This window comes from Podarcis filfolensis, assembly GCF_964270895.1.
Source record: "Podarcis filfolensis genome assembly, chromosome: Z".
In the NCBI taxonomy this organism is placed as follows: Eukaryota; Metazoa; Chordata; class Lepidosauria; order Squamata; family Lacertidae; genus Podarcis; species Podarcis filfolensis.
This window is the reverse complement of record NC_139617.1, coordinates 33,926,695-35,023,268: the sequence shown is the minus strand read 5'-3', so window position 1 is coordinate 35,023,268 and position 1,096,574 is coordinate 33,926,695. Positions and strand designations below refer to the sequence as shown.

At 45.3% G+C, this 1,096,574-nt stretch overlaps 26 protein-coding genes and 13 long non-coding RNA genes across 130 annotated transcripts in view; 18 read left to right on the top strand and 21 right to left on the bottom strand.

The window, feature by feature from the left end:
• Positions 1-26,119, bottom strand: part of ABL1 (ABL proto-oncogene 1, non-receptor tyrosine kinase) — a 130,128-nt gene extending 104,009 nt beyond the window's left edge. Inside the window, exon 1 of the mRNA XM_083596289.1 lies at positions 23,592-26,119. Within this exon, the coding sequence (XP_083452415.1) occupies positions 23,592-23,727 (136 nt within the window). The 5' untranslated portion in view covers positions 23,728-26,119. The remainder of the gene's footprint in view (positions 1-23,591) is intronic.
• Positions 26,120-37,400: 11,281 nt separating this feature from the next.
• On the bottom strand, positions 37,401-51,547 carry EXOSC2 (exosome component 2). 4 transcript variants are annotated; one of them, XM_083596510.1, is made up of 9 exons: positions 51,218-51,547; positions 49,865-49,966; positions 48,610-48,655; positions 47,812-47,901; positions 45,729-45,794; positions 45,412-45,480; positions 40,542-40,718; positions 38,817-38,945; positions 37,401-37,971 (listed from the first exon to the last, which is right to left on the bottom strand). In XM_083596510.1, exons 1-9 carry the CDS (start codon positions 51,514-51,516, stop codon positions 37,888-37,890), a joined length of 1,062 nt encoding a protein of 353 aa, XP_083452636.1. In that variant the 5' UTR covers positions 51,517-51,547; the 3' UTR covers positions 37,401-37,887. The 4 variants fall into 4 exon arrangements, with proteins under 4 accessions (XP_083452636.1, XP_083452637.1, XP_083452634.1 ...); XM_083596511.1 differs by having other exon boundaries at positions 37,401-37,968; XM_083596508.1 differs by having other exon boundaries at positions 51,171-51,493.
• A 2,040-nt stretch (positions 51,548-53,587) lies between these two features.
• Positions 53,588-77,747, top strand: LOC310754568. Of its 2 annotated transcripts, none has more exons than XR_014543864.1 (3): positions 53,588-54,803; positions 54,916-55,027; positions 77,575-77,747. It is a non-coding gene; the product is annotated as an uncharacterized lncRNA (long non-coding RNA). The 2 variants fall into 2 exon arrangements; XR_014543865.1 differs by having other exon boundaries at positions 77,572-77,747.
• On the bottom strand, positions 62,145-63,300 carry LOC310754652. Its single transcript, XR_014543939.1, has 3 exons — positions 63,005-63,300; positions 62,648-62,797; positions 62,145-62,357 (listed from the first exon to the last, which is right to left on the bottom strand). It is a non-coding gene; the product is annotated as an uncharacterized lncRNA (long non-coding RNA).
• On the bottom strand, positions 70,005-96,831 carry PRDM12 (PR/SET domain 12). Of its 9 annotated transcripts, none has more exons than XR_014543850.1 (8): positions 91,549-91,708; positions 89,579-89,976; positions 80,107-80,297; positions 77,754-77,909; positions 74,910-75,021; positions 73,512-73,574; positions 70,432-72,173; positions 70,005-70,298 (listed from the first exon to the last, which is right to left on the bottom strand). XR_014543850.1 is itself a non-coding variant. In XM_083596503.1 (8 exons), exons 2-8 carry the CDS (start codon positions 89,841-89,843, stop codon positions 70,293-70,295), a joined length of 1,017 nt encoding a protein of 338 aa, XP_083452629.1. In that variant the 5' UTR covers positions 89,844-89,976; positions 91,549-91,708; the 3' UTR covers positions 70,005-70,292. The 9 variants fall into 9 exon arrangements, 7 of the variants coding, with proteins under 7 accessions (XP_083452629.1, XP_083452626.1, XP_083452627.1 ...); XR_014543851.1 differs by having other exon boundaries at positions 71,737-72,173; XM_083596503.1 differs by having other exon boundaries at positions 71,950-72,173.
• LOC310754569 lies at positions 77,842-79,055 on the top strand. Its single transcript, XR_014543866.1, has 2 exons — positions 77,842-78,001; positions 78,115-79,055. It is a non-coding gene; the product is annotated as an uncharacterized lncRNA (long non-coding RNA).
• A 24,833-nt stretch (positions 96,832-121,664) lies between the features above and the next one.
• Positions 121,665-185,577, bottom strand: FUBP3 (far upstream element binding protein 3). Of its 9 annotated transcripts, XM_083596421.1 has the most exons (20): positions 185,391-185,519; positions 185,206-185,330; positions 169,743-169,848; positions 157,010-157,060; positions 156,403-156,436; positions 152,440-152,486; positions 151,178-151,249; positions 150,028-150,085; positions 143,721-143,883; positions 142,465-142,563; positions 140,882-140,986; positions 139,545-139,647; positions 138,295-138,395; positions 136,498-136,639; positions 130,881-131,041; positions 129,754-129,827; positions 129,011-129,087; positions 127,166-127,237; positions 124,928-125,055; positions 121,665-123,314 (listed from the first exon to the last, which is right to left on the bottom strand). In XM_083596421.1, the coding sequence occupies exons 2-20, from the start codon at positions 185,293-185,295 to the stop codon at positions 123,306-123,308; spliced, it is 1,692 nt and encodes a 563-aa protein (XP_083452547.1). In that variant the 5' UTR covers positions 185,296-185,330; positions 185,391-185,519; the 3' UTR covers positions 121,665-123,305. The 9 variants fall into 9 exon arrangements, with proteins under 9 accessions (XP_083452547.1, XP_083452551.1, XP_083452550.1 ...); XM_083596425.1 differs by lacking the exons at positions 185,206-185,330; positions 185,391-185,519 and adding an exon at positions 185,537-185,577; XM_083596424.1 differs by lacking the exon at positions 185,206-185,330 and having other exon boundaries at positions 185,430-185,562.
• A 145-nt stretch (positions 185,578-185,722) lies between these two features.
• LOC310754571 lies at positions 185,723-215,864 on the top strand. Of its 3 annotated transcripts, none has more exons than XR_014543870.1 (5): positions 185,723-185,842; positions 188,705-188,782; positions 190,769-190,974; positions 215,106-215,430; positions 215,561-215,864. It is a non-coding gene; the product is annotated as an uncharacterized lncRNA (long non-coding RNA). The 3 variants fall into 3 exon arrangements; XR_014543872.1 differs by adding an exon at positions 203,494-203,575 and having other exon boundaries at positions 215,106-215,864; XR_014543871.1 differs by having other exon boundaries at positions 215,106-215,864.
• On the bottom strand, positions 189,783-200,252 carry LOC310754578. 2 transcript variants are annotated; one of them, XR_014543884.1, is made up of 4 exons: positions 200,142-200,252; positions 197,261-199,755; positions 192,028-192,179; positions 189,783-190,568 (listed from the first exon to the last, which is right to left on the bottom strand). It is a non-coding gene; the product is annotated as an uncharacterized lncRNA (long non-coding RNA). The 2 variants fall into 2 exon arrangements; XR_014543885.1 differs by lacking the exon at positions 189,783-190,568 and having other exon boundaries at positions 191,923-192,179.
• Positions 215,865-224,655: 8,791 nt separating the features above from the next.
• Positions 224,656-301,875, bottom strand: ASS1 (argininosuccinate synthase 1). Of its 2 annotated transcripts, none has more exons than XM_083596478.1 (15): positions 301,783-301,875; positions 298,660-298,772; positions 297,235-297,303; positions 295,950-296,138; positions 288,646-288,702; positions 286,285-286,359; positions 276,135-276,205; positions 275,663-275,693; positions 261,783-261,873; positions 258,394-258,478; positions 256,975-257,039; positions 249,713-249,844; positions 237,570-237,726; positions 227,230-227,295; positions 224,656-225,903 (listed from the first exon to the last, which is right to left on the bottom strand). In XM_083596478.1, exons 2-15 carry the CDS (start codon positions 298,765-298,767, stop codon positions 225,852-225,854), a joined length of 1,248 nt encoding a protein of 415 aa, XP_083452604.1. In that variant the 5' UTR covers positions 298,768-298,772; positions 301,783-301,875; the 3' UTR covers positions 224,656-225,851. The 2 variants fall into 2 exon arrangements, with proteins under 2 accessions (XP_083452604.1, XP_083452605.1); XM_083596479.1 differs by having other exon boundaries at positions 301,788-301,807.
• Positions 301,876-310,910: 9,035 nt separating this feature from the next.
• On the bottom strand, positions 310,911-368,838 carry NCS1 (neuronal calcium sensor 1). Of its 4 annotated transcripts, XM_083596625.1 has the most exons (11): positions 368,415-368,477; positions 359,267-359,397; positions 353,643-353,984; positions 352,960-353,485; positions 330,365-330,389; positions 320,347-320,485; positions 315,963-316,041; positions 315,517-315,605; positions 314,837-314,914; positions 313,722-313,839; positions 310,911-312,254 (listed from the first exon to the last, which is right to left on the bottom strand). In XM_083596625.1, exons 4-10 carry the CDS (start codon positions 353,021-353,023, stop codon positions 313,741-313,743), a joined length of 573 nt encoding a protein of 190 aa, XP_083452751.1. In that variant the 5' UTR covers positions 353,024-353,485; positions 353,643-353,984; positions 359,267-359,397; positions 368,415-368,477; the 3' UTR covers positions 310,911-312,254; positions 313,722-313,740. The 4 variants fall into 4 exon arrangements, with proteins under 4 accessions (XP_083452751.1, XP_083452749.1, XP_083452750.1 ...); XM_083596623.1 differs by lacking the exon at positions 359,267-359,397 and having other exon boundaries at positions 368,415-368,838; XM_083596624.1 differs by lacking the exons at positions 359,267-359,397; positions 368,415-368,477 and adding an exon at positions 355,815-355,910.
• On the top strand, positions 321,193-352,950 carry LOC310754575. Of its 2 annotated transcripts, XR_014543879.1 has the most exons (6): positions 321,193-321,474; positions 334,152-334,267; positions 337,136-337,409; positions 338,810-338,898; positions 341,221-341,333; positions 351,278-352,950. It is a non-coding gene; the product is annotated as an uncharacterized lncRNA (long non-coding RNA). The 2 variants fall into 2 exon arrangements; XR_014543880.1 differs by lacking the exon at positions 351,278-352,950 and having other exon boundaries at positions 341,221-349,660.
• Positions 368,839-375,798: 6,960 nt separating the features above from the next.
• On the bottom strand, positions 375,799-425,084 carry GPR107 (G protein-coupled receptor 107). Of its 2 annotated transcripts, XM_083596430.1 has the most exons (18): positions 424,886-425,084; positions 410,735-410,854; positions 410,111-410,161; positions 409,008-409,096; positions 406,711-406,808; positions 406,122-406,165; positions 405,076-405,132; positions 403,984-404,082; positions 402,809-402,942; positions 401,484-401,559; positions 401,192-401,265; positions 400,244-400,361; positions 399,519-399,649; positions 398,914-398,957; positions 390,110-390,159; positions 385,478-385,561; positions 383,346-383,470; positions 375,799-379,520 (listed from the first exon to the last, which is right to left on the bottom strand). In XM_083596430.1, the coding sequence occupies exons 1-18, from the start codon at positions 425,045-425,047 to the stop codon at positions 379,421-379,423; spliced, it is 1,656 nt and encodes a 551-aa protein (XP_083452556.1). In that variant the 5' UTR covers positions 425,048-425,084; the 3' UTR covers positions 375,799-379,420. The 2 variants fall into 2 exon arrangements, 1 of the variants encoding a protein (XP_083452556.1); XR_014543844.1 differs by lacking the exon at positions 390,110-390,159 and having other exon boundaries at positions 424,886-425,067.
• LOC310754593 lies at positions 385,568-387,819 on the top strand. Its single transcript, XR_014543903.1, has 2 exons — positions 385,568-387,528; positions 387,743-387,819. It is a non-coding gene; the product is annotated as an uncharacterized lncRNA (long non-coding RNA).
• Positions 425,085-435,100: 10,016 nt separating the features above from the next.
• On the top strand, positions 435,101-553,503 carry FNBP1 (formin binding protein 1). Of its 29 annotated transcripts, XM_083596360.1 has the most exons (20): positions 435,150-435,547; positions 477,830-477,945; positions 487,330-487,386; positions 488,435-488,582; positions 502,751-502,813; positions 503,479-503,583; positions 514,302-514,430; positions 518,076-518,222; positions 520,519-520,713; positions 524,149-524,334; positions 528,444-528,533; positions 534,763-534,777; positions 534,953-534,988; positions 537,743-537,852; positions 539,235-539,367; positions 540,415-540,536; positions 542,740-542,879; positions 543,215-543,373; positions 546,117-546,148; positions 547,455-553,503. In XM_083596360.1, exons 1-19 carry the CDS (start codon positions 435,524-435,526, stop codon positions 546,128-546,130), a joined length of 1,989 nt encoding a protein of 662 aa, XP_083452486.1. In that variant the 5' UTR covers positions 435,150-435,523; the 3' UTR covers positions 546,131-546,148; positions 547,455-553,503. The 29 variants fall into 29 exon arrangements, 21 of the variants coding, with proteins under 21 accessions (XP_083452488.1, XP_083452478.1, XP_083452475.1 ...); XR_014543837.1 differs by lacking the exon at positions 546,117-546,148 and having other exon boundaries at positions 435,101-435,547; positions 542,743-542,879; positions 543,220-543,373; XR_014543838.1 differs by lacking the exon at positions 546,117-546,148 and having other exon boundaries at positions 435,101-435,547; positions 543,220-543,373.
• On the bottom strand, positions 552,452-594,513 carry USP20 (ubiquitin specific peptidase 20). Of its 5 annotated transcripts, none has more exons than XM_083596303.1 (25): positions 594,024-594,513; positions 590,329-590,426; positions 589,530-589,583; positions 589,228-589,290; positions 587,709-587,840; positions 587,005-587,101; positions 586,807-586,876; positions 586,226-586,339; positions 585,269-585,347; positions 583,816-584,248; positions 582,094-582,231; positions 579,456-579,568; positions 577,890-578,065; positions 576,301-576,395; positions 573,878-573,911; positions 573,490-573,535; positions 570,439-570,619; positions 567,484-567,610; positions 566,376-566,545; positions 566,051-566,132; positions 565,142-565,250; positions 560,296-560,398; positions 559,677-559,748; positions 558,720-558,904; positions 552,452-553,095 (listed from the first exon to the last, which is right to left on the bottom strand). In XM_083596303.1, exons 2-24 carry the CDS (start codon positions 590,407-590,409, stop codon positions 558,744-558,746), a joined length of 2,730 nt encoding a protein of 909 aa, XP_083452429.1. In that variant the 5' UTR covers positions 590,410-590,426; positions 594,024-594,513; the 3' UTR covers positions 552,452-553,095; positions 558,720-558,743. The 5 variants fall into 5 exon arrangements, with proteins under 5 accessions (XP_083452429.1, XP_083452430.1, XP_083452426.1 ...); XM_083596304.1 differs by having other exon boundaries at positions 594,210-594,513; XM_083596300.1 differs by lacking the exon at positions 552,452-553,095 and having other exon boundaries at positions 554,447-558,904; positions 579,420-579,568; positions 594,210-594,513.
• A 5,767-nt stretch (positions 594,514-600,280) lies between these two features.
• On the top strand, positions 600,281-611,434 carry LOC310754533 (splicing factor C9orf78). 2 transcript variants are annotated; one of them, XM_083596549.1, is made up of 9 exons: positions 600,281-600,656; positions 602,652-602,711; positions 603,324-603,375; positions 604,434-604,504; positions 606,483-606,560; positions 607,136-607,333; positions 607,823-607,959; positions 609,181-609,279; positions 610,147-611,434. In XM_083596549.1, exons 1-9 carry the CDS (start codon positions 600,574-600,576, stop codon positions 610,236-610,238), a joined length of 870 nt encoding a protein of 289 aa, XP_083452675.1. In that variant the 5' UTR covers positions 600,281-600,573; the 3' UTR covers positions 610,239-611,434. The 2 variants fall into 2 exon arrangements, with proteins under 2 accessions (XP_083452675.1, XP_083452676.1); XM_083596550.1 differs by having other exon boundaries at positions 600,488-600,651.
• Positions 611,435-613,621: 2,187 nt separating this feature from the next.
• On the bottom strand, positions 613,622-625,314 carry LOC310754591. The gene is made up of 3 exons (XR_014543901.1): positions 625,230-625,314; positions 621,750-621,811; positions 613,622-613,964 (listed from the first exon to the last, which is right to left on the bottom strand). It is a non-coding gene; the product is annotated as an uncharacterized lncRNA (long non-coding RNA).
• SET (SET nuclear proto-oncogene) lies at positions 619,922-633,932 on the top strand. 4 transcript variants are annotated; one of them, XM_083596542.1, is made up of 9 exons: positions 619,922-620,047; positions 622,282-622,541; positions 628,142-628,199; positions 629,531-629,673; positions 630,387-630,490; positions 630,628-630,741; positions 632,235-632,405; positions 632,506-632,652; positions 633,046-633,932. In XM_083596542.1, exons 2-9 carry the CDS (start codon positions 622,409-622,411, stop codon positions 633,067-633,069), a joined length of 894 nt encoding a protein of 297 aa, XP_083452668.1. In that variant the 5' UTR covers positions 619,922-620,047; positions 622,282-622,408; the 3' UTR covers positions 633,070-633,932. The 4 variants fall into 4 exon arrangements, with proteins under 4 accessions (XP_083452668.1, XP_083452670.1, XP_083452669.1 ...); XM_083596544.1 differs by having other exon boundaries at positions 619,930-620,047; positions 632,506-632,596; XM_083596543.1 differs by lacking the exons at positions 619,922-620,047; positions 622,282-622,541 and adding an exon at positions 625,452-626,140.
• Positions 633,933-644,783: 10,851 nt separating this feature from the next.
• On the bottom strand, positions 644,784-652,148 carry ZDHHC12 (zDHHC palmitoyltransferase 12). Its single transcript, XM_083596593.1, has 5 exons — positions 651,971-652,148; positions 650,125-650,261; positions 649,032-649,118; positions 646,926-647,092; positions 644,784-645,941 (listed from the first exon to the last, which is right to left on the bottom strand). Exons 1-5 carry the CDS (start codon positions 652,074-652,076, stop codon positions 645,629-645,631), a joined length of 810 nt encoding a protein of 269 aa, XP_083452719.1. The 5' UTR covers positions 652,077-652,148; the 3' UTR covers positions 644,784-645,628.
• Positions 652,149-655,025: 2,877 nt separating this feature from the next.
• ZER1 (zyg-11 related cell cycle regulator) lies at positions 655,026-676,299 on the bottom strand. 4 transcript variants are annotated; one of them, XM_083596374.1, is made up of 17 exons: positions 675,909-676,294; positions 672,109-672,251; positions 670,678-670,976; positions 669,726-669,876; positions 668,783-669,213; positions 667,071-667,247; positions 666,297-666,411; positions 665,295-665,441; positions 663,493-663,666; positions 662,513-662,728; positions 662,053-662,094; positions 661,219-661,338; positions 659,836-659,951; positions 659,045-659,233; positions 658,595-658,692; positions 656,603-656,705; positions 655,026-655,454 (listed from the first exon to the last, which is right to left on the bottom strand). In XM_083596374.1, exons 3-17 carry the CDS (start codon positions 670,833-670,835, stop codon positions 655,397-655,399), a joined length of 2,295 nt encoding a protein of 764 aa, XP_083452500.1. In that variant the 5' UTR covers positions 670,836-670,976; positions 672,109-672,251; positions 675,909-676,294; the 3' UTR covers positions 655,026-655,396. The 4 variants fall into 4 exon arrangements, with proteins under 4 accessions (XP_083452500.1, XP_083452501.1, XP_083452498.1 ...); XM_083596375.1 differs by lacking the exon at positions 672,109-672,251 and having other exon boundaries at positions 656,603-656,702; positions 675,909-676,299; XM_083596372.1 differs by lacking the exon at positions 672,109-672,251.
• A 2,876-nt stretch (positions 676,300-679,175) lies between these two features.
• On the top strand, positions 679,176-703,151 carry TBC1D13 (TBC1 domain family member 13). 3 transcript variants are annotated; one of them, XM_083596494.1, is made up of 12 exons: positions 679,176-679,423; positions 687,591-687,664; positions 689,767-689,807; positions 690,407-690,468; positions 691,527-691,626; positions 691,904-691,986; positions 692,122-692,281; positions 692,940-693,150; positions 693,933-694,096; positions 695,259-695,419; positions 696,983-697,040; positions 699,265-703,151. In XM_083596494.1, exons 1-12 carry the CDS (start codon positions 679,401-679,403, stop codon positions 699,328-699,330), a joined length of 1,203 nt encoding a protein of 400 aa, XP_083452620.1. In that variant the 5' UTR covers positions 679,176-679,400; the 3' UTR covers positions 699,331-703,151. The 3 variants fall into 3 exon arrangements, with proteins under 3 accessions (XP_083452620.1, XP_083452621.1, XP_083452622.1); XM_083596496.1 differs by lacking the exon at positions 689,767-689,807 and having other exon boundaries at positions 679,205-679,423; XM_083596495.1 differs by lacking the exons at positions 695,259-695,419; positions 696,983-697,040; positions 699,265-703,151 and adding an exon at positions 694,227-694,473 and having other exon boundaries at positions 679,193-679,423; positions 693,933-694,166.
• A 2,063-nt stretch (positions 703,152-705,214) lies between these two features.
• Positions 705,215-708,575, top strand: ENDOG (endonuclease G). The gene is made up of 3 exons (XM_083596539.1): positions 705,215-706,081; positions 706,958-707,067; positions 707,289-708,575. The coding sequence occupies exons 1-3, from the start codon at positions 705,548-705,550 to the stop codon at positions 707,599-707,601; spliced, it is 957 nt and encodes a 318-aa protein (XP_083452665.1). The 5' UTR covers positions 705,215-705,547; the 3' UTR covers positions 707,602-708,575.
• A 3,503-nt stretch (positions 708,576-712,078) lies between these two features.
• On the bottom strand, positions 712,079-747,108 carry LOC310754716 (kynurenine--oxoglutarate transaminase 3-like). The gene is made up of 28 exons (XM_083596804.1): positions 746,975-747,108; positions 737,947-738,072; positions 734,742-734,875; positions 733,307-733,365; positions 731,833-731,983; positions 730,856-731,005; positions 730,064-730,150; positions 729,507-729,635; positions 728,482-728,602; positions 728,102-728,178; positions 727,232-727,321; positions 726,435-726,621; positions 725,193-725,269; positions 724,320-724,406; positions 723,998-724,062; positions 722,551-722,554; positions 720,793-720,912; positions 719,991-720,033; positions 719,233-719,349; positions 718,733-718,892; positions 718,021-718,110; positions 717,584-717,633; positions 715,983-716,113; positions 714,993-715,065; positions 714,596-714,694; positions 713,416-713,518; positions 713,176-713,323; positions 712,079-712,811 (listed from the first exon to the last, which is right to left on the bottom strand). Exons 3-28 carry the CDS (start codon positions 734,823-734,825, stop codon positions 712,737-712,739), a joined length of 2,577 nt encoding a protein of 858 aa, XP_083452930.1. The 5' UTR covers positions 734,826-734,875; positions 737,947-738,072; positions 746,975-747,108; the 3' UTR covers positions 712,079-712,736.
• A 69-nt stretch (positions 747,109-747,177) lies between these two features.
• Positions 747,178-784,591, top strand: LRRC8A (leucine rich repeat containing 8 VRAC subunit A). Of its 4 annotated transcripts, XR_014543835.1 has the most exons (5): positions 747,178-747,311; positions 754,396-754,575; positions 772,479-774,642; positions 781,772-782,288; positions 784,299-784,591. XR_014543835.1 is itself a non-coding variant. In XM_083596343.1 (4 exons), exons 3-4 carry the CDS (start codon positions 772,486-772,488, stop codon positions 782,045-782,047), a joined length of 2,433 nt encoding a protein of 810 aa, XP_083452469.1. In that variant the 5' UTR covers positions 747,178-747,311; positions 754,396-754,575; positions 772,479-772,485; the 3' UTR covers positions 782,048-784,591. The 4 variants fall into 4 exon arrangements, 3 of the variants coding, with proteins under 3 accessions (XP_083452469.1, XP_083452470.1, XP_083452471.1); XM_083596343.1 differs by having other exon boundaries at positions 781,772-784,591; XM_083596344.1 differs by lacking the exon at positions 747,178-747,311 and adding an exon at positions 749,014-749,204 and having other exon boundaries at positions 781,772-784,591.
• LOC310754585 lies at positions 784,275-789,100 on the bottom strand. Of its 2 annotated transcripts, XR_014543894.1 has the most exons (3): positions 788,990-789,100; positions 787,333-787,533; positions 784,275-785,144 (listed from the first exon to the last, which is right to left on the bottom strand). It is a non-coding gene; the product is annotated as an uncharacterized lncRNA (long non-coding RNA). The 2 variants fall into 2 exon arrangements; XR_014543893.1 differs by having other exon boundaries at positions 784,275-787,533.
• On the top strand, positions 787,473-807,039 carry PHYHD1 (phytanoyl-CoA dioxygenase domain containing 1). 3 transcript variants are annotated; one of them, XM_083596547.1, is made up of 11 exons: positions 787,473-787,620; positions 791,575-791,733; positions 793,851-793,926; positions 795,191-795,238; positions 798,952-799,007; positions 801,867-801,929; positions 802,046-802,067; positions 803,933-804,061; positions 805,316-805,432; positions 805,708-805,834; positions 806,327-807,039. In XM_083596547.1, exons 2-11 carry the CDS (start codon positions 791,635-791,637, stop codon positions 806,376-806,378), a joined length of 789 nt encoding a protein of 262 aa, XP_083452673.1. In that variant the 5' UTR covers positions 787,473-787,620; positions 791,575-791,634; the 3' UTR covers positions 806,379-807,039. The 3 variants fall into 3 exon arrangements, with proteins under 3 accessions (XP_083452673.1, XP_083452672.1, XP_083452674.1); XM_083596546.1 differs by lacking the exon at positions 787,473-787,620 and adding an exon at positions 788,918-789,053; XM_083596548.1 differs by lacking the exons at positions 787,473-787,620; positions 791,575-791,733 and adding an exon at positions 788,954-789,053.
• A 423-nt stretch (positions 807,040-807,462) lies between these two features.
• Positions 807,463-809,219, bottom strand: DOLK (dolichol kinase; the record flags this gene model as incomplete). The annotated part of the gene is made up of 1 exon (XM_083596447.1): positions 807,463-809,219. One exon carries the CDS (start codon positions 809,217-809,219, stop codon positions 807,645-807,647), a length of 1,575 nt encoding a protein of 524 aa, XP_083452573.1. The 3' UTR covers positions 807,463-807,644.
• Positions 809,220-815,170: 5,951 nt separating this feature from the next.
• On the top strand, positions 815,171-867,484 carry NUP188 (nucleoporin 188). 3 transcript variants are annotated; one of them, XM_083596247.1, is made up of 45 exons: positions 815,171-815,235; positions 826,482-826,536; positions 827,646-827,719; positions 828,673-828,757; positions 829,076-829,156; positions 830,051-830,095; positions 831,301-831,393; positions 831,497-831,616; positions 831,930-832,141; positions 833,248-833,362; positions 833,691-833,888; positions 834,791-834,880; positions 835,060-835,125; positions 835,830-835,949; positions 836,257-836,383; positions 838,472-838,627; positions 839,227-839,353; positions 840,481-840,568; positions 840,674-840,750; positions 841,546-841,660; positions 842,163-842,283; positions 842,733-842,799; positions 843,755-843,883; positions 844,765-844,898; positions 845,399-845,505; positions 846,569-846,775; positions 847,949-848,118; positions 848,294-848,363; positions 848,827-848,894; positions 849,718-849,913; positions 850,249-850,323; positions 851,444-851,529; positions 852,444-852,589; positions 853,201-853,382; positions 854,010-854,210; positions 855,341-855,433; positions 856,881-857,039; positions 858,151-858,288; positions 860,215-860,289; positions 861,640-861,849; positions 863,001-863,132; positions 863,866-863,939; positions 864,288-864,417; positions 864,931-866,920; positions 867,032-867,484. In XM_083596247.1, the coding sequence occupies exons 1-44, from the start codon at positions 815,210-815,212 to the stop codon at positions 865,099-865,101; spliced, it is 5,211 nt and encodes a 1,736-aa protein (XP_083452373.1). In that variant the 5' UTR covers positions 815,171-815,209; the 3' UTR covers positions 865,102-866,920; positions 867,032-867,484. The 3 variants fall into 3 exon arrangements, with proteins under 3 accessions (XP_083452373.1, XP_083452372.1, XP_083452374.1); XM_083596246.1 differs by having other exon boundaries at positions 849,700-849,913; XM_083596248.1 differs by lacking the exon at positions 829,076-829,156.
• Positions 867,485-876,401: 8,917 nt separating this feature from the next.
• SH3GLB2 (SH3 domain containing GRB2 like, endophilin B2) lies at positions 876,402-924,629 on the bottom strand. 6 transcript variants are annotated; one of them, XM_083596484.1, is made up of 12 exons: positions 924,304-924,600; positions 904,997-905,138; positions 903,826-903,954; positions 902,139-902,272; positions 900,639-900,731; positions 892,522-892,584; positions 887,419-887,442; positions 883,268-883,357; positions 882,006-882,106; positions 880,109-880,123; positions 879,176-879,449; positions 876,402-877,891 (listed from the first exon to the last, which is right to left on the bottom strand). In XM_083596484.1, exons 1-12 carry the CDS (start codon positions 924,364-924,366, stop codon positions 877,784-877,786), a joined length of 1,236 nt encoding a protein of 411 aa, XP_083452610.1. In that variant the 5' UTR covers positions 924,367-924,600; the 3' UTR covers positions 876,402-877,783. The 6 variants fall into 6 exon arrangements, with proteins under 6 accessions (XP_083452610.1, XP_083452611.1, XP_083452612.1 ...); XM_083596485.1 differs by lacking the exon at positions 880,109-880,123 and having other exon boundaries at positions 924,304-924,629; XM_083596486.1 differs by lacking the exon at positions 892,522-892,584 and having other exon boundaries at positions 924,304-924,601.
• Positions 924,630-927,067: 2,438 nt separating this feature from the next.
• Positions 927,068-948,450, top strand: MIGA2 (mitoguardin 2). 7 transcript variants are annotated; one of them, XM_083596732.1, is made up of 16 exons: positions 927,068-927,112; positions 931,298-931,522; positions 932,649-932,859; positions 933,649-933,761; positions 934,201-934,318; positions 934,863-934,996; positions 935,743-935,860; positions 937,352-937,458; positions 938,480-938,595; positions 939,419-939,491; positions 940,269-940,355; positions 941,403-941,501; positions 941,860-941,994; positions 943,902-943,955; positions 944,820-944,936; positions 945,534-947,092. In XM_083596732.1, the coding sequence occupies exons 2-16, from the start codon at positions 931,427-931,429 to the stop codon at positions 945,732-945,734; spliced, it is 1,779 nt and encodes a 592-aa protein (XP_083452858.1). In that variant the 5' UTR covers positions 927,068-927,112; positions 931,298-931,426; the 3' UTR covers positions 945,735-947,092. The 7 variants fall into 7 exon arrangements, with proteins under 7 accessions (XP_083452858.1, XP_083452861.1, XP_083452860.1 ...); XM_083596735.1 differs by having other exon boundaries at positions 927,097-927,329; positions 935,746-935,860; positions 945,534-948,450; XM_083596734.1 differs by lacking the exon at positions 927,068-927,112 and adding an exon at positions 927,181-927,329 and having other exon boundaries at positions 932,664-932,859.
• Positions 948,451-950,320: 1,870 nt separating this feature from the next.
• On the bottom strand, positions 950,321-956,833 carry LOC310754604. Its single transcript, XR_014543916.1, has 3 exons — positions 956,765-956,833; positions 951,498-951,580; positions 950,321-950,403 (listed from the first exon to the last, which is right to left on the bottom strand). It is a non-coding gene; the product is annotated as an uncharacterized lncRNA (long non-coding RNA).
• A 110-nt stretch (positions 956,834-956,943) lies between these two features.
• DOLPP1 (dolichyldiphosphatase 1) lies at positions 956,944-978,620 on the top strand. 2 transcript variants are annotated; one of them, XM_083596605.1, is made up of 9 exons: positions 957,110-957,228; positions 962,087-962,150; positions 968,700-968,800; positions 971,878-971,962; positions 972,996-973,095; positions 974,114-974,212; positions 975,190-975,318; positions 976,314-976,403; positions 976,818-978,620. In XM_083596605.1, the coding sequence occupies exons 2-9, from the start codon at positions 962,123-962,125 to the stop codon at positions 976,852-976,854; spliced, it is 669 nt and encodes a 222-aa protein (XP_083452731.1). In that variant the 5' UTR covers positions 957,110-957,228; positions 962,087-962,122; the 3' UTR covers positions 976,855-978,620. The 2 variants fall into 2 exon arrangements, with proteins under 2 accessions (XP_083452730.1, XP_083452731.1); XM_083596604.1 differs by lacking the exon at positions 962,087-962,150 and having other exon boundaries at positions 956,944-957,228.
• A 1,045-nt stretch (positions 978,621-979,665) lies between these two features.
• On the bottom strand, positions 979,666-1,006,967 carry CRAT (carnitine O-acetyltransferase). Its single transcript, XM_083596408.1, has 14 exons — positions 1,006,667-1,006,967; positions 1,001,651-1,001,914; positions 997,233-997,351; positions 993,850-993,903; positions 992,270-992,435; positions 990,958-991,132; positions 989,776-989,954; positions 989,275-989,375; positions 987,686-987,805; positions 987,077-987,199; positions 985,989-986,124; positions 983,842-983,904; positions 982,867-983,004; positions 979,666-982,593 (listed from the first exon to the last, which is right to left on the bottom strand). Exons 1-14 carry the CDS (start codon positions 1,006,691-1,006,693, stop codon positions 982,378-982,380), a joined length of 1,881 nt encoding a protein of 626 aa, XP_083452534.1. The 5' UTR covers positions 1,006,694-1,006,967; the 3' UTR covers positions 979,666-982,377.
• LOC310754614 lies at positions 986,135-987,007 on the top strand. The gene is made up of 2 exons (XR_014543926.1): positions 986,135-986,214; positions 986,431-987,007. It is a non-coding gene; the product is annotated as an uncharacterized lncRNA (long non-coding RNA).
• A 2,443-nt stretch (positions 1,006,968-1,009,410) lies between the features above and the next one.
• On the top strand, positions 1,009,411-1,033,200 carry PTPA (protein phosphatase 2 phosphatase activator). Of its 2 annotated transcripts, none has more exons than XM_083596537.1 (10): positions 1,009,411-1,009,562; positions 1,012,857-1,012,960; positions 1,014,530-1,014,616; positions 1,016,748-1,016,873; positions 1,018,533-1,018,650; positions 1,022,065-1,022,164; positions 1,022,465-1,022,589; positions 1,023,206-1,023,306; positions 1,030,262-1,030,369; positions 1,030,491-1,033,200. In XM_083596537.1, exons 1-10 carry the CDS (start codon positions 1,009,538-1,009,540, stop codon positions 1,030,563-1,030,565), a joined length of 969 nt encoding a protein of 322 aa, XP_083452663.1. In that variant the 5' UTR covers positions 1,009,411-1,009,537; the 3' UTR covers positions 1,030,566-1,033,200. The 2 variants fall into 2 exon arrangements, with proteins under 2 accessions (XP_083452663.1, XP_083452664.1); XM_083596538.1 differs by having other exon boundaries at positions 1,009,501-1,009,710.
• On the bottom strand, positions 1,030,991-1,038,906 carry LOC310754608. Its single transcript, XR_014543920.1, has 2 exons — positions 1,035,730-1,038,906; positions 1,030,991-1,035,243 (listed from the first exon to the last, which is right to left on the bottom strand). It is a non-coding gene; the product is annotated as an uncharacterized lncRNA (long non-coding RNA).
• Positions 1,038,907-1,047,580: 8,674 nt separating this feature from the next.
• On the bottom strand, positions 1,047,581-1,050,990 carry IER5L (immediate early response 5 like). The gene has a single exon (XM_083596470.1). The coding sequence runs from the start codon at positions 1,050,731-1,050,733 to the stop codon at positions 1,049,417-1,049,419; it is 1,317 nt and encodes a 438-aa protein (XP_083452596.1). The 5' UTR covers positions 1,050,734-1,050,990; the 3' UTR covers positions 1,047,581-1,049,416.
• An 18,828-nt stretch (positions 1,050,991-1,069,818) lies between these two features.
• On the top strand, positions 1,069,819-1,078,550 carry LOC310754582. The gene is made up of 2 exons (XR_014543889.1): positions 1,069,819-1,070,231; positions 1,078,423-1,078,550. It is a non-coding gene; the product is annotated as an uncharacterized lncRNA (long non-coding RNA).
• Positions 1,078,551-1,096,574: the final 18,024 nt, after the last annotated feature.

Here is a 1,096,574-nt window from a genome sequence, read left to right as displayed (position 1 = left end):
CATCGCATGGATCACCAGCACGCACGCTCTTTCCCTCTCCCTCACACGGCAGCGCCAACAGCGCCTCCTCCCTCCTCCTCCTGGCTTCTCCCCTCCCTGCCTAGAGGAGGAAGGAGGCTGGGCTTTGTTGGTGCCAGCAGCAGCGCTCGAGTGGCTGCCATTTTAAGCAGCCCCTCTCCGGAGCCCTTTTGCGCAATGCTCATCGTCCCGCCAGCCCCTGCCGCTCGCAGACACAGGTAAGCAGCCACCAGGGCTCGTGGTGCTCTTGCATCCTTCCCCCCCACCCCAAATATAGTCCAGCCCCCCACAAGGTCTGAGGGACAGTGGACCGGCCCTCTGCTGAAAACGTTTGCTGAACCCTGATCTAGTCCAACCCCCGCAATGTAGGAATCACAGGTAACAAATCCAAGAACAACCCTAGGGCAGTTTGTTTGGAATTTCCTCTAAGGCTAAAATTATAAGCCAGTGGTTATACAGAATCAGACTAGAACCTGGGAAATATCACGGTTCAAATCCCCCCACTCAGCCATGATGCTCACTGGGTGTGACCTTGGACCAGTCACTGCCTCTCAGCATAACCTACCTCACAGAGTTGTTGTGGGGATTAAATGAGGAAGGAGAGAACCAGGTACACCACCTTGAACTCCTTGGAGAAAAAGGTGGGCTATAATGCAATAAATAAATCAACATGCAAATAAATGCAAAGCTATGCTTAGACATTATTTATCATCAGAAAGCTTGTAACTATTTTAAGACATAGGGTGGTATCCAACTAAATTGCACTTAGGCATCCTACTCAAATTAAGGAACCTGAGTTCATCACAGCCATCCATTTCAATGGATTTATTGTGAGTAGGACTATCATCAGATGGAACCTGTGAAAACTAAATAGCATACCATTGATTTCTGCACTGCAAGGGTCAGACTAGATGAGCCTTTAGGTCTCTTCTACAATGCTATGGTTTACTTCGTGCAACTCAGATTTCGGCAAGAGTCTATGCAATTTCCTACCCCTGAGCTCAATGGGGTTTACATCCTTGTTCAGGATTGCACCCTAAGAGTGTGTGCATGCTGTTAGCATGCTAATTTTAGCACGCCTGAAGAACAGTGAGCCTAGATTTATATGTACTCTGCAGAGATTACTCACCTGGAAAAAAATTAAGGTTAATTACAAGTTTGATTTTTTAGACTGGCCTAGGATTACATCCATTCCAGGTTGCATGCTTTAAACTTGCTCATTTGTTGGGGTCCCAATTAATTTTAGTAAATAAAAAAAAAAATTAAGTGGTGGTGGAGGACTGCACAGAGAAAGAGTGCAGCAGAAGAATTCACGCCTCAGAACCTTTTCCACCGCACATTCCTGATGCCACACAACACGCACAGTTGTGATGGGGCAAAGAAAGTTTGTTGGAGCCCACATCATGGATTGTTTTTCAAGGTACACCCCAATCCCCAGTTTTTTAGAATTGTGGCCCTACAGTTTGGGCACCTATTTACAATGTTCTTGTATAGGATACGCCCCAATTTCAGAAGGCAATGCATAACATCGGACCATTCAGGACACACAATTTAAGGAAGGACTTCCTTGCGCAGCATATAGTTACATTTGCGACTCGCAGGTGCACTGTGTGATGACCACCAGCTTGGACAGCTTTAAAAGAGGCTTCAACTACCGGTAATCGACTATGGTTATTATGTTGATATCCCAACTTCTTTCCTCCAAAGGCTTCAAGGTGATATACACGGTTCTTCCACTCTCCCTGTTGCATCCTCACAACTATCATGGCTGAGTGGACTGCCAGGTCCTAGTTTGACACTCTAACCACTACACAACACACATGCAGGATGAGATAATCAGTGGCTTCTAGCCAGGATGACTATATTCTTCCTCTTCACAGGTGGGTAGAGTGCTAATGTGCTGAACTCCTATATTTGGAGTTTTTGGAGTCCCACAATCATCTAGCTGGCCACTGTGAGAACAAGATGATGGGCTAGATGGGCCAATTGGCCTGATCTAGTATGGCTCTTTTTAAATTATCCCTCCTCTGTCGAAGGCAGTATGCTTCTGAAAACCAATGTTCAAACTCGTCCCAGGACGCTAATTCTATGAGCCCAACCACATACATGAGATTGGTATCTATGCTCTATTTCCTAGACAATCGATGGGTCTCATTAATGCCATCTCCCTGAGCCCCACCAGAGGCCTCCTTGGTGACAGCCTCAGCTGTAAGGCAAACTGAGCAGGCACCGGATGAGGTGCCAAAAACTGTGCCCCCCCCCCAATGGTAGAAACATGTCGCTTTGCAGGGATATTGGCAAGTCCCGGTCTGTTCTCTGGTCTGTGCATCTGTTTTGACAGCCACTGACAGCAGTCCTTCAAGGCCTGTCAATCCAGCTCTTTTCATGAGTGCTAAATCCATGTAAATCAGACATTTTTTTGTGAAAAAAAGAAGAAGCAAATTAGTCACGCATAAATCCATGAAGTTATTTCATTTGTTTCTGCTCCTGTTCATTTATTCCAAGCTGCTGCGCTTTCCTGCGGTGAGGTTATTAGCTCTCTGCTAATGGCTGCCAGCCCTTGTTTAATTCTTCTTAATGAATGTATGAGTGAGCAGTGGAAGCTATTATGTGGAGCTTAATCAAGGGCAGGAATGAATTTCCTAAAAAAAAAAAAAATATGAAATGGGCTGCAGCTTGGAGATAAAACAAATAGTAATTGCTTGGAAGGGGAAGGAAGATGATGCAAAACACCTAGAAATTATTATTTATTTATTTATTGTTATTTATATACCACCTTTATCTTCCAGTGAGCTCAAGATGGTGCACATGTTTCTCCTCTTCCCCATTTTTCCTCACAACAACCCTGTGAGATAGGTTAGGCTAGAAGATGGTGACTGGCCTAAGGTCACCCAGTGAGCTTCATGGCTGAGTGGGGATACGAACCCAGATCTCCCAGGTCATAGTCCAACACTCTAACCATTACGTCACACTGGCTCTACTGAAATTAAATGTGGCCACCCAAATCATAAGAACCTAAGAAGAGCACTGCTAGATCATGCCAGTAGCCGATCTAGTCCAGCACCTTGTTCTCACAACATGATGCCTCTGGGAAACCCACAAGCAGGACCAAGGCACAAGAGCATTCTCCTATCCTGCGGTTTTGGGCAACTGGTATTCAAAAGTTTTTACTGCCTCCAACAATGGAGCTAAAACATATCCATATTCCTCCATCAATTTGTCTAATCTTCTTTTAAAGTCCTCCAAGGAAGTGACTGTTGCCACCTCCTGCAGAAGGAAGTTCCACAGTTTAACTATGTGCTGCATGAATAATGACTTTCTCTTGATTGTCTCCTGCCTAGCTTTGCAGAAATGCGCACTCAGTGCCACAATAGTGGCACATAGTTATAATTCCTGCATTGTGGCAGGTTAGACTAGATGAGCCTTGGGATCCCTTCCACCCAACATTCCTTTGATTCTATGATAGGTAGTAAGAAATAGATAGCAACACACGTTCCATATTGGCAGGTGTCCTCTTTTTAAAAAAAGAAAAGGAAAATCAATCAAGAGAAAAGAGAGAGTTTTGCCGCAGAGCTTTTGAGCACCTGCCCTATATTAAAATGCCGCCATCACACTGCCATCCTTACAGTGAACTGCAGGTCACATCTCAACAAACAGGCAGAGGAAAAAACACAAAGTGGAAATCAAAGACTCATCTAGTATAATAGAAATGTGGTGGAAAAACACAGGCTTTTAAGAGGCTTTTTTTTAAAAAAGCACAACTCTCCCACACACACACACCGCAGCCTGTCTAAGTCTATCTTTGAACTTTACCCAAGAAAAGACAATCCAACCATACAGATGAGTCAGGTAAAACAACTTTGGTCAATACCCTCGAGCCAAAAAGGGTAACTTCATCACAGATCCTGTATGCTTTACAATTTCCTTCATTTAAATAAAGCAGTGGGGAGGGGAGGTGTCGCAGGTATCCAGGTCAGTGCTAATACATTTTCCTAAACTATTTGTTTCTACAGGTGGTGAAGGAACACAGACAGAATAAGAAGTGTGTGTGTTCCAAGAATAAGGAGCTTGTGTGCAAGAGTGTGTGTCTGTCCCTTAGGAATATGGGAAGCTGCATGAGTCAAATACATTGGTTCATCTAGCTCAGTACTGTTTACTCTGACTGGCAGCAGTTTTCAGTGAAATCAACTCCACCTCTACCTGGATATTCCATTAAGAACTGAACCTGGGAACTTCTGCATTACTGGCAGTGGCTCTCTATCATTTCAGATAGGTGTATTTCCTAAACCTACCTGGAAATGCTAAGGACTGACCCCATTTCAAGGACCCCACTTCTGTCTACCATCTTTTTCTCCTCCTCCTCCTCCTCCTCCTCCCCCCAGCTCTTTCAGTCACTTTTTCTTTTAGAACACAGCATTCAGCAACAGTTGAGTGGTGGTCATTAACAGGCACAGTGAACTAATCACATAATGCACTTTAAATGAAAAGACAGTTAAATGTGACTTAAGTAGCTGCAGCTGGGATAGCTCAGTCGGTAGAGCATGAGACTCTTAGTCTGAGGGTTATGAGTTCACACCCCATGTTGGGCAAAAGATTCCTGCACTACAGGGGGTTGGACTAGATGACCCTTGGGTCCCCTTCCAACTCTACAATTCTATGGTTCTATGATTCTGTAAGTATTGATAGACTTGAAGGGTTTGGATTAAGGGTTACCATCATTTTCTCTTTGTATAAGAACAAGCACGAAGGCCAGCCCGCTCACAAGTCCTTATAATATCACTGGAAACAGTCGGTCCTAGCAAGTATTAACCGCTTTCAATTTTAACCTGAGGATTGTAATTGTACAGTTTTAACTTTAACTTTATTTTAATTAATTTTGGGATGCATTTTAATCGATTGATTGCTTGTTTTTCTGCATATTGTATTATTTATATGATGTTAGCCACTCTGAGCCCAGCTCCGGCCATGGAGGGTGGGGTACAAATAAAAATAATTTAATAATAATAAATAATAAATTTTATTTATATCCCGCCCTCCCCAGTCGAAGCCGGGCTCAGGGCGGCTAACAACAATCAAAAAATCAAACAATCAAATAATCCAACATTCTAAAAACATTTAATTATAAAAATTAAGTAAAATCAAATTAATGGCAACCGTTATGCAAAATTCTGTGCAGGTTGCCAGAGGAGGGAGTCAGGCTGCGCCATGACCAAAGGCCTGGTGGAACAACTCTGTCTTGCAGGCCCTGCGGAAAGATGTCAGGTCCCGCAAGGCCCTAGTCTCTTGTGACAGAGCGTTCCACCAGATTGGAGCCGCAGCCGAGAAAGCCCTGGCTCTAGTTGAGGCCAGCCTAACCTCTCTGAGGCCTGGGACCTTCAGGATGTTTTTATTTGCAGACCGTAGGTTCCTCTGTGGGGCATACCAGGAGAGGCGGTCCCGTAGGAACGAGGGTCCTAGGCCGTATAGGGCTTTAAAGGTTAAAACCAGCACCTTAAACCGGATCCTGTACTCCACCGGGAGCCAGTGCAGCTGGTATAGTACCGGATGAATGTGATCTCGCAGCGAAGACCCCATAAGGAGTCTCGCCGCGGCATTCTGCACCCGCTGGAGTTTCTGGGTCAGTCTCAAGGGCAGCCCCACGTAGAGCGAGTTACAATAATCCAGTCTGGAGGTGACCGTCGCGTGGATCACAGTGGCTAGGTCAGGGCGAGAGAGATAAGGGGCCAACTGCTTAGCTTGGCGGAGATGAAAAAATGCTGCCTTTGTTATAGCTGTAATCTGCGCCTCCATAGAGAGGGAGGTATCGAAGATTACACCCAAACTCTTAACGGACGGTGCTGGCACTAATTGCACCCCCGCAAGAGATGGGAGTTGCCCCCCCAATCCCATATCGTCCCGTCCCAGCCAGAGGACCTTTGTCTTTGAAGGATTTAACTTCAACCAGCTTCCACGTAACCATCCAGCCACAGCTTCCAAACATCTGGTCAGTGTGTCTGGGGCCGAGTCAGGATGGCCATCCATCAACAGATAGAGTTGGGTGTCATCGGCATACTGATGGCAACCCAGCCCAAAACTCCGGACAAGCTGGGCGAGGGGGCGCATAAAGATGTTAAAAAGCATCAGGGAGAGTATCGCACCCTGAGGGACTCCACACACCAAGGAGTGGCACGATGACAATTCCCCCCACCCCAAGCGCCACCCTCTGTCCCCGACCAGAGAGAAACGAGCGCAGCCATTGAAGGACTGTGCCCTGGATCCCCACATCGGCAAGGCGGTGGTCCAGGAGTTCGTGATCGACCATGTCGAAGGCTGCTGACAGGTCTAAAAGAATCAGCAGCCCTGACCCGCCTCGATCCAGCCGCCTGCGGAGATCATCTGTTAGGGCGACCAGAGCCATCTCGGTCCCATGACCAGCGCGGAAGCCGGACTGGAATGGATCCAGAGCCGATGTTTCATCCAGAAACCTACCAAGCTGTTCAGCAACCGCTCTCTCAATCACCTTACCCAGGAATGGAAGATTCGAAACCAGGCAGTAATTGGATAGATCTAAGGGATTTAATGATGTTTTCTTTAAGAGCGGGCGCACCACTGCCTCCTTCAATTCCCCTGGGAATATCCCGGTGCCAAGGGACAAATTGATGATATCCCCCAGGGGGGCCCGCACCTTGTCTGGGCACGCTCTAATCAGCCAAGACGGGCATGGGTCGAGAGGACAGGTGGTGGGCTTTCCAGCTCAGAGGAATCTGTCCACATCGGCTGGGGATATCCGGTCAAAGTGGTCCAATACTGGACCCGAGGACAGTCGAGGGGCCTCCAGTTCCTTTATTGTATCCAAATTGGCAGGGAGGTCATGGCGGAGCAACAGGACCTTCTCCGCAAAAAAGCTCGCAAATGCCTCACAGCTGTGTGTCAGATTGTTATTTAAATTTGACTGTCCTTCAAGGGACGTTAAAGACCTAATTATACTAAATAATTGCGCCGGGCGAGAGCTAGCAGATGCAATGGAGGCCGAGAAGTAAGACTTCTTAGCGGCCTTCACTGCCATCTCATAGGTTTTCATAAAAACCCTATAAGATGTTCTTGAGGCTCCATCACGGGCACCCCGCCATACTCGCTCTAGCCGTCTGAGGTCCCGCTTCATTTTCCGAAGCTCCTCGGTAAACCAGGGAGCCCGGTTTCTGCGGGGTCGCAGAGGGCGCTTAGGTGCGATCTCATCGATGGCTGCCAGGAGCTGGATATTCCAGCCCTCAACAAGCTCAGTCAATGAGTCGCCAGGGGGAGTAATATTACTACTACTACTACTACTACTACTATTATTATTATTATTATCTCGTTCATACCTTCAGTAGTAAAAATGGGATATGCTTTGTTTTAAGCACTTATCAGCAACTGGACAGTCTCAGTCTCAGAGGCACCACAATGAGGATTGGGCAGAAGCTGCCTTGTACTGAATCAGACCATTAATCCACCTAGGTCAGTATTGCCAACACTGATTGGCAAAGGCTCTCCAGGGTTTCGGAACAGGACTGTATCCTAGGTCTACCTGGATATGCCATTGGGAATTGAACCCGGCACTTTCTGCATGCAAAGCTGATGCTCTACCACTGCGCTATGACCCTTCCCCCCACCAAAAAAAAAATAGTTGTCTTAGTTATGACTAAAGAGCTGAATTAAATGGACACATAGGAAGGTGCCTTCTAATGAGTCATTGGTCTATGTAGCCCAGTATTGTCCACACTAAGAGACAGTGACTGTGACCAAAAGTCACCCAGTGAACTTCGTGGCTCAGTGGGGACTAGTCCAACACTCTAACCACAACACCACCCTGGCAGAACTGCACAGATCGCTTGCCAATGAATGTAAAATCGCTCCCAATTGCCTATAAATGCAAAGCACGCTGCAGGAATTTAAAGGGAGAAAATCAAGTCTGATGCCTGCCGAGATGAGGAGCAAAAAATCAGGAAGTCAAGCTTCAGCCCAGATTAAAGGAGAAAGAGGGAGGTGTCACTGCAATATATTGGAATATATTCTGAGCAGCATTTCCACATGTTAGGTTCTGGACAAGGAAAGGCTGGGGAGGAGCAGAGTATTATGAGAATACTGGAATCAGAGACCTCTCCACAGCCTTATTACTGAGCGAGACTGTGCAGGAGAAACAGCTGGGGACAGGAGGGCTCTTCCACGCCAGCACCAAATACTGTACGCACACAGCAGCAGGGAATGAGAGTGTGCCACTCTGCTAGACATACTCTCCCAGCCTCTCATCCACTTTCACATCTTGTTTGCCAAGCATGCATGTTTTCATACAAAAGCCAACACACCAGGGAAGAGTAGAAAATCCCAGATTCCCTGTTGTCTATTTGGATGGTGAGTTGCTGCTATGGTCTTGTACAGTTAATGCTTGTTTCAGTGAGGCTTAAGAAAAGCTTATTTCAATGAGGCTTGAGAGCCAGGGTTAGAGTGTTGGACTAGAGAGACCAGGATTCAAGTCCCCACTTGGCCATGAAGCTCACTGGGTGTGACCCTGGGCCAGTCACTGCCTCTCTCAGCCTAACCTACCTCACAGGGTTGCTGTAGGGATTAAATGAGGAGGGTTAGAACCATGTTCAGCTCTGCGCAAAAAAATGGGATATAAATGCAGTAAATAAATTATAAATAATAAAAAAGAATCTCCAAGCTTGAAGGCAGGGAGGCAGGGGGAACATTAGGCCTAGGGGCCAAATGTGGCTTCCAGGTCTCTCTGCCTGGCCCTCTAAACTCTCCCCAGGCCACACACTCTATTTTAAGGGCATCCCCTTAATTCTACTCAGTTCATATGGAGAAAAAGTTTGTGCCAGCGACCTCACATGAAACTCACACATGCCTCAGAAATCGCACAGACTCTCCTTCTTATCAAGCTAATCAATGTAGCTCTTCCCAAAGGGCAGAAAACACTAAAGCCATTAACCTGTTAGAGGCAGTTGCTGTGCAGATCCTCAGCTCAGCTGCACATAACTGGTGTTAAACCAAGCCCAACCAAAAATGCCATTGTGGACACAGCCTTAGGTGCAATAGCAAAATGCTCTTCTGGCTGATCCCCTGGTCTCTCAAAAAGTAAAGTTCCCATCACAAGTCCTTCTGCTTTCTTTTTAACCACAAGAAGCTGCTCTTACCCAGAATATGCCATGCCTACAAGTCACTCACAGGCTAGGATAGTGACTCATGGGTACGGCTAAGATGATTCAGAACCAGCAAGAAGGCCTCAAAAGATGCATCATGCCAGCATCTGGATGTCATCAAAGGTCTGTCAACCTAACTAAAATAAGGTCAGGTTCCAATTTTGGAAGTACTGAGCTACTTAGCTGAAGCCCATCACTTGTCTCTCTTAAGTTTTTATTTTGAAAAGAAGCAGAAGTGAAGGTACATATAGCATTAGAAGAACACTGCTGGATCAGGCCAATGGCCCATTTAGCCCAGCATCCTGTCCTCACAGTGGCCACCAGATGGGAAATCCACAAGAATAATAATAATAATAAATTTTATTTATATCCCGCCCTCCCCAGCCGAAGCCGGGCTCAGGGCGGCTAACAACAATCAAATAGTCAAACAATCAAAATAGTCCAACATTTTAAAAATATTTCATTATAAAAATTAATTAAAATCAAGTTGATGGCAACCATTAAGCAAAATTCTGTGCAGGTTGCCAGAGGAGGGAGTCAGGCTGCGCCCTGACCAAAGGCCTGGTGGAACAACTCTGTCTTGCAGGCCCTGCGGAAAGATGTCAGGTCCCGCAGGGCCCTAGTCTCTTGTGACAGAGCGTTCCACCAGATTGGAGCCGCAGCCGAGAAGGCCCTGGCTCTAGTTGAGGCCAGCCTAACCTCTCTGAGGCCTGGGACCTTCAGGATGTTTTTATTTGCAGACCGTAGGTTTCTCTGTGGGGCATACCAGGAGAGGCGGTCCCGTAGGAACGAGGGTCCTAGGCCGTATAGGGCTTTAAAGGTTAAAACCAGCACCTTAAACCTGATCCTGTACTCCACCGGGAGCCAGTGCAGCTGGTATAGTACCGGATGAATGTGGTCTCGCAGCGAAGACCCCATAAGGAGTCTCGCCGCGGCATTCTGCACCCGCTGGGGTTTCTGGGTCAGTCTCAAGGGCAGCCCCACGTAGAGCGAGTTACAATAATCCAGTCTGGAGGTGACCGTCGCATGGATCACAGAAGTCCACAAGAAGGATCTAAATACAAATGCAGGACTCAAATACCTCTGCCAAGGGGCATAAATTTGGCCCCAATGACATTACACTGACCACACAGGAACTTTCAAACTCTGATCTAACACTTTACAATGAGTAAACAATCCCCTGTGTTGCAAAATATGAGTCATTAATATCAAAAGCAACATGATGGCCAGAAACAATTACAATGTGAAAAACTTTATGGAATAATTCAAAACATCAAAACTAACAAACTGAAGTCTCTGAAAGTCCTTAAATGTATCACGGTGCCAGACTTTACCCAGCGGAGAACAAGCTGTGAAGCTTTGTATAATCAGCAAATGTCCAATTCTGATGTCCAACTCTGAACTCTGCTGAACAGTGTTTCCGGATAACAACTTCTGTTTCATTTAATTCTTCATCAGCCAATTAGTTCAACACTCATAAGTAGAAAGATTTGTAATTTCTTCATTAACTGAAAATAAAATATTCAAACGATGACCTGCACATGCATAACAACAACTTCAATCAGCGTAGAAATTATAAACTGTAACATAAAAAGGTTACATACCCAATCTTTTTTCGAATAGATATAATATACATGAGAATGAAAAATACTCTGGAACAGTGCTCATGTATTTATGTAGTCACTGTTACTGACAACATTTTTTGAAAAATGTATATAGCCAACCCCAGGTGACACTAATAACAAGGAGACCGAGTTTAAAGACACAGTACAAAGTAACATCAAAGATGCAGATAATCAAATAAAACAATTGAGGTCTAATTCAGAGTTAAGTCCCTCTGAATGAATAGTTTTAAACATGAAAATAAAACTGGCTTCTTGCTGCCGTAACTGTCACTCATAATCTTTTCTGATACCAATTGTCTTCTGATTCACCCATAAAACTGTAAATAATAAATCCGTGTCTGAATGATTGTGAGAAACAAAATGTTCTACCAGAGGTGCCTCCATACTGGCATTACGTATGCCAGTCCGAACTCCAACTGCTTGAGTGGCAGAGCCTATATACAATAGAACATTGAGTAAGGTAGACCACGTCTCTGGTCTGACATTACAAAATTGATGAATAAAAAATCTGAAATTGGTTTTCTCATCATAAATTTCTTTAGTCTGTAAAGAAAATGGGCAAGATGAACATCTGCCACATTTATGGTGACCAGTGGGCCCAGAAGTGCTAATGGTACGAGTTATAATTCTTTCGGAATTCATATCTGTGTGTACTAACATATCTTTAATTGATTTGGTCCGTCTCAGGCCAATCAAAGGAAATTCATTACAACCTGGTACATTCCAGAGTACATGCCAATGTTTGCATATAATTCTAATAATTCTGTCTGCATGAGTAGTGTACTCTAATAGTGTACCCTAACAGATGATCTCCGTAGACAACTGGATCGAGGCGGGTCAGGACTGCTGATCCTTTTAGATTTGTCAGCAGCCTCTGACATGGTTGATCATGATCTTCTGGACCACCGCCTCGCAGACGTGGGGATACAGGGCATAGCCCGTAACTGGCTGTGCTCTTTTATCTCTGGTCGGGACAGAGGGTGGCACTAGGGAGGGAAATGTCGTCGCGGCATTCCTTGGTGTGTGGAGTGTCGCAGGGCGCAATTCTCTCCCTGATGCTTTTTAACATCTTTATGCGCCCCCTTGCCCAGATTATCCGGAGCTTTGGGCTGGGCTGTCACCAATATGCTGATGACACTCAGCTCTATCTGCTGATGGATGGCCACACCGACTCAGCCCCAAACACACTGACCAGATGCTTGGAAGCTGTGGCTGGATGGTTTAGTGGGAGCCGATTCAAACTAAATCCTTCGAAGACAGAGGTCCTATGGCTGAGTCGGGATGACATGGGATGAGAGACCAACTTCCTTCTCTTGCAGGGGCCCAATTAGTGCCATTGCCTTCCGTTAAGAGTTTGGGTGTAATTCTTGACGCCTCCCTTTCCATGGAGGCGCAAGTTACAGCAACAGCCAAGGCAACATTTTTCCACCTTCGCCGCATCAAGCAGTTGGTCCCTTACCTTTCCCGCCCCGACCTGGCCACAGTGATCCATGCGACGGTCATCTCCAGGCTTGACTACTGTAATTCGCTCTATGCGGGGCTGCCCTTGAAGCTGACCCAGAAACTCCAGAGGGTGCAGAATGCTGCAGCGAGGCTCCTCATGGAGTCTCTGCCATGCGAGCATATTCACCCAGTGCTTTTCAAACTGCACTGGCTCCTGGTAGAGTACAGGGTCAGATTTAAGGTGCTGGTTTTGACCTTTAAAGCTCTTCACGGCCTAGGACCCTCATACCTACGGGACCGCCTCTCCCGGTATGCCCCACGGAGAGCCTCAAGGTCCATAAATAGCAACACCCTAGTGGTCCCGGGCCCTAAGGAAGTTAGATTGGCTTCAACCAGAGCCAGGGCCTTTTCAACTCTGGCTCCGGCCTGGTGGAACGCTCTGCCTCATGAGACCAGGGCCCTGCAGGATCTGATTTCTTTCCGCAGGGCCTGTAAGACAGAGTTGTTCCCCCTAGCCTTTGGCTTGGAGCCAATTTGATTCCCTCCCTCTCTTTCTTTTTTCCTTTCCTTCTCCTCCTGCGATGAGGCTACATTTTAATATTTTAATGTTTCAATATTTTAATGTTGTATTTTAATTTTGTTTTTAAGTTGTAATCATTCAACTTGTTTTTATTATTGCTTGTAAGCCACTCTGAGCCCAGCCTTGGCTGGGGAGGGCAGGGTATAAATAAAAATTATTATTATTATTATTATTAATGAGCCTATAATGCGATTTTGAGACTGTGAGGTGGTTGAGGGACTGAGAAGCAACGTCCAGTCCTTTGTAAGAGATTTATATTTGGACCTGTTGACAATGGTGGGAGGGTATCCTCTGGAATGAAGAAAGTGAGCTAGAATATCTGCACTGTTATGGAAATCATGGTCAAAAGAGGTATTTCTTTTAAGGTGTAAAATTTTTTCATAAAGAAAGTTGTCCCTCAATCATCTGGGGTGAGAAGAATAGTGTAATAGAGAATTACAATCAGTGGGTTTTTTATGAGGTTTAACAGCAAGGAAGCCATTATGTTTTATAACCTCAACATCCAAAAAAATACAAGAAACGGAGCTATGATGACCCGAAAAAGATAAAGATGGATGTAAGGAGTTAAGCCATGTGGAAAACTGTAAAAACTCTTGTTCAGAGTTCAGAGTTGGACATCAGAATTGGACATTTGCTGATTATACAAAGCTTCACAGCTTGTTCTTCGCCAGGTAAAGTCTGGCACCGTGATTCATTTAAGGACTTTCAGAGACTTCAGTTTGTTAGTTTTGATGTTTTGAATTATTCCATAAAGTTTTTCACATTGTAATTGTTTCTGGCCATCGTGTTGCTTTTGATATTGCTAACACTTTACAAAGCAGAACTAGGCTTACTTACTTACTGTCATTATTTGCTGCAATAAGTACCGGTAATGGGTGTTGTGTTTTTTAAGGAAAGGAACAAGTTTAAAGCCTCAAATGTCTCACCCAAGATGAAAGCATGTTTTCTTGCTCTATACAGCTTTCCAGAGGCTGCACACAGGGCAATCCTTTATCCCCGTCTTCAGGTTCTAAACGCCACTAAACAGTACCTGCCTGACACCTCATCAGCAGGTTTGCCAGTTGAACCTCAGTATGCCTGGACTTCTACAGCGAGAGGCATTAAAAATGCTGAGAGTCAGCAGCAGCTGCTAGAAATATACTGAGTATTATTCTAATCAGACCTGTGATGCAGCTTGTAAGATTATAGGAACATATGGAGAACCCTGATGGATCAGGTCTGTGGCCCACCTAGTCCAGCATCCTGTTCTCAGTGTTGAACCAGATGCTTGTGGAAAGAGTGCAAGCAAGAATCAAGCACAGAAGCAGCACTCTCCCCTCCTGTGGCTTCCAGCAGCTGGTAATCAGAACCATTATTTCTGAACCTTTTCCAACTCTACCATACCCTCTCTGACACGATATATAATAACATAGGAAGCACTGAAGCCGACATAGAAGGGGAGGAGGAAGGTAGAGGAGCATGAAAGCCTGGTACTCATTCCTGGTTTCATAAACTATGGTTTATGAAGGTTGGAAAGGTTTTCTGAACCAGGTCAATGGCTGACTCTCAGGTTTGATCAAACCACTGCTTGCCATTGCCGACAAAACTAAAAATGATGGTTTGTAAATGCTCTCAAATCTGAATTGTGCACCAGCTTCTTCTCCCTCACTCTCTATTCCCTTTAGAGACTGTGTGCTCTCCTCCTCCCAATACAGGAGCTTGATCTCAGGTGTGAGGTACATTTGCCTCTCAAGATATTGCTGAACTACAACTCCCATCATCCACAGACATATTCAGCAACATCTGTATGGCCGAAGTTTCCCCATACCTAATTCATCTCCACTAATATACCAGAGCTTTTAAAAGCAATCAAGAGTAAGTTTGAACAAAAGAACCAGTCCTCTTAAGTCAATCTAAGGAAAACTGGGTGCTGTTGTAAAGAGGGGAGGGGGGGAGATGCAGGTGGTTATTCTTTTCTTTCAAGCTTTTAAACAGTCCTAATTAAGCAAGTTAAAACAGCTCCTAATTAGCTAGTGTCAAGAGATGTAGTAATCATTAAGACCACATTTCAGAAACAGCCAGAGAAGGGGCGAGCTTAAGAGTTTCTAACACAGAGCTTTAGGTTTCAACAATTTAAATCACACCCATAAACTGTGATTCTCAGAAAACGAGGTTTTCAACTGAGAAGTAGAGTTTGCATTTGATATCCCGCTTTATCACTACCCGAAGGAGTCTCAAAGCGGCCAACATTCTCCTTTCCCTTCCTCCCCGACAACAAACACTCTGTGAGGTGAGTGAGGCTGAGAGACTTCAGAGAAGTGTGACTAGCCCAAGGTCACCCAGCAGCTGCATGTGGAGGAGCGGAGACGCGAACACGGTTCACCAGATTACGAGTCCACAGCTCTTAACCACTACACCACACTGGCTATCAGGCAGGATAATATTGCAGAACCTTCTCCATTTTTAAAACCCACACACACACACACACAAACCCACACACACACACATATACACAACATTTCTAGCCTTTTAAATGCAGACCAAGATAATTTCTGACAAGCGTAAAAAGGATGACTAAGCTTTATTTATAGGGCAGCCTAAATAACATGGATCTTCTAAGGAGTGGGGGAGAGAAACATTAGGTAAAAGTGTTTACGCTGAAATCTAGTTTTTCAGATTGTTTTGAGGTTTGTTATTTCTAAATGGAGAAATATGTACTATAATGGATGAACCAGGAGAAAATTGGCTGCCAGCAAATGGTAAGCTGGCGAAGTTCAAGTAGGTAGTGTCAAGAGAGATATCTGTCATTGGGAAGGCATTTCAAAAATTGAGAGAGAGCTTAAAACCCCATCATGAATGTCAGTGGTAATCTTTATTCTCTTTCTGATGTCAAATGAAAACTGTCTTTCATTTTAATTTGCCCAGGGCATTTCCAGACATGCATTTATCATGGGATGGATGTTCCTCATACATGAAAATGTTTTGCGGTGCCCACCTGTCTTCACTGGCATCAAAATACCAGCCTATACATTTTTCTCATTGACTTCATACAGTGCAAAAACTTTAACTTGGAACTGTGTCAGAAATATAGTGCATGGATAATGTAATATTTCTGAAAGCCAGTTGCTAGAAACTGCAGGAAGAGAGAGTGTTCTTGTATTCAGGTCCTGCTCTATGGTTTTCCACGGAGGAATCTGGTCAGCCCCTGTGAGAAAAGAATGCTGGACTAGATGGACCACTTGCCTGCAATGTTCCAGCAATGTTCTTCTAAGGTCCAGAGTGGTATGGTATCATCATTATTTTCAGTTGTTTTACTTCCTTATTTTCTTTACATTTATTATTCCTTGTAACTGTGGTTGAAGATGAATAAATGTTGATTAGATGTTGTTATTTCTTAACTTTATTTCATTTTCATCACTAAAAATTTGGATTGGGGACCAATGGCAACTTTAAAAGCTCACCAAGGGGTCTATGAGTTCAAAAGTTTGGAAAACCATAAGAACATAAGACAAGACTGCTAGATCCGACCAGTGGCTCATGTAGTCCAGAATCCTGTTCTCACAGTGGGCAACCAAGTGCCTCCTACAGAGGTAAGCAGAACATGATGGCAAAGCAACTCTTGCCTTCTGTGGTTCCCAGCAACTGAGGAAATGAGTTCCACAGTAACTCTGTGCAGCACAATGAAAACCTTTCTTTAATCTAGTTACAGATAGGTAGCCGTGTTGGTCTGCCATAGTCAAAACAAAAAAATTTTTTTCTTTCCAGTAGCACCTTAAAGACCAACTAAGTTAGTTCTTGGTATGAGCTTTCGTGTGCATGCACACTTCGTCAGATACACTGAAACAGAAGTTGCCAGATCCTTCTATATAGTGAGAAGGTGGGGAGGGGTATTACTCAGAAGGGTGGTGGGAATGGGTGGTTGGCAGATAGCTGAGATGAGCCTGTTGACGGCTCTTAACGACTGCAATAGGTCTTACAGGAAAAAGCAAGGGGTGAGAAGGTGAAAAATGGCTTTGTTATGTATAATGTATATGTATAATGTTATGTATAATGGAGAGACCTGGTCTGAACAAAGACATTGGATTCTTATCTCATTATACATAACAAAGCCATTTTTCACCTTCTCACCCCTTGCTTTTTCCTGTAAGACCTATTGCAGTCGTTAAGAGCCGTCAACAGGCTCATCTCAGCTATCTGCCAACCACCCATTCCCACCACCCTTCTGAGTAATACCCCTCCCCACCTTCTCACTATATAGAAGGATCTGGCAACTTCTGTTTCAGTGTATCTGACGAAGTGTGCATGCACACGAAAGCTCATACCAAGAACTAACTTAGTTGGTCTTTAAGGTGCTACTGGAAAGAAAAAAATTTTTTTGTTTTTCTTTAATCTGTCATGAATCTTCCAACATTCAGCTTCATTGGATGCCAGTGAGTTCTAGCATTATGAGAGAGGAATAAAAACTTTACTCCATGCCATGTATAATTTTATAAACATTATCTACTATATTGCCTCTTACTCATTTTTTCTATAAACTACAATGCTCCAGATGCTGCAAACTTTCCTCATAGCAGTCACTCCAGTCCTGAAGTAAAGGATCCAGGGTTTTTAAACGAACAGCAGGCAAGTATGGCCTTAAAACAAAACAAAAAAAGGTGGGGGGGATAACTGCACATGCCTGTCCTGTGTCAACTCTTTAATGAGGAGCAAATGAAATCAGGAACGCAACATGCTGCCCGTTGCTGGCTCATTAAACACATCACGCTGTCAACACAGATGGTTTTGGGGGACGTGTGCAGTTTATCGTAAAGAGAAATTCTCCCGGCAGAAACTTGAACCACTTCCAAACTGAAGCTATCCTCCTACCCTCCTGGCACATGAATTCCAAATCCTTCAAAGAGGAAAAGAAGAACAATGATTGGTCCAGGAGATAATGAAGGCTGGGACTCACACAGGAGCATCAGCAACTTCACTGCTGTTCCCACTTGTTCCCTTCACCAAATTTAACCATTGTTAAAAAAACCTTGAAACGAAACCCACAATCAAATTAATGAGTAGAAGTTAAGCGATAAGTGTTCACTGTTAACTCTTAAGGGTATAAGAATAGCCTTCCTGCTGGATCAAGCAGAGACATCACCTGGCCAACAAAGGTCCATATAGTTAAAGCCATGGTTTCCCCAGTAGTGATGTATGGAAGTGAGAGCTGGACCATACAGAAGGCTGATCGCCGAAGAATTGATGCTTTTGAATTATGGTGCTGGAGGAGACTCTTGAGAGTCCCATGGACTGCAAGAAGATCAAACGTATCCATTCTTAAGGAAATCAGCCCTGAGTGCTCACTGGAAGGACAGATCGTGAAGCTGAGACTCCAATACTTTAGCTACCTCATGAGAAGAGATGACTCCCTGGAAAAGACCCTGATGTTGGGAAAGATGGAGGGCACAAGAAGAAGGGGACGACAGAGGACGAGATGGTTGGACAGTGTTCTCGAAGCTACCAGCATGAGTTTGACCAAACTGCAGGAGGCAGTGGAAGACAGGAGTGCCTGGCGTGCTCTGGTCCATGGGGTCACGAAGAGTCAGACACGACTAAACGACTAAACAACAAAGTCTAGCATCCTGTTCTCACAGTGGCCAATGAGATGCCCCAATGGGGAACCCTCAACCAAGACCTGAGCACATGGGCAATGTCCCCTCTTGAAGTTTCCAGCAACCAATATTCAGAAGCATTACTGCCTCCGACCATGGAGTCTGATTGCTGCCACTATGGCCGGTAGCCATCAACAGCCCTCTCCTCAATGAATCTGTCTAATCCTCTTTTAAAGCTATCCAAGTTGGTGGCTATCACTGCCTCCTGTGCAAGTGAGTTCCACGGTTTAACTAGTGTGGAGTACTTAATTTTCTCGGTCCTGAAACTTCAAACATTCAGCTTTATTCGATGCTCACAAGTTCTAGTGTTTTGAGAGAGGGAGAAAAGTTTTTCTCTATCCACTCTCTTCATGCCAGGGATAATTTTAAAAACCTAGATCAGGTTGCCTCTTAGTCAAATTTTCTCTAAACAAAAAAGCCCCCAACACTGCAACCTTTCCTCATAGGAGAGTCGCTCCTTCCCTTGTTCATTTTGGACCATTCATGCATGGCGCTGGCTAGGCTTATGGGGCCTTTACTGTTGCTTGTTTGAAGGCAGAGTCTGACCTACATCCTGCCTAACACTCTCCTATGCATGTGTGGGGTGGGGACAAGTTTAATAGCATCAAAAAAAAAAAAAAAGTAAGCTCCTAGTTACCATCCACAGAGGAATCCCTGAAAACCTTCTAGGAACCCCTCAGTTTCTGGAACACATTTTCAAAACCAAAAGCAGAAGGGTTTGGAAGTATAGGCACCTTCCCTCTCTCATTTGGGGAAGGGGCCATAGTTCATTGGTACAGCATCTGTCTTGCATGCAGAAGGCCCCAGGTCCAAGCCTTAGCAGTACATCCAGGTAGAGTTGGTAGAGATTCCCTACCTGAGATCCTGGAGTCATTGTAGATAGTACCGAACCGGATGGACCAGTGGTTTGGCTCAGCATAAAGCAGTTTTCTATATTCCTTTATAAAAACTGAGACAGCTCTTTCCAGCAACAGCCATGACAATCTTCCACAGGAGGGAAAGGCACAGCAATACTGGGATAGCATAATCCCAACTCTTTAGCACTTTCATGTTTTATGTTGTGGCCAAAACACACACATGCACACCTCCATCCAGAAAAGAGAGAGATGCATTGTCACAGTCCAAGGATACATTGCAGCCAAGTAAAGACAATCAAGGAGGGAGCAGAATGGTGAAATGGGCATGAATCGTTCAATCATAGAATTGTAGAATAGGGCCTGGAGAGATACCCCAGGGCTGGATAGAGAGGCCTGGAGAGATGGATTCAGCCCAGGGGCCTGAGCTTCCCTCACCTATAAACTATATCACATATTGTGACAGTTTCTTCAGGCAATGCTTCCCACTTGCATCCAGCACAGCCTCCTCCTGCCACCCTGTGGACATCTCACAACAGATTCCTGTAAAAAAGACGTGTGTCTTTCTTTGTGTGCATTATCACCACCACCAGAACATCTTGGTTCAAACATCTTAGCGCATATCATGCCCATTCTTCAACACACTGATTGGTCAAAGGTGTCTCCAGATGTTTTGCTACTCAATCAAAATCTGTGGTCACAACCAACTCATTCACCTTCAATTCATCTGGAGAAGCCAGAGGAATGTAAGAAGAGCCCTGCTGGATCAGACCAGTGACCCATCTAGTCCAGCATCTTGTTCTCACAATGGCCACCAAGATGCCCCAATGGGAAATCCTCAAGCAGGATCTGAGCACAAGATAAACACTCCCCATGCATGTGATTGTTGTTGGAAAAGTGGAATACAAATATAAAATCAAAATCTATCAAATTCTCAGCAACTGGCATCCAGAGGCATACTGATTCTGAGAGTGAGGCTGGAACATAAGAAGAGCCTAGCTGACAGATCTGATCAATGACCCAGGATCCTCTTCTCATAGTGGCTAACCAGATGTTCCAATGGGAGGCTCACAAACAAGACATGAGCACAATAGGACTCCCTGCCCCATGGCTTTCAGCAACTGATACTCAGAAGAATGCCTAGTGGCCATAAAAGTATTCAAAGCACTCTTATGTCTCCTAGTAATGGTTAAGAGACCAGCCCACTTTGTGTCTACACTGGAAGTTTACATGGTATTCCTGGGCTCTTTACCGACAAAATCCACAATCAAACTGTATCATCAGATTCATGTGTCCTTTCTGCATATAATACAGAGGCTGGGAGTGTCCCTTGCCTGAAACCCTGCAGAGCCACTCCCAGTCAGTGTAGACAATACTGAGCTAGATGGAACCATGATCTGGCTCTAAACAAGACAGCTTCCAATGTTTTTATATCCCTAGTGCATCTCTTAATACTGTCATGGTCCAGATACGACCACATCTAAGCAATTCAAAGCTCAGCAGATTCTGGAAAGGAGTTGCAGGCAACATCTCCCATGGGTATAAAGTATGATTCTGCAGATCATTTTCACACCAGGCCATCTCCCATTTATTCTTAACATTACGATCTTCTATTCTGATTTAATATTTTTTATACAAGAGATACAGAGACTTGGATAGTGGCAGCTTTAGGCACACCAGTTCTCTCCCTCTCTGTGTGTGCGTGTTACTGATGAACTCTGGATTCCTCCACTTTGTAACACATATTACAAGTCTCTTAGGACCATGAGTTCATTCCTTTCAGCCCAGATATCCATGGATTCCGCAAGCGATGGAGCCGGAACCTTGAACTCCACCTTCAGTTACAACAAACAGATGAGCTCAGCTTCCTGAAAAGCAGCACATACAAAAAAGGAGATTTGTTCCTCTCCCCATAGTGTGCTGACGAGAAACTTTCACCTGGGCTCAGCCTACTTAAGGTCTGGTCAGATAAATGACATTTTTTATTTAAACAATTGGGAATGCATAATTTTGTAGGCTCCCTCTGGTGGAGGGGACCCAGCATTTGGATTGCAGATTTATTTTTATTTTTATTTTTTATACCCTCCTTTTTTCTCCAAGGTGATATACATGGGTCTCCCTCCTGCGCATTTCATCTGCACGCAACAACCTGTGAGGTAGGTTATAGGCTGAGAGAGAAAAAGGGACAGTGATTGGCCCAAGGTCACACCCAGTGAGCTTCATGGCTGAATGGGGAGCTCCCACAGGCTGAAGTCCAAAACTCTAACTGATACATCACAGTGGATCTCTGAATTTGATTTGCCTCTCCATCATTTTGTATGTGCAACTGTCATGACTATCTACTGGTCAGTATGAAAGAAGTCACTGAAAGAAATGCACAAGCCACCCTACCAACTACCTCCACATCATGTCCAAGTAACTGTACTTCATCACCACAACCACCTGTATAAAGTATCAGTATTGTAAAATAAGCCCTACTGGATCAGACGGGGGGGGGGGGGCGTCCTAGTCTAGCATCCTGTTCTCACAATCGCCAGCTAAGAAAGCCCCAACTGAGAACCCTGCAAGTAAGACCTCTCTAGCTGTTTCCCATCACCTGATATTCAGCAGTAGACTGCCCCTGGGCATGGAGGTTCTGCCCCTGGGCATGGAGGGGCCCATCCTGTTCTCATGGGGGCCAACCAGATGCCCCAATGAAAAACCCACATGCCAGAAATGAGCAGAGAAGCTCTCTCCACTTGCAATTCCCAACAACTGGTATTCAGAGGCATACTGCCTCCAACAGTGTAGGCAGAACATACCCATCACCACTAGTTGCCATTGATCCTTCCTGGAATACAACCAGACCTCCATTGCCAATCTTCTTTTGCAATGTGAAGCCACAGGGGAGAACAAGGTAAGCTTTAGAGTGTAGTTTGTGTGTTATTTAATATTTACAAAAATAATTACATGCCAACTCTTCACAAAATATCAGGGCGCTGTACAGCAACTCAAAAACTTATAAATGCAATGTAAAACTATCATTAAAATGACTGGCTACTCAAGAAGTTTTTTGTTAACTGCACTGGCTGATAAGCATCTACAAAAGTCTTCAAGAGACACCTGAAAATCAACAGCAAGGGTTCCTGTTGAATCTCTGCCAAAAGAGTGTTCCACAGCATGGGGGTTTTGATATTCAATGCCCATTAGCATCTCTGGTTGACTTAAGTAAGCAGGCTAGGTTATAAGGCCTCAGGTGGTCCTTAAAGTAAAGCATGTTGTTCATGCAAGGTCAGCACAAAGGCTCAGCCAGTGCCCCAAATGAACTGAGAGTGCATCCTAAAACATCACTCAAAATCCCCTGCTACAGTCAGAGATTCCACAGGAGACATACAGAAAATCATCAGATCAACATGGAAAGGGTCCCCTGGTGAGAAGTCTGAAAACCACTAGATATTTTCTTTTTTTTCTTTTATTTGGTAGTCATCAACATGGTGCCTGCAGACTCCACTGTGCCTATTGGTTCCTCCTATGGTGCTCAGAGCTCCTGCCAACCTAGCAGTTCAAAAGCACATCAAGTGCAAGTAGATAAATAGGTACTGCTCCAGCGGGAAGGTAAACAGTGTTTCCATGCGCTGCTCTGGTTCGCCAGAAACGGCTTAGTCATGCTGGCCACATGACCCGGAAGCTGTATGCCAGCTCCCTCGGCCAATAAAGCGAGATGAGTACTGCAACCCCAGAGTTGGTCACGACTGGACCTAATGGTCAGAGGTCCCTTTACCTTTACCTTTATGGTGCTCAGAAAAGATATTGGGAAATAACACCATTTTGTGTTATGCCAAACACTCCATGGCCATCATTTTGTGACTGACACCCACAGCATTCTCTCTAAATTCCAACCTCTCCAAAAAAAGTGACCTCTTATTTTACGTATTGTTACCTACCATTATTATATGAAAATGAATCCCACAACCTAGTGGGTGCAAGTACAGCTACAATTTAGAAGATGTCACATGACACAGAAGCCTTCAACCTCAAAACACAGGACTTGGTTTCATCAGAACCTCCACCAGAATCAGAACCCCCAAATGCCTCAATTGCTCAAATGTTGAATGTGGTATGTAGTATTAATAAGGCAGACCCATTTGTACAAACCTCCACTTCTCTTAATTCCATGTGTCATACATTTCCACAAATTTATATTTTTGCTACATTTGCAAACAGATTAAAACACTGAATGCAAATTACGCGATTATTTTTTGCATGGAAAAAGGAGTTAAAATTAAGACACAGATGGAAGCCCTTACCGTGAACCAGAAAGACGTTGCAGTGGGCAGACCCATGCCTGGATGCTTCCTTCTTCCCTGGGCCTTTGATAAAGTGAAGTGTGGGCAGACTCGGCCTCCGCTGGTCCCCAAGAACTTTTCCAGGCTGCTGACCCATAAAGTATTGAAAGGTGGGTGGTCCCGACCTGAGAAGACACCAACCTTCCAGATTGGCAGAGATACCTTCACAAGGAAGTGTGTTCCTTGGGGGTAGCGTGGGACGGGGACCAGATCACTCAAGGCATGCGGTTCAAGTCAAGAGGCAGAGCACATTTTTCCAGACACTGCTTGTTTCTCGGAACACTATATTAGAAGTTCCACTTGGCAGCCGCAAAAGCCACTAATTAAATTTTTTTTTAAGTTTTCTAAGTGAAGAGGGGAAGAATAAGTCTTGTCCCTGATCTCCCACTGGGTGAGCCGATACTAGATCTCACCCAGGGCAGGGAGAGGTCATTTTGCTGCAAATCGGTATCAAAATTCTTCTTTTCTTTTCTTTTCTTTTGCATAGCAATTACTTCTCACGGGCCAAAAAAACAGGCAGCATTTGGCTTTCAAGTATTATTCAAGTCTGAAAGAAAGGTGTCTGTGTGATAAGGTCATTTATTCTTCCCCTGATCACAAAAAAGGCATAAAGCAGTTAACAATTTCTGAGGCTCTGTAGTTGGGTTCCACGGAAAGTGGAATATTTCAGTGGACTTCATGGTCTGTGCCAGACTCTACCTGTCCCATAGCAAAAGTCACAAGTCACCCAGTGGCACTTCTCTAATGTCCCAGTGAAAGTGAAATGCGTAATTGTGCAGGAGGGGGTCATTTTGAAGAAGCAAATATTAAAGTCATCAGCAAAAAGGGAGATTAAGATGCTCCTGACCTGATCACATAAATATACGAATGTCACCTGACACAGGAGTCACAACTCCAGGATGGAGGGAGGTGGTAGGTCAAATCTGCACCGCAGGAGGAAGGTTTTCACATATAAGCATAACCAAGCCAGCTTCATCCCAGTTCGCCTGCTTCGCAAAGGTTTCTCGGGATATTCCTTGGGAAGGCAGATGCTTCGGATCAACTCCAGCAAAAAAAAAACAACAACAACTGACCAAAGACTGAAAGGACACCCAGAATGCCCCAAAAGAGATCAAATTGAGGATTAGTGGGGTTTGCACAGTCGACTCTGAAGCAGTAGAGCACCCCACATCCCCACCCAGCATCCAAAATCTACCAAAAAGTTGTGACCACCTGAAGCTGAATGCCAGGAGAAAGTCAGGGAGTTAGAGAGTGTTTGTTTGCAATCATAGTCTACATAGAAAGGGAAAGGGACTGAGGGGAAGAGGAAACACAGATGGAATGAAAAATGCGTGGAATGGAGAATGAGGGCTTGTCAGCAAAGAGGGAATCTCCCCTCTCACCCCCCAAGTGGAAGAGGAGAGGCAGGAAAACAAAACTTTGAGGAATACAGAGTCCATATGAAGAAGGAAGGAGGAGAATGAAAATTCCTATTACTTTTGGGGGGCGGGGCGGGCCGGGGGCGGTGTTAATTAAAGCTTCTTTCAGTTAAATGGAAATCAAAGTCCTGAAAGGGAAGGAGGGGTAAAAGTTAAAATGAATAACAATGGCGAAGTGGGGGAAAGTCACAGATTCTGAATTTTTTTAAAAAAAATGTGAGGGAGAAAATTATCCAAAAGGTGTGTAAGAGAGACTGAGGGGAACACATAGTGCAACTCCCTGCAGAAAATGTGAGGAAGAGGGGGAAATGGGGAAAGAGAAGGAGAGCAGCACACAAGACTCCAAATATCAAAAAAAAAATGATGAAAATAGCGGGGAAGGGTGGAAATATATCCCAAACCCTTAAAGGTAGAAAAGAGATATTGACGGGACGGGACACACACACAATCGAGATAGAAAATGGGGAACGGGGAAAGAGAAGGGGGTCACAAATGAGGGAGAGAAGGAAAGGTCTCAATTTGGGGAAGGAGAAGAGGGTCTCAAATGAGGGGGCAAGCGTGGGGGAGTCTCAGATTCGACCGAGAGAAAAGGGGTCTCCAATGGGGAGGGGAGAGAAGGGAAGGTCTCGAACTGAGGGGGAGAAAGGGGGTCTCAGCTTGCGTTAAGTGAACGAAGGGGAGGAATTGAGCGGGGTGGAAGGGGAGGTGGCTCAGAGCAGGCCCGAAGCGACGTTGACGGGGCGCAGCGCGGCTTCCCACCGCTTCTCCTCGCCTGGGCAGCCCCACTACCCCCGCTTTCCCCTCGCTCTCCCTGCTTCTCCACACACGCGCGCCCACACACCACGCCCTCCCGGCCCTCCAGCCCCGGAGGCTGGGGGTTGCTTCGTCCTGGGGCTGCTGGGTCCAGTCAGTCAGTGTCAGCCAGCCAGCACTTGGGCGGCGGCGGCGGCGGCCACCCGGTAGCGGCCATGATGGGAAGGGAACCGGTCTGCAGAGGAGGCTCATTGTTGCCGCCTTCTCAGCAGCGGCGCGAGGGGAGGAGCTCGCAGGGACAGCGGCCCGACCAGGGAGAAGGGAAGGGGAGGCTGGGGAGGGAGCAGGGGGGCCTCTTACTCAAGAGGGCGAGGAAGAGAGATCTCAAGGTTTCCTTTAAAAAAAAAAGTAAGTCTCTAGCATTTGTAGAAACTGAGCTATGAGGCAAAAGATGTAGATGTCATTATTACTCAGAGTAGACCTATTGAAAGGTATGTTTGCAGCCAGGTAAGTCCTGCTTAGAGCAGGTTGATTCAAGTGGGTCTGGTTAATGACGCCCATGCCATTAACTAACAGGTTTCATTTCAGTGGGTCCACTCTAAAGTAGGACTAGCATTGGATACAACCCATAATTATTAATTGCACTTACTGATTGCTCTTTTTTTTTACGAGAACAATTATACATGCATTAAACCCAAGTATACTGTGTGTCTGTGTGTATATATATATATCACACACACACCTTGCCTGTTTCTCTGAGAAGGACTCAAAGTGGCTTACAGCTAAAAATAAGAACAGATAAAAACAGGAGGGAAAAGCAATTAGACATTGATAAAAAGAATTACACATTGATAAAATTATAGCAGGTCTGAGCCTACCTCACTAAAAGGAAATTATTTACATTTTTGTGAGAGAAATTAGCCTGCTCTCTCCTCTTTAGTGTTTTACATTGTCCCCCCCCCCAAGAACTTTCCTATGGGCACTCATTGTGTTCAACCATTTACTCCCAGGTAAATTGATATTAGATATCTTGGTGGAGTGTTCAAAGCCTAGGCATGTATACGTGTGAGCAACCTTAGGGCATCTGCAAGGGGGGCATCCCACACACAATCGCCAAATTTCCAGCTTCCATTTTTAAAAAGTACGTGTAAGCATTTTTAGAAGCTTTTTTATATTTTAAGGCAAAATATAGGGGCACTATTATGGTGGTGGTGGTTGGTTTTTAAAGAAGCTAGCCTGCTTCTTCCCCCTTCATAGTTTACTTTGGGGAACCCCCCTGGAAAAATCCCTGCTGAGCCCTATGGATGAGATCAAGGGGGTGGAGCTTAGTCCCAGCATGTATATGAGTACTGTATAACAGATATCAGACTTGAGGGTCCAAGCTGTTTTTCAAAGTCAAAAGTACACAAAATCTATGGATCAAATACACAAACCCCCGCTGCAGGCTTGTTGACATTCTCAAAGAACTCTGGAAAATTTAGCAAGGCATGACTTAAGTCAAGGCATGACTTGCTATTGTGAATACAGTATTAGGCAAGCTTAGCGTTTCCAAAGCTTGAGACTTTGTTTACTAAACACCTACCAAATAAATATGCCTAAATCACTCTCTAGGGGTATCGGAAGATTTTCCAATGCAAATGGGCCTGATTTAAAAACATAGTACAGTTGTACCTTGGTTATTGAACGCCTTGGTACTCGTACGTTTTGGCTCCCGAACACCGCAAATCCGGAAGTGAGTGTTCTGGTTTGCGAACATTCTTTGGAACCCAAACGTCCGATGCGGCTTCCACAGCTTCCGATTGAGTGCAGGAAGCTCCTGCAGCCAATCGGAAGCCGTGCCTTGGTTTTCGAACATTTTTTGGAAGTCGAATGGACTTCTGGAACAGATTCCATTCAAGAACCAAGGTACGACTGTACCATAGAATTGTAGAGTTGGAAGGAACCACAAGGGTCATCTATTCCAAGTCCCTGCAATGCAATGTGGGACTCGAACCTATGACCCTGAGATTAAGAGGTTCATGCTCTACCTATTCTACGTTTTGGTAGGTGGGGGACAGACTCCATGCCACTGCTGATAGCTTGCCATTCTCCATCCTGAATTTCCCCTCACACCCAGCTATGGAAACATACAAAGCTACCAGTCAGTACTATCTGTCATAGCAGTGACTGGTGGTCATTCTCCAGAATTGCTGGTCTTTCTCAGCTTTTACTGTCAGAAATGCTTTTGGTTTCAGAACAGTGGCCCATGCATCTATGTGGCTGATGCCAACTGCCAGTGATTTAAGATAGGAAGTCTGCCCCAGCCAGAGTGGCTTGGCTTTGCAGTCAGTGTTATGAGAGGAACAAAAGCCTCCACAATCACATGGCAGAAGATTCCAGGGTCTGTCTTTGGAATCTTTAATGCTAGCTGGCAATGACTTTCTGGGGTCTCAGGCTGGAATCCTTCTCAGTCCTTGTGTTTTAGGGAGTAGAGCATCTGCTTTGCATACAGAAGGTCCCAGGTTTGATCCCCCAGCATCTCCAAATAGGCCTGGGAAAGATTCCTGCCTGAAACCCCCCAAACACATTGTCAGCATAGGCAGTATTGAATTAGATAGACCAATAATCTGATTCATTAGGCCCAATATTATTATTATTTATAACCAGCTCGTCTCCATAAGAACATAAGAAGAGCCTGCTTGATCAGGCCAGTTGACCATCTAGTCCAGCATCCTGTTCTCACAATGGCCAACCGGATGCCCCAATGGGAAACCTGCAAGCAGGACCCAAGCACAAGAGGACTCTCCTCTCCTGTGGTTTCCAGCAATTGCTACTCAGAAGCATCTACTGCCTCCTACTGTAGAGGCATAGCATTGTCATCATAGCTAGTAGCCACTGATAGTCTTATTCTCCTCCATGAATTTGTCCAATGCGCCCTAAAAGCCATCTAAGTTGGTGGCCATCACTGCTTTCAGCAGGACGAAGTTCCATAGTTTAACTATGTGCTGTGTGACCAATCCCTTCCTTTTGCCTGTCCTGAAGCTTCCAACATTCAGCTTCCTTTGATATCCATGAGCTCTAGTGTTTGGAGAGAGGGAGAAAAGTTCTTCCTTATCCACTTTCTCTATGCTGAGCATAATTTTATAAACTTGTATCTTGCTGTCTCCTACTCTCTTTTTCTCTAAAATAAAAAACCCAAAAAGCTGCAATCTTACTATGTTTGCCTAGATTTGAAACACCTTTATTTTTGCACCAGGTTGTAGTTTGTGCTAGTTAAGAAGAGGTGGTGTTCTAACATTGCTTGACGAAACAAAAACAAAAACAAAAACCCTACTTTAAAAATGGGGGGGGGTAGTATGGTTGGATTGGATGAATTGACTCTGGACCAATTAGTAGATGAGGAAGATGAATTATATATGTATGCTGTGTTAAAAGATAAATACCACTTATTGGAGATGGCCCAATTGCAATATTTGCAGTTGCAGAATTTGTTAATAACCCTGTTTGGCCAAGCAGCTTTTACAACATCTAAGACACCAGAGATATTAGAACAATTGATTAAACCCTTTGAGACTAAAAAGCTGGTGGTCACTTTTTATAGATATTTGGTATCAATAAATCAGTCTGATACGCAGATTCTGAGAAATGAATGGAATAAAAAATGGAGGTTCCTATGTTATCTTCTAATAGTGGGAAAGTGTTTTAGCTTTTGTAGTAAAGGTATTGGATTTTAAATTATGTCTTATATAACAAAAAATTATTGGACTCCATAGAAAGGGACTATCTACGAAAACATACTGCTGGAGAAGTATTAAGGATAATGCTTCTTTGAAACATATGTTTATACAGTGTCCCGCACAAAGTTCTGGGAGAAAATACTAGGTTGTATACATATTACTTTGGGGGGAAACCTAATACTATCAGAGAATATTATTAAAATTATCTACCCACTATATGGAATTTAATAATAATAATAATAATAATAATAATAATAATAATAATAATAATATCTTTATTGTCATTGCCCCCTCTCAGGGACAACGAAATTACTTGACTGCTCCATAAAAACACTAATTAAAACAATACAGTATAGTACAGCAAGGAAGATTAGATGACTTTCAAAGTCCAGGCTTCCCATTCAGGGCCGAGATCGCTCTGGAGAAGAAGCTGTTCTTAAGACGGCTCGTTCTTGTCTTCATCGTCCTGTATCTCCGTCCCGACGGCAGGAGCTCGAAGAGACAGTGACCAGGATGCGATGGATCTTTTACTATGTCCAGTGCCTTCCTATGGCACCTTGTGGCATAAATCTGTTCTAAGGTGGAGAGTGGGCAGCCAACAATGCTCTCTGCTGCCTTAACAACTCTGCACAACCCCATCCTGTCCTGGGTAGTACAGCTTCCGTACCACACACATAAGCCATAAGTGAGCACGCTCTCAATGGCACAGTGATAGAAGGCAAGCAGCAGTTTCTGCGGAAGATGGTTTTTCCTTAGAATTCTCAAAAAGTACAGTCTCTGCTGCGCCTTCTTCACAAGCCCCCTTGTGTTGACACTCCAGGACAGATCCTCTTGTAATTCAGTGCCCAAAAATCTGAACGTTGTTACCCTCTCCACACAGACCCCATCAATCAAAAGTGGCTGGATATTGCTCTTCTGTCTCCTGAAGTCCACCACAAGCTCCTTTGTCTTCCTTGTATTTATGAGCAAGTTGTTAGCTCTGCACCACTCTGTCAGCCGCTCCACCTCATCTCTATAATCCGTTTCACCCTCCCTTTGACAACTGGTCAACATAAATGGATTCTTCGTGCCCTCACTATGGCTAAAAGACTGATTAATCCAAAGACAGATAAATCAATGCCCCCTTTAATCAGTGAAAAGAAGATATGGCAACTCTTGCAATATACAAACTGATTGTTTATAGAGGTAGATTGTTTATGGACAAATTGTTTATGGACAAATATAATGACATTTAGAATGCATTTGTAAAAAAAATATATAGTAGGTTATAAATAAATAATAGTTTTATCACTTATCCTCCACCCATCTGGCTAGGTTGCCAGATGTATTGGAATAATAATTTCATTTATATTAGGCAAGCATGTACACCCCTTCATGGATCACTTCTTTGCCGTGGCGAAGGGGCTTGAATTACTCAGAAAAGCTATGAGCTATGCCATGCAGGACCACCCAAGATGGACAGGTCATAGTGGAGAGTTTTGACCAAACGTGATCCACCTGGAGCAGGAACCGGCAAGCCACTCCAGTATCCCTGCCAAGAAAACTCCATGGACAAAGACAACAGGCATATAAAAGTTATGACGCTGGAAGATGAGCCCCTCAGGTTGGAAGGCGTCCAACATGCTACTTAGGAAGAGCAGAGGACAAGTACAAGTAGATTCAGAGCTGATGAAGCGGCTGGGCCAAAGCCGAAAGGTCGCTCAGTTGTGGATATGCCTGGAAACGAAAGGAAAGTCCAATGCTGTAAAGAAAAATATTGCATAGGAACCTGGAATGTAAGAACCATGAACCTTGGTAAGTTGGATGTGGTCAAAAATGAGATGGCAAGAATAAATATCGAAGAGAAGACTCCCTGGAAAAGACCCTGATGTTGAGAAAGATTGAGGGCACAAGGAGAAGGGGACGACAGAGGATAAGATGGTTGGACTGTGTTCTTGAAGCTACCAGCCTGAGTTTGACCAAACTGTGGGAGGCAGTGCAAGACAGGAGTGCCTGGCGTGCTCTGGTCCATGGGGTCATGAAGAGTCGGACATGACTAAATGACTAAACAACAACAACAAGCATGTACAAAATTGCAGTTTTTTCTTATTCTTTATCTTTTTTTTCCTTTTTGTATTTTTATGTACTTTCTGTTTCCTTTTTTATTTCTTCCGTTTAATTTATATATTGTCCATAAAATATAAATTTTTCAAAGTACAGTTGTGTCACTGGAGATCCTCTATTATTTTGAGCCCAGGCTGGATGTGTGTCACAGGTTGGCCACTGTGAGAACAAGATGATGAGCCATTAGCCTAATCCAGCAGTCCCTTTTTATGTTCTTACAAAAGCAATGTAATGCTGAAAAACTCTCTGTTCATACAGAATAAAATTTCACCTAGGTCTGGCCAAAAGGATTTAAAGACCCCGTAGTAGCTGATGCATGCCCTCTGGTCATCACAGGTCTCCAGATATTTGGAGCTACAGCAGTCTGGCTGAAGCTGCTGGGAGCTGTCATTCAAAACACCTGGAGGGCATCATGTTGACTAAGGCTGCTGTAAATCCCTATTATTAATAACAATGCTATATCCTGCTCTTCTGAAGGTATCCAGCATAAATAAAACCATATCATATAAGTGAATAAAAGTGCAATGGTTTCCAAAATTGGTAATGAAGAATATGATATACAACCAGCACTTAAAAACACCTAAATGGCAGCAAAGGAACATAATGGCAATAAAACTAGGTATTGCACATTAAAAGCCTGCCAAAATGAAACTGTCTGTCTTCATTTTCTGCAGAAAGTCACATAAAAGAGGGAGCCTGACTTAATTTCTGTTGGGAGAGCATTCCACCACCGTGGAGAAAAGGAGGGCACAAATTGGCATAAAGTTTGTATATTGTAATTTATGTACGTAGGTGTAAACTTACTGCTATAATCTAAATAGAAATGCAGTATGTCTCACTATAGTGGAGATGTGATCAGGAGACTTGTGTGCCTACTCATTCAGCTGTACATTTGAACATAAGAAGAGCCTGGCTGCTGGATCTGGCCAATGGCCCATCTAATCTAGGATCCTGTAACACAGTGGCCAACCAGATGCCAACTCCAGGAAACCCACAAGCAGGACCTGAGCATCACAGCACTCGCCCCACGTGCACATCCCAGCAACCGGCAGTAGAGGCATACTGCCTCTGGAAGTGGAGGTAGAATGTAAGAAGAGCTGCCTGGCCCAGGCCAATGGCCCATCTAGCCTAGCATTCTGTTCCCACAGTAGGCAACTGGATGCCTCTGGAAAGCCTGAAAGTAGGATCAGGGCATGATAGCAGTCTCCACACTTGTGATTCCCACCAGCTGGTAAGACCATAAGAGCAGCATGCTGGATCAGATGAATGGCCCATCCCACCCAACATCCTGTTCTCACAGTGACTGGCCAGATGCCAGTGAGGAACCTGCATGCAGGATCCAAGCACAAGCACTCTTCCCTCCTGCAGTTTCCAGCAACTGGTATTCAAAATGTGTTACTGTCTCTGACCATGGGGGCAGAATACAGCCATGATGTGTAGTAGCCATTGATAGCCTTGGTGGCTATTGCTACCTACTGTGTGTGTCAGGGGCTGACAGGGGCTCCGATGAGTGCGTGTAGCCAGTTGAATCCCTACCATTCTCTATTTTTAATGTTTGAGGTTTTACTGTGTTTTCAACATTTTGCTAAAAACTGCCCAGAATGGCTGGGGCAGCCCAGTCAAAAGGGTGGCATATAAATAATAAAATCATCATAATTATCATCATTCCACTGTCTCCTAGAAACGAGGGAATAGCAGTGATGGCTTCCATTCAGAAGCCTAAGGTTGCATGTGGTCATCTCAAGCTGAAGTGGAGGGTGCATGGTCCCACTGTTGCTGCAACTGCTCCATACAACACAGACCTGCAAACAGTTGTCTAGACTCTAGATGCTCTGTGTGTGTACATCTGGAGTACCTTGGGAGCTGTTGTAAGTGTGCACTTTTGACAATCAATAAGGGAAGTCATGAATCTTCCGGCATCCACTTCTAGTGTTCTAATGTGATAAGAGAGGCATAAAAAGTTTGCTCTATTCACTTTCTTCATGACATGCCTAAGCTTCTATCTCTCTGCCTTTTCTCTTAAAAGTTCCAGAGGGGAATTGCTCCATCCCATGGATTGTCATCTGCCCTTTTCTGAACTTATCCCAACTCCACAACATCCTGTTTGGGGTGAGGTAACCAGAACTGCACACAGTATTCTAAATGTGGTCATGCCATAGATTTGTATAATGTGATACTGATATTAGTCATTTTATTTTCTATTCCTTTCCTAATGACGACATGATGTTTCATTGAGGGAAGTACTATCTCCTGAACTACAGGGAATTGTGAACACAGCATGTTGGAGATATCCTCTGCTTCATTAACGGCCTCATCGCTAATAATGCCACTGCGGGGACCCCAATTTGCCTCTGCTTTCTGAGTACAATAATTAATCCAGCCATTTGTCATCTGCACAGAGACAATATCTTTCAAAACCTAGAGAGACTCAGAAGAAGACATTTCACTAGCATCAACGTATCTCCTCTATCTTTATTACAGCAAGCAGGCAGCATGCCTAATCTGACACTAAAGCAGCCCCGGAGCTTAATAAACGTGACACTAAAATGCACATTTCTCGATTTATAGAACTTCTCACGTTGCCATGTGCCAAAAGCAGAAAACTGACTTTGCAAGGCAGCTACTGTGGCATTCTGGAAGACTTGAAACAGCTCTCAGGTGCATGTTTGAACTGTGCTGTAAACAAGCTGGTAAGCCTGGGCCTTCTCTGAACTGCCACGTCATAAATTTGTTTTCCCTGACATCCATATTGCTTTGGGGACAGTTTCCTTCATTCCCCTCCCTTCTTTATGGCTAAACAAAAACACAGGGAGATGTCTAGGTTGGTGAAAGATAGCAATGAAAAGCATTCCTGGTATGAGATAATTAGCAGGGAAAAGCAAAGAGTCATGGGGAACTTAGAAAGGTCCCACTTTCATATTTTCTTTTTTGTTCAAGAAAAAGCTGCTTTGGAACTATGGCTCTGCCATAGTCCAGTCCAGAACAGCAATACCCAAACTCAAGTGCTGCAATCAGAGATTCCCCGGGTCAGCCATGCCGTGGTGTCCTCTATGTTGAGCAATTATTATCACCTCACCTAGCTTCCCTAGGGTGTTCCAAAGTATGGGAGCAGCCACTGAGCAAGTCCTCTGTAATGCACTCTATGTGGGTCTGCCTTTGAAGTCTTTGTAAACTAATTCATAGATCAAGTGGCTGATGGGTGCCAGGCTCTTTGTTTCCATTTCGCACAAACTGATGTGTTCTCAAGTTCAGTTCAAGGTGCTGATGTTACCCTTTAAAGCACTAAATCCCTTGTAACTTGGATACCTTAAGGGACGCCTTCTTCCATATGTTCCTCCTCATATGCCCCAAATGAAATCGAAAGTCCTGGCTCCAGCTCTCTCAACCTTTTGGCTTTAAGCAAGGTAAGATAAAATATCTTGGGTTGGATTCAGAGATTATAGGAACACAGGAAGCTTCCTTACACTGGGTCTACTGAGCTCAGTATTGTCTACACTGACTGGTAGCAGCTCTCCAGGGTTTCAGGCAGGGTACTTCCCAGCTGGAGATACTAGGGACTGAACCTGGGACCTTCTGCACCACTGAGCTACATCCCTTCCTTAGCTGCCCTTGGGTCCCATTGCAATTATTATTATTGTTTTGTAATCACAATTTTAAATCATAAGTATTTTCCACAATCTCCAGTCTGAGTGGGTTCAAACAACTTAATATAAGGGCATAAATCTAGGAAGATCAAGTCTATTTGATTGATTGATCTATTTTGCCCTGCTATGAATTTTATTTTTTATGTGGTTTCACTCTTTCCATTAAGCAAAGTAAGATGAGCAGATGGGGAAGCTTGAATATATGTATTACTCGCTCTTTTATTTCTTAATGCTATTCTTTCCTCCCTTCTTTGTTGAGTTTTGTGTGAGTTATGGAAGAATGAGTGGTTTTCTTCTTCTTTGACCTTGCTGCTAGAATCTATGTATAAAAACTTTGTATGTGCCAACATGACATTTAATAAATACAACAGTAAAGGGTCAACCTACCTTAGCTGTTCTGGTCACTGAAAACATCTAAGCACCTTGAAGCTTTGACAGTTTGTTCCTCCATCAAGGAAATAGGTTTCATGGTCTTAGAGAACTCTGACATGATTTTCTTGAGGAGACGTCTGCCACCTAGCGCTTAGCTCCTGCCAGCACACTGGGATTTCCCCTCATGAAGAAACTGGATGGTTCAAAGAATATCCCTCTCTACATCCTTCCTGGAAAAATGGTTGTGCAATGAGCTTAAACAAAACACAAAGGACTATTTGGGCTACCAGAGCCATTGGTTGTTAGTGAGGCTGCCTCAGCCTCCCAAAAGAATGCAAAGCATCACTATTTTTAACTAGAATCAGCTCCTCGCACATGTACCTACCTGGAACCCTGATATCCTCCAGGTGCCCTTGTCAAACAAGGTAAAATGGATCATTGCTGGAGAAAGGGCCTTTTCTAGAATGACCCTCTGGCTGTGGAATGCTCTTTCCAGAAAGGCTCACTTGTTAGTGTCATATTAGGACCTGGAAGGCCAGGGTTCAAATTCCCTCAACCATGAAACCCACTGGGGGACCATAAGCCAGTCATATACTCTCAGCCTACCCTACCTCACAGGGCTGTTGTGAGGATGAAATGGGGAAAGAACTATGCACATCACCTTGAACTCCTTGGAGAAGGTGGGGTATAAATGCAATAATTAAATAAATTCAGATTTTAAAAGTAAATGTATTGGTTATGTTAGGTTGTATCAAAGTTATACTCAGTGTAGACCTACTGAAATGAATGGGCTTCAGCTAGACATGTCTATTCATTTACATGGCTCTCCTCTTGAGTAGGATTAATGTTTAGTCTTGTATTATTTTTAATGTTCTTGTAAGCTCCCTTAGAAAGCTTTGTTGTTGCATGGCATATAAAAACGAGTCAGCAGGTAACACTAGGAGTTTGTGGAGTAATTGTTTTGTTTGTTACTATGCTATGCATTTTTGTCTTTTTATATTGTAAAGCACCTAGTGATCCGCAGATGAAGGGTGGTATAGAATTATTTTTTAATGGTTTCTTAAACCATGGTTTGTTTGATCACCTGCATCCTACCTAAACTATGGTTTGCTTACTGTCAACAAACCGCAATTTGTTGCTGGCTCACAAACCTTAGGTAAAGGTAAAGGGACCCCTGACCATTAGGCCCAGTTGTGACCGACTCTGGGGTTGCAGCGCTCGTCTCGCTTTATTGGCCGAGGGAGCCGGCGTGCAGCTTCCGGGTCATGTGGCCAGCATGACTAAGCCACTTTTGGCGAACCAGAGCAGTGCACGGAAATGCCGTTTACCTTCCTGCCAGAGCGGTGCCTATTTATCTGCTTGCACTTTGAAGTGCTTTCAAACTGCTAGGTTGGCAGGAGCAGGAACTGAGCAACGGAAGCTCACCCCGTCATGGGGATTCAAACTACTGACCTTCTGATCAGCAAGTCCTAGGCTCTGTGGTTTAACCCACAGCGCCACCCGCTTACAAACCTTAACTTGCTTTAATTGTAGCTTGGCATTATGGGTGAACCTGGCACCCACCCTTAACTATGGTTTGTTTGGCCAGACACATTAGTAGCCATCAGTAGCCTCATTCTCCATTAATTTGTTCAATTCTCTTTCAAAGTCATCCAAGTTGGTGGCCATCTCTGCCTCCTATGCGAGTAAGTTCCATAGTTTAACTCTGCACTGCTTAAAAAAGTACCTTCCATGTGAAGACTCTCTCAAACACATATGCACTCATTTTTTTTAAACAACTAAAGTTTATTGAAATATCTCCAGTAAAAATAAAGAAATAATTTCCCCCACCCCACCCCGCACACACACACATAGCTTGAAGCATCCACAGTATTACAGATGCTTTTTACGATGCTGGCTACATGTAGAGGAATGTGATGCTGCATTTCGGCTAGGTCAGGGGCTGAGGAAGCAGTAGCCATTGAGAAACTGTTGGACTCCTATCCTGCTGGAGCCCAACTTATCAGCCCCTGCAGGCAGTACAGCTAGTGGTTGGGAGGTGAACTGTAGTCCAGCCTCATTGGGAGGGCCACAGGATAACAAATGATACCAAGATTCTTAAGTAAAAGTTCTCATCGTTTCCACAGTCCCCCTTTTTCTATTTGGTATGGAATTTGTAATGGAATCTCACACTGGAAAAAAAAAACACATTGGGGAGGCTAGATCCCTGAAAAGAAAGGACCATCACTGCCTCGCCACTTTCCCTCTCCAATCACCCCTCCAGTTCCAGCAGTCTCTGACGCGTCTCCAGCACAATCTTCTCCATCACCTCTGGCTTGAGAAGGTCCTTGATCTGCTATTTAAAAAAAAAAAAAAGTTGAATTAGCATGCAAAGAAGATCACAACACACAGCACAGACGGTTCAGGAACAATTTGTAGTCAATCTAAACCCGCCCTACAGCTTTTTAGAATGCTTTTGTTTGAGCAGGAAGAAGCTGGCTGACCTGTAATGTACAGCACTGATCTGTGATGTCTCCAACTCTCTCTCTCTCTCACCCCCCCCCCCCAAGCAGCTTTGCAATTGTTTTAAAAGTACTTGTAGGTTTGGGGATATTTCTCACCACCAGAACTTTCAAGGAAAAGGATAAATGGATAAGACAACATGTGCTTCAATCAAAATCTTTATAAAAGCAAATAGCACGTCTGATGGCTTACTGGTGTACACCTGCAAACTGCTCACAGTAGAAGCTGGGCTCACATCACTGGCAAAAAATATTCTCACATCCGTTGTTAAAGAGATTGTGTTTGTCTTCAGTCATCGTTCATGAACAGCAGTGTAACGGCAAATTCAGTAGTGCAGGATCCCTTCCAGATACTGAGAGCCACACCCCATTCTAACATTATACTCACACTAAGTTTGTGTAAGAAAGGGGGTTGGGGAAGAGAGACTGCATGAGTTTTGGAAGTCACACCTTTATGGCTTGCATTAATAACTGAAGAGGAAGTAGTGTCCTATAGACATACAAGGGGCCAACTCATTGGTGGGGAGAAATGGACAACCCATTTCATTACAGGAAAACATTATGGCCTGTGGAAGCCAGCAAAGTGTGTGCACGTGTGGATGCCTAGCCAAGCCAGCCTGCCACCACCCCTGCCACCCTTCCACAGCCCAGAACAAAGAGCAGCAATTGGATACATCACCTCATGAGAAAGGGAGGCCTCGTAGCAGTAGAGGATGCTGGTGTCATAGAGCACCTGTTTCTGCTCTGCCAGAGCCACAACGCAGTTCCGGAGTCGGGAAATCACTTCACGGTCAGACAAGGGCACTGGCTAAAAGGGGGAAGTAAGGAACCCACACGAAGTCAGCGGCCATTGTCTCAGGAGCAACAATGGAGGGTGGTGAAGGAAGAACGCCACGTTCACACACGCAAACCAAGCCACAGTTAAAACAAACCCAAGGTTTGTAACCCAAAGAATGGTTGCAGACTGTGGTTTGCTGGCAACAACAAGCCATAGTTAAGGCGCCAATCAGAGTTCACACATAACACTAAGTCAGTCAATCCACAAGTGGGTGGTGGAATTACCTGGGGTGGGAAGGAACAGGAACTAAAAGGCAGGGGAGGTACTGAAGGCATACAGATCTATCCGACTTTGAAAAGCTGGTGTCACTGAATCATATTCACCAATTTTGTTGAATTAATGAAATTAAATGGTTTTAATTAGATTTTGAATAAATGTGCAATTAACTGTTACTGTTTTGAACTTTGTTAATATTTTCTTTAGTGGGTCATGCAAACCGCTATTCTGAATACAGTGGTGCCTCGCAAGACGAAATTAATTCGTTCTGCGAGTTTTTTCGTCTTGCGAATTTTTCGTCTTGCGAAGCACGGTCAAGTCGCAACTGCACCTCTTCAAGCAGTTTTAAGAAAAAGGAAACAAATTTGCAAGACGTTTTCGTCTTGCGAAGCAACTCAAAAAACGAAAAACTCTTTCATCTTGCGAGTTTTTCGTCTTCCTAGGCATTCGTCTTGCGAGGTACCACTGTAATGCTTTTCACAGGGTAGTAGGCGGGGGCGGGGCGGGTGTTTATAGAATCAAGGTGACAGGGGTCTGAAAAAGTTGGGGAACCACTGTGCTAACCTGTGGTGTAACAAACTATGGTTTAGGGATATGTGTTGACCATACAAGTGTGATGTGAAAGACTTTAGACCTAACGTGAACAAGAGAGAAAGCAAAAGACAGCCTCTAGTGATGAACATTAGTTCTGGTGAACTGTCAGTTCAGGTACAACAGCAGTCTATAAGACACCAGAAGACGAAATTGTGGACATATTGTGAATGAAGCTAAATGTTGGAAGATTCAGGACAGATAAAAGAAAGTTATTCTTTACTCAGTGCGTAGTTAAACTGTCAAACCCGTTCCCACAGGAGAAGGTGATGGCCACCAACTTGGATGGTTTTAAAAGAAGATAAGACAAATTAATGGAGAAGACTATCAATGGGTATTAGTCACAATGGCTACAAGCTATGCTCTTCCTCCACAGTTGGAGGCAGCAATGCTTCTGAACCACTTACTGGAAACCACAGGAAGGGAGAGTGCTATTGCACTCGGGACCTGCTTCCAAGCTTCCCAAAGGCATCTGCTCAATCACTGTGAGAACAGGATGCTGGACTAGATGAGCAATTGGCTTGACCCAGCAGGCTCTTCTCATGTTCTTAACTAGATAGGAGGCTGAACCTCAAAACACGTCCAGCACCACTGCTCATCCCTTACCTTGAGGGGTGGATCAAGTGGAACAGGAGAATGCCAAGATTTGGCTGCAGGCTACCAGTTGCAAACACCTAGTAAATAGCTTATTCATTCAACTCCAGCCACGGGCTTTTGAGGACCCTTTCTCTGCTGCGTTCCCAAGGCCTGTTGGCTCACCTCCAGATTGGTGATGAATCCCCCAGCCTCCTCATTCTTCTGTTTGGGCGTTGGGTAGATCCAAATGAACCCATTGTTGCCAAGGATAACAGAAGCCCCACAAGTCAAGTCATGGAAATGGGTCTTCTGCCGCTTCACGAGGGAAGGGGACACCTGGACGAGCACACCTTGGCCAAGCTGGAGAGACAAAGATGCAGACCTGAAGTCAGCATAGAGCAGTCAGGATGGGAAGGTGGTGGTTAATGCACCAAGGATGCAGGAGGAAAGCTCCAATGTGCTGGAAGAGGGCAAAGTGTGTTGTAGTGGTTAGCATGTCACACTAGGACCTTGGAGGCCACATGAAGCTCCCTGGCTCACCTTGATTCAGGACAGATAAAAGGAAGTCCTTCTTCACCCAGCGCATAGGTTAAATATGGAACTCCCTCCCACGGGAGTCAGTGATGGCCACCAACATGGATGGCTTTGAAAAGGATTGGACAGATTCATGGAGGAGATGGCTATCAATCGCTACTAGCCACGATGGCTATGTTCCACCTGCACGGCCAGAGATAGTAACCAGTTACTGGAAGCCGCAGGAGGAGAGGGTGTTACGAACAAGATGCTGACTACATGGGACACTGGTCTGATCCGGCAGGGTCATCTTATATTCTTGGGCCCAATCACTGTTTCTCACCTTTACCTACCTCACAGGGTTGTTGTGAGAATTAAATGAGGACTAGGGCCTGGGAGAGACCAGGGTTTAAATTCCCACTGGGCCATGAAGCTCTTTGGGTGACCTTGGGCCAGACTTCCCTCTCAGCCTATAACTTACCTCACAGAGCCATGCGAATTAAATGAGGAGGGAGAGAATCATGTATGCCACTTTGAGCTCCTTGGGAAAAAAGGTGGGATATACATGTACAGACAGGAAACAACAAAACAAGGTAAAACAGGAGAGGACTCTGTCATCTATGGTAAACTTCCACAGATGGCGCTCTTACTATAAAAACACCTTAAAACTCAAGAAATCCCTTTATAGGAAAGAACAATGGGAGGCACTTGATAAGGCGATTAAATCGCGAGACGATAGAAAATTTTGGTCAATAGTAGCACAGGGAGTCTCATCCAAAGGAAAAATTGTAAACAACAGTATTCCATCCGATGTGTGGTTTCAACACTTTTTCCAGCTATACACACCCTCAAATATTGCTAATTCGAGTCCGTCCCTCCCATTGAAGAATGTTCATCTAGCTAGTTGGGATCCTGTTACGGAATCAGAGTGCCTACAGCTAATTAAAACATTAAAAAATGGCAAAGCTCCTGGTGAGGATATGATCCCCCCTGAGGTATTTAAATCAAACACCCAATGGTGGGCCATCTTTTTGGCCAAACTTTTTACGGCAATAAACAACACATGTAAAATCCCAGCAAACTGGAAACTAAGTGTGGTAGCCCCTATCTACAAGAAGGGAGATATTCAAGATCCAGCAAACTACCGCCCTGTAAGCCTTCTGGACATCGCATACAAACTTTATACCCGGTACTTATTAAATAAGTTGGTAGACTGGGCGGACCACTCTAACCTGTTCAACCAGGAACAGGCAGGATTTAGAAAGGGCCACAATACGATAGGTCACTGTATGGTACTACAGACCCTGGTAGCTAAATATGCAAAAGCGTATAAGAGCAGACTCTTTGTGGCCTTTGTTGACTTGACATCTGCCTTTGACTCAATCTGTAGAGATAGACTATGGAAAAAATTATATGAAACGGATATTGATAGACGACTTTTAAAAATTCTCAGAGAGTTACACACAGATACTACAGTCAAAATCAGAACTGGGCCATTGGGAACTCTTACGGACCCATTGCCATTGGGGAAAGGGGTCAAACAGGGATGCCTGCTAGCCCCATTTCTTTTTAACTTTTATATAAACGATATTGTTCAGTACATGGCAAAATACAAGTCATCGGCTCCAGCCATTGAAGGTAAACGTTTGAATATATTGCTATACGCCGATGACATGGCTTTAATGGCACTCACCCGAAGAGGCTTACGCAGCATGCTGGAGGGGATCGCAGCCTACTGCTCTCATAATTCACTAAAGATAAACTATGACAAAACAAAAATTGTGGTGTTTACTAGAGCTCGCCACACCTTTAGATGGTCTTTAGATGAACATGTGATTGAACAGTGCCCCTTTTTTAAATATCTGGGTGTTACATTTCAGGCTACATCTAGTTGGCTAGCCCACTTTAAGGCTGTAACCATCCTAACATGAAGAACAATTGGTGTCCTGCTTAGTTTCTTCCATTCCCGGGGAGGACAATTGGTGATACCGGCATTAAGAGCTTTTGTTGGGAAAGCTATTCCCCAGATGTTATATGGGATAGAACTCTGGGGGTGGAACCAGAGGCTGTTGGAACGGCTTGAAATTTTGCAAAATTATTACCTCAAGAGGATTCTAGGCCTTCCTCAAGGAACACCAGCAGCTTTCTTGAGGGTGGAAGTTGGATTACCCTCTGTGTCTGCCAGGGCCCACTTAAGATTCCTACGATTTTACATCAACCTTGCAAACACTTCAAACACCTTATTGGCCAAACAAGCCTTTGTATCTCTTCAAAAGAACACCACTTGGCGTCAAAACCTATCTGAGATCCTGGTTAGATACACCCTACCGGAGTTTAATATTCTCAAACTGTGGAGCCCGGACAAAGTTCGGGAATGGATCCTGGAGAGAGACGCTCTGTTAGATATCACAAAAATACAGAACCCAGGGTCCTCCCACTGGTTTCCCCGACTGAAATCAGTCAAAACCTGCGCCAATTATTTGGCGAATATCACCAACCCCACCCTTCGGAGAGCTTTCACCATGGCCCGTTTTCAAACCATTCCTACGGCCTATTTGTCAGGCAGATATGCAAAAATCCCAGTAGAGCAGCGTATATGTCCTTGTCATATGAGAACCAAAGAGGATCTCACACATTACATGTTGTATTGTCCCATCTATTCGGCCTTCAGGGATGCGATGTTACAAACTATTCCCAAATCAATAGCCAACTCTGAGGACCAAGTAAAGTTTTTACTGGTGGACGCTGATCCACGGATTTCTCACGTGGTAGCGGTCTTTGTGGTGAAGGCTATGAAAACTAGGGTATGGTTCCTGGAGGAAATGGTGAGGTTCCTCCCATTGCTCTCCTAACCTGTTGCTGTATCTTCTTTCCTGAATGGCGAGGTTTTGGGTAGTTTCCTTGCTGGGACAGCATGGCATGAATTTTAGCTTATTTTTATAATTTTATTGTTTATCTTTTAATAATGTTTTATGGTATTTTGTGTAAAGGCATGGACCTCACAAATCTAATAATAAACTTTGACTTTGACTACATGTACAGACATTAAGTCTTGAATGCAGTCATCCAAATGGCATCAAAACAAACCTGGAAAATCTTTTACATTACAGATTCAGCTCACATCCACAGAATATACAATCTAAAGCACTGCGGTAATTTCTCTGGTAATTGTTTTTACAAATTTTCACTAAAGTTTAAGGAAGGAAGGAAATATATAAGGAAATACCTTACAGAGTGGTTGTTAAGGGTTACAGAGAACATGGATTGCTTTCAAAGTATTATTGGAATACCAACTAATTATTTAAGATCCCAGGAAGCAATTAATGTGAGCACAAGCTCTGGAACAGAGCCTAACAGAGAAAGAACTCTGTTAATAGAAGCAGAGAATGCAGGTGACATGTAGGTACAGGACCCTACATTGCTTACTGAGAAAGTTAAACATACCTTGATCATGGGGCTACCAAAAAGATTTAAAAATCCATCCCTAGAGTAATAGCAAAGGCTTAATCAAGTCAGCCCATTTTAGCAGTTATTCCTCACCACATTTTTTAATCCAGTTTGCTGTCCTTTCACCCTTTATTCCATAATCACACTTTTCCTTTCATCTTTTAAGTAAATGCTAATCCCCCAAAGTGGGTGGGTGGGCAGGATAATCCTCAATTGCAACCTACTCCCTGGCAGGGACCCTCCCTTCGCTTTTATCCCAAGATGGGGAAAGCAAAGACTGTAAGAAATTCCCAACCTCATAAAGCCCTAAATCTGAGCCCCAGGACTCAGAAAGAAAGAAAGAAGAGGAAGTTTTCCTGTAAATGTAATAATCACTTACGCTGAGCAGGTGTTGCAATTTCCAAAAAAAAAAAAAAAAAAAAGGTAGGAGGGCTTTATGGTCTCAGAATCACAGCCCCAGGAAGATCAAAGTTCAGAGCCCAAAAACTGGGGAGTAGATTCTCACAATATTCTAATTGGGGAACTTGATCTCTTCATCTCCTCAGGCTGCCTTCTGCAGGGAATTAAAAGCACCTGGCAAGGACATGCCCTGTCCTAGGAGCAAAAGCCAGTGGAGCAATCATCTGATCCCAAGAGCAAGCATTGAACGAAGGACCCCACTGATTTCAGGTGCCGTATACAATGCATTTGCCAGTACGGTATCTCTGCAGCCCAGCTGAGCCTTCTAAGAATGTAAGAGCATAAGAAGAGCCTGCTAGATCTGGCCAATGGCCCATTTAGTCCAGCATCTTCTTCTCACAGTGGCCAACCAGATGCTGGTGGGAAGGAAACTTGCAAGCAGGATTCGAGCACAAAAGCAACTCTCCTCTCCTGTGGTTTCCAGCAACTGGCACTCAGAAGAATTACTGAGCCTGACTGTGGAGGCAGAGAATCATGGCTAGCAGCCTTTGATAGTCCTCTCCACCATAGCTTTGTTTAATCCTCTTTTAAAGCCTGGCACATGTTCCGGGACATGTCCAGATTTTTCTGTGGCACACGACAGGCAGAATGACTTCACCACACAGAGAGGAGCAAGCAAGTAAAGCTGACCCACCTTTCCGTATTTCAGACTCCGTGTGTGCAGCGATACAGCCCCATCAGAGAACACCGCTTGGACTTCTGCCTGTCAGGATCGCTTAAGGAAATCAGCCAATTTTGTACAGGCATTTGCTGACGGGGAGTAGGGAGTAGGGAATGCCTCTTCTTAGCTTAGGGAAAGAGAACCTATGGCAGATAGTGTTGGATTTCCCCAACTCCCATCAACCGCAGCCAGTACGGCCAATGGTCCAGAGGCGTCCAACAACAGAGGGCGGTTATCAGATTTTTCACTGCCCTTGGCTTCCCCCTGGCCAAGTACTAGAGTATGGATACACTGATAAGGTCCCCTTCCTGCAGGTAATCTCGCATTGCCAGTTCATCCTCTGCTGATCTCCGCCTCTGAAAAACATGCAGGCGCACCCATTAAAGGAAGCAAAATTAGCTGTCGTTCATTTATATAGGTCTTAAGTCAGTTGAACTTAATACTGAGTCAGACACTAGGTCCATCTCTCTCAGTATTGCCTACACTGACTGGCAGTGGCTCTCCAGGGGTTTGAGGCAGGGGGATCTCTCCCATCCTTATAATAATAATAATAATAATAATTTATTATTTGTACCCCGCCCATCTGGCTGGGTTTCCCCAGCCACTCTGGGCGGCTTCCATAGAAAACCAAAAATACACTAAAATATCACAGATTAAAAACTTCCCTGAACAGGGCTGCCTTAAGATGTCTTCTGAATGTCAGGTAGTTATTTATCGCTTTGACATCCGATGGGAGGGCGTTCCACAGGGCAGGCGCCACTACCGAGAAGGCCCTCTGCCTGGTTCCCTGTAGCTTTGCTTCTCGCAATGAGGGAACCGCCAGAAGGCCCTCGGCGCTGGACCTCAGCATCCGGGCAGAACGATGGGGGTGGAGACGCTCCTTCAGGTATACTGGGCCGAGGCCGTTTAGGGCTTTAAAGGTCAACACCAGCACTTTGAATTGTGCTCGGAAACGTACTGGGAGCCAATGTAGGTCTTTCAAGACCGGTGTTATGTGGTCTCGGCGGCCGCCCCCAGTCACCAGTCTAGCTGCCGCATTCTGGATTAGTTGTAGTTTCCGAGTCACCTTCAAAGGTAGCCCCACGTAGAGCGCATTGCAGTAGTCCAAGCGGGAGATAACCAGAGCATGCACCACTCTGGCGAGACAGTCCGCGGGCAGGTAGGATCTCAGCCTGCGTACCAGGTGGAGTTGGTAGACAGCTGCCCTGGACACAGAGTTGACCTGCGCCTCCATGGACAGCTGTGAGTCCAAAATGACTCCCAGGCTGCGCACCTGGTCCTTCAGGGGCACAGTTACCCTATTCAGGACCAGGGAGTCCTCCACACCAGCCCGCCCCCTGTCCCCCAAAAACAGTACTTCTGTCTTGTCAGGATTCAACCTCAATCCATTAGCCGCCATCCATCCTCCAACTGCCTCCAGGCACTCACACAGGACCTTCACCGCCTTCACTGGTTCTGATTTGAAAGAGAGGTAGAGCTGGGTATCATCTGCATATTGATGGACACCCAGTCCAAACCCCCTGATGATCTCTCCCAGTGGCTTCATATAGATGTTAAAAAGCATGGGGGAGAGGACGGAACCCTGAGGCACCCCACAAGTGAGGGCCCAGGGGTCTGAGCACTCATCCCCCACCACCACTTTCTGAACACGGCCCAGGAGGAAGGAGCGAAACCACTGCATAACAGTGCCCCCAGCTCCCAGCCCCTCTAGACGGTCCAGAAGGATGTTATGGTCGATTGTATCAAAGGCCGCTGAGAGATCCAGCAGAACTAGGAAACAACTCTCACCTTTGTCCCTAGCTCGCCGGAGATCATCAACCAGCGCGACCAAGGCAGTTTCAGTCCCATGATGAGGCCTGTGGGGATGCTGTCGGGGATTGAACCTAAGATCTTCGGCAGGCAAAGCAGGCGCTCTACCACTGAGCTGTGACCGTTTCTCGTACAAGTAAAAATTCCAGTACTCATGATTCTGATTTAAATACGAATATAGGAAGCTGCCTTATACCAAAGTCAGACACTGACTGGCAGCGGCTCTCCAGGGTTTCACACAGGGAGTATCTCCCAGCCCTGTGTGGTGATGCCACTGGGAACTGAACCTGGGAACCTTCTGCTTGAAAAGCATGTGCTCTACCACTGAGCCAAAAGTCATTTCCCCTAAATGCAATAAGAGTGCCTCTTAGCATACGCCTGGTATCAAACAGGCAGCAAAATCACAACATACACACTAACCATTACTAGGAGTATTATTCTCTGTGTGCTCAGGAGTTGGAAATGGAGCCCTTGCTTATGTGAGGGCCCAATAAGCCTGCTAGGGTGTCTTTAGATAAAACACCCAAGGCTTCCTAGCTGATGCAGCTTTGGGAGGGCACTCACCAGCTCCCCTCCTGGAAGATTCATGGATGAAAGGAGCAAGACAGAATCCAGCCTGGAATTGGTCTCAACTTTCCACCGTTTCTGCTGAACCTAAAAAGGAAAAAAAACATTTTCTTAAGTACTTGTTAAAGTCAAAAGATTTCTCTTCAATGGAGCATGGCAAGAGGAAGATCAGCCTGGCCCAATCCACTGACCCAAGAACCAAGAGTGCCTCGATTGTGTGCAGGTATGTTATTACCATGTTATGTTTTTACAGAGGAGGGGCACCTTTTTCACCTCAAGGGCTGCACTATCTCAGGGAGAGATTCTTGGGGGCTGCACACCAGTTGAGGGTGGGGCCAGAGGCAAAAGCCCACACAGAAAGCTTTCTTTGTCTAACCAAGGGAGAGATGTAGTCACAACTCAAGGACATGATCCAGCTAGGCAAGAGCACTTGAGGAAGGCTTGGTAGAGTGTGCAGCCTTGTGAGAGCCCCAAGGGAGTGACAGAGAGACCTAGAGGGCTGCCTCAGATTCCCCATGACAAACCATAAACTACCTTGATGACCATTTGAGCATTTTCCTCTCGACATGTTCTCTCTCATTAAATACTTTTAAAATACAAAAGTTGGTATGTTGTGTATGTTTCAAATCTGGGGTAAGGATGCTGTGTGGTCTGCCCCTAAGATGCTGTTGGACTCCAGCTTCCATCAGTCCCTGCAGCCAGCATGCCAACGGACCAGAGTTGAAGTCCATCAACGTCCAGAGAGGTGCAGGTTCTCCACCTTCACCTTAAAAAAAAAAGTGATAGCCTCAGTACCTCTGTGATTCGTCCAACCACAATATCACCAACTTCGCCATTGTATCTGCAAGGAAAATAAAACAAAGACAACTCTCAAAAAGATGGTTCTTTGGTAATCTGAATTCTCTTGACTGAAAGGCTAGGAACCTGCATACTTCCCTTGCCCCCAACAGTTATTCTCAACAGTCCACCTAAAGGCAGCAAGACCAGTGGTCAGGATTGATGGTGCAAGTTGGGGAAGCAAATGAAATCATTTTTAGAATCAAGGAAAGCATCTGAAACCAAATATTCACTGGGAGCATAAATGTATATTGTTTTTTAAAAGGGTCACCAATTGCTGCGTAAGCCCACGTCAACATCAAAAACGTAATGCTGCACCCACATTGCATGTGTTTTTGTTCTTGCTCCTTCTGGGTAGTTCGCCACCCTGACCTCAGCTCTCATCTGCGGCTCAAGAAGCTATCAGCATGAGACAGCGGCCACACACCAGGAGCAGCTTCAACTGGCCAGCTAAACCAGGAGTGGGTAGCCAATGAATTTCAAACCCTTGGTGAATTAGAGACTCCCCCCTGCATGTGAAGACAGGCTGCAGCGGATTGAGTAGACCAATCGTGGGTCCAACAGTCAAGAAGGAAGTTTCTGCACGTGCTGTAGAGGGATATGAGGGGCATATGAGGCTCATCAACTTGGGAAGGTAGCCCATCTAGGAAAAGAAAACTCTGATCCTAAATCGCCACTTGTGCCTAGCAAGCCAAAACGCCAGGATCATGTGCCCTGTCTTGTCCACCAACCTGCTGCAGGTCAATGACTCACAGAAGACGGACATCACTGACTGTGAGCTGAAAACACTCAACGCTCATGTTGCCACTCTACAGGAAACCAGACTCACTTTGAATGGCTGCCTCTGAGAGAAGAACTACATATTCTTCTGGCAAGGAGGGCATCCAAAAGAGCCAACTATTGACTGTGTCATCCGCATGACAGACAAACTAGCCAACAAGTTTTCTTCATCTTGTATTTTTATGTTGTGAACTGTCCTGAGGGCTACAGATGAAGGGTGGTATACAAGCTACAATTCCCAGTGTTAAACCACTCTAGGAATCGCAGCTCCCTGAAGGGAATAGAGGGGTCCCCTAACAACTCTCGGCACCCTGAACAAACTGCAGTTCCCAGGACTCTTTGGGAGAAGCTATGACTGTTTAAAGGGGTGCAATACTGCTTAATGCATCGTGCAAATGAGGTTTATGACAGCTACTCTTCTGGAACCTCTTACCTTGTTTTCAAAGCTTTCACACAGATCAGCTTGTTCACCCTGTCCACAACACCAGCCACAGAGGCAATGAGCTTCTCGCCTCCCAGGTATGTCCCATGGCCTCTACCAGAGAATAGGAAAAATAAATGGTCTGGCACACAACTCTGTAGATTATTTTAAAAACATCAGAATTTGATCATTGCTCATCTGTGCATTATACTGTCCTTACTCTGCTTCGATATATAGAATGCAACTAAAAATTTTAGGCTTTCTAGTTTAGAGTAATAAGAGGAATGAAGGGTTCTCTCTCCTGCCCTGCCCTGGTCACTCATCTGTCCACAAGGTTGTCTCACCTATGGCAACTACCAGGCAAGTGTTTGAAGACAGTTATAGAATAGCATATGGTGTGAAGGAAGCTGGTAGTCCTCCTGCAGCTGCTGCCACCGCCACCGCCTTCACCTCTCAGAATTCTAGAATCTAGGATCATCCAATGAACTGAACTAGATTCTGGGGAATTGCTGCAGCTTAGTGAGTAGAGCACATGCTTTGCATGCAGAAGGTCCCAAGTTCAATCTCTGATGACATCTCCAGGTAGGACTGAGAAGAGACTCCCTGCCTGAAACCCTGTAGTCGGTGTAGATGATATTGAATGAGATGGATCATTGCTCTGGCTAGGCTTAGGGTAGTTTCCTGTGATTGTCATAGATACACTTTTTTCACACATGTAACAGATGTCTGGAATTCAATGTCACAAGCTGAGGCCCCGCTGGCTTCAATGACTTTAAAAAGGGGGTTCAGACAAAATTAATGGAGGAGGAGTATATCAGCAATGATACTGATTTCCTGGTTTATCTTTTGTAGATTGCCTTGAGGCTTCTTTTTCCACAGTCAAGCAGGGTACATATCGTGTGCAATAAATAAAATAAATAAATAAATAAAAGTGATTGCTCCATCACCGCCGCCAAGCTCTTCTCCCCTATTATTTTACTGTTAGTATTATTATTATTTACTAAACCTGCTAGCCACTTTTATCCAGCCCAGGGCAGCCCTAAGTGACTTGCAACCAACTAATCTGTAAACCAACAGTGCCTCTGAGAGCACGTGGTTTAATATCTAAGCAGCACCGAAGCCAGCAAGATGAAATGCCGCCCCTTGCACTGGGAGCATCGTTCTGCACATGCTCAGGGGTACTCTTGGCTGCTCAGGTTCAGGGGAGCCGATTAAGTCCCAAGAATAGGGCTGGTGGCAGGAGCGCGTGTCCCCCTCGCTTGCCCCATAACACGCGCACAAACACGGCAGGTATTTTACGGAGCAACCAGCTACCCACGTGGGTGCTTCCATGAGAAGGAGCCTGCCTGCCCGCCTTCCCTTCACCTCATGTATCCTGGGTCGGTGGTGATGGTGTCCCCCGGGGCCACCAGGTCCTTGTCCCGCTCGCCCGCCTCGCGGGAGAAGCTCTGAGCCAGGCGAGGGCGGGGAACCGGGAGCCGCACTTCCACGGATGTCGCCGGGGCCGGTGCTGCTGCAGCTTCCGCCATCTTGACTGCTGGCACGCGGTCGCGCGATTTCCCGAAACGCTGTCTCCGGTTCCGCCGTTTTAACTCCTGGCACGCCCGCGTGGAGCGGGAGCGACATGCGTGAAGTAAGAGGGGTGGAGGTTGGCGAGTCAACATTGATCACTTCCGGTAGTCATTCGACAACATCTCTCTCCCCCCCCCCCATTTGAATTTACAGTACGTAACTTAATCCCATGTTTAACCAGTTCCCCCGCTGCTGCACACACGTGTGAATGGGTTGTATGTATCCAACCAGGTTTTGCTCTGAATATGTCCACGGGGGTAATGCGTTCAAATGGACCAAACTTAGGTCCATTCCGCCATCATGGACTTATATTCAGCTAAGTCACGTTGAAGTGAATAGGCATAGCTAGCTGAGGTTCATTGATTTCAGTGGGCCTTCTTTGAGTGTAGAGAAGTTTAAAATTAGCAATATACAGTAAATAGATTTGAAAAACAGTTAAAATACAGTACTGTATTTGTATGCTAGGTTTGGGATCCGGAAGTCTCATCTACTTTCATGGACCAGGAGACTGTGTCCCCTTTGGCGGTAGAGGCATTCAAAGCGAGGGTTGCCCAGAGAAGCGTGGCTGAGCAGCCATGATGGATTCTGGCGACATCGGGCGAAAGCGCTTTCACGTTTGGTCATACGAGAGGAAAAGGGTCCGAGGAGGTTTTGTGTGCCTTTGAAATATGCTTCTCTGGCGCCCTCTTCTGTCCACGTGTGTTATCTTTAAAAAGCAACAGCCCCTAAATATCACATTCAAATATCGCTGTGTCTTCTCATAACCTACTTCAGGGGATTGTTGTGAGGATAAAATACAGTGGTACCTCTGGATACAAACGCGATCCGTTCCAGAGCCCCATTTGCATCCTGAAGTAAATGTAAGATGTGACTGCGTGTGCGCAGGTCGTATTTCACCGCTTCCGTGCATGCGCGTGACATCATTTTGAGCGTCTGCGCATGCGCAAGCGGTGAAACCCGGAAGTAACGCACTCCGTTACTTCCAGGTCGCCGCGGAGCACAACCCGAAAATATTCATCCCGAAGCTACTTTAACCCAAGGTATTACTGTAGGGAAGAGGAGAACCTTGTGTGCCACTTTGAGCTTCTTGGTGAAAGTGTGGATGCCATTACGATGATGATGATGATGATGATATTGTGCTCAGGTCCTGCTTCTGGGTTTTATTATAATGTACATCTGGGTGGCCACTGTGAGCCAGGGGCTCTGACTTGGACCCCAGATATGGGTGCCTAGCGAGGCCATATCATGACATCATGACATCACGTGTGCTGTGACATCATAACATCAAATTATGTCCCCCTCCTGGAAGCGGAGAAGTGTGAGGCCTAGAACACTGCTTTCAAGGCCCCAATACTTCTAAGACCCTGCAAGGTCTCAGACAGGAACTCCGAGACCTCATGAGAAACTGGAGGTCCCATCTGAGGCCTTGCAGGGCCTTGAAAGTGGCATCCTAGGACCAATGGGGCCTCCAATGTCACTTCCGGTTCCTCACAAGGAATGGAAGTGGTGTCAGAGGCCCTGTGAGGCCTAGGATGCCGCTTCCAAGCCCCGCCCCCGCCCGGATTTTTTGTGGGTTCCCAGGCACCCAGGGCCCCTTGGAGTTAGTGCCAGTGCTGTGAATAAAGGCATAGGGTCCCTTGTGCCCTTCACAAGGAGCTGTATTTGTAAAGGTAAAGGGACCCCTGACAGTTAAGTCCAGTCACGAACGACTCTGGGGTTGCGGCACTCATTTCGCTTTACTGGCCCAGGGAGTGGGCATTTGTCCGCTCCGCAGAGAGTTTTTCTCTGTGTCCCATGTGACCCCTTCAAAAAAAAAAAATTCACTTTACCACTGTTATAAAAATTCTAAGGTCCCAAATATAAAATAAGCGTTCATAAATGTACAAGGCAAACACATACCGTATTTTTCACTCTATAAGACGCACCAGACCACAAGATGCACCTAGTTTTTGGAGGAGGAAAACAAGAAAAAAAATATTCCGAATCTCAGAAGCCAGAACAACAAGAGAGATCGTTGTGCAGCGAAAGCAGCGATCCCTCTTGCTGTTCTGGCTTCTGGGATAGCTGCAGAGCCTGCATTCGCTCCATAAGACGCACACACATTTCCCCTTACTTTTTAGGAGGGAAAAAGTGAGTCTTATAGAGCAAAAAATATGGTACATAAGTATATAAGCCACTTGTCTGAAATAGTACAGGAAAGCAATCCTGAAGTCATTTTGACTCTCCCAAACCATTTTGACTCTCCAAAATTGACCTCTGCAAGGAGGAAGGAAATGGGAAATCCTCTCCATTGTCTTAAGGGTGTATTTGTGTATGAATAGAGTGAGCCCGTGACCTGGATTCAGGAATTAAAGTATTTACCATCACAAAAGAATGGCCAGGCTTCCCAGGCAAAGCAATCAGTGACCATTGTCAGGTATCCTGGCAGACAGGATTTCTGCTGTAGACCGCCTACTTCTGTGATGTATGTATGATGTTTTTGGGGTAGTCTTGAGCTACAGGGTGGGCAATTTCAAAAGTCTTTATAAGGGCTTGCGTACCATTGTTCAGAGTTCCTTCTCCCTCCTGCGTGTGGTGAGTGGGGACCCTGTTGCAACAGTTTAATAAAGATCAGGCTTACTAGCTGCTTTGCTTCTCAATATTCTCTGGTTGGCCTCTGTTATTTTCTCCTACAGATAGGGAACCCACTTAAGGACTCTATATGGGCTCTTGGATACCACATAAGGGAAAAGGAGCAGGGTTGTTGCTTTTTTTATAACACCACACTAGGCGGGAGCCTAGTTGGGTCCCCCAGGAAGTAGGGAGTTTGAGGGCTGCACACTCACACACAAAATTTGGGAGAAGTTAAAAGCAGTTGGTAGCGGGCATGAATAGGATGGCAGAGGCGGCACCAGTTGTCCCATCTCCCAACCTCAGCCCCAATCTCATTTTCTTCTGAGGTGATTATCATCCAGACAATCTGCCTCCTATGCCTCTTGCATACCCTCCAACATTTCCCCGCTCAAAATAGGGATGTCCTAACTAAGCACAAACAGGACATTGTGGGATCAAATCAGAAACCAGGATGGCTTCTGAAAATCCAGGACTGTCCCTGGAAAACAGGGGCACTTGGAGGGTCTCGCTTCCCCATTCTGAAGGAGGAGCCAGAGTGGTCCAGCTTTAGTGGGGAGGCTGTTGTCAAGGCAACCATGATTCACCCAGCCCAGCCTTTGTGACATCACTCACTGCTGCCTTCAAAGGCACCAACTGCAACTGATCAGCAGTTGGCAGTGAAGAGCAGGAGTGAAAGAGTTGGCAGTGAGTTTGAAGTCCTGGCCCCCAAGGCAATGATCAGGTCCATTGCTGCGGCCCTCCTCTGCCTCATCCGGACTTCCCAGAGGTGGGCTGGGCAGAGGGAGGGGCTGGTCCAAGGTCACCCTGTGAGTGTGGTGGCGGAGGGATGTCTTGAACCCAGGGCTCCAGTTTCTCAACTTCTCCCCATTCTCTCCTAGCTTCAAGAGGCTGTGAGAGCTGCTGCAAGAGGAACAAGGTCCACCCCATGGTCTCAAAGGAAGATCCTTGTGGGTCGCCAGGAGGTGGAAACAGGCAAGTCTGGGGGTCCAGGTGAGCAATTGTTCTTTTTAAAAAATATATCTTTATTGCATTTTTAAAAATTACAGAGAAAGCATGGATTAAACATTACATCCAGATATTCAAGAAGAAAACATACAAAAAGCGGGGGGGGGGGGAGAATAAAAAACAGAAAAAAATTAACCAAGTACACAAAATTGTTCAAAGGATACAAGCAGTAATTTAACTATTCTATACGCCAGGTTCTCAGAAACAAATACATTTGTTACCCTTCTTTCTTTCTTTTTTTTATAAATTTTTTATTGGTTTTTCAACACATATTAAAAGACAAAACAACACAATACATTAACAAACAGACATATAAACACGTATAATTTCTTAACCTTTCTTTCCTAAAACCTTCTTTCACCGACTTCCCCATACCTCCCCTTTCTGCATCCCTGTTTTAAATCCTTCCAGCAACCCCTAATTTCAATTTCTCATAAACACTTTCTTTAACTCTTTTTTCTTTTTCGTATCCAATTGTTTGTCACTGCAATTCTATTTTGCATTACCCAAGACATTTTAACATTCATTAATTTTACAACAATTCTTAAGATAAACTTTAAATTTCTTCCAGTCTTCTTCCACTGTCTCTTTCCCTTGGTCACGGATTCTGCCAGTCATCTCTGCCAGTCCCATGTAGTCGATCACCTTGGTCTGCCATTCTTCCAGTGTGGGTAGTTCTTGTGACTTCCAATACTTTGCTAAAAGTACTCTTGCTGCTGTTGTAGCGTACATAAAGAACGTCCTGTCTTTCCTTGACACCAATTGGCCTACCATGCCCAGGAGGAAAGCTTCTGGTTTCTTCACAAATGTGCATTTAAGCACCTTTTTCATTTCATTATAAATCATTTCCCAGAAGACCTTAATCCTAGGGCACGTCCACCAAAGGTGGTAAAAGGTACCTTCAGTTTCCTTACATTTCCAACATTTGTTATTGGGCATGTGGTAAATTTTTGCCAGCTTGACTGGGGTCATGTACCACCTATATATCATTTTCATAATGTTCTCTCTTAAGGCATTACATGCCGTGAACTTTATACCGGTGGTCCACAACTGTTCCCAGTCAGCAAACATAATGTTATGACCAATGTCTTGTGCCCATTTAATCATAGCTGATTTAACCGTCTCATCCTGTGTATTCCATTTCAACAGCAAGTTATACATTCTTGACAGATTCTTAGTATTGGGTTCCAGTAACTCTGTTTCTAATTTTGACCTCTCCACCTGGAAGCCAATTTTCCTGTCCAGTTTGAAAACTTCATTTATCTGATAGTAATGAAGCCAATCTCTTACTTTTGACTTCAATTTCTCATAGCTCTGCAATTTCACTTTTCCCTCCTCATGTTCTATAATTTCCCAATATTTTGGCCATTTGGGTTCCATATTAAGTTTTTTCACTTCCTTAGCTTCCATTGGTGACAGCCACCTGGGGGTTTTGTTTTCCAACAAGTCTTTATACCGAATCCAAACATTATATAAAGCTTTCCTAACAATATGGTTTTTGAAACTTTGATGAATTTTAACCTTGTCATACCATATATATGCATGCCAGCCAAATCTATTATTGAACCCTTCCAAATCCAAAATGTCTGTGTTTTCAAGAAGCAGCCAACTTTTCAGCCAGCAAAAAGCCGCTGATTCATAATACAACTTTAAGTCCGGCAGGGCAAACCCCCCTCTTTCTTTTGCATCAGTTAGTATCTTAAATTTTATTCTGGGCTTTTTGCCCTGCCAGACAAATCTAGATATATCTTTTTGCCACCTCTTGAATCAATCCATTTTGTCCAAAATCTGCAATGTTTGAAACAAAAACAACATTCTCGGCAAGACATTCATCTTAATAACAGCAATTCGGCCTAACAAGGAAAGTCTCAAATTTGACCATACTTCTAAATCTTTCTTAACTTCTGACCAACATTTCTCATAGTTATCTTTGAATAAATTCACATTCTTAGATGTCAAATTAATCCCCAGGTATTTCACCTTCTTTGCTACCGTTAAACCAGTTTCACTCTGAAACCTCTCTCTTTCAACCACTGTTAGATTTTTATCCAATACTTTCGTTTTCTGTTTGTTCAGCTTAAATCCTGCTACTTGACCAAATACTTGTATTAGCTCTAAAACTCTTCTCGTACTAGTGTCTGGCTCTTGTAAAGTTAGTACTAGATCATCTGCAAACGCTCTCAGTTTATATTGTTTAGCTCCGACCTGAATCCCTTTAACCAGCTGGTCCCTTCTGATCATGTTTAGTAAGACCTCCAAGACAGATATAAAGAGTAATGGGGATATTGGGCACCCCTGTCGTGTCCCTTTTTCAATAGCAAATTCTTCTGTTACTACATTATTTACAATCAGTTTTGCTTTTTGTTCAGAATAAATTGCACCTATACCATTCTCAAAACCTTGGCCTACCCCCATCCCTTGGAGATTTTTTTTCATAAAACTCCAAGAAATATTGTCAAAGGCTTTCTCCGCATCCACAAATATTAATACTGCCTTAGTATTAATATTAACTTCCAGCAACTCCATAATATCTATTATGTTTCTCACATTGTCTGACAAGTGTCTTCCTGGAAGAAAGCCCGCTTGGTCTTTATGAATCTCCCCCACCAAAACTCTCTTCAATCTTTTTGCCAAAATGTCTGCAAAAATTTTGTAATCCACATTAAGTAATGATATAGGGCGGTAGTTCTTAACCTGGTTCTTCTCAGTCTCTGACTTTGGTATAAGTGTAATATATGCTTCTTTCCACGATTCAGGTGCCTTCATCCCCTCTAAGATTTCGTTACAGACCTCCTTCAACGGTTGTATAAGCCATTCTTTCAAAGCTTTATAATATCTGGAGGTCAGTCCATCAGGTCCTGGAGATTTTCCCAATTGCATATTTTGAATGGCTCCCTCAATTTCTTGATCAGTTATCTTCTGGTTCAAAGTCACTTTACTTTGTTCAGAAATTTTTTGTAATCCATATTTTTTAAGAAATTCTTCTATTTCTTTTTCATTCACCGGCCCTTGTGCATAAAGTCTCCTGAAATAACTCTGAAAACAGTTTCTAATCTCATTTGGTTTATAAATGTTTTTTCCTTCCACTTCTAAATTTGTAACCGTATTCTGTTTTTGTCTCTTCTTCAATTGCCATGCCAAAAGTTTCCCACATTTGTCTGCCGATTCAAATGTCTTTTGTCTCATTTGTTTTATTTTCCATTCTATCTCTTGATTCATCAGTTCCATATATTGTCTCTGGTAGAACTTGATTTCTCTCAAGATTTCATGTGACTTTGGTTTAGATCTCAATCTTTTTTCTCCTTCTTTTATCTTTTCCAGGATCTTATCCTTCTTCTCATTCTGTCTCTTTCTTTTTATGGCATTCTGTTGTATTAAAAATCCTCGCATGACAGCTTTACTTGCGTCCCAAATTACTCTTTTTTCCACTTCTGTTCTCAGATTTATCTCAAAGTAGTCCTTTACCACTTTCTGGGCCTTTTTATAGACCTCTTCGTCTCTAAATAGGGAGTCATTCATCCTCCATCTAAAGGAGCCAGCTGTTGTTGGGTTCATCTCCATCTTTACAGCATTATGGTCGGAGCAAGTCTTTGGGCAGATTTCCACTTTCTTAATCTTTGATGCCATCCCACTAGTTATCCATATTTGGTCGATTCTAGTCCATGTCATTTTTGCTTCAGAGAAGAAAGTTCCCTCTCTTTCAAGAGGGTTCCTTGTTCTCCAGATGTCAATCAGGTTCATATTGTCAGTCATTTCAAAAAAGGTCTTAGGTAATCTCCCATCCTTGGAGATCACCTGTTTTTGTGCTTTGTCCATATTTGTAGAAACCACTCCATTCATGTCTCCCATTAAAATTACATTATAATCCAAAAAGTCTATTAATGTCTCATGCAATTTCTTAAAAAATTCTGACTTCCCTTCATTTGGTGCATAAACTCCTATTATCAATAATTTTTCTCCTTGAACTTGAATTTCAATTGCCAAATACCTTCCTTGTTCATCTTTAAATATTAATTTAGGGGCCAACTTTTCCTTTGCATAAATCACCACTCCTCTTTTCTTCACTTTGTCCGATGAAATGAATTCTTGTCCTAATCTTTTGTTAATAAGTAATTTTCGATGTACTCTAGTCACATGGGTTTCTTGTAAACAAATCAAGTCCAATTGTTCTTTTTTTAAGATATGAAAAACCTCTCGTCTCTTTCTAGGAAGATTGAGGCCATTACAATTCCAACTTAGAAATTGCAGAGACATCTTGTTATTTATTTGGTTACCCCTCCAACAGCTCCAAGAAGATCTTCTTCTGTTGATTTTTTAGCTCCAAAAGATAGATTGGAAATGTCTGGTAAATCCTCTAGGTCCGTAGGTTCCGCCGTCCCCTTCAAAAGATCCTCCTCATTCCTTGTCAGAAACTGTTCTTTGTCTTGCACTGTTTTTATCTTAATTTTCTTTCCTTTGTAGTTAAAAGACAGGCCTTGTGGGAACTCCCATCTGAATAGTATGTTGTTCTTTCTCAATAGAGTGACCAAATCCTTGTAATAGGTCCTCGCTTCCAAAATATATTTAGGGATATCTTTAAAGATCTGCACACGAGAGTCTTCAATCTCAAGGGCTGTTTGAAAATGTAAATTCAATATCTTGTCTCTCTCCTCCTGAGATCTCAAAGTTATCAGGCAATCTCTTGGGCTCTTTCTGTTCTGTCTCCTTCCCAGTCTGAAAGCAGTTGTTATCTTAAATTCCTCCTCTTTTAAGCTGTCCTGCCAAAAGTCCAGAAATTCTTTTGTAAGATAGTCTATCAAATTGTCCTTTTCATTTTCTGGAATCAATCTCAATCTCAAATTTCTACTTTTCCTCTGTAGTTCCAATAAAGACAGGGCAGCATCATGTTCTTCCAGCTTTTTACAGACTGGTACTATCTTTTCCTGTGTGTTTCCTGCAGAAATTTTTGCCTCCTCTGCCGAAGTTTTTGCCTCCTCTGCAAAAGGAGTACATAACTAGAGTACATCTTTCTAGTTATCTCATTTTCTTGAACTAATTTATTTATAGTCTCTGTATTCAGGTCCAATTTTGTTGATAATTCATTAAACTGTTTGGAGTTTTCAGTGCTCTGCTTTGTTAGCACTTCCAGAGTTTCATTTATTTTGACTAATGCCTTTGTTATTGTTACTGTATCCATGGAGGGAGTTGAAGCAGGTGCAGTTGGATTTACAATTGAGCCTCTTCTCTTTTGTTCAACTTTGCTCTTAGCCCTTGTTAATCTCTCCTCTGTTGGGCCACTCATATCCCAAGGTCTTTCCCACGAGAATCACTTTCAGCTGGGGAATTCCACAAGCCTGTTCCTTACAGTAAAAAATAGTGGCTATATTCCTACAGCCTCTAGATGGAGCAGCTCAAAGTTCCAAATACAAAGAAACAAAAGTTCCCTTCAGAGGTAAACAAAAGTAGCAACCAATTGTCCAATAATTTCCAAAATATCAAATTGTATCTTTCCAAAGTGCCAAACTTGTAACAAATAGGGTCTTTAGTTTATCCAAGGCAAAGCGCCTACTTTGTAGCAAATCGAATGACAGTTCTCAGTCCCGGTGGCTCACTTTCCAAGCAGTCCTCCCCAAGGGTTTAAAACGGCAGAATTTTCCCCTTCTAAGCTTCTTTCATGCAGGTAAAACAGATCACAAATCTTCCCCCCCTGCCCCTGCCTGCTAAGGGGGGGATTTAAGTCCAATGTCAGAGTCCGTCAATTTTAAAGCTGCTTTCTGTCAAATTGCAGCTTCCTGTCCGTTGCTTTATTTACATGCAGTCCGAGGAAGGCAGACTTCCTTATTTTTTGCCTTCTCCGTTTTCAGCCAATTTCAAATTGTTTCCTTTTAAATTTGTTGTTCAATCTTGCTCACGGTAGTCCAATTTAAATTCCAAATGTCAGGAAGGAATCGGCGCTCTCCGTCAATGGCGACGCGGCTTCACTCCACGGGCTGGGTAGCGGCTCTCAGCACCGCGCTCCCCGATGCCACTCCGGAGCCTTTAAAAAGACTCCTTTGCAGTAAAGGGGGGCGCTTAAGGTGCCCACCGAGCCTCCTTGCTCTCAGGCTTCCGCGCCTGAGATTTTAGGGGTCCCCGCTTCGCCGTAGCGGTCAGACCCGAACTCGTGAAGTAGCCTCCCTGAGCGGAGCTCAGCAGGAGGCGGCCATTAGCGCTGGCGCCGACCGGAAGTCCCATGTGTTACCCTTCTTTCTTTTCTTTACAGTCATTTTCTTTCTGTTCCAGAAAACTAGTTTTAATCCCTGCTATATTAGTTGACTTCCCTCTATTTCTTTGCAGCTTCAAAACTTAAGTGACAAATATTCTGTATTCATTTATTAAAATCATTTTTTCCATTATATCTGTGAGATTAATCTAAGCACAACCAAGTACTGTTTTTGAAACCATATTTTGTCAGGTAGTTTTTAAAGCAATCCCATTCCTTTTTTACCTTGTCGACTGAGTGATCTCTAATTAGTTCTGTCATTTTGGCTAGTTTGAGGTACTTGCACAACTTTAATTGCCACTCCTCTTTTGTTGGTATTAACTCACTTTTCCAGTATTTTGCTATTAGCATCCTAGCTGCTGTTGTCGCATAAAGTAACACTCTTTTATTTTCATTTGGGATGATTATTGTTAGAATGCCTAATAGGAAAGCTTCCGGTTTCCTTAAAAAAGTGTGTTTTAGCATTCTTTTTAGTTCCTCATAGATTATGTCCCAAATTTTTTTGATTTGGCAACATGTCCACCACATGTGAAATAAGGTTCCTTCATTTTGTTTACATCTCCAACACATATTGCTGTTATTTTTCTTTATTTTTGCTAATTTGGATAGGGTCAGGTACCACCTGTAAATCATTTTCATAAAGTTTTTTTTTTATTAGATAGCACGCTGTGAATTTCAAGTCTTTTTTCCATAATTTCCCCCATTTTTCCATCTCAACTGGATAGCCAAAATCGTGTGCCCACTTCACCATCACTTCCTTCACCTCCTCGTCCTGTATGTTATGTATTAAGATTAGTTGCAGTTCTCACTCAGGGCCACCAGTATGTAAATGAAGGATTGAAAACTGTCGCTCCTGATTGGTTAGCTAGTTGTGAGTTGTTACTGTTACAAGTTACTTAGTATTATATAAAGCAGCCAGCTAGGCTGCAGTCAGTCTGATTCCAGGAGCAGTTCTAACTGCTATAATAAAGAGCTGTGAATCCAACAGAGCTGTGTCCTTCGTCCATCTTTTCCACTATTCAACACTGGCGACGAGGATGGGATAGGATGAAACAAGACACAGCCAGAGCTGAACTGCTGAGCTGAACACTCAAGAGCTGAGATATCACTGAGGCTAGTGTCCATCCTTCACCATTCAACTGGCACCGGGAAAACATGGCGTCGCTACTGCCTCTACCCCTGTTTTGGCTAGAAACCGAGTCCTGGCAGTCTTATATCGTTCGGTTCGAATGCTACCTTGAGGCAAATGCTTTCACTGATTTGACAGACAATCAGAACAGAGCTCTTTTCCTCACCGTCTGTGGCTCAGAAGTTTTTGAGACGGCTAGGGCTCTTGTGGCTTCGCTTGCGGTGCAGGGACACACTGACTGGGACACACTGACTGAGAAACTCTAGGGACACTACGCACCCAAGGTGTCCAGAATTGCTGCCCTTCACGCCTTTCATCATCAGATCCAAACTGAGGGGGAGACAATCAACGAATTCTTATCGGCCCTCAGGAAGGCTGCATACCACTGTGAAGTGCTGGACTTGGACGATGCCCTGCTGGATCGAATCGTGTGCAGTGTGAGGGACAAGAAACTACAGCAAGGAAGCTCAAGCTTCCTACAGCTGTAGGAAGCTACAGCGAGCATCGAGGAAGCTCAAGCTGCAGAGGCAGCGAAACAATCAACAGCAGAGATCCGCAAGGCCAACAGCCCAACAATTTCAAAGAAGCCAACCTCAGTCCACCATGGAGAGATCAGTGAATCTGAGGGCTGCTCAGATGAAGAGGATGATGTTTGCCACATCAAGCAGGAATGTGGAAAGGTCAAACGGTGAACAACGTACCAATCAGACTGTGCGGGTTGTGGTGGCAACCACCCTCGGTCCAAATGTGGTTTCAAGGGCGCCATCTGTCAGCGTTGTTCACATAAGGGTCATATTGCGAGGGTTTGTTGCTCGTCTACACCAGCAGATAGGCTACCGGCACCGGGAAACAAGAAGGCTTCGGCAATGTATGCTAACAAGGACTGCCACGTTGCTTGGCCAAGCTGACAGTTGGCCAGGCTGACAGGTCTGAACACCGGAAAAATTATGTCACCGTGACTATTGAGGGAAAACCATGCGACATGGAAGTTGACACGGGCTCTGCCATGCCCATCGTCTCTTGGAGTACCATCAAAAGTTTGATTCCCAAATTATCTAAGAAACAACTGGACTCCACCTAGGTGCATTTGAGGAATTATCAGGGAAATAACATTCCAGTTGTAGGTGTGGGCAAGTTCAAAGTGATCTTCAAGGACTTTTTGGGACCGCTGAAGTTAGTCGTGGTCAATGGAAATTGGCCCAGCCTGTTGGGACTGGACTGGTTTGCGTCCCTGGGGTTGGAAGTTACAGGCATCCACAGCCTTTCACAGTCAGAAATAGACGCCATCGTCACAGAGTTTTTGGAAGTGTTTGATGGAACCTTGTATGTGGGGTCGCCCATATCCTTTAACCTCGATCCGCTAATCACACCCATCAGAGTCAGGCCTCGACACGTACCATTTGTGCTCAAGCCTAAGGTGGATGAACAACTAGACAAGCTGATTGCACAGGGGGTCCTGGAACCCATAGACAAAGCTAAGTGGGAGACTCCCATCGTGACGCCCATGAAGCCTGATGGGTCAGTGTTCATCTGTGCTGACTATAAGTGCACGATAAACAAGGAGCTCCAACAGCATGTGTACCCCGTCCCTGTCGTCCAACACTTACTACACTCACTGGGAGAGGGCAAGGTTTTTGCAAAATTTGACTTGCTCAGACACACCAGCAGCTGCCGGTAAATGACGCCACATGCTCATCTCAGCAGGAACACACAACAGCTTTTTGATCGGCTGCAGGATGTCCTGACCAGGTTCCAAGAAGCAGGTCTCAAAGTAAAGAGGGGGAAATGCCAGATCGCTGTACCACAAGTCGAGTTCCTGGGATACCTGGTTGACAGCTCCGGCATTCACCCCACGGGAGCAAAGATCAAAGCTATACAACAGGCTCCTGAACCACAAAACAAGAAGGACTTGCAGGCTTTTTATGTCTATTGAACTTCTATAACATGTTCCTGCCACACAAAGCGACCGTCGCTGAGCCCTCCATCGACTTCTGGACAAAAAGACGTTATGGACATGGGCCCCCCGGGAAGTCGCCACCTTTGCAGCTGTAAAGGCACTATTAACATCAGACTCTGTCCTCGCCCAGTACAACGAGGAGCTTTCTCTTGTCCTAGTCTGTGACGCTTCACCTTTTGGTGTTGGGGCCGTTCTCAGCCATGCTTTTCCTGATTGCAGAGAGGCTCCCATTGCGTACTTTTCAAGAACCTTGTCATCAGCAAAAAGGAACTACAGTTAGCTTGACAAGGAGGCGCTGGCGCTCATGGCACGAGTTAAGCGTTTTCACGAATACCTCTATGGCAGAGTTTTCGACCTCGTCACAGACCACAAACCTCTTCTGGGTATCCTGGCTGGTGACCGCCTGCCCCGCCCCCTCCACCGATTTTGTCGCCACGAATGCTACGCTGGACTGTTTTCCTTGCGGCTTATAATTATCGGCTCCTATACCGACCAGGCAAGTTGTCAGGGCACGCCGATGCACTTAGCCACTGGCCTTTACCAATGCTGGTTGAACATCTGGCGCCTTCATCAGTGGTACTCCTGATTGAGGAACTGCTTGCATTTCCTCTGTCAGCAGCTGACGTCGCTCTCCATGCTTCCAAGGATCGCATCATAAGCCCCGTTCTCAACTGGGTGTGGAGGGGGTGGCCAAAAGGGCCAACTGATCTGGAGTTCCAGCCTTTCACTCAACGGCAGCATGAGCTCTCAGCTCACTGGGGGTGTCTCCTATGGGGAGACCGGGTCATCATTCCCACCAAGCTTCATCAGCGTGTCCTTCATGCGCTCCATGTCGGGCACCCGGGAATTGTGTGCATGAAGGCATTGGCCCACAGTTTTGTTTGGTGGCTGGGCATCCTGGGTCAAATCGTGCCAGGCATGCCAGGAGTCAAGACCTGATTCACCTGTGCATCGTCGGAACTCATGGGAGACCCCCAGCGCACCATGGTCAAGGGTGCATATCGATTTAGCGGGGCCTTTCCACGGACACACTTTTATGGTGGTGGTAATGGTAAAGGGACCCCTGACCATTAGGTCCAGTCGTGGCCGACTCTGGGGTTGCGGTGCTCATCTCGCTTTATTGGCCGAGGGAGCTGGCATACTGCTTCCGGGTCATGTGGCCAGCATGACTAAGCCACTTCTGGCGAACCAGAGCAGCGCACGGAAACGCTGTTTACCTTCCCGCCGGAGCGGTACCTATTTATCTACTTGTACTTTGATGTGCTTTCAAGCTGCTAGGTGGACAGAAGCAGGGACCGAGCAACGGGAGCTCAGCCCGTTTCGGGGATTCGAACCGCCGACCTTCTGATCGGCAAGTCCTAGGCTCTGTGGTTTAACCCACAGGGCCACCCGCGTTGCTTTTTATGGTGGTAGTGGATGCATATTCTAAATGGTTGGAGGTGGTTTAATGTCCTCAGCCACCTCAGAACCTGATATCCGAGTGCTGCAGAGGCTTTTTGCCACACATGGGTTGCCAGACGTTCTTGTATCCGACAATGGAGCCCAATTCATGTCGGGCACATTTGAGCGCTACCTCCTTGGCTGGGGCCTCTGCCACGCTCTGACAGCCCCATTTCATCCAGCCAGCAACGGTCAGGCAGAGAGAATGGTTCGCTTGGCTCAAGAAGTGTTGGCATGTATGGCACAGGGGGACTGGCATGAATGGGTAGCCTAGTACCTGTTTGTACAACACATCATACCATGCACAACCACAGGCTGTAGCCCAGCCGATCTTTTGATGGGCCGCCGCCTGCGATCTCCTCTCAACCGACTGCAACCAGATTTCGCAGTGACAGATTCCCCAGGCTGTGCTAGCACATCACGTGTCTTCATTCCGGAATAGAAGGTATTTGCCCATAACTATGCAGGGGAGGTTCCCTGGGTGCCGGCTGTGGTGGTTGGGGTTACAGGGCAAAAGTGATATCAGGTGGCTTTTGACTGTGGATGGATATGGTGCCGGAACATTGACCAACTGCACCACTGGGCTGGGGATTGGGATGGGGGGACAGTGCCTCCGGCAGCCCGGGCAGAGGCAGGCCAGCTGCCAAGTACCGCTGAAGTTCAACCAGGCAAGGCTGGGGAGGAAACTCCAGCATATAGTCCACCTGTACCTGAAACCTTATGGTACAGCTGCAGTCCGGAGCCGCCACAGAAGCCGACATAGAAGCCTCCGAACCAAGCCATACACCTGCGTCCCCGGGGGAGTGTGTCATCGGGACCTAGCAACTTGGCTGCCCCTCCAGTGATACCTCGGTATTCTACCCGGACCCCTATACGTCCGGCCTACCCGAAAGATTACGCAGTATGAAGTACCTGTAATTCTAATCAAATCCGTGGCTAGCGTATATGGTATATGGTTGTAACAATTAAGGATTGGGGGAGCCTAACACCTCATCTAGTTGGGGAGGGGTGTTATGTATTAAGATTAGTTGCAGTTCTCACTCAGGTGAGTTGTTACTGTTACAAGTTACTTAGTATTATATAAAGCAACCAGCTAGGCTGCAGTCAGTCTGATTCCAGCAGCAGTTCTAACTGCTGTAATAAAGACCTGTGAATCCAACAGAGTGTCCTTCGTCCATCTTTTCCACTATTCAACAGTTTCAATCCAATAATAAGCTGTATGTTTTTGATAATATCTTTTTATTATTTAATAATAGTTCTTTTCAGTGACGGCTCCGGCCTGGTGGAATGCTCTGTCCCATGATACTAGGGCCCTGCAGGACTTGATTTCCTTCCGCAGGGCCTGTAAGACAGAGATAGTCCGCCTGGCCTTCAATTTGAATTAGCCTGATCCTCTATTCCCTTTTCCCTTTCCTCTTGAAACCCTTGAAGAAACCCTATCTGGGACCCCACATTTAAATTCTTCCCTGGTCTCCTTGCTGGCCCTAGTAGGACCAACTTGGCCAGTTAGCCCTGGTGATCATTTGATGTCCACTGACTGGTTCCCCCCCCCAAATTGTAGCACCCTGCTTGTGGTTAACGCTTAGCTGGAATGAAATATTCAACGCAGCAATAGAGAAATTAAAATAATAATTTATTTGTCAGACAAATAAATGATAGGCACAGTGGTATATGGTTACCAAAGCTGTGCCCACTCCAGCCCTGATGGTCAGCACTTATATTTCCTCAGCCCAGCCCCCTTGCTCCTTCTTTGGCTGCCTCTGTCCAATCAGCCTGGTTGAAATTCCTATTGGCTGTTTGCTAGAACCAATCATAAAAGATACACCCATTTCCTATTACCTTTTATGGGAGACAAAGAGCTATATTTCCTTCTATCCATAAATGGCAAAGAAGTAGCCATATATCTTACATTTGCCTCAACAAGGCACCTTAATTACCAGATCACCTTTTGCCCTTGTTGCCCCTCCATTCCAAAATAGATGGCTAAAACAGATGGCCCATTCTGTCTTACATTTTGTCTTAAACAGAGATCTTGGGTTCACATTCTCACACACCATCAATGAAATAAGAATCTAACATAAGAATCTAACATTTCTTACTTTCTAAATCCTTTGCATAATTACATTTAAGCCAGCAAATCTCATACATTAACATAGATAGCTTTTTAGAAGAAAAGGCATTTTCAAATTAAAACTCTTCAGTTTACACCCCCCTTTCTCGGCCAGCTGCTTTTCCCATTAGCTCTTGCCCTTTAACCTTAGGAAAATGTGGCTAAAGTCTCTAATGGGAGGCACATGGTATTATTTTCTGTTAAACAATAAATCCTACTATTTACTAACTCTTAATTAGTGTTTTTGCAGCTTGATTGTATAATATGTAGGGTCAGTAACCTTTGCTCCCAGCCTATAATTCCCTTTTACAACTTTGAGAATTTTGGCTCCTGCTATAAATCAGGGGGGCCCTTGTCCAGGAGGATAAACATCTGCCAAAGTCCTTAGCCAGCTGGTTTTCTGCCTGGCATGAAAACATTTGCAAATCTTTAAGCTCATTTTAAAATACAGGCCTTGATCAGATGCCTCAAAATGACCTCTGAGTTTTTGAATTTTATTGATATTGATGCTGCATTTTATGTTGTATTCTATGCTGTTTTATGCTGTTTTTAAGTCGTATTTTAATCAATGTTTTATATTTCCTGTTAGCCATCCTGAGCCTGGTTTTTAAACTGGGAAGGGAAGGGTATACTGTAAATAAATTATTATTATTATTATTATTATTATTATTATCCAATATCTTTGTGTCAAAACCATGCCAGGATCCTGAGACCCACAGGCATATCTGGCAGGATGGCGCCAAACAAAGGGTCCTGGACCAAAGTATTTTCTGAGATCTTTTTGATAACTGGGCCAACAATTCACCCTTCCCCTTGTCTGGCTCTTTTGAATTTGTATGTTTGGAATGAGACCTTAATAACAAAGAACTGATTTTGTATCTGTTGACACTGGCGGGACCACAACTGCCAAATTTTGGAAGACCTCAGCAGAGCAGATTCCTCGCTCCTTCCCAAAGATGAGTGTCAAGGCCTTCTGTGGAGATCAGGATTGGCAACTGGAGTCCCTGGGACCCAACTGCCCTCCTGATACAAATCAGCTTGTCTAAACCACAAACATGTCTTGAGGAAATGGATTTCTTGGATTCTCCCTCCTCCCTCCTCCCTCCTCCTCCAAAGCCCAACTGCCTTTAACTGTCACACACACCTGTCCCAACTGTCACCTGCCTATCTCACTCCATCCTCAGCCAATCAGCACACAGCACACCCCAAGGTTCCATCCTCTTCTCATAGTCCACCCACTGCTCTCACTTTACCTTATATCCCACGAATGTTTCTCTACACAACATTTTACTACATGTATAAACACCACACACAAAAACACACACACACACCCCTGAACGATTTGTGTCTGGCACCTCCTCTTTCCTTGGGAATTTTTAAACCGAGTATGTATGGCCATTCTAAGAGAATGAGGGAGGTGTTAATGATAAGTTCTGGCATATCTTTTTCTATAAGAATAGCACTATTTAAGCTATAGTTAAGTTATATTGAAGCATGCAGTGGGGAGGTCAGTGTAGTTCAAACTCACCATCAGGAGTGCCAGATAGGTTGCACCAATGTATTTGTACCACATTGCCATCTCGCCCCCTACTCTTATTTCCAGTAAGCAACTGCGACTCGTGTATAAATGCTTTGGACAAAGGAACAAATCTGTACAATGCTCCTGTAAAGTACGCCAGTATTAATTACCCGCCATTATTCATGGCAGGGAAGTGGTTTTAATCTGGGACTTCGAATCACACCAATTCTAAAAAAAATAAATAATGTAAACTCTGAAGTATCTACATATCTTCCATCGCCAGTAATTTGTGGTGGGTTGTTTTTATTATTATTATTATTTATAATACAAGAGAGAATGAGAGAGGTACAAAGATGTATATACAACTGTGTACATAATACAATCAAATTATATATAATATCAAATAGCGTTTTACACAGATTTATATTTACAATGTTAAAGTGACCAGCATTTCATGGAAGTCGAACACCATTTGTGAGACAACTCTATATATCATCTCCTTACAATAGGAATAGATATCATCATCAATAGGTACTATTACAAAAAATGTATATTTTACAAAAACAGAACAGAAACAAATGCCTCCAATATTGGATGCAGAGTTTACAAACAATCTTGATTGCCATGGAGAGAGAAAGAGGACTGAGATGGAGAGAGGTTCTGTCAGAGTAGACAATACTGATGGACAAATAGTTTGATTTGTTCTAAAGTTATGTTCCTACTTCACAGTCCATCTGTGATGGGAGCAGTTAGCCTGGGATTATAGTGGTGCTGAAACTCTTGTCAATAGCTGATCCATAAGAATTTCACCAGAGGTCAAAGAGAGCATGAAGCTTTTCAGTGGAGATAACAATTCACATCTACAGCAGAAAGCAACAGGGGTCAACCAGAATTCAGAGCTGGAGAAGGTGTGAAGAGTCCAGGAGCCCAGAACCCTGTCCAGTTTGGCTGGATCATTCACCAACCATGAAGTCCCCCACCCCAACCAACTACCTGTTAAGAACTCCAGAGCTCAATTCAGGAACCTGGGATCGAATCCTACCACAGGGGACGATAATGGAGTGCAGGTGCCTGTGAGTGTGTGGGCAGGTTTTGTTGGATCCATAAGAGAAGTGGGATCACCTGATAACTACCACCAAGCCTCTAGAATAGCCATGTGTGGTATGTGGTGGCTTCTGGATACTTCTGGACTCCATCTCCCATCAGCCTCTGCAGCAAGGATGGCAGGGCTGGCCCAAGATGTGTTGACATCTGAAGCTGACTCCAAAATGGCACCCCCCTCTCTGACAAGGAAGAAGGGGGGAGGGAAGATCTACTTCAGGAACAAGGGACGGAAAGAAATATTGACATTGGGATCTGCTTAAAATTCCTGACACCCGCAAAGTTGTGAGCTTTCTTTAGGAAGACCCCAAAATTGTTGAGCTTTTTTGAGGAAACCTAACCCAATAATAGTGATTTTAAGCTTTTTGAGCTGTTTCTGCTGCTTTTTCCATTGTGTTGCCCTACATCCCGGTTTTCTCTGACATTTTAACGATTTGGCAAAATTCCCCCCGACGCCATTTTTACACCTGCAAACCAGGACATGCCAGGAATTTTCCTGACGTATGGCAAGTCTAGATCTGCTGCCCTGATGGATCCTGCTGCCATAGGAAGAGATCTCACCTTGCCTAGCTCTGGAGGATGACCAACGGTTAAGGATAATAGAGTCTAGCAACATGTCATTTGCTATTCCTGCTTTAAACTTAAGAATGATGTGAAGAAGTGCTTATTCCTCTACCATTTACTTTTCTCTCCATTTTTGCCATGGCTTCATCTTACACTCAGCCTCTTATCTCGTCCCCAGAAATATATCTAACTTGGATGCCTGAGTCAATGGGCAAAATAGGGAAGACCATACAGGCCTCACATCATGAACAAGAAACCAAGATGGTGGAAATCACCCAAGGAACTTGGATGGAAATATTGAAATACTAAAATAAAAAATTAAGAGAGTCCCCCACCTAGTTCTCACACTTAGGAATATTGAGGCTTTGCCAGAGCCGAATCCCCTCATCATTCCAGACCAGACCAAAAGGTTCTTTAATCCCTCCCCAGTGCTCTGTTTCTGACAGTGGGCAGCCAAAGGCTGCTGGGAATCTCGAAAGCAGGGCCCAGAGGCCCCGCCCTGCCCCCCTTCTCTTGTTCAGACGGTAGACATGTGCCTGAAGATGTAAGTTCCATTTGCCAAGCCCCACTAGAAGCCGCTGCTGGATGGGTCCACCACAAAAATCCCCCTGCCCCTTTCCCCTGCGCGCTCACCAATGCCTTGGTGCCCACCAGTTCACGGCAGTGCCAGGGGGCTTCCTCCCGACCTCACAGCACCATGGTGGGGATGTGGTGAGCAAGGGAGGTGGGGTGCGGCACAGGCAGGGCCGGCGAATGCGACTGCAGGGAGCCGTTGGGGGGCCGGTGCCTGGCACTCTTCTGGTGGGCCCGCAGGCCGGCCAGCTGGGAATAGGCACTTTGGCAGACCTGGCACTTGTAAGGGCGCTCGCCGGTGTGGAGCCGGACGTGGTTGCGGAGGGTGGAGGACTGGCTGAAGCGGCGGTTGCAGAAGCGGCAGACGAAGGGCTTGTCCAGGGTGTGGATGCGCATGTGGGAGCGCAGGTTGCTGCGGGAGTTGAATCCGCGGTGGCAGATGACGCAGCGCATGCGGCCGGTGGAACTGGCACCTGCTTCAGCTGCGTGGAAGTCCTCTGCAGGGGCAATGGACAAGAGGGAGAAGTTTAGGTTATTTCCAGCATCAAACTCCACTCCCAAACAAAACATCATTTTATACACTTAGGCTTCATCTGTAACTATATATTTAAAATAGTTTCATACCGCTTTTTAAACACTTCCCCCAAAGAATCCTGGGAGCTGTAGTTTGTTCAGGGCGCTGTTATTTCCCTCCCAGACCAGAGCTACAATTCCCAGAGGAATTGTTTAAACCAGGCATAGGCAAACTCGGCCCTCCAGATGTTTTGAGAGTACAATTCCCATCACCCCTGACCACTGGTACTGTTAGCTAGGGATGATGGGAGTTGTAGTCCCAAAACATCTGGAGGACCGAGTTTGCCTTTGCCTGGTTTAAACCACTGTGATAGCTGCAGCTCTGTGAGGGGAACAGATATTATTTCATTCGGGTTGTGACTTTCTAGATAAAATCTGGTGAAGAAGAATGCCTTTTCAGGGGATGAAAAGGTTTTACAAAGCAGTCCTACGTGTTATGTACTCAGAAGGCTGGTGATGAGTGAACAATTGGTTTTAATTATTATTATTACAAGTTACATGCCACTTGACTGTAAAAAAAAATAAAATCCCCCAAAATCATTTACAAAAAGAATAAAATAATGAAATCATCAGTAAAAAAATAGTTAAAAACAATTATTTAAATAAGGCATTCCTAAACAAAAATGGTTTTAACAGGTGCTGAAAAGAATACAGTGAAAGCACCTGCTTGTTATCACTAAGCAGGAAGTTCCAAAGTGTGGGTGCCGCCACACTAAAAGATCTGATTTCTTACAAATCTGGAATGTGTATTATTCGGCTCCTGCAACAGGGCCAGTTCTGCAGATTGAAGCAGTTGAGTGGGTCTACTTATGACCTTGCAGGTAAGCTGGGTGCAAGCTGCTAAGGGCTTTATATACTAATAATAACACCTTGAAATTGGCCCAGTAGCAAATCAGCAACCAGTGATCTCTGAGTGCAGGTTTTATATGCTGATTTGGCCTCACTCCTGTCAGCAATCATGCTGCAGCATTCTGCACCAATTGCAACTACTGGGACAAGTGTGAGGGATGGCCTGCTTAGAGCGCATTGCATTAATTCACTCCTGAAGTAAACAATGAGATATTGAGCCCCTGATTTTAATAAAAATATATATAATCCTATAGGGCCTGATCCATCCCCACAAAGGAGCCCTCTTCCCTCACCCTGCCTGGCCTCAATAGCTCATGTGCAGTGCAGGGGCTGCCACTTTGGATAGGGGAGGTCACTGTCACCCTCCGGTTCACCCCCTCCAGCCATCCCACGTCTCCCAAGGAGCACCCTACCTTGGAAGTTACTCATGCCCGGAGCAGGTGAGCCCACAGATGGGGACGGATCAAGCCCATATTCTATATGTATGTCATTAATGAAATAAACAATGCAATTAATATTTATCTTGGAGGGTCGTGCAGCAACATCAGTACCACTCTATATACAACAGGAACGAAAACTTTAAAAAGACACAGCCCGAATGAAATAATATCTTTTAAAAATTCATTGCATGCCCTCAGATTCCCAAAATTAGAAACCACTTCTCTCCTTTCCCCTGTATAAATATTTCTCCTTGATAGCTTCAAAGACACTTATGCCCTGGATTTTTATTGGAAGACTCTATCAATGCAGACCTGTTTGAGATCTGGATCTCAACAACTCTGGAACTTAATGCCGATGGACAAACTGGCAACCCATAGGTGAGAGAGTCAAACAGGCAAGAAACCTGGTATAGTTTTATTACATATGCAACGTTAATGGGACATGGTTACAGGCTTCCGAGGACATATGACAACTTGCAGAATGATATCTTTGTTTATAAATTGAAGGTTGAATGTAATTAACTAGATATTTGGTGCTTCTGTGCAGGAGGCAGGAATTGCTGAATATCGATTGTCGCTTCTTGCATAAATAAGTAAAATAAGAAAATATTTTGAGGGGGGATTGCCTTCCAGCAAGCCCCAGCAAAGTAAGATAAAAGCATTAAAAATGACAGCGGCCCAGTTGATGCATTCGTTTGAAACACAGCAGCAAGATTAAACGTTAAGAGCTTTGTCAATTTTATTTAAAGGCTTCCCCCGAAAAGATATAAAGTGGCGGGCCTCCATCAGGAGACTACCCCCCCATACACACAAGCTGTGATGCTGCAACTGACGAACAACAAGAATTAAAGTGCATGTCTGCACTGCAGGATAAAAATGGTTTCACCTTTCTTTCCCCCCAGGGATACCTAAAACATTTACAACAGATGGTATTAAAAATATGTGGCACTCAGCATCAGCTTGAAAAAGAATAACTCATAAATTGCATGCTCAAATGCTCAAAGGACCCTGAAAAATTCTGTGTGGTTTGGTGGGGTACCATCTTATGTGCATCAGACACATGAGACTCCCTCTCCTTCGTACAGCGTGGAATTTGACTTTCCTGGTGGTCTTAAATACTTTACCAACCTATTATTAAGTCTGTTCTCAGATATACTGCACTGCTTTTTGTATTTGTTTTGTATTTATTTCTTCAAATTACTTTTTTTGAAGAGAGAGAGAGAGAGAGAGAGAGAGAGAGAGAGAGAAGGGACTGATTCCCACTTCCTCCCCACTCCACCCTGCAAATCCCGCAAACTGGCAGAGGGAAATCTTAAGAAAGGCAAGTTTTATACAATGCCAACCCTGAGCAGAATTCAACCATCTCCTCACCGTGCTTACTCTTCTTCTGCTCTTCCTCAAGTCCCAGCACTCCAGGGATCCCCAGGAAGGTATTGTGGGAGTTCCCATACCAAACGAGCAATTCTTGATCCGGAGGAATCATCTATAGAGAGAGAAGAGGGGGAACGGCTTTAAAAGAGGATTAGAAAAATTTATGGAGGAAGAGGAGGCTCTCCATGGCTACTAGCCACGATGGCTAGACTGTGCCTCCATGGCTGGAGGCAACAATGCTTCTGAGTGCCAGTAGCTAGAAACCACAGGAGGGGGGAGAGCTTTTGTTCTCAGGTCCTGTTTGCTGGTGCGTCTGGTCAGCTGTTGCGAGGATTGTGCTGATACCCTTCTAACCATTATTCTATATTATGGTAAGTCCAAAGTGTCAGTCCCTGTGCTTAAGAGCTGCAATGTTTAACCAATTAGATTAGGAGTGGGGAACACATTTAAGCCCAAGGGCTGCATTCTATTTTGGGTGACCTTCCAAGGGCCACATGACAGTGGTAGGTGGGTCCAGAGGGAAAAGTGAATGGAGCAATGCATGTAAAAATGTCCCTTGGCTAGTTTCTCTGTCCTCCATCCAGGAAACCAGAAGAGGCATTATCAGACCTCAAATTCCCTCAAGCAAGGCCATTGAGGGATATGGCCCTTATAAGAAGAGCTCAAGCGTGAGAAAGTGAGACCTGGAGGACCATTTCCCCACCCTTGAATTAGATTAATCAGTTGGAGAAAAAAGGATAATCTAAGACATGCCATAATCGTTCCTGCAGGAGATATTTATTTCTTATTTATAAGTTTAATCTTTTGGCTGCACCTAGTAGAAGAGGATAGCCTTTTTGAAACAGAAAAGGAGCTAGCCTCTTCTGCCAGGCAAACAGCTGCAGTTAAAAATATATATAAAAACTGTAGATGGAAAGCATCCTTTTAAAACAGGCATCCTCTCCACTCTGAAATATCCATCACATACAAGAGGTTATCTGAAATCAGGTGACCAGAGAGGGGGCCTCCTTAGCACTGCCTCCCCACATTTCTGGGAAGAGCCTCCTCACCGAGGCTTGCTCAGTGCTAACTGTAATATCAATGCTGGTGCCAAACAAAAGAGAAAAGAAAGAAACATTTTCCAGGCTTGGATGAAAAGGTTACACCAGCCTTTTGCAGAGAAAGGTGGTGCAATTTCTCTGTGAAAACACCCTCACATTCCACTACATCACAGAGAGAGCAGTTATTTTCTTTTACGAAAGCTAAGTAGCAAAATGGCATAAGGCGTTAGAGAGATCTTCTGCAGGAGAAAAGAACCTCCCCCTTCCCCAAAAATAAACCTACAAGTGTTGCTAAAATCTTAACTATCATTTTCACATTAGGAGACAAAACCCCAGACATGAAAGATGGCGCGTAATAACTGTTCTTAGCACATGGGTGTGCGTAGGCTGTGTTTGCATCTGTGTGTGTGTGTGTGTGTGTGTGTGTGTGTGTGTGTGTTGCATTTCGGAATATGCTGCAGGGGTAGATGCTCGCTGTGTGTGGTCTTCAGGTTCCAGCATTTCCCCACATTTGCAAAGCTTCACTTGTCCACTAAAGTGAAACAGATAGATCACCTAAAGCCAGCAGTAGAGTGACCTCCAGCCCTCCAGATGTTGTTGGACTCTAGCTCTCCTCAGCCTTGACTGTTTGGCTTCAGTGGTTGGTGGACAACGTAGCTTGGCTACATCAGGAAGGCAAAAAGCTCCCCACCCCCTAAACTAAAGTCCTCAGTTGCAATCTCTGATGGACACATGCACAGATGAGAAAGAAGTGGGCAGTTGTGGCTGCCACCCATTGGAACTGGTATGGTGTAAGGCAGGAAGCACAACAATAGGTGGTGCCAGAGCCAATGAGGGGCAGAGCTGATGGATTCCAGTTTTCTCCCCATCTTCCTCCTCCCAGCTGAGTTCTACAAAGGCAACTCTGACACTCAGGAGGAAGAAGCTGGTAGCCAGTTCCGTTCCATGGACTAATTTTAAGAAAGAAGGTAGACAGGTAAGGGCTGGCTGAGGGCAGACTAAAGTCGATGGGGCACCTCCCTGTTTGCCCTAATGGTCCATTCTCCTATAGAAATTATGCAGAGATGTTCTCAGCTGCACCTTATATAGAGACAAAACTAAAAAGTGGATAGCCTCTTAACATGGGTGTAGACGGGGGGGGCAGGGAGTAGCTCCCCCCACCAATCAAATAAATAAATAAATAAAAATACTTAGCTAACTGACCAATCAAAGACAGCATAAAAACTTGTACAGGGAAAAGCATATTGTGTCAAACACCTAAAAGTCCACAACAAAATACAATTTCCAATAAGAATTTCATAGAGCCGCCCCTTCTGGCTTCCGAGATTTCAAAGAGGAGCCTGCTGGAACAGGCTAGTGGCCCAACCAGTCCAGTATCCTGTTCTCACAGTAGCCAAGCAGATGCTTGTGGGAAACCTGCAAATAGGATCCGAGCCCAAGATCACTCTCTCCTTCTTTGTTTTCTAGCAACTGGAATTCAGAAGCATTACATCCTCTGGTTGTGGAGACAGAGCATAGCCATCGTGGCTAGTAACCATGAATAGCTCTACCCGCCACAAATGTGTCCAATCCCCTTCTAAAGCCATCCTAGTTTTTAATGACAAAGTGCCTTTGCATTTCAGCAGTAGAACAAGTATACCAGTAAATTGCTTTCCCTTGGCGCTACATTGGATTCAGTCCTATGTTTCTACATTGAACTCCCCACCACCAGAAGAATAATAAAAAGTCTGGAGAAGCATCAGCAACTTAGGTTGAGGGCAAGTATTTTTGCTCTCGCCCATTCCCTTGTCTGTAACACCCTTACCTCAATGGCCTTGTAAAAGATGCTGTTCCCAATTTGGACCACCTCCAGGTTCTGCTCCTGCTCATTTCTGGCACACTTGATGTATGTCATCCAGCTGCGATGGTCCTCTTGGCTGGCATCAATGAAATAACGGACAGTTCCATCTTCATTGAAGACCTGGAAAGAAGGGCAAGAGGGTTTCAGTCCATGAATCACACCCACCTACCGCATCTGAATATATGCATCCAGGTTACCCCACCCCAGAAAAGGTGTCACCAGTGTGTTGGAAAAGTTGTAGAAAATTATCAGGAACATCAAGGCTTTTAAAAAGTTGGGCTTTTAAATCTTTCTGCACCCTACATAAAACTTATTTTTCTCACAGTGGCCAGCCAGATGTTCCAAAGGAAAGCCTGCAAAACAGGCCCGAGTGCAACAGCAACCCTCTCTTCCTGTGGCTTTCAGCTACTGGGTATTCAGAAGCATTACTGCCTCAGACCATGGATACAGAGCATTTAGCCATTGTGGCTGGTAGCCATGGATAGACTTGTTCCATAGTTGAACCAAGAGCTGCATGAAGAAGTCCTTTCTTTGATCTGTCCTGAATCCTCCAACACTCAGCTTCATTGGATGCCCATGTGTTCTAGCATCACGAGAGAGGAAGGAAAGCTTTTCTCTATCCACTTTGTCCATGCCAGGCATAAATTTATACACTTATATCATGTCTATTATGGCAACCTAGTCTGCTTGTGTGACAGAGCCATCCATTCCACCGCCTCCTTCTGACTCATTCTTTCCCACAGGCATTCCCTGCGTTTCTAATAGCTGCATTAGTTCATAACCATAGAGTCTTCTGAGAAGGCCCATAAATGGATGCTGAAGGCAACAATGCCTCTGGAAGTTTGCCCACCCCCGCAAGTGATATTCTCAGGTACAATGTCTCTAAATACCTCAAGGACTGCCTCTCCCCATATGAACCGTTCTAGACCCTGCAAGCTTCACCTGAAGCCGTTCTTTGTTGCCTCATCCACAAGAGGCCTTGGGGGTGGAAACACAAGAATGTATATTTTCGTTTGTGGAAGGCTCTCCCCAGGGAAGCCCCCCTGGCACCTTTTGTGTCAGGCAAAAACATTCCTCTTTTCCCAGGCCTTTGGCTAATTAAATGTTCTATGGCCTTTTAAACTGGGGGGGGGGTATTGTTTTTGTCTGTTACTATCTCATGTATTTTTGTGTTTTTGTATTGTAAACCACCCTATGATACTCGGATGAAAGGTGGTATAAAAAACTAATTAATAAAATAATAAATGGGTAGGTTTTATTTAGTTAGCCCGGCTCATAACCATTGATAGACTTCTAATCCTCTTTTCAAGCAATCTAAGATGGCAGTTCTCAAACATACACACTGCAGACCACTCAGAAATCACTCGGCGTGGGGATCATAGAACTGGAGAGTTGGAAGGGACCCTGAGGTTCATCTAGTCCAGGGGTCAGCAAACTTTTTCAGCAGGGGGCTGGTCCACTGTCCCTCAGACCTTGTGGGGGGCCAGACTATATTTTTGGGGGGGGGAATGAATGAATTCCTATGCCCCAAAAATAACCAAGATGCATTTTAAATAAAGGAACACATTCTACTCATGTACTCATCCACCCTCCACAGGCTGGATTTAGAAAGTGATTGGGCCGGATCCGGCCCCCAGGCCTTAGTTTGCCTGCCCATGATCTAGTCCAATTCCCTGCAATGCAGGATGTCTCTCAGCAGAACAACTTTTATTTGTTCTGGAAATCAAAGCGCATAGCACTCACACTTGAAGCATTGTGATCTTGCCATTCTAATATGACAGATGTGCCTGTTTTTATACGCTGGACTAGCATCAATTTGTGGAAATTGTGGGCTGTAGACTAGGCCATTGTTAACAGTGTTTGCTTCTCCAAATGGCCTCAATCTCTGTCATCAGGAATGGGAGGATAAAAGGAAATACAAGGCCAAGTATACATATTACGGGCTGTTCCACAACCCTAAGTAAAGGGACGTAGCTCAGAGCTGGAGCATCCACTTTGCATGCAGAATGTCCCTGGTTCAATCCCTAGCATCCCTTCTTTCCCCTTCCTAATGGTGGAATGCCGGTCAAAAAAAGAGGCATTCTTCCATCTCTTACATCCAATCTCTTCATTCAGGGATAGAAGACCTGTGGCCTTTCAGATGTTGTTGGACTTCAACTCCCATCATTCCTGGACCATTGGCCATGCTGGCTGCAGGGGTTCATGGGAGTTGGAGTCCCACAATATCTGGAGAGCTATGGCTTCCCACCCCGTTCCAAGAAGAGCCACCCTCCTCTCTCATGTGGACACACACATGCAGACATCCTTGCTTCTTTACCTCCCACATCAGATTGTTGTTTTTGCAAAGGTCCACGTGCTCTGGGGAGATGATCCGGCCAGTGAAAGGTCCCATCTCTGTGCCTGCTTTGATCCAGGTCTTAGAAAAGATGCCCAGCCCTTCTCCAGGGATGGAACTCTGGGCGATAATGACCTCTGAAGGCAGCACCAAGCTGGATAACTTCTGGACCTCTGTGGGTCAGAGAGAAAGAGAAAAGGGAGGGAGAGAAAGAAGTTAAGTACACCAATGGTTCCCAAACTTTTTTGGGGAGCCCAAAATGCTCCCCACCCCACACTATAAAAAGCATCATTCACAATACAGTGGTACCTCGGGTTACATACGCTTCAGGTTACATACGCTTCAGGTTACAGACTCCGCTAACCCAGAAATAGTGCTTCAGGTTAAGAACTTTGCTTCAGGATGAGAACAGAAATTGTGCTCCGGTGGCGCAGTGGCAGCCAGAGGCCCCATTAGCTAAAGTGGTGCCTCAGGTTAAGAACAGTTTCAGGTTAAGAATGGACCTCCGGAATTAATTAAGTACTTAACCCGAGGTACCACTGTAGCAGTTTGCACAACCCATTAAGGAAGCTAATAACACAATAAAATTCAAAACAGCAATAATTAGTTGCAAATTTATTCAAAATCCAGTTAAAACAATTCAGTGGAATAGAGTGTAAGGAAGTCCACAAAGTTCTGATTTTCCCCATGATGACTACTGTACTTCGATTGTTGTTTTTTGGAAATATCAAATTGCCTCCCCTGCTTCACTAGAGCTCTAAACAAGCACAAACCCCTGTGTTGCAAAATGTAAGAATCTACAAAAATGGAAACGCAACACGTAACGTGCTTAGGCTGCTCCTTGGGTAATCCAGCATTTAGAGCAAGCAGGAACAGAGCAATGGGAACTGCCTCATCTTTGGATTAAAGCAGCCCAGTATCCCATTTCCGCCAGTGGCCAGCAGGTGTCTCTGAGCCCTTGTGAGCAGGTTGCAAAGGCAAAGTCTGTCATCTCCGAACATCTCGGCTATACTGCCTCTGTAAATTGAGGGTATGGTTAGCTAGCACAGCTGAGAGATTTGTCATGAATTTTCAGCAATCCTCAGTTCTTGCTCCTGGTTAAAAATTCCACTAACACCAGTGGGTTCCCCCCCATGCCTTTTCTCAAATTCAACTGTCCCCAATTTGCAATGTGGGAATAACAACAGAACTACCATAATAGAGTTGTCATCCGGAGTCCCCAAAACAACACCTGTTTTTGTACATTGGGCATTTGAAAGGCGGGGGGGGCTCAAAATCATGATTTGAGGTTCTGCTACTGCCACCGTTCACATTAGCCACCTAAGGCAGACACCACACTTTGCCTAATGGTAGAGCCAGCCATTCAGTGTTTTATCATGTTCATGCAATGGGTTGCTCGTATCTTCCAAAGTATAAGAGCCCGGCTGCTGGATCAGGCCAAGATCCAGAGGCAAAACTAGGCTTTATTTCACCTGCGTCAAAGACCCAGTTTGGCGCACACGCACACACACATGAGCATTTGTGTACACACACACAGGCTGAGAGCCTCAATGGTGCCCATCTGAATGCTTCACACCACACCACCCCCTGTAGCTACAGCTCTGCAAAGGCCCATCTAGTCCAGCATTCTGTTCTCACTGGGGCTGAGCAGATGCCCATTGCGGAAAGCCCACAAGCAGGACCTGAGTTCAAGAGCACTGTCCCCTTCTGTGGTTTCCAGCAACCAGCATTCAGAAGCATTGCTGCCTCCGATAGTGGTGGGAGAGCATAGCTATCAGGGTTAACAGCAATTGCCTTCTCATTCGCAATTCTCACTGTCCAGAGGATGCAAGAAAAAAAAACACAGAACACCTGGGATGGGTCAGGAAAAGAGCCCAGGAAAAATGGATCCCAAATCTCACTATCTCCATAGTGGGAGGAAGGCAACTGGCTCGTGTACCAGTAATATGAGCAGCTGACAGTGAAACTGAGAGCTCTCCCCCAGTTCATTGCCACTTTGCTTCCATTGTCATCTCTTCGAAGGGATGCTTTTTTAAAGGTGAGGCAGGTTAAAAAGAGGCGCTCACCTCTCTGGTGCAGGCAGAAATCTAGCAAATTGCATAATTGTGCTGGTGGTACCCAAGCTGGAAATGCAACCCGATCTGGGGACTGATTTAGGTGAGAGTGTGGCTGGTGCTGTGTGCACACATTACTGGCTTAAAACGCACTGAGACCATTCTTTTTCACAATTTGGATTGAATCTGGGGTTTTTTAGAGGGAAATACATCAAAATGCAGCATTTCCTAAGAAAGGACAGGATAGATATGGATGGGAGTTAATGTCATGTGTGTACCCAGTGCTTTTTTCTGGGGGGACGCAGGGGTACGCATACCCCTAAATATTTTGTTAATCTAAGTTTGGCCTCATTGAGGGGCAGTATTTCAATATGAGTAGGAAAATGAGAGTACCCCTAAACATATATATATATTTTTAGAAAAAAAGCAGTGTGTATACCACTTCCCAAACAAGTGAAGGGAGTGCTCTGGATGCAGAGTAAGATGAAGCGTATATACACCCAGAGTCCCTGGAGAATACCAGGGGGTTATGGCTGCATTACTGTTTTGCATTAAGGGCCTTAGGAGCAGGCTGGAAGAATAATTACGCATTTTTCATTCCAGTTCATAAAGTGCATATGACACTTGATTGTAAAGAAGAACAAAGCAGTTTATAAAATTATGAAATGATCAGGTTTTTTTAAAAGCAGTTCAAAGCAACTATTTGAAACCTAAAAAAATAATTTAAATCAAGGAGAAGCTAAAGACCAGATTGAAAGATACATTATATGTCTCTCTGGGGAGGCTTGCCTAAATAAAAATATTTGTAGCAGGTGCTGAAAATAGATTACAACAAAAATGGCTACCTGAGGTCAATGGGCAGGGAGTTCCAAAGTTGTGGGTGCTGCAATGGAAGAAGTAGGATTGAGGTACACTGGGTCCCAAATGAAAGACCAGTGTAAAACCCAATCCATTCTTGATTTGTTGGTTTATAAAAAGGTTTCTAGACAGACTTTCAGTTCTTAAAGGGGTCATAAGACACGTAAGGACGGTGCACATTCACACAAAGGGAACACCCCTGAAGGAATTGTGAACAGATGCCCCTTTGCCTACACAAAAGAATGTTGGGAACTCTAGTTTTCCCCTCACAGAACTACAGTTCCCATCACCCTTCAGAAACTGCAGTTTCTGGTATTATTATTATTATTATTATTATTATTATTATTATGCTTTGCATGTATAGTGTGTACACAGCCTAACCCAAAGTATATAAATTCCTCTGGGAGATTTCACTCATTGCCCCATCCATATGCATAATGCATCACAGAACTGGGTGCACTGACTCATGCTCAAAACCCCACCACCACCGTTATTCTCAAACCTTTCCTCTGTCATCTCCTTCTCTGTCTATATTTAAAAGCACCCTGTGGCAGAGACTTGTCCAGGTTACATTATTATGGAAGTATTACACCACTTGGATTAAACAGGCCATGCCCACCATGTATATTTAAAACCTATTTAATGCACCTTTACATCATGTGGCTTCCCCCACCCACCCAGTATCCTGGGAGCTACAGTTTGTGGAGGGTTCTGGGTAAACTACAGTTCCCATGATTCTTTGGGGGAGCCATGTGCTTGAAATGTGTACTAAATGTGCTTTAAAAGTATGGTGCAATTGCAGAGAATTATTATTATTATTATTATTATTATTATTATTATTATTATTGGGGTGTGCGCATGTGTAAGCCCTTTTAAATTGAGAGAGATTGACTATGTTAGATCTATCCCCTGAGTGAGAACTTAGTTCAACGCAGCCTATTCATTCCAGTGCATAGATGGAATGCCAGGAGTGCAAGACAGCACAGGAACAGTTGTACTATCTATAAAACACACTCTGTTAAACCTACATGGCAGTCCCCGTTGCAAACACACGTCCCTTTTAAAGAGGCGATTGGACTTCTCCAGCTAAGAAGCCAACACAGTTGATGAGTGCTGACAGCAATGGAGACGAGAGGACTGCTGATCCAGAAGTGGAGCCAATAAAAAGTTTGCAGAAGTATGAAAACCATTTTAAGAGAACTAAAAGAGGCACATCCCTCTTGTGTACAAATGAGAACCATGCGAAAGAAAGCTAATGGAAAGAAAAATAGGAAAGGAATGGAGTATTATGGTGAAGGGCATGGGTGGGTGCAAACATTTTATCACAAATCTCACTTGTAAGTAATGTTTGAACATATTTTGGATTCCACGGCTCAAGCCTTGTCTCTATAACAAAGTACATCCTATACACGTAACAGAACGCTCTCCCCAGAGAAGCTTGCTTGACACCTTCATTATACACCTTTAGGCGCCAAGCAAAAATGTTCCTCTTCAACCAGACCTTAGGCTGATTAACATCTTATACACTTTTTAAATGTTTGGGCAGGGACAGTTATTGGTTTGTGGTTTTTGTTCTTGTTTTTTTATGCATGTTGTGTTTTTATTTTGTATTTTATGTTGTGAACCGTCCTAAGATCTACAATTGATGGGTGGTATACAAATTTAATTAGTAAAATAAAATAAACACTGAACACCCGTAGAGCACCTCAACACACCACAAAAGCAGGTAATAGCGTGAGCCACATCAGCATAACGCGTGGAGGAACGGTGTGCTTTCAAGCTATGTTCTCTTGAAGAGATTTGCGTTATTCTTTAGCCATAAGGTTACAGCAATATTTTTTTTTAAAAAATGCTTACCTCTGAAAATCAGGCGCCAAGAAGAAAGAATGGGGTTGGCTGTCCCTTTAAACCTGGCATTTGGCTGTCCTCCATTGGAAACAGGATCTTAAAGCAGATCAACCATTTTGTCTGATCCATCAAGGCTCTCCCTATATGCTCTTAAAATCACTTACGCTCCGGAAATGTAGCCTCCACATTCAGGAAATGGGCCAGTTACCAATTTGCCCATCACACACACACACACACACACACACACACACACACACACACACCCTACAAACACAGAGAGAGACACAATTGTCACAAGCCATCACTGTTGTGGGGGGGCGACCCTTCTCTGTTGAGTGGAACCCTGATGAGTGTCCTCAAAGACTTATCTTGATGACCCCACAGACCCCTGCACACACTTTCATGATAACCCACACAGACACACATCTACAAATCACACTGAACACAATGCCTATGTGAGGGTATGTGGAACACATAGGTCCCCCTTGCCACACCACCCAACCACAGACCCCAAAAGCACAATCACTTGGCCCTCAGTCGCCAACTTAGAGAGTTGTGCGGATGTTTGGGGTAGCTGTGAATTGGGGTCATCGTGGAATATGTTGGCAGAGGATTATAGCCCACTGAGTTTTACTCAGAGTAGACTCACTGTTGGATATAAGCAAGAGTATTGGGGGCTCCTGGGTGTGGCTTTCTCAAGGAAAAGTATGCATTGGTTAACCAATTGGTTAAGATATCCCCACTGAAACTTTAAGTTCCACTTCAGGGGAAGGGGGAACGTCCGTGGATAAGTGGAAGAGCATCTGCTATGAGTGCAGAAGGCCCAGGTTGAACCCACCACAATGGCATCTCCAGGGAAGGCAGGGAAGATGCCCCACCTGAAACTTTGGAGAGCTGATGGTGGTTAGTGTAGACAATACTGAGCTAGCTGGACCCAGGGTCTGACTCAGTGTAAGACATCACTTTTTGTTTTAATCAGTCGCTTATTCAGAACCATGAGGACTAGGTCCTTGGTTATAGGGGTAGGCTGCAGCTCAGCAGCAGAGCATCCGCTCTGAGTGCAGAAGATCCCAGGTTCAGTCACCAACGGCATCTCCAGGTAGAACTGGGAAGGCACCCAATCTGAAACCCTGGGAAGCTGCTGCCAGTCAGTGTAGACAATACTGAGCTAGATAGTCCTAAGATCTGGACTGGTATACAAGCAATGTTTGTGTTTCAGTTGTGTATTGAAGTACAATTCAACTCTGAACTAAATAGTTTTATGGAGACCTCAAAATAAGGTAAGTCCAGCCCTGTTGCATTGGAAGTGGGGTCCTGCTCATTTTGCTGAGTGGGGTCTAGACATCTGCTGTGCACAAGTCCTGCCCTGTTCCTTGCATGGGCAGTAAGAAAAACAGCTCTCTTTCGTCCACATTCATGGGACCCTTTTTTTGTTTCAAAGCAGCTCTGTTGGCCCACCTCTTTCCAGTGGGCTTGCACACCCTCCCCCTCATCAGTGGCGCCATCAGGGCAAGACTTGTCTGGGGACCCTCTCAGCAGAATAAGCTGGAGCCCCCACCCCTCAAATGTATAACTGCCACAGTTGGAGCTAAGTGAAGTTAATGCACATTACCAGCTGAGCTGAGGAACACAGGGAGCTCCACATACTGTAGCTCCATTTTGTCTACACTGACTGGCAGCAGCTCTCCAGAATTTCAGACGGGGTTTCCCTCCCAACCCTACCTGGAGATGTCAAACCTGGGAACTTTTACATGCAAATCAGGTGCTCTACCGCTGAGCTATGGCCCTTGCCCTAAAAGCAAATTAAGTTTCTAGTCCTTGTTGTTCTGGGGAAATAAACATATTTATTTTGCAGGAACACAAAACAACACACACAGAGGCAAATAGTCATCATGTCCAGAGTTGAAAATTGTGTGCTTGCTGGTTTCCCACAGGCATTTGGTTGGCCACTGTGAGAACATGACCGCCAGACTAGACAGAACCCCTGGCCTGATCCAAGCAGAGATCTTTTGGGGATTCTAAATTGCGCCCCTGCTAACCTCACACACAGAGTCTTTTCACTCACAGATCTTCATTGATGGGGTGTGCAGCACAACGCCCCTTGACTGAGGCCCTGTGGGGTGCATATACCCCATGGAATGGGGTGGAGGAGAGCTGGTGCATAATCTTTTACAAGCCTCCCTTTCTAAGCCAACCTGGGAAAAAGTGGGATGTGGAACAAGGGGGTTCCTGGGCTGGAGGGGGGGAGGGTGGAGAGGGTTAAATAGTGTCCATTGCACTCCATAAAGCAATTTGTCACACTGTTTAAAGTGATCTGCATTCATTTAAGTCCCTTGGATAGAAAATCACTAATTCTAAATTCATTAGCCTTTGGAGATCGCTGTTTGCCCGTCCATGGTCGGCCCTGAATGCCCTCAGAAACTTGTTCTAAAAGGCCCAGGAATTTCTCTGGACAAAATGGGAGAGATTAGCTGGTTGACATCCCCTGAAAGGCCACAGAATGGAGTTTTCATGGCAAATTAAGAAAGGAACAGTAATCTTCCAGGGAGGGTGGGGGGAGTGTAGAAGCAGGGAGTCACGGAGATGCCAGCAGGGAAAATAGACCGTCCTAGGATTGATGAATGAGGGGAAAGCACTTGAGACATTTTGAAGAAAAAGAAAAATGTGACCCCCCCCCATCAACCCTTTCTTCTTCTTCTCTCCACCCCCCCTCCCAAATTGCCCTTTTAAAGTTCTTGGTTTAAGTGGGAATTTCTCCCCCCCACCCCGGCCCTCAGGTCAGGCCCAAGTTAACTAAATGAATTTAAAATTTCCTTTATCAGTCAGCTGCTATTACACGCCTAATAAGAATTTAAATGCCAAAGGCTTTTCAAAGAGAGAATGAGGCTCATACTTTTTGGGGGGTGAAGAGCTAAATTCAAGGGGAAGACAGGGAGTGAGAAAGGCAGAAAAGTATTATTTTAAATATATATATATTTAAAAGCTAGATTTAAAAACATCTTTGGGAAGGAGGTCAGAATATGGCACAAATTTACACTCTGGTTATGTTGAGGGGCAGAAAAGTATGTGTTTAGTTCTTCTGAAAGGGCGGGTGAGGAGAAGGAGGGGAGAGGTTTTTGGAGACCATTCAGAGAACACTGATGGGAAAATCCTAGTATCAGAGTGCTTTCAGAATTGGTCTATTAGGCTTTTACAGAAGCTGGATGTGTTGGCTGATTTACTTATTTTGTTTTGGGGTTTTTATTTTTATTTTCTCCTGGGGGAGCGAATCAAGGTCTCCTGTTACTTCATCCTTTTCGGGTGGGGGGTGGGTGGGGTGGAGATCCCAACCTGATAAAGCTTTTTAGATTTCTTTTTGAGGACAGGTAAGTTACTTCCCATCCGTCCCCCTCTAGAAACACATACTTTTGCTGTTGCTGCCGGCATCCTTCTATCTCGAGGGACAATGGAAGAGAACGCTACGGTGGGGTAAAGTGAAACTGTTTGAGAGTTACAGCGCCTGCTGTGGAAGCTGCCTCCATACTGACGCAGACCACTGGCTCCATCTGCTCAATACTGGCTACACGGATTAGCTGTGGGTTTCCCAGGATTTCAGGCATGGTTCTCCCCCTACCTGGAAATGCCAGTGAGACCTTCTGCATGCAAAGCAACCGCTCTACCACTGAGTTACTGGCCTTCCCCTTAAAAAGAACTAAGATTCCAGTCCTCCTGGTTCTGAATTCGAGTTTGATTTAAGTAGGGACGTGGGGAGCTGCCTTCTACTGAGCCAGACCAGTGGTCCATCTAGTTCAATATTGCCTACACTGACTGGCAGCAGCTCTCCAGGAGGTCTCTCCCAACGCTACCAGGAAATGCCACTGTGGATTGAACCTGGGACTTTCCAGCTCTACCGCACTTCCCTTTATTTCTGGGGTTGCAGAGAGCGCAAGGAGAGAAACTGATGATTTTTAGCAAGACTTTTACGCATCGTTGGTTAGACGGGGGGGGGGGAATAATTTTCGAAAACCCATGCTTTGGGGGGAGGATGTGAAATGAGGGGCGGAAGAGGGGGTGCTGGAAATTACTCAGCACGTTTTTCTTGTGAGCCAGGGGTTCTAAAAGAACTTTGTGCCTCGCAGATTTGGGGGAAAGAGATCCCTGATGAATCCACAGGCGGAATGGGATGCCTTTAAGGCATTTATTAATAAAGGCACATTTCTGTTTAGGCGGAGCTAATACTGTCGAGAGCTACCTCGGGGCTTCATCGCGTCCGGTTTCAGTGGGAGAAATTTCGAAAGCGCGCCTCAGTTTTCCTCCTGGAAGGCAACCTCCCCCCTCCTCCCAAAAAGTACGTCTTGGAGTCCCGCTGAATATTGCCCAGGAATGCAACACTCAGTTTATAGCCCTCTTCGGGTTTTTGTTTTTTTAAACCAGACAAACTTCCTAAGGCTGTAACCCTAACCCACTTACCTGGGAGTAAGCTCCAAGGGATGCAATAGAACTTACTCCCAAGCAAGCATGACTGGGATTAAACTTTCCAGCTGCCATCCTGACCCCACTTACCTGGGAGCAAGACCAGGTGAATGCAACAGGACTTACTCCTGAGTAGACACGGTTAGGTTTGAGCTTGGAAATTATTCTCTCACGCCCTTCTAGTCCTCTATCCACACACACACATCGACCCTCCAGGAGGTCTCTGAGGGTTATAGACTCACCTCCAGAGAAGGACTGAGCCAGGACCTCCGCCGTGAAGGCCGTTTTGGGGTTGCTGTGCGCCCCTCCTCCGCCTCCTCCGCCTCCACCGCCACAGCCCCCGGCGGCCTTCTCCTCGAAGAGCTGCTCGCCCAGGACGTTCCTCCACCGGCCGTAGAGGAAGCTGTGCAGGATGTCCGACGTGATCACCTCGGCCAGCGAGAGCCCGGGACCCTTCAGCCCCCCCTTGAGGACCAGGGCTTCCGCGGGGAGCACGGAGCCCATCATAAGGACAAGGTGGGGCGAGGCTTCAAGGGAGATGGTAGGTTTTGGGGTGTGTGGGAGTGTGTGTGAAAGTGGGGGGCAAGCTTGGAGCTGGGGTCTGCGTGGGGGTCAGAGATCCTGGGCAGCTGGCTCTGATCTGTTCGAGGAAAGAGAGAGAGAGAGAGAGAGAATGAGAGAGAGAATGAGAGGGAGGTGGGCTGTCCCAGGAGCAAGTGGAGACCCCCAAGCCACTGCCTGCTTAGCAAGTGGCAACAGAGTCTTCTGGGCCCAGATCCTGAGGGCTGGTACTATATATGCGCTCCGATGACCCCTCTAATTGGTTATTAATAACCCCCCCTCCTCTACCACCCTGACGTCGCAAGATAGACTTGTTCTACCAGAAGGAGCCAGCGCTTGAGAAAAGGGAGAGAGTGGGAAGGAGGGAGGGGGGCCCTCCTCCTTTAGAGGGGGTGGGGGCAGCTGATCTAGGCAGAGGTGGGGGAGAGGGAGAGGCGGAGAGTCTGCCTTTCCTAGCCCACCCTGAGCCCACCAATGGAGGCAGAGACAGAGAGAGGCAGGACGATGTGTAGGGGGGGGGGGAGAGAGAATCACATCTTTCGACACCTGCTATTTCCAAAGGTTCCTGGCACACACAAAAAGCCTTGCCAGCCTCTTTAAACAACTCCCGGGAGGACTAGAGAGGAGAAGAGAGTTTAAAAATTAAAATAATAATGTTGATAATAATCTAGGAAGGGATTCTGGCACACGCAGAGATCTCATCGCACCTGCAAGGTCCGGGGATCTATCCCGCCCCCCCTCGATTGGAAAGAGGGGTCTTTTCTTAAAGCGCAAAGAGGGAATACTGAGGCTAGGATGAAGTGGGTCTTCATTAATGGGGCAAGTGGAGAGCCTTCATACACCCGCCCAGAGGTGTAAGGAGCGAGCGATCGGCTGGCGTTCCAGCCGAGAAAGAGAAAACGACGAGAAAACGAGAACCGGGAATCTTAGACGTGAAACTGACCCGGGAAATGGACGAGGCGCGCTGCGCTTGGGTTGGAAACTGAGAGACAGCGCAGATCGGAGGGGTCCTCTTATGTTTTTGAAACAGTATGAATAAATATAGATAGATACTTCTCCTACCTGCCCCAGCTCCCAAATATTACGCAGACCTCCTCAAAATCTCGAATCCTGCTTCCCTTAGCAAAATCCACAGCACACGCGCCTTAAGATGTTCGATTCCTTCCTAAGAGTTTCTGAGCTAGAGGAGACGGGGATCCGCGCGCTTCTTTGGACGCTCGTTTCCACCCAAGCGCTTTCTCTCCCAATCCGATCGCCAGATATTATGGACACAGGTCGTTTTGGGAAGAGACGGGGACGCCCGGCGAAGGAAAAGGGGGAGCGGAGTCCCCATAGGAAACCCGGGGGCGCTCTCTCTCACGCAAAGATTGAGGGTTGTTCAGGAAGGGCAAGTCAGATAGAATTTCAGTGTAGGATTAGGTGTGAGAGAGATTGAGAATAAGAGACTATAGAAGAAATTGTATTAAGCAGATAAGTCAAGAGGAATTTTCTGAAGCGCTGGAGCTTGTTCGAAGAACGTCTCTACCTAGCTGGATGGATGCGGCAGAAAGAACGCGAAAGCCGCTCTGTGGATCCGCTGCTCGGAACCGCTTTTAAGCGGCAGAAACGGGAACGTCTGAATAATAATAATAAACTAGCCTTACAGAATTACCTGGGTGAAAATACAGAATGTCCTGGTCATGTGCTGATTTTTTAAAAGCAACAATCTTTATTTGTCTCACGCATACCATACACGCTTTTTCGTTTTAAAAACGAAAATGTTTTTTCATAGTTGATGTTTTGAGGGATGATCAAGAAAGGAATCAAGGATTCTAAATAAAAACAAATATTCCAAATCTGTCAGTCTCTTTCTTTTTCAAATAACGCCGCCCCACTTTTTTAAATCCGGAGTGGAACTAGATTAGAGAGAGAGAAGCAATTTGTATTTCTTACATTTCAGAACAGAAATCTCCCCCCTCCCCTCTTTAATACCAAAAATGATAATGTCGACGGCTATCGTTATAACCAATGATAATTAGATACGGATCGGTTCCCCTTCACCACCAATTAAGTTGCCTCAAACCGGATCAAGAAGCGAAAACGCTTTCAAATCCGTTTAGGCGCCTACGAGACAGGGGTCCAGGTCTAGGATGTCTTCTTAAAGCTTCGCAAAGTGCATCATCCCTAAAACTCTCCGGCGGAATACAGATCTGCCCTTTTAGGCTGAAGGCTACGGGACCGAGAAAGATTTGATTGACGGCTGAAAAAACCCCAGTAGGAAACATTTTTATTTTATTTTCTCCCCGACATCCCCCACTTTTCTAAGCGTCAGGAACAGAAGCAGATTATAGGGGCGACGCGCTATTTCTCTCCCTGGGCATAAACACAGTCCTGAGAGAATAGAGGGTTCAAAAACAAAACAAAAACAAAAAAAACCCAGGCAGCCATCTGCGCAGCCCGGAACCAGGTTTGCAAGTCCCGAACAGGTAATCGGGAGTCTCTTTCCCAGCGGAAAACGGGCACTGCCAGGATCCTCAGAGCGGCCACCTTTCGCTTAGGGAGGATCCGATATGTAAATCGGAAAGGAACTCAGAATTTCTATTATTTCTATTATTACTATTATTATTATTATTATTATTATTATTATTGGCGGCGGCGGCGTCATTAAACGGAACCACAGACATCTGAAATAGGCTAAAAGCAACGCCTTAAACTCGGATTTAGGGGCGCAAAGTTTGTGAATAGTTGATACAGAGAGAGAGAGAGAGACGCACAAGCGCACGAGAGAGGTAGATAGAAGAAACACCGAGGCACATACATCAAGATAGACAGACTGACAGACACACACGCACACCCACCAGAAAGAGAATTAGACATACACAATTAGATACACGCAGAGTTAGATAGATATGCACAAAGGTATACACGCACACGCTATAGAGAACGAGCGAGAGAACGAATTAGATGAGTTAGATAATACACATCGGTACGCGCACGTTATTTAGAGAGATAGGAAGAAAGTTAGATACAGAGAGACACACAGAAAGTCACGCAATATATAGTTATGCACAGATATACACGGTGGAGTTAGACACATATGCACACTCTATACATACATAATACACACATATAGATACACACAGAAATACAGATAGATATAGGGAGTTAGACAGAAACACGAAAACCAGACGTATTGGAGACTCAGAGGTTCAAATTTAACACACACACCCCTCCGCAGTCTTCCCAGCTCAGCACCTCCTCAGTCGTCCCCTTTGAGATCCTCACTCTTCCCCTCCTCAAAAGGTAATTTTGCCACTGGTTGGAGGACCAACTTCGCAATCGATAGGTGCGGGGAGGGATAAAATATCTCCGTCCCCTAAGAAGATGTTTTAGGTACAGAAAGATATATTAAAAGATTTAGAGGGGGAAAGCTATTCTCCAAATAAATGAGTAAAAAGTCTGTTGTGTCTTTAAAGCTCCCTGGATTTCTTAGGTAGAGGCGTAGGAAGGCTGATTTGCTTTGCCATTCAGGTCAATAGATATGAGGCAGGGAAAGAGCTTGCATTTGACTCTTTGTACTGTATGACGCGGATTCTCACAACCGCTTTACACGGATCATCTATTTCGCAAGACGTTGAGGTTGAAGACGAAAACGGAGCGGGGAGGTGAGGTTGGGAAGCTGGAAACCTCTTTCCTTTGACAGGCTTTTGTGATCGCTGACCCGGGTTCACACGGGTTTCCCATCCATACTAGCAAAGTTGCGCCTGTGCATGTTTTGCTTGTTGCACGTACGGGTTTGTTTTTTTAAAAAAAATTCTTTAGTAAGAAAGAAGCTTGAAACGGTGGAGTACAAATCACTTGTGAAGCAGCGCGGCCCCGTGGCAGATTCATCAACACGGAGTAAAAGGATCTGATCATGGATAGGGTGTTTTAATTGCATAAATTTTATTGCTAAATGAAAATTCCGGACGGGAGGAGAATAGAGTACTCTCTTTCGCAACAGGCATCCATCCACGCTTGCGAGTTGCCACCTTTCTTTCCTGGGTTTGTCCTCGCGCCTTTAATGCGCCACACGCGTTTCGGAGGGGAAGCTGCGCGTGGGGTTCTGATCCTAGGAAAAAACTCTCCCAGCTGATTAATTATTTTTGCCTGGCTGTTGCTGGTTAACAAAAGTAGGGGGTGAGGGTTGTTGACGTGAAACCCAATATGCTTTATCTCTGTAGAGACTTTTTGCTTCTCCTGATCGGAGGACACATTGCAAGGGACGAAGCTCGCGTTCAGCAAAGGCTTCCAGCAAGGTCCCATCAGCTGCTCATTTCAGGCAGGGGTTGTATGCGAGGGAAAGTTTGCAAATCACCCGGAGGGCTACTCATGAGCATATTAACACTAAGGCTGCCCAGGGACTTTACTAGGCACCCAGAATATTCGGAGAACAGACACCTGTTTATGGACCATTTGCAAAGTTAGAAAGTACAGCTGCAAATGTGGGGTTTAAATGTCACAAGAAGCCAATCAGTTCCATCCAAAGCATCAAAAGTAAGTTATTTGACTGTCAGATCTCTTCACCTATCAGGAAAGTTCTTCAGCTAATTTGCATCCAACCTTCGGTCACCTTCCAAACCAGTTCCACTTCAATTTGATCACACCCCCACTAACGTCAAAAAGATCCTTCTCAGAATCAGTTCAACTGTCCGTCAGTTACTCCCATTTATTACTCCCCCAAGTCATCCCTGGGGAAAGTCTTCACAATTTAAGAAGCACATAGTTAAACTCTAGAATTTAGACCCAGAAAAGTAGCAATCGCCACCAACTCAGATGGCATCAAAAAATTAGGCAAAATCATGGAGGACAAAGCTCTTGATAATATCCTACTCAGCCACCATGAAAAATCACACACCCTTCTTTTGATTTCCTCTGAATCTGTTACTCAGAAACACTCATGACAATTGGGGGCCCAGGCTACGTCAGCCTAGTAAAGGCTACCACCCTGGTAAAGTAGCCTGGATGTGAGACCTCATGGGGAATCACCTGCAGGCTGCATTGGCTTATATCATGGATGGGGGAACTTTTTCAAAACTTCAGGCAACAGCCTTTAGGACAGCCATGTCTAGAGGTAAGAGAGCTTTCAAGTCCCCCCAGCCAAAATATATGAACTGGGGACGGGGGGACAGGGGACGAATGATGACCCAGATTCAGCAGCTCATAACTCATGCTTCTTCAATAAGCCCCTTCACAGGAGGATACCACTTCCAAATTTGCTTCACATAAATTCAGGTGCATCCATTACCATGTTCTGGAGCACACCCTACAGGAGCTCATGTCTCAGCACTAGCCTGGCTCAGACTGAAAGTCTATATAACAGGTGAAAACTCTGCCCCTTTCTGGCTCTCGGGAAGGCTCCAACTCTGGCACATGCCTACACAAGCTTCCTTCACCTCCAGAGCAGTCTTGTGCAGTTGGCTCAATTACCCTGGCCCTGGTGGCCACTCCATTAGGGCAAATGGGGCACTGCCCCACCAACCTCAGTGTGTCCTCAGCCAGCCCCCACCTGCTTTCCTTTCTTACCTGCAGCCAGTCCAAGGGGCAGCCCTGTCTGCCAGCTTTCTCCTCCTTAAGTCTCAGGTTGCCCTTGTAGAACTCAGCAAGGAGGAGGATTGGGGCAAACCTAGAATTAGTTTGTTCTGCCTGTCACTGGCTGTGGCACCACCTACTGCTGGGCTCCCTGCCTTCTACCCTACCAATCCCAATGAACACCACCCATCACTAGTCCTGGAATTAATGGGGGGGGGCAGCTGGCCCAAGCTCCACCAAGAAGCTGAAGCAGCCAGCATGGGAACCTTCAGTGCTGTGGCTGGAACTGCGGGATCTGGAGGTTCTTTAGGGGTTGCTGCTATTGTGGGAGTCCACAGGGATATTTAGGGAGGCTTTTCACCAGAGGCAGTTTTAGGGCAGCACAGCAGTGATTTAGAATAGTGCGTGAGAGGTGGAGAGGGATGCCAAATTTTAGTGTTGCACAGGGCACCACTAAAGTCTGAGAGCCCAAAGTCTGCCACTGCTTTCGCAGACACCCTAGGAGGTTCTGGAGGGCACACTGTCACCTGCAGGCACTACACTGGCAAAGCCTGACCTAAAGAGCCTCCATTTCTTCAGATGAACTGCATGAGGTGCTTAGATGTGAGGCTGCACTGGTGGACTTGACAGAGGGCCAATAATGTTTTTATCTCCAAGTGACTCAGCAAATAGATTTCTTCAACTTAATGCGGAGCCTAAACTGACTGCCAGGTCTGAATTGTGGAAGGGATCTATGGTAGGCACCCACCACTCAGACCAAACTGGTCTGACCAGCTGGTGATATCTGAGGTACTGAATACAGTGGTACCTCAGGTTAAGAACTTAATTCGTTCTGGAGGTCCGTTCTTAACCTGAAACTGTTCTTAACCTGAGGTACCACTTTAGCTAATGGGGCCTCCCGCTGTTGCCACACGATTTCTGTTCTCATCCTGAAGCAAAGTTCTTAACCTGAGGTACTGTTTCTGGGTTAGCGGAGTCTGTAACCTGAAGCGTCTGTAACCCAAGGTACCACTGTACTGGGGGGCGGGGGGATGGGTTTGTGTTGATATGGATTGGGCTGATTCCTTATTTAATTATTGGCTCCACCTCTTTCAGCTTTTTCTGTGCCCCCTCTTTAAAGAAACACACAATCCAATCCAAACCAGTGCAATCCAGTGTGAACTTCTCTATTATCATATTGTATCATATCATCATATCATCATATCATAGCATGGAGATACATGCTTGCCTGGGCTTTAAGATAATAACCTGCTGTCTCCTGCCCAGCTTTACAATGTTACAGATACCGCAAGCTGGATACACCCCCTCTCTCAAACTGCAGTCAGGATATAGAAAATTGTGAGCCAGATAGACCCCTAGGTCTGACTCAGTAAAAGTCTGATGAATTGTGACCAGAAGCAAAATCAGTAGCCACTGCAGCGTTTACTGGATCACTGACATCATCCCTATGAACTTTTGTGGCCAAGTAGTCATGGTTTGGCCGCTGTGATGCTCAGGAGTTGTGAAAGTGTGTGCATAAGGTCAAAGAGCACCGGTTGTGGACACTTGGCTACTTGGTTGTGGACACTTCAGGAACTAGCTTGGCATAGAGAAAATGGATGCAGAAAAGTTTTGCTCCCTCTCTCATAACACGAGAACTCATGGATGTCCAACGAAGCTGGATGTTGGAAGATTGAGGGCAGATAAAAGGAAGTCCTTCTTGATGCAGTGCATAGTTAGACTGTGGAACTCGCTCCCACAGGAGGTAATGATGGCCCCAACTTAGATGACTTTAAAAGAGGATTGGACTGATCAATGGAGGTTAAGAGCTGTTTAAAATACTCCCTCTCCTTCCTGTGAGGTTTTTAAGCAGAGGTTGGATGGCCATCTGTCTTGGATGCTTTAGTTGACATTCTTACATGTCAGGGGGTTGAACTAGATGACTCTTGGGGTACCTTCCAATTCTATGATTCCAAGGCTATCAATGGCTTCTAGCCGTGATGGTTACATTCTGCCTTCACTGTCAGAAGCAGTAATACTTCTAAATGTCAGTTGCTGAAAATCAGAGCAGAGAAGAGTACAGTGGACGCTCGGGTTGCAAATGTGATCTGTGCGGGAGGCACATTCGCAACCCGCAGCATTCGCAACCCGCAGCGCTGTGTCTGCGCATGCTCAGGTCACGATTTGGTGCTTCTGCGCATGTGCAAAGTGTGATTTAGCTCGGCTGCACATGCGTGAGTGCCGAAACCCGGAAGTAACCCGTTCTGGTACTTCTGGGTTTCGGCGCGTCCGTAACCCAAAAACGCGCAACCTGAAGCATCTGTAACCTGAGGTATGACTGTACTCTTGTGCTTGGATCCTGCTTGCAGGTTTCACACAGGCCTCTGATTGGCCATTGTAAGAGCAGGATGCTAGACTAGGCTTTATCGGTCAAAAGCAGCACTTTGAATTGGGCCTGGGAACTAATTGGCAGCCAATGCAGTCAGGCCAGGATCAGTATAATACGCTCGATACATCTTGCTTTAGTGAACCCCTTGGCTGCTGAGTTCCTCACCAATTTAAGTTTTCAAAGTGTCTTAAGAGGCAGCCCCATGTATTAAAGCACTGCAGTAATCAAACCTGCAGGTTACCAGAGCACAGAGGACAGAGTTTGGCAATCCCCTTCCAAGTAGGGGCGTAGCTGGGCCACCAGCAGAAGCTGATGGAAGGCACTCTGCACCATCAAGGCCACCTGAGCCTCGAACAACAGCAAAGGATGCAGAAAGAGCCCCAAACTGTGTACCCATTCCTTCAGAATGCACAAATAGTGCCTCTGCTTTATCTGGATTGAGCATCAGTTTGTTGGCTCTCATCTAGTCCATTACCAAGGTTATGTTGAACCTCAGATTTGGGTTAGTTTCTTTCACCCCGTATTTGGACTTAAGAGGAGCTACTGATTAGGGCACCCTGACTTTCATCTCTTAAAGGGAGAAATGAGCAGGCTGCAGCAATGTAATATTATGAAATTCATGAGACATAGCCTAGGGACTGCTCAAGAATCTAGCCCTGATCTCCATCTTCAGAAAAACATGATTAAAGTCAGGTTCGCTGCCACATACAGATATTCTTGATGGTTCCACAACCTCAATATGGACCACCTGCGGTTGGCAAACATCTGATTCAAGGGTTTGTAAAAAAAAGTTTAGAAGTAGCACCTTGAACATGGGCCAGCATCTGAGTCCTCCTCCACCATCAAAATATTAAAGCTTGAAGTTCCTTTAGGAGAATGCTAATCTCAGCCCCAAATTTTGTTGAACATCAGAAGAGAGTGCGAGACAGAGATGGCCCAAGACATTTTGCCACTGTAGGCAAAATGCCCTGATGCCCACCAGCCCCACCCAGCAGATCCAGGTCCCCTCCCACTCTTTGCACATTACATTGCGCCACTGCTGCTTTCAGCCCCGTCGTCACAACTGTATCTTCATGGTTAGAGTATGGTGCTTTATCACTTTATCCCACTTTATCCTGCTTTATCACTACCCTAAGGAGTCTCAAAGAGGCTAACAATCTCCTATCCCTTCCTCTCCCACAACAAACACTGTGAGGTGAGTGAGGCTGAGGGACTTCAGAGAAGTGTGACTAGCCCAAGGTCACCCAGCAGCTGCATGTGGAGGAGCGGGAAAGCGAACACGGTTCACCAGATTACGAGTCTACCGCTCTTAACCACTACACCACACTGGCACACCAACACTACAAGGGGTTGGTCTAGATGAACCCTGGGGGTCACTTGCAATTCTACAATTATCTAATTCTATATTTCTAAGCTGCAGCTGCACCCACGCTGCCAGCATGATGCTGCTGCTGCAGCAGTTAGGGTGCCGTGGTGAGAGCAATGGGTCTGTGTTGGTGGCATGGGTGAAGTCACAGTGAGTCTGGCAGCAGTGCAACGGAAGGGGGGTTGGTTCCACTGCCTGAACAAATTGCTCCACTTAGCCTAATGCACAGGCTGCCTCTGCAGGTGCTGGATCAGGCCAGTGGCCCATCTAGTCCAGCAACCCGTTCTCACTGTGGCCAACTAGATGCCACAAGCGGTACCTCAGGGTTAACTACTTAATTCATTCTGGAGGTCTGTCGTTAACCTGAAACTGTTCTTAACCTGAAGCACCACTTTAGCTAATGGGGCCTCCTGCTGCCGCTGCGCCACTGCTGCATGATTTCTGTTCTCATCCTGAAGCAAAGTTCTTAACCCGAGATAATCTTTCTTGGTTAGCGGAGTCTGGAACCTGAAGCGTATGTAACCTAAAGCGTATGTAACCCGAGGTACCACTGTACAGTGGTACCTTGGTTTAAGAACAGTCCGGTTTAAGAACGATTTGGTTTACGAACTCTGCAAAACCAGAAATAGTGTCCCAGTTTGCGTACTTTACCTTGGTCTAAGAACGGACTCCGAATGGTGGAAGGGCATCGGCAGCAGGAGGCCTTACTAGGGAAAGTGTGCCTTGGTTTAAGAACAGTTTCAGTTTAAGAATGGACTTCCGGAATAGATTAAGTTCATAAACCGAGGTACCACTGTATTCATAAACATTACTGCCTCTGACCATGAAGGTAGAATACAACCATAGTTACTAGTAGCCATCAATGGACTTTCCCGCCATGAATTTGTCCAATCCTCTTTTAAAGTGAATTTCAAGCGTGTCTGATATGTGCATAACTGCATGTGTGCACATCACACCAAACCCAGAAGTGACCTGAAACTGGTTCACACTGTCACAAAAAGTGGTGGGGCGGGGCATTTGCAGGCTTTTTCAACAGCATTTCAAATATATGAAATTTCATTTAAAAACACGGTGCCTTGGAACTTTACCCCCTGTGTAAATTGGGAGTTTCCTGTACCCCACTCACTGTTGGCAATTTACAGCAGATGACAATAGAACAAAACAAAATTTATTAAATTAGAGATGAAGGAAATTAAAAATGAAATTAAAAATAAAAATTATATGGACAATTTGGATTAAAAAATAGACAAAAAATTGGCAAGACTAGATGGAACAGTTAATAAAAATAGAATAATCTTATACACAAGCATCTATGGAAATGAGGCAACTAACTGATAAAGTGGAGACTTTGGAAAGTAAAAGTGAAGTTATAAACAGAGAGATGGGCAGATAGCTGGATAGTTTGGCACTAATGAATCTAAGAGAAAAGGAGTTCTACCTAAGATTGAGAGTGATTGCAGAAGTGGAGGGTGAGTATATTTTTGTTGGCATCTGTCTGTCTCGAGAGACAATGGAGTGCACCTCTGGGGGTGAAGCCAAACTGCTGCATTACCAGCACCAAAGTGACCTTCCTGGGCCTTGTGTATGGAGGTCCTGGGCTGCCCAGATGACAAGACTCGCTGTTGTGGAAAGCAATACATCTTGCACCAGCTTAGCTGCAGGAGTTGCCGGAAGGAGGCATACAAGGCACCATCCAACCGTCTTAGGGACTCAACTTCAGATTTGTGTAGGGTCTACTCCTTAAGATATATCACAGGCCATGGAGGTTTAGGATAAGAGTTTTCCATCTCCTAGATGGGTTACCTTCTCAGGTTGATGAGCCTCATCTGCTCCTATGATATTAGGGATAAAGTTATTAATTCCCTGGCATGCATTTTGGAAAAAGATGTGGGCAATATGGAGGCAGAAATAGAAAAAAAATACAGAATTAATACACATTTTGCAAAATTAGCAACATACTTTATGGAGAAATCCAAACTGGAAATGGAAGAAATACAAGTGGATAAGACTGAAGAAACAGAATTGGGAGCTGTGGGTATAGGTTAACATTTAATTGAATCCAGAACTTTTCCTTCTAGGAATAATGAATATACAATTAGAAAAGAACCATGGAACATTATTTCAATATATGATCTCAGTGGTGAGTTTTTTATATGCACCAAGTTGGAAAGATTCATAATTACCTACCATGGAGGAATGGTTGCTAAAATTATTGGACCTAGCTGAGATGGTGAAGTTGACATGTTTAAGTGGGGGGGGGACAACCATTGCTGATATTTACTAAAGATCAGGTACCCCTCTTGTGTAAAAGAAAAGAAAAGAACTTGTGATATCTGGGTTTGAGGATTGAATAAAATATTGGATTTTAGATATATATCTGTCAGACGGAGAATGGGAAGTTTTCCTTTATCTTTTTTTGTTTCTATTTCTCTCCCCCCCCCCCATTTTTAGTTTGTGGTTTTTGTTTAATTAGTTTCTTTTATCTTTGATATTATAAAAGAAAATTGGATGTTTGATATCAGCTATTGTATATCATTTTCCAAACTTTAATAAAATTTATGGGGGGAAAGAAAGAAGAACAGCTGATGAAGTTGGGCATGTTTAGGCTGGATAAGAGGCGACTGAGAGCAGATATGACAGCAATTTCCCACTACCTAAATGGCTGTCCTATGGAAGAGGTAGCAAGCTTGTTTTCTTCTGCTCTGGAGGGTAGGACTTGAACCCATGGCTTCAAGTCACAAGAGATTCCAAGTAAACATGGGGGGAGGGGTGTCTGAGTGTAAGCAGTGTTCAGCAGTGGAACAGACTCTCTTAGAAGGTGGTGGACTCTCCTTCCTTGGAGGTTTTTAAGCAGAAGCTTAATGGCCATCTGTTATGGATGCATTAGTTGAGGTCCCTGCATTGCAGGGGGTTGGACTAGATGACCTTGGGGTACCTTCCAACTCTACAATTCTTTGATTCTGTGTTAGGCTGTGGTCCTGCTTCTGGGCTTACCATTGGGGCATCTGGTTGGCCACTGTGACAACAGGATGCAGGAGCAGTCAGGACTCTTATGTTCAATTGGAGCCTCGGATGAAATACTTTATCCCAGTCTGCATGCTTTCTGGAACCATTTTTAACTTCCATCTCAGGGGAGATAATTCAATATCTCCTCTTCACAGTCCCCAGCTCTTCCAGTCAGCCCTCCTTCCTTTATTGGAGAGGGAGGGTATGTCACAGCCTTGAAACCAGAACCCATCTGCTGCCACCAACAGAGGGTTGATCAGCCTCGATCAGCCTTTATCTGTGGGCAACAATCCAAATCAGCCTCAATAAGTCTTTATCAATAAAGATGTACCAAATTTTGGTTTGCACTCACAAACTCCCAAGTCGTGGCGGGCCCTTTCTGAGTATGGGTTGGGAAAATGACGGCCATGTGGATCGGCTCTTAACTTTGAAGCAACCTCAATGGTGCCTATGGGGAGCCCCCTCCCTGGAATAAATAACTGCCCCCTGCACATCCGTGCAAGGTTCTAAACCTCAGGCTCTCCTGCACCTTCTTATCATGCCTTTATTTTATTTTATTACCTTTCCTCCCCCGCCCCTTTCTCAATCTATCCAAAAAGAAAGATTTTGGAGGAAGCCAGTTTAATATTCATGACTGTTAATAGAGCAGACCCCTTTTCTTCCAGACTCATTGTTGCCCTGGTATTTCCTTCTCTGTACTCCCACAGTGATTCAGAAGGACTTTAATATTCATGGGTGTTAATAGAGAACCCCTAGTATATTGGGGCATTGTTCGGAGGTGTACATATTGCAAAGGACTCAATAGCCACTGTTTCCCTTTTCTCTTTCTTCTGCCCCCCTCCTTTCCCCCTCCCTTTCTTTCATTTTTTTTCCTGCACTCCAGATTGTGATGGGACCCTCCCCCCTCCCTCCCCCAAGTCCTTTTCTCCTTTAGAAAAGGAAACATCTTTATTCCAGCTTTAGACTTTCTGGTTTCCTATTCAGAAGGCCTCCGAAATAATGTCAGGAGCAAGAACAGTGCATCAAATCAATCTTGCATGGTCTTTTGGAGACCAATTTGACATCCATGGAGTCGTGGTCTCTTTTCGCTTTTTTTTTTTTTAAACAGAGGAGGGGTGATGAAGAAAGACGTGCAAAAGAAGGAGGGGTATTTTGGGAGGGAGAGAAACTAGAAAGAGCCCAAGGATGGAGTGATTCGAGGGGGTGGGTGAGAGAAGGAAAATGAGCAGAGATGTCAATGCGATAAAAAAAGATTAGCCCCCAACAGCTGCTTTGGGGTGGGGTGGGGTTAGCTGGGAGGGGTCTTTTCCAAGCCTCTTTCAGCCCCCCTAGTGCATGAATAGGGATGTTATGTGTGTTGTTGGGGGGGGGCGGAGAAAGAGAAGAGGCAAGATTGATTTATGGTTCTTGAGCGTCAACATTTATTGCTCTTAAAGTGTGCAGGGGAAAGTCAAGAGAAAAGGGGGACCCCCCATGGAAAGAAGGAGGCCTTTTGTAGGAAAGGGGATCGAATGAAGAGCGGGGAGCTCATCTACAGGGACTGATGGGAATTTGATTGGCGAGGGGGGTGTATATGTGTGATACAGATTCTTTTATCGCGCGCTGATCTCCGTGGCTCTTTTTGGGGGTGGCGATGTGAGAGAACCGGGTTGGTTCTGCAGCTGATAACTAACTATTGGGGGGAGGCAGATTTTCCTTTTTACCTCAAAAAAGAGGGGGAGGGAAGGAGGAGGGAAGAGAAAGAGTCCTCAATAGCTCTTGAAGGCCTCTCTGTGGCTACAATTACCAATTTGTGAATGGGGGAAAAGAATAGGGTTGAGTTTCCCTCCCTTGAGTTTGTCCTCCTTTTCACCCCATATCCACACACCTCTTTTCACCCCATGTATACAAACACCTCTTCTTTCCCCCCATCTTTTTTCTTTTGAAAGAAATCCACCCCAAATCATACTGGGTGGCCTTTCTGTGGCTAGTTGGTAGCTGAGCCACATGTGGCTGTGAAATTAATGAACTTGAGAATTATATAGATACAGATAGATAGACAGACGGACAGACAGACAAGGATATAGAATGATTATTATTTATTACCTGTCCTTCCACCCTGAGGCTTCAGGGCAGGTTACAACATTGAAACGTAACGTCAGAAGCAGTTTAGCATAATGTATACAGGTGTAATGAAATGGGGGAAAGAATAGGGTATTCTTTTGGGTTACACAGTTTATCTGCATTTACTGCTGAAAACGCATAAGGACAATTTTTTATTTTTTAAAAAGGAATAAATTAATGGGCCTATGTTTGTCACGCCCATTCATTTCAATGGGCCTACTCTGAGTAGAGCTCCTGTTGGAGCCAAACCCCTAAGAACTCAGGCATAGCCATTAGAGTGTAACGAGGATCTGGGAGAGGCTAGGGTTCGAATCCCTGCCTTTTTGCCTATAGTCTATCTTTGGGGATTAAATGAGGATTGGGACCTGGGAGACCGGGGTTCAAATCCCCACTTGCCCCCCACGTACGTGGTTCATTCTAGTTTCACATAGCCACATGGGTCCCTCTCTGCATGCAATGCCTAAAACCTTTCTGGCAAAGTATTCGGAAGTTGATTTAAGTTAATTAAGGTACTCAGAGTAGATCTATTTAAATTGATGAACACGACTCGTTTAGCTCCCATTAATTTCAGTAACACCATACATTGAAAACATGTGACTTCTCCCCCACAAAGAATCATAGGAACTGCAGTTTCCCCTCTGGGGAATTACAACTCCCAGCACCTTGAACAAACTACAGTTCCCGGGATTCCCTGGGAGAAGCAATACATAAAGGTATGGATCATTTAAGTTAGGGGGCATTAAAAAAAGGATGGTGAGGAGAGAGCGAGAGCCCCCCCCTTCCCCACTAAGCGGAGCTCTGATTCCTTTCATTCACCCCCTCCTTCCCAGCAAGCAAATCGATTGGGACCCCCCTCCCCAGAGACCAGAATGGTTGGGAGGGAGCGAGAGATACATTTTAAACCAGTGGCTGAAAGTCTGTCTTTTGAACTTTCTCTCTTCAATCCTCCCCCTCCCCAAAAGTCTCCCCTCCTTTCGCCTATGCTAGCAGATTTCCTTCCCAACATCTGCTTGGCCACCAAATCTAGGCTCTAGGGCAGATCTTTAAGCCTCCCTGGTTAGGGCGGGAAAGTGGGGGGGGGGGAAGTCATTAAAAAGATATTAGCGACCCCGCGAAGACTCAGCTAAAGCACCGGGCCATTTATTGATGTAGTAGCTGGGGGGGGGGCGAGCAAAAGGAAACCAACCAATTTCTTTTAAAAAATGAAATAGGGATTTCTGGACCCTGGAAGGAAAAGGCACTCCCGCCTGCGCTGACTTTAACTGCCCGCCCGCCCCCGCCACTTCCAATGGGTCCTTTTAGGAAAAACGCCGCCGGTGTCTCTTGCAGCTGAACCATCTGGGAAGGGGGCTTGCCTGGCTCCCCCCCCCCGCCCCATCAGCCTCTGCCTTGCTGCTCTTCCGTCAGTTTCCTGCCTTCTCCTCCGTTCCCCTCTTGTTGAGTTCTTGGGACTTTTCCTTTCTCTTCGTTTTCTTCTCTCACCCTCTCTCCGCCTCCGGCAAACACGCGCGCCCACATTCATTCTGTCCCTCACCCACTCAGGGCTTTCTCACCCCTTCTATGACGACGACGACGACGACTAAATTACTATTCTTACTGTAAATATTCGCATTATTGCTAAATAATAATGGGTTTGACGCAGAGTGCCCAAACAATGGGTCTGATGTATCCCACTATGTTTTACTCAGAGTTGACCTATTGAAACTAATGGAACCTTAGTGAGTCAGAGGTTCATCGAATTCAACGGGTCTGCTCTGAGTAGGGCGAGCAGCGGATACAACCCAGTTCTTCCCTGCCAGCTGCTTCTTCTCCCCGCGCCCACCTCCTCAAATCTTTTCCATGCCATCTCTCCGCACTGACCAACAACAAAATAAAATTAAAACCATCCTCTTTTAAAAAAATAAAAAGGATAAACTAAGCCTGGAGCCATCAAGTCCTTTGCCAATGGAAGCCAAGCTCCCAAGCTCTTCCTCATCAGCCTGAGATTATGCGCTCTCGTTTTTGGTGGGGTCCACTCCCCCCCCCCCCGCAGATCACTCTCAAGGTGTCATAGACGAGCACGTTCTTTCAGATTTCCCAAGCTCACAAAAGGCCAAGCTGCTGTTTGGGGTCTTTCCCCCTCTTCTGCTTTCTGGAAGCCCCCCGCCCCAAGAACAACAACAACAGCAGTAACAAAAGAAAGAAATAGCCAACGTTTTTCAACAGCTCTAACTCAAGGAGGGAGCGGAGGAGGCGCCCCTTTTAACTAGAGGCGATCCGGGCCTGGGAGGAGCGGGGGGGGGGTCGCTTGTTTGTAGGGATCACGTTTAATTAGCTGTGGACAATTCCAGGAAGACAAAAGCACCTCAGTCTGGATCCAATCCGAAACTCATTTGGAACAGCCTGAACAAAAAAAATAAGAAAAAGAAGAGGGATCAAGCAAAACAGCTACAAAGGGGGCTTTCTTTGGGGAGGGTGAAGAGGAGAAGGCAGGTGACTGGCACGTGGAAAAGAACAAGCCTCCGTCTCCTCCCCCCCTCAGGTCCGAGGTAGGACTTCAGAAGAGTTTTTCAAAGCTGCTTCAACATCCTTGACGGGGCTCGCCCAGCTCTTAATGGGGGAGACAGAGGAACCCTCTTTTTGGAGAGCCGCGCTTTTTCGCCCGAACGCTTGGGAACGTCGCCAACTGTTCCGTGCGCCCCGGCTGCTCCTCGCCTGGAGACAATGCCTTTGGAAAAGCGGGCCTAGGAGGGAAGGAAGGAAGCGGAGCTGGGGAAGGGCATCATCATCCAATTAATGTTTTCATCGGGCATCCAAGGAAGCTGAATGTTGAAAGTGTGGAACAGATAAAAGAAAGGCCTTCTTCACACAGTGCATAGCTAAACTGTGGAACTCTCCGCTCCCCCAGGAGGCAGGCAGTGGTGGCCACCAAATTGGGTGGCTTGAAAAAAGGGTTGGACAAATCCAAGGAACAAAAAAGCACTATGGCTGCGTTCTACCTCTATGGTAGATGGCAGTAAATGTTTCTGAATACTACTTGCTGGAAACCACAGGAGTGGAGAGTGCTTTTGTGCTTGGGGTCCTGCTTGTGTTGCGGGTGTTCCATTAGGGCATCTGGTTGGCCACTGTGAGAATAGAACACTAGACTGGAACATTAAGTGCATAATTAAACTGTGGAACTCCCTCCCACAGGAGGCCGTGATGGCCACAAACTTGCATAGCTTAAAAAAAGGAATGGGCAATTTCATGGTGGAGAGAGCTATCAGTGGTTACTAGCCATGATGGCTGTGCTCTGCTTCCGGGTTGGAGGCAGCAATACGTCTTCAGACCAGTTGTTAGAAACCACAGGAGTTGTTGGTCCCTGTGAGAAAAGGATGCTGCACTAGATGGGCAAATGGCCTGAGCCAGCAGGCTCCATTTATGTTCTTAAGGGCACGTCCGAGGTGGGCAAGAACATTTGAGGCCTGAAACAATGGCCTTGGGAAGGGTTATGGTGGCCAAGTAGAGAAGCCCAAAGGGCTGCATTTGGCTTGAAATATTTGCCACCCCACCTTCTTTTGAGCAACAAGCCCTTGCTTCAGTTAATGCTGGCAAGAGCTTAGAAATGAAAAAAATAAACACCTTTCCTTTTTAAAGAAGGAAAAACATGGTATCAGTTGACCCGCTTACGCCCATTCAGCTACACTGATTGGCAGAACTGGCCTTGTGACAAGTAATGGCCATTCCACATTCGTAAGAACTTGCTGTTTTAGTGTGGCAGAACCTATCCTTTGGAACTCCCTGCCTATTGACATCAGGCAAGTGCCTTCACTGCACTCTTTCCCATCACCTGCTAAAATCATTTTTGTTTAGGCAAGCCTGCCCAGATGCTTAGGGAGTTGATGCAAGACTTAACCTGTTCTTAGTCTATTGTTACTTTAACTTTTTGAGTGTCTTAAATTATTGTTGTTAATGTTCCTTGGTGATATTTTTATTGTTTTGTCTTCTTTGTAAGAAGCTTTGATACTTTGCAGCAGAAATACAGTAATAATAATCAAGCGGCGTACAAAGCTTATGAAATAAATAAGTTAATAAATAAATGTAGGGGAGACACTTTGCAAACTTCCAAGAAGCATGGCTCGTGTCGTCTTAAAATTAATTGCCAAGGTCAAGGATTTGGAAGTGGTGGGCAGCAACCATGTAATCAATTGGCACGCCATGCTGTGCATTAATGGCCTCCACTTTGAAAGATGGCACTCGGGGGATTTTGAAAATGTACCTGCATGGTGCCAGCCACCCAGCAGTCTGATCTTGGAGTGGCTGAGATATTTAAAAAGCCCATTTCATTCCCAGAGTCTTGACTTCTCTGCAGTCTCTCTGGTTCCTGTGTAAACATAGCCCAGGTCCATCAACAGTCTGATTATCATAGCGGAGAAGAGATTCAGGCATTGTGTCATTCTCTTTGCCTCTGTGGGCATCCCCAGAACCATTGCGAGATATTTGTGCTCCTTTTCCGCTCCTATAATGATATTTTTTTCAAGATCACTTTAGCAAATAAGTCCCGCACATTTTTAATGAAGTGGAAAATGCAGCCTTGGGGTGAATGCGCCGTATTTCTGAGCTATCCCATCAGTTCATAATAGGGTCTTGGGAATAAGTGAATTGCTCAGTTTCGGCTTTTTGCAGATTCTCATTTTAAAAATTATTATTATTATTATTATTATTATTATTATTATTATTATTATACCAAAGCTAGTGTCCTGTAGTGGCTAGAGTTTTGGACTAGGACAGGGTAGGCAGCCTAAGGCCTGAGGGCTGGATGCGGTCCAATTGCCTTCTCAATCCAGCCCATGGATGGTCCGGGAATCAGCATGTTTTTACATGAGCTGAATGTGTCCTTTTATTTAAAATGCATCTCTGGGTTATTTGTGGGGCATAGGCCACCGGGATGAAATTTACGGCATGTAATGCCTTAAGAGAAAACATTATGAAAATGATATATAGGTGGTACATAACCCCAGTCAAGCTTGCAAAGATTTACCATTTGCCTGACAATAAATGTTGGAAATGTAAAGAAACTGAAGGTACATTTTTTCATCTTTGGTGGACTTGCCCGAAGATTAAGGCATTCTGGGAAATGATCTATAATGAACTTAAAAAGGTATTTAAATATACTTTCCCCAAGAAACCAGAGGCCTTTCTCTTGGGTATTGTCGGCCAAGGGGTGTTAAAGACGGATATAACTTTCTTTATGTATGCTACAACAGCAGCTAGAATACTCATTGCGAAGTACTGGAAGACGCAAGAACTACCCACACTGGAAGAATGGCAGATGAAGGTGATAGACTATATGGGCTTGGCAGAAATGACGAGCAGAATCCGAAACCAGGGAAGAGAAGCAGCGCAAGAAGAATGGAAAAAATTCAAGGACTATTTAAAGAAATATTATAAAGTTAATGAAAGTTAGAATGATGTTGGACTGGAAAGTAAATGGTTACTATTAGTAATGGTTAAGACAAGGAGAATAAGGAAGAATAGTCTAAATTTAAATTAAAATAAGGGAAGATTTGCTGAACAATCGATAAGAATTTGGAATACAGAAAGGGGAGGCATGAGGAAGTCGGGGAAGATAGGATATGAAATTAGGATATGAAATGATACATGTTTTTTGTTTTGTTTTTGTTTTTGTATGTTTATGTTTGTTGTATTGTGTTTATATGGAAAAATAAAAATATTATAAAAATATATATATATATTTGTGGGGCATAGGAATTCATTCATTTCCCTCCCCAAAATATAGTCCGGCCCACCACATGGTCTGAGGGACGGTGGATGGCCCATGGCTGAAAACGTTTGCTGACCCCTGGACTAGGACCTGGAGACCAGGGTTCAAATCCCCCACGCTGCTACGAAGCTCACTGGTGACCTGAGGCGAGTCACTGCCTCTCAGCCTATCCTCACTGCAGGGTCGTTGTGGTGTTTAAATGAGGAGGAGGAGAACCATGTTAGCCATTTTGAGATCCTTGGAGCAAAAGCTGGGATATAAATAACTAAGTAAAACAAAACAGTGTATATGCAAAATACTCCAAATCAGCAAAATGGTGTCAATAAATTTAGCCTGGCACAATCTCACACTTTGTACAGCTTGGCATTTTGAAATATCAGAAAAAATAATAAAATAAAATAAAATAATTGAAGAAAAAGCCCTAATGAATAAGACTACCAACATACTAAGTGGGTTCAAGTTTGAATTTCAAACCATCAATAAGATAGATATTTATCTGTGTCAATTTCCCATTTTGCTCATAATATTGATTATAAATAATAATAGGTTTGTAAAACCCATGCTGCTCTGTAATCTTATATGATATATTTGTGTACATTAAGGTGGGCTATGAGTTCAAGAACTAAGCAACTAATTTGTAAGTTTGCGGCTTTTGAAAACTTACAAAATTATTTACTTTTTTTAAAAAAACCCTATATAATGGAGTTTGACTTTTTTGTTCTCATTCTCAGATTCTTGCTTTTTAACTTTAAATTTAGTTATATGCATTTCCATGAGAATTCGTTATTTATATCCACCACCAACACCCCATCTATCAGCAGTGAATTTCTCTGTAGTTTTTTATATGGTTTTGACGAAAATACACATTCTGATGAGGAATTTCACCCCTGAAATATTGCATTCCTGTAAATCATTTTCATGATTATACCTCCCCCCCTCTTTTTAACAAACACTTTCCTTTAATATATGCATTTGTTTGATATTTGGGGGTTGGAGAATTTCTTTGCAAAATTCACAGAAGGGCGAATTACAAAGCCTGGCTGCATTTTGGTCTACAAAACACATATTAGGTCATTTCTCATCAAAGCAAAAACAAAACCCAGGGTTGTTGCCCCCTCAGTGTTTCTCAGAGTAGGCCCACTGAAATTATCAGACCTAAGGTAGCCATGCCCGTTCCTTTCAATGGGCCTGCTCTTGGTGGGTCTAACATAGGCTATAACCCTGAATTCTCCCCACTACCAGGGTCTCAAACAGAGAAGGTCCTTCCTTACTCTCCAAAGAGCTTTTGGAAAGAAAAAGCGCCAGGGTGGTATCCTACACTCAAGAAAAAGTGAGCCCCCACTCCAAAAATATGAAACACACATCACATCAAATTGTGGTTCCTCATAGGCTGTGTTTAACTACCAAGGCAAACCAAACAGATATACAGTACAATGAAAACCTGTGGCATTTTAGTGCCTGCTAGCAGTAGCAGGCCTACATTTTGGAGGCCCCTTCACAAACAACAACAAGGTCTGTTACCTTCTTCGCTGGAGTTGTTCCACAACAGATCATCACAATTTTTAAAATTTAATTTAACTACTACATCTCAGATTTTGATTAAAATTGCTGTGCTGGATAGTCTCACAGATCAAAATCTTATGCCTTATAGTTTTTGAGTTATGTCAAAGGATGAAAATTAATGAAGCTTAAATTCCAGGACCTGTAATCTCAGAAGTGCCAGTTTTGGGGCCCTTCTGGGATTAGGGGTCCTGAAATGTAAGCTTCATTAATTTAATAGTAAATCTGCTTCTGCCTGCTAAATTTGGTTACTATAATGCGGTCTGTGTTGGGCTCCCCTCATGCCTAATCTGGAGGCTTCAGCTGATGAAAAAACTGCAGCTAAACACTTGATGGGGACAGCCTATCGCCAGCGCATAACAACAGCGCTCAAAAGTCTGCCCTGGTTGCCTATACTCTATTGGGCCAGGTTCAAGTTTCTTAATTCATGAGGCCCTTAGCATCTTGGGTCCAGCATACCTCAGGGACCACCTGATACTTTATGTCCCTGCCCAATCACAGAGGTCTGTTAGCCGGGGAATAGTGGGGGAGCAGGGAGGCTGTTGCCCTAGGTGCACAATCTGAGGGGGCACGAACCAGGCGCCCCCTGCAGAGATCCCCATCACACTGTGCTTGCAGTGGGGGCTGGAGAGCACAGAGTATGAAGATCACTCTCTGCGCACCCCACCCAGCACATGAGTGCTCACCCATTGGTGGTGGGGGCTGGGGAGTGCCCCATACCCCCAGTATGTGTGCAATCCTTCCCTGCTTGGGGTGTGTGCATGCACACCCATCCGGGACACTGGCAAGCAGCACCACACCCCTAGCTGTTTGTGGGTCCCCCGTGACTTGGATCCACAGCTCATATCCATCAGGAATCATGCTGGGTTCAGTATTGTAGGTCCAAGCCTGTGGAACTTCTTCCCACCTGAGATCAGAGAGGCCTGCTTGAAAAACACTTATCTATTCCAGCAAGGTTTTTATTATTTAAAGCCTGGTTTTAAATTTAAATGTACTGTTTTAAATTTTCAGACAACTGAGATAAGAGGCAGGATGAAACATAACCCAGATAAATGGTTATTACAGTGGTACCTCGGGTTAAGTACTTAATTCATTCTGGAGGTCCGTTCTTAACCTGAAACTGTTCTTAACCTGAAGCACCACTTTAGCTCATGGGGCCTCCCGCTGCCACTGTGCCACAGCTGCATTATTCTGTTCTCATCCTGAAGCAAAGTTCTTAACCCGAGGTAATATTTCTGGGTTAGCGGAGTCTGTAACCTGAAGCGTATGTAACCTGAAGCGTATGTAACCTGAGGTACCACTGTATTTTGAAATATGAGGAGGCACTATAATCTTTTCGGTGTTTTCAGTGTTCCACTAGCCCTGGAAACACACCTAAAGTTGGAGAAAGACAAAGGGGCACCTTTTTAACTTTTCCCTGTTGACAAGTGATCTTCTGAGTGACGCTTGAAATATATACTAGGAAAGCCACCCCTTCCTGGCTTTCCATTTTAACCATTGCCTGCCCACCTGGTCTGCAAAAATAAACAAAGACCAAGAACTACAGGAAGATTGTTGTCCTGCCTGGGGTTCTGGATAAGTTTAATATTCTCCAGTGAATAGCCCAGATATGGGTCCCTGCTGCTGAGAGTGTGAGGTGGGGTAGGGCAGCTAGGTTGAGTGATGCACCCCAGACAATGGGAAGGGCCCAGTTAATTGCTTTGGGGCAAAAAGGACACCTGCACCCAGGGATTAAGAGAGCCATCCAGGAGGGACAATGAGAGATCAGAGGCTTCATGCTCTCTCCCTCCCTGCTAAAAAACTAATTGAAAGAGGATTTCCCTCAGAGATAAGGGAAGGGGTGGAACAAGGATTTCTAAAGCAGGAGGGGTTGTGTTTGTGTGTGGGGGTGTGTGGAATTAAGAGATGGATACAAGCACATTACAGGATGCACGAAACTGTACCTGAATCTTTCATCAGTTAATTAGTTGGATTAATTGGTTAAAAGTTTTGGGTTGCATCTGGTAAAGTTGGAGGAAACCCACTGAAATTAATGGATCTAATATATGAACATAAGAAGAGTATGCTGGATCAGGCCAATGGCCCATCTAGCCCAGCATGCTGTTCTCACAGTGGCCAACCAGATGCCCCAGCAGGGAAACACTCAAGCAAGACCCAAGCAGAGCAATTCTCCTCCTGCTGTGGCTCCCTGCAACTGGTATTCATAATCTTTTCTGCCTCTGACCTTGGAGACAGAGCACAGCCATCCTGCCTAATAGCCTTTGATGACCCTCTCCTCTGTGAATTTGTCCAGGTCATCTAGATTGGTGGCCATCCTTTTCTCCTGTGAGAGTGTTCCATAGCTTACCTAATGGGCTGCATGAAGAACTTGATTTTGTCTGTCCTTCATCTTCCAAAATCCAGCTTCATTGGATATCCATGAGTTCTAGTGTTATGAGAGAGGAATGATAATGTTTTCCCACCCACTTTGCCCAGGCCATACATAATTTTCTAAACCTCTATCATGCCATGTCTATGATGGTATCCACTTCTCACAGCAGCCAACCAGATGCCTATTAAAGGGAAGCTTACATGCAATAGTGGGACTGCAGTAAAATCAAAATGTTTTGGCAAATGATATACAAAGAGCTAAAGAAAATGTTCCATTTAACATTTGGGAAAAAGCCTGGAGCTTTCTTATTAGGGATAGTGGGAAAAGACCTGCCAAAGAAACTAAAAAATATCTTTATGTATGCAACAACGGCGGCAAGAATCTTAGTAGCACAAGGATGGAAGAATGAGGAAATCCCGACGAAAGAACTGTGGCAAGAAAAACGGATGGATTATGCGGAATTGGCAAAACTGACACACAAACTACGTGATAAGCATAACTGTGACTTTAAAGACGAATGGGAACCTTTTATGAAATATTTGAAGAAGCAACAAAATGAACTGGACTCTTTGGCAGGTTTTGAATAAACATTCATAAACTGTTTATTGTAATATATAGATAGACAACTTGAGGATCTTTACAATTTTATAACATGCAGATAGAAATATGTGTTGAGAAACCAGAGAAAGGAGCTGAGGGAAGTCTGGGGGTGGGGTGGGAGGTTGGGTTTTTTTGTTTGGGGCGGAGGGGAAAAATAATAATAATAATGTGGATGATGTATTTTTGATAAAACCATTGTGTTTAAATTTCCAATTAAAAAATTATATATATATATATATAAAGGGAAGCTTACATGCTGGACCTGGGTGCAACAGCAATTCTTCCCACTTGTGATTCCCAGCAACTGGTAACTCTTTTTTTTTTTTAAATAATTTTTATTAACTGGCCAATCACATCAAATTAAATCACATCACATAAATTCCAAATTACAAAGGCAAATTTTTAAATTTTGTTGGGGGAACCCATACTTCAAGATCCAAAGGGGGATTCAGATCATCTTCTTATTACTGCGTTAATGTCCAAATCAGTCCCAATCAGTCCAAACAAAATTCATAATTCTATCCAGTCTTATCTTGGTGTTTCCACATCATATCTTGTTCATATAATTTCTATTTTTCCTTTACGATCTCTTCTGTTAGTCTCCTAAAGCCGATAAGCAAAATAATAATCCTGTGTGGATTTCCCGTTCCTCCACTAAGTCCAGATGGTTTCCATATATCTCCTTCGTAGATAACATCGCTCTTTCCATCATAAATTTGGCATTTGTCGCTCTTAAGTCCCACCGAGAAGTTGATCCACGATATGTAAACAACTCTATTTCTCTCTTTCTCCTCCCAGACCCAAGAGCTCCAACAATGCCTCCCAAAATGGCAACGGCATTTTTAACTGCGTCATTCCAAAACTCTTAGCTTTCCAGCTTCATCTTGAAACATTGCTTTGGTTCGAAAGTTTATCTCCACACAGCCTTAAATCCACAGCTTAAGTCCTTAGTTTCTGACTCATTAGGGGAGGGGATTCTTGTTAAATCACATAAGAAAAAGGAAGGCAGGTTTTTCCCCCCTCCCCCCTCAGTCATACCGTATCTTGACGTATCTTCTCATATTTTATTCTTGTCTTGTTATCAGAGATCTCTTCTGTCAGCAGTCTTTACTCCCCTTTTTCCTTGAAGCATGTGCAATTTATCTCGTCCAAATTGTTTCTTTTGAAGATGCTTGCAACTAGCGGCGCGAATCAGGGATGGTGTCCAGGAGTGCCGGAATCCCACAGGAGGGCTTTGTGCCTAGTGCCCCCACCCCCACAAATTCGGGGGTGGTATAGGGCACAGCAGGCAAGGGCCGTCCCCCCCACAATCCTGGGGGGGTTAAGGAGGCTAATTACCCCCATCATAGCCTCCAAATTACCTCGTGTGGGTCGGAGAGATGTTATTGTCAGCCATCTTCCGATGCGCCACCTAGTGGCCCCCCAGCAACTGGTAACTCTGACTGGGGAGGTAGAACATAAGCAGAGTCTGGATGCTGGATCAGGTTGATGGCCCCACTTAGTCCAGCACCCTGTTCTCACAGTGGCCACCAAGAAGAACCTGGGTCCAACAGCACTCTCCCTGCTTGTGATTCCCAGAATCTGGCATTCAGAGACATGCTGCCTTAGACATTGCCGCTTTTTATTTTTTTATTTTAAACCATTTGGATACCAGTGTTTAGATTTATATATATATATGTGCTGGTTTGCACACATACAATGCAAGCTTTGCAAAATGGAGTGAGAATTTTTCATTGTGATGACATTCAGTTTCGCTTGAGCACCCGCTGCTTTGGTAGAATCTTGTCCCAGCTGTTTTGCCTTTCATGTCATAAGGACGAGTGAAAATACACACTCACACCCCGGCCCAAATCGCTATAGAGGAAAGTGTTGGTGAATGGGTGTTTGTGTGTGTGTCCAACCCACCCCCCCTTGAATCCCATCAAGAAGTTATAAATACGGTGGAGGGAAATAAGATCCCAATAAATCAGTGTATTGTCAAATGAAAATACTTAAGTTAAATAATGCTTGAGCCACCAGCAGCGAATCTCTCTCCCCCCACCCTGAGTTATACTTTGCTAATACAAATTACTGTAAATAAGAAGGGGAGAGAGAGCGAGAGAGAGCGATTTAAGCACACAGGTTGCTTATGAGGAGGCATGCAAGGGAAGAGACCTATCTCCTTTCGTTTAAGAATGACATAGAAAATCTATTTTCATTTCAAAGAATGTTTGGTACATGACCCACACTGTGAGCTTCCTCATGTTTGTTTGAAAGTAAATCTGTGTGCAGCAGGGATTGCTCCCATGCAATGCTGTGATCCTTATCCAATCTACCTGGGAGTAAGCCCCATTGACTTCAATATGGCTCATTTTTGAGTAAGATCCAAGTGTGGGGAGCCTTTGGCTCTCCAAATGTTGCTGGACTAAAATTCCTATCAGTTCCAGCAGGCATGGCCAATGGATGATGGGAGTTGGAGTTCAGCAATATCTGGAGGGCCAAGGGTTCCTCACATCTGGTCTACCATATCTGAATTAATTCCATGGGGCTTACTTACTGCCAGGTAGAGAAGAGGGAGAAATTTGAAGCAGTTCTGTGCTTGAAAGCCTCATAAACTTGAAAGCCTTGTTGTCTCTTGCTAGCTAGAGTAAGATGAGTTCATAAATTACTCTGGTGCTCTGGAAGTAAAGGACGTGGGGTGGGGGTGGGGGTGGGGGTGGGGAGAACTGAACTCAATTCACATTTAAAGGTGAACCTACCTAATTCATACTTTCTGAAACAATACATAAACTGAAAAGCAGCCATCCTTTGAAATCCACACTTCTCAGAATTTTGCAATGCAATTCTCTAGCCAAGTAGTGTGTACAAAAATTCACATACAAGGGTACAGAATGCAGATAAACACACCTGTTAGGAAAAATAAACATACAAAATACATTTTACTAGGGAGCACTGCTTTACAAAACCTGTGTACTGTATATTGGAACTGCATAAAAAAAAGTGTGTTGTGGAAAATTCATGTTAAAATGATGAACACTCATGAGAACTTAATTTTTTTTTTTTTGCAAAAACTGAGCAGGAAATGTGAAAAACTGAATTTAAGATTGAAAAATTGAGTGGGGGCAGGAGAGATGGATTGGTATATTCACCACTACCCCTGTATGCCTGGAAAGATGGATTAGGATTGCAACCTCAGGCATCAGTGAACCCGATCTAGAGATGTGCAAGTCCAAAAGGACAGATGGTCAGATCTAGATACCCAGAGGATGGATACCATCAGCTTTCTTTCAGTATGATAAATATTTATTCTTGCAGTGTTGACAGAACAATATCCAAACGAAAAAATATGTATGGAAATAAAATATCCACTTAAAATGGAGACTAGAGCCACAGCAGTTAGAGAATATGGAAGGTCCCAAGTTCTATTCTGAATGACATCACCTGGTAGGGCTAGGAAAGCCACTGCCAGTCAGTGTAGACAACACTGAGCAAAATAGACCAATGGTCTGATTCAGTGAAAGAAAACTACCCCATCTTTGGTAAATTTATTTCATCCCACTGGACACACCTTATAAAAATCCAGAGAGGACTGGCTATAGGCCATGGCAAATAACTGAGCTTCTGTGGTTAGAGGCAGCAGCTATCCTCCAAAGACCAGCTGATGTTGCCTTTTATGTTGCCTTCTGAGGAGCTGCTTCCCAGAAGCTTAGGTTTGTATGCAGTAGACCTTTGGTCCAAAGCAGCCAGATAGTTCTTATGGAAGAGCAGATAAATTGAATGGGGGGAGTTTGAGAAGATGCTGTATTTATCAGCAACTGCTAATCTTGGTGTTCCAGTGGAGGGTGAAGAAGGTGCTGCCCCACTGACCTCATTCTGCCCTCAGCTGGCCCTCACCTGCCTGCCTCCTTGCTTACAACCAATACGGGAGGCGACACAGCCCATCAGCTTCCTCCTCCTCCTCAGTCTCAATGTAAGAAGAGTCTGCTGGATCAGGCCAATGGGCCACTAGTCCAGAATCCTCTTCTCACAACAGCCAACTAGAAGCCCTCATGGGAAGCCCACAAGCAGGACCTGAGCACAAGAGCCCTCTCCCCCCTGTAGATTCCAGCAACTGGTGTTCAGTAGTATTGCTGCCTCCAGCTGTTGAGGCACAGCAAGGCTATCCTGGCTGGTAGCCTTTTGAAAGCCCTCTCCTCCATCAATTTGTCCAATCTATTTTAAAACCATCCAAGATGGTGGCCACCACTGCCTTTTGTGGGAACAAGTTCCATAGTTTTAACTCTGTGTTACATGAAGAAGTACATGTTGTGTGTTGTCCTCATAGAATTCCACAGGGAGAATGGAAGCAAAACTAGGATTGAATCTGTTTGTTGTTCGGGTCTGTCTCTATGTATTGTTCCTCTCCTTAACCTGTTCTGCAAGACCCAATTGAATTACCACCTTTTACATGGAAGCCTCAACAAGGATGGTCTTCCTTACTCACTGTACCAATAGCGGTCACCAATAGGGCAATTGCATGTATGTGAACTTGTGGCCCTCCAGATGTTGAACTACAACTCCCATCAGCCCTGGCTGTTGGCTGTGCTTGCTTGGGCTGATGGGAGATGCAGCTTAGCAATTTCTGGAAGGCCAGAGGTTATTTCAGTCATAAAATAAGAGGTCCACAGTTCTGGGGCCATCACTGAGAAAGCCAACCTAACCAATCTTAACCGTAGGCAGCCAAGGAGGACCCCCCTTCCAAAGTAGATCTTAGCATATGCACCAGGATTGATCTGATGAAGGCAATCTACAAAATATAGAGGCTACAGCCTGCTTAAGGGATTTTTGGCTCTGCTTTATCAGGGCTTGTGTTCATAAAAATACTGGAGAAAGCTCATTGCAGGCACTGATACTGGAAGAACTTCACAGCGAAAGAGATGGGGATTTTAAACATAGAGCTAAATATAGTTGTAATTTCCAGAATATCAGGAGAAAGTGTAGAGAGGGCTGTAAGAAATGTGGGTGGTGCTGATGGTAGCTCAGAATGATTCTGGTAAGGATGAGCCACGTCACCAGCAGTTAGGCGCAGGAGTAAACATTAATGGAAATATATGGTTCTGTAAAAGCGAAACCATCCACAGTTGGTTCTGGATGCCAAGTTCTCTCTCCCCCCCCCCCGACTTTCCTGCAGCTCTTAGTGCTGGGTGGGGGTGGCAGAGATAAAGAGATGAAAAATCGATTGCTCGATTTGGTAACATTTCAAGCACTTAAAATACTTATTCCCTGACACCAGACTGCTTATGAAAAACTCGGCTCCATGAGGCGCCATTCTTAATGGCCAGCCCAGTTCCGAGGGCCTAGCGAAAGTAGGTTGCCCCACCCACTCGATATTTAAAGGAGGGGGGAGTGGGAGGACTAGGGCTGCATGAAAGCCAGTTTCCATAATTCATATTATGGACATTTCCACTAGGGAGCTGCTATCTCATGTGTACTTACAGATACATTTAAGAAAATGCATCCTCCCCAGCTTCTCTCCCTTGGACCATTTATGAGTCTCGGGTTGGACGAGCCGCAATGCTCCTGTCTTCAATTAAAGGACACCTTTGGGTTCATTATCACACAATTGCTCCCTGAGAAACCTACCAAATGCTCTTTTGGCAGCGAGCTTGGAAGATGAATTAGGAGGAAGTCTTCTCCGTAATGTCCTCCTCCTCCCCCCTTATTCCCCATCATCAGCATTTATACCTCCTCTTCCCTGTTGCATACCAACCGTCCGTCCATCCGCCGCCCCCCCCCCAGCTTTTCTTCTCTTCTGCCCAAGTGGCTATTACCATTCCCATCTTTCAATATGTGCCTCTCGATTCTCTGGAGGTGTATTGAAGAGATGCCATACCCAACCCCTCCTTTCTTCCGGCTTTCAACCGGGGCCCCGAGTTGCCACTTTTGCAGATGGGGTCGTGTGTGTGTGTTTTTAAAAAGAGCGAGTGAACAGATGCCAGGCTAGTTGGGGAGGTAAATGGGTGGGGCGGGGGGGGGGGGAGAGAGAAGAAGATGAAGCTTGATAGTGGGTTTCATTCTTTTCTTTCAGAAAGTCAGGGTATAACCTAATCTGGGTTGGGAAACCAGTTGAAAAGTTTCTCTAATCCCAAAAAGAAAAAGGGACACATTTGATCTAGATTGACAGAAGGGGGGGATTTTTTTGGGGGGGGGAGGGAGGATAAATAAGGGGACAGACATGCACACACACATGCACACACACCAACATATATAATTTTATTTGTATGCCTCCTTTCCATAGGTCAAAGCATGCTCAAGGTGGCGTACGACATGAACAGAACACATTACATGATAAGAAAAGCAGTCATAAACAATAAATAAAACATCAAAAAAAAAAAACACACACACACACAACCAAATCCATTCTCTCTCTCTCTCTCTCTCTCTCTCTCTCTCTCTCTCTCTCTCACACACACACACACACACACACACAAACAAACACACAGCTACTAAGAGTGGTAATGATACAATTATCTTCAGGAAAGGAGTTTTATGCCAAGAACTCAGGGGGAATACAGCAGCATTTTGCAACGTAATCTGAGCCACAACCAACCCATGGAGGAAGACTTGTTGGGTTCAATAGGGTTTACTTGCAAGTAAGTGGGGCCAGAATTGCAGACCTGAAATTAGGAGGGTTCTGGCTGGGAAAGGAGGGGGAGAAATGAGAGTGGTAGGCAGAAAAAAATGCCACCTTGTTCCCCAAGTTTGAGTTGCAGAGAAGAGAAGCAGGAAATCATCTGAGTTTTTTTCGCTTATAACATGCCTCCTTTTAGCGAGATGATTCCTTGCTCTGGGGCTGTTCCATAACCACCTTACTTTGGGGCGGGGAAAGGAGAGACCACCTTTGCAGCTCTGCGGTTGCAAGAGAACCTAGGTGTGAAATTTCAGCACAGTTCACAAAGAATTAAAGGTTTGATTGGGAGCTAACGGCACTATAATATAGCCTTTAAAAAAGCTAGTCACACACACAAACCCACAAAAAAAGATAAAATAGAGAGGATGGGGAGGCATACTTCTTTTTTTAAAATGCTGCTTCTACATGACATCTTTTTTTTTAGGTAATGGAGCAGTGATAAAAAACAGACTTTTAATACTTAACCCACAAGTTTCCTTGTGGATTTGCTTTATTATAGAGAGAGTGTAAAATGCAACTGTCAGTCAAATAAAAAGAACAATTTTTCATTTGTTTAAAACACATCATGCTCAATATTATCCAATTGCATTTACCTATAGTTAGACATTTCAAGCATTATAAAGAAATCAGGGAGGGGGAAGGATCCTAGAACAATAACTTCAGTACAGTTCAAAACGGAATGTCCCGCAGGTCAATTAAAAATGTCAAGAAAAAATAGCTTTACTTCCCGTTATTATTATTTTTTTCTCCTTTAAAAATACACTGTTATCTGTACAAGAAAACACTACAAGTAAACATTGGAAACCATAATATCCCTTTTATTAAATCAAAAAAGTATTCAGCGGCATACCTGGGGTTAATACTAGATTTATTTTTTTTATTATTTCTCTAGGTAAAATTTCGACAAATATTAAGATAAGAAAATACTTATAAACGAACAAAAAAAATTGAGGGGTGGGGAAAAGCAAACACACACACACACCCTGGAATTAAAAAATAGTTACTACTATTTTATATGACTTAATGTTCCACAGTGTTTGTTAAAAGTACTAATAATAGCAGTTTTATCTTAATATTAAAAATAAGAGTATTTATTTCTGAAATAGACAAAAAGTATTTTGTTTTTGTGTGTTTTTTGTTTTAGACAAAGCTTGGAGGTCTTAGATACGCAGATGCAACCAGAAAATGGAGAACATGGAAAGCAGAATAAAATTGCTAAAAAAAATTAAACACATCTTTTTATATTACCCCTTTAGATCTCTAAAAATTATACAGCCCCCCCTACAAAAATTCCCCCCTTGATAACCAGCCTGACAGCAAACAGTAACTGTCTTGATAAAAGAATTCACACAATTAATTACAATAACATACCATAGTTCAGTTTCTTTTCTTTCTTTTCTTAAAAATGCAATAAAATAAAAAAGAGCCAAGATACAAGAAATTAGAAGTCATATATTTAATGAATTTACATATTTAAGAATATTTAAATACTGTTTTTCAAAAATTTCTTTCTTTTTTTTAATTTGTTACATATCACCTAAGACTTCCAAGCCTTTTTTTGTTACAACAGAAAAGATTTAAACAAGGTGGAAGAAAGGGGGGTGGAATACACACAATAAGAGGTGGGGGGACGGGGACTAAAAACACTTGTTGAAATGTCACAGCTCTGGGGTAAGATTCGATGATGGTTATTCTCTGGCTTCTCCCCCCAACCCCCAAAAAAGGACCCTGGAGTTTCACTTATTTTCTTACTCTCTCTCTTCTTTTCCTTATAAATTTGGAAAACAAACAAAAAAGCCTCCCCAAAATAATTAACATTTCCCCCCAAACAGATTACCCAGCAAAGTCCATAAAGTTAAGTACATTACTAATTGTTCCTGATTCTTAGAAAAAAGTTCAGTGTAGATTATCCTAACAACTAGTGTTTCACCAAAAAAACCAAAGCAAGATTTCTTCATCAAAATGGTGCAAATCTAGAAACCCTCTGTTACAAAAAGGTTTGTTTCCACAATGATTCCGAGAGAGCAAGAGAGAGAAAAGGGGGGGGCAGGGAGGGGAAAATAACAAACAAAGAAGAGCCAAGGATGTTGTTCTACTGCTCCTGCAAAGGGGGGGAAGGGGGGGAGGGAAGAGAGAGACAAAATGAAAAACCACTGTTAAGAAAGAACACTTTAAAGAACATTTTACAACACAAGAACCACCTTGCTGGAGCAGACCAGGAAGGCACACCTAGTTTAGAGGTGGCTAACCGGTGTGGATTTCCAGATGTTGTTGGGCTGCAATTCCCACCTGCTCCAGTGAGCATGGTCGGTGCTCAGGTGTGATGGGAACGAGTCTTGCAACAGTTAGATGGCCACAGGGTCGCCCTTCCCTGATCTGAGAAACAGCTTCCCTGCTGCATGCAAGAGGTGGGATGATGCCTCTGTCTGGAAGAGTCATTATTTTGGGGGAATGGCAGCAGCTCCCAGCCCTACGTGGAGATGCCAGTGGGCATCGAACCTGGGAACTTCTACATACTATCTGAGAGCCAACTATCTGATTTATAGAAGACACCTGAAGACAGCTCTGTAACAGGGAATTTTAAATGTTTGATGCTTTAGTATGTTTCAACATATGCTGTGAGCTGCACAGAGTGGGTGGTTTATAAATTAAATTAAAATAAATAAAATAAAAATTCAAAGTAGATGCTCTACTACTGAGTTACAGCCCCTTGAGGTGGGGGCTTTAAGGCAGGGGAGTGGGCAAGAGCACCCCCTCTTCTCCAGTTAGCAGACATCTACCACTGGCTTCTGCACAGAAATGTAGGGGGTGGCAATTCTCAAGTATTCCATGCTACCTCACACCACCTTAAAAAGCTAAAGTGTACAAGCAAAGTGTGACTTCAATTTCAATTCCGAAAAGAGGAGTGCAAACAAACCTCAGCTCTCAGAAAATTTGGGAAAACAGAAAATCAGCTGCTTGCCAGCAGGGAGCCCATTACTTGGAAACACAAGATGCACTATTAACATTCTGGCCTTTGCTTTCACCAGGTCCAGAAGAGGCTAAGCCAAGTTTGGAAAACTTCACGTAAGAAGAGCCAGCTGAATGAGGCTAACGGTCCTTCTAGTCTAGCTTCTGGTTCTCACAGTGGTCACAAGGATGCCCGTGGGAAACAGGATTTGAGCCCTCTCTCCTCCTGCAGCTTCCAGAAACTGGTATTCAGAAGTGCCACTGCTTCTGTGGAGGCAGAGCATAGCCATCATGGCAAATAGCCATCGATAGCCCCTCTCCTCCATGAATTTGCCCAATCCTCTTTTAAAACCATCCAGGTTGGTGACCATCGCTGCCCCCTGTGGGAGTGAGTTCCACAGTTTCACTATGCCCTGTGTGAAGAAGTCCTTTCCTTTCACCTGTCCTGAACCTTCCATTGTTCAGCATCACTGGCTGTCCATGAGTTCCAGTGTTATGAGAGAGGGGGGGCGGGACCTAAGTTTCAAGTTTAAACGAAGTTAAACTTTGGTAAACTAGGTTTGGAAAGCAGTCACCTCTTCCAGAAAACGTTTCAAAAACTGGGAGGTGATTCTTTGGGAGCGGGCAGTTGCTGATATGTCACAAGTGATCTTGTAAGATACACAGGGCTGGTTGTTTCTGCAAAATTATTTCATGACTAAACTATGCAAGGAAACAGCTATCAGGAAGAAGGGTGTAGATACAGCAGAGAGAAGCAAGACCCACCTGGTTGTGGGCCTGGCCTTGCCCTAATGTCTGCCCATAATAAGCAGCCTGCTGTCTGTAATACTCTGCCCAGGCCATCGTGTAGTCAGGCTGGGAGCTGGCTTGAGACACAGCAGTGGCAGCGTGACCTGGAGGGATAGGAGGTGGAGAAAGAACAACAAAGACTCAAGCATCAGTGGAAGCAAGTAAGAAAATACTCAAATGCACCCACCAAACCCTGATCCCGCCCCTTTCCAAATACAGGACCCAGGGCAGGCATCCTTTAATTATGATTAGTATCCCCCCAACAACCCCCAGGGTTAAGATCCCAAACATGCACAGTAAGCACGTCCTCAGCCCAGAACCTTGGAGAGCTACTGACAGTGTCTGACTCAGAGAACATCCGCTTCTTATATTCCTACTTAAATCAGACTCACGAGGACTAGAATCTTTATTTTTAGGAGAAAGGCTACAACACTGTGGTAGAGCATCTGTTTTGCAATACAGAAGGTGCTAGGTTTAATCCACTATGACTCAGGCCCCAAATACCTGGAAGATTACCTCCATACTATACAGAATCTTTCTTGGTTGCTAAGACTGGTTGCAAGAGAAATGATGAGAGCAGAGAAACCCCTTACACATTGCATTCACAGACCTGATGAAGGCCTTTGATCTAGTCAACCAAAGAGACTCTTCACATAGCTTAACAAGACAGTATGTCCACATAACCTCCACAAGATCATTGTGTCCTTCCACAAAGAACAGGTGTAGCACTGTCCAGAAATCCAGCTCATCCTCCAGTGACTTCCCTATAAAGAGTGGTTTGAAGAAGGGCTGTGCTCTCAACCCCATCTCCCTTTGACATATTCTTCTTCTTGTTACTTTCACATGGCTTCAGTTCAACTGCAGACGGTGTGTACATCCACTCAAGGAGCAATGGGGGTTTGTTCACCCTGGCAAGTCTCTGCACCAAGACAAAAGTGTTGCGGGTCCTCATCCGAGATGTTGTTTGCAGATGATGCAGCCTTGACAGTGCACTCTTGAGGAAACTACAGAAACCATCTACCATTTTGCCTGAGTCTGCAGGGAGTTCGGCCTCACCATCAGTCTAGTGAACACCAACATTTTGGGTCAGGATGTCATCAGCACTGGCGACCACACGCTTGAGGTGGTAGATGGTTTTGTCTACCTGGGCTCCACCATAACCAGCAACCTCTTCATTGATGCTGAGCTAGACAAGTGTATTGGCAAGGTAGCTACAGCAATGGCTTGCCTCTCCAAAGGTATATTGGAGAATATGATGCTAATGTCCAATACCAAGATGAAGGTCCACCAAGCTTACATATTGAGCTTTATGGTAGTGAGACATGGGCAGCTTACACCTGCCAGAAGTGTAGCTTCAATGCCTTCCACATGCACTACATCAGGGAGGTTTTGGGGATCACATGTCCAACAGAGTCTCAAAAGAATATGTGCTCTTCCAGGCAGGCTCCCAAAGGACGTGTTCTACAAGGAGCTGGTGTCAGGCACTAGGTCTATTGGCAGACCAACTCTGTGTTACAAAGATGTCTGCAAATGTGAACTGAAGGCTGACATCATCAACCCTACCATGTGGTAATCCGTTGCAGATAACCACAGTGCCTAGAGACAGTCAGGTCATACATCAGTAGCAGTGACCAGAGGAAGATTGAGCACTGGGAAGAGTGTAGAGAGAAGAAACGCCATGGTGCATCTGCAGCAGCACAACCAGACACATTCATTTGCCCCAGCTGCAACAAAACATTTTTCTTCCGTTTCTGTTTCTACAGCCACAGAAGGAGCTGTAACTCTCCAACAGTTTGACTTCACCCCCAAAGGAGCACTCTTTCATTGTCTTCTGAGGTAGACTGGGTGCCAACAAGAATGTTGTGGATGTACTTCTTCATCCTGGGTTTTGACACTTGAGATGTATATTTTTGGAATCCAGCTTATTTCTGTAGTGGCAAGTTGCTTTAAAGTGCTTTTAATTTTGTGTTTTAATTCTTGTAACCCACCCTGGGACCTTAGAGTGAAGGATGGGTAAACTAGTAATAACAACAGCCCACCTGTCCCTGTAACCTGTAACCCTGTGAGGAAGGCTAGGCTGAGAGGTAGCGACTGACCCATAGTCACCTAGTGAGCTTCATGGCCAAATGGGGATTTGAACCCTGGTCTCTCCCAGGTTCTAGCTCAACACTCTTAATTACTGCAACACCCCCCCAAAAACTCATTTTCACTCACTCTGTTTCTTGTAATAGTCCTCCCACGCCTTGCTGTAGTCTGGTTGGCTGTTCTGCTGTTGGCTCTGTTGACCTGTACAAGACACCGTGGAGAGAGAAAAAAAGGAGAAGAAAGAATAATGGGTGGGAGGTGCAGAGAACAGTGCTTCTTGCACTTTGGGGGTGTTATTGGGTTGTTTTTATTTTGATTATGTATTTTGCGGTTTTATATTTTGATTTTATTCTGTGAACCACCCTGAGACCTCCGAGTATAGGGTGGTATATAAATTCAATAAATAATAAATAATAATAATAACACAACACAACACACACAACACTAGCCCTGCGTGATAGGCAAGTAGGCCCCCAAAGTAGCTCATGGTGGAGAGTGTACTTCTTCCAAGCATATAATACCAGGAGTTCTCTACCACAACCTGCCCTAGTTTGCTAGTAATGCTAAGCTATACCATAGCTAAGCATCCAGCTTGGATAGCTTTGAAGGGGGATTAGACAAATTCACAGAGCATAAAGCTATCTACTTTAACCACTGAATTATGAACCTTCCTCTAAAAAAGCAAACCAAGGTTGTAGTCTTCATAGTTCTGAATAAAGGGCTGAATTAAACAGGAGCACAGGAAGCTGGCTGTTAATGTCTGGCCATTGGTTCATCTAGAGCAGCATTGTGTACTCTGACTGGCAGTGGCTCTCTGGAATTTCAGACAAGCGTATTTCCTAGACTCACCTGGAGATTGAACTTGGGACCTTTTGCATGCAAATGATAAGCTCAAATGCTGAGCTGCAACCTGACTACCAGTCAGGAGACATGCCCAGAACAGTGTTTATGGAGAAGGCTTCCCTCTAAAGAGCTGGCATTCATGATTTTTAATGGAAACGGGGCAATAAAAACTAACAGCACCTTCTGACCACCTAACTACGCCACACACATCCTGTTGGAATGGGAAGTTTTTGAAGCCAGGGTGGTTGTGTGGTGGGGGAAGAGGAGGACAGTGATGTGCAGGGAAGCAAAGTCCTAACTTGAAGAGTGTTGAGGGCAGTTAAAAAGGACTTGACCAAAGCATTCTCTTCCAAGGAGAACGACATAGAGTCTGCAGCAAGGTTGATGGGACACCGTGTTCCATGGCAAAGTGTTTTCACCCCACCTAATTTACTGAAGGTGGGGAAATTAAAATCTAGAGGACATGTGGGAGAGGGCTGTGGGGAGGAGAAGGTGCCCCCTCTGCTCAGAGGCAGAAGGGGAAAGAAGCAGGTACTTGTTGTTAGTTCTGATGAGCAGAGCTCTGAGCACGATTCAGTCTCAATCTTAAAGACAATGGAATTATTAGGGTGGGGAGAGTGGGAAGCCCAAGTTAATAGGCTGCTACAGATATGCCTAACATGCAAACCTGAGCTCATGGTTTGTCTTGCTCCAGACAAACCAAGAGCCTAGATCTGGACATACGGTTAAGCTAAACCATAGCTTTGGTGTGAGTTGTGTGGCAAGCAGGATGACCGGAGGGAGAGGGGGAAGGAATGAAGTGGCTGTGATTTTTACAAGTTCCCATATGCACCTGCTTAGCCAAAGTTTAGCTAAAGTGCTAGTAGATAACTGGGCTGCCGCATGACAGGGAACTCCAGATATTGTATGTGTGAAGTCATGCTTCCTTTATGAGTCCCAGGGTGGGCAGCCTGTAGCCCTCCATATACTATTGGATCATGACTCCCATCAGCATAGCCAATGGTAAATGGGAGATGTAGCCCAGTGACATATGGAAAGTAAAAGGTCCCCCACAGCTGAGCCCAATCAACTTAAACGTGGGCGATCCTTGCACCCGTCCCCCTGCAATCTCTACAATTACAATACACTTACTTGGAACCTGCTGCCCAGGCTGCTGCCACGTCGGATAGGTGCCACCCCAACCCTGCGTCATGAACGCCTGAGGACCGCTGTGGAAGACAAGGCCATTAGCAACAGAGGAGTGAAAGGTAGTCCAGGCACATTGGTGAGTTGGGATTAAAGTTTGTTGAAAAGTGTTGAAACAGACCATGCTGTGTAAGAGATTAGGTGTGGATAAGTTTCACTACTGACACATTGGTATAAAAAGGCGCTGGTTCCAGTGGAGTATTTTCTTAGAACCTTTCCCATGCCCAGATGCTGCTGTACTACAACTCCCATTAGCCCCAGCAAGCATGGGCAGTAGCCAGGAATGGTGGGAGTTAACTCAGGAGAGCTAACAGTCTCCCAACTTGATTTAAGTCAATGGTAAAACGGCCTCCTGTCCAACCAATAATCCAATGGAAGGAACCAATGAGATTTATGACAGGGAAGGGAAGCCCATGCTATGTTTATCAACCTTCTAAGGCTGCCTGTGGCTACAGGCATCCCACTAACACTTGGGAGGGCCACAATCCCTGTCCCCAACTCCCATCTCCCAGAGCCTCAAAATTACAGGCTTTAATTAAGTTCATCAGGGCAGTGCACAGACTTCTTGTTCTTCTGTAAAAGCATTGCAGACCAAGGATGCTGCTCAATGATAATCACACCTACAATCCTATTTGATGGCGGGGGAGCAGCCTAAAGGTGAAGGGAAAGCAGGCAAGTAAACTACTTACTTTTGGTGAGGTGTAGCAGGTGCCTGATTGAAGGGGCTCTGGCCAAAACCTCCAGGACCACCCAGACCAGTACCCTGGAGAAAAAACAAACAGGTAATTTATTCACCACTCTGTCTGGACTTAGTGAGACTGCACCTGAGATTTAAGGTACTGAGGAAGGCTTCTCAAAATGAAGAATTTAATTCTCTTTCATGTTTACAGATTTATATACAGCTTCACAGTCAGAGGGTGTTCAAAGAGGGGTGCAAGATAAAAGTAGGATAAGCAATGCAGAGCCCACTTTATTAAAAAAACAAACAGTAAAATCATTCCCTGAAACCTCTAAGAGCAATAAATCCCTATATTATGAATTCTAGAAAAACAGTAAAAAAAAAACTATCTGCATATATGCAATTAGTATTACGTAAGGGATTGGGCACCCACTGGGTAAGGCCTTCTCAAATAAAAATGCCTTCAAATGGGCGCCTGAGCATTGTGACGTTAGTTGCCTGTCTGATCGCAGCTGGCAATTAATCCCAGAGTTCTTCTGCAAGATGCATAGGACGAGCTGAATGGGGCTGTTGGGTTTCCCCAGCACTGGCTCTAGGCCTCAGAACAGTTTCCGCATCTGTACAATGGGAACAATGGTGCCCCAAATCACTTACTGGGACTCAGGATGCGGCAAAAACACCAACCACCTTTGCAAATTAAAAAAAAGCCTCAAGTACTGAAGGAGAATGACCACGGTGGATGTTTTGATCCTGGTGGGGTTTTTTATAGGCAAACTCCGGACCTCCATATGTTTTGGTACTACAATTCCCATCATCCCTAGCTAAGAGGACCAGAGGTGAGGGATGATGGGAATTGTAGTATCAAAACATCTGGAGGGCCGGGGTTTGCCTATGCCTGTTATAGACCAATTGGATGGTGATTTGCAAGGAGTTGGACTAGATGGCCCTTGGGGTCCCTTTCCAACTCTACAATTATATGATTCTATTATTTCAATACTTATCACTTCTTTCTAGCTGTATACTGTAACAATGACATTGTTTTGCTAGTCTTGTTCTTCATTGGACTGCAATTTCCAAAATACTTTTTTATTTTAAAAAACGAAGAAGAAAGTAGATGGGGAAGGAAACGCAACTTACACCAACTTTCTCATCTATGAGATGTCTCGCAAGCTCAATCTGCTGGGAGATGCCCCGAATGGTGAATATCCGTACATTAGGGTCGGTGTTGGGAGGCGGGTTTCTCTGGAGCTCTACATGGGCTCCAGAATGTTGGTTTATGCTCTTGATATTCTCTCCCCCTGCAAAGAAGAAAAAGGAGATGGAACCTGATCAGACTTTTACTTATATATTCAGCAGCTATCGTGAATGCATGAAAGAGAAGGAGGAAGGTCCAACCACATGGATTAGATCTGTCCTCATCACACTGCCATGTCCTTCAACTATTTTGGACTACAACTCCCATCATGCCCCAGTAGCAACACACACACAGTAATAAACCAATGTTTCCCAACTTTTTTTGGCCCACCACCCTGCTCTGTGGTTCTATAAACTCACCCCAGTGCCCCCTATAAAAAGCGTTATTCAGAATAGCAGTTTGTACAATCCACTAAGAGAGCTAACAACACAATGAAATTCAAAACAGTAACAATTAATGGCACATTTATTCAAAACACAGTTAAAACCATTTAGTTTTAATTTACCCAACGTAATTGATTAAACCGATCCAATGATGCCCCCTTTTCAAATAGTCATTTACATCTCCAGATCCCACTGCCACCCATTTGCCTCTTAGTGCCCCCCTGAATCTGGCATGATAGTAAATTAAAGAAGGGCTGTATGCTCAGTGGCAGAGCACCTTCCTTGCACGCAGAAAGTGCCAGGGTTAATCCCCAGAATCTCCAGGTAAGGCCGGAAATGTTTGCTGCCTGAAACCATGGAACGGTGCTGCTGGTCACTGCAGGCAATAGGCGTAGGTGGACCAACAGTCTGATTCAGTAAGGTAGCTCCCTATGTCCGTATTTAAACCAGCCCTCAATTCAGAACAATGAGGCCTGGAATCATAAGTTCATTTTTAGGGGAAGAACCACAGCTCAGTGGCAGAGGAGCTGCTTTGCATGCAGAAGGCCCCAGGTTCAATCCTCACTGGAATCTCCAGGGAGGACTGGGAACATCCCTGCTTGAAACCATGCTGCCAGTCAGTGTGGACAATACTGAGAAAGATGGACCAGTGGTCTGACTCAGCATAAAGCAGCTTACTATGTTCCTGAACTGGTAGCCAGTGCAGATTAGAAGGAAACTGGTAGGTTAGAAGAGAGCAACCCCTCAGGGGACCTAATCTGCAGCTTCCTTTTGTAGGTGAATAAGCAGGTGAACGGACACTGGTGCAATTAGCTGCTCCCTCACGGTGAACTCATGCACCCAGAGCACAATTTATCCCAGCAAATTCCCAGAAGAGGTCTTTGGTTATCTGAGGAAGAGCTGGTGGGATGTCTGCCGATAGTGAAGGAAACTCTGAAGATGCTACCTTTGTTTTGTTTTTTTAAAACGAGTGTGAAACAGTAGCAGCTTGTACTAGGGTGGAGCACGACTAATGAAAGTTTGGTTTGACTTGGCGGGCCAGGAGGAGAAAAAGGCAGCAGCACACATACGGTCTTGGAGACCTTGGAGGAGGGTCTCCGTCTCTTAATGAAATTTGCTTAACAAAGGCAGCGGCTACAATGGGCCAATTCTTCTTCTGTCGGAATTTCACACAAGAGGGGAGGTTAGCCTCAGCTTGGAGAGAGGGAGACAAAAGGGGTGGGGAGTTGTGATATGCTTGACCCCTCCTGGTCCTGGATACAGCCACCAGTCAAAACCCAAGGCAACAGGGTGGAGAGGGCACTCTGCCGATCCAAGCGGACAAAACCAATTAGTTGAGCATCTGCGGCAGCTTGCTCTGTTCCACCAACTCCCTTTCCGATGGGTTAGCGCAAGTAACTGGAGCAAATCCCAAGCTGGCAGCCACCAGGCATAAGCACGCTCGCTGAGTTGATATCCATGAAAAAGCAAGCAATTCCACCTAGCATGAAACGAAACAGCTGCTTCTTCTCCCGACTCTTAAGAAAACCATCCAATCTGACCGAATGTATAAGAAGAGCCTCATGGCTGGATCAGGCCAGCGGCCCACCAAGGCTAGCATCCTGTTCTCACAGTGGCTAACCAGATGCCCCAGCGAGGAAACCCTCAAGCAAGACTTCAGCACGAGAACATTCTCTCCCCCCTCCTACAGTTTGCAGCAGCTGGTATTCAGAAGCATTGCAATCAAGCAAATGGTTAAAAAAATCTTCCTGGACTATAACCAATTCAGCCTTTGAGCAGTAGATTAGATGTTATTTTATTACAATCATAACCTGCCCCAACTCCCAAAAGGAAGCCAGGGCAGCAAACATACCTGTGATTAAAAAAATAATAATTAAATGAAAAGAAAATGTAAGTAAGATGTTTAACAACTTCTAAAAAGATTAGAATGTCTAAAAAACACATTTATGAACAGACTTTACCAAATCATTCCTCTCTGGGTAGGCCTGTCGAAATGGAAAGGTTTGCAAGGAGATGGTGCCTGCCTAATGTCAAGAGACAGGGAGTTCCAAAGGACCTCCCACACTAGAGGAACAACTCATAATGAATGCAGATCAGAGACTGTGTGGCTGTTGTAGAAGTGGAAATTCTACAGACTGGAGGGACTTACTTGGCACACTTCCATTTACATCTATTACACACACAAATGCAAGTTTGTGAAGGAGAAAAGTTGAAGCAACAGCCTTTTCATGGACATGCATGCTTTTTTCTGCATGTACAACTTAAAAATGGTGGGGCAAGTATTGTCACTGTAACTCTCCCCCCCCCCCTGGTGATCAACAGGCACTGCCAGCTTTGTGTTTTGGGGGAGTCTTTGGGCAAGGCTGCCTCCGCGGGGGCCCCCTCCTTCAGTGAGTCCGCCTTCCCACTGCATTCAGGATCCCTCTTTGGTTTGTTACTACCAACACAGCCCATTCGCAAGCAATACAATTCCAAAGGGACTTTGCTAAAAAGAGGACTTAAGGCATTATCTTGCAGCTCAATTTACTAAGTCATCACATCGCTCAAAAACAGCCCGTCAGTTAAAATCGGCTCATAATGAAACGCCGCCAGCGAGCCCACTATTTGAAATACGTTGTTTCAAAACATGACGTTAGGATGTCATGAAACTTAAATACACCATTATCCTCTTTCTTTTAGGAAGCTTCTTGTTTGGATGTTAAATGTGTAAGTGAGCGTCACCTTTTCCCCCCTCTGCCCCTTGAGAAGTCCACCCATCGGCCTTGGACCTTTTGCCCTCCCAGAGGCATTCAAAAGGGGAATCTCACTCCCAAAGACATTTCCTTCGAGGAAGGAGAAATGAGGACAGATAATTAGCTGCTACTCAATAAAACGCCTGCTTATGCCTCTCAGTGCCACGTTAATTTGAGTATGAGATTCTTTGAAAAGAAAACAGAAAAAAAGAGTGTGGTTCTCCATTTCAAAATAATTAAATTCTTTCTATGGGCTAGGAGTGAGGAATTCTGCAAAGCTGGCTGGGGACGGACTACTGATCTCTCAATAGAGGAGAAAAGCAGTACAATGGAGGCAGTGATTGGTCACAGACTCACTTTTGTCTGACCATTGCCTCTGGTCAAAACCAAGTTTTGCAGCGTTCTCCCCCTTGCCGCCCAAAGCACTACAAAAACCCACAAACACTGAATGGAGGAAATATTTGTTGCTGGAAATATGAAAATGCACCACAGGCACTGACGGTGAGTTTCAACTCTCTGGGAAAGTCTAGCTTCCTCCCATCCCTATTCTGAGCAACTCCCAAGCCACACAGAGGAAGCGCCTTCAAGGGCAACACAATTATGGGGGGGGGGTGACATGATGTTGTGCTGCCCAATGCCAGAAGTTTCGCCTCTGTTCACGAGCGAGGGTCACCCGCTTCGAACATGGCGCCTTTCTGCACAGACCCATTCAACAGGAGAGCTCCCATTCTTCCACCTGACCACGGATGCATGTGGGTGGGTGGGGGAGCGACCAAGCAGGCGAGGCCCCCCGCAGCTGGACGTGAAATTGTAAAGCAATTAATCAAACGGGGCTAAAAGGCAATGTTGACAAGAGAAGGGGCTGGCCACGCTATCTGTCAAGACTGCTGCGTTTATCATGGAAATCCAATGGGGCCCCGGAGAGGCAGCTGTCTGTCTCTGCAGCAGTGGCACACACAGGAGGGAGGAAGACTTGACCACTGCAGAACAGGCTGGCCCCAGACCTCAACGCCACCGTTACCCTTTTAGAAAAGGAGGACCAGGCTTAACGCCACTTGACCCCCAGAATAATGATTATATAGTGAGGCTATTTAAAAATAGACCAAAAAATTGAAAACTGATGCAGAAATGTAATGAGCTGCAGACTGGAAAAATGAGAGAACGTAACTGGCAGCTCCAACTGGTCCACACATTTACCTGATATATTTACAGTCTATGTTCCGCAGTCTTAAAGCATTGTGAGCACAGAGGCACTCTTGGTGCCTGCTAATGTAAGACACCGATTCCCTTTCCCTGGAAACTCAATGCCCAAGTCTAGGTGTCACCTGGAAGCGGTCACAGTGTTGGACTTAAGAGCAAGTAGGGGACCTAGTTCAAAACCCCTCCCACCCACGAAGCTCACTATCTTGCTTTACAGAATTCTTATCAAAGAGGGGGGCGCTGTTTCATGTACCTGAGGCTCCTCTGAAGCAGGACGAAAAGATAGCAAATACTGTCCCAAAAATGTATTCTTAAAGCAGCAGAGCCTGAACCCCACAAAAGAAAAGGAGCCAGGCAGGTCACTCAAGGAAGGGAGTTTCAGTCTGGTGGCCACCGCAGAAAAGGCCCTGCACATTGCACCTCTGTCAGCCGGCTGGGTTTTTTGTTTTGTTTTTAAAGAAAACCCCCAGAAGGCAGCCTGAGCATGTAGGCCAGTTTCCACTGGGGGAGGGCAAAGAGATGCTATTGATTGATTGCCTTTATATCCTGCATTTCTTCCAAGTTGGGATTTGGCTCCCAACACTTAAAAACATCATTATAAAATACAGTAGCACCTCGGCTTACGTTACCCTCAGGTAACGTAAACTTCAGGTTGTGAAAGCGGCGAAGTGTTTCACTGTGCGCACATGTGCAGAAGCGTTCCCTCCGGTTGTGGAAACCTCGGGATCCAACCAGAGCTCCGGAATGGATCCCGTCCACAACCGGAGGTACCACTGTACCAAGTAATAAAAAGAAACTAGTTAATAACAATAGCTATAATACATCCAAACACATCGATGTGTTTGGATTAGAACCAGCAATTCAAATCCAGTTTGCCCTAACAGCAGCCCAGTGATCAGCATCGCCTACTCCTGAGTTTCCAAAGGTCCATCTGAGCAAGGAAATCTTAGCTGGCCAGTGGAAGGAAAACAAAGAGGGAGTTAGTCTGACCTCTTGGGAGGAACACAATATGGAAGCAGCCACCAAGAAGTCTCCCTCTCGTGTCACCACCAACCATGTCTCTGATGCTGATGGAAGACTGGAAGAAGGCTGACACCAGAACACTGGGAAAACTTCCAATATCTGGCAATGCAGAACTACTTCCCACCTTTAAAGCCCATTGAGTTCTGCTTCCTACAATCAGTTGGACTAGATGTCCCTTGGGTTCCTTTCAACTTTACAATTCTATGATTCATGCTGCTTACCTTTGCCTATGACCAGGCCGCATTTGTCAGCTGGCACTGTGTAGGTGATTTCATGCATGCCTCCAGGGGTCCCAACACTCCAGTCTCCGCGGCTGCGCCCTCTTCCCCGAGCCACAGTGAGGCTTCCAAAACCATCACGCTCCTTGAAGAAGAAAGAGGGCACACCTGTTAACATGTTTACGGTCCTCCTGGGACTTGCCATTTGCTGCATCGCCATACGTTCAGACAACAGACTTGCTGCCCAAAGGATGCGTTGAGTCACTTAAAATCAAAATTTGCCAACCTGGTACCTGCCTGATGTTTTGGTCTACAACCCCCATCAGCAGCCCCTGCTTTAATAGCAAGACCCAGTGAAACCACAAGGATTCTACACTCAGCCACAATATCTGTGTTTACAAGTCCCTCCCATCCTGGATAATGGGCAACAAGTTTGTTGGCCTTCTGTGACTGTGGTGTGGTCTTGATTTTTGACAGAAAGTGGGGTCATCCTCCTTTCCAAGTTTCTAGTCAAGGGAAATAGGTTTGAAAATGGGAAGTCAGTGTCCAAGTGTTGCAATTTTTGGACAGGTATTTTGCCAAATGATTTTCAGACTAAATTTACTGCACCAACATTCACCAGGGTGAGCCAACTTAAGGACGTGTGAATTACCATATTTATCTGTGTATAAGACTAGGTTTTTTAACCAAAATATTAGGTTTAAAATTGGGGTTCGTCTTATACACGGGTAGTGTTGAGGGGTGTTTTCTTAATCTGGAGCCCCAAAAAACAGGGAGAGTCCTATACAAGGAAAAATACGGCAATTTACTCTAAAGTAAAGTCTCTTGCTAGTATGCAGAAGAGATGACAACATCCATGTTTCTCAGCTTCAATATATGCAAATGAATGAAAGGTGGTATTAGCCAACCTGGTAACTCATCCAGCTGGTGAATTTCCCCCCTCAAAAATCACCACTGAAGTATGTAACTACCAGCACTTATAGGAGAAGGGTCATGGCTCAGTGGTAGAGCACTTAGCTTTGCATGTAGAAGGTCTCAGGTTAACTCCCCAACATCTCCAGGCAGGGCTTAGAGTGACTGCTTGAAAACTCCAAGAACTGCTGCCAGTCAGTGTAGACAATACTGAGCAAGATGGACCAGTGCTCTGACTCAGCAGAAGTTAGTTCTTATTCAATTCAAACCTTTTATTCAGAACTGTATGAGGACTAGAATCTTACTTAATTTTGAGGCGAAGGGCCATAGCTCAGTGGTACAGAACTTGCTTTGAATTCGGAAGGTCCCAGCTTCAATCCTTGGCATCATCTCCTGGTGGGACTGGGATGAATTGCCCAGTCCAATACTCTGGACAACTGCTACCAGTCAGCATGGATAATATTGAACTATAATATTGAGCTACATAGACCAATTGTCTGATTCAGTATCATAATAATAATAATAATAATAATAATAATAATAATAATAATAATGATAATAATGATATAATAAATATATTTATACCCTGCCCATCTGGCTGAGTTTCCCCAGCCACTCTGGGCAGCTTCCAACAGAATATTAAAAAAGAATAAAACATCAAACATTAAAAACTTCCCTAAACAACTTTGTGTAGGGTTAGGGCCACAGTTAAATAGCAGAACGTCTGCTTAGAATGCGGAAGGTTGCAGTTTCAATCCCCCCCAATGGCATGGGAATGTTCCCCTGCCTGAAACCTTGGAGAGCTGCTGCCAGTCAGTGTAGAAAGCACCAATCCAGACAGATCAGTGGCCTTACTCAGCATCTGAAACTTTCCTATGTCCCACCTACCTGTGCAGTGATAATGAGTTCGTTGATTATGTGAGCTGCGTGCTGACACCGATCCGGAAGGCCCATGACCTGTGCGACTCTTTCCGGACTAATCCCATCATCTGTGGAGCAAGAGGAGACAGACCTTAAATTAAATACAAATACAACGTGGGAAAAGGCAGGGAGGAAGGAGCTTCCCATGAGAAGGGAACTAAACAAGCCACATGGTCACTCAGTGCCACCAATATATGCACATCTGGCTCATGCAAGACTATACAGAACCACCATTCTCAATGCAGACAGAACTTACTTTTATGATTTGTAAATGGAATGTCTGTGTTAATACTTTATCATCCCTTTGGAGTTGTGTTGTATCTTTGTAATTTGGTCCTTCAAAGCTGTGACACTTTAGGGTTTAACTTTTAATTCTTCGTTTTAGTTACTTTTTGTTATGTCTGCATTTTTGTTGTTAACAAATCAATAAAACCAACCAATAAATAAAAAAGAAAATTTCAAAAAGGGATAAAACATGCCTCCAGGACTATAGCTGAAGAAGCAATATTTACATGGTGGCAACAAGAAACTCAGGGGCAAAATCTCCCAGAGGAAAGGACTGCCACATCACATGAAGAATTTAAGGCTATGCAAGCTGGCACAGGAGAAAAAACAAAATATGATACCTTGGAACAGAACCTGCCCTTGCCCCAGGCATATTCTAAGACTGACTTACAATTTTGTAATTGTTTTAACATTTTTATTGTGTGATGTTATTTGATGCTTTTATTTAAAAATGCAACATACACTGGTGAAATTAAGCTCCTGTTGCTTTGGACTGATTTATAGTGCCCCCCTCCAAGCGTTCCCTTGTGCTCTGATCCCCTCCCCAGATCTTTGGCTATGGGCCTTGCACCGAAATGAGATGGGGATGCGACTGTAAGCTCAGGGGTGCAACACCTGCTCTGTGTACAGAAAGCCCCTGGGTTCAATGCTCCTGCCATTTGGTGGTGGCAGTACTGAGTTCAGTGAACTGACTTTGTATAAAGGCTATGTTCTCAACTTTAGGAAAGGGGCGTAGCTTGGTGGCAGGCTCAATTCTCAGCATTTCCAGATACAGCCGAGAATATCCCCTGCCTAAAATTCTGGAGAGCTGTTGCCAGTCAGTATACAGACACTATCTGAGCTGAGTGAACCAATGATATAAAACAGCTTCCCTGGAAGGAGGAGAGAAAGTGGCTGCCAGGTACAGGCTACACACTAAAAATTAGACAGACCTGGTTTAAATTGAATCCTAACACCAGCATCATTCTGGATCTTCTTTATCATCTCTCCATTTCTTCCTATTACGATTCCCACTGCAAACCTAGGCACCGAGACCTAGCAGGAGGAAAGAAAAGCAGTGAGAGGAAGCAGACCCAGAAAGGTAGCACACAGATGCCCCATTAGCTACATCAGGCAGCTTGAATACCAAGCCAAGAGACACGTTCACATACTTAAGAAAAAGCATTGCTCCCACTTTCTGGAACAGGAAGCAAATTATCCCATGCTAAGTCCAGCTCTGCAATTCCCAGAGGCAGCCACAGCCATATCAGGAAGGGGGCAAATCTAAGCATTGTTTGCCCCCACTTTATACCTCAGATTTGAAAGAACCCTACACTCCACATCCAAAGCTGGGTATGGGTAAATGGGAAACCTTAAAAGACTAGTAGTCAGATGTGGCCCTTTCACGCTTCTCTGTCTGACCATTGGGACATGCTGGCTGGGGCTGATGAGAGGGAACTGGGCTGGGGGGAAACTGTGAACACTGTTTTGTGCATGTAGTGCACCCTCTTTCCCAAACTTGTTTTCTGTATTTCTGGAAACCTGAAGGGCTGGGAAGGCAGGATGATGAACCCAGAAGAAGGAGGGAGGACAATGACTCCTTGTCCCACAGGCACTGGCTGATGGTCCTCAGGGATCATATTCCCCCAGACTCAACCCTGGCAATCCAGGGTGGAAGTCAAAAGGGTGACAAAGGCTAGACAAGGATGAAGTTGACATCACTGGACAAGATGAATACACCAAGGGGCTGACTCAGTACATTCTTTTGCTTAGCATTTGCTTATACTCTATTGGACACACCCATACCCCCCAAAAGCAGAAGTTGGTGTCATCAGCCCAATCCTGCAGAATCAGGTCTTCCAATCAGGTCTTCAGCCAGTGTTTTCTATTTTAACCTTCAAAGGCTTGCTTTAAAATTGTCTTGGCCACCAGCCTTATGCTGACAATTAAGAAAACATTTTTTGTAATACGCTAGCTGATGATGGTTGTTTAAAATTTTTACTGTGGTTTTTATAATTGTTGTTGACTGTACTGATACTTATTTTTATGAAACTGCAATATAGAAGCATTTTTTATATATAAATGTGAAATTTCCACAGCCACCTAAAACTATGCAAGTAACACTCAGCAAATGAATGAATAAACATGATGATGATGATAAACCCCCCACTCCCTATTTTTTCCCCAAGGAGAAGATTCCTGCACTGCAGGGTGTTGGACTAGATGACACCTTGAGAGCCTTCCAACTCTACAATTCTATTATTCTGTAACATACAAGACATGTCCATACCTCTATGCTGCCTCCACCCATTCTGGAAGTAAAGTCGTTGCGTACGCCTCTGAAGTCCGCCTGGTCTTTCTCTCGAATGATCTCCAGTACCATCTCTCGTGCTTGCTGTACAAGTGCAGGAAGAGGAAAACAAGCCGATTACAGATTCTTTGGACCCTGGCAATAAAATGTGATCCCTGCCTCCTAACAGGAGTAGCTTCTCCACAAGCTAACCATTTCCCCCAAAGCAGGGGTATTCCATTCCGCCTTTTCTCTTCTGACACACTCAACATTCCATAACTACTGAGCATGCTCAGTCGACCTTGTTTGGGATGCGGTTTCTTCCCCTTCCCTTAGAGCTTGGGGTTTCGTTTGGTATTTAGTTTTTCTGGTTTTGCCAGAATATGCCTCCATTTTCATTCAGTGGCTTCATCTGCCATCAGCCTGTTACCACCCATGTTGAATATTTACAGTGTGCAACAACACTGCTCCACCCCTACTAGTCAAGTAGACTTGCAAACCTGCAGACTCTGGTTTATGGCGGGAGGCGGATGTATCTAACTTCCTGAACTCTCTTAAGCTTTCATGAACAAAGGAAACATTTTGTTTCTAGACCTTGTGGAGGTAAGTTTAAAAATATTCAACCACCACAAAAAGCTTACACTGTTTAAGAAACTGAGCTTTCAGATTTGGCCCTTCCTCAAAATACACCATTACTTTATTCGAGTTCCAAAGGTGTCTTCTCAAAAAGAAGATTATACCTATTACACTTCTCTCCTGCTGATCTCCCAAGTCTGCATATATGGGTTCCCCTATTTTTATTATCCTCAAAGCAACCATGTGAGGCAGGATTAAGAATGCAAGAAGAGCCCAGCTGCTAGTCGAGCATCCTGTCAGCCAACCTATTGGAAGCCTGTAAGCAGGACATGAGTGCAACAGCACTTTCTCCTTCTGTGGTCCCTGGCACCAGCCATTCAGCATATGACAGTGGAGGCAGAACACAGACATCAGGGTTAGGTTGGCCCAAGGTTCTCCAGGGAGCTTCATGGCTGAAGTGGGGAATGATCCAAACCTAGGGCTCCCCTCACCTAAGAACATAAGATGAGCCCTGCTGGATCAGGCCAAAGACCTATCTAGTCCAACATCCTGTTCGCACAGTGGCCACCCAGATGCTTCTGTGAAGCCTACAAGCAGGACCCAAGCCCAAGAGCAACACTCTCTCCACCCTGTGTTTCCAGCAACAGATAACCACTAGCCTGAAACAGTTTTCCAGCACGCCACACTCAGTCTCTTTATTGCAATTTCATGAAGCATGCAGAGGCAGCTTTATCACTGCAGTGCAAGGATTTGCATACTATTCTGGTTCATTAGTGTGGGTCACTAATGTAAAGGCAGGGTGGGTGTGGAGTGCAAGATGTAGATGGGAAAAGGACTGTTTGGCCCATAGGCTTGAGATGCCCCCACCCAACTCCATCGTACACACACACACACACACACACACACACTACGAGAGACTGTGGCTCACAAATACTGCCAACTGTGCCATTATTCTAAATCCTCCTAACGTTCCATCAGCACGACGGCAAATCCTCTTTGATACACACCTGTACTTTAAAAGCATCGCCGGTAATCCGGAGAGGTTTATCCGCTCCAGTCGGCAAAGGGCCATCTTGGATCATAATCATTTTCACGCCCGTTCGTTCCTGCAGACGTACCAATGGCGATGGGGAGGGAGAGATAGAGAAAGCGCCACAAAAAAATAAATGGAAATGCCAAAACAGGCAGAAAGGCTACGAAAGTAGGAAAGGGGGGGCAGGTTTAAAAAGCACAGATAAGCAATAGGAGCCCCACCACCACCGCAGCTATGGACATTTATGTAGTTAAGTGGCTTGGTCTGGCCAAGTTTTCCTGATAACTCCATAAAAGAAATGCAAGCAATCGTAAAATGAAGAGGGAAAAGCAGACAAGGAAGCCACACTTTACCACCACCACCCAAACACAGACAATTGCAATTTTACTTTGCATTAAAAAGCTAGTGGTCATGGTGCATTCATAGAATTGTAGAGTAGGAAGGAACCCCCCCCCGGTCATCTAGTTCAGCCCCTTGTAATGCAGGAATTCAATATATTTTATATAAAACCCTGCAGGGGTGGAAACATGGTTGCCAACATAAACTGTTGCAGGTACCACACAACCCAAAATAAACTGCACACTTATACTGGCTACAACTGAATGCTTCCTTCTAAGCTTGCTTTGTGGGGGGTGGGGACCGTGTGGGTGCACCCACACACAGGCACACCCAATTCAAGGTGCTGGCTTTGACCTATACAACCTTATTTAGTTATTTATAAAAATATGTATATACTGCCTGCTGAATCTCTATCGGCAGAGCAACCCACAGGACTGGGCTAATTACACTAAAGGCTTGGTTTCTCTTTATCAAGTGAACCTCACTAATTCAGAGAATGATTAACAATGCTCCTGCAGATGATCTCAGTGATCAAGTGTTCAGGCCATCCCCGAGATACCCCCGACGTAACTTGCCATCCGGGTTTAGTGAATTAATACATGTATGGCTTAGGGCATCAATGCATCAAGGACTGCCTCTCTATACAAAATGAGTGGTGTCTGAGGCGCATCTAGTTCAGCCTCCTGCTCTCTCGGTGGCCAACCAGATGCCCACTATGGGAAGCCTGCAAGCAAAATATGAGCACAATAGCACTCTCCCTATCTGCAGTTCCCAGCGACTGGTATTCAGAGGCATCTTGTCTCCAACAGCGGAGGCAGAAAATAGAGCCACAGTGGCTACTAGCCACAGACTCCTCCTACTAGCATCTGTCCGAAGCTGCATCCTGCCCACCTGTAGCTGCTTGATGGTTTCTCCACCTTTGCCAATGACGAGGCCCACTTTGGACGCCGGAATGAGGATCTCTTGGATTGTGCTGTTGCCGTCCACGTCGTTGTGGAACCCAGGCCCATTCCGACAGCGGTCCACAATCTGCCCCAGTAGCCGCTTTGCTTGTCTTTGGGGGGTGGGGTGTGTGGAAGGGAGAGAACAGAGGGGGAGAGAGAAATAGCCTCAAGGAAAACAGCTATTATATTGCAAACACCCCCATCTTGCTGGGTGTAAGGGGTGGGGACTACCACTGGAATACAGGGAGTTTGGGGAGGGGAGGAGAAAAAAAGAGAGAAAAGACAGGATACAGAAGGGAGAAAATAACCAGCGGCCATGATGGCAACTCTCTGCTTTGGATCAGATTCCCCTCTCTCAGGCGCACCCCATTTTGGAGTAGGAGAGAGTGGAGAAGGAGCTCACAAAGTCCAACCAGCACCTCAAATGCTTCCTTTTTACTGCGGTGGCTTTTCCTACCCGATATACCTCTCCCATCACCATGTCCACTTGTAGCTCAAGTGGAAGAGCATCTGCCTTGCATGCAGAAGGTCCCAGGTATGATTCCCTAGCATCTCCAGGAAGCCCTAGAGAGACCTCCTGCCTGAAAGGCTAGAGAGCCACTGCCTGTCAGCGTAGACAACACTGGGCTAGAGTCAGTGTAAGGAAAGCTTGGTGCTTAAAATCATTCCTTTATTTAGAACCATGAGACCAGGATCCTTTTGTTATAAGAGAAGGGCCTTGGCTCAGTGGCAGAGCACTTGCTTTGCATGAAGAAAATCCCAGGCTCAGTGCCTGGCAATTCCCAGGCAGGGCTGGGAAAGTCCCTTTGCTCTCAAACCTCTCTAGCCACTGCCAGACACGTGTAGGCAAAACTGAGCTAGATGGAGCCAAGGTCTGACACTGTATAAGGCAGCTTCCTGTGTTCAGTCCCTGATGCTTCTGGTCCCTATGGCACCAGTTAGCCACTGGTGAACTGACACCTAGCTCACCCAGCAGCACACAAAAGGAGAAAAAGACACCATCCTTCCACCTTTGCATTTGTGCAGGTTTTGAAAAGGATGAAACTCAAGTGAGTCACCGTGATCATAAATTGCAGCAGCAAAAGGAAAGCGCTCTCTCTCTTCTCACGTAGCTCTGAAGAAACAGACCTTTAAACAGAAAGCCACAAAGTCTCCACCCAGGTACTCTGTGCAACAAATGCATAATGCACATCAGTTTTTCTGGATCTTATAGCTTCTTTGCCTTACAATTTTCCTTTTGCTCCAAAACAAAAATACTGGAGGAAGGGTAGAGGTGAGAGGGAGCCCACTTCAGTACCAGCACAAAATAAATACGCAAAAAATCCAACCAGACTGCTTTGCCCTCTAACATGCACCTCTCAGTTATATTTATCCTTACACCTACGGAAGAAGAAAAAGAAAATCCAGGAAACCTCAATGCTTTTTTCAATCATCCAAACGCAACTGAAAAAAAGGAAAGAAAAAAAAGATCCCAACAGATGGATTTGGAAAAAACCCACCTACCCAAAGGCTGCGGGAGAGAAAGAGCAGCTCCATATGGCTAAGTGGGTTCCTGTTAAAGCCAAAGGCTCGTGGCTCCAAGTCCCAGCGGGGAGGTGGTCCTCAAAATGGCTTGGGAAGAGGCAAGCTCAGCTCCTGGGGAGGGGGAGGGAGGAAACACTGACCCTAAATTTTTCTATAGGGCGAGAGAGAGAGAAAGAGAAAGAGAGCAGAATCCCCACCCACCATCCCCCAGCTGGGCTGCTGGGTGGAACATTCTTGCAAGAGGCTTTGGGAGGGGCAGGGGGTGAGGGGGGGAAATAGCCAGCAGCACCTAGGACAATGTCTCACACCAAAGGAAGTGGCCGGTGGTGATGGTGGTGTTAACTGACACATGCCCGGCCCCAAATGGAAACATTTTGACCTGCAGGTTTCTGCAGAACCAATGCCTCATAAGTTAATAAGCACATAAGAAGAGTCTGCTGGTTCAGGGGAATGGCCCACGTAGTCCAGCTTCCTGCTCTCACAGTGGCCACCAAGATGCCGCAGTGGAAAGCCCCTCACAAGCAGGACGTGAGAGCAACAGCACCTCTCCCAGCTTGTGATTTCCAACAACTGGCATTGAGAGGCAACCTGCTCTTGATACTGGAGGTGTAAAATCAGAACAGCCCTGCCAGATCAGGCCAGAAGCCCACCTGGTCCAGCATCCTGCCCTCAGAATGGTCGACTAGATGCCTCATGGGAAACCTGCAAGCAGAAGCTGAGCACAACATCACTCTTCCCTCTTCTGGTTTCCAGCAACTGGTATTCAGAGCGCACAGGCAGAACATAGCCATCAATAGCCTTCTCCCTCTGATGAGGAGGATAATTAGTTGATTGAGGCATGTTTATGGTAGTGCCCTTTTTAGACTGAGAAGGTAGATAAAGGAGGCCACTTGAGCATGCAGTCATCCTGGGGAAACCAAGAACTCCCCTCATTTGATCAGATGTGGCCAATGAAAACTAGCCACTAGGCTAGTCCAAAAACCCATCCACCTAGGCAAGTGTTTCTCACCCTCCAAGCACTGGGGTTGCAACGCAATGCTCCCCCTCAGATGTCTCTTGGGACTCCCATTTCCCCTCACCTTTGAGGATTGGCCTTACTGGCTGCTGGGTGTTAAATACTCAACATCTGGAGAATGCCACACTGTCTGGCAGGATACATTTTCTTCCCCCAAGAGAGCAGTGATTAAAGCATTGGACTAAGACACGGGCGATCAGGGTTCAAATAGCCACTTGGATGGACTTCCAGGAAAAAGAAATGGTGGACTGTCGTTCTACCAGAAGATAATTATGTGCTGATTGATGATAGTCAGACAGACATTCTGGATATTAAATCACTCTGGAAAATAAGGGTGAATGAGTGGGAGAATCCTCATATACTTTGATTGAGGCTGTTCTCTGCTGTCTGTGCCTGGGGACTTGTACAGGGGTCAGAACAAGCTGAAGAGCGAGTACCTGACACTATGTAAGAAGTATGCCTTTATGGGTATAAAATCTGTATCCTCTCTTTCCCAAACACTTTCATGATAAGAAAAACTATCTCGGATAGATTTATATGTCTGCTGGCTAAAATCTGTAATTGGAAATCCTGTAAAAACTACTTTCTGTTGTTAAGAGTAACAAAGGGAAAATGGGTCTAAGCAAGAGCAAAAAGCTTGATTTATGAATGACAATAAAGATTAAACGGATGAGGCGATTACTTCTTTTCCTTCTTTTGGAAAAAAAAAAGAAACTGGAAGTAAAGAACCCTCAGTGGGGAAAGAATCTTGCTGTGGCTGTGAAGGTGCTCTTAAGGTGGAACCTTAAGGGGGAGTTGGAACTTATAAAGAGACTGAGTTACAAATAACATCAAAAACATCAAAAGTATCCAGTATAGCAAATATATCTTTGACTTTTCCAGTGACTGTTGGGATCATTCAGCAGTTGTTGGCTGAACAATTAAAAACTATCAGATCAATGTTTGATGAATCAGAGGGCAATGAAATGGAAAATATCTAGAGACTTCAGACCAAATCAATGAAAAGCTGGGAGGACTGGATGATGAAATAGTAAAATGGGGGAAAGCAGATGATGGAATGGAATTGCCTTCTATTCAAGGATTTGGAGGAGAGGATGGAATCATAAACAGAGAGATGGAGAGTCATCTGCATTTGACACTGATGGAGCTGCGAGAAAAAGAAGTCTAAGGAAAACCCCAGTCCTGGCCTTTCTTCAGTTCTAGCAGAGAGAAAGTATTCTGCATATGATCTGGAGTGGATTCAGATAATTATGCTAATAAATACATGGTGCTTTCTCTGAAAAAAAATGAAAAGGGAAGCTCCTAGAGGAGGAGATCCAGAAACTATCGTAAACAACATAAAATGGAAAACAGGAAATTGAATGTGAACATACGGAACTGGGTAAGAATTGAAGAATATATAGTAAGGGGAAGGGGGAATTAATATTATTAGTAGAGGTAAAGTTAATTACTAGTAATAACAATTTGGGAATCCCTCCTAATATTTCGTAATAAGAAGAAATGAATGATTAAGACACTTTGACTTAGAATATGGTTTGACAGAAAGAGGAGAAGATGGATATTAACACTGACAGAATGTCGTTAATAATCTTTTTCTTATCTAACCGACAGACAGAAAATTGGAAGCTTCTTTTCTCTATCTTTAATGTTTCTTTCCCCATTGTTTCCCCCCTCTTGTCTTTTCTTTGTTTCCCCTCCCCCCTTTTTTCATGTTTCTTTTGGAATACTAGGTTTGGGGGCCTTTATTAAGCTCCAGGAATTAAGTATTTGTGGGGTGTGGATGGCTGATGGAGGACCCTGGGTGGAAGAAAGGGAAGTGTTGGTCTCCCAGGGTGAGAGGCTGGGGGAGGGATTGCAAGTGAGAGCTAGGAGGGACTGCTATCCTCTATAGATTGTGGGGGCTGAGAATCACCTCCAGGAGAGGACTCAGTATTCTACTTGTTCTCTTTGTAGTTTCTGTAGCTATTATCTTATTGATAAACAATGTATTCAAATACCCACTTGGACATGAACTTCATTGGGTGGTGGCCTTGGGCCAGCCACTGCCACTCTCAACCTAACCTATCTCATGGGAGTGGTGTGGGGATTAAATGAAAACTAGGACCTGGGAGACCAGGGCTCAAATCCCCCCCCCCCCGGCTATGAAGCTCACTGGATGGCCTTAAGCTAGTTACTGCCTCTCCCAACTTAACCTACCTCTCAGGGTTGTGGTGGGAGAAAAATGGGGAGCAGGAGACAATGTCACCTTGAGCTCCTTGGAGGAAAAGTGGGATATGAAAAAATGTAAAAAATAATAATAAATAAAAGCTCTTGCTTCTGCTGTTTTTTCATTCCTCTGCTGCTGCCCTTTCTTAACTGATTGTCCTCACTAGCAGAGAGAGGAAAGAGGTTCTCTTTGCTCACCAGGAGTGGGGTGGGGGCTTGGAAAAGCTTCTTCTCTTCAACAAGCCACTGTTCAATTGAGTGAAGACCTTTGGATGCCTCTGCAACAGGCTTTTTAAAAAAATGATTTTTTACACAAAAGGGAGAGAGATCCTTTGCACTTGTCTAGGAGGTTTGAGAGAGTATTGAGGGGTCTCTCCTCATTAACACTATATAGCTTGAAGATGGTAAGTTACACCAGTCTTCGGGAGCTTCTTCTCTTCATCAAGCTACAATGCAAGTGAGAGAAGACCCTGGGTGTCTCACTCAAGCCCCCAGGTGTTTCTCCCACTGTTTACTTTCCCAATACAGTACTTCATTGCAAATGAAAGAGGACTTTGGGGTGGGGGGAGGGGGCAAGCAAAGTAAATAAACACGAGCATAAAAAGAGCTTGCTGGATCAGTCCAATGATCCATCTAGTACAGCATCCTGCTCTCATAGTGGCCAGTCAGATACCTCTAGGGAAACCTGCAAGGAGGACCAGAACTCGAGAACACTCTCCCCTCTTGTGATTTCTAGCAACTAGTATTCAGAAGCACTGTGGAGGCAAAACATAGCCATCACGGCCAGTAACCATTCTCCTCCATGAATTTGTCCAATCCCTTTTTTAAAGCCATACAAATTGATGGCTATCACTGCCTCTTGCGGAAGCAGGTTCCACAGTTTTAACTATGCACTGCATGAAGAAGTCCTTTATTTTATCTGTCCAGAATCTTCCAACAACCAGTTTTGTTGGATGTCTGAAAGTTTTCATGTTACAAGACAGGTAGCAAAACTTTTCTGCATCCACTTTCTCTATGTAATTCATACTTCTATAAATCAGTTTTTATAAACAGAGGCTCCCCTGAAATCTAATTATTTATATGTGGAACCCTCCTCCAAGTGATGGGGCTCACCACTTGCCATTAATAACAAGAGTTGCATGTCAGAAGGCCAGTTAAATGCTTCTCTGGGGTCTTCTCTGCAACACCAGGGTAACTTTTCAACCCTTAAAAGGGTGTCCTCGTTCAAGCAAACTCACTCAAGAGTTTTCGTAGAGAACCACAAAGACAGTCTACGCTGCGAAGTGGAGGTAAACAGCCCTTCAATGGGCCAAACTGTTGAGCTACTATGTATGAGATAGAAGTGTTTGGAGCAGAGTGAGTCTATGCTGGCTATAAAGAGGACAGCAAGCAACTGAAGAGAAGAAAAAGGGTAAGAGAAAAACAAAAAAGGAAGAGGGAAGAGGACTAAGGGGAAAAAGTGGAGGCAACCAATGTTATATAAATGTATATGGCAATTAAAAAAACTCACTCAATGCTCTCTGGCGTTCCAGTCAGCACACAGGGTCTCTCTGGCATTCCGCCGCTGTCTGTAAAAGACAAAGCAGAAGAAAAGAAAGATCAACAGGTACTGGGTATCTGATAATTCTCAGCAGCCTATCAGTTTCCAGCTGGTTGAATAAAAAAGGATGGATTACTTCAGTGCATTCTATGTTAGGCTGTCCTTGCCCTTGGGCTTGGTTTGGAAGTTCCAACTGGTGCAGAACACAGAGGCCAGGCTGCTCATGGGGGCACCTGGCTGACAGCATGTGACACCTTTGTTGAAACATCTGCACTGGCTGCCCATCCACCACCAAGCCAAGTCCAAGGCAAATTAGTCTTGTACTAATTTAGAAAGCCTCAAATAACTTAATAAACTTAACTCAAATAAATAAAGCACGCGCACAGACGCACACTCTGCCTGGCTTTGTGTAAAACAGAGTTTGGCTTTTGGAAGCACAGAATCTTGAGTTCTGTCCCCTGTATAAACCATCCAAGCAAGCAGGCAAGCAAATTCTGCACACATTCCCTTCAGCGTCCTTGTTTTAGTCTCAATATTGTTACTCATGGGGAACGGAGTGATGCCAGGCTTATACTAAAGCTAGCGTGAGCAACGAAAAAAACTCACCTGGCATTGAACAACTTAGGACCAAGGTTGCTATATCCATTGTCAGCCCTACTCAAGTGTAGACCCCTTGAAAATTAATGGACCTAAGAGAGTTGGTCAAGTTTATTGATTTTTCAGAGTCAACTCTGAGTAGGACTAACAATGGCTACATACCATGGCTCCAAAATTGTTCAGGGCTTTTAAAGCGGTCTCTAGATCACACCGCCTTCTAGGGAGGAACGAAGGTACTGATTTTGGGAGAGGAATGTGGGGCATGTTTTTTTTCCATTGGGACTGATCCATCTTGTGAAAGGAGAGGGAGAAGGCTCTGGCCCTGGTGAGGAGCCTTGCAGGAGAGTACTTTTGGAGTATAATAGAATGTTTTACAGGACATTTCTATTATCCTAGCTTTCAAGTTGGTCAGACCATTTTATATTTAATATACCAATCTAAAAGACTAGCAGGTGTGTGTAATCTTAGTGCTGCCTTGGTTCTTTGGGAAGCTGGAGGTGGTGAGGGGGTGAAATAACCTTACCTGGCGCAATCTGAATTTTGCAGCCTGACTCTGCCTGAATCCGAGAAATCTGCTCACCACCCCGGCCGATAACTGAAATAAAATTTGGAATTGATCAGGATTTTGCTGTTGCCAACAGACTAGAATATTGCTTGGTTTTTCATTATTTCAAGAGCAAGATGTGAACAAGCACATGACTGAAGTTTTGCATATATCTATGAAGGGAGCATTTGTAAACTTAAATGTCTGGAAGAAGATGAGGCGAAGATGCAATGCTCCGAAATCACAAGTTTCAGGTCCTCCAACCACCTATCTGTTAAGTGCAACTGAGTTGACACCTTCAGTCAACAAACAATTGACCACTCCCATCCAGCTCTGCTAAACCAATAGCTAAGTCTCAAATTCTGCAGGCAGGCCATCCTGCTTGTGGCCTTTGGGGCATCTGGAGAGAACAGGATGCAGGACTAGATGGGCCTCTAGCCTGATCCATCAGGGCTTCTCTTAAGTTCTACTTGCATGCCTGGAAGCAGGATGCCTTTGAATACCAGTTGCTGGGAATGCACTCAGCTTGATGACTTCCCACAGGCATCTGGTTCATCAGTGGGAGATCCAGATGCTGGACAAGATAAGCCGCCTTTGGCTGGATCCAGCTGCAAGGCTCTTCTTATGTTCCACCACCACTACCTCCGAGTACTAGTTGCTAGGAACTACAGGTGGGGAATGTGCTGCTGTTGCGCTCAGGTCCTGTTTGTGGGTTTCACAGTGTGGGTGTCACAGTGGCACCTGGTTGGCCACTGTGAGAACAGGAAGCCAGACTGGGTGGGCCCCCTTTGGCCTGATCCAGCAGGGCTCCTCTCCTGAACCTGGGACCCTGAGCAGGCAAGCACATGCTTCACCACCAAGCTGCACACCCTCCCCCTTGAAATAGCCCTTCAACGGTATATCCTCCCCCCCCCCACATACACCCCAAACCATTTCTCCTCTGCTCACCCCCTCCAACCCCTCCCTCCCAGCACATTACCGGCAAAGTTGGCCATCAAGGTCTTTAACTACAGGCCACTGTAGCACTCAGGAAGTAACTAAATTATCCTCAATTGATTTTAAGGTTCACGTGGAAAGCATTTCCCCCGAAATTGCCACGTTCTCAGCAGCATTAACAGAAATCCGCACTGTTATGCTGAGCACTACCTATCATAATATATATTAGTCTTCAGATGGAAGAAGTGTTCACAAAGGCCCCGTATGAAGGAAAGAGAAAAATTGCTGCAAACCAGAATACTTACTGAATCCAACCATTTTATCAGGCACTTTGAATTCTTCGGTTATTACCCTGAAGAAAAGAGAAAAGGGGAGACTCATCATGACAAGATAGACATCGTCGCCTTTTCCAATAGCAACAACTGTCACAGGACATTTAGGAAATTGAGTTTCCATCCCCAGAAAGTGAAGTAGGAACTAGTTCCAATGTTATGGAAAACTGGGTGATGAAGAATGGAGCTTTTAGCCAGCAGCCCCTACCAGCTTCCTACAAGGGTGTCTGGAAAGGTGCCCTCAAACCAGTCAGCCCATGCCTTAACTGCTGTCGGGAAGGGCTTGCTCTGCCCCATCTCAGGGCATGAAGGACATTACAGACATGGGTATGAGCTTTTCAATGTGGTGGTGCACCAACTCTAAAGAAGGCTTGGCACCAATGCTGCTGAGTGTACAAGGCCAGTTGAAAGGACACTTCTTTGTCCAGGATTTTGCAGGGGTTTGATTCAGTTTGGCTGGCTGCAAATTAACAGCTAGCCCATCTGTACTACAGTCATACCTCGGGTTGAAGTAGCTTCAGAGTAAGTATTTTCGGGTTGCGTGCTGCGGCGACCCGGAAGTAACAGAGCGTGTTACTTCTGGGTTTCGCTGCTAGCGCATGCTCAGACGGTCAAAATGACATCACACGCATGCACGGAAGCGGCGAATTGCAACCCGCGGATGCGGGTAGCATTCGCTTCTGGATGCGAACGGGGCTCCGGAACGGATCCTGTTCGCATCCAGAGGTACCACTGTAATGAGAAGGAGAGGAAGGAAGTAATATAAAACTTACACATTGCTGACTGTGGAAAAACAACAACCTCAAAGTAGGTTGTGCCCAGGATCCTATTCCAAAGGCAAAAACTAGGCTGGGATCCAAAAAAGGCAGGCTGTTTTTGAGTACACATCTGGTCGGGGGAGTGGGGGGTGGCTTTGCAGCTCTTGCATACCACCAGAACAGACATCATGCTACACGGCAACCTGCTTTCTAAACCAAGTGGGAAGGGCCACAGCTCTGCCAACAGCATTCTCCAGGTAGGAATTTTTTGTAAACCACTTCGAGGGTTTTTATACGATAAAGCAGTGAACAATTTCAACAAATAAGTAACTCAATAATAGGACTTGGGTGTCGGGACTTCCGGGTTAGCGCCATCGGCGAAATGGCGGAGTTCCTCCGGTCGGAGGAACTGGCTCCGTGGAAACTGGGTCTACCCGCCACGGCGAAGGTGGGGACCCGCTAGAAATCCCAGGTGGAAGAAGCCTGGGAACGTGGGGTTCGGCAGAGCACCAGGAACGCCTCCCCTACTCGCGGGGGACCCCTTTTTGGGACTCCGGAGTGAAGTAGGGTAACCGGCGCGGTGCTGCGAACTGACTGCTATTTTCACGGAGGGAAGCCGCATTGCCATTGCCGGAGAGCGCTGACTTTTTCCTGTCGACAATTGGACTCTAAACAAGTACCCGTGAGAAGAAACGGAAAATTGGATCAAGAAATATCTTAATTTGGCACCGAAGCGGGAAGGTTCAAAACAGGAAGTCCGCCTTCCGCTTTCTGTAAATAGACTGAAGCAAAAATCTTGTAAGCTAATAGCCTGGAAAGTCGCTTTACAAAGGTCGAAATTTCCTTCATTTATAACCATTAAAACCCCCTTGGAAGCAGGAGAAAAGGGGGGGGGGAATTAAACTGTTCAAGCCTGCTGGAGAGGGAGTAAAGGAGAATAAGTTTCCACCATCTCAAACCTGGGAACGGGGTGTCAAGAGACAGAAATTATAGGAGACGTCCAATGACTGTGAATGGAATATTTTGACAGATAGTAAGAAAAAAGAGAAACAAATTGATTCCAATGTTGCCTGTTGCATTTTAAAGAAACAAAATATTCGAAAATTGAAAGTAACTTTCTTTTGTTGGACATGATTTAAAAAGATGGACACAAATAGAAATTGTATCCTCTAGAGGGAGCTTGTCAAATTGTTGCTGCAGTTCACTTGGAGATTTCACAGCTGCGAGATTAACATCGTGGGACCAGACTGTGACCTTGAATAAAAATGTGTTTGGAAGAAGTCCTGGTGCTTGCTTTTTGCAAGGTAAGTGCTTTGTTGGAGCAGTTGCATGAGAAGGTGGATTTGATGAATGAGAAGTTGGATTTGATGACTGTTGTAATCAGTGAATGTGGACAAGTAGGGAATACTGACATAGAAATCATACAGGGACCAATCCAGGAAACTGGTTCGACTGGGCAAATGCAAGGGCAGACAATAACGAAGGAAGCTACGGTGCTACCTCAAGCAACACAAATGGAGAGACCCGAGGCCCTGCAGGAGCATAAGCCGCTGTTTTGGAAGAATGAACTTGAATTAGGCCAGAGGGAGTTTGGAGCTGAGGAGGCTCTCAACTTTGGAGAGATTTTGAAATATGCTGTTAAAGATCTTTTGGATTATATTGATGACTGTGGGGAGTGGGACTGTGGGGAATGGGCTGGTCTGATGCGGGGAGATGGACATGAGTATGGGTGGAAATTCCCCGGAGACCTACTCCCTAAGGAGAAAGGAAAGAAACTAAGAAAGAGACCAACAAAAGACAAGGAAAAGTGCAAAAATAAACAAGAAGAAAAAGATCTGCAGAAGGGGCATGGAAGAGACTTAAGAGCCTCGGATATCAGACTACCAGGTTGATGGACTAGATTGAATGGATAGCAAGGACTGACATAACCCGAGACCAGAAAGAAGGGACGTTGGATGAAAATTGGAAGAGTCTATAAAGAAAAATTTTTATTTTGGGAATTAGTGTAAAATTAATGAATATTAGGGAGAATGTTGGAATGAAATTGTCTGGCTTTAGCAGAAATGATATAAGGATAAATAAGTATTAAGTTTTTTAAGTTTTAAGGTATTTTATGGTATTTTATGGTAAGATAAGGTTAAGGTATTTTATGGTAAGATAAGGTTAAATAAAATAAGGTAAATTGAATAATAGAATATGGTGAAAGATGGATAGGATATATAGAGTTAATTAATTGGTTATAAGCTAAAATAAAGAAAGGATTTGCTGAAACAATGACTGAATCAGGATACAAGAAGAGGGAGGTGTGAAGAAGTCGGGGAAATAGGCAGATGAAAGATAGGATATGGAATGACTGATTTGTTTTTAACTATTTTTATTTTTCTGTATTTTGTATCTTTTTGTCTTCTTTTTCTTCATTTTTTTCTCTTTTTTTCATATTTTTGTATTTCCTCTGAAATTTTAATAAATATTATTATAAAAAAAAATAGGACTTGGGTGTCCTCTGGCCTCACACATGTGAGAGCTGCTGACAGTCAGAGAAGGCAATACTGAGCTAGATAGATTAATGGTAAAAGGTAACTTCCTATTTGGGAAGAGACATTGCTCAGTGGCAAAGCACCCGCGGTGCATGCAGAAGTTCTCAAGGCTCCAAACCTGACAGCATTCTCATGTAGGAATGGGAATGACCCCGGTCCCAACCCTGCTGCCAGTCAGAGTAGACAATACTGCACTAGATAGATGAATTGTCCGATACTGTGAATACACATACAAAAACAACACTCTTACTGATAGCCTTTCAAAAGAAGCCTATGCTTTGGCACAAAAATCTGTTGTTTCAAGGTTTTCGTGGGTTTTTTCCAAACTCCATTTGGCTACCCTAAGCAGCTTCATGAATCTCAGCCCAAGACACGACGTTTAATTCAATGCAGACCTTCCTTTCTGCGTTACCCACTGCGTACGCGTGCCTCATCTCTTTCCAAACAAATGCATGCAATATCCAGGAACGCAAGCAGAAAACTTCAGTCTTGGGGCGGGGGCGTGTGGGAAGAGGAGAAACTGAGCCTACGCAGTTCTGCCACGCTCTCAACCTCTGACTCTCTAACACTCCAGTACAGATGGCAGATCAATAAACAATTAGAAGTGATCAATAAATAATAAAACATAACCCACTGCTTACCTTTGATGTACCAGGGCCCCTAACTGGTTACCTACTGTGTCGGAGAAGAGAGAGAAAAGAAAAAAATCAAAGCATTAGTACGGATAAACTAACTTCATCTCTATAGCAGGGGGAAAAAAGAGTTCTTACCATTTTCATCAAGGGGGGAAAAGAGAGCGAGAGAGAAAATAAAGGAGAAGCAGCGCTAAAAAACAGCAATTTGGGTTCAGTGGCTGAAATGAATGTGTTACGTGGAACAAGAAACAGGAGGGGATTTCTTGATCAACAACAGCGGAGAAGCGAAGTGTCCAGCTGAACGCAGGATAGGAAATTGATCCACCTTGCTCCCATGTGGTGAGAGGCATGGGGAGGGGGAGAAATCCAGCACCTCAGGATCCCAGAATCCCTAGAAAAGTGCAGCCCACCCCAACCTCCCCAAATTAAACCCAATGTAAAAAATAATAATAATAAAAGATCAAGCAGACTGGTACAGCATTTAAAAGGTGGGGAGAATAAGAAGCCATAATACACAAGAGATTTGGAAGGATTTAGTCTAATCAAACGCACTGAGAGAGAACAGAGAGAGAGAGATTGAGGAGGGGTTTGGGAGGGGGGACTTGCAACATACTTCTCTGGGTCTCTCTTAACTGTGCTCCATGGAGCCAATTTACCCGAAGACCTGTTAAAGGAATAGGGCTGTTAAAGAACCTTGCATCATCACCAAGTTTTATGTGCTATGACATTTCTACTCAATACGACCAGGGGAAGAGCTATGTGCAAGGTTGTCTTCTGTGCGTGTACACACACACCCCAATCGGAAAGTTTCCATTAGTTGTTGTCACTACAATTTATTACCTGCCCTTCACCCTAAGGATTACAATTATTAAAACACAACCTTAATGCTAAAACACAATACTGCATGATATCAGAAACAGTTTAACACAACTAAAAATTACAAAGAGCTGCATCCTAAAAATATACATCTCTCAAGTATATACAACATATTCTTGCATTTGCAGCGGGGTTGAATAGATGACACTTTGGGTCCCTTCCAACTCTACCATGCTAAGATTCTATGTGCCAAAAGCCAGGGTAGGGTGATGTGTCTTCTGCATTCGCCGGAAGATGCATAGTGAAGGCACCATATGCACCCACAACGTAGGAGCTTAGTAACAGGGAGAGTCTGTAGGGAAGGACGCAGTTTTTCAGGTATTTGGGGTCTAAGCTAGTTGGGCTTTAAACACTAATGTGAGCACCTTGAATTGGGTCCAGAAACAAACCAATACATCTATTTAAAAACAAGGGTTATACGAGATCTGAAGGGAACCCCAGCCAGCAATCTGGCCACCACATTTGAGGCCAACTGAAGTTTCCAAGTTGTCTACAAGGGCAGCCCCATGTAAGACACATTGCAATAATCCAATGTGGAAGTTACCAGAACACAGAGTACAGTGGCCAAATCATCTCTCTCCAAAAGGGGCCGCAGCTAGTGAGCCAGTTCGAGCTGAAGAAAGGCATTCCGATCAGTGAGGTCACCTGAGCCTCAAGTGATAATGTTAAATCCAGGAGTGCCCCCTCCCCACTGAACACAATGATCTCTCCCACATCAAAGAGCTGAATTGCAAATAAGAGACAGTAGCAAAGCTATGGGGGGGGGGACCATGTTGTGTCCAACTAAATTATGAACAACTTCCTCAAGTGCAACAGAACTTCTCTCTACCCTACTTCACTCCTGCATCTGTTCCAGAAAACTGTGGTAGAAGAACACCCAGAGCAGATTGGCCAGGGGAGGTGGAGGCAGAGCAGTGGCGGTGGGAAGTTATGTTGTGCTCCAGAAAGCTATTTAGCACCCACAATAATTACATTAACTCCTCAAGTTCTGAGGCTTTGAATACATATATAACTGATCTAGAACAAAAGAAGAGATCCAATGATACATCAAACTCAAGGGGTATGCCCACACAAATAAGTGGACTAAAGTCTATGAGCTTCAGGTGGCCTACATGCCTAATTTAGATACCACCTGAAGAGTCTCCTGGCACCTTAAAGACTCATTGCATTAGCTTCCATGGACTCCAGGCCACTTTGTTGGATCAGCAGCTTCAGGGAAGAGTCATTCCTTGACCAACATGAACAAACCTAAAATTGTTGCACAACTTTTAGAGACGATACCTGCCCATACAACAACTGTGAACACAGGAAGAGCCATAGGTCAGTGGCAGAGCACCTGCTTTGCATGCAGAAGGTCTCAGGTTCTTTCCCCAGCAGCATCTGCAGGTAGGACTGGGAGAGACGTCCTGTCTGAAACCCTAGACAGCCGCTGCCAGTTAGCTCCCTATGTCCCTGTTTAAATCAGCCTTCAATTCTGAGCCCTGAGGACTGGAATCTTAGCTCATTTTCAGGGGAAGCACCACACACAGCTCAGTGGGTAGAGCAACTGTTTTGCAGGCAGAAGATCCCAGGTGCAATCCCCAACATCTCCAGGTGGGGCTGTGAAAGATCCTCTGACTAAAACCAGGGAGAAACACTGCCAGGCAGTGTAGAAAATACTTAGTAAGCTGGAGCAAGGGTCTGACTCAGTATATAGCAGCTTCCTTTGTTCATACAATGGTTTGTACCTTAAGGCTATGTGAACCAAACAGAATCCACTTGCCCACCCAAAAATGGGGGTTTGGGGGGGCATGCTCAGTAGGAAGCACCCAACATATGCCATTTTATGCTCATGCAAGCAGAACCTTAGCAGAACGTCTCACAAAAATGAGTTGCTGAGATATAACAACTGGCAGAAACCATTTCAATTGCATCTCCTTGCCGAGGGGCAAACAGACTAAACTTCAATGAGATAAATTTTCGCCTAACCGCTACCCTGGGCACCCACATACTATTTTTAACCTGAGATTAAGTGGGCCACCCTAGGAATCAAAGTGGTGTTGAAAGGGCAGGTACAGACACACACACAACACAAAATTGAGGAGTGATAAAATACTACCAAAGCTCATCACGGTCTCTGATTAAATACATGTTTTAGGCAAATAAACACAACAGGCAAAAAGATGGCCAATCTATTTCTGCTTACATCAATCACTTCCTGACAATACAGGTCCCCAAAGTCATCGACCAAGTGCCAATATTTTTATTGCTCTGCATCTCTTAGAATGGGAGCTGCCACTGAGCAATTAACACCCTGATATGCCTTTTGAAAGTTCCCACTGCGAACTGAAGGAGCTCGTATTGGCTTCTGATCAATCTCATGGGAGCAGTGTATGACAGAGCGGGGAAGCCGGTGGCCAGAGCAGGAATCTACAAGGGATGCAAAGGTCTTTTTTAAATTGTGGAGAATGAGGATGCTGGGATTGTTGGGAGCGACGGGTGGGGTGGGGGAGCTTGCTAGCTGTCATCCCAAATCCATGTCTGCTCCTCTCTACCCAGGACCGCAGAGGATTAAAGGGATGCTCTGGGATGTCTTCTATCTACTAGAGCAGTGTTTCCCAACTGAGGGCCAATTCCCCCCCTATTGGGACCACAGGTGAAAATTGCATAAATGGGGGGCCACAGCACAAGGCTAGGGGGCCACAGAGGGAAGTGAGAAGTCAAGGGGGGAAACAATTGTTAAAAATCCTCATTGGCTGGCTATCCACTTGGCCAATCACAAATGGCTAAGGGGCGGGGCCTAGCACTCCTTTTTGCCACATGCATTTTCTTTGAGCAGTCCTGGTTTGTTTCTGAACTCAGTGCGTAGCTGAGCGGAGTCGACTGGTGCTGCTGACTTGCACCTAGTAAATACCTAAGTGTCTACTCAGCAGAAAGCTGCACTGAGTTCAGTAGGCCTTACTCTGAGGTAAGGGTGTGTGGGGCTACAGCGTTTTATCTAGGCAGCCAGGGCTCCTCTGGATGACAATATCTTTTTGCATCAGGTCAGTGAGGACCACTTGCTTTTTTATTTTTCCCCATATATACATAACTCTCTTTGCGCCTTTTGGACTGTATCTGTAGCTTTCCTCCTCTGTATCAAATAACTAGGGTCAAATGAGTGTTGCTTACTTTTAATAATACATGCTTCAACAACAATTCAGTATGTTCCTATCATTTTATGTAACAGTATTTTACATAATGGTGTGCTCTGGTCCATGGGGTCACGAAGAGTCGGACACGACTAAACAACAACAACAAATTTTGTATAAATTATAAAAATTATAAATAAAACATGTTTTGCTTAAACACAAAACATTTAAATAGCTTCCTTTCTACCAGTGGGGGGGGGGGCATGGGCGTAGCCAGGACTTTTGTTAGGGAGCAGGCTTTCGTTAAGAGGGCAGAACCTCTTATTTGTATTGATTTTTACTTATTGAGGGGACAGCTAGTCCTCTTCCCCTCTTGGCTACACTGAGGGCTGGGCACAGGAAGGAAACAAGGTTAGAAGAGGGCCATGGTTGGAAAAAGTTTGGGAAACACTGAACTAGAGGACAGAGGGGCTCTTACGCTAGCAGCTTAGTGAGTTTCAATGCTGTGCAACACAGGGATCCAACACTATGATGGAACTAAAAGAAACTCATCCAAATGGTGCCATCTACTAGGCAATCATCACCTGTTTATGCGCACTCTAGTGCAATGATGTTCCTTTGGGACAAAATGTTTTGCTGGTGGAACAAGTATTACATACACACACAAACACACACAGACACAAACACCCCACATCGATTCTCGAAACAGACTGTGGGGAAAATTTCAAATTGCTAACATTGACAGCAAACTTCTACTATTGATCCAAGAACTATTCAGCAATACAGAAATAACGGTCAGAGTAGGTTTAAATGGTGATATGACTGATGCTTCTAAAATGTCAAGAGGAGTGAAACAAGCTTGCCTTCTGGCTCCCACTCTTTTAAACTTTCATATTAATGATTTGGTGCCAACGCAAATTCCCCATCCATAGTAATTAGGAACAGAAATATCTCAATATTAATGTAGACAGATGATTTAGTGCTCCTTTCCCAACTGGGCCTCAAAAATCTCTTGGAGGTGTTCAGTACATAATGTAAACAAGAAGGCCTACCTATAAATTACTCATTATTTTTGGCAAACACAGTCCTAGGTATAAATGTTCAGATCAGGAAGCCATAGGACAAACTTGCTCATTTAGATGCCTGGTTGTACTCTTTAGTGAAACCCCCTGTTGGAAGTGTCAAATGCAGGCAGTGCAATTTAAAGCACAGAAAACCAGAGGGACATTGATGAAGTTTTATTACAATAAGGGAGGGCAGCTGGTTGAACCTGCCCTAAATATATTTGGTAGCAAGTGCTTACTCAAATTTTCTGTATAGCACTGAAATCTAGGGCTCTGATTTGAACTCCATTAAAGTTTTGGAAACACTGCAAAATATTTTTTTTGGAAACTATACTCTCTACCAGAGCTTTTTTCCAGCTGGAACTCACTGGAACTCAGTTCTGGCACCTCTCAAGTGGGCACCATTGCCATTATAAGAGAACAAGGGAGGCATTCTTGGTGAGTTCTAGCACCTCTTTTTCTAGAAAAATAGCACTGCTCTCTACCATCAGGTCAACAGCTCTTCTTCATACAGAATCCAGGTAGTCAACAATTAAGGCAAGAGCATACTGCACTCAGTTAATCTTAAAAAATGCTACTATGCCTATTGAGCCTCTTCCTGCGTTGTGCTATGTGTTGTTGTTGTTTAGTCGTTTAGTCGTGTCCGACTCTTCGTGACCCCATGGACCAGAGCACGCCAGGCACTTCTGTCTTCCACTGTCAGTTTGGTCAGACTCATGCTGGTAGCTTCGAGAACACTGTCCTACCATCTCATCCTCTGTCGTCCCCTTCTCCTTGTGCCCTCAATCTTTCCCAACATCAGAGTCTTTTCCAGGGAGTCTTCTCTTCTCATAAGGTGGCCAAAGTATTGGAGCCTCAGCTTCATGATCTGTCCTTCCAGTGAGCACTCAGGGCTAATTTCCTTAAGAATGGATGCGTTTGATCTTCTTGCAGTCCATGGGATTCTCAAGAGTCTCCTCCAGCACCATAATTCAAAAGCATCAATTCTTCGGCGATCAGCCTTCTTTATGGTCCAGCTCTCACTTCCATACATCACTATTGGGAAAACCATGGCTTTAACTATACGGACCTTTGTTGGCAAGGTGATGTCTCTGCTTTTTAAGATGCTGTCTAGGTTTGCCATCGCCTTTCTCCCAAGGAGCAGGCGTCTTTTAATTTCGTGACTGCTGTCACCATCTGCAGTGATCATGGAGCCCAAGAAAGTAAAATCTCTCACTGCCTCCATGTCTTCCCCTTCTATTTGCCAGGAGGTGATGGGCCCAGTGGCCATGATCTTCATTTTTTTGATGTTGTGCTATGTAGAATTGGGTGATAACCAACTCCAGAAAGCAGCTTGTCAAGATGTTTTGGACTATTACTATTTTCAAGAACTGAGCTCTGCATTGACTTTGATAAGTGTCAACTAAGGAATTGGCTCTTCTGAATATAATCCAGAAGGGACCTACAACTAATCTGAAACACAAAAATTTCGCCTTGGTATCCACTCTTGCAAACTAGAGCTAGTTATCTAACTCTGGGTAGTTTCCTTAAGAAATGCTTTCATTGAACTGTGTTTCTAAGTGATGCCCACTGCAGTCTTAGATGGTCACTATAACAGGGTCCCAGACATAGGGAGATTTTGCATTTGTATTCATGTTATGTTTGCAGACCTGAAGGCTGGCAACATCAACTTGGCCAAGTAAGAATCCTTTGCAGACAGCCACAGTGCCTGGAGACTGACAGTCAGGTTGTGTATCCAGCAGTGACCAGAGGAGGAATGACCACTGAGAGGAATGCAGAGAGAAGAAACGCCACGGTGCATTTGCAGCAGCACTACCAGATGCCTTCATCTACCCCAGCTGCAACAAAGCATGTCTCTCCCATATCAGTCTCTACAGCCACAGCAGGCACTGCAACCTTCCAACAGTTTGACTTCAACTCCAAAGGCACACTTCTCCATAGTCTCCTGAGACAGACAGATGCCAACAACCAGAGGCACCAATAAACTCATCCAGTGTGATTTTAGATTAAACTTCCAAATCACTACAACAATTTATAGTGATTCCATCTAACTCCTTTTCCCCTGGTGTTTTCTTCTCTCTAGTACAGCATGTATGTTGGCAAATTAGGTTTTAAAAAGGCAAAATAATATTGGAGCTGTCAGAGATGCACAAGCGAAACTGTTTTAGTGCTCAGGAACTTGGCAATGTATTTTTATTATGGATAATTATATCATGGATATATGTTCTGTATTCTTTTATTAATACTATTACCTAATACAAGTCATGGCCTTTGGGCTAGAGCAATAAAAGAACTTGAACAACGAGGGTTCTACAGGTTTCCTATAATGAGTGAGAAGGAAGTGATGGGTATTGTATCCAACTAAGTTTTGCTCAAAGTAGACTTACTGAACTTAATGGACCTAAGCCTATATATGTACATATGAACAGATCATACTACTTCAACCCACAGTTGGCTCATATTTTTAAAGGACCATAGATTTTTAAATATTTGTTTTTTACAATCGCTTTAAGTAGAAAATAAGTGCATCAAGGAACAGAAGGCTGAGTCAGAACCAGAACTACAGTTTCCTAGTTGCAAGAGCATCTGTCTCTTCTCATTTTTGAACAGGGTGGGGGGGACATTCAATGTGATACACACACCTGTAGCACAGTCCACTATCTCATGTCAAGTTTCTGCCAGGATTCAGAGCAACCTTAAGCAAAACATGTTCAAAAGATCACCTTTTTTCCTCTCCTCTATAACACAAACCCTGCAAGACATGGAAGCATGTGCAAGCAGTTAAGACTAGAAGACAGTTATCCTTCCTGACAGCCCTTATGGAGGAAATAAATTAAAAGAACATCAGAGCTCAAGGTTGCAAGGTACAGACAATCTAAAGCTCTATTTGCTGTCAAACAAGCCCATTTTGCTCTGAAAAGAGTTAGGCTAATAGAGAAGCAAACCTCTGGCTTTTTTTTTTAACGGGGAGGGGATCGTTCAGAATGCAAGCTGCCATTTACTATCGAGGCAGAAAAGAACTTCCCATCAGCCTCCGAAATAGAAGGGTCGGCTGAACTTGCAGCCCCCATCATCGCATGTGCACTCTTTCCCCTCCCCACTTTTACATCTAGCGGGCACAATTTTAAGTTTAACGGCTGTCATTTTACTGCAAAATAAGGGAAAACGTTGCATAAAAATCGGCCCCATTTTCCAGGAGCAGCACCCATCATTTAAAAAAAAAAAAAAAGCCTGAGTCTACCTCAATTGAGATTTACTCTGAAGAAAAGACAAGCAACATCCACAGGATAGATTCATTTTTGTTTTGTCTAAATGAAAACGTTTTTGACAAGTGTTGAAAAGAGGACAGTGGCCAACCACAGCAGACTTAGACCACTTTCACCTGCTCCTATCTTCACTACCTTCACTAAGGGACATAGTCACAGTGGCCTTTGAGGCTCTTAGCTCCTGCTTGTTTCAAAACAGGCAGGCAGGCACATTTTGCAGCACATAATTTAAAAGGGGGGAATCTGTTCTGTGTTCCCAGCTCCATTTCAAGCCCAGGTCAGTTCAGCCAATTCCAGCTGCTGCTGTATATTAAGGATACTTTAAGGGAAGGAGGTGGGTGTTAAGATTGCATCCTCAATATGGCCAATAAAAACCCCTCCACCCTCTCTTCTCCCCTTCCCCCAACACCCTAAGAACTTGTTACAACCAGCACGCTGCTGTTAAGCACCTCATGCATAATCCTCCATCAATCAGCTGCCCATTTACAGAAATGGATAGGTATGCTGTTAAAAGTCATATCTGACGCTGAAGCTGATTGCTGTTCATCCCAGCGGTTGAGAAAGCAGCCCCAAGAATATGCACGAGTAATAGAGGTGAAGAAAAGGAACAATGAGTTTTTGAATGCAAGCAAGACAAGGGCCCCTTTTTCTCTCGTTGTCCCCCTGCCCCCCAGACAGGTTCAGCAGGAACAAAATAGGTAAACGTAAATTCAAAAAGTTCCCAGAACTTTTGCCACTGATGCAAAAATTTCCAGGCTTATTTGCACTGGGGAAAATTTCAGTGCCTTTGAAAGCAATATAATTTAGCATGCTTTAATAAATGAAACTTAAAAGCTTTGAAGCACTGCCATGCTAGCTAGATGTACTTAGGAAATAAAGGTGGTTTTCTCCCACCCCCAAAAAAGGAGAAAACAGAACATCAGAATAATCTCCTGGTTTAAGAAATTTCCTCACCCCACATGGTAGCTCAATCATCATACAACCAGGGGTACATCCTAGTTAGCTCCCTGCCAGCACCAGGGCTGCTGTGAAACCTTCTCTATGGCCCTTATTTCTCTTTCAAGTGAAGATCTTCATTATACTAGTCTGCATCTTTCTTTGAGTTACTTTTAACTCTTCTTATTTAAGGAACTGTTTGTTTGCATACTTTGTTGTGGTGGCAACCATTTTACTTGTTTTATAATTGTATATATTGTTGCAACCTGCCCTGGGGCTCTATGGTAAAGGGTGGGCAAGAAATCAAATAAATAAATGAACAGAACAGGGATCAGCAACAGCCTCCACAGAAGGCTTGGGATCTGGGTGAAAGGGGTGCATTGTGTAGCAAATTCTCTACATTTTCAAAGCTAAGCAGGGTCAAGTATGGTCTCACATTGGATGGGGTACAGCGTGTTGAGATTCCTACATGACCCTCAGGTTCTTACTTCTAACTCTACGATTCTATGAATTCTGAGTTTTGCAGTTGTATTAATGGTTTTTTTGAATCAATGTTATTGTCAATTGTTATAAAATGGTTATTGATTGCTTGAATAGTCTGTTGACTGCAAATAAAATGATGGTAATGGTAAAAAACTTAATAAAATCAAACAAATTGGGGGCCGTCTTCTCCCTTGCTGAAATCAGGCTTGAAAGAAGAACCTGCAGCCAAGAGGTTGCAGCATACGTGCTTGGCTGCGCTGAGTGCTTGTGGGGCCCACAACAGTCTCTCCGGTTCACAAATGTGCCCAGGAAACCTTGACGAACACAGTCATAACTGAACAACTCCAGGGCCACCAGCTGTTCCATGTGACAACCAAAGTTAAAACGTACATAGCAAGCACATATAGCTGACTGGTGCTGAAATGTATTATAATTTAAGTCAGTGCCTAGTCGCATTGTCTGATACATTTGTGAAGTTTTTGTTTCAGAAATAATTATAGGGAGCTGCTGCCCACTAAAACACTCAAAATGTCTTTTTCGCCAAGCATGACATGGAGAGCACATTGCAGCAAGCCAAGAGGGGGAAGGGGGGGTCACCCCATAAGTTATTTTGTTTGAGCTTAGAAATAAAGTAAAACTCACTACAAATTAAGAAAAGAGACAAAAAGAGTTCAGAGAATGTACATCCTTTCAATGCATTTAGGATCTCACAGTGAGCTAGAAGAACATTTGCATAGTTAGCCTCAGACAACAGGGCAAAAGCATTTACACACCATGAACTTAAATATGCCTCAAGCATTCAGGATCTAATCACAGAGGAATACAGGTTTGATGGGGGACCAGAGACCTGCCAGTGACCTATAACTCCCACCATCCAGGCTGGTTACGGCTGAGAGGGTGAAACAATCCCGCAGCCCTAATCTAAGAAGAGGCATCCTTCCATCCCAATTGTACCAGGGAATTCTGTTACTTAGATCAGATATGGGGATACATGGGGCCTTCCAGATATCGCTGGATTCCAACTTCTATCATCCCAGGTTATTGGCCACTATTGGTGGCTGCAGGGGCTGAAGGGAGCTGGGGTCCAACAGTATCTGAAGGACCCACAAATATCCCCCAATTCTTGTTTGCACTAACTAAACTTAAGCATTTTGATCCAGAATTTAGAACATTTAAACTTTATATTCTGAAACCACTCCTATTTTCCCCTCCAATCTTTCCCAAACTCACCAATGGTTCCAATATTGGGCGGTGTGTGTGTGTGTGTGTGTGTGTGTGTGTATGTTTCAGATGAGGGTATGCATTCTCATTTTTAAATCAAGGTTTTCCATGCACATACTGTACTTTTCCGTCTATAAGATGTCCCCATGTATAAGACACCCCCTATTTGGGGGGACTCAAATTTAAGAAAATGAGGGGAGATGGCTGAGCTATTTTGTGGAGGATTGCACAAAATCCACCTCCCATCTGCCCCATCACCGTCAGCAGCTGCCTAATGCCCACCCAACTGATAGAGCGTCAGCCAATCAACACCACCCATTGATGCAGCAACAAATAACACACACAATAGCTGCTGACAGCCACGGCAGCAACCAATCAAATGTTCACCCTATGCACTACCCATGTATAAGGCGACCCCCCACTTTTTGGCATGATGTTTAAAGAAAAAAATATAATCTTATACACGGAAAACTACAGTACACTGATTTGGCCAACTTATTTCTGAATGCAGCCGCTCATGTGGCTGCAGTAGATGCCACTCCAAGAGGAGTTTTCTGGGAAGCCCTGGATGCATCTGAGGGATGCGGAAAAAAGTCTCAACACACCTGGCTCTTTAAAACCCAGCCAATAGGATTTTTTTTAAGGGGGTATTAAACTGGAGACCATCTTAAAATCACAGCAGGTTAAACAGACCACATTTAGTCAGGGCAGTAAGCTTTCGAATACCAATCTCAGGAGGGGAGAACTGTTGCACGCAGCTCCTGCTTGTGGGCTTCCCACTGATTTGCCACTATAAGAACAGAAGGTTGGACTGAATGGACCAGGGCTCTTATTATTTTCTGTTCACTTGGGTTAACATGAGCCAGCTCAGTGGGGTTCACCAGCCAACCTATCTATGGTCCCACGCACAGAGTCAGGCTAGTCACATAATGAGTTAGGGGTATATCAGCCTATGGAAACCAACAGACCAATAGGACATACCTAACTCTGCAGCCGTTGGAACTAGCAGACTCCAGCTGCCCTCTCCCCTCCCCTCGCTTCCCAGGCACAGCTTCAACTGAATTTCACCATCAACTAATCAAGGGAACAGTCAATCTAGCTTCATAACATTTGACAAGCCCTGCCAGCCAGGTGCAAAAATTTGATCAGTGGCGTTTAACTACCACGGTTCTGCTTTGTCTGGAAAAAGAGTAAAGTGGCTGTCCAGATATAGTGACTGTGGAAGACATTATTCTCTTAATCACTTCTGGCATTCCAGTGTTAATCTTCTTTTAAAAAAAAAATATTCATAAATTTTAACAAATAAACAACATTTCAAATTTAGCAATCCATCATTCCTCCTACAACTTCCCCTCCCTCCCTCCATGGTTCCCTCAAAATTTCAGCTTATGCTGCATATTATAGTTACTCTATACCTTCACCTTATCTCACAATAAAAACAAAAAGTTCACCCCTACTGCTACTCTTACTCAAATCCTATTTGCGTTAACATTTTTCCAGTGAGTTTTAAAGTATTCTGCAAATATTTTCCAATCTTCTTTAAAATCAGTCTCTTTCTTATCTCTAATTTTACATGACAAAACTTGCCAATTCTACATATTCTATCCATTTCAGCTGCCATTCTCCTTTGGTAGGTACCACCTCATCACACCCTTTATGCTGTCATATTCCGTAAAGAAATAGATTTATCTGTTGTTGTTGTTTTTTGGGGGGGGATATCTGCTCCAGTTATCCCTAGTAAAAAAGCTTCCGGTCTTTTGGGGAAAGTTACCATAAATTCCAAATCATTATAAATCATCTCCCAAAAGTCCTTAGGTATTTTGCATATACACCACATATGGCAAAATGAATCTTCTACTACAGGGATGTCTAACAGGTCACTCGGGATTGACTGGTCGATCCCTGGGAGGTTCCGGTCGATCACTGTTGATCGCAGGCTCCTTTTCCTTTGTTTTTGCCTAAGAGCAGCCGTTCCCCCCCCCATCTCCCCGCCCTTCATTTTCACATGATTGTAGAAATGGAAGACGGAGTTTTCGCTGTAAGGCAGATTGTTTCCATAGCTAACTTTTGGTGAGCGACTAATCTCCTTTCCCCTTTACTCTAGTCCGACATTTCCCCCTTAATAACGGGGCTTTCCTCCCTAAAGCAAGCTCAAAAACTTTGAGCTGAAACCCACCCCGCCCCAGGGGTAGATCACTGCCAGTTTTTTCCCCTGTAAGTAGATCACAGTCTCTTGGGAGTTGGACATCCCTGTTCTACTACAATGCTATTCTATTAATTTGCAATAAGCACTCTGCCAGCAGACATCATGCCACCAACACCCTCCCCATAATAATATGAGTAACAGCAAGTATCAAAAGGCAAAACAGAAGAAAACCGAGGAGACTTACTTCCATCATCCAGGGGCCGTTTTACTCCGTAACCGTACACTGAAGGGTCCACAAGCGGTGTGGAATTATTCAAGTGAGGGATCTCACCAATTTTAGCAGCCATTTGCTGTAGAGAAAGAAAGAAGAAGTTTGGAACAACATGAGCAAACTAGTTTACTTCTTATGTGGCTGAAACAGCAAGAAACAGCTTTTACAGCAATATATATATTGCGGGGTGGGGTGGGGAATCAAAATTTCATCATGCTAGAGCGTGACCAAAAGACACACGATGCAACATGAGTGAGAGACGGAATCCAAGAGGAGGCTATGCAGATGGCGGCAGGTTTATAAAGGCAGGAGAAGGAACTGATTAGTTAATGAACTGAGCCAACCACAGCACAGTACGGGTTACCTGGGACCTTGCTGGGTTTGCTCCTATGGAAGTGGTTGACGCAGATACTGCCAACAAAGAAATAACAAGTTGCACCCCTCCAGGGTCACTGCAACATTATACTCTCCCGCTGCTCATGCCCATTTTCCTGACTAAATTAATTAGAGGTGCCTGTTCCTAGATTCTGTTAACAGTTGAGCAACAGGCTGAAAACAACCCCCACTGAGATGCTTTAGGAGCACATGGGACCATGGTCTGGCTCACAACTCAGCCATGGTCAGCTGGAGGTCTCCTCCACATGGGAGGTGTACAAGTCACAACTGTGGTGGGGTATGCAGGGAGTGTCCACCCAGAGGGTATGGTGCAGCAGGGAGGGGCTATGGCAGCAACATGACACAGTTTCACTGTTGTTTCAAAGGGCCAGTAGTGCAAAGGAACAATGCCATTTTGGTGGCTCAGCCACTGGCAACCAAGAAACTGAATTGATGTCACATGCCAAAAAGGATACTGGGAAGCCCAGCTAGTTGAAGCTGCATCTCAACCAGACTCCCCAGACAGCTTGGCTATACCAAGGATGGCTAACATGGCACCTGCAGGCACCAGTGTGCCTGTCACTATCTCCAATGGCACCCATTAACAATTTCAGTAAATACCCCCTCAAAAATCCAAAATGCATTCAAGACTTTTTGCTCTCCCTGCTCAGTTCCTGTTTGCACGGACTCAGCCTATCAAACATCAATGTCATACCCTACCCACCCACAGCTGTCATTCTCCCAATGTGGAAACCCATACATGCTGCTCTCTGTACCCCAGAACAGCCACAACACATCACGTGCCCCTATGTCAGGATCAAGCTAATAGCTGACAAATCCTGAGCACCTTCTAATACCAGAACACAAGGGGTGGGGTACTAAGAACTCTCCCTCTCTCTATAAAATAGTAACAGGTCTAAACACATTTTTACAAATGCCGTATTAAAATGGAAGATTTATTGGGGGTGTCAGGAACAGAAAAGAGACTTGATTGTGTTGTACTTAAAAAAGGTAAAGGACCCCTGACAGCTAAGTCCAGTCGCAAACGATTCTGGGGTTGCAGCACTCATCTCGCTTTACTGGCCGAGGCAGCTGGTGTTTGTCTGCAGACAATTTTTCCGGGTCATGTGGCCAGCATGACTAAACCCAGGGGTAGGCAACCTAGTCGCTTCTGGCGAAACCAGAGCAGCGCACGGCAACACCATTTACCTTCCCGTCAGAGCGGTCCCTATTTATCTACTTGCACTTTGACGTGCTTTCGAACTGCAAGGTTGGCAGGAGCAGGGACCGAGCAATGGTAGCTCACCCCGTCGCGGGGTTCAAACCGCTGACCTTCTGATCGGCAAGCGCTAGGCTCAGTGGTTTAGACCAGTGTTCCCCAACCTTGGGCCTCCAGCTGTTTTTGGACTACAATTTCCATCATCCTTGACCACTGGTCTTGCTAGCGAGGGATGATGGGAGTTGTAGTCCAAAAACAGCTGGAGGCCCAAGGTTGGGGAACACTGGTTTAGACCACAGTGCCACCAACGTCCCTTATGATATGGACATGGTGATACACCAGGCAACCCTGACAACTGCAAAGCTGTTGCGGAGACATCTCTTTTTTCCACTTTTAACTTGTCTCTCCCCCCCCCCCCCCGCCTTTTTTTAAGTACGGCAGAAATGAGAAACCTGTGACCCTTGGGATGTTACGGGGAATCCAACTCTCATCAGCCCCTGCAGCCAGTATGGCTAATGTTCAGGGATGGTGGAAAGTGGAGTCCAGCAACATTTGACCCCTGATCTAGCTTGCAGGATCATTCCCTACTGCTTGCAAAAGATGGAAGAAGCCCTCTTATTTAGAAGAGGCAATCCTCATGAGAGAAGAGGTGACCTCTTCTTAGATCAGGGAACTGTGTGGCCTTCCAGACCATGTTGGGACTCCAGTTCCCATCAGCCCCAGTCAGCATCGCCCAGCCCAAGCCCCAATTCAGCTCCAGCTCACACAACCCAGAAGGGCATTAGGGCTTCCTTAAACTGCTCAGCTGGGGGTGGCAAGCCCCCATATCACTCTGGCTCAAGCAAGCTGGTGCGGCAGGGGGCTTCTTCAAAGGCTTAGGCAGGCAGAGCCTGAGAAGTGCTTGCTGTGGGTGGGAAATACATCGTCCAAAACTGATGTGAAGTCCATTTCACTCACTCTTTACTGACCCCTGAACACTCCTTTTGAATACAAGTGACAACCATTTTAGGTACGTCCAAATGACACATGATCACTAGTGCACAGGTCCTTTTGGACCTGGATAAGGGAAGAATGTAGGTGGAATGGGGGAGGGGCAGAACACACTTATGCGAGATCTGCCAATACATGTGGGGGCTGGGAACAGAACCCCCATGTGGGGGTTATAACCTTTCCTAACTTCTCAAACTATGGTTTACACAGGTGAGAACAAGTGCCTGGCTTGTCTGCTTCCCACTGTGTTAAAGCTTTAGCATTCCATTGTGGCTCACATTAAACCACAAAGTATCTGAAGAAGTGTGCATGCACATGAAAGCTTATACCAAGAACAAACTTAGTTGGTCTCTAAGGTGTTACTGGACAATTTTTTAATTTTTTAAAATATATTTTGACTGCATCAGACCAACACGGCTATCTACCTGAATTAAACCACAGTTCCCTGTTACAACTGGAGAACTCTAGCTTAGCATTGGTTTATGAATGAGACTGATAAACCAGTATCTCCTGTCTTATTACAGAATCATAGAACAGTAGAGTTAGAAGGCACCCCAAAGGTCATGGTCCAATTCCTTGCAATGCAGGAATCTCAACTACCCTGGTTAGATGAGATTAAACCACACCTCCCCACTTGGAAACTGCCTTTGCAGTGAGAATAGAATAGAGAAACAAAGGGAGTGAGGAGTGAGCAGCACTAATGTACTGATACATCAGTAGTAGCAGGGAAAAGAACTTACATAGACAGAGACAGACCCATAAAATTGCTTCCCCAAACATTTACCCTGAAGTACATTCCTCTAGGAAGAACCCCAACCTTCTGATCTACCCACAAAAAAGTCCATACCAACAACATACAACCTACATTCGAAATCAGCAAGAGCAGCATCGTTCAGGCTTCCTAAGAAACAAGAGTTATGTCAGCTAACTCACTTATCTGAGACTTTTGATGCCCAGGATAAAGGGGAGTACGGGGGAGAAAAAGACTAGAAGTTCATGAGTGCCTGTCACAATAGAAGACGGCTGTCACAATGGAATTGTCACAAGGGAATGAGCTGTGGGGTCTCCCAAGGATCTGCTCTGGGACCTGTGCTATTGAACCGGGTTCAAAAACATGGTTAGAAACTCAGATATATAAGCTAGGCACCAGATGGCTCCTTAAACCAAGGTTAGTTGCTAAAACAAAATATCTAGTTGCCATTTAAGGGCATGATGACTCTAAAGTCTTCTTTTTCATAGACTGACTGTGACTGATTATCAGTTAAACATCTGGCTAGTTCTGATGACAACCCTGGGCTAGGTTAAGAACTTTGAGAACTTAAAGAAGAAAAGTCATTTTATCCAGGGACAGTCCACATATATATTGGTCTATTCCTACCTCTTTTTCTTAATGGCAACCCGGACCATTCATAACATAAGAATATTCTTCACAACTGTGAACAAAGCAGTGGGGTAGGGTAAATGCAGACAAGTTACTTTTAGTCCAGCATCCTGTCTTCAAAGTGCCCAGCCCAGATGCCCATGTGGAACCAGCAAGCAGGATTCAAGCACAAGAGCACTTTTCTCTTCTTTGGTTTCCAGCAACTGGTATTCAGAAGCACTGCTGCCTTCAAAGGTGGCAGCAGAGCATAATCATTGTGGCTAATAGCCATCGATAACCCTCTCCTCCATGAATTTGTCTAATGAAAACAAGGTGGTTTTTTTAAAAAAAAAACAGGATGGTGAAAACTCAACCAGACTGTGAAGCACTCTAAAAGACCTCTCTGAACTAGATGAACAGGTGTCAAAAATAACAGATTTTAAGTAAGAGTAAAGTAATGCATACCAAGCAGAGGTAAATCCCTAACTCGACTTATACACTGATGCGGGTCTGAACTGGCAGTGGTTGACCAGGGAAAAGGATTTGGAATCATGGTGAATAATACCACCATTATCATTATTTAAATAATTTATATAAGAAATACTTCTGAAATTCATTTCAAGAAGAAATGCCAAGGCGCTTCAATAAACATGCAAAATCAAAGTTTGCATGTTGGTATTTGGCAAGATCACAACAATGATTATTACATGTATAGGGAATAAAAACAGACCCTCAGAATCACTTACTAATGAAACATTTTTGGCAAGCCTAGTGGATACTAGGGGACTCAAACCCATACCTCATCCACCACATATCTGCATATTGTGGGTTGAGCCTGAGAAACCCTAGTTTGCCCATGGCCAAAGGTGAAGGAGTTGAAACCCAAGTTTCTCAAGCTACCTCTGACAAATCATGTGGCCTCCTCAGCTACAATGCAGGTCACTGATAGAGGTCAACTATGCATATGCAACATACGAGTTCAAAAGTTAAAAGGTCTTGACACAAACCTGCTGTCAGACTAGAAAGCAGTTTTATGGCCAACAAGATTCTAAGGCAACTCCATACATCTTTTCACATACGCTCTAGAGCAGCAGCCTCCAACTTTTACAGGGGTGGGACCCACCTTTAACCCAACCCCCACCACCATCACATTTGTATGCCGCCTTTCCATAGTTAAAATGATGCTCAAGGCAGCTTTGCAATATGAATCATTTTCATGATTGCAAACATACCAGAAGTAGCCATAAACAGGAAATAAAACACATCAAAGGGTACACAACAAAACTGAACAAATTCCCACATAATTCATTTTAAGATCTAAAAATAAAGATACAATAAATAATATCAATGACAACAACACCGCACTAAACAATACCCCAAGATTCTGTTCACCTCCCAGGTCAGGTGGGGAAAGTCTTGCAAGGTGGGGAGCAGGTCTTCCAGACCTCAGAGCTGAACATGTTTGGAGACCCATTCCTTTTTTTCTACAATAGATGCACTGTGTTAGGGCTGTGAATCCAGCCCACCTTAGATCAGTCCACAAGCCTTTTTTGGATGGATGGAGGGTCTCAACACATCAGCTGAAGACCAGTGCTCTAGAGCAGGGGTAGGCCACCTAAGGCCTGGGGACGAGATGCGGCCCAATCGCCTTCTAAATCCGGCTCGTGGACAGTCCAGGAATCAGTGTGTTTTTACATGAGTAGAATGTGCCCTTTTATTTAAAATGCATCTCTGGGTTATTTGGGGGGTCTGCCTGGTGCTTTTACATGAGTAGAATGTGTGCTTTTATTTAAAATGCATCTCTGGGATATTTGTGGGGCATAGGAATTTGTTCATTTCCCTCTCCAAAACAAATATAGTCTGGCCCACCACATGGTCTGAGAGATGGTGGACCAGCCCATGGCTGAAAAAGGTTGCCAACCCCTGCTCTAGAGTTCACAAGGGTCCTTTCAATCGAAAAAGGTATTTAACACACACACTGTGTGGCATCAGCCAAGCATTACATAGAAGCTGACATGTCCCAAGAAGGGCAAAAATTAGCAGGAAAAAAATAAGAAAGTTCAGATTTCAGGGATGCAGGGGGTTGGACTAAATGAGCTTTTGGATCCCCCTTCCAATCCTACAATTCTATGAGGTTTATTCTCAGTTATACTGCCACAAAGCTTGGGAGCATATTTGTAGTTAGAGAACACTACTAGCCCTCCAGCATTTATCATCATGTCTTCCACTATAGACAGTGTACTCACCTAAATCCCCTTTTCACACACCCCCTACTTTCAAGAAGATCATTAAGAGGCCTTAAGGAGTTCCCAGATTGCTGCCCTCTCCGCAAAGGATAACGGAGGGCAGGGCACAAGAACTTCAATCGTTGCTGATTTCTACTTTCTGTCTTCCCGTCTTTCATTTTCCTTTTCAAAAGACCAGACCAGATAGAGGAATCTCTTGAGAAAGATTCTAGACTGGTTTGTGCCCCACAAGCAGTAATGATTATGAAACGAGACAGCCAATATGTCTTCTGGCAACTAACATTTGTTTGCTGGCACAACTTTTCACAGGCCAGAGCAGAAATTGGGAGCTCCCCTGTTTTCTACAACTCTCATCATCCAGCCCTAATTGAACATGCTGGCTGAGACTGATGGACTACAGATTCCCCATCCCTAGCCTAGAGTCTATTTCCTCAAGGTGTGTGAAGTATTAGAGTCAACTAACAATGATATTATGTACAGCACTTTCCACACACACACCAAAAAAATAAGAAGAGATTACTGGGAATTGTAAAGCACACCAGGTAGAATGCAGCTCTACCATTCTCAACCATTCTCAAGCAAACAGAAAGATCTATTGAAACATACATGTATGGCAGAGATATAAAGCAGAGCCTTTTGCCAGGTAGCACAAAGGCGTTATAAATCTGCTCTATGGGAGAGAGGCACCTCATGCTCTTTCATAAGTATGGAGGGTCAAAAGTTGAACAGGTGCTAAATACAGTACTGTACTGGTCACCATATCAACTGGTCATGGTGGCTTAAGAGTTTGGCATAGGGTTGTCAAAAAGGCAGCACATGGGGGGAGTTTAACCCTTTCCTGCCCTACCCACAGTCCCAACCAGAATATGCCAATGGAAAATAAGGCAAATTTATTTCAGGAACTATTTGGGCTCTATTGAGAATTTGATCACATCCACAGCATACATTTAAAACACATTAAACCACAAAACTGCTCCCAAAGAATTATGAAAACTGTAGTTAGTTAAAAGTAATGGAACGTGTAGAACTGTTCCAAGTTCCCAAGATTCTTGGCTGTGTGTGCTTTAAATGTATGAAGCCTGACTGAGAGAACTGCAGTCCACAAAAGTTTATACTACAACAAATCTGTCTTTTAAGATGCCACAGGAATCTGAGCTGCCACAGAATGGCAGCCCTCTGGATGGCGAAACAAGCAAAAATCATTAAATTAGAAGAGAACTCTTCCAAAAGTATCATGCTGGACATCTCCTGGTTCTGGCCCCTATCATCTGACCCCTACTCCCCACATTCCTCTCCAGGAGCCTCCCCCAAAAGAACTCAAGAATCTCTGACAAACACATCCCACTCACGCCCTGAAGAGATAAAACCAAATGAAAACAGTGAACAGAAAGACAAAATTGCCAGCTTCTTAATTCCATTACACAAATCTGTGTGCTGAGGCCCAACGCTTACAGTTCCAGTTGCTGTATCTGAAGGAGGATACAGCACAGCTGGAAAAGGCATAGAAAAGGACAACTCTTCTATGAGGAAAGGCTACAGTGAGATTATTGAGAATGTTTGCCTTAAAAAGTAGGTACATAATGTGCAGGGGGAGGAGAGATACCCCCATTGTCAGAGGCAACATACCTCTGAATACCAGTTGTGGGGAACTGCAAGTGGTGTGTGAGTATTGTTGCACTCAGGTCTTGCTTATGAGCTTTCCAAAGGCAGCTGCTTGACTACAGTGAGAACAGGATGCTCAACTAGATGAGACTCTGCTGTAACACAGGTTTAGATTCACAGGGGGGTGGGGAGCTAGCAATAGCTACTTGCCATCTTGGTTGTATGGCAGGGGCAGCAAAACTGTAGCCCTCCAGATGTTATTGGATTCGAAATCCTATTAGCTCTAGAGAACACAGCAAATGGTCACAGTGATGGGATCATAGTCCAACAATATATGGGACCCAAAGATTGAAGAAGGCTGGCTAAGGGGGTGGGAGGTACACCACATGGTATACAAGAACAGGCCCTGCAGGAGCATGATTTTCCATTGATTACCCTGCCGCCGCCGCCGATTCCCTAGGGAGCTACCTCACTGTGTCCTAATGGTAGGGCCGGCTCCAGGGTCGGTGATCACACATTCCTAACTCAAGAACTCAACTCAGCCACATCTGCTGTATGTTACCTCCAAGTTCAAGAGGGGTACTGTACCAACGTGCTAAGAAGCAACATCAAGGACACTACTGCCTTCATCTATTTCTTTACTTTCTAGACATCTTGGGAAGATATCTAATGAGCAAAACATCTGCCTTGCATGTAGAAGGCCCCTGGTTCAATTCACAGCAGCATCTCCAGGTGAAGCTGGAGAGAGAATCCTGTCCAAAACTCTACAGAACTGCTGTCAATCAATGTAGACAAGACTAAATGGACCGCTAGTCTGACTTTGTATCAAGCAGCTTTCTATGATTCCACGAAGGGCTCTGGCTCTGCTGCAGAGCATCCGCCTTGCATGCAGAACATCCCAGATTCAATTCCTGGCATCTCCAGGTAGGGCTGCAGCTTTACTGCCCACTGTGAGAAAACAGGCTGCTGCCCTTGTGTCCTTGATCCTACAAGGCTCAGTTTTTACTAAGCCATCCTAGGAATAGAACAGGGGTCAGCAAACTTTTTCAGCAGGGGGCCGGTCCACTGTCCCTCAGACCTTGTGGGGGGCCGGACTATATGGGGGGGGGGGGAGAAAACGAATTCCTATGCCCCACAAATAACCCAGAGATGCATTTTAAATAAAAGCACACTTTCTACTCATGTAAAAACACACTGATTCCTGGACCATCTGCGGGCCGGATTTAGAAGGCGATTGGGCCGGATCCGGCCTCCGGGTCTTAGTTTGCCTACCCATTGAATAGAACATTCATGTCCAAAGGCAGTCCACTTGGCAGGTGGGTGTGGCAATAGCAGAAAAGGGCTGCTGTTTTCACCCCCAGCTTATGGGGCTCTCCAAGATGCTTTGGTCTTACTGGTTTGGGTGGAGGGGAAAATATAATGACTGTTTGATTCTACGTCCAGCAGAACTCATTTAGAAGTTCCTTAAAAAAAAAAAAGACAAGAGAGACACCATCTACTTTTGGCTCTTCCTCAACTGGACGTTTACATCTGGCTGAAGAGCAAAAGCAGAGGAGCCCAGCCGGGCAATCCCACAATTTCTGCATAGAGACCAGCAGCCTTTGGTTCCCTCTCAACTGTCACCCAGAGGCAGACTGAAACTGTTATCTTCCCACCCACCCCCATTCTTCTTTCCTCTTGCATCATGTATTTTCGATAGCAAGCCTGTGAGGGTAGGGACTGTCTTACTACTGACCTTTGTTAAGCTGCTCTGTGAGCACCCTGTCCCCCCACGGCCACTGCCATGGAGCAGGGTAAACAAAATTCTCTGAACAAAATAGATGAAAACATCATCAGCATAATAAAACTTTCATTTTTATTCAACAAAGCCCTTTGGGTTTTATTAACCATGACAAACATTAACTGTCCAGAGGCAGTGTACCTTACAAAAAGCAACTGCTGGAGAGGGCCATCGCCCCTTATCCTGCCTGGGGTGCGGCTCCCAAACAGGGCAATGGGGTGGTGCTATGAAAATTATTATTATTATTTATTAAATCTGTATACCCGTAGGTCTCAGGGTGGTTCACATGATAAAATCACAATATAAAATCACAAAATACATAATCAAAAGAAAAGCAACAACAACCCAATAATACCCCAGCACATTTTAAAAGGGCGTTGAATATCGTATTGGCCACTGTCATGAAAACATGACAGTGCCCAATATAGACATTTTGGGACTAAGCAAGCAAAGCTCCACGATAGCTTTTTCTAGCTACAACAGGGAGCAAAGGCTTCATGCCCACAGGAAGTCTACCTTTGGAGACCAGTTGCTGAAGGAGGGAAACGGGTAGAGAGGGAAGCCAAGCAAGGGAGGAGAAGGGCCGATTTGGGAGGGCTTCCAAAAAAGCATCTGGGCTTGAAAAAGAGGCTGCTGGGCTACTCCTCCATGTCAGAGGAGGGGGGGAGCGGGAGGTGAGGTCATGCAAAAGAGAAGGAAGGCTGCTTCAATTCCTGCATTGCAGAGGGCTGGAGTATATGACCTTTGGGGTTCGACTTCCGGGTTGGCGCCATCGCCGAATGGCGGACTCCCTCCGAGCTCCGGAGGGAGCCGGCTCGGCAGGGGCTGGGTTTTACCGCACCGGCGATGCGGGGACCCTTAGAAACCACGGCCACGGGGGCCGTGGACTTGGAGACTCGGCTAGCACCGCTAGCGCCCTCCCGACTCGTGAAGGAGCCTTTTTAAAGGCTACGGATCGGGTGCCGGGGAGAAGCGTGGTGCTTTGAGTCCTCTGCCATCCCTGCCGAGCGAAGCCGCATGCCATCCGGCGGAGAGCGCTGACTTCTTCCATTGAGAATTTGGACTTTTAACAACAACCCGTGAGTAAATTGGAAATCGGGTTTAAAAGAAGAAAAATTTTTTGGATTTGAGACGAGCGGGGGGGGATCTAAAAAGGAAGTCAGTCCCCCTCCCTATTGTAGACATTTTAAAACAAGGATTGGGAAGCCAAGGCCCAAAAAGAACGGTATCTTTGCTAAAATTAAGAATTCCATGATGGGAAAGTACAAGAATTGTGCTGGAGGAAGAATTGAAGGAGAAGGAAAATGCACCCCCCTCCCTGGGAACCGGGGCGATTGAGGAGTGAGCCTGGTGAAAAGAGCCGGTGATTTTGACAGCTGTCAAAGTAGCTGTCAAAGTCGGAATTTTAAAGAGGATTTTATTACAAGGACCTTGCTGGTCAAATTTGTTACAACTTGATATAATTTGTTAAGACTTGAATACAAAATGGCGAAAATACGGAGAACAATCGGATTTTTGGAAACAAAGTTACAACAACCCCCCTAGAGGAGCTTCGGGACATTACAAAGATGGGCGTAAGCCGGGAAAAATACAACACTTCGGAATTTCACAGAACTGGTTATCTCCTGGGAAAGCTGCAAAACTGAAACTGAATCTCGTCTACAGGGTGTTTAGACTAAAAGGAGACAACAGAATACTTTACTGAAGAAGGAAGGGACTGAACGCAAGTTTTTGTTCCTGAATAACAACAACCCATGTAGAGTTACTAAACTTCTGAATAAGAAAGTTTTAGCAGCGGAACAAGAGGAAGCTGGACTATAACCTTGAAAGAACAATGGGGGGAATTTTATAATTTGACATTTTTAAAGATTTAGGAATTAATTTTTAAAAAGTAATCCTAAAAATGGGAAATAATTCTGCAAGGAGTTGGGGGAAAAATGGGATTGATGGACTTAAGACTTCCAGGCTGGAAACATAGATTGGAGGATAAGGGAAATTAAACCGGGGAAGGGGAGGGAGAATTAGAATCCAAAGGCTTGCAACTATTTTCTGAATTCGTTTTCTTTTTTCTAATATATTTCTTATTTTTTTATACTTTTATTCTGTGTGCTTTTACTTTAATGGGAAAAAAGGGGGACATTGTGGAAAGAAAAGGGGGCGGGCTATGGGGAGAGATCTTTTGCTTTTTTTTTATCAAGGGTGTTGCATAAGGTTTGTATAAATTTAAATTTGAACAATGGGGTATATAAATTGTGCTTTAAATCAGAAACAGAACTTGTGGAAACAACAATATGAAAGGGGAATACGGTAGGGGTGGGGGAAGGGGGGAGTCCCAGAAAGTGGATGTTTGAAAATAAGGTTCTGAATGTATCTTCATAATTTCTTTTCTTCTCTTTCTGTATTTTGGAAACTTCAATAAATATTATTTAAAAAAAAAAAAAAAAAAAATATATGACCTTTGGGGTTCCTCCCAACTCTACAATTCTATGACTCTATGAAACATCCTGCTTTGGGAGGGGGCTTCCAAAGTGGAATCTGAGTTGGGAAAAATGGGGAGGGCAGTGTTAGAAACTCAAATACGTAAGATAATTGCCAAATGGCACCTTAAACCTAGGTTATGGTCGCCACAACAGAATATCTAATGGAAAATCTAATAGTAATGGAATTTAGTAGTAGTAGCAGCAGTAATAGTATTCATTTCATTCCTATACTGCTTTATCTTTTAATGAAAAAAATCTCAAAGTGGTTTACAACACATTAAAACATCAAACAAAACAATCCAGAATATAGTCATACCTCGAGTTGAATGTGCTTCAGGTTGAGCGCTTTCAGGTTGCGCTCCGCGGCAACCCAGAAGTAACAGAGTGCGTTACTTCCGGGTTTCACTGCTCACGCATGCGCAGACGCTCAAAATGACGTCACACGCATGCGCGGAAGCAGCAAAATGCGCCCTGTGCATGCGCAGACACACGGTCGCGTTCCATTCAGGATGCGAACAGGTCTCTGGAACAGATCCCATTCGCATCCCGAGGTACCACTGTACAACAAATTCAAGCTTCAAGAAATATATTTCAGAGCCTTCTCTAAGTGACATTTTGCTTTCCCCATATTTATCTATCTACTTAATTTATATAGCCGCCTCATGGCAGAAGTACTCTAGCATGTCAAACTAGGACCTGGGAGATGATCAGAGTTTAAATCCCCAAGTCATGACGCTCACTGGGTGACCTTGGGCCAGTCGCAGCCTCTTAACCTACCTCATAGGATTGTTGTAGGGATTAAATGGGGGAGTGAACCATGGAGAAAAAGGTGGGATATAAATGCAATAAATAAGCTCTTCCGCTTACCTGCTTAAGAAAGCTGGAGGGGCCAGTCAGATGGAGATGTCAGTTACCAACCTGACATCCAAAGATTCCCACATAGTCACAATTGGACCTGCACCAGTTGCAAAATGCACCTGGTGAATTTCTAGCATGGGTATGTGTGGCCAACATTAATTATACTCAGGGTTAGACGCACTGAAAATTATTTGGCATGAGTAGCTTGAAGTTGACTGATTTCAACGAGTCTGCTTCGAGTATTATTATCAATAAATTGTAGTTAAACTTACTACCAATCCTTCACCAGCAGGTCCCAGGATTGGTTCAAACAATTTAAAAACTAGAATTAAAAACAATTAAATTGTAAACAATATTACAATCACAGTAATGGGGTGAGCACCCAAAACACACCTCAGGTGCCGAAGGCCACTTAGGCAGGCTATAACATCCTAGGTCAAAGAGACCCACAGCTGGGCTCTTCTTGGATTAACTTGAAAACCTGGAGAGCTGCAGCTAGTGTGTGTAGAAAATACAGGGCTAGATAAACCCCAAAGGTCTGACTCAGTACAAGGCAGCTCCCTATTTAATTCAAAACCCTGAGGACTGGAACCTTGCTGTAACTTTAGGGGAAGGGCCCCTAAAGTTCATCATTAAAGCACGTGCTTTAAAGTTCCCAGGTTCAATCCTCAACATCTCCAAGTAGGGCTGAGAAATACTCCCTGCCCAACATGCTGGGGAATTGCTGCCAGTCACTGTGACAATACTGAGCTAGACAGACCAAGGGTCTAACTCTTTTTAGAGGAAGGGACCATGGCTCAGTGACAGAGTATGCATGCACAAGACTCCAGGCTCAACCAAAGCAGCATCTCCAGTAGGGGCTGCAAACTCTCCCCTGCCTGAAACCCCGGAGAGCCTCTACCAGTCAGTGTAGGCATTAGCGAGTTAAGACAGATCACAATACTCTGACTCAATATAAGACATATCTTCCTATGTTCCTAGTTTTAAAACCATGACCCTATTCCTATGCAGTTTGGTCACAAGCTGAAAAGGCTTCTCCACACCTGACACACAGCATTAATATATGTCGCCCTTTCCCACACTGGTCTCCCAGTGCATGACAGGTGACCTCTGCCTTCTCCCATATGCCTCATCCAGGCCTGCCCCAGACCAGCCTTCTGAGCTTGATGGACCAACAGTCTGATTCGGTATAAGGCAGCTCTGACCATCAGGTCCAGTCATGACCAACTATGGGGTTGCAGCGTTCATCTTGCTTTATTGGCCGAGAGAGCCAGTGTACAGCTTCCAGGTCATGTGGCCAGCTTCTGGTGAACCAGAGCAGCGAAAGGAAATGCCATTTACATTCCTGCCAGAGCGGTACCTATTTATCTACTTGCATTTTGACATGCTTTCGAACTGCTAGGTTGGCAGGAGCAGGGACCGAGCAATGGGAGCTCACCCCGTTGCAGGGATTCAAACCACCGACCTTCTGATCAGCAAGTCCTAGGCTCTATCTTAGTGTAAGGCAGCTTCCTGTGTTCCTATATTATGGGGAATGGTTGTAACTCTGTTGCATGCAGAAGGCCCCAGGTTCAATCTTCAGGAGCATCTCCAGCCACAGCTAGGAAAAGACCACCTGCCAAAAACTGCTGAAAGCTGCTGCCTATCAATGTAGACAACACTGAGATAAACAGACTCCAATATTCCAACTTACATTATGCCTCATTGTGTCCCATGGGGAAAAATGTCTCTCCACACTTGACACACACCCTTTCCCACAATGGAATCCCTTCTCCCAGGAGGAGTTGTGGTGGGCCCACCTTCCATATGCCTACTCCTCCTGCCCTGGCTTAGCCTACCCCATCCCAGCCCACTAAGCTAAACAGGACAACGTTCTTACTAGGTATAAGACAGCTTTCTCATGCACCCACTTAACTCATCCCTTTATTCAGAACCACAAGGACTAGAATCTTGCCTTCCTCTTTAAGAGACAGAATTGTGGCTTGGTGGCTCCAAGTCCATTCCCCCATGCCCACATCTCCAGGTGGGATTGTGAAAGGTCCCTGCCTGAAAGCCCTTAAGAGCCACTGCCTGCCAGTGTGGGCAACGCAGTCTGCCTCGTTTGGGAAAAGCGGCCACAGTTCAGTGCTAGGAACGTTTCCTTTACACAGGACCGTCGAGTTTTCCCCCAACACACACACACCAATCCGCCTGAAACGCTGGACAGCCTCTGCCTGCCAGTGCAGGCAACACTGAGTTCGACCCACGCCAGAGAACTCGGGAAGTTGTCTCGCGCGCCACGCTATGGCCCCTGGATGGGATACAGTTCGGGGCAGACCCCTGGAAAGGACCAGAAACGCCTCCTCGCGCCGGCCTCCCTTCCTCCCACACACCCCAGGAGGAGGCCCGAGGGGCTACCCTTCCCCACTTCTCCATATGCTGCCTCCTCCTGCTGCCAAGGCCGAGGCGCGCGGGGTGGCGAGGGGCCAGGCCGGGCCCTCCTCGCCGTCTGCCATGCGGCCTTCGCCCCCACCCACCCGCTCTTACCTGGCGGACGCGGTGCAGCGCGTCGACGAAGCCCTCGCTCTTCCCCGCCCCCGCGGGTGCCGCGCTCGGCCCCAGAGCCAGCTCCGCCATGACGCGCGCGCCGCCGCCGCCGCCTCGGCCCAGGTCTCCTCCCGCCGCCGCCTCGGCCTCCTCCTTCCTCCTGGGCCTCCTCCTTCCTCCTGGGCCTCCCCCCGCCCGGCCGCTCCTGCCGGCCGCTCACTCACTCAGCCTCTCCTCCGTCCAGCGCCCGGGGGCTCAATCTCGCTTCGCCTTCCTCTCCCTCCCCCCCTTCTCCCTCTCCCTCTTTCTCTCTCCGCCTGGGGACCCGTACCCGGAAAGGGAAATCCCGCCCCTCGCTTCCGCTCGAGACAGGAAGTAGAAGGAGGGAGGGGCAGCCAGGGAGAGGAGAGACAGGCCGGGAAAGAGGCGCGGCGCTAGCCGAGTGAACCTCTGCTTCCGGTGGAGGCGGGTGGGAGGAGGGGGTCACGTGGCCAGGGGCGGGCTCCGCGTGGCTCCTCAGGAAAGGCCCAGATGGGAGGAGCCTAGGAGAGGAGGAGACGGGACGGGGAGGAGCCTTAAAGGGTAATACAATATGTACTGTGTATATTTGCGGTGATCAAAAGCACACCTGCTGCGGGTTTGTTTTTTAATCTAGTTTTAACGTTCACCACGTTTCTGTTTGCATGATTCAGGGCAACTGCAGGACTCAGGCCTGTTGCAGCGCTTTCAGTCACCTTTTGTATTTTGATGATGATGATGATGATGTATGCAACCTGCAGAACTCCAGCTTTGGAGTCACATTTTATGTTTGTATAATTTAAATAATAATGTTTATGCCAGGTGCAGGGCTCAGACTTGTTGCAACTTTTGAATTAACATTTTATATTCAGATAATTTAAACAACAACGAGAAGAACAATATTGTTGCGTGCTGCCCAAGTCACTGAGCTGCGCAAAATTCCAAGGGTTCCAGGTGCTTATGCCATGTTCAGTTTCCTTGGAAGCAGGAATGGTGAATACTAGTGTTTAAGGATATATGGGTTTATTTACACAAATTTACCGTGGTCTCCCAAGGTCCAACACTCTAGTCCAGGGGTCAGCAAACTTTTTCAGCAGGGGGCCAGTCCACTCTCCCCTCAGACCTTGTGGGGGGCCAGACTATATTGGGGGGGGGGAATGAACGAATTCTTTATGCCCCACAAATACAGTGGTACCTCGGTTTACATACACTTCAGGTTACAGACTCTGCTAACCCAGAAATATTACCTCGGGTTAAGAACTTTGCTTCAGGATGGGAACAGAAATCGTGCTCTGGCGGCGCGGCGGCAGCAGGAGGCCCCATTAGCTAAAGTGGTGGACCTCCGGAACAAATTAAGTACGTAACCCAAGGTACCACTGTAACCCAGAGATGCATTTTAAATAAAAGGACACATTCTACTCATGTAAAAACACGCTGATTCCCGGATTGTCCACGGGCCGGATTTAGAAGGCGATTGGTCTGGATCCAGTCCCGGGCCTTAGTTTGCCTACCCATGCTCTAGCCACAAACATTCCTCCCCAATCAACCGAAAGAAATGGTGGGGGGCAGGGTCTGCCTGTATTTCAAAAGGTGGCAAGGTGACCCTCCTGCTCATTCCACTGAACGGAGTTCTGGGCCCATTCACTAGTTTTTGACACAGCTCCCCCCCCCTCGTGTGTGATGATTCACTTAGGTGCCTCACCCTGCCACTTTTCAATGGGGTTTTCCCTTCTAACAAACATATATAAATAACATCCTTGCCAGCCAGCTCCCCCTGCCACCCCCAACTAGGCCCATGGGTCTGAATGCTGGGGCTGGAGATGCTCCCTCAGGATTACAGGGACAAAGTCATTTAGGGCTTTAAAGGTCAACACCAACCCTTTGAATTGTTCTCAGAAACGTACTGGAAACTTATCTAGGTTGGTGGCCATCATTGCGTCAGTCTTCCAACATTCATGGAGTTGCCCATTAGTTCAACGTTTTTTCCTACAGGCCTTTTCAGTGCTATTTTTCTAGAAAAAGATGCCAGCAGTCGCCATGAACTCCTTCCTTGTTCTCTTAGAATGGCAATGGTGTCAACCTGAGAGGTGCTGGAGTTAAGCTCCGGTGAGCTCTGCCTGAAAAAAAGCCCTGTGTCTTTCACAAAGCATGTCAGATAAATAGTGGAGGTTGGTGCCTATTTCAACTGCTAGGGTGGAAAACAGAGAGCCCAAACAGTAGGTGGAGCCAGAGCCAATGAGAGGGAGGAGCCAACTAATTCTAGCTTGGTCCACATCCTCCTTCCTAGTGAGCAACACTGAGACTAAGGAGGCGGAAGCCGATAGGCCGGTCCACCCCTGGATGAGATGTAAAAAAAGAAAGCAACTGGTTGGGAGCTGGCTGAGGGTAGACAGGTTGGCAGCGCAGTGCTCCATTCACCCCAACGGACCAGCCTCCACGGCAGATAACCAATCAGGCCACAATGCCAAACCCCAAATTGCAGGGGCCCCCCATCTCTATTTTTTACTATTACAATCAGGATTTGGGCCCTAAAGTTCTAACTACCCTCTGATGATTGCACTAAGGAGTAAGGGTTGCCATATATCCAGAACTCCCCTGACAGCTCGTATTCAGCCCTTGTAAACAGTGTCCACATGGAAATTGCTTAAATGTCTGGAAAATTCCAGACCTATGGCAGCCCATGTTGGAAGTGTTGTTTTTGGCAAATTTCATTAAAAATAGCTCAAAAGCTCAACAACTTTGGGCAAAAAAAAGGGCTAAACAACTTTTGTGTCACTTTTTTGAAATATGGCAACCCTACGGGGGACGCGGGTGGCGCTGTGGGTAAAACCTCAGTGCCTAGGACTTGCCGATTGTATGGTTGGCGGTTCGAATCCCCGCGGCGGGGTGAGCTCCCGTCGTTCGGTCCCAGTTCCTGCCCACCTAGCAGTTCGAAAGCACTCTTAAGTGCAAGTAGATAAATAGGGACCGCTTTATAGCGGGAAGGTAAATGGCGTTTCCGTGTGCTGCGCTGGTGCTGGCTCGCCAGCTTCAGCTTCGTCACGCTGGCCACGTGACCCGGAAGTGTCTACGGACGGCGCCGGCTCACGGTCTCTAGAGCGAGATGAGCACGCAACCCTAGAGTCGGACACGACTGGCCCGTATGGGCAGGGGTACCTTTACCTTTACGATAGCTATGAGCACTCATTTGATGATAATTGGCATTGATAGCTCTGGGATTTGGTACTAATGGATCAACTAACATGCCAATGTTGTGCACACTAGAAAAGTGAAGCCACAGACAAATTCTATGCAGTCTGGTTAAGTTTTATTCCTTATGCAAAGATGAATGAACATGGATAAAAACCACCAAGTTCATAGAGACTTTTCAAGGTCTCGTCAAAGACTTTGAACATATCTACACTATACATTTAAACTGTGGTCTTTTTCTAGAAAAAAATGGTGCTGGAACTCACCATGAATGCCTCCCTTGTTCTCTTAGATTGGCAATGTCACCTACCTGAGAGGTGCCAGAACTGAGTTCTGGCAAGTTCTGACTGAAAAAAGCCCTGGGTTTAAAGTAAGGTTACCAGATTTTTTTCAACGAATCCAGGGACATTTTTTTAACAAAAAAAGAGGATTTTTTAAAAAAGTTATTTTTTAAAAAATTAAGAAGTAATATCTTCTCTTTTGTGGTCTCCTCTGTCGCACAGCCTTCCTCTAGGCCCTGACCTGCTCTCTTGGAGCGCTAGCCACAGTGGAGGAGGCTCAGATCGGGCCTGGGCTTGGCCACATGTCCTTGCCCTCCTGGTGCTCTCCTACTTCTTGTCCTCAGTTGGCAGAGCAAGGTCGGGGCTCCCCTCTTTTTTCTCCTTCCTCTTTCTCTCTCTTGCTTCTCCTCCTCTCCTCCTTCTCCCTGTGTCAGCCCCGGAGCATCGCTGGGCTCTCACTCCCGGCTCAATTTGGGTCACGGGGCGGGGGTAGCGGTTCCCCCAGTTGACGCGGCAGGCGTCCCTAGATTCCCCCTTGGCAGTGGCAGCGGCAGCAGCAGTCTCAGCAGCCCAGAGCCAGCCTGGTAGCACAGTTGGCTCTGGGTGGCTTCAGGAGCTGCTTGCTGCTGTGGCATCCACCATTTTGCCTCACCAGAAGTCCCTATATGATGTGTCTTGTGCCGTTGAACTAATCACGCAACATCCATTCCCTACTGATAAATCTACAACACTTAAAATATAAATCCAGGGACGTTAAATGAAATCCAAGGACATTCCAGGGACAGATTTTGTCCAGGGACAGATTTGTAAATCCGGGGACTGTCCCCGGGAAACGGGGACATCTGGTAACCATAGTTTAAAGCACATTTCATGAGCTTCCCCCACAAAATCTTGGGAACCACTTTACTCATTGCAGAGAAAAAATTCAAGTACTCTTAGCAAATTAAAGTTCTTAGGATTCTTTGGAGGGGAAGCAGTGTCCTTTAAATAGGCTTTAAATGTACAGATGTGCCCATGTTTTGATACATACTTTTTGTGGGAATTGATCACTGTGCATTCCCATTCATTTTGCTATATTGTTTGGTTTTTGTAAAATCAATAAAAATAGTTATAAAAATACATATTTATTACATGTGTTATATATGTTTGTAATAGATGTATATATTATATACATGTTCAAAAAGTTTATGTGGAGTGTATGGCGTGTTAGGGGAGGGGTAGAATCTCTGGTGGGGGACATGTCATATTCCTTCTGGGGTCGTCCCCCTTTGGCCTACCCTGCACTCAGCTCTCACCTGTAGCTCCTAGAAGCTGTCAGCATGGGACAGCGGTCACACCCCAGGAACGTCTTTGATTGGTTGGCTAAACTAGGAAAAGGTTTCCATCTAGAAGGAAAACTCTGATCCTCTGCTGCCTTATGGGATTCTTCAGGAGAAGTAAAGGCTATGGAGTAAACCCTACACAAATATGGAATGGAGTCCCTAAGACAGTTGAACCTCCTTCAGAATGGCGCCTTGTGTGCCTCCTTCCGGTAACTCCTGCAGCCAAGCTGCTGCCAAGGGTGTTGCTGGGCTTTCCTTTGGGTCACAGCAGCAAGGCTGAGAGGGGACCACTGTCTGGGCAGCCCAGGACCTCTGTTCACACTTCCCAGGTTTGCACTCCTGGGAGCTCACTTCAGTGCTGCTAACACAGCTGTTTGACTTCAACCCAGAGGTGCACTTTGTTGTCTCTCGAGACAGATGGATGCCAATAAAATATGTTTATATATTTATTTTGATTTATTTATGACACATTTCTTATCCATAGCCTTATATGTAGGGCTGAAATCATGGTGGCCATTTATCCATTGTCCCCCATAAAAGAAGTGCATCACCCCTGAAAGAGGAAAACAAATCTGCACTAAAAAATTATGCACTCATTTAGATCTATAGTTGCAAATTAGAAACAAATACTATAATGTAAAAATAAATACATTTCCCTGTAATGGGGAAGAATGTGACCAGGTGACCTGTCCAGGTGCTCGCTACTGATAAACGTATATTTCAAGGACTCTGATCTCTTTTCTTATGTTTAAGCTGAACTTGCACCAGGTGGCCTTCAAATGGAGAACACTTTGGAATAACAGACTGCCCTGTAAAAAGTCCTGGGATATGGTCTTGAAGGCACATGAGTCCAGCATCTTGCTGAAGTTAAGCAGGTCTGGGTCTGATCAAAATCTGAATAGAAGACTATCTGGGAACTACACATACATCACCTTGAGTTCCATGATTGAAGAAAAAGGGTATGTCTCTCTTTACTATTGTTATGTATTGGGTTTAACCCATTTTATGTTACAAAGCATGTTCTAACCAATCACAGAAGCGTTGGTAGACGAACGTTCTAATGGCAAGTAAGTGCATGCTCTTTCAACTGTCAACTGTCAATGGTCAGTTTATGCTTGGTATTATTATTGTGTTGTCCAGTCAGTTTGGTTCTTGTGTTCCTATGAGTGAGCTGTTGTCACTAACAAATGTTGAATAAACTTAGTTGAGGAACTTATACTGCCTTGGGCTTCTGACTTTTTCCGAACATTTAACATTGGCAACAAGGATGGGGTGTTGATGAGCTCCCACCGGCTGCCAGAGGCCCAAGACCGCACCGCAGCACCACCGCCTGCTGCTTCGCAGTAAGCGTGACCTCACCACCACGCTGGACTCGGCAAATAGTCCCGGAAACGAGACCGCGCCTGCCACTTCTTCGCAACCACCCACAATCACACAAGCGACTGCTCCAGGTCTGAGGATGGCTACCAGTCATAGTCTGCCGCCACCGGACTTCAATATGAGCCAACCTGCAGAATGGCCGCAGTGGCTCTGCCAAATAAGGAGCTGCGTCCGACTACAAGGCTTCACTAGGGAGGCAGACAAGGTGGATGTGCTACTGACGGTGCTGGGAAGTTCCGCCATCACTCTATTGGAAGGTCTGGTGGCACCCAGGGACATAGAGGCATGCAGTTTCGATGAGCTGACACAGGCTATGACAAGACACCTCGCGCCTCAGCCAACTAAGAACCACCACCACTATGACTTTGTACATACAGCAACAAGCGCAAGAGTCAGCGAGTGAATATATCATAGCGCTCCGGGTGATTGCGATGTATAGTCAATTCGCTAACATCGATGTATAGTCAATTCGCTAACATCGCATCAGTAGCATGCGAGACAGCCGTCTCCTCAGCAAGCTGCTGGCAAAAGACGACATCACGATGATGGAAGCAATGAATATGGCCACAGACTTTGGGAAGGATAGCGCCCATGAGGCGGCCTGCAGCCTACGTACCGAAAGGAGAACTCACCGCATCCAGCAAGACTGGTCGTCTTCTGTAGGTCCCCACAATGAGGATGTCCACTGAGCTTTGGACCGATCCAACTGACACCACCGCTCCCAAGCTACGAGTGCATCATTGAACCAGCGTTCATCTGACACACCTCGAGGGACCTGCACCAGCTGCAGAGAAAACCACGAGCGTCGGACATGCAGGTTTTGGGACGCCGCATGTCGCCGTTGTGGGAAGACTGGGCACATTGGTCGAGTCTGCCACTCCAAGACCTCCGCAGCATGACCCAAGCAACGTGTCCATGAGGCCTACATAGAGGAGGAGTTACAGTCCACCTCTCCAGCCAGGGTACTTCAACTTCCGTCTCTGGGGTCCAATAAGCTTAGGGTACAACTCAAGATAGAGTGAACCCCGTGCACTATAGAGTTGGATACCGGCTCATCCTATTCCATAATATCTGCTAAGACTCTGAAAGAGCTTTGCGCTAACGGCAGTCCTCCTCTCTGGCCCCCATAGTGCTGCAGGACTTCCACAGAAAAAGAATTGAGCTAAAGGGGGTGGGCACCTTCAAGGTCCAGTTTAAGAAGTACACAAAGAATTTGAACCTCATCATAACTGAAGGCCCATTCACTAGCCTTCTAAGCCTAGCATGGTTCGGGCTATTAGGCTTAGGTATTTCAGGGTTTAATCAGATTTCCCCAGGGGCAGATTTCGAATCAATCTGCCAGGAGTTTCGAGCAGTCTTCAATGGAACCTTGGGCCTGTACAACGGACCCCAGATTTCCCTACGGCTCAACTCCACTGTACAACCCATTCAGGTCAAGGCCCGTAGAGTCCCGTTTGCGCTTAAACCCAACATTGCTGCCGCAACCACGAAAGATAGGCTGTTGTCTCGCGTCTCGGACTAGGTGGGGAGGGGGTGACCTGGGAAGCCAGGTCCAGAATTTTCATGCTACACAGCCCACAAAAACAAGCTGTCTACTCACCGAGGATGCGTGTTATGGGGTAGCCGTGTCATAGTCCCCCCCCCCCGTTAAGGAAAAAAGTCTTAGAAGGGCTGCATGTGTCTCACCCGGGGATCGTCTGGATAAAGGCATTGGCCCATAGCTATGTATGGTGGCCAGGCATAGATGCAGAGATAGAGGGCTGGGTGAAACGTTGCGAGCCCTGCCAGGTCTCCTGGCTGGATCCACCCAAGGCACCAATAGTTCTGGGAGTCCACACAGTCCCCATGGTCTCAGGTGCACGTGGATTTCGTGGGGCCTTTTCAGGGCCAACACTTCCTAATAGTGGTCGATTCTCAGTCCAGATGGCTCGAGGTGGTGCTGACTTCAACCATGTCCCCTAGAGTGACTATAAATGCACTCAGGAAGCTATTTGCGACACACGGCTTGCCAGAAACACTGGTGAGTGATAATGGGACCGCTTTTACTTCGGCGGAATTTAAAGAATTTGTAACCAAGAATGGAATCCGCCACATTCGTTCCGCTCCTTCTCACCCAGCCACTAACGGTCAAGCTGAATGCATGGTCCATACCACCAAAGATGCACTTAGGCACATAGTGCATAGAGACTGGACTCTCCAGTTAGTGGAGTTCTTATTGGCCCAACACATCACCCCAAGTGCAGTGACTGGCCGGAGCCCAGCGGAGTTGCTTATGGGGAGCCCGACTGGGCTCTTGAGCAATGACCATCCACTGTGGTGTAGGGGGGTCCAAGAGGGTTCTCCCCGGGGGACACTGTGTACGTCCAAAACTATGGGCCCAGACACAGTTGGGTTCCTGGTATCATTGCCCTCTGTACAGGTCCGGTTTCCTACAATGTAGGGTTGGAGGAGGGACCGGTTTGGAAGAGACACCTTGACCAGATCAGAGCCAGGGCATGTCCAAACACGGAACTTCGAGTGGAAAACAGAGGACAGAGAAATGGGTACTTCAGGAGATTCTGTGCCCAGGCCAGGGTGGGAACCAGACGGGTTGCCAGTGACTGAGTTATCCCAGCAGGGCGACTTCAGGCCGGAATCCTCGGTGGATCCATCGGCAGTGACCCCTTCCGAGCCGGCCTTGCTGACCACCCCACTCAGACTGCGGGTACCAGAGGAACCTCGTGGGTCACCCACCTCCTGGGTACTGGAGGAACCTCCTGGGTCACCCACTCGAGCACAGGAACCCTGACAGTCCCAGCGGGAGCGGAAAAGGCCGGCACACCTTGATGACTATGTTTGTTCCTTTTGTTAGGAAGTTGGGGGGGAGGAGTGTTATGTATTGGGTTCAACACATTTTATGTTACAAGGCGCGTTCTAATCAATCGTAGAAGCGTTGGTAGACGAACGTTCTAATGGTAAGTAAGCGCATTCTCTTTCAACTGTCAGCTGTCAACATGCTTGGGATTATTATTGTGTTGTCCAGTCAGTTTGGTTCTTGTGTTCCTATGAGTGAGCTGTTGTCACTGACAAATGTTGAATAAACTTAGTTGAGGAACTTATACAGTGATACCTCAGGTTAAGAACTTAATTCGTTCTGGAGGTCTGTTCTTAACCTAAAACTGTTCTTAACCTGAAGCACCACTTTAGCTAATGGGGCCTCCTGCTGCCGCTGCACCACCGCCGCACGATTTCTGTTCTCATCCTGAAGCAAGGTTCTTAACCCGAGGTAATATTTCTGGGTTAGCGGAGTCTGAAACCTGAAGCGTATGTAACCTGAAGTGTATGTAACCCAAGGTACCACTGTACTGCCTTGGGCTTCTGCCTTTTTCTGAACATTTAACAACTATATTTTCTCTAGTCCATCACCGTGCTGTTTTCATTGGCTTCTCCTAAGGGACTAAAGGCAGAGCGGGTGGGAGCAGGAGGAAAAGGAGGGGACTCTGGTTTGTAGAAAATAACTTGAAGAGAGGTTAAGGAAAGGCCTTGCTGCAGAGAAGAAGGGTCTCTCTATGTATGACAGCTTCAGCTTTCTGATGGCAAGGTAGAAGAGAAGGGAGGAATTGGGTGGACGTAAAGGTGGCGTATGGAGGAAGGGAGAAAATATGGTTGGGAGGGAGGTAGATGGGTGAGACAGTTTAGGGTTCTGGGGATGAGGAAGCTTGAGAGGAGAAGGAATTGGGGAGAGGGAGGAGGAAATGGATGGAGTTAAAGGGGGCATTTCCAGGAGGCACTAAGGTAAATGAAGGGGAATATGTCAGCATCCTTTTCTTCCTTGTCTGTTCCTTAGCTGCCTCATATGAGAGTGATAAAGGATGACGAGCCCTCACTTATTCTGTAAAACCTGCACACATTTCATCTCACCCCAGCAATGTGTTGTGAAAATGAAGTCCTAGATCAGGGGTCAGCAAACTTTTTCAGCAGGGGGCTGGTCCACTGTCCCTCAGACCTTGTGGGGGGCCGGACTATATTTTTTTTGGGGGGGGGAATGAATGAATTCCTATGCCCCACAAATAACACAGATGCATTTTAAATAAAAGGACACATTCTACTCATGTAAAAACACGCTGATTCCCGGACCATCCACGGACCAGATTTAGAAGGTGATTGGGCCGGATCCGGGCCCTGGGCCTTAGTTTGCCTACCCATGTCCTAGATTCAATGTAGTAATTTAGAACAGGTATTTCATTAACTAGTAAACACCCATATATGTACAACATACGTAACAACACAGCTCATACCCTCCAACCACCCCAGTTTTTGTGGGACATCCCGGATTCACAGAAGCGTTCCCAGCTTCTGTTTGGATCCGGGAATGTCCCACTTTCCCCCTCCATAACCGCCACTGCCGAGCTCAGGAGGAGGATGAGCTGGCAGAGCCTCTCCATGGCCACCGCTGCCAGCCTCCTCCCTTTGGCAGCTCATAGTGGCTGCTGGAGAGTGGGCAGAACAGAGGCGTAGCTAGGGGGCAGGGGGTACACTGGGCACCAATCACCCAGGGGGCAGCACTTACCATGGGGCTTGCAGTGTGCCCAAGCTACGCATCTCTTCTGGGAATGACGCAGTGGCTGGGGCACCTGCAGGCTCCGCGCTACCCAAAACAGCAGTGTGGGGCTTGCGTCCACCCGCCACATCCCCCTCAGCCGCCCTACAGCTGAGGGAGAGGAGGTCGGCAGACTCCATGCAAGCTCCACACTGCTTTTTTGAGCAGTGTGGGGCTGGCCTGACTCAATAGAAGGCAAATTCCTGTGTTCCATACCAGGCCTCAATTAAAAAACATTCCCTTTTTGCTGGCCCTGAAGTCTGAGTGGAGTGAGTTTGTACAGACTTAAAACATAATTCTTAGTACCTTCACTGAACAGTAGGTCCCAGGATTTTTTGCAGGGGGAAGCCATGACAGTTAAGCTGTATATCTGTAGTGTAGATAGTATGTGCTACTAGCTGCGACCAGACACCTTCAAGTTACCTTTGTTGTTTTGTGAGGTAAATGTGATGTCAAAAAGAGAGCTACAGCTGTTGGCAACACATGTTGAGATATATAGAGGGGCAAATGTGCACCAGGCAGGAAACTTGAAGCAGGAACCATGGCCGCTTTCCATGTCACCTTCCCCAAGAAACTCTGTTGTAAGGCAAGTGTGCCGTAAAATTACGTCAAGATCAGGAAGGAAAACGATCTGGCATTTGGGCACTCTTGACAACCCCAGGGCCTGTGGTGTTTTTGAAATGGATCAGCTAGGCAGCTGACAGCTTAAAGCTGACAGAAAGATTGACGGCGTTTTTGTGAGGAAAGAAAAACAGCGGCAAAATGAAGCTCGGGTGGGGGGGGGAGCTGAGGGAATCAGACAGCATCAAATGGTAATTGAAAGAGGAGGAAATTACAGTCCTTAAACACTCCCCAGAAACAAATTTTTGATGTAAATCTTTTTTCTCTCATTCATATATATATATATATATATATATATATATATATATATATATATGACAAGAAAAGAAATCTTGATTCAACAACACTCTTCTCCTTACAAGAGCTTCCGCATACAGACACACACACCCCTTTCTCAACACACACACACACACACACACACAAGCATTCAGGAGAATCAAAATTAGTTGTGACAGCTGAAATTCTGTACTCATCTAAGGACATTTTGACAGGGTACTTAAAAAAAATACACATAAGAAGAAAAGAGGAAAGTGGTTCGGCGTAGCGCTAGGGGGTGAGGGGGATTCAAAGTGATACAAGACGCATAATTCGAACCTCCTTGGATTGCAAAGCTCCTTTTACCTAAGGGGCCTGCTGCCTTATTTTTATCCAAATGGCTCAATTACCTCAAAGCCCCACAGAGAAAATTATGGATGCTGGCCTTTATTTTCTCTCGCTCTTCCTTCCTTCATTTCTCTCTCTCTCCCTCTCTCTCTCTCATCTCAACAACTGTAGATATTTTGTTTTCTTTACATTCTCTTTTGTTTTGGGGTGTTTGGTTTCCCCCCCTCTCCCCATCCCCTCATGGTTATCAGGGAGGGGTGTGTGCGCACACACACACCTTAAATGTGTTCTCATATAAAGGTTTAAGAAATTTCAAGAAATTACGAAAATTTGGAGGGGGGACCAATGAGTTGTGGAAATAAAATGAAATAAATAATGTGAAGGCCAATTTTTCTCAGGTAAATATTCCCACTGCGCCTTCTCCCCCCCCCCCCATCCCCTCTCTCAAATTCACTCACTCTTTTTGCACAGTCACCTCACCTCTCATTTTCATTTTCCCCACCTCTCTTTTCACTGCCCCCCTTTTCCCACCACTCCATTTTCTCTTCTTTCGTACACCTCTTAAAGCTGCCGTAATAGTAGCCTGTTTGGCACTTCACTCAGCCTCAATGAGAAAATATCCCCTCTCCCCATCGACGGCTTCGTTATTTCCAAACCCTGCAATAGCTCCTTTGCAAAAGGGCCACGGGGAGTAGCCATTTTTCGGCATTTTCCTTTGCCTCATGTTTGTCATCCTTCGAATTACCACTCCGGGGGGTTCTGCTCGGACCAACACTGGGCCTCGCTATTCACGCCTCTCCTGCTCCTTGAGATCATGCAGGGAGAAATTAGTTATTTATTTTGAGCGCCCGCTGCAACTCGTTTTATCTTCAGAAGTGTTTGTTTTGATTACTGGCAGGGGAGGGGAGCAAAAAGAACGAGGCTCAGCAGGGAACAGCTTTGGAAACGCTGAGCCGTGGCGGCCTCACGGCCCCTCCACACCCAGCAGGGAGTGCTAGAGAGAAGTGTGCAGTGGATATGTAGTGTGTGTTTGTATATATAACAGACAGACAGACAGATATGGTTGCATATGGGGGTGAAGAATGTTAGCAGAATGAGTGCAATGAAGCAGACGGAGTCCAGAGAAAGAGAAAAGTGATATTACTTCACTGATGTAAAAAGGAGGATAGCTGCAGTAGTTTTTCACAAGGGGAGTCATTCCATTCAGGGCCAGCCCACCCATGAGGCCAGGTGAGACAACTGCCTCAGGCAGCAGGATCTACCAGAACGGCAGATCTCAATGTCAGTCTTCCTTCCCCAGTTGTTCCTGATGTAGATCTTTCCTCACCTTATCCCCTGGTAGGAAGTGGTGGGACCATTTCGGGTTCCACCTCAGGTGCCCAAATGTCTTGGGCTGGTCCTGGTTGCAGTTTTTGTGTCCACTTTGTCCTCACATCCAAACTTAGCAGGTGGTAAGTGCAAGGAATAGGGCTGGGCCATAGGCACGAACACCTGAATCCATACCTAGGAGGTACCAAGGTATTCTGAGCAACTTGGGCAGATTAAAACCAGGAGCCTGAAATCTGGCAAGCACAACATTTATCTCTGCTTATCTGCCAGAGGCAACAGGAAGGACACAGTCTTGCTGTATATACCAAGCCTGGATGATTCCAGAGGACTTTGTACCATCTGCTAAGTCAGTGCTAAGGAAACTGGCCCTCCAGATATGGATGGACTCCAATTTCCATTAGCTTCAGCCAGCATAGCTGATGATCAGGGATGCTGGCAGTTGTAGTACAAAAACTTTGGAGGTCCACAGGTTCCCCATCCCTGGTTCAGAGCAGGAGGAGGGGACAGAGACAGGAGGTAATAGCATCTATATTTAAGTTATTCTAAGAGACCAGAAGATAGATAGATTTTCAGACAGTTGGCATATATTCTGAATGGCCTCTCCGAATGGAGAGTTCTAATGAAGCAGCCTTCTCATTTACAATCAGGCCTGGGGACTTCAGGATTTTTTTTACTTTTGACACTGACAGATGGACACTCCAACTGCAAACCTATAATCCTTTGATTTTTCTTGGTGTTCAATGTGTTTAACTCCTCCTTCCCTGAAAATGCAGGAAGCCCCTTGGAGTCAGAGAGTTATAAAGAGCGTAGTAAAGGGTCAAGACCAAGAGATGAAATGCAGCTACTTCCTCCCTAGAGATGAAACTGGTACCAATATCTATTAACACACACTCTCTCTTTAAATCCATTTGAGATTTGAGACAATGAGTGTTGTGGGTTGATTTGTTAAAATGCCACATTCTGCTTTGTTATTTTAACTGATCTCTATAGGTTCTGTATCAGGACAGCAGTAATTATTTTAAAGGCGAGTGGAGAACCGCAGGTCTGGGGCCCCAAAACGACCCTCCAGGGCTTGCTATCTGGCCCTTGAAATTCTCCCCAGGCCACACCCTTCATCACCCTTCCTTTGCACCCTCCTCAATCGTTTTTCTCTACTGGGATATGTCCTTGAACTGTATCTTGCTTACTTTGACAGAGGATGGGAAGAGGTGTATGTGTTTAGAAACATCTAACTTGTTAAGGGGGACGCGGGTGGCGCTGTGGGTAAAACCTCAGCACCTAGGACTTGCCGATCAGTAGGTCGGCGGTTCGAATCCCCGCAGCGGGGTGAGCTCCCATCGTTCGGTCCCAGCTCCTGCCCACCTAGCAGTTCGAAAGCACCCTTAAGTGCAAGTAGATAAATAAGTACCGCTTTATAGCAGGAAGGTAAACGGCGTTTCCGTGTGGGGCGCTGGTGCTGGCTCGCCAGCTGCAGCTTCGTCACGCTGGCCACGTGACCCGGAAGTGTCTTCGGATGGCGCCGGCTCCCGGCCTCTTGAGCGAGATGAGCGCGCAACCCTAGAGTCGGACACGACTGGCCCATACAGGCAGGGGTAGCTTTACCTTTACCTTTACCTAACTTGTTAAGGGATGTAATTAAAAAAATCAAAGCAGTTTGCAGCAATAAAACATAAAACTGCACAATAGGCCTAGCAAAATAGAAAAGTTTTCAGCAGGTGTTTAAAATAATAATAATAATAATAATAATAATAATAATAATAATAATAATTTATTTATTATTTATACCCCGCCCATCTGGCTGGGCCTCCCCAGCCACTCTGGGCGGCTTCCATAAAAACCAAAAATACAGTAAAATATCACACGTTAAAAACTTCCCTGAACAGGGCTGCCTTAAGATGTCTTCTGAATGTCAGGTAGTTGTTTATCGCTTTGACATCTGCTGGAAGGGCATTCCACAGGGCGGGCGCCACTACCGAGAAGGCCCTCTGCCTGGTTCCCTGTAGCTTTGCTTCTCGCAATGAGGGAACCGCCAGAAGGCCCTCGGCGCTGGACCTCAGCATCCGGGCAGAATGATGGGGGTGGAGATGCTCCTTCAGGTATACTGGACCGAGGCCGTTTAGGGCTTTAAAGGTCAGCACCAACACTTTGAATTGTGCTCGGAAACGTACTGGGAGCCAATGTAGGTCTTTCAAGACCGGTGTTATATGGTCTCGGCGGCCGCCCCCAGTCACCAGTCTAGCTGCCGCATTCTGGATTAGTTGTAGTTTCCGAGTCACCTTCAAAGGTAGCCCCACGTAGAGTGCATTGCAGTAGTCCAAGCGGGAGATAACCAGAGCATGCACCACTCTGGCGAGACAGTCCGCAGGCAGATAGGGTCTCAGCCTACGTACCAGATGGAGCTGGTAAACAGCTGCCCTGGACACAGATTTGACCTGTGCCTCCATGGACAGCTGTGAGTCCAAAATGACTCCCAGGCTGCGCACCTGGTCCTTCAGGGGCACAGTTACCCCATTCAGGACCAGGGAATCCTCCACACCTGCCCGCCTCCTGTCCCCCAAAAACAGTACTTCTGTCTTGTCAGGATTCAACCTCAATCTGTTAGCCGCCATCCATCCTCCAACCGCTTCCAGACACTCACACAGGACCTTCACCGCCCTCACTGGTTCTGATTTAAAAGAGAGGTAGAGCTGGGTATCATCCGCATACTGATGAACACCCAGCCCAAACCTCCTGATGATCTCTCCCAGCGGCTGCATGTAAATGTTGAAAAGCATGGGGGAGAGGACAGAACCCTGAGGCACCCCACAAGTGAGAGCCCAGGGGTCTGAACACTCATCCCCCACCACCACTTTCTGAACACGGCCCAGGAGGAAGGAGCGGAACCACTGTATGACAGTGCCTCCAGCTCCCAGCCCCTGAAGACGGTCCAGAAGGATGTTATGGTCGATGGTATCAAACGCCGCTGAGAGATCCAGCAGAACTAGGAAACAGCTCTCACCTTTGTCCCTAGCCCGCCGGAGATCATCAACCAGTGCGACCAAGGCAGTTTCAGTCCCATGATGAGGCCTGAATCCCGACTGGAAGGGATCCAAATGGTCCGCTTCTTCCAGGCGTGCCTGGAGTTGTTCGGCAACCGCTCGCTCAATCACCTTGCCCAAGAATGGAAGATTTGAGACTGGGCGATAGTTGGCCATCGTGGCCGCATCTAAAGATGGTTTTTTAAGAAGCGGTTTAATAACCGCCTCTTTCAGCGGGTCTGGGAAGGCTCCCTCACGGAGGGAAGCATTCACCACCCCACGAAGCCCATCGCCCAGTCCTTCCCGGCTAGCTTTTATAAGCCAGGATGGGCAAGGATCCAGGAGACAGGTGGTTGGTTTCACTCGTCCAAGCAGCCTGTCCACATCCTCGGAGGTAACAGATTGGAATTGATCCCACTCAACTTGACTAGACAGAACTCTAGCACTCTCCCGCCCCGGCCCTGCTCCCACAGTGGAGTCTACTTCTTCCCGAATCTGAGCGATTTTATCTGCAAAAAACTTTGCAAAATCATTGCAGGAGAACATGTGGCCCGTACTGGGCCCTGATGTTGCAGGTGGTTCCGCTAAATTGTGAACCACCTGAAAAAGTCTCCTGCTGCTGTTTTCTGCAGATGCAATAGAGGCGGCAAAGAAATTCTTCTTCGCCGTCGCTATCGCCACTTGGTAGGCTCGACGTTGAGCTCTAACCTGTGTCCGGTCAGATTCGGAATGAGTTATCCGCCACCGGCGCTCTAGCCGTCTCAACGATTGTTTCATTGCCCTCAGATCCGTGGAAAACCACGGGGCTGTCCAGGCCTGGTTAACTCCACATTCCAGCGGGCCACCAGGGAATCAGCTGAAAGGCCATCAACATGGGATAAAGCATCCCCTACCACTCTCTGGAAACCATTTGGATCCATTAAGTGGCGGGGGCGGACCATCCGAATTGGTCCCACCTCCATGCAGAGGGGATGGGTCGCAGAGAAGTCCAGTTGCACCAGGAAGTGATCTGACCATGGCACTTCTTTCGTTTCGCTGATACAGAAGACACACACTGAATCCTACTGGCAGAGTATTCTGCAGGACTGGGCTGATGACCCGAAAGGCTCAGTTTCTTGTTAAATGAATGACCAACTACCTTCCTGCAGATGATCTCAGTGATTTCACTGGGATAGAAAAGTTTAGGCGTTAGCCACCATCAATCTGTTAGCCACCATCCATCCTCCACCCACCTCCAGACACTCACACAGGACAATCACTGCCTCCACTGGTTCCAATTTAAAAGAAAGGTAGAGCTGGGTATCACCTGCATACTGGTTAACACCCATCCCCAACTCCCTGATGATCTCTCCCAGCAGCTTCATATAGATGTTGAAAAGCATGGGGGAGAGGACAGAGCTCCGAGGTACCCCACAGGTGAGAGCCCAGGGCTCTGAACACTCATCCTCCAGCATTACTTTCTAGACATAGCCCAGGAGTAAGGAGCAGAACTACTGCATAACAATGCCCCTTGCTCCCAACTCCTCTAGAAGCTCCAGAAGGATACCATGATCAATGGTATCAAAAGCTGCTGCTAGATCTAGCAGAAAGTTGTAAGTTCAACCTGATTGGCAGAAGGTACCAGTTTTACAGGTTGCCTTCATCGGTGGGAGAGATTATGTCTCACTGGTCAGTTGCTGCCCACCTTTAGCTGGACAGTTTCCAGTAAATAAAGTGTTGACCTGTCATAGTCCACTTGCTTCAGTGGGTGCTTTATCACTAAACAAGTGTACTGAACTGCTTCAGGCAAAAAAAGAAAGAAAGAAACTGTCTTGTGCCTAGCTAGCTAGAATGTCAGAACCATGTGTTCTGGCTTGTCCACCGACCTGTTGCAGGTCAATGATTCATGGAAGATGGCCATCATTGACCATGAACTGAGAATGCTCATCATTGATGTTGCCACTCTACAGGAGACCAGACTCACTTCAAATGGCTGCCTCAGAGAGATATACTACACCTTTTTCTGGCAAGGAGAGCATCCAGAAGAACCACGTATTCACGGTGTATGCTTCACAATGAAGAACTCCCTTCTGTCTGTGATAAAGGGCTCAGAACATTTGTTTTCCCTCCACTTCTCAATTGCCTTCATTTTGGTTAACATCTTGAGCATCCAAGACAGACGGATGTCAACAAGGACCAAAACTCAGGCATCCTTTGAAATTTGCACTTCTCTGAATTTTGCAGTGTGGTTTTCCTGCCAAATAACGTGTTTTTAAAAATGTATATACTGGGGCAAAGTGCCCATAAAAATTAATCCCCCCTGCCATGAAAATAACATGAAAATGCTTTATTTCAGGGCAAAATGGCTTTGGAAAAATGTGTCTATTATGGGAAATTGCAGCTTGTAAACCACTTAAAAGTTCTGTCAACAATCAAGCGTTATATGCATTATATACATTTTTTTAAAATTAAAATACACCAATGAAATAGAAGGAATTGTAGGTTGGCAGAAATTTGCATTGAAAATGTTGAACAATATTATTTATTATCTACTTATCTGTTGTATTTATAACCCACCTTTTTCTCATAAGGAGCTCAGGGTGGCATACATAGCTCTCCTCTTCTTCATTTAACCCCATGAGGCAGGTTAGGTTGAGAGGCATTGAATGGCCCAAGCAAGCTACATGGGCTAGTGGTGATTTGAACCCTAGTCTGACACTCTAACCACTTCATGTGGACCTTTCGTAAAAAGAAAAAGAAAATGCAAGTTGATGTAGAAATGCTGAAAACCAAATTTAAAATTGGAAAAATGAGAAATGAAATTGAAAACTTTACCTCAGTGTGCCATTGCTTAGAATTGCTAGAGGGGAGAGTGCAGGGTCTGCTTGTGAGACTTCTATTAGGCCATTCATCTGGTCATTGTGCAAACAGTATGCTGGGCTAGTCGGGCCCCCTTTGGCCTGATCTCGCACATTCTTGTGTTCTTAACAAGTTTTTATTTAAAAAAAGCTTGCTTCACAATCACATTCCACAAATGAAATCAGAAAACAAGTCGACACATGATATGTCTCACTCACATCTTGTTAACATATTGTTGAAATTTAAACGGGTCTGAATTTTCCATTCCAGCTCTCGTTCAGAACCCTCCCTGTCAGAGCCCATTGCATTGGGGTTTGAGCCTCCTGCAATCAAAGATACAAGCTCTGCCTCTACTGTAGGCTGACACAGGCCTCTATGGGGCAAAACCAGCTGCTTTGACATTACTGAGGCTTTCTACTCAGAGAGGGAGAGGGAGAGCAAGAGGCCTCTCTGCCTTGCCATACTGCTTTTGCCTCAGGGCTTAAGCTAGGTGTGTCCATCATGATTTCTGCAAAGCTATCTTTGTAAAAGTTAATGTCATGAGTCTCTGCTCCCCTGTTTCCTTATCCTAGGCCATCTGCTGCATTATTAAAACTCCCCCCCCCCTCCTGCAACCTTAGAGAGCTCAACTCACCACACAGGATTTACTGCCACACCTTAAAAACCATGTTATTAGTGCTATGTAGCTTAGGGGTCAACATGTCACAGTAGACCTTCATTGATTTGGTTTATTATTTTCTTTTTCTTTTTTAAAGAAACCCTTTCCCCACGGCTAAAGCACTTTGCCTCTCAGAGTGGTCTCAGGCTTCACGGGCCTCTTTCCCCTACCTTCCATCGACTGACCTGAGCTTCTCTGAGGGGATGGAGGCGAGAGGGAGGGAAACCTCAATCCAACGCTGAAGGCCATCAAGTGTTTCTGAAAACATGGCTGGCGGGGTAAAAAACCAGCTGGGTGGTTGAACTCTTGACCCTTGAGGAAAGATGTAACGTGTCTCCCTAGTTTATTTTAATCAATACCTCTATAAAATAAAGCCGCATGAGGCTGGCTTTTGAGGGCTCTCTCTGAAATCCCAGGACACCTTCTGCTTGTTTGCAAAATCAGAAACTGCCATTTCTGGCTTTTGGTTTAGTGTTGAGCGGAATGGCAGATGGCCCACATGGCCTTGGGGTGGGGAAAGGTCAGCGGACCTTGTAAGAATCTTCCAGCAGTCCTCAGATGAGATCTTCACAACCTTCCTCAGTGGGGAAAACAGAAGCTCGCTGTTAAAATGGTCGCTTGGGACTAGGAAGGACCCCATAATCAGGACCCCATCCACAAGAGCTTGTATAGGCTACCAAGTCAGGTACAAGGTTCTTGTATTAACAGGTACAAGCCCCTTAACAACTTGGTTCCAGGATACCTCAGGGACCACCTGACCCCTTATGTCCCTGCCCAACCCCTGAGGACTTCTGGGGAGCCACTGTTAGTGGCCCCCTGTGACACAGATGGCTTTGTTTTCCCTCCACTGTTGGAAGCAGCAAACCTCTAAATACCATTTTCTGGGAATCACAAGTGGGGAGGAGTAGTGCTGTTGCAATTAATTCCAGTTTGCAGGCTTCCCATTGAAGCATCTAATCGGCTACTGTGAGAACCAGATATTGGGCTAGAAGGACCACTGGCCTGATCCAGCAGTGTTCATCTTATGTTCTACCTCTATTGTTGGGGATAATTTTTACCTCTGAATACCAGTTGCTGGGATTAGCAAATGGGGAGGAGAGTGCTGTTGCACTCAGGTCCTTCATGCAGTCTTCCCAGAGGCAGCAGGATGCTCAGATAGATGGGTCTTTTGCCTGATCCAGCAGCCAGGCTCTTCTTTATGTTCTGCCTCCATCGTAGGAGATAGTAATGCTTCTGAATACCAGTTGCTAAGAATTGCAAGTGGGGAGAATGCCATTCCACTCATGTCCTACTTTTAAGCTTCCTGTTGGGCATCTGGTTGCCACTGTGAGAACAGGATGCTAGTCTAGAGGGGTCACTGGCCTGATCAAGCAGGGCCCTTCTTCTATTCTTATGGAGACAAGACAGATATAGATATTAATAGTGGGCTGAATGAAGCAGCTGCCTGAAGCAACAAGCCCTGAGAAGTGTGTGTGTGGTGTGGCAGGAATATGCTGTAGTTGTAGGCTGTGTGCACCACACTGCCAGGCCTGTGCCCTCTAAGCCAACCTACTGCCCTCAGGTGTGGAAGAGAGCAGTGTTATAACAACACTCAGCCAGCATACCCCCCAACATTTCAGCTATGAAAATAGGGATGTCCCATTCCATAATGATAACTTTACTATTTATACCCCACACATCTTACTGGGTTGCCCAGCTACTCTGAGCTGCTTCCAACATATATAAAAGCACAATAAAATATTAAACATTTTTAAAAAACTTCCCTATACAGTGGTACCTTGCTTCTCGAACTTAATCTCTTCCGGGAGTCCGTTTGATTCCCAAAACCATTTGAAAACCAAGGTTCTGATTGGCTGCAGGAGCTTCCTGTACTCAAGTGGAAGCTGTGTCGGACATTCGGCTTCCAAAAAACGTTCGCAAACTGCAACACTTACTTCCAGGTTTGTGGCATTTGGGAGCCGATTTGTTTGACAACTAAACCGTTTGAGAACCAAGGTACCACTGTACAGGATTGCCTTCAGGAGATGGATAACTCCATACCCTCCAACATTTCTCCCATGAAAATAGGGATGTCCTAAGGAAAACTGGGACAGTCCAGGATCAAATAAGAAACTGGGATGGCTTCTATAAATCAGGGACGTCCCTGGAAAATAGTTACACTTGCAGGGTCTGAGCCAGTACCAGTCCTGTCAGCTCCTGTAACTGAAATAGCAGCCATCTTGTTTTTCACCTCAGGCAGCAAAATTTATTCACCTGGCCATGACAGGAGGAAGTGAGGAGGAAAGGAGACATCCCAGTAGCTGTTAACCATTGCTTAACAAAAGTGGAAATTCATATGTCATGGGTGTGTTAACCAGGGAGGGAGGGGCCCCTCGTACCTCTCTGTCACAATTCATGGGGTGGTTTAGTACTCTCAGAATGGGAGATTGATATCCCATGATGCATAAGTGCCTGTAATATAATATATGTCAGAATGTGTACATGGGGCATATGTGTGTGAGTGGGAGAAAAACTGAAAATATGGGGGGGGGGTGGAAACAGTCTCTAGTTGCTCCCTAGATAATGGAATAGGGATACAGGGAATTATGAAATGACCTCACTTCCCATTTTGCCAACCACACAAGCTGGGGTTTCTCACATTGTCCGATCTGATGGGGGACTCTTCAAAGTGTGAGAGAATTTTCAAGACAAGACAATAGCTGAGGTACTGTGGGAATCGTGATGGGAAAAGTTAGGGTTGCCATATTCCCAAAAGGGGGGGTCTTTTGAGCTGCAAACTGGCGGGGAGGGGTTGCCCTGCCAGGCATAGCGCTGGAAGAGCCCAGGGGGGCTTTTCCCGGCGCTGGATGCCAAGGGAGGTGGAGCCTCAGGCTTCCGGTGTAGGGAAAATCGGGTAGTGGAGGGAGCAGGTTGGCTGGCTGCACGCGCATGTCTGTGCATGTGCCCAATGAGAGCTTCTCCTACACACCAGCTCCTGGCACACTCACAAACACCCACAGCCTGTCAGCAGAGGAGGAAGAGGAGGAGGCTTGACCTGGTGAGACAGTTAGTGGGGGGGTTGTTGCCCCTCCTACACACACACACACCTCTCCCTATAGCAAAGTGCAAGGAGTTCTATGTTATTGGTGGTGATGGTGCACCAGGAGAGGCAGAGGCTGCTGGAAAGTTGCCCCCAGCCCTCCGGTAGTGTCCTCCCAGTCTTCACTACTGGCTGCAAGGTCCGCTTGGAAACCTCTCCTTAGCAGGCACCGGAGAGATGATGAGGGACAGCAGGCAGCACTCACCTCACCAAGGCCGCGTCTGCGTGCTGGAGGAAGGGTTGCTGCTGCTGCTTCCTCCAGAAAAGAAAGCCACTGCAGTCATTTGAATCCTGCGCCGCTTTTGTTTCGAGAAACATGAAATTGGTTGAGGCTGTTTTTGGATTTTTAAAGCATTTTTAAAAAAATAATTTAAAAATATTTTTCTTTTTTAGTTGTCCTACTTGTCATACGTCAGAGTTTTCCTGGACATTTTGCCAATTCGACAAAAATCCGCCCTGACGCCATTTTGTCAGTCCGATTCCCAGACACGTCCAGGAAAACCTGGACGTATGGCAGCCCTAGGAAATTTCCATCCAAACCAAACAGCAGTCAGTTTTGTCTTTTGTAGGTTTTGACACTGCCTTTCAGCCATGAGACAGACAACAATAATTTAAAACTGATCGAAAGTTAAATATCAAAGGGAATCACCAACTGACCAATAGTGCTTGCTTATTGGACTAGCGCTGTCCCAAGATTTTGTCCTCTTATTTTTTACCAGTTTTCTTCCTCTGCAAAAGAGGCTTCCATTTTTCTGCCTTTCCCCCCTGTTTTTCACACGTGTGCATATGTAGCTCCTGGAAGAGTTACACTAAGATCATAGCCCCAATCTATATTGTAAGTCCAGGGGTTGGGTGCAGTGCTCTGGGCCTCTCTCTGTGGCCCTTTGAACTCTCTCTCTGACCACACCCCATTTATCCAGGCCACACCCCTCACTGGCCCTGCTTTTGTACCTGAGTGTTTTTGCCTAGTTGAGGGCTGCTTCTCAGTGGTGGGTGGGGCCAGAGGCAAAAGTGGGTGGAGCATGAAATGCCTTCAACACCCATCTCTTTCTATCGTCCATCCAATGCTTTTTTTTTTTTTTTTTACTTTCCTGGATGAGATGCAGAAGACTGTCCAGAAGGAAATGTGTTCCTATCTTCTACTGGTTGCTTGAATATTAAACCCAAAATTAATTTCTATTCATTAGCTTAAAAATATGTTTCTTTTTTTCAGTTTATCTTCAAAGGACAGCTGTAGGGGGGGGCTTGCTTGAAAGAAAGACAACTGGAGATGCCAGATGGTACCTTTCCCTGGACTGAACTCCTGATCCAGGAAATGCGCATTCTGGGATGGAGGAAAGCCAGTGAAACAGTGGTGTAGCGTGGGGGGTGCCAGGGGTGCCGGCCGCACCGGGCGCAACATCTGGGGGGGGCGCGAGTCCAGAGGGCCCAGCCGCGTTGTGCCCTCGGCCCGCCCCTATTGTCAGAGGCTCAGCGCGGAAGTGTTAGCAAAGTTTCAGAGGGGGGAGCGAGTGGGGGGGGGCGCGGGGAGGGGAGGGGGTCCCCGCTTCTCCGGCCGCCTTGCAGAAGCGGCCACCGCCCGGCGGCTCTGCCTTTGCTCGCAGGCCTGCCTGGGGGCTCCCTCGGCTCCAGCGCTGAGCTGGCGGCCCTGATCCCGGGAGCAAAGAGGCGTCGCGGGAGCGGCTAGGCCTGCGCCAGGGCCCTGACCCGACAGCTTCTCCGGCTCCCCAAGCCGAGCAGGACAGCTTCGGCTGTGAAGCTGCGCCTTCTGGGCTGGCCCCTTCTCGGCTTATCAGGCTGGGCCTCGCCTCTCCAGCTCCCGGTGTGTGTGCTCCGCGGTGGTCCCCGCTCCTTCCAGACCCTTCCACCGCCCCCTGCCAAACTGGCTTTAGATACAAGAAGGGCAGCTGGGGTGGGCGATAGAGGACCCTGCCTCCCCCTGCGGGGCTCATCTCTGGCAATTGTCTTAAACTGCCGCAAGTGTCTCTGCTCAAGGAGCCCCCTGAGTTTTGGCATTGTCTCTCCGCGCCCCCCCACCCCGCCTCTCTCCAGGAGCTTTATGGAGCCGCCTGGATCGGGTCTGCTTTGGAGGAGGGGAGCCTTCCTTGACCGGCATGTGGGGCGCCCTTTGCGGCCTTTCCCTCTGGAGAGATAGTCACGCTCCCTCTAGCGCAGTTCCTAATCGCCAGTCGCCCTTCTGTGGCGAGGATTCTTCCGAGCCGGGTTCTTCAGGGGCCCTCTGGCTGCTTCTCTTTCGGGCGGCGGCGACCCTCCAGCTAAATACCCCTCGGGGGTTTGTGGCAGCCTCGCTTATTGTTCTCGGGACTCTGGTTTTACCTCGCCGCGCAATTACGCACAATTGCAGCGCCTTCACCAGCAGTGGCGTAGTGTGGGGGGTGCAGGGGGGCCGGCCGCACCAGGCGCAACATTTGGGGGTTAGGGGGCGCAAATCCACGGGCTAGGGGGCGCAAATTACTTGCCTTGCCCCGGGTGCTGACAACCCACGCTACGCCACTGCAGTGAAAGGTTATGTTTTGTTTGGGAGACAGGGAAAGAAGAGCTTCTGAGCTGGAGCAGTCTATCTGAACTTGGGATTTCAGCAGCAAGACCTTTTGAAGGCTCACACAGCTATTCTTTTCAGTGGCCCCACCTTCTGCCTATCACTCCCCCAGCAGGGATCTAACTCAATATGACCATTTCTGAACACATGCAGTTAACAGTTCTGGTAGAGATGAGCCTCTGGGTTTGAATTGGGTGGTGGGAGGGAGGAGAAGATGAAAGCCCTTAAAGAAATCTACAAGCCACAGTTGGAGGCAATAATGAATACCAGTCGCTGGAAACCACAGGAGGGGGCACATTGCTGTTGTGCTTAGATCCTGCTTTCAGGTTTCCCGATGGAGCAGGATGCTGGATGGGACCCCCTTTTGCCTGATCCAGCAGCCAGGCTCTTATGTTTTCCCTCCACTGTCAAAGATAGCATGAATGCCTCTGAACACCAGCTGCTGTGAATTGCAGGAGGGGAGAAGACTGTTGCACTAATATCCTCCTTGCAGGTTTCTGCTAGGCTACTGGACTAGATGGGCCACTAGTCGAGACTACACCAGAGCTCTTCTTTAATCCATCTGTGTGTCCCCCACCCCACAGCTGTCACAATTCATCCTCTTTGCCCAAATGAGCTGAGTTCCCTGTAATTCACAGTAGATGTGTATTTTGTCAAGTTGCTCCGATGGTTTGTGGATTTTCAGTAGAAAATTCTCTCTCTCTCGTTTGTGTGTGTGTGTGTGTGTGTGTGTGTGTGTGTATATATATATATATATATTCCCTGTTCCCCACAAACTCCCTTTTTGATCCTACTGACTTTTGTCCTTGATGGGTTCAGCATCTGAATGAGACATTATTATATCATATAGAGGGAGCTATTAAGGAGAAAGTGGCGCCCATTCTCCCCTAGACAATGCCAGGTTTTGCTAATTCTCTCCTGTGTTATCCACATTTGGGTCCCATCTGGCTGGCACAGTTTGCTCCAGTCCCTTCCGCCATTATGTTACCGCTTGCCTGTTTGAATAATATTGCTTCCCCCTCCCCTTCTACGCTTTATCCACCTCTAGCCTTCCTCTCCCCTTCTCTCCCTTTTCTTCTCTCTTTTAATAGTCTCCCAAAGGCCAGAACCGAACTTGCTTAATAGAGTAATGTCAAATGTGTTCAAAACAGACCAATAAAAAAAAACCTAATGCATTTCCTGCTCTTTGTCTGTCAATCGCTCTAGTGCCTAACATTTTCCACTCTGAAAACCACTTAAAACACATCTACAACAATCCCTCACAAAACAGCCACTTGTTGGCTAATTGTAGGAACCTCCCTCCTCATTCCCCCCCCACCTCTGCTGTTCCGCCTTTTCCTCGTCTTTTGCATTTGGAGGATCGATCCTGACTGGAGCACTGCAGAACGCCTGTGGCTCTGAACCAAAGTGCCACAGCAATTCAGGGGGGGTCTGTGCGGAGCTCAGCACCTGAACAGATCTGGCCTTTTCCTTTCAACTCCTGGCAAGAGGGGAGGCCACATGCATTCGGGGCCTTCCGTTCTGACGCTACTGAGTCACTCTGGTGACCTTGAGCATGTTGCTTAAATGCGAAATTGTGTTTTTAGGTTGGCTGCCTGCTTTATATTCGTTTTGCTTTTTTTATTTATTTAAAAAAAAGGTTGGTGGGGAGAGAGGGAGGGGGAAAGTATTTAAGTGTTTCAAGTAGCCTTCCTGCAGGGCTTCATTATAAAAAAGAAAGAAAAGAAAAAACAGGGAGTATTTTCTATAAAGAGATGACATCCGATTGGCGGCTGCCATTGGAGAGTTATAGAACTGCTTAAGCAATGGAATAAGGGGCAAGGGAGGAGGGTAAACCTCAAGACTATGGGGCAAATGCAGCCCACCAGGCCTCTCCCCAGGGACATACCTCTTTTCCCCAAGCCACACTCCTTACTGGCCCTCTTTCACCCCTCAAATATAGTGGTACCTCAGGTTAAGAACTTAATTCGTTCTGGAGGTCCATTCTTAACCTGAAACTGTTCTTAACCTGAGGTACCACTTTAGCTAATGGGGCCTCCCACTGCCGCACTGCCGGAGCACGATTTCTGTTCTCACCCTGAAGCAAAGTTCTTAACCTGAGGTACTATTTCTGGGTTGGCGGAGTCTGTAACCTGAAGCGTCTGTAACCTGAAGCGTCCCACTGTATATTTATCCTTGACACTGCCTCTAGCTTGTTTGGATGGGGAGCAGAGAGAGCAGCGTGTGAATTTGTCAGAAACTACCCTGCTTTCAGTGGGACGCGGGTGGCGCTGTGGGTAAAACCTCAGCGCCTAGGACTTGCCAATCGCATGGTCGGCAGTTCGAATCCCCGCGGCGGGGTGCGCTCCCGTCGTTCGGTCCCAGTGCCTGCCAACCTAGCAGTTCGAAAGCACCTTCGGGTGCAAGTAGATAAATAGGGACCGCTTACCAGCAGGAAGGTAAACGGCGTTCCGTGTGCTGCGCTGGCTCGCCAGATGCAGCTTGTCACGCTGGCCACGTGACCCGGAAGTGTCTGCGGACAGCACTGGCTCCCGGCCTATAGAGTGAGATGAGCGCACAACCCTAGAGTATGGCAAGACTGGCCCGTACGGGCAGGGGTACCTTTACCTTTACCTTTACCCTGCTTTCACATTCCTTACTCCACCCACTTTTGCCTCTAGCCCCACCCACCACTGGCACATGGTCTCAGAAGGCTGCCTTAAAGGGAATAGAGCCCTTGGACACTATCCCTGATTTAAAACAGAAGGGCCCCAGGCTATTCAAAGTTGGTGCGTTGGGTATTGTTTACATCAAGGATGGACAATCGGTTGACATCTAGATGTTTTGCAAAGCTATTTCTCATAATATAATTCATTTTTGTATGTTCGTTTCATTATGCATTTTAATGCACACACTACCCTGGTATATGCATTTATTTACATTACTTGGTTGGAGAGCGGCATTGCAAAATTCGGAGAACTGCACTTTTCAAAGGATAGCAATGTTTCTGTTCACATTCTTTTGGAAAATGTGTATTGGTTAGGCTTGACTTTAAATGTGAACTGAATCCAATTCCTCCCCTTTCCCTTGGCTGGAAGGATCCATGTTTCCATGCACTTTTTAAGAGGGAGGACAATGATTCCTGTCCCTCTCTTCTGAAATGGCTTAGTCACAATGCGAGGATTGGCAAGCAGGCAATGCAGAGTGAGAGTGGGAAGCATTGTTTTTGCTCTGAATGGTTATTAAAGCAGAAGAGGAAATGATGGTGTGTCCAGCCAGTTAGATGGGCTAGGAAAAAATACTTTGCCCCTGTTCTTGGTGGCCACAAACATGGAGACTTAGCTTTTTGCAGTCTGTAATTAGATATTGCTATTTATATGGAGTACAGGCAGCCCCTTGTTTATCCAGGGGTTACATTCTGAGGCACCATGCATGTTGGTGAAATCAGGTATAATGGAAACCCACTGAAAAAGCCTGTGAACAACCTGTTACGCCCCTGCCTCAGCTCCACCCTTTTAGTGATGTTTCAGGGACATCTTTCCGGGTCACTTCTGGGTTTGTTGCACATACACAGTCACGCACTTATTGAACGTGCATAAATGGGCAGTTTATAAAGTAACCTAAGCAGGAAGGACAATGCCTCCAAAGGGTTTACAATCTAAATGCTAAGCCAGAGACAGAAAGGTTAAAAGCAACCCAAAACAAATTGAAGCAACACAGTTAAGCATAACAATACAGAAGTGATTTAGTGGTTCTTAGTTTCCAAACCATGCCACACAATTAGCTGGGGAAACTGAACAACAGACTTGTAAGGTAGATCAGTGTTAACTGTCCTCACATTGCAAATGGACATACATTCAGGTTGAGAATGGCTTGCTTAAAACCACCTAGTGAACTTAAAAGGAAGGGCTTGTAAGTTAACTCACAAGGAATCGCAGGAAGAATTTGGGGAAGGGCTGTAGCTCAGTGGTAGATCCTGACATGCAGAAAGTCCCAGGTTCAATCCCCAACATCTCAAAGTAGGGCTGGAAGACTTCTCTGCCTGAAAGCCTGGAGATATATAAGGCCACTTCCAATGGCCTGTGAGGACTAGAATCTTTAGTTTTAGATGAACGACAGTAATTCAATGACAGAACACGTGTTTTGGACCAAGGGTTTGGCTCAGTACAAGGTCACTTCCCATGTTCCTAGCAAGGGTCGTAGCTCTGTAGTACAGCATCTGCTTTCTATACTGAAGATCCCCAGTTCAATGCTCAGTGACATGCCTAGGTAGGGCTGATAGAGACCCCTGCCTTAAACCCTGGAGAGCTGATGCCAGACAGTGTAGACAATACTGAGACAAATGAACCGCTCAGTAGAAGACGACTTCATATGAAGATTTGGAATGGCTGGTCCTGTTCATCTCTCTCCCCCCCCCCTCTCTCTGTCTCTCTCCTCACTTTTGCAGGTTGTCTCATGACCCAGAAAGGCTGTCGGGCCAACAGCAGCAGAGGGGCAGATAATGTCAGCATCTAAGTGAGCATCTCACATAACCAAAGAGGTCACCCTGGTGACCTCCTCTCCCTTTTCTACAGAGAGGAAAAAGTCAAGAGAAAAAGCCAATATCTTCTGTTACGAGGGTCCAACAAAACATACCTGTATTTTTGGATGGCCACATTCTCAGTTTGGATGATGGGGAAACAGGGAGGGGTGTTCAGGCAGAAAGGAGACCCCACAAAGGGCCAACTGACCACTGCTATTGAGTGACCAGATGGGTGTCCGGAGTTCCTTGTGTGAGTCCCTTGTCTTTTCCTTTTACGGCGGTGAGGCTTTGAGGCCTAGACCCCTCGGGGCAGCCTTTTGTAATTGCCATGCTTATCTGCCCTCCCTGGTTTTGTGATCCCGCCTGTCCTTCTCCCTCAGGTGGTTCCCATGATGGCATGGACCGTCAAGGAGGAATAAAGCTCCCTTTCAGCAATCGCTGGTGAAGGCTTTGGGAAACTCCCGGGGAGAGATGCAAGGCAGATCCTTGTGAAATGCAGAGACAAAGCCACCTTGTTTCAAGAAGTTTACAAAGGGAGCCCATCTCCTCCTGGGAAGTTTTCATCCAAAGGCTCTCGACCTCAGCACAGAGGGGGGGGGTTTCGGCCAAGCTGGGTGTATGTATTTAATAAACCTACTAGCAGCAGGCAAGGGGCCACAGATGGTTTTCGGAGATGCTGTATGTGTTTTTGTCTCTGTTGTTCTGAACATTTTGTATTTAAGAACAGAAGAAGAGCTTGGCAGCTGGATCACGCCAAAGGCCCACCTAGTCCATCACCCTGTACAGACATTGGCCAACCAGATGCCCCAGTGGGAATCTCACAAGCAAGACCTGGTTCCAACCGTGCTGTCCCCACTGGCAATTCCTGGTAATTGGTATTCAATCAATCAATCATTTTATTTGTATGCCATCTTTCCAAAGTTAAAACAATGCTCAAGGTGGCTTACAACATATAAAAATTACATAACTGCAAACTTAACAAAAGCCTAAACAATAAACAAAAAAATCAAAAAGTATACAACCAAATCAAACAATTTCCTCAAGATCCCAAATAAAGACACAAAATATTAACAACAACAGCCACCCCCACCACGCAAAAAATACTCCAGCCCAAAATTCTGTTCAGCAGCCTCAGCTATTGTAGCTCGAGTTAGTCAGGGCCCTGCCCTGCCAGGCCAGGTAAGAAAAGGTCTGCAAGGCAGGGAGCAGATATTCCAGGACTATCAAACCTCCTCTGACAGTAGAGGTGGAACATAACCATCCTCGAATGATGCATCTGACAAAGTGGATTCCAGTAAAGCTTATGCCATAATAAAAAGAATGGTTAGTTTTTAAGGCACCACATATCCCTTGTGGGAAACTCAGAAGCAGGACCTGAGTACAAGAGCCCTCTCCCTACCTGCAGTTTCCAGCAACTAGTATTCAGAAGCATTGCTACCTCCAACTGTGGAGGCAGAGCATAGCCATTGTGGCTAGTATAAGGTTACCAGCCCTCTCTTAAAGCTATCCAAGTTGCCACTGCTGTCCCCTGCTGGAGCGATTTCCATAGTTTAACTATGCACCGCATGCATAAATTCTTCCTTGTGTATCTTCTGAATCTTCCACCATTCAACTCTGTAGGACATCCATAAGTTCAAATGTTATGAGAAAGGGAGGAAAACATTTCTTTTTCCATTCAATGCATAATAGTATAAACCTCTGTGATGTCTCCTCTTCCTTGCCTTTTCTCTGAACTAAAACATCCCAAATGCTGCAACCTTTCCTCATCTCTCTCCCTTAAAAAACAAAACAAAACATCTGTTTTTCTCCCAATGCGGCTCTGCAAGCAGAACCAACACTCCCTCCCCCAAAGTAGAATAGCAGGCTTTTATTTTAATTTTTCTCAAAGCCTGCATTCAAGGAGAAACTGAAGAAGATAGGGAGAGTTCAGCTCATCCTCCTCACACCCATGCTGTGTTGTAAACACACACCCCCCCACACAACTCTGGAGGTATTTTGAATGACCCTGGTTGGTGTGGCATTGTGCACCTTAGTCTCTTCACTGGGTTAATGATGTCGTTGAGCCCTCAGGGACTGAATTAACCCTGCATGTGGTTCCTTGAGGTGGCTGTTTATCTGCCACAATGCATTATTTATTACACTTTACGGCGCTGGACTCTGCTTCCGAGGGGTCTCCATCTGTCTCCCTCACTCAGGGTGACGGATGTCACGTGTATCCCTATGGGGGAACATATCACTTTTCCCTCACTGTACCGCCTGCTCTGCCACAGCCTTAGGGCTACAAAAGTGGGGTGTGTTTAGTAGGGATGGGGAACCTGCAGCCCTCTAGATGTTGTTGGTCTCCAACACGCATCAACTGCATCCGATACAGCCAACTGCCAGAATGACAAATGGGATAGGAGTGAGGGGAATTGGAGTCAAACAACATCTCGGGAGCCACAGGTTCCATATCGTTGATCTAAGAAAGACCATTCTCTTCTGCATAATGGGAGAATGCCTATACAGTGGTACCTCAGGTTACATACGCTTCAGGTTACAGATTCCGCTAACCCAGATATATTACCTCGGGTTAAGAACTTTGCTTCATGATGAGAACAGAAATCATGTTCAAGCGGTGCACCAGCAGCAGGAGGCCCCATTAGCTAAAGTGGTGCTTCAGATTAAGAGCAGTTTCAGGTTAAGAACGGACCTCCGGAATGAATTAAGTACTTAACCCAAGGTACCACTGTATGCAGAAGAAGCTGTCTGTCATGCGAGAGGAGGGAATGCCTCTTGGTAGATCAGGTTCCCCACTGCTGATCTAAAAAAGAGACATTCCCTTCTCAAAGGATGGATGAGTGCAAGTGAAGGGAGAATGTCTCTCATGAGAGAGATGGGACCTTCTGCATACAAAGTGCCACAAAGGCAGTATCAAAATGACATTTCACCTGCCAACACGCCACCCGCAAATACATGCAACAGGGAAATTGTCAGCTACAAAAAGTGGAGCAGTTAGTGACTCAAGCTCAGGCTTGGAAGCTAAAGGCAGCCTTCCAGGAGTCTCTAATCTGGTCCTCAGGACTCTCCCTAGGCCACACCCCTCACCAGCTCTGTTTCACACCCTCTTTGACTGTTTTTGCCCAGCTTGAAATGTGTCTTTGGAACTCCAATCATGTATATTATTTACCCGGAGGGGAACAGAGGGGTGGGTGGGTGTGGACACCAACCTACTTACATTCATTCCTCCACTCACTTTTGACTCTGGCCCCACTCACCCACTGGCATGTGGCCCTCTGGTGCTTGCCCAGAAGGGAATGTGGCCCTCAGGCTGAAAAGCCTTCCATATCTTTCCACTAAGTGAAAGGGACTCCACTATCCAGGGACTCTCCTGGCTTTGCTGCCTCCTGGAAATGTGGGAAGTGAGAACCCAGTGAACACATGATGGACTGCGATTCGTGGGCCATAGGGGTGGCCTGGCCCACTCCTTCCATGCCCCCTAAGCTGTCCAGTTTGTCCCAGCCGGTGAAGATCCAGCAACAAAAAGGGAGTCTCTGTGCCTTTAAAGAAAAGGGTCCTTTTCTTCCTCTTCTTCTCTTGTGTGCTGCTGTTGGGGAGCCCAGCGGTGTGTTGGGAGGAAGATGCCAGAGGCCACCTGCAGAGATCCTGTACAGCTGGGGAAGATTAGCCTTTTCCACTAGACCAGAGCCATTACCTTCTTCCAATATGCTATCACTTCCGCTAGGAGAGCCTGCAGATGAGATATCGATTGACAGTGACCCTGGAGGAGCCCCTGCACTCCTCAGCCTGAGAGGCGTACAGATCAGCCCTGCTGGCAACGCAGCGCGCCCGAGGCAGAAGCTAACGGGAAGGGTCATCCAACAGCTGTCCGTTACCCAGAGGCCTCTGGGCTTGGCTCAAGAGGGCTTGCAGCCGAGGGCAAGAGGGGGAAGGAGACCAGAGAAGGCTGCGTGGGAGGAGTTTCAAGGGAGGGGGGAAGCCATAGTGATGCTGCCAATGTTATCAAATCAGCGTTTCCCAGCCTGGCTTGCACACATAAGTAACACTGGTTTGTGCCCATTCAGTATTTTCAGGTGGACCCTTGGACAAGACTCACTGGGGATGGAGTGACTTCCCTTTGAAGAAATTTTGTGGTCAGTGCTCCCCCCCCTCAAGTAAAATAGGTGCCAGAAGTAACCATGAAGTTGTTATAGTAAGTTGCTGGGCAACTTCAGGCAGCCCTGAACAGATGCCGGTTTGACAACAGCCACATTCACCACCTGCGGATGTGCTAAAAACTACAACAAGCTGTCTCTCTAGCTGGTTTTTGGGTCACCCCTGGTTCTGGTGCAGGTCAAATAAATGTTCCCACACCTCCTTTATTGTCTTAGATTTGGGCAAATGGCTAGGGCAGCTCGGAAGGACATTCACACAAACACGCTCAGACCCTCCAGGTGTCCCTAGGGACGTCCCTGGTTTAGAGAAGCTGTCCTGCATTCTGGTTTGATCATGGAATGTCCCACTTTTCCTTAAGATGTCTCTATTTTCATTGGAGAAATGTTTGAGGGTTTGCACACATGCATGCAATGGCAGAGGCCTGGGTGCAAAGCTTAAAGCCCACTCCCACTACATGGGAGGCGCCGGGCGGATTGAAGAAAAGGAAATATGAATTGCCCCCACCCCATAGCTTGACCAAGGAGCAAGGTGGAGTCATAGATCTAAAAAAGTTCAGACCGGCACATGCTGGCCACCTTCCCTTTTGACTTGAAAAGTTTGTTTTGGGCTTCTCAGAAGTATGTAATGCCAGAAACTGGTTGGGGAGTGCTAGCCCACAATGGTGCCCACCTGAGAGGTGCCTGAACTATGCTCCAGCGCACTACAACTGAAAAAAATACTGATTTTTGTTCAGGGACTTTGGAGAAAAGAAGAGTGAAATGGGAAATGAGAGAAGTGAATAAATTTAGGCATGACATGGAGAAAGCAGGCTGGGAAAAGTTTTTCTCCCCAGGGAAAAGAGGGGGATGGAGACAGCAAGTGGGCAGTAACAATGGCAGTGAAGACAGGGGAAGCAGGCCCACTCTAGATGGGGGGGGCACTGAGAACATGTGAAGAGCTTGCAGGGTCAGGCTAGTGGCCCATCTCATCCAGCATCCTTTTCTCATAGTGGCCAACCAGATGCCTGCAGGAAATCCTCAAGCAGGACCCCAGCACAAAATTGGGGCCTCAAGAGCATCGTGATAGACAGACAGAGATTCCTAGAGGGCCACATTAAGCCTGTGGGCCTAAATCCCCTCACATATCCATATATTAATAGCCAATATTCAACATTAATAATCACAGTTACTGTGTGTTGGGCCCAGGATGATGGCAGCAGCCTGAGTCAAGACAGGGATCTTAAGAAGCCCTGCAGTCAAGACTGAAAAGCACACGAAGTCCAAAGACTAACCATGGAGACAACACTCAGATACTGGAGAAGACAAGCAATTTTTACTTGACCCAGGAAGTAATAGAATCATAGAATTGAAAAGGACTCTGAGAGTCATCTAGTCCAACCCTGCTGCAATGCAGAAATCTCAATAAAACATCTGTAACAGATGGCCAGCCAACCTCTGCTTAAAACCCTTCAGGGAAGGAGGAGTCCATTCCACTGTTGAAAAGCTCATTATCAGAAAGTTCTTCCTGATGTTTAGTTGGAATCTCCTTTCTTGTAACTTGAGTCCATTGGTTCGGGTCCTACCCTCCGAAGCAGGGTAGAACTATTGCTCCATCTTCCATGTGACAATCCTTTAGATATTGGAAGATGGCTATCATATCCCTCTCAGTCTCCTCTTATCCAGGCTAAACATATCCAACTCCCTGTTCCCTTATAGTCCTGCCTGTCCAGGAGCATCCAAGGCCTAGCCTGGGTAGGCAGAATTGGTTTCCAGGGCCTGAAGGTACTTTCACCAAGGAGGCTGCTACACGCACAGTTCAGTGGTTTGCTTCGGGGGAAGCAGCTGCCATGGACTGGCTGGAAGCAGAGGAATGGTGGGAGACACTAGCTGGGGAACCCCCAAGGGATGATGCCTCAGAGCCAGGGGATTGGTGGTGGGATGACAATGAGTGGTCAGAGGGAGAAGAGGAAGCAGACTAGGAAGAGGCGGTGTCAGAAGCTGAAGAGGTAACAGGGTTTAGTGAGCAGGAAGAGGCTGTGGCAGAGAGCAGTTCAAACTCCGAGGCAGAAGCAGGGGCTAGAGAGGCAGTGAGAGGGCAGGCTGCTGAAGAATCCAGGGAGCCTCCCCCTCCTGCTGTGATCAGCTCCCTTCCACTCTGGTCTCTTGGAACACAGAAATGAAAAGGGCGGAGCAGAGATTGGTTGTGCACAGTTTGCAACTGCTTGGGAAGGACCCTGGAGAGGAGAAGCCTTAGAGAGCAGAGGGAAGGCAACTGCCTCAAGGCAACAAGACCAATGGGAAGAGTTGTTGGGATCACTAGGCCTGAGCTGTTTTGGCATCTTTGCATAAAGAGTTAACTTCTTACGGATGCTAAAGAAAGAGGTGGTTTCGCTTTGCCAAATTTGAAATTATATTATGAAGCATCTTGCCTTTGTTTGTTATGAGACTGGATTTTGCTAGATAGCACAGATTTATTGGATCTGAAAGGTCACGACAACAGATTTGGGTGGCACACATATTTATGGTATGATAAAGTGAAAGTACATAAAGGATTCTTGAACCACACGTTGAAAAATCAACCTACGAGGTATGGGACAGATATAAAAACTTATTCGAAAGGAAAACACCTTGGTGGCTCTCACCCTTACCTTTCAGTTAAAAAGGTAAATATGAAAGGGAATTGGGCCATCTATAGAGATTTATTAATTGAGGCAGAAGACCAATTAAAATTGAAAAGATTTGAAGAATTAAAAGAATATATGACAGATCAGTTACAATACCATCAGATAAATGATATCTTTTAAATTGATTAGAAAATGGTTTTGATACAATAAGATCAAGGTTTGAAATAGATCTGTTGGAGAATAAGGTGAAAATATTATCAAAAATGTTTAATTTACTTTTAGAATGGCATACAAAGGATGAAGAAGTTAAGGCAGTCATGATACACTGGGCTAGAGACTTTGGATATAATATACAGTTGTCATCTTGGGGAAAATTATGAAAGGAAGAAATGAAATTTACTGCATGCCGCTCGCTAAAGGAAAATATTATGAAAATGATGTATTGCTGGTATTTAACACCAAGCAAAACTGCAAAAATGTATAAAACGAGTTCAAGCTTATGTTGGAAATGTAATGGAATGGAAGGTACTTTTTACCATATGTGGTGGTTATGTGACAAAGTAAAAGACTTCCGGGAGATGATTTATAATGAGTTAAAGAAAATACAGAAGCCTTTTTATTAGGTATTATAGGTAAAGAGATACTGAGAGAAGACAATCGACTATTTTTATATGTAACAACAGCAGCAGTATGACTAGCCCAGAAATGGAAGCAAGATGAAGTGCCATCGAAAGAAGAGCAGCAAGCGAAACTGATGGACTATGGGGAGTTGGCGAAACTGACGGGAAAGATCCGAAACCAGGAAGATCAAGCATTTTAAAAGGACTTGAACAAATTTGTACTTTATTTAAAAGATCACTGTAAAAATTTAAAGACACTGGCAGGAATGTGAAGATACTTGTAATGTGAAATTCTGCTATATTTTACTTATGATTTATATAATGATTTGGAAAATGTAAAAGATGCAGTTAATTATGGAATAAAGAAAAAACCCAAGGAGGGGTGAAGGAAAGTTCAAGGGTTCAAAAGAACTTATTAAGTAGAGGTGAAAAATGAATATTGTGAGGATATTAAAAATGTGGAAAATCAATTAAAAAATTATTATAACAAAATAAAAGAGTTAACTTCACTGACACTGTGTTTTTTACTGCTGAGCTACACTTGACTCCAATTCCTAACAGTAGCACGCAGATCTCAGCAGCTCCTGAAGGTCATCTTATAACAGTGGTCCTGGTGTGACAGGAGAGGATGGCAAGTGTGGTGGGAAGGTTCAAGGCAAAGCAACATGTAAACATTGCAGTATGGTATACAGTCATACCTCGGGTTAAAGTTGCTTCAGGTTGAGCATTTTCAGGTTGTACTCCACGGCGACCCGGAAGTAACAGAACGCGGTACTTCCAGGTTTTGCCGCTCACACATGTGCAGACGCTCAAAATGGTGTCACGTGCATGCGCAGAAGCGGCAAAACGCGACCCACGCACACGCAGATGTGCAGTCGCAGGTTGCGTTCACTTCAGGATGTGAACGGGGCTCCGGAACGGATCCCGTTCGCATCCAGAGGTACCACTGTAGTATCAAATTATTGTTTTAATTGCAGAAGACACATATATATCTTTTCAAGATTAAGCACTGCTGGGAGTTGTTAGCTTTTGTTTTTCAATGTATTTCTTCTCAATAAAAAAATTGGTGCTGCACAAGCAAGTTTTTATTCTGAAAAAGTGTGGCCCAGAGAAAAAAGTTTGAGAACCACTGTCTTATGAAACCGAGCAAAGCGTAGGGAGAGGCGGACAAAGGAGTGAGGCTGTTCAGATTATAAGAGATTTCCCTAATTTATTGTTCCTCTGTTCTTCAGTTCTGGTTTGTAAAGTATGGGGTCAAAGTGAGATTTTTCAGGGTGCTTTCAGTCCTCACCAAGTCAAAGCAGGATGCTAATAAATGTTCCCAAAGTCAGATCACAACCCCCCTTCCCAAGTCCAGAGCAGCTTTGCATTGCTTCAGTACATTTTTGTACCTGTATAACTATATGTTATCCTAGATCTCTGTTTCTGTAGGTCCATGGGGTTTGCCAGAAGTGAGGCTGTCTAAAATGCTGCCTGTGGAGCTTTGGATTTTTGTTTTGGTTGTCATTTTAAAAAGTAAAAAATCATCATCTGCTGTGCTTTAAGTTTAAAACCTTCATTTAGTGTTGTTCAGCTTTATAAAGGAGAACTCTGCAGACAGCTAGACAGTGTCAGGTTGTAAGAACTATCAGAAACGATCAAACACCAGAAATGCTAGTATAAAATATGCAAGCAAGAATATACACCACTCAGCCAACTCTAAATTATTTTATAAAGAGCAGCCCCTGCTCCCCACCTCTTTGAAATTTTGAAGTGTATGGATTTTGGAGTTTTAGCTGGTCTAATAAAAGTATTGCCCTAATATGAATTATGGAGGATAGTTAATACATAGGGCTATGGCAATGATTCAGTTCACACTTAAAGGCAAATCGATGAAATTTCATAATTCCAAAACAAATTGAAAACCAAAACACAGACACCCTTCAAAATCTGCAGTTCTCCAAACAATTGATGTTTACCAAAATGTGAATATGAGGGGGAGAGTGTATATAAAAATAAATATATTTGTGAAACTAGCAGACAAAGATGCATTATCTTAAAGAACATTGCTTGCAAAAATGTGTACATGAGTCAAACAGACAAATTTGCACTAAAGCATTAATGAATTTTCATGAGGAATTATTTGTTTATTTGAGCGTTGTGGAAAACTGAATTTAAGAACAGAAAAATGAGAAACTGAGAGAACTGGAAATGACTAATCTTTCCACCCCTATTCAGGGACAATGGGAGCTTGAGTCCAAGAACACCTGGAAGGCTACAGATTACTCTCTCTTGGTTTTACACCCTTTCAGCTGTGTGACATCAAGCTCAATATCTGCCGAGCACGATATAAGTTTTCCTCTAAACACACTTTTGTACCTTGCAGTAGCACAAGCAAATCTAATTCTCATTGGTTTTTCCTTCTATGTTTCAAGCTCTTCTGGAACCAGTTCAAGTCCACAGTTGACGCTGCAATTGGAATATTGAAAAATTCCACATTTCCCCACCACGCAACCTTCTCCATTTTTCTCTATCCTTTTTTACCTTGATTTTTATTTTCAAACTGAAGCATCCCTGTAGGGATGTGGGCGGCGGTGGCCGGGGGTGGGGGTGGGGGATTGGAGGCAAAAACAAATTGAGAAATTCATTTTAATAAAGGGACTTTTTTAAAAGGGTGAAATTAAAGCAGACCTCGTTGCAATTAATGCAAAGACAAAGAAAGCAATGCTCTTAGTGGTGATCAAAATGGAAGGAATTATTTTATTTCTTCACCTCCCTCAACCACCCCCATTCCATTTTCCCTTTAGTCTCCCCACAGGTGGAGCGATGGGCTTGGGTAGAGTCCAGGGCCCTCTTTCCTTTTGCTGCTTCTTCCCTCCCACCCACCCACAAAAAAAGCAAGCCCAATCCAGCATGTCCTTCAGATGCACTTAAGCTCGTATGAAAGGACAAAGACTAAAGCTTGGCAAAACAGCTTGGCTGAATAAATGTGAGGGAAAAAGTCAGAAGCAAAACAGAAAGAAAGGAGGTCCCATTCATTAAGATTCCAGAAATAATGGCACAGATATTTTAATAACATATTCGTGTGCAAACTGACAAGCGTGGTGATGCTCCCGCCTTTCCACCAACCACCTTTTTCTTGATTCCATTTCATTGGTGCCACTAAAAGACTGTAACAAAACCATTGTGGGATCCCTCAAGGCACAGGGAGATGAGTAACTATTACCAATTACTACTGCAATTAGCCCTGAGTGGCACATAGGTGTGTTAGCTGGGTGGGAAAAGAAAAAGCCTGCAGCCCCCACCCCACCCATTATATTATTTCTGCTGTGCTTTGACCTTGCGTTGGAGTCGATGATATTCCTTCAGCCTGGAAACCAACAGAAAGAAAGAGAACGTGAGAGAAATTCATTCTGAATTAAAATTAGTATTGGGCAAAGTTGAGACAAATAAATGAAACGAGCGGGGAGGGGGGGAATATGTGAGTTTTTCTAAATTTTCCTGTCTGCTGCTGAAAAACTCATCATTGTATAATTAATTTATCCAGAGGGAATAAAACAGTGTACATTAATGCACAGGTCAAAGAAGTTAACAGGCTGCTACTGGGGGCAGGGAGGGGCAAAAGAGCCTATTAGGTAACTGAGAAGGGTGTGTGCATAGGACAGATTATGTAAAAACCCAAAACAAAATAGGTGATCGCGGATAGCATTAATTAGCTGTGCTTTCTATTCCTGGAAGCTGGGCTTTCTATTCCTCGAAAGTTCAATTAGCTAAACAGTTAGGGCCATCTGATTCTCTCCTTTATAGAATCCATGACTGTAAGATGAAGGCACACTGCATGCAGAAGTCCAATGAATTAGGGAGAAATGCAGTCTTTTGCAAGGGATGTTAGGTTTCTCTGTATGTAAGGAAATCTTTCGTTATGGGGAGCGTGTGATGCCCCCACCCATACTCTGAAATGGAAGAACTCAGCCATGCCAGTAGGGGTGGTGGCCATCAAGATTGTTGGGGTGGAATGTAGGGAGACCAAAGAGGTGGAGCCAGAGCCAATGAGAGTTGGAGCCAACTCACTCTAGTTTTGTCCCCATTCTCCTCCCTGTTCCTCCTCTAAGGAGACCCCAGGTTCCACATCTGGGCAGGGTAGAAGCCACCCCTCTGCTTTTCACCCCAGGCTCCATTTCCACTGCTGGGGGACAGATGTCTACAGGGGCCCTGGGACCCATCCAGCTGAGTGGCAAACCTTGGGTAGGAAGAGGAGAATTACCAGGTAGGAGACTAGTGGCTGCTAGTCAGTATAATAATACTGAGCTATATTGACAAAGTGGTCTGATTAAGGAGATGACACTGTCCTGAGTTCCTACTTTAATTCAGAACCCTGAGGAACCTTATTTCATTTAAGGTAGGGGGAACCTTATTTCATTTAAGGTAGGGGGACTTCCTAAAAAAAAGGGGTGTGGCAACCCTATTTTAGGGGAAGGGCTGTTATGCAGGGGCAAATCATGCACTTTGAATGCAGAAGACCCTCGGTTCAATCCCCAACAGCATATCCAGTTGGGGCTAGGAATGCCCCCTACCAGAAACCCTGGATAGCTGCTGCCAGTCAGTACAGACAATATTGAGCTAGATAGACTAATGGTATAAAGCATCTGCCTAGGACATTGGCAGGCTTCTGAAACTATAACGCTTCAATACAAACCGAAGGGAGTTAATGTTGATAAAGCCGGTAGCGTCTGATGGCTCATAATCGCCCTGGACATCCATGCTGCAGGAAGGAAAGGCAAAAGAATGATTTGGCGGCTATAATAAAGACAGTAACGCAGTGCCAAGGTTGGCTTTCAGCGGTGGAAAGGCAGGCATCCCGCACAACTTCTAGAGACCAGGATAGGTATGTGTGTGTGTGTGATCTGTCATGGATGCTTTAGCAGAGCGTCCTCCATTGCAGAGAGATGGACTAGATGCTCCTTGGCATCATTTCCAACTCTGCATTTCTGTGATTCTATGAGATGTTTAAAGAAGGGGCAAGGAGCCCTTTTCAGCCCAAGGGCCACATTCTCTCCTAGGCAACCTTCCAGGGGCCACATGCCAGTGGTGGGCAGGAGCAGAGGCAAAAGTGCGCAGAGAAACAAACGTAAATTTTTATTTTGTACACTAGGCTTGTTTCTACACATACTTCTTCTGTATGCTTTATCCATCCAGAGAAGCAAGGGGCACTGGATGTTCATGTGCCATATCTCTGAAGCACATTTCTCCCACTGCAAAGAATCCTGAGAACTGTAGCTTCGGGTCAGTTCTCAGGATTCTTTGCAAGTATGGAACGTGTTTTAAATACACTTTAAGTGCATTTCAAGTGCATATGCTGCCAGTTCAAGGACATGTTCCACATGGGGGGGGGGAGCTCTAAAGGGCCAGTGAGGGTCGTGGCCTCAGGAGGTCTTAGGGCCACATAGAGAGGTTTAGAGCAGGGGTAAGCAAACTTTTTCAGAAAGTCCCTCAGACCTTGTGGGGGGCCAGACTATATTTTGGAAAAAATAAGAAAGAACAAATTCCTATGCCCCACAAATTACCCAGAGATGCATTTTAAATAAAAGCACACATTCTACTCATGTAGAAACATGCTGATTCCTGGACCGTCCGGGGGCCAGATTTAGAAGGCGATTGGGCCGGATCCGGCCCCCGGGCCTTAGTTGACCTACCCATGGTTTAGAGGGCTGTAATTGGCCCCTGGGTGCCTGAGATTTACCACCCCCATCAGTTAAAGAACGCAACCTTGACAACCCAAAATAACATATTTAACACACACACACACTCAGACACACATTCCCAAAATGACCCCAGGTGCTGCAGTGCACTGTGGGAGGCAGAATGTGGTTGTCCTGGAGTCCAAGCTGGGTGACAAAGCCCTCTCTGTTTCCTACGTCAACTGCAGAATCAAAGGCTCTGAGCTTCTGCAGAGAGGGGAGCCCCCTCCATGAGCTTAAGTCCCCTACCTTACCAGTGATCTGTTTCCCTGCAACTTCTATCTCAAAAACCAGGAGCCCCATTAAAGGTGCTCAGAAATACCCCTTTGTTAAACCAAGCACAGTCCCATTAATTAGAAAGCAATAAAAGATACCCTACAATGGCTTGGCACCCCCAAAGTCTCCAAAGCAACCCATTTCCCCTCTCCCCCACCTCCCCGCATCACTTCAACTGCAAGGGGATGGTTTGCTTTGCAAAATGTGGGGGAGGGGGTTGTCAGTGTGGGTGTTTCACGTTGGCACCAGCCTCTTAATTTGACCCCATAGCAGATGTTTGAGGTCCAGGGGAAAGCTAGGAATGCAGCTCCCTCTCAAAGTTAAATTTCAAAAAGTCAAAATCTCGACACAAAAGTTGTTGAGTTTTGGGGCAAAGTTGTGGAGCTTTTTTTATTTTTGCCCAAAGTTTCTAAATCTCTCTTTTTAAAAAAAATCTACACTTCTGACTGGGTTGCCATATGCCTGAATTTTCCTGGACATCTAAGCGTTTTCCTCCTGGGGCACTGTTTCCGGTGGCCGAATCCCGGCTATGTCCGGGAAATTCCGGGTTTATGGCAGCCCTAAGAAAATGATATTATGGGACAGAACTTTCTTTATGTATGCAACAACAGCAGCAAGAATTCTCATCCTAAAGTTTTGGAAGACACAAGATCTACCCACCTTGGAAGAATGGCAGATGAAAGTGATAGACTATATGGAATTGGCGGAAATGACTGGCAGAATCCGAGACCAGGGAGAAGAGTCGGCGGAAGAAGATTGGAAGAAGTTTAAAGACTATTTGCAGAAACATTGTAAAATTAATGAATGCTAAAATGATGTTGGATTGAAATGAAGTGGCTTTAGCAATAAGGTTAAAAAGAATATGTAAAAATGGACTGATAATTAGATGAAAATATAAAGTTATAATATGTTAAGATATAGAATTAAGATAAATACAAAGAGGGAAAGGATTTGCTGAATTAACCATGTGAATTGGAATACAAAAAAGGGAGATGTGAGGAGGTCAGGAAAGAAGTAATTGAAATATAAGATACGAAAAGATTGATTTGTTTTTTAATTGTTTTTTATTTCCTCATGTATTTTGTATTTTTCTTTGCATTTTTGTATCTTTTTTCTTTTTCTTTTCTTATTCTGTAATTCTCTTTTGTCTGTAAAATTTCAATAAATATTTTTTTTTAAAAAAAGAAAATGATATTGTGTGTGTATGGTAAGGCTGAAGGCTAAGGGTTGGCACCAACCCTAGTCCTACTTAGAGTAGACCCAATGAAGTTAATGGCTATGATGAAGGTCACATTCGCGCCATATATTCAAAGCACTATAATACCACTTTAAGCAGTCATGGCTTCCCCTAAAGGATTCTGGAAGGTGTAGTTTGCTATGGGTGCTGGGAGTTGTTAGTAAACTCCACCCCCCAAAAACAGAGCTACAATTCCCAAAGTTCTACGTGGAGAGGAACTGGTTGTTAAACCACTTCGTTGCTGTTCTACAACTCTGGACGTGCCTGGCCATTGGCCATGGTGGCTGCAGAGGCTGATGGGAGTTGGAGTCCAGCTCAACTTGTTCAGGCCCTGTTTTTAAGCTTCCCACAGGTACCTGGTTGGTTACTGTGAGAGCAGGAGGCTGGACTAGATTGGCCACTGGCATGATCCAGCAGGCTCTTCTTAGGCTCTTACATCATCATTTCAAATCCTCTCCCATGCAACAACAACAAAAAGACAGCATATTTTCTGCTGAGAAGCCTCCATCAGATCCATTAATAGCAGCAGCTATTCCATCAGACTGCTACAGAGAAGGGAAGAGAAGCAGAACCATTCCATTGGCACAGCTGAGAAATGAGCAGCTTTTGGCCTCTCCTCTCGGACTTTGCCACAGCAGCTGGTCATTAAAGGAACTTGTAACTGAGAACTGGTACAAAACTTTGCTCATTTCCTCCTCCAGCCAATTCATTTTTTTCTTTGATGCTGTGTCTTTTCTTTGTTTAAGAGCATAAGCCTGCGGACAGGGACTGTCTATTTTTAGTGACCTTCTCTGAGAGCCTTTTTTGGCCAAAGAGCAGGATTTAAAATACTGGGTTGTATCCAATAGTGGTCTTACTCAGAGTAGACCAACTGAGATTATTGACCATAACTAATTTAGGTCCATTAATTTCATTGGATCTACTCTGAGCAGAATCCAATTGGTTACACTTCTTTAAATATTCTCTTTAAAAAATAAAATAAAATGTTCCCTTACATAAAACAAACCTGTAATTAGAAACATGCATTTTAAATACTCTCCTTTGTAAAATAAATAAATACAAATAAATCAGAATACTAAATACTTTGTCATGTAAAAAAAAGCAGCAAAATCTGCAGTTAAGAGAGATGTGTTTTGAGTGCTCCCACATGTGAAAAAACAAAAGCTTGCCTTTAAATGTAGTTTTCAATACTCCGCTGCATTTTAAAAATAATAATCATCACCATCCTATTTTAAGTCTGAAGAGAGGCACATTTTGGCCTCTGCTGCTAGCCAGGGGTTCAAGGGCCACACTGGAAGTTAGCACCTCCAGGGAAAACATCATGGCAAGGGGATAGCCACTTGGCCCCCATCCATCAGTCAATGAAGGACCAGCTAAATGTAAGAAACTTGCAGGCTCATCTCTTCCAGCATTGTTAACTGGATTCAGTGACCAATCCAATTCCCATGATGGGAAGCCAAGAAGTAGGGCTTGAGCACAACAGCAATATTCTTCCCTCAAGTAACTCCCAGCAGCTGGTATCCAGAGGCAATGCCACTTATAATGGTGGAGCTGCTCCAACTCTTGATTTCTTCATCCCACTTGTCTACTAGACAGTAGTAAGCCTGCGATCAGAGACGCCTTCATCTTTTAATACCTGCATGGCACTTAGCAAATTGCAAGCACTTCCTAAGTGTTAAATCATATTTTTTAAAAAAATACATAATTCTTCCCGATGTTAAAAGAAAGAAAGAAAATGAAACACAAACCCTTTAATTAGTACAGTAGCAGAGCATGAAGCGTTGCCATAGCTCTCTGGGCCTGATCTGCTAGTTTACAGCATGCATGGGATCTTTTTTTCCCCTGCTGAGGAATGGCCTTGAATCTTATCAGCTCATTTTGCCTAATCCGCAGATTGTCTCAGCACTAAGAGCCGGGCAAAGGACGTCAAGGGGCTCATTGCAACCATGGTATGCAATCAGGGGGCTCTAATCACACCCTGTTAATTATTTTAATTGTTAAATATGGAACTGGAAAACAAGGATTGGGGATTAATGGCCATTATAGCTCTTCATTATCCGACACAGCAGTTTCAGTTTCCAGAAGGGGCAGGACAAAAATGGAAACACTGGCAGGGATCGTGATTTTGACAAAGCAATCACCTGAGTAAGGCATTTGCTTTTAATTGAAAGTGCTACATGCTGTTGCTTGCTGCTGCCACCGTGAGATTTTATTGCTTTAACATATATTCCGAAAGCTGATTTGAGGGTTCAGTCCTTGCATGCACATTCATACACCCACAAGACTGAGGCGCATAAGATCATACACGGTGTGGATAGAGCAGATAAGGAAAGGTTGCATTTTTTCCCTCTCCTAGCAAAAGAACTCAGGAACACCTGATGAAGCTGAATGTTGGTGGTCCACCTGCACATTTTCAGGGGATGAGGTCATGGATTCAGACAAGGTATGGTGGTTGGAGAAGGTATGGTTCCCAGAGCCAGCCCTGGATAGCTCCAGATAAGTCCATCTTGACAGCATGTTTCCAGCCTGAGGAGGTCACATTGTCCTTCTCTGACTCCAAAAACCTCACCCCCAAAGCCCCAGCAGAACCACAGTCTCCCTGTACCCTTGGAGTAAATGGCAGTTGAAGCAGGCTAGTCCTCTTTAACAGAAGATACATCTCTCAGTGGAGACAGGACAAGCTCCATATAAGGCTCTGTCTGAGGCTGCCTGTTGCTGAAGCAACATTTGAGCTGTGCTCTGTGCTCTGTCCAAGGCTCTGTCCTCCAGCCTCGCTGGATTTGCTTGGGGCCCCAGATGTAGCAGGGGCAACTCCTATGTCCCTGACCTCTGGCTGAGCTGGCTATGGATTATGGGAGTTGGAGTCCCTCAATACAGGGAGGGTCGCACAGTCCCTGATCTATCAAGAGGCATTGCTTTCTGGATGAGTTCCTAACAGGCCGACATAATTACAGTGGTACCTCGGGTTACAGACGCTTCAGGTTACAGACACTTCAGGTTAGAGACTCCGCTAACCCAGAAATAGTACCTCGGGTTAAGAACTTTGCTTCAGGATGAGAACAGAAATCATGCTCCGGCGGCGCGGCAGCAGCGGGAGGCCCCATTAGCTAAAGTGGTACCTCAGGTTAAGAACAGTTTCAGGTTACGAACGGACCACCAGAACGAATTAAATTCTTAACCCGAGGTACCACTGTATTTTAAAAGAAAACACACTTGGCTTTAATAACTGTGAGAATAAGACTGTGTATACACCACACATTAATCCACATTGAATCACAAGCTGGGAGAAAGAGGGGTTATACATATATTAAATAAATAATGTTAAAGAACCCCAAGAACTTTGGGAACTGGAGTTTACCCTGCCAGTTCCCAGCACCTGCCAGGATTCTTCAAGGTGGGTGAGAAATCTGCTTTAAATATCTTTTAAATGTCTGTGTATGCAACAAACATTTAATGCACCCCACTCAAAGAATCCGAGAACTGTAGTTTACTCCACAGAGAACTTCCATTCCTAGCATCCATAATGAACCACAGTTTCCAAGATTCTTTGGGGAGGGTGGTAAACATGGTTTAAATGTCCATGTCCACACCATACATTCAAAACAATAACCCCTATGAATCCTGGGAACTGTAGTTTACCCCAGAGCTCCAGTTCCCAGCACCCATAATAAACAACAGTTCCCAGGATTATTCAGGATGGATAGGTAAATGTGCTTTGAATGTCCCTGTACATACCATACATATAATCTTCCCCATGAGAATCCTGGGAACTATAGTTTATCTCACACAGAACTTTCATTCCCAGCACGCATAACAAACCACAGTTCTCATTATTCTTCAGGGTGAGAAGGAAGTGCACTTTAAATATCCTTTAAATGTTTGCGTATGCATCAAACATTTAAAACAAACATCCTAAAGAATCCTGGGAACTGTTGATTATCCTACACGGAGCTCCCTTTCCAGGCACCCACAACAAACCATAGTTTCCAGGATTCATCAGAGTGGGTGAGAAATGCACTTTAAATGTGCGTTTAACATATGGAGTGTATGCCTCAGTATGAAAACCCCAAATGAGCTAGTTTCTTGCCTCTGCAAAGGGGGTGGGGAGAGAGAGACACCCCACACGTATAACTCTGTTCATTTTCTAAAAATTGCAAAGAAAAAACAACCCTTTTTATTGGGGGGGGGAGAGAGTTTACAATGATGTTACCTCCCCCGACGGGCTGCAGAAAAACCTCTGCGCTTTTATTTTTGCTCAGCCGAGTGGTTCTGACCTGCTCTATAATTACGTTACTTTCTACCTACTGCGCGGAGGCATTTTTGCTGCGATGCACCTCGTTCGGCTCCCTCGCGGGTCCCCGCCATGCCGTCACTCAAACGCTTTTCAAACCAGTGATGTAGAAATCAAAAAAAGGAACAGGGGGAGGGGGGTAATGGGCTAAAGACACACTGGGAGTAAGTGCTCCTGTTTCAAACCCCCCTCTCTTTCACTTTTTCTCTCTTTTTTTACCTCCCATCTTTGGCTCCCCCATAAAAAAAACCCCTCTCTCTTTTTAAAAAACGTTATTCATTTAATCTCCACCGCATGAGAATGCAAACGATAATGAAAGGTTGGGGGACGGATTATTAGGAGCTGTTGATTTCAAGAGGGAGGGAGGGAAAGAAGCCGAGATATGGGGGGAAGAGGATAATTTGACATTTACTCTGACTGATCTAAACTGATTTGGGTATATTTATGGCTTATAAAGTGTTTAGAAGGATTGAAAGGGGCTGAGAGGAGGGGTGGGGGAAGTCGTGAGAGAGAGGCAGACAGCAGAATAAAAGAGGGGGAAAGTGCAATGTGGGGAAGAAAAAAATAGATTTGACTTTTAAACAAGACCTTTGCTTAATTTATTTATTTATTGTTATTATTTTTTAAAAAAACAGGTTAGATGAAGTACTTGCTCCTAAGTTATTCATGGGTTATGTCTGTGGGGAAACTTTCTCTGCCTCCACTTTTAGCATAGGGGGTGTTGATTCCTTGAGTCAGGGAGCTGAGCTGTAGCTTAGGGGTTGAGCAGCTGCTTTGCATGCAGAAGGTCCCAAGTTCAATCCCTAGTGGCACCTCCTGGCAGGGCTGCAAAAGACTCCCATTTGAAATGCAGGTCTTGTTTAAAAGTCAAATCTACAACCTCCTGAAATGTTGAACCAGTTGCCTAAGCCCTAGTACTTCAGAGACCGGTGCCACAGGGGAAAGGAAGAACCACAATTCTTACTTGGGTATTGGGTTTGTGGAGACCAGTGGCAACAAAGTACGAAATTTGCGGTAAAGTGTCTCCACGCAGTGCCATGTTGCCAGAAAAAATGTGTTGTCATTTTGAGGGGGGGTGGGGTCTGTCTAGAATGCAAGAGCAAACGGGCCAATTTCTTCAGAAGGAAGGATGGTGAGCTTACACGAGCCCAGAAAATCATATCCTACCACTCTAAAACAGTTAACGAAAAGGCTTTGATGGTGGTCCTACTTAGTCAGTTACCAATTTGCCCAAGCTGGCGAAGCCCATACCATCTCTGAAAACCTTATCAAGCCTTACGTAAATACATAAGGTAAAGGTAAAGGGACCCCCCGACCATTAGGTCCAGTTGTGGCCGACTCTGGGGTTGCGGCGCTTTGCTTTACTGGCCGAGGGAGCCGGCGTACAGCTTCTGGGTCATTTGGCCAGCATGACTAAGCCACTTCTGGTGAACCAGAGCAGCGCACAGAAACGCCGTTTACCTTCCCGCCGGAGCGGTACCTATTTATCTACTTGCACTTTTTACGTGCTTTCGAACTGCTAGACTCACTCCGTTGTGGGGATTCGAACCCCCGACCTTCTGATTGGCAAGTCCTAGGCTCTGTGGGTTAAACCACAGCGCCACCCGCATCCCTGCGTAAAGACATAGTTGAAGGTATATTGGATGGAAAAGGTATGACGTTAGTAGGCACAGCTCCTTTGTCAAATAACACAATCTTGTGAAGAATCAGGGACTTAGCGGAGGATGTGAAAGCTACTTTACTCTCACAAATAAAATGTACTGAATTTTAGCTTCAAAGGGATGACTCAATGGATGTGGCCGTGTTAGCAATTCCAACAGTATTTGTGCACTACCATTACTTAGAAGTCTTTTTCAAGAGAATCTGCTTCTCTGCAAGCCGTTACTGACTAAGTTGAAATTTTTCAACTTAATAGATGATTTTTTCACATTGAGGGGCATCCCATGGGATAACGAACATGGAAGTAATTAATTTTATCAAACCATGACCTAAGAATTCAAGGCTATTCAAAATGTTGTATGTTGTACATGGGGAGTCTGCACACATCTTTACTTCTTCACACAGAAGTAAGGTAGCTTTCTCATGGCAAAACTTTGACTCAACTCTTTGAAATGAGGGCTGAAGTTTCTCATTTCAAAGTCAGATGATCACTTTGCTTTGGGAGACAGGTTGTGTGAGGATCATTGGCTCATAAAATTGGCATATTTAACAGATTTTTTATTTAAAAAGTTAATGACTGAAGTCTCTCACTTCAAGGAAAAGCAGTACCTTTTTTTTTTAATGCTAGTGATAAAGTAAAGTGGTACCTCTACTTATGTGCCCCTCTTGTTAATATCCTTTGAGATATGCACACGGCAAACCCAGAAGTATATTTCCGGGTTTCGCTGCACACACATGCACAGTAGCACTCTACCGTGCTATGCGCATGCTCAGAAGCACTCTATTGTGCCGCGCGCATGTGCAGAACAGGCACCTCCGGTTGCAGAAACCTTGGGATCTGACCAGAGCTCCAGAACGAATCTCATCCACAACCAGAGGTACCACTTTACAAGCCTTTAAAAGAAAATCAAGTTTTGGGCAGAATCAATGAAAATTTGAAATCTAGACAGCTTCCAAATAGTAAAAGAATTTAGAGAAGAACTAGATTCTGCCATGCCTGGAGAAATCTTAAATGAGTTTCACATTCACCTGCTAAGTTTGCTCGATAGTTTCAACTGTTATTTTCTGGAAGTACTCCATGAAAAAATTAAAGAAAACTTTTGGGTTGTAAACACATACTCTGCTGTGTCAGAAAAGCCAGTATGTCTGTCACTGCAACAGTAGGAGTGCTTGATCAATTTGACATCAGGTTCTGTGATAAAAGATAATTTTGAAACTAAGAAGTCACTATCAGAATTTTGGGGTCAGCTAAAAGACGAATTTAAAGTTTCATCAGATAAAGCAAAAATAATCCTGCCCTTTGCAACAATTTAGTTATGTGAATCAGGGTTCTCTACCTATGTGGCTACTAAAACAAAATGCAACTCTCATCTTAATGCAGAGCCTAGTATTCGGTTGCAGATGTCTCAGATTCAACCAGATACAGCCACATTGTGTGAATCAAAACAGTCCCACCCCTCTCATTAGAATCTAAGCTCCGGAGCTATGCTTTATCATTCTTTTTCAACTTTTTTTTTTGTTTTGTAACTGAAAAAATGGTTTTAAATACCATATGAGTAACATATTGTGGATTTACACTGCTTTGAATTCATTCTTAAATGTTTTACCTTACTTTACATTTTTCCATTTTTATTTATTTATTTTGTTTATGTAGTTAAGTAAGTTTCCTTTTCTCTGGAATTAGTGGAGAAAATAACATTTTGAATGAAATAAAATGATATTTAACATGCCCAAATGCAGAAATCGTTGGACCCACTATTGGCCTTGTTCACATGCAAGGGAAGTCCCTAATTCACTGAGGATTTGAGACACACTGACCCCCTCACCATGCTTACCTCACTAGCTCCTCATTGTACAAGGACTGTGTGGACTCCCTTCCCAAAATGTAGACCTTGCCTTTCAGGACAGAGACCTGTACCGTCCCTTCCACAAGTTCTTGGGATTGGACAATGCAATGGCGGATGTAGTCACACTCTGGGCTGTACCAGAAACCTGCAGCAGAAAAGTAGAACACACAGGCTGAAAGTCATCAGTGGCACTGTCAGGGAACTGCCATCGGAACTAGCAGAGGAGGCGAGGCTCCACAGCGATGCTGGAGAGGGGCCAAGCAGGGAGAGAGGCAGGTCTCCGGCTGGGGAAGAAAATCAGCGCAACACCAGGGATAGAGGGGGGCCGATGGGGGAAGCAGAGAGGAGGCTCCAGGACTCTTCGCAGGAGACCAGCGAGGAGAGCACAGGTCCTCCGCTGCCCACACCCACCCTGCGCAGAAGACTTCTGCGCAGGGAAAGTAGGCGGCGACTTGGCGTCAAAGAACTTCTTTGCTGGAAGAGATTCAAGAAACACCCACTGACGGATTCTGCCAGCGACCGGACAGCCACGGAGTGGATGGCTGTCCAGCAAGAAACGGTTTAACCAGGCAACCTAGCCCAGAGTGGCGGTAACTTACGCACAAGCAACCCCTAAAGCCATTACAGGCACCTTCATAAGAATGTAAGAAGAGTCTGCTGGATCCGTTCAGTGGCCCATCTAGTTCAGCGTCCTGCTCTCACAGTGGCCAACTAGCATTGCTGCCTTCAGCTGTGGAAGCAGAGCATGGCCATGGTGGCTTTTAGATACCAATTGCATCCTCTATGAATTTGTCTAATCCTCTTTTAAAGCCATCCAGGTTGGTGGCCACCACTGCCTCCTGTTGGAGTGAGTTCCACAGCTTAACCATGTGCTGTGTGAAGAAGTCCTTCCTTCTATCTGTCCCGAGTCTTCCGATACTCAGCTTCATTGGCTTTTATGACCTAGTCACCTCCTCCTGCACAAGGCAGCTTATCACACTCAAGATCTGATCAATCCACATAAAGTTTCAGTTGATATTAGCTCCCAGCAGAGAAATATCTTCAGCACCAATGGAGCTGTCCAAGGTCCTAGTGTCACCTGCCCTCTGCATGCGTTGGATACTGTCTGCATCCCATGCTAGCCTCATGTTCCCATGGAAGCGAACACTTCAGGTTGTGGGGGGGGGGGGTTTGGCTTCCTTTACTACCTTAAATAAGGTGGCCCAACTTCAAGCTCTGGCCCTCCATATGTTGCTGAGCTACACAGATAACATAGGACTTCACCCTTGTTGATCACATAGGAAACTGCCTTTTTTTTGAGTCAGACCACCGGTCCATCAAGCACAGTATTATCTACATGGACTGGCAGTTGCTTTCCAGGGTTTCTGACAGCCCTGGAGACAGAGGAACACATATGACACTTCTTTACAATGGGTGGTATTCCAGCCATACAAAAGTTTATAATTTCTATATCTCAAAACACACCCTCTCCATCCAAAAAGAGCAAGAGGCATTATCACAGTTCATGGACACATTCCAGCAAGAAACTGCTGACTACTGCCACGTGTGGTGTGCTGCATTGCTGCAGCTTCCCTAGTGAAACACCAGAAGGTTGTAGACCAGAGCCAGTGAAGGGTGTGGCCTGAAAAAGTGTGACCTGGGGAGAGTCATGAGGGCCAGATAAAGAGATATGCAGAACCAGATTTGGCCCCCAGGCAGGACAGAGGTATTCTACCTCTGCTCTCACTCCTTGAGTAAAAACAATTAGACCCACAGAACGTTAGATCGTAGAACCCCCTGCAATGCAAGAATCTATGTCCACCAGTGGTAACTACTCATAATGCAGGGAAGCTAGGCATGGATTTAGGGAACATAGGGAGGGTCTAGACATCCTGCCAGTGCTGGATGGTGGGAAGAAGTCAAGAGCTGAGAACCAGAGGTCAGGACTGAAAAGCAACCACAACTGAAGGATCTGAAGAGCAATGTTAGACACATGAAGTGTAGGTGGGTTCCCATGAGGCAAGACACATCAAGAACCTTTACTGAACTACATAACTGGGAAACAGAGGCAAAGCAACTACTTATATACATTTCTGAAAGCCTGGGCCACTCCCAATGAGATTGAATGTCTACACTTCCATACTGCGAATCATGACTCAAGAGTTCAAGGGCCAATGGCAGAGGCCAAAATCCTGAAACCTTCTGTGATTGGACAACATGTATTGAATCAGAACACAGGAGCTCTGAATCCTTAGTCCTGAGTCAAGCTCAGGCAAACACAGACCACTGAATGCATAACAACACACATGCTTGAAGTCAAATAAAGCTTGTCAGGAATTGCCACTGAGGCAAGAAACCCTGTTAATTCTCCCTGCCTAGGAGGAGTCAATAGCCAACCTCAGTGAAGTCAGCCAGTAACATTCTTTGCTGAGAAACTGCAGTGATAAGGCTTGCCAGAAGGGAGCCAGCCGTTCCCAGCTCTTCACGTGACAAGCTGCAGTGATGCAACTTGCCACATAGGGCAGTGGTCAGCAGTTTCTGTTGCCCTCATCTTTTCCACTCTTCACCCCACCCCCATCCATCTTTCTTCACCAATCTCCAAAACCTTTGCCTCAGCTTCTGAAATTGGGAGCATTGAGTTGCTTCCAACTCCACAAATCGCATTCAGGAAAGAAATGAGGAATGCCAAAGTAATGGAGACACCTTCTGTCTCTCCCAACATTTCCAAAACCCTTGCAGGTCGCTGTTGGAACATGACAAAGAGACAGAATCTTGGTAACCGACAATAATATACATGTAACATTACCAAAGACCATCTGGGGGGAATCACCTGAAACCAGGCAGCTGCAGTGCCTGGAACAGATGGCAGAGAGCATTCAGGTGGGTATGCATTTCCACGGGCAAGGCTTCCTGCCTACACAGGGGAACAGGAGCACCAGCAACAAATTCAATCTCACAAGAGGAACAGGAGCAGCTTGGACAGAATTTGGACCAAGAGCTGGAGACGATCAAGGATTGGAATCGGAAGACAGGAAACAAAGCCTTCTCAAGCCATATTTCCCTGTGGAAACCACTCTTTAGCACTCAATCAGAGCAAATGGCAATTCGGGTTTTCTCTGGATGGATGTTTGCTCTGATTTAGCACTAAAAGAGCAAGTTTTCCATGGGAAAGGAGCAGGGCAAGGGGAAAACCACTCAGACCCATGCCTAGAAAGCATGAGTCAAGTAGAAAACCACTCAGACCTGTGCTTTCTAGCCACAGGACTTTGAACAGGCATGAATTTCCCCAAAGAATCCTGGGTGCTGGGCATTGCTGCGAGACCCCTATTCCCTTCCCAGAGTGATTTAGCAATCACTCCTTCTTCACAAGGAACTCTGGGAAAGAGGGATCTCCTAAAAACTCTGAAGAGGGATCTCCTAACAATGCTCTCAGCATTATTATTATTATTATTATTATTATTATTATTATTAAAATTTGTATACCACCCTATACCAGTAGGTCTCAGGGCAGTTCACAAACACAAAGTTACAATATAAAAGCATAAAATACATAATAAAAATAATTTAAACAATTAACAATACTAATATATACAAACTAATAAAAATTACTCCAGACCCCACAATTCTTTGTGGGAAAGCCATGCCTGTTCAAAGCAGAATGAAAGTGCTTAAAATGTAAAGAGTCATGGCTTCCCCCAAGGAATCCTGGGAAATGTAGTTTGTTAAGGATGCTGAGAGGTGTTAGGAGGCCCCCACATTCTTCTCACAGAGCTCCAATTCCCAGAATTCCCTGGGAAGAGAGAGATTGACTGTTAAGCCACTTTTGCCTAAACTAAAAAAAAATCTCAAATGCTGCAACCATTCTTCATAAGAGGAGTCACTCCATCCCGCCTTGATCATGTTGGTTGCTCTTTTCTGAACATTTCCATATTCTACAATATTCTTCCGGAGGTGAGGTGACCAGAACTGTACACAGTTTCCCAAATGCAGTTGCACCAAATATTTGTTCCTCAGTCCCAACCACAGACACAGACTCTTCCTCTGCCATCAAGAAGTTACCTTTGAAACAGAATCCCTTGGTGGTGCTATCCCCGCCCCCCCCCCCAATCTGTCGTGCTTCTGCTGTCTTGGAGGCAAAACTGAACATGATAATTGGGCTTCCTGACTCTGAAGAGATAAGGCCTTTTGGAGCAAGTGAACTTTTCACAGAGGGTTCTCTTCAGAGCTCAGGGGTCTTTATCGGGTTGGAGATCAGGACCCATCTGTCCCAGGTGGACTCCCTTCCCCATCTCTTTCATATATCAAGTAACCTCATGCCGTCACTCAAGCAAGGGGGGGACAGTCTCACCTTTCCCTACAGATCATGGCTGAGGGGGCATCTGTCTACCCTGAGCTGCCTCCTTGCCATTGTCACCAGCCCTCTGGTGGAAGGGAGTTCAGACCCTGGGAAACACAGGACACAGGAAGGTACCTTATCCTGATTCAGGCCACTGGTCTAGCTAGCTAGCTCATAATTGTCTGCACTGACTGAACAAAGTTCTCCAAGCTTTCTTGCAGGAATTTCTCTCTCATCAACGGTAGGACCAGCCCATTTTCTTAATGGTAAAGACTGTCCTCTTCCTGGACACTGCCCTGGATTAGTTGCTACTCCTGCTGCCAATTAGTCCATAACACTGCCAGAGGAACAGACAGAGGATGAAAGAACTATCCTATTTCACTGTTTTTGGTGGTCAGAACAGTTTATCCCTTTAATCCCTTTGCACTCTCACTTACACGCAGGTGGCTCCCTCACCGCTGCCACCACCCTCGGCTTTTCATTCGCAGCTGGCTACAAGTGCTTATGCAGTGAGCAAAACATGTTTGCCTAGGTCAGACTGCAATTGCTTTTATAATTGCATTGAATCAAAGGTGGTCAACCTGTGCCTGGGTCAACACAGAACTGCAACTGCAAGAAGGGATTTGCATCATGGAATACTCTGCTGTAGTCATTTAAATAAATCCCTGCACCTAGAAATCTAGCATGTGGGCAGGAAGACTAGGTTTCCTTTCTAAGAGCACAAAAGTTCATCATGCAAGCCCACACCTACTCACTGAAATGCAAACCTCAGACACAGGATTATTTTATTATCCAGATAGATAAGCATAGAATACTATGCATTCGGGAAAATGTTGGAGGGTGCGCTGCCTGATGTCAAAAGGCAGAGAGTTCCAAAGGGCAGATGCCATCAGGCTAAAAGACTGATCTCTTACAGATGCAGAATGGGCGTTATGAGGCACCTGGAAAAGTTCCAGTTCCACTGTTGAAGTGGCTGACTGGGTAGATGTGAGCTAAGGTGACCTTGCAGGTAAATTAATCATTATGATTACTATTAAATGTATCAATATCCTGCCTTTCATAGGTGCTGCCACAGTATTATTCTGTTGTTATATATGAAATCAAAATTCTTTCACTTGTTTTTGCCTCTGGCCCTGCCCACCGCCAGCACATGGCCCGCGGAAAGCTCTCTGGAAGTCAAAGAGGCCCTTGGGCCTAAAATCTTCTACCCCACCCCCAGTTTAACATAATCGCTTCCTTAAAACACCCTTCTCCCTTTTTCTCCATCCACTATTCCTCCCCCCCATCTGCCCCTTCAAAGCAAATTTCCTATTCAACGGGACACTGCTCCCCTTTCTTAGTCACCTTCTCACTTTGTAAGAGTAATTCCACTCCTAATCCTCACAGTGGAGGGACCGTGGGAGAGATGGCAAGATTTCCAACACCTGGCTTCTACCTGGCAGCGAGAGAGAACAAAACGGGGGAAGTCTCTCGCATTTGCCGTGCCACCTTTCCCACAGCACGATGGGGAGCAGGGGAGGGGGATTTTGCGGGGGGGGGAGGGAAATGACAACCACTAATTGCCTTAAATTCAGAGAGACTAGTTACAATAATTAGGTGTTTAAGGAAGACAGGGGCATGAAAGCCTGGCCTCCAGCAGGTTCCCTCTGCTGAGTGGAGTCCTCTGTGATCTGCAATATTGTTATTTGGCCTGTGTTTATTTTAATTTTTTTTAGGAAAGAAAATGCTTTTTTTAAAAAAATGTTCTCTTTGCCTAAATGGTTTATTTATCATCTTGCAAATGGTTTCTGTTCTTAGAATGGAAAACATCATAAGCCTGTAGTGGGCACGGCTGTGAGGGTTGGGTTTTTTAAAATTAAAAATAAAAACTTAAATGGCTTTTTTTTATTTAAAAGAAGAGGTGTTGTATGCTGGCACTCAACTTTGATTCTCTGGAGGTATGTTCCCACCCTGTTGCAAAAGCTCAGGGCAAGCTGCAAACGGTAGGACCTGTTCTGTGTCAAATGTTGTCCAAGAGACTTCTTAAGAAAATAAAGAGCCTGCTGGATCAAGCCAACAACCCATCTAGCACAGTGTTCTGTTCTGACACTGGTTACTCAGATGTTTGTGGGGAGCCACAAGCAGGACTCAAGCACAACAGCCTTCCCCCCTCCTGTGGTTTCTAGCAACTGGCATTTCAAACCATTACTGCCTCTGAACATGGCGGTAGAATGTTATGGGACAAAACAAAAACAACCCACAAAAAACTGCTTGAACACAGACCTAGTGATCTCAGACCTGTGCCTAGAAAGCACAGCCCTGAGTAAGACAGTTCTCTCTGTTCCTAGTTAATTCAGCCCTCTGTTTAGAACAATGAGGACTAGAAGCCTTTTACATGAAGGACCACAGCTCAGTGACACAGTGCATGCTCTGCTTGCAAGAAGGCTGCAGGCTGAATCCTTGACATCTCCAGGCCAGACTGGGGAAAGGCTCCTGTCTTAAACCCTGAGGAGCCTCTGCTAGTCAGTGCAGACAACATTGAACTAGATGGACCGCTGGTCTGGCTCTGTTTAAGGCAGCTTCCTGTGTATTTTTTCTTTAAATCTCGGAAACAGACTGAAGAAGGGCAAATAAACATAGATCTACCACCCAGACCCTCTCATAATGGAGGGGCTTCCCATGCCAGCCCCCATCTGGAATGTCACAGCCTCCAGCACAGCCGTTCTTTCTGCCCCTCCTCTTCTTTTCACCCTCCAAATTGCAGCAATTCTGTAATAGCTGGCCCTGCTGACCACAGGACTGATTGAAATGTCAGAGGTAACAGTCTCCTTTTCTCCCCGCTACCACTCTGCCTCACACACACCCAAAAAAGCCTTCTCAGAGCTACCTTTGCAAACCAGAAATTTCACCTGCCATTTCCCATGGTTTGCTCATACAAAAGATGACCAGATCCTCAATCATGGGGAGTGAGGGGGAAAGGGGGATGCACAGTGCCCCAGTGTGGGCTCAGCATCACATAGCAGGTTTCCTTCAAGAAGGAAAGGAGGAATAAATTAAACCACAAAGATCCAACAATATTTTGCTGGAGCAACAACAGAATCTGCTTCTTAAAAATCCTATCTAGATTATTTCCAACCAAGCATCTCCCCCAGTGCACCAAATTTTATAGTACTTCCAAAAAACCTTGGGTTGATTGAACTAAGTCCTACTCACAGCATACCCATTGAAAAAGGGGTCAGAAAAGGGCAAGGGAAATGATCGATGGGATGGAGCAATTCCCCTGTGAGAAAAGGATGTAGCATTTCAGACTTTTTTAGTTTAGAGAAAAGGCAAGTTAGAGGCAACATGAAAGCTGCTTATATAAATGATGTATGGCATAAAGAAAGTGAACAAAGAAAAGGTTTTCACACACACAGCCCTTAACATTAAGGACTCAGCTACACAGCTCCAATAAAACATTTTAAATGTCTTGTAAAGGGCAATATACAAATGGGACACTAGATGGCGACAGTGAGCTATGCCAAATTCAATGCATTTTTCAAAACTTTTTTAAAAAAGCATTTTCACAGCATTTTTTAAAAAAAAAAAATTAAAAATACATAGATTCCACCTAAAACTTGTAGACATCCAACAGAGATGAATGTTGGAAGATTCGGGACAAATACAAGGAAGTCATTCTCCACACAGCAAAGAGTTATGTAAACTATGGAACTTGCTCCTGCAGGGAGTGGTGATAGCCACCAGTTTGGAGGGCTTTAAAAGAGGGTTGGACAAATTCAAGGAGGAGGATAAGGCTGTCCAGGGCTACTAGCCACAATGGCTAAGCTCTGCCTCCAGGACTTTAGGCTGCAGCAATGCTTTTGAATACTAGTTGCTGGAAAACACAGGAAAGGAGTTCTCTTGTGGGTTCTGCTTGCAGGTTTCCCACAGACATCTGGTTGGCTACTGTGAGAATAGGATGCTAAACTAGATGGGCCATTGGCCCGATCCAGCAGTGCTCTTTTTATATTCTTAAATTAATGGGCCTACATTAGCCATGCTTTCAGCCTTCAGGGAAGAGCCTGTGGCCTCTCCATTTGTTACTCAACTACAACTCCTATCATCCCTGACCACATTGGCTGCAGGAGCTGATGGGAGCTGGAGTCCAATCAGCATTGGGAAGTCCTCAGGCCTTCCTTCCGTACTGCAGGGAACTTGGAAAGACCTGGGGGAGATGGAGCGTCAGCAGGGAGCTGTCCAGCAGCAAGAGCAAACTTGTTCCACTCATAGAGTGCTTGCCAGTTTCCAAGAAAGCAAGACTACAGGAGGGGAATCAGATTTTCGGGAACCCAGAGAGCTGCCAGGGAAGGCAGATACTGATCCAGCTCAACTAAAGCCTTATGGTCTCATGAAGGCTAGAGTCTCGTCTCTCAAGCAGAGCTGCTCACAGTTTAAAGGGGTGGTGTTCTAACGGAAGGAAGCCAAGCACTTTACTACTGTTGGAATGGCCTCTGATTATCCTCAGCTTTCTTCAAAGGGGGCAGTTTGGACCTGTGGAACAGGCAAAGCTATTGGTGCTCCATAACACTCATTCTGCATTTCCAATAACTTGATCTATTAGCATAGTAGCACACAACCTTTGGAACTCCCTGCCTATTGGCACAAGACAGGTGCCTTCACTGTAGTCTTTCCGACACCTGCTAAAAACATTTTTATTTAGGCAAGCCTCTCCAGATATGTAGAATGCTGACAGGCATTTCGATGTGGTTTTTAGCTTATCGATTATTTTAGTTATTTTTTTTTTAATGTTTGAAAAAATTGTTTTCAAACTGTTTTACTGAAATTTCATTGTTTCACTTGTTTTGAAAAACTATATTTATTTATTTATTTATTTTTTTAAAAAACCTGTATGAAAAACATGCCGGAGCTGCTGTGTCACCAGACGAGAACCACTCCCTATAGCCATCTAAGCTCAAGAGAAAATAACTTTTTTGCTTGAGGGCCACATTCCCTTCTGGGCACCCCCTTGAGGGGCAGGTGTCCGTGGTGGGGTGGGCAGATCAGAGACAAAACTGGGTGGAGCAATGGGATGTCGATTTTGGGTTGTCTCCAACTGAGTTCAACATAGATCAGGCCCATGGACTGTAATGCAACTTAGTTATGCCTAGCAAATTCAATGCGTCTGAATAGGACTGGTACTGATGACAACTCTTTACCTTTGTACAGCAGGCTAGTTTCTATACACACAACTCTCCGTCCTCCATACAGCAAGCTAAAGGAAGGACACACTGTCTAGCCAGGCTATAAACACGTGAGGAAGGCGCAAAACAGAGCTGGTGGGATTGTGGCCTAGGGAGAGGTCAGAGGACCAGACAGAGAGTTCCAGATTTGTTGGGATGTCAGAGTTTTGTGGGTACAAGTCACCCCTAATTCTTAAGGAACGAAGCAGAGTAAGGTCAAGGAAACCACCAAGAGAGATTGAAGACTGCAGACTCCAGCTGTGTGCTGGAGGGCAGAGACCAAAGTAGTTTAGGATTTCCAGGTGGGTGATGTAAGCAAACAGGAGGATAATGTTAGGTTTGCAAGCAGTTTGGAAAGCAGAGAAAGGCGGGGCAGAACATGATGTTGGCTGATAGTGGCAAGCTGATAAAAAGGAGACAGAGAGCATGGTTTTCAGCTGTTCTTTGAATCCAATGCTGTGCTTGGCTAGGGCCTCTTGGGAAGTGAATGCTCTGCAAACGCTTCATCTAGGTTCAGGTTGTATATATGTGTGAATAAACCATATATCATAAAGACACCACAGTCTCTGCTGTGCCTCATTGTCTGAAAGGAAACATGAGCTCTGGGTAAAATGCACCGGCAACCTCTGGAATCCTACACTGCTGAAGAAGATAGGGGTGGCATGTAACAATAGCAAGTGTGTCAATTACACACAGAGACTCAGGAACTACATCAGTTACTCATGGTGCTCAAGTATAAAGCTGTTTCCCTTGAAAGGGATAGAATATTTGCAAATGCTTAACAGGAGAGATGCAGTGAGCACTTCCAAGATATCCGCAGACCCCAAGATCTAGGCACTTACCTAAATTCATATTTAACACCAAATTATTAGCACAAAATGCTAGGGTCTCAATGTATGCATTTCTAGATGCATCTTATTCCCCAAAATACGGATTTTAACACATTTTGGTCCTTTTGTGTGTGTTTTAAGCCAAGGACTGCATTGCAAGATTCAGAGCCCTGCAAAAGGAGATCTGCATTCCAATCTTCACCTTAGTTGAAGAAGCATGGATCAGGCCCGTTCACATCAAAATGGAATCCCTCAACCATCCCAGGTGGGGAATTATGACTTTGTTCTCCAGATGGTGACTTGTGGCTGGGAATTATCTATTTCATAACCTGGTCACTGGCTGTGTCAGGAGAGGGCTTTGGGAGGCCACAGGTTCAGACATGGCACCATATTGCAGATAGGAAGGTTTACTAAGGCTGTTAGCCAATCACTGAAATCACAGTCTGATTTTGAATTGTTCCATCAGTATTGCACTTGCAGATGCTGGATAAAAAGAAGAGTTAGCAAAAAGCATGCTTTTATCACATGCTCAGATATCTGAACATGAAGCACATCATCATGAGAAGAGGCATCCCCTTCTTTGGGAGGAAGAGAAGGGGAAACGCCTCTTTTTAAAATTTTCTGGTTTCCCCCTTTTTTCTTCTTCCTGTACACTTTGCGATACATCCTCCTCAAATAGCCTCCTTGAAAACATTTCATTGAAAGTCAGGGTAAAAACCCAAAAAAGAATTAGCAAAGAGCAAACAGTTAAATACAAGGATGGTGATTGCCTTCTTTGGTTTTTAGAATCCCTTGTAATACACACACAAAAACACATATAAAGATATATACAGTGCGTTTCTTCTAGATAAACGGCTGCTGGTACTCACCATGAAGTTGTTACAGTAAGCGCCACATTTTTAACCAGTGCTTTTCTTTGAGGAAAAAAGGGGCCAGTACAGCATACCTTTGAGTACCCCCCAACAAGCACTCCATATATGTTATGATTACAGTGGTACCTCAGGTTACATACGCTTCAAGTTACATACGCTTCAAGTTACAGACGCTTCAGGTGACAGACTCCGCTAGCCCAGAAATAGTGCTTCAGGTTGAGAACTTTGCTTCAGGATGAGAACAGAAATCGGGCTCCAGTGGCGCAGCAGCAGCAGGAGGCCCCATTAGCTAAAGTGGTGCTTCAAGTTAAGGACAGTTTCAGGTTAACAACGGACCTCCAGAACGAATTAGGTACTTAACCTGAGGTACCACTGAACTTATAGTTTTTTAATTTCTTGTTTGTTTGTTTTAAACTGACTTATTATATTGTTGCTGTTGTTGCCTTTGTTACCATTTATTATCTGACCTTCACCTTAAGGTCCCAGGGCAGATTAAAACAACTGAAATATGATGTTAATCTTAGTAGATTAAATTTGTGAGTCTCCCTCCTGCCCCGCAACAGAAAACCTAACTAGTTAATGGAACAAATGTTATGGGCCTTATTTCATATGAAATCTGGAAAGAAAGATGTAACATGAAAGTGTGGACTGACAGTTGCTTATACCTTGAACTCTGTGTGTGTGTGTGTGTGTGTGTGTGTGTGTGTGTGTGTGGCGAGGAGAGAACTAGGTTAAATTTATCTGGGTAACTGAGCCACCCCTAAAATACAAGGAATAAGCAATGGTAGTGAGCGACATCTAAGATGCAGACTTCCTCTGTTGCTTTATACCAAAGCATAAATGAAAAACAGAGAGAGGCACTCTTGGAAGGAAAATGTTTTTTTGTTTGTTTGTTTGTTTGTTTGGTGCTACATACCATTGTACACCAGCTCAGCAAATTTCAAGGCCAACGCTTGCTTGATTCTCCTCACTTCCCGGTCCATGGTGAAGGCCTCAATGTCTAAATGAGCGTGGTACAGTATGGTCCCCGCTGGAGTCTCGTAGATACCTAGCCATTTCACGAGGCAGGGGGAGAAAGAAAGAAAGAAGATGGGGGGAGAAGAGAAGAGGGGGAGGGGGAGAGGAATGAATGAGACCCAAACTGTCAGGAAATGACAAAAAATAATGATTTGGCTGACAGAAGGAGCCGCAGTCCTGGCTCCATTCACTCTCAGCTTGCCGTAAAATGCATGTGTCATTATAGTCATGCTGAGGCCGAGACAGTCCACTCCGCACCTTGCGGAGAAAATTTCTAGATTCCCTTCTTTGAAGAGGCACTCCAACGAGGCTAAATGACAGGGTTTTGGAGGCGACTCCCCCCACTGAAGCAAGCCCACCGGTCTGTGCCTGAAAACCTGTAATTAAACAAGCCACGCGGGGCAAAGTCGTGGGGGTTTGGAAGAAAACCTTCCCCCTCGCTCCCCCCGCCCCGCAACATGGTTCCACTGAAGAAGAAGTGAAAGCCCCTCTCCCGTCTCAGCTGTGACAAAAAATGGAGGGTACCTGAGAAGGTGGGGGGGACGGTAGTTTTAATCTACCTTCACTTGGGGGCTGCCAACCCAGACTCCCCGCCACAATCTGTTCCTCATCACCAAGCTTAACTCAGTTTAGGGGATATGGGAGAATGTCCATTCGGAGTCCACATTTTAACATGCGGTTTACCTTGTGTTCTGTTTGTAGCAAGATGATGCATAAAACACAGCTTTCCTTTGAAATCCATCCATGCAAAGCAGGTTCCATGACCAGAATGAAATAGAATAAATGTGTGGAAATAACGCAAGGAAATGCATTGCGTGGGGAAGGGGGAGTTGCTTGCAAAAAATTACAAGTGGCAAAAGTGTACATAAATAACAGCCTTGAGAAAGGCATTCTATGGAGCGAGTTCCATAGTATAATTATGAGCTGCATGAAGAAGGATTTTCTTTTATCTGTTTTGAATCTTCCAACAGTCAGCTTCATGGGCTACTCTGGGTTTTCTTCAGATCGCACAAATCTTTCGCCTTTAAAGCTCCATGGGATCTCTACAACTTGTAGCATTATAAGAAGGGGATAAAAACTCTCTCCCCATCACCTTCTCCATGCCCTGTATCATTTTATAAATGTCTATCCTGTCATCTCTCACTTGCCTTTTGTCTAAAGCAAAAAGTTCCAAATACTGCAACCTTTCTTTCCTCAGAAAGGAGTTGCTGCATCCCATTGATCATTTTGGTCACCTTTATCTGTATCTGACGCACAAATCTTAAAGGAGGGCTGCATTTCAGTTTGCATTTTGTCTCAGAAAGTGTGAATTAGATAATTTTGCTTTTATACATCAATTGAATCATATTTCTCTCCCAGCTCTACTCCTGGTCCACTTTCACTCCCATCTAGCAGAAGAGTTCCTATCTAACTCAGTACTTTCCTCACTGACTGGCAGTGGCTTTCCAGGATTTTGGATAGGGATCTATCCCAGCCCTACCTGGAGATGCTGGGGATTGAACCTGGGGCCTTCTGCATGCAAGGCAGATATTCTGCCACTAGGCTATGATCTTGCCAACCCAGAAAGACTGGGGGGAAGCCTGACACCTTGATGTATCTCTTTTGATGTACAGAGAAAGAGGAGAAAAAGAAATTCATGCCATGGACAGGAGATCAAAGACCTTTCATGTCTCACAGGTTGGTTTGATGGGGAACCAGCTGGACCTACCAAGTCTTGATGTTTGTAGACTCTTGCTCACAGATCTTCACAGCCCAAGAAGCTAAGAAAGTTTCTACAGAAGGGCAGAGGAACCTCAGGCCTAGGAGCAAAATGTGGCCCTCCATGAGTTTCTACCTGGCCCTTGGAAGTGTCCCCAGTCCACACCCCTCAGTGGCCCTGCTTCACACCTCCAGGTGTTATTTGCCTGGATGGATGGAAGTGTGTCTCTGAACTCTTGTTGGCTTGATGGAACATAGGGAAAGGGTGAGTTAGCATGTCTACAAACTAGCCTACTGTACAAAGCCAAAATTTACATCCATTGGTTCACCCACTCAGGCCTCTGGTTCTACCCACCGCTGGCCTGCACCCCTCAAAAGGTTGCCCAGAAGGGAATGTGGTCCAGAGGCTGAAAAACATCCCACTTCCCTGCCTCACAGAGCTATGAGGAACTGGTCTGATCCAATGATGGCACTGGCCAGGGTCCCAAGATTATATTACTGTAATCCTGGGAGGATGGAGAGGGCAGTGTGAAAACCCCAGGAGCCACTTAAAGAGGAGCTCCATGGGAAGGAATGGTGGGTGGAAAGTAGGTGGACACACACTGTCAAAGGAATCTCACTAGAAGGTTTCCAAATTCTCCCCTCAGCATTTGCAATTCCAAGTGAGCTTGCAATGTTTGGGAGTGGTTAAGTGACAGGGCTAAGGACACATGGCAGACAGTTGCACTGGTGCAATGCGAAGGAAGAGAGGAATGTGGTGGAGGGGATGGAGAGAGAGAGAGAGAGAGAGAGAGAGAGAGAGAGAGAGAGAGAGAGAGAGACCATCCTTGTTCCTTAATCCCTTGAGTGTGCAGCAGAATAAAAATGTTCTTCTACACCATGGGTAGGCAAACTAAGGCCCAGGAGCCGGATGCTGCCCAATCGCCTTCTAAATCTGGCCCGCAGACAGCCCAGGAATCAGCATTTTTTACATGAGTAGAATGTGTGCTTTTATTTAAAATGCATCTCTGGGTTATTTGTGGGGCCTGCCTGGTGTTTTTACATGAGTAGAATGTGTGTTTTATTTAAAATGCATCTCTGGGTTATTTGTGAGGCATAGGAATTCGTTCATTTCCCCCCCAAAATATAGTCCGGCCCCCCACATGGTCTGAGGGACCGGCCCCCTGCTGAAAAAGTTTGCTGACCCCTGTGCACCACAGAGGGCTTTTTAAGAAACAGCAACATAGAAACAAAAATATCTGTGGCAAGACAAGGGTAGCCTCATATCACCAAATCTGCGCAGTAACCCTAATCCACTCCAATTAATCTGTCTTCTCCTTTCCTCAGAAGATGTTAAAGTTAATTTGGACAGATAAAAAGCTTGGTTTTCTCTGTGTGTATATATAAGCTTTCATCCACCCATTCCTCCTCCCTGGGCAGCCCTCCCCCTCCATATTGCCCCACACATTTCTCTAAAAGAAAAAAGGGAGTGTTAGAAATGGATTATTTTCTTCTGTCTGTCTGCCTCCCCAGTTCTCTCTCTTTTTTTTTTTTTTGTTTGATTTGTGACAGGAACCCAAAGCCACAAAGACTGTAGGCCTGGAAGCTGGGGTTTTTTTCTTCTTGACAGTCGAAGTACGATCCACCGTGCGTGGGGGAGAGGAAAATGACAGGCGCCCGTCCTGCGTCGCCGCACAGGAGACAAGAGCCACCTTCAAAGTGACACTCACCGCCGCTCCAAGTGTCTATTTTCATCTCTCCATGTTTACAGGAAAAAGACAGAGGTGTCAGCGATGCGTGGCTCACGGCATTTCAATCACGCCGTAATTGCTGCCGTGAAAGTGGACGAGGATTGGAGGGGTGATGGGAGGAGGGGGGGTATAAAAGACAGCTGCCGCTACTTAAAAATTTCTAATTTGTAACCTCGGCTGTCTGTTTACCTCCAGCAAAGCTGTTTCGGCTGCCTTGACAGCAATCCACCTGTGACACTCTGTAACCAGAGGCACTAACTCCAGCGCACTCCGGAGCATGAAAGGAGGGCGAAACCTCTCCCCTTCCATACATGAAATCACGAGAAGAGCCTGCTGGGTCATGCCAAAGGGAATCCATCCAGTCCAGTGGCCAACCACAGACCCTCAAGGGAATTCCACAGGCAGGACACAAGAACAAGAGTATTCACCCTTCCTTTGCTTTCCAGCAACTGGTATTCAGATCCATTGCTACATCTGACTGCTGGTAGCCATTGGTAGTTTTCTCCTCCCATCATGTGTTTGTCTAATCCTTTTTTAAAGCTATCCAAGTTGGAGGTCATCTCTGTCTCCTATGGGAACGAGTTTCATAGTACGACAGTGACCTCACCCAGACTGCCATTAAAAAAATAGTAACTTATGGACATAAACAAATCAATAAAATAGAAATAAATAGAATTACAAAACGGCAGCATAGTATAACTGGGAGAGACTTAGCTTGCCAAAGTACTTAAGAGCATCAGGTAAGCCAAATTTCACATTGTACTGAGGAGACAAAGTCCTGTGCATCCCCATTTGTTTTTTATGAGATAAAATCCCACCAAGGAGCCTAAAATCTTTCTGGGACCTCCAAGCATTTTGTTACATGTAATTTATTATTGGTTGTTTTTCCGGCTAATGCTAAACACCACATATTTTTATATCAAAGCAAAAGTCACAAATCCTGCAAGATTTAGGGGAAACTGAGGTTCTGGCAGCCCCTAGCACTCATGTCAAGAGTTCCTAAGAGCTGAAACATTTTTGTCGTTTAATGTGGACAGTTAGCTTCATGGGCCTCCATTAAGTCTCTGTGGTCCATATGAGGCTCTCCTCCAAATCACTGCCTTCTCACACTTTTCACTTCTTCAATCCATGTTTTCTTTTACTCTATCCTTTTTGAAGTATTCTTGGTGTGAGGAAATCCAAACCAACTGAGAGAAAAGAGTTGGGGAGGCAGAGATCTGGAGGAACAACTCCCCTATAAAGAAAGTTTGCAGCATTTGGGACTTTTTAGTTTGGAGAACGAGGTGACATGTTAGAAGTTAATAAAATTGTGTTTCTTCCCCCCTCCTCTCATGACCCTAGAACTCATGGGCATCCAATGATGATGAATATTGTTAGCTTCATGGGCAGATAATTCATTCAGGACAGATAATAGAGAGGACTTCTACATGCAGCAAATAGTTAAACTATGGAACTTGCTCCTGCAGGAGGCAGTGATGGCCACCAGCTTGGATAGTTTTAAAAGAGGATTGGACAAATTAATGGAGAAGAGGGCTATCAATGGCTACAAGCCATGATGGCTATGCTCTGCCTCCTAGGCTGGCTTAACAGTCAATCCCTCTTCCCAAAGAACTCTGGGAATTGTAGTTCCAAGAGGAGAATAGATTGTTGCCTAACAATTCCAAGCACCCTAAACAAAGTACAGTTCCCAGAATTTTGGGGGGGAGCCATGGCTGTTTAAACAGAAGCTGAAGCTGAGGCTCCAATACTTTGGCCACCTCATGAGAAGAGAAGACTCCCTGGAAAAGACCCTGATGTTGGGAAAGATGGAGGGCACAAGGAGAAGGGGACGACAGAGGATGAGATGGTTGGACAGTGTTCTTGAAGCTACCAACATGAGTTTGACCAAACTGCGGGAGGCAGTAGAAGACAGGAGTGCCTGGTGTGCTCTGGTCCATGGGGTCACAAAGAGTCGGACACGACTAAACAACTAAACAACATGGCTGTTTAAAGTGGTACCACAGTGCTTTAAGTACACAATGCAGATGGGGCCAAAAAAAAGCAGTGTCGAAATAGCAACAGGTTTGAATAACATATCTTTTAAAAGATTTGTTGTTGTTGTTTTACGAAGAAGAGAAAACCAGACGTCTCCCCAAGCACACACATACACATACACGCATGTATCCCTACTGCCAAAATCAGTAGTTTTCATCCTGAAACATTCTCCTCTGAAAACCTTCACCTCTAGGGGGCACCCACATAAAAGAGACATGCCATTCACTATTCCTGCAGCCGCTCCTAGAGATCTGTGGGGAGTTTGGTAGGAGAAAGGGAGAAATTGTTTCAAGGGAGCTGAAGGATCTGAAAGAATGGCACTTCCTGAGCTGCAAGCATGACTCAACATCTGCCCCTCACAAAGCCCATTCGCCGTTGCTGATATTGGGGTGAGCGTTCACACCATAGTCAATGATACCTTCAACCACCCCACCTGCAATTCTTTAGAATCATAGGATCATAGAGATGGAAGGGACCCTGTTGATCATCTAGCCCAACCCCCTGCAATGCAGGAATATGCAGCTGTCTTATATAAGGCTTGTACCTGCAACCTTGGCATTATCATCACCACCACGCTCTAACCGGTTGAGCTATCCAGGCTATCAATTTATTTATTACTTTTATTAAATTTATTTAATGCATTTATAGAACACCTTTTATCTCCTCGGAGGTCAAAGCGGTAGATGTGGTTCTTCGCCTCCTCAATTAATCTCCACAACAGCCCTGTGAGGTAAGCTATAGGCTGAGAGGCAATGACTGGCCCAAGGTCACACCCAATGAGCTACGCAGCCAAACAGGGATTTGAACCTTGGACTCCCAGGTCATAGTCCTCATTTAATCCCCATAGCAACCCAGTGGGGTAGGTTAGGCTGAGCTTCAATGGCAAGTGGGAGATTTGAACTCTGGTATCACAGGTCCTAGTCCAACACTCTAACCACCACACCATACTGTTTCCAACCTATTAGGAGCAATGATTGGAACAGACTGCTTCAAGTTTTGAGTGACCTCAGAAAAGAAGGTTTAGACGTTGTCCCTTATCTGGGGGAAACACAGGAAGCTGCCTTATACCGAGTCAGACCATCTAGCTCAATATTGTCTACACTGACAGGCAGCAGCTCACCAGGGTTTCAGGCAGGAACTCTCTCTCAATCCTACCTGGAGATGCTGGGGATTGAACTTCAGACCTTCTCCTTGCAAGACAGATGCTCTGTCACTAAGCTCTGTCACTGTCCTTTCCAAGGTTCAGAAAAGGAGGAAATGGAAGTACAGCTTGTGTGTTACTGGATTATAGCCAACACCAGCCCAATAATTAGGCAAGGAGTAGGGAACCTTTTGGTCCCAAAGGGCCAGATCTCCAACCAGATTTAAACAACTCAACCGCTTCCAAAAACTTAGGCAAAGAGGTGCATCTCAAAGAGGTGCATGACTAATCAACAAGGAGTACAGCAATGTTGCTAGGCCCACCTCCAAAGAGTGGGCACTTCTTGGGCCTACCACCAATAAGGCACTCCCATACACCACAATCCGTGGGCCTCAAAGTACAGTGGCACCACCAGCAGGGCCTCCACACATGATCCTGACATCCAGGCAAGCCAACATAGTAGGGAGCCCCCTTCCCTTCTGATATAGGGAGCTCAAATTAGTGTGTCAGGTCTGGGTTTAGCTGCAGCTTTGCAAGTCCAGAAAGAGCAATGCTTACCTCGAGACTTCATTCCGATGAACCGGTTCTCCACGATGTCAATGCGCCCAACACCATGCCTGGCACTGTGGAGAGGAAGGAGGCGAGAGTCAATGCTCACAGGCATGGAACAGACTCCCACAATACATGCTGGACTCTCTTTCCTTGGAGGTTTATAAGAAGAGGTTGGATGGCCAGCTGCTATGTATGATCTGTTTGGATTCGTGCATTGCAGGTAGTTGGAAGAGATGACCTTGGGGTCCCTTCCAACTCTAAAAAATTCCATGGTTCTATGTTTTTCTAAACCTGCAGGCAAGGCAGTGCAAAACACCAGAAGCAAAGGATGATGGGAAAGGGAAAGGGCAAAGGTCTCTCACAGGATGGCTGGGTACAAGGGTTTTGACCCCTTTTGGACAGATGACTTAGCCACTGTACTCCATGCTCTAGAAACTTCCAAATTGGATTACTGCAATGTGCTCTGTGTGGAGCTGCCCTGGAACATGACTCCAATACTTCAGCTGGTGCCAGGTTCAGTGGATGGGGTTAAATTTAGAACCCACATACCCCTCCTCCCATTTTAAATCAGCTGCACTGGTTGCCAGTTTGTTTCCAGACCCAATTCAAAGTGTTTACATTAGTGTTTTGAAAGCCCTAAACAACTCAGGCCCCATATACCTGAAAGGTCACCTCCTTCCCTACATAACATCCCAGGTGCCAAGACTGGCAGACGGGGACCTCTTGGTTGTTCCACCACCCTCAGACACCCAGGAGAGGGCCTTCTCTGTGGCAGCCCCTAAGTTGTGGAGCTCCTTCCCCACAGAGATGTGTCGGGCACTTTCACTATACAGCTTCCAGGGAATGCTAAAGACACACCTCTTCGTCCTAGCCTTTGACACCTGAGGTGTATATTTTTAGGGCCCACTGTATTTCTATGATTGCAAGTTGTTTCGAACTTGCATGTCCTTTAAATGGCTGTAACCCACCCTAGGTCTTTATGGTGAAGGGCAGGTAATAAACAAGAAGGACAAGGAGGGACATGTATATTTCCTCTCCCTCTTTCTCACAGGAACACTGCCTTATATGAGGTATATATATATATTGGACCCAGCTTATTTTTGTGATTGTAAGGTGTTTTAAACTGTTTTAAATATTGCGTTTTGACATTTTAATCCGGGTAATATAATGCATTTTTGTATGTTATCTTCAGTAAATATGTTCCTTTTCTTACACACGCTTTATCCTATTTGATGCATTTTGGGGCACATTAACTGGCTGGAGAACCACAGTGCAAAATTGGGAGAAGGGCAAATTTCAGAGGATGGCTGCGTTTGTGGTTCATGTATTGTTCCAGAAAGCCAGGTCTGATGTTAAACATGAACCAAAATGAATTTCACTCTCCCTTCATCCTTCCATGGGGCCAACACAGACGGGGAAACTTACGCAATTTCATTCAGGTAAACGAAGAGCTCGAGGGACGAATGGTGAGCAGTGCCGTATTCGACATTGGTGACCTTGATGGGGACACCTGTCAGGCAAGAGAAAAGGGACATGGAGATGGACGGGGTGGGGGAGAGAAAGTCGGCACAGGAAACAGACGGGCAGGGAGGGTAACAGGGGAACTGGACTTTGAAATCCCCTTATTAATGTCAAGAGCGCCTCTTTAAAACATCACCCTGGACGTGTTAAATAGATGTGACAGATATGAACTCTAAATAACTTCTTAAAAAGGCATGGCTAAGCTGCTCCGCTCAGAAGGCTCTGGTGTTTTTTTCCCCCTTTAAAAAGCGGGGTCGGGTGAACCCTCACACAATACGAGGCCGAAAAAAAGCCCTGAGAGAAAAGAGGTGGGGTTTTTTTTTTAAGGCAATAAAAGTTTCCCCCCTCCCACATACAACTGCCCCTTCCCACCCGCCCGTCTATTCCCCCCCACCTCTTTTTTTTTTGAGGAGCTTGAAATTGCGGGTAAGGCCTCGACTAATTAAATTTCACGCTCCCTCATTGTCTCAGCCCGTCGCACCTTCTGTTCCACCAGCTACCGAGACTCAGCCCCGGCGGACAAACTCTACACCCCCACCCCACAATTAAAAAAGGAGGAGGAGGAGAAAGGACGGGAAAACTGAGGCGCAAGTGAAAACACAGCGCACGGCCCCTGTTAACATCCATTTGGCGGACAAATGCCGCACATGTCCCCAGTTATCCACCTGACAGGAATGAATAGGGAGCTTGACTTGGGACTGTTTGTGGCCAAAGACCGAGAAGATTCTCAGGGAATTCAAGAATACGCTTACTTTCATTTTATTTTTAAGAGGGTGACAGTGAGGGGAAGTGGCGGGAACCCCGAGAGTGGGAAGCCCAGAGGTGTGGCAACCAAAACAGAAAGAAATATTATTTTCTGTTCTTTTTAAGAGCATGAGGGAAAGACATGAAGAGCCCAAGGTGGTGACTGAAAGAGAAAGAAACCACTCTTTTCTTCTCTCCCCCCCCCCCCAGTATAAAATGAGCAATAAATGTATACGGAAGCAGGACACAGGGGAGATGTGTGGGGAGGTGGAGAAGAGGGTGGGAGACCCATAAAAGAAAAATAGGGGAAAACTTGGCAGTGGGGGGAGGCCGGTGAGCCTGTTCAGAGGCTAATCTCTCTTCCATCTGCCCTCCTCATTACCATATAGAGCTTTATCAGTCACTAATCAGGATTCAATAGCTTCCTTTCTAGTCTTTATTACAAAAGGCCCGCTGTGTGGTGAAGGCTGCCTGTCAGCGTCTCCATTCTAAACCCATTTATATATTTTATTTTTTTGTTGTCCCCCCTGCGCCTTACACACACATACACAGGAAAGAAAAAGTGGGCTAGGAGACTGGAGGGTTTATGAATTCGGCTGTAAATGACTATTAAATGTAAGCCCCGGCGATAATGAACCCTAAATCTCTTTCTGGTCAGCACAGCCGTCAGCACCTCCTCGCCATCGTCTTTCTCGGTCTATTGTAGCCTTTTCGGACAGCGATCGGACGTGGCCCGCCTGGAGGAGTGCAGGCATTGTCCAGGAAAGCTGCTTATCCCTTTTAAAATAGTTAATAATTAGATTAGAACTTCAAATAAATTAACTAGGGGGTAAAACAAGGATGTGTTTGCAGGCGAAAGGAGGGTAGCATGTGGGTGCGTGTGGGTTTCTGTGGGTGCCAGAGCATGCCTTTCTCTCAAAACACAGAGTGAGTTATTAAACCTCACTGCATCACTCTGTGTCGTCCAGTAGGGATGCTGCGTGGACACATGGTGATGGAGGGAGAATCCATTGATGGGCCTTCGCTTTCCCTACCGGTTAATTTATTTGTGCTTTGATCAGGCTATTAACTATATTGTACCTTGGCGTCGTAGTGGATCGCTCTATGAAAATGTCGGCCCAGTGCACAGTGGCTGTGGAAAAGGGAAATTTAATACTAGGGATCGTTAGGAAAGGAATTGAAAATTAAAATGTGGATATAATGCCTTTATAAAAATCTATGGTGTGATAGTGTTTGGAATACTGTGTACAACTCTGGTCACCTCACCTCAGAAAGGATATTGAAGAATTGGAAATTATCAAGGGGCTGAAGCGATTCTCCTATGAGGAAAGGTTGGAGCTTTGGGGATTATTATTATTATTATTAGTCTAGAAAAAAGGCAGCATGATAGACAATGATAAAATTATGCATGGCATGGAGAAAATGGATACAGAAAAGCGTTTTTCTCCCTCATAACACCAGAAGTTGTGGATATCCAATGAAGCTGAATGTTGGAAGATTCAAGGCAGATAAAAGAAAAGGGATTTTCATGCAGCACATAGTAACTCTGGAATTCACTCCCACAGGAGGCAGTAAAGGCCACCAACCTGGATAGTTTTAAGAGACAAATTCATGAAGAAGACTATCAATGGCTAGTAGCCACAAAGGCTCTGCTCTGCTTTCATGTTCAGAAGAAGTAATGCTTCTGATCCAGTTGTTGGAAACCACAGGAAGAGATAGTGCCCCTGGGCTCTGGTCCTGTTTTGAGTTTTTCTCAGAAGAGGCATCAGGTTGGGCACTCTAAGAACAAGATGCTGGACCAGATGGGCCACTGACCTGATCCAACAGTCTCTTAGGTTCTTAATCAGTAGATCAACCAAAGCTTGATTTCCCATCATCTGATTACTCTGTTTGATGGCCTTTGGATTCATATGTTAACAAACTCTACTGAAAAGCACCAAAGCCTCATCTCAAAGCTTGCTCCAAGCCCCCTGACTATTTAGAGCAGGCATGTCCAAAGTCTGTTTTGGAGGCCTAATGTGGTGCACCAGTCAATGTAATCTGGCCCCCGTGGCAGTATACGTCCTGGGGTAAAAACTCAGCAACTTCAATACTCAAAAGAACTCAACAACTTTGGTCGGCCCTCACGCATGTTCTTTGAAAAAAGTTTGGGCACCCCTGATTTAGAGTGTCCTTTTCTGCACCATTTCCAAGCCTACAACACATTTTTATTTTAGATCATGGGTAGGCAAACTAAGGCCAGGGGGCCGGATCTGGCCCAAACGCCTTTTAAATCCAGCCCGCGGACATTCTGGGAATCAGTGTGTTTTTACATGAGTAGAATGTGTGCTTTTATTTAAAATGCATCTCTGGGTTATTTGTGGGGCATAGGAATTCATTCATTATTTTTTCCCAAAATATAGTCCGGGCCCCCCACAAGGTCTGAGTGACAGTGGACCAGCCCCCTGCTGAAAAAGTTTGCTGACCCCTGTTTTACATGTTGTGACCAGAACTGTACTCACTCTTCTGAATGTGGCCACAATGCAGCATTGCAAAAAGACTGTCCTTACCCTTCTTGAATTCAATCTCTAAGATGTCTGGAGTGTCTGGGGCTGTAGCAGGGTCTCTTGTCCTTTTGTAAAGGCCAGGGGGTGCCTGGTTCTGTAAGAGAGAGAGAAGAGAGAGAGAGACAGAGAGAGAAATGAGTGTTAGCAACACTGGATGCAAATCACCTAAGCCCTGGAAATTTGGGAGTGAAGACAGGAATGGAAGGTGTGGTTTGGAAAACCCCTCCTGGCATTCACAGTACAAGCATACATTTGTTTCTGACCCAGGGTGAGCTCTAAAATTAGTTCAGGGTGGCTTTGATCAGTTCAAACCAGGGGCGGGAGGAGAGATGACTGTGCAGGCACCTACTGGCTAGTGCCTGTGATATCGTCAACACATGTCCACTCATGATTTGTTGTCAACCGCACACAAGGACTGCAGGGAATGTTCTGCTGAATGCAGCTCATTTTCAGGGGGAAAGGGGTGAACAAATAAAATTTCTGGGGGGAGGCTTAGAAAAAATATCTTCTATGCCAGTGGCATAGCATGGGCTACCAGTGCCTGGTGGCCACACAGAGAGTAGGGGGAAGGAGGGAAACGGACAGAGTATGCATGCACATTCAACTGCCTAATGGCATCTGCATCACCCAGGGAGATCGCAGCTGCAGATATAAGAAAAAAAGCTGTTCTGTCGTCTGGAAAGGTCACTTCCTGGTTTGCATGGAGAAGCCATTTTCAATGGAGCTCAGCTACGGAAGCATGCAGCTGTACTGAGGCAGCACCAAGTGTTGAAATTTTGCACCCCTAACAATTTTGCACCTGGGGCAACTGCCCTTGTGCCCCCCCACGCTATGCTGCTGTGGACCAGCATGTCCTGTGTTCTCACACTCACATGGTCCTGCCTACATTACAACATTCCCTGCAGGCTGTGGTGATGGCTACCAACTAGGATGACTTCAAAAAGACTATCATACAAATCCATGTTCTTCCTCCATTGTCAGAAGCCTCTGAATACCAATTGCTGGGAAGCACAAGTGGGGAGAGTGTTTCTGGTGCAATCAAGTGCTTGCTTGTGCATTTCCCACTGGGGCATCTGGTTGGCCACTGTGAGGAAGATGGATTAGATGGTCTCTTCTTATGTCCTTACATCAGTGGCTATGGGCAAGTTGGGACAATCTGATGTTGTAGAGTTGCCTGGCCAGAACTTCCTTTTAAGAAACTAAGCGTTGCCTTGGCTGGATCAGACGAAGGACTAGCCAGCAGTCTCTCCCCAACAGCAGTCCAGCTGAATACCTCTGGGATCTTATGAATAAACCCAAAGGCCTTCTGAGCATGGCAGCCTGGCATCTTGCCTCTGGTCATGGGGGCTTCATTGGAGTTGCTAATGGCTTTAACACAGGAACATAAAAGCATAAGAAGAACCTACTGGATCTGGACAATGGTCCATGTAGTGGACAACCAGATGCTGGTGGGAAACCCACAAGCAGGGTTTCACCAACTGGTGTTTGGAAGGTCTGTTGCCTCCTGCTATGGAGGCAGAGCAGAGTCACCATGGCTAGTAGACATTGATAGCCTTCTCCTCCATGAATTCGTCCAATCTTCTTCTAAAGCTACCCTAGTTGGTGGTCAGCACTGCCTCCTGCAAGAGTGAGTTCCATAGTTTAACGATGTGCTGCTTGAAGAAGGACTTACTGTAATCTGTCCTGAATCTTCCAACATTCAGCTTCATCAGATGTCCACAAGTTCTAGCATCGTGAGACAGTGTGGTGGCCGGGCATTCAGAGATATACTTCCCCTGAGCATGGAAGCTTCCTTGGAGTTCTTAACAACTTCCCTTTGACAACTTCCCAGCCTCCTATGCATGCAATCCGCAAACCTTTACACACACACACACACACACACACCTTTTTAAAAGCCTAAGACTGCTCAGGCAGCAAAAAAAGAAAGAAAGAAACCCTGCCAAAGGAAGGGTTGGGATTTTTTATTATTATTTTGCCACCCTTTGCAAAATGAGAGCACCGGAGGTGTTTGGGAACAAAGGGCCTTGTGGGGAATCAGACAATTTTTTCCCCTCAACTTGATCTCATCTTTTCCTTTGACGCCCCCACAGCTGGAGGTGGAATAGCTATGGAGGAACAAGTCAGGCAGGGAAAACGGCGGAGGGTGGGGGGAATGCGACTTTGGCAGAGAGGGAAAAGATAGAGGCAGAACCCCATACACTTCCAAAGAGAGGGAGAGGGAGAGAAATGGGGTTTATTCTGCACTGACCGAAAAACTAATGACTAGCCTTGACCCCAGCAGGTGCTCTGGGAGACTGTGCATTTTGACGGTGTCCCCAAGGTTAATACACCCAGGGGGGAAATAGAGGAACAAAGCAAAAAAGCCATTTCAAAACACATCAACCTTTATGTATATATATTTTTCCACCCCCCTCACCAGATTTTTACAGCACAGGGGTGTCTTATCTCTTAAAACCGGGCTGGTGGGAAAAAGAGCAACAACATTCCCATAATTAGTTTATGCCTCGGGGGCTTCTGATGAATTTCCACATTTGCGGGCATGCAGTAAGTGGGGGGTGGAGCTGAAGAAGAGAAGGGGGGGAGAGAGAGAATAAGGGAATCTCTCTGGGCATGTGGAAATAAATTCCTCTGTCTACTTGCTGGCTTTGCAATTTCACAGAGTCCAGCTCTTTCCTGGGCCAGCCTCCGACTCTGAGGCGTCATGTTACGCCAACGGCTGGACAGCGGAACTGTGCACAACATCTAGGCCCGAATGCAGGGTGGCTTGACGTTTACAGGGGTTTGAAAAGATAAATTCAGTTTGAGAAAGGGTGGGTGACATCTCTAGCTGTATAAACTGTACAGCTGACACAGGTTTGCATCAAGTCCACTGAGAAACCCCTTGTCTCCCATCTCCAGGGACCTAGCGATGAACCAATCTGTCCATGCTGGTTTCACTCCCCTCCCAGTCTTAAAAGTTTAGTTTGCCACATTTATGCATCAGTTGCCAAATTTAAAGGTGCATTTTTTAACATGTGTGTACAGTGGTACCTTGGGTTAAGTACTTAATTCGTTCCGGAGGTCAGTTCTTAACCTGAAACTGTTCTTAACCAGAAGCACCACTTCAGCTAATGGGGCCTCCCGCTGTCGCAGCGCCACCAGAGTGTTCTCATCCTGAAGCAAAGTTCTTAACCTGAAGCACTATTTCTGTGTTAGTGGAGTCTGTAACCTGAAGTGTATGTAACCTGAGGTACCACTGTACTATATATTTTTAAAAAGTGGTCTGTCTACTTGTTTGTCTGCTTGTCTGTCTGTCTGCCTGTCGCTTCTCTATGCATTTGGATGCCTCTTGAGATATACTTGGCATGAATGCAGGAGTAGGTGGCTTTTGTCAACACGTCATTTTGAATCAAGATGGTGGACCAAAACTTGACTTCACCATGACTTTGCCCAGTTTTTGGTGGGTCAGTACAAAACTCACAAACTATACTGCCCATTAAAAAAAATCACCGTATTTGTTGGTTCCCATGCAGCATCAGACAATCCATACTAGTATACTGCATAATGCACATTTATCCAAGCCATTTTCTATAATGATACTAGAAAATGCTCCCTAATAAAGATTAATTTTCACTAATGCATGCATTTTCATACATACTTCCTCATGCATACTTTCAGACACATTATTTGCTTGCCGAACTGCACAGCACAGAATCTGAAGACACACATATTTCAAAGCATCACTGTGCTTCTGTTTTCAGGAAGTTCAAATGAGGTAGATTTGAATTAAAATGTGAGCTCAACTGAACCTAATTTCTCTTCTTGTCTTTGCTGGAAGCCCCAATTCCTTAAAGAGTCACGGATGAAGATTTTTTTTTAAAAAAACCAGCCTACTAACTACCTCTCCACAAACGTTGCTCAGAACAGCTAACAGCAATACGATGTCATGAAACAAATTTTAAAATATTAAAATGTGGGCATGGCTCCCAATGAAGAATTCTGATCTAGGAGGGTTCTTTTTACAATAAGATCAGCCCAAGGGCAGTAGTAGGTTCAGGGCTGGCTAAAGGAAGTATTCATTCTGCATGGTGCATGGTTAAGAAATCCCCTGTGAAATAAGGAGGCTTCCACCGCTGGTTGAAACGGTTTAGACAGATGCACTGGAGATCAAGCCTGTCAAAAGCTATTGCAATGATTACTAAATGAAGCTATTACATTCTTACCTGTTGCTGGAGGCAGTACTAGCCCATCCAGTTCCCCTGCATGATTTAGAATAATGTGGAGCCTCTGCTTCTGCATCAGGTTCAATCCCCAACATCTCCAGGTAGAGCTGGGGAAAGACTCCTGCCTGAAACTCTGGAGAGGCACTCCCAGTCAGCATAGACAGTACTGAGCTAGATGGACCAGGGCTCTGATTCAGTATAAGGCAGCTCCTTATGTCCCCATTTAAATCAGCCTTTCATTCAGAACCTTAAGGACTAGACTCTTAACTCATTTTCAGGGGAAGGCCTGCAGCTTAATTGCAGAGAGCTTGTGTTGCATGCAGAAAGTGCCCGGTGCAACCCTGAGCATCTCCAGGTAGGACTGTGGAAAGACAACACTGAACTAGATGGACCCAACAGTTTGATTCAGGAGAAGGCAACTTCCTATGCAGGAGTGGCATGTCCCATTTCACCATCAAAGATGAAATGGGAAGGTGTCTCCCTTGCGCGGGTTGTGTGGCAGTGCCAGCAAAGTGGAGGCAGCGACAGTCAGTTCCGGTGAGTTTTCCCGAGATCTTGCTGGGTCAGAGCTGTTGCTGGAGACACTTCTCTGCCACCAGCAGAGGTGATGATGTGGACAGGGTCCCTGCAGGGATGCCTCCTCTTGGGCTTCCGCCACCTGAGGCGGCTGACTCAGCCTGCCTCATGGGTGAGCTGGCCTCTTCCTATGCCTTCCTATTTAATTGTGGAGTGTCCAGCCCTTCTCTAATTCAGAAGCAGAAGGACTGGATACTCCGCAAGCTCTTTCAAGTACCACATAGGGACTAGAAAATTTGGTTGTTCATGAAAGCAGAGATTCACCTCTGATGACCCACCACTGAGGTATAATTCTTCTCCAAAGGTACTGTGGCTCAGCATTAGAGCATTTGCCTTCTACACAGAAAGTCCCCAGCAGTCCCTGGTTTCTTCAAGGTAGGGCTGGGAGAGCCTCCCTGTCTGAAAACCTGGAAAGCCACAGCTGCCAGTCAGAACAGGCAATACTGAGCCAGATGGACTGACTCAGTAATACAGCAGCTTCCTACATCCTTATTCAGGGTGTGTGTGTGTGTAGGGTCTTCCAAGGAAACCCCTCATATACACACAGCCCCCTGGATCAGAAGCTGTTCAAGTCACTGGGAAAGGCTTCCACTTAGTACAAAGAGCCCCTGGCTGTGGTCCAACTAGAACATTTATCCCATCAAGCAGACACCACCAGCAGATGGGAGTGCCCAAGGAGAAGGCATGGGGGCAGCCATAAGGGGGGGAAATGGAGCAGTGGGGAGATGTGCAGCTTAAATTATTTAAACATTACAGATTGAACTCCCTCACCAACAAAAAGTGGGTGCAACTCCATTTTGGTCAATGAAGCTCCCAATGGAATATATTCCCAGTGCTGGAAGATAGGATCTTTTCCAGGTTTCTCAGGTAGCTGGGATGCAGATGACCTCAGCAATTATTTATTTCCTTATAGTAATAAAAAAAATTATACCATCAAAAAAAGCAGAGCAGCTTGCAATGATGATATCTATATACATTTTTTTAAAAAAACACTTTAAAAAATCAGAGATTATTAACTCACTATAGAAAGAAATTTCCTTAATAGCCTACAAAGGCTGGGCAGAATAGAAATTTTTTCAGCAGGCGTTTAAAAGTTAAAACAGAAGGTCCCTGCTGAATCTCTATTGGCAAATAGTTCCAAAGGGCTGGGGCCATGACACTCCAGGCTCAGTTTCTTTTTGTTTTCAGATGAAACTCAACAACTCAGGAAATGACTTGCAATGCTCCTGCAAGAACGAGTGGTCGTTCTGGGATATAAAGGTTCAGGCCGTCCCCAAGGTACCCTGGACCAGAGTTGTTCAGGGCTTTGTAAATTAACAACTTGAACCTGGCTCAGTTGTTGATGGGCAGCCAGTACAGCTGTTCTAACAAGGGTCTCCCATGTTGTTGACTAGGTGCCCCCATCAGCAGCCTGACCGCCCCATACTGTACCATCTGCACTTTCCAAACCAGGCCTGCAGGAGGCCCTACCTAGAGCACATTGCAGTAATAGAGCCTTGAGGTTGTAGTCTGAGGCTCTTCTTTTCCAAACTGCATCGCAACTGCATCATTGCAGGCCCACAAACCAAAATTTGCTGAGAAATGAGGTCTTCCACAACCTGCTTTCTCCCTACTGTGAGGCTTTTTATACCCTCCAGGTTTCTGCACCCTTCATTCTAGCTGAGGTCCTGCAACTGGGGCCCTTCCCTACCATAATCTTGGTGAATGGAAGGGCCCCACCCTGCTCCTTCCAACATCGGTGGACCCTCCTTGTGGTGTCCACATATGATCTCCTCAGGAGCCATTGCCTGGTTGGTGCTTGGTGGTGAGGATTGGGGCCTGCAAAGGACCATCGAGCCCCTCTAGCCCATCACACACACTTCCAAGTTCCAGTGCTATTAAAGGACAAAAAACAAATACAAAAACTCTTTCTACCACCATGATGGAAAGCTTCTTCCCACCAACACCAAATACTAGAATGAAATTTGAGGTGAAAGGAGTCCACTGAGGACAAAAGGAGATGTACTGGCATACTTTGGGGGAATCTAAAGTGTACCAAGATAACATCTGTGGGGCCAAACATGCACCCCAAATTAAACATGTGCCCTGAATTCTGAGCATGATCAGTTCTCATGAGATGTCATTTTGGGAAATAAAAATGGCGAAAGGATGTCTGCTTAAGCAGCAACAGCTATATCTTGGAAGGGCTAATGGCTAGCGAGAACCCTAAAGAGGAGCACTCCTGCAAAAAGGGAAGTGCATGCTGCAACATTTTGTGGCAGGCCCCACTTTTAGTTAGATCGAAATCTGCCACAGATGTCCTTGGGCTTCTGGGGACCCATGAACAAAAAACAGTGGGCCATATCCCCTGAATGAAGCTGGAGTTACGGCCACAGAATCCTGCCTTTGTTTCTCTTTTGATTCATTGCTGGGAGACATTTTGGGAAGCTCAACCCCTGGAAGCACTGGGGTCCAGCTCACATTTTAGGAATCTCCCTCTGGACATATTGTCCTCTGGAGATCACATTTTCACCAGCCCCTGGGCACTCATGGACCAGTCACTGCTGGGCTTGTGAGCCCCCAGGCTGGACTCTGAACAAGGCCCTGATGCTGACGTCCGCTGCACCATAACCATCCCAGAGAATGTGCAACCTAGGTATAGGAATGTGTGACAAACACGCCTCTCTCTTTTCTATATTTCAGGGATCAGGGAGGGAGGGAGGGAGGGATCAGTTGTCCCGGTCCTCTCAGTTTCTCATTTTTCCAATATTAAATTCAGTCCTCTAGATTCCTGCAGCAATTTGCAATAATAATAAAAACCATCTCCTGAAAATTCATCAGAGCTATGAGGGGATAGGGGTGCAAAGGTGAGGTGTAAAGGGAGGGGCAATGTGTTGGCAAGGGGTGAGATTTTGGTAGAGGGCAGGTGGAGTTGCTGAGCAATGTGAACAGGGGAAGGAACCCGCAGTATTACAAAATTGTAAACATTGGTTGGTTGGAAAACTGCACTGCAAAATTCAGAAAGTACAGATTCAAAAGTTCAAATTTTGAAGGATGGCTGTGTTTGCAGTTCACACACTCCTAATTTCATAGCTTTAAAGAAGAAAAGAATCCAATTTCTTTTCCATCCCTAATTGTCTAGCTCCATTTTTTTGTGGGGGGAAACTCCAGTTGCCAGCATCTCTGACCACTAGGTCATACTAGAGTCCAACAACATCAGAGAATAAGAACATATGAAGAGCCCTTGGGCAGTGACCCACTTAGCCCAGCAGCCCCACAGTGACCAACCAGACACCCCAAGGGAAAGCCCACAAGCGGGACCCAAGCGCGAGAGCCCTCCTGCCTCCAGTAGCTTCCAGCAACTGGTGTTCAGAAGCATGACTGCCTCCAACCACGGCAGCACCCCATCATGGAAGAACTCCAGCTTCTCCACCCCAATGTACTGGTGTCCTGACTGTACAGCATGTTGCGGGAACTGTGAGCCTTCCAGCCCTTGTTGGACCATGCTTCCCACCAGCCATGGCTGTTGGCTAAGCCAGCTGGGGCTGGCGGGTGCTGCCACCCTAGATCTCCATGGACCAAAATGAACGGCGGGTGTTCAGGCTACTTCCCCCCCCCCCCTGAAAACCTCTCTCTGTTTTGAGTTGCAGTAGGAGTTAGATGAGGGGGGAAGAGTAGAGGGTGCTGATATGCTGACACCCTGTCCCTTCGTCTTCTCCTCCTCCACCCCCTTTCGCCATCATCACCCCCCCCCCAACAGACATGACCCCCCCCAGACCTGACAGCCGGAGGGATTTGAAAACAGATGGTTGAGCTATTTTCTGCCTCTGTGAGGCCCGATTGAGGAGCAATGAGGCAGCTAATACCTCGGAAGATAGAAATTTACTTGCTTTAACTTCATATGGGTACCCTGAAAAGAGTTCATTCAGTCCCAGGCACAACAATATCAACCCTGGATGAATAAACCATTTGCAGCATCGATAGCTGTACATCACACTTTAGTTCATGGACCATTTACTTCCAATTTTTTCCTCTTCTTGCCCCACTCCCTGATTCTTCATGCACACACACCCTCCCCACAATCACCCAGCCTCCTCCCTCCCTCTCTCCCTCCCTCCCTCTCCCCCCACCCTCTTTCTTTCCCCATTGCCCCTTCATCCCTTTAAAGATGACATCCCAAGACCAGCCCTCCTATGGTGTGGGATAAATAAGGAGGCATTGATATACTATAGCAAACCTCTATGTTGTTTGAACTGGGGCATTTTCCTTCTTCTTTTTAAGTGGGGAACAGAATAAGCCAAAGCATGTACCCAAATGATGGAATGAAGCCCATAATGCCATGTTGATGCATTTATTTAATTATTTTTTTAAAAAATCTACTTAGTTGTTTTATTTAACAGCCCTGGTTTAGGGAATTGTAACTATAGACCCAACTTTGCTTTCAAGACATTTGGTTAAAGAGTTTTAAATATTTCACATACAGATGTGTGCCTTTTCTAGACACTCAATTCTTCTCTGCCTTTTACCCAGTGCTTTTTTTCTTTAAAAAAATGTTTAGGGGTACTCTCATTTTCCTACTCATATTGAAATACCACCCCTCAATGAGGCCCAACTTAGATACACAAAATGTTTAAGGGTATGCGTACCCCTGCGTACCCCCAGAAAAAAGCACTGCTTTTACCTCTCCCTTTCCTGATCCCCCCTTCTCCCACCCGCCTTCATTCTGCTTCCCTCACCCCCCACCTACCCCACCAACCTGGAGTACTAAAGTTTTTCATGATCTGAGCACAGGTTCTTCCTTGCTTTCCAAATAAGTATGATCAAGCCTTCCTGAAAAGCACAGCCAGAGTAAAATTGGAATCTGCCGCCCGTATAATTTGGGCTTCTGCGTTTACGCATTTTGAGTACATGTGTGTGTGTTGTTAAAATAACAGACCCATACATGAAAATGCAGCATTTTTTTTTCTTTGATGTAAAAGATATCGTTAGGAAGGGGGAAATGGAGCGAAGGGGGAGGGAGAATCCAATCTCTCTTGCTTTAGAGCGGGTCATAACCTTGTTTCATTAGGTTTTTGTACAGATGGGCTTGTTGCATGAGCGAGTGTGTGTTTTGAATATAGACATTTCTGTATATATACCCTAGGAACTGTTTTTTATTTTTTTAGGGGGGTGGGGGTGGGCAGGGACACAGCTAGAAACTTAAGGTTTTGTTATGGGCACCAGAAAATGCCCATTTCACAGGAGGAAAAACAGGGGATCATTCATTAATTAGGTTTCTTACCCTCACTCTTCAAGCACAAGATTCAAGTGTGGACTGGAGAGAGGTGGAAATGCAATGGATTCACGTAAGCTTCACTCATAGTCCACCTATTGAAATTAATGGACTGAAGACTGTCAGAAAAGCCTGCTGTGTCAGGTCAACGTCCCAGCTAGTCCAGCATCCTGTTCTCACGGGGCCAATCAGACATCCCAATGGGAATCCCACAAGCAGGATATGAGTGCGCTGGTGACTCTCCCCACCTGTGATTCCCAGCAACAGGTATTCAGAGGCATCCTGCTTCTGACAGTGGAGGGAGAGCATCAAAAGAGCCTGGCTACTGGATTAGGCCAAAGGCCTATCTAGTCTAGCATTTGGTTCTCACAGGTAGGAACCCTAACAAAGAGGACATGAATGCAGCAGACCAACTTAGTTGTGTTTGTTAATTTCTATGGGGGAAACCTAGCTGAATACCACCCAATATCCAAACCCAGTCAAAACAACTTGCTGTGCAAAGGAATAGGATGGATCCTAAAATATACTTCTCAGTGGCTGAATGCCAGAGTGCAGAGGTACATTTTCAGCATATCTGTACAATGAGGGTGGCCGGAGCACCTCTGCAGAGAGGGAATTTCATCATCTTTAATTTATTAGTGGGTCGTCTAACATGGGGCAGTGCTGAGGTGACTTACCACCAAGTTTAAAGACTTTACAGATTTCATCAAACGCCTGGGAGAAGTGAATTCTGTCTGTCTTTATTAAAATTTAGAGGTAGTCCTCTGACTTTACACCCCCCCACACACAAAGGCTCAGTTTTCAATGTCTCCACACTCAGTTAAGCCCAAGCCCCACTACCTGAGTCCCCTACTTGCACCTGCCTTTTCAATTAATTGGTGACAAGCCTAGAGTGCTGACTTGTGCAGAGATTCAACAGGCAGCCTCCTCTGTGAGTAGCTAATTCTGCTGGAGAAGGGTGTGTGTGAATGAAATGACACCCAATACCAAGATGCTGCAGAAATGCCTATCCCCAACAGGGGTTGGCAAGAAGCAAGCAAGTCCAGAGCAGGGACTCATGCAGGGATATGACAGGCAGCTTTCTTATGGGGCAAATTATTGTGCTCCACCTCTCTGCATTGCCATGATCAAAACACAGAGATTCAGAGCAGGCACACAATAAGATTATGCTATATGTTGTTGATATTGTTGTTGTAAGTTGCACTCAATGCAAGTCCTACTCAGAGCAGATCCATTAAAATTAATAAATGTAACTAACTTATGTCCATTAATTTCAATGGATCTACTTGGGATTAACCTTAGTTGTATACATTTTACTATTATTAGGCAGGTGGCTTGTTTTAACTTTTAAACACCTGCTGCAAACTTTTCAGGCCTATGCAGGCAATTAAGAATACATATTCCCATAATGGTTAACTGATGTCTGTTTTTTAATTTTTTAATGGTTTTAATGTATGGTTTTATGTGTTCTTGTTGTAAGCTGCTTTGATTTTTAAAAATGAAATAGTAGTCTATAAATGTTTTTTATAAATAGATAAATAAATTTACTAATGTTGTTGTTGTTGGGTTGTATTCAATGCTAATCCTATTTAGAGTGGATCCATTAAAATTAATAAACATGACTAACTTATGTGCATTAATTTCAATAGATCTACTCGGTGCAAACCTTACTTGGATACAATTAGTAGTAGTAATAGTAGTAGTAGATGTATTTATTATTATTCACCCACCCTTCACCATAAGGTTCCAGGGTGGGTCCCAACCATTTGAAGTACAATACTATGCATGATTTACACCAAATTAAACTGCCTGCCCAAGCTCTTTCAAGTGATGTTTCCTTGGGAGGTAAGTAATCATGCAGAGAGATAACAGCACCCTCCCTTTGGGGGGGGGGTAAGTTGGTGCTTACAGGAGCCTTTCATTTTACATCTCGCAGCACATTAGCAGTCCTCTATGGCAGAAAGCTTCAAGAAGCCATAGTCTAGGGGATCATCCCGTTACCAGGAATGGCACAAGAACCTTTATCCCAAACACACACACACAACTTTCTCACCCATCATCACCTCCCCCCCATCCCCGGCCAACCCTCCGTGCCTGATTGTCTAATTAGTGCTGATGGATAGTTTAAGTAGCTCCCCTGAGCGTGGCAAGTCCAGCAGAGCATAAAGTGGAAGCGATTAGGACCAGCAGGCAACAAAGCCATCCAGCCCCATTAAGATGCAGCGAGGGCCATGCCCAGGAACTCTGGAGTGACACACAGAGCTGCCAGACAAGGAGGACAGCACTTGGAAGTGGGTGGACAGTGCCTGCTGGGCCTGCCCCCCCCAATAGGAGCACTTAAGGAGTAATAGCCACATGGGCTCAAGCAAGGAGGATCTCTGGAAGAGGGACAGGTCCAAGGCCTTGTGGGATGCTAGGGTGGCTTCCCTCAAGGAATCCTGGGAAACGCAGCTTGTTACAGGTGCTGAGAGTTGTTAGGAGATTCCTCCCCTCCCAAGAGCTACAGTTCCTAGAGTTCCCTGGGAAGAGGGCTTGAGTGTCAAACCACTCTGAGAGTTAGTTGGCTCTGCCTCTCATTGGCTCTGCCTGGCTCCTCCTATTGTTTGGCCTTCCTGTTTCCTGCCCTACCAATCTCAATGGGCAATGGCCACCACGAGATTTGTGCACAGAACATGGCTGTTCTGATCCCATCGAGCTCTGCCCACCTCCTGCACTGAGCATATGCCTGAGCTATTCATGTATTTTCATGCAGAATTATACATGGGGAATAGTATATTATAACTATAATTTGCATTAAAAAATGCTACTCCTGTGTGGTACTATAGATCTGCAACATCATGCTTTACCTATTAACACATGATTATTATTATTTTAATACAGTTTTGTATCTTGTTGTGTGCATCTGTTTTTGTACAGGAATAGCCAACAAGGCACCAGAAGTTTTATTTATTACTTTATTTATCTCATTTATACCCCACCTTTTCCTCCAAGGAGCTCAAGGTAGCTTATGTGATTCTCTTCCACCACCACCACCACCCATTTAATTCCCACAACCCTGTGAGGTAGAATGGGCTGAGAGAACCAGCAACTGGCCCAAGGTCACGTCCAGTGAGCTTCATGTTTGATTGGGGATTTGAGCCCTGGTGTCTCCCAGGTCCCAGTCCAGCTACTGCACCACATTATCTCAGACTGGTTTGGGACCACCATTCCTAACCACTGGGCATGGTGACTGATGGGAGATATAGTCCAAAACATCACATCAGCTATCCCTGCTTTAGGAAACCTGTTCATATGCATGTAATATTGTATATATAATAATGTCTATAAATGAAAGAATTGTTCATATTTTTAGGAGAACTGGTAAAAAACAAAAATCATTTTGCTTCTTGTCAAGGCCAAGGAGTGAAATGGGAATTAAGAGGAAAGGGGGGAGGAGGGGGAGGAGGAGTTTGTATTTGATATCCCGCGTTATCACTACCCGAAGGAGTCTCAAAGCGGCTAACATTCTCCTTTCCCTTCCTCCCCGACAACAAACACTCTGTGAGGTGAGTGGGGCTGAGAGACTTCAGAGAAGTGTGACTAGCCCAAGGTCACCCAGCAGCTGCATGTGGAGGAGCAGGGAGCGAACCCGGTTCACCAGATTATGAGTCCACCGCTCTTAACCACTACACCACACTGGCTCCCTGACTGGCAGTAGCTCTCTGGGGTTTCATGCAGGGGTCTCTCCCATCCCTACACAGAGATGCCACAGGGGACTGGACCTGGGGCCTTTTGCAAGCAAAGGAGGTGCTGTTCCGCCGAGCTATGACCCTTTCCCATGTCCCCTCTGTTTTTTCTTGGTAGGCACTGCTTACCTTAGGGTTCTCCAAGATCCCGGCCTCATAGCTTTGGAATATGGAGATCAAATAAGGGAGAAAAGGAGAAAAGTTTAATTAGTAACTGGGTCTCTTGTCCTCCTGAGCTGCTTGTGGCATAGGGCTGACCTCTGTCAGAAACAGGACACTGGGCTGGGTGGCCATTTGCTCTCAAGCAGCAGCAGCAACAACAACAACTTTATTACAGTGGTACCTCGGGTTACAGACACTTCAGGTTACAGACTCCGCTAACCCAGAAATAGTACCTCGGGTTAAGAACTTTGCTTCAGGATGAGAATAGAAATTGTGCGGTGGCGGCGCAGCAGCAGTGGGAGGCCCCATTAGATAAAGTGGTGCTTCAGGTTAAAGACAGTTTCAGGTTAAGAACGGACCTCCAGAACGAATTAAGTACGTAACCAGAGGTACCACTGTATTTGTACCCTGCCCATTTCTGGGCGGCTTATTATCTCACCTGATGTGCATAAGGTTTTCATCCATGCTCCATGGATTGGTGGGCGTCACTGGAATAGGGATGCCATGCTCCTGCAGACAAGATAATATGAAAAGGGGAGAAAGAATTAAATCTGGGAAACACAGCAGTGCAGCGTCAGGAGAAACAGCTTTTGCTATGGCAGACAGACAGCAGCACAACCTGTTGCTTCTGCCTGCTTCTTGCTTTTCAGATCATCAGTTGTCACAGGATGTTTTTGCAATATTCCTGGGGCCACGAAATAAGCAATGTTTTGGGGGAAGTTAGCTGGAGCAGAATCATAGAATTTTAGAGTTGAGCGCGACACCAAGGGTCTTCTTGTCCAACCTCCTGCAATTTAGGATGGAAGCTCTTTGATCATGTGAGGCTGAGTCCTGCCTTTTATTTATTTATGTATTTCAACCATTTATATACTGCTCAATCACAGTTGTCAGCTGTCCAAGGAAACACAATACACAATGCAAATAAAAATCAGTTAAAAATTACAAACTCAGATTTCAGTTAAAAAGCCTCCTGGAATAATTTTTTAAGTATTCAGTAGGTGCCAGAAGGATACTTAACATCATGCACTTAAAGTACAACATTCGAACTTTCAGCACACTAGTAGCTTAAAGTACCTATGGGGTGTTGGTGTTTTAGCATTTTCCTGTTTAAAATCATTTTCAGCTTTGCAATTCAGCAGGGAATCCCTATCCACACATGAACAGAGGATAATTTGATTGGGTCAGTTGATAACAAAATTTGCAAAGACCAAACCCCTCAAACATTCTTAACTGCAAGTGAAACATATTCATAATCACATCTATGAACCCAGGGAAGTCTGACCATTCATATGTCTAGCTCAGTACTGTCAACACTAACTGGCAGCAGCTCTGTCCAAGGTTTCAGGCAGGGAGTCTTTCCTACCCTTACCTGGAGATGCCACTGGGGATTAAATCTGGGACTTTCTGCATGCAGTGCAGATGCTGTCACTGAATCATTGTCCTTCATCTAAAAATACTGTAAGGCTCTAGTCCTCATGAATAGAAGATGCTGGGGACTGCCCAAGGGATCTTCTGCATGTACAGTAGATGCTCTAGCACTGAGCTGTCGTCTTTCCCACTGTCGGAGGTGTCTAGAGAAGATTCTCTTATATGCACTGGTGGAGGAAGAGGAGTGCGGGGGGAGCGCACCGCCCCCGGCAGCGTGATCCCGGTGGGGTGTCATTGCGGCTGCCACCCCCTGCCCGCACTTGGTGCCACGCCCCTGTAGGTGGTGCGCCACGCCCCTTGAAGCGCACCAGCCCTGCCCCCACCTGCTCTCCGCCCCTCGGTGCCGGAGCATGAAGCTCCGCCACTGCTTGTATGGATTTTATTCAATCCAATTTTTTAGGCAAACTGTCCTGATTATCACATGCTGGACCTTGTGAACAGATCACAGCATAGTTAATATCCTTCAGTTAATATCCTCTCCAATTTTTTGCAGTCCAGTTTTCATCTTTCAAAAAAAAAGTCCAAACGAAATATAGCTTTTATAGTAATGTTGTGTGCTTTTTATATATACTTTCTAAAGTGCTCAGAAACCTATTTTGGCATTAAGCAATAGTTATACAAATAAATCACAGCAGTTTGCCAAGTATTAATTTTATGCAGTTAAAAAAAAAAAGTTTAAAAGTGTGTAGATTTATGCAGAAACAGGATAGAAAGGTCATATGCATGAACACATGTCAGGCAGAGAGCAGACCAGAAATGGAATCATCCATCCTTATCCTATAAAAAGTTTCACGCTGTCCCTACCTGCCTTTCACAAGGCCTCAAGACGTTTCACGTTTCCTCTATTAATCTCCTTATCCTATCTCCCCCTTTCTCTCTCTCTCTCTCTCTCTCTCTCTCTCTCTCTCTCTCTCTCACACACACACACACACACACACACACACAGCATATAGATAGTCATAAACCTCAGCTCTGTTACGGGGTCACCCACTCAGTCAATTAGCCGGCGACATTTCTGTGGGTGAAATGGTCTGTGAAAACTGGGTGACTTACACGACGGGCATGGAATTAGCGGGAGATGTAGCAATGACATGGTTCTCAGCCTGACAAACGACACAGCAGCGGGGTGTTGATCGAGGGGGTGTTAGGCTCTGCCAGGGAAAGGCAAGGCTCCACCAGCGTTTTCTTAACTTGAAAGATTTGACAATTGGGACAATAATTTATTTTATTTGCCAGAGGAGATGTTTGCTGTTTGTTTGTTTTTTTGCAAAGTTGCAAAGAGGGGCATGCAATTCCTGGACAAATCCAGTCAGCGGGTGCTGACGTGGTGCTTGTTCCTTCCTGCATTACAAAGTCTTGAATCAGAGCCTGGGTGACCATCTGTTAGGGACAACTTCCAAGTCTAGGTTCTTTGCATTGAGGAGGGTGTGTGCGTGCCTGTTAATTTATTATTTAGTTATTAAGAGATTTATTACCCAACCCTTTGCTGCAAGGTCCCAGGGTGGGTGACAAGAACCATGTCACCATTCAATACTGAAATCCAAGAAAACACTTTAAAGCAACAGCAATGGCCAAAGAATGTACCTCAGGCCATAGCCCATCCTACCTCAAAAAGGGGTATTGTAGGGTTCGAAAAAGTTCAGGAAAGGGCAACCAAAATGATCAAGTGGATAGCGCTGCACTAAGAAGAAAGGTGGCAGCACTGGGGGCTTTTCAGTTTAGAGGAAAGATAAGTAAGAGATTATGTCACAGAGGTTTATCAAATGACGCATGGCTTGGAGAAAAAGAACACAGAAAAGTTTTTCTCCCTTTCTCATGACAATAGAACTAGTGGACATCCTATGAAGCTGAATGTTAGGAGACTGAGGACAGATAAAAGAAAGGACTCGTTCATATAGCAGAGTTGATGAGTGGAACTGACTCTCATAGTGGCCACCAACCTAGATGGCTTTGAAAGAGGATTGGGCAAATTAATGGCGGAAAGGGTTATTGATGGCTACTAGCCATGATGGCTATGATCTGCCTCCACAGCTAGACGCAGAAATGCTTCTGAATACCAGTTGCTAGAAACCACAGGAGGAGAGAGAGGGCTCTTGTGCTCAGGTCCTGCTTGTGGGTTTCTTGGTTGGTAGAGCATGAGATTCTTAATCTCAGTGTTGTGGGTTCAAGACCTACAAGGGGCAAAACATTCCTGCATTGCAGGGGATTGGATTGGACTAGACTACAATTCAACATAGTCCATAGCAGCCAGACTCTACTTATGTCCTACCACCACTGTCAGAGGCAGTGACTCTGAATACCAATTGCTGGGAATCACAAGTGGGGAGAATGCTGTTGCATTCATGTCTTGCTTGTGGGCTTCCCATCATGGGCATCTAGATGGCCACTGTGAGAACAGGATGCTGGGCTGAATGGGCCACTGGCCTGATCCAGAAGGCTTTGTTTACGTTCTTATGACAGAGGCTATCTCACAAAATCCCCCGTGAATCTTCACTGTTGAAGACCAGTGCTTCCAAGTTTTGGCAGGGAGGGACATGCCTTCCTGTTGCTTCCATGAGGGTGGCAGAAAAATTAATTACCCAAATCATTTGCATTGGCATTTCTCTTGTTGGGGGCTGGAGCACCTCAGGCCCAGAGGCCAAATGTGGCCTTCTGAGCCTTTCCCCCCCAGATACCTCACCCACCACCAGCCCTGCTTCCACACCCTCCTTGAGTGTTTTGGCCTGGCTGAAATGTGTCCTCGAAATCTGATCATGTCTCTTGCTTGCCTGGGTGGACGATAGAGAGGGTATGTTTGTAGAAACTAACCAGCACCGAGGGCCTTCTGGCAGGGCCCTCACACTGTGAGAAGTGAAGCTACAGGGAACCAGGCACAGGGCCGTCTCTGTAGTGGATCCCGCCCTGTGGAATGCCCTCTCCCATCAGATGTCAAGGAGATAAAGAACCACACAACTTTTAGAAGACATCTGAAGGCAGCCCTGAATAGGGATGCTTTTTAATGTTTAGTTTATGTTTTTATATATGTTGGAAGCCGTCCAGAGTGGCTGGGGTAACCTAGGCAGATGGGCGGGGAGAAATAAATTATTATTATTATTATTATTAGGCAGATGTAACCTTTATATTCTTTGCTCCACCCACTTTTCCCTTTGGCACCGCCCACCACTGGCATACTGTCCTCAAGTGCTCACTCAGAAGGGAATGCGGCTCCTCAGGGCTGAAAAAATACTCCTTGCCCCACGTCTTTCAGCTCACAAGGCACTCTTCCTGGCCTGCTGTTCTTTTCTCACCCATCCATCGGGGTGAGGCCGACTGCGCGAGCGTATAGTTGTCCACGCTCCGAGTCCTGTGAAAGGGAGCAACCCCCCCACCCACCCACTTCACACTCCAGCGACCGCACTGGTCCATTAGCTTTGAAGAGCTCGTTAGTCAATTAAAGCGCCCCTTTGTTTATACTGAATGGGCTGTTATAAGAAGCGGAGGGCAGGCTGGGGAAGCTAATTCTCTTTTTATGACCACAAATCTCTCTCTCCCCCACCCCACCCGCCATTCCCCGTCCTGGAGCCCACCCCGGAGGCTACGTGAACACACACACACACACCCCGACGAGCCTGTGAAACATGGATTAGGTGTTTTATGCAACCATGGGTTTTAAAAGAGGCAGTGGTTTAAAGGTTTCAAATAAATAAAGTGAAGCAAAACCCAGGTCATCTTCTTTTCTGTTAGTGGCACTCTGAAAATGCTCCAATTCCACCTGTGTTTTAAATGACGTTAGACTAAATTTTATCTTTATTTTTCTCGAATCACAGGAATACCTGTTAGGGATTCAGGAGACTGGGCATTGGACTCCAGAAGCTAATAATAATTAGCACTCTTGAACCCAGCATTGCTTGGTAATTCTTAGGAACCCCCAAATCTGTGGAGTTTTGAAATCTGGCTAAAATCAATGCAGTTTTGAAAGGTACAGTCTGCAATCTTGTTTCGAAACAGCATCCAATTTTATCCAAACATAGTTGAAAACCTGCTCCTAGGTCTTGGGAACCACTGTGCAAAATTTGGTTATGTCATCTCCAGAGGTATCCAAATGCAGAGTGAATAAGCAGATAAAATATACAGTGGTACCTCTGGTTGCGAACGGGATACGTTCTGGAGCCTCGTTCGCAACATGAGCAGAACGCAACCCGCCACTTCTGCGCATGCACATGGCATCATTTTGAGCGTCTGCGCATGCACGAGCAGCGAAAGCCTGAAGTAACCTTTTCCGGTACTTCCAGGTCGCCGCGGGACGCAACCTGAAAAGACGTAATCTGAACCGAACGTAACAAGAGGTATTACTGTACCATAGAGAAGATGTTGCTGGACTACAACTCCCATCAGCCCCAGCAAGAATGGTACTTGCCCACAGCTTGTGTAGAAAGTAATACCAGCCATAGGACAGTAATAGTACTAGTACAAGAATCTTTCCCAACCCTTCCCGGAGATGGTGGGGATTGACACCGTGAACTTTGGTAGTAGCAGATTCTGGGTACTATTTATAACACAGAATAATATTTACTGACTTTATAAGTCATTTGGTACACAAGCAAGGTCTCCAAGTGACTTGCAAGCATTTTCAAGAACTGTGCTCAGAGCCCTGACCACTGCCCAGCTACTCACAGGGACAGATGCGGCAGGCCTCTTAAGGGTGTTCCACATCAGTCCCTGTGATAGACTGGCCGTATGAAAGTTTTGTACAGTAGGGCTGCTTAGGTACTGGATCTGTGACTTTTAACATATAACCTGCAGGCTCCACCACTAAGTGATGGGTCCCTTTGTATCATCGCTAAGAACATAAGAGGATAAGGACCTAAGAGCCTGCTGAATTAAGCCAATAGCCCATCTAGTCCAGCATCTTCTTCTTGCAGTGGCCCTGCTGGGAAAACTGCAAGCAGGACCTGCGCACAAGAGCTTTGTCCCTCCTGAAGTTTCCAGCAAGTGGCATTCACAAGCACTGCACAGCTGGCATGGCTAGTAGCCATCGATAGCACTCTCATTCATGAACTCACGCTAATTATTTCATACAGCCATCCAAGTTGGTAGCCACCTGTTGCTATTCAAATTGGTAGCCACTGCCTCCATGCATCAGTGAGTTCCATAGTTTAGCTTTGCACTGTGTGGATGAGTCCTTTATTCTTAGTAATAATAATAATAATTTATTATTTATACCCCGCCCATCTGGCTGGGTTTCTCCAGCCACTCTGAGTGGCTTCCAAAGGAATATTACAATACAAAAACCTATTAAACATTAAAAGCTTCCCTAAAAAGGGCTGCCTTCAGATGTCTTCTAAAAGTCTGGTAGTTGTTTTTCTCTTTGACATCTGGTGGGAGGGCATTCCACAGGGAGGGCGCCACCACCGATAAGGCCCTCTGCCTGGTTCCCTGTAACTTGGCTTCTTGCAGTGAGGGAACTGCCAGAAGGCCCTCGGTGCTGGACCTCAGTGTCCAGGCAGAACGATGGGCAGACACTCCTTCAGGTATACTGGACCGAGGCCGTCGGTCCAGTATACTTGAAGGTATACTGAAGGCCGTTTTAAAGCTTCTAACATCCAGGAGGAAAAACTTTCCATTAGGGCATTTGGTTGGCCCCCCCATGAGGACAACAGACGGTGCAGGGATAGATGGGCCAGTGGCCTAATCCAACAGGTTATTCTTATGCATGTGTTATTTTTCGACTGCCTTTTAGTCTGGCTCTCTAAGCGTTACAAAACCCTGGCTGAATCTGCTGGACAGGAGATAAAGGAACAGTTTGCTTGTGGCAGGACAGGCTCTCTAAAAGCTCTCCAATATCCTCATCCAGCACCTTAGATTCAAACAACAATACCCTGGTGGTGAATGAACACAAACAAACACAAAAAAACCCCAGGTTGTGCATCCATTAACCAACCATTTCCCCTTCCCCCCTGCCCTTTCCCTAACACACGGCCACGGTTTGAAAAGTCTGGAACGCAACTCCTTTCGTCCACATTAATTGCTTCGAGCGGGGGCCCTCTCCTCAGCTTATAGCTGTGGCCTTTTTTTTTTCTTGGGAAAGAAAAGGCGCACACTTCAGTTTCCCATACAATAACAATTAAAATACACACACACATACATACATACAAACAAACTGAGAGAGGGCGAAGTTAATAATTTGACCGTTTGGCAACATATGGGAGTCTCTTAGAAATTGCCTACTTAGGAATAAATAACAGATGGTAAAAGACAAGCATCGGGGAAAGCACGTGCCTCTTTATTTCCAAAATATAAAATTTTAAAGGGAGGCCGAGAGCGACAGCATCCGGTCTGAGAACCCTCTGCAGAATAATTCTTTCTGACTCAACACAGCTTTGGATCCGCTTTAGATGGGCGTTTTTGTTGGGTGTTTTTTATTTTAAAAAAAGAACTAGGAAGAGAGAGAGAGAGAGAGAGAGAGAGAGAGAGAGAGAGAGAGAGAGAGAGAACCTCAAGCAATTTTCTGGTTTATACACCGAACTGCTCTTTTCCTCTTGATTGATTGAGCCCAGTTGTCAAGCATTTCCATAAAGTCGCAGGGAAAGAAAAGGTCCCCTGGTGGGCAGCCAAGGGGCTCTGATGCAAAACTTCTAATATGTTTTATTGAAACTTGTTCTTCCAAAAAAAAAAAAAAGCGGGGAATAAAAGGCATTGGGGAGGGGAGGGCAAAAAAAGGCATTTACTTTGTCTCTCGAAGGAGCTATTGAAGTGGGGACAAGTTTCTGCCTTCAAAGTGGATGACAATTAACATCTAGGTAATTACGGGCCTTTTTTTAAAAAAAAAAGGAGAAGGGGGGAAGTATCCTTACGCCCCAAAAACCGAGGATATGTGGAAGCCTCCTGCAGGGGGTGCCTGTAATTGCTGCGGTAACGAGCAGGTGAGATTGCGCTCAGCTAAAATCCAAAGTGGCCTTGAAGGTTAGAAAATTAAAGGTTCGTTGTGATGAAAGAAGGGGGAAAATGACACATTGTGAACGGTGTAGAGAGAGAGAGGAGGCAGAATGGACGGCAGTTTTTTAAATAGCACTCTGGAAGGTTTCAGCCCCCGCCCCGGGGGGGGGGACATGAGCAAAGCAGCCTCGATTTCACAGGAACGGGGTGCTCAGTGATGGAGTAACTGTGTTCCAAGTTTGAGAAGGGGAAATGAGAAGAAGAAGAAGAGTTTGGATTTGCTATCCCGTTTTATCACTGCCCTAAGGAGTCTCAAAGCGGCTAACATTGTCCTTTCCCTTCCTCCCCCACAACAAACACTCTGTGAGGTGAGTGGGGCTGAGAGACTTCAGAGAAGTGTGACTGGCCCAAGGTCACCCAGCAACTGCATGTGGAGGAGCGGAGACGCGAACCCGGTTCCCCAGATTAGGAGTCTACCGCTCCTAACCACTACACCACACTGGCTCAAGTCAAGTCATAGAATCATAGAATTATAGAGATGGAAGGGACCCCAGGGGTCATCCAGTCCAGCCCCCTTAGTGTAGGAATCTCAACTAAAGCATCCATGACAGGTGGTCATCTAAACTCTGCTTAAAAACCTCCAAGGAAGGAGAGCCCACAACTGCCTGAGAGAGTCCATTCCACTGTCAAACAGTTCTTACTGTCAGAAAGTTCTTCCTGATGTTTAGTTAGGATCTCCTTTCTTGTAACTTGAAGCCTTTGGTTTGAGTTTAACCCTCTGGAGCAAGTTTGCTCCATTTTCCATGTGACAGCCCTTTCCTCTTTTCCAAGCTAAACATACCCAGCTCCTTCAACCATTCCTCATAAGGCTTGCTTTCCAGACCCTTCATCATCTTGGTTGCCCTCCTCTGCACACATTCCGGCTTGCCAATATCATTCTTAAATTGTGGCGCCCAGAACTGGACACCGTACTCCAGGTGTGGTCTGACCAAGACAGGATAGAGTGGGACTATTAATTTCCCTTGATCTGGACACTATAGGTGTTGCTGCAGTGTAGAATAATATCACCCTCTTTTACCTTTGCCTTCCGCCCCACAATAAAAAATCTGAGGGGGCAGGCACACACACCTCCCCCCCAAAAAATTGATGGGCATTGCCATTCAAATGGTGTGCATGCATCACATCACGATCAAATATGCAGCGCAGGGCTTACCCCCCCCCCAATATTTTATTCGGGTTGGCACCCCTGGCCTTTGCTAACCCTGCTCTGAGTTCAAGACAGACAAAGGAACAGATTTCAAAACGTATACTCTGAGTAAAACATATTTGAAGACCATTCCGAGGCTGCAGCAAATTTCCACATGGAAGCACCTGCTGAGAATCTGAAGTAGCAAAATCCTGTTCATGACCCTTAAATCCAGCCGCAACCAGGGCATAGAGTCAGAGGCTGCAGAGGCATCAGCTATGAAACAAGGCCAGGTCTAGGACTTCCAGCCAGCTGCTGCAGACCAAGTGACCACAGCACCTGAGGCCCTGGAAGAATGTCCTGCACTAGAAAGGCCAAGAGCTGGGTTGCTCAGAGGCCCCTTCTTCCTGTGGGCCTGAGAAACCAAACGCCTCTCACATTGCACACCAGGAGGCGGGCTACAAAATGGGAAAGGGACATCTGCCTGGCCTGTTAAGAACCTGAGGTTCTTCTTCTGAGCCTAGAAGAAGCAGCCCAGGGGGCAGAGGCTTAAAATGCCTCAGGCTGCTCTCAATGGCGATGAGAGCAAGTGGCTCATTTATTAGTAAATTTATTATTATTATTTATACACCGCCTATCCCCCAGAAGAGGGCTCAAGGCAGCTTACACAAACTGAAACAACAGATAAACAACAGATAAACAACAGATAAAAAACAAAAAACTAAACTAAAGACATATAAAAGACCATTGTTTTAAAAAGTAATTAAACCTGAATAGGATAAAAAAAATATAAAAAAACCCCAAATGTATTAAAATACAGATGACAGAAACAGCACAGCACTACTTAAAGCTTCACCCTTAAGAAACAGTCAATTCTCAAAGAACAAAACAGTCTTCCCTTGCCAGTGGAAGGACAAGGAGGGAGCCGGACTGGCTTCTCCAGGAAGGGAGTTCCAAAACTCCAAAGAACCAGACCTTTAATTGCAGGAATTAACAGGGGTATGGCAGCTACAGGAACGAGGGGAAAGGACTAATGCAGGAGATGGGCGAATTCTCCTACCTTGGCATATTCCATGAGGTCACTTCGGCCTCGAAAGCGGTTGTAGAATTCCGGCATTCTCCAAGGAGCAATGATCTGCAGAGAGTGGTGGGAAAGAACTGGTTATTCGGGGGGTGTTGTCAGCAAATATGAGTTTGGTAGAATCAGGTTCCAACATAAAATCAAGGCCAGAGTAACCAATGGCTTCTAGCCGCAATGTGTTCCATCTCTGCTGTCAGAGGCACTATGCCCCTGAATACCAGTTGGTGGGAATCACAAGTAGGGAGAGTGCTGCTGCACTCAGGACCTGCTTGTGGGCTTCCCATCATGGGCATCTGGTTGGCCACTGTGAGAACTAAGATGCTGAACTAGATGGGTCACTGGCCTGACCCAGGAACCAGGCTCTTCTGATATTCTTCTGCCAGAAGTTGAAGGACAGGATCCACTGTTAGTCCTCCTTAATCAGAGGACATGGCTAACTTAAGAACTTAAGAACTCCAGTGAGTCTACTCTGAGTAGAGCTTGGTAGGATATAACCCCAGCAACATTTGGAAGATACATTATAGGCCACTTTCACACCATACATTCAAAGCGCTATGATGCCACATCTAACAACCACAATTTCCCAAAATAACTATTGGAGCTGTGCGAGCTATTTTCATGATTATATGCATTTTTATGCACACTTTACCCTAGTGTATGCATTTTTATTTATTTGGGGGGGCACATTACTTGGCTGGAGAAGGGCTAATTTCAGAGTGCAATTTCCAAAACGTGCAAATTTGGGTTGGTTCACCTGTAAATGAGGCCAGAGTTGGATTTCTCCCCCTTAGACCTGGTCCACAAGGTGAAGACCAACCCCTTGGGGGCAGTGGGATTACCTGCTAAGACACATGGGGATACTTTGAAAAGCTGGTATCACTGGATCAAGTTCATCAGTTTTGTTGAATCAAACTAAATAATTTTAATTGGATTTTCAATAAATGCTAATTCATTGTTACTGTTTTGAATCTTATTGTGTTATTATCTTCTTTAGCGGGTCATGCAAACTGCGATTCAGAATAATGAGTTTCTGGAACCAAATTGATAGTGGCCTGGAAATGTTTGGGAACCACAGCTCTGGAGACTTTCCCCAAAACCAGCTACTAGAATGAACCCTTGCCTGGAGTAGAGAGAGTTTCAAAGCTCTTCTGGATAGCCAGGAGCACTGGCCATTAGGCATCTCCTGCATTAATCTCACCAAACAAAGGTAATCCAAGATGCTCTCAAGCTGTTACTGTAACTTAATGACCTGCCCAAGGCAAGGTGCAATTCAGGTGTCCATTTCGCCTTCTCCAGTTTTGGTTAAAACAGGAGGCTGATTAAAAGATCAGAACAACCCATTCGAAAGCCAGTAGATTTGACAACCAATTTTCTGGGTTTTTTATGTAACTCAGAAGAACTGACTTCAGGTTTCAGTTGTTTGGCTGGGAAGTGACATCAGCTAAAATAGGATTGCCTTCAGATGGGCATCAGCAAAAAAAGGGGGAATTGTGTGTAAGACAACAGAATGGAATTCTAGAGTATATTGAAGCTTCAGGGTTCAGGCAATTAACAGGTTAGAACAATGGCTCCCAAACTTTTTCTGGCTACTGCCCTCTTGGTTCCATACACTCATCTCCAATGCTCCCGACCCTATAAAATAGCAATATTCAGAATAGCAGTTTGCAGGCCCCACTAAGCAAGATAACAGCACAATAACATTCAAAATAGTAACAATTAATTGCACATTTATTCAAAATCCAATTAAAACAATTTAGTTGAATTAATTCAACAAAACTGCTAAATTTGATCCAGAAATGCTAACTTTTCAAATATGATGGTCATTTACATATCCACCAGCACCCTCTGCTGCCCACTTGCCTCTTAGCACCCTCACATGTAATCCTACTGCCCCACAGGGGGCAGTATCACCCACTTTAGGAACCACTGGGTTAGACAAACAGAGGCCACATTCGCACCACACATTTAAAGCACTATGATACCACTTTAAACAGTTATGTTTCTGCCCCTGCAAAGAATTCCAGGACCTGTAGTTCGTCATGGGTGCTGAGAATTGTTAGGAGACCCTCTTCCCCTCCCAGGGCTACAGTTCCCAGAGTGGTTTAAACAACGAATCCCTCATCTTAGGGAAATTCTGGGAATTGTAGTTCTTGGGAGAGGAACAGGGGTCTTCTGCAATCACCCGAGAGAATAAACTCCCCCATCTCATGCTATGAATCAGCATCCCAATTGAGGCCCAATTCAGTTTGATTTTCTATTCCCCCCTAAAACAAATGCCCCCTCCGATTTATCAACTTAGTTTTGATGGGAGATCATCAGTGCACTGGTACAGCTCCTTACCTTGATCTGAGGGCAGATGGCATAGTAGGTGAGCTCAAAGCGAATTTGGTCATTACCCTAAAAAGGATAGAAGAACAGAGAGTACAATCAAACACTCCTGAATCACAGGCAGGTTCCAAATCCTGCCATGCTGATCATTTTTTCCCTGTCCCACTGTGACTGATTGGCTGCAGACTGACTGAGGTTCACTAGGAAAGTTGAGAAAGGCCAGCTCTTTATGAGAGCCCCCAATTGCTTACTTTTGCCGACTTTAAAGCTTATAGTCCTCATTGCAACTCTTGAAAAAGAGCTTTATGGGGAGATACATCAATAACTCTTGATTTAATACCTGTACAGACCTTCTTTTCTCTAAATTAAAAAGGTAAACTTAAGGTTTGGTTTACACTGGCATCCTATAAAAGGTTCTTTTAGCATTTAGGGATAGGCAAAATAGGAGTCAATTTTGGTCTCTTATTTATCGGATAGTCGACATTTCCATAGAAGCTGGCATTTTTTTAGTTTTAAAAAATCTCACAAAGCCTGTATCTGTAGCAGTACCATGCCACTTTAAACAGTTATGGCTCCCCTCAAAGAATCCTGGGAACTGTAGTTTGTTAAGGGTGCTGAGAGTTGTTAGGTGATCCCTGTCATTCTACAGAGTTGCAGTTCCCAGTGCTCCTTGGGAAAGGGGATCAATTTTTAAACCACTCTGGGAAATGTAGTTCTGTGAAGGGAATAGGGGTCTCCTAACAATTCTCAGCACCCTTAACAAACTACAGCTCCCAGAATTCTTAGGGGGAAGTCATAACTGATTAAAGTGATATGATACTGTTTCAAACAAAGCATTAATCAGAAGAATGGAGGGAAGAGGCTAATTAGCATCATGGCACACGAAGGGGAAGGAGGGTTAACCTGTTCCACTATCTGCAGGAAAGTTTCAAGTGCATTCTGGATATTTGGGTGTATGCACATAAAGCAGATTAAAGTGTTCTGTCACCATGGCTCTAAAAGAGAGAGACTTTTGCAGTTAGGAAAGCGAAGGGGAAATGCTTGAGAAGAGTGGGGTGAAGGAATGATTAACGGGAAGATGTGTAAAACCCTGCCAGCAAATCAAGAGATTAGCAGGATGAATACTCCTTTATAGTATACCCTCATTGCAAACAAACACTCCTATATTGTATAACCTCCCTGGAAACAAATGAGAAAACATACTCATTAAGGTCTGGGCATAGCCTAACCTCTCCACTGGTTTTGTACAAGCAAATCAGGAGGATATTCAATAAACAGGTCGTCTGGAGTAGTCCAGAGTTCCCACTTGCGACTCACAAGCTGTAGGAAGAGGTAATAAGTGTCAGGGAAAGCACCTATCTTTTAATGAGAACTGTAGCTAATGGCTTGATGGGCTCCCCCTGTACATCAATGGGCATGGTATACCCCCAGACAGTGTCTTTCTCTAATTAACCTTCTCAGTGAGCGTGTAATCCCTCGCCCATCTGCTTACCATTATTGCAAAAGGCAAATACTGGCACAAAGCCATCCCAAAGACGGATCGTTCCACTCAGTTATCAGCCAGCGGGGCTGGGGTCTGGTCTGTTTGATGTCACCAGGTGCACATACATCTCACAATTTTCGAAAGCAAGAAGTGTGTCAGATTCCAGTGGGGAGGGGGACCTCTGCTTTGATTCGTGGTCAAAGTTTCTAGTCCCTATGGGACACTTGAAAGAGCTTCTGGTCATCATGGTTCAGAATTAAGAGCTGATTTAAATAGGAACACGGGAAGCTGCCTTCTCCTGAGTCAAACCGTGGGGTCCCTCTAGCTCAGTGCTGTCTACCCTGTCTGGCAGCTGCTCTCCAGAGCTTTCAGGAAGAGGGTCTTTACCCAGCCCTGCCTGGAGATGCCCACGGGGATTGAACCTGCAACTTTCTGCCTGCAGAGCAGGTAGCCTACAACTCAGCTAAGCCCCTTCCCCTAAAAATTAAGATTCCAGTCCTCCTAGTTCTGAATAAAGGATGGGAATTATACAGGGACTCAGGAAGCTGTCGAACCATTGCACCACCAGTACTGTCTACACTGACCAGCAGCAGCTGCTCATGGTTTCAGGGCAGGGTGCTGGGGATTGAACTTGGAGGACTTCTGCATGCAAAAGCAGGTGACCTCCTAGCCTTCCCGTCAAGGAGAGCTAGTGTGGAATAGTGGTTAGAGTGTTGGGCTAGGACCTGAGAGACCAGGGTTCAAATTGCTGCCTGGCCGTGAAGCTTACTGGGTAACCTTGGGTTGCCACTCACTCTCAGCCTAACCTGCCTCACAGGGTTGTTGTGGGGATTAAATAAAGAGTGTGAGGACCATGTATGCCACCTTGAGCAACTTGGAGGAAAAGGGGGGATTCCAAAAAACAGTCCCTTTACACGGTTTCAAGGTGAGGAGATAATTCAGAAGGTCCATAGTCTGGAGCAGTGCTTCCCAAACTTAGCAACAACTGCATACCGCTTTTGAGAGTTTACAGTCTTACCATCGCACCCCTTCTTGGATGGAGACAACTGGGGGGTTATTGGGGGGCATGACCTTGGACCTATCACTGTCTGAGAGCCTAGACTGCCTCACAGGGTGGTTGTGAGCATGCAATTGGGGAGCAGGACAAGAATGTGCGCCATCTTTGAAGAAAGGCGGGGTATAGATGTAATCACAAGTAATAAACAGTGCCCATGGAAATTAGGTGGAGATGTTCTTGAGGAAAGGGCTGGAAAGAGAATACACATGGCTAAACTTGTTCCTGACTGCAGGAGCCTCCAGGGACTATTACAAAACACTCTGGAGGAAACATCTATTAGAACATTCATTTCCCTTGCAGGCCCCATACAGCCCCATCTGCTGCCCAGCCGCAAGGTCCTGCAGATGGTGCGTGGTGCATTAAAGAAGTTGGCAATGCAAGCAGAGGATGGACTGCTTTGGAGAGGGGGAATCAGGTTACTGGTTCTCCTGGCCTCCCTAACCATTTCCCCTATGAGAGAATGGTTGCAGCATTTGGGACATTTCCGTTTAGCGGAAAGACAATTAAGAGGTGACACAACAGATATTTATGAAATTATGCATGACACAGAGAAGGTGTATAGGTTTCTCTCCCTTTCTCATAACAGGATTTCCCAAACTTGGGCTTCCAGCTGTTTTTGGACTACAGCTCCCACCATCCCTGGCTAGCAGGAGCAGTGGTCAGGGATGATGGGAATTGTACTCCCAAAAACAGCTGGAGGCCCAAGTTTGGGAAACCCTGCTCTAGAACTTGTGGCAACACACTGAAACTGAATGTTGGAAGCTTCAGGACAGATGGAAGAAAGTCTTTATGCAGCGCACAATTAAACCATAGAACTCACTTCTTCTGCAGGAGGCAGTGATGGCCACCAGCTTGGAGGGCTTTAAAAGAGGATTGGGCAAATTCATGGAAAGGAAAGCTGTTCGTTCATGGCTACCAGCCACAATGGTTATGCTCTGCCTTCCACAGCTGAAGGCAGCGGTGCTTTTGACCACCGGTTGCTGGAAACCACAGGAGGGGATAGTTGTGCTCAAATCCTGCCTGCAAATTTCCCATTGGGGCATCTGGTTGACCACTGTGAGAACAGGATGGCAGTCCATCTCCCCTGTAGGTCCAGGGAGATTTTTTTATTCTTTTGAGCTCACATAAGCCGTTGTTTATTTCATTCCTCTCAACACCCAAGCAGTGAAGTTAATGGACTGGAATCAAAGGGGAACAGAGATCAGAGCAGCCTTTAATGGCCACGAAAAGCTTCATCCCTGATTCACAAACAGTCCACAGGCACTCCTTGGAAGGATGCTGGGGGTTCATTGCACAGTCTCTCTCTCCCCCTGCTGGACAGTTCCTGCCTTGTCAAGCCAGAGAAACTGAGTCAGCAACTTTAGAATGGGAAGGAAGAGGCTTTAAAAGCACGGTTTCATTGCACCCTCTCGTGGAAAGAAGCCTGCTATACAACTTTCCAGACCGACAACAGAAATAAAGAGCACTTATTATTTCCATATTAATTTCCAAATTATTTCCAAAGTGAGACTGAGAATGAGCGCTGTAACTTCACTAGAGTGAGATTTGAATGGGTAGCTTCTTATTTTATACCCCCCGTTTTATAATTTAAAATTATAAAACAGATACGGTAGAATCAAAGAATTGTAGGGTCGAAAGAGACATAAGGATCATTTAGTCCAGCCCCCTGCAAGGCAAGAACGACAGCTGGAGAATCCCGGGTTGCTGGAAGCCACAGGATGGGAGTTTGCTTTTGTGGTTGAATGTTTTGTGGTTGTGTTTCCCACACACATCCGGTCAGCCAATGTGAGAACAGAATGCTGGACTAGATGGGCCCCTTTTGGCCTGACCCAGAAAGCTCTTACGTTTTTATGTCCTGGGATTAAAGGATCGTCTAGTCCACAAATAGACTGTGTGGTTCTCCAGAACTTGTTGGACTATAACATCTTGTTGGGTTTCAATCCCTGATTGGACACCAACTCCCATCAACCACCAGTCAGCATGGTCAATGGTCAAGGATGATGGGAGTTGTAGTCCATTAACATCCAGAGGCCTCAGGTTCCCACTCCCTCTGCTCCCACCTGATTGTGGCATTTCCTTTCAGCTGAGCTGTGCACACCACTGCTATCATTCCAGCTTCATTGGAAGACACATTCATTTCTCTGGGCATTTGGAGAAACGGTGACTGGGGCTTGATGGGCTAGGATTTATTGTCTGTAATACTGTGCAAACTGTTCCCCCTGAAGATCTCCGCATTGCTGAGCAGGTGCCCCAGGAATCTTGGGGTTCCTCAAGCGGTTGCTTAGGCTTAGCATGCTTCCATGGTTAAATAGATGAGCCAGCCAGCCAGCAACTCCAGGGCAACAGGTGGACTCTCCCCTCTGCCAGAAAGCAGCTTAATTTTTAACCGAAAAAGAAAACAGGCTGTCCAGATTTGCAAAAGCATGGCATCCAGTCTTCTTGAACAACCCCAAAGGGCATAGTACAAAAAGGCTACATTGTCTTCCTCCTGCCCCTACCCCAACTTGGGATGGGTTTCGTGAGAATTCCAGATCTAGTTTTGTTTTTAAAACAAGCTTCTAGTTCTCATGTTTGTGCAGTGCCATTTTAAAAGGCTATCTTTTGATTCAATAGGACTGCATACACGTTTAAAGCACTTTTAAAGCAAATTTCCCAGCAGCCCAGGAGCCCTGGGATCCATAGTTTATGCCTCACAGAGCTAAATTTCTCAGTAAACTTAACAAATCACAGCTCACATGATAGGGGGGTGTACTTTAAATGTCTGGTGTATACACAGCCTAAGGGTTGATTAGGTTGCTCTTCCATGAAACCCCAGTCCTAAATTATGGGCTATCTATGGCAGAGCACCTGTTTGACATGTAGAAGTTCCCAGTTTCAGTCCCTGACATCTCTAGATAGGAGCTAGTAAAACTCTGGAAAGCCACTGCCAGTCAGTGCTGACAATGCTGAGCTAGACAGTGGAATTTGCTGCCAAGGAGTGTGGTGGAGTCTCCTTCTTTGGAGGTCTTTAAGCAGAGGCTTGACAACCATATGTCAGGAGTGCTCTGATGGTGTTTCCTGCTTGGCAGGGGGTTGGACTTGATGGCCCTTGTGGTCTCTTCCAACTCTATGATTCTATGATTCTATGATTCTAGCTGTCTGGCTCAGTATAAGGCAGATTTATGTTCCTATTTAATTCAGTCCTTTATTCTATGAGGACTAGAATCTTGGGTCACATCTACATCATACCTTTAAAGCACCCTCAAGTCCTTTGAATAGGCATGGCTTCCCACAAATCTTGGGAACTGTAGTTAGTTTGGGCTGCTGGGAACTGTAGCTCCATGATGTGGTCTCCAAGCAACTCTTAGGCTAAGCAGCTGAGGCCATTGAAAGAGCAAATGGGGCACTGCCCCCGATCTCAGCCAATATGAAAGTAAGAAGAGTGTGCTGGATCAGGCCAAACACCCATGCATCCTGTTCTCACGGTGGCCAACTTGATGCCTGCAACAAACCCACAAGCAGGACCTGTAGGCAAGGGTCCTCAACTCTCCTGTGTCTCCTAGAAACTGTGGAGGCAGAGCAAAGCCATCATGGTTAGTAACCATTGATATCTCTCTCCTCTATGGATTTGCCTTATCCTCTTCTAAAGCCATCCAAGTTAGTGGCCTTCACTGCTTCCTGCGGTTTTGAGTTCCATAGTTTAACTATGCACTGCAGTGCTCTTGTTCAAGAAAAACATGAAGTTGCTACAGTAAGTCGCTGGGTGACTCAACCATGAACAGATGCTGGTTTGACAACAGCCACATTCACTGCCCGTGGAGGTGCTAAAAAATAAGGCAAGCTGTCTCCTTAGCTGGTTTGGGGGTCACCCCTGGTTCTGCTGCAGGTCAGATAAATGCACCCCTGCTTCCCTTGTTCTCTTAGATTCAGGCAGGTGGCTAGGGCAGCTCAGAAGGGCCCTTGCAGAAACACACACATGTGCAACAGTAGAGGCCTGGCTGCAAAGCTTACAGCCTGCTGCCACTACACGGGATAATGATTGAAGAGAATGAAATACTAATTGGCCCTGCCCCATAGCTTGACCAGTCATGGCTAGGAGCTAGGTGGAGTCATAGATCTAAAAAAATGTGTAGACTGACACATACCGGCCTGTTTCCGTATTGACCTTAAATGTTCGCTTTGGGCTTTTCAGAAGTACATACAGTGGTACCTCTGGTTGCAAACGGGATCCGTTCCGGAGGCCCGTTCGCAACCTGAAAGGAACGCAACCCGCAGCGGCACGTCTGCGCATGCGCATGACGTCATTTTGCACGTCTGTGCATGCGTGAGCGGCGAAATCCGGAAGTAACCCTTTCCGGTACTTCTGGGTCACCACGGGACACAACCTGAAAAAACGTAACATGAAGCAAACATAACATGAGGTATGACTGTAAAGGCAAGAAGGGAAGGGAACGCCGGTCCACAATGGCACTCACCTGAGAGGTGCTGGAACTGCACTCCAGCACGCTCCGGTTGAATAAAAGCACTGATGCACTGCACAAAGAAATCCTTCCTTTAATCTGTCCTTAATCTTCCAGTCTGCGCTCAGCCAGCTCCCACCTGCCTACAACCAATCCAGGGAGTGGCACTGCCTGAGAGCTTCCTTGTCTTCCTTAAGTCTCAGTGTTGTCCTTGTAGAACTCAACAGAGGAATGATGGGGACAGAACTGGAATCAGCTGGCTCTGGCGCCACCTACTGCTGGGCTTCCTGCCTTACATCCCGCCAGTCACAATGAGCACCAGTCATCAAATGCTTACCTTGCCTGTAGCTCCATGGGCAACATACTGGGCACCTTCTTTCTGCGCTATTTCCATCTGCTTACGGGCAATGCAAGGCCTGGCCAGTGAGGTGCCCAGGAGGTATCTGTCCTCATAAATCGCGTTGGCTTGGACCGCCGGCCAGATGAATTCCTCCACAAACTCTCTGCTGATATCTTCAACGTAAACCTGAGACCGATAGAGAGGAGGAGAAGGAATGGGATTGTTCCCAGTTATTTATCAGAAGCTGCAGGGAGGCACATTTTGAACTCAGAACCCTGCCAAGGAGTGATGGGGGCAAGTAAATCCTGCCCCAACAATTACATTCATCGTCTGACACCCTGATCCAGGTGCCCGCCCTCCCCACTTCAGAAAGTTTGCAATCCACACAACAGCTATAGAAATACAGTTTTAAAACTGTAATACAAGGCTATATTTTATAAAAGTTACAAAGTGCCTAGTAAGTATATCTTGGGAGTTAATGCACAACTAAGCTGTGCTTAGTGATCCCAAGTGAAAACTGGTGCAGGGCCAGCCCAAGACATTCTGCTGCCTGAAAACCAAAAAATGGCATCACATCACATCACCCCACCACCACCACCCCACCATGCAACCTCTTGCTAGAGCAGGGTGAAGTCAGCCTGGGGCTGACTTTGCCTGGCTTCAGCTTGGGCAAGTTTTCCAGTGGTCCCCTTCAGTGGCACTAACTTGAATAAAATATTGGGGAGGGGGCCACTGCCCAACACCCAACCAGAAGTTCAACAGAAGGAGGGAGGGAGGGAGGCTGGAGCCAAGTGAGTGCAGCCCAGGGAGAGGCCCCCAGCCCAGTGTAGCCTTCCTCCCTCGCCCAGCAATTCAGAAGCCCAGGCAGTCAGGCACCAGGCATGGGAGGTGGCACTGCCCAGGCTGGGGCCAGCGCTGAGAGGCTCCTGTTGTCAAGCTGCAATTGGCATGGCCACCTATTGGCAGCCATGTGAACTGCAGCATGATGACAGTCTTAGATTTTATGTCTATAGGAAGATTTATACTTTGAGAGTATTTCTGTGCTGCCATTGTAGGCAACTTCCTCCCACGCCATCATTTCATATACACAGCTGTAGAGGCAACTTTCCACATAATTCCAAGAACAATCCACTTGCAATGCTTCTGACCTGTTAATAATGCATGCATAACATTCTCTCCCATCAACCTGACAAACTAACCCTGCAAATTAGGCCAGTCTGACAGCTCTGTGGATTTGCAACCCATTTGATTGACTGTTAGCATGTGGGGGCTTAGGAATCACCTTTTCGGCTCCCAAGGAAAGTGCTTTCTTTCTTGCCTTCTCAAAATCATCCTCTTGTCCAATGTTGGCCTGGAAGAGTAGACACCGTGCCATATATTAATATTTGTTTTGGGGTAAAAGGGGTGGGGAGATAGAAGACACACATAGATCAGATTCTTTGCTGAACTGCGGCTAACCCAGAATTTCAGCCAGAACTGACCCAAGATTTAACCAAGTCTTACTGCAAAATAGGAGGAGGAGGATACTGCAGAGTTGGAAAAGGTTCAGAAAAGAGCAACCAAAATGTTCCCCTGTGAGGAAGGGTTGCAATGTTTGGGACTTCTTTGTTTAGATAAAGTGGATAGAAGAAGAAAAAACATTTCCCCCTCTCTCATACCGCTAGAGCTCATGGATCTCCAACAAAGCTGAATGTTGGAAGATTCAGGATGCTTAAAAATATGTCCTTTTTGCGGTGCAAACTATGGAACTTGCTTCTACAGGAGGCATGGATGGCTGCTAACCTAGATGGCTTTAAAATAGGATTAGACAAATTCATGGAAGAGGATAAAGCTGGCCACAATATCAGTTGCTGGAAACCACAGGAGGAGAGAGTTGCTCTTATGCTCAGGTCCTGCTTGCTCAGTAGCGTAGCAGCCCCCACTGGCACCTGGCGCAGACCAAAGTTGTTGAGCTTTTTTAGGGCAGCCACCAGAATTCCATAGCTGCTGATTTCAGGCATGGGAGGTGGCTCTGCCCCCCTGCAGAGTCCGAAATGCCCCGTTACCACCATGCCACCCTCAAGCTCCCCTGCTGCCCAGAATCCCACCTCCAGATGCATAGCATCCACCGTGCTGCACTACAAACCTCTGTGCTACCCTAAAGACCCCCATGCCACCCTATGCCACTCCCACCCGGTGCGGACTGCCCCCGCTGGCTAGCTACGCTACTGTGCTTGCTGGTTTCCCACAGGCATCTGAGAGGCCCTGGTGAGAACAGGATGCTGAGTATACCTGAAGGAGCGTCTCCACCCCCATCGTTCTGCCTGGACACTGAGGTCCAGCTCTGAGGGCCTTCTGGCAGTTCCCTCACTGCGAGAAGCCAAGTTACAGGGAACCAGGCAGAGGGCCTTCTCAGTAGTGGCACCCACCCTGTGGAACACCCTCCCTTCAGATGTGAAGGAAATAAGCAACTATCTTACTTTTAAAAGACAACTGAAGGCGGCCCTGTTTAGGGAAGTTTTTAATGTCTGACGCTGTATTGTTTTTAATATTCGGTTGGAAGCCGCCCAGAGTGGCTGGGGAAACCCAGACAGATGGGCGGGGTATAAATTATATTTATTGTTGTTATTGTTATTATTATTATTATTATTATTATTATTATTATTATTATTACACCTATACCCCCTCCTCTCCTGGATCCTGCTTGAACTCCACCTTGTCAACTTACCAAGTAGGCGATGACCTTGTAGCCTTGTTCCTTCAGCCAGACCAGGATGCACGAAGTGTCCAACCCCCCGCTGTAGGCAAGGACCACGACGCCTTTGCTCTGAGACATTGTCTCTATCAGTAGAAACAGAAATGATTCCTCACACTGGGTACCAGACAGAGGTTGGGACAAAGACTCTTCAGTCCTCCCCCACACACAACAACAACAGTGGTCTTTTCAGTGGTGGCTCCACAGCTGCAGAATGCTCTCTCCAATGAGGTGCACTTTTCTCCATCATTATTAAATTTCAGGAGGAACTTGAAATCCCCAGGGAATTCAGTGGCTGAGGAATACTCTTCTTGGCAACCAGAAGATTGGCCTTGGGCACATCCCTATTTCACTGGAATTTTTATCCCAGGGATTTGAAACTCTTTTTCCTGCCTGAGGGCCACATTCCCTTCTGTGCAACCTCCCAGGGGCCAGGGGCAAAAGTGGGTGGAGCAAGAAATGCAAATTTTACATTTGAATAGTAGGCTAGTTTCCATAGAAACTCTCTCATCCATTTCTCTAGCCTCCATCCAGACAAGGAAGAGACATGATCAGAGTTCAAGGACACATCCCATCCAGGGAAAGAGACTCAAGGAGGGTGGTGGGCAGGGGTGGTGGGGAAAGAGACATGGGGAGGTCTTTGTGTGGCAGAGGAGGAGGTGGTGTAGCCTAGAGAAAGCCCCAAAGGCCATAAAGACTTGGAGGGTCACATACAGCTGTGAGGGTTCCCCACTCCAGAAATTAGACCATGAGTCCACCCTTGTTTTAGACACCCAGGTCACACCTGTGCCATGCACTCTGATACCACTTCCCCCAAAACCACAGGCATGGCTTTCCTTCAAATAATCCTGGGTACTATAGGTTGCCAACGATAGGTTGTTAAGAAATCCTCCCAAATTCCCCCTCAAAGAGCCACATTTCCCAGGGTTCTTTGGGAAGAGGGATTGGTTGATAAAACTACTCTGGGAACTTCAGTCCTGTGAGGAAAAATGGGGTCTCCTAATGTCTCTCAGCACCCTTAACAAATTACACTTCCCAGGATGCTTTGGGAGAAGCCATGGCTGTTCAAAGCAGTATGAGGACGCGGCCTCTGTTCCAAAGGCCGGTTTGAACAATAAAGTTCTTAAAAGACACCTGAAAGAAAGCAGGGTGAAATCAGACTGCAGGCCGTTTGCAGCCCAAGAGCTGAAAGGTGTCCGGCTCTGCTTTAGAGATCCATGTGGCTGTTTCTACCATCATTTGTCCAATTAAAAGTTGTTTTTTTACCCCTCAGTGGACTTGGCACATTGTGTAGGTAGCCTCGTTGGCACCATCATGCCTGGCATCAGCATAAATGATTGAGAAGGCCAAACAAAGACCTCCACAGTTCCTGCTTTGGACAACCAGCCTGGACTGCATTTTCAATTTCCTCTGTGTGCAGCCTGGGATTTATTTGGAGGAGGGGAAGAAGAACCAATGGGGGTACCAGTTGCAGACGGAACAAAAGAATAGCCACAATCCACAACTTTTCTGGGTTTGCTTTTTTTTGCCAAGTATTTGGGGGCTTCTGTACAAGCCAGCTCATGCAGCATGGTGTCAGGACCCGGGAGATTCAGGATCAGTCATGAAACTCACTGAGATGCCCATGAGCCAGTCCCTATCTCTCAGCCTAACCTACCTCTCAGGGTTGTTAGGAGGATAAAAGGTGGGCATGTCCTGAAGAGTCAGTGTGGTGTAGCGGTGAAAATGCTGAATTATTTGTTTATTTCTAAAAATATTTAAATACCACTATTTCATATACAGTAGCACATAAAACCACACTATAAAAACCATTATAAACAATTAGAATGAGAAATCAGCAAACTATAGTGGAAAGATGTGTTTTCAATTCCTTGCATAAGTCTGACGGAACAGAAAAGTTTTCAGCAGGTATTTAAAAGTTGGCACAGAAGATGTCTACTGAATGTCCAGAGGCAGGGAGTTCCACAGGACTGGGCCAATGAAACTAAAGGCTTGGCTCTTTGTTCTTGTCAAATGAGTCTCACCAGCTGAGGGAATAGCTAACAATGCTTCTGCAGAGGATCTCAACAGCTGAGCCGGGATATAAGGGTTCAAGTTGTCTGTGAGGTATACCCTAGACCTAAGTTCTTCAAGGCTTGGTAATTTAATACAAGGACTTTAAACCTGGCTCAGTAATAGATGGGCAGCCAGATTAACCTGGATTAGCCTGATCTGAGGTTCTGGCCCCCCAACAAAAGCCTGCCCCCCCACAACAAAAATCCTGGCTAGGCCCATGTTTGTTGGGGTGTCATGAGCATAAAATAGGGAGAAAAGAAACAAAATGTTTCATTTCCAGAATCAAAGCTGGCTACAAGCAGATGATAGCTACTGTGAAAAGTATCTTTCTCCACACCCCACAATTTGCTGGATTTAAATACAACCCACCCACCAGCTAGAACAGAAGGCAAATAAGTTCATTACAAGAGGCTCACTTTACTGAATATAGGGCAGAGCTGCTGGCGAATAACATTCATCAGAAGTTTTTCATTTTACTTTCCCCTTTTAACTCAAGGGGCACCAAAAATGTTTGCTTTGGAGGTCTCTACAAACAGCCCTGCAAGGTAGCACCTGCTCTTTGTTAATGCATTTTGTGGGCACTGGGGAAAACTTGAATCCGAGGCTTCCCAGGTCATTCCCCTTAGTGGCTATCATTCACCCCCTTTCCGTACACCTTTATGATACAAAAGCCAAAGCTGCCAAGTTTCTAGTTCCACCTACTGCATAATGCATAGCAGCCCTGCTGGCATTTATGTGTGGCTATCTGAGGCTAGGTTTAAATGAGGGACTGGAGATGCCCAGTCAATGGGGGTTCACTGCCAGCTGCCCTAGTGAAAAGCAAAAGCCCCAGAATTACTCTTGCACTTTCAAACAGGTTAAACATATACATGCAGTCCTATTCAAATTATTTTTCCACATTGCATTTATCCACTTTAGAACACAGCCTCAACTCTTCTTTCCTTGTCTTCCTGGATCTTAATCTCCTCTTTTAAAAAAACCCCACCCCCTTTGCATTTTATCTCCTTCACCTTCTGTAAAATTCAGTAAACCCTCACTCACCCCACCACAGGGAATCTGCCACAGATGGAATAGTGCCACTCAGCACACAAAACTATGTGTGCCTCTTCTAGAGAGCCACCCCAGATTATAAATCACAGCCACTTGTTTGGGGTGGGAGGAGCCAGGAATGACTGAGGTGTGTCTAACTCTCAAAGGGACTGCTCTGCATACTGCGGACCTCCCTCTTCACTCATTCACATTTTCCTCTCTAAATTGGGTTACGGAGTGAGGAGGGTTTTAAAAAGGCAGCCTTCCCCAGGATTGAAAGGTCCCAACAAAGACCTCTGTAGTTCCTAAGGAAACCAAGCCTTATGAGGAACAGTTGAGGGAGTTGGGTATGTTTAGATTGGAGAAGACAAGACTGAGAGGTGATATGAGAGCCATCTTCAAATATCTGAAGGCAAGCTAGTTTTCTGCTGCTCCAGAGGTTAGGACCCAAACTGATGGATTCAAATGACAAGAAAGAAGGTTTCAATTAAACATTGGGAAGAGCTGTCTGATGGCAAGAAATGTTCCGCAATGGAACAGTCTCCCTCGGGAGGTGATGGGCTCTCCTTTGTTGGAGGTTTTTAAACAGAGGTTGGATAGCTACCTGTCAGGGATTTTTCAGATGGGATTGTTGCATTTCAGGGGGTTTGACAAATGGCCCCTTGGGTCCCTTCCAACTCTACAATTCTGTGATTCTGTACTTTGGACAACAAGCCTGACAGAATGTATTATATAAGAACTGTAGTACTGCCAACTTTGGGGGGCACTCTTCTGCCTTTAACAGGAGTCAAGCAGGTGAGCAATTAGCAAGTGATGCTCTTCGTGGGTTAGAGGGGGAAAGTGCTGAGGAAAACTTTATTTTCTGCATGTCTGGCTATAGGTTTAAAAACTCAGGGGCAGAATTTGGTAACCCCCTTGTCAACAGAAGATCCATGGCTTGTGATTGCTGGCTCAAGGCCAGAAAGAGAGAGAGATAGTGGGCTGCTGTGCCAGAGTGTCACCTGTCTTTTTTGGCACCTGGGTGTTGACATGGAGATGTTTGCTGACTCTGCAGTCTTCACAATCCAATCCCCCTTTCTTATGCAGTCTTGTGGCTTCCAAACTCTGTGTGCTGAGTCAGCAGCAGACAAAGCAAAGAGCCAAGGCACACAATCTTGCCTATTCTGGATGCAGCCGCGGGACATCCCCTCTGTAAACACAGAAGGATTGCCCTCTTGGATCAGACCCCAAAGTCCATCCAGCTCACATTCCAAAAGCAGAACATTTGATGCTTTAGGAAGTTCAAAAGCAGGCATAACTGGAAATAGCCAGCCAGCTGTCTGCCCGCCCACCCCCCACTCTAGGGATGCAGAGGTAAGGAATTCAGTTCACTTTGTATTAAGGAGACAAATCTATCTTGTACTTTGCAAAACAATATGCAAACTGAAATTCAGCTATTCTTTTGAAATTCAGACTTATCCAAATTTTGCAATGCAGCTCTCCAGTCATGTGATACATGGAAAACTGCATGTGTTAAGTACAGTGTTCATTAAAATGCACACATTAGTGAAAATAACATACCGAACAGTGGGTGGAGTATCACTGGGTTCATTTCATTGGAAAGAGAAAATTCTGAAGACTTTATAATACCAGGTTATTCACTGGTATATAGACTAAGTAGGTGGGAAGTTACTCTTTAATGTGTCATGAACTTTACCATTATTATTATCACAGAGTCACAGAATTAGAGTTGGAAGGGACCCCTAAGAGCAGGGCTGGATTCAGGTTTGATGAGGCCCTAAGCTACTGAAGGTAATGGGCCCTTTATATGTCCAGCTGTCCTTTGTCAACAACAAATTGTCGCTGTTTTTTGTGTTGAATATATACTATATGGCAGGGGTGTCCAACTCCCAACAGACTTCGGGAGCCGAAGTTATTGAACTTCTTTTGGGGGAGCCGGCGATCTACCACAGATGTCCAGTGATCTACCGGTAGATCACGGTCTACCTGTTGGACGTGCCTGCTATATGGTCATTTAGGTATCTAAAGCCATTTGCCACTGTTGCTGTATGTAGGTTTTATTTTATTTGTTTTTTATCTTATATTTTGGAAATGTACATCCAGGTGGTTTTTTCCTTTAATTTTTTGGGGGGCCCCAAAGAGATTGGGGCCCTAAGCTATAGCATGTCTAGCTTATACAGTGGTACCTCAGGTTAAGAACTTAATTCGTTGTGGAGGTCCATTCTTAACCTGAAACTGTTCTTAACCTGAGGTTCTCCGGAGCAGCAGAAAACTAGCTTGCTCCATCTTCCATGTGACAGCCCTTAAGCTATTTGAAGATGACTATCATCTCACATCTCAGCTTTCTCTTCGCCAAGCTAAACATGTCCAACTCCCTCAAGCATTCCTCTTGAGGCTTGGTTTCCAGACCCTTGCTCCCCTTGGTCACCCCACTGTGTGCACTGTCCAGATTTTCTTCTTAAAACTTCCAGGCATGGGAACTCTGGTGAAGCACATCTCAGTCGCTCCCTGCCCCTTGTCTGCAGATGTGCCTCTCTAGCAAATTTCATTTAGATACCAAGAAACATCAGCACATTTTGCAGATTTGCAGATGTTTACCCAGGGTAAATTTGTGAGCGTGTGTAACCCCCATGGCCATAAAAGGCAGAGGTTCCTTCTATGCTTATCTCCAAAACTGTTGTGAACCGCCTTCTGATTTTCAGATGAAGGGTGGTATACACATTTAATTTATTATTAATTACATTACAGATGTGATCATGCTCCCCCCTGTGGAAGTGCCATAGTCTGATCACTATGCTCTGAAAGCCAAGATTGACTTCCCGCTCCTCCCCTGCTCGGGTGGCGAGCCTATTTGGGCTCGCCCGCGAAAACTGATGGATCCTGATAGATTCTGTCAAGCCTTGCGGGACCCTGCTCCTCCTGGCGACTCATTAGATGACCTTGTTGAGGACTGGAATAACCGGCTCTTGGCAGCCATTGATGAGATCGCGCCTAAGCGCCCTCTGCGACCCCGTCGAAACCAGGCCCCTTGGTTTACTGAGGAGCTCCGGAAAATGAAGCGGGATCTCAGACGGCTAGAGCAAGTATGGCGACAGACTCGTGACAGAGCCTCAAGAACATCTTATAGGACGCTTATGAAAACCTATGAGATGGCTATGAAAGCTGCTAAGAAATCTTACTTTGCAGCTTCCATTGCATCCGCTAGCTCTCGCCTGGCACAACTTTTTAGAATAATTAGGTCAATAATGTCCTTAGGAGGACAACCAAATTTAAGCACAAATTCGACCCACAGCTGTGAGGCATTCGCAAGATTTTTTGCGGAGAAAGTCCTGTTGCTCCGCCGTAACCTCCCTGCCAATTTAGATACAGTGACTGAACTGGAGGCCCCTCGACTGACTTCAGGTCCAGTGTTGGACCATTTCGATCAGATACTCCCTGCTGATGTGGATAGATTCCTCCAAGTTGGTAGGCCCACCACCTGCCTCCTTGATCTGTGCCCGTCTTGGCTGATTAGGGAGTGTCCAGATGTCGTGCGGACCCCCCGGTTGAAATTATCAATTTGTCCCTTGGCACGGGGGCATTCCCAGGGGAACTGAAGGAAGCAGTGGTGTGTCCACTCTTAATGAAAACTTCACTAGATCCCTTAGACCTATCCAATCACCGCCCAGTTTCAAATCTTCCATATTTGGGTAAGGTAACTGAGAGAGCGGTTGCTGAACAGCTTGGTAGGTTTCTGGAGGAAACATCGGCTTTAGATCCATTTCAGTCCTGTTTCCTTCCTGGTTTTGAGACCGAGACGGCTGTGGTTGCCCTAACAGATGATCTCCGTAGACAACTGGATCAAGGTGGGTCAGGACTGCTGATCCTTTTAGATTTGTCAGCAGCCTTTGACATGGTCAATCATGATCTTCTGGACCACCGCCTCGCAGACGTGGGGATACAGGGCACAGCCCGTAACTGGCTGTGCTCTTTTATCTCTGGTCGGGGACAGAAGGTGGCACTAGGGAGGGAAATGTCGTCGCGCCACTCCTTTGTGTGTGGAGTGCCGCAGGGTGCAATCCTCTCCCCGATGCTTTTTAACATCTTTATGCACCCCCTTGTCCAGATTATCCGGAGCTTTGGGCTGGGCTGTCACCAATATGCTGATGACACTCAGCTCTATCTGCTGATGGATGGCCACACCGACTCGGTCCCGAACACACTGACCAGATGCTTGGAAGCTGTGGCTGGATGGTTTCGTGGGAGCCGATTGAAACTAAATCCTTCGAAGACAGAGGTCCTATGGCTGGGTCGGGATGGCATGGGGATGAGGGACCAACTCCCTTCTCTTGCGGGGGCCCAATTAGTGCCATTGCCTTCCATTAAGAGTTTTGGTGTAATCCTTGACGCCTTCCTTTCCATGGAGGCGTAGGTTACAGCAACAGCCAAGACGACATTTTTCCACCTTCGCTGCATCAAGCAGTTGGTCCCTTACCTTTCCCGCCCCAACCTGGCCACAGTGATCCATGCGACGGTCACCTCCAGGCTTGACTACTGTAATTCGCTCTACGCGGGGCTGCCCTTGAAGCTGTCCCAGAAACTCCAGCGGGTGCAGAATGCTGCGAGGCTCCTCACGGGGTCTCTGCCATGGGAGCATATTCACTCAGTGCTTTTCAAGCTGCACTGGCTCCCGGTGGAGTACAGGGTCAGATTTAAGGTGCTGCTTTTGACCTTTAAAGCCCTTCACGGCTTAGGACCCTCGTACCTACAGGACCGCCTCTCCCAGTATGCCCCACGGAGAGCCTCAAGGTCCATAAATAGCAACACCCTAGTGGTCCCGGGCCCTAAGGAAGTTAGATTAGCTTCAACCAGAGCCAGGGCCTTTTCAACTCTGGCTCCGGCCTGGTGGAACGCTCTGCCTCATGAGACCAGGGCCCTGCAGGATCTGATTTCTTTCCGCAGGGCCTGTAAGACAGAGTTGTTCCGCCTGGCCTTTGGCTTGGAGCCAATTTGATTCCCTTCCTCTTTCTTTTTTTCTTTTCCTTTCTCCTCCTGGGATGAGGCTACATTTTAATATTTTAATGTTTCAATATTTTAATGTTGTATTTTAATTTTGTTTTTAAGTTGCAATCATTCAACTTGTTTTTATTATTGCTTGTTAGCCGTCCTGAGCCCGGCCTTGGCTGGGGAGGGCGGGGTATAAATAAAAATTATTATTATTATTATTATTATTATTATTATTATTACGACAACAGTGAAGTGTTGCCTAGAGTAGAAACGGTTTAACAATGAGGATACCTTAGAAAGGTGACTGAGGACAACCCCAACTGTGCAACATCTACTGTAAAGAGTCCTCCTCAAGCTTGAACTGTGACCCTGAGGAAGCAGACATGGAGCATAGGAAGCTGCCTTATACTATTTGGCCATTCCAGCTCAGTATTGTCTACACTGACTGGCAGCAGCTCTCCAGTATCTTTGAGAGGGTTTCTTTCCCAGTCCTAACCTGGAGATGCCAGGCATTGAACCTCAGACCATTAGCATGCAAAGCAGATGCTCTGCCCCTGAGAATGTGAAGGCAGCACTGTTGGAAACTGGTTTGGATTTTAGAGGAGGCAGTGAATCACATTACTTACTCCAGAGAGCTTTCTGTTCTGGAGCTGCTGAATGACTTCCCTTCGTTCAAAGCCACTTCATAAAAGCTGTCCTCTGCGGGGTCTTGCTGAGCAAAATGAAATATCCTTTCACTGCTTGGGGCTGCTGATGTGTGGCACCAGGCAACACCACTACGTCAGTGGGAGATGCAGTTGCCTAGCAACCCCATGGATCCATCTCCTGCTAGGATGTGAATCCTGAATGAAACAGCAAAGACGCACGCTCACCAGCCAGCAGCACTGAAGCACCTTGTGGATGGATGGACAACCCATTCCTTGCACCTTACATTTGGCAAAGTGAAAGCCCAGTTAATGTGTTACATGAAATGAACCAGAGGGGGGCAGCAATAACTTCCAAAGGATGTTAGGTCCTACCACTGGTAACTCATGGAGACCAAAACAGGGTCTTGTGATGCTGGTGCAAAGTGGTAGCTTTATGTACGGTACTGAAGGGTGTGGGGGGTCTCTCAAAACTAGGTCTTCTACAACCAGTCATCACCACCTCCTCCACCTATCAGAATTCTGGTCTCTCAGGAAACTAAGGGCATTAGATTACATGTGCCCTATAGGACACCACAGTAGTCTAGTGGCAAATTCAAAAGTGCAGGGTCCCTTCATGATATCCACAGCATCACTTCTTCTTTGTCCACTGTTGCAGCCCTCAATGTTCTTCCCATGTACTTTCTCCAGAGGGACCCCAGGAGCCCATCCTCAGTGGGTGACTTTCATTGTGATTGGTACCCATCAGCAAAAAGGGTGAGAAGACATCTTCTCAGTGGCCAAAGAGCTGGCATCTTGAAGCCAATAGGGACACACCAGGCTTTATAAAAACCCTCACAGCCATGTCAGTCCTCAGTCAGAGTAGCTACAGATGGGCATGCCTTGCCCTTCCAAAATATGATCCTGCCCCAACCTCCCAGCCTAACTTTGACCATATTTACTTCTGGCCCTGTGGGAACTCTGATGTTTGCAGGGTCTTGACAATGAAGCAGGAATAATCTGACCTACTGTTATGTAACCTGGCAATGTGTCCGCTTCAGGAATACTGCGTGCTGTTCTAAGCACGCCTTCTCAAAATAGGATATTTAAGTGCTACTGGGGAGGGGGATCTCACTCCCCCCCCCTAAATAAAACTGCCAGAGGGCTGGAACATTTTTTTTCTGACTGAAAAAGGTTACATGAGCTCTAGCCTAGGGGTGGGGAACCGACTAACAGCACAAACCTATCCTTGTCCACTGGGTGGGAGTCAACGTGAGAAGATTGGTGCTCTCACAAAGGAAAGGCCTTTGTGTAATGAGGAACACAGTTGAGTGAATAAAGACTTTGTTGTCTCTCATGCACACATAGAAGACAGTTGTGCCCTGGTTCCTGGAAAAGCTTGGTGGTGTGGTGATGAAATAACGTTCTCATCCCTGTCTGAATTGGGGGACTCGTGCAGTACCCCCAAAATGGCTGAAATATATTCAGACGATACAGAAACCTGAAACTGATATAGACTTTGTTCAAAGTATCATAACATAAGAGTCTGTTGGATCAGGCCACTGTGGTTCACCTAGCCCAGCCTCTTGTTCTCATATAAACTACCCAGATGCCCCAGTGGGAAAACAGCAAGCAAGACTAGTCTGGGTAGCTCAGTTGGTGTGTGGTGCTGATAATGCCAAGGTTGCAGGTTCAATCCCCGTATGAGATAGCTGCATATTCCTGCATTGCAAGGAGTTGGACTAGATGATCCACGAGGTCCCTTCCAATTCTACAGTTCTATGATTCTAAGGCCTGAGCACAAGAGCCTTCTCCCCTCCTGCTGTTTTCAGTAATTGGCTTTCAGAAGCACTGCTGCCTCCATCTGTGAAGGCAGAGCAGAGCCCCTGTCGCTAGTAGCCATTGATAGCCTTATTTTCCTCTTTCAAAGCCACCTGAGTCAGTGACTACGATTGCCTCTTGTGGGAGCAATTTCCATAGTTTAATTATGCATGATGCTCTTTAACACCTATATGAAGCCACTGGATGTGGTCATTAGGGGTTTTGGAGTGAGGTATCATCCAAATGCTGATGACATCCAGCACCATCTCCCTGTAACATCTGAATCAGGTAGGCCATTCAAGTCCTGACCTGGCGTCTGGACAAGGTGATGGGCTGGATGGCAGCCAACAATCTGAAGCTGAATCCTAGCAAGATGAACACCCTGTGGGTGCATGGGTCCAGATGACAGGTCAGTTGCCTGTTTTGGACAGGTTTGCAATCCCCACCCCACCTCCAGATCAGGGTGCCTTCTAATAGTTTTTGCTTATATGACAGCTACAACTGGGCAGGGCAGCAGCTGACCTCAGAGAACTATCACATCCCACCATTTTCCGGTCAGGATCAACCCAGAGCTTGATTAGCCCTCGTGGGAAAAGAGGAGCCTGCCATCCTCCAGGATTACACACAGGAGCTGAGCAGGCAACATCTCCAAATAGAGGCCAGACCTGAAAACGTCCCATTCCTGAGAAGTCAGACCCTTCATATCAGGTATATCCAACCTGGTGCCCTCCAATGTTGCTGGGCAACAACCTGCATTATCCCTGACCACCACTGGCTGTACTGGCTGAGACTGATGGGTTCTGTAATCCAGCAACAGGTTACCCGTCTCACATGACCAGCCAGCTATAAAATTGTTCTTTTTCATGTTAGCAGCTCCCTGGGCAGGTATGGAATTTGGAGCTCCACAGTAGCAATGTCAGGAACAGGACTAGGCCTGGAGTTGGGAATTTATCCTTGACAGAGATGTGAGCCTGTGGCCCTGCAGATGATATTGAACTACAAGTCCCAGCAACCCCTGCAAGCATGGCCAATCATCAAGGAAGATGGGAGTCGGACTCCAGCAACATTAAGAAGGGCACAGGTTCCCCTTCCCTGACCCAAGAAGGAACAATTATTAGAGGAATTGAAGTTGAGATCTATGTTTAGTGAAGCCAGCTTCACATGCGCAGGATTATGGCCTAACCACAAAATAATTAAGAACCAATTTTGGAGGGGCCTAGTTGAAAGTTAGAGCGAAAAAGAGCTCAAGATAAGATGCAAAGAGGCCTCTGCAAGTACAAATTGGGCTGGGCAACATTTTCCAATGACTATGATTGGTTGAGGTGCTGGGGTGAAAGAAGAGGGCAGAATAAAGTGTGTTTCATAATGGAAAGTTCTCACAGACTTTTTGGAATCTGACCTGTAATACATTACTAAGTAAAAGTCTAATTGAGAATCTGGTTTGAAGCCTCTGTATTGAACCCCTTAAGTGAATTTTCTCCCACGGGATCCATTTGCCACCATGCCATTAGAGGGTTCTGCCCAAAGTGAGGTTGCTGCTAATTTTTAGAGGTTTCCCCCCTTAGACGAAACTTCCAAAGAATTCTGAGGAACTAGCTAAAATTCCCCAGTGGTGATATTAGCCTTAAAACAGAAGAGAGTTAGAGAAAGATCGGATGCTCCCAACAACAAGTAAGAATCCAAAAGCCCACAAACAAACAAAAACAGAGGTACTATTATCACCATCGTCATTATTATTACTTCCTTTCAGAAAGAACTGTGTTTTTGTTGTCATTTTTTTTAAAGCTCCAACAAGATTGGCCACATTAACACTTCTTTAGTTTCATGCAGAGAGAGAGAAAAACTTGGGGTACTGGATTGTTTCATCATTCCTCTTTTACAATGTAGGCAAAATGGCAAAATGAATGCAGGGGGGGCAGAAAATAAAGAAATACAAAAGAGGTGGGGAGACAGCATTCAGAGGGGGTGCTGCAGACATCGCAAGTCCCAGATGCAAGGCCTGCCAAGAGCAAGAAGTTTGGGGCCTTTTGGGATAGGGCGATGGATAGATGGACGAAAGACAACATAATCAGAGGGCACACTGACCCCCTTCTACCCCAGCCAGGCAGCACAGCAGACATATATAAGTTGTGGGGATCTTTCTTTGTTTCTTTCTTTCTTCTTTTTGGCTTAGATTTCTTCTGTGAGGGACAACACCCCTGCAGCATGAGTTGTGTTTTTTTTTTTTTGTTCTTTTTCGGAGACACGAGACAAAAAAATTATACAGCAGCTTTGACACACAAAAAACGGCAAATAAATAACTACCGCTTGTTCAGAGGTCATTCAAAAGAAGAAAAAGCGTCTCACTTTTCCGTCACGCACACACACAAAATGAGAGCATACAATAACAATGTCACACCCCAAATAATCATCATAATAATGTGTGTGTGTAGCATTGCAATTTGAACCACAAACCCAAATGAGGATGGACATCAATTTCAAATGGATTTTTAAACCCCCCCCCCAAGCACACACACGTGCGGCACCCCCAGGATTTTAAAAGCACAAGCTTAGCTGCGATTAAGCCATCCACTCTGACAGTTCCGGTCCAGTCCAGTGGCGCCCTGACACAAGACGTCTTAATGGGACCCTACATCTCCAGTCTGCATGATTCTCCCCACCCACCCGCCCATAAGAGATATTTAAAAATGGTGCTCGTTCTTAATCCATTCGAAACAAACAAAACAGAATATTAACATGTGAGAGTATTCTTCATGGCCCCAAGGAAATGGCGCTTATCTTTTCATCATCCTCTTCATCACTGCTTTCTCCTCCTCCGCCCCCACTTTTCTTTTTTTCTTTTTTCATTTTTTTAAATCGTTGTTAAATGCAGACGCTGGCAAATGGAGATGACGAGCTGGTTTTTGAGCACAAAGTGGTTGGGTTGACGTCACGCTCCAAGCACACCCCTCTCCCACGTTTTTAGCGCGATGAGGGGTTGGCATAAGTCAGGCGAGAGAGTCTGGTCTGAGGTGGGTGTTTGATGGCACTGGAAGGGGGTTCCTTCAGGTGTGTCTGAAAAAAGGGAGCAGAAAAGCAGTTAAAAGTGGAACAAAATTGTTACAAACATTTTGACTTGATGGACATTCCTATGCTTACAGACTAAGGCAACATTCACACCATACATTTAAAGCACAATATCACTTTAGGCAGCCATGGCTTCTCCCAAAGAATGCTGGGAACTGTAGTTCAGTAAGGGTGTTGAGAGTTCTTGTGAAAACTTACTATTCTCCTCACAGATCTACAATTTCCCGAGTTCCCTGCAAAGAGGGACTGATTCATTAAACCATTCTGGGAACCCCTCTATTATCACTCTAATGGCTGTCTGTTTTAGGTTTTATTAGTTCTAAATCAGATTTGGAAAGCAATAAGTTGGTCTCTCCAAATGGTCTGCTGATCCTTGGTGGTGTTTGCTGACTCTACTGACACAACAACCTTGAAATATGGACATCAAAAGCTTGCCAATTATTTGACCTCACAGGCAGAACCCACTCCTATGACAGATTTCCAAACTCCCAGCACTTGCATTCAGGTTGATAAATGTGTTCTCTCATTGCATATCCAACTCAAAGGAGACCTACTGATATTAATGAACATGGCTTGCTTAGGTTTATTAATTACAATGGGTCTCCTCATGAGCAGGCTAACTGGATAAAACCCAATGTATTTTGACAAGCCACTAATCAGTATATTATTCACAGAATGGAAATCTTGAAAATTAGACAATGAGTTGAGCAATGTTATCCTCATATTCTACCTGTTCATCAATTAAAATGGAAATTTTATCAAATTCAAGAACCCTAAGAACAGCCTGCTGGATTAGGCCAGTGGCTCATCTAGTCCAGCACCCTGTTCTCATAATGGTCAACAATATGCCTCTGGGAAACCCTCAGGAGGACCTGAGCACAACAGCACTCTCCCCTCCTGAAGTTTCTAGCAACTGGTAGTCAGAGGAAGCATTACTGCCTCCACCCATGGAGGCAGGGCATGGCCATTGTGGAAGTAATTTGTCCCCTCCTCTTTTAAAGCCACACAAGTTGGTGGCCTTCACTGCCTCCTGTGGGAGGTCCAAAATTTAATTATGCACTGCATGAAGAAGGACTTTTTAAAATCTGTCCTGAATCTTCCAACGTTCAGCTTTTTGGGATGTCAACGATTTCTAGTGTTATGCAAGAGGGAGAAAAACTTTTCTGTATCCCCTTTCTCCATGCCATGCATAATTTTATAAACTTGTATTATGTCACCTCTTCCTCACCTTTTATCTAATCTAAAAAGTCCCAAGTGCTGCAACCTTTCTTCACAATGGAGTTGCTTCATCCCCTTAATCATCTGGGCTGCCCTTTTCTGAACCCCTTCTTAAAGAAAGCTGAGGATGTATTCCCCATAAATCAGGGAGGGGGCACAGCATCCAGATGTTCCCAAAGCAACCCCCCATCCCCACAGCCCCCCTCTATCTTTTTTTAAAAAAATACACCCACTTACCAAAGCATAAGACTGCAAGCTATACGAGTCCGTCATAGAGGGAGAGTGCCTGAACAATGGATGGGTCAGCCTTGGAGCCCTCCTGGAACTCCTGCAGGGTGAGTTTTCCATCTGAATTCTAGGACAACAGACAACAGTGAGGCATCAGAGAGGATAATCACAACAACTCTGTGAGGTAGGTGTGTGTGTGTGTGTGTGACTGGCCCGTTATGGCTGAGGGAGGATTTGAGCTCAGGTCTCCCCAGCCTCACATTTTCTACCTAGAGATGCTAGAGACTGAACATAAGTTGTGGCTTTGCTTGCTCTCAGGTTCAATCATCAACCCAAAATACTGTTTCTGTATGGAGTCAAGCCATTTGGGCCTACCTAGCCCAGTACTGTTGATCCTGACAGGCAGCAGCTCTCCAGGACCATCAGGCAGGGAGTCTTTCCCAGTCTTAACTGGAGATGATGGGGCCTTCTGCATTTGAAACAGATGTTCTACATGTATCCCTTTAGAGCCAAAGGCCTCAATCCCTCATAGGAAATCTTCTGGGGACCAGATGATCATGATAGATGGGACCATATGCAAAAGGGGGAGAAACAACAGGTGTTGTCTTGTACATTTGAACAACCAAAGTCAGAGGATTGCACCCTCACACCTCTCTCTACCCAACATGTAGGAAAACAAGAGGCATGATCAGAGTTCAAGGCTACATTCCTGCCAAGCAAAAACACTTCAGGAAGTTCTGAAGTGAAGCAGATAAGGACAGTGGTCTGAGGAGAGCCCCGAGGGCCAGATAAAGAACTGCAGAGGGCCACATTTTGCCCCTGGGCCCGAGTTTTCTCTACGCCACTCAGCTACAATTCTTCCTCCTCCTGCAGAGACTGCCCATGCAGATCTCCGGATCCATTTCTGCCCATGGGGGAGTTTGCTACATGTGGGAATAAGCCTGACAACAGGGTGGTGGAGACAGCCTGCCTTCTAGATCCTCAAAAGGCACCCTCAAATTCATTGAAGCAGGACATGGGGGACATTGGTTGTGATCTCTGGTGTGGGAGGGTGGCAGGGAAAACGGGTCTGGCAATTTCTGGATGGTTGCCTCAAGGTGAGACAATGTCTGGATGCATCTTACTTTATCCATCATGGCAAAAATCCGGTCCACCCGCTTCTCTGGGGTGTTTTCCTCTTCAGGGAGCTCCACAGTGTTCCCCTGAAGAGAAGAGAAGAGAAGAGAAGAGAAGAGAAGAGAAGAGAAGGTGGGGGGGTTCAGTCTCTGCCTCCTGGCCTGGAATGAAATAAATAAACAAGCTTCTCCCAAAGAATTCTGGGAACCTGTAGTTTGTTAAGGGTACTGGAAGTTCTTAGGGGACCTGCTTATTCCTCTCATAGAGCTACAATTAATTCCCAGAGTTCCCTGTGAATATGGACTCCTTGTTAAACTACTTATAACAAACTCCCATGCCCAGAATTTTAGGGGGGAACCTTTGACCGTTTAAGTTAGTATCATAGTGCTTTAAAGGTATGGTGTGAATTAGGCCTAAGACTACAAAAGCCTTTAGAGGTTTTATTCACCCCAAGGAGTATAATTTGTAGCAGCCTGGGGAAAAAACCAACATAAACTTCCAACTTCCCCCATTTACAGAAGCATCCTTGACTGGTCGCCTGGAAATTGTTTGTGAATTACCCAGGTGACCAAATTTTGCTCCTCCAGGGTGGAGCCTAGCATTTGCCCTTCCCTCCACCTAGTTTCTCTTTCTATAAATAACAGCTGGAGTCTTACTCATATTGCATCCTGCTCTTTCAAACACTCACCACCATCTGGTAAATGGCATCAACGATGTCCAGCATCTCATTCCTAGTGATGTAGCCATCGTTGTCAAGATCATACAGCTTAAAGGCCCCTGAAACCACAAGTAGAAGGTTAGAGAGAGTTATGCTGACCTGAGGCTTAAAAGCCCTAATTAAATGTTAGCCCCGCCCTCATCTAGGCATCATCTGGATGCCTAGATGGTGTGTGTGTCTGCATGCGCATGTGCGTGCTATGTACAGTCCTAGCAGAAGACTTTCATAAGCTGCTATCTGAGAGCAAGAGGGAAAGGGGCAAGATCCTGAGGGGGCCACATGCCAAAAAGGAAGCCTTAGCTCACATTGCAAAGGTCAGTTTTGCTTGGGGATGGATTGTGGGAGCTGAGCCCTAATTTAGAGTGTTGAATGCTGATAGGACCAGTTTTAATTTTCAAATCCAGTTGACCACTTACACCGCAGTTTCTCATCCAACGTCCCCCGGGAAGTGACCGACAAGGCTTGGATAAACTCGGAAAACTCAATCCTTCCATCCTGAGAACAACAGAAAAGTGATTTGGTAAGGCTGGAGCCACCTAGTATGGCCCAGGGCAGCGGGGCATCTCCAGGTAGGGCGGAGAGAAGCTCCCTGTCTGAAACCCTGGAGAGCTGCTGCCAGTCAGTGCAGATGTTATTGAGCTTGATGGAACAATAGCCCTGACTCTTATAAGGCTGCTTCCCAAACAAGGTAGTTTGTGATGACTGGGGAAGAGGATGGGATCTCACAGTTGGAAAGGGCACCATGCACTCTCTTGCATTGCAGCACGGGATAGAAGCCTCAATCTATTTCTGCTCCACGTTAATTCCTCACATGCTCTTTCAAAAATCTATCCTGTCCTGTGTCCAATTTAATCTATGCTAGTTTTGAAAAAATATGCAAGAAAATTCCTATTTAAACACATATTTCAGGAAGCATTTTATCCCCAAACAAGATGTTCCTAAGTGGAGTTTAAATTCTACATACACATTTGTAAATGCATTTTATTTCAAACTGCACTCACAGAATTTTCACATGTTTAAATCTGTTGAGCCGAGAGCTCTGTGTGTAATATTCTGTAGGATATTTCAATCCACATATCTAAGTCCAGGAGCTGCAAAATCCATGCCGGTTCACTTTGGGAGACACAGAAATCAAAATTCCTCAAGCACCTGGAAATACAGCATAGCTGAGCATTGCTACAAATGAGATTCTGTTGGAACTATCAAGGGCAAGCTTTCCCACCGGCCTTGCTCCACTCCATGCCTAGTATTTTGTGGAAGTTTTATATTTTGTTGTCAGGCATCATTTCAGTTGTTCTTTGTGTGAGATGTTTGTTTGTCTTACAGACATTTTGTTTAAATTGTGATCTGTTTTGTATGCTCCACACCACAGCTGGGGCACTAATGTTTCTGAATGCCATTTGCTGGAAACTGCAGGAGGGGAGAGTGCCCTTGTGCTCAGATCCTAATTTTGGCTTCCCACTGAGGCATCTGGCTGGCGACTGTGAGAACAAGATGGTGGACTAGATGGGCCACTGGAGGAGGAGGCTTTAGATGGCTACTAGCCACCATGGCTGTGCTCTGCCTCCCTGATTAGAGGCAGTAAACACTTCTTCGTCTTTTTAGATCATATATGGCCTTTAATGAGCATTCATTCCAATTTGTTTGCAAGGTTATACAACAGGGAGCATTCTTCCTGATTTGTTTGAAAGGTGTTGACACATCTTCCCATTAGTTAGTCATTCATTCATCCCACTCTTTTCTATGCATTTCTCCATCATTCTCCAATACCAACAGTCACTGGGAGATCCAAAGGTACCTTTGCCATACAGGTTGCTTTTGATGTGTTGGGTGTTATTAACAGCTCAGTCTACCTTAATATTTCCTAAAGGTCACAGCTTCAATAGCTCTTATCTCAGAGGAATGCCAGAGTACTGGCCAATTAACTTTCAGTTTCCTTAATGACAAAAAGCAGAAAAAGGGGAAAGACACTTCACACCAAGAATTCCCTTGTCCATTTAAGATTTATTTTCAACCATAAATCAGGCTTTTCACTCTGTCTTAGCCAGATGGGCAAGATATAAATAATAAAATTGTTGTTACTATTATTACTTTAACTACCAATTTTCCTTCTGTTCTTCTTAATGACAGAAATTTGTTATTCCAAGTTTCTGGACTGTAGATTTTCACCAGCGGACAGATAAGTCTCTCTAGTTTGTGGTTTTTCCTGTCCCAGAAACATTTAAGAAAGAGAGGGTGTGAATATTTCTACCCATGGAGGGTGTTTACATGGTGTTTCGGCAAAATGTCACTCCTTAGCTTGCCAGCTCTTTCTAGCTCCCATCCAAGCCCACAGGTGCAGACAGCAGAAAGCAGCCTTGATCAAAGCATTCAAGGTACTCTTTGATCACCCTTATCACCAGAGTGATTTAATAGTCGGACTATCTATCTGACTATCATCAATCGCGAGCTAACAGAGAGACAGCCAAACCACCATTCATCTCCCTGGAAGCCCACAATTCTCAGCACTCCTAACAAACTACGGTTTGAAAGGTTCTTGGGGGTGGATGTTATAAATGTATAGTGTGGATGCAGCCTAACAGAGGAATACCTTTTCTAAGATGGGACCTTCATAGGTACTTTCCTTAAGTTAAATTGTTCAATATATTTCTAGTCCATCCTTCATCAGATTACCCTCATCAAAACAATCCATTCAAACAGTAAACACTTGTAAATATCAGTTGCTGGAAACCGCAGTGGGGGAGAGTGCCCTTGTGCTCAGGTCCTGCATTTGGGTTTATCATTGGGGCATCTAGTTGGCTATTGTGAGAACAAGATGCTGGACTAGGTGGGCCATTGGCCTGATTGAGAAGGCTCTTCTTAGGTTCTTAGGCTCATTCTTAGGTTCTTATCTTGAAATGTTGTTGTATTTTATTCTGTATGTTGCTATGAGTCACTTTGAGCATGAAAAAATGGAAAAGTGGCATACATATAAACTGATTCATAGTGATGGTGGTGAGCATAGCCAGGTGCTGGGCTCCTCCAGTTCCCTTCCCACCTAAAAAGTAAAATAATCCACGGTTCTGCAAAGATGTTTACAGGTGTCATGGCCTTTGCTCAAGGTGGAAGGGATGATCCTCAGTGGGATAAACCTAATTCTCTAGGATCCCTTTCGGAAAGGAAAAGGGGAGCATTAAAATGCCAGAGGAGGAAAGCGGTTGTGGGGAACAACTTAGAAAAGAGCAGGTGTCTGATTAGCATTTAGCTTTACTGCAGCTCTGCTGATTTTGAGATGGTGGAGGTGAGTTTACCAGTTGGCAATGTTTAACCGGATGGATTGTGTAATTCCTGCTACTTTTACTGGATGGGGCAGTTGTCCCAGCAGAGGCTTTCCACAGTTGCATGACATGTCTTGCTTCCATCCCTCCTACTTTGAGTGTTGTAATAATAATAATAATAATAATTATTATTATTATTATTATTATTATTATTATTATTATTCTGCCTTTTTTGCAGATTGCTAGTCAAGTTGGGTTACACAAATTAAAACAAGCTCAGATAATTATGATTTGTGGCGGTGGGGGAATGAGGCACAGAGGAAAATCAAAACGGTCCCTAGTCAGGGTTCAAACTAGGAATAAAACTATTTATCCTGCCTAAATAAGGCTACTGAAATGAAAGAAAGCTGATCACACATGGTTTTCTGCTTATGACAGGACTGTGAGCTTAGCTCAGTTGTGTAACTGCGAACAAATCTCTAGACTCAGAATATGCTCAGAGGCACCCTTGTTCTTTCATTTTAATGGCATGTCTTTTGCACCTTGGAGCTGGTATTGGTAGATGATATTATTATTAACTATTAATATTATTTATATTCTGCCTTTATCCCAGACCAGGACTAAAGGCAGCTTACAGAAATTAAGACAAACTACAATAAAATACACAAGGCTAAAAACATTAAAAAGATAATCGCGAAAAAGTAATTAATAGAATTAAATTAAATTAATAGAATTAAAAACATATAAAAACAAATCTAGTAAAATACAGATAATAAAAAAGCACAGCACTTTCTGAAAGCCCTTTCCTTAAACAGTCAGTTCCCAGAGGTCTGTTGGAAGAAAATAGACTTTACCTGCGGGTGGAAGTTCAACAAGGGGAGATCCGGTTTTGCTTTAAAGAGGGAGTTTTACTTAATCTCATTTCCTCCCTAACAACAACAGACCAATAAATGGGTAAATAAATAAATTCACCCCTAGGGACTTGAGCAGGCAACAATTTTCAGCCACTATGGAGCAAAGGGATGGATTTTCCTCCCTTTTTAGACCAGCTGTGCTGGAAATTTTTATGGTTTGGAGGTGGGACATTGGCCCAGGGTTTGTCAGGTCAGGAACATCCCAGACCCTGAGATTTCAGGGCCGAAATCTGAAACCAAGGTGTTGTCACAGGGGGCAGTGATGTCATGAGGGTGGGCCCTAGACACGGAGGTTACTTGGGACAGGGAAGCAGAGGAGGACAGACCCTACACTGTAATTTGCAGCCAGCTCCTGCCAGGCTGTAGCTTGCAAGCTGCATGCACAGTCCTCTTAATAATTTTGTTTATTATAATTAAAGGTCCTCTCACCCACCTGGAGATTCAAGCCCTCTGCCTGCCACCTGGAGGCAGCCAGGCCAATCTGGAGACTTCAGGTGATACCTGGCAACTGTGTGTGTGGGTGTACATGCTTTCTAACTGGCAAGCTCCATTAATGCTTCAGAGGGGAGGATAAGGAAGAATAAGGAAGTGAGGGGGGAGTGAATCACAGAGGAACGCAGTGGACTTACTTTGTTCTCGTCGAAGACGTTGAAGACGAATGTGGCAAACTTGGTTGGGTCCCCAAAGGGGAAGAACTGCTTGTAGATCTTTTGGAACCCAGCAGCATCCAGCTGCCCACTGGGGCAGTCCTTGATGAAGCCTTTGTACCTGCGCAAAGAAGAAAGGGGAGGGGGAAACAGCTTGAAGCATATCACCAAAGTGCCTCACAGTATTGACAAGGCACTACAGATTCTGTTCAAGGTAGCTCTGATGATACATCCTTGAGCAAGGCAGAAAGCAAGGGACACTGGGTTATATCCAACTTGTTCTTCTCAAGAGTATACCCACTGAAATTAATGAGCCAATACCTTTGGCTGGTCTACTCTGAGTAAGACTGGCACTGGGTGCTACTACCCATGGGATCCAGCTCCCAGGAAATCTCAGGTTATACCTTTCCAGAGTTTATTTTGCCAGCGGCACTTGGCGGCCATTTTCCTTTCCCAGAATGCCCTTGGCTAATGTGTGGCTTGAGGGCATTCCTGGGGGGAGGGGAATGGCGGCCACCAGAAGGGGCACTTTTCTCCTCCCCCACACAATGTCCAGGACATACTGGGGAATGAAAATGTCTCCCTTGTCTAACATTAATGCATTAGCAGAGGAGCCTGCTGGATCAGTTAAGAAACCCTGAGAGTGAAGGCAGCATAACAGCTCAAAAGACTGAGCTAAAGTCAGCCATGAGTTCATTTCTTGCCTCTGCCATGAGTTGACTAACTTGGTCTTAATCAAGTCCCTCCCTTAGCCTTACCCCCAACGTAGAGGAGAAGAAGATAAGAAGACCCCTGAGGCAGGATCATGACAACGGGCCTGCGCCTACTTGATGTTAGTATTTGTAATATAATTTCATTGGGAATATATTTCACAAAGAACAGATGGTATTGGGGAAAGGATGTGGCAGTAGGCAATTGGCAGTTGAGAATTGGTAGTTGGCAATTGGCAGTTGAGAATTGGCAGTTGAGAATAGGCAGTTGGCAGTTGGTTGGTTATTTTTGTTAGTTCTATATTGACTGTGAAGGTGAGAGGTGTGGGGACTTCATGCAGAAGCTGCCTGGAGGAGTTTGGAAATAATACTTGTTGTTCAAATGTTACTAACCTGACAAGTAAAAAGATTTATACTCAACTATTTATGTAAAAGTGGGTGGGTGGGTGGGTGTATCACACCGGCCTCCTGTTCTCACAGTGGCCAACAAGATGCCCCAGTGAAAAAGAAGAAGAAGAGTTTGGATTTGCTATCCCGTTTTATCACTACCCGAAGGAGTCTCAAAGCGGCTAACAATCTCCTTTCCCTTCCTCCCCCACAACAAACATTCTGTGAGGTAAGTGAGGCTGAGAGACTTCAAAGAAGTGTGACTAGCCCAAGGTCACCCAGCAGCTGTATGTGGAGGAGCAGAGACTCAAACCCGGTTCACCAGATTACGAGTCCACCGCTCTTGTAAACAGGACCTAAGCACAGGAGCCCTCTCCCCTCCAGTGGCTCCTGTGGTGTTCAGAAACATTGCTGCCTCTAACCATGGAGGAAGAGTTCAGCCATTGTGGCTAATAGCCTTGGATATCCCTCTCTTCCATAAATTTGTCTGATCTTTTAAAGCCATCTAGCTAGGTTGGTGGCCATCACTGCCTCCCGTGTTCCAGCTGGCCAAGCTGGCCTGATCCAGCAATGTGGTCTCATTTTGCACCCCCTTCATTCCACTATGCTGCAGCCAATGGCCCATCTAGTCCAGCATCCAGATCTCACAGGGGCTAACCAGATAGCCCAATGGGTCATAAGCAGGATCAGAGCACAGAGTTCCCTCCTGTGGTTTCCCACATCCAAAGGGAGGCAAAACACAGTGGAAATCCATCTTACTCCCTTGAGTCTGTGGTGGGAGCAACAGGAACAAATGGCCAAAATATTTACTAACCAGCACCCTGTTCCCCCAGCTGTTATTTCTGACTTAGGTAACACAGCAGCAGGAGTTATAATAATATTTACAGGAAAAGGGACCTTGATGGATGCGGCAGCTGTCACTGTGGGATTCTGGATTACCTTTCCTATGCACGCATGAGGCTTATGGGTAGGCTGGCTTGATCAAAGCATGCCATTTGAAGGTTGAGGGTTTGTTTGTTTTTTAAATAGGTAGCTCTTCTCCATATAAGCCCACTTGCAGGGGGGAAAGACTGGCTGGTACACCTCTCCTCTGACTGGCTTGAGAAGGCGCCTGATCCTCCCTACATGATTACAGGAGGTTTGGAATCCCAGGGGTGATTTCACTATTCCCCTATACAGTCATACCTCATATTACGTTTGCTTCAAGTTGAGCGTTTTCAGGTTGTGTCCCGCAGCGACCCAAAAGTACCGGAAAGGGTTATTTCCGGGTTTCACCGCTTGCACATGCACAGACACGCAAAATGACGTCACATGCGTGCGCAGAAGTGGCGAATCGTGACCCACAGATGCGCAGACGCTGGTTGCGTTCTGCTCATGTTATGAACTGGCCTCCGGAACGGATCCCATTCGCAACCAGAGGTACCACTGTATTGTACGGGATCATCATTCATATCATGATTCGGTGACATGACAGAAGTTTATAAAGTTATGCCTGGTGTGAAGAAAGAGGGTAGCGAAAAGTTTTTTCTCTCATAATACTAGAACTCACGGGCATTCAATGAAGCTAAATGTTGAATGCTTCAGAGTGGATGAAAGAAAGGACATATTCATGCAGTGCAAATGTACACTATGGAACTCGCTGCCACTTGAGGCAGTGATGGCCACCACCTTGGATGACTTTAAAGAGGACTGGACAAATTCACGCAGGAGAGGGCTATCAATGGCTTCAAGCCATGATGGCTGTGCTCTGCCCCCATGGTTGGAGGGAACAACGCTTCTGAATATCACTTGCCGGGAATTACAAGTGGGGAGCGCTCCTATTGCACTCAAGTCCAGCCTTCAGGCTTTGCACAGGCATCTGGTTTAATCACTTTGAGAACAGAATGCTAGACTAGATGAGCCAATGGGAGCAGCCTTCCAAGGTTTCAGGCAGGGGACATTCCCAGCCTTACGTGGAGATGCTGGGAATTGAATCCTCTTTTAACACCATTCAAGCTGGTGTCAATCACTGCCTACTACTCATCAAAAGGCAAAAGAAAAGAAAAGGTCTCTGCCCCAAGGAACAAGCTATCTAGATTTCATCAGTGGGAAGACCGGGGAGAGAATGCAGGGTGCTCTGCCCACCTGCCAAGATGGCCCATGGGGAAGGTTCCCTCCCCCCCCCCCCCGTGTGTGGGAGGTCTCTTTCTCAAAAGACACCTTAAGATACAACAAAGGGCTAAAGCAAAGAGTGAATCCATATCCCTTTTCTTATAGACACTGTAAGATGAGGAGAGAGAGACCATTCAACCCCGGCCCCCAAAACTCTGCTCTGAAAGAGCAATCCAAGATAAGCCACAGGGAGCCCTTGTGCTTGGGGCACCCAGGGAAATCTGGGCTGATCAGGTCAGAGATCAGGTGCTTTCCGTGAAACCAATCCCTCTGACACACCTCAGGCACACAAAAGGAACAGCTGATGATACATTTGCAAGGGCTGCCTTCTGTTGGTGAAGGCAAGGTGAGGGTGACCTGGTTTCAGACCCTGCTCTCCACTTTAATCTATTCCCTGAAATTATCTCAACAGCAAAACCTCATCATCTTCCACCTCCAAGAGCATTTAGCCAGATTTTCAGCAAACAAAGAGAGGCCAGCACCACCTATACCCCCCCCATATATATATATATATATATATATATATATATATATATATATTATTGAATTTGAATATTACATCACAAAATTAAAAAGGAAAATTTTTGATCGTTTTCAGCAGCACAGCTGATCCAGGAGGTGGTACAGTCCTAATATTGACAGAATGGACTGCACCACCACAGATGGTAGGTGGGGAGAAATATCATTTTCAAATATTTATCCATGCTGATTAACATTTAGAAAAGGCATCGCCCCACAAATAGAAAAAGCGCTAGCTAGAATCCTTCTATCTTGCTCTGCTACTTTTCTTCTGGCAGGGAGCTTGCTTACTTATTCGTTTGTTCCTTTCTTGCATGTATATCCCTTCTTTTTCTCCATGGATGTTAAGGTGGCTTACATGGTTCTGCCCAGTGTTGATCATTCTAAGAAAAGGTATTCCCCTCTCAAAGGACAGGTGAATACAAGAAACGAAAGAAAAACTCTATTTGGAAAAGGCATTACTCCATGAGAGAGAAATGCCCCTTCTGAGATCAAGGCTGAGGAACCACATTTAAATATTGTTGGACTCCAACTCTCATCCAGCACCAGCCAACATGTCCAAAAGATAAGGATATGAGTAGTCCAGCAACATCTAGATGGCCACAGGTCTCCCAAGTCTGCCTGAGGTACTGGCATAAAGTTGGCATGGTTGTGCTACTCAGTGTGGTTAACAAACCCACTTCAAACAATGGTTTCCCATTTCGGTTCAACCATTCAGATGCACCACTGAGACTGCAGCTACGCTCTACATTGCATCTACAGAGCACTGCACCATCGGAGTCCTCCTTCAGTTCACAATGGTCACGCTATCAGACTACCTCACAAGGTGAGAGATGGCCCAAGAGAAAGCTCTTTTCTACTTGATTTAATTTAACACATTACCTATAAGAGAATGTCAGATTCTTTCCCACACACTCCCTTTTTCAGTTGCATGAAACAAAATTGAGGTGGGGATTACTCCCTCTCTGGATACCATGGGCATAGCCAAGGGGGGGCATAGCAAACTGAGGTTCTGCTCCCTCAACAAAAGACTGCCCCCTCAACAAAAGGCCTCCCCCCCTAACAAAAATCTTGGCTACTCCCATGCTGGATGCTGTTTAGTTTAACACTAGTTGAATTCCCCACCTTTACAGGCTGTTCTGAAGGGGAATTAATCCTTCCTTCCCCAAACCAAGCTGTGCGGGAACCATCTCCTTCCCACGTGCCAAGATAAAATGGGAATAAACAAGGAACAGGAAGGGGGGGGAACACAGAGAGAAATAGCAGATGGGGGTGGAGAAGTGGGGAGGGGGTGAGATTAGGGGAGCATTATGCAACAGGGCCACCTGAATCTGTCAAGTATCAAACTGAGCGGCAAGGAAAGGGGGGGCTGCGTGTGCTAAGATGAAACTGATCAGGAAATATGACAGGGAAAGAGGCAGCATCTTCTTTCCCTCATTGCTGTCCATGACGCAGCAGGAATCAGAAATGGGGCGGTGATGCATTTGAGGGCTGTTGGAACAAAGGAGAAATGGGGAGGGTGGCCACCTTTGTGGGAGTTTGCAGAGGGGGTAGCACGAAATCAGGAACACAGGAAGATGCCTTAGAATCACAGAACTGTAGAGTTGGAAGAGACCCCGAGGGCCAACCCACTGCAGTGCAGGAATATGCTGCTGTCCTATATGGTGATCGAACCTGAAACATTGGCATTATCAGCACCACGCTCTAACCAACTGACCAAAGAACATTAAGATGATCCCACCTAGTCCAGCATCCTGTTCTCACAGTGGCCACCCACATGCCTGCTGGAAACCCACAAATAGGACCCGAGCACAAGTGCATCATCCCCTCTTGCCATTTTCAGGAACTGGAGGAGGAGATGGTTATTGATAGCTACTAGCCACAATGGCTATGCTCTGCCTCCATGGTCAGAGCCAGAGCATAGCCATCGTGGCTAGCAGCCATCAATAGTCCTCTCCTCCTGCATGAATTTGTCAAATCATCTGTTAAAGCCATTGAAGTTGGTGGCCATCACTGCCTTCTGTGGGAGGGAGTTCCACAGTGTAACAATGAAGTTAATCATTATTGTTCATTTATTATTATTATTATTATTATCAGCAGTAGTAGTAGTAGTAGTAGTAAAATCCTGCCTTTCTCTTGAGACGGGATTCAAGGCAGCATCCAATATTTAAAAAACAACCTTATATAATGCAAAGTAATAAAAAGAAACTAGTTAATAACAATAGTTAAAATACATGCAAACACATTTAGAGCCAGCCTTTCAAATCCAGTGATCAGCATCACCTGCACCTTAGTTGGTCTCAACAGGAAGGTCTTAGCCTGCAGGCAGAAGGAAAGCAAAGAGGGAGCCAGTCCAACATCTCTTGGGAGAAAATCCCACAATATGGGAGCCACCACAGAAAAGTCTCTCTCTTTCTCTTGTGTCACCATAAACCATGCTTCTGATGGGACCAAGAGAAGGTGCTCACCCGAGGATCTGAGTACATTGGGTGGGTTTGTAGAAGGAGATACAATCTTTCAGGTAAGCCTGGGCCCAAGCCATATCAATCATGTGCTGAGCATGAGTGAAGCACAAAAGCTCCAAATCGAAGAGCTCTCCTGCCCCCATACAAGTTCACCTCCCATCCGCCAAACCATTCCCTGGAAGGAAACTGAGAAAGGAATAGAATGGAACATCCATGCCCAGCCATTTAACGCTTAGCCAGCTGATTAACTATAGGGGGCGGGAGAGTTGTGGGCGGAATTTTTCATTTCATTTCAGGCGGATGCTGTTCTCCTTACCAGGAAGAACGAACTAAGTGTTTATTCTTCTGTGACTAACAGTGCAATTTGTTGTTCAATCTGGAACAAGCCAGGCCTGCTAGCTGGCCACACTCAACTGCAAATAAGTGAGCATGTTTGCATCAGTAGAGGGAATGCGCAGAAATGTTTCTGCGATGTGCTATGTGCTAAGAAAGGAATCTCTGTACAGACTAAGGGTGCCTCTTCTCTCAATTTCCTGGAGCAGTTATTGATAAGAGTGTGCAGTGATGGCCATCCATGTGAATGGCTTTAAAAGAGGATTAGGTCAATTCATGGAAGAGAATATCAATCGCTACTAGCCACAATAGTGATGTTCTTTCTCCCACCATTGGAAGCAGCATGTCTCTGAATACCCGTTTCTGGGAATCTGTGCACCCAGGTCCTACAAGTGGGGCATCTGATTGGCCACTGTGAGCTGAGTGGACCCCAATGGACTGATTTAGTAGAAGGAAGGATAGAAGGAAGGGTCTTTGCACCTTTTGATCATGCCTAGTAGTTATTGATAGCCTCATCCTCCATTTTTTGCCTAAATGCTTTTCAAAGCTGCCCAAGTTAGTGGCCATTCCCAGTCCAGTAGGAACAAATGTCCATCATTTTAATTATGCCCTATGAGTGAATGTGCTATTAGGTCTGTCCTGGATCATTGACCATGTTCTCCCTCCACAGCCTGATGCAGTAATGCTTTTGAATACCATTACTGGAAACTGCTGGAGGGGAGAATGCTCTTGTGCTCAGGCTCTGCTTAAAGGTCTCCCATTGAGGCATCTGGTTGACCACTGTGAAAACAGGATTCTGAACTAGATGGGCCTTTGCTCTGATCCCGCAGGGATCTTCTTAGCCATGGTAGCTAAGTTTCTCTGTTCAAATGCAGTCTATCTCTGCATACCAGTTGTTGGGGAGCAACAACTATTGTGCTCGGGTCCTGCTTGTGGACTTCCTATTGCAGCATCTCGCTGGCCAATGTGAGAACAGGAGGCTGGACTAGATTGCCATTGGCCTGATCCAGCAGGCTCTTCTTTTGTCCTACCTCCACTGTTGGAGACAGTACAGTATACCCCTGAAAACCAGTTAACATACATCACAAGGTACTGTTTGTGGGCTTCCCATCAGGGCATCTGGTTGGCCACTGTGGGAACAGGAAGTGCCACTGGTTTGATCCAGTTGGGCTCTTCTTAGTTGCAGTTGCCATTTTCATGCATGTTCACCCAGTTTGGAGAGGTTCCTTTGGAGCTCTCTGCAATCATCTCCTTCTATCCTTATGGTGCTGAATAATTTGATGTCTTCTGTAAACTTGGTAAAGCTATAGCTCTGTCAGTGTTTTCAAATTCTGATATTTTGGTGTGGATGGCAATTTATAGAATTGTTGCTGTTTTATTAATTTAAAACATGTTTTACCCTGCTATTCAGCAGGGAAGTCTCCCCAGGCAGCTTAGAAGTAAAAAGTCTCTATGTATATGTGTAGGTAGGTAGATAGATAGATAGATAGATAGATAGATAGATAGATAAATAGATATGATAGAATATAAAGATAGAGAAAGAGATAGGGGTGTGGGTGTGGGTGGGTGTGTGCTTACCCCGTTAGCTATCTAAAAGACATCACAGAAAAGAAAAAAGGAGGGGGAGAAGCAAACTCAGGCAGCAGCTCTTAAGTTAATGAAAATTCCTATAGAGAACTGGCTATGATGGAAACAGATTGAGGGTTTCCAGGGTTTCAGGCAAGGGATGTCCCCAGCCCTACCTGGAAATGCTTGGAATTGAATATTCTGCTCTTAAGCTGCATTTGCGTTCCAGGCTGTAAACAGTGGTGCCTGTCTTGCCCTGATAACAGCTGGACGCCTTCCAAAAAAAAACTACAGAGGTTTGGGGAAGGAGCCAGCCTTTCTAGACTGTATGTATGCCCTGGAGGAAAGGCACCATTGATTGCACAGCACAGCCATTTTTATTATTTTTTTAAGCGTTATCTACAAGATGAAAATATAATGAGAAGGTTTTGCAAATCAGATACATGCAGGGTTTAATTCAAGCAGGGTGGGGGGGAATGGGAGCTTGTGCAATCCTAGCAAAGAAAAGAGAGCCTCTGAGGGAGTGCAGAGCATTTTTCCACCATAAATGTAGCACATAGCAGCCCTTGTTTCTTGAGCTACATCAAGTTTCTCACTGTAAATGGAATTTCTGCACCCTAACTTCTGCCAAAAGACTGATATTGATTTATTGGAAAGATAAAACCATGGCCCGCTTTAAACAACTGATAGAAGATATGACAACACTCGCAATATACGAACAGATTGCATTTAGATGTAGACTGTGCATGAATAAATAAAATGATATTTGTAATGCAGTTATAAAAATGCACATGTAAAAACTGTAATATATTGTTAGTAATTTTTCATTAGTTGGAATAACTATATTGCTTACATAATTATATCTATCACAATTTCAATTTTTTTGCTTTTTCTTTAATTTTTGTTTTTGTTTTCTTCTTTTCCTTTTATTCTATTCTATTCTATTCTCTAACTGAAAGTTTTCAATAAATAATAATAATAGTCTCTCACTGCATTTGGTTTCTGACTATACATTAGGCAGAACTGTCAGATAGTGAGAGCTGTTTGACAGAAGGTAATGGAATCTCCTTTACTGGAAGTTTTTAAACAAATGTTGGAAGGCCATCTGTCAGGAAATCTTTAGGTGAAATTTCTGCATTGTAGGGGGGTGGACTTGATGACCTTTGGGAACATTTCCAGCTCTCCAGTTCTATGGTTCCGTTTCTTTACAACTAACACAGCGGGAGTCAGAGGCAAAATAATTGGAGCAATGAATGTAAAATAATTACCTTTGTATAGTTGGCTAATTGTTGTTGTTGTTGTTGTTGTTTCTCTCTCTCTCTCTCTCTCTCTCTCTCTCTCTCTCTCTCTCACACACACACACACACACACACACACACACACACAACAAACAGTGTCTATAATATCCCCCCAGGCAAGCAAGAAGCACTATCAGAGTTCAATGACACATTCCAGCCAGGCAAAAGCACTCAGGGTGCAAAGCTGAGTCAATGAGGGGTGTGGCTGGAAAGTGGGTGTGGCCTGAGAAGAAGGGGGAATGGCTTAGGGAGAGTTCCAAGGGCCAGAGAGAGGGGTCTGGAGGACCGCATTTGGCCCCCAAGCTTTAAGTTCCTCACCCCTGCTTTGTTCCTCTGTCCAGTCAAGATTTCATTCCTCCCAAATTATCAGGCCTACAGATGCTACATTCCATTCCAGAAATTGCATCCCACAAATGAGACAAGAAATTATAGAGACCATCAGGCAAGCATATAACATGCACACCTGTGCAATGGTAGCAGCAGACTCCCCATTTCGCTTTTTTCGTGCTCACGAACACAAATGTGCATGCTTGTGAACTCACAAGACTCCAGAATAGCTCTGAGTACTCACCACTGCTGGACCTCCTTCTCCGTAACTGGAAAAAGAACAGAGAAAGAGAGAGTGTGTTTACTGGTCACTCAAAGAAAACTGCAGTTTTGAGTTCTCAGTTCTCACTACCTAAATGTTTTAATCTAGTTCAGACATTCTGACTCACCGCTTTAAACTTGATTCAAGCACAGTACCATTGTTTATCAGCAACTGAAGCCTTGCTCACACTTTATGGTACAAGCTGCCTCTGCACACATACAAGTGTTTGTGTGAAAGAGTGCCCACTTGTTGATTTGCACAGCTCAACTGCCTGGGTACACAGGCACATGGACCCTACACTCCACTGAATGTTACATGTGAATAAAGTGAGCATCTCAAATGTTTGTGAACACAAATTAGTCACTCATTGAATGTAACCACCAATTTGAACGTTCTGCCAGTGCTGCTGTTGCTTCTTCTAATGTTGAAGGCAAGCAGTGAGTGTCAAGAGCTCCGGAGCAAAAGAACAGTGGGAGATATCAGCAACACATCTTTACAACAGCAATAAAATCTAAGAGGCAACCCCTCCCCCCAATATAATAAAACTAATGAGGATAATGCTCAGCAGCCAAATAACGTTGAATGTCATTTAGAAAAGAAAAACAAGACGGGTTGGGTCAGAACGAAATGGAGTAATGTGGAAGAGGCTGTGACTGGCTGGCTAGCAGGCTAGAGATTTTATTAAAGCTTTTCCATAATGCAATAAAATAAAAAACTAATCTAACTAAAAACAAAGAGAAAAGAAAACATCAAAGGAAAACAAGAAAAGAAAGAAAAGAGAAGTAGAGAAGAAAAGTAAAAAGGACTTTTTATTTTCTGACTGTCAGTTACGTAAAAGAAATTATTCAAAATATTGACTCCAGAGTGACACCCACCTGATCTCCTTTCTGTTACACAATATTTTCCCAATCTTCTGACCCAAATAGACCAAAAGTCCAAAAGGGATTATCTAATTATTATTAATAATAATATTAAATGTCAGCAATAGTTTTTCTCTAATTTATAATATTAACCTTGTCTCCTGTAACCTCAACATTCCTCCATATATTAAATAATAAGTATTTGTCCACACAAGAGTCTCTCCACTGTGATCATATATGAAAACAATATTTCATATTTTTTTTTACTCATTAGTTCGCACCCAGTTTCACATCATCTGTTCCTATTGACTGTTATAACTCCTGTGGTTTTCTATTTTGATTTTGAAAAAAATATTGCTTCTATTTACTCTTTACAGCCATTCCTATTCCAAGGAAAAGGGCTAGAGGTTTGATAGCTTTTTTCTCTAACTTCAAACTGCATACAGAGTCCTTTCTCTCTCTCAACTCTATTTCTGCCAGCTCAGGATGTCTCTTAATCCCATCTCTTAAGCTTAGGACCCTCGTACCTACGGAGGACCTTAAGGTTCATAAATAGCAACACCCTAGTGGTCCCGGGCCCTAAGGAAGTTAGATTAGCTTCAACCAGAACCAGGGCCTTTTCAACACTGGCTCTGGCTTGGTGGAACACTTTGTCTCATGAGACCAGGGCCCTGCAGGATCTGATTTCTTTCCGCAGGGCCTGTAAGACAGAGTTGTTCCACCTGGCCTTGGGCTTGGAGCCAATTTGATTCCCTCCCCCTCTTTCTTTTTCCTTTCTCCTCCTGTGATGAGGCTGCATTTTAATGTTTCAATATTTTAATGTTGTATTTTAATCTTGCTTTTAAGTTGTATTCATTCAACATGTTTTTATAATTGCTTGTTAGCCACCCTGAGCCTGGCCTTGGCTGGGGAGGGCGGGGTATAAATAAAAATTATTATTATTATTATTATTATTATTATTATTATTATTATTATTAATCTGTCCACCCATACCTTCATTCCACTCCTCCACAACTTTGCTATTTGGATGTTTCATTCCTCTAATCACCTTTGTGAAGGATGTCTCAATTTCACCATCTTTTGCTTCCAACTCTACCATTTCACCCTCCTTTTCTGGCAATCCTTCTGTGTTCTCTTTAATTCCACTTTCCATTTCATCCTTCTCTGGTTTGCTTTCATTCACAATTTCATCAATCTTAGAGCTCTAATCTCTTTTATTTGTTCATCAGACAATTGCTGAAGAATGCCAACAGTCAATGGAATGTCCAACAATGTATTTGCCGTATGGAATATTCTTTATCTTATCAACAATTCAGTATCCATCTTAAAATCTTCACAGTCTCCACCTTAATAACTTCAATCTCCACCTTAAGATCTTCACAGCATTTTCTCTTAGGAAACCACATTCCTTTCTCACACATGAAATGTGAGGTAGAAAAAATACTTTTGATTTAAAGGCAGCACTTTCATCGGGAAAACAGATCATCATCATCATCACCATCTTAGCATTCAGAACTCTCCTGATCATTTAAAACTTTACTGGTTCAAACAATTAGAACATGCTTCTTGTTCTACCTTCAGTCTTTTAATTATCAACAGGACAGAGCCCCCAATAGCAGTTTAAATATAGAAAAGTCAAGGAGTATAGTACTAGGAATATAGATTGTTAGACCCTTTTACCTATAGTCCACTTGCAAACAGTGTGCCTCTCTTTCTACCCCTCTTGCAATGAACAGACCACACACTGTTAAATAAGTTTAAAATGCTTTACTTACAAAACCTTCGAAAGGTCAAATTCATGCATTTATCCAAGCAAGGAGAATAGAAGCAGAATACCCTTAGGTAGAAAATACAGAAAGATAGCTTCAAACATGTGCCGTGGGGGGTGGGGGTGGAGAGCTGCCGCCCTAGATCAAGTAAAACAATAGAAATGCTTAACTAACTGACCAATCACATTGGTTTTGCCCCCCCTAACAAAAATCCTGGCTATGCCCATGGCCTCATGTCTGCTTTCAAAGGAGAGGAGACAAAGCCACTGGGGCAGAGTGATTAGAGTGTTGGGCTAGGAAGTCAGGGTTCAAATCCCCACTTGGCTATGACGCTCACTAGGTGTGGTATTGGGTCACAGACATTGCCTCTCAGCCTATAACATACTTCACAGGGGTGGAAAGAGGATTAAATGAGGAGGGAGAGGACCATGTACACCACATTGAGCATCTTGGAGGAAAAAGTGGGACATAAATACAATAAATCATCAACACCATCAGAGAATTCTGCACTGGTTACAGTGGTACCTCAGGATAAGAACTTAATTCGTTCTGGAAGTCCGTTCTTAACCTGAAACTGTTCTTAACCTGAAGCACCACTTTAGCTAATGGGGCTTCCCGCTGCCGTCACACCGCCAGAGCATGATTTCTGTTCTCATCCTGAAGCAAAGTTCTTAACCCGAGGTACTATTTCTGGGTAAGCGGAGTCTGTAACCTGAAGCATCTGTAACCTGAAGCGTATGTATGTAACACGAGGTACCACTGTATATTGTGCCTCTGAGTTTAGGCACAGCGTACCTCTGTGGAAGGGATGATCCATTATTTGAGGAGATGTGGCCTGGATAAGTAGTGCAGCCTTGAGAAGGCCCTGAGGGCCAGTGAGAGAGGTCTTATAGGCCTCATTTGTCCTGCGGCTCCTCAGTTTTCTCTAGATAGATCAACGGTCTGTCTGGGTATAAACCAGCTTCCTACATTCAAGTTCATTTCTGACCTCCTTCTGCCCCTCCTGGTTCTTCCTGCTTCCTTCTAATCACCTCTTTATGGAGGCAATTGTACACTGGAACCTCAATGATGCCTTTATTACAGCTTCAGACCTGTAAAGTCTTCTCCCTGCACCTCATTAGCTCATTGCTGTCCTGACAGGCCTTGATGGAGCAAGTCCAACAAAGGTATCCGTGGCAGGAGGGGAGAGGCAGCCCAGAAATGTCTCAGAATAAACCCTGATGTTGAAAATGAATATATGGAATAGGATGCAATAGGTGGGCGGCTGTGCTCAGGGAAAGGAAAGCCAATAGAAAATTAGCTTCGGAATCTGCAAATGGCAGAGATGGGTGTTTTAGAGGATAGAGACCTGCCTTATTTTGAGTCAGACCAATGGTCCATTCAGTTCAGTATTGTCTACACTGACTGGCAGCAGATCTCTAGAGTTTCAGGCAGGGAGTCTTTCCAGCCTTACCTAGAGATGCTAGGATTGGACTTGGTAACTTCTGCATGAAAAGCAGGTGCTCTACCACTTAGCTAGCTGCAGCCCTTCTCCTAACAATAATTTCATGGTTCTGAAATAAAGGGCTGATTTAAATGGGAAGCTGCCTTATATCTAGTCAGACCATCCAGCTCAGTATTGTCTACACTGACAGTGGCTCTCAAGGGTATTAGGTGGGATTCTCTCCCAGCCCTGCTTAGAGATGCCAGGGACTGAACCTGGGACCTTCTGCAGGCAAAGCAGATATCCTATTGCTGAGCTAAAGCCCCTTCCCAAATGAACCCACTCTGGAGAGCTGCAGTGTGAACAACCCTGAGCTAGATGGCACAATGGTCTGATTCAGGATAAGGAACTTCCAATGTTTGTAACTGAAATCCCTTGCGGACCTCAAGGGGCGAATAAAGCTTATATTCTCCCCCCTTAAACACACACCTTGTTTTCAATCAGACATTACTGCTGATGATCAGAGACAAGATAACTGACACTGCATTCTCTTACAGAGAAGTGGCCTCAGTCCTGAATCTGAACATATCCATTCCAATAGGCAAACTCTCTCTCCTAGTCATTATTGCCTGTTTCACTTGCTGGAGCAAGGAGGGCACATCACCATTATTACCCTAACCCATGATCTCACTGTCCACACTGATTGGCAGTGAAACTGTGGAATTCCCTGCCGCAAGAAGCAGTGATGATGCAGTGGTTAGAGCACTGACTTCAATGGCTTTAAAAGAGGATTAGACAAATTTGTGGAGGATAAGACTATCTATGACAGTGGCTGAAATGTGCCCCTGAATACCAGTTGCTGGGACTCACAAGCAGACAGAAAGCTCCTGCTCTCATGTCCTGTTTGTGGGCTTCTCATAATGGGCACCCGTCCGGCCACTGTGAGAACACGATGCTGGACTAGCTGGGCCCCCTCTAGCCTGATCCCTCAGCCCATTCTAATACCCTTATCATTCTAATATTCTTTTTCATACTTCATCAATCTGTCAAGGGTCATCTAATCTAACCCCCTGCAATGCAGGAGTCTCAACTAAAGCATCCATGACAGGTGGCTATCCAGCCTCTACTTAAAAACCTCCAAGGAAGGAGAGTCCATCACCTCCCAAAGAGTCTGTTCTGCTGTTGAACGGCTCTTCCTGATGTTTAGTCATAATCTGCTTTCTTGCAACTTGAAGCCATTGGTTTGGGACCTACCCTCTGGAGTAGGAGAAAACAACCTTGCTCCATCTTCCATGCAACAGCCCATTAGATACTGGAAGATGGCTATCATATCTCCTCTCAGCCTCTTCTTCACCAGGCTAAACATACCCAGCTCCTTCAACTGTTTCTCATAAGGTTTGGTTTCCTGACCCTTGATTAACTTGGCTTAAACCTCTCGACTCATTCCCTGACAATAAATTTCCATTTTGTGTCAATTGGCAAGAAAAAGAAAATAACAAAGATTAAGAGAAATTAATCAATATATCTTTCCCTTGCTATCTCTAAGTCTTAAAAGCACGTAGGACTGGATTATTCTTCCAGGAGGGGTTTTAATTAACCTGAAATAAATCAATATTTATTCATTACTTGACAAGGAAGAGAGAAAGAGAAAGAGAGAGATTGTGCAGGACGGTGGTGTTTTTTTAATCTGCGCGGCTTTGGGAGATAGATGCAGGAAGGAGCTGGCTTGAGCATGTTAGCAAAGGCTGGAAGGACAAAAGGAGCATTAGCCAAGTGATGGATTGACACACACATGCCTAGCGGGAAAGAGGGTTTTCTGCAGCAGAGGCAGCCACGCCGCAGTGACCACGCTCATCACACTGGTGAATGGGGAGGCAGGAGAACCATGCACTTCCTCTGCCAGGGACACCTGATAATTGAGTTCCAGCAGTGTTTAGGAACACGAGAAGCTGGCTTGTGCTGAGTCACAGCATTGGACCATTTAGCTCAGTGTTCTGTACACTGACTGGCAAAAGCAGATTTCCATAGTTTCAGGCAGGGGTCTCTCCCAGCCCTACCTAGAAATGTCATTGGGGATTGAACCCAGGAAAAAAGAAATCTTCCTTAAACTGAATCAGAGATATTGGTCCATCAAACTCATTACTATCCATACCGACAGGGACTGAACCCAGGAGATCCTGCATGTCAATCAGATACTCTGCTGCTGACCTAAGATTCTAGTCCTTATAGAGTAAGGGCTGGATTCAATAGGAACATAGTAATCTGCTTTGCACTAGCAGATCTATGTGGTTGTCATGCTGACAGCTCTTGGCAGCCACCATAGCAATGCCATCCAACTGTTCTCTCTCTCACTCAACTCTCTCCCCATTCACACAAAATGCGCCATCGCAGCTGAATACAAGCACATTTCACACTTCTCTGCCCACCCACCAGCACCGCACTCCCGTCAGTAGCATTTACACTTCCTTCACAAGCAGGGCAAAAGTAAAAAAATAAAAACCGGCAATGCTCAATTATCATAACTTAAGCTTCTAGCAGATGGTGAAAGAATGCAGGAATGTGGGGGCAAAGAACATGTAATGTGGAGGGCTGCAATGGTCAGTTTTGTTTTGTTTTGTTTTGTTTGTTTTGTCAAGTAGTTTTGCTTGCATAAAGAGCTGGCTTTGAAAGAACTGAACTGGTGCATGCTTCCTCCCTTCAGCGGTAAAAATAAATAAAACTGATAACACACTTTCAAAGAGAGCAGGGGCAGTTGACCGGCCTTCTTGATGCTGTTGGAATACAACCCTCACCATCTGAGAATACTGGCTGGGCAGGGGGCTCAGGCTGATGGGAACTGGAGTCCTACAACATCTGGAGGGCCACATGTTCCAGAGCAGTGAATCAAGAAGAGGAATTATCCTTTCTCATATGGGAATGCCTCTCCTAAATAGAAGCAGTCTTCCATCTGTTGCATTCATCCAACTTTTGAGAAGGTAATGCCTCCTCTTTGCATTGCAGAGGGTTGAACTAGAATACCCTTTAGGTCCCTTTCAACTCTACAATTCTGTAGAGTTCTGCCGTGGGGAAGCTGATCTAAGAAGAGGCATTCTCCCTTCTCTCAGGAGGAATACCTCTTCTATTTAGAGGCAACAGATATGGCCTGTGGAGAGAAGGGGTGTGGCCTGCAGAGAGTCAGGTAGAGAGGAACTGAGGGCCACATCTAGAGCCTGGACTGGACTATTCCCATCCCTGATTTAAATCCTCATCAGAGTTTTGACTGTGTGCTTTCTCTTAGAATGCCAGTCTCCTACACCATGATCAGTCACAGACACTGGCGGAGGAAGAGGGGAGCAAGGGGAGCGCACCGCCCCTGGCAGTGCAATCCCAGTGGGGTTCCATCGCAGCTGCCACCCAGCCCACGGTGGGTGCCCCGCCCCCAGGACTTGCACCACGCCCCTGCGGGCAGCGCGCCCCACCCCCAGGACACGCACCAGCCCCGCCCCTGGCACCGGAGCATGAAGCTCCGCCACTGGTCACAGAAATTGTCAGTGCTGGAAAATAATCCTCATCCACTGACAGCCCTGACTGTCATTCTCATTGAGGCTGTAAATCCATGTCTGGACTGTACTACTTTAAATGGGACACAGGTGGCGCTGTGGGTTGAACCACAGAACCTAGGACTTGCCGATCAGAAGGTCGGAGGTTCGAATCCCTGTGACGGGGTGAGCTCCCATTGCTCGGTCCCTGCTCCTGCCAACCTAGCAGTTCAAAAGCACGTCAAAGTGCAAATAGATAAATTAGTACCGCTCCGGCTGGAAGGTAAATGGCGTTTCCGTGTGCTGCTCTAGTTTGCCAGAAGAGGCTTAGTCATGCTGGCCACATGACCTGGAAGCTGTACGGCAGCTCCCTCGGCCAATAAAGTGAGATGAGCGCCACAACCCCAGAGTCGGTCACGACTGGACCTAATGGTCAGGGGTCCCTTTACCTTTACTTTAAATGGCAGAGGTAGAGTGGGGGAGCAATCCCGTGAGTGGCGGCTGCTCCTTCCAGGTTAGGTCTCAACAATCAGCACAGACAGGGCTATGAAGGAGGAGGAGCTCATCTTTAAAATTTCCCACAATGCATCAGAGCGAAGCTAAGCTGGGAGTGTTGTAGGAAATGGAAATGGTTTCTTGGTGGAACATCCAGTGAGGCCCAGATAAAGGATCAGCAGTGGGGCCTACCAAGGCATGGGGTCCCTGGCAGTCGCCACAAGCTTCCAAGTGCTGGAGCCAACCCTGTTCATATCTCCCATTTACGATCTTGCAGAAAAGCTCAACGAGGATCCGCAGCAAATTTCATAGCATATTTGCAGGATGTGGATTCTGCTGAACTGAAAACTTTGCATTTTCAGGCCCAGGCTTTTGGAAATGAATCGTACAAAAGCTTCTCTGTTAAAAAGCAATCCACAGGTTTCCTGCTTCTGTATCCTGGGGACACCAAGTAAGTCCAGCAGACCTTTATCAACTTCATGTCAGATGTTAGCTCCACATACACAAACACCCACCTCCACAAAACTTTGCAAACCCATAAAACAGGCTATTTCTCACCCAAAAAACCCTTTATAAATTCATAATTCTGAAATTGATTATTACTTGAGAACTGAGATCCTGGTGGTGCTCTTAGCTTTTTTTTTTTTTTTAATGCTTTTTGGTTCAGTGATTGCCTGCCCCATCAAAATTCCAGCAATTCAAGTTAAACATTAAAAGTGCAAAAAATAAGTATGTAACTCATTCAAGTCTACATTTCGTTGAGGTAGTCAACCTACACCTGGGCTTCAGTTACAGTCCACAGGTGCATGCTGCTTTATACAGCAACAACAAAATCCCTGCATGTCAAGATAACGGAACCCAGAATAGCCTTCTCCCTTATACACTAGGTCTCTAGATGCAGGCTTCACGCTTTTTGTTTATTGCAATGGCTTTTCAATGTATTTAGAGGTTCTAAACTTCTTAAAAAAGCTTTAGATTGTTGTAAATGGTTTCTAAACATTTTAAATGTGTTTGTTTTAAATCTAATTTTAAATTGTGCTGTTTTAAGATTTTGCTGCTTAATGCCCTGGGTCCCTTTTGGGAGGAAAGGTGAGGCACAAATTTAATGAATGAATAAATAAAAACCTAAAACTACATGCACACACACACAAAAACCCTATAAATATAAAAGCAGTTGTTAAACAACCACAGTAAGTGTGTGCTGAATATGTGTTTGACAGCAATGTTTATTTATTGCATTTCTATCCCAACTTTTCCCCCAAGGAGCTCAAGGTGGCGTACATAGTTTTCTTCATTTAATCCCTATGAAATAGGCTAGATTCAGAGGGAGTGACAGGTCCAAGGTCACCCAATGAGCTTCATGACCACATGGAGGATTTGAACCCTCGTCTCTCCCAGGACCTGGTTCTCATTTAAACCCCGCAATAAGTCTGCCCAGTAGGTCAGGCTGAGAGGTAGCAACTGGCCCAGAATCACCTAGTGAGCTTCATGGTTGATTGGGGGATTTGAACCCTCGTCCTGGTCCTCATTTAATCCCCACAATAACCCTGTGAGGTAGGTCAGGCTGAAAGAGTGATTGTGACCCATACAGCAAGAAGCTCCATGATCTGATTCAAACCCGTCTCCCAGACCCTAGTCCAGCACTCTAACCATTACACCACTACCAGCTCTCATATGTGTGCGTGTGAATGAGAGTGACAGGGTGACTCCTCCCACTTCCCATTCTGATGCCACCCACTCCCATTTGGGCCCCACCCTCTCCTGGCATGAGGCCAGGGAGGTTGGCAGCCGTCAGGAGTGCGGTAAAACGCTTCCTTGCTCTCCACTAAACACCTATTGGGAAATAGGCCAGAAATTTCTCATCCCCACCCTCCCTCCTCGCCAGGCTTAAATATGAGATGCCGACTTTCAGAAATTTGTTCCCAAAGGGGATTTGCAGCTGGCTTCCTTCCAGCACTGATTTGTTGCTAGGCCAGTGTCACACGACAGCGAGGGGAAAGGCGGCGTTGACGGGGTGGAACCTATTGTGTGCGGAGAGCTGGAGAATAAAGAAATCCCTGACACTCCTGAGCTTATTAAAACAATGCCTACGTATCTTCAGCCCCGGCGCTGGCATCTGTGCCATCTGAATCAGAGGAGAGGGTCTCTTCAAAAGCTAGCAAAATTTTAAAAATTTGCTTCAGGCATGGAAGATCCACTCTGCCCTTCCGCCACCCAGCTCACCCACCTATGCAGAATTCTGCTCCCTCGTGGACACCAGGCCGAGCTGTCAAGATACAAGGCTTGGTGGTCAAGACAAAAAACACAGAACTAAAAAAAAAACCTGCTCCAGATTCCTCACTGCTCTCCCAGCACCCAGGAAGCGTGGGTGGAAGTGCTGCTTATTCTGAGACGGAAGGCATGACACCCATGCATTTCTAGAATCAGTGGGCTATTAGGCAGCTGTGGCTTCCCCCATTGGATCCTGGGAATTGTAGTTTGCTGTTACATGCCAAGAGTTGTTAGGAAACCCCCTCTCTTCCCCTCACAGAACTACAACTCCCAGAGTGGGTTAGCAATCCTTCTTCTCAGGGAACTCTGGGAATTGTAGCTCTGTGATGGGTAAAGTGTGAGCCTCCTAACAACTCTTGGCCCCTAACAGCAAACTGCAGTTCCCAGGATTCTTTCGGGGAAGCCATAGGTATTTAAAATGACATGGTTCTGCTTTAAAAGTATGCTGCAGATGGTGCCTTAGTGGACTACATCCTGGTGTTGCTGCTGTTGATTTCTAAAGGTGAATGATAATAATTTGCAATAACTGGTATTCCGAGGCATCTCACCTCTGGCAGGGGAAGCAGGATGCTACAAAGCCTTCCAAAACCGAGTCCAGGGCTGGCAAATTTGAAAGTAAGTTCCCAGGTCTGCTGGAATCTTTATTTTATTTTTAGACTTGCTTCCTAAGAATGCAGCAACCAGTCTCGCCACTCCCAACACCCTAACAAAAGGCCTTAGAGCAGACTCATCTCACTCACCCACCCCCAGGGATAGCAACAGAAAGTTACGCTAATTCGCAATTAAAATCTCTTCAGATGCCATTAAATATTGAAGAAAAAGGACTCAGCAGGTTTTGGGAAATGGAACCAGCAGACAGAAGTCTCTGAGTCAAGATTGACAATGTATCATGATAACTGCAGGGAGTGGCCTTAAATCAAATCACACCACAGGATCCATCAAGCTCAATACTGTCTGCAGTGACAAGCAGCAAGCAGCTCTCCAGAGTTTTCAGGCAGGAATTTCTCCCAGCTCTAACTGGAGTGGTTAATATTATCAGTATATTACCACACTGGGGGTGCTGAGTTCAGATTCTCCACCCCCAGTGCCAAAATGTCAGCACCACACTCCACCTGGCTTCCACCACACTTTTGATGCTGTTCCCTTTCCAGCTAGCCACTGCCACCTTTGATAACCTAAATTTCTGTCCTCGGGACTGAAACCACTTGTGATTCCCAGCAAATGCCATTCAATGGCTGGCTGCCTCTAACAGAGGAAGCCGAATGATAGATTATCCATACCCTCTGGTGGGAAGCTGGTTTGCTGGGCAAGCAAAACCAGTACAGTGGTACCTCAGTTAAGAACTTAATTTGTTCTGGAGGTCCATTCTTAACCTGAAACTGTTCTTAACCTGAGGTACCACTTTAGCTAATGGGGCCTTCCGCTGCCGCCGTGCGATTTCTGTTCTCATCCTGAGGTAAAGTTCTTAACCAGAGGTACTACTTCCGGGTTAGCGGAGTCTGTAACCTGAAGCATCTGTAACCCGAGGTACCACTGTATTTATTTTACACATTCCTTCCCAGGAGGTATACGCCACTTTTCACCAAAGTGTGTTTTACAACAGTCAACAACAAACAAACCCTTCTATCAAAGTAACGTGGCGTTTAAAACACAGCATTGCAGTATAGTTCTTCTCCCCAAAGGTGGAGCATGCAGAAGGTCCGATGTTCAATCCCCAGCATCTCCTATCCAGAATCAGGAGGATTGGTTTCTTAATTTATTTTTAGATGAAAGTAATAATTAGAAAAATTCATGGAGGAGAGGGCTATCCATTGCTACTAGCCACGATGGCCATGCTCTTCCTTCACAGTCAGAACAGAAATGCTTCTGCACACCAGTTGCTGGAAGCCACAGGAGGGGAGAGTCCTCTTGTGCTCAAGTCCTGCTAGAGGGTTTCCCTTTGGGGTATCTAGCTGGCCACTGTGAGAACAGTATGCTGGACCAGATGTACTCCCTTTGGCCAGGAGGCTCGCCTTATGTTCTTATGGGCCAGACTAAGTACAGGGCAGCTTCTTATTTTCCCTCCAGGTCACTTGTGAAATTCTGGGTTAGAAGAGCGACCAACTGGCACCCCATGGGATTAGGCTCTGGGGGCCACTAGTTGTTGCCCACCACCCCCGGGCTGTGACAGACTGCCAATCCAATCCAGCAGGACCAGCAACTTGCCATGCATTCTTTGGAAAGACACTGCCTGCTCTCTGAGCCTTCTCAAAACGGTGCTGGCTTTTTAAGGGTTGTGCATTGCACCACTGTGCAGGGAAAACACATGAACCTGTGGCGTCCTCTTTGATTGCCTTTTTGGGTAAGCAATTCTGTGGACTGCAGCAGAGGCGGCAACAGAGAAAAGGGAGGGAGGGTGCGGAGTGAGCACACCTTTGCCTGGGTACGTGCTCTGGATTCAACAGTTTTGCCAAAGCTGGAGTCTCGGACTCAATCTGCACATTTCCAAGGCGAGAAAAGAAAGGAGGGGCAGAAACCCCACACTCCTTGAAACATGCCCCCAAATCTTCACTTAAAAACAGCTCCACCTTTTTTTTTTTTTGTCAAGAGAATCGCCCCATTCAATGCAAACTGATCACGTCAAATAGAATAAGTCAGTGGCTCGTTGAGCTAATAAAATCAGATTGTGAAGCATGTTAAACAGGGGAGTTGAGAGTCCTTTCAAAAGACAGATTAGCCCAAAGATCAGCAGAGGATGGAAAGAGAGCCTGTTGGGCATTGTCTAAAAAGTTCATTTGTACAACATTAAGAAGTGTTGTGTAGGGACAAAGCTGTCGTCTACCTAGGGCATTGGTCTTCAACCGGTGCTTCCAGATCCAAGGTGGGTCACAACAGGACCATTACTGCTATGCAAATATATGATGAAAGATTTAGAAATGGGTCCCAGATGCATATTTGGGTTAAAAGAAGGCCCTGGATCTGGAAAGGTTAAACATTGTTGATCTACCTGATGTTCAAGATCCTAAGAATGGCCAGCCAGACATCTCCGGGAAGCCTCCAAGCTGCTAGTCCCCACTGACTTTTATCGGTTTTTATCCTGCCTAATTCTCAGACATGACTCAAGGTGGCTAACAAATCCAGAGCTTCATATATACGGTATATGAAACAATCCACATGCTGATTCACACCACAAGATCAAAATATTATAAAAAAAAATAAAAACCCAACAAAGAAACCCAGGGCATCAATAATAAAACATCAAACCAGAAAAATAAATCAATAACCCATTAATAGCCTTTTATAAACTTTTTTTTATTTTTAACTAACTTTTTTGTTTTTAAATAAATAGAAATACTGGATACAAGTATCCAGCATTACATCTAATAGTGTTCATTCTACCCATTGACTTTAGACGTAAGCTTACACACTCAATGTTCAAACATTTTACTTAACATAACCTCTCGACTGAGAATATTGAATGGTTGGAATAATTTTGGTTGTTAACATAGTTAAAGAAAGGGGTCCGTGTTTGTTGGAGGGTGTTTCTATGCATATGCCTTTAATTGCCCTCCTCAGTCTTTGCTGTATTCCATATATTATGGAATGCTCAGGGATATTTCAGTCTGGTTCTTCCATTGCTGGGCTACCGCTAATTGTTCTGCAGTCATTAAGAAGCTGTCCAGTTCTCTGTGGTGGAGAATGGAGCCCAAGTCTATGTCCAAAGATCGTAGGGCTAAGGCAGGATTTGGAGAATGCGGTTGGCTTATCATGGTGGCTATAAGGAGAATACTCTATTCCAAAAGTTTTTAAAATGGAGACATTCCCACCAAACATGAATAAATGACCCCAGTTCACAACAACCCTTCCAACATGAAAGGCAAAGGGAGTGATTAATTTTTGCAAGCCTGACTGGTATCCAGGGCCAGTGCAGAATGACCTTGAGCAAGGCCTCCTGTAAGCAAGCAGAGATTGTTTTATAGCAGCAAGGCAAAGGGGTGTCCAGCTACCCTCCCATTTGTGATCTTCAGTTGGGTGGCCTAATTCCCATAAAAAATTGAAGGCCTCTAGCATCTCCTGCTTTATGACATTACCGATTGCTGCATATTAGGGAAGCAGCACCCATCAGGTCATATGCTGACTCGCTGTACAAGGATTCAGACAAGGTAAGTGTGTGTAAGCCCTCTCCCCTGCTCTCTAAACAAGGTGCAAAAGAATTAGCCTCAAACCAGGTGCTGTAGTACAAATGCCTTTTAATTTAACTTGCAGTTTCTTTTTGGATATTGCTTTCCCTCTGTGAAGCAGGTCATGGATTATGTAAATGCCTACATCTTCCCAATCCTTAAACAGTTGATATTTATCTGTGTGGCTGAAAGCTGGATGATCGAGGAATGGGACCAGTGGTGAGGGTCAGGGCCCAGTGTTTCACTCCTTGTTCTCCACACTATCAGTACTCATCTTGTAAATGGATGGTCTATTTTCCTTACCTCCTGCATATACAAAGGTAAGAAAAGGTGACTTCTCATTGAAGGTGTGGAAGGGACCATCTCAAGTTGGACCCAAGGGTCTTCTGTTCTTACCCTGAGCAATGGGATCAAGGATTCGATTTGAAAAGCAGCAAAATAGAACATTAAGTTAGGCATTTCCACTCCTCTTTTTGTTCAATGTCTACAAAGTTTTGTTGCTTATCCTAGATTTTTTGCCTCCCAACACAAATGCATTGAGCTTCTTTTGCCATCTCTTTAGATGAAGAGGAGGGATGAGAATAGGCAAACTTGAAGGGGGGGAAGTGTAAGCATTTAGGTAACATTGACATTTAGACCACAGCTATTTGCCTCAGCTAGCTAAGGCTAATATGTTTCCATTCCCAAAGTTATTTTTATACAGTCCCCTATAGCTTCTATGTCTCAGTTGTCTTGTGTCTGTAGTAAGTATTTTAATCCTCCATGTGCTATGGCAAATGGAGAGTTAACTAGCAATCAGTCTAAATTGATAGGAGGGAGCAGGGATTTACAATAGTTGATTTACAATCCTGCTACCCTGTGATACATTTCTAACTGCCACTTAAGTGGATTTTGCAGAATTAAAAGGGTGTCATCTGCAAACATATTCACTTTGTGTACCTCATTCTCTCTATAAAAGTGTCTTTGTGCAGTTGAATGGCTAATACCTCTATGATCAATGCAAACAGCAATGGCAGCAGAGTGTTGGGTGTCCCTTAAGAGCTCGATAGCCTGAGAGTCGAAGCCATTGATTGAAATGATTGGTTTTGATTTGGAGTATAATTGCTTAATGAGGTGCAAGGACTTAGATCCAAATTTCAATTCAGTTAGCAGGTGTATCAGAAACAATGAATCAGTTCTAACAAAAGTCTTTTGGCATCAAGAGAGATTATTCAGCTCTATTTAGCTCATGTATAACATTTAGTGTCCTAATGAAACTTGTGATGCTTCTCTTCTGGCTAGCATGAACCCTGTTTGGAGATATGTACTGAGTTATAAACATATTTAGATGCTTGACCATTATTGATGTGAACAACTTTGTGTCTACATTAATGAGAACTATATGACTCAAAGTAGCATCAGTTTTGAAGAACACCATGTTTGTGATGCTTCCCCCGCCCCGCCCCCTCCCCCCCGTTCTAGTTGTACAGTTTGGTCAGCCATGGGGCAAGCTTATTGCGAAATGCTTTATAAAACTCTCCTGTAAAATCGTCCAGTCCTGAGGACTTTCCGGATTTTAAATTCTTAATTACCCCTAGGACTTATTCCCAAGAAATGGATTGGTTTAGGTACTAATATTAGGTCTATGTGTGACATTGACTTATGGGGAAAACATGAGAATTCCCTGCCTTCTAGATGTAGTGTCTGCCAGGGGTCCACAAGGTCCCTTTCAGTTAATATTTCCACCTAGCATGGGTTGCAGATTTTGTTCACAGATCAGTGCCTACTTCGGTCCTTTGTGTCATTGCTGCAGCAATTGAAGTCTTTGCCTGTTATGGTTTGTCCTCTTTTTAAATGGTCTAATTATGTTAGCATCTTCCGGAGAAAGTCTTCTTGTGCTGAGTTGGGTGCATATAAATAAGCAATGGTGATTTCATGGCTGCCTATGACACCTTGAACGAAGATGTATCTGCCTGGCGGTTTCTTCCCAACTTTCCTCAACACTCAGAGGGCAGTGCTTGCTTATCAGGACAGCCGCGCCTCTGGCTTTCCCAGAGCCGGGGGCTTGCAGTTGCTCGCCTATCCAGCAAGGCAGCCCTCTGGTTCCTGCACTGATGCGTCTCCTGCAGGAGAACAATGTCTGGATGTTCCCTCTGCAGGGCTGCCTCCACTCTGGCTCTTTTGATTGGTGATCCTAGCCCTCTAACGTTGAAGGAGAGAAGCTTTATACGTAGTTTGGCTTTGAGGAATCAAAGTAATGTTGGTAGAAATGTGGATAGCAGAGAGTTAAATGCTAAGTATGTAGTTCCTGCTCTATTAAAGATGGAATTTTTCAAGAAACTCGGTTTTTCTGCTAGACTTCTATAACTTGAAAATCAAAGGACATAAACTGAAAACTACATACACAAATGCTAGAGTGTGCTTCCCTGCTTGCCAACAGGAACGTGGGAGTGGTGGAGATCCTTCCCATGGTACCCAGGATCAATTAAGGGGGCAGGCAGGGGCTTGTTGCTAAGCTGCACACCTCCTAATGCCTAAGGACAAAGGCTCTTCCAAATTACTGTTGTGCTTGTTAGAGTGGAGTTCAGATGCTTTTCATGCATGAAAATAAAACAAAACAAAACAAAACAATTTCTTACTTTCTAATTGGAGTTGCCTTATTTCTTTCTGCCCTTTTTTGGTTGTCCAGCCTGAGAAGGTGCTCTTGTGCGCTTGAGCTGAGGAGCGATATCTCCTGCTTGGAGCTGGAGCTCTTTCTGTATGTTGCCAGTCTGCTGGTTATCACTTGCAACCCAGGTTCTGCTTTTTAGCCGGACTATCAACTTAAAAGGGAAGCCCCAGCAATATGCTATGCCCACTTCTTTTAGAGCCAATGTATAAGGCTGGAGAGCCCTCTGCCACCACAGTGTGGCTGGGCTGTTATCCTGAAATATTTCAGCGGTGGCTTCGCCATATTTTAGGTTTCTAACATTCCTTAGTGCTCTGAAAATTGTCTTTGAGTCTATTCTGTTCAAAAAGAATTACCACTTCTCTTGTGGCTTCCCTGGTTCTGCTTCTGCCTCCGGGAACTCGATGGGCTTTTTCTATGGGCTACAATGGTATGTTTAAATTCAAGGAGAGTATCTAGTAAATAATGAATTGAACCATGTCCCCGCCCCTCCTCTTGGTTCTCCAGTAGGCGTTGTAGATAAAAAAAAATCCTCCTATCCCTCTCAAATTGTTCCTTCAGCTTCCTAGCCATCATTTGTAAGAGTTGGATCTCAGATTGGTTAGTTAGAGCAAGATTGTGTGCATCATTAGTTGTTTTAGGAATATATGACAGTTGATTGGATAGCACATCAAATTTCTGCTCAAATAGCTACGGCTGCTCCCCAGTCCAAGACCAGTCCTCACCTTATTTTGTTAATGTACTCATCTGAGTCTCTGTCCTCTTCCACTGTGGCAGCTACTGTCCTTTGGGACCAGCGGGGGGGGGGGGGGGCTTTATATTGCCTTTGGTCATGTCAGTGTCTGAGGCCTTCTCCGAAGCCTCAGACAGGGCTCTGTCTATTTCTTCTGAAGATGTCACCTCACAGATTTGCTTTTTGGTTCCCATATTGCTTGGCTCATCATCTTGCTGGGGCTGCATAAAACTTTTTGTTTAGATGTCAATACAATCCATTCTGCTTAGATTTTGTCCTGGGGCAACTGGAGACAAAGAAATATGCCACCATTTAGCTTTCCAGATAGCCCCCCCCACGCCCCCCACCAACCTTTTAAAAACAGCTACTTTTTAAAATCAGCTGCCTAAAATAGTAAGAGCATAAGACGAGCCTTGCTGGATCAGGCTAAAGGGGGTGGGAACCATCTAGTTCAGCATCCTGTTCTCACAGTGGCTGACAAATGCCCCAATGGGAAGCCAGAAAGTAGGACCTGAGAGCATCAGTGATTTCCCCCGCTTATGAATCCCAGCAACTGGTATTTAGAGTCATTACTGCCTCTAACAGTGCAGGGAGAGTACTGCCATTGTGACTAGCAGCCATTAGCCATATCTTCCACAAATCTGCAATTCTGTTTTAAAACCATCCTAGTTGGTGGTCATCGCTACAACACCATCAGCCCCCAAGCTGTCAGGGCCAATTCTTATGGGTAATGGGAGTTGTAGTCCAGCAGGATCTAAAGGTCAGCTATCCCCTGGCCTACAATGCTTTTAAAAGGTTAAACACCAGCAGCTTGAATTGAGCTTCTCAGCATCTCAGAGGTAGACTGCCCCTGAACTTGGAGGCACCACTCCTAACTATCACTGTTAGATGCTGTAGGCAGACAGTTAACTTTATCAATTCCTTTCCTGAGAACCAGGTGGACTGCCTAGTCATGTCAATGGATCCACCCTTTTTAGCATCTGCCTTCTGAAAAGAACCAGCCAAAGACCTCTGCAAAACTCCCAAGCAGGGCATTAAGCCAGCCAGCCCTCCCAGGTCATCTGTCCCCACCATCTGTCTGCACAGGCTCCTTTTAGCCAGCATGGCTAAAAAATATTGATCAACAAATTTAACAGAGGGCTGGGTTAAGTCCTCTTTTTAAAAATACAGGGGCTGGCCACCCACACACCTCATATCAGCGTTAATTCCTTTAAATTACCGTAACTGTGTTAAAGGAGTCTTTGGAGACTAGTGCTCATTTGGGGCTGATAGGGCAGAAGGCAGAGTGCCCAAGCAGTGGGTGGAGCCAGAGGCAACAAAAAGCAGAGCCAAATAATTCTAGTTCTGTCCCCATCTCCTCCCTGCCTAGTTCTACAAGGGGCAACACTGAGACGGAGGAGGAGGAGGAGGAGGAGGAGGAGGAGGAGGAGGAGGAGGAGAAGGAAGCTTGACTGGTTGTAAGAAGGCAGGCAGGTACGGATTGGCTGAGGGCAGTCTGAGGTGGGGAGGGGCAGTGCCCCATTTGCCCTAATGAACCAACCTCTACTGTATTCCATTCATAGAATCATAGAATTGTAGAGTTGCAAGGGACCCTGAGAATCATCTAGTCCCTGCAATGCAGGAAATGCAGTTGTCCCATATGGTGATCGAACCTGCAACCTTGGCATTACCAGCACCACGCCCTAACCAACTGAGCTATCCAGGCTACATCTGTTCTGAAACTATGTCAATCAGATTTAACTGGGAGACAGCCGCACCCTCGTCACAGACTCCTAGCATCACAGGCACATTACATTTTAGGTGCTTCCAATTGGCATGCGATCGCAGACACGCGGGTCCTCTTGGACCTGGGAGAAGGCAGAACAGGGGGCAGGGAGGAACAGAATGGGGCAGAGATACTTATACTCACTCTGCCAATGCACACAACAGCTGGATGTATAAGAGAGAAAGAGCTGTCCATTAGCCCTCTCCATACTAAAAGTTTGGTCAATAAGAACGTAGAAAAGTTGCCTTATGATAAATCATACTATCAGCCTATTGAGAACAGCGTTACTAACATCAACCTGGTGATCTCCAGGTGTGCTTGGACAATAGCTGCCATCAGCACCAGTCAGCATGGCCAAAAGCTCATGGGTGCTGGGAGGTATTGTCCAGCGACATTTGAGGGCACCAGGTTGGGGAAGTCTGGTCTTCTCTAACTGGCAGTGGCTCTCCAGAGATTCATGACTCTTTTCCCAGCCCTGCTGGGAGATACCAGTAGGTTTGAATAAACAAAACAAAGTTATAGTTCTCATGTAATCAGGAACATGGGATTGACCCTACCTAGTTGAAAACAACAAAGCTCTTTCAAACCCAGCAATGGAAGCGGGTGGCAATGACATGTCCTCTCTAAAAGTTAGCTACCCACATAGATAAATATTTCACATACATATTTTCAGCAAACAATGAGCTGATAATCCCATGCAGTTCAATGTACTGTCACACACACACAACCCTTCTGGAAAGGTAGCACAACACAACAAACAACGGATCAAGCACAGCCCAGAGACTCAGGTTCAAATCCACACTCAGCCACAGAACTCACTGGCTGACCTTAGGCAGCCCCCACTTTCCTTCCAGGCTCATCTACCTTGCAGAGTTGTTGCAGTGAAAAAAATGAGGATGCAAGGAAGGAAAGCACTCTTGAGTTCTTTAGAAGAAATGAGGTTTTTTTAAATACAACTTTCATAATACAGAAATAATACTTCCAAAAAGTTGTTTTTTTATTTTTTATTTACTATGCTAAGATAGGGCACAGACAAGACAGGAAAAACAGGATCCCGCTCCCTGAAAACAACTCCATGGAAAATGGGATGGGAAGCCAACAAAAATAAAGAGAAAAGATGAAATTGAGTTTTGACTGTATACGTTAAAAATGTTGAAACTTAATAAAACATAATTGTGAAAAGGTATGGGGGAGAGAAAGAGAAGCTGAATTCCTTCAATCTAATATAACCACATTCTGGCTTTATCTGTGCAGCAAGAAACCACCCCTAAAGAGCAGAGCAGCTCTCCAGATGACTTGAGTAAGTGAGCCAAACTGAACAGGCAGAAAAGAGGAAGCAATCTCCAACACAGTTCCCGGCCTCTTGTTTTCCCTGAGGAAAAACAACTTGAAACACAGAAATCCCAAGCATGAGTTAAGAGCCATCTTCCCACCATCGCCATAGGAAAAGTCATTGCACCACAAATCAGCGACCCACTTTCATTATTAGAAAGGCATTTTGCTTCCCTTGCACTAACATACAGTAATAGGGGAGAGGAAGGTACAGAATCTCAGAACTCCAAGGAGCGCTCTCCAGCTAAAATTCAGGACTTTGCGAACAAAGCTCCATCTAAATACCAAAGGAAACCACAAATGGACCAAATATATATACAAGTTGCCTGTCACATTTGTCTGCTTAGTGTAGACCCATTAAAATGAATGGGTCTAAGTTAGCTGTGCCCATTGTTTTCAATTTAGTAGCGGGCTCCTGTGAGAACAAGATGCTGGACTAGACCATTCATCTGATCCAGCAGGGCTCTTCTTATGTTATTAATGGGTCTACTCTGAGTAAGACTTGCACTGGCTAAAAACAAATGGGTCTGCTCTGAGTAGCACAAACTACACCCCCCACAGGGGTGCTCCCAACACTAAGTCCTTCTTAGAGGAAACCCACATTGAACATGATGCACATGGCTACAGCTTGGGTCCATTCATTTCAGTGGGTCCTCCTTTGCACAGAACTTGTATACAGCCATCCATCTTCACCTAATGCCCTTTGTTTTATTTCTCCATATACACATTTTTCTCTCTCTATCTTTTTCCTCTTCCAGATTGTTAAATCTCTCCCCCCCGCCACAATGCCCAGTTTCAGGGTTGGCAAAAAGACAAGCTGTTCTGCCTTTGCCACGACCCACCCCCCTTCCGAGCCCCCAGGCTACAGCGGGCTATCAGCTCCCCAGAAATGAAGGAGGAGGCTTGGCTATTATGGTGCATGACGTTCCCCTTCCTCTCTCCTCCACACACGTGAACTCACACACATCCATCCTGACTCCATACTGGCTCACAGCCAGTCCCCACCCCCAGGAGAAGCTGAAGGGGGGGCGATGTTGCGATGCCGCCCGAGAGCATCTCAACACGACATGAATCACCACAGAACATGTGAGCCTCCTTGGCGGAAGAAAGAGAACCTGCTTGCCTTTTCTATTATTGTTTTTACTTTGATCTATGGAGCCGTGGAACTAACGACCCCACCTCAGCAGGCTTCTCCTTGCAAAAATTACTCCCTCCACGCCCACCCACCCTCACTCCCAACGCCAGCACCTCGGACCACCACCCCGCCTCTCCATCAATGCAGCAGATTTTGCACCACTCAACTACGGCAGGCTTGCAGACCCTGTATCCTGCCACTATCACCACCACCCAGATCTCCTGGCCAAAGTCTTTGTGTGTCATCACACAAGTACACCCCCTCTGCCTCCCAGCCGCCCCCCGAAATCCCCTACAACCAACAAAGATCCCCCCCCACCCTCTGCAGTCCAAGGCCTTCTCTGCATCCTAGCTGGCTCCAGTACCTGGAAAGAGAACCCAAGCACCGTTAAGAGTACCCAAGATTATTATTATTTTTTGCTGTTCAAAGTAAATTTTTAATTAAAAAGAGAGAGAAAGGAATGGCTTACAGTATGTCTTCCTCGTCAGTTCTTCCACAACTTCAGGCTTCAACTTGCTGTTCGATTTCCCCATCTCGATCTGGCAAGGTTTGTCCACTGGACTTTTTAACAGGGCATAAATTTCTCTCAAAGCCCTTCTTGCACTTAGCGGAGAAGCATATAGGAAGCCAGGCTGGGGGGGTGGGGGTGGGGGCAGAGAGATCTGATGTGAAGGGTGGAGAACGACAGAGGGACTGTTTCAGTTTCAAAGCCAAACCGGACCCTTCCAATTTCCTTCAAGTAGCGCTAACACACACCCCAAAAAAATTGGGGGGGAGGGGATGGAAAGCGGAGGGGGCAGGGGGGAAGAGAGAGAGGTGGGGAGAGAGAAAGAGAAACAAGGGGGTAATAAGCTTTATAAGTTCAGCTGCAATTCCGGTGTCTGGATCCGGAGTCCCAGTGGAGGTTTACGTCCCCTTATTTTCTGGCATCCACAACTCAGCTCTGCAAAGCAGTCACAAGCAGATGGCGAGGCGGTCATCTCCCTCCATACCGGCTGGTGAAAAAAGGGGAAGGTGGGGAGTGAGAAGACAGAGAAAAACCTTTCGTTATTACAATTATTATTTCCCAGTGAAACAGGGAAGGTCATATTGTTATGTTTCAGCAGGGCCCTCCTGAAATAAAAATGACGAGATTTCGCCAAGCTCACTTGCCTTTCCTTTTTTTTTGCAAAACAGAAACGGGAAATTCGTGGAGCTTTTTCTCTGCCTCTCTCCAGACAGCCTTTTCTCCTTCTTCCCTTCCTATCCGTTCTCTCTTGCTCGCTCCTCCTCGCTGGAGCCCAGTGGCAGTGTTGCTGCTGTCGTCCCTGGTTACAAAACTGCCCTCCCCTCTCCACCGCTGTCTCTGGTGCTCTGGGTTGCCGTAGCAAACGCAGGATCTGCCACTGCACTGATAAGGTGCTAACTGGAATCTGCCAGTCAGGCAGTCGGGTGGGCTGCCTAGCAGGCTCTTCCTTTTGTCTTCTCTTTGCTTAGCCTTTTTTTAGATCACTCCTTTGGGTGTGGGGAGAGAGAGCAGGAAAGAAACGGGGGGGTGGGGGGGGAGAGAACAGCACAGATGAATAAGGTTTCTCGTGCAAGCTCTTTTTATTTTGCTTTGATTTTTTTTTAAATCATGTCTTATCTTGTTTTTTAAGTCAGTGTTGCTTTGTTAAAAAAGAAAAGAACGAGAAAAGTAAAGAAGTTTATGCATCAACCTGCTCCAACCCTGAGGCCCTCCAGATGTTTTTGGACTCCAACTCCCATCATCCCTCTCCATTGCCCATGCTGCCTGTGGCTGATGGGAGTTGAAGTCCAAAGCAGCTGGAGCACAGAGGGTTGGGTATACATTATTGCCAGCAATAAAAATTGTGTGTTGTTGTTTTTTTAATCTCCAGGCCAATGTCAAGAATGATTATGTTTCCAGCTGCTTTTTGGACATTTACCAACTGACATGCCTTGGCAAGTGTTGAAATTTACCAGCAGGCAATGAAAAAGGGGGGGGGGTGGCAACTGGGGAATGAACAAGGTTTTGGAAAATGATGGAGGGGCTTGGGGGTTGCCTCTAATGATAGTCCTAGTCTTTTAATTTCAGTGGGTCTGCTCTCAGGAGGCATAGGCTTAGCTAGGAGCCATAATGAATAAATAAAATACTGTATACAACTCAGAGTAGACGCACTGAAATTAATAGGCCTTAGATAGTCCTACTCAAAGTAGATGCATTGGCTTGCATCCAACTAAATTCACAGTAAACACATTTTGAAATTAATGGGACGTAAGTCACATTTGTTCATTTCAATGGGTGTATGCTGAGTAGGGCAAACATTGGAGACAACCCAATGTTCTAAACTTGGGAAATACATATGAAGAATACTCAGTGGTTCTGGAGATGAAAAGGAAACATCAGAGAATGCTTGCAGTTGTTGATAATGCTTTGGGCTAATGCCCAAATTCCATTCCACTTTTTCTCACCTACTGGTAAATATCAACACTTAACAAAGTAAATGTTAGTAAATGTTCAAAATGCAGCTGGAAGCATAATAATTTCTGACACTGTCCAGAGGACCATACTACTACTACTACTACTACTACTACTACCACCATTATTATTATTATTATTATTATTATTATTATTATTATTATTATTATTTCTTAAACCCTGGAGAACTGCTTTCAGTGAACAAAGGCAATATGAAGCTAGATGGACCAATAGTCTCCCTCAGTATAAGGCATTGCTTCCTGTGTTTCTGTTTAAGTCATTCTTCAGAATGATGAGGACTAGGATCTTAATTTCAAGGAATGGCTGTAGCTCAGTGGTAGAGCATCTGCTCTGCATGGAGAAGGTCCCAGGTTCAAGTTCCAGGTAGGGTCGGAAGATATCCTTGCCTGAAACCCTGGCAAGCTGTTGCCAGTCAGTGTGGACCATGCTGAGCTAGGTGGACTAATGGCAGCTCCCTATGTTCCTAATGCTCTTACGTGTTCAAAGAATGCTTTCTAATGGGAGTCAGCTCATACATTCAGCAGGAAAGTCACTAAGTGGTGACCTCATCGGCCCTATGAAATCATGCCTCAAGGCAGTTATTAGGTAACCCATCAACAAAGCACCAAGTCAAAAGGAGAGGAGACAGGCAAGGGAAGGGCAGACTCTCGAATGAATTGTAGAGTTGGAAGGGATCCAAGGATCATCTAGTCCAGCCCCCTGCAATGCAGGAATGTGTCAGTGGACTTTGATCATGTCTCTTGCTTGCCTGAAGGACACAGAGGGGTGTGTAGAAACAAGTCTACTGTACAAAGATAAAATATGCATTCAGTGCTCCGCCCATTATTTCTTCTGGCCCCACCTACCACTGGCATGTTGCCCACAAGGAGAATGTGGGTCGGGCTAAAAACACTTTCCCACTAATGACTCCAGTGGTAATACCCAGAGCAGGAAGCCAGTCTGACTTAGAAGCTTTTCCATGTGGCCTGTGGATATCACATGACCCACTCCAGCCTATCACGGTGAAGAAGTCTTGCCTTTGGCCACATGGAGGGTGGTGCTAAATTCCTTCCTCACCTCTCCAGGGTCCTGCGTTCTGGGGCTGGTACCGGCTCACAAGCCCTAACGCCTGCCTGGGATAGTATTTCCAATCTCCACTAAGCTTTTCAGGAACCCAGGCAAGCAAGATTCCTGGGATCCTGCATTATTAAGATCATAGCTACTGTAGAAATTAGGGTAGCTCAGGTTTAGAGAAATGCAAGCCTTATTTCCAAAGCAGATACTCCAATCACCATACGGAAAAATAAGAAGCTGCCTTAGTCAGACCATTGGGTCCATCTAGCTCAGTACCATCTACACTGACTGGCAGTAGCTCTCCAGGGTTTCAGACACGGGACCTTCCCAGTCCTACCTGGGGATGCCAGGGATTGAACTTGGGACCTTCTGCATGTAATACAGGTGCTCTACCACTGAGCTATGGCCCTTCCCTTTGCTCACAGCCCAGGTCTACATACACACCACAACCCCATACTCACTACAGTGGTACCTCAAGTTACAGACGCTTCAGGTTACAGACTGCTAACCCAGAAATAGTACTTCGGGTTAAGAACTTTGCTTCAGGATGAGAACTGAAATCGTGCTCCAGCGGCGCAGCAGCAGCAGGAGGTCCCATTAGCTAAAGTGGTGCTTCAGGTTAAGAACAGTTTCAGGTTAAGAACGGACCTCCAGAACGAATTAAGTTCTTAACCCGAGGTACCACTGTGGCATCAGACACAGAATTCAGCTTCTTGTAAATCTCAACTTTTAAAAAACAAACGAACACATACACATTCTAGTCCCCTTGACGGCAAATACTACAGTACAGCACTTTTAAGTGAAATCTCAGCACCCAGAGGGGTATCTGAATACAGCGTAAGAAGAGCTGGCTGGATCTGGAGATTTGCTTCAGAGATCAAGACCGTGGGGAGCTCTGAAAAATTAATAAATATAATTTGGACTATAATTTGGTCTTCTTTATTTTAGTTTTTTATTTTAATTGGAGTATTATGATTGGATATATTAATCGGATGTTTTTTATTGGAAAATCAATAAAAATTATTTAAAAGAAGAAGAAGAGCTTGCTGGATCAAGCCAAAGGCCCATCTAGTCCAGCATCCTGTTCTCACAGTGGCCACGCAGTGGTAACCCACAACTAGCTCCTCCTGGTGGCATCCAACAACGGGTATTCAGAAGCATAGGAATTCCAAGGGGGTTGTGGGAAAGGTGCCACTGCCTTTGCCCCAACCAACCTCTCTCTGATTATGCCAAAGCGCTCAGATTGCATAATATATACCCAGGTTGCGAAATTCCACAGGGCACGGAGTGCGCGCACGCGCGCGCGCACACACACACACACACACACACACACACACAATACCACAGTCCTGCTCACTGCTGTCACAGCTATGATTTCCTTTTCCTTTTAGTGTGCTAGCCATCTACCCCTCCTGCTAAATCCCCATGTCCTTTGTTCCAGAAGCCAGTTTTCAATTAATGCCACTCTGCTACGCCTCAATTAACAGAAAAGGCAACTTTCTGTGAGCGGGAGAGATAAGGGGGAACCGTGTATAGATTGGATTGATGCAAAGTCTGGGTAGCAGAAAGGCCTTCTCAAAATGAAACACATCGTCATCTTTTGTTTGCCAGGTCTTGGCAAAAAGCCATCTGTCTAGTCTCCACAGAGGCAAGGTTAACACCACCCTGGATGAAATGTTAGACTCTTAGTTTGGCCAAAGAATCGGTCCCTACTGCCTGTCCCAAACTGCTGTTTATTTAGGAATCCTGACCCAACGTCACTTGTATTATTATTTACTTATTGAATTATATCCCACTTTTTTTCTCCAAGCAACTCAAGATGGCATATATATTTCCCCCCTCATTTAATCAGCACAGCAACCCTGTGAGGTAGGTTAGGCTGAGAGGCAGTGAATATCCCCCAAGATCACACCCTGTGAGTTTCATGGCCAAGTGGGGATTTGAACCCTGGTCCTAGTTCTTGTTCAGTCCCCACAACTACCCTGTGAGGTAGGTTAGACTGAGAGGCCATGACCCAACCAAGGCTTCACGACACTGGCTCTATTCCCAATTGATCCAAGAGCTCAGGCAGAGTGCAACAAAATTGAAAACTGCCCCCCCACACACATCAAAACTTCCAAAATCTTTATTACAGTACAGTGGTACCTCGGGTTAAGAACTCGTTCTGGAGGTCCGTTCTTAACCTGAAACTGTTCTTAACCTGAAGCACCACTTTAGCTAATGGGGCCTCCTGCTGCTGCTGCATGATTTCTGTTCTCATCCTGAAGCAAAGTTCTTAACCCGAGGTACTATTCCTGGGTTAGCTGAGCCTGTAACCTGAAACGTCTGTAACCTGAAGTGTCTGTAACCCGAGGAACCACTGTAATACTCTTATTAAGTCAATTGAAACGGCAAAAGCCCGTGTGGTATAGTGGTTTGAATGTCAGATTAAAAATCCCCACTCTGACAGGAAGCTCACTGGGCAACCTTGGGCCAATCTCTGCTGCTCAGCCTAATCTACCTCACAGGGGTGTCGCAAGGATGAAACAGGGCAGGGTAAGAACCTTGTATGTCAAACTGAGGTCCTTTGAGGGAAGGTGGAATACAAACACAATAATAAATAAATAAAATAAAATGCAAACGAAACTTTGCTTCCCCGTCTCTGTGGGAGTAACAGCAGGGTTTTTATATTTCAGAACACTGGAAGGGGGTGACCACACTGTTGTGTGATCCTTCCCCTTGCCCCCAGCCTTAGGTGCAACCTGAAACTACAGGAATTTTTCCAGGGCGATGTGGGAGTGGGCTGGTAGATAGATAAAACTTTATTCACATTAGCCAATAGCCATAGCAACAGTAAAACATTACAGTATACGCAGAAAAGGAAATTTGATATAAGAGCACCATTTAAAGTCCTGAATCAGCCATTAGTTAGTGGCCCTTATTCTGATTGCCCCTGCTATGAACCTAACAACCTTTGCTGTTATCTGCTCATTTTGATCTGTTAGAAGAAAGGACATCTTGGCAGTGGTTGAGCGCCCTGGGATGGTTAGTACGAGTGGGGTGATGATCTCGTTCCTCAGGTATTTGTAGAGAGTACAAGACAAGAGGGCGTGGGGGAGTGGGCTGGTTTTTCTCCTCCCCTTTTTGCTTCATGTCTCAATTTCATAGAATCATAGAGCTGTAGAGTTGGAAGGGATTCCAAAGTCATCTAGTCCAACCCCCTGCAAAGCAGGAATCACAGCTAGAGAATCCCTAGTCAACCAACCTTTGTATAAAAACGTCCAATGAAAAGAGTCCATCACTTTCTGAGGTCGTTCATCCCAATGCAGAAAAGCTCTCATCGTCAGAAAGTTCTACCTAGCATTTAGTTGGAATCTCCTTTCTTGTCACTTGTATCTGTTTCAGGTTAATTTACAGTTTACCTTAGAATTAATTATTGGTATCCAATATAAGTCCTAGTCAGACAATACTCACTGAAGCTACTGGTTCATTAATGCCAGCGAGTCTACTCTGAGCAGAATTTGGCTGGATGCAATTCAGAAAAATCTTACAGAGACACAATGGGCAGACTCCATCCTCAGTTGTAGGCCTCCAAACTTAGTTGCGGAGGCTCCCAGAAGCCCGCTGAATTATTTTGGTTCCTTTCTCCCAGCAACCAAGCACAACCTCAAAAATGAAATCTGAGAACTCCTAAAGTTTCAAACTGAAGTTTTAAACCAATGGTTTGTTTGTTTACAATTAAGCAGTATAAAATTTTAGGAAATAAATAAACAATGCATAATTTAAATCATGGATATTTCAATTTATTTTAATTGCAGTCTTATATTTTAATTGTATTCTTAAACCGCAAATATCACTCTCTTTCTTTTTTTGAAGCAACAGTGACAAGATTCTCCCCTAACCTCTGCCAACTAATTTGGACTACTGCAACACACTCTGTGTGGGGCTTCCCTCGCGCTTTTTCAGCAAGCTTCAGTTAGTGCAGAATGCTACAGCCTGGTTGCTGACAGGAGTGAGACCCTGTCATCATCTAACACCTGTGTTCAGAGATCTGCAATGGCTGCCAATTTGCTCCCAGGCCAAGTTCAAGGTGTTATTATTATTATTATTATTATTATTATTATTATTATTATAATATAAATCCCTTAACAACTTGGGACTGGTTTACCTACGAGATTGCCTTATCCTATAAATGTCCACTCAACCATTTTGATCTGTGCAACTGCACAATTACAGATTTCACATAAAACCCATTTCATACAGTATTTGTAAGAACTTGATATTTAGTGTTGCGGCACCTGCACTTTGAAACGCCCTGCCTATTGATATCAGGCAGGCGCCTTCACTCAACTCAGTTTGGCACCTGCTAAAAGCATTTTTGGTTAGACAAGCCTACCCTGATGTTTAGAAACCTGAGGCGAGTTTTAATCTGTTTTAGTGAATTGTTATTTTAACTTTTTGAAAGTCTTAAATTATTCTTATTAATCTTTCTTATGGACAATTTTATTGTTTTATATTTTCTGTACATTGCTTTGAGGGTTTTCTTTAAAACCAAGCAATGTATATATTTCGTGAAATAAAATGATAATGAATAATTTCTAGCGATGTGAGCCTGACAGTGGCATAAACAAAATAAAAACTGCTAGAGAGGACTGCCTGGATGTGTTTTTTTAATGTACAGATTGGGGACTGATTTTTTTCTGAGAAGGAATTGAAGTAGCAATGAGATCAGCTAGAAAACATAGCTGAATGTTTTGTTTTCAAGAACCGAGCTGATCAAATCAGATTTTCAGGTGGGCCCTGGATGAAATTAAACTTTGATTAGGGCAAACTCAAGGACTAGAGGTCCAAATCATTTCATGATTTCACTACTGCATTGCTAATTTGATGCTTGATGCACAAAAGGGTGAATGTTATGTGAGAAAAAGACTGCATCTTTTGGGGCTTCTTATCATTTAGGAGAAAGGAGCTATTGCAGACCTCAGAATACACCAAGAGGTCTGTGGAAGGTGCAGTGGTGGTGATAGCTGACTCCCTACTGAGGGGCACAGAGGCAGTGCTGTGCAGAGGTAACAGCATATTGTCTTTCGTTGCAAAGGTTCACAATGTGACAGAGAAGTTGCCAAGCCTTAAAAAGCCCACTGACCACAACCCCTTCCTTCTGGTTCATGTGGGTACAAACAATACTGCCACACACAACCTTCAACGTATAGCAAAGGGACTATGAGAAGGCCTTGGGACACAGGTGGTCTTTTCATCACCCCTTCCCATTGAAGGTTGTGGCCCAGGAAGAGAGAGGGAAATGCCAAAAGCAAACCACTGTGCAGGTGGTGTAGTCAGGAAATGTTTGGCTATACTGGCCACGATGGTCATGCCCTGCTTCCACAGTCAGAGGCAGTAATGCATCTGGATACCAACTGCTGGAAACCGCAGATGGGGAGGAGTGGTGTTAAACTCAGGTCATAAGGAGGTAAAAAGAGCCTGCTGGATCATGCCAAAGGCCCATCTAGTGCAGCATCCTGTTCTCACAGTGGTCTAGCAGATTTCTGTGGGAAACCAGCAAGCAGGATTCAAGCACAAGAGCACTCGCACCTCCTGGAGTCTCCAGCAACTGGTATTCAGAAGCATGACAGTTGCTGGCAGAGCATAGCCACTGTGGCTAATAGCCACTGATAGCTCTCTCCTCCATGAATTTGGCCAGTCCATATAAGTTAGTGGCCATCACTGGCCCCTGTGGGAGCAAGTTCCATAGTTCCACCCTACGCTGCCTGACGAAATACATCCATAATGTACTAGAATAAAAACATACAGTACAGGATAACGTAAACCCATTTGTGTAACTTGGAACCTTGTGGTGTTAATTTATTATGCTTGGTTTTGGTATGGAAATTTGTTCCTATATGTTTGGTTCTAGGTATCCTACTTTTATTTCATTTTATTTGGAATCTGTTATTCTACTTCAATAGGTTTTTATTATAAATATACGTTAAACATAAAAACGTTTCTGTTTTGCTACACCCCCTGCCAATTCCATAGCCCGCAGGTTATATAAAGGCATGCTTCTCGCCTGCTACATCTGGGCTGCTCTGACACAGAGCTTCTCCTCAAATTATTAGCACCCAGCAGAGTCCAAAAGGCATCTCTGGAAAGAGACACAAAGCCCATCCTGCAACTTTGCAAAGGCAGCAGCGGTTCCTATTGTTACCAAGAAGCGGGTGTGTGTGGCGGCTCTCTACTGTAGGAGTGAAGAGCCTTTTAACTTTTTTCTGCACCCAGCTACAAATATCCAGTCCATTTATTTTTTCCTGCCAAATTGAAAGTTACCTGTCACTCCAATTGAAAATTATTATGGCAACTGAGGGTTAAGTTAAGGCATATCATGGGGAGGAAGTAGGGTTGCCATGAATTTGGTGTCAGGGGAGTGTGTGTACCCCTCCCCAATCCCCAACCCAACCTGTCCTTTATTTTGTCTGACCTGTCCTGTATTATGCCCGACCAAAGTGGCAAGCCTACCCGGAGGTCTGATTAAAATTTAGTGAAGCAACTGATGGACAAATGAAGCCATCTCAAAAGAGGGTGACTCTTCGCTCAGTGGCCCAGTTCAACTGAGTATGGCAACTGAAGGCCAAACAAAGGTATCCAAAGGCAGGGTAGATCTCAGCTCAAAAAGGCCAATTACAAATTAGCATGGCAACTAAAGGCCAAGAAAGGGCATCTCAAAGGCCATGCTAATGGCTCAGAGGACTAGTTTAAAATTTACGATGGCAACTGAGAGCCAAACAAAGGTAGTCGAGGGGAGGGTAGATACTAGCTTGGAGGCCTGATTCAAAGTTAGCATGGCAACTGAGAGCCAAACAAAGATAGGGCAGGTGAATCTCAGCTCAGTCTAGCAATCATTCATCTCCTTAAGAAAGATAACAGTCATCTCTTCATGCAACACAATCACATTCCCGTAAATTGCAAGAATGTGTTGGTTTCTTCAAAAAGGGGAGAGGATTGGTTCATATTACCCATACAGAGTGATTCCTTTCCTAAGGAAAAGAGGCCTCACAATCAATCATCCAGGGACATATTCCCTTCAGCAGCCATTTGAAAAATACATAATCTGCTATTAGCCAGTCTTCTGAAAACAAGCTCATTAAAGCATCAGTGCTTAAAAACAGAGCACCCGTATTTGTCAACATGTCTCCGGAGCAGGGAATGGATTTAAATAGGTTGAGGCAGGAAAAGCGAGAGAGAAAGAGAGAGACGGGTAATCAGAGGTAGAGCACATGTTCTGCATGCAGAAGGCCTGAAGTCCCAACCCCACTGGCATCTCCAGGCAATTCTGGAGAGCTGCTGCTGCCAGTCAGTGTAGGCAATACCAAGCTAGATGGGCTAATGGTCTGATTCAGAAAAGGACAGCTTCCTGTATTCTGATTTAAACCAGCCTTTGAATCAGAACCTTACTTTAAGGGTAGCCCAGCAGTAAAGTATCTGCTTTATCCTACAGAAGGTCCCAGGTTCGATCTCGCCTGAAACCCAAGAGAGGAAGCTGTCGGCCAGATGGACCAATGGACTGACTCAAGATATGTTTTTGTTCAAATAAGCCCCTTATTCAGAGCCATGAAGACTATGATATTAATTTTACAGAAGTGTTGTAGATGAGTGATAAAGTATCTGCTTTGCATAAAGGTAAAGGTAAAGGGACCCCTGACCATTAGGTCCAGTCGTGACCGACTCTGGGGTTGTGGTGCTCATCTTGCTTTATTGGCCGAGGGAGCCAGCGTACAGCTTCCAGGTCATGTGGCCAGCATGACTAAGCTGCTTCTGGCAAACCAGAGCAGCGCATGGAAACACCGTTTACCTTCCCGCTGGAGCAGTACTCATTTATCTACTTGCACTTTGACATGCTTTCGAACTGCTAGGTTGGCAGGAGCAGGGACCAAGCAACGGGAGCTCACCCCGTCACGGGGATTCGAACCACTGACCTTCTGATTGGCAAGCCCTAGGCTCTGTGGTTTAGACCACAGCGCAACCCTAACCCTCTCCCAGTTATTAGAGCTGCCAATATATATGTGCTTGAAAACACAAGGGCAATGTGGGGAAAGATGACTACTAGCCATAATGGCTATGCTCTACCTTCACAGTCAGAGGCATTAATGCTTCTGAATACTTATTGCTGGGAACCACAGGAGGGGAGAGAACTCTTGTGCTTGAATCCTGCTTGTGAGCTTCCCATTGGTGCATCTGTTGGGCCACTGTGAGAAGAGGCTGGATCAAGCAGGGCTTTTTTCTTATTTTATTTTTTGCATTCACACCCCATCTTCCTTCCAAGGAGTTTGATGTGGCATACATTGTGCTCCCCGCTCCCCATTTCATCCTCACAACAAACCTGTGAAGTAGGTCAGGTTGAGAGGCGATGACTGTGACCCAAGGTCACCCAATGAACTTCATGGCCAAGGGGGAGGATTTGAACCCTGGTCTCCCAGGTCATAGTCAGACACGCTAACCATTACACCACACTGGCACTCACCCCTGCAGACTTGGTCTAGGGTAAAAAAAAAAAGTCTATCCACACTTGGAGACCCATCCTATTCTGCTTTTGCCACATACAGAGGCAGAGGTGGCTGAGAATCAGGAATAAAACTTCTCACCCTCTGCACATTTGCAGAATCACGCCGTGTTGTTTTCTACGCAGGTCACAGAATTTTAGGTTTCCTCTGGTGCAATGTTTCATTTTGGTTTTGCCAGAACCAGGCAGGCAGAGACAAGGTCCTGACCTGCCTGCTGCCCACAGTGCATCAACTGACTTGATACCAAAAGAGAGAGAAGATGCAAACTGATTTGGTTCTATTTTAAAACCTGCCCTGCCTCTGAGATCATGTGGCCAGAGCATGAAAGTCACCAGAAACAGCACAAGTCAAGGCTGATTTGCTCCCCCTTCCTAATTACAGGATTTGGTTCATTCGTAACGCCAGGAAGCAAAACTGGCAGCATCAGGCGTTTTGAAGCCTAGATGCACAAGGGATGGACAGCACAACCTAAATAGTACAGAATTGCAAAGAGACCCAAAGCTTCATCTAGTCCAACCCCTGGAATCACAGCATGAATGTGTCAATTATTATTATCACTATCACCACAAATTAAATGCCTTGTGGTTGCCTTTATTAATATTATGCCTTAAGGTAGAAAAACTAACTCAGAACTGTCTACACTGACTGGCAGCAGCTCTTTGGGGTTTCAGGTAAGGGACATTCCCAGTCCTACCTGGAGATGCCAATAATTGAATGCAGGACAAGATTCTAGATCTCATGCTTCTGAATAAAGGGCTGGTTTAAATAGGAGCATAGGAAGCTGCCTTATATGGAGTCGGACGCTTGGTTCATCTGTTTCAGTGCTATCCACACCTACTGTTCTCCAATGTGTCAGGCTGAAGCCTTTCTGCAGCCCTACTTGGAGATGCTGGGGATTGAACTCAGGACCTCCTGCATGCAAAGCAGATGCTCTACCACTGAGTGAATTGCCCTTGTCCAGAGATCCACCAGGTGCCAACTTTGCGTTCTCCCCAGCACCAGGTTAAAACCTGGTTATTTACTCTAGCTTCCAAAGTCATGGTTAATCTCACTGTTGCATTTTTAAATGTCCATTCCCTGGCTTTTAAAACTACTTCTGCTTTTTATCCACTCCTGACATTGCAGATGGATGCATGTATTGTTTTAATTGTTAGGTGCCCCCCACTCTGAAACATTTGGAGAGGGGACGGGCTACAACAAGCATTTAAATAAATAAAGCATTGAAAATAAAATCTTGCAGATGCACCGGTTCAGATTCCAAGTCACTATACGGACTACAGCCGGCTCTGGGATGAAGCCTCCGGTCTCAAATTTCTACGGCTCTTGTTACCTCTCTCTCCTTTCACATGATAACTGCAATGTAATCGGGAAGCATGCCAGATTTTATTTTATTTTTTCCTGAGTAGCAACACCACACAACCCAAAAGCAACATAAAGATATTTGAAACCCGGCAGGGGCTGCACTGAGCTTCCTATTCACATACACACAAACACTCATCCTGCTCATTAAGTGACTGTTGGCAACATACGGCCACACACCTTCTGTTCACCATATTGCAAGCTGCTAGTGCGAAAATGCACATGTATAGATTTGTCACCTCTGGGGCGCGGCAAGGCTAAGAGAGAAATAGAGAAGGAGAGAGAACATTTTGATGCTTGAAAACAATAAAAGCCCCTCCAAAGCAGCTACTTCAGTAGTCCAAAGCTAAAGATGGAGAAACTGGAGGTGGGTCCAAGTCTACTGAGGAATGCAACACTGTTGTGCTGGGAAGCCTGGCATTCTTTCAAGTTCCTAGTCCTCATTGTGAAATAAATTTATTTATTTAAGCCATGAAGTTCACTGGCTGACCTTGGGCCAGTTACTGAGTTGATCAGACAGCTGATGGTCTCTTCCAACTTACATCTTCTACTAAGTCAAACCTAGGAGTTAAACAGCTCTTGTTTCTCCCTTGAGATGCAGTGGCAGAGCTTCGTGCTCCAGCACCGGGCTGGCAGAGAGCAGGAGGGGGCGGGGCTCACGTGCATCCCGGGGGCATGGTGCACGTCCTGTGGGTGTGGTGCACCACCCACAGGGGCATGACACGCATGGCACGCGTCCTGGGGGTGTGGCGCCCAGCGCAGGCAGGGGGGCAGCCGCGATGGCACCCCACCAGGATCACGCTGCCGGGGGCGGTGTGTTCCCCCCCGCACTCCTCTTCCTCTGCCAGTGTTGAGATGTTACCTTTAAAACCTTTGGCAAGAAATGAAGATAACAGTTTTAATCCAGGCACCTATTAATTCCAGAATGGCATTCTCAATTACAGGTGCGATGATCATGCCCTGCCAAAACAGATAAGGGGCTCTATGCTGGTCATTGACCATAAAAATAAAGATTTGATTTAATAAGGTCACTGGCTGTTCAACAGAACGGAATTCAAGCGGGAGCTCTGTAGATACTGAACACACAGCTCCTGGTGGAAACAAGCTGTGCATCTGGGCCACGGGGAACCATCAGCAGTGTCTCCTCCACTGACTGGGCACAGATATAATGGATCAGGCAGTCCTTAATGTATCCCAGACCCAAGTAGTTAAGGATCTTGTAAATTAAGGTTTCATATATCTCTTAGATCTCAGGAAGGGAATGATATACACCAGGATATTATAGTGAAACCAGTGTGGTCTTGTGATTGGTGTCTCAGACTAGAACCTGGGAGTCTGAGGTCCAAATATTCATGCAACTATGAAGTTCACCGAGTGAAACTGGGCCAGTTGCCAACTCAGCCTAGCCTACCACACAAGGTTAATATGGAGATCAGGAGGGCCATGTACACCACTTTGAGCTCTGTTGTAAATACAATTCATTAATACAAGAACCTTGAACATGGTTGGGTGATGCATTGGCATTCAGAAAAAGCTTCTGAGCACTGGAGCTATGCGCTTATGTGCAGAACATCCCACTGGTAGACCATGCACCTGCCACGGGCATCAGAACTCTCCCACCTCCCACTCTGGCAACCGTGGCCACCAAATGTCTCTCTTCTTAAGGCACATGAAATGTGGATCCGGCTTGCAACCCCCTTTTGCCAGTGATGATAGAAGGCATTTTAGGTCAAAAGGCGGCGCTTTGGATGCACAATTTAGTCATTACCTCCCAATTACAGATGCAGGAAGCAGAATGCACTCAAGACAGTCTCTTAAAAGGATGGCTTTGGAAAATGGCATTGTTTGTGCATTTCAAAGTAGCTTATATAATAAGATTATAAAGACGATTCCCTTCCCTGCACTCTCAGCATATGTCCCAAATTAACTAGCATCTCCAGTAGGGCTGAGGGGTCCCTGCCTCCCCCCCCAAAAAAACAACAACTGTGGAGAGCTGCAGCTGCCAACCAGTGTGTAAAATGCTGAGCTAGGTGGACCAGTGACCTTACTCAGGATAACGCAGGACCCATAGCTCAGTGATGGAGTATCTGCTTTGAATGTAGAATGTCCCAGCTATTAAAGAAGCAGCTTCCTGTGGAACCCAGCTCTTTACTAAGAATCATGAGGACTAGAATATTGCTTTGTTTTTAGGGGAAAGGCCATAGCTCGGTGGTCAAGCAACTGCATGCATAAGGTCCCAGGTTCAATTACTGGCATCTCCAGTTAGGGCTAGGAAAAGACACACTGCCTGAAACCCTGGTGAGCCCCTGATGCCGGCCAGTGCAGACAGTACTGGCTCCGGGTAAGACAATGCAACCAAGTGAGATTCCCAGGCTCTGATGGAGGAAAGCCTTGGCAAATGGGCTCCCATTCAAGAATGCGGGCTGGGAAGGGAGGGGGGTGCAGGCGCAGAAGGAGGCGCCACGTGTATCCCGATCGAAGCCCGCTTGGGCTACTCACCGCTGCGGAAGGTCTCGGCTGCCGCTGCCGGGAAACCTCGGCGTGGCTGGAGGAGGAGGAGGCCGCGCAGCAGAGGGGGGGGGGAGACGCGCTGCGGCTCCGAATTGGCTCCGCTCCCAAAAGGCGACGCGCCAATCCGAATTCGCCCACTCCGCTTTCTAGGATCAGGGGTAGCGTGGGAGGCTTTCTCGCGAGTCAGGGGTGAAGCCGCTTCGGTAGTAAGAGCTGGACTGGGCTTAACTCCCCACCACCACCACCACCACCCCTCCACTCTGCAAGCGCGCTTCGCTGAGGATCGCGGCTTCCCCCGACTGGCCCCTTAATTCGGGAGGAATTGAGTAAGCAAAGAGACAGGCTTTGTGGAATGATCAGTAGTAAGGTCCGCGGGAGTCAAACGGACTCCAGTCATAGTCATAGTCAATGCGGATTTGATTTAGCAGTGTAGTCTTTAACACGGCTTATTCCGCAATAGATTTGCAATGTTAAATTACCTGATTTGGTCTCCTTTTTTCTCTTTTATTGAAGAAGAACAGGGTGTATTTTAATGTCATCATCATCACAGAGGTGTCTATGGAGGGGATATATTGATTGAAAATGTCTAGCAAACTGGATCGGTAGTTAGGTTCCTAGTGAGGGTATTCCACAAGTCAACATGACAGTGATGCGGGATTGAGGATATCATTCTGTGATACCATAGCAGTGGACAAAGATGTATTGTTACTTTTGAATAGATTTTTATTTAAAAATAAAATACCTGTGTGGTTCAGATTTCTCACCTGCCTCATCCCAAGGAGACTGTAGGACCCTAAGAAGAGAGGCAGAATGGTGCAGTGGTTAGAGCATGGGACTAGGACCTGGGAGACCTTGGGGACAGTTACTTTCTCTTGGCATATACTACCTTGCAGGGTTGTTGTGATGATGAAATGGGGAGGAAGGGGAATCACAGGCACCACCTTGATTTCCTTGGAGGAAAGGTGGGATATGATTGCAATAAGTAAATAATAAATAAGAGCCTTGCAGCTGGATCAGGCCAAAGGGGCACCATCTAGTCCAGCAACCTCTTCTCATAGATGCTCCAAAGGAAACAACACTACTGATTTGTATATAGTGGTACCTCGGGTTACAGACTCTTCAGGTTACAGACTCTTCAGGTTACAGACTCTGCTAACCCAGAAATAGTACTTCAGGTTAAGATCTTTGCTTCAGGATGAAAACAGAAATCGCATGGCGGCAGCTGGAGGCCCCATTAGCTAAAGTGGTACCTCAGGTTAAGAACAGTTTCAGGTTAAGATTGGAGCTCCAGAACAAATTAAGTTCTTAACCTGAGGTACCACTGTACTGCCTTTCTGTCAAAAACAATGCTCAAGGCGACTCATGGGGAAAAAGAATAACATTAAGTTACAAAATGCAGCAACATTTTTAAAACGATGCCTTTGTCATTCATAATAAGGCCTAACAAATAAAATAAAATATAAAATAAAATAAAATAAAATAAAATAAAATAAAATAAAAAGACAGACAGACAGCCCAATGAGGACTGAGTGTACTAAGTAGTCATTGATTATGAAGCACTTGTGGATGGGAGAATGGAGAACTGAACTGGGCATGTGGGAGAACTGACAGAATAGCATATACTGAAAGAGGGCATAGTTGGTTGACTGGTACCCTGAACAGGAACACTCACTGCAACTTTTTGTGGCAGGTCCCAACCATATCTCTCAAAGTACTCTTTGGGTGAGCAGCTGATGAGTTAGGGCAGTGCTGTTGAGCAGGAGCAGCTAAACAATGGGCTGGGCATATAGATATTCCTGCTTTGCAAAGGACTCAATGGCCCTTTGGGATCCTTCCAGCTCTAGAATTCTATGAATCTATGATCTCAAGGATGCAATTGAAAACCATGCCAGCTGGACCTTCGGGGCAATAAGCAAAGGCTGTTTTTGCTGCCCCCTGATTTTTTTGAGAAGCGGTTCCTTTGCCTGTTGAAAGCTCCCTCCAGTCTCCAATCTGCAGACACACCATTGATCCACTCCTTGACTGGCAAGGCACAACCTCAGAGTAGGGCTATTTTAAGATTGCCCCAGATGATTCAGCAGCCAGCAGCCCTTCCTGGCCTCCGGGAAGAAGCCAAGGACAACACTGGCCGAATTCGCCTCTTTTGCAATGTTATTGTACATCCAGGCATCCCAAAGACCTTCTGCTGCCTTAAGAGAAACTGTACTCTTTATATTGTCACCCCTTCCTCTGGGAACTGTCCCCCAGAACACTGGTGTGGCACAAACCCATTTCTTCCATATCCCCCTTGCCCTAAATTTTAAATTAAGAACATAAGGAGAGGCTCCTGGGTCGGGCCATTGGCCTATCTGTTCTCACAGTGGCTGACCAGATGCCCCAATGTGAAACCCACAAGTAGGCCCCGAGCACGAGAGCACTCTCCCTTCCTGTGGCTTCCAGCAACTGATATCTGTGACAAGCAGCCACTGATAGCCCTCTCCTCTTCCGTGAATTTGTCTAATCCTCTTTTAAAGCCATCCAAGTTGGTGGCCATAATTGGCGCTTGCAGGAACAATTTTCGTAGTTTACCCATGTGCTGCATAGGAACATAGAGCTGGAAGGTATCACAGGGGTCATTTTGTCCCACCCCCAGCAATGCAGAAATCTTTTGCTCAGGGTGGGTCTCGAACTCACAACCCTGAGATTCAGTCTCATGCTCTACTGACTGAGCTATCCCAGGCTCATCAAAATCGGTAATGCCCAAGCAGAGACTTGAAGAAATGCTTTATTTTGTCTGTCCTGAGTCTTCAAACATTCAGCTTCTTTGGACACCCCCAAATCATGTATACAGTCATACCTCAGGTTAAATGTGCTTCAGTTTGAGTGCTTTCAGTTTACGCTCCGCGGCGACCCAGAAGTAACAGAGTGCGTTACTTCCAGGTTTCGCCGCTCGCACATGCACACATGTTCAAAATGACGTCACGCGCATGCGCGGAAGCGGCGAATCACGACACGCGGACGCAGGTTGCATTCGCTTCAGGATGCAAACAGGGCTGCAGAATGGATCCCATTCGCATCCAGAGGTACCACTGTATAAGGAAGGAAGAAAAACTGCTCTCTGTCCACTTCCTGCATACCATGCATAATTTCAATCATGCCTCTTTCTCTAAACTAAGAAGGTCCCAAATGCTGGAACATTTCCTCATTGGGTCACTCCATCCCCTTGACCATGTTTGTATTGAATATTTTCTTGGTTTACAGAAGTACATACACCATTTCTGCTTTCAGTTCATAGTGTCTTTCTACAGATCAAGTTATACTTGACGTGAGACTTTAATGTTGTATACAGTATCAGGTTGGGAGAGAAGAGAGGGCTGGAGGGGGGTGGAGAGAAGAGGGGTAGAATCATAGAACTGTAGAGTAGGAAGGGACCCTAAGGGTCATCTAGTCCAACTGCCTTAATGCAGGAATCTCAACTAAAGCCTCCCTGACAGATGGCCATCCAACCTCTGTTTAAAAACCTCCAAGGAAGGAGAGTCCGTCACCTCTTGTGGGAGTCTGTTCCACTGCTCTTACTGCCAGCTCTTACTGCCATAAAGTTTTTCCAAATGATTAGTCAGAATCTCCTTTCTTGCAACTTGAAGACATTGGTTGGAGTCCTACCCTCCACAGCAGGAGTAAATAAGCATGTTCCCTCCTCCTTTTAACAGCCCTTAAGATATTTAGAGATGGCTATCATATCTCCTCTCAGTCTCCTCTTTCCCAGCTCCTTCAAGCGCTCCTCATAAGGCTGAGTTTCCAGACCCTTGATCATCTTGGTTGCCCTCCTTGCACACCTTCCAGCTTGTCAACATCCCAGAATTGGACACAGTATTCCAAGTGTGGTCTGACTGACGCAGAATAAAGTTATACTATTACTTCCCTTGATCTGGACACTATACTGCTGTTGATGAAGCCTAGAATAGCATTAGCTTTTTTTTTGCTGTTACATCACACTGTTGACGCATGTTAAGCTTGTGGTTCACCAAGACCCCTAGATCCTTTTCACATGTACTGCTAGCAAGCCAGATGTCCCCCATCCTATATTTGTGCATCTGGATAGTTCTTACTGTCTAAGTGAAAAACTTTATGTTTGTCCCTATTGAAATTCATTTTGTTAGCTTGAGCCCAGTTCTCCAATCCGTTAAGGTCATTTTGAATTCTGATTCTGTCTTCCACGGCATTAGCTACTCCTCCCAGTTTGGTGTCATCTGCAAATTTGATGACCATCCCCTCAATTCCTTCATCCAAGTCATTTATAAAGATGTTGAACAACAACGGGCCCAGAACAGAACCCTGCAGCACCCCACTTGTCACTTTTTTGCAAGATGACGAGGAACCATTAATGAACACTCTTTGGGTTTGGTCAACCAGCTACAAATCCACCAAATGGTTACCTTGTTCAACCCACATTTTATCAGCTTCCTCGCAAGAACGTTCATTATTATTTTACATAGTGCATGTGCAATGTTTCTGTGTCAGAGTCATGTGGGCAGGTTCTATTTTTTGTTGCTTTTTTATGAGCCTTTTCAAAGCTAGTCAAAGCTTGATTGTTAAGCTAATGAAGCTGCGGACCCAGCCCTGTCCTCCTCTGTAGGTTTCTGCTCGCATTAATGACACTATCTAAAGAGTAATATTCAACAGGTTCAACCCAAGGAGCAATTATGCTAATCTCAGATCCAAAGGACTGAGACCTCATACTGCTGTCGCGCGACTCCTGAGTAAAGTACATACATTTCCCTCCCTGATCAATTCTAACTTCTGGGAACGTCTAATGTCCTTCCTTGTAACTCAGTAATCAAGGCTCTTGTGAAATTTACCACCTGCCAATATCCTGACTCGTAATCTGAAGCATTTGACAGCCAGCTGTGTCATGTGTCATCTCATGACACAATGTGCCATCGCATTGTTGCGATGACTCGTGACTCCAGGTGGGTGGCAGGCGGGTTAGAAAAAGCTTGTGGTGAGACGAGAAGCAAAAGTGGTGGAGAATGCAGGCCTCCTCTTACATTGGGTCCATCTAACTCAGGATTGTCTATCTACACTGGGGCTGAGAAAAATAAGAGCTGCCTGCTGGGTAAAGGCCAGTGGCCCTTCTACTCCGGAATCCTCCTCTGTGTGGCCAATCAGATGCCTGTGGGAAACCCACAAGCAGGATTCAAGTGCAAGTACACCCTCCCCTCCTGTGGTTTCCAGCAACTAGTATTCAGAAGCATTGCTGCCTCCGACTACAGAGGCAGAGCAAAGCCATAATGGCTAGTAGCTATCAATAGCCTTCTCTTTTAAAGCCATCCATGTTGGTGGCCATAACTGTCTCCTGTGGGAGCAGAGGAGCCAACTCCTAGGAACCAAGGTGCCTTCGCTCCCCCAATAAAATATTTGTGTCTATGCACTGTGTCTTTGCACTGCGTCGTGTGATTATGTTGGGTAGGGCTTCCGTGGGTCCCCCAATATTTTATTGGCACCCCTGCATGGGAGTGAGTTCCATAGTTTAACTACAGGCTGTGTAAATAAGCACGGGTGGCACTGGGGGTTAAACCACAGAGCCTAGGACTTGCCTATCAGAAGGTCGGCGGTTCGAATCCCCACGACGGGTTGAGCTCCCGTTGCTCGGTCCCAGCTCCTGCCAGCCTACCAGTACGAAAGCATGTCAAAGTACAAGTAGATAAATAGGTACCGCTCTAGCGGGAAGGTAAACGGCGTTTCCGTGCGCTGCTCTGGTTCGCCAGAAGCGGCTTAGTCATGCTGGCCACATGACCCGGAAGCTGTACGCCGGCTCCCTTGGCCAATAAAGCGAGATGAGCACCACAACCCCAGAGTCGGCCACGACTGGACCTAATGGTCAGGGGTCCCTTTACCTTTATGTGCCCAGTCTCTTCTAACCTGTGGCCCTCTGGCCATTATCTAAATCTCCAAGATCCAAGAAAATCAGGTGTCACTTCTTGTCACTCAAGCAGTTGAAGTCCTACTTTGTTTTTTCCTGTTCAGGAGGATCCAGTGGCCAGCCTGGGTGAGCAGGTCATCCCACCAGGACGTGAGAAGTTTGTTCTGTGATTTAATGAGGTGGAGCATAATGTATGCTGCCTTGAGCTCCTTGAAGGAAACACCTCTCCTTAGATCAGAGGCGACTCTCTCTATTGTAGAACTCCAGTTCCCATCAGTCCACCAGGCCTGATTCAGCAGGCACTTCTTACAATCTTATTTCCAAATGCAGAAATTCACCAAACAGGGCAGAAGGGAAGGTAAGAGACAGAAGGGAAGGTGGGGGGAGGTTCTTAACACTGCCACTGAAAAGCATTGATTAAAAACTGTGCTGCCCTAGTTCGGAATTATCTGACAGGCAGGAATACAGATGAAGACGCTTATCAGCCTGAAGGAAGGGAGGTGTGCCAAACATCTTGAAATGAGGGCATTTGAGGGGGGAGGAAGACATTACACCAAGGGATAATCGACACACGGATCGTCACAGAATGGTGAGCAACCCAGGACAGACTTAGTAGGATACACACACAAGCATAATTAAAAGGATAATAGAATCATGGAATTGTAAAGTTGGAAGGGAACCCTGAGGGTCACCTTGTCCAACGGAGGATGAGGCTATCAACAGCTACTAGGCATGATCAAAAGATGCAAAAGCCCTTCCTTCTACTAAATCAGTCCATTGGGGTCCACCCAGCTCAGTGGCCAATCAGATGCCCCACTTGCAGGACCTGGGTGAAACAGCAACTCTCCCCACTTGAGATTCCCAGAAAGTGGTGTTCAGAGACATATTGCCTCTGACAGCGGAGACAGAACGTAACAGCCCTGCTGGCCCATCTAGTTGAGAATCCTGTCCTCTCAGTAGCCACCCAGGTGCCTACAGGAAGCCCACAAGCAGGATTCAACCACAAGAGGATGCTTCACTCCTGTGGTTTCCAGCAACTGGTATTCAAAAGCAGAGCAGAGCCATTGTGGCTAGTGGCCATTAATATTCGTCTCCTCCATGCATTTGTCCAATCCTCTTTTAAAGCCATCCAAATTGGTGGTGACCACTGCCTCCAGGGGGGACAAGTTCCATTGTTTAGCTATGCACTGAGTGAAGAAGGACTTTCTTTTATTTGTCCTCATCCCTGTGATGCTTTAGTGCAACCAAGAGGGAGTAAGAAAAAAAATCTGAGTCCAGAATCCGGTTTCTCACTGGCTGGGCAGATGCTTGTGAAAGCCCACCAGCAGCGCCTAAGAGGAAACCCCCCTTCCTCCTTTAACCACTCCCTGTACTGGCTATAGGATATGTCAATATGAACCATGTCTCTCACAGCAGTTCAACCCAGTCCAGGAGGAAGTCAATTTTTAAATAAAGCAGCCCAGGAGAAAGTTTCCTAGTCATCAAGTCTTTTATTTTGTACATCTCTTCCATATCAGAAAAACCACATTACATAGAGAGAGAAAAGGTCCCCTGATTGGTATTGCCCCCTGCTCCCCTTTACAGAAATACTGCCATTTCATATATCTATTTTGATAAAAGGTTAAAAAACAACAACTTTAAAACATGAAGAGATTCATGAAGGAATACACAGATGTTTGAAGCACCCAATAAAATAAACCACACACCTTTCTTTTTTTCTTTTTTTGAAAAAAGGATCTATTATTTTAACTTCTAAAAGTTCCAGCAGTGAAGGAACCTGTGACCTTCCAGGTGTTATCTGACTCCAACTCCCAGCAGTCAGCGAGGCCAATTATCCAGGGACAATGGGAGTTGTAGTCCAAAAACATCCGGAGGGCTGCAGGTGTAGCCCATGTTACAAATAAATAAATAAATAAATCAGGAATCATGCGGACCTATTTTCTGAGATTAACCAAGTCTCTTTGCTAAGCTATCCAATTGGTCCTCCACCTACACAGGTCTTCAGGTGTTTAAAAAAAGAAAGCAGGACTATCCCCTGGGTTGATGTGGATGGTGCAAGCTCCTTTTTTCAGTGTGAGATGCCAAAATCTCCCCTGGGAGTGAGGACACATCTGGTACAAGTGCTCACTGCAAGAAAACATAGGTTCCAGCACAGTCACATAATGGGTTCTAGAGCAGTTGCACAATGGATTCCAGAGGGAGAAAGGAGGAACTGGGAGCGAGAGAAGGTGTTCCTTCTTCCTGCCCACTTTTAAAAAGGGATATTTTTTATTTTTAAAAAAGTGGCACAGTCCTGGTTTTTGAAGCAGTGGGCTCATCATTTGAAGGGAACACACTGGGTGGAGAAAACTCTCTCTTGGCTGCTTGTCCAAAAGATTTGGCTGTCCAGGAGAGGAGTGGGTGAAGCACATAGAGAGGAAAGCTGAGCTCATTTTAGCATGAAGATGAAACATCAGTTGGGGGAGGGGAGTCATCCACTCCCCCCACCCCACAAAACAACTTACCCATTTTTTAAAAACATCAATAGTATGATTCAGAGTCGACAACATTTAAAAGCGTCGGGTTTCAACAACGAGTGGAAGAGTGACTGACTGAGCCCCCCATACTTGTATTTGCCAGCTCCTGTTTTGCTGCAGGCCAAGAAACACTTCCCACTCTCAGCCCAATGGAAAGCTCTTGTTCTTGCAATCTCTCCTCCGTTTACAGGCCAGCTGGACCCAAAGCCTTATAAAGCTTCAACCCAGAGCATCCAACTAAGTAATTGTGTTAGCAGAATGATTTCTACTTGTACAGTAGGACTTTCCCCTGCCTCCTCCTGTGAAAGCTGTGCACTGTCCCCAGATTGGCTCCAGAGGATCAGGGGAATCTCTGTAACAGACTTAGGGGTGTATACTGTGGTGGTTGGGGGAGGATGTTCCAATGGACAAGGAAAAATCCTTCTCTGGTGGAACATTTGCATTAACACTATGTTGCAATCTACTGAGAGGCATGGTTTTTTGGGGGAGGGGCTAGTGCTTTTTGTCCAGTTCCTTCATTCTGCAGGAAGGATGGATAGGTGGAAGACAAGGAAAGGAGTGGGATATGTGGAGATTGTAGTGTCAAAAGATAGCCTCTTCCTCAACTTCAACCCAAACTACCGACGTTGCCATTTGTCCGTCAACAAAACTTCTAATGGGCTGACTGAAGTTGGGAGATTCTGGCTGGCCGAAGCAAGGTTGATGGCTGCTGAATGAACCCTTAGTGGGCAAGCCATACCAGAGCTCAAGATGCTATGATCCTGGCCAGTTGCCCCACCAAATATCTGAGCGGCAGAGTTCAACACCAATGGCATCTTGAGGCTGATAGGGCTGTTCTTGTGGGAAGACGATACCCTGCCTCTCTTTGAGATAGCTTTGTGTGTCCTTCATGCAAACTTTGGGAGACAGCACAACTTTGTATGAGCACAGAAGACACGTATTGACACTTCTGGACCTGCCAGCTGCTGTTTGAAGAGACCTCACTCACAGTAAACAAGAAGAAAGGCTCTTAGGACCGCATGGCTTCTGATTCCACAGCAGGTCACTCGTTGATTCCGCTCTTCCAGAAGCCAGCACATCTAAATGGTAGGATGCAGCTTTTCTTTGTAACCCTTCGTACAAACTTATCTTCCTGACTGGAGACCCCAGGGTCCCTCCAGCTGCCAGGTGAACAAACTCTCTCTCTGCTCACCTGCTTTGCCAGCTCACATTTGCTCTGCCCAAGGGCAATGCAAATACCACGCATTATCCCCAAGCTAGCCAGGTGGAGAAGAGGGCACTGGGAGAGGAGGGAGAAGGGGTTTTTAGCTCACAATGCATAAGCAAAAAAAAAAAAAAAAAAAAAAGCTGATGTTCTCCTCACAGAGTGAAGACAGAATTTCCGGCTGTTTTCTCAATGCAAAGAGAGATTTCTTGCACTGCTTGTGAATCACCCCATTTCACATATGAAAGCAAGCGGCAGGGGTTCCTTTCTTGAGAGTATTCCCAAGAATTTGGAGAGCTCGGCTTCACCGATGCTCTAGCCAAGAAACCCTCTAGGAGCAGCTGTTCACGGATCACTCCTTATATGCAGTAATTTATTTGGGGCGGGGATTTGAAACCTGACCTCACCACTTTTCAGCAAAGGGGGAGAAGAAATAATAATAATAACAATAATAATAATAATAATTCAGTGAATATCCGCCCCCCTCCATTGCACATATTCGGAACCCCTTGAGGGAACTGCATAGAGTCAAAATGGGACCCAGCTTTTTGGTCCACACCATTAAAGAGGGTAGTAAGGAAGCCTTGGTCTCAAAAAAGGAAGAAAAAAGAAAGAAAACATTCCTATTCCTATCTGGAGGCAGAATTCCTATTTGCTCCCCATTCAAATGAAAAAAGGGGAGAGAAAAAGATGCCTAAACTCAGCACAACATTTACAAGTAAACCCCAAAAGATCTCCCCTGCGCCACACCCAACACCTTTAAAACCATTTTGTCAAATCTCCCCAGCACACACAAAAGGTTACACATTGCAGGGAGGGGTGCATGTCAGAAGGCATCATATAAAATATAGATATACATATATACTTTTACATATACAACTTTCACCAGGTTTTTTCACATTTGGAAGTTGTGTCCCAAAGAGCCAAATAGAACCGATGGTTCTATTTTCTTTCTCACAGTCAAGTTTCCGGAAGAAAGCAGGAGGAGCGTTAAAAAACTTTAGCAAAAATGTTAAAAGGTTAAAAAAATTAAAACAAATCTGCCATCACCATAAAACAGGAGAGCTTCCTTGCAAGGCTCTAGAAGAGCAACAAATCCTCAGGACAAATGAATACGCAGGACTGTGATTCTCTCTCAATTTTGCACAGGATTTTGCCCCCACCCACCCCCGGCCGCCATTTCCCACTGCCCTATGTTCTCCAGTTCCCGTATCAGGAAACTCAACTCGCTCCCCTTCTGTTGAGGGAAGCAGAAAATCAATAAATTAAAGTTTATCTGAAAGTGCTGCCTTGTCCTAATTTTGGGGGTGGGGTGGGGGGCGCAGAAGGGAGAGAAGAAGAAACAGAGGTGGTGGTGAAAGTATTGACTCCATCATGCAGCACTCTCCCTCTCGCCTTGGGGCTCCGACGACGAGCCATTGACCACCTTCTTGACTTTCTTCATACCTTCCATGACCCCCGAAGTTGTCACCCTGTGGGGAGGAGGACAGCAGAAAAAAATCGCTCAGAGATAAGGCAACACTTCAGTGCTGTTCTTGCCCCAACCAGGGCTGCATGGCGGGAAGGTTCTCTCCCCCCCGCCCCCGCCCACAACCCATTCCTGGCTGCAAGAGAGATAATTTAGTTAAAAAAGAAAAGAGTGCACATCAAAAAGATGTGGCAATCTGTGGGTTGCCATCAAAAGACTCACGGACGCATGTGCCACAAGTAAAAGCATTCCCTGCACCCCATTCCCCACCCCTTTCTCCCAGCTGGGATTAGACTCAACGAAGCTGCTTTATTTATTTAAAAGCATTCCCCCCCCCCAAAAAAAAAATCTCAAAGCTGCGTACAGTCTAAGAAACAAACAATATATCATATATATTAGAAAGGGGGTGGAAAGGGGGCAGGTATCCAGCAAAAAAGACCTGGGAAATCTCACCTGCCATTGAACCCAATCTGTTTTGAAAATACACAATTTTGGCTTTAGCAGCCATCTCTGAAACGTACACTATTTTTATTATTAATTATTGGCTCTTCACCCTAAGGTCCCACTCTAACCACTACACCATGCTGACTCTCATTTGTATGTTCTTGGTTCTCTGCAAAAATTACACATACCGCAGTTAGCTTCTGCAAGAACCACCCCATCCCCACCCCCCGGTACTTGTGGCTTAGTCTATTACTCCACAAGACAACTTCTGTGGTTTCTGTTGCAACGGGCTAAACACAGTGACACCTCTGGGAGTTGCAAGCTCAAAGAACTCATCATCATCATCATCATCATCATCCGTCAACATCAGGCAGGAGTAGCCTTGGATTTGTTTTGAAAGCCACTCCTGTCAAGGCACTGCTCCTTTCAGCAAACAGAAGATCAGGCAAGAGTTCTCCAGGTCTTTAGGGGCAAAGACCGCCTGAATGAATTCTGGGTTGCATCCAATATCACCCCTTCTCATGAGTAGACCCACTAAAACAAATGACCATGACTAACTGAGGCACATTGATTTTAATGGGTCTACTCTGAGTAAAACTTTGTTGGCTGCAACTCTCTGTGCCTCCCCCACACTGCATCCACATGGAATTACACCATATACACAATCCTGAAAAATAAATGAATAACTGGAATCTAAAGGTAAAGGAACCCTTGACCAGTCGTGACCGACTCTGGGGTTGCGGCGCTCATCCCGCTTTATTGGCCGAGGGAGCCGGCATACAGCTTCCGGGTCATGTGGCCAGCATGACTAAGCCGCTTCTGGCGAACCAGAGCAGCGCACGGAAACGCCATTTACCTTCCCACCAGAGCGGTACCTATTTATCTACTTGCACTTTGACGTGCTTTCAAACTGCTAGGTTGGCAGGAGCAGGGACTGAGCAACGGGAGCTCACCCCGTCATAGGGATTCGAACTGCCGAACTGCTGATCGGCAAGTCCTAGGCTCACAGCGCCACCCCCACCCCAACTGAAATCTATTTGACCCCAATATTTTGGACAGCAACCAGTGAGCGTGCTGTAGTGGTTAGAGTGTTAGTCTAAGACCTGGGAGATGAGGTTTCAAATCCCCACTCTCAACAAACCTCACAGGATTGTTGTAGGGATTAAATGAAGGAGAGGGCCTTCTCTGTGGCGGCACCTGAGTGGTAGAACTCTGTCCCCACAGAGGTGTGTCTGGCATCTTCACTGCATAGCTTCCAAAGGGTGCTGAAGATGCTGACCTCTTGACACTTGAAGTGTACGTTTCATAACCCACCTTATATTTGTCGTTATAAGTTGCTTTCAACTGTTTCTAATGTTGTGTTGTACCCCCTGCCACACAGACACTCCCTGGAGACCTTAGGGCGAATGGTGAGCAATAAATTAATAATAATACTGATGATGAACATGTCAATGATCTTTAGTGCAATGACCAGGGAGGGCTGCATTGGAGGATTTCGGTCCTTGCTTCCACCACCTTCACAAGCTACAAATGTCCAAGCTTTAACACTCTATTTGCAGCTGGCTCAGCAGCCTTGGAAGAAAAATTCTAACAGGTCAGCAGTCCTGGGAGTTTAGATTTAAAGCTTTTGCAAGACATCTGCGGCATTCAGATGTCTAGAAGAATCATTCTCGTCAGGGGACATAAAGCCAGCAAACAGACCTTTGATCCTGCTGACAGGGACACAGAGCAGAGCTCAAGAGCATTTCACAGGACAATCATCCCAAAATTCTTTTGGGGAGTAAAGGTGTAAGACTTTAGCCACTGGACAAGAGTCAGGGGAAGCCTGAAACTGGAGCATGGAAACCACTTCCCACCTTTTTTCAACCCAAGAGCCACATTTGCTTCAAGGCAACTTTCGGAAGGCCACATGCAAGTGGTGGACAAGGCCAGAGCCAAAAGCAAGCAGAGCAAAGAATGCAAATTTTGTTTTCACACTGTAGGCTAGTCCCTTTGAAATGCTAAAGAGAGCCATTGAGATGCCAGGTGATTTGACAGGTGGGTGGCTCCACCCATCCATCAAATTCAGCCCCCCGCCCCACCCGCAGGCCTGCCAATTTATTTTAGATATCTCATATGATTTATATAACCACCTGATTGTAACAAAGCACTGAAGTGGTTTATGAAAGATATAAAGCAATTAAACGATAAGCAAACAAAAACAACTATTTAAAACATTTAAAGAAAAATGAAACCAAGGTGAAGCTATAAAGCAGATTAAAGCACATGTCAACGTTCTACATGTCAGGATAGGCTTGCTTTTAGAGATGCCCAAAAAACTAAAGTGAAGGCAGCTGCCAGATGTCAATAGGCAGGGAGTTCCAAAGTGTGGGGTCTGCCACACTAAAAGACAGCTAGATAATGGATCTGGAAACATATATTTTGGGCAACATGAGTCAAGAACAAGAGCCACCCAAAGCATCTAACGTGGGTATGAGAACCTGTGCCCTAGGTCTTGTTCCAAGCTCCTATCATCCCTTGACATAGGCCCCACTGACTGGGGATGAGAGGAGATTTAACCACATCTGGAGCGCCACAAGTTCCCCACTCCTGACCTAACAGGATAGAGCAGATCATGGGACCACCCACCTTGTTATGAGCTTCTGATTCAACACATCTCTCTCCCAATTCCCCACCTTGCTGCTCCATGTAGGCCAGGCTGACTCCACAGGAGCTGCGCAGGAATCCCAATACGCAAAATACTCTTCGGATTGCCTAAAGTAGATTGTAGCAATGCTTCACACATTGCTGCTGCAAATCCTTTCCCAGGTGGACCAACATTCAAAATCACCTGGGTTTGAATGAGGGATCATGTAAAGTTTGTCCCAGATGGAGTCAGCTAAGACTTGGATCATAATATACCAATTGTAACTGCTCCCTATTTGTTGGTCTTCCTTTCTAGTAGAAGTCCTGCACTACAAAAGTACCCTTTGGGTTTCAAATTATATATTAATTGTTGAAGTGGTGGGGAGGGAGGGATCATAAGTGACATTAAGGGATGCCCCCTTTCCTGCCATTTCTGTCACTGCTCCAGAGAACATTTTGTATGGAAGGGTTTGAATTTTGAATTTTGGAAAGAGAGAGAGTTGTGAGTGTATTAAACAGAAATGTTGAGATTGAATCAATGTCTAACATTGATTCTTCCAGACGCTCCCAACAGCAACTAGAGTCACATAATATCTGTTGTAATCAGAATGCACCAAAATCAAGAGACAAATTGCAGAGTCTTAATTTATCTGTTTCCCCCCTTAAAAAAAACTGTTTCTCCCCTTTAAAAAAAGCTGTACTATATAAAGCAATACTTAAAATCTTAATATAAATTATTACAAGGAAACAGGCCCCTTACACAGCTTCCATGTCCAAGACATCATCATCGTCCTGAGAGAGCTGCAAGTAGGGGTTGTCAGAGGCAGGCCGGAACTTGTACCCGGTGAGGACGAAGAACACCAAGGTGGCCATTTCATCCAGCAGCTGCAACAAAGAAGAGAGGGGCACTTGGAAAAGATTGCTAGGCAACAGGACTCCCACCCAAATGGGGCTCTTAGTTCATGGAGTCAGCCACTGCTGAAGCTACGATCACATGTGCTTACATGTGAAGCAACTTTATTCCAAGTGAAACCATTGTTCCGTCTAGCCTAGCACAAGTCTGAAAAACTGGTTAGTTTCAGTGGGTCTGTCCTGAATAGAACATGTCCTTGGGGGATCCTGCCATCTTCCATTCTGTGGGCATGACCAAGCCAGCGTAGACGTCACTGAGACAGGGGTGTGAGCATGCTGGGAATGTGGGCTTGGGAGAGTACATCTTCGTTTGAGACTGTCCTGCCACATGATGCCCAAAATCTTTCTGATGCAGCATTTGTGGAAGGCAATGGGGCATCAAGGCATTGCTCCTGGCAGTTGTAAGCTTACCAAAACTCACCTCCATAAAGCTATAGGTAAGGTGTCCAAGAATAAGCCATCATACAGGACGGTGCCACACATGTTCTTGCAGGAGGACACAATCATCTTGTGGAGCTAAGGTGGGCATTCTATCTTGTGGAACAGTGTGAAGAGTCCTTTTTGGCTGACAAGGTCAACGGCCTTCATCAGGTCTATGAAGGCGATGCACAACAGGCATCTCTGCTCTTTTCTCCTGCAGCTGACACAGTGAGAAAACCGTGTCAGCTGCTGACCTCTGAGCTCTAAAGCTGCATAATGACCCAGGACAGACCCTGTCAGTGAATGACTGTAATCTGTTGAGAACTGCAAGGCTTTTCCCACAGGACAAAGCAAAGAGCTCCCATGGTAGTTGTTGCAGTCATGGCAGTCACTTTAGTTTTTGTAAAGGGTCACAATGCTGGAGTTGCATTGTGCGTATGATTTGTGGCATGGATCCTTGCCCCCAGCATTGGAAGAGGAGGCCGTGGAGGTGTCATGAGGGAGAAATTGAGGCTGGCTTTCAGCACTTCTGTTGGGAATCCTTCCTGTCCTGGGGCTTTACCACATGCCTGAGAGTCGATTGTCTCTTCAGCTCGACAAGGGAGCGAGAGACGTCCAGCTCTTCCAAGACAGGAAGGGTCTGGATGCCGTCGATTGCTGTGTGAGCGGCCACATTTTCCCACCAGTACAATTCTAGATAGTGCTCTGCCCATCGCTTCATCTGCTTGCTGTGATCTGTGATGATCTCTCCTGGCAAGGTTCTCAAAGGTGCAGTTTTTCCTGACCATTGGTTCAAAGGCTTTCCATCATGCCTTCATACATTTTGCAAGTGTTGCCATCGTCAGCAGTGAATTGGATGCTCTGACACAGCTTTATCAGATGCTGTCCATTAAAAATTTATGCTCCGAACGTAATGTGATTTGTATATCTACTATATGTTTTGGAAAGTAGCCTGCCTGTTTGCTATGCATTTGGACACCTCTTAAGATACTGTAAGCAAATTTTACATGATGGTTCCCAAGACCAACGAGCAGGTTTTCATCTATGTCCTGATAAAATTAGACACCATTTTTAATGGAGATGGTGGACCAAACCAATTTCAAAACTACAATGATTCTCTTTTTCGTTTTTTTGACTTTCCAGGTATGAGGCTGTTACCCTTAAGTATTTTTATTATTATCTCTAATGGTTTATGGGTAGTTTTCATTTATTTATTTTCCAATTTAGGGCTTGCTTTTCTTGCTATGTTCCCACCCCCTTTCCCCACAATCTCTCCCTGACCCTTTCTGTGTTCTCAATTAATGTCTGAAGGGCATTTCTTGAATGTGTGTGTTCTGAGATCAATAAAGCAATTACTTTTCAGTCCTAGCGTATAATAACCTGCAGGAAGGAAAAAAAACTGGGGAAAGAGTGGGCGGGGGAACCAACGTTTCAGGAGGGGGTGAGCATCAGGCTTGAAATATTGGCTACCAGTGCCAAAGCTTAAGAATAGGTTTCTATTATAGATTTATGTTATGTTACAGCTTTGAAAGAAGCATGCTGGAGTGGGGGTTGGGGTACCTGGTACAGCCACTTCCACTGGAATGGAACGGCGATCTTGATGAGAATAGCAATGATCCGCGTGAAGTAAATGTAGCACACAATCTGTGAGCAGAGGGAGAGGATCAGAGTTAGCAGTCAGAACGACGGAGACACAGCCCTTGAGAGACTCACGCCCCACCAATAAATCAAAATCTCGCCAGGGATTTGGGGCAGAGCCACAGCGTACATAGAAAGCACACCCAACACACATTTAAAGCACATGAAAATCAGTGTGGTGCAATGATCAGAGTCTTGGGCTAGGACCTGGGAGACCAGGAATCAAATCCCCACTCAGATTCATGAAGCTTGCTGCATATGAACTTGCTTCCCAGCCTATAACCTACTTCACAGGGCTGTTGTGGGGATAAAACGAGGAGGGGGAGAACCATGTGTACTACTACCCTGAGCTCCTTGGAAATAAGGGTGGGATATAAATGCAATACACAAATAAACAAATGGCTTTCCCCCAAAGAATACTGGGAATGGTAGTTTCCCCATCACAAAGCTCAAATTCAGAATTCCCTTAACAAACTACAGCTCCCAGGATTCTTTAGGGGGAAGCCATGTGATTTCAGTGTGCAATGGATGGGCTTTCTATGCATCTGTAAGTCGGCTGGGAATGCCTCTCACAAAGGTGGAATTGGAGGAATGGCAGCGCTTGATTTCCATCTGATCATTCGAGTCACAGCGAATCAACCTGTTACTAATTTTGATGGATCCCATTTGTGTTGCAATGGGCTGGTGCCTTCTAGGGAAGATAATTACCTCAAGCAGTGACTGCCCAACAAGCATATTCTTCTTCTCCTGCCAGAGAGGCAAGGCATTTGGCAACAGTTATAAGTGAAACCACCTCGTTTCAGAAAACTCAGTGTGACTTATGGTGTGTGGAGGGGCAGGGGTGGCAGCATCCAAGCGCAAACTTCCCATCCAGGCACTTACCAGGGTAGGACCAATCTAATAGTCCATTCTCCAGGTCTGTCAGGGCAGTCTGTCCTTCACTGGTAGCTCAGTAGCAGAGCACACACAACGGAAGTTTGGGTGCCACTGAGCTTGCTGAGAGGGTTTTGCACAGGGTTAAAACAGAGCAACAGACTCCCAGATTCCCAGACTGTCCCTGTACCTTTGACCAATGGTGCTAACCTTCCTATCTCTTTAATGTTAGACTGATACATCCTAGGCTGCATCCTGTTTGCAATTTCCTCCTTCTACTTCTCTCTCTCAAGAGGTCATCTTTGATCTATTCTGTGAGAACAAAGGATGCAGCATGGCTGTCTTTGTCTTCTCTAGATTAGTGAGTTAGCTTAGAACTTGAAACCATTTCCAACCAAGTGACAAGCTTCCTATAATAAACAACTTTGCTGTTTTCTTACTGTACAAGCATCTCAGTGTGTGTGACTGCGGCAATTGAAGTCTACCCTCTGGCAAGAGACACAAGCCATGCTTTGCACACTGGAAATTCTAACAGCACATGATTTGCACACAGAAGGTCCCAGGTCCAATCCATATGGGCATTTCCAGGTAGGAGTGGGAGAGGTTCCCTGCCTGAGACCCTGGAGATCTGCTGCCTATCAGCACAGACAATATGGAACCGGGGCTCTTTACAAAGCAGTTCCCCTTGGTCCCTTGCGGATGTTCACAGAATCACAGAACTGTAGCACTGGAAGGGACCCAAAGGGTCATCTAATGCAATCCCCTGCAATGTGAATGGACTCCCAACTCCAATCGCTCCCCAGCCAGCACAGCCAATGATCAGGAATGATGGGAACAGTGGCCCAACAATATCTTAAGCCACCAGGTCAGTGAAGATTTAGCATTATTATTTATTAAATTTGTATACTGCCCTTCATCTGAATGCCACAGGGCAATTCACAACATAAAAATATAAAACGAAAACACAAAATACGTAATAAAACAAAAATACAACAAACCAATAATCCCCCTTCCTCAAACAGATTTAAAAGGACATGGGATGTTAATCAGAAAAAGGACTAGTTAAAGAGAAACATTTTTGCCTGGTGCCCAAAGATACCGTATTTTTCTGTGTATAAGACGCCCCCATGCATAAGACGACCCCCCCTTTTAAACTGAAAATTAAGAAATCGTTATTTTAAACATCAAGCAGAACAGCTTTGATATGTTACTAAATATTCAAAGTACCGGCACCAGTGTAGCAACCCCCAAGATCACCCAAAGTTGTTGAGCTTTACTTTGTGAGATTGCGGAAGTGCTAAGTGAAAAGAAAAGATTGGCAGTTCCGGCAGCTTCTTCATGGCAGCCACACGAAAGCAAGTAGTGTTTTTTTAAAAAAACAAAACAAACAACAACAACCCCGTGTATTCATCATCCATGTATAAGACAACCCCCTATTTCTGACTAAACAAATTTAGCAACAAGCATTGTCTTATACATGGAAAAATACAGTATATAAGGAAGGCACCAGGCAAGCTTCCCTAGGGAAAGACTTCCACGAAGAGGAAGCCACGGCAGAAAAGGCCCATTCTTATGTTTCTAGCCTCTGGACTTCTCGTGGAGGGGGCACAGAAAGAAGGGCCTCGGATGATGGTCGGTTTATATGGGGAGAGGCAGCCCTTGAGGAATTGCGATGCTAAGCCATTTGAGCTTTATAGGTCAAAACAAACACTTTGAATTGGGCTTGGAAACTAATTCGCAGCCAGTGCAGTTGTGTCAGAATTGGTGTAATATACTTAAACCATCTTGCCCTAGTGAGCAACCTGGCAACTGAATTCTGCACTAGCTTAAGTTTCCGAACCGTCTTCAGAGGCAGCCATACACACAACACGTTGCTATAATCTAACCGAGAGGTTACCAAGGCATAGGTGACAGAAGTTAGGCTACTCCTGTCCAGATAGAAGTGCAGCTAGGCCCCCAGCCAAAACTAATGGAAGGCACTCTGTGACACCGACAGCACCTGAGCCTCAAGCAACAGCAATGGATCCTGGAGTACCCCCAAACTACGTAACCACTCCTTCAGAGAGAGTGTAACCCCATCAAGAGCAGGCAACTCCCATCCATCTGATCTAGGGAACTACCCACTAATAGTGCCTCAGCCTTATCTGGATTGAGCTTCAGTTTACTGGCTCTCATCTAGCCCATTACTGAGGCAAGACAATGATCCAGCACATCCACTGCCTCACTTGCTGGTGTAAAGGAGAAGAAGAGCTATGTGTCATCATCATAATGATAACACATTCCAAAGCTCCAGATGACCCCACTCAGCGGTTTGATGTAGATGTTAAACAGCATGAGGAATAAGGAGCCCCATAATGAAGGCTCCATGGAGCTGAACAGCATCCCTCAAGCATCATGCTCAGGAAATGGCCATCCAAGTAAGACCAGAATCACTGCAAAGCGGTGCCACCATGGTCGATGATATCAAAAACTGCTGAGAGGTTGAAGAGAATTAACACCGACACATTTCCTCTGTTTCTCTCCTGACAGAGGTCATCCCACAGGACAACTAAAGCGGTTTCTGTGACAAAACTGGGCCTAAACCCTGACTGAAGTTGATCTAAAATATCGGTTTCCTCCAAGATTGCCTGGATCTGGTCTACCACCATTCGCTCAAAAACCATACCCAAGAAGGGGAGATTGGCAACTGGCCAGTAGTTACTCAAGACTTTCCAAATCCAGGGAGGATTTGTTAAGGAGTGTTCTACCACTGCCTCCTTCAAGCAGACAGGGATTAACCCCTCTAGCAAGGAGACACCTGCCTGGCCCAGCCAACTGTCCCCTTCTTGCTAGTTTTTATCTAGCAGGGACAAGAGTGCAAGTGGTCAACCTGACTGATTCAAGCATCTTGTCCACATCCTTCAGCCTTACTAACTGAAACTCATCCAACACAACAGGACTAGACAGTGCTCTGGACACTCCTTCAGATTCATCTTCAGAGTCAAGATCCCAGTAGATGCAAGCTATTTTATCAACAAAATGCTTTGCTAATAAGTTACAGCGAGCTACCACCAGTTCTGCAACCTTCTTTGGGCGAGACAGTAAGAGGCCCCAGCACCACCCAGAAAAGCTCTGCCAGAAAGTACAATGAGGATGCAATTGCGGCAGCAGAGTATGCCTTCTTTGCTGCCTTAATTGCCACTAGATAGTCCTTACAAGTGTTCAATTGCATTGAACTAGTTTTCCTACACTTGTGTTTCAGCCGTCTCCTAGCTTGTTTCCTCGCCCTATGCTCCGGGATATACCAGGAAGCCCAGTGGGCTCCACATAGTGGGAGAGGGTGCTCAGGGGCAATCGTGTCAGTTGGGGCTTTGATGGGAGGGCCAGTCATATCAGCCAGAAAATCCTCCAGGGCCATCTGGAAACCCATTGGATCCATTAGCCTCCGAGGGTGGGCCATCCTAATAGGTTCCCTGCCTCTGCAGAGAGGGAAGAGTGCCTAAAATCTCAACAGGAGGTTACTTGTGAGATCTCCAAAGCATGGCGTCTATTGAAAGAGGCTATGCAGCTGCTTACTCCTGGCCCCAATGAGCAAGCAAGAGCAGTTCAGAAGCAGTGGAGGAGGGTTAGTCAGACGGTGCCAAAGTGTGGGACCAGCAAGGAGGACTCCCCACTCACAGCTGCTCATGTCAAACTCCTTACCATGACGTAGTAGTGCCGGAACAGCTTCAGCTTTGCTAGGTTAATAGCAGCTGTGGAAAAAGGAGAAAGTATGGATGGTTGAAGACGGGAGGGGCAAGGTGGCAAAAGCTTGTCTGCAAAGGGAGAAAAATGTAGCATTTATGCAAATATTGTTGTTTAACCCAAAGGTCTCCAAGAGACTCAAAACACAAACCTCTGAGTTCCATGAGCTCTTGATGAACACACAAAAGTTTTTATCAAACTCTATCCACAACCCACATTCTGAGGAATGCAAGTGAAATGAAGTCAAGAAATATCAATCAAGTCATTTATCAATCATCAGTCACCACTGGAATTAGAAAATGCAAAATATAAGGAAGTAGAACAAGTGAAAATAATAGGGTATCATAATACTCTGTGCATGCCCAGGCCCTTGACTTCTTAGGCTCATGGTCCCTAATTAATTTTTTCATACCATACCTTGTAAACTTCTTTTCTACCCATGGCCCTTTTGACCCCTAGATCTTTATTCACCTCCTGCACAATCTCATATTGACCCTGTAGAAAACCCTGCACTTTACCATTTTTAAAAAATGATACAATACACCTACAATTCAGTCTTCTCCAGGATAAACATACCCAACTGCTCCTGATAAGACTTGATTTCCAGGCCCCTTATCATCTGGGTCACCCTCCTCTGCACATGGGTAGCCATCAGGCTTAAGAAGATTCACTACCTCTGCACTGGACCACATGCGCGCGCACACACACACACAATCTCTCAGGCCAGAACCTATTCAGAAGGCCAAGATGTAGGGAGGTTGAAAGCCTGGGCTATAAATAAGCCAAAATTCTCTTTCCACCTGCCAAGTTAGCATTTGCTGGCTTCCGCCTTGCCAGAGACCAAAGCCATGCTGGTTTCAAGGACAAGGTGTTGGGGGGCGGGACATGTGAGAGAGGAGTCCACAGAGTGCGGTGATGGAAAACAAGGCTAGCTGCAGCGCCATCAACTTAAGGAGGGGGGGGAGTGGAAACAGAGAAGCCTCTGCTGCAACCTGAAGGAGAGAGTGAAGGTTGAGAAACTGGCATTGCTTTGAGGAGGACAGACTCTCTTTGCCATGCAGAACAAAGTCCCTCTAATGAGGACACTGACTGGTCCTGCATTTTATGTTCACTGGGGACAAACCAAAATGGTCATAAGGATGGAGCAACTCTCTTATGAGGAAACACTGCAGTGTTTGAGACTTTTTACTTTAGAGAAAAGGCAAGCAAGAGACGATTTGATAGTCTATAAAACAATGCATGCCATAGAGACACTGGACAAAGAAATGTCCCGCCCAGCCCCCTTTCTCTCTCTCTCCTCTCCTCTCATTAACAATGGGAGTCACAGACATCCTAAGAAAGTGAATGTTAGAAGGTCCAGGACAGATAAAAGGAAGTTCCCTCATGCGGTGCATAGCTGACCTATGGAACTCACTCCCGCAGGAGGCAATGAGGGCCAGCAACCAGGAAGGCTTTAGAAGAGCACTGGACAAATTCATGGAGAATTCTATCAACAGCTACTAGCCATGATAGCTATGCTCTGCCGTAACGCTTCTGAATACCAGCTGCTGGAAACCGCAGGAGGAGAGAGGGCTCCTGTGCTCAGGTTCTGCTTCAGCGTTTTCCACAGGCACTTAGGGAAGCTCACAAGCTGAACCTGAACATGCCAGCACTCTCCCGTTCTTATTCCCGGAAACTGGTATTCTGAGGCTTAACGACCTCTGGATGTAGGATATAAGAGCACTGCTGGATCAGGCCACAGACCCATCAAGTTCAGCATCCTGTTCTCAGAGGGGCCAAGCAGAAGCCTATTATGGGGAGCTCACAAGCAGGACCTAAGTGCCTCCGGCAGTGGAGGTAGCACACATCCATCACAGCTTGCAGCCGTACCCAGCCTTATCCTTCATGAATTTGCCCGATCCTCTCTTAAAGCTGTCTAAGTTCACTTTGATCTGTCAAAAGAAGACGACAGACCCCACACCAGCAGCAGCTAAGGTTCATTCCGGTAAGTCGTGCTGCGGTCATAATGGGACAGAGCCACACTCAATCATAAGGAGCAACATGGTTCCCATGACACATCCTCGCAGGTTAGTCAATGAGCATTATGACGAGGGAGCCCAGAGCCACGGCGCTGGTTGACTGGAAAGGCTAGGGAGAGATCTTCCCCACCCAGGACATGGCTCTTCTTATCGGCACAGCCAGGAACAGCAATCAATGGCAGATGGTGCACCTGTCACACTTGGCTTGAGGGCATGAGGAGTGTGGCTTCCTGTTGTTCCCCTGACCTTGCCGAGGGCAAAGGGGGCACCAGCCTAACAGGAACCGCCATGCAACTTGCTTACAAAGCAGTCAAGAACTCTACTGCAGAACAACTGTGAAAAGGGGATAATTTACACCGCACGGGTCTTGCCCGGCACTGCGCAAAGAGAGATATATTTTCATTTGTCATTATTTTCAGAGACAAAAAAGAGGCCTCTCTGCATCAGAGACAGAGGGGGTTTTTTTCAACCCAAGGGTCACATCCCCTCCTAGTCTAAGTTTCTGAGGGTCACAAGCCAATGGTGGGCGGGGCCAACAGTAAAAGTGGGTGGAGCAACAAATGCTTTGGGGGGTTTTGTATTTTTTTCCAAAGTAATCCAGCAGTGTATAAGTCTTACAAAATGAATAAAATAGATTTATTTATTTCATAAAATGTATGCACTGCTTGATTCCAAGGCACCTGCCTGAAATCAACAGGCAGGGAGTTCCAAAGTGTAGATGCTGGATTGACAAATAAATAAATAAATGGTCATTTGTTTTAAACCGTTTTTTAATGCTATATTTTAAATTGTTGTGACCCACTCCTGAGATGCTAGGGTGAAGCACAGGTAGTAAGTGAAAAATTGTTGTAATCAGGTGCTTAGATTTGCAGTGCTGGCACTGAAGAAAAATTCTGGAGCGAGAAGCTATGTTTTTATTCATTGTTTTTAGCTATTCAGTTAAAATGTTAGGAGAAAAACATTTCTTCCAAAGCAAGAGAGAGACAGAGAGAACTGGATTAAATATAGAGGGTCATGGGGAGAAGAGTGGAACAGTATACCGTGCGGTTATTCTGCATTTTTCTGTCGTTTCTTTTTTCCATTCCCACCTAGCCTCCCAATTAGTGGTGAACTGACTGAAGGGGGATGGGTTTTCTCTCTCTAGCCACCCTCTTCTTCCAAACTTTTAAGCATAAAGGAAAAGAGACAGCAGCAGGCCAGAGGGGTGGGTGAGAGAGAAAATCACAGAGTCCATTTATGACTCAAAGCTACCAGCCCAATTGCCTTTAGCCTCTTATTTTGGGAACATAATGGATTGTGATTCATTTGGTATGCTTAAAAAAGCGCAAGGTGAGGAGATGATAGCTAAAGAACTTGCCTGCCATTTCAAAGGTTGGGGTTTTTTAATGACTTATGTTCCCCTGCAGAAGTCGCTCCTACTTGTTCTAATTTCAGTGTTGCAAGAAGTATGCATCTGAATACCTCCTGCAGACAGGCGGCTTGCATTGTCCTGATTAAACAAGTCCTAGTGGGCTTGTCCAAGACCCACTTGCATGCTCACCTATGGCAAGTGCTGACTGTCTCCAGGGAACCAGGAACAGAGGCTTTTCTTATTGGCACAAGAGATTAGCTCCTCCCACTGTGCCCTCTCTTTGGGCTTATTGGAGCACTGAAGACCACGCAGACAAGCGTGGCTGGAGAAAAGAGTTTTAAGAATATAAGAAAAGGAAAAGGCTGATGGCCAATCTAGTCCAGCATTCTGTTCTCACAGATGCTTGTGGGAAACTCACATGCACGATTCAACCACAAGAGCAAGCTCCCCTCCTTCTGTGTTTCCCAGCAGCTGATTTTCAGAAGCATTGCAGACTCCAAATTTGAGGCAGAGCATAACATGTGGCTGGTAGCCATCAAAAGCCCTCTGTTAAATCCCCGTCTAAGGCCAGCCATGTTGGTGGCCATCCCTGCCTACTGAGGGAGGGAGTTCCACAGTTTAACTATGGTGCTGTGTGAATAAGCCCCTTCTTTCATCTGTCCTGAACCTTCCAACATTCAGATTCATTAGGTGTCCACAAGTTCTAGCATTTATAAGGGGGGGGGGGACTTTCTTTCCACTTTCTCCATGCCACACATCATTTTATGAGCTTTTATCATGTTGTTTCGTACTTGCCTTTTATCTAAAGTAACATCCCAAATGCTGGAAGCTTTCCCTACAGTTAAGTCACCCTATACCCACTATTTTGGTTGCCCTTTTCTGAGCCCTTTCCAACTCTTGCAATATCCTATTTGAGGAGAGGCAAATGCTCCCTTTACCTGCCACACAGAGAGCTTCCTTCAATTCAAAAAAGTCACCTTGACAGAAACTTTCCCCTCCTGGGCCCCAGCATCATCTTATACTGGGCTCCTTCCATTTCTCTTTCCCAGCCTTTTCCTCTAATTTTATTGCTTGCCCTTGCAATGTGCCCAGTGGCGCTGAGCAAGGGAAGCAGAGAGTTTGAGAAACCAGAGTAGGTGTTCTCTTACATGCAAACACCTCTCACAGTGCCTAGCAGACTATTTTTACAACGCTGAAAGAAGTCAACAGGAAGGGAGAATGTCCGGATGTCACTGAAGATGGGCAGTCTCAGCTTAAACTGGCAAGAGCAGGCATTTTCCAGAATATGCCTGCCAGTTATGAACAAAGGAAGCTGCCAAGTCAGACCACTGGGCTCATCTAGCTCAGTGCTGTCTACACTGACTGGCAGCTGCTCTTCCAGCCCTACCCAGAGATGCCAGGGACTGAACCTTTGGACCTTCTCAATGCAAGGCAGATGCACTCTGCTGAACAACAGCCGTTCAGCTAAAAACAAAGCAAGATTCTAGTCCTCATCATCAGTTCTGAATAAATAGGAACACAGAAAGCTGCATAAACAGAATCAGAACATTGGAGCCCATCTAGCTCAGTAGTGTGCTCACTGACTGGCAGCTGCTTTCAGGCAGGGGGTCTTTCCCTGGCCCTGCCTAGAGATGCCACCGAGCTATGGATGTAGGAATAGAATCAACCAACTTACCTTCATGTTTATTTATTAAGTTTGACCTCTGTTTCTTTCACTGAGATATGAAAAGGGAGAAGCAGAATACCTGGGGCAGGCCCCTTTTCCCTTTTCCCCCCAAGGGAAGCCTAGACTGCTCCGCCTTGTGGCTTTCCTTCCACCAGCCTACTAGCGTGATTTGATTCCAAAGGATAACTGAGGCCCTCCGAACTGCTGCATTAGGAATTCTTGCTTGCTGCTGCTGGTACCGTTTGCACTCTCTCTCCCCCCACCTTATCGCCACATTCATTTACTACATCTTTTATTATTTCATTATCTGCTGGGCTCCTGGCAAGCCGCCTTGGGAGATGCACTTGCACAAAATGGCAGGCTAGAAATATTTTTTAATAATTTAAAGCAAAAGCCCTCCAGGCTGCCAGCTTCAATGCAGGAAAGGTACACCGTAAATCAACTACCAGACAACTCTGGATGCAGACGCCCATCTCTCTCTCTCTCTTTCGCCAGCATCGACCGTGGGGTGCACATTTGACTGGCCAAATATTTCACCGGCAGACCTATCCACCCTTGAACCAAGAACATAGAAGTTTATGTGATCAGTTTTGCGCAGAGCATTTCCTAAATATCTGCACAGGGATTTTACTTCTTAAATAAAATGCATCAAGCAGTCTAGCATAACAGGCTCTAGCATGGGCTCACAAGACATTAAATATGCATATATATATATTTTTTAAGTGGAGAGTTGGGGGGAGAAACGCAGAGTAAAAGTGATAGCAGCGTGTTTACATGAAGGTCACAGTTCACAGATTTATAGAATCATAGAGCTGGAAAGGATGTCAAGGGTCATCTAGTCCAACTCTCTGCAATGCAAGAATCTCAACTAAAGCACCCAAGACAGATGACCATCCAACCTCTGCTTAAAAACCTCCAAGGAATGAGGGTCTACCATCTTTTGAGGGAGCCATTCCAATTTCCAACAACTGTTACCGTCAGAAATTTCATCCTAATGTTTAATCAGAATCTCCTTTCCTGTACCTTGAAGCCATTGGTTTGGTCCTAACCTCCAGAGCAGAAGGAAACAAACCTGCTCCATCTTCCATGTGACAGCCCTTTGGATATTTGAGATGGCTACCATATCTCTTCTTAGTCACCTCTTATCCATGTTAAACATACCCAACTCCCTTAATCATTCCTCATAAGAGTTGGTTTCCACACCCTTGAACATCTTCGTTTGCCTTCTCTGCACACGTTCCAGCTTGTCAATAGCTTTCTTAAATTATGGTACCCAGAACTGTACATAGTACTCCAGGTGTGGTCCGATGAAGGCAGAATAGAACGGTACTATTACTTCCTTTGATCTGGACACTAGATCCTTTTCAAATGTACTACTAGTAAGCCAGGTGTTCCCCATCTTATATTTGGTGCAGCTGGTTCTTCTTGCCAAAGTGCAAAACCTTTCATTTGTCCCTATTGAAATTCGTTTTGTTAGTCTGGGCTCAGTTCTCCAATCTGTTAAGGTCATCTTGAATCCCAATGCTGTCTTCTGCGGCATTAGCTACCTCTCCCAGCTTGGTGTCACCTGCAAATTGGATGAGCATCCACCCAATTCCTTCATCCAATACACTTTTGTCCAGGATGATGAGGAATCCTTAGTGAACGCTCTCTGGATTCAGTCAGTCAACCAGCTACAAATCCACCTAACAGTTACCTCACCCAGCCCACAGTTTACCAGCTTGTCAACAAGAATATTATGTGGCACTTTGTCAAAAGCCTTACTGAAATCAGGATACACTACACCCACAGCATACCCCTGATCCACCAAGCTTGTAACTCTATAACAAAAGAAATATGATTAATCTGGCATGACTTATTTTTAAGAAACCCATGCTGGGTCTTAGTAATCACAGCATCTCTTTATAAGCACTCACAGACTGACTGGTGAATTATATGTTCTATGACATTTCCTGGTATCAATGTCAAGCTCACTGGTAGGTAGCTACATGGGTCTCCTTCCCTTTTTTTGAAGTTGGGGACATTTGCTCACCTCTAGTCCTCTTGGTCTTCACCTGGTTTCCAAGAATTCTCAAATATTATAGACAGAGGCTCTGAGAGTACATCTGCAAGCTCCTTTAGTACCCTTGGGTATAGGCCTTGCATATTTGAGCCAAGTGTTCCCTTAACACCTCTTTTCCTACCTTGGGCTGCAGCTCCATCTTCACATTCCTTTTTCTGTTATCATAAGGTTGGACACTATTGCTTTTGGGTGAAGACAGAAGCAATGTAGGCACTGAGCAGTTCTGCCTGTCACCCAATTGCATTTCTCCATCTTCACCACGCAGAGGACCTACTATTTGCTTATTCTTCTTGCTTTAAACATAGCCAAATACACCTTTTTTATTATTCTTAAGCTCTCTTGCAAGCCTGAGCTCATTCTGAGCTTTGGCCCATCTGACCTTCTCCCTGCAGCTACTGGCTACTCCTGTATACTCCTCCTCCATGAATTCCCTGTTCTTCCATTTCTTGCACATGCCCTTCTTAAATCTCAGGTGATCTGGAAGCTCCTTATGCAGCCACACTGGTTTCTTTAGATGCCTCCCACTTTTTTTTCTTGTTGGAATTGTCTGCATTTGTGCCTTCATTATTTCACCTTTAAGAAACTCCTATCCATCTTGGACTCCCTTCTCTTTGAGTATTTCTGACCATGGGATCTCATCCAGCAGCTTGCTCCTTAAGCTTTTGAAATCAGCCTTATTAATGTCCAGAGGGCATGTCCAATTACACAGAGTTTTCCCTTGCCTCTGTAATCATGAAACCCAGGAGGTCATGATCACTTCCTCCCAAGTTTCCCAGTACTTCCACTTTGTCAATTAATTTCTTCCTGTTGATGAGGACCAGGTCCAAGATAGATGATCCCGTTGATACTTCTTCCACCTTCTGGGAAATTAAATTGTCAGCAAGGCAATGCAGGAATTAGTTGGACCTTATGTTCTTGGCAGAGTGAGTTCCAATAGGCTATCAGGAAAGTTGAAGTCTTCCATAACTACTATAGTTCTCCTTTTTAAATGTTTGGTAATCTGCTCTAGGAAGGCTTCATCCGAGTCTTCAGGTCCCACGCTGAGTTCCTGGCATCTCCGTTTAATTAATTAATAATAATAATAATAATAATAATAATAATAATAATAATGGCTCTAGTATCAGGAATGGGAAGGGCTCTCTCAGCCTGAGAAAGCAGCTGCTGGTCAGAAGAGGTAATCCTGAGCTAAAGAGACCAAGGGGCTGTCTTGACATAGGCAGCTTCATATGTCTGAATGTTGCATCAGTTAACACAGGCTTCCTAATAAATCTTAAAAAATAAAACAGATAACAGAAGTAACGATAGGAGCTAAAGATGGCAAACACTGTCTTGAGAGGCATGCCCCCTTCTCTCTAGTTCGGTGGTTCTCAAAGTGGGCTGCACTGCCACCTGGGCAGTGGGATTACCTAAGAGGCAAGGGGGCAGCAGGGGGTGCTGAAGGTGTAAATGACTATCAGATTTTGAAAAGCTGGGAACCACTGATTTTGCTGGATACAATCAATAGGTTTGAAGTCTCACTCGACAGTGAGAAAATCTGAATGCCCTTAAAAAAGATCAACAAAATGCCAGCATGAGGTGGGGGCAGGAAGGGACCAGACTTGTGTAGCTTCGCTCCCCACAACAGTTTTATGGGGAGTAGGAGCTCAATGGTAATGAACAGCTTACCCTTCCCATCTGTTGCAGAAGCCTCCTGCAAATGTCTTATTGACCTAGAAGAGAGAATTAAGGTGAATTGGTAAGGAGACACCATCTTATGAGTTGAAGTCAATAGATGCTCAGAAAAGAAAAAAATGGCACCACCAACCCACCAGAAGGAGGCACAGAGACTGCAATGGGCTTTATGCAAGTGAGGAGCATCCTCTGCTGGCTAGGAAAACTTGCTGCTACATTCCCTGGACCAGCCAGGCATGCAAGACAGACAAAGGCAGTTTTGAAACAAAACACACACACAGAGAGAGAGAATCTTTTAACGTATTAGGCTTAATCCATTTGGTATCAAAGGAATTAGAGACAGTTATCAAGGCAGAGTAAAAACAAGATGGTGGGTGGAGTAAGTATTACTTATTTAAAGCATTTGTACCCTGTTCTTCTTGAGCCCCAAAGATTCCCAGAGAGGCTTAACATGGCATCAATTCATACAAGACAGCCTCTGCCTGCAGGCTTACAATCTAAAGGCCGTGGCACAAGAGCAAAAAGGGACAGGGAAGGTAGAGGGAGAAAGAGACGAACTTCACATCACACTCACAATAGTTGCCCTTGCTGGTACTCACCATACAACTGGGAAGAGGATGGCCCCGCAGCAGAGCAAGTCGACCAGGAAAAGGATCTCTTTCCAGAGACCATACTCTGTTGTGCCTTCTTCTGTTGACTCAATGATGATGTAGGCTACGTTGGCCAGGACCTGGTTAGAAGGGCAGCAAGCAAGACATCAGTCACTTGAGCATCTGGAAACCCAAGCCTTATGAAGAACAGTTGAAGGAGTTGAGTATGTTTAGCCTGGAAAAGAGGAGACTGAGAGGAGATATGATGGCCATCTTCAAATATCAAAAGGGTGGTCACATGGAAGATGGAGCAAGCTTGTTTTCTCCTGCTCTGGAGGGTAGGACCCGTACCAATGAATTCAACTTACAAGAAAGGAGATTCTGACTAAACATCAGGAAGAACTTTCTGACAGAAAGAGCTGGTACACAGTGGGACAGGCTCCCTCTGGAGGTGGTGGGCTTCCCTTCCTTGGAGGTTTTTAAGCAGAGGTTGGATGGCCACCTGTCATGTATGATGGATTTGAGATTCCTACATTGTAGGGGGTCGGACTAGGCAACCATTGGGGTTCCATCCACCTCTAAGATTTTATTATTCTTGCCTTTGTTTCATGTAACATTCCTAAGAATCTGGGTTGGGGGTCAAAGATGACTTCATAAGCTCATCAAGGGTGTTCAAAGTTCTTAGTTCATAAGTGCAACAGAGCACACCCCTGCAGAGGAGGTCAAGGCCTCACCTGGAGTGGAATGACAATCATGAAGATCTTCTTGTCCTTGTCAGAAAGGATGTGCTTAATGAATGCCCAGCCTGTGCCAATGAGAGCAATGGTGATGAAGAGCAGAGCCCCCTTCAACCTGGTGAAAAAATAAATTAAGTGAAATTGGCATCAGAAAGGAGTAAATTCTTCCTTGAACAACTGTTTCAGAAGCTACATGCATGAAAACCAAGAAGAAAAAACCATGCCCATGTGACGTTGACAGTGCTCTACAGAGAAACTGATCAATCTTTATGTAAATGTCACAAGGGATTTCAAAAACATAAGTTATTTAATTTCTGTGCTTACACTCCAAGCCATCTCAACAGGAGAAAGCAATTTAGGAAAATTAATCAATTAACTAGCAAAATGTACACAAAGGCACATATCAGAAGCACAGGAGAACACCAACCATATCTGCTTAAGGGTTACAGAAACAGGGTTGTGTCCAGTGAGCTAATCTTACTCAGAGTAGGTGCACTGAAATTAATGAATGTGACCAACTTCGGCCCCTTAATTCCAATGGGTCTACCCTGAGTTAGACTAGCATTGGCAGCAACCCCAGAATATAAAACATAATAAGGTAATCAGAAATAATATTATGAGTGTATATAGAGCAGGTGGCTTTGGCCCTCCATACATTTTTGGACTACAACTCCCATCATCCCTGGCCAACACTGTTGCTGGGGCTGTTGAGAGATACGGTTCAGGAACATCTGGAGGGCCAGATGTTCCCCACACCCAATACAGGTGGAGGCGACAAAATAACTATTCTTGCACCTACAACGATTGGTACAGGCATCAAGCAGGACCAACTCGGGCTCCCCATGACCTATCATCTAAGGAGGTGAGGACCCACACACTCCCCTGGCCAGCCTCTGTGGAGGTGGCAAACCACATGGCGGACAGCATCATGGTCCACATACTTACAGGTGAGTGATGTAGTAGACGACAGCCCAGCCTTCGATGGGATAACCTTGAGAGGAGATGTAGTGGTAATCAATCTGGAGGGGGAAAGGGCAGGAGTGATGTCAAAAGTGTGCAGCCAGCCAATAATCAAGCAGTATATGAACCTTGTTAAATAAATATACCACCCAATGACTTGAAGATCTCACTGCCTTTTCTACATTTGAACGCACAGTTCATAATCATCAGTTTCATTTAAGACACAGTTTTTTTTCTTTGTTAGTTGCAACTTAAAAAACAAACAGTGGTTACTTACTGCATGGAAGACTAATGAGAGGGACTTGGTGAAAGGAAGAGCAGCCATCAGCCAGTGGATCTTGAACACATCAGCCCTGAAACAAAGACGAGAAGGAAAGTCAGAAGAGAATAGTCCTGCTGACACTCTCCTGACAGCAAAAAAACCCCCCAAAAAAAACTATAATACAAAAGGCGAGTTTGAATCAAAATACTGTAGCAACAGAGCCCACGGACATTTACTGCTTTTTATTAAAATATTGTTACCGTTTCCTGGCAATGAATATTTATAGTCATAGGTATGCGCAGCAGGAAATCATAATGAACACAGGACAGTTTTGACGCTCTCTCTCTTTCAGGACCAAAGTAAGGCACTTGTTTACAAGGATTTGAAAACCTATCTTGGTACAGCTACCTACGTGGAAATAGCCAATTTCTGGAAGAGCGAGGAAGGGTCTCTTTGGGGAGGTGGGCATGTGGAAACTGATGCTTGCTGAGGAGCCCTGAGACCTGAGGGTATCGGGTGGCATAAAAATTTAATAATGTAATTTAATAAATAATAATAATAAATGAAAGAGTGCAAAACAGCCCTGCTGGACCACGCTAGCAGCCCATCTAGTCCAGCATCCTGTTCTCACAGTGGCCACCCAGGAGCCCATGCAAAACCTGCAAGAAGGGCCTGAGCACAACAGCATCCTGCACATCTGTGATTTCCAGCAATTGCTATTCTGAAGCATTACTGCCTCCAACCATGGAGGCAGAGCATAGCTATCAGGGTTAGTGCACACTGACAGCCTTAGCCTCTTACACAGCAATGCAGGCTTGCTAGGGGCGAGACAGAACACGAGGCCTTTACAGGGGACTGGTGGCCAGTCACATCAACCCCGACCCTGGATTTCAGAGGGATATGTTGACTTGATTGACATATATCTAAGATGTATGAAACAGATCTCACATCTGAGCACCAACTGTTTAAAACTATGCATTGTGGAGTCAAGAGTATATACAGTGGTACCTCGGGTTAAGTACTTAATTCGTTCTGGAGGTCTGTTCTTAACCTGAAACTGTTCTTAACCTGAGGTACCACATTAGCTAATGGGGCTTCCCGCTGCCGCCGCCATGCGATTTCTGTTCTCATCCTGAAGCAAAGTTCTTAACCCGAGGTACTATTTCTGGGTTAGTGGAGTCAGTAACCTGAAGCGTCTGTAACCTGAAGTATATGTAACACAGGGTACCACTGTATACTCTTTTAAACTGATGGCTTTTATGTTTGCATTTATCTATTTGATTGCAGAAATTTGGCTCTCTGTGAATGAGTGGCTGCTTTGCTAAGGATCCCCACTTTACCTGCGTTTCCGAAGAGTGTGGATCCACACGGCTCCGAAGATGAAGAAGAAGAGGGCCATGGAGATGTAGAGCTTAGGGAGAGGGATCTCTCCTGCTGAGAGGTAGCTGCTTGGATTCTTCTCCATAATCTCAATCTGGAAGCAGACAAATCATTGCACTATTAGCTTCGTCATTTATTGAATGTGTATACACCACTCAACTGCCAAAGCTGCATCTAAGATGCTTGCAAGAATAAAACTCATTATTTAAAAAACTGGCATGTTTGATCAAAATAAACATTCACGCTATACAATGTTAATTGTTATCTCTGTTCAATCCTGTTTTCCCATCATTTTTCTTTAAGCCAATTCAAGAATCAATAAACTAGATGTTGACCACTAGTGATGAACCACGTGTTGTAGATATTACTGCGAATTTACAATGCTATGTTTGTGATGTACAAATGACATGAGAAGATTTGGTCTGTTTATTTCTATCATTTATTTTTTCCTACAATTCCTGTTTATAAAACCTAATAAAAAGTTATTCAAAAAATAAAATTAAAATAAGCACCAACAATTAAAACATGCAATAAAACAAGACAATTGTAAAAGGAAAAAACCGTGTGTAGCAATTAAAGCAGTTTTAAAAAGAGGTTCAAGCCAGGAAATTAGGAAAATTGAAAAGGAGATATCAGCATGGAGAATTCAGATCAGCAGAGGTTGCTCCATTTGGGTGAAGTGTCCACCACCCCACCAAACACTGTCTGCTCCCAGCCAGCCCCCACCTGCCTGCCATATTGATTAGCACCAGTCCAGAGGGTGACCCTAGTTGTCAGTTTTCTCCTCCTCCTTAGTCTGTTTTGCCCCTTGTAGAATTCAGAAGGGGTGATGAGGAGGAGAATAAAACCAGAATCGGTTGGCTCCGTCTGGTCTGGTTTTGGCTCCGTCAACCACCAACTCTGGCTGGCACGTCACTGGCTGTAGCTCCCTGCCTTCTACCCCACCAGTCCCAATGTACACTAACTGCTGCCAATTTAGATGGTGCACCTGAGATACCATGGGGCATTCCTAGCTAATAAATATTTTGGATGTCCTTCTCACACTCTCCGAAAGCAGTCCAGAACACCAGGAAGGAGCTGGGTGGGTGAGGAGTCTGGGTTCAAAGCAAAAAAAGAAAACTAAAGTCCAACTCACATCAAGAGTGAAGAGGAGCTGATCATTCTTCGGGACACATTTGTGAAAATACAGACTGTAGAGGCCTTCTTGGTTTTCTGAGCTGATGTTGAAGGAGAACTGAGAAGAAGAAAGGAAATGTCAACAATCTGCGCAAATGTTCATGAGTCATTCCACTTTAAAGTAGTCCAACTAAGGTAAACAACTGATTAAGAATTGGTGCCTGAGTTCGATTTTTTCCTCTGCTCTCTCTGTTCCTTTTCCCTTTTGTGTTATGGTTTTGTTTCCAAATTGTAAGCCTGTGGGCACCGATTGTATGTAGTAGGCCACAATGGGAGGCTTTTTGGCTGAGGAATGGGGTATAAATGCCCCGAATAAATAATAAATAGCCCCAACTCTAAAACCAACTTCTTGCTTTCAGCTCAGCATTATTAATTTTTATACCGCTTCCGGAAAAGAGAGAGGCTTCCAAGCAGCTTACGAAACTGAGTTACAAATCGATGAGTGCTCTCCCAAGTGATGCTATCGAAACAGAAGGACCAGGCTTTTAAGACAGAGATTGTTGTAAAAGAAATTATGGCTGACTCTGAAGATGGTTTGGAAACTTTAATTGGTGGGAGAGAGAGAAAAAGGAGGCAGCCCAGGTATTGGTGGAATCCAGAGAGATGGAATATGGAACACTGATTATGCACCAATGGCACTGGCTTCCTGTCCATTTCTCACCATCACTGATCTGTACACCACCTTTCCACAGTTAAAACAATACTAATGGCAGCTTAGCACACTGAAGAAGTTGAATAATTCACCTTAACAATCACAAAAATGTAACAATTTTTTTAAAAGACATAAACAATAAATGAAAACATCTCAACAAGTGGACACCAAAATCAAGCAACCCCCATGTAATTCATAACAATAAAGATACAAACAACTGTAATGTCATTAATGGCAAAAATGAAGCATTTCCAAAATCTCGGATTTCTGGGCCACAAGAAAGGCTTTTGAAGCAGATTTTGGTGATTGCTCAGGTTTAAGATGGAGAAAGTGGTTTTTTAGGCAACTTCCAGCAAAGCAGACACTCGCACACCCGACTTATGTTTCAGGAGCACTGACCTGGAATGAATAGCAACCATCTTTGCTCTGGATGGGATGTGTCTTCTCTGGCGGCAACTGGATCAAGGAGCAATTGAGACAAAGTCAAGCTATTGCCAATTCACTAGGAACAGGTTGAATTCATCAAAGAAAATGCTAACTGCAAACACACCCTCATCAGTGCAGCCTTAAAGATATGCAAAAAGTTGTTGTTAACTGAATTTGTATTTCACCCTTCCTCCCCAAGGATCCCAGGGTGGTAAACAGGCACACAATTTAAAATCAAAAACAAGCAAAAGTAGATCAAAACATTCTAAAAACAATTACAATCAAAAACATTGAAAAGGGAGTTAGTTAAAAACTTTCTAAAAGAAGTTACAGCTAAAAAGATTCTTCCATCCTCAGGGTTGCCAGGAACAGGGTTCCTCAGTTTGGGTAAACAGAGCTGTTATCAAACCTCCCCCCCCCCGAAATTGAATATTGACAGAGAGGCAGACACACCTCACTAGGGAGGGCATTACATGGGGGGGGGACACAAAAAAGGCCCTGCTGCTCCTGCCTTGTGAACAGCAGTCATATAAAGGCCATGTTACACAGCGCAACAGCATTAAAGTTCTGACCATCCCCAGAACTGTCCAATGCCAGGGATGGCAAACCTGTGTTTGTCACTAGGTTCAAACTCTCCTTCAACTCTATGATTCTGTGATTCATCCCTGTACTGGCTGCGCAAAAGATGCTGAACTCTCCTTAAATGGAGGGTTTTCAAACGGAGGTTGGGTTCCATCTGTCAGGGATTCTTTAGCTGTGATTCCTGCAATGCAGGGAGTTGGAATAGATGATTCCTGGGAGATTCCTTCCAGCTTCACAGTTCTATTATCCTATGACTCTTTTTAGATGATAATTTCAGTATTTGGCTCTCCTCTTTCCCCTTATGCTCTTCACGTTCTTTGGATGGTGTACTTGTTCTTACATTTTTGTTTTGTGTATGTCCGTTCTGTTCCTGGTTGCTACATATTCTATAGATTAATAATAATAATAATATTCAAAATAAGGCAACAGTCTCTTACCTGGAGTTCTGTCACATTTTGCTTGGATTGTGGTTGCTTAGGATCTAGAGGCATAAAACACACAAGCGTGAGAACAGGGACCTTGGTCATTTACATGGTGGTCTGCACTACTGAGACCATCAGTCCTATGTGCTCAGCGCTCTCATGATACCAGCTATGATGGCTATGCCCTGCTTCTGTAATTGGAGGCAGCAATGTTCCTGTGTACCAGTTGCTTGCGTCCTGCTTGTGGTTCTCCCATATGGGTCTCCCAGTGATTAGCCACTGCGAGAACAGGATGCTTAACGAAGATGGGCCCCTGTCAGCAAAAAGTTTTGATTTCCCCCAGTAAAAGAGATCCAAGAAGGCTAATTCTGGCATTTTCTCCTGCAGGTTCTGTACAGCCAGGAGGGCTAACTGCCACTGACAGACAACTAGGCCAAATCCATTTCTGAAGTCACTGGAACCAGTAGCTGTATTGCGGTAGTGAACTCTACTGACAGGCCATTGGCACGCACCTTTTCCTGATAAGACACAGGACTGTGATATAGAGCATGCAACTGAAGCTGTTCATTCAATTAATGGCCAGCCATAAGTAGGAGAGACTTACCTGAATTCTGCTTGCTTCCCGCATTCACACTCCCATCAGTGTCATCAAATATAATTTCTGGCAACTGGGGAATATTGGATTTGGGCTTGACTTGCACACTGGGGAGAAAGAGGGAATGCTTTAATAGCACAAAAATATTTATATGGGTAGAAAAAAATATATAAGATGACATTGGAACCCTGGAAACTGCTGCCTTATGCCGTCAGAACACTGGTCCATCTAGGGCAGAACTGTCTACAATGACTGGCTCTCCAGGGTTTCAGGGCCAAGCTTAGGTGTGTAGAAACCAGCCTATTATATACAGGGTGAGTCCTTTAAAAGAGCCCTCATGGATACAGAGTACACATGTTCCACAGAGCCTCTTTTAAAAGACTCACCCTGTAGAAGTAAAGACTGCACCCAAAGCAAGGTAGATTTCAAATAGAAGAATGGCATAAAGTGTGGAACGTAGAGATTAATGATAAATTCATGTGTGCTATCAGAGAAGGGGAATATGGAAGAGAAATTATTTTGAGGAAATATGGAAGGCATTTGTGGAATTTGTATTGTTAAAGCAGAAAGGGGTCAAACCATCTCAAAAAGTGTTAGATTTTTGGAAACTTGGATAATTATGATAAATAATGGTCTCTGGGGTAGGGTGTACAGTGGTGCCTCGCAAGACGAAATTAATTCGTTCCGCAAGTTTTTTCTTCTTGCGAGTTTTTCGTCTTGCGAAGCACGGTTTCCCATAGGAATGCATTGAAAATCAATTAATGCGTTCCTATGGAGACCGCCCTCAGACCAGGTCCGGGGACAGTCTGTCCCCAGACCTCTTCTGAAGGCTGGCGGGGGGAGAAGTACTTTTCTCCCCACCGCCAGCCTTCAGAACAGCCTTCTGAAGGCTGGCGGTGGGAAGAAAAGCCCTTCTCCCGCCGCCAGCCTTCAGAAGAGTTCCCCCAGGGCTGCCTAGGCTGCGGATAGCAGTCTGCTGCCCCTCGCGCGGGGCAGACATTCGCAGCTTGGGGAGCCCTGCAGGACTTCCCCGCAGGGCTCTCCAAGCTGCGGAAAGCAGCCTGCTGCCCCGCGCGAGGGGCGCTCTGCTTCAGAGCGCCCCTCGCGCAGGGCAGACATTCGCAGCTTGGGGAGCCCTGCAGGAGTTCCCCGCAGGGCTCTCCAAGCTGCGGATAGCAGCCTGCTGCCCCGCGCGAGGGGCGCTCTGAAGAAGAGCGCCCCTCGCGCGGGGCAGCAGGCTGCTATCCGCAGCCTAGGCAGCCCTGGGGGAACTCCTCTGAAGGCTGGTGGCGGGAGAAGTGCTTTTCTTCCCACCGCCAGCCTTCAGAATAGCCTTCTGAATGTTGGCGGTGGGGAGGAAAGCCCTCCTCCCACCGCAAGCCTTCAGGACTTAAGCAGAGCGCCCCTTGCGCGGGGCAGCAGGCTGCTATCCGCAGCTTGGAGAGCCCTGCGGGGAAGTCCTGCAGGGCTCCCCAAGCTGCGAATGTCTGCCCGGCGCGAGGGGCGCTCTCCTTAAGAGCGCCCCTCGTGTGGAGCAGCAGGCTGCTATCCGCAGCCTAGGCAGCCCTGGGGGAACTCTTCTGAAGGCTGGCGGCGGGAGAAGGGCTTTTCTTCCCACCGCCAGCCTTCAGAACAGCCTTCTGAATGTTGGCGGTGGGGAGGAAAACCTTCCTCCCACCGCAAGTCTTCAAGACAGGTCCCGGAACAGAGGAGAAGCGCTGCGCTTCCCCGCTGTCCCCGGAGATTTCCCTATGGGCTTTCGTCTTGCGAAGCAAGCCCATAGGGAAATTCGTCTTGCGAAGCCGCTAAAAAATCGGAAAACCCTTTCGTCTTGCGGGTTTTTCGTTTAGCGAGGCATTCGTCTTGCGGGGCACCACTGTACATTTTTTGTACTATTATTATTATTGTTGTTGTTTTTTTTATAAAAAAAGAGAAAAGCCTGTCGCTCAGGGGGCAGAGCACCTACCTTGTATGCAGAAGGCCCCGGGTTCAATCCATAACATCTCCAGGTAGTGTTGGGAATGTCCATCCTACTGCTTGAAAACCCAGAATGCTGCTGCCAATCAGTGTAGACAATGCTAAGCTAGATGGACCTTGCATATGATCCTAAACATCATATCCATTGCACTGCCCACCTTTATTTCTGGCCCCGCTCACAACTGGTATGGGGCCCTTGGAATGTTCCCTAGGAGGGAATGAGGCCCCTGGGCTGTAATTTTGTTTCCCAGAGCCTATGCTTTCTGCTACAGGCTCCAAATTGGGGGTGGAGGGTGAGAGAATGGAGAGATATGAGAAGCGTCTCTTACATCTTCTTTGTGAAGTCCAGTATCAGACGGGTGACTGAGATGTCATGGTCTGGCGTTTTATTCAAAATGCAATATTCCATTTCTTCATCCTGCAGAAGAAGGAGTAAGCAAAAGCTGATGATTCTAAACACCTGCCACCTTCTTGCATCAGGGGAGGAAGTAAATGGCCTATGGAGTTTGCTTGTCAATATTTTTATTATTATTCATTCTTTATTCTGAATTCAAACAAGGAACACATAAAACCAGAACAAAGGACAAAAATCAAATTACTTGCAAATTTCTCCAAACAGATTTAAGAGGGCATAAAGGCCAGAAAGTTGTTTATATTTTTTATTTATTTATTTATTTATTTATTTATTTATTTATTTATTTAATGAACCGTACAGTGCTGCTTGCTTGTAAAAAACAAGCAAACCAGAGATCTTGGGCAACATGAGGCAAGAACAAGAGCCACCCAAAGCATCTAATGTGGGTACGGGAACCTGTGGCCTTCTAGGTCTTGTTATCGACTACAAATGTAATACAAAATTCCATCACTTGCTGCATAGTTTTCGAGTTCTGTTTGCCCTCTCAAGGTGCGCAGATAACGAGTAAGCTTCTCAGAAACTGCCATAATTACAGCAATTTTTGGTACCGGTTCTCTATAACTGACAAGACACTTTTCTATCCTTGTGAAGTAACTAGGCATGCTCCGACCATCAAATAAGTGATTACAGGTTTGCAAACACTCCTGGCATTTTCTCCATCTATATAGATAATAAACATAGTTTAGGATCCTATACTTCTCTCTCTCTGCTACTTCTGTCTGAAAAGGCGCTCTCTCTCTCTCTCTCTCTCTCTCTCTCTCTCTCTCTTTTACAGCTGGATAGGTCCACCAGAGGTTTTCACGTAGCAATAACATCATTTTTCAGAGAAGGAGACATAAATCTAAGGAGGTACTACCAATACATTGTCACCTCAGTCCATGTTGTGTCCAAGATGAATTTGTACAAGGCAGAGCATTCTTCTTCATTAGCCAAAAGAACTCAGCAGAAAACAATGATAAATTTGGGTGTTCTAATTGGTCTTGTCTGAGCTAGAATGTGCTCAACCTACGCCCTTACCAGATAGGTGGAGAATCCATCATTCCGTGTTCGGTCTAAACTGAATCCCACCTAAAAAAGAGAAAAGCACATACATTTTTTTTCAAAGAAAGAAGCATTAAAATTTAAGGTTTTCAACAGATTTTAAGTATGTGTTTAAAAAAACAGCAATCAAGCTTTTTACTTCTTGATAAAAGCAGCCATTTCTCATATTAGAAAAGCTTTGCTAAAGCAGTACATAAATGAAATTAAAAACAACAATGCCCCTCTCAGAAAGTGGCACTGTCATTGGAGGTGTTTAAGCGAAGGTTGGATGGCCATCTGCCAAGGATTCTGTAGCTGTGATTCCTGCACTGCAGGGGTTGGATTAGATAACCCTTGGGGTCCCTTCCAACGCTACAATTCTAGGAACTCCCATCATCCCTGGTTATTAGTTACCCGAGTCTGATGAGAATTGAAGTCCAGCAGCATCTGGAAAGTCAAGGGCTCCCACCACCACTTCTAGCTCAAAAGGATAGACCTTTGCAAAGGGCCAAGTGGTGTTTGATCCCAATACATGACCCTCCCTTTGACTGCCCAACCCTTCCATGAAGGCATGGGGAGTGTTCCTTCAGCTGGGGTGCAAAATACACAAGGGATGCCTACCAGGTAGTCTTTGACACCCACTCCGACCGATTTTACTGAGAGGTTGTGTACGTTGACCGTCATGAAGCCATCTTTGAAGAAGCCGAAGGTGTTCAGATGGACTTTCTGACGTACATCTTCCTGGAAAAAAGGAAACAGGGCTTCTTTTCAAGCTGCAGTGAGGCAAGCTGATGCAGGGATGGGCAGGGAGGGTGCTTGTCACTGGGGTTGGTGAATGCCTTGTCATTCAAGGAGAAGAGGGGGGCCATTGGGCAGGTGGGATGCTGCCCCATGGACCTCAAGTGTTTCAGCATAGCTCAGTTAGTTAAAACATGGTGCTGATACCACCAAGGTCACAGGTTTAATCCCTATATAGGACAGCTGCATATTCCTGCAATGCAGAAGGTAGGACTAGATGATCCACAGGGTCCCTTCCAACTCTACAATTCTATGGATAAGTCTACCAACAGCCAGCCCCTTTTTGCTTGCCTCTATAAGGGTGACCCTGCCTGGCAGCTTCCTGATCCTCAGTCTCAGTGTTACACCTTTTAGAACTCAACAGGGAGGGAGGCTGAGGACGAGGCTAGACCTACAGTGAGGGGGGAAAGTATTTGATCCCCTGCTAAATTTGCCCGTCTGCCCTCTGACAAAGAAATGACCAGTCCATAATTTTAATGGTAGGTTTATTGTAGTTGTGAGAGACAGAATAACAACAGGAAAACCCCAGAAACCCAGAAGACAAAAGTCAGAGATTGGTGTGCATTATAATGAGTGAAATAAGTATTTGATCCCCTATCAACCAGCCAGATGTCAGGCTGCCTGGTATCTTCACTGTATGTAACGAGCTGAGATTAGAAGCACCTGCTATAAGGGAGAGGTCTTACCGGTAATCCCAGCTCGTTATAGTACCTGTACAAAAGACACCTGTCGACAGAAGCAATCAATCCAGCAGATTCCAAACTAGCCACCATGACCAAGACCAAAGAGCTGTCCAAGGATGTCAGGGACAAGATTGTAGACTTGCACAAGGCTGGACTGGGCTACAAGACTATTGCCAAGCAACTTGGTGAGAAGGTGACAACAGTTGGTGCAATAATTCGCAAACGGAAGAAACACAAAATAACTGTCAACCTCCCTTGGTCTGGGGCTCCATGCAAGATCTCATCTCGTGGAGTTGCAATGATCAGGAGAACAGTGATGAAGCAGCCCACAACTACACAGGGGGAACTTGTCAATGATCTTCGGGCAGCTAGGGCCATAGTCACCATGAAAAGAGTTGGTAACACACTACGCCGTGAAGGACTGAGATCTTGCAGAGCCCACAAGGTCCCCTTGCTCAAGACAGCACATGTACAGGCCCGTCTGCAGTTTGCCAATGCACATCTGAATGACCCAGAGGAGAAGTGGGTGAAAGTGTTGTGGTCAAATGAGACCAAAATCGAGCTCTTTGGCATCAACTCAACTCGCTGTGTTTGGAGGAGGAGGAATGCTGCCTACGACCCCAAGAACACCATCCCTACCGTCAAACATGGAGGGGGACATATTATGCTTTGGGGGTGTTTTTCTGCTAAGGGGACAGGATACTTTCACCGCATCAAAGGGACAACTTTATAAAATCATTTACTTTATATTAATTTATATACTGATTAACACCAAAATAAGTTTCTAAGTAGTTTACCAAGTACAAATAATAGTCACCCCAGCAGCCTACACACCATACCCAATATGGCAAAGGGACCCAAAGAAGGGACCTCTTGTTATCTACCATTCCGTACCTGCTGGAAGTGCATCAGATCTTGATAACCTTAGATTTTTTTTACATATGGGCAATACCCTTAGTCCTTAAGGCTGTAGAGTCCTCTCCCCACAGCAGAAGAAAAGCTACATGTAAAACAATTGGTTACTTAGCAGACTATAGGCAGATTCTTATGCTAGGGCTGGGCAGAGCTTCTGAAAGGCAAGACAGCCTATTCTGGGTCTGTTTGGTTGTTCCCAATTATTGCAGACAGCTAATCGTTGACAGTTCAGTGCAGTTCCTTACACCCCTCAATGCTCTTCCTACCATTCATACTGCTCTTTGCCAAGGAGGGGAAGAAATTGTGGGTGGTATTTAGCTAAGTTTTACTCAGGCACTATTTGCTATCCAAACATATATTAAATGCTTTGACACTGAAGCACTAAGTGCCCAGAGCCCCCTGAATGGAAGCTTCTGAACAGCTCCCTAAGCCAATGATGTATCTTTACCAAGCCCACAAAGGGAAAGTCCAAGCCAGGAAGAATTCCAAATCAAGTGGAGCTTGAAGTATACTTGAAGGATTTGAGGGAAATTATCAGAATTAGGCAGGCATTGCCAAAGATTCCTGAAGGGGAACCATCTGGTCAATCATAACAAAAATATGAGCAGCACATTCTAGCCGTCTTGGGCTTTGATGCCATTAGGAGATAGAGAATGGGCAAAACCATGATATAATTATAGTCTTAGCCTCATTGTGGTTAAGGTATAATGGGGGATAGGCTCCAGGATAATGTGCTCTCCACAAACATGATGTCCTCCATTCATTTGCATTAACCTCAACAATGGTTACTGTCAATCTGGGTTTGCCTTGAAGAAGGATTTGAAAACCAGGGTTTCAAACTAGTTAGCAAACCCTGGTTGAGAGGGAAACTGGTTAGTGGCAACCTTGGCTTAAAAGGTGGTACTGACATACCTGTTAACCTGGTCAAGTCCACTGAGGGAGAGAAGAATGGCACTCTAGAGAGGTGGGAGCATAGGCTCTTGCAGCCTGTCACTGGTGCAATGGTTAGAGTGTTATACTCGAACAGGGGTTGGCACCTTGTGGCCCATGGGGGTCGTTTAACTGGCCCACAAGCCACCCTCAAACCGAGCCGCCCGCTCAGTGAGTCCCCGCCCGCTGTGCTAAAACAGCACAGAATGGGGACTCGCTTCCGCAGCGCCAAAAATCTCATCTGCGCAGATGCTGAAAATCACTTCTGCGCAGACACCAAAAATCATGGCCACACAATCTGGCCCACGGAGGGATCTCCACTGGAATGAACCGGCCCAGGAGAGGTAAACCTTGCCAACCCCTGTACTAGAACCTGAGAGAGACCAGGGTTCAAATACTCACTCAGCCATGAAGCTCGCTGGGTGAACTTGGGGCCAGTCACTGCCTCTCTCAGACTAACCTACCTCACAGGATTCTTGTGGGGATTAGATGAGGGAGAAAAAGAAACATATATGCCACCTTGAGCTCATTGGAGAAAAATGCAGTAAATATATAAAAGCAATGCAGGGCAGCTTGATGTCCTGTAGTTGTTGTTTGGACTCCAGCTACTATCAGCCGCAGGCAGCCTGGCCAAAAGGTCACATCTAGAAGGCACCATACTGGCCGCCCCCGCCAAAAGGGACAGGTGTGCCAGCTTTCAACAACCTGGTGCTGCTTCAGATGTTGTTGGACTCCAACTCCCATCAGGCCCAAGCCAGTTGATGGGAGTTGATGGGAGTTGGAGTCCAAGAACATCTGGAGGACACCATGTGTTGCTATGTTACACCTGCACCAGCAACCCAAGAAATGCAAAATAAAACCACAGCTGCAAGTCTCTGCCTGCGCCATTCAAATGACAATCTGCCCTGCCCAAGATACACCTCATGGTTCTGTTTTCCCACACACACCCAACCTCAAGTGCACACACCTGGCTTGCTGATGGATGTCGAATATCTGCAGCGCTGTTTGTCTGGCCATTACTTCCAGTTAAGAAGTGTGTTACATTTACTCAATGGAAATCAGTTACATGTGAAATGTCCAGGACTCGCTACAGAGACAGAGGTTCTTAAGACACCCGCTAGATTTATCACTGAGACACAAACAAGAGCAAACTTGGAGCACTTGAAATCTGAAGATCAACACTTTCTGGTTTTAATCAGCAGGGGGCAACATCACCACAGCCCATGTACAATGAGGGAACTAAAGGATTTCATGAAACAGGACTGGAAATGGTGGCTAACGCCCATTGAGGCATATCCACACACACAAAAGCCAAGTATGGATGCATGGGGGGATCTTTAAACAATGATTAACAAGAGCATGGGAATGTGTCAAAGTTGTGAATGCTGAACCTGCATTTTCCACTACTTAAGAAAGCCTTACTTACTTACCTAGAGCGAGATGAGCGCCGCAACCCCAGAGTTGGTCATGACTGGACCTAATGGTCAGGGGTCCCTTTACCTTTACCTAAGAAAGCCAACAGCAGGGGAGGGTTTTCTCTTCACGTCCTGTGGAGATTCCTGAAATCACTGGGTCAGCTAGTGTGTGCGCGCGCTTGTCTGTGTATGCATATATGTGTGTATACATATAAAGAGTGAGGAATTCTTACAAACCCTGACCACGTCTCACAGCTAAAGTCTGAAGAAATTACTTGCTTTGAGTCATAGCCACCATCCTTTTTTCAAAATAGACAGAGGGAAGAATTCAATCAACCTTGCATAGTCTTTTTTTTTAAAAAAAAATTGAAAACAATTTATATGCCGCTTGGTCAACAGAAGACCTCTAAGCAGTTTATAAAGAACAACTACTGGTAAACCCTATACCTGCCATTATAAAGAAGTTCGAGAGAGCCGGACAAGAAAACCACTACTTTTCAATCAACCTAGCAAAGTTTTATTACATATGAAAAATCAACAGAACATGATTATAGGCCTCCAAGGACACATGGCAACTTGTGAAATGATACCTTTGTTTAAAAACTGAAATGACTTGAAAGTTAAATGTAATTAAATATAAATTTGGTGCTTCTGGAGGGGGGATTGTTGAACACTGATAATTGCTTCTTCTATAAATATGTGAAAACAATAAAATATTTGGTGAGGGGGGAGGGGAGTCCAAGGATGCTCAGACAAGAACTATATACATGTAATACAGTAACTTGGGGTGGGGGAATCACAGACCAGGAAATAAAAAAGGAAATGCATTAACTATCAGTTCAAACCCTTATTTTAAGCAATATAAGCATGTCAATTTACCATTAATAGGATTTTTTAAATGCTTAACTTTTGGCTGGATTGGCCTCTCCCCACACCCAGCCGCTGAATTTCACAAGACTGAATTAGTCATAGAACCACGTTGAGATTTCAAATGTATATATTATCTATATAGCCCATTATTCTACGGTTTCGGTTACAAGTGTTTTGCAACTTCTGAGAAAGAACTGCAGCAAGGGAAATGAGTAAGATGTGATGGAGGAAACTGATAAGGGAGAAAAATAAAGTCAGCATAGTTTTACTTTCAAGCATCAGCCTCGCACATCTACTTTTGTTTACCCCATCCATACTCTTGCTTAATGGCGCATGTCTGTACTTGCAGCTTGACAAACCACAATACCAGTTCACCAATCATGCATATGAGGATCAGAAGACCATGGCAAACCTCCTAACAAATGGCATTACTTTTTATCATTTTGTTCTCTGTATAGTTATTTTTAAGCATGTCACACACCCAAATGCTAGCAGTTAAACAGTGTATAAGTGCCTTAAATTAAACAGTTATTTTCATTTTTAAAAGGGGCTAATAGGTTTAATGAATAATAGTAGAGCGAGAGGTACAGTGGTTAGTGTGTCAGGCTAGGGCCAGGGAGACCAGGGTTCAAATCCTCATTCGGCCATGAAACTCACTTGGACCAGTCACTGCCTCTTTCAGTCTAATCTACCTCACAGAATCGTTGTGGGGATTAAATGAGGAGGAAAACCTTGTATGCCACCTTGACCTCCTTGGAGAAAAAGGTGGGATATAGATGCAATAATAAATAAATGAAAATAATAAATGCACAAGGCTCAAAAGTACTGAACCAGAGGGGCCTCATATGCTGTGGTCCACCAGAATCCTGCCCTTGAAGGTGAAGAGATTCCAGCATCTTGGACATACAATGGCCAAGGAGGTTCCCCAATCAAGGAAAGAGAATTTACCAATGGAATTGTGCAACAGTGAAAGGGGAAAAAACAAAACAAAACAACCACTCTGGTGGTAGGTGCTTTCCAAGGTGGTCCTGCATGTGTGTGAGGGACTCCACAGAACACGCCTACCCAGTGGCCACCTTCAATGTCAAGCCTGCCACCACCAAATATCCCACCTGGGATCACTGTTCACATCTTCTGGGGCGTTACTCATCTCTGCAATGCCAAAGTTGGGAGAAAGGCTGGGGTGCACTTGCCACTGCAAGCAAAGATACAGAAGCCTGGCTACACCAATGGTACAACAGCCATTTTATTTGCACACCAAACAAACACTCTACAGTTGAGCTACAGTCTCTCTGCAAAATCACTAGGAAAGTCCTAGTGTGCTCCATGGGATATGTTATATACAGAGCATTGCGAAGCCCCACTGAATCACACAGATTGGCTATTCTGGTCCACATCCTGTTTTTCCTGCAGTGGCTAAGCAGATCAATACAAGATTCAGCTTTCATTACAGTGCATCTATGTTACTCAAGAGTCCATCAGGCTCACTCCCAAGTCTGCACAGAATTGCAGTCTTAAGTGGATATTAGTTAAGCAGGCTCTTACTCAAATATCTGAGGATTTCAAAAGATGCATTACATCAGGAATATTGCAAGGTGCCTTATAATGAGTCAAAGCATTGCACTGCAAATTTGCATTGCAAATTCTGCAGTTTAGGTGGTTGAACTAAAATACATGACCCATGTGGTACCTTCTAAAATTACAATTCTGTGATTCTGTGAAAGTGTTGGCCCACCTAGTTCACAACTAGAAGTAGCTCTCCAGGCTTTTCCAGTTCTACCTAGAAATGCCAGGCATTGGACCCATTTCTTTCTACAAGAAAAGCAGATGTTCCACCACTGAACTAGGGCCCTTTGTTTACCACATTGTAGTCCTCATGGTTCTGAATAAAATGCAGAGTCAAACAGGAATGTAGGAAGCTGCCTTATACCGAGTCAGACCAGTAGGTGAGTCCAGCTCAGTACTGCCTACACTGACTGGCAGCATCTCTCCAGCATTTCAGAGGCAAAGAGTATTCCCAGCTCTACCTGGAGACACCAGGGATGAACTCAGGACATTCTGCTTGTAGGGCAGAGGCTCTAGTGCTCAGCTACAGCCCTATCCTCTAAAACAGAGGTGATGAACTTGAGTTTCTGCAGATGTTGTTGGACGCCATTATTCCTGCTGCCTGGGGCCAAAGGGAAAGGGAACAAGGATCCTTCAGCCCAGCTCTCATAGTTATAACCTCCAATTGGAATAGAGCTAATTTAAGCAAATGCTTTACCTCTCAGCACAGTGTGCTAAGCTGTACCTGTTAAAATTCCAAAAGGAAAAAACATCATACGTGGATGTGTACCTAAGACCAACATTGTTAACTTCCTGCTGACATGACCTCAGGTCGCTTGACATAAGGTGCAGCAGACTTCAGGCGAAGAAGTCTGCAAGAACAAAAAACAAAACAAGTACGGTGGTACCTCTGGTTACGTACTTAATTCATTCCGGAGGTCCGTTCTTAACCTAAAACTGTTCTTAACCTGAAGCACCACTTTAGCTAATGGGTCCTCCTCCTCCTCCTGCTGCTGCTGCTGCTGCTGCTGCTGCTGCTGCGCTGCCGGAGCATGATTTCTGTTCTCATCCTGAAGCAAAGTTTTTAACCTGAGGTATTATTTCTAGGTTAGCGGATTCTGTAACCTGAAGCATATGTGACCTGAAGCGTATGTAACCCAAGGTACCACTGTACTTGATTGAATCTCAAGCCGAAGGTTCCTCCAGTCCAGCCTCCTGCTCTCACAGTGGCCAACCCCATGCCCCAATTGGAAGCCTCAAAAAGTTGTAACTTTTCCTCACAGAGGAGTTGATCCAGCTCCTTAATCAGTTTAGCGGCCCATCCCCGGTTCTACAAAATCCTTTTTGAGGTGCTGCAACCAGAACAGTAAACAGTGGCCTTGTTTATACAACACAGAAAGCCAAATAATGGCTTCTAGGGGTGGAGAACAGTTTTCAGACAGAGGGTTGCATTCCTGCAATGCTGACAAAGTTAGAAGTTGCAAGCAACAAAGCACTGGGAGAGAAAAATTATGCTTGTAAACTTCAACATTACTGTTAAGCAAACATCCCTAGAAAGTTGAAGTGGGTTACAGTAAGGGTGGGAAAGCCTCAAGTCTGGGGACCAGAAGTGGCCCTCTAAGCCTCTCTATCTGGGTCTCAGTACACTTCCTGGGCCACACCCCTTCACACTCTCCTCAAGTGCTTTTGCTTGGCTGGAACACCCTTGAACTGTGACAATGCCTTTTGATTACCTCAATGGAGGATGGAGATGTGTGTATGACGTGGAGATGCAAAGGCTGAGGGAGGAGCGGACAGAAAACATTAGGGGAAACAAGGGCATGTCAGAAACAAACAACTGAGAAGCTGACGTGAAACTGAAGCAAATAAATATTTGCACTCCAGTTTCTCGCAATTTCTTCCTGAATTTTTCTGGGTTTTTTTCCAGGCCCTCACATTTCTCTGTATGTATAAAAATATCCAAGCTTTGATTGGCTGGCAGGTGGGTGAGTCACATCCATGGCTTGGCCCACTTTTGCCTCTGGCCGAGCCCACCATTGGCATGAAGCCCCCAGAATGTTGTCCAGAAGGGAATGGAGCACTCACTCATCTTCAAAAAGTTTCCACACCTGATTTACAGAATGCCCAGTACCTTACATGTTTATTTCTTTTGTCCCTGTGTAATGAAGAGAACAAAGACAAGGTGAGTTTGGAGAAGGCAAATTAACCTGAAGCTTATGTTCAGCTGCAGTTTTCCAGTTTGAAGCACTCAAACATTATGCACTAGTCCTTACAACAGAAGGAAATGACCTGCTAAAAGGGACATTGCTCAACTGAGCCCTGAGCTAAAGAATGCGTAAGCATTTTTGTTGCCTGGTCTTTCCTGACAGCTTCAGAGAAAACGGAACAAGAATCGGGAGGGGATGAAACAATATCGTAATGGGTGCAATTATAACACTGCCTAAGACGATGGCAAACCAGGCCATCCACACCTTCTGGTATGCTTAGCTCAACACATGCCACATCATGGAATGAAGCTCAGCTTACAAAGGGCAGGGCTTTCTCAGCCAAGGTTCCAACACTGTGGAATGTCCCTGACCCCCAACATTGAAGCCTGGCCTCCAGCTCCCACCATCCCTGACCACTAGTCGTTCTGGCTGGGGCTGATAGGAGACCACAAGATATGCAAGGTACCACACTGGCTACCCCCAATTTTTATTATGTATGCGGATCCAGGGAATAGTCACAGCTCAGTGATGGGGCATTTTGCCTTGCATACTGAAGGTCCCAGGTTCAATCCCTACCATATCCATTCCCTGCTTGAAACCCTGGAGCGCTGCCATATACAATACTGAGCTATAGGCAGCTTCCCAGCTTTGTATGTAGAAAGTCCAACATGTGACCTACCCTCCAAATAATCCTGGGAACTGTAGGCTGTTAAGACCTCTGGAAATTGCGACTGTGAGTGGTTAACTACAGTTTCCTCAATTCTTTCAGAGAAGCCATGTGCATTAAATGTAAAGCATGGATGGGACCTGGATTGAAGCATATTTTGGAACCCCTATGATGGTAGGCTTGTCTACACATTACACTGCATGATCTGGATGCAGGAGGCTCCAGGTTTAGGCCCTGGCATTGTCAGGAAAGAATCAGTTCTGAACCCTGGAGTGTTGCTGCTAGTTAAGTGTAAACAATGCTGAGCTAGATGGACCAACAGCCTGACTCAGTGTGCATAGGAAGCTGCTTTAAACTGAGCCCCACCATTGGATCCACCTAGTCCAATATTGTCTACACTCACTGACAGCAGCTCTCCCGGGTTTCAGTCAGGCAGCCTCTCCCAGCCCTAGCAAGAGATGCCATGAGTTGAACCTGCAACCATCTGCATGCAAAGCAGATGCTCTACCACTGAGCCCTTTCCCAGATAAGGCATGTTCATATGATCCTGCGCTTTACCATCTTAAAAGTTTGGTGCTATTAGCTGCCATAAGATAAAATAATTGATATCCTGAACTTAGAGGACTTTCAAAGATCTGAACTTACAGTACAAGAGCCCTCATTAATGGTGTTTGTGTATAAGTAACACCAAGGTGGGAAACCCCAAAGTTCCAATTCCATTTGGCTATGAAGCTCACTGAGTAACTGGTCACTGTCTTAGCCTTACCTCCTCAAAGGATTGTTGTGAGGGTTTGGGGAGGGGTGTGTGACAGAGACTAAAATTCAAGTCCCCTACATTGCCAAGAATCTTGAAAGGTGATCGTTTGACCAGTCCTAGAGGTTAGGATAAAGAGGATAAAATGAGGTGGGGAGGTAATAGAGGAAAAAATGAAGTACACTGTCTTGAGCTCCTAAGAGGAAGGACAGGACAGAAATGGTCTTTCATCATTATTTCTTAAAGAATAAGAATTTCCCTTATGAGCCAAACCTTTGGTCTAGCTCAGTACTATCTACATTGACTTTAAAAAATAATATAGTTTTTTTTAAAGCAACAGATAAACAAACACCTAACAGCAGCCACAGTACAACAAGCCATAAATGGGAAAAAGAGTCAAAGCAGCATGAAAGGCTAAATGACTACCTGAATAAAGTCTTTTCTTGAGAGCAGAAGGAGATTGATAGGAAGGGAATTCCATGGCTGGGCACAACCCCTGAAGAGGCCCATCCCTGCCACATGTGCCTTGGATACTAGAAGAATTGGCAGAAGGACTTTCTGGAAGATCTCAAAGGCAGGCTCATTGATAAGAAAGTAGTCGTTTGAGTAACCTGGTCTTTCTAGAACTTTCCAGGTCGTGACCAACACTTTGAGCTCTGCCCCAAGAGAGCCACACAAGTTCTTGTAACTCTTCCCATTCAACACCTTTCTGCAGCATTCAGAGAAAGCTTCAAGTTTCCAAACACAGTTGAAAAGGCAGAGTTGCACAGAACATATTAGAGCAGTCCACATTATATGTAACTAAGGCACATTATCATGGCCAGATCTAACACCTCTGCTATCCTATGGCGTTCCAGTCTACTGCCAAGATCTGGATACCCAGGCTCATTGATGGTTCCCGGAGAACACCCAGACTCCGAACAAGAGTCCTCTAGGGAAGCACAGCCCTAGCTAAGGCAGGATAACCCACATTTCCCGATTCTATTGACAACACAGGGTTCTGAAGTGGCTCAAGCAATTGTTCATATCCTCAGGCTGCAAAACCAGAGACACGCACATAATAACTAGATGAGTGGGCAATGGACATGCACATGATAACCACAGCACCTAAGTCCATATGCATATCAGCAGCTACCTACAAAGTCTCAAACTAACCACACCTGTAACTTATGCATATTTGACTTGTGCACATTCAGCTTTAAGTGGGTGGCAAAAAAAAAAAAAATTGAAAGAGGACAGAATTCTTGAAAAAATAACTTTGGTAATCCCACCCAACATTGAACCCAATGTGTTTTGATTATATACAATTTTGGCTTTTGGTGCGATACCTGAAAAATAACATCCACATAAGTTGCAGGCTTACTGTAATGCTCATTATCATCCCAAATACTAAACACCAATAACCTTTAATTATATTGGTAACAAAAAGAATAGGTTGTATGCAACTTAGTCCTATTCATCATCGATCCATTGAACTTAACATATCTAAGTTACTCATTTGTTTCCAGGCCCAATTCAAGGTGTTCAGATTAGGGTTTAGAGCCCTAAACCACTTAAGCCCCAAATATCTGAGCTTCTGGACACTCTGAACTGTGACAGGACAGCACCTTCTCTGTGGCAGGTCCCTCCACACAGAGGCAGGTCTGACTTCCTTTGTTGTTTAGTCATTTAGTCTTCGTGACCCCATGGACCAGAGCACACCGGGCACTCCTGTCTTTCACTGCCTCCCTCAGTTTGGTCAAACTCATACTGGTAGCTTCGAGAACACTGTCCAACCATCTTGTCCTCTGTCGCCCCCTTCTCCTTCTGCCCTCAATCTTTCCCAACATCAGGGTCTTTTCCACCTCTTCTCTTGAGGTGGCCCAAAGTATTGGAGTCTCAGCTTCAGGATCTGTCCTTCCAGTGAGCACTCAGGGCTGTTTTCCTTAAGAATGGATAGGTTTGATCTTCTTGCAGTCTATGGGACTCCAGCACCATAATTCAAAAGCATCAATTCTTCAACGATGAGCCTTCTTTATGGCCCAGCTCTCACATCCATACATCACTACTGGGAAAAGGATAGCTTTAACTATACGGGCCTTTGTTGGCAAGATGATGTCTCTGCTTTTTAAGATGCTGTCTAGGTTTATCATCGCTTTTCTCCCAAGAAGCAGCTATACAGCTTTGAGGTGATCCAGGGACAGTCTACATATATACTGGCCTATTCCTACCTCTTTTTCTTAATGGTCACTGCTCCTGCTCAGGCTGCACAGAAAAAGCATTCTGATTCATGAAAGTCATTCCAAATGTACAGATAAAGCATAATAGAATTCTACAGGATGTGGTATTAGTGTGTAAAAACAGTCCAGATCCAATTATCCTCAGGCATGCACCTTCAGATGGTGGAGATGTCAGGCACCATTCTGGCACCCAGGCATCTTCGCTTGGTCACAAGTGGTTGATAGCCAGGTGCAAATGCACCAGGCACCTGGCTAATTTTGAACACCGATGGGGAGAGATGGTCCTTGACATAGTGTGATCCTGAGCCATTTAAGACTGTATGGGTCAAAACCAGCATTTTGAATTGTGCCCAGAAACTACTTTGCAGTCACTGCAGGTGGGCCAGGATTGGTGCAATATGTCCTTCCCCACTGAACTCTGCACCAGCTGAAGTTTCCAAACTGTCTTCAGAGGCACCCCATATGTCATTGAAGTAATCTAACCTAGAGGGTCCCAGAGCATAGGCGACAGAAGTTAGGCTATACCTGTCCAGATGGGGCACAGCTGCGCCACCAGCCAAAACTAATGGAAGGCACTCTGTGCCACTGAGGCCACTTGAACCTCAAGCAAAATCAAAGGTCCAGAAGGACCCCTAACCTACATACCTGCTCCTTCAGAAGGACTATAATCCCATCAGGAACAGGCAACCTCCTATCCATCCAGACTTAGGGAACCACCCAACAACAGTGCTTTATCTGGATTGAGCTTCAGTTTGTTGGCACATCCACTGCCACACCTACAGATGTAAAGGAAAAGTAGAGTTGTGTCATCAGCATATTGCTGGCAGAACTCCTGATGACCCCACTCAACAGTTTCACGTAGATGTTGATCAGCATAAGCGGAGGAAATCAAACCCTGAGGTACCCCACATTGAAGGCTCCATGTGGCCGAAAAGCACTTCTCAAGCATTACCCCCTGAAAACAACCATCCAAGTAGTACTGGAATTACCACAAAGCAGAACCACCCAACCCACAACTCAAGACAGTTTCTCTAGAAGAACCCATGGCCAATGGTATCGAAAGCCGCTAAGGTAAAAAATTGGCAGGGTTGCATTTCCCATGTCTCTCTTCTGCCAGGGGATATCATACAGGGTTGCCAAAGCAGTTTCTGCATCAAAACCCAGCCAAACCCCCACCTGAAAGGAATCCATAAAAACCACCCCAATTAAGTCCTTCTCAGAGATGACCTACTGGAAATCAATGACACCAAGTCAGTCATAACCATCAATTTCCATGGGCCTGCACTGAGTAACATTAATTCTGGCTACAACCCAATAAAAACAGGTTCTAGCCATCTAAGTCCTACAATACCCACTGGAGGGCAGTGACCCCAGAGTCAGCCACACGGATCAATTTCAAGAGGTCTCCTCTTGGGTATTACAGTATTATTATTACTATTGTTGGTTATTTCCGATCCATTACCCACCGATTTCAACGGTTTCCTCTCGAGTAAGCCTCAACACTGCCTACAAACCAATAACGATAAGGATGGGCTTCATCCAACGAAGTCCTACTCAAGAGTAGAACCCACTGAGGTCACTGCCCACTATCTTTCAAAGGGTCTCCTGCCGAGTAAGAGCAAACAGTGATCGCAGCCCTAGCAAGGTGGAAGAAGTTGCCTCGCCGGCTTCAATCCTCGGCACACCGTGACCCGCCCGATTCGCTCCTCTCCTTTTCTCTCCTCCCCCTCCTTTTCCCCAACCCTCCTGCCCCTCTCCAGCGGGCCTACTTTGAGAGTGAGGTGGTGAACTCGGGCCCGCGCGGGGTCTCCCAGGAGCAGAGCCGCCAGCAGGATCAGCGCCGCCTTAGCCGAAGGAACCAAGCAGGAACCGCCACCGCCTCTCCCGCTCCTGCACAACGCCATGTTTATTCCAGCATCAACACCGGGCATCCTCGCAGGCCCCTCCTACTTCCCGGGTCAGGGGGCGACGTGGAGGAGGAAGAGGGACAGACCGGAAACTACGCTACAGCCCCCGGGTTCATAGAGAGATAGCTCTAGAGACGTTTACTAGGGACGAAAGAGACGAGCCTTGGAAGCCGCGGGATTTTTTCTCACCTAAGGGATGGGCGGGGCAATGAAAACCCCATACAGTATATGGAATTATTTCCTCCAAGAAGCTTAAGGTGGCATAGGTGGTTCTCCCCTCCCCTCCATCTTATCCTCACAACAACCCTGTGAGGTAGTTTAGGCTGAGAGAGGCAGTGACTGTCCCCAAAGTCAGACCCGGCGAGCTTCCAGGCCCCAATCGCTTATTGCTGATTTTATTTCATTATTATCTGTGAATGCTTTAAATAGTTGCTTTGAACTATTTTTTTAGCGATCTTTTGATTCTAATTGTAAAACGCTCTGAGGTGTTATTACAGTCAAGCGCTATATAACTCTTTAAAACAAACAAATAAAAGATAATCAAACACAAGATTTTTTAGGTACAGTATCTGAGATTGGGCTAAAGCTACAGTCTACCAAAATGATCAGGGTGTGTGGAGCGAATCCCCTATGAGGAAAGGCTGCAGCATTTGGAGCTTTTTGGTTAAGAGAAAAGGGAAGTTGGGGGGACATACTGATATACAAAATTATGTGTAGAAAGCAGATGGGGGGGTTTCCCTCTCTTACATCCAACAAAGCTGGATGTAGGAAGATTCAGGACAGATAAAATAAAGTATTTCTTTATGCATCACATAGTTGAACTATGGGACTCCCTTCCACAGGAGGCAGTGAGGGCTACCAACGTACATGGCTTCTTTAAAAAATGGACAAATTCATGGTGAGGGCTATGCTCTGCCTCCACAGTCAGGAGTGGACCTTCACTCTCTCTTAATGCACTCAAAAACACTGCATGGCTTCCTTAGTCCAATCTAATCCATTTGGTTCATCCTTGTGAGTCATAGCATTGAGGGTTCCCATTAGTTTTCTGTAGCTCGGGATCCAAGCCCAGCAAAACCTGGCCTGAGGCAGTGATGCTTCTGAATACAGTGGTACTTCGGGTTAAGAACTTAATTTGTTCTGTAGGTCCGTTCTTAATCTGAAACTGTTCTTAATCTGAGGTACCACTTTAGCTAATGGGGCCTCCCGCTGCCACCGATTTCTCTCATCCTGAAGCAAAGTTCTTAACCCGAGGTACTATTTCTGGGTTAGCAGAGTCTGTAACCTGAAGCGTCTGTAACCTGAAGTGTCTGTAACCCAAGGTACCACTGTGCATACTAGTTGCTGAGAATCACAAGCGAAGACAGTCTTGCTGTTGCAAACATTCCCTGCTTTTGGGTTTCCCATCGGGGCATCTGGATGGCCACTGTGAGGACAGGATGCTGGACAAGTTGGGCCAGTGGCCTGATCCAGCATGGCTCTTATGTTCTTAAACCCAGAACCCCACCCAAGCCAAAACCGGTCTGCACATTTTCTTGCATATAAATTCCACTAGCATAGGAAGATGTCATCTTCACAGTAACCACTAGATGTCACATGAAGACAGCAAGTGGCTTTTGGTTGCCCAAACTTTTAACAATTTCTCCATTTGTTTTTAAACAAATATAGGAACCATTAAACACTTGTCTAGCATTACATCTAATAGTGTTTGTTCCTATCCATTGGCTTTAGACGTAAGTCTGCCCTCCTCAGACTTTGCTGTATTCCATATACTGTATTATTTCCCCATACGCTCAGGAGTATTTCAGTCTGGTTCTTCCGTTGCTGAGCTATCGCTAATTGTGCTGCAGTCAGTAAGAAACAGTCTAGTTCTCTGTGGTGGAGAATGGAGCCCATGTCCAAAGACAGTAGGGCTAAGGCAGGATTTGGAGAAAGGTGTTGGCTTATTGTGGTGGATATAATGGAAAATACTCTATTCCAAAAGTTTTTAACATGGAGACATTCCCACAAAACACAAATAAATAAACCATGTTTTCCCCAACCCTTCCAACATAAAGAGGAAAGGGAGGGATTAATTTTTGCAAGCCTGACTGGTATCCAGGGCCGATGGAGGATGACCTTGAGCAAGGCCTCCTGTAAGCAAGCAGAGATGGTTTGAAATGGGGGGGGGTCCAGATACCCTCCCATTTATGATCTTCATTTGGGTGACCGAATTCTGATTTCCATACAGTTCAAGGCCACTAGCACCCCTCCCCCTTCATGATCCAATAGATTGCTGTATATTAGGGAAGAGGCACCCTTCAGGTCACACACTGGCCTGCTCCATATGGATTCGAACGAAATAGGCCCTCTCCCCTGCTCTCAGGGTTCTCCTGAGCAATGGGATAAAGGATTTGATTTGAAAAGCAGCAAAATATAACATTAACTTAGGCATTTCCATCCCTCTGTTTGTTCTATGTCTATAGTTTTGTTGCTTATCCTAGATTTTTTGCCTCCCCACACAAATGCACTGAGCATGTTTTGCCATCTCTTTAACTGAAGAGGAGGGATGGGAACAGGCAAACTTAAAAAAACTATAAGAACATAAATATAAGAATATAAAAACACTGACATTTAGACCAAGATTTATATTTTTCCATTTCCTAAATTCCTGTTGATTGCCTTTACGCAATCCCCTACAGCAGCGGTTTTCAACCAGTGTAATCTGGCACCCTGGGGTGCCTTGAATAATGGTCAGGGGTGTTGCAGGCAACACTGGCCTGCGTTCCTCTTTCCTTCCCTCCCTGCTTTGATGCCCTCTCGCATCTCTGCCTCCCAAAGGCTTGCACAGCTGTTTGTTGCAGCAGCCCGGGCTACAAGCTCTCCAGGCGAATGGTGCCTCTGGGACTGGCCAGGGGGTACTAGCTGCCAGGAGCTGAGGCAGCCTTGGAGTAAGCAAGCAAGTGGGCGAGGGAGCCCAGCCAGCCAGTCTGCCAGCCCTTGCTATTGGGAGTGGACAGAGGGTCCCAGACCCCTGTGGGACAGTGTGAGAAGGCACCTCTCTTTGGGGCAGGGGTGGGGGCAGCTCAGAGACCAGAGAGAGGAGAGGAGGCTGAGGGAACGCTCCACAAGTGAGGGTGTTGGAAAAGGGGTGAGGGGCTGCCAGCTCTGCATGCAAGGGGTGACATAACTGAGCTACTGAGCATGGATGTCGCAGAAAGAATGTAGTTGGTCAAGGGAGCTGTGGACTCAAAAAGGTTGAAAATCTCTGCCCTATAGTTTCTAGTAAAGGTAAAGGGACCCCTGACCATTAGATCCAGTCATGACCGACTCTGGGGTTGCGGTGCTCATCTCACTTTATTGGCCGAGGGAGCTGACGTACAGCTTCCGGGTCATGTGGCCAGCATGACTAAGCCACTTCTGACGAACCAGAGCAGCGCACGGAGACGCCGTTTACCTTCCCGCCGGAGTGGTACCTATTTATCTACTTGCACTTTGACATGCTTTCGAACTGCTAGGTTGGCAGGAGCAGGGACCGAGCAATGGGAGCTCACCCCGTAGCGGGGATTCGAGCCTCCGACATACTGATTGGCAAGTTCTAGGCTCTGTGGTTTAACCCACAGCACCACCCGTGTCCCCTTTAGTTTCTACATCATAGTTTATTGTCTGTAATAAGGTTAACACCTCTAAGTATTTAAATCTTCCATGTGCTGTGGCAAACAGAGAGTTAAAGGCTCCTGTAGTGTCCTCTACATTGATAGGAAGGAGCACAGATTTAGAATACTTGATTTGAGATCCTGCTACTCAGTGATACACTTCTAACTGCCGCTTAAGTGGCTCCAGGGCTGTTATTGGATTTTGAGAAATTAGAAAGGTGTCATCTGCAAGCATATTCACTTTGTGTACCACAAGCAGCCCTGTGACACCCTTTATAAAGGGCAGCTAGCCAGGTTGGTTGCCATGAGTGAAGCCTCTAGAGGGATGCCATTGAGGCTCCCAGCCTTTGTGTGTGTGTGTACACAAATGTGCATGGGGGGGTGTGCCAAACTGGGTCTTTGACCCAGGTGAAATAAAGCCATTTTGCCCCTGAGGGAGGATGTGACCCAACTCAGGCCACAAATAGGGTTGGCAGCTTATTTACAACCAGTGCTCCTGTGTGTTAATAGAACATTCCATTATTTTCTTACCACTTTCTTCCTCAGTTTTGATGTGCATATCCTGACCGCTGCATATAAAGCTGCAGTTAGACCAGAAATGTAGCAAGAGGAATAAAAAAAATCCCCATAAATTTGCTACCATGCCCGAAAAAAAGCCAGCTATAAATGTGTGTTTGTCAGGCTCTTTACTGTAAAAGGGAAATACAACAGAGCTGGTAAAAGCTTGGCAGACCTCACCAAATATGAGCCTGGCTCAGAGAGCAACAAGCAGACACTCTCTCTCTCTCTCTCTCTCTCTCTCTCTCTCTCTCTCTCTCGTTTATTTTCAATACACATTCCATCTGAGCTCTTCCACTATCAGCAGCCCTTTGCAGCCAGACGTTAGCAGGTGATAAGGCGTCTTATCCCACTCCCTGTTGGCATAAATATTTATCACCATGTTCACAAGTTTATTTTCAAAACACAAGAGCAGGCCATCCCGTTTCCTCTCAAGTAATTTTGCACCCCTAACCTCAAAGGATTAAAATAACAAATGGAGGCTTTTGTTCCTCTCCAACAGCATCCTAGGGTGCCCCCCTTTCTTCCTATCAGTGTTTTCACACTGGTTTTATTTTGAGTTAATGTTACACAGTTAGGTTTGGCAGGGGTGGGGGTATTATTTGCCCACACCAGCCCCACCACTTTCCACCCAGAAACTTATCTGGGACAGGAAATAATTACCAGGAGAGGGGGATGATGCATTTCCCCCATTACTAGAGTACATTTCAAAACAACCAATTTTGCCTATATTGCTTCAGTGGACAGAACCTTGTTTTGGCCTTAATCTGTATAGAGCTTAATAAGGCTTAATTTGAAGTGTCTTAAATTTGCTTCAGGGTCCTCCCCCTCCCTTAGAAATCCCCCCCTTCCCCCAAATTACAGATAGGAATTGGGGGGGGGGGAGCTTAACAACATTTTACAGTATGTTTTATTTTACAAATAAATTTATTTTTACAAAAATAATAATACTGTGCATAAACATTAATTACCCCCTCTTCCCATGAACAGTATTTCAGGATTCAGATTACATTTTTTAAAACACAATCTATTCTGCAAAGATTAAGAATTCTCTGTTCAGTATAATGTTCTACAGTGGTACCTCAGGTTACATACGCTTCAGGTTACACACTCCGCTAACCCAGAAACAGTACCTCGGGTTAAGAACTTTGCTTCAGGATGAGAACAAAAATTGTGCAGCAGCGGCGCAGCAGCAGCAGGAGGCCCCATTAGCTAAAGTGGTGCTTCAGGTTAAGAACAGTTTCAGGTTAAGAACGGACCTTCGGAACGAATTAAGTACGTAAGCAGAGGTACCACTGTAGCTACTGTGATAGGAATTTTATGGTCTTAGATATATGGTAATGTTCATAACCGCACGTACATAGATCAGCACAGGATGACTGACCTGAAGTCATTTTGATTCCTAAACTGAGCAAATGTTTTCTTTGCAAGGTCAAAGTGGAAAAGCCTCCCCATTGTCTTTTCCTTCACAAATCCTGTCTTAAGGGTATGTCTGTGTTTGAATAGGGTGTGAGCCTGTGACCTGGCCCAAGAACTAAGTCACTACAAAAGAATGGCCAGGCTCCCCAGGCAATCCAATCAAGTAACCTGCCAGACAGGAGATAAACAACAACAGGAGAAAAACAATATTAAAATTTCTGTTTTAGACCACCTTTTCTGTGATGTAGGTGTGATGTATCTGAGGGGTGGTCTTAGGTTACACACCTTCTGTGATGTATGTATGATGTTTCTGGGGTTGGTCTTGATCTACAGGATGGGAATTTCAAAAGTCTTTATAAGGCCTTGCATGCCATTTTTCTGGGTCCCTCCTCTCTCCTGCGGGTGAGGGGAGCACCCTGTTGCAACAGATCAATAAAGATCAAGCTTACTAGCTGCTTTGCTTTTCAATATTCTCTGGTTGGCCTCTGTTATTCTCTCCTACCAATAGGGAACCTATGTAAGGACTCTATATGGGCTCTTGTATACCCCATAAGGGAAAAGGGCAATTTTTGTTTACAACACTACCATCATATATAGTAGTATTTTTTTCCTTTACCACGTTGTTTTCTATAACCGATATTAAAGGAAATGACTCAATGAGAGGCCATGTGGTGTCGTGGTTAGAGTGTCGGACTAGGACAGGATGCAAATCTCCCCTCTCCCCCCCACCATAAAGCTCACTGGGTATATGACCTTGGGGCAGCCGCTGCCTCTCATCTTAATCTACCTCACAGGGTTGTTGTGGGAATAACATGGGAAGGTGGAGAACTGTGTACCGCCACCTTGAGCTCCTTGGAGGAAAAGTGGAATATAAATAAAGTAATGATTATAATTGGTCCCACATTTCATGGAAATCAGGGGGTTCCCTGGGGGCAGAGCAAGACACAACTTTTCTTCATACAGATCTGTGTATCTCAGTCTTTTCTTCACTGGCAACAGTTCCTTGAGGTCTGTCGGCTGCTCTCTGAGACTATGATTGAAACAGAGACCCTCTGTGTTGCCCCACACCCTGGCCCAGGTCCAGTCATGGGCAGTGGACTGCAACTGGCTGTGGGGCATTGGTCTGGGACTGGGCATTGGTCTGGGCATGGGCATGGGTTGTGGACTGGGACTGGGTACGAGTCACTTTGCCTTGCCTCCCCCCCCCCTTCAGGCTGCTATTCAACAGGCGAAGCTGACTCCTGGTCCATCATGCACAGTGAGAAAGAAATGCAGTGTTGCCACCCAAAGCAAAGTAGAAATGAGAGGGCATCATCAAACGATGCAGTGTATCTGCTGCGATGGGCCCTTGTGAGAACAGGAGGCTGGACTGAATGAACCTGTTGGCTTAATGTATAACTTGCTGTTGAAATGGAATACACAGGATGAGATGGTTAAATCAGCTATGATTAAATGGGCACAAGACATTGGTCATGACATTATGTTTGCTGACTGGGAACAGTTGTGGACTACCGGTATAAAGTTTACGGCATGTAATGCCTTAAGAGAGAACATTATGAAAATGATTTATAGGTGGTACATGACCCCAGTCAAGCTTGCAAAAATCTATCATACGCCCAATAATAAATGCTGGAAATGTAATGAAACTGAAGGTACTTTCTACCACCTTTGGTGGACGTGCCCAAGGATCAAGGCCTTCTGGGAAATGATCTATAATGAAATTAAGAAGGTCCTTAAGTGTACCTTTCATAAGAAACCAGAGGCCTTTCTCCTGGGCATGGTAGGCCAATTGGTGTCAAGGAAAAATAGGACGTTCTTTATGTATGCTACAACAGCAGCAAGAGTTCTTTTAGCAAAGTATTGGAAGACACAAGAACTACCCACGCTGGAAGAGTGGCAGACGAAGGTGATAGACTATATGGGACTGGCCAAGATGACTGGCAGAATCCGCGACCAAGGAAAAGAGACGGTGGAAGAAGATTGGAAGAAATTTAAAGTTTATCTTAAGAACTGTTGTAAAATTAATGAGTGCTAAAATGTAATGGGTAATGTAAAACAGAATTGCAGCGATAAATGATTGGGTAAGAGAAAAAGGATCAAAGAAATTGAATCATAAGTAATTGAAATTAGGGGTTGCTGAAAAAGTTTAAAATAGGGATGCAGGAAAGGGAGGTATGGGGAAGTCGTTGAAATAAGGTTTAAGAAAAAAAGGTTATGAAATTATACGTGTTTATATGTTTGTTTGTCTATGTATTGTTAGTTGTGAAGTGTCTCAATTCATGTTGGAAAATCAATAAAAAATTATTTTTTAAAAAATATGAATGAACCTGTTGGCTTGATTTGGCACACCTCCGCTTACATCCACCTCCAGCTGCAGCCTGTTTCTGAATCCCAGTTGTTGGGAACAACCGCACAAGAGGGCACTCAGGTCATGTTTGCAGGCTTCCCCAGCCCTACATGGAGATGCCAGAGACTGAACCTGAGGGCCTTCTTAAGAGTATACCACTGAGTTATAGTCTTCTCCCCTCCTCAAAGAAAGTAAGATTCCAGTCTTCCTGGTTGTAACTAAAGGTATGATTTTTAAAAAGAAGCAACAAGCTATTGGTCCATCTAGCGCAGTATTGTCTACACTGTCTGGCAGCAGCTCTCTAGGGTTTCAGGATGGGAGTTTTACTTGGAGATCCCAGCGACTGAACCTGGGACCTGCATACAAAGCAGGTGCTCTACCCCTGAGCTACTTGCCCTCATCCAAAACTTATGCCACAATAAATCTGTTAGTCTTTAAGGGGCCCATGCAACTGTAATAAAACTGTCTCTGTAAAAGAGGTACCAAAGCTGATGACCTCCAGATGTTGTTAAACTCTAGCTCCCACCAGCCCCGGAAAACATGGCCAAAGGTCAGGGGTGAGGGGAATTGGAAACTGCCCCTAGGAAATAATCGGTTGAAACAGTAGCTTTTGAAGGGCAATCCCATACATGTATACGGAGAAGTTAAGTTTCAAATCAGTAAAGTGGGACTTGCCCCCATGTAAGTAGCTAAAGAACTGCAGCCTAATTAGCATAAACCTATGCTCCTACTTCAAAGTAGGGCCCACTGTGCTCCATAGTTCTTGTATCTACAATCTTGTTGCTTCTTTCCTTCTCCCTCCCAATCCACTTTCCCTTTGGTGCCATGTCTCTAAAGATAATAATAACCTGGAGGAATTTTTTTTAAGTGACTCTGATAGCCTTTTTGGCTGAAGAGCAAGGTAAAATACCAGTTGGTATTTTGGATTTGCTATATTGGATTTGATCTGATGCCTTGTGTGAATATTGTTTACCTTTTTATATAAACAACATTTTTATACCTACACCTGTTTTACATGAAGTAAGAGAGAGGTTATAGGAGACACCAACAAACTGAATTCCAGTTTGCTTTCAAACTAAACTCTGAATCACAACAATTTATAATGATTGCATCTAACTAATTTTTTCTGATTTTTTTTTGTGGGGGGGACAGTCAGTGCATAGAGGAGCCACTCTGTCTGCTACGAGGCTATTATTGTCACTCAGAAGAAACCCAACTACTTCTGCTGGGATGCACCTGCTTGCTTGTGTGATCAAAGGTTTCAGAAACTGATATTCTGGGTCTCTACATAAGGAGCAGGCAACAGATAATGAGCAATGTCTTCCACTTGAGGTTGACCACAAATACAAAGTCTGTCTGAGTATGGGACCTTCTTGTAGTGGCTATTCAACACTGCAGTGGGCATCACTTGGAAACACAGCACAGTGAAGAAGGTGGCATATATGGTCCCCCCCCCCAATTTAATTCCCATTACAATCCTGTAAGGTAGGATAGTCAGCTAGGCAGTGACTCACTTAAGGTCACCCAGCAAGCTCCATGGCCCATTTTAACCCTGCTCTCCCAAGTCCTAATCCAACACTCTAACCACTTCACCACACTTCCTGTGAAGCACCTGGAAGCATTTTGCAATGGCTTATGTGTGTAAAAGGAGGAGGATGATTTGGGGGCTGCAGTGTGCATGCCAAATATTCTCAAATATAGTATTATGGGTGGTGGTCTCTGGGTTCCACCTCCTGTCCGTTTACACGTGCCACAGTGGGCCACATTCCGAAACTGCACCATCTAATATTTTTCAAGGCATCTGGAACTATATTTGATAATGAGACTTCATCATTTTAACCCAAATGCAAATGGACTCATTCTCCGTGCCTATTCTATAGTTTTGTTTTTAATCTTTTCGTTTCCATCTGTAGTTATAACTGGGGTTTTTTCTGCTTTCTGTGCATTACAAAACGAAATAAGAAAACCTGTACCAAATCTGTACCACAGTTGCATCTCTGCTGCAAAGCCTTAGGATGCTGCACTGAGATTTGAGGAGCTTCACTTGACAGCTTGGCTCAATAAAATAAAATAAAATTCCCCTGGAGCATCAGTTGAGCCCACTCTTGGCGCCTGCGCAATCCCAGCACCAGACTAATGAATCCCCCCCTCCTCCTTGCATGCGCCTTACTGCCGGGCGCATGCGCGCTTCCCAGGTGCTGTCAATTCCTCCCTGGGTCTCCTCCCTTTACTACTCTGAGAGCTACTCGCTTGATTTTGCTGCCGCTGCTGCTGCTTTGGCCATTTTGCTCTGGAGGCAGCAATGAGGTGGTAGCAACAATAGCCACGAGAGGAGGCAACCTAGCAAGCAATCAAATCAAGGGCACAAAGCTCTATTATTGTTGCTATATTGTAGTTTTGCAAGCTTATGCTCTTTTTGCAAGCGGTTTGGAGGGGTGCTGGCCTCGCTTTTGGGGTGGCAGGCGAAGGACGAGGGGGTGTGGACCCCCCGGCGTTGAATATCGCACCCAGGGCCGGCCCCCTAGCCCACCCGTCGCTGGAGCCATGAGTTGGGGCACGGAGCTTTGGGTAAGTAGAAGAGGCAGCAAGAGGAAGAAATGGGTTGGTGGTCGTGGAAGAGAGGCATGGATTTTTGTAGTGTGTGGGTGGGGGCTATTTCTACATGGCTGAGCAGCAGCATGTGGGGGAGAGGGCTTGCATTATTCCTGAGCTGGGGTGGGGGGCGACGAGCGCGTCACTTCATGCATGTCTCCCTCTCACTAACTCACACACACAAAATGCTTGGGGGTTTGGATCTGCATGCAAAACTGCGATAAGGTTAGATACAGATAGGCATTCTATTAGAGTTCTAAATCTGCACAGGAAAACAGTGCAATAAAGTTAGGTCTTTATTCTATTGGCAATTTAAGTCTTCGTAGAAAATGGTGTGAGAAAGTTAACTCCTCCAAAAATAAAAGACAGCCTCCAGGTTTCGGCTAATATTCGACCTCCTAAGAGTAGACCCATTGGAAATAAGGGGTATAGTTCGTTTGGGTCTATTCATTTTAGTGGGTACACTCTTGAATAGGGTTTATTGGAATGCAAAAGCAGGTCATTCTATGGGTGGAAGCCAAGTAAGTCTTACATAGAGTAGACCCGTTGGAAATCAATGGACTTACGGTAGTGGTGGAGATTGGGTACAACCCCCTAATAACCACAAGGTTGGTTCCGCGCAGAGCAGACCCACTTGAAATCCGTGTGCTTAAATTAGTCATGCTCGTTTTATTTCAAGGGGTCTACTCTTGAGGGGGGCTAACACTGGATACAAATCCTACGCAGTAAGATAGCACAGCCAGTACCAGCAGTACACACACGAAAAATATTAAGGCCAGTTACCCTAAGCTTTTGCCATAAATGTGTCCCTGAGTGGGGCTGCAAAGGTATAAAATCATAACATTAAATCAGTTAAAACAATTTGCAAGCAGAGGACCAGGGGAAGTATTTAAAACAAACACTAAAATACATTGATTGCAGTGAGTCTACTCTGAGTAAGTCCTTAGATCTCAACAGTAGTTATCTCTGCTCGCCTCTCTACACGCCTTATTCTCTGCCGCCTGAAAATAACGGTTTTCCTCCTCGTGTTCCCTCCTCTGCAATGTAGTGTTTACTAGCTCCTTTTTTTTTTTTTACAAAAAAACCCCAGATGTTTCCACAGTTGAGAAAGGGGAGGGGAAGAGATAGCCAGCGAATGAGTATGTGCACACATGTCCGTATTAATTATATGCATAATTAATAATTGCCCTCTGGAATGTCATAATGAATACTGTCGTTAAAAGAACCCAAGCGCTGCACCAGACTATTCTGAGTAGACCCATTGGAATGTAAGGACTTGAGTTGGTCCTATCACGAGATATTTCAATAGGTCTACTCCGCGTAGGACTAACATTGGCAGCAACCCCCTCCTCCTTCTCCCCTGCCCCCCTCAAAAATATTGCAGCGTTGGTGAAGGTTTGTGAGAGGAGCAAGTGACGTTTCCTATTTAAAAAAATAATCATTTGTATTTCTCAACTTGAGGAAGGAAATCTGTGTCATTGCTGTGTTCACCCCCAAGACTGCAATGGAGAGAGGAGGGGGGAGGGAAGAGGAGGTGTGTTTTATGTCCATGATAAAACAGTTTCCTGGGAGAGGAGTCCTGGTGGTCTCAGCAAAGAAAAGGAAATAATGCATTTCTTTTTAAAGGATTTAAGGCTGGGGGAACAAGGTCAGAAATTGGGATCTTCCTTTCTGATGTGTTTTTGCCTGTCTGTTGCAAGGGTTTAGGATAGCTTAGTTGGTTAGAGAGCAAAAAAGGCAGGCAGTGGCTTCATGTACAAAATGATCCAGCTTCTAGTACCCTTAAAAGAGAGAAAACAGGCTGTGAGGAAACTGGTTTGGGATGGGAAAATCAGACTTGCAGGTTTCTATTTATCCGGTTTCTTGGGACTTGGCAGCTGTTCTTGGGAAGTTAGGTTGCACCCTTTCTTCCTCTCACCCTAGAATCCAAGATTTGTAGAGTTGGAAGGAACCCCAGGGGTCATCTAGGCCAACCCCCCTGCAGTGCATTAGCAGCAAAACATCTCTACCCCTAAACAGCCTCTTCACCACTAACACTGCCACCCCCAGTGCCTTTTATCTGCCCTACAGTGGGGGGTGGAGAGACCCACTGGCCATGGGACTAACTTGAGGCAGTCACAGCAATTTCTTAGTTTGGTCTACCTTGCAAGGCGATTGTGAGGATAGAATGGGGGAGGGGAATCAGGTCCCGCTTTGGGGCTTCCCATTGGGTGCATCTGCTTGGCCACTATGAGAACAGGAGGCTGGACAAGACAGGACTTTTGGGGCTTGATACAATAGCTGGCCTCTTCCTAAGTTCACTGCGATGGGCTCTTTGGGGGAAAAACAGAGGCGTAAATCCAAAAAACTTAAAAACAAGGTGAAAATTGGAGGTTGCGTCCAGCACAGTCAACCCATTGAAACTGATGGATGTGGTGAATTTAGGGTCGTAAATGTCAGTGGGTCTCCTCTGAGTAGAACTTGGATGGATTAAACCCATGATTTTTTTTAAAAAGCAATGCTTAGACATGCCGGCCTTCGAAGATTCAGCTGTGAGTGGGTGTGGGTGTGCGCACATGGACGCATGCGTGTTGGGTGTGCCCTGAGGTTACATTCTGAGACCACTGCAAGCCTTTGTATGAATTAAGGCTCAGTTTGTATAATCAGAATAACAAGTAGCCTTAGAATCAGAGTCGGAAGGGACTCATAGGGTCATCTAGTCCAACCCCCTGCAATGCAGGAATAACGGCTATTAGTAGCCTTATCAGAAAAATTCACTGAGGATATTTACCCTGGGCTTTGACACCCATGATAAATATTTTTAAGACCCACCGCTGTTCTTGTGATTTGTTTTAAACAGCTTCTTAATTTTATATTTTGTTGCAGCATGCCCTGGGAGTGTATGTGGAAGATAATAATTTGAATTAATAATAATAATAATACCCCCTTTTTAAAGGCATCTAAGCCAATGGGCCATTTCAGCATTTTGTGGCAGTGAGTTCCATCAGTTAACATTGCAATTTGTTTAAAAAAATGTGTATGTGTGGAGGAATACAATTTGTACTGTCGCCAACCTTTCAGCTTCACTGTATGACCCTGTTAGGTTCTGATATTGTGCAAAGGGGAGGGGAAGCTTCTCTCTAACCACTTCCTCCAACACTCTGCAAACCTAGACTCCTGCCCTTGGGAATCTGCTTGCAATGCCCCCCACGCTGGCTGCCGTCTTTGCAGCACTCCCTATGGCCTATAGCTGACCACAGTCAGCTAGATCAATTGCAGGGTTTGTGTTATCTATGGCCCAGGTGTGCTTCCTCAGTTTGGACCTATAACAAGCCATGCTTGAGCTTATCTTGGTTTTTGGAAGACCTGGAGGCAGGTCCCTTAGAGCAGTGTTCTAAAAAAAAGGATGAAGAGTTTTGCACCAGGGATGGGGAAGCTCAATCTCAGAGGCCTACTGCGGCCCCCTGGACCTCTCTGTCTGGCCCTAATAACTTTCTCGGAGCCACAGCCCATACCATTTCACCCTCTTTCATTTTATTTTGCCCTTGAACTCTGTCATTGCCTGCTGCTTGCTTGGGTGGTGGTACGTGTCAGAATGAAGGCTGTTATAGAAAGGTGAAATTCACATCCGTTGCTCTGCCCTCTTTGGCCTTGGACTCTACCCACCAACATGTGGCCCCTGGAAGGTTGCCTGAGAAGAAAATGTAGCCCTTGGTCTGACACATGTTTTCTACCCTTGTTTTTGTTTGTTTTTTACACACTGGAAGAACACGGATGTATGAGCTGAGCATTGTGGGGAATCGCAGAGCAGAACTGTATTAGAGCTTCCTCTTTTGACGAGCAGGTTGGGATTTGTGGGTGCACCAAATAGCTTAATGATAGGTGTTTTAGCTGCGGAGAGCTGGCCAAAGGGAATTTGAGCTGGAGGCCGAGGATGGCATGGCGTTAGCGGGCCTTGTGGCTTACGAGACACAGCAGGATTTCGGAGTTGTGGATGAGCACCACAATTGCTCCTGAGGCGAAAATGCATTTACTGAATAACTCTGGAAATTGGTCGCGGTATCCCTGCATCCTTAACAGCCATGCAGTTTCAGGGCCGGTCCAAGACATTTTGCTGTTTGAGGCAGATCAGAAAACGGCGCCCACTACTGCTGCCACAGGCAACTGGAGGCATCCCAGGGAAGCCTCAACACACCGAAGCTGGCAGGGGAGAAAAAAGGAGGCCATTGAGGAACAAGGGACAGCGGCAGAGGAACTGTCCTGGGATGGCGGCTCCTATCAGCAGCCAAAGGAGAAATGAAGGCAGGCGAGGATGCCCTTCTCTTTCCATTTATGCCACCCCTCTCAGCTGTCCTCAGCCTGTGCCTGAGGCAAGTGCCTCAGTGAAGTTAATGGGTGGGTCGGCCCTGAGTAGTTTGGTCTACAGGTTGATTTGACATGTTGCTGCAGGAGAGATGATAGGCTTCAATTTCCAGGTGAAACAGCTAATTACAAACTTGTCTGTCTCTTTGGAAATTTCTGTGGCGTGATTCTATACACATGGATGATGCTATGTCTGGCTGTCATTATTGGCTGTTGGGTTGCATGGGACAATCTGGGTCAGGGGATGCAGTGAACTCCATGCTTCCCACAAGTACAGTGGTACCTCAGGTTGCATATGCTTCAGGTTACATACACTTCAGGTTACAGACTCCGTTAACCCAGAAATAGTGCTTCAGGTTAAGAACTTTGCTTCAGGATGAGAACAGAAATCGTGCTCCGGCAGCGCAGCGGCAGCAGGAGGCCCCATTAGCTAAAGTGGTGCTTCAGGTTAAGAACAGTTTCAGGTTAAGAACGGACCTCTGGAACGAATTAAGTACTTAACCCGAGGTACCACTGTAGCTGCTTTTTCTAACAATGTCCCTGGGAGGCAGGACAGACACTTAAACTCTTGGGATGGACTATGGCTCAGTAGGAGAGCATCCGCTTTGTGTGCAGAAGCCACCAGGCTCAGTTCCCAGTGGCATCTCTAGGTGACGTTGGGAACGTTCCCTGCATGCAGTCCTCAAGAGCTGCTGCCAGTCAGTGTGGACAGTACTGAGCTAGACAGCTTCCTACATCTTGGCTCATTTAGAATTTTAATGACAGTCTAGCATAAGACAGCTTCCTGTGTTCCTAAATCAGTTTTGGGAATTGCAGCCCTCCATGAAACTGTCGGGATCTCGGGTTGTGAATTCTTGATGCAGAGCAGTTCTGAAGCTTTGGACAAGCTGGTTCAGCATCCGCAGAGGGCCCAAGCACCTTATGCCTACTACAGAAAAGCTTCCGGCAATATAGGAACAACATCCCTTTCCATGTATCGAGCAAGGCTTTCTCTTTGAGGAATACCCAACATTTGGCAAAAGTCTGCTCTAGTAAAGCTGAGGCAGGGTGGTGGGGCGGGGGAGAAGGATGATTGACATGTGCAGGCAGGATTTTGCAAAGCGAGGAGAGGTAAAATAAGCAGCTGTTTGCAAGTGAAAACAAATCTGAGGTGTTTTGTCCTAATCGAGTAGACTTGATAAGCACAATATGGTAGGAGCAGCTGGGAGCTACATATGCCTTGCAGGCAGTGGGTGTTGACTGAGGTACTTATAATGAGAGAATTGTTAAGAGTTGGAAGAGACCATGAGGGTCATCTAGTCCAGCCCCCTGCAATGTTGGAATCTTTTGCCCAGTGTGAGGCTCAAACACATGACCCGAGATTAAGAGCCTCGTGCTATACTGACTGAGCAATGTAGGACTTCTGCATAATAATTTCAACCTGTATATATTTTTTTTTAAAAAAGTTTCTAGTCCTCAAGGCTGAGATACTTTTTCTGCAGGGGAATTTCAACTTGTGCATTAAAAAAAATAAGTTTTTAGTCCTGAAGCTTTGAACACACAATGGGTATTCCAAACAGTCAGGAATGAAGTAAAAGGGCACCTTGTACTGAGAGTGTAAAAGGCTTTGGGCATGCTCAAAGGTGATAATTTCAAAAAAGGTTTGTTTGTTTGTTTATTCACTTAGTAATATTTATATCCCACCCTTCATTGAAAAAGATTTCCAGGTGGATCACATTCTGATAAAACAATACAAATGGACACGCTTTATAATCTCAAAATATTTTAAGAGTTGCCACGATCACAAAAACATATTTACTGTGAGGCTGGTAGCACTGAAATCTATTCTGATGTAGAGCGCTTTGTTCAATCCTTAATGTAAGATGGATCTCAGTATTTTCAAAAGATGCTCAGCTCGCCAAAAAGGAAGTCAAGCATGTTTAACAGCAGAGAAACATGTCTCCTAAAGGTGCTGTTTCTCGTTGCTGCAAAACTGTGACATCATTCTCAATGTCCTGCTTTACTACAGAACCTCTCCTTATTGAAATGCTTTTCAGCGGTTTGCTGGGGCTTCCTGAGATTAGCATTTTCCTCATTTAGATGTAGCCAGGAGGTAACGCATGCTGCTGTTGCAACAGATAAATCCAATATCGTGGAGGTAAACGTTTTGCAGAAAATGATAATCAGGAAGAGAGGCTCAGAGTGCAAGACTTTCTGCTCTCCTCATTTCCTCTTGTGGTGTGCTGGCAACTTACATAGCCAAGCTGAATGCTTAATTCAGGCCAATTCATGCACTTTAGGTTCTATATGCTTATGGCTGCAGATTGCTACAAAGCGTATGAATTTAGGGTTGCCAGTCTACCTGGTATTTTACCAGCCCATGGACAGTTTATTTAAGTTACATTATAGTCCAAAGGCTATTCATCAGGAAATAAGGATTTATTTTAAGTTTTTGATTTGTGCTGAAACTCAGTCTAAGTTTGTTTTCTTAAAAAATGTATAACCACATCAGTTAACAAACATGGATACATATGCTATAATGTCATTGTTTTAGTTAAATAAATTGTTTAAATTGTTATTTAAGGAAATGATTATTTTTCTCCTTCCAATAAAGTACAGCAGAAAAGTTGTCCAAATATAAACAGTAACTTATTAAACCTCACAATAATTTCATAATTATCTGTCTATGTATTTCTAATAGTATAACCAAATCAGTCATTTTTTACATGACAGTAAAAACTACTCTGAAAATTTATTACTCCAAAAATTAAACCTTCATCTGGTTGTAAATATTAAGATTATACCAGCAGGAATGTCTTTCTGTTAAAAAAAATGATTTAAATCAAATCCACCCTGCCTGAGAGGTTCTTCCAGGTGCTGCCCCTGCATTGTGAGCACCTGTTCTGGGTCCATCCATATCAGGCTTCAGCACAGGGTGTATTTGTGTAGGGGAGAGCTTTTGAAATAGATATAACCATCACAGACCCTACAATGGGCAGGTAAAGCCTTGGTGGTTGGCACTGAGCTACCACAGGGCCTTTTCTGTGGTGGCTCCCCAGTAGTTGAATGCCCTCTCTAGCAAGATGCACCTGTCTCCATAATTATTAACTTTAAGGATGGATTTAAAAACATTCCTGGTTACCCAGGCATTTCGTGCTTGAGGAATACTCACCCCTGGCCGCCTTGAGAGTAGAACCCATTTACCTTGGCTGGAAGGATGGTTTTTTATTTACTGTAATTGCAGTTACAATGTTTTTAGCTGTGACTTCCTTCACAGAGCTACAATTTCCAGAGTCCCCTGGGAAGAGGAATTCACTGCTAAACCACTCTGCAAACTATAGCTCTGGGAAGTGAGTAGGCACCTCTTGTTTAGAACCCTGAACAAACTACAGCTCCCAGGATTCTCTGAGGGAAGCCATGACTGCTTCAAATGGTATGATACTGCTTTAAATGTAAACAGCTATGACTTCCCTCAAAGAATCCTGGGAGTTGTAGTTTGTTAAGGCTGCTGAGAGGCATTAAGAGACCCTGGTATTAGTCTCACAGAACTACAATTCCTAGAGTTCCCTGGGAAAAGCGATTGATTGTTAAGCGACTCTGGGAACCGTAGCTCTTGGAGGGGTAAAGGGGTCTCCTGACAATTCTCAGCACCCTTAACAAACTACACTTCCTAATATATTTTTTCTGGGGGGGAGCTATGTCGGTTTAAAGTGGCATCATACTGTTTTTAAATGTACAGTCATACCTTGGGTTACAAACGCTGCGGGTTGCGCATTTTCAGGTTGCGGAACGGGTTACTTCCGGGTTTTGGTGCATGCGCAGAAGTGCAAAATGATGTCATGTGCAGGAGCACCGAATCGCATCACGCATGTGTGCAGATGCGGCACTTCAGGCTGCGAACACTGCGGGTTGTGAACATGCCTCCCGCACAGATCACGTTCGCAACCCAAGGTATGATTGTATGGTGTGATTGTGGCTGATGTTTTCATTTCCAAAATGGCAGCACTCCCCTCCCCAATTTCAGCAACAGTTTCATTGCTAACAGCAGGGATAGGCAACCTAAGGCCCGTGGGCCGGATGCGGTCCAATCGCCTGCTAAATCTGGTCTGCGGACGGTCAGGGAATCAGTGTGTTTTTACATGAGCTGAATGTGTGCTTTTATTTAAAATGCATCTCTGGGTTATTTGTGGGGCATAGGAATTCATTCATTTTTTTTCCAAAATATAGTCTGGCCCTCCACATGGTCTGAGGGATGGTGGACCAGCCCACGGCTGAAAAAGGTTGCTGACCCCTGGCTAACAGCTTCATACTTGGGGAGCAAAGCATGCTTCAACCACCCATTAGTGGACCATTTGCTTGTTTGTGTACTGTGGGTGGCATAGCACCCTCTGGTAGTAGCTGGTGCTTTATATAGCACTCCTCCTAATCTAAATTCATAACAGCAAGCATGACAGATTGTGTGTGGATAGACTTTGCTCGGGGTTCATGTGATGCAATGACACATTATGTCGTTGTGTAGCTGGCTTTGGAGCAGGCGGGGGGAAACATAGAGACATAGAATTCTAGAATGGTAGAGCTGGAGAGGACCATGATTGTCATCTAGTCCACCCCCTTGCAATGCAGGAATCTTTTTGCCCACCGTGGAACTTGAATCCATGACCCTGAGATTAAGAGTCTCATGCTCTACTGACTGAGCTAATCCCAACTGAATCAAAATGAAGGACTGAGCCGAAACTTGTTCCCACAGTTCTCCACAGGCTCAGAAGCATGATCACACCTGGGGAACTCCAGATGCCAACACCACTGCAGTCTGGCGTTGGTGAAAACTGATGTGTGGATAATTCTGGTTATGGCCATGGTGGTGGGGCTGATGTAGTCCAAAACATCTGGAGGGCACCAGGTTGGAGAAGCCTAAGGGCCTGCCCATTGAGCCCACTCTGAAGGCTTCAAGAGAAACCTGTTTTGAGAATAGATCTTCAGTGTAAAAACCGCAAAATCTGTTAGCCAAAACTCTGGAAATCCAAGAACCTGACATACATTCAGGAATGGTTAGGGGAGAAATATTAGACAGCGTAGAAATGGAAAGTTTGAGATCATTATCTGTGCTTTTAAAGCTGGGCACAGACTATCTTTTCGGTAAATGGATGGTATTCGACAGTAAATCGAATATCAGAATGCATCTGGTAAAAAAAAGAAAGGCTTGTTGGTCATTTGTTTTGCCAAAGGAATTATATATTTTTTCTCTCCCGCTCAAAAGTCCCTTGTCCTGGCTTCCCCCGGCCGGCAAAGAACTGTAACTCAAAGCTCCAGTTTTTATTTTGGGGTCAGATTGGTATATAAGGCAAGTGACAGGTTTGCAGGAATCCGCGGGTGCCTGAGGAAGTTGTAGTTAAACATGAACTAAGGTGTTGAATCAACAAGTGACAACCCCGCCCCGCCCCCACAGGGTGGACATAGCATTTAATAAGGCAAACTGCTGGAGTCCCTGCACTGGGCAGTCAAAAGGGTGGTCCTTCTAGTGGGCTGGCAGGGTGAGAACTGAGTGCCCCAGCACTAGGGTTTTCCTGGTGTAGGGGACAGGTGGGGTAAGGCCAGACACAGCATCATGTGTGCTCTTGGCCCTGCTGGAATGGGCATATCTGAGGGTGCATCGGAGGGAGATCCTGACTACTTGCCTGCTCTCTCACTCGAGACATCACTGGGATCCTCCCCCGGAACAGACATCTCTTGAGGTTCGGTAGATCCTCCTGATCCAGTTCCCTCAGTGCTGGCCCTAATTATAAAGATCAGAATTACTCACCTTCAGAAAAGCTAAACCTCCAGTGTCTCTCTCTCTCTCTGCATGAGTCACTATTCTGGGGAGCCCTGAATTGTGGAGAGATGCAACAGGCAGCCTAACTTGACAGCAGTTGATAATTCTACTGCCATCGGGGCAATATAATCAGTCCGTTACATCCTACCTGAAGCCACAACATACCAGAGCTACTCATCGCCACAAGGCTGATAAACCTGACAAGGCCCGAGAATAAGCTCATAGCAGCCTTTACATTTTAAACTAATTTCTTACACACACTGCCCACTTCCGGTTGTCTGACAGCGCCTTCAGTGTGCTCCTTCAAGCAGTTTTGAGAATTAACAGTGTTGAATCAATAATGATAAATGCTTGACGGTAGGCAGGGTGGTTTTTCCGCTGCACCATTCATTTCCTCTTTGACACCTTACTGATATTTGTTGGTGACATTACAGGTTTCGTAGTGAATAAGACATTCTTCACATGCATGGTCTTAAACACTGAAACGTGTTTAAATTCAGCTTGGTGTGGCCATTCTGCACTGCATCTGTCTTGCAGCAACTGCCATTGGCTTTTTGGCATGTCTTGACCTTGATGCTAGCAGTGGAAGCAGAGGCACCTGCTAAGTGCCTGGTTCTTGGCAGCTATCGTCAGTTGAAACTGCATCTTTGCCTGCCTGCTTCTCTACTCTGAACGGATCAGCGAGGCAAGATCCTCCCTGAAGTGACGTGTTGAACCGGGTTCAGATCCTGCACCGGTTTTGCCTTTGTTTCTGCAACAGCTTTTAAGAGTTCTGGTCAAATGTCGTTCTGTTTCCTGAGCTGTCGTTGGCTATTACCAACATGGATCTTTAAAAAGGTAAACGGGTCCTTCCTCGTTTGTGACTGTGTCAGGGCAGAACCTCAGGTAACAGTGCAGTCATTAAATCATAGGATTGCAGAGTTGGAAGGGACCACAAGCATCATCTAGTCCAACCCCCTCAATGTGGGACTCTCTCGCCTGTGTCGAGTCATCTGGTTGCCCTTCTTCAACAGAGTGCCAGCTGGGGATGATAGGAATTGTGTTTATTTAGTTATTTTAAATATTTATATGCTGCTTTTTGTCATCTGGGTCTCCAAATACAAACATAAACTAAAACCATCAAAGTAGCAATCATTGGTGCAAATTGGTGCCTCCAGGAATCAAAACTGTTTTAAACCCGAAGGCTGAAACTTGGCAGGGACAGTGCCTGTCTGACTTCTAGTGGGAGGGAGTTCCATAGTGTTGTGGCCACTTCACTGAAGGGGTGACTCCTTGTGCTTCTGGTTCATGTGGGGAGGGGGCTTGCTAATAATTAGGGATGGAAGAATTGTCAAATTTGGTTTTGTTCATTTTCCTAGTCTTAAATTCAGTTATTCACACTTTGCAGCAATTTATTTATTTGTTTTAAATCATCATGAAAATTCAACTGTATTTTGGCGCAGATTTGGACTAATGTGCCCATTTTTTAGCCAACTTCCGTAATATAGTTCATTTTAAACTGTTATTTTCACTAATAACTTCATTTTTATGCACAGTTTTCTCCAATATATGCATTTCTGTAAACATTGGTTACAAAATTTGTATAAATGCAAATTTCAAAAGATGTCTTTGCTTCAGTGATCATAAAGTTCTGGAAAGTGCAAATTTGGAAATGTACGCCTGTATAGGGAAGGCATCTGCCTGATGTCAAGAGGCAGGGAGTTCCGAAGTGTAGGTGCTACCACACTAGAAGATTGATTGATAAATGTGGAATGAATATTATTAATATGGCTTCTATAACCGTGCCAGTTCTGCATATTTTAGTGTTCGCCTGATATACTGTACTCATTTTATGTATGCAATTTCCGCATTATGTACATTTTTGCAAGCAGATGTCCTTTATGGCACGCATGGCCTAGGGTGAGTCCTGAGGGCCACATACAGACCTGAGGTTCCAACTCGCGGTGTAGAAAATACTGAGCTGGATGGACCAATGGTCTGACCTCATAAATTCTTCCCAAAGTTTAATTTTACCACCTCAGTGGCCTTAGAAGCTTCTGGAAATTGTAATCCTGTATTTGTATTATGATTATTTTATTCTGCTTCTGAACCGGGTACCGATTTCAGCTATTGTTACTGGCTCATTTTAAGTGTGGTTATTCTCTGGCCCGGTAACTTTCCTGAGTCAAAAACCTCTTGCAGGCCTCTCAAGTCTTGACATATTCAAATCTCCAGAAACATCCTCCACCCTTAGCTCGCTGTGGGGAACTGAGGGAGGCAGGAAGTGGTGGCTACCAGAACCCTCTTTTCATGTTTTTTTTGTATGCAAGGGTGTTTTCAAGAAAGGAAGCTATTTCTGTTGTTGCCACTGCTGTCTTTGTCCCTCATCTCATCCCTCCAATTTCTGATGCTCAGGTATAAGAGATGATGCACTTGAAGTCAAAACACTGCAACCCACAGAACAACAACAAAAATAGCTGAGGAACAGAAAACAACCCTAAGAATTCCTCCCAAAAGGGGAAATTCTTTGTCAAGCATCTTCTTTTTTTTGAGGGGGGAAGGGCAGAGGAGGTAGTCTACTAGCAAAGAGAGGTATGTAGGTGTTGCATGGCAGCCGGGCAGAGTGGCAGGATGTTTGTCAGAGTAGCATGTGCCATTCTGAGGGAGTTTTCCCTCCACATGGTTGAATGTCTCTCTGCTCTGCACAAGGCCAGAACTAGGAGAGCCAGACCCCCTCTCCTCAAATTTATGTGTTCTTTTTGTTCAGTTTGCTCAGTTGAGTGTTATCCAGACTTTTCTCTCTGGACTGCGTTGCTTGAGTGACTTCTCTGACATGCGTATGCCTGGCAACTCCCTGCTTGCTTCTTACCTCTGGCCGTGCCCACCAGTGGCATATGCCAAGGGCAGACTTTGTTAATATGACACCCTGAGCAAGGACAAAATTTGGCGCCCCCCTAAATATTTCTTAATTTCAGGCCCTTCACCCTCTCACCTTCCATTCTGCGCATGCGCAGCAACTCAATCATCCATCTGATTGAGGCCTAACTTTGAGTATGTGTCTAGTTAAAAATAGGCATTATTATTATTATTATTATTATTATTATTATTATTATTATTATAATATTACATGCTCCCTTGGTTCAGCACCCTGTGCAGGGGAACCACCTACAATACCCTTACTCCAGCACTGCATTCGTTCCCTCAATTCAGAATGTTGTTCATGAGGGGAAAGTCTCCCAAACCTTGTGCAATTTATTAATTAGGTTACCCTCAGGTAAATGGGCGGCAGGTTTTATATATAATATCTAAGTCACTTCTTAAAGAGATTTTTGAGATGTTAAGTGGTCTATATATATGCTTTAGAATTTCACACACACACACAATAACCGTAAAGTTGGAAAGGAGGTGAAAGTTTGAGAATCCCTGACAGGAGAGAGAGCGCATGCACGAGACACACACACACACACACACACACACACACCAGTTCTCCCCCCCCCCAGCTGTTTTATGTGTATTATTTCATTGAAAATTGCTTTGCGATGTCTCATGGGAAGTGATTCATGAATGTAATCAGTAACAATAATATTTAGACCTCTGCCGGGTTTGTTCAGAGATTTGGTAAACGGAAGGATGGACTGACCAGCTTGGTTTATGTCTCCTGCTGGAAAGACTGGCTCCGCAGTATTAAGGTGCAGGGGAGGGGGTCAAGGAGCAGTTATCTTGGAAGAGGGGGCTTTTCTCTGGGCTCAATTACCATCTTGGGTTAACAGCTCTTGGCTGAGCCTTTGGGCCACCAGCTTCTCTAGCCAGTAATAATCCCTAGGAAATTCCCTGTGGATTAGTCTTGATGTGTTTAAATTACAGTTCTCACATTGATAGGAGCTCAGTTGTTGTTTGGTGTGTGTGTGTGTGTTGAAGTAGGCTTATTCAGTGTCTGGTTTTTGTCTTGCAAACTTCTTGCAAACGTGCTTCTTGCATGTAGAAGACTGGTTTTCAAAAGGGAGGGTGCAGTGGACTACAATGTTGATTCCTCTCATTACCATTTTCTGCATGCAGGGATTTGAATAGTGTGGAGGATCATTTGAAGATGGGATTCCCACAAACTGTAGTGGGTACAGTCTTGGAAGGATTCTAGCATAAAAGTCACCTCTTAACCCATTTCTAAATATTGTTGATAGAGTGGAATGCATTTTCCTTTTGAATCAGGGCCTCTTAGATTTGGTGGGGTTTGATGAAAGGCGTGTAGGGCCTATTTAGACTATTAGTAGCTGCTTGCAACAATGGCTATGTTCTTCTTCCACTGTCCGAGGCAGTATGGTCTCTGAACACCAGTTCCTGAGAATCGTAAGTGGGGAGAGTGTTGCTATTGAACTCATATCCTGCTTGCTCTGACCTGCAGGGATCTTCTTAGCCATGCTAACTAAGAATGGAGCTTCCATCCTCAAATGCAGTCTATTTCTGAATACTGAGCAACAACTATTGCATTCATGTCCTACTTGAGAGTTTCCCATTGGGACATCTCATTGGCCACTGTGAGAACAGGATGCTGGACTAGATGGGCTCCCTTTGGCCTCATTCAGCAACCAGACTCTTCTCATGTTCTTTATTGCCCTGATTTGAAGGGTCTTGCAAGAATGGTCTGCGTAAGCTGTGTTTTTGTTTTAGTTGGACATGTTTTCTTTTGCCTCAAGTGCAGTAGGAGAAAATGGTTTCTCTCTTTTTTTTTTTAAGAAATATTTATTAAGATTTCACAAAGACAAACATACAAAAACACATAATAACAAAAGAGAAAAAATAAAAATAAAAAGATAAATAAAACATACAAAACCAACAAGAAAAATTAAAAACAATTGTTTTTCATAACATAAAACTCGTTTGCTTGTTTCTTTGACTTCCTCACACCTCCCCTTCTTGTATTCCCATTTAAATAATCAAATCAGCAAATCCTTACCCTCTTTCATTTATCTTATCTCTATAACTTAACATTTTATAACTCAGTATTTTCACACATTATCAATTCATTTTTGCATATTCTTATTAACTTTGTTACCAATACCACTTATTTCCAATCCAACACCATTTTAGTTATTTTTTTAACCTAATTAACCCTTCTTCCATATTCTTAAAGCATTACAGCTGGAAACCACTCAATTTCTATCCAACATCATTCTAACATTCATTAATTTTGCAATATTACTGTAAATAGTCTTTAAACTTCTTCCAGTCTTCTTCCACCGCCTCTTCTCCCTGGTCCCGGATTCTGCCAGTCATTTCTGCCAGTCCCATATAGTCCAAGAAAATGGTTTCTCTCCCCAGAACTGCGTTGGCACTGTACATCTCCAGTTCTTCTTTGAAAACTATAGCCTACAATCCATTTAGTTTGCCTACATTGCAGGGGTGGCTGGTGACCCTCAGGACTGACTGATTATATATATCAGTTAATAATATGAATGAATCAGACTGAAGGCCTATTAATCCGGTGATGAACCAGATGCCTCCTTGGAAAACCACAAGAAAGTGGATATGTAAGCAAGTAGAGGGTGCCCCCCCCAATTCGTTCCACATACCAACCCCCTTCCCTGTCTCAATTTTCCTCCCCACAGAATTTATCTCCTCCTCACTTTGTCTGGGCCCTGCATCTCTGTCCTTCAGAACCCATTTCCTCTCCATGCCTTGCCAGGGCTGCCAGATGGCCCAGCAGCTCATCACACTATGTAGTTTGCAGCTCCACCTGTCTGTGGGTGAGCGAACTGCAGCATGACAACATCCTTATGATTTTATATATTAGAGAGTGATACCAGGTGCCAAAGAGCATGTCAAAGAGGTGCATCTTCAGCCTGCAATGGAAACTGCATAATGAAGGTGCCAGATGTACCTCTGTGGGGAGGGAATTCCACATCTTAGTGGCTGCCCCAGAGAATGCCCTCTCCTGGGCCACCCTGTCCCCCGAGCTTCAGAGGATGGTGGAGTGGTCAAAAGGGCCCCCTCTGATGATCTCGACAGAATGATGATGATGATGATGATTGTAATAGCACAGTCTTACGAAAAAATGCCTTGAACTTCCATCTGTTTAGGAAATGGGTGAGCAAAATGATGTGAGACACACTCCCCCTCCCCCAGTTCTGAAATATTTTCCTTTTATCTGGAAAAACCAAGCCCTGGAGAAACTGATCTGTTGGGGGCAGGGTATGCTCATTCCCATTCAAGCAAAGAGAGTATTAATGTCCCTTAAGGGCATGTTTGTTGCTCCTTAGATCTCTTAGCTGGGGTGGTTTTATTTGGGGGTGGGGTTGCTTCTTTTAATGCCTTTGGTTTACCAAAGTGTGGAGACGATGGCCCTGTGCTGCACCCCACCCTAAGCTTCTCTGAGGTACTGGGGCAACATTAAAATGGTTTGTGCCTTAATGGGCAAGCTGTAATTAACTCCGAGGTTTCACTTGGGTAAAGATGGTGGTGGTGCAGGGCTAGTGTTTAAAAAATAAATCAACCCACAAATGAAAGAGGGGGGAGAGGGAGGGAAGAAAGCCTGGGGGGTAGGAACAGTTTGTAGGTCATGCTGCATTTTCATCTTTAGAAAAATGAGGGTTAGTGAGAGAAAGGAGAACAAATCCACATAATAGCACTTACATCGATACACCATGGATGTTCTCATTGTTCTGTTTCCCCATTTTCTGTAGCTGATCCCACAATAACTACTACGCACACAGTTTCTATGTACAAATAAAACAAGTATGAGCTGAGACCAAATCATGCATTTTAATGTGATGTTTTGTTTGATCCAAGTTTCTGGTCCTTATGACTGCTTAAAAAAGAGTATAAATATGTAGGACGCATCTGTTGAGGCCAAGTGGGGTGATTCATCACGAGATGTTCCTCTCCTCATGCAAATGGCACAGTCCAGTGTGTAAAATTTCTTCAGGTTGCAGGAGTCATTTCCTCTACTCTTCTACACAGTGTTGGGATAAAATTAAATGCACAGTTTTCATTTTCTCTTTGCACACGCTGAACTGCACAACAACCCTGTTCTACCTTTCCCTGCACAAGTACAGACTGTAAAAATATTTCTTCTCTGCTTTGTGAACCACTAGTGCACTTCAGGATCAGGTTATTTAAGGATTTGCTCTGCAAAAGAATAATCTGACAAAGAATGCTTTTGTTCATCTAAATCCTCTGGAGAAGAAAATCTCAGGAAGACTGTGAAAATACAAACTACAAAGCACCATTTAGTTACTTTTTGTTGGAAAGCAAGACAGGTGTGTACATTGATATGATCCTCATGCAGATCTTCAGGATTTTTAAAAGCATTTTTCATAAAGCCAACGGTCTGTTTACTTTAGGAGTGTTAACTGGAGAAAGTTCAAGGAGGCAAGATGATAATGACACTCCTTCTAGCATCCTTTTTTGTTGTCCGTTAATTATGATTTGTGCTCCTGGTGTCAGGGCGTTAATATGCGATGCTGTTAGCACCCACAAAAGCTTCAGGATGAGCATAAGAAGAGCGCTGCTGGATCAGATCAGCATCCTGTTGTCACAGTGATCAGCCTGATGCCCCCAATGAGAAGCCCCAAAACAGGACCACTCTCCCCTCCTGCGGTTTCCAGAGACTGGCTCCGACCATGCAGGCCTCTTTTAAAGCCATCAAGGTTGGTGGGCATCACTGCTTTCTGTGGGAGCGAATTTCACTATTTCACTATTCTCTGCATGGAGAAGTCCTTCCCTTTGTCTGGTCTGAATGTTCCAGCGTTCAGCTTCCCTGGCTGTGCACGAGTCCCAGAGTTATGAGAGAGGGAGGAAAACTTTTCTCCGCTCCATGCATAATTTTATAAACGTCTTATCTGTCATGTTGCCACTTACTCACCTTTTCTCTAAACTGAACAGTGCCAAATGTGCCAGCCTTTCCTCTCAGGGCAGTTCCCCCATCCCCTTGATCATTTTTAGCTTCCTTGAGGGAGGGAAACAGCCTGAAGGTTGGGAAAAAGCTTTGGAAGGAATCAGTCCAGAGGGTTAGGCATCTCTTGTCTTGCTGCTGATGGATTCTCCACTGCATTCAGGTTAAAGGTAAAGGGACCCCTGGCCATTAGGTCCAGTCGTGGTCGACTCTGGGGTTGCAGCGCTTATCTCGCTTTATTGGCCAAGGGAGCCGGTGTACAGCTTCCGGGTCATGTGGCCAGCATGACTAAGCCGCTTCTGGCGAACCAGAGCAGCGCACGAAAACGCCGTTTATCTTTCTCGCCGGAGCAGTACCTATTTATCTACTTGCACTTTGACGTGCTTTCGAACTGCTAGGTTGGCAGGAGCAGGGACCAAGCAACGGGAGCTCACCCCGTCACGGGGATTCAAACCGCGACCTTCTGACCGGCAAGTCCTAGGCTCTGTGATTTAACCTATAGCGCCACCCGCGTTCCTGCATTCAGGTTAAACATCAGCAAAATGTGGAGTGGAGAAGTCATGTCAGCTTAGCACCTGCACTTGTGGTTTCCTGCAAAGATCTGATCTCTTCCCCCTCTGATATTTCCTGTCCACCCTCAGATTTTGTGTGCATTTGTCCTGTTCCGTTCTTGCAGGGGAGCCTGCAGGGCTAGTGTCGCAGTCATCAGGCAGTGAGCAACTTCCTCCAACCAAGGTTGGCTGTGGCCTTTTGAGGCTCCTCTTCCTCCCCCCTGCTTTTCCTAGGCTCCACTCCCTTTTATAGAACCAGGGTCCTTAAAGGGCCAACCCACCCCGTCTTGCTTGCAGTCAGGTGCATGTTAGGTGTTCCTTGGCCGCCTCCTGGGAGCGTTTCCTGCAGAGTTGGACTGGTGAGGGTAGGTTAGGAGGACCCCAGTTCCTCAGGCCCAGGGATAAGATAATAGAATCGTAGAACTGTAGGGTTGAAAGTGACCCCAAGGGTCATCTAGTCCAATGCAGGAGTCTCAAATAGATCATACATGACAGATGGCCATCCAACGTCTACAGTGGTACCTCTAGTTAGGAACTTATTTCGTTCCGGAGGTCCGTTCTTAACCTGAAACTGTTCTTAACTAGAGGTGTGCTTTCGCTAATGGGGCCTCTTGCTGCTGCTGCTGCGCCACCGGCACACGATTTCCGTTCTCATCCTGGGGCAAAGTTCTCAACTCGAGGTAACTCTTCTAGGTTAGCAGAGTTTGTAATCTGAAGCGTTAGTAACCTGAGGTGTTTGTAACTCAAGCTACCACTGTACTTTAAAATCTCCAAGGAAGGAGAGTCCACCACATCCGGAGGGAGTCTGTTCCACCGCCAAACTGCACTTACTAATGTGCATGAGGATCCTGACTGTACAGTCCATACCTCGGGTTACAGACGCTTCAGGTTGCGTTTTGTATACGACCCGCCGAAACCCGGAAGCACTGGAACGGGTTACTTCCGGGTTTCTGTGGTCGTGCATGCACAGAAGCGCTGAATTGCAACCTGCGCGTGTGCAGGCGCACCGCTGCAGGTTGCGGGTGCTGTGGGTTGCAAACGTGCATCCCGTATGGATTATGTTCGCAACCCGAGTGTCCACTGTAGTTGTATGGACCTTGATACTGTGGGATCTGGTCCATCTGCCCTTGGTCCCTCATGTCCCCATATTGGCTCTGCATCTTTTGATTCTGTGTCTCCATTGCTGCTGGACGCTGGAGGCCATTCAGACACTAGTGGAGGAAGGGAGGGGGAGCAAACTGCCCCCGGCAGCTTGATCCCGGTGGGGTGCCATTGCGGCTGACCCCCTGCCCACACTGGGCGCCACACCACCAGGATGTGTGCTAGCCCCACCCCCACCCCCACCCCCCGGTGCAGGAGCATGAAGCTCCACCACTGCATTCAGACCTTCTTGAACTTCTCTGCTCCACTTGGTCAATAGAAGGACTTATTAACTGAGAACTTGGATCTGAGTTTGCACATTTCCTCCTCCTTCCTCATCAGTTTTCTTTTTGTGCTGCATCTTTTTCTTTTTTTTAAGAGCATAATTCTGACTGCAGTCTCTGACTCTGCATCTCTTAGTTCGCTGCTGGACTCTGGGCTCATGACGACATTAGGGAATGGCTTTTTATACGGGGATGTTGTGTTTTTTAAGTCTTGCTTCATCATTTATATTGTACATTGTCCTGTTGCAAACATGGTTGGAAAGAAAAGAGTTTGTCTTTCCATAGAGGCCCATGCTAGAGGCTTCATTAGTACCTCATTTACACTCCAATTTTTATAAATGAAAACAAAAACAACAGGTTGTACCCAATTCAGTCCTACACAGAGTAGGCCCACTGAAATTAATGGATTGAATTGAGCAATATTCATTGTTTTCAGTGCGTCTGCTCTGAAAGGTTGTACTGGCTGCAGCCCAAAGTAATTAAGCACACACTTAGGCAGATGGATAAGCATTTTTGCATACCTTTTATTATCCACAAGCTTTCAACACATCCCAAAATTAACCCTTTCTTTTCCTGTGATCAAAAGCCAAGTATTGCTGGGGAATTTCCAAATGGAATTGTTGGCATATTTCCTCCCCAGTCGATATAAATATAACTCCTATACAGTATGTTGTACAGTATATGGTTTGTCAGGGTCCCCTTCGTATTCCCACCCCACCCCCGTTTTTTTACACTGCTGCATGCTGAAGCATACCATATGGCTGTCCTGGATCAACCATCCAAGTTTGACCTTAATCTGCAGTTAATATTTGTTTTTCGACAGATTTAACACAAATCTGGTTTTGACTTGCCGCATACAATAGAAATTTCTTTTTACTGTGCAGGCAGGGCTAGGCTTGGATTAGTACATATTTTTCTGTGTGTCTCCTTTTTGCTGTGCCTATAAAAGGTTTTTTAGCTTCAGTTGTGTTAGATAGGGCTCTGGTTTTCAAACTAGGAACACAGGAAGCTGTCTTATATCCCATGAGACCATTGGCTTGTCTAGCTCAATATTTTCTACATTGTATGGAAAGCAGGTGCCACCTTTCCTTTCAAATAAAGTAAGGTTCTAGTCCTCGTTATTCCATATAAAGAGCTCAATTAAACAGGAACACAGTGAGCTGCCTTAGCCTGAGTCAGCCCACTCGTCCATCCAGCTCAGTATTGTCTGCACTGACTGGCAGTGGCTCTCTGGGGTTTGGGGCAGGGTGTTTTGCTCTGACCTACCTGGAGATGCAATTGGGGCATAAACCAGGGGCCTATAAAGCCCCTTTATATAAAGTAAGATTCTAGTCTTCATGGTTTTAAGTGATGGGATGTTATAAATAAGAAGCTGGCTTGAGTCAAACCCTTGGTCCATGTAGCTCAGTATTGTCTACACCGACTGCCAGTAGCTCTCTGAGGGTTTCTGGAAGGGAGTCTCCCCCACAGTGTTCAAAACTTGCCAGGCACCAGGTGCGTTTCGAACCTGGCTGTCGGCCACTTGCGACCAAGTGAAGATGCCAGGGCACCACCATCTGGAGGTGCATACCTGGGGATCATTGGGTCCTGACTGTTTCCACACACAAACCCCATCCTGTAGAATTCCATCTGTGACATTTTATCTGCACAATCAGAATGGATTTCAGGAAAACAAAAAGTTGTTTTTGAAAAATACAACTTTTGAGACTTCTGTTCCCAATTTGGCACCTAGGCATTCCGTTTTGGCGACTGGTTTAAGGAGCCATTTGGCGCCTAGCTTATATATCTGAGTTTCTAGCACTGCTGTCCCAGCCCTGCCTAAAGATACCATTGGGGATTGAATCTGCAGAGCAGATACTCTACCACCAAGCCACAGCCCTTCCGTGTTCTGCCCCCCCTCCCCGCCCCTGGTGGCACTGAATTCCCTTTCATTGTCATCCCTGGCATGCCAATTTTTGAGTACAGTGGTACCTCAGGTTAAGAACTTAATTCGTTCTGAAGGTCCGTTCTTAACCTGAAACTGTTCTTAACCTGAAGCACCACTTTAGCTAATGGGGCCTTCTGCTGCCGCCGCACCACCGCTGCGCGATTTCTGTTCTCATCCTGAAGCAAAGTTCTTAACCCGAGGTACTATTTCTGGGTTAGCGGAGTCTGTAACCTGAAGCGTCTGTAACCCGAGGTACCACTGTACTCTGGTTCTTCACAACTGGGAGAGTTACTCCAGAGAGAGAGAGAATGTGAGTGTTGTGTCTCCACCTGGCTCCATTCCACAGCGACATAATATTATTGCCCAGGATTAGGAAACCCTTTTTGTCCTGAGGGCCGTATCCCCTTACATGCAACCTTCCAAGGGCCACAGTAGTAATAGACACATCATTGGAATGGGCAGGCTTATTTGGGGGCAAAATATCTTTTGGGGGGGGGTGCTATAGGAAGACAATGCAAGTGAGATCAGGGGTTGGGGCGATTTTTATGACTTGAGGACCATGTTCCGTTCTAAGTAACTTCTTGGAGCCCATCTCAGTGGTGGGCAGGGAGGCAAAAATGGGCCAAGCTACATATGCCAATTTTACTCCTGCACAGTAGGCTAGTTTCTGCAGATAATTGCATGCCCAGGAAGCAGGAGGCATTAATGTCCAGGAACTATGTCCAGGAAGCAGGAGGCATTAATTATCAGGGTTCAATGACACATCCTCGCCAGGCAGAAACACTCACAGAAGATGTGTGAGTTATGGATTTTTACCCTGCCAATATGCATTAGCACTCTGGGCTTAAGTGTTTCTGAGGCATTTAGTTACAAATCTGAACTGATTCTCAGAACTGCTTTTGCTTGCTTCAGTGGTTTATAAAAGACACCAGATGGGTCATTGCTCAGTGGTAGGACATCTGCCTTGCATGCCCAAGGTCTTGGGTTCGATCCTTGACATCTCCAGTTAGAGCTGAGAAAGATCTGTGCTTGAAAACGCGAGAGAGAGAGAGCTGCTGCCAGTCAGAGTGGACAACCTGGGCTAGGTTGCCTGATTTGGTATAAGGCAGATTCCTGTGTTCCAGGTCAACGTGATGTGGTGTGCAAAGGCCTTGTAATTGCCACCTGCTACTTGTAACACGGGACACGGGTGGCGCTGTGGTCTAAACCACAGAGCCTAGGGTTTGCTGATCAGAAGGTTGGCGGTTCAAATCCCCGCAATGGGGTGAGCTCCCGTTGTTCGGTCCCTGCTCCTGCCAACCTAGCAGTTCGAAAGCACGTCCAAGTGCAAGTAGATAAATAGGTACCGCTCCAGCGGGAAGGTAAACGGTGTTTCCATGCTCTGTTCTGGTTCACCAGAAGCGGCTTAAGTCATGCTGGCCACATGACCCAGAAGCTGTACGCCAGCTCCTTCAGCCAATAAAGCAAGATGAGCGCCGGAGCCCCAAAGTCGTTCACAACTGGAACTTAACGGTCAGGAACACAACTGGAACTTAACGGTCCCTTTACCTTACTTGTAAGAACACCAGAAGAGCCTGGCGTTTGGGTTAACTCAAAGGGGGTCCATCAAAGTCCAGCATCCTGTTTTCACACTGGCCAACCAGATGCCCCAGTGGGAAGCCTGCAAGCAAGACCTGAGTGCAACAGCAACTTGACACTCCACTTTGTGATTCCTAGCAATTGCTACTCACAGGAATACACTCGTGCCAGGATATTTCCCACCCACCCAGAGCAACTTCTCCATTTCATATGCAGTATGTCAACTAGGTTTCTAGGGTGGCAGCTGGAAGGCCTGTCCTGGCATCTAGGAAGCCTTCTGCAGAGGGAAGAGCGGTCAGTTTGCAGAGCCTTTGAACCAGCGCTGTGCATTGTGAAGGGAGGCAAAACATCCTTGATTTTATACATGGACAATGAAAACTGCACACAATATGTAGTTTGGTTACATTTTCTATAGCTGCAATAGGAAGCTATGAGGAAACATCTCGGCAGGGAGCTGGGGGCGGAAAATAACTTTACAAGGCAAAAAAAAGTGTGGTTGCTCTTTTCCACAGAGTGTAATGGAAGGAATTACCTCTAGGAAATAACCTGCTCTCCAGGACAATTTTTTTAAAAAACACTATTTGTGGGGGTTGGGGGGGGAGCTCACTCAATTTACAATACATAAAGGTAAAGGGACCCCTGACCATTAGGTCCAATCATGACCAACTCTGGAGTTGCGGCGGTCATCTCGCTTTATTGCCGATGGAGCCGGCGTACAGCTTCTGGGTCATGTGGCCAGCATGACTTAAGCCGCTTCTGGCGAACCAGAACATCACACGGAAACGCCGTTTACCTTCCCGCTGGAGCGGTACCTAGTTATCTACTTGCACTTGGACGTGCTTTCAAACTGCTAGGTTGGCAGGATCAGGGACTGAACGACAGGAGCTCACCCTGTTGTGGAGTTTCAAATTGCCGACCTTCTGATCGGCAAGCCCTAGGCTCTGTGGTTTAACCCACAGCGCCACCCACGTTGCTTGTAAATATGAAGGCAAGTTTTATGCAATGCACCAGAAGCAACTCTTGACATGCCTGTTTAGTGAGGCTGGCCTGAGATTCTTTTGGAGTGGTGTTTTATCAATGGCTGTGGAAGCTACAACTCTGAAATAAGGCAGAGACTAAAACCTGAAGGTGGTCGAGCAGGATTGCCTGCCCATGCCCAGTGAACATAAGAAGAGCCTTTTTGGATCAGGCCAGTGGACTGTGAAAGATCCTGAAAGATCTTCATTGGCTCCCAGTACGTTTCTGAGCACAATTCACAGTGTTGGTGCTTTAAAGCCCTAAACGGCCTCTGTCCAGTATATCTGAAGGAGCATCTCCACCCCCATCGTTCTACCCGGACACTGAGCTCCAGCGCCGAGGGCCTTCTGGCAGTTCCCTCGCTGCAAGAAGCCGAGCTACAGGGAACCAGGCAGAGGGCCTTCTCGGTAGTGGCGCTCACCCTGTGGAACGCCCTCCTAGCAGATGTCAAGGCAATAAGCAAGTATTTTACTTCCAAAAGACAACTGAAGGTAGCCCTGTTTAGGGAAGTTTTTAATGTCTGATGCTGTCTTGTTTTTAATATTCGGTTGGAAGCCGCCCAGAGTGGCTGGGGAAGCCCAGCCAGATGGGTGGGGTATAAATAATAAATTATTATTATTATTATTTAGTCCAGCATTCTATTCTCATAGCAACCAGTCAGATGCCTCAATGGGAAGCCTGCAAGGAGGACCTGAGAACAGGAGCAACACTCTCCCCACTTGTGATTCTCAAAAACTTTTATTCAGAGGCACGCTACCTCCAACAGTGGAAGGATAACACAGATGACATGGCTAGTGGCCATCAGATAGACTTATCCTCCATGAATTTGTCTAATCTTTTAAAGCCATCCAAGTTGTTGGCCTTCACTGCCACCTGTGAAGAAGTCCTTTATTTCATTTGTCTTGAATCCTCCCAACATTCAGCTTCATTGGATGTCTGTGAGTTTGGGTATTAAGAGAGGGGGAGGGGAAAAAATTCTCTGTCCACTTTCTCTGTGCCATGTATAATTTTGTAGACTGTCTATCATGCCTCCTCTTACCTTTTCTCTAAACTAAAGCATCCATGGTATAATAATAATAATAATAATAATAATAATAATAATAATAATAATAATTTTTATTTATACCCCACCCTCCCCAGCCAAGACTGGGCTCAGGGCGGCTAACACCAGGTATAAAAACAATTGATTCAAATACAACTTAAAAACAAGATTAAAATACGACATTAAAATGCAGCCTCATTTTATGAGTGCACACATGTGCACACGTATATAAGTGCACACATGTGCTCCAGGGGAAAGATGCACATGAGCTGGGAGCCACAGTAAACGGCACAATGTCTGTGGAATTAATTTTTGAAATTATCCCGATCAGGCTGGAATTCTGGATGAGTGGAACAGTGGGCGTTGGGCCAGCCTTGCAAATATCCCTACTAAAGTTACTAGCCTGTATAGTTAATTTGATAGTTTGTTAGGAAACTAGTAGCACAGAAATACAGACGGCTGACCGCTTAGCAAGGCTGGTGGAGCATGCAGGATCCACCTCATACCAAGTGTGTGGGCGACAGAGTGACCAGTCCTCCCTTGGCCAGCCTGCTTGTACTAGCCATAGAAGGAGCCAGCCCATTGAACTTACCATTCCTCTGTGACTACCAGGCAAGCTGTTAAATGCAAGGCTGAAGCTGGAGGAGCCTTCTCACCCTGATCACTATATTGGACACTTTTGGACTGATTCCCACCAGCAAAACGTTGACAGTTGCCTCCCAGCAAATTCAGGTTGCAAAATTAAAATGGATTTGGTGCTCGTGTGTGATTAAACCCGCTTCCAAAAATCAATTTAAAAATTAGTCTCTCTTGCAGTAAGGTGACAGGAAAATGCTCCAGAAAGCGTGGGAATTCCCTGGGAAAACGGTGTGGCAGCAATGCTTCTGAATGCAAGTTGTTGGAAACCATAGGAGGGGAGAGTGCTCTTGTGCTTGTGTTCTGGTTGAGGGTTTCGAACGCAGTCATCTGGTTGGCCACTGTGAGAAGAGGATGCTGGACTAGATGGGCCACTGGACTGATCCAGCAGGCTCTTCTTAGGTTCTTAGATGTTTGTAGAAGCTCTCTGCAATTTAAATCAGGATTAATGTTCAATAAACAGGCTGTCTGGAATAGATCCTGAGATTCCTATCAGCCCCGAACTCACAGATTGTTCCTGTTGAGAGGCTCATTCTGACAGAAATCCAAGCAAAACTTTAAGCCTTTTTTTTATCTCACCAATTTCGATAGAAGATCCCAAACAGATGCTTTATGAACTGTTCTGTTGAAAACTCTGGGACTTGTTAGTGCTAAGCTCTGGCTGGATCATAACCTTAATTTTTCTTCCCTAGTTATCCCATGAATTATGATGATTTTTTTTTTTTAAAACCCTCTTAGCATGGAAAACTGCCCCCAGCCGACAGGTGCACTAAACAAAAGCATGTATATATATATGGAGCTTTATTGATGATATCATTAAATATTGATGGTGTCCTATAAGCACAATATCACACATCCATTTGGTTGATGGAGAATTAATTTGGATCGGAGGCTAAGCAACTCTTTCAAGAACCTCCGTCAAGAAAATGGATTTCTCTCTGCGTTAAGCAAAGGAAGACGTCTCTCTCTATAGCTCCCAACTGAATCTGTCGTTCTAGCAGATGAATTTCAAAAGTGCATACTGGTAGCATGTATAATTTACTGCTCCCGCATATATTGAAAAATAGATGCTCTCAGCTCTGTAAAGAATTTAAAAGGCCTTTGCTTTCAAGGGTTCCTGGAAAGTGAGCAGAGTGTGGATTGCAATCTAGGACATACCCTGATTCCTTCACCCATCACCCTCCACTGTGGATGCCTTTGTCCCTCTAAAGCAGTGTTCTTTCTTCAAGCATTGAGTCCCCAGATGCTGTTGAACTACAACTCCCATCATCATTAACCATTGGCTAAGCTGATTGGGGATGATGGGAACTGTAGCCCAACACCTGGGGCCCAAGGCTGAAGAACACTGCTCTAGACCAAGGCTGGAGAACATCAGGACTGTGGGCCAAATGTGCCTGCCGAATCTCTCCATCTGGCGATTGGTACACTTCCCTCTTTCCAGACTTTGTGCCCTTGTCCCTGGCTTGCTAGCTTTCTGTATGCAGGGAATACGCTGTTTGTATGGAGGAGCCACCAGCCAGCATTTATCCGTTGGAGCAAGATTTAGGCCTTGGTATTGCTGCAACATTTCTAAATGTGGCATGCTTAGTAATGGTCAAAGCCACAGAGTACAAATGAAAGAACTTGGGGAGGGTGGGGGAAGGCTTGCAAAAATTGTGTAAATTTAATGGATGCATGAGTTCCAGTTAAATTATTCATTCCCCTAGTTGAACAAGTGCCTTTGTCTGCTTTTAATGGGTCAGCATTCTTTGCAAATATTTTCACTTTTTTCTTTCTTTCCCCACCTACCACCATGCATTCATGTATTTATTTCTGTAGGGGACTCTTGTTAACTTCTGTTTTTTTGTTGTTTTTTTAAAAAACCTGCCTAGAGACTTATTTTTGTTTTTTTTTGGGGGGGGGAGAATTTTGGGGTCTGGTGCGGTCTGTGAAAATATGGCTTTGTTGGTTTTTAAAAATCTGCTTTTTTGTCATTCTACTCGCCCTCAAATATCCAAATTTCCTTCTATAGCTATCTGTCTATCTATTTATCTATCTATGGATCAACATGAGACATTGGGTTTAACTGGATCCAGCATTACACAAACACTCTTGTAAGTCTCCAGCTCTCTCAGAGACACACAAATGTCCATATTAAATGGGGTAGGCATGTTTGGGATGCTGTTCTACATTTCAAATTAGAATACTGACTCATTCTCCACATCATGCGCCTTGAAGAAGGAAGGGAAGTCGCTGAAACTCATAGTCAGTGCAGTGGATAGAGTTCTAAACTAGGACCTTGAAGACCAAGGTTCAAATCTCTACTTGGCTATGAAGCTTATTGGGTGTGCTCTTCAGCCAATCACTGCCTCTCAGCCTAGCCTACCTATAAGGTTCTTGTTGCAGGTAATAAATGGGGAGGAGGAGAACCTTGAACTCCTTGGAGAAGATGGTGTTACATAAATGCAATAACTCAATAGGTATATAACCACCATGGCTTGCTTTAGTGCTAGCTGTGAGTTTGGGGCATATAACTCACAGCTAGCACAGTCTATCATCTTCTCCTCTGCTGTGGATGCAAGGAAGTGCTTGGAAGACTTTCCTTCCTTTTTCAACTAGCTGGGGTTCCTTGTTATTGTCTGAACACTGGCAAATGGTGCTTTGTGTTCACTATGGCTTACTGTGGGTTTCCCCAAAGGGGTTGATATTGATGCTGTTTGGGATCAATAAGAGTACACAGGGAGTAAACAAAGACCTAGGAGTCTCAAAGGATGTGCAATGATAGTCCTACTCAGAGTAGGTCCAATGAAATTAATGGGCACAGCTAACTTATATCGTGAAGCTGAGGATCCAATACTTTGGCCACCTCATGAGAAGAGAAGACTCCCTGGAAAAGACCCTGATGCTGGGAAAGATTGAGGGCACAAGCAGAAGGGGACTAAAGAGGACGAGATGGTTGGATAGTGTTCTCGAAGCTACCAGCATGAGTTTGACCAAACTGTGGGAGGCAGTGGAAGACAGGAGTGCCTGGCGTACTCTGGTCCATGGGGTCACGAAGAGTCGGACACGACTAAACGACTAACAGCAACAACTTATATCTTAGCAAAGCAGGTGCTCTGGTACTGATCTGCAGTTGTTCCCTGGATTCCTAAATGCTGCAGAATAGTTTGTATACCCTGTTGTAGGGACCCACACAAACACACAGACGGGGTCTGTCTTGGCAAGTTTCAATACTGCTGCAGCCTTCCCAAAACAAAAGTTTACGCTTTTGTTTATTTCTGCTCCCTAGAGATAGATATCATATGATCTTCTGATGCATTGAAGGGTGACGTTTTTAGTAATTAGCCAGCATGTACCCAAAGGGGAAAGATACGTAGCTGAATTGTAATGCAAATTATGATGATGTTTTAACAGCTGGTGATATAAAACGATGCGCTTCATGGGGTGAAGAAGAGAGGGAGAGTTCTTGTTGCGATGTAGGGTCAAATTTGAAGGCTTGCAGCAGCTGTGAACACGTGTTTTGCTTCTGTGAGGTCCCAATTCCAATCTGTGGGTTGCGCACTTACGGAGAGTTTAGCTGCTGGATCAGGCCAATTGCCCATCTAGGCCAGCTTCTCACAGTGGCCTCAGTGGAAAACCAGCAAACAGGACCTGAGCACAAGATCTCTCTCGCTTCCTGCAGTTTCCAGCAACTGGTATTCAGAAGCATTGCTGCCTCCCAAATGCAGAGACGGAGCATAGCCATTGTGGCTAGTAGCCTTCGATAGCCCTTTTCTCCATGGATTTGTCTATTCCTCTTTGAAATTCTGTCACTTACTCACCTCTTACTCACGTTTTCCCTAAACAAAAATGCCCTGCACTTCCTTCCAGTGTAAAGTATTTGAGGTTCTAAACCTAGGAAAGTTGAAGGGAATTTGGAGACCAGCGGTTAGCCAACAAAGATGGGACTGGGTGGGATAGGGTGACTGTTTGAAGCTTTTTTACCTTGATTGCTGCACCTCCAAGTTATGTGCTGCATACATATTCAGGTGCTGAAACCATTAATCCCCCTTCCTGATTTCTTTTCCCATATGAATTTCACAAGCAAAACTTGGAAAGGTGCCTGGGTTTCACACTGGGCTTGCCGTCAGCCATATGGATCCAATTGCGGTAAAAATCACACACTGTCCAAAACCTCAGTATGTGTAAACCTACTTTATGGGAATCTAACTGCTGTTACTTTTTGGCCAAAAAAAAAGGACGCAGGTGGCGCTATGGTCTAAGCCACTGAGCCTCTTGGGCTTGCCAATCAGAATGTCGGCAGTTCGAATCCCCACAACAGAGTGATCTCCCGTTGCTCTGTCCCAGCTCCTGCCAGCCTAGCAGTTCGAAAGCAGCCAGTGCAAGTAGAAAAATAGGTACTGCTGCAGTGGGAAGGTAAACTCTTCCATTCTTGGGCAAGGTGATTGAGCGAGCGGTTGCCGAACAACTCCAGGCACGCCTGGAAGAAGCAGACCATTTGGATCCCTTCCAGTCGGGATTCAGGCCTCATCATGGGACTGAAACTGCCCTGGTCGCACTGGTTGATGATCTCCGGCGGGCTAGGGACAAAGGTGAGAGCTGTTTCCTAGTCCTGCTGGATCTCTCAGCGGCGTTTGATACCATCGACCATAACATCCTTCTGGACCGTCTTCAGGGGCTGGGAGCTGGAGGCACTGTCATACAGTGGTTCCGCTCCTTCCTCCTGGGCCGTGTTCAGAAAGTGGTGGTGGGGGATGAGTGTTCAGACCCCTGGGCTCTCACTTGTGGGGTGCCTCAGGGTTCTGTCCTCTCCCCCATGCTTTTCAACATTTACATGCAGCCGCTGGGAGAGATCATCAGGAGGTTTGGGCTGGGTGTTCATCAGTATGCGGATGATACCCAGCTCTACCTCTCTTTTAAATCAGAACCAGTGAGGGCGGTGAAGGTCCTGTGTGAGTGTCTGGAAGCGGTTGGACGATGGATGGCAGCTAACAGATTGAGGTTGAATCCTGACAAGACAGAAGTACTGTTTTTGGGGGACAGGAGGCGGGCAGGTGTGGAGGATTCCCTGGTCCTGAATGGGGTAACTGTGCCCCTGAAGGACCAGGTGCGCAGCCTGGGAGTCATTTTGGACTCACAGCTGTCCATGGAGGCACAGGTCAAATCTGTGTCCAGGGCAGCTGTTTACCAGCTCCATCTGGTACGTAGGCTGAGACCCTATCTGCCTGCGGACTGTCTCACCAGAGTGGTGCATGCTCTGGTTATCTCCCGCTTGGACTACTGCAATGCACTCTACGTGGGGCTACCTTTGAAGGTGACTCGGAAACTACAACTAATCCAGAATGCGGCAGCTAGACTGGTGACTGGGGGCGGCCGCCGAGACCATATAACACCGGTCTTGAAAGACCTACATTGGCTCCCAGTACGTTTCTGAGCACAATTCAAAGTGTTGGTGCTGACCTTTAAAGCCCTAAACGGCCTCGGTCCAGTATACCTGAAGGAGCGTCTCCTCCCCCATCGTTCTGCCCGGATGCTGAGGTCCAGCGCCGAGGGCCTTCTGGCGGTTCCCTCATTGCGAGAAGCAAAGCTACAGGGAACCAGGCAGAGGGCCTTCTCGGTAGTGGCACCCACCCTGTGGAACGCCCTTCCAGCAGATGTCAAAGCGATAAACAACTACCTGACATTCAGAAGACATCTTAAGGCAGCCCTGTTCAGGGAAGTTTTTAACGTGTGATATTTTACTGTATTTTTGGTTTTTATGGAAGCCGCCCAGAGTGGCTGGGGAGGCCCAGCCAGATGGGCGGGGTATAAATAATAAATTATTATTATTATTATTATAAACAAAGTTTCTGTGTGCTCTGGTTCCATCATGGTGTTCTATTGCACCAGAAGCGGTTTAGTCATGCTGGCCACATGACCTGGAAAGCTGTCTGTGGACAAACGCTGGCTCCCTCGGCCTGAAAGCGAGATGAGCTTCCAACTCCACAGTCGCCTTTGACTGGACTTAACCGTCCATGCGTCCTTTACATTTACCTTACTATTTGACAGTTCAGCTCTGAAAAGCTATGCTGGTGTGAGTGTGTCAAGGAGGCAAGCTTGTGTCCGATTACGAAATTGGGCATTAGACGCCTTTCAACACTGCTCTTGAAAATGTTCCGGAGTTGGGTTTGGCTCAGGGATAGAACATCCGCCCTTGCTTGCAGAAGGCCACAGGTTCAATCCCCAGTGGCATCTTCAGGTAGGGCTGGGAGAGGCCAGTGTCTAAAAGCCTGGAGAGCTGCTGCCAGTCAGTGTAGACAGTACTGAACAAGATGGACCAATGATGTAACTCTGTATTATGCAGTTGCCTATATCGGTATTTGATTCAGTCCTTTATTGAGAATTATAAGAATGAGAGTCTTTTTTGAGGTGAGGAAGGGGGATCACAAAAATTGTGGGTGGCTGCAGTTTAGCAACATCTGGAGGGCTTCAGGTTCACTGTTCTGGTTCTACGGTTTGTGAGATTCGCTTCTTCCAACTTCTGAGTTAGACTTGCATGGTTGAACTGTGTTTGGATGATTGGAACCATCCTGTGTTCCTGGGCTGCAAGAATGTGCCCTTTTCATTATGAAAATGAGTAATAAAATCATACAATTGATTCTAAGGTCCCTCTGGAGAAGGTGGGTGGGAAGAATTCAGAGGACTTGTCCTGTGTGCTCCAACACTCAGCATTTAGGAACACTGAAAACACAAGTTGCTTCAGTTTCAAGAGAATGGGGTGCAAGTTCTGTACGAAGGAAAGCAGAATTTTAAAGCACTCCGAAAGAAGATACTGGAGCACTCCAAATCATTTGCCCATGCATGAGCACAGATAATTAAGTAGAAAGAACTGAAAGGCAATACAAGGAGATCTCCAATGCATCCCTAATCATCATTATTATTATAATTATAACATAATTGTAAGGTTATCGTATGATCTTGGAAGGTTATATAACTTTAGAAGGGGGCATGGCTGTGAGGAGATGTGGCTGTGGTTATCATGAAGGGACCTTCACTTACGAATCTGCCACTATACTCCTGGTCCTCGGACTCCAAGGGGGATGGAAAAGCCACTGCAGAAGGGGGTACTTGAGGCAAGTGGCTTGTGCATCATCTGAATGCACAACACATGGGGCGGCACTTAATCCACAGGCCCCACCCCATAAGTAAAACCTTTGACTATGTTTTGAAACCCCAGACCCTTGTATGGGAATCAGCTGGACTGGGGATTTCTGAAGTGGATGATTGATCTACTCTGGGTCATGATCCACTCAGATCAGATTAGGCACATCGGAATCAGAAAAGGGTAGACTTGTGTACACTGATGATGGCATATTATTAATCCTCCAGCTTCTCTTTCTCCCACATCCTTGATTCTGGAATGAAGTGATCTAAATTTAAATCACCAGTCGTGCAAAGGTGCAAACATATTCACCAAGTGCCAAAGTGTGCCTCCTGCAAAGTTAAGCCGTGAAGCCTGAAATGCCTGGTTTCGCCTGTTTAAATGAGAGGCTGAGTTTCTCTGTCCAAAAATAGGTTAGAAGGATATTTCCACCTGCCAGTGTCGGCCCTGCAGTGGGCATTTCTAGCGCAGTGGGGCTGCTGACTCTCATGGTTGAGTTCTGCTCACAGGCTTCCCATTCTGCATCAGGTTGGCGGATGTCAGAAGAGGATGTTAGACCTGATGGACTGCCTTTGGCCTCATCCAGGTTCTTCTTATCCTCTACTTCCACTGCCTCAGAATACTAGTTGCTGGTGATCTTGCGGCGAGTAATACAAGGGGCTTGGAATTTCACAGGAAGTGAGGAACGTGCTGCGTGGGTGGGTGAATTTCAGTTCAGTTTGCGATTTAACATGGACCCACTTAAACCTTCCTTTCCAAAATGGCCCTATTCTTCGCTTTAGTTGTGTCAGCACTCAACCACCCATGTTTGCCGTTAGTTGGAACAGTACCAATAACCGTGTGTGTGTGTGTATCTGTCTGATGCTTAGAAAGATCCAGCCACTCTTCCCCTCCTTCATCTTGTTCCTTTCCAGTGCAGCCAACCGCATGTACTCCCAGGAGGCCCAAATATGCAGCTCTCATTAACTGAGAACTGCCGACTTAATTAACAGACACGGTTTGTGAAGGAGGAAAAGGTCTTATGACATTAGAGGCAGCTGAGTGGGACAGGAAGCTTTTTTAGGCTCCTTGATCTTCCTGAAAAATACTCTTCCACCTCCACCTCCACCCCTACCCCCAGTTAACTCATATTTTCTGGATGCTGCTTTTACAGTACAAAACCTGCAACCATTTCAGCCACAAGTTGAAAGGAAAAGACAGAGGTGTGTCCATCCCTCTTTGACCTCCGAGCTGCAAAGTGGGGGGGGGGTGCTCCTTCCACACCATAGTGGCTGTGACCAGGTGTTTCTGCTCAGCCTGCTCTCCAGATGTTTACCATTGATGGACAACTTGCTCATTAAGCATACGGAATAACATTCTGGCAGCAAGAGCTGTTTGACAGTGGAATGGGCAGCCTCAGAAGGTTCTGGCTCTCCTATGTTGGAGGCTGGATACGGTGGTATCCTTAGGGCCCCTTGACAACCCCCTTCTTAGGGTCCTTTGTCTTTAAAATTTGGACCAGACGTCTCTTGAAAAAGGAGACAGCCTTCCCTAAAGAAGGACACATGGCCACCTTGTATTAGGATGTCAGTCTTCAGAGGGAGTGGTGATGTTCCACCTCAGCTGTGGGAATCCCAAGTGGGGAGAGGGGTGTTGCTCTTGTCCAGGTCTTGTTTGAGGGCTTCCCTTTGGGGTATCTGTTTGGCCACTGTGAGAACAGGAGGCTGGTCTAGATGGGCCTTTGGCCTGATTCAGCAGAGCCCGGCTCTAGTACAACAAAAGTGGTCCATTTTGTCTCTTGCGGTGCGCAGCAGGTGGTGTTAGGAAACCCCCGGGCAGGGTGTGAACACAACAGTCCTCCACCTGCGTTTGAAGCTGCTGGGAGACGCTCCTTCTGGACTTTGTCAGATGCAAGGCACAGTGGTCTCTGTGACCTGCAAAACTATTAATAAATACTCACAATAAATCTGATAACCTTTTAAAGCTGCCACAAAACTCTCTGTTTCCCCCCACCCCCACCCTTGCAAGGAGCAGCCCTCTGGAAGCAATTGATCCCTAGTAAGGTCACGGAGACACTTATATCTGAGGGAACAATCGCAGAACTCAAGGCTTGTACCCGAGGGTCACCCCCCTGCAATACACAAATTCTCCCCATTGCCACTCCTGGGTGGTCTCGAACCACCAGCCTTCTGGTTAACAGCTAGACTCACTGACCCATTGCACCACATTGAGAGCAGGACTTGGTTTCCGATGTGTTAATCTAGTTTTCACCAGAACAAGTAAGAGGTTTCATCTCAGCTATGTTCCCCCCTTCTAGATTCCTTGAAGGAAATAAGAGCAGAGCTTTTGCCACCTATCTCTGAATATCAGGGATGGAGGACAGTGGAATAGGGGAAGTGCGTGCTTGCTGCATGCCCTGTTCATCACCTTCCCGGAGTCCTTTGGCTGTCCCCTGGTGGGAACAGACAACTGGGCAGAGATGAACTTCATTTTTTGGAAGCGAATGGCTTGGTCTCAAGTGGACTGCAGGTTGCAAGATTAACAGATTGCCTTGGTTGTGGGGGGGGGGGGCAGAAAATGCGGCTCCCTGATTTGAGGAACCATCAACCTCCTTTACCAATGAAACAGCCTCTCCGTAGCTGTGAAGCGGATTCCAATTGGCAGAGTAACATGTGTGTGTCCCCTCCTTCCCCAGGAATGCCAGCACTGTTGCTATGGCAGCATCTTGAAAACTGCCCTCTTTGTAGTTTAACCCCCTCCCGCCTTTCAAACTGCTGGGCTGGGATTTTTTTTCAGGGATTTTTTTTTCTTTTTTGTTTTAACCTGCCAGGACTTTCTCTCTCTGAAAACAGCAGTGCTGCATGATGTGATTAACTGAAATTTAACGTAACACAAGAAGCAGGGATGCCCACCAACCTGGATGGCTTTAGAAGAGGGTTGCACAATTCATGGAGGAGGAGAGGGCTGTCAAAGGCTATTTAGCAGCAGCTTCATGCCTCATAGCCTGGGATATCCGCTCATTCCTCCTGCCTCCACAATAGCGGCAGCAGGAGCAATGGTACCAGCATGGTACCCTGGTACCTCATGCGAGTGTCGGTGCCCCCCAGGTGTGGGGCTGATTCTAAGGCTGGGCGATGTATCTTGGCTTCTTCTCCCCACCTTATTTCCTCCTTTCTCCTTATTTCAGACATCATGATGTACTGCTATATCACCGTGTTTAGCTGGTTGAAGTCTTGATATTGTCCAGCCTTAGTTGCAGACTCTTCTCCCTTGGAGGTTTTTGAGCAGAGGATGGATAGCCATCCATGTGGTGTATGATATAGCTGTGTTTCTTGCATTGCAGGGGGTTGGAATAGATGACCCCTGGGGTCCCTGCCAACTCTACCATTCTATAATTTTAACCTTAATTTTAACCTATAAGTTTAAATGGCTTTAGAAGAGGATTAGACACAATTCATGGAGGAGCAGGCTATAGATGGCTATGATAACTCTGCTCTGCTCTCCGCAGTCGGAGGCAGCAATTCTTCTGAATACCAGTTGTGAATACCTTGAATACCTGTTGCGGGCTTCCAATAATCATGTGGTTGGCCGCTCTGAGAACTAGCTGCTGGACTAGATGGGCTCCCTTTAGCTTGATCCAGCAGGCTCTTCTTCTGTTCTTATGCTTGGTCAAGAAATTGACCCTTGAAGTTTAGCAACGTTAAAGTTTAGCAAGGTGGCCACCTCTCCCGTTATGCAAGACAGGGTTTCACTTTACACCGGAGAGAGATCTCTTGCCTGCAGTGACACCACTTGCTCTGAAATGTTCTTGTTCCGAAACTCATCCTCTTCACAAGTGTTACGTTTATGCAAGATTCATGCACCGGTTTTCTCAGTAGGCCTTGTTTATTTTCTGCGAATCGGAGGAAGTGGTTTATTTCAAAAGCAGCCGCTTTTTAGATGGCTTTAAGAACAAGAAATACTCAAGAAATACTTGCCCCTCTCCTCTCAAGCAAACCAGCATGCAACTTCATCTTTTGACACCAGCTTTTATAGTCTAGTGAAAAACAGTGTCATATCAGACAACCGGAATCATCTCTCTCTCTCTCTCTCTCTCTCTCTCTCTCTCTCTCTCTCTCTCTTAAACAGTCTAATATGTAGGATAGTTTGCAGCTCAGAACACCCTGGGTCAGAAGGGAGGAGCCTCTGACCCTCCAGATGTTTGCTGTACTACAACTCCCATCGTCACTGACCATTGACTACAACTCCCAGCATCCCGGGCTGTTGGCTGCAACTCTCAGCATCCTTGACTATTGTTCTGAGGCTGGTGGGAGCTGGAATCCAGCAAAACATGGAGGAACAGGTTCTCACAACCCTCGTCTAGAACAAAGACTTAGACAACAGGCTCAATATGCAGTAACTAACCAATAATGCTTGTTTTTAGGCAGGGCTATGCCACGTGTGTGGCGCTGTGGTCTAAATCACTGAGCCTAGGGCTTGCCGATCAGAAGGTCGGCGGTTCAAATCCCTGCGATGGGGTGAGCTCCCGTTGCTCGGTCCCTGCTCCTGCCAACCTAGCAGTTCAAAAGCACGTCAAAGTGCAAGTAGATAAATAGGTACCACTCCAGCGGGAAGGCAAACAGCGTTTCCGTGCGCTACTCTGGTTCGTCAGAAGCGGCTTATTCATTCTGGCCACGTGACCCAGAAAAACTGTCTGTGGACAAACATTGTCTCCCTCGGCCAGTAAAGTGAGATGAGCGCCGCAACCCCAGAGTCGTCTGCGACTGGACTTAACGGTCAGGGGTCCCTTTACCTTTACCTATGCCAAATGTTCTCCAATTTCAATTTTAGGGTTGAAAATAAAAGATTTCAGCAGGTTGTAATTTCCCCCTCAAAAAGAGGTTGCACAGATGTTTAGTTTGCTTTGATCCCAGATGTTATATTACCCTCCCGCTCCCCAGGCCGTTCCTGGTACTTTGGTATAATTCTTTCCTAACTCTCCCACTGCATTCCACCCAGCAAAGCTGCTGCTTTCTCCTCCCTAGATCAGTCACATAGGTGATCCTAGCCAATTCAGGATCCCCAGTGCTCTGTTGCAAGAAGGAGCAGAGGCAGGAACCATGGTCGCAGGCCTCCCGTATTCATGTAAGAAGTTCTTCTATTTGCAGGATTTATTTGAAGGATTTTGCAAACCAAACTTCCTTCTACTGCAGAGAAAATAACTGGGGTCATTAAGAGAGTCAAGATGGCTTCCAGATGGTTCTGTGAACTCAAATAAAGAGATTCTTTTTTCCCCCCCAGGGAATATTTCCTAAATTTTGAATGATGAAGCATAATTGGTTTTATGTGCACTTTGAAATTCGTGTCACACCACCAAACCTGGATAGGTTTTGAAAGGCAAATGAAGGTAGCCATGAACCTTCTGCTGTCAGCCCCATATTCTAAAACTCACACCGCCCCCCCCCAAAAAAAAAGTGAGAAGAAGGGAATGTTGTTGGTTAGTATAGCTGACAATGTTTGTAAAATGTTTCCAGTGGTTTTGTCCCAGCCTGGATCTGTCTGAACGTTGCACGAGGGTTTGAGTTTCACATCCCTGGGAAGGTTAATTTTAGAGCACCGTGGAAACATTGAAAGAGATTGCACCAAGCCCTACTGCGGAATCATTTCCCCAAATGGCTTAGGGACTACTGATACTGAATGTTAAAAAGGGGATCTCAGCCACCACGGTGGAGAAACTGAAAGAGGCTTCGCATGCAGAAGATCCAGGCTCAGCCTTAGCCATTTACAGGTAAAAGGATCTGGTAGCACCAAGGCTGGAAACCCTAGGCCAGGGGATCAGATGTGACCCTCTGGGAATGCCCCATAGCAACTTCCTTCAGTGTTTTGCCGACTGGGGTGTCTCTTGCTTGCCTAGATGAAAGGTAGAGAGCAGGGTATGTGCAGAAACTGGCCTACTGTACAATGATAAAATGTGCATTCATTCATTCATTCATTCATTATAAATATTGCATATTATTTCATCGCATTTATATCCCGCTGGATTGCAAAAAATAAAATAAAAATACCCACTTCAAAGCAGCTTACCAAAAAACATTAAAATTATCAGCAAGATAAATTAACAATAATCTAAAGCTTTTGAAAAGTTAAAATAACAATAGACTAAAACATAAAATCTCGCAGCAGCTTTCTAAACATCTGGGTAGGCTTGTCTAAACACAAAATGTTTTAGCAAATGCTGAAAAGAGCAAAGTGAAGGCGGCTGTCTGATATCAATAGGCACAGAGTTTAAGGCGCTGCCACAGTGAAGTACTGTAGTGCTTTCTTACAAATGAAGAATGGAGATTTGTTGCCACACTGACTTTCACCTCTGGTCCCATCCACCACTGGGTAACCAGCAATGGGAAAGACCAGGATAATTGCTGCTGGTCAGAGCAGCCGATATTAGTGTAGATCAGCAGAATATTTTGAGTTGTAGGGCAGTTTCCTATGTATCTTTTCTCGAAAAGGTATGTATATTAGGCAAAACAGTGTACAAGCCTTAGATGGGTTTAGAATGCAGGATGCTTGATTGAAAGGCGAGCAGTATTTTTTGAGACTTGAGTAAATAATGCCTGGAATCCAAGTGCAGTCTCTGAAGAAGTGGGGGGTTTGAAAAGAGGGCAGCTGAGATCACTTGTTTAGGCTGAAGAGTTTTCTGTGTGTGAGATCATGCTAGAGGTCTCTCTGAATTTTTTCTTTCCATAAGGAAGCATGATGGTTCACAGGAAGAGCTCCACAGGAAAAGGTGGTGTCACTTGTGTTTTGGAAGCAATGTAGCTACATATTTAGAAAGGTTTCAGAGACAGGATACCCTCAGAGTAATTGTTATCCATGCCACTATGCATCTTCTTTATATTGCATTTGTGGCATCAAAGCTGATTGGCTGCAATGATACGGAATGTTCAGCAAATGCTACCAGAATGTTGGCTGGGATTAAAATCTTGCACAGTCCCCAAGGGACAGGAGTCCTTGTTTATTTTACCTCCTGGGAACACCTTTAGTATTAGTGAGAAATTCTAGGAGGTAGGGAAGCCATGGGGCAAGGAGTCTGATGAGTGTGGAGTAGGCAGCAGACTGATATTTCTCACTGAGGTGATGTATTTGTGTCTATGCTATATTACTCCAGATGTGGCTCACATGTCTGAATGTTCCTCCATTAAAATACACACAAACAAATCCCTGCACATAGAAAATATGAGAGAGAAGTCCAGGCCTAAAATTCTTTCTGCTGACAGGCTCGCTTTCTAGCAGGGATTTTTATGTTTAGATTGAAAGAGCATTCAGCCATGAAAAACTCCAACTACAGCCTGAAGTGGTTGTGAAACAGGATAACCACAGTTTCCAGGGGCTTGGAGCTCATCTTTGTAGACACAATATGGTGCATCATATGAACATAAGAACACCCTGCTGGATCTGGCCAAAGGAGGCCATGTAGTGCAGCATCCTATTCTCGCAGTGGCCAGCTTGATATACCATGGGAAGCCAGAAGCGGGACTCAAGCACTAGAGCCCCCTCTCTTCCTGTGGTTTCCAGCAATTGCTACTCAGAAGCATGGCTGCCTCTGATTGTGGAGCCAGAGGATAGCCATTCTAGCTAGGAACCGTTGAGAGCCATAAAGGTAAAGGGACCCCTGACCATTAGGTCCAGTCGTGACCAACTCTGGGGTTGCGGCGCTCATCTCGCTCTATAGGTCGAGGGAGCCGGCGTACAGCTTCCGGGTCATGTGGCCAGCATGACTAAGCCGCTTCTGGTGAACCAGAGCAGCGCGCGGAAACGCCGTTTACCTTCCTGCCAGTGTGGTACCTATTTATCTGCTTGCATTTTGACGTGCTTTCGAACTGCTAGGTTGGCAGGAGCAGGGACCAAGCAGCAGGAGCTCACCCCGTCACGGGGATTCGAACCGCCGACCTTCTGACTGGCAAGTCCTAGGCTCTGTGGTTTAACCCACAGCGCCACCCACGTCCCTATTGATAGCCATATCCTCCACAAATTTGTCAAGTCCTTTTTTAAAGCCATCTACATTGGTGGCCATCAATGCTCCTGCAGGAGTGAGTTCCATAGTTTATGAACTCTGTCGGGGGAAAAAACCCCTTCATCTGTCCTCGATCTTAAAACATGAGTTACAGTGTCAGGAGAGAGAGAGGAAAACTTTTCTCTATCTACTTTCCCAATGCCTTACATCATTTTATGAGCTTATATCATGCTGCCGTTTACTCACCTTTCACTAAACCTTAAAGTCCCAAACACTGCAGTCTTTTCTCATGGGAGACTCATTCCATCCCTCCGAAAATTAACCCCTAAAGTTTTTTTATTTTGCCACCAGCCATCAGTTTTGTCAATTCTAGTGCATCCCTCCCCCTCCTGCCGGCCACAAAGACCGGAGGGGGGAGGAGAATTTGTGGGTGACCATGAGGTCTGCTCTCACCCACCTGATCTGCTCTTCCTCTCAGTTTGAGAAACTTTATAAGAAGCATCCGCCTTGCAGCTTCTTCTGAAAGCAGGGAGAGGCTGTGAGTCACACCAGTTACCTTCTTCTCACATAGGGATATATCTTCATCAGTTACAGGTCATGGTTACTCACAAGATTCCCTGAGAAAGAGAGAATTCAGGGAGAGAAATTGCTGAAACGTTCGTTAGGACAAATGGTTATTGGCATTGCACCAAAGCCAGTGACTGCACTGCAATCCTAAAAGCACTTACTCAACAGTAAAGCTGTGATCCTGTATATAGGCTCACCTGGAAGCAAGCTGCATTGAGCTCAACCGAACATCCTTCTGCGCTAGGCATGTACAGAATCGTTCTCGTAAGTCAAACAGTGGGGATTGCATCTAAGATGGGACTGGACCCCAGATAGAGTGTTTATTGGTGATTTTCTTTTTAATGACTGAAAATAAAAATGTCAATTGTGATTTGCACCAAGGCTCATAATGAATCCACTTTTCTATTCTTTTCTTTTTTGCTCTGCAGGATCAATTTGACAACCTTGAAAAACACACCCAGTGGGGGATCGACGTTCTGGAAAAGTACATCAAATTTGTGAAAGAGAGGACGGAGATTGAGATCAACTATGCAAAGCAACTTAGGTGAGTCTGTTTGCCAATTTCGGAGGATTGTTTCATTTCTAGGTTTGGTCATAAAGATAAATTTTGGGTGGTAGCTATTTAGAACTTCAAAGCATTTGGTATTTCCCAGCTAAATTATACTCAGAGTAGACCCATTAATATTAATGTATCTGTGTTAGTCACATCCCCTAGTTTTTATGGGTTGTAAAAAACACACAAAAAACCCCACCCTTAAGGATCCTGCAAGCCTGCTGGTTGCATTCCTCTTACTCAGGGGTCAGCAAACTTTTTCAGCAGGGAACCTGTCCACTGTCCCTCAGACCTTGTGGGGGGCCAGACTATATTTTGAAAAATAAATAAATGAACGAATTCCTATGCCCCACAAATAACCCAGAGATGCATTTTAAATAAAAGCACACATTCTACTCATGTAAAAACACACTGATTCCCGGACCGTCCACAGGCCGGATTTAGAAGGCGATTGGGCCAGATCCGGCCCCCGGGCCTTAGTTTGCCTACCCATGCTCTTACTCATGGTTAATTCTTCTTTCGGTGCTCAGTTATGTTTGCTAATACCATGTAAACAGGGATGGGGAATCTGTTGCCTACAGATGTTGTTGAACTACAACTCCTTTCTTTCCTGACTGATGGTCGTGCTGGTTGAGGATAATGGGAAGCCCAACTGTAGTCCATGCATTGGTAACTTCAAGACTGGATTACTGCAGTGCACTGTATGTGGGGCTGCCCATGGGCCCGGTTTGGAAGCTCCAGCCAGCTGGTGCAGAATGTGGAGGCCTAGCTTATGATTGGGGCACCTCGCTGACAGCATGCAGCACCCTTGTTGAAGCATCTTGCACTAGCTGCCTACCCACCACCGAGCCAGGTTCAGGGGCTTTGTAATAATTTACGAAGCCCTTAACAACTTAAGTCCAGGGTACCGCTTGAACCCATTCCTCTCTGAACATGATCAGTGAGAGCATCACTGGTTGTTTCCTGAGATGGCGAGGCTAATTTAACAGAAACGAGCATCCAAGCCTTTAGTGTCATTGGCCCAGCCCTCTGGAACTATCTGCCCACCAAAGATTCAGCAGGCACTTTCTGTGCCAACCTTTTAAATGCCTGCTGAATTTTTTTTCCTATTCCACCAGGCCACTGCAGGCAGCTAAGAGTACATCTTTCCACAATAGTTTGCTGATTTCTGGCTTTAACTTCTTTTATATAGCTTTTATTATATGGCTTTGTGTTTAATTGTAGTAAAATGCTCTTGTGTGTTTGTGTGTGAATGAACAGCAGTATATATATATCTTTTTATAAATGAAACAAACAGATAAATGAGCAGAATATTGTGGGGCAAAGGGTCCTCATCCCATGGGTACAGGATGCCCTTTTGTGTGATCCAACAAAGTTATTCCTGTGCTACAGCCAATGCAGCCCTCTTGACCGCTGGTGACTGGTGTCCATTGAGACTTGGGCAGAAGGCAGGGAGCCCAGGCAGGAGCCAGAGCCAACTCATTCCCGTTTTGTCCCTCCACCCTCCTTCCTGCTGAGCTGTACAATGGACAGCACTAAGAGGGGAAGGTAAATGAAGCTGACAGGCAGGGCCACGACCCGCTGGACTAGTTGTAAGTAAGAAAGGCAGGTGGGTGGAAGCTGGCTGAGGGCAGACAGGTTGGCGGCGCAGCCCTCTTCATTTATCCAAATGCATCAACTTCCACTGATCCCCTTCTCCTAGGTGCAGCAGCTATCCTCTCCAAGCAAGGCCTACTGTTATAAATCTTGTGGGCCTTTTTAAAAGCAGTTTTGAAACCCAAAAATGATTTTTGAGGGGTTTTTTTTTCCTGGTAACTTTAATCCCATGGCTAATCTTTCTCACACGCCTCCTAATCTCCTGTGTTTGAGGCAAAAGAGAAAGTAACCAGTCTTTTCTGTTCGAGGTACATCTGACTGAGGAAAGTCCTGCAGGCTCAGAGTTAATAATAATAATAACAACAACAACAACAACAATAATAATATTTTTTATTTATACCCAGCCAAGGCCGGGCTCAGGGCGGCTAACAAGCAATAATAAAAACAAGTTGAATGAATACAACTTAAAAGCAAGATTAAAATACAACATTAAAATATTGAAACATTAAAATATATTAAAATGTAGCCTCATCGCAGGAGGAGAAAGGAAAAGAAAAAAAGAAAGAGGAAGGGAATCAAATTGGCTCCAAGCCAAAGGCCAGGCGGAACAACTCTGTCTTACAGGCCCTGCGGAAAGAAATCAGATCCTGCAGGGCCCTGGTCTCATGAGGCAGAGCGTTCCACCAGGCCGGAGCCAGAGTTGAAAAGGCCCTGGCTCTGATGGAAGCTAATCTAACTTCCTTAGGGCCCGGGACCACTAGGGTGTTGCTATTTATGGACCTTGAGGCTCTCCGTGGGGCATACCGGGAGAGGCGGTCTCATAGGTACGAGTTAGTGGAGAGCAGTGTGGAAACTGCAACAAAAAGTTGCAGTATACTTTCGCCTCTTCAAAAGAGCACTCCTCAAGGTTCTTGCCCGCTTAGGAAGGGACTGTGGTGCAGTGATGAAGTGTATGCTTTGCACGCAGAAAGCCTCTGGTTTTGTTCCCAGCATGTCCAATAAGTTACGTCTGGATGAGGCCCCCCCCCCCCGCAGTCTGAAGTCCTGCAGAGCCACTGCAATCAATGATACTGAGATAGATGGACCCAGTGGTCAGATTCAAATGATTTAGCTTAATTCAGACCCATGAGGTCTAGAATCTTAACTTTATTTCTAAGGGGAAAGGACTGTTGCTCTGTAGCAGAGCAAATGCTTTGCATACAGAAGGCTCCAAGTTCAATCCCTGGCCTCTCCACAAAGGGCTGGGAATGTGCTATTAATATTATTACCATTGCATTTTACTACTACTAATAATAACAATATATTTATACCCGGTCTGTTGTGGCCTATAACGGAGATAAAACAGGACAGAAATTCAGGAGGCGGGGAGCCCTCTTTAGATACAGCCATCACCTTCCAGCTGAAATCTCTGCTGTTATATGTTTTATCGTTAGGCTCAGGTGCCTCTCTTCAGGGGAATGACCTTGCTGTTCTTCCAACTTTCAATGTCCCCATTTAGCAAGGAGCACCATAAAGCACAGCTTGGTCTCCTTGCTTGTTGGGAACAAGGTGAAAGCAAATGTGTTGCATATTTATCAGACGAGATGAATTCCTGAAGGTTTAGAGCTGTGAGTGCCTAACCGTGATCACAGGTGGGGAGTGCCGGTAGAAAGGGGACTGAACGTGGGAGCACTGAGAAAATAAAAGGATCGAAGGTGATGGATTATATGGAATTGGCGGAAATGACTGCCAGAATCCGTGACCTGGGAGAAGAGTTGGTGGAAGAAGACTGGAAGAAATTTAAAGACTATCTTCAGAAACACTGTAAAATTAATGAATGTTAAAATGATGTTGGATTGAAAATAAGTGGCATTAGCAACAAAGTTAATAAGAATATGCAAAAATGAATTGATAAATGGATGAAAATATAGAGTTATAATATGTTAAGATATAGAGTTAAGATAAACGAAAGAGGGTAAGGATTTGCTGATTTGATTATTTAAATAGGAATACAAAAAGGGGAGGTGTGAGGAGGCCAAGGAAATAAGATAACGAGTTAGGGTTACAAAAATGGATTTGTTTTTATTTTCCTTTTCTTGTTTTATGTATTTTTCTATGTTTCTTTTATTGTATTTCTTTCTTTTTATATGATCTTTTAAATTCATGTCTTTGTAAAACTCCAATAAATATCTTTTTTTAAAAAAAGAGAAAATAAAAGGATCAACAAGGTTTGCAGGAGTACGTTTAAAAAATAATTAACATTTAAGGGGGCACCGTGTCAAAAAATAACATGGAATGTTGACTTTTGGTAAGGCAGGATGGCTTGGAGTCTCCTAGAAGAAGACATAGCTAGCTGGCTTGCTGGAACCCTGATCAGGAGCACTTCTGTTTAATAAGTGAGGACACGCTGCAACATTTCCCTGCTAACTCATGCCTTATGGCACATAATAGTCAGCCAGAACCTCCATTTTCAGCAGTTGTATACATCTGTCCAACAGGTACAGAAAAAGGAACAGGAGAGGGGACTTCTGGTCTTGTTTGTTGGCTTTCCAGAGGCATATATTGGAAGCAGGAGGCTGGATTAAGCTGGTCCTGAAATCATAGAATCATAGAGCTCAAAGGGTGACCAAATCTTACCCCCTGTAATGCAGAAATTGCAGGTTCTCTTCATCTGTCTTAGCATGTGACCAATTTTGGGGGAAATGTTCCTTTCCAGCTAGGGGTGAACAAACCTGTAAATTTCAATTTCCCTCAGTATCTCACTTCTCCACCCCCCCACCCCCACTCAATTTCAGTTCTGCACGTGTCTCCAGCAATTTGCAAAAAATCCCTGTGAAGATTCCACAGCGTCTTAGTGTACGAATTTCTCTTAATAAATGCATTCTTGTATGCACATCTTTGAGCAATACACACCAATATTGCATATGATTGCTTAGGCAAGAGGCAGTGTTGCATAGCGGTTACGATGTCAGACTAGGACCTGAGAAGGACCAGGTTTCAAATCCTCCACTCAGCCATGAAACTCACTGGGTTTGACCAGTCCTTGCCTTTCAGTCCAACCTACCTCACAGGGTTGTTTTGAGGATTAAAACAGAGAAGGCAGATAATCATGTTTGCCGCCTTGGGTTCCTTGGATATGGGATACAAATACAATATAAATAAATAGTTTGGTGTAGTGGTTAGAGTGTAGGACTGGAACCAGGGAGGCCAGGGTTCAAATCCTCACTTGGCCACGAAGCTCACAGAGTGACCCTGGACCAGTCTCTGTCTCTCAGCCCTGCATGGTCCTTCCTTGTGGGGATTTAATGGGGGCAGCGGGAAGAGAACCATGTACATCACCGTGAGCTCCTTGGAGAAAAATATGTTCCATAAGTGCAATAAATAAATAAAAATAATGCAATGTGTTTTTGCATGTCATTTCATGAGCGCATTCTTTTTAAGGCAAGCTCTTCCCTAATGTAACATATTCTGTACACTTTGTTTGTCTGGAGAACCACACTACAAAATTCAGTGCAGGGCGGATTTTGACGTATCACTGTGTTTTGGTTCGTAGGTCAGTTTGAGAAGCACAGATCGGGTAGCTTCTCATTAAAATGCAAAGGAAATAGGATTTCTCTCCCGTTTCGTACCTTCAGCATGACAGCAGCCAGATAATAAGCAGATGAAAATGTGTTCCTGAGGCATCTCCTGGGCATCAGCAGGGAGACGTGTGCACGTTTTTTGTGCATTCTGGATTTGGGCACCCATCTCACTGGCATTCTCTCTGCGCTCCAGGAGAATTCTCAGGCATATCCGACTTCTTTCCGGAGTGATCTGGCGAGAATGAGGAGAGTCAGCCAAGCAGAACATCGGCCATGTAGGCCTTGAAATCCCTGAAGGGGGTGGGGGTGGGGGGACAAGACCATGTTAGCTCTCCATCTCAGATGCAGCTGCTCCAAACTCAGTTGTGGAGAGGGAGGGAGGCAGCGGCAGATTTCACCATGGGTAAGATGCTGGTGCAGAAGGATGGGTTGGGGTGGCATATATCTGCATGGAACAGACAGAGGTGGGGTAGGAAACATAAACGAGACCCACTTGACCCACACACCAAAAGAATAACAATTCTGCATTTGGGATTGCAGATTCCTGCAGCCTCTATAAATTTACGTGAATGGCACCGGTTTGCATGACTTCTGTTTTGAGGATAACTAGGGATGGGAGATAAATTTGGCTTTCATTTAAAGGCGAACCTGCATATAATTTGCACTTTCCAAAACAATACGTGAAATGAAATACAGCCATACCCTTGAGATTAGCATAGGAATATAGGAAGCTACCTTATATTGAGTCGGACAGTTGGTCCATCTAGCTCAGTACTGTCTACGCTGACAGGCAGTGCCTCTCCTTGGTTTCAGACAGGAGTCTCTCCCAGCCCTACATGGAGACAGGGCATTGAACATAGGCATCCACTTGCATGCAAAGCAGAAGCTTGTACCATCGAGGTATGGTGCTTCTGCATCCAAACTAAAATGAGATTCTAGTCATCAGGATGCTAAAGAAAGTGGTGATTTAAGTAACGAGCCAGTGGTCCATTTAGCTATTTTTTTGCAATGACTGGTAGTGACTCTTCAGAGTTTTAGACAGCCCAACCTGGAGATGCCATTGGGAATTGAACCTGGGACCTTCTTAAGGCTCTGACACTGAGCTGCAGCCCCACCCCACCCCCTTTGCACTTTTCCAAATTCTGCAAGGTGATTCTCCAGCCAAGCAATGTGTGCTAAGATGCATGTAAAGTGTGCATATAATTGCATATAATTAGTGAAAGTAGCATACTAATGTGCATTATATTGGGAGAAATTGCTTTGACCTGTGGGGCAGAACCAGTTGAACACCCTTCCCAATTCCTGGGAAGGTTACCCTTCCCTAAAGGGACTCATCATGTATTTGGTAGCAGGATCCAGTTTTATTATGCTTTTATATGTGTTGGAAGCTGCCCAGAGTGGCTGGGGCAACCCAGCTGGATGGGTAAGGAATTCTTTTTCTTCCAAGGAAGTGTACATTAGGAAAAGCAGCATACAAATGTATTTATTAGGAGAAATTCATACTAAGATTCATGCAGATGAATTTTCACGAGACCTTCTTTGAAATAAGTAAATAAATTAGAAACCAATGTGGAAATGTTGGCTGGAACTAAACGGGAAAATTGGGAGCCTGAAATGGACAGATATCCATAAGGATAACATTCTGCTATTATATTATATTATATTATATTATATTATATTATATTATATTATATTATATTATATCTTTCTTATTTATTTATTTCTCTCTGTTATTTGTTTCACTAGACAGAGGAAAAGGCAAAGAGTTACGTAGAACACTGAAAGCTGCACATTTTTTTTTCTTCTGTATCATACTTTCTACAGTATTCTAAATTGGCAAAATTTATACATCTGAAAAAGCAATTCAAAAGTTGCAAGTTAAAATCATGTGGCAGGTGGAATTACAAAATAACTGTGTCTTCCTCCTCTGATTTTGTACCTTAGTTTCAAATTTTTAAGTGGTGTACTTTTAGTTATATTTTGGTCTGCAGTGTTTTGCCCATCCATTCCTCCAAATGTTGGAAACAGAAGGAGGTTGAATTGGGTTTAATAAAAATGCATCTGTGGAAATTACTTGGACTTTCCCAGAATTCATTTGCTGCGATTTTGCCACAAGTTAGAGAGCCCAGAAAAAAAGGGGGGGTGAAACAAAATTCTCTCCAGTGGAAAAACTTGTTGATTTTGTTTGGATATCAGAAATCCTATTGCGAAAGGGGAAATAAAGAATACAAGAGATTTAGAAAGAAGGAAGCAATGCCAAAAAAATTGGTATTGACTTGCTGCAGTTTGGGGATAAAACAGACTTGTGAAAGTAAAACACAACAATGCAACAATTTTTTTGGTACTAAACTGCACAATAAATTCTCCTTTGGCCTTTGCTGTCATTCAAGTTCTCCTTTTAGAGTCTTGTGAAAAGAGAGCTTATTTATGAGCTATCCGGTCTGCATATTTATAAGGTTTGCATCAGTTTCTGGGAAAGTAGAGAGAGGTGGGAGAAAGCTCCTGTAACTTAGAAGGCAAATCTCTGTGCTGAGATTTGGCTGCAAGTTTTAGCTTTTGTCGTCGCTTCATGTGTGCTTTTGTATTCAGGGATGCGGCCGGGTGGGGGGGAATTTGGGGGAATTTTCAATTTAATGCAAGCCTACAAAATCTGGACTTCCTACAATGATTTGCAAACTGAAACACTGTAATTTTTCAAAAATGCACCTTTCTCTGAGCTTTTCAATGTTGTTCTCCAACAAAAAAGGTGTACAAAAATGTGTATATTATGTGGAAGCATAATAATGTACAAAATGCATTAAAATGGGGAAAATGTGTGTGCAAAAATAAAAGAAAGATGCATATACATTAGGAGAAATGTGTACTAATGATGTAGAAAGGTTGCAAAGAAGTTTTAAATTGGAAAAAATGAGAAACAGAGAGTAAACAAAATTTATTTTATTTATATCCAAGGAGCTCAAGGTGGTATAAAGATTCTCTCCCTCTTCCTTTGATACCCCCTACATCCCTGTGAGGTAGGTTAGGCTGAGGGACAGCAACTTGACCCAAAATCACCTAGTGAGCTTCATGGCTGAGTAGGAGCTAGAACCTGGGTCTTCCAGGTCCTACCAACACTCTAACCACACCACCACATGTTGACAGGTTTGCAAATCCTTGCAAATTGTGCCATGACTACGTTTGCATTCATGCAGCAGTTTATTCCATACCCCCAATATTTCCCTAACTGTTGATTTCCACATTACAGTAATACCTCGGAAGTCGAACGGAATCCATTCTGGAAATCTGTTTGACTTCTGAAATGTTTGGAAACCAAGGCACAGCTTCCGATTGGTTCCCGATTGCGCAGGCACGCCAGAAACAATAGCGGAAGCCATGCCAGACGTGTTCGGCTTCCCAAAAAAGTTTGAAAGCTGGAACACTCACTTCTGGTTTTTTATCATTCGGGAGCCAGAATGTTCGACTCCCAAGGCGTTCAGGAGTCGAGGTATGACTGTATATCTGGGCTTTCCCACAATGTAAACTCCGCCTCCAGAAATCTAGTGGAATACAGCAGAATTTGGTGATCATTTCCATGTTAATTTCTCTGTGTGTGTGTGTGTGTGTGTGTGTGTGTGTGTCTGTGTCTGTTTGCTGTCCCCTTAACCCAGAAAATCACAGGAGTCAACAGCAATACTGTTCTTTTCTGCCCTTTTTGTGGGGGGGGGGAGGTAGAATCATGGGGGGACAGAAGCTGACATATGCAGGAAGAGCAGGGGAGCAGTGGCGTCCAGTGACGTCTGTCGCTGTGTCACGCTGCGCCCACCAGTGTGTAAATGAAATTTAGTGTGATGTGCCACCATTCCGTAATGAAACAGGTACTGCAGTGTGAAAGGAACATTAGAAAATAGGGCAGAAAATGGGATAATCAGGAAAATTAATGCAATATTTGCTACATCTGAATGCACCCTATATAGAGTACCCTCAGAACAATTGAAGGGCAGCAGAATAAACTGGATAAAGAACTGAAGGTTTTTTGCCTCCTTACAAAATATTTATAACACTTAAGTTAGACTCACTCAGCATAGACCTATTGGAATTGATTGGCATGACAGACTTAAGCACGTTAATTTCAGTGGCTTAAAGTAGAGCTTCACTGAGTACAGCTGGTGGGTAGAAAATTCACTGGCAATTGCAAATTTCATTTTTATTTATTTTGCTTCTTTTTTAATTATTATTTTAGGAACCTTTCAAAAAAATACCAACCCAAAAAGAACTCCAAAGAAGAAGATGAGTACAAGTAAGTTTCCAACGAACCTGTGCATGTTCAGCCTCTTTCTAGGGAGCAGCTGGTGTATTACCGTATTGTAAATGCCGTATTTTTCGCTCTATAAGACGCACATTTTCCCCTCCAAAAATTAAGGGGAAATGTATGTGCATCTTATGGAGCGAATGCAGGCTCCTTGGCTTCAGCAAAAGGAACCTGAAGCCTCTGGAGCGCAGTAGGAACTCCGGAGCACAGCAGGAACTCACTGAAGCCTGGAGAGCGAGAGGGGTCGGTGCGCACTGATCCCTCTCGCTCTCCAGGCTTCAAAGATAGCCGCCCGAAGCCTCCAGAGCGCAGCGGGAGGTCCCGCTGTGCTCCGGAGGCTTCGGGTTCCTTTCGCTGAAGGGTGGGTGCCCTTTCAGCTAAGGCACAGCGCCCCTTCAGCTAAGCGGGAGGAGAAATGGAAGGAGCTCTGTTTCTCCTGCCGCTTCGCTGAAGGGGCGCTGCACAGAGAGGAGGAGATTTTTTTTTTCTTGTTCTCCCCCTCTAAAACAAGGTGCGTCCTATGGTCGGGTGCGTCCTATAGAGCGAAAAATATGGTAAATCAGTATTCAATTACATTAATTTGCCCACCACTTTCTGTTATGGCCCCGCCCAACCTTGGCATGCAGCCCCCAGAATGTTGCCCAGACGGCAATGTGGCCCTTGGGCTGAAAAACGGTTCTGTCTGAATTCTGCCTTATGCTGAGTCACTCCATTGGCCCGCTCTTCCCCAACGGTACCTCAGTTGACCATATCCCAAGTTCTCAGAGACATGTCTTCCAGCTCTGGGAAATGTGCCAGTTACTGAATCTGGGACCTTCTGTCTGCAGAGTTCAATGTTCTGCCTACTGAACTGTAGACTCCCCACAACCCAACCCCATTTATAAATATCCTTTACGGTCCACACCGGCCGTTGTCTTTGCAGAGAACTCGATTATCTCCAAGGGATAAAGGGCAATGTGTCTTTTAAATTTAATTAATTTTTTTCCTCCTCTCCTTTTAAATGAGTGGTTCGCCTTGCGTTGTTCTGTTTTTTTAGGTATTCGTCCTGCCAGGCCTTCTTAGCCACTTTGAATGAGATGAACGACTACGCAGGACAGCATGAGGTCGTTTCGGAGAACATGACCTCCCAGATCACCGCCGAACTGGCCCGCTATGTCCAGGAGTTGAAACAGGAAAGGAAAATGGTAGGTTCAATTTTCTTCAAATCTCTACCCCAATCCCCTCAATTTGTTTGCGGTCCCTTGCTTCCTGATATATGTACTTAAGAGCAGGTGCAGGGAACCAGTGGCCCCCTTCATACCACTGAACTACAGCTGCAGTCATCCGTGACCATTGCCCATGCTTGCTGGAGCTGTTGGGAATCCCAGCAGCTACCAGAGGGCTAAAACAGATCCCTGCCCCTGATTCAGAATGGTATCCCTTCCTGTCATGAAGGCCTAGGACAGGTAACAAGAAAACCCTGTACCCTCACTTGATGCAAGGCCCCTGACTGAAGCCAGGCCTGGTTTTTTGTGGCCCTCCAGAAGCTGGGGTCCCGCTGTTACTCACTGGGACGACTGAGGAATCCCTCCCTCTTTCATGTCATGTATGAGAGAGAGAAAGGGAGTGTAGTGCACAGAGAGAGGGGGTGGCGCGCAGTTGGGGGGCGCAGAGAAAGAGAGAGAGGCTAGATGGAACTGGCCCTGTGACTTGGCGCAAGGCTGCATACTCTGGCGACTGGTGCCCACAGCAGCAGCTGGTTTTACAAGGATGCTTAAAGGCTGTAAAGGACTTGCCTCGCCTGGCTTTGGCTGTAGCACTCGAGCTGGTGAATGCTAAAGCAAGCCGTGCTTTCTCTGCTCTTCCAATTCCCCCCCCTGCACCGTCCCACCCTGCTGCAGCCCTTTTGAGACATAGGCTCTCAGTTGTTCCTTTGCTGTAAGGCATAAATAATGCAGTGGCTCACGCCTTGAGGGCGCCGTGGGAGACAGAGGCTTTTGGTTATGATCTGGATCAGAGGGGGGTTGAGGCAATGAGTGGTTTCAGGTTTCCAGGCAGGATTCTCCTGCCTCTCCTTCCTTTCTTTTTCCTCCTCCTCCATGTAAACGTGCAATTAGCTCGCGGTAGGGTAAAAGGGATGATTACAGGCTGAAATAATAAACCAACTCCGCTACGTAATGCAATATGACACACATATTCTCTCTCAAGTAAACAGTGGCTGGCAGCCGGTAACGATCCAAGGAATTGGATTCTTAGCTGACTTGGATTCCAGTATTTGCCCATCAGTGATACCTTGCAAAGTCCACATTTTTGAATCATAGAATTGTGTAGTTGGAAGGGTCACCCGTAGGTCATCTAGTCCACTTTCCATGCAATGCAGGAACCACAGCTAAAGAATCCTGAAAAGATAGCTATGCAACCTCTCTTCACAAACTTCCAATGGAGAAGAGTCCATACCTTCAGAGGTCATAGAATCATAGAACTAGAGTTGGAAGGCACCCCTAGCAGTCATCTAGTCCAATCCCTTATAATGCAAGGAACCACAGCTATTTGTTATTTTCATCTGATTCCTCCTGGCTTCTGGGTGAAGCCAGAAAAGCAAGTTTGAAAGGTTTGTGCACCTCTTAGTGGCTGGTTGGGACTGACACAGAGCCCAACTATGGATGGTGAGCACCAGGTGCATTCCCAAGAGTCAACATTTCGGTACCTTTGTCCAGGACAACAGCATCACGCGATCCTGGGGGCAGATCTCATTCTTCAGCAGCTACAACTGTTGGGGGGCAAACTGTGTACGGACTTCATCCGGAAAGTGAAGGCTCATAGAATGGAATGTTCTTCCATTTCAAAATTTAAAAAAAATCCCCGCACATAGGAAGAGTAGCATCCCAGGCAGAAGTGGCATCTCATTGGCCACTGGCCTCATCCAGTGGCCAGACTCTTATGCTCTTCTTGAAAGACTAGGACAATGGTGCAGTGATGGGAATGGGTGTGTCCCCCCCCAAAAATTGTTGGACTCCAATTCCCATTGGCTTCAGCAAGTATGGTCAGTGGTTAGGAATAATGGGAGTTGTAGTCTAGCAACATCTGAAGGGCCACGCCATTGCCTCTTCTGGGCTAGACTAAGACCAGAGGTTTGGAGGGCCAGACGCAAATAGTGTGATCTCAGGCAGGCAGGCAAGTTCCAAAGGAAACAAGCTTTAGTCTTCCAAGAACCTATTGCAGCAAGGCAAGTTGCTCAGACCGAAGCCTCTGGTCCCAAAGCTTGCCTTTATAGGGCCTGGTGGATTGCTCAAGTCAAGTAGCTGGACTTGGATTGCAGCCTAGATGGCACCCATGAGAAACACAGATTTTCAGCAGAAAAAAATACACCCCAGATAGCCCTGGAGGAAAGGCACTGGCGTCTAGATCACCTCCATGAGGACTAGAATCTCTGATTGAGTCAAAACAGTACCACCCACCTTGTGACGTTTGAATTTGAGTGTGATGCCTTTGTTCATCGCCAGTATATCTATTGAGTGGGTGGTTTGTTGAATCTCTTGCTTTCTGGCTCAGGAATCCACCTTAGGAATTTCATGACAGCAGGCTAATCTCTCCTGCTTTTACTCACACGGGGTTGTATCCAACAAACTTCTCCTGAGAGGAAGTTGAAAGTCAGGGACTCAAGTCCACTACTTTCAGCTGGGCTGCTCTGAATATGACTGATGTTGGGTTCAGTCCGTGGCGCTGTGAGCACTTAGCATCATGTCCATGAGAGATGCATGTGGGTGGAGCCAGATATAAAGTGGGTGGGGCAGATTTGAAATGTGGGTGGGGCAGATTTGAAAAGTGGGTGGGGGCAGCCTCTTTTCTCTCTTGCATTCTTACCAACCCCCTTTCTCTCTCCGTCCACACCTGATTTTTCGCTCCTTGTTGCCTACATGAAACTAGGCCTCGACCCACCTGAAATTAAGCTCAGGCTAGCCCACCCCCGGTTCTAGAATGCCCATCGCAGTGGTCCGAATTCTACCTTGACTACAGCACATGGCCCAGTATAACATTTTTTAACGCGTCCCATGTCTGACCCCGCTGACATAAACAGCCCTGGGTTATTAACAACAGAGCAACCGATAGAAAACGTGCCATTGAACATTGTGTCGAGGCCTCATCTGACTGGAAACAGTCAAACGACTAAAATCAAAGGGGCCTTTCTTGAAGACAATAACGTGGAATTCAGTACAGGCCCACAGCTGGGGTGGGGGTGGGGGAGATCTGCGCCATTAGCTTCTTCCCTCTGACGTCTGAGGCCTGCCTGGATTATTGTTCTGACAGGTTTCTTTTCCACATTGCTGGACCAGTTGAGAGAACGGGACGGGAATGCAGAAAATTGTCATTTTTAAAATCATACCAGCAATTCCAAAAACTCTTGTGTGGGGACACATTAAAATTTCAACAACATCATCATTATTATTCATAATAACAAGTGAGGAGAGCGTTGCTGTTGAGCCCGTGTCCTGCTTGCTGACTTACTCTTTGAAGCATCTAGCTGGCCACTGTGAGAACAGGGTGCTGGACTAGATGGCCTTTTGTGCTGATCCCACAGAGCTCTTCTTCACAATGGTAGTTAAGAAAGGAGCCTCCATCTTCAAAGTTAGTCTGTCTCGGAACACAGTGGTACCTCGGTTTACATATGCTTCAGGTTACGTACACTTCAGGTTACAGACTCTGCTAACCCAGAAATAGTACCTCGGGTTAAGAACTTTGCTTCAGGATGAGAACAGAAATCATGCAGCGGCGGCAGCAGAAGGCCCCATTAGGTAAAGTGGTGCTTCAGGTTAAGAACAGTTTCAGGTTAAGAACAGACCTCCAGAACGAATTAAGTTCTTAACCCGAGGTACCACTGTACTGAGCAACAACCATTCACTCAGTTTCTTGCTTGGGGACTTCCCACAATGGTTGACCACTGTGAGAACAGGATTCTGGACTGGATGGTACCTTTTTGACCTGATCCAGTGGCCAAGTCATATTACCTGTGGTTAATAGTTTGAAAGTGAAAGACCCTCTTCAGATGGACCAGAGCGTTGGATCTATTCATCTGTCTGCCGTTGCTGCAGAGGAAGGAGAAACATGGTGAAGGTTATTTCTTACCTGGCTCAAGTCCCAGTGAATCCATTACATGATGAGCAAGTGTCTGTGGAGAAATGTGTCTCCCCGCCCCACCCCTTTGTGTGCATGGATTGTTCTGAAGACCTTGTACCTGTGATCCCTTTTGCACTGTTGTGTGAAGGGCTTTGATCCAAAAATAGGGAGAATTATAGATGTGGCTGATGAAGAGTAGGCTCAAATGGACCTCAGCTTGTGTGTGTGTATAGGGGGAGAGGCTGATGTCATTCCTGTCCCCAGATAGTTGTCCTTTGCCTATATGGCATGGCTACCAGCCACAATGTCCATGCTCTGCCACCATGGTTAGAGACAGTATTGCTTCTGAATTAAGAAAACTGGAAACTGCAGGGCAGGGGGAGGGTGCTCTTGTTCTTGAATCCTGCTACTGGCTTTTCCATAATGGGCACCTGGTTGGCCATAGTTAGAACAGGATGCTGGACTTGGTGGACCACTGGCCTGATCTGGCAGGGTTCTTATTATTGTCACATCTCAGAATCCACATTTCCATGAGTGCTGATTCATATTACCTTCAGGGCTGCCTTGTCCTGTACGTCCTGAGTTGATCAATGAGCTCATTTGTGAAGCAACTATTAGTGACCCCACTTGGGCCAGAAGCATAATTTGTGCCAACGATAAAGCATACCCTTCAGTGTCATGGGCCTGACTCCGTGGAACTCCCTCCCACTGGAAGTCAACCAGGCACCATCCCTGCTAAGTTTGAGGTTAAAAGTTTTTGATTGCAATCCAATGTGGAGATATGGAGAGCTGCTGCATTTAAGATTAACAGACAAACGATCAGAAACTGAAATTGAGAGTCACGACCCATTGACTGGAAAATGCAGGGGTGCTTTCCTTAATTTTGTTTTTCATTTTGATTTTCAAAGAGGTTTGCAGGAAATGTCCATAAATAATCAGCCAAAGTGTTTGCTCCAGCTCCAGCCAAGATTATTCGTCTGTTGACTAGTAAATCCAAACAGTGCCTTGTGGGGACAATTAACCAATTGTTTCTTCAATACAAATGAGGCTTTTTCATTTTTATTTTTTTAATGGAACCTTTCATGAGCAAAATATTTCACATGATCCTTGCTCAATACAGCAGCACAAGCTGCTCGGTCCTGCCTCACCCTCAACCCCCCCCCCCCCGCTTGTTTTGGGATGCATCTATTGCAGTGCTTTATGTTTTGATTATTTAAAACATCTGCTCATGTCCAAGGCAGCTCCATCGTTGGGATTGCACCATGAGTCATTGTGTTTTGCACACGCAGAGAGAGCTCAGCTGATGTCATGCTGGCAGCCATTATCCTTTTGTGAGACATTGAGTGTGGAGTAGCTTCCTTGTGGGTGCAAAGAAGGACAGAGGGCCTTCTCTGATTGCCTCACTGAAAAGAATATCATGGAGATCGGAAAGGTTCAGAAAGGGCCAACTGAAATGATGATGGAGATGGTGTGACTTCCCTGTGAGGAAGAGTTGCAGCATTTGGGGCTTTTCAGTTTGGAGAAACGGTGAATAAGAGGCGACATGATAGTTTATGAAATCATGTGTGGCGCGGAAAAAGGGGATGGAGAAAAGTTTTTCTTCCTCTGTTATAGCACTTGAACTCATGGGCATTCAATGAAGTTGGATGTTGGAAGATTCAGGACAGATGGAAAGAAAGGACTCATTCACACAGTGCAGTTAAGCTATGGAAGACAATGATGGCCACCAACTGGAATGGCTCTAAATGAGTATTGAACAGATTCAAGGAGAAGATGGTTATCAATGGCTACTTGCCACAATGGCTACACTCTGCTTCCATAGTCGGAGGTAGCTATGCTTCTGAATTACCAGGTGCTGGAAACCATAGGAGGGTAGAGTCCTCTTGTGCTCAAGTCCTGCTTGCAGGCTTCATATTGGGGCATCTGGTTGGCCACAGTGAGAACAGGAAGATGGACTAGATGGGCCAGTGGCCCGTTACAGCAGGCTCTTCTTATGTTTTTCTTTTTGTGTGTGTGTGTGTGTGTGTGTGTGTGTGTGTGTGTGTGGCGCCTACTGGTCCTGAACATGATGTACAAAATTTGGGTGTACATTGCGATTCGGCATGAAGTATAGATTGTAGAACTTTGCTTCCTGACTTCCACTTTTAAAACAATCAACCCAAGTTTCTGGTGAGCTGCGTAATTTTTCTAGTGATCAAGAGGAGAGCTACACTGGCATAGTTTTGTTTGATCCTCACCATGACTACCAAAGTCAGAATTATTATTTCCCTCCTCGCATTCTATTTTATTCTTCACAACAACTCTTAGATGTTGGTTAGGTGGAGAGTGTACAGTCTAAAGTCACCTAGTGAGCTTCATGGCTGAGTGAGGATTTCAACCAAGGTATCTCTTAGGCCTGGGAGATATATCAATATATCACCCAGGACTGGTATGAGGAGCAGACTGCGATGTTGGCTTCACTGGTGAAATGACCACCGCTCCTGAGTCCCTCTACTAGCAACTTCTTCCACCCCAGTCTGCCCTCATACTGTGCAGAGGGAGAAAAAAGCTGCATCAGTGAGGCACCAATACAGCTTGTTCCTCTCTCTGCATCTTTAAACTGCTCGGCCACTCCCCTCAGCTGAGCAGTTAAAGGATCCCCCAGCCTGACACTGTCTCCCACTCGGGGGGGAACAATACCGGGGTGGCTCAGTTGGGGATCAGGAGCCCTGTCGCGCCCCAGCTGAGCTGTACAAACAAGCCACCTTGTCCCAGCCCACTAGGTGCTGGGGTGAAACCGCCTCAGCTCCCGCAGTGAGAGCTGCAGCAATTTTACCCGGTGCCTCACGGTCTGAGGCCAGTGCAGCTTGTCTTTTCAACTTCGTGGTATATCCCCAGACCGTGATGTTTGGCTGGTGATATACCGCAATGTTGAAAAGCTGATACTGCCCAGCCCTAGTCTCTCTGGTCCAAATGCAACACTCAAACCACTACACCACACTTCCTTTAAAGTGATCATATGCTACCTGGTGGAAACTTTAAATGATAATCCCTTGTTGTGATGGCTTGACTGGTTAGAGGATAGAGAGAGTTGTGAAGAAATGAGCCTATTGCGCAGAGGTAAAAATTGTCCACCCAGGACTTTCAGCTGCGGTATGAACCATGGATCTTCAAAGTCTGACACACTCAGTGTTTTGGACTATGTTGATATGGAGAGAGTTGATGTCAAGTTTCCAAAATCTGTCATTGTGAGAAACAAACACATTAGTTGCTTACCAACTGATTTTAAAAACAGACACACAAACGCACTTTACAGTGACTCAACTGAAGAAATCTCTCTGAATATTTAGCAAGGATCTTGGGTATCTGTCGGCTTCCTCTCTGCATTTGAGGCATAAAATAGATTCATCCCTTGAAGGGGATGCTTGATGCAGTTAAAATAAATTCCTTTTAAAAGCCCTGTTTGTCTTGAAGCCTCACGAGTGAAGAAATTAGGGCTGTGCACCAGATTTGGCTGAAGGCCAAAGCCCAAACTTGGGCCAGTTTGCAGAGATCCAGGCTTTGGCCAAGTCTTGTGAAAACCCACTGCAGAACAGTTATAGGGCATTGCAGTGGTATCTTGGGTTACAAACACCTCAGGTTACAAACACTTCGGGTTACAGACTCTGCTAACCCGGAAGTAGTACCTTGGGTTAAGAACTTTACCTCAGGATGAGAACAGAAATTGTGTGGCGGCGGCAGCAGTGGGAGGCCCCATTAGTTAAAGTGGTACCTCAGGTTAAGAACGGTTTCAGGTTAAGAACGAACCTCTGAAACGAATTAAGTTCGTAACCAGATGTACCACTGTATTGTGCAAGGCATAGAAGAGGTGGAAAGAGAAAAGATTTTCTCCATCATAATGCAAGAACTCATGGACTAGAATCCATGAAGGTGGAGGTTGGAAGATTTCAGGACACATAAAAGGAAGGATTCTTCACACAGCGCAGAGCTAAACTGTGGAACTCTGAAAGGACACAGTGAAAGCCACCAACTTGGATGGCTTTAAAGAAGGATTGGGCAAATTCATGGAGGAGGAGAAGGCAACCATGGCTATTAACCACAGTGGCTATGCTCTCCCTTCATTGTTAGAGGAGAAATGCTTCTGAATATGAGTTGCTGGAAAGAACAGGAGGGGAAAGGGTTGCTCTTTCACTCAGGTCCTGCTTGTGGGTTTCCATTGGGGCATCTGTGAGAACAGGATGTTGGGCTAGATGGGTCACTGGCCTAATCCAGAAGGCTCTTCTTATGCTATCTTGGGTAGGAAGTAGAAGCTTGTGCTGAGCACACCTTTTTCCAGCAGAGAAATGTGGGGTGCATTCAAAACTGATAAGGATTGACCTCTTCACTCACCAGCTCACCACAGGGAGCACCCTGGAGAGGCAGCACCCAGCAGGATTGGATCACCAGCTGGTGAGCAGAGGGTTCAATCCTGCAGGTGTCCAGGGAGGTGGAGGCACAGCATCTCCTTCCCCTTCCCAATCACATTAATTAGGAGTTTAAAAACCCTGATTAAGCATTAGTCTTGCGAGTGAATGATTTAAGGACTGGATCCTGGTAGATTTGGGTATTCCCTCGGTCACGGCAATTTGGGAACCTGGGTCGAGTTGGATGGACTGTGCACCATCCTAGGTGGGGGGGGATTTGTACCCTTTATTCCTTTCCAAGTGCTTGAAATAATAGCAGTATAGTTTAAACTGTTTAAAACTTTCTATTCCCATCCCTGGGTTTCATCCCCCACTAATCTTTGGTTTTAGTACCTTGTTGCACCATTATTATGATATTGTTTTTAAAAAGCTTTTCTGTGCGGCCCCAGAAAAGACTTTCTCTGTGCCCAGACTGGGATTAATCTCTTGTCTCTTACGTATTTTGCAACCTGGAAAAATGAGAATTACAGATCACACTGAATTAAAATATCTTTTGTTTTGGCCAGGCAGCTATTTTAGCTGTGGAAAATGTGAAGCTGCTGGCTCCCCCACTCCCACCCCCCGCAGTTGCCTGGAAGGTTTGATATCCAGGAAATTAAGTACAGTAAAACAAAACAGAAGCAAAGGCCTCTGGGATGGTTCATCCACCATTCTGCCCTCATTGCTCCCAGTAACATTTTTGGGAGGTCAGGTTTAAAAGCTGGATACAAGGCGAGGTGGAATGAGGTTGGGCTGGATCTGAGGCTGTGCTTTGGGGAATACCGAGCTCTGAATATGCTTCTTTAAGAACGATATTGATAAGCTGGAAGGTGTGCAGAGGCGGGCAGCCAAAATGATAAAGGGTATAGAAACCAAGCCTTATGAGGAATGGTTGCAGGAGCTGGATATGTTTAGCCTGGAAAATAGGAAACTGAGAGGAGATGTGATAGCCATCTTACATCCATACATCCATGCAACATTTTATTTTTATGCTGCCTTTCCATAGTTGAGGCATGTTCAAGGTGGCTTACAACATGAAAAAACTCTTAAAAGTTGTCATAAATAAAACATACAAACCAGATCAAATGATTTCCACATAAATCATAATAAGATCTAAAATAAAGGTGCAAAAAATTAATAGCAATAATAGCAACAACCCTCCCAACTAAAGCCCCTTGAATCTGTTCAGCAGCCTCAGCTTTTGTAGCTGGAGTCATTCAGGGCCCCGCCAGGCCAGGTGGGAAAAGGTCTACAAGGCAGGAAGCTGGTCTTCCAAGGCTTGCAGCCAAGTGATATATATCTGAGGGGCCATCACTTGGAAGTCAGAGCAAGCTTTCCCCCCTGCTGCTCCAGAGGGTAGGACCTGAACCAATGGATTCAAATGACAAGAGTTCCAGCTAAACATCAGGAAGAACTAAGTGCTGTTCCACAGTGGAACAGATGGCCCCTGAAGCTGGTGGACTCTGTTGGAGATTTTTTCCACAGAGGTTGGGTGACTATCTGCCAGGGATTCGTTAGCTGTGCATTGCAGGGGGGTGGACTGAGTGGCCCTTGGGGTCCTTCCAACACTGCGATTCTAAGTTGCTCCAGCCAAGAACAAGCTGGAGCTGAGACCTTTCTATAGTAGTAGCACTAGGTGCAGCCTAGTTCCTATCAGTACCCATGTCACAATATGATGCTCCAATTAAAGGGACCCAGTTTTCTCTAGTCATTGCCTACTGTTACAAAAGGACGCGGGTGGGTTAAACCACAGAGCCTAGGACTTGCCAATCAGAAGGTCGGCGGTTAAAATCCCCACAACGGGGTGAGCTCCCGTTGCTCGGTCCCTGCTCCTGCCAACCTAGCAGTTCGAAAGAACATCAAAGTACAAGTAGAGCAATAGGTACCGCTTCGGCAGGAAGGTAAATGGTGTTTCCATGCACTGCTCTGGTTCGCCAGAAGCGGCTTAGTCATGCTGGCCACATGACCCGGAAGCTGTACGCCAGCTCCCTCGGCCAATAAAGCGAGATGAGCGCCGCAACCCTAGAGTCGTCCGCAACTGGACCTAATGGTCAGGGGTCTCTTTACCTTTTACTGTTACAAAACAGGACAGATAAATGGAAGTCATTCTTTACACCGTTCATAGTTAAACTGTGGAATTTGCTCCTGCAAGAAGCAATGATGGCCACCAATAGAACATCCTTTTATCATGAAAGCATGCATCACATACACCCCATTTCCCTTGTGTTGGTTCCCCACAAGGGAACCAACACAAGCGAAATCTCACTTCATAAAACATAGTAATCAGCTAAGGGAATATCCTCCTAAACATCAGGAAATAAAATATTACAAATTAAACTCAACCAAAAAAGGGGGGGGGTTGTATCCAATACTAGACCTACTCAGAGTAGACCCATTGAATTCAATGGGCATGACTAGCTTAAGCCTGGAATTAACTAATTCCATTGGATCTACTCTAACAGGGCTAAGTTAGTCACACCCATTAAATTCTGTAGATCTGAATAGGGCTAGCACCGGATGCAACCCATTAATTCCACATTTATAAATAATGTGATTCCTGCATTGCAGGAGGTTGGACTAGATTATCATTGGGGTCTCTTGCAATTCTATGATTGTCAATCAGGCAATGTCCAGGTAAATAAATACGTATATTTCTCTTTCCCATTCTGGGTCTATCTGGAACAGGCCCCTGAGCCTTAGTGTGCTTTGAAAGAAACATTAGCCCTGGAGGAGAGCAGGCAAGCGTGTATTGCAATCCCCCCAGGAGTTGCAGGCGGTGTAAGCTGCCTTACTTTTATCTGCTTAGCAGGTATTAAAATATCCCACAGGTTGATGTGACAGTGAAGCAGCTCCAGAGAAGAGGAATTCATATTCAGAATGTCTTTTTTCTAATGCTGTATTGCAGTGGATGTTGGATTTTCCTTTTAAAAAAAAGGAGATAATTATTCTCCATGTGGTAGAAAAGATTGGCGCAGGACGGGTGTCATCAGAGTTAATGGGAAACGATGACTATTTCAGCTCTGCCCGTAATCCAGCTGCATTGCCTTTTATGGCTTCAGCTGGCCTTTAATTGAGTGTTCGTTGTAGGTATGAGTATGGTAACCTGGCTAAGATACTCTGAGTAGATCTACCAAAAATTATGGGCATGACTTAACTGAGACCCAGTAATATCAGAGCAGAAGTTAGACAACCAAAAAATGTTCCCCTTTCTAGTTAGGGCTGGGGTGGCCAATGTGGTGCAACTCCCATCATTCCAGACTAACATCTGGAGGCAGAGGTGTAGTGGTCTAGGGTCGTAGACCCATTGCTGTTTCTGAAGCTGGGTCCCTGCCTCCTAGAGCTTTCCAATTAATATGTCATTGGAGCCCATCAGAATTGAAAGGAGGTGAGTCAGCCACTGAGGATGGGCTCCTAGGGTCACTCTGGAAAAGGTGGGTAGAAAGGACACTTGAGGAGTTGTGCTTGCTCCAAAGCTAAGTGTTTAGGGACATTGAAAACATAAGGGGCTCCAGTTTCAACAGAATGGGGCGCAAGTTCTGTTACATACAATGGAACTTCAGAAGATAATTGCAGTACAGTGGTACCTCTGGATGTGAATGGGATCCGTTTTGGAGCCCCGTTCACATCCTGAAGCGAACGCAACCCGCATCTGCGTGGGTCGTGATTCGCCGCTTCTGCGCATGCGCGTGACATCATTTTGAGCATCCGCATGCACGAGCGGCGAAACCCAAAAGTAACGTGCTCTGTTACTTCCGGGTCGCCACGGAGCACAACCTGAAAATACTCATCCCAAAGCTACTTCAACCCGAGGTATGACTGTACTCCAAATCATTTGTCCATGTACATGCACAGATGATAATAGACCTAGCTGAAAGGCAACACGGGGAGATCTTCACTGATCATTGCAATGCATTCCTTCTCCTGCTGCTGCTCCTCCTCCTCCTCCTCCTTAAATTTTAAGAGCATTGTATAGTGCATGGGTAGGCAAACTAAGGCCCGGGGTTGAACTAGACGGCCCTTTGGGTCCCTTCTAACTCTACAATTCTATGATTCTATGACTGGGAATATAGAAATAGGTGGGTTATACACTGGTACCTCAGGTTAAGAACTTAATTCATTCTGGAGGTCCGTTCTTAACCTGAAACTGTTCTTAACCTGAAGCACCACTTCAGCTAATGGGGCCTCCCACTGCCGCTGCGCCGCCGGAGCACGATTTCTGTTCTTATCCTGAAGCAAAGTTCTTAACCTGAAGCACTATTTCTGGGTTAGCGGAGTCTGTAACCTGAAGCATATGTAACCTGAAGTGTCTGTAACCTGAGGTACCACTGGACTGACTTAGTTGTTGTTGTTTTTTAATTCGAAAAATAATACCGTTGCATAAAATGATAATGCTCATACATATTTCATAATATTCCATTTTCCATAATGAAAGTATTGAAATAATGAAAATAATGAAATAATGAAATACCATGGCCATTAGGTCACCAGTTAAAGTCCTTTTAAACAAATTCTCAGGTTAAAAATGAAGCCATAAGACAATTAAAAATATATGAAAAAATATTTGTTCAAGAAAATATAATAACAAAAGGATTAATGTCATATTTGTATAAATCTATTATAGAGGTTCCATTTTGCCCTCAGCAAAATTTTGGAATCTGTGGGAATTGAACAGGAATTAAAAAATCGAAGAAGAGGCTATGGGTAAAAGCACTATATAAATCTATATGGGCAACAACAAAATAAAGAGCACTTAAAATTTTGCACAACTGGTACAGTGGTACCTTGGTTTTCAAACTTAATCTGTTCCGGTAGTCCGTTCGACTCCTGAAACCATTCGAAAACCAAGGCGTAGCTTCCGATTCGCTGCAGGAGCTTCCTGCACTCTATTGGAAGCTGCGGAAGCAGTGTCAGACATTTGGCTTCCAAAAAAGTTCGCAAACTGGAACACTTACTTCCAGGTTTGTTGCGTTCGGGAGCCGATTTGTTCAGGAGCCAATCCGTTCAAGTACCGAGGTATAATTGTACTTTACATAAAGACGCCTATTTTATATCAAATCGAACAGTTATCCCATGTGTTCGAGAGGATGTCCCATTACAAGGACATATCAGCATATGTGGTGATAGTGTCCAAAAATATAAATATATTGTTAAAATGTATTTACAGAAATGTTTTTAATTAAAAGCATTTCCGATTACTTCAGGACTAGCTCTACTTCATTTGTATAGTCATGATATGCTGCAAACTGGAAATAAAGAGCTCATAACACATTTATTAACCGCTACAAGAACAACCATTGCCAGGACATGGAAATCATTGCAATTATTAACCGTGGACCAATAATAAAATGCAATTTGGTTTACAGCATTATTGGAAAAACTGACACAAAAATTAAAATTAGCAAGAGGCCAAAAGAAACATGGCTATTTTTATGCAGTTTGGTATTATTTTATTGATTATACGAACCATGAGGCATACAGCAGAACAGTACCTATAGTTTACACCGTAGTTTGACTTGCATGAAACATGTTTTAATTTTCTTCCTTACTCCCTATAAATTCCTATAAACCCCTATAACTTAACATTGTTATTGATTCAAAATAACCTTTTATTAATGGTCAAAAATCTAAGCATATACATTATTAAACATAATTTAACACAACTTGATAATATATTGAGAAACATTTATCTGAGTGTATACAGTTTTATTTTAAATCTCATTTTGTGTAACTGTTGCATATCATATGTCTAAATGTAATAAATATAGGGCAAACAGGTGTACATACGTTTTTGTCTCAGTACAGTTCCTTAATAACTCTTTGCTATGGTTTTACAACAGCACTTTCATGACGGCAGAAAAGCTCAGCAGCACATCGAAACTTGCTGGAAGCAGCTTGAATCGGTGAGTTGAAAAAAAACAACCCTCCTGACAATGGTGGGTTTCTGACAACAGGGATTTCACACAAGGAAGGTTCTCAGACAATTTCCACGAGGTCCAGGAACATTCTTTCCAGAAGAGGCAAGTCAAGTGGGTTATGTGTTGTGCTCCTGAGCCATATCTTATTTTATTTATTCTTTATTTCACTACATTTATATACTGCTTGATTGCAGTTTATGTGAGGAGCAAAACATCAAAATCATAATTGAAAGTCCATTTCAAGCATTCCAAAGATAATTAGTGAAAAGATAATTAGTGAAAAGAGATTAAAACACATAGCTTTCTACATAAGCTTGCTTAAACAAAACATTTTTTTTTAAAGGGTACAGCAATGCCTGATGTCAAGAGACAGGGAATTCCTTGCTCAAACCTTATTCCCTTCCATTATTATTATTGTTATTGTTATTTACATTTGTATCCCACCTTTCCTCCAAGCAGCTCAAGGTGGCTTAGATAGTTTTCCTCCTCCCCATTTAATCCCCACAATGACCCTGTGAGGTATGTTAGACTGAGAGGTCACACCCAGCTGGCCCAAACTTCATGGCCTAGTAGATGGGATTCGAACCCTGATCTCCCAGGTTCTAGTCTGGCACTCTAACCGCTACGCAACACTGCCTTTCCCTTAACAGAGTAAAAGAAGATTTGAAAGGGACTGCAAAGAAGCGGACAGGGCACAGCAGTATTTCGAAAAGATGGACGCCGATATCAATGTAACAAAAGCAGACGTCGAAAAGGTAAACAAAAAAAAATGGAGGCAGGAGATTTGGGAATTTTCTGCGAAGAGGGATTACATGTTATAAACTATTTGGGAGTCGTAGTTCTGTGAGGGAAATAGGGGGCTTCCTATCAACTCTCTGCACCCAGGATTCTTTGGGGGAAGCCATGACTGTTGAAAGTTGTATGATACTGCTTTAAATTGGAATCACAACAACTGTTAGTATATTTTATTGATTGATTGAGCTCAAGGTGACGTAAATACTCTCCCCCTTCTCAATGGATTCCCACAGCAACCCTATAAGGTAGAGCAGGCTGAGAGGCAGTGACTGTCCCAGGGTCACCCAGTAAGCTGAACCCTGGCCTCTCCCAACCATTACACCATACTGGCTGTCAGAACAGAGGTCTTAGCTATCATCTCACTGTCCTCACAGAGACAGAAGTTGCCCCAATGCTGTGTTAAAAGAAAGTCACACACAAGCTTCATACCTAACTGAGCTCCCAAACGGACTGAGCACTTGCGAAACAGATAACTTCCAGTATGTGTTGGTTACTGCTGATTTTGAGAAAGCCAGGTCCGTTTCTGGTGATTGCATCCATAGCGCTCCTCTGGGAATTTCGATATTTCAGACATGGCTTGCTAAAAATAGCCAGGGTGCTCTTCTCAGCTAGAAATAAACTGCAACAAGGGCTAATCTCCATAACTTTTCTGGAGGAGCAAATTCCAGAAGGCATGTAGCTGCATTTGTCCCCCTGTGAGGAAAGCTTGCAGCATTTGGGACTTATTCATGCAGCACTTAATTAAACTGTGAAGCTTGTTGCCATAGGAGGCAATAATGGCCACAACTTAGATGGCTTTAAAAGGGGTTGGGCAACCTCATGGAGGAGAGGGCTGTCGATGGATGGCCTCCATGGTCAAAGCGGGTGTCGGGGTGCATATGCCTATGTTTTTGTTCAAATTATTCAGAACCATGAGGACTAGGTTATTAATTTTAGGCTGTACCTCAAGAATAAAGGGTCTGCTTTGCATGAAGGAAGTCCCAGGTTCAATCCCTGGTAGCATCTCCAGGTAGGGCTGCCCTTCTTGCTAAGGTAGACTGCCTCTGGACATGGGGGTTTCATTTCAGTACAGTGGTACCTCGGGTTAAGAACTTAATTCGTTCCGGAGGTCCGTTCTTAACCTGAAACTGTTCTTAACCTGAAGCACCACTTTAGCTAATGGGGCCACCGTGCCGCCGCTGCGCAATTTCTGTTCTAATCCTGAAGCAAAGTTCTTAACCCGAGGTACTATTCCTGGGTTAGCAGAGTCTGTAACCTGAAGTGTCTGTAACCTGAAGCATCTGTAACCCAAGGTACCACTGTATTGTGGTTCAGTGACCTTCACTAAGGCCCACATTACTCCCCACTGACCATGGAATTTTGACCCCAAAATGGCCAAATTGAAATATGGAAAACCCTCTGCAAAAGGCAAACAGGGAGAGAATAAATGTTCTCTCCTCTGTCCGACCTCCCCAACCCCAGGCGTATCTGGTGAAACAGCTGCCACAAACCAGCAAAACATGAAAAAGTAAGGCTTGTTTAAGGCTGCTTATTAGTTTACAGTACTACATGCAGGTCTGCCTGTTTGGATATCTGAATCTGCGATGTATAGGGAGGTTTGGGTACTAATTCCTTGTGTTTGGATATGTGAATTTTCATATAACAAGTGTTTGGATAGCGAGAGCTGCCTGTACGTCCCAATATGGACATGTCTTTCCCTTTGTTAAATTCTTGGCTTGCTGGGGATCCAGCAACTAGATACAAACCAGTCTCCTCCTATTTCACCACATTTCTTTGAAATGCAAAGCGGGGGGGGGGCACTTCTGCTCCCCACACCCTAAATGTAAGCCTGTGTTGTTCGCTGCCAGCTTTAAAATTGCCAGAATCTCTCCCACCCCCAAATACAAAGCTGTACCACAGCAGATTGTCATTCCAAGGAGCATCACAGCTATCAAAACAGTGGCCTGTGTTTTGGCATTTAATTTTGTCAGAAATTATAAATAATGCCAAAGAAACAATTGCTCGTTGTCCAAAAATTCACTGAATATTTTCTGAGATACCAATGAATTGGTCTTATGTATCATCTTGGCAGCTCAAATAGTAATAGCAACTGAATGGAAAACAGCCCAAAACTTACACTGTGTGCTTGGTGCCACTCAATCTGGAATGTAGCTATAATGGAGAAAACTCTGCAGATTTTGAGATTTTGACAAGGACTAGAACCTCCAGGTGCTTTCTATAGGATTAGACATTCCTTTACAACATAGACAACGGAGCCATTATTTTCAAGACAGCCCTTGTCACAAGCCTGGCAAATCTGGAACTAGATTTTCATAAGATTTTATTAAGGTTTTTTGCATAATACAATAAAAAACAAACTAAATAAAAACAAAAACTGGGGAAAAAAGGAAAATGCAGAGGTAGCTCTGAACCCTTGTCACCCACAGAAAGGGATGGACCCTCCCATCTCTCACCTGGGAGCTCCCCCTTCTTCTCCCAGCCTCTCACCTTGGGAGATCCTCCCTTGCCTGCCTCACACACAGGGTCCTTCACCAGCCCAGTCATCACATTCATGTATAATCCCAATAATGGCCCAGAGCAGAGGAAACCAAGGAAAATAGAAGAAGGAAGATAAAAATCTGGAACTTGACTTGATAATTTGATAACGCTGGTGTTCTAGACTTGGTTATTTTAACCCCACATGCAACGGGCTGTACTCCGCAAGCCTATTTTATAGGTTTTTCCATCTTTTAATTAGCATTAAAAGATAAGCACTCTACTTCATTTGAGGTTTCTAAGCAGAGGATCGGGTGGTCACTTGCCCTCGATTCTTTAGCTGTGATTCCTTCGTTGTACTAGATAACCCTTGGGCATCCCTTCCAACTCTGCAGTTCTATGATTTTGTGATTTATCTGCTATTATAACTCTTCTCTGTGTCCTATGTACATTATAAAATGAAAAAAAAAATGTTTATATATCACTGGGGTTCTCCAGGCTTGTGCAACTAGCCATGCCAGTAGCCACTTCTGAATGATGGGCCAATAAAATAGGAACTACACACAGAGAGAGCTGTATTTGCCTGCCTCCCTTTGGGTGCTTTGCCGTAAGCATGTGATGTGGGGCTCATCCTTACATAATTCGCAAGTGCAGAATAGGACATTGTTTAATCAAGGGACTGCTGTGATAGTTTGGGGGAAGAGGGGGAGGCAAGCAGGAGGAGGGAAGCTTGGAGGGGGTAGTTTAGCCATAACTCAGAAGCCGCTCAGCTTCCAGAGGATGATGCAACAGAATCATTCTCTCTCTCTCTCTGTCTCCCTCTCTCCCTCTCTCCACCCCCCCTTGTGTTTATTTAGGAAGTTTTTAGACAGTTGGGAAAAAAGTAGTTCCTTTTTTTTTTTTAGGAAGCTGCCTTGAACAGCTTCAGACTGTTAGTTCATCAGTCAGACTGTTGGTTCATCTAGCTCAGTATTGTCTACACTGACCGGCAGCAACTGTCCAGGGCTTCAGGCAGGGGACATTCTCATCTCTCCTGGGACCTTCTGCTTGCAAAGGAGATGCTCTGCCAATGCCCTATAGTCCTGGAAGGTCCTAGTCCTCATGGTTCTAAAATAATTTTGTTGTCGTTTAGTCGTGTCCGACTCTTTGTGACCCCATGGACCAGAGCACGCCAGGCACTTCTGTCTTCCACTGCCTCCCGCAGTTTGGTCAAACTCATGCTCGTAGCTTCAAGAACAATGTCCAACCATCTCGTTCTCTGTCGTCCCCTTCTCTTTCCCAACATCAGGGTCTTTTCCAGGGAGTCTTCTCTTCTCATGAGGTGGCCAAAGTATTGGAGCCTCAGCTTCAGGATCTGTCCTTCCAGTGAGCACTCAGGGCTGATTTCCTTAAGAATGGATAGGTTTGATCTTCTTGCAGTCCATGGGACTCTCAAGACTCTCCTACAGCACCATAATTCAAAAGCATCAATTCTTCGGCGACCAGCCTTCTTTATGGTGTCTAGCTCAGTACAGATTTTATTTGCTTGGCTCTCTCACCCTCCACATTCCCAAAGACTTCCTGGCCCTGAGACCAGATCTCTTGCTGGCTTCATTCAGAGGCGGCTGCTGTTTTTCTCCACCGGCTTGATGACCTACTTTGCGTATTGTCTGAGCCCGTTTTTGGAAGTGACACCCTAGCTTGCTTCTCCATGTGTTTGATTACTTTAGTAGAGCGTATATTGTTCCCTTAGGTGTGTAGACACATATTTCTTTGCATCTCTGGGGAGCGCCAACATTGTCCAAAAGTGATGTGTTTGTTTGAATTATGTATTTGTTTCTTCTTTTTTGCTTAATTAAGAGCTGTGAGTCATTCCACCTGCCCGAGTGGGTAAATTAAGCGGAAGGCGGGGCAAGTTTTTCCTGTGTACATCATCACTCAGTTCATAGTTAAACTATGGAACTCACTCCCATCAACCAAGATGGCTTTAAAAAAACATTGGACAAATTCATGGAGGAAGATAAGGCTGTCAGTAGCTGCTAGCCCTGATGGCTATGCTTTGCCTACACAGTTGAAGGCAGTATAATTAATTAATTAATTGTGTAAACTGCCCTTCACCCAAATATCACAGGGCAGTTCAATAAAAAAAAGAACTATGACAGAAACAAACCAATAACCCTCCTCCCGCAAATATATTTAAAATGTTAATCAGCATTCCCCAAACAGGGAGCCACCACAGAAAAGGCCTATTCTCGTGTTGCTTCCCTTCATACATCACATGGAGGAGGTGCATGCAGATGGGCCTCAGATGTTGAACAAAGAGTCGGAATGGTTTACATGGGGAGAAGCGGTCCTTGAGGTATTGCAGTCCTGAACTATTTAAGGCTTTATAGGTCAAAACCAGCACTTTGAATTGGGCTCAGAAACTAAATGGCAGTCAGGGCAGTTGGGCAAGGATCAGTGTTACATACTCAAGCTGTCTTGGCCCAGTGAGCAACCTGACCACCAAATTCTGCACCAGCTAAAGTTTCCCAGACTCCTTCAGAGGCAGTCCTAAGTATAGTATGTTGCAATGAATGCTCCTGAGTTGCTTATTTCCCAATGATGCCTCTGATCACCAGGTGCTGGAAGCCAGTGGCAGGCAAATTCTGTTTCCAGTTTTGCCCTTCCTCTGAGTTCTCCAAGGGTATCTGGCTAGACATTGACAGGAGACAGATGGGGGAAGTAGATGAACGTTTGATCTAACCCAGCATTTAAATTTGCATTTACAGATGAATCTTAACAAAATCACTGTCTCCAAAACAGTAAAACCTGCCTGCAGGTGTCTGGGAATGAACCTGGGACCTTCTGCATGCAAAGCAGATGCTCTGACCCTGAGCTGTCAGCGGGGAGCACACAGCTTCCAAATTGTTGGGGCTGGTGCTTCTCAGGAATCTGCACAGCCCACTTCCTGGCCTTTACGATGGGTGTCTTGGGAAACGTTCCCATCCACCTTAACGCCTCCTCCCCCACATCTGCACTTGGTAAAGTTGAAAGTGCAAACATTTAACTCCAAGACTTTTGCTTCCTAAACTCTGCTGGAGCGGCAAAAGCTGGCTGGCGGCAGTTTGGGGATATGAGCCTCTCAGCCGTTCTCCTTTTCAAGACCACAGGTTTCTGTTTTGCGTTTCAATTCTTTGCCCATTTTGGGGAAACAGCCTCTCTCTCTCCGGCTCACGAGACTCTCAGAACCTGCCCCCATTTATCTTCCCTTTTTTCCCTTCGTCACTAGCTCAAAAGCTGCTCCTGAGCTTTGGATATCCTTATTGGGTCACTCGGTTCTTGAAGTTTTTGGAAAGCTGGGGGGTGGAAAGGAAATCTTCTTGCAGGAAGCTGTCTTGAACTGAGTCAGACCATTGGTCCATTTAGCTCAGTATTGTCTGCACTGACTGGCAGCGGCTCTCCAGGGTTTCAGGCAGGAGACCTTCCCAGCTGTTGAGGATTGAACCCAGGACCTGATGCATGCAAAACAGGTGCTCTGAGCTACGACTTTTCCCCTTAATGAAGATCTCTGTGCCCCATCTTCAGCTCCTTGGAGGAGAGGTGACGCAAATGGGAGTTAATAAATAAAGCCAAGTCTCTTCTTGCACTGACATTTTAAAAGGGGCACACTTAGAAACACAAAACAGAGTTTGCAATTGAACAACGAGAACAACAAGACGGTATTATAGGAAAGGATGGTTCCTAACAGGAGTTATAGGAAAGGGTGGTTGTTTTTTCTCTCATCAAGCCTCACTTCCTCAGTTTGTTAGAGCATGGTGCTGATAATGCCAAAGTTGCAGGTTTGATTCCTGCAATGCAGGGAGTTGGACTAGATGATCCTCAGGGTCCTTTCCAACTCTATGATTCTTTGCTCACAAACTATGATCACATAGGGAGAGGCTGTAGCTCAGGGGCTGAGCTTCTGCTCTGCATGCAGAAGGTCCAAGTTTAAATCTGCAGCCCTGAAGAACCACTGCCAGCCAGCCTAAGCAATCTTGAGTTAGATGAACCAATGGCCTGACTTGGTATTCGGCAGCTTTTTATTTATATCATTAGAAGCCAGCAGCAGTTCTGGGAGCTCCTGACCAAGCATTTAGTGGGTGAGTTTGAGGGGAGGCCCAGAGTGCTTTTCCTCTATTCCAGGGGTCAGCAAACTTTTTCAGCAGGGGGCCAATCCACTGTCCCTCAGACCTTGTGGGGGGCCAGACTATATTTGCAGGGGGGAATGAACAAATTCCTATGCCTCACAAATAACCCAGAGATGCATTTTAAATAAAAGCACACATTCTATTCATGCAAAAACACCAGGCAGGCCCCACAAATAACCCAGAGATGCATTTTAAATAAAAGGACACATTCTATTCATGCAAAAACACCAGGCAGGCCCCACAAATAACCCAGAGATGCATTTTAAATAAAAGGACACATTCTACTCATGTAAAAACACGCTGATTCCCAGACCGTCCAGGGGTCGGATTGAGAAGGCGATTAGGCCGCATCCGGCCCCTGGGCTTTAGTTTGCCTACCCATGCTCTATTCAGACAACAAATATTCAAACTAAACTTCAGGAATAACTTTGTGACAGGCAGAGCCATTCAAAAGTGGAATGGACTACCTTAGAAGATGGTGGGCTCTCCTTCTTTGGAGGTTTTTAAGCAGGGGTTGATCTGTCATGGAAGTTTTAGTTGAGATTCTTGCACTGCAAGGGTTTGGATTAGATGACCCTTGGTGTCCCAACTCTATGACCATGTGATTCCACTCTGAAACTCAGGCTAAATAGCCTTTCCCTTTTTACGCGCCCCCCCCCGACTTTACTGACCTGAACGACATTAAATTGGACTGTCCCCCCCCTTCTTTTGTTCCAACACCTGTAAAATGGATCCAAGTCCAGCTAAATGTCAGTTTGGCGCTTTCTTCTTGCACTCCCTCTAATAGCAAACTCAAGTTGTGAGGTGCCAATGGAAATAGAGGCAAAACACGATTGGCAAATAAATTTTGGGGTGGAGGGAAGTGTTGTCAGCACGTTCAGGGGAACAAAAGTCTTTATGGAGGAGGAGCACCAAAATTCTCCTCCATGGATTTCGATGGTGAAAAGGTCAAATGCAGTGGGAATGTAAGGAACTGCCTTATACTTGTCTGTCTCTAGCTCAGTATTCTCCACACTGTCTGGCAGCACCTTCCCAGGGTTTCAAGCAGGAGCTGTGAGTCACACAGAACAGCAACAGGGCTGCCTCCCCCTCCCCACCCCTTGCTGGTATTTTTTCAGCATCAATTGAATCCCAGAGGGAGAGGCTGTGCGGAAAAGACAAGGAAGGTCTGGGGCAGGTCCGATACAGAGAGGCAGCAGGGAACCTCTTCTCTCAGTCTGGTATTTCTGCAGTATCAGGAAGCGTCTGAATGATCAAAGAATCACACCCACTGAAGCCCAGAGGCAGAGGCTGTGTGAGAAAGGCATGGAAGGTCCAGGTCAGGGTCCCACACAAGAGGCAACAGAGGGTGCCTCCTCTGCAGGAAGGCTCCCACTGGGTCAATCCATTCCATGTGATTCAAATGGCTGCTGTCAGCCCGTCCAGAAAATCTTTGCACAAATATTTTCCCCTATCAATCCCTTTTGTTTTAGCATTACCCGAACTCCTGCCCTGGCTAGGATTTTTTCACCCTGGAGCCTCCTGTTTTTCTTTTTGTGCAACCTACTTAATGTTTTCTCCCCAGCTCTTCTCCCATCTGTTTCATTTTGGCTCTCTTTCCCTGCTCGCCGCAGGCATCTGAGCTGGGTTTTTCTCCTCCCGCCTGTGGCCCAGATGCCCTCTCTTCCTGTCTCTGCCACAGAGGCCTTTCAGCAGAGCCAAAAACACATGAGGATAAAGGTGAAGGGAGTGCCTCTGAGCGCCTACAGAATTATCAGTTGGAGGCTGCTCCATTGGAGCATGTTGTGCACTGCCCCCCCCACTCTGCCCTCAGCCAGCCCCTATCTACTTGTCTTCTTACAACTGCTTAGATATAGCCTTTCTCCACCTGTGGGTCCCCAGATGTTGTTGAACTACAACTCCCATCATCCCTAGCTAGCAAGGCCAGAGCTCAGGAATGATGGGAGTTGTAGTCCAACAACATCTGGGGACCCACAGGTTGAGAACTGCTGGCTTAGAAGGTGACTCTGCCTGCCATTGGCTCTGGCGCCACCTACTGGTGGCCTCCTTGCTTTCTGCACCACCAGCCCCAAGGAGGCTAAAAGTGAGGAGGGCACCCCTGAGCTTATGTGTAATTATTAGCATCAGCTGGAGTCTAGGTCCAATATGGCAGTAGCTGGCTGCAGATTATAACAGAGACATTTTGCAGCGGCTGGGTTGCCCTCCTCCTTTCCTCTCTCCCAGTTAACCTCCTTCTCTAGCCCATTCCCCTGTGACATCCCCAGGGGCCTCCGCTAGGTCTCAGGTTTGGCCCTGAAACCTCAGTGCTCCTGACCTGGCAACCCTATGCCCCACCACCCTCAACCTTCCCTCAGCCAACCTCCACCTGCCTGCTTTCTTACAACCAAACAGATATAGTGGTACCTCGGGTTACAGACGCTTCAGGTTACAGACTCCGCTAACCCAGAAATAATACCTCGGGTTAAGAACTTTACCTCAGGATGAGAACAGAAATCGTGCGGCGGGGGTGGGAGGCCCCATTAGCTAAAATGGTACCTCAGGTTAAGAACAGTTTCATGTTAAGAACCGACCTCTAGAACGAATTAAGTTCTTAACCCGAGGTACCACTGTAGCGGCTTTGCCTGTCATTGGCTCTGGCCCCACCTACTGGAGGTCTTCCTGCCTTCTGCCCCACCAGCCCAATGAGAGCCAGCCAGCGTTGATAATTACAGTCAACTATCATTTTGTGTGGGGGTTCCATTCCCGGCCCCTGTGTGTCAACAGTGCATATAAGCGCCCCTTGTTCCCTCCACCCTCATTTCTCCCTTTTCGTGATATGTTGAGTGACGTTTTGAGTCACTTCTGGGTGTAGCACACGTGTATGATTGTGCATCTTTTGGACGCATATTAATCGGTCTTTGTATTAGATTAATTATCTGGTTGCTACAGTGCTTGTTGTTTGTTTAACCCACCTTTTTCTCCAGGGAGCTCAAGGTGGCATACGTTGTTCTCACTCTGCTAGAAAGGGATGTGTGTGTGAATGTGTTCAAATGAACCTACAGTATAGAGGTAAAATTTGCATCCATTGCTCTACCCACTCCTCCTTCTGGACCCACCCACCACCGGCATGCGGCCCCTGAGCGGGGCGGAGCGGGGGCGGTTGCCCAGAAGAGAATGAAAAAGGTTCTCCACCCGGGCTCTCAGGAGTGAGGCATCTCCAAGGCTTCTTAGCAGCAATTCAGAAATTTGATTTCCAAGCTCAAAGTTAGCTGGACTTTCCCTCCTCCCACTTCTCCAGCAAAAGACTGTGTTGTTCTACCTCAACCAAAAGGCAGCCTGCCAAAACTGTAGTTCCGCCTCCGAGTAGATAAACAAGACAGGGACCGGGAGAGGCAGACACACAGGGAGGCTTCAAAAATAAACTAATGATAAAAACAGGCAGGGAGTGGGGGGAAGGAGAGGGTTTCTCCACTCCCGCTGAATCACTCTCTCGGCGTCTTTTCCTTTCAGTGTTTGCCTAAAGGTTCTTGGCCCAGCGGCAGAGCACCTGCCTTGCATGCAGAAGGCCCCAGGCTCAATCCCCAGCATCTCCCAAGTACTACTGGCTGAAACCCCCGGAGAACCATTGCCAGGCAGTGTAGATAACACTGAACCTGATGGACCTAAGGCAGTATAAGGCGGCTTCCAATGTTCTGTGCATATTATTGTAACAGTAATAAACAATAGGATAAAGAAAACATTTCATATTAATAAAAATGCAATCAAATTGAACATACCACTGGTAATCTATAACAAGGACTAACAATAAAGGGGGACTCACTCTTTTCAGGAGGGATTCCATCACATACCAGCAAATTCAGGCTGCTCAATCAAAGCGGATTAGTTGGTTGCCTTAAAAAATGATTGTTTTATTTTATCTTTAACACTGTTTACAGGGGGCACATGAACTATGGCAATCCTCCAAAATGTGCACTGTATCTGGCAAGCATCCTGCACCATGCCAGTGGTATGATACAGGATTAATTCCCCAGGTCACCCAAGTCTCTGAGACTTTTATCTTTTTCTTTTTCCTCCAGGCACGGCAGCAAGCTCAGCTCCGCCATCAGATGGCTGAAGAGAGCAAAGCGGAATACTCCTCCACATTACAGAGATTCAACCATGAGCAGCATGACCATTATCATACCCACATCCCTAACATCTTCCAGGTGAGAGCTCCTCTAGCGACCCACTTTCTCCATCTCTTAGGTTATGCCCACATTGTGCATTTAAAGCACACAGTTTCCCCCTGCCAAAAAAAATCCTGTTTTCCCGTCACAGAGCTATAGTCCCCAGGGCTCTGAACAAACTACAGTTTCCGGGGGTAGCCATGTGTTTTAAGTGCAAGGTGCAGATGTGAACTCAGTGACTTATACTTGGTTTTGCTCTGTAATTGTCTTCTGAGCCACCACCTCATCAGGGCAGTTTATATCTAAGATAATTTAAAACACACACACACACACACACACACACACACACACACACACAATTTAAAGCAAGACTAAAACCTTAATGAGCAGACACTTATGGTAAAACCCGATTTATCCAGCTGGAAAAGCCTGCATTCAGCTGAGCCCTACTCAGAGTATACCCATTGAAGCAAATGAACTGGAGCTAGCCATGCCCATTAGTTCCAGTGGGCTTACTCTAAGGAGAATCAACACTGGATCTGCCCCAGTGCAAATGGGCTAACCTAATTGAATGGATTGTCCTTGCAAGGGCTGATGGGAGTTGTAGTCCAACAATGGCCAATGGGCACCATGTTGGTTATCATTATATATTCAGTTCTGTATGTTGCTTTGCCTGCCACACTCTATGATATTGGCTATCAGCTGTGGGGTGGGGCAGTGCTGGAATGGCGACACTCTGCTTGTTCCGTGTCTACTGCTTTGAAACATCTAGCCAAGGCCACAGTGGCATGGATATCTGCTGCTGCCCTCCCCCCCCGGGGGGGGGCATAGTGGCTCTTCCACTTGTCTAGGGCTCAAGTAGCCCCTTGGTGGTGGAGGAGGAGATCGCAGGGTGGTTGGATGAGCCCATAGCTATTGTTCAAGGGAGCTGGATGGTGACATCACCGTTTCTCGTTCCGTTGCCACCTCTGTTCTGCAGCTGTGAGATGAGCAAAAAAATTTTGCATTGTTATGGGGTGGGCTGGTGTCAGCTGAAAACAGGAACAGCACTCCCACCCCCACCCCAAAGCATGTGCTTGAATTTGATTTTGCAAGTCTCAGGCCTCAGTAATGTATGAACTGCATCAGATGCATTATCCTTCAAGGCTGAACGTTCACTGCTGGTGGTTGTTTTTAATGTCACAGACTTAATTCTGTTTGTGGATGTCACCTAATGGCCAGTCTGCAGTGCCTAGCCTGGGAAATAGGCTTCTGGGCATGTGCAGAGAGGATGTCTTGCAATCACCTCAGGAGGTTGGACTGCCCAGCTGCCTTGGTTACAGCTGAAATGGGCAATTGTTTCCCCCATTTACAAATAGATTGTTTGCTTGTTTTCCCAACAATGTGTCATGAAATGATTAAGAACATCAGAAATGTAAAGTAGGGGCAAGGGGGAACCAAGCAGCTGCATGGAAATCTTCAGAATAAAAGTATTTTCTGGGCTTAAAGATGGACAGATCAATCACCCTTAAATACGGATGAATTTTTATGAGGACCTTTTCTTTTTTTAATTGCAAACTGATACAAAAATGTAGAAGACTGAACTTAAGACTGGAAGAATGGGTGAAACCTTTGTTGTAAATTGAAAAATGATAAACTGAATTAATAGATTCTCCTATCCTAAGTTAGCCTGATTTTTGCCCACTTTGTGCAATGGGTTAGACAAACCTAGAAGGGATTAGCTTAGTGTAATGTCTGAACATGGAAACCTGGGGCTTATCCTTTTGCCCTACCTTTTGCCCCGTTTTTTCCAGAGAGAGGTCTGCTATGTAATACTCTGTGTCTGAGTGTTTGTTTGCCCAGAGCTTTCCCTGTGGAAACCCGCTCTTTAAAGCTGAATCAGAGCAAACGCCAATTCTAGTTTCCAGCAGATTGATGTTTGCTCCAATTGAGCTTTAAAGAGTGGGTTTGCATGGGGAAAGCTCTGGAGCCCAAAAAGGGGAGGCACACAGCAGTGCTTTAAATTGCAGACTGCCTGAAAAGAGCAGAGGAAAGTTGTGTGGATAAGCCCCTGGCTTGCTTCCCCCTAGCAAGGCACGATTGCTAGTCAGCTTTAACATCTATTCGGTTTCAGCAGCATTTCCTTCACCTCTGCAAGAACCAGGCATATTTATTATTTATTCATTTGATTATTTATTTAGAGCATTTGTACCCCCTCTTCAGCCAAAAGGGCTCCCAGGAGTGGCTTATGCACAGTCAATTAAAACAAGACCACCTCTTTCCTCAGGCTTATAATGTATTAAAACAAACACACACAAAAAAAACATGACACAGAAGGGAATGGGCAGGGAGGTCAGAGAAGATCATACCCAAGCACCAGTTCTTAAACACCTGTTCTGACAGTAATCACTTGGCACAGGCTGTAATGTGAGCAAGCTGCCCCACCTCCTGGCTGGGAACCTTAAAAGGAGGAGCTGCTATTTAAGTACCTATTCTTGCTCCCTCTTAACATTTTTGTGCAGAACAATTTGTTGCCTTTAGGGGAGGAAATTGTATGCATTTTAATACTTTTGAAATATTAGTTCAATTTGTATTGTATTGTACAGTATTGTATTTGCATGGCTATGTTTGTGTCTGTATTTGTGTTGGGATGCTTCTTTTGGCCAAAAGGTGGCATATTAATAAATAGTAGCATAACATAAGGGACGCGGGTGGCGCTGGGGTTAAACGCACTTGCTGATCAGAAGGTCGGCAGTTCAAATCCCCGCAACAGGCTGAGCTCCTGTTGCTCGGTTCCTGCTCCTGCCAACCTAGCAGTTCGAAAGCACATCAAAGTCCAAGTAGATAAATAGGTACTGCTCCGGCGGGAAGGGAAACGGTGTTTCCGTGCGCTGCTCTGGTTCACTGGAAGCGGCTTAGTCCTGCTGGCCACATGACCCGGAAGCTGTACGCCGGCTCCCTCTGCCGGTGAGATGAGCACCGCAACCCCAGAGTTGGCCACAACTGGACCTAATGGTCAGGGGTCCCTTTACTTTTTACCTTTAACATAACATCACAGTTCAGGGGCAGGAGGTGGAGCTGGGCTTGGCTAACGAAATGAGCCCTTCTGAGGTTATCTGATGGGGTGGCTGAGGGAGAAGAGGCCTGGTGCAGCTTGTTCTCCAGCTTATTGTTTTGACAACCAGAAGAAAAACATTGAGTGAGCTTTATTATTATTATTATTATTATTATTATTATTATTATTATTGGAAATCTGGAAAATCTATATAGAAAATCTATCTGTGGGTCCTTCTGGGAATTATGTCATTGCCCTGACCCCAGCCCTCTGGTGGGTTGAAGTTCAAAAAGAAACATGTTTTTTTGAGTTGGCACTGAGCAACTCAGTGTCCTATCAGGCTGCAGGTCATAGTCATGGAAATATGTGGCTTTGATTCGTACCCTTCCCCATGTTTGTTCTGCATCCTGTTTTGCTGTGAGGTTAACCCTTTTTTGTTTTTAATTGTCCTGCAAAAGGTATCACCCTTGTTTCTCCTTTTTGCCTCAAATCCTATCGGCAGTCATCACTTGAGTTTGCTATTTTGAGGGAGCGATGACAGTGTTGGCCGACCTTGCAGGATTGTTAGGAGGGTTGCAAGCGAGATAACGTACATGAAAAGCTTTTCACGCGTTGAAGCGCTGTATTAATGCCGATTCTTACACTTGCAGAAAATTCAAGAAATGGAGGAGCGGAGGATAATCAGGATAGGCGAATCCATGAAGACCTTTGCGGAGGTGGACCGGCAGGTGATCCCTATCATTGGGAAATGCCTGGATGAGATAACAAAAGCAGCTGAATCCATTGATCAGAAGCATGTGAGTTCAACGTTCAATGTTTCTTTTTAAGAAACACGGCTGCTGAATTCTCTGCCAAATTGGTTTTCAGGGATGCTTGATGGAGAATGGTGATCGGTCTGGACCTGGTTGGCTTTTTCTTTTGTTTTACCCTATTACTTACATTTTGAAATAAAAACACAGCAGCGGTAAGGTATGACCAGCTTAAAATTAGTGCTTTGCCCTATCCCCAAGTGGAAAATAGGTCTGCCACCAAATTTGATCACTTGCCTCTAGCCTTATACTACTTAAGTCACATACTACCCACCCTACACTCCCTCCCCCCCCCTTCTGGCCTCTGCTTCCCCCCTTGTAGCATCTCCAACAAGATGGAGAGGGTGACACAGCTGACGAGGACCCCTCCCAGCAGAGACCACCAAGTGAACCTGTGTGGGATCTGCCCCCACCCTCCCTGCTATGCCAGGGGCAGACGAAGATCAATTTGTTCTGGGTTTCTGACTTCCTGTTTTTGACATCTATCCCTTTCTGCTGCAGAAAAGGGACTGGCTATTCTTAGCTCCATTGTAGTGGAAGGATGTTTGGATTGTTGTGGGAAGTATGTAATATGGATTTAAGGGGGTAGAGAGCAATTAAAAAGGAGTTCTAAAGGTTGGGGAATCAGAGGAGGAAGACGCCACTGTCCCCAAAACCTCAGAATGTGATTATCGTTTGACATGTTTACTCTTTCAGTTTTGATCTCTGACTTTCTCTCTTCCTCTATCCACCTCTTCCTCCCCCCATGGGTGCCACATGTGGGTGCCACAACTAGCATGCTTGTGGCTGTAGCTATGCCCTCCACATCCTACTGGGAACAGGATGAAGGAAAAAATAAGATACCCTTGCTTTCCGCGGGGTGGGGGGGCGCTAAGCAGGAAAACGGTTGTGCCATTCCCTGCCTTTCCGGGAAATTATAACACCTGTGGTTGGGGTGGAGTGGGGGGAAATTCAGTTCAGGACCAGGTTGCATTTTAAAAGTGAACTTTCCTAATTCATACTTTTTGAAACAGTAAGCAGACTGAAATGCAGTTTTCCCAACCAAGGTTTGTGTGCAGAAATGTAGATATATATGCTTGGCAACCTCGCATGCAAAAATGTGTATATGAAAATAATTTGCACTAAAATGCTAAAGAATTTTCACAAGGACTTTAAGGAAACAGATGTGGAAATATGGAGAATAAGATTGGAAAACTGAAAAACTGAGAGAAACTGGAAATGACAGATTCACCCTGTTAACGGAACGCCGAGGGCTCTCTTGGACGAAGGGGGGGGGGTCTCCGGCCACAACCCATCCCTAGTAATCAAACCAGTGTCAGCTTTTCAGAATCTGAGGCAGAGGCCTTCAGGTCCATTTACCTGAGGATTACGCATGGGACTATGTGCATGCAAAGCATATCCAACAGTTTGGGTCCAGAATATCTCCACCTGATCCCTTATATCCCTGTCTGGTCCCTGAGGTCTTTTGGGTAGTTTTTGTGGTTCAGATTCACAGCTGATATTCACCAGGAGCCGTGCTGCGTTCAGTATTGTGAGCCAAATTTTGTGGAACCCCCCCCCCGAAATGAGAAAGGCTCCCTCGTTGTTAAACTTCCAGTACCTACTGGATATTTTTCTTTTTTTTTATTCCTGCGGACATTTTAATGGAATTCTAATGTTTTCACTCATTTTAGACTTTCATTGTATTGAGTGTTCTTTTACTTCACTTAGAGATGTCTGTAACTAATTGGTATGTAAATAGCAGAAATAATTCAAAAATACCACTAAGCCATGAAGCCCTTTTATTTTTCTGGGGAATTCAAAGGCTGTGAGATTTCCAAGACAGACAATCCCAGGAGCTTTGAGTTTCCATCAGACGAGTTCCACGTCACAAACTTTTTTCAAAAAAAGTCAGTGATACTGCTTTCTGGCAACTACAATCCTCTGTGCATCATTGGGCTGGTTTGCCAGAAGGTGCTGCTGCTGAGCTGGTCTTCTCTGCTTGAGCACCACTAGTGGCTGGAGTGTGGTACTGCATCTTCTAGTTCAGTAGTCATCATGACCCAAGTAGACCAATAGGACTCCACCTGGATGTACATAAGCACTCAGGCTGGCTCCTCACTTTGAGTTTTTATGAAGGCTGACCTGCTTTCAGTCTGTGAACCTACCGGCCAGCTCTGCCTCCATATTGACTGTGTACAGTATACTTACTAGTTCTGTCTGGTACACCACTTATCAATGGCATTTAAAAAAAACAAAAAACAAATTATTAGCATTGTTTTCTGTGTTGTCCCGATCATTTCAGGATTCCAAGTTAGTGGTAGAAGCCTTCAAATCTGGGTTCGAGCCTCCAGGTGATGTCGATTTTGAGGACTTCACCCAGCCAATGAAGCGCACCGTCTCTGACTCCAGCCTTACAAACTCCAAAGATGGGAAGCCGGAGTCCAGATTCAGCAGCAAATCCAAGGGCAAGTTGTGGCCGTTCATCAAGAAAAACAAGGTACCAGATTATTTTTTTCCAGATTTCGGCTTAGTTGTGTCAGTAGCTTTGTCGTTTGCTACTTGTGTGTTACTTTGTAATCCCAGCAGTGAAGACTTTTTTCTTCTCTCTTTTCTCTTTCTTTTTCATTAGAAATTAGTTTCTAAGAACTAATAGCTGATGTCTTGTAATTTATTGTAATATTTTTAATTTATTGGATTTTGCTTTAATTTGTAAAAGTTTTTTATGATTTCTATGTACTTTCAAAAAAATATTGTGTTGCTTTTTATTGTTTTTAAAGCTGTTTTCTTCAGCTTGGTTTTGTTTGAGTTGTCATGTCTTTGCCATGGTGGTTTTTAGTTTCCCGTTCAATCCCAAAGAGTTGCTCTCTGCTTTCATTGTCTCATGCTTGCCTGTTGCCCTCTGATCACATCGCTCATCCCTTTCCAGCTAATTAACAACATGCCTGTCTCCTTTACTGCATCCCTGATGCCTGTCTCTCTGTTGCTTTTCCACAACATAACTGAACTCATGGGATGCAACCTTCTTTTTCTTTTTAAAAACCCGCTTGATGAGGTCTTATTATTCCAAACATCTGCTCCAACGTATGTACCAACAATGTGTGATGCTCTTAGGCCACTCGCATTTTGCCATGCTACACAGTCAGCCTTGTGGACAAGGATACGAAAGTTACTAGTCTATAATCTATTCTTAGCTCATCTGCCCACGTGTGTCTGTTAACTCATTGGTTCCACATAAGTACTAGTTTGCCAGAGCTTTCCTAAATAGCCACATCTTCCTTGCTCATGGCAGTTGACTTGGGCAATAAGTGTTGGCACACAAGTGCATCAGGCCCCTCCATCTGTGGCCTGGGCAGCAAATGTTTTGGATTACCCTTTGTAACTCATTCTCCATTCATTTACACTTCCTGCCGGCCTTTGTAACTTTCTCCCCGTTTGTATTTACCTTTTCCCCCATCGATGCATGAAGGCATGCTGTCCTGAAGTCCCATTGCATTCAGGGGGTGTGTGACTAACAGGATCCTTCTGTCTGATCAGATTCCTTTCCTCCTACCAAGTCCCCTGAAGTTCAAGAGTGGGTTAGAGAGTATGCATTTCTGTCTCCTTGATCCTCCCAGCTTTAGGCTATTAGTCACAAACAGTGCTATTTCAAACTCCCAGTCTTCAGGGAACCTTTCCCCATGCCAGGGTGTCTGCTTAGAGAAAAGGCAAGTAAGAGGTAATATGATGCAGAAATTAATAAAATTATACGCATGGCACGGATAAAATGGAGGGAAGAAAAGGTTTTTTCTCCCCTTCTCCTAACACTAGAACTTGTGGGCACCCAATGAAGCTGAATGCTGGAAGGTTCAGGACATATGGAAGAAAGTCCTCCTTCAGGCCGCATAGAGTTAGACTGCGGAACTCCCTTCCACTGGAGGCAGTGATGGCCAACCTGGATGGCTTTAAAAGAGGTTTCCCATGGGAATCTGGTTGACCGCTGTGAGAACAAGAGGCTGGGCTAGATGGGTTCCCTTTAGGCTCTTCTTATATTGGTGAACTTGTGGATATATGTCACAGAACTCCCACTAAGGAGTCTGGGAAGTAGTCTAGGGCACACTGTTCACACAGAGCCCTGCCCAGGCCCGTGTGGATGGAGATCACAGCCTCCAGAACACATCCAGCCCCTCTCCTTCATCCCAGATCTCTTCCAGTGATTTTTAGAAGTCCCTAATAAGCTTCTAAGAACCACTTGGGTTTCCTGGTGTCAACTGATCCAGCTGGCAGATAACTCCCTCCACACCCACATGGAAACGTGAGCCAAGGAATGGGGGATGGATTCAGTCCTCGTTTTAAGTGCAAACTTTCAAAAGTTGAGCTTTCTAAAGCACTATCCAAATGCAGCCGTCGTTCGAAATTCATGCCTGCAAATTTTGTGATGCAGTTCTCTGGCTCAAGTAACATGTGTAAAAATGTGTGTGCAGTGGTAAAATGTGCATGAAAATGCATCAGTCAGTGAAAGTAACATGCAAAGATGCATTATATTAGAATCATAAAGTTGTAGGGTTGTAAGGGGCCCAAAGTGTCATCTAGTCCAACCCCCTGCAATGCAGGAATCACAGCTAAAGGATCCCTGGCAGATTAGGGCAAATTGCTTTGCAAAAAAAAAAGTCAGAGAAAATTGCCTTAAAAACCATGTATGTTAGGATAAATTCAAACTAAAATACTGATGAATTGTCACAAGGACTTATTATTATTATTATTAAAAAGAAAGAAAAAAGTCACAAACTGATTTGGAAATGTACGGAAATGAAAAGATAGCCCCCCCCAAAAAAAAACAGAGAAAAGAGAAACACAAAGCAACCAGAATTGACAGATCCACCCATCCCTGCTTGCCCCATCCTCATCTGCCTGCCAGAATTTGATGTAAAGAAATGCACTGATTTTTTTTTTAATCCCTTGAGAAGAAGGGTGGGGTACAAATTTATTTATTTATTTCATTTCATTTATCTCGCACCTTTTCCTCCCAGGAGCTCAAGGGTGCTCTTACTTGGGTTCAGAGGCAGTGACTGGCCCATAGTCACACCCAGTGGGCTTCTTGGCTAGGTGCAGGATTCGAACCATTGTCAACACAGGTCCCAGTCTAGCACTCTTAACCACTGCGACACGCTGGCTCTCAAATAACAAATGAATTAAATAAAATATGAGCTTTCCACAGTTTCATCTTGCCCCCATCTAAGAATCTCAGGGTCCTGCAATGGCGCGTGGGTTTATCCCATTTGTACCTTTGAGGTGGAGAGGGACGAGAGGGAGACGGTGTGTGACTTGCCAAGGCCTCACAGTGAACTTCATAGCTGGGTGAGAGATTTGAAAGTGGGGGCCCCTGGTAGCTTTGCCGTATGATTCATCGTGTTTTCCATAGAGGGAATTCGCTTGTACTCCGAGATAACAAGTTCCTGATGAATCCAGTTGTATAATCAGGGCTAGGGAACTGGGCTGTGGAAGGGAATCTCCTAATTTTCTTAGCTTCACCCTCTCATCTTGTTTGCATGTGGCATGATGAGGATTTCTGGCAGCGCAGGGTGGGGGTAGGGAATGCCGTGCATTAACTCTTTGCATTGACCACTTACTGAAACTCATTCCCCCCCCCCATCACATGCTCCTTTAATAACACAAATCTTTTTTTATTGTTAAAAACAATCACCTTCCCAACCCTTGATCCTTCCCTTTATGCAATATATATATATATAAATTTTATTTGGGGGCGGGGAGGCGGGGAAACCATGGCTTTTCTTTTCTTTTTAAAAAAAATGATTTTGAAACGTTGCTTTTTCGCAATTTTGGGTTCATTTCTGTTCGGTTTTCTTTTGCGGACGTGCTTTTTTTTCTGGGTTTGTTTTGTAACCGTTTTTTTCCCCTTTTTTAATTCTATCACTTCTCCATCTCTTATACGTAGTTTATGTCCCTTTTAACATCCCCCCATCAGCCCCCTCCTCCGCCCCCTTCTTCTTCTGCCTCACCTTCCGCTGTTCCTAATGGCCCCCAGTCTCCCAAGCAGCAAAAGGAGCCCCTCTCCCACCGCTTCAACGAGTTCATGACCTCCAAACCCAAAATCCACTGCTTCCGGAGCCTAAAACGCGGGGTAAGTTTGCCTCTGGGTGTGTCTCTGTCTGTCTCTTTCTTGGGCACCTAAACTGCACATCCAATCATGACTTCTTTGAGTAACTGAATCTGTTTTTCCTACTGCATCCACACACTCCCCTTTTCTTTCCCGTGCGTCTGTCTATATGTTTTTAATGCATACTATACAAGTTCTGGTCACACACAACCTGCACATTTAAAGCACATGGCTCACCCCCTCTTAAGAATCCTGGGAACTGTGCTTTTCCCCTCAACGGGGCCCAGCACCTTCAACAAACTACAATTCCCATGATTCTTTGTTGGTAAGTGCACATTACATGTACAGAGTGGATGTGACCTCTGGGAAATTTTTAAAAGCTGCTGTCAAAAACCCCCACAATGAAACCACAATGCAAATATGTGGCTCTGGACTGCAGTTGATTCAACGATCCAAGTGCAGCCAATTTGGAGAGACAACAGAAGGCATGGCATCGTACAGTGATGCAGCCTTTGCACGTCCAGGAGCATTTTTTATTTCTCGTAACACCCTGAACCTTTAATTGGCAGGACTCTGCCATAGAAAATTCCCCAAAGAAGAGTTTGCATGACTTAAAGGCCACATCTTAAGCCAGGCATTTAGAGCACTCCAAACTACCGTATTTTTGCATGTATAACACGCCCCTGTGTATAAGACGCCCCTTGTTTTTGGGGACTCAAAATTAAGAAAATGGGGGGAGATTGCCCCTGTGAATAAGACCCCCCCCCTTTTAACATTATTTTTTAGTAAAAAAAAGCCTAGTCTTATACATGGCAAAGTACGGTGCTTTACGTCATGGCTTCTTCTACTAAAGGATCCTGGGAACTGTAGTTTTTTAAGGGTGCTGTGATTTGTTAGGAGGCTCCTATTCCTCTCCAAAAGCTACAATTCCCAGAGTGGTTTAACAATCCCACTGGGAACTCTGGGAATTGTAGCTCTGGGAGGGATAATAGGGGTCTTTTAACAACTCTCAGCACCCTTAATAGACTTCAGTTCCGAACAGAGACACCACCTTGAATAAAACATTTTGGGGGCGCAGATGAGCCTGCCCCCAATCCTAGCAACAGATGCGGTGGGAGGTGCCCACCCCCCCACCCCACATTTTATCTCCAAAACAGCTCTGTGAAGTTGGTCTCAGAAACAATGACTGGTCCAGGGATATTCTGAATTCTTAAAGTTAAAAAGGGACTTGAACCCAACTCTCCTCAAGCCCAAATTTCTAGGCCTCTGGTTGCCTCCCTGCACCTGCCCAAAATCAAGAAGGGCTGGCTGCAACATTATGCATTTGCCTGCTAGGGCATATTTTTAAGACTCGCCTTGTTTCTGTGACAGTAAGTTGTTTTAAATTGCTTTTTAACATTGTGTTTTAATGGTTGTAACCTGCCCTGGAAGCCTTGGTGTAAAGGGCAGATTAACAACAACAACAGGTGGAGAGCTTTTCTCTCCTACTCATCTGAATTAGGTGCTTCTAGGTTTTTTGGGTTTTTTTAATGATCAGCTACAGCCGCTTCCTCACTCATTCCAGCAGAGCTCCAGGAACCTGCAGTTTGCATTCTCTCTTTCTCTCTCTGCTCCATTCACAAGGGCCGTAAGAAATGATGTCAGAGGGCTTTGCCCAGTCCCAGTTCCCTTGCCATCCAGCAACCCGTTTACAAGTTGAGAAACGAGGTCCAAATGTGGAAAAGAATGAAAAGCAGCGATACCCATCACGGGGGGGGGCTGCCCCCTCAAATATTTTATTGCGGGACACACAAAGGAGTTGGCACCTATGGTTCCCAGCATCCTTTGGGAGAGGCCATCGCTGTTTAAAGTGGTATGGTAATGCTTTAAATGTGCAGATCTTGCTTTAATGCACCACTTCATTCTTCCGTTTACACCTGATGGACTTTCCCCCCTCCTTTTGACTTGACTTGAGTCAGATCATTCCTGTACTGAGTGGGTGGATTCCTTTGCCACCATGAAAGCAAATTGCCATGAGCCAGACTCTGCCAGTGAACAAAATTGACACTTCATTTGAATTTTTGTGGTTTTCATTCTGTGGAAGTTCTTGATGTGATTTCCCTTTCCTTCTCACTGTGTAATTAACTCTTCACTTCACACCAGGAATGTTACTTGATCATCACCTTGTTTCATTTTATATATGTGTGTGTGTGCATATAGCCAGTAGTAGCCCTCGGTATGTGTAGATATTCCACCTTGATACTCTTGCAATCTAGCTGTAGTGATTCTTTCATCTGTGTTTGTGTACAGTCGGTATATAAGATATATAAATCAAAGTGTTTAGCCTGTGAAATTTTATTTTATGTCCTGGTTTGAATTATTGCAGTTAAATTTCGGTGGGGGAGGGGTTGCCCTTCATATTGTGTACATACTCACTGTTCTTATAAATGGAATGATTTTGCTGATTCATGGGGCTAACTGGGTTTAAAGGGCTGACTTTCCATGTTGTGATCTAACAACTCCACAGCACACTCTTGAGTCCCATCCGTGCTGGAAAATATATCTGGAAATCATGTTCCATCTGGAAAATCATGTGGTCATTCTACTTCAGACCACAAACCCATAATTGAATGTCCTACTGCATCGAAGACTCCCTGCCTGTAGAAAGCTAACAAGGAGGACGTTTTTAATAGGCTTATGCTGGCATGATAGATGTGTGGATTTTTTGGTATTTAAAAAAATATTTATTTACATGGACTTCTCCCTTCTGTGTCTCAGAGTTCTTCTTGACATGCCAAAATGGTGAGCTGAATGTACCCTCATGCCTCAGACAAACTCAAATTTATGGCTTGCTGTTTCTTAGGAACCCTATGAACAGATGAGCTGTGGAGCATGTGCAGAGGGCGACTTCAGAACAGAGTAGCAGAAAGGGAACCCAGCATGACTTTCCTAACATGTCACAGTACATCAAAGCTGCTTAGAGCTGATTGGGGAACATATCCCTGATTGTTCTCTATACCCCCCACCCCCAGAAAAAAACCCCTTCAGCACAGAGCTGAGGGTTTATTGGTCTGCTCTGAGTAGGACTAACATTGGCTGCATCCATACACTGTGGGTCATCTGACTCTTTTGCCCCAAGCAGAACCTGGATGGTTGAACACTTGAAGATGCTTTCAACCGCATGCATAATTTCAGGATCTGCTTGCAGCAAAGTCGCTTAACTAGAGCAGAAGCACCCCCCTCCCCACAGTTTTCTTTTGTTTGATGACAAAAAAAATCCTGCGTGTGACCATGCAGGGAAGATTTGATATTCTACATCCACAGTGGAGTTCTGATTATTTATTACCCCCCCCGCCCCAAGTGATTTGACAACTCTGAGGCCTGAGAGGTGTTTTGGGGATTTTGCACTAACTTCAGGCTTTGTTTCACCCACCAGGAAGGCATTAGAGCTGAGTGGTTAGGTTTTCAGTGTTGATTTTTGGAAATCCAAATCACCAGAATGCGAAAATGCATCAGATTCCTCGCCCGCAAAAAATAAAAGTTTGGTTTGGTTCTACAGCTTACCCATTTCCCACAAAGATAAAGCACTGTGAGGCCCCAGGCAGAGACATCCTCACAGCTTAGCAAAATGATCTTCTGATCTGTCCATCTCCAGGCACCTGAATTTCCTGCTTTATCTTTTCCAATAACAGGTGTGGCTTTCTGGGTGTCCCTCTGTGGGGTCAGATCCAGGGTAGTCAATGTGGTGCCTTCCAAATGTCCCTGTGGTGTAACCACTGGTCATAGTGGGTTGTATTGAAAGCGGTGCTAAGTCAACCTCCCACCAACACAACAATTCCCACTGACTCAACTGGTCTCCCTCTACACACACTCTGAAACTGATTCTGTTTTTTGCTGGGGGTGGGAATCCTTGTGTTTTTGGGGTGCACAAGTTGGGTTCCACCTGACAGCTGGGAACTGATGGGAGCTGTAGTGCAAACATCTGGAGGGCAGCACATTGGGTACCTCTGCTGTGTTAGATGATAATGTGGACGTCAGACCTAAGCAGAGCTATCTGTTTATTTTTGCTGTAGAAGCAGTAAATGCAGAAGTCTATTTTCCCCCCTTTCCCCTCAACCCCTTTTAATCCATGTGTTTTTCTCTTGCTGACTCAGCAACAGTCACAGTCTTTGTATTTTCACAAAGAGCTCATGAAGAGGACTTTAGGCAAACCCACCTATGCGCTTGAGGCTAGGGAATATGTTGTAAGTCTGTGTTGACAGTGTGGCCAGGCTGTACAGTCGCTGCTCCAGTCACCGACCTCATTTACAACATTGCAAGAGGCGGGTAGAAAAGGCGGGCTGTCACTTTGCGGAAGGCTGGCATGTGCAGAATCAAAAATTTTAACTCAAAAAACCCCTCCAAAATAACAAAGCCTTTTCGCAGGCATTGCAGGGACCACGTGAAAGAAGGCTTGCTTTTTATTTTTAGGGTCAGAAGCAGCTCCCTTTGCTTGAACAAAACAGGAGCAAGAATTGGGTGCCAGAAGTGGGGCAGGAAAACCAGGCAGGCAAAAATTGCATTGACAGTGGAACTCCATTCAGGTGTGGGAGAGGACAAGCTGGGAGAATAGGCGTGGACTGCAAATCAAGTTTGCAAATTTATGGTGTTGGAAGGCCATGAAGACTATGCTGTTTAGACTTAGGAGCTAAGAATGCTTTTTCAGCCCAGGGTCTGCATTCCCTCATTGGCTGGTGGCTGCGAGCTGCATGCCAGTGGTGGGTGGGGGCCAGGTACAAAAGTAGGTGGAGCAACAGGTGTGATGCATAACTTAATGCAGTCAGCTGTATCAGAGGGTTTCCATGCACCTGTGCCTTCTCCATCCTTTCAAGGACACATTCCAGGCAGGCAAAAGCAGGGCAGGGCCAGTAAGGGGTGTGGCCTGAGGACGGTTCCAAGGGCCAAATAGAAAAGCATAGAGGGCCGTATTCGACCCAACAGCCATCCATTCCTGACTGTGAAGTGTATTCCAGTAGCGCTAAACTATGGTTCAGCATTCATTGCATGCAAAATGGACCATTGCAACTCTTAAGGTCGCAATCCCCTACACTCTGAGTTTCAGTGGAGGGGAGGTCGAACTGAACTTGGGTTTACTTCTCAGTAGACTCAAAAGACATAGTTAGATGGGAATACAAAAATGTAAAATTCTTCTAAATGTTATAGGAAAATGAACTAAACTGCACAGATAACACAGATCAGGTGAAGACTTTGGTCAGGCTTTGACCTGAATAGGCAAGTCGATTTGTTATTATACCATGGTTGCAATTTTATCTATTTTGACAACCGGTGTTTGGCCAATTTTGTTGTTATCTGTAAACTCTGTAAGGATTTTGGTCAGGCTTTGACCTGAATAGATAAATCAATGAGATTCCCCAGTGGGAAGCCCACAAGCAGGACCTCATAGCAGCAGCAACACTCTCCCCAGCCACGATTCCCAGCAAATGGGTATTTTGAAACATCCTGCCTCCAGCAGTGGAAGTAGAACATAAGAGCAGCCCTGCAGCTGGTTCAAGCCATTGGCCTACCTAGACCAGCATCACAGTGGCCAGCTGGGTGTCCCAAAGGAAAACCTACAAGCAGGACCCAGGCATAACAGCAACTCCCACCTCCTGCAGTTTCCAGCAAATGGCATTCAGAAGCATTGTGAATGCTCCAAAACTAACAGTGTTATCTTTGTAATTTTATCCATTTTGATTGCATTTTCTTTCTTTTAAAATTGTACTTCAATTTCCAATAACGTTTTGAAGCTTTTTACGGGGTTTTTTTAATTCCTACCCAATCAGTCTTTAATTTTAGTTTGGCAAGTGGAAGGTAGCATATCTTTCCTTCCTTCCTTGTTTATTTCTGAGTAGACATGCCTTGGGTTGATTCCATTAAAAGACAACATATCCATGTCATTATTATTTTTTAAAAAAAATAACCTTGACCTAAAGTTTTAAAATACTGTTCTAAAGAAGATTACCCCTAGAGAAAGCAACTTTCTTGTTATTGGTGGGTGTCAGTCTGGGACAGCATCTTTGGACATGTACATGGCAGTACTAAGCAACTAAGGCCATTATTATTAACACTACTATTAGCAATTTATTACCCTCCCCTGACCCTAAGGTCCCAGGGTGGATTACAACAAATAAAACAACATTTTAAATCAGTTTAAAAACAACTTACAAAGATTATTACAAACAAATTAATCCGTCCACTTCATCAGCTTCTTCTGCTAGGTTCTAAACCTTGCTGGATATGGAATCGCAGGCCTGGAAGGGACCCACAGATACCATCCAAACTGACAAACTCCCCCCCTCAAAAAAAACAAGTTGTGACAATGAAGAGGGTTCCAGCGTGGTTGGGAGGTCCTTGTGGCTTCCTGTTGCAAACTGCCAATACTGTATATTTGCAACTGGAGATGCTTCACAGGAGGATAAGGACAAGCCTTATAAAGCTAAGAACATTCTGTATTGTTATTATTATTATTATATCAGTGGGCCTCATTTCTTTGAGCTACACATTAAACTTGGAAAGGGTTCAGAGAGATTTGTCCGAGGCTCTCAAAAGGAACTGTTGCATTGGCAAAACCAGAGACTTGGGGTTGGGGGGGGCGGGGTAAGGCCTGTTTTGCCCGTTGTAAGTGAGAGTCATCGTTTGTGACTTATCCAATAACACATAGAACTTGCTGGCTTTTTCATGCGCTCTTGTGTGTTATTGACGCTTGTGGCTCTTAGGCTTCCTCCATCTGCTCACCGCAAATGGCTACCTTAGAATCATCCCCAGGATGCGCGCCTGAAAAAGATTGACTCCTTTCCCCCTCTTCTGTTCTTTTTTTTACATTTCCTAGAAATGTAATTAACTAGTAATCACCACCTCATCAGCTTCCCTGTGCTCCAGAGTCTCCAAAATTGGCTGAGTGAATATCTCAAGGTGTTTCTTTTAATGACATCCTAAATAATGTTGTAGGGCCTACTGGTCGAAAGGCAGAGTTGAAAGGAAGGACGTATGCTTAACTAATTAATTAACAAAGCCCACCCAATGCAGCAGAAAATTAGGAACAGATGAAATTGACACATATTACTTCTATAGCGCAGCCTTTTAACAAGGCCTCAGAAATTACTACATGCCATATTGGTCCGAATATAAGCTGCCCCCCACTCCATATAAGCTGCATCCTTAAAATGAGATCTCTTAAATCTCATCTTCTTTACTGATGGGAGTGTGATTATAGGCCACACTCAGGTTTTATACAAGCCAGATTGGGGTGGCCTATACTCAGCCCAAATACTATATATGTTGTTTGATTTGAAGGATACATAAGCTTGCCTTTTCTGATCTTCTTTTCACGACATTGTAACTAGACCACCATTGTGCCTATTTTATAAACAGTGATCATCTGAAACAAGGAGTTAGTAGCTTTTTTGCCTCAGGGCGAAAATCTAGACTGGTTGGTGATCTGAACCCAGAACTCTGAAGATCCAGTATTATATTCTCTATTCTATTCCAGATGTTGTTGGACTCCAACTCCCTGCAGCTCCAGTCACTGTGACCAATGGTTAGGGATGATGGGAGTTGTAGTCCAACATCTGAAGGGTCCCAAATTCTTCATCTCTGGTCTAAGCAGTGGGTTCCTGTTGATCTTTCAAGGAATCACAACGTTCTGCAATATATTTCAGTAGTCACTGCTCTGTCCAGATCAGTGTCCTTTGAACTTGGACTCCCAGAAGTTGTAAGACTACTCTTCCATCATCCACCGCTACCTTAGCCCAATGGCTAGGGATGATGGGGGTCCAGCAACTACGAGCCTCAGTTCAAAGAACACTGGTCTACACTGTATTGAGCCCTGACATGTAGACAGTTTTGTTTTTAACCTGGGAATTGGGGAATCATAACAGCTAAGACACTGACTTCCAAATCTGAAAGACCCCTTGGTCAAATCTCACAGAGAGCTTATTATTTCTTTATTTCATAAAATCTATATACCTATATAAAATCTATATAGTATCTTGATTGTTGTTGTTTTCTAAAAAAAACTTCAGCGGTTTACAAAAAAAGGATAAAACAATAAAATTATCACTAAGAAAAATTGACAACCATAATTGTAAGTCTTTCGAAAAGTTAAAATAACAGTAGACTAGAAACAGATTAAAATTTGTAAGCCGCTCTCTCTTTAGCATCAATTTTCCCATCTGTGATATGGGCATAATCATTCTCCATTCCCTTTCAGAGTTTTCATAAAGATTTACAACAAGATAATGTGTGGGGAACATTTAAAAGCTCTATGCAATCTAGTTTTGGTTTTTAAAACATGCCATAGATTCAGAAGATCAGAAAACAAAAAACATCCCCCTGAGCCATTTGAGGCTTAATATGTTTACCTCGCTGCCCATTTAGGGAGGGGGGAGAAGCACGTTTTCACCAGTTAGCGAATCATGCTGCTTCTGTGGCCATTTGACAAGGCTTGGGTGAGCTTTCCATTAGGCGCTTGGTTGCTGTAGTATCTAGAAAGAGACCCAGTCGAAAAGCTCCTCACCTTGATCCCTCCCGTCCCTTAAAAAGCTATAGGCATGCTCTGTGCTGTGTGGCTTCCCATTTGCTGGATTTACAGCAAAATGATAGATAGTGTTTGGTTGGCTGGCCATTGTCTGGCCTTGTGGTAGTCTTGCCTCTAGAAACTCGTTCTTCCGTTGGCGCACGTAACATTGGCATCCCTGTGCCTTATATCTGACGTAGACTGCTTTTTTTGTAGGCAAGCCGGTTTTCTCCCCTCTCTCGTTACCGCCACTGCCGTCTGTAAAATATGTACGAAATCCTCTCGACTTGTGTCATATGTGGCTCTGCTGAAGTTCACAGGGATGCTAGCATTCTGGCTGGGTGGGTGGGGTGTTAAAAGGTCTGCCAAAATTTTATGGGGCAGGGGTGGAGTAGAGGGAGGAAGCAAGCAGGTGAGTTGGGATCGTGACACTCCCTGCTTCTGCAAAGAGGGCCCTGGATTGTTTCCAGCACAGGCCCATCAAAATGGCATTGCCTCCCCAAGATTTCGGGGGGGGGGTGGGATTGGTTCTTTTGTGTGTTTCGAATCAATTTGATGGTCCTTTCATGATCCACCCAGGTTCTAATTCCTGGACTGGTGGATTTGTCCTCTCTCTAAGCCTGCCCCATGCTTCTGTATCTATAGTTTTGAGGGACAGGGCCATAGCTCGGTGAGGACTAGAATCTTACTTCGTTTTAGGGGAGCCATTGTTGTGCAGTGGTAGAGTACATGCTTTGCATGCAGAAGGTCCCAGGTTCAGTGCCCAGCATCTCCAGGTAAATCTTGGAGAGGCTCCTGTCTGAAAACCAAGGGAGTCACTACTGGTCAGTGTAGACGATACTGAGCTAAATGGACCAATGGTCTGACCAAGTTTAAGGCAGGTTTCTATCCTAGCTGATCCTTTTAACTGCAGGTGTCAAGGGATTGAATCTGGGACCTTCTACATGCAAAGCATGCACAACAGTGGTTCACCTAAAAGGAAACAAGATTCTAGTCCTCGTCGTTCTGAATTAAGGGCTGATTTAAACAGGAACATAGGAAGCTGCCTTACCCAGAGCCAGACCATTGATCTGTCTACCTGCAAGTTCCAGAAATTAAACCTGGGACCTTCTGCATGCCAGGCAGCTGCTCTTCCACTGAACTACGGCCCTCCTCTAATAACTGTAGAAGCAGAAACATTAAAAAATGCATCATGTTAGGAAGAGCTGCCCTTTGAAAAGGTGTATATTAGGGGAGTTTGCTTTCCCAAAACCATATATTAGGAGAAATTTGCAGACTAATTTTCTCGAGGACATTTTTTTAAAATTGCAAACGGGTCTAGAATTGTGGAGCATTGAACTTAAGTTTGGAAAAACGAGAAACAAAGATACCCTAAAATTCACCAATTTGTCCATCCTTACTTGAGACACTTCCCTGTGCTCCCACTCCACCCTCTGATAATGCATTTAGAATCATAGAATTGGAAGGGACCTCAAGTGTCATCTAGTCCAACTCTCCAATGCAGGAATTGCTTAGCAATCCACTCCAGAATAAGAGGCAAACACTTTTAGAAACGGGCAATAGACGTTTCCCTTGTTCTCAGCAAAACAGCTAAAAGCAATATGTAGTCACTTTTTCACTGTGTGCAGCCAAAAGTCAAGCACTTAAAAAATAAAAAATAAAAATTACTTATCTGATTGTCTGCAGGCCGTTGGTAACGTTTCTTACCCAGCTCTCGTGAACTTTTGCACAGATGTGCGACAAACGCAGTGTCCCATTTTCACAAGCCGTGTGAGGAGTGTGTGTGACTGTGTGTATAGACGTGCATCATTTGATTATAACGTTGGAACAGGTCGAAGTTCCACTCCTTCTGATATACCTTTGTGTTTTTTCCCCCTCTTTCTCTTTCTCCTCCTCTACTTCTCCGTTCTTACATGAAGCTTTCTCTCAAGCTGGTAAGCACAACCGCAGCAAATGTTCTTTCGCGTCTGTGTTTTGCAATCACAATTTTTTGTCCACGTCAGTTGCAGCCCATCTTGAGCGAGCGCCCCTGAAATTAACTCAGATTTTCTGTTGTCTCTTTTCTGTGTGTGTTTTTTTTGTTGTTGTTTTGCTTTGATATTTTATCAGATAACTCTGAATATGCAGGTCTGGAATCTAATGGAGGTGATCCGGTTTTAATGCTTATACTGAGCTGCTAAAAATAATAACTCTTTAATTTTAGTAGTTTAGTACTTTAATTATTAGGTGTGCGGTTTTAAAAAATACAATCTGAGGTTGTAAAAATGTAGTAGGATTTAAAAAAAATACTTTTCATTAGGTTATCAAAATAGAATGATTTTCAGTGTGACAAGCAATCACATAGCATTATAATTATTTATCTATGATAAAATCAAATGAAGTAAAGATGATTCCTGCTTTAATCTGTTGCTGCATCTGATATAATGCATGAAATATTTATTTATCCTTGGTTGCAAAGATATTTGGTATCAGTCAAAGTAAAAAAAAGAAAGTGTTGGTGCTTCAGTAAATTACAGACAAGAACCCAGATAATTCAAATGGTGTAGTGTGTGTGTGAAAGAGAGAGATCTCACACTTTCTATGTCAAGCCACAAAGATCCTAAGGTGGAAAGTCTAGATCAATGGATCCCAAACTTTTTCATCCCTCCTCCTTTGGTTCCATGCCCTCATTCCCATGCCCCCTACCCTATAAAAAGCATTATTCAGAATAGTGGTTCGCACAACATACAATAATAATTAATTGCACATTTATTCAAAATCCAGTTAAAACTGTTTGGTTTAATTAATTCAACACAGCAGATGAACTTTTTTCAATGATACCAGCTTTTCAAAGTCTGGTAATCATTTAGCAAGGGTCTTAGGTACAACTAAGTGATGAAGTGATACCAGTTTCCCAATGTCTGGTTGCAAGTCGCTTAGCAGGAGTCTTAAATCACCAGCTCCAGCTGCCCCTTCTGCCCCTTTGCCTCTTCACATTCCCTAGATAATCCCACTGTTCCCCCAACCAGGGACAGTACTGCACACCTCGGGAACCACTGGTCTAGATTCAAGAACACGCAGCACATATGGATCCTGATCCCAACGTGTATTTCTAGCCCCCAGGCCATTGTGTGGGGAATGATCAGCCAGCCCTGATACTGAATTTTTTGGGATCCTTGTCTGTTCTTCACTGAGATCAGCTTCAACCACTGCTCTGATAATTCCAGTGACTGGCCACAAAGCAGTTCCATGTCTGGGTGTTGATATTCATTGGTCAGTGGCAAACTACGTTTTTCAGCCTTTACACAATCGTACCTCAGAACAACTAACGCCTTGTAATCAAACCCCCATCGATCCCAACTAAAAACGTTAACGCCATTTAATTTCAAAACTAGTAGTGATAGTGGAATGAAGTTTCTTACAGATATTAATCTGAAATCCTGAATCAGATAACAAAGGGTGGGGTTTGCTTCAAGATATGGTGCTGGAGAACCCATAAGCTTGGGGAATACAAAGGTTTTGATCACCAAACTATTTATGAGGTTGTTCATTGGATTTTATGCCCTGGTTTTAACCTTGTTCACGACCTTTTCAGCTTGGCCAGAGTCTGGTCATTTAATAATATTAATTGGAATAAAGGCATCTTAGTGGATTAATCCCATGAGCTTTAGTTGCCAATAAATTTGTCTCAACTGAAACTGGTATGATTAAGCAATTAAGCAATTAAATTTGCTTATGAATGAAACTGATGGAGTATTGCCAGCTATGCATTACTTAGAGCAGACCCACTAAAATGAATGGAGCCGAGTTTGCCGTGTTTATTAATTTCAGTGGGTTTACTCTGAGTAGAACTAAAATAGGCTATGAACCAATAGTTCTGACGCAAAGCATGCTTCCCTGGTCCATGCGTCTGCCGTCGATGGCATCACCTCAGAAGAGGCACCCACTGCTGATTGCCTCTCAAGAAGCTGATTAGTCTCTCCAGATTACTCTCTCCAGTATTATTATTTTCTTTCTCTCTGTCCTTTTAATAGCAAACTCAAGTGGTGAGGGATGACAGGACGGGAGCCAAAACAGGCCTTCAGGTGGCTCAGGGGAACCCCCTAGTGTCTCCATACGCACCCTCCAAAAAAAGAAGGAACAAAAATCTTTTAAAACTATATTGTCCTGGATTATCTCTGGATAGACAGGCAAATTAGTCGAAAAGGAGCTGGTGGATTATTTACATCTAAATAAAAGTACATCCAAACGAACTGGGAGTTATAATCCAAAACATCCAGAGGCTGCCAGGCTGAGGAAGGCAAAAGCAAGTATGTAAAATCAAGAGGTGTTATCACCCCCCTCAAACCCCCCCAAAAGGCATTCCTACAGGTCAGGGGCCTGCTCCAGTCCAGCAGAAGGACTGGAGAATGCGGTGGCACAGGGTCAGTGAGAGTCACGGCCTGCAAGGAGTCCCGTGGGCCAGTTGGAGACGACCATAGGGCCAGAGATTCGGCCCACACACCAGAGATTCCTCACCCTCCGCGTGCACTGTGGGGAACAATGCCCCTGTCACACTGCCTTCGTTCTCCGAAAGAAACAACAACAATTGTCTGCCTCCAGCCAGTGGCAGGGCTAAGTGGGCTGTTGTTCTGATGCCAAACTAGAGCAGTGCCTCATCATGAGAGGGTTTCTGTTTTCTTGCCCTAAACAGAACCACCATATAAATCAATATCAGGCTAGGCTATAGCAAGAACATGCCTGATCACTTCCATCCTTGACAGAGCCCTTGCAAGGGGCTGTCCTTCACCCCTTAGACCCTCTGGGTCTCCAAAAACTGGGATATTCCTTGATGGGCCAAAATTTACAGACGTCTCTTTCTCCCTCTGCCCCCACCCCACCTTGCTCCCTCCTCTTTGACTGCTACTCTGGCATGTCTAGGGTGGCGGACCAGAGGACTTCAGCAATCTGCCCCCTGAACAAAGAAGAAAGAAGCTGCAGCAAAAGGTGGACGAGCTGAACAGGGACATCCAAAAGGAAATGGATCAAAGGTATGGTTGGCAGGAACACAGAAAGAAGGACTTCTGGCTCAGTGGCACTTGACTTGCATTCAGGAGGTCCCAGGACAAAATGCCGAGGACTGCCCTTGAAGGCCGTGGCTGTCTGGGCAGCTTGGTCTTCTGTTCCAGGAACTTCCCTTCTTCAGATGCCCATCCTGCACCCTGGTCACTAGCACACACTCTGTAGAAATGTGCGAGCAGGATTTCTGCCCCCGAGCAAGCCAGGAGCAAGCTGGGAGATTTCAGAAAGGTACCAGGTCCCCATACTTAACCAGAAAGCCAGGCCAGTCGCTATCATTTGCCCTAACCTACCTCACTAGGTTGTTGAAGGAAAAGGACCAGCCAAATACATCTCTGATTCTGCTTTGCATTCAGAAGAGCCTGGGTTAAATCTCTGGTGGCATCTCCAGGTATGCCCGGGGATGTCCCCTTCCTGAAAACTTGGAGAGCCTCAGCTGCTAGTCAGTGTAGACAATGCTGAGCTGGATAGACCGCCAATGGTCTGACTTGGTATAAGTCGAAATATATATTTAAAAAAATAAAATTGTCCAGTAGAACCTTAGAGACCAACTAAGTTTGTTCTTGGTATAAGCTTTTGTGTGCACACTTCTCCAGATACCATGTACACCATGCACCATCCACGTACACCATGCACACAAAAGCTTATACCCAGAACAAACTTAGTTGGTCTCTAAGGTGCTACTGGACAATTTTTTTATTTTTATATATATTTTGACTGCGTCAGACCAACACTGCTACCTACCTGAATCGGTATAAGTCAACTTCCTGTGTTCCTGTTTCTTTGAGCCTTTTATTCAGAACCATGAGGACTAGCATCTATCTTTATTTTTAAGAGAAAGGGCCATAATTCACTGATCAGAGCACCTGTTGTAAGGAGGAATATAAGATAGGAAATGACCTGCTAGCAAAGATGTATCTTTGGGGCATATCTTGAACAGACTGGATCTCGCAACACCTCATGATCCCAGCTTTTGGTAGTGTTGGAGTGTGGGGGAGTGCAATTTAATTATCTACTTACATGCTATTTTTATTGCATTTCCATTCCACCTTTTTCTCCAAGGAGTTCAAGGTAGCCTACATGGTTCTCTCCCTCCTCTTTTAATCCCCACAACAACCCTGTGAGGTGGGCTAGGCTGAGAGGCAGTAACTATGACCCAAGGTCACCCAGTGAGCTTCATGGCCAAGTGGGGGTAGGATTTCAACCCTGGTCTTCCAGGTCCTAGTCTGACACTCTCTTAATCACCACATCACCCTGGGTTTCACGCAGATATGCTCTTTAAATTTTTGTTTTTTGAGGGGTGGGGCGCACTCTAGCCTCCCAGCCCCTGATATGCTTTCCTTGTTCCTTGCAGAGATGCCTTAACGAAAATGAAAGACGTCTACATCAAGAACCCGCAGATGGGAGACGCAGCCAGTGTGGATCTCAAGCTGGCCGAGCTGGCCCAGAACCTGGAGAAGCTGCGTCTGGAAGCCCAGAAATTCGAGGTATGGGAAACAGCTTTTAATTTGAAGACAGCAAAGGGAACAATGATACTTTAGGACAGCGATGGGGAAACCAGTGACCCCCGGACGTTGCTGAACTACATCTCCCATCATCCCTGGACCATTGGGCATGCTGGCTGCAGGGGCTGATGAGAGATGGAGTCCAACAAATGTATAGGGGTGACCAGACCCCTGATCCAAGAAGAGGCATCCTCCTCTCTCATAATGGAATGCCTCATTAGGGCCTGGCATTCTTCCACCCATTGCATTCCCACCTCTTGAAGTGGGGAACCATGATCCAAGAAGAGGGATTTCCACTGGAGAGAGGGCCTTAGCAAAGTGGCTAGAGCATCTGTCTGAAACCCTGGAGAGTCAATGTGGACAGTACTGAGCTAGAAGCACAAATGGTCTGACTGAGTATAAGGCAGTTTGCTTTGTTCCTCTGTTATTAGGAAGAGTTTTTAATTCAGCTGCCTGCCAAACCAGCATGCCAAGGAACAGTTCACTGTCAGGAAGCCTGTTTGAAGCTGCCTGTTTCTAGTTGGTGCTTGGATTCAAACTGCACCTGTAGACAGGCATTTGCAAATGGAAAGCTTTGGGGTGTCTGCATAAGGAAAATGTCCATTCACAAGTATCCAAACTGCTCTTGCAAATGGCAAAGCAGTGCTTGCTGTCAGTCCCACCCACCTGGCCCATGAGTGAGGTCAGAATCCAGCCTAGATGCTACCAACAAAAAGGCCACTTCCCCCTTCAATCTCTGCCCTGCCCTGTTAGAAGAAGATCTTAACTATCAGGCTTTCTTTAAAAAACAAAACAAAACATTTTTTATATTAACTTTTCAAATTTTACAAATTCTTTTAAACAACCACCAGAACAAATCTCTTACCTCCGTTGACTTCCCATCCACCCTTCCACGATGTTCTTTTCTTACCTTATAAAGCAACTATATTACTTACATTTTACCCTTAACTGAGTGTTAGGAATATGTAGGCTAAGCTGGCCCCAACCCTTTGTGGACTGAGATTTAGTTTCACTCCTTTCCTACCACAGGGCTGGCTAGCTGAGGTAGAAGGCCGGTTGCCTGCACGTACTGAGCCAGCACGCCGCCAGAGCGGGATGTATGAGCCTCAGAACACCTTGACTGTCAACAACTGCGCCCAGGATCGTGAGAGGTACAGTATCTGTATTACACGGTGCCCGTTCAGCAACCTTGAGCTGCCATTTTTGCTCGAGACCCTCTCAGGTTACTTCTGTGCTAAGAATTCGTACCTGCACTACCCTTGAATCCCTCGAACCTCAAAAGACACCTAAACACTCATCTCATGAACAATTGCTTGCTTTTATGCGCAGGGAGAATCCAGGCGCGATTTCTGCCATTTCCCACACAGCTAGACTGGGGTAGAGGCTCTGCCTGTCCATTTAGAAAGCCACTGGCCACTAGGCTAGCTAGACCAGTAACCTGAGCTGATGGTATGAACCAGCCTTGCCAGTTCACTATGAAAGACATACCATCCCTTCCTTTCTGCCCCTCCATTTCTCATGCACAAATTAGGCGTCCCAGAGTAGAGGTAAGAGAGCCTATTGGAGGAGAATGGCAGCTAGCCACAATGGCTATGCTCTGCCTCCGTGGTTGGAGCCAGTGATGAATACCAGTAGTTGGAAGGGTTCTGGATTTCCCTTTGTGGCATCTGGCTGGCCACTGTGAGAATAGGATGCTGGATTCGGTGGGCCACTGGCCTGGTGCAGCATCTCTTCTGCTGTTCTGCCTCCCCTGCTTCCAGATACCAGGTGCTGGAACCCCAGGAGGGGAGAGTGCTGCTCTTGTGCTCAAATCCTGCTTGCTGGTTTCCCACAGGCACCTGGTCAGCAGCTGCTGTGAGAACAGGGTGCTTGGCTAGATAGGCCAGCGGTCTGATCCAGCAGGCGCTCCTTATGTTCTTATGGGTTAGTAGGACAGAGTAGCCCTGTGTGTGCCTTAACTCATGTGTATCATGTTCACGGCATCAAGCCAGCTTCCTTCAAGAACTATACTTCCACCAGTTATCAAGCAGACATGATCCTGAGCACAGCGGCTCACTCTCACAGCTCCCAGGAAAACTTCCCAGCAGCTAGTGGCCCTTGGAGGAGAACTCTGGGCCTCTTTTTCTCTCTCCATACACCCTGCCCTGAATCTGTTGCCCAAGCAATACAATTCCCTTCCCTCTCTGGCTTCTGCTACTGCTGTTTCAGCCAGTGCTGGTTCTCACTACACAGCTCCCCCCTCTGGCTCTAGATGGGAATGCAGCAGCAGAGTGCAAGAGCTTCTTGGCCAATTTTTATACAAGGGATGGGTGGACAAATATATCTGTCATTACCGGCCCTCCCGAGTTTTTCATTCCTCAACTATTTCTGGATTCTTTTTTTAAAAAGAAAAAAAGCTCTTTGTAAATTGGATCGGTATTTTCTTGGGGATTTTTCTTAATAAATCATATTGTTCCATGCCGTTTCAATCAGTATATGTGTTTTTTGCAAGCGATTTTCCCAGGCGAATTACATTTTTGTGTGTTGCTTTTATCTGCTCTGCTAAATGATGTACAGTGGTACCTCGGGTTAAGAACTTAATTCGTTCTGGAGGTCCGTTCTAACCTGAAACTGTTCTTAACCTGAAGCACCACTTTAGCTAATGGGGCCTCCTGCTGCTGCCACACCGCTGGAGCACAATTTCCGTTCTCATCCTGAAGCAAAGTTCTTAACCCAAGGTACTATTTCTGGGTTAGCAGAGTCTGTAACTTGAAGCGTCTGTAACCTGAAGCGTATGTAACCCGAGGTACCACTGGACCTGCAAAATACGATTTAGGAAAGGTCGATCATACACATGACAGGGCGGCAGCCTTGCATGTGGAAGGTCCTAGAAGCATTGATCCCCAGAAGGATCCCCAGGAAGAACAGGGGAGAGACTCTTTCCTGAAACCATGGAGAACTGCTGCCAATCAGTGTTAGGCAGCACTGAGCCAGGTGGATCAATAGTCTCACTAAGTGCAAGGCAGCTTCCAGTACAATTTGACCTTTTATTCTGAACTATGTGGACTAGAATCTTGCCTCACTGTAGCTCAGTGGTAGTGCAACTGCTTTGCATGCAGAAGGTTCCAGGTTCCGTCCCTGGCATCTTCAGATACGGCTGGGGATTACTTTGGGCTGAAATCTGAAGAGCCATTGCTAGTCAGTGTCAAACAATGCTGAGATGGATGGGCCTGTGCTGTCCTTCTTGGTGTAAGGCAACTTCCAAGACTGCTATATAATGACGCTGGCAGACCAGCATCGCCCTAACCCTAACCCTCCCTCCCTGGCCCTCCAAGCCTGTCGCTATAGTTGCTGTGTTTCTTTTCCTGTGTTGAGCAGTCCAGATGGCAGTTACACAGAGGAGCCGAGCCAGGAAAGTGAGGTGAAAGTGCCGGCACCGGAGTTTGACGATGAGTTTGACGATGAGGAACCGCTTCCCACGATCGGGACGTGCAAAGCTCTGTATACCTTTGAAGGTACGTCCCAGATCCCTCAGGGCCAGGTGCAGTTTGTGGCCAAGGGGTCCCACTGTGGCCAGGTGCAGTTCCAGAATGTGGCCAAGGGGTCGCACCGAATTAGGGAAATTCGTCTTGCGAAGCAACTCAAAAAACGAAAAACTCTTTCGCCTTGCGAGTTTTTCGTCTTACGAGGCATTCGTCTTGCGAGGTACCACTGTAAATGTTGTGGGTGCTTTTATCGTTTTAAAGAAAAGAAAGAGAGAGAGAGAGAAAGAGAAAGAGAAATCCGCGGGAAACACTAGTCCTAATCTGTCAGGGGTTTTGCTTTGTTTTTTTTATCCCCTGTCTCTCAGGTCAGAACGAAGGGACGATCTCAGTCTCTGAAGGAGAAACGCTGTTCGTCATCGAGGAGGACAAAGGCGATGGCTGGACGCGGATCCGGAGGAACGAGGACGAGGAAGGTTACGTCCCAACCTCCTACGTCGAAGTCTTTTTGGAAAAGAATGCCAAAGGTGCAATGACTTACATTTAGCTCGCCTGCCTGGGTCGCTTTCTTTGCTTCCGCAGGGGCTGCCGCGGGTGCTTTTCCTCCGCTGCTGTGATGAAAGCCTTTTTGCACCAGGAAAGTGCATTACTCCCTTTTCCGAAAGGAGCAGACTTGTGCTTCTCCAAGAACTATGAAAGCTTGGTCAGATGAGAGGGTGTCACAGGGAGAGAGGGGGGAGAGAGAGAAAAAAATTATGGGTGATAATTGAGGGATATGCCCCCCCCCAAAAAACTTTCCTTTCCTGACACAAGAGTTGAAATTGCTCAGAGTTTCACTCCCTCAAGGCACAGAATGCACGGCTAATTATAGCAGACAGTCACTTGCACTTCTACTTGAGAGTACGCATCATTGTCTGTTAATTAGGGCTTACTCCCTAGTAGGCATGATTAGGGTTGCGGCCTTAATGAATATCTCCATTCATATCTTCTGCAAGTGGGAAAGTGACACTTGTTTGTTGATTTCATAGTATCGTCTTGGACACAATTGACGTACAACTTGTAGGCTCTCATCTAAGCTAGCAAAATGTGGCCTATTAAGCCTTTTTCTTTTCTAAAATTTTTTTGCTTTGGGGGGGAGAAGCCTTAGATTCAAGGTCATACATCTTCTGTTCACCTTGCAATCCTGCCATTCAAGTGTGCAGCATCTGAGGATCTCACTTTTTCCTTTTTTTGAGCCACAGTTTCTAGCCCTCGTGACCACGGAGGATGCATTTGAAAGCAAGGGAATGGTGTCTTAGGAGAAATGCAGAAGCAGATTGCTGCTGCTAGACAGAGGGGTGGTGGGATGGGGCAAGGGGCTGGACCCCTTCCCTTTTCCACCACTAGCAAAGGTAGGAAAAATCGTGAGCTTCGCTGGCTCTTTCTCTGGGAGCTGCTTTTCACCCCACCACAAGAGCACTTAGCTCAGAGATATGGAAAAATGATCTGCCCTAGCAGCAGAATTGTGAATATAAAGTCTGAACGCAGGGTTGTTGCTGTTTTCATTGTTCAACACACACAAAGATGTGTGTCTTTCTTTAATGCACACCGTGGTGACCCGGATGTGTGTTTTTATTTTATTTTATTATTTTATTTTATTTTTGTGTTGCTGTGGAAAATCATGGGGTTTCTCAGAAGCTTTTACAGCAGTTCCCAAATGGTAAGACTATTTCCTGCCTCCCAGGAAGACAAGCTTGCTCACACCGCTAAGCAATCTTCCCTTGCAGCTTGTAAGAGAACGCCAACCTGACTTTTCGGTAGAGGAGGTGGCAAGGCCTGGAAAGCCTTGCTGGTGCTCTGTGTGAAAGGGATGTGTGCCCCACATCTTCTATGGCATGTGGCATTCCACCTGTCATTGGGTTCCTCACACACACTCACCGAATGGAAGACGGTCCCTGAAGGCAAAGATCCTGAACGCACACCAATCCCCGTAAGTTTGGCTCTGTGTACCTGCAGAAATGGGCACCAGGCAACAGCTTCCTCTGCCACCTCAGCTTCCACTGTTTTGAAATCAGACGTTAGCTTCTAGCCCTTAAGACTGCAGAGGAAATAGGCAGCAGCAGGAGAGATTTCCAGCAGGTAGAGCATTTGTGTGTCCCACATAGGCATTTTAAACCCTCTGTTGTTCCTAGCTGGAAGCAGAACAAAACATGGAAAACAAACGGGTATTTGCAATTTAGTGCAAGATCAGGTTTTTGTGGGAGGGAGCAGACCTTTTGTATTATTTTGCAGGATGCTTGCAGCCTTGTCTGTTGGAGATCAGAAGTGCTGGAACAGCACACAGGTGCTGTCTCCAACACTCGAGCCGGCTGCGGAAGTTCTCCGGTTTTGCCACGGAGGGCACCTTGCCCCATGACTCACTGCTAACACTTGTCAACTCCAGAGAGGTGCTCGTGCATCAAGCATCATTGTGCCATACTGTATCCCACCCACCACCACCAAATGGACACCTGGGCCTCTTGCCATAATAACCAAGAAGTATTACACTTGCTGATCTAAATAGGGGACATCCGTCTGAGCCCTATCTGCTTGTCAGTGGGGCAGCATTATATGGCCAGGTAGTGGGCAAAAGAGATCCAGCTACTGCAAAGAGGCTTTTTTTCCAGCCCACCATAAAGCAGGCAAGTGGAACTGGCTGGAGAAGAGTGTTGCATTGCCTCATCTTCAACATTTTTGGGCGAGGGTGGGGGGTTTGCTTTTATCCCAGGGGAAGGGTCCCTCAGTCTGCTTGCAGATTATGTCTTGTGCAAACCCACTCACCTGCTGTACAGTATTATTGTTGCAAGGCAGACACAGATTTGGAAATGCATCTTTGCCCAAGGTATTATCCTGACCGGGGCAGGTTTTTTCTCAAGGAAACGCCGTCCGCTTTGGGTTTCCTGGAATGTAGATTAATCTTCCCAGGGAGAAGCCCAGAGACTTTGTAGTACAACCATCACAGTTTGCAGGCATTTTCCCAACAAGTCAGACTCTCCCACTGTTTAAAGGACGCCGATGCACTTTCGAATCTAGGATGATTTTTTTAAAGTGATTATTTTCATGTTTGCCAAATTATTTTTTTAGATGTTCCTGAGAGCAACTCAATGGCAATTGTGTAAAAAGCAACAAGGGCCATTAAGTAGATGAGCCATAGTGTGTATATGATGTAACTTAAACAGATAAAAAAAACCTGTTTATGATGTTGAAGTTTCTTTCCTTCTTTTCTGTGTTTTTCCATACTTCCTGCTTCAGAATCAGCATTGTAGGAAAGTCCACCTTCTGAGGTTTGTTAAATCTAGAACTGTTTTTTTTTATTATAATTATAATTATTCTATTGAGTTCCTTCTCTTAATTATTTCGCTATCATTTCCAGCAATAAAAGAAAAAGAACCTTGTTTTTTCTCAGACTCGTGAGATTTTCTTTACGTTATCTGGCCACAGAAATAATTTGTTTACTTTGCCCATAGCTGCTGGAGACCATGGCATGACGCTAGATCACATCACTGCTTGTTCTTCCATAAAGCTGTTCATAGACAGTTGACAGTTGCTTCTGTTTAAAAGTTGCTTTTCATCTGCCTTAAGAGTTCTCCATTTGCTTCTATCTGCTGGTGCAGAAACCATGGATTGCTTGCTTTAAAAAAAAAAAAAGTTATTTGTGCATGCCACCTTCTTGAATTCAGAATAATTTTCCCTTCAGTGCTTGCTTTAAGACAGTCATTTTATTCGGGGGTGGGTCTTCATTTCACATATCCAGAAAATGATCTGTTGATGTTTAAGAGTCTGATTCTTGTCACAAATGTCCCCTGCCTGGAACCCTAGAGTTGCTGCTAGCTAGCATTTCGGACATCACTGAACTGGATGGACCGATGATCTGACTCATTGTGCAAGAAGGCTTTTTAGAATTGCCCACAGAGAGGCTGGCTCCTCTGCAGATGTAACGCATTGTGCCAGAATCAGCAAATCAAGAGGAATCTAAGGTCACATCCATACCATATTTAAAGCACGCATATCACTTGGACAGTCATGGCTTTCCTCCAAAGAAAACCTGAGAATTGTAGTTTTCTAAGGGAGCTGGGACTTGTAGCTCTGTAAGGGGTCTCTTTACAACTCTTAATCACCCAGAATTCTTTGGGGAAAGCCATGGCTGTTAAAGTGGTAGAAGAGCGCTGTAAATGTTGCTAGTAGATGTGACCCAGGACAAAAGATAGCGCGATCGTTGCCTGCAGCTACGCCCATCCATTTATTCTACCCCACCACTGATCTATCATTTGCATCAGTGTTGGAATAATAATATGAGGTTCTGTAATAAATAAGAGTATGTCATCAGCAAATAAAGCCCAGTTTATAATCAACTGAGTTAGGACTGCACGTCTGTGCCTTCATGAGAATCTTCCTAAAAAGGATCCCTGGGGAGTCAATAATAATAATAATAATGTATTTGTTTTGTTTTCTTAATCCATTTCTGCTTTAGCTCTTCAAGGTACAGTGCCCCTGGGTCTTTGCTTTTTGAACACCTCCTTCCCCCAAACCTCTCCCAACTTGTGTGTATCTAACGAAATCTCTCTTTTCTTTCTCTCTCTCTCTGTTTAGATTCCTAAATGTGTTGGCTGCTGGTAACAAGAGCATCGGGGCGAGCAGGGGCACAGGAGAAACAAATGGTCTGATTTTTTTTAAGCACCCTGTTTGCACCAGGGTTTTTTTGTGGGTTCCCCTCCCTTTTTTTTTTAACAACAGCAACAACCCTCCCTCATGTTAGGCTCCCCTCCCTTGAAACGGAGCTATCATTTGCAGAGGGAGGAATAAAACTCTTGCCCCAATAGTGGGTGCATTCCATGACTCCCAACATCATCACCCAGTTGCTTGCTAAAACTCTCCAGCATGCCACCTGCTGCATCAAACTAACCCATCCCTCCTCTTCCTCTTACACCATGTGGAGGTTCCACCAGAGTCTCATTTAAATGGAGGACGTAACCAAAAAGCTTCCATCATGTCCGTGTTGCCCTCTGGTAGAGGCAACAGCAATTTGCTTTGGCTAGCTGACCGCCATTATGTGCCATCTTTGCTCATCCATCCTGACTCCGTTGCTGATAGTTTCTAAAAGGGGGTTTGCAAGGCAAGCTGCCTTGGTTCCCATTTTGTAGATGAGAAACCGAGGCTGAGAAAACACCAAGGTTCTGCTTTCCTTGCAACCACACACAGGCAAACCCACTTAAGCGCAGGGCTTCTAAACCAGGTGTGGGGAAACCTTTGGATTTTGTTGAACTACAATTCCCATCACCCCTAGCTACTGACAGTGCTTGCTGGGGGCCTGATAGGCATTGTGTCGTCTTTCAGCAACATCTGGAGGACCAAAGATTGCCAGCATGCCTGCTCTAGACAGCAGTTATCAGAGCTAAATAGTGAATCAAAACCAGTTTAAAAGTCTTGCATTCAGTTCTGGTTAGGGAGCTTGGCAAGTAGATTGCTGATTTTAATCGGGCCTAAACACTGAAGTAGTTCAATTGAAACCCATCAGTAACATTATGGGTTGTATCCAATATCTGCTGTGCTCAGAGTAGACACATTGAAATTGATGAGCATGGCTAACTTGGATCTATTCATTTCAGCCTGGCTTTACCCTAAGTCTGGAGGATCTAAGAAGATGGCCCCTGGTGGGCCCTGTAAGAACAGGATGCTGGACTTTGGGCCTGACCCAGCAGGCGCTTCATATGCTATTACTGCTTCATAACCGGACCTCAGCTAGGAACTCAGGAGGGAGCCGTTGAGGCTAGCTGCCTTCTCTGACTCAGCCTGCCTTCTGCAGAATGGGAATAATAAGTGCTTCCTTAGGGCAAGTTTGGAAGGTCTACGAAGTGCCTATGAGAAAAGGACTGCAGAGATACCACATAATAGTATTTTCATTTTTTAAAAAATAGAACTTATTTAAATAATATTTAGTGCCACTCACTTCTGTCTCTAATCTTAAGATTGGCAATGTGGGAACAGGGTGGGGGAACTTGTGCCTTCCCATATTCTGATACATTGTGGTTGGACTCCAGCTCCCATCAGTCCCTGCAGCCACTGTGGCCGATAGGAATGATGGGAGGTGGAGTCCAACAGCATCTGGAAGGTCACATGTCTCCCCATCCCTGATCTAAGCAGCAGCATTCCCTAGTGCATATCGGGTATGGAAGGATGTCTCTGTTGAAAGAGAGAGGAGGGAGGGTGCCTGTTCTTAGATCAGGAGCAAGGAACCTGTAGTCCTCCACATATCTGTTATACTCCAACTCCCATCAGCCCCAGCCAAGGATGGTGGGAGTTGGAGTCCAGGGAAATCCAATGGGTCACTAGCTAGCCATGCTTGCTGTAGATGTTTAAGTGGAAGCAAGCCCCATTGTGTTTAGTGGGGCTTTTCTTCTAGCTGATATGTCCAGGGTTGTGACCCTGGTCCTGCAACCAACTCCAGGCTGCTGCAAATAAGTGCCAAATCCTGCATGTTAACACTGCAGAGCACTGAGGACACACAGCAGCAAGCACAGCATTGTTCTGACAACTGTTTCCCCCATTATGCTGTGCTCACTTGTCCTATCCAGGTGTTGTGTTTCATTAAGCGTACATGAAAATACGCCTAGGAAAGAACGTAATGTGTGAAGGGAAACCCCCACCCACCAAGAAACAAATAAGCAATAGATGGGTTGAGTTGGTATGTGCCAATTGTTCAGATATCTTTTTTTTGGTGGGGGGGGGGTGAAGAGACTGAACACTTCCTGGCATCTTCACAGAGTTCAAGAGAAGTCAGCCCTTGTTCTGAAGGCCTTCCTGAGGTCTAGCCTCTTTCCTTAGTTTTTGCCCTTAGGGACTGCATTCCCCACCCTCAACTGCATCCGCAGTGAGTAGGCCATTTCCTTTCATCCCAAGTTTAAATTTTGTCCACGTTGTGGTTTTGCCCACTGTCAAGGATTTACTGGAGAGCCCTAATAGATGCTTGCTGGGAGGGGCCGGAGTGTGCTCTTGCTCAGCTGACGCTGGAAACCTCGCCATGCACCCCTTTGCAAAACACCCGCCTACCTGTGCACCCAAAACCAATGCCCACCCCCTGCACGCTTCCAGCCAGTTTTCTGCAGACCTCCGTTTCCACTGCCTCTGGGCCCGCATGCTCGCCCCCTGCTGCCTTGCCTGCACCTGCCTGCCTTTTTTAAGGTGCCCAGATTTAAACTCTCTGCTGCTGTTCTTAATTTATTTGGTCCTTAGCATCTCAAGACCTTCCTTTCTTCCCTTCTGCATGCTGTCTCTGCCTGCTCTTGCCTTTATTCTGCTTTTATTCCCATACCATGTCGAAACAAAATCGCACTCTTGATTTAGCCTTCCCTGCCACCCCAACCCGTACTGGAACGTCATAGCCCAGCACTTTGGCAATGTAGGTGTTCTGTCTTCAATTCCCTTTTTGGCAATGTGACCGGGTTGATTAACTGAGCAGTAGTTTCATCTGTGTTCACGCTGGACAGCACACCTTCATCATGGGCGGCTGACTGGAAGTGGCTTTCTTGCTGCGTGAAAGATAAAATACTTTGGGTTTTGAGCTCATGCCTTCGTCTCCCAAACACCTGCATTTTGACAGCGGGTGACGGATCACAGATCACACTGAAAGAGCCTGGCCCAGTTCTCATTTAAAAGACCCACATGCACACACTTGTTACAGAGTGTCTGCCATACATATGAATGGATCGTTGAAGTTAAGATCGTCAGCACTGGAACTTCCGCGGTGTGGTGCTCCTCGATAGAGGCAGTTCGAGACAAGTGTGGCCCGTTCCAGGTAGCGCAAAGAGAAGGTTTCAGACTGAGATTAGGGGACAGATTGATTTCCAAAAGCAACCTATTGTTGGTTGTATTACAGCTGGTCACCTGCCAAATGGGGGAGGGTCTTTGGCTCAGTAGCAGGGCATCTGCTTTGTATGCAGGATGGTCCTAGCTCAATCCCCAGGGTCTCCAGGTAGGGCTGGGAAAGATTTCGGTTTGACACCCTGGAGATCCACTGCCAGTCAATGTAAGAAAGAGCAGGGCTAGAGGACCTAGGTCTCCAGCTCCCACCAGTCCCAGCATGGCCAATGAGCAAGGACAACAAGAAGGCCAACATTCGAAGGGCCAAATGTTACCCACCCCCGGCAAACTGTTGTATGCGTTCACCCAGCATTGGATCACAAGCGGAAAGGATGAAGCAAGTCTGAAGGGGATAAAGCTCTTGTCTACTCCTTTCATCGCAGTGGAAGGGCTGGTGTGTTGGAAACTTGCATTTGTGGTCCATGTGTGTGTATAGCTGGCCGCTTGAACATTGTCATAGCATGGGGGCAAAAGCCACCGGAAAGTGTGTGCTGGAGTAATGTATAGGACGGGCCATACTAAGTGACACCCAGAACCTTTCTTACTTCCAGTATTGTCAGCTGCCCACTACTGTGGGATAGTCAGGGCTGTCCTCAAAGTGAGATAGACCTGTCATCAGTGGGGAGCAGGAGGCAAAAAGAGTGCAGAAAGTAAAAGGAACCTTGTTCACTAGGCTGAATTTCTGGGTGAGGAATGCCCTTGAGCACCACCGTTCCTGTTCAGGAGGGACGCAGAATACAGATCTCAGCTGCCATAGCATCTGCTTCAATTATATATTTATCCAGAGGCCAGCAGCCTGAAAAGCAGCCAAGCCGTGCTGTTCAGTCATGAAATTAAAAAAATGTAGAGTTGGAAGGCACCCAAAGGGTCATCTAGTCCGACTCCCTGCATTGCAGGAATCACAACTAAAGAATCCTGAACGCTCCTCCTTCCCGAGATCTGCAGGAAGACAAAGTTGATATGAAACTTACAGCACCGCAGCTATTTCTGTTGGCAAAGTCTGTAACATCCCTGATCGTCCCAACATGTAAATAAGATGAAGGGATCTTCTTCCCAATTTATGGTGCCACTAATGTAAGAGAAAGTCTGCTTTTCAATAAACAGACATTAGATATAGATAGATATATGTTAGGTGGACAGTATATTATTGTCACCCTGTACCAACAATGCCCAAATGATTGCTGTGTCCATGTGGCTACATCACAAGCTGGGGGGAGAATCATTTCTGCCTTTATAACTAGGCTGTGAAAATATGGTTTCCTTGAGTTTCTACAAAGTTGGCAACTTCTTGGCAAATCTTTGCTACTCTTAAGAACCAAACAGGTAGAAAAAGAAAACATCGAGCCACCTTTGACTAAAGGGTCCTCTCTCTGTTCTACTAGGTGGACATTTCAGGAAAGAATTTAACAGAGGCACTTTTCTCCTGCCTAGGCACAGAATTGGAAGTCAAGAGAGCACCCATGTGGGTTAAGATTTTTCAGACAGCAGCACTAGTTTGTAAGCACTATGACCCTGTCCATGAAGTGCCAACCCCCCCCCCATCCAACTCAGAAATTTGAGGTTTGATACAGCACCAACCATTTTAAAGTAAGGGAACATCACCTAGGGGGAGGTCACCTATTGGCTAGCACCTGTAGCATCACTACCACATCTCCTGCCTCAAAACCTTGCCAGAGAAATTGTGTGTGTGTGATCTGGAGATAAAAATGGAAGCAGAGCACACAAAGAAGTAGATGGGACACTTTATTTAAAAAAAAAATTAAAAAATTAGATAGCTCTCAAAGGGACAACTAATCCACCCTTTGATTCATTTCAGAACATATCCATAAAGCAAGTTGCAAAGGCAGGGGGTGATGTACTTGCAAGGGGCTGCTCTTAAAATCATTCCAAAAAGTGCTTATGTCTTCTGTACATCCATGTCAAGACTTCTGGTCCATGCTGCAGGCCGCCACGTGGGTCACTTGGTGACTTTTTCTTTTATGTAGCAAAACAAAAATGTGCAGAGACATGCAGGCCTTAGATGTCTCCCAGATCCAGAATGGCCCTGGCTCCTGGAAACCCCAAAGAATATGGGCTTCAGTAGCCAGAACAGCTTTGCACAGAAAAGGATTGAGACACTTTGCTAAGATGAAATGAGTGTATTGGTGCTCCAGACACACTTAAGGAGTTCAAAAGGCACTCTGGAGCACGTACAGAGCTCTGAGGCAGAGCCTCCAAATTTAACCTGAAGCAGATTAATAAAGCATCTAGTTTGCAAAAACTTGTGACCGTCTCATGATCCTATTGAAGAGGAAAAGTTATGATCCTTGCCTCTAAGAAAACAAATCAGCCTTCTCCGCCCTCTGCTCCCATCTCTCTTACTCTCCCTTAACATCTGTAAATATACAAAGAGAAAAGAAACATATTTACTGAAAAGTTGTGTTTTAATGCTGAATATTTTTCAAAGTTTCCTGCTGCATATTGACTCCATCGCTCCCTGCCCCTTCATGCTTGAAGTGTCAAAAAAAAGATTTTTTTAAAAAAGTAAGCCAAATTATATTTTAACATATAATGTCAAGCACTTTTTTTATTATTAAAAAAGAAATGATTTCTGTGTGAGTTTTTAGGCACTGGATTATTTTGCGTAGGTTTCAACAGCATCTTAATGTATGTGTGTGTGTTGTCTCATAACCCCCAAAAGTGTGTAAAGAAAAAACCGACAACAAAAAGGTTCTGGTGTTTGACCCATTTGTTTCTTGATGAAAGAATTCTATCAAATAAAGTGCTTCCATTTGAGAGCAAACACAGGACTTGTTAACTGTGATTTGGGGAAACAAAACACTTTCATCAACGTTTGGCTCTTGGTCCTGAAACACCATCAAGAGATTATCTCTAGCTTTTAGTTAAGTACTGAGCCCCCATTTCAAACTCACAAGGAGGAAGTCTTCTCAGCCATCAAAGGGGATGGTGATACACCACACTCTGAATACTGGAAGGTGAAAGCCAGACAAAAGGAAGTAACACCTTCACACTGCATTATAGTTGAACTGAACTTCCCGCAAGACACAGTGATGGCCACTGACTTTGGATGGATTTAAGAGAGGACTGGACCATTTCATGCAGGAGATAAGGCTAGCCATGGCAGCTCAGCTCTGCCTCTCTGATCAAAGGCAGCCATTCTTCTGAATGCCAGTTGCTGGAAACCTCAGGAGGGGAGAGGACTCTTGTGTCTGGGTCCTGCTTGTAGGCTTCTCACTGGGGCATCTGGCTGGCCACTGAGAACAGGCTACTCAGCTGGAGCCAGGCTAGTAAGGTTTGCAACTGGCAGCTTGCAGCAAAATTCCATGACAGGAAATGATGCCAACTGGGCCTGCAGACATAGGCAGTTAAAAGCGAAGGGAAGAGAGGCAATAACAGAAACCACGTATCTGATGGCCCCCACTTAAAACTCTTTCCCCTCCCTTTCCAGGTGAATGCTTGCTTGCCCCATCAGGCAGGATGCAGTTCAGAAGTTTGTTTAAAGGCCGGTGAGGGGTTTCGCCTTGGGGGAGGGGGTCCCAAAGTCCAGGTGGCAAGGCCTTGGGGCGGGGTATATTTGGCCATTAGAGCCTGATGTTCAGCACCTATCCAGGCAGAGGATAAAGCAAAACCAGAGTGTCCCTTCTGGGGCCAACCTCAGCATTTGGGGGGGGCGCGCTGTGATGGAGAATAAACACATGGACAAAGCAAAGCAATATTTACACAGCTTCTGAATGCAAGCTTTTTTTATTGGCTCAACAGTCTTAGCACAAAAGGAAGGAATTTGAGCACAAGAGTTTGACACTCCATAACGTACTCGGTCTCTTTTTAAGGCACCACCCACAGAGCACAAACAGAGGCTGCCCTCGAAAAGGGCATTCCATGGTAAGAGCAGGAATGACACCCCCACAGCAAGTCATCTCCCCACACGCTCCTCAGGTGCCTAGGAGGATGCTCTTTTAGGCATTTACAGATCCAGGTCAACAGGTAAAGCAGCAACAAAAAGATGGAGAAACTTCTGCAAGAGAGTTCTCTTTAAAAAGAGGCGGAAGTGGTTGCTGTTTGCAGCAGAGGATTTCGTGCTTCCAGAAGTCCACATCTCATTAAAGAGATCTTCATGCTTCTCCCTCCATTATCCGCTCTTATCCATTCCCATAAACAAAACAAAAAATAGTTGGTTTGGAGCAACCCCATTAAAGCCTGGGAGTGGCCAGAGAGGCAAAGAGGTGTGGGGAGGTGAGACTGCACTAGACCAATTACCAACACAAAACTATGTTGAGGGTACATGTGGCTGGACAGAAACAGACTGTGCAAAGCAACATGAGACAGGACCTCCCTCAAAAAGGTATCTCTCGTCAGCTGCTGAGCAGAAAAATGCAGTAGTGGTTCCTGGAATTGGGGGGGGGCTCTATCTTCACAAGTGTGCCAGACTTGTTGGGCTACATGGTTTTCCCTCAGAAACTGTCCAGTCTGTCACCACAGATCAGAACTGTTCTAACACTGGTCCTCCAGCAGTCTGGATGCAGGAGCATTTCAGAAAGACAGAGACACACCCCTGTTCTCCCACAGCCAAAAAAGGAGGAGGGTGGGGCTGCCGGGTCAGGTGGGACAATCCGTCTTCCTTGGTTTCACAGGCAGCTGCACCCAAACATCAAGTATTGCCCACCTCCCTAGGAAGATGCTTCCAGTGTTCCTGGCTGCACATGCAGTCAGGAGTGGGTCGTGCTGTTGTGTGGGTGCGACAAGATTAGTATGGGGTCATCAGGGGCTAATTCATGGGTACCCATTTCCTCAAAATTCCTTCCTTCCACACACCCATTTTCAGGGAGGCCACAGTCAATGGGATGGGAAGAAGCTGATCAGCTGCACTTGTTCTTTATGTGAATGGGATTGTGTTCAAGGAAGCGGTGGGGGACATGCATCCTGAATCGGAAGGTGGAGTTTTGCATCCTTACAAATAAATAAATAAATAAATCACAATGATGGGATCCACTTCGTGGTCTGAAAGCTCCCCGCCGCCAATACACAACAGAAGGGGGGGGATTATGTGCAATAGTAGGGGGGATTTTTGTCACTCTAATGCCTCTGGCTGAGAAAGAACATGAGCAACTCCTGACATTACTTTGAAAGGTCATCCACCCCACAAACATCTTCTGTGTCTGACTTTAGCAGAACTGCTACACCAACCACTGAAATGGTAGAAATCCAAGAGGAGGGAGGCGGGCAAATTAACAAGAAGAGGTGTGTGGCTATGCTTGGTGCCCAAGGAGCAGGCTAAAAGGTCAGGGCTGTTGAAAGGCCGCAAGGATCGCCAAAGGGAAAAGGACAAATGGGGAGGCCAGCAGAAAGCAGTAAAACTAGTTCTCCAAGCTTCCTCCGAGGTCACACCAAGCAGAATGCAGACCTATCCAGTCAGGGACTAGGAAGGAAGAAAGCAAAAACAGACAAATGCAACTCTGGCAAAGGTGTCTTCCTCTTTCTCAGCTAGGCAAAGGCAAGACTTGCAGGGCACTCTCTGGCCTGTGAAGCTGCAAGTGGACACCCGCGAGGCCTCATTGGTGCTAGGCTAGGCATCAAATTTGTAGGGAATTGCAGTCAAATATAGCTAGAAAAACATAGGGCTAGTTAATGCATGAAGGGGTTATTATACTACTTTGTTCCTAGACTCAGCTAGGTCACACCCCTCACCTGGAAGTAAGTTAAGTTTCCTCCTTTGTGAGTTTACATGGTGAAGGAGAATGAACAGAAATAGGACATGCCTGAGCTTGCTTGCTACAAGCTCAGACTGTGTGCTTTAAGCTATTTCTGTATTTTGTAAACACCCTGTGTTCTTCTTGCTGCTGCATGGAATAACACATGAATCTAACCTTTGGTGTTTTGTAAGTAAAGCATTTAAACTTAGTAATGCTGTTTTCTGTCCGTTGCAAGAGGGGTAGAGAAGGGGAAGTGCTGTACACGGCTATAATAGGATATTAAAAAGGTCTTAAAACTTATGTCCCTCTTGCTTCACTGTGCTGCATGATTCTGTGATTTTAAACCCAGGGAGGTGTTTCTCTTGCTAAAGTGTGTTAAGTCCTGTGCTTTGGATCTAGGGACCCAGCCAAGTCTTTTATTAATTACTCCACACAGGTGATCTATATCTATTTTCCCCACAAAATTAACATCGCTTCCTACAAGTGTTACTCACTGTGAACAGGACAAGGTGACGGTGGTGGGGGCTGCGTTGTATGCTTTTTCAGTTCCAAAACATGAGAGAAAGGGAAACAAAGGGAAACAAAGAAATGTAGAGTGTTTGGACTCACTCCCAAGGATGTCCACTCCCCAAGGGGAAGTCACGGCCAGCCCAACCTGTCAAGAGCACAGGAAAGAGATCAGAGCTGTGCTTCTTTTTAGAACACAGCTGGGGAACCTTTTTCAGCCTGGGGGCCAAGTTTCCTTCTGGACATCCTCCTGGCAGCCACTTCCCAGAGATGGATGAGGCAAAACATTAGGAAGAACTTTTTGAAGGTGAGAGTTGTTCGACGCTGGGATGGACTACCTTGGAAGGCGGTGGACTCTTCCTTTGTTGGATGTTTTTAAACAGGTTGGATGGCCACCTGTCTGGGATTCATCAGCTGTAATTCCTGCATTGCTGGGGGTAGGACTAGATGACCCTTGGGAACTTTCCAAGTCTACAATTCTATGATTCTATTAAAAGTGGGTGGAGCAATGGGTGCAAATTTTACCTTTGCACAGTAGGCTAATTTCTACAAATGCCCACACACCTCTCTCTATCCTCTGTGCAGGCAAGCAAAAAAGCACAGTCAGGCAGTGTTGTACCAAGATGGCTTGATGAGGTGTATGTTGAGGAGGCATAGAGACTATCAATCCATGGTAGGGAACACACTTTGCATGCTCACAGTCACAGGTTCAATCCCTGGTACCTGAGGTGAACAAAAGGGTCTTAAGTAACAGGGCTGAGCACCTTGAGCCAGAAGAGTGGATCACGGATGGGGAACTTGGTAGCCCAACAAGACTCGTAGAATGTAGCTCAGCAGTACAGCATCTATTTTGTGTGCTCAAGGTCCCGGCTTCATTCCCCAATGACATCTCCAAGTAGAGCTAGGAATGTCCCCTGCCTGAAACCCTGGAGACCCACTGCCAGTCAGTGTCAGCTATACTGAGCTAGATGGACCAATGGTCTGACGTGTTATAAGTAATCTTTCTAAGTTCTTATTCAGTTCAACCCATACAGAACCATGAGGACTAGGGTCTTTCTTTTATTTTTAGGTGAAATACAATAGCTCCATGGTAGAGCACCTGCTTTGTACACAGGTCTCAGGTTCAGTTCCCAGCTTCTCCATGTAAGTCTCTCCTAGACTCACTGCCTGAAATTCCCAAGAGCCGCTGCCAATCACTGTAGATCATACTGAGCTAAATGGACCAATGGTCTGGCTCGATATAAAGGAAATTTTCTATCTTCCCACTTAATTACTTCATGCTGGCTGAACAATTGGACTGGAATCTTTAGTGGTGGGGGGGTGCAGAGCACCAGATTTGCTTGCAGAAGGTCCCAGGTTCAATCCGCAGCAGTATCTCCAAATACAGCTGGGAAAGAGATACAGCCTGAAACCCCTGGAGAGTCCCTGCCAGTCAGTGTAGACGATAAGGAGCTAGATAGAACAATGGTCTGACTCACTACAAGGCAGTTTTTTATGTGTTTTTTTTAAAAAAAAACTGTTGAAAGGTTTTGGAACAGAGGGGTTTGTTTAAAGAAACTCTTCAGGATTCAGGAACATTCTAAAGGCAGCTTCTTAACTCCCATCATCCATTGACCACTGGAGCATGCTAGCTGGGGCTGATGGGAATTGTAGTTCAACAGATGGGGGGGCACAGTTGCCCCATCCCTGGAGTAGACTGTAATGGGTCTAGATGGGGAAATGGTGCAACAGAAGGTAAAGCAGCTATCCACATGAGCCTAACCTCAGGGGCTCTGGGTGCCCCTGCGCCTCTCCAGTGTACCTTCCCCACGTGGTCCATTGTCTCTCAGGCCGCCCGGGTCTCAGCCTCAATCTTCTGCTCCCCGTGCATGTTCTCCACCTCCTGCACCTGGGCCACATTCTGCCGGATGGCAATCTCGGGGCCTCCACTGTAGATTGTGCTTAAGTAAGTCCACGTCTCCTCGGAAATCTGCCCATAATCAGCTCCTGCCAAAAGAGCATAGGTAGCAGTAGAGAAAACGCTGGTGTAAGCTGGGCAGATCCAAACGGCTTCTGTCAACAGCAAAATTTTCTCATAGCTTTGCTCAAAGCAGTAAAAGCATTATTAAACGGTGAGGGGAATTACTGCTATTATTAATAGACAACTTAAGAGCATTGCAAAAGAGTGTTTATAGTGCTGTACAGGAACCCTGTGAGGTAGGCTGCTACTCTTTCCACGCTGCAAGTTGCAGAAGAGAAGCCCAGAGGGAACTAAGAACACAATAAGAGCCTGGCTGCTAGAGAAGACCAAAGGCCCGTCTATTGAAGCACAGCGACCAGCCAGATGCCCCCGTGGGAAGCCTGTAGACAGGATCCAACTGCAACACCAGCTCTGCCCACTTGTGGTTCCCAGCCTCACTACTGGATCAGACAAGTGGCCCATCTAGTCCAGCTTCCTGCTCTCACCGATGCCCCAATGGGAAGCCCATATGTAGGACCTCAGTGCCACACTCTTACATGTGTTCCCCAGCAACTGGTATCCAGGAACATACTGGAGGGCTGAACACATCCTTCCTGGCTAATAGACACTGATAGCCTTACCCCTCCATGAATTTGTTTAGTCCTCTTTCTAAAGCCACTCAAGGTCCTCTCCCAAGTCCCAGAATTTTCTCCTTTGCTTCAGCTTCACTAAGATCCTGTCTCTTGAGGGAGGCAGACAGAATGGAAAACAGGAAAGGAAGGGGGGGGAGGCTGAAATAGCTGCTGTGAGGAGCCTTACCCTGCTTGACCTGCATGTGACCACTGCCTTTTGCCACAGCAATCTTGCTGTTGTCGATAGGTCCAGGCGGTTCTACGGGAAAAGAAGGAATACTAGTTAGCAGGTAGTACAGTTCAAAATTAAATTTGCCATAGTTCCATTTATTTATTCATAGCCCACTTTTCCTCCAAGTAGCTCAAGGTGGTGTATACACAGTTCTCCGCCTCTCCCCAGTTCATCCTCACAACAACCCTGCGGAGTAGGTTAGGCTGAAAGAGAGAGACAGGGGCAGGTTTAGACTGCCAGGCTAGGATATGGCAGACCGGGATTCAAGTGCCATGAAGCTCACAGAGGACCTTGGGCCTAGTCTCCGACTGTCTGCCAAACTCTCTGCTGTGAGGGTAAAATGGGGGAAACCATTCCCATCACCTTACATTCATATAAAAGTTTTATCATACTGTGACTTTGCCAGAACCACCATACTTGGGCCAGGGGCAGACGGGCTTGCTGGTTGGCCATCCCTACTGAGTGAGAGAAACCCCCTCCCCTTCTGAGTCGCTTCCAAGGCACTTGGTGACAACCCTGTTCTCTCCCCATCCCTCCTTTTCCACTGCCAACTCCCCTCCCTGCCAGTCTTTACCGTTGTCCTTTCCTTTGACGAACGCCTCCCACTCGCGGAACCACTGCATGCTTATGCAATAGATGACTCCAGGAGACTCTTCGGCCTGGAAGGCCTTGTTCAGCTGATGGGCAGAGGGCAAAGAGGGAATTACTGCTATCGTCATTTGTTTTATGATGGCAGCTAAAGGAAGTGGTGGGTAGAAAACACCAACACTGCCACCAGCCACCAGCTTTTGTAGGTTAGTTTTCAAATCTTCCTTTTATGCTCAACTGTATTTTTAAGGGCTGGCATAAGCTTCCTTGCAAGCCTCTGGAGCTGAAAGGTTTCTAAGGTTTGTGGATGTGTCTCCTGCATTTTATGGATTGTATTTTACTGAGCTTGCAAAGATTCGGAGCAGATCATTTGCTCTGTCACGAGGTGGATGCAGACAACGACAGCGTCAAGGGTGGCTGCAGTTAGATTGTTCCTTCCCCAACCACGAAAGAAGCCCTGGCGGAAGGACAGTCTGACACCAGCTACCTGGCCACTCAGTTTCGATTTGTGAGCATATGGCTCTTGGTGTATCTGTTGTGTTTTATGAATGTCCTTGGCTGCTTTGAGGACTTGTCAAAAAGTGGGGTATAAATCTACCAAGCAAACACATGAAATCAAAGCTGCAGACACCTTTGGGCAGAGGAAGGAATCTGTTGCTTGCAGCAAATTAACGTGCTGATTCTGAATGACATAAAAAAGAACTAAGAACCCCCTGGGAAGAGAGGGAACATTCTTCTCTGAAGCCAATATGACCTGGACAAGAATTGACCAAATATGGATAACTAGAGGACTGGCACCTAAGACGCGAAAAGTGGAAATTTGCCCAAAAACTTGCTCCGACCATAATGCAGTGAAGATGGAGATGAAACTAACGCCAATCGGTTCCTACAGATGGAGGATGAATGACACCCTGTTCAGAGACCAGGAGGTGATTAAGAAGGCCCAAAAAACTTTGAGAGATTACTTTGAGATAAATCTGAACACTACGGTTGAAAAAAGGACAATCTGGGACGCAGGCAAAGCGGTTATGAGAGGGTTTTTGATCCAACAGAATGTAATAAAGAAGAGAACCCAAAATGAGAAAAAAGATAAAATTTTGGAAAAAATAAAAGAAGGAGAGAAGAAATTAAGAGCAAAACCAAAATCGCAAGAGATTCTGAGAGAAATTAAGTTATATCAAGTACAGTATATGAAAATGATAAATCAGGAGGTGGAATGGAAAATTAAGCAGATGAGACAAAAGTCATTTGAATCGGCCAACAAATGTGGGAAACTGCTAGCATGGCAGATGAAGAAAAGACAGAAATTAAATACTATTACAAATTTGGAGGTAAATGGAAAGATCATACAGAATCCATTGGAAATTAGAAACTGTTTCCAGAGATATTTTAAACAACTTTATACACAAGGGCCACAGAAAGAGGCTGAGCTAGACCAATTCCTGAGGAAAAATGGACTACAAAAAATCTCTCAAGAAAAAAAGACAATGTTGAGTGATAAAATTACAGAACAGGAAGTGGAGGGTGCCATTCAGAATATGCAGTTGGGTAAATCTCCAGGACCAGATGGTTTAACCTCCAAATATTATAGGGTTTTGAAAGATTGGTTAATTCAGCCACTAAAGGAGGTTTGCAATGAGATCTTAGAGGGGAAAAAGGCACCGGAGTCGTGGCAGGAAGCCTATATTACACTTATACCGAAAACTGAGTCTGAAAAGACGCAACTTAAGAACTACCGCCCCATATCCCTGCTTAATGTGGATTACAAAATATTTGCTGACATTTTGGCTAATAGGTTAAAAAAAGTACTATTGGAAGAGATCCATAAGGATCAAGCTGGCTTTCTCCCGGGTAGACACTTGTCGGACAATACGAGGAATATAATTAACATTTTGGAGAAGCTGCAAGTGAACATAAATACCAAAGCAGTTTTAATTTTTATAGATGCGGAGAAAGCCTTTGACAATATTTCTTGGTGTTTTATGAAGAAAAATCTTCAGGGGATGGGGGTGGGCCAAGGGTTTGAGAATGGTATAAGTGCAATTTACTCAGAACAAAAGGCTAAACTAATTGTTAACAATGTGGTGACAGAGGAATTTAAGATAGAGAAAGGTACACGACAAGGCTGCCCAATTTCCCCATTGCTCTTTATTTCAGTCCTGGAGGTATTATTGAACATGATTAGAAGGGACCGTTTGATTAAAGGTATTCAGGTCGGAGCCAAGCAATACAAATTGAAAGCATTTGCAGATGACCTAGTTTTAACATTACAGGAGCCAGAATCTAGTTCGAAAAGGGTTTTGGAATTGATTCAAGAATTTGGTCAGGTGGCTGGTTTTAAATTGAACAAGTCAAAAACCAAAGTTCTTGAGAAAAATTTAACACCGATTGAGAAAGAAAGGTTTCAGAAGGAGACAGGCCTAACAATAGTAAAGAAAGTTAAATATTTGGGGGTTAACATGACTGCTAAGAACTTAAACTTATTTAAAGACAACTATGAGAAATGTTGGTTAGAAGTGAAGAAAGATTTAGAGATATGGTCAAACCTGAAGCTTTCCTTGTTGGGCAGAATTGCGGCTATTAAGATGAATGTATTGCCAAAGATGTTATTTTTGTTTCAATCTCTGCAAATTTTGGACAAGATGGACTGTTTCAAGAAGTGGCAGAGAGATATATCTAGATTTGTCTGGCAGGGCAAGAAGCCTAGAATAAAATTTAAAATACTAACTGATGCTAAAGAAAGAGGCGGATTTGCCCTGCCAGACCTGAAACTTTATTATGAATCGGCCGCATTTTGTTGGCTGAAAGAATGGCTGCTTCTTGAGAACACAGACATTCTGGACTTAGAAGGTTTCAATAACGTTTTTGGGTGGCATGCATATTTGTGGTACGACAAGGTTAAAGCTCATAAAGCATTCAAAAACCATATTGTCAGGAAAGCATTGTTTAATGTTTGGCTAAGATATAAAGACTTACTGGAGAATAAAACCCCAAGGTGGTTGTCACCAATGGAAGCAAAGGCACTGAAAAAGTCCAATATGGAGGCCAAATGGCCGAAATATTGGGAAATATTGGAACAAGAAGGAGATAAATTGAAATTGCAGAGTTTTGAGAAATTAAAAGATAAGGTGCGAGATTGGCTGCATTATTTTCAAATAAGAGAGGCCTATAATTTGGATAAAAAAATAGGTTTCCAGGTGGAAAAATCAAAATTGGAAACTGAATTGTTAGAACCCAAAACTAAAACACTTTCAAGAATGTATAACTTGCTGCTAAAATGGAACACGCAGGATGAAACAGTTAAATCTGCTATGATTAAATGGGCACAAGATGTTGGTCATAACATCATGTTTGCTGACTGGGAACAGTTGTGGACCACAGGTATGAAATTTACGGCATGTAATGCCCTAAGAGAGAATATTATGAAAATGATATACAGGTGGTACATGACACCAGTCAAGCTTGCAAAAATCTATCATTTGCCCGATAATAAATGTTGGAAGTGTAAAGAAAATGAAGGAACATTTTTTCACCTTTGGTGGATGTGCCCAAAGATTAAGGCTTTCTGGGAGATGATCTATAACGAAATGAAAAAAATATTTAAATATACATTCCTTAAGAAGCCAGAGGCCTTTCTCTTGGGCATGGTCGGCCAATTGGTGCCAAAGAAGGACAGAACTTTCTTTATGTATGCAACAACAGCAGCAAGAATTCTCATTGCTAAGTATTGGAAGACACAAGAGCTACCCACCCTGGAAGAGTGGCAGATGAAGCTGATGGACTATATGGAATTGGCGGAAATGACTGGCAGAATCCGAGACCTGGGAGAAGAGTTGGTGGAAGAAGACTGGAAGAAATTTAAAGATTATCTTCGGAAATACTGTAAAATTAATGAATGTTAAAATTATGCTTGGATTGGTAATAAGTGGTAACTAGTGACAAAAGTTAATAAGATTATGTAAAAAATGTATGGATAAATGGTTGAAAATATTGAGGTATAATATGTTATGACATAAAGTTAAGATATTTGAAAAAGGGTAAGAATTTGCTGAATTAAGTATGTAAATGGGAACACAAAAGGGGGGAGGTGTGAGGTCAAGGATTCAAGCATATGACTTTGAGGATTTAGAGAAAAATGGATTTGTTTTATCTTTTTAACTTCTTTTTTTTTTCTTAATTAGCTGTGTTTGGTGTATTTTGTGTGTTTTCTTTTTTTTGTATTGTCTATCTTTATCTGAGGTTTCTTTTTTTTTTATTCTGTAAATTTTTACTTTTTTTTTTTTTTGGTAAAACTTTAATAAAAAATTATCTAAAAAAAAATAAAAAGAGATTGTGTCCACTGCCAGTCAGCAGAATCCATAACTGAGCCGGAGCAATATTTCGTTTGTTTATTTAATAAAATTTATATACTGCCTGACTACAAAAAAAACCTCAAAGCAGTTCACAAAAAAATATAAAATGATAAAGTTATCACGAAGAAAAATTTGCAACAATAATTGGAAAAATTAAAATAACAATAGACTAAAAGCAGATTTAAGACTCACACCAACTTTCTAAATATCTGGGCAGGCTTGTTTTTAGCAGAGAAGAGCACAGTGAAGGCGCCTGCTTGATATCAATAGGCAGTTGAGTTCTAAAGTTTAGGTGCTGCCACACTAAAGGATTTAGTTGTTACAAATGCAGAATGGGTCTTATGTGGCAGTTTCCAGATCAAGCATAAGGGAAGCCCCACATAAGGTGCACTAGATAGTATGACACTGACAGCTAGTGGTACTACTTTGTACTACCACTATGTTTCCCCACCCCAGCAGGCCTATCTGCTGTGGGAGTACCTTGATGAAAGTGTCGATTTCGATCTTCCTCCTCTTGGCCAGGGCTTCGATCTCCACCTGGCACACTGAACACACGTAGAGGTGGTTGACAGCTGGACCGCCACCGAACCTGAACACAAGAGGAGACTGAAGCATAACCACAGAGGCAATGGGGGGAAAAGACCAAGCACACCAGCACCACATGCCCAAATACTCCAAGTATTTGTGATGCAGACCGCTTTAAAAAAAATAAGAAGACATTCCTTGGGTTCATCCAGGTTTAGTGAAATGTGTGGATCTCCAGAGGTTGTTGGACTCCAATTACTACTAGCCCCAGCCAGCACAACCCAATGGTCAGGGGAGCCTGGTGCCCTCTAGAGCAGTGTTGAGTCCCTAGAAGTGGGTGGACTTCAACTCCCATCAACCCCAACCAGTATAGCCAATGATCAGGTTTGATGGGAGCTATAGTCCAGCAACATCCGGAAGGCCAGCAACACCTGGAAGTTTCCCCATTGCTGACAATCAATTCTGAGGCCATCAGCAACAGAACTGCTATGCAGGTGTAGTACAGCTCTGCAGACCTTTATTTCTCTTATGTTGTGCCTTCTAGTGGCACTTCCCGGAGGGGAAAAGACTAGGCACCTGCCCTAGCTGGATTACAATCAGCAGTTCAACACATGAGAGGTTATATTGGAGGAAAGGGAGACAAAAGCAAAAGGGAGAAAAATAGAAACCAGATGCCAAAAGCTTCGCAGAAAAAATGGGCACCAAGAAGGAATTTGAAGGGTCAGAAAGCCTGCATTGTGCTTGTGCTCTTGCCCCAGCTGTAAGTTTTCAACTTGCTCTCCACTTACCCTAGGGACTAGGTACTTGATTTTACTAAAACAAAATGAAACAAAACACCCCCACCCCCAAACTTACTCCCCTTACCTGTTGTAGAGATACTCCCAGACGTTCTGGGGAAGAATCACCACCAGGTCATCGATATAATGATATTTATTTGGAGGGATGCCTGCGAGTAAATGAAACAGAGAAGAGGTAATGAAAAACAAGGTACCTTCTGGGTAGTTGCTAACACACCTGCAGAACACAAGGAACCACACGGGCTGTGCATGTCTGCCACCGGACATTTAAATTGTGTGGCTTCTGAGAGGAAAACTGGCTAGCTAGAAGCAGAAGCCAAGCAGATCCCTGCCTCTCAGCACAGCACCAAGTAACATTCCCTCAAGTGAGCCCTCCCTCCCCGCCCCCTCACCTCCATGGGAGCAGAGGAAGGTATGGTTGGTGATGGGGCCTGGCTCCGCAAAGGTGTTGAATTTGTTGAGCCACTCCCGAGAGATGTAGAACTGGAGCAGCCCAGGTTCCTTCATGGTCGCCAGCGAGACCACTTTCTGCCGTTCCCGCACAGCCTCCTCGCTGCTCTTTCTGGAGGAAGATTATGAGGAAAGCGCAGAGGGTGGAGGCGTCAGTATGAAGCAGCAGGAGCCACCACCATGCAGATGATGGGGCTGTTCCATGTTTAATCGCAAATCACGGGGGGTTCTTTCCTACGATGCTGCCTCATCATAATTATTACAATTAATTACCTGCCCTTCATACTAGGGTCCAAGGGTGGGTTGCAACAATTAAAATACTATACTAAAAACAGCTGGCAATCATAGAAATAAGCTGGATCCTAGAAACTGAGCCAGACTCTTGGTTCATCTAGCTCAGTATTGTCTACAATGACCAGCAGCAGCTCTCCAGGTTTTCAAACAGGACGTTCTTCTCAGTCCTCCAAGAGAGGCCATTGGGGACTGAACCTGGGACTTTCTGTATGCAAAGTAGATGCTCTGCCAGTGAACTATGGTCCTTCTCCTATAAATAAAGTTAAGATTCTAGTCCTCGTGGTTCTAAATAAAGAGCTTATTTAAACAGGAAGCTGCATTATACCAAGTCAGCCCATTGGTCCACCTAACTCATGGTTATCTACAGTGGCTGGAAGCAGCGCTTCAGGATTTCAGACAGGAAGGGAGTCCCCAGGCCTACCTGGAGATGTCGGGACTGAACCTGGAGCCTTCTGCATGCAGGACAGGTACTCTGCCTCTTCGCCACTCCACTTTAAGAGGAAAGTGGAATTCACCAAGGAAATTCAAACTTCTAAGTTGGTTTCCATTGCAGTTCATTTGCATCCAAGTTAATTCCTATTTCTGCTACCTTGTTCTACTTTTGCATTGTTAAACTTTGTTTTGTAAGTGTCTAAGGACTAGAATTACATAAATTTGAATCTTCCTCCCAGGGAAACACTCTCTCCTCAAGCTCTTCAGCCATCTCTAAAAATGCTAGTTTCCCCAGCAAGGGCCAATTACTTTCAAACATCTTACCTGTAGAACAAAACATAGGCCTCTGCATTCTGTACAACTGTTTCGTGGACCTCCGTGACGTACTGATCATCAAATTCGTACCATTGGCCATTGATTACATTCTGGCAATATGCGATGTAGTGCCCACCTTTTAAGAATGCAAGATTGGAAAGAGTCCCAAGTGAATGACCTTGAATATTGGTATCAAAAAATCATGGCATGTGAAAATAGCACCAAACCTTACATTGGATGTAAGATGCACCACTTACTCTAGATTAGAATATAACTGTAATAGAATTTTTTTTTGCACAATTTGAGATTTCAACAAGGGCTAGAACCTCCAGACACTTTTCATATAATTTAGCATTCTGTTATTACATATACAACAAAATCATTTTCAAGACAACCTTCAGAAGAAGCCTGGCAAATTTGGAACTATACTTGATAATCAGATAATGGTAATATTCTTTAGGTGGAGACAACTTTTATTCTCACTTTTTTGTTTCATAACTTGAACTTTGTTGTTTTAACCCATTTGTAAACCCATGTGTCCCTATTTTAGTTTCGTTTTTCATCTTTTAACTCTCATCTGTTTTTTAAAAAATAATTCTTATTAAAGATTTTCTTGATTTACAAAAATACGTGCAATGTCTCTTTTTCAGGTTGTAAAGTCTTTTCTACAGTCTTACATTTGATATGAGACATTTGTGTTGTATACAGTCAGGGAGGAAGAGGAGGACAGAAGAGAGGTGGGGTGGTGAAACTTGTATTCTTCTCTATAGTGTACGTGTGGGGTTTTGTGTCAGCATCAACTGGGTAGATTCTCCTTCTATTCACTTATTACATTTCCTTGGTAGTAAGAGGGATTAGGAGGGCCCAGGGTGTGGTTGGTTGTCTGTAATTGGCTGCAGTGAGGTTTGTTTGCATTTGTGAGTGGGGGAGGGATTGTTGAGTCAAGTAAGTCATATTTATTTGTATGCTGTCGGTGGGTTCTTGTTGTCTTGTTGAGCTGTGTATGTCAGTTTCAGTCAGTTGGTTAGCTTTTCTGGTAAGGCTATTTCCCATACGATTTGGTACCAGCGGTCCATGTTCACTCCTGACAGGTCTCTCCAGTGCCTGGCTATGATGCTTCTGGCTGCTGAGAGTAGGTGGTTATAAGCTTTTTATAATGTGAGTGGACATTATTATCTTGGAAAACGTTCAGTAGGGCCAGTTCTGGGGTGACGTCTAATACCTGTTCTGTTATTTTGCATATTTCTGGTATGACTGCCGTCCCAAAGGGTTGGATTTGGGGGCATTCTCACCACATGTGGAGGTACAGTCATACCTCGGGTTGAAGTAGCTTTGGGATGAATATTTTCGGGTTGCACTCCATGGCGACCCAGAAGTAAAATGATGTCATGCGCATGCACAGAAGTGGCGAAATGCGACCCATGCACGCGCAGTGACGTCTTACGTTTACTTCAGGATGTGAACGGGGCTCCGGAACGGATCCCATTCATATCCAGAGGTACCGCTGTATGTGCCTGTAGAAGCACAGCCTCTCCATCATTTTGGTGAGGTTCCTTGGTGTATCATGGTGTTAGGTACTACCTGTAAGTAAGTTTCAGAGTGAGTTCTTTTCTTTTGGCTGAGATGGATTCAAAGGGAGGTTTAGACCACATTCTAGTCCATTGGGTGGGGTTAATTTCATTGTTGTGCTCCCATTGTTCTTTGATTGCATCAAGGGGGGTTGTGGGATTTTGGAGCAGTATTTTGTATATTGTGGATACCATCCCCTTGCTGTGTTCTTCTGCTGTCCAGAGGTTTTCAAAGGTGGACAAGGGCCTAGTGGCTGCTGAGTCTATGGATTGTTTAAGAAGGCATGTACTGTAGTTGGTGATTAGCCAGGGTATTTGTCTTGTATTTCTTGTGTCAATATGAGTTTGTTATTTTGGTAGAAGTCTGCCAGGCAGTGGAGGCCTTTGGTTTGCCTGTTTTTTATCTGGAGGTTGCATGTTGGAATAGTGGGTTGTTATAACTGTTCTCTTTGCTTTATATATATTATAAAATGAAACAGAAAATATTTGCCCCCCCCAAAAAAAAATTGTGGCACATTGCTTTACTAGAAAACCTCACAGAAAAGGGGGAATGGCCAGGGATCAAAAGCATACAGGCTAAGTCTGTAGCTACATAGCATTGTTTTATTGAGGATACAAGAGTCAATGGAAATAGCTGCCCCACACCTGCAGCAAATTATCATTTATGGTTACAGTCATAACTTTTGGTTTGGGAGAAGGGTAGCCTGGAACCTGCTAGGAAGATGCTTATGAATTTGAAATTGTCAACATGTTAAGGCTTTATTTATCTGCCTGCTCAGTTCTTCCAGCTGGTTATGCAATAGGAGGTGATTTATTTGCAGTGATCCTTGACCTGGCTTTATGTTTTGTAAATTGTTTTGTACTGATTGAAATGGCTCATTTTCACATTTTCAATTTATAAATATTATTTTTTTGGTGGAGGGGAAGAAAGGGAGATTAACTCACAGGCACTTTTAATAACATAAGAGTCCTGATAGATCAAACCAATCACCCATCTAGTCCAGCAACCTGTTCTCCCAGTGGCCAAACAGATCCCCCAATAGGAAACCTGCAAGCTGAACCAGAGCCCACGAGCCTCCTTCTCTACTGTAGTTTCCAGCAACTGGCTTTCAGAAGCATTGCTGCCTCCAACTGTGGAGGCAGAGCAAAGCCATATTGGCTAGCAGCCATTGATAGCCCCCATCCTCCATGAATTTGTCTAGTCCTCTTTTAAAACCATCCAAGTTGGTGGCCATTACTATCTTCTGAAGGAGCAAGTTCCACAGTTTAACTCCATAATTATCTGGCTAATCTTTATTTACAAGAAGTGCTCATCACACACAACACATAAGTCATTCCAGGCTGCAAGCTCCCTCCAGGCAAAGAAGAATGGGAGGAGGAGGGACAGACAACTCACTGCCAGCTGTGCCATGGTGGCAAATCACAGAGAGGAGGTCATAGGTGGTGATCTGCGAGATGCTCTCCTTGGCCAGGAAAGGCCGGAGGTCCAGCCCCTCCAAAGGGAAAGAGACGTGACTGTTGATTTTGAAGGAGTACATGACCTCATGTCGGAAACGCTTCAGGTGAATGCACAAGATCTAGGAGAAAAGGCATCAGAGCTCAGAAAGGGACTTGCGGATGGGCAAGTTCAAACCCCTCCAGACAGCCCTCATAGGTAAAACAATCAACTGGGCTTATCCTAAGATACATTCAGCCAGGGCTGTGTGTGCATGGCATCATAAAGCCACCATAAACTAAAACCCTGGGGTAAAAAGCCTAAGAAGATAAAAACAGTCCTGCTGGATCAGGCCAGGGGTCCATTATTATTATTATTATTATTATTATTATTATTATTACTACTACTACTACTACTCCACCCATCTGGCTGGGTTTCCCCAGCCACCCTGGATGGCTTCCAGCAGGATACTAAAATACAATGATTCATCAAATATTAAAAGCTTCCCTAAACAGGGCTGCCTTCAGATATATTCTAAAAGTCCAATAGTTGTTTATTTCTTTGACATCTGATGGGGGGGGGGGCGGTCCACAGGGCAAGTGCCACCACCAAGAAGTCCCTCTGCCATCTAATTCAGCAACCTGTTCTCACAGTTGCCAACACCCCAAACTTATGGAAACATGAAATGCAATCTGCTGCCATGAGGTTGGGACTCTCTGCCTCCTTTTTTGTGGCACAGGGTTTTGAGATAGCTAAAGAATTAATACTTCAAAGGCTTAGAGCATGGGTAGGCAAACTAAGGCCCAGGGGCCAGATCCGGCCCAATCACCTTCTAAATCCAGCCTGTGGATGGTCCGGGAATCAGCATGTTTTTACATGAGCAGAATGTGTCCTTTTATTTAAAATGCATCTCTGGGTCATTTGTGGGGCCTGCCTGGTGTTTTTACATGAGTAGAATGTGTGCTTTTATTTAAAATGCATCTCTGGGTTATTTGTGGGGCATAGGAATTCATTCATTTTCTTTTCCAAAATATAGTCCGGCCCCCCATAAGGTCTGAGGGACAGTGGACCGGCCCCCTGCTGAAAAAGTTTGCTGACCCCTGGCTGAGAGACACTGAGATGCCATCACAAACTGCTGAGATCAAGATCTGTCAATCCAACAGACTGTATGGTTTTTTCCCATTGTATCCATCCTTGCAAATATATCTGGTAGACTTAAAGGTAGAGGTGGCTGAGGGAGCCGGTGTACAGCTTCCAGGTCATGTGGCCAGCATGACTAAGCCACATCTGGCGAACCAGAGCAGCGCACAGAAACGCCTTTTACCTTCCTGCCAGAGCGTTACCTATTTATCTACTTGCACTCTGACGTGCTTTCGAACTGCTAGGTTGGCAGGAGCAGGGACCGAGCAATGGGAACTCACCCCGTCGCAGGGATGCCTACCTTCGGATCGGTAAGTCCTAGGCTCTGTGGTTTAACCCAGAGCGCCACCCACGTCCCACATCAGACAACCAAAAGCAGGTCTTTGCAAGAGATGTCCTTCCCTTCTGCGGTCTTAACAATGGGTGGATGTAATTGTTTCTAAGATTGTTATAAAAAGAGCATTCAAGGAATACATCAGCTATATCTTCAATTGACACAGTGTTGCAGCTGAAAGCTCTATCCTTAGGAACTCCTTTCTGTCAACCCATCCAGTCTTCTAACAGAAGGACATTTAGTTGTCGGATAGAGCTTTCAGCTGCAACACTGTGTCAATTGAAGATATAGCTGATGTATTCCTGGAATGCTCTTTTTATAACAATCTTAGAAACAATTACATCCACCGACTGTTTAGGTTTTTTATTAAATATTTTGTTGATATACAAAAGTGTGCAATCTCTCTCTCTCGTGTGTTTTTTCCCATGTAACATGTTTAGAAATCATTTTCATTTGTTGAGAAATTAGGAAGAAAAGGGGGAAAGAGGTGGAGGCGGGGAGAGATGGGTGAGAGTGGGGTCGGGTAGCGATGTTTCTATTTCGCTTACTGTATGTAGGGTTTGGTGTCAGCATTGCTTGTGCAGGTTCTCTGCTGTTCACTTGTGTTCCTTTGGTGGTGAGAGAGGTTGGGGTTGGCCTAGGGTGTGCTTATTCATTTGTGGTTGGCTGTGGTGGTCTTTGTTTTCATGTGTGAGTGGGGTGGGTGATCCACCCATTGTTAAGATCGCAGAAGGGAAGGACGTCTCTTGCAAAGACCTGCTTTTTGTTGTCTGATGTAGAGAGGTATATATCCTTTAGAACATCCAAATTTATCGCCAAAAGGCTTTACAAATTTGTGTAATAAAACTTAAAGAGGGAATGGCAAATGATTTAGCCTGTAAAGGTCAGGGAGAAGAAATGTAAACCACTATTATTAGCAGTATTCTTATTATTATTTTTATGTGTGTAATGGCTGCTCGCTAAACACAATAAATCGAACTGAACTTGAACAGTGGCCAGCCAGATGCCCCAATGGGAAACACACAAGCAGAACCCAAATGCAACAGCAATTTCCCCACCTGTGGTTCTCAGCTACTAGCATTCAGAGGCTTATTACCTCCAAATGATATCCTCCAGCTTATATTATTATGATTATTTATTAAAGTTGTATACCGCCCTTCATCCGAAGATACGAGGGTGGTTCACAACGGAAAAATACAAAACGAGAATACAAAATGCATAATAACAAAACAAAAGCAAAAACAAACCAATAAATCTCCTTCCATAGATACATTTTAAAAGCCATAGAATGTTAACACAATTCCTTTTATTAAAAACCAGGACCTTCTGCATTCAATGTGCATGCACTCAACCAATTAGCCATAACTCACTTTATGTAAACTATACTGGATGAAGAAGTGAATAAAGAACTATTCTCTCTTTTCAAAAGTGAAAAATAAGGGCCACATCAGAATGCCTTTCATCTCCAATTTGCTCACTGCGCAGAATGAAGAGGTTGCTGTCTCAGGATATAAACCAACCTGGCTTTATCTGCTTACCTCAGGGAGCCGGAGAACTTTGCAGTACTTAACTCCATTCCGCAACCTGGGAAAGAAAAAGGGGGGGAAATGAAGAGTGGATTGGCCATCTGGAATATTTATTAAACTGCAAATCCCAACAAGGCCCACCTCTCCCCATATAAACAAACCCACCGTAACCAGGCCTTTGGCTGATTAACAGTCTATGGCACTTTTATGGGAGGGGGGTGTTATTGGTTGGTTTTTGTTTTTGCTTTGTTATGTATTTTGTGTTCTGAGTTTGTATTTTTAGGTTTGAACCACCTTGTGATCTTCAGATGAAGGGCAGTACAGGAATTTAATAAACAAATAAAATAAAAGGCAGAGTAGGGTGGTATTCAAAATACTAAAAAAGGAGCCAGAGACTTACTTTTTACAACGTTCACAACTGTACATGTTGTCACCTACAGAAAGAAAAATGGAAGAGGGTGGAGGGAAGCACTTTATCCAATCTGTTGCACAGAGCAAGGAAGCAGATATGAATATAGGAAGCTGCCTTATGCTGACTCTGGCCATTGGTCCATCTAACTGAGTATTATCTACACTGACTAGCAACAGCCCTCCAGGGTTCCAGAGTTGGAATGAACCAGGTGTGCGAGATTTGCACTCAAACCTAACGATTCTATTAGTATATAAAGGGGTTAAGGACCACAGAGTTCTAATTTCTAGAGCAGGCTCGGTGACTCAGGCACCCTCTTCTCCTGAGAGGAAGGAAAGCCTGTTTCTTGTTCTTTGCTCTCTCTGTGTGCAATGGAGGCAGACATACCTTAGCTTAGCTCCCAGCCTCAGGCACACTTCTGAAGCTGCTTTGCTGCATTTCTAATGTAAGAAAAAACCCTGCTCATTTTCCCTTATGGGGTATCCAAGAGCCTGTATAGAGTCCTTATGTAGGTTCTCTATCGGTAGAAGAAAATAACAGAGGCCAACCAGAGAATACTGAGAAGCGAAGCAGCTAGTAAGCCTGATCTTTATTAAACGGTTGCAACAGGGTCCCCACTCACCACACATAGGAGGTGAGTAAGCCCTTATATAGACTCTTGAAATTGCCCAGCCTGTAGCTCAAGACCATCCCCCAAAACATCATACATACATCACAGGAGGCAGCGGTCTACAGCAGAAATACATCACTTGAGCGATCTACCACAGAAATCCTGTCTGGCAGGATACTGATAATGGTCATTTGATTGCTTTACCTAGGAAATCCGGCCATTCCTTTTGAGATGCTAAATACTTAGTTCCTGAATCCAGGTCACAGGCTCACCCTATTCATTCACAAATACACCCTTAAGACAGGATTTGTGAACAAAGAGACAATGGGGAGGCTTTCCCCATTTCCTTCCTTGTTGCAGAGAATATCTGAGGTCACTGGAAGAGTCAAAATGGCTTCAGGATTGCTCTCCTGTACTATTTCAGACATGTGGTTTGCCTTGTAGATTTATGAACATATGATTTATATATATGAGACCTTAGAATTCCTATAACACAAAGAATATCATTAGCTGACTTATTTTATTGTTCTTGCATAAAGAAAGATGCATGTCGGAGGCCTAGTAAAGCTTTTTAAACTTCCTTTGCAGTCCATTGTCTATTTCACTGAAAAGGGGGTAAATGGGGGTCAGCTGTTACATGCAGCTGAACAGAAGGAAAGAAGGTTTAATAGCCTATTCCTATGCTTCATTAATCTGCCTAATGATTGGATTTAATACTCTTGTTTGCTGGCCCTGTGTTTTAAAAACAAGCACCAGCCGTTTTTTCCTTTGTTCATTAACCCACACATGTGGGTCTGTTAGTAGAGGATTAACTATAATTAATATGACCAACTCCCATCACCAGGGACCCTTCTGCATGAAAAGCAGATACTCTACCACTGATCTACAGCCTTTCAGATATGAAAATAGGAAGACTACTGGCCCATCTAGCCCAGTATTGCCCGCCTCAGGGACAGCCAAATGCCATGCCCTCCAAATGAAGTTGGACAACTACTCCCCTAATCCCTGGCTGCTGGCCATGCTGGCTGAGGCTGATGGGAGTTGTGGTTTTAAATTTTGATGGCTGTCTTAAACAACTTCACATACCCTTAAGCTTGATTTTTAGTCAGCTCAAGACTGCTCAGTGTTAGACAACTAGTAAGTGATATAAAATAAAATAACCCTGTTTAGACAGCCTCACATCCAAACAGGATTTGAGCCTGAAATCTCCCTCTGCCCTTGCCCCCCCCCCAGCACCACTTTAGACCTGGAATTCCTTTCATTCAGCTCATCAGCTCATCAGCTGATCAGCCTGGCCCACAAGGAAACTCCCTTTGCTAGTCCTTAGAGACCAAGAACAGGCAAGATGAAGAAGGTTCTGAATGAATTCATCCGAAGCACCACTCTTTGGAATTCCCTCCCATTAGAGGCACCATCACGGTTGTTGTTTTCGACAGCTGCAGAAGGCCTTTTAAGTAGAATCTGCATTCAGTCTATATGGGAGCTGCATTTGCACTCTTATATACAGAACTGTTTTTCTTTCTTTTTTTAATACATGGAACTGCCTTTAATGGCTTTTATACTTTTTCTTGTTTTGCAGTTGTTAACAGTGGCGTAGCGTGGGGGGTGCAGGGGGGGCGGGCCGCACCGGGCGCAACATCTGGGGTTAGGGCAAATCCATGGGTTAGGGGGCGCAAATTACTTGCCTTGCCCCGGGTGCTGACAACCCACGCTACGCCACTGGTTGTTAACAGACTTAGGGGCAAAGGGCAAGACATTTAATAAAAAGAAACAAACTTCTTGGCCTCCTTCCTGGCCAACACACCTTTCAGCTCATCTGCAGCAAAGAAGGCAGCAAGACAGTCCTCCAGGGTGACCACTGGGCCCCAAAACCAGCTGGGGATGCAGGACACCACAAACCTGTAGGAGGAGCAAGGAGGGTATTACTCAGGGCTGACTCACAGGGAGTTATTGACTCCAAAAAGCTTAACAAATAAAATAGTAAATGTTTATATAATATATAGAACATTATACTATTACATGTCTCTATAGTGGTGAGCCTCATACTATTTGCTTCTCTCTCAGCCTTTACACTCTTCACTTGTAAAACATGGGCATTACCATTACTGGCTCCTCTAGCCAGTTCTGTCATGGAATGGGCCAAAGCTCAGTAGCAAAGCGAACACTTTGCATGCAGAAGGATCCCTGGCACCTGCAGGTAGGGCTAAGAAAAGCCCCTGCCAGAAAACCCTGGAGTGCTGCTGCCACTCAACGTTACCAATAGTGAACTGGGGGAACTGATGTTTTGGTCCCTGCCCAAGTCAGCTTCCTATGTCCCTACATCAAGGAAGTCAGATACAGATTTGCTCTTGTTACCTGCAGGACATTCCAGTGTGTGGTTCATGGGGGTGCTGTCGGCATTTGGCTCTGCCCCCAAGCAAGCATTTTGCATCTGGCTTCACCCCAGGCATTTTGGGAGGACACAGATTATTTAGATCCATTCCAATGTGGATTCAGGCCTGGCAGTCAGAACTGAGGTGATCTTGGTTGCCCTGAATGGATGACCTTTGTAAAGAGCAGGACAGGGGGAGTATGACTTTGCTCCTGCTTCTTGATCTTTCATTGACTTTTGACACCATCAACCACTGTATTCTCCTGGACCAGCTCTGGGAACGGTAATTGGGGGCACTGTATTACAGTGATTCCAATACTACCTTCAGGAATGAGTCCAGAAAGCAGCATTGGGAGAGTGTATTTCAGCCCCTGGCTGTGTTATGGAGTGTTGTAGTGGACTATCTTATCTCCTGCGCTATTTAATATCTACATGAAGCTGTTGTAAGCGGTTCTCAGGAGTTTAGGGGTGAGGTGCCATCAGTGTGCTGACAACACTCAGCTCTCATTCTCCATAAGATCTGAATCAGGAGGGGATGTGTAGTCCCATTTCCTGAACACAGTGGTGGAATGGACGAGGAACAACAAGCTGAGCTTGAATTCTGGCAAGACGGAGGCACTTTAGGTGAGTAGCTCCCATGTCAAGAAATTGGTGAGCTGCCTACCCTGGATGGAGTTGCACGCCCCTCAAACGAGCAAGTTTGCAGTTTGGAGATGTTCTGGATCCAGCTCTGTCACTGGAGGCTCAGGTAGCCTCAGTGACTAGAAGTGCCTTATACCAACTGCAGCTGGTTCAACAGCTACAGCCATTCCTGGTCTGGATTGAAATTTTTTCAGTGTTTTATGTTTTATCTTTGGTAAACTGCTTTGAGGGTTGTTGTTGTTTTACAATCAAGCAGGGTATAAATTTTATGAAATAAATGAGACATGCTTCCCCCTCATTTTCATCTTGAACGCACCTGGCTGAACTTTGTCCCTCCCACCACTCCAATACCTGAAAAGGTGCTTATGCAGCCTGCTCACCTCCGGATATACTCCATGATGAAGGCGATCCAGCCCTGCGAGGCAGCATAGTTATCCCCACAGGCTCCTGTCTTGGCTGGCACATTCTGGTAAATGGCAGAGTGCAGCTTGGCCAAGTCCTCCTTCCCAGGGATGGGAAGCGACAAGTCCTGGAATGTCTCCACAGTGGTGGACACCTGGAGGCACCACAGGAGGAAAACGGAGGATGTCAGTGGCTGGTGGCCACTATCTCAGAGGCAGTACCCTCCTGAAAACCAGCTGCTGGTGTAAGTTTGGAGGTCTGGTTGGGCTCATGTTCTGTTTGCAAGCTTCGCTAAAAACCTTAAACAGAACAGCATCGGAAGAGCCCTGCTGGATCAGACCAATGGCTCACCTAGTCCAGCATCCTGTTCTCACAGGGGCCAACCAGGTGCCCCAATGCAAAGCCTGCAAACAGGATCTAAGCGCAACAGCAGAGCTCTCCCCACCTGCAATTCCAAGCAACTGGTATTCAGAGGCATATAGACATTGACAGTGAAGGGAGAAAACTTGAGCTTTGCTAGATCAGGCCAACAGCTCATCTATTCCAGCATTCCATTCTAACAGTAGCCAACCAGATGCCTCTGGGAAGACAGCAAACAGGGAATGGGTGGGAAAGCTCTCTTCCCACGTGTGATTCCTAAAAGATTGTGGATAGCAAGACTGGGACATTTCCAGGGGTTCTGGAGAATACACAAATGAGCAGACTAGGGACTCAGCTACATTAGTAAAGAAACAGCAATCTGAATGTGTTATAAATGTGCACCACCTGATGACGCCAGAGAGCAGGAAATTTTAAAATGCGGTTTTCCATAGGGATTTCTTTTGTTATAACGATCTAATTTCTGACTTATTTATAGCGGTTTTTTCCTGTGTTTAGATCCACCCTAGGAGTGGGGAGCCTTTTTCAGCATGGGGGCTATATACTCTCATAGGCGACCTTCCGAGGGCCACATGCCAGCAGTGGGCAGGGCCAGATGCAAAAGCAAGTAAAGGGACAGAAGCCACTGCCCATGGTCTTTTAGCTGGAGATCAGCATGTGAGCTGGACCGATTAGCTGCGATCCATCTCCTCCTTATGCGGTCAGGTGGTTGGGGCTGTATAAAAGGAGTTGCAGGAGAGCCTTCAAAACACAACCAAGCTAACATATTGAAGGAACCTCTAGGAGAAAAGGGGATTTCATGGTTCTTCCTTGTGGAGCAGGCCACATCAAAAAAAGTCAGAAATTTCTACACACATCTCTGTCTTTCTCTCAGACATGCAGAAGAACTCGAGGAGGCTAATGAGAGAAGGAATGGTCTAAGGGTGTGTGGCCTGAGGTGAGTCTTGAGGGCCAGGTGGGCAGGTGGGGGGCACACTGGGCCCCTGGGCCTGAGCCCCCCCACTCCTGGAGCAGGCACTGCTTTGCTAAAAGGGGCCAATGATCTGACTTGGCATAGATGTTCAAACCAAAGGCTCCCCCACCCCCCACCAGAGGAGGAGGAGGGGATTTGGAAAGCGTGGGCCTCTTGCCATTTTCCCTGGATCAGCAGCAGTAAGGGAACGCACTCGGTCACAGGTGAGGCACTGGACCAGGCTGAGGATGGAGCCGTCAAAGATGTCAGAGATGACGCTGCGGTAACGGACCTCCTTCTTCTTCTTGCTGGAAGTCAACATCTGAGCTGAGGAAGGAGATTGTATTTTTACTACTATTATTATTACATTTACTGCCCACCCTTTACCAGCAGGTCCCAGGGCAGGTTACAACAATTCAAAATTCAGGGTTGAGAACAGTTAAAAGAGATTACAATATAGAGGAACAGAGTGGGTTCCCAAAACACACATCTCAAATGTGTCTTAATGGACCTCACATCCCTGATTCAGGGCCAGCTCTGCTGTTTGCCAGGATGTGGCCCCTCTCAGACGGAAGTTGGGTTTGTTAAGGGCAGTGTGATGCAAATTATAATTTATCATAATCAACAACAACAAATTTATATCACACACCCTTTCACCAGCAGGTCCCATGACTGGTTATAATTTAAAATTCAGAATTGAGAACAGTTAAAACACATCACATTCACAGAAACAGGGTGGGTCCTGAAAACACACATCTTGGGTGTCAAAAGCCCGGGTAAAGAGGTGTGCCTTTGCTGAAAGCTGTATAGCAAAGAAGCCAGACCCACCTCTGTGCGGAAGGAATTCCTCAATTTAGGGGCTGCCACAAAGAAGGCCCTCACCCCGGATGCCACTACTACCCCAAACTTCTGAAGGAGGTGGAACTACCAATAAGCACAGAATTAGAGAACTGTAGAGCTGGAAGGGACCTCAAGGGGCCTCTAGTCCAACCCCTTGCAAGGATTTCAACTAAAGCATCCATTATAGATGACCATCCAAACTTTGCCTAAAAGCCTCCAATGAAGGAGAGTCCACAACCTCCTGAGGGAGTCTGTTCCACCGTCAAACTGCTATTACTGTCAGAAAGTTCTTCCTGATGGAAGATGAAAGGGCCCCCAGGAGGTTCTGTAAGGAAAGGAGGCAGTCTCTTAGATAACATGGGCCTGGGTCTTTTAGAACTTTGAACACTGGAGTGAGTACTTTGTACTCAGAAATGAACTGGCAGCCAAACAGTTTTATAGGTTTGCTAATCTTCCCTCGGTAGAATTACGGATCTGGTGTAGGATACTTTACTATTGGCTTCGCCTAAACTCAAATCCCCCCCGGTCTAATATCCCTAGTGCTACAAGATTATCACAAGAGCGCCTGGACTAAAATTGTCTATCAAAAACTTCAGTCTTTTGGTTTATCACTACAACAGCTACTCACTTTGGGTTTTAGTAAAGCAAACAGTTTAATTTGTCAGCGCGTAAATGATATCGAGTGTCAGAACAACTTGGCCACAATAAGGAAATTTTGCCCATGGTATGACTATTTTCTACCTTCCCATTTCAACTCTCTGGCACCCTATCTGCATAACCTAGCATTTCTAAAAGATAGACGCGCTTTTACTCTCACAAGATTGAATGTATTGCCCTTGGCTGTACTTGAGGGACGATTCCAACAGATTCCACACGACAAACACTTACGTTCCTGTGGAGATGGCAGTACCGAATCAGTGGCACATGCCCTTGTGGCTTGCACTCTTTATAAAGACTTGAGGAATAAGATTATCACACCTCTTTAATTGTCCATTCCAGGTCACGCAACCACTGCCACAGTGTCCTTTCTCTTGGCAGATCAAGATGAGCAGGTGACAGCAAAGGTTGTAAGGGTTTTAGCTGGGGCAATCAGAATAAGATCCACTATTTGACTATTGATTCAAAGCCCTTGCGCACACCTGCGCCTCCGGAGGGCGCCCGTGCTTTGGGCTGCAGGCTGCCGCCCCAAGCCTCGCGCACCCGGCGGGACCTCCCGCCGGGCGCACAAGGCTTGCAGACACGCGCCCGAAGCACAGGGCGTCCTCCGAAGGCTGCCGCCCCAAGCCTCGCACGCCCGGCGGGACCTCCCGCTGGGCGCGCGAGGCTTGCGGACACCCGGCCGAAGCACGGGGCGCCCTCCGGAGGGCTCCCTGTGCTTCGGGCTGCAGGCTGCCGCCCCAAGCCTCGCGCGCCCAGCGGGACCTCCTCGCGCGTTCTGGAGGGCGCCCCATGCTTCGGGCTGCAGGCTGCTGCCAGCAAGCCTTGTGAGCCCGCGGGAACTCCCGCTGGGCTTGCAAGGCTTGCGGATAGCTTCCTGAAGCCTGGAGAGCGAGAGGGGTCGGTGCGCACCGATGCCTCTCGCTCTCCAGGCTTCAGCAAAAGCCTGCATTCGCCCCATAGGATGCACATACATTTCCCCTTCATTTTTGGAGGGAAAAAAGTGCATCCTATGGGGCGAAAAATACAGTATGTCACTCCCTCCCATAGGAGGCAGTGATGGCCACCAGATTAGATGGCTTTGAAAGAGGATTGGACAAATTCATGGAGGAGATGGAGGAGGAGACTAGCAATGGCTATGCTTTGCCTCCAGTAATGCTTCTGAATACTAGGTGAGGGCTTTTGTGCTGGGTTCCTGCTTGAGGGAGTCCCATGGGCATCTGGTTGGCCACAGTAAGAACAGGACGCTAGACTATGTGGGCCCACTGGTCTGGTCCAGTAGGGATCTTCTTATGTTCTTATACAGAAAACAGCTACCACAGAAGCAGCTCAACCCGGAAGCTTCCTGGACTTACCCTTTTTCAGCACATAGGAGGATCCCAGCCGCACAGGGCTCGAGCGTGGGGGGCTGCTCGAGAGCTTGGAATGCACTTCGTGATGAACAGGGCTGCAGGGCCGAGAGGAGCAGCGTGTGTAGGCATCATTGTCTGGTTCTGTTTCAAGGAATGGAAACAAATTGCCTGTGGAGAGGACTGGAACTCAAGTTTTGTCTGACAAGCTCAGCCAGCCAATCCCTCATCTCTGGGCACCAACTCAGCCCCAATTGTTTTTTATTTCATTTACTTCTCAGATTGGCTACCAAGCACTTGAGCATCTTCTACTCATGGCAGAAGGTGAGGATATTATGGCTTTAGCAAGATAGGCATAGTTCTTCCAGCCTGACCCTCTAGTTCAGGGGTCCCCATGTGGTGCCTCTGGGTACCATGGTATTGTTGAGGTCCTTCCCTGGTGTCTAAAAGGCCTCTGGGCTTCCCCATTTACTGCCCATTTGGGCATGAAGTGGTGGGACAGTTAACCTTCTTCTCCCTGGGAAAGTATATAGAGCTGAAGGACCTAGAGCTAGGCACTTCCACTCAGCCTAACCTACGTCACAATTCTAGTTACAGGTAGGTTAGCAGTGTTGGTCTGCTGTAGTTGAAACAAAATAAAAAAAATTCCTTCCAGTAGCAACTTAGAGACCAACTAAGTTTGTTATTGGTATGAGTTTTCGTGTGCATGCACACTTTTTCAGATATGCACATGAATGCACACGAAAGCTCATACCAATAACAAACTTAGTTGGTCTCTAAGGTGCTACTGAGGGACGCGGGTGGCGCTGTGGGTAAAACCCGATCGCATGGTCGGCGGTTCGAATCCCCGCGGCGGGGTGCGCTCCCGTCGTTTGGTCCCAGCGCCTGCCAACCTAGCAGTTCGAAAGCACCCCCGGGTGCAAGTAGATAAATAGGGACCGCTTACCAGCGGGAAGGTAAACGGCATTCCGTGTGCTGCGCTGGCTCGCCAGATGCAGCTTGTCACGCTGGCCACGTGACCTGGAAGTGTCTGCAGACAGCGCTGGCTCCCGGCCTATAGAGTGAGATGAGCGCACAACCCTAGAGTCTGTCAAGACTGGCCCGTACGGGCAGGGGTACCTTTACCTTTAAGGTGCTACTGGAAGGATTTTTTTAAATATTTTTTTTGACTATGTCAAAATGTTTGTTCTGGGGTTTAAAGAAAGAGGGGAAGAAGCATGTATGCCACCTTGAACTCTTTGGAGAAAAAGGCAGGATGCAAGTGCAACAAACAAACAAATTTCCAAATGTAGCCACAGTCTGTTTCAGCTATAAGATTCCTCATTAAGGGAGGACCAGGAGGCCACAGCCTTACTCCTAGCCCTGAGCCAAGCTCCATACGGGGGTAAGGAGCAGAGATCCTGCAATGAGGCCAAAGCAGGGTGGGCTATCTGCACCCAGAGTTAGTTCAGCCTCTGGCGTCAAGGCCAATCAAGTCCCAAGTCCAAGGGAAAGCAGACACTTCAAATGCAAAATCCAGTGTCCTACTACACACAAGGACTCCTCAGGAGTAAGTTTCTCCTAGGGAAGTTAGATCCCCTTTCAATGAGAGATTCTCTACCACTGAGCTATGGCCCTTCCCTTAAAACTAGTAAAAAAATATGAATGAAGGTGCGTATGAGAGATGCAGCTTCCAAGGTTCAGGCACAGGTGCGAAGAGCATTGCACACTGAACCTGTCGTGGAGTACCTGGGGTCCTAGAGGGGCTGGCTGGATGAGGTGTGGAAGGAGGAAGCGCTTCTGGGGAAGCCCTGCCATCCACTGCTGTCACAGAGGTGTCAACATCAGCATCTTCATCCACTTGCTCTGAGTTGCTCCGCCGGTGGCTACACGAGAACTTCCGGTCCTTCATCCGCTCCTTTTCAGAGATCCCCCGCCCAGCCTCATCCTGGATCAGCAGCTCAGCCTCTGCCAGGGAGCTCCCAGTTTTGCTCTGCCCATCCCCTTCACCCCGGTCGCTGCTTGAGTCGCAGGAGAGGAACTCGTCCTCCGAGGGGCTGCGGTCACACTCCCGCTTGTCTTCCATGTCGCTCAAGTCTGAGTCCCGGGTCTCGGCCATGACTGGCTCCTTCAGCTCTTCGTGGAGCTGATCCATCAAACAGCGTAGGAATTCTTGGGTGTCCTGGGGTGGGTGTGCAGAGAAGAAAATATTGTATGGGGCACTTCAGGCCTGGGGGCCAAATGCAGCCCTCTAGGGCTCTCTATTCAGCCTCTTTCTAGATCACCCCCCCTCTCCCCAGGACTTGCCTTCCAACAGCCCTGCTCTGCCCCCTCTTCTTGTGCTTCCCCCTGGCTGGAATATGGATGGAAGATGTGGGGAGAGAGGAAGAGTGTAGAAAGCTTTGGCTTCTATCTGTGGTTGGAGTGTAACCTACTGTACAAAAGTAAGAATCACACCTGTTGCTCTGCCCACCACTGGCATATGCCCCCAGAAGGTCCCCATGTGAAAATGCAACACTCAGGGTGAAAAAGATTCCCTACTCTGACTCTGCAGGCAGCAGATCTCCAGACAGAGGCTCCTTTAAGCTGAACCTGAAGATGGTGGGGATTGAGCAAGAGACCTTGTGCATGCAAAGCAGGTACTTTGCCAATGTGCTATGGCGCTTTTCCTTTAAAAAAAAGGTAAGATTCTAGTCCCCATGGTTCTGAATGAAAGGAAGAATGAAATAAAAAGCTGCCTATGCTGTTGAACTGTTAGTCCATCAAGCTCAGTATTGTCTACGCCGACTGGCAGTAGCTCTCCAAGGATCTATCGCATCTGTACTTGGAGATGCCAGGGACTGAGCCTGGGGCCTTTTCTTCAGGCAAAGTAGATGCTGTACAATCCTCCCACAAAAAGTTTTGTGATTGCTGGGGGGAGGGGCAAAATTGCATGTGGCCTCCAGAAGATTGCCCAGAAAGTAATATGGCCCTCAAGCTTAAAAAGATTCCCTACCCCTGCCCTATTATACTTCATGGCAAATGGAATCCCCTGCTTGCTGGAAGGCTACATGTTGTATCAGTAACTCAGTGTCTGCCTTGGCTCCCTAACTGAAACAGATGCTGTTTAACTTCTCACAGCCCAGGAGAATATAATATTCTTACTGCAGCAGGAAGAGGGAATCTGAAACATCTGGGATTGCCCCTTTGCCATCCGCCTCACCTGTTGTGCGTATCCTCGAAACATGGGGTTGACCAGCTTGATTCCATGTGACAGGCTGCTGGGGACGACATAACTTGGGCTGGTTTTAGGGAAGAAAAAGCAAAGTTGAAAATGTATAGAATCTCTGGAGATGTGCAAGATAAATTTCAAGTTCAAGGTGTTACAGGTGGTACATAGAGCCCCTAATAGCTTGGGGCCCTGATGAGTTTATTTAAACAAACCTAATTACTTTAAAAACCATTGGTCTATCTAGCTCAGTATTGTCTATAGACTAGCATCAGCTCTCCAGGGTTTTAGGCAGGAAGTCTTTTCTCAGCCCTACCTAGATATTATATTACATAAAATTAGAATGCCACTGGGAACAGAACCCGAGTCAGAAGATTGGGAAAGTATTGCCTAACAGAATGTAGATCAGTTTGGTGTCATTCTACAGTGAAGATGTCTTTTATATAACTGACAGATGGAAAATCAGTACAGTCATACCTTGGGTTACAGATGCTTCAGGCTGCATGTTTTCAGGTTGCGCACTGCACCAAACCCAGAAGTACCGGAACAGGTTACTTCTGGGTTTCGGCGCTCGCGCATGAGCAGAAACACTAAATCACAACCTGCGCGGGCGCAGATGCGGCGCTGCGGGTTGCGAACACTGCGGGTTGTGAACATGCTTCCCGCATGGATCACATTCGCAACCTTAGCGTCCACTGTAGTTCTTATTATTTTTCTTCTCTTCTCTTATTTTTCTTTTCTTCTACTTTTTGTTTTCCTTCGTTGTTTTCTTTTTTCTTTCTCTCTTTGCTTTTGTTTTAATTTAGATTATTTTACTGTATCATGAAAAAACTTTAATAAAATCTTATTTTTTTAAAAAAACACAACAACACCAGGACCTTCTGCATGCAAAGCAAGTGCTCTACCAGTGAGCTGTGGTCCCTACAGCCGCAGTGTCCTAGATTTACTCACCGCTTCTTATGCCACACTTCGGAAATCAGCTTATGGTAACTTTTGCAAAGTGCTGGCTTCTTGTCAGTGCGCACGAGACCGCCACACTCAAGGAAGAATTGAGTGAGTGGGGGACTGATAGGAAGACAAGAAAGAAATGTGGGTTATGATTTATCCAACAACTTCAGTTGGGGGCAGAGAGAAAGGGGAAACATTGATGCCTTTAATAATAGGTGGAAGAGACCAAGCGGCTAAAAAAAAAATCTGCCTGGCCCCAAAGAAGCCACCAGATCTGGCCTTCAAGCAGCCTTTGCCAAGCTGGTGCAACATCCAGATGCTTTGGACGACAACGTGCTGGCTTGGGGGTTGATTGGCTTTGTCGTGCCAAACATACTAATAGGGGGCTGATGGGAGTTATAGTGCAACACATACTGGTTGGGGGTTGATGGGTGTTATAGTGCCGTATATGCTGGCTGGGGGATAATGGGAATTGTAGTGCCAAACATACTGACTGGAGGGTGATGAAGGTCTGAAACATCTGGAGGGTACCAACCTGGCAGTCTGTAAATAGCAATTATCTGAAAATGACTCTGAAAACCCACCAGTTTGAGAGAGCCTGGAGTGCAGCGTTCATGTAGCAGGAGTTCCCAAGATTTTTCATTCCAGTAAGGCCTAGAAAAGGAATGAAAAAGGAGAGGGGATTGGAGGCTTGTTCATTATGCCCACTGCTACGTTTTTATTTTCTGTGTTCAAGCAAAAAGGAAAGGGGTATTTTCACACTCTAAGACCTTTGGATTTACCTCTTGGTTTCAGGTCATCATCTTCCGACTCGGACTCCCCTTCATCAGCAACTGCGATGGGGACAGTTTTTAGGGAATGGGTGGGTGGAGGAGGATCCTGGAAGTGAAAGTTGGGGAGTAAATATCAAAGGCAATTCTGCTTTGCCACACAGTATATTTCTCCAAACTAAGAAACAACAGCTGAATTTTCTTTTTTCCTCCTGTCTCCTAATCCCTTCTCTTTTCATGCCATGTATTTTAGACTGTTAGGCCTGAGGGCAGGGACTGTCTCATCACTGACATTTATAAGCTTCCAGTCATTTGGGGGCCAAAGAACGAGATTAAAATGCTTTTAATAAGTAAAAAAAGAGACATTTTATTATCATTTATTAAATGTGTATACCACTGTTCATCCAAAGATGCCAGGGTGGTTCACAACAGAAAAATACAAAATGAGAATATAAAAAACAAAAGCAAAACAAACCAATAGATATCCTCCTACAAACACATTTAAAAAGCCATAGAATGTTAATCAGTCGAATGTCTGGTTGAAGAGAAATGTTCTAGACTAAAGATAAGTAATGAAGGTACCATACTGTGTTGTAGATCCCACTGGTCCTGACACTTCTCTACTACATTCCAAGTTGGGATAGTCTTACACACTGACCACATGAGCTAAGAAAAAGAGTAACTCAAAGCATCCAGCTTTGCCACAAAACACTAACCTGGTCCATGAATTTTGATGGAGGGACTGGTGTGTGGGAGGACAACCGCTGGTCCAAGAAAACCTCCTTCTCACAGGCATAGCACCATACCCGGAACGTTGTCAGGTTTACCGTCAGGTTGTGCTTTTTGGCCTAGCAATTTAAAAACACACAAACACAGATAGCACACCAATTAATCTGGGTTGCATCCGGCTATGTGGTGCAGACCCATCGAAATTAATGGGCCAAAGTCAGTCATGTCCATCAGTTTCAATGATGGGCTACTGCTCTATGTAACAGTAACACTGACTAACAATCTTATTTTTCTGATCTATGGTACCCAAAAAGTGGGACTGTGAAATTGCACAGGCAAGATCCAACTGATCTTGAATTCTACTGCAATGCAGTCAGAGCAGAAGCAAGAAGATAGAGCCTCAGGTTCAATAAGAATGTAAGCATAGCTCTGCTGGATGAGGCCAAAGGAGTGCTAGGAAGTCCAGCATCCTGCTTTCCTAGCGGCCAAGCAAATGCCCCAATGGGAAACCCAAAAGCAGCACCTGAGGGCAACAGCAATTCTCCTCGCATGCAATTCAGAGTACCTGGTATTGAGAGACATACCACCTTTGATAGTAGAGGTGTGATATAACATCCCTATGAGGGAAGGTTGCAGCATTTGGGACTTTTTAGTTTAGAGAAAAGATGAGTAAGAAGTGCCATTCTAGAAGTTTATAAAATTATGCATGATGTGAAGAAAGTGAATAGAGAGGCATTTTTCTCCCTCTCTTCAACAAAGCTGGATGTTGGAATATTTAGGACAGGCAGTGCATAGTTAAGCTATAGAACTCACCCCCACAGGATGAAGTGATGGCCCCAAACATAGATGGCTTTAAAAGAGGAGTGGACAAATTCATGTAGAAGAAGGCTATCTACGACTACAAGTCATAATGGCTATGCTCTCCAGATAGCAGTAATCCTGACTAACAATTTTATATTTCTGATTGGAGGCAGAAATTTAATGCTACTTGGAGGTAGTAATGCTTCTGAATGCCTGCTGCTGGAAACTGCAGGAGTGGGGAGTGCTCTTGTGCTGGAATCTTGCTTGTAAGTATCCCACGCGTATCTGGTTGGCCACTGTAAGAAGAAGATGCTGGACTAGGTGGGCTATCAGCCTGATCCAGCATGCCTCTTCTTACATTCTTATGCCTCAACAGGAAGCCCAAAAGCAGGACCTGAGTGAAACAGCAACTCTCCCCACTTGTGATTCTGAGCAGCTGGTATTCAGAGGCATATTGCCTCCAACAGTGCAGGGAAAAGATAGGCACAAGAATTGGCCACAACAGTGTGTTACGTTTCCAAAATATGTCCCTCAACTAGTACAAAAAATTAGAGGACTTCAGATCTAGACAATACTTGTGTGTTTTCAAAGCAACATGGCTGAGAGAAGTGTTGAATGCTAAACATTTGGGGGAGTGTTACAATTAAGTTCCAAGGAAATTTTCATGGCTGCTCACTTGCTTCCTGGGGAAACTAGATCTCTTACCTGTGCATGAATGGTGCTGTGGTCAGCAAAGGATTCCCCGCAACCAACATAAGGGCAGGAAACCTGGAGTGAAACAAAGCCGATTGACAGTCACAGTGGAAACATGGCAGAGGAAATTCAGAGCAATAAAAGTGTTGGTGGGTGTGGATACACACACAATACACAGAAAATAGTGCTACTTCACACCCCAAAGGTGAAAAGTCTACCTGTACAGTTCAGTAACTTGCTGTGAATGACATTTTACAACAGGAAGAATAAAAGTCATGCATGCAGGAAAATGTATTTGAAAAGAATGTCTTTACCTGAAGACAGGCCCACAGGTTTGGTCCCCCTGCTCCACAAGACTGGCAAGTACCCTGTTTTCATATGAGGAGGAGAAATAATTATCAGTGGCCTATCATCCTCAGAGACAGACTCATCATCAGACAAAGGAAAGGGAAATGATGCACCTGCAGATGCTGAACTCGTAACAGCTCCAGCCAGTGTGGCCAATGAAGCTTGGATGATAGGAGTTGGAAGTCCAGCAATATCTGGAGGGCCACAGGCCCCTCCACCCCTAATCTAAGGAGAAACATTCCCTATGGCATGCAAAAAGATAAGAGAATGCCTCTGTTCAAAAGATGTTTTCCTCATGAAAGAAGAAATGCCTATTCTTCAATCAAGTGTGGGGAAACTATAACCCTCCCTACATTGCTGGACTTGGATCTCCCATCAGCCCCAACCTGCATGCCCAGTAGTCTGGGATGATGGGAGCTGAAGTCCAACAATACAACTTGGTGTCCTCCTCTGGAGTTTGCAGGGCTCCAACTCCCATCAGCCTCAGTCAGCATGGTCAATGGTCATGGATGATCAAAGTTGCAGTCCAGCAAGCATGTGGATGGCCAGAGCTTCCCCACCCTGATGCGATGTATAACTTTTCCTCTTAGGAATGAGCTTCAGACATGTAGGGAATACTTAAGTCAGACTTGCACTGGTTTAGTAGTCCTATCTTCTCCCCAAGGATATTCTCATGTTACTGGGGATCTCCTCGACCCCAGTCTTAAAATGTATTTGTTTGCTTATGGATTGGGTAATTTTTTTTGCAAATGATTTTTTCCTTACTTTGGATTTAAGAAGCAGATCATCCTTAGTGACTTCACCTATGGAATCCAGGTGAGGACAAATGTCTCTGGGATCACCCATTTTGCACCTGGGTTCACCTGTGTGGATCAAGAGAGAGGGGGGGGACAGCAAAACAGGTCAGATTGTTTTCACATTCAGCTTGCTCATCTGTTCATGTTTTAAATGAGAGGAGCTGAACCACAAGCCTGTCTTGTTTTATTTATTTATTTATTTATTTATTTATTTATTGCATTCATATCCCACATTTTTCACCAAGGAGCTCAATGTAGTATACATGGTTCTCCCCACTGTTCTTTAATCCCCACAACAACCCTGTGAGGAAGGTTAGGCTGAGAGGCAGTGGAAAGCTGAAGGTCACCCAGTGAGATTCATATATGTATCACCAGCTTGTCACATTCCAGTGCAGAGTTGACCTCTAGCTAGCATGGCCTTAGCTTGACATAACCTGGAGCTGACTTCAGGTCACTGGAGGAAAAAAAGGTTACTGACAAGGAAATCTACCTGGACTTGAAAACTCTGAACCTTGTACGGATTGACACAATCTCCTGTTGCAGGAGAGCAGGTATTGAAACACACTTCTGTGTCCTATGATTCAAAGGACGGTTTAGTACATGTCAGATGACCCATGAAACAAAGCACTCAGAAACTGGAAAAACTGCATACAACATTAGGGATACGTGGCGAGTTGTAGTCAAAACCAGCTGGAAGACACTAGTTTGTGGAGGAAAGCTGCAATAGAGTGAATAATAAAGTGGAACCATGACTTCTCATGACTTGGATGTCCATACTACATTGCATAAACAGACCCTAGTCTTGAACCAACTGCCACTTTGGTATGAATCAATAGGGATGGCCCATCCCAACACAGAATAGCCATCATGGCTAGTAGCCCTCAATAGCCTTCTCCTCCATGAATTTGTCCAGTCCTTTTTTAAAGTCATCAAAGTCTGTGGCCATCCTGTGGGAGTGAGGCCATACTATCCATTTAAAGCACAAAGCTTCCTCCAAAGAATCCTAGCAAATGTAGTTTGCCCTGGACACAGTCACAATTCCCTGCATCCTTAACAATATAATTCCTGGATTTTTTATTTATTTTTTGATTTTTTTGTGGGGTGGTGGTAGAAGCCATGTGCTTTAAATGTGTATGTGCAGCTGGTATCTCTGCCACTTGAGGGTGCTGGCACTAGCAAGGAGACAAAATCTTAGGCTCTGCTAAATCAACCAAAAATGGTTGTTACTGTAGGGATTAATTTTCCCCTAGGCAGCGATTCCCAGCTACTGTGGAAAAGGAACAGATCGTTATTCTGAGTACTGGCAGAAGAGGGCAAAAACAAATGAACCTCCAAGCAACAATGACAGGAACAGAAAGCTCCAAAGAGCGCTCGCAAGAATGAGCAGCCAATTGTCCTTCCAGTGAGCGAATGACGCATTACTCATCATTTTTTCCCCTTCAACAGCTGGAGCTGCTGCATCATCCAACCTGACATTTCTCTCCCTCCATTTCTCACAGATGCCTGCACCCACCCACCCATTCCTGCAGCCATGGACAGACAGACACAGACAGTCCCGTTCTTTTATTTTCTTTGTCCAATATTCAGAAGTCCACCATATTTCTACAGAGTTCTGTTTGGGGCAAAAAACGATTCCCAGAATTAAATGCAAATCAAACCAGAGACTTTGGAAACAATTAAGAATGAAAGAAAATCAGGGTCACATTTGGCCCTCAGTCCTGAAGTTCCACACCCCTGTGCAAACAATTTACTGGTGATAACACAAGCCTTGAACGGATTAATGATTCAACTTTTTCTAGCAATCCAAGTATGCTGAAAGTCCGGAAATCATATCACTCTAAGCTAGCAAAGGCAATGAAAAGGTTTGCCATTCTTCTGGCTATAATTTCCTCTATCATCTTGTAGAGTGTCGTGAGCCATGGTGGAAGGGAAAGCCTCCATTCTACCAAATAGTTACTGACCTGCCATTTTAAAAGGCACAAGTACATTTTGTTAAATCCTACATGCACCAAACCTTACTGTGACATTCACAGCTTTATCTGGGTGCAGGCACACAAGTCTGCCTACACAACACAAAGCTGCAGTTTTTCCAGTGTGCCCTCAAACTACCCAAATTTAAAACAAAAAGATACAGCATCAGAAACCTAATTTCCAATTAATTTTTGCATCCCTGAGATTTCCAAGGAAAGAGTGGGCCAACTCCCAACACAGGTCCTCTGTTGCCACCCAAAGGGCATAACTGACATCCTGTGAGGGCATATTCTGCCCTAATTAAGAAACATCAAGTCCACCTCGACTGCACGGTCCAGCTGTCACATCAACACCCTTGCGTATTATCCCAAACCAATGCTTTCCACCATCAAGTTTCCTACATTTAAAATAAGGTTAGACAAACTCCTGGAGAATAAAGCTACATCACTGGGTACTAGTGACAATGCCTATTTGCTCGGAATCACAAATAGGAAGAGTATTGTTGCATGGCAGGCTTCCTATAGACCAAGGGTGGGGCGCCTGTGGTCCTCCAGATGTTACTAAGCTACAACTCCCACATGTGCTGAGGCTGATGGGAGTTGGAGTCCCAACAGCATATGGAGGGCCACAGGGTCCCCAACACTGTCAAAGGCATCTGGTTGGCCACTGAGAGAACAGGATGCTCAACTAGATGGGCCTTTAACCTTATCCTGCCGCCAGGCTCTTCTTATTTGTGATCCAGACATGTTCCTATGATTGCCCTTGTGTCAGTGTCACTGAAGACAAATAGATATTGCAGAACATATGTATTATTATTTTTTAAAGGACATATTCTATCTACATTATAGTTTAATGCTGAAATACCATCACTATCCCAGTTCAATGCTGTCAGTCAAATTCGATGTACATAATTATAGACAATTGAGGAGTGTAAATTTCAGACCACTCCGCAGAAAAGGGACATAAAAATCATGTTAAACAGTAACTAATATTAGGTGATCAGAACTTTGAAACAAACTCTTCCTTTCAGAGTAACTCATTAAACAACAATGCACACACAAATCCACAACCAAAGATCTCCCCCTTTCAAGAGGAAACATCTGAAGAAAATATTTTAAAATCCATCTTCATACCCCACTTCCCAAAAAGTAATATCACATTACAAAGCTGGGTGAGACGGGGAGAATCATGAACTTGTCTGGACATATTCCCCCCAATTCGATTTTCCACTAAAAATAATGAACGGGCACAGCTGGCTGCCCCACCCCAAATTCAGCACATGTGACAGATTCTCCCCAAACAAACCCAAATGTAATAGTGTTAATAAAATTATAAAGGAATCCACCCCTCCCAGTATATCCACATAGTAATAACGGGGGACTGATGCATTAATAATGCCCCCATAGGAATAAACAGCAGTTAAGGCATTAAGGTTCCCCATAATAATAAAGGGGGGGTTGATACATTAATGAGCGCTTTTAAAGAAAAATCAACTTGGACCTCCTCTTCCCACCACTCAAGCTAACGGTGGTGTGAATTAAAAGGGCTGCCCCCTCCCTTCATTCCCTCCTTGGATCAACATCAGAAAGCATTTTATTAAAACCCCAACTTTCAAGTGGCTGATGGCTCCCCCATACCGATTTTTTTTGGGGGGTGACCCAATTTGCATCTGCCCAGCTCCAAAATCGCCACCTACCTCCTGGAACGCTCTTCTCCGGGGCGACGGGCCAGGCGAGGCCGGTGCTTCGGGTACCCCAACTAGGCCCAAGGCTGCCCCCGCCCCGCGCTCATCGTCCTCTCTGCAAGTCTAAGAGGCTCGGGGCGTCCAAGGCCAAATGCGGGGGAAGGTTTCCCTTTCTCAGGTAGATCGCTGTTTACCTGCTCAGGCCTCCTCGGGAGGAGGAGAGGTGGCTGCCTGACAGCAGCTCGGATGAGATGGGCGGTTTTGACAGGAGAAGGAGCAGGCGGAGGAAGAGGAGGAGGAGGTGGTACCAGCAGCCGGGCTGGGAGGGAACAGAGGCGGGCCTGGAGGCGGGGATAGGGAGCGAAGGAGGCCGTTACCACTACCGAACAGTAGCATGAAAATGCGAATTCCTCAGAAACCAGGGACGTTCTACTCATGTAGAATAGAATGTCCGTGTTTTCTGAGGAATGTTGGGCGCGCTCCAGCGAGCACACCCTGTTCTGTCAATGCCCCCCCAAGAGAAAAAACGGTGGTGATACGTGTGCCCCACATGGGGGTAGCCGGGGCGGAGGCGGGGGAAGACAGTGGGGCAGCTGCCCCCCAAATCTAGTAAATCAATAAAAAAAAAACTAACTGAGGTTCTGCCCCCTCCCTAACATGAAGCCTGCTCCCTTAACATAAATCCTGGGTTACACCCCTAGTGCCCCACTAGTATGGGATCTGATGTGAAGAGCCTCCTGATCAGTTTGTGACTCTCCATAAAGCATCCTACAGTTCGTGTGTCCCCACCCCCACGAAAAAAAAAAATCTGCCAAGAATAGTATCCACCCCATATGTCACCAGAAGAGAAAAATTGTGCCCCAAAAATATGGGGTTTAAAGGAAAGAGCCTCCTGCTCAGAATATGTGTCGCCTCCTCCAGCACCACCCCCACCCCCCAAAAAATCCGTCAGCAATAGCTATGGCTTTTTAGAATATGGTCTCCGCTTCCTTGACGGCGGTTGTTGCCCCTGCAGATTAGAGGCTGGCAAATGTTGTCCCCATCTTCAAATAGGGGGGAAAGAAGTCGTCCCTGGTAACTACAGAAGGGTCAGCTTGATATCAAACCAGGAAAGGTATTAGAATAGATAACTAAACAGAAAAGGATACTGTGATTATTAAGACCCAGCATGGGTTTCTCAAAAACAAATCTTGCTGGATGAATCTTGTCTTCTATGGAGGCTTTTAAGCAGAGGTTGGATGGCCATCTGTCATAGAATATTTAGTTGAGACTCCTGCATTGCATTGGACTAGATGACCCTCAGGATCTGAAATATACTCAGAGTCGCAAAGTGATTTCATGCTCTTTATTCAGCTCATAGTGGTGAGGAGGAATGAATGAATGTCCCCTCAAAGTATCTGCTTTATATACATTACTTACACAATGGGCTGCACATGATTGGCTAATTCCGGAATTCTACTGTAAGCCAATCAGGTTGTGGATTCACTTCTATCTGGAGTATGATTGGGTGGTTCCTGCCAACCAATCATACTGCTGTATTGTTCTAGGACCAATCAGACTGCTGCCTTTTGGATCCTATTGTTCTAGGACCAATCAGACTGCTGCAGTTTGGATCCTGTTCAACTCAGTACATAACACCCCTCCCCTCTAAGTCCCAGTCCTGCCCCTGCTGCTCTATGGGCCCCACTGCCCCACTGTTATCTTGGGACTCCTCTGACCTGTCCTCCTCCTCCTGGTTTTCTCCCGGGAATCGTCGCCATATCTGGTCGCAGTGGCGGCGCCAGCATTGCCCCCCATCTGTTAGCACCTCGTACGACACGGGGCCAGTGACCCTGGTGACTGTGGCGGGTACCCATGCAGGGCCTGCCCCAAAATTCTTTGCGTACACTGGGTCCTGGGCCTCGAAGGTCCGGGGGTTCCTGCCTTCCCCCACCACTACCTCATCCTGAGCTCTATCGGGGTGAAGGCGGTCCAATCTGATTGCAAGGCGCCGACCCATTAGTAGTTCAGCGGGGCTCCGGCCAGTCGTTGAGCTGGGGGTGCTGTGCTGTGCTAGAAGGAATGTGGCAAGGCGGTACTCCCAATCCCCTTGCGTCATGCGGCGAAGGGTGTCCTTGGTGGTCCGCACCATGCATTCTGCTTGGCCATTGGTGGCTGGGTGGAATGGCGCCGAACGGATGTGGCGGATGGCGTTCTGCGCTGTGAAGGTTTGGAATTCTCCTGACGTAAATGCAGTCCCGTTGTCTGAGACGAGAGTGTCAGGGAGCCCGTGGGTTGCAAACAGCCTGCGTAGTACCCGGATGGCTGCGGACGTAGAAGTGGACGGTACCAGTGCGACTTCCAGCCATTTGGTGTAGGAGTCCACCACTGTGAAGAATGTTTTCCCCTGAAAGGGGCCAGCGAAGTCCACGTGCAGGCGTGACCATGGTGCTCGGGCGGACTCCCAGGACTGGACTGGGGCCCTTGGGGGATCTGGGCGGGATTCTTGGCAGGCCTGGCAGTGTTTGACCCAGGCCTCTATCTCTCCGTCGATCCCCGGCCACCACACATAACTCCTGGCAAGGGCCTTCATTCTTACTACCCCTGGGTGTGTCTCGTGTAGGGCTGTGAGGACCCTTTTGCGGAGGGGCTGGGGAACAACGACCCTGCTTCCCCATAACAGGCACCCCTTGTGGGCTGACAGTTCATGTTTGCGGGTTGTGTAGCCGGCAAATTCTGGCCCTGGGCTGCTGCTGGGCCATCCCCTCCACACCCAGTCCAGGACCCGGGAGATGACCCTATCTTTCTTGGAATGATGTGCAACTTCTTGTGCCTGAATGGGGCGGTTGGGAAGCAGCTCCAGGCTCAGAACCTCTTGTGCAGGTGCTGGGTCGGGGCCTGTTTCCGGTAGTGGTAGCCTGCTGAGGGCGTCCGCATGGCCCATCGCCTTCCCAGGGCGGTGAATCAGTGCATACTGGTAGCTGGCAAGGAAAATTGACCACCTGAGGGCGCGAGGAGACAGCACTTGGGGGGTCTGCTTTTCGGGGGCAAACAAGCCAAGCAACGGCTTGTGGTCAGTCACCACGGTGAAGGGCCGCCCGTACAAGAAATAATGGAATTTTTTTACTCCCTTCACGATTGCCAGACCCTCCTTGTCGATTTGCGAGTAGTTCTGCTCGGTTGCGTTGAGTGTCTGGGAAACGTATGCCACCGGTACCTCTCTTCCATCCGGGAGTTGGTGTCCCAGGACAGCACCAATGCCATAGGGCGAGGCGTCGCATGCTAGCACCACCAGCAGCCTCTCGTCGAAGTATGCCAAGACCGAGTTTGAGACAAGCAAGTCCTTGACTGCCTGGAATGCGGCCTCCTGGCGCTGGCCCCACACCCAAGGGGCCCGCTTGTCCAGGAGTCTGTGTAGGGGCTCCGCTACCACCGCCTTGTGGGGAAGGAAGGAATGGTAAAAGTTCAATAGTCCCAAGAAGGCCTGAAGTTCAGTCTTGTTCTTGGGCGCTGGGGCATCACAAATGGCCCGTACCTTGTCCCCAGTCGGGTGGACCCCTTCTGCGTCCACCATAAATCCTAGAAAGTCCACCTGAGGCACTCCTAGTAGACATTTTTCCCGCTTCACCTTGAGACCCGCCGTCTGGAAACGGTGCAGAACGGTGCGGAGGCGGTCCTCAAACTCCTCTGGTGTGGGCCCGGCAATCAACACATCATCGAAGAAGGGGGTGACACCAGGAATCCCTTTAAGGAGAGAGTCCATTAGATTCTGGAATATGCCTGGTGCCACGCTGACACCGAATTGCAGCCGCTTTACCCTGAATGCTCCTCTGTGCGTCACAATCGTCTGTGCCTCTGTTGTGGCATCATCTACTGGCAGCTGTTGATATGCTTGGGCCAAGTCCAGCTTGCCAAAAAATTTCGACCCAGCCAGGGGTGGCAAGGACATGGCTGACCACTGGCACTGGGTATGCATGGGCCGTGAGGGCCTTGTTTATGGTACATTTGTAGTCTGCGCAGATGCAGACCGAACCATTAGGCTTGACGGGTGTGACGATTGGGGTTTCCCAGGGGGCATTAGGCACCGGCTCCAGCACTCCTTGCTCCACGAGTCGGTCCAATTCCTCGTCTATACGGGGTTTCAGGGCAAACGGGACCCGGCGGGCCTTGAGCCTGACCGGTCGTACTGCGGGGTCAAGCTGTAGAGCAATGGGGGGCCCCGTATACTGTCCCAATTTCCCATCGAAAACCCCTGGAAATTCCTTGCATATGGCGTCCACGTCCACTTGTAAGCTCGTGTGGTTCACCCCGGTGACGGCTAGCCCCAGTGGTCCAAACCATGCCAATCCCAGTAAGCTAATGTAGGGGCCCTTGACCACAAGCAAGTCCAGTTGCCGCGTCCGCCCTCGGTATTGCACCCTGAAGGTCCCCACCCCCATTGTGGGGACCTTACGTTTCTGGAAGTCCCGGAAGGTGAATGGGGCCAGCCTGAGTTTGGGACCCCCAGTAGGACACAGTTTCCTTAAGGTCCTTGCCGAGATTATGGATAGAGTTGAACCCGTGTCAAGCTCCATGCGGCATGGGGCCCCCTCTATCTGTACCTCTACATAAATTTTCTCTACGTTGGGGTGGGGCAACTGTGGTATAACTGGAAGTCCGTGAGCTCCGTCGAGTTGCCTTGGTGTGTTGGGCCCCAGGACCTGGGGCTCTTGGATTGGTCATCTGATGCCTGGCGTCGGGTGGGCCGAGCCCGACACACCCGGGCGATGTGTCCCAATTTTCTGCACTGCCTGCACTCTGCGTTGCGGAAACGGCAGGTCCTCCTCTTGTGACTTTCTCCACAGCTTGCGCAGTTCCCTCCTTCTCGTCAAGGTAGCTGTGGTATGTGGGCTGCTTGAGTGCGCTGCTGTACTCGGTGCACCTCCTCCCTGTTGGATCCTGAGTCGTCAGTGAGGTCTTCGTGGTGGACCCTCGGTTGGGACGGCTGGCTCGGCCGTGCCTCTTGCGTCGACCTTTCGGCAGCTTCCGTTGCCAGGGCCTCCTCCAGAGCGACCTGGAACGTTAGGTTCTTCTTAGCGTAGAGGCGTCGTTGCAGCTTCTCATCCTTCAGGCCACCGACGAGGCGGTCACGAAGCATGTTCTCCAGCTCTGAGAAGTTGCAGAACCGGGCAGCTTGGCGGAGAGACGTCACAAACCCAGTTATGGTTTCCCCAGGGGCTTGCCGCTTTGCGTAGAAGGCATTTCGACGAGCCACCACTGAGGGCTGTGGCGAAAAGTGCCCCTTCAGCTGTTCCATTATTGTTTTGTATGGAACAGTAGCGACGTCTTCAGGTGCAAGGAGAGCCCGGGCGATTTCAAACGTCTCCTCTCCGCAGACGCTGAAGAATATTGCCCTCTTCTTGGCGTCTTCTTCATCGGTGACCCCTTTGGCTTCTAGGAGGAAGGTGAAACGGGAGGCGTACGCTTCCCAGTCTCCAGATGCTGGGTTAAACGGTGAGAAGCTGCTGTCGGTTGCCATTCTGAGTTCCTTGTGTACCGGAGCTGAAGCCTGGATACACGGTGCGAGGCAGCGGTGCGGCAGGTGGCGGTGCTGCGGTGCTGTGTGTGGCAGTCAGCTCAGCGGGATCCCACCTTCGTCGCCAGTGAAATATACTCAGAGTCGCAAAGTGATTTCATGCTCTTTATTCAGCTCATAGTGGTGAGGAGGAATGAATGAATGTCTCCTCAAAGTATCTGCTTTATATACATTATTTACACAATGGGCTGCACATGATTGGCTAATTCCGGAATTCTACTGTAAGCCAATCAGGTTGTGGATTCACTTCTATCTGGAGAATGATTGGGTGGTTCCTGCCAACCAATCATACTGCTGTATTGTTCTAGGACCAATCAGACTGCTGCCTTTTGGATCCTATTGTTCTAGGACCAATCAGACTGCTGCAGTTTGGATCCTATTCAACTCAGTACATAACAGGATCCCTTCCAACTTCACAATTCTGTGATTCTATGGGCAACACATTGAGCCCCTTGGAGGAAAAGGTGGGGCACAAATTGAGTACTAATCCACTAGCGAGGGATGAGGGGTTATGAATGCTTCACAAGCTTGGGAATAAAAATTAAGATATTTGGTTATACTGTATATATTAATCTGTACAGAGCTATGCACACTGATGTCGCTATGTAAATAAATAGATGATGATGATGATGAAGAAGAAGAAGAATGTTTTGAAGAACATACAAGTTTCCTGTAAAACCCCCAACTGCTTTCTAGGGGAACAAACACAAAGACACTCACGCACTCTCAGCCAAGGTCACCCCTCTCTTCTGCGCCCCCATGCGCGCCCCCTACCGCGCGTTTGCACGTAGGGGAATCAGAACTAACATCAACCCTGCCGACCTCCCAAACCGCTGGACAGCGCCACACTCTTGCCCACACATTCTAAGGGCAAAGCGACACGGAAGCGGCTTCGGCGTGTCACTCTAACAGCGCGAGGAGCAAGGCGGAGACACGGAAGCGGCCATTGTTCCTCCCGCAAGCGACGGGGGGGAAGAGGGTTCGCCGCCAACACAGCCGGGGACATGCCTGCGGGGAAGGCTTTCCGTCGGAGGAAGGTGGATTCTGACGAGGATGACGAGGATGCGCAGGTCACCGAGGAGGTCCGGTGGGTGCTGGCGGAGTGCACGACACAAACACCGCACCTTAGTTAAACTTCGGGGGGAGTGCGGTTGGAAAGTGGTTTGGGGGTCGGGTTCTCTTGCAAAGTGGTTGGTACGTTTATTTTAATGACGACTGTTGTTGTTGTCCTCCAAAAAGCTCCAGGGAAGGTTAATGGTTCACTTTCCTTCCTCCGTGCTGTATTGTACCTTCACAGCAGCTTTGTAAAGTAGGTTAGGCTGAGAGATTGGCCCAGCTTCATAAAGTAAGCCCTTCATAGACTGAGCAGGATCTGTTCTCAGACGTCCCTGGTTTAATTAACCACTACATCACGCTGGCTCTTAGTAGGAGAGATATATTTTTCTATATATTTTTCTACAACAGGGGACAGGAGGCAACATGTCCTTGAAATCTTCTCCTGGTACCTGTGAAGCTTCTGAGTCTGCCCCTCGAGCTTCCTTGGACATGAGCTGGTGCGGGTGGTTACCTTTTCCCCTTTGTATTATTTGTATGCTGCTTTTCCACCCACAAAAAAGCATGCTCACTGTGGCTTACAACAAAGAAACGGGTGCATTTCAAACATACACCACAAAAACAATTTCATAATAACATACCAGAACCATGGGCTGGGAAATGGTTGCTGTGTAGCTGGGCCTGCTGTGGTCCTGCCTTGTACCAGCTAGGCTGAACTTGCCCTAGATGAAAACCTGGCACACTTCTTTCTAGGGTCTGCCCTGCGCAGTAACAGGTGTGAGCATTCTAGCAGCAGCTTGATGGTCATGTATAATACTGCATACAGATCTGCTGCGACATGCAGAGAAAACCCAGACTGTGTTCTGTACTGTCACTGACAGACTTAGATATGGCAATATCTGAATTGAAAGACAGGCATAGGCCATAGGTTCAGGCTACAAGGGGTAAGTTGCCCAGTTTAATGCTTTTTAACTTTGGTAGACTTAGTTGTAGATTTGCAAAATTCACTTGTTATGCTGATTAAACTTTGCCCCTGTTTCAGATTGCCTCTGGGCAACATACTACTCAATATTACCAATTTATTCAAGACTGCCTATTTATTATACTGAATAAATTATTTGGTATATGCAAAGAGATTTGAGGAGGAATGTGAGCCCTTCAAAGTGTTTTTGGAATTTGAAACAGAATTAAAATTGGTAATCCTTTAAAAAAAACCAAAACCAAAATATAATAATATACCAAAACCCACATTTCAGTACTATAAATATAATAAGATTACTTAAAACAACATGCAGCATCCAATAGCAACAATAACAAGGGAGCTTCACAGTTTCACCTTAGTCCTAGAACCACCCTTCCCATGATGTCCCCTTTCCTGCAACAGCTTCTTATAAGGTTTCCAAGGGCAAAGGGGGGGCAGCTGGAAACACCCCTCCCATGATATCGCTCCATAGAGCAGAGGGCAGAAGTAAGGAAGAGAAATAGAGCTAAAGGGGGAAGAGTGTTTAATTCTACTGAATCTTAACTTTTATCCAGACCCCTTGGGAAAGTGATGTGTGCATGAGTACACGTTTTCTTTCTCTCGTGAGGGTGGGGGCTTGTCTGGAAGAGACAAGTGCCTGGGGTGGTGAGTGCTCACAACACATTATCAAAAATTCAAATGTGCCCATAGGCCCCAAAATGTTGATAATTCCCAAGGAATAATTTATTTCATTTTGATTTAATATTTATGTGCTTTTTCCAGCAGCAGGGTATCTAGAGGGGGTGGGCGGCAGGACACACTGGGCACTACTTGCACTTACCATGGGGCCTGCACTGCACCTGAGCCACACATCTCTCCTAGGAGTGACAAGGTGGCTCTGGTGCCTGCAGTCACCACACCACCTGAAAGGGTAGTGTGAGGCTCATGGCCACCAGCCGCCTCCCCCTCATGCAGGACATGGACTCCTGCAACCACCACACCACTTGAAAATGGTTTCCCATACTATTGTGTGTTTATGTGTTGTGTCTCCCACCCCACCCCCCACAGGCTAAAACTAGAGGAAGCAAAAGAAGTGCAGAGTCTAAGGAGGAGGCCAAATGGAGTCAGGTAAGTGGTGTCCAGGAGTTCTTCTAACTGTAAAGATCCTCAGACTTCAGAGACACTGTGGCCATGGATGTCTTTGATCTGTTGTGGGACATTGACTTCCTAAGAAGCTCAGGTTTTTTCCCTGGGGATTCATTTGCTTTTGAAAAGCTTCAAGTACCCATGATTGCAAAACTAATTTTAGGCCATGCTTGCTGGGGCTGATGGGAGTTGTCTGGAGGAAGTAGCTTCTCTCACAACAACTCTGCAGCATAGATTGGACAGAGAAAGAGTGACCGGCCTGAGGTCACCCAGTCAGTTTCATGGCTGCGTGAGGATTGGAACCCGAGCCTTTACCCAACCTGATGCCCTCCAGATGTTTTGGACTACAGATCTCATCTTTTCCAATATCATATGATTGTGTTGACTAGGGCTAATGGAAGTTGTAGTCCAAAAACATCTGGAGGTCATCAGGTTAAGGAAAGTTACTCTAACCAGTACTCCTACACCACACTGGCTCTGAATACTGTTCATTCAGGTGCCACTGGTTGCTGCAGATTGCCATGCAGTGTCAAACCTGAGAGCACACTGGGAGCATTGATGCTGAATGACTTGAATTTCTTTTGTGTATTGAAGTGCGGCTGCTCTGCTCGTGGGGGAGAAATTACAAGAAGAAACCACCCTGGCGGTAAGATTGAACTTTTGTCATTTATCTTACCTAGATAGAACCGTAAAAAAAAAGAATTCAAGATCCTTAGGCACAGTTCATCACCTTTTCTTCTTTTCCCCCTTTGCCTGTCCTAAACAAGGCTGACAGAAACATTTCCGATTCCTAGCTAATGGTGTTACGTTTTCTCTGCACAATATTGACAAGGGCTCTGTCTGATCTGCTTTAGCAGTTCTTACGGGATCCAGTTGACCTCAGCAAAGTTAGGACTTCATTACTTACAAATAGATTGCCTTAAATGTTGTTTTAGATGTGAATGTGATCTTATACAGTGGAACCTTGGTTCTCAAATGGCCTAGTTGCCGAACAAACCGGCTCCCAAACATCGCAAGCCCAGAAGTAAGTGTTCTGGTTTGCAAATGTTTTTCAGAAGCCAAATGTCTGACGCAGCTTCCACTTGAGTCCAGGAATGTTCCTGCAGCCAATCGAAAGCTGCGCCTTGGTTTTCGAACGGTTTCGGGAGTTGAATGGAATCCTGGAACAGATTAAGTTCGAGAACCAAAGCACCACTGTATTAAACTTGATCTCTTTTACTCTGCTTCTATTGTGTGCGATAGATGGTTACCATATGAAAGAAAGTAGGGTGAATTAAATATGTGTGTTGTTATCAGCTCGACCCCTAGTAAGTGCAGAACTGTTACAGAATCCTTTACCCTTAAATAAATAAATAAATTCATAGAAGTACAGCCTTACAGTGCAATCCTGACTGGGTCTACACAGAAGTAAGTTCCACTGAATTCAGTGGGACTTAATCCAAGGGAAGTGAATATGTATGATTGCAGCTATCCTGTGTACACCCATCTGAGAGTGAGACCTATTGAGCACAGCAAGAACATGCCCTGTGACATTTGTGTGATGGAAATGTAGCCCAATGATGTACTCCTCTGGCCCCACCCACCACTGGAACGTGTCCCCCATGAAGGGATACAGCCCTTCGGCTGGAAAAAAAATCCCCACCTCTGTTATACTGCAATAAGTAGGATCAGATCATGGACTGTCTTCCTTCCTCTTCCCACCAGGATGATCCCTTTAAAATAAAGACCGGTGGAATGGTGGACATGAAGAAACTGAAAGAACGGGGCAAGGAGAGGTATGGAGAAACATTCCATACTCAGATAATAAACAAAGAATACTCCCACCCAATAATTAGCAGATAAACAACTATTTCCCCCCTTTAACCACCCCACCCCACCCAAAAATATGTTATCAGACTAGCTGTTGCAAATCATTGGTGAATGGGTCCAGCATCCTCCTCCAGGGATGGTCCAGCATCTCTCCCCTCCCTTTGGGGCAAGGAAATGCAGGAAGACTATAGCAAAAGTTCTACCTGCTTTGCTGTTGGTATGGCTACTGCTAGCACTGGTATCAATCTATCACCCAGGACCAGTATGGGGGCGGAGGAGACCACAATGACAGCTTCACTCAGCAGTATATTGTTGGTGATACCATCACCACTCTTGAGTCCCTCTGTCTCCAGTGCCCAGTGTGCTGAGGAAGAAAAAAATCTAGCCAGGAGCTAGAGGCAGAGGGACTCAAGCGGCAGCAGTTTCTCCAGTGATATACCGCTGGTGAAACTTCCATTGCACTCTGCCTTGGCATCGCTGATACAGCTTGTTCCTCCCTCCACTTCATTAAACTGTTTGGCTAATGAACATACTGCTGCCGTCCCCTCAGCAAAGCAGTTCTATGGAGCCCCCAACCCGCCACCAGCTTGCAGGAGCCAGCGGTGGGATGGGGGCACCGTTAAAATTCTCCCCCTCTACAGCTGAGAGAGCCCCTACCCCGCTCCTCCTTGTATGCGAGTAGGAATGAGAGCGGGGCTGCTCAGCTGGGAAGTGCAAAGCCTGCCCTTCCCTGGTGATAGAGCCCCGACCCCACTCCTGCTTGCACTCAAGTAGGAACGGGATCGGGGCTGCAGCCTTGGTTTGGCTACCGCCAGGCTGCCTTCATCTGGGAGAGTGTGCTGCACCTTTCCTTCCAGAAAGACAGAGTCCACCCTCCCAGTGGAAGGCAGTCAGGTGGTGTAAGGATTATTTGATGCTGCTTGCAGGCCCAGCCCTTGCCAGCAGCCCCTCTCCCCAAGTCACAGATAGGGTGGCTTCACACCTCGCGCCTTGCAGACTTTGCCCGGGAGGGTGGACTGCATCTTTCCTCCTGGGGTGAACAACCCCCAGAGGAAAGAGGCAGTGCACCTACACAGGCTAAGGCTAAGGCTGTCAAAAGCATAAAACCTGAAACGCACTTACCCACACCCCACACCAGCAAAGGCGGAGGCAGCCTGGCCAAGGAGCCCCAGGGTCCTTGCTGCTCAGGCATGAGTGGCAGGGACACCGGACTGGCTCTGCTGGGGGCAGGCACCCTCCTGCCCCCAGCAGAGCCTGGCCGAGGAGCCCTGATTCCCTTGTTGGTCATGACAAGTGGCAGGGGACTCTGGGCTCACTTAGCTGGAGGCAGGAGCCTTTCCGCACCCCCAGCTGAGCAGCAGGCTGGAACCAGCTGTATTGGCCACAGCCCGCAAGGCACCAAGGTGAAAGTGCCTCAGCTCCCATGGTGAGAGCTGCAGCAGGTTCACCCGGCACCTCGCCAACTGGGGCCAGTGCAGCTTTTTACAACATCACAATTTATCGCCAAACCACAATGTTTGGCTGGTGATACACTGTGATGTTGAAAACCCAACACCACCCAGCCCTAGCTACTGCTCTCCTGCTGCTGGTGGTGTTGGCCACCACAACATCTTGTAGGGGTGAATTTCACAGTTTAATTATGTACTATGTAAATAAGTACATTCTTTCATCCCATCTTCCAGCATTCAGCTTCACTGGATAGTCCCAAATTCTAGTATTACTTGAGAAGGTGAAACAGTTCTCTATCTGTCAAAATAAATGAAACTTTAAAATGCTTATCTTTGACTACATCAGAATCATGGTGTGGTATACATTTGCTAGCTCAAGCTGTAGTTTAGAGGAAACCATGGTTTGGCTTAACATCTCAAATGAGACATTGACATTTTAACAAATTATTTGTTACTGGTTAAAATAGCTCCCCACCTCCCTGCCTCTTTTTTCCAGGATCAGCGAAGAAGAGGACCTCAACCTTGGGACTTCTTTTTCCGCAGAGACCAACAGGAGGGATGAAGATGCTGATATGTAAGAATCTTGTCACATCCTATTTAGTAGACTAATTTGGCAGGAGTAAGGACTCCTTTATTGTCCATAGTGCACACTTATCATTCTTACCCTCCAGATGTTCCTATTGGCACTTCCTATTGTTCTGTGCTTAAGAACATAAGAAGAGCTTGACTGCTGGATGATTCCAAAGCCCACCTCAATCCAACATCTTGTTTTGTACGGTAGCCAATCAGATACCTTCCGGAAGCTCACAAGAAGGGCAAAAGACCAATAGCCTACCCATATCATTTTTTGTCATCATCCCTCCACCCCACCCCAGCAATTGGTCTTCAGTGGTACAAGTAGGATCTGCAATAAAATACTGGCAAAAATCAATATGGTCCCAGAGTCAGCCCAGTGACAATGGGCAGTCAGCAAGCCCATGGGAGGACCCTACCACCTACTCTGCTACCAACCAAAAATGCTGACCACAGCCTGCCACCAAGGCCCTGCGTGAAGGCCTGGTGTTCTGACACCTGAAACTTAGCAGGGATGTGCAGCTCCACATAGATTGAGTGTGTTCTTGACTCCTGCTCTTCTGACTCCCTGTTCAGGATGAAGTACATTGAAACTGAGCTGAAGAAAAGGAAGGGAATTGTGGAAAATGAGGAGCAGAAAGTGAAGCAGAAGAACGCCGAAGACTGTCTGTATGAGCTGCCTGAGAGCATTCGGGTCTCTTCAGCTAAGAAGACTGAGGAGATGCTGTCCAATCAGATGCTGAGTGGCATTCCAGAGGTGGACCTTGGAATTGAGTAGGTGACTTGGGTGGTACTTGTTTATTTCAAGCATTTTTACCCTTAAAAAAGGCTCTCAGAGCAGCGTGCAAATATTGGTAACAAGACAGTCTCAGAGCAATCCATAACCTAAACAAAATACCCATCAAATGGACTTGCCTGATTTAGGAACTTCATGCAAAACTCCAAGCTGGTGAGAAGTTTTAGGCATGTAGTCTATCTGGAGGTTCCACTGCGTCAAAGGCCTAAAAGAGAATCCCCAGTGGCCTTCACCCATTAATAAGCCAGGTTTTGTTTCCTAGCTGAATAGGGGTCTCCTAACAAATTTTCAGCACCCTGAACAAACTACAGCTCCCAGGATTGTTTGGGAAAGCCATGTCTCCTTAAAGGGGTATGATAGTGCTTTATGTGTATAGTGCTAGTGATGCTTGGGTTGCCTTACCCCACCAAATCTGGGGTGATCGTCTCTACTTTGTATGAAGAGAACCTCATATATTTTCCTTTCAGAGCTAAGATCAAAAACATCATTTCCACCGAGGAGGCCAAAGCACGATTGCTGGCTGAGCAGCAGAACAAAAAGAAAGACAGCGAAACCTCCTTTGTCCCAACAAACATGGCCGTCAACTACGTCCAGCACAACAGATGTGAGTCTCGGGCATGGCTGTGTTGCCCTCTTTGCATAAGGGCTGGTTGGGCAGACGCTGATCCAAACACTGGTCTAGTCCTCTTTGTCTGTGCTTTGGATAACCTGTTCTTTTTGAGGGACTGCAGAGCATAGGTATTGCCAGAGAGAAGAGAAACCACACACAAACATGCCTGCTGTGATGTGAGCAGGAACTAAATTGATTAAGAAATTGTTGTATGGGGGAATCAGTTCTGAGTAATCCTAGTAGGGAAAGGAAGCTAAGAAGGCCTGACTAGTTTTGATTTTGTATAGAATTTGGTAGCAGCACGTTGCTAAGTAAAGCTTGTTCCTTCTAATCCAGTCACAGTGGCTCATTTGTAATCTTTCAAATTCGACTCCTGGTACTGTGGTTACTGTCTTCTAGATGTTGGTTAAACTCTGGCCTGTTTTCTAGGGGTCTGAATACTACTACCAGATTAGCTGGAATCCTGAACTGATTGGGTAGACACTGAAACATTGTTTTGTAGGTCCCACTTATGTAACTTGCACTGTTATAATTTCTGTAGAATGCCTTGAGAGCATTGTTTTGAAGTGGTAGATAACCTATTAATGAATAAACTTACAAATGGTATTATCATCAGCATTACCACCATCATTTCTATACAGCTTCATATTCAGTGCTTTAAACATTTTCAGAACTTGGTAAAAAATATTGGCTCAAATCACAGAGAGCACTGTATTCTCAGAACAGATGTTTAGGTGCTTCTGGAAATGCTTTCATCCCTGATGTAAACGAAAGTACTGGTTCAGACATAATGCTAAACCCCGGCTTGGAGCTATGTAAATGAGCCTTTAAGGACCTTATGGTCTGCCAGCTACCCTTTCCTCGTTCTTCCTTCCTTCATGCATCATGATTCCCTCCCTTCCTGGTTTCAAAACTGTAGTGTGCTGCTCTGACTGAACTAGGTTTGCACTTACCCATCACACCAGGATTGGAAACCATGGTTTTGAGAACAAGGCAAGCCATAGTTGCTGGTTCAGATGCCATGGCAAACTGTGGTTTGATGAAACCAGGACAAAAATCTGAATTGAAGCAAACCAAATGCGGAGAAGAGAAGGAACCTTGGAACCTCAAAGGCATAAAAGGCTCATTCACAAAGCCCAATACGCTGGATCTGAACTGGACCATTGTCTTAAGCTCTGCTGCCCTGCATTATTGTAATATTCTGAATCCTTCCAGTTTATCATGAAGAGCTGAATGCACCAGTACGGAGAAACAAAGAAGAACCCAAAGCCCGTCCCCTCAGGGTGGGAGATACCGAGAAACCAGAACCTGAGAGTAAGTTCCTGCAAAACATCAGTGTGTGGATATCTGGAATGCCTGTGTGTGTCCACAGCTTGCATACATAAGCTGCCTTTGTCTTCTGACTCTCAGCTCTGATGCGGTTAACATGCAGGTGGGGCATGAATTTTAGAGGGTCTTAAGTTTTACTCACAGTGGATGGATCCATTAAAAATTAACAACCTTGACAAAGTTAGGTCCATTAATTTCAATGGATCTAATCTGAACAAAACTTAAATACCATTTAGAGACTTAACTATACATGGCCTTCATGCAGGGCTCTGCCACTGAGCTGCGTCCCTTCTCCATGCGTACGCTGCTGTTATTCTCCTGCTCCAGGAAATATGTTCTTATATTCTCTTTCATAATAATAATCAGTTCCCAGCATAATAATTGCTTGTAGTGCTGTGGATTCAGAAATAGAACCTGGAGATTCTCTTTAGCTATCCTGGCTAATTTGGTAGATCTTTCCTACCACTGATAGACATATCCTCCACCAAGGAAAATGGAATTTTTCATAGCAGCATGGACAATTTTTGGGTTTTTTAGCTTTGTTTATTTCACCCCTGAATGACAAGTTGAAATTTGTTCCTCTATGCAACTGTTTAAAAATATATAGGAGCCCCTGCCTCTTTTTTGCTTGTGGGCACCCTAAAGGAAGAAAAAAATAGGCATATATGATGTTTCCCATTTAAAAAAAAAACAAACAAACAACAAATTACATTTGGGACTAATTCTGGATTAGGTCTGGAAAGGTTGAAGGCTACCTCTTGGCATCACATAGGCTTTTATCTAAATCTCATTGCTTATCATCTCTTTATAGAAGTTGATTTAATTAAGGTTCCCTCTTTCTTTATAACATAGGGTCCCCACCAAATCGCAAACGCCCCCCAAATGAGAAAGCAACCGATGACTATCACTATGAGAAGTTTAAGAAGATGAACCGGCGGTACTGAAGCCGGCTTTTCCAGAACGCAAAAATTCCTCTTCAGACATTAAGGGCAAATACACAGGAGACTTTGAGAAGGTGGGGGTTCACTTAGAATCATCGCTGCAACTGGGAACTGTTTTTGTAAGCAGCTTTGTTGTTGTTTTTTGTTTTTTGTTTTTGTTTTGCACTCAAGCAGTGTTTTATGAAATAAAATAAATAAAATCAACTCTTGATAAAAGGTGGGGTATAAATAAATAAATGATAATAATAATTACAGTGGAATCTCAAGCAAAGGGAAGATTCTAAGTGCATTTACCTAAGCCATGGGTAGGCAAACTAAGGCCCGGGGGCCAGATCCGGCCCAATCACCTTCTAAATCTGGCCCACAGACAGTCCGGGAATCAGCGTGTTTTTACATGTGTAGAATGTGCCCTTTTATTTCAAATGCATCTCTGGGTTATTTGTGGGGCATAGGAATTCATTCATTATTTTTCCCCCCAAAATATAGTCCACCCCCCCCCCCAGGATCTGAAGGACAGTGGACCACCCCCCTGCTGAAAAAGTTTGCTGACCCCAGACCTAAGCCTACTGAAATACCCCCTCCCTGCTAAATATGGGAATGTTTGAGATCAAGCTAACACATGGGGTGGAGTGGGGGGGGACAGATCTGAGATGCAATTTGTGTGCATATGGGATGTGTCCAATCTCACTTCCCCTCATTAAGCCACACCCCATAAGCTTGATTAAAGTTGCTGAAAGAGTAGATTGTCTGGATGTTGGCAGCTTCCATTGTCCAAAGGAAGAAGTGTAAGTAGCTCTCTGCAAGTGTGAATATTCCTTATGACTTCTGGGTGAAGAAGAGTAGAAGAGTTTGGATTTGATATCCCACTTTATCACTACCCAAAGGAGTCTCAAAGCGGCTAACAATCTCCTTTCCCCTCCTCCCCCACAATAAACACTCTGTGAGGTAAGTGAGGCTGAGAGACTTCAGGCAAGTGTGACAAGCCCAAAGTCACCCAGCAGCTGCATGTGGAGGAGCGGGGAAGCCAACCTGGTTCACCAGATTATGAGTCCACCGCTCTTAACCACTATACCACGCTGGTGTTAGTTCTGCCTAAGCATCCTCCATAGGCCTGCTTATACAGCAGTTCCTGATTTACCCTTCTCGTGTTTATAATGTGTGCGTGTTTTCAATAATAAAACTTTCTATTTTAAAACACAGTTGGAGTATCTTTATTTCCCTCCCGCCTTTTTAATGCTTCACTCAGAAACTGGAGATTCAGAAGTTTGTGTCCTTTTTTTTTACAGGTTGCTGCCTCTGCTCACATTGTGTCCCAAACCCACCACCCCCATTTCCAGTCCCCCACCCTCCTCCCTTTACAACTCACCCAAGCCCCCCATATCTACACAGGTCCTCTTACGTCCCTCTGTCCCTGTTTTATTCAGTTATCTGCTGTTGTTTAAAACCTGCCTCTTTTGTTCCTCTCCTGCACCTTAATTGTGCACACTCCATAATTGTGATGTGGCACTGCAAATCCTCCAATTAAACGCAATGACAGCTTTACATTCTTACGTATATAGAAAGAAATTCCACCTTTCCTTGAATGAGCTCAAGGTGTACATGAAATGATGATGATGATTGTATGTGGTTCTCTCCCCTCAAATTTATTTGCACAACAACCCAAGCATTTAAAAAATAATAATATCTTCCTCCTTCCAGACCATCAGCTCTGCATTCTATCAAGCTGCTCACATGAACTGTCCTATGTAAGTGCCAAAATCTTTGGACTGCATCCAACTAAGTTTTATTCTGAGCAGACTGATAGAAAATAATGGTCCCAAGTTAATTTTTTAATTCATATTGCCGCCCTTCCTCCTGAATAAACCCTATGTAACAATGAAGAAATAAAACACTAAAACATCTTGAACTGTCCAATGCAGATCCACACTGGGAAAGATCTCAAAAGGCTTGTTGAAAGAGGAAAGATTGCAGTAGGCCCCCAAAATATCTATAATACCTGGTGAAGGATTTTCCCATGAGTGTTGGGTGGATTCTTGCTACAGTCTGAACAGTTTATGTATTAAATAAACATTTGCCATATGTTATAAATGCAATAGGGATTTTGCTTGCCCCTTTTCTTCTCTGGCCATACTCTGGTATACCAAGAATCAGTGTTCAGCCCAACACCAGTTTTCCAGCATCTGGCTATCTCCATACAGGCAACTGTCAATAGAAAGGCTAAGAGGTCATAATTAGGGTAATCTTCACCTAAGTAGTGCTATTGCAAGAGATATTTCAATGGTTTTGTCATATATCAAGCTTATTTCTTTGAAGACAGCACTCTTAAAAAGTTTCAGCAGTCACTTGGACTACAAAAGCCATCCATTTTTTTATTTGGTATGTGGGTTTAACCAGCATTTTAACAGCTGGTTTAAATGGTACTATGACCATTTAAGGTTTGGTATGTCAGCTATGAATAGTTCTTTTTGTAGAGAAATACCATTTTCATAAAAGTCTCTTAGTCTCTAAAAGTCCACCTGTTCCAACCATTCCCAACCATTCCAGTCTAAGCATTCGCCTGCTTTTTAAAAGGATTGGTGGAAGGAGAGGGGAGATACTGTAAGAGCCTATTTTTTAAATATTTTCCAAACATTCAGTGTGGTGAGGAGGAAAGGGTTTATAATGGTATGGTTTTTAGTGAGTGAAGAGGTAGAAAAGATATTCTCAATATACTGGATATTAAATTTCTATATCTACCCATGGTTTACCCTTTCGTCCATAGATGAATGACATCTAATGCTTTGTAATCAGTTTGGAGGTGTGGGATTCCGAACCCTCCACTTCCATACATACCGTATTTTTTGCTCTATAAGACTCACTTCTTCCCTCCTAAAAAGTAAGGGGAAATGTGTGTGCGTCTTATGAAGCGAATGCAGGCTGTGCAGCTATCCCAGAAGCCAGAACAGCAAGAGGAATTGCTGCTTTCACTGCGTAGCGATCCCTCTTGCTGTTCTGGCTTCTGAGATTCAGAATATTTTTTTTCTTGTTTTCCTCCTCCAAAAACTAGGTGCGTCTTGTGGTCTGGTGCATCTTATAGAGCGAAAAATACGGGTAATTCTGGAGCCTAGTTGTGCTTTCCCCCTTCCTGTATGATGTTTATTGAGTACTGCCAAATTTTACTTGAGTGTTTATTGAGCACTGCCAAATTGTTTAGGTGTTATCATTCTTGGCAGCACATGAGGAAAAAATTTTTTGGGGAAGGATAGCCATATTTACAGCAGCTATACATCCTGACCATGATCTAATTCCAAGATCTAAGATCCCATGATACCTGTAAAAAATAATGGTGTAAAGTTTGCTTTCTTTGAGCTGATAAGATTTTTGCACTCCCAAATATTTTATTACCTTGCGGCAGATTTTACAGCTCATCTGTTTTTGAATGATTAACTGTTCAGATGGAATAATACCCATATAGATTAAATTCCGATTTGGATTTGTTGATTTTTAATCTGGCCATTTTACCAGAATTGCTTAGTTCTTTCATTAATACAGGTATTGCAGCTTTAATAAAAAAATGCAGCAATGCTAGAGAAGAAAGAAGGGGAAGAAATGGGCTCATTTCCTCTTTCTACAACTTCTTGGTCATTCCAGCAAAGGCTATTGCTCTACACAGTGTAGCTGTGGCTTCAGCTGTATTCTAGCAAACTGCTGTAAAAATCACGGTGGGCTCTCAGTTTTGCGACAAGTTCCCTGAAACAAACCACGGAAGTCAACAATGAAACTAAAGGCAATGCATTTTGTTCTCCCTCAACAGCACATGCAGATACTGTTGTCTTGACCATTGGATCTGTTATTGGTCTTGTCCGCTCAGTCCGCCTGAACCTGTCTTTACATGCAGGGGAACTCTCTAACTCACTGAGGGTTAGAGAGGCATCAGCTGCTCTCACCTGGCTTAGCCAGCCAACCAAAGTGGTTTTCAGATGTGGCTGCTGTCGCATGCTGACAGCTTCTAGGAGCCACAGGTAAGAGTGCAGTGCAGGGTGAGGACCAAAAGTGACAAACTACTCCAGAAGGAGCATGACATGTCCCCACCAGAGGTATTACCGTACTGTCCCGAATATAAACCTCAGGGTTTTTTTCAAATTCCAGCTGTGAAAAGTTAAGTGCAGTTTATATTCGGAACCAAGCGCTGTGTGCCTGCCTCCCGACACTACCGCCCTGAATGGGGGACGCAGAGGCGGCCAGCTATGCCTTGGGGAGATCGTGCTGGGAGGCGGTAGTACCAAGAGGTGGGTGCGCAGTGTGCTCGGAACCGAGCGCCAGCGTTGGCCGCCCCCCGCCCCCCGTTCAGGGCAATAGTACCGGGAGGCGGGCCGCACCTGCAAATAAGCCTTCAATGTTAAAGGTGCAGCTTATTTGTGGGTGCGTCTTATATTCGGGCCAATACAGTACCTCTCCTATAACAGCACACACACCCCTTGTATATCACGATTGCATAATATTTCGTGATATCACACAGTCGTGATATACAATCAAGAAAGCATGATACCATGATTTCGTGCCACGATGCCACAGAATCACGATTTCACGAATCGTGGCCACACAATAATGATATCTTGATCTCACACTATGATATGAAATGTGGTTTCACGAATTCATTACTTCATGCAATCATGATTGCATGATATCACAAAATCATGATTTCATGAAGCCTATACAGTGGTACCTCGGGTTACATACGCTTCAGGTTACAGACTCTGCTAACCCAGAAATAGTACCTCAGGTTAAGAACTTTGCTTCAGGATGAGAACAGAAATCGTGCTCTGGCAGCGCGGCAGCAGCAGCAGCAGGCCCCATTAGCTAAAGTGGTGCTTCAGGTTAAGAACAAACCTCCGGAACAAATTAAGTACTTAACCCAAGGTACCATTGTATCATGATTGCTTGTGGAATGATATGATTGCATGATACCGTCTTGGCCAGAATATAAGCCACACTCCCCCGCCCCCCTCGCAGCCCTCCCGGCTGTGAAAGGTTAAAATGTAGCTTATATTTGGAACCAAACGCTGCACACCTGCCTCCCGGCACTACTGCTCTGAATGGGGGGGGGGGCGCCGCCAGCTTGGGAAGGTAGTGCCAGGAGGCAGCAGTACCGGGAGGCAGGCCACGCCCACAAATAAGCCTTCAATTTTAAAGGTGTGGCTTATTTGCGGATGTGTGTTATATTCGTACCAATACGTTATTAGAATATTATGATTGTATTATTTTTTTTCGTTCTTTGTGCCTCTTTAGAACAATACATGCTGCACTTTAATGTCGCCTTCTACAAAGATCCATTGACTCGCTAGGAATCCCACCCAGAATGCCTGCACTCTCGTTCTTTTGCAATGGCTTTGTGAAATGATGATGGTAATAATAATTAAATGTTGCCAAAATTCACCCATAAATATCAACTTTTGTTTTGCTTTGTCCCTTAACATGAAGCTGAAGAGGAGGATTTAAAGGCTGCTTGCGGACAAGCAATTTTCAAACATATTTTAGTTTATTTGCTTCTCTTAAAATTGCAGCCTGCAAAAGAATGCAAGCTTCTCCCAGAGAACCGAGGGAACTGGACAGGGGGCCAGAGGAGGCTGCCTTGTAGCAAGTCAAACCTCAGATTCATCTCATTCAGTCCTGCCAGCCCTGACTGCAATATGCCCCTCTTGCCCCCCTCGCCAGCGAAGTGGCTGCTCCAGCCCTGCCAAACTGCCCTTCCCTCCTCGGGAAGCCACAAAGGTCTTCCTCCTTGAGGACCCCTGACATCCAGAGCCAACCAGATGCCCCCAAAGCGCTGCCGCCCAAGCTGGGGCAAGAAGCCAGACAACTCTGGAGTTGCCCACTGTCAGAAACTCACCTACCCTTGGACTTCTTGGGAGGAGGAGTTGAGGCAGTGCGCAGGGCCAGATTTAAGTTTGATGTGGCCCTACGCTACTGAAGGTAATGGGGCCCTTTATATGTCCAGCTGTTCTTTGTCAACAACAAATTGTCGCTGGGTTTTTTGTGTGTTGAATATATGCTCTATGGTAATTGATGGACCTCATAGGTATCTCAAGTCATTTGCACATCACAAAAGATGTATTTTATCAAAGTCATTGTTGAACTGAAATACAATTATGAATAAGTATATTCATAGTGAAATAATTATTCGGCTCTAACTTGAAATGATTTTTCATTCATAAACTTAATACTGCAAACACATTGGCATTGCGCAAGAACAAAAGTTCCTTTAGGAACACAGTTTACAAAGACTAATCATCTAGTCTCTAGAAACTTGCTATAACATGAAATAATGATAGGTGTAAATACGCGATGCAAACGATTCATAATGATAAATAGCTTTATTCATATGAAATTAAGTGTTATAACCTGTACAATGCAACTGTAGTTTATACAATGCATTTTTTAAATATAATATCAATATCACCATTGTAGTCTACTCTGTTCATTGGGACAGCAGACCTTTGTACCCTGTTACACTTAGTGAGTGTAAAAGACGGTATTTCTAGTAATATGTCACATTCATAAATAATACAAATACTATACATGCCTGTACATCAAAAAATTATTTAACAGGTCTGATTTTATAAATGCATCTACCCAATACCCATTCAATTGTATAATTTTATCATGATTCATTGTTGAATTGCTGTTTTAAGGGTTGTTCTTAAAAGTCTGGAACGGAGTAATCTGTTTTGCATTCCTTTCTATGGGAAAGCACGCTTTGGTTTTGGAACGCTTTGGTTTTGGAATAGACTTCTGGAAGGGATTAAGTTTGAGAACCAAGGTGCCACTATATATAGAAATGAGCAAACCAGTGATATTTTAGGGAGCAGGCTAGCAGGCGGGGCCCATTCCTTATATCATAGGAGCCTATACAACACAAAACACTGTTGCTTTATGTAGGTTTTATTTTATTTATTTTTTTATCTTATATTTTGGAAATGTACATCCAGGGTTTTTTTCCTTTAAATTTTTTCGGGGCCCCAAGACAGTGGGGATTAAGCTATAGCTCAGGGGTCAGCAACCTAAGGCCCATGGGCCGGAAGCAGCCCGCAGAGGTTGTTTGACTGACTCATGAGCTGCCCCCGAACCGAGTTGCCTGCTCGCGTGCTGTGCTAAACTGCAACAGCGCAGCGTGGGGACTCGCTTCCGCAGCGCCGAAAATTGCGTCTGCGCAGACACAGACATTGAAAATTGCAGGCTCGGGCGCAATCCAGCCCATGGAGGGATATCCACTGGACCGATCCAGCCCAGGGAAGATAAACCTTGCTGACCCCTGCTAGAAGAAGAAGAAGAAGCGTTTAGACTTGATATCCCACCTTTCACTCCCTTTAAGGAGTCTCAAAGCGGCTAACATTCTCCTTTCCCTTCCTCCCCCACAACAAACACTCTGTGAGGTGAATGGGGCTAAGAGACTTTAGAGAAGTGTGACTAGCTCAAGGTCACCCAGCAGCTGCATGTGGAGGAGCAGAGACGCGAACCCGGTTGAACCAGATTAGGAGTCTACCGCTCTTAACCACTACACCACGCTGGCTCTCTTATTGCTATAGCTTGTTTAGCTTATACCTAAATCCGGCACTGGAATGGTTCAATAAGATGGGTGATAGATACCATCCATGTCGCACCTACTCCCCTTGCAGTGGAGAAAGCTTTAGAATCTATGCCACTCATCCTGATTTGAGCATATGAGTTTTTGTATAATCTCATGATAGAAGCCATGAAATACTGTCCCATGTTCATTTTTTACATCAACACTTATAGGAACTGCCAGTTGATTCGTTTTGGCAATTTTACATGCATCAAGCAATACGACTACTAGTGGTAAATTTTTGCTTTTGCTGTCACGGATGACATTTAGTAGCCTGGGGATTGGATCAGTTGCGATGCAGGAAGAAATAAATATGTTAAGCCTTGCAGTAAAGATTGCTGTAAATATTTTAGCATCTTGATTTAAAAAGCCTATTGGCATATATCAGTGGTTCCCAACTAGTTGTTCGCAGGAGGTCTGCGTAACCCACCAAGGGGGTCTGTGGCACCATTCACATAACAAAAACTACCACAGAGATATCTAAATGTTCAAAAGTAGGGGGTCCATGGCTTGGTTTTTGAAAAACAGGAGGTCCATAGTACTTAGTGAATTGGGAAGCACTAGTCTATATGATTTACCAACTCAGGATGACAAGCTAGCAGTGACTTAATAATGTACAGTGGTACCTTGGGTTAAGAACTTAATTCGTTCTGGAGGTCCATTCTTAACCTGAAACTTTTCTTAACCTGAGGTACCACTTTAGCTAATGGGGCCTCCTGCTGCCGCCGCACAATTTCTGTTCTCATCCTGAAGCAAAGTTCTTAACCTGAGGTACTATTTCTGGGTTAGTCGAGTCTGTAACATGAAGCATCTGTAACCTGAAGCATCTGTAACCCAAGGTACCACTGTACAGCTGCTTTTTCTCCAAGAATGAAATTTAAGTATACTTTTGGTGAGTAAGTGTGCTTATTGCAGTGTGTGGCTTGACCCTAAGACAGCAGAAGGGATCTACATCCTCCAGGATAACAGGTGAAGAGGATGTTATTTTCAGGCTACGGTGTGTACCGAAAGCGGAAGTTTGTCCCTTTCAGCATTTTGGGTTTTTCCCTTTTAAGCATAACTGGTAGAGGACTGGTTGTTTTTCCCCCCCCTGCAGCATGTCATTACTGAAATAGTGCATCCAGCTTGATATAATAAAAATTTGGGGTTAGTATTTACAGCCCAACTCCCCATCAAGTGACCCAGTATCCCCTAAGTTAATTATCGGACAGAGAAGAAAGAGTAGAGGCAGGAAGCAGCCAAAGCAAGGCAGATCTTTAAAGTCTGTTTCAAAAGAGTTCCTCTCCCTCCCCGCCTTGCAAGGAGGTGAGGACCCAGATGTATGTACAGTGGTACCTTGGTTCTCGAGCATAATCCGTTCCAGAAGACTGTTCGAGTTCTGAAATATTCCAAGGCGCAAAGGGCTGGCTGAAAATGCAAAAATTGAAAAACACGCAGCGAAAGCCATTTGACTTACAAGGCACGTTCAAAAACGGAAGCATTTACTTCTGGGTTTTCATCGTTTGGGTTCCAAAACATTCATCAACAGAGACATCTGAGAACCGAGGTACCACTGTAACAACTTTTAAATTGCCCAGCCCCTTAGTCAAAGATCATCCAAAAGCATCAAACAGAAAGAGACACGTTGTCACTGGAGAATATTTCTGACTCCCTTCTCCCAGAAATTGGCATTTCTTAAGAGTACAGGAACAAAGGACTCAGAGACAATTGACCATGAGTGGCCACTGTAAGGGGAAATGCTGTTGCCAGAGAGGAGGGAGGAGGAGCTCAGTTGGAACAATGTCATTACGTCATTATCAGGGCATACTGCATTCTTGTCTCTCGCTATTATGAATGAAAATGTGTATGAATGAATGTGTATGAATGAATGTGTATCTGAAGAAGTGTGCATGCACACGAAAGCTCATACCAAGAACTAACTTAGTTGGTCTTTAAGGTGCTACTGGAAGGAAAAAAAATTTTTTTTGTTTTGACTATGGCAGACCAACACGGCTACCTATCTGTAACTGGAGCTATTATGAATGAATAAACTCATTAAAAAGGACTCTCTACTTTGTTTTCTCTACTTCTTGCTGCCAAGGGATGGGGGTGGGGGTGGGGAGGAGAATTCCCGAGCCTGACAGTGTGACCTGTCTCCTGTCTGTCAAGACACCTGATAGTGTTTGCTGATTGCCTTATTCTGGACAGTCTAGGCCATTATTTGGAAATGGTAATACCTCAGTTCTTGAGTCTATTGTTATATACCTCCCCTATTCATGAGAGATGTTTTATGTATTTGGAGGAGTTTGCAAATGAAAAGAACTGTTGAGAAAGGTTTTTCCAATATACTTCCTTCTACAGCAGAGAACATCTTTGGGGACATGAAGAGAGTCAAGATGAGCTTCAGAATTGCCCTGTGAACCCAAAAGTCATTTTATTTTCAGGGAAATTTTTTTTGAAGGGTGAAGGATTGGTTTTCTGTGGAGCATGTGTCTGCTATGTGTGCACCTTAAAATTTGTGTCACAAGCTCTATTTGTTCTGTTGGTCTCGGCTAGATTAAAAACAGCCATTGTAGAGCTTTCAATTCAGTCGCCCTCAATTTTCCCTGCTAAAGTCCAGCAAGACATTGCACCTATCCGTTTTCAGACTGCCGACTATCAGCCATCATGCATGCAGGGGGAACAATGTGACTGATTATTAAAAAAATATTTATTTTTTTAAGATTGTTTTCCTTATCACACCTGGGAAAACAGGATGATTTCCTTGTGTACACCCCGAACATCTCTCTTCCTCCCTTATTTTCTTTCCTCTTAGTAGCTTCCAACTTGTTTTTCAAATTGGTGGCCATTTTGTGAACCTCTGCCACTTCACATTCTACCTCAACTACTTGGCTTGCCATCACTAACATTAGTATTTCATTAATTACAGTGGTACCTCGGGTTTACAGACACTTCAGGTTACAGACTCCACTAACCCAGAAACAGTACCTCGGGTTAAGAACTTTGCTTCAGGATGAGAATAGAAATCGTGCGGCGGCACAGCAGCAGCAGGAGGCTACATTACGGTAGCTAAAGTGGTGTTTCAGGTTAAGAACAGTTTCAGGTTAAGAACGGACCACCAGAACAAATTAACTTCTTAACCCGAGGTACCACTGTACTTTATGCTGAAATCCGTGTCTTTATCCTACTTTTAAGTAAATTTTAACCCTGTTTATCCAAAAGTTCCCTGTCACAGTTAGCATTGAGGGAGCTATTTTAGGCCCAACCTGAGGTAAATGATTGGCGAGCTTCCTCTGTAGTGATGAGGACATCATCACTGTTACAACACCTGTATTACTTACTAAAATGACCATGAAAGACAATTGTAAAACAATCTTAAAATGTTTGCCGTTAATATACAAAATAAATGTTTTTCACCTTCACTGTTGGGTTGCTAGTTTTATGGTTTTTTTTTCACTTAAGAGTAAACCTGCTTAAATTAATGGACCTACTTTAGTCATGCCCATTAAATTCAATTGGTCTACTCTGAGTAGGTCTAACATAGACTGCAGCCTTTTAATTAACCTTAAGTTTTTTATTTTTTTAGCTGTTTTAATTGATCATTTTTATATTTTTAATACACCACTTAAGAGGCTTTACTACAATTAATCAGTATTTACATTTTGTTAAATAAAATGAAATGGAAAAAATAGCATTCAGTTGGCTGTGCACATTCTGCAATACTTTGCTCCCTGAGGTTCAAACAGCTATTCTTCTGTGCCCATTTGGGGTTAGTGAAGATTTTTCTATTTATGCAGACTTTTGCTACACCAAGTAAGAAAGGGGTCTGTGTTGAGGATTGGTTTATCTGACACTCTTTCCTTTGTTTGCTTGGGGGGTTGGATTTATATAATATTTATTTTTTATTATTTGTTTACCATTTAATACCCTACCTTTCCTCCAAGGAGCTCATGGTAGCATGCACACTTTTCATTTCCTCATCCTTACCACAACCCTGTGAGACAGGTGAGGCAGAGAGATAATCAATGATCCAGTGAACTTCATGGCTGAGTAGAAATTTGAACCCTGGTCTCCCAAGATCCCAGTCCAACACTTGAAGCACTACACCACACATTTTGATGATATTTGAGAAAGTGATTTTAGATATAAGATTTAGATGTAACATACCATAAGCATATTTTATATGATGGCTCCTGAGATCAAAGGACAGTTTTATGTCTGTGTTTGGATACAACTGGGTGCCATTTTGAATCAAGACTAAATCTTCCAAAACTGCAATGATTTTAACAAATTTTTGCATGATGATTCTTGAGATCAAATAGCAGGGTTTTCTTGGTCTATATTTAGATACAACTGGATGCCGTTTTGAATCAAGATAGTGGACTGAACCTGTCTAAACTGCATGTATTTTAACCACTGTATTCAAAACTGTACTGATTTTGTTGTTATTTATTTGACTATTAGCAATGCTGGATAAGAGGCTGCTGGTTGTTAAAGATAAAGCAAATGGCAAAGGAAACATCCCATAAGTGTGGAACTACCACTAAGAAGGCCCTCCCAGGAGTGCCCATGCATTGAACTTCAGCAGAAGATGGAACTGCAAATAGGGCCTGTTTTGCAAATCTCAGTTCCCGGATTGGTATGGAAGGAGGCATTCTTTCATATATCTGAAGGATACGAAAGAGATCTTGCTACTCATCACTGCTCAAGAGTGAAATTTAGGGGTAAGAAGCAATATTTTTATTATATTGCTATTATAAGAAAAAAAATGCTCATTTTCCCTTATGGGGTATCCTAGAGCCCATATAGAGTCCTTAGGAGAAAATAACAGAGGACAACCAGAGTATATTGAGAAGCAAAGTGGCTAGTAAGCCTGATCTTTATTAAACGGTTGCAACAGGGTCCCCACTCACCACATGCAGGAGGGAGGAGAACCCTGAACAATGGTGTGCAAACCCTTACATAGACTTTTGAAATTATCCACCCTGTAGCTCAAGACCACCCCCCAAAACATCATACATACATCACAGGAGGCAGTCTACAGCAGAAATCCTATCTGCCAGGATACCTGTTAATGGGTTTACCTGGACAGCCTGGCCATTCTTTTGTGATGATAAATATTTAATTCCTGAGTCCTGGTCACAGTGTCACCCTATTCATACACAAATGTGCCCTTAAGGCAGGATTTGTGAGCACAGAGACAATGGGGAGGCTTTTCCTATTTCCATCCAAACTGCAGAGGAATATTTGAGGTCACTGAAAGACTCAAAATGGCTTTAGGACTGTTTTCCTGCAGTTTATATATTTATTTATGTATGTGTTTGCCTGGTACATTTATGAACATTTATTTTATATCTTAGACCTTATAATTCTCATAACAATTATAATAGTGTTTCTCAAGTCTAAATCATCTTGACATGGTGATTCATTGATTTATTGTCACATGGATTTGGCTGCCATCAGTTTCATGCACTTTAACTGCAAGTTTTACAATTACATGAGGAATCAAAGCATAAATTGTAAAGCCCATGACCACTTGCACACGATTTGCAACCCACTTGCAGGTTGTGACCCACAGGCTGGGAAATGCCAATTTGTAAAACATTTAGCGCAAGCTGTCCTCAGGCTTTCCCTGCCTGTTTCTGCATGCTTGAAATCTCTGAATTTGTTTTATGTACCAATTATTATTAGAAGGACAGGAGGAGGAGCCTACACTGAAAAAATATGAAGAAATTAATGGGCATTTAACAGATTGGCTGCAATATTTTCAAATACATCAAAGATTAATCATTGATAAGAAAGCAGGACTTGCAAAAGAAACATCAAAATTTGAAAAAGAATTGATACAAAGTAAAGGAAAATATATCTCGTGGGTATACGACCTCCTATTAGAATGGGAGGTAAAGGAAGAACAAGTGAAAACCGTAATGGTGAGATGGGCACAAGATCTGGGTTATAATATTTACATGGAACAATGGGAAAAATTATGGCGGGAAGACACAAAATTAATGGCCTGTTATAATCTCAAGAAAAACACAATGAAGATGATGTACAGATGGCACCAAACTCCATAAAAACTTGCTAAAATGTATAAGAATAGATCACCTATATGTTGGAGATGTAACAGAGAAATTGGGTCTTATTTGCATATGTGGTTTAAGTGTACAGACATTTGTGTATTTTGGAATAATATATATGAAGAACTTTAAAAACTATTTAAATTTACATTTAAAAAAGGCCAGAAATATTTTTATTAAGCATCCTGCTAAAAGAAATAGGGAAATCAAAAAGAACATTGTTCATGTACGGGATAACGGCAGCCAAAATTTTAGTAGCAAGAAATTGGAAAAATACAACAATACCCAATACGGCAGACTGGCAAAACCTAATGGTAGAATATCTGCAGCTAGCGAAGGTGGCACGAAAGATAAGAGGCCAACCAAAACAAAAAGTCTACAACGGTTGGAGAATCTTTAAAGAATACTTTAAAAACTATGGTATAAAAGGAAACATCTTGGCAGAACTAGACTGTTCCTTGTATTGTATAAATATAAGATAGTAGGGAGATAAAAAGACTATATAAGAAATATGCAACTGTGCGGTATAAGGTAATTGATAGATAAAGTACAGTTAGATTAATTGGAAGACATTTTTAATTTCTTTCTTTATAAGTTTTATAATTGATTTCAGTATCGGGAGTATAAATGACGTTAGTTATACTAATTTTGTTGTTTCTTATATTGTGGTTGTTTGTTTGATTTCTTCGTTATGTGTTTGTTTGATTACAGTAGGTTTGTTTATTTGTTCGTTTGTCTGTTTTCCCATAAATGTATTTATTTTAAATTAATAAAGATATACTTTTAAAAAAGTATTACTGTATATTAGGTTTTAGGGTTTTTTATTTTAATGACAGCTTGTTTAGACTGTACACCACTTTAGAGATTTCTTAAATCAAGTTGTATATTTATTGATTTATTGGTTTTAGGCAGTGTTTTCATTTTCAGGATGTATTATTTTGTTTCACAGTATGCCACTTAAGAGATTTTTGAAATGTTAAGCAGTATATTTATTTAGTTCACTTTTGGAGATATGGCATCCTTGTTAAAACGCTTTTAAATAAATAAAAAGTTGAGCTTCTGGGAGAAAAGGCAGGATTTCAGTATAAGGTGGGGAAGGCAAACAAAAAAGTAGTTGCAATATAGCCTATATTATTACACTGCTAGGAAAATTCTTTGGAGAGCGCATGGCTCTCTTTTGGGCGCCAGTCAGTGCTTAGAAAAATTAAAATTTTATGTGACATGTCTGTGCATGCGCAGGGACCACCGTTCTATTTTCGCTTCTCCAACATAACTCCATTCAAGGCCGCGCCCACTGCTATTTATACATATGCAAATATTAACTTATAGACGCACATCCATGGCGACCAAGCAGCATCCGAAGAGGAGGCGGGATTAAAGCCGACACATCCGCCCCTGCGTTTAAGTTGTTGCCCATGTTTTAAAACCTGTGCCTATAGAGGGTATTTCTGCGCCTGCGCTTTGTCATCCCTCTCCTGCTATCCGTAGCCCCTCCGTGGGCAGTTATCCTCTGTACGTCCCATGCACAGAGAGCGTATGCGCTTGCGCAAGAGAATTCTTTCGCTACATGATAGGGAGGAGGGAGCTACATCCTTACGTTCTTTTCTATGATGAAGGTGGGGAGAAGAGTAAAGGCGCCTGCGCAGTAAGCTCGGTTTTCTCTCACCCGTTGGGGGAAAAGCAACATTGGAGCTTCTGCGCATGTGCCTTTGGCTCACCCGCGTTGTCTAGGCGCAGGGACGCGTGTGCGCTTGCGCGGCCACTCACACACGCGCACAGGAGTAAACGAGGGGGCGGGAGGAAGAAAAAGTCCCCAGTGCGCATGCGTATTTCGATTCTACTATCCCTCTGGTGGCGGCCGCGGGAAAGGAGAGATAAAAACCAATCTGCGCGCCTGCGCGCAACTCGCTTTTCCCTCGCCAGAACCAGGAGGAGGCGGCAGAGGAGGAGGAGGAGGCGGAGGCTCTCGCTGTGTGGAGATAGCGTGAGGGGAGCCCAGGCTCTGCCGCCACCCCGTCTTCTCCCACGCATAGGAAGACCCAGGAGAAGGAGGAGGAGCAGAGGCAGCTCCAGCTAAGCCCGGTCTGAGGCGAGGCTGCGCTGCTGCTCTGCTCTCTCAGTCCTTGCCTGCCTGTCTCTCCCCTCTCTTTCCCCGCCTCTTCTCGTTCCCAACATGTCGGCGCCGCCGGCCAAAGTCAGCAAGAAGGAGCTCAACTCCAACCACGACGGGGCCGACGAGATCTCAGGTGCGGGTGCCGGAGACGGGGGCGAAAGGGGGTCTTGTGTGGCGCGCGGGAATGGCGGGCGGGACCCGGAGGTGGGAGGGAAGAGATGCACACGCCGAGGCTCTTCTCCTTTGCCCCCTCCGCAGCCGCCATCTTCTCCAGCAGCAGCAGCGGCCGCCACCGGAGGCGGGAAGGGAAGCGCGCCTTCGAGCGGAGGGGGGCCTCGCTCATGTGGGCCGGATGTGCAGGCCGCGGCGGCGGCTGAGTCCAAGCGAGGGAGGGAGGCCATGTTAAAGCGCCCCTTTTGTCTCCCGCGCGGCGCGCTCTCGCCCGCTCGCTCTCCTTGCGCCCTTGGCTGCATTCTTCTTCCCGCCTCTCTGGCGGCGGCAATAGCAGCAGCAGGCCTCGCTCTTCGCTTCCGATCCCTTTTATATCGCTTCCTCGCACACACAGAATATATCCTCCCCGGCCGCGCTCCAACCGTGCTTTCTTTCTTTCCCGCCCCCCGCTTTTGCTTGCCGCCATGATTGCCTTCCCTGCAACGCATGGCTTTTGCCTTGCAACAGCTCGGAAGAAGGTTTTGTACTTTGGAGGCAGAGGAGGAGAGGGGCGCGTTTTGCGGGTGTCCTTTTTACTACAAAGCCGCGGCTTTCCTCCTGCAGTTTGAGGGGTCGCAACTTCCCACCACGTGCAGCTGTGCCATGGCTTCGGCGGCTCATATCAAACCCGAAACTCGTGGCTTGATCTCCGCCCCCAAATAATTTATACTGTATATGTATATACGCACCTACAGATGCCCAACGGCAGATTTCTTTAAAAAATGAATTCATGTTTTCATTGTATTTGAGACTAACGGGGCACTCCCCACCCTTTAAACGATGCTGCTTGTAAAAAGGAAACCCAAAATTGTCTGGCAGGGACCAACCCTCAAAAGAGTGCCCCGCGTCCGTTACTCTGCGCACGTGTTGCTTCTACCGCCGTCTGTAGCCGCCTTTTTTTAAAAAAAGATTTTCTTGCTGGGATGAGTTTTAAGGTGATCCTGCTTACATTGCCTGCAGCTGCAAGCCAGCAAGCCACGCTGCACATAGAGCATGTCGTGCAGAATTCATTGTGCCATGTTCCCAAAGAAAGGGGCCTGGGATAGCAGGCTTCCTTATGCCAAGGGGAGGAGGGGGTTCCCCTCATCCCAGGTTTTGGAAAGCCCATTTGTCTCCAAATAATGCAGGCTAGACTAAGAGGTCCGTGGAATCCCACCTTCTGGGTTTTTAAATAGGCTGCTTCCCAGTCTTTCAGCTGTCTGAAAGCACACTAGACAATAAGCATTGTTTCTTTTAAAGGAAACATAGTGTAGCGTGTTCACTTGCTCAACAGGGGTTTTTTATTGCCTTAAAAATGCTGATCCAGGAAATTAATGTGTTCTCAGGTGTGCTCTTTATTACATGGCTTTTTTCAGTTAAATGAAACTGATGGGTTGATTAGTTCAACAACTTGTGGCTCTATATAAAAGTGCCATGAACATTCTTAAAGTCTATTGGCTGTATGATGGGCCAGATGAGAGATGTAGAAGCAAAGTAACCATCTCATGGGTCCCACCAGGTGAGAATAGTTGCAAGATTAGAAGTATAGATTGAAAACAATCTTGTGAATACATGAGAGCAGTTCTTTTCACCCACAGACCCTGTGGGGCTCAGATTTTGGATCAATTTCTTTCAGCACAGTACTGTGTGAATTTATACTTAGGAATAGGTTTGTCTGATTTGTTTATTTTTAAAACCATCTTCTCAACTTCCTATTTAAGTGTGCATAGGTTTGGAGCCTAAGAACGGAAATGGAATGTTTTCTTGTTAAAATGTATGTTCAGTGTATGGGGGGAAAGCATGTGCAAATGAATACACAGTCAAAAGCAAAGCAGATCGAGAAACAATATAGATCAAAATTCCATCCACAATATTGAGAACAAGTATTACATGTGTTTATTGTGTTGCTAATTAGAATCTGACTTGAGGCACATTTTTTTTCCAGACAAAGAGCAGCAGGAAGCAATTGAACATATTGATGAAGTACAGAATGAAATAGACAGGTAACCCAGATGGTGTTATATGTTTATTCAGAATACATTAACAAGCACCTCAATGCTTACGTTATATAATAATGTCGGTTTACCAAACAACATAGCTGATAAAAGCTTTTTGTCTGCTATTTAGTAATTAGCTTACAAAGAGTTATAATATAAGGCAGCTGGAATGTACTTCGAAACTTGAAAACATGAGCTGTGCTTATTTGGATTTCATCTATTAAATACAAAAGTTGAAAAGGAAACTGCTGGTGGCAGTAAGAAGTTTGTATATTTTGGACAGAGATTTTCATAAGTGATGTGAGCCAATGCTGCTTAATAAGATGCCAGCTATGGGTGTGGAAGGGGAAGGAAATCAAGCCCCCCACTCACCCCAGCAGCCAGAGATGCAACCTGCAAATTGCACACGTTATTGCTCCTCCTTTCTGTGGATTTTACAAAGACTATTAATGGTATTTCTTAAGTGTGAAACAATGCACCTGGTTCATAGGGGTTGAAAAATGAATGAACGTTGATTTGTTTCATTTTTCATTCCTTGCGTGCATACCTATTGTCAGCAATCACATGTGGGGCAAACTGAGTTTTCTGAGCTAGTGGCCTTTCTGAACCTTGGGTCCCCAGATGTTAATGAACTACAACTCGTATCATCCTTGATCACAGGCCGTGATGGCTAGGAATGATGGGAGTTGTAGTCCAAGCACATCTATGAACCAGAGTTAAAACAGAGATCTATATATGGGAGATGCTGTGCAATATGGTAATAGGGTGCATTTGACTCAATTAATGCCACTTGAGAATGTTTACTGCTCTACAATTAAGACTGAATTCATCATCATTCAGATACAGTGGTTCCTCTGGTTACAAACTTAATTCATTCTGGAGGTCCATTCTTAAGCTGAAACCATTCTTAACATGAGGCACGCTTTCAGTAATGGGGTCTCTCGCTGGTGCTGTGCCGCCAGCGCACAACTTCGCTCACATCTCGGGGCAAAGTTTGCAACTAGAGGCATCTACTTCCAGGTTAGTGGAGCTCGTTACCCGAAGCATTTGTAAGGAGGACGGTATGTAACACGAGGTTCTGTATTGAGCTCTGATCTGGAAGGATAGATAGTTTGTTGCTTATTTGGGCAAAAAAGTCACCCTTATTTAACAGTGCATCAATGACCTGGTCCCATTGGTTTCAGATTAAACTTTCAGGTTGTTAGAGATTGAAATAAACTAATCCTTCTACTTAGTGTTCTATTTTCCCCCCAATCTGCTGTGAAATGTCATGCTGCTTTGATCCTTCCTCTACACTTTGGATATCCCATTTTGTTTGGATCTTGTCTTTGCTATAGACTGAATGAACAGGCCAGTGAGGAAATTTTGAAAGTAGAACAGAAGTACAACAAACTCCGCCAACCATTCTTCCAGAAGAGGTCAGAATTGATCGCCAAAATCCCGAACTTTTGGGTAACAACATTTGTCAACCACCCACAAGGTACATTAAAGTGCTATAAATTCTAAATATTTATTTTATAAATTAATTTGTAATAATTTCTCAAAGTGACTTGCGATACTGAATATCCTATCCAACAGTATATATTTTTTGTTCTGGACTGTGTTGTTAATGAACCCTTTTCTATTTTTATCAGTGCTTACTTAGATTTTATTAATTGTCTTTTCTATGTTTTTAGCTTGTTCTGTTTTTGTAAGCCACCTTGAGTCCTGGACTGGGAAAAAGGCAGATATAACTAAAGATAATAACAGTGACAACAAGATGAGAGTCTATGAAAAACAATGCAGATGTACTCTCTCTAATACAAAACCTTTTATTCAGATTCCTAAACATTGGCTTTCTTTTGTATTATTTGGCTATATTGAGCAGTGTTGTTGAGGTGAAAGCACAGCTTCCATCAGTGGAATCTCTAAAGAAGTTCCTGGTGGGGAGGGGACTGTGGCAGGGAGAAGTTTGTTGTCAGATGCAGCCCACTTCACTTTAGCTTCAGGCCTCAGCATTCTATAAAAACAAGTCAGAAATAATTTATTAGAACTGAGTTTATATTAGTTGATTTCCATTATGTGGATGAAGTTGAAGAACCCAGCAGCAATATATGTTTCAGAGCAGGTTATAAAATTCTGTAAGGTGGTGATGCTTCTGCTGATGAATATGTAAAACGCACATGTGATGGAAACTTTGTAATTCTCTGATAGTATCTGCACTGTTGGGAGAAGAAGATGAAGAAGCGCTGCATTATTTGACCAGGGTGGAAGTGACAGAGTTTGAAGACATCAAATCAGGTTACAGAATAGATTTTGTAAGTAAAGGTGTGCTGCACCTTCCTTACCACGTTTGTGGATGGCTGGGAGAACAGCCTAGTGCTCCCTGAGGCCATGCTCTGAAATATCTATGCCGTGTAGTGGTATTGACGTTCTTATATTTTCTTGACTGCAGTATTTTGATGAGAATCCATATTTTGAAAACAAGATGCTCTCCAAAGAGTTTCATCTGAATGAGAGTGGGGACCCGTCATCAAAATCAAGTGAAATCAAATGGAAATCTGGAAAGGTACGTAGCTGCAGATTTCTTTGAATCCCTGTTGGTTTTGTGGGATAGTTGATCCCAGACACTAGCAGCGTCTTCTCCAAACTCTCTTTCCTCCTTGCATGGGTGAAACAAAGCACGGTTGTATCTGATGGATTTTATGTGATCTGGTGTTTCAGAGGATGGAATTTATGAGCTTCTGAGATTGCTGTGAGAACTTTTGGAAGCAAATAATACATGTGGACGCCAACCTATAGGTTATATCCAGTATTAGTTATACTTTAAGTAGACCCATTGAAATGAATGAACACGATTCAGTTAGGTGCATTCCATGGGGCTACTGTGAGCACAACTTGGTTGGGCACAACCCTTTTGTGTAGTGTGAAGAAAGGTGGTTAATTTGCAAAACAGCATGGTACTGCTGGGAGATGGAAAAGGGACAAGCATATAAAGATATTAAAAACTAATTGTTTTAGTTTATTCATTTATTCCATCCTTATCCTGCTCTTCCTCCAGGGAGCACAGTGACATACATGGTTTCTCCCCTCTGTCTTCACAACAACCTTGTGAAGAAGGTTAGGATGTGAGAGTGACTGACCTAAGGTCACCCATTCAGTGTCATGACTGAGGATCTGAACCTGAGTGTAATCAGGTTGGCTCCGAGCAACTCCATAAAGATGCTTGAGGAGGCTTAGAAGTCGGATTTTAGTAATTCAGTTGTTATGTCTTCTACTTCTGTGGCCTAAAATTGTCTGAAGAATCATATTAGATGCAAATCTGTTGGAATCTTTCCTCTCTCCCCATCCCACCCAGCCAATGCTTTAATGGAGAGAACCAGAAATAACACTAAAGAAACTGGAATGGCCTAATTCACCTGCTTCTTTAGCATGGCAGCCTGGGATGTTTCCCTGAGCTACGATAATTCTACTTGCTTGCCTAAAGGGAAAGGGAGGTGTGTTTGTAGAAACCTCTAATTTTTGTGTTCCTGGGATGTGACCTGCTGTGTCTAGGTTGTCCGCAAGGGGATGTGTCCCTGCTGAAAAAGTACAGTTGTAGCCGTGGGATATTCCTGATGAAAAGGTCTGTTTCATTCAACAATCTGGAATTCTCTGCCATGTGAGAGTGTTGCACCACAGCTACACCATGTAAACAACCCTTAAGGGTGCTTAGAGTTGGGAGATCCTTAACAAACTACAGTTCTCAGAGTTCTTTATGAGGAAGCCTTGACTGTTAAAGTGCTGTGGAAGTAGAATTACTTTAGAATGGACAGTTCATCTACCATCTGAGGGCCCTTAATCTTGTGCTCCTAAATTATGTTTTCTCTGAATTTGGTGGGGAATATCAAAAGCAGTTTGCTGCTGCTGCTGCTGCTGCTCCATAATCTTGTTCAGTAAGTGGTCCAGTGCTTCACAGTTTCTGAATAAAGATGACAGATTAGCAATCTGAGTATCTTTTCAGTGGAAAAACTCAGTTTCAGAAGGAAGTTTTGATGTTTCTGTTGCCTTTTTTTTTGTAAGGATCTGACAAAGCGCTCAAGTCAGTCACAAAACAAGGCCAGCAGAAAGAGGCAGCATGAAGAACCGGAGAGCTTCTTCACCTGGTTCACTGACCATTCTGATGCTGGTGCTGATGAACTAGGCGAGGTCATTAAAGATGACATCTGGCCGAACCCATTACAGTACTACTTGGTAAGAGTCTTTAAATGAGTTTGCATCATGCTTCTAGGAGGGGAGGAAGTTTAGTGATTTAAGATAAACATGCTAACGTTTTAATTGTTCTTCAAATAAGGTTCCTGATATGGATGATGAAGAAGGTGAGGGAGAGGAAGATGACGATGATGAGGAGGAGGAAGAAGGCTTGGAGGACATTGATGAGGAAGGTGACGAAGATGAGGGCGAAGAAGATGAAGATGATGACGAGGGAGAAGAAGGAGAGGTTGGAATGACACTTGCCATTTAGCAATGGCTTGTAAATAGGCTTAGGAAGAGCAGAACCAGTCATCTTTGCCATGGCATCTTCTCTGCATGCCGTAGTCTTGAGTGACTTGGGTTAAGTAGCTGTAATTTGAAGGATCTCCCCTTCATGTGGAAGATCAGTGTTTTGAACAGTACAGGAGCAGAAGCTTGTTCAGTGTGTTTATTAGGACAGGCCCCTTAGCAAGCATCGTCAGGATAGCAGTTTCGCCTTGTGATGTAGAAGTAGAGCAGAAAAGAGTGTGGTAGAGCCTCTCCTGAAAAGTAAAAGTGGGGAGGGAATGGATGGTATGAAATTTGGATTCTTATGGTGATTACTTAACAGTGTGTTTAAATGTTGCATTTCTTTCAACAGGAGGATGAAGGAGAAGATGACTGAACACTGACAGATTCCAACCACCCTCTTTCCTCCCCGTTTCCCCCATCTCCAGTCCCTGGGAGCAAGTTGCTGTCTATTCCCCCCTCCCCCCAATCCTTTTTGTGCTCAGTCGCCTTGTTCTCCTGAGGTCTTTTTTTCCTCTCCTCTTCACCATAGTTCACAAATAATTTTGCAGAAAATATCAAGCAGCATTTGGTGGAAATGAAAACTTTACTCATTTTGTTACCCTCCCCACTTCCTCTTTCTAAACAAAACAAAACAAAAACTTTTAATAAAATCAACACACTGTGTTCTGTGGGGAAGAAAGAACCTTCTCCTCCCTTCACTCTGCTGGAAGCTGAAGAGTGCTAGGCCCCTGTGTAGTAGTGCATAGAATCTAGCTTTTTCCTCCTTTCTCTGTATATTGGGCTCAGAGATTACACTGTGTCTCTATGTGAATATGGACAGCATTTACCAACATGTATCTGTCTACTCTTGTTTTTTAATTAAAAAAAGCTTAAAAAAGGAGGGGGTTATAGACAATGTAAGCAAGGGTGGGTTTCAGATGTTGGGGTGGGTTAAAGGGGCATTTGAACAAAACAATACGTCTCCTTTGGCATGTTTAATCCCAATAAACATCCTTGCAGTTTAAAATATGACACTTAGGAGATTTTTTTTTAATTACAGTTGAGCCCTGCCACTTGATGGAGAATCAGCAGAACCTGTAGGACTTTATTTGGATTTCACATTCTCTATTGTAATTTTGTTCTTTGTTTTGTTTTTTCAAAAGAATTTTGTTTTACTGGAAAAAGAAAGTTGCTCAGTTCTGAATGTTCAAAAGTGTACAAGTTGCTTTGTTACAATAAAACTTAATGTGTACACAAGGGGGCTAATAGTCTTCACTGGAAAAATGAAATAAAAACATGTTCGACCCCACCCCTTTAGTTTGCTTTCTCAATATGGAAGTTAGTACCATTAGGACTAATCAATATTATGTTGATGGGAAGAAAACTTAAAAGTAAGCTATATGATTAGCAACATAGCAGTTTTCCTTTTCGTGAAACAAGCCCCTCGTGCACACTTAATTCTTGAAAGCATGATTAGAGGACATCAAAAAACTAAGAGTAAAGTGGGTAGAAGAATGAAAAATAGAAAGGACTTCCAATTCTCCGTCTGTCAATTATGTATACTGTATAAAGATTATTCAAAATATTAAAAGTATTCACGCCAGGATGATATGCAGCTGTTCCTCATTCTACTAGACAGCGTTTTCCCAATCTTCAGCCTCTGACATCTCAAGTTCATTCATTTTCCTTTCCACACAATTTTTTTTTTTAAATGTCCAAAGGTTTTTTTTTTAATGTTGCTAAATGTCAAGAAGAAGACTTTCCTCTGGTATTCTATGATGAATTTCTCTCCAAAGAAATTCCAGCACCCATTATTAGAATAATCCATAATTATTTATTGTGTGTTCATTAATTTGTACCCAGTTCAATATCTTCCAATTCCATTTCCCAGCTTAATTTAGGGGGGAAAAGTTATTTCCACTCTTCTTCCAGAAGAATTGCCAGAGGCTTGGTAGCTTTTTCCGCTGAGTTCACTCCAATTTGCACACAGGATCCTTTCTCTGCCATCTCAGTATGTTTCTTGATGTGTCAATGGTTTCATTCTACTCCAGCAGCATAACTTGATTGTTCGTTTCACTCCTCCAGGCACCTGTGTGGAGGTCGTCTCCCATCATTGTCTGCCTCCCACATTCTTAACAGTTTATAATCTTTCTTAATCACAGATAATTAAGACAGGCTATCTGTTTTATTTTCCAGCCTGTTAGTTAGTGCCTTCTTATGCCGGCCATCAGTTCGCATTCTGGGTGAAAATTGGCAGACAGATCACTCCAGTCGTAATTCATCCCGATCTCAAAAGTAATTAAAAGAAGGGAGGTTTAGCATTATAAAAAGCTACACAGCTGGAATGTGTGCAGAATCTGCTAATGCTTCTTGCTTGCCTGGATAGAGTAGAGGAGCATGTGTAGAAAATAGCCTAGGGCAAAAGGTAACTTTCACTAGGGGAAGGGCTGCATAAGCAAGAGGAGTACAGAGCTGGCTGCTGCTTGTGCACAGTTGTAGATGATAGCAACACTGAACTGCTCAGTGTTGTGTTAAAGTTTTTATTTTATTTTTATTTTTGCACAGAAAAACCATGCACAACATAGAGAAGCATTTTATGAATATAGGGTTCTGCGTATATAGCAAGCCTGACTATCTACCATGGTATTGCCTGTTTGGACTGTCAGAGGGCTTTCCAGTCAGCTGAGATAACTAATGGGAGACTGAAGAAGTGTGAATGCCTTTGCTCCTTGATACAATGCTGCTTCCTGGCTTGTTCTTGTGGTTTTACAAAAAAATGGGATGCTCTAAAACTGCTTTGACTGATGCGACATCGCAGAAGCATGGGACCACATAGAATGGTAGGGTTAGAAGGGACCCTGAGAGGCATCTAGTCCACCCCGCTGCAAATCGGGAATCTCAACTAAAGCAACCATGGCAGGTGGCCATCCAACCCTCTGTTTAAAAACCTCCAAGGAAAGAAGGAGAGGGAGTCTACCTTGTTAGTTTCTCACTATGCAGCTGCTTGCAGTCATAGGACTGTGTTTACATTCCACAGACAGTCCAGGCTATCGGAAGTTCTCACGGGAGTCTGTTCCATAGTCAAACAGCTCTTGCCATCAGAAAGTACTTCCTGGTGTTTAGTCAGAATTGTCCTTGTAACCTGAAGCCATTGGTTTGGGTCTCTGACTCCAGGGCAGGAGAAAACAAGCTTGCTCCATCTGACAGCCATTTAAATACTGGAAGATTGCTATATCAAGTCTCTTTCAGGCTAAACATATCCAACTCTCAACTATTCCTCATAAGGCTGTTTCCAGGCCCTTGATAATCTTGGCCATTTTCCTCTGCACACATTCTAGCTTGACAATATCCTTAAATTGTGATGTCCTGAACTGGACACGTTACTCCAGCTAGGGTCTGACCAAAGAAGATTAGAGCAGGACTATTACTTCCCTTGATCAAGAAACTATACTTATGTTGATGCAACCTAGAATAGCATAAAAAAAAATGTTGCTGCATCACACTGTTGACTTGTGGTCTACTATATCCTTTTCACATATACTGGCAATCCAGGTGTCCCCCATCTTATATCTGTGTCTAAGTGTAGAGCCTTACATTTGTCCCTGCTGAAATTCATTTTGTTAGTTTTGACCCAGGTCTTCAATCTGGTACGGTCATCTTGACTCACTTCTGTCCTCAGTGACTTTGGTTACCACCCCAGTTTTATGTCATTGCATATTGGATGAATATCCCCTCAATTCCCTTATCCAAGTCATTAGTTAAGATGTTGAACTACAACGGGCCCAGGACAGAACCATGTGGTACCCCATTTGTGACTTTCCCCCCAGGATGTTGAACCATTAGGGTTTGGTCAATCAGCTACAAGTCCACCCAACCATTACCTCACCCAGACCACATTTTGCCAGCTTTTTCACAAGAATATCATGGGGAGCATGCCAAAAGCCTTACTGAAATCAAGACACACTACATCCACAGCATTCCCGTTACTAAGCTTGTGACTATCAAAAAAATAATATTTGTCTGGTGTTACTTCTTGTTGAGAAACCCATCCTGGGTCTTAGTAATAAAAGCATAAGTTTCTAAGTGCTCACAGACTGACTGACTGTTTTAGGATGTTCCTGGTATTGATGTCAAGCTGACTGGTCAGTAGTTACCTGGGTCTTCTACTTTCCCCTTTTTGAAGATGCAAACATTTTCCCACCTCCAGCCTTCAGGGACCTCACCTGCTCTTCAATAATTTTCGAATATTATAAACAGAGGCTCTGAGATTACATCTGCAAGCTCCTTTAGTACTCTTGGATGCAGCTCATCAGGCTCTGGAGATTTGAATTCATTTAAATTAGCTAGGTGTTCCCTGACCACCTCGTTTCTTAAATTGGGCTGCAGCTTCCTCCTGGCATCCTTTATTCTGTTGTCAGCAGGTTGGGCACTGCTTTCCTTTTGGGTGACAATAGGGGCAAAATAGATGTTAAGTAGTTCTGCCTTCTCTCTGTCATTTCTCCATCTTTTCCATGCAAGGGACCTACTACTTGCTTGTTCTTCCTCTTGCTTCAAACATAGCTGAAGAAACCTTTTTATTGTTTTTCACCTCCCTTGCAAGCTGATGCTTGAACCTGGGATCTTTGGCATGCAGAACAGGTGCTTTACCGCTGAGCTACCATCCTTCACCCTAAAGGACTTCGGATCTGGAGAAATCACTGAGCAATTGTCTTTCAGGTTTTGCCTCTTGGTTCCCCAGTGCCCCCAAGCCTACAGAATAGAAGTTTGCACAACCCACCAAGGAACATAATAGCCTAATAAACTTCAAACAAGTAACAGTTAATTGCACATTTATCAGAATCCAGTTAAAACTTTTTGTATATTATACCCCATGTGTAGAGTCGTCTCTTGTGTTGTTGGAAAAGAGTGTTTCTTATGACCAGCTTGTTCTCTTGGCAGAAGCCTATTAGCCTTTGCTTTGCCTTGTTTTGAATTCCAAGGCCAAACTTGCCCATTGTTCCTTTTATCTCTTGACTCCCTACTTTAGCATTCCAATCCCCTATAATGAGAAGAACATTCTTCTTTAGTGTCATTTCTAGAAGGTGTTGTAAGTCTTTTTAGAATTGGTCAATTTCAGTTTCTTCAGCACCAGTAGTTGGTGCATAAACTTGGATTACTGTGATGTAAAAAGGTCTGCCTTGGATTCGTATTGAGATCATTTTATCATTTTTGAGATTGCATCCCAGTATAGCTGTCGCCACTCTTTTGTTGACTATGAGGGCCACTCTATTTCTTTTACGGGATTCTTGCCCACAGTAGTAGATATGATGGTCATCCGAACTGAATTTGCCCATTCCCGTCCATTTTAGTTCACTGATGCCCAAGATATCAATATTTATTCTTGCCATCTCATTTTTGATCACATCCAACTTACCAAGGTTCATGGTCCTTACATTCCAGGTTCCTATGCAACATTTTTCTTTACAGCATTGGACTTTCCTTTCGTATCCAGGCATATCCGCAACAGAGCAACCTTTCGGCTTTGGCCCAGCCGCTTCATCAGCTCTGAATCTACTTCTACTTGTCCTCCACACTTCCTCAGTAGCATGTTGGACGCCTTCCAACCTGAGGGGCTCATCTTCCAGCATCATAACTTTTCTATGCCTGTTGTCTTTGTCCATGTTCTTGGCAGGGATACTGGAGTGGCTTGCCGGTTCCTGCTCCACATGGATCACGTTTGGTCAAAACTCTCCACTATGACCTGTCTATCTTGGGTGGCCCTGCACAGCATAGCTCATAGCTTCTCTGAGTTATTCAAGCCCCTTCGCCACAGCAAGGCAGCGATCCATGAAGGTTATGCTTAAAATTCTACAAGGCAGGCTTAAGCAGTATGTGGACCGAGAACTCCCAGAAGTGCAAGCTGGATTTCAAAGGGGCAGAGGAACCAGAGACCAAATTGCAAATATGCGCTGGATTATGGAGAAAGCTAGAGAGTTCCAGAAAGACATCTACTTCTGCTTCATTGACTATGCAAAAGCCTTTGACTGTCGACCACAACAAACTCTGGCAGGTTCTTAAAGAAATGGGAGTGCCTGATCACCTCATCTGTCTCCTGATAAATCTCTATATGGGACAAGAAGCTACACTTAGAACTGGATATGGAATAACTGATTGGATCAAAATTGGGAAAGGAGTATGACAAGGCTGTATATTGTTTCCCTGCTTATTTAACTTATATGCAAAATTCATCATGCGAAAAGCTGGGCTGGATGAATCCCAAGCCAGAATTAAGATTGACGGAAGAAATATCAAGAACCTCAGATATGCAGATGACACAACCTTGATGGCAGAAAGTGAGGAGGAACTAAAGAACCTTTAAAGGAGAGTGAAAGAGGAGAGCACAAAATATGGTTTGAAACTCAACATCAAAAAAACTAAGATCATGGCCACTGGTCCCATCACCGCCTAGCAAATAAAAGGGGAAGAAATGGAGGCAGTGAGAGATTTTACTTTCTTGGGCTCCATGATCACTGCAGATGGTGACAGCAGCCACGAAATTAAAAGACTCCTGCTTCTTGGGAGAAAAGCAATGAAACATAGACAGCATCTTAACAAGCAGAGACATCACCTTGCCAACAATGGCCCGTATAGTTAAAGCTATGGTTTTCCCAGTAGTGATGTATGGAAGTGAGAGCTGGACCATAAAGAAGGCTGATCGCCGAAGAATTGATGCTTTTGAATTATGGTGCTGGAGGAGACTCTTGAGAATCCCATGGACTGCAAGAAGACCAAACCTGTCTTTTCTGAAGGAAATCAGCCCTGAGTGCTCTCTGGAAGGACAGATCCTGAAGCTGAGGCTCCAGTACTTTGGCTACCTCATGAGAAGAGAAAACTCCCTGGAAAAGACCCTGATTTTGGGAAAGATGGAGGGCACAAGGAGAAGGGGACGACAGAGGACGAGATGGTTGGACAGTGTTCTTGAAGCTACCAACATGAGTTTGACCAAACTGCGGGAGGCAGTGGAAGACAGGAGTGCCTGGCGTGCTCTGGTCCATGGGGTCACGAAGAGTCAGACACGACTAAACAACTAAACAACAACAACTTATACCTTGCCCATTTGGATGGGCCACCTCAGACACAGAATATTAAAAGATTAAAAACACAATAAAATATCAAAGATTAAAAACTTTCCTAAGAAGGGCTGCCTTCAGATGTCTTCTAAAAGTTAGATAGTTGTTTATTTCCTTGACATCTGATGGGAGGGCATTCCACAGGGCGGGCACCACTACCAAGAAGGCCCTCTGCCTGGTTTCCTGTAATTTGGCTTCTCGCAGTGAGGGAACCACCAGAAGGCCCTCAGCGCTGGACCTCAGTATCTGGGCAGAACGATGGGGGTGGAGACGCTCCTTCAGGTATACTGGGCTGAGGCTGTTTAGGGTTTAAAGGTCAGCACCAACACTTTGAATTTTGCTCGGAAATGCACTGGGAGCCAGTGTAATTAATTTAGCATAATGGATGAACTTGACCCAGTGATATCAGTGCTTTGAAGTCTGACAGTCATGCACACCTCCAGCATCCCACAGTAGGGAATCCCACTTCCCAGGGGGTGCCGGAACCCACTTTGAAATAAATTGTTTAAAACATTTTACTGGCCCTTTCATACTTTCGGGGGGGGGGGGCGGTGCCAAGAGAGTGAAGAACAGGTGCAGGAGGAAACACAGGTAGGGTTGGTGAAGAGTCAAGGACTTCCACACCACCTCTTCCTGCCCCACCTTTACTGCTCCAGGGTCTCCTAGGAGCAAAAGAGGATTGAAGCGGAAAGAGCAGGAGGTTATGCACAGGCAGAGCTCAATATGAGAGATTATAAACCAAGGTCAGGGTCGGGGCCTCTGTTTTGGCTACTGTTCATTGGATGCACAGCTAGGAGTAGCTAAGAGGTATAGGACTGATGCACAGGCCCTTCCCTAACTGGCAAGCATACTTTTTACAATACAGTGGTACCTTGGGTTACAGACGCTTCAGGTTACAGACTCCGCTAACCCAGAAATAGTACCTCGGGTTAAGAGTTAATAATTCCTGACTCTGGACATTCTGTGCCTAACAGCATCATAATGGGGGGAGGATATCAGTCAGACTATGCATAGAAATATTACAGGGTAGTAGCCAGCTAAGTTCTACTCACAGTAGAACTCATTGAGATGAATGAACCTAAGCTTATCATGTTTATTAATTTCAGCGTGTCTGCTCTGAGCAGGATGAAGACTGGGGAGACAACCCAGCGTGTTTTCAACTTGGCCCAGAACTAGGAATCTCTCTGGCTGTGATTGCCATTCTGATGCTGGCTTTTCCTGAATGAATTTACTTTATTACGGTCACAGACCAGCATAAGCAAAACATCTAAATAAATAGCATAACAGTATCTCTAAGCGGATAATGATTAAATTAATTGGGAACAAGAACCAAACGTAGATTAAAATATACATAGAATACTTGATTAAGCATAGGAAATGGATGAATAAAAACCGATAAGGAAATTTTAAAGGAGATCAGTTAAAAAATAACAGCTGTATGGGGTGGGGCTTCAGAAGTGCAGATCTAACAATATGGGCCTTCTATTTAGGACTGATTTGTAGCATAGACCATCCTTTGACGAATATCTATCATGGCAGCGTAAAATTTGGTGACTAGATATGTGACTTCTGGGCTTTCGTCCTGTAGTGGTAGGGAGATGTAGTGTTGTTCTGAATACCCAGGGAAGCATATACAGGATGGGCTGGATAAACCTAGCTTGAATATCTATGTCAGGCAATCTCAACCTTCGGCCCTCCAGATGTTTTGGACTACAGTTCCCATCGTCCCTGACCACTTGTCCTGTTAGCTAGGGATCATGGGAGTTGTAGGCGAAAACATCTGGAGGGCTGCAGGTTGGGGGTTCCTGGTCTATGTAATATAGTGGTACCTCGGGTTAAGAACTTAATTCGTTCTGGAGGTCTGTTCTTAACCTGAATCTGTTTTTAACCTGAAGCACCACATTAGCTAATGGGGCCTCCCGCTGCCGCTGCACTGCTGCCGTGCGATTTCTGTTCTCATCCTGAAGCAAAGTTCTTAACCCGAGGTAATATTTCTGGGTTAGCGGAGTCTGTAACCTGAAGTGTATGTAACCTGAGGTACCACTGTACTGGCAATGAAAAAGGGCATGCTCCGTTATTTCCTTCTGCCCAGAGCCCCATGGGTATTTCCTCTCCTCATATGGTATCTTCCTATAACGGCCTTCCTGAACAGCTGAAGGGAAGGCCTGACAACGTGTCAAGGTGAAAGCCCTTCATTGTTTTGGTAATTCAAGATTAGCTATGTATGGCTTTTGGGAAGGCTGACTTTTCCTTTTTTTAAAGAAGAGTTGGTTCCTAGCCCTCATGGTTCCAGGGAGAAATTAGTGTTGCCATATTTTAAACAGTGAAAATTCAGACAGAAAAGTTGTTGAGCTCGGATTTCCCTGGACATTCAAACAATTTCCGCCCAGACACTGCTGCCGACTGCGATGTTCAGGATATGTCCAGTGATGTTGGGGTGAGGGGGGTTTCCCTGCATGTGTTTCCCCCTGTTTAGTGAAAGGTTCTTGTGCCTCCTGATGTTTTCTCCTCACATATGCTTAGCAGTGTGAATTGCAAGAAGTGCATATTTCAAAGTGCCAACTCCACAGGCAGCCCCTTTCTGGTGCCCATTCCTACCCAACACTGATGCCTGGGCCTTCTCCTCACACCTTTTATCTTCACAACAGCCCTGTGAGGCAGTTTAGACTGAGAAGCAGTGACTGGCCCAAGATCCACACCCGGTAAACTTCATGGCTGAGTGGGGGATTGGAACACTGGTCTCCCAGGCCCTAAAATGTAAAGGTAAAGGGACCCCTGACCATTAGGTCCAGTCGTGACCGACTCTGAGGTTGCAGCGCTCATCTCGCTTTATCGGCTGAGGGAGCCGGCGTACAGCTTCCGGGTCATGTGGCCAGCATGACTAAGCTGCTTCTGGCGAACCAGAGCAGTGCACGGAAACGCCGTTTACCTTCCCGCTGGAGCGGTACCTATTTATCTACTTGCACTTGGACGTGCTTTCGAACTGCTAGGTTGGCAGGAGCAGGGACCGAGCAACGGGAGCTCACCCCGTCGCCGGGATTCGAACCACCAACTTTCCGATCAGCAAGTCCTAGGCTCTGTGGTTTAACCCACAGCGCCATGCGCATCCCCTCCCAGGCCCTAGACCTCGTTTGACCCCCTACAACAATCCTGTGAGGTAGGTCAGGCTGAGAGGCAGTGACTGGCCCCCAAGGTCACCCAGTGAGCTTCGTGACTGAATTGGGAGTTGAACCCTGATCTCTCGCAGTCATAATCTGACAATAGAACTGTTACACCACACTGTCTCTCTGAATGTGAATGAAGGTGGTTTAGACATACAGTCATACCTTGAGTTGAATGTGCTTCAGGTTGAGCGCTTTCGGGTTGCGCTCTGCGGCAACCCCGAAGTAACAGAGCGCATTACTTCCAGGTTTTGCCGCTAGCGCATGCGCAGACAGTCAAAATGACATCACACGCATGCACGGAAGCGGCGAAACGCGACCCGTGCATGTACAGACGTGCCATCGTGTTTTACGTTCCATTCAGGATGCGAACGGGGCTCCGGAATGGATCCCGTTCGCATCCCAAGGTACCACTGTATTTCATATCCATACAGGGCATTTGTAGGAGCTAAAGCAGAGCAAAGGAGCTTGGGAATTCTCCAGAACCAAGATAGGAGAAACAAAGCATCCCCCAAAGCATACTGGGAACTGTAGTTTGCGAGCGGGGTTCAGAGCTGTAATTTCCCACATGGATTAACAATCAATCCCTCTTCCCAGGGAATGGTAGCCCTGCGTAGGGAATAGGGGTCTCCTAACTATTCTCAGCTCCAAGAACAAACTGCAGAAACTCCCAGGATGCTTTTGGGGTAGGCACAACTGTTTAAAGTGGTATGATGCCTGAAATGTATACAGTGGTACCTCTGGTTACAAACTTAATTCGTTCCGGAGGTCCGTTCTTAACCTGAGGTACCACTGCCGCGTGATTTCTGTTCTCATCCTGAAGTAAAGTACCCGAGGTACTACTTCCAGGTTAGTGGAGTCTGTAACCCGAGGTGTTTGTAACCCGAGGTACCACTGTAGTGCAATTGGGGCCTTAATCCTCTCCATTGACTTCCATGGGTCTACCCTGAGTAAGAGTAGCTTTGGCTACCATCCTACGTTTTTTCTTCCCTCTCTGTTTCCCAAGAGATCAATTGGGATGCCAGGACTGTGAAAACACCCTTTGCACCCACATTGGGTGGGGCTATTGATTTGGGCCACTTTGTCAAGGGCCTAACTCCTCTGGATCATCTCCACCCTCTTACCTCAGAAGGGCAGAGGTTCAAAGACTTAACTTTGTCTCTAGGCACCTGCTAGAGCTCAGATTCATTCTCACTGGGTCAGAATAGTTTTGTTCCTTTTAAGGAATGTTGTGATGATGATGTAACTTTTGAATGTGGAACCAGAGTATGGAGCTTCTTTCTGGAATTTAAATCTGTTATTTATTCATGACCATGAGGACTGGAATCTTTTTTCTTTCTTTTTTAAGCAGAGGTTGGCTGGTCATATGTCATGTATGATCTAGTTGAGATTCCTGCATTGCAGAGGGTTGGATGAGATGACCCTCGAGGTCCCTTTCAATGCTACAGTTATATGATTCTATGTTCCATGGCAGAGCATCTTCCAGTAGGACTGGGAATGTCCCCTGCCTGAAACCCTGGAGAGCTGCTGCCAGTCAGTGTAGACAATACTGAGCAGGGGACGAATGGTCTGGACTCAATAATTAGGCAGCTTTCTTTTTTCCTTGAGAAAAGTTGAGAAAAATTCAATCCACCATGACATGCACTAGATTCAGGCCCAAAAAGGGCCAACATCAAATAGAAAGCCACAGTTTAAGAACTCTCGAATTAATCTTCAAGTGAGAGATAAATTTAGGCTTGTTCTTCTAAAAAACCTGTCTGGAAACTGAGGTAGAAATATTAGAAAGAAAGTTTTTTGGGGAAAGTTGCATTGGAAGTGGGGAGACCAGAAGCAAGAACCAAGGTTTAAGCTTTTAATAATGTTAAATTTTATTGTATTACAGAAACAGAAACAGAAACAGAATGTAAAAATGGAGCATGTAAAAATTGTCCCCCCCTATTGAAGAAGCAGAAACAGGTTTAAACTCTTCTCCTGAGGAGAGGCTCCCAAGAGGACCTCAAGAATTATTAAACAAAGCTTTAGTCCCTGAGATCTACTTCTTGAAGGCACGCCATGAAATGCTGGAGGAACACTGGGAACATAGCTCTTTGTTATATAAAAGAGTGAGCCCAGCCTTGACAGAAGGCACACCCTGCCCCACCCCCAAACTAAACTCCAAGTACCACCCCAACAAGACTTTAGGTCTTCAATATATGGCCTCCTCCTCTTGGTCCATCTGTGGTGGCTGGGGCCCATTGGGGCAGAAGGCAGGGAAGCCATGATAAGTGCAACCAAAGCCAAGGACGGGCAGGGCCACTCCTTGCTGGGGTTTAACGAAGGCACGTGGGGGGCAGACTGAGGCTGGTTGGGCAGCAGCCCACTCTCCCAAATGGACCAGGCTTCCTAGCTCCCTTGCCCATCTCTCTCCCCAAAAAGCAGTTTGAGCAGCAAGGTCTGAAAGCAGGGTCTGTGGGGTTCACTTTCTCAAAGGACACACCTCAGAACAACTCACTCCGTCTTGGCTTATGGGGAAAGGCCGTTTTTTTTACATATTTTGCTGAAATATGTAGGAAAGCTACTGGCAAAAGTGAGCCTCTCCCCTCAGTTCCATAGCTGCTGGGAGAAAACACAAACATCTGCTTCCACCCAGCCAACAGCTTTCTCTCTCTTAGTCCTGGGTTGGGTGCTGTCACCCAGCCCACGATCACACGGTGTGGCCTCCCACCTCGGCGTACAGAGTTTCCCAGGCGATGAGGCGGCAGGCGCAGAAGAACTGCCAGAGGTTGAGGAAGATTCCTCGGTCGAAGGGGTTTTCCACTTCACAATCTCTCAGGTAGGAGATGCGGTGACGGGACATGAACTCCCAGGTGGTGGTGTTGTGGGAGGCAAGGTAGAGGTGGCAGCCCAGGAGCAGAGTCATCACCACAGTGAAAACGGCAACCACGAGGAAGGAGAGGAGGAGAAGCAGGTTATACTGAAACCACGCCCATGAGGGATGCTCAAAATCAAGCCCAGACCTTTTTTTTTTTTTAGTGGTGGAGGGGGGAAAAAAAACAACAACATCAGAGTTATTACAAGATTCACAAAATTATAAAACCAAAGCTTTCGCGGGTAATATTGTCTTAACTTTCGAACAACCTTTAGAAAGTGCCTCAGAGTTATTAAAGGAAATAACCGGTTTTCGAAAATTGGCAGGTTTAAAATAAATAAAGACAAAACCAAAATGTTAGTTAAGAACATGGATACTCAAGCCAAAAAGAAATTAGGGGAAATTACCAGCTGGAAAATTGAGGGGGAAAGAGAAGTACTTAGGAGTGTGGCTATTGGTAACCAATCATAACATCTATAAAGATAATTATGTGAGGACTTGGAAGGAAATTTAAAAGGACTTAGATATATGGTGGCAAAATGCAATTATCATTAATGAGGAGAATCTTGGCGATAAAAATGAATATTCTCCCAAAAATGTTATTTCTATTCCAACCAATCCCAATACACCTCTGACATTCAAGACAATCAAGAGAGAATTCTCAGTCCTATGAGTGGGTGGAGCAGGGCAGCAAGGGGGTGTGGCTTGAGGAAAGGGGTGTGGCCTGGGTCAGTTAATGTTGTGTGTGGTTCCCATGAATGGATGGATGAATGAATGAATGACTACTCTTTCATCCCTGGTTATGAGAAAGGAAATTACGACTAAACATCAGGAAGAGTTTTCTGATGGTAAGAGCTGTTTGACAGTGGAAAGGACTCCCTCTGGAGATGGTGGACTCTCCCTCATTGGAGCTTTTTATGCATAGGTTGGATGGCCATCTGACAGAGATGCTTTAGTTGCGATTCCTGCACTGCAGGGGGGTGGACTAGATGACCCTCAGGATCCTTTCCAACTTTACGGCTCTATGATTTTATGATTGGGAAAGGGGGCTGAACACCTTCCTTTAAACACACACACACACTCAATAAAAAAAAACAATGTCTGGGGGTCTCCCGCCATAAGCTTTGCTTACCAGGCCACTGGCAGGGCCCACAGGAGAACCACAAGCTGAACAGCCAAATAGGCGACGAAGAATGGGTGATTCCTCTCCCCAACGCAGTTGTAAATCCAGGGGCAGTGGTGGTCATAGCGCCGGACGCAGTGCCGGCATGCCTGGCAGTGCCTGGCCCTCATTGGCTGCTGTGAGATAGAAAAGAACAGGATGTGTTTTTGTGCTTCCTTACATTTTCAACTCCAGGTGGGTCTGGGAAAGAGACACCCCACACCCACCCCACCTGAAACCCAGGAGGCAGCTGCTGCTGGCCAGTGTTGACAATACTGAGCTAGATGGGTCCAAGGGTCTAACTCTGTATAAGGCATTGCTTCCTAGGTCCCTTTTTAATGCACCCCATTCATCTGAACAATGAGGACTAGGATCTTACTTTATATTTAGGGGAGCGGGGTCATGGCTCAGTGCTGGACCATATGCTTTGCATGTAGAAGATCCACATTGGTTCAATCCCCAATGGCATCTCTAGGTAAAGCTAAGGAAGTCCCCTGCCTGAAACTGTGGAGAACCATGGACAGTGAACACAAGACTGAGCTATGGTCAGTCTTCAAAAGAAGGCAGCTCTCTATATCCCTATGTAAGCCACCCTTTATTTCAGAACCATTGGGACTGGGATATTGGTTCATATTTAGGGAAAGAGACACAGCTCAGCAGCAGAGCATGCAGAAGGTCCCAGGTTCAATCCCCAGTGTTATACATAGGGCTGCCTCTGAAGATGGTTCACAAACTTCAGCTGGTGCAGAAGTTTGCTCACCAGCAAGATGGTGTGAGCATATTACACCAATCATGGCTCAACTGCACTGGCTGCTAATTAGTTTCCCAGCCCAATTCAATGTGCTGGTTTTGACTTAAATGTCTCAGGGCCACAATATGTCAAGGACCACCTCTCTCCATACCCAGACCTTGAGATCATCCTCTGAGGCCCTTCTTCGTGTGCCTCCTCCACGAGAGGTCCAGAGGATGGCAACACAAGAACAGGCCTTTTTCAGTGGAGGTTCCTTGCTTGCAGAATGCTCTCCCCAGGGAAGTGTGTCTGGTGCCTTCACTACATATTCTTGGACACCAGGTGAATATGTTTCTCTTTAACCAGGCCTTTGGCTGATTAACATCTAATATCTGTTTTGAATGTGTTGAGGGGGTATTGGTTTGTGGGGGGGGGAGGTTGTTCATGTTTTTATCATGTAATTTGTGTTTTTATATTGCATTTCTATGTTGTGAACTACCCTGATATATTTAATTTAAATAAATCATCATCTCCAGGTAGGGGCTTGGGAAAGACCACTTGGCTTGAAAGCTTGAAGAGCTGCTGGTGGTGTGTCAACAGTACTGAGCTTAGCTGGGCTGAGGGTCTGGCATAGGATCAGGAACTTTCCTCCAAATAAGGCCTTAGCAGACTGAGATGGATGCAATATGCAATTATTAATGGCGGGAGGTCTTCAGAGGTTCCTTTCAGCAGCAGCTGGGGCCACCTTAAAAGAGAGATCTGGGACTGACTGGAACAGGGATACACCCATTTATTTAGCTGTTGAAGACGTCTAACCCAAGGGAATTATGACTGCACATTATTTCACTAAAAGGCACCAGCTGGTCAAAAATTAAGATTAAAAGAAGAGGATTATTTACTGTTAATATTGGACTAAATAGAACTCAAAATAAAAGTAACAATATTAATCTACTGCTCTGGACATTAAAACTTTTTTATTTTGATGTTGATGGTTGTAAAGATCTGAATATATAATTGCAAAAATCTAACTGTGAGAAATGTGGGAGAGCGGGAGGGAGTAGGCTGGAAGTACTGTTTTTTTTCTATTGAGCTGAGTGGAGTGTCCTTGACAAAGTACTGATAAGGGTAAAAATAACACTCCTGGCTGTGAGAAAGGATCTTTCATTATGGAGTAAAATTCTACAGAGGAAGCCAGGAAACAGGGAGAGAATCAGCCCTCTCTGTTTAAATCAGAAATGGCAGAAGGAATTTTTTTAATTTCAAAACAAACCAGCCAGGCCACAATGAAAGAGTTTGTATGATTGGCTTTTAGATTTGAAAAAGACTATTTTTCAAGGAATATCTACCTTCAGCAAGCAGTAGCCACATCGCCGGAGCCGGAGGTTTAGAGCTTCCTGGGAGTTCATTGATTCCTTCTCATCGCTTACAGGTTCCTACCAGAAACAAAAAAATAAAAAAGAGTCCAGATGAAGGAAAAGGGAAAAAAGAATATAAGCATTTAGGGATTGGAATGGAGGAGTGTCTAAAGCAGCGGTTCTCAACCTCTGGGTCCCCAGATGTTGTTGGACCACAACTCCCATTATCCCTGAGCTTTGGCCTTGCTAGCTAGGGGTGATGGGAGTTGTAGTTCAACAACATCTGGGGACCCACAGGTTGAGAAAGGCTGGTCTAAAGCATTTAATGTGACACACACTCCATATTTAAAGCCCATGGCTTCCCCCAAAGGATTCTGGTTTACCCCACAGAAAGTTATGATTCCTAGCACCTTTAACAGATGACTGTAACCAGGATTCTTGAGGAGAAGACATGTGCTTTAAATGTATCCAATGGCATTTCTTGCTAGGGTTGGGAGAGGACCCCTCTGCCCAAAACCCTGGAGAGCCATTCCTGCCAGTCAGTGTACACCATGATGAGCTAGGTGACTCCGTTTATGGCAGCTTCCTGCATTCCTATTTAATTCCACTCTTTATTCTGGACAATGAGCGCTAGAATCTTACTTCATTCTTAGGGCACAGGGTTGTAGCTCCATTGTAGACCTCAAGCTTTGCCCACAGAAGGTTCTAGGTTCCATCCCCAACAGCTCTGTAGGCTGTGCTGAGGGCGGGGGAGAACTCTGCCTGAAACCCTGCAGAGAGCTGCTGCCAGTCAGTACAGTGGTACCTCGGGTTACAGACGCTTCAGGTTACAGACGCATCAGGTTACGGACTCCGCTAACCCGGAAGTAGTACTTCTGGTTAAGAACTTTATCTCAGGATGAGAACAGAAATCACGTGGTGGCAGCAGGAGGCCCCATTAGCTAAAGTGGTACCTCAGGTTAAGAACAGTTTCAGGTTAAGAACGGACCTCCAGAATGAATTAAGTTCTTAACCCGAGGTACCACTGTACTGAGACAGATGGGCTAATGGAGTGACTCAGTAGAACACCATTCCCATGACATACCTTCTCCTCTTCATCATGCTCAACGTATCCTGGGTCCATGAGAGAGACAACAAAGTACAGCGACATGGAGCAGAGAACCAGTGCGAGGAACAAGAGAGGCTGGAGGAGGTCTCCCTGCTCTTCTTGCCTTTGCAGGTCTGAAAAAGAAGGGAAATTATTACGGGGAAAATGTACTGTACATGATTCTGTTTTGGGGGCTGTGACCATAAACAACCCAGCATCTCCTGGGAATGAGCTCCCAGAGATGCAAGGCATCCACTCCTATTGGAAGTGTCCCAGTTGGCCAGCCCTGCACCTCCTGGACCACTGATCAGCCTCCACTATCCAAGGTAAGGCAGGTAGCAGCTGCAGAAAGAGAGACAAACAGAGCCTTGCTGTGGGGGCTCCCCACCTCCAACATGATTGTCCTTTGTAAAGGTAAAGGAACCCCTGACCATTAGGTCCAGTCGCGGACGACTCTGGGGTTGTGGTGCTCATCTCGCTTTATTGGCTGAGGGAGCAGGCGTATAGCTTCCGGGTCATGTGGCCAGCAGGACTAAGCCGCTTCTGGCGAACCAGAGCAGCACACGGAAACGCCGTTTACCTTCCCGCTGGAGTGGTACCTATTTATCTACTTGCACTTTGACGTGCTTTCGAACTGCTAGGTTGGCAGGAGCAAGGACCGAGCAATGGGAGCTCACCCTGTTGCGGGGATTCGAACCGCTGACCTTCTGATCGGCAAGTCCTAGGCTCTGTGGTTTAGACCACAGCGCCACCCGCGTCCCTGATTGTCCTTTGAGTGCCAGGCAAATACTTATATTGGGGGGACAGGGCATTCCCATGTTTTCATCATTGCTGTAAAATCTATCCATCTGTACATTTCATATCCCCCTTTTTCGTCTTTTGGTAAAGTAAACAAATAGAGGAGGAAGAGGAAAACCTGTATTACCTCTGACCACGTGCAAAGTGCTCCCCCCTTAACCCCACTGCCCTCAGTCACAACCCAACCCACAGACTATCTTGCAACTCCAGCTCTCTGCATTAAGTCCCCTCGTGTATATTTATTTCAGAATAAAGAAAACCAACTGCAGCCTGGGCATGTAAGGAGAAAAAGAAATTGTACCCTCTTTTAGGTTCTTACGTCTTTAAATTTGTTATATTTATAGCCCCCTCTATTCCTTCCTCTTGGGAATGTAGGGCAGGGGCAGATGGTTCCCCCACCCCCACTCCTTTACGCTCCCAATAACTCTGTAGAGTAGGGTGGCCCAAATTTTAATATCAAGTGGGCCACAAAAGTGCTTTGACACAGAACCCACAAGCCCCACACTGCCTTGTTGCGTGCTGGGGGGCAGGCAGGACAAAATTTGACGCTCCTGCCCAGCTCTATCACTGTGGGGAAGCTCGGGGGGAGGGTTATAAAATTTTGCAGAGAGCTGCCAAAAAAGTCCTTGAGGGTTGGACCACCCTGGGCTAGACAAGGCCACTCAGCATGCTACACAGAAAGGTGCCTTCATACAGAGTCAGACCCACTGGTCCATCTAGCTTAGTATTGTCTGCACTGACAGTCTGCGGCTGCTCTCCAGGTTTCAGGCAAAGGAGATTCCCAGCTCTGGAGATGCTCCACCACTGAACTTACAAACCTTCCGCAATTACCCATGGTTTTATTTTATTTAAAAAATTTTAAAAAATTAAGGTTTATCGAGAAAAATACACAACTTAATATCTTCCCCCGTTTTGAAACCAAACCAAGATTTTTTGGGGTGCCAGAATGCTTCCTCTGTAGCCTGAGTGCAGATCTGAACCCTAGGGGTCCTGATCCTACCGCCCCACTTTTGGGGAGAGGGAGGAGAGGGAGAGACTGCCTCACCTGTAGGGTAGAGGAAGAGCCCCAGCAGGACACCGCAGGTGAGCCCCACGTACACTGCCCGGACCATGAAACCCCCGCTGCCCCGCGCCCCTCTCCACGCCATCATCGCTGCCTGCCGGGAGCAACGGAGCTCCGCAACCAAGCCGGCCACAAAGTTGCGGAAAGAGGCGGAAAGAGACTGCGATAAGCGGGCGGGGCGTGTGTCATGGAAGAAGCGTGGCGATTGGCTAGCGTCAGAGGCGGAATGTAGCGAGTTGGATGCGAAGTCTGGAAGGGAGGGGCGGGGCGGACTTCGATGAGGCAGTGAAGGGCTGCCGAGGAGCTTTGTGGCATCATATCAGTCGTTTTTGATTAATGATTTAAATAACAGTAGCAATGAAGTATTCTGATTATCGTTAGAACCATAGAACTGTAGAGTTGGAAGGGACCCCAGGGATCATCTAGTCCAACCCCCTGCGATGCAGAAATTAAAATAATAATAATATATCATGGACAGGAGCCCCTTCATCAAATGCAGACGTCATCATTAATATATGACAGAGGTGCATCCAAACAGCCCTGCTGGACACCTGCTTGCTCCCCAGCCCTCCATCTCTTTCAGGCCACACTAAGGCTGCCAGACTTCCAGGGTTGGCCTGCAGTCTCCATCTTTGCCTGGTGACTGGGGCAGTCTTGAATCTCCAGGAGAGCCAGAGAACCTTTCAGGTTTGTTTGTTTTGTGTTTTTTTGTACCGTGTCCAGCGTGCAATCAGAGGCATACCTAGGCTCCCCTCCTCTGCACTCTTGGCAAGGAGCTGTTTCTGAATCTGGAAGACACCATGGACCAGAAACTCAGAAAGTTTGCTTTTCCCTGCCTTTCATGCTCTGCCAGTGACTTCCTCCATGGCCATGAAGTCTGGTCTGCTCCCCCTCCCCTCTTCCGGCTTTAAGTTGCCCCAAGTGACACCTGACTTTCAGGGTAGAAATGACTCTCCACTCCTGCATTAGGAGACTTGATCCTCAGAGTTTCAGTCACGGAGGAGGGGACCCAATGGTGAACTCAACACGTTTTTGTTTAATGGTAGCCACTGGTGCACTGAGTGAAGAAGTATCTTCTGTTGTCTCCTTTGAACCTTCCAGCATTCAGGCTCTGAATTGGTTTCATGATGAGTTCATCATTTTTATTGTGAGCTTGGCGCAACCCATTTGCTACAGTTTTGTGGTATGGACACTGGATAAGAGTGGTCATAGGCATAGCCAAAGGGGAGCAGGGGGGCAGCTGACCCCCCAATCAATACAAATCTAAGCTTCTGTCCCCCCTAACAATATCCTCCCTCCCCAACAAAAATCCTGGCTATGCCCATGAGAGTGGTGGAGGCATTTCCAGTTCACTTATGAGCACACCTGCTTGATCTGCACGTTCCCATTTAATTTTTTCGCATACAGATACCTTAAGTAAAATGCAGTGAGGGAAAAGGCCTTTGTGAAACAGCGCTAGGAAGGACCCCGTCTCGTTTGCATCCATTCATCCTGCATAGGTATTGTGTCTTGAGGCAGTGAACTTAAGAACCTGATGGATCAGGCCAATGGCCAGTCTAGCCCAGCATCCTCTTCTTGCCATAGCCAACCAGATGCCTGTGGGAAACCTGCAAGCAGCACCCAAGATCAAAGGCATCCACCTCCCCTGTGGCTTCCAGCAGCTGGTCTTCAGGAACATTGCTGCCTCTAACCGTGGAGGGAGAACACAACCATCATGGCTGGTACCACTGATAGCCCTCTCTTCCATGGAGTTGTCTAATCCTCTCTTCAATCTATCCAAGTTGGTCACCCCTGCCTCCTGTGAGAAGGAGTCCCACAGTTTAACTATGTGCTGCATGAATAAGTTCTTCCTTTGATCTGTCCTGAATGTTCTAATGTTCAGCTTCAGTGGATGCCCACAACCTGCAGTGTTAGGAGAAAGGGAGAGAAACTCTTCTCTTTCCATCTTTCTTCAGAGGAAAGTCCCAGAGGTGAGAGTGCTGAGTTCATGTGGTCTGGAGATTGCTTGTTCCTGGCTGCTGCAACTCTGGATGGAAGTGTAGCAACCAGCTCAACAGGGCCAGGTGACACAGAGCGACCAAGAAGGTTCCACTTGGCTCTGTATGAATCTGTTGCTGAATCTGGCCAAAGTCCTCCATATGAGCAGCTGGGCCCTGGGCAAGGAGAGGAGAACCCCAGGCATGGGCTGTGTGTATATGCATGCACCAAATGCAGTTGTCCAAGCCTCTGTCTAACTCCCAGGCCTCTCTGCAGGTCACTCCTCTCAGTGGCCCTGTTGCACTTCCTTCTTGAGGCCTCTTGGTTGCTGAGATGGAGGGGTGGTTGTGGGTTTCCCAGAGGCATCTGGTTGGCCACTGTGGGGACAGGAGGCTGGACTAGATGGGCCAAGACCTTATCCAACAGGGCTCTGCTTATGTTCTTAGGTCAAATTAATGAACATGGTGCCAATCATTTAATTGGTCCAATCTGAGTGAGATTTAGGCTACATACACACTCTACATTTAAAGCACCATGATACCACTTTAAACAGGGATGTCTTCCCCCACAGAATCAAAGAATTGTGGAGTTGGAAGGGACCCCAAGGGCCAACCCCTGCAATGCAGGAATCTCAACTAAAGCATCTATTAGATGGCCATCCAAACTTGGCCCACCACCTCTAGTCCCTCTAGTCCATTCCACTGTCACAACAGCTCTTACTGGGTAAGAAATGTAAAGCATTTTGACTCTGCACTGCACGAAGGAGGATGATTCTGAGATTCTTTTTATCTGTCCTGAACCTTCCAACATTCAGCTGCATTGGATATCCATGGGTTCTAGCATCAAGAGGGAGAAAAACCTTTCTCTCTCTGCTTTCTCCATACCATGCATAATTTTATAAACTTCTATCATGTTGCTCCTTACTTGACTTTTCCCTAAGCTAAAACACCCCTAAAAGAAACAGGGAAATTATTATTATACCAATCACACAGCTAGAAAATTGGGCTTACATTCATTTGAAGCTTTTCATATTCTCCAGAAAACACCAACAGACACAGGATATGGTCATTGCTTCATTTTCCTTTTTTTATATATATACAGAAATCATACACATACACACAAACTCCAATCTGAACCATTTGAAACAAAACAAGACCAAAAAAAAGAGGAAGTTGTAGTGGTAGAAGGGGTTAAGGGAGAAATCCATTATTTAAAGGAAAGGGATTGTTGTTGTGCAAAATGGTCCCCACAGCTGGTGCTACTCGGAAGCGCTTTTGTTTGCTGGGGGTCTTTTTCAAAAGACGGACACACACACGTATTCATAAAGGCTCGTTCCAACTGCTAAGCTGGTGAGAAAGTCCAACCTATGTACAGTGAACGGGAGAGATGTCGAATGCAATGCTGGCAGGTGGTGGAAAGCCAGGGGTGCCTCTATCTAGACGTGTCCATGTTCTCATCCATAAAGTTATTGCAGTGTTCTATGACTTTCCTGGAAAGGAAACAGAGGTCAGTGATTTAGGAAATGGCAAGGAACACAAACTGAGATATTACTGTTATAAAACTTTTCCTCCCTCTCTTGTAACAACAGAACTTGTGGACATCCCCTGAAGCAAAGTGCTGGGAGTTTCTGGACAGATAAAAGGGACTTATTCACACAGCACATAGTTAAACTGTGGAACTCACTGCCACAAGAAGCAGTGATGGCCACCAACTTAGATGGCTTTAAAAAGAGGACTGGACAAATTCATGGAGGTGGAGAAGGCCATCAATGGCTAGTAGTCACAATAGCTATGCTTTGCCTCCACAGTGGGAAGCAGTAATACTTATGGAAAACAGTTGCTGGAAATGGCAGGAGGGGACAGTGCTTTTGTGCTCAGGTGTTGCTTGTGGATTTCCCACTGCAGCATTTGGTCAGCTGCTGTGAGAATAGGATGCTGGACCAGATGAGCCCAGGGCTCTTCTTATGTTATTACTATTAAATTTATTACCTGTTCTTCATCAGTGGGTCTGAGGACTGGTTGCAACAATTTAAAGTTCATAATTAAAAACAGATTACAGTCATAGAATAGAGCGGGTCTCCAAAACATCTCATGGTGTCAAAGGCCAGGGTAAAGAGATGCGCCTTCAGCATCCGCTGCCGGAAGCTGCATAGTGGAAGTGCCAGACACATCTCTGCAGCGAGGGAGCTCTGCAACTTAGGGGCTGCCACAGAGAAGGCCCCCTCTGCTGATCTTAACAGCTGGGAGGGTCTGTAGGGAAGGAGGTGGTCGTCAGTCACTATTGACACACTGCTCCGTGGCTGCATCTGCATTATAGCTTGAAGCAGTATCACACCACCTTAAACAGCTGTGCCTTCCCCCAAAGAATAATGGGAGCTATAGTTTGTTCAGGGTGCCCAGAGTGGTTAGGAGACCTCTCTTCCCCTTCAAAGAGCTACAGGTTCCAAGGTGGTTCAGTAACGGATCTCTCTTCCCAAGGATCTCTGTGAATTGTAGCTCTTCTGTAGGGAACAGAAGATGCACCTTTAACAAGCTACTGGCCCGGTATTCTTTAGAGGAGGTAGCAACTGTTTAAAAGTGGTACGATACCAATATAAATGTATAGTGCAGATGGGGCCTATTTCTCCAGAGGACTTACCTTCCCATCTCCTTCGTTTCTGGCCGGGCTGATGCCATTTTGATCATGTCGCTCAGGAGAAGGAGGCCACCTTCTTTGATCAGTAGAGGACAGTATTTGTCTGCTGTGAATGGGGAGGGGAAAAGATGAGTTTACAGTGGTACCTCGGGTTATATACGCTTCAGGTTACATACGCTTCAGGTTACACACTCCATTAACCTAGAAATAGTGCTTCAGGTTAAAAACTTTGCTTCAGGATAAGAACAGAAATCGGGCTCCGGCAGCGCGGCGGCAGCACGGGGCCCCATTAGCTAAAGTGGTGCTTCAGGTTAAGAACAGTTTCAGGTTACTGTATTTTTTGCCCTATAGGACGCACCGTCCCATAAGGCGCACCTAGTTTTTTGGGGGGGAAATAAAGGGGGGAAAATTATTTTTCCCCCCAGGCGCGGGGCTGGGGCAGGGGAAGCCCGAGCTTCCCCCGACCCCAGCCCCCAGAACCAAGCTGTGGGAGCCCAGCGCCGGCTCCCGCTGCTTGCGGAGAGGTGCGCGAAGCCTGGACGCGCTGAGCTCAGTGCGCACAGGCTTCAGCATGCAGGCAACTCTCCGCAAGCAGCGGGAGCCCAGCGCCGGGCTCCCGCTGCTTGCGGAGAGGTGCGCGAAGCCTGGAGAGCGAGAGGGGTCGGTGCGCACCGACCCCTCTCGCTCTCCAGGCTTCAGCGAAAGCCTGCATTCGCCCCATAGGACGCACACACATTTCCCCTTCATTTTTGGAGGGGGAAAAGTGCGTCCTATTGGGCAAAAAATACAGTAAGTATGGACCTCCAGAACAAATTAAGTACTTAACCCGAGGTACCACTGTAGTCCCAACTACACTGAATTATAAAAGGAAAAGTGATCATATTTTGCTCTTAAAAGAGGGGCTGTCTACACTTCCCGATGCTGGGTTTGACTTCATTGATGGCAGAGGAACTCTACCCAGGAAAGGATATAAAAATAAGGTAGAAGGAAGAGAAATACCATCCTACTTGATGATCCTAAAAAATGTTTGGATACATCCATAGAAGTTATCCTGTAAGTTCAAAAAATTATTTTTCATTGAAGGTTCCCTGTCCTCCCATTTTTATCACATTATTCTTAACTGAATGTTTGCAGGGGAAGGGAATTGAAGAGCAAGAAGTAAACAAGATTAAAATAAGAGATTAAGTAAGCAGAGATTAAAATAAGATGCCACATCAGAGTTGGGGAACCTGTGACCCTCCAGCTGTTTTCGGACCACAACTTCCATCTTCCTCTGAGATGATGGGAGTTGGGGGTCCAGCGACATCTGGGACGTAAAAGAAAAACCTGCTGCCCCCACTCTAAGAGAAACCACCTCTCTTGGGACGGAACGCCTCTTCTAAATAGAGGCTTTCTGGCATTCCTCCTTCCATCTCAGGAAGGAACACTGCTTCTTAGAGCAGGAAGGGGAATCTACAGTCTCGCAAATCTTCATTCAGTCATTTCATTCTTTTTAATAGTTCATATACCTCTTAATATAACAAACTCTCCAAGTGGTCTGCACAATTTGCAATCACATACATAAAGAGTCTAGGAAAACATGAGAACAGAAATACTGAAATTATGTCTATGGGCTGCTAGCAATGCTTCAAAGAAAATACATCAGTGATGCATTCTCACACCCTAAACTGTGACTAATTTTAACTACTGCTTGCTGAAACAACTCCCAGCAACCCCCCAGCAATGGCAAGGGATCATGGAAGTGAAGCCTAGGGGGTAGTTCAGTCAATACAGTGCAAGACTCTTAATCTCAGGGTCATGGGGTTCGAGCCCCACTTTGGACAAAAAGATTCCTGCATTGCAGGGGGTTGGACTAGATGACCCTTGTGGTCCCTTCCAACTCTTAACAATTCTATGATTCTAACATCTGGTGCGGATATTTCCTTAGAGGAACATTCTTAACTACCTAGTCTAAACCTCAGCTGCTGCAGTAGAGGTTTCTCAGGAGGGACTTACGGTAGACAGACACAAGGTTGAAAAGGGCCCACGTAGCCCAGTGCTGGCTCACTGGAGAGATTCCTTGAGGGATGAGCCTGAGGATTGGCTCAAAAGACCTGAAAAGATGACAAAAAGCAGGGTAAAAAAGTGATCAGGAGAAAGAATGGGAAACCCAACATTCTGCGGGTATTTTGTGGAGGTCAAACAACAATGACAACAATAACCATTTAAAAATGGTAAAGGAAAATATTACAAAACTAATATTAAAAATACAAGGTTTTCCAGGCCAATGTGGGTAGGGGAAGTGAATCGCAGTTTAAGGATATGTCCGAGCCTAGCAAAAGCACTCAAGGGGGGGTGGAGCAGTACCCCTGAGGGTGGTGTCCTGGGGAGAGTCCTGAGGGCCAGAACTGAGAGGGTCACATTTGGTCCATGGGCCTCAGATTCCCCAGCCCAGTCTCTGCCTACCTGTAGTTGATGTTCCTCCTGGAATTTACATCCCACCGCTGGATAGCTGCCCACATCCGGTCAACCACCTCCTCCCTGCGGGGCTCACTGATCATCCAGGCTTCCGGGCCGTCAAACATGATGTGGGAGAGGACTCCACAGGCATTGTAGGATACTTCAATGCCGTCAGCTTCACTGTCCAACAGGTTGCTGTCGTGTATAAAATAGACGTATAAGCCGAACTGCATCAACCTTTAAAGCCCTGGGACCTGGATACCTAAAAAGCCACCCTCTCCCAAAGGATTTTCTCCTCTGCAATCTTCCAACATCTGAGTTGTCTGTGGTTGGGACATGGGAAAAGGCCTCAGCTCATTGGGCAGACCTAAACATCCCCAGCAAGGGAGGCCAATCACACACCTGACTGATGGCTTTTCGTTGCTATACCAGTTGGTGGGGAGAGTACCTTCACACTGAGGGCCCAGCTTGGTGCATCTGTTTGACCACTGTGAGGACTGGGTACCATACTAAATGGCCAATAGTCTGATTCAGCAGGGCTCTTCTTATGTTCTATTTATTCACTCATCGCTGGAGGCAGGATGCCTCTGAAATCTAGTTGCTGGGAATGAGGTGCTGCCGTTTCACTCGGGTTCTGCTTGTGGGTTTCCTGTTGGGACATCTAGCTGGCCACTGAAGAAGAGGGGGCTGGACTAAGTGGGCCACTTTGGTCCATTCCAGCAGCCAATCCCTTCAGATATTCTCTTTTACCAGAGCAGAAGAGGATGGTAGTGCTTAGCCCTAAAAGATGCACCCACCTGAATACACTGATGAACTGGGATGTCATCAGTTGTGGGCGGAGCTCTTCCACCTCTGCCACGTTTCCCAGGAGGCCCAGCATGTTGCGATGCAGTTCTTGCTTGTCGGGAAATTCCTGCAGGGAAGGCAGGTGCAAGGAACAAAGATTGTAACAGAAGAGGGAGAGGGATTTAAAATGGTCATCATGCCAACCTCCCAGCCTACAGCAAGTCACCCTATGACCCCACTACATGTTCCTGGCCTACAGCTCCCAACATGCCTGCTGGCTGGGGCTCATGGGAGCTTGAGTCTAGCAGTATATGGAAGGCCACAGGTTCCCCACCCCGATCTAAGAAGAGGCATTTCACTTTCTCATAAGGGGAAGCTTCAAGAGACATTGTTGCATCTCTTGAGAAGGAAATGCCTCTTCTTAGATCAGCAGTGGGGAATCTGAACCAGAAAGAAGCATTTCTGCATTGCTTGTAAGCTGCTTTTTAGATCAGGGATGAGAGACTTGTGGCCTTCTAGATATGATTAGACTCCAACTCCCACCATCCCTGGCTCTTGGCCAGGCTTGTTGGAGGCTGATGGGAGTTGGAGTCCAGCAACATGTGAAGGGCCCTGCAGGTTGCCCACCTCTGCCCTAACACACTTCTCACTTGGGGCCAATGTGAGACACTTTGCCACCCGAGGTAGAAAACATTCTTGGCAACAGATATCCATGCAGACACAGTGCACACATCTGGTACATTGCTTCAAAGCATACCATTCATGAGAGTGTTCCAGTGATCCCACCCCCATGTATTTACTGAATGCATGAGAGAAGGTTTCAGTTTGGGTGGGAGAGGTTTATGCACATCACACCTCCGGGAAGCTCGCAAACAGGACCTGAGCAACAACACTCATCCTACTCATGACTCCCAGCTACTGCCTTTGACAGTGGAGGTTGAATGTAAGGGTCCTGAAGGATCAGGCCACAGGCCAGTCTAGTCCGGCCTTCTGTTCCCCCAGTGGGCAATCAGATGAAATCCTACAAGCAGGTTGTTGAGTGCAACAGCACTCTTCCCCCTACCCCTGCTGAGATTCCCAGCAATTGGCATGCAGAGACAGGGGAGGGAAAATGAAAGATTCTAGGGTAATAATCTAATTAATACATGAAGGAGTTAATTAATGCATGAAATAGGTTGTCCTGCCAGGCTTGGCCAATGTCACTTCCCCTCACCTCGGGAGGATATGGGCAACCAAGCCTTTTGTTGTACTCATGCCCCAAAGGGAAGCCTATAAACAGGACCTGAGCACACCAGCAACTCCCCCACACTTGTGACTCCCAGTGACAGGCATTCGAATGTGATTATTCTGTTTCTGTAGTTCATGTAACTAATAGCGCTTGAAATTCTGCATACCTTCAAGCACTCCAAGAAGAGCTTCATGCCACTGTAGTTGAGGAACATTTCACAATTGTTTGGGGTCTCGTCCGTGATGTTCCACAAGGCGCTCCAGGAGAACTCCATCACCTGATCACACTGCCGGAGTAATGGAAAAGGAAAAAAAGATTCAATCTATTGGGGTCTCTAAGGGGCTTCAGCCTCTGGCTTCTGTTTGGCTGGAAATCCTTCTTTGTGTCCTCACCACCAATAGGAGTGTGGTGGGCAGGGACAACGGACAGCATGGTTTTGGAGGCAGCACTTTGGAATGCTGGAAAAAGTGAGGCATCCCCCTCAAAAGCAGCAGCAGTGTGTGTGATCAGCACCACCAGGGTTAAAATCCTGATGCTGCCCCCTGAAGGTCACTGGGTAGTCTTGGGACAGTCTACCCGCCCCCCCACCTATCCTACTTTGCAGGGTCGCTGTGATGGTGAAAGCCGGAGAAAAGTCAATACATTTCCTTGGAAGAAGGGGGCAGGAATGAAAATGTAATATGTTTGAAAGATTTGTTCTTTGGGGAAGAAGGTAAAATCTGGAGCTACCTGGGAGATCCTCAGGGTGATCTGTAAGTCACATGAACATAGAAAGGTGCCTTCTTCTGATTCAGACCATTAAGGTCCATCAGTATCGGTACGGTCTACACTGACTAGCAACAGCTCTCCATGGTTTCAGGCTGGGGTCTTTACCACACTCTACCGGCCTTTTGCGGTTTGATTAAAACTATTTGATTTGATTTGTTCCTGGCTCTGGTGACCTTGTGGGGTTTGCGGGGGGTGGGGGAGGGCAGGACAGAAAACCAGATCTGAGTCATACCGTTTTATCCAACAGCTTCTTCTGAATCAGTTTCAGCATGGTCTGTTGGTGGGAAAAAGAAGCTATGTAAATGTTTAGGATAATTGAGGACAAGGGGTGGTCACTGGATAAAGCAGGCCCAGGGGCCAAATGCTGTCCATCAGTTTCTTCTCTCCCCCCACCCAATGTGGCCCCCAGAACTTGGCCAAGGCTGTATCTCCCTCACCAGGCCACGTCTCTGTTGACCCTGCCCATCATTCACTTGGCATGCCCTCTTTTATCCCCTGGTCCCACCCACTTCCAGCCTCTGTTCCTGACCACTTTTGGCTTCCCTGGCATGCCAGCCCCAGAAGGTTGCCTGTAAGGGAATCTGGATGGTTTAAGTGGGAAAAGAATCCAGAAAGCGCCCTGAAAAGAAATTTTGGCTCAGCCTCCGTTAGCATTGAGCAGACGCCTGAAGGTTGCATTCACAAAAACCCACCATGACAAACCCCATCTTGCCCACAGCCTCCTTGTGGTCGTTGTCCACCTGGCACACCAGGGCGTTACAAAGGTGCACCGCGATGCGCTGAATCGACTCGTCCTGCCGCGTTGGGTTTAGGATATTCAGGAGCAGCTCATTGACCCGCCGGTACTGGAACTCCACCTCCTCAGGGATGCTGAAGTTGCACAGAGTCAGGCAGCAGTTGCGCTGCACCTGGGGGAGGGAAGAAGGGAGGAAGTAGTGGTGACCAGGCAGCCAGAAAGGGCTGTCCTGCTTTAGGTGAGCTTTGGGCAATGCAGTCTCCCCAGTTTCCAGAAGGAAGCTGCCTTTCGCTGAGTCAGACCGTTACCCCACTGAGCTCAGCACTGTCTACAGTGACTGGCAGTGGCTCTCCAGGTTTCAGGCATTCCCGCATTCCTACATGGTGATCCTGACTGAACGTGGGACCTTCTGTTTGCAGTGCAGATGCTCTGCCCACCAACCCACGGCACTTTCCATGTCTGCCAGAGACACCGGAGAGCTGCTGCCGGTCAGGAAGATATTCTGACATGGTAGAAGGTGGCTTTGTTAAGCGCAGAACTCTGAACCACTTGAAAAAGTCAGCAGTAATCAATTAATAAATCAGAAGCTTCAGCTAATAATTAACTGAAGCTTGCTTGGATTGTTCGTAAGGCTGGGCATGGGGATTTTAAGTCAGTGGAGATGCAAGTTAATTTGTTGCCCATTTTGATCCTGGTGCGTTTTTTCACAAGGAAGTTGAGAACTTTTGCTCTCAGCTCTGCCTCTGAGCCACCAGGAGCAGCCAATCAGATGCTTTCCCCTGCTAGACTCCACCGCAACAGGCTCCACTCCTGATGCAAGACACACTGCCCCTCTCCCTGACTCTACCTCTTGACTCTTGGGGGCCCCAGCAGACCTGGCCACCCAGGACCCACAATTATGCCAGTGAAATTATAAATTTGGCAGTGACCACTTACAGTGACTTCCTGGTAAGACTCCATGCCACTCAACACCACCTGGACAACCTGGCGCCGCAACTTGATGCTCTGCTCCAAGCGGTATTCTGCATTGGTGAGGTAGAACAGAGTGGCGCTTCCTGTCACCTGGATATTCTTATCGTATTTGTGGCACTTCAGAGCTGTTATAACTAGCTGTGGAAACGGAGCAGGAAAATGCCATTGTCATTCAATTTTTTCTTGATTTTATTTTTAGCTTTTTTGCAAACCACTTTTAGAGGTGTTTTTTTTTTAAAAAACCACAACAATCAAGCAGGGTATACATTTTATGAAATAAATACAATTCTATAAGTCTGATTCTCCTCCATGAGAATGTAAGAGCCCCAGCCGATCAGAGAAAAAGTTCTCTCTTATACAACGCCCTGGGATCTTAAAAAATAAGGATTTTTATATTTCATTTAAAAATTCATATAAAACAGAGAAAACAGCTGTAACAACAGACAAAAAACAAAACTGTGACATAAGCATGTGGAATAAGCACAACTGAACTTGGTTTAAGATAACAAAGTATACGTAAAGAATATTATCAAGTTTCAGATTTGCCCGGCTTGTGACGAGAGCTGTCTTGAAAACGATGGTTCCATTGTCTATGTCGTCAAGGAATGCTAGATCAGACAGAAAGCACCTGGAGGGTCCAATCCTTGTTAGAATCTCAAATTATGCACAATGTTCTCCATTATAGCTCTGCTCCACAGTGAGTGGTCCAGTGTTTGATTTGGGGCTGTTTTCCACTGAGGTGCAATTACTCTTTGTATAAGCTTTGAAGATTATCTGTTGCTGCTACCAGTGGGGATCTCAGAAAACAGCAACAGAAATTGCCGGCATTTGGCTGTTCATCCCATATTTGGAATGGAAACCAATCCAGTGAATATAATAGGTATCTGCTGTTGTTGCTGCTTTCAGTCAGGGGACTGAACCCAGGACCATTGCATGCAAAGCAGATGATCTACCTTTCCTTCTAAATAAAGTAAGGTTCTAGTCCTCCTGGGTCTGAATAGAGGGCTGAATTAAATAAGAACATTGGGAGCTGTCCTTTACCAATCAATCTCAGTGCTGTCTTCACTGACCAGCAGCAGCTCTACAGGATTTTTACAGGGAGGTTTATTTCCAAACCTTACCCAGAGGTGCTGTTGAGGATTGAACTTGGTGCCTTCTGTGTGCAAGGCAGATGCTCTATCACTGAGGTATCGCCCTTCTCTTAAAACATAGGAAGCTGCCTTATACAAGATCACACCATTAGTCCCAGAGTGCTGACTGACAGCAGCTCTCCAGGCTTTCGGATAGAGCATTCCCACCCCCACCCCCAGCACTACTTGGATATTCCATTGGGGATTGAACCTGGAGCCTTCTGCATACAAAGCAGATGCTGTACTACCGAGCTATGGCCCTTTCTCAAAAAAGAGAATAAAAGAATCATAGAGTTGCAATTGCAATGCAGGAATATCAAATAAAGCATCCATGACAGACAGCCATCCAAACTCTGCTTTAAAACCTCCAAGGAAGGGGAGTTCCCACACCTTCCGAAGGAGTCCATTCCACTATTAAATGGCTCTCACTGTCAGAAAGTTGCTCCTTTTGTTTAGTTGGAATCTCCTTTCTTGTAACTTGAATCCATTGGTTTGGGTCCTACCCTCCGGAGCAGGAGAAAACCAGCTTGCTCCATATTCCATGTGACACCTTTTAGCTATCTGAAGATGGCTATTGTAACTGCTCTCAGTCTCCTAGTCCTCATGGTTCAGAATAAAAGACTACGACTCGCTCACCTTGAGGGCTCTCAGGTGTTGGTTGCAGTGCTCAATACGAGTGATGTCAAAAAGGTTGTTGATGGCTCGAGACGTGATCTCAGGACGATGCTCGGTATATGCCTCAATGGCGTTGAGCACTTGCTCTTCACTCTTGCCCCCAGTAACCTGGCATGGAGAATGGGGACAGTTCAGAGGCGGCACAGGAGGTGTGAAGTATGGGGCAGTGGGCAGAGCACTGGTTTTTGGGATGGGGGAGACTTGGCTTCAAATCCCCAAGAACATGTTTCACTTATTTTGTTTATATATTTTGGATCCCAAAGGGGTCCAGAGCTGCAAACGACAAGCAATAAAACAGCTTTAACATGTTTAAAACATCTTTAAAAACAACTTCAGTGCAGATGCAGACTGACAGAAAGATCTCAACTTAAAGTGCTTGTTGGAATAGGAAGGTCTTCAGCAGGCGCTGAAAAGGCAATAAAAAATGCACCTGTCTAACATTTTAATGGGACAGAATTCCAAAGTGCAGGTGCTGCTATACTGAAGGCCCAATTCCTGCATTGTGGCTAATGGATCTCCTGAGAAGACAGTATCTGCAGGAGGCCCTCACCTGCAGAGTGCAGTGTTCAATTGAGTATATAAAGGGTGAGACAAGCTTTTAGGTATTTTCCACTTAAGATCACTGAAATCACTGCTGGGAGCAGATTAGATTGTGGGGTCAGTAATTTGCTTATGTTACCAAATTATGGATGGTGCTACGTGAATAATATAATGATCTCCCAGTGTAGCCTATGTGTGAGTGTGAAATCTGATTGAGAGCTATGTTTTCTGACCCATCGGCACAAATCAGATCAGTCCCTTTCAGAATCCATGAAGATCATATTCCTCAAGCAGACCTTATATGCATCCATGAGCTGCATTATTCCGCCAAACGATTAAAAATATTTTCCCCTCAGCTAAAAAGATGCCTCAGTAGCAGATACAGTTATTATGAATACTTTTTGCCGTCTATTCTTGCTTTACCTTGTAGGCTGGGATGTGTGAGAGATGGCAAAGGGAGGTCTCGAAAAGGCCCAGGAACTGGAGAGGCTGCTTCAGGTTCCTGAAAGGGGTGATGCTGCTCATTTCAGGGCTGATGCTGGGGGGAAATAGGAAAGACATGAAAAACCTCACCCAAGAGAAGCAGGCCGCTGGTCAGTCTGGCTAGTATGACTCTGACTGGCAGCAGCTCTCCAAGGTTCCACCTTCAGCTCCCCCAAGAACCTTTTAACTGGGAGATGCTCAGGGTTGAGCCTGGGACCCTCAGCACTCAAAAAAGAAGAACGTGTGGATTGAGTTGTGGCTCATTCCAGTCTTCTGTGCACATCAACCAGAGTCAGGCCAGTGCCCATTTAGTTGTCTTCAGCAGGGATGGGCACCCTGTTACCCTCCAAACATGGTGGGACTCCAACTCCCATAAATCCTGGCCAATGACCATGATGGGAGTTGGAGTACAATAATATGTGAACACCCACTGGTTCTCCACTTCTGAGGTTCCCTCATGAGGAATGTGTCTTCTAAATAGTGGCATTCCTCCATTTCTTGCACACAGTATGGAATGCTCCTTCTTAAATCAGGGATGGCAAACCTGTGGCCTTCCAACCATTGATGGACTACAGCTCCCATCATCCCTGACCTATTTCCCATACTAGCTGCTGGAGGCTGATGTGAGCTGTTGGGAGTCTAGTAAGATCTGGGAGGGCCCCAGGTTCCCCTACCCCTGTTTGAAGCCACCAATATGGCTCCCGTCTGACTCACCTTGTCTGGCCCACTTTCTCATCCTCACTAGAAGAGGAGCAATTCTCTAACATGATGTGGCCAGAGATGTCCAGAGAGGTGAGGTTGACCAGGTTCTCCACAAAGAGGTTCAGCACCCGCTGGGTCAATTTGAATTTGTAATAACTGGAGAGGCGGTCCCTGGAGATGTCCAAGTGCCTGGGAACAAGGAAGAACAGAGGCATGACGGCAAGATAGAAGTGTGTAAAACTATGCATGGCAAGGAGAAAGAGGCTAGAAAGGAGTCATTCTCCCTCTCCCGTAACACTTGAACTTGGGGTGTGTGTGTGTGTGGGGGGGAAATCTAATGAAACTGAATGTTCAGGGCAATGCATGGTTCAGCTATGGAACTCTTTCCCACAGGAAGAAATGATGGCCACTAACTTGGCTGGCTTTCAAAGAGGATTAGACTGATTCATGGAGGAAGACAAGGCTATCAATGGCTACCAGCCACAATGGTTATCCTCCGCTCCCACAGCTGGGAAGCAGAAATGCTTCTGAATACCAGTTGCTGGGAATCACAAGTGGGAGCAGTTGTGTTGTGCTCAGGTCCTGCTTGTGCGCTTCCCAGAGACATGCAGCTGGACCAGACTAGACGGACCAGAGGCTTGATCCAGCAGGGCTCTTCTTATGTTCTTATGATAATAATATTTATTACTAGGGGCTGTGGCTCCTGCTCACCAACCCCTCTTACTCTTTGCCATTCCTCCATACCTGACCAACACCCCCCCCCACAATGCCTTCCCCCTCCATTAAACAGTTTGCATGAGCTGGCTTGCTGTCCCTCACACTGCACTTGCAATGGCTGCTTCTTGGCAGCTATGCAAATTGCAGAGTGTGCCCAACCCCTTCCATTGCCACATATATTGGAAAATGATATTTATTTATCTATTTAGTTAGTTAGTTTATATATGGCCCTTCATCTATAGATCTCAGGGCAGTTCACAACATAAAAATACAGTATAAAAACACAAACTACGTGATAAAAATAAGAACAAAAACAAACCAATAATCCCCCCTCCCATAGCACATCTGAAAGGGTATCGGATGTTAATCAGCCAAAGGCCTGGTTGAAGAGGAAGGTTTTCGCCTGGCACCTAAATATATCTATTTTAGCTCATTTCTTCTGCAGTTCTGCTACAGTTATTTTTATAAGGTTCTTACTGTGAGTAAATAATGGGTTTTCGTGGGTTTTATAGTATAAAAGTCAAATCAGTTGTACTCAGAGAAGTGCTGTTGGTTTCAATGGCTCTATTCTAGGGATGACCTTGAGCTTTGGCTTACAGCAAGGAAAGCATTTAAGCACATGCTGCCTGGGGGCTCATGGGAGTTGCAGTCCAAAGCACCTGGAGGACAGCAGGGTGGAGGAGCCCGAGCTAAATGCCTGCAAAAACAGTCACATACTTGGGGTAGAAATTCATTTAGAAAGGCATTATCTTGTGGCAACGAGTTCCACAAGTTGGCTCTATCCTGGATGGAGAAGTTAACAATCAGGTCAACCCAGCCTTTGCTAACTCAGTGCTCCCCAGGTGTTTCAGACTACAACAACCATCCATGCAGGCTGGGGGTTGGTGGCAGTTATAGTAAAAAAACATGCAGGCTGGGGACTGATGGGGGTGCTAGTCCAGTCAGGCTAGTAAAGGCGGGGCAAAGTGGCTGCAAAAACAAGCGGGTCAACAGCACCACCAGCTGACCTGAGTTTGCGCAGTTGGGCAATGGCCTGAACATGCTCCTCACAGAGGTCCATGTTATAAAGCACCAGGGAAGCCAAGCTGTCCTTCCATTGGGTGAGGAAAAAGATGTCGTTGAGCTGGATCCCAGAGAGGTCCAGTGCAGTCAGTGAAGCCAGAGGTCGGAGCAGGCTCTCCACATTCACCCCTTTGGTCATCTGGCCCAAGTTGAGGAACCGCAGGCGGTGGAAGCCCTCAAATGTGAAGTCCTTGACCAAGACCTGGCGGGTTGGGTTTAAGTCGTCCTCGCAGCCCCCTGGATTCTCCTCCTCATAGAAAATGTTGGTGCAGCCGAAGAGGCTGAGGGAGACAAGGGTGGGGCTGAAGCTGCTCAGGGTCTGGAGGCTCTTGGCTGTCAGTTTCTCGCAGTTTGTCAAGAATAATTCGACCAGGTCCTAAGGGACGGAAAGGTAGAGTGAAAAGTTAGAAAAGTTCGGCTGACTTGGTTTCAGGCAGCTTCTCATGTCCCTATGAAAGATTAGGTTTGGGAACGATCCTGTGCCCTGGAGAGTGGTGCCTTCTGTGGAAGATGCCAAACAGAGGGAATGTCTGTTGCTCAGTGATAAAACAACTATTTTGCATGCAGAAGGTCCTAGGTTCAATCCACCATTGCATCTCTAGGTAGGGCTGGGGAAAAGACTTCTATTCCTATTTAATTCAGCTCTTTATTCAGAATCATGAGGACTAGAATCTGATTTTATTTTTTAGGGAAAGGGCATACAGCTCAGCAGCAGAGCATCTGCTTAGCATGCAGAAGGTCCTAGGTCCAATCCCCCATGGCCTCTCCAGGTGGGACTGGGAGAGACCCCTGCCTGAACCAGCAAGATTCACTGCCAGTCAGTGTAGACAATGCTGAGTTCAAGGGACCAATGGTTCAATGCTACAAATTGGCCTCTTCTGTTCCTACCTGTTTTCGGATGGCTTCCAGGTCCTGATCTTGCACAATATCCTCCCGCAAATGGATTCTTGCCAGCCTGGTGCTCCGTGGATCTGAGAAGAGCGTGAAGAAGTTCTCATTGTGCTCAAAGATAGTGTCGGCGTTTACCAGCTCCACATACCTATGTTTAGAGACAGAGATCAAGGTGGGGAAACGGTCTGAGCTTTTTTCATTAATCAAACATCAGCAGACAGAGGGGCTTGGGTTTGGCCGCCAGAAATAAGGATCCAAATCTTTGCTTAGCCCTGAAGCCCTTCATGGCTCCTTCCTGAACTAATAGAATTTTTCCACCTACACTACCTCACAGGGTAAGTCATGAAGATTAAATACAAAAAAGGATACATTGCTACTCATGTGTAAGCCTTATATATTAGGGCACTTAAGAAATTTAAATACAGTGGTCACATCCAGACCATACATTTAAGGCACACAGCTTCAACCAATAATCATGGGAATTGTAATTTGTTCAGGGTGCTGGAAATTGTAGCTTTGTGGGCCGTAAACTCACAGAGTTATATTCCCACTACCTTTAAGAAACTACAGTTCCCAGGATTCTTTGAGGGAAGTAATGTGCAGCACAGCTGTGACTCAAGTCTGTTTTCTGAAGCATGTGCCACCATGCTCAAGACTTTACCATGAACCTCAGGAATGAGCAGAACTAGTAAGAAATTCAGCAGCAGAGCATATGCTTTGCATGCACAAGATTCCAGGTTCAACCTCCAGCATCTCAAGTGAATCCAGAGAGCCATTTCCAGCCATACAAGGCAGAGCTAGATGGAGCAAGGGTCTGACTCTGTGTAAGGCAGGTTCTTTTAGAAGCATCTCTCTGCCAGGGACTGAAGTGACCAGGCTAGGATAGTGAAGACAAGGTGCTCCCAAATACAAACAATAAATAAATAAATAAACAAACAAACAAACTTACTCATTGACAAGTCTGTCACAAATCTCACTCGGCAGGAAGATGTCTGGGTGGAGACGGAGTGTCTCGTTGTCCAGCAAGTAGCAAAGAGTCCCCTCCAAGTTGTAAAGACAATAATCTGTGCAGAGGGTCATCAGAGGGTCTGGGCTGTCGGAAGCCATCTTGTGGCAGTGAACAGGGGAAGACCAGGGAGAGTGAGGGAGAAGGGGCAAATGTGGGGCAAAAAAAGTGCTTCTTCGTCCCCACCTGGAGTTCCTGTTCCTTTGTTTTAGGGATATTCCCCACTGGACTTTGCGGGAATGCTGCAGGCCGATGGCGGCGGGGTGGAGAGAAGAAGATAAATCAGAGAGTGTGGGGGGGGGGACATTTTCCACCAGAAAGCACAGAAGTCCTTGAAATATTTTCCCACCCTCAAGCCAAACAAAGATTCAGTTTCAGTGGCCTGAAGGCAGACCAAACAGGGATGGGTGTGTGGTAGTCTTGGATACCAAAACTCAACCTTGACTAAATGTCTAATGAAACGGGGGTGGGGGGGCAAATGGGACTTTATGGGGTATTTTAAGGGACACAAAGGAGGGGTAGACAACATGGTGCGCTCCAGATGCCTTGAACTACAACCCCCCTACTCCTCGACTATGGCTAACGGGAACTGTAGTCCAGCAAAGTCTGGAATGCAGCAGGTTGGGGAAGGAGCCTCCAGTCCATTCAAGCAACATTAAAATTACACACACAAACACACACACACCCCTTTATTTTATTACATTGTTCTTCCGCTGCTCCCCAAGGAACATAGGCTAGCATACATTGTTCCCCCTCAATTTTAATCTCACAACCTGAGAGAGAGTTTGATGAAGAGGCAGTGTATCCTGCTTTACAGAGAAGAGGCCTCTATTGGAAGGCTCTTATTTTGAAGAGCTGCCTGAAGTCCAATTTTGGCTTAAAGGGGAAGAATCCCAGGAAGCAGAGGAGCATCAGCAGAAAACAGCTGGGCAGTAGAGTAAGCAAGCAGGCTGCTGCTCAGCTGGTCACAGTCTTCCCAATACCCCACTGAGGTGAGCTTTACCTTTCTTTCTATTCAAATTATAGTCATTATATCTAAATTTGCATATACATGTATAGATCAGCATGTGCACATTTTCTGGAAATGTGTCCCCACATCTGTCTTTTTCAATAATGTGTAAGTGACTACCTTAGCCCAGAGAGAGAGAAAAAGAAAGAAAGAAAGAAAGAAAGAAAGAAAGAAAGAAAGAAAGAAAGTGTATTAAAAAGCAGTGTTAATAAAAGAAAAAAGAAAAAATATGCACAACATTACAAACTTTTACACCGTTTATCAAATATGTGAGAAAGAGACAATTACTTACAAAGTGCCAAGAAAACTTACAAACTACCTAAAATAAAGTGAACTTGCAATATCAGATTTTACTAGGTTCTTACAAATTCTTGACTTAGTTTTTCGTTTTTTCTTGTTTTTTAAATAAGTTCAAGAAGATTCAAGAAAAGGGTAAGTTCAACGCTGTTCCTGGTAGCTGTGAGGTCCACATGTTATGGGATTGCCCCAAAATCCAACCCTTCTTGTCCTACAAGAAATATGCAAAGTAACTAAACAGAAGCCACCCCAGAACTGGTCCTATTGAATATTTTCCAAGACAATAGCACACACATTATAAAGAGCTTATAACCCACCTACTCTCAGCATCCAGAAGCATCGTAGCCAGACACTGGAGAGACCTGTCATGAGTGAACATGGACCACTGGTACCAAACTGTATGGGAAACAGCCTTCCTAGAAAAGCTAACCAACATACTGAAACTGAAAAGGGGACAAATAAAAGAGGACGCATTCGCCCCAGAGTGGCTGCCCTTTATTACACATACAGTCCAACAAGACAACAAGAACCCACCGTTAGCACACAAATCAATATGCTTAACTTGACTCAACAACCCCACCGCAAAGAAATCTGCAGTCAACTGAAGGTAACCAACCATGCCCTGGGCTCCCCCCAAAAAACTTTCTCACTGCCAATGAAAACTAATAAATGAAAAGAAAGAGAATCTACCCAAGTGATGATGACACAAAAACCTCACACATACACTAAGTAAAAGAATGTAAGTTTACTACCACCCGTCCCCTCAATCTCTCTCCCCACCTCTCTTCTCCCCCAACCTTATATTGTATGCAACATTAATGGCTCACATCAAATGTAACTTATCCATAGAAAAGACTTTGCAACCTGAAAATAGACACAATGCAATACTTTTCTAACCCAAGAAAATCTTTAATAAAAACTTTTTAAAAAACAAAACCATTTTCATCCAGCGCCTAAATATCAAGACATTAAGCTCTTGTCTGACTTCAGGTGGGAACTCATTCCAGATGGCTGGAGCTGCAACATTAAAAACCTAGCCTTTACTGCATACATAGCACACCTCTGGGGCATGCAGTACTCTCAGCAATGTCCCACCTGAGCAACAAAGTTGACGAGCAAGGATATGGGGCTGAGGCAATTTCTTAGGTAATCTGATCCCAAGGTGCAGGAAGCAAAACACTGAACTGCACCCCATAGCACACTGGATTCTCTTCCAAAATATAAAAAGATGGCAGGCACTAAATACTTATTTTAAAAATAAGTAACCTTCCTAAAAATGCACAGCTTAATTAACTGTGTGTGCCTTTTTAGTTAAGGAAAATAGTTATTATGGCTACTAGCCACCACTCAGTTAAAACCTATGTTTGACCTCCACTGTTGGAGGAAATATCTCACTTGCTGGCAATTGCAGGTGGGCAGAGAGCTCCTGTGCTCAGGTTCTGATTGTGAGCTTCCCATTGGAGCATCTGATTGACCACTGTGAGAACAGGATGCTGGACCAGGTGAATCACTGGCCTGATCCAGCACTTCTCTTCTTATGGCCTTGTAACTGATTAAAGGTTGCAGCTCTACTACTTGCCCAAAGACTTGAAGTCTAGTGCTACTCCCGCTTCTCAAGGCAGGCTGTGCCAACCTCAAGTAAACTGTGCACCTGAGTAAATCCCTTTTATAGCCTTCTGACAATCTAGCACTCTTTTATAAGCTGCGTAACCTTCCTAGCCAGGGCAACAGAATTGCATGATCATAAGTCATCGCTGCAGCCAATGCTGCAGTTGCAGTCAAGAAGGGAGGTGTGGTGGAAGAAGACAGCAACACAGACCAACATCCAGAGTGGACTAAACCAGACCATTAGATTCCAGCAGAGCCTACAGTTTTGAAGAGGAAAGTGCTTTGACCTTCCTGCTGATGTTCCCATGGATCCCCACAAACAAAAAACTTGGAACAAATCAAAGGCAACCTGCCTCTTCACCTTCCCTTTGCATGAAAGTCTGAAGTTATTTCAGAATATGATACTTAGTGCATGTGCATTAGAAGTCAGTTTTCCACTCAAATCTATGTGTGTTCCTTCCAAATGATGTAGATATCAGATACAGGAGGAAAAGAATGAGACTGACCCTGCAACATCAGATTTAAATCTGATGTACTAGTATTCTTCAAGCCTTTATTCCACATTAACTTGAGATCTGTATGTACCATCGTAATTGATTTAAATGGGATGGTACGTCAGTTTCATACACAAGCATTGTTGAACACTCTGTTTAACAACACGTAGAGTTGCCAACTTTACAAGTATCGTCTGTAACTGATGTTTATCAGCCATTCATCTGCAGCAAATTAGCAGGTGGCATAAGGTTTATCTCCAGGCTGTGAAGAGCCTCATGGTGCTAATTTCTGCAGATCAAGCGTACACAGAATCAGGGTAGTGTTTAGAATGTCAGGTTTGAATCCCCACACACTGTCATGAAGTTCACTGGGTGACCTGGGCTCTATCACAAATCTCTTAGCCCAACCAACCTCACAGGGTTGTTGTGACGAGAAAAGGAGAACTCCATGTAGAAAAGGCAGGAACAGAAATGCGATACTAAATGCATGACATTCAAAATCAGCAATTTAAGTCCCAAAGAGTTGCTCTGGGCAAAGGTAACTGTTTGATCCTCCACTAACATCTCCTTTTTTTTGTCCTCCTCAATTCCAAGTGGGCATTGGGACATTTTATAACCATTCAGCAGCCATCAGGCACTCCACACCATCCTCTGCGTTTTCTTTTTCCACCCTCAACATTCCTGCCATTCTGCATACACATAGTGCCTTCCAATACAACTTTTTAAAACTAAAACAGTCTATTTTCTGCAATTGATCAATAAGTATATTTATCTGCAGGAGGGAGTATTGGGGAAATGGATTTACCAGGGGAGTCCTTTCTATGCATTATATTTTGAGGCATCTCAGCTGACACAGAGCCCACAGTACCAGATTATAGTGGGTAGACACCACATTTTCCTATGGGGCAAGTGGATTCCTGAGGCTTCCTCTCATTTTAAGGAATATTTATTTATTCATCTTATATACTGCTGTTACATGCTACTTGTAGTTTACGAGCAGCATTACTATATCCTGCACCAGAGGTAGAAACCCCTTTGGTTTCCAGATGCATCTGGACTTTGATTCCCATCATCCCTGACCATTGGCCATGCCATTTGGGGTTGATGGATCTGGAGTCCAACAATACCCGGAGGGCTGTAAGTCCCCACTACTGCCCTATGTCCACTCATTCACCCCAAGTGGATCCTGAGGCAAAGCTGTCTGAAAGGTGCTGTGCGCCACTTTCCCTGTGAGTCTCCCCCATTCCCAGCAAAAGAACCTGCACAGATATCTGCCTTGGCACATATGCCATAGGCAAAACACAGGTGGATTTTGGACAATACATCATTTGTCAACCCCTCCTCTCAACAAGTGGGCCTCAAGGCTGAGATTTTCCAGTGATGGAATTTCAAGGTTGTGGTGAGATATGGGTTACTAGCTTTCTGAAGAATGTGCACATATTGGTACCCTCGCCACGGGAAGATCCCAGATGGATCAGCTGTCACCCCTCCTCTCAACAGGTGGGTCTCAAGGGGCTTGATATCCTTCCAGTGGTGGGGTTTCGAGGTTTCGCCAACCCACCCACTGGGCCCACCGATTGCGCCCTTGCAGCGAGTAGCTCCCATGCAATTTGGGTGGGGTGGAAGGGGGGGTGATGCCCATAATCTCCGCCCCCGCCCCGTTGCAGCAGGGTGGATCCCAGCGGGTCCTCCGCCCCTCCCAGCAATGCACGAATTGCTCCCAGGGTACCACTTCCACCTTCCCCATCAGTCACACGCGCACTCACCTGGCTCCCCGGCTCCCTGGACGAAAGAGAGTGTCCGGGTTGGAGTTGGTTCCGTTTCCGGTAGGGATAAGAGAGAAGGGGCGGAGGGGGGGCTGGATAGAGATTAAGCGAAAGAAAAGCTGCGGGGGGAGTCCCTAGTTCCCACCCGGGTCCCCTCTCTTTCTTTCCCAATTCTCTCTCTCTCGATCGCTCTCTCCACCCCGCCGCAAGCAGCAGCAGCACCAGCCGCTGTCAACAAATCGCAACGTCACTTCCGGCAGCCGGTCTCCTCTCCTTTCCTAGAGAATCAGAATGACGTGTCTTTCTCCCCTCCCCTCCCAGAAAATAAGGCTACGAGCGGAGGGTTCCGACCCGCCCATTTCACCTCGCATACTTGGATCGCACATCCACGCTATAAACCTCTGAAGTTCTTTGCCTTCCACCGCCTCACCCAGCAAAGAATCATGGGAACTGTAGTTTGTCCAGGTTGCTGAGGGGCTGTACTGTAGCTTTGCGAGGGTGACGCTACAGTTCCCATGATACTTGATGGGAGTGTGTGCTCTAAATGTGCAGTTAAATGTATGGTGTGGATGTGACCTCTAAAGGAGATTTCCCCTTTATCACAGCGACCTGGCCGTTGGCCATGATAGCTAAGGCTGATGGGAGCAACAGCTGGAGGACCAAATGTTCCCCACACCAGTTCCAAAGGGAGCCCCCATACCAACTTGTCAAGCTTCAGCTGCAGTTTATTTACCCAAATCCAGCCTGTTACCAATTCCACATAGCAGTTTTATGCTTCCATCTTTCACACCAGAATCCTTGTAGTTCAGTTGGGCTTATACTAATACAGAGCCTATTGGCACCTACACCAAATGTGTTCTGACTATACACAATTTTGGTTTTAAGTGTGATCCCCATAATGCAACCCCTGCATAAGTAGAGGGCTTACTATATTTGTGACCCTGTCACTGTATTACAGCAACCAGAGGGGCATAACAGCTTGTTGGTCTGTTGCAAAGCAAACAACAGAGTCCTGAAGGCCTGTAAAGACTTAACCAATTTTTAATGTAATGGGCTCTCATGGTGTACAGTCCATTATTTAAATGCATTAAGTGTTACACTTAGCAAACATGGGGGGGGGGTGTAAACAGTGGGGTTAAATAGCAATGAGTTACCAAAAAATGTCTGTGACAATTCAATTTAAATTGGCAATACAATTTATGTCAAATGCACGCACGCATAAAAGCACAGTGATCTTTCACAAGAGCAGTTCTAGGACACAATCATCTAAGGAAGGCACCTGTGAACAGGACAAGTCTCTGTTCTACCCTATCTATCAAACTTCATGCTACATAGACAGCTCTCCTAGGATACTTTGGGCTTGAATAAAAGCAAGTTTCCTATTTTGTTAACTCTTAAACTGGGTTTAGGGCCTGCTTCAACATACAAGTTTGGTGATAAATATTCTACAAATTGCAATAGAATAGTTATTTTAGTTTGGAGAGCCCCCAGAACTCTAGAACTAGGAGGGTTTTTAAAATTGTTTCTTCCTATATGCATAATAATATAAGGTTATTATCACACATCACTGAAAGACTTGTAGTACCTCATCACAATCCAGGATTTGCATTAAGTCAGTGGTGAGGGAGGAGAGCAAAGCAGGTTTTAAAATGACAGAATTAAGCAGGATTAAGAGAAAAACAGAGCAACCGTGAGAGGCTGGGGGGGGCTGAAGAAGAAGAAGAAGAAGAAGAAGAAGAAGAAGAAGAAGAAGAAGAAGAAGAAGAAGAATTTATTATTTCTACCCTGCCCATCTGGCTGGGTTTTCTCAGCCACTCTGGGCAGCTTTAAACAAAACATTAAAAACAGAATAAAACATCAAACATTAAAAACTTACCTAAACAGGGCTCCCTTCAGATGTCTTCTAAAAGTCAGATATTTGTTTATTTCCTTGACATCTGATGGAAGGGCGTTCCACAGGGTGGGCGCCACTACCGGAAAGGCCCTCTGCCTGGTTCCCTGTAACCTCACTTCTCACAGTGAGGGAACTGCCAGAAGGCCCTCGGAGCTGGACCTCAGTGTCCAGGCAGAACGATGGGGGTGGAGACGCTCCTTCAGGTATACTTTAGGTAAAGACACTCCTTCAGGTAAAGAGATACTGTAGAGGTTTGGGTGAGAGGTTGGCAAGGTGCATTGGGGGGTATGTAGGGCTGGCGAGCAACTAGAGTAGGGCATGATAATAATCATTCATCTGATGAGGTGTCCTCTCTAGTTCACCAAAGCTTTGTGACAATAAACCTGTTGTAGCTTATTCCTATGCATTTCTGCTCAGAATGTCCATTTAATTCAATGGGACTTGCTGCCAGGTAAGCCTTCATCAGCTATTCTAAACATCTTGCCTAGGAGTAAGTTCTGTTGACTCACTGGGGATTACTTCTGAGTAGATGCTAGTAGGACTGCACTGCAAGTCTTAAGGTGTCACAAGAGATATATTAAGGGGCATTTTAAAAATAAAGGAATATATCCAATTCATAGTAGAACCACTGAAAAAAATGGAATTATGCTCATTAATTTTAGTGCATCCACATTATGACAACCACTGAATTGAACTCAACATGTTGTTTTTTTAAATATATAAATTGCTTAGTTTCTTTTTCTTTATGATGCTAAGAGGTATAAAAAGATAGGAAAATTACATCCAGCTAAGTAGATCCCACTGAAATTAATGGAGCAAAGTTAGATATGTCCATTAATTTAAATAAGTCTACTCTTAGTAGAAGTAATGTGAATGCAATATGTTCTAGTGAATAATTGTAATATATTTTAACTGTTTTTAATTCTGAATTTTAAATTGTTGGAACCTGCCTTGGAAGAGTGTAATACATTTAATACTAAATATTAATATGAATGGTATAATTAATAGCTACAACCCAATGGTTCTACCCTCAGTAGGACTAATCTAGGTCATATTGTATAGGTGGCCCGTTATTTATAAAGGCTTGCATTTAATGCTCGTCCTCCTCAGGGTAGACCCACTGGAACTAAGACCTAAGCTACTCCTAGTCCCTCAGTTTCAGTGGGCCTACTCTATATAGGACTAATTTAGGTCCCCTTGATTTCTGAGCGGTGTGCACCTCTTTGTTTATTGTGGCTTGCATTTGATACTAGTCCTCCACAGACAGACCCTTTCAAATTAATTAAGGCCTAAGCTTGCCATAGCCCTTACTGTCAGCGGGTCTACTCTTGAGTAGGACTAACACCGGCGCCCACCTCCCCTTCCCCTCCCGCCCAATTAGGCAGGCCAGCCTCCCTGGGGCACCTCCTCCTCCTCCTCTCCCTTGATTTATATCTTCACATTCCCCTTCGCCGGGCGGAGTCTCTGCCCGCCGCGAATGGAGTTGGCTGGTGCTGGGCTGCTCGCCAGTGGCTCCGCGAGTCCTGCGAGTGGGAGAAGGGAACAGAAGAGGAGGCGGCGGAGGAGGCGGCGGCGGAGGCTCCTGTTCGGCCTTCACCATGTCGAGTCTCCACAAGAGCAGGTGGGGCGCCCGCGGGACTAATGGTGGCAATAGCGGCCGTTATGTAGATTGGGGTGGCAGGACTTGCAGTGGACACAAGCGTGGGCAAATGTGTGCTTGTTTGTTTCGTGTCTTTTCTTCCTCCCCCCTCCACCCCCGCCGCTTTCTCCCTTTTGAGGAAGGGTGTTTGCTTAGACTAGGAAACGTTTTCTCCTCCCCACTTTTTTTTGCATGCAAATTGCAAGAGGTGATCTTGATATATTAATGTGTGTTAATGAATTGAAGGCGAGAGGTTTGCAATGGGCAAATGTTTGTGTTTTCCTCTTTTTGGGGAGGGGAAGGGGTTGCATTTAGAAAGCCAGTCCTCCTTCCCTTTTAAAGGAAATATATATTTTAAACTAATAAATAATAATTCGTTTTTTGCAAGAAGTCTGTAAGGGGTGAGTTTGATACTTATTGATATTTAATACGTATTAATGAACCGGGAAATGAGATTTGCAATGGGCAAATGTTTTGGGGTTCCTCACTTGGCGGCGGGGGATGTATGTGTGTGTTTGCTTAGACAGTTTTCAGCACAGCACGATAAAAAAATTAAAGCATTCTATTCATTTGTTATCACTTAGAGAAAAACCTATTCCCCCCCCCCCACCTTTTGGCATGCATTTTGTAAATGAGAACTTGTTATTTATAAATAAATTGGGAAGGGAGACGTTTGTAATGGGCAGTGCAAACGTTAATGGCTTTCCCTCCTTTTTTGAAAGGGTACTGTTTGCTAGAGCCACCCTACTGTTTTGGAAGAAGCCTCCCCCTTTCTCTCTTGCATTGCATTTTATTATTTATCAAATGTTTATTATTCAATCTTATGTTATGCCCTTCACCCCAAAGGAGCCCAAGGGCTGCAATGGATAAGCTTTATTTATTGCTGTTTAGTAGATACTGATATTATTTATCGGATTTGAGAAGGTGAGGTTTGCAGTGGCAAGTTTCTGTAAACGTTATTGCTTTTCCTTTTTGGTGTGTGCTTGCTTGCAGCGGTTCTCAACCTGTAGGTCCCCAGATGTTGCTAGCTAGGGGTGATAGGAGTTGTAGTTCAACAACATCTGGGGACCCACAGGTTGAGAAAGGCTGGTAGAGAGTCATCCCCCACGCCACACTTTTCCTTTTGCATGTATTTTTTAAGTGTGATGCTTATTGATATTTAATCCCCTCCCCTTTCCTGTTTTGCAAGAAGGATGCCTTCTCTTGTCCAACATTTGAGGGGGTTTCTTTTCCTCTCTGCCTCTCATTTGCAACCTTCCCTCTTCCTCTCTCCCCTCCCCTCCTTGTTGGTTCTTCATCTTCTTTACCCTTATTTTTCAAAATGTAAAGTCAAATTATTTCCCTCAAAGAATTCTGGGCAGTGGTCACTGTAGTTTATCCTTCAGAGGGACAATTCTCAGCAACCCTTAACAAACCACACTGCCTGGAATTATTTAAGAGGGGGAAATGTGCTTTGAAAGTATAGTGTGTACACAACTAAAACCACATTTATAACCTACCTTCAAGGAGCTTGTACTAGTATATGTTATCTCCTTTTAATACACACAAATTCCCTGTGAGGTAGGTTAGGCCTAGAGAGAGTTACTAGCTCAGGGTTGCTCAGCATGAACTTGATAGTTGGGTGGGGATTTGAACCCAGGTCTCCCTGGTCCAGTTCTGGCATGCTAGCTATGATACTACCTTGCCTAAATTGATTGTTGCTACAGAAGATTAATCATCCTGGTAAACCCAGGTTGTTTTAATTTGAAACTGATTGATTCCAGCTCCATAGAGAGGCAATTCTCCCTCAAGTTTTTAAAAATGGATTATCATTATTCCTAGTTCTACTGAACCCCATTTTTTTCAGGGGAATGCCATAGCATAGTGGTAGAGGAGCTGCTTTGCATGCAAAATGTCCCATGTTCAGAACCTGGCATCACCAGCTAGGGCTGGAAAAGTTCCTTGTCCAAAACCCATGAGAGTCACTACCACTCAGAGTTGTAGAGTTTCAAGGGACCACGAGGGTCATCATGTTCAACATCCTGCAATGCAAGAGACTTGCCCAACATGGGGCTTGAAGCCACAACTCTGCAATTAAGGGTCTCATGTTCTGCCAACTGAGCTACCTGGAGAGCCACTGCCAGACAGTTTACGCACTACTGGTGGCGCTGTGGGTTAAACCACAGAGCCTAGGACTTGCCGATCAGAAGGTCAGCGGTTCGAATCCCCGCAACAGGGTGAGCTCCCATTGCTCGGTCCTTGCTCCTGCCAACCTAGCAGTTCGAAAGCACGTCAAAGTGCAAGTAGATAAATAGGTACCACTCCAGCGGGAAGGTAAACGGCGTTTCCGTGTGCTGCTCTGGTTCGCCAGAAGCGGCTTAGTCATGCTGGCCACATGACCCGGAAGCTGTACGCCGGCTCCCTCAGCCAATAAAGCGAGATGAGCGCCGCAACCCCAGAGTCGGTCACGACTGGACCTAATGGTCAGGGGTCCCTTTACCTTTACCTTTAAGCTAGATGAACCAGTGGTATGGCATAGTATAACTAGGCAGCTTCTTAGGTTCCTGCTTAAATTAGCCCTTTATGTAGAACCACAAGGACTTGGAATCATGTTTAAATTTTAGGGGAAGGTGGTAGCTCAGTGGTAGAGCATCTGCTTTGCATGCAGAAGTTCCCAGGTTCAATTCCCAGTGGCATCTCCAGGTAGGGCTGGGAATGTCCCTGCCTGAAACCCTGGAAAGCCACTGCTTATCAGTGTAAACAACAATGAGATAGGTAGACCAGTTAGTGGTCAGACTCTATAGTAAGATAGTTTTCTATGTTCATGTTATGATGATTATATTGCTTACTAACCTGTTGAATTGTGGTGTAAACAGAAGTCACTTTTCCACCGGTTTTAAAAGTTGATGTGTTTGCTACCAGCTATGAGTTTGTGGGGTTAAAATACCACCACATGCTGCAGGAATATTTCTTTTATAGTTATTTTAAAATGTGTTTTCTGAAGAGCTCCGTTATCTACAGTGTCAAGGAAGGAAACCACTGTGGCTTGAAAATCGCTCCTCCAGCATTTAGCAATCCATCTTCCTTCCTGGTTTGTTTTTTTTTTGTGTGTGTGTGTGTGTTTTTAGGGAGGGGGTCCATTTCCCTCTGAATGCTCAAAAAATGCAAAGTCAGTTGTTGATGAGAGCATGTTTGTATGCTTAGCCCCCACACTGCAGTGTCATGACATTGCATGACACACAAGGAAAGAACTTGTGTGTAAAGCACCTTTCCTAAACAAATTTGACTAAGCCCCACACGTGGGATGAAGAAGAGAGAGACAACTTCCAGGAGAGAGAGAGTGAGTGCAGCTTTCAGGCAAACTTGACACCTCCCCCCCCCCCAGTGCTTTTTACTTCAAAAAAGGGAATATTGTCTTTTCAACTGATGAAATTCTCTTCACCAATTTGCATGAACTAGTTTGCTTGAATACCATCCAAGGGCGCCAGCTCCTTGCAGAATCTTAACAGTTTCTGCTAATTGCTACGCATTGAGTCTTCTACAAAAGTCAGGGATGTGGTAAAAAGAAGGGGGAAAGCCCATTCTAGATCAGAAATGTTTCTGAAAACCAATTGCTGGAGACCACAGTAGGGGTTCTCACGTCCTGTTTGTGGGTCTCCCGCAGGCATCTGGTTGGACACTGTGACAACAGGATACTGGAGGAGAAGGGCCTGTCTCTTTGTTTTTCTGATGGTGGCCAGCAGTGGTGGCTAGAAGGCATTGGGACTGGTGGGATGGAAGGCAGGGAGATCACTAGTAGTTGGAGCCAGAGCCAGTGGCAGGCAGAGCTGCTTCCTGATTGGTTGTAAGTAAGAAGGCAGGCAGGTGGACTAATATGCAGTTCACATTAGTGAAATAAATACAACATGGGGGACACCTGGTTTACTAGTAGTACAGGGTCTTAGTGGATCACAAGCTTAACATGTGGTGCAGTAGCAAAAAAGAAAAAAAGTTAATGCTAGTCTAGGCTGTATAGTGTCCAGGTCAAGGAAAGTAATAGTACCATTTTCTTCTGCCTTGGTCAGACCACTCCTGGAGTACTGTGTCCCACAGTTTAAGAAGTATATGGATAAGCTGAAACATGTGCAGAGGAGGGTGACCAACCTGATCACAGGTCTGGAAACCAAGGCTTATGAGGAATGGTTGAAGGAGCTGGGTATATTTAGCCTGGAAAAGAGGAGACTATGATAGGCGCCTTCCAATATCTAAAGGACTGTCCCAAATGGAGCAAGCTTGTTTTCTCCTGCTCTGGAGCGTAGGACCCAAACCAATGGCTTCAAGTTACAAGAGAGTCCAACTGAACAAAAGGAGCAACCTTCTGATGGTGTTTGACTGTGGAACAGACTCCCTCAGGTGGAGGGCTCTCCTTCCTTCCTTGAAGGTGGAATGACTCGCTCAGGGGGTTGTGGGCTCTACTTCATTGGAGGTTTTTAAGCAGGGATTGGATAGCCATCTGCCATGGATGCTTTAGTTGCAATTCCTGCAGCGCAAGGTGTTGACCCTGTTGACAGTCAGGATCCCTTCCAATTCTACTATTCTGTGATTCCATGGCACATTTTTAATATCACACTTTTAATAGCAGTTGTTAATTGGACACTACAAACTTAAATGGGGCTCAGTCTCAGCAATGGTGGCCAACCATAGTATTTATGAATTCTGGTACGTGTGTACGTACAGTACGTATCTTGCTGAATTGGGGCTTACTCCCAGGCAAATGGGATTGGGATTGCAACCTAATTCATTATTTTTGAGCATTATCTCTCCAGCAGCATGGCTTTGAATACTCCATTTGCAAGATAACATTTTTTGCAGGACTGCCTGTACAGCTGAGCCTTCAAAATCCTGTTACATGAAAGGGTCTGGGTACCTACATGTACTGTGGCAAACTAACTATGTATATGTTAATGCAATTTGCAGATCTTCCTTTTAATATGCAGAATCTGAGAATATATTAAAACATTAATGTAGGCATCATTCTCCTTCTCCCTTGATGGTGGCCGTGTACTCAAGAGTTTTTAAAATGCAACAACACGCTATTACTAGACAAGTAGCTATCTCTCAATTGAAAATTGAGTACCACTTTCTGAATTGAGGAGTGCCATCTTTTTCCTGGCGAGTGCCTAGGGCTGCAGCATATGCACATCAGACAACAAGTCAACGTGTGATGCTTATTTTATCACTGTATGTCTGAAATGGGGAGGTTCCAGCAGTTTTGACTTCTGAATTCTGCCTGTCATCAAACTGTCGAAGGTACAGAAACCCTGTCATTAAAAAGTTGTAACTCTGGGTGGGACCTTGTTAATCAAATAAGAACAAAACCATGTTTGCTGTGTAATACATTTAACTTAAGTTTAATGATTTTGTTAATACAGTTTCAAAGCCTTGATTCAGTACCTGACAGGGGTGTCACAAGGATTTGAGGAATACGTACCTGCAGCATCTGAACACTCAAGCACAATGCAAACACTTATTATGTTTAATTTTTTATTGTTTAGCAGTTCCTCCTAATAATGGGAGTTGGGAGAAGAGAGGAGGTCCCAAACCTCTCCAAGCCAACCTTTCGGCACCTTATTACATAAACAAGAAAGGAATGCCCACAAACAGAGTGAAATAAACTTGGAAAGATAGGTGTCAAAACAACAACAAAGCAACCTCCCCAACTCTTCTTTTATTCCCTTCCCACATCAGTCATGCTTGCCAGTCTCTCTTTCTCTCTCTCTCCACAACTCTGACTAAAGCTCGTTTTGCTTAAAAATACATCCATTCACACCCTTTTTTGCTCCTCTAAATTGGACTCGGGGCTCTATCTGGGCTTTCCAAACCACATTCTATCTGAAATAACAGGCTGATGCAGTGTTTGAAACTTGCATTGTTCTAGGCACATTTTGCGACAGGGAATTTCATTAGCGCTGAGCTCTGGGCGCAGTACTACACCTAAGCTGAAGGAAACATTAGAGTAGCCATGTTTTGTTTTGTTTTGTTTTATTTTGGAGGGCAGGCCTTTTGTTAGGGGGGCAGAACCTCAGCTATGTGTTTTTATTGATAGTCCTGCCCCACTCCTTGGCTATGCACATGGAAGGAAAGGAGGACTTTGTTCTGCCTCCCCACTTCCATCTACTCTCTGAAGACTGGAGAAGAGACCCTCTTAAGAATATTAAGAGGGTGGGCAGGGGAAGGACTAGACCATGTGAAAAATGAACATAATATTTTAGCTGCAGTTCATTCATTTTCAGCTTTGTATTCTTGTTATTAAAAAAAAGTGCACGTAGACATTCTGTTATTGTGCCCATAACCTAGGTTTTAGGTGCCATTTAACTCCTAGCTTTCATATCTCAGTTTCTAACATTGGGGTGATGGCAGAGAGGGGCTGGAGCAGATGACCGCCTGGAGGAGAAGGAAGAAGCAGAGGGACACCAATCCACCCCTCTCCTATTCTCCAGGAATCAAAAGCAGAGTCAAAAATGCAGAGGAGCAAAGGGAGAGAGAGGCAAGAGGCACTGGTGGCTTAAAAACAGGCTGCTCTGGAGGGGGTGGGCGGGCTGAAAAATCAGCTGAAACAGCCTTTGGAATCATGGGGGTAGAGGGTGGGAACAGTTGTCATGCATAACCATAGAAGGACTGAGCTAAAGGTGGTTTACATGGTTCTCCTCTCCATTTTATCCTCACAAACAACCCTGTGAGGTAGGTTAGGCAGAGAGAGGGGGTGACTGGCCCAAGGTCACACCCAGTGAGCTTCATGGCTTAGTGGGGATTTGAACCTGGTCTGTCAGCTCATAGTTCAACGCTTGAACTGATGGGTCTTTAGACAGAAGCTGTCACATTTTGCCACATATTGGTGGCAATGATGGCCCACAACCTGTTGTTGTTATTTAGTCATTTAGTCGTGTCCGACTCTTCGTGACCCCATGGACCAGAGCACGCCAGGCCCTCCTGTCTTCCACTGCCTCCCACAGTTTGGTCAAACTCATGCTGGTAGCTTCGAGAACACTATCCAACCATCTCGTCCTCTGTCATCCCCTTCTCCTTGTGCCCTCCATCTTTCCCAGCATCAGGGCCTTTTCCAGGGAGTCTTCTCTTCTCATGAGGTGGCCAAAGTATTGGAGCCTCAGCTTCAGGATCTGTCCTTCCAGTGAGCACTCAGGGCTGATTTCCTTAAGAATGGATAGGTATGATCTTCTTGCAGTCCATGGGACTCTCAAGAGTCTCCAGCACCATAATTCAAAAGCACCAATTCTTTGGCGATCAGCCTTCTTTATGGTCCAGCTCTCACTTCCATACATCACTACTGGGAAAACCATAGCTTTAACTATATGGACCTTTGTCGGCAAGGTGATGTCTCTGCTTTTTAAGATGCTGTCTAGGTTTGTCATTGCTTTTCTCCCAAGAAGCAGGCGTCTTTTAATTTCGTGGCTGCTGTCACCATCTGCAGTGATCATGGAGCCCAAGAAAGTAAAATCTCTCACTGCCTCCAACCTAGGCAGTTTTAAAAGAGGATTAGGGAAGCTCATGGAGGAGAGGGCTATCAAAGGCTGCTAGCTATGATGGCTTGCTCTGCTGCCATGGTTGGAGGCACAAGTGCTTTTGAATACCACTTGCTGGAAAACAAAGGGAGAGGAGAGCGTTCTTGGACTTGAGTCCTGTTTGCTAGTTTATCGCTGGCACCTGCATAGCCACTGTGAAAACTAGATGCTGGACTAGCTGGGCCACTGGCCTGATCCATCAGACTCTTTTGTTCTTTTTAAGAAACTTCAGTAGTTTTGGAAGGGGCAGCTGGCTGCTTCCTTCCCCCCACCCCATAGTCTCAACGCTTCGTTTTGCTGCGATAAAAGTCCTTATCTGAACGGCACATTTCTCTGACTGTTTACAATGGGCTTGGCTAGATTGTAGGTGCCCTTGATGCAAATAGTAATAGTAATATTGAACACCATTCAAGCCTGGGCATTAACTTAGTAAGATTCGGGCCTGGTGGAATTAAAAAACAAAAAACCTCTCTTGTACCCAATGTCTAGATCATATAAGAGCTGGATAATAACAAGTAGCAACCTGGAATGCAGTTGCATTAACACTGCTACCTTCTGATGATTGTTGCATTTATCGCCTGTGTGTGTGTTACCTTCTCCTCTTCCTTTAGGATTGCAGAATTTCAAGACATCCTTAGTGAGGCCAACATCTCGCTAGAGAAGCTCCGTGAACTTTGCTTCAGCGGTAAGTGACTTTGGCAAATTCTCCCTCATAACAGACATCTGCACAGGTCTAGTTTCAAGGGCTCAAGCTAAGGCGTTGATCAGAGCTTCCCAGGTGGGATGAGCTTCAACTGATGGAGCCTAGCAAAAAATAATGCTTTGATCAGGGGTGAAAGCAGCATTCTTCAGGCAACTAAAAACCACAAACAACCCATTTCTGGATTTGGAGATAACCATTGCTGTTTTTCACCAGGCGTGCCTTGTGGTTGAAAACACGGATGTAACTAGAACAGCATTGTGATGTGTAGAAGATTGTCTGAATCTGCTGGCATAGCAAAGTGTTTCCCTCCTGAAAAGACCGCTTCTCGACCGCTATCAGTCTTTCCCTTCAATGCACACAGTTAAACTGTGAAACTCACTCTTGCAAGTGGCAGCTTGGTGCAGAACATCTGCTTTGCATCCCCCATGGCATCCCTAGGTAGGGCTGGGAATGTCCCCCTTCCTGAAACCTGGAGAGCCACTTTCTGCCCATGTTAACTGTGCTGAGCTAGATGGGCCAAGGGTCTGAATCAGTGTAAGTCAGCGTGTCACTGTCAGTGTAAACAGGCAGCTTGCTATGGTATGAGCCAGCTTCCTTTCCTGAAAATTAAAAAATAACACAATTGGGTATTACTAAGGGCTAGAACAGGCAGGAGATCTATGCTCGGAGGGCTGTAAGTGGGTCCCTTAGCCATCAGGGCATTAAGTGGTTGTAAGTGGGTCCCTACACCCATAGAGTTTTTGTTCTTTTCCTACGTACCTCTAATTCCCATCTTAAATACATCACAATCTGTTCCCAGGGCTTTTTGCCTTCAATAATTTGCATTATGAATAATATATTTTGCAAAGAGAATCACATGCTGCCTCTGTACTTGGATTGCCTTGTTTGAAAGCACTGTGCAAGTGGTCAGTATTCGCACACAGTCCTGTATCATTTTGTATTCTCCCCTGCAGTGAGTTAAGGGAATGCTGAAATGTTCCACAATCTACTTCTGGCTGCTGTTTCAAACAACCAAAGGCCAACCTGGCTGTCACTGAGTTACTACTTCTATAAATATTTAAACATAGTAACTCTTGGAAACTTAAAAGTGCTTGTGCAACTGATTTTTAAAAAATCTTTTTACGCTGTTAGATGTGTAAATATTGCTTGTCTTGAGATTTGTGTGCTTAAAAAATAACTTAAGAACAGAAGAAGAGCCTGCTGAATCAGGCCAATGGCACGTCTAATACAGTATCCTGTTCTCACTTTGGTCTCATGGCCAGTTTATTAGATTTGGCATAGGGCAACCCAGCTTCAAAACCCTAATCGGACATCTCTGTTGCTCTCTCTGTCTTTCTGTCTGTCTCTGACTCTCTTTTTTCTCTGCCTTGCCTACCTCTCAGCGTTGTTAGGAGGATGAAACGGAGAAATGTTCTAAAGAGCCAGCGTGATACTATGATTACAGTGTTTTTGTCTGGGACCTGGGAGGCCAAGGTTTCAATTGGTGGGATAAAATGAGAAGGAGAACCATGTGTGCCTCCTTGAACTCCATGGAGAAAAAGTGGGATGTAAGCATAAAAATTAGACTAAGGTCCCGTAAAAAAACAAACAGGTAGAGAATACTGGAGGGAATAGAACACACACACACACACACACACACACACACACACACACACGGTGAAGGAGAAGCTGCTGGATGCCTCCCTCCTTTACTTGTTTATTTCCCTTTTTCTGTTTATTTGTTACTTCTCTGCCTGTCCATGGAGTATACGGCTATGCTGCCTATGGTCTGCCCCCGGTGTCTGAAGGGAGGATGCCTCTGAATACCAGTTGCTGGGAATGACAAGTGGGGAGAGTTTCTGCTGTTTGCGGCTTTTGCTTGCAGACTTCCACATTAGGGCATCTGGTTGGCCACTGAGAGAACAGGATGGATCTTTGACCCGGTCCAGCAGCCAGGCTCTTCTTAGATTCTTATCTTCGGAGTGTCACATTTCCCCTCTGAACTGAGAGAAGGGAAATCTAGTCATGAGGATGAAAGTCATGCACTTGGTGGAGAAAGACAGCAATGCTTAATTTCAGTGGTCCTGTTTTTTCTTGTTTCACAGGGATTCCCTTTGAAGGTGGCTTGCGCTGTCTGTGCTGGAAGGTAGGGTTTTTTTTGGCGAGGAGCCTGAGTCTTCTCTTGGTGTTTTGTACAGGCTTAAGAGGTTGCGGTGATGTTTTCAAATCATACTGTATCCACTTAGGCAGAACTCCTAAGTGCTTTACAAACACAGAGCCTTCTCGGTTATGGTTCCCAATTTGTGGAATGCCCTCCCTGGTGGGATCCGTCTCCCTTGTTATTAACTTTCAGGAGAAATTTAGAAAAGCATTCTTGTTCAGCTAGGGATTTGATAGCTGAAAGCGGCTGTTCCCAGAAACCTTGAAATTAGTAATGTGATAGTATATGTGGTTGTTTTTAGGTATGCTTTTGATGTGTTTGCCATCCTGGGCTCCTTCTGGAAGGAAAGGTGGGATATAAACTTAATAAATGAATAAATAATAAGTTGATCCTTGCAGCAAATTCCCATCTGACAGATGGGAGAAATGTGATTTTGTGAGAACGCTTTTACCCCATGGGTATATTGAGCTGGATTTCTTTAAGATTATTGTGCTCTAGAAAAACAGGTAGCCATAAACATTTAGCTAAATAACTGCTGCTCAATAATATAAGGCCCTTATAGTCATCCTGCTCTCTTTATACAGATCCTCTTGAACTACCTTCCCGTGGAGAGCACCTTATGGAGCTCCGTTTTGCAGAAGCAGAGGTACATTCATCTTTTCTGGGTCCTTCATCCCCTGGTTTATGGACTTTATATCACTACTATTTTTTAAGATCAATCTCTCTCGACTTCACAATAGCAGCCAATGCTGCAGTGTTTGATTCTATAAGTATTAATTCAAATACCCTTGCACTTGCTTCCCTCCTGGAATGTCCACTGTGGTAATTTCATACTGCTGATTGTTAGGGCTGAGGGCCATACTTTTTACTTTTTTTAGTTGCTGATAATAGCAACAGATCAGCAATGAAAAAGCCTTTTAAAAAATAAGCAAAAATTACCTGAATTAAACTAAATTCACTGTGAATTGATCTTCCAATTAAAGCTTCCAACTCTATTTTTTTAAAAAAACACAAACCAAAACTTAAACTAGATGTTCCAGTCAGATTAGAATAATGACATTTGGATAGCAAAAGAAAATGTAAGAATAAAGCTTGGCACTTTCTATGTTTATTTAAAGCATATCTAAGAATACTGAGTGGGATGTGGGTGGCGCTGTGAGTTAAACCACAGAGCCTAGGACTTGCCAATCAGAAGGTCAGCGGTTCGAATCCCCACAACGGGGTGAGCTCCCATTGCTCGGTCCCTGCTCCTGCCAACCTAGCAGTTCAAAAGCAAGTCAAAGTGCAAGTAGATAAATAGGTACCGCTCCGGCGGGAAGGTCAATGGCGTTTCCATGCGCTGCTCTGGTTTGCCAGAAGCGGCTTAGTCATGTTGGCCACATGACCCGGAAGCTGTACGCCGGCTCCCTCGGCCAGTAAAGCAAGATGTGCGCCGCAACCCTAGAGTCGGTCACGACTGGACCTAATGCTCAGGGGTCCCTTTACCTTTAAGAATACTGAATACCAGAAGAGCCCACAATCAATTTTGCGTCATTGATGCAACTTTCTCTTTTCCCTCTCTTTCATTGTAGAGCAGGGTTGGGCATCGCATCATGGATCTTCTGGGGTAATCTGGGGCTGCACACTAACTGTGGGTGGTGCCGGTGGGTATTTGGGTTTAAACCTGGTTCCTAACATATAATTCTTTCCCCCTCCCTGTTGAAGGGAATTGTATACCCAGTTTTTGAAGGAAATGATTATACAGCCTGGAATAGCCAAAGCCAACCTCGGAGTCTCTAGAGAAGATGTGACCATGGAGGATCATGTAAGTGCAGCATCAACACTAAGGCTAAACCATGGTCAGAGGCCGTATGCCTCTGAATAATGCCCGTTGCTGGGAACTGTAGGTGGGAAGATTGCGGTTGTGCTCGAGTGCTGCTTGCAGGCTTCCCAGAGAGGCATCTGTTTGGCGACTGTGAGCTAGCTGGGCCTGTAAGTCTGATCCTGCAAGGCTCTCCTTAAGCTCTTAGAAGCCCTGCTTTAGTGTCTGAAGGCCTTTCTTACTCTCAACTTGGCTTCTTGTCTTAAACTCTTCCATAAAGCCACTGAATCCGAACCCTGATAGCAGATGGAACACTTACTTCAAGGACAACGAAGTGCTGCTGCAGATAGACAAGGATGTCAGGTATGTGAAGACGTTGAGTGTAGGGGGTGTGGGAATCCCACCGCCAAAGTTTAATCTGCTTTGGGATGGCTCCCTTTTCGCCATGGTGCTTTGCTTGTCCTTTTTACAAGCCCAATGAATAATTATTTCACCCAGGAGGCTGTATCCTGACATGGCATTCTTCCAGAGCATGACCGAATACCCCTGCCTGTTGATCCTGGACCCCCTGAATGATTTCGAGACTCTCCGGAAGCGAGTGGAGCAGACAACGCTCAAGTCACAGACAGTGGCACGGAACCGGAGTGGCGTCACAAACGTAAGGGAAAGAGAGCTGCGTATTTTTGTTATTGTTGGACTACAGCCCCCATCATCCATAACCAGTTTGGCCAGCATTCAGGAATGATGGGAGTTGTAGTCCAACATCTGGAGACCCAGGGTTAAAAAACAACTGAAATAGAAAATGCCTTCAAATAGAGGTCTGTCCTCTCTAAAGTAGGGACATTCGGCTACCAGATTAGCTTTCAGCTAGTTTTAAGGCCTAATTCAAAATGATGGTCTTGAGTTTAAAAGGCCAAGATATCTCAAGTCCCATCTTCTCCTGTATGAACATGAACTTCTGAGGTGTTTGTGTGTATAATTGAAATTCTAACAATATGAAATAGCAAGAGAGACAAAGTACAAAATATTTTCGAAACAAAGTAAATAAATATACAGTAAAATAAATGGAACAGTGAGGATATGAGTAATCACTCATCATGTTCCAATTCTTGGACAAGGTTATGAATATAGAGGCATATAAAATATGTTGATTGATATTATTTGGTTTTAGGAGTGTGGTGATTTTGTTATAAGCATGTTGTGTGCTATTTCAAAAGGTGGGATTTAAGTGACGGAAATAACGGAGGTTCCATTTGCTCCAGATCTGGTATCCGCAAATGGTTTCGTATGTTGTTCTCCTTCCTTTGATTTCTTAGGTAAGTTCTCCTTTGAAAACGCTGGCCTCTAACTCGCTGAACGAGTATGAGGTTCTGCCCAATGGCTGTGAGGCTCACTGGGAGGTCGTAGAACGAATCCTCTTCATCTATGCTAAACTGAATCCGGGGATAGCCTACGTCCAAGGGATGAATGAAATCGTAGGACCTCTTTACTACACGTTTGCTACAGACCCCAACAGCGAATGGAAAAGTAAGAAGAGCACATGCCCTTCTTGAACATACTGTCCAGTTCTCAAATATTGTAATGCTGAATGTTCAACAAACCCTGGTGTTTTTTTCCCTTTTTCTTTTTCTTTTTTTATTGACGTAAGAAAATTATACAGACAGCAAATCAAAGAAGCCTGAATTAACATTGCCTTCTACCGATAAGAAATAATAATAACTATTACAATAGTGAAAATACTAAAAATACATTTACTTCCCCTTTTGAACTTCTATTCTGGTTACAATATTTTACTATTCTATAAGAATCTTTTATATCCTCTGCTGACCCATATATTATTCTATTTCCCAAATTCAACCTAACCCTCCCCCACTCCCCACTGCTTCCCTTTACCTGTGTGAGATCTTCCCATCATAATATTTTTTTCCTAGTTGCTTTAACAAAATAGAATAATATGAAAACTGTTAAATTATAATTACTTGTTTTGTCCTTACACGCTTAACAATTGCCTATTAAGAGTTCTGCTTTAACACCATATTTCTTCATGTATTCCCCTATGCATTCCCATTCTGTATAGAATTTTTGATTGGAGCAGCCCCTGATTGATGACTGCATCATTCAACAAACCCTGGTTTGTTTCTCTATGGGGCAACTTGTGGCTTGTTGAACAAACCATAGCTTTGGGCTGACTTGACTGTAATACTGCGTTGTAACTTGCTGAGATCCAAGAAACGTGCAAACCAGGTCACTCCCTGGCTTGTGGTCTTGATAACAAAGCTGATGGTATCTTCCTTATCCCCCCTCTATAGAACACGCAGAAGCGGATACCTTCTTTTGTTTCACTAACCTCATGTCTGAGATCAGGGATAACTTCATCAAGAGTCTGGATGACTCTCAGTGTGGCATCACCTACAAAATGGAGAAGGTGTACTCCACCTTGAAAGAGAAAGATGTGGAGCTCTACATGAAACTGGTAAGGAATATTGTTCCACAGTGGCCTTCAAACAGAGTCCTAGGAATCCTTGGTGTGTGTGTGTGTGTGTGTGTGTGTGTGTGTGTGTGAGAGAGAGAGAGAGAGAGAGAGAGAGAGAGAGAGAGAGAAGCATCCTTAATGAAGGGATCATCCATTGTGGCATTAAGTGGTATATCTTCCTATATACATAAAAAGGACCAACTGCTCTCTGAAGCACCTGCCCCTTTAAAACTGTCAGGGGGTAGATAGGAGGGTGGATGAGCTGTAACGAGAGAGAATTGGTGAGCAGGGGCAGCAGAATTTTGAAACAGAAACACTTAATATAAACCAGGGTTCAAATCTCTACTTGGCTATGAAACTCACTGGGGGCCGGTCTGTACCTCTCAGCCTAACCTACCTCACAGGGTTGTTGTGGAGATTAAATGAGGAGAGGGAGAACCATGGAACTCCTTGGAGGAAAAGGTGGTATATAAGTGAAATAAATAAGTCATTTGAATGAACCCAATGGTTACTTGTTCCTTTGCAAAGAATAGCTCTGGTGATCTGTAGCAATTTTTATTCTTCTCATAAGACATGGAAGGGGGAAGGAAACTTCTTGAATCAAAAATCCTCCAGAGAGGTGTAGATGCTAAACAAAACTTAAATGTCTGCTGAACAGTAACTTAAACTTGCAGAGAATTTAACTGCCTTGTAGGTTTGGTTAAGGAAATGAAAAGAGGACCAGCAAGAGCTTTTTAGTAGGCTCAGTTCTGCTCCCCAAAATGTCCCTATTTAACTCAGCTCTCAGTTCAGAGATTGGAATCTTTGTGGTTAAGAGGCAGAACCACAGATCTGATCCCTCCGCTTGCTTGTGGGCCACAGCTCAGTGGCAGAGCATCTGCCTTGCATGCGGGACGTCTGAGGTTCAATCCCCAGCATCTCCAGGGCTGGGAAAGACTCCCTGGTTGAAGCCCTGGAGAGCCACTGCTAGTCAATGTAGACAGTACTCAGATAGATGGACCCAATGCTCTGACTACATGCTCTGATACAAAGGAAGCTTCTTAAGTTCCCTCTCTCCCAGGTATCAAGGGAACTGGAGCAGATATCTCCAGTCCCTAGTCCCCCTCCACACACACTTTTAAAGAAGTGGTCTGAAATAATGCTTTTGTCTCTCCATCGCCAGCAAGAGCAGAACATCAAGCCCCAGTTTTTCACCTTCCGCTGGCTAACGCTGCTGCTGTCCCAGGAGTTTCTGTTGCCAGATGTCATCCGCATCTGGGATTCTCTCTTTGCTGATGACAACCGTTTTGACTTCCTGCTGCTAGTCTGCTGCGCCATGTTGATGTGAGTTCCAGCACAACTGTTGGCAATGCCCCGCATGGATCGCCATTCCATCATGGTGATGGCTGTGGCAAACGTAATTCTTTTTTCAAAGGAACAGAGCAACTCATATAGGAGGTCAGGTCTGTCTATGGCCATTATGCAGCATAGCTGTAAAGAGTCTGTGTGTCCAGAGATAGCCTAACTCTGGAATATGTGTCCAGAGGTAGCCTCTCCTCTGGAGAGAAAAGAAGGATGCATGGATGGCTGTCACCTTCATTGTCTGCTTGTGAGTTTGTAGGTCAGGGTAGGAAAAGGTGTTGTATCAGAAATGGTTCTATATGAATGTCCTATCAATGCAAGGATTTCTACTTGCACAATAGAATGTTTCCCCCTTTTTCTTCCCCCATGTGCTGCCTAAATCTCGGGGTTTCTGTTGTGCAAGCAGAAATCCTTGTACAGATGGAACAAGTGAATTAAATACCATCCTGGCCTCTCTTCCTGCCCCCCATGGGCCAACTTTGGCAGATGGGTTGCAGGTGCCCACCTGTTGATCACCGGAAGACAGGTGACAAATGGGGAAAGGCTTGCTGAGTCCCTTTGAAAACTGCCTGACAGTGCTGATCAGCTGATGAATGCTGAGAGCTCATTTTAAAAGAGAGGTGGCTGTTGGTGCCGATCAATTGATGGGCACTGAGAGCCAGTCCTTTCATGAGCTGTTCGTATTCAACACCATTTGCACATAGCTTTCAGAGATGCCCATCAACTGGATGGCACTGAGAGAGCCCTGTTAACTCCACCAGGGAGCTGCTAAGGGGAAGCTTCCTAGTACAGCTGATACCAGCTGAATGTAGCATCAGGTGGGGGGCAGGTTTGGGGAAGAGAGGCCTCAATATGCTACAGGCAGAGTGACACGGGCTGTGCCCATCGCAGCCAACCTTTTGCCTTTTCCATGCTCCAGGGGTCCACTTGGAACTGTGGTTCCCAAACTCTTCTTGTCCATGGACTACTTGAAAATCACCAAGGGTCTTGGCAGACCACAATTATTTTTTTGCCTGCTGTAGCAATTGTAATGTGCCATTGCTAGGTGCAGAATGGTTTTAGTTGTATTTTTATTGCTTCTTTTATTTCTTACATAGGCTCTTTTATTTCTTACATAGGCACTATGCATTTAAAGCAGTTATTGTACCACTTTATAAACAGTCATGGCTCTATCCCTCCCATAGAATTCTGGAAGCTATAGTTTGCTGAGGGTTGTTAGGGATCCTGTTAACATCTCAACGCATCCTGTTAACAAAGCAAGAGGACAGTGGACGCTCGGGGTTGCGAACGTGATCCATGCAGGATGCATGTTCGCAACCCGCAGCAGCGTGTCTGTGCACATGCGGGTTGCGATTCGGCGCTTCTGCATGTGTGCAAAGCGTGATTTAGCGCTTCTGCGCATGCGCAACCACCGAAACCCGGAAGTAACCTGTTCCGGTACTTCTGGGTTTCAGCGGTCCATAACCCGAAAAAATGCAACCTGAAGCGTCTGTAGCCCGAGGTATGACTGTACTTTGATCATTTCTTTCTCCCCCTGTTTTCTAGGCTCATTCGGGACCAATTACTAGAAGGAGATTTTACTCTGAATATGCGACTTCTGCAGGTAAAATGCGTAGGGGAAGTTCTTCAGTTGTCCTGCTTCTGGTCACCACCCTGCCCATCTCCATGCTTTGATTAGTAGACTAAGGTGGGCAACCACTAGAGAGGACATAAAAAGAGGCCCATCTGGCCCAGCATCCTGTTCTCACAGCAGCCAACCAGATGTCCCAATGGGAAACCCGCAAGCAGGTCCTGAGTGCAACAGCAACACTCTACCCACTTGCAGTTCCCAGTGACAAGTATTCAGGGGGGTAGTACAGATGATAACTCAGTTGGATACAACTTGTATGTATGTATGTATGTATGTACAGGCAATGACCATTCTGCATGCATCCACCACAACCTGGAAGTGGACTGAAAAGGGGGGCATAGGCACAAAAGGGCAGCGTGGGCTTATGCAGAGCGGGGTATACAAACATAATCCCCACGCAAATTGGTTGTTGCTTATATGTACTACACCCATAAGGTTTCTCAGCCATTTACAAAACATAAAGAATCGTTCATCCTGTTTTTGGAGATACTCAATATGGATATAAGAAATGAACAAGAAATAAAAGGAATTGCATTAGGGAACAAATTAGTTAAGATCTATAAATTAAAATCTTAACACTTGCTGGAGATGTAATATGGCAGAAGGAATGATGTACCATGTATGGTGGGAATGTGAAGAAAATAATTCTGGTGTATTGTACATGACAAATTGAAAAAGATGTTTAAAATATCGAGGAAAAAACCAGGTGTTCCTATTAGGTATCTTATCAATAGACATCCCTAAGGATAAGAAAAAAGTGTTTTTATATGCCACAGCTGCTGACAGAATATTAATAGCCAAAAATTGGAAAGGGGAAACAGTCCCATCCAAAGCTGATTGGCAAAATAAGCTATGTGAATATATAGCTGCTGTCATTTTGGCCAATTATATCAGACATCAAATCAGAAACTTAGGAAAGAATGGGAAAGTGTGGAAGAATATATGATAAAACATTGTTCCAAAATAAAACAATTGATATGCATTGATTAAATTTCGCAAAGCTAAAATATGGATAGATAAGTTAATTGCTTTATGGAAGAAAACAAAAACAATATTCACAATAGAAAAAGAAATGTAAGTAGAAGAAGCTGCAACGAGGTGGTGGGAAGTCACAGGGACAGGAAAAGATACAGTATTGAAAATGGTTATAACTTGAATGTAATGTAAAGATCGTTAGAAATGTGCAATTGTGTAATGAATGACAACTAAATAAAAAGCAATTTGGAAAAAAATGAAAAAAGGAATTGCAACATGGCACCACCGTTAAAGTGCAGAAAAAAGTTCTGTTAAATACATTCAACTATAAATGACCGTGATTAAAATGTGCAATAAAACATTTCCTGTTAAGGCAGTTAATACAAGAGGCCAAGGGAATGCCTGTGTAAACAGGCGTGACTTCAAAAGCCAATGGAACACCGATACTGACGGGGCCTCCCATGTTTAGCAGCGACATCAAGTTGTCGTGCTTTATTGTTACTTTACTACTTGCCCTTCATCCTGAGGTCCCAGGGGAGTTTGCAATGATTTAAAATACAACATAAAAAACTTAGAAAGGCTTAAAATGACCAAGTATGCAATCGTCCCCCCAAATAGTTTTTTTCAGGCAGCAGATTTTTGGGGAGTGATAAGATGTTCATCCTTCAGGTCATTTTAAAAATGAAAACCCGCCAGAAAAGGGATGTTGGTTTTACTCCTGCTGAGTGAACCCTTTGCCCTCAGTCACATGAGTGATCCCAGCCAGTGGAATGTCCAGTCTCTCTCACTCTACAACAAATCCCCACCCCACCCCCCCAATTCAGGTTATCTCCCCCCCCCATCGTTTCTTTTTTAAATTTTACTGATATGTTAACCAAAAGAAAAGAAACAAAAACAAATAATTAAAAATTTAAACCATTGAGCGTCACGCCCTGGAAGGACCAAAGGTACAAAGGCGCAGCTCCAAGGGGATAATAAAGTATTAACTCATAACAGAGATTCCCTTTACAGATAATTAAGATAAATAATAATAAAAGTATTATGTGAGTTCCATCATTGCTGAGAATAAAGGTTCTTTGTGGTCTTTAATGAGCAAGGCATTTGCGTATAGTGACCATGTCCCTCAGTGTTTGTCTAAGAAATAAAACAGTGCCATATTTGGGGTGGGGAATGGTCATTCGAGCTCTGCCCTTTAGATTTTTGCTCTTTTCTTTTCATGCAGGATTACCCCATCTCTGATGTTCACCTGATCTTGAAGAAGGCAAAAGATCTTCAAGACTCCAAATAGCCCTGGATCGTAGAGAGAGTCTCTGCAGGTACCTGGAGGTGGAGTCTGTTGCTGAAAGCTCCTGCTTCTGCCTCTGATCAGGGGCCTGACTTGTGTCCTGGCTCTCTGCCCCAGGGGAGGCTTCTCCCCGCTCTATTAATTCACAAGAGAGTGACTTTCAGTTTTGCTGGGCCCTGCACTCTTAACATTTCTTGAATCTCACCTGCTGAAATGATTCCACATCAAGTGACCTATTCCCTTTTCAATTTTGTATTTCTCTGTTAAATGACTCCAGACAGGGAGATGGAAGCACCTGTTTCCCTGTCATTATGGAATGAAGAATATCGAGGGGCATTACTGCTGCAGGGCACTTAATGCGCACACACACAAAAAACCTTTTTGGGATACAGACAGGACAGGCACCAGTGGAATTTGCCCGTATGAGGAGAGAGTTAGCATATTTCAAACCTTGGCTACTTTCTTCTGTGGGGAGTTGCTGGACTCTGCTTCTACTTGTTAAACCCTATTCTGTTCAGTTCCTTCCCGCAACAGCTAAATGCCAGATGGATCTCTGACTTTCTTCCTTCAAGGAAATGGGTATATAGCACTGAATTTCCCCAAGCAAAGCCCTCTCCAAAACTCACCCCTTATCTGATCCCCTCCCCTTTTGATCTTGGCTGTACTTGGAAGCTAGTTCTAACCAGTGAAAACAAGAGCTTTGTTGAATGAAGTTGGATTGGCCTTATCACCCACTGCCTTAGAGAGGGCGCCCTATTCTTTTTCCTCCTACTCTTATTCCCACTGCTGAGAGATTGCAGACCTGCTGCAGCATTGCTACATAGCTCAGGGCCCTAGCAGTTATTGGGCTGTACAGAAGATCTTGAGACACAAAAGGCCAGTGAGTGAGTGAGAGAGAGAGAGACCAAGCTTCTAGGTGTGCTGAACCGAAGTCGCTCCTCAACTGTGGGTTTCTGGTGTAATCCTTCTATCCCTCATTCCAGCTCCTTGGTGTGTGGGTAAAGATTGTCAGTCCTTCTGTAAGTTGGTGGCTTCTAATGAGCCCGTATCTCCTGTGTTTTCCTGGAAAAATTAAAAGATTATGGCAAGGCTCGTGTGTGCTTGTGGTGCTGGGATGTAGTTCATCCACAAGGTTGTCATCCTGAGCATATCTGGGAAAGGAGAGTGACAGCAAGAAGAAGGTGTCCAGCAAGTGTGGGGGAACCTTTGGCCCTCGAGATGATGCTGAACTACCACTCCCATCTGTCCCAGCAAGCATGGCCAATGGGACAGGTATGATGAGAGTTGTAGTTCAGGAACATCTGGAGGGCATCACAGGTTCTCCTCACCTGGTGTAAAGGCTAATAATGGCACAGCACCCAAAGCCACTTGATGTCTTTTCAGAAGGGTGTAGTAAAATTAGGCTCTTTCAAATAGGACTGGTAGCTTATTTTACCTATGTAAGGAAGGAAGCCTGGCAGAACTGACTTTTTCTAAATGAGGTGGCAATAGTTTTATCTCTCTCCTTATCTAACACAGCCTGAGTCTTGACACTTCCGATTCGATATTTTTATCTTGTGTTTTCATCTTCTGGGGGCAAACCATAGCACTAAAGGTTGGCTTTGATGCTGCTCTGCATCATAACTGGTTTGGGATAGTTCCAAGTCCTGTTTCTGAAGCTTATCAGAAGCTCAGCACATGAGCAGTGCCTGAAGTCTCAGAGGGAAGACAAGATGAGCCTTGCGGAGCAGCTGGAAGTATAAGGTTCAATGGTATTCTGGTACCCTTATCCTGCTGTCCTCTGTTTACAAACTCTTGGAGTGCTTCAGGAATCCTGACTAGAGACAACACTAGGATAGAACACATTTCTCAGTTTGTAGGCAAAGGAAAAGATGGCTCTTTCATTCTGCCTTCAATCCTTGCATTAGAAGAAAAAAGGGACAATTCTGCCTCTGGCTCTGTAAAGAGAAGCAACTGCTTCCTCTGAATAGTGCTGCTGTTCTGATTATAATAAAGAGTTACTTCCCAGGGGCAGGAGAAGAGCTGCTGGTTTTCTAAATTTGTGACACTCTAATAATATGCCACACCCACACCAAACATTTGAGAGCATGTTTAAAACAAACTGCTGCCCGCCTCAAAGAGTCCTGGAGACTCTTGGGTGCTGGGAATGGTAGCTCTGGGAAGGGGTTAAACTACAGTTCCCAGGATTCTTTGTGGGGTCATGTGCTTTAAACGTATGGTGAGGATGTGGCCATAGATGTCAGAGTTCATGCCTTTTTTGGGGTGGGGAGAGGTTGCAGAATTTCTTGGTGCTTTTTTTGTCTTTTTAGCAGACCAGAATCTGCATGGTAACAGGTCTACAAAATACCCCTTTACAGACATCTAAATCTTAACCTCTTTCTCTGCATATAAGCAGATGTATCTTACAGTGGTGTTTACACAAAACTAGAGTGGGTGCCCTGGATAAACCAGAGAGATTTCTGGATAAAATGATGTCCTGATCTCATTGAGAGGAATGTGTTTTATGGGAACCATGGTGTGGATTAAATAAAACTTGTTTGGTTGTGGGGGACAAGGAGGTGGGTGAGCACTATCTCACCAAAGAATGGAATTCTCAAGGAAACGTCAGCCCTAACTCACCACCGAATGTGTATGAGAGGCAAGGGAATAAGTGAGCACAGGAGACTTCCGTTGTAAACTTGGTCAGGTCTTCAGGGATGGGGAACCTGTGAACCTCCCAGAGGTTGTTGGACTCCCAACTCCCATGAGCCCTGGCCAGCATGTGACCCTACAATCAGGGGTGATGGGAGTTGTAGTCCAGGGATATCTGGAAGGCCACAGATTCCCCTTCCCTGAACTGGATCCTAGCCTACAGTCCATTGAGAGGGGTACAAATAATGACATTATTATCGTTACTATGTACCAGAATGATGTGTCAAGTAGACCACCATGCCAATGTGAACTGCATTTATTTTTATTTTTTCAAAATTACATAATGACGTTTTGCAGGAAAAATTGTGGTTTAAATGGAGCCAAAGGTAACACAGAGAGAAATCTGACTCAAATATGTGCTCACAAGCATTTAGTTTATGTGGAAATGCTCAATGAAATGGTACAGGCTTGGCCTCTCAGTTCACTAAGGTGGAAAGGGGAAACCGTTTTTGAGAGAAGCTGCAACGTTCTGCTGAGTATGTATAGTAGGAGTAGAGAAAATCTCATGCACAGGCTTTGCTAGACCTGGAACAGATCCCAGTTTGGCCTACAGGGACATTTCCACCCAAACTACATTTATCTGCCCCACCACAGCTGATGTCAGCTCTGGCACAGGTAAGGATGAAAATAAGGGGCATTGAAAATAAGCTGATTGTGTTCCTTTGTAAGTAGGGCTCACTGTCATCACTGACAGCAAGCCCTGCTGGGATCTGCTGTACACAGGAGTTCCCACTGTATATCCATTAAATGCACTAAGGATTTCTCTCATTACAGATAAGATAAGGTGCCTAGATTATTACTTTTTAAGTGACACAGGGTAAGGAGCTGCTTGTCAGATACAGAATGTTCTCCCCCCCCCCACCTACCCCCCCATTCTTCTACATTGTATTTTTCCATTATCTTCCTCAGACTTTTTCTTTTTAATTGCCTTTTGGGAAGTTTGGAGCATGAACCGCAAAAAAATGGTTCTGGGGTTTAGTGCGTGTTCTGTAGTAGCCCAATATTAATGGGCCCAATATTATTTCTGTATACTGGACCACCTACAATACTGTTACAAATTCTGTTTTCATCAGTGTGGCCTCCCTCTTGATTTCTCCTGCCCCCTCAAAAAAATAAACATGAACCTTTGTAAATCTTGACTTGATTTTTTTACCCTCTTCTGACAGTAACCATAAGGGTGGAAGTGACTGGTGTTAAAATGAAGGAGGCAGGATGTGGCAAATGAGTTTGTACAATCTCAAAATAGGTGTGGGCATGAGGTTTTTTGCAACATGGTCTTCTGCAAAAAATGTGCCACCATAAACCTATTATTCTGTTAAAAAATAAATAAGATGCTGCACACATTTTGTTGCTATCATGGGCTTGTCAAGTGGTCTTTTAAACCTCAAAAGTTTAAGCGATGAAAATAAACCAGTCTTTCAAGAACATAAGAATGTGGTGGATCAGGTGAATGGTCCATTTAGTCCAGCATCTTGTTCTCAGAGTGGTCAACCAGATAACCTGTGGGGAACCAGCCTGCAGTATTTGTGCACAAGAACACTCTCCCCTCCTGTGGCTTCCAGCAACTGGTATTCAGAAGCATAGCGCTTGTGGCTAGTAGCCATTGACAGCCCTCTCCTCTTCCATGAATCTTTTAAAGTCATCTAGATGGGTAAACACAACTGCCATCCTGTTCCATAACTGTTGCATAAAGAAGTACTTTATTTTACACACATTTCTTAGTGGTTTTTGCTGCATCAGACTAACCAGTATCCCCTCTAAAAGTGATACTGGCATTTTCTCCTGTGTACTTTTTGGAAACTTCTTTGTATCTGGACACATGGATGCTTTCTGAGTTCAAGCAGGAGGCTTTTGTCTTAAGTTTGCATACAATTGGACTCCTTTCTGAATCATGATGGTGGACCAGAGTTTCCAAAACCACTGATTTTAACCACTGATTTTCAAAACAGTGATTCCTTTACTTCTTAGAATTACTGAGCAGGGTTGGGTCTGAGGCTGCTTAGTGACCTATAAATTACATCTTGGTAATTTCTTGAAAAGTTAAAAAGTACGGTTTTAATATATTATTTAAAGTTATAGTGGTTCTGTTATTGTACTGGTTGAACCTACCAACATGCTCTACACAGTGGCATGCTCTCCACACTGTTAGAAATTATTCTTAGCAGTCTACTAATTCATTACAAGAAGGAAGGCTTTAAATGCGGGTTTATGGAATATAATATGAAGACAGTTGTAGTGCAATACACCTTTGCTTCAGGCCAGCCAAAGCACCAATCTTCTTCTAACGGCTCCCTAAGGTCAAAAGAATCAGCAAGGGCAAGGACCGTAAAGTGTGACTGGCTTTTAAGTGTCCTTAAAAGGGCAGTGTTCTACAATTGTTACATGCTTCGCATATACTGTAAAGTAGTAGAATCATGGAACTGTAGAGCTGAAAGAGACCCAAGGGTCATAGCCCACCCCCCTGTAATGCAGAAATCCCAGCTAAAGAATACCCCTGACATGACCATCCAACCTCTGTTTTTAAAACATCCAGCGAAGGAGGAACCACTACATCCTGAAGGAGTCTGCTTCACTGTACAGGACAGCTCTTATGGCCAAAAGGGACTGCCTTCTTTTCCTGTTAGTGTGTGCTTTTGTAGAAGCAAGCACTGCTTTTTCTATCGCGGGCTTTTGCTCCCCCTGCTTAACCTTTGCTAGAGCCACAGCGGTACGCTCTCAAGCGCCCTTCTTCAGGAGAAGGTTACGTAGCCCTCAGCCTTTCCAGAGCCCCAGGAACCGACCTCCTTAACTCCATTGTGCATTTGGAGGCTGATTTCTTTAGTATCAGGGCCAGCAGAAGACATTTGGGTGCCTGAGGTGAACCCCAAAATGGCATTCCCCACCCACCCACCACGGAAGAAAGGATGAGTGAAGATCAGGAATAAATACTGACATCAGGATCTGCTGCTCCTGTGGGTTCTGCCACCCGAGGCGGTTTTTCACACCTTGCCTCATGGGTGGGCCGCCCTGCTTAGTATTATTGCTACCGTGGGTACTTGTTTTGGAGACAGGAGTGTCTGGCGTGCTCTGGTCCATGGGGTCACGAAGAGTAGGGCACGACTAAGCAACAACAACAGTACTTGTTTTGTGGCAGAGCTGATGTAGCAAGCCACCTTTAGATCACGGCCCGCGCGACCCTGTAGCGGGTCTAGTGACCCCCACCAGTCGCAAGACCAACGCGGTATAGCCCGTCTTAGCCTCCTGTTCGAAAACATTGCCCCTTTAAGAAGTCGGCACGACCGACGAAGGCGGGGCTACAGTGTATCTCTTTGCTCCTCCTCGAACGTTCTGTCCCACTCGCACCTTCCCTGACCTTCTGCTGATCGAACGTTTCGTTCCATTCACACTTTTTTCTCATTTTCGGCGTTCCGCTGATCGGACGTTCCATCCCCATTCACACTCTCCCACCCGCAGACCCGGGAGTCCTCGTGTCTATAGCAGCCGCTTGCAAGTTGCCGCTGGGTCGCTTCCGCCAAGCAGAGCGGATGAAATGAGGCGCTTCTGCAGCGGTAGCCGGTGGCTGGTGCCGGCGGCCTCCCTGGCTCTCGGGTTGGGCTTGGGCGCCGGCTTGTCCAAGAGAGGGAGGCAGCCGAGCCAGCCGGGAGCGGAGGCGGAGGGGCTCCTCTCACGGCTGCCCGTCGTGCCGGTGGTTGCCGCCGCCACCACAACTTCAGATTTGGCTGCCCGAGGCGGCGTTGGCGACTCGGGGGATCTGGCCAAGTACGGCTTGCCGGGGCTGTCCCTGCTGCGGACCCGGGAGTCCTACGTGCTGTGCTACGACCCGCGGGCTCGTAGCGCCCTCTGGGTGGTGGAGCAGCTAAACGCGGCCACGCTGAGCGGCTCCTCGGACCGCGCTGCCTGCGACTTCCGTTCCGACGACTCGATTCACGAGTACCACCGCGCCACCAACGCGGATTACCGGGGCAGCGGCTTTGACCGGGGACATCTGGCGGCCGCCGCCAACCACCGCTGGAGCCAGAAGGCCATGGGGGACACGTTCTACTTGAGCAACGTCGCCCCCCAGGTAAGGGAGAGTGTATTGGATTGGCTTGCCTGAAGGCAGCGAGCGAGCTATGTTCCCCAGTCGCTCAAGTCCCTCTGTTAATGGTTGGACGGCTGGTCTTGTCCCCCCCCCCCCAGCTGTGGCAATTGCACTCTGCATAGCCTCAGAGGCACTTCTTAATTTGATATCGAGGAAATAAAGAGAATGCCTGTCCATGAGACTAAAGGCAGACCTACATTTGGCGGGCCCTGAAGCTTTAATTGTTATGGGGGCCCCTTTGCAAGAAGCAGTTATGTCTGGGTAGGCATTGTTAGTTTCTTCAATGGGATTGTTCCATGACAATCACCAGTTGTGTTTTTGATTTTTACTACATCTCAGATTTTGATTAAAATTGCTGAACTGAATTATCTCACATCTAAGTCACAGGAGTGAATATAAATTTCCTATGCCTTACAGTTTTTGAGTTGTGTGACTCAAATTAGGTCTACTAGACCTAAATTTTTTTTAAGCAATGTGAACTAAAGTCACTTCTGGGTCACCTCTGTGATTAGGTGCCCCACAGAGGCTTTTAAAAGGTGAGCATAGAGTTAAACATAGCACCACACACATATAGGCTGCTATGGAGTCAGGTCAGTGAGGTCCACCTAGTTCAGTGCTGTCTACTCTGACTGGCAGCAGCTTCTTTGGGGCTTCAAGCAAGGGGCACTCCCAGCCTTTCCCAGGATTGAACCTGGGACCTTCTGCATGCCAGGCACGTGTTCTAACCAATGACCAACAGTCCCCCCCCCCCGCTTGCCAACTTGTGGTTCTGCAACATTTGGACCACACCTAGCCTTTTAACTGCTTCATTATCATCCTCACTTCAGCTACTGAACACATTATTTATTTTGCTTCTAGAATCCTCACCTGAATCAGAATGCCTGGAATAACCTGGAGAAATACTGCAGGAGCTTAACTAAATACAACAAGAATGTTTATGTCTGTACAGGACCACTTTTTCTACCCAGGTAATTAAGAAAAACCAAAAAAACTTACAGACTTTCCCCTCTGGTTTACTCTGCCAACAGCCTCCACCCCGCAATCACAGTTATTATTTTATGCAATAATAAAATATCGATTTTGTTAAATAAAAATCACAATATTGTTTCACATTTTTGTAAAAGGGGTGCTGGAATTCCCCCACATCATGGCTTCTAATCCCACCCCCACCCCCAATTTCCCCATACAGGATGGAGGCAGATGGGAAGATGTACGTGAAATACCAGGTGATTGGGAAGAGCCACGTGGCCGTCCCCACACACTTCTTCAAGGTGCTCATCTTGGAGAAGTCAAGTGGGGAGATTGAGTTGCGCTCCTACATCATGCCAAACAGCCCCGTCGATGACAAGATCCCTCTGGAGAATTTCCTGGTCCCCATCGAGAGCATCGAGCGAGCCTCTGGCCTCCTCTTTGTCCCCAACATCCTCAAGAGGACTAGCAAGTTGAAAGCAATCTCTGCTGGAAGCAACTTGAAAGCAATCACAGCTGGAAGCACCACCTAAGGAGGTGATTCCTGAGACCTTGCAAATAGACACTTGCCAGGCGGTAAGATCTGCCCGAGTAGTCAAAAGCTATCTCAGCTCCAACAAGCAACTCTCTCTTTCTTAGCATTCTCAAGGAACAGTACCTGCTTCTCTCTAAAGACAAGAGGCAGTGATGGCCACCAACTTGGATTGCTTTCCTCTGCATGTGCTGTAAAGGGAAACTAGGGGCAGATGGGGCTTGTCAACCTGGGAAGGGAGCCCATCTAGGAGAAGGAATCTCTGCTGCCTTGTGGGATGTCCTCAAGAGAAGAAAATGCTAAGGAGTAAACCCTATACAAATCCAGAGTTCACCTCCTTCTGGCAACTCCTGCAGCCAAGCTGGTACCAAACATATTGCTCTGCTTTCCTTTGGACCACACCAGCGAGGCCGAGATGGGGGTCTTGCCATCTGGGCAGCCCAGGACCTCCATACACACAGCCCAGACATGCCCTCCAAGGAGGTCACTTCGGCGCTGCTTAAGCAACACAAACAATGTGGGAGGCAGCAATTATGAGTTACTGGTCTCTGCAGCCACAGCTGGCACTGTGAGTCTCCAGTAGTATGACTTCACCCCTGAAGGTGCCATCCATTGTATTTTGAGAAAGATGGGAGGCCAATAACAAGTCTTCCTAAAAACCACTTGAGCTAAAAGCCACTTCTGCAGTTTCCCCTCCTGCTTACTTTCTCACCGGAAGCTCCCCCACTCTCCAAGATGGTGTCAGCAAGGGCACAGGGCCTTATTGGTTGTGGCTTCTCAGCTGTGGAATGTTCCTCCCCAGTGAGGTCTGCCTGGCACCATCATTAACATTATTTTGGCGTCAGGTGAAAACTTCTCTCTCCTAGACATTTGCAGGCTTAGGATTGTTTTGTTGAAGGTACATTTTTTGCTGCTGTTTTATAGGATGTATTTGTTCTGATTTTGCTTTACGCTATTAAAAATTATGCAAGTTCACTTGGAGGCTCATGTGATAAGTGACTAATACACTGAAATAGTATGATCATCATCATCATAGGAAATAGTTATCAGAAAAATATATCAATGAGGGCTTGTTTCCAATGCTAGTCCTACTCTGAGTGGACCCATTTAAAACAATGGGCATGACTTAGATCCATTAATTTCAGTGGGTCTGTGGTGGGTGATCTTAGTTGGATACAACCCAGTATTTAGCAGGAAAGAACACTGATTTTCTGTCTGTCTGTAACAACCAGGCAAGTCTAAGAGCTGCCTGAACCACTGTCACTGTTCAACACCTATTATTGGGGAGGTGGCAGTCATCCACACCTATTCTTCTCCCCACTGCAGGGGTTGTGCAGAGGGAAGCTGCAGGTTCTTGAATATTAGGAGGTGGCTCTGTTAAACTGCCAACTACCAAATTTATTGATTAGTGAGATAGGTTTTCCCCCCGCCTGAATCTTGAGGAAAAGCTATGTGAGTTGAAATTTTGTGTAAATGTGTGCGCACGCACAGTTTGCAACAGTGGTTCCCAAACTTTGTTTGGGCCAGCGCCCCACCCTCTGCTTCCATTAACTCATCCCCGGTGCCCCCTTGCCTATAAAAAGCGAACCGTTTGCACAACCCAATAAGGAAGATAATAGCACAACAAAACAGTAAATTCCTCATACCTTAAGAGCATCATACTGGCATTTGTAGCAAGGGTGTAGTTATGTACGCAGGTTCTGGAAGCAGGTTGTAATGGAGATTAGCATTAATGTTGGCACACAGGTCACATTGGATGCTAAGCCATAGCTGTTTTTGATGCTGCCAAGGCTGACCTTATTTGTCAACAAATAATTCTGTATCTGTTGGTTGCCACTCATCTCATGATCTCATCTAGTTATCTAGTAGGAGGACACATACTGTTTATTCTATGGATGTATGGTTTTAAAAAGTCACTGCCATTTCTGAAAACTGACTCATTAAATACACGTCGCCAGGGGTGATGCAGACGCCTCCGACTTTGCTTCTGCTTGGGGGGCCATTTGTGATTTATATAACCAAATCTAAACTAATAGTTGGCACATTCCCACTAAATAGGAATTGGTTTTGCAAAATTAATGAATATTCAGTATGTTTGCTAGAAATATGAAGCTTACATTCAGCTATGGAATATATCTTATATCATTCTTTATTTCCAAGCTTTCTGTGATTATTAGTTTATTATCTCGTAATTTGATTCTTCCTTTTTTCATGGCAGTTTTTAACTGCAGGTAGGGTGAATCTACATAATCAGCAGCCCTTTGCAACTTTTTTTATCTATTAGGGCTGCTTGCTTTTAAGGAAAGAGCTGCTGCTGCTGTGATACTTTGTATGTATAAAATCACAGAATTGTAGAGTTGGAAGGGCCCCCCAAGGGTCATCTAGTCCAACCCCCTGAAATGCAGGAACCTCAACTAAATCACGCATGACGAATGGCCATCCAACCTCTGCTTAAAAACCTACACGGAAAGGGAGTCCACCTCCTTCCGAGGGTGTCCATTGCACTGTCAAACAGCATTTACTGTCAGAAAGTTATTGCTCATGGTTAGTTTTAATCTCCTTTACTGTAACTTGAATCCATTGGTTCAAGTCCTATCCTCCAGGGCTGGAGAAAACAAGGTTGCTTCATCCTCCATGTGACAGCCCTTGAGATATTTGAAGATGGCTATCATGTCTCCTCTCAGTCTCTTCTTTTCTTAGCATACCCACCTCCTTCAACTGTAATAATAATAATAATAATAATAATTTATACCCCGCCCATCTGCCTGGGTTTCCCCAGCCACTCTGGGCGGCTCCCAACCGAATATTAAAAACAATACAGCATCAGACATTAAAAACTTCCCTAAACAGGGCTCCCTTCAGTTTTTTAAAAGTAAGATATTTGTTTATTTCCTTGACATATGATGGAAGGGCGTTCCACAGGGTGGGCGCCACTACCAAGAAGACCCTCTGCCTGGTTCCCTGTAACCTCACTTCTCGCAGTGAGGGAACTGCCAGAAGGCCTTCGGCGCTGGATCTCAGTGTCCGGGCTGGACAATGGGGGTGGAGACGCTCCTTCAGGTATACAGGGCTGAGGCCGTTTAGGACTTTAAAGGTCAGCACCAAAACTTTGAATTGTGCTCGGAAACAGTACTGGGAGCCAATGAAGATCTTTCAGGACCGGTGTTATATGGACTCGGCGGCCACTCCCAGTCACCAGTCCAGCTGCTGCATTCTGGATTAATTGCAGTTTCCGAGTCACCTTCAAAGGTAGCCTCACATAGAGCACATTGCAGTAGTTCCTCATAAGGCTTATTTCCAGACCGTTGATCATCTTGGTCACCCTCCTCTGCACACTTTCCAGCTTGTCAGTATCCTTCTTATATTGTGACACCCAGAACTGGACACAGTAGTTATTCTAGGTGTGGTCTGACCAAGGCCAGTACTATGGCTTTCCTTGATCTGGACACTAGACTTCTGTTGCTGCAGCCTAGAGTAGCATTCACTTTTTTTGCTGCTGCATCACACTGTTGACTCATGTTCAGCTTGTGGTCTAATAAGACCCTAGATCCTTTTCACATATACTACTGGCAAGCCAGGTGTATGTGATCATTTATATGTATATATTTTGCTTCTATTACCCCCCCCAAAAAAAAAACCCTGCACAAAACTGAATTAAAACCATTTAATTTAATTCAACAAAATTGATGGAACTTGATCCAGTGATACCAGCTATTTAACATCTGATAGTCCTTTTCACTCTGCTAAGTAATCCCACTGCCCCCCCCCCATCAGTGGGCAGTATTGCCCACTTTGGAAACCACTGGTTTCCATTGGAAACCACTGGCCATTTAATTATCAAGATACTCCTGGAATTTCACATTAGGTCATATACTTGATACGTTTCTTCTTAAACTGTAGGTTGCTTGGGGTGGGGGGCGGAGATCAGATTCCTAGCAGTCTGAATTGTGTGGATAAAGTTGTTGCTCCTGTGTTAAACATGAAAGTGGTTGCATTTGATCCTCCAATCAACTGCCACATTAGGACTTCACTGTTTCCCAAAAGTTCAAAGCAGATGCCTCCTTCTGAGAAGTGGCAGCTGAGATAGACAGGCCAGTCTCAAAGTCCTTCCCCCTTTCCCCCTCTGTTTGTGTCTGGCTGCTCTCCAACCCATGGGTAGGCAAACTAAGGCCCGGGGGCTGGATCTGGCCCAATCATCTTCTCAATCTGACCTGCAGATGGTCCAGGAATCACCGTGTTTTTACATGAGTAGAATGTGTGCTTTTATTTAAAATGCATCTCTGGGTTATTTGTGGGGCATAGGAATTCGTTCATTCCCCTCCACCCCCAAAAAATATCGTCCAGCCCCCCACAAGGTCTGAGGGACAGTGGACTGGCCCCCTGCTGAAAAAGTTTGCTGACCCCTGCTCCAACCAGTGGAAGCAGGGAGGTGAGTTTCCTGACCTCCCAACAGAGAAAGAAGATGGTCCTACATCACATTTTGGTGTTAAGTTGGCTGGGAGAGGTGATGATGAATTTATTATTTCAGTCACAGACCAGTTCCAGCCCACATACAATATCAAAGAAGTCATAAAACATGATAGGGATACATTTGAATTTGCAATTAGGTATAACAGGGACAATACAGATATAGCAACAGTTTAAAAATATATAAATTAAAACTTAGCCACTAACATATAACCTAAAATTATGATTTAAGGCCTTAATCATTATGATAGCACAGCTTGTTCCCTAAGTTTTATGGCCATCACACAGAATTAACATGATCTCAGGATCCTTGTCCTCTACCAGGGATTTTAGACATTGAAGTTTGGATTCATTTGGAGATTTTTGCATAGCAGGGGTAATAAATACTGAGCGTATATCCCTGTAGAAACGACAGCGTAACAAGGCATGAGAGACAGTTTCTACCTCCATCAAGCCGCAGGGGCAGACTCATTCCACGTATGGTTTACCCTCGAATCTGCCTTGCAATAAGGCAGATGGCAGCACGTTGAATCTAGCGAGGGTAAATGACCATCTGTATTTAGGTATTTGTAATTTTGATAAATAATTTGCTGGGGCAAATCCTGGGCTGGGAGAGGCAAAGATTGATGATGGTCTGCCCATGTTGGATGCTTGAGTTTCTGCTTCTGTTCAGAGGCTGCTACCTTTCTTCACTGCTTCTTCGATCCGAGGTCTCAGCGCCGACAGAGAGATGAGAATTGCTTCCTAGAAAGGGAAGCCCAAAAAGAAATTTATGGCCACTGTGAGAACAGGATGCTGGACATAGATGGGCTGTTGGCCTAACCCAGCAGATTCTTCTTTTGTATGGGTGCAGGAGGCCACCATAAGGAACAAAGAAAGTGCCTGGCTGTCGGATTGGGCACCTATCAGCATCCTCTTCTCTCAGAGGCCAGCTAGATGCTCCAATGAGAAGCCTGAAAGCAGGACCTGAGCACAGCAGCAGCAACAACTCTTCGCCCCTTGTGATTTCCAGCATATTGCCTCTAACAATGGAGGGAGAACATAGTCACTGTGGCTAGTAACCATGAGCCTCCAAGAACATCCTTTTTTTAAAAAAAAAAAAACTCACCTCGGTCCTGATGGTGCGGCTGCCCTGCCCCGGACAGGTGTTCAAATAAAAGTCAAACAAGGTGCTTGGATCTGTGACCTCCAGGTTCAGATCCATGTCCACGCTTGCCTCCAGGCCTTGCAATCCTCCGAAAACTATCAAAGCATGTCTGGGAGACAGAAGAAATGGTGAAGCAGGTTTGCGAGATGTAGAGAGATGATTCTAGTCCCCATAAAACCTGGTAGGATTGTAAAGGTGTACCTGAAAGAAGGCAGAGTTGCCTGGTCCACAGAGGCCCCTCGCTCAGAGGTTCCAATGGAGAGATCATAGCCTTCTTTATACGGGGACTCAGCAAACACAGCACCTGACCAGCAGAAGAAAAATGTCAAGCAATGAACTTAAGCCATGGACGGGGAAAACCTGCGGTTCTCCAAATTATTTTTATTAAATTTACAAGCTGCTTAATGCCACTTAAATTTATAAACCACTTAATGACTTCTAAGCAACTTAAGCCTAAGATCAGGGGTCCCCAAACTAAGGCCTGTGGGCTAGATAAGGCCCGAGGGACTCGTTTATCTGGCCTGCAGCGACCCCCGCCGCCCGCTCTTACCGGTGCTGTGCTGTATGGCTGCCCACTTTCAGGTCGGAGGAGCACTGGAAATAGCTTGTGCACATATGCAAGTGTTATTTGTGCATCCACAAGCATTATTTCCGGTGCACATCTGGGTCAGAGGAGGCCCATGAACATGCGCACAAGCTATTTCTGGTGCTCCTCTGACCCGGAAGTGCGCAGGGAATAGCGTGTGCGCACACGTATGGGCACGCGCTTCCCAGGATTCTGGCCTGCCGCGCGATCGGTGCTGAAGACACTGGCCTGAGTCACGGTAAGTTTGCTGACCCCTGCCTAAGATCATACATTTCCCAAAAGAATGCAGGGAACAGTAGTCTACTTTACTTCATAAAATTTATACACCACTTAATTGTAAATTACAAAAAAATCTCAATGCGGTTTACAAAAAGGATGATAAAAGGAAATCAGCAATAAGAACAGCAATAATTCCAGGCTTTCAGAAAAACAAAATATCAACAGACATAAACAGATTAAAACTCCCACTAACTTTCTAAGCATCTGGGTACACTTGTCTAACTAAAAATGTTTTTAGCAGGCACTGAAAAGAATGTAATGGTGGTGCACGCCTGATTTCAATAGGCAGGCAGTTCCAAAGGGTAGGTGCTTCCCCACTAAAAGATCATTTTTTTACAGCTGCAGAGCAGGTATAATGTGGGGCCTGTAACAGTGCCTGTTCTAATCAAAGCTGTTGAGTGGGCATAAGGAGGTAAAGCAATCTTAAGTATATAAAGCCAGTTGTTAAAGGCTTTATATACTTAATCATAACAGTTTGTTATGGAGTCTTTTTAAAAAGTAGGCATGTACACTTACTCAGACAGGATGCCAAGCGGACGCTGTAGCCCCAGTAGAGCCCAGAAGCAGTTCGGGGCTGGTGTGATGAAACGACCACCCCCTTCTGTGTTTTGCTCTCTAGGGAAGAAAGTGGGGAGTTAACAAGGCTGGCTGGCCCACAAGAACCCAGGTTTTTGTGGAGCTGCAAATGGGCAGTCTGCCTCCCAGCTGCACGGGAAAAGGAGAGGGTTGCTTACAAATTATGAAGTTTTTCCGCACAACTCTTGAAATCATGAAGCTCAGAGAAATGTTATGAAAGGGAGATTCTGCCCCCCACATCCTTGTCTGGGACAAATTTGAACAACCTGAGTGCAGTGGTAGATGTGGGGCTAGCCCATTCAGCATTTGGGCCAAGGTATGGGGTCAATTACGTTACCTGGATTTTGCTGTGGGTTGAGACGCACTGTAACACGAAGGCCTGCCTCCAGCTGCTTATCAATCTGTACCTCCTGTAGGAAGAGAACATTGGCTTGGGATGTGGCGGATCTCAGGCCTGCCGAATGCACAGCCAGGCAAGGGTGCAATATAAGCTATAGGGGTCAGGTAAGGTGACAACGGGATGCGGGTGGTGCTGTGGTCTAAACCACAGAGCCTAGGGCTTGCCGATCAGAAGGTCGGTGGTTCGAATCCCCGTGACGGGCTGAGCTCCCGTTACTTGGTTCCTGCTCCTGCCAACCTAGCAGTTAGAAAGCACATCAAAGTGCAAGTAGATAAATAGGTACCACTCCGGTGGGAAGGTAAACAGTGTTTCCGTGTGCTGCTCTGGTTCGCCAGAAGCGGCTTTGTCATGTTGGCCACATGACCCGGAAGCTGTACACCAGCTCCCTTGGCCAATAAAGCGAGATGAGCACCGCAACCCCAGAGTCGGCCATGACTGGACCTAATGGTCAGGGGTCCCTTTACCTTTAAGGTGACAACACAGTGTAGTGGTTAGGGTGTTGGACTAGGACCTGGTAGACCAGGGCTCAAAATCCCACCGGGCCATTAAGTGCACTGGGTGACCTTGGGTGGGTCACTGCCCCACCTCACAGGGCTGTTGGGGGATTAAATGAGGAGAACCATAATCTCCTTGGAGAAAAAGGTGGGATATAAATGCACCAAAAAAATAAATATGGGTAGCTAGAGTTTCACATCTATTGCTCTGTCCCCTTTTTGGTCTTTGGCCACATCCCTCACTGGCATGTGGTCCCCAGGCAGTTATCCTTGATGGAATGCAGCTCTAGGGTCTCTCCCTGATCCACAGGGACATCCTGCTTGCCTCTGCGGAACTCACTTGCTCCATCAAGGATAGAGATTGGTTAAGGATCATGGAGGGGTAAAAGTAGGACCCCTTTAAGGTATAGCAGCAGGACAGGTGAGGGTTTACCTTTTGCATTCCACAGTTCACAAAGGATCCCCGGCTGGGCTTGGTGGGCCGTGACAAAACCACTCCTTCCCGATACTCCGATTCCTCACTTATCCGCACGTGGTGGGGGCTGTCTAAGGGGTTTAAGAGCCCTGAAACAACATGTCCAAGGTGAGTAATATGGAGTCACCCCTCCCCCTCCCCCTCCAATGCAAAACAAACTAACACTGCTTTTCACATGTGCCAGAGTACATGTGCACATGTGTGCTGTCCCTACCCACAAAAAAGCAACAACCCAAGACAGGACTAATTAATTACTCCTGAGGTTCAGCCCACATTGTTCACCTTCTGGCAACCACTTGAGACCAAACAATTCCTCTAAGTCTTTCGGGGGGGGGGGTGTGCTGATATAGTCAGCTACTAATTTATTACAGGGAACCAATCAATTTAGTGTAAAGTTTATGTGCTCTTATTTTATTTTTTGAGGGACCTTATTGAGTGTATAATATTTGTTTATCTGACTGTGACCTGACTTAAGACCGTTCGGCTGGAAAATGTCATTGAACTCTGATAATGCCTTTTCATTAGGAGGAATGAGTGTGTGGGGACGATGTGTGGTTTTTGACATTGTGACGTTAACACTGGCTAAACACTGAGATATACCAATATATAATGGTGTCGCTATGTAGAGGTGAGACACAGAAACGCCCACACACACAGAGAGAGAAGGGGGAAAGTAAGGAAGGAGGATTAAATGACAGGGCAAGGTTTTTTATTATTATTATTATTACTATTATTATTATTATTATTATCAACAACTCAGAAGTAAATAACCCCCGTTTATTTTTCCATGGGACTAGCAGTGGCTTCCAAGCGAGCCCTGGCTCGGGGCAGCAGCCTTTCAAAAGTCAGGCTTGGGCAGCAACATGGGGGAGGGGGAGCTTTTAGGAGGGGGAGCATAGAGGGCTTCCTGATCTCGCGAGTGCCCTGGCAACCCTCAGGTGTGTGGAGGCAGCTCTGCCAGCAGAGAGAGTCCAAAGTAGGAGAAAGGTGGGGGAAAGGGGCTGCCAGCAAGAAGCCTGGAGCTGCTTTGTCAGGCGTCTCGCTCAACCACCTACCAGCTTGGGTCTGCACTTAAAACAAGAAGCTCATGGTGTCTACATTACTGAGGAAACTTCCCAGGTAGGCTTCTTCATTCAGCGCCTGCTCTTGTGGTTCACTGCCCCCTATAAGAAGCAGTGGAGAGCTGGGGAGGCAGAGCAACAGGGGCAGCAGGAAGCATGAGCGAAACGGTGACTGGCTTCGTGGGTTTTCCCACAGCATGATTTTTTTCACATAGTGCATGCACACATTGTGATTCGAGATATATGGCCACGTCAAATATCATGAAACTGTTTTGGAAACTGGTTTTGGATGATGTATTGATACATACATCGTGTGTGTGTGTGTGTGTGTGTGTGTGTGTGTGTGTGTGTGTGCAGAAATGAGCCTACTATACAGAAGGTAAAATTTGCATTAGTTGTTCTGCCTGCTTTTGCCTCCAGCTCTGTCTACCACTGGAATACGGGCCCCAGAATGTTGCCCGGAAGGGAATGTGGCCCTCCCATTGCTCTAGGCCTTACCTGCAAACTGGAGGTCCTGGTGTTTGGGAAAAAAAGATTTCCTAAGGTATCTGTCCAACAGAGGAGAAGAAATGCTTTTAGAAGGGCAAATGAGAAGAAGCAGCTTCCAATATTCAGCTGCGATAATGGTCAAATTATCCCGTGATGATAAAACAAAACACAGCAGCCAACAGAAAAATCAAGCCAGCTAGACCTAAGGCCCCCCAAGCAGAAGTGGAGTGCACTGTGAGATATACATGGGGCGGAGGATCAAAATCTCCCCTTCATCCCATGAAGGACCTGCTGAGAGACATACAAGCCTGTCTAATCCCTGGAGCATTATTGTTCTCTCTCTCCCTCCACCAGCAAATTCCAGTCCTCGACAATAAATATCGAGGAAGCGTCGGTAGCGTAAAACCATTAAAGGCGCTTTCCCATGTTTTTGCAGAATGACTTACTGGGGACATTCCAGGTACTGCAGAATCCGGGCCAGCTGCACACAGGCCTGACCTCTCTTCTTGATCCCTTCAAATTCACCTTCCACCGTCCTGAAAAGATTGAGGTGTGTGTGTGGGGGAAACAGTACAATCTTTGGAATTAAATTTTAAAAAGTTAAACCCTGTTGCCTTTCTATGGGCCACTCAGTAATAATGATAATGATAATAATGATAATAATTTATACCCCACCCATCTGGCTGGGTTTCCCCAGCCACTCTGGGCGGCTTCCAACAGAACACTAAAATACAATAACCTATTAAACATTAAAAGCTTCCCTAAACAGGGCTGCCTTCAGATGTCTTAGAAGTCTGGTAGTTATTTTTCTCTTTGACATCTGGTGGGAGGGCGTTCCACAGGGCGGGTGCCACTACCGAGAAGGCCCTCTGCCGGGTTCTCTGTAACTTGGCTTCTCGCAGCAAGGGAACTGCCAGAAGGCCCTCGGCCCTGGACCTCAGTGTCCGGGCAGAACGATGGAGGTGGAGATGCTCCTTCAGGTACTCAGACGCTGCTGCAGTGTGTCTTATTATAAGAGAGCATCTGCTGTCTTTGTGGTAACAGGTCCCTACTTTCATTCCCCACTGGCATTTCCAGGTAGGGCTGGGAAGGAATCCCTGCATGGAAATGATGCCAGCTACCTAGGGGGAAAGCCTCATGAGCAAGCAGAATTCTTACTTTGAATCCTCCCCTTGCTCATCAAACACCACAATCTCGTCCACGCAGAAGATGACGCAGGCCCTGGCGATCTGCCCGGCAAGGTAAGTCCGCAACTCTGCCGACTGGGCATTGCTGAGAATGGAGCCCGGAAGGGCAACGCTGACTGTGTAGTTGCGTCCTAGGAAATAAGGAAGTTACTGTTTAGGAGAAGCAGCGCACAGTAAGCATTCCTAGATTTCACGAGGAGGGTTTTTGTTTTATTACCCATCGTACTCAGCTCAGTGGTTAGAGCATCAGCTTTGCATGCAGAAAGTCCCAGGTTACTTCCCTCCTCCATAGCAGCCTGAACCAATCCCGTGCCCCCTCTAGATGCTTTGGAGTACCATCAGTCGTGCTGGCTGGGGCTGATGGGAGTAGTTGTCCAAAACATCTGGAGGTGACTCCAGATTGCCGAAGGCTGTTCCGTAGCGCATTCCAGGCAAAGTCCAGTTTCATTCCCATTCGTGGTTATCCGTTACCTTTATCTTCAATGGGCTTTGCCTCCTCTTTCTGTTTCTCTGCCGCTTCCTGCATCATCTTCTTATCCAGTTTCCTCAACAGCTTCAGCTCCTTCCATTTCTTCTTCTCCTCCTTCTCTGAAAGAGAGATGAGAACACAGAATAGACAATAAGTGAAATCCCTGAGAGTTAGCATTGGGGTTAAAACAGTTCCAACACAGAAGGCCCTGGACTAAGGTGTACTGGGAATAATCAAGCAAGGACTGTGCAGTGCTTTTCTCCCAGGACTCTCAGGCTTGGAATACTGCTGGTGTGCCAAGCTAACCCAAAATGAGACATTCACTTGGAAGGCAGCGGGGAAAGCAGAAACACAAACTTGTTTTTCTTTGTGTGCAGTTTGACAAAAATGTTGTGTTGCCAGGGGGTGGGGGGATTTGGAAAGCCAATAATGTACAGTTTGAAAACTGGTAAACTTAAGACACCATAAGCATATGTGTTTATTAGGCACTGAACAACAGGCAACGACAGGGGCAAGCCTCTACACACATTGTATAATGTATAATGGGAGAATGAGCTAATTTTCTACACTAATGGCAAATGGCCCAAACTATATCAAAACACCCTCTTCTTTTGAGCTGGATGGAATGGCCTTTGGCCTGATCCAGCATGGCTCTTCCTATGTTCTTTGGCAGGACAGATTCCCAGTGCTGACTTGCCCCCCCCCAAATAAAGTCTGTGGGGGTGGGGAGAACACCCAGGAACCCAAAGAGCATTCTTACTTTCCTGCTTCCATTTGCGCCAGTCCATTTTTCTGTCTTCTCCCTAGGAACGAGGAAAGAACACAGATCCCATTAGCTGCTTCAGCGGGACAGATGCCTTAAGGATAGTCACACAGGTAGTTCACATCACCCACTTCTGTTCAAGACACACACTCGATTCCAGGATCGATTGGCAATCAGTTATGTACTCATAATAGTGCGTTGTTATCATTATGAATTGCCCACCCTTCTCTGTAAGGTCCCTGGGATACAACCTAAGAAAGAGATTGGCTGTTGGATCAGGCCAAAGGCCCATTTGGACCAGCATCTTATAATCATGAACATCATATAGTAATCACCATCAGCTTATCAGAAGCCCACAATGGGTCCCATCTTGTGGGTAAAAGATGGGGAGCTCTGCTCATGAGCATCCAGAGGTGCTTGGCAAGCCCTGGGTTAGACCCATCTCTCTGCCTGGTGGAACATCTGTAGGGCACCAAGAAGGAGAAGGGGTCCAGGTGAGGAACTGGTACAGTATTAGATTAAAGTCTGTGGCTAAACTAAAAACGACAGCTGAGTGAAACCTCCATGTCCCAACACTGCCTACCTTGGAATATGAGGTTGTTGGGAAGAGTGTGACTTTACCCTTTGCCTCGCCCTCTCAAAGGGTCTCATTTTCTCCCACCACCATTATTTAAAAGAGGTGTCCCCTCCTCCAAAAGAACAAGAGGTCCCCGCGCTCCTTAAGCATCAGTGCTATCTCCTTATTCACCCCAAGAGTGGCCCCGATCCCCCACCCTCCGAGAAGGCTGAGCCCTCTCACCTTCCCCCGAGTAAATGCCCAAGCTGAACCTAATGCACAGCAGCCTCTTCCTTCCACCCCCCTGGATCCCACGTGTACCTCCCGTAAGCGCTTCGCCTGGCTTTTCTCCGCCATGTTCCACTCGCCCAATCACCATCCTACAACTTGGGGGCCGGGCCAGTATTATCCCACGACCGCTGATTGGGCGAGAAGGGGAAGGGCCACAGAGCTATGAAACAAGTAAGAGATGGCTTCTCCCTGTATAGATTTGTCACTTCCTGGTTCATACTCAGAGGGGTTTTTGTGTGTGTGTGTGTTAAATCGTCTCTTAACCCTTTCGCGTTCGCCCCTCAATCCCTGGTAAAAGATTGAAGAGGGGAAAAGGGACTTTTATAAGGCTGGAAGGGGTTGCATTTCCCCAGATCTTAACGTCAAACGCTAATATCTCATTCGCAATAAACGTGTGTTGTGCGTGTGTGTGAAGCGTATCTCCAGTTGTGTTCCTGCAGGGTTTAGTGATAGTTCGTCTTGCTGACAATATTAAGTGCCCAATTAGTTATTTCTCTAATCAGGACAGAAACCGATCTGAAAAGCCCTTCTGCGGGGAAGAACACTGACACATCAGGAAGGGAAGGCAGGATTAATCACGCTTTCACTTATTCCTCGGAAAGTTCATCCTCCGCAGGTTTAAAAGACGAAGAATCAGAGTCACACAGTTCTTTTTCTTCCCCTCAGAGGCTGAACATTAGCAGCAGCAGCGGCACATTTCCGTGATGACAGGAGAAGTGTTACTGGAAGAGAGGGAGAAAGGAGACCACTTCTGCACGTGGTTGGATCTCCTTTTGTTATGCTTCGTGGAGGGTGCTAAACTTTTCTCTAATGGGCAGAAGCAGCCCGTCCCTGGCTAAACATACATCAGATTACACTCTTTCTAAACCAAATAAACATACAAGTTCAGGCGTTACACAGCCCAAATATTTTTTAAACAACTTCTTGACACAACTAGCCTAGTAGGGAATTGTTTTTTCAAATATATAAAATTCTCACACTGTTATGTACCCTGGGCCAGCAGGGGGATGCTGTAGATAGTTTTCACTCAGGTCTACATATGCAAATGAGGAATTGAAAGTGACGTTCAGTGATCGGATAGTTACAGAAAGTTGTTATGTTGCTTTGTAGTTGAGCTCTATATAAGCAGGTTGGCTGAACCCCTTAAACCCTGTTCTGTTGTGGGCCTGTGAATAAACAAGAGCTGTTTGAAGAATTGCTGTGTTGCCTGATATGTTCACCCACAACTTAACACACACAGTTGGCTTTCCTTCCCCTTGTGACATTATGATTAAAATGGGAGAAAGACTCTGCAGAGGAAGTAGATGAACAACTCTGGAATAGCTTGCCAGGTTCCACCTCAGTCAAGACTTAGAAAACACTTTAAAAATAGCACATTGCTGGTACGTGTGTCTGGTCTGGTTGAATAAAAAAATAAAAACTATGCTGACAGGAATGCCATTCGCCTGGGTCTCTAATATATATGCAGTGGCCTTGCCCCAAAATTATTTTATTCTGAGATTTTTTTCCCCTTGAACAGTTACCGTAATCAAATGACAAAACAGCTTGGACCCAGAATTAGTTTTATTCTTCACTCCCCAGACTCAAAATGCAACCGGTAGAGCTCTTATCCTCCATTCACTAACAGCAGCTAAATTAGTGGTAGTCAAAATTTGGAAACCCATAGATATCATTTTGACGCTGGGGTATTTTACATATAGACAAACTAACTGCTCTACAAAAAGAAAAAAGACCAACACCATTTACACAACATGGTATCCATTTACTGAATTTGTAAAATTTATTAAGTGTGGTTTTCATCCTCCATCAACACATAGAACATTATTGAACAACATCTTTATTTGATTGCCTATATTGGAACATAAGTGACTGCAACTTTCAGCTTATATTTACCTTTAGCATTTATCAAACTCTGTATTCCTGTTTAATGACATTCTATTATCATTGTGTATACTTAATTTAAAGTATACTTGTATACTTGAAATTAAAAACCCCCAAATGTTTTCTTTTTCTTTTTTTCATGATTATATGGTCCTCTAAGAACCTCAGTCTCAGCCAGGATGGACAGCGGTAAGTGATGATGGGAGTTGTAGTACAGTCACAATTTTAAGGGGCTGCAGGATCCCCCACCCTTGTTCAAGAGCAGAATTAAGGGAAATGCGAGGATTTCTCATATTGATAGGACCTGTCCTACCCTTGAAGGAGAGTGAGGGAAGATAGGACCAGATACTCTCCTTCCTTGCACTGGAAGAGAAGTGGTCAAGTAACAATTGCGGGGTACAGGCAGGGGTAGAGATCATTTTAGACCCATACCAGTGTTACAAACCACCTACCTGCCCCAACACACACACACTTCCCAAAAAGCAAATTTGTAGTGGATTGCAGTCATAACATCACAGGCTCAGAAATTTCAACCATTAAGTAGCTGCTTCTAAAAATTATTGCACTAATAAGGACAGCCCAGCAAGAAGCACACTCACAGTTTCAGTTAAAAATTCAGATAAAAAGTAATGCAGGGATGCCTTTGGAAGCTGTTGAGCAGAGGATGGGGAGGACCTGGGGCTTTCCAATATTGCAGGACTAGAACTCCCATCAACCCTGACCATTAGGCCATGCCGGGAGCTAATGGGAGATATAGTCCAACAACATCTGGATGGGCACAGATCTCCCCATTCCTATTTATGGAGATGTGTTAAGAGTTTCACAAGTAACACAACAAATTGTAGCCTGTTAAGGAAACAAGGAACTGTAGCTTCCTAAGGAGGAAATTACAGTTTCCAGGATTCTTTACGGGTGGGGGAGAAACGTACTTTAAATGTATGCTGGATGTGCTTTAAATGTATGGTGTGGTTCTGGCTACAGATATTGGAAGCCTGACAGGCTGCGAGAAGAGTGGCCAGGAACAGCATTCTCCATTCTGTTGCCCTCCAGATCTTTTGGACCACAACTCCCATCTGGGAGACTATGACAGGGCACCATCACGTTGGTGAATGTGTGATCCCTAGGGCCTAACACTACTTCCCTGCTGCATATGCAAATTGGAAACAGAGGGCTATTCTGCATCCTGATGTCAAGTGGCAAAATAGGCACGTGGGTTTTCTTTCCTTCCTTGCTCCAGCATTCTAGCTACAGAGCCTGCTTCAAGTGATCATATTACTGCCCCTGTGTCTTCAGACTCCATTGCTGCAAGATGCTGTCTGCGGCTTCCAGAGTCGAGTCTTCCTAATGCACAAAACAAAAGTAAGTTTTAAATGCTGGTTTTTGGCACTGCCAAGATTTTTTATCTTATGCCTGCCCCACACCCCAACCTTGCACAATCAAAAATAGCTGTTCAACATCTGGAGGGCCACAGGTTTCCCAGCACCCTCATTTTTGCTAAAGCAGATCACAAGATACAAAGAAATGTATGTAAACATGTCCCCCTCAAGTGGTGTGAAAAATGTGGGAAATCATTCCAAATAATCCCATGGACAGCTCACCTTGGCAAAGCAAAAGCGAATGAGATGGTCAAAGTTCTTCTTCTGTGGTGGACTAAAGAAGGCAGAGACTGGAATGGCGGCTAATCCCTATGGAGGTAGAAGAATTGTGCATTGACAGATTTTCCAGCTACACGATAAAGTATCTGCCTTAGTTTTTTTTAAAAAAAATAGAAAACGGACACCTATTCTTTGTAAGATTAAAAAACAATTCCTGACTGTTTTTAAATGTGTGTAATTCACCTTGACACACATGTGAAAGGGGATTCATAGATTAAATACTGTTGCTATTCTTATTAACATTATAATTACACGTATCATTGTAAACCACTTTGAGATTATTATTTTTTTACAATCAAACAATGTACAAATTTTATCAAGTAAAGAAATAAATATTATTATAATTATTATTATGCACTCTCACTCGTCTGGCTTCATGTCCTGAGTGTTTTCCCCCGGTTGAAATGGGTGTCTGAAAATGTCTTTTGCTTGGATGGAGGATAGAGGGGTGTGTCCATATACAGAAACTGGTTCACTGCACAAAAGCTAAACACTGCATTTATTGATCTATCCACCTTTGTCTCTAGCCCAGCCCACCACTGGCACATGGCCCCTGGAAGGTGGAAAAAAGTTCTCCACCCCTGGAGCTATCAATAATGAGTTCGATGTAGTATTGGTCTGACACAATCCCAGGTGACTTTCTATGTTACCAACCTTCTGAGTGCCTGAGGCAGAAAATCCAGTGTGGCCATCCCTTCCCTGTGTCAAGAAGCCGCAGACTGGTAATATTGCCACCTTCAGTGTTTTCCGAAATCTGCCACCTAAGCCAGCCACCTCACTAATGGTCTGGCCGGTCCCAAATCTTGGGTCACGTACCTTGTTCTTGATCATCCACTTTGTAAAGCGATAATCGTACGGCTCCTCGGAGTCTGGCTCATCAGGAAGTTCATCTTCTAAGAAGAGAGCATGGGCATTGATTGAGAGGCTAAGTGGCTAAGATTGCTAAGTGGCAGAGCACATGTTTTCATGAAAAAGGTCCCCAGTTTAAATGCTTGGCACTGGAGAGACCCATAGTCAGAAACCCTGGAGAGCTGATGCTGATCAACAATGCAGGGCTTTATGTACAAACTATCTTAAGTACAGTGGATGCTCAGGTTGTAAATGTGCATCCCGCACGGATCACGTTCGCAACCCAAAGCTGCGCACGCGTGGGTTGCGATTCGGTGCTTCTGCGCATGCGCAAAGCGCAATATAGTGCTTCTGTGCATGCGCGACCGCTGAAACCTGGAAGTAACCCATTCCGATACTTCCAGATTTCGGCGGTCCGTAACCTGAAAAAACACAACCTGAAGCGGCTGTAGCCCGAGGTATGACTGTATAAGGCAGCTTTCTATATACAGTGGTACCTCAGGTTAAGAACTGAATTCGTTCTGGAGGTCCGTTCTTAACCTGAAACTGTTCTTAACCTGAGGTACCACTTTAGCTAATGGGGCCTCCTGCTGCCGCTGCGCAGCCACCGTGCAATTTTCTGTTCTCTTCTTCTGAAGCAAAGTTCTTAACCCGAGGTACTATTTCTGGGTTAGCGGAGTCTGTAACCTGAAGCGTCTGTAACCCAAGGTACCACTGTATCTCCACTGAAATCAACCCTTTATTTTGAATCCTGAGGACTAGAACTTTACTTTATGTTTAAGGGAAGGACCATGGTTCAGTGGTGGGGCATCTGCCTTGCATGCAAAAGGTTCTAGGTTCAATCTCCAGGCCTGGTAAAAACCTTTGCCTGAAACCCCAGAGAGTTGCTGTCAGTCACTCTAGACAGACAGTACTGAGCTAGGTGCACCAATGGATCTGAATTTGGACTGGGTCTCAAAACAAGCAATATTATGGCTGCAGACCCACCATACATGTACAGCACATGGCTTGACTCAGAGAATCCTGGGAACTGTAGCTTGTTAAGCATGCTGGGAATGCAGCTGGTGAACTACATTTCCCGGGATTATTATTTTTTTGAGAGGAAAATGTGTTTTACATGGATGATGTTCTCTCTTTAAATGTATGTTCTCTCTTTTAAAAATAATAAGTGTCCACCATTAACTGGGTGAAGGGGGGTGTCACGCTTACTGAATTCGGAGAGGTCGGCCACTACAAAATAGGAACCCTCTGGGATAATGGGCTTCATGCCAACAGCAAGCAAGCTCTGGACCAGGAAGTCTCGTTTTCGCTGCAGCCGTTGAGGTAGCTGGGCAAAGTAGCTCTCGGGCTTCCCAAAGCGCTCAAACTCTTTCTCTAGCCCACAGGCCACAGCTTCCTAGAGACTCATGAATAACAACAGATGGACATCAACTGCAAATGCAATTATCAGGCAAGGTTAGCAGCCTCAAAGTTGTCACTAATTCCCCCTCCCCCAGGTTGATTATTCCAGTAAGTATATACATTCCGTGCTCAGTTCTTTGAGATGCCAAAAAGTATTAACGTGGGTCTTCTTCGGTTTTAGTCCTACTCCAAGTAGACCCACTGACAATAATGGGCATGATTTAACTGGCCCAATAATTTAAATTGGCTTGCTCCAAGCAGAAGAATAGTTCCCAAAAGCCTGCGGGAAAAGAAGCTTCACCTGCTGGCAGAAGGACAACAAGGAGGGAGCCAGGCTGGCCTCCCAAGGGAGGGAGATTCAAAGCCACTAAGTAGGCCCTCTCCTGCAACCCCAGTTAGAACTATTATTTAGTTATTTCTAGATTAAGACTTGCTTTAATGGATTGCATGTAAACCACTCATAGGATCCATTTGGGCAGTACAAATGTTCTAGATAAATAAAAATAGAAAAACATGGGAGATTGTAGTCCAGCAGCATCTGGAGGGCAACACATTGGTTACTCCTGCAGTGGAAGGGACCGTTTTGTCCAGCGCTGTTTTCTTACCTGAGCTGCTGTTGCACAATGATAAACTGAGTTTTGATGAATTGTCCTCAGGTGCTTCAAAAGGTTGTCGGGCCCAATTGTCCAGCCAACCTATGGCCACGGAAAAGGAAATGCGGTTATTTTTCAGATCTCTGGATAGCTGGTGTTCTTCATATGCCACTGAGAGTGTGGGAAAGTCTACAGTGGGCAGGTGAGGGGCTCTGCAACCAGAGGGCCACATTGCCACAGAGGCAACCTTCTGAGGGACACCTGTCAGCAGTGGGAGGAACCAGAGGCAAAAGTAGGCGGAGCAATAAAGATAAATGCTACCTCTGTACACCTGGGTGGTTTCTACCCACAAACACACCCTCTAGCCTCAAGAGGCATTACCAGAGTTCAAGGACACATTAGGAACAAAGGAAGCTGCCTTATATTGAGCTAGACCATTAAGGTCCCTCCAGCTCAGTATTGTCTGCACTGACTGGCAGTGGCTCTCCGGGGTTTTAGGCAGGCTCCCAATGGCAGTGCTTGTCCCCCAAGCCTGAGGTTCTCCTGGTCTACGGGATAGTCTCCTGGTCAACACAAAGATAGCTAGGCAGCTCTACTGTTTATGAACAATACAAAGCTATGCTATGACCATCGTCCTAATATTTGATGAAATGCTGTGAGCTTTTAATTACCTGTCGGCTGATCCATTTTTCATGTGTAGATGAAGATGATTATTAAAACTGCTATGCTGCCCTTCATCCGAAGATCACAGGGCCTGGGACCTCTCACATGAAAAGTATGCACCTTACCATGGACCTATTCCTTTGCCTGCAAAGGATTAGGTAGGAATTTCAACTGGAAAACGGTCCTTAAGTCTGGCTCCTCCTACACCTGCCTCCTCACCTTCCATCCCGTTGCACTGAAGGTTTTTCCGGCACTTCCAATGGTCACGGTTCGTTCCCACATTCCTGGTAAACTGGCTGTCAGCAAGGAAAGAAAATGAAGCTGAAATCTACACGGTGGTGCATTCAAGAGAAAGGAAATCAGAGCTGGAACATTCCTCCCATAAGGGAGAAGCACCCTGAGTATCTGCTCCTTTAAAAACACTGTTCTTTGCAGAGTCTGGAAAGTCCAAGGCAAGATCTTGCAGGAGTCAGACCACTTTGGTCCCAAAAGGGAGAAGAAGGCATAGGGACCCACAAATGCTCATACCAGCTCAGGTTCACAGATTAGGAGGATGATCAGGTATGAAGCCAAGTGTCCAGAAAGTGGATCTGCCTTACCCATCCGGATATGCTTGTTGCCATCGTAGACCAGCCACTCGTATACCTCATCACTGAAGCAGAGGACGTCATGTCTCACACACAACTCTGCAATCAGCTCCATCTCCTTTCTACTGAACACCTGCACAAGAGGGAGAAGACTGGCAACTCTGGGCCCCTTTGACATAGAACAGTGGCAGCTACTCCCACTGTTGGAATAAGGACGCTCCGCACACCCATGGGAAGGGTAGTCTGCTATGCTGAGGAAGGTGTTCCCAGGTGGCAGAGAGAAGTTAAGGAATTTGACACTCTTTAAGACAATAAATAGGGACACGGGTGGCGCTGTGGGTTAAACCACAGAGCCTAGGACTTGCCGATCAGAAGGTCAGCAGTTCGAATCCCTGCAATGGGGTGAGCTTCTGTTGCTCGGTCCCTGCTCCTGCCAACCTAGCAGTTCAAAAGCACATCAAAGTGCAAGTAGATACATAGGTACCACTCCGGTGGGAAGGTAAACGGAGTTTCCATGCGCTGCTCTGGTTTGCCAGAAGTGGCTTAGTCATGCTGGCCACATGACCCGGAAGCTGTCTGCAGACAAACGCCAGCTCCCTCGGCCAATAAAGCGAGATGAGTGCCGCAACCCCAGAGTCGGTCACGGCTGGACCTAATGGTCAGGGGTCCCTTTACCTTTTAAGACAATAAATGCTGCTTCATCAGGAACAGATGTCATTCATTCACTCTGTTCCTAAATGGAGTCCTAATATTGCTGTCTTTCAAGATTGGTTTATGAAGAGTTATCTTTTTACAACAAAAGTTGGGAGAATCCTCAACTTTCCCCCCAATCTTGCAGGAGACGAAAATCTGGCTGCAATGGCATACAATACTGGGGAAAGGTGGTGGTGGTGGTGGGGATGGGTTCAGCTGAAGCAGAGGTTGATGCCTGTGCAATGCCCTCAAGCTACAATGATTCTATGGCACATGCTGAACTGCACATACATATTTCAAATGTACACAAGTGGCCTGTGCGAAATTGCAGGGTTCTTAGTTACCTTCCCCAAAGGGTTGTTAGGAGAGTTCAGCACAATGGCTTTAGTTCGCTTGGTGAACTTTGCTGCCAGCTCGGCTGGATTCAGTTGCCAGTCTCTGCTAGAGTTCAGCTTGCCACCTTCTGCAGCATTCTGGCGGAGGAGATGGAGAAAAAGAGAGAGCCAAGGGAGAGTCAAGCCACTGGACTTCTGCCAATGGGCAAAGGCCCCAGAACTATGGTAGCTGTTTCGTTTGATTCAGGTGAAGCTGTGGAAGAGCAGAGCCACCATCTAGGATCAAGGCCAGTAAACTAAAGCTGCATTGGGACAGGACAGAGGCAGTGTTTAGACAAGACAAAAGTACTGTTGGTGAGTGACTCATCCATTCAGGGATGTGGAGTTCAGGTTGTTTTGGATGAAGTAGCACTGCCCGTAAAGAAGAGTGGGGCTCCAACCCCCATGACACCCACCCATACCCCAGTCTGTGTGGCCAATGGTCAGGATTGATGGATGTTGTAGTCTAGTGAATCTGAAGTATCAGGGTCACTGTCTACAAATGGCAGCACAATCAGCCCACTTACTAGTTGCAGAGGTATGAACACAGGAGTCCCACCAGCCATTTTCACCATGGGCTCATAGCAGTCAAAGTACGGCTCAATAATAATGACCTAAGAAAATGCAAAAGAGGTATCAAGCACATCGTTGGTTAGTTTTTATGTTATGTGGTCACAGGATTGCAGACCTCAATATATTATTTGATTGTGTGTGTGTGTGTGTGTGTGTGTGTGTGTGTGTGTGTGTACAACATTTTAACAAACTGCCAGACAAAACGATCATTAACAGCAATGATGCCACCCATCTGCCTGTCAGGAAGAGAAGAAGGAAGTAAAGAACACGAAACAAGGCTGGCTGATGGATCAAGCCAAAGGGCGCCCGCCTAGTCTAGCATCCTATGCTCACAGTGGTGAACCAGATGCCTTAACAAAAAGGCCACAAGCAGGACCTGGGTGCAACAGCAACACTCTCCCCCATTGCAATTTCCAGCAAGTGGTATTCAGAAGCATACTGCCTCCTGACAGCAGAGGCAGGACATAGCTATCAGAGTCAGCAGTCATTGATAGCCTTATGGATTTGGCCCATCCTCTTTCAAAGCCATCCAATTTGCTGGACATCACTCCCTCCTGCAGGAGTGAATTACATAGTTTAGCTACATGCTGTGTGAAGAAGTCCTTACTTTTCTCTGTACTCCCAAATCTTTCAACATTCAGCTTCATGGGGTGGTTCAGGGAGGCAGAGGCTAGAACCCCCACTTTCCAGTTTCATGAAGTCTGAGAAGCATTATTATGTCCCAAAGCACACAGGCACTCTGTTACCTCATCTCCATCATCCACCAGAGCCTGGAAGCAGCAGAAGAGGGCCTCATAGGCACCGACAGTCACCATCACATTTTTCAGAGGGTCCAGGTCTCGTCCGAGCAGCTTCCCAAAAAAGCGGGCCAAGATTGCTACTAAACGTGGGTGGCCCTGGGGAAACAGCAGAGGCTGAGAACACAGAATAGTAACCTGAAGCAAGCAGGCTAGTAGAAGTTTATTGTACATTTGTCCTGAACTTGATCATAAAAACAAGTGTTCTTTCTGCTTACTTGCTGCACTTAGATTGCAACCTCCCCAGAAATCCTCTTCTGCAGCCCCATCTGCACTATACATTTAAAGCACTATGATACCACTTTAAGCTGTCATGGCTTCTCCCAAAGCATCCTGAGAACTGCAGTTTTTGAAGAGTGCTGAGAGTTGTTAGAAAGCCCCTATCCCCATACCTAAGGGACACGGGTGGCGCTGTGGGTTAAACCACAGAGCCTAGGACTTGCCAATCAGAAGGTCGGCAGTTTGAATCCCTGCGACGGGGTGAGCTCCCGTTGCTCGGCCCCTGCTCCTGCCAACCTAGCAGTTCGAAAGCACGTCGAGTGCAAGTAGATAAATAGGGACCGCTCCAGTGGGAAGATAAACGGCGTTTCCATGCGCTGCTCCAGTTCGCCAGAAGCGGCTTAGTCATGCTGGCCACATGACCTGGAAGCTGTACGCCGGCTCCCTTGGCCAATAAAGTGAGATGAGTGCCACAACCCCAGAGTCGGCCACGACTGGACCTAATGGTCAGGGGTCCGTTTACCTTTACCTTTTATCCCCATACCTACAGAGATACAATATCCAGAGTCGTTTAACAACCAGTCCGTCTTCCCGTGGGATAACTGTGCAGGGAACTATGTATAGGAGTGCTCTTGCATAGCAACACTTCAGACTTATGTAAGGTATGCATGCAGCCTGAGAGAGAAAGGGAGGAGATTCTCACGTACGAATTCTCGGGTATATTGGTGCAGCAAGGTATTCTCTCCACCAACGGCCTCTACCAACGCTTCCCTGACAAAGTCCGGTGGGGGGAAATTAGGGAAGCCTTGGCCCAGGTTCACGGTCTTGTACGTGGCCGCCAACTTGACAAACTCCACCCTAAGGAGAGTGAAAGGCAAAAGAGCAGAGAGGAAGAATTAAATCCCACTAGGCCAGCCTCCTGCAATCTCAACCCCAGCTGGATTACAGATACTGTCTACTGCTGGGGTTCAGGGTGTGCAAAGAGGCAAGCCTTGGATGGATGGTTTGAATCCCATTATTCACTGACTTCCTAAAGCAACCTGCCAGCTTAGAGCAGACAGATATAGCAGAAGCAAGGGAGGTGAGATAAAGGAAGGAATGCTGAAAGCCTGATGGAAGCCTGGTTGCTAGGGGAATGGTGACAGAAGGGTGACATTTGACACCCAAATGGCTTAGGCATTCTTGGGGCACCTCGATGTGATTATGGGGGTGAAGATACCAGTATGGGGCCATGCTTGTTTTACTTCTCATGACCTGTAACCTTCCTTGATATATGTAGAAGGATGTTTATGTTTTAAGAACATTTAGATGTTTTATGACTCTGTGTGCAATCTCTATAAAACCCTCATTCTAATTCTCCTCGTGGAAGAGCTTCTTCTTAAGTGGCAGTTCAGCTAGAACAACCACATTAAGTTTGGCTCTGCCCTATTGAAATAGTATCTAATAAACTCTGGGTCCCTAACTAGATCTGCTGAAGCTTGGTGTAATTGTAATTCTCTTGGTCCCATGTTTTCTTTAAAACCTTTTGCCTCTCATCTGGGTAATGAGCAGGTGGTGCAGAAGTAAATTCTTACCATACTTTGACTCTCTGGATCATGTTTTGGGGCTGAACTGATGCTCTGTGCTTGGCTGGCTAGGACTACGCTGCTCCTTGAACTCTGCTCTCTTGGGCAAGCATTTTGACAAAACGCTTTACCCTCCTTGGACAGAGGCCCCAGCACCTAACAGCAACCCTGGACCATAACCAGTACCCCTTCACCCAAGCAAACAAGATGATGTTGTTGGTTTGTCAGGGTGGGACTGTGGTTGAGTTCAGTGTGCCTGCTTTGCATGCAAAAGGTCCCTGGCTCAATCCTCAACAGTATCTCCTGTTTAAAAGGATCAGGGAGTGGGTGAAGTGACTAGGCTAGATGTAAATATAAGGCCTCTTTATCCTGAAAGGGCTCTGCAGCTGTTCAGCTTTTATTTTTGATTGGCCAGTTACCTTAATAATGCTCTGTATTTCTTTTCTTTTTTAAGAATGGTAATTTATGTTTCAACGTTGTAAGCTGTCCTGATATTTTTACTTTCTGGCCATACAGAACTACATTTATTAGTAAAGAAAGAAAGAAATAGTCTGGCCTTGTATAGTCTGGCAGCTGGGCAAGTATGGTGTATGGGGCCCACCCAAGGAGGAAATACCAGATATTCTTCTCTACGCCCTCCAGCCTCCGAGCCTGAACCATCCTGGACATTTTTGCCTAGAGAAAGGAGGAAAGGGTGGGGGGAAAGAAGGAAGGAAAGAAAGCATGTTAGAATTGCTGCCGATAATGGCTATTTAATAACAAAGAACTGCAGAACTTTATCATCTTCTTTCAGATCTTTTATATGCCAGTAGTTGATATGGTCTCTATAGGTTCACTTATTTTACTTTACACCTGGTCTGTGGAACCTTTGGCCCTTAAGATGTTGGTGGACTACAACTCCCAGCAGCCAGCATAGCCAATGGCCCAGGATAACAATGGGAATTGTAGTCCAGCAGCATCTGCAGGGCCAGAGCTTCCCAACACCTCATTTAGTGGCATTTAAGAGGGTCTTCTCTAATTTTTCTATGGTGTTTTAAAGTGTGGAATTCTTATTAGGGTTTTTTTGGTAATTTTTATAATGTTGCAAACTGCAACGTTTGATGCATAAAGTGGTAAATAAATTACTAATAAAAAAGGAAGCAACCTTAGCACAGCAGGCAGCAAATACCCCGACCTCCCCTGCTCTGTTCTGTCATCACCAACAAAAAACTTAAACTCCATCCATACAAAGCACAGTCACATTTTCCAGCTGGCTCCTTCTGGTTAAATGGTTTTTCCTATGGCAGGGCAGACTTTTTCAGGCCTAGGGCCACATCCCCTCCTAGGCTACCTTCTGGGGGCCACATGCCACAGGGTAGATAGGGCCAGTGGCAAAAGTAGGAGCAGCAACAAAGGTGATTTCCCCCTTTGTACAGCAAGCAACACCCACTCACACTTCCTATCCTCCATCCAGACAAGGAGGAGACTGGAATGTCTGCAGAGTGTGACTAAGATGATCAACAGTCTGGAAACCAAACCTTATGAAAAATAGTTGAGGGAACTGGACATGTTTAGCCTGGTAAAGGCAAAAGGTAAAGGTAAAGCCTGGTAAAGAGCCTGAGGGGAGATATGATAGCCATTTCCAAATATCTAAAGGGCTGTCACACGGAATATAGAGCAAATTTGTTTTCTGCTGTGCTGGAGGGAAGGACCTAAACCAATGAAATCAAGTTATAAGAAAGGAGATTCCAACTAAACCTTAGGAAGAACTATCTAATGATTGACAATGAACAAGCTACCTCGGGATATGATGGATTCTCTTTTATTAGAGGTTTTCAAACAGAGGTTGGATGGCCACTGTTAGGGATTCTTTAGCTGGGATTTCTGCATTGCAGGGGGGCGGGACTGGATTGTGCTTATGGTCCCTTCAAACTTTAAGACTCTACAACTTTAAGACTTGTTCCAATGAGACCAAAACACTCAAGCAGGGCCAGTGAGGGGGAGAGTTCCAAGGGTTTGGTAGAGAAGCCTGGAAATCCACATTTGACTCCTGACACTCCTGGTCTTCCTACCTTAGAGTGATACCAGCAGAATCCAATATGATTATTCCTTCCCAGTAGGTAATGAATCAAGGACAGAGCGATACTTCTAACCATACCACTACAACACTGGTTTGCTGCGCCGTATGCATGGAACTGTGTTATTTCTTACACAGAGAGAGGAATGGGGAAGAGGAAAAGAAATGAGAGATCAATTGCATTCAGACATAAACTGAAAGCTGCTCCTTGATCTTGGGAACCATTGTGCAAAATGTGGTTAGGATATCCTAGGTCCAAATATCTCATAGTCCACATGCACTATGAGAAAATGAACAACTTTGCAAAATACATAGCTGATGTATGAGTACATGATGTATGATGTATGAGTGTGGGTGGGACAAACTGTAAAAAGTGAGGTCAGAAGGAAATGAAATTTAGAAAAGTACGGAGAGTCATAATTATCTACTTGCAAGTGCCAAGATGTCTGTGTCATCAAACATCGTTGTGTGAATTACCACTGTTAAGCACTTAATTATCACTTAGTTTTTATATACCTTTTAACTGTTGGTTGATTGATTATTGATTGATTGATTGATTGACTGCATGCTTGCTTGCATTTATAGCCAACCCTTTTCTCTCCAAGAAGCTCAAGAAGGTGTACATTGTTCTCTTCCCCTCACAAGAACCCTGTAAGGGAGGTTAGGCTGAGAGGCAGCATCTGGCCCCAAGGTCACTCTGTAAGCCTTATGGCTGAGCAGGGGGATTCGAACTCTGGTCTCTCACAGGTCCTAGTCAGGAACTCTTAACAGCCATACCACCACTGGCTCTGTCTTCACCATTAAAATATTTCAAGATGTTTTATGAGAGGCATTTACACACACATACAAGATACACACTCATATACACACAAAATCAGTGCAATTTTGAAAGGTTTAGTCTTCGACCTTGCTTCAAAATGCCATCCAACTGTACCCAAACATAGATGAGAATGTGGTCTTCAGTCACAGTAGCCATTGTGCAAAATTTGGTGGTGGTATTTTAGCAAACAGACAACTTTCCTAAATGTATAGTAAAAAGCAACACATACAGGTTCCATATAAAATCTGTAACTCCCAGGAACTTGAAATATGATAGCAGAGCATACGGGTTCAGCTACCTACATTTATTTGTACTAAAGTTAAAAACAAGAAGATATAGCTGTACATGTGTTTTGGTGGAAAGTACTAAGGACCCAGTTCATATATATATATATATATATGTATCCCAATTCATATATATATGTATCCATATTAACTTTGTACTCCTAAAAGAGAAAAGCAGGTTAGAAATAAATTAAGATGGTTATGAAATGGGAGGGAGGGGGTTATTTGTTTGCTTTTGTTCTTGTTTTTATTACTTTTTCTTAACTTGTATTTTTATGTTTAATTTGCCCTGAGATGTACTCAAGGAGGATGGTATATAAATTTAATTAATAATAACAACAATAAAAAAAAAACTTTATTTCATAAAATTCATATACTGCTTGATTGTAAGAAAAAACCTAAATGTGGTTAGAATCGCAAAGGATGTACTTAAGAACACATTGCTCAGTAACAAGGATGCCTCTGAGAACATGTAAGCCAGACACTAAAACAACTTGGGAATTCAGAGAACATGGCTTTCAAGCTCCGAAAACTTTCACTGTACAAGAGTTACCTTGCAATCTTATGCACAGTTGTGAGTAACTAATGGGACTTACTTCGGAGTGTACATGCATACATGTGCATTGCAAGGACTGGCTAGGGTGTTGGTGGAACTGGTCACCCCTTGCAAGAAAATATTAACATGCCCTTCCATGGGATCTCAGTTATACTGGTTAGTTATTTCCTGCTTAGGAACTGAGGAAGATTGCAAGCAACCTCCTTACTGTGGGCAGATCAACAATAAAGAAGAGCACCAGCAGATTTGTCACAAGCAAGTCAGCTTGGACAAGGGATTTAGTTGCTGCTGTGATCTGCATACTCTCACTAGAAGCAAATAGCCTTGAGCCAGCAAGGTGTAGTGATTAGTACTGGACAAGGCTCAGGGAACACATTGGTTCAAAAATCTCCAGTCATGAAATTCACTCTGTGACCTGGACCCGATCACTATCTCCCGGTCTAACCTGACTCACAGAGCTGCTGTGAGGATAAAATGGGAAGAGAGAAAACCATAAGAACTGTCTTGAGCTCCTTGGAGGAAAAGTGGGATATTAATGTAATGCACAAAACAAATGCTGCATTTGGAATCTGAAGGATGTCACAGAAGCTTCTCTACAAAAGGAAGAGATGGCATCCATCCCTGTCCTGAAGTAAGAGAAATAAAAGCACATTTCCTAAGAATCACATGCTTCCTGGCAGGATCAGAGCAGCTTTCAGAACCAAGCTGAGTCTTGTTGTTTCCTAGCCACCAAATGGATTATTAGGTGTAAACAGATAATCTCAGAGGAATACAGGATGACAAAACTAAGCATATAGGGTTTAATCAAGAATTTTAAAATCCAGGCCAAAACAAAGAGCAAGAACTGTTAACAACAACATGACCACTATATTTTTAAAGAAAAGATTCCAGAGGAGTTCAAAAGCTGTCACAAAGACACTTTCTGTCTTATTTCTAGATAAACATATAAATACTTACTATTAATAATAAAGCAAGTCTTTAAACAGGGGGAAAAGGGGAGCCGTTTGCTCTAAAGTTTTCTGGTCTTTTCCACGCCACAAAATTCACCATGCTTGGCACCTTTCAATTTCCCTGTGTGTGGTTTTTTGTTTCATTTTTTGAACAAGTGAAATATTTCTGGGAGGAGATATGACAGGGCTTCCAGCCAATCACAAAAAGCACAGGGAGGATTTTAAATAAAGGGAAGGGGATCTTGTGGCACCCCAGCTAGGGGTGACAGCCTTTTTTCTTTCTTTTTTGGCCTGGGGTCCTCAACCGTGTTTGCAGCAATGCCATGCCTGGGGGAGGGGGAAGGAATTGTCACCTGATTGTTCAGCCTCTGTTAAAGGCACAACTGTACACCAAGGCTGTGTTTAAAGCATTATACTGTATGTTTAAAGCATGATCCTCCCAAAAGAAATCCTGAGAGCTGCGGGTTTGTTAAGGGCGACTGAAATCTTAACTCTATGTAGGGTACTACAGTTCCCAGGCTTCTTTAGGGAGGGGGAAATTTGCTTTAAATGTATGGCGTGTAGGCAACTATAATTGCCCTGTTCCTTACCTTCTTCTGACTAGCTGGCAACCTTAATTCCGATGTCCCTTTTGACCAAGCTGGTGATGGCAGAAAGGAGGCAGGTGGCTCCTTTTAAAGAACTTTGCTCCTCAATCTAGATAAGTAATAAGTAACCTTAAGAAGAAAAAAGGAAATGAAACAAACAAAGCTGGAGGAGGTGTGAATTTGCATGTGCTTGACAAGCCCTCTGCTGGGTGGAGAGAGAATCAACACTGCATACATTGCCCCACCCCGACCCCAGAAGAATCCTGGGAAGTGTAGTTTGTTAAGGGCAGGCACAGGCAAACTCAGACCTCCAGATGTTTTGGGACTACAACTCCCATAATCCCTAGCTACCAGGACCAGTGGTCAGGGATGTTGGGAATTGTCATCCCAAAACATCTGGAGGGCCAAGTTTGCCTATGCCTGGTTAAGGGTGCTGGGAAGGGCAGCTCTGATAGGTAAATTCCAGGATTATTTGGGGAGGAGTGTACTTCCATGGAGGGCACAAGGAGAAGGGGACGACAGAGGACGAGATGGTTGGACAGTGTTCTCGAAGCTACTAGCATGAGTTTGACCAAACTGCGGGAGGCAGTGGAAGACAGGAGGGCCTGGCGTGCTCTGGTCCATGGGGTCACGAAGAGTCGGACACGACTAAACGACTAAACAACAGTACGTCTGACTCTGATCCACACAAAACATTTAAAGCATATTCAGCACACATTTTTTTAAAAAAACAAAACCCAAAAGAAACCTGAGAATTTTAGTTTCCCCTCACAGTGCTGCTATTCCCATCCTTTGGCAGGCATGGGGTTTAAATGTATAGTGTGGATCTGCCCTAATTAAATGTACATTGTGTATCTAGCTTTCATTTGAGTGACACTCCCTTTCAAAAACGAGGATAAGAACCTAAGAGTCTCCCGGGTCACACCAGCCACTCATCTAATAAAGCATCCTGTTCTCAAGCAGCAACACTCTTCTTATGTTCTGATACCTTTCAGATTACAAGGCTGCCAATGGCCACCAACCAAGCTCTCCCTTCACAGTTGTGTGATAGGAATTTTGATGTCTTAGATATATGGAAATGTTCATAAATGTACTAACCAAGCACGTACATAGATCAGCACAGGAAGACCAACCTGGAACCATTTTGATTCCTAAACTGAGCAAATGTTTTCTCTGCAAGGTCAAAGTGGGAAACCTCCCATTGTCTCTTTCCTCACAAATCTTGTCTTAAGGGCACATTTAAGATATGAATAGGGTGTGAGCCTGTGACATGGCCCAGGAACTAAGTATTTATCATTACAAAAGACTGGCCAGGCTACCCAGGCAATCCAATCAAGTAAACTGCCAGACAGGAGATAATTCAAATTTCTGGGGTTGGTCTTGATCTATAGGGTGGCAATTTCAAAAGTCTTTATAAGGCCTTGCGTGCCATTTTTCGGGGTTCCTCCTCTCTCCTGCGGGTGAGGGGAGCACCCTGTTGCAACAGTTCAATAAAGATCAAGCTTACTAGCTGCTTTGCTTCTCAATATTCTCTGGTTGGCCTCTGTTATTCTCTCCTACCAATAGGGAACCTATGTAAGGACTCTATATGGGCTCTTGGATACCCCATAAGGGGAAAGGGCAATTTTTGTTTACAACAGTTGGAGGCAGTGATGCTTCTGAATTTCAGATGCAGGAAACTGCAGAAGGGGACAGTGCTTTCGTGGGTGGGGGGCATGTCTTCTTCACCTTCTTCTTCGCTACAATATATCAATTTATTTCCAATTGTCAATGTCAAAAGGGACTAAAATCTATAAAATTCATAGAAAATCAACGTACCAATTTGCTCAATTTCTCTAGGACTCCATCACACCTCCCCTGTCCTCCATAATCCCTCAAGCAAGGTGTCAAGACCCTAATCCTGTCAAATCACTCTGCCAAACCTTTCCTCCAGGAAATGCCAGTACATGGACCATTGTCTTCTCATCAGGATGTGCTTATCTGCGCATATCTCCAGCTCTGCATATTCCCCCCTCCCTCCTCCATATGTTAATCCTGTGTAACCCAACCTCTTCTTAATGTATTCATGATGTAATCTGTGTAACCCAACCTCTCTTTAATGTATTCATGATGTAACTGGGATGTATTTTGCACTGTATTCTGGGACATGGAGGGAAGTTTCAAAAGTTTATGTCACCCCTTTCTCGCTGTTCAATCTCGCCTTGAACCTGTTGCGCAATAAACGTGGATCTTCTGCAGCTTGCTCCTGTCTCTGGCTGAGCTCATTTTTCTCCGCAGGGACCCGCGGACTTAGTCCGACGAGCTGGGTGGCTGAGCAGCCTCGCACCCAGATTTTTACCGTAACAGATGGCGCCCACCTTCAGGGTATCGTTGGGCACTGTGATGACAGCATGCTGGACTAGATGGGCCACTGGCCTCATCCAGTAGGTTCTTCTTATGTTCTTAAGTGAGAGCTATTTGGGGACTTGGGCTTAGATTTCCCTCTCCCTGTGGGAGGTTATGTCTTCAGGGTGTCTGGATAAGTGAAAGGGTCAACAGGCTACCAGTCTTTGCAGTAACATCTGACTTAAATCTCAAGAGGCCTGCTTTGCTCTCTGTGCTATGACACTGGAGGTTCCCACTGGAACCTAACCAGAAAGCAAGATCTGTTGAGAGTTAATGCTGCAAAACACACCCCAGTTTTATGCTTATAGGAAATGACACCAGTTTCTAGCAAATCACATTCAAAGCAAACCAACCCAGGAAGCACACTGGAACCCTCAAAACCTTTAACCCCTCTGAGATTGGGGTGTATTTACATCCCAAAAAACAATATTTACATGAACAAATGGAACATACATCCGTGTTCCGAGACTCTAATGACATAGAGGGCAGATCTGCACCATACATTTAAAGCACATGGCTACCTGCAAGGAATCCTAGGAACTGTACTTTTCTTCTTTCATAGCTACAAGCTCCAGCACAAAACTACAGGGCCTAGGATTCTTTAGAGAGAAGTCGTGTGCTTGAAATGGCCCTAAGAAGGGCTATAAAAATCAATGTGATTTACTGCCAAGTAAACATACTTAGAAATGCAACATTGGTGAAATCTCTAAAAACCACCCCTTAGATTTTAATATGGAAATATATTTGTAAAGACACAGTATTTGTAAAAAGAAAAGAAAAGACCACCTTAAACACTGTGGTTGCTTTCCTGCTCTAATGAAATTGGAGTGAATGCCTTTCAATTCTCCTTTATCAATATTTCAGGAATTTACTATGCAATCAACATTTTTGTGATGATCCAGCCCAATAAAAATGTTGGTGAGTGAATCATCCAAGTGCATCAGAAAACCCACTTTTTATTGATGCTCACACAAAAATTAACATTGGAATCTGATACAATCACAGGCTTGAAAGAAGGCTGCTATCTAGCGGGCAATAAAAGGAACATTTATCTGACCAAATGCCTTGACATTGGGAAACAAAATGTCACAGAGATGCTTCGGGTTGTTAGCAAAGCACTTTTCTGTTTGTGAAGGCAAATTATGGAAGGGTAGTCTTCTGGTTTGTTTATTTTAAAAAATAAATAGTGTGTTGCCCGGAACAGGCAGTAGTTGCAACTATCATTACTGTCTGGAAGAGTGTGGAAGAGTGCTTAGAGAAGGGGTTGTCAACCTGGTCCCTGCTGCCCATTAGTGGGCGTTTCAGGATTTTAGGTGGGCAGTAGGGGGTTCTACAGTACAAGCTGAATCCTCTTTCCATCGAGCACTGGTGGGCGGTAAGGAAATTTTACCATCAAGAAAGATGCATTTGTGGGCGGTAGGTATAAAAAGGTTGACTACCCCTGGCTTAGAGCATAAAATTAGGATCAGATAGACTCTGGTTAAAATGCATGAAGCTCACTGCGTAATGGTCATCATCTCTGTGGCCTGGGGAGAGTCCTGAGGGCCAAAAAGCAGTTGGCCCTCTGGGGACTGAGGTTCCCTTCCCTTCTCTGTATCTTGCAAATACATATTAAAATGCTAATAAATTTTTGCCAGGCCCTTTTAAAAAATGATGATGATGATCTGCAGATTGATGCAGAAATGTGGAAAACTGGACTTGCGAAGCCTAGATAAACTGAAATTGACATATTTGCCCTTCTCTAGATGCAGGAGGAAATGATGGGAGGCAAAGTGATTCCTATTTACACACATTACCCATCTGTCTGTCTGTCGCTCTGCCAGTGAAGAGTGTGGAGTGCAGTCATTGTGTCGGTAGGAGCTGGGAAGCCCAGGTTCAAATCTCCCACTCAGCCATTGTTATAGGGGTAGGCTTTTATAGCCCAGCTCTCCATCAAGGGATTCAGTGTCCCCCAAGTCCGTTATCAGTCAGAGGAAAATGAGTGGAACCAGTAGAAGGAAAGCAAGGAAGATATCTGAAGGAGTGTCTCCACCCCCATCGTTCTGCCCGGAAACTGAGGTCCAGCTCCGAGGGCCTTCTGGCGATTCCCTCACTGCGAGAGGCCAAGTTACAGGGAACCAGGCAGAGGGCCTTCTCAGTAGTGGCGCCCGCCCTGTGGAACGCCCTCCCATCAGATGTCAAAGCGATAAACAACTACCTGACATTCAGAAGACATCTGAAGGCAGCCCTGTTCAGGGAAGTTTTTAATATGTGACATTTTAGTCTATTTTTCATCTTTGTTGGAAGCCGCCCAGAGTGCCTGGGGAAACCCAGCCAGATGGGCAGGGTACAAATAATAAATAATAATAATAATAATAATTATTATTATTATTATTATTATATTTATTTTTCTGTCGCATCAGAATTCCCCCTCCCACCACCTTGCAATGAGGTGAGGACCCAGAACAAAGGTGTATAACAGCTTTTAAAGACTTAAGAAATTTCCCACCCCTTAGCCAAAGACCACTCAAAAGCATCCTACAGATTCGAGAGTGTGTCTTATCTCCTGTTTGTCAAGATAGCTGATAATCCTTTCTGATTGCATTATCCTGCCAGTCTTTTGAAGTGATAGATACCCTAGCTTCTGAAACCTTTGTCACAGACCTCCCCTATTCATACACAAAATGTGCTCTTTGGACTGGATTTGAAGGATTTGTAAGTGAAAAGAACAATTGGGAAAGGTTTTGCTAAGATACTTCCTTCTGCAAAGAAATAATGGGGGTCAATAAGAGTCAATAAGACTTCAGGATGGATCTCCCATACTATTGCAGACATGTGGTTTATGTGCTTAAGTATATGTGTTTATCTTGTGCACTTATGAACATTCATTTTATTTACAATCCCTTAGAATTCTTATCATGGATCACTGCCTTGTCGTGGTGAAGGGGCTTGAATAACTCAGAGAAGCTATGAGCTATGTCGTGCAGGGCCACCCAAGATGGACAGGTCATAGTGGAGAGTTTTGACCAAACGTGATCCACCTGGTGCAAGAAGCAGCAAGCCACTCCAGTATCCCTGCCAAGAAAACTCCATGGACAAAGACAACAGGCATATAAAAGTTATGACGCTGGAAGATGAGCCCCTCAGGTCGGAAGGTGTTCAACATGCTACTGAGGAAGAGCGGAGGACAAGTACAGGTAGATTCAGAGCTGATGGAGCGGCTGGGCCAAAGCCGAAAGGTCGCTCAGTTGCGGATATGCCTGGCAGCGAAAGGAAAGTCCAATGATGTAAAGAAAAATATTGCATAGGAACCTGGAATGTAAGAACCATGAACCTTGGCAAGCTGGATGTGGTAAAAAATGAGATGGCAAGAATATTGACATCCTGGGCATCAGTGAACTAAAATGGACGGGAATGGGCAAATTCAGTCTGGATGACCACTATATCTACTACTGTGGGTAAGAATCCCGAAAAAGAAATGGAGTGGCCCTCATAGTCAATAAAAGAGTGACAAAAGCTGTACTGGGATGCAATTTCAAAAATGACAGAATGATCTCGATGCGAATCCAAGGCAGACCTTTAACATCACAGTAATCCAAGTTTATGCACCAACTACTGGTGCTGAAGAAACTGAAATTGACCAATTCTATGAAGACTAACAATACCTTCTAGAAATGACACCAAAGAAGCATGTTCTTCTCATTATAGAGGATAGGAATGCTAAAGCAGGGAGTCAAGAGTTAAAAGGAAAAATGGGCAAGTTTGGCCTTGGAGTTAAAAACGCAGGGCAAAGGCTAATAGAGTTCTGTCCAGAGAACAAGCTGGTCACCACAAACACTCTTTTCCAACAACACAAGAGATGACTCTACACATGGACATCACCAGATGGGCAGCATGGAAATCAGATTGATTATATTCTCTGCAGCCAAAGATGGAGAAGCTCTATACAGTCAGCAAAAACAAGACCTGGAGCTGACTGTGGCTCAGATCATCAGCTTCTTATAGCAAAATTCCAGCTTAAACTGAAGAAAGCAGGAAAAGCCACTGGGCCAGTAAGACACAATCTAAATCAAATCCTTTATGAATACACAGTGGAAGTGAGGAACAGGTTTAAGGATTTAGATTTGGTGGACAGAGTGCCTGAAGAACTATGGATGAAGGCTGGTAACATTATACAGGAGGCAACAATGAAAACCATCCCAATGAAAAGGAAATGCAAGAAAGCAAAGTGGCTGTCCAATGAGGCCTTACAAATAGCGGGGAAGAGAAGGCAAGCAAAATGCAAGGGAGATAGTAAAAGATACAGGAAACTGAATGCAGATTTCCAAAAAATAGCAAGGAGAGACAAAAGGGCCTTCTTAAATGAGCAATGCAAAGAAACAGAGGAAAACAGCAGAATGGGAAAAACCAGAGATCTGTTCAAGAAAATTGGAGATATGAAAGGAACATTTTGTACAAAGATTACGATAATAAAGGACAAAAGTGGAAAGGACTTAACAGAAGCAGAAGACATCAAGAAGAGGTGGCAAGAATACACAGAGGAATTATACCAGAAAGATATGGAGGTCTCGTACACCCCAGGTAGTGTGGTTGCTGACCTTGAGCCAGACATCCTGGAGAGTGAAGTCAAATGGGCCTTAGAAAGCACTGCTAATAACATGGCCAGTGGAAGTGATGATATTCTAGCTGAACTATTTAAAATTTTAAAAGATGACGCTGTTAAGGTGCTACACTCAATATGCCAGCAAGTTTGGAAAACTCAGTAGTGGCCAGAGGATTGGAGAAGATCAGTCTACATCCCAATCCCAAAGAATGCTCCAACTACCGCACAATTGCACTCATTTCACACGCTAGCAAAGTAATGCCTAAAATTCTACAAGGCAGGCTTAAGCAGTATGTGGACCGAGAACTCCCAGAAGTGCAAGCTGGATTTTGAAGGGGCAGAGGAACCAGAGAGCAAATTGCAAACATGCGTTGGATTATGGAGAAAGCAAGAGAGTTCCAGAAAAATATATACTTCTGCTTCTTTGACTACGCAAAAGCATTTGACTGTGTCGACCACAGCAAACTATGGCAAGTTCTTAAAGAAATGGGAGTGCCTGATCACCATTGATTGTCTCCTGAGAAATCTCTATGTGGGACAAGAATATACAGTTAGAACTAGATATGGAATAACTGATTGGTTCAAAATTGGGAAAGGAGTACGACAAGGCTGTATATTGTCTCCCTGGTTATTTAACTTATATGCAGAATTCATCATGCGAAAGGCTGGACTGGATGAATCCCAAGCCAGAATTAAGATTGCCGGGAGAAATATCAACAACCTCAGATATGCAGATGACACAACCTTGATGGCAGAAAGTGAGGAGGAATAAATGAACCTTTTAATGAGGCTGAAAGAGGAGAGCGCATAATATGGTCAACATCAAAAAGACTAAGATCATGGCCACTGGTCCCATCACCTCCTGGCAAATAGAAGGGGAAGAAATGGAGGCAGTGAGAGATTTTACTTTCTTGGATTCCATGATCATTGCAGATGGTGACAGCAATCATTAAATTAAAAGATTCCTGCTTCTTGGGATAAAAGCAATGAAACCTAGGCAGCATCTTAAAAAGCAGAGACATCACCTTGTCGACAAAGGTCCATATAGTTAAAGCTATGGTTTTCCCAGTAGTGATGTATGGAAGTGAGAGCTGGACCATAAAGAAGGCTGATCGAAGAATTGATGCTTTTGAATTATGGTGCTGGAGGAGACTCTTGAGAGTCCCATGGACTGCAAGAAGATCAAACATATCCATTCTGAAGGAAATCAGCCCTGGGTGCTCACTGGAAGGGCAGATCCTGAAGCTGAGACTCCAATATTTTGGCCACCTCATGAGAAGAGAAGACTCCCTGGAAAAGACCCTGATGTTGGGAAAGATGGAGGGCACAAGGAGAAGGGGACGACAGAGGACAAGATGGTTGGATACTGTTCTCGAAGCTACCAGCATGAGTTTGACCAAACTGTGGGAGGCAGTGGAAGACAGGAGGGCCTGGCTTGCTCTGGTCCATGGGGTCACAAAGAGTCAGACACGTCTAAACGACTAAACAACAACAAGAATTCTTATAACATCAGGAAGCTCACCTTTGGCACCTTTGTTCACCTCTCAGCCTAACCTACCTCACAAGGTTGTTGTAATGGATTAAAAAAAATGGGGGTGGGGTGGGGAGAGAAGCATAGATGCCGCCTTGAACCTTTTGCAGAGGTGGGGAGGAAAAGGTGGGATAGATATGCAACAAATAAATAGCAAACATGCAATGCTAGTCCTATTCAGAGTAGGGCCATTGAAATGGATGAGCATGGCTGATTTAGCTCCATTAATTTCAGCAGGTCTACTGTGAGAATTTATTTGGACGCAACCCAATATGTTGCTTTATATATATAATATTGTATATATGGTTTATAAATCTGCTATAAAACATCACATTAGTACCCGTTGTCATCAGGATGTGGGGATTAATATTGCTGTTTTTACATAATGAGTTGGAGATTTCTCTCCCTTTAAATACGGAGAGGCGCAACGTGTTAATTATATATATTTTAAAAAGAAAGAAAGAAAGAAAGAAAGAAAGAAAGAAAGAAAGAAAGAAAGAAAAACGTACGTGCTGAATGCGACCTTCCCTTACCAAGATGGCAGCTTTGCGCTCCTTTCCCCCTCCATACTCAAGATGACCTCCAGGCATCTTTTGCGCTTTCCATTCGCTTCCTCTTCCTCTCGCTCCGTGGGGAATGCCTTGTCCTTCCCAAGATGGCTCCTCTCGAGATGGGGCCGCCTAGTGGAAGAGAGGAGCAAGAGTCGCGGCTGCTGCTTACTTCCGGTTCTGCCGCCGCCGCCGGGGGATGCCCATGCCGGCCGGGTGAGGTCAGCTCCGGGGTGGAGCAGCCCGGTGGTGCAGTGAGGAGGCTGCGAGGGGGGCAAACAAAAGAAAGCCCGAAGCGACCGAGCCGGGAAGCTGCTGCCGGGTGAGTGCGAAGGGTCGCAATAATGACACTGTCAGGGGCTGGCGTTTCCCGCCCCGTCCTGGGGGGAAAGTGGACTGGCAGGGAATCTGCTGAGAGATACGAGGGTGTTGAGGAATGCCGAGGCGAGTCAGGAACACTGAGGACTAGTAACCCCCCTTTTTTGATGGGGAAGCGGGGACGTCGGGCATGTCCCCTCCCCACACACACTCGCGCTGGGTGGGTTTGTTTGGTATTTGTTTTTAGTATCGAGGTGGAGGACCAGTAACCGTGTTTTAGCTAGTGAGTGGCGGAGGGTCGGGGAAGGACGTGGATCTCGGGAAATAGAGAGGAAGATTCCCCATCTCCACACGCTGTTTTAGAGTATTGGGAAGGAGAGGGGCGTCTGGGAAAGAGGACGTCCTCAGAAACCTCGGGGACCAGCAACTTTTATTTATCGATTGGCATAATGGAGGAGGATTCTCTCCCACCCCCACTTCCAACCTACGCTGGTTTTGTTGAGGTGGAAAGGGGCGTCAGGGAAAGGACAGCCTCAGGAACCTACAGGACCAGTAACCTTGCTGTCAGTGAAAGGGGAAGGAGAGAAACTTGGGCAATGCAGAGCTGGGAGAAGGATCCCCTGCCCGTCGCTGCTTTTGAGTATTGAGGTTGTCTCTGGGAAAGAGAGTAGGCTTAGGACCTGGAGGACTTAGTAACCTGGTTTTGTATGATGTCAGTGAAGAGGAGGGTGAGCGAGGATGGCGAGAGATGTGTGCCCGGCAGGGTGGAGAGGAGTATGCATGCCTTCAGCTTGTGAGCTTTGCAAGCGTGGGGAGTGGAGAGAGATCTAGGAACCCCTAGGAAAATCCTGGGTTGCAGAAGGACCCGTGTGTGTGTGTGTGTGTGTGTGTGTGTGTGTAAAGTTTAGGGCTGGCAATTCCTCAGTTGAGAGGGAAGGCCGTAAGGAAAGGAAGGGGGTGGGATGTGCACGTGTATGAAAGGAATTTCTAGGGGGCTGGGATGGTGGGTCTGATTCGAGAGTCCGGTAAGACAGTAGAAGAGGTATGGATGTGACATGGCCATCAACAATCATACCCCGGGCTTGCAGAGGAGTTGGTGGCAGAGGTAGGGAGAGTGACAATGGGGGGGGGAGTTAGGAAGAGTGGGTTTCCCCGGAGATGTGTTGTGGAAGAGATCTGAGACTGGGTTTGTTGTGGGCATGGAGAGCGAGTGAGGGGGGATGTTAGGAAGAGGGAATTCTCCAATTCGCCAACCCCAAGATCTTCTATGGCAGAATATTCTTGCAAAGAGAGCCAGTGTTAGAGTAGGACCTGGGAGACCAGGGTACACTCAATCAGGAAACTCACTGGGTGTGTCCGTGGGACCAGTCACTGCCTTTTAGCCTAACCTACCTCACAAGATTGTTGTAGGGATTATATTAAAAAGGGGGAGAACAGTGTAGGCCCCCTTAAGCTCCTGGGGAGAAAAAAGGTGGAACATACATTCAGTAAATAATTAAAACGAATGCAGGACACTAGTAGCAATTGAAGGTTTATTGTGAGCATTGAGAGCGAATAAAAGCGGTCTATAAAAAGGGAGCTTTGCTTATGATTCAGAAAATAGTGGGGAAGGGATATTTGGAAGGGGTGGGGGAGGTGCAGAAGGGTTTGGAAGGCTTGGCAGTTGGAAAACAGTCACCTTTTTGTAGGTTCTCAAATTAATTGGTTATTTTCCAAGTGGGGAGGGCGGGATTTATTGGCTGTCTCCCACCTCTAGCACTTGTTGAATAAGAGATGGTGGTGGAGGGTTGTGAGGTGGCACTAAAGAAGGAAACTGAAGCATTATGGATGGGAACAAATTTAGGGTGTGTGTTTATCTCTTGTGCTGTTTTTGAAAGTGGATCTCAAAAGCGAGAAGGTGAGTGATGATAGTTCTTCTTAAACTGTTCTTGGAACTTAGGGGGCTGGCAAGGGGGAGGGTAAATAGGGGCAGAAGAGTTGTCAAAGGGGCTGAGTCTGAGAATGTGCCCCAGTGCCAAGTAACTTTTTATTTTTGGGGTGACAGGGGAAGTGACATTTTGGGGTGACATTAAGGGCAAGGAGAGGAAACAGAGACTCCTTTGCCACGTTGTGTTGCTGGCAATTAAGGGGTGGCAGACAGTAAGTGAAGGAAGGAATAGTGCCTGGTTGGCAAGAAACACTGATGAGTCAAGCTGTGAGCAAGTCACAGAAGGGCTGGAGAAGCTGGGTGGGTGGTGTTATCGTGTTACTAGTCCATGCAATGTGAGTAAAGGTGGTGGAAAGGGGGGCATCTGGCAGGGACCGGTAAAGTGAAAACAAAGGGGTGGCATTCTGTTGCGGAGAGTTGGGTGTGTGTGTGTGTTATTGCATTCAGCTAGCTCAAAGAATGGGTGTGCAAGCAAACTTTTTGGCACCCATGGGGAAGGTAGGTTGTTGGAAAGGAAGCAGGAGTATCGGGAAGAGGCAGGAGAAAGGGTGTCAGTGGAAGGAAAAGGCCGGGCTGGAGGAGGAAAATATTTGGGTGTGGGACATTGGAGAGCAATGTTTAGCTTTAGGTGCTGCCTGATTGGGATTTTTGCAGTCAAGCCTCCAGAGTGATCTCTGTTGCTGGATGCCTCAGAGCCCTTTAAACTGCCATGAGCCTGTTTTATGATTGTCCTGGCCTTCCAGTAATTGGGGATAGCAGGTTGCTGTAAAAACAGCGAGAGGGTGTGCAAATTTCCACTGCAGCAATGTGGCCTCTTTTAAGGTTTATGGGATTATTCCATTTACAGAGAGCAAGGTCATCTGAGGTGATGTCTTTTTGGAGTCCTGGGGCAAGTAAAGGGAACACTGTCAAATGTGAACGTTCCAGGAAACTAGACAGTGTCCTCAAGGCAAGGATGTGCAAAATCATGGCTTGACTGAATTTCTTTTTTAAATGGAGCGGAGCTTCTGCATTGTCTAATTCTGAAATGCATCACTTTTGGGGAAAGGGTGGGGCTCCTCCTTTAATTACTGCCCACTTGATTTCAAAATTGTGTGTGTGTCATCATTTCAGCAGTATACTGTACATGATATTCTGTACATTTAATGCACCCCAGTGAATCCTAAGAGCTGCTGTTTACCCTCCACAGAGCTGGAATTCCCAGCACCCTTAACAAACTACAGTTCCCAGGATTCTTTGGGAGAAATCATGTTTTTTAGAGTTATAGTGTGGATGTGACCAAAGATCTTATTTAATAATCTTGAAAATGTCAGGTTTGTTTTTACCCTTTTTATTGTGAAATTGCTTCAAGGTACTTTATAGGATGGGACGCGGGTGGCGCTGTGGTCTAAACTACAGAGCCTAGGGCTTGCTGATCAGAAGGTCGTGGTTTGAATCCCCACGACGGGGTGAGCTTCCGTTGCTCGCTCCCTGCTCCTGCCAACCTAGAAGTTCGAAAGCACATCAGAGTGCAAGTAGATAAATAGGTACCGCTTCGGCGGGAAGGTAAACGGTGTTTCCGTGCGCTGTGCTGGTTTGCCAGAAGTGGCTTAGTCATGCTTGCCACATGACCAGGAAGCTGTCTGCGGACAAACGCCAGCTCCCTTGGCCAGTAAAACGAGATGAGCGCCCCAACCCCAGAGTCGTCCGCAACTGGACCTAACGGTCAGGGGTCCCTTTACCTTTACTTTACAGGATGTGATTCACAAATGGAATGAAAGCAACAGAAAATAAAACGCTTGTTGTCTTTTAAATGTATCGTACTTATGCAGCCTTACTGCTGTGAAATATACTAATACTGTATTCAGCAACTTTGCATGCTGGGACGGAGAAATAAGCTAAGTGGAGAAAGTATACTAGTTCAGGAGCAAAATTCAAGGTGTTGATGTTGCTGGGCGACAAATCCCTTCATCCCTGAATATTGGACATGTTGGCTGCTGGACTCCCATGATGTCTGGAGGACTGTTGGTTTCCGAACCCTGGCTTACAGCTTTATGCTGTGGCTCACCCAGTGAAGTTGGATCGGCAGTTGATTGCAAAGTAATTCATCATAAGATACACAATTCAGTTATGGCTTTTTCTGCCACAAGATGCAGCAATGGTCACTTGGCCCAGATGTCTTAAAAGCGAGACAAGTCACATGGCAAGGAGGCAGTAAGACACCTTTCAGTGTCTACTCAGCGAAACCTCCCTCTTCAGATAAGTTATGCCTCTGAAGGGATAACAATCAGCTGTAGTTGTGTGGTAAAGTAAAGGTAAAGGGACCCCTGACTATTAGGTCCAGTCGTGGCTGACTCTGGGGTTGCGGCGCTCATCTCACTTTATTGGCGGCGTACAGCTTCCGGGTCATGTGGCCAGCATGACTAAGCCACTTCTGGCGAACTGGAGCAGCGCATGGAAACGCCATTTACCTTCCCGCCAGAGTGGTACCTATTTATCTACTTGCACTTGGACATGCTTTCGAACTGCTAGGTTGGCAGGAGCAGGGACCGAGCAATGGGAGCTCACTCTGTCGCGGGGATTCAAACCGCTGACCTTCTGATTGGCAAGCCGTAGGCTCTGTGGTTTAACCCAAAGCGCCACCCGCAGAAAGTTCCTGGTTCCAGGCATCTCCAGGTAGGGATGGGAAAGATACCTGCTCGAAATGCTGAAGAACCACCTCCAGTCAGGGTAGGCAGTGCTGAGCTAGATAATCCCTTGACTTGGTATAATGTAGGTGTCTCTGTTCCTGTGAAACAGTTACTGTCCTCATGCCTTGCTTCTGGAATTCCCGAAAGCATCTGTTTGGCCATTGCTGGAACTTTACTAGTGGTGAAGCCTTCTATTATGTTGTTATGTCTGTTGTGGAAGTTGAAACAGAGGCCTTGTAAACACCTGGTGGTGGTGGTTTGGTGTTTTAAGAGTAGCCAAAATTGAAAGAGTGATGCCCAAGTCATGCCAGTTATTGCTGAGAGCATTCTCTGGACCAAGAGTGTGTTTGGTTTGAAACCTGGTCCATCCCAAAGGGTTGAGGAAGGGAATTGCAGTGTCTCAAAAATCTGGACACCCAACAGCTTGCAATGCACCAGTTTGCCCCACTGGCTTGTAGGAGGTATGACAATGTCATGGCCACACCTGGAGCTGCCAAGCATACCCTTTGGCCTTAGCGGTAGCTACAAACCAGTTCAGAACTGTAACTAAATATGAAACCTGTGTAAGCGTTGATGCCTGGGGCCCTTTCCACCCCATCCTGGGAACCACCCAGTTGTGAAATTACCAGAGGAGTTCTCTTTGTGGTGAAGACCATGTTTTCTTTGAGATTTAGGGCTCACCCTGGTGAAGAAGGCTTGACTAGGAAATCCTGAGGTGTTACTCAGTTAAAGTACATTTGTAATTGTTTGCTTTTCCATCAGTGAACACCTTCAATAAAAAATTACGTATGAGTAAATAAATAAATAATGAATTTTTATTTCTACCCCGCCCTTCCTGGTTCAAAAACCGGGCTCAGGGCGCCTATCAACAAATTTAAAACACTTAATTGTAAAAGCAGCATAAAATACACTATAAAAACAGGAATACAGTGGTACCTCTGGTTATGTACTTAATTCGTTCCGGAGGTCCGTTCTTAACCTGAAACTGTTCTTAACCTGAAGCACCACTTTAGCTAATGGGGCCTCCCGCTGCCGCACGATTTCTGTTCTCATCCTGAAGCAAAGTTCTTAACCCGAGGTACTATTTCTGGGTTAGCGGAGTCTGTAACCTGAAGCGTATGTAACCCGAGGTACCACTGTAACAATAAAATTAAAAGTTCAGAAATCAGTTTAGGGGAAATCCATCTAATAAGCATTAGATAATCCCCAGGGCTAGCTGGCTAAATTAGTCCTACTTGGGCCAGCGAGGAGGCCAGGGGAGAATTAGCTGTGGGGTCTCAGAGCGGGTATACTTCATTAAAGGGGAGGGGGAGGGAAGAGAAGGGAAATAAAAGATCAGGCTGAATTCAAAGTAAAGGCCAGGCAGAATAGCTCTGTCTTAGAGGCCCGACAGAAGGAGGTTAAATCCTGAAGGGCCCTAGTCTCATGGGACAGAGCATTCCACCAGGTCGGAGCCATTACTGAAAAGGCCCTGGCCCTGTGGAGGATAGTTTGACTTCCTTGGGGACCGGGACCTCTAAACTATGGTTATTCATGGACCTTAAGGACATATCAGGAGAGGTGGTCCCGTAAATACAAGGGCCCTAAGCCACAAATAGGAAAAGCTTCCTTTGTTTTCAGATGCCCTGTCAGGCTTCATCTTAGGCATTTCCAACTTTATGTGCATCTCTTGATACAAGTTTCCCCCCAGCAATATTTGTATTCATTGGGTGCATGTAAGTTCTAGTTGTATTGTGAGACTATAGAGAGGTGATTGCTCTCTGCACTTTTTGCATTCCATGCATTCCAGTGTATGTGTACTTTATTGGCCTTGCAGGCCTAGGGGCCAAATGTGGGCCTCCAGGGATCTCTGTCTAGCTCTTGGGACTCTCCCTAGACCACACACCTCACTGGTCCTGCTATGCATCCTCCTCATGTGCTTTTGCTGGGCTGGAATGTGCCCACAAACTGTGGTAGCACCTTTTCCTTGCCTGGATATGGACAAAAAGAGATAAGTGCGTAGTAGTGCATGGCTGGACTGCTGCATACCTGAATAGTTGCTGCTGTTGCAATGCCTGCTTCTGCCCCTGGCCCCCTCCCACCACCAGCATGCATGCAGGAATGTGACCCTCAGGCTAAGGCAGGTCCCCCATCCTTGAATCATAGCTGTCAACGTTTCCCTTTTTTAAAGTGAAATTCCCTTATTCCGAATAGGATTCCTCACAAGAAAAGGGAAAGGTTGACAGCTATGCCTTGAAACCAACCATTGATTTGATTTAGCTATTTTCTTTTCCTATTCTTAAGGGGCTCATTGGGGGTATGAATGTCACTGAGCTGTTTTTGTATCCTAAAAACGGGGTGGTTATTGGATGAGATGTGCCTTGTGAGCCGAAAGTGGGGAGTGGCTGTGTAGGGATAGCAGCCTTTGGGTTCCTTAGTCAAGTATTTTGGGCTGGACAATAAAATCTAGTCACACTCAGCCCGCCTTAGTAAACTGTGTGCTTCTTTTTCAGGAATTAGCTCCCATGGCGCTTGGGAAAAGCCTCCCTTCAGCACCCGCCCAGAACTCGACCCTCAGAGGCAGCCTCTATCTTCATTCCAAAGGGCTGAAGTGCAGATAGCAGTATACCCGGGCACAGAGCGGCAGCCTGCATCCCATTCTTCCAAGGGCTCCACTGGTGACGATGTACTTGGTAATGCAATATTAGGATTAATATTATTTTGAAATGCAAAAAGCAACGGTGGTGGTGGGGGGAATGCCTGGTCTGCAGCCAAATGGAAAAAGCCTCCAGGCGAAAGGGTGAAGCCAGAAGAAGGGGAAACAATGTTCTTGCATCTCATTACTGCTTAGGCATGACTTGAATTGGAATAGGAGAACTGAGTGCCCTTCGTTGTGTAACAGCTTCCAAGCCCAGGCATGGAAAAGGGGATTGATGCAGTTTCCGTTCCTTTGTGTTTCCCATGCCTTGAGGCCCCCAGCATTCCTGTCCATTTGTTTGTGTAGCGTTTCAAGTTTTCTCCTCCAGGAAGTTGGGGCCTGCCTGCTTTCAAGCCTCCTGGGTGTGAAGTTTGGTCCTCCAAGTGCTGCTGCCTGTTGGGGTTTTCCAGGTCCAGAAAATCTCAGGCCCATGGGGCTAATGCAGCCCTCAGGACTCTCCCTACCCCACACTGCCTCTTCTCAGACCACACCCACTTTGCATCCTCTCTTGAGTATTTTTGCCTGGCTGGGATGCATCCCTGAACTCTGAACATGCCTCTTAGAGGCCTGGATGGAGGCAATAGAGGGTTGTGTGAGTGTTTGTAGAAAGTTCTGTTCTGTACAAAGATAAAAATTCACATTTGTCACCCCACTCACTTTCGCCTCTGGCCCTGCCCACCATGGGCTGTGGCCTCTGGAAGGTTGACCAGAAGGGAATGAGGCCATTGGGCTGACAAAATGTTCATCACTGTTGGGCTCGTGGGAGTTGTGGTCTGGTTCTTCGGTGGCCTATATGTGTCGCTCCCAGGGGAGGCAAGGTGCAGAGATGGTCTTTCTAGGGCTCTGCTGCGGCTCTGTTTCTTCATTTCAGTCTCCCCCTTTCCTAACCTAACCCACTCTCCAAAAACAACCCTGTCTTTCTGTTTCTCCCCCAGCCACAACCAGAGTCTCCCCATGGGATGTCCCAGCCTTGCATTTTAGAAGTAATGGAGTCATTATTCAATTAAAATGTTGACTTTAATTAACCAATTACAGCTTTCTTCCACCAACAGCCCCTAATGGATATCCTAGTACTGTAATAAAATGCTGTACAGTGTTTCGTTTTGACAGCAGGATTCTGGCTTTGTGTGGTGTTAATGCTTGAAAAGCAGGCAAATAGATTACTCATTTACTTATTTATTACCCACCCTTCACCTCTAGAACATTAAAACATAATATTAAAAACAATTAAAAACAATTTACAATCATAAAAATAGAAGTGACTGAGCTAATCATAACTTTGGAGTTCATGTGAAACTGTATTTGGTCCTTGCAAGGGGAGATTTCTGCCGGGGAGCCACACAGACGCACGCTCTCTCTCTCTCTCTTTTTGTGTGTGTGTTGCTGCTGTTAAACTACATTGGAGATTTAAACAGCCAAACGTTCCCTGTGGCGAAGAAGCTTTGCCCTCCCTTTCTTTGTTAATTACTGCGTATGATTAACATCTAATGGAAGACAGATTTTGTTAGAAAAATGAAGTCATTTGATGCCTCTTCCTCTTATCTGCCCCACCCAGTTCCTTGCTCAGTTCTTGAATGCATGTTGAGATAAGGATCCAGTGTTGTGGATCTGCATTTGGGGTTGCTGCCTTCCCTCCCCATATCAGCATGCCCTCCTTGAAACCCTGGTCTGTGGAAGAGGATCATGGGAAATGTTCTAGGAGAGGGGGGAACCCTCTTTAGCCCAAGGGCTGCCTTCCTTTGGGGGAAACCATGCAGGACCCGCGTGCCAATAATGGTGTGTGGGCCAGAAACAAGAGTGGTTGGAATACTAAAAGTAAATGTTACCTTATGTACAGTTTTTACATACATTTCCTTCTGTCCCATCCAGGCATTTTCAGGGTTCAAATTTCAGGGTTCAATATTTATTAGTTTTTTAACATATCATTTTCAATAGTAATTAAACATACTTTTACATATTATTCAATTTTTTTGACTTCCATAAGTCCTGTCTGAAAATTTTCCAATTTAATCTCTTAGTATGCATTTCTTATTTTCCCTATTACATTTCAAACTCATAACCAATAACTCTATCTTTTTCTATTTTGTAACACTTTGTATATTTCTCCTTACAAAACTTCTTGTAATCCTACTAGCGTAATTTGTTGATTACAGTTGCTTTTCAAATAATTCATATAATTTTTCCAATTTTCTGTAAATCATATACTTTTTCCAATCTTCTGGTCCCATAGGTTTCGAATCCTTCCTGTCATTTTGTCCAATTCTGCATAGTCCATTAATTTCGTCTGCCATTCTTTCGTCAGAATTTCTTCTTGCTTCCATTTCTGGGCTAACAATACTCTTGCCATTGTTGTTGCATGTAAGAACAGTTTGACATCTTGTCTATTAATGTCTTGGCCTATAATACCAAGTAAAAATGCTTCTGGTTTTTTTAAGAATGTATATTTCAACATCTTTTTCATCTCATTATATATCATTTCCCAGAAGTTCTTTACTTTCTTACATTCCCACCACATGTGATAAAATGTTCCTTCTTTTTCTTTACATTTCCAACATTTATTATTTGTCTTATACATTTTAGCTAACTTCACTGGTATAATATACCATCTATACATCCTTTTCATCATATTATCTTTCAAAGCATTACAGGCTGTAAATTTTATCCTTCCATTCCACAACCTTTCCCATTCTTTAAGCTGTATATTATATCCAAAGTCTTTTGCCCAGTGTATCATTACCGATTTCACTTCCTCATCTTTCAAATGCCATTCCAACAGTATTTTACATTTTAGACATTATTTTACATTCATTGTTTAATATTTATATTTCAAATTTAGATTTTTTTATCATCAAATCCTTTTTCCTTTAAATCCTCTTTATACATTTCATTGACTTGGCGGTAGTGCAACCAATCATTTACATATTCTTTAACCTCAAAGGCGCATTGTCGGCAGGTAAAAGCACTTGAGTGTGCAAAGCAGGTGTGGCATGGTTTGGCACAGGGAGTGTTCATGCTGGGCAGGGTGGCTTAGAACTCCTTTTTCTCCCTTGCTATCTGGGTAAAAGTGGTGACTTCAATGTCACAATTGCTGGAGTTTAGAACACTTGTCAAATCTGCATTCTAGAATGCCCAGCTTCTGAGAAAATTGGATATGGGTAGGCAAGCATAAATCTTCAGCATTTAAATATTATTTTCTTAGCTAACCATCTAATTCAAGGCAAGCATCTCTCTAGGCAATTGACAAGCAAGCTTTTAAGATTCTGTCAAATGCCTGGAGGAAGATGAAAGTCTTAACCTGGCAGCAGAAAGATGTCTGGGTCAGCACCAGGCAGGCCTCACTTGGGAGAACATTCCACAGCTGCTGGGAGGGTGGGTGCCAACCAAAAAGGCGCTCTCCCTTTTTGCAAACCTCAAAGCCTGGTCGGTGATTTGTGGAGATATGCCCGTGAAGATGCGAGCAGGGTGGTGAGAAAGTTTTTAGTTTTGTTTTTCTGATGCAGCTGGTCCATCTTGAGAGATGCCCATCAGGCGAGGAGGGATTCCACCTCCCCCCTCAAAAAACACATTGGGGTGCAAACTGATTTGTGCAGTGGTGTATGACCTGAATGGCTTGCTGCATATAACGTGGGTTGATTGTACTAGATGTTTTTTGCTTGATCCACATACTTTTCTTCTTGCTGGTAGGGTTGCTGTTACTTTCAGGTCTTCCTTGCAGTCTTCCCATTGGGGCATCTGGCTTGTCACTGTGAGAACAGGATCAGGATGCTGGACTAGGTGGGCTGTTGGCCTGATCCAGCAGGGCTCTTCTTGCATCCTTACGTTCCTCTGTTTACCCCTCCCTCCATCTCTTGTGCCCCTTCCACTGCTCCTTTCCCCTGAATTGAGTTTTAAGATTGTCAGCTCTGTACTCTTGTACACTTGTCAAATGCCACAACCCATGGGAGCTGTACAGGAGATAAACAGTTGTTATTTGGATCACCTTACGGGAAGCTGCCTTCTACAGTATAAGACCACTGGCTCATGTATCTCAGTATTACCTACACTGACTTGTAGCATCTCCTCAAGATTTCAGATGGGGAGCTTTTTCTTGGGCCTTCCTGGAAATGCTGCTGGGGCTTGAACCAGGGACCTTCTGCATGCAAAGCAGATGCTCTGATGCTGAGCTGCGTTCACTTCACCAGTTGCGTCAAACTGCCTTAATTGCAAACAATTCCTGGCTTGGTGCAGAGGAGCAGCGTCTGAACGTGATGGTTTTCATCAGCTCCATCCCTCTGCTGCAGCTCCATCCAGAAACACCTTGTACCCTCCTCTGCCTATCTGTCTTGTCCTTGAATACACCTGTGTTCAGTCCCCTACTAAAGTGCAAACGCTAGCCTTGGACAGGAAGCTTGCAGGACATGGTGACTTTGCACTTCTATAATTCATAAGGAGGCACTGCCTACCTGGCTAGCTGTCGTCTTGCGTCACTCTCCAAATGTGCCCTGCTCTTGTGCAGCCTGCTTTCATGCTACGTCCCCACTGCTGCTTCAGCACATCTCCTGCATCTTCCCAGGAAGCAGTGGAATCACACACACGTGCTAGAGCTGCAGTGTGCAGGGCTCCCTAGAAAAGGGGATTAATTGTTAAACCATAACTGTCAACTTTCAGATTTGAAAATAAGGGATCAGCAGCCTCAAAAATAAGGGATCAGCAGCATAAGTGTCAACTTTCGGATTTGAAAATAAGGGATCAGCAGCCTCACCTGTCCCGGAGACAGTCTACGGGATATTCAACAATCCAGGATAGCAGCGGGAAACAGTGCTGAAATAAGGGAATTTCCCGCAAAAAACGGGAAGGTTGACAGCTATGTGTTGAACCATGCTCAGAATTGCAGCTCTGTGAGGGCAGTAGGGGGTCTCCTAATCACTCTCAGTACCCGTAACCAACTACGGATCCCAGAATTCTTTGAATGGGAAGAAAGCTGTTTTAAAGTGACATGATAGTGCTTTAAATGTATGGTACCATTGAGGGTGGCGCTGTGGGTTAAACCACAGAGCCTAGGACTTGCCGATCAGAAGGTCGACGGTTCAAATCCCCATGACAGGGTGAGCTGCCGTTGCTCGGTCCCTGCTCCTGCCAACCTAGTAGTTCGAAAGCACTTCAAAGTGCAAGTAGATAAATAGGTACCGCTCCAGCAGGAAAGTAAACGGCATTTCCGTGCGCTGCTCTGGTTCGCCAGAAGCGGCTTAGTCATGCCACATGACCTGGAAGCTGTATGCCGGCTCCCTCGGCCTATAGAGCAAGATGAGTGCCACAACCCCAGAGTTGGTCATGACTGGACCTAATGGTCAGGCGTCCCTTTACCTTACCTTTACCTTTACCATTACCATTACCATTACCATTAAGGTCCCTCCTTTCCTTCCATTGTATATCAGGGTCCCCAGCCAGAGTCAGGAGTTTAAATTAGTTTAATTGGACTACCGTAATGCGCTGTCTGCAGGGCTGCCCTTGAAGATGGGGGGCGGGGGCCACCCGCCAGTGCAGAATGCACCTGCTAGACTGGAAAGTGGGGCATTCTGATGGGACCATGTGCCGCCATCCTGAAAGTGAACTAAGGATCTCAATTCAGGGTATTAATACTACTTATTTCTTTATTTAAAATACTTATCTGCCACTTAGTGTCAATAATCTATAAACTGTGTACAAGAAACGTGATGCAGAAAATGTAAAAAATCAGTCAAAACTATAAAATCAAGCTTAAACTAAAATGCCTGTGGAATATACTACCCAAAGGTCAAGATATAAAGCTCTAAATGTCTTGGCACCCAGTACCTAAAAGGGCACCCAACAACTGGCAGGTGGGGGCCTTGTTCTTGGTACCATCACTGGGGGCTGCTAGATTTGGCATTGACCCATGATTGACTTCTCAGTGGTGGCTCCCCATTTGTGGAATGCCCTCCTTTGTGAGGTGCACCTGTCTCCCTCTGTACTGACTCTTGGGAGAAATTTTAAAACATTCCTGATTTTGATGGCTGAAAGGTATGGCAACCCTAAGGCCAATGGTTCGAGATAATGTTTAAAAACTATTCTCAGGTTATTTTTAAATGTGTTATCATTGCTGTGTCTGCTACCCTGGACTCCTTTGGGTTTGGAAGGGTGGGAAATATGAGTTGTTTGCAGAGGAGGGCAACCAAGATGATTTAGGGTCGGGAAACTAAGCCTTATGAGAGATGGTTGAGGGAGTTGGGTATGTTTAGCCTAGAAATGAGGAGACTGAGAGGAGACATGATAGCGATCTTCAAATATCTAAAGGGTGTCATGTGGAAGATGGGGCAAGCTTGTTTTCTTCTGCTCTGGAGGGTAGGATCCAAACCTATGACTTCAAGTGACAAGGAAATAGATTTTAACTAAATATGAGGAAGAGCTTTCTGGCAGTAAGAGCTGTTCAGCAGTGGAACAGACTCCCATGAGAGGTGATGGATTCTCCTTTCTTGGAGGTGTTTAAGCAGAGGTTGGATGGCCGTCTGTCATGTATGGTCTAGTTGAGATTCCTGCATTGCAGGGAGTTGGACTAAATGATCCCTGGAGTCTCTTCCAACTCTACAATCCCATGTTTCCATGATTCTGTGAGTAGACGGGCCATTGGCCTGATCCAGCAGGGATCTTATATTCTTTTGACAGGGCAGCAGGAGCTCACCCCGTTGCGGGGATTCAAACCGCCAACCTTCTGATCAGCAAGCCCAAGAGGCTCAGTGGTTTAGACCACAGCACCACCCACATCCCACAGCTCTGTCTCAGCTCCTGCCAACCTAGCAGTTCGAAAGCACGCCAGTGCAAATAGATAAATAGGTACTGCTGCAGCAGAAAGGTAAACGGCGTTTCCATCACGATGTTCCATTGCGCCAGAACCAGTTTAGTTATGCTGGCCACATGACCCAGAAAACTGTCTGTGGACAAACGCCGGTTCCCTCGGCCTGAAGCGAGATGAGCACCGCAACCTCATAGTCACCTTTGACTGGACTTAACCGTCCAGGGGTCCTTTACCTTTACCTTTTTACCTCATATTCTTATAATTATCTCTCTGTTGTAACAACGGTACTTTGCTTAATGGCCTCCCATCCCAAATTTGAACCCAAAAATCTTAACCCATTTCTATGCTGCTGTTTGTGAGCCTTTGGTATGCCTCCTCCTGTATTTGCCCTCAAAACTATTGCAAGAAAATTGGGGATTTGCCTTAGCTGTGGTACTTCCACATGCGCCCATTGTTTTTCATCTTTTCTTTGAGCTCTCTTGTTGCTAAGAGAAGTTTTCCTCAAAAGAGATTGCAGAGTTCTTTTCTAAAGTTACACCCACCCTCTCTATCTGTTTGTAACTGCCCTAGTTTTTGAGGCTGAGAGTTTTTCATTGGCCTCCTTCCTCTGCCGGGACAGAAGCAGCTTTGTGCGCGCACCCCTTTTTTTTTTAGAATTTCAGGTGGTGCTTTTGAGAAGTTCGCTGGGGGCATGCCTGCTAGAAAAGCAGCGTTCCTGTTAGCTTCCTGCCTGTAGCAATATTATATTGCCTAATAATGATTAAAAAGGCTGGATATTGAAGCAGTCGAGACCTGTAGATCCCCACCCCTTCAGTTTTCCTGTCTTAAAAACACAAGCATGGGGAAGAGACTATGTCTGAGACGCCCTTTCCTTTGTGTTTTCAGACAACAGGAGCTAACTTTCTGGAAGGGGAGGCAGGTAGAATAATATTGCTAGAGAACAAGTCTTCTGTATTTGTGGAAGTCGGGTGATCGAAGATGATTGATTAATACTGTAGTCTGTATGAAATTCCAGGGGGGAAATGCATGAAGATTTTAGAACCTGTGGCCACTTAAAGTACCGTAATACAGGAAAAAAAATTTTTTCTGAAAAGGACAGCTAAGTCTTGTGTTTGTCTAGATTGGTTGTGTAATGTCCCAACTTAGAATAGCATTATGAGGACAATGCTTTAAGTTTCTTTTTTCTGTGAATGTATACTTTTGTATTGTACTATTTGGCAAGTTCTTTTATGGTTACCCCACTCCTTGGCTGTAGCCTGCATTTGGTTGCCTCATAAACTTGATTGATTACAGTGGTACCTCTGGTTAAGTACTTAATTCGTTCTGGAGGTCCGTACTTAACCTGAAACTGTTCTTAACCTGAAGCACCACTTTAGCTAATGGGGCCTCCTGCTGCTGCCGCGCCGCCGGAACACGATTTCTGTTCTCATCCTGAAGCAAAGTTCTTAACCTGAAGCACTATTTCTAGGTTAGTGGAGTCTGTAACCTGAAGCGTATGTAACCTGAAGCGTATGTAACCCGAGGTACCACTGTAAATATTTCTGTTGGGTGTCAAAGTTTTAAGATTTTAGGCCCCTGAGGGAGGTGGGGAGGACAAGTAACCCAGCTATTAAATTTAAATAAGGGATTATTTATGTATTTCATAAAAATTTGCTTGATTGTAAAAACAACCTCAAAGTGTTTGTCTGTAAAAACAGTTGTTTAAAACCTTCAATAAGCTAAAAATGGATTAAAATGCATGTCAACATGCTACAGGTCTGGGCAGGCTTGCCTAAACCAAAGTGTTTTTTAGCGGGCAAGGAAAAGAGTACAATGAAGAAATCTGCCTGATGTCAATTGGCAGGGAGTTCCAAAGTGTGAGTGCTGCCACAATGAAAGATTTTAGAAGTCCAGGTGTCCGGAATCAAATGTTTCAGAGGCTACATGAGATTACATCAAAAACAAGAAGAAAAAAGTATGTTCTATGCAGCATAGGCTAGTGGCATATCTGGGCCTTCCTTGGATAGAAACGGTGACTGGAATAGACTTTTACGTAACTTCTTGGCTGTATTAAAACAAGAGACATATTAATGACTCTCTTGACCTTGAGAATCTGAAGATGCTATATTAAGGAATATGTGGAGGTGTGAGAGGAAATTGATTGCAAATAGGCCAGGAAATGCTTTGCTGCCAGCCCTTCAGATGGTGGTACAAAATATTGAGTGCTGTCCTATCTTTAAATATTGCTGGCTTTTACAAAAGCCTAAAAACAATTGCAGGTCACCATGTTTCCTGATTCTAGTTTCTGTTGATAGGCTTCTCAGTGCCAGTACCCATTTTATTTAAACCAGGGGTCAGCAAACTTTTTCAGCAGAGGGCCGGTCCACTGTCCCTCAGACAGGGGCCGGACAATATTTTGAAAAAAATAATGAACGAATTCCTATGCCCCACGAATAACCCAGAGATGCATTTTAAATAAAAGGACACATTCTACTCATGTAAAAACACACTGATTCTCGGACCGTCTGTGGGCCGGATTTAGAAGGTGATTGGGCCAGATCTGGGCCCCCGGCCTTAGTTTGCCTACCCATGGTTTAAACCATGCTCTCTGCAGGGGTGTTGACAGGCCATAGCATGTTTTACTGAGGCTAGTAGGCATTCCCCCCCTTGATTCAAAAGTGTTCTGTCTTGAGGCTTCAAGGTCCTCATAGCTGAAAGTGACAAACATGTAAATGTGAAAATGATGCCTGCCAAAAATTAAAACCATTATAGAAAATGGATATTACAGTGGTTAATATTTTGCACTTACGTATTTGCTGTGTAATTCTAGCCACTTGTGACTTTCTGTTTCCCCCTAGAACACAGCTTCATGTGCAGCGAAGGCATCTGCCATAGGCAGCAATACCCATAGTTGATATCCTTCTATCTACAACAGATATCAGGCTATTTTTTGACACCTATTAAAAATATTTTTGTTTAGGCAAGCCTACCTAGATATTTAGAAAGTTGATGTGAGCTTTCCTATGTTTTTAGTGTGTTGTTATTTTAATTTTCTGAAATCTTTAAATTATTGTTGTTAATGTTTCTTATTGATAATTTTATCATGCTACCTTTTTCTTGCAAACTGCCTTGAGGTTTTCTTTTTACAATCAAGCGGCATGTAATTTTTATGAAATGACAAACTACTGTATCCACCATCGTTGCTTTTGTATTCTGGCTGTAATATGGATTAGAATCCCAAAATCCTTCCCATACATGTTCTGTGTGGGGAAGGGCCATAGCTCAGTGCTAGACCATCTGCCTTGCATGCTAAAGGTCCCATGTTTTAATTCCCAGGATTTCCAAGTAACACTGGGAGAGGCCCCACTAGAAACCCTAAAAAGCCGCTTCCTGTCAGTGCAGACAACACTGAGCTAAGTGGATTGATGGCCTGCCTTGCTGTAAGGCAGCTTTCTGTGTTCTTATGAAACGTTGGTACAAATTCCTCACCACTTTTGGCTATTATAAGGTGGTTATAGACATCCCTTCCATACTTGAGAATAAATCCCTTGAAGCTCAGCAGGGTACTTTTGAGTAGGCATTTATCAGGACTGCACTGTAAAAGCTTGTTTGGGATAACTAGTCTGAGTTAAAGCATCTTCAGTGCATGTTTTCTGAGTAAGCAAGACCTTGTCATCTTCCACCCCCACCCCCACCCCCCATGGGTCTAATTAATAAAAGGTTTTGCAGATTTCCTGTCCTCATAGCTGTAGAGGGAATTCACTGGGGTCCACTCCTGGGCTTTGCCAAGGAACAGGAGATAGATGATGGTGCAGCTTCTGTTAATATTTCTAGAGGGGTATATCAGGTGTGGTTTTCAAGCAGCATTTGGCATTTGTATGCTCTGCTGCTTGGACCTGTGATCACTTTTTCTGGGCTCTTTGTACTCAAAGTATCCCCCACAAAAAAGAAAGAAAGATGCTTGTATTTGTTCCATCTTTCTGTCTCTTTTGCTCCGCCATCACTTTAATGAACTGCGGTTGCCAGGGTGAGCCAGCAGAAATGAGAACTCTTTGCCATCCAGTTGTCATCTCAAATCTAGCAAAACAACATCACACAAGCCATGCAGTGCCTCTATGTCAGAGGGCTGGAGAGGTGGGGGCCTTGCTTTTTTGCTGGAGGAGGAAAATTTTGCTGGATCCACATCCATCCCTTAACTTGTTGTCATACCTGGAGGCCCTGCCTGTAGTCATTATGCAGCTCATCCCCACACCCCTTTTTCAGCAATGCTAGCTTCTGAGGCTGATGGACTGTGCTGGGTGAAATGAATTTCTGTATGATTGCTCAAAAAGCAAGACACCCAATATATCCTGGCCATTGCATGATAACTGTCAGACAGGAAAATCTTTGGCAAATGAAACAAATCCAGCATTGGTGGTTTTTAGAACTAAAACTGTTTGTAGACCCAAGTTGCACACCAGGCAAGAAATGTCTTTTGGCACACACTTTCTTGAGCTGTTTGTTTTAAGCATTTGTAGCCCATTTCAACAACAACAACAACAACAACAATAATTAATAATAATCACCAGCGTCTTTGATTTCTTATTACAGGTAGGTAGCCGTGTTGGTCTGCCGTAGTCGAAACAAAATAAAAAAATTCCTTCCAGTAGCACCTTAGAGACTAACTAAGTTTGTTATTGGTATGAGCTTTCGTGTGCATGCATTTGTTTATTTTGATTTCTTATTCATCCTTCAGCATAAGGTCCCAGGGCAGGAGACATCAAATTAAAAATGTTTAGAACATGGCTTAGATGCGCAGTCTGATGCATGATTTATCCTTGTCATATAAGGTGCCTACACTTTTGTCAGTGGATCTCAGCAACCCCTGCAAAGGGGAAACTCTTTTTCTGTGTCTCATCATGCACAAGTTGCGCTGGCAACCTCCCTCTTGGTTACCTATAGGATCTCTTGTCTTGTAGATGGCTTAATGTCAGGGCCATCATCTGCCCCTGCCTCTCTGTCTGGCAGAAAAACAAGCCCATGCATACACACCGTATCTTGCATAGGTGCTGATTCAAACATTCTGCAGGTGTTTGTGTGCTTGAGTGCTTTAAACGTGAAGGTGAGCTGTCTGTACTGTACTATTTTTGTTTTTCAGCTGTTGAGTGGAGAGGCTATTACAGGCATGTACACTCTCTCTTTGCTCAGTCCCTAAAATCCGGCCCTAAAGCAATTTGTTTTGCTTCCAGTGAAGTCATTAAACTTGTGGAATGACTTCGGCTTGCACAACAGACCTTTCATTCTCCCCACTTGCCTAAATGTTCTCTGGAGGGTTGGGGTGAATCCAGGTGTGGGGAAACTTTGGCTCTCCAGATGTTGCTGAACTACAGCTCCCTTCCGCCCAAGATAGCTAACAGCCAAGGATGATGAGAGTTGTAGCTGAGCAGCATCTGCAGGACCATAGGTTCCCCACACCTAACTTAGCCAGTAAGACAACTATTTATTGCTAGCCCCAAAGTGTCACACCCATTCTAAAATTCATTGCTATTGTTATAATAATTTTAAGGTCATATATAAAAAAATTAATGTTCATAACTGTATATATAAACCACATGTCTGAAACCCCATAGAAAAGGTCCTGAACAAATTGACCTCAAATACTTCTCTGCAAGGTCAAAGTGGGAAACCTCCCCATTGTCTCTTTCCTCACAGGTCCTGTCCTCACAAATCATGTCTTAAGGGCACATTCAAGATGTGAACAGGCTTGTGACCTGTGGCCTAGATTCAGGAATTGAGTAGTTATAATAACAAAAGAGTGGCCAAAACCCAGATAATGCAATCAGGTAACTTGCCAGACAGGAGATAAACAATGCACTCAGATTTCCGTTGTAGACCGCCTTTTCTGTGATGTAGGTATGCTGTTTCTGGGAGTGGTCTTGGTCTCCAGGGCGCGTAATTTAAAATATCTATATAAGGGCGAGCACACCTTTGTTCTGGGTGGTCCTCCTCTCTCCTGCGTGTGGGGGAGCACCCTGTTGCAACAGTTAATAAAGATCAGGCTTACTAGTTGCTTTGCTTCTCAGTATTCTCTGGTTGGTCTCTGTTATTTTATCCTACCGATAGAGAACCTACAAAATAACTCTATATGGGCTCTTGGGTACTCCATAAGGGAAAAGGAGCAGGGTTTTTTTCTTATAACACTATGTTTGTTCTTAAATTGTCTTGTTCAGTGCTACTAGAAAAACAAAGTTTCTTCTTGTTGATGTGAGCTGATTGGAGTAGAAGGGTTGGGTGTAATGCAATAACTCTTTGCAAAAAGTGAATTGGTTTTTACTGACACTTTTGTGCGATGAACCTGGAATCTTTTGGTGAAGGGGTGGTTAAGGAATATATTATAAAACATATAAAAAAATCCAGAAGGCGAAAGCTTAATGGAGAACCGTCACAAAATTGGCTCTTTTTATGATTAGAGAATTGATAGTTCTAGCTCTTGTCATTCAGAGCCTGGGATGTGGTTTGGAAAGTTTTCCAGCTTGAAAAATTTCCACTGTTTCATTTTTGCATTGGAACCCCCCCCCCCCCGTTTCATAAGCTCATCAATAACAATGGATGGAGGCCAATTGCAGATACGATGTAAGACCGGCTTGGCAGTATCAAAACTGTATTTTTTCCCCCAGGTTGATTATTCCTGGCAAGTATATGACTCAGCACACAATGTGCAGTTCTTGGGAAAATTAAAATTTATTAGTCTGCTAAAACTCTGTATTACATCTTCTTTTCTTAACACCTTTGCATCATTTAAGTAATATCTTCTAATTTTTACAAGTGTTCCAATAAAAACAATATTTATCGTGTAACATTAAGCATTGTTTACTTAAGAACCTGAGAAGGGTCCTCCTGGATCAGGCCAAAGGGGGCCCATCTAGCTTAGCATCCTGTTCTCACGGTAGCCAACCAGATGTCCCAGCAGCAAACCTCAAGTTGTGTTTCCCATCATCTGGTATTCATAGATACGCTGCCCCTGGGCATGGAGGTTCTGCTGTCACAGAAGACTTCCATATGGAGAGATGTGCTGGATTGGACCAGAGCTCCATCTAGTCCAACATTCTGTTCTCACAGTGGCCAGCTAGATGCCCCAATGCGAAACCAGAAAGCAGGACCTGAGCACAAGCACTCTTCCTTCCTATGGTTTCCAGCAACTAGTGTTGAGAAGCATTACTGACCATGGAGGCAAGCACTGCTAGCCACTGTTGGTAGCCTCCTCCTCCTCCATCATCATGAATTTGTCTAATCTTCTTTTAAAGCCATCCAGTTTGGTGGCCATTACTGTGGGAGCGACTTCTACAGTTTAAATATGTGCTGTATACTACGGTATTTCCTCTCAAAACATTTCAGATCGCATACTTATATATGGGGGGGGGGGTGGAGAGAAAAATCAACAAGAGTGATTTTTTTTAGCTTCGTTTATCAAAAACAAGTCAAATAAACATACTAAATTAGATCACTCTTTAGGACCAGAATAGGGAAATCTGTGGCCCTCCAGATGTTCAACTCCCGTCAGCCCCCATCAGCATGGCTAAAGGTCAAGGATGATGGGAGTTGTCATCCAACAACATCTGGAGGGCCATAGCCTCTCTGCCCCTCTGGGGCATGAGAAAAAAACAATTATGACGTAAATTACCTTGTGCAGATTTTGTTTTTGTTAGAAAAACTGGCATTGCTTCTCAAAGCTCAATTAATTGGTTCCGTTGGTGGATCAGACCTTGAAGTATTGTGTGTGAATGTGAGCAAGTTGTGCTACAAAGGGATATTTGTTGAGTGTCTCAAGTGGGTAGGTTGTTAAGCAGAGCTGACATCAAACAGAATGTGGGTAAGGGTCAAGTGAGAATTTCTGAAAGACTAAGGAAGAGCTATTGAGTTCATAGAGCAAACATCAGAGCAAACGACCAACCCAGCCATTTTTCAGTAGTATATAGGGGATGTTTGATCAGGATATGGGATTTATTGATTCAATCAATATAATGGGACCATCATATCTGCTTAGGAAGAGAGAGAGAGAGAGAGAGAGAGAGAGAGAGAGAGAGAGAGAGAACCCATTGAGTGGGTTATTTATTCATTTTCATTAAAAGCATTTCCAAAATACTTTAATATATAAATACATAAGTGGTATGCAAAAAGTTATATCCAACCATAGTCCTGCTCTGAGTGGGCCCATTGAAATCATTGGGCCTAAGTTTGCCATGCCCATAAATTTTAATGGGTGTCCATAGCAGGAGTACTTGTTGGCATCCTTCTGTCTCAAGGGACAATGGAGTGCACCTTTGAAGGTGAAGTTGAACTGCTGCATTAGCAGCACTGAAGTGGCCTCCCCTGTGTGCAAGCCTGGGCTGTGTGTATGGAGGTCCTGGGCTGCTCAAAAGACAAGACACTTGGCTTCACTGATTTGGCCCAAAGGAAAGCAGAGCAATATGTTTGGCACTAGCTTGACTGCAGAACGCGTGTGTACAAGGCGCCATCCAACTATCTTAGGGATGATCCCCCACCCCCACCCCCGTCAATTGTAATCTTTGTTTCAATCAATTGTATGCAAACCTGTCCAGGAACCTTTTTGACTGAAGAGGGGGTTGCAAATATCTCCAAAGATATTAATTTTTAAATAAAGCATTATATTGTAGACAGTAGGATAGAATCACAGAATTGAAGAGTTGGAAGGAACCCCATGGATCATGCAATGCAGGAACAGAGTCTTGATATTTCCTTGGTTGCAGTGTCTCTGTGTGATTCCCACACCAGTTTATCCAGATGTGGCTGTGAGCCCCAGGAAGGTTGGTGACTCCAGAGTAGACTGCTTCTGGTTACCCTCATGTGAACCTTTGTCTCTTGAGTTCTAGCAGAGGAGCCTACTGCCAGGTGGGAGTGGCCACAGCCAGGAAATAATCTTTTGATTCCCATCTCCTTTGCGTTTCCTTCCACTTGCTGAGCTCACGGAAATTAGAAAGAAAACGAACAGTGCTTCTTGCACAGAGGCCCAAGTGACTTTATCCTTAGTGCCTATTCCTTTGCACGCATTCGCGTCCACACACACAAAGCCCCCACCACAAAACTTTGTGATTTATACATGTACACTGCACTCTGGCTTCTGCTTCTGCTTCTCAATGTGGTTTTGCAGATACCAGGTGAAAGTTTTGCATAAAGTTACGAGGCAGGTTACCATATCTCAGTGGCTCTATGCTTGGAACAAAATCGGCTGGTTAATGTATTCCGCAACATTTCTCTGCGTTGGGAACAACCAGTTTTCCTGCTTCTTGGAGGACATAAAAAAACCAAAACCACAACCTCTGATTCTTTGGGTTGAATCCCACAAGATTACACTTGCAGTAGACCCGTTAAAATGAATGTGCCAAAGTTAATTCCAGCCCCAAATATCTGAAAGACTGCCTCCTTCCCTGTAAGACCCTCCTGGGTGATGAAATCGGCAAAGAGGGCCTTCTTGGTAGTTCCTCCACCCGCAGAGGCTCTGTGGGTGCCACCTTGGCAGAGGGAACTTTCTGCGGTGGCACCTAAGCTATGGAACTCCCTCCCCCCAGAGGTGTGCCTAGGACCTTCTTCATACAGCTTCCTCTGTACCCTGGCCTTTGATACCTGTTGTGTCTGTTTTTAGGATCCACCTTGTTTTTATGATTGCAAGTTGTTTTAAATTGTTTTTGATACTATGGTTTAATGTTGTAACCCTCATAGACAATGACAGGATATTTTTAAGGAGGATAACAAAAAAGGCTTCTCATATTCCGTTTCCAACTTCCAAAGGGAAGTGATAGAAGAAAATACAAAATTATTTAAAAAGGCATATAATATTCTTTTAGAGTGGGAGACCAAAGATGAAGAAGCAAAATCAGTAATGATTAAATGGGCACAAGATGTAGGACATAATATACAATTTCAGGACTGGATAAAATTGTGGAAAGTAAATTTGAAATTTACAGATTGCATATTATTGAGAGAGAACTATATGAAAATGATGTACAGATGGTATTTATCACCGGTTAAATTGGCAGAAATGTATAAAAATGAAAAGAAAGAGTGTTGGAGATGTGAAACAGAAGGTACGTTTTATCATATGTGGTGGGATTGTAAAAAGGTAAAACCCTTCTGAGAAATGATATATAATGAATTGAAGAAAATGTTGAAAATAACTTTTGTAAAAAAACCCAGAAGCCTTTGTTAGGTATTTTAGGTCAAGACATACCAAAGGAAACGAGGACTTTATTTATGTAAGCCACTACAGAAGCAAGAATGTTGAATGCACAAAATTGGAAGACTGGAGAAATACCAACTAAAGAACAATGGCAAGAGAAGTTGATGAACTATGTGGAACTGGCAAAAATGACAGAAAGACTAAGAGAAAAAGACAACGGAGACTATGAAAAAGATTGGGAACCATTCATATTATATTTGCAGAAACAAAGAAAGTCAATAGACTTGATGGCAGGATTTAAATAAACATTCACATTATTAGCATTAGAAAATGTTTAGAAGATAGTGAAATATGATGGTGCATTTACTGTTACTTTTATGTTTTTAGGCTTGATGTTATGTTATTAATAACTTTCTGTTAAGAGATAACAAAGTGGGTGAAAATAGAACCAAACCAGAAGCAGAAGTTGGGGGAAGCCTTGGAGGGGAGGGGAGGGGAGGGAGGAATATATAGTAAATGTTAAGAATTTGAGATGTATGTAATGAACGAAAAAGAAAAATGAATAAAAATATGATGATGATAAATGATGATGATGATGTTGTAACCCGCCCTAGAAGCTTACAGTGAAGGCCCCCTCTGTACTATATATTTAAAGTGCTAGTTGCTCTAGCCACTTTTGCCTCTATCCCACCCACCTCTGGCACGTGCCCCCCCCCAAAGGTTGATATAAAGGGAATGCTGCCCCTGGACTGAAAAATCCGCCTCTCCATCGCCTTCATTTGTGCAGTTCCATTGACTGCCTGTATCTTTGTTGGAACTAAATGTACGATGATTTCAACCCTATCCTTTTGTTGTAATGTAACCCTGACCACCTCGTAGTCAGTTTGGAAATGTGCTGTTCTTTGTTGGTAACATCCTGCCTCTGTGTTTTTGTGTCCTCCTTCCCCCTTTCCAGGTGAACCATGATTCCGGTCACAGAATTGCGCTACTTTGCCGATACCCAGCCGGCATACCGCATCCTAAAGCCGTGGTGGGACGTTTTTACAGACTATATCTCCATTGTGATGCTGATGATTGCGGTATTTGGTGGGACGCTGCAAGTCACCCAGGACAAAATGATTTGCTTGCCTTGCAAATGGGTCACCAAAGACGCTTGCAACGATTCTTCCAGGGACTGGCCAACTGCAAGCCTGGACACAAGTTATTTTAATTCCTCTTTAGTGGCAGCCATGGAGCCAGGGCCAACAGGAATCAAATATGAACTTGACAGGCACCAGTACAATTACGTGGATGCTGTGTGCTATGAAAACTGCCTTCATTGGTTTGCCAAGTATTTCCCTTACTTGGTGCTAATGCATACACTGATCTTCTTGGCTTGCAGTAACTTCTGGTTCAAGTTCCCACGGACCAGCTCTAAGCTGGAGCATTTTGTCTCCATCCTACTCAAGTGTTTTGACTCCCCATGGACCACAAGGGCCCTCTCGGAGACAGTGGTGGAGGAGAGTGACCCCAAGCCCACCTTCGGGAAGATGAATGGCTCCATGGACAAGAAGTCTTCCACAGTTAGTGAGGATGTGGAAGCCACGGCCCCGATGCTACAGCGGACAAAATCTCGGATTGAGCAAGGAATTGTGGACCGGACAGAGAATGGTGTCCTGGACAAGAAGGAAGGCGAGCAAGCCAAGGCACTCTTTGAGAAGGTCAAGAAGTTCCGGACACATGTGGAGGAAGGAGACATTGTCTACCGCCTCTACATGAGGCAAACCATCATCAAGGTGATCAAGTTCATCCTCATAATTTGCTACACTGTCTATTATGTCAGCAACATCGCCTTTGATGTGGACTGTAAGGTAGACATTGAAAGCCTGACAGGCTACCGCATGTATCGTTGTGCTCATCCTCTTGCCACCCTCTTCAAAATCCTGGCGTCTTTCTACATCAGCCTGGTGATCTTCTATGGCTTGATCTGCATGTACACCCTCTGGTGGATGCTCCGGCGGTCCCTCAAGAAGTACTCCTTTGAGTCCATCCGGGAGGAGAGCAGCTACAGTGACATCCCTGATGTAAAAAATGACTTTGCCTTCATGCTACACCTCATTGACCAGTATGACCCCCTCTACTCCAAACGCTTTGCTGTCTTCCTCTCCGAAGTGAGCGAGAACAAACTCCGGCAACTGAACCTCAACAATGAATGGACCTTGGAGAAGCTGCGCCAGAGGATCACCAAAAACTCTCAGGAGAAGCTGGAGTTGCACCTCTTCATGCTCAGTGGCATCCCAGACACTGTCTTTGACCTCCTTGAACTGGAGGTCCTGAAGCTAGAGCTCATCCCTGATGTCACCATCCCACCAAGCATTGCTCAGCTCACCAGCCTCAAGGAACTGTGGCTGTACCATACAGCGGCCAAGATAGAGGCCCCGGCCCTCGCCTTCTTGAGGGAGAACTTGAAATCCTTGCACATCAAGTTCACGGACATCAAGGAGATCCCTCTTTGGATTTACAGCTTGAAGACTCTTGAAGAACTCCACCTGACCGGGAACCTAAGTGCTGAGAACAACCGGTACATTGTAATTGATGGCTTGAGGGAGTTGAAGAGGCTCAAGGTCCTGAGGTTGAAGAGCAACCTGACAAAGCTTCCCCAGGTGGTGACAGATGTTGGAGTGCACCTCCAGAAGCTCTCCATCAACAACGAGGGCACCAAGCTCATCGTCCTCAATAGCCTCAAGAAGATGGTTAACCTAACAGAGCTGGAGCTGATCCGCTGCGACTTGGAGCGCATCCCCCACTCCATCTTCAGCCTCCAGAACCTCCAGGAGATCGACCTCAAGGACAACAACCTCAAAACCGTTGAGGAAATCATTAGCTTCCAGCACTTGCACCGCCTCACTTGCCTTAAGCTGTGGTACAACCACATTGCCTACATCCCCATGCAGATCGGCAACCTCACCAACCTGGAGCGCCTTTACCTGAACCGCAACAAGATTGAGAAGATCCCCACCCAGCTCTTCTACTGCCGGAAGCTTCGGTATTTAGATCTCAGCCACAACCTCTTGACTTCGATACCAGCAGACATCAGGCTGTTGCAAAATCTGCAGAACCTGGCTGTCACAGCCAACAGGGTAAGAGAAGGGGATTGAATGTGGTGCGGGGGGCACAGAAGATATTTGGGCTGGGAATGGTCTTCCAGTATCTTTTGTACAGGGCAGGCCCTACCATTAGGCAGGGTGAGGTGACTGCCTCAGGTGGCAGATGATGTAGGGCGTTGGCAGTCTCCTGACTGTTCCTCCCTACTGAAGGGCAGAGCTGTGTTGGCTACAAGGAGTAAGTTTGCTTCTCTAAACTAGGCTACAACAGGTGGGTTATGGCAGAGTCGTTGCTGCCATGTTAGATTCTAGTTAAGATTGACTAGACCAAAGGAGCACTGCATTCATGGATTGGGCTAGGGCGCATTCTTCTGATGGTTGTTCTGAACAAGCTGCCAACTAGGGAGGACTGCCTTGAAGTTATATAGGGATTTCAAACACACCACACCAAGGGTCAAAAAACTTCAAAACATCTACATTCTACATACATCAAGAAAGGTTACAGGTTATTATGGGACGTAAACATGCATTGCTCCATACTGATATCAGCTTCCCAAGTTTCCCAAGCCATTTGGCCTCAACTATCATACTTTTAAAATTTACTTGTTTGTTTGCTTACTTGCTTTATTAAATTTGTAAACTGTTGTAAACAAAAATTGCCCTTTTCCCTTATGGGGTATCCAAGAGCCCATATAGAGTCCTTACATAGGTTCCCTATTGGTAGGAGAGAATAACAGAGACCAACCAGAGAATATTAAGAAGCAAAGCAGCTAGTAAGCTCAATCTTTATTGATCTGTTGCAACAGGGTGCTCCCCTCACCCGCAGGAGAGAGGAGGAGCCCCGAAAAATGGCACGCAAGGCCTTATAAAGACTTTTGAAATTGCCACCCTGTAGATCAAGACCAACCCCAGAAACATCACAGAAGGGGTGTAACCTAAGATCACCCCTCAGATACATCATACCTACATCACAGAAAAGGCGGTCTAAACAGAAATTTGAATGTTGTTTTTCTCCTGTCGTTGTTTATCTCTTGTCTGGCATTACTTGATTGGATTGCCTGGGTAGCCTGGCCAGTCTTTTGTAATGATAAATGCTTAGTTCCTGGGCCAGGTCACAGGCTCACACCCTATTCAAACACAGACATACCCTTAAGACAGGATTTGTGAAGGAAAAGACAATGGGGAGGCTCTGACCTTGCAGAGAAAACATTTAGTCAGTTTGGGACAGGTTGGGAAACAAAATGGTTCCAGGTCGGTCTTCCTGTGCTGATCTATGTATGTGCTTGGTTGGTACACTTATGAACATTTAACATATATCCAAGACCTCAAAATTCCTATCACAATACCACCCTATACCTGTAGATCTCAGGGCGGTTCACAACATAAAATTACAGTATAAAAAACACAAAACACATAATAAAAATAAGAACAGAAACAAACCAATACGCTCCCCCTTCCACCTCACATTTAAATGGGCTTCTAATGACAATCAGCCAAAGAGGTTAAAGAACCCTTTTTGTCTGGTGCCTAAATGAAGGCGCCAGCGAACCTCCCTGGGGAGAGCATTCCACAAACGGAGAGCAACTACAGAAAAGGCCCATTCTTGTGGTGCCACTCTCCAGACCTCTCCAGGAGCTTCAAGGAGATGCTGAATTTACACCCTAGTGTTAACATTAAGAAAAGATCCTGGCTGGCCATTTGTGCCACATTTAGGATCAGAAAAGATTGCATGTTTATATCTTGGAAAGGAAAGCGTGAGGGTTGCAAAATGCAGGCACACAGGAATTATTCATTTGATGCATTCTGTCTAAAAGTTAAATGCAATTAACATTGAAACAAAAGCAAAATCTATATCTAATGTCTAATCAAATTTCTACATCAATGGACAGGGCACATTTTTTTGGTCCTGTCTCCTCTGTCATCTTCTGCACCATCACCCCAACCACGTCGACATGAAAATTTCCTGACTGAATCTGCTCTTGACGGCTTGATTTCTTCCGTAACTGTTGCAGTAGCAAAGACCTGTTTTTTGTTCTTCTGATTGACTGTTCCGCACACAGGCACTGTGTACCCTTTGGGTGTGGACTTGCTTGTGGAGCTTAAAATACAAAGCGGAGGAATGCTACTTACAGGGGGGTGCAACATGACCATTCATTCTTGGAGTATTTGCCTAGCACTGAGCCATTATTATCAGTATTTGCCCAGCACTCAACCATTGTTTTCACAGTATTTGCCTATCACTGCAGAAGCCAAATGCTGTGCTTTGATAAACCTACTGGGCCCCGGGGGCTTACCCTAAATAGTGTATGATTTATCAGAGCAGCTCTGCTGCTAGGCTGCTGTGCTTCTTTTTCCCAAAAGGCACACAGGATGTTACCTTATATTGACTTAGACCCCTGGTTCAGCTAAAGATTGGAGGATGGATGGCGTTTAACAGATTGGGGTTGAATCATGACAGGGCAGATATACTGTTTTGGGGGGACATGGGCCGGCCGGCCGTGGGGGACTCCTTGGTCCTGAACAGGGTAACTGTACCCCTGAAGGACCAGGTGCGCAGCCTGGGAGTCATTTGTCACAGCTGTCCATAGAGGCACAGCTCCATCTGGTACGCCCACTGAGGCCCTACCTGTCCGCAAACTGTCTCGCCAGAGTGGTGCATGCCCTGGTTATCTCCTGCTTGGACTACTGCAATGCACTCTACGTGGGGCTACCTTTGAAGGTGACCCAGAAACTATACCAATTCCAGAATGTGGCTTCCAATATGTTTCTGAGCGCAATTCAAAGTGTTGGTGCTTTGGTCTTGGCCCAGCATACCTGAAGGACTGCCCCCACTCTCACTGCTCAAACTGGACACTGAGGGCCTTATCAGTAGTGGCACCCTCCCATCAGATGTCAAGGAGCTTACACAACTTTTAGAAGGAAGCCCTGTATCAGGAAGTTTTATATGTTTGATGTTTTACTGTGTTTTTAGATGTATTGTAAGCCGCCCAGAGTGGCTGGGGAAACCCAGCTAGATGGGCAAGGTATTATTACTACTACTACCACTACTACCGTATTGTCTATACTATCATGTAGAAGCTCTCTAAGCTTTTCAGAAAAGGGTGTTGTTGTTTTTACCAGCATGACCCTTTCCCTAAAAAAATAAGTAAGATTCTAGTTCTCATAGTTCTGAATATAAAGGGCTGAATTAAATAGGAATGCCAGAAGTTGCCTGAGTCACATCCTTGGTCCATCTAGCTCAGTATTGTCAATAGTGATTGGTAGCAGCTCTTCAGGGTTTCAGGCAGGGAACCTTCCCAGCCTTACCTAGACATGCCCTTGGGGATTGAACCTGGGACCATTCTACGTGCAAAACAGGTGTTCTGCCACTGAGCTACAGCACGAGAAGACAGATTCCATGCTCCAAGGATCTCTCACTGCATCTCTTAAGTGACAGAGAACCAACCCAACCTTTCCACCACTTGGTAACACTTAGCAATTTGGCTTCCCTTAATGCTGCACATACCATTTGGTGGCAAACAGTTTCCAGTTTCAGTAATGTGTAAAGGTCTGCCACATTTTTTCTTTTGCATCTTTGCCTTGCAAGGGATCTAGGCGTTCCAAGACGGATCCCAATAACTGCTGGGCTTTTTCCTTTCGTTCTATTTTCAGAGTTGGAGAGCATCAATTACTCCTTTCATTCCAGTATACTTTTGGTGCAACCTGAGAGCTTTCTGCACTTGGCATAAACTCACTTATTTAGTCTGCAAAGAGCTTCCTGAATCACTAAATTAAGACTTCCATCATGCAGGCAGGACTGTTACCATCTGCAACCTTTTTTCTTTCTCTTCCTCCCCAAGCTGCTCTTTTTTTCTAATTTTTTAAGCATCCACTCTCTGAAGACAAAGCCAGCTTGCTGGTGGGTTTTTTTGTTCTGTTCTGTTTTGTTTCTGCATATAGTAGGTTTGAACAAAGGCATTGGTATTACTGCTAGGTTGAGCCCCCTCCTCACCAAATGGGTCAACATGGCTGGCTGCATGCTTAATCAAGCATTGATTTCTCTCCCTTCCTTGCCTCCCAAACCTTGGCTCTGAAGGTTGCCTTGAAGAGAAATATGGTTGGCCACTATGAGAACAGGATGTTGGACGAGATGGACCATTGGCCTGATCCACCTGGCTCTTCTTATGTTCTTAGTCTGTTGTACTAGTGTAGAAGGAAGTCTAGAAGCAGTTCGCTTGCCCACCTCTCTTTAAGCTGTCTCCTCACTAAGGCCTCATCTGCACTATACATTTAAAGTGGTATTTTCCCCAAGCCTACCTGGGGATGCTGCCAGGGACTGGACCTAGGAGCTTTTGCCTGAAAAGCAAGTGCTCTACTACAAGTGCCTTTTCCCTAAAAAGTCCTCATAACTTCATAACTAGGACCTTCTACATGCAAAGCAAATGGTCTACCATTGAGCTCCTTCCTTCTCCTTAATAGCACAAAAACCAATGTTTCAATGTATGCCGTTGATTCCCTCCCGTGAACTACTGACAGTCTGGAAACATCCCTCATCCTCAGTAGCTAGCTTATAAGAAGCCAAGAAGCAGGGCTGGGTCCCATCACCTGTTTTGGCTTCTTGGTTTTTGTTTTCTTGGAAATAATGTGTTGATCTCATTAGCTCTATGACAACAAAGGATGCAAGTTGGAGAGCCATGGCTACAGTGGATAAATTAACAAGTTCCCCTGCTTCTCCACCCTGAACAAGATGCTTCCTGTTTTCTAGTGTGGTTTTGTTTTCTTAGGAACACTGTTTATTAATAGAGAGTGATTTCTCCAGGGCAGATCTTAGTTAGCCACAGCAGTGTCATGGCAGGATCTCCCAGAAGATATTTCTGTGGTCCAAGAGTTAAAGAATTGTTTGAATCAAGAGCATATTTGCCTGCAGAGGAAGACTTGCTTGGCTGAACATCAGAGCTTTTCTGGATCAGTAAAGCTGCCCCCTCTTCTCCCCCATGGCTAACCAGATCTCAAGTGAATTTTAGACCTTCGTTTTCAGCAGTCATCGTTTTCATGCATTATAACTGCTCCATTGCTGTTTTATAACGGTTACTCGAAGCATCCGAGCAAAAATTCACTTAATGCCTTGCTTAATGTGGGATCTGGTGAAATCTCTGCAGTTGTGACAAAGTTATTCACACTTAATTTTTTTTAAAAAAAACAACACCTATACACTGCTTGATTGTAAAGAAACCTCAAAGCAATTTACAAAAAAAGATAAAACAATAAAATTGTTGGTAAAAAAACACACAACCCCCCACCAAAATTTGTTAACACCTTCAATAAATTAAAAACGGCAATAAACTAAAAATGGGTAAATCATGCAACAGCATTCTAGCTACCCGGGTATGTTTTGTTTATGGGAATGTAAGAATGCCAACCATCCGATTGCAGGATATTGCTTCGTAAGCTGTAAATGCTTACCCTAAAAACATGCCGGTTTTTGGATAGAACGAACTATGGCCATTGAGAGTAGTTTTAATCACAATAAAGTCAACTTTTGCAAGTGTCAGTCTAATGGCTAAGCTGGCATTTTGCCAACGGGGAGGTCACTGTGGGGACTGACTGGCAGGAGATGGAACCTCAGATCATTACTGATGCATAGGGCAAAGGTATTATGTATTCAGCGCCTGCCCATCAGAGAGAAGCTGTCCTAGTCACTCAGAACAACTGCTTGCTTGGTCACCTTCTGACGAACTGCCAGGTCTGCCTCCAGAAAGTGGTAACTGAGTGTTGGGGCATAAGGCTCAAGCCTTTCTGAAGTCCAGTTACAAGTCACAATGCAGCATCACAATATGCCCAACAAAACAAAAAGCTGTACCGAGTTTATTCATTATACAAGTTAAGGATTAAAAGCGCCCATTATTCGGGGTTTTCTTATAAATCCCATGACTGCTTGTGCAGGCTTTGCAGCTCCCGGTTTGGGAAGCATGGCAATTCTGCCATTGCATTGTACCTATTCTTAGCCCTACAGCGTACCAGGATAAACTGAAACAACTCACTTATGGGGAGCATAGCGACAGAGTGTTAGGAGACATCTGTACCAAGCAAGTGTCTGCCACTAGATTATGGGCTCTAAAGTCTCTTGCACCTTCCTGATATTTACTTATTCATCTCATTTATATCTCACATTTCCTTCTCTCGGGATCTCAAGGTGGCAAGCGTAGTTCTTCCCATTTTATCTTCCCAACAACCCTGTGAGCTAGTCCAGGGAAAGCATTGGAAGCCCCACACCCCACCGCAAAAAAACCCCATGGGTTCAGTTTGGATGGCCAAAACAATCCAGGCCCCCAAACAGGACATCTTTATTAAAAGCATTGCTATGTGTTGCAACCCATAGAACCAGCTGAGTTGGAAAGGATCCCAAGGGATCATCTAGTCCAACCCCCTGAAGTGCAGGAATCTTTTGCCCAAATATTTCAAACAGCAGTATTTACACACTTGTTCAAGCAGAGACTAAGCCAATGGGCAGTTATGTCCATATATGGCGATCTTCCATATATGGCAAAGGGGTTGTTAGGTCCATATTTCTTCTGCTGGCTTATACTGGTTTAATCATGATTCATAGCAATTTCCTTTTCCTTCTTTCCCTCCTGCTTCCTCAACAGCTATAGCAATAGCTCTAGTATACATGCCGTTCCACCCTTCTCTCAGGGTTGTCTTGCAAACACAGTCTTTACATTCCAAATGCCAATCGCTCAGCCCTTCTCCCAATTACAGTACAGTGGTACCTCTGAATACGAACGGGATCTGTTCTGGATCCCTGTTCGCATCCTGAAGCGAACGCAACCCGCGATTCGCCACTTCCACGCATGCCCGTGACATCATTTTGACTGTCTGCGCATGCGCAAGTGGAGAAATCCGGAAGTAACACGCTCCATTACTTCCGGGTCGCTGCGGAACGCAACCCGAAAGCTCTCAACCTGAAGCTTATTTAACCCGAGGTATGACTGTAGTTGTAAACGGATTTAGAAGCCACTTAGGCATTTATTTTGTTTGTTTATTTACTAGATTTTATATAACGCCCTTCATCATAAGATCTCAGGGAAGAATGATTTATATAAATTGATGATGATGATGATGATGATGATGATAATGATAATAATAACAACAACAACAACAACTTTTCTCCTTTTTCCTCTCCCAGATTGAGAACCTCCCAGCAGAGCTCTTCCAGTGCAGGAAGCTTCGGACTTTGAACCTGGGCAACAACGTCCTGCAGTCGCTGCCTTCCCGAGTGGGTGAGCTGACGAAGCTGTCTCAGATTGAACTGCGGGGGAACCGCCTGGAGTGCCTGCCGGTGGAGCTGGGCGATTGCCCCTTGCTGAAGCGCAGCGGGCTGGTGGTGGAGGAGGATCTCCTTAACACTTTGCCACTGGAAGTCAAGGAACGGCTATGGAGGGCTGACAAGGAGCAAGCCTGAGAGTCTCCACAGAAGAGGAGGTGGGGAGAGGAGGAAGGAAACCCAACACCTCAGGCCAAAACAGCCAGGGGGCGCGGGTATGGGGAGCCCCTCAGGCAACCTTGTCCCCATGTTCTGTTACCCAAGAAAACCCGAGCCAAAACAGACTAGCCAAGGACACCCTGCCCAAAGACCGTCTTGAGGAGGTGGGAGAGGAGGTTGCTATTTTCCTTCGGAATTGCGGAGGTGGTGGTGGTCCAAGGTGAGGACTGTGGCTACAAACGAGAGTTTATGGTTTGTACGACATAGGAAGCTGAATGCAGCCGCTGTGACCGACCAGGAAACGGAACTCTAGAACTCTTGCACTGAGTTGTTGCGAGTGTCGGGAGGAGCTGGCTGGCATCCAAGCTGGTGGGGTGGGGTGGGGTGGGGTGGGAGAGTGAATGAGTGGGACCCATTGATCCTGTCCAAACCGCCTGCTGCTATGGTATCTCTGTGAGGGCTGTCCAGGAACCGGGTGTTTTACCGTTGTACAATCAAGGATAGGAACTGTGTTTGGCCTTTGGCCACACATCGTGACATTAGCTTTTTCTTGCACACACTGATTTATTAACTGTTGACTCATCAGTCTGGATGATTTCAGAGAAGCTAATAGGAAAGGACTTCTTAATTTCTCTGTTTCATGCTGACGTTGTTGGTCGTTTCTGTCTTCGGTCATTTTACCTCTTGATCACTACATGCGAAATTTTACTTTCCTTTTAAAACCTTCAATTAAAAATCCCCCTGCTGCCGCCATGTGGTGGCCTGATAGTAGGATGTTCCCACATCTGAATCTCTTCCAACTTGAATCCGGCATTACATCTCCCTCTGGGTGGGGTTGTGTTTCAAGAGTGGCAAGTATGGCTTAAGTGGGGAGATATATATATGAGAATGTATTACTGGAATCTCGTGCCCGAAAGCTAAGGAGACAATCTGCAAAATTATTTTCAGTTGGCAAAACCACAGTACTGCTGTTTTTGACTACGTAGGGAAGGCAGGGAAGGCATACATTCGGATGTTCCTTTTCGCTCAAAACACTGGAATTCAAAACATGTCAATTCAAAGCATCCCTTTTTGATCACAAAGCATGGGCAGTGGGCATTAAAACACTAAAAAGCAGGAGTGGGGAACCTGTGCTTCCCCCCACAACTTTACTGAGCTCCCATCACTTCCCCTCCCCGCCAGAATGACCAGTAATCAGGGATGATGCGAGTTGTAGTCAATGAACATCTGGAACGTCACAGGTTCTCCATCCTTGATAAAAAGGAACAAGCCAGCTATCCTCTATACTCTTCAGCCTCCCCCTTGCCTAGTGCCTTCCAGATGTTTTGAGCTATAGCTCCCATCAGCCACAGCTAGCATGAGCTAATGGGAATTGCACTCCAAACATCTGGAAGCCCCCAGGTTGGGGAAGGCTGATGTAGGTCCTTGTTCTCCCCTCCCTCCCTCAGGTGCTGCCAACATCTTCCATGAGATATAAAAAACAACTTCCATGAGATATAAAAAACCCAATTTCTTCTCCCCTCTCTCCTTACTATTTTTATAGCAGCTGGTCTGTGTTTTAATTTTTTATATTATTTTGCTAGCTCCCATGGAGATAGCATTGATACTTGCCTCTTTTATCCGAGTTGTCATTCCATGGGGCAAGAGGCCTGGTTCCCCTTCTCTGCAAACGTAGCGGAGTCCCCCCCCCCCCCGTTTTTCTACTTCCCTCTTCAGTGTTAAAAGGAAGAGCATAAAATGCCTCCCAGGGTGGACTCTTCCCTCCACCCTCATTTTTATTGCAGAAGTCTTGCTCTAGGGAGCGAGGAACACGTATAGAAGAAAAGTAAAATTTGCACTACTGTTTAATATAGGCTTTGCCAAGATTACAACCTCCAGGTGTTTTGTTAAGGCTATCGGTTGTAGTTGTAGTTCAGCAACATCTGGAGCTCACCAGGTTGGCCAAGGCTTTCACAGAATCATACAGTTGTAGGGTTGGAAAGGGACCCCAAGGGTCATCTAGTCCAACCCCCTGCAATGCAGGAGTCACAGGTAAAGAATCTCCAACAGCTAGCCATCCAACCTCTGTTCAAACATCTCCAACAATACTTAAATTTTAATTCTTGGGGTCTAATACAAGCATCTAAGCTGGTTTAATATTCCTATCTATTGGAAAGGTAAACCATTTAACAGCTAGTGATCTATTGCAAAACAGGTACTGCAAATCTTAACGTACCGTCATTTATTTCAGACAGTTGTTTTGCTTTTTACTGAGATGCCAGGATGGTGTTGGTTTCAGACAAATGTTCGTGTGTATGTACGTTCGAAAATCTCCCCTCCTTGAATGTTTCTGGCAGTGAAGAGAAAGAATAAAATATACTGCTAGCTTCCTGTCTGCGTCTGAAGTCATAGGAAAAAGACCTGCACGCAATTTAGCAATGCTGAGGACACACACAGAAAAATCAAAATCAAATAACCAAACCCAACCAATGTTAACCAGGTATTGTCAATGTCTAAATAAAGCTACATGGAAACCTTATAAAAGACTCTCTTTTTATATGTTTGTTTAATACACATGCACACCAGCTGGAAGAATCCTACTGAATCAGGCCAAGAGGAGCCCATCCAGTCCAGCATCTTGTTCTCACAGTTGCCAACCAGATGCCCTAAGCACAACCTGAGCCCTGGCAGCAACACTCTCCCCACTTGTGATTCCCAGGAACTGGTATTCAGGGGCAATGCTGCCTCTGACGGTGGCATTGACTGTCTTATCCTATCAGCATCCCCAGTGACTAATGTGTGGACTTTTCAAGAACGACTTTCTGGCTACTATTGTTAGGACTCCACAAACACCTGCAGCATTATTACTTTATTATTGTTATTAAATGGGATAAAGGTAGTTTCTAGCTCTCTGCACAAAAGGTATCTGTCAAGGAATGCATATCTATATTGCAGTGTGCTATCAGTGTTCAAGCAGGGGCAGGCCACGGTGTGAGCTTAGTCACTGCTGCCACGAACATGGTTGGTTAGAACAAGGGTTCCCAAACTTGCCTGTGAGCTTCATTCAGGTGGCCCATGCTGTGTCTAAGAAGAATACCTACAATTTGAATTACAGATAGATTTGCCTGAGGCGACTGGCAAATGCAGTTAATAATATTTAATACACTGCAATACCTTTACAGGTAGACGGAGCTTTCCAAACTCTACTTTGTGTTCCTGCTGCTTTGCTTAGCCCTGTGTTAAAAAGGAGACCCGTTTGCTGGCCTGTCAATCCACATTAAGGAGAATCAACTGACAATCAAAGAATCCCTGCACTGAGTTGTTTCCTCCATTTTATCAGTACAATTTCCCAAAAATGCAGATAAGCACAGCCCTCTACCACATGTGAAAGTCAGATCCTATAGAGTTAAATGAGGTTTCTTTGCACTCTGCTGGCCAAGGCTATTATTGCCTCTCGTTCGGCTTAACCTTTAAAAGTATCTAGGCTGTGAAAGCTAAGCCTTCAGGATGATGCTAAGGCATTTTACTGCTGCATTCAAAGCTTGGCCCCAGCAGCTACTGTCCCACCATACACAATTGTAACTTCCCCCAAGGAATTCTGGGAGCTATAGCTCATTAAGGTGCTGGGAGTTACGAGATCTAGTCTCCAGCCAGAGCTACAATTCCTAGAGTTCCCTGGGAAGAACGATAGTTAGACTGCTCTGGGAATTTTAGCTCCCTCTGGGGAATAAGGGTTGTCCTAGCTATTCTCAACACCCTTAACTACATCTCCCAGAATTCCTTTGGGGAAGCCATGACTGTTTAAAGGGATGGTAAAGGTAAAGGGACCCCTGACCATTAGGTCCAGTCGTGGCAGACTCTGGGGTTGCAGCGCTCATCTCGCTTTATTGGCCGAGGGAGCTGGCATGCAGCTTCTGGGTCATGTGGCCAGCATGACTAAGCCGCTTCTGGCGAACCAGAGCAGCACATGGAAACGCTGTTTACCTTCCCGCTGGAGCGGTACCTGTTTATCTACTTGCACTTTGATGTGCTTTCGAACTGCTAGGTTGGCAGGAGCAGGGACTGAGCAACGGGAGCTCACCCTGTTGTGGGGATTCGAACCTCAGACCTTCTGATCTGAGGCTCTGATCAGTCCTAGGCTCTGTGGTTTAACCCACAGCGCCACCCCCAGTGCATTAAATGTATGGTGTGAGAGTAGCCTTAAGATCAGGGGCCCAACAATCTCAGTATTGGCTATGGCAGAGAGAAGCCAACATAGGGCCCTGGCTGGGGCTGACAGGAGTTGGAGTCCAAAAAGATCTAGAGGGCATCACATTGGCTGGTCCTGGGTGACACTGTCAGCACTGTCCTGGAGATGTCAGGGGTTGAACCTGGACCTTCTGCGTGCTAGACAGAAGCTTTACAACCAAGCTGTGGTCTTCTCATTAAATGCAAAGTAAGATTCTAGCCATCCTAAAGGTCATCCCTGACCATTAGGTCCAGTTGTGACCGACTCTGGGGTTGCTCGCTCCTAGCTGGCATTTGTCCGCAGACAGCTTCCGGGTCATGTGGCCAGCATGACTAAGCCACTTCTGGCGAACCAGAGCAGCGCACGGAAACGCCGTTTACCTTCCCGCTGGAGCGATACCTCTTTATCTACTTGCACTTTGACGTGCTTTCGAACTGCTAGGTTGGCAGGAGCAGGGACCGAGCAATAGGAGCTCACCCCATTGCGGGGATTCGAACTGCCGACCTTCTGATCGGCAAATCCTAGGCTCTGTAGTTTAACCCACAGCGCCACCCGTGTCCCTTTTCTAGCCATCCTAGTTATAAAGGCTGAATAAATAAAAGGCTGAATTAAACAGGAAGCTGCCTTATACTGAGTCAGACCATCCAAGTCCATCTAAGCCAGTATTGTCAGCACTGGCTGACAACAGCTCTGCAGAGTTTCAGGCAGGGGACCTTCCTAGCCCTTCCTGGAGATGCCATTGGGGATTGAGCTGGGAGCACAAAACAGGTGCTTACCACTTGAGTTGAAGGCTCAATATCTGAAATCACAGAATAGCAAACCTCTATTACAAGTGCAGAAAGAAGGAGCAGTAAACAAGTAGGCATTGGTTGGGGGTGGGAGGACCTTTTACACTGGCTCTTCTTACATTACGGGGTCGTAGAATGCAGGAAAACAAGTTCTAGCAATCAGATCCTAGTAATCTGGTTGTCATTCTGCACCCTTTCCTGCTTGCAATTCTTTGGCAAAATACTATGAATTCTTCTTCTCGTTCTGGGAAGTAATATAATAGTTTTACCCAAAGCAGCCTCTCTTTTGGAGATTTATTAAGGGGAATGTTCCAGGAAAATTGGCAGGATTTGGGCTGTGCTGTTTGCAGAGCTCTGCATGTTCCCCCGTCCTTGGTTTCTTCGCCCTTTGTTCGTCTTTTGAGGACAAGAGGCATTGGCGTGACTCACTGTTCTCCCCATTCCCCTGAGAGTAAATGCCATCAGAACTCCTAACAGCAAAAAAAGAAGAGAAAAAAAGAGGAAAAATACATCCTCAGCTCTTTCGGAATGGTCTCTGGTGTCCTGCGAACTGACAGGTAAGATTCCAACCAGCACTTTTCTGGCTCAGGGTTCCTGGCTTGCCACATTTATTTATATTTATATATATTTTAAATATTGTAAACAACCAGCAGCAAGATTATAATACACAACAGCAAAGGAAAGGAATGAAGGAGACCAGGTCTGGAGAAGGAATCATTGGCATATTGGACATCAAAACACAAGGGTGTAAAAGTGAACTATTAGGAAAGAGTACCCTGTCCCCCAAACACGAGGGACTCGGGAGCAGTGACATGCAAATATGCCAATTTCATGCTCTGTCAATTTCTCATTTCCCCCCATTTTAAATTCAGTTCTCCACATTCCCACATCAGTTTGTGACTTTAAAAAAAGTCATGAAAATTCATCAGCATTTTAGTGCAAATTTATCCCAATACACCTTCAGAAAGTGATTTCTCCTAATATATTGCATTTTGTTACGTAATTTTCACTATTATAAGCATTGATATGTGCACTTCAGCCCAATGTAATGCATTTTTGTAACACATTACTTAGGTGGATAACTTTGCTGCAAAATTCAGAGAAGGCTACATTTTAAAGGATGGCCGATTCTATGGGTCATCTACAGGTCACAGGATTATTTGCAAGAAGCCATGACTGTTTAAAGTATTATAAATGTGCTTTATAAATTCATTATGTGGCCCATTTCTACTCCAAAATAAATCCCATTGAATTTACTGGGACTGACTTCCCAGGGAAGTGGGGTTGGTACTGAAACCTATGGGTTGCATTTCATAAAGTTCTATTAAGAGCAGACCAACTGAAAATAGTAAATTAGTTATATCCACTCATTTAAATGTGTTGTAGCCACTGCTAGTCCTACTCAGAGCAGGCCCACTGGAAATAATTGACATGACGAAATTAGATCCATTTCATTTAAAGGGGTTCTACCTTTGAGTTGAACAGAGTTGGGTGCAACCCAGTAGGCCTCCTCTGAGTACAACCCTAAGTCTATATTTTATATTATTTTTTGCATTATAGAAGCTGCTGCCTTTGATGAGCTTGCAAATTAGCCAGAATATAAAAGGCAGCATCACTTAAATCTTGTTATAAACGTTTGCTTTCCAGCTTAAAAAAAAGAAGAAGTAGCAAAAGGATAATATGCTGATTCCATCTGGACTCTAGAGTCCAAAGAAAAGAACTCAAAGTCCGCACAAGAGGCCCCTGAAATCATACTGTACGCATATATATATATATACACACACACACACACACACACACACACACACACACGCCTGTGTCCTCATTGGCAATATCACATGGTCCTGGAAGGGATCACAGATACAAGCCGTGGAACATTAACTGTGGAGCCTCAACAAGATTGCACATTGACCACGCTTCCCTTACCTCCTGGCTGAACTTCTTTGCTTTGCCTTCGATGGCATCCATAACCCAGGAACAGATCCATAAGGTAAGGAGGGAAATGCCAACAAGAAAAGGTGGATTAAAATGTGTGTGCCCTGGTGAGTCGCTTTGAATTAACAAAGCTTTCCGCTGATTCCCCCACCCCCGCTGGCCACACTCTGAAATTGGATTTAGCAATGATTAACTCAATGAATTTATCTCTGTTTTTTTGTGCACCCATATGGAGAGAGAAACATCCTGCCATGACTTGAAATATATTGTTGGCCTTTTGCATACCCTTTCTTTTGATCCTTCTCATTCATCCCCCGATCTTTCTCTTTATCCGTTGCCTCTCTTAAACTCTGAAAATCCGCCTCTCTTTATCCATAATCTCCTTGGGCAATGTGTTCTCCAAAGTAAGCAGGCACTTCATTCCAGGGGGTTGTTGCTGCAATAGTGTTGCAGGTTAATTTTCTTTTCTTTTTCAATGTTGTTTCGAATTTTATTTTATAATGTTTTTGTTTGTTGTTTAGTCATCTTAGTCGTGTTCGACTCTCCGTGACCCCATGAACCAGAGCATGCCTTGGAAACTCTCACTTTCTTCTCAAAGCTTCTCCTTTTTTTATGTCCATGGAGTTTTCTTGGCAAAATACTGGAGTGGTTTGCCAGTTCCTTCTCCAATTTTTTTTTATAACGTACAGAACGATTATAACAGATGAAAATCAAAACCGTAAAATAGGCACACAGAATAAATACAGTTACTGAGCAGTTCAGTAACAAAGTCCAGGTCAAGAAAGAAAAAAGAATGAAAGTTGTCTTCACATGAAGGAAGAATATATAACTGTTACTTGATTTTTAAGTAGAGTTCCCAATTTCCCAGGCTTGTAACGAAGGTTGCATTGAAAATGAGGGTTCAGCTGTAAAGGAATGCTGAATCATATAAAAAGGTTCTAGACCCTGTCAAAATCTCAAATTATGTGCAATTTCCTTCACTATACCTGCATTCCTGAGTGGTACCAAGTGTCCAGTGCAAGATTTGGGGCTGTTTTCCATTGCGTTGCAATTACTATTTGAGCTGCAAATATCACATACAAGACAAAACCTTACAAAAATAAATCTACATTGGTATCCTCAACAATTCAATGACATTAATTTTGAACAGCAGACAATAGTTCCTCTGGTAGTACTGATCATTTCTGTCAAAATTAAACAATTAAAGCATTCTAAGAATCTTGAACCAACGTACATTCCCACCATAAATGTGTTGTGGTTTGATTTCATAGATAAGAAACAATGGCAAATTTGAATCAGTAAAGCAGAAATCTCTCTTGATTTCTTGCTACTTCAGTGGGAACGTTTATCAGGCCATTATGTATCTCCTAAAAGTCAGAGCCTAACATAATTGTGAGAAGGACCACCTCTAAGTATGCTAGGAACTCAATTATTTGGTTGAGAGAGCCCTATACTGTACCACTGAGACCACAGATTTAGGGGTTTTATGGTTTTATTTATTTTATTTTATTTCAGTTTCAGGGGCCCCAGATCCATCCCAGGGCTTAGAGCAGGGGTTGACAACCTAAGGTCCCTGGGCCACTTGTGGTCATTTAACCGGCCCAGGGATCCCCACCGCCCGCTTGGTTGGTTAGCTTCAGTGCGCCGTGCTAAATCGGCATGGAGCAGAGTGGGGACCACCTTCCGTGATGCTGGTCAGCTTCCCATTGGCTGCAGGAAGCTCCTGCAGCCAATGGGAAGCTGCACATGCCTCCTCCATGCTGGAAGGAGCACTGGAAATAGCGTTTGTACATGCACGCACTCGCACGCACTCTGGCCCACTGTGGCGTCTGCAGGACTGTGAACTAGCCCAAGCCACAAAAACTTTGCCGACCCCTGGCTTCGAGCAACGGAGAACAGCAGATGCTTTTGTGCAACAAATGAGTCATTGGAAAGAGTTAAGACTTATTGCTCAAAGACCTAGGGCTATCACCAGCTGTATCAGATGATTAATTGAAAAAGACTCCAACATAACTCTATGGAGCTCTATGATTTGTAGTACTGTCCAGCAGGGAATAGGGCAGAAATTTGATTTGGTTCACATTTAAAGGAAAACTTACCCTAATTTGCACTTTCAGAAACTATCTGTGAACTGAAATGCAGTCATCTTTTGAAATTTGTACTTCTCTGAATGTTGCAATGCTGCTTTTCAGCCAAGTCATGTGTAAAAATAATAATGCACATACTAGGGTATAGCATGCAGAAAAATAAACACCCAAGTAAAAATAAAATACCCCACCCCAAAATGCATTCTGTTAGGGGAAATGGCCTTCTTTGCCAAAATTGAGTATAAATTGCATACAAAAATGTGTGTGTTGGGGAGAGAGTCACACTGAAACGCTGATGAATTAATTTCTGGGAGGACTTTTTGAAAAAGTAAATAAATCACAAACTGATATGGAAATGTGGAGAAAAGTGGGGGGGGGGGAGGGGAGAGAAACTGAGCAAAAGTGAAAATGCCAGATTTGCCTATCTCTTGATTCTAGTTGTTGTGGTGATGGTGATGATAAAAAAATGTCTTCCCTCCTACCCCCCAGTTCCGCCAAGATGGCTTCCTTGTTCTTGACCGGTTTTTCAGCTCTGAAGTGTGTGAGGCCATGAGGGCCCAGATCCAAAAGATCATTGCTGACATGGACGTGCCTCCTCACTGCCGTACAGAGTTTTCAACCCAGGAAGATGAACAGCTCCAGGCACAGGTGCAGAAACTAGCTTCAGTCACATCTCCCACCACAGAAACCACTGCAGTGTGGTTAAAAGTGCAGGCTAGTACCAGGGAGATCCCAGGGTTCAAATCCCCACTTCCCTGTAGCTAGATTCAGTTTCATTTATTTGTTTCTAATCCTTAGGCAGTGTGAGCTGTATCTGTATGACAACCAGCTTTAAAAAAGAAAAGAAAAGAATAAGATTTTTTTATTTGTTTTATTGCTTGCTGTTTGCAGCCCTGGGCTCCTTTGAGAAAAAGGATGGGATATATATTTAATAAAGGAATAAGTAACATGAAGTAACATGGCACCTCTATTTTGCTATTTGCATTTTTGAGGACAATATATTGTTGATGACAGTAATAATAATAATGATTTGCTTCCAACAACTTACACTTTTTTCCGTCTTTCCTTTTTCACTATGCCAACCTCTTTTTGGGGACAGATGCAGGTAAACCCCTTTTTTGCCATGCAGACAGGATAATGGTCCGTTGCTGCAGAGTAACTCAGAAGAGCAGCCTACCCCTCAGCCCCAGCTTTTTGAACTATTAAGAGCCAGGGTGGCAGAGCAGTTGCTCTGTTGGATAGGAACCAGGGGGAGAGTTCGAATCCTTTCTCAGCCACACAGCTTGCTAGACAACTGTGGGCCTGTTGCAATCTCTCAGCCTTAACCTACCTTACAAAGGTTGCGGTGAAAGTTACCGTATTTTTTGCTCTATAGGATGCACCCGACCATAGGACGCACCTTGTTTTAGAGGGGGAGGACAAGGGGAAAAAAATTATCCCCCTCTCTGTGCAGTGCCCCTTCAGCGAAGCGGCAGGAGAAACGGAACCCCTTCCATTTCTCCTCCCACTTAGCTGAAGGGGCGCTGTGCCTTAGCTGAAGGGGTACCTACCCTTCAGCGAAAGGATCCCGAAGTCTCTGGAGCGCAGCGGGAGCTCCCACTGCGCTCCAGAGGCTTCAGGCGCTATCTTTGAAGCCTGAAGAGTGAGAGGGGTCTCCAGGCTTTGGTGAAGGCAACCCGAAGCCTCCGGAGCGCAGCAGGAGCGCTCCCACTGCGCTTCGAAGGCTTCGCGCTGCTATCGCTGAAGCCAAAGAGCCTGCATTCGCTCCATAAGATGCACACACATTTCCCTTTAATTTTTGGAGGGGAAAATGTGCGTCTTATAGGGTGAAAAATACAGTAAATGGTTTGAGACAGTATCATTGTGTGCTCCCCTGATCTCTTAGGAGGAATATGGGATAAAAATATTATATTATTGAAGTAAAAACAATGCACTCACTTCTGTGCATGGATGTACACTTGTGCAACAAAACTCCCCCTCTTCTTCTCCCCTCAGCAGCTTCCCCAGTCAGTTCTGTAGGGTTGAGGGAACCCCATAACATATTTAGGGGGTGCATGAGGTGGGGAGAGGTGTGGAAGTTCCATTGCACAAGCATAAATCCTTGCACTGGTGGAAAGAGTTAGCGCTGCGTTGGAGACAACCAGATATATATTATAGAAGCATGGCTTTATCTAACTGAATAAAATTCCAGTGCCAACTCCAGTGTGTTGTAACTGACAGGAGTTATCCAAATAACAGGATATTATAGGCATATTCAATTTCTCATTAATTTGGAAGCTACAGTTTAGTACACAGGACTTACTTCTGAGTGAACACACATAGGATTAAACCATGACATGTTAAGTTTGTACAATCTCAAAGAAAGAGGAAGGGCCATAGCTCAGCAGCAGAACACCTGCCTTGCATGTAGAAGGTCCCAGGTTCAATCCTCAATGGCATCTGCAGGTAGGGCTGGAAGAGACTCCTGCCGGTCTGTGTAGAGCATACTGAGCTAGATGGATGAATGGTTTGACTTTGTTTAATGGCAGTTTCCTAAGTCTTAAAGAATGGGTTATAGCTTTGTAGTTACAGGGGCCACATGACTTCATCGCAAACAACATTTTTATTAGCTTATCATCATTTTCATATTGAACTTCTTACCAATTTTATAAGTTGCATTTGATTTAAGGAAGGAGCACCTTACAAACTATTAAATATAAATATTAAAATAAACAGGCTCAGTATTCATTGTGAGATGATAATATTTTTATTTTCGCCTCCAACAGGGCAGCGCAGAATATTTCCTAACCAGTGGAGACAAAATCAGATTCTTTTTTGAAAAAGGTGTTTTTGATGGAAAAGGTAAGCATTTTCTAATTTTTTAAAAAAAGAAATCTAGACTTTAAAAAAATGAAGTTAAAATAATAATCCAGTAGGAAAGATGAAGAAAAAAGTACAAACCCCTCAATATACTCCACATTTAATTAGATGTTGCAACATAAAGCAGCCTGATACAGGAAGAGGAGAAAGCAAATGTTATCATAAATACCAAATAAAGCTACATTTCACTGGGAATTGCCACCCCCATGATTGGCATAAGTAGCAAATGACCCCAAAATGAAGGTGACATCACAGGTACCTTTAATATATGACAGTTTCTCAGAAATGAGAATAAACATTACTCTGTGGAAGCAAATGTTTAATGAAAAACCAGAGGACTCCTTTCATTCCTGTGATACGACCAAACTATTTTGGGAGTGGGGATGGGGTCAGCTTTTGCTCCCCCCCCATAAAATTTTATGAAGGTTTTTTCATAATACAGTACAATAAGAAACAAACTAATCTAAGCAAAAACAGAAAGGAAAATGCAGAGTCCTCTCTCAAAGGCATAGCTGTCAACGTTTCCCTTTTTTATGGGAAATTCCCTTATTCTGAATAGGATTCCACGCAAGAAAAGGGAAAAGTTGACAGCTATGCTCAAAGGTAGCTCTGAACCCTTGTCACCCACAGAAAGGGGTGGACCTCCCATCTCTCACCTGGGAGCTCCCCTTTCTTCTCACAGCCTCTCACCTTGGGAGATCCTCCCTTGCCTGCCTCACACACAGGGTCCTTCACCAGCCCAGTCATCACCTTCATGTATGTATAATCCCAGAGGAGAGGACACCAAGGAAAACAAAAAATAAAGACAGAATAAGGAAGATAAAAGGAAGTGAGAAATAGAAGGGGGGAGGGAGAGAAAAAAGAAATTAAAAGGGCTTCTGATTTTCCATCTGTCAGTTACATACAGTTCTTCCTTAGAGGGTCGTGCAAACTGTTATAATTAATAATGCTTTTTGTAGGGTGGGGATGAGTTGATGGAACCAAAGGTGGCAGTTGCTGAAAAAGTTTGGGAACTTTTCCTAAACTGATATAACCCGTGCTTTTTTTCTGGGGGTATGCAGGGGTATGCATACTCCTAAACATTTTGTGAATTTGTTTGGCCTCATTAAGGGGCAGAATTTCAATATGAGTAGTAAAATGTAAGTACCCCTAAATATTTCTTTTCTTTTCTTTTTTAGAAAAAAAGCACTGGATATAACACATGTGCTATGTGATTTATGTTGCATTCAACATTTTTCTTTCCTAGGAGATTTTCTTGTTCCAAAGGAAAAAGCTGTTAATAAAATTGGCCATGGTAAGTATTAAAGACAGCAGTGTATGAAAATGATACACACTTGGCAGTCCATTTCTCCATAAAGCATGTTGCAAAAAGCATTTTGCAAAAGCCAAGCCACGGATCCCCTACTTTTGAAAATTTTGATAACTCTATGGTAGTTACCTGTGCAAAGCAATTTTTTGAAGAAAATGTGGGGTAGTCTCTAATAAGAAAAGGATTTTAGGTGTAAAACAGACCATAAAATTTGTGATATTACCACAACTTGTCTATCCACAGAAAGTAGGAACAACTTGTCACCATTGTTTCATTACAACTGAATTTTTTTAAAAAAGCAATTGTGTCCCTAACTTGCAAGTGCTCTATATGCAGAAAGCTTTTTATATGAGTATTCACACATGCTATTCCTTACTTGTAACCTTACATCTTAGCAAAACTTTGCAACATAGGGTTCTGCTAAGTGAGGGATCTTGCACCTTCAAGACATAGGTGAAGGCTTGGTCAGGGCTTGATAACACATTGGTGAAGACTGAGTAGAAGACAACTGGGATTTTGTACTGTTGGTAATACTACTACTACTAGTAATAGTAATAGTGCATGCAGGTATCCGAAGACTGCAGGTATCTGAAGAAGTGTGCATGCACACAAAAGCTTATACCCAGAGCAAACTTAGTTGGTCTCTAAGGTGCTACTGGACAATTTTTTTAATTTTTTAAAAAGAATTGATTTAGTCTTCCTGTGCCCAAGTTTCATCCTTAAGAGCTTAATTAAATACAGTACTTTTTTGGAGTGAGGTTTTTATTTTTGCTGATTACCCAATAGGAACAACCAACTTTTTAATTTATTAAGATTCAGCTGTACATCCGTTTCCTCCCCCCCCCCCCAATTGTAGCCATATAGCTTCCCAAAGAAAACAAGAAAACAACATCCACGCAGGCTGCCTTTTGCAGTACATAGGCCTGGGTGATGTACTGATACATCTCCCAGGACTGGTATGAGGGGCAGACTGCGATGGCTACTTCACTCGGTGGTACAGTATATTGCAAGTGAAACCAATCACTGCTCTTGGCTGCCTCCAGCTGGCGCTGATAGCAGAGGGACTCAGGAGCAGGGGGGAGGTTTCACCAGCGATATACTGCTGAGTGAAGCCACCATCCCACTCTGCTCTCATACTGGTAGAGGGAGAAACAAGGTACGTCGGTGAGGCGCTGATAGAACTTATTTCTCCCTCTGCTTCTTTAAACTGCTCAGCTGAGGAGTGCACCGCTGTCCTTGCCTCAGCCAAGCAATTTTATGGAGCCCCTGACCTGCCACCTGCTCACATGAGCCAGTGGCGGGGTGGTTTTCCATGAATATGCTCCACTAAGGGGTGCACGGTTGCCCCTCTCCTCAGCCGAGCAGGGCCTTCAGCCCACCACTTGCTCCTTCATCTGGGGGGCAGGAAACCTCTTCCATCCTCCAGCTGAACAGTTCAGCGCACATGAGCCAGAGAGGCGTCAGGACTCGCTCACTGTGTACGGTTGGGCCATGTATCTTGGCTGCTTCTTCCTTCCCTAAGGTAGGAATGACCGTGCAGGCTAATCGTTTCCCTTCGAGGTTGAAGGTTGCTGTCTTTCAGAGCTGGGAAGGAATTTCCCTGCTGAAATAGACTCGGAGTCGAGAGTGGATTTCATGCTCTTTATTCAGCTCGTAGTGATGAGGAGGAATGGAAGTTCCCCCAGAATGTCTGCCTTATATACATTATTTACACAATGGGCCCCACGTGATTGGCTAATTCCAGGGTTCTCCTGTAGGCCAATCAGGTTGCGGATTCTCTTCCACCTGGAGCTGGTTTGGGTGGCTCCTGTGGACCAATCAGACTGCTGCATTCTGAATCCTATTGTTCTAGGACCAATCAGACTGCTGCCTTATGGATCCTATTCAACTCAATACATAACACCTGCTCTGCAGGTTTTGCCTTCCCCTTAGGAATTGTCACAACTTTGGTGGTTTTAGGTCTTTGGCAGAATCCTTTAGTCCATCAATGGAATGGAGGGGTAGCGTGGTAACGCACCCCTCCTGCGGCAGTGTTGCAGGGCCCTGTTAGAGGGGGTTTGAGAGGGGAAGTCACTGACCATAAGCACTCGTTGGAGGGTCAAACTCCCCTCAGCAACAGGAAAAGGGGAGGGCAGCTGTGTAAACGCACATTTTGCAGTGTCCCTCATATTCCTGACTGACCCTGCCTAGCCACGGACCCCAGCTAGGAGGCTGATAGGGATACATGCCTAAGCCAAGGTTTTACTACATCTGAAATTAATAAAGTTGTAGCCAATTTAATCTCATATCTACACTGTCTTGTGTCTTTATTGATTTGGGGCCTGGCTCCTGGGGAGCTGGGTCTGCTCCTGGGCACGCAAGAAGCAGCCAAGATAAATTCCAGTCACCGTGATGTATCAGCATATACCAGTATTTAGCTGCTGATATATCACAATGTGAATGGGATGCGGGTGGCGCTGTGGGTTAAACCGCAGAGCCTGGGGCTTGCCCATCAGAAGGTTGGTGGTTCGAATCCCCGCGATGGGGTGAGCTCTTGTTGCTCTGTCCCTGCTCCTGCCAACCTAGCAGTTCGAAAGCACGTCAGAGTGCAAGTAGATAAATAGGTACTGCTCCGGTGGGAAGGCGTTTCTGCGCGCTGCTCTGGTTCACCAGAAGCAGCTTAGTCATGCTGGCCACATGACCCGGAAGCTGTATGCCCGCTCCCTCGGCCTGTAAAGCGAGATGAGCGCCGCAACCCCAGTCGTCCGCAACTGGACCTAATGGTCGGGGGTCTCTTTAATTTTACCTTTATATCACAATGTTGAAAAGAAAGTATTGCCCAGCCCTAAATCATCAGAGGATGAGCTGTTGTGCTAATCATGGTGGCAATTTGCTTAGCTATTTCCCCTGTGGGACTTCCAAGAGGAGACATGAATCCCAAACTCGTAAGGCAAGATTCACTGAAAACCTTACCTACAAGCAGTGGGAGAGTCCTCTAAACTTGATAGTTGTTGAAAGCAATTAGAAGTCATTTTCAGTTTAGAAGTAAATAACATGGGGAAGGAATCCCTTACATTTTTAAAAATGATAATAAGCATTTGAGCTGTTTGCACCCCCCCCTTTAATCAAAAGAGCCCATAGGAACTGTGTCAGAGGTTTGTGCCCAATCCCAGCTCACCTGCCATCCAGCAACTTTTCCACAAGTTTTCCGCCTGCTGGCAAGCAGGCACTAGTCCATGAGCAGAGGCTGGGTGATCCATGGAAGGCTTTCACTGCGCAAATTAAGTGAGCCCTTGGCAAGGGATGGTGCCGCAGACTCCCTGGGTGTGTTCTGAGGACCCTTAATTGGGAGCCACTGGTGTGGACAATACTGAGCTAAATGAACCCAAATGGTCTCCTTCACTATAAGACAGCTTCCTATGTTCTGCAAATGTGTGCCTCATTTCAAACTGATTCATCTGGATGTCAGGCCCCAAAACTCATCAGCACACTTACCTGGTAACGCATTCCATTGAAATAAGTGTGATTTACCTCTTAAGTCAAGATGCATAGGATTGCGCTTTCATTGATGGACCCCCTTCATTGCTGTTTTTAAAAAGGGTATAGGGATGTCCCTTTCCCTTGATCAGGAAGGTGATTGGATGAGATACAGTAAGTTGCAATAGCAAAAAAGCAGGGACAATTTCTACTTGCTTTATCTCTCCCCCACTCTTTTGCAGCGTTGCATGCATACGATTCCACCTTCAAGCAGATCACTCACTCCTCAGACGTGCAGGTGAGTTCAAGTGCCAATCGAAAGCCCCAAGTCCATTTAGACCACATTTCCACCATGCATTCAAAGCCCCTCTCATACCCCTTTTAACAGTCATGGCTTCCTTCAGCAAATCCTGGTAGCTGTGTTCAGGGTTCTGAGATTCATTAGATCATCCCCCATTCCTTTCCCAAAGCTGTAGTTCACAGAGTTCCTTGCGAAGAGGGGTGGATGGTCCAGGCACTCTGGGAACTGCAGATGTATGTGTAGAACAGGGGAGTTTTCTAGCAACCTTCAGCACGCTGAACAAACTGCACCAAAAATCATGGCAACAGCAGTTACAAGGGTGCTGAGAGTTGTTAAAGGTAACCAGAGCAGCACACGGAAACACCATTTACCTTCCCGCTGGAGCGGTACCTATTTATCTACTTGCACTTTGACGTGCTTTCGAATTGCTAGGTTGGCAGGAGCTGGGACTGAGCAATTGGAGCTCACCCTGTTGCGGGGATTCAAACCGCCAACCTTCTGATCGGCAAGTCCTAGGCTCAGTGGTTTAACCCACAGCGCCACCCGCGTCCCTCTATAAATAGGAGACTCCTATTTTGCACAGAGAGCTACCATTCTCTGAGCAGTTTAACAATCCATCCCTCTTCCCAGGGAACTCTGGGATTTGTTGCTGGGGGTGATGGGGGTCTCCTAACAACTCTCAGCACCCTTAACTAACTACAGCTCCCAGGATTCTTTACAGTAAATCATGACTGTTTAAAGGGGCACCGTATGGTGTGAATGTGACTTTGGAAAGAAAAATATGGGGAACTATTGATACATACTCTCTCTGCTCCCAGGTTCACAATAGCCTTATTTTGAAAGGAACTGAGCTACTGGTATGACAAAATCTGGCATGTAGCTTTGCTGGATAAACTTTCTTACCAATGACAGGTGATGAGAGGACAATGGGAAAGTGACCAGTTTTTGGCCATCTGGTTTCCATTGGTTGAATATGCTAATGCACTGGAAAATGACTAAAGGTCCCAATGATGTACAAATAGGTGTAACTGCTCCAAACCTTCAGTGGAAAACTTTATCCTCTTTGCATCTGACTGTAAGGAATCTCCTACTCCGAAAAATTGTAACAGAAGGGGAAGAGAGCATTTAAATAACTTAATTACTGCCTCTGACAGCTTCCTTTACATGACTTGCATTGTTATAGTCCAGTGGTTCCCAAAGTGGGCAGTGGAGCCACCTGGGGAGCGCAAAGAGACAAGGGGGTGGGGGGGCGCGCGCGGAGGAGTAAACAACTTCAAAGAGCTGGCACCACTGCATCAAGTCCTTCAATTTTGTTGAATTAATGAAACTAAATAGCTTTAATTGGGTTTCAAATAAATGTGCAATTCATTGTTACTGTTCTGAATTTTATTGTGCTATTATCTTCCTTAGTGGGTTCTGCAGACTGCTAATCTGAAACATGCTTTTGGGGGGATAGTGTAGGGAACACCAGGGATGAGTTTATGGAACCAAGGGGGCAGTGGCCCCCCAAAATTTGGGAACCACTGGTCTAGTCCACACTGCACCTGGAATCACACTGTGCAAAGTCTGGGCCTGGACACATTGGCAGAGGAAGAGGAGTGTAGGGGGAGTGCACAGCCCCAACAGTGCGATCTGGTGGGGTGCCATCGCGGCTGCTCCCAGGATGCGTGTCCCGCCCCTGCGATTCGTGCTAGCCCTGCCCCACCTGCTCTCTGCCCCCCCCCCCCGGTGCTGGAGCATGAAGCTTTGCCACTGCCTGGACCCTGCACTCATACATCTGAGGCCCTTATTTGGGTGCCTCCTGCATGAGAGGTCTGGAGAGTGGCAACACGAGGACAGATCTTTTCTGCGGTGGCTCCGTGTTTGTGGAATGCTTCCCAAAGGGAGACGCATCATTACATATCTTTAGATGCTAGGCAAAAACATTTTTTCCCAACCAGGTGTTCAGCTGATTAACATCCTATGGCTTTTTAAACGTAGTGTTGTTTTATTGGGAGGGTATTGGTTTTTCTTTTTGTATTCTCATTTTGTATTTTTCTGTTGCGAACCGCCTTGGGATCTTTGGATGAAGGGCAGTATACAAATTTTAAAAGTAATAATAATAAGGTATGGGTCCTGTTTCTTTCCATCAGGCATGGAGGGTTGTTTTTGGTAAGGACATGTTCACTTACCTGTCTTACTATCTTTCTTTTCTGTATACTTTATTTCCCTTTTGCAATATGCAAAACTTCATAAATAACTATATGAGGAGGAATGAAGTTCTCAAGCCCCAAAGGGAGAGATATGCCTTTGTTTGTTTGTTTGTTTGACTATATTTCCGGCCCATAACTATAATATGAAGAGTTGAAGAATATTTACATGTTATAGCTATTAAAACCAAATCACATTTAAAAAACTATTTCTGATTGTTAATACTCTCATTTCAAAAGCCACTGTTTGTGTGAATGTATAATGGAGTTGGAGCCATTACAATGAATGGACCTCAGTTAGTTATGCCCATTGATTTCAATGGGTATACACTGAGAGTCCCTATATTTTGTTACCTGCTTCTTTGTAGTTTGCTAGCTTAACAAGCCTGCTTCATAAACTATGATTTGAAGGTGGCATATTTTGAAACTGACCATAGTTTGTAAAAAAGCCACAACCCCGACTTCAGACATAACTGCAAGCAGAGTTTAACAGAAACTGAAAGAAAGTTTCCAAAAATCTCCTCCTGGCTATGTGGAACTAAGTGGTGTGTAGGCATGAACCTGAGGCTAGTTATAGCTTGCACATGTCATGACAAACCATATTTCACCATGATGTTTGAACTAATATTTTTATCTAATCTCGTGCAAATTTTGGGATATTTTTCAGGTACTGGCAAGAAAACTGGGCTTTGAAAACCCAGTGGTGGTGCAAAGCATGTACATATTCAAGGTATGGTAACCTTTAACTCTGCTTATTAACTGATTGAATGAATTAAATGCATTAATAGGACAATCTTTTTGTACTTTCCTCCTCAATAAAATGGTGTTTCCCCCTTCGTTTTCTAGCAACCTGGCATCGGCGGTGAAGGTGAGGTTCATACTCTGCCTATTTCTACAATGAAAGTAGTTCTGAATAAAGGGCTGGATTAAACAGGAACAGAAGAAAGTCAGACTATTGGTCCGTCTAGCACAGTATTGTCTGCACTGACCGGAGGTAGCTCTCCAAGGTTTCTGGAAGGGAACATTCCCAGCCCTACATGGAGTTTCCATCAGGGATTGAACCTGGGACCTTCTTCCCTGGCCCTTCTCTCCAAATTAAAGTTCCAGACCTCATGATTCTAAATAAAGGAAATAAACTGTTTTATACCGAGTTAGATCATTGAGCTATCTGGCTCAGTACGGTCTACACTGGCTGGCAACACCACCATCAGGAGTTCAGACTGGGGTCGTTCTCAGTCCTATGTGGAGATGCTGGGGACTGAACGCTCCTTCCTGTGTTGCACCACTCTCTGGCCAAGCTGAGTGCCCTCCTTGAATGCTTTTGGAGGGCACACACGGACTTTGATCATGTATTTTGCTTTTGTATGTTTATGTACAAACTAGCTTACTGTTCAAAGCTAAAATTTACTCCACCAACTTTTGCATCTGGCCCTGACCACTCCTTGCATATGGCACCCAAAAGGTTTGTCCAGAAGAGAACGTAGTGCTCCCTTCTCTTGGGAGTAGATGGACTTTTGATCTGATGTAGCAAGGCTCTTCTTTTATATAGGCTTTTGGTTGTTTGGCCAAAGATTGATTCTGGTGAGGGGCACATACACAGCTCCTGATAATCTGGTTTCAGTGTAAATCAGTGTTTCCCAAACTTGTCTCTCAGGGCTGTTTTTGGACTACAACTCCCATCATCCGTAGCTAGCAAGACCAGTGGTCAGGGATGATGGGAACTGTAGTCCAAAAACAGCTGGAGACACAAATTTGTGAAACCCTGATCTATATTAAGAAAGAGAGCCAGTGTGGTGTAGTGGCTAGAGTGTCAGACTAGGGCCTGGGAGAGACCAGCATTCAATTCCCCCACTCAGCTATGTAGCTCACTGGGTGTGACCTTGGGCCAGTCACGGCCTCACAGCCAACCTACCTCACAGGGTTGTTGGAGAGATGAAGTGAGGAGGAGAACTGTGTACTTCACCTTGGAGAAAAAGGTGAGGTATAAATGCAATAAATAAATGAATAAATAAATAAATGCGAGCACATCTCTTGTTACCTGCTGTCACTAACAAGCCAAGGATATAATAGACCAGTGGCATGGTTAATAGTGAGTGCTGAACTCTTGCACTGCTTTGAGGCTGCAATTCAAGTCAGCAGCGTCCCTCTGCAGTATTACTGTCAATGATAATGTTACAGTCAAGGGAAGGGCAAGTCCATGGAAGAGGAAGGACGAGAAGTTGTTTACTTTGCAGGAAAGCCCATTTTGCCTTTTCTACCAAGACATCTGAGCATGATGTCCATGGAATCTGACAGGGGATAAAGTGAACATTGCGTGCAGAAGTTTCCCCCGTTCAGGCTGGGAATCCTGGAGAGCCATTGCTGCCAGTAAGTTTGAATAATACTGAGATAGATGGACCAATTATATGACTTAGAGAATTACAGAATCATGGAACAGTAGGGTTGGGAAGGACCCTCGGGGCCATGTAGCCCAGCTCCCTGCAGTGCAGTAATCTCAACTACAGCATCCCTTACAGATGACCATACAACCACTGCTTGAAAACCTCCAGTGAAGGAGAGTCTACCACCTCCCGAGGGAGTTTGTTCCATTGTCAAACATTTCTTACTACCAGGAAGTTCTTTCTGGTGTTTAGCCAGAATCTCCTTTCTTGACTAAATGAGGGTTGGAGAACACCTTTGTTTAGTGTGACATTCGAGCCAGCTGTTTGCATCTGTGTGATCTGTTGCTTCCAGTGACGCCACACCAGGATGCCACCTTTCTACATACGGAACCTTTGGGGCGAGTGATCGGCCTCTGGATCGCCCTGGAAAACGCCACCCTAGAGAATGGCTGTTTGTGGTTCATCCCTGGCTCTCACACAAGTAAGAAATTAGTAGCATGGCATTTGACTTGATAGGAAAGCAACTGCAGACCCACAACATCTGGTTGGCACCACATTGGCTGCCCTTGCTACAGCTTCATTTGGCACAACAGTGGTACATTTGTCCCGTGCCCTCAGCCTTGTTACTGTACATCAGTGACTCTTCTGCCTATCCTGTCCTGAGAAGCTTCCTCCTCTTGCAGGCTGGTTGCTTGGCCCCTCTCCCTTCATCAGCAAATGAGCACTGCTAATGAGAGAGTACAGGCATGAGTGCGGTGAGTGGGATGCTTGAAAACCCACCAAAGGGGAGAGCTGGGCACTGGATGTTTCAATGACCTGCCTTTTGATTGGCAGGCCAGCACAGGGACACAAAGTGGAAGTATGGCTTGGAGGCGGCACCCTTTTGAGGGATGTGGCAAAGGAGGAGGCAGAGCTGAGCTGCCAGGTTGGAGAAAGGCTGTGATGCAGCCCAAGACCAACAGAGACAGGGTGCACAGCCAACCAGCCAGTGGATGGGGAGCACTTAGTCGGACCTCTATCTGCAGCTCTGCGGGGCAGGTTGACTGCCCCTGGACATGGAGGCTGTACTGCTGGCTGCCCTGTTTGACAAATGGCCCTGTTTGTGGCCATTTGCTATGGATTGCAAATTGGGCTAGAATTATGATGATGATGATTCTATGATGCTTTTTTATATTGACAGGGACTCAATCCCCCCACAATCTAACGATTGTGTATTTAATTATATATACAGTCATACCTCGGGATGAATACGCTTCAGGTTAAGCATTTTCGGGTTGCGCTCTGCAGCGACCCAGAAGTAATGGAACATGTTACTTCTGGGTTTCGCCGCTCGCGCATGCGCAGACGCTCAAAATGACGTCATGCGCATGCGCAGAAGCAGCAAAACGCGTTACATTCACTTCAGGATGTGAACGGGGCTCCGGAACAGATTCCGTTCGCATCCAGAGGTACCACTGTATATTAAATTTATTAATTGTATTAAATAATATTAACTATATTATAAACACTTTAATTTACAACATGGAAATTTAAATCAATGTGTGGCTGGCAGGTTGTGTGTCCAACTACTATTGCAGCCCACTTGGTCTGAGAGGCTGGACCACCTTGGCCTAGAGTTTTGCTTTGCTTGGAGAGATCTTGCCAGGGCATCTGTGTACAAGACACAAGTCTGTCAACATGTCCTCCTTGGCACTTTCTGTGGCATCCTTCACGTTTCCAACGTGCTGTTTTATAGGTGGGATCACTCGGCGTATGGTTCGTACTCCCCCAGGCACAATCCCCTGCACAAAGTTTGTTGGCTCTGAGCAGACGTACGATGACAGGCAATTCATCCCAGTGCCTGTTGAGAAAGGTAAACTTGACAACAAGGGTAAACATTAAGAGGAATATAGATATTAACTGCTGGGCATCATGCCACTAACACAATGCAGAGAAGACAGGGGGATGTTCAGGTAAGCATCTCACTCTCCTTTCTTTGCTACACAACAAAGGTTACCTCAGGTTTTGATTCAGATCCAATAGACAATACTAGGCTAGGGGGAATGGTAATGTGAATAGGTGCTTTGACTTTGCAAATTCATGCACTCGCTTGGTATGACGGTGTGTTGCTTTTAAATCACAAAATAGGTGGCCTCATTCTGATCCATGGTGAGGTTGTCCACAAAAGTGAGCCGAACCTCTCCGAAAAGTCCCGCCACGTCTACACTTTCCATATCATGGAGGCGAAGAACACGGCTTGGAGCCCAGAGAACTGGTAGGAAGGAGGCTGTAGATCAGAAAACTCTTTGCAATATAAAAGGGACCTCGGAGGTGATCAATTGCTAAGCACTATGCACTTGCCCCCACCACAAAAGCTTTCAAATCTTAGGAGAAGGGCTGCAGCTCAGTGACAGAGCATCTGCTTTGCATGCAGAAGTTTCAGAGGTTCAATACCCAGTAGCATCTCCAGGTAAGGTGGGGGGAAGACCTCCCAGCCTGAAACTCTAGAAAGCTGTTGAGAGTCAGTACAGACCATCCTGTGCCATATGGACCAAGGGTCTGACTCAGTATAAAGAAGCTTCCTATATTCCTATGTAAGCCAGCCCTTTTCCTAGAAGGTTGCCCAGAAGGAAATGTGCTCATTGGGTCAAAAAAGGTTCCCTACCCCCACCTTCCTTAGGGAGATTTAATTTCCACGCATGTTGTGCTCTAGTTAATCTGTTAGTATTCTATGTTCCAACATACCATACCTTTTTTTGTCTTCTAGGCTTCAGCCAACCCCTGAGTTGCCTTTCCCCTCTTTGTATACACAAAACTAACGACTGGAGTGCAAAGTGGCGACTGACCAGCCCATGCCTCAGAGTTCACTGCCAGCTACTTTTCCTTTTTTTAAATCTAGCTTTGTGATTTCTTGTTTCCAGTCTCGTCTCATCTTTAATGTGGAAGATACCTCTTCCGGGCAGGATGGGAGAATCAGAGTCAGTGCGGTCCTTAGTGCTAGATTGGGGAAGACCCAGGTTCTAATCTCCACTTGGGCCACTTGGGACTCTCAGCTTAGCCAACCTCACAGGGATGTTGTGAAGATAAAAGGATGGGTATGTGTGGCAGGGAGGAGAGAACCACATACTGTGGAGTTGTATCCAATGGTAGTCCAACTAGCCTAGATCTACTGGGTTGTATCCAATGAAGTTCTACTCAGAGTAGGCCCATGGAATTTAATCGACCTAAGCTAGTCATTTTCATTCATTTAAAAGGCCAGGACTATAGAAGGCATTGAAATGGATGAAAGTGACGAACAGAGGCATTCATTTCATTGGCTCTTCTCTGAGTAGAACTTTGTCAGAGACAACTCTCTGTCTCTTATTCCTTGGAGGAAGCCTGGGATACAAATGTAATAAGTAAATAAGATTTGTATAAATGATGGAATATAATTACACTAAATAGACTGGCAGCACCAAATAAATCTTAAATGTGTAGGAATATTCTGTGTTTTCCCTGTTTTACAGTGTTGCTTATGAACAAGGGGGATTTCAGTAAGGCACCAGCTATGTCCTGCAAAAATAACCTATGCATATCTACTGGGAAGAAACTCTCACTGAATTGAGTGGGATATACTCCCAGGTAAAACTGCATGTGTAGAACTGCAGACTTAACAGCACATAAAATCTACTGTTCAAGATGTCCATTATGAATTGCCTCCTGACAGGGTTGCTTCTGGGCCGCACACTGACAGCCACAGAAAAGACCTTTAATCACCAGGACCATTAAGCCACGTAAAGAGTCCAATATGCTTAGACACGTTGCCTTTCCTTGATTTATCTTTACAACACACTGCAATACAACAGAACTAAAGTTGCTCAACTAATTTTGAAAGCACAATTAAAAACGACAAGCTGACAAAGATGCTTTTGCATGTCCATTTTTAAATATTCATTTGATCCAAGAGCAATTATCTGAACACTGTTATCCCTCTTTTTGAACTTTATAGCCTGATACTGTGAGTTCACTACAGTGATTCAAGCCATTGCCCTACCTATAGCCTCCATCCCCGCACCGGTCATGCCAAGATTCCCAACCAAGGTCCCCTAAGTCATCAGTAGTATTTGGAGGTAGAGAGGCAGAAGTAAATTGTCCACTTGGGTAGTGTAGGCTTCCAAAAGGGAAACCAAGCTAATAGATGCCAGAATCCAGGAGTAGCTGGCATTTAGATCCACACCACTGTCAAAGATCAGAATGATGGCAACAGCAATGATCTGGGCAAATATGCCCATCATGGTGCCCTCAAAGGTCTTCTTGGTCCCCGGCCATTTGATCTCCCCCACTGTGGTCCCAAAAATAGAAGCTACTGAGTCCCCAATGCCCACAGCAAGCACCCCAGAGTAAGGGGCCAGGGCTCCAGCCCCAGGCAAAGTAGCCTTTGAGGCACAAGGTCTGGGGAACAGCCAAACAGGAAGGGACATCCCCAGCAGAAGATAGATGTGAGTCAAGATCAAAGGCCCGCTGTCCCGTTCATCCAAAAAGAGAGATAGCAAGTTCCTGAGGGTGTGCCCCAAGGGTTTGATGGTGAAGTATCTGATGTACTCTAGAAGAATGAAAACTGCCAAGCACACCACAGCAGCCACGTAGAGGAGCTGGCGGTCGTAGATGAGTCCTGGGACATACGTTGCCACCACAATGAAATGGAAATATTTCCTGGTTATGGTTGATGCTTGGTGTTTCTTAGAACCAGATGACCTCTTGGCGTTTTGATAGAGAACCACTGTGCATGCCAAAGCAGCCAGGAGGATCCAGTAGGCGAGGAGATAAACTCTGGTCTGTGTTTGAGAGAGGAACTGGGAGAGCCAAAAGAGGGGGTTCTGCCGGATCAAGCGGTAGAGCCACGGCATGACAACCCCCAGACCCAGCACTGCCGTCATCATATGAAAGAACATGGAGGAGATCCAGGTCCCAGAATCCATGAAGAAAAAGAGGGCGGTGAAGAATATCCCAAGGAGAACCACCCCGACCACCACCACCAGGAGGAAGAAGTCAATCGGGTCCCCTCTGCTTTCGGTTACGTTCAGAGAACGTTTGATGAGCTGATTGAGGACGAAGCTTATTCCTGTCAGGACGAGCAGAGCCTCACCAGGAGTGAAGCATCGAGGCAGCAAGTATAGCAGTATCATACTGAGGTAGACAAAGATAAGCAGGACCTCCAGGACCTCAATCACTTCAGAGACTGTCAATGAGTGCTTCATGGTGTAGATGATCAGGCTGCCAGCAATGCCAGAGAGGATGCAGGTATTTGTCGGCACAGGTTTGGTAACACCGAGTGCTATCACAGAGAGGAACAGGGCGATGATCATGCCAGTGGAGGCTACGATGATGCCAAAACGCTCAAAGTACACAATACCAGCTGCTTGGCATCTCTCTTTCATCACAATGCCCAGCAATGGGACAGCCATGCAAGCTGGGAAGAGGCCACTGTTTGCTCCTGCCCGAAACTGGAAGACAGCACTGCCCAGGCGGAGGAGGTTGTCCCATTTAAACTGGATATAGAAAGCTTGGATTGCAAGCGCAATGGCGCACCAGGAAAAGCGATCCCAGACTGTGCTGTGCACACAAAGCACGATGGTGAACATGATGAGGGATTCCACAAGGATGGGTTGCTTGCTTAGCATGGTGACAGCCAGACTTTTGCACTCCCTGTGCTCAGAGAACCCTGGCAGCTGTTTGTTCTGGTCCAATATTTTCAAATGCGGTCTCTCTCTGTGTGTGTGTCTGTCTGTCTGTTTCCCTCACTGTCAAAAGCTCTCTTGTATCTTAGTGCCCTTCCTAGAAGTGAAAGCAAAAACCATCCCATTAAAAAAAGAGCGTATTATATACACCATCTGCTTCTTCCCTTGTACTGAAGGAAAGCTTCTCTTGTTTAATAAAAACATTGACACGCTCTGGAACTCCATGCAAAGGGAGGATAATTTCTGCCCTTCCTTGCTAGTTTTCCATCACAGTTAAGACCTTCCTATACCGGAAGGGCTTTTGTGGCTGGAGCTCATTGCTTGCCTTGCTAGAATTGATAGGGAATCCTTTTCCTTCTGAAAGCGTAAATTCTAAATTGTTTATTGCTGTTATTATGGTAATTTTACTGTTGGTTTCATTCTATGTGATTACGCTTTTCTTAGCTGTTATGAACTATAAGAGGAAAGACACAGTGCAGATAAATAAAATATGGTTCAGGCACACTCCTTTGTTTACGCGACTTCTGGTATACTCTGTTTAAATCACTCTTGCCTCTCCCTGTTGCATGCAGTGTACAGATGCCAACATGGTGCCCTCCGGATGTTGAACACCCATCATAGAATCACTGTAGAGTTGGAAGGGATCCCAACCACAGCTAGCATGGCCAACAGAGAGAGGTGAATGGGAGTTATAGTCCAACAACACCTGGAAGGCACCAGGTTGGCTATACCTTTGATATAGAATACTTGGTTGCATCTAATGATACCCCCTTCTCATCTAATGATACCCCCTGAGACCTTCAGGTATAGAAATAAAATAAAATAAATACCGTATTTTTTGCCCCATAGGACGCACCGGCCCATAGGACGCATCAAGTTGTTTTTTTGGGGGGGGGGGAAATAAAGGAAAAAAAATTTATTTCCCCCCCAGGCGCTTGTGGTGCCGGCAGCGGGGAGAAGCGCTCTTCTCCCCGCCGCCCGCCTTCAGACCAGGTCCGGGGACAGCGGGGAGACGCGCTGCGCCTCCCCGCTGTCCCCGGAGCTTGCGGGGCAGGCAGCGGGGAGAAGCACTCTTCTCCCCGCCGCCCGCCTTCAGACCAGGTCCGGGGACAGCGGGGAGACACGCTGCGCCTTCCCGCTGTCCCCGGAGCTTGCGGGGCAGGCAGCGGGGAGAAGCGCTCTTCTCCCCGCCGCCCGCCTTCAGACCAGGTCCGGGGACAGCGGGGAGACACGCTGCGCCTTTCCGCTGTCCCCGGAGCTTGCGGGGCTGGCGCTGGGGCTCTCCCCTCTTACTCTCCAGGCTTCAGCGAAAGCCTGCATTCGCCCCATAGGACGCACACACATTTCCCCTTCATTTTTGGAGGGGAAAAAGTGCATCCTATAGGGCGAAAAATACGGTACTCAGATTTGCCTCATTGAAATTAATGGACGTAAGTTAGTCATAGAATCATAGAGTTGGAAGGGACCCCAAGGGTCATCTAGTCCAACCCCCTGCAATGCAGGAATCACGGTGCAAGAACCCTTGACAGAGAGCTATCCAATTTCTGTTTAAAAACCTCCAATGAAGGAGAGCCCACCACCTTCTGAGGGAGTTTGTTGCACTATTGAACAGCTCCTATCAACAGAAAGATCTTCCTAATGTTCAGTTCTTATAATTTGTATCCAACTGGTTCAGGCCCTACCCTTTGGAGCAGCAGAAAAGAAGTTTGCTCTGTCTTCCATATAACAGCCCTTTGGATAACTGAATATGGCTACCAAATCACCTCTCAGTCTTCTCCTAAGCAACCTAAATATACCCAACTCCCTCAACTGTTTCTCTTAAAGCTTGTGTCATGAACTGGGAGGACAAGAGGGAGGAGGAACAGGATCCTGGCAAGCTGTGACTGGGACCCACCAAGGCAAGCTGGGGATGGGAAAGGAGAGATTGGAGTTGCACAGGATGACGGGATGGCAAGGGGGTGGGGGTCAAGGTGCAGGGACCGAAGAGCAGGATCCCTCAACAGAATCAGAGAGGCCTCTGCCTCCATGAACAAGGCAGGCTCTGAAGCATAGTGAGCAGTGGGAGGTATGCTCTGGGAGGCTGAGGCAGGCAAGGCTCCACAGCCCAGGTGAAGCTCATTAGCCCCACAACCCGGGGGGGGGGGGAGATGTGTGATTCCTCAGCTGAAATAGGCTCAGAACAGGTGAGGATCATATGGCTTGTCAAGCCTAGATGCCGCAATCAGGATTCAAGAAATAAAAGGGAAACAGGTGAGGGGCTGCATCTGCTTAGCTGCCCATGTTGCTGGATCTTGGCTTAGATGCTCCAGGACTTCCAATGGACTGTTTTCCCTGACTGCTAGACTTTGGACTTGACATACTGTATAAGACAGTGGGACTTGCTGCCATGTATGCTGGGGATTCAGGACAGCTTGGTTTACAGACCCTTGATCATCTTGGTTGCCTTCCTCTGCACATGTTCCAGTTTGTCAATATCATTCTTAAACTAGGGTGCCCAGAGCTGGCCACAGTACTCCAGGTGGTGTTTGACTATGGCAGAATAGAGAGGCCCTAGGACTTCCCTTGATCAGAACACTGTACAATGGGTCTACTCTGAGCTCTGAGTAGGAATACCACTGGATACAACCCACTGTGGTTTGGTTGTTTAAGATAGAGAGAATTCTGACTCACTGTGAGGATGGAGTAAATCATTCCTTCTGTTTCTACTGAAATCCATCTCCCTGATGGGGGGGGGCACTTATCTTGCTTCATTTCATTTATATGCAAACAACCTATATTCTGATGGTATAGCTATTTAAAGCATAAACAATAAATTGATATACTTACATGAATCCATGGCACATCCACATCAGAAATAATGTGTGTTGCATCCAATTAAGTTCTGTTTAAGAGTACACCTACTGGAATTAAGGTCAAGTCATGTCCAATCTTCTGCCCAAGCTGGTTTTGCATGGTTGCTCCATACTCCCGGCAGCAAATGCTATGATTGTGTTTCCCACATAACACATGCAAGGAGTGTTGGCTACACCCACACCCACAAACCATCGAACACTTAAGCTAGAGTGGTCCAACTTTTCATGCCAAGTAGGCTGCAAGAGTACTTTGACACAGAACCTGTTGCACACAGGGGCAGGAAGTGAGTGAGGCAAACATCTGACAACCCTCTAGCCCTCATGTTGCCTTCCCAAAGCAGGCTAGGTGAGGCACAGGGATTGGGAAGGAGATGCAAGACTCTGGCAGGGTCCTGAAGCCCTCCCATCTCCTTCCCAATGATGGGAAAGTGCAAACTAGGCTTTGGGGAAGGAGGCAGGAGGCTTCAAGGACCCTGTCAGAGCCGAGCCCCCATGCCTCCTTCCCAAAGCTGGGTAAGGAGGCACCAGGTAAGGCAGTGCAAGGGCTGTGGGGTGGGGCGTATTATTATTATTATTATTATTAATTTTTTATTATTTATACCCTGTCCATCTGGCTGGGCTTCCCCAGCCACTCTGGGTGGCTTCCAACAAAATATTAAAATACAGTAATGCATCTAACATTATAAGCTTCCCTAAACAAATGTTGTTGTAGGCCACCAAAAAAGGCATCACATGTGGTCCCTGATCCACATGTTGGACCACCCTGGCTTAAGCACATGCATTTAGCAACCCCAGATCCATCAGTTGCATTTTCCAATACTATGTTTCTTACCTATCACATTCGGTCAGTGTGATATAATGGAGAAAGCTGTTGAGCTTGGGTGTTGGAGGACCAGCCTCAAATCCCTGCTCAGTCATAAGGTCATGAAGCAGGGTACATGTACTTGGACAGGTCAATCACAGCTTAATCTACCTCACAGGGCAATTCTAACAATAAAATGAGATAAAGTTAGAGAGTTACACATCCTGAGCACCTGAAACAGGCTTAGAGGGGAAATCTAAGCACACAACCACCCTACACTAGGCATGCAGAACTTTCTGCAAACAAGCTCTAATTTAACCTTTAAAGCTTCCCCACCCCAAGCCATGGCCATTTGCCCCACAACAAATGTCTCACATGTAACCACAAAGGAACAATTGCACTCCTGCTCACTCCTTGGCAAGCAGGACTTGGTGCTAAATGATCCACTGTTTAGCACAGACAATCCCCATTGGATCTTCCTTTGAAGGCCTGTCTCAAGAACAAGCAGGACTGCAGAGTAAGAAAGGGAAGAATCAGGAGCACATGCCTAGTTCTTTCCTTTGAAGTTGTGTCACCTGATGTCACAGTGGCACCAAAAGGTTGACAGGTAGGCAGTTCCACCAACCTGAAAAGTCGCCCATCCGTGGGGTGGAATGAGGATCTAGCCCACCAGTCCTCAAACCCTGCTCTCTACCATAGAATTAAGTAGTGTTCACTCCCAATAATTCACTCAAAAACAGTCTTATGCAATCCATTTAAATCAGTCACAGATCTACCCATATCTACCCCTCCTACAACCGTAATGAAGCAGCGGCCACAGTGAGATACAAAAGGCACCCACTATTTGCACTTTTCAGAAACAATTGCAGGCATTTTTGTTCTGGCAGGCTTTCTCAGCTGGATAAATGGGTCTTTACTGTGAGTGTCCACTTGTTAGAAATTTAGTTTTGTTCTTTGCTGTTTTTAGTTACCTTATTGCCTTGAGATGGTGGTTTAGAATGAGATTAAAAAATCAGTGGTAATACCTGCCTTGACCCATTTTCCCATTTCTACTTTCACACCCAAATGTCACCTTTATTTTCTATGCCTCCTCAATATGCAGTAAAAAAACAAACAGCAGCAACAATAAGAATACACCTCTCTATCCCCTCTCCCCACAAAATTGCTTAATAATATTATCCCATTTTAAAATTTGCGTCAACATTCTGTATAGCAGCAGAGAAAACAACTGAGCCTAATCTCACAAAGTTACTGTGAAGGCAGAACGACTTTTGCACACTTAAATGAGTCCATAAGAACCCATTGTTAATTACTGGTGTGCTGCCAGCACTTCCCATTGCCATTTACTGAGAGGGAGGAAGGCTACTTTGTTCTACTTTTAACGATACATGAAAGGTGTTTGTATTTATGTTTCTAAAGATGCCATTAGGTGCTTGGAGACCTTTGCATAGCATGTAGGTAACGCATCTGATGGATTCTGTACTTGACCTCCTTTGTAATGTTTTATTTTGAAATCTTTAAGATAATAGCTTGGTTTCCTGCTAGTTATGTCTCTTTCAATGTATACTTTATATCTGACTTCCTTCGGTAATGTTTTATTCTAGATTGCTGTCTTCATGTATTGTAAGTCACTTTGAGATTCCCCCCTTAAAAATATAAAGCGGAAATGAAATGAATAATATTAATATAGAACAGTAATAAGCAAATAGCAAATAACACAACGACCATGAACTCCAGGGTAGCGTCAGGTTGCCTCACTGCGCGATCGGTTTTACCTTTCTGCATTCAGCACCCTACACTGGGCTACCTTGGCTCTGGCAAACACATTTAATTTATCAAATCTAAATATATAAATAATATTAATAAGCCAAATAAAGAAATGCATTAAAAATATTTATACCCAGCTGCTCTTTCTCCCGCACCCACCATAAATTTTAAAATATATATTTTTTAATGAAAGCAACCTCAATAGGCCTCCACAAACCTTCCATTGCCTCACCCAGCTGATCCCTCTTCGGTAATAAACTCACCCTACTGGGCGCCGCCATCATGTCGACGTGCTACGCACAACACGTCACGTCGCCTCCCTCACCCTGCGCCCCTCACGCTTCCTCAAGAGAGAGAAGGGCCTTGTGTCACGTGACTCGCGGACAGCGGGAAAGAGGCGCTCTAGCCGTTCGCTCCACCTTCTTCTTTCTCCCTTTCTAGCTCATGGATTGGCTGATTTTGGGAGGGAGAATATCACGTGGGAAAGGGGGTGGGGCAGGGGAAGAGGCAAGATGGCGACTGAGGGGCTGTGCGCGAGGTAAGGGAAGGCGCGCGTTGCGAGGAGCGACTGACTGATTGGGTGAGGGCGAGGGGAGAAAAAGATCGTGCAGTTTCAAAATGAAATAAAATGATTTTATTTTAAATTGTGGCTAAATCAGCCCGAGAAGGGAGATTGTTGGGCCAAAGCTTAGCCCTACTCCAAAGTCGGCCCCTTTGAATGAATGCATGTGGTTGGTTCTAGTCGTTTTAATGGGGTCATACCCGCAATTAGAAGCTAGTTGGATTCATGCTTAGAAAGTTGAGGTAATTTTAATCTGTTTAAGTCTTCTAACTTTTGTTTGTTTCAAAGCAGGGTTGTTGATTTTTCTTGATTTTCTTGTTTTATCTTTTTGTAAACTGCTTTGAGGTTTTTTTCTTTTAAAGAACCAAGCAGTGTATAAATCTTGTGAAATTAAATAAATGAATAGGAAGCTGCATTCTCATGAGTTAGCCCATTTGCCCGTCTAGCTTGGTGCTGCCCACACCGACCGGAAGTAGTGGCTCTTTGGGGTTCCTGTCAGGGGATGTTGAAAGAGGTACATGGAGATGCTGTTTGGGACTGAACCTGGGAAACTTATGCATGGCAAGCAGATGCTTCAGTCACTGGGCTATGGCCCTTGCTTGGAAGACACACCAGTTCCTTTTACTGAGTTGCACCTTTGGTCCATCTAGCTCAGTGTTGCCCACACTGGCTGGCAGCAGCCACTCTCCAGGTTTTTGGACAGGGTCTTTTCCCCAACCTTACCTGGAGATGCAGCTGGGGACTGAATAAGATGCTCTGCCACTGAGCTATATGCATTCTCCTAAATGTAAAAGAAGGTTCTAGTCCTCGTGGTCTTGAATAAAGTGCACAGTTAAACAGGGGGCAGGGGAAACTGCCGTATACCAAGTCAGACCATTGGCCCTTCTAGCTCAGTATTGCCTACACGGACTGGCAGCCACTCTCCAGAGTTTCAGACAGGGGACCTTCCCAGCCCTACCTGGAGAGGCTGCTAGGGATTAACCCTTTGCCTTTCTGTGTTTTTTAAAATGGGGTTTTAGAGTTTTTAGGGGGTTTTGAATGTTTTATGTAGTTTTGTAGCAGTTTTATGTAGCTTTTATGTAGTTTTATGTAGTTTTCTGGTAGTTTTATGTAGTTTTAATGTAGTTTTATGTAGTTTTCAATTTCATTGTTCCGCAAGGGACAATGACAATAAAGATATTGTATCGTATCGTATTGCACCAGACAGAAACTGTAAGCACTGAGCTATTTCTCAGTCTTTTACTGAGTTAAAGGCTGATTTAAATAGGATCTTAGGAAGCTGTTTCTTGGTCACTCTGGGCTACATTTTCTTCAGGTGCACAGGAATGGGAAGTTCATATTGGCAATGTACATAAGTGTGCTGTGTGTGTAGAAGTAACTGTACTTGGGGCAGTGTTAGAAACTCGGATATATAAGCTATTCACCAAGTGGCCCCTTAAGCCTAGGTTAAGAGTGCGCACGCACACACACACACACACACACACATATATACAGTGGTACCTCGGGTTACATACGCTTCAGGTTACAGACGCTTCAGGTTACAGACTCTGCTAACCCAGAAATAGTACCTTGGGTTAAGAACTTTGCTTCAGGATGAGAACAGAAATCGTGCTCCAGCAGCGCAGCGGCAGCAGGAGGCCCCATTAGCTAAAGTGGTGCTTCAGGTTAAGAACAGTTTCAGGTTAAGAACAGACCTCCGGAACGAATTAAGTACTTAACCTGAGGTACCACTGTATATGCAAGAGTATGAAGCAAAAACTGGACAGCCAGTTAGGAGATGGTCCCCCCCGAGACTGATGGAATTTGATGGATTCTTGACTTCTTTGGGGGATTTCCCAGTGGATAGAGCAGGTAATCCAGTTGGTAATTGCAGAAGAAGGTAATTGCAGAAGAAGTTGAATGTTCCCAAAGTGCTGTATCGAAGCACATTAATGGAAAATTATGCAGAAGGGGAAAGTGTGGAAGAAAAAGGTGCACAAGCAGCAGAGATGACTGCAGCCTGGAGAGGATTGTCAGGAAAAGACCATTCAAACGTGTTGGGGACTTTCACAAGGAGTGGACTGAGGCTGGAGTTAGTGCATCAAGAGCCACCACACACAGATGGATCCTGGAGATGGGCTTCAAATGTATTCCTCTTGCCAAATCACAGGCGGATGAAGCCTGTGAGCACGGGACTCGGCGGGCACCATTAGCGCCCCCCCAACCCACTAAGGAACCCACCAACGGGCTCCGAAGTGAAGAGGGGGAAGCGGCGCGGTGCTGAGAGTCATCAGCTATTTCTGTGGAGCGAAGCTGCATTGCTGTTGCCGGAGAGCGCTGCCTTTTCCTGGAACAATTGGGACTTTAAAACAACAACCCGTGAGTAGTACGGAAATTGGATCCTTTAAATATTTTTAAATTCGGCACTGATCGGGGAAGGTAAAACCAGGAAGTCTGCCTCCCCTTTCTGTAAATATTTTGAAGCAAAGAACCTCCAACTAAGGTCGTGGAGAACTCTACTTTTTATAAAAGATTTTAATTCTACCGATTGAAATTACAAGGAAACTTACTTGGAAGCAGGGGGACCTGCGGGAGAAGAACTAAATTTAAAAACCGATGTGCCACCCCCCCCTGGACCCGGGAGTGGTCCGTGAGAGCCGGTTGAGGAGTAATTGAATAATTTGACAGCTGTCAAGTTAGCTGTCAAGATACAAAAAGAGGTTTTTGTCTCTGCTGCTTATATTGGCTGCAATGTAAGTATTGGTTACATTTTTATGTTTTAAAAGAAGGAAGGACTGCTACAATTTAATGTATGGAACTTTTGGTTTTGTGCTGAAAGGAGTAAAAAGAAATTTAAATCCCCCTAGAGGGAGCTTTGGGACATTGCAAGAATGGCCGTGGGTAAAGAAATACAGTCTGAATTGAACAAGATTTTATTTCTCTTGGGAAAGTTGCAAGATCAAATAGATGTTTTGACTACAAATGTTATAACCTTGGGCACAAGAGCCAGTTCTAACAATGAACCTGATAAGAACTTGGTACAGGATTTTCACTTAACTGAACAAACAGAGGAAACCGAGAAGGAGAATAATGCTGCCATTGAAGAGAAAAAAGGGGGTGACCCAACCCTGCAGATGCAAAAGGTGAGCGGTAACCTGAGGCCTGACATGATGGTAATAAGAAGAAACAAACCTTTGAAGATGGAAGCCTGGCCTGAATTGGAAAATGAAAAATGGAGAGATCTCCTTATCTTGAGATCATATGACACTTGGATTATAAATTTGATTCAGTTGGAAGTTGGAGCTATAGGGACATTTGGAATTTTTTTTTTTTTAATATTTTATTAAGGGTTTTCTTGTTTTACAGTGTAAGTGTAATGCCTCGTATTTTTTTTTTCTTCCATGTAACAATTTTACAAATCTGTTTCATTTGATGAGGCATTAGGGAGAGAAGAAAAGAAAAAGGAAAAAAAAAGGAAAGGGGGTGGAGGGAGGGGAGATGGATGGGGGTGGGGTCGGGTAGCGGTGTTTCTGTTATGCTTAATGTATGTAGAGTTTGGTGTCAGCGTGCTTGTGTTGTTCACTTGTGTTCCTTTGGTGGTGAGAGAGGTTGGGGTTGGCCTAGGGTGTGATTGTTTGTTTGTGATTGGCTGTGGTGATCTTTGTTTTCGTGTGTGAGTGAGGTGGGTGGGTGTTTTGGATCAGGTTAGCCATATTGATTTGTATGCTGTTGGTGGATTATTGTTGTTGTCCTGTTGGGCTGTGTATGTGATAAAGGGGAGCCATACCAGGGTGAAGGTGTCTTCTTCTGTTTGTCCCCGTGTCAGTTTCAGTTTATTAGTTAATTTTTCTAGTAGGGCTGTTTCCCATACTATTTGGTACCATTGGTCCATGCTTACTCCTGACAGGTCTCTCCAGTGTCTGGTTATGGTGTTTCTGGCTGCTGAAAGTAGGTGGGTTATGAGTTCTTTGTGGTGTAAATGGGCATTGTTGTCTTGGAAGATGTTTAGTAGGGCCAATTCTGGGGTGACGTCTAATACTTGTTTAGTTATTTTACATATTTCTTGTATGGCTGTTGTCCAGAATAGTTGGATTTTGGGACACTCCCACCACATGTGGAGGTATGTGCCTGTGGAGGTGCACCCTCTCCAGCATTTTGGTGAGGTTCCTGGGTGTATTAGCGCTAGTTTCCTTGGTGTTAGGTACCACCTGTAGGTGAGTTTCAGTGTGAGTTCTTTTCTTTTCGTTGATATGGATTTAAAGGGGGGGTTTAGACCACATTCTGGTCCATTGAGTGGGGTTAATCTCATAGCCTATGTCATTCTCGCATTGTTTTTTGATTGCGTCTAGGGGATTTGCGGGGTTTTGGAGTAGTATTTTGTATATTGCGGATACCGCCCCTTTACCGTTTCCCTTTGTTGTTAGGAGGAGGTTTTCAAAGGTTGTCAGGGGTCTAGTTGCTGCTGATTTTACTGTTGGGTTGTTTAAGAGGGCATGTAGTTGGTGTTGTGTTAACCAGGGCATTTGGGTGTCTTCTAGTTTGTCTTGTATTTCTTGTGTTGACAAGGGTTTGTTATTTTTATAAAAGTCTATTAGGCGATATAAGCCTTTGGTTCGCCAGGTTTTTATCTGGAGGTTTTGTGCTGCATGGTGGAATAATGGGTGGTACGCCAGGGGGATTAGTGGGGATGGGGTTGGGGATAGTTTGCCTATTTGTGTTTTCCATGCTTTGAGCATGGTCTGTGTGTACCTGTTAAGTGCTGTGGGAATTTTCTTTAGTTTGTTTGGGAGGAGTGGGTATGTTGTGGTGCAGGTATTTTCAATTGTGTCCCTCTCTAGGTGTACCCATTGTTTTGTCTCATCTTCTAGTATGTATGGGATTATATGGCGTATTTGGTTGGCAATGTAATATGCTTCTATGTTGGGGATTCCCCATCCTCCTTCTGAGGTGGGGAGGTGCAGGTATTTGGGGCTTATTCTTGGTTTTTTATGTGAGAAGATGAAAGAGTGTAGTTTTCTCTGCCAACTGCGGAGTTGGGTTGAGGGGATCCAGATTGGGAGGGTTTGGAATAGGTAGGTTAGTTTTGGGAGTGTGATCATTTTGATCATGGCTGTTTTGTCTGAGAGAGTGAAATTCATGTTATTCCATCTCTTTAGGTCTTTGTTAATTTGTCGCCACAGGGGCTTGTAGTTGTGGAGGTACAGTTTATTGAGGTTTCTGGTTATTTGTACCCCTAGGTATCTGAACTTGGTGTGGCAGAGTTTTATTTTGGTGACCTTCGTGAGTTCTTTTTGGGTGTGAGGAGGGGTGTTGAAGCACATAGCTTCTGACTTTGTAAAATTTACCTGTAGGCCCGACACCATTGCAAATGTGTTGAGTTCTCTGATTAGGGAGGTTGCTGTGCTTATGGGGTCTGGTGTTGTGACCATTAGGTCATCTGCAAAGAGCCCTAATTTATAGGTTCTGCCTTTTATTTCCACTCCCTTGATGTCTGTGGCTGCTCGGATGCGGATTGCTAAGGGTTCCAGAGCCAGGATAAATAAGAAGGGAGACAGTGGGCATCCTTGTTTCGTGCCTCTTTGGATAGCTATAGTATTAGAATCCATATTGTTAGTTCTGCATTTTGCTGAGGCTTGGGAGTATATTTGTTTGAGGGTTTGTAGGAAGTTGGGGCCAAATTTCATGTTAGTTAGTACTGCTAATATGTATTTCCACTCTAAGCAATCAAAGGCTTTGAGGATGTCTAGGGACATAATTGTCAATGGGAGTTTAGTTGCCTTGCTGTGTTCGATCAGGTTCAGTAGTTTCCTGATGGGGTCTGTTATATTGTGGCCAGGGACAAAGCCAGTCTGGTCTGGGGCTATTAACTTGTGTAGGAAGATTTTTAGGCGGTTGGCCAAGATTGATGTGAATATCTTGTAGTCTTGGTTTATTAATGAGATTGGGCGGTATGATTCTACTTTGAGGCTGTCTTTTAGTGGTTTTGGGATGGAGACTATTTTGGAGTGGGTCCAGGTTTTGGGGATGGGGCCCCCTTTTATGATGTCGTTGAATAGGCGGGTCATGTAGGGCATCAAGGGTTCTTTGAATTTCCTATAGAATTCTGCTGTGAAGCCGTCTGGGCCTGGGGCTTTATGTGGTTTCAGGTTTTTGAGGACCACTTCTATTTCCTCTTGGGTGATAGGGCTGTCCATGAATTCCTGTTCCTCATCAGTTAGGGTAGGCATGGTCAGTCCTGCTAGAAATGTTCTGATTTCCTTCTCTGGTGGGTTATGGGAGGTGTATAGGTTGGAGTAGAATTCTGCAAATTCTGAGGATATTTCTTCAGGGGAGAATGTTATGTTGCCATCTTTTTTGGTGATGCAGTGTATTCTTGTTTTGAGTGCTTTTTTCCTACATCTATTTGCTAGTAATCTGGAGTTTTTCCCTCCATATTCATAGAAACGTTGTTTAGAATATAGAATGTTGATCATTGTTTTGTTAATTTCTAGGGAGTCTAGTTCTCTCCTTTTTTGTTCTATAAGTTTGAGGAGTTTTTTAGATCCTGTTTGTTTGTAGTGTGTTGAGAGGGCTGTGATGTCTTGTTCTATTTTGCTAATTTTTGAGGAGGTTTGTTTTTTAAGGGATGTTTTCTCTTTTATGCAAGCTCCTCTGGTGACCGCTTTCATTGTGTCCCATAGGAGGGGGGTTGTTATATTGTCTACATCGTTTTCCTTGAAGTAGTTTTGGAGGGTTTTTGTGAGACTCTCTCTAATTTGTTTGTTTGTAGTTAGGATGGGACTGAAGGACAATGATGGGGTGGTTTGTGTTCCTTCTCCTATTTTAACGGTGACTTCTACTGGGGCATGATCTGTGATTTTAATGTTACCTATGTTTGTTGATTCCACTGAGGGGATCAGACCCTGTGTGAGCAGAATGCTGTCCAGTCTGGACACTGTATCGTGACATCCCGATTGGAATGTATGGCTGATGTCTCCCGGGTTTTGCTCACCCCAAATGTCATAGAGACCCCTGTTTTTTAGCATTTTTAGTAACTTGTAGGAGTTCCTTGTTGTTGGGGGTTTCCTTCGGAGGAAGGTTGCCCATGGGGTTGTAGGGTGGATGTCTTTCAGGGATATACCTTTCATATTTAGATTGAGGTCCCCTCCTAGGATTGCTTCCCCTTCAGAGAAGGAGAGGAATTTGTTTAGTGTCTTCTGGAAGAATTCTAATTGTTTCGCGTTTGGGGCATATAGGACATTTGGAATTTTAAGGAGAATGAAACAAGATGTGGAATACCTTACAGGACTTACTTTCAAGTATGTAGGCCTGGCTGGAAGAAACTTGGACGCTGCAGGGCAGGAGTCCCATCGAGATTTGGTTTTGAATATAAAAGACTATCAAAGAGACTGGCAGAGGGGTCAGGAGAGAGACTTAAGAGCCTCGGATATAAGGTCACTGGGTTGATGGTTTTATTTTGAGATTTGTTGGGACTGAAACCGGGAAGGGGGGTGGGTGGAATGAAAAATGGGAAGGGTACATGATATAAGTTGCTTTTCTGTTCAATCTTTTTTTTTTTTTGGTCTTATTTCTAGGAGAACTGGAAATTTGTGGAAGGGAACCTTCTTTCGACCTTAGGGAAATGTTTTAAGAATAAGCACTGTTATATAGGTTTGGATGAGAATTAAGCTTGGATAAAGTTAAAAAGCGGGTTATATAAAGAAAAATATGGTAAAACTAAGGTCTTGGTGATAAGGACTTGATGAATCAACAATTTGAACTGGAACATAAGGATTTGTTGAATTAAAAAGAAGCAGGTTAAAATTTATTGATAAGGATTTGTTGAATTAACAATTTGAATTGGAGTACAAAAAAGGTAGGTAGGAGGAGGTCTGGGAAATAAGTTAATGGAAAATAAGTTATGGAAATTTTATGTGTTTTTAATTATTTTTATTTTTGTATTATTGTTATTTTTCCTTTTTTATTTTTGATTTTTTCTTATTGTATTAATATTGAAAACTTTAATAAATATCTTATTAAAAAAAATGTATTCCTCTTGCCAAGCCGCTCCTGAACAAGAAACAACGTCAGAAGCATCTTACCTGGGCTAAAGAAAAAGAGAACTAGTCTGTTGTTCAGTGGTCCCAAGTCCTCTTTTCTGATGAGAGCAACTTTTGCATCTCATTTGGAAACCAAGGACCCAGAGTCTGGAGGAAGAATGGGGAGGCACACAATGCCAGATGCTTGAAGTCCAGTGTGAAGTTTCCACAGTCTGTGTTGATTTGGGGAGCCATGCCATCAGCTGGTGTTGGTCCACTGTGCTTCATTAAGTCCAGGGTCAACGCATCCGTCTACCAGGAGATTTTTTAGCACTTCATGCTTCCTTCCGCAGACAAGCTTTATGGGGATGCTGACTTCATTTTCCAGCAGGACTTGGCACCTGCCCACACTGCCAAAAGTACCAAAACCTGCAGAATGCAGAAGAGCTGAAGGCTGCTATTGAAGCATCCTGGTCTACCTTAGCAGTGCCACAGGCTGATAGCATCCATGCCATGCCACATTGAGGCAGTAATTGATGCAAAAGGGGCCCAAACTGAGTACATACGTATGCTTCTACTTCTCAGAGGTCTAATATTGATCTATTTGCAATCCTCGTTTTGCTGATTGCATTTAATATTCTAATTTTCTGAGATTGTTAATTTGGGGTTTTCATCAGCTGTACACCATAACCATCACAATTATAACAAATAAAGGCTTGACATATCTCGCTTTGCATGTCATGAGTCTATCTCATATATTAGTTTCACCTTTTAAGTTGAATTACTGAAATAAATGAATTTTTCCACGATATTCTAATTTTTCGAGTTTCACCTGTATGTGTTTTACTGAGAGTTGTGAAACTCCATTTATTTGCTGCTTGTTGTTGCATATTTATATCATGATTTCCCTCTCGGGAGCTCCAATGCTCAATAGAAGGCCAAATTTAAAAAATAAAAACTTAAGAGTATTTTGAAAACTAAAGTATGGTACCAATATTTTTATTGTATAAACAAAATAACACATGTATGTTCTATTTATTCATTCACCTTTTGTAACAAACTTCAGTTTTTTTCTCCTTGTCACAGTACTCATAACAAATTGGACAGTACTCTTAGCAAATTAGTGTTACACACTACTGTAGTGATAATAGTGCCACCTTATAATTGGTTATGGATTTAGCAAAAGTAATACATAGTATATTATTGTCATTTAAAGCAGTGTTGCATACAAATGTAACACAATATTTTATGTAATACACACACATATATACTGACATTTATAAATTTTAATTATCCAAATGACTTATGGTTGTCCACTATTGCTGAGGCTCAGCCCCATTTATGTTTGTGGTGTCCAGTTAACAATTGCCAATGTGGTATTAAAATGTGTCACTCATGTGAATTGTGTTTCTAAGAAAATGGATTCTAAGAAAAAGGATTACTGTAATTGGTAAAATGTGTGACTGAATTGTAAAATATATTACAATATACACAATTCATTTTTTGCTTCACTGTCTTTAGGGGAAAATGGTAACTAAACATGTTGTTGTTGCACTTTTAACCTAGGTTTAAGGGGCCATTTGGCAAATAGCTTGCTTATCTGAGTTTCTAACATTGATTCACAGCTGGTTTTGAAATGGAATCAGCCTTGGTTGCCCTGATGGATGACCTTTATTGTGAGAGGGACAGAGAGTGTGTGATCCTGTTGCATCTTGATCTCTCAGCAACTTTTGATACCATTGACCATAGTATCCTCCTGAACTGATTTAGTGAGATGGGCATTGTGGCGTCACTGTATTAGAGTGGTTCTGTTTGTATCTTCAAGGTGGTGACCAGAAAGTAGCCTGGGTTAGTGCTCCTTGGCCCCTGGCATTTGTGCTATGGGGTTCCACATACTGCTGTGAGGTGTCACCAGTAGGCAGGGATGACACGCAGCTCTACCTCTCCTTAACATCTGAATCAGGAAAGACTGTGAAAGCTTTGAACCTGTGTCTGGATGCAGTGGTGGACTGGATGAGGGCCAGTTAAACTGTGTTTGAATCCTGGGAAGACTCAGGCTCTTTGGGTGGCTGGTTCCCAAGTTTGGGAAGTTGGCAAGGTACCTGCTCTGGATGGGGTTGTACTCCCTCTGAAGGAGCAAGTGCATAGTTTGGGGGTACTCCTGGTTGCATCTTTGCCACTTGAAGCCCAAGTATCCTTTGAGGCTAGAAGTGCCTTTTATCAGCTTCATCCGGTTTGCCAACCACAACCATTCCTGGACAGGGATAGCTTGGCCACGAGAGTTCATGCATTGGTAACTTTGAGGCTGAATTACTGTAGGGCAGTGGTGTCCAAACTTTTTTCAAAGAGGGCCAGATTTGATGAAGTGAAGGACTGTGAGGGCCTACCAACGGGCTGACCAAAGTTGTTGACCATTTTTTGGGGTTGAAGTTGTCAAATTTTTTTTTTTTTTAGGATTTTACCCCAGGAAATAAACTGCCACAGGGGCTGGATTAAACTGACCAGTGGGCCGGATTAGGCCCCCAAAACGGACTTTGGACATGCCTGCTGTAGGGTGTTGTATGTGGGGCTGCCCTTTGGTCTGGTTTGGAAGCTCAAGTTGCTGCAGAATGCTGCAGCCAGATTACTGATGAAAATTTCTGGTTAAGTCCATGTGACATTAGTGTTCAAAAAGCTGTACTGGCTGCCCATCTGCTACTGAACCAGGTTCAAGGTTCTTGTATTGATTTACAAAATCCTAGGATATTGTCTAGGATATTGTAGGAATCTCCTGAACCCTTATACTCCAGATTGATCACTGAAGTAATCTTCAGCAGTGTCCTTGGTCATTTGGTGACGCTTGTTTGACAACAGTGAGAAATCAAGTCTTATTTAGTGTCATCAGCCCAGTCCTGTGGAATACCCTGCCAATAGAGATTTAACAGACACCTTCTGTGCCAACTTTTAAATGCCTGCTGAAAACTTTTCTACTCCACTAAGCCTATGCAGATCCTACAATGGTCTATTTTTAAAAAAATTCTTTTTCTTTTAACTTGTTTTTAACTTTTTATGATCTTACTGTTGGTTTCATGCTTTAATGATGTAAACAGCTGTAATATATGTTTATGATATGGCAGTGTATAAATATTGTATATAGAAGTAAATAGATACATTACAATAAAAAAGACATAAAAGAAGCAAAACAGATACAGTTTTTTCCTCTTTCAAAATACATTCTTTTTCTAGAAGCAGCAGAGAACTGTGGACCATTCTGTTGGGCAGATCAGCTCTGAGAGAACCAGTAAGTAGAGGATGGGTTTGCCACCTCTTTTTTGTTGGGGATGCTTTTCTGGGATGTCTGCCATCATCATTGTGTAGCCTCTATCCCTGAAATGTGTATACAGAGAGGATTTTTCCATATCGTTCACTTCCCGTGTAATATTTGTTCTTCCTTATGCTGCACGTTTGTGTAGAATGGTTTCTGGTGTAGACAGGTTATCTCACCTGGAATAATAATAATAATAATAATAATAATAATAATATTTATACCCCGCCCATCTGGCTGGGTTTCCCCAGCCACTCTGGGCGGCTCCCAACAGAATTAAAAGCACAATAAAATATGAAACATTAAAAACTTCCCTAAACAGGGCTTCCTTCAGATGTCTTCTAAAAGTCAGATAGTTGTTTATTTCCTTGACATCTGATAGGAGGGCGTTCCTCAGGGCAGGCGCCACTACCGAGAAGGCCCTCTGCCTGGTTCCCTGTAACCTCACATCTCGTGGTGAGGGAACCGCCAGAAGGCCCTCAGAGCTGGACCTCAGTGTTTGGGCTGAATAATGGGGGTAGAGATGCTCCTTCAGGTATACTGGGCTGAGGCTGTTTAGTAGAGCAGCCTGCTTCCCTTATTCCCCAACCCCTAAGGAAGGAGTCCCTGATTGCGAACTGAACATGCCCAGATTCTGTCTTCTTCCACCTCAAGGCAAAACAAAAACAAGTTTCTTTTCTTTTTATTATAATTTTATCTTTTTTTTAATAGAAGAATCCAAACTGTAAATCAGGGATTCCCTGCAGAAATTCTGGACTACAACCCTATCCATTCCATCGGTATAGCCCTATGGTCAGGGATGATTCTGTTATGTATACAGTAATTTGAATTCTAGGTTGGTGGGGGGGTGCCACCAAGGTGCCCTCCAGATATTGTGGACTGTAACTCCCATCAGCCCCACCCACCATGGCTGATAATCAGGAAAGATTCTGTTCTGCTTATGCTGGAATCTAAACCAGAGGTGATTATGATATTCCTTTGTTGATCTTGTCAGGCTTTGTACATGATAGTGGAAATGAGCATGTTCCTTTTTAAGTTCCAAGCATGGAGAATGATGTATTTGCTATTATTTTGGTCTTTTCTAGGCTCAGATTGAGGAAGAGTTGAATAAACACTGGCGGAGGCTGCTCGAAGGGCTTTCATACTATAAGCCCCCCAGGTACAGTAATTTATTCATTATTATTTATCAAGGCTTGCATCCAGCTCAGTAGGTCCGCTGAAATGAAAAACTGAAATAAAAGCATATCTGAGACATCTACAAGCTATTAAAAATGACTAAAACCTACTAATTGGCTATGTAGGTGCTATATTGTCAAAGATCTGTTATTGGAACAGATCATAGAAATGTAAAGTTGGAAGGAACCACAAGGGTCATCTAGTCCAGCCCCCTGCAGTGCTGATGGCAGAACCAGACTCTTCAAAAATAAATCTTTAATTGAAAATTTTCAGCGGGAACAGAAAATAGCTAAACCAAATAGGAGCGTCAAAATGATGAAATAGAGCCATGTTCTTTACTACATACTCTGGAGGCTTTTTGAGAATCCTTATGGCTTTTATTTCATTCAGTGTGTGGAAAGATGGGGTGCTGGAAGATAATGTGCTGATTATTTTACAAAAATACTTGTGGAGGATTGGTGATGTGATAGCTTAAATGTCACCCATGGCAGCTAAATGGAACTTCCAAGTTCAGAGGCAGTCTAGCACAGAACTTCAGTTGCTGGGGAGGCAACAGCATGGAATAGCTCAGCTGTGACTACCAAAAACCCATAGAAATTAGGGTTTCTGATTGGCTACAATTGGAAGTGGCATGCCGGACTAAATGTGTGCTTGGTTAGAACTGGTAGAACTTCTCTTATGTTCTTAATTTCAAATGATTCAGATGAAGTTTCTATACCTTGTTTCAAGGGCTTGAGCTAGTTGGGTAACATTTGCAGTGCCTAGTTGATGGAGCTTATTCCTTGTAAGTCCTTCAGAGGGGAGGAAATAGTTTTCACAATACAGCTGTTATAAAGATGCCTAAATTTCATGCTTGTTTTGATTTATGAACAAAAAGCTTTTGTGACTTTTCATTACCACAAGTTAACTTTTTAATAATAACAATAAAATCTGCAGTGCAAGTTCAGCCGAGAAAGTGAAAGCTGACAAAAATGTTGCTGCTCCGCTGAAGGAGTTGGGTCTGAGAACCAGCAAGTTCTTGGTGAGTAGGTGTAACAGGCAGCTCTGTTGCTTCCTTTGTTATTTCCTGATAAGCTTTCCTCTGGACAGAAGTGGTGGGAGGAATGCAAGAAAGAGAGTTATCACCATCTAATTCCCTATTTGAATGGCAGTAGTTTCGGTTGGGGTTTGAGATTTGACTCAGCATAATTTGGAAGCACGATACTTCATAGAAGCCTTGAGAGCTAACGGGGACAAATTTAATTTGCTGTACTCTCCTTTAAAAAAAATTGTCCAAAGGAGGGGTATTGAATGTGCCCACCCCTTAACGGAAGCTGGCTGAATGTGTGTGTTACTCCAGGGTTTGGATGAAGAGCAAAGCGTGCAGCTGTTACAGTGTTTTCTTCAAGAAGATTATAGGGGGACCAGAGACTCATTAAAGGTTGGTAATTTTCAACTGTGCAGGGATCTATCTTCAGTGTTTATGTTGACATATGTTGCTACAGATGGGTCTGTGTAGCTGGGAATCTGCTAATGCCTTTCTCTGTGTGATGCTGCAAAGTTGGGTAAGGCCTAACTTATTGGCTACATTAGCCATGCTAGCAATCTCCTTAAAGTAAATTTCATTAAGTCTGCAGTCCTTTCCTAACTTGAGGGCCCTCCAGACATTTTGGACTACAGCTCCCATCAGCCTCTGCATCATATGGCTGTGCTGTCTGGGGCTGATGGGAGTTATAGTCCAAAACCCTTGTAGGGCCCCGGTCTGCTGTGCACACTGCCTTCAGGCAACAGTGATGGCCACCAGCTTTAGCCACCAGCTTTAAAAAAGGATTAGACATAGCAATGAGGGAGATGTGGCAAGTAGCCATTGATGGCTTTAATGACTATGCCCTTGCTTCCATGGTCAGAGGCACTAATGCTTCTGAATACCAGTTGCTGAAAACTACGGGTGGGAAGAGTGCTCTTGCACTTGGGTCCTGCTTGTGGGCTTCCCATTGGGGCATCTGGTTGGCCACTGTGAGAACAGGATGCTGTTGGGCCAAAGGCCTGATCCAGCAGGGCTCTTATTATATTCTTTTGTGTTCTAAAAATAGGTCCCGTTGAATTTAACAGTAAGCTAGTTCTTGGTAACATTTTTTAATGCACTAATAAACATTTTTAAGTGAGCCAAGTTTGAAGCTTGAAATCTGGAGGATGGTGGGGTGGGGAATGATAACCAAATTCCCTTGCAGTGTTTCCAGTATACATGAGATTTTGTTTCATGCCACAATCTATTTTATGATGCTGTTAGTGGTTATCAGTTACTTTATGTTACTTTTATTATGTTTCTGCATAGGCTGTTCTGGAAGACGAAAGGCAGAGTCAGGCTTTAATACTGAAGGTCAGTAACTTGATGCTGCAATCTTATTTTGGATGGTCATTTCTACACACTGCTTTTCTGCAGATAGATGTGGAATCTGCTGATGGTCCTTGCAACTTGAGGAGCTGTGGTGGTGATGACTACAATGGATGTGGATTTGCTGGCACTTGTGACAGTTGCAAAGCTGCCTCCCTCCCACCTCAGCATCCAGATGTGTAGTATATTACAGTCATACCTCGGGTTGAAGTAGCTTCGGGACAAGTATTTTTGGATTGCGCGCTGCGGCGACCTGGAAGTAACGGAGTGCGTTACTTCCGGGTTTCGCAGCTTGTGCATGCGCAGACGGTAAAAATGACATCATGCGCAGAAGCAGCGAATCGCAACCCGCGCAGACGTGGGTTGCGTTCGCTTCTGGATGCGAACGGGGCTCCGGAACGGATCCCGTTTGCATCCAGAGGTATTACTGTAATTGTCCTTGGAGCAGTCATAAAGCCATTTCCCTGCAGAACAGGTGTTAAAATAAGGGAGTCTTCTAAAAAAATATATCTCCCCACCAGCACTAAGTAAATGTTTTAATGGATAAACATGCTGGGGGTGGGGGTGGGGGTGGATTTTAAAATGCCACAGTCTTAAGGGACAAGATCAGAAGAAAGACCTTAAGATTTTCAGTGGAAGGTCCCTTTAAGTAGAGTGAGTTGAAGAAATTGATGACATTCTGGGACCTTTAATAGAAAGGTTGGGTAATATTTTAGTGACAACAACTCCCATCAGATCCAAGCAGGTTGGCCATACAGTCAGGGATGATGGGAACTAGAGTCTAACAACATCTGGAAAGCCACAGGTTCCCTAGCCCTGTTTTATAACCCAGAACACTTGGGGTTAAGGGAAAGAATTGACTACCGTGGTACCTCTGGTTACGAACTTAATTCATTCCAGAAGTCCGTTCTTAACCTGAAACCACTCTTAACCTGAGGTACCACTTTAGCTAATGGGGCCTCCCGCTGCTACTGCACGATTTCTGTTCTCATCCTGAGGTAAAGTTCTTAATCTGAGGTACTACTACCGGGTTAGTGGATTTTGTAACCTGAAGTGTCTGTAACCTGAAGTGTCTGTAACCCAAGGTACCATTGTATTTAGTAGAAAATTAATAGAAGGATGTAGGGGAGGTCATCTAAAATCAAAATGCAGCTACTAGTGTTAACGGGTGGTGACATACATTTCCACAGCTTGCTGACTATTACTATGAAGAGCGGATCTGTATCCTGCGCTGTGTCCTCCAGCTTCTTACATACTTCCAGGATGAGAGACACCCTTACATGGTGGGTATTGGGCTTTTATTTCCTGGTTCTCTCCACAATAGAAACATTAAAATAAATCTGTCCCTGGTGGTGCTCTTAATCAAATTATTTTGCTTTATAAAAGGCCCAGTATTCTCATTGTGTGGAAAAACTGGATAAGGAGCTGGTTCCTAATTACCGGAAGCAGTTTGAGGAGCTGTACCAATCCGAAGCACCCACATGGGAGACCCACGGAAGCCTAATGGTATTTTGTTCCTTCCAGCTTTTTGTATTTCTGACTTTCATTATTTGAATGTTTTAAGGTAGTGGTTTATAACTTTTTTTGCTGGTAATTTCATTATTTTATTCATTGTGTAAATCATTTTAAAGGGTTGTTTCTGCTTTTAGAACCAAGCAGTATATACATTTTCAGAAATAAATGAATAGATTAGCCCCAGCCAGCCTGACCAAAATCCACATGGGATTGAGTTGCTTAAAAGCTATCTTTTCTCTCTCTCCCCACCCTAACCCCCATGTTGTGTTTGCATGTAATTGTAATTCGGATCCTGCTTATTCAGACCGAGCGGCAGGTGTCTCGCTGGTTCATGCAGTGCCTCCGGGAGCAGTCAATGCTGCTGGAAGTCATTTTCCTCTACTATGCCTACTTCGAGATGGCAGCAGAAGAGCTGCTGACTTTCACCAAAATGTTCAAAGATCAGGGGTTTGGCTCCCGGCAGACCAACAGGCACCTGGTGGATGAGAGCATGGATCATCTCGTCGAGCGCATCGGGTGAGTAGGGGGGCCTCTCAAAAAGGCTGTTGCAGCCCCAAGCATGTTCCAAATTGTTGGAAGATTTAGGGCAGGCAAAAGAAAATCCTTCCTCACACAACAGGTTGTTTAACTATGGAACTTGCTTCCGCAGGAGGCAGTAATGGCCACCAACCTGGCTTTAAAAAGGGAATTGGACAAATTCGTAGAGGAGGGGGATATCAATGGCTACTAGTCATGATGGCTATGCTTGCAGTTGGAGGCAGCAATGCTTCTGAATATCATTTGCTGGAAGCCACAGGAGGGAAGAGTGCCCTTGTGCTCAGATCCTGCTTGTGGCTTCCCTACAGGTTGGCTCCTGTGAGAACAGGATCCTGAAGTAGATGGGGCTAATGGCCTGATTCGGCATGACCTTCTATTCTTATTTATTCATTGCATTTATATAATGCCTTTCTGCCAGGGTACCCAAGCAGTTTACAGTTTTAAAGCACTAAGACAAATGATATAATATGTAAAGGTTTTATTGGGTGGGGGCAGGCCAACTGGAGCAGACCCTGATGTCTGGGCTGCCTCCCTTGCACTCCTCTCTCCCTTTTTCTTAATGTCTTCACAGCCTGCTTCTCCCACGACATTGTTTTATGTCCAAAGGTTTATTAGGGTGGTGGGGTAGTACACAGATGTATGTGAAAAACATCCATGCATCTATTTTGCCACATCTGGGTGGATGTGTTGAGAATATGTAGGGAGATTCTGCAGCCAAAGCATATAATACTCTGTGTTTTTACATGTCTTTTTTTAAACCATTGTGGGCAAAAGGGCCCACTTCGCTCTTGGCATTACAGTGCCACATCTAGTTTGCTCGTGAGCATTACAGAAACTGGAAGAGAGACATTCCTTCATTTTGCAGTTAATGACTTTGCTGTCTGTTTTTGCTCACCAGCCATCAAAGCTGCTCTGATTTTTTTCTTTTTTACATCACATCTCTCAAAGAAAAAATATGGTTGACAAAAATAAAGAAATAATTGCACATGATCTCCTGAATATTTCTTATTCCAGTTCTAACTTCCTTGACCCACCCCATCCCTCACCTATATCTTTTTCTTGCCACCTTACTCCTTATCTTCCAGGTACTTCAGTGCTCTCATTCTAGTGGAAGGCATGGAAATCGACTCTCTGCATGAGCGCGTGTTGGATGACAGGAAAGAGGAGCATAAATTCTCTGGCAGCGGGCAGATCCGCCAAGTAAGCCCATTTCAAGTCCTGCCTGTTCAGTGGTGAAACCTACAAAAGAATAATCAGGAAAGCCAGTGGGGTGTAGTATTTAGGGTATTGGGCTTAGGACCTGGGAAACCAGAGTCCAAATCTCCACTTGGCTGTGAAGGTCATCTTGGGCCAGTCACTTTCTCTCAGCCTAACCCATCTCACAGGAGGATAAAATGGGGAGAAGGATATCTATGTACACCACCTTGTGCTCCTTGGAGGAAAGATGGGATATAAATGTAATTTTAAAAATGAATGCTTCTATGTCCAAATTCCCTGAGTAAGAGCTTGATTCTCTTGTTCCGAGTAGGAGGTGGACTGCTTGCTGTTAACTCTTGGGGATGTCACACATCATGCCCCAGTTCTCTTGGCCTGGGCTTTGCTGCGCCACATGTTGAGCCCCGAAGAGTCTCCTAGCGCGATCAGAAGGATGGGCAGCACAGCTATTCAGCTGAATGTATTTCAGTACCTCACCAAGCTTCTCCGGTCAATAAGCAGCGAGGGAAATGTGAGTCTCATGTCTTGTGCAATCTCATGGAAGGCTCTTGAGCAGAGGTGGGTGGAACCTCCAGCCTCTGCAGGCCAATCTTGGCCCACCCAAGGGTCCAGTTTGACCCCTGAGACACTTTCCCCATAACTATGCCAGCTGTCGAACAGGTGACAAGTTGGAACTTGTGCGTAGAAGGGCAACCAAGGTGATTAAGGGTTGGAAATCAAGCCTTATAAGGAACGGTTGAGGGAGCTGGGTATTTTTAGCCTGGAAAAGAAGAGACAGAGAGGAGAAATGATAGCCATCTTCAAATATGTGAAGGGCTATCACATGGAGGATGGAGCAAGCTTCTTTTCTCATGCTCTAGAGGGTAGGATTTCAACCAATGGATTCAAGTTACAAGAAAGGAGATTCCACCTAATATAAGGAAGAACTTCTTGACAATAAGAGCTGTTTGACAGTGGAACGAACTCCCTCAGGAGTGTGTGGACTCTCCCTCATTGAAGGTTTTTAAGCAGAGGTTGGATGGTTGGATGCTGTAGCTGAGATTCCTGCATTGCAGGGGGTTATACTAGATGACCTTTGTTGTGCCAGGCAACAACATTCCTTTTCAACCAGGCCTTTTGCTTTTAACTATGGCTTTTTAAAATATGGGTGTGATGTACTAATGTTGTTCGCCACACCTCCCCCCAGTTTTAATGTATGTGTTTTAATTTTTTTTAGTTGCTGTGGCAAAAAAGCAACTAATAAATTTAATAACCAAATAAATGTATTCATTTTTATGTTTGCAGAGTTTGGGCTTGTTACTTTGGGTTGTGTGATCGTAATAGATGTCTCATTAAATTCTGTGCTCAACTATAGTTTCTGAATGAGTCTTTGTTCACTCCATATCCTTTCCTCCCACTCTCTTTGCTCTGCAGTGCATCGCCAGCACAGCTTGCATGTGCATTTATGGCCTGCTCTCCTTTGTGCTGACCTCCTTGGAATTGCACACATTGGGCAATCAGCAGGTAGGAGGCCAAAGGCTTAAGACGGGAGTTGGTGGTTCCGACATTGGGTGGGCACCCAAGTTTGGTGAAGTCTGGTTTAAACAGTCTTGAACCTGGTTTAATTCTTGAGGTTTACGGTGGAAGAACCAGAAACAAGTGATGTGTAATGTGGTGGGTGGTTTTTTCTCTCCTTTCTAAAGGACATAATAGATACAGCATGTGAAGTTCTGGCTTCTTCCAGCATTCCTCCACTGTTCTGGAAAACAGTAAGTTAGCTGCATTTGGCCTGCATTTCCTTACATTGTATTCCTTTGACCAAAGCCTTTATGGGGAAATCATCTTTTGGGCTTTGGACCTCTGCTTGCTGTTTTGAGCAATAGACTTCTTGTGTTGCTCTTCTTTGCATTGTGGCCTTCAGAAAACTATTGGTGATGGGCACTATTATAGTTGTGATGGACAGAGTGTGTTCTTTACTTCATTCTGATTAGCAGCAGTGGATTCCAAGACTGACTGGGGAGTAGGAAAATGGCGAGTTACAGTGCTGGCCAGCCTGGGGCTCTGCATCCATGTGGACTCTGAGGTTGGCAGACAGAGAAATCAGCAGAGCTGGGGATCTGCTGCTGCAGTCTGTTTGGTCTTTACCTCCTTTGATGGCCTCGGCTTCCCATCCACTGCCTTTTGTCACACTGTAGTTTGCACTGTGGCCAGGGGAACTGCCACATGGCAACACACTTTCATTTTTATTACATAGTCTGTTATAAACTTTTCTGTCTCAACCTTCTATTGCTCATGCACCATCTCCAAACTTGTCCACCTCTAAACTTCCAGTGGCTAGGATGTGGAGCACGCTAGTGCTCTAAAGTTAGGAACTCCCAATGCCCAAGCTGATCTGATGTTAGCAGCTCAAGAAAATGCCTTTGATTAGCACCAGTTTGTAATGGACATTCTGTGCATGTCTTTCTCACACCAGGAGCCAAGTGCAGGTCTGGGCATTATTTTGGACAGTGTCTGCGGGATGTTCCCCCACCTCCTCTCTCCTCTTCTGCAGTTACTCACAGCCCTTGTGTCTGATAAATCTACAGCAAAAAAGGTACATTTGGAGGCTAATAAATCCTAGAGTGCTTTTAATTACCACTGTCTGGAACCAGTGCAGTTGTTAGAATGTGGAAATTATACTGGGGAGACTGGTTTAAAAATTTGTATTCAGTCACAGGGTGGAGCTTGGGCTTTTAAAGTCAGTCTTTCAAAAGGTAGTTGTGGTGATAAAAATAAGATGGGGCATGCACACTACCTTAGATAAAAGAGTGGGGTGGTTATGTGAAAGATATATCAGACTTCCAACTCCTTCCCACAATGAAGGAGTCTCTGCCTTTGTCCCCCCACCTCTCTGCTTAAAGGTCTATAGCTTCTTGGATAAGATGTCCTTCTACATAGAGGTCTACAAGCACAAGCCTCCCGATGTAGTTTCTCATGAAGACGGTACCCTGTGGCGAAGGCAGGCACCGAAGCTGCTGTATCCCCTTGGTAAGAAAGAAGGCAGGGCTCTTTGCCCCAGGGTCGTCCCAACTCCTTGTTTGTCCTCTCTAATTATTCTTATTCTTATTACACTCATATCCCACCTTTCTTCCAAGGAGTTCAAGGTGGTGTATGTAGTTCTCCCTGCTCCATTTTATCCTCACAACAGCCCTGTGAGTTAGGTTAGGCTGAGAGGCAATGATTGGCTCAAGGTCACCCAGTGAGCTTCATGGCTGAGCAAGGGGATTTGAACACTTGTCTCCCAATACCTGTCAAGCAGCATGGGAAGCAGAAGTTGGGACCATTTGGGATCCTACAGTTTTATGTTCTGCTGGGGCGGCCGGCATCAAATGCCCAGGGCCACCTTCTGGACCATAATTGCCAGCTTGGAACTGTAACCCTATCTAATAGTCCAAAAGATTTCCATGATAACTGAATGATACTGCAAAGATCCAAAACAATGGAGAGGCATATGTGTGGCCAAAAAAGTGAAAACTTTAGGAGAGTAATGGGACAATAAAGAGGCAGGGCAGGAGTGGGGAATATTTTTCAGGCTGAGGACCACATTCTTTTCCAGGAGCCACATGCCAGTGGTGGTGGGGCAAAGGCAGAAGTTGGCAGAGCAGCAAATGTGCATCTTACCAGTAGGCTAGTTTCTACAGAGTCATGGACACACCTCTCCATCTTCTGTCCAGACAAACCAAAGGCAGCATCAGAGTTCAGGTGCATGTTCCAGGAAGCTGAAAACCTTCAAGGCGGGTGGGAAGCAGGAACAGGAGTGGGTGGCCTGGTGAGCTTGAGGTAGAGGATGGAATATGAATGATAGGTGTGAGAGATGATGGTATCAGTGTGTCAAAACTTTGCTTCCTTAATAATAGAGCCAATAACAAGAAGCTTCTGTGACATTTTCTGATTATTGTGTTTTGATTGAGTTGGTGGTGGTGGGACATAATAAATATTATCACCATCATCATTCCCTTGGCACGTAAGTTTGGTGACTGTATGGTAATTTCTATTTTACACCTATCAAAAGAATGTGAAAGTTAAATGTTGGTTTGTTAGTTGTTCTGTGTATACTACTTGCACTTAGCTTAAAGGTAAAAGGACCCCTGACCATTAGGGTTGTGGCGCTCATCTTGCTTTATTGGCTGAGGAAGCTGGCGTACAGCTTCTGGGTCATGTGGCCAGCATGACTAAGCCGCTTCTGGCGAACCAGAGCAGCGCACGGAAATGCTGTTTACCTTCCTGCTGGAGCGGTACCTATTTATCTACTTGCACTTGATGTGCTTTCGAACTGCTAGGTTGGCAGGAGCAGGGACCGAGCAATGGGAGCTCACCCCGTCGCAGGGATTCGAACCGCCGACCTTCTGATCGGAAAGTCCTAGGCTCTGTGGTTCAACCCACAGTGCCACCCACGTCCCACACTTAGCTTGGGTGAAACCAAATGATCCTGTGATATTTTTCTTTGTATCTGGCTTGGTTTTGTCTTATTTTGTTCTTATGTAATGCCACAAGATAATAAAATTATTAACCAGGCAGGTGCCTTCACTTTGTTCTTTTTGGCACCTGCTAAACCCGCCCCCCTGTTTTTTAGACAAGCCTGACCAGATATCTAGAAAGTCAATGCAATTATTAATTTATTGTTAACCTATTGCTAGTTTAACTTTATGAAGTGAGAAAGTGGATTGGTTGTCTTATTCTGCAGCTGATTCATGCTATCCTGTATATGTGCCCTGAGATGGATCCTCACAGCAGGTGTAGTTTTTAAGCAGAGGCTGGATGGCCATCTTATCATGGATGCTTTCGTTGAGATTCCTGGATTTCAGGGGGTTGGACTAGATGACCCTGAAGGTCCCCCCAACTCTATCCAGTTCTATGATTGTTGATTCTTCTTATTGATAACTTTTTATCTTTTGTCAACTGCTTTTAGAGCTTTTTTATACAATCAAGCTGTGTATGAATCTTATGAAATAAATAATTCTGGAATGTTATCGCCCCCCCCCCCCCTAAATTCAAATGTCTGTAGTTTAAGAAATTTCAACTTGCACAAAGGTTTTGACTTTGTTTTCCTCCCTGTCCCCTTTCCCCGCTTTTTAGGGCTGGGCCAGACAAACCTACGGATACCTCAGGGAACAGTGGGCCAGGTGATGCTGGATGACCAGGCCTATTTGGTACGATGGGAGTACTCCTACAGCAGCTGGACGCTGTTCACTTGCGAGATTGAGATGCTGTTGCATGTCGTGTCGACTGCAGGTGAGTCTCTCCCAGAAATTTGGAAAAGCAGGGTGGGGACTCTGTAAAATATGTTGTGAGGTGTACTGCCAACTCAGTGACAGAGCAGCAGCCTTGCATTCAGAAGGTCCCAGGCTCAGTCCCCAGTGGCATCTCCAGGTAGGACTGGAGCAGGTAGTGCTGGGAGACACTCCCTGCCTGAAACCCTGGAACGCAGTGTTGCTGCCAGTTAGTGTCTATCTACAGTACTAAGCAAAATAGAACCCAATGGTCTGACTCAGTAGAAGGCAGCTTCCTATGCTCCTGTTTAATTCAGTCCTTTATTCAGAACTATGAGGACCAGAGCTCGGTGACATTTGCATGGAGAAGGTCCCAAGTTCAATCCCTGATGTCTCCATGTAGGCATGCCTGAAACCACTACTGAGAGCCACTGCTGCCAGTCAATGTAAACAATAGTAAGCAAGATGGACACTGGTCTCACACAGTATAAGGCACCTTCCTGTGTTCCTATGATGAGTAAAACAAAAACCTATCAGCTCACTAGTAGCCCCTGCTTCTTAATGTTCCTTGCTTTTACCTTGTCTGGGTGTCTCACACTAAATGCGTTCCTTTTTCCCCAGATGTCATTCAGCACTGCCAGAGGGTTAAGCCGATCATTGATCTGGTTCACAAAGTCATCAGCACTGATGTGTCAATCGCCGATTGTCTCCTGCCCATTACTTCACGGATCTACATGCTGTTACAGAGGTAATGGCAGCCTGTGTGGTCATTCTGCTTAAGCCTCTCCAAGAGAGATGGAGATAAAACTCCCAAATACTTATTTTTTTAAAAAATAATTTTTATTGATTTTAACATATAAATTATAAAATGTACCACAAAACTTATCACTTCTACAATCTTTTTAGACTTCCATCAGCACCTCTGATGATCCACTGTTTTAACCACTTCTTATGTATTTCTTAACTTTATATTGCCTTTACATCTCTTAACAAATAATCCTTCCCCTTCTCCATTTTTGCAATGCTTCCAATAATACTCCTCACAAAACTTCTTGCAAACCTACAAACGTCGTCTGATCTTCAGAAATACTTTTCAAGTAGTCCGTAAATTTACTCCAGTCTTCCGTGAATTTACTCCAGTCTTCCATGAATTTCGGTTTCGAATCCTTCCTGTTAGCTTATCTAGTTCTGCACAGTCCATTAACTTCATCCTCCATTCTTCAATCGTCGGTAATTCTTCTTGCTTCCATTTTTGGGCCAGTAATATTCTTGCTGCTGTTATTGCATATAAAAAGAGCTTATATTCCTTTCTATTTATATCACTCCCAACAATGCCCAGCAAAAATGCTTCTGGTTTCTTTATAAATGTATATTTCAACATTTTTTTTTCATCTCGTTATATATCATCTCCAAGAAACATTTCACCTTTTTACATTCCCACCACATATGATAAAATGTTCCCTCTTTTTCCTTACATTTCCAACATTTATTACTGACTTTATACATTTTCACTAACTTGACAGGTGTAATATACCATCTATACATCATTGCCATCACATTTTCTTTTAGGGCATTGCATGCAGTAAATTTCTTTCCATAATTTTACCCAATCACTCAGCTGTATATTTGTCCCAGTGAATCATAACCAACTTAACCTCCTCATCCTTCAAATGCCATTCAAGCAGCAATTTATACATTTTAGATAAAATTTTAGAATCATTACTTAATATCTCTAATTCAAACTTTGATCCACTTTCATCAAATCCTTTTTCTAAAACTCCCAAGTACTTAAGCCGGTGCCGGAACCACGAGATGGTATCATCCTTTTGAGTGTTTTGGAAAAGCTCTGTGTATTTATTTTTGCCTCTCTTCCAGGCTGACTACTGTTATTTCTCCCCCGGTTGACGTTATTGCTTCTTGCGTCAACTGTTTGACCGTCCTAGCCTCTCGGATGCCTGCAAAGGTAAAGGGGCCCTCTCTGGCTTTGCTTCTATTGGAGTTGTCTCCAACAGGTGTAATGATCAGATGTAATGAACAGATAAATATACTTTTTGCTCTCCCTTTTCAGGTTTGGATGGATCTTCATCACACAGGCTTTTTACCATTCGTTGCCAATCCGGTCTCTAGTATGAGCCACATGATCAGGTAATTTGACTGACATCCATGGAACAATAAATCCACTGACTTCATTGTATAAAACCCTGGATGGCCATTGTGTTTATTGTTACTTAAACACTTACAAACCATTTATTTTTAAACGTTTTCTAAGCAATGTACAGCATAATAAATTGTAGCATTATAACAATAAACATATAGCAATTTAACAAAAACACAACATAAAGCCAGTGGAACAGTAGTAGAATCATAGAATGGAAGGGACCCAAGAGTCATCTAGTCCAATGGAAACAGATATGGCCAAGAGGCATAATTTTATTGACTGTGGTTGGTAATGTGGTTTATTACCAAATACGATTTATGGTTTGACAGTGTTTGAATGTATACTAATAAACATTCAAGTCATTGAAATATATGTTACTTTCTTTCTGCTCCCTAATTGGATCCCTGACATCGCCAGGTAAGGCTGGGGGAGAGACCCTGCCTGAAACCTCAAGAGAGCTACTGCCAGTCAGTGTTGATAATGCTGACCTAGATGGATCAGCGGTCTCATTCTGTCGAGTGCAGTTTCCTATGTTCCTGACTGGCAGTGACCCTTCAGGGTTTTAGGAAGTTTTGCCTACTTTTACCCTTCACCATACAAAGGAAGGTGCTTTGCTACCAAGAGTATCCTCTCCATCTTGGTATAAGGCAGCTTCCTATATTCTTGCGTGTCGTCGACAATTGCACACTCTTGCAGTTTCCTCAGTCATGGATTGGAGTGCACAGTCTCACACTTCCCTCACTTTCTCTCCCTGTTGTTGTGTTTGCCCTCTTCTCTCACAGTGCAGAAGGAATGAATGCTGGAGGCTATGGCAGTCTGCTGATGAGTATTGAGCAGCCACAGGGCGAATATGGTGTGACGACCTCCTTCCTGAATTTAGTCATGACACTCATACGGGTAAGTGCTTTTGGGGAGAAGGAATACTTCCTGCATCATGCAGTGGGGAACATTTATTAGTTTTTTAGACTGGTGTTTTATTGGTTTAAAGTTGTTCTTGTTTTGTTTTATTTTATATTGTATACTCCTTAGTGTTTGTAACAAAAATTTGCAAGCTGTTTCTGAATGCTTTTGAATAAATAAAAAATCAGCAAGGAATGTTCAGGCTTTTCTGCTTTTTTATTTTTGGGGGGATTTCCTAATTGACTTTAGATTCTTTACATTTATCCTGTTTTTCTGCAAAGCATCCAAAGCATCTTATCTAAAAAGGAGAATATATATATATATATATATATATATATATATATATATATATATATAATAAAAAACACAATCGCACAGATCGTTGCAGTAACTTAAGAAATACAGAAACAGGGTTTGGAATAGGGTAATAACAAAGAAAGCTTGTGGTCTCTTCGTTCCTTTGATTTTGGTGTTGGGATTCTTGACTGCTTTTCTTTAGGGGCAGCTTGGCAACACCCAAAGCCAAGGTCTGGTGCCGTGCATCGTGTTTGTCCTGAAGGAGATGCTCCCCAACTACCACAAATGGCGCTACAACTCCCATGGAGTGAGAGAGAGAATTGGTAAGCATTCTGTGGGTGGATGGAGCTAAGGATTTGGGGTATTCCCCCCACCCCAAACTTATAGCATTTGTGACCTTATAGCATTTTCATCCATAAAGGCTCCCAGGATTGCAATTGATTGAAACAACACAGTACCTGCCCTCAATCTTGCCATCTAAAAGCACAGCACACAAAGGACTTGCATTTTTATAGAGAGAAACTGAAAGACATAGAGCCAACAAGTATAAGAACCATTCAGAACAAGTTACCTTGGACCTTACAATAACAAAAAATGTGAAGGGTTGGCGTCGGGATACGGGTGGGGACTATTTTAAGCACAGCCAACTGATGCGCAATCTGGCGTGCAGGTTGTTTCGGACGCAGAAGAGAGGTGGGGCAGAACTGGCAGTTTAAGTCCACTCCCCACCCCTGTCCTGACGATGGTTTCCCTCTCCCTCTTGGTTTTTCAGGTTGCCTTATCCTGCAGCTGATTCATGCTATCCTAAATCTGTCCCCTGAGATAGAAACTCAGAGCAGGTAAATTTAAGGTTTTTAAGCAGGGGTTATATGGCCATCTGCCATGGATGCTTTAGTTGAGATGACCCTTGGGGTCCCTTCCAACTCTGTATTTTGTTTGTGTGTTTTGTTCCTATGATTTTTTTGTCATAGGAAGCTTCCTTTCTGTCAGGTCAGACTACTTGTTCCTTCTATCCCAATGCTGTCTACTCTGACTGGCAGCAACCTTCCAGTGTCTGTGGTGGAGAGAGGGGTCTTTCCCATCATTTGCTAACTCCAGAGAAGCCAGTGTGGTGTTCTCCAGCTGTTCTTAGGCTCCAGCTCCCATCAGCGCCAGCCAGCATGGCCAGTGATCAGGGATGGTGGTATTTGTAGTCCAGCAACATCTGGAGGGCCCCATGTTGGCTGTTGGCTGGGACCTTCTGTATGCAAAGCATGTGTTGTCCCCTACAGATTTTGTTTCCCCTACCCTAATAATAATAATAATAATAATAATAATTCACAGCCCCATGCACACTTCATTTTCAGAATGAGAGTTGTTGCTCCTTATCATTTTTATAATAAATTATCTTTAACTTACAATGAAAGTGGAACACATGAAACATAGGAAACTACCTTGTACTGAGTTGGTTCATCTAATTCAATACTATCTACATTGACCTGCAGTAGCTCTCCAGGCCTACCTGGAGATACCAGGGATTGAACCTGGGACCTTTTGCATGCCAAGTGGATGCTCTACCACTGAGCTACTGCCCTATCCCTCAGAATGGGACAAGTTTTTAAATTTATACCCCCACCCTTCCTCCCAAAGGAGACCAGGACACGACAACCCTGCGTAAGAGTTGAACTGCTATTACTCATGGCTATGGAGACGCCAGCTCTCTGTTTGCTTTTTTTTTATAGCACTGGTTGTATTGGGGGTTAACTGCGAGGACTTTCACATTGAGTTGAGATCCGTGTTCTTGCCTTTTTCCAGCGGGGCCCCTAGCCTGCAGTCCCTCTGCATCTTCAGCCTGGCCAACACGGAAGCAGGACAGGCCGTCATAAACATCATGGGCATTGGTGTGGACACCATTGATATGGTGATGGCCACACAGTCTAGCAGGTGAGTACTTTGTCACCTTCCCCCCTCTCAGCTCCCCAGGAGCATTCTTTTGTAAGGAATAGCAGATAAAATATTGACATGTGTAAGGAATAGCAGATAAAATATTGACACGTTGCATTGTAGCAAATAAAACAATACGAAAAAATTCAGTGGTTCAATAATTCCAGCAGCTAGTAAGCCAACGGAAGTAAACATGGTGAAGTAGAAGTTAAAAACAGTACAGTAAATAAACCACCAAAATCCTAGGTGAATAGGTACCCTGTTGGAGGCAGGGTATACCAGTTGCTGGGAATCACAAATGGGGAGTGTGTTGCTGTTGTGCTCAGGTTCTGCTTGCAAGCTTCCGATTGAGACCTCTGGGTGGCCACTGTGAGAACAGAATGCTGGAGTAAATGGGCCACTGGCCTGATCCAGCAGGACTCCTCTTATGTTCTCTTTCTCCCCTGTCAGAGGTTGTTTGCGTCTGAATACTGGTTGGTGGAAATCACAAGTGAAGAAAGTCGCTGTTGCCCTTGGATCCTGCTCATGGCTTCCAAAGAGGCATTCTGTGTGAACAGAGTGCTGAGTTAGATAGGCCATAGGTCTGATCTAGCAGACTCTTACCACCTTAGTTAGGCACCAGGAACCCAAGGATGCATGGGGTGGTGTAGGTCTTGAACAAAGGCCCCGATGGGAACTCTGCTAGTTGTGTGTGTCTACTTGCACTGTGATCTTACAACCCTAAAAGGCGGGGCGGTAGTTATGTGGCCCCTAATGCAGAGGTGTGCTTGAGTTTCGTGCATTGATTTGAGGTTAGCCATTACCCTCTAATGTGATCAGATTGCTCTGAAAAAATGCTGTGGAAATGATGGGTTCTAATGCAATTCTCACTGACAATGCAGTGATGAGTCTCATGGCCAGGGCCAGCTGCTCATCCAGACAGTGAAACTGGCGTTCTCTGTCACCAATAACGTTATCCGGTTGAAGCCGCCGTCCAATGTGGTGTCTCCTCTGGAACATTCCCTTACACAGCATGGTAGGTACCTCCTTTTATATGTTCTGTAGCCAGGAATGTGGCACACCAGTTTTATGCCTAGACAACCTGTGTGTAGTTTTCTTGTTTCCTTTTAATTACATGTTTACCAGAGAGAGGGGGGGGAGGGAAAAGAAAAAGAAAACCACCTCATCAGCTCACATTAACTATTGTTATAGCCCTTGAATTTTTAACATTTACCAATTACAATTTCTAATCTACTGTATTTTTCTTCGCATTTTTGTTTTAAAAACAGCACCTTTTAAGAAAAAAAATCCAGTGACTATCAGTACATCCATCTTAATTTAAACATATTAATTAATATGTGCCATCCAAATAGGTACCTACAACCTGTGTGTGGTTTTCAAAATTTGCATTTTGAGAAAGGGATGTGGGTTGTTGAAGGAAGTTGCTTTTTTCCTACACTTCCTTCGTAAGGAAATATTTTCCTCAGAGATGCATGAATCTTCTTTGTGATTTTTTAAAAACTCTGCTCCTGACAGGTGCCCACAGGAACAACCTGATTGCTATCTTGGCCAAATATATCTACCACAAACACGACCCTGCCTTGCCACGCCTCGCCATCCAGCTTCTGAAGCGGCTTGCCACAGTAGGTCTTTTACTGTTTTCTACCCATTAAAGGGCTTTTGTGGTTTTCCCATGAAGATGATTCATTATATTTGTTAATCGCAATCCTTACAAGGTCATTTAAAGCAACTTCATTTCCCCATCCTTAAAAATAGGACCTCCTGTGTGGTTGGGGGAAATCAGTACAGTGGTACCTCAGGTTACATAGACTTCAGGTTACATAGACTTCAGGTTACAGACTCCGCTAACCCAGAAATCGTGCTTTGGGTTAAGAACTTTGCTTCAGGATGAGAACAGAAATTGTGCTCCGGCGGCGCGGCAGCAGCGGGAGGCCCCATTAGCTAAAGTGGTGCTTCAGGTTAAGAACAGTTTCAGGTTAAGTACGGACCTCCGGAATGAATTAAGTACTTAACCTGAGGTACTACTGTAGTCACTAACTCCACTGTTGGAGGCAGCAATGCTTCTGAACTCTAGTTGCTGGGAACCACAGGAAGGGAGTGTGTTGCTGTTGTGATCAGGTCCTGATTGCAAGCTTCTCATTGGGGCATCTGGTTGGCCTGATCTAGCAGCCAGGCTCTTATGTTCTTATGCCCACCCCCTACAGTAAGCAGGATTTCTCAGAATTTCTGAAAAGTCCTGAAGGGGTCACCACTGCTTAATACACAGAAAGAGTCCTGCTGAATCAGGCCAGTAACCCCTTTTATCTATCATCCTGCTCTCACAGTGGCCAACTAGATGCCTCCATGCGAAGCCCTCAAACAGGAACCAAGCACAAGAGCAACACTCTCCCCTCCCGTGGTTTCCAACAATGGGTATTCAGAAGCATTGCTGCCTCCGGCTGTGGTGGCCGAGCATAGCTGTTGTGGCTAGTACCATGTTATAAAGCTTCAATGGATTAGGTTTGGCAAATCTGAGACCTTCTTCCTCTCTATTCTGTTATAGCATCCAAAGTCAGTCTCTCTTGAACAAGCTAAAGAATAGTGAACGCCTAAGCATTTTTGAAAAGCATTGCAATACTTTTTAAAAATTGGATTGGATTTTGACAATTTTGGTTATTTAGTAGAGTTTTATTTCATTTATTTTAGGTTGCTCCAATGTCTGTCTATGCCTGCCTTGGGAATGATGCTGCTGCCATCCGTGATGCCTTCCTGACACGCCTGCAGAGCAAAATCGAGGACATGCGCATCAAAGTCATGATTCTCGAGTTCCTCACCGTTGCTGTGGAAACGCAGCCTGGCCTCATTGAGCTGTTCCTCAACCTGGAAGTAAATGATGGGACTGATGGATCAAAGGTAGACTCTGTGTGTGTGTGTGTGTGTGTGTGTGTGTGCGCGCGCGCGCGTGTGTGTGTGTGCGTGAGAGAGAGCACACAATAATTTTTCATTTTTGTGACCTAGAATCGTCACCTTAGCCACCTCCCTTTTGCTTGAGTGATTCAGCCCACATATTTTGATCTGCTTTAATATTTGCATGCTGCTTTCCCATTCACAGCATTGAGTTCAAAGAAGCTCGAGAGAATAGAAGAGCATTAAAAATTAGAACCTCCATACAGTTCAGTGTGCAAACTCACAATAGTTCAAAGAGTATTGTGATAATTCAAAGATCAGAAGTTGCAGGTCAGCATCAGCCCTGAAGCCAGCTGCCATAATCTCTCTGACATAATCTTTCTTCACTCACCGCAGCAGCCACAATCCTAGGCTTTCCACAAAGGAGATCTGGTTTCACTCAGCACTCGATAGAACACCCACACACAAAACCTTTACAAAAACTTGCACAGTCGCTGGCTACTAGTTCGTGCCTAGGTTTAGGCACAAGGTGAGAAAGGTTGCAGTGTTTGGGACTTTTTAGTTTAGAGGCGACATTGTAAGCTTATAGACATGTGACAGAGAAAGTGGATAGAGAGAGGTTTTCCTTCCTTTCTCGTAACACTGGAATGTGTAGCCTTCCATTGAAGCTGGAGTTCTTCACGCAGCACACAGTTAACAATGGAGCTCGCTCCCACAGAAGGCAGTGATGGTCACCAACCTAAATGGCTTTGGATTAGACAAATTCATAGAGGAGGATAGGGCCGTCAATGGCTTCTAGCCATGATGGCTATGCTCTGCCTCCACATTCTGAGGCAGCTATGCTTCTGAATATCAGTTGTTGGAAAGCACAGGAGGATCTTACAGGTTTCCCATAATGACCATCTGGTTGGCCACTGTGAGAAGAGGATGTTGGGCCAGATGGCGGGTCATAGGTCTGATCCAGCAGACTCTTATAAGTTTCCTCTCTGCCACAGAAGGGGCAGAATTCAGCGTTCTTTTTTCTCTCCCAGTGACTTGACCACATTATATGGTCGCCACACAGACCTCCACACTCCTGCCACCCTGCTGTTGTAGCTTCTGTGAACTAAAGCATGTCCTTAAAAGTTTTTTTCCTTTCCCGCTGCCACTCTTTTTGCATTTTGTTTTTCTCTGGTATAGGAATTCAACTTAGGAGAGTGGAGCTGCCTTCACGTAGTTCTGGAGCTGATAGACACCAAACAGCAGGAGCGGTACTGGTGTCCCCCGCTTCTCCAGCGAGCTGCCATTGCCTTCCTACATGCCCTCTGGCAGGACCGCCGGGATAGTGCTATGTTAGTCCTCCGCACCAAGTAAGTGATAAATTTTCTCGTCTCATGTTGCAACCCGTCCGGGAGCAGGCACAAAGTAGAGCACTTTAATCACCAACACAAACAGAGTTATCCTTCTATCCTTAGGAATGTTTTGAAGTTGGCAAAAAAATGTGAACAATGCCTGATTTTGTCTGTTTTTCTGCAATTTTTGTAGGCCAAAGTTTTGGGAAAATTTAACTAACCCACTCTTTGGAACCCTTCCTCCGCCTTCCGAAACGTCTGAGGTGAGTTGCTTCCATAGTAAGTAGCACTAGTTTGTGGACCTGCATGTCTCCTGCTACCATATTTTGGGTGTTACAGCCTTTAATTGCTATTCCCCCTAGGTAAGATATGCAGGATAGATACATTTTAAAAGAGTAAAGTAAAATTTGATAGATTTCCAAGTTGAAACATCCCCACCCCATCAGTGTGCTTGGTGGGACAGAAAGCATGAAATATTCCCAGGTAAATTTGGTTTCTGTCCTTTTGTTTCTGTATGAGCCACCAGCCTGATAGTTCTCAAATCAAAGCAAAACAAATCAAAATTTATTGGTCAACCAAATACAGAATATAGAAATGAAGAAAAGAGAACAAGCAAACAGATTTTAGCAAGCAAACAAAGTTAATAACAGCATAATAAAATGTGTAATAAAACACATAGGATACATAAAACATGCATTTCACATAACTCCCTTTCCCTCTCTGTAGCTCAGCATCTTGGACACCTGTGCCTTGATCATGAAAATCATTTGCCTGGAGATCTACTATGTAGTTAAGTAAGTATCATTCAGAGCATATCGTAAAAGCCGGTGACCTGCCTCTGCCAGCTCAGTACAGATGTAATAGGAAATTATGGGTTGTATCCAGTGCAGCACTAAGTTGAAATCACTTAGTAGTGCACACTAGTTCTACTGGTGAAAAACGTTTTGCATCAGCAGAATGTTGTGCAAGAGAATTGTATAAGCATATGTTGCACAATAGACAGCACAATCTGTTATAGAGCATGTTACCGCCAGCACAGTTGACGTTCCCAAGTGTTCCCAAGTGGCGTTGCCAGTCCTGTGCTGCTCCATGTTGCTCCTTTCCACCTCCAAAATTCAAGGTTGAAAGGAGCAAGGCAGGGCGGCTTGCAAAGAAATTGAATGGAAACTGCTCCTCTCCTTGAACAAGGCTTGCTCTGACCACCCATCAGAGGATGGGCAGTTGGGAGAAATCCTTGCTCCACCAAAGGAACAGTTTGGTGAGCTGTGTTTGGCCCATGGGCCATAGGTTCCCCACCGTTTACTTACAGCTTCCTGTAGAATAGCACATGTTTATTTTTGTATACCTTGTTTTTCATTATCTGATATATCTGCTGTAGCTTTGATGCAAATTCATCAAGGTGACCTATTCCAGTCTGGTGCTGTCCAATTGTTTTGGATTGCATCTCCCTTCAGCCCCATCCAGCTCGGCTCTATGATGTTGGGGCTGATGGGAATTGTAGTCCAAAGCATTTGAGGTCAAAGCTGCTTTAGCAGGAAGGGACACACTTCTACTTTCTCAAAACCAAGAGTAACCAAGAGCAAGTATCACGGCTCTCAGTTTCTCATTTGCCCATAGGGGTTCTTTGGACCAGTCGCTGAAAGACACGCTGAAGAAGTTTTCCACGGAGAAGCGCTTTGCTTACTGGTCAGGCTACGTGCAGTCCCTCGCGTTCCACATGGCAGAGACGGAGGACAGCGGCTGCACCTCTATGTCAGAGTATCAGATGCTGATCTCCGCATGGCGGATGATGCTGATTGTTTCTTCCAGTCACGTAAGGAGGTTTTGTCTCTTTGCCTGTCCATAAAATGTTACAGTATAGAATGGGAGGTGGGATTGAATCACATTGCATCCCACATAAGTTAGTTGAGCCAGTTAACAGATTTGTCAAAAACAAAACAGCTATTACTTGAGAGAAAGAAGGAAGTTGCAACAGATTCTGCTCTAGTAATCTCAGATTTTACAGTTACCTAGTACTGCAGCTGCTGATTTCTCAACAAACATGCAACTTGCATATAAAGGAACTTGTTGATGTTGTTTGCAAAGAAGAAATGGGGGCAGGGAATGATTCTGTTACAAATTTTTAATGATGGACTTTGATCCTCTCAGGCCGACATCATGCACTTGACTGACTCCGAAGTCCAGCAGCTGTTCCTGGAGGTCCTGAGTGGGACTGAGGCTTTGGTGAGTGTTGTTAACATCGCTGCTTTTATCATCAATTTATTAATTGCCTTCTGAACCACTGTCTCAAGGCAATTTATGCGTAAGATAAAATAGTTAAAACCACCAAAGCAGCAAGTGCATTTTAAAACAAGACTAAAGCCCTAACAAATGGGTACTTGTGGTGAAGACCCATTTATACAGCTAGGAAAGCACGTGGGAACAGAAAAATGCCTCCAGTTGGTTTTGGAAAGTGGAAAAGTGTCACACTATGAGTTACTGCAGAGTGGGCTTCTCACATCTTTAGAACTTGTAGGAGAGACTCTTGCAGACTGCGGCAGTCTGCTAGGTGTATAAGGGATAAAGCAAACTGTATAGGCACTTAAATGTTAGTATTAACACCTTAAACATGACCCTTGGTAGCAGATTGGCAGGCAGTGATGGGTTCTAAGGGTACCATTGAACTAGATCTTGCTTTGAGTAGGCCTATTTCAGTTATTGAACATGATCCTTCTAACAGGTCTACTCTGAGTAATACTTAGTTGAATAGCATCCTTGGTCTTCTATAGCTTGAAGTCATAGAGTTTGTTTAGCTGCTTTAAGTGAAGAAGAATGTATAAAAACAGTATGTATCTGTAAGGGAGAAACTATAGTTCCCAGGGTTCTTTCACAGGGGGAGCCATGTGGATGAAACACACTTCAAATTTATGGTGCGTACGTAGCCTGTGTTTCTCCATTTCACTGGAGCATGATCAATGACAAAAGTTTGTCCTGGTGAGCATTGCAGGATGCACGAACAGTTGTCCTCCCAACTTAAAGGTGCCCACAAAACTTAGGACCATTTATGTAGCAGTCTGGATCTTGGATCACACTCCTTTGAAATGCCCACCTGGCTCCCCCTCTGTCCTGAAGCCACTTAAAACATTTCCCTTTCTGTTTTTGGAAATAGAATCAAACATGCTTTTTTTCTTCCCTCCTCCCCCTGTGCTGTCGGTTTATTGGCTTGTATCACATTTTTATTTTGTGGTTTTATTTTAAGGCTTGATGGTTGTCTATTCATGTTGCTTTCTCCTTTGGAAATGTTGTTTAGGGAGGCGATGTTAAAATCTTGTTACTCAGTCCAAATAAATACGTATTTCTGCAGTTGCTGGTTCCCACTTCGGTGTGTTGTCTACAGCTGGGATCCATGCTGTGCACCCTCCTCTTAATCCTGCTGAGACAGTGGAAGAGGTAGGTCTCTTGGGGGAAAGGATGCAGTAGCTTAGTGGCAGAACACATTCTTCTCATTCAGGAGGGCCTAGGTTTAATTCCAAGCATTTCCAGGTGGCGGGTTAAGAAGGACTACTTGCTGGTACTCTGGAGAATTACTGTTAAGAAATCGATCGATAATTGTAAGAATTCGATCTTTTAGTGTGGCAGTACCTACACTTTTGAACTCCCTTCCTATTGACCCCAGGAAGGCACCTTCACTGTACTCTTTTCAAAACAAGCCTAACCAGATGTGCTTTAATTTCAGGTTTTTTACTGCTCTTATAAAATAATCTTACGTTTTTATTTCCTTATTTGGTATTTTTTATTGATAATTTAGCATTTCTTGTAAACTGCTTAGAGGTTTTACTGCAGTCAAGCAGTATATTTATTATTTTTATTATTATTTCAATCAATCAAATAATTATTAAAATCTCTGAAGGCAGTGGAAATGTAATATGCGATCCCAACCCTGTCTACTCAGCCCTATTTTATTCAGGGGACTTACTCTCCATTAAGGGGCACCATAAACTTCTTTCTGTGCTTTATGGTCTCTAAAAGTCCTAATCCAGTTTTGAAGGTGGCCAGCACAAAAACAGGTGTGAACTATAGCGAACCACTGTTTAAGACGGAATTGTTCGTTGATGGGGGAAACTGGAAAGTGAAGTGGTTTTACCGTGCCCTCCGTGGTCTGCTGCTGGCAGATGATCAAGAGCAGGCAGGTGCTGGATGCGCTATGCTGAGGATCGTTGCTCTCTTCTAAAGCAAACTCACCCAGTGAGGTTGTGAATCATGCAGAGCAGATGACATGCTGACATGTGTATAATTTTATGCATCTTAATATCCTTTCTTCCATTTCGCTCCCCCCCCCCCCCCGCCCCAATCCCTGTTGTCAGCGAGTTGGGCTCTGTGGATAAAATCATAAATTCCTTGACGAAGATTCTGGATGGAGTGCTGCAGGCAGACCAGCAGATGATGGAAAAGACAAAGGCCAAAGTGTTCTCTGCTCTCATCACAGTCCTGCAAATGAAGCAGATGAAAGGTGGGGAGCTTTCTATGGACAACTTCTGCGGACATCACTCTTGCTGCTTAGCGTAATGCCTTGAGCAGAGATGCTTGTGTTGTGTTATGTTGTTGTTTGTATATATGCCGCTTCTCTCCCAAAAGAGCCCGCTTTCCCACCCCCTGGGCAAATCGCACAGAACAATACACGGATGCAAAATTCACATGCAATACAACTTATTTAGCCAGCAGTTCCTCCTTGTAAGGGTCCCAAGTAGGAGTGTAGGGTAAGGCAGGTGGAAAATCTGGTGCCCTTTGAAGGTTCCAGTGTTTGCATGGGAAAGAATGTGGTTTCTGAACCCAAGCATTCCCGAAGTGGTTTGGGAACAAACCATGGGACAATAGCTTTGGACGCAGTGCCAGCCCACATTACCACAGTTGAGGGGCAGATTCCAGCTAGGCAAATGCACTTGAGGAAGGAACAGAGCAGAGCTGGTGAGGGGGTATGGTCTAGGGAGAGTCCTGAGGGCCACATTCATCCCCTGGGAGTGATTTCCCCACCTCAAAGTAAGGCTTTTGTCCAACACTAGGCTGCTCTATATGCTTTTCCTCGTGCTCCATATCATATTGCTGTGTGCATGTGTGTTATAGTGAGTGAAGTTCCTGAGTATTCGCAGCTGGTGTTGAGCGTGTGTGAAACACTCCAGGAGGAATTCATTGCCCTTTTTGACCAGACTCGGCATTGCCTGACTTCTGGGGACTCAACAGATGACAAAGACAGCATGGAAACAGACGATGCCTCCCGGCATAAGCAGAAAGACCAGCGAGATGGGGCAAGTGGCTTCATTAGTCTTGGGGAAAGACTGGTGGGGGGTGGCATCTCCAAGTGGGGCTTAGCTGCCCCTGTATTGCTCGAAGGCAGGAAATCCTGAAACTTCAAATAAAGTTGTTAATCCTTTCTCCCTTGAGGCCTCAGTTCATTTCCTGCCTTCATTCAGAGTGGACCACTTGATTCAGCTGACCTGCATAGCAAGAAGACAGTGACTTAAACCAAAGTTGTTTGGAGCCAAGCTGAACTTGACAGTGAATACATAATTGCATGGCAGAGTGGCCCTGCTATGATTAAAATTTGATTGGATTCAACTCTTGGCCTCCCAGGTCTAGCCTGATGCTAACTACTGCATGCCACACTGTTGTGTAAAAGACGTAAATCCTTTTAAAAAATATTTTTTTCATAAAAGTATTTAACACTGCATTAATATGTATATGATGTGCAGTATGTATATGTGATGTGCACTAATATGTATACAATTAAAACACCATATAAAACAATCACAAACTTAAAAACAACTGTTTGCTAGTAGCAGTTATCCTAAGTGGCTTGTTTTCTGACAGTATCCTTCCTTCCCCACCTGGGTGCCCATGTGCTCTTCGCCCCCTGCTCTACCTCCTCCCAGCAGGTGTGTGTGCTGGGGCTTCACCTGGCGAAGGAGCTCTGTGAAGTGGATGAGGATGGGGATTATTGGCTGCAAGTTACCCGGAAGATCCCACTGCTCCCAACTCTCTTCACCACCTTGGAGATAAGCTTAAGAGTGAAGCAGAACCTGCACTTCACAGAAGCCTCGTTGCACCTGCTGTTGACCTTGGCCAGGACCCAGCAGGTGAGAAGAGGCAAAAGCTTTATGTTCCTTCCACACAGTTTTAGCTAGGTAGTCTTGAGCTATATGGCTGAGTCCCGTTTCCCCCAACTGCTTGTGGCTGTATGGGGGAACATACAGGGAACATGTGCCCCCTCAGCTGTTGCTGGGCTCCAACTCCCCTCAGCCGTCATAGCTAATAGTCATGAGATGATGGGAGTTGTGGCCCAAGCAACAGGTTCTGTCACTCCTGCTGCGGAAGGTGTTGGTCTGGTTTTGCCGTTCGCCCCCAGCATATAATATTCAGTGGCATGCTGCCTCTAAGCATGGAGAGTCTGAGGATTCTCTGAGTCAGCAAACATGTTGCATAGTTTAAAGTATTGGGAAGAATGACTCAAAGTGGCAAAGTCAAATGACATGTGGAGGAGAATGTGCGCATAACACAGTCACATGGTTAGATTTCAGGGAAGATTGACACAGTGGGGATTTGTATCAGGTGAGCTTGCCAGCATGAAAGAAATATACAGAATCATACTGTTGTAGGAAGGAACCCCAAGGGTTAAACCCTCTGCAATGCAGGAGTCACAGCTAAAGAATCCCTAACACTAGCTATTCAACCTCTGTTCGAACTTCTCCAGTGATATTTAATTTTCATTATTGGAGTTTAATACAACCCCCCTAAGCTGCGTACCAGCTCAGAGCTGAGCTCATTGTTTCATCCTCTGCTTGTCTTGTGGGTGGGCTGTTGGATCCAGATACTGGAGAGCCTGAGAGATGAGCAGGTAGAATGTTTTCCATTGTAAACATCAGTAGAAATCTGAGGGTCTTGTCAGAGAGCTCTGTGGCGGCTTCAGCTTAGCTCCACCACCTGGAGAGAGAGGCAGGCGATACCACTTCTCAAGAGCTATTGACCCCAACTCCTTATACAAATTAATGGAGAAGGAGAGGGCAATCAATGGCTACTAGCCATGATGCCTATGCCTTCCCTTCACGGAGGCAGCAATACTTCTGATCATCAGTTGCTGGAATCTGCCAGGTTAGGTGGGAAATGCTATTGTGCTCGGGTCCTGCTTATGGGTTTGCCACTGTGAGAACAGGATGCTGGGCTAGATGGACCCCCTTTGGCCTCATCCAGCAGGGATCTTCTCTTGCAGGGGGCAGCAGCTGTGGCTGGAGCTGGTGTAATGCAAAGCATTTGCTTGCCTCTTTTGAGCGTGTACCATTTGAGCAGTGATGGAGCTGGTCAGGTGAGTGACTCCTCTTCCTTCCTTTTCCAGTGTGGGTGACCCACTTTGTCAGAACTTTGCTTTGCTGTCATGGTGAAGCAAGGGGTTACCTTAAGTATATCATTATAATTATCTGCTGCTGTTACTTATGTAATTCCATTGGTGTATGTGGCACTTTATAAAGGTGTTTTTAATATACATACCTCTGAAGTGAAGGGCAAAGATCAGGTGTTGGTCATCAGGTGAGCTGTGCATAAGCAAGCTGCCAGCTAGCTCTGCCGAGGCTCTTTTTATTAGCACAATATGCAAAACCAGTCAGATACATTTTGGACTGTGACCTTTACACATCTTCCAATCCTGAGATCGAGGGGTGGTACAAAGTTATTTTGGCACCTGTTTCCACTGCGTCAGTTTCCCCTTGCACAGTGTTTAATCTAAAGAGACAAAAGGTCACAGACAGGGCACGGCAGACTTCTAAGAGAGCAAAAGGTTAGCTAGAGGGCATGATGTTCAGACAGCTGTGGCTTGTCTGCGGGTGGAAGTGGGCTCCACACCCAGCGATCATTACTTCATACCACCAATTTACATAATATAGTGTGTTGTACAGCAGTTGTTTTATACAGTAAAACATAAAACAACATAAAGGGAGGTGGGGGTTATCAGGGAGGTTTAGAGGGTAGTGACAAGGGGAAAGGCCTCTTCCATTGTGGCTCCCTATCTCTTCCCAATAAGACCTGCCTGGCTCCTTCACTGACATCTTTTTGGTGACACATAAAGACTCCTCTCCCCCCCTCCCCACTTTTGACAGACTTATAAGATGTTGCTTTGTTACTAGTGTTCTGTCAAAGCTTCCTTTGGTCGTTAGGGGGTTATTTGCAGTTTTATGCGGTATAATGTTTTTATATTGTTTTAAATGTGTTGTACGTTGCTTGGAGACATTCCAGTAACAAACAACTTGAGAAGTCTAATAAATCATATTGTCACTATTAAAATGACTGATCAGAAAATGCAAGCAGTTGTGTAGGCTTGTCTTCATAGAAAGGGCTTTCAAGAGAAAGTCAAAAGCAAGGTGCCTGCTGAGTCTCTCCTGGAAGAGCATTCTGCAGCAGGGGACTGACCACAATAAATGCCTAGTGGAGGCCAGTTAGGCGTCTGTAACATGAGAGACAACTAACAGCACTCCTCTGGATGATCTCAGTGATCAGGCTGAGATACATGGGCTTGAGCATTTTTTAGTCTTAAGAGCACTAGTCTCTGACCTGAGGAGCTTTCAATCTAAATTTTACCATAAGGATAGAGGAGAGAAATTGGGAGGGGGAAGGTGGAATATCCAGCTGTAAACAGGGTCTATCCATGTTGACATCCCTGGAGAAACCCAATTCTATCAGAAAGCAACTGGCCCCTTCTCAGAAACATCTGCATAGCAATGATTTGTGTATTTGAATGGTGTGGTCCTCGTGTGATGCAGGTGCAGGCTTCGTTGCGGAAATCTCTGGATGCCCCTTCCTGGCCAGGAGTCTATCGCCTTTCCATCTCCTTGATGGAGCGCCTTCTGAAGACGTTGCGGTACAACTTCCTGACTGAAGCCTTGGACTTTGTGGGCGTCCATCAAGAGAGGATCCTTCAGGTTTGTTGGGAAAGTGTGTTTGTCATTAAAGTAAACTCTTCCATATGTGTCTTAATTGTTTCCCTCACTAATGATTGTGTTTTTTTTCCATACAGGTGTATTTCTATCAAGCTTAGCATCCAATATTTCATTAAAATCTATCACCACTTCATCATAAGTACACTCATTTAGGTGTCAAAAAGATTTGGAATCTGAATTAGGCCCATAAACATTAACCATGGCTATTAAACTCTTCTATTTTAGCACATAAAATTAAATAATGCCCATTTACACCATCTGTTTTAAGTCATTTTTAAGCTCTGATCTTGTTGGATCAGCTTTAAGACTTGTCTCTTTCAACAAATTAGTATGAGGATCCTCCTCTGCCAATTCCCCTGGCCCAGCAGATAGTGGCACAGTTAGAATAAAGTCCAGTGTTGATCATTTAGTCCAAGTTGTCATCACAGCAGGTCATTAAAAGCAAAATAATATGTAATGAGAATCATTCTTCAGCTGATAATCAAAGTCTTTGTCCATACAGTCCGATGATTCAGAAGTTTGAAAGCATTTTTATCAGGAAAGAGCTGAGAGCCTTGCCTCACAGCGTCATCCTACACCAGAAGTCACCATCACTTCATTTTTGAATCACTTCCCATGGGCCATCCTGATGCTATTTACAGTATACTGTAATAAGAACATATTTAAAACAATATATGAAAAGGATTTTTAATGCTGCATATATAAAAATTGTGTGAGTGTGTACGATACACACCGAGAGTTTAAAATCACAACAGCATGTACCAAAGATCAGTTCAGATGCAATCCACGTGCCAACTTCAATAAAGATCTCCATCTAGAAGTCTTGTTGAAAGATGGGCATCTTAGGAGGTTCCAGAATGACAATAGAGAAGGTGCCTGTCTGTTATTAGGTGCTGCCACACTGACATGCAGAACAGATGTCTTGACCAGCTTTTCCCTATTCAGAAAGAAAGTGAGGTGGGAGATGGTTAGGATGTCTTGTTAGATTGATGAGAGACGGTAGGGATGCTCCAGTATTCCTGTAGCTGTGGCACACTGAATATCAGAGTCTGCACTGCTCTTTAAGGTCTTTTCCCCCCACCCCCTTTTCCAGTGCCTGACTGCAGTCCGGACTGTACAGAATTTGGCCTGCCTTGAAGAAGCAGATCATACGGTTGGGTTCATTCTTCAGCTCTCTAACTTCCTGAAGGAGTGGCACTTCCACCTGCCCCAGCTTCTAAGAGACGTGCAGGTAGGGAGAACTAGTTGTCTGCATGTCCTTGTCCTATTAAATTCTGCTTGCATATTGGCTTTACTGTGTTTACACACGATTAAACACTTTTGCACAACTTTGTCCTTGTGGTTAAAGCAGCATGAGTCATCAAATGTCACCCTCACCCTTATCCCATTTCACCTTATTGTTGATCCGAGCAAAGTTCATTATCCTTAAGCCTGAAACCAAAGCCTAAAGCCAAATTGATTTCTCTAATGAGAGAGCCCTACTTAGAAATGGCTATTGGGCCCAGATTGTAAGGAGGAGGTTTCTAGAAGAAAGGCTTTAGAGGATGCGCAGAAATCACTTTTAAGTTGTAGTTCTTGTTAAATTGCCAGACTTCTTCACCCTGAAGTGCATTTTATTGTTCTCTTTTGGTGATTTTTAGTAATATTTTGCTCTATCTGCAATGCATTGTGATCGCTCCTAGCAAACTTCTGTGGAAAAGGAGGAATCTGTTTTCTGCCTGTGTTTACAGTAAAGTTTTCTGCCTTTATAATATTTCTGGTGATGAACGTTCCTGAGCAGGGGGGATATTTTTGTAGTGTACATTCTGCAATGTCCCAAGAGCTGGCGTGAGTGACTCCCCTCTTTCTCAGTCCTGTAATGGGGCTTGGGTCCCATGGCACTCTTGTCATGGTGGAGTCTCCTGTTAGAGCATAGTATCTTTTTGCTTCCCATAGTGGTTTGATTGGGGATTTTGCAAGCAAACGAGCCAGTTCTGCTCATGCTCTTTTGGAAGTCCCCAGACACCACAAACAATCCATATTGCTTTCCCCGAGTGTCATGAGTGCTGTCCTCAGCAATGCACAGTCAGTGTGCCATGGCTATTTTGGCTTTGCCTGCTGATTTAGCCACCTCTGGACAAGATGGTGGCCGAGGAGGGGTTTGGTGAAACTCCAATGGCCCCTCCTCTGATTGTGCTTAGCACTTTGAGGTAGGAGCTCCCCATTCACCCACCCATTCTGCAGGTGGGGTGAGCAATACTACTTCCTTTGTCAGATTGGGGTTCTCCCCACTGTCATTGGTATACTCTTGCATTCACAAAGAGGTAAAGAACTCCCTTCCTCGTAGTAAACACAAAAGGGGGAGCTCCTATTCATAGGAAGCCTGCAAGGGAAAGAGCTGGCATCATCCAGGATGCATAAAAGAGGATCTCACAGAGCTCCATCAAATAGCAGTTCTGTGAGGTCTCCTTCTCTCCCTGTTTTAGCGGCTCTTCTCCAGTCATCATGGAGCCAGCTAAGGGGGCGGATGGTCCTTCTAATGCTTTAGCCTGTGGACAGTGGTCCTCTGTAGGGAAGACCTGTTGGGGTGGAGGGTGAACTTTCTGAGGAAGAAATGTTGGTGGTTCAATCTTAACCAAGGTTGTTGGCTTCTGAGGTTTTTAGCCTTTCCTGGCAAAAGGAGCAAGGTTGTTAATAGCTTACTGAGAATGAAGTTCCATTTTGTGTTGTATCACACGAGGACTGCACCATTCAAGTCCTCAAATATGGTTGCTCTCTGCTTATTGTTAAAAGTAAAAATAAAATAAAAAAGCATTATACTTTTCCTACCTTGGTCCTAAATCGGTTGAGGTATCATTGGTATGGAAGGGTGTTTATTCCTGCCTTTCCTGCTATGTCAGTGTCTTTCCCTGCACAAGGGTTTCTGCTCAGTTTTCTATCCTGGTTAAAGGCTGTTTACACCCAGGAGTTTAGGTGATTTTCCCCTTTATAATTTGGTCTGCTTTGGCAAGGGAAGATATTCTACATCCAGATGAATAATACAGGTTAAGAGGTGACTCCTTCAAGATATCTTGGGCTCTTTGAGGTGGTTCATCCTCTATCCTCCTGATGGGACACTGGCTTTATTTTCCATTTATCAGGAGATTTGTTATAAGAGACATTTTCTTGAACATTTCAGGTGAACCTGTGTTACCTGTGCCAGGCTTGCACTTCACTTCTGCACAGTCGGAAAATGCTGCAACACTACATCCAGGTAAGGGGTCAAGGTGGCTGGTTCTCACTGAAGCTAGCCTTAGCCTGTGCCGCTTCAGACTGCAAGTGGAGACTCCCAGGATTGAACAAGAGACCAGTGTTCTGATCTGGACCTGGAAATAATTTGAATTACTCTTGAATGACCACATGTGGGCAACCATTGTTGTTCCATAACTTGCCTATTACTACAGTGGTACTACTACAGTGGTACCTCTGGTTACAAACTTAATTTGTTCCGGAGGTCCGTTCTTAACCTGAAACTGTTCTTAACCTGAAGCACCACTTTAGCTAATGGGGCCTCCCGCTGCCGGTGTGCGATTTCTCGGGCAAAGTACTTAACCTGAGGTACTACTTCCGGGTTAGTGGAGTCTGTAACCCAAAGTGTTTGTAACCTGAGGTGTTTGTACCCCGAGGTACCACTGTATTGTTACTGATGTGTGTGTGTTGCGGGGCGGGCAGTAATTTTACAGAAAGTGGAAGGTAAGTTCCAGGAATAGGAAATCTTTGGTACAGGGGCAAAAACAGCCCAGCAGGCTGCCTCATTTAGCCCCTGAGGTCATTTCCCATAAACCATGGCCACTTGCCTTGCTAGCGGATGTCATAGAATCATAGAGTTGGACCCTGTGTGAGAGGCAGAGAAGGGAAGATCTCCCAGGGTGGGAGGCGAATGGAAATCTCTCAGGTGTGAGCTGGAAGGGTCCACCACTTTTTGTGAGAGACTAGGGTTGAAAGCTGCCTTTGAAAGAGGACACTGCATTTTCTTTTCTCTTTATTCCTTTGCTTTTATTTCAATTTAGATTAGTTTATTTTATCTTATTGGATTATGATAAAGTTTTAATAACCTTATTAAAAAAGAAGAAAAAATAAACCCCATAAACTCCAGCCAGCATAGTCAATAGCCAGGGATTATGGGAAGTGTGGTGCAAAAAGCCTGGAGTGCACCAGATTGTGGAAGACAGCTTTAAATAGTAGTTTTTCAACTTTTTTTAAACTCATAATTTCATTCTTTTTTTATAAACTGCATTGAGGTGTGCTCCCCCCCCTTTTTACAATCGAACAATATATAAATTTTATGAAATGGAAGTAAATGAGTGAAATTTCAGTGCTTCCAGTTCTTTTCATACTTTGTGTGAGGGGCTAGTAATTCAAAGGGGGGCGGGCACACATACCAGGATTCCAACAGGCTGCCAGCTTGACCTGAATCTGAATAAAGCAAAGGTTCCTTTTGCAAAAACCTCCCCAGCAGCGGTGATAGTTTGCCTGGCGTGTGCGTGTGTATGCCTGTGTATGTGTATGTAGTCGGCGCGCTTGTCTCATGTCCCTCCCTTCACTTGCTTGGACTTCTTTTCAGACCAAGAATGGAGAGCCCCTCCCGTCTACCATCCTGCCTCATGTCCAGCGCCCCCCACAGACCTCTGCCAAGCCTCCCAGTCCGGAGACGGAGGCTGCTGAGCAGAAGGCTCTGCGCGCTGTGCAGTACAGCCTCCTTAAAATCCTCAGCAAGTCCCTCGCTGCCCTGCGCCACTTTACTCCAGATGTCTGCCAAATCCTTCTTGATCAGGTATAATAAGCCAGGCTCTTAGGAGGAAGAGTCCAGAATTCTGCAGTGGTGCCCCTGGCATGGACTTCTCATGGCACCCAGGAAGCGCACCCATTCCCTGCCCTCTTGGTGCTGGCAATGATTACCTTTTATATCCCTTGAAAAGTGTGTAAAGCTGAAGGAGGAAGTTGGAAGAGCAACACTCTGTCCAATTCCAATTTCCTCTTTCAAGCTCTATGGTGCCATAGTTGCAGATAAGTGCCACTTAGACCATCTTTTACCCAGATCCGTTGGGAAAGTGAAGGGAGTGTCTAGATGTTCCTTATTTCTCTCTGGGGTGGGGGTTGCTAATAAGGGGAAGGGGAGAGGAGAAGTGATTAGGGTGTGTGTGGCACCCATGGCACTCACTTATAAATTCAAACATATGCCCATGGATGAGAACTAAGCCTCTGTCATAAGTGAGACTTCAGATGTGACCAGTGGATGTTTCTCTCCAGTTTCTGCATAATGGCTTGGGACCCAAGTGGCTTAAAGAGCGCCTTCATTATCAACCATCTCAGGGCCTACAATTGGGCCCCTTTTGGTGGTGCTGCCACTGGAGATCGCCCAGTTGGCTTTGAGCTGTGACAGGGCCTTCTTGAGAGTGGTTCCCTGTGTGTGGAATGCCCTCCATAGGGAGGTGTGTCTCTACCTCCGTATTAACTATTAGGGGGGATTTACCAGACATTAGGTGGCCGAAAGGCATGGCGTCTGGTAAATTACTATAACCTGAAATTATTAGCTGTGAGAGTAGGTGATAGTTTGTTTTTCTGAAATTTTTAAAACTCCTTTTAAAAGTTTCATTTGCATTTTTTTATTATTGACATGTTTGCTAACCTGGGCTCCTTTGGGAGAAAAGTCTGTAAGGAAAAAAGGAACAATAAATAGATCAAGTGACTCCTGGTGGTATTGGTGAAATAAAGATTTAGCTGGTCTTTGTGTCTGGCCTGCAGTTCTCCAACTGTTGCTGAACTAAAACTCCCGTTAGCCTCAGCAAGCATGGCTAGGGATGGTGGGAGTTGTAGTTCAGCCACACCCGGAGGGACAGAGGTTCAATCACACCTGCTATACTGCCTCAAGAGAAGACTGATTTAGACTTCCATTTGGTTTTGACTCTGTTTCTTCTGTTGTAGTCACTGGACCTCGCCGAGTACAACATCCTTTTCATGCTGAGCTTCACCACTCCGGCTTTTGATTCTGAAGTGCCCCCCTCCTTTGGGACCCTCCTGGCCACAGTCAACGTGGCCCTGAACATGCTGGGAGAAGTAAGGATCAGGGGAGCCCAAGCTGACCCTGTGGAGGAGCCCACAGCTGTTTTTTTTCCCTAAAGGGAACTGGGATGGGATGTGCTTGATTGCAAGGAGTTTAAAAAAGTTGTGTGTGAATCATAGAATTGTAGATTTGGAAGAGACCCCCAGGGGGTCATCTAGTCCAATCCCCTGCAGCGCAGGAATCCTGCCCACAGCTGTCCCTGGGTGGGCTCAAACCACCAACCTTCTGGTTAACAGCCAGATGCACTGACCCATTGCGGCCACAGAGACCGATAGTGAGAGTGAGAGATTGTGGTCAAGGGATGTCTCAGTGGATGTTTTGAGATGGCTGGCGGGAATTGAACCTGGGACCTTGCACAGGTCCCTTAGGCTACATCTTTTCCCAGGAGGCTATCCTGAGACACATGGCTCTGCCCAGGCAAATCAGAACAACGTTATCCCTTCCTTGGGGGATAGTATAGTCCCTTGCTTTGTGGCAGCAGGGATTTTCCAGAGCTGCTCCTCCATTCACTGTTCGATCAGCAATTTTGTCTAGACATTGTAGAAAGGAATCAAAACTACATTTCCTTTATTGGGAAGAGGCTCCCTAAAGGGTGCTCTAAAAAAATGAAAGCTGAATTCTGCATTCAGTGCTGAATTCTGTGCTTGCATGGGGTTACAGAATACACTGGGCCTGGCTGAATGTCTGGCTTTTGAAGATAACACAGCTTTTCCCTTCTCCCCAAAGCTGGATAAGATGAAGGAGCCTTTCACTTTGGCTGCAGAGCTGGCCACCCAGCAGGAGGGGAACAAGACCCTCAAGTAAGTACCTATGTTCCTTTTACTGCCCTATAGAACAGGAAACAGGGTGGCTCTCCTCCCTCCCAGCAATACTGTACACTTTATGCTTGATTTGCTCTGTAGATCCTAGGTTCATGTTTTAACTTTTTGCAATTGTCAGTTAACCAGTGGGACACGAGAGGAGATACCTACAGCTTTTGCAGCTGCTGTTGGACAGGCCCAGTCAGTGAGAATGTCCCGAGTGTAGAATCTGTGCTCATGTTTACCTAGGGTTGAAACGGCACCTCTAGCTCCCAGGCTTACCACTGAGTTTCATCTGGTCTTTTGTTTGTCAGCCGGCTTGACACTACCTCTTCCCTCCTCCTCTAGGTCACTTCTGATGTTTACAATGGAAAACTGTTTCTACCTGCTCATCTCTCAGGCTCTCCGGTACCTAAAGGATCCAGCAGTCCACCCACGAGACAAGCAGCGGATGAAACAGGAGCTCAGCTCTGAGCTGGTAAGTAGTTTATATGCTTGTATTATACCCCAAGAGTTAAAATTAAATAACATTGGATATGTTTGAACAGAGGTTTGAATGGCCAGCTGTTGGAGATTCTTTAGCTTCTGACTCATGTTTCTTGTGGTCTGTTCCAACCCTACAACTGTATGATTATGTAAAAAGCCAAAACTGTACCAATGTGTCAGTGTCTACGGTTGTTAATGTCCATGCATAGAGTGAATTAATGCGCATCTTTGAAATTCCATGTGGGTTGCCTCCCGTGCTAGTCCTACCTAGAGTAGATCTGCTGAAATTAATGGCTAATACATTAGTCCTGTTTACCAATTTCACTTTGCATAAAACGTTAAGTTCTACAACCCTGTATACCTGTCCCAACTGATCTCCAGGTAAATGTCAGTCTTTGAAATAGTAGAAGAAAGTAGAAGGTAGGGTTGTGTCCTGGATTGAAACAAAGTCTGACGGATACCGTATGAAGGAAGGACTCTAACTCTCCCTATGTCTTATTTCCAGAGCACGCTTCTTTCCAGCCTGTCCCGTTACTTCCGCCGGGGTGGCCCAAGTTCTTCTTCTGTGAGCATTCTCTCCTCTTCACAAGGGAAATCTTCCTCAAAGCTAGGCCCCGAGGGGCAGGAGCCACTCTTCCAGCTTGTCCAGGCCTTCGTTAGGCACATGCAGAGATAAGACCGCAGGTGCCATTTTGAAATCCCATATGAGTTCACTTCCATCAGCTTTTGGATGTAGCCCTGCCACCTGCCTTGCCTCAGCCAGGTAAAGGAAACTGTGAGATGCCTTCACCAGAAGAGCACAATGTCTAGAGGATGTGGAGTGGTCTGCAAACAGTGCCTCGTTCATACAAAACGAGCCTTGTGTGTCAGGTAAACCTGACGTGACTTTATAAGTATTGATGAACTGGTTACTTTCCATAGCTCTTCCACAACTTGAAGATGGAAAGAGGATGGAGAGGAATAGGTGGCTTGGAATCTCTTCCCTACCCCCACTACTACCCTGGATTGGGCATTATTTAAATGTTGCCTCTTCTCTGGTGAAGCACAGGCCAAATGATTGATTTCAGCCTAGAGATCATCTTCCAAGTGCTGTTTTTTATACTTACTGGACCATTCAGAAAGCAAAGGCAAGACGTTTTTAAAGGTGACCACCTTCTCTTCCTGTTTCAGTATGAATTTTGAAGTTAGAACTCCATTGCTTTGTTATCTCACATTTTTGTACCACCCATTTCCTGTTTATACTGATTAAAAAGCATATTTCTAAGTGGTTGTGGAATTCTAAATTTCTCGAGTCCAGTTGGTGTCAGGCTGCTGGTTTATTATTATTATTATTAATTCAACCCTTCAGGGCAAAGTAATTTATAGTAAAAACAGAAGATTCATCAAGCAGTGTGGGGGCTAAGCCTGCTACAGAGCACCACATACCCTGCATCCTTAAATGTCACAGCTGGCAGAGAGCTGATGCATTAAGTTTACATGACAAATGAGTAGAGTAGGTAGTTCTGGTTTCTGCAGGGCTTTGTAGTGGCCATATTCGCACATAACACTGAGATATGCTTCCATTTTCCAGCTGACTTGCCTTGCAACCCTGGCACTTGTTGGGCATCTGGCATGGAGTGGCTGAAACTAGACTATTGGGTTTGGACGCATCACCAAACCATGGTTGAAACAATCCGTGGCTTGAGTAGTAACAACAAACCATGGTTACTTTGTGCTGGGTTTGTAGCTCAGTATTATGTGTGAAGGAAACCCATGGCTGTATGCTGTATAAGTATAACACTTAAGGAACACCCCACTTGTGCACTGGGCAGATTATAGTGAAGAAGGGGGCTGTATTTTTTTTTAAATAAGGGTGGTCAGGAGACATTTGTTTTCCTTCTACCAGCCCCAAGTGAAAACAGAGGCTTTATTTAGTCCAGCCTCCATCTGCTGGTGCCCTTCAGTTGTTGTGGACTTAAGAACATAAGAAGAGTCCTGATCAAGCCAAAAGGAGACCCATCTAGTCCCACATCCTGTTCTCAGTGGCCAGCCCACTAGCACAGTTTGAACACAAAAGCAGTCTTCCCTCTTATGGCTCCCAGCAACTGATATTCAGAAGCATTTACTTCCTCTAATCATGGAGGCAGAGCTCAGTGTCGTGTTTAATAGCTTTCAATAGCCCTCACCTCTATGAATTTGTGATGGAGAAAAACCTCATGCTTTGATGATTCCATTTTCTTTTGAGTCTATGGCTAAACTGAAAAAAGGCTGCACCTACATTTTACAGTACAGAACGAGTTGCTTTCAGGTACAATATACAGTGGTACCTCGGGTTAAGAACTTAATTTGTTCTGGAGGTCCGTTCTTAACCTGAAATTGTTCTTAACCTGAGATACCACTTTAGCTAATGGGCTTCCCGCTGCCGCCGCTCGATTTCTGTTCTCATCCTGAAGCAAAGTTCTTAACCCGAGGTACTATTTCCGGGTTAGCGGAGTCTGTAACCTGTAGGTACCACTGTATATCTGAAGAAGTGTGCATGCACACGAAAGCTCATACCAAGAACTAACCTAGTTGGTCTTTAAGGTGCTACTGGAAGGAAAAATTTTTTTTTGTTTTGACTATGGCAGACCAACACGGCTACCTATCTGTAACTGTATAGCGAATGTTCGTTCCAGAAAACTGAAAACAAGAAACACTTAGAATCTGGTGACCGCATGAAAATCAGCCAGGTATGGCAGTTGTGCTCAATCTTGAAATGTTTTGTAGATGAAAGAGGGTATCAGGAAACATTTAATGAAGATGGAAACCAGCAAAATCTTAATAAAGAAAATGATTATATGTTATCACATGATACAGTGAGGGCTGATCCGAGAAGCCAAATGATTTTGATTGGTTCAGGATGATGACACTAGGTTGCAACTGCAAAGAGTGTTGTGATTTTTTGGTGAATAGAAATCACTTGTGTAATCTGGAAGTGTGTATGAAACATTGCTTTGGATGTGTTTTTTGGCAGTAGCAGCCTTATTTTTGAGGCTGTCCCTATATGCATTTGTATTTCAATAAAGGACTATTCACTTGGAGCCAGCATCCTTGTCTTTCGGGTTTCTGCGAGGGATACCTTGCAGTCTAGGAACCCCTTTTAAATTTCTCCAATAGTTTGGTCATTGGGATAGGGATTGACTAGAACACCACAGAGTTTTGGGAACCAGACTGAGGTGAAGAGACTGGGATGGGCAGAAGTGCCTCAGGAGATCCAACATTTAAAAAAATCCCACTCTTTGCCTGCCCTGCCCCTCCTTTCAGCACTAACTTCTCTGAAGCTCACGTGGCGGTAAGAGTATTAATCCCTATGTTATTTGACGCAGGCATTAAGTGAAAATCCTTTTTAATTTATTTATAAATGACCGTATTTTTCGCTCTATAAGACACACCAGACTTTTGGAGAAGGAAAACAAGAAAAAAATATTCTGAATCCCAGAAGCCAGAACAGCAAGAGGGATCGCTGCTCAGCGAAAGCAGCGATCCCTCTTGCTGTTCTGGCTTCTGGGATAGCTGCGCAGCCCGCATTTGCACCATAAGACGCACACACATTCCCCCTTACTTTTTAGGAGGGAAAAAATGAGTCTTATAGAACAAAAAATACGGTACCTTTGGGGCTGATTTGCTGGTTTTGTTGTTTCTGGTTATACAGTGGTACCTCGGGTTAAGAACTTAATTCGTTCTGGAGGTCCGTTCTTAACCTGAAACTGTTCTTAACCTGAGGTACCACTTTAGCTAATGGGGCCTCCTTCTGCTGCCGCACCACCGCCACACGATTTCTGTTCTCATCCTGAAGCAAAGTTCTTAACCTGAGGTACTACTTCCAGGTTAGCGGAGTCTGTAACCTGAAGCGTCTGTAACCTGAAGCATCTGTAACCCAAGGTACCACTGTATTGGTATTTTTCTGGGTTTTGCTGGTTTTGCTGGGTGATTGCAACCAAAAATCCTGGTTGTCTATGTGAACCTGCAGCGTGACTGGTAGCTTAAGTTTCTGCATGTCCCTTGAGATCAGCAGTCTCTTTCCTTTCTCCATCCCTCCCCCCCCAATGACCCTATTGTGATTGGTAAACTTTCCTTGTGACATGGTTCCCTGATGCTGTCAGCAGAGATACCACAGAAAGGATGCCCTACACAAACCTTTCTTAAGTGTGATTGGGGCCCTAGTACACCTCCCCAAGTCTAAAAAGAACCTGGCTTACAGGAGTTCAGTAAGCTCTGTTTACTATGATGTCTAAAAAGGACTCTTCCCAGCACTGTTTTCTGAAACTGGTTTGCTCAGGGCACCGTGAACTCAGAGGCGGAGCATATGCCAGCGCTACTCGGGGCGGGCGCACTCCCGAGAGAGGCGTGGCGCGGAGGGTGCCCTCCCAGGCACGGAATAGCTGCTTGGGTGCACAGAACAGCACGCGCTCCCTGCAGCCGGGGGCGGAGCGTGCCACCCACGGGGGCAGAGCGAGCTGCCCGTGGTGGGCATTAGGTGCACCGCCTGCCCGCAACTCCCAAGTCTCCCCCAAGCTGTCAATATAAACTTCAGGGAAGTTTTTAATATTTAATGCTGTACTGTTTTTAACACTTGATTGGGAGCCTCCCAGAGTGGCTGGGGAAACTCAGCCAGATGGGTGGGGTATAAATAATAGATTATTATTATTATTATTATTATTTTATTATTATTATTATATGAAGGGGGAAGGAGGGGTGCCACTGGCAAAGCGACACAGCTCCTCCCCTTATCCCGACGGCTCAGGGTAGGCTTGGGAGTTGCAGGCCGGCGGTGCGCTTAATGTCACCCAGGGCGGATTGCCCCTCCTTCCTACGCTCCTGCCTGAACTAGTAGTTCCCAGGTGTTGAATGTTTCTGCTACCCCTGAGCCCATTGCAATGGTATAAATTGCAGGGCAGCATCCTTTGATTTGGATGAGTTTCCTATTTATGAATCCATTGCAGTGAATTTTCGTTTGTGATACTGCTTTAAGCATTGTTTGAATGGAAGTAAACTGCAAGGAATCAACCTTGTGTAAAAGTTGATTGAAGTGAGCGTTTGGAATTGTAGCTGTTGTTTAAACAAGTCTTGGACAGACGGATCTCTTGTTTTGTAACACATATTTTATCTGTGGTTTGTTTTGTTGTAAGTTTTTGTCTTGTTCTGTGTTGTGAATTTATGGAAAATAGGGTTCAACGTTTGATCCCTCTCAAATTTCCAAATCAAAAATTAGTGTCATGACTAGTAAATAAAATTCAAGAAGCAATTAGAAGAGTATAAAGTATGCCCAGTTACTGTTGTTTATCCAATATCTACACCCCATCCTCAGTTCCTTAATTTTCCTCTCAATTTCCTTCTCTAGCATTTGCTGTGATTTAGCAACATTCGCTGGTGTCTTTTTCCTTTTTTCCTATGGGCTTTTGATGCAGGCTTATTTGTGTCAATAGTGGAATCTGTTGGTATCACCTTGTAAAGCTTCTGTGATTGATTTTTGCTTGCACAATGAGTTTACTTCTGCTTCTTAAAGTTTTTAATATTTTTACTTTTCTTCAACACTTTAGATTTTTTTCTTACACTGCCTTTTGGTGACTTCTTTTGCATTTGTCATTTCAGTGATTACTGGCTGGGTTTAACTAGATGTCCTATCAATATCATTTGACTCTAAAGCTCTCTCTTGAAATCTAAAATTTTCCGCTAATGTTGTAAGCAGCCCATTGCTGATCATAAGGAAGTTTTTGATGAGGGTTAATTCTGAGCAAACCATATGAAGCTGATCCTGGAGTTGTGTCTCTCTCCTCTGTTTGTGTGCCTTTACAGATGGCTGCTTGTTGGGAAATGGCTTTTACGGAGCTCAAAATACTGCCTCTGTATAAGCTCATCGGTTTGCCCCAATTTATTTCTCAAATTGGCCTTGTTTACATCCTCTGCCAAGGCCAGTTCTAGGGCCAAATTTATTGAAGGGCTTTTATTGCTAGGTTCTTGCATGCCGATGTAAGATTTATTGACCAGTCCAAAGCAAGAAATATAGGAGATACTTCATCTTATATCAGCTTGCTCAACTCTTTTTCATTCTCCTGACGGAAAAACTGTGATTTTACTTTGACTTCTCTGAGGTTCAGGAGAGCTACTTGCAAAGTTTGGTGTAATTCCCAGGGCTTTACATGCCTTCCTTGTGTACATCATATTGGCCAACCACTCAGGGAGAGAACGGAGCTAAGCCTTAAGCTTGTGCAGAATCCCACAAAGAGTTACCGTACTTTTCCATCTATAAGATGCCCCCTTTTTGGGGGACTGAAATTTCAGGAATGCCGAAAATCGCTCACCCGCACGCAAGCTGCCAATCGCCTGCCCAATTGCCACAGCGCCGGCCAATCAACAACACCCATTATTGACGCAGCAACAAATAACATGCACAATAGCTGCTGACAGCCGTGGCAGCAACCAATCAAATGTTCACCCTATACACTACCCATGTATAAGATGACCCCCACATTTTAACATGATTTTTAAAGAAAAATACCTAGTCCTCAAAAATGTTTTCCATTTGGGTTTTCTTATTAGAAGATCATGAATGAAAGCTTCATCATTTCTGATGTATCAATATATTTTGTTAACTCTTTAGCACAGCTTTTTAAACCTTGCTGTTTCTTATGCAGTGCAGGTTTATTCCACAAGAACCAGACTCAATAAACATTCTTTTAGGTTTCTCTATTAGGTTTATGTACAGCCATTCATCACAAGATCTCAGGGAGATTCACAGGATACAATACAGTTGTACCTTGGAATCCAAACACCTTGCGAGTCGAACGTTTTGGCTCCCAAATGCCGCAAACATTGCTTCTTTGGAAGCCAAATGTCTGGCGGGGCTTCTGCGGCTTCTGATTGTGTGCAGGAAGCTCCTGCAGCCAATTGTAAGCCGCGCCTTGGCTTTTGAATGTTTCTGGAAGTTGAACGGACTTCCAGAACGGATTCTGTTCGGCTTCCAAGGTACGACTGTACAAGGTAAAAACAAGTAAATAGTTAAAACAACAAAATAATAACCCTGCCTTCTGATAATTCTTGCAGTCCCCCGTGAAAGTGAACTCCATGAGACTTTAGTGAATATTCTTTTCCTTCTTTCTTTTCCCTCACCCTGATTTGATTTGTATAAAGGTAAAGGGACCCATGACCATTAGGTCCAGTCATGACCGACTCTGGGGTTGCGGCACTCATCTCGCTCTATAGGCCAAGGGAGCCGGCATACAGCTTCCGGGTCATGTGGCCAGCATGACTAAGCCGCTTCTGGCGAACCAGAGCAGCGCACGGAAACGCCGTTTACCTTCCCGCTGGAGCGGTACCTATTTATCTACTTGCACTTTGACGTGCTTTTGAACTGCTAGGTTGGCAGGAGCTGGGACCGAGCAACGGGAGCTCACCCCGTCATGGGGATTCGAACCTCCGACCTTCTGATTGGCAAGTCCTAGGCTCTGCGGTTTAATCCACAGCACCACCTGCATCTCTTTGATTTGTATATTAATTGCTTATTTATTAATAATAATAAAAAAGGGGCTGCCCTTAGTACAGGTAAGTTTCCTTCCAGAATTCACTGCCACTCCTCATCCTGGTCCTAATGACTGTCCTTTCTTTAACCCTGATTTGATTCTGTATCCTGATGGCTTGTGTAAAATAAGATAACCAGGCATTAATTTATAATGGACATGTTGTGGTATCTGATTATGAATTATTTTGAAGTTTATTTCCTTTCAGGTATTGAAAGGGGTCCAATTTGGTGAGCAAATTGCTCCAGTCTGTGCCTATACCCTGGCTGGAGAATTGTTTATCCTTGTTTATATCCTGTAATACTGTACCATTCTGTGTGCCATAATAATAATAATAATAATAATAATAATAATAATAATAATAATAATTTATTATTTATACCCCGCCCATCTGGCTGGGCCTCCCCAGCCACTCTGGGCGGCTTCCATAGAAACCAAAAATACAGTAAAATATCACACGTTAAAAATTTCCCTGAACAGGGCTGCCTTAAGATGTCTTCTGAATGTCAGGTAGTTGTTTCTCGCTTTGACATCTGCTGGAAGGGCGTTCCACAGGGCGGGCGCCACTACCGAGAAGGCCCTCTGTCTGGTTCCCTGTAGCTTTGCTTCTCTCAATGAGGGAACCGCCAGAAGGCCCTCGGCGCTGGACCTCAGCGTCCGGGCAGAATGATGGGGGTGGAGACGCTCCTTCAGGTATACTGGACCGAGGCCGTTTAGGGCTTTAAAGGTCAGCACCAACACTTTGAATTGTGCTCGGAAACGTACTGGGAGCCAATGTAGGTCTTTCAAGACCGGTGTTATATGGTCTCGGCGGCCGCCCCCAGTCACCAGTCTAGCTGCCGCATTCTGGATTAGTTGTAGTTTCCGAGTCACCTTCAAAGGTAGCCCCACGTAGAGTGCATTGCAGTAGTCCAAGCGGGAGATAACCAGAGCATGCACCACTCTGGCGAGACAGTCCGCAGGCAGATAGGGTCTCAGCCTACGTACCAGATGGAGCTGGTAAACAGCTGCCCTGGACACAGATTTGACCTGTGCCTCCATGGACAGCTGTGAGTCCAAAATGACTCCCAGGCTGCGCACCTGGTCCTTCAGGGGCACAGTTACCCCATTCAGGACCAGGGAATCCTCCACACCTGCCCGCCTCCTGTCCCCCAAAAACAGTACTTCTGTCTTGTCAGGATTCAACCTCAATCTGTTAGCCGCCATCCATCCTCCAACCGCCTCCAGACACTCACACAGGACCTTCACCGCCCTCACTGGTTCTGATTTAAAAGAGAGGTAGAGCTGGGTATCATCCGCATACTGATGAACACCCAGCCCAAACCTCGTGATGATCTCTCCCAGCGGCTGCATGTAAATGTTGAAAAGCATGGGGGAGAGGACAGAACCCTGAGGCACCCCACAAGTGAGAGCCCAGGGGTCTGAACACTCATCCCCCACCACCACTTTCTGAACACGGCCCAGGAGGAAGGAACGGAACCACTGTATGACAGTGCCCCCAGCTCCCAGCCCCTCAAGACGGTCCAGAAGGATATTATGGTCGATGGTATCAAACACCGCTGAGAGATCCAGCAGAACTAGGAAACAGCTCTCACCTTTGTCCCTAGCCCGCCGGAGATCATCAACCAGTGCGACCAGGGCAGTTTCAGTCCCATGATGAGGCCTGAATCCCGACTGGAAGGGATCCAAATGGTCCGCTTCTTCCAGACGTGCCTGGAGTTGTTTGGCAACCGCCCGCTCAATCACCTTGCCCAAGAATGGAAGAATGGAAGATTTGAGACTGGGCGATAGTTGGCCATCGTGGCCGCATCTAAAGATGGTTTTTAAAGACCATCTTATAATGAATTTTCTTATTTCTGTGAATTTTTCTATGCTTATTATTGGTTCCTCACTGATGCCTTTTTTTCCATATTGTAAAAGAAAAATTGATACTATCCTTTTGCTTTAGGAAACCTGAACATGCTGCTGCTCTTGGTTTTCTCACTATTCCTGGTTGTTGCGTGAATTTTCTTTTATACCTTCTAAAAAGTTCTTCAGTGATTCCAGTTTGCTCTTCCAAAAAGGAAAGAATAAAGAAAAAGCTGAGTAACAATATTTCAGTATTTTCCCCCCTTTATGCTCATAGATCAAGCTGCTTGTTGCTTTATGAACATGAGAAGGGGGAAATATTGAAATATTGTTATAGGTAAAGGAAAAGGGACCCATGACCATTAGGTCCAGTCGTGACCGACTCTGGGGTTGCAGCACTCATCTCGCTCTATAGGCCAAGGGAGCCGGCGTACAGCTTCCGGGTCATGTGGTCAGCATGACTAAGCCGCTTCTGGCGAACCAGAGCAGCGCACGGAAACGCCATTTACCTTCCCACCAGAGCGGTACCTATTTATCTACTTGCACTTTGAGGTGCTTTTGAACTGCTAGATTGGCAGGAGCTGGGACTCAGCAACGGGAGCTCACCCCGTCGCAGGGATTCGAACCCCCGACCTTCTGATCAGCAAGCCCTAGGATCTGTGGTTTAGACCACAGTGCCACCCGCGTCGAAATATTGTTATACAGTCTGCTTAATCTTGATAATAGTGTTTATCATAAAGTAAACACATTATCATAAAGTAAACACATTTGGTTAAGTGAATGTATATGATCTCATGGTTTTGTTGGTAATTGCAAATTAATTAGAGTTGTGGGTTTAAATGTTTTCTCTACAACCATCAGGATGCCAGTGCCCTGAACGTAAAGAAAAGTTTCTAAGATTTTGCACATAGAGCTGATCAAATGTTGCTGTTAGTTTTCTTTTCTCTTTTCCAGAGACAAGCTGTCCCATTGGCCCTTGCAGCCTGACGAAAAGAGCCCTACTAGGTGTGATTGGCAACCAATATATCCTATTACAGGCGAAGGAAAGATCCTCCTGGTTCCACAGAGGCCACATGCCCTGGATGGCAAATCCCACCAAATAAGAGGATTTGATTGCAGAGCTGCATCAGGAGGAAACTGACCCTTTGGCCAGAAGCTGACAAACTGGATGAAAGAACAAGGGAAACAGATCTCTTGATATTCTGAATGAAGACTTTGCTGCAGGGCTCACTACAGAAGAAAGCTTTAAGCTGATGCTGCTCACCCAAGCAAGGGAAATGGACAAGATCCCAAGCTTCCCAGAACAGGACAGTCCTGAACCCTGGTGACTGGCAACACAGGCGGCTAAATCTGTGAATAGCTCTTTGGCAATTTGGCAGTGCTTCTGTGCATGCGCATGACGTCATTTCCGGTACTTCCAGGTCGCTGCGGGACGTATCCTGAAAGAACGTAACATGAACCGGATGTAACATGAGATATGACTGTACCTTCAGACCCTTTCACCAGTTTCTTCACCTTTAAATAAAGGCAACAGTTGGGTTTCTGAACACAGTGTATTGGTTTTGCTAATTACAGTCTTGCCTTTATTAAATTATTTAAGTTTAAAGACTTTATTAAGAGTTTAATAAAATCTTAATACTTGAATAATATACAGTGAAAAATGATGTTATTACATGATAGTACAATGAAGGCTGATCTGAAGAGCTAAATGATTTTGATTGGTTCAGGATGATGACACTGGGTGCAACTGCTAAGAGTGCTGTGCTCCTTTGGTGAGTGAAAATCACGTGTGTAATATGGAAGTGTATACGAAACATTGCTTTGGCAGCCACTATGGACATTCATATTTCAGTAAAGGCCTATCTTTTCACTTGGAGCTATCCAAGTTGGTGGCCATCACTACATCCTGTGGGAGTGAGTTCCATGGTCTAACTACACACTGTGTGAAGAAGTACCGTATTTTTCGCACCATAGGGCGCACCGGACCATAGGGCGCACCTAGTTTTTAGACGGGGAAATCAATAAAAAAAATCTCCCCCCCCAGCCCCAAAGAGCAGCGTACAGGCTGCGCACAACCTCTCCCTGCCGGAGGGGTTGCGCGCGGCTATGTCACAAGCCAAGGCAGCCAGCGGGATGGATCCCGCTCGCTGCTTTGGCTTCCTCTTTAGCCCCGCGCAATCTCTCCCTGCCGGGAGAGGGTGCATGGAGCTAAAGAAGCCATAGCCCCGTGCAGCCTCTCCCTGCCAGAGGGGTTGCGCGCAGCTATGGCACAAGCCTGCATTCGCTCCATTGGACGCACACACATTACCCCTCAATTTTTGGAGGGGAAAAACTGCTTCCAATAGAGCGAAAAATACGGTACTTCCTTTATCTGTCCTGAATCTTCCAATTAAGACACCATGTTGAAAGGCAGAGCTTTTCCACCTGTCAAAATTCTGTGTTCCTCCTTGAAGAGGCGGGAACCATGTCTTACGAATCTGTAAGCTCTAGGCTTGAAAACATTACCTTCTGTGGAATTTGGGTATTGGGGAATGGCGCGCGTACACACACACACACACACACTGCCCCAAAGAGAGCCAAGACAGAGGAGGAGTGCAGGCTAGGTGTTTTATTGGCAAAAGTCAACCATATGGAAGTGCTCTGAAATCTGTTACATCAGGATAATCCACAAAAGGCTCAAGATGAAAAAATAAAAGTTCAAAACACAAAATAAGCCAGCCAGGTTGTGTCAGCCCAGGAGCAGCAGGATGGAAGGTTTAATCTGCACTAAGACCTGTCCTACAAAAGAAAGTACCCTCCCCCCCCCCCTCGGACAGGTTCTTGTCTCCAGCAAAGGATTTATGGCTTACTTGATGCCTGGGCCAGGTGAGAACTGGAGGAGACCCATAGGTAAGGATGGGCTGTTTCAGAATGCATCTCGTATTACTCCAAGAGTCTCCTGCCCTCATGGCTGGGGATATGCAAGCTGAACCAATGTGGGGCAGAATCGAAGGGCATGTCAAGAAATTGAGCAGTGAACTCTGGTTATGAGCCTTGCCAGTTTCAACAGGGAGGAGGGGGAGAGGATAAAGGTAGCTTTTTGAAAGGTGGAATGTTATTTTGGGGCGGGAAATGTAAACTCAGAAATAACACACACACACACAAACAAATCATCCCCACATAAAATCATAGCAAGTATTTTAAGCAGCTAAACCAGGCCAAGACAACTATAACCCATTAATTTTTCAGTGTTTTTCATCTTCCTTTCATTGCCACAGCAATTGTTGGCAGGAGTCAAGAATAATGGGAGAAAGTGAGGAATTTGCCTTCCAGGAGGTGCTACATATTCAGTTGGGTTGCTGACATTTACATCTCTTTACCCCCCCCTTCATCCTCTGGTTGACTCATAGTTCATTTAAAACATTCTTCTTTGCAAGGGGACTCAAAAGGCTTGGCTTAAATCTGAAAATAAACCAGATTTTTGCGGCCACAGATGCCCAGCTCTCCCTACAACTGACTCCAGCAGAATACATAGAATAGTTAAAAGCAGGACCAGGGTGGGTAGGTTGTGGGTGGGTCAAAAACAAATAGGCGGGAACAGCCTATTACAGGTGACTTCCATTAATTCCATTTGGTTTGACCCAAATAATTGCAGCAGAAACAAGAAGGAGGAGGAAAAAAGCAAGGGGCTAGTCCTCATTTCACCTGTCAGCCATCCTCAAAAGGGCTTATTGGACCAGAGAGGGAATCCAAGTTGGGTCCCACCAACTCTAGAAGCCAGTTGTGGGAATGGTTGACAGAGTCAATCTTAAAAGCCTTGGAAAGCTCATTGGTCGTCTCTGTGCCTTAATCCAAACACAGAGTGAGGGGGGGAAATCTGACCCAGAAGAGAGCAAATGGCCTTAGATGGAATTACGTAGTCAGCAGCCTCTGAAAAACGATGGCAGGTCACGGGAAAGGTGTGTGACTTGCTTGGAGGATCCTCGGCAGGTGTGCTTAACTGAGAAGTTCCAAGTAGGTAACAGGGACTTTGCCCTTTTGATTGCCCCTCTCTCCTATGAGCCAGTCTGGGTCCATCCCTGGGAGGCTGTACACAGTGATCATCTAACAGAGAGTTGTAGGCAATATGTTAGATGCAAACCATTAAAAAGGCAAAAGTCTTTTGACAAAAAATATTGCGGCATAAGTTTTTGTGGACTATAGTTCACAAAGTGTTATCCGGAGTTACAGATCTCTTTCTAAAATATGTAAAATATACAGTGGTACCTCGGGTTAAGTACTTAATTTGTTCTGGAGGTCCGTTCTTAACCTGAAACTGTTCTTAACCTGAAGCACCACTTTAGCTAATGGGGCCTCCTGCTCTGCCGCGTCGCAGGAGCACGATTTCTGTTCTCATCCTGAAGCACAGTTCTTAACCCAAGGTAATATTTCTGGGTTAGCAGAGTCTGTAAGCTGAAGTGTATGTAACCTGAAGCGTATGTAACCCGAGGTACCACTGTATATGGTTGCCTGGGCAGGGGGTTATAAGAAGTGAGATCAAAGGGAAACGAAATGCAGGAAATGGCTAATTACATACTTGAGAATATGAGAACAGCCTGCTGGGTCAGGCCAATGGACCATCAAGTCTAGCATCTTGTTCTCGCGGTGGCCAACCAGTTGCCCATTGTGGGAATCCCACAAGCAGGATTCAAGCACAAGAGTACCCTCCCATCCTGTGGTTTCCAGCAACACTGCAGTTGGTGCTGCAGAGTGTTAGCTAGCAGGAGTGAGGCCTTGTCAGGATATCACACCTGCGCTCAGATCTGCCCTGGTTGCCCATTTGCTACAGGGTCAAGTTCAAGGTGTTACTGTGAGCATATAAAAAGCCCTTAACAACTTGGGACCAGTTTACAAGATCACCTACCCTACATGTGCCCATTTGACCACTTCAAACGGCAGAAGTGGCATTACCAAAGGCGCCACAAAATATCCACTCTGCATTTGTAAGAACTTGATCTCTTAGTGTGGCAGCACATATACTTTGGAACTCCCTGCCTTTTGACACCAGCCAGGTGCCTTCGCCACACCCTTTTCGGTGCCTGCTAGAAAGGTTTTTATTTAGACATGCCCACCCAGATGCTTAGAAAGCTAATGTGAGTTTCCATCCGTTTTTACTCTATTGTTATTTTAACTTCAAAAGTTAAAATTGTTAAGGGCAGTTTTATTGCTTTTATCTTTTTTAGTAAACGGGGGTTCTTTCCCCTCTTCTCTTTACAATCAAGTGGTGTATAATTTTTATTAAATAAATAAACAACACAACACAACACAACACAACACAACACAACAGCCTTGCCCCTAAACCACATTTTGTCTGTAGCATCACTTGGCAGAAGAGAGAGAACCACCAACCTCATCTGAGAGCAGAGACAGCTCAGTGCTGTCTGAGGCTTCATAGTCATAGAGGACCCGGGCCTTCCGTGTCCCGCTGGCAGGGGGCTTCACATCACTGGGGTTCAGGGCTTCAACAGCAGGGGCAGAGTTGGGTGCTCCAATGACAGTGGGCACCACTGGAATGATGGGTACAGCTGGGCCTGTGGCAGCACCTGCAGCAATGGTGGTGGGTGAGGCAGTGGCTGGCGGAGGTGAGGTGGACTCTGCGTTGCCCACAAAAGTTCCAGGAAGCCTTTGCAAGGCAGAGGAAAGAAAAGGGAGAGTAAGAGACTGGGGTGATCGGGCCTGAGCCCATTACACTACGGGTACCTCTACTTCATTTATAAACAGGCTGGTCAGGCGTTTCTCCCATGCAAAGCAGGATAGAATAAAAGGCTAGCAGAAAAGTGACACATCTGTCATCTTTTTGACAACTGCAGAAGAGCTTCAACTTCCAACGGTCCTTTTTAAAGCTGAGGTCTATCCCAGTTTGTGTCTTTATCGGAATTGGTTTCCAATATGCTTTTTATCACTTGTTGTTTGAGGCCCTAGACTCCTCGGGGAGAAAGGCCACGGTGGAAGTGCCATTAATTTATTAAATTACAAACAAAAGATTTAAAATGCACATGTTAAGAGAAAAGATGCCCACACTCATAAACTCAACAGGAAACCTTTATCCATAGTTAAGGAAAACTCTTGGGAGTTGCGTGGGGGGACAGCCCAGTGTCCCCCTAAGAGGTCACTTTTGTAAAAGCAGGGATCACAGAAAAGAAGCCTTCTCTAGTGGAGCTAAGCAGTGTGCCATGAATGCAAAAGGCAACACAGTGAAGACTCTTTGCCAAGGGCTCTTCCCCCTTCATCTGCCCTGCCCTAGCTCTCTATTACCCAGAATGTCTTTGGTCTTTTACTTACATTTCTCCTCTGGAACTGAAAGCATGGGAAGAAAACAGAGACAGAAGAAGACAGCCCATGAACAGCCCTCCTGCATCAACAAAACTTGCTGGACTAACCCCAGAGAGCAAAATCAGGGAAGCTTTCCCAGCCCAAGGCAGGTTTCTCTTTGGGGCAAACCTTTGAGGGTTGCATGCCGGAAGTGAACAGGGCCAGAGGCCTGGAGGAGGATGAGCTGTGGGTGTGACTCTTGCCTCTGTGCAGTAGGGTAAATTTATTCATGTAAAATAATAATTCAGCCATGAAAAATTTGGTGGCATGTGCATACCCTTCTCTGTCCTCCATCCAGGCAGCCAACAGGTATCAGAGTTCAAGGACGCATCCCAGACAGGTAAAAACACTCAAGGGGGTGCAGAGTGCTAGTTAGGGGTGTGGCTTGCAGAGAGACCCAAGGACCAGACATGAGGCCTCGAGGGCCATATTTAGGCCCCTGGCCTGAGTTCTGCTGCCTATGTCTCACAGCCACCTGAGCAACAGAGGGTGCTCCAATGAGGCTTGTCGTAAATACTTATTTCATGCATCCAAATCCCTGCACACTAGTTTGGTCTGCACATTGCATTAAGCCCCAAATGAAAAGGAAACGTGATATAATGTGAATGGGCGGCAGGTCCTTGTTCATGGAGGAAAACAAACCACAAGACTGAGCTGGGGGCAGGCAGGACAGTGGCTAGCAGACCCCTGCAGTAGGTAAAGCCAAACCCACCCCCATATATTAAAAAGGAGGAGGGTGGAACAGTTAAGAGTCATGGAGCTAAGAACAATGGATGGTGCTCAACTGCCCTGTCCCATCAGCTCCATCTGGTACACAGGCTGAGACCCTACCTGCCTGCGGACTGTCTCGCCAGAGTGGTGCATGCTCTGGTTATCTCCCGCTTGGACTACTGCAATGCGCTCTACGTGGGGCTACCTTTGAAGGTGACTCGGAAACTACAACTAATCCAGAATGCGGCAGCTAGACTGGTGACTGGGGGCGGCCGCTGAGACCACATAACACCAGTCTTGAAAGACCTACACTGGCTCCCAGTACGTTTCCGAGCACAATTCAAAGTGCTGGTGTTGACCTTTAAAGCCCTAAACGGCCTCGGCCCAGTATACCTGAAGGAGCGTCTCCACCCCCAATGTTCTGCCCGGACGCTGAGGTCCAGTGCCGAGGGCCTTCTGGCAGTTCCCTCATTGCAAGAAGCAAAGCTACAGGGAACCAGGCAGAGGGCCCTGTGGAACGCCCTCCCATCAGATGTCAAAGAGATAAACAACTACCTGACATTCAGAAGAAATCTTAAGGCAGCCCTGTTCAGGGAAGTTTTTAATGTATGACATATTAGTGTATTTTTGATCTTTGTGGAAGCCGCTCAGAGTGGCTGGGGAAACCCAGCTAGATGGGCGGGGTACAAAATTATTATAAATTATAAATTATTATTATTATTATTATTATTATTATTATTATTATTATTATTATTATTTCCACTTGTGCAACGGGACTTTCCACTCTCCCCCCCCCCTGCATAGGCCCCAGGCCCTGCCCAAATCCCCTTTGATTGGTTGGGAGGAGCTCTGGAATAGATTTAGGGTGTGGGGGGGTGGAGAATGTTCTCTTGTGCAAGGAGAAATCCCTGCACTGGCAAAAGGAGAGACTTAGCCCTGTGTTGGATTAAACCCAAGGTCACCATACATTTAAAGAAGTCTAACTCCACTTTAAAAGCAATCATGGGAACTGTAGTTCCCAACACCCTTCACAAACTACAGCTTGCAGTATTCTCTTTTTCTGGGGTGGGGAATGGTATGAGAGGGCTGTAAATGTATGGTTGCAGTTGCGACCCAAGTTTCCAAATGGACGCATCTCGTTGGGACAGCTTGTTACCTTCCCAGCTGCTTCTGCAGGTCCAACATGTACTGGTAGCACTGGGCATAGTATGTGGCCTGAGCTTCAGCAAACTCATGAAGACAGCGAAGGTGATTGACCTGAAGAAAGAAGAAGAAAAATGGTGGGGTCCAGGCACTGAGGAGGGGGCTCTACTGGCTGGCTTCCCGTCGAGGCATCTGGTGGATCCAGCTGCAAGGCTTATCTGGTTTTCTTTTTCATTTTGTAAGATAGTTTTTATTCATTTTCATCTTTAAGCTGTTTGACATGGTTGCGTTTAGATATATCTTTGTGTGCGTTAGAACATATGGCATGCAACAATTACATAAAAATAAAACCCTCAAACATTTCTGAATACATTAACAAAGTTGTGTCAAAGTATATATGCCAAAATTATTAGTTTCTACAGATATGAAATGACATGAATTGCTTAGACTTGCAACCATTAGTAAAATGTATTCTGCATCAACAACAATTATAATTTATAGGAATTTGTAAGAGGGGAGGAATTCTTTTTTAAAAAGGGTTTGTGCACACCAGACTTTGCTGTAAATTATGGGTACTATTCTACCATATGCCTCATTATTTGTGTAATCAATAAAAGTTACAGTAGACTGCATTAAAAAGTTGTGTTTCTTTTGGCCTCTTGCTACTTTTAATATTTGTGTAAGTTTTCCCAATAATGTTGTTTGCCAAATTGCATTATGCCATCGCTCCATAGTTAATAATTAATCCGTGATAATGATTTCTGTGTCCTGGCAATAGTTGCTCTTGTAGTGGTTAACAGATATGTTATGAGTTCTTTGTTTCTAATTTGCAACATAATGTTGCTGTACAAATTAAGTAATGCCAGTCCTGGGGCCATGGGACTGTCTGCCTTGTAATCAAATATATTTCTGTAAGTACATTTCCCCATAACTTTTCTATTTTTGGGACACTCCCACCCCATGTGCTGATATGTGGGACATCTTCTCCTACACATGGGAGAACTGTTTGGTTTTATATAGGCTAGGCAGCTAGGTGTTTAGAACCAACCTACATTATAGGCTCTATATTTATTTTTGAAAACCAGGTGGAACTGTAATGCAATAATGGGTGAGAGGCCTGGGACCAGAACCTTTGCCCATTTTGTCCAGATCTTGAAAGTTGTACATGTGAATGGATTTGTTTTAACCATGGAACAATGGGACTGTTTTAACAATGAAGTGTTGTGTGCCTCTTGGCATGAACAGCAACGCGATGTCTTTTCCAGCGAGACTCACGTGTGTGCTGCTTATCCCTTCCAGGAGGAGACGGGTCACTTCTGCCTGCCGGTCAAACTCAGTCTGGGCCATCCGGAGCTCGTGTTCTGCCTACAGAGCAAGAGAGTGGGGTGTCATCGGAGAGGAGAGATGGGGAGCCACAAGCCTGGGAATCAAATGTGGATCCCTAGACCTCTCAATCTGGCCCTTGGACTCTTGCCCAATTAGACTCCCTTTCACCATCTAAACCCCCCTCACAGCCACTCCTTGAGAGCTTTTGCCTGGCTGGAACAAGTTGTTGAACTGTAGTAATGCTTCTTTTCTTGCCTGGATGGGGGTGTGTGTGTATAAATCCTCTGACTTTTGCTGAAATGGCTAGAAAGTGGATGAGAGGAAAGAATACACGAAAGTGAGGGTTGCCTCCTTCGCTGTGCCAGCTTTCGGCTCTGGCCCCATTGGCCACTTCCATGCAGCCCTTGGAATGTTGCCTACTTGGGAATATGGCCCTCTGGCTGAGAAGGTTTCCCATCTCCTACAGAGGGTTTGGGGAGCAAGGGAAAGGAGTCAACAAGCTGGAAAAAGCTGAACACACAGCCTGATCTTTTTGCCGGTTCGTTTCCAGGCCCAGATGAAGGTGATCAGGCTATTGTTTGAAGCACAGAACGACTCAGGCCCCAAATATCTAAGGGACTGCCTCCTTCCTTACAGACCTATAGGACATTTAAGATCAGCAGATTTTGGTAGTTCTGCCACTCTCAGAAATGCTGGGGAGGCAGCCCCAGGGAGTGCCTTCCCCAAGTTATGGGATTCCATCCCCACAGAGATGCATCAGGAACTTTCCCTGTAAAGTTTTTGTCGTATGCTGAAGATGCACCTCTTTGCCCTGACCTTTAACCCTTGAGATTTTTTTTTTAGGACCCACCCTATTCTTGTGATTGTAGGTAGTTCATTTGTTTTAAAATATTGCATTTTAAATAGTTTTGACCTGCCCTGGTTGCTTAGGGTGAAGGGTGGATAATAAATAGCTTTGATCTGTGAAACTGGTGCTGTTACAGGTGCCACGTAATACCAGTTTCACTTGTGCAAGAGCTTGATCTTTTAGTATGGCAGCACCTACGATTTGGGACTCCCTGCCTCTTGACATCAGGCAGGCACCTTCACTGTACACTTTTCGGTGCCTGCTAAAAACATTTTGGGTTAGGCAAAGCCTGTCCAGATATGCAGAATGTTGGCTTGTACCTTAATCTGGTTTTACTTTATTGCGGGTTTTATTTTATTTTTTAAAAAACGTTTTTACCCATAATTTCCTTGCTTTATTCTTTTGTAAATGGATTCAAGGGTTTTCCCTTGCATAATTTTCTTGAAATAAAATAGTTGTGAATGGGAGAATCACAGCTATGTCATTCCCCGCCCCCCTCAACAACCCCTTTCTCCACTCCAAATGTTTCATTCTGGGGAAAGTTCAGCCCTTACAAGAGTAAGAGCACATAAGCCAACCATCCTAAACTGCGGGACATCCACCCAAGAAAGAATGCCAGCAGCAGGGCTCCTTCATTAAAGAGGTTTAGACAGCATTAATATTCTATTGTTTCAGAGGGCCCTGGGGAGAATAGATCGTTAGCAGTCCCTACGCTTTTGCTGCAGCTGTTTTAATTAAATTCAAGTTGTGAAAGTTTTCACATCTCCTTCTGCTGCCTCATGGAGCTTGATGGTAGGGGCATAAATGGGTATATTAAAAAATGTTTGCTCAATGGTCCTGAGTAGAAATAAAATGAATGAACAGGATGCATCCAGTACAGGCACTGAGCAGTATATTTGTTCCTGTGAGCAAAATGTTTTCTGCTTGTGGGATTCTGTTGTGAGCGAGAATACAGAAAACGAGTTCCTGGTCACTTTGCTGAGCGACAGAGAGCACAACCTGTTGTGCATTGACTTTTCCCTCTAGCGCATTTATTGCGTTGGAGTTCTCTGTTGCGCAGTGCAGAAACTCTCCCCAGCTGCCATGGGAAAAAGAGACAGCAGGAATGCTTTAAGGGCAACCAGCCTTACTGCCCAGAACTTTCACCAGCAGGGGGCATCCTCCACTGGGCCCACTTTCCTTTTAAAAGGACATTGGCCACAAGGGGGCAGCAACATGAGTTTTCCCACAGTGAGTTTCCCGAATGATGCTCTGCGGAGGTTCATTGTGGGTCCTGCAACTGTCTGGTGAGCCCATTTGGGAACTGCCAAAATAATGAGAGCACCCCACTCTGCAAAGCAGCTCCTAGAAGATGTGTTGTCATCAGCTACGGAGAGGAAAAACAAATATGTTTAGGAAGCCACTCTCTGCCCAAGTCAATAAGCTTGTCCAGCCTCTCTGAAGATTTTGTGGTGCTAAGATTCATGAGCAGAGTCACAATTTCTTGGCCTTTTCAACCTTCATATCCAGTCGCTAGTGGGGGCAGGGGTTCCGTGGTCAAAGTGCCAGCCTAACGGAGCAAAAAACGGAGGTGGAAGGATACACACAGCTTAGTGATAAAGCAGGCAGTGTCTATGCATAAAGTTCAAGCTTCAGTCCCCAATGACTTCTCCAGGTAGGGCTGGGGAAAGACTCTGTCTGAAACCCTGGAGAGAGATGCTGCCTGTTGGTGTGAGCAATACCGAGCTGTATGGACCAAAAGGTTCTCCTTCCCTGACAACTGCACACTCTTTCCTTTCATCATCTTCTTGCGATATCACAGCAGTCATCTCCTGACCCACAGAAACACTTAGGGCAGACCCCGCGCTGCCACTCCCCACCCCTTCCCTGGCACCAGTGGGAGCGCCTGCTTCCACCTTCCTTCTCTGATGTCAGAGCATGCACACCACTCACCTCTGAGCAGAACTCAGCCCACCAGGCAACAAAGCACCCATCCCCTTTGACATGTTTAGGCTTCTGCACTCTGCCGTCACAGAACCTGAACCTTCCACATGCCAGGCCTCCTCCTGTGACCTCACAGCATCCACACAGAACCCTGACCACCCGCCTGCCAGCCATTGGAGCACCCGCCCCTTTCATCAAGGCATGAATTGCCTTGCTCTGACAGCCTAACACCGCCCCTGACCTTGCTGGGCCTCTGCTTGTGGCTTTGCAAAAGCCAACCTGCCACCATATGTCCCCTGGCACACCTCACATCAAAGAACATCCTCCTTTCATCCACATGAAGATTGCCCTGCTCTGACGTCACAGCACCCTTGCCTCCAACCAGTAAGATGCTGCAGTACCTGCACTCACACAGGGACCTTCTGTGATGTCAACAGCATCCCCAACCCACAGGACCCACTTTTGTGACATCACAACACCCATGCTCACACAGGGGCCTTCTTCGATGGCCCAACAGCCACACTCACACAAGGTCCTTCTGTGATGTCATGGCATACACACACACACACACACACACACACACACACACACGCACCTCCCTGTCCTGGTCCCTCCCTGCCAGCCTTTCCTAGAACAGGATCCCTCCACTGGGACTTCCACCATCTCTCAGCTACACTGACTGGCAGCTGTGGCTTTCCAGGGTTTCAGGCTGGTGTCTCTCTCAGCCCTACCCACTGGGGATTTTAAAAGGGGGGGGACCTTCTCCATGCAGAGTATGTGCTCTGCTACTGAGTTACGGCCCTTGCCCTAAAAATAAAGTAAGATTCTAGTCCTCATGGTTCTGAAGAAAAGGTGGAATTAAATAGGAAACCGCTTTCAACGGAGTCCACCAACCACTGGTCCATCTAGCTCAGAACTGTTCACACTGAATGGCAGCAGCTCCCTGGGGGTTTCAAACAGGGGACTGAAGCTCGGACCTTCTGTACACAAAGCAGATGCTCCAGCATGGAACTACAGCTCTCCCTGCCGCAGCCAAGATTCTAGTCCTCATAATTCCGGACAAAGGGCTGAATTAAATAGCGGCACATGTGCATGTAGCTCATTATTGTTGACAATGACTGGCAGCGGTTCTACAGAGTTTCAGGCAGGGGCTCTTTCCCAGCCTCCCCCCACCCCCACCTCCAGAGATGCTGTGGATTGAACCTGGGACCGCCTGCAAGCAAAGCACATGCTCTACCATTTGAGCTACGGCCTTTCCCCCCGTGAAACTCATCCTCACCATTTCTAGCAAAGGAAAAATCGGAGAGCTGGAACATTGGCAAATACTTACTTTTTCCACCTCGTCACTCCAAAGCTGTTGGGGCCACAGAGCAAACAGGAAAAGGTCAGCGTTGGAAGACACCGAAAAGCAACATTCCACAGTGAAAACAACTGTTGGAAGAGGCAACGACAGGGCACACCAGAGGAACAAAACGACAACAACAATGGGGCCCTGCCACCAGCGATAATGAGAGCAGACAGCGATGCTTCCTCCCAGACGTGAGACCTCTGCTTTGGAAAGCTGCTACCCACCCAGGCCATTTCCAGAGGGGCAACTCTCTGTATTTTGCACAAGCCAGGTTTTCAGCAGCTGTACCTGCACCCCTGACTGGTGGAGCACTGCCAAGTTAGATGTATTTAACGGTATCTGTAGTTCCAGGCTCGGGGACAGGGAGGAGGAGGAGGACATAGGAAACTGCCCAATACAGAGACAGATCATTGGTCCATCCAGCTCAGTACCGTCTACTGGAGATGCCAATGTGTATTGAACCCGGGACCTTCTGTGTGCAAAGTGGTTACTGTGGTCTTTATCATTAAAAATAAGTAAGATTCTAGTCCTCATCGTTTTGAATAAAGGGCTGGATTAAACAGGAGCACAGCAGAATGCCTTATCCTGAGTCGGGCCATAGGTCCAGTTAGCTGAATATTGCCTGCACTGGCTGGCAGCAGCTCTCCCAGGTCTCAGGCAGGGGAGAGGCTAATGGGGATTGAACCCGGGACCCTCTGTATGCAAAGCAGATGCTCTGCCACTGAGCCGATGGACATCCTCCTAAAAATAAAGGTTCTAATTCGCACCAACAACCTCCCATGGAAGGCCAGCGTTATAGGGACCAATTTTAATTACTAGATTCTAGTCTTGACTCTGGCAGATACTGTACATACATTCTGTTTTCCAGTTGCCTCATACTGGTAATGAAAATGGCGCATTATAATTTTCTGTTTTTGTTTTTAAAAATGAAAGGTGAGCATGAACCCATTACACAGACGGGAGTGGAGAGGATAATACACAGGTAGCCAGAGACTGCTCACACTTAAGTCAAGGCTTATTACACAACCACATCATATCTCTACACCCCCCCTTTTTTTAACAAATTCAGAAGGACAGTTTGGGTCATAGCAAGACTGTCTGCTGACATCTACTGGCATTTGGGCTCAGGGTTATGGAACCAGACAACAGATGCAACACTCGGTTCACAAAATAAATAAATAAAGTAAATGCACGGACAGGTTAGGGGGCAGAGGAAAAGGGAGAAAAGGGTGCTGACACCTTCCAGAGAGGAGACTTCAACATTTCTTTACCACAGCAGACCACAGCCACCCCACCCTTAGTCAACACAGGCTAGGTTCCATTAGCAGATATTGATCCTATGGGATTTAGAGGGCTGCAAGTTGGATATTCGGGGCAGGAACCAGGAATGACCAATGTAGCAATTTAAGTTTCCAAGAGGAGGGTTCCAATTCGCAAGGACGTTTCAGCAGCAGCCAGTATGGCCTAGTGGTTAGAGTGTCGGGCTAGGACCCAGGGAAGAACAGGGTTCAACACACATACACACACACCCCACTCTGGCCACAAAGCTCCCCGTGTGTGACATTGGGTCACAGTCCCTGTCTCTCAGTCCCTCCTAGCTTGTGGGATTGTTGTGACGATTAAATTGAGGTGGGGGGAATGTATACACTACCTTGGGCTCCTAAGAGAAAAAGCTGGGATGCAAACACTATTTATCATCTACGTTTTGGCAAGAAAATAAAAGAGAGGTGGAGTGGAGCAGGCACTTCTAACCACCCCCTTCCCCCCCATCCCTCCGCCCACCTTAGACTTGTGAAGAATCTGGAGGAGGGAAGGGTGTGACACCGTAAGGGTCCCTATTTCTAAGGTCTTGGTGCCTTGCAAGGGAGTGTGTGTGCTTAACAAGAGAAAAAATACACCCACACCCCTGCAAGGACCATCAGAATGGACCGTTCTTTCAAAATGGCTTTTGGTCCAGACAACTGGTTAGTTGGAAAGAACCGATGCAATTTCCTTAGTGCTTTACACTCTTGCATTTCAGTACATCACCCTGTTAAGCCAGATCCTTGAAGACAGTGGTGGTCCTCAAACCAATCCATACAATTAACGGGGGTTGGGGGGGGTTTGGTGGGGAGAATAATATATTTCCTGCCAGCCAATTCATTCGGCCAACCCAACAGCAAAGCGCAGAGCAGGTAGCAAAAAGAAAAGTGGCCCTTTTGGGGGACAGAGGAGAGAAAGATGGGGAATTGCAGCCCAGAGACAGAATCCAGCCAAGTTATCAGCATGCAAGACCCCTCCCTCTCTTCTGCTGGGCTGTAGACAAAAGACCTTGAGGCAGATGCTGTGATTACAACCATTGGGATGGGGCAGGGTAGCCCTGCTGTTATCTGGAGGTGGTTGTGGTCCTGATGCCACCTGAACACTGCTTACTCAGGGAAACGGGGGCTCTGAGCCTTGGCCTTGCCTTAAAACAATAAGGCAAAATTCTAGTCCTCAGGTTCCAAATAAAGGGCTGGATTTCTTTTTTTAAAAAAAGGAAAAAAAGGAACATATACTGAGTCAGATCACTGAGCACATCTAGCTCAGTACAGTGGTACCTCTGGATACGAATGGGATCCGTTCCAGAGCCCCGTTCACATCCTGAGTAGAGCGTAACCTGCGACTGCGTGTGTGCGGGTTGTGATTTGCAGCTTCCGCGCATGCGCGTGGTGTCATTTTGAGCACCTGTGCATGTGCAAGCGGCAAAACCCGGAAGTAACGCGTTCCGTTACTTCCGGGTCACCGCGGAGCGCAACCCAAAAATACTTAACCTGAAGCTACTTCAGCCTGAGGTATGACTGTATTGTCTACACAGACTGGCAGCGGCTCTCAGAGTCTTTCCCAGCCTTCAGACCAGAGTCTTTCCCAGCCTTACCTGAGGACAATGTTGGGAATTAAACCTGTGACCTTCTGCATGCAGGGAGGCTCTTAACACTGAGCTACAGCATTTCTCCTCTTGAAGGGATGGCCACTCGTACTGTATGCTACTATCATCCCCAGGGTGCTGCCCGCTCAAAATAGTTGTTGCAGCCCATGGAGAAAGATCTAACCAATTTGCCTGGACCTCTCAAACTCCTGGTTTCCATATGCTTTTGTACTAATGTTTTATAGAATGCATTCTTCCGAATGCATTGTTACACAGCAAACACTGCTTCTATATTTTTCCAAAGAAAACAAGTGGTTTATAAACACTCCTGAATTAATAAAAAAATAAATAAATATTTTTAATCTTCCTGTTGGAGGCCTCATCACAAGTCTGAAGGCTGCCGGTTTGGGCTGCAAATACCTCTCTGGAAAAAGACACGTGGAATTACTGGGGGGGGGGGACACACACTAATGCTTTAGACATCTCTACCACCACCACATGCAAATACTAGCATTTGCTACCTGAGAAGGGTCCAGAGAGGATCCCCTGTAAAGCCAGCACTGATGCCGTCCCTCTTTGACTTCCAGCAGCTATTCTGTATGCTATACGCAGAGAAGCTCCTTCCCAGCAAGAGAAGGCCCATTTTAACCTAATTCATAGAAATGTAGAGTTGGAAGACACCCAAAGGTCAACTAGTCCAACCCCCTGCCATTAGTTGGGGATTTAAGCCATTTAAGTCTTCCATTTTTGGCTAGTCCCAAGCCTTAGGAGGGCATCAGTGTGGCTCTACCAGCGACCCCCGAAGTGACAGTGTAAGGCACACACAGAGTTTTCAACATTTTAACGAGACAGTGCAAATAGATCGTGCAATAGGGAAGGTGGAAGAACAGCTCGTGCAAATGCACTTGGTAACAAGACAATGGGATACAGGGGAGAGAGGGCGGGCTTTTGTTTGCCTGCTCTTGTCCAGCAGAAAGCAATATTTCCACCCGTTGAAGGGAACTTGAAGGAGGGGATGGTGAGCAGAGAAAGGAAGATCAGAAGTTGCCTTCATCAACCTGGTGGACCTCCTGGCAGATGTTTTGAACTACAGCTCCCATCAGACCCAGCTGGCATGGCCATGTGACGCTGGGGGCTGATGAGTGTTGTAGCACAGTGGGCCTGGAACGGCTGAGCCCAAGACAAGCCAGTGTTCGTTGCTGCCAGTCTTGCCTCTGCTATTCCTTGAGAAGTGTGGCGTAGTGGTTAGAGTGTCGGGCTGGGTGACCAGGGTTCAAGAACGCAACCTGGCCATGAAGTTCACTGATAGTGACCTCGGAACAGTCACCCCCCCACACACTTTTCTCAGCCAGGCCTACGCCATAGGGTTGTTGTGGAAATTAAGTGAGGACCAGGACCTGTGGACCAGGATTCAAATCCCCCACTTGGCTATGAAGCTGCCCAGAAAAAGCATCCCCTGCTCAGCACTGGACTGGAAGGTAAAGATATAGAGGAAGCACCTTAGCAGAGTCATGGCAATCACCAGTTTCCTAAGAATGCTTCTCTATCCTGCCACCCTGGGTGTTGTTACCTGCTCTGTTCCTAGTTCTGATCTGGGGAGGGACTGCTCTTTATCTAGAATGCCAATAATATCCCTGTTAACTTTAAGAACTGTAACCTTATAGAGCTTGTGCTACAGTTTGCTTTTTCCTCCTCCCTCCAGTTCCTTTTCCCTTGTGTGTTGTGTCTCTTTTTAGCTTGTGAGCCTAAAAGGACAGGAACCATCTTAGAATGGTGATTTGTTTTTGTTTTTTTGCAGGCTGCACGTGGTTTATTTAGCAACTCCTGACTTTAATGGTTTATCAATAACTTTAAGGTTTCTTTTTCTTTGTAAACCGCTGGAAGATTTGTAAAAACAAAACAATCAAGCGGTGTACAAATTTTGTTAAACAGAAAATAAACAATAAAGTATAAACACTGCAAATAATAATATAATAAAACAAGCTGCTCGGCCTATGGATCAACAGAACTCAGGTTCCTCTGCCTAAAAAGCTCTGCACGCAGTCCTGGATAGCTTCCATTACGTTAAAATGTTGAAAACCAGCAGTAAAAGACTTGCTCCAGGATGATAAAGGGAAAGGAAAAAGGGAGGAGAGAGAGCAATAAAAAGAGGTTAAAGCACAAACTGTCTAAGAGATGAGGGAGAGAGTTGATCTTACCGCTGATGCGCTGGCGGAGAGAATGTAATTACGTGGTCTAGTCTCGTTAAAGTCAGGCACAGCCTATGGAGGGGGAATAGAATTTCACGTATAGATCATGCAGAAGGGTGAATGGAAGGCTTTCTTTTTTTCTGGGTGGGGAGGGGGGGAACTAGAGGGACAGGTATTTCCTGTAAGAAGCATTAGAGGCTTCCTTGCAGTTTGTGTTGCGAGAGAGAGGGCCTCCAGGGGAACATTTGGAAGCAGAAATACTTCTGAAAAATACCAGCTGCTGGAAACTGGGGGGGGGGGGATGCTCTTGTGTACTCTTGCCTTGCTTGCTTTCCCTTGGGGGCACCTGGGTGGCCACTGTGAGAGCAGGATGCTGGACCAGATGGGACTCCTTTGGCCTCATCCAGCTCCAGGGCTTTTCTTACATTCTAGCAAGCTCCTCTAACTATAGCTCAGGCATAGGGAAACTCGGCCCTCCAGATGTTTTTGGGACTACAACTCCCACCATACCTAGCTAACAGGACCTGTGGTCATGGATGATGGGAATTGTAGTCTCAAAACATCTGGAGGGCCGAGTTTGCCTATGCCTGCTATCGCTGGACCAACGGGGACTCCACTCAGTCAGGCCTACCTTTTGACTTGGTGCCTCCTTCCCCAAAGATTTCAACTGCTAGAGATTAATCCCACTCTCTGAAATTTGCTCAGTTCACACTTCAATGTGAACTTGCATTTTTCCAAAATAAAATGCAGCTGTCCTTAAAATTCATATTTCTCTGCATGATGTGGTTCTCCCAACCAAAGCAAGCGAACAAAAAACAAACAAAAAACCCCAAAAAATGTGCATATAAGGACAAACAGCAATATACCCCCCCCAAAATATTCTTTTATGGAAAATTCACAGAATCATACAGTTGGAAGGGAACCCCAAGGGTCATCTAGTCAAAAACCCCTCCCCCGCAATGCAAGAATCTAAAGAATCCCTGGCAGGTGGTCATCCAACCTCTGTTTAAAGGTCTCCAACAAAGGAGGGTCCATCGCCTTCCAATGGTGCCAGTTCCACTGCTGAATGGCTCTTACTCTCAGAAAGTCACTTGATTCCGTTGGTTTGGGGCCCACCCCCCTGGAGCAGCAGAAAACAAGATGCTAAGTGATAGCCCTTCAGATATTTGAAGATGGCTCTCAAAATGATGCTTGCCAAATATTTTACATCAGGCAAAACTGCATACAAAATATGCAATTATTATTTTAATAATAATAATAATAATAATAATAATAATAATAATAATAATAATGACATTAAGGGGGAAATGGGAAACTGAAACTGTCCAATTTATCCATCTGTCAATTACAGGTAGGATCTGGCTGCTGCACCCCCAACCCACAACCTTCCAGAAAGTTCCCAGTGATGGCCTAAGATAGAAATTAGGTGTGATAATGGAGAAAAGATCTGTCGGTGGATATTAGCTGCGATAGTAAATGGAGCTATCCATACACCACTGAATTCAAGTGCTAGGGGCAGACAAGTTAGACCAGTTGCCTTCATCCCTGTGCTGGGTGGGCTCCTCAAAGGATTGGGCTGCCCGCTGTTGGAAACATGATGCCCATTCTTTGCCTGGTCCACCAGGACTCTCATGCCTCAGTGAAAGTCCTTCTGAAAGGAACAGGGGCAGAGCAAGACCAGCTGGTGGGGTGAGTATGTGTGGAACATCTGTCCCAGGCGCACCCAGGGCTTCTGACATCCATCAGGGCAATCAGAGTCTGTTCTGCTCCCAAACTAGGCCAGAGCCAGGCAGAAATGGGGCAAGATAACCAGCTGAACCCCAAAGCGCCCAAAACAGAAAGGATTTTTGGTGACCAGGTGACAGATAGCATAAATCTCTAGATAGAAATGGGGTGGTTGTGGTGTTTCATTCTGGAGAGGCCTTCTCATGAGCTCCTTTAAGGCAGTAAGGGACCACACCATTATCGGGACTGCAGTGGGCAAAGGGGAGAGGTGTAGCCCCTTTCCAGCTAACTGCTCCCATTTGCTATGGGCCACAGCAAAGACATCATAAGGGGTGTTTGAAGAGTAGCCTGCAACTTCAGAGTAAGGAATCCTTCTATCACAGTTCATGTGAATGAGTCTCTAGAAGCAAGGGTCGTTTTGTCCAGATCAAAAAACTCAGTGCTGGATGGAGAGTTTGTGAGAGAGCATTTGGAGTGTGGAAGGGGAGTGACAGACACACAAACACAAAGAAAATTACGTGTGCAATTGCTTTGCCCTTAAAGGTAAAGGGACCCCTGAGCATTAGGTCCAGTTGTGACCGACTCTGGGGTTGCGGCACTCATCTCTCTTTACTGGCTGAGGGAGCCAGCGTACAGCTTCCGGGTCATGTGGCCAGGATGACTAAGCCGCTTCTGGCAAACCAGAGCAGCGCACGGAGCGGTACCTATTTATCTACTTGCACTTTGACGTGCTTTCTCACCCCGTCGTGGGGATTCGAACCGCCGACCTTCTGATCGGCAAGTCCTAGGCTCTGCGGTTTAACCCACAGTGCCACCCACGTTCCTTACTGTGTCATTAAACCTGACAGGTTATTTTGCGGAAGCACATTTGCCACTGCAAAGGCAGCATTCTGGACAGCCCCAAGTCTTGGCTCCTCTGCTGCAGATGCTTCCTCATTTATTCAGGTGTATGGAATACAAAAGAGACGCGGGTGGCGCTGTGGGTTAAACTACAGAGCCTAGGGCTTGCCAATCAGAAGGTCGGCGGTTCGAATCCCCGCGATGGGGTGAGCTCCTGTTGTTCGGTCCCTGCTCCTGCCAACCTAGCAGTTCGAAAGCACGTCAATTGCAAGTAGATAAATAGGTACCGTTCCGGCGGGAAGGTAAACGGCGTTTCCGTGCGCTGCTCTGGTTCGCCAGAAGCGGCTTAGTCATGCTGGCCACATGACCCGGAAGCTGTATGCCGGCTCCCTCGGCCAGTAAAGCGAGATGAGCGCTGCAACCCCAGAGTCGGTCACGACTGGACCTAATGGTCAGGGGTCCCTTTACCTTTACCTATGGAATACAACCAGGGTCAGTTTAAAAGCCAGTGCAAGCGGCTGGCAGCCCCTCACTAAGACTTCTGACCCAACTGCAGTCGTGAAGAACCCACTTACTTTTAAAACACTTAGCCAGGCAAGATGACAAAGCACAGCGTAACCCCTATCCCAACTGATTCCTCCAACCACAAAAAGGTAACATATATTTAATTAAGCAGACACAACTAACTCAACCCTGACTTAAGAGTAACTTTTAAAATCAACGAGATATGCTTAATCTGCAGAGCAGAAATGTCTAGTGGGCAGGGCTATCATTTTATAAGTTTTGCATCAATATACATAAATTTCTACAGCCAAGGAGAGTCAGTATACTGTAACCTGCATAAAATTATAAACGCATAGGAAACCCCCGGCCATATTTATCAAATCTGCACAATATTTTTCCTGCTGAGATTGGCGGATAAGCAAAGCAGTTCTTTTCTCCCCCAAAACCCTCCTTAGTTTTCACCAAACACTCGCAAACCAGTGCCTTCAAAGCAATAGTGACAAGAAACTTGCTTCTTGGGTGCCAAACCTAGCACTCAAGTTCTGACCTTTGCCCAGAACACCCACACCCACATTTGTGAATTGTGTAATATACAACCCTCAGCAACAAAGCCAAAAATAAAATACCAGTTTTATAGGAAAAGGAAGGTGACTACCCTTAGGGCCCGAATTCAGGTAAGGTTTAGAGGCAGCAATAAGCAACCTAGCAAGATGTTCTTGAACAGGATGTCTGGAACACCTTAACCCTCATTTCTGAGACAGGGAAGCGGCAGAAGGAGAAAGGGAGCCCATTGTCAAGAGCAGGAATCCTGAGGTCATGCCCATGCTTTCGCTTTTTTGACTGCACATTATATATATATATATTGATAAATAGTTCTGAGAGCCTCTCCAAGTCTTGTGGCTCAAGGATGCAGTCTAGCCGAGATACCCACAATGACCATTCTGGCAAAACAAAAAAAAAAAAGGAAACTGCAGAAGAGGCAAACCGCTTCATGCCAGCAAAATAGGAGCTGTGGAAGAGGCAAGCCTCTTTGCGTGCCAATAGCCACCATATGCAAGCAGTGATCAAGAGGCAGTGTGGGAAGCCTGAGAATGTATCCCCCTTAATAATGTCCTGCAAGGATTAGGGCAGGTGTCTGGAACCTGTGTCCCCCCCCCAGGTGTTGTGGAACTACAGTTCCCATCAGCCTCTGCAAGCATGGCCAATGGCCTGGGATGATGGGAATTGTAGTTGGGTAACATCTGGAGGGCCAAGGTTCCCCACACTTGGATTAGGGAGAAAAAGGCTGAGTTTGGTAGCTCAAAATGCAGTCAGACAGTGCAGCACTGCAGGAATTTTCCAAAAAGCTCATACCCTTTTCGAGAAAGTCTGAGCCCTCATCCTCCATTATCCATCCCATCATTTATAGCTGGAGAACCATAATCTTGTAGTTCCCATGATAAATCATACACACAATCATCCACACATTCTTTAACCACACCAGGGCTGTGTGTACTCTGGCTTTTTAATGAATAATAATAATAATAATAATAATAATAATAATAATAATAATACATGTATCAGAATTCTGCACTGAAGTTCTGTGATCTGCCCAGATTATGCAAACATGCATGATGCCTAATTTGTGCAAAGCGAGCAAAGTGGGAAGGTACTGAAACAAAAATCTCAACCCAGGAAAAATGCATCCCCCCCAAGTACCTTTGCACCCATTAAGGACTAGAAACTTGACTTTAAAATCAAAGTCAAATTTTGCAGCTTAAAAACAAAACAAAACTGTATCGCAACAGGTACACACACCACCCTGTCTGCCATTCTCCTCTCCCCACACCGAAACTCTGCCTCTTGAGCAAACACTTACAAAAAGGCTTTGGAAAACGGAAATGATTGTAGGCTCTGTGGATGAAATCAGCCAGTCAGCTGTTTCTGCCACAGGCAGGTCTCTCTTTCTCACACACACACACACATATGCACGCACTCTCTCTCTCTCTCACACACACACACATTTCAAGTGCATTCTCCAGGGCGAGTCCCCGCTGGGAAAGAGGACTCTCTTTTAAAAAAAAGATTTCTGGATGGAAGTGGGACAATAAGAAGCATTTCAGGTCAAAACGTCACAGCACCATAAACACAATATAATACTCACATCTCCCTCACACTGAGCAAAATCACAGAATAAAAAAAAAAGACAGAACAGAGAGGTTAGTGGACAAAAACATCAGCAACACAAAAGGCAAGAGATTCAGAAGTTAGGAGGGGAAAGAAACTAACAGACAGGGAAAGAGTCAACTCAGGAGAGCAGGAAAGAAATTTGCTTTGGATGGCAAAATCAGCTCTATGAGAGGATAAGGAAGTCAGAGACAGGGAGAAGGTTTGCAATTCTGCAGTGGGGAGGGATGGTGGGCTGTGGATACAGATGGAGAGAAGGGAGATTCAGTTCACATTTTAAGGAGAATGTTACCAAATCTGCACTTTCCAAAACGGTGTGCAAACTAAAACACACCCAGCCTTCAAAAATTATCCAAATTTTGCAATTCAGTTCTCCAGCCTAGTAACGTGTACAAAAAGCCATTTACTGAGGTCAAGAGTGTACAGATAAATGCATGTATTAGTGAAATGCAGCATAAAAAGGTGGCGCTATAAGAGGAGGAAATATGCAAAAGTCATATATATATATATATATATATATATATATATATATATATATATATATGAGAAATTTGCATGAAAATTTCATGCTGCTGAATTTTCACGAAGACTTTAAAATATATATATATTATCATATTGATGTGGAAAAGTGGAGAACTGGATTTAAGACTGGAAATATCAGGAATCAGAGACAAGCAGAAATTGACAGCACCCCTATTGAAAGATTCACTCCTCCCAGCTGAAATGGTCAGATACACCCTCCCCTAGTTTTGGGCGACTGGATTTAAGAGAAGGTGGGATGGAGGTGTGTTTCTTTCAGGCTCCTCCTATTGAAGGGCTGGGGACCAAGGAGGGATATAGGGGAGGGATAATGGCAGGCAAGCCCCAGAGAGAGGGTGGTGTGGGGTCGGAACACAAGAGAAGCTGGTGCTTCAAACCAAACACTTTTCAGTTCTAGCAAAAAAGGCAAGTTCACACAATCGTTTTCCCTGCTCAGGTAGTAGCTGCAACTACTTTATTACGCGCCGCACTCAGTACAGTTTCAGTGTAAACCTCCCAATCCCCTGCAATTATTATTTTTAAGCCCTAGAAAAAACAGGACGAGACTTTTGACAAAATGTGCTGTTATCAGAGAGGTTGGCTAGAATGTGGCCTCACCCTGTAACAGGCACTCAGTTTGCAGGGAGGGGGGAGCGGGAAACCTTAGCCCTCCAGACACTGCTGTACTACAACTCCCATTGTTCCTGAGTATTGGCCATGCTGGCTAACCTGGTGGGAGTCAGGAGTCCCAACATCCGGAGAGCCAGAGGTGTGTGTATGTGTGGTATAAATAGGAAGCTGGGCGGGGGTTTTTTATTACAAAAAACGACTCATGTCGTCATGGTTTTTAGTAAGCAGGCAACCCTAAGAACCAGAAGCACTAGGGTCAACTTGTGTATTTGGCAACCTAGTATGCTAATGGTTCTTGACAACCTATGTGGAATCAGCCAGTCGGATACCTGAAGTTTGGTCGGAACAGAATGGGTAGGGTGGAATAAAGAAGCAACATCACGTTAAATGCATTATTGCATTTATAGATGTCTGGGTCAGTTTTGCTTTTTGTTAAAACACCTGTGCCCCCGACGCCCAATATTGTTGGATTACAACTCCCATCATCCCTGACTACTGGCTATGCTGGTTGGACGCTGATGGTATTTGGAGTTCAGCCCACCAGGAGGGTCACAGGTCCCCACCCACATTGGTTGAAGGTTTTCCTCTGTGCAACACACAGCCCTGGTTAAAATCTCCCCTCCAGCTTCTGACTCTTGCAGGAGAGAATTGGCTATTGGTACCACGGCCAACAGCTTCTTTCCTACAACCAGTAGGGGCTGGAAGAACTGAGCACAGCCTCCTTGTGACACTGGATCGCAACTCGACCCTTTCCCCTGTCAGCTAATATGTAACATAAAACTCAGACGAATTAAATGTGGTCAAGAGTTTAAGCCCCACGAACAACCACTGCTCATCCCAAAATTGGGGTCAAGCCTTTCCGACAATGACAGTGATCAGTTAAGGGTCTGACTGTGACATTCAATCTCTCCATTGCGTGCCTGGCCTGTTTTGTGTACCAAAAAAACGACAGACTTGCCCATTTTTAATGCAGGATGTGGAGATGAGGTGCAAACACCCCTCCCCAACAACTTTATTCCAGCTGTTCTGCAGGAATCTGCCTCCTCCTGGAGGGAAAGTAAGAGTTCAGCTACTCTAATTTGCACCCCAGGCCACACTTGGTGCTGAAACCTAGATCCTATCACCTCCCACTTTAGAGGACTGGGCTTTCTGAAGGACCACTTAGGAGCATATGACTTTAGATGCAGAATCCCATAGCGAGTGCCAAATGCAGACACATTAGATGGGGCAGGGGTAATTGGTTGAGTTAAAAAGTGGCTGCCCTCTCACTAATGAGCCATGTTCAAGGTCCTTGTATTAATGTACAAAGAGCCCTGGACCACTTTAGTTGGTGAGGCTCTTCTGACAACAATGAGAAACTGAGCCTTCAATGTCATTGACCCAGTCCTGTGGAACTCTCTGCCACTGGAGATTCAACAGGCACCTTCTGTGTCAACCTGCTGAAAACTTTTCTATTACTCACTCTGGCTTGCAGGTAGGTGGGGGTGGGGGTGGGGGTCCGGGAAGGAGAGAGGAGAGTTCAGACATCCTAACCCTTCCTCCCCTCCCTAGATGATGCATTGCATGCAGTTCAGAAGAGATTCAGGCCCACCAGAGGGAGGTGGAGTAGCAGAGCACATGTTGGAATCTGTCACATGCAGGCATGAGTAAAAAGACTACGTGGGTGGGTAAGAGGGGGGATAAAACACACAAGAGGATTGTCAACAAGGAAGTAAGTGGGGAGGGGAGGAGAGGAGCATTACCGCTGCTTTGGCCTCTGCAGCCTTTGCTTTCTTCAGCCTTGCTTTGCATGCATCCAGGTCTAGACGGCGGTTTTGCAGGATCCGTCTCTCCTTCTGGGAAGGAAGAAGGGAAGGGTGGGGAGAAGAGTCAAGATTGCAAAAGGAAAAAGGCTTTCTTACTGCATAGCTACATAAGAACATTCAAAGAGCCTGGCTGCAGGATCAGGCTAAAGGGGAGCCATCTAGTTTAGCCTTCTGTTCTCACAGTGATCGACCAGGTGCCCTGATAGGAAGCCCTCAAGAGCCCTCTCCCCTCCTGTGGTTTCCAGAAACTGCTGTGTTAAAGTGTTACTGCCTCTGGTCCTGGAGGCAGAGCATAATGGTCTTTGTGACAAGTAGCCATTGATAGCCTTATCTGCCTCCCATTAATGCATCCAATCCTCTTCTAAAGTGACCCAACTGCAATAGTCTCTAAGTGGTTTGCAAAGATGAAAGAAAAAAGAAAACCAATTAAAAGCTATAAAACCAAGCAGGAATTAAAACAGCTCCCCGCCAGATAGCTACAATTCCCAGTGCTCTTAAACTACAATTCCCAGGATTATTTTTTTTGGGGGGAGCATGCATGTGCTTTGAACCGACTGAGGTGGTATTTGGCCAAGTTTTACCTGGAGTAAAGGTAAAGGTAAAGGGACCCCTGACCATTAGGTCCAGTCGTGACCGACTCTGGGGTTGCGCGCTCATCTTGCTCTATAGGCCGAGGGAGCCGGCGTACAGCTTCTGGGTCATGTGGCCAGCATGACTAAGCCGCTTCTGGCAAACCAGAGCAGCGCACGGAAACGCCGTTTATCTTCCCGCCGGAGCGGTACCTATTTATCTACTTGCACTTTGACATGCTTTTAAACTGCTAGGTTGGCAGGAGACTTGGAGTAGAGCCAATGAAATGAATGAACATGACTAAGTTAGGTCCATTGATTTCCACCGGTGGACTCACTACCACCCGTGGCACAGATGCCGGTCTAACACTACTTATTTCTTGGTCGGAAAATATCGGAGCATTTATTTAATTCTTCCTAGACATTAATTAACCCCCTCTCATCTCTTTGAAAATATCTCAGAAGTCAACTCCTTTCTCTCACTGCCACAAAACTGGCCTTCTCATAGGAAGCTGTCTTCTACTGAGTCAGGACCTAGCTTAATATTGCCTTCGCTGATTCGCAGAGGCTTTCCAGGATTTAGGCAGCCCTTCCCGTAACTCAGAAGCTACAGCCCTTTGCCTAAGCATAAAGATTCTAGCCCTCAGAGTTCTGAAGAGCGAACTGAATTAAACAGGAACACAGGAGACTGCCTTATACTGAACAAGACCATTGGTCCACCTAGCTCAGTATTGTTCACCCTGATTGGCAGTCGCTCTCCAGGGTGCCAGGCAGGGGACATTCCTCAGCCCTACCTGGAGGTGCCATTGGGGGCTGAACCTGGGGCCTTCTCCATGCAAAACAGGTGCTCTGAGCCCCCGCCACTTACCGAAATAGTTCTCCAGTCCCCCTCCAGGAAATTGCGCAGAGGGCTGAGGAAGTTGATGGAGGCAGAGTGGATGAAGTCCCTCTCTGCTCCGCCCAAGCGCCGCTCTGTTTCACCAACTTTGATGAGGGTCTTCCCTGCGAGAGAGAAGACACAGCAAAGGGACTTCAGGCAGCTGACCTGGGCAATGTCTTCACCTGTGTCAGGCCAGCTCCACCTCTCCTCAGGCGAGAGGTGACAATGGTGGTTCAGAGCACTTTTATTAGCTCAAGGTCAAAAGGGCAAAAAAAAAAAAAGGTTTGGTGTCAGGTACATGTGCAGAATTAGTAGATATTTATACCAGCTTTAAACTTATATGGAAGAAAGGCCTGCAACATGCAAATAAAATATTCTAAATGGTATAAAGGTAAACGGACCCCTGACCATTAGGTCCAGTCGCGGATGACTCTGGGGTTGTGGCGCTCATCTCGCTTTATTGGAAGAGGGAGCCAGCATACAGCTTCCGGGTCATGTGGTCAGCATGACTGAGCCGCTTCTGGCGAACCAGAGCAGCACAAATTATGTGCATAAAGGCTTGGAGGATCCTGAAAAAAATCCTATGCTGTTTGATGGGATTATATCTCATAAACAAGAAATGAGGATGCCCAGGATTCCATCTCCACAGTACAACGTGAAATTTGGCTTTCCTGATGGTCTTAAGTACTGGTACTTTACCAACCTAATGTTTTGTCACTCCCAGTTACAGTATAGTGCACTGCTTTTTTGCGCTTCTATTTGTTTTTATTGTATTGATTCGTTTGATTTACACCAATAATATATTTCTTAAAAAAGAAAAGGGCAGGAGTCAGGCAGGGAGTCACACCCCTGCTTTAGCCAGGGTGGGGAGAATAACAGGAAGACAGAAAACTAAGGCAAGGGTTAGTCAGGAGGAGACTGCATAGTTATTTCAGTTAGACTGATTTTGGCTGAGTTGCAATAATGTGAAGGGGGAGCAGTGATTACAGGCCGAAGAATGAGATTACATCCCCAAGCAATATTGCACCACTCCCAGACTGCAGCCATTTTCATTTGGATGGGCTAAAGGGAGTTGCGTGGAGTCTCCGGTGTTTGGGTGTGGGTGTGATCACCATGCAATTACAGGAGACCGAGATCATTAACTTGAGCCTCGGGGCCGTAATGGATTTTGCAAGAACCCAACATAATCAAATTGAGGAGCACCAGAGCAGAGAGAACAGGCAAATTCGTGCCTGATTGTCCGAGAGTACAAATTTCAGGAGGTTCTGGCTGCGGCAAAAGAACGTTTATTGATTTTTGTGGAAACAGAACTCTTCAGATGAGCAAAAGGGTTGTAGGGGACCCCAAACTTGACTTCTCTGTCGCAGGTTGACCAGGAAAAGGCCACCCACATTTGGAGAGTCTGCCACTCCCATTGTGCCTGACTTCTGGCCATTTTGGCTAGGGCCTGCTGGAGAGTTAGAGGCTACCAACAATAGCTTTGCCTCATCTGCTTTATGGGCAGGAAGTAGCGGCAGTCCAAAGACATAGTATGGCTTGTTTAGCCAACCATTTTTTCACAGCAACCACAAACCTCCATACGCAAGTCCTCTGCACATCCTTGAAGATCCTTGATGAGAGACTCACCAACCCTTATCTTTTCCAAAAAGCTATGTGCTACATCCACAAAACTCACCATAAGGGGAATTGGGGCCAAAGTCATTGGCTGCCTCAATCATATACTGAGCCAGGAGCTCCCCGTTGGTGACCCGAGAGGGCACCTTTCGGTCCAACTTCTCATAAAGGAACTCTTCAACTCTGGCACCTGGTGGGTGGGAAAAAAGAGATTGTGTTAGGTCTTGAAAGCATTTTGGGAAAATATCTTGTATCTCTGGGGAGGAGTCAAGCCTGCAGAGCCAGAGACGCAGGCACTTCAATAGGGATGGCCAACGTTTTTAGATTAATTCTTCAATTGTACAGTGGTAGCTCGTGTTACGGACCGGGATCTGTTCCGAACGCCCGTCTGTAACGTGAAATGCCCGCAACTCGAAGTGCTGCATCTGCGCAGGCGCGCGGCATGATTTGGTGCTTCTGTGCATATGCAAAGTGTGATTTAGTGCTTCTGCGCATGCACAAGTGGCGAAACCCATTGTGGTACTTCCAGGTTGCTGCGGGACGTAACTCGAAAAGACACAACATAAAGCGGATGCAACACGAGGTATGACTGTACAATGAAAAGTGCCTCTATGACAGTGTCCGACTTTGGAATACCCCCCACCCCCCGAAAGGCTGGCTTGTAGACTTTACAAGCTTCTTGGAAGTGGGTTGGAGACCCTCCTATTTGTTTAGCCAATTTGGATGACTTCTTGCTGTTTTTACTTTACGAAACAAAAAACAAAGCCACAATACGGTATTTAAGCTTTTTATGTTTTTAAATCTTGGGCTTGCGGTCGTCCATTATGGTTCTGTGTTACTTGAAATGGCTTTTACATGCTGCACGGATTCATTTTTGTGTGTGTGTGTGTGTGCGCGCTTTTGCCTGCTGCCTTGCAATCTCTTTAATGAGGTGTGGTTAAGAAATGCTTTAAGCAAAACAAAGCAATATTTGGGGCTAGCGGCAAATACGAAAGGGGCTCTGCACAGGGTGGTGGCGGATCTGCTTCCTCCTCTTCGACAACAAGGAGTACAAGGAGAGGACCTCCTCTCTCCATCCCTAGATGCCAGCCTTCCAGGCCCCACATCGCGTGCTCCTTCTTCCTCCTTACATCTGGGGCTGCCAAACCATGCCAGATCCTGACAGAGCCGAGGGGTTCCCCACCCACGACACCCAATGGATCAATTTCTCCAAAACCTAAAGAGGTGCTTACTAGGGTTTGGCTGCAAGAGGACTTCAGTTTGACGTAAGATTTTCTCCGTCCAGTTCTTGGTGCAATCTGCTCGGGCCAGGAGGTTTTCAAAGTGGGCATCCAACTCTGTCTTCTCGGCCTGGCCAAACTTCTCCTCTGTGAACTGCGGGGGGAGGGGGGAGGGAGACAAAAATTGAAAGATTTTAATTTGCCCAAAATGGTATTGGGGGTGGGACGGAACTAATGTATCAGAGCTAGTATGGTGTAGGGCATGGGTAGGCAAACTAAGGCCCGGGGGCCGGATCCAGCCCAATCGCCTTCTTAATCCGGCCCATGGGCGGTCTGGGAATCAGCGAGGTTTTTACATGAGTAGAATGTGTCCTTTTATTTAAAATGCACCTCTGGGTTATTTGTGGGGCATAGGAATTCGTTCATTCCCCCCCCAAAAAAATATAGTCTGCCCCCCCCCACAAGGTCTGAGGGACAGTGGACTGGCCCCCTGCTGAAAAAGCTTGCTGACCCCTGGTGTAGGGGTTAGCGTGCCTTTAAGCGCATTGAACATTGTGCGTCGCAGAATGCTGCTTCTTTTCCTTTAAAAAAGAACCCGGATAGCTCAGTTGGTTAGAGTGTGGTGCTGAAAACGCCATCCCCCTTATGGGATAGCTGCATATTCCTGCATCGCAGGGGGTTGGCCTAGATGACCTCCAAGGTCTGTTCCAACTCTTTGATTCTATGATTCTAAAGTCCACCCTTCTAGGAAGTGGTGCAGCCTAGAAGCGCAACTCAGAATTCTGCATGATGGGTGCAACAGAAATTCTAGGCTGCAACCTACGTGCCAAATATTTGCACAAGAATACAGCCTGCTAGTTGCTTTGCTGAGAGGATGGAGAGGCAAAAATATTATAGGGCACATTGCCAGTTCTTTCTTGAGAGCTCCAGCAGAGCTCATCGCTCAGCTTCATGATGCCTCGTTAGAATGGAACCACAGAATGGAACCCTTTTTTTTGAAAAGCCACAGATCGTAAATGGTGGGAGGTCTCAGGGTATTACTTAGACAGCAGCACCTGTTCCTACCTTGCCTTCCATATTTCAGGAACACAGGAAGCTGCCTTATCTCAAACCAGACTACTGGTCCATCTAGTTCAGTATTGCCTACACTGACCAGCAGCTGTGCTTCAGGTTTTCCATTGTCAGCCCTACCTGGAGATGAACCTTGGACCTTCTGCATGCAAAACATGTGCTCTGCCACTGAGCTGCAGCCCTTAAAAAGTTAAGTAAGATTCCAGTCCTCAATGTTCTGAAGAAATGACTGGTTTTAAACAAGAGCATAAGAAGCTGCCTTATCCAGTCAGACCATTGATCCATCTAGCTCAGTACTGTCTACACTGGCTGGCAGCAGCCCTCTAGGGTTTCAGGCAGGGGACCTGTCTTCCCAGTCCCAGCTGGAGATGCTGCTGGGTATCGAACCTGGGACCTTCTGCATGCAAAGCAGATGCTCTGTCATTGAACTATGGGTCTTCCCAGTTTTATTTTAAAACTCTGGCAACATACAGACTTTACCAGTGTATTTTTGTGTGTGTGGCTCTTGCTGCAAAACTGGCCACGTTTCCAGCAGTTGTACAAATCCTAGCAGAAGCAGGTCTGACTCAAATTATGACTCAGCCACAGTCTTCAGGCTACATATGCTAATTGTCTGTAGCCTGATAGATTTGGGTAGCAAAGCAGTATGTTCCTTTTTATAGGAATAATGGGAAATACGGTAAATGCAGACAGGGACAATGGAAGCTGCTTTCCACTGAATTGGAACACTTACCCATTTAGCTCAATATTGTCCACAATGATTGGCAGCTGTTCTTCAGGGTTTCAGGCAATGGGTCTTTCCCTAAACCTATCATGAGATTCTAGCAACATCTGTGGGGCGCCAGGTTCCCCATGCCTGCTTTTCAGAATGACATATCGACGCCCAAACCATTTTTAAAAATAGTAAATGGGTACAGACTGGCTCAGCACATTCCAAGCTAGGATTTGCTTATGGAGAGACAGTATTTTCAGCAAGTGCTACAAAGCCCTCTCAACTGCAGCAGCAACAACAACTCAAGCATTGCATTGTAAAGTTGACTAGAGGGGAAAAGCAAACAATGCAGGAAAAGCCTCCCAAACAAAAGTGGGTATTTTTTTCTTGGGGGGTGCTGGGGGAGGAGAAAGTATGTTTCAGCACTTTCAGCTCAAAATCAGGGAAGTGTAATAAGCAAACTGGAACCAAAACACCCCAAGGCAGACCCACTGAAATTGAAGAGCATGACTCACTTAGATCCATGAATTTCAATGGGTTTTCTCTGAGTAGAACTGAGTTAGCTGCAATACACCGACTGTATAGCATCCGGGGGTGGGAGCAGCAATGGGTGGTTTACAGAAGATTTTGAACTGGAAAATTTTCCACTCCATATCATAGGTAAAGGTAAAGGGATCCCTGACCATTAGGTCCAGTCGTGACCGACTCTGGGGTTGTGGCGCTTATCTCGCTTTATTGGCCGAGGGAGCCGGCGTACAGCTTCCGGTTCATGTGGCCAGCATGACTATGCCACTTTTGGCGAACCAGAGCAGCGCACGGAAACGCCGTTTACCTTCCCGCTGAAGCGGTACCTATTTATCTACTTGCACTTTGACGTGCTTTCGAACTGCTAGGTGGGCAAGAGCAGGGACCGAGCAACAGGAGCTCACCCCGTCATTGGGATTCGAACAACCGACCTTCCGATCAGCAAGTCCTAGGCTCTGTGGTTTAACCCACAGCACCACCCGCATCCCTATATCATGAGTAGGCAGGGGCTTTTGAATGAAAAATAGCAAAAAATGCTAAAGCCATTCTCTGCATATTCAATAGATGTTTGGTGTCCAGATCAACGGCAGCTATTATTTCCTTTTCTTCCTTGGTCAGACCATGCCTGGATAATTTTGTCCAGTTGTGGTGACCTCAGTTTAAGGATACTGATAAGCTGGAATCTGTGTAGAAGAGGCGACCAATATGATCAAGGGTCTAGAAACCAAACCTTATGAGGAACGGTTGAAGGAGCTGGGTCTGTTTAGCCTGGAAAAGAGGAGACTTAAGAGGAGATATGATAGCCATCTTAAAATATCTCAAGGGCTGTCACATGGAAGAGGGAACCAGTTTGTTTTCTCCTGCTCTGGAGGGTAGGACTCAAAGCAAGGGATTCAAGTTACAAGAAAAGAGATTCTGACTAAAGATCAGGAAGAACTTTCTGACAGTAAGAGCTGTTCAACAGTGGAATGGTCTCCCTCGGGAGGTGGTGGACTCTCCTTCCTTGGAGGATTTTAATGGGTGGCCATCTGGGATTCTTTAGCTGTGAGTTCTACATTGCAGGAAGTTGTACTAAATGACCTTTTGGGTCCCTTCCAATCTTATGATTCTATGACCTTAATTTCCTGCCCTAAGACACACATTCCTTCTTGGGATCCATCACATAGGAGTAAGTGCAAAGTTGGCAGCGACTAAGCCTCCCCCCCCCCCATCTTCCTCTTTCAGACTTTGGGCCAAGAGGAGTAAAAGTAACTGGCCTTGTTTTCAGTCCCAGGAAGGCAGGGTCGCATTTATGCCGGCAATGAATAATGTAGGCTGGCGTTTTTGCAGGGAGCCTCTCGCCCACAGTGGCGAGGGGAGTCGAGCTGCAGCCCGGGAAAATCAATATTTCATGTTGGAGTAGAGTTTCCTCAGCCTGGAGGTGGGGAGCAGAATCTGCCGCTCAACACGAAATGCGTGCATTGTTTCACTCCCTGGCTAACAGAAGGGGAGCAACAATAGAGAGTGGTCCATCGCCTCTGGCACAAAGACTTACTGTTAACCTCAAAGTTAAACCCCTTTTTTTGCAGACTGGGGGTTCCCTCCGGCAACCTATTTATTCAACATGCATCCTGATTTGTCTGCAGAAAGCTTGATTGAAATTTAGATTATATGTCTGGTTTTGAATCCATTCCAGTTTGTTTGCAGGGTGGTGATATGACTATTGTTATTACATCCCACCTTTCCTGCCGGACAGGTACTCAAGGCAGCTTACGGATAAAATAGGAAAAGCTAAAAACATAGGAAACAATCATTAAAAAGCAATTAGAATAAAATCTCTCTCTCTCAGCTCTATTAAAATATACAGATAATTACAATAAATACATAACAGCACTGGCCCTTTCCAAAAAGCCAGTTAATTCCCAAAAGCCTGTTGGAACAAGAAGGTCTTCGCCTGCTAACAGAAGGACAGCAAGGCAGGAGCCTCTAGGGAAGGTTCTCTAGGGAAGGAGCCTTCTCCTATGTGCCCACCATGTGTGCCTGGGAGGGTACTGGGTCCAAGAGCAGGGCCTCCCTTGAAGATCTCAGAACCCAGGCAGGTTTGTATGATGGACTATGGTCTTTCCAAGTGCGGTCTAACCAAGGTGGAATAGAGCAGTACTATGACTTCCTTTGATTTCTTGATGCAGCCTAGAATGGCATTAGCTTTTTTTGCCAATACATCACACTGTTGACTCATGGGAAACTTGTGGTCTACTAAGACCCCTTGATCTCTTTCACCTGTACTACTGGCAATCCAGGCATCCTGCATCTTATACTGGTACAGCTGGTCCCTATGGAAATTCATTTTGTTAGCCTGGATCTAGACACATCAAAGAAGCATTTCAGGTTTAAGCAGTGTAAATTTAAACAGGGAAAACAGGTAGAGAAAAATGGGACTCCATGTCACCACCTGGTGGCACAATGTTATATTGCACATACAACACATATAAATCACTTTTTCTTTGCCAGCCTAGCTGAGTCCTCAGTTTGGTCCCAGTTTTCCAATCTGTTAAGGTCATCTTGAATCCTGATTCTGTCTTCTGTGACAATAACTACCCCTCCCAGTGTGGTGTCATCTGCAAATTTGATGAACATCCCCTCAATTCTTTCATCCAAGTCATTTATAAAGACATGGAATAACAACAACTCCCACCCATCTTTGATTCCCTTCTCTTTGAATATTTCTGACCACGGGACTACACCCAGTAGTTCCTTAAGCTTCTGGAAATCAGCCTTCTTCAAGACCAGAGTTCATGTCCGATCACACTCAGTTTTCCCTTGCCAGTGCATAATGAAAGACATGATCACTTCCTCCCAAGCTTCCTAGTACTTCCACTTTGTTGATCAATTACTCTCTCTTGGTGAGGACCAGGTCCAATACAGATGACCCCCTTGTTGCTTCTTTGGCCTTCCAGGAAATGAAATTGTCAGTGGGGCAATGAAGGAATTGGTTGGTCCTTACATTCTTGGCAGTTTGAGTCCCAGCTGATATCAGGACATTTGAAGTCTCCCATGACTACTATATTTCTCCTTTGTGAATGTTTGATAATCTGCTCTAGGAAGCCATCATCTGTTGTTTCCCTCTCCTGTACCCACATTCGGTCTGCCTTCCATGCTCCAGGTCATGGATCTCTTCACAAGTGTACACATCCTTTACATAAAATGCTACTCCTCCTCCCTTCCTGTTTGATCTATTTCTTTTGAGCAAGTTGTACCCCTCAGTTTCTACTTTCCAGTTTCATCCCGCCAGGTTTAAGTAATGTCCACTGGGTCATATTTGACATCCTGTATTTGAGTTCAAGTTCTTCTTGCTTGCTTCCCATGCTCTGTGCATTTGTGTAGAGACAAGTGAAACCATGAGTCATTCCTCCACACACTGATGCCTCTGTCCCGCTCCGTAGGGAGTCACTTGCCACCACCAGACATCTCTTTCTTCTCTGGGGAATCGTGTGAGGAATCATTATGCACACTGTACCTTCCACTGCCACTTTGGTGTGGTCTGAGGTCTGCAGCCGCTGTTCTTGCTCCTCCGGTTGAGAATCCGTGTCCGAGGTGAAGGCATGGAATTGATTTTGCAGCTCCAGAGCCAAAGCATGGATCCAGGCAGCCTTGTTTTTTTTTGTCACGTTCCTCTGGGGGTTTGTCTCCTGCATTGTTTTCCCTCCTACCACTAGAAGGCGCTGCTCCTCTGTTCTCACTGTCTCTCTGTGTTTTCATTTTAAAAATCGCCTACCATTGGCAGCTTCCCTCCCCCCTTGCCAAATTTTCCTCTAGCACCATAAATTACTTAGGATTTGCTATTCAGGATTTCAAAGTAGAGTGGATGAATTAAACTCTTTGACAAAGCAATGCCCAGGGATGGAGGACTAACTTGGCTTTTTGACCTTAGTACCTTATTTACTGCAATGTCAGAAAAACTCGCTCATTCTTTACGAGTTTCCAGAGGTAAAGCCAAACCTATAGACTATGCAGCTAAATGGTGCTAATTCATTCAAGTATGATTTTATCTGGATTCAATTTCTGCATTGCAGTGTGTTGGATGAGTTGACCCTCAGGGTCCTTTCCAACTTTATTTTTCTGTAATTCTATGTTGTCCAGGACTTATCACTGACTGCTCTGCTGTGCTTCTGTGGGATCATTATCTTATTACTCGTGGCATTGTTTTTATCTCTCTGCAATAACCATTTCTCTGCATAATTTTCTTTCTTAAGTTGCAGGCCATATGATATCAAACAGGAAAGCCATTGTTCATTTCTGTATCTCTCACTCTTCGTATCGTTGTACATAACAAAATAAAATAATTCAAAATAACAGTAATAATATACAGTATTATTAAAGTAGTAATATACAGTTTTATTATTGTTAAAGCAGTATCCTACCAACAGCCTTGGCTTTCCCCAAAGCACCCTGCAAATCATAGCTGAAGGGGTGTGCTAAGTGTTTTTTGCAGATCCCTATATCCCTCACAAGGGATGCGGGTGGCGCTGTGGGTTAAACCAGAGCCTAGGACTTGCTGATCAGAAGGTCAGCGGTTCGAATCCCCGCAACAGGGTGAGCTCCCATTGTTCGGTCCCAGCTCCTGCCAACCTAGCAATTCAAAGGCACTTCAAAGTGCAAGTAGATAAATTGGTACCGCTCCGGTGGGAAGGTAAACGGCGTTTCCATATGCTGCTCTGGTTCGCCAGAAGTAGCTTAGTCATGCTGGCCACATGAACCGGAAGCTGTACGCCGGCTCCCTTGGCCAATAAAGCGAGATGGACGCCGCAACCCCAGAGTCGGCCACGACTGGACCTAATGGTCAGGGGTCCCTTTACCTTTATATCCCTCACAGAGCTACAGTTCCCAGAGTTCTGGTTCGCCAGAAGCGGCTTAGTCATGCTGGCCACATTAACCGGAAGCTGTACGCTGGCTCCTCGGCCAATAAAGCAAGATGAGCACCGCAACCCCAGAGTCGGTCACGACTGGACCTAACGGTCGGGGGTCCCTTTACCTTTACCTTTATAAGAACATAGGATGCTGCCTTCTACTGGTTCAATGCTGAACTGAATGGACTGATGTTCTGTCTCTGAATAATGAAGCTTCCTATTTAATCTAGCCCTTTATTCAGAGTACAGTGGTACCTCGGGTTACATATGCTTCAGGCTACATACGCTTCAGGTTACAGACTCCGCTAACCCAGAAATAGTGCTTCAGCTTAAGAACGTTGCTTCATGATGAGAACAGAAATCATGCTCCAGCGGCGCAGCAGCAGCAAGAGGCCCCATTAGCTAAAGTGGTGCTTCAGGTCAAGAACAGTTTCAGGTTAAGTATGGACCTCCGGAACGAATTAAGTACTTAACCCAAGGTACCACTGTAATGAGGACTAGTATTTTAACAAAGGCTCCTCCTGAAACCCTCTCAGTCTGTTTAGACAGAACATTGGTCCATCTAGCATACACTGTCTGACACACAGGCTGGCTGTGTCTCTCCAGAGACTAATGGTCCATCTAGATCAGTATTGACTGCACCATATATCTTCAAGTTTGAAAGAGGATTAGACAAATTCATGGAGTAAAGGACTATCAACGGCTACGAGTCATGACGGCCATGCTCTGCTTCCATGGTTGGAGGCAGTAAATGTTTCTGAATACCAGTTGCCGGAAGCCCCAGGAGGGAAGATGGCTCTTGTGCTTGGGTCCTGCTTCCCATCATGGGCATCTGGGTGGCCACTGCGAGAGCAGGATGCTGGAGTAGATGGACCATTGGTCTGATCCAGCAGTGCTCTTCTTATGTTCTTATATTCTCAGACCCAGGTCCCACTTTTAATCCTTTTAATCCAAAACACGCATTTGTCATTCTTTTCCTATATATTTGCATGGTGGTGGTGCTCCTCTTGTGACATGGATCAGGCCACAACTCAATAGCGGGTGCAAACCTACCAACTGAAGATCAATGGGCAAAGGTTTCAGGCAGGGGGTGTTCCCAGCCCTATGTGGAGCTGCCCTCAGGGATTGAACCTGGGATCTTCTATGTGTAGATGCTCTGCTGAGCTGCATGGCCCTTTCCCACTCTGCCTCCTCCAAAGCAAGTTCAGGGTGAGACTCAACTTGGTTGGTCTTGCATATTGACAAGGCCAGCTTCCTATGAAGGCTAAAGTGCAGGCTGATTTGAGTTCCCATTTTGTCAATGGTCTTTTCAGTGGGAGCCCTGTGGCTGTCAAACTCACAGCCTCCGGGAGAATGGCCCAGCTACCTCTCCTTCTGGTTTTGGATAGGCTTGGAAGGCATTTGACACTTGCTTCATATTTTTATGTTCTTTATACATTTTTCTGTGTTTCTATGGTTTTCATGTTTGAATTGACTTACAATTGCTTCTGATTGTTCATTTTTGGTGGGTTTTGTTAGCTGCTTTGCCAAAGGAGTTTTACCTTGAAGCTGTGATATAAATACCTGGCGTTATCATGGTTATTTAATTAGACATAGAACAGCAACATGTTCCCAGTAAATGTGCGTAATTCCTCAAATCGTTTTTGCCTAATTCTAGTTTTCTCGGCTGTGGGAGAAGGGCAGGGTCACTGGAGGGCTGTGACATGTTTAAGCCGCCTTTCTGGCTTCCTAGATTCCAGCAGTCAGACTAGAAACTTGATTTTTATTTTTATTTTTTAAATGAAAGCATTCTACACTCCTGTACCATTGCTACCTAGGTCAGCTGCTCTGATTATTGCTATTGTAATGGAAATGAGAATGAGGTCTTTAAAGCTCTCTAAGTATTCCTCCTTATTCTACTTGAAACAGTTTCTCAATTCTCATACAAATGACTTCAGAAAGGAAAAGGAAAGAAGAGTCTTCTTGGCGGCGGGGGAGGATACCCTGTTTCGGATCTGTAAGGGTTTCTGAAGACTTTTAAAAACAAAAAAAAAAATTAAAAAAATAAGGCGTAGGTTGGAGTCAGCACCAGATATCAGAAGGGAGAGAGGCGTGTTTATAAATAGCAATTCATATCATTGCACCCACTTCATATTGTTTTGCAGATGAAACGTTCCACATTGCTAACTGGGAGGCTTTTTTAATATAAAAAAGGGGGAACCTTGTCTTTAAGGTTTTTGTGAGAGCTCAGGCAGCTGACAGTAAGAATTAAGACCCCTTGAAATTCACCTGGCGATTTCAGAATCACTTGTATAATCTCTCTGCTACCAAAAGGAAAAAGAAACGCAAACACTGCAACAATACAGTGATCCCACCACTTATGCCGGGGGTTACGTTTCTGCGTATATGTGAAATCGCGTAAAGTGGGGAGGGTACTGTTGGTTAGAGTGTGATGCTGATAATGCCAGGGTTGCAGGTTTGATCCCAGCACGGGACAGCTGCATTTTCCTGCATTGCAGGGGATTGGAGTGGAGATGGTTCTTAGGGTCCCTTCCAACTCTTGTGATTCTATGGTTCACTATTATTTCTTTAAAAAGAAAGAGAAGTCTCCCTCCTCCACCTGTTAGGGAACTTCCTCTCCTTTTCTTCAAAGTAGTTTTCACTCCCAAACAGCAGCGCAAAGGTGGATTCCCATTGCGTTAAGGGGGTGCTGGTTAGAAGCTGGTTTTTGCGTGCTCTTTGCTCAGTTGCAATCAAATGGTCCAGTCCAGAACACCAGTTTTATGTGGCACCAGAGAATCCCTCTTCCAGCACCGATCGATCTTAACAAAATTAATGTTCTCACTGTTATTGCATTGGCCAAATGGAATCAACTAGTGGGAGACCTTTGCTGTAGCTCAAAAGAGTTGGCCGTATTGCATCTGTCTGGGGAGCCAAGAAGTCAGGCTGTGCTCATAGGAGTGAGTCCATGTCTTGGTCGTGATGCAGCAAAAAGTTCTGAAATGGGCTTGCGTACAACTGGGCTTCTCGGAGGTCATCCTGTTCTCAGAGTGGCCAAGCAGATGCCCGCCCAAATGGGGCAGGACCTGAGCCTAACACTACTATCCAGTTGCTTTTCCCACTCTCTGGTATTCAGAGGTAGCCTGACCCAGGGCACGGAAGTTATATTCCCACAAAAGACCACATGGATCGGAGCAGTGGCTCATCTTGTCCAGCACATTGTTCTCACAGTGGCCAACCAGATGCCCCAATGAGAAGCCCACGAGCTAAGGGCAGCAGTAGCACTCTTCTCACTTATGATTCCCAGCAAACTCGTATTCAGAGGCTTAATGCCTCTGAAAGTGGAGGTAGAACATCGGAAGCTGCCTTATACAGAGCCAGACCAAAGGTCCATTGAACTCAGTATTGTCTTCACTGACCGGCAGTAGCTCTCCAAGGTTTCTGATGGGCCTTCTACTTGGAGATGGGGTTTAAAAATCAGCCTCTCTTCCCTGGGGAACTCTGGGAACTGTAGCTCTGTGAGGGATATAAAGGTAAAGGGACCCCTGACCATTAGGTCCAGTCGTGGCCGACTCTGGGGTTGCGGCGTCCATCTCGCTTTATTGGCCAAGGGAGCCGGCGTACAGCTTCCGGTTCATGTGGCCAGCATGACTAAGCCACTTCTGGCGAACCAGAGCAGCATATGGAAACGCCGTTTACCTTCCCACCGGAGCGGTACCTAGTTATCTACTTGCACTTTGACGTGCTTTCGAACTGCTAGGTTGGCAGGAGCTGGGACCGAGCAATGGGAGCTCACCCTGTTGCGGGGATTCGAACCGCCGACCTTCTGATCGGCAAGTCCTAGGCTCTGTGGTTTAACCCACAGCACCACCCGTGTCCCTCTTATACCACTGTATAAAACTGGAAACTCCGATGCTTGGTATCTGCTCCATTTTTGTGTGTGGGGGGGAAGCTTTTGTAAGACTTCTTCCATTCCCCCTTCTGTCTGTGAGTCTACCTTCTCATAGCAGCAGGCAGTGATGTTGGGTGGGAAATATTTCAGCACCTTCATTTTTCTGTGGAAATCCTCCAAGTTCATCAGCAACAATGAATGGATGCTGATCGCTAATGGCCACATTCAGGCAAGCTTGGCAGTGTCAAAGCCTTTCGCTTTGTTTACTAAACGCAAGTAAAACAACATAGTAAATCAAATTATTCTCGGGGGGGGGGGCAGCGGAGACGGGAACACACAGGGAAACATCCAATATAATCTAAAATATTCCTGATGATCATTACCTGAAATTGCCTAGGAAGATTTCCCAGTGACACGTTTTTAAAGCTCTTTTGCGTGCAAAGACTCCCTGCAAGGAGAAATCTATTTCAGCCTCCTCCCTGCTGTGTTCAGACCTCCATCACTGATATATTTGTCTCATCTTGCAAGGGGTCCCACCACCACCACCTCAATACTGGGGCATATTCAACTGTGGTGACTGGGAGTGGCCGCCGAGACCATATAACACCGGTCCTGAGAGATCTGCATTGGCTCCCAGTACGTTTCCGAGCACAATTCAAAGTGTTGGTGCTGACCTTTAATGCCCTAAATGGCATTGGCCCAGTATACCTGAAGGAGCGTCTCCACCCCCATCATCCAGCCCTGACACTGAGGTCCAGCTCCGAGGGCCTTCTAGCAGTTCCCTTGCTGTGAGAAGTGAGGTTACAGGGAAGCAGGCAGAGGGCCTTCTCAGTAGAGGCACCTGCCCTGTGGAACGCCCTCCCACCAGACGTCAAGGCAATAAGCAACTATCTTACTTTTAAAAGACATCTGAAGGCAGCCCTGTTTAGGGAAGTTTTTAATGTTTAAAGCTGTACTGTGCTTTTAATATTTGGTTGGGAGCCGCCCAGAGTGGCTGGGGAGGCCCAGTCAGATGGGCAGGGTATAAATAAATTATTATTATTATTATCATCATCATCATCATCATCATCATCATTTCCCTCACCTGCAATCTGCAAGTTCTCGTTCTACCACTTCAGGGCTCCACCACCTCATTCCAGTTCATAGGCAGGCCAAGCCTGAGGTTTATTGCATCAAGCAGATGCTCCACTTATGAGTGCAATGTAAATTCCAAGTACCATGACTACCATAGTCAAATCTACACCATGCCTTCAAAGCATACGGCTTTCCTCCAGAGAATCCTGGGAACTGTACGCCACAAAGCACTACAATTCCAGCACCTTTAACAAATTACAGTCTCCAGGATTATTTGAGGTGTGCTTTAAATATATGGGTGTGGACATGGCAGATAATTCCAAGGGTTGTATCCAAGTAAGAGCAGACCCACAGGAATGGAGCCAAGTTCTCCATGCCCGTTATTTTAAATGAGAGAGGGTTGTAACTTAGCGGTAGAGCACCTGCTTGGCACGCAGAAGGTCCCAGGTTCAATCCCAGATGGGATCTTCAGGGAAGGGCTGGGATTGTCTCCTGCCTGAAACCCTGGAGAGCCCCTGCCTGTCAGGGTAGGGGCTCAGCTAGCCTGGTAAAGAAAAAGCTATTTACGGTACAGTATATAGAGACGCGGGTGGCGATGTGGGTTAAACCACAGAGCCTAGGACTTGCCGATCAGAAGGTCGGTGGTTTGAATCCCCGCGATGCGGTGAGCTCCTGTTGCTCGGTCCCAGCTCCTGCCAACCCAGCAGTTCAAAAGCACGTCAAAGTGCAAGTAGATAAATAGGTACTGCTCCGGCAGGAAGGTAAACGGCGTTTCCGTGTGCTGCTCTGGTTCTCCAGAAGCAGCTTAGTCATGTACGCCAGCTCCCTTGGCCAATAAAGCGAGATGACCGCCGCAACCCCAGAGTCAGTCACGACTGGACCTAATGGTCAGGGGTCCCTTTACCCTTTATATGCGTTGTACATGCGATATAACATTGTGCCACCAGGTGGCGATGTGGAGTCCCATTTTTCTCTACCTTTTTCCCCTGTTTAGATTTACAACGCTTTAAACTGAAACGCTTCTCTGATGTGTCTAGATCCAGCCTAGATGATACTGAGCTAGATTCCTGTTTTCAATTAATTCTTTATTCAAAACTATGGGAACTAGCATCTTGCTTTTCAGGGAAATGGCTGTAGCTCAGTGACAAAGCATCTGCTTTGGATGCAGGAGGTTCCAGGTTGAAAAGCAGGGTGGAGAAGGTCTGTTGCCAGTCAGTTTAGACGAAACAGTACAGGGTGGACCCAACACATTAATGTTCCTAAAGACAAGATGTTGCTAGCCCTCCTAAATAGCACATTTTCCACCAGGTACAAAACACTGAGCTTTTTAACATCACCACAAAAGTCCAGCCTCGAAGGACAGCAGAGGTTTTGTGTAGGCCAAATGAAAATGTATCAGCAGAAGAACCTTCCGCATCTCTGAGATGGAAGGTTTAAAACACAATTTCTTGCACACCAGGAGTTTTACTCTCCTCCCTCCTTTTACACTGCTGGAAAGTCAGACTCCATCTGCTCCTTTTCATAACTATGAGACAAACCATCCTCTGCACAGACTCTGAAGCAAGAGACGGTGCTTGTCCTTTCAATTAAAAAAACAACAGCAATAACAACTTGCTCAAAAGCTAGTCATCCCACAAACAAACAGCTCAGACTGGTGCGCTACACAACACTTGTTTATTTTAAACAGGACTAGATCACTCTCTCCTGCCCACCTAGCAGTTCGAAAGCACGTCAAAGTGCAAGTAGATAAATAAGTCTACTGGCGGGAAGGTAAGCGGCATTTCCATGTGCTGCTCTTGTGCAACAAAGTGTAGCAGTTCAGACCTTTGGCCCTCCATATGTTGCTCACCTCCCATCATCCCCAACTGCTGGCCGTGCTATCTGGGGCTGGTGAAATAGGTTAGGTGTGAGGCAGTGACTAGCTCAGGTCCAGCCAGTGAGCTTCATGGCCGAGTGGGGGATTTGAACCAGAGTCTCCCAGGTTTTACTCTGACCACTGCACCACACTGGCATGTTGGCAAGCTTGGAAGCTGCACAAAAGGAAAGTTTGGTTTTGCTGCTGCTGTTCTTGGAGGGTCAAAAATGACCAATACCCATGAACAGATTTGCAAAGCTGTTTTAAATTTCCTGGTAACACTGCCAAGTTCAATAGGTGACATTGAAATGGTGCTGGAGTGTGCATGTGTGTGCTGAACCATATACAATTTAGATGTTTAAACTTAAAACACTTAAAACATATTTATACCAGCCTCTTCTTTTCTTTATATGAACTGCTGCAAAGGCAGACCATCAGCCATGAGCACCTGTACAGAGAAACCTTAAGCGACAGGCAGCCATGTATTACCGTATTGGCCCGAATATAAGCCGCACCCAAATATAAGCCACGCCTTTAAAATTGGAGGGGGGGAAATAAATAAATATCTGAATATAAGCTGCTTCATTCCTCGCTGCTCCTGGCTGCATACTGGGGGGTGGGGAGTGTTAAATCTGCACTGCGTTGCTGGCGGCCTTTCCCCTTCCTCACTGTCTCCCTTCCTGGCCTTGCGAGAGAGGACGGGGGACTACACATGGGGCAGACACTGCTTTGCCTGCTCCTGGCGCTGTTTGCCCCCATGCTCCTGGCTGCATACTGTAAGGTCGTGAATATAAGCCACACTTTTCATGGTCGGAATTTAGGGGGAAAGTGGGGCTTATATTCAGGCCAATACAGTATGTTTTTATTCCATCCTTTCTGCAAAGTGCTCATGGTGGAGTACATGGTCCCCCAACCCCTTATCCTAATGACAATTCTGCAGGGGTAGGCTAAGCAGAGGCAAAACAAGCCCTACTGCCCCCTCCTCTCCACCCTGGGGTGAGTCAGACCATTGGTCCATCTAGCTCAACGTTGTCCACACTGACCAGCAACAGCTATCCAAGGAACATTCCCGACCCTATCTGGAGACGTCAGGGATTGAACCTGGGACCAGCTGCGTGAAAGGCAAATGCTCTGCTTCTGAGCTACAACCTTTGCTTTAAAAATAAAGTAAGATTCTAGTCTTCATGATTACAAACAGAAGGGCTGAATTGGATGCTGTCTTTTACCAAGTCAGACAACTGATCCATCCAGCTAAGTAATGACTACATTGACTGGCAGTAGCTCTCCAGGGTTTTTTGCACAAGGGATGTTCCCAACCCTAAAGGTAAAGGTAAAGGTACCCCCTGACTGTTAGATCCAGTTGCAGACAACTCTGGGGTTGCATGCTCACCTCGCTCTATAGGCTAAGGAGCTGGTGTTTGTCCGCAGACAGCTTCCAGGTCATGTGGCCAGCATGACTAAGCCGCTTCTGGCGAACCAGAGCTGCCCATGGAAACGCCGTTTACCTTCCCGCCGGAGCGATACCTATTTATCTACTTGCACTCAGATGTGCTTTCTAACTGCTAGGTTGGCAGGAGCAGGGACTGAGAAACGGGAGCTCACCCCGTCGTGGGGATTCAAACCGCCGACCTTCCGATCGGCAAGCTCTAGGCTCTGTGGTTTAGACCACAGCGCCACCCATGTTCCCAACCCTACTTGGTGATAAAAACAGAGGTAAAACTCAGGACCTTCTGCATGCAAAGCTCCACCATTGAGCTTGACCATTTCTGTACATGGTCAAGGATCTGGAACAATGTTAGGGAGCTGGCAACATCTGGGAGGCCAGAGTTTCCCCATTCTTGCACAAGACACCTGATGCACCTACCACACCCAACCTGGACTTCATTTTTATGGTTTTGGGACAACAACTCTACCTGCTCAGACTAACAATAGGGTTCATTTGGCATCTCCAAAACCCACAAAATATAGACAATGATTTACTGAAGAAGGGAACCAGAAAACATCCAGGTGAATAAATCCAGTTGACAAATGTGCCAAGTCTCAGAAGCTTTTTCATCTCTAGTACACAACAGAAGCAAACGTGGCAAGATTAGATTAGATCACGGTACAGCTCCAGCCTGCACTTTAAAAACAAAATGAAGCAGGACATTCTTTCAACCTTGACACCACTGACTTGCCAACTCAAACAGAGCCTGTCAACCGGCTAACCTTCTAATCACATATGTGCCATTATCCAAGATGGCCCAACACCATGAACTCAGTACCTTGTCCATGAATAGCCTCCCTCCTGAGAAGAGATTGATTTAGAAGGCAGCTGCAAGGCTTCAAAACTGGGGCTCATTGTGAGACACTGCATTTCCTCGTCGTTTAAGTGAGAATTGCAGGTACTGTAGATCTGGGGTGGTTCAGCAGTAGAGCATCTGCTTTGCATGCAGAACGTCCCAGGTTCAATCCCCAATGGCATGTCCAGATGGGGCTGCCTGAAACCCTGAAGAACTGCTGCCCATCAGCGTAGACCAGGGGTCAGCAAACTTTTTCAGCAGGGGGCCGGTCCACTGTCCCTAAGACCTTGTGGGGGGCCAAACTATTTTTTTTATGGGGGGGGGGAATGAACGAATTCCTATGCCCCACAAATAACCCAGAGAGGCATTTTAAATAAAAGGACACATTCTACTCATGTAAAAACATGCTGGTTCCCGGACTGTCCGCAGGCCGGATTTAGAAGACAATTGGGCCGGCTCCGGCTCCCGGGCCTTAGTTTGCCTACCCATGGTGTAGACAATGCAGAGCTGGATGAGACTAATGGCTTGACTCTGTGTAAGGCAAGCTTCTTACGTGCTTTTCAACCCAGTTGGCGGTTCTTCCACTAGTTTCCATACTTCAAGGCATCAAATTTATCTGCTCACATGATTTTAAGGGCCAAAGGATTCAGCAGTAGGCTCTGTAGGACCCAACCCTAAAACCCTGGAAGACCATAAGGCAGGACCCAGGGTGCGGTGCTGACTAGCAGCTACTGTTCAATATCAGTATCAGTGGTATCCAATAGGATTCCATGAACACAGAAAGAGCCCGACTGCTGGGGGCAACCAGATGTCCCAATGGGAAGCCACCAAGCAGCAACCAAGTACAACAGCAACTCTCCCCACTGCAGGGATTTCAAATAGTCCCTACAGAGAGGTCTCAGCCAAGAAAGTGAAATAAGGAGCGCAAACCCTGCAGTAATCTATTTATGGCTGCGTACATACCATACATTTAAAGCACATTTCCTCCCCCCAAGAATCCTGGGAATTGTAGTTTGCTAGGGGTGCTGGGAAGTGCAGCTCTGTGGAGGTAAACTACAGTTCCTTGGACAACTAGGTGGGGGAGTAATCATTGTTTAAAGTGGTATGATACTGCTGCAAATTACAAGTGCAGACGAGGCCTAACGCTGCATACACCCCGTACATTTAAAGCACATGGCTTTCCCATGATAGTTTGCCCCCCCTGCCCACATAGAGCTACAATCCCCAGCACCCTTAGTAAACTACAACTTGCAGGATTGTTTGGGGAAAGTCCTGCAGTTTAAACATATGGTATGCACATAGTACATGTAGCTACATGTGCATACTGGACTATAAGACCAGACCAGCAGCTGCCTTATGGAGGTTACACATCTACATTTCAGAGGCGAGGAAGAGGAGGGACCTCTCAAGAAATGGAGACGGGCAAGTAGAGTTACAACAGTTTGGTTTCATCACATTACATGTTTAGGACAGGCGAATTAAGTGCGTATCTTCAAAGGGTTCCAGCCGAAGAGGCCATGAAGTACGCATCACGCTTTTTGATAGAACAGTAGCAGACACACCTGCCTTTTGAGCCCGAATAAGGCACAAATTACAGGCCTCCCTGATCTTGGGCAAGTTTATTTAGACAAAGCAAATGTCAAGTTCGATGGGGCTTACACTCAAGCAAGGCTGCAATCCCAGAAGGAAAGGCTCAGGCCCTGTCCTTAGCAGGCTTGTGCTTTACTCCTGAGTAAGAAGGCAATCCCAGATACATGCTAGAGGGCCCATGTTTACATATGAAGCTGCCTGATACAGAGCCAGACCATTGGTCCATCCTATTCAATACTGTCCATTCTCCCAACCTGAGCTAGAGATGCTGCTGAGGATTGAATCTGGGACCTTCTACACACAAAGCAGTTGCTCTGTCACTGAGTTATGGCCCTTCTTAGGAAGACAGTCAAACCCCTGGCCTACCTAGCTCAGTATCGTCTGACTTGCAGCAGCTTTCCTGGGTTTCAGACAGTGAGTTTATTTCCCAGCGCTGCCTAGAGATGCCTTTGGGGATTGAACCTGGGGCCTTCTGCATACCAAGCAGCTGCTCTACCACCGATCTATTGTAGAGTTGATTTACCCTCAAAGCTGCAATACAGTCTGCTGCATGGTAGGTTCCCTTACTGAAAAACCTTTTCACATTTATACCGCAAAGATAGTGGGTCAACTATGGAGATGAGAAGACCACTCAGGAGGTTTCTAGCCAGCTTTAGAATCAAGCCCTCTCCACTGCTGAATAAGTCATCGGATGGGCCAACCTCACTTCTAACCATCTGTCTCTTTGCAGGAACAGCGTACAATCCAGGCACTGTATAAAATGTCACACTTGCTATTATCAGGGGACTGCAGCTAGATAAATCAAGGTGTGGGTTTTTTGTGTGGAGGGGAGAATACTGCCAGACTCAACCCTCTACCAGGGAACTTAACTCTCCCCTACCCACAAAACACTCAGCCATTAGTTAAATAAGCTCCCAGTACCAGAGATTCTAGGAGATAGAGGTAAAAAATTGTTTGCAGAGATTATGGATCAAAGCCCACCCACAAAGGCAGGAACCAGGCTGCAAAACCAATTTACTTATAGAAGAAAAACTACAAAAATTATATTAAAAGGAAGCCGATCTGATCCATCTGCAGGAAACCATGGCTGGATATATAGATACGATTTTTCAAATGCCAGTTTTTAAGTGTCTTGGCCAATGCAGTTATATGTAGGAGACAGGCTGGGAAAATCTGCTCATTAAAAACAGCAGTTGGGAATATCTATATCTGTATCTATATGGGGTGGTGTATTTTATATGCAAGCACAGTTTTAAGCGCAAGGTCAGAAACCGAAGTAGCATCTGTTCTATTAAACCCCTTAACGCTGGAAGCGGAGTGCGGGGAGACATAAGCAAGTAAACATCTTTTCCTCAGTGCAACAGACGGAGGGAACCCCACCCCCCGCGCGCAATTAAGTTCCTGGTAACAATGCCCTGGGACTGCTTTTTATTTCTCTCCTCCTCTATCTTACCTGAACAGCCCTGGTGAAGAAAACGCCCGCGTCGGAGGCTAGCTTCTTCATGTTGAAATCCATGCCCAAGCACCCACAAAAAAATGGGACCGCGGAGAGAGGAGGCCGAGCTAGCGAGGCTGCCGGGGCATCCGTCTCAGCCGCTCCCTGCTTGGATGCTCAGCTCCTGCGCCCTCCTTTCCGCCCACCTGCCCAGCTCTAGGGAGGATGGAAATAAATAAATATCAAGCGGACGAGGCAGATCCTCGAGTGCACACAACGCCTTTTCTCCTCCTCCTCCCACCCCCCAGGAGGACCCATCAGCGCCCTCTGGCATCCTCTGGGCGGCCTCTTAAAGCGCAGGGCGCACGGTGGCCCGGCCAGGAATTTCCATATGGACAGCCTGGCTACTGGATCAGGCCAAAAGGGGCCCAGCATCCTGTTCCCACGATGGCCAGCCGGATTCCCCCAAGGGAAAACCCCAAGGGAAGCAGGAAATCAGTGCTGTAGCTGCTGCTCCCAACAGAGAATGAGATAGACTTGCATTTGAGAATCAAACTTCTACTCTTATCTTCCATGGATAAGAAGAGTCCTGTGAAATAAGGCCAGAGGCCCAGATTGTCTGGCATCCTATTCTCACAGTGGCGAACCAGTAAGCGCACAAAGGGGACCTGAGCACAAGAGCCCCCTCCTCTCTTGTGGTTTCCAGCAAGCATTCAGAAGCATTACTGCCTCCAACCCAATAGGCAGAGTATGGCCACTGCCAATAGCCTTATTCTCCTCCATTAATTTGTCTGATCCTCTTTTGAAGCTAATCTGGAACCACTGCTGCCTCCTGCAGGAGCAAGTTCCATAGTTTTACTAAGTGCTACATGAAGGACTTTATTCCATGAGCCCTTGTCTCCTCCATCGGGGCTATTGGTTAAAGCACCCCAGGCATTGAAGAAGAGGGGCATCGGGGATCCTAAGGATGCAGCCCCCACAATCTGTTGGCTGTATGCAATGTTGGCCCTACTTAGAGTAGGACTATTGAAATTAATGGACACACAACTACCTTATCTGGGTAGCTACCATTAAAACAGGAGGCTGGGCTAGATGAGCCAATGGCCTGTTCCAGCAGACACTTTTTATGTTCATTATGGTTCTACTCTGAGAAGCACCAGCAGTGGAGACATCCCATAATCATAGAATTGTAGAGTTGGAACAGATCTCAAGGGTCACCTAGTTCACCCCCTGCAATGCAGGGATCTCAAAGCATACAGGAAGAGAGTCCACCACCTTCTGAGCGAGTCCATTCCACTGTCAAACAGCTCTTACCATCTGAAAGTTCTTCCTAATATTTAATCAGAATCTCCTTTCTTGTAACTTGAAGCCATTGGTTTGAATCATCTTGGTCCATCTTGGTCACCCTCCCCTGCACATTGTTTCAGCTTGTCAATATCCTTCTTAAATTGTGGCACCCAGAACCGGACACAGTATTCCAGGTGAGGATAGACCAAGGCAGAATAGAGTGGGACTACAACTTCCCTTTATTGGGACACTAGACTTCTATTGATGCAGTGTAGAACAACATTCGCTTTTTTTGCATCTACGTCACACTGTTGATTCATGTTAAGCTTGTGGTCTACTAAGACCTCTACATGCTCAGTGTACACAGGGCCCTGAACCTAAGTATGTTGGGTTAGACAAAGAAACAAACAGTTGAGTTCAACAGGGCTCTCAAGTAGAAGTGTGATCCTGGGGGTTGTATCCAATGTTAGTTCTACTCACAGTAGACTGTGAGTGGACTAACATTAAAAAGAATGACCATGACTAAATTAGGTCCACTGGATCAGAATAAGAGTAGGACTAAGAATAAGAGTAGGACTTAGTTACACACAGCCCTTGGGCACAGTGTAGTGACCCTCAACAAAACATGTCAGTCTGCTGCTCTTGAATAAGACCCATTGAAATTAATGGAGCTTAGTTAGTCAACAGATCCACTCTGTGTATGTCTAATGATGGCTACAACCCTTCACACACACACACACACACACACACACACAAAAGTATCCTAAACCAAGTAGGCTTCTCATTTCAGAAATCTGTTTTTAGCCATGTGCAAACTTTAATTAATAAATTAATGAGCAACTCAATTCTAGAAAGCCAGAAAAAGGCTCCCAGACCTGTTCATTGCGGCAGCTAAAATCCAATAATAATAATAATAATAATAGCAGCAATAGAATATTATTGTGGATCGGGGAAAGGAGAAGTCTATTATTATAATACTAACAATAAGTAGGGTTGCCATATTTTGAAGAGCAAAAAAGAGGATGCTATGAGGACTCTTTTTAAATACCCCTACCATATGTAGGCTATAGAGAAGCTGGGATATATTGCTGAGGGGGGCAGGAGAAGAGAAGAGGAAAGCAAGTCTTCGACCCGTTATGTCTATGTCTCATCCAGAAAGTACGTATAGCCAGAAACATTTTGGCAAATTTAAAAAATCCGCCCAGACAGAAATTTTATGTGTCCTGGAAAAAGGGGACACATCATAACTGTCAACGTTTATCGTTTTTTAAGGGAAATTCCCTTATTCCGATAGGATTCCTCGCAAGAAAAGGGAAAAGTTGACAGCTATGGGACACATGGCAACCCTAATTTTCTAGTCTCGGGTTATTGATTTCAAGATTCCTTACGGTAGAGGAGACGTTGCCCCTTTAAGAGGAGTCCAGCCCCTTGAGCTGCACGTCAATCAGCCCTGAAGTGCACGCCCCCTTTCCCACGGGGCGGGGGCAGGGGAGGAAGAGGGAAACTCCATTGCCGCTCAACCGCACTCGATTTTGCTGCGGTAAGTTAAACCGGCGACGCGGTGGAGGGGCGAAGGGCGCCCATTGGCTCTCGCACGGGGTTGAGGGGGCCGCTTTCATTGGCCGAGAAGGCTGCCAATTGGAGGTCTCCCCACGGCGCCCTGCCCCTTGCTGACAACAGGCGTGGTAGGCTGTGAGGCTGAGTCGTAGCCGGGAAGGAGACGCTGCCCTTTTGAAGCCATGGAACGCCGATGCACGGTGAGGGCTTCTCAATCCCCCCATCAGGAAGGTGGTATTGTCCGACCTGCTTAGGGCAGGTGCGCGGTGGGGTGTTCCATTATGCGGAAAGGGGTGAGGGGGAGTGAGGGAAATCTGTTATTACCTTTCATTCCAAAGAGCCCTGCGCGAGCGAGAGGAGCTCTTGGGCAAGTACTTTGCTGGAAAATGATATGGTCTCAGCCGTTTCGTCTATTTGCCATCACTTCATTTGTGGTAGGGTCCTCAGCCCATTTGCGGCATGGCATCATTTGGCCAAGCCTTTTCCTACCTTCCCAGTTTCCGTTTGTGCTTCCAACTCCGTAAAATTTGGCAACGTTACTTAGGCTTGCTTCCTTAATGGGTCTCCCTGGTTCAGGTGCAGTTTACCTCAACAAAAGAAAACGCTAGTTCGTTGCTGGGGGTGGTGGAACTTGAGATATTGCTTGGGGCTGGACGCGTCTGTGACTTAGGATGCCTTTAAAACGGGGTCGGGGAGAGTGGATGAATTGATGGAGGACTGAGCTGCTGGCAAGCTAAGGACAATCTCCATGGCCCGGGGCAGCCTGCCTCCAGAATGCCAGCCCCAGAGAGTAGCAAACAGGAGTACAGTACTGTTGTCTCTTTCTTTGCATGCTGTTGCTTTGGGGTTTCCTGGCATTTACACTTGGGAAATGGGACTTTTGTTCTGATTGAGAAAGTCTTTTAAAAGCAAAAGTAAAAGTAAACTGAACACAGTACAGTGGTACCTCAGGTTACATACGCTTCAGGTTACAGACTCCGCTAACCCACAAATAGTACCTCGGGTTAAGAACTTTGCTTCAGGATGAGAACAGAAATCGTGCGGCGGCAGCGGGAGGCCCCATTAGCTAAAGTGGTGCTTCAGGTTAAGAACAGTTTCAGGTTAAGAACGGACCCCCGGAACGAATTAAGTACGTAACCAGAGGTACCACTGTATGTTGCTTTGCTAGTGGTGTTTGGTGATGATTATGAAATAGGAACTTAGTGTCCAGGGGCTCTAATCATGTGTGGGGGTGGTGAGGATGGGATGGCTGTTGGCTTCAAGAGGACTTTTCAGAGGCCTTATTCTGGCTGCAGGCTGCTGAAAGATGCTTTGCATGGAGAGGGTCCCAGGTTCAATCCCCAATGGCACCTCCAGGTAGGGCTGGGAATGTCCCTTCCTGAAACCCTGGAGAGCCATTGCTGCCAGTCAGTGTAGACAATATTAAGCTAGATGGACCAGTGGCCTGACTCAGAACATGGCAGCTCCCTGTGCTCTACTTTGGTCCGTAACTTAGTTGCAGAACATCTGCTTTGCATGTAGAAGGGCCCTGGTTCCATCCCTGGCATCTCCAGATGGGGATGTCCTCTGCCTGAAACCCAGGAGAGCTGCTGCCTGTCAGTGTAGACAATACTGGGCTAGATGGGACAGTCGTCTGACTTAACATAAGGCAGCTTCCAGTGTTCCTATACAATTGAGGACTAGAATATTACTCTGTGTTTCAGGGAAGAGCCATAGCTCCGTGACAGAGAATCTGTTTTGTGTGCAGAAGGTCCCAGGTCCTATCGCCAACATTTCCAGGTAGGGCCTAGGAGAGACTCCCTGCTTGAAACTCTGCAATGACATTACCTGTCTGTGTAGATTGTATTGAGCTGGATGAACCAATGGTCTGACTTGAGACTATTCCATTTTAATTTAGCCATTTCTTCACAACCATGAGGCCTGGTATCTTACTTTTTAGAGGAAGGGCCATAGTTCAGTGGCAGGGCATCTGCCTTAGACAATGAAGGACCCAGATTCAATCCCTGGCATCTCTAGGTCTGCCTCGGTATGTCCTGTTGCTGAAACCCTGGAGAGCGATTGCTGGCAGTCAGTGCAGGCAATACTAAGTTAGATGGCCCAATAGTCTGACTTTGATATAAGGCAACTTCCTATGATGGCAATGATATAGTCATTTAAAAGTTCTATGCCAAGGATTACAACAGAGACGTGATTGAAAATGAAGGAGGGATGAATGCCAGGGAGGAGTAGGCGTCCATCAAATTGTAACAAATGTAGCTGGTGTTCTGCCCTCCTGCAGACAAGAGAGTGATGGGTTGGGTTGGGACAACTGATAACCTAGGTGCCTGATGGTAACTAATTTGTACCAACTCTACTGGGTGGTGTGTGTGTGTGCCTGCTCCACTGAGCAAAGGTTGCTGTAAGGTGGGTGTTTCTTTCTGCACAGCAATTTGGAAAAGATCTGACACGGGTGTATCAAAAATAAATGCATGCATACATTTCAAGTTTTCCACCCTTTTGTTGTAGTTGTCCAGTTGACATCACTGTTCATAAGCACTGCTTGAGAAAACCCTGTTGCTTTGCAAATAATCTGACAATTACTGTATTTTTCTGTCTATAAGACTCCCCCATGTATAAGACACCCCCTATTTTTGGGGACTCAGATTTAAGAAAATGGGGGGAGATATATCTGTGTATAAAACACCCCCTAATTTTTGACATTATTTTTTAGGGAAAAATCTAGTCTTATACATGGAAAAATACGGTACATAGAGCACCTTCTATTCATTTATTTTGAAATCATTGCATGTAGAAGAGTAGCATGTGAAAGAGAAAACCTGATTAGAGTCCTTCCCCTTACAAGCTCCTTTTCTATGTGCGGGGACTTCTTTAAACGAACAAAAAACTATGGAGGAACTAATCAGTCATGTGGACAGCTTAGTGTGCCCAGAGACATGCAGCTGAGAAGCAACCCTGACTTGTTACTCTTTGTATCTCTTGGAGTTCTGATTGTCCTTGATTGTCCTCTCCTACAATTTTCAGGTTAGGCAACAAAAAGTCCAGCTGCATCGCCTTAGAGGAAAAAAAATTAGTGTAACAAGCTATTCTTCAACTCCCACTCTAGCTCAGTGGTTCCCAGAGTGAGCAGATTACCAGGTTGGGGGGGGGGGGAGAACAACCAAGAGGCATGGGAGGGGCGCTGGAGGTTTAAATTACAATCAGACTTTGAAAAACTGGTATCACAGTATCAAGTTCCTTAATTCCATTGAATGATTTAAACTAGTGTTAGAGTTAGATTATGAATAAAGGTACAATTAATTTTTAGTGTTTTGAATTTTATTGTGTTGTTATCTTCCTCAGTGAGTCAAGCAAACTGCTATTCTGAATCATGCTTTTTATTGGGTAGGGTAGGATATGGGGCACTGGGGTGAGTTGATGGAAGCAAGGGGCAGTGGCCCCAAAAAGTTTGGGAACAGGAGCAGGATGTCCTGTGTTACAATTATTATAGCACAGATGTATTCTAGGAAGATGGCAGCTGTTGATGATCTGGCTACAGCAAAACAATTTTGTTTGAAAAGATGCCCCATTAACTGAAAGTATCTAAAGGGTAGAAATCGAGGGACCTTTTTTTTAAAAAAAACAACATATCGAGCTATTGAGGCACATGGTCACTCGGTGCTACCAGAATATGCAAGTGCATGGCTCATTCAAGGCTATATAGAACCTTTATCCTAAATAACAATGGAACTCACAAGTGGATAATGTTTTTATTATTATAAATAGTTATTATTTGTGAAGGGAACCTTTGTATGAGTCAGTACTTTATTTTCTGTTTGGAACTGCATGGTGCCCTTGTACTTTGCTTTTCCTGGCTGTGACGCTGTAAGGTTTAGTTTTTTTAATTCTTTTCTTTCTTTTTGTTATGTTTGCACGTTTATTTTTGTTAACAAATAAAAAAGAAAACTTTTTTTAAAAAAAATCCTCATGTTTGCTTTCTTTTGTTTTTCTTTCCCTTGACTTCAGTCACATTGCATACAGTAGTTTAGTTTGGTCTGATATGCCTCGTAGAGAAAAGCCATGACTGTGCCATTCTGGATGCGCTCTGTGAAAGGGCCCCTCCGTTAGTTGTGTCTGACTGTCTTCCATTTATTTTTAATTATTTAATTATTGTTTCGTATCTCTGCAACAGGGAGGCGATCTTCCAAATAAGACTGACTGTAGGAGCCTGCCAAAGGAGAGCTGGGTCTCTTGGTGAACTTCTTGGCCAAGGTTGTTCCTCACAGCATCTTCCAGCACATGCCTAGAACATCTGTCAAAAATGGCATTTCAGAGAACTGAGGGGATGTCCATTATTCAGGCTCTGGCGATGACTGTCGCAGAGATACCGGTATTCCTTTACACGACGTTTGGTCAGGTGAATATGCACATTTAATTCATCCCTACATTTAGAACTTTGAAGACTGGAATCTTAATTGTATTTTTAGGAGAAGGCCCTAGCTCAGTGGTTAGAGCACCACCTCTGCATGCAGAGGGACCCAGGATCAGCCCTCAGCAGCATCTCCAGGCAGGGCTGCAGAATGCCCCCTGCCGTCCCATGGAAGATGGTGCATGCTTGTTTTCTGCTGCTCCAGAGGGCAGGATTCGAACTAATGGATTCAAATGACAAGAAAGGAGATTCCAGCTAAACCATAGTAGGTGGTGGACTCTCCTTCATTGTAGATTTCTAAACAGAGGTTGGATGGCCATCTGTCAGGGATCCTTTAGCTGTGATTCCTGCACTGCAGGGGATTGAACTAGATGAGCCTCGGGGTCCCTTCCAACTTTACAATTCTGTGAAGTCCTGGGGGAGCAGCTGCCAGGCAGTGCAGGCAGTATTGAGCTAGGTGGTCTGAAATTGTGGAGAGCAGCTGCCAGACAACACAGGCAACAATAGGCTAGATAGATCAATGGTCTGGTTCAGAACTGGATGGCTTCTTATATGAGAAAGATTTAACTGTGCTGGATAAAAGTGCCTCTGCAGAAGATTTTTTTTTTTTTAATTAATATAGTGACTACGGGATAGCTCAGTCAGTAGAGCATGAGACTCTCAATCCCAGGGTTGTGGGTTTGAGCCCCATGTTGGGCAAAAAGATTCTGGCATTGCTGGGGGGTGGACTAGATGACCCTCGTGGTGCCTTCCAACTGACCCATTTTATGCTTCTATGATCACCTGCCCTGTCACCCTGTGAAGCACCCACCCTGTGGAATGCCCTCCCATCAGATGTCAAACAGACAAACAGATGTATGACTTTTAAAAGACATCTGAAGGCAATCCTGTATAGGGAAGTTTTTAATGTTTGATGCTTTGTTGTGTTTTTATATTTTGTAGTTTTACTGTGTCAAATGTTTTAATTTGTGGGAAGCAACCCAGAGTGGCTGGGGCAATCCAGTCAGATGGGTGGCGTATAAATAACAAAATTATTGCTATTGCTATTACTACTACTACTACTACTACTACTACTACTACTACTACTATTCTTATTTCCCTTCCCCTTTTAAAGTCTGCCTTTTCTCAGCTGAGGCTCACTCCAGGCCTGCGTAAGGTTCTGTTCGCCACAGCGCTTGGGACGGTTGCCTTGGCTCTTGCAGCACACCAGCTGAAGCGTCGTCGTCGTCGTAAGAAGCAGATTGCCCCGGAGAAGGCGGGGGTGAAGCCCACAGGTGTCCCCGTTCCCATCTTGCCAACGAGGCGGGTCCCCTCCGTCAAGAAAGGTGGCTATGATATCAGAGGGAAGCCAGCAGAGAAGCTGGCTACCTGATATTTAGCAATGGCGGGGGGTGGAGAGGGAGTACCAAGGACTACAAGGTGCCGCCACACTTAATTGTACGGAACGGGCCTCCTGGTGGAATGGTGCCACATCCTGCAGGACATGGTGATAGGCTGAGGGTTTAAAGGACAAGCTAGCCTGGTCCCAAGGTGCTTTAGGTGGAGAGGCTGAGATTGCAGGGCACCTGCAGGCCCCGAGTTATGTTAACGTTACTGCTTGCTATATATATATCTATATATATATATATATAGCCTTTCAGCCAAAAAGGCAGCTCCCATGAATAATCGTAAAAATACAATAATGTAAATGCAAACAGTATGGATACTTATTCAAAACATTTCAACAGGACTAAATGCCAAACACATCCTCATTTCTGCCCCAAAGGCAAATGATGTCTCCTACAAAAATATCAAGGGAAGAGAAGGATGCTTAAGCAGCACCTTCACCTTTTAAGGGTCCCAGGCAGGGCTGGGACTGGGGCAAGGCAGGGGGGGAAGTTGGTGCCCTTTGATGGTTCCAGCAGACTCTCCCTGTAGCAATGCCTAGAAGGCAGCTGGTCCTTCTTATAAGAGTCCCAAACAAACCCCCAGCAATTGGCTAGTCAGAGATTTCCGACGGCTGCCTTTGAAAACAGATGTACTGCAGCTGAGGTTGTCCCCATTTCATCGTAGCAATTAAGACCCCTCATCACGAAGCCTTTTTTGTTGTTTGAACTGCATGTGCTGTTTTGCAGGTTACTCCAATAAGCGAGTGCAGAGCCCAAGCAGCAAAAGCAATGACACGCTCAGTGGGATCTCCTCCATCGAGCCCAGCAAGCACTCCAGCTCTTCCCACAGCCTCGCTTCAGTACGAGTTTCTCTTTGCCTTTTGTCTTCTATCCATGTTTCCTAGCCAGGGTGCTGGGCACAGCCTTGTGGCCCTCTCTGTCTTGCCCTCAGGACTCTCTCCCAGGTCATACTCCCCCGCCAGCCCTGCACTGCCCTCCCCCTGCAGTGCCTGTGTTGCTGAAAGGTATCCTTGAACCAGGAGCATGCCCGTTGTTTGTCTGGAAGGAGACAGAGGGGTGCAGGTGGCAGGGTGTAGAAAGCACTGGTTTTGCATGGCCAGAATGTAGCAAAAATCACAGTTGCAGTGTTTGGGATTTTTGGAGATAATGAGTATGAGGTTACATGAAAGAATTTTTTAAAGTGTACGCACCTTAAAAAAAAGAAAAGCACGCTTAATGGGGTGGGAACACTTGAGGCTGCTAACGGTTCTTTTTCTTCCTTCTCTTCTCACCTGGTAGATAGTGGTGGCCAACTCTTCCAGCCCGACTCCAGCGTCAGCAGGACCCTGGGAGACACAACCCATAGAAGATCCAGGAGCTGCAGGAGACTGTAGTGCAGAAAACCTCTACTTCCAAGGTCAGGATTTGGCTTGTTGCTGCTATGTGCTGTATGAAGTGAAATGGTTGTCCCAGGGAAGCTGGAGCAATCTTGTTTTCTGTTGCTCCCATGGATTCAAATTGCAAGGAAGGAGATTCCAAGTAAACGTTAGGCAGAACTTTCTGAGAGGAAGAGCAATTTGACAGTGGAACAGACTCCCACAAGAGGTGGTGATCTCTCCTTCACTGGAGGCGTTTAGGCAGAGGTTAGATGATCATCTGTCAGGGATATTTTAGCTGTCATTTCTGCCTTACAGAAGGTAGAACTAGACAACCCTTAGGGGTCTCTTCCAACTCGTCAATTTTATGATTCTGTGAAAGCAATTGCTAACTTTAAAAAATGTGTCAGGGAGTCTTTTGTGTTGCCAATGGAGAGTTTTCCAATGCTGGCCAGAAAAAGAGGGAGAAAAAAGATGGATCTTTTCGACTGCTATATTTTCCCCATCTGCTGTAAGAAAACCAGTTGATTTTTTTAAAAAAATGTGATTCCTTGGCCTTCTTTTCTGCCTACCTTGCCTTGACAGGGATGGAGCTGTTTGAAGAGGCCCTGCAGAAGTGGGAACAGGCTCTGACTGCCAGGCAGAGGGACCACACCAGCCCCTCCATCACCTGGGACAGCCGTAAAGAACAGGAGTTACTGCCAGAGGATCTCCTGGAGGTATGGCCCCATTAGCTCAGATGTGGGGAAACCTTTGAGCCTCCAGTTGATGCTGAACTACAGTTCCTGGGGCCATTGACCATGCTTCCTGGGACTGATGGGAGTTGCAGTTCAGCAGCATGCAGCCAGGAAGGGGGGAGTAAAGGGTTCCCCACACCTGAGTTAGTTCAGTGACAGGAGTGAGGAATCTTTGGCCAGAGCACTGAGTTCTAAAGATGCAGGAGCACCGGCTGTACCCTCTGTTTTACAGCCCACACCCCCTGCTACACCTCTCCACAGAGTTCATTTATTGATTGCATCCATATCCCACCTTTTTCTCCAAGGCATTCAATGTGGCACACATGGTTCTTCTCCTCATTTAATCCCCACAACTCTGTGAGGTAGGTTGTAGGCTGAGAGTCAGTGAGTGGCCCCAAGGTTACCCATAGAGCTTCATGGCCAGGTGGTGATTTGAACCCTGGTCTCCTAGGTCCTAGTCCGACGCTTACCACTACACTGCGCTGTCACTCATGGTGGTTGCCATGGCAAGGCTGCCTGAATGAAGCTCATGGATCACTGATGGTCTGCAGACCTCACTTTGGGTACCTCTGGCCTCCCTTGCTGCCTGTTGGGGATTTCATTGGATGTTCTTTTTTTAAAAATCAAGCTTGCTGTAAATCATGCCTACTAGCTTTGGGGACAGGGTGTTGATGGGTGTGAGCCCTGCAAGGTTTAATAAATGCTATATATATATTTTTTCTATTAAGCAGGAATCCCAGAAAATAGAGTTTGCAGAGAAGCTGGAATCCCTCTTGCACCGGGCGTATAACCTCCAAGAAGAATTTGGTTCCACCCTCCCTGCTGACAGCATGCTGCTAGACCTGGGTGAGTGGAGCTAGGATCCAGCTGTGGGCCAAGTTCTAGGTATTACTATTAGTATATACAGTCCTTAACAAACTTGGGACCAGTTTGCCTATCAGATTCCCAACTCCACTTGTGCTTACTTGACCGCTTTGATAGGCAAACTGGCACTGCTACAGGTCCCTCATAATGCCTGTTTCACACTTGTAAGACCTCAGTTTTTTAGTGTGGCAGTACCTACACTTGAGATCTCTCTTCCTTTTGAAACCAAGCAGCCATAGAATCATAGACCTTGGTGTGGTCTGACCAAGGCTGAATAGAGTGGGACTCGGGTGGCGCTGTAAGTTAAACTACAGAGCCTAGGACTTGCCAATCAGAAGGTTGGTAGTTTGAATCCCCGTGACGGGGTGAGCTCCTGTTGCTAGGTCCCTGCTCCTGCCAACCTAGCAGTTCGAAAGCACGTCAAAGTGCAAGTAGATAAATAGGAACCGCTCTGTTGGGAAGGTAAACGGCACTTCCGTGCGCTGCTCTGGTTCGCCAGAAGCGGCTTAGTCATGCTGGCCACATGACCCGGAAGCTGTACGCCAGCTCCCTCGGCCAGTAAAGTGAGATGAGCGCCACAACCCCGGTCGGTCACGACTGGACCTAATGGTCAGGGGTCCCTTTACCTTTACCTATTACTTTCCTTAACCTGGACACAATACTTCTGCTGATGCAGCCCAGAATAGCATTAGCTTTTTTTGTTGCTGCATCACCCTGTTGACTCATGTTAAACTTTTGGTATACTAAGACCCTTAAATTCTCTTTACATGTGCTACTGGCAAGCCAGGTGTCCCCCATCTTATGCAAATGGGATGAGCATCCCCTCAATTCCTTAATCCAAGTCGTTAATTAAGATGTTGAACGACAACAGGCCCAGGCCAGGACAGAACCCTGTGGCGTCCCACTTGTTACTTTTCTCCAGGATGGTGAAGAACCATGAGTGAGCACTCTTTGGGTTCGGTTAGTCAACTAGCTACAAATCCACCTAGCAGTAACCTCCTCCAGTCACCTTCAGTGTACTCTTTTTGGAATGTACTAAAAACCTTTTTGTTTAGACAAACCTACCGAGATGTTTAGAAAGTTGATGCATGATTAATCTGTTTTTAGGCTTTGGTTATTTCAACTTTTTGAAAGTCTAAAATCATGGTTATTTATTTTTCTTAGTGATCATTATATTGGTGTGTGTGTGTGTGTGTGTGTGTGTGTGTGTGTGTGTGTAATTTGTAACCTTCTTTGAGTTCTTGGGGATTTTCTTTGAAAAATCAGGCAGTGCATAAATTGAATGAAACAGGTAAATAGACAAAAAAACAGAGGCAGGACAGACTCCCCCTTGACTTAGCAGGAATGTTCTTTGATATTATACAGGTAAAATTAGGGGTGAGGGTGGTGACCTCAGAAATGTACGTGTTGAACATCATACTAGTTTGCTTATTATTTTGATGTCTGAGTCTTCCCACTCCCCATCTTCCCCAGAGAGAACACTCATGTTCCCACTGACAGAGGAGTCTCTAAAACTCCGGGCTGACGATGATGATGAAAACAGCTTGACCTCTGAGGATTCCTTCTTCTCTGCTGCTGAGGTGATTTGTACTGTGTGCTGTGGTTTTCCAAACTTGCTGATGGGGAATCCCTTCCATGTTTGCTTGTCCATTTCAGTAAATTTGCTTTGAGCATGTTGCAGAGGATTGAGCTGTCTTCAAGGCAGTATTGCCCACAAGCCATTCCTTTTTTTGGGGAAAGTCCTATAAATAACTAACCAGATTACAAAGCAAACTATTCCTATGGACCCAGAGGTGGTACAGTTGTACCTTGGTTGCCGAATGCCATGGAACTCATATGCTTTGGCTCCCGAACAATCGAAAAACGGAAGTGAGTGTTGCGGTTTTCGAACGATTTTTGGAAGCCAAACGTCCAGCATGGCTTCCACGGCTTCCAATTGGCTGCATTCTGTTCGAGAACCAAGGTATGACTGTACTATCAGTTTCCAGAATTTCAAAGCTTAATGAATAAAGATTTTATCATGCATCTGCTAACAGCTGCAAAGCTAGTAATCACTGTACACTGAAGATCTCTCTGATCTTTTTGGAGCTTGGATCTCACAGGTCTGGGGCTTGACGGTCATGGACATATTAACTGCCTTAAAGCCTGAACATTGTACAGGAAATAGGAGTATCACCTTCTATGCAACATGGTTCAGTTTTATGCAGCATTCACAATCTTTTGAACATGGCTTTTGCCCACCAAGAAGAACACATGGAATACTCTGGAATGACACTTGCAATTAATTATATTACTGATGCTTGTGAAAACAGAAGCTGTGTCCTACTTAGAGACAAATCTGCACTCTGGGAGGGAGTTTTATTTGTTGATGTTATTATGCAATTCTGTTTAAGTTTGGAATCAATAAAATATGTTTTTTTAAAAAAACAGAAAAAAGAAGGGCAGTCCTGGGTACAGTGTCATTGCAGTAGTCAAATCTGGAACTCAGAGAAGCATGGATCAGCTTGGCACAATGCAACCCAACATTGCCTTAGGGCAGCTTGGTATTTAGGAATCGTGGCCTTCGGGTGACATCAGTTTTATTCTGTTACATTTTTGCAGCTTTTTGACTCTTTTCAAATCGGGGAGGCTCCCTTCCAGCTCTCCAAGCCGGTCGCGGCGTATGAAGAAGCTTTGCAGTTGGTGAAGGATGGACAGGTGTCATGCAGGACTTTCCGGTGAGCAAGCGAGCTGATCTGATCTGTGTATTGTGTGCTACTACCCCTGGGAGGTAGCAGGATTACCTAGAGCAGGGGTCGGCAACGTGCGGCCCATGGGCCGGATGTGGCCCACGAAGACCGTTTTACCGGCCCACGAGCTGCCCCTGAACTGAGCCACTTGCTTGGTGAGTCCCCCGCGTGCTGTGCTAAACCAGCGCGGTGCGGGGACTCGCTGAGCAGCGCTGGAAATCGTGTCTGCACACATGCAGATACCGGAAATTGCGTCTGTGCATGTCCAGACGCCGAAAATCACTTCTGCGCAGGCGCAGTTTTTGGCATCTGGGCATGCACAGAAGTGATTTCCGGCACCACAGACATGTGCAGATGCGATTTCCAGCATCACGCTGTGCCAGTCCAGCCCACGGACGATCTCCGTGGGAGTGATCCGGCCCATGGCCAGTAAACCTTGCTGACCCCTGACCTAGAGGGAGGCTAAGAGGCAAGGTGGCGGTGGCACTGGAGAGTTAACAGGTGTAAAACATTCGTGTTTGGAGAAGCCTATCCAGATGCTTAGAAAGTTGAAGTAATTTTAATCTGTTTTAGTATTTTTTAATCTGTTTTAGTATTTAGTATGGTGTGAATGTGGCCAGCAATACATTGTCCTGTCTCTCTTTTGGAGATGCCAGTCATTATGTGTCCTGCTTTGCCCCTTGCGGCAGCCATTTTGTCACTGGAACCCATAGGTACTCTCTCACTGACCCTTTCCTCAAGGGATATGTGCCTAAGGAGCGTCCTGAATGTTTACAGGTACCTCCATTTTCACCCCTCTCTTCTCTTCTAGGACAGAGCTTTTGGGCTGCTATAATAACCACGACTTCCTGGCAAAGCTCCACTGTGTCAGACAAGCCTTTCAGGTAGAGGAATGCCAAGTCTCCTCCAGACCCCTATGCCACCTCTGTGCGAATGTGTGACTGTGGTTCTGTTTCGAGAGGTCAGTAGCTGGCTGGGCCCATGATTGGCATTCAAGAGGTCCCATGTTCAACTTCTGGTCTTCTCTGGTTAGACGAATAAGTTGCCTGATAAGAGGAACAGAAGAAGTTGCTTTATACTATGAGTGGGGCCATTGGTCCATCTAGTTCAGTACTGTCTAAATTGATTGTCAGAGGCTCTCCAGGGTTTCAGACAGGGTTTCTTCCCCATCTCTACCTGGAGACGTAATTGGGGATTGAACCTGGGACCTTCTGCATGCAAAGCAGATGCTCTACCGCTGAACATTTTACCTAAAAAAAATAAGGTTCTAGTCCTCATGGTTCTAAATAATGAGCTAATTTAAATAGGAAGCTGCCTTCTACTGAATCAGGCCCATTGGTTTATCTAGCCCACTACTGCCCACACTGACTGGCAGCAGCTCTCCAGAGTTTCAAGAGGGAGACATTCCTAGCCGTACTTGGAGATGCCACAGGGAGGGTTGAACCTGGGACCTTCTCTATGCACAACAGAGGTTCTAACCCGTGAGCTACAGCCTCTTCTTTTCCTGAGAGCTGCTCCCAGTCAGAGAGAAAATAACAGATAGGCAATCATTGTCTCCTGGCCAAGGGCTACTTAGAATCCTTTACATCAATCACACTGCTGTTTTCCTCCTTCTTTCCATGGAAAGGATTGTTATCTCTGAATGGGACTCTCTTTTGCAGGAACTTCTTCGGGATGACAGAAATCAGTCCTTTTTTGGGGAGGTGGGGAAGCGGATGGTGATGGGATTGATGATCAAGGCTGAAAAGGTAAGTGGGCCAGTTGAGGGAGAGAGGTGGCTTCAGCCCTCACCATGGTTGCAGGGGACAGTTCTTACTCCTCATCTATTCCAGTGTTTCCCAAAGTGGGTGGTGGCGCCCTCTGGAGGGAGATTTCCCCCGGAGTCTCTAAGAGGCAAGGGACTGGCAGGGATGCCGGAGGTATAAAGGACTATCACATTTTGAAATGCTGGCATCACTGGGTCAAGTTCTTCAGTTTTGTTGAATTAAATAAGTTAAATAGTTTTAATGGGGTTCTGAACAACTGTGAAATTAACTGCTACTGTCTTGAAATTGTTAGTTATTATCTTCTTTAGCGGGTCATGCAAACCGCCATTCTGAACAATGCTTTCTGTAGAGTAGCAGGGTGAGTCTATGGAACCCCAAGGGGTCAGTGGCCCAGAAAAGTTTGGGAACCACCGATCTATTCTCTCTATAGCAAAGTCAGGGGCAATTTCTGTGGTCATCCAGATGTTGCTAGACTACAACTTTGGTAGTTCTGCACCACCGGCTGGAGGCTGATTAGAGCTATGAGCCCAGCTATGTCTGTCTACCCAGTACTCCCACCCCACCTCTAGCAGGGTGACCCAGTTTGAACAAGACTGATCTGAAACCACAACCACTTCACTCCACTTTTTCTTTATTTCTCTATGTGTATATATCCCACAGCTACAATTCCTAGAGTTCCCTGTGAAGAGGGATTGATTATTAAGCCATCCTGGGAAGGATAGCTCTGGGAGAGGAGTGAGGGCGGTTTCCAACTCTCAGCAACCTGAACAAACGGCAGCTCCCAGAATTCTTTGTGGGGGGAGGAGCCGTGACTGTTTAAAGTGGCAATATATTGCTTTGAATGTGTTGTGAAGGTGGGGCTTACTTTCTGCTTAGAGCTGACCTGATGAAATGAACACATATAAGTTTAATCATGCCCATTTTCAGTGGGTCTGCTCTTAGTTAGACTAATGTTCAGTCTGCTGTGGTGCTGAGTTGTAGCATAGATTTAGCAACTGAGCTGTCTCTCTATTCCTTCCCACACCCCAGAACACCAAGGGCTTCCTAGAAAGCTATGGCGAGATGCTTCAATATACGCTGAGGCAGGAGACCTGGCCCACAACTCAGAAGGAGTTGGAAGGACGAGGGGTTTGTGTCGTTTTCTCCTTTTTGAAATAAAATAAAATAAAAAGTAGTCAGTGAAAGCTGTTGTTGTTATTGATTCATACAATTTACATGTCACTTTATTGTAAAAAGAACAAACTCTAACAACCCTCAAAGCAGTTTGCAAAGAATAAAGCAATGGAATTATCAGCAAAAAGTTTTTTTAAAAGATTCAAGCATTAATTAAAATAATTAAATGGTTCTAAATTGTTTTTAACATTGTGTTTTAATGCTGTAACCCATGCTGGGATGTTATGGTGAAGGGCAAGCAATAAACACACAAACTGTTGTTGGTGGTGGTGGTTTTCAGGCCTGTCAATTTACCTGTATTTCTCCTTCCCAGGTGGTCTGCATGAGCTTCTTTGATATTGTGTTGGATTTCATCCTTATGGATGCCTTTGAGGACCTGGAGAACCCGCCTTCCTCGGTGCTGGCTGTCTTGCGGAACCGTTGGCTCTCGGACAGCTTCAAGGAGACGGTGCGTCTGCTGGACATACCCCCCACTGGGAAGGAGAACTATTTGTTTTTATTTATTTGCACTTACCACCTCTAAGGAGCTGAAGATGGCATACATGGTTCTCCTAATTCTCAGGAGGTAGGCTAGGCTGAGAGAGGCAGTGACTGGCCCAGGGTCACACCCAGTGGGCTTTGTGGCCAAGGGGGGATTTGAACTAACCCCGGTCTCCCATGGCCTAGTCCAGTACTCTCACTACACCACCTCAGTTCCAGTTACAGATAGGTAGCCGTGTTGGTCTGCCATAGTCAAAACAAAAAAAAAAAAATTCTTTCCAGTAGCACCTTAAAGACCAACTAAGTTAGTTCTTGGTATGAGTTTTCGTGTGCATGCATACCAAGTTAGTTCTTGGTATGAGCTTTCGTGTGTCTGTGTATCTGAAGAAGTGTGCATGCACACGAAGGCTCATACCAAGAACTAACTTAGTTGGTCTTTAAGGTGCTACTGGAAAGAAATTTTTTTTTGTTTTTACACCACCTCACTGGCTCTGATTTATGCCACATAGTGCAAATCTTACCCTTAGGGCATCGTTCAGCAGGTTCCAGCCAGGTTCCAGGGCCAGATTAAGACCTTTACGGGCCCCATTTGTAATTTGAAATAAAAACAGCATTAAACTGTAAATTTAAATAAACAAACACAGATTTATTGCAACCCATGACAGGATCTGATTTCCTTGCATTATTTTGAACTAGTAGGATGTCCCCCTGGTTTAGGTGGGGATAAGAAAAAAATGGAGTAAGAGTTGTAAGGCGGTCTAGCAAAGTTCTGATTTTTCTCATGATTGTTTTGAAATATCAAATGTCAAATTATTTATAAATAAATACATTCTATTTTCTTTTGCTTTGCTATTGCCCAAAGCACATTTGGGTTGTCCAGCAGTTTCCAGCCCCCACTTAAAATGTAGGTCCATTTTCAGTCCCTGGACTTGGTCTGGAAAAGTGAATTTCCTCCAGCAAGTCATGAATTGGCCATTAATGCACAACAAGACGCACACAAATGGGGGGACCTGCTTGACAGGTGTAGGGTAGAGGTGGGTTCTGAGTCTGAGATGGTGGAAGGCTGTGAATTTTAAGGGCTGTTCTTGCAGGAGGTGTCTGGATGATGGTCGAGTCAGGCGGAGGGGAGACTAGCCTTGGTGCTCACTGAAGAACAGTTTTCTCCCTTCTCTTGCAACACTAGAATTCATGAACATCCATTGAAGCTGAATGTTGGAAGATTCAGGACAGATAAAATAAGGTGCCTCTTCATGGAGAGCATAGTTAAACTGTGGAATTCGCTCTCACGGGAGGCAGTGATGGCCACCAACCCTAATGGCTTTAAAAAAGGATAGGACAAATTCATGGAAGCTGGCTATGCATTGCCTCCATAGTTTGAGGCAGCAATGCTTCTGAATACCAGTTGCTAGCAACTGCAAGAGGAGAGAAGACTCTTGTGTTCAAATCCTGCTTGTGGGTTTCCCATTACTAGAAGCTGGTTGGCCACTGTAAGAAGAGGCTGGACTAGATAGGGCATTGGCCTGATCCAGCAAGACTCTTTTGATGTTCTCAGGATTTTTATTTTTTTTTACTGGTTTTGTTCTGAGTTTTTTGGAGTGCAACTCTCCCCGCCCACTCTGTAAAGTGCTTACATATTTCTTAGACCCCAAAGCACCCTGTTCTTTCCAACCTGAACTTAGAAATCAGCTTCAGATAAACTGAAATAGCAACAGATTCCTTGCAGAAAGGTGCAATGGAAAAGATCTATTGCTTCGTAAATTGTAACGTGGAGACTTCAGATTGTAGCGGTTCAACAGCTGTAGGTCGTTGGCCTTTGAAATAAAAGTTGGCAGCGTGATGACAGTCTTGCTTTTTCCTATATGTATTTAATTTCAGGCTCTTGCCACTGCCTGCTGGTCGGTTCTGAAAGCTAAGAGGCGGCTTCTATTGGTAAGTTTAATGATATAGTTGACTTACATACAATGGTTGGTTAGCAAGTTGATTTTTGTGGGGAGGAGGCTAATGGTCTAATTGATTCTCATTTGTAAAATTTTGCTTCCTGATGCCTAGAGGATATTTTGTTTAGTTGTTTACTATGTTCATTATGAATTTTACTGGTTTATTGTAGCTGATATTTTATGTGTGATGTTTATCTTGATACTAAAGAGGATGCTTTTAAGTCACAATGTGGCTGTATCAGTTTGCAGTCCTTACAAGAGGTGTAGTCACATTGCAATGTACAAAGAGTTGCTATCACATCATCATTTTTATTTCTTAAATTTATATCCCATCCTTCACAGGGCAGTTTACGGTATAAAAACACAAAATACACAATGCTAGTCCTACTAGGAGTGGACACAATAACATTTTTTGTTTTATTATTTATTTATTGCCAGCCCCCCTACACCTTAAGGTCCCAGGGCAGTTTACAACATTAAAACATGGTATTAAAAACAGTTTGAAACAACTTGCAGTCATGAAAATAAGGGTTAATGGCCATGACCAAGTTAGACCCATCCATTATAGTTGGTCTACTCTCAGTATGCCTTAGTTGGCTACAACAACCCAAAGTATTTTAATAAAATTGGGTTGCATCCAGTGTCAGTCCTGCTCAGAATGGACCTGTTGAAACAGATGGACAAACTCGGGTACATTTATTCTAATGGGTCTGCTCTGAGTAAAAGTTAAAAATATACCCCATTACAGTGTGTGTGTGTGTGTGTGTGTGTGTGTGTGTGTGTGTGAGAGAGAGAGAGAGAGAGAGAGAGAGAGAGAGAACTACTGTTCAGTTTGTTTTTCTTTCTCCCACATTAGGTCCCAGACGGCTTCATATCCCATTTCTACTCCGTATCGGAGCACGTCAGCCCTGTTCTTGCCTTTGGTTTCTTGGGGCCAAAGGAGCAGCTCTCTGAGGTTTGCTGCTTCTTCAAGGTAAATAAAGTTAAAAATCATAGAACTGGAGAGTTGGAAGGCTCCCAAAGTCCAACCTCCTGCAATGCAGGAAATATAGCTAATTTTAATTTACCTAAACTTTTCAATTCTAAAGATAAAGAAATAATACCAGTTGCACTGTAACTTAAGAAAAGAAAATCCACTTTTGGTCGTACGTTATTTATCTATTTCATAAAATTTATATACTGCTTGACTGTAGAAAAAAACTTTAAAGTGGTTAATACTTACTGATTGTTTCTTGCAACACTGCAAACCCACCCCCAAATGGTGTTATGTATTTTTTCTTTAATATCTGCGGTGCCCTTTGAACATTGAAAAGGAGTCTGAGGACTGCATGAAGTTTCGAGTTCACAAGTTTCCCACCCGCAGCCTAAGACAATGTTCAATTTTTATTACAAGCTAACTATCTTGCTGGTTCTTTCTCATCCCTTTCCACAGCACCAGGAGATGCTGGGGGCCACATGAAATGAGGCCAAGGGCCACATGTGTTTCTCAAGCCACAAATTGCCCAGTCCTTCATTTTTTATTGCTAACTATGCTGCTGATTATCTTTCTCCCACACTCTCTCCTCCCCAGCACCAGATCCTGCAATATTTGAAAGACATGTTTGACCTAGACATTGTGAGATACTCCACAGTCCCGTTGCTAGCAGAAGATATCCTCCAACTCTCTCGGCGCCGCAGTGAGATCCTGCTGGGTTACTTGGGGGTTGAGACCATCCCAGAGGTGAACGGGACTCTGTCCAGTGACATTGTACCCTTTGAGGAATTCAACTGAAGCTCGTCCAGGCAACAAGCATTTTCTCTTCTAACAGATTCTCTTGCCCCCACCATCCAGCTGTCCATCCCAACCAAGTGGCTTAATAATTGGCAGCAAAGACACTATTCCGTCCCAACAGTGAGTCAGGGTTATTAGCCACCGCCCCAGATGTTCCTTGTTGGATCCAGAGGTTTGGCAAGGGGCATTCAAGGGCACTCAGTGAACCTGTTTCTGGCTCATCTGTAGTTCCTGTTTCTTAAACATCTTTTTTAGCTCTAGCATAAAATGTGAAACACATACCAGGGCCTGAGCCACCCCCCTCCCAAACCTGCAAGGTGTGTGGGGGGGTGTAGTGCACAAGAACACTTTTCCTTCATTTTAAAATGTGTGAATGGATTCCTAATGAAATTGGGGAAGAGAAGATAATTGATTTGTTTTGCTGTGTCTATATGTTTGTAAAGGCTTCTGACTTTGTAAAAACCTTAACAGTTCTGGTGTGAATTATGAGGATAGCAGATTGCTGTCTCTCTGTGCTGTGCTATCTTTGCAGCTGCATTTCACTACATCGTGAATTTTAAAATGCCATCATAGTATTTCCTGTGTGCCCCCTTCCATTTCCTCTATCTCTCTGAGTGGGCAGTATCCTCTTGTTTGTTTATTTTTTCACTGAGCACAATGACAATGTGGTGGGGGGGAGTTATGTGTTGTAGCTGTGGGGAGCAAGTAGCTTTGGGCATTTTAAGCTGTGGGGAGGTGGTGTATCGATTTTGTTTGTTACCATGTTTGTTACCTGTGATCCTCAGATGAAGGGTGTTACAGAAATTGGATAAATAAGAATGATACAGGAAGCTATTTGGAGCAGTAAGTTGTATAAAAGAAGATTCAGTTCAGTTCAGAGAGCTTGGGTGCCTGGAAGGGAGAGGCTGATGGCAAATACTTTAACCCATTCACACCACCACGTGTGGAAGCACCACATTTGCACTGAGGGATTATCCTTTGACTAAGGTTATGGGACAGACTATATACAGTGCATTGAAAAATCAAATTTGGGGCTTTTGGGGGAGAGATGGCTTCCCACTAGTGAAGGTTGGCAGTATTCTTTATGGAAGAATTAGTGATCGAGGGTCAATTCATTCTGTTATTTAAAACTGAGAATTTGTCTCTTCTTCTCCACCTCCTCCCTTGAGCACACAAGGAGCACTTTAATGTCAGGAGAAACCAAAGCTGTGCATTACTTATGGACCCAGGGAACTATGGTTTGTTCTACCCAAAAAGTTGGTTTAAAGAATAGAAGAGTGTGCTCTGTGATCTTGGTTTGTTGAGTATTGTGCCACATTCATACTGTACAATTAAAGTACTGTGATGCCACCCTTCAATTCTACAATCCTATTCTGTGTCCAACCCCTTACAATGCAGGAATATGCAGCTATCATAGTGCTTTAAATATGTGCTATGAGTGTAGCATGCAGATGCCTTCCAGCTGTTCCTGGACATGGTGTCCTTGTACATGATCTCTGGCCCTCAATCACGTTAGTTGTGCCTGATGGGAGTCCTGCCAAGTCGGAATTGCATCCTGTTGGTTAAACCCCTAATTTGAGAACCTACAATACTAGAAGGCTTGCAGATGCCTGGAAGGAAATAATGGTGCTTGAATGCCTGAAAATGACGGCTAAGAGGATGAGGGGTATTGTAAGAGCTGGTTAAGATATTTCTCTTGTATATTTTCACTGTTTTGTCGTCTTGTGTAGCTAGCCCATCATGCAGCCACATTCTCTAGCAGCGATGGAGAGACTGAGGCACCGTCCAGAAGTTGTTGGACTCTAATTCCCTTTAGCCAGTATGGCCACGGGTGATGGGAGTTGTAGTCCAGTATCAACTGGAGGGGGGCCCAGGTCCCGCAGCCCTGCAGTGTAGGAGTTTCTGTGTGGGAAATGGAAGGGGAAAACACTACAGAGCAAGTGTGGGGAACCTTTGGCACTGCATTGTGTTGCTAAACTTCAACTCCCACTATCCCTGGCTATTGGCCGTACATGCTGATACTAATACTGATACTGCGCCTTTTTAACAGCCGCTTGTGCAGAAATCAGCAGGTACAAAGCTTACACATGATCATTTCCTTATGGCAGAACTCATGCATCATGGCAAACCACAGTTTGCCATCATAAGCTGATTGAGCTTGCTTCACCCCTCTCCACTAATGGGCAGAGCAGACCAGTCATGACCAGCAGCTTAGTGTTATGATCGAACCATAGATTGTAGACAAGGTCCGTTATTGACTACAGGCTGTAGTTTGTTTCGGAGTGAAACAAACCATGAACTCCACTTCAGATGTAACATTAAGTGAGTGATTGTGGTTTGTTACTCTTAAGCATGAGAGTGGAGGGGCACAGCAGCCGCTATCAGCTCATGAATTGTTTGGTTAACCATTGTTTTATAGCGTATGGTATGTGTGTGAATACAAGCAGTGAGTCTCAGATCAAGAACGGTTTCCTTTATCTCTTTTTAAAGGACATTCCTGTTAAACCTGAAGCTAATGAATGTAACATTTGTGCCTAATCTGTTTCTTTTTAAAAGATTTCATTTTCCTTAATTGTAAAATATTTGTTGGGAGTTTGTTTTGTTTTGTTGTGCTGCATATCTCACGTCTTTTGCAATTTAATTTAAATCTCTTTTTTTCGTATCCCATTAAGGTTTCGGCATTCAAAATCAAATAAATCTTTCCTTCATTAACAAACTCTTCACTGAGTCTTCTTTTGCTCATACACAAGTAGAACCTGTTCTTCAGATCATGGGTTGCAGAGGTGGGCAGTCTCAGGCCTTGTGGGCCTAATGTGGCTTGCTAGACCTCTAAAATCTGCCCCACAACATCATTATTCCTGAGAGCCTTCCGTTTAGAGGTGGCAGAGGGTTTCCTCTGAGTGTGTGCTTTAAACATCAAAAACTTTGCTGCTACTGCAGTGTTATTATTTTATCCCCAAACAGCCCAATGGGTGTGATTCTACTGCATCATTTGGGGGAGGTGGGTGGGGGGGAAATGGCTTCCTTGTTGGCTAACCTGTTGCTGGAAATGCCTCCATGCTTTTTTTGTGGGGAGAGAAATGGACCCTGCAAAAGGAAGACGCAGGAATATTATTCAGTACAGTACTAGACTAATTCACACCTGGGTGAATGTGATTTAAGTTATAATAATTGTGTAGGACATTCAAAGCATGTTGAACACATACCTAAAAAATTGTGGGAAGTCTAGTCTGTTAAGGGTGCTGAGAACTGTTAACTCTGTGAACATAGTGTCCAATTGTCCTAGAAATGTTGGGGCTGTCATGAAAACCCTTAAGCCTTCATGAGTTCTTACTTTGTCATGCGGAGTCCCAAATTCCTAATGCAGCCCCCTTTTTTTCCAAGGGGCCAATGGGAAGCGGTGGCAGGTTGGGTTCCTGGGGCTCTCGCCCAGCTAGGAAGAAGAGGGAGCAGGGTGATACAGACAACAGCTGGATGGTGAGGCAGCCAATGGGAAGCACAGAGGCCCCACCAGCATAGGAGGTGGGAGGGAAGGTAACAAATCGAACGCAGGGGCAGGAGGCTGCAGCATCCTTGGCCAAGCCAGAGTAGCAGGAAAAGGGCTTTCTTAGAAGCAAGACCTTTTAACTTCTATAGGGCTTACTCCCAGATAATGGCTGGAATCACACGAGGCGAGGCGTGCATCCCAAGTTGATGATGATGTGATATGCAGTCCTATGACTAAATGGTAGATTAAATGGTGCTTATCTACCCCACCCCCAAAGTTAATCTGGTTTGGGATTGCAGCCTTGACTAGGAGATAAGAATGGCTTTGCTGAATCAGCTGTCCCTAGAGAATTCTGCTTGCTAGTTGTTTACAGCAAAACAAGGACAACAAAACCAAGAGAGTTAAAAAATGAACAAACCAACCGAGAGTCTTGTGGCTCCTAAGATGATCACACACTTGTTATTTCAGCCCAAGTTGTGCTGATCTAGAGTCTTACTTTACCATATACATGGTGTGAGTGAGAATGTGTATACACATGCTTGGCAATGGAAGGGGAGTTGTGTGCAGTGGGGTCAGAGGGAAGTGAAATTCCAGAAACGCAGATAGAGACCATTCAAATTAGAGCTATAATGTAGGCAAAATAAGCACAGGGACCCTCTAGAACAGCAGTAGGCTATGACTTAAACCGTATTGGTAATGGTGAGTGAATTTACATCTGCAAACCATTGCCTCCATTCAGACCCAAATCATAGAATTGTAGAGCTGGAAGGGACCCCAAGAGTCATCTTGTCCAACCCCTTGCAATGTAGGAATCTCAATTAAAGCATCCATGGCCATCCAACCTATGCTTAAAAATGGTACGCAAGTGGCTCTCTCTATGTGTATGTAAGTGACCCAAAAGAACACCATGAAATACTTAGACTAGCCTTCCCTGTGCTTGGGTCCCCAGATACTGCTGGACTACTTTCCCCATCACCCCTGGGGATTAATATATTATTAATAACAATGATAATGTCGCCCCCGGGGATTGGATAGTAATGCAATATTGATGACAATTATAATAATAACTGCAGTCCAACAGCATGTCTGTCATGTTTGTTTGTTTTAATATTGTGCTTCTCCCAAGTAGTTCAGGGCAGTGTACATGCTCTCTCCCTCACTCCTTTTCTTCTGGCAACCTCCCTGTGAAGGCAGTGACAGATTCAAGGTCAACTGGTAAGCTTCATGGCAGGGGATCTGGACCTCTTGCCACCCCAGTATGACACTCTAGCCTTGAGGTTGGGAAACTTCCTTTCCTTTTTGTTGCCCTGAGGCAACATGCCCTGGTGAGGAACCTTCCAGAAGCCATGTGCCAGTGACGGGCAGGGCCAGAGGCAGAAGCGAGCATAGCAATGGTGGTTATGTTCCACCCATGCAAAACCAAGAGGATTCTACACACACACACACACACACACACACACAGAGAGAGAGAGAGAGAGAGAGAGAGAGAGAGAGAGAGATCAACAGCTCAGGCTGTAGTGGCCCCAGGGGCTTCAGCAACCCCCCTCAAGGCCAGCGAGCCAAGACTCACTACACATGAATTGCACTGAATGTCTTCAATACATGTAATGTGCTGGAGCTCTGGCTGAAGCCCTGGAGGCAACAGCACTGAGCTGTATGGACCAGTGGTCTGACGTGGTGTAAATCAGACTATGCTTCTAACTGTATAACGCAATTATGAACAAGGAAGAACCGGAGCAGAATGGTACAGCATTTGCCTTGCATTCGTTCAAGCTCCACGGAGAGCTGGGAACGAACGTCAGTGAGCTCTATGCACTGTTGGTCTGATTTAGTGTAAGGCAGCTTCCTATGTACATGAGGACATAAGAACATTACTAAATATGGCCAATGGCCCATCTAGTCCAGCCTCCTGTTTTCACAGTGGCTGACCAGATGCTCCAATGGGAAACCCGCAAGCAAGATGCAAGCACAAGAGCAGCTCTCCTCTCCTGCGGCTTCCAGCAACAGGTAATTCAGAAGCATTTCTCCCTCTGACTGTGGAAGAAGAGCAGAGCCATTGTGGCTGGTAGTTGCTTATCTCATATCTTACAGATTAAATGCCCTCCAGTGCATCCAAATAAATAAGGCACCAGACACTTTGGGCAATTCCACTTTTCTGTCTTCTGCTTCCGAGGTTGTGAAACTAGATCTAACCACTACAACTATTCTTTTGGATTCCTCATCATCATCTTGTTATTGACTTTTTCTCTCCTCCTACCTGATATCTGTTGCCTTGCCTGTAATTATAGTATGAGAGCATCCTGGGGGAATGGATCTGGTGCCTGAAGCCTTGCTGCCAGAGACCCTTGTGGGAGTTAGTCTAGAGGATAGGGGAGAGAAGGAAAATGAACTAATTCCCTCTCACTATCATACAGTATATATTAAGGCTTAAGCACATAACAGAATCTTTGGTGGAAGATTCAGGACACATAAAGTACTTAAAATAGTACATAGTTAAACTATGGAACTCATTTCCACAGGAGGTAGTGATGGCCACCAACTCAGATGGCTTTAAAAGAAGATTGTGGAGGCAGTGCATAGCCATTATGGCTAGTAGCCTTCAGTAGCCCTTTCTTCCATGAATTTGTCTAATCCACTTTTAAAGCCACCTTGGTTGGTGGCCACTATTGCCTCCAGTGGGAGTTCCAGGCCCATGTGTGAAAGTGTGGAATTACCCACTGTGGCAATCCTGTAAAAAAAAAAATCAGATCTCTGCATCAAATTGTTACCGGTTTACTAGAAGTATGTAGGGTCTTTGTGGGATGAACAAAGCCTGCAGTGTTATTTATTTACCCTCCGGCTGCCTAATCATTCCCAGTTCATTTGTGTTCTGACACAGAGCCGCCCAAATTAATACAAGCCATCTTGTTAGCTGCCACTACTTCTGTATTTATAAATAGGCAGCTGGAAAGCACTCTTGTAAAAATACCTTTTTAAAAAAAAAATTACTCTGGTAACATCAGCCAACGTTGTAGTATGAGTAGGTGAAGAGTGAATCACCTACAAGGCACAAGGTTGTAATTACAAGGTAAAGCTGAATGGAAATCAGTGTTTGCATAACATTATAAGGGAATAAAAAGGAGGAAAACTACAAAATATTAAACCCATATATGCATGTGTATACATAGCATGCATATACCAGGGACTGATCCTTTCGCTGCTCACCCCACCCTTCCCTTCAGAGAGGGCTTTTCTGCAGCAAAGTTTAACATCACAGAGCAGTTTGACATACCGCTCTGTGAAGCACCCCCACATTAAACAGCTTGCCTGGGTTGCCCCCTGCCCCGTGCTGCTTGTTTGCCTCTCTGCCATCAAGCTGCAGTGGCCAGCTTCACGTTTGCAATAAGTCAGAAGGTCTGTGCCCCTCGGCAGCAGCAATGTATTGCACCCATGTTTTAATCAACTGCTACTGTGGGTAAAAGCCTCAGTGCCTAGAACTTGCCGATCAAAAGGTTGGCGGTTCGAATCCCCGAGGCGGGGTGCGCTCCCGTCTTTCGGTCCCAGCGCCTGCCAACCTAGCAGTTCGAAAGCACCCCCGGGTGCAAGTAGATAAATAGGGACCGCTTACTGGCGGGAAGGTAAACGGCGTTTCCGTGCGCTGCGCTGGCTCGCCAGATGTAGCTTTGTCATGCTGGCCACGTGACCCGGAAGTGTCTCCAGACAGCGCTGGCCCCCGGCCTCTTAAGTGAGATGGGCGCACAACCCTAGAGTCGGACACGACTGGCCCGTACGGGCAGGGGTACCTTTACCTTTACTAAAGTTTATGTACATTTAAAAAACAAGAAGGGGGTTCCCAATACAAGTAACAAAACAAAACCACAGGAATGAAATTAGTAAATATGTCTTTAAGTATAAACAGGGACGCAGGTGGCACTGTGGGTTAAACCACAGAGCCCAGGGCTTGCCGATCAGGTCAGTGGTTAGAATCCCCGCGACGGGGTGAGCTCCTGTTGCTCAGTCCCTGTTCCTGCCCACCTAGCAGTTCAAAAGCACCTCAAAGTGCAAGTAGATACCATATTTTTCGCTCTATAGGACACACTTTTCCCCCTCCAAAAATGAAGGGGAAATGTGTGTGCATCCTATGGAGCGAATGCTGACTCGTTGGCTTCAGCGATAGCAACGCGAAGCCTCTGAAGTGCAGAGGGAGAGCACCCCCCGCGCTCCGGAGGCTTTGCGTTGCTTTCGCTCTGGGGGCTTCAGGCAGCTATCCACAAGCCTTCAGAGCGCAGCAGGAGTTCCCACTGTGCTCCGAAGGCTTGAGGATAGCCACCTGAAGCCTGGAGAGCGAGAGGGGTCGGTGCACACCGATCCCTCTTGCTCTCCAGGCTTCGCTTCGCTGGAGAGGCGCTGCACAGTTTTCCCTCTCTGTGCAGCGCCCCTTCAGCGAAGCGGGAGGAGAAATGGAAGGGGCTCCGTTTCTCCTGCCACTTCGCTGAAGGGGCGCTGAGCAGAGAGGGTGAGAATTCCCCTCCCCCACTGTTCTCCCGCTCCTATGGTCCGGTGCATCCTATAGAGTGAAAAATACAGTAAATAGGTACCGCTCCAGCAGGAACGTAAACAGCGTTTCCGTGTGCTGCTCTGGTTTGCCAGAAGCGGCTTAATCATGCTGGCCACATGACCTGGAAGCTGTCTGCAAACAAACGCCGGCTCCCTCGGCCTATAGAGCAAGATGAGCGCACAACCCCAGAGTCAGCCACGACTGGACCTAATGGTCAGGGGTCCCTTTACCTTTATAAGCAAACAACAAAGTCACTATTAAGTAGTGGGTTGACAAAGCAGACGACACAGAGATTTCTCCAATTCGTTCTTTATAGTAAGCTGGAACGGAACTGAACTGAACAGCTCAGCTGGCCTGCTTTTATAGGCAGCTGGCTGTCAACATTGTAACAACAACACCCCAGGGTTTCCCGCCTAAATTAACTGACGTGGACCTGAGTGAAAACTATATGCACAATACCCCTGGTGGCCAGGGTGAGAACTTCAATACATAACAGTCACAGTATGTAATTATATACCTGGGCGGTCCAACTTTTCATGCCAAGTGAACCGCAAAAGTACTTTGACATGGAACCTGTGGTCTGCACATTGCCTTGTTGCATGTGAGGGGTGGGGAGAGGCCAAAGTTTGACAATCCCCATAGCCCTTGTGCTGCCTTCCAAAAGCTGACCAAGTGAGGCACTGGGCTTTGGGAAGGAGGTGTGAATCTCTGACAGGGTCCTAGTCCTCCCTCCTCCTTCCCAAACTGGGAAAGCACTAACTAGGTTTTGGGAAGGAGAGAGGAGAATTCCAGGAGCCAGTCAGAGCCCTCCCTCATGCCGTAATCACAAAGCAGCGGGAGGGCTGAGGGTGTGGTTAGTTGTCAAGGGCCACCGAAAAAGGCTTTGAGAGCTGTTGAAACACCCTGTTATATACAAATATGTAATTTACTACTGGATGAGTGTATAAAAGAGTGCTTGCTGGTGAAAATTGACTATTATTGGACCACAGCAATTGGAAATCACAATATTCATAGCACCTTCATTATACAGCTTTCAGTAAATGCTGAATACCCACCTGTCTTTTGACACTTGAGAGGTATATTTTTTTGGAACCCACCATATTTTTGTAATTTTAAGTTGCTTTAAACAGTTTTTAATATTGTGTGATATTCATGTTGTTTTATTTGCTATAACCTGCCCTGGGACCTTAGGGTGAAGGGAAGATAATACATTGTAACAACAACAACAACAACAACAGGCATCAGAGCATCCAATAGAACTCAGCAGGGTTTGACATTCTCCTGAAAGATGGGGAAAATACTAGAAAACTGAGGGAAAAAGGAGTCTTTAGCTGTCATTCATACACATTTTCTATTGGTTGAAAAAATATGAAGAGCTTTAATGATGGAGAATTTGTCTTATCATCTGGAGAATAGTTTTGTTTACTTGCCTTGCGCTGTTTGAATCATTTCAGTTTATTGTATACAATGAACTTTTTTTAATCACATGGTGACCATGACCGGTCTTTCTTTCTTTCTTTCTTTCTTTCTTTCTTTCTTTCTCTCTCTCTCTCTCTCTCTCTCTGCTACATTCATTGCATTATGTTTATGTATGATGACAGTATCTTTGGCTTTTTCTAAGGTGGATATATAAACACCTGGGTTGTATCTTTATTTATTTATGGGATATCCATCATTACAGGGGAACAGTCAATTCAGGACCATCTTGAAGCTGGTGCAATGCATCTTTTGACAAGGCTGCTGACACCAATAGAACTTGCAAATCCTGGTTTATTTCTGGGCAGAACTATCAGTTTTCCCACAATAAACTGACCCTATGGGGAAATCCAACTTTAAAAACTGGGGGAAATTGTATTATGGAAAAAAATATTATCCTTAGATCAATTAGTAGATGAGAATGATTTTTATTTTTACACGTTACCTTAATATCAAAGTATTGCTTAGCGGAAATGGCACATTAGCAATGTTTACAATTGCAACACATGCTAACATCTTTATTGGGACTGGCAGCTTTTATAGCATCCAAGAAGCTGGACATACTCAAACACTCGAACCTTAGAGGCTAAAAAACCAGCTATTACTTTTTATACATATTTGGTATCTTTGCATCAATTTTTTATCAAATGCTTGCAGATAGGATTGCCAATGTTACATTCTGTACAGTATTGATAGTTATGTCCTGTATTTCAGGTTTTTTTCTTTCTGACAAATTAGGGATCCTCTCCAAATGCATGTGTTTGAAAGGGTGTGTGAAACATCATGTATTGAAGCTGTGGATAACCAAGCACCAATTTAAATATTTATGTGTCTGTGTCAGTGTTCGAAACTCTAACTGTTTTAGGCACATTTTGCAACGGGTAATTTCATTAGTGTGAGCAGTTTCTGAGCTCTGGGTGCAGTACCCAAGATTTCAGATTAAAACTGCAGTGGAAGGGAGGAGGACCTTGTTCTGCCTCCCCACTTCCATCTACTCTCTGAAGACTGTAGAAGAGACCCTCTTAAGAATATTAGGAGGGTGGGCAGGGGAAGGACTAGAGTAGACCATGTGAAAAATGAACATATTTTAGCTGCAGTTCATTCATTTTCAGCTTTGTAGTCTTGCTATTAAAAAGGACGTCTAGACATTCCGTTGTTGCGCCCACAACCTAGCTTTAAGTGCCATTTAGCTCCTAGCTTTTATATCTCGGTTTCTATTCTAACACTGGTCTGTGTTGTGCGCGACAAATTCCAGAGAGGCCATCCTGTTAGGCTGCATTAAACTGTAATGGGTTGCTTTGAAGCCACTTCAGTGCCAGATGGAAAAAAATCGCCCCCCAACAGCCCCCCCCTGTATTTTGCGAGAACAAAGGTGGCAACCCAGTTGCAGAAGACCTCCCCCCCTTCAAACCCTGTCAGGGTGGAGAACTCTTGTCTCAGCTCCATTCCTTTAGCGCCCCTTAGTTGTACATAGGAGAAGCCCCCCCCCCCTTTTGAGTAACGATAATACCCACAATACACCTCACTCACTCAAGTCGCTCTCTAGCCCGCCATCCACCCTCTAAGACCTGATTGGCTCAGACGGGGGAGGAGTCGGAGAGAGGATTGGCGAGAAGGGCCAGCCAATCCCCGGGCGCCGCCACGCCCCCGCTTCCTCTGCCATTGGCCATCTCTTCTACCTGGGCCCCGCCGAGGATTGGACTTGTGGAAGTTCCCCCTCCCCAACTCGTTCTCGCGCTTCAGAGCGGGGTGGGCGGGGCTGCTGTACGTTGCGGTGCCCGCGGATTGGCCAGTGCCTCACCTGCGGGGCACGGCTATTGGCTGTGCGCGTCTCCCCCTCCGCCCATTCCCATTTGCCGCCCCGCCCCGTGTGTGCCGCCCGATTGGTTGTGGCGGCCCGGCCCGGTATCCGGGTAAGATGGCCGCGGTAGGAGAGTGCTCGGTCTCTGTTCCGTGGAAGTCGGTTTCCCTCACTCACGTCGAGTACCCAGAAGGTAAAGCCTCCAGCCTCCGGCGCTTCGCGGAGCCTGTTTTCTTCTCTCAGCTGTGGGTGGGCCTTTCGCCCTACGCCCAATTCATATCCGTGAAAAAAGGCGAGGTTTGGGCTTCGGGGAGTTCCTGAGGGGATCGGGTGGGAGCTGCCAAATAGTGAGCCATTGACTAGCAGCGCTGTGAAGCCGGGCGGCGGCGCACGCGCGCTTCGGCTGCCGCTCTTTGCGAGATAGTGTACTTCGGAGGCTGCAGTGCGCATGCGCGGCACCCTTTCTGCTTTGGATTTCTCGTCCAAAGAGTGCAGAGTTTGGGGGAGGGGGGGAAATCACCTTTACATTTATTGTATTTATTATGGTCCCGCTTCCGATCCCCATTGGCACCTCCCTCTTCCTGGCCGGTTCCATCTAGATCTATTCTGTTTTATTGGAGTTAAGTTTTCTTTTGACATGCCTCTTTGTCACACCAGTTACCAGATGCTACTTTTGCAGGATCACAGACCCATTCCTGGAGAGATCCTTTTCCTAACACACTTGGAATACAGAACGCTGCCTTATATTGGGCCAGACCTTTGTTCTTTCTAGGGCAGTGCTGTCCACACTGACGGGCAGCTCTACAGAGTTTCAGGTGGGGAGGGGGGGCAGAAATGTATTTTCCCGAACACTACTTTGAGATGCTCTTAAGGATTGAAGCCAAGACCTTACACATGCAAAGCAGGTGATCCTACCACTGAGCCAAATGCCCTTCCTCCGAAATAAAATCAGATTATAGTCTTTGTGCTTTTAAATAAAGGGTGGGATTCAACACAATGTTAAGGTGATTGTTTTCACAATGCAGGGGGAGGTGCAGAGGAGGGGGAACCTAGCTAGCAAGAGTCCTTGCACTGATTTCCACTAGTGCAGTAGTTCTTAAAGGGTGTGGCGTGCCATACTGGTGTGACAGGAGAGGGTGGCAAGTGTGGCAGGAAGATTCAATGACAATCAAATAAACATTTAAACATTTCAGTGTAGAATATTTAAGTATAGTATCGTATAACATAGCATCAAAATGTTTTTTTAGATATACAACCAGAGACAGTATCCATGCCTCTTTCCAAGAGCTTTGGCTATTCATCTACCATTTTCCACAACATATTGTTGTGAATGGGGATTTTCAACTGACAGATAAGAAACAGCAGAAAAGAGAAAGGTTTCTTTATGTTGATGAGATGAGAGTTTATTTGTCTCAAATTAGACATAATATAAATGAGATTACTTGGCAAAAGCAAGCTCATACCTCTCATTGAATTTGTATAAATATGTAAGGTACATATTAAAAGGCTTATTTATAATTATATTTTGGGAATTATTTCTGTTCTTATGTAGTTGCATTTTTTTAATACTTTCTGGATGTCCCACAATCAAATTATAAAGTAGTTGTGTTGTATGTTTTAATCAAGCATTGCTAGGACTCGTTTCTTTTTGTTTTCCAATGTATTATCAATAAAAATATTGGTGTAGCACAACCAAATTTTTATTCTGAAGGTATGACCCAGAGAAAAAAGTTTGAGAACCACTGGAGGAGCAGAACAGAGCAGTTGAATCTGGTCCAAAAGGGTGATTGAAATAATAACTCAGATCATTGTCTTGTCTAGCTCAGAACTGTCTACACTGACTAGGAGAAGTTTTTGAGGGTTTCAGCCAGGGACTTTTCTTCCAGCACTAACTAAAGGTGCTGCATGTGGGAACCTGGCACCTTCTGCATGCTAAAGATGTGCTCTGTTACTGAGTTGTGTCCCTTCCAAATAACATGCAAAGCTGTGTTATTCAGAGTCAGACCCTTGATCCATCTAGCTCAGTATATTGCTCATACTGAGTTGAGGAAGCTCTCCTGATTTTGAAAGAGGGCTCATACCTGGAATTGTCTGCATGCTAAGCATGTGCTCTGTTATGCTTTTTTTCTAGGAAGCTTGCAGGCAGGGTGCAAAAGCACCAGTCTTTCCTGCCTCCCATCATGTGATCGTGCAGCCATTGGCATTTAGAAGCAAACTATCTCTGAATAATGGGTTTCTAAATGATCAACAGGATAAACCCTAATGGTGCAAAATTGTATTAGGGTCAGTGGCTGAGGAAGGGGGTCGCAGTGGGTGCGGGCCGCCCCGGGTGTCATCACTGAGGGGGGTGACAAAAATATGAGATAAAGAAAGGACTCACGAAACTTTTTAGTTCAGTCAAGAAAATTAATGAAACATGGGCTGGCACTAACCACGGGGCCTGCAGCATGCCCAAGCGACACGTTTCTTCTGGGAGTGACATGGTGGCTTGGGTGCCTGCAGTCTCCACGCTGCCTGAAATGGCAGCTTCAGGCAGCGTGGGGCTTACATCTGCCCACTGCCTCTCCCTCAGCCGCCCTACAGCTGAGGGGAAGGTGGTGGAGAGACTCCGTGCAGCTTGCCCTACTTCCATGGGCAGATCGCCCCGACCCTGGCTGCAGGACGCATGCACCGTACCAGGTGCCCAAGTGGCTAGCTACACCGATGATTAGGGTTTGGTGTTTTGTTTTGTTTTGTTTACATTTTTTCCACATATCTTTTTCAAGGAACTCAAGACAGCATACATGAATCTTTTCCATCCTATCAATTTTGCCCTCAGAACAACTCTGCATTGTTGTCATTTGACTGAAAGATAATGACTGGCCCACGGTCACCCAGTGAGATCCCAACACTCTTAACCACTGCTATGAACACCTGGATGTCTCTAGAGAGCACCTGAATAGGAACATAGGGAGCTACCTTATACCGAGTCAAATCATTGGTCTAGTATTGTCTATACCACCCTTTCTCAACCATGGGTTCCCAGATGTTGTTGGACTACAACACTCATCATCCCTAACCACTAGTCCTACTAGCTAGGGAAGATGGGAGTTGTAGTCCAACTGAGGACCCAGGGTTGAGAAATGCTGGTCTATACTGACTAGAAGCTACTCTCCAGGATTTCAGGCAAGGAATCTTTCACAGCCCTACCTGGGAATACTGCTGAGGATTGAACTTGGGACCTTCTGCATGCAAAGGAGACTCCCCACTGATTTTGTAATGTATCTGTAAAGCTTCATTTGACTGTACATTTTATTGGGATTGTCCTGCTGATTTCAGGAGACTTGTTTAAAGAATAATCAAATAATAATTTCAAAACAAAGCCTAAAATGTTTGTGCTTTACAAGTTCTGTGATCCATCTCTTGCCTGGCATTTAATTTTTAAACTTTAAAAGCAGCTACAGAATGTTCTGATTTTGATCAGAACTGGGATGATGAAAGGAATGTGTTAGTTAGTTTCCTTGATCTAAATCCCCTCCTCACAAAAAACTGCTATTCATCCTGATGAGCAAAATAAAAATACAGGCAACTGTATCACCACCACCACCACCACAGTGGGGGCATAATAGCATATTTTTTTAAGTGAAGGGAAAGGGTTAAATTCAACTGCTTTAAAGTAACAAAATGACAGGATGACCAGTAAGAAATCTGCATCATACACACCAAGGGGTAGGGGGAGAAATCCCTGCCCCAAGCCACTTGCAGTCTAAACTTCCACTTTACATGTACCAGCAAAATGTACCAAAGGACAGATGGGAGTGAATGGAGTTGCAATGCCAGGGGAAGCTTTGCCTCTCCAGATGTTGCCTTACTAAAGTTCCCATCAGCACCAGCCGCCAATGCCAGGGATTATGAGAATTATCGTTCAGTAGCATCTGGAGGGCCACAGGTTCCTCACACCTGACTTAGACTATGTGTGTGTTGTCTCAGCTTAGGGAAGAGGTGACTTTGAGAAGGAGGAGGAGGGAGGCATTCTGGGAGTGAGTTCCAGGCATAGGGAACAGCAATGTAGGATGGGAGGGTTTTTAAGGGAGCAGTAAAAGATCATTGGGTGGCAGAGTTAGGATCAGCTTGTACGTTTGTAACTGGATCTCCCAACCTTGCTAGCCTGTGGCCTATTTATTTATTCATTTGAACTCTGAATATTTTAGTAACTCAGGGCTTTAAATTCTGACATGACTTAGTGCTGCCATTTGCACAACCCTAAAATAGTGGAAAGTGCTTCTGAGAAGGTTAGGAGTGCATTTCCCCCGAGTAACCAACCGAAAGAGGTCTCTTTGTGTCCAGGCTTCCATACTAGGGTGTGGTATTTCCAGGCAGACCTGCAACTTGGTATTCTTGTTTTTTTCATTTCCAGACACTAAGCACTGTGGGAGTTAGACGCATTGTGGTAATGAGGGGGGTGGAATCACATGTATTATTTATCTCTCTTTCTGATACTTGGCTCCCTTACCTTGTGCTTCCTGCATTAAACTGGGATTTCTTTCCGCCTGTAGAGGAGTATTCTAGAGTTGTGTGCGTGCTGCTGAGAAAGCCCACTCAATTCCCATGATTTTGGCATGGGGGTGGGGAGAGGCAGAGCTTCTGAGTGAGAGAATGTATGGCTTTCAGGCCAGCCCAAACTCATCCTTTGATTCCCCCACGCACCCACCCGCACACACATCCATTAACTAATGGAATTATTGGATTCAGTTTTTATAAAGATTGCATGCTGGAAGACAGGGCAGGAGATAAAAATCTCCAAAGCCGCACCTTATGTACTCTGAAAAGCATAGTTCGGCAGTAGAGCAGCTGCTTTGCATGCAGAAGGTCCCAGGTTCAATCCCACCCTGGGGATGCTGTGATGACATGCTGCCAGCTTGTGTAAGCCATAGTGAACTAGTTGGACCAATGTTAATGCCTTGGTTGAGGCCACTTCCCAAAAGCAGGTGAGATATCGGGCTGTTCCTTATATACAAAGAAAATGGAAGTAAATGATCATAGGCAGCATCCTCTTCATATTTCTAACCCAGGGTATATAACGCCAGTGGGAGCCAGTAAGCTGCTGAATGCTTCTTAATGGAAACTGCAAGAAGGGTGAGTTGTGGTTGTGCTTATGGGATTCCCATGGGGCATCTGTTTGGCCAATGTGAAAACAGGATGTTGGACTAGATGGGCGCCGGCAATATTTAGCAGGGTTCTCAACGCCAGCCAGCATTGCCAATGGTCAGAAATGACAGTTGCTGCCAGCCGTCCCTTGATCCCATATCTCTAATGAACAGATTGATCAGCTGCAGATTTACCCCAGTCTGAGTAAGGAGAGCCACATAGGTAAGCAGGTTTTCATGCTATTTGCTGCATCAAGGACTACAGAATGAATTGGATGAGCACAGCTGATCCAAACTTTTTTTTTTTGCTTACATCCTTAGGATATGCCTCCCACACCACATCCAGTGCATTTTGCATTCACACCCACTTAAGAGTCATGCAGCATGGATATATAGCATCTGTGCTCTGAAAGGCATTCTGATTTATATGAGTGGCGACCCAACAAGTGATCCAGTTAACCCCCCAAAAAATTCTTTTCCTGGATCAAAGTGAAAAATGGCTTAAGGCCAGATTTGCACCAAGATCCAATTACAAGCCTTTTTGTGAGTGGAAGTAATATGGCATGTGCTTGGCCACATCTGCTTGTTTCCTACTTGAATGCTAGTGCATATGAGAGTAAGAGAAGCTGGTAACTGTATCTGGATAGCTTCTGGTTTCTTCGATACTATTTCTAATTCAAGGAATAGGTCAATGAAAATAGTGAACACACAGCATGTCTGTGATGTTTTAAAGTTCTGAGGCACCAGGCTGGCAAAGTTTGAAATGTAACCTGCCTTTTATTCAGGTAGGTCAGTGATGGTGAGTCCATGACCCTCCAAATATTGTTGGACTCCCACCTTCCACCTTCCACCAGCCCCAGCTAACGCAACAGTCAGTCTAGGGCTAATGGGGGTTGGAATTTCACATCATTTGGAGGGTCACAGGTTCATCACTCCTGAGTTAAGAAGCAGAATTCCCTACTGTGTTTAAGAGATGGAATAAGGCCTCTTATGTACAGTTCTGGTCCTTGTTGCCTTGCCTCAGAAAAGGGCTACCAAAATGATCAAGTGACTCCTCTATTAAGATATTAAACTAAAAAGTTGAGTAAGAGGAGACATGAAAGAAGTTTATAAAATTATGCATAGCATGGAGAAAGTGGATAGAGAAACCACAGGAAGGGAGAGTGCTCGAATCCTTTTTCCAGGTGTCCCACAGACACTATGAGAACAGGTTGCTAGACTTGCTAGGCCATTGGCCTGATCGAGCCGACTCTTACATTGTGTTAGAAGAGTCATTCCCCATAAAACGGGAAATAATACCACTTCTTAGGCTGGGGTGAAGAACTTGTGGCCCTCAGGTTGTTGTCGCACTCCAACTCTCATCTGCCCCTTAGTCAGCATGACCAGTGGTCCAAGCATGATGGGAGTTGTAGTCCACTAACAGCTGGATGACCACAGGTTTTAACCACCCCTGCTTTACACCACCCAAACTCTTTGCCTATATTAGCAATCATAAACAGCTGCCTTGTAAAGGAAATCAGCTTTAAGACACACAAGGATTAGGATTGAGGGAGAAGGGAGTGTTCATTTTAAGGCTGTCTATGGAATTTGTAGCTGAATAAATTCTTAGTTGACAGCTCCATCCCTTGGCCACTGAGCTACATGCCTGGGAAAGCCAGACTCCTCTTTAAGCACATCAGAGTTCAGATGCTGATGAACTGATAGAAGCCGAGTCAGGATGATGAAAAACTGACTTTGTACTTTCTACACCAAATCTATGCCTAATGAAGGAACCAGTCAAGCCTCCCTGGGAAGAGCATTCCACAGACAGGGAGCCACTGCAGAAAAGGCCCATTCTCATGTTTCCACCCTCACATGAAGAAGGGCCTCAAATGATGAACGCAGAGTCTTTGACAGTTTATAGGGGGAGAGGCGATCCTTGAAGTATTGCAGTCCTGAGCTGTTTAAGACTTTTATACGTCAGCCAGTGCAGTCAGGTCAGGATCAGTGTAATATGCTCAAACCATCTTGCCCCACTGAGCAACTTGGCCGCTGAATTCTGCATCAGCTTAAACTTCCAAACCATCTTTAGAGGCAGCCCTATATGTAATGTGTTGTAGTAATCCAGCCTAGAGGTTATTAAATATATATATTTTTTACAACCCTCCCCCTCATTAAGATGTTACCTCAGCCAGTTCCATCAGAGCTTGTTGTACTTTCAGTCAGTCAACAATTTTTTTTTAAAAAATGAATGACTTGTAAAAGATGAAAAATCCTGACATCTGAAAAAAGAACACAAGTAAATGAGTTTAATAGCATTAATTTTTATTATTTTTGAACAATCTTAAATTTAAGTAACAGAAGTGGCATTGAATTTTGTGGTTTAAGTATCTCAACTTTCACCCAAGGTTCCAGCTCTCATGCCAGTGGAGAGCCTTGAGAGTAAGTACACCTGCTGACATTTCCAAAGCCTCTCCAGAGAGGAGGGGTCTCTTGGAGGTCTCTGGGGAGCTCTGAAGGTGAGAGGTTTAGACTGCCTTCACCAACATGGTGCCATCCAGATATTTTGGACTTCCATCAGCCCTAGCCAGCAACTAAAGAATATAAGAATGTAAGAAGAACCGTGCTGGATGAGACCAAAGGCCCATCCAGTTCAAATCTTCTGGAAGTCACCAGGTTAACAAAGGCTAAGAAGTGGCTTACAGTGGATTTCTTCAGATCAAGCACCAGATCACAATCTGTGGTAAGATTCATTTAGACTGCGTACCTACCAAACACCATCTCCCCCACCCCCAAAAAGAGTCCTGGGAAATTTAGTTTACCCTCCCACAAAGCTACAATTCCCAGCACTCTTTACAAACTACAGTTCCCGGGATTCATGGGAGAAAAAGCAAATGTGCTTTAAATTCATGGCATGTGTCCAAACCATGATATGGCTTACATGGTTCCCCTCTCCAGCCACCTTCCCTGAGAACCCCCAGAGGCCCATCCCAAACAGCAGGTTCTGAGGGTGTAACAGCATCCCAAACCACAATTCATCTTCTCAGATGTAGCACCAAGCCACAGCTTACTGTACTGTGCAAACCAGCTTCATTTGCTATATTTAGGCATAATTATTGTCCTAAGGGATAGAAACTTGTCCCTAGTGTTAACAAAAACCTATGTTTTTTTGATGTTTTCTGCGCTCAGTATGCACTTTGTAGATGGGAAGCATTGCCCCCATGTTTGTCCATATATGTGTACATAGGTTCTGCATTATGCAAACACCTAAGGGCAGGAGGAGGCATCTATGGGGTCGTCCCCCAGGATGGCAATTAGCAAGCAGAGACCTTAGGAGTGTTTCTTGGGGCCAGAGTCTGCCTGTAGGCCACCTGTTGTATCCTGGAGCTGCAGCGTGAATCTTCTGCTCTGGCTCGCTAAATTAATTGGTCCCTGCTGCGGAGCCATCTGCGCCAGCTTCCTTGTACGGAAATAATGGTGTGTGTCTGTGTGTTTTCACTGAGACTCATGTTCTGTTTATGCTGCTGCATGGGCAAATGAAAACCCTCTCGATCCCATGCCTGTTGTCTGGTTCTGGTGCTGAAAACATTTTTAGCTAGCTCTGTAAGACCCACGGCCTGTTGTACATTCTAGAGCCCCTAGAGTAGACAGGCATGATCCATGAAAACAAAATAAAGATCATTGGTCCATCTAGCTTTGGATCCAGCTTTGTATTACCTGCACTGACTGGCAGTGGCTCTCCAGGGTTTCAAACAGTCTCTCTGTTGAATATTGAGATGCTGTTGAATATTGAACCTAGGACCTTCTGCATGCAAAGCATGAGTTTTAAGATATAGATATGTCTCTTCCCCTAGAAATAAAAGTATCCTGATGATTATGGATAAAAGGGATTTTTGTGTGTCAGAGGGGGGCATAGGAATATAAACAGGGACATAGGAAGTTGCCATATACCGTGTCAGACCATTGGTCCATCTAGCTCAGTATTGTCTACACTTACTGGCAGCACCTCTCCAAATGTTTCAGACAGAGATCATGATGTAATAGATATCCTTAAAATATCAAATTACTTTCTTTGAGTCCACAATGCATTTGATGACATGCCTGGGATTCCCTTCTAGTCTGTTTCCTGCTGATGTTCAAACTTGGACCACTCCTCACAAATTTTTAAAAAAGCAGAGGTGAGAGGGTGGCCGTTAGAAAGTCTCATGCAGTTGGACAGCCCCCCCCCCCCGTGCTTTGGACAACAACTCACATCAGCCCCAGGCTCCCATTAGTTGAATGGTAAGCTATCAAAACTGTAATGTGAGTATCTTCCTGGGTCAGCCTTCACCAACCAGGTGCCCTCCATGTTATAAGACTGCTGCTGGGAGAATGGCTGTGCTGGCTGGGGATGATGGGCCAATGGCTTCAAGTTACAAGAAAGGAGATTCCAACTAAACATCAGGAATAACTTTCTGCCAGTTCTGCCAGATGACCCGTTGAGGTACTTTCAGTTCTACAGTTCTGTGATTCTATGAATGTACGAAAACAATACTTTCTGGGGAGAAATAAAGCACTAGGCAATTTCCCCAAAATTTTTCCATCCTTGGCCAACCTGGAACCCTTTAGATTTTTGTCTTACAACTCATAAGCTCATAGAATAGAGTTGAAAGGGACCCTGAGGGTCATCTGGTCCAACCCCATGCAATGCAGAAATCTCAACTAAAGCATCTGTGATAGAGGGCCGTCTCACCTCTGCTTAAAAACTTCCAATGAAGGAGTGTCCAACACCTGTCAAACAGATCTTACTGTCAGAAAGTTCTTCTTAATGTTTAGGAATCTCCTTTCTTGTCATTTGTTCATTAGTAGCAACAAACAGATGTTGTTTGCAAATGAAACATCAGGCCAGGCTTGGCAAATTTCAAAGTTTTTAGTTTTGTTTACCAAATGCTGATAAAATAAAACATGCTAAATTAGATTATTCTCTAGGAGAGGGATGGGGAACATCTGTGGCTCTCCATATGTCACTGGAGCCCAATTCCCTGACTAGGTAAAATTCACTTTCGTTGCTCCACCCACTTTTGCCTCTGGCCCCGCCCAACGCTGGAATATGGCCTTCAGAAGGTTGCACAGAAGAGAATGTGTCATTCAAACTGAAAAAGACTCCCCATCCCTATGGTTTAGACCAGAGCTTTCCAGACGTTTCATGTTGGTGCCACACTTTTTAGACATGCAAAATGTCGCAACACAGTTATTCAGTTTTACTAGCAAACCGGAGGTTAAACTAACCCCTTTCCAGCCCCAGGAGGAGCACGGGGAACATTTACGTGAGATACCTACACACTGCTGGCAACACACTAACGTGTCACAACACACAGTTTGGAAAGCTCTGGTTAACACAATACTGGACAAGATGGACCAGTGGTCTCATGCTGTACTGGACAGCTTCCTCTATTCCTTTGATGCATTTAAGAGGTGTTTCTACTCAAAAGTAGTTCCCATTGAGTTTAGGTGGACCTAACTTCCAGGTACTTGTGTGAGTATATCTCAGAGGTGCAGAAAATTTGGCACTCCAGATGTCATTCAACTCCCAATTCACACCAGCCCCAGCCAGCAATGGCCAACAGTTGGGGATGTTGGGAGTTGTAGTCCACCATCATCTGGAGGGTAATAGATTCCTCATTACTGGTGTATAAGAATGCAGCTACAGCAATCTTCATGTGTTGGCCAAGCTTCCATATCTTTACAACAGCCCTGTAAGGCAGGCCAGCTTTACAGTTTTAATGTAGCAAGCAGGTGACAAGGTGGAGGGAGGCTGATGATGTGAAGGGGGAGAGGACGGCTTTCAGGGCCTCCCCAAAAGCCTTTTGCCAGGGCGAGTTTCAAACCGGCAGCCTTGTGTTCCTCTGTGAATGGAAAGCTTTGTACTGATGACCCTGAGATCATTGCCCTTTAAAGCAACTGATATCCTGTACCAAGTTATCATGCAACCAAAGGTTTTGCCACAAGCAGACATCCAACAGGAAATGGTGGCGGCCGGGTGTCTGGGTAAGAAGGATGTGGTTTGGGTGCTGTTCATCTATAGGCTCTGTTTTTCATATTTAGACTATGCTGCTGCGGTAAACCTCATAGTTTCCTCTGGAGTTGGAAGGAACCTGTTCATTAGGGCTCCCTCTCTTTTGTTCTCTCTCGCTCTTTTTTAATTGCCTTATTCATAAAGTACAGTGTTACTAAGTTTTTAATCCTCGCAGCATCCCTGTGAGGTAGGTCAGGGTGGAGGGAATTCAGCACTGGTGCAAAGTCACCAAAGAAGCTTCAAGTCTTGTGTGGGGGTTTGAACTCGAGTCCCCCTTAGTTCAAGTCCAACATAGCCAGGGTCCTTGGGCCTTTCTCCCCTCAAAGCACAACTCCTATTACATAGTTGTCTAAAGACGGTTAAACTTAGTGGCCTGTAGCACACCTGCTTGTGGTTAGTTCCATAAGTTGCACACGTACTTGAAAGTAAAAAAAACTCCAACCTTTACAGCCAGGCAAGATTACCTTTTGGGCAAGTTTTATCTCTTTTTGTCTACTACCCCAGGTGACTTCACCGGATTTATTCTCGCCCAAGCAAGCCTGAGCCCAATTTTCATCATATTCGGATTCATCACACTCATCGTTTTCAAGAGAGAGCTTCACACGGTGAGTCCTGCTCCTGCTTCTCTGCCCCCCTCCCCAAATCTGGGTCTAGCCTTTTGTGTTCCTGAACTCACATCTCCTGCTGGGGCCTGGTAGCATCTGCTTTCCTTTCTCTCGTTTCCCCTTTCCTGAAATTGTCCCCATCACTCCCTTCACCTTGACCATCCCATGACTTTCCTTTCTCTTACATCTGTAATTATAACTATTATTAATTCAATTTCTTACCTGACTGTCACCATCAGGTCCCAAGATGGGTTGCAGCAGTTTAACATTCGGAATGAAAAACAGTTTAAAACAAAATTACAGGCACAGAAATAGGGTGGGTCCTTAAAATATGCCTCTTGTCAAAGGCCACGTTGAAGAGGCTCACCTTCAGCATGTAACAGAAACTGTATTGTGACGGTGCCAGAAGCACCTCTGCAGGGAAGGAGTTCCACAATTTAGGGGCTGCCACAGACAAGGTCCTCTCCTGGGCTGCCAAGAGGGTGGAGGAACTACCAAGAGGGCCTCCTCTGGCAATCTCAATACCCTAGAGGCTCTCTAGGGAAAGAGGTGGTATTGACAATACCTTGTCAGTTGTGCCCAGTAACTGAATAGAATAATAGAATTGTAGAGTTGGAAGAGACCCAGTTCCTGTCGTGCTGGAATCTAAATAAAGCATCCATTACAGATGGCCACCCAACTTCTGCTTTAAAACCTCTAAGGAAGGAGAGTCCACAACCTTCCGAGGGAGTCCATTCCACAGTTGACTCTTCTTGACAGAAAATTCTTTTTGATGTTAATCGGAATGTCCTTTCTTGTAATTTGAATCCATTGGTTCAGGTCCTACCCTCCAGAGGAGAAGACAAGCATGCTCCATCTTTCATGGGACAGCCCTTTAGATATTTAAAGATAGCTATCCTATCTCCTCTCAGTCTCCTCTTTCCCAGGCTACACATACCCAGCTCCTTCAACCATTCCTCATAAGGCTTGGTTTCTAGAGCCTTGATTATCTTGGTTGCCCTCCTCTGCGCTCATTCCAGATTAACATGACCTTCTCCCTGCAACTGTTGGCTACTCATGTATACATCAGGGATTTCCTTTGTGATTTTTTCTTTCTTCCATTTCTTATGCATGCCCTTCTTAAATATCAGCTCACCTGTAAGCTTATGCACACTGGTTTCTTTAAATGCCTCCCACTTTTCTGTTTTGTTGGAGTTGTCTTCATAGATGAGTTCCAGAAGGATAGATGCCTTTAGTTCTATTGCAGCAGAAAGAGGAAAGACCCTTTGACACTATGAGGCAGGGGTGGGAAAACCCCAGCTCTGGGAGCCACACCTCTCCTCAATTTTTTTTAAAGCCTGACTGGAATGGAAGAGGAGGGAAGAAACTTCAACCTGTGTTTTTTACAGTGAGGCCAAAGGTTCAAGCAGTGCAAGAGAGAGAGCCATAGGTATGTTGCCATCCAGTGGGCAGCCATTCAACCTGGAGCGCCAACCCGCTCCTTTATAGCAGCTACTGGTGAACAGTCATAGTTATCCATAACCATCAATTGTCTAAATAGACCCAATGAGATAGCAGTATGTATGTTGCAGCAACATGGCAAGCCAACGGAATAAGAGCAAGAACCAGCTGACATGTTCGTGCATGCGTGACCTGGTCCTGGCTGTCGGCCAGAAGTGAGGAACAGGCATAACAAGAACAATTGTAGAAACCAGGTACAGGGAACTTTTGTCCCTCCAGATTTTGGGGTTGAGCTCCCAACTCCTGTCAGCATGGATCTCATTGTGCCTTGGCACCAGCAGGACTTGCTCTCAGTGCCCATCAACCAATCAAATGCTGACAGCTAGCCCTAGTGCTGTTGGGAGTCATTTATTCCAGTGGGTCTGCTTTGAATAGGACAAACATTGGATAGAGCACAAGGTTTCTGAAGGGCTCCCTGTTCTATATGTGCCTGCTCACCTTTGGAGGTCATCATCTTTAGTTGCCCCTGGCTTTGAAGGTTGGGCAGGTGGTGAGAGGGTTTCTTCTCCTGTGTTGGCGCTCTGGTTGCAGAATCCCAGGGACATTGGCCACCTTGGTGAGTCTCAGATGCAAGGTTAAAAACAATTTGATGCCTTTGGGAGTTGTTTATTGGCCAAGAGAACATGTCAAAAGAAACCTTGATGGGACTTTGGGGCATATTAAATGAAATTAATATTCACAAATCATATCATATCAATCATTCATATCATTCAATCGTATCATAGCATATCACATATCATATAATTGAATCAACCAATTGTTTAGAATTCATTGCATTTCCAATTTAACCACTTGCAGTTAGAGAAATATGCAGTTCACCCTTTGAAGTCACATTAGCTGAATATTTGAGAAGGCAGAGATCACTTTGCATCAACATTCTGAATTGAGTTACCGTATTTTTCGCCCCATAGGACGCACCGGCCCATAGGACGCACCTAGTTTTTTTGGAGGGAAATAAAGGGGGAAAAGATTATTTCCCCCCCAGGTGCGGGGCTGGGGCGGGGGAAGCCCGAGCTTCCCCCGACCCCAGCCCCCAGAACAGGCTGCTATCCGCTAGCCGTGGGAGAGCCGCGCGGCTCTCCCATGGCTAGCGGAGCGCTGCGCGAAGCCCAAAGCTTGGGGCGTGCTGAGCTCAGCGTGCCCCAAGCTTATGGGTGCAGGCAAGCTCTCCGCTAGCCGTGGGAGAGCTGCGTCTCCCACAGCTAGCGGATAGCTTCCTGAAGCCTGGAGAGTGAGAGGGGTCGGTGCGCACCGAAATCCCAAAAGCAGGAAGATATTTGCCCATCTATTTCACAGGAATTTTTTTTAACAACAACAACAAAACAGTTGCTGCTGAACTTTATATATAATGTTTTTATGTTATTTAATCAAATTATTTGGTATTGGACTCTATTATGATGCTTATAGAGCTTATTTTAAACCAGAAGTAGCCTAATGAATTTGATTTTTGGCTTTTAATGGAAAGGTGGGATGATAATGCTTTCTAAATCCCTAGAAGAGTCAAGCTAAACAAATTATCCTCTGTGCAACAACCAGTTGATCTCAAAAATCACACATCCCTTTTTGTCCTTTTGCAGATCTCTTTCTTGGGGGGCCTCTTGCTCAATGAAGGTGTGAATTGGCTAATAAAGAATATTATCCAGGAGCCTCGTCCTTGTGCAGGTGGAGTATTGCTGGCAGGGAAAGGGCGCAGCTGACTACAGACCTGGGCATTGTTAATGAGGGTAGCAGTTCTCATCCACTGCCTTTGCTTATGGAACGATAAAATAACTCTACATTTTGTTTTTGCTTTTTTAAAAAACGTTTATATTTTTCATATTACAGTCAACAGCAAAATTCAATAATGAAAGCAGCCAGCTAACAACCAGCTGACCGGGAAACTTTGAGAAAAATTATTGGTGCGGGCTTGCAGATAGCAGCACATCAATCACCAAAGCAGACTTTATCATACAATGAAATGCTGCTGCTGCTTCTCTGCCATCAGATTGCATTGAGTGCATCATCCATCTTCCCTGTAGTAACAGAGTATAAAAGTGGATCTATTTCCAAATATTTACATTTTTATTTATTCATTTATTTACTGTATTTAATAAGATTTATACACCACTTGTATTGTTAACAAACACACCTCAAAGTGGCCTAAAAAGAGATAAAACAGTAGAATCATAAAAATTATAATAATTTAAGACTTTTGTAAAAAAACATTTTTTTAAAAAAATCAAAACGTGCATTGACTTTCTGAATATCTGGGTAGGCTTGTCTAAACAAAAATGGAGCTGCTGCCAAAAGCAGTACAGTGAAGGAGCCTGCCTGATATCTCCAGGCAGGGAGTTCCAAAGTGTGGGCGCTGCCACGCTAAAAGATTGAATTCTTACAAATGCAGAATAGGTCTTATGTGGTGCCTATAACTGTGGCAGTTCCGCTGATCATTTTTAACAGTTCAAGTTGCTTTAGTGTAAAATGTCTTTACCACTTCAACTGCTTTGGGGGCAGCTGGGAGAGCACTTCCTTCAAGGGGTTGGGGCTTTCTATAGCCAGCAGGTAAGAGGTAGCATCTTCCTCCACATCCTCTGGCAACATTTAACCCAAACATATATTTTTGGGGAGTCAGGCCATTCTTGATCGCAGGGGAGGAGAGCCAAGCAATGCTCCTATAGTCCAACTAACATTTGTGCTTCTTCTTCCTCCTCCTCAGAAATCCACACATCGGTTTTTTCCAAGTACGCCATGCCTTCCAGCCATTCCCAGTTCATCTGGTTCTTCTCCATTTACTCTTTTCTCTTCCTCTATTTAAGGTGAATAATCCCTTTTCCTTTTGATGCTGGTGGATCGGGTGTTCCAGCCTTGCTTTTAAGCTTATGTAGAGCTCAGAAAAGGGGGCTCCATTTACAGTGGCCTCTTCCTTTTTCCATTCAGTTAGATTAGGCTCCCTTTGTCCCTGACGACTGGCCATGCTGGCTGCAGGGGCTGATGCAAGTTGGGAGTCCCCACAATATCTGGAGAGCCGCAAGTTCCCCATCCCTGATCTAAGAAGAGGCACCCTCCTTCCTCTCATGAGGGAATGCTGCTTCTACCTAGAGGCATCCTTCCATCTCTTGCATGCAGCCACAAATGCTGCTTCTCAGATCAAGGATATGGAACCTGCAGCCCTTCAGATGTTTGTTGGATTATAGCTTCCATCATCCCTCACCTTTGGTCTCGCTGGCTGGGGATAATGGGAGTTGGAATGGCATCGTAAAAGCAACAAAAAGCTGGATTTATGGTGTGAAATCAGTATGTTTTAAATGAACAGGGGGAATTTTTGTGAAGCTTTAAGTGGATTATTTTTATTTTTATTTTTGCTCTGCCTTTGATTAAAGTGTTTTAAGAAATTGATCCAGCAAGCACAGAGTCTGCTGACTTTTTTTGCGGGGGGGATCCATCAAAGTCAAGTTTCTAGTCCTTAAAGAGGTGAGAGAATCTTGAAACACATTAAGGTATATCTGTATGATGCATGCACTTGCCACACAGGCACACATTGAGATCTTAGACATTTACCTTAAGGTACCATTTTAGGTGTAAAAATAAAAGATATTTATATGTGAACAGGTCTTGAAACTTAGGATTTTTTTTCTGTGTTGCATAAAATCAAGTATCAGGCTCCTTGGGGTTTTTTTTAAATGAAGGATACAGGGCGGAAGTGTGATAAGCTTTTTCTTTTTTAAAAGAGCAAGCTCTAAAGTATCTATGTGGGCTTGAGCTTGCTGGATTGTGATTTGGATGTCTTGCTTGTTTAGTGAGAGGTCATTTCAGTTAAATATTTTTGTCTCCCAGAATGCATCAAACGAACAATGCAAGGTTCCTGGACTTATTGTGGAGACATATCCTCTCCCTCTGCCTCTTAACCGTGGCCTTTCTCGTCTCCTATAGTAGGTAGGTCAGTTCCATTTTGTTGGATGCTTTCTTGGGGCAGCTCTTGGTTTTGCTATTGGGACTGATGCATTCATTATTAATGGTTTAAAAGCTTCAGTTGTTCCTGGAAGCAATGCAAGAACTCTTTATTCAAATAAATGTTTCAGTAAATATGCAGCAGTGTATTTTGATGGTGGGTGGGTGGCTTTTTAAAATTATATTTATTTCTAATCTCTTCTCTTAGCATGAGAAAAGCCCTGCTGGATCAAGCCAATAGCACATCTTGTAGACCTTTTGCCTGACATTGCTACGCTGTGCATCTTTCTCTTGCTGTCCATCACTGGTGGATGCTAGAAGGGCAGATAAATGCTCAGCATTGCAATATCAGAACAAATTATCTTCTGCGTGGTGAAGAAGGAGAGGGGCAGGAGCTTAAGACTGGACTCCCATTTTTTGCCTCTGGTCCAAAGTACAATTCCACTTTTGAGTAAGCAGTGAAATGCCCATATTAAAAAAAATATGTATTTTTTCCATTAACTCTTCAACTTGGGTCCAGCCCAGATTGCACAAGTCAATCCCATAGTTTGGTCATCTGTGCTGTTCCTCAAACTCATGTGCTGTCTTCCCCTGCTCTGCTGGTGTGCTCCCAGCTCTCTTCTCCACTTCCTGTTTAGCAGTAACCATAGTTTTGTCTACAAAGTGATTTGAACTGTGACTTTCCAGTTCCAGTTTGGAGGCAAACTGGTTAGTGGTAGCCACTATTGGCCTCATTCATGTACCACATCAAGCTGTATGATTAACCATGAACCAGGATGGGAAGGTGGCCCTGATAGCCAAGCAATGAATTAGCTGTCCTTGGGGGGAAGTGGGGATAGGTGAGGGGTAAACAGGGTCTTTGTGAGCTTCCCTCTTTCGAGAAAAGGTGACGGTTGTGCTGTAACCAGCTGTCTAGTATACTCTCTTCTTGATGTGCTTTCATTCTGTTGCAACACACACAGAGTCTATCTTATGTACCACTCCTGGAGCCAAGTTGTATATGGAGGGATTGTGGGGAGCATCATGGCGATAGTTTGGTTTGCATTCACACAGGAGATCTTAACACCACTGTTCCCAAGGATAGCTGCATGGTAAGTCCCCCTTATTTGTTCTGTCCCCCCCCCCCACCTGAGACCAAATTGCTGCTCTGGAATCTTTCTAAATTGAAAGGCTGGTCAGAAATCCTTTGAGTTTTATTGGGCAGCGGGTGGGAGAAGCTCCTTTGTGTGTTGGGCTGGGGTCCCTTCATATAGAAATCCAGTATGTCAGGGAGAATATAGTACAGAAGGAAACTCAGGTGGCTAAGTGCAGAGTTAATTGTCATGCATGATGCCTCATAGGAGAGTAAATAAATTAAGCTTATTTTTGAGCACTTGCTATCCGGATTCTGCTTTAGCGATGAATACCTCAGTTTCAATATCACAGCAAACCATAGTTGAATATTTGTTTTGGTGTCTGCCAACCATGGCTTGTCAAATTCAACCAACCAGCAAACAAATCAGTACTGGAAACCATGGTTGGAGGTGCAGTTGCCAGCCATGATTTGTGCTGTGTTGTTTTCGATGATCTCTGAATTGACAAGCCATGGTTACCTCCATCGCTTCACCTCCAAAGGTTTCTATACTATGGGCACATGAGGAAATCTGGGGGCTGAACAAAAATGAAAGCAGGTAAGCAGCTGTAAGCCATAGTTTACCTACAACGTAAGGAAGCTCAGGTCATGGTTTGTGTTCCAGAACCATTCTTGGCACATAGCTTGGTTCTAATACACTCTCTGAATTAAGACCTTAAGGAAGTCACCACTGTCATTTGGCAAATCCCTTATATTTGTCAGAGTGAGGGAAAGGTACCTGGGACTGAGTGACTGTTCTTTTATTCTTAAGCAAAATGTAATTAGACCATCAACTATCCCAAGTGTATCAAATGCTTTCATTCAGAATCTGCCTTGTTTTTTGCTATGTTGATTCACTTACAAGAATTAACAGACTTTACAAAAAATAAGTTTGCTGAATTCATGTTCTCTGTCTCCTTATTTTCTCCCCCTCTCCCGTCTTTTTCTTCTGCCAAACCTTTCCACTTCTTCCAGGCCATTATCAGAGTTTTTCTTAATCAGAGACACCAGTCTCATCCCAAATATATTATGGTTCGAGTACACAGTGACCAGAGCAGAAGCCAGGTGAGGATTTCATGCACGATTGGGGTTGGGAAGGGTGCTGCTGAGAGGAGACCATTATTCCCTTCTGAGAGATACATTTCCTTGAGGAATATGGGGTCTCCTAACAATTCTGAACACCCTGAACAAGCTACAGCTCCCAGAATTCTTTGGGAAAGCCATGACTTATGGAGTATCATTGTGCTTTAAAAGTACGATGTGGGTGTGATTGTTCTATAGAAATCTCTTCCCTTCTTGAGTTACTAGATTTTATTATTGACTCCTTGGTTGTAGGCTTGAGTCTTTCCAGCTGGGAGGTGCTGGGGACTGAACCTATGGCCTTCTGCACACAAAGTGCACCCTCTGAAATCAAAAGCCTGGGCAGGGCTCAAAAAGCACCTTGATAAGATTTGAACCCACTTCCTTTTTAAATTGCAGGAACCGACAGCGTAAGCTGGGTACAAAGCTCCAGTGAATATGGAAGGGAGATGTTAGGAACTGGACTGCACGAATTCTGTAAGACAAAAAATAAAAATAAAAATAAAAAAGCAAGGGCCAGCATTAGAGAGAGAAAGAGACCTGTACAGAGCTGGAAGTGAAGGAAGGAGCCTGTTAAGAGATGGACCAAAAGGAACGGAGGCAGGGACCACCACACCCTGAAGACCAGAGGCCTTTTCCAGCTAGCCGGATCCACACTCTGCTGCATGCCGAGGACCATTCAGGAACCAGCGACCCATTTATATACCGCAGCTGCACAGCATCTGACCGGGAGGGTGGGAACAACCCCTTCCCCTCACTCGGCCATTGCACGTCTCTTGCGCAGACTCCGCTGATGCAAACAGAATTGCTGGAGGGAGAGAACTCCAATGCGCCTTCTCTCCCCCCCCCCCATCTGTCCCTTCATTTCAGCAGGGCCTGCGCAAGACACCCTTTTGGGTTGGTTTTACCTGTGAATTTTGAAAAGTCTGAAACAGGGAAAGGGGGGGATATATTTAGCGTTTTGTCGGTGGGGGAGTCAAAATATTATATGTCTGTGACTCCCCCCACAAATTGATTTCCCCTTTTGCAGCATGCAATGTACACACTATTTATTATTCCTTTTGAAATAAAAACTGGTTTGCAAAAAGGGGGGGTGGGGACCCTGTGATCAAGTGTTTTGAAAGGCAGCTGATTCATCTCCCTTTGGCAGGAGTTGAGAAACGTGGATCACTGGAGCGGAAAACAGGGGGAGCCTTCTTTCTGTTAGTTTAAAACTTTATCATGACTGTTCAGGGGCATCTGGGCCAATCCCAACTGCACTTTGTATTGATTTTAAGAAAACTACACTAGTGATGTTTCTGCACTGTGTCAGCACAATACAAAAACTCAATAGTAGGGCTGGGTGATATATCAATATGTCATCCAAAACCAGTTTGAAGTCCGTATTGTGATATTGGTTTCATCATTTTTGACCTGGCAATATATTGCGAATTATGATGTGTGTTAGGGCTAGGCGATATGTCAGCCAAAACAGCTTTGAAGTCTATACAGTGGTACCTCAGGTTAAGAATTTAGTTCCGGAGGTCCTTTCTTAACCTGAAACTGTTCTTAACCTGAGGTACCACTTTAGCTAATGGGGCCTCCCACTGCCGCCGCACCGCGCTGCTCAATTTCTGTCCTCATCCTGACCAAAGTTCTTAACCCGAGGTACTATTTCTGAAGTGTCTGTAACCCGGGGTGCCACTGTATCGTGATATTGGTTTCATAATTTTTGACCTGGCAGTATATTGCGAATCATGATGTGTGTTTGTTCGCTATGCAAAAATCACAATGCGGGAAAAACCGTGAAGCCAGTCAATGCCTCTACATGCATTCATCCATATTGCAGACATCGTGATGTATCAGTATATTGCGATGTTTAGCTGGTGATATATCACGATGTTTAAAACCAGGTATCACCCAGCCCTACTCAATGCTATCTTTTTATTATTATTCAGATACCTGTACAAATTGTTTTGTTTTAATTGTTTTATTATTTTAGAGCCAACTTCACCAGTGACCCTATATTTTCCATCCTTTATACTTTCTACCCTAATCTTTTTTTCCTTCCCCAAAATACTGCTGCAGACTTTCTTACTAGTAGTTTAAAATGCAAAAGAAGAAAGCACCATCAAGGCATCACTCATTCCCTTGGTGGTTTCAAATTTATCCCCAAGTTGCCCCCCCAAACTTTTAAATACTCAATAAAATGTTTTTATGGTCGCTTTTGGGTTGCCAAGTGTGTTTGTTTGACAAGTGTAGCTATATAGAGAGACCTCTCCTCCACACATTGGTAGAAGCCTGAGGACATGTGCCTTGCCCACAGGTTTGCCTCAAACCCATCAAAATATGCATCCAGCTATATATACAGCCAGCCATGATCCAAACAAACATCACAATTACTTCCCCTTTGAAATCAATGAGCCTTAAGGGAGTTGAGCACACCCAATTTACATTGCTTTCAACACAACGTAGGCTGAAATGCTGTGTTTCTTACCTGGGAGTAAGTCACATGAAACTCATTGGGATTTACTGCTGTGTAGAGCCATGTAGGATATGTGCTGCTGATTGCAGGATTAACTTTAGGTGGATTACATGCCTAGAGAAATCTACTCTGATGCACAGGAGCCTGTTCCTGGATTGGAGTGAAAATATATGGGCTAAAAGAATCCCCATGATGACTTCTCTTGGTGTCCACAAAACTTCTGCATGCTCCCCACCCACTTTGGCCTCCTTTCAGAAGAGAGCAACCACAGCCTTAAACAAGTACATAGGTGAGAGGGGGCCATGAAAATGACACTGCTCTTTCCTACTCTCCTTTTCAATTGTTCAACTTTTCCAGACTAAGATCAAGACCAGAGCTGCTAATCTCAGTCTTGAAAAAAAATCCATAGAAGTGAGAGAAAGGTCGTTTCCAATTTCCTGTGTCAACTTTATGGACTTTGGCACCCTGGGTTGCAAAGTAGAAAAAGCACCCTATACACAGTGCATGTTTAAAAACACAGAAAAGGGTCAGTTTGAGGAACAGATCTGATACAATGGGGCAGAAGGCGAGTGAAAAAACCCAATGGTGAGAGGGGAATAGACTGGCTTATGGTTCCTGGAAAGAGCTACTTCTGTCAGCCAGCACAGAGAGGAGGAAGCTAGCTTTCCTTGTGTCTAATAATGCACCTACATTCTAAGCATTTACAGTAATGTTTCACTTTTTTGCTAAGCACAAGTGAAGAAAATACACCATCTTCAGTACCAGTATGCAGAAACAAACAGCTTAAAATTTCAGTTTTAATTGGGTTAAGTTTACACACAATACCAGTGAGCATTTTTAGGCCCATCCATACATATATTACAATTTACAAGCAGATCATGCAAACATTCATCAGAAGCATTATAAAATTACATGCACCAAAGATTCTGCAGTGCTTTGAGAAAGCACCTGTTCTAACATTCCAGTATGCTAGAAGCTACTGCTGAACAGCTTGGGCAATGAAGATTTTATCTTTTTAATACCATAAGTGATGGGAAACCAGCACACATTAAGTAGTTTGGCAATTCAAAATGTAATTGTTTAGCTCTTGAGAGCTCAAAGTACATCTCGACAATCCTTAGAAATGAACAACCCATCAGGTAGGCCTGAACTAAGATTGCAGGGACATTCACGGCTAAGGTAAGATTCAAAACCTAGACTTCTGTTCATGCTCTCTCCACTTTCAATAATTTTACATAGAACACTGATGTATAAATATCAGGGTTGGTTTTTAAAAAAAATATATTTAACACCTGAATCTAGGCACTGTAAGCTTCAAAGAAGTGATGAGGTTAAAACCATTAAAACCACAAACATACCAAATACAGTTTAAAATGGGGAAACACATGGCAACATGTAAACAGTCCTACATTAACACAATCTCCCTTTCTCCCTAGGAGTGGGCAATATAAGGCACTTGTAAAACAGGAGGATTTTCTTTAATCTCAACCTCCATAAAAGCCAGTGGCTAGTCCTCATGACTGCCAAGATGCCTCTTGAACACATTGACAGCAGAAAATGGTATTCTATAAGGGAAACGACGCAGATCTCTTTGGCACAAATCCAATACAGACTTGAGTGGGCTTAAGCCTTTAAGAGCACAACTCTGTGCTGCTGCCTCTAATGTTTCTCTTCTCATGCCCAAAGTGATAGGAATTTATTCAGAACTTGGCATATGGCCTGTGTTTGGACTTGCTATTTTGCCTTTAAAAACAGGGATGGGCAACCTGGAAGTGCCCCTCCCCCCCCAAGATGTTGGACTTTCAACTCCCATCACCCCTGGCCATGTGTCCAAAAACACCCAAAGGGTCACAGGTTCCTCATGCCTGTTCTAAAAATCTTATCAAGGCAAAAAGTTTGGTGCCAATTCCACACCTGAGCCAGATTTGAGAGATCAAGTAACAACCACAAAAGTCATCTCAGCAATTACAAATTTAACATGTTTATTTTGGCATAAGCTTCCTGGACCACAGTTCAATCAGATGCAGGGGAAGACTGAACTGGCAAGCAGGCGCTTGTGGTTTGTGTGCAAATGGGTACATAATGCTTGCTAACCTGCATCTTCTGCAGTTGAAATGGACCATAGTCCACAAAAATCTCTTATTATAATGAAACTTTTTCGTCTCTAAGGTGCTATAAGTCATCTGGAGGGCTGCACGTTTCCCAGCCCTGCCATAGTATCAAGAGTTTCCAAAAAGAGAGAGGATAGAACAGGGTTGTTGGAGACACCCCCCCCCCGGCAGATTCTTACTTCTAGCCAGGCCCCATCCTTTCTCCCCGACTACTTGACTTCTCACCAGTTTCTCGTAGATTTTACCAAGACCCAGCAAATCCTTTAGACTGCTTGATCTTTGCATACTTCTGTGTCAGGTGGGGTGAGGTGTCGGCAATCTACAGTGAAAATGGCCAGAACACCTACTTCTTCAACAGCGAAGAGTGCTTTATTATCAAACAATAAAATGGGTGGATCTGCAGGGGATAGGAACTTGTTACAGCAGGGGGTGCTCCCTTCCTGATGGATTCCCAAAACACACAAGGATATTAAAAAACCCAAGCAAACACAAAACGGAGATCTGAGCTGTGGATGGGTGTTGAGGGCATAGAAAACAGATAAAGCTACACTGCAACGATCCCCTCTCCAAGCTAGCAGCAAAGTAGAAAGGCGACCATATTTCCTTGGTTTGAGAAGCCCACCTCCCCATCATAAAGCAAACCACCCCAAGCACACAGGATTGGCACAGAGCTGCCGGACCGAACCCAGGGGGGCTGGACTGGACGATCCTTCCAACTATAGTTCTATGAAGAGGCCATGAGGAAACGCAGCTGGTGACAGATCCAGAGGCAGCCTCAAGTTAATTTCAGTTCCTTCTCAGTGTCTACAGAAGGGGTTGTCAACCTGGTCCCTGCCGCCCACTAGTGGGTGTTTCAGGATTCTAGGTGGGAGGGAGGGGGTTCTACAGCACAAGCTGAATCCTCCTTCCATAGATAGCTGGTGGGCAGTAAGGAAATTTTACCATCAAGAAAGATGCATTAGTGGGCGGTAGGTAAAAAAAGGTTGACTACCCCTGGTCTACAGGGAAGCAGGAATTCCCTGCCTGCCCTCTGGACTTGTCTGAGGTGGGAAGCAGGCTGCCATTCCTATATTCTTGTTTTCACAGCAAAAACAAAACACAGGTATGACAAGAAGAAAAACCCATCCCCCCCAATTCTGGGGAAGCAATAAGGCACTTCATGATCACAGGATAAAGTCTGTCTGTTCCAAGCTCCTTTCAAAACAAAAACCAAACATATTTTTATTTTAGCTTTGTTTGTTTTTTGGCCTAGCAGTCCTAGAACCACAAACAGGCCTCGCTCCATGGAGATCAGGGATGTAAGACACTCCCTGCAGCTGAAGCCTTTGTGCAACTGTCTGGATTTTGGAGCCTCCAAGGCTTTAAACCGCAACTCCCCCCACCTTTAAAGTTTAGACCTGGGGTTCGATTTGAGGAGCAGCTGCATGTCCAAGAGGGCCTTCTCTAGGTAATGTGCCATCCGGGCTGCATTCGTTTCGGCGCAACTGTTGAAGGCCGAGATGGCAAAGTTGATATGTTCGTCCATGGGGTTGTAGCAGATCCCGTAGCCGTCTGGGACCACTGGGCCGAAACACATTACGCAGTCAGTCTTTGCGGGGACCTACAGAGGAGGGGGAGGAGACATATTCATTTGTATCAGTGGTCCCCAGGCTCTTTCAGGACACCATCCCGCTTGGTTCCACCAGAACACCCCCCCCCCATAAAAAGCATTCAGAATAGCGGCTTGCACAACCCACGAAAGATCATAACACAGTAAAATTCAAAACAGTAACAATTAGCTGCACTTTTATTCAAAATCTAACTAAGGTTATTTAGTTTAATTCAACAAGTCCACATGTCCCCTCCTTGATTAGTCAGGCGAGCTGCTGTTTACCTGGCTGGTGGAGAGCTTGAAGTGCATGGCAACAGCATACGCAGTATCCATAAACAGTTCGGGCATGCTGACAAGGTCCTCAATGGCCTGGAGCTTCAGCCCCAGGAGGTGGCGATCTATTGCGTCCCCTCTAATTGCCTAAAGGGTTGAAAGAAACGCATTGCAAAAATGCAACAAACAATGGGCAGCAATGCTCTCTCTGCAGCCAGATACAGCTATAGCACCCAATTTTTTATTTTATTTTATTTTATTTTACTGCACTGCATTTTTATCCCATACTTTCTCCAAGGAGCTTAAGGTAGTTCTCCCCCTCCTCGTTTAATTCCCACAACAATCTTGAGAGGTCACCTGAGGATCTTCATGGCCAAGTGGGGGAATTTGAACCCTGGTAAATACTTTAAATAGATTTTTGAAAAAGGGATAGTAAAACATCAGCAGGTGGGGGCTATCTGGGCAAATAGATTTCCAGCAATTGGTGGAATTCAGGTGCCTTCCACGAGGTGGGTGCCACTGCAGAGTAGACGCTACCAGACAGATTTCTGCAGGACAGGCATGGCCACAAGGGCTTTCTCTGACAGTTAAAGTGGGCTAGTTGGTCTAAATTGGGGCAGGGGAGAAGGCTCTCTCCTGGATAACTTGGTACCAAGTAGGGATATGAAGGGAATCCAGTAAAAGTTGGTCCTGATCTGCACCAACCTCCTGAACAATGTGTGAATTGGTTTGGGTGTCCACTCAGCAATGGGCATATAGATGGATCCTCACCCACCTTATGGATCTCATAGGAGGTGGTCCTATGTTTTTCCTTTGTTGTTTTCTTGTTTTATGGAAGTAATTGCAAGCTCACTAGCGGGCAAGACTCCTGCTGTGACACACTGAAAATCCTTCCTTCTAGGCACCTATTGGCGCACCAGAGAATCTGCTCTGTATCAATGAAGGGTGGCTCATTAAGGCAAATGGGGCATTATAGGAACTTACCATGTCAGTGTAGGCACGATGAGCCTGGGCGGCTTGTCTCAGTAGTTCCACCTTCTCCAGATCCTGAGGGAGGAATGAGAAAGAACAGCTGCCGAAAACTACTCCATTTCAACAGCCCACCTGCCTAACAAGAGTTCCAACTCTTTAATTTATTTTCCATTCTGCATTTGTAAGAACTCAATCTTCTATTGTGGCAGCACCTAAACTTTGGAACTCCCTGCCTACTGACATCAGGCAGGTGCCTCCACTGCACTCTTTTCGGTGCATGCTAAAAACATTTTTGTTTAGACACGCCTACCAAGATATTTAGAGGGCCATGGGTGGCGCTGTGGGTTAAACCACAAAGCCTAGGACTTGCCGATCAGAAGGTTGGTGGTTTGAATCCCACAACGGGGTGAGCTCCCGTTGCTCGGGCCCTGCTCCTGCCAACCTAGCAATTCAAAAGCACGTCAAAGTGCAAGTAGATAAATAGGTACCGTTCCAGCGGGAAGGTAAACGGTGTTTCTGTGCGCTGCTCTGGTTCGCCAGAAGCGGCTTAGTCATGCTGGCCACATGACCTGGAAGCTGTACGCTGGCTCCCTCATCCAATAAAGTGAGATGAGCGCCGCAACCCCAGAGTTGGTCATGAATGTACCTAATGGTCAGGGGTCCCTTTACCAATATATTTAGAAAGTCAATGCAAGTTTCAAACTGTTTTTAGTCTATTGTTATTTTAACTTTTTCAGAGTCTAATATTATTGTTCATTTTTCTTACTGATAATTCTATTGTTTTATTATTTTTGGAAAACCACTTTGAAGGTTTTTATTTTTTAAACAAACAGAATGGATACCCACAGCAGAGGTGCACAAAAGGATTGAGGCTCGCAGAGTGTTCCTGTAAATTTGCTAGGGAGAACTCTGTGAGAACACTCCCCTTGTGCCCTGACAGGAAGAGGGTGTAGCTATTTATCCTTCTCCCTGCCTGGGCACACTCTCCTTTCTGCTCTTCTTCACTCTTCCACTCTTCTCCAGCAAAATGAGAACATCTGCTAGGGGGAGCTTGTTGAAAAAAAAGTATCTTAAATGGTTCCCAGAATGAGCAGATAGTGGGAACCTGTCATATATTGTCAGGAATTTCATTCCACAGAACAGGGGCAACCACACTGAAGGCCCTGCTCCGAGTTACTGCACAGCAAGCTTCTGAGGTCTTTTAAAATAGCAGGAGAAGCTCTCCTGCAGACCACAGTGACCTACTGGGTATATAAAGGGATAATCCTTTATATACCAAGTAGGTTACTGTGGTCTACAGGAGAGCTTCTCCTGCTGGTAACCTCTGAAGTACAGTAACCTGGTCCTAAGCAGTATAGTGCCTTATAGGTTAGCAGCAACACCCTGAACTTGGCCTGGTAGCCAAGGTAACTTTTCACACATCTGTGCTGACTGTTCTTCATCAAGAGTATTATTTTTCCAGTAAAAAGGGTCATCACAGGAAACCTCTCCCCAGACCCTTTAAAGCTCAAATGGTCTTTGGGTAACATGGGCTGTCCCATTGCTCGTTGTCTGTCATATCGCCAATCTCAAGCTAAGATTGTTTCGGTGATTGATATGTGGTGAATAAAAGATGTTTATTGTGCGATCCTAACCATGTTTACACAGAAGTAGGACCTACTGAATTAAGTGTGGATTACTCCCAGGTAAGTGGGGCTTGGACTGCTGCTGCCTCTCTTAGTTTTAATAGCCATATCTCAATTTTCTATTAATATAATATACAAAGCAGCTTACAATGAAAAACAAAGATACGGTATACTGAATATGAAACATTAACGTTTTCATAAAAATAGCAAGGAGAACAGGTATGTTCCAGCAGAACAGTTTCTGGGCCTCTGCTGCACCCTTAGGGGTTTCACTTCCTTTGGTAACCATGAAGCAGGACTTCTCCTCTCTATGATCACATTTGGGCTGCTCTGGTTGCCAAGGACAACAGTCTCTATGGTAGTTCTAACTGCTACCTGTGTTATCACTGGCTGGCTGACAGATCTTCTTTTAACAAATGAAGCCTTTATTCATAAGGCTCTCATGCAATGGGGAACTTCCCTCTTCCTCTCCATGGGGAGGGGGGAAGCCATCTAAGGGTCAATATGGGCAGCAAAGGAATCCGCTTTTCCCACCTGCTTGCCAGAATCATCCATGGCTTTCACAAACTTGAGAGAATCTACAGAGGCAGAACGGATCGTGTCTGTCCGGCCCAGGCGGAACATCCGGAGTGAGGCACTCTCATAGGTGGAACAGGCCTCCCCATACATCCTAGGAGGAGGTTGACAGGAAAGACAAGCAGAAGAAACAGCCAGCAGATCAGAAATGACTCTCTGAAGAATTTGAGAGAACGCACATCAGGTGAGCCCTGCTAGATCAGGCCGAAGGGGACCCATCTAGTTCCAGCATCCTATTCTCACAGCAGCCTGTCAGAGAGGGTCCTTTTACAGGTATTTTTGAATACCCCACAATTACTGGGGTCCCATTAGTCTCCTTTGCTGGAAGTTCTCAAGAAGGTTTCAATTTGAGGCCTTTCAAATATCATTACCGCTTATTCTTGTGCCTTTCTTTTTGCAGGGGGCAAGGAGTTTCACAGAACCTTTGGGTCTCTGCAGCTGCCTGTCGCATCTCTGAATGAACCCCTGCTCCTTCCAAAGCAGTGCACCTTGCAGGGACACAGGAGGCGAGTTCCTCCTAGAGGAGGGAACCCCTCCTGAATTTAAAACTGAATGCCTTGGGGTGCGGGACCGAAGGATGCCTCAGAAATTGGGAAAACATTCCTCTATGGAATTTGGAACCCGCTGGCTCTAAGCCAGGAAAGTAGCCCTCCAGCCCTCTCTCTCTGGCCCTTGGTATTCTCCCCAGACCACACCCAATGCCTTGCTTTGCACTATCCATGAGTTCTGATGTGCCTAGAATGTGTCCTTGACATCTGATAACAGTCCTTGCTTGCCTTGTTAGAGGGTAATGAGTGTGTTACACTACACTATTACACTAAGTACTACACTAAGGTAAACTTATCATTTGTCGCTCTCCCACTTTCCCCCCAGCATGCGGCCTCCCGGAAGGAATGCAGCCTTTGGGCTGAAAATTTTTCCCTAACCCTGGTTTCAGTATGTTCAGACTGCATAAACTGTCAAGCAGACCCAAGAAAGTTGTTGTGAATGTTCTGATTGCTACTAGAAAGTAAAGTAGAGCACCTGTCCCCTTCCCTGTCACCTACCTGTAGTAGGCCAGCTGCAAAGCAATCTGGATAAAAGCATCTGGACTGATCTTTTCCGACTTGGGGAAATTCTTCCCAAACTGGTGGAAGACAATTGCACTGATATCCAAGTCTTGCACCAGGCTGCAGAAGGACAGAGGAAGACGTGCTTTCTTGAGATGTTTATCAATAGGCGGGAGAGCTAGATGTTTCTGGCAATATCCCTGCTGGTATCTCCATCAGCTACTGCTCCAGTGCTTCCTGCCTGCTACACATTTAACTCAATGCTTCCTGCCTGCTACACATTTAACTTAAGAGGAGTAGGAGAATGACCGGCCCTTTAAGAGACTGCAGATTACTTCTTTCTGCCCCACGTCTGTGCTACCGCATGCAACAGCAACAAAAAAGATAATTACTCTGAGCCCAATGAAAAGATCTTCAAGATTCTAAACAGCCCCTCACAGGAACTAGAAACTTGATTTCCCCCTCTTCATATTTGCTTTAAGTGGAAGCTGAGATAGCCAGTCTCCATCCTGTGTTGGCATGACTCTGGGGAAGTCTTTTTCCTCTTGTTCATTCCTGAACCTGTCTCCTCTGGAAAACTCCTATTGTGCCCCATGGATAACTCACATGTTAAGGTTCTGTTTCGCTTTCTCGATATCATTCTTCACTTCTGGGGTGATGTTAAACCGGAGTTTCTTAGGCATCGGCAAGGGAACCATGGGAGATCTCACCAATTCTGGTTTCTTTCTACCAAAGAACCACCACCAAAGAGATGTTAAGAACAGAAGGTGGTGTTTTCAGTTATGAGCATCACATCCTATACAACACAGCAAAGAACAGGATCCTGGATGCATAAGGCCCTGCTTCATGTGCCCCCTCCAAGGGAGGCGTGGAATGTGGCAAAAAGAACAAGGTCTTATCAGTGGTGGCTCTCTGGCTGAGCATTGCCTTCCCCTGTGAGGTGCACTTGGCACCATCAATATTAGGCACCAGGCAAAGATGGTCCTGTTTACCTATGCATTTAGGTTTTAATTGGGATTTTAATGGTATGACAATGGAAGGCAGGGGGAGAGAACAACATGTCTTGTTCATGCCCCTTACAACTTATAATGTCCTGAAAATGGCATGGCTCCCTGGCACTCCATAAACAGAAGAGCTGTTTTTATGTGTATGCTGCAACATTTTGCTGCAGGCCCATTTGTGGGAATAATATTCATTCACCTTACAGGGCTGGTGTAAGGCAGGGGTAGTGAACATCAGCCCTGAAGGCTGAAGTGGTCCTCTGAAAACACCCCCTCAAGATCTAACAAATATGGAGAGTAATGGCTAAAAAAGATTTATAAAATAAAAATAAAATAAACACAGAGCTGGAGAGGGTGAAAAGGTTTAAACCTTTCCACCATGCCCAGAGGCCTGGTCATCTGTTGAGTGTATCCCCATCTGCACACATGAGGAATGGGAGGCTATGCACAGTCTTGGTGGGTGTTCGTACATGTAAGTTTATACAGCAGGTCTCCTGCAGGCTTGTGTGGCTGTGGCTGTGGGGTGGCCAAAGCCACTGCTGGCATGAAGTAATATATGTGCATTATATAAAACAGTGGATCCCAAACTCGCACCCCCCCATGGACCACTTGAAAACTGATGAGGGTCCTGGCAGACCTCTTAATTATTTTTTTTCTGCCTACACACTAGATGCTGAATGATTTTTAATTGTATATTTATTGCTTCTTTGATTTCTTATACATCACAGTTTACTGCAATCTGAATTCCATAGAATTCCAAACTGTAATGCGACGAGATACTGGTACAGTAAGCCCGCATCTTATATGCATTTAACTTGTGTGCATTCAGCTTTATGTGCTCGGCAATTAAAAAAATTAAGGGGGTGGAAAGCAGGTAGGCTATATGCGCTTTTGACTTCAGGTGCGATTCCTGGAACGTAATCCCCATGTAAGTTAAGGGCTTACTGGACATAACAGAAGCAATAGCCAGAGTTAAAAATGAGTATGAACACTTAATGTGATACATGTGCCGTCTCCTGTCTTTGGCTAGAAATCCACAAGTATGCCATGGACCACCTGAATGCAGCTTGCAGACCACTGGGAACCCATGATATAAAAGATAAGTATTATCATGAACAATCCATCATGGGCACAGCCACTTACATTCCCAGGAGGAGAAAGGATCACATTCACAGAGAAACAACAGAAACTTACGTATAGTTCACAACATGATCTAGTAGGGCGACAATAGGGGGACCCTCCGAGGGAGCATGTTCGTACACCAAACCACAGGAGCCATCCTCGGCCACGATAAACTGCAAAGCAATTTTTGAGACAGTGAGAGAAGGGCTGAACAAGCCAGAGATGAGGGGCAAGGAAGCTCATAATGGGGATCTTTTTTCATATTATGTTATGCCAACCTTTATTTATGCCATGATCTACAGTAATAAACCATAGAAAAAGTTCAGCCTGACGCACACCTTTGATAGAAGATAATAAATAGATAGATAGATAGATGATAGATAGTTAGATGATAGATAGATGGATGGATGGATAGGTATGGAAGGGGAGCTATTTAAGGGAAGAGCTGTCTCAGTGGTGGAACTTCATCCCTGATGTCTCCCTACAGTGAAGCTAAAACAGAGTTCTAAACCTTCATGGAACTGCTGTAGGAAATAATTCTATTGCACTTTAGCCACACATCCCAGCACCCACCTGAAGCGTTTTATCAAACCAGCGGTTCCCACTGTTCCAGCGACTACCCCCACCGTGCAACATCTGGGCAGCCACACGGCTCCTGTAGATATCGTCTGAGACACGGGGCATTGGTGCATCCAGGCAGACAGTGAAGATACTCTTTTCAATTGAACGCACAGACTCTTTGTTGGTTTTGTCTGGAGAAAAAAGTCGGGGGGGACCAGAAATGGTGCAAAACATTTTACCACACATTTCTCCATGTGCATTCAATAACCGTTTATAATTTTGTCTTAATATACACTTTTTCTTTTTGCAAGTAAATTTCCCTAATACAATGCAATTCTGCATGCTTTTTAAAAATAATTTAAAAAACCAATAGAGCTCTTATTAGTGCACATTTTAGCGTATGCATTTTACAGTCCATCTCTTGGTAGTATCAGAGCTATTTTCAACTATTTTTATATATGGAATTGTTTTTAAATGTCTGTATCATTGGTTATATATGGGATTGTTTTTACATTTTTATGGTTGGGAGTGTGTGTGTGTGTGTGTGCGCGCGCGCACACACACACACACACTTTTCAACATAAAATACAAGAAAGAACAAACTAATTTAGGTTGGAATTGTTTTTATTGTGTTAATCCACCCGGGTACCCAATGGTGGTTAAGAAATTTATTGTATTTAAACAATTTATATACCACTTGACTACAAGAATCTCTCCGTGGTTTACAAAAATACAATATAACAATATAAATCCACTGAAATGAAAAAAATTGAACCTCAACAAAAATGCCCATTGGAATAAAAAAAGTAGGGGTTGGAAGTTCAACAGGAAGAGAGGGCCTGTCTTACCTTGACTGGAAGGGAGCTGCATAAAATTAGGCCCACAATACTAAATGCCCAGTTCCTGGTGAATATGCACCCTGCATCTGAGCCATGGGGAACCACAAAAATATTTTATTGTCCACCTTATGCAGTTGGAGAACTGCATCAACAAACCCTGAGATGGACATGTTTTCAAGGATAACTGTGTTTGGGCTTGCATATTGTTCTGGGAAGTGGGAAGGAGGCTGGGCCAAATTTCAACCTTCACCCCCACCTGCTAGGGAGGTACACTCCCCGTCCCCAGTCTGGCATCTCCTTCCACAAGGGTAAGGCAGCCAGTTCAATGGCACGGGTACCATTTCAAAAGACTGACCCTTGATGAGGTTATTGTAGGCCTTGGCCCAGCTGTTGCGATGGTTGGTGGTCAGGATCCCAATTGGCTCCTTGTTCGTTTGGAGGGAGGTGTTCCAGATCTTCTCCAGCTGAATAAATATCTGGTCAGTCGTCAGGGGGCTGCCGTCGCTGCTGTAGACATCCAGCTCAAAGAACTGGGAAGAGGGGAGGAGAGGAGAGGAGAGTCTGGTGCCTGGCACTCATATTTATTCATTCAAAATAGAGCAAGTGAGGATCACACACATAAAATGCTGAACTTGGTCCATCAAATGGCTGACGCGTTTCCCCCTTACACTTGAACTTGAGGACATCCAGTGAAGCTGAATATTGGAGGACAGATAAAAGGAAGTCCTTCACACAGTGCATACTCCCAAGCATCTGAAAGACCGCCTCCTTCCCTACAGACCCTCTTGGATGCTGAGATCAATAGAAGGGACCCTCTTGGTGGTTCCTTTTACTTAAAGGCTTGGGAGTGTCAGTACCCCAAGAAAGGGCCTTCTCTGTGGCAGCCCCTAAGCTGTGGAACTCCTCCCATCAGAGGTGCACCTGGCACCTTCATTACACAGCTTCCGGCAAATGATGGAATAAATATGCTTTTCTTTGCCTTGGCTTTTGACACTTGAGGTGTACAGTTTTAAGACCCACCTTACTTATGTGAAGGTAAGTTATTTTTAATTGTTTTTAATATTTTGTTTTAATGCTGTAACCTGGGACCTTAAGATGAAGCGCAGAAGTAGTAAATAAATAAAGCTGCGCTATGGAATATTCTCCCACATGAAGGTAGAGATGGCCACCAACTTGGATGGCTTTAAAGAGTAGACAAATTTGTTGCATATATCAATGGCTCCCAGTCACAGGTGGTTATTCTCTGCCTCTATGGTTGGAGACAGCAATGCTGGGAACCACAGGAAGGGAGAGTGTTGCTCTTGTGCTTGAATCCTGCTACCGAGTTTCCCATAATGGGCATCATGTTGCTACTGCTAGGATGCTGGACTAGATGGGCCACTAGCCTCATTCATCAGGGCTCTTCTTGCATTCTTATTTTCATTATTGTTTTTGGAGTAGTAAAGTGCATCACAAAACTCAGACGTGTGCAGAAACTAGTAAGGGCATTTCAACCTGCTTATTAGGCTGCTTGTGTGAACTTATTTAAAAATGTGAACTAAACAAAACCCTCCAGCAACCATATGCCTACCCCACCTTTATACAGAGATGGCACAGGGAATGTGAAGAAAAAAGGTGCATGTGGTCTAGTCCCGAAACTTCAGCTTAACTGAGAGTTGCCTGCATACCTGGAAGTTGTGGACTACAGTGATATGCGTTGAAGGCTTCTTTCCTTTTGCGTAATTCACAACAGAGTCCCGTTTGGGGCCGGGGATACGGCAGGAAGAGAGGATCTGGTAGTATTGGTTCATGCAGAGGGGTTTCCCACCCAGGTATTCCACAGGAAGTGTCTCACTGGTCAAGGAACAATGAAGAGAAAGAAGATTCAAAATTGTTGTTGTTGAAGATGATGATATGCTGTCTGTCTGACTGGGTTGCCCAGCCGCTCTGGTCTGCACAGCTTCCACCAAAATATCAAAACACAAATAACCTGAAACACTGAAAACCTCCCTGTACAAAGCTGCTGTAGGATGGCCTTCCTGGGAGGCTGTTTTGTGGAGCCAGGCACAGCTCCACAATCAAACATTCAGTTTTGTCACAGGGATGGGGAACTCGGGTCAAGAAAAAAACATCACTATTGCTCTGTTCTTGAAATCAGGGCAATTGACTCAGGGAGGCCGTTTCAAATTTCAACAGATCAGACAAAGGTGTGTGTGTGTGTGTGTGTGTGTCTGCAGGAGTGTTCACATGTTACATTCAGCAAGTGTACAATCTGCGTCCACAAACAGTTGAGTTGTACACTACTACAGTTATTCACCTGTAACATTAAATGAGTGTACAATCTGTGTACGCAAACATTTGAGCTGCACAATTCAACAAGTGTACCCTCTTTTGCACAAAAACTTGTACCTATGTGGAGACATTGTGTACCCATGTTCTGTGTAATGTGTGAACAAGCCTTAGTGTGTATAAGACAGTCGGGGATTATTTATTGCATCCCCCCCATCTTTTTCTCCAAGGCGCTCAAGGTGAACTACATGGTTCTTCCCCTCCTCATGTAATTCCCACAACAACCTTGTGAGGGAGGTTAGGCTGAGAGCAGCACCAAATTTAGGGCAGTGCAGGCAGGGTGCCAAGTCGAGGGGCCACAAAATCCATAACTGAGAAGATCCATTTGGAAGTGCCAAATTTTGCCCTCGCAAAGGGCACCGTGTTACAAAAGATTACCAAAGTCCACCCCCTCGCAAAGGGCACCATGTTACAAAAGATTACCAAAGTCCACCCGCTGCTGAGAGGCAGTGACTGGCCCAAGGCCACATCCAGTGAGCTTCATGGCTGAGGGAGGATTTGAATACTCCTGATATATTCAGAATTAAGTCTTGCCTGTAGCCAAATAGATTAAGACTAAAACTCTAACAGAGCTGAAATACGTACTACTGAAAATAACAGTGTATTGCTATCCTGTTTTCTTTTGTTGTTTACTCTCCTGCTGAAGTCTGAATTGTGGGGCAGAGATCTGCCCTTTTGTACCTAAGCATCACGCATACAGATGCTGCAATACGAACATATATTTATTTAAAACATGGTGACCCAGCACTCTTCAGCTAAAAAACAGCTCCCAGGGTGGCTGATGGCGATTAGTTATAAGACAGCCTCTGCCCTCAGACTTACAATCTAAAGGGCACAGAAGGAAAGGAAAAGGAGAGGAGGGAGGGATGGGGGGGAGTGAACCACTGGGAGGGTGGGCGAGAAAGAAGAGGCAACTCACTTGTCAATCATGGTTTTGAAGTCCAAAGCCCCCTCAATCAGCTTCGCAGCAAACCTGCAAAAACCAGAAAGCAGTGGGGAAATGGAGATGTAACACAGATTAAACAGCAGGAGTGCAAGAGCTCTTACCTTATGCAGATCCTCAGCCAGCGGCCTTATACTTAAAAACATCTGGAATCCCAGTCTAGTTTATACATTCCATAGATTCACACGATAAAACTGTCCCATTTTTCAGGTCCTGCTGGGTGGGTGTGCCTGCTGCATGTCTGAACGCAGCTGCATGATGGTCAGTGGGGATGGAGTGACACAACTCCCCACATGTAATAGCTGTTCGACAATGGAGCAGATTCCCAAGAGAGGTGGGGGAATCTCCTTCCTTGGAGGATTTTAAGCAGGGGTTGAATGGCTATCTGTATGTTGCAGTTGAGAGTCCTACATTGCTGGAGGTTGGACTAGATGACCCTCGGGGTCTCTTCTAACTCTATGATTCTGTGATTCTATGTAAAAACCCAGCATGGTTCAGTTTAGATTTCTTTCTGATCAAAATGCACCTCCCCATAAACACACACAGTGGTTTCCCCTCTGAATTCCTACAATGAAATAACATTTAAAGAAAAGAAAAAATCCAAGGAGCCTTATCTGAGAGGATCTACAAAAATGGAGGGCAATTATCTTAACAGATAAAACTATTACTCTTTAGCAAAAGAGGCAGCTTTAAACAGCTATCAACAGATTTACAAAGAGTTCGAATCCATTTATTTTTTATTAGAATATAAGATAAAGGTACAAAAAAGAGAGAACAGGAGCCATTTTCAGCCAGAGGGCCACATTCTGCCATGGGTTACCTTCCAGGGGCCACATGCTAGGGGTGGGTGGAGCGAGAGAAGAAAGTGGGCAGAGCAACAGATGTGACTGTTTTCCCCCCAGGAGACTATGTTCTAGCCACAATAAAGTGTTTCCTGCTTGGCAGGGGGTTGGACTCGATGGCCCTTGTGGTCTCTTCCAACTCTATGATTCTAAGTCAGAAGGCTATATCCAACGCCATACTTAGATTAGACCGACAAAAGTTGACAGAAATTAATTTGCATGTGCCTACCACAAATGAAATGCAGCTGAACCCAACCCAGAATACATACACAACCCAGAATACACACACAAATAACATCCCTCCACCCTCCATCCAGGAATAAGAGAGGCATTGTGACAGTTCCGCAACACATTCCAGGTAAGCAGCTGCGCTCAAGGGGAGTGGGGAGGAGAGAGTAGCAGCCTGGAGGGGTGTGTGTGGCTGAGGGGGAGTCTCAAGGGCCTCATAAAGAGATTTGGAGGGCCAAATTTGGCCCCCAGCCCAGATGTTTGCCACACCTGGTTTTAGGACTATCAACTGCCTTCACTGATGCAATCAAAAGCAGCAACATCCACAGCCACCTGGGTTACCTCAATAACCTGCTGAATTGCAACACCTATCCTGCAGGTGGAAAGAGTTCTGAACTAGCAAACAAATCACCACTGAACTCAGCCAGGACTTACTTACAAGCAGAAAGGCCTAAGACTGAGAGGTCAAGCTTTACTTACTTTCAAATAAACACAATATGCCATTTGGGCTAAACATCTACAGATTTTTTTTTTTAAGTATCACTGCTCCTCTCTTCATTAATTTATTTGGGATTGAGCATCAGGGTTCAGTACGTTCTGGGGCTGAACCCTGGGGGCAGATTTACCCAGGGCAGGCAGCCTTAGACACTGGAGTGTCAACACAAAGAGGCAAAGGATCTTTTATTCCACTGGTCCTTGCTCTTTTCTCTGATTGGGCAGTATTTATAAACACAGCAGGAGAAAAGATGAAAGGTGAACAGAGGCTGATGGGGGAAGTGTGGGAAAGGTGATCCTGTACAAAGGTCAAGGCGTCCTTACAGGGAAAGGACAACACAGATCTCTGGGGCAAAGGTGCAATTAAATATATATTCCATCCTGCTATACCCAGAGAAGCTGCCCTGTTGCATTTCATTCCAGTCTCACCTTTGGTTAATTGCTCCCGCACTTTCATCTACACCCTGAAACATTCCACCTCCACAGACTGTGAGCTCAGGTTTCCCTTCCCCTTGACACTGAATCTGCAAAGTTAAGTCTGCGTACCCAGCCCCAAAAAGTGTGATACTGTGTGCCAAAAATAAAAAGGAAATGAGTGTGTGTGTGTGTCTGTGTGCACATGCATAGAGGAACATTGATATGGGATTGCAAAGCAGCCGGGCGGGGGTGTATGTGATATTTAAAGTACATTGTGTTATAGCCGGAACTGCCTTTAAAGACAGTTCGGAAACTTCAGCTGGTGCATAATTCGGTCACCAGGTTGCTCACCAGGGCAGGATGTTTTGAGCATATAACACCAATCCTGACCTGGCTGCACTGGCTACCAATTAGTTTCCTGGCCCAAGTGCTGGTTTTGACCTATAAAGCCTCATGTGGTTCAGGACCCCATACCTTACAGACTATGTCTCCCCATATGAACTGACCCAGTCCTTGTAACCGTCATCTGAACCCCTTCTTTGTGTGCCTCCTCCATAGGAGGCTCACCTGGCGCCATATCTTCAGGTGCCAGGCAAAATCACTGCTTTTTAACTAGGCCTTTGGCTGTGGTTTTTAATGTGTTTTCCCCACTACGCACCCATCCTGGTTTTAATGTATGTATGTGGTGGGTTTTTCTGGTATGTCGCTTTGAGTGGCCTGTGTTGGCAGGTGCTGGGACAGAGCAACGGGACCTCACCCTATCGCGGGGATTTGAACTGCTGACCTTCTAATTGGCAAGCCCAAGAGGCTCAATGGTTTAGACCACAGCGCCACCCATGTCTCACCTCTGGAGTGTACCTGCTTTCTGCAGACAAGCTGATCATCCTCCATGAAGCTTCATCCTAACAACTCTCAGCATCCTGAACAAACCACAGTTTCCAGGATTCCTTGGACGAAACTACAACTGTTTAAAGTGGTAGGATACAGCTTCAAATGTATGCTGTGGAGGGTTCTTGGTTAAAGATAGGAACAGTGTTGGCTTCCAAACTTTAAGCTGAGGCCACATTAAGGAAGAGACCTGCTGAGTAAACCACAGAATCATAGAACTGTAGAGTTTGAAGGGATCCAAAGGGTCATCTAGGTGAACCCCTTGCAATATAGGAATCCCAGCTAAAATCACAGGAATCCCAGCCCAAAATTCTGTGTTTGCCAACCAGCATCTTTCAGGGAGCCCGAAAGCAGGCCATGGAGCCTTACTACCACCGTTACCTTTCAGTAGCTGGTATTCTGTGATAAGAGTTCACAATGCATAATTAAATCAGCATCCTATTTTCAAACGCATCTTGGAACCTGAACCTCCAATGTGGTCACAATTACCTTAGCTGCCCTTGCCGATCCAGAAAATCCTGTTTGGGCAAAACTACTCCAGGACTGGAATGTACCACCACAGGCAGCCGATACTCTAGATACGCGGTTTTCAGCCACCAGTCAGAAAGCTGGGATGAGAACAGAGAAGGTATCATTAGCCCAATGCCATTTGGGAGTAGGGTGTTTCACTCAACGTGTTGTTATCAGTGCATGGGTGGGAATCGTTGCCGGCTAGCCCCACCCTGCCATAGTGTGCCCCGGATGGACAAAAATTCCATGGGTGGGGCTAGCTGGCACCGCTCCACTTCCCTTGATACCCTGTGTGAACAAGACTTTTGGAGATGCCAAGGATCCTTATAAGCTTGAATATTGGCTACAGGCTAATCTAGCTGCAGAATGGAAAATAGAACAGGCAGGTTTTTCCATACAATATGGGCCTCAGTCCTCAACCCAGAAGCCCAGCATGTTTTGCCTGAACTGGAAATGATAAGAATGTCTTTTCTAAGTATAACACAGTTTTTATGTCTTTACTGAGTTTTTCTAGTATATATAGATTGCTACTGGTGGGGGAGGGGTTCATTCCTTTAGAGTTCTACTTAAATTTTTTTATTAGTGTTCTAAGAGAATTGGCAATGTATTTTTTTTTTTGCCGATTCCTGACATTTTGCTTGTGTTTCACACACATGTAGACACACACAAACACACACATTATGAGAAAAAGATTATGATAGAAGGGTGGGCAATTTACAGAAATTTATTAAAACAAGAGGGAGGAGAGTATAAATTAAAACAATTTAAGGAATTATCAAGGAAATTAACAGCATGGTTACAATATCATCATTTGAATGAAGTATTTAAGAAAGATAGGATATGAGGGTTTGGGGAACAAAGATCACAACTGGAGAGAGACCTGTTGGAATGTAATGTAAAAGTGTTGTCTAAAAGGTATAAAATATTATTGGAATGGGAAACAAAGGACGAGGAAGCAAAATCCTCAATGATGCACTGGGCAAAAGGTATCAGTCATAATATAGACATGGAGGCATGGGAACAATTGTGGAATATGGATATAAAATTTACAGCATGTTATAGTATGAGAGAAAATGATATGAAAATGATTTATCATTGGTATCTAACCAGAGGTGGAGGAACGGGGGTGCAGCCCACCACAGGTGGCATCACTGAGGGGTGTTTGTGACAAAATGAGATTTTTTTAAAAAAAAATAGGGCTCACGAAACTTTTTAGGAGTGACATGGTGGCTTAGGTGCCTGCAGGTTCCATGCTGCCTGAAACGGCAGCGTGGTACTTGCGTCTGCCTACAGTGGTACCTGGGGTTAAGAACTTAATTAGTTCTGGAGGTCTGTTCTTAACCTGAAACTGTTCTTAACCTGAGGTACCACTTTAGCTAATGGGGCCTCCTGCTGCCATCCTATTCTCATCCTGAAGCAAAGTTCTTAACCCAAGGTACTATTTCTGGGTTAGCGGAGTCTGTAACCTGAAGCGTCTGTAACCCGAGGTACCACTGTACTGCCTATTCCTCAGCTGCCCTACAGCTGAGGGGTAAGTGTTGGAGAGGCCCCAAGCGTCAGAGAGGCTCGCCCAGCCCCATGGGCAGATCGCCCTGCCCCTGGCTTAAGGACACCACCCCCGCACCAGACAGCTGAGTGCCTAGCAATGCCGCTGTATCTAACACTGAGTAAACTGACAAGTGTTGGAAATGTAAAGAGAAAGAAGGTTCTTTTTATTATATGTCGTGGTGTTGCAGTAAGCTTAAAGCTTACTGGGAAATGATATATAATGAATTGAAAATGATGTTTAAAATAACCTTTGTAAAAAAAAACCCAGAAGCTTTTCTCTTGGGAATTATAGGGACAGAATTACCTAAACTGTATAGAACTTTATTTATGTATGCGACTACAGCAGCAAGAATGCTACTTGCCCCAAAATGGAAAGAAGCAGAAGAACCAACAAAGGAAGAATGGATACAAAAACTTATGGAATATGCAGAAATGGTGAAATCAAGATAACAAACATTTTATAAAAGAATGGAAATGGTTTATTGAATATTTACAGATAAATTGGCAGGATTATTGTAAACATTGGCAGGATTATTGTAATAACCTGCAGTTTCATACGAGTATATATTTAAAGTAGATAATTAAATGAGCAAATTAAATGAGTTTGGATATGCAGAAGATATTAAAAAAATAAATTTAAGGAACTGCAGAAAGCGGGGGAAGTCAAACCATGAAATGTTAAAATGGTTGTAAAACTAATGAAATGTATAAATTTGAAAAGTATTAATAAAAACTTTTTAAAAAGAGAGAATGGTTGGAGAGGAAGAACAGGGGATGATAACATATTAGGGCCTAGAAGATGAAGATGGGAAGACCTGGGGGGGGGGGCGGGGAGAACCCGGAAAAATTGCAGGGTGGAGAAACTACTGTCCCTTTCTGCCTATTTTGCCTCTCCCCTTGAAAAATGGTTTATAGTTTTTGTTTCCAAAGACCAGGGTGGGGGGTGGGGTCCAAAAATTTGTGTGTATGGAGGGTGGAAGTGATTCCCCCACCCAATTTTCCAGTTTTTTTCTGGGCTTTCACATCTCTACCAGCGGAGCAGGGGTGTGTGTGTGCTCATTAGGTTCTAATGCAATTTGCACAACTTCATTTCAAACTGGACAAGGGTGCTGTATACCTTAACAACTCTAGCCATGGTCGGTCCCCCACCCCATTTCCCCCTCCTTATAAGAACATAAGATAATGGATCAGGCCAGTGGCCCATCTAGTCCAGCATCCTGTTCTCTCAGTGGTGAAAAAGGCGCCCCAAAGGGAAGCCCATAAGCAGGACCTGAATACAAGAGCAACACTCTCCCGACACTTGTGATTCCTAACAACTTGCACTCAGAAGCATTGCTGCCTCTTTGGAGGCAGAGCATAGCTGGCATACAAATAAAATGATTGAATGTTTGTTTGATTCATCATGGCTGGCAGCGATTGATAGCCTTATCCTACATGACTTAGTCCTATCCTCTTTTGAAGCCATCCAAGTTGGTAGCTTACATTGGCTCCCAGTACATTGAAAGACCTAACTGGTTCCCAGTACTGTTTCTGAGCACAATTCAAAGTGTTGGTGCTGACCTTTAAAGCCCTAAACGGCACAAAGTTCCACAAGGGTTGGGTTCTGTGCATGGAAGAGGTCTTGGTAGGGCAACAGACCCTGGGCACAGCAGCCACAGAGAACTAGTGATTTGCTGCTTAATGCTGCTTAATCTATTGCTCGTTGCCCATGTTCCTTGCTGTCTCCCTGGCATTTGCAGCATGTAGCAATTAACTCAGAAGCAGAGAGTGAGCCCTGGAGCCCATTTATTACCCTGATGGAGAAGACATTGAGCACCCAGCCCAGAGGCCCTGATTGCACCAGCAGTGTACAACAAAGCCCCTAGGTGGGAGGATGGTGTGCTAGGAAGGGGACATAGGCATGGAGATCTGTAATGTGAGCCAGGCAAGGCTCATCTCCTTCTCTGTTTAACCATTACACAGCAGGCCGCTCAGTGCAGTTTTGTATGGGCCCGAACTGCTATAAAAACTATCATTTCCCCCCACAATTCTACCCATCTCCAGTTTAAAAGAAAAAAAGAAGAAAAGAAGAGAAAAAAAAGCCCTAAACGGCCTTGGCCCAGAATACCTGAAGGAGCGTCTCCACCCCCATCGTTCTGCCCGGACACTGAGGTCCAGCACCGAGAGCCTTCTGGTGATTCCATCACTGTGAGAAGTGAGGTTACAGGGAACCAGGCAGAGGGCCTTCTCGGTAGTGGCGCCTGCCCTGAGGAACGCCCTCCCATCAGATGTCAAGGAAATAAACAACTGACTTTTTGAAGACATCTGAAGGCAGCCTTGTTTAGGGAAGTTTTTAATGTTTGATGTTTTATTGTTTTTAATGTACTGTTGGAAGCTGTCCAGAGTGGCTGAGGAGGCCCGACCAGATGGGCAGGGTATAAATAATTTGTTGTTGTTGTTGTTGCCATCACTGCCTCTTTTGGGAGTTCCAAAGTTTAACCTTGCACTGTGTGAATAAGAATATTCTCTTCTTTCTGTCCTGCATACTTCCATCATTAAACTTCACTGGATGTCACGACTTATAGTATTATGAAAACCTGTCTCTACCTACCTACTTTTTCTGGCTAATTAAACAATCAATGGCCTTTTAAACTGTGTGTGTGTGTTTTTGCTTATTATGTTACGCATTTTTCTGTTTTTATATTGTAAACCGCCCCTTGATCCTTGGATCAAGGGCGGTCTAGAAATGTTTAGTAATTTCAATAATAAAAACAACAACTGCCTTCCCCAGATGAAAAAGGGACCACATGACAGCTTTAACACCTTCACACCTGCTACAGCAGTCTTGACCTCCTCCAGCTGTGACCTACCCAGTTCTCATGTTTCCGGGCTCTTCTCTCCAGTCCTTTCTGTAGCCTCTCCCCAACACCGCCCTGTTTCAGAAAATCCTGCACCAGCTCCCTGGTGTGGCTGAGTTCCTCCTCGCTGATGATGGGCTGGAGCGCAGACAAGTAGCGGTCCAACGTCTGCTGGAGAGGCGGGATGGGGAGGCGAGGCAAGCTCTCCTGGTGGGCGAGGTACCGGCCCGGAAGTTTCCTCAGTGCCACCGGCCTCAGCAAACCTGATGGCTTTGCCTGAAAATCCGCAGGAAAAAAAAAATATGGTCACTTACTTTATAGCAGAAGAGGAAGCACCTGCCTCCCTCTCCAAATGCACCCATTTCACAGGCCTCACTGAGGTGGTCCACCTTTGTACTTCAAGACAGGGCTCACTAAAGAGTGGTTTACCATACTCTGTCCCTAAATAATGGGAGGTGGGAATGGTTTATTACCCTCTCAGTAAATATTGCCTGACTAAACAGAGACATGATGCAACATAATCCAAAACCTTTGGCCATGAGGCATTTTCACTGGATAATTTGCCATCAGAGACCAGAGGCAGATCTTTCTGTATATGTGCAAGGAAACTGAGCAAGATCATTTCATTGAAGCCAAAGGGTGCATTCCAGTGCATGCTTATTTGGAAGCTAGTTCAACAGAATAAGCTGGGACTTGCTTCACAGTTAAGGATCAGGGAGGTTAGTTACTGGGCAAAACAGGGTTTCAGACTCTGGGAAACCTGCACTAATGCATAGCATGTGTAAGGACACCAGAAGAACCCCGCAGCTGAATCAGGCCTCCAAAGCCCAAATAGTCTGGCCTGCTATTCTCATAGTGCCCAACCAGAAGCAGGACCTAAAGACAACAGCAACTCTCTCCCCAACTGGGATCCCCAGCAAATGGTATTCAGAGGCATATGGTCTCCCACAGTGGAGATAGGACATCTTGCCCTTAGTAATGCCAGCCCTCAGTTTTCTTCCACATTCCTCTTTTATACAGTAGTGTTTAACTCTGGGCCTGAAAGGAGGTCATGTATCACTTTTAAGAGATTAGAAGCGTAGACCATTGTGACTACCAGCATGTTTCAGTGGTGCTTTACAAACAATTTAACCTATCTTTATTTATAAAAAATACATAAATAGCATAATTTCATTAGAACAAAAATCAAAGCAGTACGCAACAGATATATGCACAATAATTTTTTTTAAAATCATAGATCACCAGTTAACTGTAACAGACTTGTCACTTTCTCTCTCTCTCTCTCTCTCTCTCTCTAATTTAATTTTCTGTTTTACAATTTAAAATATTCATTTAAGCATCCTTAACTGTTATGTACTAAGCTTGGATCCTAGAACAATAGGCAAGTAGGATCCTAGAATGCAACATCTGATTGGCTTACAGGAAAAGACCAATCAGGCTCCAGGAGGGAAGCAGAATCAGCCAATCAGATTGGACTCATTGTGTAAATAATGTATATAAAAGCCTGAGGTTTGGGGGGCAATTCAATGACTGTTTTACAAGCTGCAATAAAGAGCATGAAGTTACTACAGGACTCAGAGTATATTTCATTAACATATCAATGACTTCCCTTCTTCTCTTTCCATGGTTCATTTTGCATAGCATAAATCTCTGCATATTTTACAAAAACTAAACCATTCAGTATTCCATTATTGCATCCATCAAAACTTATTTACACTGTTGAATTTATCTTAATGTTGCCAATGTTTTCAGGTGTACACTCCCCCCCCCATATATTCAATAAACCTTTTCCAATCTTCTCTAAATGTATGTTCTTGTTCTCTTATTCTGTATGTTAAGTCTGCAAGCTTCACATATTCTATTAGCTTAAGTTGCCATTCTTTAGTTGGGATCTCACTCGTTTTCCATTTTTGGGCCAACAAAACATGGGCTGCAGCAGTAGCATACATAAATAACCTTTTTTGACACCTGGGAATTTCACTCTGAATAATCCTCAACAAAAAGAACTCTGGGGTTGTTGTTTTTTTAAAAGGACTTTAAAACCTGTTTTTTCAATTCATTATGGATTATTTCCCAATACTTTTTTACCCTTTTACAAGTCCACCACATATGAAGGAACGTTCCTTCAACCTCTTTCCATCTCCAGCATTTTTCAGTCTTATTCAGTCTTATACATCTTAGCAAGCCTACTTGGAGTTAAATACCATCTGTAAATCATTTTCAAGTAGTTCTCCTTCAAAGAATAACATTCTGTAAACTTCAAATCACTTTTTCTAAGTTTTTCCCAGAGGTTAAAATCTGTATTCTGCCCTATATCTGTTGCCCAGTGTGTCATAGAGGCTTTGACAAGCTCGTCTTTTGTTTCGCAATCTAATAACAGATTATACGTTTCAGACAAAAGTTTTTCTTTGTTTTGTAGAAGTTCTTTTTCAAATTGTGAGCTTTGGTCTGAAAAACCATTTTTCCTGTCTATTTTAAACATTTCATATAACTGATGATATTGTAACCAATCTGTAACATGGCTCCTTACATTTTCCATTGATTTCAGTTTAGCTTCCCTCTCTGTAAAGTGCAGCAATTCCCTGTAAGTTTCCCACTCTCTAGCCATATTAACTCTCTTAATTGTAACAGCCTCGATAGGAGATAACCATAAATGTGTTTTCCTTTCCTGCAGATTTTTATATTTCTCCCAAACTCTATACAGATTCCTCCTAAGAATATGATTCATAAAACTTTTATAAATTTTCGCCTTCCCATACCAAATACATGCATGCCAGCCAAATTTTAAATCATGACCTTCCAAGTCCAGGATGTCTGCATTATCCAATGTAATCCATTATTTTAACCAACACAAACAGGCTGACTCATAATACATTAGCAGGTCTGGCAGGGCAACGCCTCCTCTTTCACAATTTTATGTTTAAGTCTTGGATTTCCCCACTTCCAGATGAATTTAGAAATATGCTTCTTCCATGCTTTGAAGCAGCTTGAATTATTTACAATTGGAATTGATTAGAATAAAAACAGCATCCTGGACCACAAATTCATTTTGATAGCCGAGATTCTGCCAAGCAGGGAGAGCTGCATTCTCGCTTTTCTCTACGTTACGTCTGACAATATAGAAAAGTCTTCAACAAACATTTTAAAAATTAATGCCAAAGACACCTGCTGTATTCATTTCCTTCTAGTCAACTCAGATTTTCTATGAAGCTAAGGTTATTTTGGAGAGACTTTAGCACATTTTTCTAATAAAAAAAGCAATTTTTTAAACATTTACTATTTTAAAATTATTTTAAAAGATTTTTTTACACCTTGCCCCATCACCTGCAATTATAAGGGTGATGTTCTTGTTTAAAAACGTATTATTAAATTTGCACCTCGTCTTTCCTCCAAGGAACTCAAGCTATTATATATGGGTCGTCCCCCCCCAATCTACGCTTTATATTCACAGCAGCTCTGTGAGTTAGGCTTCTCTGAGAGGGTGTCAAACCCAGTGAGCTTCATGGCCAAGTAAGAAATCTAAACCCTGATCTCCTAGGTCCTAATCTGTCACCCTAACCACTGCAGCAAGAGGGACGCGAGTGGCGCTGTGGGTTAAACCACTGAGCCTAGGGCTTGCCGATCAGAAGGTCAGCAGTTCGAATCCCCGCGACGGGGTAAGCTCCCATTGCTCGGTCCTTGCTCCTGCCAACCTAGCAGTTCGAAAGCATGTCAAAGTGCAAGTAGATAAATAGGTACCACTCCGGTGGGAAGGCAAATGGCATTTTGGTGCGCTGCTCTGGTTCGCCAGAAGCGGCTTAGTCATGCCAGCCACATGACCCGGAAGCTATACGCCTGCTCCCTCGGCCAGTAAAGCGAAATGAGCACCACAACCACAGTGTCGTCCACAACTGGACCTAATGGTCAGGGGTCCCTTTACCTTTACCTAACCACTTTAGCACACTGGCTTTGCATGATAATACAGGCCTACTTTACAAGATTTATTTATTTATACTATTTCATTAAATTTATGCACCGCATGATTGTAAGAAACCTCAGAGCAGTTTACAAAAAAGATAAAACAATCACTAAGAAAAACGAACGATTCTATAATTTAAGACTTTCAAAAAGTTAACAATGGACTGAAAACGGATTAAAACACACCAACTTTCTAAACCTCTGGGTAGGTCTCGCCTAAATGTTTTTAGCAGGCGCTGAAAAGAGGACGGTGAAGGTGCCTGCCTGATATCAATTGGCAGGGAGTTCCAAAGTACAGGCACTGCCACACTAAAAGACTGAGCTCTTACAAATGTCGTGAGCATTATCACAAACATGTGTGAGATGTCCTTCGAATATTAAAAATGGGCTATATAAGCATTTTATTATTAACAACAACAATATTACATATATGTGTGTTGTATATGCCAGTGTGGTGTTGTGGATAGAGTATCAGGACTTGGGAGACCAGGGTTCGAATCCCCACTCGACCATGAAACCCACTGGGTGACCTTGGGCCAGCCACTCACTCTCAGCCTAATCTGCCTCACAGGGTTGTAGTGGGGTTTAAATGAGGACTAGAAACCAGAGACCAGGGTTCAAATCCCCCCACTCAGAGAACCGAAAACGAGCCTCTTTGTTTTCTCCCATTCTTTGGCTAAGAATCCTCCTGTACTTTTTAAATTAGAGAAAAAAGATTCTCCTGTTTGCATAACTTCGCCCCCTTCCTCACATGATCTGCCAAAGAAAACCACACATATCTTGGAGACCAAGAGTGCTCTGCCAAATAAACACACCCACTAGAGAGGGAGAAATCAAGAATGTTCCTTCTCCAGAAAACAAGCAACAAGAGTTACAGGACACGAGTTAATTCTTCCTTTCCTCCTTCCAACAGCCCTGCCCCTGGATCTTCCCCGAAGTCAGACCCCCTAATCCACCTACCCCTGCACCCCACCCCCGCCAAAACCCCCTCTTCTTCCAGCCACAGAATCTGAGCCCTTTCCTCGCAGCTGTACCCCCAAAGATTCAAAGACAGCAGAGAAAGTCACTTACCATGTTCCTCGCTAGGAAGGCAAGCATTGCACTGTACAAGTTTGCACCACCCCCTTTTTTCTGCTTAAGAGTCGAAGCTCTGCCTCGAGGCCAAAGTCCTGAGCTATTGGCCTTGGAGAGAGCAGAGGGCAGGGAGCTGCAGAGTGCAACTTCAGTAGCCCAGCAAGAGGCACCCACCACCGCAGCTGCAACAAGAATTTGCAGCTGCTGTGGGGAGGAGCTAGCAAGCAGCCATCTTTGGAAAGGGCAGCAACCCCCCTAAACAGAAAGGGGTAAGGAAGCAGGAGAGGCTCCGCCATCTTCAGGTTGGGCACACTCCCCCCGCCCCCCATATTTTGGGAAACCGCTGCGAAGTGTTACATGCAAGGGAAGTTTACTATTGGTTGCATGCTGCATGCTTTCCTGGAAGTAAGCCCTAATGAATACAGCTAGACTTACATCTGAGATGCACACACGTTTGGGTGTATCCAGCTGAGTTGCAGTCAGTTATTTCCATTATTTTCAGTGGGTATACACTTGAGTAGAATTTAACATCAGATGCAACACTAAATAGTGCCCCCTGTAAATTGCATAGATATTATGATGGTTTTAATTTAATCATAAATGAAAAATAATGTCTGCAGCTAAGTTCTACTCAAGAGTTGACCCAATTTAGGGGGTGCATTCTACAGATATTTGATGTTATGCATGCTATATTTATTATTATTATTATTATTACTACAATATTATTAATATTTTCAAATAGGTTTTTACTGCAATGCTCCCCCAAAGCAAACAAGCCGTACTAAACAGGAAGAACCCTACAAACGTTATAAATGTGGTGCTTCATTTATTATTATATTCCTTTGTTGCAAACCACGCTGGGGCCTTTTGAGAAATATACATTTCTAAAAAAGAGAGAAAAGAAGAAGACGACAAATATACATTTCTTAAATAAATAAATAAATAAAAATAAAAAATCTTACAGGTATTTACCAGAAAGTGCCCCTGAACGGCCACATCACTATCATCATCATTTTACAAATCACTTCACGGTCTGAGGCCATCAAACCAATGTGCAACAAACTAAAAATTCTACAAACTATTAATACCATTTCAACAAACTGTAAAAACAAGGAGCTGTCCCCAGTGCTAGTCCTACTCAGATTGAAATGAATGAATGTAGCTTATTCAAGTGCATTAATTTCAGAGGGTTTACTCGGTGTAGAACTTAGTTGAATAAAACCTGATAGAAGAGGCCTGCTGGATCTAGTCCAGCATCATGTTTTCACAGTGGCTACTCACAGATGTGAATCATGAGTAACGAGGAGGTGTTTTGCATGGGTGTTTTAGCAGGCAAGGTAGTTTTCCTTGGGGGGAGGGTCAGAGAGATAAGCAGCAGGGCACTGGTTTTGTGCTGCAGGAGTTGAGGATGTGAAATTATTTGAGGTGACCAATGAGGTACCCTCCAGATGTAGTTGAGTTACAATTCCCATCATCCCCTGCTGGCCATGCGAACAGAGTCTGAGGGGACTTGGGAGTTCCAACAATTTCTGGCTTTCTCCTCTTATACTGTTGTCCTTGAATCCAACAGTACCAGTTAGCTGCTGGATCAGGCCAGTTGCCCACCATAAGTTCTTAAATTTTGTTTGCTACCTTTATCATCTTTTTCCAGGAATCACAAGTGGCAAAACTTGCTATAGCACTCAAATCCAGCTCACAGATTCCAAAGAGGCATTTGATTGGCCCCTAGGATGTTGGACTAGATGGGATCCTTTGGGTATGATGCAGCATGGCTTTTATGTGGTGTAGAGGGTTGAGGTGACCCAGGTTTGAAATCTCAGCTAACTGTGAGGCTCATGAGGTGATCTTGGTCCAGCCACTGGCTTTCAGTTTAGCCTACCTTAACGGGGGGGGGGGGGCTGTGATAATAAAATGAAAGCAGAGACAACTAAGCTGCATAGCTACAAGTTCCTCAGAGAAAAGATGGTATGAATAAATAGCTATCCCACATTTTCCCACTTGAAAATCCACTTGAGAACTCAGAAGCGGCATTCAAAGCGAACCCAGAAGTTATCTCTACAGAGAATGAGCTGCTATATCTATTTTCATAAGTCTATGCTTACCTTAACGCTCCCTCTGTAGGAGACCTCAGAGAGAGACAGAAACAGAATGACACACTATCTGAACTTCCGGCCAAAATGGAAAGCCAGTCTAGATCACGATCCTTTATGGGCTCAGTAGCATCGTTCTGCATAGTATTATCTCTATGATACAAGACCTTCTATATGTTGCCTTGGAAGTTAGAGTCGGGGAGGGGGCGGGGGGGAAATCTCAGCTTATTGTCAAACCAGAAGTATGTTCTATACTATTTCAATTTATCTAGATTCCAGGGGCGGGAAGAAGCTAAATTGCCCTTCCTCAAGATGGATGCACAAGGGCGCGGAAGTAGGGCAGAGAAGTGTTCGATGTAGAGATATAAATGTAGAGGGACACATGTAGAGGGACACTATGTAATGTCTGTATTTAAAAAAAAATGAAAACTGTTATAAATTCTAAATGGCTACTCTTAACTGTTGTTGTTTTTACTGGAAATTTCATTGTTTTATTCTTTTAATAAACCGCTTTGAGGTTGCGTTCTTTTTTTAACAATCAAACGGTGTACAAATCCCCCGTCTCTTGATGTTTGGAGAACTCGTAATCCAACCCTGTGTAGGTCGCGGTGCCCTTTATCAAGATGGCAGCGTCAGGTTCACTCCGCCCGCCCCCCGCCCCTGCCCAGCCCTCCTCACAGCGACGGCCCCGGTGCCCGTATCCGATATGGCGAAGCGGCGGTTATTTTCCAGTGTCAGGTGGTGAGAGGTGAAAGGCGGCGGCAGCGGCTCGAGGAAGATGGCAGAAAGCGAATGGCAGCCAGGTAAGGAAGAGAGCCACCCAGCCTCAGCCCCACCTTGGAGAGTGGCCTACCTTTCAGGGTTGTTGTAACTCCTTTCCGTGTCACGGGGACTTGCTCGCGAGGAGGGTTGCTGTGGGGCTACTCAGGACCGGCTCACCCATGAGGCAAGGTGAGGCGACAGGATGCACCAGAGCAGCAGATCCCCATGTCGATCTTTCTCTCTCCCCCCTTGTTTCTTCTCTTGCCCCTTCCCTGGTGCCATTTTGGGGTCTGACTCAGGTGGCAAAATATTGGGGCTACTCAGGGTAAGCCGAATTGTTGTTGTTGTTGTTCTCAGGGTGAGCCTGAGCTGCTGCTGCTACATTCTATCCATGATAAGTGGGTGTTGGCACCCCATAACTGGAACCAAGCCATGAGCTCCCCTAACCCCACTGCTTCCAGGGTATGCCCCCAAAGCGAGAGAATGGGCATTAAAATGGCAAGTGCAGATACAGTATACGTAGTGTTGCATGGCGGGGCAAAATGCCGTAAATAAACCCTAATGTCACACATGCTGCGTAATGAGGTTTGTCCAGGAAAGAGATCTCAAAGATGTAGCGAGGAGCTCAGTGGTGATGTGGACCCAGGGGTGGGGCACCTGTGAATAGCTGGGGGGTGGGGTGGGGCGAAGGGTACATTCCATGCTCAGGATTGTTAGAAAAGGTGCTGAAAATAAAACTGCCAAGATCATGATGCCATTATGTAAATGTAATGCATCGCCACATTTGGGATGCTATGCACAGTTCTGCTCACTTCACCTAAAGAAATGAAATTGTGGAGCTGGAAAAGATTCGGAAAAGGGCCAGTGAAATTATCCAGGGGGTGAGGAAAGGTTGCAACGTTTGGGACTTTTAGGGAAAAGGTGAGGAAGAGGCAACTTGACAGAAGTTTATAAAATGAGGAACGGCATGGAGAAAGTGAAGAGAGAAAAGTTTTCTCCCCTTCTCTGAACATTAGAACTCATGGGCATACAGTGCAGCTAAATGTTGGAAGATTTAGGACAGAATTTAAAAAGTCCTTCACACAGCACATAGTTAGAAACCCTTCCTGTGGTTTCTTTCAAATAGTGCTCTGAAGTATTACCGTCTCCAAGCATGTCTTGCCAAATGTGGAGGCAGACCTAGCCATTGATAGCCTTCTCCACCATGAATGTGTCCAATCTTTTTTTAAAGCCACCCAAGTTGGTTGTCATCATTGGCACTTGTGGGAGAGAGTTCCATAGATTAGCAATGTGCTGCATTTAGAAGTGCTTCCTTTTATCTGTCCTGAATCTTCCAGTATTCAGCTTCATGGGGTGTCCATGCAGTCTAGTGCTGTAAGAGAATGAGAAAAACTTTTCTCTATCCACTTTCTTCATGCCATGTATAATTTCATTGAGTGCTTCTGCCTGGCTGGGATGGGTCCTTTGAACTCTGATAATGGCCTTGCTTGCCCGAATGGATAGAAGAGAGAGATACATGTGCAGAAACTAATCACTTATATGACAATAGAATTTATATATGTTGCCCTACCCACTTTGGCCTGTGGCTCCACCCACCACTGGCAGGCAGACCCGGGGAGGTTGTCCAGACGGGAATGCAGTCCTCAAGTTGAAAAGGGTTCCCTAGTTTTTCCCCCTAAACTTCAGGGTTGTTGTAAAGTTTCTTGGAAGAAAGCGGGATGTAAATATGGGCAACGATACTCCACTGGTAACCAACTGCAGATTTTCATTTAGCAATGTTGGGTTTAGAGTATCAGGGACCAGGTCCCGCCCTACAGCCAGGAAGGTCATCAGGTGACCTTGGGCCAGCATATCTCTCCCTTAGACCACAGAGGGCTTTCATGTGGCTAAAACGCAGAGAAGGTGAGAATGTGTCTGGTGGTATAAGATAAGATCCACGCGCCGGATGCGATTATTTTTGGCAATGAAAGATACGGACTGAATGGCTTTGATGCTTTGACACTCTGCAACCTTACTGGGAGAAAACTTAAGACATTGGCTGTCGCTTTTGTGGTTGGGGACCGAAATCCTCTCTCTGTTCCCTGCACATCTCGCCTCCCCCCTCCCCCCCCGCTGCTTTTCTGTTCCACTTCTCCTTTCCACGATTCTTGGCTCCCTTGTGGCAATGTGACTACATTCACCTTGTTTTGCTGGAACAGGAATGTAGAGCAGAGCCATTCATCCTTGAGAGCCCTCAACTTTAGAAAGGGAGCCTCCCTCTGTGCAGGAGCGGGAGGGGATCAGGGCATTTTTGACAAGGCGCTGGGTGAGGGGAGTGCTTACCTGCTTCCTGGCTAATGAGGAAAAATGAACCAAACCATCTACCTAGTCTGCTGGTGGTGGGGAGGAGGCTGAGTTCCTGCTGACTTTGCAGCTTGATAATCTGCATTCTCCCCCCCCACCCCCTTCCTGGCACTCATCCAAAGGCCTCCAGGGACTTTAGAGTGCTTTGCAAGCTCTAAACCTCCTTTGAAAGCCATCCGTGCCAGGGGTTTCTCTCTGGGCTGCAAGTTTGCTCCACTTTTAAGGCCAAAGTGATTTGTGGAGACAGCTATCTGAAAAGCAAGGGCGTCCTGTTTGCATTTAGGCCCCTCTCCTGAGAGCGGTTGCGTTAAATTTTACTTGCATGTGCTAATTTATAGAATCATGGAACTGCGGAGTTGAAAGGGACCCCATGGGCCTCTGCGAAGCAGGAATCACAGCTAAAGAATCCCTGACAGATGGCCTTCCAACCTCCAATTAAGGAGACTCATTTCTTGCAATTTGAATCCACTGGTTTGGATCCTGCTCTCTGGAGCAGCAGAAAACAAGCTTGCTCTGTCTTCCAAATGACAGCCCTTCAGATATTTGAAAATGACTATCAGGGAACAGTGGTACAGACTTCCTTGGAAGCTGATGGACTCTCCTTTACTGGAGATTTTAAAACAGGTTGGCTCGCCACATGTCAGGGATTCTTTAGCTGTGATTCCTGAATTGCAGGGGATTGGATTAGATGACCTTTGGGGGATCCCTTCCAATTCTCTGTTTCTGTGATGCTGTAAGGTCATCCAAGTTGGTAAGGTCATCTTTGCCTCTACTGTGGGGGTGAGTTTCACAGCTGAACACTACTGAGTGAAATACTCTCCTTTATCTGTCCTGAATATTGGATTTTAATCATGCTCCACATAGGGAGTCAATACGAAAGCTAAGTGGATTTTAATAATGGCCTGAAAATATTTTCTTTAGAAAGGAACTCACAGTTGAGAACATAGCAACATCTTCACAGTCCAAATGGTTTGAATTCTTTCTCCTTCCAGAATCCCCCGAGGAGGCAGCACTGCCTCCTCCCCACCGAAATTTCATGATCCCCAAGAAGGAAATCAACATGGTTCCCGACATGGGGAAGTGGAAACGCTCACAGGTACAGAATGTTTGGTATATTTCTGGGGAGGTACCATTGGCATGTGGGTTGAGCAGGAAATAGTTCCTGCTGAGGGGTCACTTTGGTATCTCGGCTGTACCACCTGAGACTGAAGTTGGGAGGGGTCTCCTATGTTAAATCAGGGGAGGGGAACCTCTGGTCCTCTGCATGTTGCTGAACTGCAGCTCCTATCGTCCTTGGACAGTTGGCCATCCTTGCTGGGGCTGATAGGATTTGGAATCCAACAAAATTCAGAGGGCCACAGATTCACCCCCCTCTGGGTTAAATGACACTCCATGCTTTCTCTGCACATAGAAAGCTAACCTGTCTGGGAGAATGGTCCCACTTAATCTGTGGCAGGGAGCTAAAAAAGCCAGCTTTCTACTTTCAATCCTTTGCTGCTGCAGAAGACTGCTGCCTGTCAGCACAGAGTTGCTGGGAGGTTGGAGAAGTGTGGCAAAATCTCATTTTCCAACATCCTTCAATATTGTGGCAGTGAAATACTTTTAACTGACAGCAGCCTGACCCAATCAATCTCTGTCACATTCCTATCAATTTTGTATTCCATAAGAACATAAAGAAGAGTCCTGATGGATCAAGCCAAAGACCCATTTAGTCTTGCATCCATTAAATGTTGTTGTTGCTTATTAATCGCCTCCTATGTATGTCCCAAGGCGATGTACAAAATATAATAAAAATATAATTTAAAAACCACAGTTCTCACAGTGGCCAGTCAAATGCTTCTGGGAAGCCCACAAACAGGACCCAAGTGCAACAGCAACACTCTCCCTGGTATTCAGAGGCATCTTGGCAATGAAGGAAGAACATAATGGCCATTGATAGCCTTATCCTCCAAAGATTTGTTAAAACTCCTGTTATAAGAACTTAAGAAGAGCCTGGTTATTGGATCAGGCCAGAAGGCACCCATGACAGTGGCCATCATCCCTGACTGCTGGCTCTTCTCACTAGGGATGATGGGAATTTAGTCCAACAACACCTGGGAAAGTTGAGAAAGGCTGATTCAGGGGGACACTGCCTCTGACATTGGAGGTTTAATGTAAGAACCTAAGCAGGGCTCTTTTGGATCAGGTCAGTGGCCCATACAGTCCAGCAGCCTGTTTCCATAGTGGCTGACCAGATGCCCACTATGGGACGTCTGAAAGCAGGACCTCAACACAACAGCAACTTTCCTCACTTGTGATTCCCAGCAACTGGCATTCACAGGCACCCTGCTTCTAACAATTAGCCATTACAGCTAATTCAATGTGATGATTCTTAAAATTTGCAGTTGTTTCATGCCAAATGCTTGTACCTCATTTACTCAGTGCTAATTCTGCTGGCCATCTTGACTGCACTGGTGGAAAAGTGGGCAATCAGTCTTAAGAAATGTGCCTTCTCCCTGGCATGCCTATTCCCCACGGATCTCTCTCTCCCCAGGGCGGGATAAGCAACATTGCTGGATTTTTCATGGAATGTTGTCTGGCTAATGCTCCATTCTTGCTTTCCCTCTCTCTGATATTATTATTATTATTATTATTATTATTATTATTATTATTATTATTAAAATAGGCTTATGCAGACTACACAGGCTTCATTCTCAAGCTGAATGAAAGCATCAAGGGCAAGAAGCTGACCTGTGAATACAAAGTCTCTGAGGTAAGCCAAAGTGTGAGGGCTCCATGCTCTTCTCTTTTCCAGTCCAGGCTAGCTCTTTTCCACCAAGCTTTTGAATGGGCTAATTTTTATTTATTTATTGGCTGCTGTTGCTGAATTTGTATTTTATCCAATTCTATTTTTTAGTTCTGAGTTTGATTTTGGGGTTGCTTCATTTATATATTGTTTCCCAAGGCCAAAAAGTCTCCAAGCATTTGGTGCATCTAGCTCAGAACTGTCTATACTGCTTGGAAGAGGCTTCCCCAAGATTTCAGGGAGGGGATATTCCCAGCCCTACCTAGAGATGCCAGTGAGGATTGAACTGATGACCTTCTGTGTGCAAAGCAGATGTTCTGCTGCTGAGCAATGGCCCCTTCCCCTGAGAAATAAAGCAAAATTTTAGTCCTCATGGTTCTGAATAATGGCCTCAGTTAAAGCTTTCTTATACTGAGTAAGACCATTGGTCCAAATAGTTCAGTGTTATCTACGCTGATTGGCAGCAGCTTTCCAGGAGTTGCAGGCAGGGGGACATTCCCAGCCGTACCTGGAGATAGCGTCAAGGATTGAACCTGCAACCTTCTGCATGCAAAAAAGAAATTGTGCTGCTGGAATCAGCCTTGTACTGAGTCAGAGCAATGGTTGTCTGTGTCAGTACTGTCAACACTGGCTGGCAGTGGCTCTCCAGGGTTTCAGGCAGGAGTTTTTCCTAGTCCTACCTGGAGATACCATTGAGGAATGAACCTGGGACCTTTTGCATGCAAGGCATGAGCTTTAAGACTTAAATGTGCCTCCTTCTCTAAAAATAGAGAGTCTAGTCCTCATAGTTCTGAATAAAAGGCTGGATTAAACAAACACAGGAAGATGTTTTAACCTGAGTCGGACCACTTGTCCATCTAGTTCAGGCAGAACAAATCTCTTGGCTTGGAGATAGCATGATGCTGTCAATTTCCCCCATTACTCTCTCCTCCTGCTGCTCCTGCAATGCTTCAAGGGCTAGAAAAGCTGCTGGACTTGGCACTTCCCCACAGCCTTCTGACACAGCAAAGGATCAAATTCAGGCTTGGGAGACTAGAGGATTTCTCACGCACGAGGCCTCCGGCAAAGTCAGAGGAGTTGCTCCTGCTGTTTTTGTCCTTTGTCTACTCTTAAAGGAGGAATTCCTTCCCTGGAGTATGTGCTGCCCTTTGGGGCGGCAGCATTGCAAGCCCCTACCCCCCATCATTCAGGAACAGAAAATCCCCCACATCCCAAATGAACATGTTTAAAAAATATATACAAGAGGATCTGCAGGGCATCTTCTCTTCCTGAAAAGAGTTGGTTCCTATTCACAGCACTAGCTAGCCCACCCCACTTCTTGGAACTCCATTCTGTACACTCTTCTGAGTTTCATTTTTTTTTTTTTTTGAAAAGAGTGCTCAGCCCTCATTGTGCTAATCTTTGTGGGATGTATGGGGGAAAGGGTTGCCTCGTTAGTTGTCCTTTTTTATTAATTAATAAATAATAATAATAATGGTGTAGTTGTTGGAGTTATATAGACCAGGACCTGGGAGAGACCAGGGTTCAAATACTCCCACCTGGCCTTCAAGCTCACTGGCTGTGACCTTGAGCCAGTCACTGCCTTTCTCAGCCTAACCTACCTCACAGGGGTGTTGTGAGGATTAATTGAGGAAGGAGGGAACCATGTGTGCCACCTTGAACTTCTTGATGGAAAAAAAGGTGGGATATACAGTGGTACCTTGGTTTTCGAATGTGATCCGTTCCGGAAGACGGTTCAAGTTCCGAAACGTTTGAAAACTGAAAACTCAATAGCTAACAGCTAGGCCTCCGCATCTTGCACTCAGCGGAAGCCACGTGGCATGTTCAACTTCCAAGATGTGTTCGAAAACTGAAGCATTTACTTCTGGGTTTACGGCGTCCAAAAACCAAAACGTCTGACTTTTGAAACGTTTGAAAACTGAGGTACCACTGTAAATGCAATAGATGAAATAAATAAATAAGAAATAGTAAGTTCTGCCAATGATCAGCTTGGGATGTGTGCTGATGTTTTGAAACATTTGGTCTCTGGTGAGCAGGATGTGTGATGTGTTTGTGTCTGCCTTCTGCCTAAATAGACTCCTCTCCCTTCTCTTGTCAGCCAATTGAAAAGCTGATTGATCTCCTGAACACGCTTGACAGGTGGATTGACGAGACCCCACCAGTGGACCAGCCATCTCGCTTTGGGAACAAGGCTTTTCGGACGTGGTACACCAAACTGGACCAGGTAAAGCAGTAAGTGTGTGTCTGTGTCTGTTTCTGTGGTAGTGAATGGAGTTGCCCAATTCTCTTCTAGCTTCATTTTCATAGAATTGTAGAGTTGGATTGTGGAGTGTCATATCATTGTAGTGTGTCCTATGATTCAGGTATTGCCTTAAAGCCATTTGCTTTTGCTTGGTTTCCTCTGCACACGTTCCTGCTTGTCAACAATCTTTTTAAACTGTGGTGCCCAGAACTGGACACAGTACAGTGGTACCTCGCAAGATGAATGCCTTGCAAGACGAAAAACGCGCAAGACAAAAGAGTTTTCCGTTTTTTGAGTCGTTCCGCAAGACGAATTTCCCTATGGGCTTGCTTCGCAAGACGTTTCGTCTTGCGAGTTCTTGCGAGTTTGTTTCCTTTTTCTTAAAGCCGCTAAGCCGTTAATAGCTAAGCCGCTAAGCCGCTAATAGCCGCTAATAGCCGTGCTTTGCAAGACGAAAAAACCACAAGATGAAGAGACTCGCGGAACGGATTAATTTCGTCTTGCGAGGCACCACTGTATTCCAGGTGTGATCTAACCAAGGCAGAATAGAGTGGTACTATGGCTTTGCTTGATCTGGATTTTGTTTACGGCCAAAGGAAATCTTTTTATTTGGCTCTTGCATTGAAGGGGAAAGGGTTCTACCTTTGGCATAGTTTGACTTGCTTATTTTCCTGTGTACATAAAAGCACCTAGATACGCCTGTTCTCTTCTTTACCACCACCTGGTAGTCTGATTTGGTACTTCCTAACAAGAGCTGTACCACGTTGGCTCTGTTTTTTAATTTTTGTGTCATATAATTTATACAGTGGTACCTCGGGTTACATATGCTTCAGGTTACATATGCTTCAGGTTACAGACTCTGCTAACCCCAAAATAGTACCTCGGGTTAAGAACTTTGCTTCAGGATGAGAACAGAAATCGTGCTTCGGCAGCGCAGCGGCAGCAGGAGGCCCCATTAGCTAAAGTGGTGCTTCAGGTTAAGAACAGTTTCAGGTTAAGAACGGACCTCCGGAACGAATTAAGTACTTAACCCGAGGTATCACTGTACACCACTTAATTTTTTTTAAACCCCCAAAGCTGTTTACAAAAGAATAAAACAATAAAATTATCAGTAAAAACAACTCTTAGAACATTAAAAAAATAAAAGCAGTAATAAGCTTGAAACCAATCCAAACACACACTTGTGTTATACATATCTAGGTTAGGCTTGTCTAAGCACAAATGTTTTTTGCAGGTGCCAAAAGCATTCAGTGAAGGTGCTTACCTGGTGTCAATAGGCAGGGAGCTCCAAAATGTGGGCGCTGCCACACTAAAATGTCTTGCAAATTGGCTCTGAGATGCATGGTGAATTATTATCAAGGGATAGCAGCCTCTTTTCAGCAAACACAATAAAAAATATTTTGGCGCCTTTAAAAAAGGAAAAGAAAAGAGACTAGCAGATTTTTTAACTCATAAACTTCTCCCCCTTTTTGATTAACCCCTCCTAGTGGTGAAATCTCCCTAATTACATTAAAGGAGGAGCTGAAAGCTGTAAGAAAAAGGGGGTGGGGAGAGAGAAGGGCAGTGATCTGACGCTTCTCAAAGTTTGAGTGTGGGAATAGCACCTGACCAACCTAACACCCTGGCTGTTTGTTCCTTTAGGGGGCTGAGAACCTGGTGGCCACTGTGGTTCCGAGTGAGCTGTCAGACGCCATCTCCGAAGTGGCAGTGTACCTGAAGGAGTCAGTGGGCAACTCTACTCGTATTGACTATGGGACAGGTATCTGTCAGGGGATGAGCAGACTGACCTGGAAGCTTTTCCCCACCCTCCCTGCTTCAGTAAAGGGGCCTGGACCATCCCAGGTGTCCTGCTGGATGTCCTGGAAGCTGCTCTGCTGATGCCTCTGGGAAACCTGCAAGGTGGACAGGCTGTTCCCTGGCAACCAGTATTCAGCAGCAAAATGCCTCTGATTATAGAGACACCCATCTAGCCATCAGGGCTGATTACTGTTGTGGGGTGGTCAGCACCCATCTTTTATAGCATCCTGCTCCTAAAGGGATTTCTCTCTATTCCCAGCAAGACTCAGAGATTGGAGAGGGAGCAGCAATGGGCTCTTTGGGCTCTTTCTGCTCAGACATGGTGTTACAAAATCTGCTTTGCTTTCAAAATAGCACCTTCTTCTGCAGGAGGAGGCTTTCTTAGATTTGCTTGACTGCTAATGTGTAATAAAAGCAACGAACATTAAAATGACTGCTGATCTTTAAAATGCCCACGGGCAGGGCAAGCAGATTTGGTGTGCCAGTTACGGTAAATGTTCAAAAAAACCCACCTCGAGGCAGGTCTGTTGTCTAGTCGGTTGCAAAACTGCTGTTGGTCACAAGGTGGTGCTATTGTATTGCTGTTAAAAGTGAGGATTGTTCAATGGCGATTCTCACTTTGTATGGCAAGCCTGCTTCTTTTCCTTTTGGGGTTGATAGTTATAAAGTTTGTTGATTTCTTTCCTCCTCTTTTTTATTGAATTTCATTGAAAAATTTCAGAGGACAAAAAAGGTGGAAGAAATGAAACAAAAACAAAAAGGTGCTTGGAACTGTAATACATAAGTATATAATATACTTATATACTTTTATATTTACTTATATACTTACTTATATACTTTTATATTTACTTATATACTTATATACTTACTTATATACTTATATACATATATACTTATATACATTAAGTATATAAGTAATGTTATTATTCCGATGAGTATACAATTATTAACAAGTCATTATAACTTTTATAAATGCATTCCAAATATCATTATATTTATCCACACACAATCTGCATCTTAAAAGCAGTCCATTCACATATTGCAAGAGTTGTCATATCTTCTATCCATTGATAAAAGGGGGCCATAGTATTAGCTTTCCAGTGAATCAGTATCAGTCTTTTGGCAGAAGTAAGGGCGCAGAGAGTCCATCCACAACGACCAGTTGTCAAACCCCATATCATTGGTATGTGGTGTAGGATAATATTATCATCTGACAATTTTAATTTCCACCCCCTCCCCCAAATAGTATTTATACATCCTAATACTTATCTCCAAAATATTGTAGGTGGATAAACCATGCGTTCCTTTTTATAAACAATATCACTTGTTGTGCTCTAATTGCCAACATTGTTGTTAAAATCTTTATATAAACGTTAAATTAATGAAATTGGGTGGTAATGAGCGCGTTGAGTGTGGTCTTTGTCTGGTTTTGGTATAACAGCAATATTTGCTTGATTAAACATCGTTGACTGAATTCCCCTATCAAATATCTCGTCATATAATTGGCAAAGTTTTGGTGCTGAAAGATCTACATATATTTTATATTGCTCAATAGGAAATCCATCTAAGTGTTTTACCACTAGCCAACTAAAAAATTCTTTTCTTGATTTCTATTTCAGATTTTGGGGTTATTAATAGTTGTTTCTGTATATCATTTAGATATGGCAATTTTTTCTTTTGATTGTTATATAATTCTGAATATATATCTATTTAATAATTGATTGTTAATAGTGATTGAATTTTTATATACTTATTGAATTGAATTTTTATATAATTTTTCTATTGACCACCTTTTCTATTTTTGGATATATAATGTAGTTCCTAAAAATTCTGACAAGTTCAGAAATCCTGCCAACACTAAGCTGATCCGTTAAATTCAGTTCTGTTAGACAGAGTATGCACATAGTTCCCAGATTGGGAATAAGCCTCAATTCTGTCAACAGAAAGAATTTTTTTAAAGTGCTTGCGTGAATGAAACAAAACCTTATAGATAGCATTTTATTTTTAAAAAACAAGTTGCAAAAAAGAAACCGCACCACAAATAGCAATGATAAAAGAAAAGAAGAAGAAAAAACAAACAAAAATACAAGAGAAAAAGCAAAAAATTGACCTGCTTGACTCAAGTTTGTGACATCCCTCTATTCTTAACAATGAAATTACGGGTCACTCTTGAGAAGAGAATAATATTAATAAAAAGAAGAAAGGGGGAGAGCCATCTTAAAATATTTTACGGAATAGAAAGGAAAAATGCCTAAGCACTTAATTCATGACAAAATATGCTTCAGTATATGCTTTCCTGCTTCCTACGTTTCTGCCCTTGGCGATTGAAAGGGCCTAGTAGGGCCTAGATCCATTCCTTACTTGCCCCATACCTGACATCATATGTGTGGCAGGCGGGCTGGAGAAAGCAGGACTGAGCTTTCCTGTGCATTAGCTGACATGCACAAGGTTTAGTCCTGCTTGGGGAGCTTCTCTCCACCTCCCCATCATCAAGTGCCAACTTTACCAGGTTAGGCAGCACAACCTACCATCATTATTGTGCCAGATGATTTACTAGTGGGTGAGATAAAGACTTGGCCTCCCAGGCAGTGGCGTAGCGTGGGGGTGCAGGGGGGGCCGGCCGCACCGGCCGCAACATCTGGGGGGGGCGCGCTCGCACTCGCAGCTCTCTGCCCCTACCTGGCTCACGGGTTAGGGGGCGCAAATTACTTGCCTTGCCCCAGGTGCTGACAACCCACGCTACGCCACTGCTCCCAGGACAAAAACACTCACTTCCCCATCTTAAACAATGTTGCTTATTTGCTTGCACTCATCCTTTGTTTCCCAGCTCTCCAGATTAAGATTGGAAGCTCCTTCGGGCATAGAATTGTCTCTCCCCCACCTTAGTGTGTGTGAAACTTGGTGTAGCCCCACATTCATAGGTGTCTCTCTGCATAAATGGTTGAGAAATGCTGCCTCCTTCACTACAGATCCTCTCAGGTGCTGAGGTCGGCAGAGGGGGCTGTCAGGGAGGGGTTTCTCTGTGGTGGACCCTAAGCTGCAGCACTCGTTCCCTACAGAGGTGTGCCTAGCATCTTCATTGCACAGCTTACAGCAAATGCTGAAGACACACCACTTTATCCTGGTCTTTTGATACTTGAGGTGTATTTTTTTTAGGACCCACCTTATTTCTGTGATTGTAAATTGTTTTAAACTGTTTTTAATATTGTGTTTTTATGCTGTCATCCACCCTGGGACTTTAGGGTGAAGGGTGGGCAATAAATAAATACATAAAGGTAGCCATGTTAACATGTAGCCCTCCAAAGCATCATGCAAGTGCAGAGTGTTTTCGTCCCTTGTCCTGAAAATTGTTCCCCTTCCTGTCCTTTCATCTCAGGTCATGAAGCAGCGTTTGCCGCCTTCCTCTGCTGCCTTTGCAAAATTGGAGTTCTCCGGGTGGATGACCAGCTGGCCATCGTCTTCAAAGTGTTCAACAGGTGAAGCTGGTGTGTGTGTGTGTGTGAAAGGGCTAAAAATTGACCCTGTGGTATATGAAAGTGGGTTTTTAATAATGGCTCAGCCCAGCAGAGGACGAAGCCTCTGCTACAGTCTTGCATGAGAGGGATTGGGGTGGGGAGAGAGAAGAATAAGTAATCACTCTCACCACCTTATGGTCAAGAGGGCAATGAGAGGCTCAAAGGCTTTGTAGGCAAGGCCTCACGAGAGCACCTTAGAGAGGCTTCCCTGGGGACTAGTCATTTATTTAATAGAATTTAACAATCCCCCTCTTCCTCTAGGTATTTGGAAGTCATGCGGAAGCTGCAGAAGACCTATAGAATGGAACCGGCTGGGAGCCAAGGAGTCTGGGGCTTGGATGACTTCCAGTTCCTGCCCTTCATATGGGGCAGCTCACAACTGATAGGTAACCAGGGAAAGCTTCCCCACTGCCAACTCCATCAGCCCCCCAACCAGGGCTTATTCCATTAAAAAAGAAAGTAAATAATAATTTTTCAATCAGGCACCCTAAGGCAATTTGCACCCTCCTTTTCCACATTTTCTCCATTGTCTAGCATGGGAAGTAATGGTCAAAGTGATCTCTCCGTTACCTTGCATGGGGGTCCTCAAACTGTCTGGTGGGAGAAGCAGCCCCCCCCTTGCCCTTTGCCAGGGACCCTTAAAATGCTAGCCTGTTGATACATCTTCTCTTCTGTGAAATTTGTTCCATTGTGGCGAAGGGGTTAAGAAATGGGCATAATTTCTCCCTTTCCTTTGCTATTTGTAACTCTGATCAAAGCTCACAGTACTGCCAACCTCAAATATTACCCGTGCTCCCTGTTAACGAGTGATCAAAAGTGCCCATTTTGTTGCTGGTTAAGAGAGGACCCTGCTTCTGTTGCATAAGAAGTGATGAAGGGCTTGTACCTAGAACAATTCTCTAACCCCCAATTTGCCACACTAAGCTGGAAGGATGGGGTGGTCCCGATAAGCCTTCGGCATCTAAATGGAAACTGCCCTGAAACATAATGCTTCCTTCTCAGATCACCCAAACCTGGAACCTCGACATTTTGTGGATGAGAAAGTGGTGAATGAAAACCATAAAGACTTCATGTTTCTTGAGTGCATCCTATTCATTACAGAGGTGAGACTGAGTCCCACCCCCAATCTTTGCTACTGAATCATTTTATGAGATTTTTCAAAGATGCATGCTTTTGTTGATTCCTGCATTGGAGGGGGTTGCACTCAATGACCCCTGGGGATTCCTTCCAACTGTGCAGTTTTATGATTCTATGCCAGATCATATCTGGGCTCCTTCCCTCCACTTCCTAACCCTCCTATCTGCGCTTTGTGAGATCTCCTTTCCAACATTCTTATGGGCAAAGTTCCAACAGTATCAACCTAAAAGCACATTAGCAAAAGAGAGAACCCCAAAGACAGAGAACTCAGGAAGCAGAGAGGAAGGTAGAAGCAAAGGATAGGAATGTACCCCTGCCAATAGCATGAGCTTCTTCGACATCTTGGCCACTGTAAGAACAGAATCCTGGACTAGATGGGTCTTTGGTCTGATCCCTTATGCTTCCTGGCGCCCGGTGGGTACCTAGTTCTTTAAGGCGTCTGAAAGGAATTGAAACTGCTGACATGCTAATGTTATGGTACAAATTACAGTGCAACAGCATTTGGAATAGTGTGTAGAGTTCTGGCCCTCAGCCTCCAAACGGATGTTGTAGAGTTGGAAAAGATTAAGAAAACAGCAACCAGAATGATCAAGGGGTGTGTGTGGAGTGACTCACCTATGAAGAAATGTGTATAGAGAATGTGTATAGCCAAATTTAAATGGGGGAAGGGCCATAATTCAGTGGCAGAGTACCTGCTTTGTGAGCAAAAGGTTCCAGGCTGAATCCCCAGTGGCATCTCCAGGTAGAGCTGGGAATGTCCCCTGCCTGGAACCCTGGAGAGCTGCTGTCAATTGGTGCAGGCAGTACTGAGCTTGATGGGCTAATGGGCTGATTCAGTGTTCTTCCTTAATTCAGTCCTTTATTCAGAACCATAAGGACTAGAATTTTACTTAATCTTTTTGGGTGGGTAGTGCCGTGGCTCAGTGGTAAAGCTTCTACCTGCTTTGCAGATAGAAAGCCCCAGGTTGATTCTTCAATGACATCTCCGAGTAGGGCTGTTTCCTGCTGAAACCCTGGAGAGCCACTCCCAGCCAGTGTAGACAGTACTGAGCTAGGTGGACCAGTGGCCCAACCCAGTATAGAGCAGCTATAGGTGGACCAGTGGCCCAACTCAGTATAGAGCAGCTTTCTGTGTAAAGCCTTGCCCTAGCAGTTTGCAGAGGGCTTCATGGTCCTCATTCCATAGCGTCTTGTGTACGGATGGTGGTTGTTCCTGTTTAATTTTTTAAAACAAACTTATTAGGGAAGGGAAGGAAAGAAATGATGTTGCATGACTTGCCTAGGGCCACCGAGCAGGGTGGCTCTTTTCCAGCTGGGCCTGAGTCCAACCTGCCCTTTTTTGTGGACCATGCTGGCTTTCCTTGAGCTTAAGACCCACCTGATATTTGCAAACCCTGCCCTTAGGGGTGCAGTGGAATGTGCTCCCTCTTCCCTCTCCTCCTTGCTACTTTGGAGAGCATTCACAATGTTCCGAGCTTGGGTGCTCTCCCAAAAGAAACATCCTTTTAACAAAGGTTATCTTTCTCCTTGGTGGGCATTTCCCTTTTGCCTGTTCCTGCGCTAGGCCACTAGATGCCGCCAAAGTACTATCTTTGGCGTCTGCCAGCATTGAGAGCCCTCTATCGGCATCTAGTGGATGAGCATGATCATTGCAACACCAACAAAATACCGTAATATGGAAGGAATTTTATTTACGTGTTCTACCCATAGAGGGGAAACAACCCTCTAGGTTCTCCTTCCAAACTCCATTGCTCAATAAGCACACTTGGCTGATTGGTTGAGCCCCCTCAAGTTACAGCTGTCATACCAAAGCAATCATTTGGGGGGAAATATGACTATTACCCCAGTCTCTTGTTTCCCTAAACAGGGCACTGTTCTGATGTCAGCTACTTGCCATGAGTTTGGACCTAGACATCCTGGTGGTGCTGTCTGGGTATTGCTGGACTCGTAACTCTAATCATCCATGGCCATTGGCCATGCTGGCTGGCAGTAGGGGTGGTGGGAGCACTGGGGAAGGCTGGGTTGGTTGTTGGATTTTTTATTTTTATTTTTTGAAACTTCCCCCTTGCCTCTAGGTATCTTCAAATGCTAGAACAGCACCCCTTTCAAATCACACCCCTCGTTCCCCTGGGGTTGGGGAACATAAGAAGAGCCTGCTGGATCAGGCCAGTGGCCCACCTAGTCCAGCATCCTGCTTTCACAGTGGCAAGCCAGAAGCCCACTAGTGGCAGCCCAAAAGGAGAACCCAGGGCCAAGAGCACTCTCCCCTTCCTGTGATTCACAGCAACTGGTATTCAGAAGCATTGCTGCCTCCAACCACGAGGGTAGAGCATAGCTGTCATGGCTAATAGCCATCAAATAGCCTTCTCTTCCTCCATGAATTTGTCCAGTCATCTTTTAAAGCCATCTAAGTTGGCAACCATCATTGCCTCCTGCGGGAGCTAGTTCCGCAGTTAAACTCTGTGCTGTGTGAAGAAATCCTTTCTTTTGTCTGTCCTGAACCTTCTAGCATTCATCATCGTTGGATTCTTGTGACTTCTACTGTTACGAGGGAGGGTGAAGGCGACGGAGCAGATCCAAGAGCAGGAAAAGCAAATGTTGGATTGACTATTTGCAAGTTCTGCCCGAGTTGGCGTTCTTTTAAAAAAATCCCAGAGAAGGGCAGGGCAGCCCTTTTCCCTATTTCACTGCCTCCCAAATTTGGAGGTTTTTTTTGGGGGGAGGACAAGGGAGGCTGGGCTCTGGTTTCAGCTGGTAAGGAAGCAAATGACAGGAAGGTGCTGTGTTGAGCTTGCCCCCCTTTCCCTCCCTCCCCGCCAATACCTCCCTCCTCAATTTTTTTTAACCGACAGAGGAACCTTTTACAAAAGGCTTATTCTCTCGGGAATGGAGAGGCAGGAACGCAGCGTCTGTGAGTAATTTCCTGCTCAATATGGCTGCCCTGACTCACTCCATTCCCCTGGGGTCACTGCGGGTCTGTGGCGCTCCCGCTCTCTCGCTCTCTCCCCCTCCCTCTCCCCCCCCACTCTGCTTGCCTACTTTTCTTCTCTCCCTTTGTGGCTAGAATGAGCCACAGGGTTCTCTGCATGTGTGTTTGTGTGTGTGTGTTAGTTTTTTCCTCCTCCCTATTCCCCCTCCCCTTTTCCTACTTCCAAACAATAGCAAAAGGGCTTCAGTGAGAGCAGATGTCGGTTTGGAAAAGCTGTGCCCGCCTGGGTGGGGTGTTATTTGTGTTCTAGTTCTTTGGGGCGCACAAGAGTCTGGTCCTTGCAAGCCAACCTGCTTTTCTTCATTTTTTTCAAGAGGCAATACCCATTTTGAATACCACCAGCAATCTGTCTGAAATTTTAAAGCCTCGAGGGCCAGGATGTTGGTGGTCAGGAGGGGACCAGCTTTCTTTGCACTACACAGACAGGGTGGTGATTGTTACCAAAAAAAACCAATGTGAAGCCCACGAACAGGACCCTAGCACAAGAGGAGCTCTCCTCTCCTGCAGTTTCCAGCAGTTGGGTATTTAGAAGTACTTCGGCCTCCATCTGTGGAGGCAGAGCATAGCCACTGTGGCTAGTAGCCATTGATAGCCCTCTCCTCCTCCATGAATTTGTCCAATCCTCTTTTAAAGCCAACCAAGTTGGTGGTCATCACATTTCAGTTGCCAGCATTTCCAAGATGGGCTAGGCAGGTCACCTGCCTGGAGACCCAGCTTAGGCAATAATGAGCTATACAGACCAGTGATCCTGGCTTGGTATGGATATGATAGGGTAGGATAGGATAGGATAGGATAGGATAGGATAGGATAGGAGGATCATCTATTCCAACCTCCTGCGGTGCAGGAATATGCAGCTGTCCCTTATGCAAGGCTGATAACCTTGGTGTTATCAGCACCACATTCTAACCAACTGAGCTTCTTTTTTCCTAAGTTCAGGGACTTCCTACCCCCAAAGCCCATGACCTGTGAACTGTGCTGTGGAAAGTAGGAGAAACCACTGTTGCAACTTCAGTAATTTCCCAAGTTCTTGAAGACTAGGAGCTTGCAACAGTAAAGGTTTGCCCCAGTGCAAAGGCATGCTCTTTTACTTTCCTTGATTTTCCCCATCCCACCTCCTCTCTTCGGAAAATGCCATGGCTGCAGTAAAAGGCATAATGCCCCTGAATGGCCATAGCTCAGTGATTAAAGGACCTGCTTTGCATGCAGAAAGTTCCAGATTTAATCCTCACAGGCACCTGCAGGTAGGGCCAGGAGAGACACCTTGTCTGAAACCCTGTGCCAGCCAGTGAAAATGGCCCTGAGCTTGATGAGCCCTAGTGGTCTTGCTTCCTGTGGACGGCGCTGCACTGTGCTGTCTCTTCAAAGAAGGAAACTTAGTACAGTCGTACCTTGGAAGTTGAACAGAATCCGTTCCGGAAGTCAGTTTGACTTCCAAAATGTTCGGAAACCAAAGCGTGGCTTCTGATTGGCTGCAGGAAGTTCCTGCAGCCAACCGGAGGCCGTGGAAGCCCTGTCGGACATTCGGCTTCCAAAAATAGTTCACAAACTGGAACAGTCACTTTTGGGTTTGTGGCATTTGGGAGCCAAAACGTTTGAGAACTAAGCTGTTCGAAAACCAAGGTGCGGCTGTATTTTAACCCACTGAGGGTTGAGCTCTTGACTGCTATCATGAGGAATTCTAGCCAACATTTTTGTTCTGAGAACTTAGGCGCACACAGCCCGTCCTTCTGTATGCAAGGGTGAAGTTTCCTGGGAAAATTTTGGCCTATCTTATTTTTTCTGGCGCTCATGTACACTGACAGGAAGTGGAACTTAACATCCATTGCAGCTGTTGGGGGAGGACAGAGGATATTCTTTTTGTGGCTTCCTTTCTTTTTCATTCTTACCCAGAGTGCTTCAGTGCTGAGGTCACCAGATTCTAAACATATGACTGAGCTCTTTCTCTGCCTCTACTCCCAAACATCCCTGTGTGCTCATGAACACTCACCCACCCACATCTTCCTATATACATAAAACGGCAAGGCTATTGCCTTGTAGCCCCCATTGGAAGGTTTGTAGTGCCTCATCACAATCCTGGATTTGCAGGCCACAAAAGTGAGCTTGCATGGGGTGAGAAAGAAAAGCTTTTCTTTAGGAATTCTTTAGCTGTGATTCCTGCATTGCAGGGGGTTGACATAGATGCCTGTTTGGGCCCTTTATAGTTCTACGATTATTTGAGGGGTTAATGTGGAGGGAATGGCCAAGGACTTGGCGAGCAGAGGAACCGCTAGTATATATCTATATGCATAGACAGATGAACACACAGACACACACTGTGGGATACTTTTTCACTTGTACAAACCTACCTGTAACAACATACCGTTTGGGCTTCCTGTACTGGAGAAGTAAGTTCAGAAATGCAGTCTCATCCCCTCCTGCTTATAGGGGATAGCCGTGACTGTTTTGGCAGTTTTGGATTTTGGAAGGGGGAGGGGGAGGAAGTGAGGTTTTCTTCAAAACACCCCTGCATTGTCAAAAGTTCCTTATTTTCCCAAGTTCCTTTTTTTGGCCTTGTGGTTGATGATGTCACTGAAGCTTCCCACAAGAAGTTTGCCTCCATTCCCCCTGTCTTCCCTTGAGAGTAAGTTGCATTTTCTGGGTGTGCCCAGAATCTATTTCTCTCTTCCACCCCCACTCCCACTCCAGTCCCAAACTGAGTCCCCCCCCCCACCCTTGTTTTCCCCTAACCTTATCTGTGGGTTATCTTGTTCTCTAGAAACTGCTGTATATTTTTTAATGACTTATACCTCACTCTTCCATTAAAACAACAACCCACTAACAGTCAAAGCAAAACATCTGTCAAACCAACAATCGGTTTGTTGTTGTTGTTGTTGCCATTGTTGCCCAGAACATTAAACGGACACACAATTTAAAAACAAAGCAAAAGCATCCTAAAGCAGATCAAAACAATGCAATCCATTTTAGAGTTAGAAACATTCCTAAAGCGATTACAATTAAAACTAAAACGTTGTTAAAAAGATTAAGTTCAGCAACAATGTTTATAAAATATATGAGTAGCAGAAAACCATCTAGGGTGGTGGTTCGATGACAAGAGAGTGAAAGGACTGCTAAAGGAGGATAAGGAGATTGTGGCAGCGATGCTTTTGAATCTTAGTTGCTGGCAGGCACAGGAGGGGAGAGTGCTCTTGTGCTCAGATCCTGCTTGCAGGTTTCCCAGAAGAGGCATCTGGTTGGCAACTGTGAGAACAGATGCTGGACTAGATGGGTCAGCAGGGCTCTTGCGATGTTCTTAAAACATTCTAAAAGCAATTATGAATTAAAGAAAAAATCCATCCAATGATATTGGGATTGTCAGGAGCAGTCTTTTTCAGCCATCAAACGCCTGGGTAAACAGGAATGTTTAAAAATTCCTCTTGAAAGCAGAGGGAGACAGGATGCACCTTGTTAGGGAAGGCATTTTGCAGTGGGAGAGCCAACACCAAAAAGGCCCCATCACAGGTCAGCATCAGGTTTTGCTTCCATTCTGCATAGTAAATTTAGGTGGCTATAAATGATGGTGATAAATAAGAATAGAATAATTGAATCATAGTGTAGTGTTTGGGTCCCTTCATTGCAGGAAGTAGGACTAGGGTCATGATGCCTGGGTAATTAAGAGGATGCCTTTGTGCACATGTCAGGAGGAGGAACAGCAGATTCCAGTACTGGAGCCAGGCTAGAGGGGAATGGTGTAAGCGCCAGAGCTGCCTTGCCCTTGCATTTCTGCAGAGCAGATTTCATCGGCCTGGATGATGGCATCCAGTGGGAAATAAGGAGTGCAAATCAAGTAGCTGTGTGGTTAAGGACATTGGGGACATCCTGTCCAGTGGTGGTCTGGAACGGGGTGTGCCAGTGAGTGCCTTGTGGTGATGGCTTGTCTGTGTCTTGTCTTCCAGATGAAGACAGGCCCATTTGCTGAGCACTCCAACCAGCTGTGGAACATTAGCGCTGTCCCTTCATGGGCGAAGGTCAACCAAGGCCTCATTCGCATGTACAAAGCAGAGGTAAGGTCAAAGCAGAGGGAGGTGGGCCTGGAGCAAAACCTCTCTCCAGCTCACGTTGTGGGGTGGGTGGGTGGGTGTTGAAAGAGGCCCCAGCCAAATGTTCTCTTTGTCTTCTTCCCAGTGCCTGGAGAAGTTCCCTGTGATCCAGCACTTCAAGTTCGGCAGCCTCCTCTCCATTCAGCCTGTTGCATCTTAAGGAGGTTTTGGAGGGTATTCTTTCCCCCATTTCTGGAAAAAAGAGAGGGGGTCAGAAAACACTGGAGAGAGCAGGGTGAAGGGCCAGAGCTCTCCCCATTCAGCCCCACCCCCGGCCCTCAGGCAATGCAGTCCATTCATTTCCGCGGATTATTTTTTTCCAACTTTTGGGGGTGCGGGACAAACCACCAGGAAGATTTTCTGACTCTCTTAAAGACCCCTCCCCCTGCATTTTGAAGAAGGGAAAACCAGCCTTGGAATGTGATCCCATGACTTTTAACACTGGACCACAACAGTATGTGCCCTCTCTTTCGCTCTCCCTCCCCCTGCACAGGCCTATCCTTTGCGCCCATTGCTTTTGTTCTATTTTATATCTATATTTTTAAAAGCTTGCTGTTTTCAGCCTGGGGAATCCAGTCTGATATCATCCTGAGGGGCTCCACATTTCCTATCTGAGGCCTCCCTAAATGTTTTTATTCCTGGTTGCAAAAGTGTAAGAGGGCATCTGTGTTCTCCCCCCCCCCCGTCATCTTAGTTGTGGGTCCTGCCTACATCATCAAAACCTGTCTCTAACCTACTTGAGCTGTGGCTTGGCTCCTTCGCAGAGAAACTAGGGGCTAGTAGTTTAGGGAGGAAATGGGGTGCTCTCCCTCCCATTTCCAGTACTGTTGCCAAACTAAATGTGTTATGCTTTTGGAGAGAGGCAGGACCATCAGTTCAGCTTCAAGCTGGTTCAGATGCATCCCATTTCATGATCCCCTTGGAGGCAACATGTTGTCAAGTGCTCCCTCCTGCAGGTTCCTCGCAAACAGGTTCACAGAACGTTTTTGCAGGCACCAACTCAAAAAAAACTACCCTCCATCCACATACAAAGAGGGTTTGTCTGTCAGGGGGGCTGCTGCAAAGCTTTTGGGTGATCTTTGCAATAAAAAACAAAAAACCAGAGAGGTGTTCAAGAACATGGCTGTATGCTCCCCTTGCAAGGTCTGCTGGGCTGCTTCAGAAAGACCTGGGCTTTACTTCATTCAACCCAGGCAGCACTCAGGGCTTTTTGCTACACTTGGCAGGGCTCTTAAAAATTTGGTTGAGTGCTGCCTGGGTCCTGTACAGCCTTGAGTCCTACACCGTGCAAAGTTTTGTGCAGGTGATAATTAATTTTGGCTTGTATTTTTACAGAGGGTTGCTTGAGAGCTCCTTTTCCTAGCAGCTAGTGGAAGAACTGAGAGCCAAAGGTTTGCTAGGCTGAGCAAAACTGGTTTGAGCTCACTGGGAACCGTCCCAGCTCTAAACTAGGCAAAAGACCTTGCCGTGTCCTGCCTTGGTGTTAATCCTTTGCTTCTTTCAACCACAGGATCACCCTTCCCCACAGCCAATTACTAAATTCTGATGGTAGGTTATTTTTTATTTTGCTCATTGGAGATAGCCTTTAAAAATAATTTTAGGCATTGCCAAAAATTGCCTTTATTGTCCCCTTTTCCAATGGCTGGACTTCCTTTGGCTGGCGGGTGTTCAGAGGTGGCTCCACCTTGGCTGAACACTACCTCTGCTCTAGACCTTGTTCTAATCTCGGCACTCTTAACTGGTTCCAAGGGAATGGAGCATTTTGAAGGTCTCCCTTATTTCTTTTCTTTTGGAGGCTTGTGTGCAAGTTCATGTTTAAACAGACCCCCAAAAAGGAGGTTTCAGCCACTTTGTATGGACTCCACACCCTACTCGTATCCTGCTGTGAGTTTGCAGCCTCTTTAACTCTTGGTGTGGAGCTTTGTGAGAGAGATGTGCAATCCTTCATACGTTGTTTTACTCCCAACTTCCATCAGCACCAGCTGCGAGCCCTAACAACATTGGGAGGGCTAACAACATTGGGTAGGGTCCCGCCCCTGATCTAAGTGGTAGGCATGAGAAGGAAGGTGCATAAATGCAGGGGTTGCACCCCCCCATTTGCATATCCTATATGGAAAAACCAGCACAAAGCCATTATATGTGTAATAGCTGGAGATGAGCTTTCTTTTGACCCATCCAGTTAAAAATCACACCCCTTTTCCACATTAAACCCCCCACACACTTAGTTGGAGATAGACAACTAAGAGTTGGCTTGAGAGAGAGTGGTTTCACATTTCAGGGACTGAAGCATTAATGTTTCGTTTTGCTCTCGCCTCTGGGTGAAACAGGCTTGGCAGGTTTTGGAACTAAAAGCTTGGCAAACCTGTTTATCTAAGATGTGTCTGCCAGGGCAGCGGGCTCCCTTGGCCAGCTTGCAAATTGGAACAGGATACTTCCCTGTTAATGTATACACACCATCCTTTGAGAAGGCCTAATTTTGGCACTCATGAATGCATCAACCATTAGTGGTGTAACAGCTGCCTCCTCTTTCGTCTTCTGCAAAAACCTGGGTCCTTCATTGTAGCTCAACTCCTCCCATGGACCACCCACCCTCCTGCTCCTTGGGCATGGTTTCTGTCGCCTCTGCTGTCTGTTGCAAACACCCCCCACCCAAGAAGCGCATGTAACTTCCCTTGGCCTAGAATCACCACCTGACAAGGCTCTCTGCGCATGGCACTCTTTCCTGACTCCTCTGGTTTCCTCTAGCATTGTGGTTTGAATTAAAAAGAAGAAAAAGTTTCATGTTTTGCATCTAATGGCTCTCGTGGTTTGTTCAGTGTGAGGGGTTGGTACAGTCGTATGGAAGGGGATGGGGCAGATTGTTTTTTTCTTGCAGCACTGAAAGCCCTGGGTTCAATCCCTGACATTTGGACCAGCCCAAGGCATTCTGCTGCTTGATGCAAAACAGAAAATGCTGCTCCCCTGCCACTGCCTCCTTCTTTGCCCCCATTGCTGCTACTAGTGCCTCATCCTCTGCTGAGGCAACTGGAGGTGGCCTCGGGAAGCCTTGGTGCATTGAAGGGGTTGGTGATGAGTGACAAGTAAAGGAGGCAGCAAGTACTGCGCTACTTGGGAGCCCAGATCTGCCGCTCCTCCCAAATGCAATTCCCTTACTCTGGATAGAGGGTGGGTTGGCCCTGCATGACATCTCTAGGTAGGTTTGGGTAACACCCCTGACCCTGAAATCCTGGAGAACTGCTGCCAGTGTGTGTAGACAGTACTGAGCTAGATGGACCAATGGTCTGACTCTGTATAAGGCAGCTCCCTAATGCTCCTATTTAATCTGGCCTTTTATTCAGAACTATGAGGACTAGTTTATTACTTTATTTAAAAGGAAGGGCCATAGCTCAGGTGTAGGACACCTGCTTTGCTTGCAGAAAATCCCAGGTTTGATTGTGACCTGAATCTTCAACTGCCAGTCAGTGTTGACAGTACTGAGCTAGTTCTGATTCAGTATAAGGCAGGTTCCAATGTTCCCAAGAAGGGCTGTAGTTTAATGGCAGAGCATCTGCTTTGCTTGTGGAAGGTTGCGGGTTCAGTCCCAGACAGCATCTCCAGGTATGGCTGGGAATGTTCCCTCCTTGAAACCCTAGAGAGCTGCTGCTGGTTTGTGTAGATAGTACTGAGCTAGATGACCAATGTTCCCATTAAATTCAGCCCTTTATTCAGAACCTTGAGGACTAGAATTTTAACTTTACGGCAGTGATTTTCAACCAGTGTACTATGGGACCCTGGGGTGCCTTGAATGATGGGTGTTGCAGGCAACACTAGCCTGTGTTCCTCTTTCCTTCCCTCCCTGCTTTGATGCCCTCTCACATCTCTGCCTCCCAAAGGCTTGCACAGCTGTTTGTTGCAGCAGCCCTGGCTACAAGCTCCCCAGGCGAATGGTGCCTCTGGGACTGGCCAGGGGGTGCTAGCTGCCAGGAGCTGAGGCAGCCTCGGAGTAAGCAAGCAAGTGGGCAAGGGAGCCCAGCCAGCCAGTCCACCAGCCCTTGCTATTGGGAATGGACAGAGGGTCCCAGACCCCTGTAGGGCAGTGTGAGGTGGCACCTCTCTTTGGGGCAGGGGTGGGCACCTCAGAGACCAGCGGCAGCGGCTGCCCAGAGGACTCCCAAGGAGAGAGGAGAGGAGGCTGAAGGAACACTCTACAAGGGAGGGTGTTCATAAAAGGGTAAGAGGCTGCCAGTTCTACAGACAAAGGGCGACACAACGGGGCTCCTGAGCCCCACAGGGATGTCACAGAAAGAGCATAGTTGGTCAAGGGAGCCATGGACTCAAAAAGGTTGAAAACCTGCTTTAGGGATTGCAAAATGCTGCAGGTTCAATCCTCAGCATTGCCAGGTTTGCCTGGGAATAAAACCCCAAACCCAGTTTGATCTGCTCCAAAAACACATCAAAGCAGATTACCTTTAACTCATCTCAGACTTGAGGCTCCACCCATTTCCCCCTCTGCCCGTGCCCACTACTGCAGTGTGGGCCCTGGGATTGAAAGAAAGCCCCCCAGCCTAGTTTAATGGAATGTTAATCCTGTAACGGACCTTCGTGTACTCACCATAGAATAGTTGCAAACCAGAACACATTCCGAGGACCAGTCCCTGCCCTGAAACACTTACAAGCTAAAAATAAGCCCTCTCTATGCCTTAAAACAGAAGATATGCAAAGTGAAGGCATGGCAGCGAAGTGTGTGTTGTGGAAGGCTGAGCTCTGCCTGTCTTCCTACAGCTTGCCCTGTCAGGCCTTATTTCCTTGTTTGTTTGTTGCATTTATATCCCACCTTTTTATCCAAGGAGCTCAAGGTGCTATACAGTGGTACCTCGGGTTACATATGCTTCAGGTTACATATGCTTCAGGTTACAGACTCCGCTAACCCAGAAATAGTGCTTCAGGTTAAGAACTTTGCTTCAGGACGAGAACAGAAATTGCATGCCGGCAGCTGGAGGCCCCATTAGCTAAAGTGGTGCTTCAGGTTAAGAACAATTTCAGGTTAAGAACAGACCCCCAGAACGAATTACCGTATTTTTCGCTCTATAAGACGCACCAGACCATAAGACGCACCTAGTTTTTGGAGGAGGAAAACAAGAAAAAAAATATTCTGAATCCCAGAAGCCAGAACAGCAAGAGGAATCAATGCGCAGTGAAAGCAACAATCCCTCTTGCTGTTCTGGCTTCTGGGATAGCTGCGCAGCCTGCATTCGCTCCATAACACACACACACATTTCCCTTTACTTTTTAGGAGGGATAAAGTGAGTCTTATAGAGCCAAAAATACAGTAAGTACTTAACCACTGTACATGCTTCTCTCCCTCCTCATTTAATTCCTAACAGCATTGATAGGTAGGTTATAGGCTGAGAGGCAGTGTTTGGCCCAAGGTCACCCAGTGAGCTTCATGGCAGCAGGGTGAGGGCTGAACCCTGGTCTCCTTGGTCCTAGTCTGACACTTTTAACACAGCCTTTCTCAACCTTTGGTCCCCATATGTTGTTGTACTACAGCTCCCAACATCCCTAGCTAACAGGACCAATGGGAAGGGATGATGAGAATTGTAGTCCAACATCACTTTGGAACCCAAGGTTGAGAAAGGCTGCTCTAACCACTGTACCACACTGGCTCTTTTCTGCCTGCTGCTATGCTCAGCCTCCATTGTGGGTGGCAGCTTCTGAATACCAGCTACTGGAAACCTTAGGAGGGGAGAGTACTGTTGTGCTTGGCCACTGTGGGAACAGGATTCTGGACTAGATGTGCCACTGACCTCATTCATAGTCTACCTCTGCTGTTGGAGGCAGTAATGTATCTGAATACCAGTTTCTGCAAATCACAAGTGGGGAGTGTTCTCAAATCCTGTTTTTGGACCTTCCTGTTGAGGCATCTGGGTGGCCACTGAGAAGAGGATGCTGGGCTAGATGGACCATTGGCCTGACCTAGCAGGGCTCTTCTGATGTTACTATGTTTGAAGCAATTAAACTACTAAATGTAACAGCTCTAGATAAAACTGTATGCAACAGTTGCATAGTCTTTTTTAACATTTCTCTGGAGTTGATATACCGTAATTAAAACTGAAATTTCAACAGGAATTTGATCCAAAGGAGTCCGTTGCAAAACATTTAGAAGACTTTTGGAAGAATTGTTTACTTTTTCAAGCCCTTCAATCAAGAGTTCCAAGTTGGTTTCATCAGTCATCGCTATCAGGAGCCTATCAGGGAAGAAGCTCTCTGAAGGTTGCAATCTTAGGTCTGCTTACTCAGGAGTAAATCCTATTTAAATGGAGCTTTCTTCTGTGCAAAAACCCCCATTCACCTTTTGAGCTGCAAATGAGTCAAATCCAAATTGCATTTTCCACTGTTTGTGGTACTGGTCATTGCTTTGGCTTTAAGGAGCAAACTGGGTTTTTGTTTTTTTTAATGAGCTGTTCAAAACAAGAAGACCCCATAAAGTAGGGATTTATTTCCTGGTCAAACTACAGGGAGGAACTAATGCATACGGGATTTTTAAAAACCGAAAACAGTAAGTGCTAGATAGCCTATTTTCCTAGTAAAATAAAGCATGATGCCGTATTTATGAATCCACACTCCTAGATGCCACCTGGCTTCTGCCCTCCTCAAGGCTGGTTTAAGAACATGGACAGGCAACAGAACCTCTATAATAGCTCAGTATCCAGGTTCAATCCCCAGTGGCATATCCAGGTAGGTATGGGAATGTTCCCTGCCTGAGAGCCTGGAGAGCTGCTGCAAATCAGTATAGACAGTACCGAACTAAAAGGACCAATCGTCTCTAACCCTAAGTAGGACAGCTTCCCATGTTCTCATTTAATCCAGCCCTCCTGAATAATGATGACTAGAACCTTTATTTTTAGGGGAAGGGTTGTAGCTCATGCTTTGCCTACAGAAGGACCCTTGCTAATTCATCTGGGTGTCATGGGCTACCATTTTTCTGCTTTCCGGGTTGCATGGAAGACATCTAAGCCACTTCTTAGTCTCCTGTTTTAAGGCAAGGGTGGAAAAAACAGTCAATTTCTTTGCAATCCTTTTAAAGCAATCAAAGTAATCAGGTGCCAAAGGTCACCTTTCTAGACCACATGGAACAGCCTTAATCATTAGATGTAGCTATCAGGAATTACTAGCTACAGTGGAATCAGCTGAGCAGCTCATCATGCCATTGGCCAGGAAAACCCCATGCCTTCATCCTATGTGTATCCAGGAGGGTGAAAACACACTCTTTGCATGCTCAAATGTCTGTTCCTACTGTTTTTAACTTGCAAATCCTTGTAGCTTGGGGGGCTGAAAGCAGAGGTTGACCTTGTGCTCCCAAACAAATCACACACACCCCATTTAAATTCCCCCCCCCCAAGGATGAGTTTGTTTTATCTAGCTAATTCAATCACTGTTCTTTGAGAGAGAGGCCTGAGAGCAGTGTTTGGAAACCAGGAACAAAAATCAAGAAAGCGGTAAGCCAATATGAGGGAAAGATGCTGGGGAGAGGGCAAAATTTGCCTGTCACCTCCCTTGCAGCCTGAGTGTTACTGACATCATGATTAATTTATCAGGTGCTTATGAATATGCATATAAGGCTGGGTTTGGGCTTTCAGGAGAGAGAGAGACTGACTCTTGTCAAGAAGCAAACTCTGTTCCTGCACAGCCTGCACCACTGTGCACGTCTGTACCCATTTGTCTGTGTTATTTAAAAATAAAATAAATGGATTTCACTGCTGAACAGGATCTGTGCAAAGCGCTCTCAAGTCCATGGTGGGAGCAAGCGAGCAAAGCATATTGATGCTTTGGGAGGCACCTTTGGGATGCACGTGGTGACGCATGGGGGCCTCCAGTGTCTTTCATTCTGCGTCTGTTGCAGCATCCAGAAAGTAACTTTCACCCTGAGAAAAGAGGAGATGCTTGATTTCCCTGGAGGAAGGAGACGGGAAGAAGAAGAGGGGGTGCATTCTCAGCAGCTGGAGCCTCTAAACACACCCCCCGCTAGGCATCCAGGCCTTTGTCTGTCCCCCACATTTCCCCCTCTCTCACAAACGCACACCTATACTTCTATAAATTGGATTATTCTAATTAAACATTACAGTTCTTTTATTTCCCAGAATACACCTATAGATGAGAAAGAAAGGGAAATGGTTGTACCAAAACCACAGGAAAAGGGAGAAAAATGAGATATATTTTACACAAGAAGGAACTGAACAGATTTACCAGTTTCAAAATGCATATTTATTTTCCCTCTTCAACAGAATGCATCCAAAAATATATTGGGTTTTAAGAATTAGGAATACATCATTCTATAATAGTTAACTGATTTCTGATTTTAACATTTTACATAGTTTTTAATTGTATGGTTTTATCTGGAATTCTTGTAAACCACTCTGTTTTTAACACACACACTTTCTTACCATCTCACCCCGCCTTCCTTCTGAGAAGACCATATGCCTCCTATGTCACCTTCACAAAAACAACAACCCTGTACGGTAGGTTAGCTAGACTGATGACTGATGACCACAGAGACCACATAACACCGGTCTTGAAAGACCTACATTGGCTCCCAGTACGTTTCTGAGCACAATTCAAAGTGTTGGTGCTGACCTTTAAAGCCCTAAACGGCCTTGGTCCAGAATATCTGAAGGAGCATCTCCACCCCCATCGTTCTACCCGGACACTGAGGTCCAGCGCCGAGGGCCTTCTGGCGGTTCCCTCACTGCGAGAAGCCAAGTTACAGGGAACCAGGCAGAGGGCCTTCTCGGTAGTGGCGCCTTCCCTGTGGAACGCCCTCCCACCAGATGTCAAAGAGAACAACAACTACCAGACTTTTAGAAGACATCTGAAGGCAGCCCTGTTTAGGGAAGCTTTTAATGTTTGATGTATTACAGTATTTTAATATTTTTTGGAAGCCGCCCAGAGTGGCTGGGGAAGCCCAGCCAGATGGGCGGGGTATAAATAATAAATTATTATTATTATTATTAGAGGCTCACAGATTCCCCCCATCTCTGCCTTATAGACTGGAACACACATGTGTTTGGAATGGCTTTGAGTGGCCTCTGCTGGATCAGGCCAAAGGGGGCCCTCTAGCTTGGCATCCTGTGTTCAGTATGGCCAACCAGATGCCTATTACAGGAAGCCCCCAAGCAGGACCTGAGTGCAACAGCACTCTCCAGTTCTTGTGTCCCCCCCCCCCCCGGTACTCAGAGGTAGACTGCCCTGGATGTGGAGGTTCTGCTATGACCATAGACTTCCCTAACAAAGGACAATAATGATAATATGTTTCTTTGGCTTTGATGGAAGAGGAAGAACAAGCAAGAAGAGATCCCTTGCGTGGAAAAGGAGAAAATGCTATTGTGAACAGAGAGAAGGTGGAATTGCTCAACACCTACTTGCTTCTGTCTTCACCCAAAAGGAAAGCAGTGCCCAACCTGCTGATAACAGAATAAAGGATGGGGGGGGGGGAGCTGTAGCCCAAGATAAGAAAAGAGGTGATAAGGGAACACCTAGCTAATTTAAATGAATTCAAATCTCCAGGGCCTGATGAGCTGTACCCAAGGGAACATAAGGAGCCTGGGGATGTCATCTCTGTCTATAATCTTTGAGAATTCTTGGAGAACAGGTGAGGTCGCTGTGGACTGGGTGCGGGCAAATGTTGTTCCCATCTTCAGAAAGGGGGGGAAAGAGGACCCAAGGAACTACTGACCTGTGAGCTTGACATGAATACCAGGAAATGTCCTAAAACATCATTAGTCGGTCAGGCTGTGAGCGCTTAGAAAAGGATGTTGTGGTTATTAAGGCCCAGCATGGGTTTCTCAAAAACATTATGCCAGACAAATCTAATTTCTTTTTTTGTTTTATTTTGCTAGAGTTACAAGCTTGGAGGATAGGGGAATGCTGTGGATGTGGTGTATCTTGATTTCAGAAAGGCGCTTGTCAAAGTCCCACATGATATTATTGCAGAAATCTGGTAAAATGTGGGCTGAATGAGATAACTGTTAGGTGGATTTGTAGCTGATTGCCTGATTGAACCCAAAGGGTGCTCACCGAGAGTTCCTCACCATCCTGGAAAAAAGTGATATGTGGGGTGCCACAGGATTTTGTCCTGGGCCCATTGTTGTTCAACGTCTTTATAAATGACAGATGAAGGAATTGAGGGGATGCTCATCAAATTTGCACTTTACACAAAACTGGGAGGGATAGGCAATGCCACTGAAGACAAAATTGGGATTCAAGATGACCTTAACAGATTGGAGAACTGGGCCAAAACTAAAAAAAAGAAGAAAGAATTCCAATAGGACCAATTGTAAGGATCTAACCTAGCAGTTTGAAAGCACGTCAAAGTGCAAGTAGATAAATAGGTACTGCTCCTGCGGGAAGGTAAACTGCATTTCCATGCACTGCTCTGGTTCGCCAGAAGCGGCTTAGTCATGCTGGCCACATGACCCGGAAGCTATACGCCAGCTTAAAGCGAGATGAGCACCGCAACCCCAGAGTCGGTCACGACTGGACCTAATGGTCAGGGGTCCCTTTACCTTTACCTTACACTTAACAGGAATAACCGACAGCACAAATATAAGATGGGGGACACCTGGCCTGCCAGTAGTACTAGTGAAAAGGATCTAGTGGTCTTAGTAGGCCACAAGCTTAACATGAGTCAACAGTGTGATGCAGCAGCAAAAAATGCTAATGCTATTCTAGGCTGCTTCAACAAATCTAAGGAAGTCATAGTACTGCTCTATTCTACCTTGGATAGACCACACTTGGAGTTCTGTGCACACATTTCAGCCTGTCACACATTGTAACCAAGATGATAAAAGGTCTGGAAACTAAGCCTTATGAGGAACAGTTAAGAGAGTTGTGTATATTTAGCCTGGAAACGAGGAGACTGAGAGGAGACATGATAGCCATCTTCAAATATCTCAAGGGCTGTCACATGAAAGATGGAGCCAGCTTGTTTTCTCCTGCTCCAGAGGGTACGACCCAAACCACTGGCTTCAAGTTACAAGAAAGGAGATTCCAACTAAACATCAGGAAGAACTTTCTGACAGTAGGAGCTGTTCAACAGTGGAATGGACTCCCTTGGGAAGTGGTGGACTGTTATGTACTAAGCTTGGATCCTAGAACAATAGGCAAGTAGGATCCTAGAATGCAACATCTGATTGGCTTGCAGGAAAAGACCAATTAGGCTCCAGGAGGGAAGCAGAATCAGCCAATCAGATGGGACTCATTGTGTAAATAATGTATATAAAAGCCTGAGGTTTGGGGGACAATTCAATCACTGTTTTACAGGCTGCAATAAAGAGCATGAAATCACTACAGGACTCCGAGTATATTTCACTGGCGACGAAGGCGGGATCCTGCTGAGCTGTCTGCCGCGCACCGCACACAGCCGCCACAGGCAACATAGCATCGCACTGCGCATCCAGGCTACAGCTCCAGGACCCAAGGACCCAGAATGGTGACAGACAACAGCTTCATGCCGTTCAGCCCAGCCTCAGGAGACTGGGAAGAATACGCCACCCGCTTCCAGTTCCTCCTGGAGCAAAGGACGTCACCGATGCAGCCAAGAAGAGGGCGACCTTCTTCAGCATCTGTGGAGAAGAAACATTCGAGATCGCCTGAGCCCTCCTCACTCCCGCAAATATTGCGACTGTCCCCTACGACATGATAATGGAACGGCTGAAGGGGCACTTCTTGCCACAGCCCTCAGTGGTAGCGTGTCGCAACGCCTTCTACACAAAGCGTAGGCCCCCGGAGAAACCATAACCGGGTATGTGACCTCCCTCTGCCAGGCTGCCCGGCTCTGCAACTTCACAGAGTTGGAGAACATGCTCCGTGACCACCTCGTGGGTGGCCTGAGGGATGAGAAGCTGCAGCGGTGCTCTACGCCAAGAAGGACCTGACGTTCCGGGTCACCCTAGAGGAGGTTCTAGCAACTGAAGCCTCCGAGAGGTCAGCGCAAGGATTCCAGTCAAACATGTCTTCCCAAACGAGGGTCCACCATGAGGACCTCACTGACGACTCAGAATCCGATCGGGAGGATGTGCACTGAGTGCAGCAGCACACACAAGCCACCGTCCACTATGACAGCCTTGTCCGGAAGAGGGGAACTGCGCAAGCTGCGGGGAGAGCCATGAGTGGATGACTTGCTGTTTCCGCAACGCAGAATGCCGACAATGCAGAAAAGTGGGACACATTGCCTGGGTGTGCCATGCCCGCCCCACCCAATGCCTCGAACCAGATGACCGACCCAAGAGCCCCAGGCAACTCGACGGAGATCACAGACTGTCAGGTATACCAGTTGTCTCATTCTAATGCGGAAAAAAAATACATAGAGGTACAGATAGAGGGAGCCCCGTGCCGCATGGAGCTAAGTTAGCTTACTGGGGTTGGCGTGGTTTGGGCCACTGGGGCTAGCCATCACCGGAGTGATACGCATCAGCTCACACGTGGACGCCATCTGCAAAGAGTTTCCAGAGGTTTTTGACGGGGCATTGGGACGATATACAGCCCCCGCCCCCGTTGGCCTACAACTAGACCCCACCATACGGCCCATCAGGTTCAAGGCCCACTGGGTCCCGTTTGCCCTTAAACCCCGCATCAACGAGGAATTAGACTGGTTTGTGGAGCAAGGAGTGCTCAAGCCGGTGCCTAGTGCCCCCTGGGAAACCCTGATCGTTACACCCGTCAAGCCCAACGGCTCAGTCTGCATCTGTGCAGACTACAAATGTACTATAAACAAGGCCCTTATGGCTCATACATACCCGGTGCCAGTGGTCAGCCATGTCCTCGCCACCCTAGGGGGGTCTAAGATTTTTGGCAAGCTGGACCTGGCCCAGGTCTATCAGCAGTTGCCAGTGGACGAGGCCACTGCCGAGGCACAGACGATTGTAATGCACAGGGGCGTGTTCCGTTTCAAGCGGCTGCAATTTGGCGTCAGCTTGGTGCCAGGCATATTCCAAAATCACCCCCTTCTTCAATGATGTGTAGATCGCTGGGACCACGCCGGGGGAGTTCGGGGACCGACTCCGCACCGTCCTGCACCGTTTCCAGACAGCCAGCCTCAAGGTGAAGTGGGAAAAGTGTCTGCTAGGAGTGCAACAAGTGGATTTTCTAGGATTTATGGTGGACGCAGACGGAGTCCACCCGACCGGCAACAAGTTGTGGGCTATTTGTGATGCCCCAGCACCTAAGGGTAAGGCGGAACTCCAGACCTTCTTGGGACTATTGAACTTTTACCATGCCTTCTTACCGCACAAGGCAGCGGTAGCGGAGCCCCTACGCAGACTGCTAGACAAGTGGGCCCTGTGGGTGTGGGGGCAGCGCCAGGAGGCTGCGTTCCAAGCGGTCAAAGATCTGCTCGTCTCGAACTCAGCCCTGGTGCACTTTGACAAGAGGTTGCCGGTGGTGCTGGCATGCGACACCTCGCCCTATGGTGTTTGCGCCGTACTAGGTCACCAACTTCCGGATGGAAGAGAGGTGCCAGTGGCTTACTTTTCCCAGACTCTCTCCACAGCCAAGAGGAACTATTCGCAAATAGACAAAGAGGGCCTGGCAATCGTGAAGGGAGTAAAGAAATTTCACGATTTCTTGTATGGGCGCCCCTTTACTGCCGTGACCGACCACAAGCTGCTGCTTGGCCTATTTGCCCCCAAGAAGCAGACCCCACAAGTACTGTCACGCCACATCCTCAGGTGGTCGATTTTCCTCACCGGCTACCAGTATACATTGGTCCACTGACCCGGGAAGACGATGGGCCACACGGACGCCCTCAGCAGACTGCCACTACCTGAGACCAGCCCTGACCCAGCACCTGCACATGGGGTCATGAGCCTGGAACAGCTTCCTGACCGCCCCATTCAGGCACCAGAAGTAGCACGCCACTCCATGAAGGACAGGGTCATCTCCCGGGTCCTGGACTGGGTGTGGCAGGGATGGCCCAGTAGCAACCCTGGGCTGGAATTTGCAGGCTATACGACCCGCAGACACGAACTGTCAGCCCACAAGGGGTGCCTGTTATGGTGAAGCAGGGTGGTCGTTCCCCAGCCTCTGCGCCAAAAGGTCCTCACAGCCTTACACGAAACTCACCCAGGGAGGGCTGCACAAAGGAATCCCAAGGGGATAGCAGAAGGGTGAGGCCCATACAGCAGGAGGAGCAGGTAAGGGAGGCAGAACTAGGAAGTCCAGAAGTGACCCCCGAGGCTGAGCAGCCACAGAAACCAAAACCACGACCGAGTGGACCAGCAGCGCCCAATCACAGCTGGCCCCGTCACAGCTGGCAGCCCCAGAACAAGAGCCAGAACCAGTAACCCCTACCGAGAGACACCCGAGACCACAACGCATACGTAGGCGACTGGCATACCTCAACGACTACGAATGCTAACCTGGGTGCAACGGGAACTTAGAGGGGAGGGGTGTTATGTACTAAGCTTGGATCCTAGAACAATAGGCAAGTAGGATCCTAGAATGCAACAACTGATTGGCCTGCAGGAAAAGACCCATCAGGCTCCAGGAGGGAAGCAGAATCAGCCAATCAGACAGGACTCATTGTGTAAATAATGTATATAAAAGCCTAGGGTTTGGGGGGCAATTCAATCACTGTTTTACAAGCTGCAGTAAAAAGCATGAAATCACTACAGGACACCGAGTATATTTCATGGACTCTCCTTCTTTGAAGGTTTTTAAGCAGAGGTTCTCCTGCCAACCTAGCAGTTCGAAAGCATGTCAAAGTGCAAGTAGATAAATAGGTACCGCTCTGGCGGGAAGGTAAACGGCGTTTCCGTGCGCTGCTCTGGTTCGCCAGAAGTGGCTTAGGCATGCTGGCACATGACCCGGAAGCTGTACGCTGGCTCCCTCGGCCTATAGAGCGAGATGAACGCCGCAACCCCAGAGTTGGTCACGACTGGACCTAATGGTCAGGGGTCCCTTTACCTTTACCTTTAAGCAGAGGTTGGATGCATTAGTTGAGATTCCTGCATTGCAGGGGGTGGACTAGATGTCTCTCAGGGTCCCTTCCAACTCTATGATTCTGATTCTAAGTGCTTTAATTTCTCAAAATATATGACTGTGGCCCCCAGCATACTTGATTGAAATATTATTCTTGTGCTCAGAAGCACATTATCACTTTGATTCATCAAAGGTGTTAGCACATATGGGAAAGGGAGACACCTAAATCAGTGTTCACTCAACTTGCTGCCCTGCATGGGCTTTCAGCTATCAGTCACTCTCAGCAGCCAATGCAGCCAATGGTTAGGGGTGCTAGGAGTGCTAACCAATTCCTAATTGTAGGTCTGTAGAGAAGTTTCATCCAAACTCCCGGACCACTTTCATTCATTTGATCTGGAAAGTCGGTTTTTTTGTTTTTTTAAAAAAATGCAACTTATATGAGAGATATTGTGGGCGGGGTGGGTAAACTTTTTACTTTGAACATATTCACTCCAGTCTTAACGGAAGCGAAAATCCCGTTTGCTTCCAGCTTCCCCCAACCTCACCCAAACATCCTCCTGCAAAAATGTGCTTTGGGGGTGGGAAAAGAACGCCCCGGTCCTTTCTACCTGAAAAAGCAAGTTGCAGCCTTTCCCAGAGCTGGACGCTAGGAGGAGCTCTAGCAACTACCTTAGTTAAGCCAACCACCTAGAGGCGTCCAGCCCACGCCGCTGTTAAAAAGATTTTAGTTGGAGAAAAACAAACTATTATTTTAAAAAATAAATCCCGACTTTTCAAAAAGGGGAGGAAACTACAAATCTTGCTTTAAAAAACAAAAACAGGCGATTAGTTGTGATAAAAATCAACCCTATTACAATTTAGAGGTTTTATATAATAAAGTTATTTTTTGTAAAAAACGGAAACCTCAGTTTTTAGGAAGATCTTTTTTCCACTTTAAAGATTGCGTGTGCGCGCGCAAGGTAGGAAGATATTCACAACAGACTTTCAAATGCAAACGCGGTTGGTGCAAAACAACGGAGAATAAAAGCGCCCACCGCCCCGCAAAAAAACCCCACACCCAAGGTAAGGCAGCAATTTCTTACCTTTAAATTTGGAGCAACCGAAGAACAAAAATACCCTCCCATCCTATGAAGCTGCTCTGGAAGCCGGAGCTTAAATAAAATTAAAATTAAAATCATTCTGAGGTCAGCCTGCAGGTGGTCAGAAAATATTTTTATTACCTTCATTCATTTGGTTGGAAGAGGGGTGTGCGCGTGTATCTGTGGAACACACTCATATACACCACCAAGTGGCACAGAGCAGAGATTAACCAGCTATAAAAAAAGCAAAACCTCAGGATGCCTAAAACTTCAGAAGTACATCTTAGACACAAGGGAGCAAATGGCATTTTAAGGTTTCCCTGCAAACGCCTTGATTTAACTTTCCAAATATATTCATCTTTAAAACAAACAAAAAAAAAACAAGCTTTGAGATTACTTGGGAGTAAGCTGCTTTGCTGGTGGCTTGCTTTTTTTTTTGGAGAAAACATGTTTGGGATCAGGGAAAGCAGACCGGGCTTTTCCTCCTGGTGTTGAGAAAATTTTCTACAGTTCTCTGTCCCCTTTCCCTGCTGATGGATCCCCTACAAATAAGAGAACCCATATTAAAAAGTATTGGGTGATGAATTAAACTCTCCCACCCCAAGGGAACTCTGGTTAAGCAGTTGGAGTAAGCAAATGTTTTGCCTGTATCTTGTGATAAGTTCAGAGTATTTCCACAAATGGTGTAATGTATAAAAAAAGTTAACATCACAGATGTTTCAGGAATAAATCTTCACACATCAGTTATTGGATTTAGAAGTCTCAAAGAATACTCTCCTAACATCCTGACCCAATGCTTATTTAACTCAGATCAAGGGAGCAGCCACTCCAAAAATGTGTATAATAAGAAACTTTACTTGAGAGTAGCCACTTTTGTAATTAGTGAGTTGGATTCAGTGCTGGCTCTGCTTAAGAGTAGCCCCACTGAAATCAATGGACATGGATACCCTTGGTCCGTTAATTTCAGTGGGTCTTCCCAGTTAAAACTCAGATGGATATAATCCCAATGAGATCTAACTCCAACAGGGAAGGGGAGTTTTGAATCTGGCTGCAAACTTTGCTTGATACCAAGTCTTTAAAAATTGCCATCTATAGCCAGTCTTTTTCAGGGTTGAGTTGTGAAGGTACACACACTTCAACATTTTTTATAATTGGACTTTTTATTAAGATTATAAATTTAAACAAATCTGAACAGTTTTACCCGGTGATATACAATTCAGTATGCACACACACAAAAATATACAGAGATACAAAGAGGGGAAAATAATGCTTAGGGACGCGTCCTTTAATACACACAGTGCTTTAATGTGAAAGCTGGATGGCAAAAGCAGAAAAATCCACCTTTTTACAACAAAAGGTTCTTTATTTTCTCCCTTTAATAAAAAGAACACAAAGTTTATTTGAAAGAAAAAAAGAATAGGGTTACAGAAACACAGACCTTGTTTTGCACATAGGACCAAACAATTGCTGGTTGCATCAGGAGAGTTCAAAATATTTTGAGAAGGGGGAAAAACAAACCACCCACCACATTTAAAGACATGAAAATAGTGTTAACACATTTACTTGTGGCATTCACACACACACACACATTTGGGGGGAAGGGAGGGAGGCAGGACCTGTGAGAGCGCTATGCATGATGGGTAAAGTAGTTGAGATCTCATCACTCCCCACCTTTCCTCCCCCAAACTTTTTTTTTCTTAAAAGAGCAGTGTTGGACAGAACTATATACTTCAAGGAATGGCAAATAATACAAAAGGGGAAAGAGACCCTCACATGAAATTAGGCTACATATACCTAATCACATCATCCAGATTTCAACCAGGAAAAGTTGTACACTCTGTTGATGTTTTCAACTATGTTTTTTTATGTTAGCAAGTTTTTATTATTATTTAGGGGGGGGATTTCATAGAACTGTAAAGTTGGGAGGGACCCCAAGGGTCATCTACTCCAACCTCCTGCAATGCAGAAATCATAGCGAAAGCATCCTTGACAGATGGTCAAGGAAGGAGAGTCCACCCCCACCCCCCCCGTCTGTTCCACTATCCCAAAACTCCTATGAACCCCTAGCAGGAATTAGGAAGGACCACCCCACCTTCCCCTTATAAGAACTCAAGTGACTACGCAGGGAGACATCCCAGCCCCATAGAAATGTGTCTGTTTTGGGGGACAGGAAGAAGAAAAGCTATAGAAACCCACCCCTTTTAAAATGCATTTTGGAAAGTTTAGATTGCTAAAGAAACACAGCCAGTTTTCTGGTTTAAATGTTTTTTAAATAATAATAATAGTAATAGTAGTAGTAATAATAATAATAATGCATAAAAGCCCCCCATTCAGCCCATAGTTCTGCAGACTATTCTGGGCTCAGCTGAAAAAGGCAAGGTGTCAAGTTCTACAACACTTCTTGTGGGAGGGAGATAGGAGTTGCTTCAGGTATTGAAGTTCTCCCCTAATTTTGGAGAGTCACAATTCAATGGCCAGAGCTACCTTATCCCTAGAGCACTTTAACCTCGGGTGTAAACTCTTTTCTCTCTCACACAGCTTATTCTCCTTATCCATCTTTTCACCTCCTGCATTCCTCCCCTCCCCACCAATGTTTTTGGGGGGCAAATAAAAATGAAATACAATAAAGCCTGGAAAGAGTTAAAGAAAAAAACGAAACAACTCAACACCATCCAGGGGGTGGGGGGGAAAGACACAAAAGAACTCGTTGTTGTTGTTGGGGCTTTTTTGTTTAAATAGGTACTATTTCTTCATCATCTCTGGAAAAATAAAGGCGCAAGAATCTTCGAAGTAAATTCTATGGTACAATTTAGAAAAAAACAAACATTCGCTTGGCTTGTCAACTGCCCCAAGCCACCCCCCTCCCCACAACTTCAGTCTTTGTTTCAGGGTCTCCCGAAGCTCCCCACCCCCACCAAAAGAGCCAAGCAGCAGGCATTTCTTCCTTCCCGCCCCGTCGGATCTTTCCCCGTCCCGGCTAGAAGGCCACGATTGCCCGCGTCCAAGCCCCCAAGCTGGCCAGCGCCTGCTTGCTACACAGTTGCCCGTTCAAGGGCTGCTCGGGGTCCGGCTGCGGCGTTTGCTGGGGCGTCTGCTGGTGGTGGGTTTGCTGCTGCTGGTGGGCTTGGTAGGGGTGCTGTTGCTGCTGCCGGCTTACCAGCCCGGTAAAACCGGAGCCGAAGATGGAAATCAAGTTGGAGATGTTGGACGAGTCCTGGGGAGGAGACGCCGTCGGGGGCGCCGTCAGAAGTGGCGGCGGCGAAGGAGCCGTCGGGGGCTGCTCCGCGCTGAAATCCTCGAAGCGGGCGCGCTTGGGGCAGGGAGCGAAGGCGGGGTGAGACGGAGGAAGGGGACCGCCACCGCCCACACCACCAATGGGGGTCGCCGTCCCCACGACGGACCCCCCTCCTCCTCGTCTCCCACCGCCTCCTGCTTCTTCTCCTTCCTCCACGGCCTCGTGACCAGGGTAGTATTTGCGCTTGTAGCCCGGGCTGGGGGGGACGCCCATCACCGCGGCGCCTGGGCTGCTGCCGCCGCCGCAAGGACAGGGCGAGCAACAGTCCTGGTGCAAGTAGCCGTTCTCCACCGTGGTCACCACGTGCGTGTCCAAGTCCAAAACAGTGGTGCGGCTGGAGCAGTGCGGAGAGGCGGAGGGGGACGGAGCCGGGACCAGCCCCGACGGCACAGCAGAGCCTGTGCTGGCGCTGTTGCTTCCGCTGGAGAAGTCGCAGCTCCCCGGCACTGCGTAAAGCAGCCCGGGCGCCGGCGGCGTGGCGGCGCGGTGGTAGAAAGCCAGAGGAGAGTCCCTGCAGAGCCCCGAGAGGGTTGCCGGGGGTTGAGCGGGCGGCATGAGCGAAGGCAGTCCGGCCAAAGGTTCCTCGTCCTGGGCGCACCCGGACATCTCCAGAGCAGACTCGCCGCCCCCTCTAGCCAAGGCGCAGCCCCGCAGCTGCCCGTGCTGGAGACCGTCGTCCGCCTCGTCGGCTGCCTCGACGGGCAAGTGGAGAGGGCTGAAATCCGCCGAGATCTCGCTCAGCGAAGCGGGCGTGCCTGCTCCTCCGACGGGCGACATGGCCAGGAGCCCGCCTTCCTGGGGGTGGTGGTAGTGGTGGCTCTGCTGGCGGCGGTAGAGCTCGGCGTAGCGCTCGCTCAGGTAGAGCTGCCGGGCGTTGCGGAGCACATAAGAGACCAGGAGGTTCTTGTGCAGCTTGATGCCGCCGCGCTGCGTCCGCGAGCTGTGGATCTTGCGCAGCGAGAGGCTGATCAGGCTCTGGGCGTCCAGGGCGCACTCCATTCCCGTCCCCGGGCCCACATCCACCCCGAGCCCGGCCTGGAGCGGGGCTCTCTCTCCGTCTTAGCAGCCCGGCGCACAGCTCACCATCCCCGGGCAGGCGCAGAGCCGCACCCCTCCTTGCGCGCTCTCTCTCTCGCGCTCGCTCGCTCTCCGCCCTCCACTGTCGGCCGTGCTTGGTGAATGCAGCGGGCAATAAGCCCTTGCTTAGCCGACCCCCGCTATTTATGCACCCTCTTCGGCACCGCCCCCCGGCCTATGGGAGCACGGTTTTCGGCTCGAGTGGCGGCTCGCGCCCGCCCCGCCGAGGACCAGCCGGCCAATGGAGGCGCGGCGGTTCCTTTGTGCTATTCAAATACCTAGCAGGCTTTTTTGGCACGGCTGGAAGGTTCTCTGGAGAGAGAGAAAAAGAGAGAGAGAGAGAGACGGGAGCGAGCAGCGGGGAAGCCGGGCCAGCGGGGAAGCCTGGGTGGGATCAGAGTCCCCGTCGGGGGTGGGTTGAAAGGTCCCGATCCACGGATAGCCCTCCACCCACCTAGAGTGTGCGCGCTTCCCCGGACGCCTGGCTCCCCTTCTCAGGTGAGGCCCTCGCCATGTGGACGGAGGGCGAGGGGGAGGGGCCTCGGAGGGGGAGGGGCCTCTGGAGCCAGCGATCCGCCTCCGTTTCTCTTTTCCCCTCCGCTTGGCAAGCAGGTGCAAAAGCGTTGGCACCAGAATGGCTCAAGAAATTTATTCAAGGGATGAGTCCAGATCCTGGAAACAAACAAACAAACACAGGTAGAACTTTAAAAAGATTTTTTTAAAAATAAAAATGAAAGTGATTCTCTAGGGAATATCATCATTATCATTTACTTTGTATTGCTATTTTCTGCGCAGGTACATGGCAAACAATTTGGAGTGCGCCAATACTTTCTTCTAGAGTAACTTAAGTTGCATTTTCCTTCAAATTCCATTGTATGTAACAAAGCTCTGGCACTGGAAACCACTGACCGTACCAAGTGCAGAAAGCTGGATTCAAGACACCCTGCAAGTAGCAGTTCATGAGGCAGGAGAGCGGGGGAATTAAAGAACAAGACTTCCAAAAGATATGGAGTGACTTTCTGGAGCTCTTTGTTGAGGACTTTCCAAAAACTGGAGATATAGGAAGCTGCAAGCAAAGGAACTGATACTGATGGACCCCAAAAACTTAGCCAGTGGCGTAGCGTGGGGGGTGCAGGGGGGGCCGGCCGCAACATCTGGGGGTTAGGGTTGGGGGCGCAAATCCACGGGTTAGGGGGCGCAAATCCATGGGTTAGGGGGCGCAAATTACTTGCCTTGCCCCGGGTGCTGACAACCCACGCTACGCCACTGAACTTAGCTGGGCATAAAAAGAGTCTTGATGGATCATGTCGAAGTCGGCCCACTTAGTCCAGCATCTTGTTCTCACAGTGGCCAACCAAATGCCACAATAGGAAATCCACAAGCAGGACCTGAGTACAAGAGCCCTCTTCTCTCTTGTGGCTTCCAGCAACCGGTATTCAGAAACATTTATTGCCTCTGACTATGGAAGCAGAACATAGCCATTGTGGCTAGTAGTCCTCTCCACGAATTTGTCTAATTCTCTTTGAAAGCCATCCACGTTGGTAAGCATCACTACTGCCTGAGGGAGTCAGTTCCATAGTTTAACTATGTGCTGCATGAAGAAGTACTTTATTTTCTATGTCCTGAATCTTCCAATGTTCAGCTTCATTGGATGTCTGTGACTTCTAGTGTTGTGAGAGAAGGAGAATAACTTTTCTCTATCCTCTTTCTCTGTGCCTTGCATTATTTTATAAACTTCTGTCATGTTTCTTCTTACTGGTCTTTTCTCTAAAGTCTAAACTCCCCTTATAGGGGAAGCAGCAGGTAAGGGCTCCTCGGAGGGGACCATTGAAGCAGCATCAGTACACACCTGTCTTCATCCTAACTTGAACATAACACCCTGAACAATGTGTTGTGCAATGTTTCAGATGACTGCATGGCAAACAGGAAAATACTGTAATAAAAAAACCACTATTTTACAGAGGAAGAAAACTTTTGAGGAATTAGAGGGCAGATTTTGGCACTACCTCAACATTCTTCCTGGGATGTCTTCCTCTTTAGGGTGTGCTGATATCACAAATCCAAATCAGAGTGAGGGGCTGATTTCTAAATGGACAAACATTTTCTCCACACTCAGAATGAGCAAACACTCATTCTGAATGGGAAAACTTTTTTGCCTCCCTCACCCTCTAGAAAATTGGTGAAACTGCACAGCATGTTTTCAAGGGGAATACCCTTTTACAAAACTGCCTTTGTTTCCGAGCGAGGCTATTCTCTCTGCTTGCACTCCTGGCTGTTGCGGCTTACACCCACACATTATGAGAGTGCAAGGCATGTACAGTTTCCTACATGGAAGTGTTGGAAATGCTTCTAGTGTGTGCTGACTCTGAGGACTTTTGGCCCCCCTGGGGGTGCAACGCTCCCCATCTTTATTCATATTTAAGGAAGCTAGAATTTTCTGTAAAGCCACCCATTTGCTGGCCCGTACTGTGGCTGCACAATATATACTTCTTCCCAACCAATTGCTGTGGTACATAAATCCTTCTGTGCAGTTGTTACCAGCAGCTAAGTATTGGGGCCTTATGAATGAGAAGCTATATTTGTGTTGTTGTTGTTTCCAGATGTCATTCTAGACGATCAAGTCATTTTGACAGTTTCCCCCAAGGAGAGCAAAGATGTCTTAAAATCTCTCTTTCCAGGCAGAGTCTGAGGGGTGAAAGACCATGGCTTTTTATTTTATTTTATTAACCACATCTGCTAGCTCTGTGTTGGCAAGATCCTTCACATTTCCCAATATTTTCTTCCGGGATATATTATCCTAAGAATGCAACCCTGTCCGTACCCTGCCCCCCCCTTAAGCTCCATTGCATTCAATGGCTATAACTCTCTAGAACCTACAAAGTGCTTTTTAAAAATAGATTGTGGCCTAAGAACAGTAGGCTTAAGAGGAGACACCTGGTGTGATTTACATTTTGAGGGGCAACTCCCCAATTTTCACTTTCCGAAAGGATCTGTGAACCAAAACACAGCTATCCTTTGAAATTCACACTTCTCCGAATTTCACCAAACGAACATAAAAAATGGTGTACAAAATGCATATATTAGCAAAAATAAGATATAAATTTGCACTATGCTAGGGAAAAATAAGACCCAAGCATGCTTTATGTAAGGGAAATGGTTTTGCTAATAGGTGTGCATTAGGCAAAACTGCAGACAAAATGGGTGTATATTAGGAATAAGGCAGACTAAAATGCTGATGACTTTTTTAAAAAAAATGCAAACTGATGTAGTAACGTGGCAAAGTGATCTTAAGGCAGGAAAACTGAGGGAAAGAGGGAATTCAAAATGGGAAGCTTCTCCGGTCTTTAAATGACTGCTCTAACAGATTAATTGGCTTCCCAGTGTACAGGTTCTACTCACAAGCAAGCTGGGTTGAGTTTGTTCTCCATTTTCTCCACACCCTGCAATATATATATATATATATATATATATATATATATATATATGGGGGGTCCTATATTTCCCCCCTAAAGTGGTAAGCCCCAAATGTTGCAAGCTTTCCTTGCAGTGGAGTTGCTCCAGTCCACCTGTGAGTTAAATTAACACAACAGATTTTTAAAAATAATTCTTCTTCTTCTTCTTCTTCTTCTTCTTCTTCTTCTTCTTCTTCTTCTTCTTCGTCTTCTTCTTCTTCTTCTTCTTCTTCTTCTTGTGCTGCATGTGGGAATTAGCTTACCAGTGCCAGGATATTTTCTTGGTGAACGGTTCCCATAACATGAGTGAGTACAACCTTATAAGCCATGCTGAGTAAATTATCACTAATCTGCCAGTGTAAAGGCAGTGTATGTTAAGCACACGTTTCACCTCCATTTATCACACCGACTGTAATGTTTGGATCCTGCTTGCCATTCAACTCGCACCTTACAACTCTTCTCTCCTGCATGCCTGCCTACCAAGATTTCACTTCACCCATCCAAAGAAGTGGGCTTGAGTCCATGAAAGCTTATGCCTGTTAGCAGGCGCATTAGCCTTTAAGGTGCCACAGGATTTTTTGTCATGTTCCAAGTCTGGTTAGTCACACCATCACAATATTTGCATTTAGGTTTTCAGTTCCTTTGCTGATGGTCCCTGACATGGAATCTGCCCATTTCACAGCTGGGTAAACTGCATTATTTATTGGGTTATCTTCTGTGACCCAAACAACTGTGCAGCTCAGACCCCCATCAACATTCATTGATAAGTCTTTATGCACTCCTAATTTCTTGCCAATTCATCCATTTTATTGAGCTTTTTTGGGGGCCAATCTTTTTTTTTTAAACTAAAAACAAAGACACCTACTGTTCCCCTGTAGGTCCCAGGATGGGTTACAACAGTGCTGTATTAAAAACAGTTAAAACAAATTAGAGTTGCAGGAATGGGGTTTGACCTTCTTCCATTGTGAGAACTGTCCAATTCAGTTCTTTCTCTCTGCTTCCTGTTCTTTAACCACTTACTAATCAGTAACAGGACCTTAACACTACTATTGGTGGACGTCCAATGAAACTGAATGCTGGAAGATCCAGGACTGATAAAATGAAGTTCTTTTTCATGCAGTACAGAGTAAAACTATGGAACTCCTTCCCACAGGAGGCAGTGATGGCCAGTCACCTAGGTGGCTCTAAAAGAGGATAGGACAAGCTCATGGAGGAGGAAGGAGAAGGGGTATCAATGGCTACTAGCCATGATGGCTATGATCTGCCTCCACAGCTGGAGGCAGCAATGCTTCTGAGTCCCAGTTGCTGGAAACCACAGCGGGAGAGGAGAGGGTGGTTGAGCTTGGGTCCCGCTTGCAGGCATCTGGTTGACCACTGAGAGAACAGGATGCAGGAATAGATGGGCCATCCACAACTGCTAAGCTTTCTCAGTAGCCTTTGCTGAGGAACTTTGTCGAAAGCATTTTGACAGTCCACGTATACAATGCCTACCAGATTGCCTTTCCTTTGGGGAAGGGGCCATAGCTCAGTGAGCAGAGTACAGTGGTACCTCGGGTTACAGATGCTTCAGGTTACAGATGCTTCAGGTTACAGACTCCGCTAACCCAGAAATAGTACCTCGGGTTAAGAACTTTGCTTCAGGATGAGAACAGAAATTGTGCTGCGGCGGCGGCACAGCGGGAGCAGGAGGCCCCATTAGCTAAAGTGGTGCTTCAGGTTAAGAACAGTTTCAGATTAAGAACGGACCTCCAGAACGAATTAAGTTCTTAACCCGAGGTACCACAGTACCTGCTTTGCATGCAGAAGGTTTGATCCCTGGCATCTCCAGGTAGGACTTGGAAAGACCTCCCTGTCTGTAAACCCAGAGAGCCAGTGGTGGTCATTGTTGACATTACTAAGCCAGGTGGACTTAACATGTGACATGTATAAGGCAGCTTCCTCTGTTAGCTAACCCAGCCCATCATCCAGAACTATGAGGTCTAGCTTCTCAGCAAAGGCAACTCCTGAAAGCCTGTAAATCCACTGCCAGTCAGTGTCAAGCAATAGTGAGCCAGATGGACCTGTGGTCTTGATATACAAGGCAGCTTCTGTGTTCCTACGATTGGAGGTGTGGCAGGATCCTAGTCCTCCCGCCAGAGCTCAGCTCTGGCACAAACTTGGATCCAGGGTGCTGCAGGCTGTCAGGAAAAAAGCGTGCTCTCAGATCCTCATTTGACTGCAGCTGTTGCCTCCTCCCCCTGGGTCACCAGAGGCCCCTGCAGGAAGTCCCTCTGCAGTGTGACAGCTGCCCTGCTTCCTTCCCAAAGCTGGAGTGTCTGCTGTTAGCTGCCCTCATCCTGCACCCTCCCAGTTGAGCGGTGACTGTATCAATTTCCTGACTTTGTGTGTGGTGATAACCATCTCCTGGCTCTGTCGCCCAGGTCCCTTCTAAACTCCCCAGGTTCTCTGCTCCGTTCCACCCTTCCTCATGAGCAGGACAGCACATATTTTCGCATGTCCGTAGGGGTGGCGCCAGTACAGCGGTACCTCGGGTTACATACGCTTCAGGTTACAGACTCCGCTAACCCAGAAATAGTACCTTGGGTTAAGAACTTTGCTTCAGGATGAGAATAGGATGGCAGCAGGAGGCCCCATTAGCTAAAGTGGTGCTTCAGGTTAAGAACAGTTTCAGGTTAAGAATGGACCTCCGGAACGAATTAAGTACTTAACCCGAGGTACCACTGTAATGCAGAAAATGCAGTTCAGGATTTAAGACTCTTAGTTCCCTCCACCCTTGATTGCTACTTATTGATTTATTGCATATCTGCTCCACCTTTTGCTCCAAGGAGCTCAAGGTGGTCTACATGGTTTTCCCTCCTCATTTAATCTCCAGAACAACCCTGTGAGGTGGGTTAGGCTAAAAGGCAGTGACTGGCCCAAGGTCACCCAGTGAGCTTCATGGCTAAGTGGGGATTTGAACCCTGGTCTCTCCCAGGTCTTGGTCTTTGACATTTGCTATGCCACACTAGCTCCCTGGTTGTTTATTATTCTCTTATGAGGATAGGTTACAACATTTGGGACTTCCCCTCTTACTCTTCCCCTCTGTCGACAATACCAGTGTGTAAAAAAAAGAAAAAAGAGTTACAACATTTGGGGGTTTTTCATTTAGAATGTTTCATTCAGGGTTTAAATGGGACGCGGGTAGCGCTGTGGGTTAAACCACAGAGCCTAGGGCTTGCCGATCAGAAGGTCAGCGGTTCGAATCCCCGCAATGGGGTGAGCTCCCGTCGCTCGGTCCCTGCTCCTGCCAACCTAGCAGTTCGAAAGCACGTCAAAGTGCAAGTAGATAAATAGGGCGGGAAGATAAACGGCGTTTCCGTGCGCTGCTCTGGTTCGCCAGAAGCGGCTTCGTCATGCTGGCCACATGACCCAGAAGCTTTACACCAGCTCCCTCGGCCAATAAAGCGAGATGAGCGCCGCAACCCCAGAGTCGGCCACCACTGGACCTAATGGTCAGGGGTCCCTTTACCTTTTTACAGGCATCTGGCTGTTTGGCATCCATCTGTCCTAGGAGACAGGGGAAGAGTGAACCTTTGGGAATGAAGTCAAACTGTTGGAAGGTTGCAGTGCCTGTCGTGGCTGTAGAGACAGATATGAGAGAGGCATGCTTTGTTGTGTCCGGTTGTGCTGCTGCAGATGCACCAGGGCGTTTCTTCTCTCTGTGCACCTCCCAGTGGTCATTCCTTGTCTCAACACTGTATTGGATGCTTTAGTTGAGATTCCTGAATTGCCTGGGGTTGGACTAGATGACCCTCAGGGTACCTTCCATTTCCATGATTTGTGATGGGAATGTGGGCTTAGGAGAGCACAATTTTGTTTGAGGTGCTTGTCCTGCTATGGGATCCCCAAAATCTTCCTGACCCAGCACATGTGGAAGGCGTTGATGCATCACTCCTGGCCGGTGTAAGTTGCCACCACATCTCAACACTAAGCCTAGCAGACCTTCAATAGTATTGGATATCAGCATCACATCCTCCCATACCCTTTTGGAGAGGTGAGCCATTGCCATAGCTGCCTTGCCAATACAAACGTTAAATAAGTTGCAGTTCTTGTTATTAAATATACCAAGAAAAAAGCACACCAAGAACTCAGGCCAATGTAAGTTTCAGTAGTGGGAGTAGTCCCTACTCACAAATAAATAACCAATTTTAACAAAAACTGATCCATTCAAAAGTATGTATTCTGACAAAGATTACAAACTCAAATAGAGGATTACAAACTCAAATAGAGATTAATCTCTATTTGAGTTTGTAATCCTTGTCAGAATACATACTTTTGAATGGATCAGTTTTTGTTAAAATTGGTTATTTATTTGTGAGTAGGGACTACTCCCACTATTGAAACTTACATTGGCCTGAGTTCTTGGTGTGCTTTTTTCTTGGCCTTACTAATATAGGCAACTCCTCTCTTACTCGGGGTTTACATTCCAGGTCCCCCCCCCACATAAGTGGAATTCTGTAAAGTGAGTACCTTCCAAACACACTTTAAATGCCCTCTCTGCCACTTTCTCTCCAATCCATACCAAAAGAAAGCTGTATCAGAAAATAGCCACAACTGGAACTGAAGCTCTGGGGCTGACAGGAGGCTGGAGGATGTACAAGAAAGCGGCTGCTATGCTGTTAGGCAGGGAGACTGAGCAGCATAAACAAAGTCCCGCTGTGCCCCAGGTCTCTTCAGGGCTTCTTTCACCCTCGGTGACATCCTCTTCGAGTTCTGGGGAGAGTCTCCTCACAAGCCACAAGGACTCTCCAGCTCTCACCATTTCTGGGTATGAATTGAATTATTTAATTATTTCCAGGCGCCACACGTATATGTGGTCGCACGTAAGTAGAATGCATGTAAATTGGTGTGTGTGTGTGTGTGTGTGTGTGTGTGTGTGTGCGCGCCTGTACACCTGTCCAGCTCAGTGTTGATGGAGAGGTTGCTGGTTATGATGGAGCCCAGGTAGATAAAATTGTCTACCACAGGGGTCAGCAAACTTTTTCAGCAGGGGGCTGGTCCACTGTCCCTCAGACCTTGTGGGGGGCCAGACTATATTTTGAAAAAATAATAATGAACGAATTCCTATGCCCCACAAATAACTCAGAGATGCATTTGAAATAAAAGCACACATTCTACTCATGTAAAAACATGCTGATTCCCAGACCATCCACGGGCCAGATTTAGAAGGCGATTGGGCCGGATCTGGCCCTGGCCTGGGCCTTAGTTTGCTTACCCATGGTCTATCACCTCAAGCATGTGGTCACCAATGCATGGAGTGCTGGAGATGTCCTGTCCCAAGATATTGATCTTCATCACCTGTAGAGCTCCCCCAGAACACACTGCCAAGGCTGCATTGTCTGCAAAAAACATCCCTCGGATGAGGACCTGCCATACTTTTGTCTTGGCATGGAGACATGACAGTTTGAACAGACCCCCATCACTCCTTGCATGGATGTCAACACCGTCTTCAGTCAAGGTGAAGGTGCCTGAGGATGAGCCGTCATATTGGACGGTGCCAGGCTTGTCCTTGTGGACGGACAGAATCATCTTATGGAGCTAAGGTGGGCATCCTATCTTGTTGAGCAGTGTGAAGACTGATGAGGTCAAGGGCCTTTGTGAGGTCTATGAAGGCGATGTACAAGGAGTATCTCTGCTCCCAGCATTTCTATTGCAGATGACACAGTGGGAAAATAATGGTGGCTGTTGACCTCTGAGCGCTAAAGTCGCTTTGTGACTTGGACTTCCTGCGAGTGGTAGTTGTTACAGTCATGGTGGTCACCTTTGTTCTTGTAGAGCAGGGTGGTCCAACTTTTCATACCAAGTGGGATGCAAGAGTACTTGGACATGAAACCTGTGGGCTGCACAGTGCTTTGTTGCATGTGGGTTGGGGGAGTGAGCCCAAAATTTGATGCCTTCTTGTTGCCTTCCCAAAGCTAGCTACGTGAGGTGCTGGGCTTTGGGAAGGCTGCATAAGTCTCTGGCAGGGTCCTAGAGCCCTTGCATCCCCTTCCCAAATCTGGGAAAGTGCTCACTAGACTTTGGGAAGGAGGAGGGAGAACCCTGTCAGAGCCCTCATACCTCCTTGCCAAAGCCCAGCACCTCTCTTACCTGGCTTTGGAAAGGCAAGCAGGAGGGCTGGGTGGGTGGGGGTCAAATGTTGCTGAGGGTTGCCAAATGTTGCTGAGGCCCTCTGGCCATACATTGGACCACTCTGTTGTAGAGGGTCACAATGCTGGAGTTGTGCGTATTTTGTGGCATGAATCCTTGTTCCCAACACTGCAGGAAGAGGCTGTGGCGGTGTGTCATGAGGGAGGAATTGAATCTGGCTTTTGGCACTTCTGTTGGGATTCCATCCTGTCCTGGGGCTTTACCTGAAAGTTGATGGTGCTCATCAAGGGAGCGGGGGGGGGGGGGGACGACGACGACTTCCAGCTCTTCCAAAACAGGCAGAGTCTGGATACTGTTGAGTCCTGTGTCATGTTTTCCCATGAGTACAGTTTCTTGATAGTTCTCTGCCCATCGCTTCATCTTTCTGTGGTCTGTGATGATCTCTCCACTTTTCCTGACTGTTGGGCCAAAGGCTTTCTTCATGCCTTCATACATTTTGTGAGTGCTGCTATTGCCAGCAGCGAGTTGAATGTTCTGACACAGCTTTAGCCAGTGGTCATTGGCACATCATCTGGCAATCTGCTGGGCATCACTTCTTGCCTTTCTTGGTGCAGCAAGCAAGGTCACAACAGCCTCACGTTTTGCAGTGATATCAGGCTGCACGTTCTTCATGCTGGCCTCAAATCAGTTGGGGATCTACTGCTCTCTTTTGCCAAAGGAGGACATAGCTGTGTTGTAGGTTACCTCTTTGATGTAGTTCCACCTTGCTTTGACACTATCTCTGGGGCAGTTCAGTATGCCTTGTTGAATGGAATCAGATAGAAGTGTTCATAAAGTTCAGGTATGACTGTTCTGGCAGTGTTGATTCAAGGCTGCACTTTCTGCTTTGTGCTATGGATCCTCTTTGGCTGGAGATGAGTCTTGCTCACCACCAGGGAGTGATCTGTGTAGCAATCAACATAGTGGGAGTGAACGATCGCCTAGTGACTATCAAGTCCAGCTGGTGCCAGTGGCCTTGACCTTGGACATATCCAGGACATTCAGTGTTTTGCCTTGATAGAGAAGATAGTGTTCGTGACGCAGAGGCTGTGATTCAAGCACTGCTCAAGCAGTCTTTGTCTGTTCTTGTTCTTGCTGCCAATACCAAAGTGACTTACACAGTTGCCCCATTTGTGATGATCGCCCCCAACTCTGGCATTGAAACCTCCCAGCAGGAATAGGTGTTCATAGCCTGAGACCCTCCTGACAGCCTGGTCTAGTTCCTTGTAGAACTGGTCCTTGGTTTGTATGTCAGAGCACATAGTGGGAGCATAGACACTCAAGATATTAACCGGACTGGAGGTGGTTGAGAGGCAGGGGCAAAGCAAGTATTCTGAGCCCTCAGCCAGCGGTTCTATCACTGACAGAAGGGAGTTCTTCATTGCGAAGCCTACATGGTTCTTCTGGATGTCCCCCTTGCCAGAAAAAGGTGTAGTTCTTCTCTTGGAGGCAGCCATTTGAAGTGAGTCTGGTCTCCTGTAGACATTGTTCAACATCATTGTTGAACATTTTTAGCTCATTGTTGTTGATCTGCAGGAGGACAGGCCAGGACATATGGTCCTGACGTTACAGCTTGCTAAGTGCAAGAGGTTTGTTTATTTTCTTTTCTGCCTGGTGCATGCACCCATTGAAGCAGGTGGACAGTGGCAGCTCAGCAATTTATTGTCCAAGGGCTGCCTGGCTTAAGACGGGTAGTAGCTGATCAGTTAGTCATGATTATCTCTCCATCGAAGGCAACCTGTAGCACTCGTACCTTACACCAATCATGTTGGGCTTATAACCCATAACTGCTGCGTCCAGCACTGTTTTTGCTGCACTAGGAGCACCAAAGTGATCTCTCCAGAGCGCAAGCTTGGAACATGTATATGGCGGTCCTGGGTGGCCCAGACAACACAATACAGTGGTGCCTCGCAAGACGAAATTAATTCGTTCTGCGAGTTTTTTCGTCTTGCGAATTTTTCGTCTTGCGAAGCACGGAACTGCACCTCTTCAAGCAATGCACCCTGGGTATTAACGGTTTTAAGAAAAAGGAAACAAACTTGCAAGACGTTTTCGTCTTGCGAAGCAAGCCCATAGGGAAATTCGTCTTGCGAAGCAACTCAAAAAACGAAAAACTCTTTCGTCTTGCGAGTTTTTCGTCTTACGAGGCATTCGTCTTGCGAGGTACCACTGTATCCCTCTCTGCCTTGCTGATGTGGTCCATAGGAAAGCAGAGCAGTACATTGGGCACTAGCTTGGGTGCTGGAGTTCTTACTGTTTTGCAAGGACTGCCGGGGGGGGGGGGAGGGGACGCTAAAAGGATAAAAGGGAAAATTTATGGTTCAGCTTGGGAGTGGGAAGATACTTTCACTTTTGGGCTGAACTAAGAAACTGCAGGTGTGACCTTGAACAGATCAAAAGAAAAGCATTTAATTGTGGGGAAACTTTCTGGCCACTGTGATAATAGGTTGCTGGACTGAATCGGCCATTGACCAGATCCAGCAGACAGGCTCTTTTTATGTTCTTATGTCTTTGATTCAAAACCTGCATTTTCTCATTGCTGGCACCATGATCAGAGCATCTTCAGCAAGGAGGGGTGTGTGTGTGAGAGAGAGGGGGGGGAGGGAGGAAGGGAGGGAGGGAAGGGTGCCCCTTTTAGGTATTTCCTAATCTGTTGAAAAGGCCATCAACTGAAAACAATGAGCCAATCTCCCTAACAAAAAAGGGAGGCTCTGCAACTTTGCAGAAATGGTTAAGCCAGCCTCCAGAAGTACTTTTGGATCCTTTCACACTCTCTTGCTCATCCCTCAAAAGTTCTAAACTTCTGATGTGTAAATGGACTTGGGGATGGGATAGAACTGATCCCTTCCCACACTAAGAAAATGTAAAAAAATGTTAAATTGAACAATAATTTGTACTGTGGCAATTCTTTGTTTCTTTATTTTTTTAAAAAAATTAGTGGACCCTGTTCTCTAAGGCTCTGAAGCAGCTAAGGCAGGGCAGGGAAACTTGTTGTTGTTGTTGTTGTTGTTGCATTCTCCAAGGAGATCAAGCTGGCATGCATGGTAGTCCCCCTCCTCATTTAATCCCTAAAACAGCCTTGTGAGGTAGGTTAGGCTGAGAGGCAGAGACTGGCCCAAGTCTGCTTTCCCGGCTTCGGCTCCTTCGTCTCTATCCTTTTCCTTTTGCGTCATGTCTTTTCAGTTTACAACCCCACGGGCGGGTATTCTGCACTTGATTTGAATTGATCTGGTGAGCAACTTACGGTGTGTGTGTGGGGGTGTGCTTTTTCAAGGAAGTGCTTTTGGTGCTAAATAGGTTTTTTGGGAAACCATCACAAAGTGATCAGCTGGAACTGTATTAGGTGTAAATGCTAGCTCTACCATGCAACAGCTTGCTCATTCCTAAAACACTAATTCAGATTTTTAAATGCTGCACTAGCAAAAGATCCATCATGCTGGCCCTCTAGATGCCCACTCCCCTACCCCTGTTTTTAAACTGTTATTCTTCAACAACAACAACAACACGATGACAATAAGCCACAAAGATCTGAACAATCCAGTGCAGGCTGGTCCATTAGGGCAGTATGGTGTAGTGCTTAGAGTGCCAGAGTAGGACCTGGGAGTCCAGGGTTCACATCCTCACTTGGTCATGAAGCTCATTGGGTGACCTTGGGCCAGCCTCTGCTTCTCAGCCTAACCAACCTTACAGGGTTGTTGTATGAATTAACTGGGGAAGGTGAGAACCATGTGTGCTACCTTGAGGTCCTTGGAGAAAAATTGTGGGATATAAATGCAGTAAGGTAAAGGGACCCCTGACCATTAGGTGCAGTCGTGACCGACTCTGGGGTTGTGGCGCTCATCTCGCTTTATTGGCCGAGGGAGCCGGTGTACAGCTTCCGGGTCATGTGGCCAGCATGACTAAGCCGCTTCTGGCGAACCAGAGCAGCGCACGGAAACGCCGTTTACCTTCCCGCCGGAGTGGTACCTATTCATCTACTTGCACTTTGATGTGCTTTTGAACTGCTAGGTTGGCAGGAGCAGGGACCGAGCAATGGGCGCTCACTCCATTGTGGGGATTCGAACTGCCGACCTTCTGATCGGCAAGCCCAAGAGGCTCAGTGGTTTAACCCACAGCGCCACCTGCGTCCAATAAATGCAGTAGTGAAGGATAAATAAATATAAATAAGATCTGTTTACCCTCAGCCAGGCTCCACCTTCCTACCTCCTTATTTACAACCAATCTAGGGCATTGCAATGGGTTCAGTTTCCTACTCCTCCTCTGTCTCAGGGCTGTCGCTTGCAGAAAACCTATGAGACAAAACTGGAATTAGTTAGCTCCAGTGGCGGATCTTTATGCTCTGGCACCGGGGGCGGGGCGGGGCGGGGCAGAGAGCAGGTGGGGGTGTGGCGTGGTGTGCGTTCTGGGGGTGTGGTGTGCCGCCTGTAGGGGTGTGGTGCCCAGTGCTGGGGGGGGAGCCGCGATGGCACCCCTCCGGAATCGTGCTGCCGGGGGCGATGCGCTCCCCCCGCACGCCTCTTCCTCCGCCAGTGGTTAGCTCTTCCACTCATTGGCTCCACCCACCACTGGCTCTGGCATCAGTGACCCTTGGGCTTTCTGACTCCCACCAACACCACCACCACCAATGGGCACCTGGCCCCACTGGAAATAACCAATAGATTTCACGGTCCTGGTTTCGGAAGCAGTACTTATTCCAATGAGTGTTGCATAAGGGAGAGTCAGTGTGGCATAGGGATTAAAGTATCGGCCTAGGACCTGGGAGACCAGGGTTCAAATCCCCAGTTTGACACGGCATTCACTGGGTGTGACCTTGGGCCAGTTGCTGCCTTTCAGCCAAACCTACCTTACAAGCTTGTTGTGAGGAGGGGGAGAACCACCTTGGAGAAAAAGGTGGGATAGAAATGCATCAAACGAATGAAAGCAAACAAATGAATAGGAAAACAATATAAAGGGGTTGTTCTGATCACCAAATCTGACGCATAGAAATGGGTAAATGAGTGTGATCTTCACTTGGAGATGTAAAAGAAGTAAAATCCCACCAAAATGTTGCAGAATGGACCTCCACATGTTGTTGGGCTAAAGCCCCAAACAGCATGATCAATGGGATGGGGAGATGGGAATTATAGATCCAGGATCAGTTGGAAGATTGCAGATTAGCCAATTTTGCTCTGAGTTGCAAATAATGTTTCTTTGGTGGTATCAGAGTCTTGTGAAATGCTCTGCCAACAGAGGATTGAGCGGGTGCCTTCTGTTTTAATGCTTAAACACCTCTGAAAACTTTTCTATTCCTTTAGGCTTATGCAGGCAATGAAAAGAATACATATTTCCAGAATAGCTGATTTCTGATTTTAGAATGTTATACGTTTTTTATTGTATGGTTTTAGGTATGACCGTTGGGAAACTGCCAATTTTTAAATTTATGAATAGAGGTGTAGAAATATGTTTATAAATAAAAAGACATGACAAACTTAGGTTCATTAATATATGTGGGTATATTGGGTCATACCATACATTTAAATCACATTCTCTCCTCCAATAACAATACTGGGAACTAGCTTGATAAGAGTGCTGGGAACAGTAGCACTGTCAAGGGTATGCAGTTTCCAGGATTCTTTGGGGTGAGGAATGTGCTTTAAATGTGTAGTGTGTGTACAGCCTTTCTGAGTAGATCCAAAATATTGGATTTGAGGTGGAATTTTTATTTCAAATTTTTAGCTGCCACTCTGCATAGAGCTCTCTCTCTGTGTAAATGTGTGCATGTTGTAATATTTTCAAAGTGCCAACTTCAAATGGGAATTTCCTCACTCCTCCCAATTTTTTTTAAATATTCTGTTTATGAACCACTTCCTTTAAAATACCATGAATCAATTTCACAGTAAAAAACAACAAAAAACTTCAACAAGGAAAAAACCACACCTCTGTATGTAAAAACAATTACAGTGGTACCTTGGGTTAAGAACTTAATTCGTTCTGGAGGTCCATTCTTAACCTGAAACTGTTCGGTACCACTTTAGCTAATGGGGCCTCCCACTGTTGCCACGCCGCCGCCATGCAATTTCTGTTCTCATCCTGAAGCAAAGTTCTTAACCCGAGGTACTATTTCTGGGTTAGCGGAGTCTGTAACCTGAAGCATCTGTAACCTGAGGTACCACTGTACAAACAGTTTCTGAAACCTTTGTTTGCACAAGCAAGCAGGTACAACCTGATGGGAGTGGTTCAGTTTCTTGTGAGTGGCAATAATAGTTTTGTAACACACAGAGTGGTCCTCTATGTACCAGCTACCAAATAATAATACAGTCGTACCTTGGTTCTCGAACACCTTGGTACTCGTACGCTTTGGCTCCTGAATGCCGCAAACCCTGAAGGAAGTGTTCCGGTTTGCGAACGTTTTTCAGAAGCCAAACTTCCGACGCGGCTTCTGCTTGACTACAGGAAAATCCTGCAGCCAATCGGAAGCCGTGCCTTGGTTTTTGAACGGTTTTGGGAGTTGAACGGACTCCCGGAACAGATTAAGTTCAAGAACCAAGGTACCACTGTAATTGAAGAAGAAATCACTACAAGTTGTTTTGGAGGTTTAACCTGACATCAAGCTAGATTTAAACTTGTTGGAGCCATTGTTGTCTTCTGTCTCTTACATCATGGATGTTGGCTTATATTACGGATCATAGAATCGTACAGTTGGAAGGGACTGCAAGGGCCATCTAGCCAACCCCCTGCAATTCAAGACTCTCACAACTGATTGCTAATGCTAGGCCAGGCACCATCCACAGACAGCAACTAGAACTGACTGCCCAGTCTGAGAGATGCCAAACTGTCCTCTCTTTTATAGGCTTCTGTGCCCAGTTCCACAAATGGGCCAGCCCTGCAGGTATGCCCTGCCAAGGCTCCCCTTTCACATAAACATCTGGATCAGAAAAGCCACTCCCACACCCAACCTTAACCCTGCCCAGAGGGTGGGTGAGTTTGCCTTGGGTCCCCTTCTCAACTTCTGGCAGTGGAGCCAGGATGCGGGAGAGGAACAAAATAGGAAGGAGGAGTTCTGGGGTCCCTAGGGGGTCAGAAGGTGCTGTGGTTGTCACCAGAGGTGCGCTGGCTGGGTCCCACCCCCCTAACTGGCAGCTGACATGCACCCTGGGGAGGCCCTGGTTCAGAAAGTGGGTGTCGTAGTAGAGGTCAGAGGCTTGGGTAAGGTAAAGGTAAAGGGACCCCTGACCATTAGGTCCAGTCGTGACCGACTCTGGGGTTGCGGTGCTCATCTCGCTTTATTGGCCGGGGGAGCCAGCGTACAGCTCCCGGGTCATGTGGCCAGCATGACTAAACCGCTTCTGGTGAACCAGAGCAGCGCACGGAAACGCCATTTACCTTCCCGCCGGAGCGGTACCTATTTATCTACTTGCACTTTGACGTGCTTTCAAACTGCTAGGTTGGCAGGAGCAGGGACCGAGGAATGGGAGCTCACCCCGTCGCGGGGATTTGCACCGCCAACCTTCTGATCAGCAAGTCCTAGGCTCTGTGATTTAACCCACAGCGCCACCCGCGTCCTGAAGCTTGGGTAGTGGTAGCTATACCCCACCGTGCACCCATCTCCTTGAACCCATCTGAGCCAAGTGTGGTCACATTCTGTATTACAGTGGTACCTCAGGTTAAGAACTTAATTCATTCCGGAGGTCTGTTCTTAACCTGAAACTGTTCTTAACCTGAAGTACCACTTAACTAATGGGGCCTCCTGCTGCCGCCGCACCGCCACCACATGATTTCTGTTCTCATCCTGAAGCAAAGTTCTTAACCCAAGGAAGTATTTCTGGGTTAGCGGAGTCTGTAACCTGAAGCGTCTGTAACCCGAAGCGTCTGTAACCCGTGGTACCACTGTATTTTATTAATACCATTGCTTCAAGTCTGTCATGGCCTTTGGTTAGAACAATAAACTTACGATAAATATATGATTAAAAGCTATTCCATATATGAAAAACAAAACCTCAAAACAATTTCAAAATCAGTACATATACAGACTGGCATAAGGATCTCGGCTTAAGTCTTGCTGAAAAGAAAGGATAATTCATTTTTAAGAACTTTTTGATACTTTGCAATATTTCCCTTGGCTATTTAATTAAACAACAATTTATTCATTCATGGAGCTGTGTGGCCATGGGCATAGCCAGGATTTTTTTTTGGGGGGGGCAGGCTTTATGTTGGGGAGGGGCAGACCTAAGTTATCTGTGATGCAATTGGTTATTTTTTTTTATTTACTTGATTTGGGGAGTTGCCCCCCCCCAGCCTACGACAATGTGTGCGGGTTTTGTTACAACCCAACCCAAGCTATTGTCTCCTCCGAAGTAAAACCCACTACATTTGGGCAGGCCCGTTCCAAAGACAGCTGTATGGATTAGCGTAGTGATTAGAGTCTTGGGCTAGCACATCGGAGACCAGGGTTCAAATCCTCCCACTCAGCCACATGAAACTCATTGGATGTTGACCTTGAGCCACTTCCTCTCAGTCTAGCCTTCCTCAAGGGGCTGTGGCAATGATAAAATGGAGGGGAGGAGAAGAGCCACCACAGAGCTGGTTGGAGGAAAAGTGGGGTATAAACCATATAGTAATGAAAATGAATGGTGGTCTGCAGTCTGGTCTCAGGCATGTTTACCTCCAGAGTAAGCTTACTTCGGATGTTTACTCCGAAGTAAATATGAAGAAGATCGTAGGCATGCAACCCGGTGTGAAAAAAGAAAGATCCACGGATAATTCAGTGTGGCTTAAGTCTGCAGAAGGGATCACAGCCTTAACAGCGCAAATATACCTACCCAAACCAGCCCATGGGGTGTTAAAAATCGCGGGAGAAGAAGGGTTAAAAAGCCTGCCTGCCTCGCTCCTTCCTTTTTTTAATGGGAAATGCAGCTGTTTCTCCTCCTCTCTTTCTCTCCCCCCCCCCCCAGTCTTCTAATTTCGATCCTGCTGGAGATAATGATGAGCCGCGGGGGTGGGGGGGGGAGAGGAAGGGGTGCAATTAAATTGCACGGCGTTGCAACGCATGAGCCCTCTCGGCGCCCCCTCTCCGACGCCCCCCACCCCCAAAGGAGGCGCTCCCCTCTAGGGGTGAACTTTAAAAACGCGCGCGCGCGCGCGCACGCACACGTGTAAATAATACTAATAATGACGGCGACCACAACTGCAAGCAAAATAATAATAATGATAAATAAGAGACTACAATTGCCATGATAATATAAATAATAATAAATGACAGACGGCAATTCTCAGCAAATTGATATTAATTAGCAATAGGTTGCAATTGCCAGCAAAATGATAATATACACTTGCCAGCAAAATAATAATAACAGACTACAATTCCCAACACCGTAATAAAAGCAGAATCATAGAATAGATTACAATTGGCAGCAAAATAATAATAAACTACAATTATTATTAATAATAATAACTAGACTACAATTCCCATCGTAATCAACATTAATAAAAGACTACAATTCCCAGCAAAATCACCCTCATCAATAAAAAACTACAATCCCCAGCGAGGGGGGGGTTCTCCTCCGGGCTTGCCATAGCAAGCGAGCAGCAAGGCATGCTGGGAATTGCAGTTCCTTCGCCCCCACCCCTTTCCTCGCGACTGCCCGCGGGGAGTCTCTGCCCGTTCTCGGCGCCTCCCTTTTTACATCTGGAGCGTGGGGGGATCCGGCGGGAATGGGCAGTAGCCGCCGCGGGGGAGGAGGAAGCCAGCCGGGCTGGGCTTTGCACTTTGGGCCTTAGAGAAGCCTCCGCGTCAGCCGAAGACGCTTTTCAGAGCAAGAAATGTGAGCTGTGAAAAAAGAAAGAAAAAAAGAAAGAAAGAACCCAAATTAATAAGTCCCCCCTTTTTTTGGTTTGGTTGGTTCTGCCCTTGGGCGATCAATGAGCCTCCGGGAGGCTGCCGTAACCGCCCGCCTGCCTGCCTTCGCCCACGGAAAAAACTGCAAGAGATCCGGCCAGGAGGAAGAAGCTTTGGAAAGAGATGCAAGGAGGGATCGGACTTTGGGATCTCTCCCCCCCACCCCCCACAGAGTAGCTGCTTTGCATGCAGAAGGTCCCCTAGTTAGTAGCGAGGATTCTGAAGTAGCTGGACCAGTGGTCTGACTTGGTAAAAAGCAGCCCCCTCTGTTCCTGGGAGGTGCTTTGGCTTAGTGGTAGAGCACCTGCTTTGCATGCAGAAGTTCCCAGGTCCAGCCCCCCTCCGGCATTCCAAGCGAGGCAGGCGAAAAACTTCCTGAAACTCTGGAGAGTTACTTCTGGTCAGTGCGACAGGACTGGGCTAAATGGAACAACAGCCTGGCTCCGTGGAAGGTAGGGTACCAGCTCTGCATGCAGAAGTTTGCCAACTCAGTCCCTGGCATTGGGGCTTCTGTGTGCAAAGTAGATGCTCTACCACTGAGCTGCTGCCCATTCCCTAAAAATAAAGCAAGATTCTAGTCCTCATGGTTCCGAATGTTGAACACAGGAAGCTGCCTTCCCCTGCAGCTTGCTCACTACCACATGCACTCATAGTTTTTCCCAGCTCTGCTTGGAGATGCCCTTGGGGATCGAACCTGGGAACCTCTGCGTGCAAAGCCAGTGGCCTGCTGCTGAGCTGCATCCTTACCCTGATCAAAGAGCAAGGCCTGCTTGTTTTATCCTCCACGCCCCTTCTTCTTTACCTGGAAGAGCCTTAGAGGTGTGCTCAGAGCATCCCCTATTATTATTCCAAAAGCAGGCCCATCCCACGCAGTGTGTGCCCTGCTGGCATGCAGAGGCCCTAGTTGGCTGCTCAGTTTCAGCTCTCTTGCACTGCAGGCTCTGGGGATGAAAGCACTCCAGGAACTAAGAACGAAAGCCAATCCTACGCTGTTTTTAAGCAGACGGCCATCTGTCAGGGGTTCTTTAGCTGTGATTCCTGCTTTGTAGGGGGTTGGACTAGATGCCTCTTGGGGTCCCTTCCCATTCTACAATTCTATGATTATATGAAATACATTTCCTTCCAGGGAGGTCCGTGTATTCAACCTCTGTGCAGCGATGATGCTTTTAAAAGCATATTGCAAGCTGGTTCTTGCTTGGGAATAAGAAGAATCCTGGATCAAGCCAGTGGCCCATCTTGTCCAGCATCCTGTTCTCACTGTGGCCAACCAGATTTCTGTTATGAGAAGCCTGCAAGCAGGAGCTGCTGGAGCGAGTTGCTTGATTGGAGCTGGCCTTGCAGTGACTTGGCCCACCCTTGTTGACATGTGGCCCTCATAAGGCTGACAAAAGTCCCTTGTCCCTGAGTTATCAAAACTTTGAAAGATTCATTTTTGCATACCTGAAGCTGGAAGGAAACCATAGGATTTTAGAGTTCGAAGGTACCCCAAGGCCATTGAGTCCAGCCCATGCAATGCAAGAATCACAACTAAAGAATCCCGGATAGATGGCCATCCAACTTAAAACCTCCCAGAAAGGAGTCTCCACCACCTTCTAAGGGAGTCCGTTCCCCTGTTGAACAGCTCTTGACGTTTAGAAAGTTCTTGCTAAAGCTTAGTTGGAATCTCATTTCCTTGTCATTTGAATCCCTTGGTTTGGTTCCTACCCTCCAGAACAGCAGAAAACGAGCCTGCGCCTTCTTCCGAGGGAGTCCCTTCCATTGTCAAACAGCTTATAATTGGGGAGACAGGATGAGATTTTTATTTTGACATCCCTCTCCCAAAGGGCTGCCTGGCGGTACCCAGTCGCTGCCTTTTTCAAAGATGTGGGCTAGAACCTCTGACACAGATCACTGTGTAGAACATAACAAAATGTTGGTAGACTTTGCAAGGGCTTCTAGCAGGAGTTCATGGAGTGGACCAGGGTATGTGTCTGTGTGGGTTACCAGCTGAAAGCAACTGGAGATGTGTGCCCTGGAGGCAAGGGGTTTAGTAGTAATAAGAATAAAAATAAAGTTCCTGTACAGGTACATATTTTTTTGAATGCCCCAAAATTAAAAGAATGGCAGCTCCAATTCCGCCCCCCCGTCCCCACAAAGGATTTCAGCTCATTGCCCAAGTATAGCTGAAATGAAACAACTGATTTTGAAAGGGTGCTTGCCAGTTATGTATAGTCTTAGGCACCACAAATGTAGAGTGGGTCCAGAAATCTACATTGGTTCTGTTTGCTTGTTGGGCATTAATTTTCCTTAAGTATTTAGACAAACAAAATTAGAGCTTCATGGCCAGTAGGAAGAGTTGCAACCTTAATCAATCTAGCATTCCCTCTGCTTCACAATATTCTTTTCTTAAATAAGTGACTTCACTTGCTTTATTTATTTATTCCTGATTTTTTATTTTTCTTATTTCTGATTTTTTTATTTCAAAATTCAAAAAATCATAAAATCAAAAACACACATACAAAAGCAAATAAAAAGCAAAAAGCAAACTAAATAAATAAAACAAAAAAATATTGATTGATTTTTTTCCTGATTTTTGATTTTTCCCGATTTTCCAATTTTTGTGATTTGTGATTTTTTTATTTCAAAAATCAAGAAATCAAAAAATCAAAAAATCAGAAACACATACAAATAGCAAATAAAAAGCAAAAAGGAAACAAAGCAAACTAACCAAATAAAACAAAAAAAAATCATCTGCATTTTTTTAAAGATAGGAATAAAATGTTTCCAAGTATATGTGTCATAACATGAGCTAGCCTTTTCTTTTTTTATCTAGTTGTTTACAAAATTGAAAGTAGGCATTTTGTTGGTCAATTTGTTCAGATGTAATTGTGTCTGAATGTCCAGTCTATGTAATAATATAAGCTGCATAAATCAGTATAATTTCTCCATCCCTTTTATTTCAAGAGTTGTCAGTCTTAAGAGATGAATGAATGCATCATTCATTATTTCATCTCTTAGCATTGGAAATTTTTGACTTTGTACCACCCCAGTGCAACTGGGATGTTTGTGGAGGAAACTTTTGAGTCTCAAAAGTTCAGATATATGTTTTTTTAATCAGCTAAATAAATTGGGGGTGGGGGTAACTGGGACAAGTACCAAGGGTGACAAAGATTTTTTTTAAAAAAAATTAAAATTAAAATTAAAAGCATAACATTGAATCTGGAATAGAAACATTTTTAGACCTTGTTTTTGGAGGCAGTAATGTTTGAAAGCACGCCAAAAAGTGCAAGTAGATAAATAGGTACCGCTCCAGTGGGAAGGTAAACGGCGTTTCCGTGTGCTGCGCTGGTTTCACCAGAAGTGGCTTAGTCAATCTGGTCACATGACCCGAAAGCTGTATGCCGGCTCCCTCGGCCAATAAAGTGAGATGAGTGCCGCAACCCCAGAGTTGGCCACGACTGGACCTAACGGTCAGGGGTCCTGTTACCTTTACCTTTTAATGTTTGTGAATACCAGTTGCTGGAAACCACAGGAGGGGAGAGGGCTGTTGTGCTCAGGTCCTACTTGTGGGCTTCCCATTTGGGCACCTGGTTGGCCACTGTGAAAACAGGAGGCTGGACTAGATGGGCCTCCTTTGTCCTGACCCAGCAGGACTCTTCTTAGGTTCTTGTTTTCAAAACAGGCTCTTTCATTAACAGAAAAGCTGTGTTTTCCTTCCCGTGCCCTCAATTTTATAAGGCAGTTAGAGCAACAAAAAGTGAGAGCTGCAACAAAATTTTGCAGCGTAGAGTGTTATTCAGGTGTTCAGGTCAGCCAGCCACCCTCTCCCAGGATACTCCATTGCATTGTTGTTACCCCCACCCTTTGTCAGTCCGCATTCTGTGGCCACTGAGCATGGATTATTATTGTTGTTTTTGGTCCCCTTAGTTATACAGCATAAAAATAATTTGGTTTCCTCACAGTCTGCTAATAAATATCTCCATTTTATCTTTTCTTGGCTCCATTTCTCTTCCATAGCTATCGGTGCTCAACCCCTGAGTTTGGGCAATTGTGAATGAAGTCAGTTCACTTTCAGATGTGAACGGATCCGAATTCTGCACCCATTCCTATTTGATCATAGAATAAAATTTGTTGCTGCTGCTGAAATGACCCCTGTAATATACCTTATCATATGATTTCCGCCCCTGGTTTCCTGGATTCTGGTCTCGTGCTCTCACAAAAAACTAACAACATACACACACACACCCTTCTGACAGCCTTTCCTGCTGTGTAATACAGTGTGGTGGTTTGTTCCAGGAGTCTCAGCTGGGTGTAGACATGGACGACACCCCAAAAGGAGCAAATATCAGATTGCTCTTGACAGGAACTCCACCCCCCCAGCTCTTGCATGTGCTCTGAATCCTATTAGAACCCACATCACTGCCATTTTGCTCTGGATTTTCCCAGTAATGAGCTGTTGATAAAGAGCCCAGGAATAGAGAACACTAGCAGGTAAGTCAGGAGTGAACTTTTATTCTGTGAACTTCTTTGTATTGGTCATGATTGTTCTATGGGAATATGCAATTAAACTCACTAAACTCCTTAAATATACTAAGGGGAGCTGCCTTCCATTGTTCAAGGGTGTGTGTGCACTTGTGAAGAGGTCCATGACTTGGAGCACGGAAGGCAGATTGAGAGTATGTGGGTAAAAATCATAGGGGAGAAACAGCAGTGACCTTACTGTGGGTGTCTGCTAAAAACCATCAAGCCAGACTGAAGACTTGGGTGATGCTTTCTGATGCTTTCCTAGAGCAGATTACTAAACATTCAAAAAGGAGAGCTACAGTAGAGATGGGCGACTTCAACTGCCGCGGTATCTGCTGGGACTGTAAGGTCCAACAAATTCCTCCAATCCCTTGCTGAAAATTTCATTTCCCAGAAGGGGATAATCGTATCTTGGACCTGGTCCTCACCAACAGGGAAGAACCGATTGACTGAACTGGGAAACTTGGGAGGATGTGATCTTGAGTTCCTGGGTTTCATGATTACAGAGGCAAGGGAAAACTGAGTAGTCAAACATGCTCTCTTGACTTTAAGAAGGCTGATTTCAAAAAGCTTAAGGAGCTACTGGGTGAGATTCCATAGTCAGAAAAACTTTTTTTTTAAAAAAAGGAGTTCAAGATGGTTCCTAGTTTCTTAAGGGGATGGGCTGCTCAAGACATGGACCAAGCACTTCCACCCAATTTCCCAAATTATACCAACAACACAGAGCTACAATTTAGCATCACTTACTCTCTGTAGCACCTATTCTTGCATGTGTGGCCATGCCTAGGAACTCCCTCCATATTGATATTATTGTACTGTTGATTTCGATGCCTTCTAAAAACACATTTGTTCAGGCAAGTCCAGCCAGATGTGTAATTCTATTGTGCACATTGGTTTTAAAAAATATATTGAATTTATCTGTATTTTCATAATTTTATTGTGTCTATTGTTTTTAAATTCTGCTTTTTGCTGTATTTAAATGAGCATTTTATACCATTACACGTAGATATTTTAAACAGTGTATAAAGCTATACAAATCAAAAATTTAATTAAATAATTTGTGAGCAATGGAAATAATAGGAACATAAGAGCCCTGCTGGATCAGGCCTGTGGTCCATCTAGTCCAACCTCCTGTTTTCATAGTGGCCAACAAAACTTTTCTCCCTCTCTTATAACACTAGAACTCATGGACAGCCAATGAAGCTGAGTGTTGGAAGATTCAGGACAGAGGGGGGTGGGAAGTCATTTTTCACGCAATGCAGAGTTAAACTGTGCAACCCACTCCCTCAGAGGGCAGTAATAGCCTACAACTTGGACGGTTTTAAAAGAGTATTGGAAAAAATCATAGAGAAAAAGGCTATTTATGGCTACTAGCCATAATGGCTATGCTCTTCCCACAGTGGACAGAGGCAGTAATGCTTCTGGATAGCAGTTGCTAGAAAAAGCAGGAGTGGAGAGTGCTCTTGTGCTTGGATCCTGCTTGAGGGTTGGCCACTGTGAGAATAGGATGCTGGACTTACATATAAGCTAAACAAGCTATAGCTTAGGGCCTCGCTCTCTTGCCCCCCCCCCAATTTACTACTTCTTAATTGTATTTCAGTTCAACAATTACTTTGATAAAATACATATTTTGTTATGCTAACTGCCTCTCATCTCAAGATGGGGCTCCACCCATTTACTGACTAGCACATTCTTTGGATGTTAATATTCTGGTTTAACATCCCAGATCATTACTAGGCTTTGTTCTCCTAAGGACCAACAACCTATCACCAGGCTTGCCTAGCTGTATCTGGGGCTTCAGAATTTGGCACAGTTTAACTTCCCAAACCTTGATTAATTCTATTTTTATTGAATCTAGGGATTCATGGTGTACGGCACCCTACAGACACATAACAGTGGTTTTCAAAGTAACGGGGAAAAATTTGAATCAAACTTTTTTTTCTTTTTATGGCCCCTGGTTCATGGAACCTTCCAAACCAGAAGTGGTTTTATGCCATGTGAAAGATCACTTAAGATGTGGAAGAAGGAGTAAAGTGTTGTTTGAAAGCATCCTAAGAAAATGTCAAAACACACGAAGAGTGGAATGTGCATGTTTTCAATTATTTCCCGCAACAATTATGACCTTAAAGCTAAAAGGGCTAAAAAACCTATGTAAAATAATTAACTTGAAGATGAACTGGAAATTGTTCAGAGCTCCTCCCCAAAACAAACTTAATTCATGTCCCAGTCACTCCGTAATTATTGGAATTGGTTTCAGGTATCATTCAGAGATTTTCAAACTAATTTGGTGAACTTTGTTAAACTGATCTACAGTTCATTCCAGGCACTGCTGTGTCCTACTTTACAAGGTTGCTGTGTAAATTCCAAAGGCAATCTAGCAGAATATGATATGAACTACAGTGGTACCTCAGGTTACATACGCTTCAGGTTACATACGCTTCAGGTTACAGACTCCGCTAACCCAGAAATAGTGCTTCAGGTTAAGAACTTTGCTTCAGGATGAGAACTGAAATTGTGCTCCAGCGGCGCAGCGGCAGCAGGAGGCCCCATTAGCTAAAGTGGTGCTTCAGGTTAAGAACAGTTTCAGGTTAAGAATGGACCTCCGGAACGAATTAAGTACTTAACCCGAGGTACCACTGTATCTGAATAAATGGGAGGCTCACTGCATGGGATCATGGCTGCTTCTGGAAGGGAAATAGCAAACATTTCATTTCTGAGAGCACAGACTCCTGGGCATTTGAGCATCCACACTGCTGGTCAGTATGCTGGCCTCTTGCAGAAGACACGTCCCTGATTTCTGTGGATCCCATGGCGTGAACCAAGTCAGTTCCTCTGAAACTACCTTTTTAGAGTTTCCTATAAGCCACCAGCCACTTATCCAGAAGGATAGATTTCTGAATGGGGCTTCAGTGGGGGGTTGTGAGGTGGGGAGGGGAAGAGTGTGTGGAATAAAAGGTGCTGTGATCCTTTTGAATGACACCTTACAATCGTGACCCATGTGCCGCTGGGGACTGAGCGCTGCCTGTGTGAAATACACCTTTGCAAGACTGAAAATTCTTGTGTGTGTGTGTTTTAAGTATTAATATATATGGGGGGTGTTGACTGGGGAGGACATTGCGGTCATCCATGGCACTGTCCCCCCTTAGGCTGAAAAAGTCCCCAGCAATAGCTTTTTTTCACTTGCCTGCAGCTGATGGGTGAATGTCCCAGTGACCACTGGAGGTCACTTTTTCAATAATATAGTTCAATCCAACTTTATTTGAGCGAATATCTTTTCATGCCGTAGTGTCTCTCATAAGCCGCCAGGCACAGGGAGAGGAAGAGAGGGAGAGAAAGGGGGAGAGGGGGAGAGAAGCAGCAGCAGGAAGATGAACAAATAATAGCAGAGGAAAGGAGGAATGAACTCTTGGCCAAACCGGAATAAATGGCGAAATACGGTATGTTGCTTATGGGAGAGGAAAGATATAGGTTTGGAAAAATTGTTGCATCAGACCTGACTCAAGCGATGTTCTCTGCAAACGTTCCTAAAGGATTGCATCTTATGCTAAATAGGCTATGTTGAAAGTCTCCAGGTGGACCAGGGACCCTGATTGCTATATTTCTTGTCATTGCAGGGATCACACAACAGGGGAGAGCTGCTCTTCCAAAACTGTGTGCCAGGCCAAGGAAGGCTAAAGTGGTGTTGAAGAATGGCCAGTTTTGCCACAAGAAATAAATACACGTATTAAAAATGTTAGTTTTAGATGCGTGTGCCTAGTTGTGTCTCTGCTTCACTAACCTCAACCCTGCCATGTTGGAATCCCTTGCAGACGACCACAGTGCCTGGGGAGAGGCAGTCAAGCTGTGTATCCATAGCAGTGATCAAATGAGAAAAGACTGCTGAGAGGAGTGCAGAGAGAAGAAATGCCATGGTGTATCTGCATATGCACAACCGGACAAATTCATCTGCCCCAGCTGCAACAAAACATGACTTTCCCATATTGACCTACAGCCACAGCAAGGCACTGCAACCTTCCAAGAGCTTGACCTCACCCCCAAAGGCACACTCCTCCATTGTCTCCCGAGACACATAGATGCCAACAGACTAATTGTGTCTCTGCATGAGTAACAGCTCTGGGTTTATATTCACCCTCTCAATCCACAACTCTACTGTTGCTGGAGTGTTCAGTTCTGAGAGCGACAGGATTGCTTATTGCCAGAGGAAGCTGCTATGCATCTCTACAAGAGATGATGTTGCTTATGCGTTTCCCATCTTCCAGTCAGTTTCTGCTGGGGTGGGCAGGTAGTTGTGTTGTGGGCCTCTGGTGCCATTGGATCACACAGGCACTACCAGTGCAAAGATGCAGCATAAATACCCAGGGGAGGCTTCCAAGTTGTGTCTTTGCATGAGTCTCTGCTCTGGGCTTGTCTTCTTCCTAGACAGCTTCTGCCAAGGATGGACAATCTGCCATATATCAGCATCACATATCCTCAGATCTTTTAATCACTCCCAGTTATGGCTGATGGCAGATTCAGAGGAGGCTGCCTGAGGCATCTCTGACTGAGTGACTACTTTGGGCTTGCCGCCTCCTCACCAGGAGGCATGCCCAGATCAAGATGCCACCACACTAAAGGTCCAGTTGCTATATTGACACCAAACTGGGAGGGGCAGCTAATGCTACAGAAGACAGAATCAGGATTCAAGATGCCCTTAACAGACTGGAGAACTGGGCCAAAACTAATGGAATGAATTTCAAAAGGGAGAAATGTGTAGTTCTATGCTTTCCAGGAATAACCAGCAGCATAAATATAAGATGGGGGGCACCTGACTTGCAAATAGTACATGTGAAAAGGATCTAGTGGTCTTAGTAGACCACAAGCTTAACATGAGTCAACAGCAGTAAAAAAACAAACCAACTAATGGGATTCTAGGCTTCATCAACAGATGTATAGTGTACATATGAAAGGTTAGTAATAGTAGTGTTCTATTCTGCCTTGGTCAGGCCACACCTGTGGGCACCACACCAGTTCTGGGCACCACAATTTAAGAAAGATATTGACAAGCTGCAGCCAAGGTGATAAAGGGTGTGGAAACCAAGTCTTATGAGGAACAGTTGAGGGAGTTGGGTATATTTAGGGTGGGAAAGAGGAGATTGAAAGGTGATATGATATCCATTTTCAAATATCTAAAGGGTTGTCACATGGAAGATGGAACATGCTTGCCTTCTCCTGCTCTGGAGGGTGGGACCAATGCCTTCAAGTTACGAGAAAGGAGATCTTAGCTAAACATCAGGAATAACTTTGTGATGGTAAGAGCTCTTAGACAGTGGAATGGACTCCATTGGGAGGTGGTGGACTCTCCTTCCACTGAGGTTTATAACCAGAGGTTGGATGGCCATCTATCATGGATGCTTTAGTTGAGATTCCTGCATTTCAGGGAGTTGGACTAGATGATCCTCAGGGTCCCTTCCAACTCTACTATTCTATTTTATAATTCCATGATATTGTGCAGAACTGACCAAGGGCTGCATTGTTATGTGTGTGTGCACATTCTGAGCTTCCCTATTCCTGGTCTCAGAGGACCACCAGGAAAGGAGCCTGCTCCTCTAAGGAGAATGATAGAACCCCATTCAGGGCATGGTGAACACCTTCTAACTGGGAAGGCCAACCAGCTACCAAGAGTGCCCTCACCATGTCTGGATTGACTGGTAGTTTATTGTCTACCACCCACTCCATGACCAAGCCCAGGTAGTCATAAAGTACTCTCTTTCCAGTGCATCCTGGCTTTGAAAGATGGGCTTGAATTAGCTGCGCTAATTGATCAGTTTGGAACATGCATGAGACACTGTCATAAACCTTTCTACTCATCATAGCATGTCTGCTGCTGCATAATCACCCCCTCCAAAAAAACACACCTGAAACCCTCTCCCCCATATCTGCTGGCACAGAGGTATGAGGAGCAGGAAGCGAGAGGAATGGCTTGGCATTTCGACTCAGAGTGGGGTGATTCATTATCCCAGTTGGGTTTAGAGCCCACTCAACACAGTAAAGAAGGGAACAGCCACACAAAAAAGCTGGACCTTATTAACGTTTCCTAAAATGCCTTCTGTGGTTTCTAGTAACTGGTATTCAGAAGCAGAGTATAGACATCACCCAATCCTCTTTTAAAGCCATTGAGTTTGGTGGTCATTCTGTAGGAGTGAGTTCCATAGTTTAACTGTGTGAAGGACTTTCTTTTCTCCGTCCTGCATCTCCAACATTCAGCTTCGTTGGGTGTTCATGACTTCTAGTGTTAAGAGAGAAGGGGGAGGAGGGGTTCTCTGCCCAGTCTCTCCATGGCAGGCTTCATTTTACAAACTTGTAGTGCATCACATCTTGTACCTCTTTTCTCTAAACTAAAAATCATTGTGGACATGGAGCTTCTGAAAACAGACACAACCCATTGTGCTTTTCACATCATGTGCATCACAATGTCAAGGCATGATGGATTAATCTAACCCCATGGCAAGGGGCAGCAAGTTAAGTAGCAGCACAGCATGGAAGAATAGGCTGTTAGAACTATCTTGTTTAGTTTGCTTACAGAGCTTTCCCATTTCTACCCCCCTCACAATGAATAGCCTACACTGTTCAGTAAGTTTAATAAGCTTTACTTACAAAATCCACAGTTCTGACTCAGGGTTATTCCATGCAGCAGCAAAGAGAACACAGGTATCTTCATCATAACATATGTGAAGAACATCCAGATTTCACATCACAACTGTTTGCAGCTAGATTCTTCTCATGCAACAGAAAACTGCTTCCTTTATATTTATGCTTCTCTTATTTTGACTTGGTTGCTTAAATGAAGGGGATTTTGCTGGTTTGGGGGCTTCACAAAATTTATATATGTGTCTCTCTTTGTTACATATGAAACACACCTCTTTTGGATGGAGCCTTGGCTGTCCTCTGAGACTGGGACACATAGTTTGATTCAGTGAGTTTTCCATTCCTGGCTGGAGAGATTTCTCTTCTCTCCACACACTCCTCTCTCAAGTGCACAGTCACACCAGTTAGCGTTAACCTTGGTTTGTCAACCATGAGAGTGGCCAAAAGTTTCAAATTTTCTTCCTAGTGACCCCAAGGAAATAGCAAACTTTCAGTTAATCATCCAGTTTGAAATCTGAAAGTTCTAGCTTCTCAATAATGGCTAGGAACTCTATCACTTGATTGTTACAGTCCTTCTTGGATTCAAGCTTTAATTTAAATATATCTTTCCTCCATGCTCAATGAGAACATTACTTGTAAATCCAAAAGCCTTTTGTAAATTCTCAGTTATCTGAGCAGCTGTATCACATCTGTTAGTGTGAACCGTATGAGTATCTGAAATACTATCCTGAATACTAGACATACTAGATCATTCTGCTGTTGCCATCTTCTCTGGGTTTTGCTTCTAAAATTCCTCTCACTCTCAGTCTGGCTTCCAAACACTTTTTCCACAGAATGAAATTGCTCTGAGTGAAACTAGGCAGTCCAGGAGTTCGTTCAGCTATGGAATTCTGGCTATTCATTTTAAAAATGAAAAATGGGGGGGGGGGGGGGAATCCGCCAAAGAAAAAAAATGATGGCAGGAAAAAGTGTCAAAAATAAAACGAAAAAAGCCCCAAAAATCTCGACAAGAAAATAAAGCTCTTTTGCCTAGTTGCTGTCTAGTTGCATTGGAAGGGGTAGAGGAAAGAGTGGGGAGTTACGGTAATCCTCTCGAAATAGAACAAAGCAAGGCATCTCGTGGCTAACAGGAAACAAACAAACAAGCAAAGAAACAAACAAAACTCAATTCAAAATAAAATAAAAATTTCTGCAAAATATTTTTTACATTCTGGGATCTATTTGTTTCCTGGGCCCATAACCTTCTGGGGTGGGGGGTGGGGGTTGAGATCTGTATGACCCTTGTGTATCTCCTTTGCTTGGCACTCAATCCCTGAATTCAGATGGGTCACTTTGCTTCTCAGGTCCTTCAAATCCCTGCTCAAAACAGCCACATTTTCCACATGATACCACCGTCAACATGCAGATTTCTGAGCTAGATGGGCCAATGGCCTGACTTAGTATAAGGCTTCTGAGTGCTTTTTTTCGGGGGGGGGTATGCAGGGGTACATTTTGTGCATCTAAGTTTGGCCTCATTGTGGGGCAGTATTTCAATATGAGTAGGAAAATGAGAGTACTCCTAAACATTTTTTTAAAAGAAATAAAGCTCTGAGGCTTCTTCCTGTGTTACTATTTAATCCATACCTTTCTTCAGACCCAAGAGGACTTGAATCTTGCTATATTTTTAGGAGGGAAGGGGCATACTTTGAGCACACGCTCCCCAAATGCAGAAAGTCCCAGGTTCCATCCCTGGCTCCCCTGGGTAAAGCCAAGGCAAAGACTCAAACCACAGAGAGCTGTTGCCAGTCAGTGTTGGTGTTATATAGGGCCAGTTGGATCAGTGGTCCAACTCCATATATGGGCAGCCTTCTCTGCTCTGCTTTGGAAGGCACAGGGTGTTGTGTAAGAATCCCGGCCTTTACCCCAGGGTAAAAAGGAAGGGGGCTTGTGGTTTTTTCTCCCAGTTTTGGGTTGTTTCTCAGTCTGCTGCATCCATGTGGGACCAGTTTCTGGGGTGAGGTGGAGGGAAACTTCCTCCTCTGGTGACTAGGGGGCTGCTGCAGTGCAGGTAGCCTTCCTCACCCCCCCCCGGCAAGAAACAAGCTGTCTCAGCACAACCCTCCCCTTCCCCACAGCCACCAAGAGGAAGAGACCTTCCAGATGGTGCAGCTGCATCAAGGCAGACCACAATCAGAGCAATGACGACAGGCAACTATTACTTTGCTCCGCATATAGAGAGGTAGAGAGAGACAGCACATTCAAGTCTTTGACCATTGCTGCAGAAGTTCATGGTCATGCTGCCTCAACCAGAATCCAGTATAAAGATGGGCGGTTGATTTCCGTTTCATCCAATTTCTCGCTTTTCCAGTCTCAAGTTTGGTCTGCCACAGTTCTGCACTGACTTGCATTTTTTTAAAAATCTGCACAAAAAATCATTGGCATTGTAGGGCACCTGGACAACTGCAATGCATTCCTCATAGGGCTGCCCTTGGAGTTGAGTCTGAAACTTTAATTGGTCCAAGAGGTGCTAGCTAAAAATGTTATTACCCAGCCCTGTGGATTTTACTTTTAGCAGGAGTTGGATCTGTTTTTAAATATATTTGTCGTGCATTTTATACTGTTTTATTCTTGTTCTTAATATTCATTTATTGGTAAGTCGCTGTGGGTTTTGTTTTTGTTGGAAAACAGCAGCAAATAAATATAGTAAAAATAAGCTAACAATGGACATAACTGAGTTGTAGCCATTCATTTCCATGAGTTTGCTCTGAGCAGGGCTAGCATTGGAGATACCGTATTTTTTGCTCTATAAGACGCACATTTTCTCCTCCAAAAATTAAGGGGAAATGTGTGTGCGTCTTATGGAGCGAATGCAGGCTCCTTGGCTTCAGCGAAAGGAACCCGAAGCCTCTGGAGCACGGCGGGAACTCCCGCCGTACTCCGGAGGTTTCGGGTTGCCTTCACTGAAGCCTGGAGAGCGAGAGGGGTCAGTGCGCACCAACCCCTCTCGCTCTCCAGACTTCAAAGATAGCCGCCTGAAGCCTCCGGAGCGCAGCGGGAGCTCCCACTGCGCTCCGGAGGTTTCGGGTTCCTTTCGCTGAAGGGTAGGTGCCCCTTCAGCTAAAGCGCAGCGCCCCTTCAGCTAAGCAGGAGGAGAAATGGAAGGGGTTCCATTTCTCCTGCTGCTTCGCTGAAGGGGCACTGCGCAGAGAGGGGGAGAATTTTTTTTTCTTGTTCTCCCCACTCTAAAACAAGGTGTGTCCTATGGTCGGGTGCGTCCTATAGAGCGAAAAATATGGTAACCTATAGGAAGATGCCTTGTACTGATTCAGACCACTGCCCCATCTAGCTCAGTACTGTCTACATGGACTGGCAGTGGCTGTCTAGGGTTTCAGGCAGAAATTTTTCTCAGCCCTATCTGGAGATGTGGTGAAAGAACTGGGGACCTTCTGTGTGCAAGGCAAATATTCTGCAAGTGAGCTATGGCCCATAAAAACAAAGTAAGATTCTGTCCTCATTTGTTGTTGTTTAGTCGTGTCCAACTCTTTGTGACCCTAGTTCAGAATAAAAGACTGAATTAAACAGAAACACAGGGATCTACCTTGTACTGGTTCAGAACACTGATCCATCTAGCTCTCTGAGATTTCAGGCAGGATTTCCCCTCACTTCTATGTGGAGCCATTATTGGGAATTGAACCTGGGACCTTCTGCATGCAAGGCAGATAGTCTACTACTGAGCCACAGCCATTTCCCTAAGATCATTCCCTGTATTTTTACATTTTAGTTTAGGTAGGAAGAAAGCAAGAGAGAGAGAGAGAGGTGTCTGCTTCCTCTGAAACTGGCCTGTATACAGACCCACGTCCCACCCCAGGCCTTGCGAGCAAGCTACTAAAAAGTATTGGCAGGGGAAAAGCTTCTTGTGTGTGGTCAAGGCAGCAGCTGTGACACCCCGCCCCCCAAGCCCTGGGGGAAGTTTGTCAGGAGGAGCAAATATTTGAAGATCTGTTTTTATCCTCCATGCAGGCTGTTTGGGACATAAGCTGCCTGCCCATGTCCTTCTGGAGCGGCAACACAGCGGCTCCTGGCTGTTTGGTAGAAAACAGCTTGGTTTGGTTGTCATCATAGCAAGGGGAGCGGTGCTGGTGTTCAGCCAACGGAGGGTTCTGTTCACTCCTGAATGAGGGATGAGGTTCACTCACAGGAAAGGAAGTATCTCTGGATCACTGGAAACCCATCTCAGCCTTCACCTGTTTTCTAAAGCAGGGTCAGGGATATCTACTTCTGCCTTGAAAATCTTGTTTTTAAATGTTTATTGTATCCAAGGAGCTCAAGGTGGTATTAATGGTTCTCCCCCACAATTAATCATCACAGCAATCGTGTGAGTTAGGTTAAGCTCACACCATTAGCTTCATGGCCAAGCGGGGGATTTGAACCCTAGTCTCCCATGTCCTAGTCATGCACTCGTACCACTACACCACAAGTTGAGCTGGATCCCCTTTGTATGCCAAGTGTTTTGGCCTGGCTTGATGTGGTGTAGTGGTGAGAGCAGCAGAGTAGGACCAGGGAGAGACCCGTTTCAAATCCCTGCTCGGCTATGAAGCTCTCCCTAGGAGGTGACCTTGGGCCAGTCACTGCCTCTCAGCCTAACCTACCTCACAGGGTTGTTCTGGGGATTAAATGAGGATGGGGCGCAAACCATGTGTATCATCTATAAATGCAATAATTAAATAAATGTGTCCTTGAACTCTGATCATGCCTCTTCCTAGTTTGATGGAGAGGGCCACAAGAGCAAGTGCAAAAAAATAGTTTGCAGTGCAAAGGTGAAACTTATATGCATTGCTCTGCCTCCTTTTGCCTCTGGCCCCACCCACTACTATCATGTGGCCCCTGGATTGTGGTTGAGAATGGAATATGGCCCTTGGGCAGTGCTGTCTTTAGTATATGCGCCGCCGGGGTGCAAAGATCTGCCCAGCGCCCCCAATTTAGTTTAGCCCCCCAATTAACTTTTATTATGCTTATGTCAGACACCACACTTACGCATAATATTTTGATGTAAGAGTTAATTTTGTGTGCACGGCGCTGTTGTGAATGACAAGCGCTATAGTTGAGTCTGACAAGCGCCGCCATTGTGAATGACAAGCGCCGCTGCTGGGACGGTGATATCTCACAGGTAAACTGGTCCCAAGATCTGAAGGGCTTTATATATTTCATAGACAGAAACATAACTTTTGGGGACTTCCCAAAATGTCACAAAGTATTGAGAAGCCTTTTGAGTTTGGCCGATCGCTTCTTCAGGTTTAATGTTAGTCAAAACACAGTAATGGGCAGTGGTTAGAGTGCTGGACTAGGACTGAGAAGAACCTGGTTCAACTCACCCCATGAACCTCATATGAACCTCACTGGGCACCCCTGATTCTCCTCCCCACAAATTATTTGTTGCATTTATTTCCCACATTTTTCTACAAAAAGGTCCAGGCTGATATACAGTACATTACTTTTCCCGCTCTTCATGTTATCCTCACAACCACCCTGTGAGGTAGGCTAGGTTGAGAAGCAGTGCTTGGTCCAAGGACACACTGAGTGAGCTTCAGGGCTGTGTGGGGATTAAAACCCTGGTCTCTTCCAGGTCCTAGTCTGGTTCTTGCTCATAAGTAGACATTTATGTACCAGGATGTAATCCTGGTTCCATTTTTCTGCTCTGTGTCCCTGGGTGGGGGGAAGAAAGTTCCTTTGTTTGTTTACCTTTACATTTTGTGTGTTGGGGGGGCAGCTGTTGAATGGCCAAAATAAAGAAGTCCCCCCCCCCCCTTTCCTTACCTGTCTATGAGTCTGTCTTAGGTTTTTATTCGCTGCAACACCTTCTAATTTGTTTTATTTTTATTTTTTGCAAAGGAATCCCTTCGATTGGTGTCTGTTTCTATGGTTACCGGAGCTCTTTGCGCTGTGTGTGTGTGTGTGTGTAGGGAGGGGTGGCAAAGTTGAATAGTAGGAGCTGGCATCTTTGAGCAACCAGAAATTCGAGTCCCTCCGGATGGCGCAGGAACTTGACAGCGGAGGGGCCGCGGCTGGCAGGGTGGATTTGAGAGTGACAGGGCATGAGACAAAGGAGAGGGTAAGGAGAAGGGAAGGAGAGAAGGAAGACCCAGTGCGTGCATCGGGTACCAGGGTTGCCCCCAACAGGTTATCTTCTGAACAAGCTTTTTAAGGAAATCCAGATCACATATGTGTGTTTATATATATGAAGGGAGAGAGAGGGAGAGAGAGAGAGAGCGAGAGAAAGAGACCAGCAGTTGCAGGATGGGGAGGTGGGTCGGGGCAGGGAGAGTGCTTGCTATTTTGAGCATCTGGAAAGAAATATAAAATAAATCAAAGGGAAGAGGATAATTAAAAATAATAGTAATAATAAAAAAAAATCAAAGGGGTGTGTTAAGGATGCATATCAAGGATAGCTGGGTATGTCAATTTTTGCTCTTTTTTACAATCCTAAATCCACCCCACATTTGCTCCTGCAAAAATGATATTCATATTTCCTTGACTGATCTCGGATTGCACCTTTTTTGATGCTCGAAAGTAATCTCTAACCAGGGATTACAGATCTGTAACTGCAAGTTACCACTTGGTTATTTGTTTAGCTGTTTGTAAAATGTTCTGACCACCCAGTGAAGTCTTTAAAACTGAAAGAAAATAAACACTGAACACATAAAACATTGCAGTTTTATGTATATATATATATATTTGTTTGCAGGAAGCTTCGTATGAATTTTCATGCGCCATTCTCCTCATCCACACATTTTTCATGGAATCTTAGAATTATATAGCAGGAAGGGATCCCAAGGGTCATCTAGTCCAACCCCCTACAATGTAGGAATCTCAATATGAGGTTCCCCATCCAATTAGAAACTGTACAGACCCTGCTTTGCTTTCTAAATGTGCTAGCAGTTTTATTGCTGCAGCATTAATGTATCCAGTGTTCCTGACACTCATAGCAGAGCTGTTGAAACAAATAGGTGTGGCTAACTCAGGTCTGTTAATTTCAATGGGTCTCATCTTAGTGAAGCATAGAAAAAAATTACCCTCCATGCTTTTGCATGGATACAAGGCTTTTCATTGTATTTTCCTAATATGTACATATTTATATGAAATTTTCCTAGATATATGCTGCTTTTTGTGGGGAATTACATGCATTTTTGGGTTGGTGAGCTAAATCAAAACAGTGAAAACTGAATTCTTTGGGGTGCACACATTTGTGTTTTAATGTTGTATCTTGCTTTGGGACCTTGGAATGAAAGGCAAGTAAATGGTTGCTGTTGTTAATTATTATTATTACAGTTTGTGTATTGGTTTTGGAAGTGCAGCTGAGTTTTGCAGGACGGATTTCTCCCCTCTTCCTATTATATGGATCTTCTTTGGGAATATGTCCAATCCCAATCCTAAATATACTCTCCTGTACTCCAAACCATTATTTAGTATTGCATTTATAGCCCACCTTTTCTTCTAAGGAGCTCAAGGTGGTGTCCATGGGTTTCCCCTCTCCTCCTTTAATCCCTACAACAACTCTGTGAGGTAGGTTACAGGCTGAGAGGCAACAACTGGCCCAAGTTTTCCCAGTGAGCTTTATGACTGAGTTGGGGGATTTGAACCCTGATCTCCCAGTTCCTGGTCTGACACTCTAACCACTATACCACACCAGCTCTTTATGTTGGTGTGGGTCTACATATCACAGGGGCCAGGAGAGAAAGATCTGCTTTCCTTGCAATAGTTCTACCCATGAGAATTTTACCTTGTGGTGTAGGAATGAATGTTAGTCCTTGGGGCAGGGGATGGGTCCCCTGGACCCAATAATCTTGGAGAAGAAGGACTGTGTCTACTACCTTGAACTCTTTAGAGCAGGAGTCGGCAAGGTTTACCTTGCCTGGGCCAGTTCTCTCCGTCAGAGATCCCGCTGTGTGATTTTTGGCATCTGCGCATGCGCAGACAAAATTTCTGGTGCAGCAGAAGCGAGTCCCTGTGCTGCGCTGCGCCATTTTAATGCTGGTTTAGTGCAGTGTGTGGGGACTCACCAAGTGGGCAGCTCGGTTTGGGGGCAGCTCATGGGCCGGTTAAAAACGACCCCCGTGGGCCGCTTGTGACCCATGGGTCTTAGGTTGCCGTCCCCTGCTTTAGAGGGAAAGGTGGGAGAGCGATGCAATAATGTGATTTGGAAGCAAGTCTGCTCTTACACAGCTGCTTAGCTCCAGGGTTCTGCTTCTTAAGGCCAAAATTTGAGGGGATGAGAGATGAGAGAACTAGATGAGAGAAATTGTGCGGCTGGTTTTCAGAAAGTAAACTGGAGGTGGAGAAACCTCAACCACATCAAGACCCTGGGGTGCTACTCACCTGTGTGGAAAGGTTGCAGCATCTCTGAACTGAGTGAGAGGCGACATGATAGACACTTATAAAGCTCCATGCATGGCATGGACAAAGTGGAAAGAGGAAAAAGTTTTCTTCCCAAACACTAGAGCTCGTGGCCATCCAATGAAGCTGAAGGTTGGAATGATAGAATTGTAGAGTTGGAAAGGATCCCGAGGGCCATCTAGTCCAACCCTCTGCAATGCAGGAAGATGCAGGGCAGATAAAAGAAAGGACTTCTTCACACAGCGCTAAAAGATGTTGGGAGTTGTTGTCCAGCAAGATCTGGAGGACAGTAGGTTTTCAGTCCCAGCTTTACATGGAACAGAAGCATCCAAAGGAGATGTAAGGGGTGACAAGGTCATGGGATGTTGACTCATTGTTGGGAATAATAATAATAATAATAATGATAATAATAATAATAATAATAATAATAATAATAATAATAATAATAATTTTTATTTATATCCCGCCCTCCCCAGCTGAAGCCGGGCTCAGGGCAGCTAACAACAATAAAATAGTACAACATTCTAAAATCTTTCATTATAAAATTAATTCAAATCAAATTGATGGCAACCATTGGGCTAGAGATTCTGTGAAGACTGCCAAAGGAGAGAGTCAGGCTGTGCCCTGACCAAAGGCCTGGTGGAGCAGCTCTGTCTTGCAGGCCCTGTGGAAAGATGTCAAGTCCCGCAGGGCCCTAGTCTCTTGTGACAGAGCATTCCACCAGATCGGAGCCACAGCCGAAAAAGCCCTGGCTCTAGTTGAGGCCAGCCTAACCTCTCTGTGGCCTGGGATCTTCAAGATGTTTTTATTTGAAGACCGTAAGTTCCTCTGTGGGACATACCAGGAAAGGCGGTCCTGTAGGTATGAGGGTCCTAGGCCGTATAGGGCTTTAAAGATTAAAACCAGCATCTTAAACCTGATCCTGTACTCCACCAGGAGCCAGTGCAGCTGGTATAGCACCGGGTGAATGTGATTTCACAGCGAGGACCCCGTAAGGAGTCTCGCCGTGGCATTCTGTACCTGCTGGAGTTTCTGGGTCAGTCTCAAGGGCAGCCCCACGTAGAGCGAGTTACAATAACCCAGTCTGGAGGTGACCGTCGCGTGGATCACAGTGGCTAGGTCAGGGTGAGAGAGGTAAGGAGCCAACTGCCTAGCTTGGCGGAGATGAAAAAATGCCGCCTTTGTTATAGCTGCAATCTGCGCCTCCATGGAAAGGGAGGTGTCGAAGAGGGGCCTCTGCACTCACCTATACCAAGATGCAAGATATCTGATTAAAGTTTGAGTAGTCAACCAGGTGCCTTCCAGATGTTGAACTCCCACCAGCCCCAACTAGCATAGCCGGTACTCAGGAATTATGTGAGTTGTGGCACAGCAGTGCTGTACTGGTCTACATAAAGCTCTGAGCAACTTAGGTCCAGGGTACCTCAGGGATGTCATAAACTCTTATGTCCAGCTCAATCACTGAGATCATTTGCAGGAACATCACTGGTCATTCCCCAATTGGGCAAGGCTCATTTGACAACAAGGAGCCGAGCCTTTTGTGTCATTGGCCCAGTCCTGTGGAATCCTTTGCAGATAGAGATCCAGCAAGTCCCTTCTGTGCCAACTCCCACTGAAAACTTTTATATTCCTCTTGGTCTGTGCAGGCAATTAAGAAGACATATTTCCATGGCAGCTAGCTGATTTCTGATTTTAAATTTCATGGTGAATTTTTATATATCATTGTTGCTAACTGCTTTGATTTTTTTTTTTGTAAAAACTTTTTTTTAGAAACAAACCTCTGGAGGGCACTATGTTGGCTACCCATGGACTAGGGTGTCCAGCAACAGATATCTCTATAGGGTGATGCTCAAGGTCCTATTCTGCATAGCAAATCAGAAGCTTGAACAGCTGATGCACAAGCCTTGTGCCATTCTGTGGCCCCTGGGATTTCTTACAGTTATAAGAAACACTGTATATTCAGAATATTCAGAGACACACAGTTGCTTGTTCAGCAGATGCCATCAGGGCTTATTGGCCTGTTTTGCTCATCAGCTAGCTTGTTCCAGCCAATGTCTGAAATACATTTAAAACTCAAACCCAACAACAAAATGTTTTATTATGTTTATGGGATGTAGGGATATGGGATGTGGGGTAGGGATTTACACTTTCCAAAACAACGCACAAACCCAAACCCAGTCATCCATCAAAATTCATGCTTCTCCGAATTTTGCAATGCAGTTCTCCAGCCGAGTAATGTGTACAAAAATGCATATACTGGGGTAAAGGTTTGCATTAAAAATGAACACATTAGTGAAAATAGTATTAGAATGCATTGTGTGAGGGGAAATCGTTTTGCAAAAATGTGCACAATAGGCAAAATTGTCTACAATGATGCACATCTGAAGAAAATCACAAAAATGCTGCTGAATTTTCATAAGGATTAGTTTCCCTGTCTTTCCAGATCAGGAATGTTATAGCACACACATACGCACCCACCCAACTCTCAGCAGTGTGGTACAAGTACAGGTGGTACCCAGACAAGTCGATGTACTAGTGCTAGGGTTTCAGTTTGTATGATAGTGCCCTCCTCCCCCTCCTCACCCCACAAGCCCCCAACACACTCCTCAAATTGGCTCCGAGGGTTGGGAGATGCAAGGGGCATATGAGGGGCAGGAGGGGAAACTCTGTTGCGCAGCCCAAAGTCAATGCACCAGCAGATCTGCTGTGTCTTCATCTCTGTTTCATGACTTTCCTTCATCAGGAACCTTAGGAAAGGGATTGCAAATGAATCAGCCAATATCACAATACCAGTTCTACAAACCTATGATGCGACTGCATTTGGAGTTCTATGTCCAGTTCTGACCATGTCACCTCCAAAAGAATATTGTAAAGGTGGAAAAGGGCAACCAAAACCATCAAGGGGATGGAATGGCTCCACTATAAGGAAAGGTTGCAGTGCTTGGGACTTCTTAGTTTAGAAAAGAGGTGAGTAAGAGGCAACATGATAGAAGCTTATGAAATGATACACGGCATGGAGAAAATGGATAGGAGAAAGTTTTTCTACTTCTCTCTGGAACTGGTGGGCATCTAATGAAGTTGAATGTTGAAAGACTCAAGACAAATAAAAGGAAGTCCTTCTTCATGCAGCACTGAAGAACTTGCTCCTGCATGTGATGCTGCATATTTCCAATCCCTTCTCTGTCTGGGGGTCTGAGTTCACACAGTTCATGGGAGATAACTGGCCCTAGCCTTGTTCAGTAGCAGATCATCTGCTTTGCATGCTGAAGAAACCTAGGTCCCACTGAGACTTTTCACTCCTATAATAAAAATACTGCCAATCCCCCAACTTTGTAATCATATATGCCTGTTTTAAATCTGTCTTCAAATTTTATTGGCTCTGTCATATTTTTACTGGCTTCTTTTTTTAAAAAAAAATGCATCGTGGAATGGTGAGCACCTGGTGGTAGGTATCATTATGGCAAAGTTCATACCGCTGAGCTTTGCCAGTGTTTGGTATGGATCTGACTGCTCCTGCCCAAGGTCTTGGCCTGCAGTCTGGAGAGGAAATTGTTCCCCTGAGACAACAGACACTGGACACCCCTAGCTTAAATAAAATGGAGAGATAATGAAAACATCAACTTGAGGGCCCTAGCAGTTAGTATTGTGTCTGAAGCACCCCAGAGGCAGCAGGGATGGGCAAATCTATCTATTTCAGGTGAATCCATCAGTTTGGGGTGAATCTGTCAATTTAGTGTAAGCAGTCCACAGGCAATAGAGATTGGTTACTCATTTCCCGAGTTAAATTCAGTTCCCCACACTTTCACATCGGCCTGCATTTTTTTTAAAATAAAAAAGTCCTCATGGAAACTCACCAGCATTTTAGTGCAAACTTCCCATAAAATCTTCATTGTGCAATTTTGCCTAACATGCACATTTACTTCACAAAGCCATTTCCTCTGATACAATGCATGTATAGTTGGTGTGCTATTTACACAAGGATTCAGTTTTAGGGGTCTGCACAAAAAGGCAAAATCATGCAAAGTCAGGATCTCCCAGAACTGCCACCCCCCAGTGATGAGCAGGGAAGGTTGCAGGAGGACCCTTGAACACTCCCAGAACCCTCTTGTGACATTGCCTTCCTTACTGGCCCCTGGGTTCTGTCTGAGCTCCTGCACCTCCTTCCCAGACCCCAGTAATCAAGAAAAACTGACAGGGTCTGCAGATGGGCTAAATATAAATGCAGAGTAGCACATTTTTCCCATTCCCCATTTATATAGAATCACAGAATTGTAGAGTTGGAAGGGACCTTGAGGGTCATCTAATCCAACCTCCTGCAATGCAGGAATCTCAACTAATGCATCCATCATAGATGGCCCTCCAACCTCTGCTTAGAAACATCAAACTAACCGGTTGGTATTTACCTGGGTTTTCTCCCCCTCCCTTTTGAAGATGGAGACTACATTCACCCAACAAAGTCTGCAGGGATCTCACCTGTTCTCCAATAATTCTCAAAAATTATAGACAGAGGCCCTGTGAGATTGCATCCTTTACTACCCTTCGATGCAGCTCATCAGGTCCTGTAGATCTGAATTCACTTAAAGAAGTTAGGCAGGAAAAAGAAGCTTGCCCCATCTTCCATGTGACAGCCCTTTAGGGATTTGAAGGTGCCTGTTATATCTCCTCTCAATCTTCTCTTCTCTGGGCTAAACATAGCCAACTCCATCAACTGTTCCTCATAAGGCTTGGTTTCCACACCCTTTATCATCTTGGCTGCAGCTTATCAATATCCTTCTTAAATTGTGGTGCCCAGAACTGGACACAGGACTCCAGGTGTGGCCTGACCAAGGCAGAATAGAGCAGTACTATTACTACCTTTCATCTGGACAGTATACATCTGTTGATGAAGCTTAGAATCTCCCTATCACACTATTGACTCATAATAAGCTTGTGGTCTACTAAGACCCCTGGATCCCTTTCACATGTTCCCCACTTTATATTTGTACAGCTGGTTCTTCCTGGCTAAGTGTAAAACCTTAGAAGTTCATGTTGTTACTTTTGGCTCAGTTCTCCAAGTTGTTCTCCAATATGTTAATGACACCACCTATAAGAACCAACTCCTAGGGGCTGAGGGGGCTTTGCCCTCATAAAATATTTGAGGGGGCCAGCCCCCCCCCCGTTGATAGGTATTGCCATTCAAAAGGTGTGCATGTGCCATGTCAAGTGATCAATTATGTGGGGCAGTGCCTACCTGGGCTCCCCCAATATTTTATTCAGGTTGGCACCCCTGATACCACCTGTGCAGCCAGTGGTTTACTTCTAGTATTTTCCTCTCTTTTTCTCTCTTTTCCTGAGCCATGACCTTTAACAGGAGGGAGTGACACAAAGACCAGCTGTGTGGCAGTATTGTTTGTACCCACATGAATCAGAAGGAAGGGGTTGTGGTCAGTGGGCTTTTTAAGACATGGCAACTTCTCTGTCACATTGTGAATCTTTGCATACTTCCTGCGACATCCTGTTTATATAGGATATATAGGATGTTAATCAGCCTAAGGCCTGGTTGAAGAGGAACATTTTTCACCTGACACCTAAAAGTGTATAATGAAGGCCAGTGGCGTAGCGTGGGGGGTGCAGGGGGGGCCGGCCGCACCGGGCGCAACATCTGGGGTTAGGGCAAATGCATGGGTTAGGGGGCGCAAATCCACGGGTTAGGGGGCGCAAATCCACGGGTTAGGGGGCGCAAATTACTTGCCTTGCCCCGGGTGCTGACAACCCACGCTACGCCACTGATGAAGGCTCCAGGCGAGCCTCCTTGGGAAGAGCATTCCACAAACGGGGAGCCACTGCTCATCTTGCCACCCTCTGACCTCTTGTGGAGGAGGCACATGAAGAAGGGCCCACGATGATGACCACAGGGTCCAGGTAGGTTCATATGGGGAGAGTCAGTTCTTGAAGTGTTGTGTTCCTGAGCCGTCACTTACAAGGATGGAGAGAACATCTGTTTCTGCAGGTTCTCAGACTTTGCAAGAGACATTTTTTTAGAAGCTGCCAGCAGAAATGGGTAACACAGCAGCAGACAGAGAGAGAGAAGAGATCCATTCTTTCCAGATGTCCTGCGCTGTCTAATAACACCAGGTGTCATTGTACACCCAAATCACCGCTCCATTTCCTATCTAGCCATCAAGAGAGGAAGCAAAGAGAGCAGGCAGGAAGGGGGGGGGGGAGAAATTCCCCTTCCCTCTAGGAGGAGACTCTGCATTTCCCCCCTCTCAGCAAGATCAAGCAGAAACACAGAAGGAATATTTTGCATTTATTTCTTATTATTTCAAGGAAGCAGGTAGCCTGAAAGGTATCCACTGTTCACTGCCTAGGTAATCAATGCTGCGTTCACAGACTCAAGAGGAGCCCTGTCAGATCAGGCCAAAAGGCCCATCTGCTTCATCGGCAGTGTGAGAAATTGAAGCATCCAAGTGGGAGGTAATGTAACTGGGGACCCACGAAAGATGCAGTGATCAGCCCCATCAGGCTGTTTGGGGCCCAAGGACACCCCATGTTGATGCCTGGCCTGCTGCCTGCCTGCTCCCACATACAAGGCAGCTTCCTAAATGCAATTGTGTTGATGGCCATGTTGGTCTGTGAGACCTTCTAGTCTTGTATCATCTATGCCATTGTTCTTCAACTTTGGGTCCTCATAAGATGTTGGGCTACAACTCCCATCATCCACAGCCAGCTTAGCCCGTGATCAAGGATGAAAGGAGTTGTAGACAAACAACACATGAGGACCTAAGGTTGA

Bases quoted from the DNA above. Each gene is read 5' to 3' on its own strand.
- EXOSC2 (XM_083596508.1), bottom strand. From the start codon at position 51,478: ATGTCGCTCCCGCTCCACGCGGGCGTGCCAGGAGTTAAAACGGCGGAA. The intron at 45,481-45,728 runs GTATCCATACTC...CGATCCTGACAG, and splicing joins AGGAAGGGGACCTTATCAGT to GCAGAAGTCCAAGCGGTGTT. The intron at 37,972-38,816 runs GTGATGTATCCA...TTTTTTAAATAG, and splicing joins AGGCCTCCCTTTCTCATGAG to CAGATCAAGGACCTTCTCAA.
- PRDM12 (XM_083596500.1), bottom strand. From the start codon at position 89,843: ATGATGGGCTCCGTGCTCCCCGCGGAAGCCCTGGTCCTCAAGGGGGGG. The intron at 80,298-89,578 runs GTGAGTCTATAA...TCTGACCCACAG, and splicing joins GGCTCAGTCCTTCTCTGGAG to AGGTCCAGAAGTTATCCAGC. The intron at 72,174-73,511 runs GTAGGGTGCTCC...TTGCCCCTGCAG, and splicing joins GGGCATGAGTAACTTCCAAG to AGGACTTCCACGCAGCTGAA.
- FUBP3 (XM_083596421.1), bottom strand. From the start codon at position 185,295: ATGGCGGAGCTGGCTCTGGGGCCGAGCGCGGCACCCGCGGGGGCGGGG. The intron at 142,564-143,720 runs GTGGGCAGGATG...GTACGTCTGCAG, and splicing joins AAACCATCAAGCAGCTACAG to GAACGAACGGGCGTGAAAAT. The intron at 136,640-138,294 runs GTAGGTGGGACA...TTCTTCTTCAAG, and splicing joins AACTCATTATCACTGCACAG to GAGCGTGATGGTTTTGGAAG.
- ASS1 (XM_083596478.1), bottom strand. From the start codon at position 298,767: ATGTCTCAGAGCAAAGGCGTCGTGGTCCTTGCCTACAGCGGGGGGTTG. The intron at 276,206-286,284 runs GTAGGAGAATTC...TCTTGTCTGCAG, and splicing joins ACCTCATGGAATATGCCAAG to GAGCATGGCATCCCTATTCC. The intron at 261,874-275,662 runs GTAAGCAGTGCC...TCTCTCTTACAG, and splicing joins GGATCTTGGAGAACCCTAAG to AACCAGGCACCCCCTGGCCT.
- NCS1 (XM_083596623.1), bottom strand. From the start codon at position 353,023: ATGGGGAAATCGAACAGCAAGTTGAAGCCTGAAGTTGTGGAAGAACTG. The intron at 330,390-352,959 runs GTAAGCCATTCC...TTCTTTTTCCAG, and splicing joins ACTGACGAGGAAGACATACT to TTACGGAGAAGGAGGTCCAG. The intron at 314,915-315,516 runs GTGAGTGTTTGA...TCTTCTCTTCAG, and splicing joins ATGCCATTTACCAGATGGTG to GGGAACACTGTGGAGCTCCC.
- GPR107 (XM_083596430.1), bottom strand. From the start codon at position 425,047: ATGCCCGGTGTTGATGCTGGAATAAACATGGCGTTGTGCAGGAGCGGG. The intron at 404,083-405,075 runs GTCAGTGCTCCT...TCTTCTTCTCAG, and splicing joins ATGGTTGCTATTCATTCCAG to TTCTCCTTCAACATCAGCTC. The intron at 398,958-399,518 runs GTGAGTACCAGC...TCTCTCTTCTAG, and splicing joins ATCCTCTTCCCAGTTGTATG to GTCAATAAGACATTTGCAGG.
- FNBP1 (XM_083596352.1), top strand. From the start codon at position 435,116: ATGAATCCCCCCCTCCTCCTTGCATGCGCCTTACTGCCGGGCGCATGC. The intron at 524,335-528,443 runs GTAAGTTTGCCT...TTGCTGACTCAG, and splicing joins TCCGGAGCCTAAAACGCGGG to CAACAGTCACAGTCTTTGTA. The intron at 534,989-537,742 runs GTGATCCGGTTT...TGGCATGTCTAG, and splicing joins AGGTCTGGAATCTAATGGAG to GGTGGCGGACCAGAGGACTT.
- USP20 (XM_083596300.1), bottom strand. From the start codon at position 590,409: ATGGGTGATCCCAGAGACATTTGTCCTCACCTGGATTCCATAGGTGAA. The intron at 589,584-590,328 runs GTAAGGAAAAAA...ATATGAAAACAG, and splicing joins ATCTGCTTCTTAAATCCAAA to GGTACTTGCCAGTCTTGTGG. The intron at 565,251-566,050 runs GTAAGGGGAGTA...TCTTGTGTTCAG, and splicing joins TGGGAGTATCTCTACAACAG to GTTCGGTGGCGGTCCAGCTG.
- LOC310754533 (XM_083596549.1), top strand. From the start codon at position 600,574: ATGCCTGCGGGGAAGGCTTTCCGTCGGAGGAAGGTGGATTCTGACGAG. The intron at 600,657-602,651 runs GTGGGTGCTGGC...CACCCCCCACAG, and splicing joins CAGGTCACCGAGGAGGTCCG to GCTAAAACTAGAGGAAGCAA. The intron at 602,712-603,323 runs GTAAGTGGTGTC...TGTGTATTGAAG, and splicing joins AGGAGGCCAAATGGAGTCAG to TGCGGCTGCTCTGCTCGTGG.
- SET (XM_083596542.1), top strand. From the start codon at position 622,409: ATGGAACTGCAAATAGGGCCTGTTTTGCAAATCTCAGTTCCCGGATTG. The intron at 628,200-629,530 runs GTAACCCAGATG...TCTTTGCTATAG, and splicing joins GTACAGAATGAAATAGACAG to ACTGAATGAACAGGCCAGTG. The intron at 632,653-633,045 runs GTTGGAATGACA...TTCTTTCAACAG, and splicing joins ACGAGGGAGAAGAAGGAGAG to GAGGATGAAGGAGAAGATGA.
- ZDHHC12 (XM_083596593.1), bottom strand. From the start codon at position 652,076: ATGATGGCGTGGAGAGGGGCGCGGGGCAGCGGGGGTTTCATGGTCCGG. The intron at 649,119-650,124 runs GTATGTCATGGG...TGTTTCTGGTAG, and splicing joins AGCATGATGAAGAGGAGAAG to GAACCTGTAAGCGATGAGAA. The intron at 647,093-649,031 runs GTAGATATTCCT...TCTATCTCACAG, and splicing joins GTGGCTACTGCTTGCTGAAG to CAGCCAATGAGGGCCAGGCA.
- ZER1 (XM_083596374.1), bottom strand. From the start codon at position 670,835: ATGGCTTCCGACAGCCCAGACCCTCTGATGACCCTCTGCACAGATTAT. The intron at 667,248-668,782 runs GTCAGCTGGTGG...CCTTGTTCCCAG, and splicing joins GCCCAACTGCGCAAACTCAG to GCACTTGGACATCTCCAGGG. The intron at 659,234-659,835 runs GTGGGTGCATCT...TATACACGACAG, and splicing joins CAGTTCATCAGTGTATTCAG to CAACCTGTTGGACAGTGAAG.
- TBC1D13 (XM_083596494.1), top strand. From the start codon at position 679,401: ATGTCGAGTCTCCACAAGAGCAG. The intron at 692,282-692,939 runs GTAAGGGAAAGA...TTGATTTCTTAG, and splicing joins ACCGGAGTGGCGTCACAAAC to GTAAGTTCTCCTTTGAAAAC. The intron at 695,420-696,982 runs GTGAGTTCCAGC...CCTGTTTTCTAG, and splicing joins GTCTGCTGCGCCATGTTGAT to GCTCATTCGGGACCAATTAC.
- ENDOG (XM_083596539.1), top strand. From the start codon at position 705,548: ATGAGGCGCTTCTGCAGCGGTAGCCGGTGGCTGGTGCCGGCGGCCTCC. The intron at 706,082-706,957 runs GTAAGGGAGAGT...TTTTGCTTCTAG, and splicing joins TGAGCAACGTCGCCCCCCAG to AATCCTCACCTGAATCAGAA. The intron at 707,068-707,288 runs GTAATTAAGAAA...TTCCCCATACAG, and splicing joins GGACCACTTTTTCTACCCAG to GATGGAGGCAGATGGGAAGA.
- LOC310754716 (XM_083596804.1), bottom strand. From the start codon at position 734,825: ATGGTTAGAAGTATCGCTCTGTCCTTGATTCATTACCTACTGGGAAGG. The intron at 720,034-720,792 runs GTGAGAGGGCTC...CCTCGTTCCTAG, and splicing joins GGGCATTTACTCGGGGGAAG to GGAGAAGACAGAAAAATGGA. The intron at 716,114-717,583 runs GTAAGGCCTAGA...ATGTTGTTTCAG, and splicing joins CCAGGACCTCCAGTTTGCAG to GGCTCTTAAACCCCTTAGAC.
- LRRC8A (XM_083596343.1), top strand. From the start codon at position 772,486: ATGATTCCGGTCACAGAATTGCGCTACTTTGCCGATACCCAGCCGGCA. The intron at 774,643-781,771 runs GTAAGAGAAGGG...TTCCTCTCCCAG, and splicing joins TGGCTGTCACAGCCAACAGG to ATTGAGAACCTCCCAGCAGA.
- PHYHD1 (XM_083596546.1), top strand. From the start codon at position 789,021: ATGGCATCCATAACCCAGGAACAGATCCATAAG. The intron at 789,054-791,574 runs GTAAGGAGGGAA...CCTACCCCCCAG, and splicing joins CCCAGGAACAGATCCATAAG to TTCCGCCAAGATGGCTTCCT. The intron at 805,835-806,326 runs GTAGGAAGGAGG...TTTGTCTTCTAG, and splicing joins GCTTGGAGCCCAGAGAACTG to GCTTCAGCCAACCCCTGAGT.
- NUP188 (XM_083596246.1), top strand. From the start codon at position 815,210: ATGGCGACTGAGGGGCTGTGCGCGAG. The intron at 833,889-834,790 runs GTGAGTCTCATG...TTTGCTCTGCAG, and splicing joins CAATAAGCAGCGAGGGAAAT to TGCATCGCCAGCACAGCTTG. The intron at 844,899-845,398 runs GTAGGTACCTCC...TGCTCCTGACAG, and splicing joins ACATTCCCTTACACAGCATG to GTGCCCACAGGAACAACCTG.
- SH3GLB2 (XM_083596484.1), bottom strand. From the start codon at position 924,366: ATGGATTTCAACATGAAGAAGCTAGCCTCCGACGCGGGCGTTTTCTTC. The intron at 900,732-902,138 runs GTAAGTGGCGGG...CTTCCTTCCCAG, and splicing joins GGGACTGGAGAACTATTTCG to AAGGAGAGACGGATCCTGCA. The intron at 892,585-900,638 runs GTAATGCTCCTC...CCCCCTCCATAG, and splicing joins CTGCAGAGGCCAAAGCAGCG to GCTGTGCCTGACTTTAACGA.
- MIGA2 (XM_083596732.1), top strand. From the start codon at position 931,427: ATGGCATTTCAGAGAACTGAGGGGATGTCCATTATTCAGGCTCTGGCG. The intron at 939,492-940,268 runs GTAGAGGAATGC...TCTCTTTTGCAG, and splicing joins GTGTCAGACAAGCCTTTCAG to GAACTTCTTCGGGATGACAG. The intron at 941,502-941,859 runs GTTTGTGTCGTT...TCTCCTTCCCAG, and splicing joins AGGAGTTGGAAGGACGAGGG to GTGGTCTGCATGAGCTTCTT.
- DOLPP1 (XM_083596604.1), top strand. From the start codon at position 957,153: ATGGCCGCGGTAGGAGAGTGCTCGGTCTCTGTTCCGTGGAAGTCGGTT. The intron at 968,801-971,877 runs GTGAGTCCTGCT...GTCCTTTTGCAG, and splicing joins TCAAGAGAGAGCTTCACACG to ATCTCTTTCTTGGGGGGCCT. The intron at 973,096-974,113 runs GTGAATAATCCC...TTTGTCTCCCAG, and splicing joins TTTCTCTTCCTCTATTTAAG to AATGCATCAAACGAACAATG.
- CRAT (XM_083596408.1), bottom strand. From the start codon at position 1,006,693: ATGCTTGCCTTCCTAGCGAGGAACATG. The intron at 992,436-993,849 runs GTGAGTTGCCTC...TTCCTTGACCAG, and splicing joins TTCAAAACCATGATTGACAA to TGAGACACTTCCTGTGGAAT. The intron at 987,806-989,274 runs GTAAGTTTCTGT...GTTCTTTGGTAG, and splicing joins GATCATGTTGTGAACTATAC to AAAGAAACCAGAATTGGTGA.
- PTPA (XM_083596537.1), top strand. From the start codon at position 1,009,538: ATGGCAGAAAGCGAATGGCAGCCAG. The intron at 1,012,961-1,014,529 runs GTACAGAATGTT...TTATTAAAATAG, and splicing joins GGAAGTGGAAACGCTCACAG to GCTTATGCAGACTACACAGG. The intron at 1,016,874-1,018,532 runs GTAAAGCAGTAA...TTGTTCCTTTAG, and splicing joins GGTACACCAAACTGGACCAG to GGGGCTGAGAACCTGGTGGC.
- IER5L (XM_083596470.1), bottom strand. From the start codon at position 1,050,733: ATGGAGTGCGCCCTGGACGCCCAGAGCCTGATCAGCCTCTCGCTGCGC.